General features: G+C 46.1%; 1 protein-coding gene and 1 long non-coding RNA gene across 4 annotated transcripts; one reads left to right on the forward strand and one right to left on the reverse strand.

The window, feature by feature from the left end:
• Positions 1-223,654: 223,654 nt before the first annotated feature.
• On the forward strand, positions 223,655-919,521 carry NPEPPS (aminopeptidase puromycin sensitive). Of its 2 annotated transcripts, XM_069237501.1 has the most exons (24): positions 223,655-224,014; positions 294,599-294,683; positions 375,251-375,328; positions 399,833-399,936; positions 429,607-429,728; positions 445,515-445,622; positions 445,793-445,993; positions 503,527-503,623; positions 503,717-503,750; positions 511,759-511,873; positions 585,325-585,489; positions 585,981-586,085; positions 628,004-628,064; positions 670,755-670,864; positions 684,221-684,284; positions 684,822-684,961; positions 725,731-725,865; positions 761,782-762,001; positions 800,902-801,044; positions 801,234-801,290; positions 816,052-816,159; positions 816,269-816,424; positions 818,374-818,421; positions 917,440-919,521. In XM_069237501.1, exons 5-24 carry the CDS (start codon positions 429,654-429,656, stop codon positions 917,590-917,592), a joined length of 2,295 nt encoding a protein of 764 aa, XP_069093602.1. In that variant the 5' UTR covers positions 223,655-224,014; positions 294,599-294,683; positions 375,251-375,328; positions 399,833-399,936; positions 429,607-429,653; the 3' UTR covers positions 917,593-919,521. The 2 variants fall into 2 exon arrangements, with proteins under 2 accessions (XP_069093602.1, XP_069093601.1); XM_069237500.1 differs by lacking the exon at positions 399,833-399,936 and having other exon boundaries at positions 223,720-224,014.
• Positions 919,522-1,029,591: 110,070 nt separating this feature from the next.
• Positions 1,029,592-1,075,494, reverse strand: LOC138299321 (uncharacterized). 2 transcript variants are annotated; one of them, XR_011204734.1, is made up of 4 exons: positions 1,075,273-1,075,494; positions 1,074,675-1,074,718; positions 1,030,212-1,030,417; positions 1,029,592-1,029,696 (listed from the first exon to the last, which is right to left on the reverse strand). It is a non-coding gene; the product is annotated as an uncharacterized lncRNA (long non-coding RNA). The 2 variants fall into 2 exon arrangements; XR_011204735.1 differs by having other exon boundaries at positions 1,030,322-1,030,417; positions 1,075,273-1,075,492.
• Positions 1,075,495-1,153,433: the final 77,939 nt, after the last annotated feature.

Consider the following 1,153,433-nt stretch of genomic DNA (forward strand, 5'->3'; position numbering starts at 1 on the left):
GGAATGGATTGGATTGGGGTAAGTGGTTTGGATTGGGGTGTGGTGGATTGGTGTGGGGTAAAGTGGGGTGGATTAGGGTGGACTGTAGTGGGGTGGATTGCAGTGTGGTAGATTGGGGTGTACTGCACAATTATATGTTAAAGCATCATTTCAGAGATTACGCATAATAAAGAAACAATGTCACTTTGCAATATTTGGAACACGTTAATTGTTATTTTTTAAGAAGAGAGCTCACAAGAAAAAACAAAAGAAAACATGAGTGGAAAGTGAGAAAAGACAACTTGGCAAGATAAAGGAAAGCTAGCTTTAAAAAATAAAACTTTGCAATTTTGTTTGTCCTGCTGGGCATGTTTTTGCCAGTCACAAGCCTTCTGTTTACAGGGCACTAGAAGTTAAAAAGAACAAAAAAGTACCTCAATCACGTCGGGAGCAGCAGACAGGCACTAATTAAGTTGAATCAATCATTGCTTAGTCCCTGCTCCACACAGAGGAACGGAAATTATGCCAGGCCTGTCTTTACAAATTGCAAGGCGGTAAAGAAGAGTGCCATGCAAACCAACAAATGGTGAGTGACAGGTGGGCTCCAAGTCTTTTATTGTACTCAACAGAGTCTTGCAAGCGAGATTCATGCGCTACTGCATGCACTGGCAGGCTTGACCCTAAAAACGAAAATGGTAAGTTTAATTTCATAAAAGTAGGCAGTGGGGCCACAACCTACTCTTAAAATTGTATTTTTTTCACCATTCCTAAAGGGGAAGGGACCCCAATGCCTTTCTGTTTGCTAATGGCTTTCCACCTCCTTTGAAGAGGTGCAATTTGGTATTTGGAAGAGACACTCTAAATACACCTCTTCCAAATACTGAATCGATATTTGGTTGCAATCCCAAATTGCAATTGAGTAAAATAGTCACAGTTTGTGGCTTGCTAATAAGAAAAGGCATTTTTGTGATCGCAAACGGCCCTATTCTGCGAATCAAGCCTTTTGCGACCACAAAAAATGCTTCATACATCTGGCTCTAAGTCTCTTATGCTTGGGCTCAAGTTAAGATGAGCAGTTAGATTCAGTGCTTAATTTGTAAATAAAAAGGTGCCGTTGCCCAAAGCCCTCCTCTTAAACATGTGGCTGCTGCAAATAAATGTGGGAACGCGTAATACTGAGGCAGCGTAATCCTGAAGCCACCTCTGGCCTCTTCAGTCCATATAAAGCCACTCCCTGCCCCTTCAGCTCACTTTAGCAGCTTCCTACTTTCTCCCTTTGTGGCGCTTTTTAGTTCTCCCCTTCTTCCGTCTTTCCCATATGTGTCTTTTCCTTGCAGCAAATGTTCGAGGCAGAAGAATAAGCCCCGGCCCTCAAAAATAAGTGCCGGTGCTCAGCACCGGAAACAACAAGCACAAATTAAGCACTGGTTAGATTACTATTTTATTCCAAATTCCCACTAGAAAAACATTCACAAAAGTATTCATTTATCTCTATTTTCCCATGCCATATACTATGCAGATGTATCTGAAACTACTAGCAGTGTCCCTCTCATGTTTCAATAAAAAGTTACTTCAGGTACTTATGTATATAGACAACTTGCTTCTGCTAGATCTCACTTGATTGAATTACAAGGTAAGGTGCACAACATGAAGGTAAATTTAACTACAACCAAAGTAATGTGTTCTTTGTTCTGTCAATGTAGCAGCCTTGCTACCCGTTTCCATTGAAGGCTATGATGTATTCCTTTAGAAAATGTCTAATAACATAGGCCCAGAGGTACAAAAATCAGGAATTGTGATTTCCAAGTTGTGGTTCTTACTGAATCGCAATTAGGTAATCACAATTCCTTATGTAGGAAACCTTGAAACATTTAAATGACGATCCCTAGAGGGTCACAAATCGACCTACCTCATGAATAATAATGAGGTAGGTCACAGTTTGACTCATAAGGGATGGTGGCCTGCTGGGGTCAGCAGACCATCACATCTGCGTTTGCTTTTTTTTTAATGCAGCCAGTTTTCCTTAAAAAAATGGGATGGGGGCGTGTCCAAGATGGCAGCGTGAGCAGACACGTCTTTGCGAGCTCCGCCGCCCGAGCCCTTTCAGCAGCCTGGCGACCCTGGATCCCCGCTAATCCAGGCCCCCCTGAGCAGAGGGGAGCGTAGGGAAGGTGCGGGTGCCCGAAAGAGGGACCGGGCAGGTGCTCGAAGGCACAGGAAGACCACGGCGCGGGGGCCTCTCGGGCCTGGGGTGCGCTCGCTATCGGTGGGCACAGAAGCTGGTGGTACCGGCCGCGTGGAGTGGCCCAGCAGTCGGCAGCGGACCGAGGAGCCCGGCCGGATCACTGGAGTGCGAGACCGAGCGGCTGGCTGGAGGAGGTATGGGCCTGGGGACCACGATCCCGGGTGTGCCCCGAGGGTTTTGGCCTCCTGAGGCCGGGGCAACCGTTTGGCGTCCGGGAGCCGGCAGAGGGGACCCCAGTGAGAAGCGGGGGCGGCAGTGAGGTGTGGCCGGTTCGCCCCTGGACCCTGGGGTGGGAGGGCCCCACGGTGTGCTGGGACTCACGGGGGCCCTCGGATCGGCGGGACAGTCGGCCCGCGTGGGTCTGCCTGGGGCGAGCCTGGCCACATGCTGCCTGGTGAGACTGGGCCCTGGAGGAGCCGAATAGCAGTGGGTGCCCGCAGTTTTGGTCCTAGTGGAGGGGGGCAAGGAGTGAGTGATCTCATCATCCTGGAGCGTATGCGGCTAGCGAGAGAAGGCTGCCAGTGAGTGGTGAGGCGTTCATGAGACCTGAGCAGAAGAACGGCGAGGTGGACAGTGATTGAAACCGGATTTGTCGCTGAGTTGGCGGAGGAGTGGACTTCTGATGGTCTCCTCTAAACCTAAAAGGGATCAGTCAGTGAGGGAGATGTTGACCAGATCCCATCCGGCGCAGAACAGGCCGGCTGAGGGGCCTGCTTTGATGAAAGGACCTGAAGACCGAGGTGAGGCGGAGGATGGTTGCGGGCCCCAGTCACAAAGGGTTTCTCACCTCCTTGTTCGACTCGCTTAGGAGTGACCTGCAGGAGCTTCGGAGGGATATCTCCCAGGAGATCCGCACGGACGTCACGTCACTAGGAGAACGAGTGGCAAATGTTGAGGACAGTAAGATCTCTCGAGGGAAAGAAGTGGAACAAATGCAGCAGGAGGTCATACGTCTTCGTGAGCAACAGGACCTCCTGCAGATCGCAGTAGAGGACTTAGAGAGGGAGGACAGTGGAGATTTCGTCACCACACTGTTCCGCTCCATTTTGGGCTCAGATGATGCGCAAGAGATCGCCCTGGATCGGGTTCACCGAGCGAGCCGACCAGGGGGGACCGGGGATCGCCCTCCTGACATTCTAGCGTGTGTCCATAACTATGTAATTAAGGAAAGCATCCTGCAGAGAACGCAAAATCTTTCTCAGGTCCAGTTCCGGGGGCACGCGCTCCAGCTGTTTCAGGACCTCTCGCTGAGGACTTTGCAGAGGCGACAGGAGTTTGAGCCCATTACAGAGCACCTACGGGCGAATTCTACATCTTATTCTTGGGGCCACCCCTTTCGCCTTGTGTTCCGTTGGGAGGACCAGCTGCGTCAGGTGAAATCAGTGGCAGAGGTGCACAAGATTCTGCACATGGAGGAGACGGAGCATGGTGTTGTCCTGTACGAAGGTGCCGCTGCCGAGGGCTGCCAAAGTTGGCGACGGAAGGAGAGGAAGAGAAAACAACTGCGACCTTCCACGATAGAGCAAGCGCTGGAGAGACAATCTGTACTCAGCAGTTTGGCCGCTGGGACCAGTGCATAAGCAGAGGGCATCCGGGTACCGCTACAATGGTCTGGGGTCACTACAGAATAGGCTTTGAGACTACTTGAGAGGGGCTCAGGTGGTGGAGTCGCTGGATTCCAAGTGACGATATCGTGAGGTTCTGCTGCCCCTGTCAGGACTCTGGCCTCTTTTGGGATGTGTGTAAGAGGACTTCAATGTTTTATGCACCTGTGGTGCGCTGTGGTTATGTGTTGGTGTGTTTCCCCCACAATTTACATGTGCTCTGCTATTGCTCGCTGTCACTATATGTGGGAGCTGCCCCAGTGCCGCACATGTCTCCTGCCCCTGGATTGGGGTCCCTGCCTACATTGCGCGACCTGTTTAGCTCCAGATGTCCCTTAAATGTCTAAGCCTGAATGTCCGGGGGCTCAACAGTCCAACTAAGAGGCTGAGGATCCTATACGGCCTTGAAAGATCTGGGAGCCATGTCTGTCTTTTGCAGGAGACGCACTTATTGCCAAAGGATACATATCGAATGCGCTCAAAGTGGTTTTCCAGGCAGTTTTGGTCCTCAGCTCCCACAAAGCTGGCTGGGGTGGCGATACTTCTGTCGAGGGCCTTCCCTGGGGAGGTAGTCACCAGGATACATGAGATAAAGGGTAGGTTCCTGGCCATTAGGGTGCAAGTTGGGGCATTTTTCTTTACTATTGCCACATTGTATGCTCCTAACGCGCAGCAAGAAATTTTTTTGAGGCAAGCCATCTCCCCCATGCTCACTACACCGGACAGGGCTATACTGGTGGGGGGAGACTTCAACTTGGTCATGGACAATGAGTTGGATAGGTCTGGGCATCAATTTGGGCAGACCAGGGCACTGACTTTAGCGGGGCGACAGTGGTTGGCTGACTGTGACCTGGGGGACGTCTGGAGGAAGGCACATCCGACGCTCAGGGATTATACATTTTATTCGGCTTCATCCAAGACGTACACCCGTATAGATTTATTTTGGGCCTCCTCAGAGTTCACCTCCCGAATTAGGGAGACCACAATCAAGCCTCGGGCTCTGACGGATCATGCCCCTATTACGTTGGTGGCCTGTCTTGACGTGGGACGAGTGGGGACCCCGAGCTGGCGATCTAGGGATACCATACTGCATAGTCGGGTGGCGGAGGAGACGCTGCGGCACGTGATCATGGACTACCTTAGATTCAATGATGATGAAAGAACCAGTTTGGAGACTTTGTGGGAGGCACTGAAAGCAGTAATCCGCGGAGAGATGTTGTCGCTCTCGGCCGAAGACAATAAAGTGTGGAGAGAGCAGAGGGTGGTGTTAGAGCAAAAAGTGGCACCGCTAGAATGCTCCCATAAGCATACCGGCGCACCTAGAGTGTGGAGGGAGTTGGAGAAGGCGCGTCAGCAGTTAAAGCGGCTGGACTGGGATAGGGCAGAGTATGCAATAGTTCGGCTTAAACATAAATATTATGGGGAACCAACAGATGTGGGAAACTCCTTGCACATCAGTTGAGGGCGCAGCGCTCAGCCACGGCTACAAAGATGGTGCGCTCCCCTTCTAAGGGGGAGGTACGAATGGACGATCAAATGGCTGAGGTGTTTGCTGAGTATTATAGGGAGCTATATGCTGTGGATACAGGGAATAAAGTGGACCCGCCGCCTTTCTAGCGGATAGTAATATTACGCCGCTCTGTGAGTGCGATGCGTCCTCTTTAGACCAGCCCATTAAAGTGGAGGGGGTTATCTCAGCGATTTCGCGTCTAAAGGTTGGGAAATCCCCCAATTGCTTCATGGCACTTTTTTATAAAACGTTTTGCCCTGAGCTGGTTCCGCTCCTGGCGCGACTCTTTAAGTCCTTCCTGGTGTCCGGGGCTCTCACGCCTAGCATGTTGGAGGCCACCATTGCGGTCATTCACAAGCCGGGGAAGTACCCGGACGAATGTGGTTCATATCGGCCCATTTCGCTTTTGAATATAGATGCCAAGTTGTTTACCGACATATTGGTTCAGTGCCTTAATCCCTACATGCCTGGCCTTATAGAGCCGGATCAGGCGGGCTTTATACCTCATCGACAGTGCGGGGACAATACAAAACGGCTTCTACATTTAATTGATAAAACTAGCAGATCTCGTAGAGAGGCGCTCCTCCTCTCCATTGACGCGGAGAAGGCGTTCGATAGGTTTGATAGGTATTAGAGCGTTTTGGGCTAGGTCCAGTGTTTAGGTCCTGGATCAAATGCATTTATCGTGCACCTAAGGCCGCTGTCCATGTCAATGGGACTTTGTCCTTGCCGTTTCCGATTAGTCGGGGGACGCAACAGGGGTGTCCGCTCTCTCCTTTGTTGTTTGCACTGTATATGGAGCCTCTTGCCCCAGCGCCTGTGCGACAACCCTCTTATCTCTGGCATTAAATTTGGGGAGACCACCACCTCATTAGTTTGTATGCAGATGATGTAATTCTTACCCTAGCGGAGCCTGTGGTTTCGGTGCCGGCTCTTATGGAGACCCTTGGTGAGTTCAGCCGGATCTCTGGGTTTCGGGTGAATATGCAGAAGTCACAGGTGCTAAGCTTGTCTGCCCTGCCGGAACATGAAGAAAGCTTGAGGGCCCGCTATCCCTTTGTCTGTTCAACGTCGCAGGTACCCTACATGGGTATTGAACTGGCAACCTCGACCGTGAAGACGGCGACATGAACTATGCCACATTATCCTGGGAGATATTGCGGGATCTGGGGAGCTGAGCAAAGCATAAACTCTCTTGGCTTGGCAGGGTCTCCGCGGTGAAGATGACAGTGCTGCTGCGCATACTGTACGTGTTCCAAGCTCTTCCTCTGACTCCGCCGTCTCATACAATGGCGACCCTCCAGTCAGCGATCCTGAAATTTATATGGGATGGGAAACCGGCGCGGATTCTGCAGAGTGCCCTACATCGTCCCAGGGGAGGGGGATTGGTGGTCCCCTGTCTCTTGCAGTATTTTCAGGCTGCTCAGCTGCGCTTTCTGCTAGAGTGGAGTAGGCCGCTCACTGAAAAGCACTGGTGCTTCGTGGACCAGGCGGTGGCTGGGTCCCACATTTGGAAGGAGCCCTGGCTTCGACGCAGGTATAGGGCACGGGGGCTCTACTCCTCCCCGATCACGGGAGCGATGCTTCGGGTATGGGATATGGTGCCGCGGAGGCTTGGCCTGACGATGTTCCTGTCCCCTATGTCACCGATGTGTGCGAATCCTGACTTTGCCCAAGGTTGGTAGGTGGAGAATTTTCGCCGCTGGTACGACAGAGGCTGCAAAAGGGTGGGGAGCTTATTTGATGAGGACGGTGTGATCCCTTTTGCCCAGATGAGGCAGACGTATGGACTGACAGAGGCAGACAGGTTGATGTATTATCAGGTACGACACTGGACCCTTTTGCCGGCGAATAGGCCCTTAATAGATAGACCGCTTACCCCGTTTAAGAAATGGGTACTGACAAAGAAGGATGATAAGCGGGTGATATCGGAGTTGTATAGATTTCTGCAGGGGGTGGAACGCCCGCCTAAATCCAAGGGACAGAGGAGATGGGAGAGGGAGCTGGGGAGGGAGCTTACAGAGGAGGAATGGGACAATATACACTATAGAACACATCACGCGGCTTACAATGCTGCAGGGACAGAGACGGCACATAAGGTGGCTTCCTATTGGTTTTATACCCCAGCAAGGGGGCATGCATGGGATCCCGCTAAGTCAGGCTTTTGCTGGTGGGGGTGTGGCAACAAGGGCACACTTGTACATCTCCTTTGGCATTGCCCCAAGTTACAGAGATTTTGGAAGAGTATCTTGGCTGACATCGATAAGGTATTCCAGAGAGAGATTCCCAGATTGCCGTCATATGTTATCTTGGGTTTATCCAACCCCCTCACTTTTCCCCTTCGCTCACTGAGAGGGCGAAAGATGGCCTTAGCTCTTAATGCTGCACTCCAGACGATCCTCGCCCTATGGGGCTCCGATAGGCTGCCGACGTACACTTCTTGGCTTCAGAAGCTGTGGTTCATCTTGGCAATGGAGAAACTTACTCTGGCTTCCAGGCAGAGAGTGGGCAACATTTGTTCACTGTGGAGACCATTTCTCCAGATTCTGTCCACATAATTTACTGAGCTGACGTGCCCAGCATATTTAAAGGTCCTGGGGCTGACCCAAGATATTTAGGGGAGTGGCTGGAGTAGTGGGCTGTGGAGAGGGGCAGGGACAGAAGTTTGAAAGGATGATGGGATGGTGCGGGGGATGGGGGCGGTGCGGGGCATTGGGGCCGGGAAGCACGGTTATGTATTTATGTTACGTTTGTTTCCTGTTTCTAGCCCTGCTGGGACTCAGACTGTCGTACTATGTATGCTTCGACTATAGTACGTACGGGAGGGCAGACATGGGGAGGAAGGTGTCTCCTATGTCAGGGAGGCGGTTCTGCTAGGCTGCCTTTAAACATGAGCAGTACGGGACACCATGATATGTCGATAGTCGAAAGATTTGGAGGATTGATACACCGCTCTGTAAATGTTTGTGTATGTTAAATACCAATAAACAGATTTGATCCATAAAAAAATGGGATACCTTCCAAAAAACAAAAAGTGAAACGTTTAAGTTTCATTTTTAAAGAGTAGGCAGTTGCCCGTGGGACCACTGCTTGTCGTTAAAAAATATTTTGGTAAATATTCTCAAAGGGGAAGTGGTCCCATAGGAAACCCTTCCCAATTGCAAATGGTTACCTCCTCCTTGGAGGTGTCAGGAAACAATTAATGTTTTGCAACTGTAATTCAGTTGCAAAACATCAGTACATACCACTGTGGTTCTGTATTTGGAAGGGTTACCTCAACACGCTCCTTCCAAATACCGAATGGCACAACCAAAAGTGTGATTCAGTAACAAGTTACTGAATAGCAATTTCGCTTGTGTACATTTTAAAATTATTTTTTGCCTGTGACCTCCAAATAAGTTTGTACGTATGATCCATAGATATTTAATCATCTGGTTTACAGCAAGCTTAAACTGGAGAATCCATCTAAATAAGATATTGACACAAGCATGTAGTATTATCTGTGGTCTGCAGTGCTTCTTTAAAAATACTTGGGAGCCTGGAGTAGGTGCCAGGTAGGCAGTATACAATTTGAAAACAGCACCCTTAATCCTATATAGACTTCCCAGGATTTATTCCAAAGGGATTAGAGAAACATGGAGTGATCCTCTGTGACTGAGTCTAGCAAATATCTTTGGAAGCATCCACGATGTAACTTTGGCTTCTGAGCTATTATCTTTTACACTACTTACAATGTTTCCAAATGTGACAAGTATTGATCTTCTGAAATGTTTAGACGTCTTTTGGTGGCTATGGTACTGATGATTAAGGAAGATATTCTATGTAACAACATGGTAAATAAGATTCCTTAAAGATCTATGGGCTTGATGTATAAAGATAACATTCACACTAAGGGGCTGCAGCTTGTGCACTAACGTTTTGCAAATGTTCATAAAATATCGAATTGCAGGGGGTCACAGAACGGCTTTTCTAATTAATATTCATTAGACAGGTCACAATCACAGGAATAGGGGCCTGCAAGGGACAGCAGAACACCATTCATGTAAATGCTTTCCAAAACTGAAAACTTTTTCAAAGCAGCCTAAGTTCCTTTAAGAAACCTGTACTGCTTTAAAAAAACATGGTGTTTTCGAAAACTTCATTGAGAACATGCAGTGGTCCCCTGGATCACTCCCTACTGCCCCTGAAGCTGCAACTCCAATTCCCAAAGGGGGAAGAGACCCCTTCCCTATAGCAAATCAGTTACCACCCCAACTTAGGAGTCAATAACAGATCAATGACTGACAAAACATTGATACATTCCTTACCGACACACAATCTGGAAGGAACCCCCCTAATGCACCCCTTCCAAACTGTGATTCGGGGTGGGTAGCTTTCCAAATTGCAAAATGGGGTTAGCGCATCGGAATAAGTTATTTAGCTGTCGCAAACTGCCTAATTCAGGATTTGCAACCGCAAAATCACTTTTGTACATCAGGCAGTGTATTTGAGCAATTGGCAGGCACGGTAATGAATGAGGAGGCATTAGGTAAATGTTAATATGAATATGAGCCGAGAGGTAGCCACCAAGGGGGTGGAAGAGGCAAGGCTGGGCGAAAAGCCAGAAGGACCGCTCAGTTGTCCAATGGTTTCACAGAATGTTTTGTGTACCTACTAAGATGCATGATTTAAGACAGGTATTACTCTTACCTTTGTTCGCAAAGCACCATTTTAAGAGAGCTAATCAAGCAATGCTTTTTTATAATAAAGGCTGCAAAATAGGTAGTATTATACAAATCTTGTGAAATATTTCAGTTTTTTTCATATCTGTGTAATTAATTAACTATGTGAAATGTGAAATGTGGCTTGCCAGCCCATTAATTTGAGCTTATAAAAAGAATCCAATAAATAAATTAAAATAAGCTTTGACACCAAGTAACCTGGAATGGCATGAGAATTAAAACTAAAAGTCACATGAAAGGCAAATAATATAGACCCATGGAAATATTAATTTCAATTGGGCGTTAGTATGCTCTGAACACTGCACCATGTGATTTGTGAAATGAATAAAACCGTGATTGAGATGTTTCACAGTGACAGCTATGGTCCTGCTTGGCCAGGTCCTGTACAAAGACATGTCCATGGTGGTCTCATCTTATATTTGCACTGAACTTGGTGTCTCTCAAAGTTGTTGCACTGAATTTAGGGCCAGATGTATCAAGCTCCTGGTTTGCATTTCTTAAAAAGCAAATTTTAATAAATCGCTATTTAAGAAATGCGAAATGGAATGTATGAAAATTGCGAGTCGGTAATATCGAATTCTTAAAATTCACAATCGCAAAAAATAGCAAATCAGTATTTGCAAATCGCAAATTGCAAAAACAGCAACTTGGAACAGCCTGCTGACATCACAACCAGGACGTGAGTCAGTCCATGCTGTTTTCAGAAGCCCCACCCACAGGAGCAGGCAGAGAGACCCATCCAAGCACCAGGGAGGCAGTCTTGAGAGCCAGCCAGGGCCAAACAGGATAATGGCTACTGATGGGAATGTGTAGGAGAAAGGAGATAGGAAGCACAAACTCAAATTCAGTGAGCAGGAATTGGAGGTGCTCACCGAGGAGATGGTCAGGAACCACGACAAACTATTTGGAAAACACTCACTACAGGTACCTGAAAGTGAGAAGAGAAAAGTGTGGTCAGACATCCAGAACAAAATATGCACGGTGCTCCGTCGAGGAGATACGCAAGCGATAGTACGACTTGCGTTAACATGCCAAAGAGAGGGTAGCAAGAAGGCTGAAGGAGGCAAGGAGCACCGGAGGAGGACCACCCACCCAGACACCATCTACACCAATGGAAGACATGGTGGGGTCCACACTGCTTCCTGAAGCTGTCAGTGGTGTCACTGACATTGACACCTCAGGCACCCCCAGCACCAGCAAAGGTAAGGGCAGTAATGCCACATCTTACATACAACACAACAATGCATTATGGAAGTGGTAGTCCACACCCCTAAAGTGCAACTCCCACATAAATAGCAAGATAGTGTAAAACCAAGCACATAAACGACACAAAAGACTCTCAGTGATACTATGCCAGGGTAATTGTAATCCTATTACGCAACTGTGTGAGTACATATCCAAGAATGACATGCTGCGCATTGTTGTTGCAGATGTTCCGGGCCCTGACGCAGCAGAAGGTGGAAATATGGGGGATAGCGAAAGTCAGCCACAATCCGACACAAACACCAGTAAGTCCTTCATACAAGCACCAACTAGACGCAGGGCAAGAGTGCTATCCCTCCCTAAGTATAACCTGGACTCTGATGAAATGCTGGATGAAGTATCCATACCACCCCAGAGGCTAGAAGCACTGATGCCCCAGCGTCAGTCCACTCCCCTCAGGAGGCGTCGCGAAGAAGGCAGACAGTGTACAGAAGAAGGTGAGGGCCCATCACTGTTTGGTGGCCTTGAGACTTCCATGTTGAAAGTGCAGCGCCTGCCATGTAAACACATGAGGTCAATGCACAGGAAGTTGGTGTCAATCGATCATAACATGGGAGCAATGCACAGGCAGTTTGAGTCTCACAATGACAACATGGTATCATCACACAAGCAGTTGGAGTCTCTCAATAAAAACATGGGATCAATGCACAAGCAGTTGGAGTCTCTCAATGAAAACATGTACAAGCTGCATGAGGGACAGCAAATAGCAGCAGAACACGCAAAGGAGATGGCAAATGCCATTAGGGAACTCTGCACTGTGATGCAGCGGAGCATGTCAGCCCCCATAGGCACCCTCACCAATTGATGGGCAGGTTTCATGGGTTCTGCAGATCTGTCAATCTGCTCACTACCACAACTGCTTTGGTATCACGACGTGCTGTGGGCATGCAAGTGGAGATGGCACATTGCAGTTGGGGCGTTGCACAAGGATTGGTGCAAATCACCAATGTTTTGGAGACAATGCAGACAGCACAGAGTGTTACAAACAGCGAACTGGGTGGTGGGGATAGTAAGGAGCTCTTTAGCCTCAGCAGTCTTACAGCCCCTGTGATTGATCCTAGGGGTCGCAGTACCAGACACAGTACTGTCTTTGAACCTGTAACAAGAGGTGCCACCGAGACCTCTGAGCACTCAAGTGGAGTGCGTGGACGTAGGAAGTAATGTTGAGAAGTACAGGAGACTTGCATATCATGTAGCAATGCAATGATACTATGATGCTAATAGTGTGACACTGTAACTAGCACCTGTTTGTGTGTAGTGCTTACCTATGTCTTAATCACACATATATTACCTGAAGTCAAGGCAATAAAGGTGCTACCTACACCAATACATAAATGTTGACATGGTGTTGTCATTACTTACATCAAAAATAGTTGCGCATGATCTCAGCACATCTTTGTCTGCACTCTGCTGCACTGCTTCTGTCTGCTGGCTGAAGGCGTGATAAGGGATCACCATCCTCATCTGAGTCAGACTCTGTGGGTTCTACTGGTATGCCCCTCGTTGTTGCGATTTTGTGCAACATAGCACATGTAGCCACGATTTTGCATGTGTTTTTAGGGCTGTATTGCAGTGCACCACTACTCTTGTGCAGGCATCTGAAATGGCTCTTGAGCAGGCCGAAGGTCCTCTCTACAACGATGCGTGTCGTCCTGTGTGCTGCATTATACCTCCTTTCGCTTGGCGTGGCAGGGTTCAGATAGGGTGTAAGTATGAACGAGCGCACTGCATATGCGCTGTCTCCTACAATGACAGGAGAGTAAAATGAGTCATTGTTATCCGAGACATCGCATATACATCAAGGCAACATTGTCAACTATTACATTAACAAGTAGGTATCTGTCGCCAAACTCCCCAGAAAGTAGTCTTGTGTGTATTCCACTGTGCCTGAAGATGTAGGAGTCATGTGTGCTACCTGGGTATCTGGCCACTAGATCCGTTATAACATTGGAGGCATTGCTTATGACTTGTATGTTCATGGAATGTGTATTCTTTCTGTTCAAATAAACATACTCTGTGGCCGATGGTGGACAGATAGCTACATGTGTCCCATCGATGCAGCCAATGATATGTGGGAACTGGGCAATCTGGTAGAAGTTGTATTTGGTTTGTAGCAATTCCTGTGTGGTGTTGGGGAAAATTATGTGCAGATGGATTTTGCTAACCATGGCATTGAGGAATCCATTGAAGAAGCGTGAAAGCACGCTCTGTGAGACACCCCCAGCTGCTGCTATGACCCCTTGATATCCCTTGATATCTCCCTGATGCTGCTAGGTGCAGGGAGCATAATACCTGCACATGGGTGGGTATGCTATTGGTCCTGTGTGTGTTTCGCTTCAGTAGGGGTTGTAGATCAGCTATAAGGTCAAGTATCATGGTTGAGTTTAACCTGTACTTATATATCTCCTCATCTGTCTGGTCAAAAAGGGTATTGCGCACTCTAAAAATGTGCTCCTGTCTTCTCCTCCCTCTCCTCAAACCTGCCAGGATCCTCATCCTCCTCACCATGATGTAGAGCCCAGCCATTGTGGAAAAGAGGCATTTTGTTTCCTTTTCCTGCATGCACAAAACTGTGAGTGAGTGACTTAGCTGCCTGTAACAGGTAATGTGAGAGTGAGACAGTAAGAAAATGTGCACAAAAATGATCTAATAATAGTGCAATAAACTCAGATGGGTAGCTTTCTAGACTACACCTTGCCCTATTTGAGTCTCATGTAATGGGTATCACGTTTGCTTGAGTGTGAGCTATTAGCATTGTAAATTCCTAAATGGACTTTTCATGCCACATAAATTAAAAATGAAAAGTAAAACAGTTGACATAAGTGAGCTGATTCAAAGAACCATGGCCACCATGAGCATGACCGCGAAGGAGAAACACAAAAGGAAAAAGAAGTTCGCTTGCAGTCAAACATATCAGCAATCGTGCAATAATCCATGTAACAGGGATGATGGCAAAAACGGTAACAAAGTCTCCCCAAAGAGGGACAAACGTAAAGCATTTACCAATGATAACAAAGGATTATTGAAAGGCAAGCCCACAAACGGGTGATAGTAATGGGAGTGCAGTGGGCGTGGTTAAAAGCCCACAGAGATTACAATACGTCATAGCGCTTGCGCACTCGACCTAAAAACAGATTATTACAGCCAATTAATGGAAATCCACTAGTCTTCAGCGGCCTAAGACTGCCAGGTGTCTCCCTGTTTTCAAGGGCATAGTAGGCACTACATTTCTGGAGAGGTCTGGCCAGGAGTCTCGGTTGATTCTCAGAGCCAAAGGACAAGTCGAGCCGCCAAAAGATGTAAATCAGGCAACAAATGTCATTAAAAAATCATAATAAGGTATTTTTATTTTAAGTTTTCAAATAATTAAATGCAATTACATCTCTGAGGTGAGTGACATGTATTGACAGTAATATTTTTTAAACAAGAAACAATCAAGCATATCCTCAGATGTAAATACTTTGCCATGAGCTACCCAAAACGTGTTAGTTTGCCATGATCTCTATTTTTGTGGCTTGTTAAATGTGAAGCAAGGTTATTTTATACTAATCTTATACAACTGAAGTGTATGTACAGCGTAGATCCTGAACTGACTTACTTCAATGTGTTCTAAAAGTGGTTGAATAAATAAAATGATGTACAGTGAAGTAAAGAGCAAGGTCACGGATTACACAATTTGGTCAAGTGGGTTCGAGCCCAGGTTTCCTGATCGCACCTTGTGCAATTCATTCGCTGTAGGGTTACTTCTTTATCTCTTCTATTTAACATGACAGATCACTGCTTTGTATTGTTATTTCATGAATTAGTGCTTGCGTATGGAGTGCAATTAACAGTAGCTGGACCTCCATGAGAGCGGAGGAGCGTTGCCCCCCATGTAAATGCCCCAGAGCAGCTGAAAAATAAAATGGTAATAAAGTTTATTTATTACCATTGTATTTTTCAGCACCCTGTCCTGAACCGAGTGTCAGGATAGGTAGGGCAATTGCAGCTGAGTGGCAGCAGGGAGTTCTGCACTTAAGTTTAAAGTGCGCATGTCACTTTGGCCGGCTTTCTTGCCACGGCTAAACAGACATGCACATTTTAAAGTTCTCTAACCCAGCTGTTCCAAGACATCTGGGTTAGAGAAAGCGCAGGCCTCCAGTGCTCTTAAGAGAACTGAGAGAGGCTGCTCCCTCCAATCCTGATGCTTCTCTCATGCTGTTTAGCAGCATGAGAGCAGCACCAGGATTGAGTAGTGCAGTTTCCTGGGTCCAGAGCTTCGAGGAGAGAAGACACTGGAGCAAGGAGGACGTTGTGGCAAGTCAGGAAGGATGTGCAATTTTTTTTAATTATTTGAATGCCATCCGTATTTTGCCCGTCCCACCGCTCTAAATACATGGCAGCCGACACTGGCAATAAATACTCTTACTACACCCTAAAAGAAACTGACACAAATGCATACATTTAAGGGTATGCTTTTCTGTTTGAAATGCTTCCACAGGTAATAAAGATCAAACACAGAGAAAGAACATGTCAGTCTGAAGCCAACAAAACAGGTCTTGGAGCCCCCAGACAGTTTGCTCCTCCGGTTAGAGCACTTCAAGAAGAATTAAGTGATATGCAGTGCGGCTTCAAAGAGTCTTGTTCTGACAGTGGTTAATTATTTAATTAATCAATTAATTTATTTATTTATGTGGCTTTATAAAGTGCAAACTTTACCCGAAGATGTTGGAGTGATTTACATAAGAAGTAGACATTACATAAGCAAACATAAATAACAGTAGTCATAGTCAGGATGTAAACAAGCTCAAGAAAAGAATATACAATATCAAGGTAGATAGATAAGCCTCAATGCAAGATAGTGCAAAACCTAAGGTCACCATTGTTTGTAGGTAGAAGAAAAATGAACTAAAATGTTTTTCAAACAGAAGCATTTATTTTCAGGTCGAATTTAAAGACTGTCGGTGAGGTAGTGGTGCAAAGGTCCAGGGGTAAAGAGTTCTTGATTATAGTCACACTCCCTGACAAGGATTGAGCCGTACTCCATTCCTTTTTAAAGATTGTGGGTTACAGAAGCAAACAATCAGCATTTCATGATGGTCTAGACCCACCAGACAACTTTAACCTGGCAACCAGGTATCGAGGAACAGAAGTGTGAAGAGCCTTGTGGGTGATCTATGTCATTCTGTACATAGTCTTTGCTACAATGGGAAGCCAACTGAGCGTTAATAGTACCAGTGAATTATCCTCGTCCTTCTGGCCCCAGAGATGGAGTGTGCAACCCATGTAGAACTGTTTTCAGTGAGCCAGATGTGTTCTGGGGAGACTGGCAGGAGATAGTGGGGAGACTGGCAGGAGATAGTTGCCAGTAGATGATTCTTGATAGCACTGGTGACTGAGTCAGATTTTTAAGATCTTGTTATGGAATGAAGCAACAATTTTCCTAGAGCAGATGCAATTTAAAGTCCTGGTGGTAACTTGCTTGTTCAGTTTCCACTTCAACATCTAGAAGTGGAGTTATTGTCCCAGCGTCTCCCCACTCTGAAGTCCAGGGGAGGATAAGTCCTAGCATTTGCCAAAATGCGCCAGTGTGTTTCCTGGGCACGTGTCTGAGCTGGCTGACCTACTGGATTGTGGCCAATCATTCCGGTTTAGTGTTCAGCAATATGGACCTTTAGGGCCGGGGCTCCTACGTTTCCAAGCTCAGTAAGTGTGGCGTCCTCGCTGTGCTGCACATCCTAGAGAGCATCAGAGAGGGGAGCGGGAGGACAGCCATGTCCAGCAACATCTTGCTTTCTACAGGATTCATCAGCTTATCATTTTGCCTTTTAAAGACATGAGGAGGTAAAGCTACTTAAAAGCACATAATGCAGATGTCAGTGGCGGCCAGTAATTTTAGGAGGGAGGAAGGCGGGCGGGAAGCACACTCACATTCACAATTATTCATTCACAAACATACGCACATCCATTCAGAACACTCATCAACAATCAAACATTGACGCACCCACCAAACATGCATTTAAAAACACACACACTTATCTTCAGCTTTGGTGATCACAGGAGGGTTGGGACTACTGCCTTCCCTCACTGGCTGACCTTGGGCAGCAATCCCAACTTCATCACAGAGTGGGATGGGTCAATGAGACTTCTGACCCCACCCCACTCTGTGACAAGGTGTCACTGATTGACACTCGCCCTGGGCGCTTAAGGGCTTAAGCCTGAAGCACCCAGGTCAAAGTCAATCAGTGACGCTTCCCCTCGTCACCGAGGGGAAGGGCCTCGAGGCACCTTTGCTGAGCTGAGGAGGTCACGCCCATAGGAGCTGTGACCTCTTCAGCCCAGCAAAGTTCAGCTCAGGCAGCCAGGAGTTTGCGCAAATCGCGCATGTCTCACTCCTGGCTGCCTGATCTGAACATGAAGAGTGACAGTCAGGCTGAGCTTTGCTCAGTCTGACAGACACTCTTCATGAGGGGCAAAAGGTGGGGGAGTGTGGCCCCTTCGCCCTAAAGGACAGGCCGCGGCTGCCAGATGTATGACATTTTCTCTTGCAACTAACAATTTGCGATCCGTTTGGGAATCGCAAATTGTGGGTCACAAAAGAAAATGTACAGCAGTGTGAAGCATGATTACCAATGGGGTCGCAAATGAATTACCTCACTAATATTCATGAGGTAAGTTGCAGTTTGCGACCTCTTTGGGAATTTCTGCACTCACAGAGATGGTGGCCTGCTGGGGACAGCAGACCACCATGTCTGTGACTGCTTTATAAATAAAGAATTTTTTTAAAATGCAGCTCGTTTTCCTTTGCATTACAAAAAAAATGAAAAGTTTCCTTTAATTTTTTTCTGAGTAGGCAGTGTTGCGTGGGACCACTGCCTGCTCTGAAAAAATATTGGCACCCCCATTCACAAGGGGGAAGGGGTCCCATTTGCCAATGGGTTACCACCAACTTAAAGTTGGTGGTAACTGAGATTGTTTTACAACCATATTCATGGTCACAAAAATATCTTACATACCACTGCGACTTGCTATTTGGAAGGGACGCCTTTGGCACGCAAACCTATTTTGTGATTCAGTAAATAGATTAGCGAATCTCAAAATAGGGTTTGTACATACCAAAATGTTTTTTTCTTGTTGCAAACGGCCTGATTCTGGGAATCGGGCCATTTGTGACAAGGAAAAAGCTACGTGCATCGGGCCCATAATTTCATTTAAATATGCCAGTTCTTATCCTTCCTTTCAAGTACACCCCTACATATTTCTCGGCTATCCTGTTGATTTGTAAGCTCACGTTTGTCCACTAGTTCACATAACTCATTAACTTAGGCATCTTAGTTCATGAAACCTTGAGATATTTACTGGTTTTATCACCAAACATAGATTACCTGAAGCATAATTTCCTTAAAATATTTGGGATATGCATATACTGTTTGTGAACACGTGGGGACATCATACCTTAAGGAATAGAGACGTTTGTACCCAGTGGTGGTAACTTTGGTATGGCAGAGAAGCGTCGCTCCCCCTGCCAGCAGGAGCAGCTGCAAACCTTTAACAATAAAACAATAAAACGATAAAAAACTATGTCGATAATAAACTATGTTTATTATCATTTTATTGTTAAAGGAGAGGGGCCATGGGGCGTGACAGGGACGGAGGGGGAGTTCACATGTCCCGTCTCAGGCCGGCCAAGCACACATGCGCACTGAGCTCTCTCCAACCTGGCGCTGTGTTGCAGGGTTGGAGACAGCAGGCAGAGGCTCCCAGTCTGCCTCGAAGCACCAAGCCAGGGTGCGCAAGCCAATCCTAACGCTGCTTTCATGTTGCCAGCAGCATGAGAGCAGTGTTAGGATTGGCCTCAGGGTAGGCTGGAAGCCTGTGCCTGCAAGTGGAGCCAGGGGAGCGGCGCAGTGGCTCGCAGTAAGGTAATTTTTTTATGTAATGTTCTCCCATTTGTTTTGCGTGTCTCCCCGCCACGCACTGCCCCTTTACCACATGGCGAGCCGCAACTGTCTGTACCCATGAATATAACATAGAAGGGGTACTTGTAGACAATGGTTTAATGGCTGGCTTTATATTAATCTGCTTAATAGATGAGGTCATGAGCAGCACATGGCGAGGGCATGAGTTATAGTTCGTGCAGCTTACTAAAACTGTTACTGTATCTGTTTTGTAGGTAGTTTTAATTACTTTTTGAATCTTTTTTTAACAGTAATTAATTTAGTAGGAGCTATAGCAACTATATCTTACCTTTAACAAAGTTTTTTTTCACGGAACAATGTTAATATTAAAGCAGTGCCTTCCGAGTATCACTATATATACGCGTTACAGTGCATATGTGCTTGTTGTAAACTCCATGATCAGAGTTGAAGAATCCAGTGATCAAACCCAGTTAACCCCTTCTCCTTCCAACCCCTTCTCCTGCTCTTTTTATTAATATTCAAAGGATAAAACTTTGATTGGTCAGAGTTTGTCTTATCACTTGTGGGCTTTAACAGACTAGACTATGTTATCGACCATAACCATGCCATGACAAGTCACACTGGGCCACACATTATTTTAAGGACGTCCCAAGTCAATTTTAAAGTGTGACGTTTCCAACAAAACCTAAATTGCTATCTCTGTCTTTACAAATCATTCATATCTGTCATAACAAAACATTCATTATAGCAGTGTACTATGTCATTGGAACAGAAAGCTCACTGAGCAGGGGAGGCTCCTCCATTAGGGTGGAGGAGCATCACCCCCCACCCCCAGCAGTGGCAGCTGCAAACCTTTTACAAAAAAACGATATTAAACTGTGTTTATTATCGTTTTGTGGTAAAAGGGTGGGCCATGGGGGTGCCGGGCAGTGAGGGAGAGTGCTCAGCACTCCCCCTAAGAGCGCATGTGTGTTTGGCTGGCCGTCTCGGCATTCAAATGGGAGGCTCCTGATTTTTTATTTTGTTTTAGCTATCCCCACCTAAAATTGCCTCAGCTTTAAAATAAGTCACTGGGAAGATACCATCCCTCCAGTTGTTTTCAAAATCTCACACTTTCCAGTTTTGTATGACAAATTTTATTGTCATTTAGCACTTATTAAAGTACAGGCAAAAAATTAACTCAGTGCTATCCGAAGGAAGCAGACCAGAGCAAGGAAAAGAGAAAGAGAAAGTATATCACAAAGCACATTGCTGCAGAACAGATACCAATAGGATCATGTCACACCCCTCCCTCTCCCTGCCTTCAACATTTATCAGCGTGTTAACAACTTTTTAGGTCCCATATGCATGCATTTCTACGTCCAGGGATCAAGACTGAGAATTAATTGGCTCAAGTATTATTCCACGGTGCTGGGACCAGTCACTCCAGATTCAGCCATGTTTTGGTGGGCAACCCCTGGCTACATCAAACAGCTTCTCTAGGTTCATGCATTTGTCCAGGTGTCTCTTCCACTTCTCCAGCGATGGAGCTTTGAAATTTTTTTCATTTCTGGCAATACCTTGCTTGGCTACCACTAATAGAATACATAACAAAGCTCTCTTATATCTATTACTTTTGACCTTGTTTGTGATATGTGTTGGACCTGCCCCTTTTTGCAGGGTTATCCCCAAACGTGTTGCCTTCTTCCTCCTATTTTTTCTGACATTTTTGTTGGCTTTAGGACTCTGGGCACTTTACCAGTGCTAACCAGTGCTAAAGTGCATATGCTTTCTGCCTAAATTGTATTGGTGATTGGTTTCTCCATAATTTTATACAGTGCCTGGAAAAAGTACCCCACATCTTCCCCCATCTGGTGGCACAGTGTCTGACTGCCCTTCAAACTCAACCTACCCTCCTCTGGGGTGACTCCATACTCCCTAACCAGGACTTCCTCCATGGGAGAACACCTCTCCCTGTTACCCCCTTCTAGAGCCAGTAGAGTGTCCCTCCCACCACCAGGAATATGACTCCCTGTGCCAGTTCCCCAATGCACCTCAGGGACATTGTGCACCTCATATGCTTGAGCCCACTGGGGTATGTCACTTCCCTCCTTATATACCAAGGCCCAAATGTATACTTTTTTAGCGCCGCATTTGCGTCGTTTTTTGATGCAAAATCGGCGCAAACTTACAAAATACAATTGTATTTTGTAAGTTTGCGCCGTTTTTGCGTCAAAAAATGACGCAAATGCTGCGCTAAAAAAGGATAAATATGGGCCCAAGTCTTTGGATATGTGGTTCTTTTGCTGCCACCATTTCAGCTGAACCCATCCTTCCTGGCTTCTAGCTCAATCAGACTGAACTCCTGAGCTAAAAGAACCTTCTTCTCCTCAAGGGCCATTCTCATTTCCTTCAAAGCTTTTTCTCTCTCCTGCTTTAACCTAAGCTTTGCCAGCTCAAACTTTAGCTTCCTGGCTCTCCACCTATTCTCCAGCTCCTCTGGAGACAGACCTGGAGAGGAAACACTGCTGCCAGCTCTGGAGGAAGCTCTTCCACCTGCAGGCTGCCCCCGCTCCCCAAGGTGATGCTGGTCCCTCCAGCCATACCAGGTGCAGAATTTGTTACTCCTCCTTCACTACATCATTACCATCCTCTATGTGCTTACCAGCCTTCCTGGCTGACAACCAGGCCCTCAGCATCTTTTGTGGCTCCTCTTTCCTAGTGAGGCCTGTTGGGAATGGCCCTTTTTTCAAGGTTATCCCCAAACTTTTTGCCCTCTTCCTCCTATTTTTTCAGATCTGTTTTTGCTGGCTTATATTCTTTGCGCACTTTACCACTGCAGATCAGTGCTAAAGTGCAAGTTCTCCCGGTGGAAATTGTATTGGTGATTGGTTTCTCCATGATTGGCATATTTAATTTACTAGTAAGTCCCTACTAAAGTGCACTATGTGTGCCCAGGGCCTGTAAATCAAATGCTACCAGTGGGTCTGCCACACTGATTGTGCCACTCACATGAGTAGCCCTGTAAACATGTCTCAGGCCTGCCACTGCTGTGCCTGTGTGTGCAGTTTGGAACTGCTATGTCGACCTGGCAAGTGCACCCACTTGCCAGGCCCAAACCTTCCCTTTTTGTACATGTAATGCACCCATCAGGTAGGCTCTAGGTAGCCCCATGGGCAGGGTGCAGTGCATTTAATAGGTAGGACATGTACTGTTGTGTTTTACATGTCCTGATAGTAAAAACCCTCCAAATTCAGTTTTCACTATTGCAAGGCTGATCTCCCCCATAGGTTAACATGGGGATGGCATTTAAATTCCTCTTAAGTGTAATTTCCCATTGGGAGCAGATAGAGATTTTGAGTTTTTGGTCTCTGAACTCACAATTCAAAAATACATGTTTTGGTAGATTTGTTTTTTAGATTGTCTGTTTGAAAATGCCACTTTTAGAAAGTGTGCATTTTCTTGCTTAACCATTCTGTGCCTCTGCCTACCTGTGGAATCCACGTCGGGTCAGACTGACAGATGGGCTGTTTGTGTATTCCCTGAAGACAGTGACACAAAGGCCGCTGAGGTGTGTCCTGCATATCCTGATGAGTCTTCCTGGGCTAGAGTGGGGAGGGAGGAGCTGACACCTGCACCTGAAGAGCTGTGCCTGTACTCACACAGTGCAGTCTCTGACCCCCTGGAGTATGTCTGGGGCCAGGCCTGGGCAATGCAGGATCTTGTGAACAACAGAGACTTTCCTTTGACATTTGCCTACATCAAAGGCAGAAATGAGTATAAGTAGTGGACCCAAAACCACAGACTTTTAGAACATTTCGGGATCAAGAGGAGAAGAGCTGAAGAGCTGGAGGAGAAATACTGTCCCTTTGCTGTGTGTGCTTTGCTGGGTTGACCTGCAGTTGCTGCTTCTGCCTTAAAGAGGTCAAAGACTGGACTTTGCTGTGTATCTTTCTTGTAAAGTTTCTTCAAGGGCTTGAAGTAGAGCTTGCCTCCTGTTGGAAGTCTCAGGGATATCAAAGACTTCAAATTCATCTGCCTACAGCACTGGGAACTGTGTGACCTGTGGGCCCCGCACTCCGCATCGCCTTGCTCACATCGCAGCCTTGGTATCACCGACAATTATGTTCTACGTTGACACCAACACCACTGCCTGCACTGTAGCTTGAGGACACCACTCATGAGGTACACAAAACACCATCCCGTCCTGCACCACAGCACTGGTCCACCGACACCAGTGCCATCGACTCCAGCATCGTCAACGATGCCTCTGTCTGCGCCGCGACCCGTGTGTGCCACACGGAACCCGTCCTACGTCGTACCGTGGTCTTGGGCCTACCAACAACAGCACTTCAGTAATGACGACAATGCTGCCTGCACTGTGACCTGGAGACACCACTCGTCACACTGCAGCCCTGGTCTCACCAACGCCGCAGGATGCCGTCACCGAGCCGCTGCCTGCACCATGACCTGTGGGCCCCGCATGTTGCATCGTCCCACTTTGCATTGCAGCCCCAACGCCATCAATGCCAGCGCACCTGACTTCATCATTAGCCCAGAGTTCGATCTGCAACGCATCTGACTTCAAGGGCCCGATGACCCCTGCACCGACCTCCAGAACCGATGCCACCCATGCCTGCCGACACCAGCGATGCCGCACTCCAGATCTCATCGCGAGGATCACAACACTCTTCATTTCCAAGGTACTGTTTGGGGGGGGTCTTCCAGACACTGTAACTGGCCTGCGACCCTGCGGTTGGCCTGAACGATTCAATTTGTTGTTAACAACGCCATGATAGCCATGATAGCCCAGATCGAGCTATCGACTTCAAGGAACTGTATTGTTTAAATAATTCTTGCAAAATTCATATCTGTTGTTACCGTATGTTTGATTTTTCTTGTTTTACACAGATAAATATTGGCAATTTTTCTAAAACTGGTGTGGTGTCCTTTTGTGGTGCTTTCAGTGTATTACTGTGTGTTATGTTCAAATGCTTTACACATTGATTCTGAGATAAGCCTGACTGCTCGTACCAAGCTACAAAGGGGGTGAGTAGGGGTTATCTGAGCTGGATATCTCCCTTACCCTGACTAGAGTGAGGGCCCCTACTTGGACAGGGTGTAAACTGACTGCCAACTAGAGACCCCATTTCTAACAAGGCCTTTAAAACGACATTTGAACTTCCTGCAGAACTTTTTGAGCTGAGGCACCATATAAATTTCCAACATCTCCTGCTCAAACACCAAATCTACAACTACCGCTGATGGTTCACCAGACTGAGACATGATTGTGGCCAAAACTCAAGCATTTCAAAAGCAGAAAGAGAAAAACAGTATGCTGGTACGTAATGGTCAGCGATATGGAAGTAGTGTACACCAATCACTGTATATAAAGTACAAATACAAGTCCAATCTTCACTGCTGATCACCAGTGTTAGAAATGGGGTCTCGAGACAGGCTACCAAGGGGGTGAGCAAGGGTTATCGTAGCAGTTTGACTCCCTCACCCTGATGAGAGTGAGGGTCCCTACTTGGACAGGGTACAAACCACTGCCAACTAGAGGCCCCATTTCTAACAATATGGAAAAGGGGCAATGTAGGTTTGTTCGAGAGAGGCCACCCTTGCACTACCCCAAAGCAGGTTAGGGGTCTGGTCCAAAAGGCAGCAATGAAAATCCCCGCTATGGGCAGAACAACACAAAGAGGGAGGTGATCACCCTAATTTTCCATAACCTTGACCTCGGGGGTAAACTCTGTTTAGAATTTCAGCTTTATGAAGTGAGATAGGACTGCCTTAGCGGTTTCCCTGGGGGAAGTTAATGCTTCCCACCAATTGTCATTTGGCCAGGTTCTTGCACCAAGGCTCCCAGAAGTCTAGGAGAGGAGTCAGAGGTGTTTGTGACTAGTGATTTGCATATACATGACAGATTATGATGGATAGGATCACTGAGTAACACTTGTGCCTCCAGCGGGCTGCGGTCAGGTATTTCTTCCAAGTTGGAGATGTACAGTAGGAGCACATGTCTAAGTTGTAAGTTACGGTAAAATTGTTTTTTTGTGGCGGTCACAGTCAGCTTGGAGCTTCGCAGATGATTTCCCAGTGGCCACGTCTCCCAGGTGAGAGATACCAATTAAGTCTCAGCCCCCAAACCCTCTCAGCCCGGTGAGCTGTGAGAGGCAGTGCCTGTTCCAACGTGGGGTCTCTTGTCAAATGGATGTGCCAACCCAGGGGCTTGAGTCACTACAGACTTAGAAGACTACTTTCGTCACTCGAGGAAGTGAAGGGAAATATGAGACTCTGTAAAGAACATCTGTGATCAGAAGTCCTTGCATGGCCCATTTTTCAGAGGTGTACACTGTAGCATCAGAGCCACCAAATTACCACTTGTTAAAAACGACAGGGTGGGCATCCCTACAGTAGTATAGAATATTCAGTGCGATTATTCCTCTTTTTGAAAGTGGATTTGAAGCATGTGGCCAGTGCAATCCTGGGTGGCCACTGGTTCCGGAGAAATTGTCTCAGCACCTCATTGAGATGAATAAAGAAGGTTCCCGGTCTTGGGTAAGGCTAGTTTTGGGGATGCTGTACTAAGCATGGGAACTCGAGCATCTTGAAGATCACTGATCCTACCCATAGATGAAAGGGGGAGTGACGACCAGAACCTGAACCTTTATTTAGCTTGGTAAAGTGAGGCTGCAGAGTTTCATCCCAGGCCTGTTGACTGTCCTCGTATGTAGACCCCGAAGTATCGGAAGGCTTTTGTGCATACATCCAGGTTAATGACTGCATTTGACTCCCCAGAGGGTATAGTGAGGATTTTGCTGTGTCAATTCGCAGCCCGGAGTGATTCCTGAAGATCCGTAACACCTGAAGAGCTTATGGACCTGACCAGTTCAGCTAGGACTATAGGACGTCGTCTGTGTATAATGCAATCTTATCCGTTGCCCCGGAGCCCCAACCAAACCCCTCAACTAGTGCATCTACACTCAGACATTCAGCCAGGGGCTCAACTGGGAGTGCAGTAGCATGGGACAGAGGGGTAGCAGTGTAGCATGCCACATTGTATTGGAAACATTTGGGTTTTCAAGCCTCCAATGTGGACTCGCACCATGAGGTCTTTGTACAAGAGTCTGACCTAACTAATATTACGGGAGACGAAGTTCAGTTTAGTAAGAAGATATAATAAGTTTGCCTACCCCATAGAGATGAACACTTTATGGAAATCAACCAGGAGCAGCTCTTTCTCACCTGGGATTCTGGCAGACAGGACTAGAGTGTTCTGGAGTCACCAGATATTATGGGGGTCATTCTGACCCTGGCGGTCCAAGACCGCCAGGGCCACGAATGACGGAAGCACCGCCAACAGGCTGGAGGTGCTTCCAAGCCCATTCCGACCGCGGCGGTAAAGCCGCGGTCGGAAAACCGGGGCTTGCGGTTTCCCGCCGTTTTTGCCCCGGCTGGGCGAATGCGCCAGGGCAGCGCTGCAAGCAGCGCTGCCCTGGGGATTCTGACCCCCTTAGCGCCAGCCTGTTTCTGGCGGTTTTCACCGCCAGGAAGAGGCTGGCGGTAAGGGGTGTCCTGGGGCCCCTGGGGGCCCCTGCACTGCCCATGCCACTGGCATGGGCAGTGCAGGGGTCCCCTAACAGGGCCCGGGCCAGCTTTTCACTGTCTGCATAGCAGACAGTGAAAAGCACGACGGGTGCAACTGCACCCGTCGCACGGCCGCAACACCGCCGGCTCATTCGGAGCCGGCTTCTGTGTTGCGGCCTCATTCCCGCTGGGCCGGCGGGCGCTAACTTGGTTAGCGCCCGCCGGCCCAGCGGGAATGTTGGAATGCCGGCAGCGGTCTTTTGGCCGCATGGCGGCAGGCCTATGTCTCCTGGCCCAGTTAGGCATGAATCCTGACAGGTCGAGGTGTACCAGAGAGTCCACCATCTTTGACAGTCTGTTTGCCAGTGCTTTCATCCAGACCTTGACTTCCACGTTAAGTAGGGAACTAGAACTCGAAGAGGAGCAGCTAGTTATGGGTTATGGGCCTTGGACGAGATAATCTCGTCCTGCACCCGGGAACCAGGGGATAACTAGCGCATGGGCCCCCCACCCACACACCCCGGTCGTGGATGGAAGGTGAATCCCTTCCCCTTCCACAACCCGATCCCCCCACCCCCCTGTGATGTCAGCGCACGATCGCGCGCTGATTGTCACAGAGGCCTCCTCCTTCGCGCTGGAAGCTGAGCTTCCAGCGCGCTTGGAAGAGAAATGCAAAGCATTTCTCTTCCGATCACGTGGAGGAGGCCGGAGAGGCTTCGAAGGGAAGGAAAGGAATTTCCTTCCCTTTGAAACGCCCACTAGACACCAGGGATTTATTTTGAAAGTGGAAATTGGCATGAGGGGAGCGACCCCTTGGGCAAGGGTCGCTCCCAAGGGGGGCATTTTTTTAAGGCCTTTTCTGCCTCCCCTATTATTAGGCCAATCTGCCCCTAGGGGGCGCAGAAACCACTAGACACCAGGGAGTTTTTTTTTCCGTGAACTTCACGCAAGGGGAGCAACCCCTTAGGCAAGGGTTGCTCCCCTAGGGGGCAAATTATATTTAGGCCATTTCTGCCCCCCTGGGGGGCAGATCAGCCTATTTTAATTAGGGGGGCAGAAACCACTAGGCACCAGGGATTTTTTTTTTTGGCTGTTGTTTTACAGATGGGGAGCGACCCCTTAGGCAAGGGTCGCTCCACTGGAGGGGCAAATTGTATTTAGGCCATTTCTGCCCCCCGGGGGCAGATCGGCCTATTGGTTTTAGGCCGATCTGCCCCCATGGGGGGTAGAAAACTCTAGGCGCCAGGGCAAAAAAATTTTTTTGTTTTTTTGTTGTTTGTTTTTTAAGAGATGGGGAGCGACCCATTAGGCAAGGGTCGCTCCCCTGGGGGGCAAATTGTATTTAGACCATTTCTGCCACCCTTGGGGGCAGATCGGCGGATTTTAGGTCAATCTGCCCCCAAGGGGGGCAGAAACAACTAGGCAACGGGTATTTTTTCTTTGCGCCAATGTCACGCAAGGGGAGCGACCCCGTAGGCAAGGGTCGCTCCCCGGGGGAGTTGGGGGGGCTGGGGCAAATTTATTTTAGGCCATTTCTGCCCCCCGCAGATCGGCCTATTGTTATTAGGCCGATCTGCCCCCGGGGGGGCAGAAACATCTAGGCACCAGGGGTAATTTTTTTGTGTTTTTTTTTTTTTTTAGAGAACGGGAGCGACCCAGTAAGCAAGGGTTGCTCACCTAGGGGGCAAATTGTATTTAGACCATTTCTGCCCCCCAGGGGGCAAATCAGCCAATTTTTGTTTGGCCAATCTGCCCCCATGGGGCAGAAACCACTTTGGGCACCAGGGATTGGTGTGTGTGTATGCATGTGTTTTCTTTAGGGAGGCAGCCCCTTGGGTAAGGGTCGCTCCCCATGGGAGCACATTACTGTTGGCCATATCTGCCCCCCATTGGGGGTAGATGTGACTATTTTTGGAAGGCACATCTGCCCCAAGGGGGGGCAGAAAGCCCACCAGAGGCCAGAGAAGTTTTTTTTCCAAAAATAAGAGGGTGGGGGTATGGCCATACCCCCGCCCCAAATAAATGGGGCCAAAGTTGTTCTGCCCACTAGTGGCCAGATGGGGCAATTACCCCTGATCCACACCCCGGGGATCAGAAAGTCTACTAGATGCCAGGGAATTAAAATATATATATATATATTGGGATGGTGGCTACCAACCAGTGTGGGCCTGGTTACGCCCCCACCTCAACTGAAGGGGGTAACAGTCTTTCAGCTCTCCCCAGCACTCTAAAATATCTTATCCCACAGCAAGCAAGAAGGCATTTGATTATTTGGGGTTTTAGTTTTACATTTGGGCCATGAGAACTTGGCTTACTCTCAAAATCATCCCACTTGGAATGGTGAGGGCTGCACTTTATGGACTTTGGGACGCTGCCATGTAGAAAAATCCACAAGACCTAGACACATCTGAAAACTAAACATCTGGGTGATTCCAGACTAGTGTGTTTCACATGCACCCGCACCATTCCTGCAGACCTCCAACTTTGCTAGAAATCACCATTTCCCATGTTTTTCTGATGGAACCTTCCGGAATCTGCAGAAATCTACAAAATTCTTACCACCCAGCATTGTCACATCTATACCAATAAAAATTTCTGCTGCACTTGTCAGCCTAAAAATGTTTTTTTGCAAACTGCCCTTTTGGACCCCATTTGTTCCCCCCTCAATATCGACATGTTTTTGGCTCTTCCCTTTCACAAGCACTTGGCCCACCTACACAAATGAGGTATAATTTTTACCGGGAGACTGAGGGGAACATTGGGTGGTATGAAATGTGTCCCAGTGCGGTGATCCCACACAGAAATGTGGGAAAAATGTGATTTTTTAGCTAAAATTGAGGTTTGCTGAGGATTCTGGGTAAGAAAACATTGGGGGATCCACGCAAATCACACCACCCTGGACTCCCTCAGGTGCCTAGTTTTCAGAAATGTCTGGGTTTGGTAGGTTTCCCTAGAAGGCTGCTGAGCCCAGGACCAAAAACGCAGGCGCCCCCCTGCAAAAACAAGTAGTTTTGTATTTGATCATTTTGATGTGTCCACGCTGTGTTTTGAGCCATTTCCTTTCGTGGGCGCTAGGCCTACCCACACAAGTGAGGTACCATTTTTATTGGGAGACTTGGGGGAACGATGGGTGGAAGGAAATTTGTGGCTCCTTTCAGATTCCAGAACTTTCTGTCACCGAAATGTGAGGAAAATGTGTTTTTTTAGCCAACTTTTGAGGTTTGCAAAGGATTCTGGGTAACAGAACCTGGTCAGAGCCCGACAAGTCACCCCATCTTGGATTCCCCTAGGTCTCTAGTTTTCAAAAATGCACAGGTTTTGTAGGTTTCCATAGGTGCCGGCTGAGCTAGAGGCCAAAATCTACAGGTAGGCACTTTGCAAAAAACACCTCTGTTTTCTGTCAAAAAATCTGATGTGTCCACGTTGTGTTTTGGGGCATATCCTGTCGCGGGCGCTAGGCCTACCCACACAAGTGAGGTATCATTTTGATTGGGAGGCTTGGGGAAACGCTGGGTGGAAGGAAATTTGTGACTCCTCTCAGATTCCAGAACTTTCTGTCACCGAAATGTGAGGAAAATGTGTTTTTTTAGCCAAATTTTGAGGTTTGCAAAGGATTCTGGGTAACAGAACCTGGTCAGAGACCCACAAGTCACCCCATCTTAGATTCCCCTAGGTCTCTAGTTTTCAAAAATGCACAGGTTTGGTAGGTTTCCCTAGGTGCCGGCTGAGCTAGAGGCCAAAATCTACAGGTAGGCACTTTGCAAAAAACACCTCCGTTGTCTGTCAAAAAATGGGATGTGTCCATGTTGTGTTTTGGGGCATTTCCTGTCGCAGACGCTAGGCCTACCCACACAAGTGAGGCATCATTTTTAAGTGGCGACTTGGGGGAACGCTGGGTGGAAGGAAATTTGTGGCTCCTCTCAGATTCCAGAACTTTCTGTCTCTGAAATGTGAGGACATTTATTTTTTAGCCACATTTTGAGGTTTGCAAAGGATGCTGGGTAACAGAACCTGGTCAGAGCCTCACAAGTGACCCCATCTTAGATTCCCCTAGGTCTCTAGTTTTCAAAAAAGCACAGGTTTGGAAGGTTTACCTAGGTGCCGGCTGACCTAGAGGCCAAAATCTACAGGTAGGTACTATGCAAAAAACACCTCTGTTTTCTGTAAAAAAATGGGATGTGTCCACGTTGTGTTTTGGGGCATTTCCTTCCGCGGGCGCTAGGCCTACCCACACAAGTGAGGTATCATTTTTATTGGGAGACTTGGGGGAACGCTGGGTGGAAGGAAATTTGTGGCTCCTCTCAGATTCCAGAACTTTCTGTCACCAAAATGTGAGGAAAATGTGTTTTTTTAGCCAAATTTTGAGGATTGCAAAGGATTCTGGGTAACAGAACCTGGTCAGAGACCCACAAGTCACCCCATCTTAGATTCCCCTAGGTCTCTAGTTTTCAAAAAAGCACAGGTTTGGAAGGTTTACCTAGGTGCCGGCTGACCTAGAGGCCAAAATCTACAGGTAGGTACTATGCAAAAAACACCTCTGTTTTCTGTAAAAAAATGGGATGTGTCCACGTTGTGTTTTGGGGCATTTCCTTCCGCGGGCGCTAGGCCTACCCACACAAGTGAGGTATCATTTTTATTGGGAGACTTGGGGGAACGCTGGGTGGAAGGAAATTTGTGGCTCCTCTCAGATTCCAGAACTTTCTGTCACCAAAATGTGAGGAAAATGTGTTTTTTTAGCCAAATTTTGAGGATTGCAAAGGATTCTGGGTAACAGAACCTGGTCAGAGACCCACAAGTCACCCCATCTTAGATTCCCCTAGGTCTCTAGTTTTCAAAAAAGCACAGGTTTGGAAGGTTTACCTAGGTGCCGGCTGACCTAGAGGCCAAAATCTACAGGTAGGTACTATGCAAAAAACACCTCTGTTTTCTGTCAAAAAATGGGATGTGTCCACGTTGTGTTTTGGGGCATTTCCTGTCACAGGCGCTAGGCCTACCCACACAAGTGAGGTATCATTTTTATCGGAAGACTTGAGGGAACGCTGGGTGGAAGGATATTTGTGGCTCCTCTCAGATTCCAGAACTTTCTGTCACCGAAATGTGAGGAAAATGTGTTTTTTAGCCAAATGTTGAAGTTTGCAAAGGATTCTGGGTAACAGAACCTGGTCAGAGCCCCACAAGTCACCCCATCTTGGATTCCCCTAGGTCTCTAGTTTTCAAAAATGCACAGGTTTGGTAGGTTTCCCTAGGTGCCGGCTGAGCTAGAGGCCAAAATCTACAGGTAGGCACTTTGCAAAAAACACCTCTGTTTTCTGTCAAAAAATGGGATGTATCCACGTTGTGTTTTGGGGCATTTCCTATCACGGGCGCTAAGCCTACCCACACAAGTGAGGTATCATTTTTATTGGGAGACTTGGGGGAACATAGAATAGCAAAACAAGTGTTATTGCCCCTTGTCTTTCTCTACATTTTTTCCTTCCAAATATAAGAGGGTGTGTAAAGAAGACGTCTATTTGAGAAATGCCCTGCAATTCACATGCTAGTATGGGCACCCCGGAATTCAGAGATGTGCAAATAACCACTGCTCCTGAACACCTTATCTTGTGCCCATTATGGAAATACAAAGGTTTTCTTGATAGCTATTTCTCACTCTTTATATTTCAGCAAATGAAATGCTGTATACCCGGTATAGAATGAAAACCCACTGTAGGGTGCAGCTCATTTATTGACTCTGGGTACCTAGGGTTCTTGATGAACCTACAAGCCCTCTATATCCTCGCAACCAGAAGAGTCCAGCAGACGTAACGGTATATTGCTTTAAAAAATCTGACATTGCAGGAAAAGGTTACAGAGTAAAACGTAGAGAAAAATTGCTGTTTTTTTACCTCAATTTCAATATATTTTTTTTCAGTTGTTATTTTCTGTAGGAAACCCTTGTAGGATCTACACAAATTACCCCTTGCTGAATTTAGAATTTTGTCTACTTTTCAGACATGTTTAGGTTTCTGGGATCCAGCATTGGTTTCACGCCCATTTTCGTCACTGACTGGAAGGAGGCTGAAAGCACAAAAAATCATAAAAATTGGGTATGTCCCAGTAAAATGCCAAAATTGTGTTGAAAAATTGGGTTGTCTGATTCAAGTCTGCCTGTTCCTGAAAGCTGGGAAACTGGTGATTTTAGCACCGCAAACCCTTTGTTGATGCCATTTTCAGGGAAAAAACCACAAGCCACAAGCCTCCTTCTGCAGCCCTTTTTCCCATTTTTTTGAAAAAAACAAAATTTTCACTGTATTTTGGGTAATTTCTTGGCCTCCTTCAGGGGAACCCACAAAGTCTAGGTACCTCTAGAATCCCTAGGATGTTGGGAAAAAAAGGACACAAAGTTGGCGTGGGTAGCTTATGTGGACAAAAAGTTAGGAGGGCCTAAGCGAGAACTATTCCAAATAGGCAAAAAAATTCCTGGCACAGGAGGGGGAAAAGGCCTGGCAGCGAAGGGGTTAAAAGCCTCCGAAAAAACTTCTACCAAGGTCGAACCCAATTAGGGCCAGAACATCTTGGAGAATTCCACCAGGAACACTCTGGGGCCCAGGGTTTTTCCAGGCTGCGGTTGTGAGAGGCCCTCCAAAGTTCCTCCAGAGTGATGGGGCTCTCCAGAATATTTATTTCTTCACTGCCAAATCAGTGGGTAGGGAGATCAGCTATGAATGGGACCAGATTGGACTCTGTAAACTCTTCTGTCTGAGAATAAAAATTGTCATAATAGGTCACGGACTCCTCCCCTATCAGGAATTCTTTGTTGATGAGGCTACCATGATCTTTGATAAAGCAGCAGATGGGGATGCGAGCAGTAGCGGTGTGGGGGAGTCACTGTAGATGTTTACTGGTCCTACCTCCCCAGTGGTGAATGCGGCTTGGCATGGAGCTGGCTTCGTCTAAGAGTGTTTGCTTTAGAAGGGATTGAACGTGGGAGATGTTTCACAGAATGGTCAGCTCGGGAGGCGCTACATAACACCTCCCCTGCAAGTATACGCACCTCCCAGTCCCGAACCTCCTGGTATGTCCTCCGATGCTTACCCTTCTGATGACTAATGACCTCCCCTCTCAGCATTTTCCAGTTTTAATATGTTGGCATTTATGCATTCCTGCCTCAGAGCCTAAATATGAACACAGCCATTTATACCGACACGGTCAACAAGGCCGTTTTGGTACCGCAGACCCCTGATTCCAGCAACCAGATGCCCCAGAACGCGGTGAATCTGTGCCCCTGGGGTTATCGGTGAAAGAAGCACTCTACTGGGGAAAGGTTACCAGGTGACTCCATGTCATCACAGTTGCAAGGCTCCTGGGCTTTTCTTTTACAAATCATTGAGTTGTGGCTTCTCAGTTTAATTTGATCACTCAAAATTAACAAGGTCTGACAAATGCATGAAGTTGTTAGGTTAAATCCCAAGGGTGGAGCACTGTATCTTTGGCGACCTTTAGTCATCCGGTGACCTTACACTCATGCTCACTCGTTTTGTCACAGTGGTCACAGTTCCCTTTTGATTGCCCTTAGTTCACGGCCCTTACTTCTCAATTTGTGAAGCATCCACGTAAAAGACAGGTGAGCAGAGAGGCCTGAAGTTTGCCAAGGCAGGAAACAACACATAGGGCCCAGGACATTATCAGAATGGGGTAGCGTAAAATCATGCCCCTCCCTGCAGAATGTGAAGGGCCCCTGACTCTCCTGTTTCTCAGAGATAGTCACTGGCCTTGGGGCGGAAACGGGGCCCCCATGAAGGACTGGGGGTCCTTGAGCTCACTGTTGTGCCCCTGCGTCACCACGTTTCAACTCATTTAGCAGCAAGAAAAATCTAGAAAAGGTGAAATCTACCTATAGGGGTTACTCGCTACATGTCACATACTTCTGACATGTTTCTTTACATTCTGGTACTTGCGATTTAACAAATGAAGAACTACAGGAAGCAGAATACAAACGAAAAGGAGCACTGGAGGGGATATTCACATCTAACAGGGGCTACACTACATCTATCCAGTCAGATCTGACATTTTGTTAACTGACCTGTGTGTCATGACTAAAACGTCTCCGGCGTGGTACGCAGTGCTTAATTTGAGCCGGTGGTTTCCGGTGCGCGGCACCGCCACTTATTTACGAGGGACGGTACTTATTTTTCTGCGAGCAAAAGACAATATGGGAAAGACGGAGGATGAGAAAAACGGGAACGCGTCAAAAAGGAAGAAAGCAGGAAGCTGCAAGAGTGAGCTGAAGGGGCAGGAAGTGGATGTAAATGGATTCAAGGATCACGAGATGGCTTCAGTATTACGCTGCCTCATTATTCCGTGCACCCACATTTAATTGTAGCAGCCGCGTGTATCAGAGGAGAGATTTGGGCACCGGCACGTTTTTATTTACAAATTAAGCACTGGTGGTACTTCAGATCTGCAGGCGCGCGCTCATTTCACTGCTTACGAAGGTGCGTTCTCCCTGCTGGGTTGGGCGATTTGTGATCTGTGTGACAGCAGAATTTCCTTGCGAGCATGCCAGCTACGGGTGCTAATTGTTCCTAAGTGAACATTAGTCTTAGGTATCTTTAGTGAGCAAATACAAATATTGATTAGAGACAATAAATACAATTAATGACAGCTGCCTCTGTAGTAAAACAGAGAGCAACCGATGTGCCATTCCTTCCTCATCCTGCCGCTCCCGCCCACATTCCTCACACTATTGAGTGGGCATTCTTCGCTTACTATGTTCAGCTCGCCCATCCATCCATATGTCCACCTCTTTCTTATAAAAACATTACATTTCTGCCTCACCCTGCCTCTTCCCCACTACCCGGAATGGCTCAAGGCATTCCTCCCTCTGGCGGGGTATCTAGATGGTGGCTTGAGGAGCAGCCTGCTTCACCAATCACTGAAGGCCAGGGGAGGGGCCAAGGCCACTCGAGGACCCGGCCACGTAGGGTGCACGAGAGCCAGATGAAAGGGGTGTCTAAGGACCAATTGGGGGTGTCTGAAGGTGGTGAAGGCAAGCTGGTGGCGCCTGGAAGTGACCTCCGTGGCTGAACCAGAGGTCCTCTGAAAATCTGCTGATGTCTGAGGACAGATTAAATCGGCCGGGGTGTGGGGGGGACCCACTGGCAGAGACCGAGGCCAGGCTGGGTTCTGAGGGCACGGAAGTGGTGACCGCGAGCACATCTGGTGTCACTGAGAACAGACCTGGGTTGTGTAGGTATCAGCTATCAGTGTCTGAATAGAAATTGAGGGATGTCTAGGGTGGCTTGTGAACAACTGAAATTGGGGGTCTATGGCTGTGAGGGGTTTCTGAGAGTGGGCTTTCAATGTCTAAATGGAGAGTGAGGCTGTCTAGGGGTCGAAGAGCATATCCGAGGGCCTGATGGTAAAGTCTGAAGGTGGACTGAGGGTCTCTGAGGGACATGATGGTAAAGTCTGAAGGTGGACTGAGGGTCTCTGAGGGACATTTGGTGGGTTCTATTGACCAGCCAGGGTGCCTTAGGGCGGGTGAGTGCTGTCTGAGGTAGTGAATGACCACCTGTAGGTGTCTGAAGGGTTGCTTGTCGTTCAGGCTTCTAAGGATCCGCTGTGTGGCTCTGGGGACTGGTACATGGAGTATGAGGGTGGACATAGGCGTGTAAGAGTGGAGTGGTGGTGTCTGCAAGTTTCTAGTAACTGATTAAGGGTCTCCAATGGCTTGCTAATGTTTCATGGGGAACACCAAGGGTTTCTGAGCCTGAGGGCAGAGAGACATTGTCAAACCAGCTGGCTCGACGGTGAAGGACCTCTATGAGAAAGATGATGGTCCCTAAGGGATATCTGTAGGTCACTGAGGACTTGCCGTAGGTCTTTCAACCTTGATAAGGGGAGATTAAGGGCGATTAAGGACCAGCTAAATTCATTTACACAGGGCAGCCAGCAGCTATTTTTCCCCAGGCACCGCACCCCTGAGTGCTTTAGGTCAGTGATTAAACTCCAGACTCAGAGGGTGGTAAGAGGTTAGAAAACACATACAATCCCAAGTCTGGGTGTGTGCCAATGTCAATAAATGTGTCATAGAAGGACAATGATTGGTTTAAGTATATATTTGAGAGGGTTTGTGTGCTTAGGATGTGCGAACACGTAAGCACAGCCACCGATTCCTTGTAATTCATATATATTTGAGACGGGCCTGCTAAAGCCTTCACAACATACCATGGAAGCCCAGGTGCCTGCAACACCCACAGCTGCTCCTCTGCGGTGTGTTTGTGATTTTCCACCATGTACACAATTCCCTAAATTTGTATGAAAAGTATACTTTTTATCTTTTCATTTTTAGTAGCTGAATATTGCAGTGAGGTAAGAATGACAGCATATATAAATTTGGTATGCATAGTAATGTGAATTTTGCGCACAATTTCAAACAACTCCACCATTTCCTTTTCATAATATGGTCCCATTTTCTCTCGTCTTACTGCCTTTTTGGTGCTCAGTTTGCTATGGGTCACGCATAGCAATTCCCCATTTGAGGTGGGAGATTTCCAGTTTTTGAGTTTAAAAATATGGTACTTTTCTTTATCGCTAAACTTCCACAACTTCAATGTAAATGAATGGGGAATTAATTCCCCCCATGTTATTCTCCACATCTCCCTCTTAGGTTTTCCTAATTTACACCCTCTGTGTAGAGGTTTACTTGTATAGCAAAGATCTGATTTACTTTGGTTGGGGTCCATCATCTAGTTATTTCAAAAGTCTCACACAGACACACACAAAATAACTGTTCATCTGGTACAATCCTAATTGCCAGGTGCACACATGCCATGTATCACACCTTTTGCCATTACTGATTTTTTGTTATTCAATAACCCACTACCCCATATTTAAAATGCTAAACGTGAATCTAAATGTCTTGAATGCCAATGTTAAGTGGTGTGTTTGTCCAATTGTGATTAAAAAGGCAGGCCCTTTGTCAGTTAGCTATTAAATTCTACAATGTTTTGACCAATGCACAGTGCATAGATGTATACCATTTGTCACCACATTTTACTCAACATCTCCTGTTATGATATGTTCTGTAAATTTGTATAGCGCAGCAATCAACAGTATGGGTATCTAGGCACTTGAGCAGGTGTGTAGGTATGTGGTCCCCGCAGTGCTATTCGAAGAGCCAGGTCTTCAGCCTCTTGTAGAAATCAAGAATTGAAGAGGAGGCTCTGATATAGGAGAATGAGTGACTTCCTGCTCTGATTTGGTGGATCCATCAGATGTGTGGGAGTGAATGTGAGGCAGAGTGTGGCTATCTGGCAGGCTGGTGAAAGTGTATGCAGCTTTTGAGGTATACTGGGCCAGTGTTGTGTAACGCTTTGTATGTGTGCATAAGGAGTTTGAATTGATTACGCTAGTAAGGGGAGCCAGTGAAGCTCATTGAGGTGCAGTGTGACATGTGTGTGGCATGGGTGGTTGAATATGAGTCTTGCAGTGGCATTTTCTGTATGAGTTGTTTGGAGAGTCCTGCATAAAGAGCATTGCCATAGTCCAATCTGCTAGTGGTGAGTGCCTGCATGGCGGTACTTCTGCTGTTATGTGGCGTCCACTTGAAGATCTTTCATAACATGCATAGGATGTGGAAGCGTGAGGAGCTCACTGCGTTTACTTGTGCTGTCATGTTGAGCTTGTCTTTGCGGATGGTCCTGAGGTTTCTTGCGTAATCAGTTGGTGCAGGTGTTGGTCCTAGCTCCGATGGGCAACAGGTGGACTACCATGAAGAGGTCTTGTTTCTGAAGACCAGCACCTCCATCTTGGAGGAGTTGAGCTTCAGGCAGCTGGTCCGCATCAAGGTTGCTACCATGGTCATGCGATTGGAGAAGTTGGTTCTGGTGGTGGTTGTCTTGTCTGTCAGGGAGAGGATGAGTTGGGGGCACTTTAAAGAACCTTTCCAGATGCTTCTCTCACCTTCCAGAAGAAGAGTACCAGGGTATAACAACGTGAACCTCAGACCCACTCTTACGTTCAGTTCTGGACCTGCGGAAGGTCTCTCAGAGAACTGCCTGCTGCTGTGACCTGCTGTGCACTCTGCAAGACTGCCTTGCTGCCTGCAGCCTGCCTTGAACACTCAGAGGCCAGCCCTCCTATTGAACCCTTCATCTTCACCTGCACATAGGACTACCAAAGTGACTCCCAGGGCTTGACTGCTGGCCTCTTGTTCAGAGCCACAAGAACATAAAAGGCTCCCAACATCTTGAACTAGCACCTGGACCCAGCCTGAGTAAGTCCTGAACCCCAAAAGGCATCCCACCAGCCCTGGGCCCTAAAGGTGCCCAGATAGCCAAAACACAAAACTGAAGACTTAGAAATATTATGGCCAACAACTGCTCTGAGAACCCATAGGAGACTGGGACCCACCTGCATGCCTACCCACCCGAGGTGTATCGCGCGTCGGTTTGACTTTGCGGCTTCTCCTGCTACGTTCTTCTCTGCAGCAGCAAATCCTTTTCAGTAGTCCTTTGCCAAAGGGGTATCCAACCTCATGGAACTGTCTTTGTTAACAACCCTCTGCCTTGTCCACTGGAGATTTTTGACTTCCATTTCAACAGCTAAGTCCAAACGTAGAAATCTTCACTGTGGCTTCAACCCAACGCCATCTGACAAGGACGCTTCCTTCTGGGACACCACCTACAGTCTTGCCCTCTGAAATTTACCTTCTCAGACACTTTGCCTCAGAATTCCTTCTAAGTCTGAAGATAATACCTGACCTGGCCCAATGCTCTTCTTGTATTCTAACAGTGCTCCATTTCATTCAGCCATATGTGTCAACTTTGACCTAGTCTCAGGCAACTAGATGTCCACAATTGGCACTGTGATCTTTTAAGTACTAGTTTTTCTTAAGACTTTAAAAATTCATAACTCCTGTTCTACTGATCGGATTTTTGTTGTTGTCAAACAAATTATACAATTTGACTATATTTTTCAAAATTGGTTTGAGATTTTTCTTGTGTTGCATTTTCACTTTATTACTGTCTGTGTGCTGCATAAATACTTAACACATTGCCCTAAGTTAAGCCTGGCGTCTTTTTGTGGCAAGCTACTCAGGTTTAAGTACAGGTTAATCTAGTGTCTTTTTGTAGTTCACCTTGCAAAGGACTGAAGCTGTTGCTTGACCGTGGCTCACACCCCAGTCACCCAACAACCCAAGTTCTCACAGCTTCTATCACCGAAACAATTGCATATATTCGTGCTTTTGTGCATTTAAGCTGGACAAATAAAACCAGCAAAAAGCAAACATGCATGAACCGCAAGTTCATCTGTTTAAAAATCATGCACCAACCACGAGATGTTTACTCTTCAAACACTGTTTAAAATGTACTCCCTAATTCCACAGGCTTATTAAAAAAAGACTCTTTCAGTCATTCTTGCGCTCAATTACACACTGGAATGTGGAAAGCATACATTCTATGTATAAAAAGTCAAAATAACGAAATTTGTTTTCTTATTTGTGCATGACTATTTTAAGTTAATTCTGTAAAATAGGCCAGTTCCGGATTATAAGTGAGGAATATTTTAAGGGCATGCTATTACCTGCTGTGACGTCACTTCTTGTGACGCCGTTGTGATTTACATATGCTGTGTACCCCTCCCCCTATTTTTCTGAGGGCTTGTTCCTTGATGGAGGCAGATGTTTTGCAGGGGCGCTTACACTTGCAATATGTGGGCGGTGTGTGATGTTTCCCCACTAGGTGGAGCTGTAACATTACATTTTAACCCGATACAGTACCAGGTTAAACATTTCATAGCTTTAGCGACAGACCAAAGGGAAGTGAGGGCTATGCTTCATTGTCTTAAGTTGAAAAATGCGCCCCTCCCCCCCTGTATTAGCAAAAGATTGGTTCCACAAAATATGCACTCTTCAAATCTATCCTTGCTATCACGGCGTTTCTCTCAGGCAGCTATGGGCCTTCACCTTCTTCAAGTTATTAATTAGTAATTGGATGCAGGTGCTTGCTGGACTGGTCTTTTATTCCACAGGTCATTTCCCCGAGAGCTGGGGCCTTTGGATGCCGGTTTTGGCTCCTGCTGCCTCTGCTACTTCCCCCAGCTTCCTGATGTGAAAAGAGAGAGAGATGAGAGAGAGAGGAGGGAGAGGTGAGTGGGAAAGAGAGAGAAAGTGATCAGAGAGGGAGGAGTGAAGCCGAGCCGACACTTGATCTGAAAAACCGAGCACAGGATAAGCAACAAATGACGGGGTGCATTTCACCCAGTTTAAGACAGTCTTGGCTGGTTTCTATTCTGGGGGTCAGTGGTAGGAACAGGGTCTAAACCGACCATGGTGGTTACCAGTGAGCTTTCATGTCGGAAGGTTTGGAGTGATGAACCTTCGCCTTAATACAACTAGTACATTAATCGAGGCAGGCAAAGGGGCCTGACAGCTTGCTGTACATCCGTGGGCCTGTTCTTGAGGAAGGCCATCCTCCAAGCTTGTGCTTAGTTTTCAGGTTCCTGCTTCTATGGAAGTTGCCACTTTTGAACTCCAAAGTAGGCACAAAGGCCTCTAAGCCCATCCGCCCAGCACATCTCATTCAATGTGATCGTTCACCTCTCCCTGTGCCCGTCTACCAGGACGGAGATCTAGGTTAGGGGTTCGACCCCAGCCAGTACTTTGTCCTGGCAGAGTTCATGGCCTGGTTTTTCCCCCTTTTAGTCCTTTATGGCTTAATTTTAATATTGTTTACTGTTTACTTGGGTATTGGTGATTTGTCTGTGAGACGGCTGCATGAAAGTTTTGAGGGGTGATTGCATGCGCTACCCACCTGTGGAGAGGGGTGTACCTCCCCAGAACACAGTGCTGAAAGCCTTGTATCAAACACTTGCTGCCCAAACACCATCCAAGACCAAGCAGCCCTCTACTGTGGGCGAATCCAACTGCTTTCTTTGATGTGGCTGAGTGAAAACACCAGGGTCCTTTGTTTGGTGACCTCCTGCACTGGCATTTTCATAAGCAATTGAGTCTCTGCAGCTGGCCTATAAGTAGGTGGTTCCACTTGGGGTAAACGTGTAAACATGGTTATTAAGCACCGGAGTAATCCAAACATGCACATACTTCGAACCAGCCACCTGCCAGGACCTGTTCTCAGATTCAGAAACAGCTGGGGCTACAGCATGTCTGAGTAATTTAAAGAATGAGGAATGCTCTGAGTCTCCAGGCATTCAGTGGTATTTATATCACCAATCTGCAATAGGAAACTTTAAAGAGGGAGAAAGCTGGAGGCAGGCCTCCTGGTGACGGCGTCCAAACGTCACTTGTCAGTAATTTACTCACTCTTCTATCTGCCTCATTGTCTCTACTGAGTCGATCCTGGTCTATCATCTAAGTCCTTTTTAATGAAGATGTCCTGCATATTCTGGGCTGATACAGCCTCTAGGGAGGGGCCCAGACGACTCTACCTCCTATCTGTTGTTACTACACTTAACAGCCTCAGAGGTAGCTGTAGTCCAATTTCCTGCTTCCTGGGATTCAGGTGTTGAAATTTTGAAATTTCAAAGTCTGGCCAACCTGCTTTTCTTTGGATATTTGGGCTACCCTATCTGTGTCTCGTTGTGTTTCCTTCTAGCTCCAGCTCGCTGCACGTAGTTGTGTTTCTGTAACTGGGGCTAATTGTCCACACGTCTCATTGATGGTGGAGTGATGCAGATTGACCCACTCATTAGGTGTTCACAGGCCGACTGAGCCAGCGCCATTGTATCCACTTCCACACTTTCTTCTGCTTCCAATGATGGGTCCAGCGACTTCTTCGTAACTGGAATAGTAGGAATACAGGAGCATGGTTTACACATGTGAGTTTCTGGGCAAAGTGATCTGAGGGACCAAGGTCTCCGCGGTCAGTGTCCAATTCATGGTGAGGGCCCAGAAACCCATTGCTGTATCGCCACTTTTTCATGATGGCGCGCGGCGGAGAATGCCTCAAAAGTTTCATCTTGGTCAGCTCACATACTACAATTTGTAACCCGAAAGGGCGATTATAACTCAGTGCTTTAAATGGAAATATAGAAGTGCAGGTACTCGCTATGTAGAGAACCCATTTGCTCCTGGGGAGCGCTGGTACTCTCCAACTGAATGTAGTGCAGCAGTGGTGAGAAGTGCAGGTACTCCTCTTTCAAATTCAAGAAGTGCAGGTACTCAGTACCAGGCAGTACCTGCCCATTTATAGCACGGATATTAGCCATCAATGAATGAGTTAATTCCAAGAATTTGTCTTCTAAACCACAGATAACTCTCAGTGGCTGATGCATCCTGATTCTAGCCCAGGAGTGGTTGTGAAGTTGCCACCCTAGCTGCCGACTTTGGAACTGGGGAACCAGATTCGATCAACCTCCTGTGTTTATGGGCGAATCACTTACTCTCCCTGTGCCTTGAAAAATAAACATGAATGTGACCTAGTAAAATAAAAATGAAACTAAAACAAAAATAAGACTGGTGTGCATTCTACTGCGTCAAAAGAGGAGTGCTTGACTTTTGGCAGAAACACAGACTATTCATTTCGCCACAAATGATGCAAATATAGGGCAAAATATTACACGTATAACTATTGTATCCATTGAACTCCCAAGAAAACCAATAGTTGTATGATCTGGTCAGGAGGCACAGCCCAGTGGAGACCATCCTGTACCCTAAGGAGAATAGCATCTAAATCAGTGAAAAGAAACGTTAAGGTTTAGCTTCTCAATCTGGGGGCGCAGTTATTGATAGTGCATCAGGTGCAGCGGCACCGAGGCCCCTGGGGAACTCACTGCACCATATTAAATGTCTGTTCTTTACTACCAAATCTGTGGAAGCAGGCCTAATTTTCCTGCTCATCATGGCACCCATACTACATACACCACAACTGTCACTACTGACTGCTACAACAAAACCTTAAATTGGATCAATAAACCAACCCAACATGGGAAAAACTGAAGCATGTCAATTAGGTGTAGTGTGTAGTAGTAATTGCTACCGCACACTTTCTCTCTGTACCCCTAAATTGCGCATTCATTAGATAATGCCGTAGCTTTGTATTGACACCTAGTCATTGCAAAAGGTCTGAAAATTGCATCTTTCCAGTGCACGAGGAGCACTCCGGCAGGCACAATCGAAAACCCTTGGAGCGGTCTTTCTGGCACTGACCAAAATCACTTTATGTGGGCTGATGAATCCACATTCCAGCTAATAAAATACATACTTTGCAAGATACAGCCATAATGCTGTACACAGTCATGCTTATCAATAGCACAGAGGACAACTTTTGAATTTATTAGGCCAGGAAGGTGGGGGTGGTGTAGGTATAAGGGGAATGAAAATAAAACTAGAGGTCCTGTGTGTTTTTTCCAATGATTTGTGTTTGACTGTGCACTTAAGTACTGTGGGTGGCTCCAGTTTTTTACTTCTTTACTAACTATATGTATCTTAAGTGTCTAATATCTAGGGGCTTAGAGATGCTGATCACAGGGAACAAGGATTCACGCTCAGGAGCTCTCTGGTGGGCAATAGCTTAGAAAAGCACAGAAGGGTGAGAAGAGGAAGGGCCATGAATACAGGCAGACAGAGGGCAAAAGACAGGGCCTTTGAAGAATAGGTGCACTTTGAGTTTATTTCTTAAGAAGATCTAGGGACGAGGCTTCTTTGAGCTCCAGGGGCAGGTTCTTCCAGGTCTTAGATGAAAGAAAAGAGAGTGACAGCCTGCCTTTGAACTTAAGGCAGGCAAAGCAGGATTTGAGCTTCTCTAAACTCCTAAGAGCAGGGTGAGGGATGTGGTACTCATCTTCATTTTTCTACTGCATCGTAAAGTTTAACATATAATTCATTATTATTTGGCATTATGAGTGGTTCAGTTAAAAGCAATGCAAAGTTTTCTAAACAGGAGCCCCAAAATATGTTTTGCCCAGGACACCAAACATCATTACATTCTCTCTGACACACACGTGCTATATGAATGATCAATGGCCCATGCTCATACATTCAACCAGGTGCCAGAGACACCTTCAGAAAATCAGCACACCTTAACTAAACAAGTATTTGCAATGCAAACGGTCTCGCGTTTGCTTGAGCTCGAGCAATTAGCATTGTAAACTCCTAACCGGACTTTTCTTGCCACATAAATTGAAAATGAAAATAAAACAGTTTCACATAACTAACTGGACTTTTCTTGCCATATAAACTGAAAAGTAAAAGTTTCACATAAGCGAGCTGATGGCCGCCATCAGTGCAAAGCAGACACACAAACGGAAATAACAGTTCGCTTGTAGTGAAACCTATCGGCAAAAGTGCAATTATCTACGTAACTGTTAAAAGTGCAATTAACTATGTAACGATGTCATGCAAAGCGCTCGACTTCTGCCAAGTGAGATTGCGCTGCGAAAAAAGAGAAAAAGTAGTCCACAAACCGGACGGAAAACAGCAAGCATCGTTTGTTTTCAGTACTTGGTCGCTGCCCTCGAGGAGAGCTAACCACCGGAAAAGGCATGACGTATGCATGCCTTCCACTAATGAAAGCAAGCAGATTTTAAAAGGCAAGCCCATGAACCAATGAAAGACACTGACATGACATGGGCGTGGTTTGAAGCCCAAAGAGAGATACAACACAGAACGAAGCGCTTTGCGCTCGCCCGTAAAAAGGAAAGGTGCAGGTTATGCAGAAGAGACAGGAGATTCAGGCGAGGGAACAAATCCGTGAAGAGATCCAGACACAGCAGAAGTGAGGGTGTAAGTACAGCAAGGACAGGAGAGGGGGAGATCTCAGCAGAGAGATCTACACATTAAAGCCTGCCTTCTTGAGCTACTAGGTCCTTCAATCAGCACAACCCACCTTACTTACCCTTTAACTGCCTCTGAGTTTCAGTCCGGACCAGACACTTTACGGCAAAAGCCATCCTTTGCCTTAGACCCTTATTATGAGTGTCCCGGTCAAACCTGCTGATATTTATTGGGAGAATAACGCCCAGTATTTACATTTACCAGAACATGATAATTTTGGTGCGGTAAGCATCAAAAACTGCATGTTATTCCCCAAAGAGTTGTAATTGACTGGTATTTATTGAACCACCTAAATTCCGACCCAGCAGAGTAGAGGTGCAGTAAATATCACAGCATTTACCAGGCAGCTCAGGATGAGGGCCAAAATGTCAGTAGAATTAAGAAAATCTCCATGATGAAGAAAGCGTTACCCAGCAAAGCTCAGAAAATGGGGAAATCGCGTTCTCCCCCACTGCACTTTGATCTAGCCTCTCCTTTCCACTGTTTAAAGGGAACTTGAAATAAGCATTGGTAAAGCCAAGAGGTGTCACATATTCAAGACTTTTTGGCATTGGCAACGTGTTTTAACCATTATGCACACCACTGTGGCTGCTGTTCAGCATGGCTAAAAGTTAGCGGTGGGGGGTGGGTTAGATTGAAGTGGGATAGATTGGCGTAAAGTGGAATGGGGTAGAGTTGAGAGGGTAGATTGGAGTGTGGGGGTAGAGTGGGGTAGAATGGGGTGGATGGGAGTGGGGTGTATTGGGATAGACTGGGGTACATTGGAGTAGGGGAGTTAGGTATATTAGCGTGGTAGATTGCAGTGGGGTAGATTGGGGTGGATTGGGTGAAATTTGGGTGGAGTATAGATTGGAGTGAAGTAGATTGGGGTAGATTAGAGTGGGGTATATTGGAGTGGGTTAAACAAGAGTACATTAGATCACTGTAGATTGGGATAGAGTGGAGTGGGATATATTGCGGTAGATAGGAGTGGGGAAGAGTGAGTAGGTTGGATTGGGGTAGATTGGAGTGGAGAGAGGTAGACTGGAGTGGAGTCAGTAAGATTGGAGTGGAGGGGGTAGACTGGAGTGGGGTAGATTGAGTGGATTATAATCGGGTAGAATGGAATACAGTGAGAGTAGATTGGGGTAGTATGGAGTGGGGTATATTGTGGTAAAGTGCTGTGGGGTAGATTGGGGGAGTGGAGTTGTAGGAAGTTGTCTCTGTATGTGCTATTTCAAAGTAAGGAATAGCATGCACAGAGTCCAAGGGTTCCCCTTAGAGGTAAAATAGTGGTAAAAATAGATAATACTAATGCTCTATTTTGTGGTAGAGTGGTCGAGCAGTAGGCTTATCCAAGGAGTAGTGTTAAGCATTTGTTGTACATACACATAGGCAATAAATGAGGTACACACACTCAGAGACAAATCCAGCCAATAGGTTTTTATATAGAAAAATATCTTTTCTTAGTTTATTTTAAGAACCACCGGTTCAAATTCTACATGTAATATCTCATTCGAAAGGTATTGCAGGTAAGTACTTTAGGAACTTCAAATCATCAAAATTGCATGTATACTTTTCAAGTTATTCACAAATAGCTGTTTTAAAAGTGGACACAGTGCAATTTTCACAGTTCCTAGGGGAGGTAAGTATTTGTTAGGTTAACCAGGTAAGTAAGACACTTACAGGGCTTAGTTCTTGGTCCAAGGTAGCCCACCGTTGGGGGTTCAGAGCAACCCCAAAGTCACCACACCAGCAGCTCAGGGCCGGTCAGGTGCAGAGTTCAAAGTGGTGCCCAAAACACATAGGCTAGAATGGAGAGAAGGGGGTGCCCCGGTTCCGGTCTGCTTGCAGGTAAATACCCGCGTCTTCGGAGGGCAGACCAGGGGGGTTTTGTAGGGCACCGGGGGGGACACAAGCCCACACAGAAATTTCACCCTCAGCGGCGCGGGGGCGGCCGGGTGCAGTGTAGAAACAAGCGTCGGGTTCGCAATGTTAGTCTATGAGAGATCTCGGGATCTCTTCAGCGCTGCAGGCAGGCAAGGGGGGGGTTCCTCGGGGAAACCTCCACTTGGGCAAGGGAGAGGGACTCCTGGGGGTCACTTCTCCAGTGAAAGTCCGGTCCTTCAGGTCCTGGGGGCTGCGGGTGCAGGGTCTCTCCCAGGCGTCGGGACTTAGGATTCAAAGAGTCGCGGTCAGGGGAAGCCTCGGGATTCCCTCTGCAGGCGGCGCTGTGGGGGCTCAGGGGGGACAGGTTTTGGTACTCACAGTATCAGAGTAGTCCTGGGGTCCCTCCTGAGGTGTTGGATCTCCACCAGCCGAGTCGGGGTCGCCGGGTGCAGTGTTGCAAGTCTCATGCTTCTTGCGGGGAGCTTGCAGGGTTCTTTCAAAGCTGCTGGAAACAAAGTTGCAGCCTTTCTTGGAGCAGGTCCGCTGTCCTCGGGAGTTTCTTGTCTTTTCGAAGCAGGGGCAGTCCTCAGAGGATGTCGAGGTCGCTGGTCCCTTTGGAAGGCGTCGCTGGAGCAGGATCTTTGGAAGGCAGGAGACAGGCCGGTGAGTTTCTGGAGCCAAGGCAGTTGTCGTCTTCTGGTCTTCCTCTGCAGGGGTTTCAGCTAGGCAGTCCTTCTTCTTGTAGTTGCAGGAATCTAATTTTCTAGGGTTCAGGGTAGCCCTTAAATACTAAATTTAAGGGCGTGTTTAGGTCTGGGGGGTTAGTAGCCAATGGCTACTAGCCCTGAGGGTGGGTACACCCTCTTTGTGCCTCCTCCCAAGGGGAGGGGGTCACAATCCTAACCCTATTGGGGGAATCCTCCATCTGCAAGATGGAGGATTTCTAAAAGTTAGAGTCACTTCAGCTCAGGACACCTTAGGGGCTGTCCTGACTGGCCAGTGACTCCTCCTTGTTTTTCTCATTATTTTCTCCGGCATTGCCGCCAAAAGTGGGGCCTGGCCGGAGGGGGCGGGCAACTCCACTAGCTGGAGTGTCCTGCTGGGTTGGCACAAAGGAGGTGAGCCTTTGAGGCTCACCGCCAGGTGTGACAATTCCTGCCTGGGGGAGGTGTTAGCATCTCCACCCAGTGCAGGCTTTGTTACTGGCCTCAGAGTGACAAAGGCACTCTCCCCATGGGGCCAGCAACATGTCTCGGTTTGTGGCAGGCTGCTAAAACTAGTCAGCCTACACAGATAGTCGGTTAAGTTTCAGGGGGCACCTCTAAGGTGCCCTCTGGGGTGTATTTTACAATAAAATGTACACTGGCATCAGTGTGCATTTATTGTGCTGAGAAGTTTGATACCAAACTTCCCAGTTTTCAGTGTAGCCATTATGGTGCTGTGGAGTTCGTGTTTGACAGACTCCCAGACCATATACTCTTATGGCTACCCTGCACTTACAATGTCTAAGGTTTTGTTTAGACACTGTAGGGGTACCATGCTCATGCACTGGTACCCTCACCTATGGTATAGTGCACCCTGCCTTAGGGCTGTAAGGCCTGCTAGAGGGGTGGCTTACCTATACTGCATAGGCAGTGAGAGGCTGGCATGGCACCCTGAGGGGAGTGCCATGTCGACTTACTCGTTTTGTCCTCACTAGCACACACAAGCTGGCAAGCAGTGTGTCTGTGCTGAGTGAGAGGTCTCCAGGGTGGCATAAGACATGCTGCAGCCCTTAGAGACCTTCCTTGGCATCAGGGCCCTTGGTACTAGAAGTACCAGTTACAAGGGACTTATCTGGATGCCAGGGTCTGCCAATTGTGGATACAAAAGTACAGGTTAGGGAAAGAACACTGGTGCTGGGGCCTGGTTAGCAGGCCTCAGCACACTTTCAATTGTAAACATAGCATCAGCAAAGGCAAAAAGTCAGGGGGCAACCATGCCAAGGAGGCATTTCCTTACACAACCCCCCCCCAAACGAAAGAGGATGAGACTAACCTTTCCCAAGAGAGTCTTCATTTTCTAAGTGGAAGAACCTGGAAAGGCCATCTGCATTGGCATGGGCGGTCCCAGGTCTGTGTTCCACTATAAAGTCCATTCCCTGTAGGGAGATGGACCACCTCAACAGTTTAGGATTTTCACCTTTCATTTGCATCAGCCATTTGAGAGGTCTGTGGTCAGTTTGAACTAGGAAGTGAGTCCCAAAGAGGTATGGTCTCAGCTTCTTCAGGGACCAAACCACAGCAAAGGCCTCCCTCTCAATGGCACTCCAACGCTGCTCCCTGGGGAGTAACCTCCTGCTAATGAAAGCAACAGGCTGGTCAAGGCCATCATCATTTGTTTGGGACAAAACTGCCCCTATCCCATGTTCAGAGGCATCAGTCTGCACAATGAACTGCTTAGAATAATCTGGAGCCTTTAGAACTGGTGCTGAGCACATTGCTTGTTTCAGGGTGTCAAAGGCCTGTTGGCATTCCACAGTCCAGTTCACTTTCTTGGGCATCTTCTTGGAGGTGAGTTCAGTGAGGGCTGTCACAATGGATCCATATCCCTTCACAAACCTCCTGTAATACCCAGTCAAGCCAAGGAATGCCCTGACTTGAGTCTGGGTTTTTGGAGCTACCCAGTCCAGAATAGTCTGGATCTTGGGTTGGAGTGGCTGAACTTGGCCTCCACCTACAAGGTGGCCCAAGTAAACCACAGTTCCCTGCCCTATCTGGCATTTGGATGCCTTGATAGAGAGGCCTGCAGATTGCAGAGCCTTCAAAACCTTCTTCAGGTGGACCAGGTGATCCTGCCAGGTGGAGCTAAAGACAGCAATATCATCAAGATAAGCTGTGCTAAAGGACTCCAAGCCAGCAAGGACTTGATTCACCAACCTTTGGAAGGTGGCAGGGGCATTCTTTAAACCAAAGGGCATAACAGTAAACTGATAATGCCCATCAGGTGTGGAGAATGCTGTTTTCTCTTTTGCTCCAGGTGCCATTTTTATTTGCCAGTACCCTGCTGTCAAGTCAAAGGTACTTAAGAATTTGGCAGCACCTAATTTGTCTATGAGCTCATCAGCTCTTGGAATTGGATGAGCATCTGTCTTGGTGACAGAATTGAGCCCTCTGTAGTCCACACAAAACCTCATCTCTTTCTTTCCATCTTTGGTGTGAGGTTTGGGGACTAAGACCACTGGGCTAGCCCAGGGGCTGTCAGAGCGCTCAATTACTCCCAATTCCAGCATCTTGTGGACTTCCACCTTGATGCTTTCCTTAACATGGTCAGATTGTCTAAAGATTTTGTTCTTGACAGGCATGCTGTCTCCTGTGTCCACATCATGGGTACACAGGTGTGTCTGACCAGGGGTTAAGGAGAAGAGTTCAGGAAACTGTTGTAGGACTCTCCTACAATCAGCTTGCTGTTGGCCAGAGAGGGTGTCTGAGTAGATCACTCCATCTACTGTGCCATCTTTTGGGTCTGATGACAGAAGATCAGGGAGAGGTTCACTCTCTGCCTCCTGATCCTCATCTGTTACCATCAACAGATTGACATCAGCCCTGTCATGGAAGAGCTTAAGGCGGTTCACATGGATCACCCTCTTGGGGCTCCTGCTTGTGCCCAGGTCCACCAGGTAGGTGACCTGACTCTTCCTTTCTAGTACTGGGTAAGGGCCACTCCATTTGTCCTGGAGTGCCCTGGGAGCCACAGGCTCCAGAACCCAGACTTTCTGCCCTGGTTGGAACTCAACCAGTGCAGCCTTTTGGTCATACCAAAACTTCTGGAGTTGTTGGCTAGCCTCAAGGTTTTTGGTTGCCTTTTCCATGTACTCTGCCATTCTAGAGCGAAGGCCAAGTACATAGTCCACTATGTCTTGCTTAGGCTCATGGAGAGGTCTCTCCCAGCCTTCTTTAACAAGAGCAAGTGGTCCTCTTACAGGATGACCAAACAGAAGTTCAAAGGGTGAGAATCCTACTCCCTTCTGTGGCACCTCTCTGTAAGCGAAAAGCAGACATGGCAAGAGGACATCCCATCTCCTTTTGAGTTTTTCTGGGAGCCCCATGATCATGCCTTTTAATGTCTTGTTGAATCTCTCAACCAAGCCATTAGTTTGTGGATGGTATGGTGTAGTGAATTTATAAGTCACTCCACACTCATTCCACATGTGCTTTAGGTATGCTGACATGAAGTTGGTACCTCTGTCAGACACCACCTCCTTAGGGAAACCCACTCTGGTAAAGATACCAATGAGGGCCTTGGCTACTGCAGGGGCAGTAGTCGACCTAAGGGGAATAGCTTCAGGATACCTGGTAGCATGATCCACTACTACCAGGATATACATATTTCCTGAGGCTGTGGGAGGTTCTAGTGGACCAACTATGTCCACACCCACTCTTTCAAAGGGAACCCCCACCACTGGAAGTGGAATGAAGGGGGCCTTTGGATGCCCACCTGTCTTACCACTGGCTTGACAGGTGGGGCAGGAGAGGCAAAACTCCTTAACCATGTTGGACATATTGGGCCAGTAGAAGTGGTTGACTAACCTCTCCCACGTCTTGGTTTGTCCCAAATGTCCAGCAAGGGGAATGTCATGGGCCAATGTTAGGATGAACTTCCTGAACAGCTGAGGCACTACCACTCTCCTAGTGGCACCAGGTTTGGGGTCTCTGGCCTCAGTGTACAGGAGTCCATCTTCCCAATAGACCCTATGCGTTCCATTTTTCTTGCCTTTGGACTCTTCAGCAGCTTGCTGCCTAAGGCCTTCAAGAGAGGGACAGGTTTCTTGTCCCTTACACAGCTCCTCCCTTGAGGGTCCCCCTGGGCCTAAGAGCTCAACCTGATAAGGTTCAAGCTCCAAAGGCTCAGTTCCCTCAGAGGGCAGAACTTCTTCCTGAGAAGAGAGGTTCCCTTTCTTTTGCTGTGTTGTAGTTGGTTTCCCAACTGACTTTCCTGTTCTCTTGGTAGGCTGGACCATTCTTCCAGACTCCAGCTCTTCTTGTTCACCCTGTGCCTTGCATTGTGCTCTTGTTTTCACACACACCAGTTCAGGGATACCCAGCATTGCTGCATGGGTTTTTAGTTCTACCTCAGCCCATGCTGAGGACTCCAGGTCATTTCCAAGCAGACAGTCCACTGGGATATTTGAGGAGACCACCACCTGTTTCAGGCCATTGACCCCTCCCCATTCTAACGTAACCATTGCCATGGGATGTACTTTTCTCTGATTGTCAGCGTTGGTGACTGTGTAAGTTTTTCCAGTCAGGTATTGGCCAGGGGAAACCAGTTTCTCTGTCACCATGGTGACACTGGCACCTGTATCCCTCAGGCCCTCTATTCTAGTCCCATTAATTAAGAGTTGCTGTCTGTATTTTTGCATGTTAGGCGGCCAGACAGCTAGTGTGGCTAAATCCACCCCACCCTCAGAAACTAGAGTAGCTTCAGTGTGGACCCTGATTTGCTCTGGGCACACTGTTGATCCCACTTGGAGACTAGCCATACCAGTGTTACCTGGATGGGAGTTTGGAGTGGAACCTTTCTTGGGACAGGCCTTGTCTCCAGTTTGGTGTCCATGCTGTTTACAGCTATGACACCAGGCCTTTTTGGGATCAAAGTTTTTACCCTTGTACCCATTGTTTTGTGAAGAGGCTCTGGGCCCACCCTCCTGTGCAGGTTTTTGGGGGCCTGTAGAAGACTCTTTACTATTTTTAGTTTTGGTTGTCTCATCACCCTTCCCCTGGGGAGTCTTTGTGACCCCTTTCTTTTGGTCACCCCCTGTTGAAGTCTTGGACACCCTTGTCTTGACCCAATGGTCCGCCTTCTTTCCCAATTCTTGGGGAGAAATTGGTCCTAGGTCTACCAGATGCTGATGCAGTTTATCATTGAAACAATTACTTAACAGGTGTTCTTTCACAAATAAATTGTACAGCCCATCATAATTACTTACACCACTGCCTTGAATCCAACCATCTAGTGTTTTCACTGAGTAGTCAACAAAGTCAACCCAGGTCTGGCTCGAGGATTTTTGAGCCCCCCTGAACCTAATCCTGTACTCCTCAGTGGAGAATCCAAAGCCCTCAATCAGGGTACCCTTCATGAGGTCATAAGATTCTGCATCTTTTCCAGAGAGTGTGAGGAGTCTATCCCTACACTTTCCAGTGAACATTTCCCAAAGGAGAGCACCCCAGTGAGATCTGTTCACTTTTCTGGTTACACAAGCCCTCTCAAAAGCTGTGAACCACTTGGTGATGTCATCACCATCTTCAAATTTTGTCACAATCCCTTTGGGGATTTTTAACATGTCAGGAGAATCTCTGACCCTATTTATATTGCTGCCACCATTGATGGGTCCTAGGCCCATCTCTTGTCTTTCCCTTTCTATGGCTAGGAGCTGTCTCTCTAAAGCCAATCTTTTGGCCATCCTGGCTAACAGGAGGTCATCTTCACTGAGAGCATCCTCAGTGATTTCAGAAATGTGGGACCCTCCTGTGAGGGACTCACTATTTCTGACTAACACAGTTGGAGACAGGACTTGAGGGGTCCTGTTCTCCCTATTTAGGACTGGAGGAGGGACATTGGCCTCCAAGTCACTAATTTCTTCCTCTGTGAGGTCATCATCAGAGGGGTTGGCTTTTTCAAACTCTGCCAACAGCTCCTGGAGCTGAATTTTGGTAGGTCTGGAGCCAATGGTTATTTTTTTGATATTACAGAGAGACCTTAGCTCCCTCATCTTAAGATGGAGGTAAGGTGTGGTGTCGAGTTCCACCACATTCATCTCTGTATCAGACATTATTTTGCTAAGAGTTGGAAGACTTTTTAAAGAATCTAAAACTGTTTCTAGAATCTAATTTCAAACTTTTAACAAACTTTTAAACTCTAAAAGACAATGCTAAACAGGGACTTAACACACAAGGCCCTAGCAGGACTTTTAAGAATTTAGAAAAATTTCAAATTGCAAAAATGAATTTCTAATGACAATTTTGGAATTTGTCGTGTGATCAGGTATTGGCTGAGTAGTCCAGCAAATGCAAAGTCTTGTACCCCACCGCTGATCCACCAATGTAGGAAGTTGTCTCTGTATGTGCTATTTCAAAGTAAGGAATAGCATGCACAGAGTCCAAGGGTTCCCCTTAGAGGTAAAATAGTGGTAAAAATAGATAATACTAATGCTCTATTTTGTGGTAGAGTGGTCGAGCAGTAGGCTTATCCAAGGAGTAGTGTTAAGCATTTGTTGTACATACACATAGGCAATAAATGAGGTACACACACTCAGAGACAAATCCAGCCAATAGGTTTTTATATAGAAAAATATCTTTTCTTAGTTTATTTTAAGAACCACCGGTTCAAATTCTACATGTAATATCTCATTCGAAAGGTATTGCAGGTAAGTACTTTAGGAACTTCAAATCATCAAAATTGCATGTATACTTTTCAAGTTATTCACAAATAGCTGTTTTAAAAGTGGACACAGTGCAATTTTCACAGTTCCTAGGGGAGGTAAGTATTTGTTAGGTTAACCAGGTAAGTAAGACACTTACAGGGCTTAGTTCTTGGTCCAAGGTAGCCCACCGTTGGGGGTTCAGAGCAACCCCAAAGTCACCACACCAGCAGCTCAGGGCCGGTCAGGTGCAGAGTTCAAAGTGGTGCCCAAAACACATAGGCTAGAATGGAGAGAAGGGGGTGCCCCGGTTCCGGTCTGCTTGCAGGTAAATACCCGCGTCTTCGGAGGGCAGACCAGGGGGGTTTTGTAGGGCACCGGGGGGGACACAAGCCCACACAGAAATTTCACCCTCAGCGGCGCGGGGGCGGCCGGGTGCAGTGTAGAAACAAGCGTCGGGTTCGCAATGTTAGTCTATGAGAGATCTCGGGATCTCTTCAGCGCTGCAGGCAGGCAAGGGGGGGGTTCCTCGGGGAAACCTCCACTTGGGCAAGGGAGAGGGACTCCTGGGGGTCACTTCTCCAGTGAAAGTCCGGTCCTTCAGGTCCTGGGGGCTGCGGGTGCAGGGTCTCTCCCAGGCGTCGGGACTTAGGATTCAAAGAGTCGCGGTCAGGGGAAGCCTCGGGATTCCCTCTGCAGGCGGCGCTGTGGGGGCTCAGGGGGGACAGGTTTTGGTACTCACAGTATCAGAGTAGTCCTGGGGTCCCTCCTGAGGTGTTGGATCTCCACCAGCCGAGTCGGGGTCGCCGGGTGCAGTGTTGCAAGTCTCACGCTTCTTGCGGGGAGCTTGCAGGGTTCTTTCAAAGCTGCTGGAAACAAAGTTGCAGCCTTTCTTGGAGCAGGTCCGCTGTCCTCGGGAGTTTCTTGTCTTTTCGAAGCAGGGGCAGTCCTCAGAGGATGTCGAGGTCGCTGGTCCCTTTGGAAGGCGTCGCTGGAGCAGGATCTTTGGAAGGCAGGAGACAGGCCGGTGAGTTTCTGGAGCCAAGGCAGTTGTCGTCTTCTGGTCTTCCTCTGCAGGGGTTTCAGCTAGGCAGTCCTTCTTCTTGTAGTTGCAGGAATCTAATTTTCTAGGGTTCAGGGTAGCCCTTAAATACTAAATTTAAGGGCGTGTTTAGGTCTGGGGGGTTAGTAGCCAATGGCTACTAGCCCTGAGGGTGGGTACACCCTCTTTGTGCCTCCTCCCAAGGGGAGGGGGTCACAATCCTAACCCTATTGGGGGAATCCTCCATCTGCAAGATGGAGGATTTCTAAAAGTTAGAGTCACTTCAGCTCAGGACACCTTAGGGGCTGTCCTGACTGGCCAGTGACTCCTCCTTGTTTTTCTCATTATTTTCTCCGGCATTGCCGCCAAAAGTGGGGCCTGGCCGGAGGGGGCGGGCAACTCCACTAGCTGGAGTGTCCTGCTGGGTTGGCACAAAGGAGGTGAGCCTTTGAGGCTCACCGCCAGGTGTGACAATTCCTGCCTGGGGGAGGTGTTAGCATCTCCACCCAGTGCAGGCTTTGTTACTGGCCTCAGAGTGACAAAGGCACTCTCCCCATGGCGCCAGCAACATGTCTCGGTTTGTGGCAGGCTGCTAAAACTAGTCAGCCTACACAGATAGTCGGTTAAGTTTCAGGGGGCACCTCTAAGGTGCCCTCTGGGGTGTATTTTACAATAAAATGTACACTGGCATCAGTGTGCATTTATTGTGCTGAGAAGTTTGATACCAAACTTCCCAGTTTTCAGTGTAGCCATTATGGTGCTGTGGAGTTCGTGTTTGACAGACTCCCAGACCATATACTCTTATGGCTACCCTGCACTTACAATGTCTAAGGTTTTGTTTAGACACTGTAGGGGTACCATGCTCATGCACTGGTACCCTCACCTATGGTATAGTGCACCCTGCCTTAGGGCTGTAAGGCTTGCTAGAGGGGTGGCTTACCTATACTGCATAGGCAGTGAGAGGCTGGCATGGCACCCTGAGGGGAGTGCCATGTCGTCTTACTCGTTTTGTCCTCACTAGCACACACAAGCTGGCAAGCAGTGTGTCTGTGCTGAGTGAGAGGTCTCCAGGGTGGCATAAGACATGCTGCAGCCCTTAGAGACCTTCCTTGGCATCAGGGCCCTTGGTACTAGAAGTACCAGTTACAAGGGACTTATCTGGATGCCAGGGTCTGCCAATTGTGGATACAAAAGTACAGGTTAGGGAAAGAACACTGGTGCTGGGGCTGGTTAGCAGGCCTCAGCACACTTTCAATTGTAAACATAGCATCAGCAAAGGCAAAAAGTCAGGGGGCAACCATGCCAAGGAGGCATTTCCTTACAGGAGTAGATTGGAGTGGTGTGGGGTAGATTGAGATGAGGTAGGGTAGATTGAGTGGAGTAGATTGGGTAGACTGGGGTGGAGCAAGGTAGATTGGAGTGGGATTGGATAGAGTGGAGTGTAGAGTGGAGAAGGATATATTCGGGTAGCTTGGAGCAGGGTAAATTGGGGAAGAGTGTAGTGCAGTGGATTGGGGTAGATTGGACTGGAGTGGGGTAGAGAGAAGTGGAGAGGGGTAGATTAGGGCAGAGTGGGGTAGATTAGGGTGGAGTAGATTGGAGTGAGACAGATTGGGTGGATTATGGTCACACATTGGTGTGAAGTGGGGTAGATTGGAGTGAGGTACATAGGAGTGGGGACGTTTGTAGTGGGGTAGTTTGGAGTGAAGTGGGGTAGATTGGAGTGGAGTAGAATCAAGCAGAGTTGGATACAGTGGTGTGGGGTAGACTGGAATTGGGTGGGGTAGATTGGGTTAGGGTGGAGTAGACTGGAGTGGAGTAGATTTGGGTGGACTGGAGTTGGGTAGTTTCAGGTGGAGTGGATTAGGGCAGATTGGAATGGGTTGGAGTGGAGTGGATGGGTGGAGTGCGTTAGATTTGGGCAGCATGTGGTAGAGTGAAGTGGAGTGTGGGAGACTGGATAGAGTGGAGTGTGGTAGATTGAGGTAGAGTAGATGGGGTAGATTGAGTGGATTGGAACGGGTAGAGTGAAGCAAGGTAGACTGAGGTAGAGTGGAGATGGGTGGAGTGGAGTTGGATAGATTGGAGTGAAGTTGAGATTGAAGTGGAGTGAGAGATTGGGGAAGAGTGGAGTGGGGTAAACTGGAGTGGAGTGGAGTGTGGTAGATTAGATGGAGTGGGGTACATTAGGTGGATTAGAGTAGGGTAGATTGGAATGGAGTGGAGTAGATTCAACTGGAGTAGAATGAAGAGCAATCATTGGAGTGGGGTGAATTGGGGTTGAGTATAGTGGGGTGGGTAGTTTGCAGTGGAGTGGGGTGAATTATGGTGGAGTGGAGTGGGGTAGATTGAGGAGGAGTGTGGTAGATTGTAGTGGGGCATATTGGACGAAGTGGAGTGGGGTAGATTTGGGTAGAGCAGAGTGGAGTGTGGTAGAGTGGAGTAGGTTAGATTAGAGTGCCGTACATTGGAATGGAGTGGGTTGGATTGTTGAAGATTGGAGTAGGGTGGATTGTGGTAGATTGGAGTGGTATACATTGTGGTAGATTGGCGTGAGGTAGATTGTGGTGTAGTGAGGTAGATTGAAATGGAGTGGTAGTTGGGATAGATTGGAGCAGAGAGGGGTAGATTTGAGTGGACTGCAAGAGATTGGGGTGGAGTGGAGTAGATTGGAATGGAGTGGGGTTGAGTGGGTTAGATTGAGTGGAGTGGGGTAGATTGAGTGGAGTACAGTGGAGTGGGTATATTGGAGTGGGGTGGATTGGAGTAGAGTGAAGAAGATTGGAATAGGGTAGATTGTAGAGGAGTGGGGAGGACTGGATTGTAGTGGAGTGGATTAGGGTAGAGTGGAATGGGGTAGTCTGGTTTAGAGTGGGGAACATTGGGGTGGAGTAGGGTAAATTGGGGTAGGTGGAGTAGGGTGGGTAAATTGGGGTGGGGACAATTGGAGTGGGCTAGATTGGAGTGAAGTGGGATAGATTGGAGTGGAGTAGATTAGGGTAAACCGTAGCAAGGTGGAGTGGGGTGGGGTAGATTGGAATACACCGGAGTTGAGTGAGATAGACTGGAGTGGAGTGGGGTAGAGTGGAGTGGGGTAAGTAGTGTGGAGTGGAGGAGTATTGAGTGGAGTAGCATGTTGTGTCGTGGAGTGAGTGGCATTGATGGAGTGGTGTGGAGACATGTGGTGTGGAGTCGAGTAGTTTAGCATTTTGTAGAGTGTCTTAGAGTGGAGGGGTGTAGAGTGGAGTGTCATAGAATGGAGAGACGTGGCACAGAGTGGTAGGACATAGAGTGGAGTGGAGTGGCGTAGTGTGGAATATGCATGGCGTGGTAGTGCACTGCCATTACAGACAACACATTTTTTATTGAAATGGCCATTATATTTGCACCAAAAGAACGAGTTACTTACCTTCGGTAACGCCTTTTCTGGTGGATACACTAGCTACCTGTGGATTCCTCACTCATTGAATTTTCCCCCTGCGCCAGCTTGACGGAAATTTTCTTCCTAGCTTCTGCACGTCGACGAGGACGTCACAATTGCCCACGCGACGCCGTCTGACGTCATACAGGCAATAAGAGGTCCTCGCCGACATCAGTACCAACATTTTTTACGTGCCTCTGCGACGAATAGGCAATTGAAACAAATATTTATACAACAATATCTAATTATACCAAATAGATAAAAACATCAGCTCAAAAATGTCAATACGCAATCTCGCAAAATCCTTTCTCTTCTTTTTTTTTATTTTAAAACATGTACTTATATACATAAATATATACACTATATATGAAAGCCATAAACTACCAAGAGGAGCTCACCCAAGGATAATTTGGTAGGACCAGACAGGCAACGGGGAGGCGGGAGGGACCGTGAGGAATCCACAGGTAGCTAGTGTATCCACCAGAAAAGGCGTTACTGAAGGTAAGTAACTCGTTCTTCTGATGGATACAACTACCTGTGGATTCCTCACTCATTGAATAGAGTTCCAAAGCAGTACCGCACTCGGTGGAGGGTGCCTGAATGGTCAAACCAAGAAATCCTGCAGCACCGACCGTGCAAAATGGCCATCCCTCCTAACCTCCGAATCCAAGCAGTAATGCTTTGCAAAAGTGTGGAGGGATGACCAAGTTGCGGCCTTGCAGATGTCAACCACAGACACCCCTAGCCAAGGCCAAAGAGGTCGACTTAGCTCTGGTGGAATGAGCTCTTATTCCATCAGGGGGTTCTTTCTTTGTCAGAGAATAACACAGTTTAATGCAAAGAATGACCCACCTGGAGAGTGTTCTCTTGTGGACTGCCCTTCCTCTCCTCTTTCCCACGTACCCAATGAAGAGTTGATCCTCCAATCTAAACTCCTTTGTTCTTTCCACGTAGAAGCTTAGCGCTCTTCTCAGGTCTAAATGATGCAACCTTTCTTCCTCTTTCGAAGGATGAGGCGGAGGATAAAAAGAGGAGAGAGTAATAGTCTGTCCCAAATGGAAGGGTGAAACAACCTTCGGCAAGAAAGCAGCTTTGGTCCTTGTAAAGAAATCGCTGCACCACAGATGCTTCTTTTTCTTCTTTATTCTTCAGATAAGAAATACACATCCAACCCTGGCAGGTCTTATCAACAACTGCCTGCCTTACAATCTAATCATAACATTCCAGTTTCCTCCCAGTTGCTAAGCAGCCCACTAAGATTCCTTTGAATAGAATACAACATATCTCCCTTCTTACAATAACAAAATTATCTAAAAACAACAAGAAAAAAACAATAAATAACATAAACTAACACAAGAAAACACGTAAACACAACTACTCTGTATAATAATCTTTCATATATTCTGGTTTCTTGAATACTCTCTGTGACCTTCTCACCCCTCTTGACTCCTCGACACCACGGCCACACCCAACCTGCTTCTTCCACTCAGCTACTTTCATTTCACTGCATCTGACAACATCAGCCATATTCCATCTTTTACCGTCGCTTAAAACCACACTATAACACTTCACTCCCCCAACCATTTTTGGTTCTGACCCCTTTGACAAACCCTTCCTGCCACCATGCCATACTCTGGTTCGCACCCAGTCCCCAACTGCAACCACACATTCCTTCGGTTTTCCCAATACACTTTCGTCATACTTCTCTTGCACCCCCTCCACTCTAAATGCAAGATTCCTTACACTTACACGTTTTTTACCAGCTTTCCCCATCCAACCAGGAACAGCTTTGGTACACGGTTTCCTTCCCTTCAACAAAACAAACGGGGTTTCTCGCGTCGTCGAATGCGGAGTCGTCCGATAATTCCATAGCATGTTTTTCACTTCAGTCCTCCAACACAAACCAGTCTGAATTGACAGTTGAATATTGTCACACAACACTCTGTTAAACCTTTCTACTAACCCATTCTCTCTTGGATGTGCCACAGCTGTCCTCACATGGTTTACTCCACACAATGTTAAATAGCCCTCAAACTCAAACAAAGTAAATTGTGTCCCATTGTCAGTCACCACCTCCTCGGGATAACCTTCCCTTTTCCAAATTTCCTCACAAAATTCAATCACCACTCCAGCTTTAGTGTCTTTGACGATACTAACTTCTGGCCATTTGGAGTGGTAATCTACCATAACCATGGCATAAAACTTTTCACCATCACCAAAATCAAACGGGCCACACACATCTATTGCTATCTTTTGCCATGGATTAACAGGAAAAGGTACAGGAATGACAGGTGTCCTCTCACACATGTGTGTTTTGTCACTACAAGCACAGCTTACACAATTCCTAACAAATCTTTCAACCTCTTTGTCCATGCCTGGCCACCAAAAATCTTCCCTGGCTTTCCTCTTCATAACCGACATACCACCATGTCCCTCATGTAGAATCTCTAAAACAGTCTGCCTCAACTTATGTGGCACTACCAACCTATCACCTCTCCTAAGTAAATTACTCTGTAATGACAACTCAGACCACACACTTTTGAAATTTGAAAACATACTGGTTTCATCACCCAATTCAGACCAACACTTATGCAAATTCCTTATTATTGCCTGAAGTTCAGTATCCTCCTGAACCGCCGCCTTCCAAACTTCCTCACTGATAGCCTTTGTCTTGATGTCTTGCAGGTCAGCCACAACCCATTCTTCCTCTTCTTCTCCACATACATTTTCTAATGGCAACCTCGACAAACAGTCCGCATTTACATTCATTATACCAGGCAAGTATTTTACTGTGAAAGTGTATTACTGTAACCTATATAACCACTTGGCAATCCTAGAAGAAGCACGACTTGCACCTGCAGTAGTGAAAATGTCCACAAGCGGTTTGTGGTCTGTACGTAATTCAAAACTTCTACCCCACACATAGTTTTTAAAGTACGTGATGCCCCACCAACAAGCAAGAGCTTCTTTTTCTACAGCAGAGTATGTTGTTTCCGCTCCCTTCAATGTACGTGAAGCGAACGCTACCACACGTTCCTTTCCATTATGCACTTGCATTAGATTTTAAAGAAAAAAAAACGCGCTACCTCCACAACTCGGTCAACTTGACAAACCGAGTTCGGAATCCATCACAAAATCCACCATTCAATTTATGGTCATTAAGATCACCGCTTTCTCGCACCACCAGTCACAGTACACCGCTGCCAGGGTTGGTCCACGTCTTATTCCTTATGATCCCATCCTCGTTGCCACTGTAAAGAAATCGCTGCACCACAGATGCTTCTTTTTCTTCTTTATTCTTCAGATAAGAAATACACATCCAACCCTGGCAGGTCTTATCAACAACTGCTTGCCTTACAATCTAATCATAACATTCCAGTTTTCTCCCAGTTGCTAAGCAGCCCACTAAGATTCCTTTGAATAGAATACAACAATCCTCAACACCACCTTGTCTACATAGAAGGATGTATACGGGGGTTTAACAGAAAGAGCCTGCAGCTCACTCACTCTTCCTAGCTGAAGTAATTGCAACAAGGAAATCAGTCTTCAAAACCAATAACCTTATGGGGCAAGAATGCATTGGCTCAAACGGTGAGCCCATAAGAAACGTTAAGACTAAATTTAAATCCCACTGAGGCATAATGAAAGGAGTGGGAGGAAACTTATTAATGAGGCCTTTTAAAAATCTTAGTACTAAAGGAGATTTAAATAAAGAAGGTTGGTCTGGAAGACACAGAAAGGCTGACAGGGCCGACAAATAGCCCTTGATTGTAGCCACTGCACAACCCCTCTGTGCTAGGGACAACGCAAAAGACAAGACATCTGATAAACGGGCACTTAAGGGATCAATTTGCCTCTCTCCACACCAACACACAAATTTAGCCCACCTGCTAGCGTAGATAGATTTAGTGGAGTGTCGCCTGGCCGATAAAATAACATCCACTACCTCAGGTGGGAGAGAAAAGGAACTCAGGTTGCCCCGTTCAATCTCCAGGCATGAAGGTGCAGGCTCTGGAGGTGGGGGGGTAAAACCTGCCCCTGCGATTGTGAGAGGAGGTCTGCCCTGTGAGGGAGACGGAGCGGGGGGCACAGAGAGAGTTGGAGAAGATCTGAATACCATACCCTCCTTGGCCAATCCAGAGCTATTAATATGACTTGGGCTCGGTCTTGGCGAATTTTCCTCAGAACCCGAGGAATCAAAGGTATGGGGGGAAACGCGTAGAGCAACTGGTCGCACCAGGACATCTGAAACGCGTCCCCCAACGTTCTTTGCACCGGATACTGGAGGCTGCAGAACTACGGGCAGTGTGTGTTCTGCCGAGTGGCAAAAAGATCTACCCGAGGGATTCCCCACATCTGGAAGATTTGCCGGACTAGATCTGGATGAAGACGTCACTTGTGATCGGTCGAGAAGTGCCGACTGAGACTGTCCGCATGCACGTTCAAGACTCCGGCCAGATGGTTTGCTACCAAGCAAATCCGATGGTCCCTTGTCCAGGACCATAATCGCAGAGCTTCTCTGCAGAGAAGGTACGTCCCTACTCCTCCCTGTTTGTTTATATACCACATCGCAGTAGTATTGTCCGTCAGGACCTGAACCGACTGACCGCAAAGGGAAGGGAGGAAGGCCTTGAGAGACAGACGAATTGCCCGCAACTCTAACAGATTTATATGAAACATCTGTTCCACTGGAGACCAATGACCTTTGACCTCCAGGTCCCCCAGATGAGCTCCCCACCCTAGAGTGTAAGCATCTGTTATTACTGTGGTCACCGGCGGAGGCTGCGAGAACGGCCTTCCTTGGGAAAGATTGCCGTCCGCAACCCACCATCTTAGATCCACTGCAGCGTCCCTGGAGATCTTTACCGATCCCTCGAGATCTCCTTTGTGCTGAGACCACTGCTTTCGGAGGCACCACTGAAGAGCCCTCATGTGCCAGCGAGCGTGAGTGACTAACAGAATGCAAGAAGCAAACAGACCGAGCAGACGTAGGACCTTGAGGACTGGAATGACCGCTCCACTTTGAAACATTGGAACCAATGCCTGAATGTCCTGAATCCGCTGAGGCGGAGGAAAGGCGTGATTCAATGTTGTATCCAGTACTGCCCCTATGAACAGGAGGCGCTGAGAGGGCTCCAGGTGAGATTTGGGCACGTTCACCAAAAAACCCAGGTCGAACAACAACTGGGTTGTCGACTGCAGGTCACGTAGCACGAGCTCCAGAGACTTGGCTTTGATCAACCAATCGTCCAGATAAGGAAATACCGCTATCCTCTTCCTTCTGAGCTCTGCTGCAACCACCGCTATCACCTTTGTGAAGACTTGAGGTGCTGAAGTAAGACCAAACGGAAGGACCGCAAACTGATAGTGGCGCGATCCCTCCACAAACCGGAGATACTTCCTGTGCGACTTGAGTATCGGGATATGAAAGCAAGCATCCTGCAAGTCGACAGACACCATCCAATCTCCTTCGTTCAACGCCAAAAGCACCTGAGCCAAGGTCAGCATCTTGAACTTTTCCTGTTTGAGGAACCAATTCAAAATCCTCAGGTCCAGGATTGGCCTCAACCGACCATCCTTCTTGGGGATCAGGAAGTATCTTGAGTAACATCCCTGACCCCTCTCCTGCTCTGGAACCAACTCTACTGCACCCTTTAAAAGGAGGACTAGAACCTCCAGTTCTAGTAACAGGAGATGCTCTTCTGAACAGTAGGATGGGCGGGGCAGGATGGGGGGAGGAAACTCCCGAAATGGAAGGGCATAGCCTTTCCCCACAATGCTGGTGACCCAGGAGTCTGATGTTATATCCTCCCACTTGTGGAGAAAGTTCAATAACTTCCCCCCTACAGGAGTGGTATGTGAAGGAATTGGTGGAAGACTAAGGCTGCTTCCCATGCTGCACCCCTCCAGAGGAAGAGGAAGAGGCAGAGTGCTGCTGGGCGGCTCCTCTGATCCGGACCCTACCCCTCCCCCTGTATGATCTATAGGGGAGAGCAGTGGCGGGTTGCTGTTGAAATCTGCCTCGAAAGGAGGAGGATGAGCCACAACCAAACCTCCTAAATCTTCTGAACAGTCTCGAAGAAGCAGAAGAGGAGGCCTGCAAGCCCAATGACTTTGCCGTGGCTCTACTCTCCTTAAATATCTCAAGGGCAGAGTCCGCTTCGGATCCAAAAAGTTTATCCCCATCAAAGGGGAGATCCAGCAGGGCTGACTGGACATCAGATGAAAATCCAGAGGAACGAAGCCAGGCCTGTCTCCTCGTAGAAACAGCAGTGCCCATAGCCCTGGCCACAGAATCAGTAGTGTCCAGCCCCGACTGGATTACTTGGGTTGCTGCAGCTTGAGCATCTGAAACCAGACTCAACACCTCCTGAGGCACCTCCGTATGGGACAACTTTATCTCTTCCATTAGGGCGTAGATGTATCTGCCCAAAATGCATGTGGCATTAGTGGACTTGAGAGCCATACTGCATGATGAGAAAGCTTTCTTGGAAGATTGGTCCATTTTCTTTGAGTCTCTGTCCGAAGGCACCCCCGGAAAAGAGCCTGGGGCAGTCCGAGATGAACATGAAGCCTGAACCACCAGGCTCTCTGGGGTCGGGTGCCTAGACAAAAAGCCTGGATCCGCAGGAGCCACAAGATACCTGCGTGCCACTGATCTATTAACGGCCAAAGATGACACCGGCTTCTTCCAGATCTCTAAAATTGGTTCTAACAGAGCCTCATTAAATGGCAGAAGTGGCTCCGCAACCGTCGAAGCAGGATGTAACACCTCAGTCAATATATTGGGTTTAGATTCAGACACCAGCAAGGGAAGGTCCAAAAAGTCAGCTGCTTTCCTTATTACAGAGTGGAATGAAGCAGCCTCCTCTGTGTATTCTCCAGGAGATGTGAAGTCCCATTCTGGAGAGGTGTATAAGCCACTTGCCATATCCAAACCCTGGAGATCTTCCAGAGGTTCTTCAATCTCCCCTTCGTCCAGGGCCTGCTTCCGATACTCCTGCTCCTCAAGGAGGTGAAGAGCAAGACTTCTTGAATGTAGCCTGGCTTCAATCCTTGGCGTCGACAGGGCGTCAGCCGACATCGATGCCTGGCGCGGATCTTCGGATCCGTCTGACGCCGGATCCATCAGCGTCGTGGACTTCTTCGGCGCCGTATGAGGCAAAGGATGAACAGGAGAACTCTCCGGCGCCGGACCAGCAGATCTATTTGGCGTCACAGGCTGTGAAGTCGACGCCAAAGGAACCGGCACCAAGCCAGCACCTCCCATTGGAAGGAAGGGCATGAAAGGTGCCGGTCGTAAAGGAGCCGGAGCACCCATATTGAAGGCCAATAGCCCCGAAGGACCAGCCGGTCCACCACCTGGAGCCATTTGTTGAAAAATGGTAAACATCGCATTTAAAAATGCGGAACTGTCAGCACCTGGGGCCGGGAAAGCCGGATACTGCGGAGCCTGGGCTCGAGGTGACATCGGCGCCGGCCCCGGCGTCTGAGAAGCCGGTGAGAACTCCTGACGTTGAGGAACCTAAAAAACAGATGGTGGATTCAAAGGCGAAGTCGGCGAAGCCGGTGAAGCCGGTGAAGCCGGTGATGCAGGAGGCGTCTGCGGAGTGATGGTGGGACTAACCTCCCATGTCTTTCGGCGCCGAACAGAAGGCGACCTCGAGCGCGACCGCTCCCTACTCGACCGGCCCCGAGATTCGTGACGACGCCGGGAGTCACAATGACGTCGATGAGACTTAGGAGAAGATGACTTGTGCTGATGCCGCTTCTCCCTCTTCTTGGATTTCGCCAAAAAGAGTTTCGCCTCACGCTCCTTCAACGCCTTCGGGTTCATCCGTTGACAGGAGTCACATTTCTCCACGTCATGGTTGGAGCTGAGACACCACAAGCAGTCTACATGTGGGTCTGTCACCGACATTTTGCCTCCGCACTCCCTGCAGGGTTTAAAACCCGACTTTCGTTGAGACATGCTTTCTTTTCGAAGAAAGAAACAGTAACAGTAACTGTAACTATGCAGAGTAGAAACAGTAGCTCCCTCGAAGAATAACCATAGTTAGAAGGCATGGAAAAAAGGGAACTAATGTCGGCACGTCGGCGAGGACCTCTTATTGCCTCTATGACGTCAGACGGCGTCGCGTGGGCAATTGTGACGTCCTCGTCGACGTGCAGAAGCTAGGAAGAAAATTTCCGTCAAAAGCTGGCGCAGGGGGAAAATTCAATGAGTGAGGAATCCACAGGTAGTGTATCCATTAGAATATGGTTTTACTGCACACAAACAATAATTTGTGCAAATGTCATCACCTAGTGTATTGATGTGTTTTGATCGTGTTCAAATACTTGTTTCCACCACACGTCAGGATTACAAAAACTGTGCCGCATTTGTACTAATTTTGATATATTCTGAAACATCAGTGCAGCTCTTTTTGTGCTAGAAAAAAAATCCTACAGTCTCTCCTCTTACACGGATACTCAGCTGAATTTTTCACATAAATTCTCTCACTATGAAGTCAGAGAAAGAAATGAAAACACCAATCTCCCTTGGAAGAGATAGCTTGATATTTTACAACTGTCTCTGAATGCACAGCAAAAATGGCAAGATAAGAAAATAATTTAAAGGTCTGTTTACAGAAAGTGAGTTTGTGGAAGAATACAGTAAAAAAAGATTGAGCAACGGATGGGACAAACTCAAGCTGGACAGCCTAAAGCAAATAAAGCCATCAAACAGAAAGTTAGAAAATGTGAGTTACAAACCACAAAGCCAATGGTAAGCAGTGGGCGGAATGCATTCCTAAGTCAGCTTTCAGAAGGCCCCAAGATGTTTTTAACAAAGGTTTAGCTTCAACCTAAAAATATCTCCTTGAGACTGTGCTGGTCCTCTATCTATTGTCAACTTATTTTATATGATTTACTCATGTCACTTTCCTCAGCCCTTTTCGTCTGATTCCGGTCATCACTATTATTATGCCCATGATTAGTCACTTGCCTATTGTGACAAAAGCCAGGTGAAGCACAAGTACAGGTGGGGTGAAAAGCCTGATGAGGCACTGATGCATCTGTGGCAAATCAGTGGGGGTGCAAATACAGGTGAGACAAAAGGGCAGATGTAGCAGAAACTATTGGAGGCACCGTGCAGGTAATACAAAATGTCAAGTGAGGCACAGACTATTGGAAAAACAGGTGTAGGTGATACAAAAAGTAAGGGGAGGCACAGAAACGGGTGTGGCAGAGTAAAGTGGAAAAACAGGGGCAGGTGATAGAAAAGGTCAAGTAAGGCACAGATGAACAAGTTACTTACCTTCGGTAACGCCTTTTCTTCTAGCTCTACACATCTACGATGACGTCACAATTGCCCGACTCCACGCGACGCGTATGACGTCATCCAGGCCCTCGTCGACGTGCAGACGTCAGTTATCACCATTTTTTACGTGCCTTTGAGGCAAACAGGTCAATATTGACATTACAGAAGTGATATAAGTACATCAATTAAACGTATTTTCCAACTTTTATTCTAACACTATGAAAGGAAACTAATGGAAACAACAACACAAATTATGCATATAAATAAATATACATATCTACACATGTTTCCTTTTATATATATATAAATATATATATAAAGAAATACATAAACATTGCATCATCATATACATATGTACAATATACAGGTGCTCACCCAAGGAATTTGTGGTAAGACCAGTCAGGCAACGGGGAGGCGGGTAGGACCATGAGGAATCCACAGGTAGCTAGTGTATCCACCAGAAAAGGCGTTACCGAAGGTAAGTAACTTGTTCTTCTGATGGATACAACTACCTGTGGATTCCTCACCTAAAGAATAGAGTCCCAAAGCAGTACCACCTCAGGAGGTGGGTGCCAGAATGGTCAAACCAAGAAATTCTGCAGCACTGAGCGGGCAAAATGGCCATCCCTCCTGACCTCAGAATCCAAACAATAATGTTTGACAAAAGTATGGAGGGATGCCCAAGTTGCCGCTTTACAGATGTCAACCACTGGAACACCCCTAGCCAAGGCTATTAAAAGCAGCCTTAGCCCTGGTGGAATGGGCTTGAAGCCCTACAGGAAGTTCTTTCTTTGCTAAAGAGTAACATAGCTTGATGCAAAGAATGACCCACCTGGATAGCGTTCTCTTGTGGACAGCCCTGCCTCTCCTCTTCCCCAGTAACCAACGAGTTGATCATCTTGCCTGAACTCCCTCGCCCTGTCGACAAAGAAGCTCAACTCTCTTCGTGGATCCAACCGGTGAAGCCTCTCTTCCTCCTTGGATGGATGAGGTGGAGGATAAAAGGAAGAGAGAGTAATAGACTGTACCAAATGAAAGGGTGTAACAACCTTCGGGAGGAATGCCGCCTTGGTTCTTAACACCACTTTGTCCTTGTGAAAAGAAATATATGGGGGTTCTACGCTAAGAGCCTGAAGCTCACTCACTCTTCTAGCAGATGTTATGGCCACTAGAGAAACAGTCTTCAGAACTAAAAATCTCAAGGAACAAGAGTGCATCGGTTCAAATGGTGATCCCATAAGAAAGGTCAATACCAAGTTAAGATTCCACTGTGGCATAACAAATGAAGAGGGCGGAAACTTATTAGTGAGACCCTTAATGAACCTCAACACAAGAGGTGATTTAAACAAGGAGGGTTGGTCTGGAAGGCACAGAAAAGCCGACAGCGCTGATAAATCACCCTTAACTGTGGCAACTGCACAACCCTTCTGTGCCAAGGATAAAGTAAATAACAATATCTCAGACAAATGGGCCTTCAAGGGATCAATTTGGTTCTATCCACACCAGCTGACAAATCTGGCCCACCTGCTTGCATAGATCGATTTGGTGGAGTGTCGCCTGGCCGATAAAATAACTTCCACCACCTCCGGCGGGAGAGAAAAGGAACTCAGATTGCCCCGTTCAATCTCCAGGCATGAAAGTGCAGGCTCCGGAGGTGGGGGTGTAGAACCTGCCCCTGCGAGTGCGAGAGGAGGTCTGCCCTGTACGGGAGACAGAGCGGGGCACAGAGAGAGTTGGAGAAGATCCGAGTACCATACCTGTCTTGGCCAATGTGGGGCTATTAGGATCACTTGTGCCCGGTCTTGGCGGATCTTCCTCAAGACCCGAGGAATCAAGGGTATGGGAGAAAACGCGTAAAGCAACTGACCCTTCCAGGACATCTGAAACGCGCCCCCCAAAGCTTCTGGCACCGGATACTGGAGGCTGCAAAACAAAGTGCGCATTCTCTCGAGTGGCAAACAGATCTATCTGAGGATACCCCCACCTCTGGAAGACGTAAAGGGCCAGATCTGTATGAAGACGCCACTTGTGATCGAGATGAGCCGACTGAGACTGTCCACACGCACGTTCATTACTCCGGTGTAGGAAGTTGGCTCTGTATGTACTATTTCAAAGTAAGAAATAGCATGCACAGAATCCAAGGGTTCCCCTTAGAGGTAAGATAGTGGCAAAAAGAGATAATTCTAATGCTCTATTTTGTGGTAGTGTGGTCGAGCAGTAGGCTTCTCAGAGGGTAGTGTTAAGCATTTGTTGTACACATACAGGCAATAAATGAGGAACACACACTCAAAGACAAATTCCAGGCCAATAGGTTTTTATATAGAAAAATATATTTTCTTAGTTGATTTTAAGAACCACGGGTTCAAGATTTACAAACAATACTTTAAATGAAAGGTATTTCACTCAGGTATTCTAGGAACTTTGAATAATCACATTAGCATGTACAGTTTTGGCAAAAATATCAATAAGCTATTCTAAAAGTGGACACTGAAAAATCAACAGTTCCTGGGGGAGGTAAGTAAATGTTAAGTTCACAGGTAAGTAAAACACTTACAGGGTTCAAGGTTGGGTCCAAGGTAGCCCACCATTGGGGGTTCCAGGCAACCCCAAAGTTACAACACCAGCAGCTCAGGGCCGGTCAGGTGCAGAGGTCAAAGCAGTGCCCAAAACACATAGGCTTCAATGGAAATAGGGGTGCCCCGGTTCCAGTCTGCCAGCAGGTAAGTACCCGCGACTTCGGAGGGCAGACCAGGGTTTTTTTTAGGGCACCGGGGGGGGACACAAGCAGGTACAGAAAGTAAACCCTCAGAAGCACAAGGGAGGTCAGGCGTAGAGTCAAAGCGGCGTCGGGTTTTCAATAGGAATCAATGGGGAGACCTGGGGGTCTCTTCAGCGATGCAGGCAGGCACAGGGGGGGCTCCTCTGGGTAACCACCACCTGGGCTAGGCAGAGGGTCGCCTGGGGGTCGCTCTTGCACTGGAGTTCGGTTCCTTCAGGTCCTGGGAGCTGCGGGCGCAGTATGGTTTCCAGGTGTCGGGTTCCTTGAAGCAGGCAGTCGCGGTCAGGGGGAGCCTCTGGATTTCCTCTGCAGGTGTCGCTGTGGGGGCTCAGGGAGGTCAACTCTGGCTACTCACGGGCTCGCAGTCGCCGGGAAGACCTCGCTGTAGTGTTAGTTTTCCGCAGGTCAAGCCGGGGGCGTTGGGTGCAGAGTGGAAAGTCTCACGCTTCCGGCGGGAAACGTGTGGTCATTAAAAGTTGCTTCTTTGTTGCAAAGTTGCAGGTTTGTTGAACAGGGCCGCTGTTCTCGGGAGCTTCTTGGTCCTTTTAGATGCAGGGTAGTCCTCTGAGGCTTCAGAGGTCGCTGGACCCTGTGGGATGCGTCACTGTTGCAGTTTTTCTTGAAGTGGGGAGACCGGCCGGTAGGGCTGGGGCAAAAGCAGTTGTCGTTTCCGTCTTCTCTGCAGGGCTTCAGGTTAGCAGTCCTTCTTCTTAGGTTGCAGGAATCTATCTTCCTCGGTTCTGGGAGCCCCTAAGTACTCAATTTAGGGGGGTGTTTAGGTCTGGGAGGGCAGACTAAGATGCCCTCTGTGTGCATTTTTTAATAAATCCAACACTGGCATCAGTGTGGGTTTATTATTCTGAGAAGTTTGATACCAAACTTCCCAGTATTTAGTGTAGCCATTATGGAGCTGTGGAGTTCGTTTTTGAGAAAACTCTCAGACCAAATACTTAATATGGCCACAACTGTACTTACAATGTCTAAGTATAGACTTAGACACTGTAGGGGCATATTGCTCATGCAGCTATGCCCTCACCTGTGGTATAGTGCACCCTGCCTTAGGGCTGTAAGGCCTGCTAGAGGGGTGACTTACCTATGCCACAGGCAGTATTTTGTGTGCATGGCATCCGGAGGGGGATGCCATGTCGACTTTGCCTTTTTCTCCCCACCAACACACACAATCTGCAATGGCAGTGTGCATATGTTAGGTGAGGGGTCCCTTCGGGTGGCACAACATATGCTGCAGCCCTTAGGGACCTTCCCTGGTCACAGGGCCCTTGGTACCACTGGTACCTTTTACAAGGGACTTACCTTGTGCCAGGGGTGTGCCAATTGTGGAAACAATGGTACATTTTAGGTGAAAGAACACTGGTGCTGGGGCCTGGTTAGCAAGGTCCCAGCACACTTCTCAGTCAAGTCAGCATCAGTATCAGGCAAAAATTGGGGGGTAATTGCAACAGGGAGCCATTTTCTTACATCCGGCCAAATGGTTTGCTACCAAGCAAATCTGGTGGTCCTGAAACCAGGACCAGAGCCAAAGAGCTTCTCTGCAGAGAAGATACAACCCCACTCCTCCCTGCTTGTTTATATACCATATCACTGTAGTATTGTCCGTCAGGACCTAAACCGACTGACCGTGAAGGTACGGGAGGAAGGCCTTGAGAGCCAGACGTATCGCCCGTAATTCCAACAGATTGATGTGAAATCTCTGTTCTCCTGAAGACCAACAACCTTTGATCACCAGGTCCCCCAGATGAGCTCCCCACCCTAGAGTGGAAGCATCCGTAACAACCATGGCCACTGTTGGAGGTAGCGAGAACGGCCTTCCTTGCGACAGGTTGCCGACCGCAGAACCACCATTGAAGATCCGCTGCAGCGTCTCTGGAGATCCTTATCGAGTCCTCGAGATCTCCTTTGTGCTGAAACCACTGCCTGAAGACGCACCACTGAAGAGCCCTCATGTGCCAGCGTGCATGAGTGACCAGCAGAATGCAAGAAGCGAACAGGCCGAGCAGACAAAGGACCTTGAGGACTGGAACTACCGCTCCATTTCGAAACATTGGAATCAACGCCTGAATGTCCTGAACCCGCTGGGGCGGAGGAAAGGCCCGATTTAATGTTGTTACCAGTACTGCCCCTATGAACAGGAGACGTTGATAGGGCTCCAGGTGAGATTTGGGCACATTCAGTGAAAAGCCCAGATCGAACAACAACTGACTTGTTGATTGCAGGAGATGCCGCAAGAGCTCCGGAGACTTGGCTTTGATCAACGAATCGTCCAGATAAGGAAATACTGCTATCCCCTTTCTTCTGAGCTCCACCGCAACCACCGCCATCACCTTCGGGAAGACTCGAGGTGCCGATGTAAGACCAAACGGAAGGACTGCTTACTGATAGTGTTGCGACCCCACCACAAACTGGAGATACTTCCTGTGCGACTTGAGGATCGGAATATGGAAGTACGCATCCTGCAAGTCGATGGACACCATCCAATATCCTTTGTTCAGGGTCAGCATCTTGAACTTTTCCTGCTTGAGGAACCAATTCAAAATCCTCAGGTCCAGGATTGGCCTCAACCGACCATCCTTTTTGTGGATCAGGAAGTATCTTGAATAACAGCCCTGACCCCTTTCCTGCTCCGGGACCAACTCCACTGCGCCCTTTGACAAAACGACTAACACCTCCTGTTGTAGTAACAGAAGATGGTTGTCCGAACAGAAGGATGGGTGGGGAGGGATGGGAGGAGGGAACTCCCGAAAGGGAGGAGCATACCCTTTCCCCACAATATCAGTGACCCAGGAGTCTGATGTTATTGACTCCCACTTGCGAAGAAAGTGAGTTGGTCTCCCCCCTACAGGAGATGTGTGAACAGGGAGTGATGGAGAACCAAGGTTGCTTTCCCTGCTGCACCCCTCTGGAGGAAGAGGAAGAGGCAGAGTGCTGCTGGGCGGCCCCTCTAGTGTGTACTCTACCCCTGCATGTGAAGGATCTATAAGGGAGAGACCCTGACGATTGCTGACCTGGCGCATGGAGCCTGCCATGAAAGGAAGCGCCACGACAAAATCCTCTAAACCTTCTAAATGTTTTCAAAGAAGAGGATGTGGCTGCTTGCAGTCCCAAGGATCTCACCATGGCTCTACTCTCCTTATATCGTTCCAAAGCAGAGTCGGCTTTCTATTCAAAAAGTTTGTCTCCATCAAATGGCAGGTCCAGCAGAGTGGTCTGAACATCAGGGGAGAACTCTGACGATCGCAGCCAGGCATGCCGCCTCGTCGCTATGGACGTACCCATAGCCCTGGCCACCGAGTTCGTGGTGTCCAGCCCAGATTGAATCACCTGGGTCGTCGCTGCTGCCTGAGCGTCCGACAAAAGGTTCAGTACTTCCTGCGACAATCCCGGGTGCCCCTTAGCCTCATCCATAAGGGCATAAATGGAACGTCCCAAAATGCAAGTAGCATTGGTGGATTTTCAAGGCCATGGTACACGACGAAAAGGCCTTTTTAGCTTGCTGGTCCATTCTCTTAGACTCCCTATCTGCTGGAATTCCGGGGAACGATCCAGGAGCAGAACGGGAGGAGCACAACGCTTGCACAACCAAACTCTCCGGAGTCGGGTGCTTAGACAAAAAGTCTGGATCACCTGTGGCCTCTCGCCACCGCCCTGTTAACGGCAGCCGAAGTCACTGGCTTCTTCCAAACGTCCCTAATAGGGGCCATAAGAGCCTCATTAAAAGGAAGGAGGGGCTCCGCCACAGCTGATGCTGGGTGCACCACTTCAGTTAGGATGTTGGTCTTCACATCCGCAGCAGGAAGCGGCAAGCCCAAAAAGTCGGCTGCCTTCCGCACCACAGCAAGAAAAGAGCCAGACTCCTCTGTATACTCCCCCGGAGAAGCCAAGTCCCATTCCGGGGAAGTGTCTAGGCCACTTGCAGTGTCCAAGCCTTGCAGATCTCCTGAAGGCTCCATGACCTCTCCTTCCTCCAAGTGCTGCTTTTCAAATTCTTGTTCCTCCAGCATCCTCAGAGCCTGGACTCGAGCCCCGGTGCCGACGCTGAAGATCTCTGACTACGTCGATCCTCAGAGCCATCCGACGCGGGATCCCCCGGCGCCACAGGCATCTTTAAAGTCAACCAGATCCGTGGTGAATCCATCGGCGCCGGGACGGTGGACGTCGTCGGCTTCACCGGTCTTCTGGGCGACGCCAAAGGCATCGGTGCCGAAGCAGTACTTCTCGAAGGAAGAAAGGGCTTTAAGGGTGTCGGCCTGTAAGGAGCCGAAGCACCCATGTCAAAGGCCAAAGGACATGACGGCCCTGCATGCCCACCTCCAGGCGCCATGGTGGCAAAAATATTAAACATAGCATTAAGAAATGCTGCCGGGTCCGTGCCCAGCTCCGGGAAAGCCGGATAACCTGGAGGAGCCGGTGCTTGAGGTGAAGCCGATGATGGCCCAGGCATCTCCTGCTCCGGAGAAGCCGTCGGCTCCGGCTGCGGATCCACTTCATACAGCGGCGATGTAGGTGAAGCTGGAGTAGTCGGAGGAGGAGGTGTCACAGTTTGGCTGATCTCCCACGTCGGTCGGCACCGAGACAATGGTGACCTCGAACGGGAGCGGTCTCTGCTCGATCAGCGATGTGATCCATGTCGGAGCCGAGAGTCCCTATGACGCCGATGAGACTTCGAAGATTTTGAAGAAGACTCTCTATGGTGATGCTTCTCCCTCTTCTTTTTGGATCAAGCAAGGAACAACTTAGCCTGCCGTTCTTTCAGGGCCTTAGGATTCATGCGTTGGCATGAACCGCACGACTCAACTTCATGGTCGGAACTAAGGCACCACAAGCAATTGTCATGTGGGTCCGTGACCGACATGCGACCTCCGCACTGCTTACAGGGTTGAAAACCTGACTTCCTTGGCTGCGACATAGTTACACCGAAGTGAAACTGTAGGTCCCTGGTAGCCTCGAAGAAAAAACGTTACTCAAAGGCACGGAAAAAAGGGACTGACGTCTGCACGTCGACGAGGGCTTCTTATTGCCTGGATGACGTCATACGGCGTCGCGGGGAGTCGGGCAATTGTGACGTCATCGTCGATGTGCAAAGCTAGAAGAAAACTTCCGTCGAAAGCTGGCACGAGGGGAAAATTCTTTAGGTGAGGAATCCACAGGTAGTTGTATCCATCAGAAACAGGTGTGTCGAGACTATTTGAGAAACAGGTGCAGGTGAAACAATAGACCAGGTGAAGAAGAGATGCAAGTGTGGCACAGACTAGTGGAAGAACAGGTGCAGGTGACCGAAAAGGCCAAATGAGATACACATACGGGTGTGGAATATACTACTGGAGGCACCAGTGCAGGTGAAACAAAAGGCCAGGTGAAGCAAAGATGCAGGTGTGGGATTGACTACTGGAGGTATTAATTCACAGGAAACAATAGGCCAAGTGAAGCAGGGATGCAGGTTTGGCAGAGGCTAGTGGAAGAACAGGTGCAGGTGAGTCAAAAGGCCAAGTGAGGCACAGATGAAAGTGTGGCAGTGACTAGCGGAGGAACAGATGCAGGTGACGCAAAAGACCAGTGAGGCACAGATACAGGTGTGGCAGAGACTAGTAGAGAAAGAAGTGCAGGTGAGATAAAGGTGTCGCAGAGACTAATGGGGGCAGTGGTACAGGTGAGACAAAAGGCTGAGGCGAGAAGCAAGTGTAACAGAGACTATTGGAGGCCTCGCTGCAGGTGAGGAAAAAACTCAAGTGAGGCACAGATGCAGGTGTGGCAGAAACTATTGGAGGCACAGGAACAGGTGGGACCATAGGTCAAGTGAGGTATTGATTCAGCTGTGACATTGATTATAGTTGGCCTAGGAACAGGTGAGGCAAAAGGCCAAGGGAGGCACAAATTCTGCTTGGTAGAAACTACTGGAGTCACCAGTGCAGGCAATACAAAAGGTCCATGTAGGAAGCTGGCTCTTTATATAGTATACCAAAATGATGAGGTATGTCGTGGGAAGAATCCAGGCATTCCCTTATAAGTGGACGGGGCCTTGCTTGGGGGGTAGTGTGTTTGAGCAGCCTTATGCTCATCAGAGAGGAATGTTAGGCATTTGCTGCATGCACACAGTCAATAAATGATACACACCACTCAATAAGGACATCCACGCCAATTTATAAAAATAACACGTATCTTAATATAATTTTAGGCACTAAGATCATCGCAATCAGGTAAGTACGTTTCAAGTTATGAATTCTTACAGGTTTCAAAAATCAGCACAGTGCAATTTCTTGAGCGGTAATGTTTTCCTATGGAGAAAAGGCATATACTGGATGCAGGTACTTCACAGCGACTTACAGGACCAATCTTCCAGATTTAAGGTGAGTATGGGGCAGAGTCCAAGACAGCACCAACAGGTGACTTCGGGAGGCACTGGGGCATCCGGATGGACAGGTGGTTTTCAACATTGGGTGCCCTAATGTTATCCTATGGGAAAAGGAACATATACTGCATGCAAGCAATTAGTAAGGACTTACTGGACTGTTCTTCTGGAGTTAGGGTAAGTATAGGGCAAGATCCAAGGCTGCTCCAACAGGTCACTTTGGGAGGCAGTGGGGCATCAAACTGCAGAGGTGCTCTCCAGTGTCACGTGCCCTAATGTTATCCTATGGGAAAAGGTCTGGTTAGAAAGATGCTGAAAGCTGGAACTGGGGGACAAGTCCGGCTGAACCAACAAGGGGGGCTCAGGTCTCAAGATGCTTGGGGAGGTAGGGATACTTTTTGTCCTCTTATACTTGGGCTAAATGTGGCCAGGTGCAGAGGTGTCCTTAGGTGTCGGGATTTTGTCACCGGGTCACTCATGGTAGAGGGGGTCCTGCACAAAGAGCCTGCAGACATGGTTGGAAAGTCCACAATTGGCAAACCGAAAATGGATTTCGTCTTTGGAGGGTTACGGGACCACGCTGGCACCATTGGCCCACTCCAACTTGGGCTAGGGGACACGGGTGCAGTGGTGATTTCAATTGCTGGGTTTTGGAGGTCCGTTGTCCTCGCAGTTCTTCTAGGGTGTCTGCAGGATGCAGGGGAAGTGCTCTGCTACTCCACGGGAGTTCCTGGGACTTGGTTGAAGGCTGATAGTCCTCCCAGGCTTTTGTAGGCACAGGCAGTTGCAAGACGAGTCATCTTTGGTGCAACTGTCAAGGACAGCAGCCAGCAGGGCTGGGGACAAATCAGCTGCTGGTCTTCTGTTCTTGCTTTTTGCGACTCTTCTGGGTCAATCTCTTCCTTTCAGGCTGGCAGGATATGATTTTCTTGGGCCAGGGGCTCACCCAAATATTGAATTTACGGGCATTAGGCGAGTGTAGGGTAGCAGCCAATGGGTTACTTACCCCTGGGATCACTACATTCCCTATATGACCACTTTCTGTGGTAAGTGGGTATAACCCTGTCCCAGAGTTCCTAGATCTGCCATCACCAAAATGGCAGACCCACATCAGGTAGCTCCCCTTCGGGGTGGAACTTGCCTGAAGATGGAACCGCCTCTCTGACTACTAATTTTCCCACCTGTCCAGGTGCCAAATGGGCCCTAGGTCAGGGGGTTGGCATCTCCTCACCTCTGAGGGAAGCCAGATTCACATACCAAATGCAGTGGTCTCTTTGAAGCCTCCTGCCTTGGAATGGTAATTGGCAGGTCATCCTTTTGGAAGGGGTGTGTAACACCCCTGCTAGAGCAGGCTTTGTTCCTAACCGCCTGAGAACAAAGGCTCTCATCCCTGGGGTCAGAAACTTGCCTGTGGGTGGCAGGCTGGTTAAGACCAGTCAGCCAGCACACTGGTTGTTGGTAAGTTTTTCAAGGGGCACCTCTAAAGTGCCTTTAGGTGCATGTATTAACAAAAACGTAACTGCAATCAGTGAGGGTTTAGTAATATGAGATGTTTGATACTAAACCTCCCTACTTTCTTTGAAGCCACCATGTAGCTGGGGAACTCATATTGACCAGTGTCCAGCACATGTACTTAGAATGGCTTCCCTGATCACTTACTATGTCTAAGAATCGACAAAGACATAGCAGGGGGCATATCTGCTCTTGCAGATATGTCCACACGTAACATAATGCGCCCTGCTTTACAGCTCGAAGGCCTGCTGTGTGGGTGACTTACATATAGAGCATGCATTGTTAGTGGGCATGGCACTTAGGCTGTCATGTTGTGTTTTTACTTTTAGCTGCACCAAGACATGCAGCCTGCAATGGCAGTCTGCATGACTTTGGTGAGGGGTCCCTGAGGGTGGCACAATCAATATACATGCTGCAGCACTTGGAGACCCTCTTTGGTACCCATGCCCTAGGCACCCGGGTACATCTTATTAGGGACTTATAGGGGTGCCAAAGGTGTTGCCAATTGTCGGAACAATTGTTTATGTTTGGGGAAAGAACACTGGCACTGGAGACCTGCTTAGCAGGAACCCAGTGCACTTCAGTCAAAGTTGCATCAAATACCAAGCAAAAAGTAAGGGGACTACTTAATCAAAAGCCCAGTCTCCTGCAGTCCAGTGAGGCACAGATGCAGTTACGGCAGAGACTGTGGGAGAAACAGGTGCAGGTAATACAAAAGACTGAGGGAGGTACAGATGCAGGTGTAGCAGACACTTTTGGAGGCACAGATACAGGTGAGCCAATAGGCCACGTGAGGCACAGATGTATCGATGGCAGAGACTACTGGAGGCATGAGTACAGGTGAGGCAAAAGGCCAAGGAAAGATACAGGTGTAGCACAGACTACCAAAGGAACAGGTACAGGTAAGGCAAAAGGCCAAGTAAGGCACAGATCCAGCTGTGGCAAATCAGTGGGGCACAAATACAGGTGAGACAAAAGGTCAGGTGTGGCAGAGAGACTATTGGAGGCCCCAGTGCAGGTGAGACAAAGGGCCAAGTGAGGCACAGATGCAGCTGTGGCATAGTCTATTGGAGGCACAGGATCAGGTGAGACAAAGGGCCAAGTGAGGCACAGATGAAGAGGTGGCAGAGACTAGTGGAGGCAACAGTGCAGGTGAGACAAAAGGCCGAGTGAGGCACAGCTGCAGGTGTACCAGAGGCTACTGGGGACACAGATGAGGCAAAAGGTACACGAGGCACAGATGCAAGTATAGCAGAGTATTTTGGAGGCACCAGTGCAGGCAAGACAAAAGGAGTATGAGGCACAGGTGAAGGGTTAACAGAGACTACTGGAGGCACTGGTACAGGTGAGGCAGAGGTGCAGATGGAGCTGAGAACCACGTGTTGTGGCTCTCAGTGAACTAGTCCATCCACGTCAGTGGCCTGTGTTTAAAAGTGCGGTCACAGGTTCGAATACGCTTCTGTAGTATCAGGCACGCACTTGCATGGGAAATGGACACTTTACTTATAGACTGTGTTCCGATCAAGAGCCAACTTGAAATGCTTACATGCAACATTCTATCCTGCTGCACAAATGGAACCCCTTCTTGCATGTCACTGTACAACAACGATTCAGCAGCGCCGTCTGTCTCAACAACACGCAGAGATCATTTCAACTTAAGTCCTAGGTGAGAGGCGGCCCAGGTCATGCTGAGGGTGATCAGGGATTCTTGTTAGCCTGTGATCGAGGTCAAACTGTAGGACCCACCCTTGTTATCAGAGGCTTAGGGTGGTGCCCTCCCGAATAAACTAAGATCCGCTCAGGGGCAGGGAGGTGTCCAGAGGGCTTCCAGCTCAGCCAGCTTGACGAATGACACATCACCTACAGGCATTCACATGGGTGGCCGCACCCTGGGATGCCCAAGCTAGAAAGCGGTGCTCTGGCCTGAGATATGTTATTAGCAAGGCACAAGCACAGCCCTCTGTCTTCTCAGATCCACGCATGAGGAGATCGGCCAGCCCGTGCTTTCTCTCTGCATTCTGGTACATGTAGTCCTGCTTATCCATTAATGAATTAATTTCTAAAAGGACACCTTGATGGGAGCCCACTCCCTGAAAACCAGGCCCACACCAGAGAGAGCCCTGATGTAAGAAAACTGGGAGAAGTTCTGACATATTAAAGTTGTTTAAAGGGCTACGGTGTGGCAGCGACAGACATTTGTCTGTCGCACTTGAAGCAGCACCACGGTCCATGATGCCTTTCATAGAGAAAACAACGTCCTGTGGCACCAGCTGTGAGACAGTGAGACGTGATCGCTCTACAACGATGTGACACATTGTCAGATCGTTGTAGAGCGATCACGTCTCATCTCGTCTCATCTCTGAACACATTGTTCAGGGGTGTTGCAAACACTGAGTTTTCGTGTACGTTTTTTTGTTAAATTTGGTGGCATTATTAAATTTTTCAAGCTTTTTCCCACTTTTAGTATTAACAGTTATACACTGCTTCCATAAAACGTAAGAGAATGTCGCTTTTCCACTACTGATGTTACCACATTACGCGTGGTGTAAGGTGGACCTCTGGAAGAAGTAATGAGAGATGCACAGGAGGAGCTTTTGCTCCAAGTAAAAGCTCACACACAGCCTGGTCGTCAGGCCTGTTCCAGGCGCACCCAGGATTTACAGGAAAAATCTGGGTAGCTTTGTTTCATCACTGCTGTTTCCCTTTCTTGAATGGGTCTCCAATCTCACCGTATTCGAAGTATTCCTATTTGAATACTGACTCTACCAAGGCAGGGAAATCAGATACAGCTCTTAGGAAGGACAGAACTATGGGTTGAGGTTGCGGATTCTGCAAAGTGTGCATGCCAAAGAAACAAGAAAAGGAATCTGATTTGTATGCACAATGTTTTTATGGCAGGCCTTCTGGCTATCTTGATCACTTTAGAGGTGGGGCAGTTGGATGTTGGGTGTCTCGGGCAATTTCCCACTATGCCCATACCTTAAAACAGTTCTGCAACAAGTACCAGCAATCCAATAAAGATCAGGACTGTTCAGTTACTCACACAACGACATGGAACGTGAGTGCATCCAAGAGTACAGTTGATAGGCATCAAGACGCATAAGTTATGTGCATCAGGGAAGCACAGGTTGGCGTGCAACACAAGGTTCAGAGATGATGTGCAGCAATGGACTGGGTGGTGTTTGGCAGGATGGAAGCGTGAGACAATGTGCTTCAGTTTAGGGAAGTACAGGCCGATGTACATCAGGGGCACTGAATGTTGTGCATCTAGGGGGACTGAGTGCTATACAGCGAGGGGTTCAGAGTGGGATGCTTGCCCTTGTGCATTAGCAGGTATAGTGTGATGTGCAGCAGTGAGCATAGGTTCATTTGCACTTTCTCGATGTTCATTAGTAGATGAGCACCTGGTGATGTCAAAGCGCTTTGTAGCACAAGAGTATGTATGAGTGTTGGTCTATGCACATGGGAGCCTGCGAGTCTGTTCTCCTGTATGTATGAGTGTATGTTTGTTCATTAACAGGAAGCATAATAAACACCTCTCACTGAGAGCAAAAACTGCACCCCCCATCCATGACATCTGTTGGATTTTAACAGAGAAGCGACTGTAGCTCTAGGTGTTTGTGAGATCTAAATCCATAGATGGGCAAAGAGACCCCCAACTGTAAACCCACACGTCCCTTTAGCAGTAGGTCGTTCTTTCAAAACAATGACAAGCAAAGGTTTAAAAATACCACTTCCAGCTCCAGAAAGAATTGACTTTGTATAGGGATTACTAACAGAGGCACACAACATGCAGCCACACAGACACACATTGATCATACTGTTTGCAAGTATGCATGGGTGCATAGTCTGTCTGCATGGGTGGCACTAGTGACTAAAGACACTGCATGTTTGGCTTTCTGCATCGATGCCCTGATGTTTGTGGTTCTGTTGGATGGGTGTTTGTATGTCTGTGTGCATGGTTGTCCATATTTCTGTTGTTCAGTATCTGTGTGCCTATATTAACTTGTGTTTCTAGAGATGTCATTGTATGGAGTTTCGTGGGCTGTATATGTGTATGGGTTTCCATATACTGTGTTCTTTAAAGAACATAACTGCAAAAGCATTGTTAATAGTACATTCACTTCTCATGATTTCACCCAGGTCTGAATTCACCCTGGCACAGGGGGCTGCAGACTGGAGCAGAATGCTGTGGAGCAGGCTTCTAAAATGGCAACATGGAAAGACAATCAGGATATGTTGGGACAGAGAGATTACAGTAACAACATAATTTAGCATTACAGCATTACGAAAGAAGGCAAACTCCCAGACTGATATCTTCTTCCTCCACATCACTTTTTAAATGAACACCAATGGGCAGACTCCATGGACTGTTTACTGAGGTTCTGTGCGAGATAAGAATGAAGAATTAAAAGACATCATGCACAGCTCTTGGTCAATCTGGTAAAGCATATTGAGCTGAGGCCTGGGCCCCTACCCACCAGTCTGGCTGGGACTCTACTGTAGATGTATGATGGAACAACGCATTCACTTACCACGCAAGCCTTTACAACACGGTAAGTACAATGCATGGTCATTACCACGCATGCACTTACCACAAAATGTGTTTACCACGCACATGCTTTTACCACGCATGTCTTTACCACGAAAATTTCGTAGTAAAGGCATAATTGGTAAAGGCATATGCATGGTAAAAAGTAGAGGTAAGTATAACATACATTTTATATATATATATAGATATATATATGCACAAACACACATACACAAACACATCTTTCCAACCAAAAACCCTACTTACCCTAAACCCTACAAATTACCTTACCACCCCAAAACCATACCCACCCTAAAACTTAAACAACCCTTACCACCCCAAATCTCATACCCACCCTAAAACCTAAAAGTTTCTTTACCTCCCAAATCCCATACCCAGCCTAAAACCTAAAAATGCCTATTCCACCCAAAAACCTATACCCGGCCTAAAACCTAAAAATGCTCGTACCACCCCAAAACCCATACCCACCCTAAACCTAAAAATGAACTTACTACCCAAAAACCCATACCCACCCTAAAACCTCAAAATGCCCTTACGGCCCCAAACCCCATACCCACCATAAAACCTAAACATGCCTTTACCACCCCAAAACCCTTAACTTTAAACCTTTACCACGCATACACCTTTACCATTCCAGCCTTTACAACGAAATTCAATGCAAATGCATGCGTGGTAAATGTATATTCGTGGTGAAGGCATGCGTGGTAAAACCATGTGTGTTAAACTCATATTTCGGGGTGAAGGCATTGTGGCACATGCATCTCGTTGCATTCGCTGCATTGTAAGTGATGTTTTCCCCCTACTGCTGGCCTAGCATGCCCTGCAGCACTATTTTATGGTACAGCAGTCAGAATTATACCAATAGAAGCAGAGCGCACATGCCCAGCCCAACTTGTTAACCCATACCACACTCTAGCAGCAATGCAAGGCTCGGGCTGTGACTATCAGTGACAGTATTTTATTTAAAAAGAAACCGGGTGCTGTGGGACTCTCTCATCAGAAGTAAGGTGGCCCCTGGAAGGTGTGGGCTCTGTGCATGCGTCCATTTTGCCCATGTTTGACTTACCTACCATCGTGACCCCGCAGTTAGTACTTCAATCCAGGGCCTTCCTTAGGGCGGTGCGGCCGCACCAGGTGCTGACCTGGATTGGGGGCGCTGACCTCAAGGGGGCGCTGTGTTTAGCAATGACTTTCGAAACTTGTGATTTAAAAGCACCTGCTGTAATGTTACTTGTGCGTCCAGCCATCAGGAAACAATTAAAATGTCAAGATGCCTCTTGTGATTAATGTTCGTGCTAGGGAGGGAGATGGGGGTTTTGTCTAGTGGCGTAGAGGGTTAATATGTCTGCTGCAGAAAACAGAACTATGTTTTATGTAGATAGCTGAGTGGATTAGTAAAGCAGGCCTTTGCAAGTGCTTTAAGACAAATGAATGTATGTGCAAGGGGGGCTACGGAGAGACGAGGGGCACATTTGCCAGGTGGTAGTAAGTGAATCCGAGGAGGTGGTGATGAGATGGGCTGCCAAAAAAGACTGTGGCACAGGGCGCCACCAGCGCTAAGGCAGGCCCTGCTTCAATCCTGCGCAGATAAGCTTGAGGAGAGGCCTGGACAGCATGCAAGCGCTTCACCTCAGCTTGCTGCAGTGCCCTCCTTAATGGTACCAACTTTCAGCTATGCCCTGTGCCCAGGCACGCTTGAGTCATATGGGTAGCATTCTGTGCAGCCTCCTTGCCTGGGCCCCCCACTCTTTGGTTTCACAATTGGTAATAAGGAGGCAGCAGATCACATGCACTGTTTCGGATGTGAAACTTAACTGTTTTGAAATACCAGAAACTCAAAGGTCCGTCCCTTTCAGTTGGGGGTGGGGGGTGGCGTGGTACATTAAGGACTGGCTAGGCCCCGTCCGTGGCTACGGCCCTGCTGCTGGGGCTTTACTAGTGTGATAGAGTGGGCGGGGAGGGCGTGTGTGAGAGATTTGTGGTGGTGCTGAAAGTCGGAAAAGCAGTCAGCATGTTTGAAGAGATTCCTGTGCATAGAATCATTTATTGGACATGCTTGCATTGCGAAAGTCACAAATGTTTGACACAGTTCTATCTACATGTCCGCTAAGTAAATAACAATAAATGCTCTGTTTTGTGTCTTGACTGCATTCAGAGGTAAGTGCTTCAAGGAATGACTTTTTTTCTGAATTGTTCGTGATGAATAAACATGTTGTCAAGCTGGTAATGTAATCTGGCAACCCCCCTTCCCACCCGCTGTTTAGGACCAGTAGTAGGAAGTGTTGTGTAAGGTGTGCTATGTGTGCCTGTAATGTACGAGTCATTTCCTGGCCCGCGTGGCGTTCTATGAAGGACACCTGCTGTAATGCTTAAGATTACACTTTTTTCTGGCACTTGTCTTTTGTTAAGGAAACATACTTCCACCATTGTTTTGGTGGGTTCACTTGGTACTAATTACGAGCACTGGCTCCAGGGTTCTTTCTTTCTGACAGGTATATCAGATATAATGATGAAGTATGTGAGGTTCTGGTTGTTCATGCGCTCAGAACTAGTTAATTGTGTGCCAACAAGATGCAGCGCGCGCTGGGACGTCATGGACGTCATTTAGGGGTCGCCAGCTGGCAGCCTTCCCCAAGCTCCCTTTGGAGCCTCAAACAATGAAGCAGCAGTCATTCTCTAGGGTTAACTGAGCGCTTCCCTTTTCTAAGCTTCACATATTCAATGGGATTGAAAAAGGAGTTCATGTAATCCACGACTCAGTGTTTTTAGCCCATGACCTTCATATTATTACATGATGCATCCTGGGAGTTGTAGTGTAGGTTCAGAACAATATGACAGAAATACTAGATTATAGGGGTTTGTGAAAGGAAAGACTGCCAAGGCAGTGGGCGGCAGAATACCGCCAGTGCTGGCAGTATTTCTGGCTCCCTATTTCGACTTTTCCGCTGGGCCAGCAGACGGTAACAGTGTTACCGTCTGCTGGCCCAGCGGAAAAGTCACATCAACATTGCTGCCGGCTTGTGATAGAGTCGGCGGCAATGCTGATGTGCAGCAGGTGCAGTAGCACCCATCGCGCATTTCACTGCCCGAAATTCAGGCAGTGAAATGCGCGATGGGGCTATGCCTGGGGGCCCCTGCACTGCCCATGCTAAGTGCACCCCAAGTCCCCCTTACCACCAGCATTTCCATGGTGGTGTTTACAGCCGTGGCCAGGCTGGCAGTCGGGACTCATAATCCCCAGGGCAGCGGTGCTTGCACCCCTGCCCTGGGGATTATTCGCCTGGCGGTATAGTGGAGGGGCCGGCGGTATGGCCGTGGCTATAGTGCCACGGTCATAATAGCTGGCGGAACACCACCAGCCTGTTGGCGGTGTTACCGCCAGCTTACTGCTGGCCGCCAAGGTCGTAATGAGGCCCATAGTGTCCCTGGTGAGATGGAGTCATATGGCAATACTAAGATTAGCAAATTCAGTTGCCAGGCTAGTCTTATTTGCTTCTGTTAGTTGCCAGCAAACCTCTACAGAGCCCTAATTAGTTGTCTATGTATGATGAATCTGTACATCACGCGCATGCTGCAGGATGTCTTCTGCACGCACTGGCACTGATATTATTTGTGCACGCAATAACGCTACATTTAGTTCAGGTTTTTCTGTTGATATTTGGTAGTCAGTCTTATCCATAATTCGAATTTTGGAGATTATACGCAGCAAACGTTACCTAATGACTCTGTTGTGTGCTTAATTTAACAAAACAGTGTAACACTGCTTACAAATCATCTGATGCTATGACCATAAAGGGCAGTCTCTAAACACATTTTTCCTTTTCATGAACCTGTCTCTGCCACCTAGCCCCAGACTTGTCTTTGCTTTCATCAGGCCTCTTTTTACTTGGCCCCATGAATAGCTAGGAGCAGTTTTCAAAACTCTTGCAAAGCCTGAATTACTTACCTTAATTCACCGTTACCCAAGCTCCTCCTCCTTTCTTCCAGAAATGATAGAATTAGGTCTTATCATATGAAATAATTTTATTGATGACATAACTATACTTTTACAGTTTGCTTTATTAACCTTCTTGCTTTCTCAAATTTACTTGAAAATGCACCATTTGACAACTCTTTTTTCAAAATGTTCCCTGGGGGGAGAACTCCCCCGAACTCACCTCATGATGATCGGGCTCGCTCACCATGCTCGCCACAGGGCACTCATCCCACACTTTTACACCCCACTGCTTTTAAACATCATCAGCTGCCCCTGACAGGCAATCTGAATCCCGTCTGACTGCATTCTCCGTAGCTCCACCCTCTGCAGTCACTCTTCTTTCTAGAGATTTTATGACACAACCAGAGGCTTCGTATTATGCTTTCTCTTTCATTTACTGACACAGCAGCCAATGAAAACAGTAAAAACTTTAAACTACATATCCCATGAACACTAAGCCATCCAATCCTAGCTCTTCTTTGTAGATATACATAGCTTTAACATTAGAGTCCATCCTCTTTCTTTGCTGCTGCAACAGCCAGATAAGTGTTTTCAAACTCATGCATGATCTGCTTGTTATGATTTATTAAATTGTGTAATTTGATTGTGTCAAGTGCTCGCGCCCGCTTTGCAAGCTTCGCGCTGCAGCGCTATTGCCTTTTACAGGAATTTACAATCCCTTCCATCTGCTGGTGTGGAGCGGGAACGAGGTCGAAGGAGGGTTCTCCATGTTTTCGTTGAGGACGTTGTCCTCTTTCTATTGCGCTCGTGGCGCGGCACATGCACATTGAGACGACTCAGAGGTTTTTTCATTTCCAATCGACTCAACGCGTGTGTCTCGTGCAGTGTTTCTAGTACAGTGTACAGCAGCCTTTCAATCACCCAACGGGGCTGCACTAAAACTTTAGGGCCTGACCCAGAGGGAATAAGTTAATTATTAATTCTTTTTGATCATAATTAGAAGGTGTCTCCCTCCACAGATATATTTTACTGGCTAAGCAGCTATATTGCTGCCTTTTCTCTACAGCCAGCTACACCTGCTTCAGGGTTCTCCCCCCCCCTTGAACTTCTCCATACCTCCCAGCATTAATATCATGGCGTACTACACCGATGAGGAGGAGCAGGATCAGGAGCTGCAAGCAGTGCCAGTTGAGCACCAGATGGAGGAAAGATTGGTGGAGACACTTGGACACCATGTGCCGTGAGTTGGGCCCTGATAAAGGCCTTAAAGCCATTCACTCAATCCTTGACCAACTTTGGCAGGAGAGAGCTCTTGGGCGAAGGCAGTCAGCAAGCTCGCTCACAAACTTGTGAGTCTATGGAGGTTTCTGGCCTCCCTTTGCAGCTTTCTGTGGGATCTTCCTCGGCTGAATTACTGGCGTAGATGGCAGCTTCAGTGCTTCGTGATCATGAATATGGGGTGTTTTCCCCACAAGAATCACCAAGTACTTTTCCCAAGTCCTCTCAATCTTAGGCAGGCTGACTCACATACATGTTCTGTCCCACTCAAAAAGAAGTGCAAGTCTCGTCATGTCACTTCTGACATACCGGCCCGGCTGGTTGGAATCTCCTCTTCTCCCCTGGGGATATAATTCATCCGTGTTCCACGGAGTGGGTTCCTACAGCTGAGGTAGCCCAGTATGTACAGGATCGGCTGCGCAAACGTTTTGAAAAGGAAGGCCGCATAACTCTCTGGTTGGAATGTCCTCGGCCTTCATTGGTTGGCAAGGTAGAGGATACCCAAGAGTTGGACCCCAGTATGGCGATGGTCCTGAGAAAATTCACCAAAAACCCTAAAAAGGGACTTGACCGCGCTTGGCATTGTTGTCAGGATAAATTGTTAGATTTGTCGGGTCCATTGAAAACAATCTTGGATTCAGCTATCCATTCTAAAGAAACAAATACTCCTCTAGACCCTGAAGTCGTGCTGGAATTGGTGCAGCGGGCTGTCTGTCTTCTGGGCAACGCAAACTGTGCCTTCTGTGTCAACAGAACGCAGGCACCCATTCCTAATACGTTTGGATCCCAAATTGGCAGAGTTGGCAACTAACGAGGCTGGTTTGTTAGCCATTGGCATGCTGTTTTGCTACAAGTCAGTCAAGGATTTGGGCAAATATGTTGCACCTTTCATAGCATTGGACAACGCTCAAAGGTATTCAATAATGCTCTTTTTGCCTGGGCCAGGTGCTTCAGGGGCCGAGCACCAGGCCATAGATTCTAGGCTTCAAGAACTGCCACTCAAAGGGGCAGAGGAGGTTCCTATGATTCTCTGACCTTCTACACCAATTGTTACAGAGGACGTGGCCGTTCCTCCAGGGGGTATTGTGGAGGTGGTTCCACTCAAGACAACAAGCCCACAGGTAAGGAACATTCCCTTCTCTTAAGTAGTTTTGAGGGGGAAAGTTCAAAAGTTCCTCCTTTCATGGCAAAATATCACACAAGACCCATGGGTGTTACAAATTGTCCAAGGGTTCCAATTGGAGCTCTACGCTTCTTCGATGCAGAGGGTTCCTCCTCCTCCTCTTCTTTTTTCCCTTGCAGATCGCGTAGTTATCGAGGAAGAGATTTCTGCGCTTATACAGAAAGGGGCTGTTGTAGAGACTATGCCTCATCCTCACGGATTCGTAAGCATGATTTTCTTAATTCAAAAGAAAGGAGGAGGTTCTCGTCTGGTATTGAACCTCAAAATCTTCAATTCATGGGTTGTATACTGCCATTTCAAAATGGAGGGCATACATCTTCGCAGAGATATGTTAAGAAACAGTGACTGGATGGTACACTTGGATCTCAAAGATGCGTACCTTTCAGTGCCTATTTTTGCTCCCCACAGATGTTTTCTTCAATTCAAATGGGGGTCCAATTGGTTTGAGTTCATCCGCTTTTCCCTTCGGGCTGTCCTCAGCTCCTGGGTGTTTCACCAAGCTTCTTCGACCGGTGGCACAATTTCTGAGGGAAAGAGGAGTGAGACTTATCATATACCTCAACGACATCCTAATTATGGCCAAGGATAAGAACACTATACTTTGTCATCTCAGTTGGGCAGTCCAATTGTTACAAGATCTCGGGTTCATCATCAATTCCGAGAAATCCAACAAGGTGCCAGAACAGACTATCGAGTTCTTTGGTTTTCAGATAGACTTCTTCAAAGCCCTGTTACTTTTCTCTCTAAGCAAAAGGGCTTCGATCAAGAAAGAGTTTAGGGGAGACTTTGCCTCTCCGACTGTATCATTGAGGACGTTAGCATGCCTCATCGGCCTTCTTGCATCTTCGATTCAACCAATTTTTCCGGGGCTGCTGCATGACAGGGCCTTCAGAGTCTAAAGATTTTACATCTTCAGAAAGGTTGTCAGTATTCAGAGTTGGTTCCGCTCATGGATGAAGCCAAGACCAAGATTATTGGTGGCTCTCCCACATGGATGCCTGGAATGGCAGAGCGATTTTTACCTCAAGCCCAGATGTAATAATAGAGTCCAGATGTAATAATAGAGTCGGATTCCAGCCGGTGGGGCTGGGGTGCTTGTTGCGGCTCAGTGGAGATGAAGGGTTTGTTGGTCCCCTGGGGAGTTGAACTACCACATAATTTGTCTGGAACTCTTAGAGGGGACGTTTGCAATCAGATTGCTTTCCCCTCACAGAGTCCAATGTTGCATCCTCCTCTGGATGGACAATGTGTCCATGGTCAGATATATCAATCGCCTAGGAGGGACCAGATCTCGCCTTTTAGCAGAGATCGCAAAGGACTTTTTGGCATTTTTGCCTGCAGCACCGAATATCAGTGATAGCAGAATACATTCCAGGTCATTCCAGTACGACAGCGGATTGGAACTCGCGCTTTCTGTGGGATGGAAGCTGAAACCGCAGATTTTCCATGCTCTTCAACTGCATTGGGGAACTTGTCAAATAAACTTGTTTGCTTTCCGGTTGAACAACCAGGTTCCGTGTTACTTCAGCTGGAGGCCGGATCCTCAGTCGACTGGGACAGATGCATTCCTACAGCCTCGGCTAGGGGATCTGCTATATGCGTTTCCTTCCTTCGCCATGATTCCGCATGTCCTGGCCCAAGTACTGCAACATCAAATGGAAATTATCTTGGTGTCTGCGTATTGGAGAGCACAGCCTTGGTTCCCATCTGCTATGGCCCTCTCGTGCGACTTTCCAGTGATGCTGCCAGCGAGCGAGGATCTTCTCAAGGATCCGTTGGGCAACTTGCATCCTCTGATTCTACAGGGACTATTATCCCTGATGGCTTGGAGACTTTCAGGAGACGATGGCAAGTGCCTGGAGTTTCGCAATCTGCGCTGTTTTTCTCATCCCAGCTGGGCCCCCTCCATTCATAAAAGATATGAGCAAGCCTGGAGGAAGTGGTTATGTTTGTGCAGTGAAAGGAGTCTGGATCCCTTGGGGTCAGAGATTCCTGTCATAGCCAATTTTCTGTCTGATTTAGCTTCACAAGGTTTGGCTTACAGGACAATTAATTATTGTCATTCAGCTCTTTCGGCTGGTCATCCCATATTCAGGGTAGACCGGTGGGAGAACATCCTTTAATTTGTAGGATTCTTAGGGGCATTCATTTTTTTTTTTTTTAAACCAGATTTTATTAAGATTTTCAAATAGTCATTTTATACATCAACAACGTAATCCTCTGTGGGGTTACTCTCAATAACATATTAGCAGGTTAGACGAATACATTGTCAAATGTTCTGGTGAGCAAATTACTAAATTATTACTTAACACTCCCCCCTCCCGAACCCACCCTAAACCCTCCCCTTAGAGAACCCTGGTTCATATGTTAATAGTGTTCGTTGAGTAACCCATGTCATGTTTGTGTGTCGTTTAACAGCTGGGGCTAGGTGTGTCCCGGTTCTTCTTATTTTAGATTCCCAATCCCGAGTTTCAGGGCTCAGGCTGGGGTCCCAATAGTTATGAGTTCTTGTGCCATGTAAGCCTCCCGAATCGAGGGATCACCAGGGGAATACTCATGGCAGTGTGTTGGCTCTAAGTGTGTCCATTATCACCTCCCAGCGCTCCGCTACTTCAGGGGGTCTAATCCCTCTCTTGGCCTCACGGTGGAGGATTGTTCCTTCAGTGTTCGCCCACTTAAGTAATTCACTTTTCCATTGAGGCATTCTAGGTCCCCTCGGGTTTTTCCAAGTAGATGCGATCTCTCGTTTAGCCAGTGAAAAGGCCAAGTCTTGGAACCTATCCGTGATTTTGTGTTTGGCAAAATGAGTAAAACCGTTCAAGAGACAGTGGGCCATGGAACAGGGCACATCTCTACTCAGAAGGCGCACCAGGGTCTAGCACACCTCTGACCAGAAAGGCTCCAGCAGGGGGCACCCCCAGAACATGTGAATGAATTCCACCCCAATCAACCCACATCTCGGGCAGCACTCTGTTACCTTCCCAAAGTATTTGTTAATGCGTGCTGGAGTCAGGTATGCTTGGTGCACCACACAGAAATTTCTGAGCTTAAATCTGGCATTTTGTGTTGCCTTGGAGAGGCCCTTCAGAATGCGCCCCCATTCTTCCTCTGGGATATCCCGGTTTAGATCCTTCTCCCAAGTTTGTTTAAGGGAGGCCACGGGGTTATTCTGTCCGCTCGTATCAGTCCATATAGGGTTGAGACTACTTTAGATTTACCATTTGGAGAGGACAAATAAGTGCAGACCGCCTGTGTGGGAGGCTCTGTCCCTCTCCCTCGCCAACGTCTACGAATACAGGCCGTTATTGCCCCATGTATTAAAAAGTGTCCCGCTGGTAGGCCAAACTCCATCCTAAGGGTCTCAAAGGACATCAATTTGCTATCCCTAAATAGGGCCCCCACCGTATTGATCCCAGCCTACACCCAGTCCCCAAGCTCAACCCAAGTGCCCCTATGTGGTAGGGCCTGTAAAGGCAAGACGGGTAGCTCTGATGAATAGGGTGTCTCCACCTTGATCCTACGCAGGAAGGTCATCCAACACTGAGTCAGGATCTTTAATTCAGGAGGGTCCTGCGTCCGGTCCCTGGGGGTTCTCAATATAATCTCAAACAGTCTATGTTCCTGCGGGGTGAACGCCTTCACGCTTATTCTTGCATTTAATCTATCTGACATCCAATGCGCCAACCACTGTAGCTGTGCCGATAAATAATAGGTCTCGAAGTCAGGGCCCGCCATACCTCCATCTGTGGACTGTCGTTGAAGTTTACCTAGGGCTACTCTCCTCCGTCCCTCCCCCCATATGAATGATATTACCATGGTGTTTAATTCTTTAAAGATGGCTTTAGGAATCCAAATTGGTAGCACTGTGAAATGGTACAGCAGTCTCGGAAGTACAATCCTTTTGAGGACTGCTATCCGCCCAGACACTGATAGTGGCAATGTCTGCCAAAAAGCCATACAGGCTTTTATTGAGCACATGGAGCTTCCAATATTGCCCTCAAGGATATCTTGGGAATCATGATAGATTTTCACTCCGTTCAGAACCCACCTGACCAAACACAGGTTCGGCAGTGGCGCACGCGGTCCCCCAAATGGGAACAGGCCAGTTTTGTCCCAATTCACCTTTAAGCCCAAATGTGTCCTGTGCGCACTCTGGCTGTGGGTTTGGCGTATAGTAGTTTTACCCATGAGATGTAATCGGATCCAAGTCCGAGTTTGGCCATTACTGTGTATAAAAACTCCCAGTCTAGGCTATCAAAAGCTTTCTCTATGTCTACTGCCAGGACTCCTGTAAGGGTAGCTGTAGAGGCCTGGTCGCTCATGATGGCTATTAGTCTGCGGATGTTCCCAGCTGTGTTTCGCCCAGGGATGAAACCTGCCTGATCTGGATGTATTAAAGAGGCCATTAGTGGGAGGAGTCTGGTTGCCAGGATCCTACTGAGGATTTTGTAATCGAGGTTCAACATGGATAAAGGTCTATAAGCCCCCACCTCAGTTGGGTCTCTGCCAGGTTTGAGAAGAGGGACTATGACCGCCTCGCGGGTGGATTCCAGTAATGCGCCCCATTCCCTGGAGACTTTATATAGGTTTTCTTATCTTGGGGAAAGTATGTCCATGTAGGTGGCGTAAAATTCAATGGGGAGTCCATCTGTCCCTGGGGATTTCCCTCTAGCTAGACCCTTTATGGCCTCCCTAATTTCGGCTAGTGTGATGTGCCCGTCTAGTTGCTCTGAGAACTCAGGCAACAGTGGTTTCAGCTGTAGTTCAGTTAAGTAGTCTTCAGTGGATTCCCCAACGTAATTGAGTCTTTTCTTATATAAACCTTCGTAGAAGGACATGAAATGTGAGTTAATTTACTCTTGTCCGTATAAATGATTCCCTTGGTCAGTGGTTAAGTCCAGGGAGGGGACCTGATGGATTGAGATACCACCCAAGCGAGTAGTCGGCCTGCCTTGTCCCTCTCTCCATGTACCCGAGTGAGATAATTTCTATAATCAAAGCATCAAAGGCAAGTGCAATCAGCCACCTCTGCCCTAAGCTCCTGCACAGTATTCTGTAATTGTGGATTCCCAGGTCTGTTTTTCTCAGCCTCTTATAGCTTGTCCTCAGCCCGTTCTGTGTCTCCTAGCAGGGTCTTACGCATATCCACCGTCCCCGATATACATCTCCCTTGCACCACCACCTTAAAGGTATCCCATTCAACCAAAGGGCTAGCGGTGGAGGCTTCATTATCCTCAATGTACTGAACAACGCTTTGTCACAGCTCAGCCCGGAAGAGTGAATCCTCCAGAATTTCAGGTTTGAGCATCCAGGAGGGGTGCGAGGAATAGTGGACCCCCATCTCAAGGACAGAAAAAGGGGATTGTGGTCTGAAATTGTGCGGGTCAAATATTCTGCATCAGGTATTTGTGAGTATACGTCTGCTGAACAGAGGAATGCGTCCAACCTAACATGTAGTTCATGTAGGCGGGAGAAGAAAGAGTAATCCCTCACAGTGGGATGCAACCTACGCCAGGCATCGGTTAGTCCCCAGTTCGTTTGCCAGGCAGAGAATTGTTGAGCCACTCTCACCAAGGGAGAGTTATTTAATGGTGGATGCGATCTGTCCAAACTGGGATCCCCCACACAATGAGTCACCTCCCAGTACCACCGATGTTTGTAGGTATGGGGCTAGTAAATTGGATATTCGTATGAAAAACTCTCTCTGGTCGGTGCTGGGTGCATAGATATTAATCAGTGTTAGGTCTCTGCCCTCTAACCTGCCCTGGACTGCCACAAACCGACCCTCAGGATCTATAACGTTATCTACCATCTGGAAGGGAACTCCGGGTCGGATCCATATCAGGGTGCCTCTTGAGTAGGTGGAATAAGAAGTGTAGTATGCCTGCCCTCTCCATCTTTTTTGAAGGGCCCTACCTTCCGCCTCTGTTAGGTGGGTTTCTTGGAGCATAGCTATCTGAATTCCCCTTTGCTGTAAATATGAAAAAACCTTATATCTTTTAACCATCAAGTGCATGCCCCTGATGTTCCACATGAGGAACTTATAGGATTTTAGCATTGCCATGTTGGGAATTTATCCCCCAGTTTTGGGCAAGCTCCGCAAGATGGAAGCTCCCACACCCTCCCGCCATATTAGTAGTTTCAAGGGACAACTCCTTTTTCTCTATAACGGCTCTTAAGGGCTCATCTAACCCCATATCTACTACCCAACCTGTAACTCCCCAACTCCCCATCCCCAGGACAAAAGTAGGAACATCTCTCGTCCAATGTAGGGGGTGCTCTGAGATCGATCCAAGAGTGTACCGTGGTGCCATCTCCCCGCCTCTCGGGAAAACATAACACAGGGATTTTGTAGCCCCAGTTCTGTCATACGTTCAGCCAGATTCATGATACTGGGTTAGGCGGCGGTCTCGCCTCCGATCGATAGTGTAACTGTGGACTCGGCAGATCTCCCTTCCTAAGTTCTTGTGATCCCTGCGGGTGAGTACATGTGATGTTCCATCAGATGATACAGTCCGAAATACCTGGTGTCACATCAGGCCCATGTTTGTCAGAGGAGTGTGAAAACTCAGATTCTTGTTCTGACTCTGAATGTTCTAGATCTTCTTGAGATTGTTTAGTGGAACCATGATCCGAGCCGCTCAGGGAGGCAGCCACCTCCATTGCTTTTTGTCTCTCTTTCAATATTTCCAGCGGAGACGGACTACCCACTCTACTGGCTTTGCTGCGTCTGCTTTTTTTCTTTTGATCCGGGTAAAGGATCTCAGGTCTGCGTTCTCCTTCCTTCATTGTCTGCGTGTCGATCCATCGCCAGGTCTCCTCAGCTGTGCCGAAGAATTGTGTGCCAGATTTGGTCACTACTCTCAACCTGGCCGGGAACATTATCCCGTATTGGATCCCCATCTTGCGAAGTTTTTGTTTGGCATCTCTAAAGGATGCTCTCTGCCTCTGCACTTCTTTGGAGAAGTCGGGAAAGATACGGATCACATGGTTATCAAGCATGCAGTCTCCTTTCTTCCTGCTTTGGCTTAGTAGGTAGTACCTGTCTCTATAATGAAGCAGCCTGGCTATTACTGGTCTAGGGAGGGTCCCCGGGGGGGGTGAAGCGAGCCGGGACCCTGTGGGCTCTTTCAATAGCAAAGAAAGGGGACAGTCCATCCTCCGCCACATTCTCTCTTAGCCAGCTCTCAAGGAATTCCACTAGGTTGGATTTTTCAGTTCGTTCTGGTAAGCCTATCACGCGCCTATTATTTCGCAGCGATCTATTTTCGGCATCTTCAGCTCGCAGTTCTAGTTCTCTAATCCGCTTTTCCATTTGGTGTGTCAGCTTAGTATTGTCTTTTATTTCAGGCCGTAGTTCCTCTAATTGTTTGTCTGTGACGGTCACTTTTTCAGCTAGTCGACGATGGTCATCCCTGAGCACCGTAAAGTCTGTAGCCAGTGCATCTATTTTCCCCTCCAGGGCTATTCGAGAGGCTGTTATTGCCAACAGCACATCTTGGAGGGTAGGATCGCTTCTCCCCCCCTCTTGGCGGGATTCGTGGTGCCCCCCTGTTCGGCCATCTCTGTGGTGGAGGGACCGGTGTTGTGGTCCGTGTCCAGACGTCGGCCTGTTTTGCCCTTTTTGTGGGACTATAAATGTGTTTGTCGAAAGCGGTTTCTCCTCAGTTCACTGGGATCTACTCAGGCAGTGAGTCAAGATGAGGAGCTACAGTCGCAACTCACAATCCGAAGACGTGTTCCCAGAGCCGGGGGGGGGCCGCACCAGAGTTCCCAGACACCCCCGCGTCAGCATTGGCTCCCTCCACCTGATGAAGGCTCTTGGCTATGGTCCCCTCAGGGACCGGGTCAGTCTTGTCTCCCTTTGCTGCTTCCCAGGGCCGGGGGTGTATATTTTATTGCCACAGGTCCTCTCACCTTAGCGTCGCGGAGAGGCAGGTGCCCCCTTCACTGCTTCCAGAGGCCCGCACTCCGCACTCCGGATGGAGGTCCCCAGGCCCGATCCTCTAGGGCTCCAAGTCGCGGGGTCCCACCAATTCTGCCCCCAGCCACTGGGCAGATGTCGCTGGCATTTCAGTTTCCCACCCCTGGAGGCCCCTGGGGGTCGGAGGTGAGTGCAGCTCCACTCTGCGCACCGCTCCCGATCGAGCCGGGTCTTCACCAGTGATTCAGCCGTCCCGCGGGCTCCACAGCCTCAGGGCGCCGGCCCCTGTATCAGGAGGCAAACCAGGCACCTCGCACCGCTCGAGGCCCAAAGGGCGTCCCCACCCGTCGCTAGGCGGCACCGGCTCTGTAGTTAAGATGGCAGCCGCCATCTTAGGACCGCTTCGCTCCAGCTCGGCGCCCCAGGAGAGGACCACGGGGCACCGAGCCGCCCGCTGCTGTGATCGGAAGGTTCCACAAACCTTCCGCTCCCCAGCTGCTTACTTTTTGGGGCTACAGTGGCAATAGAAGCCCAGAGACGGGGAGACTGGGAGAGGCTGCATATGCCATGGCGTCCGGACACACCCCCTTCTTAGGGGCATTAATATGGTAAACCCCCTCAACCGAAATATTCATCTTTATGAGATGTTAATATTCTTCAACTTTGGTGAAAAACTACAGATAACTTACAAGTAAGCGCAAACCGTGAACTGCATTTACCAGGATGCAAAGGGGAGAACTGTGCTGGGATGTGAGGCAGTGTGCTCCCAACCCCCCTTTCTGTTTAAAAGGCTCCCTTGAGCCAGTGAGCTGACGAGCTTTGGTGATGCACCTGTGTGCCTGTGAGTGGTACTTGACCTGAGAGGATTTTGGCAGCATTTCCATTAACCCCAGATGAATTTTCTTTGTTCTCTACTCTCTACTGATGAAGGGCTAAACCCAGAAACACGTGTCTAGAGATATACATCAATGTCTGCACCAACTTTGGTGAAAAACTACATATAACTTTCAAGTAAGCGCTAACTGTGAACTGCATTTACCAAGATGCAAATGGGCGAACTGGGCTGGGATGTGAGGCAGTATGCTCCAAACCCCCTTTTCCTGCTTAAAAGGCTCCCTTGAGCCAGTGAGCTGACAAGAATTGGAGATGCACCTGTGTGCCTGTGAGTGGTACTTGACCTGAGAGGATTTTGGCAGCATTTCCAGCAACCCCAGATGAATTTTCTTAGTTCTGTACTCTTTACTGATGAAGGGCTAAACCCAGAAACACGTGTCTAGGGATATACAGCAATGTCTGCACCAACTGTGGTGAAAAACGACAGATAATCTTCAAGTAAGCGCTAACTGTGAACTGCATTTACCAGGATGCAAAGGGGCAAACTGTGCTGGGATGTGAGGCTGTGTGCTCCCAACCCCCTTCCTATTTAAAAGGCTCCCTTGAGCCAGTGAGCTGACGAGCTTTGGAGATGCACCTTTGTGCCTGTGAGTGGTACGTGTCCTGAGAGGATTTTGGCAGCATTTCCATCAACCCCAGATACATTTTATTTGTTCTCTACTCTCTACTGATGAAGGGCTAAACCCAGAAACATGTGTCCAGAGATATACAGCAATGTCTGCACCAACGTTGGTGAAAAACTACAGATAATCTTCAAGTAAGCGCTAACTGTGAACTGTATTTACCAGGATGCAAAGGGATGAACTGTGCTGGGATGTGAGGCAGTGTGCTCCCAACCCTCCTATGAGCTAACGAGCTTTGGAGATGCACCTGTGTGCCTGTGAGTGGTACTTGGCCTGAGAGGATTTTAGCAGCATTTCCACCAACCCCAGATGAATTCTCTTTGTTCTCTACTCTCTACTGATGAAGGGCTAAACCCAGAAACACATGTCTAAAGATATACAGCAATGTCTGCTCCAACTTTGGTGAAAAACGCCAGATAATTTTCAAGTAAACGCTAACTGTGAACTGCATTTACCAGGATACAAAGGGGCGAACTGTGCTGGGATGTGAAGCAGTGTGCTCCCAACCCCCCTTCCTATTTAAAAGTCTCCCTTGAGCCAGTGAGCTGACGAGCTTTGGAGATGCACCTTTGTGCCCGTGAGTGGTACTTGACCTGAGAGGATTTTGGCAGCATTTCCAGCAACCCCAGACAAATTTATTTTGTTCTCTATTCTCTACTGATGAAGGGCTAAACCCAGAAACACGTGTCTAGTGAAAAACTGGTGAAAAACTACAGATAATCTTCAAGTAAGCGCTAACTGTGAACTGCATTTACCAGGATGCCAAGGGGTGAACTGTGCTGGGATGTGAGGCAGTGTGCTCCCAACCCTCCTAAGAGCTAACGAGCTTTGGAAATGCACCTGTGTGCCTGTGAGTGGTACTTGGCCTGAGAGGATTTTGGCAGCATTTCCACCAAACCTAGATGAATTTTCTGTGTTCTCTACTCTCTACTGATGAAGGGCTAAACCCAGAAACACGTGTCTAAAGATATACAGCAATGTCTGCCCCAACTTTGGTGAAAAACTGCAGATCATTTTCAAGTAAGCGCTAACTGTGAACTGCATTTACCAGCATGCAAAGGGGCGAACTGTGCTGGGATGTGAGGCAGTTTGCTCCCAACCCCCCTTCCTATTTAAAAGGCTCCCTTGAGCCAGTGAGCTGACAAGTATTGGAGATGCACCTTTGTGCCCGTGAGTGGTACTTGACCTGAGAGGATTTTGGCAGCATTTCCAGCAACCCCAGATGAATTTTCTTTGTTCTCTCCTCTCTACTGATGAAGGGGTAAATCCAGAAACACGTGTCTAGAGATATACAGCAATGTCTGCACCAACGTTGGTGAAAAACTACAGATAATCTTCAAGTAAGTGCTAACTGTGAACTGCATTTACCAGGATGCAAAGGGGTGAACTGTGCTGGGATGTGAGGCAGTGTGCTCCCAACCCCTCTTCCAGTCATTAGACAGCTGAGCTATCTCTAAGTTTATGCATCTATCACTGCCTAAGACACTATGGCTGCCACTCAGATGACAGAGATCATATAAGTTCCATCTACAGACATATTTATATGGTTGCACCAATTTCACAAGCTCCAGTCTCAAACATGAGTAATGATAATGTTGTAATATTAAACTTTGTATGTATGGTTGACAGTATGTCTCAAAGAGCATAGGAAGAACAGAGGAAATATCATGAGCAATAACTGTCCCCGTACAGATTGGCGCTAACACATCAACACTGAATATATTAAGAAAAGGCAACATTTTTGTCTACAAACATCATTTGTTAATTTTCTGAAAATACATACATTTGTGATAAAATAGCCCCTAAAACACTGCCTTTTCAATTAGTAAATCAACATTTATAGCACATAAATGCTCCTTTGTGATTTTCGTCAAGTATTCGCACATGTTAGTGCGCCACATGGGCAGAATCAGTTGCCCATGGTCGTTTCAGAATCACACTTAAGAGATGCCATCACATGCAAGTGCTAGCTGTTTACCGAATCCCACCAAATGCCAATCATAATACGATGTTCATAAAAGGCCATTGGTTGATACCATGTACCAGGGAACTACAAGGCCCAGAAAGAGGATGCCCATAAAATGTCATGGAGCAATAATGCTTCAAATGTCACAATAACCAGGAAGGTTACTTATGCTGAGTCCACTATAATGCAAAAAATGCCACTACACTGCCTACAATATGACATGAAGGGGCACCTTAACCCATAGCAAACATAATACCTAGATTGTCCACAATATGCCAAGAAAGGGCACTTTATGCTGGGCTCACTGCAACATCCATAATGTACCAATGATATCCACCATATGCTTTGGCAACCATACTGCATAGGATGGCCACAATATGCAGAAGAGTGTCTCTATAAGAGTCAGGTGCACCACATGTGTGGGCAGATAGTGACCATGTGCCTGGAGGTGAGGGCCACCAGATGCCGGAGAGCTGCTCTCAGACAAACACATACATAGATAGACATACACACGGTCGCACATATATATATATATACCAAGTCACACAGCACAACCACAGTTAAACACAGATGTCCTTAACCCTCAGTCTTCACACTCCACAATCTCCAAAACACAAACCAATACAGCAGCTGCTGCGTCCTCTGTTGATCACCTATCTGTTCCCTGTTTCTATTCGTGTAGGGCCATGCTTCTCATCTTCTGCCCTGCTTCTCGGCACCACTGTAAAGAAAGGGTCCGGCAGGATGGATAGAACAGCAGCACCCCTGGGTCTCTTACACATGTACTGTGTTACTGACAACGTAGCCTTTGCACTACATTGGACCAATCACTGTGCGGGTTACTTGAAGTCTCATACTGATGGAGCAATATATTTCAAACTGGCCTGGAGCACCAGGCCTGTGGTGACAAAGGTTGCAGATATTTGCACATACACTGTTGCCCAGCAGCCTGAGAGTATGTGCAAACATACCTATGCAGGGTCAGGGCTGCAGGGAGCACTGTCCTCTGGAAAACCCATGTTCATTCCAGTGGCTGCCGGCAGCTTTAGGAGGGAGGGAGGCAGGCGGGGCACACACACACACTCATTCTTTCACACACAGACACGCACGCACGCACGCACATCCATTAAAAACACTCATACCATTCAAACATGCACGCACTCACCAAACATTCATTTTAAAACATCACACAAACTCATTCTTTCACACATGCACGCAAGCACATCCATTAACAACATTCATACCATTCAAACAGGCACGCACGCACCAAACATTCAATTTGAAACATCACACACATACACATACACACACACACTTACCTTCACCCTCGGAGGTCCCATGAGGGTTGGGACTGCTGCCTTCCCTCAAGGCAGCCGTCCCAGCCTCGTCACAGAGTGGGATGGGGTCAGTGAGACTGCTGACCCCACCCCACTCTGTGACGAAGTGTCACTGGTTGACACTCGCCCTGGGCACTTCAGGGCTTAAACTGAAGCGCCCAGGGAGAGTGTCAATTGGTGACGCTTTCCTCGTCACCCAGGGGAGGGCCTTGAGGCACCTTTGCTGGGCCGAGGAGGTCACGCCCATAGGAGCTGTGATCTCCTCAGCCCAGCAAAGTTCAGCTCAGGCAGCCAGGAGTCTGCGCAAATCGCGCATGTCTGCTCCTGGCTGCCTGACCTGAACATGAAGAGTGTCTGTCAGGCTGACCTTTGTTTAGCCTGACAGACACTCTTCATGGGGGGCAAAAGGTGGGGGGGGTGGCCCCTCCGCCCTAAAGGATGGGCCGCCACTGGTTCATTCACACACAGCTATGTTCTTCATAATGCACGGAATTAGCTATTGACAATGCCCAGATGCAATCAAAGCTCAGTTTTTGTCAATATCCAGTCTCACTAACTTATTTGGATAGACTTCCCTGTTACCATCCCCAGCCACCTGGGCTCAAACGCACTGAGCTTTACAACCTTGCACTGAAGTCTCTGAGGAAATAGGTCAGTGGGCAGACACAGTATATCCAGCTGGACACCCTGTAGCCTTCAGTCTGGCACCTCTGCCACATTAACTTGTAGGAGTAAACATAAACCATGATAAACCAGCTGTTCATGAAGACTACAGAGGACACATAAAACATTCATAACTTTCATCACAGGGCATCATGTTATTCATGTTGTTCATGTTGTTATAGCCCCTTATTGTGTGATCACTCTATCTGTCTTTCAGGTCATACCTCAGCTGTGTGGGTCAGGATCTTCTATTTTTATTTCTATTCCTGATTTTCACTTTCTCACTTTTCTTCCTATAAATAAAAAAACTGATTTCCAAACTCCCAATAATGCAGTGAATAGGAAAATTTAATAAAACATTTTTAAATATATTTTTATTGAAACCAAAAAACAAGTTGATACACCACGTGGCTTCGTTACGATACCTGTTGTCAGCTTTATATATTTTGGGATCCATGTAGCAAATCCCACCCACGTCTTCCCTCCCTCTACCTTAAGGAATTGGGACATCAGGTCGGAAGATGGGCCCTGTCTCATGTTCACTCATGGGGGGGGGGGACACATAGGCTCCCTCGGTAGTCATTCAATTGATTCCATATTGTTTCCCATTTTTTGGACATCCTCTGTTTTTGTAAACCACTTTCTCAGCTATCATACACATATCCATGTTGTTCTGCCAGTCTTTCAGGCGCTGCACTGTCTCCACCCCCTATTGACAAACAATATTACGGTTAGCTATTGCCAGGCCCAAAGTCATCCAGATCTGGTCCATAGAGTTAAGGGCTGTCTCTTCCCAAATATTAAGCAGGCACCAATCAGCTGTGTCAGGTATGATCGTGCCACAGAGTGTATCCAGACTCTCTACTACTGCTTCCCAAAAACGATGCACAACTGGACATTCCCATAGAATATGGAAAAAGGTACATGTCTGTCTGCATCACCTTCGACAGGTGTCATCTGTCGCTCTACCCATCGTTACTATTGTGGAACAGACATAATATACTCTATGCAATACTTTGAGCTGTACCAATCAAAACTAGGCTTTAATCGCTATATCCCTAGGGGAAGCCAGGGCTTCTAGCCACTCCTTCTCTTCTATTCCACCCAACCCTAAGGCCCACTTCTCCCGCAGTTGTATGAGGTTGTATGGGGTGTTGTTTATCAGTTTACGTTATGTAAAGGATGTTGCTTTATGCACCATGTGGTCGTTGAGCAGTCTATCCTCCAGAGGGGAGGACTCGGGCAACTCCCCGTCCCTAGGGAGCACCATCTAGACAGCATGTAGAATAAAATAATTTTTCGGTCAGAGCTAATTGGAAGTCCCTCTGTGGATTTTCAAAGGAGATGACTGCTCCTCGGGACCACAGGTCGCCCACCTTGGAGAGCCCTATTGCTGTGAAGCCATTTTAGCTATGATTTTATACATGGTATTTTAGCATATTGGGCCTGCCGCCGTTCACTTTAACCTAGATATTAGGCGGCTTTGTTTTATTATTTTAACATTAGCTACATTTGCGCTCTTGTTTTATTTTCTCTATCTAGCTGATCTTCGGCTAGGTCAGCACTGTGTTCTTAAACAAGACATTTCTCTCACTCTGTGCTTTTCTCAAGGCTGCAGCAAGATAGGTTGCCGGCAAAAGTGGTACGCTTTGTCTCCAATGTTCACAGAAACATAGGCACTCGTATGTGGGGATTCTTTCTAGGAACATCAGCTGTTTTATTATAAAAACACTACTTTGACCCATGTTTGTTAGGGGAGATTCCAGCCAGATGACTACAACTGTATGCTGATTGCTTCGCTACAGCGGCTTATGTAGACCACAGGTCTCTTGCTCAGGTATGAGGGATGATGTCTTCCCAGGGGGAACCTGAAAGGCACAATTAGAGCTTATCATGCTGTGCTCTAACATAGCCTAGGTAGGAAATATCTCTACAACCTTAGTGACAGTATGGTAGCATTATTCTTGTGTTTTACTGTCTTTGTCACAATTTTAATCTTATTGTGCTTTATCGTTCTAGTTATTACAAAACATCCATTATTATCTAAGATGCAGTTACTTCAATAAAATCTTATTGAATTATACTCTGCCTCTGATTGCCCTTGCATATGTGAGACTAATGTAACTGAGAGAAACGGATGAGATCTGAGTGACCACGATTCCCCTGAGGAGTCATGTATGTCATGCACCTGGTTGCTGTAGTGCTTTCCTCTTATCTAGTTTCTAAGCACTAACATAACACAACAGAAATGCACTTCTGAGGTCAAAGAAGACTTTTATTGTTGTTAATTCTTCCCCAACCACAATATTTATGAATGACGAATTAGTAGCTTTCAAGTCCGCGTTAATCAAACAAAATATATCAGTTTGCAATATACACAGCAGGTTATATTTATAAGATATTGAATGCAAAGCAAAACAAATACTTCACCGTGTGGGAAACTATTTACAGCTTCATCTTTCTAAGGTCTGCAAGCTGATGACCCCTTGTCAGCCGCGAGAAAGAGATTCATCTACCCACACGGGATTGCTGGCAGCTGGCGCCAAGCTCCAGCACGAGGTCCGGCAGATTCGAATCTGACTCTCTGCAGCCTGTTACATTCGTTACAAAGATGTGCCCCCTCCTCTCAGGCCTGGGAAACTGAGCAAGCCTTTTGGAGACTGGCCAGGTCTCCAAGACTACTCCTGTTCCCAAGCTCAAGCGAAGAAAACAACACCCATGTACTCTCTCTTATCATGTCTAGTCTACTGTGAGAAAAACATCTTGGTTCTCTGGTGCAAAAACACAGCTTGGAAAAATACAGCTTGGATTCTCAACTGCAATGTCTAACTCCACGTTAAAGGCAATGGGCAGCTAACCTAAATATCAAATGCAATGTCATGTTAAAGGCAATAGGCAGCTAACCTAAATATCAAATGCAATGTCTAGTGTCATGTCAAAGCCAATAGGCAGCTGAGCTGAATACAAAATGCAATGTATAATATCATGTCAAAGCCAATAGGCAGCTGAGCTGAATATAAAATGCAATGTATAATATCATGTCAAAGCCAATAGGCAGTTAAGCTGAATACAAAATGCAATATATAATATCATGTCAAAGCCAATAGGCAGCGGAGCTGAATACAAAATGTAATGTATAATATCATGTCAAAGCCAATAGGCAGTTAAGCTGAATGTAATGGCTAATGCAATGTCAACGCCCATAGGCGGCTAAACTGAATACAGAAAGCAATGGCTAATGCAATGTCAACGCCCATAGGCGGCTAAACTGAATACAGAAAGCAATGGCTAATGCCATGTCAAAGCCCATAGGCGGCTAAACTGAACAAAACATACCATGTGCTACTGGTGAACATTGAGCAACTAATATGCGCAGTGGTGAAACACAAAGTCATTGGTCAAAACAAAATTTAACAAATGGCAGTACATTCCGCCCTTTGACCAATGAATTTTTGTTTCACATATCTCTTGTTTCAAACAAAAACAAAAAACATCAGCACAAAAAAAAACATTATCAGCAAATCAGATTTGAATGATCAAAGCAATCCCTGTAAAGCAATAGAAGTGAATTAACACATTGATCTCATAACCTTTCACATCAGATACATCTATACAGAAAAGACTGAGCAATTTGTACTCTGAATGAGTCTCTAATTCAACAGTGTTAGCAATTTGATGTGGCATGAGTTCTACTCATGTAAAGGTGCACGGTCCACCTGAAAGGTTTTCTGGAAGATAAGCAAAAGTCAGAGTTCCATACGAGAAGGGAAAAAAAAAAAAAACACAGCTTAGTTCCAGTGGAAGAATGCAATCAAACAAGTTGAACTTGAACTGAAGGCGCAGTTTGCGCAAAATGGATCCATGGTGCTGGCACTTTACTCAGCCAGGTTCAGGTTGGGGGTTCGGTCCCTTCCCCGACCCCACACGCACACACTGGAAAGGGGACCACACAGCACACTCAGGGACAGTGGCGAAACGTGGTAGGATCTGCAAAAGAAACAAGTATGACTTTTCTTGCAAATAACATTTTTCATTTAAACTGCACCCATTCTCTTTCTTTCCCTGTTTTATAATCAGCAGGACGTTTTTGGGGCCCTTTGTTATATTTTCTGCAGGTTCTGGAGGGGCACTTGGGGCTTCAGCCCACACATCAGCACTGAGGTTTTTATCTGCTGCGCCAGAGCTTCCCTTTTCTTGCACTGTCAGAAGGGCTGGGGCAGACTCCTTCTTTAACAAACCTCCATTCACTGCACTTTTGTCAATTTGGGCCATTCTGTCTCCAATTTGTTTGAATGAATCAGATTCTTTTCTAGGTATCAGCATAATTTCGATTTTTCCTTGGTAATTTGCAGCAATCACTCTCCCTAAAACCTGATCAATTTGCCATTTCTGTCCTGGTAACTTTCCTCTCCCCAACTGCTCTGTGACTGCTTGCATGACAGATTGCTTTTGTGCGTGCTGCACAGTTTTTATCAAATCTAGGGGAATGTGCATCTCTCTCATCTCTGCCCACCTGTAAGTGGCTTTTTCTCTCAGCTGTTCACATTTCTGGGGCACCCACTTAGCCATCGCCACTAAGGCAGAATTCTGGGTGTACACTTCTCTCTCTGAATTTTTCTCATTAACATCTGCAAGGTAATTGAACCAGTTAGGTGCTAAAACATTAGCAATGAACCAAAAATCAGCATAAAAATGACACATCTCACGTAGCTCTTGCTTTAAAATCTGACACACATTATACAACGCTGTTCCTTCTACTGTGCCAGAAAACAACATTTCCGTCAATGAATCATTAGTAAAACAAACATGCTTTTTATCTTCAGTGGACACGAGTTCAAATGGTGCACTCAACTTCATTGGTAACTCTTTTACCTGTGGTACTCTAGCCCTGTCTTGCAAGTACCAGATCCATTGTATGATTCTAGCTAGGGGCACTATTTTCTTTCCTTGTTCTTGATTTACATGTACATAAGTATTTTCCTCTTGCACTGCGCAAAAACCAAAAGTCTGCATTATTTCATTTGCCAAATCACAAGCGCGCAGCTGCATATAATTTTTCACAGTGACCATATACAAAAGTGTTAGGATTTCACTCAAATGAGGGCTATTCTTTTTCCAAAAATCAAACAAGCTAATGAAACTCGGGGTGTCTTGCTCTAAAATCCTTCGTTTTACTTGTGCATTTTGCAACGGTAACTCGTAAATCACATTCTGGTCTCTCTCGTCCGTGTTATCAGTTAAGGAATGCATTTTGTCTGCCAAAAACCCTGGCTCACACGAAAACTCAGTGCAGCTCGGAGCTGTCTTAACCCCCTCATTACTGGAATGGGAAAAGAAAGATTCTTCATTTTTATAACTTTCAGCATTATTTTGAATTATTGTATCCTGGCTAATTTGCTCACGTAAATTCCTATTTTCATGTTCCAACTTCCTACATTTCTCCTGCATTTCTCTGTAAGCAGATAAAGGTATCCAGACCTTTCTGTCATCATTACTTCCAAAAGACACTTTTTCTACATATGTACAACATAAATTATTTCTCAAAACACTATCAGGCATTTTAGCTACACATGCATTTTCAAAAATGGTCTGCTGTGCTTCTGTAATTCTCCAAACAGAAAACAATTCACAGTTTTTCTTAGCACCATCGGGCAGTTTACCAACACATGCATTCTCAGACATGGTCTGCCGTGCTACTGTGATTCTCCAAAAAAAACAATTTCTGTAATTCTCCAAACAACAAAAACAATTACACTTTTAAAGTGTGCACTTAGAAATCTACCAACTCGTCAACACCCTCTTAATCACCTCTTAATGACCGACACCCCACTTCTGGTACCAATTGTAGTGCTTTCCTCTTATCTAGTTTCTAAGCACTAACATAACACAACAGAAATGCACTTCTGAGGTCAAAGAAGACTTTTATTGTTGTTAATTCTTCCCCAACCACAATATTTATGAATGACGAATTAGTAGCTTTCAAGTCCGCGTTAATCAAACAAAATATATCAGTTTGCAATATACACAGCAGGTTATATTTATAAGATATTGAATGCAAAGCAAAACAAATACTTCACCGTGTGGGAAACTATTTACAGCTTCATCTTTCTAAGGTCTGCAAGCTGATGACCCCTTGTCAGCCGCGAGAAAGAGATTCATCTACCCACACGGGATTGCTGGCAGCTGGCGCCAAGCTCCAGCACGAGGTCCGGCAGATTCGAATCTGACTCTCTGCAGCCTGTTACATTCGTTACAAAGGTGTGCCCCCTCCTCTCAGGCCTGGGAAACTGAGCAAGCCTTTTGGAGACTGGCCAGGTCTCCAAGACTACTCCTGTTCCCAAGCTCAAGCGAAGAAAACAACACCCATGTACTATCTCTTATCATGTCTAGTCTACTGTGAGAAAAACATCTTGGTTCTCTGGTGCAAAAACACAGCTTGGAAAAATACAGCTTGGATTCTCAACTGCAATGTCTAACTCCACGTTAAAGGCAATGGGCAGCTAACCTAAATATCAAATGCAATGTCATGTTAAAGGTAATAGGCAGCTAACCTAAATATCAAATGCAATGTCTAGTGTCATGTCAAAGCCAATAGGCAGCTGAGCTGAATACAAAATGCAATGTATAATATCATGTCAAAGCCAATAGGCAGCTGAGCTGAATATAAAATGCAATGTATAATATCATGTCAAAGCCAATAGGCAGTTAAGCTGAATACAAAATGCAATATATAATATCATGTCAAAGCCAATAGGCAGCGGAGCTGAATACAAAATGTAATGTATAATATCATGTCAAAGCCAATAGGCAGTTAAGCTGAATGTAATGGCTAATGCAATGTCAACGCCCATAGGCGGCTAAACTGAATACAGAAAGCAATGGCTAATGCAATGTCAACGCCCATAGGCGGCTAAACTGAATACAGAAAGCAATGGCTAATACCATGTCAAAGCCCATAGGCGGCTAAACTGAACAAAACATACCATGTGCTACTGGTGAACATTGAGCAACTAATATGCGCAGTGGTGAAACACAAAGTCATTGGTCAAAACAAAATTTAACAAATGGCAGTACAGTTGCCCCAATCATCCCTGCTCTTGGGTGGAGATGAAGCACTGCTAGTTAGTAGGAACAAACCCAAATTAGGCCGACAGGTGTCACATGGTGCAGGATCAGACTCAGTCCCCCACAGTATAGGTGATTCTGCCGCCCGAATCCAGTGGTCTCATTAGGATAATGAAAACCTACGTGACACTATGAGGTCCCATTTATCAAAACCCGACAACATGCCAAGTGTGCCCAGTGATTCAGTATCCCATAGGGATGTTGATTGGGTTAGTTTACCTATCCATCCCAGTGATTTTAATACAGTGTGCCAGAGCGTAATCGTGACAGCTGTGGAGCTTTGAAGTGTAGAGGGTCATGACGTGGAGTATAATACACGCAGATACCCCCAGGTTGCATAGTCAAGCGATCCATTCGGAGCGACGTTTCATCATCTGGAAGGTGTACCCACTGATTCACGACTGTTAGTTGGCTGCCCAGTAGTATTTTTGTATGTCAGGTAAGGCTATCGCTCTGTCATACCACACCCTTGTGAGCTTGTTAAACCCCATGCATGCTGATCCTCCATTCCACATTAGTGTCTGCAGTGTGGAATTGATGTTTTTGAAGTAGCTATTTAGGATTGGGTATGGGGAGTTATGAAGCACATATAGGAAACATGGTAGCGCCATCATTTCGAAGAGAGCTGCTTTTTCGAGTAGAGACAGGAGCAGGGATCTCCAGTGTTGTATATCTTTCTTTAACCTATCCAGGGATGGATGCAGGTTTTTCTCATAGAAGAGATCTGGGTTGGTGGTAACAAAGATCCGCAGGTATTTAAAGCCCTCTGCACCACATGGGCCTCACAGTCTTGGGGGAGCTCAGTGGTGGACCATGCAGTACATAAATTAGTGACTTTGCCCAATTGATTGAGTATCCTGAGTACTGGCCAAAGAGGGTCAGTACATGCATTAGTCTGTTGAGAGAAAATTTGGAATCTGCCACATACAATAGGATCTCATCTGCGTAGAGAGAAATTCTGTCCTATCATCGATCAGTCCAGCAGAGTACCCTGAGCAGGGGATCCTGGTGGATCCAAGCCGCCACTGGCTCTAGCACCAGGACAAAGAGGAGGGGGGAAGTGGGCAACCGTGTTTCGTGCCGTGTCATAGGAGGAAGACACAAGAGATTTTAATGTTCACTACAACCTGGGCCAGGGGCTCGGTGTATAAAAGCCATATCCGACCCAGAATATTTTTGCCAAAGCCCAGTTTGTTCAACACCTCAGAGAAGTAGGGCCATTCGACGGTGTCGAAGGCCATGTGGGCATCTAAGGAGAGTACTACAGCTTCCTCCCTGATGCGATCGTGTTGCCCAGCATCCTGTGCAATCTTCTCAGATTGCAGGCAGCGCTACGCCCTGGCATAAAACCGGTCTGGTCTGGGTGGACCAGTTTACTGATTACTGTGTTAGACGAAAAGCTAGGAGTTTGGCCAGTATTTTAACCTCTGCATTGAAGAGCGAGATTGGCCTGTATGAGGCACACTTGTCTGGCCGTTTGCCCTGTTTGTTTATGACTACAGTTGTGGCCACTTGCTGATCTCTGGGGAGAATACCCTGTTCCCTACTTTCTTCAAACATCTGTAGCACGTGGTGGGCAAGTTTCTGGGCTGTTAGCTTGAAGAGCTCTTTGTGTAGCCTGTTAGGGCATGGGACCTGCATTCAAGTCGAGGATTGACCCAATTATTTCCTCTTCTGTGATATCGCCCTCTAGGAGGGCACTATCATCTTTCGTGAGGGTAGGGAACCTTAGGTCTGCTAGCAGTTCACAAGATTCCTCTGCCGTGCCATTATGGGCCGGGGGAATAAAGTTGGGAGTAATATGAGGCGAAGGCTTCTGCTATTTCCACTTTTTCTGTTATTCGATCTCCATCGCCTGACCTCAGCCGTATGGCCCACCTGCTCAATCACTCATCTTTATCCAACCATGCTAGTAGTTTGCCCGCCATATTTCTCACCTTGCAGAGTCAATGTAAAGGGTTTCTATGCTTGGCCCCGGCTGCCACTGTCACCCATTCATGATAATCTTGTTGTTTTAGCGCAGTCTGTGTTTAGTGTCAGTCTGGTCATGGTGGAAGTTGTTTTTCTAGCTGTAAAATATCATTTTCGGTTGCCTCTGACCACGCCCTTCTGTCACGTCTATGCCCCACGATTAGGGAGAGTCCCTGTCCTTTATCACAGCTTTATAGACCTGCCATGCTATAGAGGGCGAGGTCACGTTTGCCTCGTTTTCTGAGAAGTAATGTTCAGTGGCTTGTATTAGTCCCTCTTTCACCCTTGGAGTGGTGAAGAGCACCAGGGGTGAAGCCTAATCGCCCGCTGGTTATCTGAGCCACTGAGACCTTATGACACCCAGAGCAGAGAGTGATCGAAAATTCCTCGTGCCAGATATTGGACCTCCCAAAAATGTGAGATGCAATGGGCCAAGGCAATCACATAATTGATCCTGGAAAGGCTACCATGGGCTCCGGAGTGGAAGGTGAAGTGTCTCGCTGTGGGTTTGAGGGTGTGCCACACGTCGACCAGATCCATGGCACTGAGGAAGTCTGACTGTGTATTGTGATTGTTTGTTGTTTGTCTGGGGGGCCAGCAATCACCGTCTTCACTTAGCGTCAGGTTAAAGTCTCCCCCTAGGAAAAGTTCTCCATCAGGGAGGTCTAAGAGCAGCAAGCTCAAATCAGGTAGCACTGTGTCATGAAGTTTAAGTGGAAGATAGACACTGACAAGGTTTACGGTTGCTCCCTCCCATCGCTCCATGTATTTTGAATAGTCAAGGCCAGTGTTTTCCGGACCAGTATGCCCACTCCTCTTGAGCCTGTTGTGTAGTGAGCTACCATTTTATAACCCCAGCGATCCATTGCTTTACACACTGTGTCTACTGAGGGCGTCTCCTGGAGGAGGACTATGTCAGGGGAATGTCTTTTGATGTATTGAAGCACTACTCCTCTCTTGATCTTGTCATCCAGACCATTCACATTCCAGGACAACAAGCGTAGACGCACCTCATCTGTCGTGTGGTGGCTAGGGTTGTAGGTAGGGTGATGATCTTCCCATATAGGGGTATAACAGAGGCAAAAACGTCCTGGACCTAATCGTGTGTTCTTATAGACTGTGTAGTAGTCACAGCACCGGTATACAATCCTGTGTGTGTTGTGATACGAACAAAGCAACAATATAAACCCAACAAATTCCGTTCCTCCCTGCAAAGCAGACTGAAAACTGCCTCCCCCCAACATTACAGAGTGCCTATCAACCCCTAAGAAAGAACTTAGACTGTATCTACAAGGGATAAGGCGGCACCCCATCCATCTTCCCCATTGGTCTCTTCTGTTTCAGTTCCCAGCCTTAAGGTTTGGTGATGTAGTAGTCGGCTGCTGGGATCCAGTCATTTTGCAGTGCCAAAAAGGCTTTGAGACTTCAGTTGAGGTTTGTGATTGTAGCAGCTGCATCTGGTAATGGCCATGGCTCCGATGTTACCATGTGGTAACGGGAAGCACTCTGGTCTCTTTGACTGGTTGCCAGTCCCTGGGATTCCAATGTGTCGGTGTCCCTCGTACTTTTCCCTGGGCGATTGCGTGACTTGGGTCCAGGAGCGGGTCTCCAGCCCTCGAGCCAGTCCCATGCCTCTTCTATTAAAAAGAAATACAATTTCTTGCCTTCTGCTACAATGGGCCGGAAAGATCATGTAATATTTAAGTTCCATATCGCACAGCATTTTTTTAACTGCAAGAAAGCTGTGGAGCATCTTATGTACCTTTTTAAGGTGAAGTCAGGAAATAATGAGATAGCTGCGTTTTCATAGGTGAGTTGGGGAGCTTTGGGCAGTTTGAAGGATAACATCACGGTCGCAAAAGTTGAATAGCCGCGCTATGATAGGTCGCAGAGGCGCCCCAGGTCTCTGTTGGGCACCCAGGACTCTGTGGGCCCTTTCCACTGAAAAATATTTGGAAAGACCGCAGGGCTGGGCATGCTGTAGTATGAGGTCTTCCACAAATAGATCTGTTGCCTGTCCTTCAGCCCTTTCGGGGACTCCTAGGATGCAGGTGTTGTTCCACCTTGAACGGCACTCTGAATGCTCAAGACAGGCCTCCACTTTCACTGCCACAGTTCGCAGTTCAGCAACTTGTGCTTTCAGGGTGGTCATGTCTAATTGGAGGGCAGTTGTCGTGTTTTCCACTTCTTTCACTCTTGCGGCAGTTTCAGAGATCTGCTCTCACCAGCGTAAGATCCGAGCTGACAGTATCTATTTTGTTCTCAAGGGATGGTCATGACATCTGTAATGTGATTGCTTTGTCTCTGGGGGTCCCTGGCATTGTCTGCGGCAGTGTGGCCAAAGAGTTTCCCGCTTGTGATGTCTCTCATGGGACAGCGTATTTCTCCAGCTTGGCTTGGTATCCCCCTTGGGGTCCCTCGCTTCCCATCATTGTATGTTACTGGGCTGGGTGTTTTGCATCTGCACAGTGCAATTGATCTTGAAGTCTTATGGAGGGGCATGGGGGTATGAAAACAACCCTACTCACCACTGCCTGCCAAGGCACTAGAGGTACACCTCGTGGCCTGTCGGGTTTCTGGCTGTCTGCTCTCCGCCCCTCTCACTGGTCTTAATCGAAGAAAGTCCCCCAGTAAACAGACGCTTCACTCAAAGGAGCCGTTTAAGCAGGCCAGGTTAGTATATGCTGTGTCTGGTATGTTTGATAAGGACAGCTCAGTCCCACCTATTCAGCTATTTTGGCTCAGAGCGTCTCAGTTCTCAAGGATCTGGGTCGCAGATGGCAGCGCAGTTATGTCAAAGTCTTCCCAGGCACACACAGAATTAGTGGTGAGCCTTTTGCGGCAATACACAATACTCTGGGCGTGTTGGTCCTTGAATGCTGGTAACCTTGCAGGTATCCCCAGCACCGCATGCGATCAGCACTGTGTCTAACAGTCTAGTGGGCTCCCAGGGGGAGCGATGTACCTCTGTTGCCGCGTGTGTATTAACAAGAAATATTAATACGAAGCTTGCATATATTGTGTGATGATGCCGATTAGAAAATGTGTTTCACGTAGAGAAAATAATGCACACAGCTGAAATGTGCCCACGGAGAGTGGTTATCAATATATACGAAGACTAATGAAAATGCTTAATTAATGTTGAAATGTTATGCAATATGTTTTAATTTTGTAGTAGTATATCATAATTAAGGTTTCATGTTAAGAGTTTGCTTTATATTAATAAAGGTCTAAGTTAGCAGGGGCTTTGGCTTAGCTGCCTAGCCTCATGTTTGAATCGCATTTCTAACTGGTTTAATGCTGTTTTTCCTGAAGGACGCGAAGCTGTCCTTTTCCAGAAGATATGTGTTTGTAACCGTAGTAGAATTATTTTCTCATGTGAACCAGCCTGCTCGAAGGAGATGTTTTTGCTAAATGCAACAGTGTAATTCGTAACAGGTGCAAGGTTAACCGTACTAGGAGAAGACAATGAAGATAATGGCCCTCATTACAACATTGGTGGTAAAAGCCGCTTACCGCCGTGCAGAAGACCGCCAACACACCGCCGCGGCCGTGGAAATCCGCCACAGCTATTGTGACCCACAGCACAGAATCCACCAAAATTCAGACACCCACACAAGTCCACCACACCAAAGGTCAGTGATAAACTGGCGAAAACAAAACCTCCACCATCACGCCAACAGAAATACGCCCACAATATCATGACACACGAATCCACGCTCAAAATACACACACATACAAAACACAGCCACATTGGACAAATTGAAAAACACACACCTGATACACATACACACACCACTCCCACACACCCAATACAATATAAAACACACACCCACATCACCCACAAACCCCTACGACAACAATTGAGAAAGAAGCACAGAGAGAGACACCACCATGAACAATACTAGCATCCACAGGCACACAACACCATCACCCACATAACTTCCACGCACCTCACACAACACCCCACTACATATCAGCACACTTATCACCACACACACCACCCCACACATCACCCACACCACCCCATGGCACGGCAAAGACACCCTAGGTTCTCAGAGGAGGAGCTCAGGGTCATGGTGGAGTAAATCGTCCGGGTAGAGCCACAGATATTCGGATCACAGGTGCAGCACATCCCATTGCAAGGAAGATGGAGCTATGGCGCAGAATAGTGGACAGGGTCAACGCAGTGGGACAGCACCCAAGAAATCGGGATGACATCAGGAAGAGGTGGAACGACCTACGGGGGAAGGTGTGTTCCGTGGTCTCAAGACACCACCTTGCGGTTCAGCAGACTGGTGGCGGACCCCCACCTCCTCCCCCACAACTAACATCATGGGAGGAGCAGGTCTTGGCGATTCTGCATCCTGAGGGCCTCGCCAGGAGTAGATGGCGGACTGGACTCTGGTAAGTCAAATCTTAACTATTACATCCCCCACCCTACCTGCATGCCATCACATACCCCCACCCTCACCCTCACCCCCATCACTCCAACTCCTCACAGATGTCCCACTATCACAAACCACACATCCCAACACCAAGCCCTGCATGCAACACCAAAGCATGGACACCCATCATCAAAGCTTGCCCACTGCACAAACCCATACACCCCCCTAAACCATCATCACACAAGGTCCCACACAAGAATGCAAGCACTGGGGTACACGGTCACCCACCCATTGCACACCATGCCACACACAGATGTAATAAACATCCTTTTATACCCCTGCAGGACCCCTACCCAACGTCACCGGACAGGAGGGTCCACACATGTCCACACCACCAACAGAAGGGGTCCACAGTGATGACAGCAGCTCTGTCCAACTGGATCTAGATGACCAGCCGGGCCCATCGGGGACCTATGGACAGTTGGTTCCCCTCACACAGTCACAGGCCACCACAGAGCTTCCCCCTCTGGAAACACCAGCACACCACCCACCCAGCGGGCCCATACCTCTGTCCCCAGGACACGTCAATCAGCAGTGTGTCCACTGTCCACCACTACAGGGAACCCAGGCTAACCCACCACCCCAACAACAGGGACCTGGGGGCAGTGGCAGTGGGCACACGGTCCAGGGGACGGAGGCCCAGGAACACAGGGGAACTGGAAGGGCTGCTGTGCGACAGGGGGAGGACAGGCCAAGGGAACCCACTCTCCACGAGGCCCTCTCCTCCATCATGGGAGCCTACCACCACTCCCAGGAGACGATGGCAACGGTACTGGCCAAGTTTCAGGAGACCCAGCGCCTGCAGGAGGAACAGTATTTGGGCTTCAGGGAGGAACTCAGATCCATCAATTCCACCTTGGGCACCATCGTACGGGTGCTGAAGGAAGTACTCAACACTGTGGCACAACAACGGGCCCCTGACACTAGCATGGACGATGAACTGTCCACCACCTCCGCCAGTGCTAGTGGACAGGAGGCACCGCCACAGGACCACCACACCAGCAGCCCACCCCCTGCAGAGGGAGAACCACCCCGCAAAGGTTTCCCAAGGCCAGGGCGAGTTTAGTAGGCAAGGCCCCTCCGTAAGGCAGGCCATGTGGCACCCCACCCCACCTCTGTAGAGTGCCAAGTACACCTAGTCATGCCCCTGTGTCATCCATGTGTGCAGATGTCGTCCATAGCCTAGTAGGCCATTTCCCAGTGATTGAACAGTGGAGCACAATAGCGCGGCGTAGTGCAGGGGGCTTCTGTGTCTGTCGCGTCCGCCAACGGTAGCGGTAATGCATGCACTGAACATGTCTTTCTTCTGTCGTCCCCCCCCTTTTTGTGGTCTCCCTGTTCTTGTGTGCATTAGCATCATCAGGCGGAGGAGCAGTGGCACTGGAGTACAAGGGAGCTGCATCCCACATGGCCCTGGAGGGCGACACTACGGAGTCTGAATTCACCAGTGGGACGGAGGGCGAGGGGAGCTCCACGGCTGGGACAGGAGTTGAGACCAGCGACACGGACTCGTCCTCTGATGGGAGCTCCCTTGTGGTGGCGGCAACATCTGTGCCCCCCTGCAGAGGGAGAACCACCCCGCAAACGGTCCCTGAGATCCAGGACAAAGACAGAGAAAAATGCCAAGACCCCCGCAAAGAAATGAGACCACCCTGAATGTCATCCTTCTGTCCCACTTTGTCACCCTGTCCATCCTAAACTGCCCCAGCTCCACTTCCTATGCCCATTTGGGCAATGCACCTGTGAGACTAATAGACTGGACTCTGCCATGGACATTCCTCCACCATCACCCCTCACCGTTTTGCAACCCCATCCAATATTTTGCACTTAAATAAACACCCTTGAAGCACAAAAAAATCTGGAGTCAGTCTGTGATTTCGGAATAGTGTATTAGCAATTACTATGGCAAAATGCTCTTTCAATTGTAATGTCAACATACTTATGTCACACAGCTCTAGTCCATGAGGAATCAAAGCAGATGTCACACAGTGGGACCCACATCTGTGAAATCGTAAGGGAAAGTGACAATTCAGTGACCATACACTGGGTGAAAATGACAGACAGTAGAGAGGTAGTAGTGTTAAAGTACATGTAATAGGCAGCTTTGTATTCTTACCTGTGTCTCACTGGAAATATTGCTGGATCACCGAGTCCCTTTTGTCCATGTCCTCTTCTTCTGCTTCCTCGTCTTCACTGTCCACAGGCTCCACAGCTGCAATAACACCGCCATCTGGACCATCCTCCTGCAGAAAAGGCACCAGTCGTTGCAAAGCCAAGTTGTGAAGCATACAGCAGGCCACGATGATCTGGCACACCTTCTTTGGTGAGTAGAATAGGGATCCACCTGTCATATGTAGGCACCTGAACCTGTCCTTCAGGAGGCCGAAGGTCCGCTCGATTATCCGCCGTGTTTGCCCATGGGCCTCATTGTAGCGTTCCTCTGCCCTTGTCCTGGGATTCCTCACTGGGGTCAGTAGCCATGACAGGTTGGGGTAACCAGAGTCACCTGCAAATGGTGAGGGACAACTGTTAGACACACACTAACCTGTAGGGATAACCCCAGACAACCATTCCCACTGTCTTGTTTCCAGGTGCTCACCTAATAGCCACACACGGTGCCTCTGGAGTTGACCCATCACATAAGGGATGCTGCTATTCCGCAGGATTTAGGCGTCATGCACTGAGCCAGGGAACTTGGCATTCACATGGGAGATGTACTGGTCTGCCAAACACACCATCTGCACATTCATGGAATGATAATTCTTCTGGTTTCTGTACACCTGTTCACTCCTGCGGGGGGGGACCAAATCCACATGTATCCCATCAATGGCACCTATGATGTTGGGGGTATGTCCCAGGGCATAGAAATCACCTTTCACTGTAGGCAAATCATCCACCTGAGGGAAAACGATGTAGCTCCGCATGTGTTTCAGCAGGGCAGACAACACTCTGGACAACACGTTTGAAAACATAGGCTGGGACATCCCTGATGCTATGGCCACTGTTGTTTGAAATGACCCAATGGCAAAGAAATGGAGCACTGACAGCACCTGCACTTGAGGGGGGATTCCTGTGGGATGGCGGATAGCTGACATCAGGTCTGGCTCCAGCTGGTTACACAGTTCCTGGACTGTGGCACGGTCAAGCCTGTATGTGATGATCACATGTCTTTCCTCCATAGTCGACAGGTCCACCAGTGGTCTGTACACCAGAGGATGCCGCCATCTCCTCACATGTCCCAGCGGACAGTGCCTATGAAGGACAACAGCGAGCACAGAGTCAAACAACTCAGAGGTACATACCAACAGCTTACACAGAACACCAATCATAATCTAAAAAGTGGCCTGTATGTGTGTTAAGTCTAGGCCTAGGTATGTGTGACGCACTTAAAAATGAAGCCATGTGGGCCCCTGAAATGGCGGCTGCCTGACCTCTAAAGTGGTTAACATTGGACCCTATGGGTCCCAGGAGCCAATGACGATGTACGCCGACGGTACGCACCGCCACGGACGTGACCGCCATTTTCTATCTGTTCAATCACTCGATACCTGATCTGCGACAGGAGAGGAACAGCACTGCAAGTGCTGCTGTGACCTCGGTCTGGAAGAGACAATGGCTCAAGTGTCTGGGGAAAGGGCCCCTGCCTTCACATCGGAGGAGTTGGAGAAACTCGTGGACGGGGTCCTCCCCCAGTACATGCTACTCTACGGTCCTCCAGACAAACAGGTAAGTACACTGGGAGCATGCTGTATGGGCTATGGCTGTGTGGAGTGGGGTGGATGTAAGAAGGGGGGGGGGATTGCGGTGTGCATGAAACGAGGGTGAGTGCATGTGCCACATGGCAAGGGTAGGGATGGGGCCAATGACGGTGACAGTGCAGTTGGTAATAACTTTTCTTTTCCCCATGTACAATTCATGTAGGTCAGCGCCCACCAGAAAAAAGATATTCGGTGTGCCATCGCCAAGGACGTCCGGACCCTGGGGGTCTACCACAGTCTGAGCACCCACTGCCGGAAAAGATGGGAGGACATTCACCGCTGGAGCCAGAAGACGGTGGAGGCTCAGCTGTGGATGGCCTCCCAACGTGGGAGGGGTGCGTGTCGCACCATGAACCCCCTGATGTTCAGGATCCTGGCGGTGGCGTACCCGGAGTTGGATGGGTGCTTGAGGGCATCACAGCAGCCACAAGGGGGTGAGTACACTGTCATTCTGCAGATTTTGCGTGCAGTGGAGGTGTCTGGGTGGGAGAGGTGGGCTGTGGGTTTCCCTAGGCCAGGGCGAGTTTAGTAGGCAAGGTCCCTCCGTAAGGCAGGCCATGTGGCACCCCACCCCACCTCTGTAGAGTGCCAAGTACACCTAGTCATGCCCCTGTGTCATCCATGTGTGCAGATGTCGTCCATAGCCTAGTAGGCCATTTCCCAGGGATTGAACAGTGGAGCCCAAGAGCGCGGTATAGTGCAGGGGGCTTCTGTGTCTGTCGTGTCCGCCAACGGTAGCGGTAATGCATGCACTGAACATGTCTTTCTTCTGTCGTCCCCCCCCCCTTTTTGTGGTCTCCCTGTTCTTGTGTGCATTAGCATCATCAGGCAGAGGAGCAGTGGCACCGGAGCACGAGGGAGCTGCATCCCACATGGCCCTGGAGGGCGACACTACGGAGTCTGAATTCACCAGTGGGACAGAGGGCGAGGGGAGCTCCACAGTGGGGACAAGAGCTGAGACCAGCGACACGGACTCGTCCTCTGATGGGAGCTCCCTTGTGGTGGCAGCAACATCTGTGCCCCCTGCATCTACACGTACAGCCACCACCCCCCCTACCTGCAGCCCCTCAGCCTTTGCCCCTTGCCCTCTCACCCAGGAGGGTGGGCATCACCTTCGTCCCAGGCACCACCGCCCCTGCCCCAGTCACCCCTGCTGCCCTCAGTGAGGAGGCCATTGACCTCCTCAGGTCCCTCACTGTTGGGCAGTCTACCATTTTGAATGCCATCCAGGGTGTTGAAAGGCAGTTGCAACAAACCAATGCATTCCTGGAGGGCATTCATTCTGGTCAGGCAGCCCTTCAGCGAGCTTTTCAGACTCTGGCCTCAGCACTGATGGCAGCCATTGTCCCTGTCTCTAGCCTCCCCCCTCCAACTTCCTCCACCCAGACCCAATCCCCTGTACACTAGCCTATCCCAAGCACACCTTCAGACCAGAATGCACACACGTCAACACACAAGGGAAGCTCAGGCAAACATAAGCACCACACATCCCACAGGCACTCCCGCAAGCATCACACACATGCAGACACACCAACATCTACTGCCTCCACTGTGTCTGTGTCCCCCTCCTCCTCGTCTCCCTCCTCCCTCCCAGTCTCGTCTACACTCACACCTGCATGCACTACATCTACAGCCACTACTGCCATCACCAGCACACCCACCAACACACCCCGCTCACGTGCAGTCACCACCCCCACTACCATTCACACGTCCCCTATGTCCCCTTCCAGTGTGTCTGTGACGCCACCTCCCAAGATACACAAACGCAGGCACACACCCACCCAACAGCCATCCACCTCACGACAGCCTCCAGCACATGCACCTTCACCCAAAGTCAGCAAACGAACGCCTCCTACAACCACAACCTCTTCCTCCACTCCCAAACCCCCTCCAGCTACCCGTCCCAGTGTCTTCAAATAACTTTTCCTGTCCAATCTTGACCTCTTTCCCACACCACCCCCACCCCGTTCGTGTCCTAGGGACCGACTCTCCAGGTCCCAACCTAGCACCTTAGTCACAACATCTCCGGGACCAGTAGTCACCGGAATCTGGAGTGCACCGGCCACCAGGGCAGCCAGTGTGGCACGGAGCCACAGCACGGACAGTCCCCCACCTGTCAAGCATCAAAAGTTGGCCAGTGCCCGGCGGGAGAGGGGGAAGACTCCAGCCACCAAAGCCGCTCCCAGGGGTCCAGGTGGGAGTGTGGAGTCAGCTGCGAAACCTTCCAAGGTGGGGAAGGGCCACAAGAAACCCGGAAAGTCTGGGAAGAGTAGCACGGCGGAGGAGACCGCCATCATCCCCGCTGCCCAGGAGGCCACCGCCAGTACAAGCCCCACTGGCCAGGAGGCCACTGCCAGCACAAGCCCCGCTGGGCTAGAGACGACCGCCAGCACAAGCCCCTGTGGGACAGAGAGGACCGCCAGCACAAGCCCTGCTGGGCTAGAGACGACCGCCAGCACAAGCCCCGCTGGGACAGAGAGGACCGCCAGCACAAGCCCCGCTGGGACAGAGAGGACCGCCAGCAGCTGAGTCACTGCAAAGGAGGCCGCCGCCTCAAGCACCGCTGAACAGGGCACCGCCGCCTCATGCACCGCTGAACAGGGCACCGCCGCTACAAGCACCGCTGAACAGGGCACCGCTGAACAGTGCACCGCGGCATAGGGCACCGCCGCCTCATGCGCAGCTGAACAGGGCACTGCCGCTACAAGCACCGCTGGCCCATGAGCGCCAAGGGCACTGATGCTACTGAGTCTGTCACGAGCAGGATGAAGCACTCTGGGCACAGAGCCCCCTCCAGAACCAGTGGATATTCCCATCTACTACCCCTGTCCCTAGCAGGATGAAGCACTCTGGGCACCATGCCCCCTCCAGAACCAGTGGAGACTGTCATCCACTACCTCTGTCCTTAGCAGGATGAAGCACTCTAGGCACCATGCCCCCTCCAGAACCAGTGGAGAGATACATCCACTACCTCTGTCCTTAGCAGGATGAAGCACTCTAGGCACCATGCCCCCTCCAGAACCAGTGGAGACTGTCATCCACTACCTCTGTCCTTAGCAGGATGAAGCACTCTAGGCACCATGCCGCCTCCAGAACCAGTGGAGACTGTCATCCACTACCTTTGTCCTTAGAAGGATGAAGCACTCTGGGCACAATGCCCCCTCCAGAACCAGTGGAGACTGTCATCCACTTGAGAGACTGTGGCTTTGCACTCCCCAGGATGGCACAGTGGGCATCCCACCCACTGTTTAGACTTGAGAGACTGTGGCTTTCACTCCCCAGGATGGCACAATGGGCAACCCACCCACTGTAGAGACTTGAGAGACTGTGGCTTTGCACTCCCCAGGATTGAACAGTGGGCAACCCACCCACTGTATAGACTTGAGAGACTGTGGCTTTGCACTCCCCAGGATGGAACAGTGGGCATGTGGCCCCTTCGTGGATTTGGCGTCGTGCACTCAACCGGCTGAGGTGCCCCCCCCTTTCCCTCCCCCTGAGGTGCCTGTTTTCTTGCTCTCTGATGCCCCTGCAGTGTTCTCTCTGTCATGGTCGGGGATCTTGTGTGGGCCTCGTCCATACCGTGTGGGCCCAGTGTTCCACGGACTTCATTGGAGCATTACCTGGACTACTAAGCTTGGTGTATATTTTGTTTATGGTGTATATATATATATTTTTGCTTACTTGATTTTGATATATTACAATGGTTACACTCATTTCCTTTTGTCTTTGCATTCTTCCTGGGGGTTGGGGGGTGTAACTATAATGTATAAATATGTATTAGTGTGTGTGTGTTGTGGTGGGTGAGGGTGGGGGTGTTGCGTGTGTGTGTGTCCCTGTTTTTCCCTCCCCCCTCCTCTGTGTCGTAGGTGCAGTACTCACTGTTGTCTTCGCCGCCGGCGTTCATGCTCATGGTAGAGGAGCAAGAAGATGAGGGCTGGCAGGAGGTGCAGCTAGGGTTCCATGGCATCCGGATTCCTCGTGGGGTATGTAGAGGTGAGCGTTTTCCCTTCACAGTCCTGTTTCCGCCGTGTTTTTGTCCTCGGGGAATCCACCCCGGAAAAGGTGGCGGATTGGTAGGTTGTGATACTGTGGGCGGTACTTTGTCTTCCGCCTGTCTGTTGGTGGTGACCGCCAAGCTGTTTGTCTGTACCGCCATGGCGGTCAGAGTGTTAAAGTGGCTGTCTTTGTTGGCGGTTTCCGCCATGGTCGTAATTCCAATTTTTTTACCGCCAGCCTGTTGGCGGTCTTACCGCCGCTTAAACACCGTCCGCCAGGGTTGTAATGACCACCAATGAAAGGAGCTGAAATGTAACATTTGCTACCTGACATTCCAACTGTTGAAGACGTCAATAACATGGACCAGTCCGTGACATGGGAACTGTGAACTGTTGAATGTTCTATTAAGGTGTTTGCAAATTATTGGACAGAGATACCGTTGCACCAAAATTGATCCAATGGGGAATTAGGGGGTAGTTTGACAGTTTTGACTTAATGTCTGTGTGCAAGGAGAAATCAGCATTATCCGTTCTTCTTCCAGCCATTCCACTTTAGCCACCCTTACTCTAGCGTTTGTCCTGATACTTTCAAACCATCCTCTACCCCGTTCTTGCCTGATGCTAACTTCTCCTCTATCTGAGGGAAGTGATCATTCCCTAGCTATTCTATCTTATGAGTCTTGAAAGAGACTTTGCTTTGCCTTAATGTTAAAGACTTTGCCCCGTCCTATCTCTGCCTGATGGTGATCGACTGATGTCCTGAGGACGAAGACTGACGCTGCTTGCTGATCTGTTGGATTGGTAACTATCCAATGAAAATTATGATTGCCTTTTCTTTCTAGGTACCAACTGCTAATTTTGATAGAGACCCTAGTTCAGATGTTTTCTAAATTCGTGTTGCTAAATTGTTTTGCTTGAAGCCCAACATGCTAATGCTAATTTGTGGTTAGTTGAGGTGTTCACTGAGATCTTACACAAATAGACAAATGACTGAGTTCTTGCTTTGTTGATTCATGTACTGAGACTCTGCTGGGGGCGTGGCCAGGGTCCGGAACATGGCGGACGCCTGATTATCTAGCTCCGGAGGGGCCTGCCGGATTAATCCTTCTCAGCGCGCTGGTCCGGGCCGCCTGCTCACGGAGTGTGGGCTCCCTGCGGAGGACCGCCGGGAGGCGCGATTGGGCCCCCAACGCAGTCCTGGGGCGAGAGGCGGGCGGTGCAGTTTGCTCCGTTACGGGGAGAGGCGTGCGGCCCCTCCCCTGCTGGAAGCCGCGGCCTGACGTTGTGCGGTCGGCCGCGGCGGGAGCGAGACGGGCGGCCTGAGTCCATCGGCGCTCGCGTCAGAGGCTGAATTTACCGTTGCGAGGGGAGGCTAGCGGCCCCTCCCCTCGCTGAAAGCCGCGGCCCGGTGGTGAGCGGCCGACAGCAGCAGGAACAAGGCGGGCGGACCAGGTGCGGCTGCGCTCGCAACTGCGGCGCGAGTCCAGATCGCGGACCCTGGGGCCCCTGATGCAGTTGGAGAGAACTGGGGGCCCTCCCTGGTGTAAGCCCTCAACGGAAGCGACGGAGCGGGCGTAACGGCCCCACCTTTGCCAGAGCCGACCTGAGGGAATTGTACTTGGCCCAATTGGAGTACCTGGGCACGGAAAAGGCAACGGGATGGGCTGCCTAACGGAGTGTGTCATCTGTGGAGGTTCAGTAGTTGAACACGGATCCCCATGTGTTGCGCCTTGAGAGAGGTGCGCATAACGGACGGCCCCGGGTCAACTGTCTGGCGTGAGGGGACCGCAGAGCCACCGGACGTCTTGGGGCACAACTGACTCCGGAGAGAAGATTACGAACACGATCAGGTGGACACCCTTGAGCACGGAAAGAGGACTGGAAAGTGGGTGAGTGCCCCATTGGTTGGATGACTGGGCCTTGGCTGTGGCGGGCGCCTGGATCTGGCTGCCGGGGTAGGGCCTGACTGGAAATCCGAACAAAGGCACCGGGACTGAAATATGGAGTAATTAGCAGCGACCTACTGCATGAGTGCCCCCCATCCTGGGAGCCGCAATTTAGACACAACCAGCGGAGCTCTTGGAGTTCGGCCAAAATGGACAGAGAGTAGAAGTTAGAGCTCCAAAGTCCGAAAAGAAGGGACAATCCTAGTTGTGGTTCACAAGAACGCGCGCGGGCCGTCTGCCGGGGCCCCCGAGGTGCGCCTGCTTGCCGGACCGATGCCCCCCAAGGGCCGTCACAAGAATAGAACCATGGACCACGAGTTGCCTCCTGGGGTGAGCGAAGCGGACTCACTAAACCAATCCCAAATTAAAGTTCAGGACACCCTAGACAAGATACTGGGGGCCATAGAGGATACCAAATCAACATTGCAACGTGACATCAACCAGGTTGCGATTGAGGTGGGGCTCCTGAGAGCTGACCATCACAAGTTGGTTGACAGGGTCAAAGAAGCGGAAACCATATTAGCGGACATCGTACCAAGGCAGAAAGACATAGCGGCGGAGGTAACTTCATTGACCGACAGAGTGGCGAGACTTGAACAACGTGCCGAAGACGCGGAGGGAAGAAACAGGAGGAGCAATGTGCGAGTGGTAGGCCTCCCTGAGGGGACCGAAGGGTCAAACTTGGTGGGCTTTCTGGAGAAATGGTTGAGCGAGGTGGTTGCGCCGGGATGCCTGACCCCCTTCTACACCCTGGAACGTGCCTATCGTGTACCATCGAGACCTCTAGCTCCTGGCAGACCCCCCGTGCTATAATCGCTAAACTTCTGCACTACAGAGACAGGGACATCCTCCTACAGAAAGCCAGAGAGACGGGCCAGTTCAAAGTAGGGAACGGGGAAGTTACACTGTTCCCGGATTTCACGCTGGAGGTCCAGAACAGGCGAAACTCATTCCTAATGGTCAAAAGAGCCCTGCGAGACGAAGGGATCCAGTATTCGCTATTATACCCGGCCAGGCTAAGAGTGATGGTGGAGGGCAAGACCACATTCTTCCAATCGCCGGAGGAAGCATGGGAATGGCTTGAGAGGCGTGGATCCCAAAAAGTGCGACCTGCAAGTGAAAGCCCTGGAGCGAGAAGAGCCCGCCGAGCCCCGAAGGGGAAGAGATCAAGTGACCGCCCTCGGTTGGCACCAACGCAAACGCAGAGAGAAACGGACAGGAGGGCGGCCCTAGAGGCGGCGGCTCGGGTGGGTGGTGAGGTGCCCCCCCCGAGGAGGGACCGAAGAAGAGTCCGATGATACAATGGTGTCCTCTGCCGAGGACTCGGAGGGCCTATCGCCAGCACCGAGTGTGACCCCACAGACAGCCGACGAGCTCGTATAGCCCGGACGTGAAGCGGCGCCCAGAGACATAGCACACTGCTTGAGCGAGTGGCCCCTCCGGACCTGGCTCCCCCCCCTGACTCGACTCTTGCCTGTCCGACTTGGCTGGCGAGTACTGCAGTTACGTGTTTGGAAAAGTTGCATTATAGCACAGTTTATTGGGCAACCTACAGTTCCGGAGGCGCCCTGGGGTTTGGGAGTTGGGGTTTACATTTACAAGTTAAATCGGCTAAATGGGTGGAGAAATCTGACTACAGTAGAGGGGTGGGCATGTGGGGGAGGCTATTGAGATCAAGGGCGCGCCAGACCTGCCACGAGCAGGTCCCAAGCACTGGATGGCAGACTACAACCTTATAACCTGGAATGTCAGGGGGATGGGCACTCCGGCTAAAAGACATAGGGGGTGATTCTAATTCTGGCGGGCGGCGGAGGCCGCCCGCCAGAATTCCGCCCCCATAATACCGCTCCGCGGTCAGAAGACCGCGGAGGGTATTATGAGTTTTTCCCTGGGCTGGCGGGCGGTCTCCAAAAGACCGCCCGCCAGCCCAGGGAAAAACTCCCTTCCCACGAGGATGCCGGCTCGTAATCGAGCCGGCGGAGTGGGAAGGTGCAACGGGTGCAGTAGCACCCATCGCGTATTTCAGTGTCTGCAAGGCAGACACTGAAATACCTTGCGGGGCCCTCTTACGGGGGCCCCTGCCGTGCCCATGCCATTGGCATGGGCACGGCAGGGGCCCCCAGGGGCCCCGCGACCCCCCCTACCGCCATCCTGTTCATGGCGGCTTTCCCGCCATGAACAGGATGGCGGTAGGGGGGGTCAGAATCCTCATGGCTGCGGAGCGCGCTCCGCAGCCATGGAGGATTCAAACGAGCAGCGGAAAGTCGGCGGGAGACCGCTGACTTTCCGCTTCTGACCGCGGCTGAACCGCCGCGGTCAGAATGCTCGTTGGAGCACCGCCAGCCTGTTGGCGGTGCTCCCGTGGTCGGTGGCCCTGGCGGCCACCGGCCGCCAGGGTCAGAATGACCCCCATAGAGTTATATCATTCCTCAAGAGAAGGGGGGTGCAGATAGCAATGTTGCAGGAGACCCACTTGGCAATGGGCGAGGGAGAGAAACTAAGACGGAGGTGGAGGGGGCGGGTGTTTGCCACGGAGTATTCAGCTTATGCAAGAGGCGCACTGATTTGGATTAGAGCGGGGGTCCCACTGACGGTTGAGTCTTCCAGCATTGACAAAGAGGGAAGGTTTGTGATACTGGAGGGGAAACTACAGGGGATCCCGTTAGTTCTGAGTTGCATTTATGCCCCCAACCAAGATCAGATCCCATTCATGATCGGCTTATCAAGTCACCTCACCCGCCAGAGCACAGGGGAAGTACTAATAGGAGGGGACTTCAACGCAGTACTAGATATAAACATGGATAGGTCTACCCCACCGCTCCAAGGGGCAACATCAATTAAAACAGCACAAAATCTAACTGAGTGGTTGAGTACTTGGGGGTTAGTGGACGTCTGGCGGGTGCAGCACCCAACCGCCAGAGACTATTCATTTTACTCGGGCCTCCACCGAGTGCACACTAGAATTGATAGGGTGGTCTGCACCTCGGGACTGGCTCGCGATATGACCCAGTCTGAATACCTTGCTCGCACAATATCGGATCATAACCCTCTACTACTAACGATGAGGGTATCACGGGACAGGCCGCCCATCCCATCATGGAGACTGGCCCCTGCGACACTCGAAGATCAGGCATATAGAGAGGCACTGCGCAACCACCTAACAGAACACATTGAAACAAACAAGGGATCCACCCCCTCCAGGGCGGTGGAGTGGGAGACACTCAAAGTGGTGACGAGGGGTTTCTGTCTCGGGCAGTCGGCGGGAGTGAGGCGCACACTAGAGAGGGAGCTAACCGCCCTGGAGGAGGTCATACACGAGGGGGAGCTAAGACAGGGCCCTGCAGCGCAAGAGGATGAAAAATCTAATCAAGCACGCAGAGAACACTCACAGGCTGAAGAAAGACTAAGATGCCATGACATGCAAAAATATCTAGCATCCATACAATCTGAGGAGGGGAGGTCGGGTAAACTGTTGGCATGGTTGGTGCGCCCAAACGGAGATAGTGAACCCATCACAAGCGTGCTGGATAGAAGGGGAAACCGTAGGCTATGCCCAGGCCCCATCAATGACGCATTCAGGGATTATTACGCACACCTGTATAGAAGACCTAACGACTTGGAGACGGCGACATTTGACAACTACCTGTTACGGATCCCCCTACCGGTGCTGGATCTCGAGGATAGGGATAGGCTAGGAGGGCCAGTGACCATGGAAGAGATAAATGATGCCATAACGCAACTGGCCCCTGGGAAGACCCCTGGTACAGACGGCCTTCCTATGGATTTTTACAAGAAATATAAATCCTTACTGACTCCCTGCTTGGCGGAGATGTATGCGGAGGCAATACAAAAGGGGGAGCTACCATGTACACTACGTGAGGCGCTGGTAGTCCCACTCCCCAAGACAGCCAACAGGGAGGCTTCGGTGTCCGACTTCCGCCCGCTATCCATGCTAAATAGTGACTTCAAGATCCTCAGCAGGATCTTAGCCGGCCGACTGCTTCCCCACATGTCCACACTGATACATGCTGACCAAAATGGCTTCATTCCCGGTCGCAGCACCTCATTAAACCTTAGGCGACTCTTCTCTGTATTACACATGCCCGAAGAACTGAGGCCGCTGGCGGGGACCCTGTTGGCGGTGGATTTCGAGAAGGCATTTGACTCAATTCGGTGGGACTACCTGAGGTCGGTGATGTTAAAAATGGGTCTGGGAGAAAACTGGGTTAGATGGGTGGACCTGTTGTACTCGTCCCCGCTAGCAAGGGTGAGGACGGGTAGAACAATCTCCAGGGCGTACCCAGTGTTCCGTGGCACTAGACAGGGGTGCCCCCTTTCCCCACTACTGTTTGCCCTGGCTATCGAGCCACTGGTGACTCGGCTGAGGGAGGGGGGTGTGGGTAGGGGGGTCGAGTGGGGGCCAACTGAACACATTGTCTCCCTTTACGCTGACGATATATTAATTTATCTTAGGGACGGTCCCAGTGGTATCCCTTGGGCACTTGGGGCACTGGAGGACTTCGGGGTGGTTTTGGGACTGCGCCTAAACTGTGGCAAAACATACGTGTTCCCTTTGACTGCGGGTTGCGAGCGCCCACCAACATGCCCGACAGACGTGAACTGGGCCCCTCGGTCCTTCAGGTACTTGGGTTTTCAAATATTCCACGAATTGGAAGATCTCAGGGAGGGTAACCTTGGCAAAGCGACTCGATCCTTGACGTCCTCGGTAGGGTTTTGGCGCTCCCTGAAGTTATCAATAATGGCCAGAGTGGCACTATCTAAAATGATCATGCTTCCAAGACTCCTCTACTACTTTGTCAATTTACCATTGTTGATCCCTCCGGTATGGTTCCGTGGCGTGAACGTACTGCTCAGAGAGCTAATTTGGGACAATGGACGTAGACGCACTGCACTCACGACCACTTGTAGGCCGACCCGCATGGGAGGACTGGGTGCCCCCGACTTTGAGGCTTATTACTTGGCATCCCAACTACAGTGGGTAGCCGGCTGGCTGGCGGGCAAGGGACACCTGGACCTGTGGACAACCCAGGGGGTAATGGACATGTCACGGATTGCGACACTCATGACAGGCAAGAAAATAGTCCTGCCTGGAAACAACATGATGTTAAAAGTCGCAATGGCATGCTGGAAGAGATGTGCGAAGAGAGTAGGAGTGGGCCCACCATACTCCCCTGCCTTACCGCTCTCGGCACTGATTATGGAGTCTGGGGGGAAAGGACCGAAAAGCCTGGGACTCGGTCCCTGGACGGGTGCAGGGATTGAGACAGTGGGTGGACTATTCGAGGGGGGGGTACTGAGGGGCTTTGCTGATCTAACGGGTGTGGGTGTTCCCCGGGGTCAGTTCCTGCTCTTCGGGAAGTTAGTACACGCACTGAAGGACCACTGGTGCACGATAAACGCTGAACCCACTCCTCACGGAGTATTGCACCTCCTACTGACGTCGGGGGAGGAGCCCCACTTGATAACCAAAATATACCGAACCCAGTTACAATCCATATTAGATCCCTTGCAGTCATTGAGGGAGCGATGGGAAGGCACGATTGGGCGGGACTTGTCTGACCCTGAGTGGAACAAAACGTTGGCATACCCCCAGACGATCACACGGAATGCACGGTTAAAATACATCCAATATAATTACCTGCACAGAACGTACCTAACACCGCACCGACTATTCCGTATATACGGGGGGCCCCCCAGGGCGTGTCCAAGATGTCGGGGGGTGAGGCAGACTTTGACCATATGGTGTGGGGGTGCCCAGTGCTTCAGGTTGGTTGGAAGGAGATATTGTCTATTCTGTCCCAGCTATTCGGTACGGAGTTACTCCCTACCCCGGAACTGTGCTTACTGGGTCTCAGGCCGGCAGCATTAAACGGGAAAGTAAGAGGGCGTTTCCTGGACCTAACCCTGGCCCTTTACAAAAGATTGATCTCAAAGGGCTGGAAATCCTCAGACCACCCCTCACTGGCTGATTGGAAAAAGGATGTTACGAAATGGTCCAGGGCTGAACTACAGGTCCTGAAGGCGGAGGAGGCCAAGGGCATCCGTCAGGTTCCTATTGCCCCGGCCTGGGAAGACTTAGTGGCGAACTGGGATGGACTATGCAAGAGAGCAGCAGCCCCAATGGGAATGGTGGGAGATACTTAGCACATCTTGGTGGATTGACCTATGGGTTGGGACCCCCAGGGAATTCCATGGGGTAACTGAACACTCGTAGAGCCCACACTGAGGAACGCGAAACAGAAACCAACGAGCCACCAAATACTATATCACCATTGGATACGGGGATGAAGCGAACGGCCTGTTGTCCCCCCTCTCGCGATGGTGCGCCTGGCCTCCCCCTACATGCTTACATGGTTTAACTCCTCAAACACCGTTAGCTACAAATCCCACCCACATAACGCCGTAAAGTTGTTCTCCTATCTTGCTTGTTTCCCCCCCCCTCTTCTTTTTTTTTTCTCTATCCATTTTTGTATTTTTCTTTTTCTCTCTTTTTTCTTTTTCTCAGTTTGCTTCGCTCTCATTCTCCTATTTAAAGTACAGAGTAGAACGGGTTTAAGTTGACTGATCACATATATGAGTTAAATTGATAGTATAAGATTGCGAAGTGTATAGTACGGCTCGTCATAGGGTTGGGTATATCAACACCAAGTACCAACGAATGCATAGAAAATGTTAACAATACCAAAGTAATAAGTAACTAAAATTGTATAATGTGTGTCACAAATGCAGACTGTTTAATGCTCACATACAACAAATGCAAGTTGTTAACTCGAGCAAACGTATAAATGTAAAGCAACAAAAGGTTAATAAAATATATTTAAAAAAAAAAAATGTACTGAGACTCTGCTAAAATGATTCGTATTAATGATATGCATCATGATCTGAGCGTATATAATCAATGCATTGATTCTAATGTGTTTTTATTGCTGATGAGATTAACCTACATGCTATTAGATGGTTAACAATAGGGAAATACATTTTCTAACTCCTAATTAAACTGGTGTGGGTATTCATGACTGAAAGGTCATAGTGTGTTCGATTATTGACTTTCTATTGATTGTTTATTGATTTTTGATTGGTTACTTCTAAATGTTCACTGTCTTATTGATTGGTGCTGGTAAAAGGGTATTGCGTGCTGGGATGTCTCCAAACGTGGTCCAAAGGTTCATCGACCTGATTGCGTCCCCTCGTAAGTTTACTTATTAAGGCTCCGAAGCACTAACACCTCTCGTTGATTCATCCTTTTTTGCAGGCGTACCTTTATGGACTGAGGCATATTGCCCATGGACACCGTTGCTCGATCCGCTCCGGCCCGCTGTTCAGGACGGCCGCATCTCCCCTCAGCGTCTCTCTGCCGCCACAGGGGCCGTCGCGTGTGTCTCAGGCGGTCATTCTGACCCTGGCGGTGCCGTGGTCCGCGGGAGCACCGCCAACAGGCTGGCGGTGCTCCTTTGGGCATTCTGACTGCGGCAGTACAGCCGCGGCCAGAAACGGAAAGTCGGCGGTGTACCGCCGGCTTTCCGCTGCCCAGGGGAATCCTCCATGGCGGCGCAGCAATTCCGACCCCCATACCGCCATCCTGTTCCTGGCGGTTTCGGCCGCCAGGAACAGGATGGCGGTATGGGGTGTCGTGGGGCCCCTGGGGGCCCCTGCAGTGCCCATGCCAATGGCATGGGCACTGCAGGGGCCCCCGTAAGAGGGCCCCACTTAGAATTTCAGTGTCTGCTTAGTAGACACTGAAATTCGCGATGGGTGCTACTGCACCCGTCGCACCCCTTCCACTCCGCCGGCTCCATTCGGAGCCGGCTTCCTCGTGGAAGGGTGTTTCCCACTGGGCTGGCGGGCGGCCTTTTTGTGGTCGCCCGCCAGCCCAGTGGGAAACCCAGAATGACCGCCGCGGTCTTTTGACCGCGGTATGGTCTTCTGGCGGTTCCCGCTTGGCGGGCATCACCCCCTCAATCTCTAATCAGCCTTGTAGTGCTCCCTGGGGCGTTCGAAGACTACACTTCTGCACGCTGTTCTGATATTCGTCCGCTGTGCTAGGCCGATTAAGACTGGGTCTGTGCTTTCCCTAATTGCCGGATCCGCGCTCAAGGCTCCTCTCGGAGGGCAGGGGCTTCCCATCCGTGGCTTCCGCTGTGTGATCGGCTCCTGCACGTTACGCTGTAGCTCTCGCTTCGGAATCGGCGGTCGAATGCAGTTCACTGGGCCGTCTTTCATTCCCGCAAGGGTCCTCACGTGGAAAATCATTAGGGTCCAAGGTGTGAGAAGCCTGATGATGAAGCATGCCACATTTTGATGTGGGTGAGGGCCACGCTTCCCCAGAGAGATTTCTCCTCAGGGTATAATCAATCAATGAAACCCGTTTTTTGTGTATTACAAAGTGCATTTCGGGAGGTCAAAGTTTTTTTGGCTTACTTTACCTCACACCCCTCCTTTGTGTATGCTACTTCTGGCCAGTACACATTTTTCCAGTAAACGAGAAGGAGCTGAATGGTAATACCCACATTTAATTCCCAACATCTTCAGAGATATTGAAACTGTTGTGGCAATGAATGCTGGTAATGGTAATTGCAGGATAGACAATGCAGCAATATCTTCTGGACATGTTCTTCATCAGGACAGTATTATTTTTCAAAGCTATTTGGTATTCCTTTGATTGCAAATTGAGATTAAGCGTGATTAACTGCCTTTCTGATACAGTATCTGAATTCCAGTCCCCCCTCCAATTTTAATGAACAACTTGTATTTAATGACTCGTTTTTATAAAGTGCAAAACTGAGTCCTAGAAATGGATGTCCTGGCGCTGAGCTGATTTATCTTACATTTCCTGGAACAAAGCAGCAATGCAGCGATATTCTGAATTTCTTACGGAATCTGCATTAGTTCGTTTCTGACATGAGACTTAAAGTTAAGTTATTCCATATTTCAGGAGCCAAGACTGAAAAGGCCCTGCCTCCCTTTCTTTCCAGCTTAAATCTAGGAACAGTTAATAGATGAAGTTGCTTTGACCTCAGCATCTGTTGGCACTGGGGTAACTTATGTAAGATACTCACTGGACCGGTTTAGTAAAGTGTGCGATGAGCTAGACAGGTTATTTTGAAGTGCACTCTCTGATTCAAAGATAGCCAGTGTAGCTCTTTCCTAGCATTTGTAGCTGAATCATACTTTCGTTTCCCTGTTGAGTTTAGATGCCCAGTTTTGAAATCTTCGGAGGCTTAACATAGCTTTTATTAGGAGTCCCAGATAGAGAGCACTGCAGAAGCCCAGGTGGGAAAGAATCATCACAGGTATGTGACTCTGCTTAGGTAATAAAGGTTAGGTACATAAAAAATGATGCTGAGACTTGGGTGACCTGTTTGTCCACATTTCATTCTGAGTCAGTGATCACTCCCTAACTTTTTGCCGGTGGCACTAGGGTCGATGAATTTCCTACCTCTTAACGACAACAGTTTGCACCTTTGCTATGGATAGAGAACCACAACAGAGTATTTTGTTTTTGCATCCATTTAGGTGAATTATTGCATATCCAATACCTCTTTACGTACAATTAGGGAAATTCCGTGCCATCGTTGTTACTTCAGCTGCTGACACAACAAACTGGGTGTCATCTTCATATGACATGAGTGACAACTGAAATCCTCATATCAGAAGGCTAATCGAGAGATGTAAAACTTGAAAAGGGTTGGGCTTAGAATGGAACCTCGGGGAACTCGACTGCTCAGAACTCTGAGTTGATGAATAATCGGATAGGAGTACTATCATTTCAGTGTATTACCTTACACCCCCAGGTGTTCTAGTCAGTGGATCAGAATCTGATGGGAGACAGTGTCAAAGGCAGCACTAAGAGTTCATCATCTCTGTGCAGCTCTTTGACCCTTATCTAGAAGGGTTCTTATGTCGTCTAGTACTGTTAGCAGTGCTGTCTCTGTCCTTGTAGTTATCTAAACCCAACTTGTGTCTTATCCATTAAAATGTTAGCCTCGCTGTGATTTATCAGCACTCCATTGTCTCCTATTCCAACACTTTGCAGGAAGTGTTAGGTGAGAAATGGGCCTATAATTTGAGCTGTTCTGGGCCAGTGGTTGTTTTTATGAGCCTCCTTCCATATGTGAGGACTCATTGCATAGATCTGTTATTATAGGTGCTAGCCATTCCGCTCCCAGTGCGAAGCAAGTGGCTGGATACGGGTCCAGAGGTGATCCTGATTTAATTTCCAACATTGAATCAGACTTTCTGTAGTAAATCTTGATTGTTTGACTCCCTGTCCGTGGTGAGTAAAATGCACAAGGGAGCAATTCAGTTATTGAATTGGAGTGAAATTGTACCTGAGACACCAATAGTGCCCTTAATACACTAACTGTGCCATGATCATTGAGAAAAGGCCTACCAGAGTTGTAAACCATACTATTCACTGGTTGCCTAGAAAAGACGAGTTGTGACTGCAACCTAAAGCAGTCTCCCTTACTTCTCAGACATACGGAAAGAACACTGTAGAAGCAGGCACTGGGTGTAAGGAGACCTTGTGCCAAATCTTTCATTTATTTCTATACTGATGGCAAGTATATTCTGAGTGGCTGACTGTGGAAAGGAAAATACGTTATCCGAGAAAGAGAGACCAAGAGAGTCTATCCAGTCCAAAATTAGTTTTCTTCTTACAGCGCTCGAGCCCCATAGGTTACTGGTCACATCTGTTCTACCATCAGCATCTTCTAAATACATTGTATATTATATTTTTCCCCACATCATGAAAGAATCAGGTTTCTACAGCAAATCTATTGCACTGAATGCCACACATCTTCCTTTCTGGATACAGCAGAGGAAACTATATGCAATAATAATATTAAAATACTATAACTAAATTATGTATAACTTATGCACTTCTCCAATTTATTGGGTCTTTTTGGTGCTTCTATTCAATCTTCGTGGTATTCTTGGCCAGGCCGGACTGGCCATACCGGGCATCGGACGTTTCCCCAGAAGGTTGGAAGGGGTGGGCACTTTTGTTACAAGGGGGGGTGGTTTTGTGGCAGTTTACAGGCACTACAAGGTTCCTTGTGCATTCAACAGTTTTCAGACAACGATAAAAATGCAAAGATAACTCTGGTGATTAATGTACTGGCTGGAGAGGGATCTTTTGTCTTGTGGCAGTTTTGGCTCATCTAAGGTATAGCAGAGGGTTAACACACCTGCTGCAAATACTGTGTAATATGCAGATAACAGAACAGTATTTTATGTGAAATGCTTAGTGTTATACTGATTTAGTCACAGAGATCCTTTTGTTACTGTGCAGTTCATAAATTTCAATCATAATCTAGCACAGTGAGCTATGTACTGCCCTCAAAGAGCTGCATTCAAACTGCATGATAAAGGTTAGAAAGTTGTTTTCCCAGTCTTTGATTATCCTAATTTTGTTAAAAAGGGTTTGTTTGGTTAGAAATAAATTGTTGTTAGTAAAGTCAATCCTAGCCTCTGTGTTAAGTTCTTAATCCTGAGTTTATGCTTCCCCAGACGAAGCACTCTTAAACAATGCCTACCAGTATGGATGCCATGTGAATCCTACACCTTGAAGTCTCCTATGTAACATTTTCTATACAATGATTTGTACACATACGATTCATTTTTTCTGTATGTGTGTGTGATGTTAAGTGCTCCAACGTCCTACACAGGTAAGAGAGGGGCTATAAAACAAATGAAATACATGTGAGAGAGGAGCTATGGTGAGATGAGAGGCACTGTTAGAGGGTGATGGTGAGGAAATCGGTGGGGAAATCATTGAGGAGCCCCAATAAAGACTGCTGTATTCTGGTGCGCTGTAAGGTCATCATTTACTATGCTTTAAAAACAACTAGTACAATGAAATATGAGAAATGTATTGTATAATGCACACTTTTGCCATTTTTCCCACATTTTCTTGGAGGGTGGGGGAAATAACCCCTCAATTCCCATTGCAGCAGTCAGGCTCACTCGCTATGCACCCTATTAGAGCTGGTCTGACAAGATTTGCCAGGGCTGCTTTCGGTTCCCAGTCCAGCCCTGATTCTTACGTAAATTTCATTTAACAGTTTCCTTCTTCCTCTTCCACACTGTAATTATTGGCATCCTTGGCTCTGACAACTCTGTTCAAAGTCCTAATGTGAAAGTCTTCCATCTTTACAGCATTATTAAACACTTTAAAGGCCTACACCGGACAGCTACCCTTGGAAAATTGTTCATGACTCACTGAAGTCTTTACCTTAATAAAATCTCCAAATACGATGGTAAGCTTCTCTATTGCTTTTATCGTGTATATATACACCTTTCTTTCGGTCACCCTCCTCTTTTCTTTACTTCTCTACTCACCATCCCCTTTCATCTCATCAACCCTCTTCCTTCATTCGTCCATACTGGACATAACATGGTATCAGCTTTTCTGCCTCTAAATAATTTAAAAAGGCACACAGTAATACCATGTGGGATTACCTCTGTATGCCCACACCTTCCAATTCTTACCTGCATATTTACCCCCCTGGATCACATCCTTTAGTGTTATCTCTCCACCATTCTATTTGTGTGTGTGTGGTACAACACACATCTTTTACACATAGGTTTTCATACTATCCTTGTCGCCAATGTGCAAAGGGAAATCCAGTATCCCAGAAGGAGAGCCCAAGGGAGAATGTCCAGTCCAAAATTAGTTTATTCCTCACTTCGCTCCAGGCACACGGGATATTGGTCACACCTGTTCTCCCTTCAGCATCACCTAAATACATTACGTATTACTAATCCTTACATCATAACTGAACCAGACTTCTACAGTATTTCCATTGCAATGACTACCACACTTACCTCAGTAGTAGCATTGCTTTGGGCTTTTTCTTCCATTGCTGCCCTTCCTGCCTTCTTCCATGATTGGTGATGTTGGTACTGTTGGGCATTCCACAAAGCCTTTGCTGAGCAGCACCCTCTGCAGGCTTTCATATTTGCACCTTAGAGATAGTTTGTACCAGATATTCAAGGGAAAGGTCAAGGCTGAGATGTAAAGGGTTTAAAGACCTGCCCATTTTGTGTCATGAGGAACTCTATTTCTATCCTGTCAAGCAGCCAGTACAAATCTAGATGACTTGAGATAAATGTATGCTAGATTATTTTAATGTAAATTATGTAACTAATACTGCACATCCATTTGAAGGCAGGTCTGGAAGCGTAGTGGATTCCTGGAATCAGTATTTCAGCATGATCACAGGGTCAAATATTGGATGTGACAAAACATGGAGGGTAGAATATGAAAAATAAAATACCAGCAGGTAAGTCTATAATTGTTATACTTAACACCACATATATGTGCCTGCGCAGTACATATATCTTCAAGATATTTACATGTGGAGTTAGGAATAGTAAATCCATATTCCCCTTATGCACTTATTGTTCAATATTTTGTCCCTCGATATTAGTAACACACAATATTGTTGGTGTTGATATTCAGTAGGACAGTTAAGGGTCAATTTAGGCTTGCATACTACTGAGCATGATAAAAACGAATACCATTTGGCAGGGCAACAATAAACATCCCTTATTTGTCAGAAGAGTCAAGAGACCTCCTTTGCCGTCTACAAATCAAGAGACCTCCATTGCCGTCTACAAATATGCCTGCTGTTAGCAGTACAACTTAAAAAACTATTTTTTATATTTTTTTCTAAGTAAATATCAGATAAGAGGCAATCATTTATTTCAGTGGTTTCCATCCTGTGGTCCGGGGACCCCTGGGGATTCGTGAAGCCTCCTCAGGGGGTCCGTGACTTCTTAGAAAATTAACTAATATTAACAGATTAATAAAGTCCATATAGATAAAGTGGCTAAATGTACAAAAAAATTGAAATTGGAGGCTCAAAATGTAATTAGTATCCTCAGATTGATTTGTGGGAGCACTGCAGGTGCCTCAAACAGAATGTAATACGGACAATGTGTGGCTTCAAATGAATTTACAAAAGCTCCAACCTTCCTATAAAATTACATTAAAAATAAATGCATTTGTTTGCAAATTAAATAAAATGTGTTTTCATTTGTGTATGTGTTTGATGGAATGTTTGTTTCTGTATGTTTGTGTATTGTTTTGCGGTTCAAATTATCAACAGTGTTAAGGCCTGGGTCCCAAAGGATGTGTGATGTCACTTCTTCTACCCCTGGCATTTTGGTGAATTGACGTCCCTGGTGTCCCCGGGTTACAGTAATGATAAAGTGGGGGTCCACAGAAGTCAAAGGGTTGGGAAGCACTAGTTTATTTTATTTTCTCACCTCCTAAAAGTGTTCAACAATCTACTCCAGTTGTCTAAATCAAAAATAAAAGAACTGGTATGATTATTTTAACCATCATGACAGCACCAATTAAAAGTTTAAATATTATGGTACGTCAGTGTGTTCATTGACTTGCCAAGAAGACTCCACAATACCCCAGACACCGGAAGGAAAATACCAGTATCACAGATGAAACATCAAAGTTCCAGATAACATAGGTTATCCACAGTAGTGGCAATTCCCACTGAAAAAGTATCGCCTATAATAGAGCAATATGAAATGAGAACATTTCATATTGCTCATTTCATTTAATGAGAACAGTGGAGGTCATCACATAAAGTACATCTGTTAATTGCTTGTTTTGATAATTCAAAATATGTTTTGCCTAATACACACTTGCAAAATAGATGCTTCAAAAAGCAGCGTGATGTGATGTCTCAATCTCCTTTTGATCTTTTTCAATGATTCGTGTAGCAACCTCCAAACCCCTCACTCCTGTTCCCAGAGCCACTGTTCTCAACACCTCGAAATAAACTCAGGGAAGGCATAGATGCACCGCAAGTCCACAATTCAATTTGAACATTGACCATCTGCCAGACTATCACCAAACATGGGCTCGGGTGAGAATCTTATCCAGAAAATGGCTCAATCTATTTCCAAAATTCATACAGAGCTAGTCAAACTAGTCAGGAGAGAGTGTTCCTTTCAAATTACATTAATCAAGCCCTGTCTCCACCCCAAACTTCATTAGGTCTCATTAAATCCACATACAACAAGAAAACAAATTTGCTCATCTCTAGAAAAAAGACCTTGGGCAAGTGTGTTTGATACAAACCATTGTAAGGGGATGGATATACTTTCCCGGAAATGTCCCTCAAAGCTGGAACTCCTCTCAGGTCCGGATGAGCTAGAAACGTCAACAGGACAACATCAGGGCTGGTTATGAGAGGGAAAAAGGGCAGGAAACAGGAGGGAGACAGGCAGGAAAGAGAACAAGGAAAAGAGACTACAGCGGAAAACTTCTATAAACAGAAAAAGGAGTGAACCAGCAGAGGAAATGGGGAGAGAGACACAAAAAGGGGGAAGACAAAGAAGAAGGTGGAGCAGTGAGGTGCACATGGATGCTGAGAGTTGGATCACTCAAGAAAGGCTGGCAGGTTCAACATAAAGGAGGATGACCTACAAAGAGAAGACAAGGAGGAAGAGCTCAACACGTGGCCCGAGGAGTGGTAGGCACCTGCAGAGGTGACCAAGACTGACCACCACAATCCTGGATGCTTGTGGCCTTACCAGGTGGGTGCTAGACATGGGGGAAATGGGGACGAGAAGTGGTGAAGAGTTAAGGGTATTTGATGATAACGCCTCTCACAAAGACAGTAGTGAAAAGAGAAACAAACTATCAGTGATGAGTACTGTGCTCACATGAAATCTTCTAAATAATATTTCATTACTTTTCCTTAGGTTCCCGATAGTACGGGGCACCTTCTGGCTGGAGGACCATAACCCGGTGATAGACTGTCAAATCCCAAACATCTCATTATGTACATCATATTGTTTGAAGTACTACTTCAACAGGCCTGTGAAAGTGCCACTTCAGTAACAGAAATGAATTGCAGTCCAAAGGTCATCAGTAGAACATCAGGAGGATGACAGGATTAATGCAGAACAGTTTCCAGCTGAGTATGCTGAATTGGCAGATGTGTTCGATAAAAAAGGAGTGAACATACTTCTGCATGCCGGGATTATGACTGTGCAGTCAATTTAATTCCAGGAACTTCTATCACGCAGGGTCAAATCTATCCCGTGATGGAGACTGATGATGATATCCTCAGAGAGTATTTGAAAGACTATCTGAAAAAGGGTTTCATCAGACATTCAACGACACCAGCAGTGGCTCCTTACTTCTTTCTTTCCTAGGGAGATGGGAATACCGAATATGCATTGATTTTCGAGAACTCTATTCTACCACCGTCCATGGATGGAATGAATGGAACACAGAATACAATATACAGTACAGATATTAGGACTATCTTGTAATGTGCTTTGTTTAAGCAGCACCCGTCCTAAGATCCAAACCTTTAAAAATTACATTCTTAGAGATTTGCAGGACATATTTATGGTTGTTTACTTACACAACATGGTCATCTACTCAGAAGATCAGCAATACTAATGGGGGAGCTACTTTCCAGGCTCAACACTTGCTAAAACACCTGCTTTATGCTATGTTAGAAACGTGCCTCTTTGATGTTACAGATATTACTTTCTTAGGGTTCTAAGCCTCAGCAAAAGGAATGAGCATGAATATGTATAAGGTACAAGTAGTATTAAACTGGCCTCGACCCAATAATATCAAGGAAAACCAAATGTTTGTGTGATTTGTCAATTTTTATAGGCATTTTTCAAGAGTGTTCCACCATCATTCGGCCCATCCCACTAAGAAAGGCATGGGGTGAAGAGCAGCAAGAAGCCTTTGCTGCTTTAAAGATAGCTTTTACCACAGTACCTATAATTTGCCATCCGATACGCAACTTCCGTTCATCTTTTGAAACAGATGCCTCATACTTTACACAACTAGCTGTGTGATCTCAGAGGGATACTCAGATTAGACTGAAGCCTTGCATCTGTTGATGTACTATTCCAGCATCTTAACCAGTGCAGAATGCAAATACACCACCTCCAAGTGTTCTGGCATTTAAATCAACATCCAACAATTCTTGGAATCAGTGTTTAGAAGGAGAAACAGAAGTCCAGCAATATATGAACTCCAATCAAAGATTACAACAGCAATCTCTCAGACAGCAAGATGAGGCTCTGTATTTTACAGGAGAAGCCTTCTACCTTCCTTAGGGGAAGGTACAACAACACGTGCTTAAATATTGTCAGAATGTTCCAGCAGCAAGTCATTCAGGGCAACGGGGATGACACTATCTTTCGAGAGTTGTTTTTTGTAGCCTGGGCTTAAACAAACTGGTAACATTGTGTTGTATGTGCACAGGCCTAGGCTCCTCATAGTCAACCAACAGTATTTCTTCAACTTCTACCCACAATATTATATAACCTTGGTCATACACCTTAATGGACTTTATTGTGGAACCACCTAACTTACAGGGATTCACTACTGTCAGTAGTCAACGACTAGGTTTCTAAAGTGGGACATGGAATACTGCTAGAAAATATATCTACAGCAGTGGAATTTGCACAGATGTTTTTAGTCCATGTATAGTGACCCAATGGACTACCTTACAGTATAGTGGCAGACAGAGGCTCGCAGTTTGCAGCACACTTTTGGTCAGAACTCATGAAAAGACTAGATATAGTCTATTCCAAATCTACCAATTGTTTTCTCCAGAAAGATGACAGACTAAAAGAGTAAATCAGTCAACAGAAGAATATTTGAGGTGTTTTTGATGAATCACCAGTCTGTTTGGTTGAGGTGGATAGCTCTTGTGGAATTTGCATACAACTCTATACATCATCGGGCACATTCCATTTTTACTGCACATGTGGTCTCCATCCCAGAATGTTTCCTTCCATGCTAAAAGTCTGTAAAGTGCCCCTAGTTTCATACACTATATCATGGTCATGGGAACCAGACTTGTTTTTACATGCTCCCCAGCTGGTGGTCAGACACTTCCACAAACAGCTACCTGAGAAGCAAAATTGCCAGATCATCTGAATGGGTCTCTCTGGTGTTGCGTGGAGAATTTCAGCACAGGATTTCAGTACAGAAGCGAGTAGGAAAGGGGTTACATGGTGCCTCAAAGATGAAGAGAGCTAGTCAAAGCATCATTATTTCCTGAGGGAATTGTATAATTATAAGGTCAGACAAGGTCGGAGCTGGGGACTACGGAAGATGGGACAACTGCACATAAGAACAACCAGATTGCTAACCTCCGAAGGGGTGGGAACTTGCTAGTCACTTCCAGGTTATCCCAAGCAGAGCTTATGTAACACCGTAGCAAACTTGGATCTCTGTCTGGAAACACGGTGTGGTTGTATTAGCTCTCTGCTCCCGTACAATTAACCCACTCTGCCTTGTGCCCATTTACTTTTCTTATGTTCTTTCTTCCCAGTTCCTTGATGATCCGGTCTTGCCCTTTTGTTTGTAGCTTTGTCTTCATTATTTCTTGATTATTGTTTATCATTCTAATTGTTCCGGCTGCTGTTCAAGTCTCTCTGGTCTGAGGCATCCTGGTAAACGTCTGGTCTCAAAGTAATTTCCTCTCTCTTTGAGTAGAGAACATATTTACATTTTTCTAAAATAAGTTATAGTATCTCATGCCTGCCTAGTTCCTAACTTTCTGATGCTTACCTTCCTTATTCAGACGCAGTCCACCATTGAACAAAGGCGGGCAGCATACCAGTATAGAAGCCAACACCAGTCTGGTGTGGTTTTACAGCCATTCTGCAACAGCAAGCACTCTTCCCCTTCCACCCTTTTTCTCCCCTGAGGTGAGTGAATGTTCTACAAGACTAGAGAGACTCGGGTAAGGCCAGACTTTGCAGTGAGTCCACACGTCCGTCCAATTTTGACAGGTGAAGCATACATACTGCTCTAAATCACACTTCACGCAGGCCGTGAAACCAGGCCTGCACACTGCTCCAAGCTAAAATTAGACATGCCACGGTGTAACAAATACAATGCTGCATATCTATTTTCAATAGGCCGTGAGGTGAAGCATACACATGGCTACAACCCCACCTCACAGGCCATGGGTGTGGCTTAAACACTGTTCCAACTCTACCTCAGATGTGTCATGGGTGGGGCCTGACACCCTGCTCCAACCCCACTTCACATAAACCATGGTGTGAGCCACCTCACACAGGCCATGAGGTGAGTCATACACACTGCTCCATCCCCACGTACAAACCCAGCAAACAAGAACTAAGAAGCGAGGCATACATGACATTCCAACCCTACCACATCAGTTCATGAGTGAGGTTTGGCACACACGCCATCCTCGCTTCACAAGTCCATGTCGTTAAACAATGGTACTCCAAACCCACCTCACTGAGGCAAAGAGATGAGTCATAAACAAAGCTCCAACCCCATCTCACGCCGGTCATTGGGTGTGGCATACACATTGATCCAACACCCCCTCACACACACCATGGGGTGAAGCATTTACAATGCAACAACCCAACCTAACATAGGCCATAAGGAGGGCATCCATGCAGCTCCATCCCCTTCTCACACTGGCCAAAGGTTGAGGCATATACACAGCTCCAACTTCACCTCATTTAGGGCATGAGGTGAGGCACACACAGTGCTCCAAACCCAATCAAGCAGGCAATGGGTGGGGCCTACATACTACTCCAAGCCATCTCACACAAACTATGGGGTGAGGCATACACAGTGTTCCAGCCTCATTTCACACAGGCCATGAAGTGAATCACATGACTTCAACACCTTCTCACATTGGCCAGGGCATGAGACACAAAGGCCCTCATTACAACCCTGGCGGTCAGTGTTAAAGCGGCAGTAATACCGCCAACAGGCCGGTGGTTAAAAAATTGAATCACGGCGGAAACCGCAAACATAGACAGCCACTTTAACACTCTGACCGCCACGGCGGTAGCAACACCACCTCGGAGGTCACAGCCAACAGACGGGCGGAAGTCTATGTACTGCCCACCGTATTACAAGGCACCAATCCACCAGCTTTTCTGGGGTGGTACCAACGACATCAAAAGCACAGTGGAAACTGAACAACGAAGGGGAACCACTCACCTCTCGACACTCCACGAAGAACCAGGACACCACGGAGCCCGAATTGCAGATCCTACCCATGTTGGTGTATCTACTAATACACCACGAAGTAGAAAGAAGGCGGCGGCGGCGACAGTGAGTACTGCACCTAGCACACAGGGGAGGGGAGAGAAGGAGGGAAAAGAGAGTGGCACACACACGCGGCACGCAACACCCCCACCCCCAGCCTCACCCACAACACCATACACACAAACATATCCAACAACAATACAGCTACACCCCATCAACCCCTGGATGAACGCAAGGACAAAAGGAAATAAGTCTAACCAGTGTTATATTGGAACATTCAGATATATCAAGAGAAAAGCAAATAATCAGTATATACAAATATTTACATCAAGTACACAAGGCCGTACACTGTCCCTTGTTAATGTCCGTGGAGCAGTGGTCCCAAAAAGCATGGGTGAAGCCCACACATGACACCTGCCTCAAAATGGAGAGAACACTGCAGGGGAATCAGGTCGAAAAAAACACAGGCACCTCAGGGGGAAGGGGGGAGCGAGGTACCTCAGCCGGAAGATGGTACTATGCCACTGCTCCTCGAGGGGGCTCCATGCCCACTGCTTGCTCCTGGGGAGTGCAAAGCCACAGTCTCTCAAGTGGGTGGGTTGCCCACTGCCTGGTCCTGGGGAGTCCAAAGCCACAGTCTCTCAAGTCTCTCAAGTGGGTGGGTTGCCCGCTGCCTGGTCCTGGGGAGTGCAAAGCCACAGTCTCTTAAGTGGGTGGGGTGCCCACTGCCTGGTCCTGGGGAGTGAAAAGCCACAGTCTCTCAAGTGGGTGGGTTGCCCCACTGCCTGGTCGTGGGGAGTGCAAAGCCACAGTCTCTCAAGTCTCTCAAGTGGGTGGGTTGCCCACTGCCTGGTCCTTGGGAGTGCAAAGCCACAGTCTCTCAAGTGAGTGGGTTGCCCACTGCCTGGTCCTGGGGAGTGCAAAGCCACAGTCTCTCTAGTGGGTGACATGTTCCACTGGTTCTGGAGTGGGCTTTGTGCCCAGAGTGCTTCATCCTGCCAAGGACTGGGTGAGTGGATGTATCTCTTCACTGGTTCTGGAGGGGGCTTTGTGCCCGAGTGCTTCATCCTGCCAAGGATAGGGTGAGTAGATGTATCTCTCCACTGCTTCTGGAGGGGGCTTTGTGCCCAGAATGCTTTTTCCTGCCAAGGACTGGGTGAGTGGATGTATCTCTCCACTGGTTCTGGTGGGGGCTATGTGCCAAGAGTGCTTCATCCTGCCAAGGACTGGGTGAGTGGATGTATCTCTCCACTGGTTCTGGAGGGGGCTTTGTGCCCAGTGATGCTGCACCTGGGGTGTGGCAGTTCACATCCTCCCACCTGAGTGTCTGAGCCACGCAATGTACCTGGAACAGGAAGCATGATACTCCATGGAGGCAGAGCCACACTTCATCCTGTGGCGACTTAGGCTGCCAACTGCTAGGCGTGCCAGTGCTGGAGGGGGTGCCTCAAGTGGCGTGTCCAGGGCGTCACCTGCAGACTCGGACGGCTGCCCACTGGTGATGCTGCTGACGTCCGACAGAGTGGTTCCGGCTGGGCACTTGGCAGTGCAGATGGTGGTGCAGGTGGTGTGCAGGTGGTGGTGGCGGTGGCTGTGGCGGAGATGCTGCCAGTGCTGGCCGTGGTGCAAGTGTCTATTGTGGTGGAGGGAGACACCATACCGTCTCTGGCAGCCTCGGATGGCTGATCCTTGGGGAGGATGCTGCCTTTGTGGCAGCGGCGGTGCAGGTGGTGGTGGAGGTGGCGGTCATTGCGGCAGTGGTGACTGTGGTGCAGGTCGCTGCCATCCCTGACGAAATGGTGGTCACCAGCCCCTCACCAGGAGGCATCGTGCCCTGAGGTGACTTGCCCTTTGTATTATGGCCCTTCCCCACCTTGGCAGTCGCTGCAGGCACCTTGGCACTGTCCTCTGTGTGTTTGGGTGAGGCCTTGATGGGTGGGTGGTGTGACTTTCCCCTGCTGGAAGCTGGGCCCTTTTTGACCTTTGCAGGTGGCGGAATAGGGTGGTCCTTCATATCTGTGGGTGGCACACTGGCAGCTCTGACGGGCGCCCCCTTCGAGCCTCCTGGACTTGCAGGGACCACAGCGGATGCAGATTTGGTGGCTGAGGTGCTGGTGCTGGGGTCTAGACATCCCGGCCCTAGAGGAAGGACGGGGGGAGGTGTAGGGAAGAGGTTAATGTTAGCTAAGAAAAGTTTTTAGACACATTGGGACGGGAAGATGGAGGGGGTGTGGGAGTGGAGGAAGAGGTAGTGGTTGTAGGAGGTGTACGTCTGCTGAGTTTGGGTGAAGGCGCCCGCGAATACGTTTTTACAGTCCTTCTTCACTTTCCTTCTTTCTACTGCTGGAGTAATAACAATAAAAGGAGGACTTTTCCAGGTGCCGACACTTTCGTTTTAACGATCGGTAGCGCCGCGTTACACGTTGGACGCGGTTACGTTTCCTTGTGATACCCAAAGGTGAGTGAGGGAATCTTGGCATATGGTGTGTATGGTCTTATGTGACCATGATATTAGGGATACAATGATATATAGTCTTTAATGCCTTCGCATGTTTGCTTTCAGCCACGGAGGTGTGTACACACACACCGTTATGTGCTCACACGCACAGACTTGGATAACTTGTTACTCGGTAGGTGTCCCTTCTGATTCATTTACTACTTTGCTGACTGCAGTTGTCAAATTTTGGTTTTAGACTTGTGGTAACCTTGGCTACCATTTACATATATTTGTAGATAACAGCAAATCTTGGGATCTCAGGAGAACTACTTTAGCACTTATGGAAACGCGCAATCTTTTGTCTCATTTATTGCTTTGAGGTATGGACCACCATCTCTTAGATTTGATCTCTTTTTAATTATGGTGACATTTCCCTCTTAACCTTTAAGGACTCTCTAGTACATATTATGTTTTTTTTCTCTGGTTACATAGATGTTTTCTTGGCTTATATAATTGGGTGCCCTCTAATGAATACTCCAGCTTTATGGTTTTCACGCAGGTGTCATGACTTTCATGCTATTCACTATTCTGTAATATATTAGTATCCTTATTAGTAACAATTCTGTTGCATATTTTTAACTAGTACGTCTATTGGTGGCTTCTGCTTGTTTTACTATTCACGAATTATCACACTTGAAAGTTTAGGTGGTTTTCAATTGTCAATTTTCACAAAAGTCACGTGGGTGTTGTTGTTGGATATCCATTGTTGATTTGTTTTTCTGATATACGTTTTTTCATATGTTAAACAGAGTGTTTAAGTGTAATTTCGGTTATAATTGTATCTTTTACAGCCCTGAGGAAGTCTTTGAGATTATTTTCTCACAGGACGAAGCACGTGTTGGCTGTTGTTTGCTTAAAATGGATATCTCGGTTCAAGAATAAATTGAATTATTGCTAACCCTCCTGGTCCACTCTATGTTTGATGGCTCTGAAAAGGACACTAAGGCATAAACACATGGATTACTGAACTATTACTCATGTGTGCCTTGACATCTGTTGTCTGGGTGAAGGTGCATGGGCTGTAGGCTGTTGTGAGATGGATGGCTGTTGAGTGGGTGTGTGCCTGCGTTTGTGTACTTTGGGAGGAGGGCTCACAGACACACTGGGAGAGGACACAGGGGACGTGTGAATGGTAGTGGGGGTGGTGATTGCACATGAGCGGTGTGTTGTGATGGGCGTGCTGGTGATGGAGGCAGTGGCTGATGATGTAGTGCATGCAGGTGTGAGTGGAGACGAGACTGTGAGGGAGGTGGAGGATGTGGAGGAGGGGGACACAGTGGAGGAAGTAGATGTTGGTATTTGTGCATGGGTATGGTGCTTGTGTGAGTGCCTGTGGGATGTGTGGTACTTATGTTTTCCTGAGCCACTTTTGTGTGATGTGTGTGCATGCTTGTCTGATGGTGTGCTTGGGATAGGCTGAGGTAGAGGGGATTGGGTCTGGGTAGTGGAAGTTGGAGGGGGGAGGCTGGACACAGGGACCATGGCTGCCATCAGTGCTGAGGCCAGAGCCTTAAATGCTCTCTGTTGGGCCACCACGCCAGAGTGAATGCCCTCCAGGTATGCATTTGTTTGCTTCAAATGCCTTTCGACACCCTGAATGGCATTCAGAATGGTTGACTGCCCAACAGTGAGGGATCTCAGGAGGTCAATAGCCTCCTCACTGAGGGCAGCAGGGCTGACTGGGGCAGGGCCTAAGGTGCCTGGGGCAAAGGAGATGCCCACCCTCCTGGGTGAGCGGGCATGGGAAACACGCTGAGGGGCTGCTGGGAGCACGGTGCTGGTAGAGGGGGTGGCGGCTATACCTGTTGTTGTGGTGGGCACAGAGGTGTCCGCCACTGCCAGGGAGCTTCCATCAGAGGAGGAGTCGCTGTCGCTGGTATCCCCTCCTGTCCCTGTCATGGAGCTCCCTTCGCCCTCCGTCCCACTGGTGCCTTCACCCTCTGTGAATTCACCCTCCTGGGCCATGTGGGGTGCAGCTCCCTCCATCGCCAGTGCCTCTGTTCCTCCACCAGATGATGCTAATGCACACAAGGACAGGGTGACAAAACAAGAAGGGGGGAAAGACAGAGGACACACATGGTCAATGCCAGCAACATCACTACCGTTGGCCGACACAACACACACAGAGCTGCCCTGTGCACTAGGCCTTGCCCAACCAGTTACTATGGTAGTCACCACCCCATGGGGTACAATGCCTAACGCCAACATATGCACACCTGACACCCACAGGACCCTGCACACTAGTAGCTGTCCAATTGTACCATTGGGGAAGGGATGCTTCTGAGCCTGCAAACAAGGGAGCTACCCTGGCATGACCGCCCTGGCTTAGGGGCACCCACAGCCCACCCCCCAAACCCAGCTAGTTCCTAAACCACGCTGAGTCAGCTTTCTGAAACTGTACTCACCCCCTTGTGGCTGCTGTGATGCCCTCAAGCGCCCATCCAACTCCGGATAGGCCACCGCCAGGATGCGGAACATCAGGGGGGTCATGATGCGAAGGGCAACCCTTCCACGTTGGGAGGCCAGCCCCAGCTGGGCCTCCGCTGTCTTCTTGCTCCAGCGGCGCAGGTCCTCCCATCTCTTGTGGCAGTGGGTGCTCCGTCTATGATAGACCCCCAGGGTCTGCACTTCCTTGGCGATGGCACGCCGAATACCCTTCTTCTGGTGGGCGTTGACCTAGAGGAAAGGTACAGGGGGAAAGGGAATTACTCACCCGTCAGGACCGTCATACTCTGGCCAACTCCAGAGGCACCAGGTGTGGCTAATAGGTGAGCCCAAGGTCCCCACACAGTATGAGTAGGTGTCTGGGTATGGGGTAGTCCCTAAGGGTTAGTGTGTGTCTAACAGGTATTCCTCGGAATTTGCAGGTGACTCTGGTTACCCCAACCTCTCATGGCTACTGACCCCAGTGAGGAATGCCAGGACAAGGGCAGAGGACCGCTACAATAAGGCACATTGCCAAACTAGGCGTATTATTGAGAGGACGTTTGGCCTCCTGAAGGCCAGATTCCGGTGCCTCCATCTAACAGGTGGCTCTCTATACTACTCACCGAAGAAGGTGTGCCAGATAATCGTGGCATGCTGCATGTTGCACAACCTGGCATTGAGACGCCCGGTGCCCTTTCTGCAGGAGGATGAGCCTGGTGATGGTCTTGTGGCAGCTGTGGAGCCTGTAGACAGTGAGGAAGAGGAGGCAGAGGAAGAAGATATTGACAACAGAACGAACATCATCATGGAGTACTTCCAGTGACACACAGGTAACTCCTCCTCACATTTCAGGATAATGTAGGACATTGTACATGTCAGCCTCTTAACCTCTGTCTATGGACACTGACTGTTCCCTTTGGATTTACTTTTTCCAGATCTGGGTACCACATTCTGCCTTCTGCTATATGTACTGCTGGCCAACAAATGTCATACATTGGTATGAGTAAATGAACATTTACATTGCTATTTGTTGCTAATGTTGTCATAATACATTTGTGAAAGATCAGACTGACTCCAGATTGGTTTGTGATTAAAGGGTATTTATTTAGGGGCTAATGAGTATAGGGGTATGTGCAAGGGGCTAGGGTGATGGTGGAGGAAGGTCCATAGTAGAGTCCAATCTCTTGGTATCACAGGTGCATTATCCAATGGGGCATAGGAAGGGGAGTAATGGCAGTTCAAGTTGGACAGGATGACATAGTGGGACAGAAGGGTGACAATCGGTAGAGTCTTGGCACTGTTCTCTGTCTTCTGCCTGGATTGCAGGGACCGTTTGCGGGGTGCTTCTCCTTCTGCAGGGGGTGGGGTGCTGGTGGCCTGTTGTTCCGGTGGCGGTGCCTCCTGTCCACTAGGGCTGGCGGAGGTGGAAGGCTGATCCTCAGTTTGGCTAGTGTCAGGGGCCCTTTGTTGTGCCACTGCCTCCCTGATGGTCTTGCCTATGTTAGCCAGTACCCCTGCTATGGTGACCAGGATGGTGTATATTTTGGTGAGGTCCTCCCTGATCCCCATGTAGTGTCCCTTCTGCAGCCGCTGGGTCTCCTGAAACTTGGCCAGTACCGTGCCCATGGTCTCTTGGGAATGGTGGTATGCTCAAAAGATGATGTAGGAGAGTGCCTCGTGGAGAGTCGGTTCCCTGGGCCTCTCCTCCCCCTGTCCCACAGCAGTCCTCCCAGCTTCCCTGTTGTCCTGTGCCTCTGTCCCCTGAACCGTGTGCCCACTGCCACTGACCCCAGGTCCCTGATCGTCCTGGGTTAGTGGGTTTGGCTGGGGTCCTTGTAGTGGTGGACACACTGCTGATTGACGTGTCCTGGGGACAGTGGCATAGGCCCACTGGGTGGGTGCTGTGGTGGTGTTTCCTGAGGGGGGAGGTTCTGTGGTGGTTTGTGACTGTGGCAGGATAACCACCTGTCCAGAGGTCCCAGATGGGCCAGGCTGGTCATCGTGGTCCAGGCGTGCAGAGCTGCTGTCATCACTGTGGTCCTCTTCTGTGGGGGGACTGGATATGGCTGGCACCTCCTGTCCGGTGACGTTGGGTAGGGGTACTGTTGGGCTGTAAATGCATTGTTTTTGTATCTGTGTGTGCCATCTTGTGCAATGGGTGTGTTTTCCTGTACTAATGTGCTTGCACTGTCGCCTTGGCCTTGTGTGATTATGTGGGTTTGGTGAGTCTCTCTACTGGGCATGCTGTGGTGATGGGTGACCATGCAGGTCTGTGATGGGTGTCCATGCATTGTTGTTGCATGCAGGGCTTGGTATTGGGATGGGTGGGTTGTGATAGTGGGGTATGTGTGAGTTGGTGGAGTGATGGGGGTGAGGGTAGGGGTAGGTGTTTGTGATGGCATGCAGGCAGGGTGTGGGATATAGTAGTAAAGATTTGACTTACCAGTGTCCAGTCCTCCTGCTACTCCTGCGAGGCCCTCAAGATGCATGGTCGCCAAGACTTGCTCCTCCCATGTTGTTAGTTGTTGGGGAAGAGTTGGGGGTCCACCGCCAGTCCTCTGTACAGCAATCTGGTGTCTTGATACCACGGAACGTACCTTCCCCCATAGGTCATTCCACCTCTTCCTTATGTCATCCCTGGTTCTTGGATGCTGTCCCACTGCGCTGACCCTGTCCACGATTCTCTGCCATAGCTCCATCTTCCTAGCAATGGACGTCTGCTGAAGTGGACTACTTTTTAGGGAGATGTGCACATGTGGAAACGCAAAAATGTGTCTCTCACAGTAAAGCGAACCAATAGCAGAAGTGGGATGACTCACTGTCCCATGCTTTAGGCAGTGATGGGCAGAAGCAAAAGTGGCACTTGAACAGACCAATGTATGAAAAGCACTGACCGTAAGCCCATCTATATATATATATATATATATATACGTATTTTTAATAACATTGTTTGGAAAAATGAGGCTGGCTAGACTGTTAAAGCTGTTTCTAGGCCAGACCTAAAAAAAGAAGAAGGGAGCATTGGAGTATGAGGCATGCTAGGGATAAGGGCTCGTTCAGGAAGAGAGACAACAGGAAGAAGAAGTAGATTCTTCAGGGGAGGTGACAGCAAGAGGAAAATGTTTAAACTTAGTACTACAGGAGCACTTAGACTGGATATTTTGGTGATCACTAGTGGAACAATCATCCTTGGAACTACAGCTAAACCCCAATTTAAGAGGTGCTTAATTAGTGTAAAAAAACAAACACCTGAATAAATAACAGTATAAATAAGTGCAGAGCCCCATTAGTTTTCTTGGGAGCTCACTGCTAGCACTGGAGTTGCTGAATACCAAGTCAGTCTTATCTTAATTACACCTCATGCCCCTTTCTTCTACCACTCTACACTTCGGCGGTCATTCCAACCCTGGCGGTCCGAGACCGCCAGGGATGGGGACCGCGGGAGCACCGCCAACAGGCTGGCGGTGCTCCCATGGGCATTCTGACCGCGGCGGTACAGCCGCGGTCAGAAGTGGAAAACCGGCGGTGTACCGCCGGTTTTCCGCTGCCCTGGGGAATCCTCCATGGCGGCGCAGCTTGCTGCGCCGCCATGGGGATTCCGACTCCCATACCGCCATCCTGTTCCTGGTGGTTTTGGCCGCCAGGAACAGGATGGCGGTATGGGGTGTCGTGGGGCCCCTGGGGGCCCCTGCAGTGCCCATGCCAATGGCATGGGCACTGCAGGGGCCCCCGTAACAGGGCCCCACAAAGATTTTCAGTGTCTGCCATGCAGACACTGAAAATCGCGACGGGTGCAACTGCACCCGTCGCACCCCTTCCACTCCGCCGGCTCCATTCGGAGCTGGCATCCTCATGGAAGGGTGTTTCCCGCTGGGCTGGCGGGCGGCCTTCTGGCGGTCACCCGCCAGCCCAGCGGGAAACCCAGAATAACCGCAGCAGTCTTCTGACCGCGCAGCGGTATTCTGGCGGCTCCCGCCGGCCCTGCGGTTACCGCGGCCGGCGGGAGTCAGAATGACCCCCTTCGTCTCTTTAGCTCACTCTTGCGTTTTTCTTCATCCCTGCTTTCTCTCTGACACTGTTTTCTGGTGTACCTCATCTTCCTTTTTTCTCTCTCCTGCTGTTCTCTCTTGCTCCGATGATGAAAAATAAATCATGGTCCCCAAACAAGAGTGCATGTGCCCACCACCTGAAATCACCAACAAATTCAAACCCAGAATAAAACAAGCACTGGCAAAGTGAAATGTTCTCACCTTAAAGGATAGTACAGTGCAATCTGTGTTTGCATTGTCATTGGTTTTCCAACAAACTATTTTATTTTTTATTTTTACTTTACTGTTCAAAATTGTCTGTCAGCCATGTTGGATTGGTACATGAATACATCTTGAAATGGAATTCTCAAAAATATACAGAAGACCCATTGCAAATTGGATGCCACACGTGTGTGCATGTACATGATGCGCCAGGGGCCATTTTGGCATTTTAAATACAACATTCTAGCATAAACGACAGCCGCCTTGGAAAAATAAATTGAAAATAACAAATAATGTATGAGAGAGCAACAAAAATAGAAGTGAGTGTCCCCGTAGAACTCTGCAACTGCCAGGCCCTTGAAAAATAAATGAATGCAAAATGGGAAGCGTGACAGGGAGGAGCGGGCGTACACTGGGGAGCAAAGGACAAGTCGGGGAAAGGAGAAAGAGACCACAAGCACAGGCATGTTAACAGAAAGGAGTGGACAGAGAGAGAACGAAAACAGGTATGCACTCCATGGAGGGCTGAAAGAAAATTAAACAAGCAGTTGCAATGCAATAGGTCTTGCATTTGCTTGCATTAGAGCTATTGCCGTTGGTAATTCACAACAGGACTTTTCTTGCCACATCAATTGGTCAACTCTCCCTCATAATTTGGTCTTTTCTTGCCACATAATTCCAGTGGCCCTGCATATAACTAAAGCACATCCATCCACTTTTTTCTTTATCTGCAGCCAAAAATGAACATGTTTCCATTTAGCATCCTAATTTAAATCTCCCATGCTAATTCCAATTAAAATACCACATTCACCACCCCACCATCAGACTTGTTGGCTGGTTAACACAATCCCCCCAAAAAAGACACAAGGCAGAAATGGAAGAGTAAGGAGAAGAATAAAATAGAAGGGTCACCAAAACATATCTAGAGTGTTCAAATAGTCATAGTGTAATAAGGAGGTTAAGTTGGCCTGAATCATGATCACAAGTGAAATAAGGAGAGATTAATAAAACATATACAATTAACACGTAAACCCAATAAAACCCTTCATCAAAAATACACTTTCGGCATTAGACTGTAATGCTCAGAACATCCCCTAGAAGACACAACAATGAAAATAGCATTTGTAAGAAACATGGTCATGTAACCATATAGTTAGCCCGTAGAGGGCATAACCACATGAAAAGAATATGTCAGAAAGCAATGCAGTGTAACCATATATTTAGCGCCTAGAGGATATAGTGCATTACACATTTTTAGGGCTAGCAGGCCTACTGGAATGAAATTACAAACAAGACCTTCAAAACACAAACTACTCCCATCTGCAAAACAAAAGTTACAACTATGAATGCGCTTTAAAAAATACTGAATGGGTTGGAGGGTTTATTATTTTTGGGGTACCATAGCCCTAGGACCACCACAGGCTGCGTTATGAGCAAAAATGTTTTGTAAAAATAATGCCCTGCAAAGCACTATGGGGCGAGGTTCTGTGCTGCAAATATTGTACTATGTTAACATGTTGACTGTAATGCTTAGAACAGCCCCTAAAGGACACCTTAATGAAAATAGCATTTGTAAGAAACATAGGGGGTCATTCTGACCCCGGCGGGCGGCGGGAGCCGCCCGCCTGGAGGGAACCGCCAGAATACCGCTGCGCGGTCAAAAGACCGCCACGGGTATTCTGGGTTTCCCACTGGGCTGGCGGGCGACCGCCAAAAGGCCGCCCGCCAGCCCAGTGGGAAACACCCCTCCATGAGGATGCCGGCTCCGAATGGAGCCGGCGGAGTGGAGGATGTGCGACGGGTGCAGTAGCACCCGTTGCGAATTTCAGTGTCTGCTGAGCAGACACTGAAATTCAAAGTGGGGCCCTCTTACGGGGGCCCCTGCAGTGTCCATGCCATTGGCATGGGCACTGCAGGGGCCCCACGACACCCATCACCGCCATTCTGTTCCTGGCGGGCGGAACCGCCAGGAACAGGATGGCGGTAAGGGGGTCGGAATCCCCATGGCGGCGCAGCAAGCTGCGCCGCCATGGCGGATTCCCATGGGCAGCGGAAAGTCGGCGGTACACCGCCGACTTTCCGCTTCTGGCCGCGGCTGTACCGCCGCGGTCAGAATGCCTGTCGGAGCACCGCCAGCCTGTTGGCGGTGCTACCGCCGACCCCGGCGGTCCTTGACCGCCGGGGTCAGAATGACCCCCATAGTCATCTAACCATGTAGTTAGCCCCTAGAGGCTATAACCACATTAAAAGAAAACAGCAGAAAGTAATGCAGTGTAGCCATATATTTAGCCCCTAGACGGAATAGTGTGTTACACATTTTCTGAGCTAGATGGCCTACTGCAACACAAACTACTGCCACAAACTACTCCCAGCTATAAAACAAACATTCCAGCCATAAGATAGCTTAAAAAGACACAGTGGGAGGGATGATTATTATTTTGTGGTCCCCACTAACCTGGTGAGTTATGAGCGAAAATGTTTTCTAAAGGTAATGGCGTGCAAAGCATTATGGGACAAGTTTCCTGAGTGCAGTGAATATGTAGTATTGGCTCTCCCACTGTGTTGGGAGAGCTGCTTTGAGGATTTTTGTGTTTTTTTACGTAAAGCATTTATCAGTTACAATTGTTTTGTGAAAGATATGGAGCGTGAAGGGGAGAGCCAAAAGAAATGACTCTCATTAGGCAACAGTGCGAACAATGTGACCAGCGCTTTAATACCGCCAACAGAGTTTGCGTTGTTCTGCTCTGTGAGCATCATGGCCACCATGGAGCACAATGGGGAGAGATAAAAGAGAAAAATAGTTCACTATATTGGCAATCATGTAATAATTCATGTAACAGGGTCAGTCTGTAAGGCGGTAACAAAACCACCCCAAGGCGGGACAAACGTAACGCATTTACCAATGACATCAAGGGATTTTTTAAAGGCAAACCCATGAATGAGTCAAAGTGATGGGCTTGAGATGGGCATGGTTAAAAGCCCACAGAATACTTACAACAGGTCAAAAAGCACTTGGCAGCTCGACCTAAAAAGAGTCCCTCAAGTCAGCAATGAAGGGGTAAAAATTTGCCAGTCCAATTGCATTGTAGACAATAGTTATTTGACAACAACTAAAGCTGCCCATAGGCAAAAACTTAAAAACATGCTGTCCTGATGCACTCTTTGGCACTATTTCTAAAGTAATTATATTAAGCACTTTACAAATGTCCTTAATAATAATTGTATTACTCATAACAAAGGAAGAGAGGCTGAGGTGGTCTTTGAGGAAGAGAGATCACAGGAAAAGCTGCTGTAGAAGAGAGGAAAACCATAAAGCTGTGAAACAGAGGTAAGGAGGTGATGGACTTCAAGGCTTCCCAGTCTGTTCCCTGGAAAATGTTTGCTGCAGGAGGCATTGGGAGGAGTTCCCGTACCACATACTTGGTGGGTGAGGGGTGGAGGAATGGTTTGTGTTGGCACGCACTGGCCTCTTTCACTAACTAGCAGATGTTAGCTCTCCCACTACCTCTGTGCTCTGTGTCTAGAGCATGAAATGTTGATTAAGCTAAGAGAGGAAAAAATGTTGTGCTGCTTCTGCTGCTGTAGTGCATCAAGGAGGATGTATGATGGAATAATGCATTCACCAACCACGTATGCCTGAACAATGCGGTCGGAACAACGACTGCGTTGTTTCCACTAATGCCTTTACCACGCATGCCTTTAGAATGATTTTTGGTTGTAAAGACATGCCTAGTAAAGGCATGTGTGGAACGGCATGCGTGGTTTTCGCATGCCACCCCCCACCCGCCCTATAAACACAACTACCCTGGCCCACCCTAAAAACACAACTACCCTGACCCCCCACCCATGCTAAAAATAAAACTATCCCAACACCCCTATCCGCCCCTAAAAACTACCCCGATATCCCCCACCCACACCTTGAGCCCTAAAACCAACCCCGGCCCCCGCACCTGCCCTAAAAACTGACCCCACCCCAAACAATAAAACTACCCAGCCCCTAAAAACAAAATTACCCGGACCCCCCACCCTAAAAATAAAACTACCCCGACACCCCCCACCCACTCTAAAAATAAAACTACACCGACCCCCCTACCTGCCCCTAAAAACTACCCTGACACCCTCACCCGCAGCCCTAAAACCTACCCCTACCCCCACCCGCCCTAAAAACAACTTACTCCACCCCCAACCCCACCCCAAAAAAAGAAAACTACCATGCCCCTAAAAACAAAATTACTTGACCCCCACCACTAAAAACCCACCCTCCCTAAATATAAAAATTAACCCGACCTCCCATCCCGCTTCTAAAAACAAAATTACCCCCACCCTGAAAACCATAGTACCCCGATACCACCACCCCGCGCCCTAAAAACAAAACTATTGGGACCCCCCACCCTCACGCCTTAAAAAAAAATAACCCAGTCACCCCACCCCTAAAAACTATCCCAAGCCTCCCCAGCCCCACTTATCTGATTGTGTCCTACCCCGACAGCCACACCAGCCCCTTAAAACCCGAACCTCCACCTGCCCTTAATGCAACATTACTCCGACCACGCCCCTAAAAACCAGACCCTCCACCCGCCCTAAATACAAAATTACCCCGACCCTAAAAACCCACCCTAAATACAAAATTACCCCAACCCCCACCCCAAAAACAAAATTACCCTGACCTTGCCACTCCCGCCCTAAAAACTACCCACCAGCCCCACTTACCTGTCCGCGTCCTCTCCCGATGCTGACTCCCTTTTTCTCTGCCTTAACCACGCATGTGCGTTGTTCAGCACATGCGTGGTTAAGGCAGAGAAAAAGGGAGTCGTTAATGCAAGCGTGGTTCCGCTTGCGTTAACAACGTTGTTGTGGTTCCGGACATTTCCCTAACAAGGATGCTACGGGGTCTAAAGCAAGCAAGAAAAATGGGCCCGTGCCCTGCTTTGATTGAAAATAAAAAATATAAAAATGGGTCTAGTGACCCCCCTTAGATCCATGAGCCCCGGTGGGACTGCACCTGGTGCACTACTGATAGCTCCTACTCAACATGCCTCTAGAGCAGTGGTTTTCAAACTTTTTAATCCCCCCTCCCCCCCCCAAGTGGAAATAAAATAATAATTGGGCCACACCTCCAAATTTTTCACAACTATTCTATTAAGTTGGACATGTTTAAATGTGTCTAGACTAATTTAAACATTGCAGTTAAGTTCCGTTACCTTTTAAAATATTGTAATAAATGTTTTTCTGCTTAAAACAAAGCACTGCTTTCTGCATAATGCTTCTTTTGGCCAGGGACTGGCGCCCTCCCCCTGAGATCATTTGAGGCCCCTCCAAGGGGGTCTCACACCCCAGTTTGAAGACCCGTGCTCTAGAGTCTAGACCGTCTTCCTAATCACCTTAGAAGGAAAGACGCACAGGGCTCCTTGTGACGGACACGTGCTCCCACGCGCTCTCAGCGTCAGGCATCTGTCAGAGTCATGGGGGTGGGGCTCATTAGCACTTCGCCTCTCTCTCTCTTACACACCCACAACCCAAAATAAACAGTGCGAATTCACGCGGTTGGAAGTAATGGTGGCGCTGCAAGCATCAACCTGGCCCCAGGGAAAGAAATGACAGGTAGACGCCTCTTCCAGCATTGCAAGAGAGAGCGGGCGCAAACATTAGTGCAGCTGGCGGAGGGGCACCGGGGCCTATTGAGCCCTGAAAATAGCTGTATTTACCCACCCCACCAGCAGTCAAAGGGGCCATTTCTTTGTTTCAACCCATGGCATCACTGCTAAGCTACTGGGAGACAGGGAGACCAGGAAGCCCCAGCGGGGGTGGGGGGGAGGTGGAATGATCTGAGGAGATGAGGGATATGGAAGACTGAGGAGAGAGGAGTTGAAGAAACCTAGGAGATGAGGGATAGATGTGGAGAGAGGACAGGTGCCTCCTGCACCACAGCACAAGCACACAAAGAGTGGGGAGGGCCAGCAAACCGGAGTAGCGAGGGACAATGATTGATAAGGAGTGGAAGAAATGATTGGCAGACACCTTCTGCGCAGAGCACCAGCAGGAGAGGGAGCCCATAGGAAACCGAGGGGGTGTGAAGGAGAGTCATGGCCTCCAGCACAGCACCGGGAGGAGAGAGGGCCTGTAAGAGAACCTGAGGAGGTGAGGGAGAGTCATGTATAATCATGTAGATCACCAGCAGGAGAGGGAGCCCACAGGAGCCCGAGGAGGTGAGGAAGAGTCATGGCCTCCTGTCACAGCACCAGCAGGAGAGGGAGCCCAGAGGAGCCTGAGGAGGTGAGGGAGAGTCATGGCCTCCTGTCACAGCACCAGCAGGAGAGGGAGCCCAGAGGAGCCCGAGGAGGTGAGGGAGAGTCACCGTCTGAGGCACAGCAACAGCAAAAGAAGGGGCCTATAGGGACCCGAGGGGGTCAGGGAGAGTCACGGAAAGTCACGGCCTCTAGCGCAGCACCAGCAGGAGAGGGAGGCAACAGGGGGTGAGGGGAAATCATGCAGAGTAATGAAAGGCTGACACCCCCTTCAGCAGTGATAGGGAGGGAGTGAGGGGAAGCGGACATCTTCAGAAGCACAACACAAGCATTGGAGAGGGTTGAAGGAACCCAAGGAGGTGAGGGATAGTGATGAGAGGGTGCGGGATAGTGATGGAAAGAGAGGGATGGCAATGACTGGCAAACACTTCTTGCAGAACAAACACGAGCTAGAGAGAGAGAGCGGGATGCAAGAAACTGGATGAGGTGAGTGAGGGGAGGGAGTGGTAGGGAAAGGAATAACAAGCAGCAGTAAAGAGGAGAGAGGGAAACTCACAGGAACCCATGAGTGGAGGGATAGAGAGGACTAACTGGTAGACCGCCTGCAGCACAGTAGTAGGAGGGGAGGTCTCCTAGGAAGTCGGTGATAGTGATGGAGAAGGAGGGGGAATGGCAGGCAGACACTTCTTGCAGAACAGCAGGAGAGAGGAATGGAAGGAACCTGCAGGAGTGAGGGGTAGGGATGAAGATGGAGAAGAACCACGGGCAGCACAGAACCATCAGGAGAGTGGGAGACCCAGGCCAACCTAAGGAGGGAAGGAGTAGGGATAGTGAGGTGAAGGCATGACGGGTAGGCACCACTTGAAGCACAGGGCCGGCAGGGGAGAGGGAGGGAAGGAACACAAGCAAATGAGTGTTAGGGACAGAGAATAGGGTGGTGAGTAATGCAGGAAAACCGAGAGAGCAGCAGTGGGCTTAGGGGACTGATGAAAAATGCACGGGATTGTTGGGAGATATAAATTGACTGGGCAGATGGAATTAAAAGGGAGAGATACCTATAAAGACTCTGTGGCGGTAGCAGTTGAGAGAAGAGAAGAAGAGAGTGACAGACTTCGCAGGGAGGAAGAGTGAGTAAAAAGGACACAGAGGGCAGAGACATTTTAATGATTTTTTGGGGCTCTGGGCTAAACATAATTTGGGGACCCCTCGTTCAGAAAACGGTGAATAGGTTTTAATTGAAGCCTCAAGGATGCCACATTAAAATTTCAGAAGCGGTAAAAGAATGAACAGGAATGCTACATCCCCCATCATACTCTTATGAGTTGGAAGAAAGCTCTACTTTGCGTTCCTCATAAGCTAGAGCTGTTGCATCTCTTTTCTTTCATCTTGGGCTTGCATGGGCAGACTCAGGGCGGCCTTGTCCCAAAATCGTTTTAAGAAATAAACTTGTGGGACACCTATTCTTCTCAAAGCCCTTATATGTTTTGCCCTGTGTCTTCGTGTATTCCTTGCCTTTTCTCTTCTCATCCTTCTGTGTGTTTCTATTACTCACTGGACAGCTCCTGAGTGTGAATGCTATGATTGGGGCTTCTAGACCCCTAGATAATAAGCAATTAATTCACATAGTTAGTAAAGAAGTGGGGATCTGGACCTAACCACATCACCGAAACCACGCAGTTAACCACAATATGTAAAGAAAATGCTAATTGTATTTTTCAGTCAGTTATAAGCAGTGCTTAATTTGTGCTTGTTGTTTCTGGTGCTGAGCACCGGCACATATTTTTGAGGGCCGGGGCTTATTCTTCTGCCTCAAGCATTTGCTGTGAGCAAAAGACACATATGGGAAAGACAGAGGAAGAGAAAAACGAAAAAGCGTCATAAAGGGAGAAAGCAGAAAGCTGCAAGAGTGAGCTGAAGGGGCAGTGAGTGGCTTTATATAGATTGAAGAGGGCCGAGATGGCTTCAGGATTACGCTGCCTCAGTATTCCATGTTCCCACATTTAATTGCAGCAGCCGCGTGTTTAAGAGGAGGGCTTTGAGCACCGGCACGTTTTTATTTTCAAATTAAGCACTGGTTATAAGGGATACTTATACAAAGAAAGAGAAGTGCACATGTTAATAAAGGGACAGACAGATAGGTCATGGTTAGCTTTGATGACCCGTCATCGAGCTTGCAAAGATGAGAACTTAAGTTAGAGACCACAAACAAAGAATATTCTTTGGTGTTTAAAGAGGGCACAGAATGCTTTGATGTATGTTACTGGAAATACTCCATTACTGAGTAGGGACTGACAAGCCATAGAGACCCCAGGACAATTCATGGGAAACCTATGCTCTTGAAAGGCTGATTGTTTTTTTTCTAAAAGATATCAGTTTGACAACACAGTTAAAGTATACCCAGTAGAGATCTGTTAGCAGGTAATCCTGTGCCACGTTACTCACCTCAGAAGGATGATGCCTGCATACTCCCAATTTATAAATGTCATCTTCGGATATGTGCATCAAGTAAAATTTGGCATAGACGTCCTGCAAAAAGTTATGTCTGAGGCAGAAGTGTGTTGGTAATCATACAAAAACAAACTCACATTTTGATTGGTTGTTTTACTTTAAACTTTTTTTATATGTTATATTAAAAACTACTTAGCAAACACCAAAAAACAAATAACCTTCAAGAGCTCAAGTAATGGGTGCTATTGCACAACTCTGTAGTGCTCATTATATCGACCTCGTAAGAGTGAAAGACTAATGGCCTGATTTAGATCTCGGTGGATGGAATACTCTGACACAAATGTGACGGATGGCCCAGCCATCCTATAACAATCTCCATAGGATCAGTACTTAAATTGAGCCAGTGGTTGATGGTGGGGGCCACCATCACTTATTTTTGAGCACCAGCACTTATTTTTCCAGATCAGACATTTCTTGAAAGCAAAAGAAGGAAAACACACTCAAACAGGAAATAAGGATGAAGAGAAAGATGGAAAAGCCCTCAAAGGGATAAATTAGAGACCTGCAGGAGTGAGATAAAGGCAGAGGGAGTACCTAGAGGTGGATTAAACAGGGCTGTGGTGCATTCAGGGCTACACAGCCATGACCTTTGATTGCACTGGCCGTGGGCTTCTCAGTAAGGTTTCAGGCACCGGCATTTCTTTGCTTTCAAATTAAGCACTGCATAGGATATAATGCGATCGTAATACAGCGGATGGAACATCCATCACGTTTGTGAGAGTATTCCATCCACCAACATCTAAACATGCCCTAAGTTGGCACCTTAACATTCAAAGTTGTACCTGCACAACTCTGCAGCACACACCCCAAGCTGTGTTACCTGCCTTTGGCTAGGGTGTTTGTGCTGTTATGCTAAAAACATAAAGTTGTATTGCCATGTCCACAGTTGAGCTTGAAGACCAGCCTTACCCAGTTCCCAGCCCAACCAGTAGCCATCCCACGGGCCACCCGAGTGCAGAGCCAAATCTAGTTACAATCCAGAAGAGAGACTGACCAGGCTGTCCGGTCCCGTTTAAACGAAAAGGATTCAGCAAAACCCTTACCTGGGAGAGCTGTCCCAGGAGTCTGCTCCAGCCCATAGCCTGAGACCCACCCAGCACTCATGCCTGCCTAGAGCCACAAGCAGCCCATTGCCCATAACTGAGCACTGTTTAGTACCAACTCTGGACTCCCTGTGCCTCAGTTTCTATATCTGTCAGTAGTGTGTGCTTCGAGACAAGCTGAAAAAATAACTATAGTCTTACTGACACTGTCGTAAATGTGTTTTCATTGTTGGTAACACCATTCAGCTATATGTTGCCAGTGAGCAGTGAGGCTTGGGGTGGAGTGCTGGAATTAGACATCATCCCATGACGATCAGAACAGGACACTCTTCTCCCATCATCAAGAGTCGTGCCTCAAAGTGTGTATCTTGGAACTGGCTGTACTGTATCTTACTTATGATTACAGTAGATATTTTCAACTGGTGTACCTAGCTGATGATAGTTTCAAACTATTTAAAAAAAAGTCTTCCCATACATGTTTGGACAGCATAAACTGGGCATCATTAAAATGCCCATTGGCGTGTTCAGCACCCCCTCTCTGCCACTACCCGTCCTGCTAAGTCCAAATGCTTTCTTTAAGGCACTGGTGAATATCACACTGTACAACATTACTGCTGTATCTTGCAAAGTATATATTTTACTAGCTGGTGTGTATGTCTTTGATCTCTGACTGACTACATAAAGGGATATTGGTCCATCCATTCAGTTGCATGCAACTAGAAGTGTACAGAACAGCATTTTTCTGTGGAAATAAAAGCCAGGGGAGTGGTGAGGCACCATCTTTGAAGAAAAGTGGCAGCATGTGAGGTCTCAGTACCCGTTCTAAGCCCCTAAGAGTTCCCTCTAAATTAATATCTCACCCACACAAAGCAACAGAGGGTGATTCTGCACCACTGGAATGGCTGGTTAGAGGACTAAGCGCCAGATGTACGAAACGTTTTGCATGGCGCAAACTGCGAAATTCGCAGTTTGCGCCATGCAAAATGCGCATCGCGATGCACATTCTATTTTTGCGAGTTGGTAACTTGGTTACCGACTTGCAAAATGGGAATGCGACTCACAAATAGGAAGGGGTGTTCCCCTTCCTATTTGCGTTTCGCATCGTGATGCAGAATTGCTTTGTGAACGCAGACGCAAAGCAATTTGCAGTTAGCACCCACTCGCAAAAGGGAACGGGTCCCCATGAGACCCCTTCCCCTTTGTGAATGGCTCTAAAAATATTTTTTCAGAGCAGGCAGTGGTCCTATGGACCACTGCCTGCTCTAAAAAAATGAAACCAAATGGTTTCATTTACTCGAGTGTATTGCAACTCGTTTTCCTTTAAGGAAAACAGGCTGCAATACAAAAAAAAACTGCTTCATTAAAAAAGCAGTCACAGACATGGTGGTCTGCTGTCTCCAGCAGGTCACCATCCCTGTGAGTGCAGGGAATCGCAAGGGGGTCGCAAATTATGACCCACCTCATTAATATTAATGAGGTGGGTCTTTGCGACCCCCTTGCAATTCGCAGATGGTGTCAGGGACACCATTCTGCATATGGGTTTGCGACTCGCAATTTGTGAATCGCAAACCTGTACTTACATACATCTGGCCCTAACTGTGTATGGAGGCCCACAGAGGACATTCCTCTGGACCAAACTCTTCATCATCTACAAAGCCACTCTGGTTGATCTCTAGGAGATCCACAAAGCTAGATTCCAGGGGTATGCAGATGGCACCTTAGGCGAATCTGGGGTCTGACATAAAGTGACTGAGACACAATCTGACTGAGAAAGGTCTGGAATGGATGATGAAAGAACCATCTTGGCCTACAACACTCTCATTCTGGAGATCAGGAATAGTTGGGCAGTGGGTCAGGATGCTCTAACCTTACACCACAGGCTGCATTGCATTTTGAAAGACAGCCTCGGTCGGAGGGCTATATGCAGTTTTACAAGCTGTGGAGGCTGATCTTGCGATACTTGGTGAGCCCCGCTGGGAACAAGGCCTGGTGACAGTACGGACGACCAAGCAGTGGGGAATGGCCCTTGAACAGTTGAAGCACACATCCTGCAATGCTCGTCTGAAGTTCACTCAGTTCAGTTATCTACATCACACTTATCTCACACCGCTGCACAGGATGCTTGGGTAGAGGCCCCAATATGCCCCCTCTGTGTTTACCGTGATGAGACCTTCTTTCAATTGGTGTGGGAATGGCCCTCTTTAGTGCAGATATGAGTGCAGCTGATGGAACATATCTCAGCAGTAATTGACGTACAGTTACCGCCTGGACCCCCGTTCTGCTTGTTAGAAATCACCAAGAGCACAAAACGCACCAAGCATTATCTGTGGCTGGCTGACCTAGCTGTGGCCCTCTTCAAGCGGCTAATAGCTTTGTTTTGGAACGAAGTGCAGCCACCCTTGGTAGGCTGCTGGCTTCAGAATATGCATAAATGGGTGACTGTTGAGGTTGATGTTGGTGCAGATTTGAGGCATTGTAACATGTTTCGTTATCAGTTGTGGAACTTGGTGGGAGACCCAACAAATCTTTGGACTATGTTAGTAGGAACTGGGCAGAGCCTGGGATCTCATATACCATCAGGAGTATAATATTTTATACACATGATGTGTTATAAAGGAATACAAGCTGGGTTTAGAGAGGGGTTGGAGTGGTTTGCTAGAGAAATGAGAAAATATACCTTTTTGCCTCTTATTTTGGACTGCGTGCTGTTGTCCATTGGTGAGGCGAAGCGGAGAGGGGTGTAAGCTTTAGCAAAAGCATTCCACATAAGACCATATGTCCACATTTTTCAGTGATTACTATAAATGAACAAGTTGAGTAGCAAAGTAGGAAAGCAGCGTATGTTAAACAGAAATAGGGTCACAATGACAGCAGAGAGTTACTGGCAATAGGCATCAGTTCCTACAGGCTCTTCAGTGTGCAATCTCTCACTCAAGCTTAATGCAGGCATTACACCTAACATCCACTATCACCAGGCACACATTCACAGTGAACCACTCCATTATAATAAGAAAATAATACAAGCTTGTGCTTGCTTTAGCAGTTCATGCCATACATGTTCTGTTTCTAAGCAGTGTAATAACTTGATGTCATTGCCCAATTCAGTATACCTTGCCCTATTACACAATATTGACGCCATGGCACACTCACATGAAAATACTTATTTCAATAAAATGAAATGTTGTACAGCCTTGAATTCACTGGAAAAAAACACACAGTTGCATTTGCACTCCTCCGTCTTCACCCAGCACATGCAATGAGAAGGTTGTTTTTCAGTGAAATAGAATGCAGGCCTCTCTCATAACTGATTGGCTGTTGCCAACTAATCAGTGTGAAGGTGTGTTTCACAAAACTGAAAATGTGTTGGTATGACTGAGGGATGAGGAATGACAAGTAGGGATGATGGATGGGGAGTAGGGATGATGGGTGACATATGAGAAGTAGGAATGATGCAAGATGGATGAAAAGTAGGAATGATGGATAAGACGTAGGGATGATGGAAGAGAAGTAGGGAGGAGAAATAGGGATGATGGATGAGAAGTAGGGATGACGGAAGAGAAGCAGGGATGATGGATGCGAAGTAGGGTTGATGGTTAAATAAGTAGGGATGAGAAGTAGGTATGATGGATGAGAAGTAGGGATGACGGAAGAGAAGCAGGGATGATGGATGAGAAGTAGGGGTGATGTATAATGGATGAGAAGTAGGGATGATGGAAGAGAAGCAGGGATGAGGAGTGAGGAATGAGGATGTCCTAAAATGGATGCTGTACAAGCGCTACCATACAATTTTGCCGAACTGGAGTTTGAAAAGGCAGGACGCTCTTGGCCAGTCTGCATATATATTCTTTTAACATATACGCTGAGATGATCTGTACTTAAAACAAGCAAGGAGAGAAGGGATGGAAGCAGGGGGAGGATTAGTGAAGCTGCAAAGAGAGAGGGTGTGGGGATGAACACAGCAACGGGAAAGCAAAGGGGGGGCAGTGTAGAGAAGATTCGAAGGCACGCAAAATGGTTTGAAGAGGGAAGCAAAAAAGCTGTATGAGAAGGGGAAACATCCTGCAAGCATGTGCATTGCAATGGAGTGCTACAACTGAATAAAAACAAAGCATCAAGAGTGACGTTTCAGCTGTCAGAAAAACAAATAGTAACGGAATGGCATTGGGAGCAGTGGACTGGAACTGGTTACATTTAATAAATCTGTGCTTGGTCCCTGCTCCACAGAAAGTGGGGGAAATTATGTTTCGGCAGCACTGGCAAATTAAGATGGCTGCAAAGAACAGTGAGGCAGAAGCAGACAAATGGAAAGCAACGGGTGGGCTCCAAGCTCTTTTTGGATACAGGGCTGTCTTATCAAGCAAGACGTGCTAGCGCATGCACTCGCTGCCTCGACCCTAAAAGGAGTTTGGTCTATTTTTTTTACATGCCAGTGTTTTAGTAACGGTAGGTATTTCGGGAGAGGGGAAACAACAGATTTGTGGTAAGTTTATTAGCAAGGTGGCAGGTCAAATATTATATAGCTGCAAGGCATGTTTTGAATTAGGTAATGTACATAGAGTTAGCACTTCGACTGCTCACAAATTGAATTGGGGCACAGACTGATTTTTCTACATCGATGCTTGAGGTTATGGAAAATCCATGCAAAATCTGGGTTTAGAAAAAGGAATATAGATAATGGACGACTTCAAGTAACACTGACAGAAGGAGTAAAAAAAAAAAAGGCGAAGTAGGGCAGACACACTGAAGGACAAATTAAAATAAAACAAGGAAAAAGAAAAATAGAGAGTGAGGAGTAGAGAAAGAAAAAATGAGAGAGAGCAAGAGAAAAAGAGGAAAATAGCTAGAAAGGAAGACATTTACCTGACTGGAGTGTTCTAATTACTTTTTCAAACACTAATTCCTGGGAGTGGTTACAGGGCATGAGGCCACAAACCTGAATCCTAAGAGATGAAAGAAAGGAATTATGCAAGTATTAAACACTCAGCTATGCATAAAGATATAGATAAACAGTATTAGTAGCTATTGAAATAAAAAAATACAGTATAATCTTAAGCATTCCTTATTGGTCTGACCTTGTGCAGAACCCTGAACATATCTTGTCATAAGTGGGATCTATCCATACGACATTGGATGCTGTGGTACAACAGCTCGCGGGAGGACAAAAGAAAGCTGAGTGGGTGTTTCACAGATATATTTATAGCTCTCAAGTTCACTGAGATAGCTTATGGCAAACCATGAAAGCACAACTACAACAATTATCCTCTGATCAAAGTGCTCTACCTTAACTCAATTAAGCACTGCCTTAACCCAGAGTAGTGTTGCAAATATGTACTCCAGGGGAGGATCCTGATTAATTTTTTATAAACTTTGAAAGAACTGCCCAAACCTGCTTGCCAGCCAAGAGATAGGGCCTTTATCTGCATCCCTTATTGGATGGTGGTATACAGTCATTCATTCGATCAATATGCCAAATTCTCAGCAGCTACTCCAGGAATTAAAAGACTCATTTTGCAAAGGTTCAGATTTGACAAAAATGTAACAGTTGCAATTCCGAGAAGAAGGAAGTTGCATGAACGCTCCACAAGCTTTTTTTCATTTTTAAATCCTGGACTGGGCTGACAAATGGCTGTGCCCCAAAATACAAGTAAATAATTTAATGAATCAGATTTAATTAGAACAATGTCTGGATGCCTTACCAGGACATACACAAAGGTGACTAAGGTAGTAAGGTGATCTAACTATTTCCCAAGCCACTGAAATGACCACCGTTTGTTCCGATGCAAAGGGACCATAGATTTTACATATTATCAGTGAGGTAATATGTAAGGTCATAAGCAGTGTAAGTTATACTCAAAATGTTATTTTCTATTGGAAGACTTTTGTATAACTCCACTTTAACCCTTGCTTTTTTCAGTGAATTTCAAAGGCTTTTTTTAATGTAGGACCAGGCTCTGCATCCAACCCCCCCGCAGAATGCTGGTCGCAGAGTGTGATTGGTCGCTGTTCTCCTACCACTCAATTTAGTTAGTTTTTATTTTTTTCTGGTCTTGCAGGAGTTACCCAGTACTACGGCACCACAAGCTTTTCTTTTTTTTTACTCCAGCAGGGTCCCACATGCACCCACTCACAAGGGCCAGGGTAGCCCTAAAGTGCCCCTTATGGTATTTTTATTGAGATATTTAATGTGAACAGTTTATAGTAAAGAAACATAAGAATCACATTTCTGCACAATTTCAGGCATTCAAGGTAGATAACAAGTCTGACTGCTTCCGGCATGTATCTTCATGATAGTATACATGTTTCGTAATCTGGCTGGTCCAAACCCATCTCCCCCACCCCACCCCAGATATCACTTTGTCATATTCTCGCTACAAAGTATGAGCCATAAAAATACCTCAAAACTGTAGAAAGCTGGCCTGGTGTGTGGTGGGCACCTATGGTACTTACACATTATACCAGGTCCAGGGTTCCCCTATTAGTTAAGCGTAGGCAGTGACTAGAGGCCAGGCTCTCTAGAGGTAGCTATGGATGAGCAGCCAAGGCTTATCTAGGACACATGCAGAACTCATGCAATACCACTGAAGTCACAGAGCACTTACACACATGAAAGAAAACACTCAGTGTTACAAAAATAAAGGTACTTTATTTTAGTGACACAATTAGCAAAAGTACAAGATAGGCTACCTTCCAATAGGAGGTAAGTAAACACACCAAGGCCCTCATAATGACCCTGGCGGACAGCGGTATTTTATAGAAAAGTACTGCCAACAGGCTGGCGGTACCTTTTCCCAAAATATGACATTGGCAGTTCGGCTCAAGCCAAACCGCCAATGTACCACTCCGTCCGCCAGGGTGGTAACAGCCGCCGGGCTGGAGACTACAGTCTCCAGCCAGGCCACCATCACTGCCTACCCGCGGTATTATGATCCTGCCTACCGCCATGGTTTTCGTGGCTTCCTTACCGCCACGAAAACCATGGCGGTAGGCACTCTCAGTGACAGGGAATCCCTTCCTTGTCACCGATAGGGGTCTTCCCCGCTCACCTCAACCCCATACCCAGAGTCCTCCTCCACCCTCCCACTCCAGACCCCCGACATACTTGCACATTCACGCACCATCATACACACACACACACACTCATGCCCACATTCACCCACGCATGCATACATCCATTCACACACACTGACATACATACAGGGAGTGCAGAATTATTAGGCAAGTTGTATTTTTGAGGATTAATTTTATTATTGAACAACAACCATGTTCTCAATGAACCCAAAAAACTCATAAATATCAAAGCTGAATATTTTTGGAAGTAGTTTTTAGTTTGTTTTTAGTTTTAGCTATGTTAGGGGGATATCTGTGTGTGCAGGTGACTATTACTGTGCATAATTATTAGGCAACTTAACAAAAAACAAATATATACCCATTTCAATTATTTATTATTACCAGTGAAACCAATATAACATCTCAACATTCACAAATATACATTTCTGACATTCAAAAACAAAACAAAAACAAATCAGTGACCAATACAGCCACCTTTCTTTGCGGACACTCAAAAGCCTTCCATCCATGGATTCTGTCAGTGTTTTGATCTGTTCACCATCAACATTGCGTGCAGCAGCAACCACAGCCTCCCAGACACTGTTCAGAGAGGTGTACTGTTTTCCCTCCTTGTACATCTCACATTTGATGATGGACCACAGGTTCTCAATGGGGTTCAGATCAGGTGAACAAGGAGGCCATGTCATTAGATTTCCTTCTTTTATACCCTTTCTTGCCAGCCACGCTGTGGAGTACTTGGACGCGTGTGATGGAGCATTGTCCTGCATGAAAATCATGTTTTTCTTGAAGGATGCAGACTTCTTCCTGTACCACTGCTTGAAGAAGGTGTCTTCCAGGAACTGGCAGTAGGACTGGGAGTTGAGCTTGACTCCATCCTCAACCCGAAAAGGCCCCACAAGCTCATCTTTGATGATACCAGCCCAAACCAGTACTCCACCTCCACCTTGCTGGCGTCTGAGTCGGACTGGAGCTCTCTGCCCTTTACCAATCCAGCCACGGGCCCATCCATCTGGCCCATCAAGACTCACTCTCATTTCATCAGTCCATAAAACCTTAGAAAAATCAGTCTTGAGATATTTCTTGGCCCAGTCTTGACGTTTCAGCTTGTGTGTCTTGTTCAGTGGTGGTCGTCTTTCAGCCTTTCTTACCTTGGCCATGTCTCTGAGTATTGCACACCTTGTGCTTTTGGGCACTCCAGTGATGTTGCAGCTCTGAAATATGGCCAAACTGGTGGCAAGTGGCATCGTGGCAGCTGCACGCTTGACTTTTCTCAGTTCATGGGCAGTTATTTTGCGCCTTGGTATTTCCACACGCTTCTTGCGACCCTGTTGACTATTTTGAATGAAACGCTTGATTGTTCGATGATCACGCTTCAGAAGCTTTGCAATTTTAAGAGTGCTGCATCCCTCTGCAAGATATCTCTCTATTTTTGACTTTTCTGAGCCTGTCAAGTCCTTCTTTTGACCCATTTTGCCAAAGGAAAGGAAGTTGCCTAATAATTATGCACACCTGATATAGGGTGTTGATGTCATTAGACCACACCCCTTCTCATTACAGAGATGCACATCACCTAATATGCTTAATTGGTAGTAGGCTTTCGAGCCTATACAGCTTGGAGTAAGACAACATGCATGAAGAGGATGATGTGGTCAAAATACTCATTTGCCTAATAATTCTGCACTCCCTGTATAAGCACACGCATTTAAACAACACACAGTACACACACTCACACATCCTCACATGCACATACATACCACATGCAACGCACACCCACATTCATGCACACAAGAACATATACACACACCACCACTCACACACACAACACCCCCCTCCTCTGTTGGAGCACCCCACTTACCTGATTTCAGGGTGTCCTTCGGCAGGAGACAGGACGGGGCGCTGCTGCCAACTGCAGCGTCTGTCAGCAGAACACCGCCAAGATGTATCATGGGTCATGATACGGTCTGCTGCGGTCTACTGGCCACCTTCCTGCCATCCGTTGCCATGACCGTAGCAAATTTCGCCATCCTTCTGGCGGAATTCCGGCTTCGGTCATAATATGGCGGTCGGCTGGTAGCCACGGCGACGGTCTTTTGGCGGCCGTCGCCGTGGCGGCAGGTGGTTTTTACCACCACTGTCATAATGAGGGCCTAAATATGTATACTAGTAATAAGAAATAGCCATAAATAGCATTAGAAAACAGTGCAGTAGCAAGAGATAATAGTGACCCCATGGGGAGCCCAAACCATATACTAAAAAAGTGGAATGCAAATGCAGGACCCCCACCTAGGTAAGTGGAATCTGTAGAGGGGAGCTATAGGAAATAGGAAACCCTAAAGATAAGTACCACAGTGCCCCCCAGCGACCAGGAAGAAAGGAGTAAGTTACTGGATTTCCCCAAACTACCAAAAAGACTGAAAATGAAGACAATGCAACACCCAGACAAGACTGCAAGAAACCAGTGGTGGATTCCTGAAGTGGAAGACCTGAAAAAGAAGGGGACCAAGTCAGTAAGTTGCAGAAGTGTCCGGTGGTGGCAGGAGTCACCACCCACCCGTCTGTGGTTGCAGGAGTTGGTCGACGGTAGGACAAAGACAGTCAGCAATGCAGCCCCGGAGATGGTGAAGAGCTCCTGGAGGATGCAGTCAACATCCCACGCCAGATGCAAGATTGCAGTCTATCTGTGGTGTGGAAAAGCCACCAACAAGCCTTGGCAAAGGCAAGAGTCGCTGTAAAAGAAAAGTGGAGCTGCCAGGGACCAGCCAGGTCCAGGAGGACTCAACCCATGGAAAGGAGTCTCAGGGGTCAGGAGTCTCAGCAAGTCAGAGAGTCCACAGAAGAAAAGGCAGCCCCCACAGGAGACTCACTGGAAGAGGACCCAGGTGTCACAGAGGAGCCCACGCAGCACAACTGAAGAAGGGTCCCACGCCACAGGAGAAGCATGCAGAGGGCTGTGCCCTGCAGGAAAGAGTGCTTGGGGCTGGGGCTACACATATCCTGACGATCCCTTGGAGGAGATGCCAACAAGCCTTGGTAGTTGCAAGAGACGCGGTTCATAGGGGTACTGTCCTGCGTGAGGAGGCAAGGGCTTACTATCACCAAAGTTGGACAGCTGGTAGAGGGGACCAAGGGGACCACTCCAGACCACCACTCGTGATGCAGGATCCATGCAACTCTGTATGAGAGCAGATCCACGCAGCCAGTCGTTGTTGCAATTGGTGCCTGCCGATGCAGGGGAGTGACTCCTTCACTCCAAGGGAGATTCCTTCTTCCTTCTCGTGCAGGCTAAAGACTTGCCACCCTCAGGGGATGCACAGCCGGGTAAATTTTGCAGAAGCTGGAAGGAGCCATGGAAACAATGTTGAAAGCAGATTTTTCGTCATGGATGCAGATTGTCGATTCCTAGAGGGTCCAGTCGCAGTTCCAGTGGCCAGAAGTCGAAGTAGAGGTTGCAGAGGAATCCTGCGGGAATCTTGCAAGCCGAATCTGAGGACCCACCCAAGAGGGAGACCCTAAATAGTCCTGAAAGGGGGATTGGTCACTTAGCCAGGTGACCACCTATCAGGAGGGTGCTCTGATGCCACCTGCCTGACCTGGCCACCCAGATGCTCCCAGAGGCCTCTGTCCACCTTGAATTCGAGATGGCAGAATCAAGGGACCCTCTGGAGGAGTTCTGGGGTCCACCCCTGAGGTGGTGATGGACAGGGGAGTAGTCACTCCCCTTTCCATTTTCCAGTTTTGTACCAGAGCAGGGACTGGAGGTCAGTGAACTGGCGCAGGCTGGTTTATGCATGGAGGGCCCCAAATGTGACCTTCAAAGCATACCAGTGGCTTGGGGAGGCTACCCCTCCCAAGCCATGTACACACTTATTTCCAAAGGGAGAGGGTGTTACCCCCCTCTTACAAAGGAAATCCTTTGTTCTGCCTTCCTTGGCTTCAGCTTTTCAAGCAGCAGGGCGGCAGAAACAAGTCTGAGGGGTCGCAGCAGCTTGGGCTGCCCAGAAAACCCCAGAAAGCTGGCAGGAGCAATGCTGGGGGTCCTCTGAGGAGCCCCCAGAATGATTGAATCATACTTCCAAAACTGGCAACAGTATTGGGGTATGATTCCAACATGTTTGATACCAACATGCCTAGGTTCGGAGTTACCTTTATGTAGCCTGACATAGGTAGTGACCTATGTCCAGTACACGTGTAAAATGCATCCACGCACTCACGAAGTCCAAGAAAATGGAGCTGGAGTTTGTGGGGGCACCTCTGCTCATGCAGGGGTGCCCACACACACAGGTACCTGCACCCTGCCCTCTGGGCTAGGGGGGCCTACCATAGGGGTGACTTACAGTGACCTGGTGCAATGGCAGGCCTGCAGATACACTTTGCATGGGCTCCCCATAGGTTGTATAATACATGCTGCAGCCCATGGGGGAATCTCTTGTACCCCACAATGCCCTCTGTACCATATACTATGGACTTATATAGGGTCACCAGTATGCCAAATGTGGTGTGTGTGTGTGTTTGGTCCAAGCAACCAAGTTTAAAGGGAGAGAGCATAGTCACTAGGGTCCTGGTTAGCAGGATCCAAGTGCACACAGTCAAAACATACTGACAGTAGACAAAAAGTGGGTGTAACCATGCCAGAAAGAGGGTACAAAAACATCCTATGCAGCTGCTTGTCAGTACAACTCAGAATCTATAGCATCTCAATTGGTCTTGTTTTGGCTGGTGGATAATGATCCCGATAGGGAAGAGATCTCAGCAGTGTGGTGCTTGTCGCCTACACTTATTTAAACATCACCGAGAAATCAGGTAGTGTCTGCTTCACCAGCTGTAGGGTGGCTGCGTATATATGACTCTAGTGGCCCCATATATCCTTAGGTCTGGAGCTGAATGGTAATAGTTTGTTAAATACTTTGAGCTGATCTTTACAAAATATCAAATTGCTCAACCAGTCCTTAAACGTAGGGGCTAGGCCTCTGCCCCATTTACAGGCCATTTTTCTCTTAGCAAGTAAAAGACTGAGCCTGCTTCCCTGTCTCTAGTGTGTCCCAATATTGCTACCAGGGGGGTAAGGGTAAGTGGTAGAGATATCATTCGTGATAACGCAGTTTCTACTTCACCCCAATAACTCAGAACCTGGGGGTGCATCCAGGCCAAGTGGAGGAAATCCACCCTTTCTGACCCACATCTTGAGCATCTGTCATCGGGACATAGCTGGAATTTATGCAGGCTCACTGGTGTGTAATACCAGTCTGTGGAGAAACATATAATAGTTAATGTGCAGTCTGCTACTTGAGGAAATGTGCCTCATTTGTTGACAGCAATAGAGCCACTGAGTGTCGGTAGGTGGAGCATCCATTTCCTCTCAGGCCCTAGCTCCAGGTCCTAGATGTTACTACTGTGCTGCCAAATATAGGATTGACACTAAATGACTGGGCCCTTCTGATGGGAGTGATACGTGTAGTGTATTAAACATAGGAGGCTCTTTGGGTAAGTCAGGTGTAATGGCTTTTACAACATGCTGCAAGTGGATGGAAAGATATACATCCAATGGTGTCTGTGACTTCACAGCTAGTAGTGTGTTGCGGTCTGCAAACTGACCCTCTACATAAAGGCTACCCCATGTGCAAACCCCGGTCCTCGTCAGCATATCTCGGCATGCCTTTTCACATGTGACTGGGATGGCGAGTTGGTGATGGATTGGCACAGCAGGCGAATATAACATTTGTTTGCCTGGTCGTTTGGCCAGTCTATTCCACGCCTCTGCGTTGGGGGTTGGCGTGACCCAGGGCCTAAGTAAGCTGAGGAGGGAGTTGGAACCATGTAACCCTGTTTGATACCCAAGTGTGGCATTTATTGAGGGGGCCGGTACTAATATATAGCATAGTGTGCCTGAGCGCAAACCTGGTGTAATTCCATGTCAGAGGCTTGGAAACCTCCCCATTCAAAAGGTTGGGGAAGCATTTCCTATTTCAGCCACAGCTGTTTGCCAGCCCAGGCCAGTCGAATCAGCTGTGTCTTCAGCATATGAAAGAAATTACGTCCCAGTGAATGCACGATATTTAGGTAACAGGTATAGCAGTTTGGCAGTATGACCATCTTCTTGAGGGAGATGCAGCCTGCCAGTGACAGAGGTAAGGAAATCCAGCGAGGTAAGATGTCCACGATGCGTGTCAATGTGGTGCCGTAATTAGCGCATTTCAGCTTTTTCCTATCTCATGATATCTCTATCCCTAAATACCGGAGGTATGAGTCGCACCATTTCAAGGGAAAATCCAGTTGGAATCTCTGTGTTTTGGCGGTTAATGAAGATGTTAGACTTCTCCTAGTAAATCTGGATTCCTGAGAGGCCTCAGAATCTGACAAATTCGCACAGCACTGCAGCGAGGCTGTCTTTAGGGTCTCTAGGATAAAGTGTGACAACATCCGCGTCAAGGGATATTAAGAAATGTCTTGTAGGGGTTTGAATTGCATATTGTTGGTTATGTTGGTGCAGCTTGATGCAGCTTGACAGCCAAAGGGTCCATTGTGAGCGCAAATAGCAGGGGCGATAGAGCGCACCCCTGTCTTGTTCCCCAAGTCATATGGAAAGGCGCAGATCTTGCACTGTTCACTTGTACCTGAGCAATGGAGTCAGTTTTAAGCAACGCAATCCATACCATGAATGCTGGCAGGAATCCCATCTGTTGGAGTATGACCATCAAATAGTCCCACTCCAACAAATCAAAAGTCTTTGGGCTTCTAGAAAAAATGCTGCAACTGAGAGGTCCGGGTCAATAATCTGCAATAATGTAAAAAGAATTTAACAGATTATGGGAAGTGGCTCTTCCAGGGATGAATCCCGACTGATCCGGCCTCACAAAAAAAGCATTAAAAGCTTTAGACCGTTGGCACAAACTTTCACTAGTATTTTGACATCACAGTTAATTTGTGAGTTCATTCGCAGAGCTGGGTGCAAGTATCGTGGTGGCCAGAGCGTGCCCACAGCATTATTCTTCTCTGTATGCCCGAGCTCGAACATACTTGCCGCAGTAAACCACTTACCATTCAGCAGTTTCCTGATATTCAGTCAGGGGCGACCGCAGTGTTTGGGTGCTCCCCAACTCATGAGAAGTCGCTAGAGCATTCTTCAAAATGTCGATATTATCCTCCAGCTTTTGCAGTGTGCCTTGTATGGCTCAGAGCACTCCTCCACTCTTAGCTAAGCAGAGGCCCCGTATTGTGACCTTAAAAGCCTCCCATATTGTCCCCATCCTAGGCACTGTGCCTTGATTTTTTTAAAAAGAATTCTGTGATGTCTTGTAGTTCATCCCAAAAAATGGGGTCTAGCAGAAGTGTTGGGGAGAGTCTCCACCCATCAAGGGGCTGGCGGGCTCAGCTGCAGGAGTGATCTGGGGAGTGATCTGAGTAGGTGCATGCTAAATGAGTGACATCGCACACCCACGGAACAGTAGAGTAGAGCGCAGGAGAGGAGCTAATAGTCCAGTCTGGACCAACTTGGGCCCTGGAGTAAAATATCCCCACCTTACTTTGAGGGTAAAGCCAGCGCCAGCCTTTTAGGACCCCACGTTCCGATATTATGTTAAAAAGATGTCGGGCTTACGTACTGTGGGAGATAGAAGAGGTAGTCATTTTATCTAGAGCAACACTGAGAGTTAGGTTAAAGGCTCCTTCCCAGAGTGTACGTGTGGAGCCAATATCTGCCACATGACCCTGTAGCTTATTGAAAAAGGAAGGATCATCCGCGTTGGGGCTGTAGCACTTAATAATAGTGATGAAGGACTGGGCCAGTTTACAACATTAACAGGGTATCATCCCTACGGGTCATTCCGGGCTCCCTGGGGTGTGCCCTTACATACCAAAATAGCTGTACTCTATGAGGCTCAGCACGTAGTAAATGACACGTGTGTGTTAGCACGAAAATGTGTCTCTTTTAATAGTGCCAGAGGGATACTATGCCTATCCAGATATGCAATGATATGCCTTCTCTTACTTGGGTCGCCAAGACAATGAAGTCCTGGGTTGGGATAGTTAGTTTGGCTGTCAGTCATGCTCGTCATATCCCATAACGGGGAGCATAGCCCACCGGAGGGGTCCAGTGCGGCGGTCCGGGTGCAGCCTGCCACACCTACGCAATAGGTGTGTTGCAAGGACGTTTGTGCAGAAGGTCAAACAATTCAGCCCCAACCCAACCACCACCCACACTGACAGCCCAAACCTGCCAGGAATCTCCCAACCCTTATCCTCCCAACTTAAACAAAAGTAAAGAAGATAAATGAAATGGAAGTGCTGCAATTTCAGTTGAAATGACTGGCAAGCATTACATTTAACTCTGAAAAAAACAAGTAAAGTCAGAAAACATAGGGGTATTCTCTAGGGAGGTCATCTAGAGAGCCATGCAGGAACTCGTCCTCTAGGTGAGGGTGTCTGGAGTATTTCATATTCATCTCTGGGATGTTTAGAGTAAATAGTCTCCATACTTTACCAATGCAACAGGTGCTGATTTCATCCTGAAATATATCGATCTGTGTTGTAGTCATATGAATCTAGAGTTTCAGTCAGTTCAGTGGGTCTGAACCGGCTCTATAGTTCCAGGTCAGGCTTCGCTTGGTGTGGATAATAGCCACTGCTTGAGGATGGGGATAGCTGGTGCTTTCTGATCATTTTGGGTCAGACATGGGTGATGAGGGCCTCGAGCGTGGCGAGTCTCGATCCGCCAGTGATACCCTCAAAGTATTCGATTTCAGATATTATCCAGCTTGCTGTGGGGAAGTGACGATACAGTCTCTACCCCAAAGGGTAATTTGCAACTGTGCAGTCTATAGCATCGCTTATGGTATGTTGACCTGTCACAGTTTCTGGTTGACGCTAGTAAATTTCTTGCAGGCCTCCTGCACTGCAGTTATGAAATCCAGGTATGTGGATAGCAAATTGCCCCCAAATTACAGTGTTCTCTTTTTGCGAGCTAAACGCAAGTCAGCATCTCTGTCCTGGTAGTTCAGGAGTCATGGGATGATTGGATTAGGGGGAGCGCCTGGTGTGGGTCTAGTGGTCAGTGACCTGTGAGCTCTTTCGACTACCAATAGGTTGGAGAGTGAGTCTGAGCCAAATAAGGTGGTTAGGTGGTGCTTGACGAACAGCTCCATGTGGCCTGTGTCGGTGGATTTAGGAAGTCCCAGTATGCGTCAGATATTTCTTCTTGACTTGGCCTGAAGATCTTCATTCTTAGCCTATATGATCCATGAGACTTTCTCCATGTTCAAAAGTTGCTCGCTTCTGGCAGTCACTGTATCTTCTACAGTTGTGAGTCAATGTTCGGTCTCCATGAGACGTCCAGTCTGTTTCTCCAATTTGTTCGTGAGCGCATCCATCCAAGCGCATATGTTGTCCATCTTATTCTGAATAGAGGCCAGGCTATGTTGCATAGACATGAGGAGAAACTTTGCATCCCCAGCATCTGCGATCTCTCCTGGTGCACTTTGTTCCAGCATATCTTGGTCTAAACTGCCTCCCTGCGCTTGAGCAGACTGTTGTGCGTCAAATTGGAGTTTTGTCTGTTGGCTGTCCGTTTTACCAATTATTTCTGACCGCATTTGCAGATGTCCTAAAGATGGAGAACAGCCTGCATGTTCAGCCGGTATTTTGCGGAGAGAGCCGTATAGCCTCTAGGCTCAACTGTGGCAACAGGTAGTTGGGAGGCAGAAGGTGATACTCCCCCTTTGTCTGGGTCCCGCCACACCTCAACCAGAGGGGCACGAGGAGCCCCAACCAGTTTCTAGCAGTGACCAGCAGGCATACTGTATCACAGCGAGGGGAAGGCCACTTGTATGTGTTCTGCTTGTCTCCTGGTCAAGGCATCGCAAGTTGTTCGCCCACTGCCACTCTTTATCAGTAAAGCATTCCCAGGAGGCACGCAGGGCAGAGGAATAGAGTTCTCAATCAGGCAGGCATTTCAGCAACAGTGGCAGAAATGATGCCTCGGGCTACTATTATAGTATGGCAAGGGCACCTAGTGCACCAAGCGGACACAAAGGCTCACTGGAGTGAGCATAGATTCTTGGAACGCCCCCTCAGCTGCTTCATCAGGAGTTTCTATGGCCTCCTCGGCAAGGTTGTTCCTCCGGCTCCATGCGAGAAGCATCTTGCACCCGAGGTGTCACAGAATTGTAGCTGGAGGCTCGAGCGTCCGCAGCAGGCCCAGCCATGCCCTAGGCACCCAGCGAGCAGCGCCCTCCTGGCCAACCCCAAGGAGAACTCAGATTCCCTCCCTCGGTTCTCGGGCACGCCGCGCCCCCCCAGCCAAGCGTATCAAATGTATCTTTTGCAGGGGCAGCGCAGCCCTTTTAACCCTCAGTGTCTCAGCTGAGGGGGTAGTGATGTCCCCCCCATAGGGGGGTTCAAAAACATTACTTGCCCTTCCTGGGCTCTCATTGGCCCTGTGTCTTTGTGCCACCCTTGGCGCACCTTTCTTCCTCCTGAATGGGGAGGGAGGAGAAGGATACCCCTCCCTTTGTTGGTTTGCCGCTAAGGCGGCTAAAACTGGTAATTTCCGGGTCCCCGGCGGCCGTTAATGCACCGGCCCTTCAAGCCCCCTTTGGGGGCGGCCTTTGCCAAGTCCACTGGTCTCTGCAGCGCAGAGTCCTGGCACCTCAGCCTCGCTACAGCCTCCCTCCGCGGCCTCTGCCGGCAGCGGATTGCTCAGACCCCAGCAACTTGCCTCCGACAGTCGGCCGATGTTTCCTTTGCAGGCCGGCGCTCTTGATCGGGGCTTCATCGAATGCTAATCAGGGCCAGAGCAGGTTTCAGGCTGCCACCCATTGTGCATGGAAGGCAGTTGTCTGGCTCGCGCTGTGCTCCGGCCACCATCAAGGGTCCAGGGCACTGCAGGCCGCGACGGAGCTCATCCCCCAAATAATCAATGTAAGCAGCGATCAATGACCACAGTCTTCTTCCCGCCACACCTAGGTGTCGCAGAGACCAGACTGGGGAGAGTGGCAGGCTCCCGAGTAGGATTATGCAGGATATATGCCCCAGACCGCCAGAGCCTTACAGCAGTGCAGCCATCTTGCTCACTGACTCTCTGGTACCCCCTACTTATGTTATTTATTTTAATTTAGAGGACAGTGGACCGAGTACCCAACTTCTAAAATCAAGACCGCAACATTTTGCTTCATTCGGAGGACTTCCGCTGGACGAGTCAATCAGAATAAACATTTTTCTAGCTTACGCGTCAAGAATTTTCAATTCTATTAAGGACACGGAGGCGAGGATTATGCTGTCTCCTTCTTTACTAAACTCCAAACAGCAGCCAATCATATTACAGAAAAATATTAACTACATGTCCCATGAGGCATAAGCCCAACATCACGTGGCCCAATCACCACCCATACCCTTTGTCCATAAATGTCATGACCCTTAACATCACTTCCTCTTTCTTTGGTTAAGTCCCTTAACAAATAGTCAAAATCAAAACTTTTCAAACTGCAAACTTGGTGCGATCCGAAGTCCTCTGGAACAAAACTTCTTGAATGGACCGAAGAACAGGTCCGTGAACAATGTCTTCAGAGTAGGGAAGATGCGACCTCAAGAGTTCTTCTGATCAGAACCTAAGGAAACAATATACATAAGGTAGTATCCCGTAGTAATGTAGGGAAAACAATCTTTCAATGATAATAGCAATTCAGGGTGGGAAGAAATAATGTCTATTATACAATTAAAACATAATTACAATCATTTGATATTAACAACATTGTTTCTTAGGGAGGGATAATCCTCGCCTCCGTGTCCTTAATAGAATTGAAAATTCTTGACGCGTAAGCTAGAATTTTTTTTATTCTCTTTCAGGACCAGAAGCTCCGATTATGCTTGTTTAAAGCTGATTAATAACCACAGAAGCAACATCTAAAACAGGTTTTTGATAGAATTTTCTAAATGTGGATTCAGATGACCGGTCGGCCGCTTTCATAATGTCCTCTAGACGACAGCCTAGGGCATATGTCTTAGACGCCATTGCACCTCTCACTGAATGAGCTCCGAATACATTAATGTCTATGCCAGCTTCATTCATTAGCCATTTAACCCATCGAGACAAGGTGGCCGATGAGACCGGTTTAAAAGGTTTTTGTAAAGCAATGAGTAGTTGACCAGAGGTATCCTGTCTAAGAGGTTCTGTAGCCAGTTCATATTCTCTCAAACATTGAACCACACAAAGCTTTGGGTTGTCTGAAAATGCTGGGTAAGATACTGACCTGCAATTAGTTTTTGTCCGTTTGGAAATGTTAAAGGTAACCCCTTTGGGTGAATACACTCTACCTGTTAAGTCCAAGGCTCTGACGTCTGATACGCGTTTGCAAGAGATGAGGCATAATAACATTGTCAGTTTGGCTGAAATTTGTTTACGGGAGAGGGAACCATTGTCTGGCCAGGATTCCAGAAATCTCCGTATAATATTGACGTCCCACAACACGGAATATTTAGTTTGAGGAGGATTGGATAATCGAATACCTCTAAGTAATTTACATACGAGAGGATGTTCACCAACCGGTTTCCCAATCTAAGTGAGTATGGCCAGCTGAAATGGCTGATATAAAGTTGTTGACTGTTCTATAGGCTAGGCCTGAGCCAGCTAGTTCAGCCAGAAAATTAACGATCATTTCAATATTTGATTCCACGGGATTGATATCCCGTCTATCACACCAATTAGTCCATCTTCGCCATGCAGATGAGTATCTTTTGTGGGTAACTGATGCCCAGGCTGGTTTGATGAATGTCGCAGCTTGTTGCGAAATTCCTGGGATGTTCCATCTTGCCCTGAAACCTTCCAAGCCATCAATGTTAGTTTCAGTGAAACAATCATTGGATGTTGATGATTCTCCGGGTTCAAAAGGAGATTCGGGCGAGGAGGAATGAGCAGAGGTAGGGCGCAGGCTAATTGAAGGGAAAGTGGGAACCAAGGTTGAGCTCTCCAGCAAGGGGTCACTAATATGATCTCTGCTTTCTGACGTCTTATTTGAGACAGTACTCTGGGGATCATTAGGAACGGGGGAAAAGCATATCCCCGAAACTTCGACCAATCTTGAAGAAAAGCATTGGTCGCTTGGGCTAGAGGGTCTGGGCGCCAAGTGAAGAAATTTGGTATCTGAGTATTGAGGCGAGAAGCGAATAAGTCCACTTCGCACAGGCCCCAAACTTTGGATATCTGTTGAAAAATTATCGGATATAGGGCCTCATTCCGACCCTGGCGGTCATGGACCACCAGGGCCAGGGACGGAGGAAGCACCGCCAACAGGCTGGCGGTGCTTCTGGGGCAATTCTGACCGCGGCGGTAATGCCGCGGTCAGAAAAGGGGAACCGGCGTTTTCCCGCTGGTTTTCCCCTGCCCCAGGGAATCCTCCACGGCGGCGCTGCAAGCAGCGCCGCCATTGGGATTCCGACCCCCTTCCCGCCAGCCTGTTCCTGGCGGTTTACACCGCCAGGAAGAGGCTGGCGGGAACGGGTGTCGTGGGGCCCCTGGGGGCCCCTGCAGTGCCCATGCCACATGACGGTCTTCTGGCGGTCTCCGCCCGGCGGGCGGCGCCCGCCAGGGTCGGAATGACCCCCATAGTCTCCAGTCGCTAAAGTCTGTCAGGTACCTGGAGTTCCAGTCCGCTATTGTATTCTGGTCCCCTGGGAGATATTCCGCCGTGATAGTCAGGCGATGACTGAGGCAATAGTGCCAGAATTCCTTGGCAATTTCGGCCAGTATCCTGGATTTTGTGCCCCCCAGTTTGTTGACATACCGCACTGCTGATATGTTGTCCATTCGGAGCAGAATGCAGCAGTCCGTCTTTTTAGGAGAAAGGCTCCTGATGGCAAAAGATCCCGCTAGGAGTTCCAGACAGTTGATATGAAGGGTCTGTTCCCAGGTCGACCACCGGCCTCCAGTTACTATCGAGCTGCAGCGGGCTCCCCATCCCCAACGGCTGGCATCGGACTCTATCACAATTTCTGGGTGAGAGCCGAAAATTGCTCTGCCGTTCCAAGCTTCCATGTGTTGGAGCCACCAATGAAGTTCTGCTTTCACTTCGTCGGTCAGGGGAATCATTTCTGAGTAGCTGAGACCCTGTTGAAGGTGTCTGATTTTGAGTCTCTGAAGGGCACGGTAGTGAAGAGGGGCCGGGAAGATTGCCTGAATCGAAGAAGCCAGCAGACACACTATTCTGGCAATGTTCCTCAATTAAATTATCTGGTTGGCTAAAGCAGCCTTCAGTTCTCTCTTGATGCCTCGAATTTTCTGAGGTGGAAGAATAAGAAGGGAGAGGATGGAATCTATCCTGAATCCCAAAAAGTCTATCACTTGGGAGGGAGTCAATAATGACTTCTGCACATTGATAAGGAAACCTAATTCCTGCAGAAGATTGATTGTCCATTCCAGATGAATCAGGAGTGTATGGGGGTTCTGAGCCATCAGAAGGATGTCGTCGAGGTATACTATGAGTCTGACTCCCTTGGATCTCAGCCGTTGTATCACGGGCCTCAATAATTTCGTGAAGCACCACGGGCCCGATGAGAGGCCGAAGGGGAGGGCATTGAATTCCAGACACTGTCCCTTCCAGAGGAATTGTAGGAATCTCCTGTGAGGGTGATAGATGTGTACTGACAGGTAAGCGTCTTTGAGGTTGAGACGCACCATCCAATCTCCCTCTAGAAGAACGTCTTGTAACAAGTGGATACCCTCCATCTTGAAGTGCCTGTACAAAATCCAGTAGTTGAATTCTTTGAGATTTAGAACTAGACGGTGGCCTCCTCCCTTTTTGTCCACGACAAAGATAGGGCTTAAGAAGCCTGTTGGGTGAGGAGAAGAAAAACTCACCGCTCCTTTGTGTAAGAGGTCTTGTACCTCTGAGTCTATAAAAGTCTGATCTGCAAGGGAAAAATACATTTGTGTTGGAGGGGAAGTTTGAACCGGAGTTCCTATAAACTCTAGATGAAAAACAGTAACTGTCTGTAGAACCCAGGGGTCTCCTGAAATTCTTCTCCAGTTTTCTAGGAATAAGCCCACTCTGCCCCCAAGACGTACTTGAGAATAAGGAATAATGCTCACCTGAATAACTGGATTCTTGGATCGCTCCCTGCTGACCCCTGCGGGGTCCTCGTCTGTATCTGGGGCGTCCGCCTCGGTTGCGAGTGGGGTAGAAGGTGGTGTCCGATTGGTCGGAGTACCAGTTATTTCTCCCTCTCGTGTAGGAATATTGAGAGCTTTGGAAGGATCCTCGGCCGGGCATACGCCCTCCAAAATGTCCAGCCCTGGCAAAAAGGTTTCTTTTGAAGACTTTCTTAAGTGATAAGTGCGCCTTATCTAGGTGGAGAAAGTAGCGCAAAATGTTGCTAGGTCCTTTATAAAGGATGAGCCAAAAAGGAGGCCATCAGCCGATGGACCAGCTTCGGAGGTTGCTAGGTCTGTTAATTTGGGATCGATTCTCATAAGAATAGATTTGCGGCGTTCCGACGATACCGCACAGTTTGCGTTGCCCAGTAGGCAAAGTGATCTCTGGGCCCAGCCAATCAGGACATCAGTATCCATGGGCGTATTTGATTGTTTGGCAAGGTAGGCCATGTCGAGGATTTTTGTCAAGGGACCCGTGACATCCAGAAGCTTATCTTGGCAAATCCGCCATGATCTGTCTAAACCCTTTTTGGGGTCTTTGCCAAATTTCCTCATGAATGTGACCATAGTGGGGTCAATGTCTGGAGTGTCTGTTACCTTTTCATCTACATCAGGTCTAGGGCATTCAGCCCGAAGGCGTGAGCGGACCTCCTTGTCAAAGCTTCTTCTGACGTTGTCGTGGATGTATTGAGACACTTCAGGAGATGGGGTCCAGTTGGAGGCTCTAGGGTGCATGATCTGGGTGGGGTCGAAATCTAGGGTCTTAGATGATGCAGGTTCTTTCCTAGATTTTTTGCTAGGGATAGGGGGGTCCGAATCATCAGAATCGCTGGAGTCAGAGTTGGAATCTGAAGAGGATTGAGAGGGGTCTAGGTCTTTAGAATTACTATAATTATGTTCGGTGGAATGCTTTTTAAATAATTTGTTAAATGCGTCAGCATGAACACCAGTGATCGTGTTTTCAACCTCTTCTAGGTTCTTGTTTTTGGCTTTGCACTTAGATTTCTTCTCATGAGAAGAGGATTGAAGTTCGCTATGCCAACCCTGAGATTTGGCGAAATCAAATAATTGCCCTGAAAAGGGTCCCAAAGCTTTTACCAGGGCGTCATTAACAGATTGTTGCACTCTGTTATCAAGGGCTTCCACTAGGTTTACCTCTAGTTGGTTGCCCAAATCATCGGGGTAAAACCCAGTCTTATTTTCACTCCATTGAGCCATAGTTGGTATTTTAGAAAAAAAACAATAGGGGGAGTGTGAGCCCCAGACAGGCTAATTGGCCCTATTATAAAGTGGAGGGAGCTGCCCGTAAAGTACACTCTAGGCAAAGCCTTTTTTATATTTTACAACCCAGTTCTATTTTGAACTGGGCGTCGGGGAGCAGATAAAGGTTTTGGGAAGGAAAAAACCGGCTGGCAGGTGCTCCGTGCGTTCAAGAACTCAAGCTGACTCATGAAAGTGATGAGATCGGATTGAAAAACGCGCGCGCAAAGCGCAAACGTTGACAGGGAAAGGGGACTACACAGGCGTGTAGTTGCTCCCGCTCCCGCTCCACAGGGCGTCAAAAACAAATCGGCTGAAGCCGTGTGATTAAGCGCGCATAAACAGGCAAAAATAAACGGTTACCGCGAGCGAAATCGCGTCGCTACCCGGTGTTGTAAATAAGCTAGAAATACACAGTAAAACAATATCACTAACAACAATAAATATACAATTAACAAGGAATGAATATAAGCGTCACTTATCTGCTGCGGAGCAGCAAAGAAAGAGGAAGTGACGTTAAGGGTCATGACATTTATGGACAAAGGGTATGGGTGGTGATTGGGCCACGTGATGTTGGGCTTATGCCTCATGGGACATGTAGTTAATATTTTTCTGTAATATGATTGGCTGCTGTTTGGAGTTTAGTAAAGAAGGAGACAGCATAATCGGAGCCTCCGGTCCTGAAATAGAATTCTGTTTGAGCAGTAGCAGCACCTCCCTCCCTCTCCCCACTCCACCTCAGCACCTTGAAACCCTCACGGGTGAGTAGTGCGCTTTACAAATTCCTGATTGATTGATTTTGTCGTTTTTCCCACACTAGATATTTATAAATAAGAAGTGCGCTGAGTAAAGATCTAGCTTTCTGCCAAATTTGGTAAGATTCCATTTCAGCCATTGTGGCTCAAACATTGTATAAAGTTCTTATGGGAAACTGCATGGGGAAAACCCTTTTAGGGGCTCCCCCTTTTTCTGGTGCTGCTTGATGGATCACCCTGAAACTTTCTAGAAGCGCCTAAGGTAGATTATTTTTCGGGAAAATTAAGTGAAGATTCTTCAAACGGCACCAAAGTTATTAGCAAAACAAAAAGCAGTCTTCCTATGGAGAGTGTGATGTAAGTATAGCTATGCAGTGGTGACCACCTTTGTGCAATATACATTTCTATATGCATACAGATAAATGCTTAAAATGTGTTTAGGAATAGACTTTATATATTGTGCACACATTTAGCAGTATACTGATGTATGCAAGTATGTTTTGCTATTTCTATTTTTTTCTGAAGTCTAATACTAGTGTGTGCTGCTGTTTAAGGACAAGTGACTGTTACCATTGACAGTGTTATCCAATTGTGGGAATTCTTTTTTGGGTCTGTTGTGTGTGAATGTTGTAATGGTGCCAGCTGGGGCTGTGTGAACTGTTGGTTTAGTAAGCTTTAAATGATTGTTTTGTATAGTCTGTGTAGTCTTGTTCTGACCCTCAATTGGCTTGTGAGTATTCACAGCAGCCTCAATTGATGGCCTGGTTTGGCATGTTACTTGATTAGTTGAATGGTTGGAGTAAACTGGAGCCTGATTGGTCTGTAGTCCTACCTAGGTAGTTTTGTGTGTAACATTTGTGAATTGGGTATGTTTATGGATGTTACAGTGGGTTTACAAGAACCACGTTGTGCCTCTCCTTTTTTTACCCTAACCTCCCCATTTGGGTGACTACATTCCTTATTTTAGTTACGCCTTGTGTTCAACCCACAAAGAAACATGTCTAGTACTTCTTTTGTGTACATAGTTTTTTCTCCGTAACAGTGGTTTAATTCTCTTGCAAAGATAAAGCTTCAACTGTGCATATGTTTCTGAATGAGCATTTATCAACAGGCCTCACACATATGATGCATCATAAGCTTAGTGTTCTATTACATATGTGAATCAATGGCTTTGTGAATGGAGCTGTGTTTTCAGTGTTGTCCCGGATCCCTGCAAATGTCTCTGTGCCAGAATTCCCCTTTAGAAAATGCCAACGTTAGACCTTATGCCAAAATGGAAGAATGAGTTACAAAGAGCCAATCAGGAAGGCCGCTTATGTCACCTCGCAGTGGAAACTCTAGTGCGCATGGTCTGTATTTGCCCAGCTTTGGCCAAACAAAGAAGAAAAATGTTGAAGAAATAATTTAATACTATGGGGATTAGAACATGTAGACAAGCCCTAATCGAAGCACTGGATCCAAGAAATTAAATACAGAACATTAAGCTGGCCCAATTTCTGGAAACCTTTATCTCTCTTACTGCCCCTCCAAGAACTTAGGGACTGTAGAAAATTTTTATCTAAGGTCCAGCGACCCCCATAATCTTAGAAGATACGAATAATGTTGGGGGAGTTAACCTATGCTCTACCGTGATTTCAGTTACCTTTTATAGGCTCGAAAATATCCTCATGGTAGCATAAAAGGTATGAAGGAAGTAGGGGGGTATATAACCATGTGCTTTAGCACGATTTTAACTATGTTTTATATTTGCAAATGGACTCAAGAGGGATTAATGTGTTTAATGCACTGACATGTCCTTCGTTATTTATTGTATTAATTATGTTTTGTGCGATTTTATGGAGACAGAGGGGGTCATTCTGACCCTGGCGGCCGGTGGCCGCCAGGGCCACCGACCACGGGAGCACCGCCAACAGGCTGGCGGTGCTCCCACGAGCATTCTGACCGCGGCGGATCAGCCGCGGTCAGAAGCGGAAAGTCGGCGGTCTCCCGCCGACTTCCCGCTGCTCGGGGGAATCCTCCATGGCTGCGGAGCGCGCTCCGCAGCCATGGGGATTCTGACACCCCCTACCGCCATCCTGTTCCTGGCGGGTCTCCCGCCAGGAACAGGATGGCGGTAGGGGGTGCCGCGGGGCCCCTGGGGGCCCCTGCAGTGCCCATGCCGATGGCATGGGCACTGCAGGGGCCCCCGTAAGAGGGCCCCACTGTGTATTTCAGTGTCTGCAATGCAGACACTGAAATACGCGACGGGTGCAAACTGCACCCGTCGCACCCCTGCAACTACGCCGGCTCAATTCTGAGCCGGCGTCCTCGTTGCAGGGGCATTTCCTCTGGGCCGGCGGGCGCTCTTTTGGAGAGCGCCCGCCAGCCCAGAGGAAATGTCTGAATGGCCGCCGCGGTCTTTTGACCGCGGTGCGGTCATTTGGCGGCTCCCTCCAGGCGGGCGGCTCCCGCCGCCCGCCGGGCTCAGAATGAGCCCCAGAATGTTTTATGGTTTTTATTAACTAATAAAATAAACACTACTACCCTTTAGAAACAAGACATGGCAAAGGGCAGCAGAGGTATATGCAAACAAAGCCCAAACTCCAACTCAGAACTATACTTCCAGACTTTAAGACAGGGCATCAATATCTTGTTGGGAGAGGGGGGTGTTAAGATGTCATGTATTCTTTTGCAGGCACATAAGGTGATCACATGCCATTGATTCTGCCCTTTCAAGTGTTTGTTCTAAGAATACGTTGCAGCTGCATGCCATCCTGGTCTAACATGAGGACTCTTTGAAGACAGCAGCGTGTAGGGCTGTTACTAGAAAGCACCCTGCTTAAAGTCATCAACATAGAAGAGGTTCAAGCCACTGCTGATAATGACTTCTTACAATTGAGCAAGTAGGGCTTTGGTTCAAGGCCTGTCAGGGACCTCTGCACAGACTACCTAGATGCTACCACAGCCAGTACCATGCCTGTTCGGAGTGTGGATGCAGATTACAGTGCTGCACCAATGGCCAGTTACTGTATGGTGTACACAAGAAGCTTGCACTGCCTTGTCGTGATCTGATGCTGTAGTCTTGGGCCTGCAACTGAGGGACAGAATCCATCAGAGGCTTGTGCATACGTAATTACTCTAACTTCATACAAACATACACAACGATAAGTGTAAGCATAAGAATTGTCATCTCTCACATGTTGCTACACACCATGCTCAGGCACATAGATGTAACATGACAAGTACACTTTCCACTGATGCCACACTAGTAACCTACACTCTTAAAACGAAGCACAACCTACTGAGACTAATGCTACCTATACACAGATCTCCACTTTTGGGTGTTGTCAGGGGAATGATTAAGTCTCAAGCTCTTAATGTCATGGGTTTATCACTTCTAAAGTAAATACCAGATGTTACTATTACTGAGGCAATAGGCAGGGATTCGACTAGTTCAATATGTCTGTGCATTTTATAAAATGTATGACTAAATCGTATGTAAAATATCAACCTCGGAAGAGTGAAAGGCTGAGTTTGACCTGTAGGTTTCATGCTTGTGACCTGCATGCTGCTTGTGACCTGCATGGCGTTACAGATGTGCACCTAAATATGTATGCATGCTGCATACATATTTAGGTGCACATCTGTAACGCCATCAATGTGGTGTGAGGTGAATCATAATAATATAATTACAGATGAACCGTTAAGATCATGTTTAAATGGCACTGCCAGAAGGACATTCTGATGTTGACAAAGATGGCAAAGGATGGGACAGATGCTTGAGGATGAGAATTTGTCATCCGATTGCTCCAGGAGAGTCAGAAGCATTGAAGATAGTGCTAGTGGTGTCTCATTTAGGGGCATATTTATAACCGTTTGTGCGTCATTTTTTCTACGCAAAAACTGTGCAAACTTAACTCCATATTTATATTTTGATGCAAGACCCGTCTAGCAAAAAAATATTGGAGTTAACATAATTTTATGGATGCGTGAATCCAGCTTGCGTCAATTAAATTCAAGGTAGGCGTTCATGTTCAAAAAATTACTCTAAGCCCGTAGCGCCATATTTATCCCCCGTGCAAAAAAGGTGCATGGGTGGGAGGCGGGCCTAAATAATGTCGCTAAGCCTGCTTAGCGCCATTATTTAATGCCTATGTCAGACCAGGCTTTAAGGTACCTGTGGACCCATTTCCATGGCCAAACACCATGGAATGGGCCCACAGGTGCCCACACCAAGCCCCAGGAACACCCTCACCCACTCCCGAGGAGGGGGACCCCATCTTAGGTAAGTATAGGTAAGTATAATGTTTTTTTTTTTTTGCTGTGCCATTGGGGGCTCCTTAAATGGGCCCCCTTGCATGGCACTGGGTCCAATGGCCATGCCCAGGTGACACTGGTCCCTAGGCATGGCCAGTGGGGTGGTGGACATGACTCATTTTTTAGTGCTATTGCGTCAAGAAATGATCTAGGCTGGTTAATGCCATATATAATGGCGTTAACCAGCCTAGCATCATTTCTGGCACCCTAACGCCACCCCCCACCCCCGGCTAGCGTCTTTTCTTTTGACGCTAGCCAATCTTTACCGCCGGCTTCGCCATTCCGTAAATATGGCGCCCGGCTTGCACTCAGTATTGGTGCAAGACGGCAGTAAACTTTTTGAGGCAAAACTGCGTTTGCGCAATTTTGCATCAAAAAGTATAAATATGGGCCTTAGTACCTGAAATGCAGAAATGTTATGTATTGTATTCTGTAATGTACAAGCAAACATTTGGAACAGATAAAAAGAAACGTATATAAATAATTGTGAGAATTTAACTTCCCAATTAACCTGCCTTGACATAGTGGAAGTTTCACTGGGAGAATGGTAAAATAAAGTTCTGTGTTAAAACATCTGGAGTCTCTAACTTAAATCGAGAGTGTAAGGACATTTGTATAAGAATTTAAACCCTTACCGGGTTGCTAAAAGGTACCATAACAAGAGATTGTTACAGATCCATAACCTGACTCGTTTGGCAGGTGTGTGTGGGAGAAGAACCCTAAACCCCCAAATTTTAAGACACCTCAATATTCAGAACACCCAAAATTTATCTCTGGCTGTTCCGCCCCAACCCTGGTCTTGCACTAAGGACAACCCTCCACATCAACAGACCTAACATTAGTTTAGCAGAGTTCCAAGTAACAATTTGGACAACTCAATAACTGAGTTCTAGAATGAGAAAACATCAAGGTTTTTATTACAACATATTTAGAAATCAATTGGTACATAATAAATACAATAATATTGCAAGGAGGCTCAAATACAGAGTACATAGACAAAAATAGGAAGTATTCTAAGTCCCAAAAGAACAGCAAAATCAATACGAAATCGGACAGCATCCCTAATAGAAAAGGAAAGTCATCCTCAATAAATCCGACAGAGTCCATAGTAGCACAGGAAAGTCTTCTGACTCACCTCTGAAACCAGGTTTTTTTTTTACACAATTTCAGTATATTAAAATAGCAAAGTCTGTAGTTTGACAGTGGTGTGATTAGTGATAACCAATACTGGTACTGGCAAATCAGAAGTTGCTATGCTGTATCATAAGTTCATAACATTATCCCATTTTAAGTAAGCCTCAAGTAGCCATAGCAACACATAACATTTTAAAACAATCAACTTTACACCCTTACAAGAGTGCTAACCCAGCAGCGAATCTCCAGCGGAAGAAACCTTGGACATTTTTGCTACATCGAGAACACTAGAGAGTTCATTCAAAATACATGTATATCTAGGAAAACAACTAGTTGCACTACAGTGTACTGTGTACTGCGGACACTTGGGGAGAGAAGTTGAGCAGGAGGACAAGTTGGGAGGAAACTGAGCAGGAGTGAATTAACACCATCAGAACAGTATCATGTTAACTAATATAGCTTCTCGTAAAAATGTGGCATAACTAAGTTACATTAATAAATACACTTCTACATGTGAGATCAAACTTGGTTCAACTGCAACAATTATTTCAACATTTGTGATCTAGATTTTTTGGAAAAATCATTATTCAACAATGTTAATTTTCTATCCCAAAATTGTGCATTAAAAAAAAAACTTCTACAATTGGATACCATTCTGGAAATGTGAGATACATGTTACTGATTTCAGTTGAAGAGTGCTGCACAGATGTACCTGTTTTTTAAAGTTAACTGGTCCGACGATATCAGAAGACTAAATTAATAGCCACAATTGAATACTTCACAAATCATTTAGGTACCGGAGATATTTTTAGCAAGAGATAATTCACTGATAAAGAGAAAACACATGTATGATAGTTAGATGCTGTTTGAACGTCGGACCACTCAAACCAATTTTACCGAAAACGGTTCCTCTTGGGCTTATCATGGCCTTTCTCCATTTAACCATGTTGTGACCTACTAGATGCCCTGAGTTTTTTCCGGACTTACCATTTTACAGTGATTTGTTGATTCATCCCCACCTGCGAACGTCACAATTCTTCATTGGATATCATGACAATTCAGTCTTCACATATATGAATACATCTTTACTCATTATATCTCGCCTTGAAAAAGTCCTTTGGACGAAACACGTGTTGGCTGTTTGATGCATTGTGTCTACTTTACAGAAATAAAGGTTTCTCTTTAGAAGAAGAAAAATTTCTTCATGAACTTTGGACTTTTTTTTACTACTTATCAATATTACTTTAGACCATTTCTTGGAGTGCCCTGGTATTTCCTTGGACATGTATGATAGTTAGAAAGGGTACATAGTTGAAGTTCTAAAATAGTTTTATTCCCAGAGGGCAGTTGGGCGGTGATTCTTTCTGAACTCACATGTGAAATCTGCCACATTTAAGAGATGTGTCTGTCTATTCTTGGCATCACTGCAAAGACTGTGTGGAGGTACAAGTACTATTACTGGGATCTTGAACCTTTTTCTGTCATAGAAGCTAGTGTTCTATGAATATATATTTCCAAGCTAATAATTAGTAGCAAAACAAAATACATAACCCATGTCAACAATGTGAAAACCAGTGCGCAGTTTAACCATTCCTAATGATCACAACTGTATCTATTCAACCAATCATAATGCCCACAACAGTATATAACGGGGCTTCACCTTCTTCTAGTCCTCTTTCTTTGCTGTTAATGGCAGCCTCATGTAAGTACTTATGCTTCTTTATTCATGTGACCTCACACAGTCATTGTCTGGGCACATTAGTGCTTATACTGCTGCCTAGACTATTTTTTTTGGTATTTGTCAAATTTATTAGTTTACTGTGTGGAGCCACGCCGCCTCTTTGTTTTGGTAAGGGAGGCGCAGTCAGTGTGGCTTCATTCTCTCTCCCGCCTGCCCACGTTCAGTGTTCTCCTGAGGGCTGATACTGCAGAATAAAGAGGGGAGAGTCATATTGCTTATTTCAACAGTGCGACTGCCCAGAGTGTGAAGAATAACTTCAGAGCAGTTGCGCTTGTATAGATATTAATTGCTTGATCCGGACAAGTTGTGTGGGGCATTTTAAATCAGTTGACACGCTCATTTCAAATGATTTCAGAGATAAACAATGTGTTAGTGACAGTCCTTTACATAGTACGTTCCTGGCACTAGCTTTTTACCCCATAGAACTATTTGGGGTGTAGTGGTAGTTTTTTGTTTCTAACTCACTGCGGCAGATGACCATGTGTATGGACGGCAAGAGGAGCAGTTAGGGGCCATTGACCCTGAACTGGCAAGAATTGATAGACCTTGCTGTCTGAAATCTGTGGATAGTTCAATGGTGTTGACCTTACGGAAACTCAAAGACACCTCCGCCAAGAACCCTTGAAGTTCTAAAGGTGCTTTGCCTCAGACACACCTGAGAGAGCGTAGCTTATATAATCTATATTAACACGCAATGTTTATGAATTAATGTGTGATAATGCCTCATAGAAACAGATGTAGTGAATTTTGCTTAAGCGTGCACTTGAAATGTGACCACGAGGAGTGGCCGCCAAATGTATACGTGGACTAATAATGATGACTAAAATGTTTATAAATTGATATACTGAATAAGTTTTATACTAATTTTTAATAATTGTGTTATTGAATTTGTGCTGAAATCCTTGTAGGCCTTAAGTTAGCATGAGCCGAAGCTTAGTTGCTTGGCTCTCATATTAAGTGTATTTTTCCTATCTTGCAGTGTGCTGACTCGCAAAAGGACATGACTCCTTGTTTTCTTCAAAACTAGAAGCTGAATGTAACCATAGCAGATCCGTTCACACAAAATTCACATTGCTTGTAGAAATTATTAAGACAAAATGCAACAGTGTAGATTAATGTAATGTACAAGGTCATTCAAACCGGTGAAGACAATGGGGCTACTGACCAAAAGATGTGCAAAGAATTGCAGAAAGATGAAATCATACCGGACGTGCTACCTCTGAAGACATCGAACATGAGGACCAATGAGAAGCTTGTAAAATAATATGGGGTGAAAGAATAATGACATAATCTGTTTTCCAGTAGGGTAGAGATAGTGGGGTATAGCAAAGGTCCAATAGAATTTTGGGGGAACGTACAACGAAAATGGGACAAAAACCCATGACACGGGGAGCCATTTAGGTGGGTTAGGGAATGCTATTGATTTTATCCAGAAACTTTGTCACTCTGTTTGGTGACTTATTGGTTTGCTTAGAACCATCCTCATCCTTCGATTGCCCAAATTTACACTTTACCTCCTTATGAGGGAAGTGCCCCTTTTTGCCCCGGAGCTGAGTTCTGACTGATGGCGATTTAACTGATGTCCTGAAGATGAAGACTGAACCTGTGTGCTGACCAAAACTTTGGAGGGTAATTATGACAATGCAATTGTGATTTGTCTGTTTGCTTTTCCTTTCTAAGTACCAACTGCTTATTTTTGACAGAGACCATAGTTAGATGTTTTCCAAATTGGTGTTCTAAATTGTTTTGCATGAAGCCCAACATGCCAATGCTAATTAGAGGTTAGGACAGAGTTCACTAAACTGACGAAAATAGACAAACGACCGAATCTATGCTTTGTTGAACTGACGCGTTATTGACACTCTGCTAAATTGATCTATGTTTACGTCGTGTTATGTTTTGATGTTCGTGATTCTCGCCTTAATGAAATCTTATCAAAGTTGTCATATCGTGCCTATGCTATTATGTTTCTTGGTTTTAAGATTAACACGTCTGCTTTTAGAATTGTAACCAATAGGGAATAAAAACTCATAAAATTCTACTAAACTGGTGTGGTTATTCATGACTGCAAGGTCATGATAGTAGCTTTGAATTGATTAATGACTTTGACTATAGTGAAATGTATTGTTGTGATAAATATTGATGACATTATAGACGTATTGGTTGCCTTTTTGATTAGTTATCTCGTCCTAAGGTGTCTCTCAACTGGGTCAAAAGATTAATTGGCCTGAAACGAGTCCTGATGTGTAATAAATTATTATAAAGGAACGCGTTAGCAGTTCTGGTAACAAAGGACGGTTTGGCCCTTTGGGGCCCTAGGATGGAGAATTACTGTTTAGATTGTTTTTCTGAGATAATGCAAATTGGAGATATGATGCGTTTCTAAATTCACCATGACTTTCCTGGGATTTCGGAGCCTGCCTAAGTGAGTTGGGGATGTTCTCGGCGTTTTAGCATGTGTGGTGTAGGATTTGCGCTTGCTCAGCTTATGCATTTTTGCAGGTGATTTGTGAAGTTTGTGTGTATTTAGGCCAGGTAATGTTGTTTTAGTAGGAGTGGGCGTACTCCACAGTATGAGAGTAGGGAAGTCGGCGTACTTCATATGAGTGTGGCGCTTTGTGCTCAAAATTATCCATGTGGTTGGTTGTTAATGTACGGACCCGTTGCGGTCTAAGACTCCGGAGTATATTGACAAGTGTAGGAGACACTTGGGTTTATGTTGTAATTTGTGCGGTTTAATTAGGTCAATCGGGCGTGGTTGACAAGCCGAGTTTGAGTCAATTGTGTGTATGAAACCTTCGAAGGAGATTTGACAAGTTCTAAAGTGCACTAGAGCAAACCATTGACAAGTCGAGAGTAGGATTTGCGGGTAGAATTCTGCTTGCCGGTGCGGGAACTGAGAAGGAGAGAGTAGCGGCCGAGGCTTCAAGTGAAATCTCTGTAAAGTTCTGAAGCAAATGTGTACCCTTCCTGTAGTAAACCTGCAAATTTGAGTTGTTGTTGTTGTTGTTAAAGGTGCTCGCAATATGTTGCATTAAGTTTGGTGTGAATCTAGTGAGGGGCAGGCAAGCCGCAAGACTTTGTCAGCTGCAGTGTGTGAGTGTGACGTCAGTGGTGCCGCGCTGAGATAGGTCAGTTGCCGAGAGGGGTCGCGCACGGATTGGCTGCCGTCCGTGAGAGGCAATAGGTTGAGAAAGGTGGGTGAAGAGTGTCCTGGGAATTTAAGTCACTTTCTGATTAAATACAAACAAAAGAAAAGACGCAAAGATGAACTTTATCAAAGCTTTTAGCAGCGCTCTGAAAGGAGACGCATAAATTATGGCGAGTGAAGGGGAGCCTACACCGCCTGAGGGTACTCCAGCATATATAGTCATGGAGGAAAAGGGTGTTGCGCCTTGATTATGGATGAAACAGTGGCGCAAACTCACAGAGAAGGAGGGATGTTTAGCGTTTCCGGAACATGGAACGTTCAATACGAGAGTTCTAGAGAATTTGAGGTGGATGTTAAGTGTACAAAAGCCACCTCCAAGGCCGGCTCAGTACGAGGCATTAGCAGTCTGGGATTTAATGGCTATTAAACAAAGATAGCAGAAATTCGAAAGGAGAATAAAAAGAGCAGAAAAGACTTTAGCTGAGGCTAGATGGGACAATGAGAGCAAAATGTGGAGACAAGGAATAGTGGACGGACTCAAATTGTTTCCAGCAATAGCACAGGGAGACGAGACGCAGGGGAAGAAAGCCACATGTAAAACAGACAAAGACTCTAGTAAGCCTAAAGAGACTAAGAGATCTTGGATAGAAGAAGATGATTCAGACGATGAAGAATTCCTAAATCAGATATTACATGATCGCCCGCCACCTTATGCGGTAAGCGACAATGTCCTGTGCACTAGTGCAGGTCCTGGGAACCAGACGCAGGAGAAGGGAGTCACTGATACAGCACAGAGTAGTGATACGGGTTTGATACAGAATGGTGTCAGTGTACCCACTGCGCCAGACATGCAGATACAGTTGCAACCTCCACTGCAGATACAAAGAATCTATCCAGACGTCCCAGTGCTAGAGACTACTACAAATCTGATAGTGCCGCCAGACCCGATATATACAAAATCGAGGTTAATACAGATTCAGCCAACTCCACAATTGCTGCCCCAGCCGCAGCAACAGCTAATACCAGGGTATAATCCAGCAGCAGGACCTCCATTAGTACCTGCCTCAGCTTCAGAGAACCAAACATTTAGAGTTGCTGCTCCACGGAGTTTGGGACCAGGTCAGACACCTGCTGCCATATCGTTACCAATTACTGTTGGTCCACCGGTGCCATTGTATGCGCAAAGTAAGCCTGGTGTGTGTGATCAGGGTGTAATGACCCAAGATGCAATAAGAGGAGGGTCCATAGGAACTCCCCAGATAATGGCCCCGGGAGAGCAATTAGTTGAAAGACCGAGGTCTTTACTAGACCTTAGCCCGGTTGAAGCGCCGTTGGAGACAATGAGACAGGCAGGGCTAGGTGTGCTAACCCCACAGATAATAAGTACAAATGCTTCACAATCGCCAATGATGCATGCAGGGAATATTTCACTGCAAGGTTTTTCAGTGCAACAATTGAATGAGTGGTTAGAAAAAACTTACGCTCCAAAGACTACAGTGACTGCAGAGAAGCCAGAAAGGACGGAGAAGGATGAGTACCTGAATTTTGTGAGACTGGGCGTAGAAGCTGCTGAATTAGTGGAGGGAACAATGGGTGTAAACATAGAGTAATACACAGAAGCAGAATTGAGGTATCTGTGCCCTAAAATCACTAAAGAAGTAGGTAAGCTACATCAGAGGTTGGCGAACCTGGCAGACAAATACAATATCGATATTGAGAATACTAAACATTTGAAAAGAATCTCCAGATTAGAATTTGACTCAAAGGACTTTGAGCACATGAGGTCTGCCGGAATGAAAGCGCATCTAAAAGAAATACTGCAAAGTGCTCAATTCTGGGGGGCCTTAGAAAAGTGGGAAGGTAGATGGGCAAAGAAAAGAGATAAGGAGAAAAGTGACAGTCCGGGATCAAGTCAAGCTAAAGATTCACCAGATACGGGATCAGTAAAGATGTTACCGATGAGAGAAACAGCGGGTGGGGTTCTGATCCATGTACCATGGACTAGGGGAGACATTCTGTCATTCACAAATGATTATTCCAGGTTGAGGGAGAAGCCGATAGAACGGTATCAGCAGACAGATAGGTTTGTAAAGCTTGCAAAGTGTTTCTGGGAAGACTTGAATACCTTGTTTGAGATTATTGTTCCGCCCGACTTATGGCTTGAGTGTAAGAGGGGTGTAGACTGGCCAACACAGGAGCCGGCAAGGGATAAGGTAACTGGAGCACCATCTGAGGAGGTGATGAAGTACTATCACAAAGTGATTGAGTTTTTGAAGCAGAAAGTATAGCTGAAAGTGACAGATTGGCAGAAAATAGACCGGACCTCGCAGGAGGTTAAAGAATCGATCCATGCTTACCACGGGAGGTTGTTGAAAGCGTTCAAACATTACAGTGGCACTGAGACTACTGAGCCGAAAGACATGAACCATCTTGTGTTTAGATTTGTTGAAGGGCTGAGACCAGAGGTTAGCCAGATGATTAAGAATCATTTGATCTGTTGGCAAGCGAAGCCAATTGATGAGGTGTTGCAATATGCAAAATACTGTAGTGACGAGATTGAGTTGAAGCAGAGAAAGTTGAAGGAGAAAGTGATGGTGATGCAGATAAGGGCAGCGCAGGCAGGTATGCAGGGAAATGGAATCCAGCAGATGATACAGCAGCAACCCCAAGGGAATGGTGTGTTTCGGGCGCAACCAAGAGGCTGAGGTCGAGGTTTTGTGAATCGCGGTCCAGATTTGAACACTGTTGTAGTTCAAAATGATGAACAAGGAATGAAAAAGATGTCACCATGTCACACGTGCGGGGGCGTGGGGCATTGGAAGCGGGAATGTCCGAATACGGTGCAGGATGGTGTCGTTTAACAAAGCACTAATGTCGGTACATTACAAAATATGAAAGGTCCAAAAATGAGAAGTCAAAATCAGAACTTCCAAAATAACACGGTTCAGATGCAGGGGCTACAGCCCATGCAGCAAATGCAAATGCCGCGTGTTCAACCAGCACAAATGCAGCAGGTACAACAGCAGGTTCCCATGGTACCTAGACAGCAAATGCAATTACCCTTAGCTCCAATGGGACAGCAACAGGTGATGCTTCCTCAGCAGGTCACAGGTCAAGTAGTGAGTCAAAATAATACAGTACGGCAATTCCCATTGCGTGGTGAAGATGGAATGAATGAGGAATGGTCGGATGACAGTTCAGACAGTGAAGAGTGCAGGCTTGCAGCATCCCTAGAAGTAGATCAGAGGGGACCTTATGTAGAGGGAAAGGAAATGGGTCACAAGGTTTCCTTTTTGGTTGACACAGGAGCTACACGCTCTACAGTCAGAAGTGCAGAGGTTCCGAAATTGCCACTTTCAGGGCGTACCATAAGGGTGGTAGGAGTAGCAAACCAGTATTTGACAAACCCAATTACCGATCCAGTTCAAGTTGAGATTGGCAACTTTCAGGGACTACATAAGTTTGTAGTCTGTGATTCGAGTCCCGTATCCCTACTGGGAAGAGACTTGCTGTGCAAAACGAAATGATTGTTTACCTGTTCCAACGATGGAATTGAGGTGCAGACAAACAGTGATGATGAAGGGGATGATGGTCAGTTCTCAGAATTGGAGACAGAGGCCGCAAATGAAGATTTCCCTTTGATAACCTTATTCCCGATGCTTACAATAACTGACTTACCAGCTGAGTTACAAGGAACAGTGACAGAGAAAGTGTGGGATTTGACAGGAAAGGAAGTGGGACTGATAAAAGGAGTGGAACCAGTTAAAGTACAAGTGAAGCCAAATGCAGTGTTTCCCCAGGTGCCGCAGTACCACATGGCACAAGATGTCCTTATTCAGGTGTCGCAGATAATTGTAGACTTTGTAAAGCAAGGAGTTCTGAAGGAAGTATTGAGCAGTCCATGTAATTCACCAATAATGGGTCTGAAAAAGCCTTGTGGGAAGGTTCGAATTGTGCAGGACTTGAGGAAAATAAACGAGATTGTGGTAAAATGTTGCCCTATAATGCCGAACCCAGCAGTGATTATGTTTCAGGTTCCGTGTGATGCAGAATGGTTCACCGTTGTGACTTGTCACAAGCTTTCTTTTCGGTGCCTCTTCATGAGGACAGCCAATTTTTATTCAGTTTCAAATTCCTAGACAAGGTGTACAGTTGGTGCAGAATTCCTCAAGGGTTTTCTGAGTCACTGTCCATCTTCAATCAGATATTGAAGAAGGATTTAGAGTCCTTAGTACTGCCTTTCAGTTCGACTCTATTGCAATACATTGATGATTTGCTAATTGCGTCTAGAACAAAAGATGACTGCAGGTATGACACAATTGCCTTACTGAACCATTTGGGAAAGAACAGACATAAAGTGTCCCCAAAGAAGTTGCAGTACTGTCAAAAAGAGGTGAAGTACTTAGGACACTTGATTGAGAAAGGGTCCAGGAGAATATCAAAGGAAAGGGTGACAGCTATTTTGCAAATGAACCCCCGACAACAAAGAGATGTCAGGATGTTTTTGGGAATGGTGGGCTACTGTCGCCAGTGGATTCCCACCTTCTCAATTATCTCAAAACCATTGATAAGGCTGACAGGCAAGGAAACTAAGGATGAACCATATACCATAACTTTGTCCAAGAAAGAGCTTGAGTCATTCATGGAATTGAGAGAGTGCATGTGCAGGGCACCAGCTTTAGGTATGCCTGATTACACGAAGCCTTTTCTACTGTTTTGTCATGAACGGGATGCTTGTTCTTTGTCTGTCTTGACACAGGTCCATGGAGGTGCAAACCGTCCTGTAGCGTATTTTTCAGCTACCTTGGACCCCGTCGCAGCAGCCTTACCGGGTTGTTTGCGCGCAGTTGCAGCAGTTGGTCAAAGCCTCACGCAGTGTGAAGGCATAGTTATGGGACATCTCTTAACAGTAATGGTTCCGCATTCAGTTGAAATCCTGTTGACTCAAACTAAAACTCAGCATATGACAAATGCCAGACTTACCCGTTATGAGACAATTATTTTGGGGTCACCAAATGTCTCCTTGAAGCGATGTACTGTATAGAACCCGGCAAGTCTACTTCCTGTTGAAAATACTGAGATTAATAATGAAGAGGAAGTGGAGCATGATTGTCTTGAGGTAACAGAACTATGTACCAAGCCCCGACCTGACATTCAAGATACGCAGTTAAAGGAAAATGACTGCATTAGGTTTGTTCATGGATCCAGTTTGAGAGACTCAGTCGGAATACTGAGAGCCAGTTATGCTGTGTGTACAATAGCTGGTATCATTGAAGCTTCCTGGCTCGAGAGAGTGTATTTCGCACAAGTGGCAGAATTAATTGCCCTTACTAAGGCATGCCATGCAGCTGAAAATCTGAGAGTCACTATCTATACTGACCGCAGAAATGGATTTGGAATTGTACATGATTTTGGCCAATTATGGTCACAGAGAGGTTTCATGACCTCTTCTGGTTCTCCAGTGAAAAATGGCGAACACATTAAGGACTTGTTGCATGCGATTCAGTTACCTCTTGAAATTGCCGTGGTGAAATGCAATGCTCATGTTAAGTCACAACTTTGTGTCAATGGGAAACGGCTATGCAGATCAAGTCGCGAGGTTTTGCGCATTGAACTGTATATCGTTCAAGGATCAATGTGAATTGTTGCCGCAAACTGAAAATGAAACATGCTTAAACTTTGCATTAAGGGTGGTTGATACATTAGATGAGTTAAAATCACTACAGGGTCGTGCTAGCAGAGAGGAGAAACGCTCCTGGCAGAGAATGCAATGTGTACAGAGAGCTGACGACTTATGGGTCTCAGAGGAGGGGAAGCTGGTTTTACCAAACAGTCTCCTGTCACAATTTGCAAGGCTTTATCATGAACAGGCACATCTTGGGAGCGATGCAATGATCAGGTTATTCAAAATTGACTGGTTTAACCCGAAATTCAGACAAGCTGCAGAGGTTACTTGTCACAGGTGTATCATCTGTCAACAGATGAATGCAGGAAAAGGAACTGTGGTAACTTTGAGCCACAAAGGGAGAGCTGGTCGTCCATTTAGCAAGATGCAAATGGATTTCATTGAGATGCCTGTTTGTGGAGGATTGAGGTACGTGTTGGTGATTGTGTGTGTTTTCAGCCATTGGATTGAGGCATACCCCACACGTAGGAATGACAGTCTCACAGTTGCTAAGCTGTTGCTTAGAGAACTAATACCCAGGTTCGGTTTTCCGGTCTCTTTAGAATCAGATAGGGGCAGACACTTCGACAATGAGGTGATTAAGCTCTTGTGTGCTGCATTAGACATTGAACAGAAGCTACATTGTAGCTACCGCCCTGAAGCATCAGGACTAGAAGAACAAATGAATGGTACCTTGAAGTCGAGAATGGCAAAAATGTGCGCAGCCACTAATATAAAATGGCCAGATGCATTGCCCTTAGTGCTGATGTCAATGAGAAACACCCCTGATAAGAAGACAGGACTATCTCCTCACGAGATATTGATGGGTAGAGCTATGAGGCTACCCGTAGTACCCGCAAATGCTCTTGTGAATATCACGGATGATATGGTGATGGACTACTGCAAAGACTTGGCTGATGTGATTCACTCTTTTTCCCACCAGGTGGAAGCCAACACATTACCACCGATCACTGATCCAGGTCACAGCCTGCAAACCGGTGACTGGATGCTTGTCAAGAAGCACGTGAAAAAGTTGTGTTTGGAGCCGCGCTGGAAGGGGCCATATCAAGTAATACTGACAACAACCACTGCTGTGAAATGTGCAGGCGTTCCAAATTGGATATATGCCAGTCACACAAAGAAGGTAACATGTCCGACTGACGAGGAACTTGAAGTTCCTGACTCAGCAGTTCCAGAGAAGGAAGTCTCAGGGCCAGAAAACAGTCAAGGGGGAACTGAGACTACCGGAGAGCCCACTGAGGACGGCCTAGTCCCTCAAACAGTAAGCGAGTTCGAGAGAGGTGACAGTGAGCCTACCTCAGTAGAGGCAGCATGAGAACTAAGACAAGGAGAAGTTCTCCCAGAAGTAGACAGGTACAGGTTAGAGCTTGAACCTGTTACAGATCCAGAAGAAGAAGAGGGGGAAATAACAGAGAGAAGTCAAAGCACACCGGCATCCCCTGAACCAGTTGCAGGTCCGTCAAGAGAAAACACCATAGCACAAGAGGAGGGTGCTGTTCAGCGTCCTGAAAGGCCAAGCAGGAAGAAGACGCAAAAAGGCGATAATTGGCCAGAGAAGCAGGTTGCGAAAGAAAAGGTCGTACCAGGTGAAACAATAGCAGAAGAAACTGATACATCCCGAGTAGAGGATTTAAGTGAAGGAGAATTGCAAAGTGAACGCAGGTTGAAAAGAAAAAGAACTGCAAATAGAAGGTACGCAGGTCCTGAATGGGCATATGCAACGACATCTGAATGGCAACAAGAATTCCTAGCGTTCTGTTTTGATCGAGAAGTACCAGGCCAATACTACGGTACCTGAAATCAATCAGAGAAAGAGACTGTGTTAAAACTGAAATTGAAAAGGAAAATTGAAAGCTGAAAAGCTGAGAAAGAGACTTATAAATTACCGGATGTGACACTGATAACCTGAATTGACTTTGAAGCCCGATTATGACAAGCTGCTAACCTGATTGACAAAAAGGGTCCTGGAGTGAGTGAAACGCTGTAAATACACGCAGAGAGAAAGAGACTTTGCATCGAAAAAAAAAAAAGAGAGCTTTTAAACTGTCCTCAAGTTGATTGTTTGTTTTGAGTTATTCTGCTATCTGATTCTTTACAGACCATGGCTTATGATAGAGGTAGTAGCAAGAAGGGTAAAGTGTGTGGTTGGTTAAGCCTTATATTAGGTATTGTGTGTGCAATAATAATTGTAGGTGTGATTGTGGGAATGCCGTGGTTGGATAAGAGAGCGACTAACAATGCTTCAAAACCTGAGACTACAACACTAACACCGTGGGAAAAGTTTGAGCAAGATACAAAACACTTGCATGAGGGAACTGTCCTGCCATTTGATAAAGTGTTGTTTTGACCAATGACTTTGTGTTTCACCACTGCGCATATTAGTTGCTCAATGTTCACCAGTAGCACATGGTATGTTTTGTTCAGTTTAGCCGCCTATGGGCTTTGACATTGCATTAGTCATTACATTCTGTATTGTGCCTATTGGCTTTGACATGGCATTAGCCATTGCTTTCTGTATTCAGTTTAGCCGCCTATGGGCTTTGACATTGCATTAGCCATTACATTCTGTATTCTGCCTATTGGCTTTGACATGCTGTATCCAGTCTAGCCGCCTATTGGCTTTGACATTGCATTCCTATTGACTTTGACATGCTATTAGATATTCTGCCTATTGACTTTGACATGATATTATATATTGCATTTTGTATTCAGCTCAGCTGCCTATGGGCTTTGACATGATATTATATATTGCATTTTGTATTCAGCTTAACTGCCTATTGGCTTTGACATGATATTATACATTGCATTTTATATTCAGCTCAGCTGCCTATGGGCTTTGACATGATATAAGACATTGCATTTTGTATTCAGCTTAGATGCCTATTGGCTTTGACATGACACTAGACATTGCATTTGATATTTAGGTTAGCTGCCTATTGCCTTTAACATGACATTGCATTTGATATTTAGGTTAGCTGCCCATTGCCTTTAACGTGGAGTTAGACATTGCAGTTGAGAATAGTTCTGTATTTTTCCAAGCTGTGTTTTTGCACCAGAGAACCAAGATGTTTTGCTCTCACAGTAGACTAGACCTGATAAGAGAGAGTACATGGGCGTCGTTTCTCTTCCCTTGAGCTTGGGAACAGGAGTAGTCTTGGAGACCTGGCCAGTCTCCAAAAGGCTTGCTCAGTTTCCCAGGTCTGAGAGGAGGGGGCACACCTTTGTAACGAATGTAACAGGCTGCAGAGGGTCAGATTCGAATCTGCCGGACCTCGTGCTGGAGCTTGGCGCCAGTTGCCAGCATCCCGTGTGGGTAGATGACACTCTTTCTCGCGGCTGACAGGGGTCTCAGCTTGCAGACCTTAGAAAGATGTAGCTGTAAATAGTTCCCACACGGTGAAGTATTTGTTTTGCTTTGCATTCAATATCTTATAAATATAACCTGCTGTGTATATTGCAAACTGATATATTTTGTTTGATTAACGCGGACTTGAAAGCTACTAATTCGTCATTCATTCATAAACATTGTGGTTGGGGAAGAATAAAATAACAATAAAAGTCTTCTTTGACCTCAGAAGTGTATTTCTGTTGTGTTATGTTAGTGCTTAGAAACTAAATAAGAGGAAAGCACTACAATTGGTACCAGAAGTGGGGCCGGTCATTAAGAGGTGATTAAAAGGGGTTTGACGAGTTAGTAGATTTCTAAGTGCACACTTTAAAAGTGTAATTGTTTTTTGTTGTTTGGAGAATTACAGAAATTGTTTTCTGTTTGGAGAATCACAGTAGCACGGCAGACCATGTCTGAGAATACATGTGTTGATGAACTGCCTGATGGTGCTAAGAAAAACTGTGAATTGTTTTCTGTTTGGGGAATTACAGAAGAAAATGCATGTGTAGCTAAAAGGCCTGATAATGTTTTGAGAAATAATTCCTGTTGTATATATGTAGAAAACGTGTGTTTTGGAAGTAATGATGACAGAAAGGTCTGGATACCTTTATCTGCTTACAGAGAAATGCAGGAGAAATGTAGGAAGTTGGAACATGAAAATAGGAATTTACGTGAGCAAATTAGCCAGGATACGATAATTCAAAATAAGACTGAAAGTTATAAAAGGGCTGTTTTTGAAGAATCTTTCTTGTCCCATTCCAGTAATGAGGGGGTTAAGACAGCTCCGAGCTGCACTGAGTTTCCGTGTGAGCCAGGGTTTTTGGCAGCCAAAGTGCATTCCTTAACTGATAACAGGGACGAGATTTACGAGTTACTAAAACGAAGGATTTTAGAGCAAGACACCCCGAGTTTCATTAGCTTGTTTGATTTTTGGAAAAAGAATAGCCCTCATTTGAGAGAAATCCTAACACTTTTGTACATGGTCACTGTGAAAAATAATATGCAGCTGCGCGCTTGTGATTTGGCAAATGAAATAATGCAGACTTTAGGTTTCTGCGCAGTGCAAGAAGGAAATACTTATGTACATTTAAATCATGAACAAGGGAAGAAAATAGTGCCCCTAGCTAGAATCATACAATGGATCTGGTACTTGCAAGACAGGGCTAGAGTACCACAGATAAAAGAGTTACCAATGAAATTGTGTGCACCATTTGAATTCGTGTCTACTGAAGATAAAAAGCATGTTTGTTTTATTGATGATTCATTGACTGAAATGTTGTTTTCTGGCACCGTAGAAGGAACAGCGTTGTATAATGTGTGTCAGATTTTAAAGCAAGAGCTACATGAGATGTGTCATTTTTATGCTGATTTTTGGTTCTTTGATAATGTTTTAGCCACATGGCTTGTACCTAACTGGTTCAATTACCTTGCAGATGTTAATGAGAAAAATGCAGAGAGAGAAGTGTTCACCCAGAATTCTGCCTTAGTGGGGATAGCTATGTGGGTGCCCCAGAAATGTGAAAAGGCCACTTACAGGTGGGCAGAGATGAGAGAGATGCACATTCCCCTAGATTTGATAAAAACTGTGCAGCACGCACAAAAGCAATCTGTCATGCAAGCAGTCACAGAGCAGTTGGGGAGAGGAAAGTTACCAGAACAGAAATGGCAAATTGATCAGGTTTTAGGGAGAGTGATTGCTGCAAATTACCAAGGAAAAATCGAAATTATGCTGATACCTAGAAAAGAATCTGATTCATTCATACAAATTGGAGACAGAATGGCCCAACTTGGCAAAAATGCAGTGAATGGAGGTTTGGTAAAGAAGGAGTCTGCCCCAGCCCTTCTGACAGTGCAAGAAAAGGGAAGCTGTGGTGCAGCAGATAAAAACCTCAGTGCTGATGTGTGGGCTGACGCCCCAAGTGACCCTCCAGAACCTGCAGAGAATATAACAAAGGGCCCCAAAAACGTCCTGCTGATTATAAAACAGGGAAAGAAAGAGGAAGGGTGCAGTTTAAATGAAAAATGTTATTTGCAAGAAAAGTCATACTTGTTTCTTTTGCAGATCCGACCACGTTTCGCCACTGTCCCTGAGTGCGCTGTGTGGTCCCCCTTCCGGTGTGTGCGTGTGGGGTCGGGGAAGGGACCGAACCCCCAACCTGAACCTGGCTGAGTAAAGTGCCAGCACCATGGATCCATTTTGCGCAAACTGCGCCTTCAGTTCAAGTTCAACTTGTTTGCTGTGTTTTTTTTTTTTCCCCTCTCGTATGGAACTCTGACTTTTGCTTACCTTCCAGCAAACCTTTCAGGTGGACCGTGCACCTTTACATGAGCAGAACTCATGCCACATCAAATTGCTAACACTGTTGAATTAGAGACTCATTCAGAAAAAAAATGTGTGCCCAGTCTTTTCTATGTAGATGTATCTGATGTGAAAGGTTATGAGATCAATGTGTTAATTCACTTCTATTGCTTTACAGGGATTGCTTTGATCATTGAAATTTGATTTGCTGATAATGTTTTTTTTTTGTTTGTTTGAAATAAGAGATATGTGAAACAAAAATTCATTGGTCAAAGGGCGGAATGTCCTGCCATTTGATAAAGTGTTGTTTTGACCAATGACTTTGTGTTTCACCACTGCGCATATTAGTTGCTCAATGTTCACCAGTAGCACATGGTATGTTTTGTTCAGTTTAGCCGCCTATGGGCTTTGACATTGCATTAGTCATTACATTCTGTATTGTGCCTATTGGCTTTGACATGGCATTAGCCATTGCTTTCTGTATTCAGTTTAGCCGCCTATGGGCTTTGACATTGCATTAGCCATTACATTCTGTATTCTGCCTATTGGCTTTGACATGCTGTATCCAGTCTAGCCGCCTATTGGCTTTGACATTGCATTCCTATTGACTTTGACATGCTATTAGATATTCTGCCTATTGACTTTGACATGATATTATATATTGCATTTTGTATTCAGCTCAGCTGCCTATGGGCTTTGACATGATATTATATATTGCATTTTGTATTCAGCTTAACTGCCTATTGGCTTTGACATGATATTATACATTGCATTTTATATTCAGCTCAGCTGCCTATGGGCTTTGACATGATATAAGACATTGCATTTTGTATTCAGCTTAGATGCCTATTGGCTTTGACATGACACTAGACATTGCATTTGATATTTAGGTTAGCTGCCTATTGCCTTTAACATGACATTGCATTTGATATTTAGGTTAGCTGCCCATTGCCTTTAACGTGGAGTTAGACATTGCAGTTGAGAATAGTTCTGTATTTTTCCAAGCTGTGTTTTTGCACCAGAGAACCAAGATGTTTTGCTCTCACAGTAGACTAGACCTGATAAGAGAGAGTACATGGGCGTCGTTTCTCTTCCCTTGAGCTTGGGAACAGGAGTAGTCTTGGAGACCTGGCCAGTCTCCAAAAGGCTTGCTCAGTTTCCCAGGTCTGAGAGGAGGGGGCACACCTTTGTAACGAATGTAACAGGCTGCAGAGGGTCAGATTCGAATCTGCCGGACCTCGTGCTGGAGCTTGGCGCCAGTTGCCAGCATCCCGTGTGGGTAGATGACACTCTTTCTCGCGGCTGACAGGGGTCTCAGCTTGCAGACCTTAGAAAGATGTAGCTGTAAATAGTTCCCACACGGTGAAGTATTTGTTTTGCTTTGCATTCAATATCTTATAAATATAACCTGCTGTGTATATTGCAAACTGATATATTTTGTTTGATTAACGCGGACTTGAAAGCTACTAATTCGTCATTCATTCATAAACATTGTGGTTGGGGAAGAATAAAATAACAATAAAAGTCTTCTTTGACCTCAGAAGTGTATTTCTGTTGTGTTATGTTAGTGCTTAGAAACTAAATAAGAGGAAAGCACTACAGGAACTAACTCAAAAGGGGAACTCTCCACTAACGTCTTCTATCGCTTACTGAATGAGTATGTTGAGACCATGGACGCGAAAAACTGTTATGTGTGCACAAAGATTCCTTCATCAGTACAAGAAGGGGTCACTTATCATAGTCTTCCACTAACTTGCGGGATAAGTTGTAGTTTGCTACTAACAAGATTTTATAATCAAGAGCATGTGCAATACTTTTATTCAAATTTGGATGTGGTGTTTTCTTTTGTGCCAGTGATTTGAGTTTCTGAACAAATTAGCTAAAGAGCATAGTATAAAAATAGTTAGAGGTTTCTTTGAACCGACACTTATATTTGGGACAGCTTATGCACACCGCAATAATCTGACTTGTTTATTAACACCTGTAGAGAAAAGCTTCTTAGATCACACTGATGATAGACACAAAGCTTTGAAAGAACGACTAGAAAAGGGGCTAGAAAAACACACATATGCAAATGATTATGCTTACACTACAATAAAGACACAAGGAAAATTAGCTATAGATGCACTACATGTAGGAAGGCTTTGTATATATAGGCCAAAATCTGAATATGACACTTTATTTGTGGGAACGAGTGAATGCAGGCATGTGTTTTTGTTTCAGAGTAAATGGACATTCATGTTAAATGGACAGGATCCAGTGATCCCTGGAATCTATTATATCTGTGGACTTAATTCTTATTAGCGTCTCCCTAAGGGATGGTATGGGACATGCTGTTTGGGAATAGTTTTCCCAAAGATTTACCAGATTGATGACTTAAAACAAATACCTAAAGCGTCTGAAATACAACATCCTAGACAACAACGAGAGACAGTGGCTGCTGTCGGTGACATATTTGGAGCCATAATTCTTTCAGTAGGGGTTATCTAAAACTCCATAAAGATTCAAAAGTTGTCTACTATTGTGGATAACATGCTGACAAATTTTACAGGAGCTATACTCCTGATGGACACTGAACTTGCTGCTGAAAGAGCTATGACTCTTCAAAATCGGCTTGCTTTAGACAATCTTTTAGCAAAGAGCGGCGGAGTCTGCAAGATGCTCAACTGGCATCCATTGAGATAAAAAAAAACTCAAGACCGATGCGGTCACACGCCCTGATGACCAGGATCTATCAATAGTCTTTTTGATCCCTAGGACATATAACATCCTTGCTCATCAGAGAAGGAGCAGTCTATAAAAGTGGATTATTACCTGAAGCAATGCCTCAGACACCCCTTGAATAAAGAGGTATGTAACAAATTATGGACAAAATGCCCAAGACCCTCCATTGAGGGTAAGGTCGCTCCCACCACTCAAATGGACGCCACTGTGGTCACTTTCATTAGCAACTGTATTAAAGACCACATGAGGGCTATAGGTAGGTCTTGGCACTCATGCCAGAACAAGTTGCTTGATATTGCAGGACTGATCACAAAAATTATGGAAATGGCGGAAGACGCCAAACGCACAGGAGAGATGGTTGATCCCAAGATTATCTTGGGTTGGGCCAAGATGGCAGTGTGCCATTTTGGCAACACCAATTGCCCGTTATCTACTGAGTGGCAATGTTCCCTCCTCCTTTGCTTGGATCTTAAACTGGAAGAGCTGAACTCTGCAGATTGAGGTCCTGACACAAAAAGGCAATTGTTTGGAAACGCCTTTGTCAAAGATTTGTCAAAATGTGTCCAGGCCTTCACTTCTATAGATAAGGTGCAGGTTTCACTTAAAAGGGTGTTTTTTGGAGGGGCCTGGCCTTGCGAGGGCAGGGCTATTCATCTGTCTGTTTTTTCCACCAGGCTTCCAGCATGTACCAAATCCCCAGACAATCCGAATGAAAAGACAAGCAGAGTTATACCCCTTTCTTCCCCTCCAAGAACAGATTTGTCTAGAGATGCATCCCCAGAGGGAGTGGCAGAGCAAACTATACCCCCTCAGGAGAGAACGAGATTTTCTTCCCTAGTAAGAAATCACAATGTCTACACAATTGGGAGGAGACTTCCTCAGATGCATGGGTCCTTCAGACAATACAAAGATTCCACATAGAATTCTAGGTCACCCCGAGACAGCCCTAAAGACCACTGCCCCTTCAGGGGAGGTTTTCATCCTCATGGACATGGTGGTTCACAATCTAGAAGCCGAAGTAGGGCGTAGAAAGATCTGTCCTCCATCCAAAGGGATTTCTGAGCAACAATTTCATTGTAAACAAGAAAGACAAAGGGGTGCGGTCTGTGATAAATCTGTGAAAAATTGATTGGTTAGTATACAGTCATGTCAAGATGGAGGGCATCTTTCTTCTGAGGGATCTCAGACAAGTGGACTGCCTGGTCAGACTAGACTTGAAAGGTGCTTATCAGGCGATTCCCATCTATCTGCCCCATCGAAGGTTTCTTCAATTCCTTTGGAGAAACCAAGTATGGGTTTTCAAGATCCTTCCCTTTGGTCTGTCATCTGCCCCTTGGTGCCTCTTGAAGTGCCTCAGAACAGCAGTTGTCTGTTGCAATCACAAGGCAGCAGGTTGATAATTTACTTGGACAACATGAATATCATGGCCCAGGACACGGGCACACTCATGCATCAAGCCCAGATGGTAGTCAACTTATTGGAGGACTTGGGTTTTGTTATCACAACTCCAAGTCAGACTTGCTGCTGAAGCACATGATTTACTTCCTTAGGTTCACAATCGATGTACTAGCAGCGACTCTGGAGCTTCCCATGACCAAAATCTGAGCGATCTAGAATGAGTTGAGAGCCTTTATGTCCTCCAATCACTTCTCCCTATGCCATCTGGCAAGGATAGTAGGGCTTTTTTCTTCCTTGGTCCAAGCCTTTTTCCTGGACTACAGGGCACCACAATGGCTGGAGTGCTACTACCCCAAAAGGGGAGTATCTTACTCGCAAGAGGTAACCCAGGATAGAGATGAACTGGCAGCTGAACCAAATGGAGACATGTAATGGCCGAATTAATTTCAGATTGGCCCCAGATGCGGTGATCAAATCGGATACCAGCTGCTGTAGCTGGGGTATCAGATGCAGGAGAGTCTCAACAGGGGGGCATTGGTGTAGGAAGATGGCTCTGTATATACTATACCAAAATGAGGTATAGTGTGCACAGAGTCCAGGGGTTCCCCAGAGGCTTAATAGAGGCTAAAGTAGACAATACTAATGCTCTCTTTTGTGGTAGTGTGGTTGAGCAGTTAGGCTTATCAGAGGGTAGTGCAAAGAATTTGTTGTACACACAGAGTCAAGAAATGAGGCACACACTCAATGACTAACTCCAGGGAAATTGTTATATATATATATATATATATATATATATATATATATATATATATATATATATTACTAGAACCAGAGGAATTTTGTTGCAGGTGAGTACAGTTGTCAATAGGTATCAAGCATAGGTATCATATGTAATTTGTTTGGCTTTTGCAAATAAAGTAGTCTACAAGTAAGTAACACGTTTCTATTTCAAAAGTTGAAACTGCAATTTTTCATAGGAGTCAATAGAGTCCTGGGGTGAAACGTTTTAGCACAGTTAACAGGTAAGTACACAACTTACGATTCCCTTCGGGGTTAGGATGTTCACAGGTAAAAGTTTAGGTTGACCCCAAGAGTGCACCACCTGAAACATGGGCCGGCTGAGTGTAGAGGTCAAAAGTGGTGTTGGGTTTACAATGGAATCCTATGAGGACTGGGGGTGCTTGGTAGAAAGCAGGTTGCAGTCAAGTACATGTGGTTCCAGGACACAGGCCTTGGGGGTTTAGGTAAGCAGTAGGAAGGGGCGGGGGGCACAGGATCATTCCAAACACACACCCTCAGCAGCACAGGGACGGCTGGGTGCAGGGTACAAGCAAAGAGCTGGGCACCCAATGCTTTTCAATGGGGGGAACCCCAGGGGTCACAAAAGATGAAGCAGCCTGGGTTCAGGGGGTCGGTTCCGGGAAACCAAAGGCTGGACAGGTAGGGGAGGTGATCGCTGGACGTTGCTGGACTGTCGGTCAGATTCCCCAAGGCCAGGGAGCTGCAGGTGTAGGGGTCTCCTTGGGGGTCAGGTATCTTCGTTGGATCCAGTCGCGGTCAGGGGGGTCATCTGGATTCAGGCTGCAGGCATTGCGGTGTTGTCCAAGAGGGGTCAACCCAGAATGGACTTGAGGTCGGATTTTGCCTGGGGACCTTCTCTGGACTGGTGAGCCACCTTGACTCAGGCTGTGGTCATTGGGTGCAGAGTAGACAGGGCTTGCGGATCTGGGGCCGTTCTGGAGTCTTTTTGGTGATTTCTTCTGGACAGGGCCGCTGTCCTCAGGAGTTCTTGGTCTTCTGCAGTGCAGGCAATCCTCTGGGGGTTTGTAGAGGGTGCTGGTCCTGCATGATATGTTGCCTTCATGGAGCAGGGGTCTTTGAAGCTGCAGACAGGCTGGTGGGGCTGGAACCAAGTCAGTTGTCGTCTGGAGTCTTCACTGCTGGAGTTGGCTTACCAGTCCTTTTTCTTTCTTCTTAGGTCATCAGGAACCTGGTGAGTAAGGTTCAGGAATGCCCCTAAATACTAGATTTAGGGGTGTTACAGAGGTCAGAGGGCAGAAGCCATTGGCTACTGTCCCTGAGGGTGTCTACACCCTTCCTGTGTCCACTCTCTTTGGGGAGGGGGCACATTCCTATCCCTATTGTCCCCTCTCCTCCAAACCAAGATGGAGGATTCTGCAAGGAGGGGGGTCACTTCAGCTCTGGACACTTTAGGGGTGGTCCCAGCTGAAGTGGTCACTCCTTGTTTTCCCTCATTTTTCCGCCAGACAAGACACCAAAAGTGGGGCTTAGTCCGGGGGTGGACATCTCCACTAGCTGGAGTGCCCTTGCGCACTGTAACAGGAAGCCTGAGCCTTTGAGGCTCACCGCCAAGTGTTACAGTTTCTGCAGGGGGGAGGTGTGAAGTGCCTCCACCCAGAGCAGGCTTTGTTTCTGACCCCAGAGAGCACAAAGGCTCTCACCCCATGGGGTCAGATAGGTGTCTGTTAGTGGCCAGCTGGCACTGACTGGCCAGCCTTACACTAAAGGGTTGGGTAAAATACCTTTAGGATGCCCTCTGGGTGCATTTGGCAATAAACCCAACACTGGCATTAATGTGGGATTATTGTGCTGAGAAGTTTGATACCAAACTTCCCAGTCTTCAGAGAAGCCATCATGGTGCTGTGGAGTTCATAATGACAAGCTCCCAGCCCATGTACTCTATATGGCCACACTGCACTTATAATGTCTAAGAATGGACTTAGACACTGTATGGGGCATATTGTTAATGCAGCTATGCCCTCATCTGTGCCTTATGGTTGTAGTGCCTGCTAGAAGGGTGACTTACTAGGCAGTGGTTTGTGGGCCTTGTATATCCTGGAAGGGGTGCCTTGTCGACTTTGCCTTTTTCTCCCCACCAACACACACAACATGCAATGGCAATGTGCATGTGTTTGGTGAGGGACCCCTTAGGGACCCTCCCTGGCCACAGAGCCCCTGGTACCACTGGTACTTTTTACAAGGGATTTAGCTGTGTGCCAGAGGTGTGCAAATTGTGGAAACAATGGTACAGTTTAGGGAAAGAACGCTGGTGCTCGGACCTAGTTAGCAGGATCCCAGCACACATTCAGTGAAGTTAGCATCAGATATCAGGCAAAAAGTGGGGAGGTACTGCAAACCAGGGCCAGTTTCCTACAATTGGCCCCAGGAGGGGCTTCGCCTACAGATCAACTGTCTAGAGCTGCTGATGGGTCCCTTCGCAGTCTGGTGAAGGATCAAGCGAGGTGTTCTATTTTGTTGAGAATGTACAACATCTCAACGGTACAATATGTGAACAAGTTGGGGGGCACGAGATCGAAGACTCTGGCGGAAATACCCAAGGACTGTTGGCACTGCTGCCTGGACAAGGAGATTTTGGTGTCAGCAATTCACCTTTCAGACACTGCCAAAACAGTGGCTGATTGGAATTCTCATTTTATGATGCACTCCAACGACTGGAGGCTTCATCCCCAGGTTTTCAACTCCTTTGTGAGAAATGGGGCTTGCCAATCAGGGATCTGTTTGCCTCGAGACTAAATGTGCAAGTTCCTCAGTTCTTCAGATGGAGACTGTACCAGGAAGCCTATGCAGTAGATGCTTTTCTACAGGGCTGGAGTGAGGGGCTGAATTACGCCTTCCCTCCAAGCCTCATGATCACCAGAGTAGCGACTCAGACCAGGCGTAAGTGAGGGGAGTTAATTCTAGTGACAGCGTGGAGATCCTAGGCTTGGTTCCCTCTTCTCCGTGAGATGTTGATTGACTGTCCGGTAGTTCATCCAACATTTCAGGACATCTAACAAGGAATGGGGGTGTATAGAAATCCATCAAATGATCAAAGGAGATCTTCTGACATAGATGCCATGCAGAATATCGGGTGACAATGGAGCTTGCTGGGCCTTTTGGTATCAGCTTCCGCTTTCAATGCACAAAGCTGGGCATCAGTGACTCATAAACGATACAGGTCGGCTTGGTCTGCCTGGAGTAGTTGGTGTTTGGAGCAATACTTGGATCTTGTTGGGTCCAATGCTGTACATGTTTTAATTTTTTTGGCTGAGTTGGTAGAGGTAGGTAGCGGATACTCCACCATCAACTCCTTCAGATTGGCCATTTCAACTGGACACTTTCCAATTGCAGTCAAGCCAATCTGGCCTTATTCCTCAATATGCAAATTAATGAAAAGCATCATGCTAGCGAATCCTCCAAAACCCAAGTACACCCAGACCTGGGATGTCAACAAAGTGCTACGTTCATTTATAAGATGACCAGACAATGCGGACCTCTCTAGAAAACAACTCTCTGCCAAATTGACCATGCTGTTATGAGTTATATCATGCAAAAGAGAATCGGTGTATCAGTGCCTTAGATCTAACAGGTAGGTCTTGTACTTTGGAGGGAGTTATGTGTTCTATTTCCAGCAGCACAAAAACTAATATGCCATCGGTATTGTATCTCACGGTCCCAGATTCACACAAATTGTGTGTAGTATGGTGTTTGCAAGAGTATGAGTGTGTGTTGCAGTAGTTACGACCCAGAGAAGTGAAACAGCTGTTGATTGCAATTACGAAACCACATCAAGCGGTCTCCTCACCCACTATATAAGAAACCACATCAAACTGTCTCCTCACCCACTATGACAGATGGGTGATGCAAGCGTCTGCCATCAATATTACCATGTTTGGGGCTTATTCGCCACTATTGCGGTGTCATCAAAAGTGTACACATTAGGTGTTTGATTGGAACATATTTTGCAAACAACAGATTGGCTTCTGAGTCCATGTTTATGAGGTTCTATTTAAAGCCAGTCTCCCAGTTATCCTCAGTAGTGGTAAATAAGCTTTGAATACGCATAATCGAGCCTCCTTGTACTCTGGAGGGAGTTATGTGTTCTATTTCCAGCAGCACAAAAACTAATATGCCATCGGTATTGTATCTCACGGTCCCAGATTCACACAAATTGTGTGTAGTATGGTGTTTGCAAGAGTATGAGTGTGTGTTGCAGTAGTTACGACCCAGAGGAGTGAAACAGCTGTTGATTGCAATTACGAAACCACATCAAGCGGTCTCCTCACCCACTATATAAGAAACCACATCAAACTGTCTCCTCACCCACTATGACAGATGGGTGATGCAAGCGTCCGCCATCAATATTACCATGTTTGGGGCTTATTCGCCACTATTGCAGTTTCATCAAAAGTGTACACATTAGGTGTTCCATTGGAACATATTTTGCAAACAACAGATTGGCCTTCTGATTCCATCTTTATGAGGTTCTATTTAAAGCCAGTCTCCTAGTTATCCTCAGTGGTGGTAAGTAAGCTTTGAATATGCATAATCGAGCCTCCGGGTCCTGGCATAGAATGACAAAAATTCTACCTAGCATGATGGAAAATGTCAGTTCTGTTAGGGACACGGAGGCGAAGATTATCCTACCCATTCATTCATTACGAAAACCTCCAGTGTGAGGAGCATATCATGACCGGCGTCAACATATGTTTTCTTTCATAAGTACCAGTTTTTAAAAGCTTGACTATTCTTAAGTCTAACTTTGTGATTTTATCATAATGTTCTTTATCCCTTCCATATCAAAAACAGACAGAAGGTTAATTATTATCTATATTCAGCTAACAAAGAGAAGGAATGACGTTCATCAACACCCTTTGTCAAGAATCTGCAGCTACCTTTTGCATGAAGAAAGAGGACTAGTGGAAGATGAGCCCCCGATATATACTGCTGTGGACATTATGATTGGTTGAGACAGAGAAGTGATCATTAAAATTTGTTTAACAGCTCATGTGTTATGGTTTTACATTGTTACTATGGAATTTGTAGTTTTTTTGTTTTGCTGCTGGAAGAAAGTAAAGAAAGTCAAAGCATAATTTCCGCCTCAGTGACCTTAATTGAATTTAAATTTTCCTTCATGCTAGGTAGGAAATGCTTCACTATTAGTGTGTAATAGTGAACACATCAGAAGATTATGTTTTTGGCCACCCCATGCAAGATTATCTGCAGTGATCTGGTGAAGGTTCCAGCAATAATGTAAATAAAAAGACTTTAGCACCTTGGAACGCCTCTACATGGATGCTAAATCTGTTATTCTATTTGTTGCTATTCCACCAATTTAGTGTGACTACTTCAAATGTCATTTTAATATTGAAGTTTGATTTCTAACTGACAAAAATGATTAAAAGAATCAATAATCCATATTCAAAAAGAATCAGTAATCCTGCATCGAAACTGTTTTATATTAAACCCGAGCTTCACTTGTAATTAGTGAAATGTACGCTGTCAGCATAAAGTTATTACAATATGGCTGCACCGTTACTGTTTAAACGTGGCCGCACATTACAACCTAATATATTCAATTCTTACCTTTACAAAAGATAAAAAAGATACAAATTATTCGCCAGGCAATGTAAATGAAAATAGACACAAAAATACAAGCTAGTCATATCGACGTCATTTAGAGGCCTCAATGGGTCGCAACTGCGATCTCTGGTTTGCCCCTTGGGATCCCTGGCCTCAGAGGTGTCAAAATCAGTGCCAGGAACAGCTCATGCTTAAGGATGCCGGTTGGAGCCCCACTCTCACTGTTTTCTCTCATTTTATATTACACTAATAGTGAATAATGTTTCATTATTAGTGTAATACAAAATTACGTACTATTAGTTGGAATATTACTTCCTTGGAAGCGGAGGCAAGTTAAAAAGAAAAAGGTTTAAATGTATGTTGTGTGCGTGCTTGCGAGTTTGTGTTTACGTGAGAGAAGTTGTGTAAGTGTCAATGTGTGTGTACGTGCAACCAATGTGTATGTAAGTGAAATTGAAAGTCAAAAGCCGTGTAATGTTACTTCCACTAACCCCCGGCATTTTGGTGAATTGACGTTCATGACTAGTCATGCGCCTTAACTTTTGACTTTCCATCGTCTGTGCCCACTCACGGCCATGTTGGAATACTATTGTTTCTTTCAGTGCCAGCAGCAGATCATATAAAGCAGAAGTGCGTATAAAATAACTGAATAGCATTCCCGTGTGCCATGCAAAAGCACAGCTCAGAAAGAAAGAGGCATCAAGTTACTAATAATTGTAATTTGCAAATATTATTATTGCAAACTATCAAAAATGCAAAAGGTACAAACGTTGTAAAAATTGAGGTTATTCTATTTAAATGTACGATTACTATAGACTGTATGCGTTTATAAACAGACCCAGTAATTTAAGTAAGCTACTTTTACCCCGGGTTCCTACATAGCCGTCACATGCACAGTGTCAGAAAAGGCGAGACTCGGAAGCTCGGTCGCCGCACAGTTCCTTCTGGAAATGGCTGAGCTGAAGCCGTTAGAGTGTTTCTTAGTCTCGCGCACCAGTAGCTGACACCGTTTATAAGAAACTAGAAACGTGAGCGTTTAAACACCAGTCGAGTCGTTGGGAAGGGGTACCCTAGTCATGGTAAAAGTGTTGCTACGAAAAGGGAAGCTCATTGATTGGACCAAATTTAAAATACTACTTAAATATTCATTTAGGCCCCTTTTGGTATTAAGCCGTTACTTTAACATCTTGTATCCTTTCAACCAGGTGAATACCGAAACCGTTCACTAGTAGTCATTTATATATTCCTAAAAAAGGGAAATATAGGAATTATATGTTTTATCAGCATTAAATTAATTATGGATCGACAATCGGACTTCACAGCCAAATATTAGCATATTTCAAGATGGCGGACTGGTTAGTATTTAGCACAAGGTCGCGGTTGTAGGAGGAGAGGCAGCGTCGGTTGACGCCCTGACGAAGTCCTCGCGTCGCCTCTGTGACAGGTCGTTTGACGGGTCCGCCTCTCTTCTTAGGGCTGGATGCTGTCGGTCCGCAGGGTGTTATCCATCGTCACTCCATCCCGCCTGCTCCTGTCAGTTGTCTTCTCGTCCACACGCTCTTTCTTCCCGGTCCGCACCATGACGGAGAGACAGCCCTTTGAGCGGCTCCCGGCTGACGTACGACCCCTCAACTATGCCCTTTGCCTGCGGCCCGACCTGGTGGACTTTACCTTCGAGGGAAAGCTGGATGCGGCTGTGCAGGTATAGGCTACAGCAATGCTTTCACCTGGAGGGGGTCTTAAATTGTGTGGTCCTGCCCAGGGCCCGGCTTTCAGACTTAGGTAGGGTGTTCTAGGCTAGGTTGCAGATGTTACACTGATTTTGAGGGTTCAACGCTGGACACCAAGGGGGGATGTCAAGTGGCACTGTGTATGCTGTGATCCAAGAAAGTGTATGACACTTTTTGCATGTTCATTATAATGGACGTGCTTTGAAATCTTGTGTGCAAGGGGAGTTGCTAAACGCATGCCGGCCCCTCGTTTTCCCATGACATTTTTTTTTTTCTTCATGATGTGTTCCCCCTTATCGACCATACCACCAGGGACTCCAGGTTCTAAGAATATGGCACCTTTAGATCTATTGAAGTCGAGAACTGGCCTAGTTTCTTTAGAACCTGCTCGAGACCCTTAGGAGTATGGTAGATTTGAAGAAGTGCGTTTGGCTGTGCACTACCACCAGCAATTGCATGTATGTGCTGCCCTAAAGTCACACGAGAGTAAAAGCCAGTGAATAGAGAGTTAGAATAAAGGTCCCAGGAGCATTAGAATGGAGTCTAGTGAATTACACACGCTTTCATTTTATTCCCTGGTTTTGAGTTGGAAACATTAAAAAAACAAAAAAAAAAACTTTTATACTGGCCCAAAATAGAAAGAATCGGTAATTCTTGTATGATAGTTTACACAAAATGTTCAAAAGAATAAGCAATTCAGACTATGACTGGTCTGTTAAATCAGGGCAGAGCTAGTGATTATAGTAAACGCTTTACCTTTGTAGCACGGTCCAGAAATACAACTTAAAAAAAAAAAAAAAAAATCTCCTAGTTTAGAACACCACATTCTACGCACATCTGACTGAAAAGACAGCAGTTCTAATCAGTTCGAAAAACCAAAACGTATCAGATCCCAACAAACCTGACATCATGTTATTAACATCAACCTTGGGAATGCCTTTCCCACTTGACCATGGTAATTAATAATTTAAAGAGGTGATGTCGTTTTTTTGTGCTGCAGTGTGTGCCGTTGCATGCCCTTGTGATGCAGTTGTGTGACTCGTACATGTCCTCTTGGTGGTGTTGTGTGCAATTTTAAAGTATGTTTGTAGCTGGAACAAGAGCTCACTGTACGGATCGAAACTTGTGACCATCTAGCAACATCCTGGTCAAAGTCCTGGATCAGCTTGTCTCTGTACCCGTCTCCTTCTGAGCCACTGATGGCCTTGTCACTGTTTGTGTCTGTGTCTCCTTGTCCTAGTGTCTTTTTGTCCTAGTGTCTCTGTCTAGTTGTGTCTGTGTATCCAGTTCATTCTGCCCCAGTGTGTGTCAGTCTGTGCGTTCCCCGCCCCAGTGTGTATCCTTGTGTCTGTATTTCTGATCTGGTGTCCCGCTCTCATTACTAGTGTCTCTCGTTGAGATCTATATGGACAAAAATAAATGTACTCTGCCTGTTTTGATTCACCCTCTTGCACCCTTCCTCTTATGCGATTTTAAATGAGTCATTTTGGATGATTGCTGTTTCCTGGTCGCTTCTCCTAACTTATTTGTATTATAATGCATTCGTTGCTTTTATATGAATATTAATAACTGCTGGTTTAAGACTAATATGCAGTCTGTTTTATGATCTCCAGCAGGCTGTATAAAATCAATTATATTGCATGTATGATGAAGGTATTTAATTTTGCTCGTCTTTTCAGTTGTTTTGCAATCGGCTGATTTTCAAAACCACCCCCAGAATCGGCCCAATTCACTTTTCTAAATTACCTCTTTATTTCGAGGCTAAAATATTTTACGTTAAGTTTATCATGTAGGGACAAGACGTATTGGAATCATTTACAACAGTTATGACCACATACAAGACTAGAACTTCTTGAGTAACTTTTCAGCCAAAATTAGTAATTTGCCTCTAGGCATAAACACACATACGTTGTCTTGCTGTGCAGGTGTTGGCCTCTTTCCCCCTCAAGCTACGGCTGAACAGCACGGAATATTTCAGCAGCTTCGCCTTTTTTCAGTTTTAAGTCTGGCCATCCTAAGTAAGGATTTGACCTGCAGGAGACTAAGTAGGAGCTCTGGGTTTGCATAAGTGAAGGCTCTGGAGGAACACTGGGACTGTATTGATGGAAGCTTGATAAGAGCTCTGGTTTGCAGGAATGGAGGCTGGAGAGGCGTTCTGGGGTGGCTGCAGAACAGGTTTCGTATGATTTAGGAAAGCATTTTGTAAGTATCGAAAACCAGAGTTTAAACGTGTGTACAACGAGGCTAGTTTATTAAAAATAAAATAAAAAAAAATGTGCTTATTCTTTTTATAATGCGTGGAATTGAGCATACATACTGTCCAAAAAGTAGCAGAGTGCAGCTTAATCTCGATGCCAGTTGTATGTTACTTCTGCTGAATGTTAAATAATGGTATTCTGGCAGCGATGCCACGAGCTGGCGCGACTGCTTAAGAACAGTTAAGCCACGCAATGAAACTACAACCTTCCCTCACCCATAAAGACATGGATTGAGGTAATCTGTGAGACATATGGTGGGTGGTGCAACTGGGCACCCAAACATCTCACTTCACCGTGTACAGCAATGGTGGACTAATCAGCAGCATGTAAATAAGCGTTGGCAATGCCAGTAGTTTTGACTGTCCTCTTCCCACCTGTGCTGCTGCCAGAGAAAAACAACATTAATTATCTAGCTGTCTAAGACTGTTTATCTAAGACTGTTTAATAGCATTCCAGTGCCATGTGTGTTCCCCATAAAGTTCAAGCTTTGACAACTGGATAAATACAATGATCACAGCTGCTGGAGATCAATCACTTTTTTTTTTTATATATGGAAGCACACAACTTGTTGCCAATTAAAAATGTACTTCTGTCTCTCAGCATGTGGGTGGAGCCAAAGCCCTTTTCTAGTGATGCTCACATAATAACAGCTGTGCTGTCAAGCCAGGCCATAAAGACGAAGCACACAGTAGGATAACAATGTTAGGATGCACAAATTCTGAAGCTGTCTTTAGGCTTTCTGAAAGCCTCATGGCAGACCCTCTTATTCAGTTTTGTTTCCTTGATTTTAGGATGACAACTAGAATCTTCTTTCATTTCTGAAAATTACAATTCGACTTGTTTTCAGTGTACCTTAGCAGACTGGGCTTATATTTGAGTTTTTACAGCCATGAAGCATTTTCTGTATTTTATTTTAAATGTGTCCCTATTGGCATTTAGTGTTATCATTCATCCTGCTCGATGCGCTAATTTGGAAATTAATCTAGTAAATAACTTACTTTGATTAGGGCTCAGAAATCCCTTCAGGGATTAAGAACGTGGTGGCATCTTATTGGTTAGCACAGAGGCCAAAACACATGTTTTTCGTTTGGCCAATGTCAAGTGAACCAGCATGGAGACCCTTGCAGCTCAGCCATGGGATTTCAGCAGTAGTGTAAGGATGGAGGGTTATGCAGCCTAAACACGCTATTATGGGTAGTGTTTCTTTGCATCCATCTGATCTTCATGCCTCGTATCCCCCTTCTCCATATAGGTACCGCTAGTCTTTTCGGTTGCATCCTATGTACAGTTATTCTTCTCTATTTTTTTTTTTTTTTTCCGCAACTTTCGTTGCTTATTGCATGACTCGGCTAGCTCTGCGCTTGTGAACAAGCACAGAATATTTTATGTGAAGACATTGTGATGAAAACTGCTATAAGTCTCTAGTTCTTGGAGAGAGAGCTTATAGTTTGGTGCACTTGGAAGGTGTAGAAGAAATGCGCTTTTAAACACCTTTGGGACATAAGTAGTTTTTCACAATTGTCATTCAGAAACGAGGGATGAATTCCCCCTGGAATTAATAAAGGAGCTGAAGGTAGCAGGTGTATCTAAGAATACCTGACAGTACAGAAGGTTCATAATATTTATTAGCTAAATCTTTGTGTCGAGTGTTAGCTGCAAGCACTTGGTCGTTGAGCTCGTTTGCCACTGGTTTGTTGGGGGCCCATTCTATGGCTCTGAAAACTGGGCCAAGAACAACCTTTGTCGCGCTAAACTGTCAGGAAAGTAAGGCCGACCTTCCTCATGGAGGTAGTGTGAGTGACAAGAGCTCAGAAGTTAGTAAAATAACAGACACAATAATTTGATGTCCAAGTGAAGGCTTATCTTTCTGAAAAAAGTATTTTTAATTTTACAGCATAACTAAATACTATGATCTGTTTAACATATAACACCGGTTTGGTGTAAGTTCATTAACACTAAACCCCCTCCTCTTTTCTGGTAACAATATTCACCCCGCTGTAGTTGGGATTCTGCTATTTCCATCCCCTCTATTTTATGGGTGCAGGCAAGGATTTAGGCTTGGGTGCAGATGCTCTAACGAATTAATGCCGCCACTCAGTTCAGTGTCTTGAGCAGTTTTCAGGTAAGTCTGAAGCTTTCTCAGAAGATCTTTCCTGTGTACCACAGTATCTCTTGTGCCTAGGTGCATCTCAGTCTTATTGATGATCTGCAGCCATATGGATGGTTTGTGGGCACAGGTGGCAATCCTTTCCCCCCCCAGTGGCCTACTCCATTTACGTGGCTTACCTCACTGGCTGCATACCAGTCTTCACAGCAGACTAAGGAAGTGAGCTTTACTCAGCAGCACCAGTCCTCAGCAGTGGTGTCTTTGCCTTGCGGACTGACACTCAGCTTGCAAGTGGTGAGGCCTCGAGGAAGAATGTTTATGTGGCGTCACGGGACGCAGTTGACAGCCTCCTTCTCCCTGTTTACGGGACTTCCTTCACTGCCGATTTGATGATCTTTTTGCTGGCGACTACACCAGTCACTTGTCCCACCGCAGTCTGCTGAGTTCTGCGGATTCACATGCTAATGCAGTCTTACAGTTCAAGAGCTGCATGCAAATACTAGGGATGAGGCTTTCACAGCACAGGTTACTCAGGATCGTTCTATTAGAGTTGTTGGTGTCCTATAGTTGCTCCACATGTTGGGAATACACTGGGCTTCTCTTCCTACAGTCTCTCCCTTGCAGGGCCAAACACACTTCTTCCTTCTCTCAGCAGGCAGGCTTCTAGATTATTCACAGTGCCTCAGCTCTTCCAGCTGAAAGTGTTGACATCAGGTTATGTTCCCTAACCTTTGGAAGACTGGCTGTCAGACACCAGCCCTGGGTACACAGCATCTCTTGGAGTATTCTGGGAACACTCCCTTCCTTGGTCAAAAAGAACCTGGGGCTCGAACAAAGTGTGGTGCGTGGATCACACTTTCATATGTATTTTCTAGACTGGATGATGACGATCCAATGTCAAATACTTCAGAACTGATTTGGTGGCCTCCCTTTTAAATGTCATTCACAAGCTGCTTTCCAGACACAGCCTTTGTGTAAAGTGATACTCCTGACAGCAGGTAACACTAGGGGTGGCTGCTACCAGGAGATACACCAACATGGACACAATGAAGTGTGAGGTTTCTGAAAATGGCTGTCATTAAACTTCCTGAAGCAGTAATGGAGACAAACAAAAGGGGAGGACCGGCTTTGAATGTATTCACCTTGAACAGAAACTGCACCCAAACAATCTCCCAAAGGCAGTGCTCAGGAAGAACTAATCATCAGTCCCATGCTAACGAAGTATTCAAGAACATTTTAAAAATAGCCCTATTATCATCATCTAAAGTTGATTTGGCTTGCATACTGTTGGTTTACTTCAGTGCCTTGATCTCCACTTGATAGCCGCAGGAAGTCAGGGAGCACACTTGCACTGTCTGGGGAAGGACTCCTCCTCCATCTTGGCTATCACACAATCTCTCACTCACTCTTCCTATTGCACTTGTATACTTTACTCACTTTATGAATACACACATGTACTCGCCATGCACACGAAACAGAAACCAAATGCAGCGTATAAAATACGTTGCCTGAAATCCTCAAGTGCATATTTAAATAGCAGTAGAATCATGTTGAGAATCCACCAAGAACAAAAGAAAATAATAAAATGAAAAGCAAAGCTATGTTGAGGCCCCACTGATAATATTTTTAGTATGACATGTTCAAATGTAAGTCTGGATCAACTTTGTAGGACCTACTTAAGCTTGTTTGTTTATGGATGTAATCTGCCCACTCACCTGATCAGAAGTGGAGACACCTCAAACCTTAAGTACGCGGATAACACTGCACTTAACATTAACGATAACCAATTCTTCTGCAGCTTTATTAATCAAAGACCTTTTCTCCAGCTTGTACAAGCTCTGAATAAGACTGCATTTCAAAAGCAGTACGACGTAAAATTCAGTAAGTATTTAGAAGCCAATAGATAAAACATGTGTTTCTATCAAAACTTCTACATAGGTTTTGACTGCAAATGGCATCTAGGACTAGGCATTGATTTGGCCTAGGCTGGAGTTGAAAGAGTGGGGTGAGGAACAGTATGTTGTGTATGATACACTGATACCTACATTTTCCTTAATGAACTGCCTAGTGAAAGGGAAGGGGATGTAAAGGTGACCTTTTAGGAAGAATTTAGCGTTAGTGGTTCAGTCTGAGCCCAAGCTTATTCACCCTGTTCATAAATTACATCATAATGCTGCTGCAGCACTCTCTGACCTTAATTCCTACTGTGAATGGCTCTTAAGTAAAATGCTTCCTATATTCAGAGGACGTGGTTGTCATAATTTCCAACAGAACAGTGCTGTAGCATAGAAAAAACATCTTGGGGGAAAGAAAATGCAGGACATGGGTTTTTAGTCCCATCAAGAAAAAAAACCTATGGACTTCGTGGAAGAAAAGCAGAAACAAATAAAGGTTTCTGATTGTGAAGAAATTAGGCTCAATACAAAATGTTCTTATTTAGGGCTTAAACAAATAGATTTATTTTCTTGATGTTGTACAAATGGATGCACTATAATGTGATTTGGAAGTTTTAATCCGTATAGGCCAAGGTGAGTCATTATGTGAAACTCTTGCTGCTGAATAGGCGCAGGCGTAAAATTTCATTCCGCTTGCGGAATTGGCAGAATTTGGGTGACTCTGACTTTTGACTAAATTCCACCAGTCGACCCTGGTGCAGATTTTTTTTTTCTCCAGCTAGTCTCCAAAAATGCGAGCGAGTTTTGGCGTCCAGTCGCTAGGAGGACTTCTGGTGAGATTTTTCTAAAGTGGTCAGTTGAGATCAGAGGCTTCTTTTTGAGTAGATTTTCTATTCAAACTGCAGCAAAATTAACTCGAATAGCCGTTTGATCTTGTGCACTGTATAGTGCCATTTGCGCTGATTTTTAAGTGTGGAACCAGAGCTAAATCCCAGTGCGGTGGACATTTGCATCCATTAGCGGAACTCTGCAGAATCGTAAAGAGTTTTTGTGTTTCTCCGCGGAATTCAATGAACTGAATTTCTGTGACTTACGCCTACTGCCGACATGCACTCCAAGTTTAAATCCCAGCAGTGTGAATTCACACTCGGCCTTTCTGAGCTTACTAAACTGAGTACTGTTTATTAAAGGTGATAAAAGCACTCTGCCTAGAAGAGGCAAACGTATGTATTGCTGCATACAACGTTATTTTTATGAGGCTACCGCCCAGTTTATTATGTGCCATCATAAAAAGTAGCACATTTTAATCCACCAGTAAAACGGTATCTGAAATCCTGTCGTATGGAGTGTTGCGCCTCATTGTACTTTGAACTGTCTGCCCTGTTTAGGAGCGGGAATTGTAGCATTACATACTACTTTCTGTTTGTCCTGTTGAGCAGCGAGAACTACCTGGAAAAACATGGCTCAGTTTCCCCATAAAGGCTGCTGCATGATTACACATCTGCCTCCGTTAGTCTTTAGGGCAGGCTTCTTCAGTGAGTAACTCATAAGCCACTGATAGCTCTCCTGCTGCCTGTAAGTAGATCTCTCCTGTGTGCAGACCAGCCTACTAAATTAAAAGCTTTTGCTTGGTTTAATTAACATGTGTATACTAAAACTGAAAAGTATGTATTCGAGATGAAAATGTGAGTATTTTCAGAACTTTTTTCGAAGTTGATGTTTGGACAAAAATGGTTGCACTTACAACTAATATTCGAAGCTGGTATAGGAATGATAAGTCATGCGGCCTTGGGGAGACTTTGTACTTACATTTTTACCTTGGTCCCAGGGGCATCCCAGCTATGGAGTAAAACTTTTTATATTACTGCTAGCAGCTCTGGCTGATGCCCTGCAGTCATCATTACTGTTAAGAATCTTGCATGGAGAAGCCACTAATGTAGTTGCGGACAATATCATCATCACAGCTCGGGAAGAGTTTCATTCAACATAGGTAGCTCGTATTACTGAAAAGGTTGGGAACTCCATCTTTAGGGGTTCTTTTCATGCAGTTGTCTGCCTCTGGCACTTATATGTAAAACTCGGGCAACCTGTGGGAAGAGCATATGAGAGAGGCAGTCACAGTGACTTCGCTGGAAGTTTCTCCTTGTCTGGCAAGGCTAATATTTGGTAACACTAATATTTGCTCATCAGGTAGGCAACGCAGGAGCCAGGCCCTTTGTGTGTGTGTAATTTGCTACTCAGGGTCTTAAAATCAGCTTCACAGATTGAAGTGTCACATTCAGTGCGAGGCACATAAGAGGGTAATGATTCAAACTAAACTCTTACGTACATCGTGAACATGCTGCTAATTGGACCCTAGACCTTTGAGCGCTATGCTCTCTTAAAGTAATTAAAATGTGAAGGCGAACAGCCAACCCATTGCTTGTTTCTGTTGGTATTGCAAAATGAGGAGACAAAATAACAGTGCCTCCTGCCACATAGTTGTGTATAGACACACATTGAGTATTATGTAAGGTTGTCACTTGTAGCAGCCTAGGAGTGATTATTAATGTAGGCGGTGTAAACAAACATAGGAATGAAGTCCGTTTTTGTAAACCGAGTACAACCAAAATAAACAAATGGGGACGCAGAAATCTCCTATCTAGATGATGAGCAATTGGCTAAGTCTCAACATTTGCTAAGTTAGGTGTCATTAACAAGTAGTTAAATACCAACAGAATAATTTAAACCACTTGCAGTTTTAATGTTTTTAAAATCCTCAACTGCTCGATGACTGCCCAATCAACGGATGCAGAACGTGACTGGATGGACACTGCTAATGTCCAGAAGCTCATCTCTAAGTTCTGGCAATACCTCAAGGAGAACCACCCAATGCACAGCAAATTATAACCCTTCTGTATACTGCACATAACCATGTGCCACTCTGCTGGTATTCTCTAACATGGCTACATGCCGACATCACAGGTTTGGAAACCAAAAAGATAAATGACTTGTATACGGATTGTAAAACCGGCCATGGTAGCCGTTCCGCAGATTGTTGAGACTTGCAACTGTGGGCAATACATGGTATGAGACTTGAACCTCTTTAACCCGTGATCACAAGGGATAACTAACCCACCTCTGGAGTCTGGGTACCACAGTGCATTGAACTCGTGTACATGGTGATTACTTTCCCGATATTTGCTAAACCAGATTATTTATTTTTTGTTTTACAAACTCAAGAACATTGATTTTGATGGATGTCATGGCTGCCTTCTGTGTTGAGGTTGATTAAATATAAACGTATGAGAAGCCCACTTTATATAGAGCAAATAACTTAAAAACTAATCTGGTACAACAAGACTCAACAGTCAAGTCTTTGTTTTTAATTGCTACACTTTTGCATCATAAATTATGCCCACCGTTTGAAATGAATAACGATTTGGCGTCACTACAGCTGGTTCTCGTAAACCAAAAAGGATAATAATTACAGGCTAATTGTTTTTTTCTTTGTGCGTTGCTTTTGGAGACCCAACTATCATCCACGATTAAGCTTGGCCTAAGGAATGCTGTGCTTTTTCATAATAACTGGGAACACATTGCCTTATATTTCTGTAGTCGCTCTACTTGATATTGTTAAATCTTTCTTTGTATTTCATGATTGTCTTTGTGCCCAATGCGATTGACGCAACACATTTCTGGTGGCGCCACACAGTATGAAACATTTTATGATATTCGCTCTAATGTAGGCTAAGACCGTTTAATTAAAAAAAAAAGAATGGATATGCACTTATTGAGCTTGGGGTCTGCTTCCGTCAACCATTTGGCTTCTTTGGCTTGCGATCTTTCTGCCATTGGTTGAAACCCTATCAGTCAGCCCACTGCAGTATTTTTACCTCGGCGTTTTTCTAATGGCAGCAGGGGTGTATTTTCCACTCTCCTTTACAACGCAGGAGTGGCTAATTTACATCTCAGAAGTAGGTCAGTCATCACACTTTTTGTCAAGCTTAACTGGTTATGTTAAACATGCATTTTATTCACATTTTCTTGTTACATCCATTTTTCATATGCTGTTGTCGGTTCTAAAGCATGCTTCTCAAAAGCTCGAGGGTCAACCACCTATGAACATGGCTGCCTTCTTTGAACAGCATTGCACATACTGTATCATTCGTTCACAATTGCAAGAGGACCACAACGTCTACAGTCAATGTGGCAGCATGATTTCTAATGTGTTTTGTATTTAATGTGGTGTATTACCGAGTTCTTTTCTATGTGTGGTAGGTCATGTGTAGTAGGGTGTTTTCCAGTATTGGTGTTTAGATATGGTTGTGCAGAAGGCATCAAAAACTGCACTGCACAATATTATCTGTGTAACAGGAGTGCCTAACATGAGTGCAAAATATTGGTCCGCACCATGTTTGGCGTCTTAATTAATGTGCTAATGCATGCTCCAACTTCATTAATAATTTTGTGTCTGTTGATTTAAAGTAGGGTGAACTTAAGAACTATTTTAAGAATACATTAGAACTTCTCGTGATGTTTAATGATGATCATGAATCCAGTGTAAAGTCATGTTTCTGTGTAACTAAATGCAAATAATTAACTTTGCATATTGCTCTGCACACATGCATAAGCTGATATTTAACATGTCTGGGAAGTACGGGTTTCGATAAATTATGATAGCCCCTCTTTTTTGCTAGACTTTGTTTTCATAATTGATGTTTTATGTCCGATTGTTTGGTTCTGGTTCGTGTCTTTTGAGCTGCTGGTTATTTTATGTTTTGCAATCCAACAAAAGTGTCAACAGTCCACATTGTTTCCTTTTTAGTGTGTGCTTCTAGCTCATTGTTGACTATTGTGGGGAACATCAGCTCTCTGTGACACAGTTCTATTTTTCCTTTAGATACACCTCGTAAAGATCTTGATTGTTTGTCTGCCTAGTTAGTTTTCTTATTCCTTTGTTAATTCTTCAATGCCTGTTGTCGTGTAGTCTAGAGCAGTGGTTCCCAACCTGTGGTCCGGGACCCCTGGAGGTCCGCAAAGCCTTCTCAGGGGGTCCGCGAGAGCCTAAGAAAATTAAAACATATTGACAAATTAGGTCTAGCTTCCAGTAATGACTCAGGCAGGGGTCCCCGGATTCCAATGATGATTCAGCAGGGGGTCCCTGGGTTCCATTAATGTTAAAGTGGGGGTCCACAGAAATCAAAAGGTTGGGAACCACTGGTCTAGAGGATCGGTATGTTGGGAGTAACACATTTTGAAACCCCAGTAAGTTACGTTCCAGAACTTGAAATAGTGTCATCATTTTTTTGCTTATTCCTAATTTCAACCCAGCATCCTAATTCCATACTGCCATATGTCTGTGCTTACGTCGCTATTTTTCATATCTCATAAAATAATGTAATTCCATTCCTCAGTGAGCCTCCAACACTTGAGCTGAATATAATCAGCATATGTTGTGAAAAAAATCGGCTATCTGAACCTCACTTTTGAAACAATGTTCATAGTACGCTCACACCATCTCATCCTGATTCGCAAGACTATTTTCCACGAGGAGGTGTGACATAAAGAAATGCAAGAGTAGGACGTGCTTACGCCTCAGAGAAATCATTGTGAATTCTAACACTTTACTTGCCTATCCAATAAACCTGTCAGATGTTTAAAGATCTTCCCAGATTGTCTTTTTATAACCACCTTTTATTGGCATCTTTAAAAGAAAAACTAAGTAAGGAAGCAACTTGGAGTTTGTTTTCGAGTTGGAGTTAATAACATTGGCAATGCGAGTACGTACACCATAGGTATTCTGTAAACTTCTAAAATGTCAGCTACATTCAACAATGAACTTCTGTGTTACACTCACTGGAAAGCCGGGTGGCAACTACACATTGTTTTTTTTCAAACTTCTTTTTATTGTTTTTCTTGGCATAAACACAAGAAAGCAGGCATTGTGCAGTCCAAAATAACACATCATAAGCCCCTATCTAATGGGCAATGCAGCAAATTCCCCCGGAATTTGTTACGGACTCCAATCATATCCTAGAAAGTCCCTTTTGCTTGACATCTCATACAGTTGGCACTGGAGGACCCCCATCTTAAACAATGTAGCAGCCTTTTTTTGGCTATTTGCGGCAGTTCGCGCTTAGGCCCTCATAACTTTTTGTCCACATAAGCCACCCACGCCAAATTGGCTTCTTTTTTTTTTCCCAACATCCTAGGGATTCTAGAGGTACCCAGAGTTTATAAGTTCCCCTGAAGGAGACCAAGAAATTAGCCACAATACAGCAAAAACTTAATTTTCTTTTCTCAAAAAAATGGGGGGAAAAGGGCTGCATAAGAAGGCTTGTGTTCCCAACCCCCTTCCCTGAAAATGGCATCAACAAAGGGTTGGCGGTGCTAAAATCACCATCTTCTCAGCTTTCAGGAACAGGCCGACTTGAATCAGAAAACACAATTTTTCAACACAATTTTGGCAGTTTACTGGGACGTACACCACTTTTACTATTTTTGTGCTTTCAACCTCCTTCCAGTTAGTGACAGGAATGGGTGTGAAACCAATGCTGGATCCCAGAAAGCTAAACATTTCTGAAAGAAGACAAAATTCTGAATTCAGCAAGGGGTAATTTGTGTAGATCCTACAAGGTTTTCCTACAGAAAATAACAGCTGAAATAAAAAAATATTGAAATTGAGGTGAAATAACCAGCCATTTTTGTCCACGTTTTACTCTGTAACTTTTACCTACGATGTCAGATTTTTGAAAGCAATATACCATTACATCTGCTGGACTCTTCTATTTGTGGTGATATATAGGGCTTGTAGGTTCATCAAGAATCCTAGGTACCCAGAGCCAATGAATGAGCTGCCCTTGGCAATGGGTTTGCATTCTATACCGGGTATACAGCAATTCATTTGCTGAAATATATAGAGTGAAAAATAGGTATCAAGAAAACCTTTGTATTTCCAAAATGGGCAAAAGACAAGGTGTTGAGAAGCAGTGTGTTTCAACATCTATGAATACCGGGGTCCCCATACTAGCATGTGAATTACAGGGCATTTCTCAAATAGATGTCTTTTTTACACACTGTCTTACATTTGGAAGGAAAAAATGTAGAGAAAGACAAGGGACAATAACACTTGTTTTGCTATTGTGTGTTCCCCCCCCCAAGTCTCCCGATAAAAATGGTACCTCGCTTGCGTGGGTAGGCCTAATGCTTGCGACAGGAAACGCAACATGGACACATCACATTTTTACATTGAAATCTGATGTGTTTTTTGGAAAGTGCCTAGCTGTAGATTTTGACCTCTAGCTCAGCCGGCACCTAGGGAAACCTACCAAACCTGTGGATTTTTGAAAACTAGACACCTAGGGAATCCAGGATGGGGTGACTTGTGGGGCTCTCACCAGGTTCTGTTACCCAGAATCCTTTGCAAACCTCAAAATTTGGCCAAACAAACCTTTTCCTCACATTTCGGTGACAGAAAGTTCTAGAATCTGAGAGGAGCCTCAAATTTCCTTCCACCCAGCATTCCCTCAAGTCTCCCAATAAAAATGGTACCTCACTTGTGTGGGTAGGCCTAGTGCCCGCAAAATGAAATGCCCCATAACACTTTGCGTTTTTGGTCCTGGGCTCAGCAGCCATCTAGGAAAACCTACCAGACATTTCTGAAAACTAGACACCTGAGGGAGTCCAGGGAGGTGTGGCTTGCGTGGATCCCCCAGTGTTTTCTTACCCAGAATCCTCAACAAACCTCAACTTTAGCTAAAAAAAAAATTCTTCCGACATTTCTGTGTGGGATCACCACACCGGGACAAATTTCCTACCACTCAACGTTCCCCCTCAGTCTCCCTGTAAAAATGATAACTAACTTGTGTAGGTGGGCCAAGTGCCTGTGAGAGCCAAAAACATGTTGAAATTGATGGTGAACCAATGCGAGTCCAAAAGGGCAGTTTGGAGAAAAAAAACAAAAACATTTTTAGGCTGATAAGTGGGGCAGAATTTTTATTGGTATAGATGAGACAATGCTGGGTGATTTCGTTGATTCCTGCAGATTCCCAAAGGTTCCATCACAAAAATGTGTGATTTCCAGCAAAGTTGGAGGTTTGCAGGGCATTGTGGGTAACACAATGGTACGGGGTGCATGTGAAGCTCACCACCCTGGAATCGCCCAGAAGTTTAGTCTTCCGATGTGTCTAGGTCTTGTGGATTTTTCTACATTGCAGCGTCCCAAAGTCCAAAAAAATAGGCAGATATGGCCAACAGTAATATTCCCCCATGGGGAGCGACCTTCCCCAAGCGGCTACCACCCCCCCCCCACCCACAAACAAAACACACACATACCCACCAATCCCTGGTGCCTAAATGTTTTTTGCCCCTCTCCCCCGGGGGCAGATCGGTTTATAGAAATAGGCCGATCTGCCCCCAAGGGGAGAAGAAATGGCCTAAAATAAATTTGCCTCCCATCCCCCCTCCCCCACCCCCAGCGGAGCGACCCTTGCCTGAGTGTTCGCTCCCCTTCTCTGAAATTGGTGCAAAAAAAAAATAGATAATTTTGCCCCCCAGGGGAGCAACCCTTGCCTAAGGGGTCACTTCCCCATATTTAAAAAAATAAAGTAAACAAAAAAAAATACGTATCCCTGGTGTCCAGTGGTTTCTGCCTCCCCTCCGGGGGCAGAGCAGCCTAATTATAATAGGCCGATCTGCCCCCAAGGGGGGGTAGAAATGCCTAAAAATATTTGCCCCTCTGGGGAGCGGCCCTGGTGTCTAGTGGGCATTTCTGCTGCCCGATCGCCTTTCCTTTCCTCTGATGCCTCTCTCTGCCCCCTGACTTGATCAGAGGAGAAATGCTTTTGCATTTCTCCTGCGATGGAAGCGCGCGTTCGTGTGCTGACGTCATCAGACGCCACGATTCCCCTTCCATCCCTGCCCTGGGGGTGCCCAAACAAGGCTGGCGCTACCCCCTCATGAGCCGGGTCCAAGGATGTAACGGTTGCATCCTTTGTGCACGAGCGCTGCAGCCAAGGACATTATTGTTACGTCCTTGGCTGCCAACAGGTTGGGTCTGGATGAGATGCAATCCTGCCGGGATCACTAGCATACTGGCTGCAATTTTGGCCTCAATCCTGTCTTGATCCTTAAATGCCCTACTGTATAAGTGTGTTTGCAGTAGTTACCACCAGTGCCTTATACAGTTGCGAGATACCTACTGTTTCAGTAAATTCCAGGAGTAATTTCACCTGTATTGGGTTAAAGTCTGGGATAGTGCATCTTTGTTCTTCTCCAAAGCATGGCGCAGCTGCAGAAAATAAAGAACTGGGTTTGTGTAAATCGAATTCTGCAGTGAGGCCACTGTATGCTTTGTGTGTGTGTATACCCATACTTCTGATGGATACAACTACCTGTGGATTCCTCACCTAATGAATTCTCCCCATGCATAGCATTCAACGGAAACTTCTCTAGCTCTGCATGTCGGCGAGGACGTCACAATTGCCCGACTCCACGCGGCTCCGCCTGACGTCATTATGGCAATAAGAGGCCTTTGCCTGCGTGCTGACGTCCGTTCCCTTTTTTCCGTGCCTTCGATAACGGTTACTTTTCTAGCTACCTGTATCGTTCGCTCTTCGGAAGAGATACTTTGTGTTTTTCCTCAATGTCGGCTCCTAAGAAGTCAGGTTTTAAGCCCTGCAGAGAGTGCGGAGGTCGGATGTCGGTGACTGATCCTCACAACGACTGCCTTTGGGGCCTCAGTTTAGATCATGACGTCCAGGAATGTGGGTCATGTCAAAAGATGAATCCAAAGACCTTGAAGGAGCGTGAGGCTAAGCTATTCCTAGCCAAGTTGAAGAAGGAGAGGAAGCGGCACCATGGTTCGTCTTCAGGAAAGTCGACTCATAAGAAACGGCGTCACCGTGACTCTCGGCGTCGGTCCAGGAGTCGGTCGGGGTCGAGGTCTCCGTCGACTCGATGCCGTAAGTCTTGGGAAGTGAGTCATACGGTGTCCCCCCAGCCAGTGACTCCGCAGTGTCCCCGGCGCCATCAGTCTTCGAGGTTGTGGAGCCTCAGTCATCAGGCTTCTCCGGCGCATCCAGGCGCGCAAGAGTCCAGCCCAGCGCCGGCCCCGGCCCCGGCTCCTCAGGGCTATCCTTCGTTTCCGGCTCCAGGGACGGATCCGGCGGCATTTCTCAATGCCATGTTTACCATATTCCAAAATATGGCTCCGGGAAGTGGTGCGCTGGCTGGCCCCACCGGTCCCCTGGCATTCAATCTCGGCGTTCCGGCTCCGTACAGGCCGACGCCGTTTATGCCGTTCACTCCAGCAGGAGACTCTAACCAGTTGCCTATGCCGGCGGCACAGCCGTCGACATCTAGGGAGAGGCCTTCGACACAGTTGTCGATGTGATGGATCCTCGAGGCCGGATAGCGTCGTCGGATGCAGGGCCTTTGTCCATGGTGCCGATGGACCCATCTGCGGCGTAGGGAGGATCCGGAGATCCTGTCATGATGCCTTCTCGGCGCCATTCACCGACGTCGTTGCACTCCATGTCGACGCCGGGGCTGGAGGCTAAGTTAAGATCCAGACGGAAGGCCCTCAGGTTGCTGGAGCAAAGGGAATACCGGCAACAATTCCTTGAGGACGGGGAGATTGCTGATCCCCAGAGTGAGTTCCCAGGATTGGATACAGCTAGCTGGTTTGATACTTCCCCAGAATGGGATCTGGCCTCTCCAGGGGAGTATACGGAGGAGGCAGCCACCTTTCATTCAGTCATTAGGAAGGCTGCAAGTTTCTTGAAACTTCCCTTACCTACAGCTCAGGTTAAAACCAACCTCTTGACGGAAGTTCTACACCCTGCTACAGCCATGGCGGATCCTCTTTTGCCATTTAATGAGGCTCTTATGGAACCAATAGAAGAGGTGTGGAAGAAGCCTGTCACTTCTTCGGCTGTGAGTAGGTCAGTGGCCAGACGTTATAGGTCTGCACCTGGGGACCCTTAATTTTTGTCTAAACATCTGTCTCCAGAGAGCCTGGTCGTGCTGGCATCCTGTTCTTCGCGGCCTACCCCTGGTTCTTTTCTGAGAGTTCCATCTGACCGAGAATCCAAGCGCATGGAACAGTCAGCCAAGAAAGTGTTTTCATCGTGTAGCATGGCGTTAAAAATCTGCCAATGCTACCTGCATTCTTGGCAGGTACATACATGCTATAATGGACGCGGCAAAGACAGTTCTACCAGACATGCCCCAGGACTTGCATGACCTACTCTTGGATGCCCAGGCAGCGGCTACGCAAGTCATTCAGTCAGGGCTGGATACCATGGACTGCAAGAGCCATGGGGACCTCTGTTACCACCAGGCGCCATGCTTGGTTGTGCACTTCTGGATTTTCTTCGGACGTTCAGGCCACGTTGTTGGATTTGCCTTTTGATGGGGCAAAACTGTTTGGATCTAAAGCGGACTCTGCGCTAGAGCGCTTTAAAGTATGTAGGGCCACTGCTAGGTCGTTGGGTCTGCAGGCTGCTTCAACCCCATTTCAATCATTTAGGCAGCTGTGAGTTTTTGGAAGAGGAGCTTCCTTTTGTGGGAGATCACAGCAGCCAGGACAGTAGTCTTAGAGCCTCCCTTATCGATCAATTAGGAGGCAGGGTAGGGTCCGCACTAGAGGGGCCACCCAGCAGCAGCACCCTTCCTCTTCCTCAGGAGGGTTGCCACAAGGAAAGCAGCCCTAGTCCTCTCGCCATGGTCTCCCATGTCTCTCCGGTAGGGGGGAGGCTTTCTCTTTTTCTTCCCATGTGGGAGTCCATAACATCAGATTCCTGGGTCATCAGTGTGGTGAGAAAAGGCTATGCTCTTCCCTTTCGGGAGATTACCCCACCCTTCCCTCCCCGTCCTTCCTTTTTGTTCAGAAGATCATCTCCTGTTGCTAGAACAGGAGGTTCTGTCCCTTTTGTTGAAGGGCGCAGTGGAGTTGGCTCCAGAGCAGGAGAGGGGTCATGGATGTTATTCCAGGTACTTTCTGATTCCCAAAAAGAATGGTCGTCTGAGACCTAGCTTGGACCTGAGGATTTTGAATTGGTTCCTCAAACAGGAGAAATTCAAAATGCTGACTTTAGCACAGGTGTTTCTGGTATTGAACAAGGAGGATTGGATTGTGTCGGTCGACTTGCAGGATGCTTATTTCCATATTCCCATTCTCAAGTCGCACAGGAAGTATCTCCGGTTTGTGGTGGGATCGCAGCACTACCAGTTGCGGTCCTTCCTTTTGGTCTTAGTTCCGCACCTCGGGTCTTCACGAAGGTGATGGCAGTTATTGCAGCAGACCTCTGGAGGAAAGGGATAGCAGTATTCCCTTACCTGTACGATTGGTTGATCAAAGACGAGTCTCCGAGGCTTGTGTTGCATCATCTGCAGTTGGCAACCCAGTTGTTGTTCAGTCTGGGTTTTTCAATAAATGTGCCCAAGTCTCACCTAGAGCCCTCTCAATGCCTCCTGTTCATAGGGACAGTACTGGACACTACGTTGAATCGGGCCTTTCCTCCGCCACAGCGGATCCAGGACATTCAGGCGTTGATTCCGATGTTTCAAGAAGGAGCGGTTGTTCCAGTCCTCAAGGTCCTTTGTCTGCTGGGCCTGTTCGCTTCTTGCATTCTGTTGGTCACTCGTGCACGCTGGCACATGAGGGCTCTTCAGTGGTGCCTCCGCAGGCAGTGGTTTCAGCACAGATGGGTTCTCGGGGAGTCAATAAGGATCTCCAGAGACACTGCAGCGGATCTCCGATGGTGGGCTGCGGACGGCAACCACTCTCAAGGAAAGCCGTTTTTGCTGCCTCCTCCGGTGACCACAGAGATAACGGATGCCTCCACTTTGGGGTGGGGAGCTCATCTGGGGGATCTGGAGATCAAGGGTCGTTGGTCTCCAGTAGAGCAGATGCTTCATATCAATCTGCTGGAACTGCGGGCGATTTGCAGGTTCTAATGGACAACATGACTGCGATGTGGTGTATCAACAAGCAGGGAGGTGTAGGGTCGTACCTTCTTTGCAGAGAGGCTCTGCGACTCTGGTCCTGGGCTCGGGACCATCGGCTTTGCTTAATAGCAAACCATCTGGCCGGGGTTCAAAACGTGCGTGCGGACAGTCTCAGTTGGTTCTTCTCAGACGACCACAAGTGGCGTTTGCATCGGATCTGGTTCTTTACATCTTTCGGATGTGGGGCTTTCCCCGAATAGACCTATTTGCCACTCGGGAGAACACGCACTGTCCGTCGTTCTGCAGCCTTCAGTATCCGATGCAAGGAGTGTTGGGGGACGCGTTTCAGATGTCCTGGTGCGACCAGTTGCTTTACGCGTCCACCCCCCCCCCCCCCCCCTCATACCCTTGATTCCTCGGGTTTTGAGGAAGATTCGCCAAGACTGGGCCCAATTCATTCTAATAGCTCTGGATTGGCCACGAAGGGTGTGGTATGCAGATCTTATCCAGCTCTCGCTGTGCCCTCCGCTCCGTCTCCCTCTCAGGGCAGACCTCCTCTCGCAGTCGCAGGGACAGGTTCTACACCCTCACCTCCAGAGCCTGCACCTTCATGCCTGGAGATTGAAAGAGTGCTTTTTCTCTCCCGCCAGAGGTGGTGGACGTTTTTATCGGCCAGGCGACACTCCACCAAATAGGTCTATGGTAGCAGGTGGGCTAAATTCATGCATTGGTGTGAAGAGCAGCAAATTAATCCTTTGGGTGCCCATCTATCAGATATATTGTTATTTGCTTTGTCGTTGGCGCAGCGTGGTTGTGCTGTGGCCACTGTTAAAGGCTATCTTTCGGCCTTCTTATGTCTTCCTGATCAACCCTCTCTGTTTAAATCCCCTTTAGTATTAAGGTTTTAGAAGGGGCTTAGTAATAGGTTTCCTCCCACTCCTTTTATCATGCCACAGTGGGACTTGAATCTGGTGTTGACTTTTTTGATGGGCTCTCCCTTTGAGCCTCTTCATTCTTGTCCCTTGAGGTATTTGATTTTACAAACTGTGTTTCTGACAGCCATCACGTCGGATAGATGTGTAAGTGAGCTCCAGGCCCTTTCTGTTCATCCGCCACTTACAACTTTTCATAAAGACAAGGTGGTTTTGAGGACCAGGGCGGCTTTCCTCCCCAAGGTAGTGTCTCCGTTTCACTTGGGACAATCCATCACTCTCTCGACGTTCTACCCTCCTCCGCATCCTTCTAAGGAGGAGGAAAGACTCCATCGTCTGGACCCCAGAAGGGCTCTCCGCTTTTACATTGACAGGACGAGAGAGTTCCGTTTGGATAACCAACTCTTTATTGGATACGTGGGAAGAGGAAGGCTGTCCACAAGCGAACGCTCTCCAGATGGGTCGTTCTTTGTATTAAAATGTTACTCATTGGCGAAGAAGGATCCTCCTGAGGGGATCAGGGCCCATTCCACCAGGGCCAAGTTGACCTAATCAGCTCTGGCCAGAGGTGTTCCTGTGGCGGACATTTGTAAGGCCGCGACTTGGTCTTCCCTCCAACTTTGTAAAGCATTATTGTCTGGATTCGGAGGTGCGGAGGGATGGCCATTTTGCGCGGTCTGTGCTGCAGGAGTTCATGGTGTGACAAGACAGACACCCTCCTCCGAGGCAGTACTGCTTTGGGACTCTATTCATTAGGTGAGGAATCCACAGGTAGTTGTATCCATCAGAAGAGCAAGTTACTTACCTTCGGTACCGCTTTTTCTGATGGATACACTAGCTTCCTGTGGATTCCTCACGGTCTTTCCCTCCTCCCCGTTGTCTGTCTGGTCATACCGAGATCTCCTTGGGTGTGCATTTGTATATTTTATTTATGTATATTTTTTTGTGTGTGTGTGTGTGTGTATCATATATAGTTGCATTTCTGTTTATTTGCTAGTTCTAAAATTTGTTCATAATGGAGTAGAACTTTTAAGAAGGTGCATTAGTATTGTTTCCAAGTACCCACCCAAAATGGTGTCTTTTTGGTTAATTTCCTCATCTGTTCCATCCACTGAATTCCTTGAACCAACATTTAAAAGGTATCCTCAAGACCAGTGTTAAGAACTCTGAATCGTTGTTACCTTACAGGAGTGTGAACTCACCCTACTACTTGAGATGGATCTATTCAAATAAAATTGCAGGATCACGTGTGTTCCCGAATAAGCACAAATTGATGGGGAGCATCTCAGCCGCCCAGAAATAAAGCTGTCTGCCTGGTATACCTAATCCCCTTAATAAGGGGGACTGGCTGGACATATTTACTCAAGGCTGCCCGAGACAGATACCCCTCAGAACCACCATGCCGAGATAGAATGTCAACATGGACTGCCAAATTTTTGTTGTGAACAATGAAAAATGTAATGGAATTGAACATTCTTGATGCAATAGCTAGAAAATGTTTCATTCTGTGTCAGAACCGGAGGCTCCCATTATGCTTGTTTAAAGCTGAGCCACCACTGTCGATGCTACATCCACCACAGGTTTATAATAAAATGATTTAAAGGTGGATTCAGATGACCAATTCGCCTCTCTTGTGATATCCTCTAGGCAAGATCCTGGGCTAAATGATTTGGATGCCATAGCGCCTCTAACCGAATGAGCTCTGAACATGAAAGTATCCCCTCCCACTTCTGAAAGAAGCCAACACAGTCATCTAGCCAATGTGGCAGAAGTAACTGCATTACTAAAAGCCTTATAAACCAATCAGTAACTGCCCCTCCGGATCCGCCCGAAATTCACTAGTAGCAGCCTCCTAAGCTCTGACATTGTACCACACACAATTTGTATTCATTAGGGAATGCTGGATACAAGACTGACCTAATGTTAGTCTTGGTCCCTCTAGAAACTGTAAAGCTCACATCTTCTGGGGAGAACTGACGACCTCAGAGGTTAAAGGTTGAACATCTGAAACTGTTTTGCAAGAAATCGAAGATAACAGCATAGTCAATTTAGCCAACAACTGCTTGCGTGATAGGTATTGATCAGGCCAGGATTTCAAGAACATAGGCACTACACTCTCATCCCATAAGGAAGAATATTTAGCTTGTGGAGGATTGTTAAAACGAATACCCCTCAACAACTTGTATATCAGGGGATCCTCCCCGACCGGTTTACCATGAACCGGAACATGGCCTGCCGAAATAGCTGATCTGTAATTGTTCACTGATCTATAAGCTAATCCTGATTCAGCTAAAGATGACAAAACATTAATCACGGAACATACATCTTCTTGAGAGGGATCAAAACTCCTCTCGTTACACCCGAAAACTCATCCCTACCATGCCGAAGCATAACGTTTATGGGTATTTCTGGAGCAGGCCTGATCAATAAAGGCTGAAGCCTTTGCCAAAATACCTGTCAATTTCCATCTACCCCCAAAACCTTCCAGGCCAACAGTTGGAGTTAATTTGTTGAGATCAGAGGATGTGGAAGGCCTGCTGGGTTCTGCAACAGATTCTGAAGAAGTCTCATGACCTTTCCAGAACTAAGGGGAGAGTACCCTCATGCATAGTTTCACTTAGCATGCTCCACAAGTGATAATGTGCCATATTGGCCTATGTATGTGGTATTTGTATAGCACTGACCTAGCTGAAAGACCGCACAGCACTGTAAAGGAATCAAAGGTAAGGGCACAGTCAACATGTCATAGGAGGGGTAGTTTGTTTCTGGATTGTTATTGTTCCTCCGTAATTATGTGGTATTTCTTAAGGCATTGCTAGAAAATGATTGGGCTTAGTGCACATGCTCCATATCCCTCATAATTTTCACCTTGTGTTCAATGTTGCTGGTTTGGCCTGTAGAGAAGTCTCTGATACAAACGTCCTGTCAAACCCCACCCCAACCCCTTCTATGGCATGGCATGGCATACAATTGCTGGTACAAGCCAACCAATATATATTAGCTGTTTGAACCACTCCAGATGCCACAACCCCAACCTCTCCCAAAAATCTAGCAGACTATGTCTTATGGCAAGACACCAGAGCAATTTGCATGTCTTGCCTCATGCTTCAGTTGCATGGCCATCCACGTTATTCTTACTAGTTCTTTGGTTTCTTGCTCAGTAGTTTCTTATTCTCATTCTGTTTCAGTACTGACTCCTCACTGGTATTGATAGGCATACTCAGGGTCTAAAGTTCTGCTTTTAGCTTCACAAAAACTTCTCTTTCTTAATCACACTGGGATGCCATAGCCTTAACCCCTTATCAGGTCTCCCACATCATGCGTTTGGAGCTAAACAAGTCTGCATTGAATGAAAGGTCTCCTCCTTAAGAAAATCACCAGTACAGTCATCTGTCAGCTACTGGCATTTAAGTGCTACGCCACAATTCTTGCGGCCCGTGCTCAACTTAATCTGGGGAGTCTGCAAGACCTCTAGGCGGGATATGTGCACTCAATATCTAACTCCATCTGTGACTGACACAAGAAAAAAAGTTAACAGGTGATGCAGGTTCAAGGAAAAGATGAGAGTATGGTCTGTTTAATCCCAGCACCACCAGATAACCTGCAACCCCAAAACAGTAGCCCAATCCCAGAGGAGCAAATCCCAGCATGGGCCAATGGCCCCTGACAGTCTTGCTCTCTGTCCATGACCACATTGACTGCTTCCTTGCCTATCTTACCTATAAGGTTATTTCATTTACCTAGAAGGTTACCTATAAGGTTATTTCATTTTCTCTGCGGGTGGGAGTTAATCACATCGGACTCCTGGATCCTCAAAATTGTGGGGAAAGGGTATGCCCTTCCTTTTCGGGAGTTTTCCCCTTCCATCCCTCCCCGCCCATCCTTTTACACAGAAGATCATCTCCTGTTGTTACAGCAAGAAGTTCTAGTCCTTTTATCAAAAGGTGGAGTGGAGTTGGGTCCAGAGCAGGAAAGGGGTCAGCGTTGTTATTCAAGATATTTCCTGATCCCCAAGAAGGATGGTCGTTGGAGGTCTATCCTGGACCTGAGGGTTTTAAATTGGTTCCTCAAACAGGAGAAATTCAAAATGCTGACCCTAGCGCAGGTGCTTCAGGCATTGAACAAAGAGGATTGGATGGTGTCTGTTGACTTGCAGGATGCTTACTTTCATATCCCTATTCTCAAGTCGCACAGGAAGGATCTCTGGTTTGTAGTGGGGTCGCAACACTACCAGTTTGCGGTCCTTCCGTTTGGTCTTACTTCTGCACCCCGAGTCTTCACGAAGGTGATGGCGGTGGTTGCAGCAAGTCTCAGGAGGAAGGGAATAGCGGTATTCCCTTACCTGGACGATTGGTTGATCAAAGCCAAGTCTCCAGAGCTTTTGTTGCATCACCTGCGGGTGATAAACCCAGTTGTTGTTCGATCTGGGCTCTTGCAGTATGGCTCTCAAAGCAGCAAATGCTACCTGTGTATTGGGTAGATACATGCACGCCCTGATGGATTCAGCTAGGGCTATGGTTCTGGACTTGCCGCAGGAGGTGCAAGGACAATTTGGAGAACTTCTGTCGGATGCTCAGGCTGTAGCAAAGCAGATAATCCAGTCTGGTCTGGATTCTACAGATTTGGTGGCCAGGGTGATGGGTACCTCCTATTGCTACCAGGAGGCATGCATGGTTGAGGTCCTCTGGCTTTTCCTCAAATGTACAGACTGCTCTCTTCGACTTGCCTTTTGATGGGGAAAAACATTTTGGTGCTAAAGCTGACTCTGCCTTAGAGCGCTTAAAGGCCAGTAGGGCCACAGCAAAGTCTTTGGGTCTGCAGGTTTCTACTACTACCCCTTTCAGGTCCTTTCAGAGGTTCAGGGGGTTTGGGCGTGGAGCCGTTTACCGTGGGAGACCCCAGTCCAACAGCCTCCCTTATAGGTCCTTTAGAGGGTGGGGGAGGGTTCGGACAAGAGGGGGCTATCCAGCAGCACCCTGTATCATCCTCTTCCTCTGGAGGACAACAACAAGGGGAGCAGCCCTAGTTTTCTACCCATTTTCAGCCATACTTCTCCTGCAGGGGGAAAGATAATGTATTTTTCTCCACGAGTGGGAGTTAATCACATCAGACTCCTCGGTTCTGAACATTGTGAGGAAAGGATAGGCTCTCCCTTTTCAGGAGTTTCCCCCTCCCTCCCCGTCCCTCGTTTTGTTCAGAAGACCCTCTCTTATTGTTGCAGCAGGTGGTTCAAATCCTGTTATCAAAAGGTGCAGTGGAGTTGGTTCCAGAGCAGAAAAGGGGTCAGGGTTGTTATTCGAGATATTTCCTGATTCCCAAGAAGGATGGTCGATTGAGACCAATACTAGACCTGAGGATTTTGAATTGGTTCCTCAAACAGGAAAAATTCAAGATGCTAACTCTAGCACAGGTACTTCTGGCGTTCAACAGAGAGGATTGGATGGGGTCTGTCGACTTGCAGAATGCTTACTTTCATATCCCTATTCTCAAGTCGCACAGGAAGTATCTCCGGTTTGTAGTGGGGTTGCAACACTACCAGTTTGCAGTCCTTCTGTTTGGTCTTACTTCAGCACCTCTTCGTCTTTACGAAGATGATGGCGGTGGTTGCAGCAAGTCTCAGAAGGAAGGGAATATCTGTATTCCCTTACTTGGACGATTGGTTGATCAAAGCCAAGTCTCCAGAGCTCGTGCTGCATCACTTGCAGATGACAACTCTGTTGTTCAGTCTGGGCTTTTCGGTAAACATGCCCAAGTCTCACCTGGAGCCCTCTCAGCGCCTCCTATTCGTAGGGGCAATACTGGATACAACATTGAATCGGGCCTATCCTCCGCCTCAGCGGATTCAGGACATCCAGGCGTTAATTCCAATGTTTCAAAATGGAGCGGTTGTTCCAGTCCTCCAGGTCCTACGCTTGCTCGCTCTATTCGCTTCTTGCATTCTGTTGGTCACTCATGCACGTTGGCACATGAGGGCTCTCCAATAGTGCCTCCGCAAGCAGTGGTTTCAACACAGAGGGGATCCCTGAGTCGATAACTATCTCCAGAGACGCTGCAGCTGATCTAGAATGGTGGGCTGTGGATGGCAACCTTTCTCAAGGAAGGTCGTTTTCACTGCTGCCTCTGGTGGCCACGGTCATAACGGATGCTTCCACTTTAGGGTGGGGAGCTCATCTCAGGGACCTGGAGATCAAGGGTCGTTGGTCTCCAGTGGAACAGACTTTTCATATTAATCTGTTAGAATTGCGGGCGATACATCTGGCTCTCAAGGCCTTCCTCCCGTCCCTTCGCGGTCAGTCAGTTCAGGTCGTGACGGCCAACACTACCGCGATGTGGTATATAAACAAGCTGGGCGGAGTGGGGTCGTACCTTCTCTGCAGAGAGGCTCTGTGACTCTGGTCCTGGCTTCGGACCATCTGATTTGCTTGGTTGTGAATCATCTGGCCGAAGTGCTCAACGTACGTGCGGACACTCTGTCGACATTTTTCGACCTATCAGAGTGGCGTCTCCATCCGGATCTGGTCCTACACATCTTTCAGATGTGGGGTTCTCCAAAGATAGATCTGTTTGCTGCTCAGGAGAACGTGCCCTGCCTGTCATTCTGCAGCCACCAGTATCTGGTTAAAGGAGCTTTGGGATGCGTTTCAGATCTCTTGGTGCAACCAGTTGCTTTACGCATTTCCCCCCATACCTTTGATCCCTCGGGTTCTGAGGAAGATTCGCCAAGATCGGGCTCAGGTCAGTTTAATAGCCCCGGATTGGCCAAGAAGGGTGTGGTACACGGACCTTCTCCAACTCTCACTGTGCCCTTCGCTCTGTCTCCCTCTCCGGGCAGATCTGCTTTCGCAGTCGCAGGGGCGGGTTCTACACCCCCACCTCCAGAGCCTGCACCTTCATGCCTGGAGATTAAACGGGGTAACCTGAGTTCTTTCTCTCTCCCACCAGAGGTAGTGGATGTTATTTTATCGGCCAGGCGACACTCCACTAAGACCGTTTATGCTGGCAGGTGGGCAAAATTTGTGGCTTGGTGTGGAGAGAAGCAAATTGATCCTTTGAGGGCCCATCTATCCGATGTTCTGTTGTTTGCATTAGCTTTAGCACGGAAGGGTTGTGAAGTGGCTACTGTTAAGGGATATTTTGCGGCACTGTCAGCCTTTCTTTGCTTTCCGGATCAGTCCTCCTTGTTTAAATTGCCTATTGTTATTAGTTTCTTAAAGGGTTTACCTAATAAGTTGCCTCCTACTCCTTTTCTTATGCCTCAGTGGGATCTGAATCTCATTTTAACTTTTTTAATGGGTTCACCGTTCAAACTCATGCATTCTTGCCTGTTAAATTTTTTAGATCTTAAGATGGTTTTTCTGATAAATATAACGACTGCTAGACGTGTTGGTGAGCTTCAGGCTCTTTGTGTTAAACCTCCCTTTACTTTATTCTTTCCTGATAAAGTGGTGCTGAAAACCAGGGCGGCTTTCCTACCAAAAGTTATCACTCCTTTCCATATGGGACAGACCATTACCCTTTCATCTTTCTACCCTCCTCCTCACCCCTCAAAGAAGGAAGAGAGGCTCCATCGTTTGGACCCCAGAAGGGCTCTCAGTTTTTATATTGAGAGGACAAAAGACTCTTGCTTGGAAGATCAGCTATTTGTGGGATATATTGGAAAGAGGAAGGGAAGAGCGGTCCATAAAAGAACAATACCCAGGTGGGTCATTCTTGGCATCAAGGTTTGCTGCTCGTTGGCAAAGAAGGTTCCCCCTGAGGGTATTAGAGCCCATTCGACCAGGGTTAAGTCTGCCACTTTGGCCCTGGCTAGAGGGGTTCAGGCGGTGGATATTTGCAAGGCAGCAACTTGGGCGTCCCTCCACACCTTCGCAAAGCATTATTGCTTGCACTCTGAGGTTAGGAGAGTTGGCCATTTTGCACGATATGTATTGCAGGATTTCTTGGTGTAACCAGACAGGCTCCCACCTCCAAGTGCCATACTGCTTTGAGACTCTATTCATAAGGTGAGGAATCCACAGGTAGTTGTATCTATCGGAAGAACAAGTTACATACCTTCGGTAACGCTTTTTCTGGTGTATACATTAGCTACCTGTGGATTCCTCACAGTCCCACCCGCCTCCCCGTTGCCTGTCTGGTCCTACCAAGATCTTTGTTTTACATGTGTACATAGTTTTCGGTAATGATGTGTTTATATAAATAATGGTTATAATTTTATTGCATCGTTATGGTTTTATGTATATATGTATTCATTTGAGCTATTGTGAGGTCGTTTTTCACCTGTTTGCCTCAAAGGCACGTAAAAAATGGGTGAAACTGACATCAACACGCCGGCGAGGACCTCTTATTGGCACAGTGACGTCAGACAGAGTCGCGTGGAGCTGTACAATTGTCACGTCGACGTGGAGAGCTGGGAAGAAGTTTTTACGTCGGATGCTGGCGCATTGGAGAACTCATAAGGTGAGGAATCTACATGTAGCTAGTGTATCCACCAGAAAAAGCATTACCGAAGGTAAATAACTTGTTATGCATGCCCATATGAGGCCCTTTTTTTTTTTTTTTTAACATGACCTCTTTGACCCCCCCCCCCCCCCCCCAAAAAAAAAAAAACCTCTGTTATGCTACAGTATGACTTATCTTCAGGGAAGACCCAGTGCAGTATTCCTTCTCTGCTCCCTCACTGAACTGAAGCACCAGTTTCTAGTGGCCAAAATTCTTCCACGTTGCGCAGCTGCCAATGACTTGTCCCATCTGAGCAGGGAATTCACTCAACACCTACTGCACTGTTGACTTCTACTTCCTGACAGTAGAAGTAAGGAGTACATTCTGTATCTGGGTATTGGATGCCAGCGTCCTCCAAGGCCTACTACAATATATATTCTAGTCCACAGGATCACATCTCCACCAATGTCCCAGCAGTATATTGCCACAATATGTCTGACGACAGGGAAGGGAACATGAAGGAAAGGGATGCCAAGGCGAGCCTAAAACATTCATAACACTCACCCCCCCTGTTCCAGAATCTCCGGTGAAAGGCAGTCCTGAATCCTCCTCTAGCTTAGAGGCCATACTCCACAAACCTAATCCGATACATGATAAAGCGCAGAGCACCAAAACAAATACTGACCTGCCTGTCACAACTAACGTTAAGCTATCTGACAATCTATTCTAGAGCAGTATTGTGCCTCACTCAGATCTGTGTCTGTGGATGCCTACATTGAGGAATCTGACTGTCCTCCCACCTGAATACTCTAGAACATGTGGTTCCTACTAAGTAAACTGTAGGTCTCCGCACCGTTAGTCCTGCCTAAGTTGACTTATTGGTAACACCAAATCAATCCTTTGTTACAGGAACAGCAGGTTTTATCCTGTCATACCACTTGGAATGTAGGCCATCACGTTCAACTGTGGTTAATGCTATATTGTTCATCCTACCTGAAGGATATATAGATAGCCGTTTGCTTACACTCAGGAATATCTGCCCCTACATGGTCTGTTTGTTTGTATCAGATGTTTATGCATTTCCTTTTCAGGTACCACGGTCTTGCAAGGACTGCTATATTGAACTTGATCTTCCAGCTGTTTCTATGATGTGCTCATATCTAACTACGTCTAAAACTCTTAGGCCTGAGCTTAACCTGCATAGGGCTGATTTATCAGGATCGGTTTCATTTGCTACATGAGTTTTTATGTTTATGCAATTATATACTTTAATGTTCTTGTTATTCGTGACACCTAACACACCATATCTGATAGAGACTTCTAGCTGCAGATTCCTTAGCTTAGAATTTCCTTGCCTCAGCTTGGAATTCAAGATTTTTTTTGCTGAGCGTGCCGTAGTGGTGGCGTTGTTAAGCTCTGCGTATCGTCATTGGAGCAGTCTGTGACATCACGGTCACCTATAAAGACACCGCCCTTGGGTGCGTACATCAGTTCCTTTCCTTCCATGCCAGTTAAGCGCAGGTCCGGATTTGAGGTAACCTCTGCCTTTTTTGGCAGGCCTTTTTTGACCTCTTTTGTTGAGTTTTTTTGAAGTCTATGAAGGATGACATCCATGAAGACCGGGTTCAAGACGTGTGCAAGCATACCTTGCGATATCCACACCATGATGCTCATGTTCAACATGCCATGTAATAGGACATGCCATTCCATGTAATATGTCACTGCATCCTTCATGTTTCTCACCCTAGCGATTCTCTGTGTGTTCCCTCTATCCGGCTGGCTTTTCATGCCGGGTTTAGCTACTTTACCCATGTTCCACTATGATGTTCCCCACACACTGTCTGCAACAGACAACCCCTGCTGGGAAGGGGCCCTAGCCTGCATCTGTGCTCCCCTGGAGCCTATGTGGGCCTCTTAAGTTACCATTTCTTTACCCTACAACTCCCATAGCCCCCCTTCCGAGTGAGCCATATGGTCCCACAATGGGATACCAAAAGTCTTTGAGGTTTCTTCAATGCCCCCTACAACAGGACGTGCATCAACACTTGAGAAAACTGTCCAATGCCCTAAATAAACATTGTGTCCTTCAGACCAAGGGGTTGAACCACCCTGTTAAAAGAAACAAATTCCTAGATTACTGTAAGGGTTTAGCTGGATATATAGTACTACTCCAAGAAACTAAGATTGGTTTTAAAGAAGCCCTTTTAATGAGGAAAGGTGGGGTTTCTGATGTAACGTGCTCTGAGGCTTGTGGGAAGGAGAGCAAGGCACTCACCCAACTCTCTATAAAATCTAATCTCACTGCTTTTGCTTCAGAGCATGATACCAATGACAGATGGTTATTTACTAGACTGAACAGTGGGACTCATGATCTTCATATCATGAACATGTATGCCCCAAATGTAGATGACCCTACATTCTGGTGTACTCTCAATTAAAAATTAGCAGACATTCCATGAGACTTAAAACAATAGTGGGAGGAGATTTCAATCTCCCTATGGACCCCACCTTAGACCGCCATTCTGCTTTCAAATTTAGAACCCCCCCCCAGGGCACATAAACAATTGCTCGATCTTTGCTTCTCACACCGCCTCCTAGATATTTGAAGATTACATCACCCCAAAGATAACGATTTTACTTTTTTTCCCAACCTCACTCTAGTTTTTCATGCATAGACTATTTATTTGTGGACACCTCACTCGTTAGGGCAACTGCTGATGCTAAGATCCACCCCTTTCTCATCTCAGGTCCTGCTGTGATTTTAATGTCCATCCACATTCTCCCTGACAATAGTGGGAACAAAATTTGGAGTTAAACTCAGAAAAAGTGGAAAATTACCTGCACATTGCAAATCTTAGGCTTGAAATAGATTACTTTTTTGTGTGAAAAAGAACACTGTCAATTCCCCAGTAATTATGTGGGATGCAGTCATTTCTCCATCAGAGGACACATTATTAAACGTATGACACTTAAAATGGTGAAATTAAGAGAGCACTGCATTGTTTAGTCACTGAAATAAAGAAGCATTTAGACCCCCCAATAATAAGGCCCTACTCGACGATATCAGAAAATTAAAATATACCTATAATTCCATTGTAAGCAAAGGGCATATATTAGTGCTCACACACAAAAATCTAGACAACTCCTACTTCAAAACAGAGCTGGGAAAACACTTGCCACCACTCTCAAATTTAACAACCTCAATAACCAAATTACACATATCAAGCCCAAGATGGTTCAGAAATGTAAAACTAAAATACTTGAGGTCTTGAAAGACATCTGTGATAAACCCTCCCCTCCCCCAAACATTATACAACAAATCAAAGTGCCTAGAGTTTCTCAGCTCTCTCCCCACGGCTTCGATCTCTGATACTAAGAGAATGCGTATGAATCAGCCAATAGAAACAGAGGAAATTGTTATGGTGATAAGATTGATTCCGTCTGGTAGAGCACCCGGCCCTGCCAGCTTTCCCATCATTTTTATAAAGTTTTTACGTGCTCGATCATCAAACACCTCAAAAACACAATTGATGACTTTGCTCTCCTGGGCAAGGTCTCTGGCACGACGTCTGAAGCCATGATGGTGGTTATTCCTAAAGAATGGTACGATCATTCGGACCCTAAAAACGTCTGTCCTATTTCACTTCTAAATATGAAAGCCAACATTTTTGCAAAAGTATGATACATGCAAAATGGTGGCTATGCTAATGGTTCGCACCTCCTTAAGTATGCATAAAGAAGTATTGTTCATATAATATGCTTTCTCCTGCCAAGGGTGCCAAACCGGTGCTACACCCAGCCACTTCAGGTGCAGTTATGTCGGTTGAAACAACCAACCTCCGACATGAAGAAATTATGTACTGGGGCACGCCGAAAAGTCCAATCTTTACTGTGCTTACAAATCAGCGCGTAACACAGGTATGTGGTGCATCACGAAGATTTTATTTATCCGCTGACATTGCTTTCTAATCAAAGCAACAGTTAGTCCAATGGAAAAACAGTTGACACGTGTTTCGTCAATAAGACTTCCTTACAAGGCGTAAGTAAAAAAGGCTGAAAAACTGCACAGATTATGGCAAGTATCCAAAGTCCTGGACATACTGAGAGTCCAATGAAAGACGTGTATAACTAGGCGTATGATATGCTCATAAGTAGTGACAAGGCTACGACCTTGAGTCGTGAAAGTCCGGTCTTTCCAATGTTTGTACAAGCGGTCAATATCAAAGTACTAGACAGTATATTAAAAAATAGTATATCCAAACTTATTCAGAACTCCCAAATGGGCTTTTTCAAGGGTCATCTTGCCAGAGACATAATTGGCACATTCTGCCATATAATAGAAAAGTCCTGCCTTTCCTTACTCCTGACAGCGATGATTGCATTTGATGCCAAAAAGGCTTTCGTTAAAGTATCCTGGCCTCTTCTTCATGCTGTCCTTGAGTCATATAACCTTGGCAAATCATTACTTAATATGGTGATGGCGTGGAATTTGCATCCCAAGTCAAATATTAGGATAAATTGCGCCACCTCCTCATACCTTGATCTACACCAAATGACAAGGCAAGGTTAACCCCTTACCCCTTGCTTTTTTGACTCACTATTGACCCCTTAATTACTTAGTGCTGCCCCTGAGAATAAAGGCCTCCAGTTCTGTTCTAAAATTCATAAAACCACAGCTTACATGGATGACATCCCTATCGTTTTCAGAGGACATAGACATTGCAATCCTGAGTATTACCAATATCGTCCATACATTCTAGGAGGTCTCTGGATACGCTTTAAAAGGACAAAATTTAGGTCTTTCCTCGATATCCTGTGCTTTCCTGCACACCTGGGTGATTCAATTCTTAAATGGCAGCCCAAAAGACTTGAATATCTCTGTATTTGTTTCTGCAGTGATATAATTGAAACTATCTCCAAAGTTAGGGACCTCCTGTCCGCATGGTCACGTAAGTTCATTTTGTGGTGAGGCAGGGGGTCATTCTGACCCTGGCGGTCTCAGACCGCCGGGGCCAGGGTCGGCGGCAGCACCGCCGACAGACCGGCGGTGCCCCGCAGGGCATTCTGACCGCGGCGGTTCGGCCGCGGTCAGACAAGGAAAACCCGCGGTCTCCCGCCGGTTTTCCGCTGCCCTACAGAATCCTCCATGGCTGCGGAGCGCGCTCCGCAGCCATGGGGATTCTGACACCCCCTACCGCCATCCTGTTCCTGGCGGGTCTCCCGCCAGGAACAGGATGGCGGTAGGGGGTGCCGCGGGGCCCCTGGGGGCCCCTGCAGTGCCCATGCCCATGGCATGGGCACTGCAGGGGCCCCCGTAAGAGGGCCCCACAAAGTATTTCAGTGTCTGCTATGCAGACACTGAAATACGCGACGGGTGCCACTGCACCCGTCGCACCTTCCCACTACGCCGGCTCAATTCTGAGCCGGCGTCCTCGTGGGAAGGTTGATTTTGCCCTGGGCTGGCGGGCGGCCTTTTGGCGGCCGCCCGCCAGCCCAGGGCAAATCCCAAAATACCCTCAGCGGTCTTTAGACCGCGGAGCGGTATTTTGGTGGGGGAACTTCGGCGGGCGGCCTCCGCCGCCCGCCAAAGTTAGAATCAGGCCCGCAGGCTTCAAACTGTCGAGATGATGTATTAGTAAATTTCGTGTCTTCCATGTTACCACTAAAACTCTCCACCTCCTTCTTCCAGGAAATTGATAAAATAACTTTGAAATTCCTTTGAAGCGATACAAGAGCGAGGATCCCATACAAATTAAAAGTTTTCCTTATGGTGGTTGTAATCTCCCAAATTGGAACCTCTACCAATCAGCCTTCTTGGCTCCCCAACTTGCTGTTTGGCTACTCCCAGAAACACCCAGTATTCCCAGATGGCTGGAGATAGAACGGGAGATATGCTCTCCCTCTAGTTTATCCCATTTTATTACAATGTCAAAATTCTTGCCACCCCATTCCCAACGAATATTTACAGATACTGCGAATGCTCTTAAACTACTGTACAGAAGTCTACCAAAGCCTATACGTAACTTCGAAGTGGGCGGCACTTCGGCAATTGAGACCGAAGTTGATACACAGTTTGCAACCTCATAGGCTTCCAAGGGTATTGGGCTAATCAAAGATCTATATGAAAAAAACAATGATCCGCTCCCTTTTTCAGCTTTAGCCGGTATATGTGCCCTGTCTAATCTAGATTTCTGTAGTTTCCTAAAGATCAAAGTGAAACTTTCAAAGCTTACTTTTACCAAACACTCATCCTTACCGTCCTGACTTGCGATATGGCAACACTCAGGGCATATTGCCTAAAAGATTTACAAATTTGTATCTGACCCATACTTAACACAATCATCGGTATTGCACACTACATGGGCTAAACATCTCAGTGTAGACATATTTAACCACATCACTAATGATAATTGGCAAAAAATCGGCAAATTCTTGTTATGTAACAACATTGCCCCTCTCTCATATAATCCAAATTCTTTACAATTAATCTTTGACACTGGACCCCCTCTAGGCTACCTAAGCTACACCGGAGAGAAAATGATAAATGTTGGACCTGTAACCTAGAGACTGGTTCACACCAACACATTCTTTGAGTGCTGTCTCCTGGAACCATATTGGCTTCCAATACAGGTGTTTTGGGCTCGGAGTGTTACAAGTAGTTTTTCTTCAAAGAAGTCTTTTCGAGTCACGAGACCGAGGAACTCCTCCCATTTCGGCTCCATTGCGCATGAGTGTCGACTCCATCTTAGATTGTTTTCTTTCCGCCATCGGGTTCGGACGTGTTCCTCTTCGCTCCGTGTTTCGGTTCGGAAAAGTTAGTTAACAATCGGAAAATTTGACGGTATTGTTTGCGCTCGGTATCGGGTTAGCAATAGCACATCGACACCGAAGAAAAGAAGAGCTCCAGCAGCCCTTCGGGGCTTCCACTCCCCGGCGGGGCCTCGTTGGCCTGACCGCGTGCGTCTTCAAGGCTCATGGAACGGACCCCATTCCGCTTCTGCCCCGAATGCCACGCTAAGTATCCTTATACAGACCAGCATTTGGTCTGTAATTTGTGTTTGTCCCCCGAACACAAAGAGGATACCTGCGAGGCCTGTCGGGCATTTCGGTCGAAGAAGACGCTACGGGACCGGAGAGCTCGAAGGCTTCAAATGGCGTCGACGCCGGCTGGAAACCCCGACGTCGAAGAAGAGGAGACATTCTCCATTGCTGATTTGGACTCAGACGAGCCTGAGAGTGAGCAGCCGGCGAGGCATCAAACCGTGAGTAAAACAGCCCCGGCCAAAACAAACTCAAAAATTATGAAAGCCCAGGGGACGCCACCGCCATCAGGCCATGGCTTTACCCGTGAGCACGGTGACCAAGCATCGGCACCGAAAAAGGGCACACACCAGCCGAAGACATCAGACTCCGGACGAGATACCGGCACAGAGTATACTCGATACCGGCTCCGACCAAACTCGGCACCGAGATACCGGCTCCGACCAAACTTGGCACCGAGAGATCGGCACCCCGAAACCTAAAAAAGTTGCTTCGGAGCCGAAAAAGACTGCTGAAAAGGTTTCGGTGCCGAAACATCCAGCGTCGGAGCCAAAACAAAGCTCCTATACCGACGAACAAGGCCTTTCCTAACTACAAGGCCATAAATTTGGACAAGAACTAGAGATGGGAGAGCCAGACTATACACAAAGGAGGCTCCATATACAGAAGGACACAGGGAAAATAAGAACTCTTCCCCCAATTAAAATGAAGCAGAAACTAGCTTTCCATGAAACAGAAAAGCAGCCAAAAGCAAAGGTAGCTAAAGTAAAAACACCACCACGTTTTTCACCACAGCCATCGCCACCGCACTCACCACAACTGTCCCCAATTGCAACACCCCCAATGATGCAATCACCAACTGTAAGGAAATGCCTCCTTGGCATGGTTACCCCCTGACTTTTTGCCTTTGCTGATGCCAAGTTATGATTTGAAAGTGTGCTGAGGCCTGCTAATCAGGCCCCAGCACCAGTGTTCTTTCCCTAACCTGTACTTTTGTTTCCACAATTGGCACACCCTGGCATCCAGGTAAGTCCCTTGTAACTGGTACCAAGGGCCCTGATGCCAGGGAAGGTCTCTAAGGGCTGCAGCATGTCTTATGCCACCCTGGGGACCCATCACTCAGCACAGACACACTGCTTGCCAGCTTGTGTGTGCTAGTGAAGATAAAAAGACTAAGTCGACATGGCACTCACCTCAGGGTGCCATGCCAACCTCACACTGCCTATAGGTATAGATAAGTCACCCCTCTAGCAGGACTTACAGCCCTAAGGCAGGGTGCACTATACCATAGGTGAGGGCATAAGTGCATGAGCACTATGCTGCCCCTACAGTGTCTAAGCAAAACCTTAGACATTGTAAGTGCAGGGTAGCCATAAGAGTATATGGTCTGGGAGTCTGTCATGCACGAACTCCACAGCACCATAATGGCTACACTGAAAACTGTGAAGTTTGGTATCAAATTTCTCAGCACAATAAATGCACACTGATGCCAGTGTACATTTTATTGTAACATACACCCCAGAGGGCACCTTAGAGGTGCCCCCTGAAACCTTAACCAACAACCCGTGTAGGCTGACTGGTTTTAGCAGCCTGCCACACTCCAGACATGTTGCTGGCCACATGGGGAGAGTGCCTTTGTCACTCTGTGGCTAGTAACAAAGCCTGTACTGGGTGGAGGTGCTTCACACCTCCCCCTGCAGGAGCTGTAACACCTGGCGGTGAGCTTCAAAGGCTCACCCCCTTTGTTACAGCCCCCCAGGGCACTCCAGCTAGTGGAGTTGCCCGCCCGATAATGAGAAAAACAAGTAGGAGTCACTGGCCAGTCGGGACAGCCCCTAAGGTGCCCTTAGCTGAAGTGACTCTGACTTTTAGAAATCCTCCATCTTGCAGATGTAGGATTCCCCCAATAGGGATAGGAATGTGCCCCCCTCCCCTCAGGGAGGAGGCACAAAGAGGGTGTAGCCACCCTCAAGGACAGTAGCCATTGGCTACTGCCCTCCCAGACCTAAACACACCCCTAAATTCTGGATTTAGGGGCTCCCAGAACACAGCAAGATAGATTCCTGCAACCTAAGACGAAGAAGGACTGCTGAGCTGAAAGACCCTGCAGAGAAGACTGAGACACCAACTGCTTTGGCCCCAGCTCTACCGGCCTGTCTCCCCACTTCTAAAGACACTGCTCCAGCGACGCGTTCCACAGGGACCAGCGACCTCTGAAGCCTCAGAGGACTACCCTGCATCAAGAAGGACCAAGAACTCCCAAGGACAGCGGCTCTGTTCCACAAAGACTGCAACTTTGCAACAAAGAAGCAACTTTGAACCAACACACGTTTCCCGCCGGAAGCGGGAGACTTTGCACCCGACGCCCCCGGCTCGACTTGTGGAAAACAAACACCACAGGGAGGACTCCCCAGCGACTACGAGACCGTGAGTAGCCAGAGTTGACCCCCCCTGAACCCCCACAGCGACGCCTGCAGAGGGAATCCCGAGGCTCCACCTGACCGCGACTGCCTGCTTCAAAGACCCGACGCCTGGTAAAGACACTGCACCTGCAGCCCCCAGGACCTGAAGGATCCAACCTCCAGTGCAGGAGCGACCCCCAGGTGGCCCTCTCCCTTGCCCAGATGGTGGCCACCCCGAGGAGCCCCCCCCCCCCCCTTGCCTGCCTGCATCACTGAAGAGACCCCTTGGTCTCCCATTGAATCCTATTGCGAACCCGACGGTTGTTTGCACAGTGCACCCGGCCGCCCCTGTACCGCTGAGGGTGTACTTTCTGTGTGGACTTGTGTCCCCCCCGGTGCCCTACAAAACCCCCCCCTGGTCTGCCCTCCGAAGACGCGGGTACTTACCTGCTGGCAGACTGGAACCGGGGCACCCCCTTCTCCATTGAAGCCTATGCGTTTTGGCCACCAATTTGACCTCTACACCTGACCGGCCCTGAGCTGCTGGTGTGGTAACTTTGGGGTTTCCTGAACCCCCAACGGTGGGCTACCTTGGACCCAAACTTGAACCCCGTAGGTGGTTTACTTACCTGCAGAAACTAACAAACACTTACTTCCCCCAGGAACTGTTGAAAATTGCACTAAGTGTCTAGTTTTAAAATAGCTATATGTCATTTATGTGAAAACTGTATATGCTATTTTGCTAATTCAAAGTTCCTAAACTTCCTAAGTGAAGTACCTTTCATTTAAAGCATTATTTGTAAATCTTGAACCTGTGGTTCTTAAAATAAACTAAGAAAATATATTTTTCTATACAAAAACCTATTGGCCTGGAATTGTCTGAGTGTGTGTTCCTCATTTATTGCCTGTGTGTGTACAACAAATGCTTAACACTACCCTCTAAGCCTACTGCTCGACCACACTACCACAAAATAGAGCATTAGAATTATCTCTTTTTGCCACTATCTTACCTCGAAGGGGAACCCTTGGACTCTGTGCATACTATTCCTTACTTTGAAATAGTGCATACAGAGCCAACTTCCTACACCAACGCACGCAGGGATGAGCCAAGATGACCCAGATGCATGGGATCTGTACGATGCACCAGTATCTGATAATAGTCCGGATTGCTACCCGGCAAGACCATCACCACCAGAAGACAGTACTGCTTACATGCAGGTGGTCTCCAGGGCAGCTACTTTTCATAACGTAGCACTGCATTCTGAACCTATAGAGGATGACTTTTTATTCAATACCCTGTCATCAACACATAGCCAATACCAAAGTTTGCCTATGTTACCAGGCATGTTAAAACACGCTAAACAGGTGTTTCAAGACCCAGTCAAAGGCAGAACCATCACACCTAGGGTGGAGAAAAAGTACAAACCTCCCCCTACAGACCCTGTGTACACAAAGCAACAGTTAACTCCTGACTCACTGGTAGTAGGAGCAGCCCGGAAAAGGGCAAATTCACAGACTTCTGGGGATGCAGCACCACCCGACAAAGAAATTCGGAAGTTCGATGCAGCAGGGAAAAGGGTGGCAGCACAGGCAGCCAATCAATGGCAAATTGCAAATTCGCAAGCTTTATTGGAAAGATACGACCGGGCACATTGGGACGAAATGCAACATTTCATTGAACACCTTCACAAAGAGTTTCAGAAGCGTGCCCAATAGGTTGTGGAGGACGGCCAAAGTATCTCCAACAACCAAATAAGATCTGCCATGGACTCAGCAGACACAGCCGCCAGAACAGTGTAAACCGTAGTTACCATTCGGAGACACGCATGGCTACGCACCTCCAGATTTAAGCCAGAGATCCAGCAGGCTGTGCTGAATATGCCTTTTAATGGACAAAAATTGTTTGGGCCGGAGGTGGACACAGCTATAGAAAAGCTAAAGAAAGACACTGATACGACCAAAGCCATGCTCGCGCTCTACTCTCCACACAGCAGAGGCACCTTTAGGAAGCCACACTTTAGAGGTGGGTTTCGGGCCCAAAGCACAGAGCCTTCTACCTCACAAGTTAGACCCACAGACCAGGGCCAATACCAAAGAGGAGGCTTTCGGGGACAATATAGGGGTGAACAGCTCCCTAAAACAAGAGGGAAATTCCAGAGCCCAAAAACCCCACAAACTAAACAGTGACTCCAACGTCACAAATCCCCAACACATAACACCAGTGGGGGGGGGGGGAGACTAACAGATTATTACCAAAATTGGAAACACATAACTACGGACTCGTGGGTCCTAGCCATTATCCAACATGGTTATTGCATAGAATTCCTACAATTACCACCAAATGTGCCTCCAAAAGCGCACAACATGTCCAAACAGCACTTGGATCTATTACAACTAGAAGTCCAAGCGTTGTTACAAAAAGATGCAATAGAAGTAGTACCCAACCATCAGAAAGGAACAGGTGTTTACTCCCTGTATTTTCTAATACCAAAAAAGGACAAAACACTGAGACCCATCTTAGATCTCACAACACTAAATCTTTACATCAAATCAGATCACTTTCACATGGTGACACTTCAAGACGTGATTCCCTTGCTCAAACAACAGGACTACATGTCAACATTAGATCTCAAGGATGCTTACTTCCACATAACCATACATCCTTCCCACAGGAAATACTTAAGATTTGTAATCCAAGGAGTACATTACCAATTCAAAGTGTTACCGCTCGGGATAACAACAGCACCAAGAGTATTCACGAAATGCCTTGCGGTAGTAGGCTGCACATATCAGGAGGCAGCACATACACTTATTCCCTTACGTAGATGACTGGTTAATAAAAACCAGCACTCAGCAACCGTGTCTTCAACACACAAAATACGTCATAGACCCTTCACAAGTTAGGGTTCTCAATAAACTTCCAAAAATCACATTTACAACCGTGTCAAATACAACAATACTTAGGAGCAACAATCAACACACAAAAAGGGATTGCCACTCCAAGTCCACAAAGGGTACAAACATTCCAAAACGTAATACTAAACATGCACCCAAACCAACACTATCAAGTAAGGTTTGTGATGAAACTTCTAGGCATGATGTCTTCATGCATAGCCATTGTCCCAAACGCAAGACTACACATGCGGCCCTTACAACAGTGCCTAGCAACACAATGGACACAAGCACAGGGTCAACTTCAAGATCTAGTGTTGATAGACCGCCAAACACACTCGCTTCAATGGTGGAATCCTATAAATTTAAACCAAAGGCGGCCATTCCAAGACCCTGCGCCTCAATACGTGATCACAACCGATGCTTCCATGATAGGGTAGGGAGCACACCTCAACCAGCACAGCATACAGGGACAATGGGACGCTCAACAAGGCCAGCTTCATATAAATCATCTAGAACTACTAGCAGTGTTTCTAGCATTGAAAGCATTTCAACCGTTAATAGCACACAAACACATTCTTGTCAAAACAGACAACATGACAACAATGTATTACCTAAACAAACAGGGAGGGACACACTCATCACAGCTGTGTCTCTTAGCACAAAAAATGTGGCATTGGGCGGTTTCACAATCACATTCGCCTAATAGCACAGTACATCCCAGGAATTCAAAACCAGTTAGCCGACAATCTCAGTCGAGATCACCAACAAATCCACGAATGGGAAATTCATCCCCAGATACTACAAACTTACTTTCAAAACTGGGGAACACCACTAATAGACCTATTCGCAACAAAGGAAAACGCAAAATGCCAAAACTTCGTGTCCAGGTACCCACACCCTCGCTCAAAGGGCAATGCGTTATGGATGAGTTGGTCAGGGATATTTGCTTACGCTTTTCCCCCTCTCCCACTCCTTCCGTATCTAGTAAACAAATTGAGTCAAAACAAACTCAAACTAATACTAATAGCACCAACTTGGGCTCGCCAACCATGGTACACGACACTACTAGATCTGTCAGTAGTACCTCATATAAAACTACCAAACAGACCTGATCTGTTAACTCAACACAAACAACAGTCAGACACCCGTATCCAGCATCGCTCAATCTAGCAATCTGGCTCCTGAAGTCTTAGAATTTGGACATTTAGACCTTACACAAGAATGTATGGAGGTCATTAAACAAGCTAGGAAACCTACTACAAGACATTGTTACGCAAATAAATGGAAAAGATTTGTTTATTACTGCCATAATGATCAAATTCAACTACTACATGCGTCCGCAAAAAACATTGTTAGCTACTTATTACACTTACAAAAATCAAAGCTAGCCTTTTCGTCTATTAAAATACATCTCACAGCAATATCTGCCTATCTGCAGATTACACATTCAACATCACTTTTTAGAATTCCAGTCATAAAAGCATTTATGGAGGGTCTAAAGAGAATCATACCCCCAAGAACACCACCAGTTCCCTCATGGAACCTCAAAGTTGTATTAACACGACTCATGGGTCCACCATTTGAGATGCAATACTTAACCTGGAAAGTAGCCTTCCTAATAGCTATCACATCTCTTAGAAGAGTAAGTGAAATACAAGCATTTACCATACAAGAACCCTTTATACAAATACATAAACATAAAGTGGTTCTACGCACAAATCCAAATTTTTTACCAAAAGTTATATCACCGTTCGACCTAAATCAAACTGTGGAACTCCCAGTCTTTTTTCCACAACCAGACTCAGTAGCTGAAAGGGAATTACATACATTAGACATCAAAAGGGCACTAATGTATTACATTGATAGAACAAAACAATTTTGCAAAACAAAACAATTGTTTGTAGCCTTTCAAAAACCTCATGCAGGAAATCCAATATCCAAACAAGGCATTGCCAGATGGATAGTTAAGTGTATTCAAATGTGCTATGTTATAGCAAAGAGAGAACTGCCTATTACACCGAAGGCACACTCCACTAGGAAGAAAGGCGCCACAATGGCCTTTCTAGGAAATATACCTATGACAGAAATGTGTAAGGCAGCCACATGGTCTACGCCTCATACATTCACAAAACATTACTGTGTGGATGTGTTAACAACACAATAAGCCACAGTAGGACAGGCAGTATTACGAACATTATTTCAAACAACTTCAACTCCTACAGGCTAACCACCGCTTTAGGGGAGATAACTGCTTACTAGTCTATGCACAGCATGTGTATCTGCAGCTACACATGCCATCAAACGGAAAATGTCACTTACCAAGTGTACATCTGTTCGTGGCATGAGACTGCAGATTCACTTGCGCCCTCCCGCCTCCCCGGAAGCCTGTAGCTGTTATAAGTTGATCAAAATTATATATTAGATGTTAATAAAACTTGTACATTTGTAAATATAAATCACTTTTAGACACATTATGTACATACATACTTATTCCATTGCATGGGCACTATTACTATATACACAACTCCTACCTCACCCTCTGCGGGGAAAAACAATCTAAGATGGAGTCGACGCCCATGCGCAATGGAGCCGAAATGGGAGGAGTCCCTCGGTCTCGTGACTCGAAAAGACTTCTTCGAAGAAAAACAACTTGTAACACTCCGAGCCCAACACTAGATGGCAGGATAATGCACAGCATGTGAATCTGCAGTGTCTCATGCCACGAACAGATGTACACTGGGTAAGTGACATTATATATATATATATATATATATATATATATATATATATATACACATATACACACATATACCCATAACACTAAGCTTTCCTATGATAGCTCTTGGTCTCTGGACTTCATTGACTGCTGTGAATCTTAAAGCCAATGTTATGGCTCTCTTAGACCTTCTTTTGACCATTGCAGTGAAAGTTATCCTCTCCAAATGGAAATCATTTAACCTTCTCTCTCATCACACCTGGTGGGCATGGGTCTCACATCTCGGAGGGGCAGACACACACTACAGTCTAAAATGCAACCTCCGTTTCCCCCACCCCCCATTCAGAATGGCACTCCCTAGACAATTACAATAAAGGTGATATTATTATGATGTACATAACCCACAATGTACACTCACTGCTATCAAATGTAAAAGTTTTATCACATTTGTACCCACTCCTTTATGCATGCTGTTAGATATCCTATACTGGTGGAACTTATAAGTGGGCCTGGATTCATATTAATTACATAGCTATTGTTTATAGAGTATTTTTCTCGTTTATATGAGGTGTACACATTTTTCAGGAGGAATGCAGTCTTGAATGTATGTCGTCTCGCAATGTTCTCCATGAAACTTGTATATCATCTGTTCCACATTATTTCGAATTACCACTTTTTACTTGTATCGCAATGATATCTGTATGTCTTTTTTTACTAAATTGAATAAAATACTTTGAACACTAAATGTATTGAAAAACATGTTCCACGCATTTCACCAGATATTATATAAAGCTTTCCACATGTTCTTAATGCCCTCCAAAGTAGTATGCCAGTGGATGTTGAAATATACCAAATATCAGTACATGATTGCTACACATTTGTTGTAATAATGGCCAGTCTAGAAGGTAAAATTCCTTTTTCGGTATGGCTTGACAGCGCTGCTGCCTGGTAGATCTATTTTTTAGCAGTTGTTTGAAAAAGTGCTTCCCAAACATTTCAGAACTACGACCACTTTTTAGTACCACAAATTTTCAAGACCTGCTTAGCTTTAATGGACATGAGGTAGGCAGTTTTTTATGGGCGAGCGTAAAGTGCTCCATCCATTCTGTAATCTCTCTTTGGGCTTCAAAACACACCCAGGTCATGTCAGTCACTTACATTGGTTTGTGGGCTTGCCTTTTAAAATCCATTTGCTTTTTTTTGTGAAATGCATACATAGATCATGCCTTTTCCTGTGTTTAGCCCACCTACACAGCACCGGTAAACTACTAAAAACATACAAGGCTCGATGTTTTCAGCCTGAGGCCCGGACTACTTTATCTGTTTATTTTCCACGCACTGCGATCGCGCAGCTTTTTACATACTGCAATCGTGCTGCGTTTTTTTTTTTCTTTTCTTTACAACGCTAATAGCTCTAGCACGAGCAAATGCGAGACCCGTGGCATTGAAAATGCTTGTCTTTTTTGCATGTAACTAAAGCATTGTGTGGTAGCACATTGTCATTTACAGACCGCACGTGTTCTATTGAAATGGTCACTAAATTTGCACCGACATACAGTTTAACTGATAAAACTATATTGCACACAAATGATAATGTTTGGAAATCAGGTTTCAGTGAACATTTGTCTGTCTTTTAAGCACCACGGCAAATGTGAAAAAATAAATACAGATCTTAAAGGCATCTTTATTTATTGCTTGAACTTTCCCAACCCCCAAAAAATCAACTCACCTCAAACGCAGAGTGGGTTTTGGCTTGGCTTCAGGAGTATTATTCTCTCACTCCATGCTATCAGCTGTATCATTCCGCTTTTAGCAAGTGCATCCATTAGAATATACAACGGAGTATTCTAAATCTAAAAAATAAACTGAATTATACTCTGTTTTTATTTCTCTTTCGCATATATGCACTAAATACTTGTTTGCTACTTTTTCCCTGCATTGGTAAAACCAATAGGACTGGCTTTTTGTAGTAAACATCATCTGTGCATACAGAGCTGCAAACTACATTGGTTAATAGTGTCTAAATTTGTTGATGCCGATGCTTGTTCAATAGTGTTGACATACCTTTTACCTTCTCAGCGGTGCTGCAAATCCACAACTGTATTTTTAATATTCTAAAAATCAGTGTGAACTGTAAAATATGCATGTAGTATTTCCCCCATGTTTGCGAGGGTCTAAATGCCCCCACCCCACCCCCGTATAGTATATGATATTGAACTTCTTGTGGGAGTCTAAAAATTAAGTAATGCGCGCATCACACTTATCTGTTCAGGTTGCTCTTCGAAGTAAGTGAAATATTTGGCAGGCGCATTTAGTGAAGAAAGTAATCTGCATATATGATATGTTTTAATTTGTATAACAATGCAGTTATTCCAATATGATATAGCTGATGGCCTATGCAAGACAGTACTCCGTGAGATTTGGCTTCTCTAGCCGGGAGGTCGATAATAGCATGTGGGGAAATTCATTTGACCTCCTCCTAAATCCAAAATAGAGTAAGGCTGACCGATAAATGGGAATGAAACTATGTCCCTTATCCGGGACTAGGCAGCCAGGAGTCCCTTCGGGTCCCAAGATCCCATTACTGTTTGATTTGTATGCTTGTGTTTCATTGTGTCCTCTCCCGGCATTCCTTTGCAGTTACGTTAACTGTGTCCTTTGTGCTGGGAAAGTCTGTGCACCGCCATGCAACGCAGACTATGTGTTTCTTGTATTTAGACTGATGTTGGAGAACTGCATAAAGCAAATGTGACGATCATGGTTCAAGAGGGGCGAATCATGCAAGTTTTTCATGCTTGGTGAACAAAGAATACTCTAATTTCCATAGTCCAAAGTAATCGTGAAAATCTGATCTGTATCCAGTCCTCGTAGAGTAGCCTAGGCCTGCTTTGGGTGTCACCAGTGGAGGATAGGCGCAAATAAATAAATAAATACATTAATCGACGTATAAAGCACCACTTAACTTTAACTGCTCTGGCATCGTATTCTTGAAGCTGTCTGTTGTAGGCAGCAATTTAATACAGTACTATACAGAGCCGACACTTACTCATGATTAGTAAGCTTTCTTGTCAATCTCCGGTCCATGCCTTTCATGTCGAGCTATGATGTTGTGGAAGACCTATTGTAACCTCTCCATTGCTTGCCGTTGATTGGCTTTATTGACCTTTCATTTGTGCTTGACTTCCCCTTTTTGTGCCTGCCTTTCACCTGAAGCATAGCGTCTTTACTCGTGTCCTTCTACCTTAAGAAGCGGCCCGTGAGACTGCATGTGTGCTAGTTGTTTCCCTCATGTGAGTCTCCCTCAACGCTCCATGTTTTTCTCTCGCATCAGTGTGCTTCCCCTGCGCTCCTTGTTGCTCTCACCTGTGCTTCTCTCTGGTTTCAAAGGGGAAACTTATTGACTTTGTCAATGCTTGTCGTTGGAAGCTTTCTCCCGCTTCTGTGTTTATACCTTCCCTGGAGAGCGTGTTCTTTTCCACTTGAAGGCCCAACCAGTGATTAATTTGGAAATCGTAAGTGAAAACCGTAAACCGCATGCTTCAACACTTAATTCATCACGCTTCGAAGTGCTGCGTCCCATAAGATAACCGCACCTCAGAGGTCCTTACTCACATGGACACACTCCCCCCCCCCCCCCAAATAGGATGAAAACAGACCACACACACTTCCAACCTTTCACCCTACACGGAGTAGCTTTCTACTCATGCAGGCTAGCACTTAAACGCCCCATAAATAAGTAACAAGTGCCATATAAATGTTACAATATACTAGTGCATGTTCTAGTCTTCAGAGCGCGCCCTTTTACTCTTTAATTTGATTACCTACCTCCCAACTCACTTCGTCTCTCCCCCCCCACCACACTTCCTCCCGATACACCTCGGCGTCGCATCAGGCACTGGATGGTAGCCCTGTTGATGCCCTATTAGAAGCCTTGCTGAACATTAAGAAACACGTCTGTCTGTGACCATAGCACATGAACAAGATCACTCTGAGGCTGCATTCGGCTGTTATTCAAATGGCCTGCTTTTGCAACAAGGATAGGGCCCCCTTTGAAGTATCTTTTCAGTTGTGACTTTATGTGCCTTGTAACCTGCTTAGGCAAGGCTCTAGTGATCAAGTTCAATTCACTTGAATACATTGCTAAATCCGTTTTCAGTGTTTGGAATAGGTGACTTTGCCTGTAACCTCATTCCTTTTCCTGGTATTCGGTAAATATTACTATACATAACTAAAACATTTCTACTTCAAAATGGTCGCCACTGCTCTGACGCAACATTAAACTGTGGTCTCTTTGTGTGAATGGAGCGCTTGCCTTTTAGAGTTTACACGAAGCCAGCAGATACCGCCCTCAGGGAAAACCCACCATGACACGAAATTGTGTCTTCCTGGGTGTAGGGCCACAGCCTGCATTGCAGCTCTTAACGCACACTCAGCAGAGGTAGCTCGCTTATTTAATAGTTTAAACCAGTTCTGTTCTTTCTTTTGCCAACTCGGAAGACCCAAGCAAGTTTACTAATTGGGCAAAGTGCAAACACCTATTTTGTGCAAGAAGAGATTACTCATATCGTCATAAATCAGGAATCTGATTTGATGATATTATGTGCCAGTGGTTAACTTTAAAGCCAACAACTCATGTAACAAAAGTATGTGTCTAAAGTTGAGAATTGTAGCCTCTGTTGTAGGGCTAAGCAGTAATTAAGCTGATCATTGGAATTCCCTAATGCTTTATTTGGGATTCCAAGGTAAAACCTTGGACATGTTAATTTGATGAAACATGGTTTCTTTCTTACTTGCCCTGCAACAAGACTGTTTGTACAACTTGCCTTGAAACAGAGCAAACTATATAGTGGGCAAGTAAGTACATGGTCATGCATAGCATATCAGGTGACAGTGTGGCAGCACCTCTATTTTGTTGTGTTTTGTGCATTGTAATTCCTGCTGTACAAAGCTGGCTCCATATATACTTGACCAAAATGAGGTATAGTGTGCACCGAGTCCAGTGGATCCCCGGAGGCTTAACAGAAGCTAAAATAGATAATACTACTTCTCTCTTTTGTAGTAGTATGGTTGAGCAGTTAGGTTTGTCAGAGGGTAGTGCAAAGCACTTGTACACACACAGTCAAGAAATGAGAGAGACACTCCATGACTAACTCCAGGCCAATGTTTTTATATAGCAAAAATATACTTTACTTTATTTCTAGAACCAAAAGGATCTTTGTTGCAGGTAAATGCAGTTGTAAGTTTGTATGAATTGTATATATCAAATGTACTTTGTTTAGGTTTTGCAGATAAAAAGTTTACAAATAAGTAACACTTTTCAATTTCAAAAGTTGACCCTACAGTTTCTCATAGAAAGCAGTGCAGTCCTAGGGGAGGAAAAGTGTTAATACAGTTTACAGGGAAGTATCCGCTTTACAATCCCTGTCTTTGGGGGTTAGGGGGTCCACAGGTCAAGGTTCAAGCTGACCCGAAAAGCACACCACCAGCAACACAAGGCCGGCCAGCTGCAGAGGTCAAAGTTGGTGTCAGGTTTTTAATGGACTCCTATGGAGACTGGGGCACTCGGAAGGAAATAGTTTGCAGGTAAATACTAACGACTTCAGGGCACAGACCTGGGGGCTTTATTTGAGCATCGAGAGGTGCCACAGGTCAGCACCAAACACATACCCTCAGCGGCCGGGTGCAGGGTGCAAACGCTCGAGTGCCCAATGCTTTTCAGTGGGGTAATCGCAGATGTCGCAAAGATGCTGCAGGCAGGGGTGGGGGGGGGCTGCTGGGGAGAACCAAAGGCTGGATAGGTAGGAGAGGAGCCCGCTGGACTGGACTGTCAGTTGGATTTCCCAAGGCTAGGGCACTGCAGATGTAGGGGTACCTTTGGGCATCAGGAATGTTTGTTGGATCCAGTCAAGGATGTCCACTGGATTTAGGCTGCAGACATTGTTGTTTTAGTCCAGAGAGATCAACAAAGGGTGGACTCGAGGTCAGAATCGCCTGGGGACCTCTTCTGGTCCAGGGGCCACCTCAACATGGGCTGTGGGTGTTGGGTGCATGGTGGGCAGGACTCGAGGATCTGGGGAGGCTCTGGAGTTCTTTGGGAAAGTTTATTGTGGACAGGGCTGCTGTCCTCTGGAATTCTTTGTCCTGTGCTGGGCAGGCACTTCTCTGGGGGTTTGTGGAGGTTGTTGGTCCTGCAGGATGCTCCGCCTTTTTGTAGCAGGAGCCTTGAAGCTGCAGACAGGCTGGTAGGGCTGGAGTCTTTTCAGTTGTCATCTGGAGTCTTCACTGCTGGGGTTGGTTCTTCAGTTCTTCTTCATGAGGTCACCAGGAATCTGAAGAGCAGGGTTCAGGGATGCCCCTATATACTAGATGTTACAGGGGTTAGAGGACTCTGAGGGTAGCTACACCTTTCCTGTGCCCACTCCCTTTGGGGAGGAGGGGCACATTCCTATCCCTGTTGGCTACTCTTCTCCAGAGCAAGATGGAGGATTCTGCAAGGAGGAGGAGGGGGGGGGGTACTTTAGCTCTGGACACCCTATGGGTGGTCCCAGCTGAAGTGTTCACTCTCTGTTTTTTCCTAATTTTCCAACTGGACCTGCCCCCCAAAGTGGAGCTTGGTCCGGTGGGTGGGCATCTCAACTAGTTGGAGTGCCCTGAAGCAGTGGAACAGGAGGCCTGAGCCTTTGAGGTTCACCACCAAGTGTTGCGGTTCTTGCAGGGGGAAGGTGTGAAGCACCAACACCCAGAGCAGGCTTTGTTCCTGACCCCAGAGAGCACAGACTCTCACCCAATGGGGTCAAAATCTTGTCTGTTAGTGGCAAGCTGACCTAGACTGGTCAGCCTTGTACTAAAGGGTTGGGTAAAATACAGGGGGCATCTCTAAGATGACCCTTGTGTGCGTTTTTCAGTAAATCCAACACTGGCATCAGTGTGGGTTTATTGTGTGGAGAAGTTGGATACTAAACTTCCCAGTCTTCAGTGAAGCCATCATGGAGCTGTGGAGTTTGTAATGACAAACTCCCAGCCCATGTGCTTAATATGGCCACACTGCAGTGAGACTGAGACTGAGAGTGAGACTGAGACTGTCCCACGCTGTGAGGACCGGTTTGGTCCTCATAGCATAGGTAAACACTGTCAGCTCAAGACGAACACTATCTGTAAGAGGACCGGGCCCCATAGTGGGTTTAGGTATTTTTGAGCGAGTGTATTGAAAAAACTAAAAGTGCAATTATATTTGCCTCGGTCCGCTTTATAACCTTCCCTAATATCAAATCGCCCTTAGAGTTAGAATAGTAAATACACACCTTATATTACAGTCAATGGCCGGTCCTCCTAATTATAGGTATGTCAAGTGGGGGCGGGCGTGTTACTGCTACAAGGGGCCAGTTCCCTATACCTGCTACTCTAAGTTGATATCCCAGCTAACAGTAGATCATGACTTTCCTTGTCCCAGTGCCTTCTCTCCATCAAGCTGTTAGCCTCATGGGTCATGCTGGTGACAGTGATAACTGGAACTTTTTCACTACCTTCCTCATGTCCTTCATAAATCCTTTTTCTTTCTGCCTTGCTTTTTTCCACTGTTCTTTGCTATAAACCCTTCCTCCATTATCTGCACCTTCCTTCCTCCACTAATCTTTTTAACTTCATTCACCAATTCCTTCCTCTCCCTGTCCTTGCTTCTTAATTCTTCCCTCCCCTCTTTTCTTTATTCTTTCTTCCTCTGTCCCATTTTGCCCTCACACTTTCACTTCTGTTCGCTTCCTCGTTTCCTCATTTGCTTCTGCACTCTCTTGGCACTGGGCACGACCGACTCTCTTGGTAGAGCAGTTCCATTTACAGTGGCCTTGAACCGCCACCCCTGATTGAGGACGGCTGGCTTTTCAGGGAATGTCCAAGCTAATCTTATGGACTTGCCCCTTGATGACACCTGTCTCTTTGGAGAGAAAGCAAACTTGACACTCGAGTTATTAAAGGATTCCCATGCTATGGCCAGGTCCTTGGGCATCACAGCAGCCCATTGTCCCCCTTAGTCTGCTTTTCGCCCTTTGTGGCTACAGAAGACTCTCTCAGCCTGCTTAGTGGCAGTAACATCTGCCCAGAGGGTGAATCAGCTGCTGGCCTTGTCATCTAAGCCTCCATATCTCACAGTATTTCCTGACAAAGTTGTGCTTCTCACATGTGCCTCTTTCCTCCCAAAGGTGGTGATCCCATTTCATTTGGGACAGACTGTTACCCTGCCTGCCTTCTTTGTTCCCCTACATTCCTCTAAGGAAGAGGAGCGACTCCATCGACTGGCCCAAAAAAAAGCGTTGTTGTTCTACCTTGATCACACAAAACAGTTCTGGGTGGGCAACCAACTCTTTGTGGGCTATGTGGGAGCCAAGGAAGGTTGGGCAATATAGAAACAAACCATTTCCCGCTGAGTCATTCTCTGTATAAAGATCTGCTACACCCTGAGTAAGAAGCAGCTTCCTGAGCGCAAGCCCATTCCACCAGGGGAAAAGCTGCGACCATGGTGTTAGCTCATGGAGTCTCCGTCCTGGACATCTGTCAGATAGCAACGTGGGTAGCCCTGCACGTTTGCCAAACACTACTGCCTGGACAGTCGCAAGTCCGTAGGGACGCACATTTTGCTTGTTGTGTCCTGTAGGACTTTCTAGTTTGAAGAAAAAAAATTGTCTGCAGTCCACTGCCAGGAGGATATGGCTTGGGTATCTATTAAAAGGTAAGCAATCTGCAGGTAGAAGTGTGTATCAGATGAGCAAGTTACTTAGCTTCAGTAATGCATTATCTGGCAGAGAGTCAATATAGATGCAGATTCCTTACACCCACCCATGCCTCCATGCTCTGCAGACTCATTTGCTAGGGTCAGGTTGACCCCTTTCAGGGCCCTAGTTTGAATACACACATTTGTCAGTTCTGGTCATGACTCTCGGCTCCTGGTATGGAAAGTTGTGATTAAAGTAACTGACATCTGCGCACATGGGTGGCGCCTACATAGGTGACCACAACATTGCTTCCTGGCACCGATGATGCCACGTGAAGCTGAGCTGTGGCGCGCGCAGCGGTATTGATTGAGCAAAAGTTTCCAGATCCAGTCTGGTGCCTGGGGAAATTCAAAACTAAGGGATCTGCAGCTAGATAGTCTCTACCGGATAATGTGTTAACAAAGGTAAATAACTTGTTCATCAGCGTATGCCTCAGCTTCATCCACCTGTTTGTTTAATTGAGGCAGAAAAGCTAACAGTACTATTATGCAGACAGGTGACTTCAGTCTTGTGCAAGACATTTTAAAAGAAAGATGTAGCACTAGCCTCTGACGCCAGCTCAGAAATCCTCTTATATAATATGAAAAGCATAGGTTTTGGAACTCTTTGTAGATTCCTTTTTGTGCCGAGTTGCTCCTTCTAACAGGGTACGTCTTAAACACTGATAACTTATTTGACTCATCGCCGATATCTGGCTAGAGACATTTTAAAATGTAGAACTAGCTTTGTTACCATCCATGCCAAGATGTTTTCAGCAAGGATTACCTTAACTATACCGACTGTGCTGATATATAGCAAGAGCATTTAAAGTTCAAGGTACAGGGTCACAGTTGTAGGTATATATGGTATTGAAAAATGTTACCATTCAAGGCACAGTTTCACAGCTTCAGTTAGGTATCTACTGACGCCTTTTACTATTCAAGGCAACGTGGCACTGCTTTGGTATGGTACCTAAGCATTTTACTATTCAAGAGACGGTGTCACAGGCTTAGCATGGTATGTACCGACGCTATTTACTATTCAATGAACAGTGTTGCAGCTTTAGGTAGGTATTGTACTGTGGTACTGTAGCAAGTCACCATTAAAGTAACAATATGACGGGATCGGCATTTCCGTGTCATAGCCTTAGGTAAGTATTGTACCATCAAAGTCAACCTTGAAAAACTAAAAGCAGATTATGGCGTGTATTTGTTTTGCTAAGGACCATAAGAGAAGTGTTTTCCTTCCCAAGTACAAGGGGCACCCAGTTTAAGCATGTAAAGGAACAGAACTGAATCAATATGCGTATTATACAAATATAATAATACCGTGCCGAGAAAGAAAGAATTGGAACTTGGCATGAGTCAGGTATGAGAAGTGCATGTATCCTATGCCATGTGCAGTGCTTGGCATGCATAATTTTGTTTAAGTATGAGCGTTCTGAAAGTAAAGTCCGAAGCACGCATGCCCTCCGGTGCATGAGAAAGTCGGCTTGTTTTTGTACTGAGATATTAGCAGTTTGAAAATAATAGGCGGGAGGAACGAACTGTGAAATCTTGCCCTGCCTATGCATTTTACGTTTCTGATGCCCTACTTGGGTACAGGCCTCTGCTCTGCGGCACGTTACATCTGAGTGCGCCTTGCCGGGTAGTGAGGTGCTGTAGTTCATATCTGCTTGTTGGTGCTTGAATGTGCTATTTCAAGAGCCTATGGCAGGCATTCCTTTCAGTGTGATGCCAAATATAGTAAGTGGCTGGAAGGAAGCGCTGTTTTCAGAATCTCTGCGCTGGGAAGCCACGGGGTTTATATGTATTGTTGCGAGGATATTCTGGAATCCTGTCATTAATATTCATGAAGAAAGATCTCTTAGGCGAATCCTTGCGAATTAATGCAGACATGAGGCCTCCAAAGACGGCGGACATATCGGCGATTTTTTTTTTTTTTTTTTTGCAGTGTGCCGTCATTGCAACCCTTGTCCTTTAAAAAGACGAAAGCCAAAAACGCACATTATGAAAGTGATTTACGAGTTTACAGCGGTCGGTGCGTTGCAGTCTGACATCCCTCCTCCCCCAACCCCCCACCCACCCCTAAAAAAAACAAAAAACAGTTCAGACTGTTTGGCCTCCTCGATATTCTCCAGTTTCGCAGGGAGGACACAGTGGCGTGACGACGCTCTGTGTGTGAGAGGGGGCTGCAGAGTACACTCTCACCCTGGACCCAGTCAATGGCCTGCCGCACAGTGCTCCTGGGGAGGGGGGTTTGTTACGCCTATGGGAGGACGGTAAACGCTCTTCTGCCACCCATTTCTGCTCACAGGGACTTGAACTACATAGAAATGAAGTCACCATGCACTAGAGGCCTCTTGACATTCTATAGCCAGCAGGGAAAGATTTATCCCTCACGGCATGTGAGTGCCACTGGTGTTCAGCCAAGTCATAGGAAGCTCTCGTCTCTAATCCTCTCTTGCGAGCGGCCGTGTAGAGGATTTATATCTCTGGCCAGTCCGCGGGATGCCAAGCCTCGAGTCTAGTGGGAACGCGAGGTTGCGCTAGCTCTGTTAATCTGCAAGCTTTCCGAGGGCGCGCTTTCTAAGGAAGCCCTGCAAATCCCCGCGGTGCACCGGCTGCTAGGGACACTTGTGGCAGCATGCACTGGCCGTCCGTCGAAACCCCCAGTCAGACTGCGCGCGCCCTACAGGCAGCTCACTTTATGCTTTCGATGGTGCTGTATTTTTTTACAATATTGAATTTGTGTTTTATCTAACTGTTGCAGCTTATATTTTTGCGTTGTTTAGGCCTCGCTGAAAGTGCCTTTACTTATTTGGTATTAGTTACCTTTTTTATTTGTAGATCGGCCTGAGACATCTGCGTTTTCCATCAGTGTCATTGCTTGCAATCAGATGCTCCCAAAGCAGTGCTACAAATAAAAAAAAAATAGTCTTGGATCCAATACACTGGGAATAAAAAGGGTGACAGACGAACGGGGGCGGAGTCACAAGGTGTGACGTTGGCTAGGAACGTAGATTGACAGTCGACGTATATGCTTATTGTTAGAAAGTCTGCCTTATAGAAATTAGTAACCAGGACAAATGTGATTTTAAATCCGGGTTGGTTTACCTAATTAATCACAGACAGACTACATTTTAAAGTATCGTAGACGGGAAAGGCATGTACTGCTGTAATCTTTGTGTACCCAGCAAATTCCTCGGTACAGCAGCAATAATATAACTGGTGATTAACCCCTTAGCTGCTGGGCCGTTCTCTCCCCCCCCCCCCCCCCCCCCCCCCCCAGTGCTGAGCCATTTTTTGGCTATTTGGGGTAGTTTGCGCTTAGGCCTTCATAACTTTTTGTCCACATAAGCTATCCACGTCAAATTTGTGTCCTTTTTTCCCAACATCCTAGGGATTCTAATGGTACCCAGAGTTTGTGGTTTCCCCTGGAGGAGACCAAGAAATTAGCCAAAATACAGTGAAAATTTCGTTTTTTCGAAAAAAAATGGGAAAAAAGGGCTGCCGAAAAAGGCTTGTGGTTTTTTTTTTCCCCCTGAAAATGGCATCAACAAAGGGTTTCTGGTGCTAAAATCACCATCTTCCCACCTTTCAGGAACGGGCAGACTTGAATCAGAAAACCAAATTTTTCCACACAAATTTGGCATTTTACTGGGACATACCCATTTTTACTATTTTTGGTGCTTTCAGCCTCCTTCCAGTTAGTGACAGGAATGGGTGTGAAACCAATGCTGGATCCCGGAAAGCTAAACATTTCTGACAAGTAGACAAGATTCTGAATTCAGCAAGGGGTAATTTGTGTAGATCCTACAAGGTTTTCCTACAGAAAATAACAGCTGAAATAAAAAAATATTGAAATTGAGCTGAAAACAGCCATTTTTCTTTTTTTTACTATATAAAGGGCTTGTAGGTTCATCAAGAACCCTAGGAACCCAGAGCCAATAAATGAGCTGCACCCTGCAGTTGGTTTTCATTCTATACTGGGTATACAGCAATTCATTTGCTGAAATATGAAGAGTGAAAAATAGCTATCAAGAAAACCTTTGCATTTCCAAAATGGGCTCAAGATAAGGTTTTGAGGAGCAGTGGTTATTTGCACATCTCTGAATTCCGGGGTGCCCATACTATCATGTGAATTGCAGGGCATTTCTCAAATAGACGTCTTTTTTACACACACTCTTATATTTGGAAGGAAAACATGTAGAGAAAGATAAGGGGCAATAACACTTGTTTTGCTATTCTATGTTCCCCCAAGTCTCCCGATAAAAATGATACCTCACTTGTGTGGGTAGGCCTATTACGCCCGCGACAGGAAATGCCCCAAAACACAACGTGGACACATCCCATTTTTTGACAGAAAACAGAGGTATTTTTTTGGCAAAGTGCCTACCTGCAGATTTTGGCCTCTAGCTCAGCCGGCACATAGGGAAACCTACCAAACCTGTGCATTTTTGAAAACCAGAAACCCAGGGGAATCCAAGATGGGGTGACTTGTGGGGCTCTGACCAGGTTCTGTTACCCAGAATCCTTTGGATTGACCCGCACCAGGGAGGTAGTGTGGGCGTAATGCATTTACTAGAGATATGTGTGCAGTCTATTCATGTGTTTGGCTGATCATATAGCTCAGATGGTTAATATGCCTGCTGCAAAGGACAACATATTGCGTGCAGGTCACACATTTACAGTTAATGTAGGTAGGTCTGTGGGTGATTGTTTTTGTTGCATAGATCCGTGCATGTAGATCACAATTTAAATGTATTTGTAGTATAGCTTAGGGAGCTTAATTGTTAGTGAAGAGACACTGATGAACTGCATGCAAGCTTCCAGGCATAAGTTTAAAACCTTAACTGTTTTTACTCTCAAGCTTTCATTATTATATCATTATTCCCAGTGGTAGCGATAAACACTTATTGTGAGCGATATATAAAAACGATTACTTCTGTAATTACTCCTAGACCAGTACTGCTCACGATCTTTCAGTGCATATCCCTTTTCAACGCTTGGCTCCAAATCATAGTTTTTATCTTAAACAGCATCGAACACACGTTGAAAATCTATAGTTCCTCAATCACTTAAACATTAAGAGGTTAGACTTCCTCCAGCTATATTCCATCCAGCGAACAAAAGGGGGGATGATGGCCCTGTAAGTGAAACAAGGTGATGAATGCAATGCTTAAATTAATTTCAGCCACTGGCAAATGCTCAGGGCCACATACCAATCTGTCGTTTTTGCCCACCATGCCACCTCAGTTTGGACACAGCCATATGCAAATCAGTCTTGTCCCTGCTCCAATTGGAGTCCTTATTGAGGTGGCATGGTGTGCAGAATAGCGATGGACTGTGGTGCATGCAGCCCATGTGATTACCATTAATTCATGCATTCCATCATCGCTTTTTTGAATACTTTTGTGGGCTCTTTATGTTAGTTGTTTGTGCAGAGCCCAGCTGGAACTGAAAACGATGCCTCTAACCCCCTGCAGGTTACAGCTTTGAACAATAGCACGCCAAGTGCGGCCACTGCTGAACGTGTCTTTGTGTCAGCTCATTGCCTCAAGATAAAGTCAACACGTTTCACTGATGCTGGGCCGGATCCCAAATCATACTATGAGAACTGCCAGATTAGGGATCCCTCCTGACCCCGCCCCCCCTCCCCCAACCCACCACCACAAAACCGCCTTCCTCGGTTTTGCTAGCACAGGTTCCCAATATAAACAGTAGCTGTCCGAGGGGGGCGTAGAAAATAGAAGCACTTGTAGATTTTGTTACATAGCATACAAATATTCATTTTAGATCAGGAGTCCGCTCACCCACAGCCTGCTTGAACACCATAAGCTTCTTACTTTCCAGCTCAGCCTTCACTCTTGAACTGTAAATTGATTTTGAACACTTTTTTTTTTTTTTTTTTTTTTTTTTTTTTTTTAAAACCTTCATTTTTAGTTTTCAGATAGCAACTTACAGCTGTTAGAGAAACTTTGTACACAAAACATGGCAGTTTCTTATAAGGGCTTGTCTTCACCCATTGCACATACTTAGAGTCAGCAACATCCAGTTTGCATTACAATTCATCTAATATGGTGGCAATCTATACTGGCAATTCTGCCCTTAACTATGACCCCCTTGCTGAGTTTGTGCTATCATCGTCACTTGAAGTCGGTCCATCATGATCCGCTGATTCCCTATCTGAATCTGGGTCTAAGGATTTATCACAGATGTCTCTCCAGGCCTGAAGGTGTTACTCCAGTTTTTCATCTCGTCTGCTCAGCCTCATCTGTGCCTACTCTGCCAGTGCTCCTTCTTGGACATCCTTGTACTGTAGCTCTACTGTGGGGGCTCTCTGTCCCATCTATATGTTATAGCAATGCAGCGCCAGGCCAGCACTAACTCCAGCTGTAGGAATTAATAGACCATCTTGCAGCCCTTTGGTTTCTTAACATGGGCCAGTAGGCAGTGTAACGTCTATGGGCTTTACCTGCAGTGTACGAAGACAACTCTGGCAGGAATCAGGCAGAGAGGTAGCAGCACTGACTTCATTGCAGACAGGGAAACCAACAAACGCTGATGCAAGCCCTGGGGAGCTGACAATACAAAGACAGATAACAGACATATGGGATAGGCTGGATAATTACACATCTAAACTATATAGACCACACAGGGAGGGGGTTAAGACAGGATGGCTGCTCGCATAGTTACTACTGATGGAGCACCTGCCACCATTAATCACACACCTGATATTGAAAGAGGGCACCAGGGCCACCAGAGCACGGATATTGGGGGTATTCCAACAGCACCTACGGAGTGTATACACAGCAGACCCACCCATCTGGAGGGTTTAGGATGACTTCCACAGCCAACTGCTGAAGAGCTGGACACCCCGATTGAGCTACAGAAACTGCAACCAGCACTGAACATGGTTTCACGGGCAAAGGCACCGGGTAGTGACTGCTTGCTTCCAGAGTTTTACCAGGCATTCTCCGTAACAGTCGCACAGATCCTCCTGGAAGCATGCGAAAGTGGGGTTCTATCCCCTACTATACGGGAGGGGGAAATATGTATGGTCCTTGAACCAGGTGGGAATTAATCCGATCCCTTCGCCTATATGCCACTCACCATGACCAATTCTGACATAAAAATACTCTGCAAACTGCTTTCTATCCAACTGGCACCTCACGTCTCAACTAGTGCATGAGGAAAAGTGCGGGTTTATACCAGGTCAGAACACTGGCATGAACTTACAATGACTTGCCCATGTCCTACGCAATGTGGAGTTCAGTTGCGAGGAGATAGCGCTTGTCTCCATAGACTTAGAAAAAGCCTTTGAAACGGACTGGGGCTACCTCCTCGAAGTGCTTAAAGTTAAGGTAATTGGGCCACACTATCGGGAATAGGTAGAATTGCTTTATGCCGACCCCACTGCAAGAATTTGCGCGGGTTGAACTCTATCAGAAGCATAGGTATCGGAACATGAGACGAGGCAGGGTTGCCCCGTCCCCCTTTCTATTCGCAATTGCCATGGAGCCACTGGCGATATGGAAGCGCATTAGATTCAGACATTGGGGCATCCAACTGGGTACCACTCACCACATAGTTTCCCTATATCCAGATGATGCATTATTTTATATTGCCTCCCCGTGATTAGCACTGCCAATACTCTTACAAATTTTAGAAGAGTTGAGGATCTATCCGCACTCTGCCTTAACTGTAATAAATCTCTGCTATTTCCTCTGGCTGCCCTGACTGGTACATCACCGGATCAGCTCCAGCCCCGGGGACTATGCTGGGAACTGGCACTCTTTCGCTACCTAGGGTTGCAGGTGGCTCCCACCGAGATGCAGCAACTCAGTCTAAACACAGAACGGGTCAGTAGCCTTCTGGAACATGTTGCCGCTAATGGTGATGGGTAGGCTGGCAATAGCTAAAATGCTGATGCTGCCCAGATTTCGGTACCCTCTGCAGAACACTCTCTGCCCCACCTTAAAACAGGTTTTTAAACAGCTGAATTCCATACTTATCTCACTTTTGTGCGCAGGTTGCCATGGTAGGGTGGCCCTGCCCACTTTGACCAGACAATATGAAGACGGAGGCTTGGAGATAGTGAAATTAGATCTATATTATTGTGCTGCACACTTACACCATGCAGCAAAATGGTTTGATGATGGGGACTTAACCAAAAATAAAGGTACACAATTCCAGAGAGCAGTGAAGAACGATGCCCTTGAGACAACTATAGTTAGAACAAGAGCCCTCACTCACCAATTGGTGACATGCTTCATCATCGGGCTTTTGCTCCTCGTCAGGCCGGCACTGCAATGCCTGATGGGCCCCTCAAGGGGGCTCTTTGCCGGAGATCTTTTAAATATAGAAAATGCTGGTTGTTGAGTGCTAGACTGTGGGATTGGTACAAAAGAATGTGTAAAAGGGAGCTTAGAAATGACTAAGGGTCCTCAAAACTCATACTTAATCAAAATCAGACCCCTCATGATTAAAAACAGTGGTAAAGGGGAAGAGATTAGCTATAATGTCTAATCAACCCTTAATCAAAAATATGATATATTATCTACAGTCCCTAGAATCAGAGCGTGTGTGGAGTGTCAGTACGGAAATCCCTATACTGCCTCAAAAAAGGTCAATATGTTTCTGGCATCTAAAGTCAAAATAGATCATTGCGATTCGTCAGGACCAAACCGACCTAATCCTCGTATTGCAATTAGCTGGCTATTAGGTCGTCTCCCAGGTACCTAAGGGGAAAGAAGAAAAACATAAACCCATATCACAGGAAAAGACGTGCACTGTGAAGGGATAGGAGAGTGGACCACACGAGTGACTTTTCCCCTTGTGTATGGTGTGCAAGGTGATAAGGCAAAGACAATCAATACATATAGTCCTCATAAGTTAGGAGGAATATTCTTACCCTCCCTATATTAAAGGATGGGCCTCATCGGGGGTAGCAACAGGCCTCAGTGGTCCAGGCTGGTCTGAATATCTGCTTAATGAAGTATAATAAAAGAAACCCATAACCTATGGTAATTAATGAAAATCATGATGGAAAGGAGTCCATTTATAAGCTGTCCTAATTGAAGGAGCTAAAATAGAGTGGCCCTAATGATGTACAGAAATAGTTCTGTCTGTATAGTCCTAAATCGTGTAATCCAGTCTAGCGATAGTGTAATATGAAAACAAAAAGGAGCACAATGTCCAATGATATCAATTTGTAAGAGACTCAAAAAAACAGCTCCCCCCCCAAAAAGCATGAAAGATCGTATTGTAAGATCCCTCCTTGGTTGGAAGCTCATGCATAGTTACTACAATTAGATGACATCTCATGTCAAGCAATAATGTAGTAGGGGCAGGAACATGGTTAAACTGCAATAACATAGTGTGAATGTAACTTGCATCGCGTGAAAACAGCAGAGCACATTCACAAATTTGTTCGTTTTCTCGCTGGTAGGGAGCGCATAGCTGCTCCGAAAAACTGACAGCTCCCGCCAAGCGGTAACATAATAAACGATAAACCATCCTCGTATCTGTAAGTTTTTTTCGGCTGGTAGGGAGTGCGTACATAGCTGCTCCAAAGGACTGACAGCTCCCACCAAGCGATGACATTGTAAAAGGCAAACAATAGTTAAATAATGGTAATGTATCGTAAGCACAGTTTGTTAAAACGGTGAAAGAAGTTAAAATAATATTGTGACCTCAGCAGTGTCTCTGCAGTTGGAAGCGCGTGTATCGCGAATGCGATCACTAGACCACAGAGACGGGGGAGGCCAAAAGACAATGACTTACCCTGCACTTGGTCCACGTGGCGGTACACACCTACCCCTGCTCCCGGAAAAGTGAAACGGGAATGCGGAGTAGCTGAATAAAAGGGGCCGGTGCTTGGACCTGGGCATGGGTATAGAAAGAGGACTGAGAACGGCGGCCATCTTTGGTTAGGATGTCAAATGGGGAACTCATTAAAATGGAACCCCTGTGCACATCAAGGAAGGACTAAAGGTCCATCCCAGGGGGCGGCCATCTTTGGCAGTATTACCTATACCTGGTGATTATTAAGAAACAGACTATTCTTAAATCGTATTATTCAAGTTGGACTTCATGTGTGTTACGTAAAACTAGTAAGCCAGAACATACTTGGCTCTGGAAAGATTAAAGCCCACTAGAAGGGTTCTATCTTCAAAAGATGAGTACTGTGAGTAGAAAGCATCAAAACAGTCTTTTTTTATATAGAATAAAACTGAAACCAGAGGAAGGTTTTGTTACCAAAGTTAGCGGTGGGCAAATGCCAACCAAGGAATATCGTCATTTAATCCTATCTGATGTCACGTCTGAACACCCAACGCTGTTCTTTCTCAAAAAGTCTTCTAGTGCAGTCCTTATTTGTCACCTGTTCCAGAACTACCCACCTGAGGTCCTCAGGTGTATGGTGAAGTTCAATGAAATGTTTTGTCATCTTAGTGGCTGATTGTTGACATTGTATAGTGCTACGATGTTCATTGATCTGAGTTTTACCCATTCTTGTGGTCATTCCAATATAACGAAGACCATGTGGCCAGGTGATCATGTAGCTACAGTTCTTGGTGCGGCAGTTTGTATGTACCATCAGCTGCCAACGTGTTCTCTCGCCCAGGTTCAATACCTGGGTATGCATAGAAAGAGCACAGACATTACATCTACCACAAGGGTAATGTCCTGACACTCCTAACCAAGATGAAGGGGGATTGATATCTCGATTACGTTGAGGTGATGGTAAGTGTGTACCACTAAATCTCGAATGTTTTCTGTCCATTTGAAAGCAAACAAAGGGTGAGCTAAGGTCTCCCCGGAGCTATTCAAGATGGATCAGTGTTTTTTAATTCTCTTCCTTACTTGATTACTTCGAGGTGTGAAAGTTGTCACACAAGTCAATCGCGTTTGGGGTTCATGTTGATTATTGCTCAAGAGGACATTACTTGGTATATTCCGGGCTCTTTTCTTGGCTTGTCTAATGATCTGTGGTGAATAGTTACAATTTTGTAGTTTCTGGCTTAAAAGTTCAGCTTGATTATGAAAATCAGAAATTTCTGTACAATTTCGTCTCAACCTTAGAAATTGGCCAAAAGGTAGATTCACCCTCAGAGATTTGGGATGGTGACTGTCAAAAAGTAATAAACTGTTTCTGTCTGTAGGTTTATGAAAGATGGATGAGTGGAGAAGTCCATCAGATAGCATAATTCGTAAATCAAGAAAGGAAACCTCTTCCGTTGAGAAATTAGCACTGAAACGTAAGTGTCTATCCAAGGTGTTAATCCAATCGATAAATGCCTTAGCCTGGTCACTATTGCCCTTCCAAACCACCAAAATATAATCTATATACCGACGCCATAGTCGAATATTAGAAGCGAAAGGTTGAGTGGGTGGTAGGATGTGTTGTTCAAATGTGTACGTATATAGGCAGGCTAAACTGAGTGCAAATGTGCTTCCCATTGAGGTCCCCTGGATTTGATGGTATAGTTGTTTTTCAAATTGGAAGAAGTTTTCTTTTAAAGCTAGGCTCGCACATTGCAAGATAAAAGTAGTAGGAGTTTGCTACGACCAAGACATAGAGCTCAGGATGTCTTTTACAGCTTCTAAGGTAGCATCCTGTGGTATGTTGGTATATAATGCCTCCATGTCTAGGCATATCAGCATATCTGTAGTCCCACTTTCGTTTACGTTGTCTAGCAATATCAAAGTATCTTTTGTGTCTTTCAAAAAAGTGGGAGTTATTTGAACAATTGGCTGTAGGAAAAAATCACAAAATTTAGACAGGGGTTCTAAGAGGGACCCTATGCCTGACACAATGGGACGTCCCGGCGGAGTGGTCCCCTTGTGAATTTTAGGAAGGCAATAGAAATAAGGAATCCTTGGTTCTTTTGTGTCCAGAAATTTGGCTTCTAGATGGGTTATCCAGTTAGAACTCTCTGCTTCATTGATCAGTCCTCAAATCTCTTTTTGCAAATATGGAGTAGGATCAGAGGGTATAGGTTCATAATACATGGTGTCACTCAATAGTCTGACATTCTTGTCTGTAAGTAGTTTTATTGTGAATAACAATGGCACCTCCTTTATCTGCTGGTTTTATAATGAAGTCCGAATGATGCGACAACCTACGGATTGCTTCTCTTTCACTGTTGGACATGTTCTAAAAGTGCCTAGATGGCTGTAGAGACTCAATCTCATGGCGCACAGCTTTTTCAAATGTAAGCACTTCAGCAGGTACTAAGGATGATGGCGGCATGAATGTAGAGGGATTTCTAAAGTTCGTATCTCCACTGGGAGTTGGAATAGGTTGATTTTCTAAAGAAGAAGTGTAGACGGACCTTCCGGAACATAGCAGTAATTTCACAGTTAAGACGGAAGGGATCTTCCTTTGGGTTGGGTACAAAACCCAAGCCTTGTAATACAGACACTTCCACAGGTGATAATATGGTGTCAGATAGATTGACGACTAAGGTCTCTTTGATGGTGCCACGCTGCTGTTTCTGGTTACCATCTGCTGTCCTTCTTGGGTCCACTGTACGCTCCTGCCTCTTCCTCTGCCCCTGGCCCAGCCTCTTCCTAAAAAAGGATTATAAGGAATCTGGGCTTGTGGTTGGAAAAAGGGGTAGGGAGGCTGCTGCCATACAGGAAACCGGGGATATAGAAAAGGAGTCCTCATATTAACAGTGGGAGGTTGACTGTTCCGATATGTTTTCCGCTCATCATCACTGCTCCAACCGTCAGAACTCGAACTGTAATGTGGTGTGCGTAGTTTCTGGTAAGCTTCATGTGTATCACCTGTGATTCTGAACCACCATCTTGTTGGTAATCATCTTTTGGGTAAGGATATATCTTCTCTCTACTGAATTTTTTAATATCCTTTTGTAGTTTAGAAATCTTCTGGCGGGTCAAGTGTTCTTTGGTATCATTTAATTCTGCATTAATCTCAGATAGTCTGGCTTTAAACTGCGTCAATTGAACTGTGGTTTTAATGGATGATTCCATCATTGAAATTTGAATTGTGATAGAATCGGCCAAGCGTTTGGACGTGTTGATTATCAACACTAACCAATCCCATGTACATTTCCATGAAACCTGTGCCCAGTCTTTTCGAAACTGTAATTCCTGTAGAAAAAGCCTCAGAACGTTGGTTACAATCAGACCTCTAGGATCAAATATTAGCCAAAGGTATTCTGTCATCACGGTGCCATGTAAAACTGTTTTTATTAAATCTTTTTTCAGGCCAGATAATCTGTCCCAGTCTTCCTTTGAACATCCAGACGGACCACTGTGATCATCACCTAGTATAGATGGTGCTTGTAGAATAGCTTGGACAGTGTCCTCGTCAAAACTCAGACCCTGTAGGTCTGCCATGACTTCTCTGTGTAATTTCACCAGGGTGGGAGTAATTGAAATAAAGTCCTACAGCACAAAGCTGTACTAAATTATCAAAAACAAAACAGGGAGGGCTCATGAATTGGGAGTCTTTGAGAAATAAATGGTCCTGTGTACATTAGTCCCATCAAACTTAACCAAAAATAAAGTTACACCGTTCCAAACAGAGAGAAGAGAAGAACGGTGCCCGTTTGACAACTATAGTTAGAACAAGAGCCCTCACTCACCAATTAGTGACATGCTTCATTATCGGGCTTTTGCTCCTCGTCAGGCCGGCACTGCAATACCTGACGGGCCCCTCAAGGGGGCTCTTTGCCGGAGATCTTTTAAATATAGAAAATCCCAGTTGTTGAGTGCTAGAATGTGGGATTGGTACAAAAGAATGTGTGATGATGGGGACAACTGGGAGAAGCGACTCCTGGCAGGTTTAATCGCTGCAGGCCAGCTGCCAATGATTCTAATAGAAGAAACTGGTGTAACCAGGGGCTGAACATGTGTAGACCGTCAGACAGAGAAAATATGTCAAAACTTTGCTGAAGCCACTCTGAAGCGAGCCCCATTCCACAAAGAACTCCCAATATGGATACTGATGCCGGAACACAATATGATGGACAACATATCCTTTCAGGCATGGAGGGAAGGTGGCTGCACACTATCTGGAGATCTATACCCTGGTGAGTACTTTATCACATGCAAGCAAGCCTATGAGAACTTTGCATTACGTCCACGGAACTACTTGCACTATGCTGGGCTTACAGAGGTGATCAATGCCACATGCCACGAACCACGCGCACACTAGATGTCTTACTGAATTGCGGGGTAGGTCCGCACCCAATAACACTCCTTCCTGTAACCGTCTAGATGAATCCCACTGCCACCGAGTTCTCCAAGAACACAGTGCTGTCACTACGTCCCCTGTTCGAGGCAGCTGCTAAATTTTATCAGCTAATGAGTCCTCTGACAGATGTTTAATTAGAGAGGAGTACGTTATTGTGCCCCATCCATGGTGGGGCACACTGCTACTGCTTTTATGAATTCTGGGCACCCGATTAATGTTTCCTTCCTCTCTCCCTAAAGGGCTGCTGCTGCCACAGTGGACCTACTTTGAGAGTCTAGGGTCAGGGTGGGCACAACCGCTGTTGTCGCCTAAATCTGGTCATATGCTTCTGGGCCTTCAGTGGAACGCCCCCGTCCTAACCACCTGTGCTTTTCAGTTTCCTGTGCCTGCAGGGCCCCCAGGGCAGCGGTGAAAATTCAGAGTGCTCCCTCAGGCCTGCTGTTCTGTTCCCTATAGAGCATCTCGCCTTGTGTTAATTCGCTTGGTTGAGACAGGAAGGTGGGGAGCCACATCCTCTCCTCACCGCCGCCTTACGTCTGGGGGTTGCTGAGCGGCTGTGTCCTGCTGTCTGTTTGCCTTTTCTGTTGGGGTCATGCCCCTCTCTGGCAGTCCATCCAGGCCTGGTGGCAGCGTCGTTAGCCCACAGAGAGGGGTCTGCACCAACCTGCGCTGGGCCCACAGGGCTGTCAGCTCTCCTGCTGAAGCACTGTGTCAGAGGGGAGTACCAAGGCTGAAATGACGCAGGCAAGATCCGTGGCCTTGCCTTTAAGTTTTCCTCCCTGTGCTTCCGCTTCTCTCCCACCCCCCCTCCCCCCCACGGCTCCTGGACTCTGGAGCTGGCCCGAGTGTGGCAGTGGTTGCAAGGGGCCTCACTTAGCTGTTCTTGCCTGCCGGGGATGTTAGTTGCCTGATCTCTTGCCCGTCGCAGGTGGTTGCTGTTATCAGCTGTGCAGCGCGAAGTAGGTCTCTAACGGGTGTCTGATGTGGCCCTCTGCGCTCCCAGCAGATTATTCACTCTGTGGATGCTCCTTGCTTCGACCGTCAGAATGTTTATTCCTTTTTCTGCTCCGCTCTAGAACAGCATGCCTTGGATATCTAAATACAAGAATGTATAGGATTAAGGAGGATTACAGCGGACGGCTGGCTGGGAACTTGGGGGCCTTACGTCCTGTCAGCCATGCTGCCTGGCTCCGCCCTTGCTTTTGCAACACACTGTGTGAGAGGACGGTTCTGACCATCTGTTCTGCCCTGATTTTTCACTTTTTAATCATCTGGTTTTTGATCTTTTACTGTGAGGAAGCCCCTAGTCGGGGCATCACCCACAGTAAACTCATGGTAAAATGGACTGCACGTGTTTACCGCTGGTGCCGCCTTTCCAAGGAAAAGCTGTTGTGGGCAGTAAGAGTAGGAGGCCCCAGACTGGTTACACGTGATCATGTGCACACACGTGTGCACCCATGTGAGGGCTGCTCGGGGAGGATTCCTGGTGTGCGCAGCCGAAAAACTGCACTTAGGTAGCCTGGTGCAGAAGGAACTATGCAGAGTGGGTGGTGACCTGTAGGCCTCATAAGATGGTTGTATACCCATGAGGGAATAGTCAGTGTGCTTACTATTTTTTCACAGTAGGGACACTCCATTAAAGGTAAGCGGGAAAGAGTGGCAAAGGCATAACTCTGGTCCCCTAGGGCCCACAGAGACTAAAGTCACACCAATGTACCCTGTAGCCTGTGTGAAAAGAATGATGCAGTGGGTTACAAAAACATAGTTGGGCAACTTATGGGTCATCCAGGAATTTCCTCTTTCTCTGACTCAGCTCACAATTAGGGTCAATTACCGGGGAGAGCTCTCTTGGCTGTGCTTCACTGCTGGACACTGGGACTAAAGACGGGTGTCATGGATGACTGGAAAGAAGAACCTCCTGACTGCCCCTTGGGGCAGGGACTTTGGCTCTGAAGGACTTTAGGCCTAGCGCGGCGCATGCCAGGGCCAGGTAAGCTGGCACCCCCCCCCCCCCCCCCCCCCCCCAAAGGAGCAGTTGGGGAAAAGACTGGGCTGGCACAAGGACAGCGCACGGTCCAGAAGAAAAGGAAGGCACCCAGAGGAAAGGCTGTAGCAGGGAATCAGTGGGGACTGGCTTCCTACCATTTGGGGACCTTCTAGGCCAGGAGGTCTAACGAAAGTGCTCCTGGTGGCAAGGGCTCATCACCAGGAGCGAAACACCAAGATCGTCAAAAGCAGTCCACAGGGGCCTGAAATATCAGGAGGAGAAGATCTGTGACCTTTGACCTAATTCAGAGTGAGCAGCGAAGCGCGTGGGGCTCAACCGCTGCTCTGGTCGATGCCCTCAAGGTCGGCCTGGGGGCTGCCCCCAAAAAGAAGTAAAGTGAGGGGGTCGCCATCATGACCCCTGTGAAGGTGAGGTGGGGGGCCCACAGAGAAGGAAAAGACTGGGAGCGGCTGTGAAAATTTCGGAAGGGGACCCCATCCCAGGGCCCCGCCAAGAAGAACAGTCTGAGAACGCTGTTAAACGCAGAAAAACACCTATTTGTGATCAACACCCAATCCTTTAGGTAATGTCAGAAACCCTATGACTTTGTGCCACAGCAACTGAGTCCAAAATGGACAGCTTTACATTGACGGGAGCAGTTGTTTCCAGTTCTGATGATAAAACAGAGTGCAGGTACAAAGCATTTTTCCAATGGTCCGTTTGGAGCTGGAAGAATGTTTTTTGCAAAGTACCAAAGGCAAAATGGAACTGTACCTTGTTACTGAATCTTTTTTGGCTTTTGCGATTCGGTGTTAGGAAAGGGCGAGTTTAGGGCATCCCTTCCTAATACTGAATCACACTGCTAGGTGTGAATGTTCTGCAACCTAAATGCAGCCGCAAAACATTCACGTTTTACCGACTCCTTGAAGGAGGTGGTAACCCATTTGCAAATGAGAGGGGGGGTCTCCAAAGCACTCTTCCCCTTTGTGAATGTGGATGCAAACATTTTTTAAGAGCAGGCAGAAGTCCCACGGACCACTGCCTACTCTTAAAAAAAAAAAAAAAAAAAAAAAAAAAAATGAAACGAAAACATTTTTTTTTTTTTTTTTTTTACGCATCCCATTTTCCTTTAGGGAAAATGGACTACATTTAAAAAAAAAAAAAAAAAAAAAACTTTCTTTAAAAAGCAATCGCAGTCATGGTGATCTGCTGAGCCCTGCAGGCCACCATCCCTGTGAGTGTGGGACAATCCCAAAGGGTCGCAAATTGCTAACTGCCTCATGTATATTGAGGTCCCTTGCGACCCACTGGGAATCGCTTGGAGTGTCAAACGCACTGTTGTACATCACAGTTAGTGATTTCCTAATAGAGATTCACTAAAATTCACTATTAGGAAATCTCAAACCCATGATTTTGTATGTCTGGCCCCTAGTCTTTTGGGTTTGGGTTGTAGTCTGGGAAGGTGGACTAAGTTTCTGATCCCAAATATAGCGTGGTATTTCTCAGAGAACTGATATTGAACCCAAGTCTTTCATTCTTGCAGGAAGAATGATGGGGAGCTGGGTAACCGGACTCTTGGTTGCAGTCTTACTTTGTCTGGTGATCTGTAGACGGTTATTTAACCAGCCCTTTGCCTGTATTGTTCCAAGGGCAAGTTCTATGGATCAATACAAGGTACGGTTATGTTAGTTTGCTGTTAAAATTCAGATTACCTTCCCAACTTTACCGTTCATGGCCCTCCAAAACTGTCTGTTTCGTACTCTACTATTCAGCATCGCTTGGTCGCTTTTAATAAACATGACTGCAGGTTTTCATTATTAGTAGGACGTAGTTCATCTGAACTAATGTTGGAATTTAAATTGTGCTGTGTATCAGTATCTATTTCAAGAACTTAAATGCTCTTCCAGGAGATTGTGAATTCATTGATAATTCTGTGACCAGAGGCACAAGTTGCTGATCTTTCTTTTCTTTTCAGGTCACTCAATCAACAAGTCAGATTGTAATGAACTGCGCTGATATTGACATCATTACTGCTTCATATGTCCCTGAAGGGGGCGAAGGTAAGAGGCTTCATTTTACAGTCCCTGGAATGTTGCGTGTCTTTTGTGTGGCCTCACATTCTTCAAATATTTAAGCCTATTTGTAGTGTATCAGCGAGACTCTAGGCTAAAACGCCTTTTAAACATATCTACAGTTGTTGGTATCGAGACAAATCATTGCATTTAATGCCTGCTGTAGAGCTCTGCGGTTTCCACTTACACATATTTAATCTACTTCAGCATGATAAAAGGAGTACTATTGGTAATAACGCTTTTTAAAGTGTCGAGTCGATCCAATGGGCTCTATAAACCCTTACTGTTATTCGGACCGTTGGTACTGTTTAAATTAGACTTTCTCTACCAGATTTTGGGCCATATGTACCAACACATTTTCCCATAGACCCAGAATGGGTAAAACCCTTTGGTGCATCTGGGCCTTTATCTAGTTGCCATTTGTTGTTGTTGGTGGGCTTGTTATATTGTCCTGGTCTCTTTACATTCCTTGTGAACAGAGTCTGGCCGGATGATTCGGTTTTTTTGAGGAAGTATCACTCAGTGCCAACGTGCGGGCCCCCTTCTTTTCCACATATCTTTAGGTTACCCTGATTGTTTTTGCTGTTCTGTGCTGATTGTGATCGCAGTGGAAATAATCCTACTTTGTACGCCCGATATAGAAGAGGTCTGTCATCTGACCCAATAGGGCATTAGCGGCGGAAAGGCGCAGTTCTGCATCTTCCTCTTCTGTGTTCTACATTGTATGTTGCCATTTTTGGCTGCAGGAAGTCTGCATGTTGTGCAGTGATTGCCTCTTGCCATAGCATTGAAAGAACCGTTGGCCAGATGTAATGCCCGCACTGATAAAGGACAAATCACGTTGACTTCTTTCTTAAACGCTACTCTGACTGATATGAAGGCATGTCCCGTACCTTAATGTGCAGCTCAGTCTGATCCAGACCTACAGCTCTCAATAATTGTTTTCGTTTGTACTTATAAATATGTAACATGCATGGAATCCTGAAACGCCATGTTAAAGAGGAGTTTAATTTCTCTTTCTAAATGTAATTAAAAGTGAATGCTTTTCTAAAGTAAATCTAATTCCTCTTTGTTTGTGTGGGTTTTGGCCAAGCGTTGGCTACCACGTAATTGGTGGCCTTATAGTGCTGGAAGTATGTCGCAAAAGGTGAGCAGGAAGCGCTTGATAAATTGAGGTTAAACCAGATACATCTTCCTTCATAAAAACTTACAATAATCTCATTAAACAGTTCATACTGAGCTTCTAGGAGCAATATCCTGCCAACTCAAACCTTATGTGATAATCTTTCCGATTTTTTGGAAGAGAAAGTCTACTATATTCAAATGAGGTTTAATAATATATCCTTGAGGGGACTTTTGACTCCAAGGTGGTTTAGAATGGCGCAGTGCAATTCGTTTTGAGGTTTTTACCTTTCTGCTAAACTATGGTTTGGCTGCTTTTCAATCTCTCTCTCTCTCTCTCTCACTCACTCACTCACTCACTCACTCACTCACTCACTCTCCCCCATTGTACTCTGTAAGGCTCTCCCTTATACCCATGTCCTCCCACTGTTCTTAAGAAAGCTAATGAAGTTATTAATCCTGTAATTATCAATATTTTAAATGTTTTCTTTTCCTCAGCGCTGATGCCGGATAGCTGGTTGTTGTTTAACCACCATTAAAAAAAAAAAACACTGGAGCCGACCCAAAAATTGTAGCAAATTTCAGGTCCACCCCTCCTCTTCTACCTGCCCCTGCTAAGATGTGGGAAAATTAGTTAATGAACAGTTAGTGGCCTGTGTCAGATATTCTGGCATTCTTCACTCATCTCAGTCAGGATTTAGGCCCAGGCCCTCCACAGAAACAGCAATGCTAGAAGTCTCATAAACAGTAAAAGTTACCCTGGATAAAGGTCAGAACGCAGTGCTAATTCTTTTAGATCTTTTTCAGCGGTCAGTATCCATGGACAGGACTTGGAATGATTTCTGTTGTTTTTTGTTAATAGGAGGCAGGTTATATCTATCGGTCAGTTCTCCTCAAAAGAAAGAAACCCAGAGTTACGAGGTTCCACAGGGCTAGTCATTTATTTCAAACCTTTTTAATGTGTATATGTATCTCCTCTAATCACTCCCATTGATTCTTTTGGTATCTCATCCAAATTGTATGCTGACAATCTCTAATTGAACTTGTCATTAGACAACAATTTTTTTTTACTTAATTTTTAGAACTGTTTCTCAAGTACTGTCTGTTGGATGGAGCTCCATTCTCTTAAGTGTAGTACTGGCAAGAAGGAGATACTTCTAGTTGGTCGCAATAATTTGATATCCCCTCGGTATTTGTGGCCTGACAACTTTATTCTTACGCTTCCTCCTCCACCAGTGAAAGTGGCTCGTAACCTAGGTATCAAGTTCAACTGTTTCTCCCCCCCCCCCCCTTGCATTCCCAAGTTCTATCTGTATCCGGTATTCGCTTTCTTTAATCCAATTGTTGGACATTTTTTTAATATCTCCCATTGACAGCAAGAAAAAAGGTAGTCCTTGCACTCATTACTTCACGGCTGGACTACTGCAATAACCTTTATGTAGGGATTACTAACATCCTTGGGAATCTAGAGGTACCCAGTTGTGGGTTCCCTGAGCGGATATCGAGAAATTATCCAAAATGCAGCTAAAATTTGGTATTTTGGGGAAAAATGGGGGAAAAAGTGCTGCAGAAGAAAACAAAAGGTTTGCTGTGCTAAAATAACCATCTTCCTAGCTTTCAGGAACAGGCAGACTTGAATCTAAAAACCACAATTTTGGCATTTTACTGGGACATAATCCATTTTTACCCTTTTTTTTTCTTTTCTTTTTTTGTGCTTTCAGCCTTCTTCCAGACAGAAATGGGTGTATAACCAAAGGTGGATCCCGAACAGCTAAACATTTCTGAAAAGTAGACAACATTCTGAATTCAGCAAGGGGTCATTTGTGTAGATCCTCCAAGGTTTTCCTACAGAAAGCAACAGCAGAAATAAAAAATATTGAAACTTAGTTGAAAAAACTGCATTTCTGGCCACCTTTTCTTCTGTAACTTTTTCCAGCTATGGCAGATTTTTTAAAGCAATATACCAATACGTCTGTTGGACTCCTCTGGTTGCGGGGATTTAATAGGGCTTGTAGGTTCATCAAGAACCCTAGGTACCCAGAGCCAATAAAGGAGCTGCACCTTGCAATGGGTTTTCATTGTATACAGCAATTTATTTAGTAAAATATAAAGAATGAAAAATAGGTATCAAGGAAACCTTTGTATTTTCAAAATGGGCACAAGATAAGGTGTTGAGAAGCAGTAGTTATTTGCACATCTCTGAATTCTGGGGTCCCTATACTACCATATGAATTAGGGCACTTCTCAAATAGACATCTTTCTCACACACTGCATTGCATTTGGAAGGAAAAAATGTAGAGAAAAACAAGGGGCATTAACACTTGTTCTTCTATTCTGTGTTCCCCCAAGTCTCCCGATAAAAATGGTACCTCACCTGTGTGGGTAGACCTAGTAACCGAGACCTGAAACGCAACATGGACACATCACGTTTTTACATTGAAATCTGACATGTTTTTTGGAATGTGCCTAGCTGTGGATTCTGGCCTCTAGCTCAGCCGGCACCTAGGAAAACCTACCAAACCTATTGCGTTTTTTAAATCTAGACACCTAGGGAAACCCAGAATTGAGGGGTTAACTTGTGGCACCCGCACCAGGTTCTGTTACCCAGAATCCTTTGCAATCCTCAAAATTTGACAAACACTTTTTCCTTACATTTCGGTGATGGAAAGTTCTGGAATCTGAGAGGAGCCACAAATTTCCTTCCACCCAGCATTCACCCTAGTCTTCCGCTAAAAAAGGGTACCTCACCTGTGTGGGTAGGCCTAGTGCCCGCAACAGGAAATGCCCCAAAACACAACATGGACACATTCAAATTACCTATTACAAAACTGCCTGTTTTTTTTTTTTTTTGCAAGTGGGGCATCTGGCTTTTGGTCCTGGGCTCAGGAGCCGTCTAGGGAAACCTACCAAACCCAGACATTTCTGAAAACTAGACACCCGAGGGAGTCCAGGGAGGTGTGACTTGCATGAATCCCCCAGTGGTTTCTTACCCAGAATCCTCAGCAAACCTCAAATTTAGCCCCCCAAAAAATCAAATTTTTCTCACTTCTGTGTGGGATCACTGCACCAGCACAAATTTCCTACCACCCAACGTTCCGCTCAGTCTCCTGATAAAAATGATACCTCACTTGTGTAGGTGGGCCAAGTGCCAAAAACATGTCAAAATTGAGGGGGAAAACCAAAGTGGGTCCAAAAGGGCAGTTTGGAAAAAAACGTTTTCTGATGGATACAACTACCTGTGGATTCCTCACCTCATGAATACTCCCATGGCGCCAGCATTCGACGGAAATCTTCTTACTAGTCTCTGCACGTCGACGAGGACGTCACTGTCTCGCACGCGACGCCGTCTGACGTCATACAGGCAATAAGAGGTCCTCGACGACGTGCAGACGTCAGTTCCCTTTTTTCCGTGCATTCGAAACGGTTATCTTCGAGGGAGCAACTGTTACTCTTGCGGTTACAGTGTATATCTTGCTGCGTCCTCTTTCTCTGTGGAAATAATGTCGCAGAGAAAGTCTGGATTTAAGCCTTGTCGTGAGTGTGGAGGCAAGATGTCGGTGACGGATCCTCATTCCGATTGCCTTTGGTGTTTGAGCTCCGACCACGACGTCTCGACTTGTGATTCATGTCAGCACATGAATCCGAAGGCCCTTAAAGAACGCGAGGCGAAGCTGTTTATGGCCAAGTCAAAGGAGAAGCATCACAAGAAAAAGTCTTCTCCAAGACATCGGCGTCATCGAGACTCCCGGCGCCGTAGAGAATCTCGGCGTCATTCAAGGGAGGCTCGTTCCAGGTCTCCGGATCGGCGCCGAAGAACATGGGAGGTCAGCCCCACGGTGACGCCGCATCCTTCGACGCCGTTGCCCTCTCCGGCGTCTCCAACTTCGCCTGGACAGGCGTCGGTGATTGAGGTATTGGAGCCTCAAGTGTTTTCTCCGGCGCAGACGCCGAGGCCGGCGTCGGGGTCGCCTCCGAGTCAGGCACCCCAGTATCCGGCTTTTCCCACCCCTGGAGCCGATAGTTCCGCATTCTTGAATGCGATGTATGCCATCTTCCAACAGATGGCTCCAGGGGGTGCTCCGGCTGGGCCTTTGGCCTTTTCTTTGGGTGATCCTGCGCCTCTTCGGCCGGCACCCTTTATGCCCTTTCTCCCGTTTGGGAACGAGGGCTCGGCGCCAGTGTCGGCGCCGGTGGCCGCTCCGGTGGCTTCGGAGGGATTGGCCCCAGGGATTTCCATCCCGTCGACGTCGAGATTTCGGCCTGTGACTCCGGTGGGTCCATCCGTTTCAACTGCTCTTCAGTCGGCGCCGAAGTTACCTGTGGCGCCGGATGCGGCGTCGGTGGCTTCGGAAGATCGGCGCCGATCTCCGACTTCGGCGGAGGTATTGTCGACTCCGCGGATTGAGCAACGACTGCATTCAAGGAGGCGTGCTCTCCGGGTACTAGAAGAGCAGGAGTACCAACGAGCCCTAGAGGAAGGAGAGCTAGAGGACTCGGGTGATGGGCTGCGTGGACTGGAGTCGGCCAGTGGGCTGGACACTTCCCCTGAGTGGGACCTTTCGTCCCCGGGGGAATATACCGAGGAAGCTGCTTCCTTTCATACAGTGGTACGGAAGGCAGATAGTTTTTTGGACCTGCCTTTGCCGGTGGTGGAGGCGAAACAAAACCTTTTGACAGAGGTGTTGCATCCGGCCTCAGCCGCGGCGGAGCCTCTATTACCTTTTAATGACGCTCTGCTGGATCCGGTTTTAGAGGTGTGGAAGAAGCCGGCATCTTCCCCAGCAGTTCACAGAGCCGTGGCCAGGAGGTATCGGACGGCTCCAACTGATCCTGGTTTCCTATCTAGGCACCCTACGCCGGAGAGCTTGGTTGTGCAGGCCTCCTGTTCGTCCAAGTCAGCGCCTGGTTCTTTTCCGACGGTGCCTGGGGACAGAGATTCAAAAAAGCTGGAGGCGCAGTCGAAGAAGATTTTTTCGTCCTGCAGTCTGGCATTAAAAGCCACCAATGCAACCTGTATCCTGGGGAGGTATATTCATGCTCTGATGGATGACATCTCCTCTTCGTTTACAGAGCTTCCCCAGGGTCTTTTGGATCTTGTCTCTGATGCCCAGGCTGCTGCGACCCAAATTATCCAGACGGGACTGGATACCACCGACTCGGTAGCCAGAGCAATGGGCACAACTGTGGTGGCAAGGAGACAGGCCTGGCTCCGTAACTCGGGCTTTTCGGCAGATGTACAGTCCACATTGTTGGATCTCCCGTTTGATGGGGACAAACTGTTTGGGGCTAAGGCTGATTCGGCCTTGGAACGGTTTAAGGAGAGCAGGGCCACGGCTAAGTCGTTGGGACTCCAAGCTCCTTCTTCCACGGCCTCTTCCAGATTCTTCAGGAGGTTTCGTGGATTTGGGCGTGGCTCTTCCTCCTCTTCCTTTCGGGGAAGATATCAGCAACCTGCCTCTTCCCATCCCTATAGATCTTTTAGGGGGAGGGGTAGGGTCCGCACCAGGGGAGCTTCTCAGCAGCACTCTGCCTCTTCCTCATCCTCTGGCGGGGTGCAGCAGGGGAAGCAGCCTTAGGCTTCCACCATTTCCCACTCACTCCTCTCCTGTAGGGGGAAGATTACAGCATTTTCTCACCAAATGGGAGACTGTTACGTCGGACACTTGGGTTCTCAGTGTTGTGGGAAAAGGCTACACCCTTCCCTTTCGGGAGTTTCCGCCCCTCATCCCCCCCGCCCTTCGTATTGTTCACAAGAACACCTCCTGTTGCTAGAACAGGAGGTAGAAGTCCTCCTTTTAAAGGGCGCGGTGGAGTTGGTCCCGGAGCAGGAAAGGGGTCAAGGAGTTTACTCAAGGTATTTCCTGATTCCCAAGAAGGATGGTCGTTTGAGACCAATTCTGGACCTGAGGATCTTGAATTGGTTCCTCAAGCAGGAAAAGTTCAAGATGCTGACCCTAGCACAGGTGCTTTTGGCGTTGAACATGGAAGACTGGATGGTGTCTGTCGACTTGCAGGATGCTTACTTTCATATCCCGATACTCAAGTCACACAGGAAGTATCTCCGGTTTGTGGTGGGATCGCAACACTACCAGTTTGCGGTCCTTCCGTTTGGTCTTACTTCAGCACCTCGAGTCTTCACGAAGGTGATGTCGGTGGTTGCGGCAGAGCTCAGAAGGAAGGGGATAGCAGTATTCCCTTACTTGGACGATTGGTTGATCAAAGCCAAGTCCCCGGAGCTTGTGTTGCGTCATCTGCAGTCAACAACCCAGTTGTTGTTCGACCTGGGCTTTTCGGTGAACGAGCCCAAATCTCACCTAGAGCCCTCTCAGCGCCTCCTGTTCATAGGGGCAGTACTGGATACAACATTGGGTCGGGCCTTTCCTCCGCCTCAGCGGATTCAAGATATTCAGGATTTGGTTCCAATGTTTCGAAATGGAGCAGTAGTTCCAGTCCTCAAGGTCCTTCGTCTGCTCGGTCTTTTTGCCTCCTGCATTCTGTTGGTCACGCATGCTCGCTGGCACATGAGGGCTCTTCAGTGGTGCCTCCGAAGGCAGTGGTCTCAACACAGAGGGGATCTAGAGGGTACTGTCAAGATCTCCAGAGATGCTGCTGTGGATTTGAAGTGGTGGATTGCAAGCAACAATCTTTCACAAGGAAAGCCGTTCCAGCAGTCGCCACCAGTGGCCACAGTCATAACGGATGCTTCCACTCTAGGGTGGGGAGCTCATCTGGGGGATCTGGAGATCAAAGGTCTTTGGTCTCCAGAGGAACAGATGTTTCACATCAATCTGTTAGAGTTACGGGCTGTACGTCTGGCTCTCAAGGCCTTCCTCCCTTCCCTTCGTGGTCAGTCGGTACAGGTCCTAACGGACAATACTACCACGATGTGGTACATAAACAAGCAGGGAGGAGTGGGGTCGTACCTTCTCTGCAGAGAAGCTCTTCGACTATGGTCCTGGGCAAAGGACCATCGGATTTGCTTGATAGCAAACCATCTGGCCGGAGTTTTGAACGTGCGTGCGGACAGTCTCAGTCGCCACTTCTCGGCAGACCACGAGTGGCGTCTCCATCCAGATCAAGTCCGTTTAATCTTCCAGAAGTGGGGGTTTCCTCGGGTAGATCTGTTCGCCACTCGAGAGAACGCGCATTGTCCGTTGTTCTGCAGCCTTCAGTATCCAATGCAGGAAGCGTTGGGGGACGCGTTTCAAATGACCTGGTGCGGCCAGTTGCTTTACGCGTTTCCTCCCATACCCTTGATTCCTCGAGTATTGAGGAAGATTCGCCAAGACCGGGCTCTAGTAATCTTAATAGCTCCGGATTGGCCAAGGAGGGTGTGGTACTCCGACCTTCTCCAACTCTCAACGTGCCCGCCGCTCCGTCTCCCTTTCAGGGCAGACCTCCTCTCACAGTCGCAGGGGCAGGTTCTACACCCCAACCTCCAGAGTCTGCACCTACATGCCTGGAGATTGAACAGGGCAACCTGAGTTCCTTCTCTCTCCCGCCTGAGGTAGTGGATGTTATATTAGCGGCCAGGCGACACTCCACTAAATCTATCTACGCTAATAGGTGGTCTAAATTTGTTGCGTGGTGTGGAGAGAGGCAGATTGATCCTTTACATGCTCATCTATCGGACGTTTTGTCTTTTGCTCTATCTCTGGCGCAGAAAGGTTGTGCAGTGGCTACCATTAAAGGTTATTTATCGGCCTTGTCAGCCTTCATATGTCTTCCAGACCAACCATCTTTATTTAAATCCCCTATTGTTATCAGATTCTTGAAAGGTCTTCTAAATCAATATCCTCCAAAGCCATTCGTTATGCCGCAATGGGATTTGTCCTTAGTCCTGACTTTCCTTATGGGGTCCCCTTTTGAACCTATGCATTCTTGCCCCTTGAGGTATTTGGTTTTAAAAACAGTCTTCCTGATAGCTATAACATCAGCAAGGAGAGTGAGTGAGTTGCAGGCCTTATCAGTAAAACCCCCTTATACAACTTTTTATGGGGATAAGGTGGTGTTGAGGACCAAGGCTGCTTTCCTCCCGAAGGTTGTTTCACCCTTCCATTTGGCTCAGGCAATTACTTTGTCCACGTTCTATCCTCCGCCTCATCCTTCCAAAGAGGAAGAAAGACTGCACCGTCTGGACCCAAAGAGAGCGTTGAGCTTCTTTATCGATAGAACAAGGGATTTCAGGCTGGAGGATCAGCTGTTTATTGGATACGTGGGCAAGAGGAGAGGAAAGGCAGTCCACAAGAGAACACTATCCAGGTGGGTTGTTCTTTGCATTAAAATATGTTACTCTTTGGCAAAGAAGGATCCTCCTGAGGGCATTAGAGCTCATTCCACCAGAGCTAAGTCGGCCACTTCGGCCTTAGCCAGAGGTGTTCCTGTGGTCGACATCTGCAAGGCCGCAACTTGGTCGTCCCTTCACACTTTTGCAAAACATTACTGTTTAGATTCTGAGGTTAGAAGGGACGGCCATTTTGCACGGTCAGTGCTGCAGGATTTCTTGGTTTGACCATTTAGGCACCCACCGCCGGGCGTGGTACTGCTTTGGGACTCTATTCATGAGGTGAGGAATCCACAGGTAGTTGTATCCATCAGAAGAACGAGTTACTTACCTTCGGTAACGACTTTTCTGGTGGATACATTAGCTACCTGTGGATTCCTCACGGTCCCACCCGCCTCCCCGTTGCCTTTATGGTCTTGCCAAGTAATCCTTGAGTGCGCTCCTCTTGGTCTTAGAGGGTGCAATAGATGTATATATAATATATTTATATTTATATATATATATATATATATATATATATATATATATATATATGTGTGTATATATCTTTATGTATATACTTGGTGTGTGTATATATTTTAAAAGAGAGTTTTATATATATATATATATATATATATATATATATATATATATATATATATATATATATGTACATAAAAAGATTTACAGTTATTCATACAATGTGGTGTATTTTTACAATATAATGGATGTTGCCTTGCTCTTTCATTGCATTGCCTGGTTGTTCTCATGCACGTAAAAAATGATTGGTACTGACGTCTGCACGTCGTCGAGGACCTCTTATTGCCTGTATGACGTCAGATGGCGTCGCGTGCGAGACAGTGACGTCCTCGTCGACGTGCAGAGACTAGTAAGAAGATTTCCGTCGAATGCTGGCGCCATGGGAGTATTCATGAGGTGAGGAATCCACAGGTAGCTAATGTATCCACCAGAAAAGTTGTTACCGAAGGTAAGTAACTCGTTCTTTAGGCTGACAAGTGAGGCAGAATTGTTATCGATGCGACTGTGCTGGGTGGTAGGAATTTTGCGGATTCCTGCAGATTCCAGAAGTTTCCACAAAAGAAACGTAGAGAAAATGCGTGCTTTCAAGCAAAGTTAGAGGTTTGCAGAACATTGTGGGTAAGAAAATGGTTTGGGGTACATGTGAAGCACACCACCCTGGACTCACCCAGATGTTTAGTTTTCAGATGTGTGTAGGTCTGATAGATTTTTCTAGGTGGCAATGCCCCAAAGTCCAAAAAGTGCAGCTGCTCACCATTTCAAGTGCGACGATATTGAGAGCCAAGTTCTTTCGGCCCAAATGTAAAATCAAGACCCAAAATAATCAAACGTCCACTTGCTTGTCTAAGATCCTTTAGTTGGTGTGTGTGGGGGGGGGGTGCGGGGGGGGTCACTGAAAGACTATTACCCCACTTCAGTTTTTTTGGGGGGGGGGGGGGGGGGGGGGGAACATAACCATGCCCATACTAGTTGGCAGCCCCCACCCCTCTATTTTTCTTTTTTTTTTTTTAATCCCTGACATCTAGTAGGCTTTCTGCTCCCCTGGGGAGTGGATTGGGGTTAATTGGAGAACAACTTTGTCCCCATTTATTTGTGGTGGGGGTACGGCCATATCCCCACCCTCTAAAAAAAAAAAAAAAAAAAAAAAAAAAAAAAATATATATATATATATATATATAATAAAATTCTTCCCTGGTGTTTAGTGGTTTCTGCCTCCCTTGGGGCAGATTGGCCTAATAAAAATAGGTAATGTTGATGTTTCGGCCTGTAGTGGCAGTCAGAGGTCCGTCAGACCATCATCAGGACTCATTGTTGTTCAGTAATACAACAGGTTGCAAAAATAGGCTCTGTAGCAACACACCAGGGGACTTCCACCTACAAGCCCAAGTAAACAAATCTTTTAAATATGGGACCGCTAGCTTCTTTCTCCATCCACATCTGCTCAAACACGCGAGTCAGAATCAATTCTGAGCCCTGATGATGGTCTGAGGAACCTCTGACTGCCACTACAGGCCAAAACGTCACCATTACCTTCTCATTTGACAAGCTGAATTGAAAGTCCATGATATTGCTTGAACTGGGACTGAAAACCAGGCAATTATTGTGCAGAATTGTCATGAAGAGGGTTATAATAAGATTCAATCTTATGATCTATAGGGGTTTTATATACAGTGTTGTTTTTTAAATGGACACCCGTTTGAATTGTTGTACATTTTTTTGAACTTCCTGAATCCTATTGAGAAATATATTGGATTTTAACAGTGCGGTGTTGTCTTACTCATTAATTGAAGACTAGATAATATGTATGCATACTATAGCTAAATAATTCCTCTAGTGAGACATTGTCTGTACCCTGTTCCTAGGGAAATACTGGGTTGCTCCTAAGTGTGTTGACTTTCTAAAAGTGGCATTTTCAGAATTGTAATTTAAAATCCGACTTCACCATGAGTTAGGATTCCTCATTACCATTCTAAAGACACCAAACATAAAGGGATTATCTGTTCCCATTTAAAAATTACAGCTTAATAAATGTGGTAATGTAACATCAGTGTTCTTCTATTGATAGGGTAGGTCTTGCAATACTGAAAAACGACTTTTAAGAGTTTTTCACTACCTGGACATCCAAATGTCAAACTTTTCAAATGCACTGCACCCTGCCGTCTGGGCTCTCCAGGGCCTACCCTTGGAATTACTTATATTTATTAAAATGTTACCAGGTTAATAGGGCAGTTAAACTCTGGACACAAGCTGCAATGGCAGGCCTGAGACATGTTTAAAGGGGCACCTTAAGTACGTAGCACAATCAATGCTGCAGGTCCACTAGTAGCTTGTGATCACTGGGATCTTGCCACTAAAGGGCAGAATGTTCTGATAAATTAAACTAAGGCCTCCAGGAGCGGAGGGGATTAGAATCCCCTCGGCCTCTTGAGGCATTTTTTCACAGCTGTTGCAGTTTGAAAAATATTGCAATTTTGGAACTGTGGGCTTTTACCAGCCCGGAGCACTCCATTGTCTTTAATGGAGCTCCCAACATACCAATATTCTAATAATATGTGTTATGAATATAATGTGCTTTCTTTTCCAGAAATCAAAGTACAGGATAGTTAGGTGTTTTGTGTTTAATTTTCGTTTGAGTGCTGAGTCTCTAACCCTATACTACCTTTAAAGTTGAGTAATATGGGGATGTACCTAGTGATCAGTTTTCACTCCAACAATAAGGCTAAGACCATGGAAACCAGTGGTAAATATTTTGGATTCATACAATCAGCCCTGATTGCCCAGGGACTACTGAAAACGTCCCACAGCATACAACGGTAGTTTAGATTATATCATTCTATTCAGTAGTATGTGGTACTGTGAGTTAGATACTTTTATTCTCTAGCAGGACAACCCGAGTCGGCTAAAGAGAAGTAAGGGTCGGTTTAACATTGATGGATTTTGCATACATGCCAAAAGACCCAATGATTCAGGCTGGAGACACCCGATTTTCTGAAGCAAAAAAAATGGCATTATTTTACCTGTCTTGCCTAAAATTTCCTATGTTTTCAAATAAGTGAGTGGGGGGGAAATGTGTTGCCCCCATTTTTCCCCTCAAATTCTCCCACTTTCTAGTTGTAAAATATTAGCATGTATGTTTTTTTGACCTATCTGTACCCGGCTTTTCGTTCCAGGGACAGATCAGCACTTTGCAAATGCCATTAATATAGTATGACCTAATACTGAAATACGTGAAATAGCTTCTTGATAAGAATAATTAATTCTTAGCAAAATGCTGGCATCAAAATTTCTTATATCTGGAACTACAGACCAGTCCAAGCTCCGTCTGTAGGAATGGGTCCTCTAGGAGCTGGACCCCTCTTCACTTGAAAACAGTGAAATGCTTGAATACCAACCATGCATACAGCCATAATCTACAGCCTTTTATTCCATAGCTGTAGCTTTCACCCTTTTGTTCTACAGCACATACCATAATTTACAGCCATCCGTTCCAGAGCGCAAACAACTGCAATTTATTTGGTTGCAATACAATGACCTGCAAGCCCAGGGGAGATGACAGTTTGTTAGCACTCCTCGTGCAAATCCCAGAGCTGCTCCAGTATAAATCTGTGAATAGTCAAGGCCTCTCAACTATACTCTTCCAGAGGGCTGGTCTGGATTCTTTTAGCAACCATTTTGAAAGATACTGAAGTTCTATTCTCGAAGCAAGAAGCATTTCAGTTGGGAAAAGCACTAATTACCACAGTGTGGGGCATGAAGCATCTGAAAATCTGTAACTGACTTTGCTGTCAGTGTAACATTTTAACAGGAATCTTGCAAACTACTATTTCAGTTGCAGAGTTCTTGCTCCCATTTCACACGCCACTACTGAAACCTGTCATGGCTCCCTTGAGAAAGCTCTTCCCAGTCCCAGCAATCCACAGACAGATTGTCAGATACCATAAACCAGCTTCGGGTGATCCAAAGCTAATGTCCACCCATCCTTCACCACAGAGCCTGATGGTTCAGGCTCTGCCTTCCAAAATGAACCTCAGTGTTTGTGTGTCATCTCTGGACATGGGCTAGAAGAGTTGTGCCAGGCGTTGTCACTCTCTGTATGGTGAATACTGCATGCCCACTACAGGGGTGTGGAATTTATTAAAATATCTACTTGTCCAGGGGACAGGTTGCTTCTCAAATCTACTTGTCCTGTAAAAAGATCTACTTGTCCCTTTGGTGCCATGTAGTGTGGCGACAAATTATGGCAGCAATTAATAGCCTCTCTGATTATGCCAGGGCTACTACCATAGTAGGGCTTGAATACTTGGAGTTTCAATCCCTACTGTAGCAATTTCCTTATTTTGCCACCTTTCTGCAGATCTGCATACTGGGGTTGGAGGAAGCAGTAAGCAATAGTTCCAGGGCTGGAATACCTTTGAGTCTGCAAACCTACTAACCTGCATGTTTTAAATATTTTTACCAGCTTCTCTCTAATATTTTCCCATAATAAGAATGGTTGGACATTTACTCCTGACAATGGCAGAATTAGAACTTCTTCCAGGGTTGGGAAGAAAGTGGCTGGAGGGAAAATGAACTTGCAAATGCTCAATAGATTTTCACATGAGCACATCTACACATCGTATTTACCCACGCTAAAATACAGTTCACAAATATTTTATAGGGGTACGACATATACCATGGGTGCACTTTTGTGACTTTCTTTAAGAATTTGGGGCCACAAGTAGGTAGGTTCAGATTTGTGACCTGCAAATTGCGAGTCGCAAATCCGAATGTAGGATGGTGTCCTTGACACCATCTGTGATTCGCAAGGGCTTCGCAAATGCCCACATCATGAATAATCATGAGGTGGGTCGCAATTTGCGACCCCCTCACGAATGGTGGCCTGCTGGAGACAGCAGACCACCATGTCTGTGACTGCTTTTCAATAAAGCAGTTTTTTTGGTTTTTTTTTTGTAATGCAGCCAGTTTTCCTTAAAGGAAAACGAGATGCATAACAAAAACGAAAAATGCAACGTTTTCGTTTCATTTTTTCAGAGCAGGCAGTGGTCCTCAGGACCACTGCCTGCTCTGAAAAAATGTTTACAGTGACATTCACAATGGGGAAGGGGTCCCATGGGGATCCCTTCCCTTTTGCGAAAGTGTTAGCACCCATTTGAAATGGGTGCAAACTGCGATTGGTTTGCGCCCGCGTTCGCGGTCACAAAACAATCCTACATTGCACTGCGAGTTGCAATTAGGAAGGGAACACCCCTTACTAATTGCGAGTCGCAAACCCGTTTTGTGATTCGGTAACCAGGTTACTGAATCGCAAAACTGGGTTTGTGCATCGCAAAGTGCTTTTTGCACGTCGCAAACAGCGAAAGTCGCTCTTTGCGACATGCAAAAAGCTACCTACATGTGGGTCTTGGTCCCTAATTAGGTCTGGTGTTAACAAAGACATTTTGTTTTTATTAAACTTCTATTTCTCTCTCTTTCGGCTGGCTTTACTGTGAGTGATCGCATTCTGCTCTTCCACAAGGAGCATATTGCCACACAAAGTAGTTTTGTTCAGTGTCAGGAACTACAGTGGCAATCAGTGACGTAACAAAACTGGAGGGTGCCCCTTTGCAAAGAACATGGAGGAGCCTCCTCTCCAGACTCACTCAGGGTAGGTGCTGTGCTGACGGGGCCCCCTGGAGGGCGGCTGCGGGGCCTTTGTTATGCCGCTGGTGGCAACGTGTGCTTTAAGAGTTCAAAAACTTTTGGGGGGGGGGTTTGCCAATGTTTGTTACAATGTTGAGGGCCTGGTAGCTCCCACAACAATAAAGTGTTATAAAAGCCATGTCAAAACAAGACACGCATTGATGAAACTAAAAGACTTATAAAAGTATGTCAGATCAGTTGGCTTTGTCAGTGTTTGTTTATTTTCATGCTTCCCATAATCGTGTTGAAAATGGTTACACTGATTTTCCATTAGAAATATTTTTGGGAAATACTAGCATGCATCAACACATTTTACTAAATGACACTTCATTTGCATATAATCAGAGAGCATTCTGGGAGCATTATACTTAGCCTCTTAGCCTAAACTTTTCAAACATGTGTGTACACGTTTTTTTTTTTGTACTGGAACCAACGTCAGTAGTGAAGTGTGACCTTAAAACATTTATTTACAGCACGCACCCTAATAATGAAGGCTTTCAAATAATGAACCATAAATACAAGTTCAACAGCATTATCTTTTGGAAACATTACCTCAACTGCAGAGAGTTCAACTCTCTGTAAACAGGCAGCCAAAGGGTTTGTGCTGCAGGGGGTTGGGCCTACTTGTCCCAAGGACAAAGTAAACATAAAAACTTGTTGCCCTTGACCCCAAACAAGATGTCCCGGCCGGCGATAGGAATTCCACATCCCTGCCACTAAGCTGCTGTGTCAGTGACCTGTGTCTAGGAATTGGCCAAATTGGCAGTTGGATGCCTACCAGAACATATGAAAAAGTATTCTGATTTGGCCAATAATGGATTTGATAATTCAAGGCAAATCTTGAGGTGCTGTTTGGATGTGTTGCCTACCATTACCTGGTCCACGAGAACCACTTTCAAACTTGTGTCGTGCCTGGATGTTTTCCACTGGCCTCTCAAGAGATGTCCAGTCCACTCTGATAGACTGCCCTACAATGGTGAGAGGCTTTGAAAGACCTACTTCTCTCAGGAATATTTCAGGAATTGCAAAGCTAGCGCTCACTCAGTGGAACTGGTCATGCTAGTGAGGAGTTCAATAACAGTGCAGGAAATTCATGGGCTATCCAGAGCTCAGCAGTCCTGGCAGAGGAAATGCTGTCAAGTGTTCCAGACTGTGCTGCAAATGTACTGCTCCTTTCTTGGCAGGGGTGGGTCTAGTGATTCCACAACCAGCAGCAGCAAATCTGCTTGGTTGTCCTCAATCTTTCTGACTCTTCCCCCCGAACACTACCATTTTTCCCATGGTGAGGGGGAAGGGGGGTTGATCCCAATTGACAGCTAGACCATCTAGCAGCTGGGCTGTGCCCTACATTTCCCGTCTCTCCTTTCCAGACAACCCTCCTACTGCCATGGCATGCTGAGCAGCAGACATGATTTTGAACTAGCCTTTATTGACCTGCTTAACGAAGGGACAATAGAGGTGATGCATCTGGAAGAAAAGGGGACCAGATTCTATTCCCTTTACTCCTTTCTCTCCAGAAGGACCGAGGACTGAGACCCACCCTTCTTAACTTGGTCATTCAACAGGAAACATTCATTATGTTGTCCCTGAACAAAGGATACATATCATCTGCTGATTTTACCTAGAATTATTATGGCAGTTTTTCAGACTGTCAGGAGTCTATGTATTTGTAAAGTCGAATGACTGGAATGTGTAGGCTCTGTCCTCTGTATTAGTTGAACATCTTTGGCATACAAAGACTACTCCATGACTTGAATTTTACCATTTTCATGGATGTGTGCATCCTGTTGGTTCTGCATAACAGATGGTGGATGTGGACCTCCAGGGATGCCTGTGACTGTATTGGCTCCAGTACCAAGTGAGTGTCTCACCTTAGGTGCAGTCTGTCCACTTGAACCTACACAGGTGGGTGGAACTGTACAATCTCAAAGTGGGTTGTTTGTTCATCCGTCCACGTGCATGCTACTTTGGTCACAGATGTCTTTGTCAGGCTGGTGTGCGCATCTGGGTGATTTAACAGTGCGAGGTCTTCTGTCTGCATCAGGGCAGTGTCTGTTCATAAAGTGTCATAGCTCCAAACAATCCCCACCCTTAACATGAAAGCATTTTCCCCTTCCTTCTCAGGGAGTGCAGTTGAAGAGTTTGTGAGACAACACCTCCAAGGTCTGTTATATCAACAAGGGTAGTGTAGAGTTGTAGACTTTGGAGATTTTTCGTCTGTGGTGCAGCAATGGTGGATTTTCACAGCAGCAACCTACCTGCCAGTTTCTCTCAATGTGAGAGTGGATTTGTTGCCTCTTGCTGGAGGATCATGAGCGAGAATTACACCCTGAAGTTAGGGAGGTAATAATCCCTAAATTGGAATTTCCATCCATAGATTTCTTCTCCACAGCCCCGAGCTGGAAGTCTGTCAATGTTGTGCTATACACGTCCCTTTGAATGGTTCTCTGGGGGATGCCTTCAGGCACAGCTGATTCTAAGGCCTCCTGTATACTTTTTCACTGATTTTTACCGCTGGCAAATACCCTGTGGAAGGACTAGGAGGATCGAACACAGCAGATCGTGATTGCCTCAGATGAGGCAAAAAAAAGATCTGGTACCGTGATCTGTTGGCACTCTGCTTTTAGCCACGTCTTTCTCGCCCATGCAGGGTATGTAGTTTTTTGCAGCAAGATGGTCAGTCCTCAACCCAAAATGCTGCAACTGCACACATGCAGATTGAGCGGTCCTAGCTGTAGTCCCTTTGCTTCTCTGAGGAAGATGCGAAATTGGCTGGCAGCAACCCTACTACAAAATGTATGTCTGCAGGTCGCTTTAATAAATTTAATCAGTGGTGTGAGAAGGAACGTTTGGATCCCTTTAAATTATTTATTTTTTGTGTCCTGCTTTTCGGTCTTCTAAAACACCGGTTGGTAGCATCTTCACTCTAGGGTTAACTTGCTGCCATATCGGTTTTCATGTCCCCCTGATCGCCATCATTTGTTAGGCCGTTTTTGGAAAGGTTTGATTTATCCCGTTTTTTTTCTCACTCTCCTTACCTAGAAGTCAGTGTTGGTGGTAGCAGCTACTTCAGCTCATACGCTCAAAAATTCTGGCCCTTTAAGTTTGTCCAGGTTTCACAGTTTTCTGTGCAGACGAGTTCGTGCTGCCTACTTGCATTGCCTTTGTTGGCTCAATGTTTCAGCTTTTCATATGGCAGAGTCTGTCAGTCTTCCTGAGAGTTTTCCTCCCTCCAAAGATGAGTGCCCTTTCTGGCTCCCAGACATACGGTCTCATACTACATCGACGACATTCCACAGTATAGAGTGGGGGATTAAATGTCTCTGGACTTTGTCTGAGCCAGTAGAGTCAAGACGACAACCAGACAAACAAATCATTTCACGTTGGTTCATCTTGCGCACATCTGCTGTGCTGTTGGCAAGAGGGACCTTCCTGACAGTATTTATATCCTTTCTACCTTGACCTTGGTTGCTTCCATGGCTCTCTAGGGCCATTATAGGACATATGCTTATCCCCGCATAAGTTTGCCAATCTTTACTGACTCAGCCCACTCACACTGTGAACAATACTTCGCCAGTGCTGTGCGGCATAATTTCCTTGGTTAATTGGCAGTACTCATTACCCCTCCTATAATTTATTGATTTGGCGTTCAATCTTGAGATGATTCTGAAGTAACATGTATCAATCGGATATCAAAGTTGCTTAATTTCAGTAATGATTTGTCAGTGATAACGTCAGTAAGAAGCACAAACCCATCTAATGGCACAAATGAGGAAAGACTATAGAGATCTGATGGAAGGCCCCTGACTGCATCATTAAAGCGCACACCTAGCTTTAAAAACCAGGAAAAACATAGCGAGGTTCACAAAGCAGGCCAGTTATTCGCATGGTTAGAGAATGCACAGGCTTCATAACCTGGCTGCAGCTTTCCATACACTGAATGGCACAGTGGGATACACACAATCTGACATTAATACAACACTCTCTGACTAGAGTATATGTACGAAACTGCCACCTAAAAAAAATAACTGCAGATCAAAGGTTACAGTGGAATACACCCCTAACTGCAGAAATAATATGCCATAAAAATCTTAGCCAGGACTAAAAACCCTGCAGTGATGGACTCCCACTGGAATTGTATGGCACTTTTCAAGGTGTGCTAGCACTGCGTTTGTTGGAGATCTACTTTGCGGCCATCAAAGAGGTGTAGCTGCCTTCATCACCTAAAGAGGCCTTAATACTTAAGCTCCTAAAACCTAAGAAAGACCCTTCACAGATGTCCTCAGTCCACAGTGATTTTAGATTACAAGATTCTAGCAAAGGCTTAAGCAATGAGATTTTTTAGGGTGCTTCCTTATCTAATTTACCCTGATCCGTAGGGGTTGGTGCCTGGCTTAAACATTTCGCTTAGCATTAGAAGTCTAAATCGGCCATAGCTAGGCACATAGGCACAGAGCAGACATAGCTACACCCAGAGCAAATCATTGTTAAATGCAGCACAGCAAGCAGTAGGTCCCTTCTATGTAGAAAAGGTGTTTAACACTGGAAATGGAAATAATTGTTTTTAGTGCGACAAATGTGATTCAGATGCACAATTAGCCTCGATAGAGTTAATGTAGGCAAGCCCGACTGCATGAGTCCAAATTGGTAAAGGTATATCGAGCGTGTAGGAGGTATACAGGGGAACCAGGTAGCGTTGTCTTCTTTCACCCCTGCTATTCACACTGGCCATTGAATCCATGGCCACTGCAGACAGGAAGGAAAAGATAGCCAGTGGTTTATCAGCTGTAAGGAACAAAGTGTATTACATTGTTGTATGGGGGACAAGGTTCTCCTACCTTTTATAAAAAAATAAAAAATAAAAATAAAAAAGATCGCTAAAGCACGAGAACGACAGAATTGCGTACAGCTGTTGTTCACTATGCTTTTATTTAAATGCATCCTCCTGCCAAAAAAATGACATAAGGGTGCAAAAGAATAATGATGTGTACAAGAATGCGCTCAATAGGAGCACCTGGACCACTGTCTCCCATTCATCTGGAACCAGCTGTACCCGGCTCAGGAACTAATCTGTTCGAACTGGAGCTATAGCCTCCCTCTATTCCAAGTTATTTTTTGCACTACGAAAACAGATTTGTAATCTGCTCTTTGTGACTGATACCCAAGCCAATTATGAGAGCACAAGCCTGTTTTAAGTGTCACGATTGCGTTAGTTTGCCAGTGTTTTTTTTGGTGCTGTAGAGAGAAGCTAGTGCAGTCTTTAAAAGCTGAAGGCATCCCTTACCCAGTAACCTCGTCTTTTTACCAGTTTAGATGGACCCTGCTCTGTTTGATCCTTTTGAGTCTCTTGCGAAACTGTAAATTAGTCTGGCTTACGGCACTTGTGTTAATGGGCTATTAATTATGTGCTTGGTCTGTCTGTCTTCTAAGGTGGGCAAAACCTTCAAGACAGAAGATTGCCAAATAAGGCAACTTGATCATTTATACCCATTTCCTTATAGCTGTTGAAGCTAACATGCTTCATAGTCTTGAGGAAACTGAAGACCATGCAGTATTATCATTGTCTTATTTCTGTCCCATTCCCTTTGAAATACATGCGTTTTGTGAATCAGTTCCATGTTTTTTTCAACCTTTTCAAAAAATACAAATTGCTGAGATTTTCGAGGCTACCAACCTCACAAATAGAGCTTGCGCTTCACATAATGTTTTGTGTAGAAAATCAGCCTCTTGTACTGCGACTGTTTGCCTTAGCCCAAAAGTGGAAGCACAGCGTTATGTTGCATTATACCCTGTGCTAAATAGTAGATGCCCCGCAGAGGCAATTGAGGACATTCCCAGACACTGCTTCCATCTTGGTGGACGGTTTGGTAGAGCTCTTTAGAGCCGCATCTCTAACACAAGCTAGAGTTCATGTGGCTGATGCCTCTGAATCTTTAAGAAGAGCTTACTGCTTCCTTTCTGACGCCCTGAACAGGCGCTTTTTCTTGGTATCATTGTTTTCTTTCCCTGAAACGTGTTTGTGCGGTACATTCTGATAATCCTTTGGAAACGAGGCACAGTTGTACATTACACTTTTCCCCACATTTATAGTTCACAGACTTTGTTTGTTTGCTTTGTCAATACCTGGGCAAGCAGTTACGACAATACACCTTTGTACTTTAAACTATTACCTCCATTACATGTCTGTAAATTGTATTCTTCCATTTTTTGGCGTTCCACTGGCAGCTCTCCACTTTAAAAGTTGCTCTACAAAAGAAAGCAGCACTGGTCTTTACAGTGTCCTTTTGCGTTGCAACACCTCTGCCTCCACGTGGAGCCTCAGAACCCTCTTCTTGCCCTTCATATCGTACAGTGGAAGGATGTTACATTCTGGCGACTGGACTACTCCTAATACATGGATGCTGCCAGCCCCTTCCAGTAACTGAAGGGATGGCGCCCCTCAGGCTGTCAGGTGCCATTTTGGTGTTTTGAAACCGAAGATTCAGTGACTGCGTGGCAGGACTCATGAATAGGGAATTGCTGGGCATGGGTTAGAGATCTTCTGAATTAATTGAAAGGGCTTTTAGGGCACTTATTTCTTTGTGGATTTCATTGTACTAAATAGTGGAGTCAGCCATTAAACCCATTTATAAGTGACCATCAGTAAAAGTAGAAAAGATGTTGAAAGCCATGTAAAGAATCATGTGACACTAAGTCGATCAGCTATTTTAAGTATCCATCCCCTCCAAAGTACTGTGGAATATTGAGGAACCTAGAGTAAGTACCGTGAGCTTGACAAAGGAGCCAAACAGCTGTGCGGGCGTTAACGATTTGTTAATACATTTTGGCCCTTTAGTATTCTAGACTACTGTTGGATAGTGCACAGGCCGTAAACCGAGAAATTATATTACTCTGTACCGACATAAAGACACACTGTAATGCCCTGTATCAGTGTATCATTTAACGATCCGGAAATGTAGTCAATCTTAAAGGAGCTTCAGAGATCTGCTGCTGTAGCCAGTTGATTACAGCTCAGGGGATACAAACAACACAATATGCTCCTGTAGTTGAAGCAGAAGAATAGTCGATCTCCCACAAGAGCAGTATGTAAATGGTTAGGGATAAAATGTAGAAACGTTTGCAGAATCATAACTGAAAATGTGTGTTACGTTGTGTATATTTTTACTCCAACCTATCTTGGTGGGTGTTGTAAATTATCACAAATTTGTAGGGATGTTGGTAGTTATCATAATAGCAGTCATTACCCTGATTGTATCCACATTATAAAACGTATGTCCGATGTAAAAGGAAGTGGAAAGTAAGGACAATCAGAATTCATTGAAACCGCTCATGGTCTGCATTGAGAAGTATGAAAGCAGTCTACTGCATCAGCAAGAATGATGGCTTATCCTTAGCATTAGGATTGTCAAGCCTGTCTCCTCACTGAGTGGTGGTGAGAGGATAGGGACCTCCCATGTTCCCCCCCCCCCCCCCCCCCCCACTCACCCCACCCCATGCGTCCTTTCCTCCCATTTCTGGCAACTTGCAAGTGCAACCTGGAGGTACAAAATAAATTGTAAACTTAGACAGGGATGTTCCATCTTGAATTGGCCTGATAAAGGCATCAACCAATTTGGCCAGAGCGGATATCCTGGCACAGATCAGTTTGGACCGGTCACAAAGCGGTGACCACTCCATCTTCAAGGAGCTTCTCCCCTCCTTTATCTAGAAGACTCTACCAAAACCCCACAGTTCTGTGCTTTCCCATCTTTTAGTGCCCTGCTTGTCATCTCCTTTACCTTTCTATTTCATCATACAGCACTGAGCGTTGATTACACTTTGGTTGGGGTAATCTTGTAAACCACATAGGACTGATCCAGTTTGTCCACTTATAGCAGTGACTAGTAATGCTGTCTGAGCCAATCTGGTTCAAGGAAGGCGGTGTCTCTATTAGTTGACATGTACTGGTATGTTGTATGCCCATCGTAGTATAGAAACCATCCTGGCCCTCAGCCAGTAGAATGCACTTGTACATGTGTGATGTCACTGTTTTCAAGATGGTACAGTATACAGCTCGTTGTCTCCACTACAGCTGGTACCCTTGACCGTCACCTCAACCACTAACGACTACACCAAGATCTCCCCATATGAGTACCCCACGGGATATGGCCACCCCCTCCATTTTGTCAAGTGACCGGCCGTTCTCACCCATACCCCCTGTTCCTTACTTCAGTTACTTGAGATGATTATTCCACGCAGCACGTTCTTCAGCTGCCTCAATGGACACAGAGTGTTATTGTGCTCTTACTGTTTAATCCAACTGCTATTGTTTAAATGTTGTTTAAAGCTCATCGGTGATCATTTGTACCATGTTTTTTCTCATTGACCAGTACTTGGCTTATTTAGCTGACGGCATTTGTGAAACTAACACTGTCTGTCGCTTGCATGTTCCGTGGATCCAATGTAGGCTTCCTTTTCCTGAAGCGTGATAGTTTAGTTCACGTGACTCCATTGCACTGGTGGTACAAACTATCACGTGCTCGTGGTTTGTTTTGAATTTGATTATCCTATTGTGAATTGCTCAAGTTTTCATATAGAAATTTAGTAAGTCCTTTTATTTGTAAATCAGGATGCCGTCTTTGTCTCAAACGTGAGAAAACCGTGCACAAATGCTTTGAGAGGTTGCAAATGGGCCTGTTCCAGTGTCTTGTACTGCCTTTGGTTGGCAGGTGCGTGGGCTAGCCGTACACCTGCTCTACATTTCCTTGCATTTTTTTGCACACTGCTGCTTTTGATCATTAATTTTGAGTAAGAGCTTCTGCATACATGTGTGGATGCCCAGATGTGTGTGCCATTGTATCGTTGCATGCTGTAGAGTGCCAAGTCGCCCAAATTAAAACGCTGTCTAACTTTCAGAAACCTCTGAGTAGGCTTTGTATTCAGGTCGTGCAAGCTGTTGGTAGTGCCATGCTCCAATTAAATATTGATGTGTTAATAGCCTTCCTGCCAACAGAATAGGATAGCGGCGTGTGCCTTGGTTTGTATGGCTAGTGACACACCACTAGATAAATGTGCCTTCTGGGCACCCATTCATAGCTTAACCAAGTGTTACGGAGTTTGGGCTGTCTCCCTTTTTACACCATACTCAGTCTCAAACTGGTGAGATTTAATGTTGGCTCATCAGACAGTTCATCTTAAAATAGTTCATCCTGGCTCATACGGTTTGTGTTCCAGCGTATAGCCACTGGCTGGTGTTCTTTGCGCTGCATGGCGTCCTGTGATATGGTGTGTCGTGATTTTTTTTTTTTCGTGGTTCTTTTATATGGTACATGCTGCATAAAGGGGTTCTCTGCCTTCGCATTTTCTCTGAAGCTTAAATGACATAATATATCCGTGCATCTGGGATCCCAGGAGTGCTTATTATAATAGAACGTTTTCAGCAGAATATGTTTACTGCCTTAAAACTTGCATCCAATCAGCCAAATCCGCGAACCACTGCACTCAACTGAAAGGTCTGTTACAATTTTTAAATCGCAAACTAACCAGTGCACAAATTAAACTGGTCGTGCAGCCTCAAACAAGGTGAACATGTACCTTTAAGAATTCAGGAAGGTTTCCGACTTCCCATCATACGCCTCAGAATCACTCGAGTAGTTTTTTTTCAGTATTCTCTAAGAAGAATACTAAGTAATGGAAAATCCATTTAGTGGAAAATGAATTAATACAAATCCAGTATGAACGAAAAGAATACAAAAACCCAAGACAGTTGAAAAAAATCTGTATTTGCTAAAATAAAGCGAAAATGGTTAAAAGAAAAATAGATTGTGGATCCTATGGTAAATCCAGGTAGGGAACATAATTTTAAAAATGCAGACGAACCAGAATAGGAGACAAGTCGAGGGCAAGAAGTAGGAGAAAGGTTAAGATTAGGGATGAGGTTAGATCAGGGGTCCGCACGAAAAAAAATAAAAAGAAGAGAAAGTAACATCAATGGATTTTCCATCATCCATCTGCACAGAAAGTGTCAACGCTGAATTTACCATCATCCATCTGCACGGGAAGCAAAGTCACTACTTTCTCACCAAAGCTGCATTCACTTAATGAAGGCTGCAGCACAGATGTGTACAGCCGGAGTTCCATATGCCTGCATTAGGCAATCACATCTGCCCTCCCCACTCCCACCCCACCAGTGCCAGGACCCTCGGCCATCCTCCGACCCCCTTCACCATGTTCCACCTATTGCTACTCCACCATGACCCTCCACTCTCTGAACCCTGTTTGTATCTCCCCAAAACTGAAGGTGCATTCTACTGTCACCTGCCATTTCATTTGCACCCCGCCATGCCCCTCAAATACCCAATACACTCAACACACATGACCACACACCCAATCCTCCCACTACACCACACCCCTCCTTATTCTGCATACTCCTCAACATTCGCTCCCTCACTAAACATGGTACAGAAATTTGAGATTGTAGTGAATCTTAGTTTGTTTTAATGGGATAACAGGAGTTAGCTTAGCCTTTGGCTTGCAGACTCGTGCCCCCGTCACCTAGTGACTTTTAACCTACTTAGCTTACCCTGTCTTAGCCCATTTATTTAATGAATTCTTCTAAGATGGCTGCCTTGTTTATAGTTAGGCCATTTGTTTAGCTTTAGGTTCAGTGCCACTGTGCTAAGGCGTCAGATCAAACGACAAAGACAAACAAACTGTAGGTGTTCACATTAGGTACTTTCCCTCTTCACTCTTTTGAGGGAATTGTTTATATTAATTACCGTCCCAAGCATGCTGTGCTATCTATTGTTTGGGAACAACCTACGTCAGGGGTCCTAGTAGATCTGTATAAATACATCATGCTTTAGAAAGATAATCAGGGGGATTCTGACCAGATACCATTGTTTCTATTGATGCTGCACGTTGCTGTGACACTGACACGGACTTCGTGTTTCTCTGGAATCTGAGCTTGAGACCTCATTCCAAGGTACAGAGGGTTGGGGGCTCCTTCCAGGTACATAGCATTGGCAGAATAGGTTTAACATACCCAGCTCTCCTCTAGGTAGAAGGTTAGGCCCATATTGATAGGGTACTAGGACATATTATACACATTTGCCTTTTTATGTTACTGCAAGATGGTGGGGGTCTTCATAATCATGACTCTTGTCTTTACAGTTCTTTTTCTTGCACTGTTCATTATCCTAATCATTGCAGCAGCGATTTACCATAGATTGCAGATTGTATTAAATGAAAACTTGAAACATTACTGCATCTTCGTTATTGCCTGTGTTTGGTTGAGACATGATGTATCTGTGAGAAAGGGGTAATCTCCGTTTAACCACGACACTCCCTGAGATGTCATTCTTCTGAGTCCATGTGTAAAGGCTGCCACAAATCACCTTTAACTGTTTGGGTTCTTGGTCAGGTACTGCTAGTGAGCCGGAAGGGTTGGGACTATAGTTATAACCTGTTGTAGGATAGGCACAGTTGCCTACAAACATTAGTACTGTCATCCTTGAACCAGCAGTCTTGCCCAGAGCAAGAGTCCAACTATGACAAGATGTCCTACACAACCGCTTGCTGGACCTGCTCTTCCTAATTGAAACCGGACTCCCTCCCTCATCGGCCCCAAATTACAAGACAGGGAAAAAACAGACTTGGAGGCAAACAGACTTGGAAAGCCCCACCAGCAACATGGAACACTTAACCTCATCTACCAACCTTTAGATGACACAACTACTTCAGTAGCACCATCACAGTTTTTATTTATTGTCCCGATTCTCAACGTCAGTGCCTTCACCCTCCCGAGTAACCTCAGCTACCACTGATCCCAACACAACTGGCCTCAGACTCACCCAGTGAGTGGAAGGCCTACCACACACCTGTAATACCCCATCTTAACCAGCTATAGCAAAATCACAGTAGACCAGCCCACACCAATCGCCTGTGTTGACCACATACTCATGAACTTCAGCATACCCACCCTACCCCACCGCAGAAACACTTTAATCAAATCTTCACAGTGGGACTGCAACAAGATCACAGGAGCATCCTGGTATTCTGAACTTTACACCACTGGCCTCATAAGACTTCGGTGCCTGGATCTCTACCTATGCCAATACCCTAGCTCCTTTCAAATCCATGAACACCAGACCGCAAGCAAGCTGGTACATAGAAGAGCTCTGTCTCACCATGTGTCACTGCAAGCAACTTGAACTCGGATGGAGACAAAGTCAGAATGACAGACAACCTGCAAATGCACCCTCAGCCACTACCATCAGCAAATCAGAACCACTAAATGCTCTGTGGTCATCAACTGCATCAAAGGGAGCACCAGCAGGGCCAAGGAACTCTATCACATAGTGAAAATCTTCACCTCTCTGGCAGCAATCACCACCAGTGTAACCCCATCTCGGGACCTTTGCATCCATCTGTCTCTATTCTTCCGCAACAAGATCAACATTTTTGAAAATGTTGTGCCCCAGTTAGACTCTTCCACCCCTCCTGCCCATCTCTACCAACACACAAAGGACTACCCTGACCACCTGGCCCACCATCCTCACTCAAGAACCATAACAACCATTCAGTCTACACATTCTCATTCACCCTTGGTGTCCTGCTCGCACCATGGCTTAATGAAAGGACTGGACCCAATCAGTGCAGCCCTCACCCCGATCCTGAATGACTCCAACATCCCAGCCACCTACTGGATGCCTGGAAACAGTCCACAGTACTCCCCTCCCCCATCCCTCTTCAAGAAAACCACAGTAGATCAGATCCCAAGACTCCACAGCTCAGTCTGATCCTTTAGCGTTTCAGACGTTTCCTCCATAGGCAGCTCCTGTTCCCAGTCAGTGTTCAGTCATTGATTATGGAAGCTCTCCACTTCTCTCTCCGGGGAATCTCCATCGAAATCACAAGCCCTTAAAAATCCTGCCCATGTGTGGGGATCAATGAGCAGTTCTTACAAAGTTACACCCACTTCGCCTTACTTCGGCAAGGCCAGGAAACTTATGTGACAGACATGTTACATTTTTGCAACCTTAAAACGGGCTTTATTGCTAATCTTTATTGAATACATTAAAATTTAGAAGGAAAAAAGGGTGACATCCTTAAAAATCACTTAAGCAGAATGAGCAGTGACCTTTTAAACCAATCATTCACAAAGACGTTTTACTTCTTTTTAAGATAGAAAGCTATCTAAAAATATTCTTTAACACACAATTATCTATTTTTTAGCAAAATGCAATCACTTTTTGCAAACTCCCCCAGCGTGTGGTAGGAAAATGGCAAAAAACAGACCATGAAAAAGATTTGTATTTTATAGACTCTCATGACCACAGGATGTGTTGCCACTGCAAATCCTTCTCCAAGCGCACTTTGAGGGAGAGAAAATGTGCCTCCATGGTCGAGTGTAGCACTACAGGTGGCAAGATTTCCATACTGTTGAGACCTCTGAATGGCAAGGAGAGACTGCACCCTCTTTCTGTGCCCCTAAGTGATGCTCTGAGGATTCCAGCAGGGAAAAATCCAAAACGACAACATATGGAGGAAGATATTGCTCTTATTCCTCACTGAGAAGAGGTACCACACCTACTTCCTCCCCATTAAGGACTGGGTCGATGTCAAGAACACTTACAATGTGAAGGATTGGGGGAGCCCTGTCGACATTGAGAGGAACTTCGATGTAGAGACACCATACAACGTTGAGACACGGCTCGACGTAGAGACATCATTCATCTTCCTTAAATAAGATGGCAGCGTGTCTTACAGGTATGAAAGCTTACATACTTCATCGGAGCCTGACTCAAATTATTCCAGAGCATATTCGGCATTAAGACCAACATCTCTAGTCACTATACCGGATTAGTCAACACCGCCTTTGGCTCTGACAGGATCACCTCCTCGTGCTCTCTCTGCCTCATACTTGTCTTCCACAACCAGCCATTCTTGCAATACCTCCTCCACAGCCCACTGCGCTGTTTCAGCTTCCTCCTATGCCTTCTCCAAGGCACTGTAAATTGAGATTGCGTCATTCCAGACCTCACACCTATTGGTGTAGATCACTCAAGATCTAGCCTCATTTATGGCGAAGATTTTCTTCCTCCAGATCAATATCTTCAGTCTCCTCATATAACTACGTCTTCTGATTCTTCTGACAGATTCTCCGCCACCAAGAAGATCTCCAATAGATAACATTAATACTTTCAAGTAAGTTCTTGTCAGAGGCGCCAAAAAATGTAATATTGATTTGCCAAACACTACCACTTCCACATCTGTAATCTTTGAGAACTCCACCAAAGGTCCGCTTCTAGACTTCTACTACCACTGGTACCTGGTTTGTTGCAACCAGCAATGTAACTGTTTCTGACTCCAGCTTCTGTAAAGGCTGCTCAGTCCCACCTTCAGAAAAAATACAAGCTTTCGGATCAGGATCCTTTTTTCCTCTGTGTGGACCCTGTTCCAGATTAAATTATAGTCTCTCTGACCCGTGAGTTGCATGCTACCGCACCTTCATCCACTGTTGCTTCTGATAAGGAGAGTAAAAGATTGGACTTGGAGGTGATGGGTGGGAAGGTATGTGGATCTACTGTTACAATGAAAGCTACAAGTACATTTGCACTGCAGGGTGCTATGACCAATGTCTATGGGAGGATCTTCCAAGAGACAGACGTAATGATTTTCAAGAAATTATCAACAAAGGCATGATGTTGTCTAATCAGATCAGTTCTGCAGCTGATACTTTCAATCTCGCAGCGCGTAGATATTGTCCTGGCCTCGCTCTCCATAGGTCATTGTCGCTCTGCCTTACAGTGTTAAAGCCAGAAGCACAACACTGTGTCCTAAATTTTCACTTTTTCACAGAATACATTATTTGGATGTCATGTGGATGATGAGATGTCTTTCATGCAGATGGAACTGGACACCCTTAAATCTGTTGGGCTGGCAAAAAAGGATTATAGAAGATCCTATAGATCTTATGACCATCAGTACCACCATTAGCGTTTCAAACCCCCCATTGGCTTCAGGGGCAACAGCAACAACAGCATGAACAATTGCACAGATCCCAACAATACAGAGGTCAGTCGAGAGTCAGAGGAGGCCAGCAACCATCTGCCCAAACTGTCAATCCAACCATGGCTTGAAAACAAGGAGTCACATCTTCCCCTTATTCCGTTATGCACTACGGAAGGAGGAAGCATAACCTCTTTCCTGCAATAGTGGCGAAGGATAACCACTGACAAATGGGTGCTGAATATTGTAGAGCTTGGATATTGTCTTAGATTCCAGTGCCCACCACCATCTGTTCCTCCAAAGAAACCTTCCCTTTACCAGCAGGAACAACTGCAACAAGCAATATCCATCGTCTTTCAGAAAAATGAGATGGAGAAGGTCACCTTTCACCTGAAAGGAATGGGGTTTTATTCCTGTTAATTTCTGGCAAGCAAGAAAGGACTCAAAAACAAATACAGACCCATTTTGGACCTCGAGAAAGTGGAAAAATGTGTTTGCAGTGAAAAATTCAGGATGTTGACTTTTTATCAGATCTACCCTAAACTCCCTCAAGGGGGACTGGCTATGCTCAATAGACCTGCATGATGCCTATTTTCACAAACAATAGCCAAAAAAATAAAAACTTCCTGATGTTCATTGCAAGAAAAAACAACTATCCATACAAGGTCCTTTCCTTCAACCTCAAGTTCACTGCAAGCTTTCTCCAAATGTATGATGGGTTTAGCAGTCCACCTAAGACGAATAAGAATATTAGACCTTCCACCTATGGATGATTAGCTCATCAAGGCATCTTCTTATCAGCAAGCAAGCCAACATTACCACCTAACTGTCATGGCTCTACATGCGAATGCTGACAAATCTATCTCAACATGTGTTCAATCTCTGCACAACTAGGGTGCATTTCTAGGCACGGTACAAACAATATTGTTTCCTTTGGAGTACAGACTATTATTTATCCTTCAGAAAGACAGCATCTGAAAACAGAATCCCATCCAGCAGTTAGACAAGCCTCTTCCCTCTTGGGTTCAATGGCATCATACATTTCTTCCTGGTCTTGCATGCATGTCTCGTCATGCGGCTTCTCCAACGTCTGTAAGATCAATGTGATCATATCTCCTGAAGATGGGAGGACCACTCATGCGAAACAGTTACTGAAATGGTGGTGCCTCTCAGAGAATCTCCTGAAAGGGATGAATTTCCACCAAGACATTCTGGCCCAAACGATAGTGACTGATGCTTCCTTGACAGATTAGGATGCTCATATGGATCATCTACAGATTCAAGACCTGTGGTCTCTGAAGAAACAGTCTTAACACATCAACCTTTTCGAGCTGAGGACATTCTACGTCCATCCCTAAAGGCTTTCCTCCGGTTGTTCAGAACAGACTCTCTCCTTGTTCAGACAGTCAATACAACAACCATGCATTATCTGAACAATTTGGGAGGGACGAGATCCATTCCTCTGGTCCTGGAAGCTCAGCCAATCAGAGTGGCTCATCTCCAGAGATCTCAAGAATACAGGGAATCCAGAATGCTCAGGCGGACACTCAGCACAGCGATTCAACAAAATCACAAATGGGTTCTAAACAACACTGTACTCTGCAACATCTTCTGCTCTCATTGGGGTTTCCCCACATAGTCATCTTTTCGCAGACCAAGAAAACAAAACATGCCCAAGCTTCACATCCAGGATCTACCATCGAGCACACTGGGGAATGCCCTATGGAATGACTGGTCACGCACACTTTTTTACACTTTTCCTCCAGTTTCCCTCCTGCTGACAGTGATCAAGTTCTCAAGCTTGAAAGCCAGAATGAATCTCATTGTGCTGCAGTGGTGGTACATGCAACTCCTTCACCTTTCAGAGTTATTCACTTGGTGTCATTTAGGGTGTAGAGTATTTTTAGATAATTTCTTGTCAGGAAATTATCAAAACTTTTGCAAAATGCCTTCGCTTTTTGTGAACTGCCTATTGTGTAGCAGGAAAACGGCAAAAACAGACCAGCAAAGGACCTGTATTTTATGTTTTTCAGACTCTCATGACCCCAAGATGTGTTGCCACTTCAAAACTATCTCCAGGTGCACTTTCCGGGAGAGCGAGAGAAAATTTGCCTTAATTTCCAAATGGAGCACCGCAGGTGGCAAGATACCCTTAATGGTGAGAATTTTGAATGGCAAGGAGAGACTGTACCCTCTATCAGTGCCCCTAAGTAATACTCTGAGGACTTCTGCGGGGGGAAATCCAAAACGACAACGTATGGAGGGAGACATCGCTCATATTTGACACAGAAGTACTGCACCTACTTGTCAGCCGTTAAGGGCTGGGTCAACGTCGCAAATTCTCATGAAGTCAAGGATGGGAGCATCGTCTTCGACATTAAGAGGAACTTCAATGTAGAGACACCATACAACGTCGAGACATGGCTCGACGTAGAGACATCATTCATCTTCCTTAAATAAGATGGCAGTGTGTCTTGCACATGTGAAAGCTTGCAAGTTTTCATGAGAGTCCGACTGAGTATTCCAGAGCATATTCACCATTAACACCAACATCTTCAGTCACCATACTGGATTCTCCAACATCTCCTAAGGCTATGACAGGAAGCTGTCCTGCAGAACAGATCTTCTTAAGAACTTCGGAGCCCAGATTCAACATTCCAACCCTCTCTGAACTTGAATGCATGACTCCTGAACTCCTACAATATGGCCAGCTAACGTTCCCCAGGAATGCATGGATGTGCTAAGTGCAGCCAAGAGACCATCTACTAGGACTTGCTATTCATTCAAATGGATGAGGTTCTGCATCGGCAGTTCCGAACATCATTTCTCTTACTTGTCAGTAAGCAGCTATTCTTCCTAATCTTCTACATCTCGCTAAAGCAAAATTGCACTTCTCCTGAATTAGAGCGTTTCTTTCGCAGCAGTCACAGCTTATCGAAAATTTCCTTCACAAATGTCCTTTTTCAGAATGCCTGCCATCGAAGAATTTCTGAAAGGCATTAAGAAGATGGATCTTCGCCTCATGAGACCTTCCCCTCCATGGGAGTTGAACATTGTCCTCTCTCGCCTTATGGGGCCTCCCTTGTAACCCATACATATGACTTCTCGCCACCACCTCTTAGAAGGCTTCCTTCTTGGTAGCCATTAATTGAGCTTGCAGATTTAGTTAGATGCAGGCTTTCTGTTCACACGAACCTTCCACAGTATTCCATAGCGTAGTGATTGAGGACACATCCTAAATTCATTCCTAGGGTAGTCGCAGACTTCCATATCAGTTAACTGTTACTTCACCTATATTCGTTCAAAAGCTTTCTGCTCCTGCAGAGAGGTTTCGCCACACTCTCATTGTAAAGAGGGACTTCAAGTTTTACCTTGATAAGACAAAGGGGGTCATTATGACCCTGGCGGGAGGCGATAATGTGGCAGTAGTACCTCCACATTATGTCCATGGCGGAGCAGTGACGATAATCCTGCCAGGCTGCCGCCAGCCTGCAGCCTGGCGGTATGGGAGACACTGGGGGTGGGGGGGGTACCCTGGGGGCCCCTACGGTGCCCATGCACTTGTCATGGGAACTGCAGGGACCCCCCATGCACAGCCCCATCGTGCATTCCACTGCCCGAATTACGGGCAGTGGAATGCGCAACGGGTGCTGCTGCACCAGATGCACCTCAGCATTGCCACCGGCTCGATTACGAGCCGTCTTCAATGTTGTGGTGAGTATTCTGCTGGGCCAGCGGGTGGAAACGCTGTTTCCGTCCGCTGGCCCAGCGGAAAAGTAATAATAGGGCGCCAAACATAACACCAGTGGCTAGTCGTAATGGGGGCGTAAATCTTTTAAGAAAATCTAAATAACTTTGTCCACTATGGTCCTTCACGGACAGGATATGTCACTTCCTAACAATCCTCATAGAGATGGATTGTCTCCTCCATATTCCTTTGTTATCAAAAAGAAAACAAAACCCTATCTAGTAAACCTAGGGCCCCCCCACCAGTAGTGAATCAGCTACTGCTGCTTTGTTGAGAAACATCCAAATTGCTGAGATGCTGAAGGCTGCAACTTGGAGAGATGTTTACACCTTTACAAGACTCTTTTATCTTGGTTCAGACGGTAAGGCTTGATTCCCTAGTGGGCCAAACATCCCTAAAGAATATTTTTGCCTAATTTAATTTTTCTCTTTTTTTATCTCTTCCTTCACAGAATCTTTGATAGATAAATGTGTTAATCTATTCAGTGCTTGTAATTGTCAGTGAAAATTCCATGAGAGAGAAGGAATGGTTTCTTACCTATAATCCTAGTCCTGTCTCAGGGGAATCTCCATTGAAATCATAAGCAACCCTCTCTGTTCCCCCGATGTATGAAAATATATGCATACCACCATACAGCTAATTTGCTCATCAAGTCAACTGCCATCTACAGGGCATGATGGTACACTGGAGGTCAGAATACCCTTAAAGACATAGGGGGTCATTCTGACCCCGGCGGGCGGCAGCTGCCGCCCACCTGGCGGGAACCGCCATTTGGCCGCACCGCGGTCAAAAGACCGCTGGAGCCATTCCGACCTTCCCGCTGGGCCGGCGGGCGCTAACATTGTTAGCGCCCGCCGGCCCAGCGGGAAGGGGGCCTGCAACACTGAAGCCGGCTCCGAATGGAGCCGGCGGTGTTGCAGGTGTGCGACGGGTGCAGTTGCACCCGTCGCGCTTTTCACTGTCTGCTTGGCAGACAGTGAAAAGCAGGCTGGGGCTCTGTTAGAGGGCCCCTAGACACCCGTTACCGCCAGCCTCTTCCTGGCGGTGTAAACCGCCAGAAACAGGCTGGCGGTAAGGGGGTCGCAATCCCCAAGGCAGCGCTGCTTGCAGCGCTCCCCTGGAGGATTCTCCCAGCCGGGGGAAATCCGGCGGGAAACCGCCGGACCCAGCTGGGCGACCGCGGCGAATGACGAATGAAGCACCGCCAGCCTGTTGGCGGTGCTTCCGTCATTCGCGATAGACTGCCAGGGTTGGAATGAGGGCCATAGTGTCCAATTAGCATTGTTTTTTAAAAAGTTAGTTTTCATTCTGCTTCAGTGATTTTTATGACCATTTCTCCTTTTCTACATTTTAAAGTATTCAATAAAGATTGGTAGTATAGCCTGTTTTTAAGGCTACAAAAATGTAACACATTTGTCACATATGTTTCCTGGCCTTCCCGACGTAAGGGAAAATAGTTGTGACTTAGAAAGAACTGCTCCGGGATCCCCACGCATGAGCGGGACTGTTCAGTGTTTATGAATTCAATGGAGATTTCCCTGAGAGAGGACTAGGATTACAGGTAAGAAACCATTCCTTACAGATAATTGATCTTGAGAATTTTAAGAATCTTCCATTTGCTCTCGATGTACTCTTAGCTGCTGAATGTTTCAGTGCTTAGTTGGCCATTGTGAAACATCAGGACTTGTAAGTGGATCATAAATACACTTTTCTTTTGGAGCTGGACTCCTCGGCTGAAGAACCCCCCCTCTCCCCCCCCACACTCCAGTGACAGTGGATTAATAATCTACTCTTCACATTGTCCATCTGTCAGGAAAGTGGCTCAACCTACTGCTGATTTGCCTAGCCTTCCCATTGCTGTGCTGTCTCCCCCAGGTCTACTTAACCTCCTCCTCCTTTTAGGGAGTACAGAGATCATTCGGAAAGGCGCAAGATGTATGAGTGTAAGAGGATTTCAGCCTGCACAGAAAATGAAACAATAGGTCAAGGTACATTTCTCTTGCTGTTCCAAAGAAAGAAGCTCATAGGAGATAATGATGAAATCCATAACTGCAAGTTTCCCCCTATTCAGACTATAGAATGAGCACCCTCCATGTCTGGCGTCTTTGGTAAAATAAAGTCACTTTCCATGAGATTTCCAGTAGAGTGGTCAAGAGACTCAGTGTAGAGAGGGTCTTCCTGCGCATCAAACTCACTCATGTTTTAAGCTCTTATCTCAAAACATCGAGCAACAGTTTGGTTACAGAACTTGCCAAGCCCACTGTTTTCCCTAAATCCTGTTAGAGACACATGCCGAAAAATTGCAGACTTCCAGAGCCTGTTAATTCATTCCGTAGTGTTGACTACACGTTACTCCTTAGTCGTTGCTGCAACTGGAACAAATTACAATGCCTTGTTCTCATCTTCCACAGCACCACCATAACTAAAGTAAGAAGTTAAAATCCGTTGTTAAAGTGTGTCAGACCTCTGTCACATTTGAGGATTGTTAGCTCAACCGCCCTATTAGGCTGACACAGTAGAGATGTTGAATTCCTTGGGCACATTTCTTGATGTTCTTTGAAATGAAACTAGAGACAGTTTCAAGGAGGTGATACAATCTTAATTTTTTTCTGCATTAAAATCCTCCATTGTATTTGTATATATTAGTCTTATTCAATTGCATATTTTACAATAATAAATGCATTGTGCATTTAACTTCTTCTGGTTGCAAAAATGTTGCTTTAAGGGTTTCTTGATTTCAGGACAGAATGGGTAACTCATCTGACAAAGATGCACGACACTGACACTTCGCCGTAAAAGACACGACCGGCAAGATGCCAATCCAGAATTTGATATACAATGCTCTAGCAGCCAGAGGTTCAACAGCATCCATATATTCCTCCAATGAGTAGGAGTCCTTCAATTATAAAAACGCCAATGTCAGGGAACCCAAATCTGTTTAATTCCTCATCTATGTCTCCAGTACATTCTCTTTAGCATGGCCTTAGAAACCCTACGTGCTGAATCATGGTTCTCCCAAAAGCTTCCTTATACAATCACAATCCAGCATTGTTTTATATATCCCAGCCATGGAATCCTGACGATGCTGGTGAGCCTTAAAATATATTCTAAGCCCAACCGAAACTGAGCCAGAACTGGGAAGGACCAAATCCTCCTCCAATATAGCAGCATCTGAAATCTCACCTTAGGGGTGAGAGGTCGAATACCCAAATCTATACGTAGAGGAACAAGGGGGGTACTACCCGTCATGTTGGTAAAGAGGCTCAAAAAGCGATTCTCCACAAGCTCCAAGTCATTTACGTTACCATGCGATAGCTCTCCACCATAGAGTGTCCCACCCAAAGCTTGCAAGTTATACATTTGTAACCTAGGGTGTCACTGGGTGAAAGCTGTAACCCTGGGTTGCCCTCTAGATGCCACCAGTGGAATGCTCCAGTCTAAGCTTACACTTCTGATTCTGTGAGGACCCACAAAGGACTCATTGAGGGTAAACCCTAAATATTAGAAGGTACAAACCCTCTCTAGTTGGACATCATTTAGAGGTGGGTGAGACTGAGATATGGCAGGGATTTAAAACCATATACTTGGTTTTACTCAAGTTAATCTCCAACCCCCTCTTCTTGCAGAAACCCTAAACTGATCAAGCAATCTTTGCAGACACCTTACTGTTATCAAAGTTCCCCTATGGGCATTCAAACAGGAGGGCAGGAACCCGCCTGCCAGCCAGGCTTGGGGCATCATGTTTACATTGTGCCGGAAATTACACCAGATGATTAATAAATAACAAGAAAAGAGTGGGGGCTAGCACACACCCCTGCCTCACACCCTGGGACACTGGAATGGAGTCAGTCAGTTCCCCATATGCACCACACTTAACCTGGGCGTAATTGTTTGTATGGAACCTTCTAAAGATGTCAAGAAGATAATCGGGCACACCCATATTGGTCAAGACTACTCACAGGGCCTCACTAGAGACAAGGTCAAATGCTGACCGAAGGTCGACAAAAATTATATATAACCGCCCCCCTCCCAATACGACAGTTACTGGCTGAAGCTGGAAGAGGAGACCTGATCAGTCATACTAATCCCTGCTCTGAACCCAGCTTGAAGCGAAGTGAGAACATCTGCTTCCTCCATCCAGGTTTGCAGTCTGCTCAGTAAAACACAACTAAAAAGCTTCTGTGAGCTTTCTGTGTAACTGATCGGCCGATAATTAATTGCAACGGACTTTAAGCCCTTTTTACAGACTAGAATAACTTCAGCCCCAGCCCATAGTTTTGGCATGGGTAACCCATTCAAAATAAAATAAAAAAGCAGACTGAAATAAGGGCCCTACATCTCTTGCTATGCCTTAAATAGGTCCCCTGGAACCTTATCCAGGCCGGGCGCTTTTCCTTTAGTAATCCACTCTATACCCTTGATGACTTCACTTACAGAAATGGGACGAATGTCAGACTGGCATAGGGTTCAGCCCTGGGTTCTGTGGTTACACTTGACCCATTTCTTCTGGATTGGCCCATATCAAGTCCAGCAAAGTGCTCAACCCAACTTGAATCATTCCCCGTCACCAGACTGTAACTCCCTGGTACATAAATATAGCAGTATACAGTGTAAAAATATATAACATACAGTATACAATGTAAAATAACCAAAGGCCTGAAACAACATAGTATGCTTAGTAACGCATCCACCTCATTTAAAAGAAGGAACATTTCAGCTAATGAGGTGAAAATGTAAGCATTACTGTTCCCTAGAGGCCACCATAGCTCCAATTTCTACTGCACGTATGTGAGGGGGTCCATTGTCAGAGCTCTGCTCTATCCTTTCAGTGAACATGAAACTGTTTCAATTTTTGGTCTACTCTGGAATTGAACCAGTCCTTGCCTCAGCGCTACAGTATTTCTGGGCCACGGAGATATATTTTGGTCTGACAAGCAAATGTCATCAGCTGTCACTGTGGGTGACATAGAGAAGAGATCCCTTTTAAGAATCTGTTTGTCTTCCGGTATCAAGAAGATTTACACAGATGACCGACATTGTCAGAGTTTTCGCTATCTTTACCTTGAGCACAAGTCAATGGAATTAGGATTTTTAAGTCTTTCTCCACTGTGACTCTTAAGGACAGAGAAAGGAAGTTGGCATTATTCCTTATGGAGAAAAAGAATAGGCCCCCTTCTAAATGAGATGTTCTCTCTCTCTCTCTCTCTCTCTCTCTCTCTCCAGGAAAACATTCCATGAGAAGTCCAGCCACCCCTTCACCCCCCATCACAAGGATCACAAAATTTACAAGCAGGATTCAATCAATACTGCGGTCAGGGACAGTCCTATTATCCTCAGACAGTCTGGATATGATCAAAGATACTCCTTTATTCTGAACCAAAAGGAAAATTTGAGATCTACCAGATGGAAGAGAGGTTCTTCATGTGCAAAAACCAGTGACAGTCAGAGAAAAGATTGATGCTCAGCTCCATCCTTGTCAGATACAGAAAAGAAGCTACTCATCAATGTGTTAGATCTCCTTGACTTGAGACTAGGCTTACAAGCATTCCTTTCCAGATTGGCAGGTCAGACAGTCTTAATCAGAACACACATAACATCCATATTCTTTATAGCCAGGCAAGGAGAAACACGGTTCCGGATACTTTCAGAAGTAGCACAGCTGCTGTGGAACTGGAACATTTCTCACAGGATAAACATTGCTATGGAATATGTACCAGGCTGCATGAACAATCAGGTGGATATGCTCATCCGACATGCTGGACTGTCACAAGTGGGAATTAAAACAGGAATAGGTAGATTACATTGCCAGTTAGTGGGGTCACCCCATAATCGATCTGTTTTCCATTCTGGACAACAAAAAATGCCTGAGCTTCGCATGCTGGTTTTGTCATCAAGGTACGATGGGCAGTGCTCTTTCAATCAGTTGGTCCAAGAAATTTGCCTATGCCTTTTCGCCTTTTACCCTGATCCCCAGGGTGTTGAAGGTAAAGATTAAACCATTGCACTCTGATCCTCTGAATTCAACAGCATGGTACCTGACCATCTAGACTTTGGCCATCTGGATCTCACAAAAGTGTAAACAGGTTGTGGTTCAGGCTTGTTCTCCAGTGACTAATAAGACTTAAAACGCTAAGTGGAAGCGTTTCTTTGGCTGGCGCAGGAATAATGGTCGCCATCCATTTCAAATAAAGCCTTCTCAGATCTCGCCATATTTGCTAAGTTTGCCACAAAGAGGTCTCAAATATTCTTCAGTCAGGGTGCATCTGGCTGCTCTCTCCAGATTTAGAAATACTGACAATGCAATGTCTACTCTGTTTTCCCAAATTATTATTAAACAGTTTATGAAAAGTCTCTTTAGAGGTTTTCCACCTCTTCAACATCCTCAAGGTCTGTGGGAGTTTAATTCAGTTCTAAATCCGCTCATTTTACCTTCCTTTGATCCAGTACATAGAGTGGACTTAAAATGTGTTTCATAGAAGACAGCACTACTCTTTGCTATGACATCAGCTAGGAAAGTGGGAGAGATCCTGGGAACACACTTGCTCTGCTTCACTAAGGACGAGGTGATACTCAGAACCTAACCCTATGCCTAAGGTGCCTACTGACTTCATGTGAATGAGCCTGTCATTCTTAGATCCTTCTTTCACAATCCATCCTCACTAGCAGAAGCTCATTATATTTCTTAGATTTGCGTAGATGCCTCAAATTCTATGTAGCCAAGACAAAGGGCATACACACTTTGGACCAGCTATTTGTCATTTTTTTTCTTCAGAAAAAGGTCAAGCCCTGTCCAAGGACGCGATGGCTCGTTGTCTCTCAGACCTTATTGCGTTCTGTCTTTTGCAGGCAAGCATCCTCTTCACAGGACAGCAAGGGTGCATTCTAACAGGGGCATGGCTTCAACTGCACCACTCTGTGCTCGGGTTCCTTTGAAAGACATTAGCTGTGCATCTACCTGGAGGAACAGGTACAGATTCACGAAGCATTACTGCCTAGATGTGGACGCAGAAGCTGTTTCAGCAGTCGACAGGCAGTCCTGAAACCAGTTTCATTAAAAGTGAGTCTGCTTTCCACTTTGTTCTACTCTATAATGTGTACTGCTTGCTATTCTTATTCAAGCTTGTGAATATATAAAAGATCTAGTGTTTGCGAAGAAATTAGTTACATATCTGTAACTCCAGTTCTCCTACATTGGCATTTTTTATATATTCACATGCGACCCAACCTCTTCTCCAGTCAGAAGCTCATTGTATTCTATTCTCACACTTATTCTTTGAAATCTGAGCAATGGTGGCATCTTGGGGCAGTAGGAGTGCTTAAGAGCCTACCTCATTGGCTGAGTTTGGGTTCCTTCAAATGAGGTGGATGTGTTAATAAACAACTTTTCCAGGCCTATAGCCATTTTACATTATATACTATGTTATGGATTTTTACTGCATACTACGGTTTTAATGTGCCCGGGTTTCCGACCCTGATGACTGGGAATGATTCAAGCATGTGAAGATCTAAAAGATGCCGATGTCCTAGAACTGGAGTTACAGGTAAGTAACTAATTTCTTCCATCAAGATCCTTAGGTGGGAGGCCATCTAAAAATTCTTACTGACTTTTTGGTGCTAATGTTGTTTAGTTAGAAATGGTAGGGGTTGGAGAACAAATGCAGGGGCATACTAAATTACAGTTGTGCAATTTTTCCTTTTATTTAGCCTAATAGCCACTGTTAGTGGCACTATTTTTTTTTTTTTTCTTGCAGTTACCAGTATACATATATTATATGCCCTAGGATAGGAATTTGATCTTGTTATTTTAAATAAAAATGATTAAGATATATCCTTAATGATCGTTATTGAGTGTATTCATGGTGAAAGAGGGTTTGGAATCTGTTAACCACATGTACCTCTGAGTCTCACAGTACCGCTTGTGACCCAGGACACACCATTTCCCTTTAGTGTGCAGGAGGTTTGTGGAGTTATAGTCTACGGGTTGTTCTCGATCAGGATTGGTACACTGACAAAGTCCTTAACGCCAAAGGGATTAGGAGGACCAAAGCATGTGCCGTATTCCAGATAAATCTAGAACACATACCTGAGGTTCTAAAGGAAAATAAGATAATCCACCAGGAGCCACTAAGATTGTGCCTCCTAGATAGACCATGACACATGTTAAGGTATTTCCATGAGGAGCTCTTCATGACTACTCTTAGCTCAAGGTAAGATAAGAAACCTGTATTTCTGAGGATCTTTGGTACTAGTTTCCTATAGCCTGATGCCCAGGAAATATTGTTTGGTGTCAAAGAACAAGATGTTTTCAGGTTTATTTTGTCCTTGGGACAAGTAGGCCCGACCCGCATGCAGCACAAACACTTTGGCTGCCAATTTACAGTACCACATTAGACTGCAGGGGAAGGAATTGTCTGGCGTTGAGGTAATATTTGTCTCTATATGTTAATGCTGTTCAAACGTATATTTATGGTTCATTAATACAAAGCTTTTATTATTGGGGTGAGCGTTCTAAATATATGTTGTAAGCTCGGACTGCACTACTGACACTGGTTCCAGTAAAAAGAAAATGTGTACACACATTTGCAAAGTTTAAAAATATGAGGCAACGTATAATGCTCCCAGATTTCTCTCTGATTACGTGCAAATATTTACAGAAGCTTGAAAGCAAAAATTATTATTTTCGGCTTTCAAAATAAAATGTTCACGATAAATGCAACTAGGAAAAAAATACTAAACTGCTTTGAAATTTTAGGTACCGTTTCCTTAAAGCATCATTTAGCAAACTGTCTTGACCATGCTAGTTTTTCCTAAAAATAATCATAATGGAAAAGACAGTACAAACAAGCATTTAAAAGCCAATAGGTCCGACACTGGTGGTCAGTCTTTTGGTTTTGTCAGTGCGGGTCTTGTTTTGACATGGCTTTTGTAAAACTTTATTGTTGTGACAGCTGCTGGACCTTCATCACTGTAAACAAATTTTAGCAAAAAGCAAACAGTTTTTAGTCCCATAAAGAACACCTTGCCACAGTAATACTTGGCACTGAACAAAAGTATTTGTGTGTTGATCTGCTCCTTGTGAAACAGCATATTGCGATAATTGTAATGTAAGGCAACATGAATTTTTAGAGCACAGAATTTGTCATCCCATGAGTAGGAGTGGGTTCAGCAAGTAGGAGCAGTCACAGTGAAGCCAGCCAATAGATGGAGAGAGAGATAGATAGAGAGAGAGAGAGAGAATTTTAATAAATCAAAAGGTCTTGGTTAACGGTAGGCCTAATTCGAGAACAAATTCTTACAGAAAGTCACAAAAGTGCACGCATGGTGTATGCCTTTGCAATAATGAAGATTAGTGTATTTCTTGAATTCACAAGAATTTACAGAAGTAGACCAGGAAATTATAGTTCTAGAAAACGTTTGAACTGTACTTTAGCGCAAGCAAATCTGCAGATGTAGATTTGCTCATGCGAAAATCTGTTCAGTGTTTAGAAGTTCACTCTCCCTTTAACCACTTTTTCCCCAACCCTAAAGTTTTATTTCTGACCCTTGTCAGGAGTAAAATTTAAACCTTTATTAGTAAGGTAAATGATTAGAGAAGAGCTGGGAAAAACGTTCAAAACATGCCATTTAGTAGGATTGCACAGACTCAAAAGAGCATTCCAACCCTCGAATTATTGCTTACTGCTACCTTCAGACCCAGTATATAGATCTGGGGAAAGGTGGTGAAATAAGGAAGCTGCTAGTATTCAAGGCCTGCTTTAGTATTATCCCTCGCATAATCAGAGAGGCTATAATCAGAGCTCTTATATAATGAGATTGCTGCCATAATTTGTTGCCGCAGTACATGGCACCAAAGTGACAAGTGGTTTTTACAGGACAAGTAAATTTATGATGCAACCTGTCCCATGGGCAAAGAGATGTATAATTTCTACACCCCTGACTAATGCTGATGTAATAATTTAACAAATGAACATGGAAGTGGAAACAAACATTGGCAGGCGATGTGAAAAAATGCATGAAGATTCCATAGGTAAAATCCAAAAGCTACAAAAGAAGGCATGGTTATTTTTGCAGTTGTTCAGAGTCCTGAACAGCAGCAGCTTCCTTTTTCAGTTTTCAGTAGCAAAAGAGCAGAATTTGTGTGTAGATGGCCCCTCTGGCTGTTACTGAGACTACTCTTTCCAAACGGACTCCTTTCTTTTAGTGCCTCTTTAGCAATACCTAGATGATTGAGTGGTGAAAACCGACACAGTCTTGATACCGTAGGACCTCCAGTTAATTGTTGAATCTAATTCTGACCTGAGGATCAGTTCTTTGAAATCTATACTTCATCCTGTTAGTTATCCAACGCTAGACACAAAATTTGCAAAAGTGTTTTCTTTGGGGAAACAGACCCTGTATGCCTCATTTGTATACCAAAGAAGAGTCTGCTCCAGAAGAAGAATACAGTACCAACATACAGGCAACCCTTTTGTTTATGGGCAGCATCACTTCCGGAATTTTCAGTGTACCCAGAGCTAAACCCTATGTGTCCTTTTTAAAGTAGGAGTACTTAGGAGGATCAGCGGTCTTAACTTTAGACTGGGGCAGAGAGGGTCCGCATACCAGCAGCGTTCATTTTCTCATGGTGGTACTCACATATGTTAGAGCTCTGGTTCAAAACTCTCCAAAGCATGTGTGTTAGTGGAAAATTATGTATATGAAGGATGAATGGCCCAAAGATGGGAGACAATCTGGGTGTTATGGAAAATACACTGGAGAATGCTGTAGTAGGATAGCTAGACATGCAAAAAAATGAGCGGAGTTCCACTTAGCTGCATTGGGAGGAATACACGGTGAAAGACAAATTTGTGTCTCTTGCAACAATGTTACAAAGTTTACAGTCTGTTGTATACGCAGAAGTTGATGTGTGATCCATTGTAATGATTAAAAAACAATAAAAAGAATGTAAAAATAATCTCCAAAGCAAGGCATTGTGATGGATGCATCAATAGTCACATGGTGGCTATACATTGGTGAGCTCTCCTCCCAACGAAAGTGGTCTCCTTCTGAACAGCAGTATCACATCAGCCTGCTGGAACCGATATTAGTGCATCTCTTGCTGAAATCTTTTCTACCCTTTGTATCATCCATTCTTCAACCAGCTACAACTATTACAGTACATTAGCTAAAAAAATATTGGTTGAACCTAAGTTCAGTCAAAGGAAATATAGACAATACTATGATGAGTAATATCACAATATTAATGAGTGATAGACAATACTATGATGAGCAATATCACTTTTGTGGCGACCTTACAAATTAGAAAGCAGACCAGCTCAGAGAGCCTCTCATGGATGCCCAATCTGAGCTTTCTGCCACACACCTTTGAGACCTGAAGACCACTGCCAGAACCGTATACCCATATTTCCAGAGTTCAGGTCCATAGCAAAAGCTTTTTGATAAACTGGTCTGAGAACATTTGTTTTCACTTTGTCTCAGACCCATCTGCTTCTCCTAGTGATTGACAGGTGGAAAGAATCAATGATTCAAATATTGGTTGCTGCGTACTGGCTGAAGCATTTGTGCAGCAGCAACTTCACAAGAGGCTGTCAGACTGAGTGGATCTTCTCACAAAGGTGTTCCACAAGAGCCTCCATCCATGCCTGCAATCTTGGAGTGTGACTGTTTGGTTCCTAAGTAGTATGGCTATCTTAATCTTATGCATGACTGTATGAACATCCCTAGAGTCCAGTTGTCCATCCACATGATACTTTTACTCCTTCAAGCAGAAGAGCTTTTTAATCTTGTGCCGTCAGTAACAGATGGACCCAAGAATTTTTCACAGATATACATTCCAGTGTTGCCATTTTTATTTGGCCAAATCTGACTTTCAGCTTTCTTCCATGGAAACACATTTGTCAGTTTCAATGATCTATTTCTCAGAACTATAATCCACTGCCACAATTGCTAGTAGTCTCACTGCAAGCTAAATTGAGCTATGTTATCCATTTCCTTGTTTGCTGGTAAACATTTGGTGTACCTCCTTTCAGTAGGACTAGGCATTGCTATCAATCCTGTGATGAAAGAAGGAGCACTTCCAGTAGGCCCACCGACTATTATTCGCAAAGAGGAAAACATAAAGCAGGTGAGGAAAGGAATAATGCATAGTCAAAGCTGCTTAGCCTTTTCAAGGTGCATAGATGGTGCTTCTGTCCCCATAGCATACCTCTAAAGGCGTTTTCTTTGTGTTTTAATTACATCCATGTGAAGGTAACTTTTCACACTGGTAAGCCTTCTGCCTGACAAACTATCATTATTCTCTTTAAATTAAAGAAAAATGTTGCGGAATTGGTGCAGCACAAAGGTGTTTTTTTTTAAATGCCATTACCAATGTGCTCCAGTGTCCAAGAATGCTGAATATTGCAAGTGAGAGCTATCATCTGAGTTGTTCGTATATTTGTTCAAAATGTAGGCCTTGAAAGCGGTACTTGGCTTACCATTATCTTTTTTTCAAATGTCTTTGTTTAGTTTGTTTCTGGAGTTAATTTGTTTTTTTTTCCACTCCTGGCATTTATCTTGCATTGCTCTTTCTGCCATTGGGAGGTTTAGGATGTTAGTCCTATTCCTCTCTGGTGTTACATGTTCGTGTTATTGAAAATAGATTTTTTTGTATAGAAAGGTTTCTGAGATCAAATGTGTTATTATTGCTGTGCTTTATTTGTTTTGTGTGACTCTTCGAGTTGGGATGGGCTAGCTGAACTGAAAAAGCCAGGGAGAGGAGACCTTGTCCACCACCCTTCTCAAAACCTCATTGACTTTAACAGCCAGCCGTTACCATTTCAACATTGAGTCTTCCTTGCCAATTTAGAGTCATGTAGCTTAGAATGCCTTGCCACTTGGGCACTTTTCCCTTAACTATGTAACCTTCCTAGCTTTGGTTTCACAGCTAGCTCAGGATGTTCTGCTAAAGTAATTAAACAGCCACAGCCACAGCGCCGAAAGTGGCGATCCCTTAAAAATAATGTCCTATTTCTGATGGATACAACTACCTGTGGATTCCTCACCTAATGAATACTCCCATGGCGCCAGCATTCGACGGAAATCTTCTTCCTAGTCTCTGCACGTCGACGAGGACGTCACTCTAGCCCACGCGACGCCGTCTGACGTCATACAGGCAATAAGAGGTCCTCGACGACGTGCCGACGTCAGTTCCCTTTTTTCTGTGCATTCGAAACGGTTATCTTCGAGGGAGCAACTGTTACTTTCGTGGTTACAGTGTATTTTTGCTGCGTAGTCCTTCGCTACAGTAAGAATGTCGCAGAGAAAGTCGGGTTTTAAGCCTTGTCGTGAGTGTGGGGGCAAGATGTCAGTTACGGACCCTCACTCCGACTGCCTTTGGTGTTTGAGCTCCGACCACGACGTCGCGACTTGCGATTCATGCCAGCACATGAATCCAAAGGCCCTCAAGGAACGTGAGGCGAAGTTGTTTATGGCGAAGTCGAAAAAAGAAAAACATCACAAGAAGTCTTCTTCACCAAGGCATCAGCGTCATCGAGACTCCCGGCGCCGTAAAGAATCACGGCGCCATTCAAGCAAGGAGAATCGTTCCAGGTCTTCGGATCGGCGCCGGAGGGCTTGGGAGGTCAGTCCCACGGTCACGCCGCATACATCGACGCCGTTGCCCTCTCCGGCGTCGCCGACTTCACCTGGACAGGCGTCAGTGATTGAAGTGGTGCAGCCTCAAGTGTTGTCTCCGGCGTCTCAGACGTCGAGGCCGGCGTCGGGGTCGCCTTCGAGACAGGCACCCCAGTATCCGGCTTTCCCCACCCCTGGAGCCGATAGTACCGCATTCCTAAATGCGATGTATACCATCTTCCAACAGATGGCTCCAGGGGGTGCTCCAGCTGGCCCTTTGGCCTTTTCTTTGGGTTATCCTGCGCCTCTACGGCCGGCACCCTTTATGCCCTTTCTCCCTTTTGGGAACGTGGGCTCGGCGCCGGTGGCTGCTCCGGTGGCTTCAGAGGGATTGGCCCCCGGAGATTTCCACCCCGTCGACGTCGGGATTTCGTCCTGTGACTCCGTTGGGTCCATCCGCTCCGAGTGCTCTTTCATCGGCGCCGAAGTTACCTGTGGCGTCGGTGGCTTCTGAAGATCGGCGCCGATCTTCGAATTCGGCGGAGGCATTGTCGACTCCGCGTATCGAGCATAGGCTTCATTCGAGGAGACGTGCTCTCCGTTTATTAGAGGAGCAGGAGTACCAAAGAGTCCTGGAAGAAGGAGAACTAGAGGACTCTGGTGATGGACTGCATGGTCTAGAGACGGCCAGTGGGCTGGACACTTCCCCTGAGTGGGATCTTTCGTCTCCAGGGGAATACACGGAGGAGGCTGCTTCCTTTCACGCAGTGGTACGGAAGGCGGCTAGTTTTCTGGACCTGCCTTTGCCGGTGGTAGAGGCAAAACAGAACATTTTGACAGAGGTGCTACATCCGGCCTCCGCTGCGGCGGAACCACTCTTGCCGTTTAATGACGCTTTGCTGGATCCGGTGCTAGAGGTGTGGAAGAGACCAGTATCTTCCCCAGCGGTTCACAGAGCCGTAGCCAGGAGGTATCGAGCTGCACCAACTGACCCTGGCTTTCTTTCTAGGCACCCTACACCGGAGAGCTTGGTGGTGCAGGCCTCCTGTTCATCCAAATCAGCGCCTGGTTCGTTCCCGACGGTGCCTGGAGACAGGGACTCGAAGAAACTGGATGCGCAGTCCAAGAAGATTTTTTCGTCCTGCAGTCTGGCGTTGAAGGCCACCAATGCAACTTGTATCCTGGGGAGATATATTCATGCTCTTATGGATGACATTTCCTCATCATTTACGGAGCTTCCCCAGGGTCTTTTGGATGTTGTTTCAAATGCCCAGGCTGCCGCGACCCAGATTATTCAGACTGGGCTAGACACAACCGACTCGGTGGCCAGAGCGATGGGCACAACTGTGGTGGCAAGGAGACAGGCCTGGCTCCGTAACTCGGGGTTTTCTGCGGATGTGCAGTCAACCTTATTGGATCTCCCTTTTGATGGGGACAAGCTGTTTGGGGCCAAGGCAGATTCGGCCTTGGAACGTTTTAAGGAGAGCAGGGCCACAGCTAAATCATTAGGGCTCCAAGCTCCTTCTTCCTCCGCCTCTTCCAGATTTTTCAGGAGGTTTTGTGGATTTGGGCGTGGCTCTTCCTCCTCTTCCTTTCGGGGGAGATACCAGCAACCTGCTTCTTCCCATCCCTATAGATCTTTTAGAGGGAGAGGGAGGGCCCGCACCAGAGGAGCCTCTCAGCAGCACTCTGCCTCTTCCTCATCCTCTGGAGGGGTGCAGCAGAGGAAGCAGCCTTAGGCTTCCACCATTTCCCACTCACTCCTCTCCTGTAGGGGGAAGATTACAGCATTTTCTCCGCAAATGGAAGACTGTTACAACGGACACTTGGGTTCTCAGTATTGTGGGAAAAGGCTACACCCTTCCCTTTCGGGAGTTCCCGCCCCGCCCATCTTATTGTTCAGAAGAGCACCTCCTGTTGCTAGAACAGGAGGTTCAAGTCCTCCTTTCAAAGGGCGCGGTGGAGTTGGTCCCAGAGCAGGAAAGGGGTCGAGGTTGTTACTCAAGGTATTTCCTGATTCCCAAGAAGGATGGTCGGTTGAGACCAATCCTGGACCTGAGGATCTTGAAATGGTTCCTCAAACAGGAAAAGTTCAAGATGCTGACCCTAGCTCAGGTGCTTTTGGCGTTGAACAAGGAGGATTGGATGGTGTCTGTCGACTTGCAGGATGCTTACTTTCATATCCCGATACTCAAGTCACACAGGAAGTATCTCCGGTTTATGGTGGGATCGCAGCACTATCAGTTTGCGGTCCTTCCGTTTGGTCTTACTTCAGCACCTCGAGTCTTCACGAAGGTGATGTCGGTGGTTGCGGCAGAGCTCAGAAGGAAGGGGATAGCAGTATTCCCTTACTTGGACGACTGGTTGATCAAAGCCAAGTCGCCGGAGCTTGTGTCGCATCATCTGCAGTCAACGACTCAGTTGTTGTTCGACCTGGGTTTTTCGGTGAACGAGCCCAAATCTCACCTGGAGCCCTCTCAGCGCCTCCTGTTCATAGGGGCAGTACTGGATACAACATTGAGTCGAGCCTTTCCTCCGCCTCAGCGGATTCAAGATATTCAGGAATTGGTTCCAATGTTTCGAAATGGAGCGGTAGTTCCAGTCCTCAAGGTCCTTCGTCTGCTCGGTCTGTTTGCCTCCTGCATTCTGTTGGTCACGCATGCTCGCTGGCACATGAGGGCTCTTCAGTGGTGCCTCCGAAGGCAGTGGTCTCAACACAAAGGAGATCTAGAAGGTGCTGTCAAGATCTCCAGAGATGCTGCTGTGGACTTGAAGTGGTGGATTGCGAGCAACAATCTTTCACATGGAAAGCCGTTCGCGCAGTTGCCACCAGTGGCCACGGTCATAACGGATGCTTCCACTCTAGGGTGGGGAGCTCATCTGGGGGATCTGGAGATCAAAGGCCTTTGGTCTCCAGAGGAGCAGATGTTTCATATCAATCTGTTAGAGTTACGGGCTGTACGTCTGGCTCTCAAGGCCTTCCTCCCTTCCCTTCGTGGTCAGTCGGTACAGGTCCTGACGGACAATACTACCACGATGTGGTACATAAACAAACAGGGAGGAGTAGGGTCGTACCTTCTCTGCAGAATCATCTGGCCGGGGTCTTGAATGTACGTGCGGACAGTCTCAGTCGCCAATTCTCGGCCGACCACGAGTAGCGTCTCCATCCAGATCAAGTCCGTTTAATCTTCCAGATGTGGGGGTTTCCTCGGATAGATCTGTTTGCCACTCGGGAGAACGCGCATTGTCCGTTATTCTGCAGCCTCCAGTATCCGATGCAGGGAGCGTTAGGGGACGCGTTTCAAATAACCTGGTGCGGCCAGTTGCTTTACGCGTTTCCTCCCATACCCTTGATTCCTCAAGTATTGAGGAAGATTCGCCAAGACCGGGCACTAGTCATCTTAATAGCTCCGGATTGGCCAAGGAGGGTGTGGTACTCCGACCTTCTCCAACTCTCAATGTGCCCTCCGCTCCGTCTCCCTTTCAGGGCAGACCTCCTCTCGCAGTCGCAGGGGCAGGTTTTACACCCCAACCTCCAGAGTCTGCACCTAAATGCCTGGAGATTGAACGGGGCAACCTGAGTTCCTTCTCTCTCCCGCCTGATGTAGTGGATGTTATATTAGCGGCCAGGCGACACTCCACTAAATCTATCTACGCTAATAGGTGGTCTAAATTTGTTGCGTGGTGTGGAGAGAGGCAGATTGATCCCTTACATGCTCATCTATCGGACGTTTTGTCTTTTGCTCTCTCTCTAGCGCAGAAAGGTTGTGCAGTGGCTACCATTAAGGGTTATTTGTCGGTCTTGTCAGCCTTCATTTGTCTTCCAGACCAACCATCGTTATTTAAATCCCCTATTGTTATCAGATTCTTGAAAGGTCTTCTAAATAAATATCCTCCAAAACCATTCGTTATGCCGCAATGGGATTTGTCCTTGGTCCTGACTTTCCTTATGGGGTCCCCTTTTGAGCCTATGCATTCTTGCCCCTTAAGGTATTTGGTTATAAAAACAGTTTTCCTGGTAGCGATAACATCTGCAAGGAGAGTGAGTGAGTTGCAGGCCTTATCGGTAAAGCCCCCTTATACAACTTTTTATGGGGATAAGGTGGTGTTGAGGACCAAGGCTGCTTTCCTCCCGAAGGTTGTTTCACCCTTCCATTTGGCTCAGACAATTACTTTGTCCACGTTCTATCCTCCGCCTCATCCTTCTAAAGAGGAAGAAAGACTGCACCGTCTGGACCCAAAGAGGGCGTTGAGCTTCTTTATTGATAGAACAAAGGATTTCAGGCTGGAGGATCAGCTGTTCATCGGGTACGTGGGCAAGAGGAGAGGAAAGGCAGTCCACAAGAGAACACTCTCCAGGTGGGTGGTTCTTTGCATTAAAATCTGTTACTCTTTGGCAAAGAAGGACCCTCCTGAGGGCATTAGAGCTCATTCCACCAGAGCTAAGTCGGCCACTTCGGCCTTGGCCAGGGGTGTTCCTGTGGTTGACATCTGCAAGGCCGCAACTTGGTCGTCCCTTCACACTTTTGCGAAACATTACTGTTTGGACTCTGAGGTCAGAAGGGACGGCCATTTTGCACGGTCAGTGCTGCAGGATTTCTTGGTTTGACCATTTAGGCACCCGCCACCGGGCGTGGTACTGCTTTGGGACTCTATTCATTAGGTGAGGAATCCACAGGTAGTTGTATCCATCAGAAGAACGAGTTACTTACCTTCGGTAGCGACTTTTCTGGTGGATACATTAGCTACCTGTGGATTCCTCACGGTCCCACCCGCCTCCCCGTTGCCTTTCTGGTCTTACCAAGTAATCCTTGAGTGCGCTCCTCTTGGTCTTCAAGGTTGCAATAGACGTTGTATATATGGATACGTGTGTATATTATCTGTATATATATATATATATATATATATATATATATATATATGTATATGTATATATCTTTGTGTACATACATGATTTGCATATATTTGTTCGTTATATTAAATTTACAGCTATTCATTGCAATATTGTGTATTTTACAAGGTTATGGGATGTTGCCTTGCTCTTTCATTGCATTGGGTGGTTGTTCTCATGCACGTAAAAAATGTTGGTACTGACGTCGGCACGTCGTCGAGGACCTCTTATTGCCTGTATGACGTCAGACGGCGTCGCGTGGGCTAGAGTGACGTCCTCGTCGACGTGCAGAGACTAGGAAGAAGATTTCCGTCGAATGCTGGCGCCATGGGAGTATTCATTAGGTGAGGAATCCACAGGTAGCTAATGTATCCACCAGAAAAGTCGTTACCGAAGGTAAGTAACTCGTTCTTCTTTCCCAAAGAGCGTATGGACTCCTTAACTAATAGAGAGGTGTCTACTTCACTGTGCCCTGTAGTTGCCTTTTAAATGTGCCCTATCAGGACTCCTATGTTTGAGTACCCTGTGCTTGCCAACATGGCTTCCTTTCATGTATGGTGATACCTCCCTGTTAGATCGGCTTTTCAAGTTTATCTGGGGTTTTCTCCTAGTTACTGCCTGTCTGCTTCAAAGACTTCATTTAATGAGCACCATGGTGACACAGTAATTGAAGGAGGGAATCTGTCATCAGACCGTGTCCTACATTGCTGATTGTATCACTCTGTTCACTTGCAACAGCTTTCGCGGTACTGTAAGTAATTTAGCCTCAGTTGTGTTCTTCGCTTGATTCAACAGGTGTCACACTCTTGTACCTTCACCTTAACTACTGTTATATCTGTCTGATAGATGATTATAATACCATTTTCGGCTGGACCATATGACCAACAGGGTCTGCTGTGCCCCAACTTTTGTGTTCTTGGTTATTTGCCACTGGCCTCTTTAAGTCAGTTCTATTATGATTCGGTCAGTGCTGTTCTGATTGGGCTGGACTTGGTCATGCTTCTGCTGTGACAGATCTTGGAACACAGGGGCTGCTCCCTTGCTCACAAAGGTGAAAGGTTCATCCTGGTGGCTCACGTGGTAGCACTCATCCTCAGTAGTGTCCTCCCTATGCCCTATGCCGGTTACAGACCAGATCAGGTGTCTTCAGCAGGTGGGTTTTTTAGGGGTGATCAAGACTCCTTTCTTGACAGCAACAGAGAATTTGTACTGGGACTCTGCACCAGCAGCAATATTCTCTCAGGACTTGCACACAAAACATGCCAATTTTAGTAGTCTTGGTGCAGTTCACAGCAAGAACCACTAAAGGATACAGTGGGACTTTTGCACACATGGTATGATCCTGATGTGTTCCCTTAAAGTTGATCTGTTTTTCTGGTTGTTGCCTGTGCCTCCTCCTTCTCCTGGGCAGATTCTCCTCCTGCTGGATTAGGCTCACTCATTCCCTCTCTCAGAAGGCAGACAGTCTTTAAGGTAGACCCTTGGCTCCCCAGCAGAAAATATAGGTTTTAAGTGATGTTCCTTGATCTTACTTAAAGGTTATGTAGAGCCAAGCTATTATGCAGAGACCAGGCGTAGTCATAGAGCCACAAAGCAGTTGTTAAGAGTATTCTGCTGAGCACTTCTTTCCTTGTTCAGGAAGAACTTTGGAATGGAACAAAGTGATGTCTTTTCTGTACCACTTTAATTTTTGGACTTACTCTTGAAGGCTTCAGAACCAATTTTGCTACTCTTGCGTATTTTGGTTTGTGACTGTTACTCAGACCTGGCATTTTTTGCAGGGTGACAACTCATATCAGGTAGCAAAAGTGCTGACTACATCCTGGAGTATCTAAAACAAGAGCACAATGAAGTGTGAGATCTCTACATCTGGCTGTCCTCACCCTTCATGAACGGTGATCCAGGCAAAATGTCAGGCCCTGTCTAGGAACATCCCACCTTGAGCAAGAAACTGCAGTCCCAATCTTCACCTCTACCATCCACCAAATGACAGTGTTAAGGAAGAACTAATCATTAGTTGTTATAAGGCCCACACTGACTTCAAGATCTGGTTTCCATCCTCCTGCTACAGAAATGCAGTCAATACACTTATGCTGTCAGAGGAAGTTGTGTCCAATCTCATGTTGTGCCTTCCTAAATCAGGGGCCTCCCAGAATGGACCCAACTGATCCAAATACTCGCTCTAATCCACATATTCTTACAATCATATGTTTATTTTGCTCACTTCACATATATTAGCAGAACAAACACACACTCTGAAGGTCAGCACAAGGATTTGGGGTTCACTGCTTATATAACTAACCTAAGACATGTATAGTTATCCAGTATTGGATCTTTCATAGATTCACTTGCTTGAATCATCCCAGTCGTCGAAGTGGGAGTCTGACGGTGTCTTAGAAAAGCAGTAAGTGACAAATAACCATAGGCTATAATGCTAGCAAACTTAAACACATAGCCTATCCATGTTGTTTTGAAAAAAGAACCAAATTTGACCTATGACCATTCAGGCGACAGCACCCTCTAGAACACTCCCAAGAGAGGCTCTTTCTCTCAGATTTTCTACTGCACGTGGTGTGAAGGGAGTTTCCCTGAGCTTTGCTCATTTTTTTCCTGTCAGAACAAATTTCGGTCTCAGAAAATGATACTTCTAAAAAACAAAAAATGCCTTTTCCGCCCTTGTAAGACCTTTGGCAAGAAAAGGCTCCAGGTGAAGATTCCACATAAGGATTGTTTGTACTGCCTGCATCCCAATGCACCAGGTTAAGGGCTGAAAAATATGCTGCACCTTCTCTGCTGAAACTCTGAAGAAAAGAGAAGGAAGACTTTTAATTAGGCTACAGGCTAAATCCTGTACTTCAGGTGAGAAGAGCGACATAGACACAAAGCTTAAAAAAAAGGTCTAGATCATCTGACCCAAGGAGGGCAGGAAACATCATAAGGCTCACCACAAAGACCCTTCAGGGTCAGTCTCCTCTCAGCCATCCTCTCCACGTTGTAAGGACACCCCTCAATGTTCTCCTTCTTCAGAACCGTCAACATCCAAAAAGGTTCCACTTAAATTAAAGTTGACAAAAGCTTCACTGTTGATGATTGTATCGACCACAACTACCACATCGACAATGACATCGTCGACGTCCGCTCTAAAAACTCCAATCTCGTTGGTTTGGGTGAGTGAGACCATAGATTTGACTACGCTTAGGAAGAAAACACTTCCATCGACGGAACCGTCGGCAAAGTCTCCTGCACAGTCGATGACCCAATCATTAAAGATATCCTCATCGAGGACATCGTCAACGGATACAGTGACAAAGACACCGTCGACGACAGCACTGTCGACTGGACCACTTTCAGTAATGTCTCCGACGACCACTCAGTTGTCGACAATACCACCGTTGACAATGGCAATAACAGTGCCTTCAAGCAGTGTGGTTCCTACCTTGCATCCTAAAGATACATCCCCCCTAGTAAGGTAACTACATTATTACCTAGTCATTTGCTGGACTGGGAGGAGTCTGAAGACAATGGTCAATTCGGAGACGCAGATAGTCCACACAGTTACACGTCAAATACCAGGATGACGACGATGAGTGCAAAAAGAGATTTCCTGTTTCAGTTACAGAACAGTCACAACAGCTCCTACCTTCCTCTCTGGCTACTCCGAGGGCCATGCCTCCACTTCCTGCAACACCTAGGTTAACACCTACTTCTGCAATAGCTGCTCCACCCAGAGAAGACATCACCTCTTCAGAGGATGAGAGAGAAGGAGGAGAGATTATCACTCCTCAACACCCTGGTGATGATTTTTGGCCCCTACGCTATCACCATCTCCTCCTCATCCATCTGATTCTTCTCCGGAGGATATTGGAGGATTTCATAATCTAATGGACATGGCTGCCACTCGCTTCCGCTTGCCAACATCCATCTCATTCTGAATGTTTTCCACATGATTTTAAAGAGCAGGCAAGAAAATCTGTGAGGGCAATCCCAATCATAATTTCATCTGGAGCGAATACCACCAGTGCCACCTAAACTGGACAAAAAATATAAGGCTACGGACTACTCCCCAGCCTGTTTGACAGGGCACCCAAAACCAGATTCTGTTGTATCTCAAGCTTCACAAAGACGTTCTAAAAGTCAGTCTGCTCCCACTTCAGCCTCACCGTACAAGGGGGGGAAGACGTTTGGATAACATAGGCAAGAGATTCTCATCAATGTCCGCTATTACTGTATGGGCTGCCAGGTCGCTATGACCGACTGTCTCATGTGGTCTGACATGAGTGCCTTCATCGACCTAATCGCTGAAGACAAGCAACTTGAGGCATGCAAGATACTACAGGAGGGTGAGTGCATGTTTTCAGAAGTGATTGATTGCGCACTGGACATAGCCTCCACGGGCTTTCGGCAGCTAGCAGGCACTGCAGTTTTGCGCAGCCAAGATTGCTTAAAGGCAACCTCATTTAGACCAGAGGTTCAATCCAGAATTCTAGAAAAGGCCTGTGATGGTGAAACCCTTTTGGGAGTACATAGATGACGTATTGCTAACCATCAAGACTGGGACAATGACTTTTCGCTCCTTGGGTACTCTACAATACAAGAGGCAGCCCTTTCAGGGAGTTCGAGGTAGAGGTTTCTCTTCTTTTAGGGGTACCTACCATAGACAATATCAACAGGCCAACCTATCAGCAGTCGTACTGACAGCCGTCTACAGCAGCTTACATCAAACAAGGCGGCAGAAGGAAGCGCCCCCCCCCCCCCGACTCTGGAAGCAAGCTGTAAACCATGATCTCCATCGGGTGCCAGCTACAGTTCTTTGCTCCCCACATATCAATCAAGTGGGCGCAAATATCTCAAATGATCAGAATTGGGAGCAGATAACATCAGATAACATCAGACAAGTGGGTGTTGTGACTCAGGGTCATACATTAGAATTTGTGCAGCAACAACCAAACCACCCTCCAGTGAGAACGCATTCACTTCATCTTACTCAAGGAAGTGTTTCAAATGCTCTTTAAGAGCGCGATAGAAGAGGTTCCCACTCTTCAAAGAAGTCTAGGCTTTTACTCTCGGCTCTTCCTAATAAGAAAGCAGTCAGGAGAATGGAGACTGATACTAGATCTCAGAAAAAAAAAATCCTGCGCAAACAATCCTTCCATATGATCACCTTGTCCGATATCCTCCGTCTCTTCTCTATAGTGAAGGTTACATGACATCGCTGGATCTTCAAGATGCTTATTTCCATATCCCCATACATCCCAGGCATCACAAATACCTTTGCTTCACCGGCTACTCTCTGCAGCAAGCGTTTTCACATTTTTCTGTACTTGGACGACTGGCTAGTAAAGGCTCCAACTTCGCAGCACAACTCCAATGCCACCAGCGCCTGCCTAGCATTATTTCACATTCTAGGTTTGTTTTGGTGCAAAACTCGACACGGACAAAAACAAGGCTTATCTCTCAATAGCAAGACAACAAACTTTCCAGCCTGGCACTCAGTCTCAAAAAGAAAGTTTGTTTCTGTAAGGACATTCAAGTCGCTTTTGTGAATGATTTCCTCTTCAATCAACCTGGTTCATCTGGCAAGACTAAAGATGAGACCATTACAAGAGGAACTGCAGCTTCAATGGACACAGTCTCAAGGGTCCTTCTAAGATTTGATCAGGATCACCCCAAGGATGATACAAACCCTCCTGTGGTGGTCTCAAACCAGTCATATCTCTCAGGGTTTAACTTTCCAGACTCGAATGCCAGATTTCATCATCACAACGGATGCTTCTCTGGAAGGCTGAGGAGGTAATTTGCAAGACATGTGCATTCAAGGCAAATGGTCCAATTCCCAAAAGAAGATGCACATAAATCTTTTGGAGCTGAAAGGGATTTCTCTTACTCTGAAAGCTTTCCCTCCTCAGATCTCAGGATCTTCAGTGTTGATCCATATGGACAACACAAGAAGTATGTATTATGTCAACAAACAGGGAGGAACATGATCTCTCTACCTCAAAAGAGAAGCCCAAGCTCTCTGGGAATGGCCCACTCTTCACAAAATATCTCTGAGAGCAGAACACCTACCACATATCAGCAACGTCCTTGCAGACTCACTCAACAGGACCAATCTTTCGGGGCTGGGGTGATCAGCTCTGGACCTTTTTGCCACCAACGAGAATTGCCAAATGCCGCTTTTACGCCATTCGATTCTCTGGGTCGTGGGGGAATGGTCTTTTGATGAGATGGACCTGGCATCTTTGCACACACTTTTTCCCTCTTCCCATTGATCCCCAGACTTCTCAGGAAGGTGAAAGCAGAGGGTTGCACACTCCTAAATCATTGCACCCAGGTGGCCCAGGCAGTATTGGTACATGGAACTCATTCTCCAGTCAGTGTCCAATCCCTTACGGGAGGGCAGATACTCCATCCGTAAACCAGCCTCTCCAATTGCACACATGGCTCCTGAGTTCTTGGAGTTCCACGACTTGAACATTGATCAAGAATGCAGAATAATTCTTTCCAGAGCATGGGTAGAGAGCACAAACAAGACTTACAGGCTCAAGTGGAGAAGATTTTGTATTTGGTGCAGACAAAACAATGTGCACCAGTTGGCGGCTGTACCAGAGCAAATTATATCCTACCTCTTTGCTCTATTCAAGGCCGGACTTGTGCATGCCTCAGTTAGTTCACCTGGCCGCAATAGCCTCATATAGATGTTCGATAAATGCACCTTCTCTAGGTTCATCCAGGCTCATAAAGCAGTTTATGAAAGGAATACTTAGCACTTTCCTTCCTGTGCGACCACCTCCTCAATGGCACCTAAACATTGTCCTTTCTCAATTGATGAAAGCGCTGTTTGAGCCCATACACAGAGCTGATCTGAAGTTTCTCAGATGGAAAGTGGCAACTCTCCCCGCACTTACTCACATTAGGAGAGTTAGTGACATACAGGCATTTACCACCAAGTAGCTGTTTCTAACTTTCTCGAATGATTTTGTTCTTCTCAGAACTAACCCAAGATATATTCCCAAAGTGCGTTCATTGTTTCACTTAAATGAACCAGTTATATTGAGGACTTTCTTTCCAAATCCATCAACTGTAGCTGAAAAAAAACTCTCCACACACTAAATATAAAACTGTTTGAAATTCAACCTCCAGTGTACCAAATCTTTCTGTAGGACAGACCAACTACGAGTCTCTTATGGACAAGCTTGTTCGGAGTGCAGAAGTCACTAAAGCAACAATAGCTCGATGAATTGCATCCACCATTCAGTTTTGCCATACAAAAGCTGGAAGACCGATAACCAGCTGACCTAAAGCACACTCTACAAGAGCAATCTCAACCTCTGCTGCCCTTTTTCAAGACATTGTCTTAAACAAGATCTGCCAAGCTGCAACGTTCAAAACTACTCATTCTTTTACGCAGCGTTACTGCTTAGAATCGGCTTAGCGATTCAGTTGTGGGACAGGCTGTTCTACATCTATTTCATTAAGGTGAGCCTCATTTCACTTTAACCTACTTTGATTTATGCTTGTATGGTTCTTCATGCATATGTGTTTCCTGTGCTTTACAATTGTTTATAATCTCTGTGCACACATTTATAAAATTCTTGTATTAGTGGGGTTGTTTATATAAAGCAATATGCCTGCTCCCACCATCCACAATGGGCATTCCAGCTATCTTGAGTACTACTGGCTATCCAGATTCAAGCATGTGAATCTATGAAAGATCCAATACTGGATAAGAAAACAAGTTACTCACCTGTAGCTACAGTTATCCAGTATTAGTATCTTTCATAGATGCACATGCGACCCACCCTCCTCCCCGGTGAGGCTCACCTTTCCTTTCAGTGTAAACTCTTCACTCTAGTGCTTGAAAATCTGAGGGAAGGAGCCTCTCTTGGGAGTGTTCTAGAGGGTGCTGGCACCTGATTAGTCAAAGGTCAAATTTGCTTCTTTTTTCAAAACAACATGGATAGGCTATATGTTAAAGTTTGCTAGCATTATAGCCTATGGCTATTTGTCACTTACTGCTTTTCTAAGATACCGTGGGACTCCCACTTCGGGGATGATTCAAGCATGTGAATCTATGAAAGATACCAATACTGGATAACTGTATTTACACGTAAGTAATTTGTTTCCTTTGCTGGCTGTAAGAGCACACTGAGCAAACCCTCCAGATCACAGAATGGGTATTGCATCTCTGATTACCAGGGTCTTGTCCCCATCGCCCTCAGACTAGATTATCCTGAGACCAGGGCCAACAAAAATAAATCGGGGTACCAGCTTCACATGGAGTCAGACACTTGAAAAAGGATTACACAACAGTTTACCATACAAGTAAGGGATATTCCCGTCCAATATCGAAATTAAATTCTAGAATCATAGGAAGCATAGAAGGCCAAATCTATTACTTTTAATGTCCTACTAGCAGAGAAGTAAGCATATTCGTCCTTAGCTGCTTAAACAGCGCCAGCTAAAGTGGCGTCACTGATAACTGACATTCAGGGAATTCTGCTATGCCTGAACTGTTTGTGAGCTAGGATGGAAATTACTGTTGAAGCCAATGTATATTTTTCATATAATGGTGACATTATTATGCTTAAATCTTTATCAGAGGTACAGCGTCATCAGGGCAAGAGGTTGACACTTCGAGAATAGGAAAAAGTCAAAGTCTCTGTTGTTGAATTTGTTTCAATGGCTGTCATTAGCACCAATCATTAATTATAAATCATGAACCATGGGGAAAAATAACTTTAGACACTGCGCAAAATTAAGTATGTGGTATAAATGACTTCGTAGTGCTTAGAATTACCCTACCACCATAGCTAATAATTCACCCTTGCATGAGTTGCTCTAGACTTTACAGTTCCAAATAAATCTTCTGTTTTGTAAAGATGAATTACGAGTCACCAACTGGAAGCAGAATACATAGGAAAATCTAAACAGCGTCCCCAAATTCACCAAAGTAGAGCTTAGACTTCCCTTTGTTATAAATTCCCTCCCTTTTTTTTTAATGATTTTCCTGCTTTTAAATTGCCAGGAGAATACGTTAAGATGTTAACTTCCCTCTATGCACTAAATAGGACGCTTACCTCAATTCGGTAAATTGATGGAAAGATTGGTCTCCGGCTGTCACTGTAGTCTGACAACTATGACTATTACGTGTATAGAGCTCTTGGTGAAAACTCTGTTAGGAATTCAAGATGAAGGGAGCACAAAGTGTTTATGGAGTATCCTGCATTCACACTGTACACTTGCATAAGAAAATAGAATCTAGTTAGATTCACAATATGAGGTATACATGTATAAAAAAAGAAAAAAAACAGATCCATGTAGCCTTGCTAGGCGACCTCTGAAGTTGAAGTGATTAGAGCAAGTCAGCTCTTTCATTCATTTACTATGAAAAGAAAGGAAACGAGATACCTAGGGCAAAGAAGGCAGCTGGTGATATTGTGTATTCTTTGTGCATGTTGCTTTCACAGAAATATATAATACTCTGCTATTCCAGAATCGGATGTTAAGGAGTGTTTTTATCATTAGGTATAAATGAGAAAAAACAAAGGGTTAAAAAACTTGCAGGCAAATAAAAGCCTAAAAAGAAAAGATGCAGTATAATAAATAATCTTGAAGGGTAATATAAATATACTGAAAATAAACCATTTAAGCAGCCTAAAATAATTCCTTGTGAAGTTGACCTTCACTCTGAAAGTTATGAGATGCTACAAACTCCTGATTCACAGAATCCAGTGATCTCATTTTATTCCACTGCAGTTATTGCCGCATAGTTCTACAAAAATGCTAACACATTCCGTATTCTATGTAGGCGGCAAGGTTACAGTAAATGTTTCTTAGATTATGTCCACATTTTTAGATGCTGGAATACCATTGAATAGGTCTAATCTATTAGAAATGTTCTGTTTTAATCCTGAGTTACAAGGGATAAACTCAGATGATTTAAAATTACTAAACTTGACCAAGTGCTGTTCCGTCTTTAGTTCGAAATTATACGTATTTACTTCATGCAAGCATAGCAGTACCTGAAGCCTCTCAGAAGACGGGTAAATAAAATATAGCAAAGCAGGCTCTTTTTGATGTTACACTAAATGTAATTGCGACCCCCCCCCCACCTTCTGACAGAACAGCCTGCATCATAAGGCCGTGCTGGAATCTTTTCTTTCAGACTAAAGACGTTCCTACTCCTTGGTCCTAGCTATCAGCTAATTTATTCTTTAATAAGCGCCATAGGAGTTAGTTAAAGAGTGACTTTAAAGTAGCATCTTGGAATGTGGTAGGTTTAGCTATTGTATAGGGTGAAATAATTTTTATTGGGATAGTAGGGAAATAGCTATTAATATCTTTACAGAAAAGATTTGTTTGGCAGTTTGACTTGAAGAAACTATTTTGTTTGTTCTTCTGCTTCTTGCCCGGCATATGGCTTTGTTATAAAAATACTAAAATGGAAGTATGAAAAAGTCAACCTTGCTCATAGATGTGTTTTGAGAATTAAGTTGCAGAATCTCTTGTTTCTTGTGTATATCCCCTAGGTGGAAGACATAACTCAGTTTCTTAACTGATGCCTTCTAGTCAGTACTGACTAAAGTACATGAAAATACATTTTGGGAACATGTATATAAAATCATTATAGTGCTGAGTCTACTTATAGAAATAGGCATGTCTTTGCTAATGGCCTTTTCAAATACTTTGAACACTACTGGAGTAACCCATGTGGGTCCTCAGTGCTATGCTATTTAAGACAGATTTTGTAATAAATCTCATGCAGTGTTCACTTAATTGACTTAGATGTCACAGGTATCTACAGTTTCTATTATCCTAAAACAAATCCTTAAAACCAACACTAGATGTGAGTTGGCATTTTACAGGAGGGAAAGCATTGCTAAGCCTCTCTAACTCTTGATTCTAATGGTCTTTTAAATCTGTAAATAATATACAGCATTTAATAAACACTTTGGCTGAATTGGAAATCTTTACCAATGCTGAGATCCCTTACTTGTTTGACTAATGTTAACTAAGTTGTTTGATAAGGTGAAATTAGCAAAGGTTATACATATGAATACATTGAGGTAGAGTCGGTGAATAACCTGGGGGAGCAGAAATTGAGGAGTAAATTGAACAGTCGTGCACCATAATTTCTCCGTGACCTTTACCTATACTGCATCTTTTAAAAAAAACAAAAAAAAAACTGCTAGCTCTATAGGAAAGTCATCAAGGAAAAAGACTTGACTTAAAGCCTTATGTCTGCTTGATGAAGCTTCAAGTGGCACAATTAGTGCACATTTTTTTTATTTGTATTAAATATATTTATTGGTGTTTTGTCAACAAACATGTAACAGGTCAACTTTCCCAGGTAATACCCCTTCCTGGCCCCTTTACCCTGTATCAACTCCATTCCCAGGTTAGAGTCACTGTTCCGGTAGTGCCCCTCCGGGCGACAACTGAAAAGTTCGAGTCTAAGCCAGCACATATTAATGTTCTAGTGATTCCGATCCTCCGCTACATCTGACTCCTTCGACGATGTGACTTGTTCCTGGGTATCAATTTGTGGGTCTTTAAGGCAGTCCAGGAGGTGGTCCCATTGCTGCGCCATATCTGCATTCCCAGCACCCTGTCCTGCCTCTTGATGCAAAACCCTCCCCTCTGCCTCGGCCCACTTAACTTCCAGTGCATTGTGATCTCTCTTTTAGGCAGCATCAATGCCAGGTCAATTTATTTAGTTGTGGTTCTCCGTGCGTGGGGTCTGGGGAATCCCCCCCCCCCCCCCCCCAAATAAGGCTACTATTGGGGAAGACCTGAGTCTCCTGTCTGTTACTATTTTTATGCTATGCAAGACCTTATCCCAGTATTACTCCAGTGCCCTGCATCTCCATAACATGTGCATCAGGTCTGCTTCCGGTTCGGAGTACCAGGGTCATGCACTAGTCAGTTTTGTACATCGATGCTATGTTGGTGGGGCTAAGGTATGCTCTGTGGTGTGTGTGTGTGTCTATATATATATATATATATGTGTGTGTATATATATATATATATATATATATATATAGATTAATCAGTTTAAAACGGGCGTTTCTGGATACAGTGTTTATATGTGCTGTGATTTTCCCCCACTGAGGTTCGTCTATGGGTTCCCCATAATCCTCTTGCCAGAGGGTCCACAACCTATCAAGAGGGAGTAGAGTGTCTTTATGTAAAATTGTATACAGTGTGGATACGACTTTATCCCCCCCCCCCCCCCCTATTGTGCAGAGAGCCTGGCATCCCGCGTGCGCAGGAGGTTCCCTTGAGCCCTGTTTCCAGTGTCGCTGTATGAGTGCTATGAGTGATCTGTGCATAAGGATCAACCCCTGTGGGACTCCAAATTGTGCCATCAGTGCTTCAAAAGACATCAGTTCCCCATTGCAGAAAAGATCCCCAATCACAGAGATGCCGTATGTCGTAAGTCTTGTGACACCTGCAACGGCATCTCCACCAGGGAGCACATTCAGGCAGGCCAGCGGTAATTCCGGTGAGTATGGAGATGTTTCTTGTGCATCGCAAGCTGCGTTTCCAGCAGGTGCCCATTACCCGGAGGTCTGGCAAACCCACCATCTGTTTCCCTCTGGAAGTCAGCAGTATCCCTAAAAGGGTTGTGACAGTGCGTCCTACTTGTTGCCCCCTGGGTGTATCTGATTGTGCTGTATTCCATGTTTTTGGCAGCCACTGTAGTTGGCATGCTAGGTAGTACATCCCAATGTCTGGTGCTGCCATCCCCCCCCTCCGCCGTGAGTCTCTGGAGGGCTAGCTTGTCGTCCTGGCTCCCAGATAAGACTAGTAATTATAGTCAATCTCCCGAAAAAGCGGACTGGGGACCAGTATAGGCAATGTCGAGAAATAGTACATTAATCTAGGCAGAGCTATCCTCTTTACCAGCGCCACGCGTCCATTAGTGCACATTTTGTTGTTTGATTTCTAAGTTCCTGGGTACCAAATTTTACAGGTCAGCAGTTTCCATGAAATCTCAGCAGTGGGTGAAGTATGCTTCTGATTAAACATCTACCTGTGGATTCCTCATCTTTTGAATACTCCCATTGTAACAGCAATCAATGGAATTTTTATTTTCTAGCTCTCCATGATCAGTGGAATGGCTCTGCACCGACTCAGTCTGACGTCATCGAAGCCATAAAAAGTCCTTGCCTGCGTGCAAGGTCAGTTCCCTTTTTTCTGCGCCTTAGACGTTAACGGTTTTTCTACCTCTCCAGGTGGTTGCACTGTATCGTACCTTCGTTGTTGAGTTTTTTTTTCTTTGTGCAACAATGTATCTGCCGAAGAAGTCTGGCTTTAAGCCTTATAAAAAGTGTGGGGCTCACATGCCGGTTACGGACCCTCACGAAAACTGTCTCTGGTGCCTAAGTTCTTACCATGACGTCAGGGGATGCTCTTCAGGCCAAAGCATGAACCCGAAGGCACTTAAAACAGCTTTCCCTTTTTCCTTTAGTGAAACCTAAAAAAGAGAAGCAGGGCCATCGAAGATCCAGGCCTCAAGAGGAGTCATTATCCAACAGGTCTTCGAGGTCTCACAAGAAGTGGCATGGCCACAGCTCACTGGGTTGCTCATCCTGAGATGCCAGCCGTTGGTCTTTGTCTCTAGCTTCAAAGTCTTGGCGTTGTGCGACATGGGAAGCGAGTCCCACTCTATTGCCTCCTCAACCGAAGTCTCCAGAGATGTCACCGGCACCTTCTTTGGTGGAAATCTCGGCTTCGTCATGAAGTCCTACGGCGCAGTTTTCTCCTGTCACTCTATCAGCTCAGGAGATAGAAGAACAGGCATCAGGTCAGGCCCAGCTTCCACAACAGGAGGTGGAGTATCTGAGAAAGGTACCATCTCCTTCGGGGTTGTCAGCGCTGGTACCGATGTCGGACAGATCTTGTCTGGCGTCTGGTTAATCTACACCTGCCAAGCGCAAACTACTGGTCCTGGTTTCACCGGCATTGCAACAGTCTTCCTTGACGTTGACACATTCACTGTCGACTCCGCGACTAGAATCCAGGTTAAGGTTGAGGAGGGAAGCCTTGAGGCTCTTGGAAGAGCAGCAGTTTTGGTAGAGCAGTAGTGCCTGGAGAAAGGAGAGATTCCCTTGTCTTCCTGCGAGTTGGAAGGTCTTGAGGTTGCAAGTGGGTTGGACACTTCTCCTGAGTGGGAACTGTTATCCCCTGGGTGGATACCACCTCTGGAGCTTACTTCATATTATGGAGTAATCAGCAAAGCATGAGAACTTCTGGACTTACCTCTGCCCACTACAGAACTAAAATCGAACATTCTGACTGAGGTGCTTCACTCTTCCTCTGCTGCATCAGAACCTCTGCTGCCATTTGATGTTGCTTTGTCGGAGCCAGTCTTGGATCTGTGGCAGAAGCCTGTTTCTACTCCTGCAGCTTCCAAGTTTATTGCCAGGAGGTATAGAGCCAGGTGGCCCACATTTTCTGAGTCAGCATCTGAACCTGAAAGCCTGGTTGTGCAGGCTTCATGTTCATCCAAAGCTGCACCTGGTTCCTTCCCCACGACTCCTGCAAACAGGGAATCTAAATGCATGGAGCAGTCGGCAAAGACTATTTTTTCATCAGGAAGTATGTCGTTAAAATATGTGAATACTACATGTCTGTTGGGCAGGTATTTCCATGCATTGATGGATTCAGCTGTGGAGGTTATTCCTAGTCTGCTGCTAGATGTGTAGGGTCATTTTACCGAGCTGCTTCAGGACAGTCAGGCATCAGCAAAACAGGTTATTCAATCGCGCTTGGATACTGCGGACTCTGTTGCCAGAGCAATGGGGACTTTAATTGCAAACAAAAGACATGCTTGGCTTATGGGGACAGGTTCTCCCCTGATGTATAGTCTACTCAAATGGACCCTCCATTTGATGGATCCAGATTGGAGCCAAGGCAGATGGATATGCCCTTTACTTTCAGGATTTTTCCCACTCCTACTCCTCCCCAGCAAACTTGGTGTTCGGAAGAACATCCATTGCTGCTTGAGCGGGAGGTAAAAAAATCTGCTTTTAAAATGCACAGTGGAGTAAGTTCCAGAGCAGGAAAAAGGGCTGCGATGTTATTAAAGATATTTTCTCACCCCCAAAAAGGATGGTCATTTGCGCCACATCCTGGACCTAAGTATTTTTAATTGGTTCCTCAAACAGGAGAGTTTCAAAAGGCTGACCCTAGCACAGGTGGTGCTCGCACTGGACAAGAATGACTGGATGATTTCTGTTGACTTGCAGAATGCGTATTTTTATATCCCCATTGGGCAGTCACACAGGAAGAATCTCTGCTTCACGATAGGAACGCAACACTACCAGTTTGTAGTCCTCCCTTTTAGGCTTACTTCCGCACCTCGAATTTGGCAAAGGTGATGGCAGTGGTTGCAGTGCATCTCCGAAGGTTGTGAATACCGGACGATTGGTTGCTCTAAGCCAAGTCTCCAGAGTTGGTGCAGCATCACTTGCATTTGAGAACTCAGCTATTGTTTAATCTGGGTTTTTCCATCAACGTACCCAAATCTCACCTAAAGCTCTCTCAGCACACCCTGTTCATAGGGGCAGTACTGAACACCACAGTGAATTGTGCCTACCCTCCTTCACAGAGGATTCAGGACATTCTAGCTATGATTCCAGTGTTTCAGAATCGCTCTTTCCAGTCCTAAAGGTCTTACGTTGGCTCCATTTGCTCACTTCCTGCATTCTGTTGGTCACGTATACACGCTGGCACATGAGGGCCTTCCCGTGGTGCCTCCGCATGCAGTGGTTTCAACACAACGGTGATCTCGAGGAGTCTATAAAGATCTCCCGAAACACTGTGATGGATCTTCAATGGTGGTCTGTGGACGGCAACCTGACTCAAAGGAGGCTGTTTTCCCTACCACCTCCGGTGACCACAATGATAACTGATGCCTCCACTCTGGGGTGGGGAGCTCATCTGGGAGATCTGGAGATTGTGTCTTTGATCTCTAGAAAAACAGATGTTTCATATCAATCTTTTGGAGTTGCGGGCAATGCGTCTGACTCTCAAGGCCTTAACCCCTTCCATTTGTGGTCAGTCAGTACAGGTCTTGACAGACAACCCTACAGCAATATGGTCCATCAAGAAACAGGGAGGAGTAGGGTTGTATCTTTTCTGGACTGATCTCCAGGATTGGTACAAGATAGTCAGGGGTACCCTATATGCCTAGCCCCTCACACTCTGCTACATAAACACCCTTCCCCCCTTGGCCAGTGTTTTGTGGACTTTGTGTGTCTGTGGGTTCAACCCCCTGGGGGTATGTCAGTGATGGGGGGGGGGGGGCGGAGATTAGAATGACATAATGGATCCCCTTTTGGACATGTGGCACACTCGAGGCCCCGCCGCTGGTCCGGGCTGCCCTCCCTGGCATCTGCATTGGGGCTAGGGGATGTGGAGAACACACCACTCCTCCAAAAAAGTGAATACCTATTTTTCCACGGTTCACAGATCCCTATCCCAGCTAGTTTTCTTATCCTCATCACCTACACATCTGATGGTACCATCCTAGCGCAGGGATTCTGTGATCATTCCTGAATAGCTATTAGACTCCACTTTGGGCCAAGGAGGTTGACCTTCTTCTGGCGTCTCTCACCATGGTATCTACAAATCCCTGGTTATCGACTGCATATCACAAGTTCTGTTGAATAGTACCATCCCTCAATGTCAGCACAGTGTTGTCCACTGCATCGTTGTTGGAAGCATAGTCGGGGGCAGCTGGCAGCAGGGCAACAGTCAGAAAAGTGATCTTGTGAGTCCCTTATGTCACCTAGCTGATAGTAGGCAGCATGGCAACAGCAGAAAGGCAGTTCAGATGAGTCCTTTGTGCAGCGCAGCAGTCCTTCTGACAGAGGTTCAGTTCCAGTTCCAAAAGTGCTTTAAAAACATGGAATTAGAGCCCCTGTACTTAAAATAAAAAAATGTATTTGTTCAGGAGTTGACTTCTAAGGAACGCTTTCAAGTGGAACACAACACCTTTCAACCCAGCCCTGGCTCCAGACATCAGTAGGGGTAAATCAGGCAGGGCACAGGCTATAAAAATGTAAGAGTGCCCCACATCCCTCTCTCCCAGTATCAGTATGCAGATGCCTCTCCTGTCACACCCAGCCCCTCCTTTGTTGTGGCTGACTGGAAAGTATGCACAAAGTATAACTAGCACTCTGCCCTACACTTTTATTGGAGTCAGGCTGCAAAACACTAGAGTTATAAGCCCAGAGAAATGCCCATTTTCTAAAAGTGGCATTTCTAAAATACTGATGCAAAATCCAACTACGCCAGTAAGCAGGACTTTTCACTATCATTGCAAACATACCAAACATGCCCATGTTACTAATTTCAGATCAGAAATGACCACTTAAAAATATAGAAGGGAATTCCCAATGCTAATATGTGAGAAGAGCAGCCCTCACTGTAGTGAAAAAACAAAATAGGCTGTTTTTCACTACAAGGACATGTGAACATAAAAGTACATGTCCTCCCTTTTTAGGTACACAGCACCCTGGCCATAGGACCACCTAGGGCCTATTTAGGGGTGACTTAGGTGTAGTAAAAGGGGAATTCAGGCCTTGGCAAGAAGTTTGAAATGCCAAGTCAATGTCAGTAAACTGTGCACACAGGCTCTGCTGTGGTAGGCCTGAGACAGGTTTTAAAGGCTACTTTTGTAGAAGGTGCAGTCGCTGCTGCAGGTCAACTAGTATATGGTGTACCACTTTACAAGGGGCCCACTGGTATATGGTATACCACCTTACAAGGGACGTATAGGTAAATTAAATATGTCAAACAAGTGTAACCCATCATACCAAGGTTTAGGGGAGAGAGCACATGCACTTTAGCACTGATTGGCAGTGGTAAAGTGCCCCCTAGAGTCCTAAACCCCCCAAAAAATCAGAAAAATAGTAGGAGGAAGGCAAAACGTTTGGGGATAACCCTGCAGAAAGGGCATGTCCAACAGATACAGGACTTCTCTTGTTACTGGGTCAGGTATAGCAAAGGCATGGAAGGCCAAAGTCCCCTTTTCCCTCGCAGTGTGAAAAAAAGGGATGGACTATTGTATGGGGCTGGAGGTTGCGGTGTATCAAGCGAAGGGATATCCCCAGAAACTCCCTAAAATTTGGCAAAAGTGGAAGACTACAGGGGAATTGTTTTAGAGCCCGCTGGCTCCTCCAGATCGTATATTGATGAGGAAATTTAAATGTACAGAGATGAAGGAAAGGGGGAGGGACAAACGATCAATGACCAAATTGCTGCAGAATTTGTTTGCTGTGTTGTGTTGGGGAGAAGGATGGGTGGGGTCAGACATGCAGGCTTTTGTTAATGTTCATGGGTATTTTGATACTATCATTCTATGTGTATTTGTTGGCCTACAAGGCCATGGATCTTTGTCAAAACCCAATACAAATTGTTAAAAAAAATATATATATATTTTCTGGATAAGCAGGGGTGAAGATCTGACTTTCAATAAAGTGAGACATTAGACAATCATTTATTAACACTAGTTTTCCTTTTAAAGGTTCATAATGCATCAAACTTAAATTCTACAGTCTAATTGATGCAACTGCCAAATTAAATGGAAAACAGTATTTCTGTGTATTAATAGTGTATGCTCTGTGTTGTTTTCCCTCTTTATGCTGAGAAGGAAAAAGTGGTCTCTTAAGATTGTATTGGGTAGATGGGCAATGAAACATGTTGATTGTTGTATTTGTCCCTTTGTGACCAGGAACCGCAATGATTAAATCCTGTTCTATTCTTGTGCCCACTTTTAAGAGGCGTTTCGGATACATTTTTACTTCTCCACTATAAACAACTTTTAGCTCTTTATTGAAGATCTGTTTTGTACAATACCAATACCAATACCTGGTCAGGTGCAGACTTGGAACAAGCAGCAGCCCCAGCAAAAGTGTTTACACCAGGTCTGTTCCCTTTCTTCTCATTCTCTCCTTCACTTTTGTTCCTCTCCCTCCATCCAGTAGCACTTCTTGTGCCTGTGGTAGTTAACTAGAGAATCTGAAGAAAGTGACAGAGGTGGCCCCATGCCATAACAACTGGCCTTTGAAGACTCCAGACCATGGGGGAAGTCCCAATGTAAACAAGTAATGGTGATAGGTCTTGCCTTTGCAGGACTAGTGGAGTGTAGTCTCATGAGTAGAGTGTTGTGGCGTAGTGGAGTAGCATGTCACGTAGTGGAGTAGAGTAGAGTGTTGTGGAGTAACCTTTTGCCAAATGAGTGTCAAAGCCCTTTAAAAGTTTTTGTGTCTGGCTGTCTTTTAGCACTTTTATTACTAAAAATGATTCAGTACAGGTTTGGGTTAGCTCATGATTTTATGTAGGTTCTGTGTTCTTGGCACAAACTCTTAAAAATCCACCAAGATGGATCACCCGAAAATCAACTAATATATTGTTTGTTGTGCGTGTTACACCATGCTTGGTTATTTTAATATTGACTTGGATACATTTGAGGATTCCTCTGAATCGTTTGGTGGAAACCCTTGCCTCTTTTAGCCTAGCCCGAGTTGCAACAGTTCCTACACACAGAGCCGTTCATGCCATCAATGGTATACTATTGAATGCCCTGTTGAAATGGGAGATCCTTGTCCAGTGCCATGGTCAGACCATTATGTAATGTATTTTTCTTGACAGTTTGACCGAGCAATGGAACCACGTCCTCCTGTTCCTTTGAATGAGGACAGGGCCTGCGGGCCGTGTATCCTTTGAGGATCTCAGGAATATTCTGATGGAGTCTGAACCTAAAATGTCAGGCTCTGCTATGGAGACGGATATGGCCACTAAGAGGTGGTTTAGGAGGGCAGCTGACTAAGTAGCCCCTATTAGATGAAATAAGAAGGCCACTAAGATTTGCTCTGCTTGCTGGTTTTCTGTGGATTTAGCTCAGGAAAGAGCAGCATGTAAGAAACTGAAGAGAGTGTGGCAGTGGCACTATCTCAAACAAGATAAGGCCAATTATAAAAGGGCCTTAAACTATCATAAAAATATTAGGAGAGCCTGTGGCATGTTTTTATAGACAGTGAATCGAAGAATCAGATAATGACAGTAAGGAGATTTAAAAAAAAAAAAAATTGTTAACCTGTTTACTAATCCAAAAACGTCATCTCCCCTGTTAGAGCCTAGTCAGGCTCTCTGTGCCCACCATAGTGGTTTTTTTTTTTAAGGATAAAATCCTCAAAATTCAGGCTAACATAACTTGGAAAAATATCCAATAACCCATAAGACCTAAAGATTTTCCGGCCCATCTCGCTGCTACCCTACCCTGCCAAAGTACTGGAGAGAACAATCCACGCACAACTACAGAATTTCAATGAGGCCAACCACTCCCTGGACAGCTCCCCGTCCGGCTTCCTCAGCAACCACAGCACAGAGCCAGCCCTCCTGACAGCCACAGACGGCATCCAATTACTCCTAGACTGCGGCCAGACCGCAGCACTCATACTCCTTGACCTCTCAGCAGCATTTGAAACAGTCTCCTACAGCACTCTGTGCGCCATACTTCACGACATAGGAATCTGCGGAAGAGCCCTGAAATGGATCCACTCCTTCCTCTCCAGGAGGACGCAGAGGGTCAGACTCCCACCCTACACTTCCAGACCCACAGGAGTCAACTGCTCAGTCCTCCAAGGATCCCCACTGAGTCCCACACTGTTCAATGTATACATGGCATCTCTTGCTGCCATAGTCAGAAGCCACGGTATTAACAATGTGTCATATGCTAATGAGACACAACTTATAATTTCCCTCACCGAAGACCAGGGCATGGGCAAAAGGAACTTCCACTCAGGAATGGTAGCCATCGCCACTTGGATGAGAGAAAGCTGCTTCAAGCTCAACTCCGACAAGACTGAGCTCATCATCTTCGGAAACACCACCTCAGCTTGGGATGACTCCTGGTGGCGCACATCCCTAACCCCACCCCCGCACCGACTGATGATGCCCGCAACTTAGGAATCATCCTCATCTCCTCCCTATCCATGACTCGCCAGGTAAACTCTATTGCCTCCTCCTGCTGGCACACACTCTGCAAACTTCGGAAGATCTTCAGATGGATCCCAGCAGACTGTCGCAGAACAGTCACCCACACCTTAGTCACTAGCAAGCTCGGCTACAGCAACGCCCTCTACGCCGGCACCTCAACTAGGAACGTCAAAAAACTTCTATCGGAACCACTGCGTCTCCTTCCACACTTCTGCCAGATCCCTCCGCTCTGCCCAGATGGCCCTGGCCACCATCCCTCGCATCCGCAAAACCACAGACGGAGGACGATCTTTCACCTACACTGCAGCAAAGAGCTGGAACAACCTCCCCCTGCACCTCAGACAAAGCCCGTTGCTCATCATCTTCAGGAAGAACCTCACGACATGGCTCTTCGGATAAGGCCCCTCCACTCCCCCCAGCGCCTTGAGACCCTCACTGGTGAGTAGCCGCACTTTACGAATATTGATTGATTGATTGATAATTGTGATAAAATCATCCATTTTGCTCTGATCACCCCCAAACATTTTGACTGATAACCAGTGCCAGGACCAGTGCTCTGTGTAAAATGGTATATGCACGTTAGGCATAATTATATTTGTCTCTGACAACCTACCTATTAGTACCTAGCATATGGCAGGGCATGTAGGTTTAGGGACCCAGGTATAGTTAGTGCACCCATAGTTGCACTGCTGTGGTGTCAAGTCTCATTTTAAAGGCAGGCCTCAAGTTTCCCTGTAAGCTACAGGTACAAAGGATCCAACCAGAGTCCGTTGCATCAAGTCCTGCAAGAAGAGCTCAGCTGATCAGCGTCCAGTGGCCACTTGAGGATTCTGACCAGGTGCATTCTGGGAACTGTAGTCCCAACTTCTGAGGAACTTGAATCAAGTTTGTGGATACGTCATGGACCCAAGAGGACTTATGGAATAAGATCCTGAAGTTTGGGGAATTTTGGAGCAACTTTGTTAAAAATCTCTATAAGGTGACTGTCCCGAGAGCTAAGCTGCCCACGTCAAACCGCTACCCGGCCTGAATTTCAGGTTCGTCCTGCTGAAGTTCCAAAGATTTCCCCTTCAACAAGACTTCCAGGAGTTGAGTGGGACTTCGCATTGAGCAAAGCCGACGACGTTGCATCGCATGCCGGCAATGTTTCATTGCAAACCGGACTGAAGAGGAGCCTCTGCTGACGACGGGAGAACAAGCTCCAGAAAAATTTCTTGGTGTGAAGGTAGTGACCGAAGCCTCCCACTCAGTGCATCCGAGCAGGGCTCCATTGCGGTCGACCTCAACTGTTTAGTTTACCCTGGTCAAACACAAGCAGATGTTCCTGGTTAATGTTTTTTTTTTTTTTTTTTTTTTTTTAAGGTGCTAGAAAGCTTTTTGTACATTTAGTCTTCAAAAATTCATATCTCGGATTCCCTACATTGGATTTTTTTTGTTTTTGGTGTCATTTTAAAAATAAAATAGTTTCTGTTGTATAAATTGGTGTCCGATTTTTATTTTGTGATTTACCTAGGTACTGTCTTTTTATGTTTATGGTTTTACACACCTGTCTCCTAAGTTACACCTAACTGCTCCTGGGCCAAGTTACCAAGGGTTGAGCAAGGATTAATAAATAGGCCTTATGACAGTAACTCCTGCTTTCAGTGTCTGCAAAATATCCAGGATCGGCTCCCTTGCAATGGCAGCTGTTTCTTCAATTACATAGCTATCCCTATTCTATATGTAATTATGTGATCTAATTCTGTTTTTTTCTTGGTGTGCTGTCACAGTACTGGTGATCTCTTCATAAATGCAGAAATAGTAGTATGTACCAGACTTCATAGCAATCTGGTTGTGCTACTCAAGCAGGGAATCTGAAACCTGCTCCTCTAGACTTAACTCTATCATTAGACAGATATGCCTTCCAACAGTCATTCTGCAGAATGGAGGTTTAAGAAGATTGAAGAAATACAGTCCATAGACCTAGTTTTACAGTTCAGCACCAAATTCCTAAAGTAGAGTATTTTAGAGAGTATTAACAGTTAGTTATGCCATTGTGTGCCCATTCTTTGTTGCCCTCCCTTCAAAATATAAAAGTATAAATTGAGTGCTACAGAGTATTTAACTGTACAATATCATCCCTACTCCAAAATAAGAGTATGTAAACTTACTAATATTTGCTGCACTTCCACCTCTAAATCATAGCAAGGGCATTTTGACATTCTTTATTAACCGCCAGCTAGCGAATCACAACAAATCAAATTATCCTACCTGCGCTGAAAGGAAGGTATAACATATTTTATCATCACAAATGTTTCTCTGTTGTATCTCTTTATTGAGCATTAAATAAAATTATTGTGCAAAGGTTAGTTGGAGTCAAAAGCAACAATTTGTAGCTAAACCGGACACATGTTATGAGTGCCGGGTTGTGTTACTTGACTCAACAGTCGATGAACCAAACTAACCATGCACATTGAGGGTGCTTACCAGTCTGTAGATATGCCCCTACCTAGACCAACAGCCGTTCTAAATGAAGGAGACTAGTGCCTGCAAGGCTGGGACAAACACTCATACTAACTGGTGGTGTTTTCTATTGTCTGGAGTAGCAGACTCCGTTCTTGGAGTTGTAACGTCACTACCTAGATACTGGAAATCCTTAATTGCAGTTGATTTTAGGTGCAGAACGGATTGGTGTGCATTTCCAACGACAAAGCAATGCATCCTTACTGCATTCTATTTTAAACGTCACCTTTGCATAGTTTGATGGTTCCTGGGTTGAGTAGCTCAGGCTGGTTTAAATGTAGGGTTTCCACAGGCAGATGGGGAAGGTTGAGAATTCAGATGATGCTGGAAGGAATCGACTGCAGTAGAGTTGTAGAAATTATGCTTAATGTTTTGTGTCGGTTTAATTTGTATGTTAAACCTCCTTCAGAGTAAGTTCTCAAGATTAGGTTTTACTCACAAAGACTCATTTGTTTGGCAAGGCTTTCGGTGTCCTTAGTTTATCTTCTGTCCCTCTTGTAAACTCTGTCTGACCTTCTCAGAACCTGATGTCTGTCTGCTACTTTAGATACATTAGTTTCTGTTTCTAGACTCAAGTGCCAAATGAATAGTTAGTCTGGCATCCCGGCCTGGTGCCTCACAGGGATAGGTCTTGAGAAATGAGACAGAGGTTTCTGTAGTTTAGGTAAGGAGTGCCTGACCCACGTCAAATATTCTTGGGTCAGGCTTCTTTCCCATTCTCAGCTCGTGGCTACAGTGTCAGCCAGAGGTTCCATCAGAAGCTGTTTCTGATCTTTCATAACTTTGCCATCTTTCCAGGTTATCCACATTAGAAATTCACAAACGATGACAATAAATCGGTTTCACTCACTTTATCTGGTGATACTGAAAATCAGGGATTGGACAGTCCCTCTTTGGACCTACCTTAGACCTCCCTGTATTAATATTTCTTATGGATTGATGCTCTGAGTCCTTGGCGCTTCATACACCTCATAAACCAGAATAAGTCATATTTGCTTTACCACTTCTTTTGAAGTGTTTTGCTCAGAATGTCGGGATTTGTCTTCGCCTAGGGCTGAGAAGCAATTCTAAAATTAACATTGAAAGAGCAAACCGCTTTGGATTTTGTTCAGTGATGTGCGTTTACCAGACTTCATTAGTACACCCAGTGAGCACAGACCGAACATGCATAAAAACAGTGCAAGCCACATCAGCTCACACTCATTCTTTTGCCCCTCCATCTCCTGCCCTTGCGGTTTCAAGAAAGGCTTGAAACATGTACAGCACAGGTAGCAGTGCATGCTCCTCGCAATCCACCAGCCGTGTATAGGCTAAGGAACAGCAGTAAACTCAATTCTCATATTGTGTAGCCTTGCCACCAGAGGTGCAAGCAACACACACACCGCCTCTCCTCACCCCCATCTTCTAAAACTTCAAGCCAAGAGACCAAGATCTTAAATTGCAGACAGCAGTGTGTTTCGATTGTCTTTAAGCATTTGGAGCACTTAAAGTTGATGATCTGAAAGTTTGTAAACAATTTGACAGAGCCATGGGGGTAGGAAATAGGTAGACAGGTCCAGAAGTTTGTAACCAACGTTAGAAAAAAAAAATACTATTAATGCTGTGCTTTATCCTGTACACAGGCACCTTATGCGCCGTGTCCCATTTAGGAGTGTGCATCTGTAATATTTTATCAAACTCTTGATGCATTGTCTGAAGTGTTTGTGCTACTTTTAGAGACCATACCTTCCATATTTTGTTAAGCTTTCGAAGCACCATCTGTAATATTGTGTCCAGTTCTGTAGACCACATGTGGCAAATTGTGATAATTGCCGAAGACCACATGTGAAAACTTGTATGAGAGCTCGGTTTGTATATTTGTGAATGTGTGAATGTGAAGGCTGAGTTTGTAGTTGGACTTGTTTGCCTGAATGGGTATGGAGTGAATGAATGAGTCTGCTGTGATTGTATGGGGATTTTTAAACACAGGAGTGGGTACATGCGTATAGGTGGACGAGTAAATGAATACGTGCATCAGACTGATTTCGTTGTAGGTTTATTATTCTTCATAAGAGCATACACACAGTATAATACCATAGGTAATTTCGGCACATCAGTGAAAGGTCAACTGTGCATTTGTCATAGGTAACATGCCATTGTAGAGGGATAGGCCCACCATGGTCTGAGGGGCAGCAATAGGGAATAATCGAAAGGTATGAGTGCGGTCTGACATTGGCCTGGGAGTTGAAAGAACCATTTGGGGTTTTAGCCATGGTCTGGGTGACATTGAAGGGAGTATGTGTTGGAGGGTGGCACTTTCCCTTGGGTTGGTCGTCGTAGCGTCAGACTGTTAACTTCATAATACAAATTATTGCTATAGCAGCTCACATATATTCTTTGCTTTGAGTCCTACTGATGTTCACATTGGCCGCAGTTGATGAGCAAACCCCCTCCGTTCCTCTGGACAGTGTACTCTGTTGGTTTGGATCCCCCTCCCTATTACCACATAACCCTCACACTGTCATGCCACTGATGTCTGCTTCATCCTTCTGGCCTTCAAACCTTTCTGATGATGCTGCCTACTGCACCCATCTAGCCATTCTTCTTGTCCTGCTGAGGATGCCCACTTTACCACTCTGGCCTTCATTCAACCAGGCCCGATGTCTCCTTTAATCCTCTGAGGAAAACAAAAAAGTGATAGGTGGACTGCTTAAATTAATCACAGCCACTGGTAACTACTCTGGCCCAAAGTCTAGACCATCTTTGTTTGCCCACCATGCCACTACAGACCTGTTCCAGTCTTATGCAAATTATCCTCTGTCCTGTTAAACAGTTGAGCCCGAACAGCCAAGCCAGGTCCCATCTGAGCTGCGACACAAGCAACCTAAGACAGGTTTCCACCTCTGTGGGCCTGCTGCTGGAATCCCATGGCATAGTTAGAACTCCTGTCATGTCATCCATCCTGCTATGAAACCCAATTTAATCCCCCTGGTCTTCACAAACTGTCCTGCTGATTCGACACTGGAGACACCAAGTGGATCTCAATTAGTAGGTATACACTGAGGTGACGCAGGGTGTCTTGGTGAGGACCCTGGATTGACCTTTGTACCATTGATGAATGCTTTTGCACGCTCGAGTTCACAAAGCGTCTCTCTCGTGGAGATGCATTCTGCTTAGAGTAGAGCACGGAACTCCTCTTGGTCATCCCGCCACTGCCTCTCCTGCTCACAGTTTTGAAGATCAGGAGCAACTGGTGAGTTATCTTAGTGGTTCTGAATTGGTCAAGGATAATGTGGTACCTGGAACTTCTGGGCATGAGCATTTGTCCTCCGGAATGAGGTTTGACGCAGACCCACACAGCACCAATTAGCGTCCTGGGGCTATGCAGTAAAAATCTTCTGGATCCAATATGACACTTCTGAACGCTTACAAAGTGAGCAATCTGTGGTTAGAGTATCCACCAGAAGGAGCATTACCAAAGGTTACACAGCTTGAATGTTGCCATTTTAAGGCTGTACTAATTGATGGCTATCTTAGTATATAATTATTTTCAAACAGTTTTATATAAAACATATACTTTTGGGTAAATTAAACTATGATTGGTGCTATTTAGTGTATACAGTATAGATTTGTCGAATATTCACTTTCTGTAGATTACAACAAGGAATTATGATCTGGTTTCTAAACATGGAGATACACTGTGCTCTCCCACATCAGCCCCCAGAACGTTTGACCATGATTGCCCAATGGTGTTTCTTTAAATTAACATTTGTATGAGTAGGTGATGCTCAGCTTGTATAGCTACAGCACAGTAAACCAGACCCAGGCCACACCACGTGGCAGATAATGCACAACAGAATACATTTTCACCTTCTTAGTTAAAATGAGAGCAATGCCCACCAGAGTTACACATGAAATTGTAGTAAGAACATAAGTCTGATCAGAATTAGCTTGTATGTGTACCATGGAAAATACACTTCATGTGTGAAGTTTTAGTTGCTATTTGTATGTTTAGATATCAAGCCAGACTGCTTCTTGCGAAACACTCAAAGTCAAAAAACCTTTAAGTTGCCCTGCATTCATAATGTAAACCTTTGAAAATCCTTTAGCAGTCCTTGAACTTATGAGTGGTGCTATTCATGATCAATGCCATCTATTGGCAGTCGCAAAAGGATGGCGTGACACATTTCTTCTTTTTCATTTTTTATCAACAGAAGTCCACGCTACGGGATTCAACTATCAGAATGAAGATGAGAAGGTGACGTTGTCCTTCCCTAGTTATCTGCAGGCAGGTAAGCGGACACTAGTCTATACTGCATTACTGTGCTGTAATGTGCATTGCTCTGTGGGCCAGACATCTCCACCCAATACTTTGTTGAGCAAGCCTCTGCTCCCACTGCTTGGGTTTAGGAGTCAGACTCGTTATGCAAAGTCCTTCACATGTTGATTCTAAAGCAAACATGTAAAGGGTGCTTTTGCTATCGGTTGATTGGCTGATACACTAATGGGTGGAATGTTTTAGAAGCTGCATTTCTCCAAAATTGGTCGTTCATATTTTCTGAATTATTCCCAAAGAATCCTTTGTCATTTAAAACTGCAGTAAAAATGTTAAAATGGCTGTATGCCAAGGACAAAAGTTGATTAGTAGTGCATTCATGTCATTTTAAAGTATAACTATTGAGTTATTAGATAGTCTCCTGTAACTACAGTTCTCCAGCATTGATGGCATGTCTCGGATTCACATGTGACCCACTTTTCTCCCTTGTCAGAGGTTCACTCGTTAATCCCTTTCATTCATATGCTTTTTTAATCTGTGGTGACCACAAAGGGAGTAAACTTGCTCAGTGCTTTCACCTCAGTTAAACTTTGGATGCTTTTAAATGAGGCCTTTTCTGTCTAGCCATCAGGACTGTTACAATTTAGGAAAAAGTCGAAAATTCACCTCTTTAAAGAGCACTATATCCCAGTGCAGTAACACTGAAAATCTGCTCCCAGAATCCTATCTCCTATCACTTGTTGACTGCATGCTAGTCTTTAACACTGTACTGCTCTGCTGCCTTTGGACTAGGTTCTCAATATACAAATACTATGTACATAACTACATGAAGTGCTACTAAACAAACACTGTTCTTAGGACTATCACAATTTTAACATTTTTTAAATTTCTGTTTTAAACTACACAGGATTCCCAGCTTTATAATTGGAAATCATTAAAGTGTGTGACGTATTTCCCATCATTAGTCTGGAAAACCGCTGTAAAACAAGGTTAATGTTATTAATAGTATACTAGCTACAGACATTAACATTGAAAAGCCCATAAAATCTACCTATAGCCTATCAACCACATTATGTGGCCCAAACTCAAAAAGAGGACCTGCTTTTTAGGAGAAGGAACCTTACCCACATAACATATAACCCCATGATTGAATCTATAGCAGGTGACTTAACTGGTGACCTGCTATAGGATCAAATTCGGATCTTTGCATGGAGGCCCTGGTACTCGCAACTGCTAATCTAATAATGGGAGAGCGCTTACAAATTGAGGATAGCTGAGCCCAATGTCTTTATCCTTTCCTTTACCCATTATATATCAATATGGTACAGCAAGCTCTGATAAAATAGATCTAAATTTCTACAGGGGTATCAACATGCGGCCACCTTAGACTCTTTGCTTGTGCCCCACCCCTCTCCACCACTGTATTTTTATGTTTCTTCAGACTATTGGATAGCACTTGTATTTATCCATGTAGCTATGTTATGTGTATGTAGCAAGTAACATGCAGTGCTGAAAATGCAAACCATGAATTTCACAGTTCTTGCTTAAATGGTGTGAAATGTATGAATTGGGGAACCATCACATTTAGGTATTGTTCAGTTGTATCTGGCATTTCCTTTGGCTTTTGGTTTGTTTGTGTGCTGTCTGCTTGTTGGTGCCGCTGCCTTGGGCGCACAGTCTTTTCCTATATTACATGGTCATGTTTTCGTACTATGCGTCTTCCCTAAATTGTTTCTTGCTAACTTATATGAAAGTTTTTATCAGTGGGTTGAATATTAAGTTAATTAAAGAGAAAATTAGGGTGCAATTTGAATAATAAAGGATGTGTTTTGGTGGCAGATTAACATCTTGGAAACAGTTAATTACATATGGGACTTTTATAATAAATTTTATCCTCAGAATATAGTGTTAAGGCAAGAGTTTAATAGCAGAGGACTGTTGCAGCAGCAGAGGGAGTAAGAGGTATTCATCTGAGTTGATCTTCTATCTCGCCTCTTTCTAATATTGAGCTCTGCTGCTGAGTTGACAGTGCAGGTCTCCAGTATTAGATCATTCCATTCATAGATTCACACGCTTTAATCATTGCTCATCACCTATATGGGAACCTGAGGGAATGAATGTTAGCATAGAGTGTACAATTACACTCAAGAACATTGGAAAAAGTGTTAAGCTACTTTCTACCACTCCACCTCATTGCATCACCCACACTTCAGCCGAACAAGCACCAGTAAGCTACTTTCTGCCACTGCACCTCAGTGTGTCACCCAAACTTCAGCTGATCAGGCACCAGAAGCCACAGCTTTTCACCTGACAGAGGCTTCCAACAGCAGGATTTGTTGCCACATGGTCAATGATGGGGACTCCTGTGGAGCTCCACTGCAATTGACATTTTTCAAAGGTTTTCCAATTACAGCTTCAGGTCCAGGAGCTTTTGATCTGGTATCTAGCATTCTGGAAGTATTCTACCCTATTGTTTTGAATGTATTAGTTCTTCTTTTGAGGTGGCAAAAAAGAAATATGTTTAAGACTTTTAACCCCTTCGCTGCCAGGCCTTTTCCCCCTCCTGTGCCGAGCCTTTTTTTGGCTATTTGGGGCAGTTTGCGCTTAGGCCCTCATAACTTTTGTTCACATAAGCTACCCACGCCAAATTTACATCCTTTTTTCCCAACATCCTAGGGATTCTAGAGGTACCCAGACTTTGTGGGTTCCCCAGAAGGAGGCCAAGAAATTAGCCAAAATACAGTAAAAATTTCGTTTTTAAAAAAAATGGGAAAAAGGGGCTGCAGAATAAGGCTTGTGTTTTTTTTTTTTCCCCTGAAAATGTCATCAACAAAGGGTTTGCGGTGCTAAAATTACCAGCTTCCCAGCTTTCAGGAACAGTTAGACTTGAATCAGAAAACCCAATTTTTCAACACAATTGTGGCATTTTACTGGGACATACCCCATTTTTACGATTTTGTTGTGCTTTCAGCCTCCTTCCAGTTAGTGACCAAAATGGGTGAGAAACCAATGCTGGATCCCAGAAAGTTAAACATTTCTGTAAAGTAGACAAAATTCTGAATTCAGCAAGGGGTCATTTGTGTACATCCTACAAGTGTTTCCTACAGAAAATAACAGCTGAAATAAAACAATATTGATTTTGAGGTGAAAAAACAGCCATTTTTCTCCACGTTTTACTCTAACTTTTTCCTGCGATGTGAGATTTTTTAAGCAATATACAGTTACGTCAGCTGGACTCTTCTGGTTGCGTGGATATATAGGGCTTGTAGGTTCATCAAGAACTCTAGGTACCCAGAGCCAATAAATGAGCTGCACCTTGCAATGGTTTTTTTTTTTCTATACTGGGTATACAGCAATTCATTTGCTGAAATATAAAAAGTGAAAAATAGGTATCAAGAAAACCTTTGTATTTCCAAAATGGCCACAAGATAAGGTGTTGAGAAGCAGTGGTTATTTGCACATCTCTGAATTCTGGTGTGCCCATACTAGCATGTGAATTACAGGGCATTTCTCAAATAGATGTCTTTTTTACACACTGCCTTACATTTGGAAGGAAAAAATGTAGAGAAAGACAAGGGGCAGTAACACTTGTTTTGCTATTCTGTGTTCCCCCAAGTCTCCCGATAAAAATGGTACCTCACTTGTGTGGGTAGGCCTAGCGCCCACGAAAGGAAATGGCTCAAAACACAATGTGGACACATCAAATTTTTTCACAGAAAGCAGGTGTTTTTTGCAGTGCCTACCTGTGGATTTTGGCCTCTAGCTCAGCCGGCACATGGGGAAACCTAGCAAACCAGCGCATTTTTGAAAACTAGACACCTAGGGGAATCCAAGATGGTGTGACTTGTGGGGCTCTGCCCAGGTTCTGTTACCCAGAATCCTTTGCAAACCTCAAAATGTGGCTAAAAATACACGTTTTCCTCATATTTCGGTGACAGAAAGTTCTGGAATCTGAGAGGAGCACAAATTTCCTTCCACCCAGCGTTCCCCCAAGTCTCCCGAAAAAAATGATACCTCACTTGTGTGGGTAGGCATAGCGCCCACTAAAGGAAATGGCCCAAAACACAACGTGGACACATCGCATTTTTTCACAGAAAACAGAGGTGTTTTTTACAAAGTGCCTACCTGTGGATTTTAGCCTCTAGCTCAGCCGGCCCCAGGGGGGGGGCAGAAATGGCCTACGGGGTCGCTCCCCCTGCGTGACATTGCCGCAAAAAAAAAAGATCCCTGGTGCATAGTTGTTTCAGACCTAAAATCGGGCAGAAATGGTCTAAATACAATTTGCCCCCCAGGGGAGCGACCCTTGCCTAATGGGTCACGCCCCATCTCTTAAAAAAAAAAAAAAAAAAAAAAAAACACAACAAAAAAAAAACACCCCCAAAAAATTAACCCTGGCGCCTAGAGGTTTCTGCCCAAAAGCATACCCAAAAGGCACGAAAACCAGTGTCTACAAGCCCTGAGTTGCAACAAAAAATAAAACAGCTGTTTACCTTTACTGGCATTACTAGTGTATTGGTATCTTTCATAGATTCACATGTTAAAATCATCCCTGCTGTCAAGCAGAGAGTCGCATGGTAATATTGAAAAAAGTCTTATTTTAAACATAGCCTAGGGGCTCTTGAGGACCCTAGTCACATCACTTCATTTGAAAAGAACTGAACTTCAGCAAAACTATGACAATCTGGTTGAAGGCCACACCGTGAGAGGCCACTATTCTCTAGATTTCATAACACTTGTATGAAGGTCTAATAGTTTAAGTGAGCCTCTTGCAGGGAGAAGGCCGGATCACATGTGAATCTATGAAAGATGTCAATAATTGAGAACTACCCTTACATGCGAGTAACATTTTTCTTCTCCACTGATGGATCTTTCAAAGATCCACATGTTTGGATCAGAGTATCTAGCAGTACATGTATGTACTGCGAAAGTGGGCATTGCTTGGGGAGAAGGGCTTTTTGGGTTACAAAAAAACATTTTTATTGCATTTTAGAATGATAAACAGTAAATATGACAATCATTTGTCGCTGGTGATTCAAGTATAGGCTTGATAACTGTATATCAATTTACATAATTGGAAGGAGTTTTGCTTCTTGGAGATCAAAGCAGTATGCCCAACATTTCAGCGTGTTTTCTGTAGAGGTATGTAACTTTATCCCTTTGTTGTAGTCCCCTGTATTGCTTTCAGGGCTGCTGAATTTTTGTCCATTTGTTCTGGCATTCCCTTCCTTCATATACCGGCTTCTGTGCCAACATGAACCATCCCATGCCATTTTCCCAGCCAATTATGGCTCGGGGGGCTACTTGCTCTCCGCCGTCTGGCGATGTTTCTTTTGTCGACTTTCAGATATATACAGTTTCACATATTTTGGTAGGCCACCCTCTTTCCAGATGTTAAACAGAATTGCTTTTACATTATCTGGAATTTGCTTACCTGTAATTCTTCGTAGGCAGTCCCTTACTTAATGCCAGTAGCCTTGGATCATTGGACCGGTCCATATGATGTGTAGGAAGGCTCCAATTTGACTACAGCCCCATCCACATTTATCAGTCCCTACTTTCCCCCTTTGTTTGCCATGCTGGTTTAGAGTAGCATGATCTAAAGCCTGGCCTCATAGCTACTTCATTTGGGGCTCTCAATTCTTTCTCCCATTCTTCCTCTTGAATTTCCCCAGTGTCTGCTTTCTAAGCAGCCCATAGTTTTGACAGGGTTTTCGGAGAGTTATTAATGATTTTTTAAATGTTATGTATATGTATCTGTATAGCGCATGGCTACCCGTGGGCCTCCCAGCCCTTATGGTTAAATTAAGAGCGAGAAAAAGTGAGAGCGGGAGTTAGAATTTAAAAAGCCAAGTCTTCAGAGCCTTGGGAAAATTCAGTTCATGGCTGACTTCTCGTAGGCCATGGGGGTGGGGAGTTCCACAGCTTTGCACCCTGATATGCCAAAGAACTTCCTCCCCATCAAGCTTTCCTTACTTTTGGGATCACTGCCAGGTAGGCAGATAAAGATCTAATCAGTCTATTAGGTACATAGAAGGATGCTAGAGTCCTTAGCGTTACTGGGCCTTTATAATGTAGTGCTCTATGTATATGACACAATGTCTTAAATTGTATCCTTGTCCACTGGAAGCCAGTGAAGTGAGGCAATTCCTGCTCTTACAGATTGGTGTTTGGGGATTTTCAACAGCAGTTGCGCCTTTTCTGTAGTCTTTCTAATTACATATATCATGGAAATCACTTTTTAAAAGAATGGGCCCGGTAGTAAGTATCCTGTCTTCCAGGGGGGAGGTAAAAGTGTATTATTATTATTGTGTCTTTTTTGATATATGTGCCAAAGTGTGTCTGATTTTCATGTATCCACTCCACTATTTAGTCCTAATTCAGTTATCAGCACCAGTGTTGATGGTTGGATATTCAGACATGACTCCTAAAAATATATATAGAAAACGCTATAAAGCTGGTTGGATAGTCCAGCATAAATCTCAAAACCGTCCATATAGCGAACAATATCAAGATGGGCAAAGGAAGATTTCTGCCATTCATGTATTATTTTCATACATATATACACAGTAAGTGTGATCTAATGAATAAACCCAAAGTTCCTAAGGGAATGTCTCAGTCCTGTGAGGAGGGTGCCCTCATGCACCCAGAGGCAATGAGGAACGTGAAGTGAAGGTGTATGACACCGAACATGGGACGAATCCATAAACCTTGTAATTCCTGCTCTAAGACACAGACGCACTCCCACTGCCATGGCTTATCCCCTGGTAACTCATCTTTGCGGTCAGTCATGCAGTAACTGGAAGTAAACATGGAAGAATAAAAATAAACCTGGGCCTGCTTCCTCGGAGTTCCTAATCCCATTCAGCGAAGCATTAGTGGACACTTTGATGGGCACTTGGTATGAGCCTTGTTCTATCCCACCAGTGAACAGGCAGATGACTAGACACCACAGACCGGTACCCAGCGTCCCTGGTTTTCTTTTGCAGTATCCTGCTCCCAAGTGATTGGTGGTCCAACAAGGTGAATCCTGATTCATTGCTTGCAACTCATTCAGTCAGAGAATCTGAAAGGATTCAGGTGTCTAGAAAATTAATGTTCTCTTCGGCAAGCCTACCCTTAAGGTCTGTCTAGGTGCTTTGCCTACTAGGTTGCTTTATGAAATCTTCTGGAATATGGCTAGCAGGGTCTTGCTGGCAGTGCCAGAAGAATTTGGAGCCTCATTCATTCAAAATGATCAGGATGCGGCCAAGTATGTGATTGGCCTATATACTACTGATTGCTTGGGAAGGGCAGTCCGCACTCCTGTGGTGCTGTTTTGCCATGTGTTGGTGCAATCCACAGGTTTTTCAGGCTGATTCCATCTTAGAACACCTTAAGGAAAGTCAGGCCACTGCTTATTCATTGGGCCTCTCAACTCATATAGGTTTTGTCCTTTCTGAAACTACTTGAGAGGGTTGGCTACAGGTAATGGCAACTGCCTCCTCCCCCCCCCCCCACACACACACACATACATGCACTCTTGTCCTTTGTGGCTGGAACAGGGATCCAGCCGACAATGAACTCATCACCATGGAAATCAGACTTTCCAGCTCCCCTCCCCTGCAGCTTCAATGCATTAGCCTCTAAGCTGTTTTAGTTTACCTTTAGTATGTACAGCCAACACTTTCTCCTGGGGAGTGGGGGTGGGGTTTCAGGCAATCCATCATATCTGACAGGTGGCTTATCCAGATCTTTCAGCATGGCTGTGCCCTTTAGTTGCTTTCTGACCCGCTGCAGCTTCCTCCTACATCAGAGCAGCTCTGAGAAGCTCTTGTGAATTGTACTGCAGAAGGTGTGCGCCCTACCTTCCAAAGGGCCCATTGAGAGGATTCCAGGCTAGGAAATAGGGGTATGTTGTTACTCTCACTATTTCTTCATGCTGAAGTAGGCTGGAGGCAATTATCCAATTTTAGACCTTCAACCCCTTTCCTGTAGAAGGACAAGTTTAAAATGCTTCTGCTTGCTTAGGTTCTGTCTGCCCTGTTTCTGGACAACTGGATGGGATCCTTGGACTTACAGGACATGTATCTTCATATACCAATCCTGCAGTTCCACTGACGTTACCTGAGGTTCCAGGTAGGCCTAGAAGATTTTCAGTTTGCCATACTCTCCTATGGACTCATTAGCACCCCATGGATATCAACAAATGTGATGGCCGTGGCTCTGCTTCTTCTTATGTTAGAAGCACAAGGCAGATTGGTGTTTGTCACCTACAGTATTCCTACTTCCACATTCCCATCTTACATTCACACAGGAAGTATCTTTGCTTCACAGTAGGATCCTATTATTGGTCATTCCGTTTAGCCTCGGTTCCGCTCCTCGAGTCTTTACAAAAGTTGTGGTAGCAGCCCATCTCAAAAGGGAAGAAATCTCAGTAATCTCTTGCCTAGGGGATAGGCACATCAAAACCTGTTCTCCATATTTGGTGTCTTGCCACTCACAGGTAATAAATCAGTTGTTGTTCGACCTTGGCTTTTCAGTCAACAAGCCCATATCTCACCTGGTGCCCTGTCAGCGCATCCTGTTCATAGGGACAATACTGGACACCACATCGAGTCAAGCCTTCCCTCTTCAGAGTATTCAACATATTCAGGTTATTATTTTGATGTTTCGGAATTAAGCGACCATTCCAGTCCTGGTGGTCCTATGCCTGCATTCTCTTAGTCACCCATTTACCCTGGCATATGAGGTCACTCCAGTGGTGCATCTAAAGGCAGTGGTTCCAACACAAAAGAGAGCTACATAGCTCTCCAAGCATCCATCATGATCTCCAGGGACACTGCAGGGGGATCTACAATGATGGTGAACAGCAACCTGTCTCAAGGACAGCCTTTTCAACCTACCCCTCCAACGAACAGATTTTACCAATCAATCTTTGGAATTAAGGGCAATGTGTGTGGCTCCCAAGGCTTTTCTCCCTTCCCAGTCAGTCTGTTTAGGTCTTGATGATCAACACAACTGTGATGTGTAGTATGAACAAGCAAAGGCGAGTGAGACCGACTCTTCTCCACAGAGAAGAAGTATGACTGGTCCTAGGCTCTGGCCCATCAGATCTGTGTTGTAGCAAATCATTTATCTGGAGTGCTCAATGTACATATGTGCAGACAGTAAGTCATCGTCATCTAGCTGATCACGAGAGAAGTATTACTAAACATCTGTCTATGGGTGACTCCTCAGATAGACCTCTTTTCCAATCAAAATGCCCACTGCCTGACATTCTTCCCCCTCCAGTATCCGATGCAGGGATTCAAATCAGTACCTACAATCAACCACATTTAGAAACCAGGATCTCAAAGCAGTGCAGAATCCAACAGTGTCAGCAGTGGTCCCTTGACTAGTTGAGAAACACAGGGCACCGCATAACACACCAAACTGCTTAAACGCCATTGGAAAGTGGGCTCAGTGGTCATGCAAGTGCCACAAAGAAGGTCTAGAAATACTTCTGCATCGTTGTATGTGCCTACTTAGAGAAGAGGGTAGGAAGCAAGAACGGCAGCAACTATTGATCCATCATGGATGTAGCAGCCAGAGCTGCAATTTTAAGATGGCAAGGGTGGCTTCGCTGCACATCTTTTAGACCAGCGATGCAGAGTAAGATCCTGGATATTCCATTCTTAAAAGAACCAGCAAGTTTTATTATGACAGTGGCTGTGTCCGTGGGAGGATGAGGAGCTCAACTCCAAGGGCCATCTAGCAGTAGCAGATGGACTCAAAAGGAAAGCTGCTTAAATATAAATCTGCTTCTGGCAGTGCACCTGCATATTGAGTCCTATCTTCCAAGAGTAAGAGCAGCATCAGTGTTAGCGTCTGCCAGTAAAACCACCATTACATAAAAAGGCAAGAAGGGACAAGATCAAAACACCGGTCTGAGGAAGCTCAGACTCTGTTTTTGGGTATTCCAACGCAAGTTAGCTCAACCAGCAGAACATCTACCAGAATATGATAATAAATGGGCAGAAGCCTTGAGTTGCAGCGTACAAGACTGTCGAGCAGGAATTAACCAACCTTGATCAACAAGGTGTTCAATTGCCCAACATACGAACAACCAGTCACAAATGCCTGAACTAAGCATGCAGGTGAATGTTGTGAGGATCATGGTGGAATGCTCTATCGACTGCATAGTCGGGTACATTTGCATAAGCTTTCCACCTTTTCCCCTCATTCCACAAGTACTAAGGAAAATGAGACAAGGACTATGTTGAAGAACAAGTTACTTACCTTTTGCAACTTCTATTTCTGTTGGATACTCTAACTGCTGCTCAAGAACATTTCCAATGTTGCAGACTAGATACTGCAACTTTTCATAGCAGTGCTCCCACAAGCTGCTAGGTGGCACCCAGTGGCTTCACAATGACTTTGTTCCGGGGTAGAAGAGATGGAGCAGTGCCGCGTATTAATTGCCACCCTTGTGCACCAATGACAGTTTTCGTGCTTCAGTCTTTCTAAGCCCCCAGACAGGAAAGCTTAATGAGATGTTTTTTCTTTAGAGACACAATTTATGAAAAACAATTTTTTTAGGTATCTGTAAAGTGAAAGCTGAGTCTTCATCTGAAGCAGTTGCCACTTTTGATGCCTCACTGATATGGAGAAATATAATGAACTGGATAACAATGAATTAATTTAGGTCATTTGAGCAGTCATCGAAGGAACTCCCTTCACGCCCCAGTGTGTGCTGTAAATCTGAAAGATGGTGATCTGAGGGTGTGGTCTTCAAACTGATTGCCTGAGATTGGCTGACAATTGGTTCTTTCCCAGTGATGTAACAAGGCTGCCCACAAGCCACTGTTTTAGCCTCTAGTCTACGTTTAACATTGGATTGTTATTATAGTGTTACTGTGGGACTCTCAGCTCGACAACTGGGATGATTCAAGCATGTGAGTTTATGAATGATCCTATACCGGAGAAGCAAAAAGTTCCTACAGCACTGGGTTTATCAAATTTTAAATTGTCAATGGCTATATTGTCTATGAGATTGTTTTGCGTGGTCAGCGACTGAGGTACCTACCAATGACTGCAGTCATAGTAAGAAATTCTTCTACTTTGAAGACTAACCCACCGCCATAGCTACTGTCACCAGAGAAACATTTGTTATTGGTACCAGCAGCATTGTGGACAACACCATTGTCGATGTACTATAATTTACAGAGGCAAACTTTCAGTTGCAGATGATTTGCTTGTTGATGATCCCATCCGTGAATGATTTACTTAAAGCCCTCTTGAGATTTCACCATGCCAGCTTCCTCAGTGACTGGTTGTGGTTTCACCTGTGCTGTCTGATTTACTGCTCCAGTCTGTCTGTTCCACCAGTACCTTCACAACTCCAGAAAAATAATTTCAATAAGAGCATGTCACAACCAAGGCCGGCAATCATTCTTGCTTGCGATAAATTTCGCATAGATGCTGGAATTATTGACAATCTTGAAAGCATAGACTAGGACACTTACTGTAGGTTAAGCATCAAGAACGGATGTTGACTACGTGGTTTTCTGTTCTGATGCTTGTTGCAGATCCTGCTCCTATGGATTCTTCTGCTGAGGTGGTTTGACAAATTTCATGTACTGATTGAGACAGCGTGCACTCTGTCAATTTCCACTACGGAGAAATCATGTGTGATTTTTGACTTTATGGAGAAGTCTCAGGATTGAGAGCCCAATTCCCAACCTTGATTACGTTTTGGAGGGGGTGGAGGGGGGAGCAAGCCTGCTACTGCTGATTAATCCAGCTACTGCTTCAGAACATTTATCACACATCTATAACAAGTACAAGACAACTGAGGCACCTCTGTATCCTTATACAAGTTAAGACTGAAACTGTTTTCTTGGCTGCTGCGCAAACCAAGTGGCAGTTTCCTGCAACATTACATTTACCTCCCTTGGATAGAAGGTTGAAAATGGGACTTAATGGGAAAACGTGTAATTGGTTTAACAATGGATGCTTTTAAAGTTGCAAGTGCCTCTACAGTGCTATCCCTTTATGGAGTGGCGTTGCTCCAATCAGTGGTAAGCTTCTGGAGGAAGATAACCTACTAGTAAGAGTAATTATCAAGGAAACTGAGCAGGCCTTTACTGCTTTAATAAATGTTAATGTGGATTCTTCTAGGAATGGCTTTAGTTAAATGAGTAATGCACCAATTATGAGGCATTATGGATGGCTAAAAAGTAGTACTGTCAGACCTGAGCTACAATTAAAAAATATATATATTTATGGTCATGGCTTTTGATTGCCAGAACTCTTTGACAAGAAGGAAGAGAAGACCCTGCAAGCAGTCAGAACGGATGAGGAGACCGCAAGATCATTGAGGTCACCATCAATCTTACAAATTCTTCAGACTCCGAAATCTCTCTGTAAGGGGTCCGATTTTCATCAGAACATGCAGTATGGGAATTATGGCCCTCTCCTTTTGTACTTGCGTAGACCGCAATGTGCCCAGTCCAGGAAACAAAGCCAAAAGCAAAGCTAACAAAACTTCAAAGTCTGTAAACAAAGAAAGTGGAGTCTGACTCGACCAGCTCTTCTCCTCCCTCTTGACTCTGGCCGAGGGAGACAAAGTAAGTCACTTTTTAAATAATTTGGAGAATATAACATCAGAAAGTTGGATACTAGACATGGTTGAATAGGAACACATCCTAGAATTCCTGAAAAAAAAACACCATCTTTTCCTCCAAAGGAGGGGAAAGACAAACATTTAATGACTTGGACTTGGAAAAGGGACTGTGATTTTATTCTAGATTCTTTCTCATACTAAAGAAATCTGGTAATTAGCACACATTGCTAGGCATAAGGCCCTTCAACAAATATCTAAAAAAGCTGATTGTTTTGTTCGATTTTGTTCCAAGAAAAACTGAGATTAGTAATGAAGAGAGATTTTGTGGTTTGTTTGGGTCTGGAAGATTTCTGCATTCCATTAGATACAACGCGTGAGAACTTACAACATAGTTTTCAACCTAAAAGATACAGGGTTCGTCAGGGCTTACAATTTGACCATTTCAGCTTGTCTTATGATTAAGATTAGGTACGATGATACAAAGCAGGTACTCGAGCTGTCCACTTAAGACTTAGGCTTTAAAATGGAAGTGGTTCAAAAATGGGTTAACACCAGACTTGACATTAAAGTAGAAATTTACTGAAAATATGATCTTCTTTATTTAGCGTAAATCCATCAAGAACTTTTTCATGTATAAGCGTTTAAGTGAGCTGTAGAGTATGAGATAGAGTTAACACTTGCCTTATGAGATTTGCAAATCCAGAAATTAAAAAGAAAACAAAAAAGGCCACTTTTTCACTTATTGTCCCTTTTTGGGGATACTGCAGATCTGATTGGCTGCTACAAGATAAAGATTTCTCTAGAGGAGCCATTTTACGTTATGTGGCACCATCCCATGTCTAAAAACAAAAAAAAGGGGGGGGGGGCACAATATAGAATAGTGTAAGCACACACTGGCCCCCAGACCACAGTGGCCTCCTGTGGAGTAAATAAAAAAAAAAATCATCATGAATCCTTTACAGGATTTGTGGAATTCTGGCAGCTATGATATTAAGATTGATACACTGGACCTTGGTCACTATTTTTATGTACTGAGATCCAAGTATTGCAAATCCAGGATAATCTTTGTGCCCGCGTACTGCACACCCAGGGCATGAAGCGTCTCTGACCCATGCATCGTAAGGCAAGGATGTGGTTTCAGAACCGCAAAACCTTCAAAAGGGCAGCATGGGTAGATAAGGTCACCCTGGGTTCACAGTACCAGGTCATGAGGTGGAATTACGGTTCCAAACTACTGTCCAAAATAAATAATAATAATAAATACGGCCACTCTAAAAGCCAAGCTCTATGGCCAAATACTATTGCGCAGCAGGGGTTGGCTCCCCGCATCATGTTGTGCTCAGGGCCTGTATGAGGACAGGCCTATCCGACAGCCAGGCCAGACCCTGTGGCAAACCCTTACTGCACACAGGTTTTGGCTGCAGATTGGCAGCAGGGGCTGGCTACAAGACAAGCCCTGCAGCCAATTTGGCTGCATCTGATGTTCATGTCTGCCAACTGCAGCGGCTTAGGTGCAGGTCCTGGCTGCAAGAATAGACTAACATCCAGTGCAGACCTTACAACAGCATAAGCAGAGTGGCACCAGCATGGTCTGGGTTAGATTCAAATCATTTTCTCTGAAACTAATGAATTGTTGTAAGCCAGACCCTGTCAAATCCTGCCCTCTCCAACGGAACACAAATAATTGGCACTAACAATGTATCTTATCTCCTTAGTTTGCGCTCAGTTGGCCAGGAAGAGGTATTTTTCATGCCAGAGTGTCCTGCTAAGGGTGCTTCATGGTCCGGTGACAACTGGAAAATCCTGTGCACTTCTGGAACCACTTACTTCTTGCTATAGCCCAGCTCAGGATACATGTGGTCACTACAGTACAGTCAACCTAATTCCTTACTTGCAAGCACTCCCTTGCTGACCTGTTCTTTGGCTTTCTCACTAAGTTCCCACAGGTGTAGGGTGCTCAGTATGTGCTGGGTGGAATTCCTACTGGGAAGGTCTCCAGCAGCCAACAAATCCTGCAGTAAATGACCCAGACTCCAGCACCTGACCTGCTTCAGGTGTCGCGCCTTCCTCTCCGACTGACTCTGGGGCAGTGGATGCCACAGCCAATGTCAGAGTCTGCCCTGATCTGCTGACTACCCTTCTCTGTTCCTTGCAAATCTGAGATGTCCCAGTCTCTTCCTGAGACTGGTATGCAGCCTTTGCTGGGATCAATGGTGTTGATGTTTTTTAACCACGCTGTTGTGTAAAGTTAGTCGCTATCTCAGCTCCATAGTGTTTGTTTTCACCCAATGAGTGACACAAGTTAACTTAGTCCAGTGCTGAGTGTGAAAGACACGTTATTGTAGCCCAGAAGAACCCCATCCAATATGTAAATGAGGTGGGTGTCAATGCCATTGGGTTAATAACATAGCACAGTGGTGATCCAATCAAACGTTCACTAATGAATTACGCACTCAAGATCACTAGAAACTGAATATGTATTTCAGCATATTTATTTTAAAACAGTTATACTAAGATGCCAGATTGTAATGCACATAATATTGGTAAAATTACACATGATTATAAAAAGCAGCTAAGCTTTTCAATAACAGTGAAAACAGGGAAAGCTTGTACATCACAATTTATAGGCCATAAACTTTCATTGTGCTGTCTCTAAGCACTATGCTAGTTCTAGCAGATGAACGACTAACATGCTTGAGTTTCGGAGGTGGTGCACATACCTTGGACAACAGGGTTTGTTGTCTGTTAAGAATAATTTGTTAGCTATTTCAAGCACATGGCCAAGAGCTTGGAGATTTAGTCTACGAGAGAACACCGTCCTGTCACTATTTTGTGAGGGCAGAATGTAATGCTTCTCAGAGCCTCATGGAGTGTTGTTGGAAGCTTCTTTGGGTCGAGGTGGAGTCTGGTGCTGTGGTCTGCATCTTGGGTGAAGTTTCTCTTCCAGCTAAGTGGTCAAGTGGTAGTCCTTATATATTGTACTGTATCCAAGATGGAATTTGCAATGTCACCTTAAGAATATTTTGACATAATCATGTACATCAGTGGCTAAACTAATAAAATATGTCAGTATAGACTACAATATTTGGGTTATGGTTGTTATATGACGTTGAAAAATGCACCTGTCCCAGACTGATGTCACAGTCAGGGTTTTGTTCATGTCTGTATCTGAAAGACTTGACACTTTCACAGTTATTAGAAAGATAGGTACAGGCAATATCTGCGTCAAAGGCAGACAAGTTATAATTCTGCATAATTTGAGGGAAAAAATGGCACCCTCCATGGTCTGAGAGGGCGGCCTCTATTAGCTAGGATGGATTTGGGGACAATGATAAACAAGCTGGAGAGGTTACTTAAAATGGAGAATATAGCTAAAAGGGACCCTGTCTTGTATGTGTCTAAGAACCTAAAACTAAAAGAAGCCTACAAGCAAGTGATTAAAATAATAAAATTATGGAGGGAACCGTCCTAAGATTTGACGTTCCTGGAATCATTTCTAAGCCAAAAAGTCACTAAGGTATCACTGAATCGGTTTTTGATTAATCTTGCTCATCGGACATACTCAAGATAAATTTACAGAATAAAAGCATGTGCCAGAAACATGCATTTGGTGAACTATCAATTCCTCATTTGTTACATGTTCAATAACATGCTTTCAAACTGAAATGAGAAAATGATCTCTGTGCTGGAAGACAAGATCCTTACAACAACACCTTTACCATGCAGCTTTTATCACACTGGTAAGTGCCACTTAGCCTAGTTTAAAGGTACCAGGCATATACGTTATTTTTTTTTTTTTAAAGACTTATTGCACTCACATATTTTTATATTGATTATATATTTTTGGTGTCTGTATAATAATTTTAAAAAAGTGTCCTTAAAAATAAAAGGTTTTGAGGGATGATATTTGGATGGGATAAAAGGATAGTAGTGGATTATCAGGTTTAAAGAAAGGATCAGAGTAACAGGTGGTAAGAAGTTTTTAAGTTTAAGAAAAGGGTGGTAAAGGTTTTTTTGGTTTCAGGGGTTGGTAGGGTTAAGAGGCTCTTAAAGGGTTTTTAGGTTTAGGGAAAGAGTTGAAATAAAAATTGGTAAGGGGTTTAGGGTTTAGGAATGGATTGTGGTAAAGGGAATAGTAAGAGGTTTTTAGGTTTAGTGGAGGGAAAGGGATAAGAGGTAGTGATGAGTTTTAAGGGATGGGTGGAGGGTAGTAGGGGGGGTTAGTTTTGGCCCCCAGGATTTGGGGTAGGTAGAGGTTTTTAAACTAGACACACACACACACACACACACACACACACACACACACACACACACACACACACACACACACACACACACACACACACACACACACACACACACACACACACACACACACACACACACACACACACACACACACACACACACACACACACACACACACACACACACACACACACACACACACACACACACACACACACACACACACACACACCATTTAGAAAAATAACATACACAGTACTTAGCAGCACTTTTGTGTGGTAAAAAGTGCATTGTAAAAACTGGGTTTCACACACCTCCCCTCCAACACAAAATTTAAAAGAAACATAAATAAAAAAATGTGTGTGTATATATAATATGTGCATTTAGAAAAATAACACACACATACACAGTACTTAGCAGCACTTTTGTGTGGTAAAAAGTGCATTGTAAAAACTGGGTTTCACACACACACACACACACACACCTCCCCTCCAACACAAAATTTAAAAGAAACATAAATAAAAAAATATGTGTGTGTGTGTGTATATATAATATGTGCATTTAGAAAAATAACACACACATACACAGTACTTAGCAGCACTTTTGTGTGGTAAAAAGTGTATTGTAAAAACTGGGTTTTAACATTCGACATTTAAAGGAGGGTGTGATAACATCTCATATTCATGGTTAACTGAGCTGAAGTGGTATATATCATGTAGGCTACTGGTGCTGTACTGAACTAGGGGCAATCAGCTCATTGGCTAAGAGACATCCATCACCTTGCTTCTCTCACCCCCTACATTGACCATGGCTGATGTGCCAATGATTTTTACCTCAACTTGGGTGCTCTTTGCCATCTCCTAAGCCTATGCTGTTGGTACTAGGGAGAATCTCCCTGGTTTGAGAGATATCTGTCAACCATAGTCCTTTAAGCATCTGTATTCCTCGGGCAGCAGTCTTCCTCCATTGTTTGAATTTGGATGGTTGTAGTTAAGAGTGTCTCGGTCCCTCTTCGAAATGTTCATTGTGAATGCATCAGGGACCTCTCAGTTCTCTTCAACCAAAGTCAATATCCTCTATATGATGTTTGAAGCTTGTGCAGGGTCTTTCACAGGACAACCCCTTTTGTAATGCCCCTCCTTGTGATACCTATAAATAGTGGCCACTTTGGGCTTGGAAGAACCTTCTTGTCCTCCCATTTTGTTGTATGTCTGATATAGAACTCACTTCCCTTTCTGCCTGTCCTCCTTTGGACCCTTGGGAATTTCACTGACCCTTACCCAATGGATAGGAACTAGTTTGTTGGCAGTTCCTGTCTCTCTCGTAGTCTTAATCATTCTGCTTCCAATCCTTTGTTAACCCTGTTAGCTAGCAACTTGTCAGCCAACAGTGCAAGATTCTCTGAATCCATTTCTGTCAATTCTGGTAGATGTTACCTAAGTGAGAAAGAGAGGTCTTCCTAGAGTCACCATCAGTTGGTTAAGGTGAAGAAAACACTTGTGCCCCATTCCTCTCACTCATTTCAATCCTGCAACACACCGCAAATTCATGTTTCAAGTGGAATTCCATTTACCATCATGCTTTCCCAAATCTCTGAAGGTACTGAGTTGACTTTAGCCCAACTGAGCTTCCTTCATTCAACCATAGTTCATTTCGCTCCGTGACTGTGCTAACGTCTATGGGCAAGTGATTTGCTACTACCTAAGGTTTAATTCAAGGCCTTCACAATACTAGCTATCTCAAAACTCACACACCATTTGAGAATATCTTGACCTTCCACATGCATGTGCTATTTTGGAACCTTGACCGGTACATCTGTTGAGGTGCAGGTGTGGAATCTCCTTTCTCATATGTAGCATATGGCTTCTCTCTCTCTCTCACACTTTTCCCTTTCTTCTGGCTATCTCTCTCCCTTGTTCTTTCCTCACAAGCCTATTACCACTTTCACACCCACCTCATATTTCTGGCAAGCTAATCTAGACTTAATTCTCTTCGACTCCGTGGCCGTCTCTTGTTTAACTGTCTTAGCTTTCTTATGAACCAAATGAAAAATCAGGGTATCAGCCACACTTAACCCACACAAAGAAATAACTCTAGGAATTGGAGACATTAATACCCTTGAAATATCGAGAGAGGTTTGGAGAAATGTTTTGGGGAAATGTCAGAAAGCAGATTTTTTTTTGTTGGGGTGGTGGGGGAGGGCACACTGGGTGCTAAAGGGCTCAAAGCCTGACATCACAGAACGCCTTCCTTGTTTTTTTTACATAGTGACCTGTCTTGGTTCTTCATTTCTTGTCTGTACCACCTAGTGTCTCTCTCTGGTCCTAAGCACGATTGGCAAGGATATCCTTTTCCTTGATTCAGGGACCCGTCCTCCTGTTATCCAGACACTGATCACTGACAGGATGTTGAGATCTATCCCAACCAACCTTGTATCTATCATTGTACTGTGACGGTAATGCTGTGCTCAAGCTGAACTTACTGTTCTGTTCAACAAGGAAGATACTTTGTTTCAATACAAGGCTGGACTTCAAGCTCCCGCTTCAAGACAACCCCAAAAAGTCTTCAGTGATGAAAATACCCCAACACAAAGCAAAACCTAGTTGCTAGCAAGCTTCCAGCTCCAAAGTCATTACATAAAAAGAGAGACTTAAATCCGCCTCAGTCATTGCTGCCAAGTGTATGCAGCGCACCATCTGTATCAATCCAATCACTGGGCACATTGTGGCACAACCTCCAAACATTCCCCATCGGAAACATTGTAAGTTCACCTTCAAGAAGTATAGGTAGGTGCTTAGAAAGAAAATACTGTTATTGACCAACAGTAGCTTCCCCATTGCCTACCTTTCCTCAACATGTTTTTCCCTGTGTTCCCTTCAGTCCAGTTAATGACATAGTTTCACATCTACTACCAAGACTGAGGTAGAAGAAAATAAGTCTGATGTGCAATATATGTAGAAGATTGAAATCCAGAGCCACTGGAGCCTTTCCCTGTATATACTTCTCCACCTCTCGGAACATCTGCCTGTTCTCAGGACTACTCAAACAGCACTTCCCAAAAGTTGAGGAAGAGGATGATTTTCTCATAGAAACGTTTGTCAAAACTGAAAACAACTGTTTGCATTTATCCAAGCACAAAACTATATTACAAATTGCATAGACAAGTTTGAAGATCCAATTAAGATGTGAGGTCACATAGGCATGTTGAAAGAAAGTTTAAGCTCAACAAGGCAAGCAAAAAGGCTGCCTGCTGGCACGTGTGTAAGGTTCAGCATATCCAGCAATGGCAAATAATAAATTGGGTTTGTGATGTTGCCATTATGGAACAGACAACTATGGCAGGAGATGGAAGAGCTGTTGCAGCATCTGCCAATCACTGCAAACGGGCCCAGGAGATTTTAAAGGAGGATAAGATAATCTCCAATTTTAATGGCTACTTCTACCTGCAGATTCTTGGCCTTTAGAATATCCTGAGGTGGCAAACTGGATCTGGAGAATTTTCCAGCCATGCTTCAGTGAGGCTATAGATGGTGACGTGTGACTCAGCATAGTCCCAGAAGTGACCGAGCGGTGCATCATGTTCGTGCCACCTCTGCGTACTCGTATCACTTTTTTTCTTTCCATGCCCTTTAATGCATATCTGGGGCTCCGTTCTCAACTTTCCAGTCATGCAAATGCACCCAGCACACCCAAGTCCCTGGGATGTTCTCGAGCCCACAGCAAATAGCCGTCTTCAGTGAGACCATGGTACAGCTCTTCCAGACACTTTTGCTCCCTCTGTTTTGCCATTGAGCATCACATCTCACATATCTGTGAGGGTCTGCAGTTGAACTAACGCTGGTGGACCCTCCCTCAGGCTATCTTCCACCTTGAGATTCAGTCCCAGACCCATGCTAATACTGGTTCAGGCTTCCACCCTGGACCCTGGGTCAGCGTCAGTTACTTCTGTACTGGCACAAACTCAACCGGTACCAGCCTCAGTCTCCACTCAGACATCAGACTTTCACCTCCAAAACTTCAGCCGTTTTCAGGCCTATGTCGCACTGCAATAGTATAATAAAACAGACGGTATGAAACAAGAGTCTAATGCAGGGCCTTTATCTTGAGTGCAGTACTATCAATGGCTAGAAGCTCTAATCGTATCTGACTCTGATAAAGTTCAGAGTATCCAAAATGTCCCCCTCTAAACTGATGATTTTGAGGCAGACCACCTGCTTCCACTCACTATACTCACGACTGGATTAACAGAATCTCTATGGGTTAGATACCCCTCCTGGCATTGAGCTTGACTCCCCACCTGAGCTACCAATGGAAGAAACTGCTGCTTTCACAGTAGTTTTACAAATAACACAAAAAGCGCTAGATTTACAGTTGGCTACTTTTGAAACTAAGGCAAGCAGTCCCTCAACCACATCCTACCTTTTCTGAGCCACTATTGCCTTTAACAATGTTCTCAAGAACACTCTTATGACCACTGAGTCTAATCCGTGCTTGGATCCCTCTGGTCCATCAACTTGTGGCAAGTGGCAGACTGTGATCCTGATCTTCTGACAAGATACCTTACACCTGATATTCAGGTAGGTGTACAGGCACTGACAAGGCAATTCATTCTCAATTACCTTACTGACCAAACCCCCAGATGGAGATTCAAAATGTATTCAGGTCTGTGTGAAAAGAATGTTCTCTTTGGCTAGTTAAACTTCATAAACCCTGAACACAGAGTGTTTTCTGTGCAGGTGCACCAGTGTTTGATGGGACATTGCCAGCAAAATATTGCTGGCACAGAAGATCTCGGAGCCTCCCTGGCTGAAATGAAACATGATGACCTGGATGCACTGAAGTATTTCTTGCATGCTGGCTTGTGCACCAAAGACTGCGCTTACAGAACTATTGGCACCAGTGTTGTGCATAAAAGACATTACTTGATGAGGTTAGTCAGGTTTTCAGGAGCTGGACAAGTGCCCTTGATGGACATGCATTTTGATGCCTTCAGATTGTCAAGAAAGCTGATTCTGCTCTCAAACACATGGAGAATGGCTATTCTTATATGTTTACTTAATAAAGAATCACAGTTTTATTAAAGACAAGGAGGCTAGCATAATGCATAAATCTTGATTTACTCTTTCTGAACAGCAACCTTTAAAAGCTTTAGAACCTTAAAATCATCACCATGTAATTTAGAACTTTCAGTCCCATAAATCCTCTTCATCCTCTTTTTTCTTCCTCTTTTGTTTGTCTTTCTGTCAGTCTTGTTTTTCTATATTCCACCTGCACCACGTAAACAGAAAAACATATCTGTGGCTTCCACACATATTAAACAATGTAACTCTCCTCCAAACTAAATTATTCATATCATAAATAAAATGTTAGTTATTTATCCCCTACCCACAAACTTCCTCCTTGGGAAGGATGGTGGGATAATGCTAGCCTCCTAGTCTTTAATAAAATCGTAATTCTTTATTCGTAAACCTATAAATATCGTCATTTCATGCATTATGCATGTTCAGAGTCCTTCAAGACACAACTAGAAAACATGACCTATAGTCTTCAAATAAAATCTTCTGAATGTGCCAGCAGTAGATCAATCTGCAGCCTTCATGATATCCTCCTTATGACCTCCCATCATACAACCCTTGCTTGCTGTTTCACCTCTGATCGAATGAACTGTACATTTTGACATATCCATGCCTGCCTCCCTCATTGCATCTTTAACCCACCTGCCAATTGTTGCATTTGTAACCAATTTAAATGGGTTTACATGAGATGTATACAACTGATCTACCCCAGCATATCGCTTTTCCAACATTCATAACTCCTATTGCTTTAATCATCTCGCAACACACAATTTAGGCAAATTGTCAACTCTAGGAAGAAAATTTGAACCAGACATAAGTTTTGTCCTCCCAAAGATTTCAAAAACCACTCCATCTGGTGGAAAAAAATCTACATGACAGTTCCAGTGCACGAACATCTGAAACTCTTGAAAGAAATAAGGCCTAATAATGTCAACTTTCACCTTCAAATACTTATTAGTTGGCCAAGTCACAAACAATTGCATTCTGCATTCCACAACGTTTGATATTTCTTATTAGGTGGTCTCCTCAACGGGATCCCTTTCACCACTCTACCTACTAGAGGACTCCTTGCCACTGATGGCCCTTGTTGTAACGAATGACCAGCTGCTACAGCAAACCTGTTGCAATTAGCAGTCCTGTATTACATCCCTTTCTCAAATAAACCAGGAAATTTGCTGCCTCTACTTCATCTGCCTCCAATGGATCATAGTCCGTTTCCATGTACCGACATAACCAGACCTTCCATGCTCCACTATACTTATTCCTTGTTCCTGGAGCCCATGACTCCATGAGTAATCCCGAAGTTGTATTCAAAAGTCCCTTGAATCTTCCTGAATACCTGATATCCTCCAAACCAGTAGGTTGAGAGAACCCGACTCAACCAAAGGATGTTCCATGTTCTCTTCGCCCAACAACAGACCTTTGCAAGACATTAACAGTCAATGAAGGGAACCAAGCCTGAGTACTCCAAAAAGGAGTTACTAGAACCAACTGACACCTCGTCTGCTCATCTGTACCAAAACTCTCAGAATCATAAAAAATGGGGGGAAAGCATACCCTGTTATTCCTCTCATATCCTGCATAAATGCATACACTGCTATTTCTCCTAGATCCAGTCTCCAACTGAAATAATTTTGTAACCTGGGAGCAGACCGATCCTCCTCCAGTGGTGACAAAAGAATCATGATCCTTTGAAAGATGTCCTCCCTTAACGTCCAAATACTCTAATCTGTCACATTCTGTGAATTCAAATCTGCTATCTCATTCTGAACCCCTGGAAAATACTCTGCTTTCAAATCTATTTTGTGCTCCAAACAAAATTCCCACATTTCTTTTGCTGATTTGGACAGTCTCTTGGATGTGCTTCCTTCCAGTCTGTTTATATATGGTACTGCAGTTAAATTGTCCATCTTTAGTAAGACAGAACTCCCCTTCAAATTTACCCTGAAAGTTTTGATTGTAAACATTTCTGCTTGTATCTTCAAATAGTTTTATATGCTCCTCTTTCTCGTTCGGAGTCCACACTCCACCTGTCTCCTGACCTAGGCATGATACACCCCATCCTAAGTTGCTTGCATCTGTCTCCAAAACAAAATCTGGCTTTTAGTTTAAAAAAAAAAAAAGTAACCTGAACATTCCAGGCTTCCACATTTTCCTTCTACCATATCAACTCCTCTCTCGCATCCTCGCTAAGAGATACCATGTCTCCGTACCATAAACCTCTTGCCAGACCATAAGTCTTTAGGTGCTGAAGAGCCATGTAATGCAAAGGCCCCAGAAATACCTATTGAATCGATGATGACAACAAGCCAGTTACCTGAGTCAAATCCCTCAAACCTACTTCCCCCTTTCTCAACATCGAGCTTACCTCTTGCTTGATGTTCCTCATCACCTTCTCTGGTAAACACTATTGACTCACCACTGTATCCACCACAAAGCACAAACTCCAAAGTCTTTGTTGGAGTCAACACAGATTTGTCCAAATGTATAAAAAAAAAAAAAACACACCCTGCAATAAACTTGTTACCAAATCCTCCTTTAACTTGTCTGCTTTGTGATTAATTATCAATATATCATCCAAATATACGATCATTCTTACTCCCTTTTCTCTTAGGAAACCTACAACTGGCCTTAGCACCTTTGTGAAACACCAAGGAGCTGCCGTCAAACCGAATGGAAGGCTTTGAAACTGATACAATTGTCCTTTCCATCTGAACTGCAAGTATCCTTGACTCTCCTTTGCTATTGGAATCGTGAAATATGCATCTTTGAGATCCAATGTCACCATCCAATGCAAACTCTGAATTAAATCCCCCAACAAACGTTGCTTCCTTTTTGAAATGTTGACAAAAAACAAACTGGTTTACATTCCTCATATTTATCACCTGTCTCCATCCTTTGTCTTTTTTCTCCACTAGCAACAAAGTACTTACAAACCTCCTTTCTTCCTCTCCTACTTTTGCTATTCCATTCTTTTCCAACATTCGGGATACTTCCTCTTGCACAACGTGTTCTAGATCTTCCTGAAATACTAACTCGTTTGGCTCGCTCAATTGGTATAGTTCTGAATCAAGGTCTATTTGATAACCTTCTACCGCTTGCTGTACCCATGTATCTTTTATTATCGTTTTCCATTGTTCCTTGAAATACCTCAACCTTCCTCCTACACTTGTTGGGACAGAACCAGAAATAGTCTTCATACTCCCCCTGGCCTTGTTTGGGATTTTGTCCCCTTCTTCTGTTACCACAAGCTCTTTCTCTGCCCCTCTGGGGATAAAATTGGGAACTACATTTTTTTCTCCTATAATTTCCATACCCTTGGTGTAATGCATTCTGGTAATGAGCTCTGAAATTCCCCTGGCCGGAAGACGGCCCTCTCCTACAGGCCCTGTCATGCAAACTGTCATCTGCAAACACCCTGCGCATAGAGTATTGCACTTTGCCCCAGCTCTTTAGTTTTGACATATTTAGTTAAGGATTTCACCATCCCATCACCGAATAGTAACCCTTTCGTGTTGTCACTTGACTCTTTCTTAGCCATATCACCCAACTTTGGGTTGATGGGCATAATACGCACCATTTTGCGCCTCTGCGCCAGTAGGCCTGCTTTTTCGTTTCCTAAAGAACATATGGCACGTTGACACCATCCTCTTAACCATACCAGATCCAAATCCAAGCCTGTCAGAACGGCTTCATCAGCAGGATCAAAGATTTTTGCTAAGGGACCTAATAGAGCTAGCACCCTATCTTGGCACTGTTTGAGTGACTTCTCTAACCTTTTCTTTTCCCAACCTAAACATATACTTTGTAAGCTTGCAGTCCAAGTTTGGTGTCAGCCACCTTATCTATTATGAGATAAGAACACTCTACCCGCATAATGTTCCTTTCTTCCTTTTCCAAGTCTCTATGCAAGCTGGTCTTAATACATTCAGTGACATGATCCAAAGGCCACTAGTCTCTGCCCGTGACATACCTAATTTCGTTAGGACCAAGCAACTTTTCCCCAAAGGGATCTACTACCTTTGTCATATCTTTAAATTAATATTTAGTGCGGAATTCACTCTCCTCATCCAATCTACTTTTATATTCTATATCTAGAATATACTCATCAAGCTATTCATTAGATCTATCTTGTGACATCCCCAATTCCTCTTTGGGATTCAATCCACTCTGTGTTAAAATGACCTCCTCTTGTGCCGCTTCGGACACCCTCTCTCTTTGAGCCTCCTTGGACTCCCCTTGTCACTGGATGATTCATCCCCATGCCTCTTTTTCCTAAGACATTCTCCACCAGGACCTCTATTAAGGTCCTCCTCATCAGATATTGAAATGTACTCCTCTTCTAAATTCCTAATATCCTCCTTCTTCCCCAAAACTTGTCTAACCGACTATTGAACAGCTGTCTGTAACTCTTCACTTACGATCCTTCTTATCTCCTCATGTTTGGAGCCCTCCATCACCTTTTCAGTCTTGTTGACTTTACAGAGATTTATTTAAAAAAAATTACTTGTAGCTCTTAGTATTATTTTAAATTAATACTCTTTCCAATTTTTATGAAACATTTTAAAACGTTTTCCACCTTCTCCACACTTTTGCTCCAAACTATGCCTTCTTGTTAGAAATAATTTGCTTTCTGTCACCAGCAACAATTGCACCTCTCATGTGCTTCATTGTCGTGGTGACCCACCTCGCATACCTATTTCCCTTGGGAAATGACTCATGAGGTTTCATGAGCCCAGCCACCTTTAAAAACTAGCCCAGTGCTGACATTCAGTCCCAGTGTTACGTCACACGTAGAAATGTGCTGACGATCAGAGGCTTAGCGGCTTAGAGATTGTGCACCACTTCTAAGCCCACCTTCTTGCGGTCCTGAGAAAACAAACCACTCAATGCCAAAAAAACATTGCTGCACCCAAGCACGAGCATACTAAACGCTCTCTTACCTTGAGACCAGTGAGTTTAATAATTGCCTAATCCTATGTTATTACCGGGCACTGCCTACAAGCGATATTTAAAAAACAAAACATAGATAACAAATCAAATTCACTCGATCAGACTCGCCATAAAACAGTAATTTAACCACTAAAAAATAAACACTACTTAAACCATTCCAAAAAAGACTTTAACTAAATTAAAGATAAATTGGGTATTAAAGAACACCCCACGGTCCTCTTAAGTCCATCACCGTAACACGTCTCACATATAAATGCTGTATATAGCAGCAAACAAAAGAAGAAAATTGAGGATGAAGAGTATTTATGGAACTGAATGTTTTTAATTACATTATGATAGTTTAAGGTTCTATTTTGGAAACTTTTAAAGGTTGCTCAGAAGGGCTGTGTAAACATTTATGCATAATGCTAACCTCCTTCTTGCCATAAAGTATAGCCACAGCACAATCCTTGTGGCGCTTGTTTCCCAACAAACAGCTTCATCAACAGTACAGAAACCCTAGGGGTTATTTCTAGGGGCTAGCATGTAGGCAACTCCAGCCTTCCTAACCAGTACAGTTACACCGGACATAGTATTTTTTTTAGAACAGAAATTGTTATGGTGTCGCAGCTGAGGCCGCATGCACCAACAAGGACGGTCTACAACCATCTCCTGCTACAATAGCTGCAGCTTGCTCAGAGGCCCTCAATCTGTCGGTATGAGGCAGGATATGACCTTTCCTCTCTCTCTGTGGCTATCCATCATGTCAGACAGATGAGTCTTGCAATTCATCTATGCAACTGCACCCTGCTTTTAATTTCTTCCCACTCCGTTTTCCCCCCGCTTCAGAGTGATTCTCTGCAAACCATTCCACTAACTTTCTGCCCGAAGCCAACTTTCTGCTGGTCAAGTGTGCCATTGAGCAAGTGCCAGATTCGAGGAGAGAAGAGAGGCTGCTGTTCACGCTACTTCCTCACAACAAAGGAGGATAGAAGCCTAGGGCCTATGCAGGCCTCTTCACACTGAATGTCTTTTTGAGGAAAGATATAGTGAGTTATCCTCGCCCTGCCTCAAGATTTTTTCAGCTCTGGACCCAGGAGGGAAAATGATGTCCCTGCTCTTGCAGGATATATATTTTCATATGCTGGTCCTTCAATCTTACAGGGAGTATCTGCCATTCACGCCGTGGTAGGAGGACTTTTAATTTTCCTTTCTACCTTTCGGGCTTATCTCAGTCTGTTAGTTGTTCTCAAAAGTGATGACGTAGACGGCTACCCATCTTTGGAAGCCGGGGATACGTGTTCTTTCTTGAGGAAGGCTTTCTGCATTGTTGACTACCTCCAGGCAATGGCTGAAATCCTGGCATTTTAGGATTTTTCATCGAGCTGAAGTCCCACCTGTGCCCCATTCAGTGGATTTCCTGCATTGGGGCTGTCTTAGACATAATGGTGTTCAAGGCTTTTCCATCACTTCAGTAAATCCAGAAGATTCATGATATGATCCTGATATTTTGTGCTCAGTCTAGGTTTTAATAAGAATGAATGGGGCAAGGAGGATATACAAGGCAAGGAGCCAAAAAGCCTCAAACACCGGATGGCATATGCAGCACCTACAGTGGAACCTCTGGTGTCAGTAGGCCCAGCATGAGGGCTACCTCCCTCACTCACGTGGTGCAACTTAGCATCTTCAGTTGTGGCAGTCAAGCACAGCAGCTCTCCCCTCCAAGAGGCCACGTTCCTGCCCACCCCACGACTTCACAGGTATAACATATGCATCACAGTTGTCGTGGGGATGGGTCACCTGGGAAGGCAGAGATCAGAGTCATCTGCTGTCCAGTGGGGAGCCATCTACATATCCATATTCTGATATTACCGGCAGTTGATTTGGTCCCGAAAGTCTTCCATCTGTCAAGAGAAGACTTGCTCAGGCCCTCATTTACAATATGACCACCATGTGTTATTGCAAAAACTAGGGAGGAATGGGGACTGGAATCTTGTGCAAGGAGGCCCTGCATCTCTGGAGATGCCTGTGCCAGCAGAACATCTTTCAGATGGCCTGAATGGCAGAACAGAGGAGCTAAGCAGACAGTAGCAGATCATTAGTGGTGTCTCCTTCTAGAGTTGGTGAGTGACATCTTCAACCAGTGGGGCTTCCCTTGATTACATCTGATTGCCACAGTTGAACACTCAATCCTGCAACTACTGAGTTCTGGAGTTGCCTTACGGAAAGTCATTGGAAGAAGCATTTGGACTGCAATGAGAGAGAGGTCTCATTTATGTATTCCCACTTCAACCTCTCCTGCCTCCAGGTCTGATGAAAATCAAGACAAACCCTGCCTGAGTCTTCTTAGTCGTCCCAGAGTAGGCTAGGAAAGTATGGTACCTAAACCACCTAAGCATGAGCATTTCACCTCCAATCCAGCTATCACACCGGATTAGATTTAGATATGCTTTTATCTACAATGTGAGTGCTTCTCATTTAAATGTGTAGAAGGAGAGAGGTAAAAAACTGACGGCAATGAGCAGGGTTGGTGCTTGTATGTGCTCCACTCTGTCACTTTCGGATTGGTATGGAATCACCGGGGATCCACATGGCACCACCTATTGATGTGCAGGAGAATTCCTAGAAAATTCTCTGTATCCATTGTGGTCCCCGATATGTACCAAAAGGGAGGGATCTAAGTTTAGAGCATCTGGCACAAAGAGCGTTACTGTACATAACTGCACATAAACAACTTGTTCTTCCAGTGTCTGCTGCACTTGGATACTGCAGATATGGCCTCTTTGCCCAAGTCAATGCTAGTTTCCTCATTCAGTGCTACGTGTGTTTGTGTTTAGAAATTTCACTCATATATCCAATAGCATCTCCTCACCTTACCATTCAATGGTAAAAACCTGTTTGGCCCACAGATGGATGTCATGCTAGAGGTGGTCAAAAAGGACAGAGAAATAGGAAAGGATATGGAAACCCCTCACAACAGCAGCAAAAAATCACGGTCAAACAAAACAGTCACCCAAGGGAGGAATAGCTAGTCCACCTGAGTCATACTATGCTTACTACTGTGCTCAGTAATCCTTTCTTATGGAAAGCCGAAACAGTGCTCTTGCTTATCATTGTGGGGTAATTGTTGCTGCAGCCCAGCTTTGCCCTTTAAAGTGTTGCTTCTCCAAGCAAGCAGTGACTCTTCATGCATGCTTCCTGGTCATGTAATGCCAGGCAGAGAAATGCAGCGGTATTTCCTGCGAAAAAGAGAATCAGACCGCTGATATTGTCCTCTATCACATACACATACTGCCTGATATTAGATCCAGTGCTGTCCAGTCACCCATCACAGTGCGACTCAACTACATCTTCTGCTGCACTTTAAGAAGTGGTGGATTTGTTTCCCCTAGGAACAGTAGAGAAGATGTACAGAATCAAGGACAAATGGTTTCAGCTTCCAAAAAAGATGAAACACTTTGCCTTATTCCGTGTTTCCAGCTGCTTTTTCGCTACATTTCTGTCACCCACGTCAAGATGATCATTCTTCTGGAGTTCTACTGTAGTAGGTAAAATAGCACTCAGCTTAAAGTATGCCTGCTTACTAATCCCAATACATTCTGTGCATCACCACAGCTTGAAGTTTGTGGTAAGTAGAATGAATTACCAGTTCAAAGCAATACATTCAAGGCCTACCCCACACCGAGAGCAAATTGTGGTGATCAATTTCTCTTTATCAGATGCTGCGTTCTTTGGCAGTGAGTAATTATAAAACTGTTAGAAATTATGGCATCTTATATTGTATTAGACACCAGTGTTCGATTGTTCATGCTCTTGCTGTTTGAAACATCTTTCTAGGTAATGACCATGAGTGACTGGAGTTCTGCAGAAATAAGTGGTGGAACACATCAAATGTTTTTACTGAGCAGATTGTTTCTCGACCCATAGCTACAGGTGACTATCACACTGATGCATCCCTAACAGGGTGGAGAACTTGCATGCTGAACCTCACAACATAGGGCCATTTGTCTCCCCAAGCTCTTTCACCATTTCAGAATGTTGGCATTGTTGGCTGTGCTGGTAAAACTCTGGGCATGAATGACAGTGCTACTCAAGGCGGTCTTGATTCCAACAGACGGCATGACCGCTAAGTACCCGTTCAAAAACAATGGGTGCACACACTCAGCAAGGATGTCCATTAGTGTTCGGCGCTGCACCACCATATACACTTGTTGGCTGAACAACTGCCAGAAGTGGACATTGATTTGGCCTATCTTTTATGCAGCCACCATCAGGAGACACATGAATGGGAGTTAAGTTCCCAGATTCTCAATCAGTTCTTCCAGTATTTGGCGACTCCAGCAAAAGATTTGTTTAGTTGTCAGGAAAGACAGCAAGAGGTAAAAAAAAGATTTGTTTCCAGGTAGCCACATGCCCAAAGTTTGAGGAATGATCTGTGAATAAACTAGTCCAGGACATTTGTGTATGCTTTTCCGCTGCTTCTGAGGGTCCTGTAAGTGATGCGCCAGTGATTCTCATTCTCATCACCTCAATGCTGAATGTCAACCATGGCACTTTTTCTCCTGGAGATGTCCATTCATCCATATTAGAGACTTTCATTTTGTTCAAATTTGTTTGAGTCCGCATCAAGGCAACTGCTCCATCCTAATTCTAAGGCTGGTAGTCTATCTATTTGGCATCCAGGGTCTCAGAATTTGAGTTTATCGAAATTTCCAAAGAAAGGGCTTAACATACTAAAGATATTTGTAAGGCTATCATGTTTATGTATACTGTACGTGTGCAGTGAGGAAAACAGGACAGTTTATTTTTTCCCATATTTATTGAAAACTCTAGCACTTAGGTGAATGTTGCTAGATGGGTTGTCAATTGCATTAAACTCAGTTATGCTAAAGCTTAACATGATGCATGCTAACCCTACATCACATTATGCTTGTACAAAAACTGAGCCACAGTGGCGTTCCTGGGCAGCATTTCATTAGCAAATACCTGTAAAGCAGCTTGTCACACCCTTATAAAACACTGTGTGGCTGTCCGGAACTGCTAAAATGTGCAGTTGGCACAAGCACTGCTAAAAGCAGTTTGTTCAAGGCACCACTTGTCTTTGCTCACAGGCCATCTGTTGAGAGGTCTGGGTGCTGCTTTTCAATCTATGCACATCATGTAATCTACAGTAGCACATATTGGAAATGGAAAATTATAATTACCTGTCACAGTTGATTTGCTGCTTGAATTGCTGTGGCCCACCTTTTTAGGTGTGAGATGCGAGACCGGTACTTCTAACAAAGTTACTGTTCCCATCAGCGTTGTACTGAGCAGTTGTATTATTCTAGTACACAGACTCATGCTGCTTTGTGCTGCAAAATATTCACTCACCCGTTGGAAGAGAAAGACAAATTCTAGGGTGGAACTAAGTGTTCTGGTGCGCTTTGCATTTTGGGAAGCTTTCACAAGCCATCTCGAAATGAAAAGCACTTTCTTGAAGAAAAACAATTTGTATTATTCTGACCTGAGCACTAGATGGCAGGAGTGTTTGCAGTATGTACATCTTCAACACTATTAACTGCTAAGTGAATGTTACACGTAAGTGACATTTACTCCAGTATTGGAACTTTCATAGATTCACATGCTTGAATACTTCCCAGTCGTTGAGATGGGAGTCCCCGGTGGAATAAAAAAACCAGGCCTGAAAATGTATGCACACAATACATGGACTAGGCCTCAATATAATAACCCATCATAGTCGCTTTGCAAAACAGACCCAGACTCAAACTTGAACCAATCAGATTGCCTCACCCCTCTAGAACCTCCTGTGAGGTGCTGCCTTCCCTCAGATTTTCCACTGCACGTTGTGCTGAGGAGTCTCCTTTGATCTCTGCTCAAGATTTTCTCTCAGAAGATCTGTTTCTACAGCTTTTGGACATTTCTATCTACTCTGGTGATTCAAACTGGCTGCCATGTCAGAGACACCAAAGAAAGGCCTTTTCAGATCATGTGCCTCATGTTTTAAGAAAAAGTTATATGTGGAGGATCCTCATGAGGTGGGAATTTACTGTCTGTACCCCAGCCACAAGACTAAGGACTGCAAAATCTGCAGGACATTTTCTACAAAGACCCTGAAGGACAGGGAGGGTCGCCTTCTGTTGTGGCTTCATAGAGGTAAGACTGGACACTCTGCCTCTGATGAGGACAGTGCCTCTTCTTCTGTTTTTGCCCCTAAAACACCGGTGAAAAGAAAACAGGAAAGGTCTGAGGTTCAAGAGCCACCTAGAAAAATGGTGCAAAAGACAGCAAGGGGTCATGGCTCTCCGCAGAAGAAGAAAGTGGGTGCAGAATCCCTCAAGAAAGCAAAGAATTCAGAACCGGCTACTCTTCCTCCTAAAGTGCTTCAAGTTTAAGAAGCCTAGCTCAGCACCGTCGATGATGCCATAGACGTCGATACACTCGTCAACGACTGCATCATTGGTGACGCCGGTGGTGGTAACTATCTCCATGTCGACGGCAGCAGCTGCAGGATCTTCGTCGACATTATCATCCTTGTCTACGGGGCGCCCCATCTCTTCAACACTTTTCTTGCCGACGACACTCCCGGCAACAGCGCCCCCATCGGCGATGCTCTCGTCGACAATGATTCAGACGACGACTCTGTCAACGGCGCTCTCGTCGACGGTTCAACTGTCGTCGGCTACAATATTTCCAGCGACGATGGTATCGTTGACGCCCCCGTCTACGACAGCTGGTTTCTTGTCTTCAACGCCAAGAATGTTCCCAGCGAAGAGGCAAAGACCATCTACGTTACCTTGGAGTCAATCTGCACAACATACTCTGCTTAAAAGGCTCTCAAAGGCTCGTTTGTCACTTTTTATCACGTCACCAAGCAAAGTTTCAAGGCTCTTGCCATCTAGGTTTTTGGATGGCGATGATGATGACTCAGATCAGGATGCAATGTTTGGAGTAGCAAGAAGTCCTTTGCAGCTGCACGTAAGATGCCAGGAGTACTCTGATGACGATTCGTATTATGGCCAGCAGTATTATGACCCAGTACCACAACAACAGGGAATAGTATCTTTGCCCTCCGGTCTTGTCCGAGCTCCAGGCTATGCTGGCAGATTACAGAGAGCGCTTCTACCCTCAGCTGGGGAAGGACCCCACGCCAGCAGTCACTGCACCAGCTACTCCAGCACCTCTGCCAGTTTTTCCTGCGATGCCACAAATTCCTCTTCAGACTCCACAGAGTCCTCAGATCCAGGTCTCTCTGGATGAAGCGGCAGAGGAAGGGGAGGTTCTCTCAGACCACGACGAATGGGCTGAGTATATACTCCCAGCACCCCCTTCACCTGCGCCATTAGCAGTTGAATCTCCTGAGGATATTGGCTCTTTCCATAACCTCTTGGAAAAAGCTGCGGCGAGGTTTGAGCTGTTTTCTGTATGATATCAAAGAGCCGCACAGAAAATCGGTCAGGGCTATACCGATTATTGATCATGTCTGGAATCAAGGGCTGAAGATAATGAAGAACCCAGTGACCGTGCCAGCGTTGTTACCAAAGCTGGTCAAAAAGTATAAGGCGAGAGAGGATGCTCTTGCGTGCCTGGTGGGTCACCCAAAACCAGCCTCAGTGGTTTCCCAGGCTGCCCAGAGACGCTCCAAGAACCTTTCAGCGCCTTTATCAGCTCCTCCTGACAAGGATGGAAGGCGTCTGGACAATATCGGTAAGAGGTTCTCTTCTATGTCGCCAGTTATAGTCTGTGCTGCAAATTCCTTGGCGCTACTGGGCAGGTACGACAAGCAGCTGTGGTCCGACATCTCGCACTCTGTGGATGATCTTCCAGATTCCAGTAAGTCGGAGGCTAAAAAGATCCTTATGGAAGGTCAGCAGACCTCTGCAGAGGTGATTGACTGCGCCCTGGACATTACAGCCGTGGGATTTCGGCTTCTGGCTGGTCCAGCTGTATTAAGGCGCCAGGGATAGCTTAAAGCCACAAATTTCAGGCCGGATGTCCAAACCAAGATCCTGGACCTCCCATATGATGGCAAAGACCTGTTCAGCAAGCATGTCGACGATGCTCTTTAGGCGATTAAGGCTGATACTGATACTGCAAAGTCTTTGGGATCCCTACAGTACAAGCGCACTCCCTTTCGGGGAGCCAGGGGTAGAGGCCATTCCTTTCGAGGTGGCTACCAGTCTTTTTGATATCGAGCCTACTCCTCCCAGTATCAGTCATCCAGACCCCAGTACCATCAAAGACAGCCTCCGGTGGCGGCATACAGCAGACCTCCTCCTAGAGGAAGATCGGGGCGACAGTCCAAGGACGCCTCGCGTAGGCAATGACAACCTCCAGGGGCCGGCTACCCCTACCTCCTTGACTCGTCACCTGCAACTTTGGAGACAGATCACAAGCGACAAGTGGGTTCTGGATATCGTAACTTATGGTCACCTGCTGGAGTTCAGTTGCAGGCCTCCCAAAACTCCACCTTCCCTGGAGCATCAACAAATTCTACATCTTCTCCCCCTAGAGATAGAGGGCATGTTATCCAAAGGGGCGATCAAGGTTTTCCCCTCTTCTCAACGAGGAAGCGGCTTTTATTCTCGATTCTTCCTCCTCAGAATGAAGTCCCGTTTATGGAGGCCCATCCGCGATCTGGGGCAGCTCAACAAATATCTCAAAAGGCAATCCTTTCATATGGTAACTTTGAAGGATGTCCTACAGCTTCTCAACAGAGCTTCTTGCTTCCACATACCCATTGACTCCAATCACAGAAACATTTTGAGATTCATTGTAGCCGGCCAGCACTTTCAATTCAAAGTGTCACCCTTCGGACTCAAATCCACCCCATGGATTTTCACGAAATGCTTAGCCCCAGTTGCTGCATATCTGAGACGCCTCAAACACCAGATATTCCCATATCTGGACGATTGGTTGCTAAAGGCTCCAAACATCTCTACCCTACGCCACTCTCTCAGGACCACGCAACGTCTTTTCCAGCAACTAGGTCTCACTCTCAACAGAGACAAGTCACAGCTTCAACATACCAGAAGGATAGTGTTTCTGGGTGCTCTATTGGACATGACTCTTGTAAAGCCTTCCCTGCTGAAGAACGGCAACTCAAGCTTCTAACCCTGACAGACTCAGTTCGAAGAAAAGTCTCTTTCTGTTCGGAGGTTCAAATGATTACTAGAGATGATATCCTCCTGTATCAATCAAGTTCCGCATTGTCGCCTTTGGATGCGCCCTCTTCAGGAAGAGCTCGACAAACAGTGTAAGCAGGCGCAAGGGTCCTTCAGGGACATCATTCAGATAACAGCAAGGATGGTCGACTCTCTCCATTGGTGGTCAACACCTGCAAACATCTCAGAAGGTCTGGAGTTCCTGAATCAAATCCCTCTGTTTAAGATCACGACGGATGCTTCGATGGAGGGGTGAGGAGCATGTCTCCAAGATCTGCAAGTCAGTGGCAAGTGGCCCCATTCTCATGCTATGCTGCACATTAACCTCCTCGAACTCAGAGCTGTGTACCTTGCACTACAAGCCAAGAATCCGAGGTTCATCGGTGCTTGTCCGGACGGACAATACGACCACCATGCACTACATAAACAAGCAAGGCGGAACTCGGTCTCACTTGCTTTCCACAGAAGCTCAAGTCATCTGGACCTGGTGCATTCAGAATTCGGTGCACATTCGGGCAGAACATCTTCCGGGAGTCAGCAACACCACAGCAGCCTCACTAAGCAAACTAGGCACATCTTCACACAAGTGGGAGCTGAACCAGACAACGCTTGACGCAGTATTTCGCAAGTGGGGAACACCGAACCTGGACCTCTTGGCGCCATCTCAGAACACGAAATGCCGGTTTTATGCAAGCTGGCATCCCCAACCAGGGTTGTGGGGAAATGCCCTTTCGATAGCATGGTCAGGGATTTATGCTTATGCCTTTCCTCCGATACCCCTTCTTCCACGGGTCATCAGCAAGATCGAATCTGAGCCCTGCCAGGTAATTCGAATTGCTCCAGCCTGGCCATGGTACACAGAGCTTCTGTTGCTGTCTTTGTGTCCTCCCATCAGGTTAGGACCCATACTGGACCTGCTCATCATCAGCCAGGGCCAAGTGAGGCATCCGGATTCCGAGCATCTCAGATTATGTGCATGGCTCCTGAGTTCAATGAATTTGGCCATCTAGATATTCCCGTTGACTGTCAAACAGTTTTGGCCAAAGCACGTGCAGATAGTACTAATAAGACATACCTTAAAACGGAAGCAGTTTTGTTTATGGTGTACTGCGAATAACATTCATCCGCTTACATCTGCTCCAGAGCCGGTCTTGCCGTATCTTCTCCACCTGGCGAGATGTGGTCTCGCGCATGCATCCATTAAGGTTCACTTAGCTGCCATCTCCAGGTATAGACGACTATCCAAAGGACCATCCCTCTGGTCTCATCGGCTTATCAAGCAGTTTATGAAACGGTTGTTCCGATCCTTTCCTTCAGCCAAACAACCTCCTCCATCTGGGCAGCTGAATACAGTCCTGAGTCAGTTGATGAAGTAACCATTTAAGCCTATTCATAAATTAGACATTAGGTATCTTACCTGGAAGGTAGCACTCCTCTTAGCGAGATCCAAGCTTTTACCATCCAAGAGCCTTTCATGAGGTTTACAGAGGATAAAGTCATCCTACAGACAAACCCAAAATGTATTCCGAAAGTGCTGACTGGCTTCCACATCAGCGAGCCAGTAGTGCTAAAGACTTTCCGCGGCCTCAGACTGGGGCAGAAAGATCGCTGCATTCTTTGGACATCAAACGATGCCTTAAATTTTATTTGCAGTGAACATCTTTGATCAGAAAGTCCAATCAACTGTTTGTAGCATTCAGTGCGCCCAGAAGAGGGCTTCCAGTTTCTAAACAAACCATCTCTAGATGGATTTTAACTGCAATATCCTTTTGCCGTCAGAAGGCTGGCGGTCCCTTGGACACTAAGGTTCGTACACATTCTACCAGAGCAGTGTCCACTTCTTGTGCACTTTTCTCTGGGGTATCCCTTCCTGACATCTGTTGAGCAGCCACGTAGACGACAACGTACGCCTTCACGAAGCATTACTGCCTGGATGCTGAAATGCTCTGTGATGCTGCGGTGGGTCAAGCAGTTCTTAGACATTGTTCAGATAAGGTGAGCTGTTTGTTTCCCACCATCCCCTTCTGATATATCACATTTTCTGTTTCATTATTAACGTTCCTTTCTTGCATATTCATGTATGTCTTAAAGGTTTAATTTTATGATGGATACAACTACCTGTGGATTCCTCACCTTATGAATTCGATCCTTGCGCCAGCATCCGAAGAAAGTCTTCTTCCTAGCTGTCTACGTCTACGTCATAATGGCACGGCTCCGTGTGACTCCGTCTGACGTTAGCGTGCCAATAAGAGGTCCCCGTTGGCGTACTAACGTCAGTTTTTCCTTTTTCCGTGCATTCGACTTCAACTGTTTTTCTTCCTGGCCCGTTGGTTACGGTAGCGATCTCTTGAAGTTACAATGTCGCCTCCGAAGAAGTCCAGGTTTAAGCCGTGTAGGGAAAGCGGGGGTCGGATGTCAGTGACCGACCCCCATTCGGATTGTATTTGGTGTTTGAGTTCTGAGCATGATGTGGAAGGCTGTTCTTCATGCCAGAGCATGAATCCTAAAGCTCTGAAGGAACGAGAAGCGAAGCTCTTCTTGGCCAAGGCAAAGAAGAAGGAACACAAAAAGGTTTCTTCCCATGCTTCTCCCAAAAAACATAAGAAGCGGCGTCATCATGACACTCTGCGCCGTCATGACTCTCGGCGCCGTTCGGAGCGGAGCCGATCGAGGAGTCGTTCGAGGTTCGTCACAGCGCCAGAAGACGTGGGAAATGAGTCCTACGGTCACGCCTCAGCCGGAGAGTCCGGGGTTGTCACCGGTGCCTTCAGTCTATGAGGTCACTCAAGGTAGTCCTCGCTTCTCACTGGCGCCGAGGGATCCTGATGTTCCCCAGTCGTCTACACAGCAGTACCCAGCGTTCCCGACTCCAGGGACGGATCAGGCCGAATTTTTGAATGCGATGTATGCTGTTTCAAGCCATGGCCCCTGCTGGTGCACCGGTGGGTCCCACGGGGCCATTGGCATTCAATTTGGGCTCACCGGCGTCGTACAGGGCTGCTCCATTCATGCCCTTCAGAGCCTGGTGGCCCGGCGCCGGGGGTTTCCCCTTTCAGGAGTCCTTCGCCTGGGATCGTGGATCCGTCGGCTTCTCGACCGACTCCTTCTCCGTGCCATCTGGCGTCATTGGTGGCCTCACCCAGACCGGCTCCATCTCCTTCTGCGCATTCGGCGTCGAGGAGGTCATCTGTCGACTTCGGGCCGGTTGAATCCGGGAGCCTTCCGGAACCAATTCAAGGTCTGAGATCATCGGCGTCGAAGGAGTCCTTGTCGACGCCGTCTATGGAAACGCATTTAAGATCTCGAAGGAAGGCGTTGAGGCTTCTGGAGGAAGAGGAATACAGAAGGCTTGAGGAAGGTGAGATAGAGCCTTCTGATGATTTCCAAGGACTTGCCACTGCAAGTGTTTTGGATACTTCCCCCGGAGTGGGACATTGCTTCTCTGGGGGAGTTTACTGAGGAGGCCTCCTCTTTCCATGCTGTGGTGAGGAAGGCGGCTGACTATCTGGATTTGCCTTTGTCCTCTGCAGAAAGTCAAGACTAACCTGCTCACAGAGGTTCTTCATCCTTCTTCCTCCAGTGCTGACCCCTTGTTGCCTTTTAATGAGGCGTTGACTGAGCCTATTATGGACCTGTGGAAAAAGCAGGTGACATCTCCTGCAGTGAACAGGGCAGTGGCGAGAAGGCATAGGAGTGCCCCAGGAGATCCATCATTTCTATCTCGTCACCCGACTCCGGAGAGTTTGGTGGTTCAGGCATCATGTTCTGCAAAATCTGCCCCCGGTACATTCCCTGGTGTTCCAACAGACAGAGAATCCAAGAGGATGGAGCAATCCTCGAAGAAAATTTTCTCTTCTTGCAGCATGGCCCTGAAAGCTACCCATTCCACTTGTGTGCTAGGCAGATACATTCATGCCCTAATGGACTCTGCGAAGGAGATGGCAAAAGATCTGCCACAGGAAGTGCGAAAATCTTTTGGGGCCCTTTTCTTGGATGCGCAAGCGGCTGCACAGCAGATTATTCAATCTGGCCTGGATACTACGGATTCTATAGCCGGGGCCATGGGAACATCGGTGGCTACGAGAAGGCATGCCTGGCTAAGGTCTTCGGGTTTCTCGTCGGATGTACAATCCACTTTAATGGACCTTCCATTTGATGGGGGAAAAGCTGTTTGGGGACAAGGCAGATTCTGCCCTTGAACAGTTTAAGGACTGTCGGGCTACAGCTAAGTTCCTGGGTTTGCAGACCCCTTCTGCTACATTGTACAGGCCTTTTCTTAGGTTTCGAGGGTTTGCTAGAGGCTCTGCCTTTCGTAGGTCTCAATCTTATGCCCAACAACCTGCCAACCCGCCCTATCGTGCCTTCAGAGGGCGAGGTAGGGGCAGGGCTAGAGGTCCAGCCCAGCAGCTCTCTTCTTCTTCATCCTCCTCGGGTGGACAGCAGCAGAAGCAGCCCTAGTTTTCCCCACTTTATCAGTCACACTTCTCCTGTAGTAGGAAGATTGAGTCTTTTTCTGCAGCAATGGAGGTCAATTACAACAGACTTGTGGGTGCTAGGAATTGTGGAAAAGGGCTATGCTCTCCCCTTTCAGGAGTTTCCTCCTCCCTTCCCTCCCCGTCCCTCCTTTTGTTCAGAAGAACATCTTCTGTTGTTGCAACAGGAGGTTGTAGTCATGTTGGCAAATGGCGCTATAGAGTTGGTACCGTTGCAGGAAAAGGGTCACGGGTGTTATTCAAGGTATTTCCTGATTCCCAAAGTGGACGGTCGTCTAAGGCCGATCCTAGACTTGAGGATTTTGAATTTGTTCCTCAAGCAGGAAAAATTCAAAATGCTGACCCTAGCGCAGGTGCTGTTGGCGTTGAACGAAGGAGACTGGATGGTGTCTGTCGACTTGCAGGACGCGTACTTTCATGTTCCCATAGTCAAGTCGCACAGGAAGTATCTCAGTTTTGTGGTCGGATCGCAGCATTACCAGTTTGCGGTCCTCCCGTTTGGTCTTACTTCAGCACGGGTCTTCACAAAGGTGATGGCAGTTGTTGCAGCACATCTCAGAAAGAGGGAGGTAGCGGTTTTTCCCTACCTGGACGATTGGTTGATCAAAGCCAAGTCTCCAGAGATTGTGTTCTCTCATCTGCGAATGACAACGCAGTTGTTGTTCGATCTGTGTTTTTCGGTGAACGTACCCAAGTCTCACCTGGAGCCCTCTCAATGCCTCCTGTTCATAGGGGCAGTATTGGACACGACAAGGTTTCGGGCCTACCCCCCGCCTCAGTGGGTGCAGGACATTCAGGCACTGATTCCTTTGTTTCAAAGAGGAGCGGCAGTTCCAGTCCTCAAGGTCTTACGCCTGCTAGGTCTGTTTGCTTCTTGCATTCTGTTGGTCACTCATGCTCGCTGGCATATGAGGGCTTTTCAGTGGTGTCTCCGCAGACAGTGGTTCCAGCACAAGGGGGATCTCAGGGATTCAATAAAGATCTCCAGGGACGCTGTAGCAGATCTTCATTGGTGGACAGTGGACGGCAACCTTTCCCAAGGGAAACCGTTTTCACTACCACCTCCGGTGGCCACAGTGATATCTGATGCTTCCACTCTAGGGTGGGGAGCTCATCTGGGGGACCTGGAGATCAAGGGTCGTTGGTCTACAGTGGGACAGATGTTGCATATCAATCTGTTGGAATTGTGGGCTGTACGTTTGGCACTCAAGGCCTTCCTCCCTTCCCTTCGTGGTCAGTCAGTTTAGATCCTGACGGACAACACTACCGCGATGTGGTATATAAACAAGCAAGGAGGAGTGGGGTTGTATTTTCTTTGCCGAGAAGCCCTATGACTCTGGTCCTGGGCTCAGGACCATCGGATTTGCTTGATGGCAAATCATTTGGCTGGAGTGTTGAATGTACGTGCGGATGTTCTCAGTCGTCACTTCTCATTAGATCACGAGTGGCGTCTCCATCCGGATGTAGTCCTCCACATCTTCGAGATGTGGGGTACTCCTCAGGTGGATTTATTTGCCACTCGGGAGAACGCGCATTGCCTGTTATTCGGTAGCCTCCAGTATCCGATGCAAGGGGCGTTGGGGGACTCGTTTCAGAAGTCCTGGAACGGCCAGTTGCTTTACGTGTTCCCCCCCCCCATACCCTTGATTCCTCTGGTTTTGAGGAAGGTTTGTTAAGACCGGGCCCAAGTCATATTGGTAGCACCGGACTGGCCGAGAAGGGTATGGTATACAGACCTACTTCAACTCTCTCAGTGCCCTCTGCTCCGCCTCCCGCTCAGGGCAGATCTCCTCTCTCAATCGCAGGGGCATGTTCTAGACCCCCACCTCCAGAGCCTGCACCTTCATGCCTGGAGATTGAACGGGGCAACCTGAGTTCTTTTTCTCTCCCACCGGATGTAGTGGATGTTATTCTATCGTCCAGGCGACACTCCACTAAGTCTATTTATGCCGGAAGGTGGGCAAAATTTGTGTTGTGGTGTGGAGAGAACCAAAAAGATCCCTTAAAAGCCCACCTTTCAGATGTACTTTTGTTTGCTCTTAGTTTGGCGAAGAAAGGCTGTGCTATAGCTACAGTTAAGGGTTATTTGGCAGCTCTGTCGGCGTTTCTTTGCCTTCCGGATCAGCCGTCTTTATTCAAGTCTCCCATTGTACATAGGTTCCTTAAGGGTTTGGTGAATAGCTTTCCTCCTACTCCTTTTCACATGCCTCAGTGGGACTTAAATCTTGTTTTAACATTTTTAATGGGTTCACCTTTCGAGCCCATGCATTCATGTCCATTGATATATTTAGCCTTCAAGACTGTTTTCTTGATCGCGATTACTTCTGCTAGGAGGATTGGTGAGCTTCAGGCGCTCTCCGTTAAGCCTCCTTTCACTGTGTTTTTCCCTGATAAAGTGCTTCTAAAAACCAGGGCTGCTTTTCTGCCGAAAGTTGTCACCCCTTTTCATTTAGGGCAGAATATCACTCTTCCTGCTTTTTACCCTCCTCCCCACCCGTCTAAAGAAGAAGAGAGACTCCATAGGTTGGATCCTAACAGGGCCCTGAGTTTTTATCTCGAAAGAACTAAAGACTTTCGTTTGGATGGGCAACTGTTTGTTGGGTATGCTGGTCAACAAAAAGGCAGAGCTGTACAGAAAAGGACACTCTCCAGGTGGGTCATCTTGTGTATAAAGATCTGTTACTCTTTGGCAAAAAAGGTCCCTCCTGAAGGTATCAGGGCCCAATCTACTGGGGCTAAATCCGCATCCTCGGCTTTGGCGAGGGGAGTTCCATTGATAGATATATGTAAAGCGGCAACTTGGGCGTCCCTCCATACTTTCGTGAAACATTACTGTTTAGACTCTGAGATGAGGAGGGACGGTCACTTTGCTCGCTCGGTATTGCAAGATTTCTTGGTGTAATCAGGCGGGCACCCACCACCCAGTGCGGTACTGCTTGGGACTCTATTCATAAGGTGAGGAATCCACAGGTAGTTGTATCCATCAGAAGAACAAGTTACTTACCTTCGGTAACGCTTTTTCTGGTGGATACACTGACTACCTGTGGATTCCTCACGGTCCCTCCCGCCTCCCCGTTGCCTGCCTGGTTACACTCTTATCTTGCAGTATTTAGATTTATATTTATATATATATATGAAAGCGCATATATATGTATATTTATATGTATATAGTGATATTTCTCTATTTATTTTGTATATTCATGTATCCCAGCTTTCAATAAGAATGGATTATTTAAATGATCAAGGTTTTTGTGTGTGTATATCATTTATCAATTTTCATGGTCGGTTTATCAGTATCATCTATATTGATCCATGTTTGTATTCTTGAAAACATCCTAAAGCATTTTGAAACTATCTTAACTTTCTCCCACCAAACCAATGCCTTAGCTTTAGCTAATTAAAATAATTTCAAATCCCGTTGCCTACCTCAGTCCAGCGATTTGTGGACAAGTGGAAAACTGTGTTCCCCCAACGACAAATATTGGGTGAATAAACTTTTGCTTATCCACCTTCTTGAACAAACAACTGCAGACAATTTGAGGCATAACTCTGCTTTTGACCTCACCTGGTTTCACCAGGTACTTTTCCTGAAAAAATAAATTTACAAAGGGAAAGCTCCACTACAACCTTGCTTAAAAATAAGCCACCACAGTACTCTGACTCTTGTTGTTGGCATCATATCTTAAAGTGAATATTTTTTAGGTATGATATATAGACAAAACAGAGACTTCTAGCCACAGATTCCTTACCTTACCTTAGACTATTTCCCAGGCGTCCGACTGTATCCAAAAACGTTTGATCAGCAGAACCTCTGCCTGCATGCTGGTAGGTGGCTTGTTCATCTTACATGTGACGTCATCAGAATTGTCCTTGCCTGAAAATGATGTGTGCGGTGCCTGTGTAGGTGCCATCCCAGCACCCTGATGTCAGTTCTTTTCTTTCTGTGCCAGTCAGCCCAAATCCAGAGAGAGCTGCCCCCAGTTACTTTTTGACGGACCTTTTTTTAATGCTTCTGTTGAATTTTTTTCTAGACTTTGACTCCTGGTGTGAAGATGTCCACCAAAAAGGTAGACTTCAAACCATGCGATGCCTATCACTTTCAGATGTTGGTGACACTCATCTGGTTTTCCTTTGGTGCTTGGAGAGTGATGACGCCAAGACGTGCGAGGATTGCACTGAGGAAGCAGTCGCAAGGAAGGTCCCGAGATAGTTTGCGGAGCCACAAACAACGATAGGCGTTCGGAAAATAAAGCAAGTCCTCCAAGAAAAAGAAGTCTTCAAAGAGGTTTTTGACTTTGCCGCACAAGTCTTCGGACCAGTTTCAGGGCGATCAGCACTTGAGGCCTAGCTCTGTGGTAAAGCCTGCTGCTGGGCGGTCTCTCTGCCTCCCGGAGTTTCCAGGAGCCAGAGTAACCTCCACACAGCTAAAAGCATTTAATGAGGCCATGCACCTCATCTTTGGGCGGCCCAGCCCGAGCCCTTGAAGCACCTTTGAGCCCCACGGTTTTGGGAAGGGCCCCTAGTGGTTTTAGATCAGTGGGATTGTCCTCTGCGCTATTCGGGCGCCAGGGTTCCAGTGATGGATCCAGAATGGTGCTGGTTGAGCAATTTTGAACTTTCCCAGCTCCAGTGCTGACTCAGGCAGTGGCACAGCCCCATCATCATTCCTGACTCCAACATTGAGCTGGACGGGCATCGTCTGATGCCGGTGCCTGCACCAACTGGAGACAGACTCCCCATGTCAGAGCCAGTGCCTTATTCCTACGATAGGCCTGGATTGGGTGATTGGGATGGGAGGGTACTGCAGGCCCTTCTCGTTACCAGCCCTTAGAAGATTCTGAGGACATGTGGTATGAGTATCTGGCGGATGCCAGTGGTCTGAAAACCTTCCCATTCACTGGCCTTGTCTCTCCCCAAACTGTGGCTGCGGAGGAGGGTGCCTCACCTTTGCTCAAGGAGTGAGAACTTAGAAGGAACAGGCACTGGGTCTTTTTCATCACCCTGAAGCTAGATCTTCACATTTTCGTGGCTGAAGATGATCTCAAAATTACAGGTGGCTTCAACCAGTATTGAGGTCAAGGTTGGTCATACTGTCCCCAAAGGCAAACAGGATACGACCAAGCATATGCCTACAATTGTAACCAAAGGCAAAATTATGGAAGGTCTTCAGGAAGAAGGACTCCTCCCAGCTGTGCTCCAGTGACAACCAGAAGAGGGCTTGACTCACCTCCGTTGCCCCCTCCCATCTCATGCACCACAATCAAAGAGGAAGAATTTTCTTTTATGCTCTGTTTAGAAGTCCATAACATTGGACAAATGGGTGAGGCAAATTGTCTGCACAGATAATACTTTAGAATTACTCAAAGACCACCTATATGCCCACCTAAGAAAATAACATCATCCCCATCTAAAGAAGCAATACCAGGAACTTCTGTGATAAAAACTGTCCCCAAACCAGGGATTTTACTCCAGATTCTTCTTCTGATGCAACAGTCTTGAACGACAGCCTGCATCAATCTCTTGTGGAACCCTAACAGGGAAAAATCATCTCTAGAACCCCAGATGAAAATCCAGTTCCTGGGTGTTATACTCAAAGCACAGCTGGGGGAGGTGTTTCCATCGGCACAGAGTGGTAATACTCTGTACCATGGCAAATAATGTATAAACAACACAATCTGTTTCACTCAGACAGTACAACTTTTGGTTAGGCTTAATATCATGTGTAGGCCTCCATTTTGCAGGTTCTAGATGAGACCTCCCAAACAAGAACTGGACTTGTAATGGAAGGAAGCCAAAAGCTTATGGGACGAGAAAGTCCGAGTCACGAGGCAACTGAAATGGCACTACTGTGATGGGGATTCCCAGCAAACTTAAAGGCAGCTCTCTTTTCAACCTCTAACTGAAGGAATTGTACTGACAATGTACCCTCCCCAGGACTGATAAGGAGCTCATCTGCAAGAACTCTCAGCCAGAGGCCTCTGGTTAGATGCCAAAAGGATGCTTCTGATGGATACAACTACCTGTGGGTTCCTCACCTAATGAGTTCTCCCCATTCGTAGCATTCGACGGAGACTTCTCTCTAGCTCTGCACGTCGGCGAGGACGTCACAATTGCCCGACTCGACGCGGCTCCGCCTGACGTCATCGTGGCAATAAGAGGCCCTCGCCGGCGTGCTGACGTTAGTTCCCTTTTTTCCGTGCCTTCGATAATGGTTACTTTTCCAGCTACCTGTATCGTTTGCTCTTCGGAAGGGATACTTTGTGTTTTTTGTCGACATGTCGGCTCTGAAGAAGTCAAGTTTTAAACCCTGTAGAGAATGCGGAGGTCGGATGTCGGTGACTGACCCCCACAACAACTGTCTTTGGTGCCTGAGTTCGGACCACGATGTCCAGGAATGTGGTTCATGCCAAAAAATTTACCCGAAGGCCTTGAAGGAATGTGAGGCTAAGTTGCTCTTAGCCAAGGCTAAGAAGGAGAGGAAACGGCACCATGGATCATCGTCGGGGATGTCAAGTCACAAGAAGCGGAGTCATCGTGACTCCAGGTGTCGATCCCGAAGCCGGTCGGAGTCGAGGTCTCCGTCGACTTGACGCTGTAAGTCTTGGGAAGTCAGCCCGATGGTGTCTCCACAACCAGTGACTCCGCAGACATCCCCGGCGCCGTCTGTCTTTGAGGTTGTGGAGCCTCAAAGTCAACAGGCTTCTCCAGTGCATCCAGGCGCGCAGGAGTCAAGTCTGGCTCCGGCTCCTCAGGACTATCCTGCGTTTCTGGGTACGGATCCGGCGGTATTTCTAAATGCCATGTTTGCCATATTCCAGAACATGGCTCCGGGAGGTGGTGCGCCGGCTGGCCCCACTGGTTCCCTGGCATTCAACCTAGGCGTTCCGGCTCCGTACAGGCCGACGCAGTTTATGCCGTTCTGTCCGGCAGGAGACTCTAACCAGGCGCTAGTGCCGGCTGCGCAGCTGTCGACCTCAAGAGAGAGACCTTCGACACCCTTGTCTGTTGAGATGGAGCCTCGAAGCCGGTTGGCGTTGACGGGTGCAGGGCCTTTATCCATGGCGCCGATGGATCCATCTACCGCGTCTGGAGGATCCAGAGATCCTGTAATGATGCCTTCTCGGCACCATTCACCGACATCGTTGCACTCCATGTCGATGCCAGGATTGGAGGCCAAATTGCGATCCAGAAGGAAGGCCCTCAGGTTGCTGGAGGAGAGGAAGTACCAGCAGCAGATCCTTGAGGAGGGGGAGATTGCTGATCCCCAGAGTGAGTTTCCAGGATTGGATACGGCCAGTGGACTAGATACTTCCCCGGAATGGGATTTGGCCTCCCTAGGGGAGTATACAGAGGAGGCAGCCACCTTTCATTCCATCATCAGGAAGGCTGCAAATTTCCTGGAACTTCCCCTGCCCGCGGCACAGGTTAAACCAACCTTCTGACAAGTACTTCACCCTGCCACAGCCATTGCGGATCCTCTGTTGCCATTCAATGAGGCTTTCATGGACCCAGTAGAAAAGGTGTGGAAGAAGGCTGTCACCTCGTCGGCTGTGAGCAGGTCGGTGGCCAGACGATATAGGTCTGCACCTGGAGACCCCAAATTTCTGTCTAAGCATCCGTCTCCAGAGAGTCTGGTCGTACAGGCATCCTGTTCTTCACCAACTGACCAGGAGTTCAAGCGTATGGAACAGTCGGCCAAGAAAGTTTTTTTCATCGTGTAGCATGGCGTTGAAATCTGCTAATGCTACCTGCATCCTTGGCAAGTACATATACACAATAATGGATGCAGCGAAGACAGTGTTACCAGACATGCCCCAGGACTTGCATGGCCTACTTTTGGATGCCCAGGCAGCGGCTACGCAAGTCATTCAGTCAGGGCTGGATACCACGGACTCTGTTGCAAGAGCCATGGGGACCTCTGTTGTCACCAGGCGCCATGCTTGGTTGCGCACATCTGGATTTTCTTCAGATGTCCAGGCCACGCTCTTGGACTTGCCTTTTGATAAGGCTAAATTGTTTGGATCTAAAGCGGACTCTGCGCTAGAGCGCTTTAAGGAGTGTAGGGCCACTGCTAAGTCCTTGGGCCTGCAGGCTGTTTCGACCCCATTTAGATCTTTTAGGCAGCTGCGAGTTTTTGGACGAGGGGCTTCCTTTTGTGGGATATCGCAGCAGCCAGGACAGCAGTCTTTGAGCCTCCCTTATCGATCATTTAGGGGGCGGGGGAGGGTCCGCACTAGAGGGGCCACCCAGCAGCACCACCCTTCCTCTTCCTCAGGAGGGATGCAACAAGGAAAGCAGTCCTAGTCCTCTCGCCATCGCGTCCCATGCCTCTCTGGTAGGGGGCTATCTCTTTTTCTTCCCATGTGGGAGTCCATAACATCCGATTCCTGGGTCATCAGCGTGGTGAGAAAAGTCTATGCCCTTCCCTTTCGGGAGATTTCCCCCTCTCTTCCCTCCCCGTCCTTCCTTTTGTTCAGAAGATCATCTCCTGTTGCTAGAACAGGAGGTTCTGTCCCTATTGTTGAAAGGTGCAGTGGAGTTGGTTCCCGAGCTGGAGAGGGGTCAGGGATGTTATTCAAGGTACTTTCTGATCCCCAAAAAGGATGGTCGCGTGAGGCCTATCTTGGACTTGAGGATTTTGAATTGGTTCCTCAAGCAGGAGAAATTCAAAATGCTGACTCTAGCACAGGTACTTATGGCGTTGAACAAGGAGGATTGGATGGTGTCAATCGACTTGCAGGATGCTTATTTCCATATTCCTATTCTCAAGTCACACAGGAAGTATCTCCGGTTTGTGATTGGGTCGCAACACTACCAGTTTGCGGTCCTTCCTTTTGGTCTTACTTCCACACCTCGGGTCTTCACGAAGGTGATGGCGGTTGTTGCAGCAGACCTCAGAAGGAAAGGGATAGTGGTATTCCCTTACTTGGACGATTGGTTGATCAAAGCCAAGTCTCCGGGGCTTGTGTTGCATCATCTGCAGCTGGCAACCCAGTTGTTGTTCAGTCTGGGCTTTTCAATAAATGTGCCCAAGTCTCACCTAGAGCCCTCTCAACGCCTCCTGTTCATAGGGGCAGTACTGGACACTACATTGACTTGGGCCTTTCCTCTGCCACAGCGGATCCAGGACATTCAGGCGTTGATTCCAATGTTTCAAGAAGGAGCAGTTGTTCCAGACCTCAAGGTCCTTTGTTTGCTCGGTTTGTTCGCTTCTTGCATTCTGTTGGTCACTCATGCACGCTGGCACATGAGGGCTCTTCAGTGGTGCCTCCGCAGGCAGTGGTTTCAACACAAAGGGGATCTTGAGGAGTCGACCAAGATCTCCAGAGACACTGTGGTGAATCTCCAATGGTGGGCTGCGGACGGCAACCTGTCTCAAGGAAAGCCGTTTTCACTGCTTCCTCCGGTGACCACAGTGATAACGGATGCCTCCACTTTGGGGTGGGGAGCGCATCTGGGGGACCTGGAGATCAAGGGTTGTTGGTCTCCAGTGGAGCAGATATTTCATATCAATCTGCTGGAACTGCAGGCGATTCGTTTGGCCCTGAAGGCCTTCCTCCCTTCCCTTCGCGGTCAGTCGGTTCAAGTTCTAACGGACAACATGACCGCGATGTGGTACATGAACAAGCAGGGAGGAGTGGGGTCGTACCTTCTCTGCAGAGAGGCTCTACTGCTCTGGTCCTGGGCTCGGGACCATCAGCTTTGCGTAATAGCAAACTATCTGGCCGGGGTTCAAAATGTGCGTGCGGACAGTCTCAGTCGGCTCTTCTCAGACTATCAGGAGTGGCGTCTTCATCCGGATCTGGTTCTTTACATCTTTCGGATGTGGGGTTTTCCCCAGATAGAACTTTTTGCCACTCGGGGGAACGTGCACTGTCCGTCGTTCTGCAGCCTTCAGTATCCGATGCAAGGAGCGTTGGGGGATGCATTTCAGATGTCCTGGTGAGGCCAGTTGCTTTACGCGTTTCCCCCATACCCTTGATTCGTCAGGGTCTGAGGAAGATTCGCCAAGACCAAGCCCAAGTCATTCTAATAGCTCCGGATTGGCCACGAAGGGTGTGGTACGCAGACCTACTCCTACTCCAACTCTCGCTGTGCCCTCCGCTCCGTCTCCCTCTCAGGGCAGACCTCCTCTCTGTCGCAGGGGGCGGGTTCTACTCCCCCACCTCCAGAGCCTGCACCTTCATGCCTGGAGATTGAACGGGGCAACCTGAGTGCTTTTTCTCTCCCGCCAGAGGTGGTGGACGTTCTTTTATCGGCCAGGCGACACTCCACCAAATCTGTCTATGCGAGCAGGTGGGCTAAATTCGTTCATTGGTGTGGAGAGCCACAATTTAATCCCTTAAGTGCCCATCTGTCAGATATATTGCTGTTTGCTTTGTCGTTGGCGCGGCGAGGTTGTGCTGTGGCCACTGTCAAAGGCTATCTTTCGGCCCTTTCGGCCTTCTTATGTCTTCCTGATCATCCCTCTCTGTTCAAATCCCCTTTAGTTTGAAGGTTTTTGAAGGGGCTTACCAATAGGTTTCCTCCCACTCCGTTTATCATGCCCCAGTGGGATTTAAATCTGGTGTTAACTTTTTTGATGGGCTCCCCCTTTGAGCCGCTTCATTCTTGTCCTTTAAGGTATTTGGTTTTAAAAACTCTGTTTCTAGCAGCCATCACGTCGGCTAGATGTGTAAGTGAGCTTCAGGCGCTTTCTGTTCATCCACCTTTTACAACCTTTAATAAAGACAAAGTGGTTTTGAGGACCAGGGCGGCTTTCCTCCCCAAGGTAGTGTGTCAGTTTCATTTGGGACAATCCATCACTCTCTCAACATTCTACCCTCCTCCGCATCCATCTAAGGAGGAGAAAAGACTCCATCGTCTGGACCTCAGGAGGGCTCTCAGTTTTTACATTGACTGGACGAGAGAGTTCCGCTTGAATGCCCAACTCTTTATTGGATATGTGGGGAAGAGGAAGGGTAAGGCCGTCCACAATCGAACGCTATCCAGGTTGGTCGTTCTTTGTATTAAGATATGTTATTCATTGGCGAAGAAGGATCCTCCTGAGGGGATCAGAGCCCATGCCACCTGGGCCAAGTCGACCTCATCGGCCCTGGCCAGAGGTGTTCCGGTGGCGGACATTTGTAAGGCCTCGACTTAGTCTTCCCTCCACAACTTTGTAAAGCATTATTGTCTGGATTCGGAGGTGCGGAGGGATGGCCATTTTGCGCGGTCTGTGCTGCAGGAGTTCCTGGTGTGATCAGACAGACACCCTCCTCCGAGGTGGTACTGCTTTGGGACTCTATTCATTAGGTGAGGAATCCACAGGTAGTTGTATCCATCAGAAGAGCAAGTTACTTACCTTCGGTAACGCTTTTTCTGGTGGATACACTAGCTACCTGTGGATTCCTCACGGTCCCTCCCGCCTCCTAGTTATGAAGTGTTTGGATTATCAATGTTTATCTATTTGTTTCAAAGGCACGTCAAAAATGGCGTAAACTGACGTCAGCATGCCGGCGAGGGCCTCTTATTGCCAGGATGACGTCAGGCGGAGCCACGTCGAGTCGGGCAATTGTGAGGTCCTCGCCGACGTGCAGAGCTAGAGAGAAGTTTCTGGCGAATGCTACGCATGGGGAGAATTCATTAGGTGAGGAATCCACAGGTAGCTTGTGTATCCACCAGAAAGTGTTACCGAAGGAAAGTAACTTGCTCTTCACCTCAACGTACTAGAACACCAGGCTAGTCATTTAGGTGAGGGGAATGGTACTGACCTATTTCTGAAGTGCCCCAACTGCTATGGGCCATTTCCTGCAAAATTGACATTGCTGTGGAACATATGCCAGTATGCCAAAAGATGGCATGATGGCAGATGCCTGAAGCAGACAACTTTCAGACTGCAACAAGTGGGAATTACACAAAGATCAGGTGGATTACATCGTCTGACAATGGGATCGAGCCATGGTTGGTCTCTTTGCCACACTGGACAACAAAAAATGTTGATACTTCGCAGGCAGATTTTGGCCTCCAGAGACAATGGGCAATGCCCTTACTATCACTTGGTACGAAATCTTTGCTTACACCTTTCCTCGGTTTCCCCAGATCCGCAGGACTGAAGAAGGCGAAAATGAATTTGTTGCGCTGTAATCCTCGATCCGGCATGACCGTGCCAACACTGGTACAGCGATCTCCTACAGCTGTTGGCACGTCCAGACATCTATCTGAAGTTGCATTCCAGTCTCCTCTCCAGATACAATGGAGAGATTCTGCAAAATAACCCCAAGTCAATGACCCTTAAAGCGTAATGCCTGACCACTTAGAGTTCGACCACGTAGCTCTAATGCAGCACTGTAGAGATATTTTAGCATAGGTACATGCTCCGGTGATTACGAAACCCTAGAACCCCAAGTAGAAATGTTTCTGTGATTGGTGCATGAGTAAAGCCTTCCATCCGCTTTCACTGAGACCTTATCAAATGCTTACCTGCTTGTTGGATCTGATCAAGTAGGCTTAAATATTCTTCAGTCAGAGTCCATTGAGCTGCTGTTTCAAGATTTAGAATAGCAGAGCTATTGTTGCTTACTCTGTTTTGTCAGCAAATCACATTATATTTTATAAAACTACTTTTTAGAGCATTTTCCACCTGTAGGCTGCCTACCAGTTCTTTGTGAGCTCACTCAGCTAATGCAGCCTTCTTTTGAACCAATACACCTGGCACACTTAGAATTTGTTTCATAGAAGATAGCACTTTCCACAGCATTCACATCTGTGAGGAGAGTGGGAGAGATGCAAGCATTCACCATCAACTTTCCTCCCGTTCACAAAGGACAGTCATCCTGAGAACCAACCCTAGGTTCATAACTAAATTCCCTACCGACTTTCAATTGAATTAACCCATTATTCTGAGATGTTTCTTTTCAAATTCATTTATGCCAGTGGAAAGATTGTTACGTTCATTGTACATGCAGAGCTGCCTCAGGTTCGACATTAATAAGATGAAAAACATATACTCATTGAATCAGCTGTTCATGTCGTTTGGACAGTCAAAGATATTATCCCCCTCTGCAAACATGGGATAGCACGTTGGCTCTAAGCCTGCATTGCCTTCTGTCACACCAGGAGCATTGCATCAACTGCTACACTCTATGCTGTGGTGCCCTTCTGAGACATTGGAAGCCCAAGTACTTGATCAAAAAGTACTACTGCCTTGACGTAGATGCAGAAGCTGATGCAGCCTGGGAGTGGTGGGGTGGGCGATAGGCCTCAGAAACATGTTTCGGTAAAGGTGAGCCTACTTCGCACTCTTGCATATTCTAATGTGTATTGCTTACTGTTCTGATTCAAGTATGTTATGTATAAAAGAGCCAATGCTGAAGTAGAAATTAGTCACTGTAGCTCCAGTTCTATCTATCTATCTATCTATCTTTTTTTTTTTTCCCCTCTCTGGTCAGAGATTCATTCATTTTATACTAATCTCACACTTGTGCTTTGAATTATGAGGTATAGTGCTCCCTTAAGCAAGTAGGAGAGCTTATGCTTTCATCTCATTAACCAACATTGGCTTGCTTTAGATGAGGTGTATGTTCTACTAAACAAACACTGTTGTTTCAGGCCTTAGACCATGTTGACACTGTTTACTGCTACTGAAATGTATCAGTGATTCCCAGCATGACGACTAAGAATGAATGATCTATATGCATATATAAAATATTCCATTGTTGGAGAAGTGGAGTTAGAGGTAAGTAACTAATGTCTTCCATGAGGTAGTTAAGTTCTGAAAAGAAAACACTAAAACGCATTTTGCTCTTTTCTTGTCTTAGGATCAGGATCATTAAAAATCGACTTTGTTGGTGAGCTGAATGATAAAATGAAAGGCTTCTATCGTAGCAAATATACAACACCTTCAAGCGAAGTGCGCTACGCTGCTGTCACCCAATTTGAGGTATGGCATTTTGTTCCCTTTGTCTCAAAAAACATTGCTATTCTGTTTTTGTTCTTAAATCCTACGACTAAGGGACCCCTATAGTTCTTTATCCAGTAAACCATGTAAAACCATTCCTAAGAGGCATATTTTTTTTAATTCCACTGTCTGCTTCTTCAAGTAGTAGAGTTAAGGGGAGGTTGGAAATATAAAAACATCCTATCACATTTAACTTGTTTGTCCCCTCTGTTTACCTCAACATAAAATATCACTATTACCAGTCTTCAATCGTTTGGGAATTCGGAACATTAATGAGGCTTTCACCAAATGTATTGAGGGTGAGGATATATAGTTGACGTCTCAGCTACTGAAGATTGTTAGATCGCGTATTGTTTGTCTTATAGCAGAAAGGATCCAGCAAAGCAGATGATGATGATTATAATAAAAACTTATGTTGAAAGCCCGTAATAAAAATCTCAACTCTGAAAACAGACAGATTACAATATTCTAACTTAGAATCATTTTGAACATACATTATATATTTGAAATTTTGTATTGTATTCATGATTATCTTTATAATATAATGAATTGTTAAATATTAAATTCTAGACCTCTGATCATTTTTAAACATATTGTATTGGCCTTTTGGCACAAGATGTCAATTGTAGCTTCAATTGAAATGTTTTTTTTTATTTCTTTTTTAACTTTACTAAAGTTTATTCTTTTTGAGGAGAGTATGGAATAATGTCGGTGATTAATGAACATATGTACTTGTATTTTTCCACAACAATGTCCTCTTTTAAATGCCTTCACTATATCACTTCAACTTGGAACAAAGCATCTTTGATGCTCCTCTAGTGTAAAAAGACAACTCAGTAGTAAATGACTAAAACTTGATAATGCAGGCAAAAATAAATGCCAATGGTCACATTGTGATCATTGGTACCACGTGAAGGCCGTGATGTTCACTGCTGTTCTTTCAATAAGAAGTCATCACATTAGACCGAGAACGTTAATGGAATTGGAGTAATGCAAACACAAATGCTATTCTAATGTCTTCCCCTTGAAAGTGAGGGAAGCAGCTCTTGTTCTTCTTTTGGATGGCATGTGAAAATACTGTTTTGTGGGATGTAATGACTACACCAAAAGTGAACACCCATTTCTCAGCCCTTTTGTTATTCACAAGTGAGTTCACAAGATTATAAATAACCAAGATACCCATCTGATTGGGACATCTTGCTGCAGATTCCTTACCTTTGAATTTCTAGGAGTCAGACTGGATCCAGAAGATTTTTCGTGAGCTTAACTTGTCTGTCCCCTTTGTTTACCTCAACATAAAATATTACTATTACCAGTCTTCAATTGTTTGGGAATTCGGAACATCAATGAGGCTTTCATCAAGTGTATCAAGTGTATTAAGGGTGAGGACATATAGTTGACGTCTCAGCTACTGTAGATTGTTAGATGGCGTATTGTTTGACTTATAGCGGAAAGGATCCAGCAAAGCACTCCTGTGCACAGGTAGGTGGCTTTGTTTGGTTCCACACGTCATCTGCGTCGTACACAGTGGAAGTAACATGGTCCCCTATATATGCACAAACTTGGCTTGCAGATGCCAGGTTTTTTCTTTCCAAATGGTTGTCGCTGATCCGGAAAAGAGCGATCTGTTTTTTGACAGAATTTTTTCAATGTTTTGTCAAGTGTTTGCGGCGTGTCGAGGAATGTCTTTAAGGAAAACAGGATTTTAGCCACGTGACACCTGTCACCAAGCCATGTCGGTCACAGACCCGCATCTGGTCAGTTTGTGGTGTCTTGGGCGCGACCATGACTTGAAGTCACTTGCGGACTGCCAGGGCCATGGCACCGAAGGCTTTGAGGGAGCGGTCCCTGAAGATGCTAACATCCCGACAGGCGATGCCACGTCAGTCTCTGTCCTGAAGAAGGGGAAGGACACAGGACCACACAAGGAGCCTCAAGTCCTCTCCATCCCACTCTAAGTCTTAGGGACATTCAGGGGAAGAGGAACAAGCAACATAGGAAGTCGAAGCATTCTTTGACTTCTCATCGGGCCATAGGCCGATGTCACGAGCAGGAACGCCAATGTTCTTGGCACTGTTCTATGGAGCTGTCACCTGTGTTGACTTCACGGATTCCCGCTTTCCCGGATGTCAGAGCGAAACCCACCGCTCCCCCTCCACCCTCCCCAATCAGGTTGCACACCAACGGACCCAGCCTCTGGTCTAATGGGCCTTCGTGGACCTGATCAATGATCTGGACCAGCGCCTGTTTGCCAACATGACCTTCCCAAATGCCGATGCTCACGACACCCACGAGCAGCGTCCGCCCCATTCTGATCCCTGACTACTCTGAACAGCATCAATGGACACCGATTCCAGCAACTGCAGGGCCCATTGGACATAGGTTGTTGCCTGAGCCTTATTCTGAACTGCTAGTCTTGGGGGAAGAATGTGAGGGGGTCACTGGACTCTTTAGAATGCGACTTTAACACTCTATGGACTGGTTTGAGGAACTGGGAGATGCCAGTGGACTGTATACATCTCCAGATAGCTTTCTCCCCCCTACTGGGGCTATGGAGGAGAGTGTGTCCTATGCAGTGGTGGTGAAGAGGGCAGTGGAGGTCCTGGACCTCTAACTACCTTTTGTGGCGGTCAAGACTAACTTCTTGATGGAAGTGCTTCCGCCAGGAGCTTCCTCTTCAGAACCACTGTTCCATTTCAATGAAACACTTCCTGATGTCCTGCTGGGAACCTAGTCCAAGCCCAGCCCAGGGACTCCTGTGAACAGGACATTCGCCTGCCATCATCACCCTCACCTGGATACCCACGTTTTCTCACCCAATACCCCACCCCGGAGAGCTTGGTAGTCCTAGCCTCCACTTCCCACAGCACATTACCTACCGCACACCATGCAAGAGGCTGGACACTTTAGGCAAGAAAATGTTTTCTTCCACTAGCCTAGTGGCTAGTCGGTGAACACTGCGTGCCTCTTGGGATGCTACTCCCACACACTGTAGGATAGGTTGTGCAAGTTCTGCCACAGGTCCAGGAGGAGGCCCTGTCCATTCTGTCCCAAGCAGTCAGACTAGAGAGATGAAGCAAAGTTCACCATCAAGTGTGGTTTGAATACTACTGACTTGCTGAGCGCAGCAGTTTCCACAATGATGGCGCTTCAACGCCACACTTGGCTGAGACCATCTGGCTTTTCAGGAGATGTCAATGGCCTGCGATGGGACCAGTCTCTTCAGAGAGAAGGCATACTCACCGCTGGAGCACTGAAGGGACTCGCGGGCTACGGCCAAGCCCATGGGTCTCTCAGTGGCCCCACATCCCCAGTCTGCTTTTCGCCCCTATCGTGACACCCCCCCCCTCTTCCCCTATACCTTCAATACATGATTGGCTGGCGAAGGATCATCTGTCCTTGCTCTTTGAGGAAGTTACAGCTCTTTTGGCCAAGGGAGCAATTGAGAGAGTTCCGATATCAAAAGTAGGCAGTGGTTGCTATTCCCACTACTTTCTCATACCCAAAAAGAACAAAGTTCTTCGGCCTATCCTAGACCTCCGAACTATCAATCTCTTTCTCAAAGAGAAATTCAAGAGGTGCACGTTGGCTCAGGTCTTGTCTGCCCTAGACCAAGGAGACTGGGTGGTAGCTTTGGACTTACAGGATGCATAATTTCATATTCCCATCTTGCCTGCTCAGACGTTGGCTGCAGTTCGGGGTAGGCCACAAGCATTTTCAGTTCACTATGCTTCCCTTTGACCTTACTAGCACCCCTCAGGTGTTCACCAGGGTGATGGCCTTGGCCGCAGCTCATCTGCGGAGATTAGGGGTGTCAGTCTTCCCCTTTCTCGACAACTGGCTGTTGGAGGTGGGTTCACCCCAAGCTGTCATATCTCACCCCCAGACTACAGCATACCTCCTGCATTTGCTGGGGTTCACTATAAATGTGCCAAAGTCACATGTGACTCCTCAGATGCTCCCTTTCATCTGAGCTGTTGTGGGCACTTTGCAGATTCGGGCTTATCCTCCAGAGCAGTTCAGGATATTCAGGTGTAGATACCGATGTTTCAGCCTTTATCTTGGATATCGATGAGCATGACTGAGTCTGCTGGGCCTCATGGCCTCCTGCTTGTGACTCATGCCAGATGGCTTGTTCAGGTTCTGCAGTGGGACCTGGGCAAGCATCAGGAGAATCGCTCTGACATTGTCCAGATCTCGGAGGGAACTGCAAACGACCTGCAGTGGTGGCTAACAAACTGCGATTGGGTCAAAGGCAGACTCCTCTCCCTTCCCTATCCAAATTTCACAGAAGTAACAGATTAGTCATTCCTGGGATGGGGCCAGCATCTGGGAGAGGTCGAGATCAGAGTACTCTAGTCTCTGGAGGAATCCAGACTCCACATTAACTTGCTGAACTCCACGTGATCAGACTAGCATTGAAAGCATTTCTTCCCTCTATCAAGGGAAAGATAGTGCAGGTGTACACGGAAAAACGTCATGAGGTGCTGCAGCAGACAGGGCGGGGTAGGGTCGTCGACTTTGTCAAGATGTGGCTGGAACAGCAGGGCATAACTCTCAGGGTTCAGTACCTGGCAGGGTCTCTTAACACCAGGGAAGACAAACTCCACCGTCGATGCCTAGTGGATCACAAGTGGTGTCTCCATTCAGAAATGGCGCAAGGTCTCTGGGGAGAGCCTTGGTTAGATCTGTTGCCTCCGAAGAGAACGGGCAATGTCAGAAGTTATGTGCGTTGGAGTTTCCAAGGCGGCTATTGTAGGAAAGTAGCGCCTTTCTGGCATAGTTACTCCCACATTTTGTCTGGTGTCAGTGTGTTTAGACTGTAGTACAGTGGGATACTGCTGACCAGGACCCTGTTGCCAGTGCTATCTCCCCTAAATTTATTTGTCTGGTAACTTTAACACCCCACTATTAGCATACTGATGCACACATGTAAGTCCCTAGTATATGGTACTTAGGTACCCAGGTCACTGGTACACCAGGGGTCCCCCATGGGCTGGAGCATGTATTGTGCCACCCATTAGGTCCCATGGAAATTGTGACTACAAGCCTGCCATTGCAGCCTGTGTGAAATGGTGCATGTGACTTTCACTCCAGATATATGGGATATCTTACTTCATAGTCATTTCACCCTGACCCCTAAGGTAGAGCCTTCAGACCAAGGGCAGGGTTCTCAGTATGAGGGCACCCCTGTATGAGTAGAGGTGCTCCTACAAATCCCAGAATCCATTTTCTGGGATTTGTAAGTACGGGGAAACCATCTGAAGGTATGTAGTGGACACTGATCAACACAAGTTATCCAGCTACTTAATGACTTCACCAAACATATGCATGTATGATTTCAAACCTGTTGGAATCGTGTAACTACACCGATTGCAGTGATAGTTGCATGATGACATGTACTCTGGGGGCTCCCTAGAGGATCCCACATGTCTGCTTGTATAGCCTTGCAGGGTCTGCATGCCAGCCCGTTCGGCTGCCGACCCCAGACACTGTTCTGCCCACCTGCTACTGAGCCTGACTCGGGCAGGGGAAGGCCGAACAAAGGATTTCCTTACAATAGAGGTGTGACTACCTTCTCTTTTGAAATGGGTGTCTCTGGGCTGGGGTGGGGGTGTTTCTGAGCTCCACCAGTCTGCTTTGAATGGCACCTTTGGTGCTCTTATCGCATAAACCAGTTTGCACCAAAGCAGTATCCCCCCCTGTTCCCGTTCTGGTGCAGAACCACACAAAGGACAGGGGATTGACTACCCCCTGTTCAGCTCCTCCTCTAGGGAGGTGCACAGAGCTCTGCCAGGTGGCCGCTTGATTCTGCTATCTTGAAAATAAGATGAGCAGAGGCCCCTAGGAGCATCTGACTGGTTAGTCCAGCTGAGTGACGTCCCGGACACCCTCTGATAGGTGGGTCACTGCAGTAAGTGTCCAACCCCCTTACTGGGTTACTTAAGGGCTCCTCTCAGGGTGGGACCCTAGATTCGTCTGCAAGACTTCAGGAACAGTCTGCAAGTCTCCTCTGCAAGACAATTCTGCAACCTGGACACTGGAACCGCTGCTGTTCTTCACCGGAACCAGAAGCAAGACTGTAACCAGTTGAAGGGCTCCTGCTGCAACTTTGTTTCCGAGTTCTGCAGAGACTCCTGAAACCCTGTGTGTCCTTCAGAGTTACTGGGACACTGTCTGCACTTGGTAAAGCAAGAAGGAATCTCCCTTGGAGTGAAGGAGTCGCTCTCCTGCATCCGCAGGCACCTCAACGACGATGACCGGTTTGTGGATCCTGCTGTCCCACAGACTCTCCAAGACTACAACATAGGTGGTTGTTCTGTGGGTCTCCAGCGGTCTGACCTATCTTCCATGCACCTGGGAAGTTTGTTGTCACTCGCTGGAGCCACTTGGCTGGAACCCCTGTGCAGGTCATCTGATTGACGTTGCTAAGGCTTTTGTTGGCTCTTCAGTCTGAAGACCTTCTAGCTCCTAGAAGCCCCTGGCCTCCAGCACTCTCCAGCTCCATGAAAGTCTTCTTCTTCGCAACTCCTGTGAAGTGGGCATCCCTCTTTCCTGTGCTGCTGAGGCCTCCTTGTGACTCCCTATGCCTGCTCCAGAGGGTCATTCTGGAGGGCTCCAACTATTCTTGCTGGCTTTCCTGCTTGCTGAGGGCGGATCCCGACCTTCCTGCCAAGGTTGGGGTCACCTGGACCTTGCTGGTGCCCAAAAATCCTGCAAACTCCATGCAACTCTTCTTTGCATTTGCCAAGGCTTGTTGGTAGCCCTGCTGACCACTGACCCCTTTTCAATCTGACAACTGGTGTGGGACAGCTCATGGACCCTTCTGCATGATCTGGACTTCACAGCTGCACTTCGTCCACCGTCATTCAGGAAGCATCACCAAGAAGGGTGGGCATTGCCCTCCTGCACCACCTGGGTACGTCTAGGTGGTGTGAACTCTGTCCCGTTTCTCCTCTTCCAGAATCCATGCCTGGGTTCCACCGATCTGGTCCACGGGTCGCAAAAACAGCTGGACAACTGAGGTCCCCATTGACTTCAGCAGGAGGTTCTGACACTACTTCACCCCATCCACCGGGGGTCCCTGATTTAGGTACTCCACTGTTCTGGGTTTCCACAGATAGGGGCGCTGTCCAACTTCCCTTGTCCCAATTGGTTTCCTCTGGGAAGGGTCCTAAAACACGAAAACTGCAACTGCGACTTACTCATGTTAGCCTATGGGCACTCACCCGAGATTTATACTATGCACATGGGCGCCTGGGGAATCCTATAGAACCAATAGAAGTAGTTGACAAGTTTATTGAACGTACTCCTTGCAAAACACCTCCTCACTTGACAGCTTCTTTTCTCCAACAGCACTCTTCTCACCAACATTCTAAGGTGCACTCCAGGTCGTACCATTAGCTAACATTCTACAGGAGAGCATAGGAGCGCACCATTACACTAGTACAAATGAAATATAAACATAATTGTAAGGATTTTGTCATGTAGGATTTAAGTTAGTTAACTACGTAAAACAGTGTTTATATAATAGGTGTTAATATGCTAAAATACATAGGTATTCATCATTACAACAATATTACAACACCTATCTAATTACCTTTGTGGTTTTAGTACTTCCCCAGTCCTAAGGGTCCTTGGGTGGTAGTGTGGGTTGGGTGTGGATTTTGCATTCCATTTTTTTTAGTATATGGTTTGCCAAACCCCCGCCCACCTCCCCCATAGGGGCCCATGTTATTTTATGCCTTTACTTACCTGTTGCTAAGTATATTCTTGTATGACCATATCTCCAGTTGTAATAAATATTGCATATTTTTCTAACACTGGTGTGGTTCTTTCCTGTGTGTACTTCACTGACTGACAGGTGTGGTATTTGCAACTGCTTTGCACCCACCTTGATAAGCCTTAGCTGCTCCCCACAGCTTTCCTTATGAGAGCTCTGGTTACCTAGAGCCACCTGCACTATCACTAAGGGTTGGCTGGGGAGTACAGGGTGCCTCATCTATATGTGTACACCATATACTGATTGGCCTCCTACAGCCGTTGCTCAGATATGCTTTTCGTCTTGAGTGGAGTTTAGGCCTCCTTTAATCCTTTCCGCCCATACCACTTCTGCCCAGAGTTTTCAAGAAGATTAAGAATGACCGGACCCAAGTCATCCTTGTGCCTGCGACAGAGCAGAGAGAGCCTGGTATCTCGAGCGTCAAAGAATGAACATCGATCCTCCGCTCAGACTTCCCCTTCGGGAAGATCTCCTATTCGCCGCAGCAGGGGAGGGTTTGCCTCCGGAACCCGTCAACTCTCCGCCTTCGTGTGTGGAATTTGAATTGCAACGGTTGACGGCTTTTGACATTCTTCCCGACATTTGTAATGTTTTTCTGGCAGCCAGGCATCCCTCCACCAAGACAGTATACGCTTGCCGATGGCAAGAATTATATTGTACGGAAAAGTCTATATACCCTCTTTCTGCCACACTCTCTGATATTTTTCTCTTCATTTTTACCCGTGCCCAGCCAGACACTTCTGTGGGTACTCTTAAGGGACATACTCTATGCCTTGTCTGCCTTCCCATCCATTAAGGTCTTGTACGTATGTTTCCCACTTCACCCTTTATCATGCCTCAGTGGGACCTTCATTTGGTGCTCACCTACCTCATGTGTGCTCCCTTCCAGCCTCTGCACAATTGTCCATTTTGGCTGCTTACCATCAAACAGCCTTTCTAGTGGTGATAACATCTGCATGGATTGTGAGTGAGCTGCAAGCTTTGTCTTCCACGCTTCCCTATGTGACTGTTTCCAAGAGGTGTTTCGCACTAGGCCCTCGTTCCCACCAAAAGTGGTGACTATTCCATCTGGGACAGTCACCCTGCCCATCTTTTAAGCTCCTCCACATCCCTCTAAAGAAGAGGAGTGACCAGAAAGAGTTGTCATTCCACCTTGACCGCAGAAAAGAGTTCTGGGTGGTCAACCAACTCTTCGTGGGGTATGTTGAAGTAAAGAAAGGTCTGCCAGTACAGAAGCGAACCAATTCGTGTTGGGTCGTTCTCTATGTTAAGATCTGCTACTCCCTGGCAAAGAAACGGCCTCCGGAGGGCTTTAAGGGCCTATAGGAGGCTGGCCTGGTATGTGGTGGACACCTATGGTGTTGGCACCTAGTACACACGTCCAGTCAACCCTTATTAGTAGTAAGTGTTAGTATCTAGGAAGCCATGGCTTTCTAGTGGTAGCTATGGTGAGCAGCCAAGACGTATCTAGGAGGAGTGTGAAGCACTTGCAATACCACAGCAGTTACACAGTAACTTATCATACATGAAAGGAACCACACAATTGCAAAAATAAAGGTACTCTATTATAGGAACCCTGAACTAGATTACTATAGGCAATCCCCCTTGTCTGGAGATAAGTACACATAGAATATACACAGGTAAGTACTAGGAATTAGCTTAAAAGCATTAGAAATAACAAGGGCTCGTTAAGGGGGCCAAACCATATACTAAAATAGTGATATGTGAGAATGGGTCCCCCACTAGAGGTTGAGTCATGAGCCAAGGGCTGGGCGAGTATGGAACCCCAAGAGGGGAGTATCTAGAAGACCCAGAGGGACCTGAAGAGCAGAGGTGAGTTACCTGGTCATCCCACAGGGTAACATGGGGAATTGGAACCATGCAAGAACAGGACCAAGCTGGTGGAACCCAGTGGTGGATTCCGGATGAAGAGGACCTTCAAAAGAAGTGGACAGAGTCCAGTCCACACAGGAGTGTCCAGATGGGGCAGGAGGCAATGCCCACCCTTTTGTGGGTGAAATCTGGGTTGATGGTGGTGGATGAAGTCCAACTACAGAGTCCAAGAGCAGAAGAGGAGTCCCTGAAGTCACCTAGGAGTTGTCCCTCGCTGGTTGCAGGATTGCAGACTGGTCAGTTGTCGGGAATACCCCCAACAAAAAGCAACTGCAAGTTGGAGCTGAAGAAGATTTGCAGGGCTGAAGGGTGATTGGACCCTGGGAGGGGAATACAGGCTGTCCCTAAGAAGACAGGAGTGCCAGCAGAAGCAGTTGGAGCCCACACAAGCAACTCACTGGCAGCAGGCTCAGTAAGTCGCAGTGAAGCCCAGGCAGCACACCTACAGGGGAGGTCCCACGTCACTGGATCAGCAGAGAGGAGAGACTGTCCTTGTAGGGTTAGAGTTAGAGTGCTGGGTGCTGGGGCTACTTGGAGCCTGAAGATCCCTCAGAGCAGGAGTCAACAAGCCTTTGTTGCTGCATTAGTCGCATGCACATGGATTCCGTCCTGGAGGAAGAGGTAAAGGCTCACAGTCTCCCAAATTGGAAAGCTGGCAGAGGACCCAGAGGATCCCTCGGAACCACCACCTGTTTTGGAGAATCTTTGCAGGTCCAGAGGACAGCAGATCTCATTAGCCGGACATCATTGCCTTAGGTGCCTACAGATGCTTGGGAGTGACTCCTTCACTCCAAGGGAGATTCCTCCTTGCTTCTTTGGTGCAGCTGAAGTCGTGCCCACCTCAGAGGATGCATAGCCAAGGAAATGTTGCAAAGTGCTCACAGGAGTCGCGGAAACAGTGTGGCAAGGAGAGGTTGTCTCAGCGTTGTAGTCTTGTTCGGTTCCTGTGGAGTCCAGCAACAGTTCTGGTGGTCAGAAGCAGAAGAGGTTGTTGCAGAGGAGTCCTGGAGGAGTCTTGCACACTGAATCTGGAGACCCACCTGCAAGGGAGTCCCTAAATAGCCCATAAAGGGGCTTGGTCACTTTGGGAGGTGACCACCTATCAGAGGGGAGTCACTGACATCATTTGCCTAACCTGACCAGACAGATGCTCCCTTGATCTCAAGATGGAAGAATCAAGTGGGTACCTGGAGGAGCAGTGGGCACCACCCCTGGGGTAGTGATGGACAGGGGAGTGGTCACTCCCCTTTCCTTTTGTGCAGTTTCATGCCAGAGCAGGGATCATTGGTCCCTGGACTGGTGCAAACTGGATTATGCAAGGAGGGCACCAAATGTGCTCTTCAAAGCAAGCCACTGGCTTGGGGAGGCTCCTCCTCCCCAGCCTTGTAACACCTATTTCCAAGGCAGAGGAGGTTGCAGCCCTCACCCACAGTAACTCCTTTATTCTGCCTTCCCCTGCTTGAGCTGGTCAAGCCTCAGGAGGGCAGAACCCGGTTTGAGGGGATGCAGCAGCGTGGCTGCTCGCAGGCCCTGGAAGACTGTTAGGAGCAATGCTGGGGGATCCTCTTAGGAGCCCCTAGAATGCATGGAATCATGCCACCAATACGGGCATCTGTTTTGGGCGATGATTCCGACATGTTTGATACCAAACATGCCTAGGTTCGGGGTTAACATTATGTAGCTACACCAGAGGTAGTGCCTATGGCCAGTATATAGCTATAATGGCTTCCCCGCACTTACGAAGTACAGGGAATTGGAAGCTGGAGGTTGTAGGGGCACCTCTGCTCTTGCAGAGGGGCCTACACACACAGGGACCTGCCCCCTGCCCTTAGGGCTTGAAGAGACTTCTATAGGGGTGATTTACACTGACCTGGAGTAGTGACCAGCAGTGAAAGGGTGCATGCACCTTTTGACGCAGGCTGCAAATAGCGGGCCTGCGGACACAGTTTGCATGGGCTCCCGTGGGTGGCATAATACATGCTGCAGTCAATGGGGGACCCCTGGTGTACCATTGCCCGAGGTACCTGAAGGAAGTTGGCTCTGTATATACTATTTCAAAGTAAGAAATAGTGTGCACAGAGTCCAAGGGTTCCCCTTAGAGTTAAGATAGAGCATTAGAATTATTTAATTTTGCCACTATTTGTGGTAGTGTGGTCGAGCAGTAGGCTTATCAGAGGGTAGTGTTAAGCATTTGTTGTACACACACAGGCAATAAATGAGGAACACACACTCCGACAATTCCAGGCCAATAGGTTTTTATATAGAAAAATATATTTTCTTAGTTTATTTTAAGAAACACAGGTTCAAGATTTACAAACAATACTTTAAATTAAAGGTATTTCACTCAGGTATCTTAGGAACATTGAATGCCAATAAGCTATTTTAAAAGTGGACACTTAGTGCAAAAATCAACAGTTCCTGGGGGAGGTAAGTAATTTTTAAGTTCACAGGTAAGTAAAACATTTACAGGGTTCAAAGTTGGGTCCAAAGTAGCCCACCGTTGGGGGTTCAAGGCAACCCCAAATTTACCACACCAGCAGCTCAGGGCCGGTCAGGTGCAGGGGTCAAAGTGGTGCCCAAAACACATAGGCTTCAATGGAAATAGGGGTGCCCCGGTTCCAGTTTGCCAGCAGGTAAGTACCCGTGACTTCGGCGGGCAGACCAGGGGGGTTTTGTAGGGCACCGGGGGGGTGGGGGGGGGGGGGGACACAAGCAGGCACAGAAAGTACACCCTCAGCGGTGCAGGGGCAGCCAGGTGCAGAGTGCAAACAGGCGTCGGGTTTTCATTAGGAATCAATGGGGAGACCCAGGGGTCTCTTCAACAATGCAGGCAGGCACAGGGGGGGGCTCCTCGGGTTAGCCACCACCTGCACTGGAGTTCGGTTCCTTCAGGTCCTGGGGGCTGCGGGTGCAGAGTGGTTTCCAGGCGTCGGGTTCCTTGAAGCAGGCAGTCGCGGTCAGGGGGAGCCTCTGGATTTCCCCTGCAGGCGTCGCTGTGGGGGTTCAGGGGGGTCAACTCTGGCTACTCACGGGCTCGCAGTAGCTGGGGAGTCCTCCCTGTAGAGTTAGTTTTCCGCAGGTCGAGCTGGGGGCGTCGGGTGCAGAGTGGAAAGTCTCACGCTTCTGGCAGGAAACGTGTGATCTTTAAAAGTTACTTCTTTGTTGCAAAGTTGCAGGTTTGTTGAACAGGGCCGCTGTTCTCGGGAGCTTGTTGATCCTTTTAGATGCAGGGTAGTCCTCTGAGGCTTCAGAGGTCGCTGGACCCTGGGGGATGCGTCGCTGTTGCAGTTTTTCTTGAAGTGGGGAGACAGGCCGGTAGGGCTGGGGCCAAAGCAGTTTTTGTCTCCGTCTTCTCTGCAGGGCTTCAGGTCAGCAGTCCTCCTTCGTCTTCAAGTTGCAGGAATCTATCTTCCTTGGTTCTGGGAGCCCCTAAATACTCTATTTAGGGGGGTGTTTAGGTCTGGGAGGGTAGTAGCCAATGGCTACTAGCCATGAGGGTGGCTACACCCTCTTTGTGCCTCCTCCCTGTGGGGAGGGGGGGCACATCCCTAATCCTATTGGGGGAATCCTCCATCTGAAAGATGGAGGATTTCTAAGTCAGTCACCTCAGCTCAGGACACCTTAGGGGCTGTCCTGACTGGGGAGTGACTCCTCCTTGTTTTTCTCATTATCTCTTCCAGCGTTGCTGCCAAAAGTGGAGGCAGTGGCCAAAGGGGTGGGCATCTCCACTAGCTGGGATGCCCTGTGGCGCTGTAACAAAGGGGGTGAGCCTTTGAGGCTCACCGCCAGGTGTTACAGTTCCTGCAGGGGGAGCTGAGAAGCACCCCCACCCAGTACAGGCTTTGTTCCTGGCCACAGAGTGACAAAGGCACTCTCCCCATGTGGCCAGCAACATGTCTGGTGTGTGGCAGGCTGGCAAAACTAGTCAGCCCACACTGGAAGTCGGGTATGTTTTCAGGGGGCATCTCTAAGATGCCCTCTGGGTGTATTTTTACAATAAAGTGCACACTGGCATCAGTGTGCATTTATTGTGCTGAGAAGTTTGATACCAAACTTCACAGTTTTCAGTGTAACCATTATGGTGCTGTGGAGTAAGCGTTTGACAAACTCCCAGACCATATACTCTTATGGCTACCCTGCACTTACAACGTCTAAGGTTTTTGCTTAGACACTGTAGGGGCATAGGGCCAGATGTAGCAAAGGTTTTTACCCATTCTGTGTCTATGGGAAAAAGTGTTCGTACATATGGCCCATGGTGCTCATGCACCTATGTCCTCACCTGTGGTATAGTGCACCCTGCCTTAGGGCTGTAAGGCCTGCTAGAGGGGTGACTTACCTATGCCATAGGCAGTTTGAGGTTGGCATGGCACCCTGAGGGGAGTGCCATGTCGATTTAGTCATTTTCTCTCCACCAGCACACAAGCTGGCAAGCAGTGTGTCTGTGCTGAGTGAGGGGTCCCTAGGGCGGCATAAGACATGCTGCAGCCCTTACAGACCTTCCCTGGCATCAGGGCCGTTGGTACCAGGGGTACCAGTTACAAGGGTCTTACTTGGGTGCCAGTGTTGTGCCAATTGTGGAGACAAAGGTACAGTTTAGGGAAAGAACACTGGTGCTGGGGCCTGGTTAGCAGGCCTCAGCACACTTTCAAATCATAACTTGGCATCAGCAAAGGCAAAAAGTCAGGGGGTAACCATGCCAAGGAGGCATTTCCTTACAGTACCTAAATACCATATACTAGGGACTTACAGAGGTACACCAGTATGCCATTTGTGGGGTGTAAAGGGAACCAAGGCCATCAAATTTAGAAGAGAGAGCACAATCACTGGGGTCCTGGTTAGTAGGACCCCAGTGGAAACAGTCTACGCACACTGACAATAGGCAAAAAGTGGGGGTAACCATGCCAAAAAGAGGGACTTTCCTACAGGGCCGATTCTACCAGAGGAAAAGATGCGACCATCGCTTTGGCACATGGAGTCCCAGTCCTGGATATCTGTCGGGCAGCAACATGGGTGTCCCTGCACACGTTTGCCAAACACTACTGCCTGGTTAGTCAGGTCTGCAGGGATGGGCATTTTTCCCTTTCGGTCCTGCAGGACTTTTTAGTTTAACAATTCTGTCCTCAGCCCTCTGCCGGGAATGTTATTGCTTGGGTATCTGTTCAAAGGTAAGGAATCTGTGGGTAGCTGTCTATCAGATGAACAAGTTAGTTTCCTTCGGTAACAAATTTTCAGGTGAAGACAATATCTAGCTGCAGATTCCTTCCTGACCCACCCATTTCTTCCCGCTCTGCGGACAGACTTCTAAGGTTAGGGATGATCCCTTTCAGGCCCGTAGGTTTGACACACCAATTTCAGTGCACTTCATGGCTCTGTGCTGCGAGTATGGAAAGTCGTGAAAAGTAACTGACATCTGCGTGCCGAATTAGCTCTGTAAGGTCACTTCTGGCACGTGCAAAGGCAGCACACGGAATCGAGCAGCGCCACCTTCCGGCGCACAAGGGTACGTACTGCTCATGAAAAATCTTCCAGATCCAGTCTGACACCTCGGAAATTCAAAGGTAAGGAATCTGCGGCTAGAATTCTCTACCAGATAATTTGTTACCGAAGGTAAGTAACTTGTTCGTTAAGAGACTCTCATCCACCCATATTCACAATACTGATTATTTTTTGGAAGTGCAGATATAATTTAACAGGCATCAAGCCTCTGAACGCTTTATAGAGAGGCCTTTACCTCTTGATCAAGCGTACTGCAGGCACTTGTGGAGTTAGTTTATGCTTTTGGCTTTCCTCAGGATAAATGTGACAGGCAAGAGGGCGGGGTCGGTAAGACAAGCTGGAGGTATTTTAAATTATGAGTAAGGTAGATCTGTTTGCCATCCTTTCTGTTCTTTGTATCCCAGAATACCACAGATCCCTGTATTTCTTTTATGTATTAATAATCCCTCTTTTCTCTCTTTTGGTTAGTCACTCGAGTCATATTCCTAAGCTGAAGATTTCTTGTTCTGGTACTTTTTTTCTCCTGCTTTGCTCTTGCTATCCACGTTTTTTATGCATTTCGTAGTAGGAGGTTTAACAAATTGTTCTTTTCTTAGTCTACAGACGCTCGAAGAGCCTTTCCGTGCTGGGATGAGCCTTCCATTAAAGCAACTTTTGATATCACACTGGTGGTACCCAAAGATAAAGTTGCTCTATCGAATATGGTAAGTGTCCCAAAGGATAGAGATGGCTTTTGAGATAGAGGTTTTATTGTTTATCCAGCATGAAAGACGTGTGATATCTATAATCCTGCTGATTTTAAATACTTCCTTGGCCATCTTTTGACTACAGTGGTATTGCTCCTCACCTTTTGCTTTCCTCCTATTCTTCCTAGAATATTCTTGAACGGAAGCCTTATCCGGATGATGCAACCCTGGTAGAGGTCAAGTTTGCTCGCAGCCCTGTGATGTCCACATATCTGCTGGCCTTTGTAGTGGGAGAATACGACTTTGTGGAGACCAAGTCTTCAGATGGTGTCTTAGTTCGTGTTTACACACCCATTGGCAAATCAGAGCAAGGAAGGTTTGCATTGGAGGTAAGGGCTTACTGTTTGTTTGCTTTTTTACTGTAGGAGGTATAAGAGTGTGTCATTGGTTCCTGAAATGGGACATTTGTGACTTACTGTGCAATATCCGTCACCCCAGACCACAATAACTGGAAAAATACCTATCCTTCCAAAGCAAAACATGCCTATTTGCAGAAAGATCTAGAGTACTTGGTTCCTAACAGCTTCTTTAGTTTGGAACTAATGCAGTAGGGTACTTTGATGAAGTTGATAGCAGAGAATAACAGTCATTCATTCCTATTTATCTATCATCATTAGCACTCTGGTACTAAAGGTAATGACACTGGTGAGAACAGGGGCATATATATGCAAAAGCGAGGGGAGATTGTTTTCTAGGCACCATAGAATGTGTCACTACTTGTCAAAGATTATTTCACTAGATGTTATCAAAGTTTATGCTGTGTACTTTGATTAAAGTACTTTCCAATGTGTGGTCTCCAGTATTGGATCTTTCATTGATTCACATCCTTGAATCATTCCCTGTAGTCTAAGTGGGAGATCCACAGTACATTTAAAAGTAATATAGCTTAAACATGGCGCATAAGGGCTAAAAAAAAAAGAAAGCATGCACTTAATTATCTTACCTCCATGATTACAGAAAAATCATACTCCAGCGCCCTCTAGAACACTCTCCATAAAGTCTTGGCACATTCAGATTTTTACTGGACGTCGTGTGAAGGGAGTCTCCTTGAGCTCCGCTCAGTTATTGAGGATTTTCTGGCATAAAATAGATATACAAAGGTATTTCTCAGAACTACTTCACCTGTTACTCACAATTGACTAGCTCATATGTCAAACTCAAACAGGAAAGGTCTTTCAGACATTGTAGGACCTGTGGCAAGAAGAGGCTGCACTCTGAGAATCCTCACAAAGACTGCATCTACTGCCTCTGCCCTTCTCATAAGGTAAAAGACTGTAAGGTTTGCAACTACATTTTGCTCAAAAACTTGAGAGGATAGAGTGGGAAGGTTGGTATTATGGCTTCAAAAGCTTAAGACCAGGGACGCTGCTCTATTAGAATAGTCGGATGATAATTCTTCTAAGTCTCAAGGGCTTCAAGGAAGTCTCAGAAAATAGAGAGTGGGCTGAGGGACCTGTCTCGTGGACACCGAAAAAACACAAAAACTCATCATAGGTCATCTGAGGAGCATTAATTATCTATTGAGCTCTTGAATAAGCATTCTAAAGAGGATGTCTCCTCAAAAATGTCAAAATCGGAGACAACATCTCCTCCAAGATTGCTATTACAATTCAAAAAGACTTTTTCAGTGCCATTAATGGTGAAATCCACTCTAGAAAAAAAAACATCAAGGAAACCGTCTGTTACAACAACACAGTTGACAAAAGTAGCCCCAATGACAAAGATAACACCGTCAAAGACTGTGATGGTACCATCATCGTTAGTCATGGCACCTATCATCTCACCTACGGAAAAACCATTAACGACTACATTGATGGTGAAAGAGGTAACGCTGTTGACAGCAAAGACACCAATAATGTCAACAAGGATACCATTCGTTTCAATAATGCCTGAACACACATCTCTGAGCAGTTTCACCAACTCACTTGCTAGATGTGGAGGATTGAGAGAATGGTGGTCTGTTCAGGACAACACCTTGTCCTTCAAAACTATGTCAGATATCAAGAGGACAGTGAGTAATATTTTGAGGAAGGTTATTATTCCTCAGGAACAGAATTTGTGGATACGTCTACTTCATATATGAAGCATTACCAACTCTGTGTACATCATGAGCCCCAGGAGGAAATGGTCCAGGTACCGAGAGCTTTGGTTCACGACTTTCAAAACGTGCTACAGGATTATTATAAATGATTTTCAGAGCCCTCCTGGGCATCATCACTACTACAAGCAATTCAGCCTCTTCTGTTTCAGTGTCCTACCCCTTGAACAGCGCATAATTTACTGGCAGTGCATACACCAAAAATGACACCAGCTTAGAGCATTGCTGTTCCGCCTGTGGGTGATGTGGTGTCCTCAGGTGAAAACAGAGAAGGCAAAGTACCAGACAACCACAGTGCGTCTAATGGATGGGATGATTACCCGCTACCGGATCCTTCACTGCCAGTTCCTGATCCATTCAACTCCCCTCAGGATGACATTGGGAGTTTCCATACTCTGATGCATTGAGCAGCACAACGATTTGAGTTGCCAATGCCAACTATACAGGTTTTGGACTATTATCCCAAAGGAAGGTGTGAAAATTATGAAGAATCCAGAAGCAGTGTCTGCAGTCCTACCCAAGTTGGATGAAAAATATAAGGCACCAGAAAATTCACCAGCCTGTTTGATAGGACATCCTAAACCAGATTCTGTTATAACACAAGCAGCTCAGTGCTGTTCCAAGAAACCCTCTAACCCTACAAATATGCCACAAGAGAGAGAGGGTAGACATGTTGATAACATAGGAAAGAGATTTTCCTTAATCTCAGCTATAATGTTTAGAGTGGAAAGCACATTGATGAGGTGCTACAATCCATTAAAAAGGATAAAGGCACTGCAAAATCACTGAGTTCTCCAAGTGAGGCGAACACCTTTTTGTGGGGCAAGAGGCCAGGACTATGTTCTCATACAGAGGAGGGTACCTCTTTATCGATCACAACAATACCAGCCCTTTCAGCAACAATACAGACAGCAATACCCTCAACAACAGTACAGACAACCACTGTTGGAGGCTTAAAGCAAACAAACTGCAATGAGAAACTTTCCAGGGAAGAGACAAGTAGGAAACAGTGACCGGACGAACTTGCCGATTACTCACAAGTATGTACCAGAAACAATAGGGGACTGAATAACAAACTTTCTGATGGATACAACTACCTGTGGATTCCTCACCTAATGAATACTCCCATTTCCTCAGCATTCGACGGAAATCTTCTTCCTAGCTTCTGCACGTCGACGAGGACGTCACATTTGCCCACACGACGCCGTCTGACGTCATACAGGCAATAAGAGGTCCTCGCTGACGTCAGTTCCCTTTTTTCCATGCCATTCGAAACGGTTATCTTCGAGGGAGTTACTGTTCGACAGTTAGTGTGTTTTTTGGCTGTGCTTTTTTCTCTGAGGTTACCATGTCTCAGAGGAAGTCCGGTTTTAAGCCCTGTCGTGAGCTTTTTATGGCGAAGTCGAAGAAAAAGGAGAAGAGACACCATTGAAAATCCTCGTCACCGAAGTCTCATCGGCGTCATCGGGACTCCCGGCGCCGTCTAATCTCGGCGCCGGTCGAGTGAAGAAAGGTCTCGGTCGAGGTCGCCATCGACTCGGCGTCGGAAGACTTGGGAGGTCAGTCCCACAGTCACTCCCCATCCGTCGACGCCGTTGCCTTCTCCAGCCTCACCGACTTTGCCCGGGTCTTCGGGCCAACCGCCTTCAGTATTTGAGGTTCCACAGCCTCAAATGTTCTCTCCGACGTTGCAGACGTCGAGGCCGGCGTCGGTGTCGCCTTCGATCCAGGCACCCCAGTATCCGGCTTTTCCGGCCCCTGGAGCCGATAATACCGCATTTTTAAATGCAATGTTTTCCATTTTTCAGCAGATGGCTCCAGGTGGCGCTCTGGCTGGGCCTTCGGGTCCTTTGGCTTTTAACATGGGTGCTCCGGCTCCGCTGCGACCAGCACCCTTTATGCCCTTTCTCCCCCTGGGGAACGTGGGCTCGGCGCCGGTGTCGGCTCCGGTGGCTCCAGAGGCTTCGGCTCCGGGGGTTTCGTCTCCAGCGCCTTCGGTGTTTCGGCCAGTGACGCCGTCTAGGCCTTCTGCGACTCCGAAGCAGTCTTCTCTCCATCCGACTCCTGGTTCTGCGCCGAAGCGACCTGTGGCGCCTGTTGACACGACGTCGGACGGATCCGGAGATCGGCGTCGTTCTTCGGCATCTGCTGACGCCATGTCGACGCCGAGGATCGAGGAGAGGCTGCACTCGAGGAGACGTGCTCTCCGTCTCCTGGAAGAACAGGAGTATCAGCGGAACCTGGAGGAAGGAGAGATTGAGGACTCTGGTGAGGGTCTTCATGGGCTGGACACAGCTAGTGGCCTTGATACCTCCCCTGAGTGGGACTTGTCATCTCCGGGGGAGTATACGGAAGAGGCGGCCACTTTTCATGCTGTTATAAGGAAGGCAGCTAACTTCTTGGAACTGCCTTTGCCGGTGACTGAGGCGAAGCAAAATCTGCTGACAGAGGTGTTGCATCTGGCCTCTACATCGGCAGAACCTCTTTTGACGTTCAACGAGGCACTGCTGGAACCTGTGTTGGAGGTGTGGAAGAAGCCGGTGTCGTCTTCGGCTGTCAATAGGTCTGTGGCCAGGAGGTATCGGGCTGCACCGGCTGACCCTGGCTTTCTTACCAGACACCCAACGCCTGAAAGTTTGGTGGTCCAGGCTTCCTGCTCGGCAAGGTCTGCGCCTGGGTCTTTTCCATCTGTGCCATCGGATAGAGACTCCAAGAAGATGGACATGCAATCCAAAAAGGTGTTCTCGTCATGTGGCATGGCATTAAAGTCCACCAATGCTACGTGTATTTTAGGGAGGTACATTTATGCTCTGATGGACGAAATTACATCTACGCATACAGAGGTTCCTCAAGGGCTGTTGAATCTCGTGTCGGACGCTCAAGCTGCTGCAACCCAGGTTATCCAATCTGGGTTGGATACAACTGACTCTGTGGCTAGAGCGATGGGCACGGCTGTAGTTACGAGAAGGCAGGCTTGGCTTCGTAACTCAGGGTTTTCATCAGATGTACAGTCGATCCTGCTGGACCTCCCCTTTGATGGGGACAAGCTCTTTGGTGCCAAGGCAGATTCGGCCTTGGAGAGGTTTAAGGAGAGCAGGGCCACGGCCAAGTCGTTAGGATTGCAAGCCTCTTCTTCTGCCTCCTCCAGATTTTTTAGGAGGTTTTGAGGATTTGGTCGTGGCTCATCCTCCTCCTCCTCCTCCTCCTTTTGGGGGAAATTCCAGCAGCCTAGCTCTTCTATCTCCTATAGATCTTTTAGAGGGAGGGGTAGGGTCCGTACCAGGGGAGCCTCTCAGCAGCACTCTGCCTCTTCCTCTTCCTCTGGGGGGGGGGGTGCAGCAGGGGAAGCAGCCTTAGGCTTCCACCAATTCCCACTCACTCCTCTCCTGTGGGGGGAAGGTTAATGTATTTTCCTCACAAGTGGGAGGTCATCACATCAGATGCCTGGGTTACCAGCATTGTGAGAAAAGGCTACACCCTTCCCTTTTGGGAGTTTCCGCCCCACCCATCTTATTGTTCAGAAGAACACCTCCTGTTGTTAGAACAGGAGGTTCAAGTCCTCCTTTCAAAGGGCGCGGTGGAGTTGGTTCCAGAGCAGGAAAGGGGTCAAGGTTGTTACTCGAGGTACTTCCTGATTCCCAAGAAGGATGGTCGGTTGAGACCAATCCTGGACCTGAGGATTTTGAATTTGTTCCTCAAACAGGAAAAGTTCAAGATGCTGACCCTAGCTCAGGTGCTTTTGGCGTTGAACAAGGGAGATTGGATGGTGTCTGTCGACTTGCAGGATGCTTATTTTCATATCCCGATACTCAAGTCGCACAGGAAGTATCTCCAGTTTGTGGTAGGGTCGCAGCACTATCAGTTTGCGGTCCTCCCGTTTGGTCTTACTTCAGCACCTAGAGTCTTCACGAAGGTGATGTCGGTGGTTGCGGCAGAGCTCAGAAGGAGGGGGATAGCGGTATTCCCATACCTGGACGACTGGTTGATCAAAGCCAAGTCCCCGGAGCTCGTGTTGCATCATCTGCAGTCGACAACCCAGTTGTTGTTCGACCTGGGCTTTTCGGTGAACGTGCCCAAATCTCACCTAGAGCCCTCTCAGCGCCTTCTGTTCATAGGGGCAGTACTGGATACAACATTGAATCGAGAATTTTCTCCGCCTCAGCGGATGCAAGACATTCAGGCGTTGGTTCCAATGTTTCAAAGTGGAGCGGTCATTCCAGTCCTCAAGGTCCTACGTCTGCTCGGTCTGTTTGCCTCCTGCATACTGTTGGTCACGCATGCTCGCTGGCACATGAGGGCTCTTCAGTGGTGCCTCCGAAGGCAGTGGTCTCAACACAGAGGAGATCTCGAAGGTTCTGTCAAGGTCTCGAGAGATGCTGCCACCGATTTGAAGTGGTGGATTGCGGACGACAATCTTTCCCAGGGAAGGCCGTTCACGCAGCCTCCAACAGTGACCACGATCATAACGGATGCTTCCACTCTAGGGTGGGGAGCTCATCTGGGGGACCTGGAGATCAAAGGGCTTTGGTCTCCAGAGGAACAGATGTTTCATATCAATCTGTTAGAGTTACGGGCTGTACGTCTGGCTCTCAAGGCCTTCCTCCCATCCCTTCGCGGTCAGTCAGTTCAGGTCCTGACGGACAATACTACAGTGATGTGGTATATAAACAAACAGGGAGGAGTGGGGTCGTACCTTCTCTGCAGAGAAACTCTTCGGCTATGGTCCTGGGCAAAGGACCATCAGATTGGCTTGGTAGCAAATCATCTGGCCGGAGTCTTGAATGTACGTGCGGACAATCTCAGTCGCCACTTCTCGGCCGACCACGAGTGGCGTCTCCATCCAGATCAAGTCCGTTTAATCTTCCAGATGTGGGGGTTTCCTCGGATAGATCTGTTTGCCACCCGGGAGAACTCGCACTGCCCGTTATTCTGCAGCCTCCAGTATCCGGTGCAAGGAGCGTTGGGGGACGCGTTTCAGAGGACCTGGTGCGACCAGTTGCTTTACGCGTTTCCCCCCCATACCCTTGATTCCTCGAGTGTTGAGGAAAATTCGCCAAGACCGGGCTCAGGTAATCTTAATTGCTCCGGATTGGCCAAGGAGTGTGTGGTATTCCGACCTTCTCCAACTCTCACTGTGCCCTCCGCTCCATCTCCCTCTCAGGGCAGACCTCCTCTCGCAGTCGCAGGGGGAGGTTTTACACCCCAACCTCCAGAGCCTGCACCTTCATGCCTGGAGATTGAACGGGGCAACCTGAGTTCCTTTTCTCTCCCGCCTGATGTAGTGGATGTTATCTTAGCGGCCAGGCGACACTCCACTAAATCTATCTACGCTAATAGGTGGTCTAAATTTGTGGTATGGTGTGGAGAGAGACAGATTGATCCCTTAAGTGCTCATTTGTCAGACGTTTTATCTTTTGCTTTGTCTTTAGCACGGAGGGGTTGTGTAGTGGCTACTGTTAAGGGTTACTTGTCTGCTTTGTCAGCCTTCATTTGTCTTCCAGACCAGCCTTCGTTATTTAAATCTCCTATAGTACTTAGATTCTTGAAGGGCCTTATGAATAAATTCCCTCCAACTCCTTTCGTTATGCCTCAATGGGATTTGTCCTTGGTCCTAACTTTCCTTATGGGGTCCCCTTTTGAGCCTATGCATTCTTGCCCCTTAAGATTGTTAGTTCTTAAAACAGTTTTCCTGGTTGCTATAACTTCTGCAAGGAGAGTGAGTGAGTTGCAGGCTTGATCGGTAAAACCCCCTTATACAACTTTTTATGGGGATAAGGTGGTGTTGAGGACCAAGGCTGCTTTCCTTCCGAAGGTTGTTTCACCCTTTCATTTGACCCAGACAATTACTCTGTCCACGTTTTATCGTCCGCCTCATCCTTCAAAGGAAGAAGAGAGACTACACCGCTTGGACCCAAAGAGGGCGCTAAGCTTTTACATAGACAGGACAAAGGATTTCAGGCTGGAGGATCAGCTTTTCATCGGTTACGTGGGAAAGAGGAGAGGAAAGGCAGTCCACAAGAGAACACTCTCCAGGTGGGTTGTTCTTTGTATTAAAATGTGTTACTCTTTAGCAAAGAAGGATCCTCCTGATGGTATTAGAGCTCATTCCTCCAGGGCTAAGTCGGCCACTTCGGCCTTGGCTAGAGGTGTTCCTGTGGTCGACATTTGCAAGGCCGCAACTTGGTCGTCCCTTCACACTTTTGCGAAACATTACTGTTTGGACTCTGAGGTCAGAAGGGACGGCCAGTTTGCATGGTCAGTGCTGCAGGATTTCTTGGTTTGACCATTCAGGCACCCACCACCGAGTGCGGTACTGCTTTGGGACCCTATTCATTAGGTGAGGAATCCACAGGTAGTTGTATCCATCAGAAGAACGATTTACTTACCTTCGGTAACGACTTTTCTGGTGGATACATTAGCTACCTGTGGATTCCTCACGGTCCCACCCGCCTCCCCGTTGCCTGTCTGGTCTAACCAAGTAATTCTTGAGTGTGCTCCTCTTGGTTTTGAGGATTGGTATAGGTTATGTATGTATATATATATATGTATGTATGTGTGTGTGTGTGTGTGTGTGTATATATATATATATATATATGTATATATTTAGTTTATATATTTATTTACTTGTTTAAAAAAAAAAATAGTAGACCGACTTCTCACAATGATGTGTTGTTTGCAATGTCATTAAATATTGCTATTTTTCTTTCATCTCAATGGATTATTATTCTCAGGCACGTAAAAAATGTTGGTACTGACGTCTGCACGTCGGCGAGGACCTCTTATTGCCTGTATGACGTCAGACGGCGTCGCGTGGGCAAATGTGACATCCTCGTCGACGTGCAGAAGCTAGGAAGAAGATTTCCGTCGAATGCTGGCGCAATGGGAGTATTCATTAGGTGAGGAATCCACAGGTAGCTAATGTATCCACCAGAAAAGTCGTTACCGAAGGTAAGTAACTCGTTCATCTGCCTCATTTCAAGTTTGTCTCAACAAGTGGGTTTTTGATCTAGTTTCCTATGGCCATACATTGGAATTTACAAAGACACCACCTCATACGCCTCAGACAGGGTTATCTCCTCTCCATCTTGCACAGCTTCAAAGGGAAATATTTACCATGGCCAGTAGCTCCAAACTAATTGCGCTTTCAGAGGACATCATCCATATTACTGCAACCATGAAGGAGTTTCTTTCTTGGTTGACTCAAAACGACCACCTTTCCAAAGGATGGACCTTCCTGCATTAAATATCCAATTTTGTTGTGATGACCGATGCCTCCATGGAGGGATGGGGTGCACACCTCCAGGGTTAACAAATCAAAATTCTTCACATAAATCTTTTGACGCTCCAGGGAGTCACACTGAGTCTTCAATCCTTCCTTCCCAAAATCAAGGGAGCACCAGTGCTAATACGCACGGACCATACCACCACCATGCATTACATAAACCAGCAAGGAGGCACAAGATCTCAACCGCTGTATTGAGAAGTGCAGATGATTTGGAAGTGGGCACTAGAACATCTGGTACAGTCACCTTAAGCAGGACTACGGATAGGTGCCTCAAGTGTGAGCTGAGCCAGGATGACCTGGGCAGTGTCTTCCATCTTTGGGGCTAACAAAATCTAGGTCTGTTTACTCAAGTTGGGATCTACAACATGGATCGTGGAGGAATATGTTTTCGATAAAATGGTCAGGGATCTTTGCTTACGCTTTTCTCTAACCCCATTAATCCCACGGACTCTCAAAAAAATAAAGCGTGAACCATGCAGGATAATGCTGATAGCTTCAAATTGGAGCAGGCAGAATTGGTTTGCTGAAATGATCCTGCTCTCAGAGAAACAAAATCTTCTCATGAAGCCAGTTCCTACTTTGTCAATGAACCACAACCAGATACTTCATTCGGATCCAGCACCCTTGCACTTGTCAGCATGGCTCCAGAACACAATGAGTTTGCAAGCCTAAATGTCCCACAAGACTGTAAAGGAGTTTACTAGAGCCAGAACTGATTTTTATTAACAAGACTTATAAGCTGAAGAGGAAACACTTTTGTTTATGGTGCCATATAACATCCTCTCCCAGCTCATCCAGAATGCGTCCTGCCATATTTGCAACAGCAAGTCAATGTGGGCCTGGCTCATGCTTACATTAAAGTGAACTTAGAAGATGTATCTAGATTTAGGAGATCATCTGGTTCATCTTCGTTGTTGGCATATAGTTATCAAAGAGTTTCTTAAACAACTTTTTGAGTATTTCTGCCAAAATAAGCAACCTCATTTATCTTGGCAGCTTAATTTGGTCCTTTCACATTTGATGAAGGCTCCATTCTAGCTCATTCATCGAGCTGATCTGAAATTTATTTCATGAAAAATTGCATTATTAGCCTTGATTTCTAATAGGGGAATACATTAAATTACAGTGTTCACAATTAAAGAACCATCTTTACAATTCAAACAGGACAGAGTGATATTATGAACCATCCCCAAGTTAATTCCAAAGGTGCTGTCAGACTTTGATCTTATTGGGCCTATCGTCCTTAAAACATGCTTTCCAAATCCCCACAGTAGTGGAAACAATGCTACACTCATTGGATATTAAAAGATGTCTAAAAATCTGTTTGCATTGGACGCAGTGATTTATAAAATCCAACCAGTTGCTATTGGTTTATGGTAAGCCTTGGAAAGCATATCCGCTTTCCAAACAGTATTGCTTGGTGGATTGCTTCTGCTATCCAGTTTTGTCATCGTAAGGCTGGAAACCCTCTTTTATCCAAGGGGTGCGTGCACCCTGCAAGAGGTGTCTTTACGTCAGTTGCTCTCTTGGCTGGTGTCTCACTTCAGGACATCTACAGAGTGGCTACTTCGAAGAGCAGAGACACATTTATCCAGCACTACTTAAGCAGTACAGAGCGATGCTGCAGTGGGACTGGAAGCCCTTCGTCATCTATTCCAATAAGATGAGCCTTTATTTCTTTGAACCTATAAACTGGTTACCTGGTGTTCTAAATGGTGCATGCTTGATCAGTCATTTGTTGCAATCTTATAATTAACAATGAGCTTAAGGTTGTCTCCTGGAACGCAGCGGGTATTTTTTGAATTCGCCAAAGGTAGACCCGATTTGTCTCCAGGAGAATTGGTATGATGGGTTCTTTGTGTGAAGATTACTTCGTTTTGGATTGCAATGCTAGACCCTCTAGGAGGGTCGCCCAAAGGGGGGAGTGGCATGCCTGTTGTCCAGTAGACTTAAAACGAAATATGAATGTTATAGAGACCCCAGCACTTTATTTATGGCAGTAACCCTGTTCACTTCAGAAGGACAGTTGGGTGTTGCATTCCTTTTACTGGTAAATGCCTACATTCACCAGATGCTAATTCTGATGCACTTTTGCATAAGGTTTTCCCTTTTTAAAAAAAAAAAAAAATCTCTCGACAAGGAGCGGTTTCCCCACATAGTATTGGTAGGGGCTCTAAATTGCAAAGTATCCAACTATGCCTTGCACCAGCTATGTGATGATGAGAAAGAGGAAGCTTTGCAAATTCCTCCAATTATCTTTCCATTTAAGATAAGAACCAACAAGAGAGGGAAGCTCCTACTTGATCAACTGAAAAATAATGACTTTACTATAGTTATTGGGAGACTTCCCTTGGATTCCCTGTCAGTATACACCCAGATCTCCAAGGGGAGGGGCAATTTTGGATTATGTGGTGGTAGGTTGCACCTGGTTTTTCTTAGTGGGCGACCTAAAGGTAATAGATAACCCTTATCAGTGACCATAGTTTGTTGATTTTTTTTCCTTGGACTTAAATATGTCGCCCATTAGTTTGTGGAGGTTTGAAGGGTCCTCATGCAAATTTGATTAAATAATAAAGCAGGGAGGACACAGTGGGACCACAGGATGATCACAGGCTTGAAAAGTAAACTAGAAGCTACACTTACAAATCTTGAAGGTTGGGATAGGTAAATGAATTGGAAAGGTTTATGATGTAGCTATTAGTATTTGCTAGCCAAAAATCTATCAAGAGCAAGTTTAAGGCGATTCCAGGCCCACTTCTCTTACTAAATAGGTAAATAAATGCCCTATTTAGGGAACAATATATGGTATATGCACCTGGAAGGAATACCAGGGTGTCTCTATTGAAAAGGAGGAAGAGGCATCTGAAGGGCCGTAGGAAAATAGAAGCGCGTGACTGGCTTTTGATCGACCTCAGGGAAGTTGTGGGAAGGGTCAGACAACGTGTTTTTGGTCGCTGGTTGCTGAGGAATGTGGGTCAAGAGTTAGATCCTTTCCCTCAATTTTTGAGGAGGTTATCTTGAGTGACTTAATGCTGCTAATTGAGTAGCAGTTGATCGGCCTATTGCAGAAGGGGGCACACCTTACAATCCCCCTTCTAAAAAACAGATAGCCATTCTAGGAATGCTTACCTCTGCTGCGATGGGGCCAGCTGAAATTTACATTTTGGTATTAAAACAAGATGCACCCAATTGGAGCAAAATATTAGTTCTGTTTTTTGAAAGTTACTATGGAAATAAATACAGTTACACCAGTATTGGAACTTTCATAGATTCACATGCTTGAATCATCCCCCGTCGTCGAGATGGGAGTCCCTTGTGTAATACAGAAGCTATGCCCAATTGCATATTTAAGCCTTAAATGCATTAGGCCTCTAACTAAGAAACATAACACATTCATTTTGTAAAAAAAGGACCAAGCTCAAAAGGCAACCAATCAGATCACACCACCCTCTAGAACCCTCCTGTGAGGAGCCGACTTCACTCCGATTTTCCACTGCACGCCGTGCTAATGAGTCTCCTTTGAGCTCTGCTCAGTTTTTCTCTCAGATATCCTTTCTGAGGAGTTTTGGATTATTTTTCTCTAAAGGAGTTCTTACAAAGTGGGTGCTTCAACCTGGCTACCATGTCAGAGACACCTAGAAAAAGACTTTTTAGAGCCTGTGCTACCTGCATGAAGAAAAGACTGCATGTGGATGACCAGCATAAGGACTGCATATATTGTCTCTATCCTAGTCATACAATGAGAGACTGCAAGGTATGTAGGACTTTTTCTACTAAAACACTGAGACACAGAGAGGGTTGCCTTCTACTTTGGCTACAAAAGCTAAAATCTAGAGACAATCCAGTTTCTGTTGAGGACAGTGCCTCTTCTGTGTCTGTTGTAAAAAGACCTGTGAAGAGACAGGCTTAAGTTACCTCCGAGGAACCACCCAAAAAGGCTTCCAAAAAATTCATCTGAAGTGTCCTTAAAAATATGTAGCCCATCAAAGGAGAAATCAAAAGCTTCAGATTTGAGGTCTAAAAAGACACCTGTCTCTGAGCCCTCAACACCACCATTCAAGATAAAGCATACCTTCAAAAAAACAGTCTCTGCACCGTCGACGGGATCATGATCGACGGTAACACGATTGACGGCTCATGCCTTAACGACGACATCCACCAGCATCACACTGTCTGTCAGTGGCAACGACTGACTTTTCGTCAACAGTCTGCTCATCCTCGTCGACGGAATGCCCGATCTCTTCACCGTCTAAGCGGTCTTCGTCGATGCGACTCACGTCGTTGGCGCTGCTACCGTCGACTGAACACCTGTCGGCGCTTCCACTGTCGACGATGACCTTACCGATGACTGCCTTGTTGACGACACTTCTACCGTCGACGGCCTCGTCGACTACGATTCAAGCGTTGACGGCCTCGTCAATGATACTCAACCGTCAACGCTTCTACCGTTGACGACACTTGATCCGTCGTGCGCTCGTCGACAATGCCACCGTAGACTATCATTTTGTCTACACCGTCGGCGGCATTTCATCTCTCGTCGACGACGCAGATAACAGCAAAACTATAGAGACCATGTTCCTTACCTCTGTTCTCGTCGACGGACCAGGCTGCGCAAAGGAAAGTCAAAAAGTACCATTTGACTCCCTCAGTAACATCTCCTAGTAAAGTCTTGAGCCTTCTGCCTTCGCATCTGTTGATGAAGATGATTCAGAAGAAGCTGGCCTTCCCAGTTATGTGTCAAATGGCAGGAATATTCAGATGATTGCTCATACTATGACCAGCACTATTATGAGCAGCAACAACCGGAGCTGGTAGGTCTTCCCCCCCTGAATTGGTTTTGGACTTACAGGTAATGTTGGCGGACTATAGGGAGCATTTTCTGCCAAAGCCTCCATAGGTGCACCAGCCAGCACTTCCTGCTTTACCACCAACTCCTCAGCAGTTTCAGCACACTGAACATATAACTCCACCTAGGCCCCAGCATTCTCCACAATCTACACCTGTGCGGCAGGCAAGCCTCTTCTGATGAGGATGCTGTGGAAGGAGAAATTCAGACAGTGAATGATGAATGGGATGATTATATTATACCAGTGCCTGCATCTCAGGGTGATCAGGAAAATGAAGTTGGAACCCTGCCAGATAATCCTAATCGCTCCAGCGTGGCCACGTTAACCTTGGTACAGAGTTAATTTTTACTGTCGTCCTGTCCACCCATCAGGATCAGACCAATTCCGTAGCTGTTTACCATCAACCAGGGACAAGTAAGGCACCCGAATCCCAAGTCTGAGTTTATGCACATGGCTCCTGAATTCAACAAATTCGGCAGCTTAGACCTACCAGATGATTGCAGGGAAGTGCTAGCTAAAGCACGGGCAGCTAGCACCATTAAATTGTACTGCTTAAAGTGGAAGCGTTTTTGTTTGTGGTGCAAAGCCCGGAATGTACTCCCGCGTCCTCCGTGCCAGCTTTACCGTACTTCCTACAGCTAGCACGTTCTGGCCTTGCCCATTTGTCAATCAGAGTCCATCTGGCAGCCATTTCCCGATATAGAAGGATTCCAGGCAAACCATCCTTATGTTCTCTGAGATTAGTAAAGCAATTCTTGAAAGGTCTCTTCAGATCCTTTCCTCCAGTAAAACCTCCACCTCCAGCATGACAACTTAACACTGTCCTTGGCCAGCTCATGAAGGAGCCCTTTGAACCCATTCACAGGGCAGCCATCAAGTACCTCACTTGGAAGGTGGCTCTCCTTCTCACCCTTACTTCGGCACGAAGGGTCAGTGAAATTCAAGGTTTCACTATCCAAGAACCCTTTTTGCAATTCAAAAATGATAGTGATTCTACGCACCAATTCCAAATTAATTCCTAAGGTGCCTTCGGAATTTCATATCAATGAGCCAGTGGTGTTGAAGTAATTTTTCCTGAATCCACAAAATGCTGCAGAAAGGACCCTGCATTCACTCGATCTTAAAAGGTGCATAACATTTTATTTGGACCAAACAAAATTATTTCGGAAGACTAATCCGTTGTTTATAGCCTTTAGTGCCTCTCGGAAAGGGCACCCTGTGACGAAGCAGACTATCTCCCGATGGATTAAAGACACAATCGTTTTCTGTCATCAGAAGGTAGGTAGACTTGCAGACAGGTGTACAAGCACATTCTCCCAGAGCAATATCTACGTCCTGTGCACTGTTTGCAGGTGTGTCGATTCATGACATCTGTCGTGCTGCAAAATGGAGGACAGCTCACACTTTCACGCAGCACTACTTCCTGGACACATTCGCTTCAGGATGCAGCTGTTGGGCAAGCAGTCCTCCGAAACCTGTTCCAATGAAGGTGAGCTACATTTTCTTCCCTCCATCCGCTTATTGTGCATGATCTCACATTTTCTTTAAAAGTAATTCCTTTCTGCTCCCCAGGCTGTAGACCGTAAGAAAAGTTTGTGTATATTGTCATGCTTTTTCACATATAGAGTGCTATGTTGCTGTTGGTCAAGTCGAACATGTGTTATGCACTGCTTACTATTCTGATTCAAGCATGTGAATCTATGAAAGTTCCAATACTGGAGTAAGGAATAAGTTACTTACCTGTAACTGTAGTTCTCCAGTATTGGACACTTTCATAGATTCACATGGGACCCACCCACCTCCCCTGGGGCACTCTCCTTCATTCCCTCAGTACTATCTGTATTGCAGCACTTGTGCTTGGAAAATCTGAGGGAAGTCAGCTCCTTACAGGAGGGTTCTAGAGGGTAGTGTGATCTGATTGGTTGTCTTTTGAGTTTGGCCCTTTTTTTTTTACAAAATGACTGTGATATGTTTCTAAGTTAGAGGCCTAATGCATTTAAGGCTTAAATATGCAATTGGGCATAGCTTCTGTATTACACCTGGGGCTCCCATCTCGACGATGGGAAATGATTCAAGCATGTGAATCTATTAAAGTGTCCAATGCTGGAGAACTACAGTTACAGGTAAGTAACTTATTCCTTTCCTCCTTCTTGGACGAGAAGTATTATAGTACCATTAAACAAGAAGGGAGATCAAAAATTGCCAGGAAATTGTCAATTCACCCTTTTAGATGCAGTGGGCAAAGTCTTTTTTAAATGTTTACTGACGCAGATAAGAGAGTTGGCGGAATAAAACAAAATTATACCTATGGAGCAAACTGGGTTTTGGAGAAAACACTGTTGATAATATAGCAGCTCTACAGTTGATTAATGAAAAATGCTACAGCAAGAGTTGGAGTGGCTTATGCGGCTTATATAGACGTCTTGGCAGCATTTGATAAAATGAATCGAGCCTTGCTGTGGAGAAAGTTTTCTAGATTGTGTATGCCAGGGAACAATGTTACACTCATATTAGTTAGTTCCCCTCCACCTTTCCACTTGGTGTAGAGTAGTGCTAGGGGGTGATAAGGGTCTTTCTCAGAAAATACCCACCCTAAGTGGGCTAAAACAAGAATGCCTTCTAGCCCTGCTACTTTTTTCTCTAAATATTTCAAACTTTCCTGGCCATCTAACTCTGAGCGAGGGTATTGCCCTCGTAATTCTTGGAAAATCAATAGCTTGCCTATTATATGTGGGCTACATTATAATTTTGGATCTTACCCTGAAAGGGTTAAACATGCGTCTGCAGACATTGCAGCAGTTTGCTTAAAGATTTACATTTCTGAAAGCAAAATTGTGTGCTTTCATAGGAAAAAGAAACCCAAATATGGTAATCTTACATGGCTCATGGGAGCGCAAAAGTTAGAAATTGTGAAATTGTACACCTATCTAGGGAAGATAATATTTGGGAACTTTAGTGATAAGGCCCATTTTGAAAATAACATGAGCAAACCCCAGTCTTAAGCTAAAGGTTTAGGCGCTCTATATAGGGTGACCGGGAGAAGACATTGCATCTTTTAGAGGTCTATTGAGCCAAAATCCCAGTCTCTCTGCTGTATGGACTGGAGCGGATTGAAGTAGGTAAATGGGACTTGCTGGATATAATGGAAGGACTAGTCCTCAGAAACTTATCTTCTATTATCTCAGTGACCCCAGTGGAGGCCTTAAGGTTGGAAATGGGCTTGAGTGGTGCTTTTGTTCAGGGCCTGGCGGGGTTGGTACGCTAGGTTGCCTGTCTAGCGAGGAGCGAAGATTACATATTAATGTCTTTGATAAAGAAATTTAGGTTGACGACAAGGAAAAGTTTTTAATTTGTACAAACTTTTCTTATGCTGTAGATATGCTACAGTTAGATCACAACCTGGTATTCACAATACCATTGCTGCACTTAAAAGCCAGTTTAAAACAAGCCACATGGCCCTTAAGCCTTCATTTGGACAGGGAGGCATGCGTTAACTAAAAAGTGCTTTCAGATTATAATCGATTCAATATTGGTAAACAAAGTGCAACTTTATATTACTTGGAATTTGCCACGTGGGTTGAGATGCTTTTGAATCCTATTGAGACAGCTTTGCTCCCGTCTAATCCCCTTTTGGCCAAATGGCATGGTATCCCAGCTGAATTTAATCCGTCGAAATGCCCTCTAAGCCCTGAACCATGTTCTCTTTTTCTGCCCAGCACTTTTACTATATGGTTGAAAATGGCTGAGACCCATATATCTTCAGTTATTTATATATATATATATATATAAAATATATATATATATATATATATATATATATTATAACTTTTTAAAGTGCTTTTTAAATCTCATTGTACACATAGTATTATGGATTTTATGCTGTTTTGGCTTTTATTGTTCTCCAAGGGATGTATTGGCTATATGTTCTTTTGACTTTTTGAGCATATGTATTTCGGGTACATGTTTTATGTTGATCTCTTTCAGAGTTCCCTAACATTAATAAAAATAAACTTGGAACTTTATTCCTTTTAATATCTCACTGTCTGCTACAATGTATCCACATGCTTAAATCATTACCCATAGTCAAAGTGGGAGTCCCATGATGCATTTGAAAGCAGTATAGTTCCTACATAGCCCATTAGGACTAAAAAACATCCACTTCATTATCTTATCTCCATCATTACAGAAGAATCAAACTCCAGCCACTCAGGCGCCAGTACCCTACCCTACAGAACACTCCCCACAGAGGCTTCACTCAGATTTTCAAGCATCAGCGATAAAATGAACACGGACTGAGAAGGAGAGCTCCCTAGTGGGAGGGGGGTGGGTCGACCATCAACAACTTTCTGCAAAAAAAAAACTCTGTGACCCTGCATGTCACCCTCTTAGGTTGACCATTCCAGTAGGTGAAAGAACCGGCAAACATCTGAATGAATGGAAGAAAATAACAGGCAGATGGTTGCTAAATAAAGTGCAAAATGGTTCTTTGAAATGTTTACTCCTCCAAGTATAACATCTGGTAGTTGCAAATTCGCTCAAGTATGTGGTATGAGTTATACGCTCAGATGCCTGTTTGCTGAAGACCAACAGAATGAAGTGGATTACCTTCATTTATAGAACATACTCTTATCTACTGTGACCAAGAGTTCCCCTATTTTGTTCGTTAACTTTGAAACCTGCTACCCTATGGTAGCAATTTATTTATTATCTGGGTGATTAAAATAAGAGGGTAATCCATTGTCAAGAGGATGTCATTTGAAAAACCATGAGATTTTAAAGATATCTTTCTAATTTCACTTCTTAAATATCTTGATTATCCCTTAACCGCTGTACCAGACCCTCAGGATACAATGCAGTAGCAGGCATAACAGTTGCCACCCTCGTCTGGTGTCTTTTTCAACATGCATCTATTTAGTGAGAAAGCCGTTGCCCGCACCCTACCTTTGTGGCAATCAGTATTATGCCATTAGCTATTTCACTAGATTTTCTCCAAAATATATGTGGTGTACTCTTGCTGATGAACAGTCTACCCAGTCAAAGGCCATTTTGCCATCTAGTGATAGCAATATCAGAGGTATTTGTTGCTTTTCAGCCATAGTGATTAGGTTCAAAACTTTCTGGTATTGTCACTGGTTTGCCTCCCTTTTATAAATCCTACATGATCCAGGTGCACTAGTTTTGTCATAATCTGTTCCTCTTGAGTTGCAAATATTCCAGTGAATAATTTGTATTCAACATTTATTAGGTAAATGGGTGTGTACAAGAATAGTGTCCTCTGGTCTTACACCGATTTTAAAAGCTGAGCTTTGGTGAGCTTTCTCACACTGTCCCACTCTTCCAGTGGTTTTAAAATATTTAGAGTGCCTGCAATTTTCTATTAATATGAGAGAATTTTTTTTATAAAATGGGTTGTAAACTCTTTAGGTCTTGGAGCTTTATTCACCTCAAGGCATTTAATCATCAATAATATTGCCTTCCTGGTAATGGGGGGGGATATGAAGTTTTCTGTGTCTTCGAGAGAGATCTGTGGTGGCTGTATACCCTAACCATCCTCCCTCTCTGGGATCAGATTCCTGCGAGTACAGTTATTGGCAAGTTGTGGGAGTCCTCCCGCTCTTTACCCCTTCAATTAATGTCTACTCCTCCTCATCTTGCACTTCACATATATAGTCCTTGTCGCCTGTGCTCATGCAGTTGACCAAAAGTGTTCCCACCCTATTCCCTATTTAGTCAAGCCTACATAGCATGTACTTTGCTTTTCTAATTCCAAAATCTTTGACTCCGTGTGTGAATTATTTTCTGCAGTGTTTAACATGAACAGGGTCAAGACCGGAAACTAATGGATTAAACCCAGATCTGTGACTGGGGGTGAATGTTTGATTTACTCTGCATTCCGTCCATCTGTTGTTTTTGCAAGTGTTTTACATGATAGCATCTTTTTGTAACTCACTTCAAGCTTAAGAAGCTCCTACATCTGGGTTTTTTTTTTTTGCAGATGTGCTGCTTTCTGTATAACGTGTCCCTCTAGGCCTGCTTTTAGTGAATTCCTTAGGGTCACTGCGGAGGCTTCATCAGATTTATTGAACGCCATGTACTCCATTTTAATATGTTCCACAGTTTGGGTATCCTTAAGTATTTAGTTATTGGGTTTCCAGCCTGTTGCTCTGCCACCTCGTGCCCTGTCTAATTTATGCTGTGGTATTGTGACCAGACCATGATCCAATAATGATATTGGACCCTTTTCTGCCTCTGTTATAGCCCCTAATAGTTTGTTGTCTAGAAAAAGGTAATCCATACCACTCACATTTCCATAAGACTAATGACTGTCAGTAATCTTTCTCCTGCATTGGATTTTTTTATAGATTTGCATGCTGTGTCGTTAGACTGAGAATCCCCGGTAATATAATAAATAGCGGTACACTCGTAATTATTTCACTACATTGACACTCAGTGTAACTTTAATTCAACCTATCTACATCATTATAACGATCCAAACTCCAGCCAGTCAGAATCTATCTCACCCATTTGTTCCCTTACTGATGCTTCTAACAGCCAAGATTCTCTACCTCACGTTCAGGTGTGAGGAACCCTGTCTTCTGGCAGCTCAGTAGAGAAAGGAAATGTTATGGCTGAGGCAGCACTTAAAAAGTCTTTATTTAAAACCTGTTAATCGTGTGGAAAAAGATTTATGTGGAAGATCCTCATATAAAATGTTTATACTGCTTGCACCTTAACATAAACAAGCTGATTGCAGTATTTGCAAAACTTTTTCCACAAAGGCTTTAAGGGATCGAGAGAGGCGTTTGGCATTGGCCACTTTGGAGAACGAAATGGAAAAAAGAACATCCGCAAAGCAGGATACAGGAGCCTCTAACTCTGTTGTTAAAGAGGCAGACAGCTGGTCAAAAGCACTCTGATAAAGGACAAAAGAAACATAAAGAATGGTGATCCGGCAAGAGAGATACCTTGTAAAAAGCTAGGCTAAGAAATGTGATTACAAAAAGTAGACAAAGCAAAAAGTGGCAACGAGCAAAGATCACATGTCACCAGAGAGAACACGGACTATGATTGCTACCAGTTTTAAGGTGAAATTGATGGTGTAAGGGACCAGGGTAGGCTGCCCACCCATTACAGAAATGTTGACGGGGGTACTACCTTCGGGAGAAACACCTTTGATGAGAGACATTGTTGACAGGTGAGAAGCAGTTAACAAAGTATTTACTATCGGCGAGGGGGGTGACATGGAAGAGAGAGGTACCATCACTGAAGGAAGTACAGTCGAGGCGCTTGCTGTCGACACGAGAAAGGCTGTCACTGATAGGAGTTCCGTTGATGAGGAGCTTGCCATCAATGGTGAATTTATCGTCGGCGATAAAATTACCGTCCATGAGCAAGAAATAGACATTGATGACACCCACACCTTCTAAGAGTTGAAGGAGTTCGATTCCAAATGATGTTGGGCGATTTCATTCTCTGATAAAGGAAGCATCAGAATGTTTGTCTACCAGCCTCTGTATAAAAAAAACAAAAAAACTTGTACACGTTTATGGGTATAACACACAGGGGCACAAATCAGTTCGAACATTTATAGGCAGAGGTTTGTCATTGATGCAAAATCCGTTAGGTGTATCAATAAATTTTACCAGAATTGAAGAGAAATACAAGGCAACGGATGACGCAGCAGGATGTATTTTAAATGAAGTACGTACAGATTCTGTCATACCAGCAGCTGCACAACAGAGATGAAGAAATCCATCATCTCCCTACACCGCACCTACATATAAGGAAGGCGTGGAGTGTGTTTCAGTGCAGACAAGAGTAAATGTGCTAGCTGAGGATGTGCTAAAAATTGCTAATTCATCTGCAAACGTAGGTCAATATGACAGTCAATTGTGGAGCAATGTAGTTCCATTCGTAGAAAATTTGCCAGAGGAAGATGAAAAGAAAGCGAAGGCAATATTAAGAGATGGTGTACAAGCATTAGCTTCATTGATAGATGTGTAAATGGATCCTTCAACTTGCGCATTTAGGCAGGTTGGAAATATGATAGCCATATGGAGATATGGCTGGTTGTAGAGCACATCTTTTAGACCGGAGGTCCAGGCATGTGTGATGGACATGCCAAATGATGGGAGTAATGTTTTCAGAAGAAAAGTAGATAAGGCCGTTCAGGCAATTAAAGCAGACGTGGACACATTCACTGGTTATGCTACAGAGCAGGCAGTCATACCGAGGATTCAAAGGACAATACTTTCAGCGAGGCTGAGGACGGCAAGGGTTGTTTTTCTGACCCTACAGACAAAATACATCATATGGCTAGTATGGATCGAATGGGCAGCAGACAAGGCAAAGGCAGAGAGGACAAGACTACAGACAGTCAAGGAAGAGTCAGGAAAGGGAGTCAGCCCCTAAGGTTTGAGGGCAGAGGAGGAAGATCCTGACTTCCTGGAGACGAGTGCCTCTGATATTCAGCTGCCAGTCAGAGGAAGGTTGCAGTTTTACTTCAAAAGTCGGCAGCGTGTATCAGACAAATGGTTATTGGATATTGTCGAGCATGTTCATGTTCTGGAGTTTGTAAAGGAACCACCACCAATCCCACCAAAGAAAGAAAAGCACACACATTTGAGAGTTGAGTACAGAAATAGCCGAAGTATTGAACAAGAAAGCATTTGAAAGGTGCAGTTTAAGGAAGTATGAAATATTTTATTCAAGATTCTTTCTTTTTTTTAAAAAAATCTGGAGAATGGCGCCCTGTACTATATTTAAGGGCACTGAACACCTTTTATAAAACCGAGTTTCTCCATGGTCGCATTGCAGGAAATTCTTCTGTTTATAAAAGCAAAAAGTGAGCTTTTCAAAGTTCAGTAGACTTGGAGGATGTATATTTCACTATATCCATTCACAAGAAATAAGGAAATATCTGTTTTATGATGGCCGGTCAACACTATCAGTTCAAAGCACTGTCTCTTAGCCTGAGGTCAGCTCTTTGATTTTCACCTAAAGTATGGGCCCAGTCTGAGCGTTTGGGAGGAGAAAGAGGGTTATCCAGTATTGGATCTTTTATAGATGCACTTGCTTGAATCTTTCCCTGTGGTCAAAGTGGGAGACTCACAGTACCTTAGAAACAAGTATGTAAAAAACACAATAGGCTATAATGGCAGTATCCCCTCAGTTTATAGCTCAATATTTGGGAGAGCTTCCTGAGAACATCAGAGGGGAGGCAAAGAAAGTAGTGATGGAGGGCCAACGTTCTTCCGCAGAGATTATAGACTGTACATTTGACATTGACTCCACCTTACATTTGACATTGACTCCACCGGCTTCAGGTAGCTGGCTGGGAGAGGGAGTTCTGTGCTGTCAGGGGTGGTTTAAGGTCACTAATTTCAGGCCCGAAGTGTAAACAAAAATACTGAACTTAACATATGACGGGGAGGCTTTATTTGATAAGCATGTTGACTAAGCCCTCCAAACTATCAAATCTGATACAGATACTGTTAGATTGCTAGGCACACTGCAGTCCAGGAAAGTGTCTTTTCATGGCATCCGAGGAAGAGGTCAACCCTCATTTCATGGAGGATATCAACAGTATCGATATCCAGCATACACCTCTAGTGCCTAGCAAATTTGGCCTCAATACCGTCAGAGACAACCACCTTCTGCTGTATACAATCGACCTCCTCCCAGAGGAAAGCCCGGAAGGCAAGACAAGAACGCCTCCCGCAGGCAGTGAGTGCAATGACTGCATCCAAAAGCCGGCTACCACTCAGGGAGAGTTACCGACCACCTACATCATTGGAGGGAGGCAGATAACCACAGACCAATGGGACCTCGACATATTACAATTTGGGTACCTTCTGGAATCTTTGCAAACACCACCAAGTGCAAAAACATCTTAATTTTCTCAAATTGGAAGTAGAGACCATTCTGCAAAAAGGGGCGATATAAGGAGTTTCTTCTTAATCTGAAATAAGTCACAATAGTGGAGACCAATTCTAGACTTAAGGGAACTCAACAAACACCTCAAGAAGGAATCATTTTGCAAGATCACATTGCGAGAAATATTAGAGCTCCTCAGCAAGGGAGATTACATGGCCTCTCTAGACCTCAAAGACTCCTACTTTCACTTATCCATCCATCCGAGGCACAGGAAATTCCTAAGGTTCACAGTAGCCGGCAAGCATTTTTAATTCATGGTTTTACCTTTTGGTCTCAAGTCTGCTCCCCGCGTCTTTACCAAATGCTGAGCACCAGTTGCTGACTACCTCAGGCAACAAAGGCATCAAGTCTTCTCCTACCTCCATGACTGGTTAGTGAAAACTCCCACCAAGCAGGGAGCAAAGGCGTCCCATCACAGCTACCTTACGCCTCTTCAAAGAGTTTAGCCAAGGCCTCCCCGCTGGTCATTACAACGGATGCATCCCTGAAGAGGATGGGGAGCTTTCCTACAGGACCTCCAGGTCAGCGTCAAGTGGCCTCCTTCACATCAGGGCCTTGACATCAATCTTCTGGAGTTAAGGGCAGTATACCTGGCACTACAAGCCTGCGTTCCCAGAATTTAAGGATCTTCGGTGCTTGTCAGAACAGACACACAACCACAATGCACTACATAAACAAGCAGGGAAGAACTCGATCTCGCCAGCTGTCTCAAGAGGCCAGTTAATTTGGACCTTGTGTATTCATGTGCCAAGGTACCAGAATGCAATATCAGACATCTTGAGCAGGCTGAGAACAACTTCTCACGAGTGGGAATTTGACTAGAGGACACTGGACCACATATTTCTCCAGTGAGGCAAACTAAACTGGATCTCTATGCGACCTTCCAGAATGCCAAATTCCAGTTCTTCGCAAGTTGGCATCCCCACGGAGGTCAAGTACTTATCATGATGAAAGCGGAACCCTGTCTGATATTACTTGTGGCCCCTGCGCGGCCATGAGAGCATTGGTACACAGAGCTTCTCCTGCTTTCAGTATGTCCTCCCATCAGACTCATCCCAATCCCATTTTTGCTGACTATGAACCTTGGCCAAGTGCGTCATACGGATCCCAGCTCCCTCAGCTTATCAGCCTCGATCCTGAGTTCCAAGAATTTGGTCACTTAAACATTTCTAAAGTTTGCAGGGATATTCTTGTCAAGGCGTGGGTGGACAGTACAAATAAGACATGCCGCCTTAAGTGGAAAAGATTCTGTCTATGGTGTAGAACTGCTAAAGTACATCCCATCTCCTCATCTCCAAAAGAGATCTCGCCCTATCTTTTGCAGTTGGCACAGTCCGGATTGGCGCATGCTTCCATTAAGGTACATCCTGCGGCCATTTCCCGTTTCAGATCATCGAATAAACCATCTTTCTGGTTTGCGAGGATTATTAAACAGTTTCTCAAGGGGTTATTCAGAGCATTTCACCGAATCAGAACCTCTCTTCCGACATGGCAGCTTAACAGAGTGTTGGAAAAGTTGATAAAAGACCTGTTTGAGCCTATTCATAAAGCAGATATAAACTACCTTTCATGGAAGGTGGCTCTCCTCATCGCACTTACGTCTGCACATAGGGTCTGCAAGATTCAAGCTTTTACCATCCAGCAACCATTCCTCCAATTTATAGAAGACAGAGTCATATTACGTACTAATCCAAAATGTATTCCTAAAGTCCCCTCGGACTTTCATCTTAATGAACCTGTAATCCTTAAACCATTCTTCCCAAACCCTCAAACTGCAGCTGAGCAAGCCCTCCGCTCTCTAGATCTCAAAAGGTGCATCAAGTTATACTTGAACAGGACTAAATCATTCCGTAAAACATAATCCCTACAAGGTCTGTGTCTTTGGATGCAAAAGGGTAAACTTCTCGTCACTAACCTAAACACCAGACAATCAGGGGTCGAGTATTTGTACCGCTCCAAACATCTCAGGAAGTAGTGTAAGCCTCATTCACTCTCATAATGAAGAGTGCAGACTTGTTCGCGCTCTTGGGCCTCCCCCACACCCCCCAACACTCCCCTGCAAAAAGGTCTTCATTACATTTCATGTGTAAGAAGGCCAAGCTGGACTCATCCTAGTCTTGCCACTCTCCCCTCTCTGAGAAGTTCCAAGGACGTCCAAGATGCCCCATGGTCCTGTGCTCAGTCCTCGACCAAGGAGTAGATTCCGCAGCTGATCTCGAAGTAACAGATTGAGGCTTTCAAAGAAGATATGTTGCAAATCTTTGGCACCTTGCTGGCTACCTGTGATGCGCCTTCTGGCCCCATGGGTCTATGGGGCCTGTTGGGTTACGACCTATAAATCTGCCCGCATCTAACGCCATGATCCACACCAGTTCCTGCCACATCGACGCTGCTCCCGATGCCGGTGGAGGACACCACCACCATTATTGTAGTGTCCAACTCTGAACTGAATCAGTCTTGACCTCAGTGCGACCAGGCCCAGTTCATTCTGATTTATATAAATCCACACATTTACCTAAAAGCTTTTCTAACAACTTTTTTTATCGGACTCCAACCAGTGTCAGTCAGATTTGTTTTTGGGGGGGGGGATGAGACTTGATGAAGATTTGAAATCACCCCACAGTGCGGGTATTTTTTTTATTTATTACTTTCAGAGGTCAGTGAATTGAACATTTCCTCTGACACAGGGTTGGGTTGTTGCCTTAGCCCTTCAATGGAAGGGAAAACCTAATTTGCTGTAGTTACCAAACGAGCAGCTGGAGTCCTGGACTTACAGCTGCCATCTGGTGATATGAAAACCAAAGTTTTCACTGAAGTTTTGCAGCTTGGACTGACCTCGTTCAATCCCTTGCTGCCAATCAGCAAATCCCTTACAAACACACTCCGGGGCATCAGGGCAAACCATTGTTCCTGCTCACCCTTAAATAGAGGCATGCACAGATCTGCTCAGAGGTGACCCTTCATACCCTTTTCCCGAGTGCCTGGTAAATCAGGCTTTGGATAGCAGGATTTAATCCCAACTCTTTTCTATGAATGATTGTGTGTATGTGGGTATGTGCGCACATCTGTCTTGTGTTTTTTTTTTTTTTTTTTTTTTTTTTAAACAAAGTAATTTTGACAGTCTATAAAAAGGTTATATTGTTCACTTTTCACCTATTTTCCATTAAAAAAGAAATCAGTGTAATGTAGAAAATATAATAGTGGCAAGGAATCTTTCACTTAACGTTTTTAAAGAAAGGTAAGTGAGAAAAAAGGGATAATTAAGTCTTAACATGTTGCAGCTGTAAAAAGTTGGGAAAAGTGATGGTTCTCATTTAAATACTAGAATATGGGGCATGGCCAATATAGTATATGAGAAAGGCACCCAACCTGCTCTCCACTATGGCAGTTAAAATAAAGCAAGGTTCGATGGCATCTGTCGCTGTAGATACGCATGTTCTGCAATAGCTCGCCATCTGGTGTTGTGCCGGAGTGTTACAAGTTGTTTTTCTTCGAAGAAGTCTTTCGAGTCACGGGACCGAGTGACTCCTCCTTTTGTCTCCATTGCGCATGGGCGTCGACTCCATCTTCGATTGTTTTTTTTCCGCCATCGGGTTCGGACGTGTTCCTGTCGCTCCGAGTTTCGGAACGGAAAATTAGCTAATTTCGGAAGATTTTCGTCGGTATTGTTGCGTTCGGGATCGGCGTACTTTGATTCCACACCGCATCGAAGATCGAAGAGCTCCGGTGCCCTTCGGGGTAGTTTTTCGATCCTCCGTCGGGGCCTGGTCGGCCCGACCGCGTGCTGAAGAACGCCGATGGAACGGACCACGTTCCGTTTCTGCCCCAAATGCCACAATAAGTTCCCTTACACAGACCAACACTTGGTCTGCAACCTGTGCCTGTCACCTGAGCCACAGCGAAGACACCTGCGAGGCCTGTCGTGCGTTCCGGTCCCGAAAAACACTCCAAGACCGTCGAGCCAGAAGACTTCAGATGGCGTCCGCACCGACAGCCCAACGGGAGTTCGAGGAACAGGAAGAAGAAGGTACCTTCTCGATCCAAGACTCAGACTCCGAAGGATTCGACGATACACAAACCGTGAGTAAGACGTCGAAATCCACTCAGAAGAACATTTACAAGGCCCAGGGGACGCCACTGCCACCAGGCCATGGCTCCACCCATAAATTCGGTGACCGCCCGTCGGCACCGAAAAAGGCCCAAACAGTGCCGAGATCGTCCGACTCCGGTCGAGACACCGGCACGCAGCCATCTCGGGACCGAGAAAGTGCTGGAGACAAGCCTCGACACCGAGATGCCGGTGCCGACACGGCTCGACGCCGAGACAGCGGCACCGAAACAGATCGACGCCGAGAGGTTTCGGCCCCGAAAAAGAAAAGAGTCACCTCGGAGCCGAAAAAACACGCAGACAGGGTTTCGATGCCGAAACAAACTGCAAGCGACCCAGCTTCAGGCTCTTATACAGAAGAGCACTCGCTAACCTCCCAAATGCAGAAGCATAGGTTTGAGGAAGAGCTGCAAGCAACTGATGTGGACCATACGCAAAAGCGTATCTTCATACAGCAGGGGACAGGAAAAATAAGCACCCTTCCCCCCATTAGGAGAAAGAGAAGGTTGGAGTTCCAGACGGAACAGACACCACAACCAAAAGTGGTGAAAAGAGTTACCCCACCACCCTCTCCTCCGCCTGTGATTAACGTCTCACCAGCACAAACTCCATCACACTCCCCAGCTCACACCACCATGAGCCAGGGTGACCAAGATCAGGACGCATGGGACCTATACGACGCCCCAGTGTCAGATAACAGTCCGGAGGCATACCCTACAAAGCCATCTCCACCAGAAGACAGCACCGCGTATTCTCAAGTGGTGGCTAGAGCAGCACAATTTCACAACGTAAGCCTCCACTCAGAACAGGTCGAGGATGATTTCTTATTCAACACCCTCTCCTCCACCCACAGCTCCTACCAAAGCCTGCCTATGCTCCCTGGTATGCTCCGGCACGCAAAAGACATCTTTAAGGAGCCGGTCAAAAGTAGGGCAATCACACCAAGGGTGGAAAAAAAGTATAAGGCGCCTCCTACAGACCCGGCTTTCATCACTACACAGCTGCCACCAGACTCTGTCGTTGTAGGAGCAGCTAGGAAAAGGGCCAACTCTCACACATCTGGAGATGCACCACCCCCAGATAAAGAAAGCCGCAAGTTCGATGCAGCTGGTAAAAGAGTCGCAGCACAAGCTGCAAACCAGTGGCGCATCGCGAACTCCCAGGCACTACTTGCGCGCTATGACAGAGCCCACTGGGACGAGATGCAACATCTCATTGAACATCTGCCCAAGGACTTACAAAATAGGGCAAAACAAGTGGTTGAGGAGGGACAGACCATTTCCAACAACCAGATCCGCTCCTCCATGGACGCTGCAGATACAGCTGCACGGACAATTAATACATCTGTAACTATCAGAAGGCATGCATGGCTCCGAACGTCTGGATTTAAACCAGAGATTCAACAAGCAGTTCTCAATATGCCTTTTAATGAAAAAGAACTGTTCGGTCCAGAAGTGGACACAGCGATTGAGAAACTCAAAAAAGATACGGACACTGCCAAAGCCATGGGCGCACTCTACTCCCCGCAGAGCAGAGGGAATTACAGCACATTCCGTAAAACGCCCTTTCGAGGGGGGTTTCGAGGTCAAAGCACACAAGCCAGCACCTCACAAGCCACACCGTCCAGTTACCAGGGACAGTATAGAGGAGGTTTTCGGGGACAATATAGAGGAGGGCAATTCCCTAGAAATAGAGGAAGATTTCAAAGCCCCAAAGCCCCTACTACTAAACAGTGACTCACAGGTCACTCACCCCCTCCACACAACACCAGTGGGGGGAAGAATAGGCCATTATTACAAAGCATGGGAGGAAATCACTACAGACACTTGGGTTCTAGCAATTATCCAACATGGTTATTGCATAGAATTTCTACAATTCCCTCCAAACATACCACCAAAAGCACAGAATTTAACAACACACCATTCCAATCTCCTGGAGATAGAAGTGCAGGCACTATTGCAAAAGAATGCAATCGAATTAGTGCCAAACACACAAATAAACACAGGAGTTTACTCACTGTACTTTCTGATACCAAAGAAGGACAAAACACTGAGACCAATCCTAGACCTCAGAGTAGTGAACACTTTCATCAAATCAGACCACTTCCACATGGTCACACTACAAGAAGTATTGCCATTGCTAAAACTACACGACTACATGGCAACTTTAGACCTCAAGGATGCTTATTTCCATATACCAATACACCCATCGCACAGGAAATACCTAAGGTTTGTATTCAAAGGAATACATTACCAATTCAAGGTACTGCCTTTCGGATTAACAACCGCACCAAGAGTCTTTACCAAATGTCTAGCGGTAGTCGCTGCACACATAAGAAGGCAGCAAATACATGTGTTCCCATATTTGGACGACTGGCTAATCAAGGCCCATTCGTTCAAACAGTGCTCAAATCACACAAATCAGATCATACAAACCCTCTTCAAACTAGGGTTCACCGTCAATTTCACAAAATCCAAAATTCTGCCACGCAAGGTACAACAATACCTGGGAGCCATAATAAACACATCAAAAGGAGTAGCCACTCCAAGTCCACAAAGAATTCAAAATTTCAACACCATCATACAACGCATGTATCCAACACAAAAGATACAGGCAAAGATGGTATTACAACTCCTAGGCATGATGTCATCATGCATAGCCATTGTCCCAAACGCAAGACTGCACATGAGGCCCTTACAACAATGCCTAGCATCACAGTGGTCTCAAGCACAGGGTCACCTTTTAGATCTGGTGTTAATAGACCGCCAAACTTACCTCTCACTTCTGTGGTGGAACAACATAAATTTAAACAAGGGGCGGCCTTTCCAAGACCCAGTGCCACAATACGTAATAACAACAGATGCTTCCATGACAGGGTGGGGAGCACACCTCGATCAACACAGCATACAAGGACAATGGAACGTACATCAAACAAAACTGCATATCAATCACCTAGAACTTCTAGCAGTTTTTCAAGCACTAAAGGCTTTCCAACCAATAATAGTTCACAAATACATTCTCGTCAAAACAGACAACATGACAACAATGTATTATCTAAACAAGCAGGGGGGGACGCACTCCACGCAGTTAAGCCTGCTAGCACAAAAAATTTGGCATTGGGCAATTCACAACCAAATTCGCCTAATTGCACAGTTTATACCAGGGATACAAAATCAACTCGCAGACAATCTCTCTCGAGATCACCAACAGGTCCACGAATGGGAAATTCACCCCCAAATTCTGAACACTTATTTCAAACTCTGGGGAACACCTCAGATAGACTTGTTTGCGACAAGGGAGAACGCAAAATGCCAAAACTTCGCATCCAGATACCCACACAAACAATCCCAAGGCAATGCCCTATGGATGAACTGGTCAGGGATATTTGCTTACGCTTTTCCTCCTCTCCCTCTCCTTCCTTACCTGGTAAACAAACTCAGTCAAAGCAAACTCAAACTCATATTGATAGCACCAACTTGGGCAAGGCAACCCTGGTACACAACGCTACTAGACCTATCAGTGGTACCCTGCATCAAATTGCCCAACAGGCCAGATCTGTTGACACAGCACAACCAAAAGATCAGACACCCAGATCCAGCATCGCTGAATCTAGCAATCTGGCTCCTGAAATCCTAGAATTCGGGCACTTACAACTTACCCAAGAATGTATGGAAGTCATAAAACAAGCAAGAAGGCCATCCACCAGGCACTGCTATGCAAGTAAATGGAAGAGGTTTGTTTGCTACTGCCATATTAATCAAATACAACCATTACACACAACTCCAGAACATGTAGTGGGTTACTTGCTTCACTTACAAAAATCTAACCTAGCTTTCTCTTCCATTAAGATTCACCTTGCAGCAATATCTGCATACCTGCAGACTACCTATTCAACTTCCCTATATAAAATACCAGTCATTAAAGCATTCATGGAGGGCCTTAGGAGAATTATACCACCAAGAACACTACCTGTTCCTTCATGGAACCTAAATGTTGTCCTAACTAGACTTATGGGTCCACCTTTTGAACCCATGCACTCCTGCGACATACAGTTCCTAACCTGGAAGGTGGCATTTCTCATCGCCATTACTTCCCTGAGAAGAGTAAGCGAGATTCAGGCGTTTACTATACAGGAACCTTTTATACAACTACACAAAAATAAAGTCGTCCTAAGGACCAATCCTAAATTTTTGCCAAAGGTTATTTCACCGTTCCATCTAAATCAAACAGTGGAACTTCCAGTGTTCTTTCCACAGCCAGATACCGTAGCTGAAAGGGCACTACATACATTAGATGTCAAAAGAGCATTGATGTATTACATTGACAGAACAAAAAACATCAGAAAGACTAAACAACTCTTTATTGCATTTCAAAAACCTCATGCAGGAAACCCAATTTCAAAACAAGGTATAGCCAGATGGATAGTTAAATGCATCCAAATCTGCTACCTTAAAGCTAAACGACAGCTGCCCATTACACCAAGGGCACACTCAACCAGAAAGAAAGGTGCTACCATGGCCTTTCTAGGAAACATCCCAATGCAAGAAATATGTAAGGCAGCCACATGGTCTACGCCTCACACATTCACCAAGCACTACTGTGTAGACGTGTTATCCGCACAACAAGCCACAGTAGGTCAAGCCGTATTAAGGACATTATTTCAGACTACTTCCACTCCTACAGGCTGATCCACCGCTTTTGGGGAAATAACTGCTTACTAGTCTATGTAGAACATGCGTATCTACAGCGACAGATGCCATCGAACTGAAAATGTCACTTACCCAGTGTACATCTGTTCGTGGCATCAGTCGCAGTAGATTCGCATGTGCCCACCCGCCTCCCCGGAAGCCTGTAGCAGTTTGGAAGTTACCTTCAATTATTTATATATGTATCATCTCAACCTTAAATAGGTGCATACTTAGTCACTCCATTGCATGGGCACTATTACTACAATTCAACTCCTACCTCACCCTCTGCGGGGAAAAACAATCGAAGATGGAGTCGACGCCCATGCGCAATGGAGACAAAAGGAGGAGTCACTCGGTCCCGTGATTCGAAAGACTTCTTCGAAGAAAAACAACTTGTAACACTCCGGCCCAACACCAGATGGCGAGCTATTGCAGAACATGCGAATCTACTGCGACTGATGCCACGAACAGATGTACACTGGGTAAGTGACATTTTCATTATTGAAGACCTCTTATGGAGACGCCTCCTAGTGTGAAACCACCGAAATCTGACTGAGAGACCTGAACACGAATGGACCTGCTAGGGGAAGACTTTGGAGGCGGGATTGGCTCTCTGTGACGTCAAGTGCATGCCACAGCTTACCAGCCAGTTTGGGAGCTGCTCACCACAATGGTGAGTTTAGACTGGTGAACTGGGAGAGGTTTGACAGTCAAGGCTCAAGAAAAGTGCCCAGAGAGGTTTCTGTGCAACATGCTGAGGAAGAAGTGATCCAAAGGCGGCTTGGTTGACAGTAAAACCAGACTCCAAAAGATGATCCTGGAAGACCACTAGTAAGTAAAAAGGTCAACAGGCACCAGAGGCCCATGAAGGTGAGGTGCTCAGAGGAAGCCTCATTGACCACACCCAGAGATGATACCTCAGCCCTAGGTTAGCAGGTATAAAGCCCACCACAACAACATTCAGACACACCCCTAGTCTAAACAGGGAATTAATCAAATACTTAATGAACCACCTTCCTGCTAATCATATCAGAGGTGTGGAGATTTACCATTCAGCAGAGACAATAATTCCAAACCAGGGTGGGGGAGGGAAGGCCTAGATAATCTCACCAAGCTTCGCTGGACGGAAGGCAGTCTTGGTGATCAGGGCAGACAGGCATATTAGGTGACAATCGCATTGTTTGTCCATGCTGCCATAGAAAAGCTGGACTGGGGACCCCTTACTTGCAATGAGTAGGTAACCCATTACAAACAAGAAACCAACAATTGTTGAGATCATTGAAGTGCTTGGGAATAAACTTAGAGACCATGCTATAACACTGTTGTGTTGGCTCTCATTATACCATTGAGACTGCTGAATTTGGGCGGCAGCACCACCGGATTGTGAGGAACTGAGTCCAGTTCCAGACAATGTGACAACTGTCGGCCTAACCCTTCCCGCTATCCTAGCAGTACCTCACCAGTACCCAAACGTATAGGTGATTTGTAGCAGCCGTGCGGATGACATTCTGATTTCTCAGGGAAATTCATGGTAGAAGAGATCTTACCCTTTTCTCCCAGTTACATTCGTCTCACACATGCAAACACAAATAGAAGCAGGAATTGGTTCAATAAATTTTATTGAATCAGCTGCATTCTAGATAAAAAGGCATGCTCTGCAATAGTAAGGATAATGAAACATGATAATAGCGGAGTGGTGACAAAAAGTGAAGCATAAGAAAAGTCCCACCATAGTGTCACAATGCTAGGTTTTAAAACTCCTACCTATACCACTAAAGTTCTTTAATAGAGCACAGCAGTGTTAGCCCTATCCACCCTTCAGGACCCCTGGGAAGACACCATCCTGCATACATGAATATGGTAGTAGCGAAGAGGGCTGATGGTCTACGAAGAGTCTAATCCCATGAAGGCAGAAAAGAGGTCTGTTCTCAGCAGACAGCTGCCATGAAACAAACAGCAGGCAATGGCAACTTCTGGCTGGAATTTCCCTCTGACATATAGGGGGCAGAGAGGTTTTTCTAATAATAAAACATCTGGTGTTCTAAGAAAGTTGCCCTTTGGTTAAAAAGACGTATGTTTCCATGAAATGACGTGCAACATGATGTTCTACTTTGTACCAACAACATTTTCGTGTACAGCCTTGAGCAAAGCACAGAGCGAAAAAGTTGTGCTAAAAAATGCAGACAATTTCTAAGCAGAGCAGATAACAGATAAAAGAATGAAAACATCACCACAAAATGGTGCTTCTGCTACAATAATTAAATTAATTGTTTTCTAGGCTAAAAGGCACAAGCTGCAGGCCTATGGCTAAAATAACGTGCCCATGCTGCTAAAATAACCTCACGGCAACACTGTGCAAAGAGCAGCAACACAAATATGTGCCTGAAACACAACACAGCAAATTAGGTCAGATGGCATCAGCAAGAGTGAAAGCTCAGTGGTGAAAGACCTATTGCGAAACAAAAAGAATATAGTCCCTGAAAAAGTGTCACAAAGTGACAAAGCATCAACTGAACCTCCCAGAACCAAGATTGTCATTGGTAAGACAGAATATGAGAGCCATATAATTAGGCAATGCTTAATGTGGACCTGTTATTTTCTAGTTCTGAAAAAAAGCAGAAGCCTTTGCACTATCTTAGATCTCTGACCTCTCAATTTCTTCCTGTGGAAGGACAAGTTCTAGAAGCTTATTCTGGCCCATGTTCTGGCTGCCTTAGATCCAGAAGCCAGGATGGCTTTGGGCCTACAGGACACCTGCTTTCAAGTTCCTATACTGCAGGCCCACATGTACTACTTGGTGTTCAAGGTGAGCTAGGAGCATATTCAGTTTGCTGTACTCCCCTTAGGCCTTACCCAGTGCCCCTCTGGTGTTAACAAAGGTGATGAAAGCGATTGCAGTGTACTGTCTTCCCCCCCCCCCATACCTCAACGACTGCCTATTGAAGGCTGGCTTACCACAGTCAGTTGTGGACCCATTCCAGATGACAGCGAACCTTCTGACATAGTTGATGTTCAATCTTGACTTGCCAAACTCACACCTTTCTCCAAACTCCATCCTAGAGACTTTCATCTGAGACATTCTGAAGTTATCAGGCCTTCCCTCCAGTGCAGGACATTCGGGCTATGATTCTGATATTTCAGCCTCTGACCTGGGTCTCAGGGAGGCGACTTTGAGGCTTCTTGTTCTATTAGTCTCCTGCATCGTGCTCATCAACAAAGCCAGCCCATATGCAGGCTCTTCAGTGGGATTTGAAGTCGCAGTGGGCCTGGCACAAAGAGAAACTGTCATTCTGTCCTTCTGAGGAAACTGCAAAAGATCTGCAGTAGTGGTTGCTCTAGTGCAGTTGGACCAGCAGCAGACCCCCTTCCCCTATCCCATCTATAGATCACGTTGGTGACAGATGCATCTTTGTTGGGTTGGGGAAGTCAACTCAGATAGGTGGTGATAAGCGGACTCCTGTTTCTGGCAGGGATCCTTCTCCACCTGTTCAAGTTGTGGGCCTTTCAATTTGTGTTGAAAGCCTTCCTGCCGTCCGTCAAGGGGAAGGTGGTTCAGGTCCTCCTAAACCTCACCACACCTGTGTGGTATTGTAACAAACAGGGCTGAGTGCTTTCTTGGGCTCTGTGTCAGAAGGGCCTGTGCATCTTGATTTGGCTGAATCATCAGGACATTTCCCTGATCATGCACCACCTGGTGTGGTCTTTAAACACCATGGCAGATTAACTCAGCTGGCTGCATCTAGAGGATCACGAATAGCAGTTACACACATTTGTGGTGCAGGGCGTCTTGCAGATTTGGGAAGAACCCTGGCTCAATCTCTTCACCACCACAAGAACACACAATGTAAACACTATTGCTTCCTGAAGTTCTCAAGAAGGCTCACCTTCTGAGACATTCACCTAGAGTAGAGCACAGGACTCTGGTATGCCTTCCTGCTGCTAGATCTCCTATCCAGATAGGGATAGGAAGAAGATAAGGGATGACCGGGCCCAAGTCTTCCTTATGCCTGGAGATCTTGGTACTCTAAACTTCTGAGCATGAGTATTTGTCCTCCGATGAGACTGCTGTTTTGGGAGGATCTTCTGTCACAGCAGCATAAGATCTTGCATTTGGGCCTGTTCAGTCCACACCTCCATGTGTGAAGTCTGAATGGCAGCAACACAATCTCCCTCCTGGAGCAGTGGATGTCACTTTGTACCCAGGTGCCCTTCAACAAAGCCGGTTTATGCAGGAAGCTGGGATAAGTTTGTGGCTTGCCGTGTCACCAGTGATACTGACCCATTGTAGGCCAAACTGTCAAATGTATAGTTAATTGTTTTGTCTTTGGCCCAACAAGTGCTAAAAAGCGGTGCTGGTTCAGGGTATTTGGAGCCCTTCCAGCCTTTTTGCTTTTTCTGAATCAGCCGCCAAGGTTCAAATCACCTTTTGTGATCTGATTTCTTTAAGCACTAATTCATATATTTACTCCTATTTTCTTCCTGATGGCATAGTGGGATCTTAATTATTCCTTATTTTTCTTATGTACACCCCTTTTGAGCTGATGCACAGCTGTCCTCTGCAGTTCTTGACTCTGAAGACTGTTCCTTGATAACTACAGTTCATCACAAGTGAACTTCAAGCTCTATCAGTCCAAATGCCCTACACCACCTTCTTTATTGACAAACTGGTGCTGAGGACTAGAGCTACCTTCTACCAGAGACTGACTCCTCCCTTTCACATCGAACAGTTCATCACAATCCCAACTTTATTTGCTCCACCTTACCCCTCAAAGGAGGAGGAGAAAGTCCTCCATATTTTTGCTGCACAACCTCCAGAAGTACTCTGGGACCCATTCCACTAGGGCTAAGGCTGGTACCACTGCTTTGGCATGCAGAGTGCCAGTCCTTGTTATTTGTCGGACTGTAATGTGGGCATCAGTGTACATGTTCACGAAGCACTACTGTCTTGACATCCAGTTCTGACACTTAAGCCATTAGGTCCTGCAGAGTTTTTGGTTTGAGCTACTAACCTCCGATTCCTCACCACTTTCTCACCTCACTGAATGAACTGTGGAATGGTCTCGTGTTCATCCAAGAAGGTCCCAAACTAAAGATCTGCATACTGGCACACATCATTGGCTTTGGGCTCTGCATCCGATAGAGCAGATTGGAGGTTTGGGGGGGAGGGGGGGGGGAGGGGGGGGGTCACGTTGGAACCGCATGTAGCCAGCAACTTCCCTGAGCATGGGAATTATGCTGAAAAATCATCCAGATCCATTCTGTCGTCTTGGGATATTGGAAAGATGAGAAACCAGTGGTTAGGTAGTTTCTGCCAGAATTAGTGTTAACTAAGTTACTTTTGAAAAGAGTGTTACTTTACATTTTTTTTCCTCACTCACAGCTCAGCTCAAGCGCTCGCTACTCATACCCAGAATCCACACTTCTCTCTGCATCACCAACCATCCTATCCAGGTTTTTTTTCTTTTTTTTTTTTCGTCCAATGATATGGTGTAGGAAGATTACCCCTCACATCTTTTTTTGGCCTTCCATTCTTTTTAGCTGTCTTCGATTTTGCAAAGGGTTGCCTTCTAGTCAGTTTTTTTTTTTTTTTTAATTGTAAGCACTACTATCAAAAAAGCCTTTCACTTTCAACTTAAAATACTGCCTAATGTGCGGTGACTTTTCATAGGCAGTTGATCATCGAAAAACCTGTGTCCGGCTTGTGGAATTTCCTTCTGGTGTGCTTCTCTATTCAGTACCAGAATGTTATCAGGGACCTCGAAGATGATTATAGTTCAGGATGTTAGTAAATATGGTTATGTGATCAGGCTTTGTAGTGGGACATCATTCTTTAAAGTTTCTGCTCAACTCTTGATCTCCCATGGGAGGGTAGGGAGGAGACAATGGAGGAGAGGTATAGACTTGCATGGACGACAAATAATTAATATGCACTTGAGAGGGTTATACACTTGCTTTTAACCATGCCCATCTGCCACAATTTGTGTATGGTTACTGTTGTAACATATACATCAATAAAAATGTATTTTAAAAAGTTTCTGCTTAAGAAGCACAACAGTGTACTCCCTTCTTACAAAAGCGTTTCCCTTGTGGAGTTTAGTCGTTGTTTCTATATCTTGTTTCTCTTGGTGTTGCCCTTTTTAACCAAAGACTTAAATGGATTGTTTTTACTGCTAATAGCATATGAGAGATGATTTTGCCTTTAAAGGTTTGTAATGAGTGAATATCTTCAGATGAATTGCCAAGTAGTATCACTTCTGGACTGTCCGTCTAGCAGGTGCTTGATATTTTTTCTGTGGTAGTGATTATCTCCTACCAAAATGGTCCCAACTGTGTTCAAGCCCTTAATAGGTCTGTCAGTGTTTCAATTTTCCCACATCCCTTCCAACACATTTATCCACCTGGGTAGGCTAGAACGCCTAACAAGTTTCTCTTTTTGGGTTCATATGTTTAGATCTGATATGTGTTTCATGTAATGTTTCTTGTCTTATAATTCAGAAGGTATTATTCAATAGTGGCAAGATCCCATGTTACTTCCTCTCTGTAACCCAAGGGTTTTGGACTGTGTTGTACTTGAACATTCCTGTCCTATCAGCTCAAATTCCTCCTTCATTGTTAACCTTTTCTTTGCAAAATACATCTTGTAATGTTTTGCGTTCTCATTCCACCCTTTGCTGAAATTGATGTTTATCTTTCTGTGCTGAAAATATTAAGGGGAATGTTGAGGCCTAGCTCAACACCTATGGTTACCCACCCATACCTTCAAGGTGGCACATGATCCTCCTCGAGTTTGCTTAAGGTGGTAACTAACATAAAATCTTTACCTATAAAGATAATTTGTGACATTTCATGCCTAGCTAGCCTTTAATACAGATAACTAATATTCTGCATTGTAGGATCTTCATTGACTGTCATAAATGCAGAATAATTTTCTCCTGCCTGTGCGGACTCTGCAACACCTTTATTGTATAGTAGTGTTCCATGGGTTCCACATTGTAGAATGCCATTAATCCATTAATTTATTGAAAGAGAAATATGTCCGTCAAAGGTGTTGTTTTCTTCCCAAATGCTCATAATGTTAAAATGTGGCAGTTAACTTTCTAAAAATTACATCATCTGTCATTTAAACATTCCTTTTAATATTGTGTGCATGAAACTTAAAATGCATCCCTTATATTAAAAGAAGATAAAAAGAGCCTGTGCCTTTAAGGTACAGAGATGCACTCCTACCCACATTGCCTTGTACAAGCACTTACCTATCAGCCTCAGTTCTTTCTTCCGGTTTGCTTTAGCAGGATCTCTGGACACATCCTCACCCAGACAGCGGCACCTACCAAGGATGGCTACCAGCACAAACACAATTTGAGTAAGCGTTCGATCTGCTGCCACAGCCAAAGAGCAAGAGGAAACACAAGGCAACCAGTCCTCCACCACTGATTCGCCCACCTCCCTTCTTCCACCTACCTGCTGGTTCCCCCTCCCTGTCTCCTCAAGGGTTACTACACCAAGGGTTTTGGGGGCATAGTCCAGGGTATCCAGGGGGCCCCCATCGTCTGTATTTGTTGGATTATCCCTGGGATGATTAATATAGATCCTCAGGGGGACACGGACCCCAACCTTTATCCTGCCCATGCCTCCCCGCCAGATGACACCACCTACTACCACAAGGTCCTCAGCAGGGTGGCCTCTTTCCACAAGGTGGAAATGCATAAGAATGCCATCCTAGAGAATTTTCTGGAAACCCGTTCATATGCTCAGCGTTTATGCAGTACTTCCTAATGCTGAAGGGGATGCTCTGACCGGCTCCTGGTATTTTCAAGGAGCCAGTTAAACCCCTGGTGGTCACTCATAGATAGGGTGGACAAAAACTATAAGACCTCTCCATCAGACTCTGTTTACATTAAAGTTTAACTTCTCCAAGTCCACACCGCCTTCGAACAGGCCAGTGCAAAGGGTACCAGAGATGGATGAGGAAAGTAAGAAGATTGATGCTGCTGGCAAACACATTGCTGCTTAATCCGCCACCCACTGGCGCATTGCTAATTGCTAAGTCAATTTGATTACTTTCCAGGTATGGCAGGGTACACTGGGATGGAATGAAGAGGCTCCTCCAGCACCTCCCGGATGAGTACCGCTAAAGAGGTCGAGTATTCTGGAAGGTAAACTCTTATCACTCATCTTATCACTCCATAAACTGTGTTCTGGATGCTGCTGACACTGTGGCATTATTCCACCGTCCTCATCCGTGGGCATGCCTGGCTCTGTGTCTCAGGCTTCAAGTCAGACATTCAGCAGGATCTCCACAAGCTGCCCTTTGACGGAAAACATCTCTTTTGACTGCAGGTTGATCAGATGCTGGAGAAGATCAAGAAGGACACCGATACCAGCAAGGCAATGAGCGTCCTTCCTTCCATATTTCATGGTACCTACAAATGCACAGCTCCATAGGAAGGTTGGTTCCCCAAAAAGAGCTGTTGCCACCAAGCAGCGACTTCACGCCTTCTTCCCCTTGATCACACGGCACCTGCTGGGGTTGACTCCAAGCGTTTTACGCCACATGGCAGCAGACTAGTGGGTGCTAGACATCATACGCCATGGTTTCTGTTTGGAGCTCATTTCCACTCCTCCCCACATCCTGCCTGCAGACACATCTCCCCACAACACTAACACCTATTTCAGGAAGAGGTAGATGCTCTCCTTTTCAAGTGCACCATAAAGCCAGTGCCATCACACCTACAAGGCTCAGGGGTGTATTCCCTCTACTCTCTCATTCCCAAGAAAGACTGGTCCCTCAGGCCTATCATAGACCTTAGGCCTCTTAACGAGTACATCCTGTGAGAATATTTAATTTCACCATGATCACTCTACAGGATGTCATACCGCTACTTCAAGAAAACAACTTCATTCCTGCCCGGGACTCCTATTTCCACATGCCAATTTACTCTGTCCACCGTTGCTACCGCCGGTTTGTGGTAAATGACAAACATTATCAGTTTAAAGAGCTGCTGTTTGGCATCACCAACTCCCCCTAGAGGGTTTTCAAAGTGTTTAGCAGTGGATGCTGCAAGGGCATCTGTGTGTTCCCTTATGTGGACGACTTTCTGATTAAGAATGTAACTCTCCAACAGTATCTCTCACACACACTCAGGCCACTATAAACCCCCTATACTTTGGGTTTACCATCAATGCCACCAAGTCCCTCCAACCTCGTCGGTTTCAGCCCTATCTAGGGAAGGTCCTCAGCTCACTGGTGGGTAGGGCCTATCCCAGTCCGGAAAGAGTGCAAGCCTTCCAGGCGTTGCTTCCTATTTTTCAGCCAGATTACCGGGCCACGAACAGAACACTCAGGCGCCTCCTCGAAATAATGGCTTCCTGCATTGCCATAGTCCTAGACGCCAGGTTACACATGCACCCATTACAAGAATGCTTAGCACAAGAATGGTGTCAAGCGTAGGGTCACTGGGAAAATCTATTGTTAGCCGGGAGCGGCTCTTATTGCTCTCTGCAGTAGTGGAACACGAGGAACCTGTTGCAGGGGTGGTCCTTTCTCAACCCCATTCTGCAGATCACCATCACAACGGATGCTTCCCTGATGGGGGGCCGATTTACAGGATCTCACCGTCCATGGTCAGTGGGCACCCTGTCACTAGGGTTTACATATCAATTATGTAGAACTGTTGGCCTTTCACCTACCACTGAAAGCCTTCCATTGACATATCGTGGACAAGTTAATTCTCTTTTCTACAGACAACATGACCACCATATACTATCAACAAAAAGCAAGATGGCACTCTCTCCTCTTCTCTTGGCATAAGCTCTGACCATTTGGCAGTGGTCTTTCGGTCACAGAGTCAGTCCACTGGAGGGAGTGCCTTTGGGGGGTTGATAGCAACTTTGCAGACCTCCCCAATAGGATACATCTGCAGGTCCATGAGTGGAACCTCCACCTGCAAGTCATTCTCCAGTACTCCCGGCAGTGGGGGTTTCCTGATATAGAACTCTTTGCCACCGACAAAAATGCAAAATGCCCAAACTATGCCTTTAGGTACTAACGCCCACAGTCAATGCCTATGGATGAACTGGTCAGAAACATTTGCCTATGATTTTCCACCTCTCCCACTTCTGTTGGTGGTTTAGACGTTTTGGTGCCGTCCCTCACTCTTATCCTGGTGGCTCCCACATGGTCCAGACAGCCCTGGTTCACCCCCCTTCTCAAACTCTCAGTGGTTCCGCACAAGAGGCTTTCCATCAACCCAGACCTTCTCATTCAGAGCCAGGGAAAAATCGGCCACCCTGACCTCAAATTGCTCAACATCCTGAGGTCTTAGGGTTTAGCTATTGAACCCTTCCTACAGAATTGCCTTCTTAAGGACGCATGCAGGGAAATGGAAATGATTTATCCATGACCCTTTGGAAGCAAGTGGCTAGGACATTGTCTGCTTCTTTCCACACTTGAACAACGGTGGCCTAACCTACACTTCCATTCATCTCCAGTTAACAACAGCTCTGTCTATCGAAGTCATCCCATGAGATGAGGGAGCATCAGCATTGAAGGCCTGGCTCCCTGGATGAGCCTGTGCCTGAGCCATGTCCGCACCTCCCGGGGATTCCAGGAGCTGGAGAAACCTCCAATCAACTTCGTGAATTTTATGAGGCCATTCACCTCATATTTGGGTAGACTGTCTGTGCTGGAGCACATTCTGGCCCCGTGGGCTCAGGAAGGGCACCTACTGGTCTTCCACCGGCAGTTTAGTCCCCTTCGCCAGTTGAGCAGTTTGGATCCATGGCTAGATCTGGAGCAGCACTGGTTGAGCCATCTCGACCTTTCCCCAGTGTGGGCTCCACTGCCGACATCACTGATGGCAGTGCAGTCCCCATACTCATCCCAACTCTGACACGGAGCCAGGTGGGCATTGTTCGATTTGGGGCAGACCATGCAGGCCGGAGCCTGTGACCTATTCCTTTGGGCTAGGACTTTGAGATGATTGGGAGGGGCCACTAGACCCTGATGAATACCAGCCCGTAGATGTCACCAAGGACAGCTGGTGTGAGAATCTGGTGGATGCCAGTGGACTGGATACCTCCCCGGATACTGGCTTGCTTTTTTCTTCTACTATGGCTACTGAGGATGGAGCCTTGTTTGCTATGGTGGTGAGTAGGGAGGCGGCGGTACTAGACCTTCAGCTGCCCACTATGTCTTGATGGAGCTGATACAGCCGGGAGTCACCCCATCTGAACTGCTTCTCCCGTTTAATGAAGCTTTGTCCCAAGGCAACCATCCAGCATACAGTCATGAAATTACAAATGTATATAAAATTACAATTGGCAAAGAAAAATACTAACTCTCCTAACATGGCTTACCAAGGATGTAGATAGTGTACAGCTTCTATACATTGTAGCTATTACACAGGCATTTTATTTTAGCCTAGGCCTGCAGCTTGTGCCCTTTCACTCCGATACATGGATTTTAATTCTTCTTAATATTTAAGCTAAAGCTTTATTTAAGTGGACATGTTTTTATTATTTTATCTCTGTCCTTTCACACATAATTCTGTTATTCTTTTCTCTGCACAACAGTTTCATTCTGTGCTTCACTCAAGGCTGATTGTGATAAGTTAATGAGTTTTATTAAAAAAACCTGCACTGCCCCTTACACGATAGAGGGGAATTCCAGCCTGTTGCCATTGTATGCTGCACGTCGCCTTTGCAGTTTCTTCTGGCACCTGATGCCTTCTCTCACTCCATGTGGGAGGACTCTCAGTAGACCAACAGACCTCTGATGAAAAGCTGTCGCACGACACAGGATCAGACTCTGTCCCCCACGCTCAGTGGTGCTGCCTCCCAAATCCAACAGTCTTGTTACTGTAAAGGGAGCCTATACGACAGCCCCTTGTTTGTCAGAGGGGGTAACCAACACCAAAGTCCTTGTATACAAAGCTAATCTGTGAGATTCCATGTAACAAAAACATTATCTGTAGATTTTAATTCAGAATAACAATAACCTGTGAATTCCTATTGACTTTGTGCCAGGTCTACTACCTCCATCATAACCTTTCCTAATGAATAATCAGGCCTATAGCCTTATCATTAGCTTGTCACCATAACCAACTCAAATTACAGTTCACAAAGACAAAAAACATCTCTCCCTAAAGAGCCTAAAAAGCATTATTCCAGTGCATAGTTTCTATCCCCACAGCTTGTTTGGGGGGGCTCAACACCAAAATCCTTTTTACTACAGTTAATCTGTGAAATTCTATGTAATAAAATACCTTTCTACAAGCTTTAGCACAGTGTAATAACACTTCATCTTTTGTTTATATCAGGATTTTCAAAATAAGTAGCTAAGGCTTACTGATTATGTTAAAATGTATAATAAACAGATTAAAACTATCAAATTTGGCATCATGTTTCCCAATGAACCTAAAAAGTCTATGGGCCAGTTGTATCAAATGATTTTGCAATCGCAAACTGCGAAATCGTCCGTTTGCGAGTGCAAAATCATGGTCTGCAATGCATCAAAGGCATTTGCAGACCACAAAATGAAAATCGCAAAAATTGTGATTTTCTGCGTTGCGACCTGGATTTTGCGAATCGCAATTTGCGATTCGCAAAATCAAGGTCGCAAGGCAATTCTGCAAAAAATCGCAAATTGCGATTTTTCGCAGAATGGTATTTTGCACATGCAAAATACCATTGTCTGCAACCAGTTGGTAACTTGGTGCAAAATTTAAAAATGCAGTAAAACTGCATTTTTAAATTTCACATGTAAAGCACACATGCCCTTTTGGCATGTGTGTACTTTACATGGTAAAAAAAAAAAATTTGGGGTGCAGGAGAGGGGGCCTTAGGCGCCCAGCACCCTGGCCTTTTGCATTTCCCAAATTGCGATTTCTGTTTCAGAAATCGCAATTTAGGAAATGCAAAAAATTCACAGCTATGGGCTAAGAGGCCCTTAGCTGCGAATGGGGCCGGTATCGCAATTTGCGATTCGGTAATTGCTTTTGCGATTTTTAAGAAATCGCAATTACCGAATCGCAAATGTGATACATGGCCCTTTGCGAGTCGGTAATTGCGATTTCTTAAAAATCGCAATTACCGAATCGCAATGGGCCAGATTCACACATCTGGCCCTATATCCTTTACCATTGGGTCCCAATACCAGCATATCCAATTTCACATAAACTGCCAATCATTATGCACACAGCTATAAAATAATAAATATGTTTACAAATATACAACTTGTAAAACAATATACAGCCCCTTTCAGTAGGGCCTATCGGGAATAATTGCATTAGAAACCTCCAGAGTTTACCAGTGTGTGTTGTTCAATGCTGAAACCATTGCCTGCTGCCTTAATCTGTGAGCTAACACTTAACAAAATACCTGCCATTAGCCTTTAACACAGTGCAAAGATAACCAACTGTTAAAGGCTTACTGTGGTTTTAACATACAACTTTCTCAGTTAAAAAGGTAGACCAACTTCCTTTGTCATAACATTACATACTAAGCAGACCTGACCTATGGTTTCTGACATAATGTTTCCCAATGCACCAATCAGGCCTATGGCTTGTCACCATAACTAACACTGGCCTACAGTTTTGACCATGAGCTTTCCCACAAGACAACCATCAGACACACAATCGTAAAATTATAAAGGTATACAAAATTACTATTGACGAAGCAAAATACTGTCCCTCTTAAGAAGGCCTAGCAAAGATTCTCACAGAACAAACCTTCTATAGTCAAGGTTTGTGACAAGAGTTAATCAACACCAAATACATAGCCTACTACGGTTATCTGTGAAACAAAATACTATCTTTAGGCTTTAATATAAAGTAATAACAATACACTCGTACATGCCTATTTACTTTAACATATGCTTTTTCACAATTTATTCAGGCCTAAAGCCTTTATCATAACATTTCATAATAAACAGAACAGACCTATTGCCACGATCATAGCCTTGCCACCATAGGCAACTCATTCCTGCTTTATTAAGTATAATATTTACCAGAAGCCAATACGAATAGTCTTTTTAGTGGAAGCTCCTTTATTCTGCTTGATTAGATCCTGTACTGGAGGCAACCAACATGTTGGTGGAGCGGATGCCCCTCTTTCTGTAGTATTCTGTAACTGTTTTATCACATAATGTAATTCAACGGTTGCACTGTCAAGGCATAGCTGAAAATCCATGAAGTTTAGTGTAGCGCCTTGGGCACCTGATACTGCTCTTCAACCCAAAACTGCACTCTGATCTCTAAACGTAATGATGGAAAGGGAGGGTGTTGGGCTTGTGATGCATCCCTTCTGACTGCCCTCCTCCCAATTGTGCTGCTGCCAGAGAAAACCAAACACTGAAATTATCAAGTTATTGAAGACACTTTAATAGCATTTAAATGTTATGAAAGTTCAAGCGCAGGCATCCATACTTCTGCTTCCTTAGGCAACTGGATAAATAAACAAAATAATCACAGCTCCGTAGATGGTAAGCACTTTTGTCTATAGAAGCACACAACGTCTGCCTAATCAAAACATGTGCTCCTGGCTAGCAACATGCGAGCAAAGCCAAAGCACCTCTGTAATATTTCTGTAAGCTATTTTTAGGTTGATCGCATCACTTCTTCTGTGCTGTCAACTCAGACCTAAAAGCTCATGCCTTTTTCTTCTGTGCGTAGGTCAGACATGTAAGTGCTAGTTGAACTAATGTAAACTTCTGAGCACTATTAATGCATTCACATTATTTTTACAGGGTTTGCCCCCATCCTTTTTATGCATGCTTATTGGTAATTTGGGAAGTATATTTTAGGAGGGGGCTACATTAAATATATGCCATGTCAAATCGAATGTTTGCAGGCAGTCCTGGCATCAAAACGCACATCTTCGCATTCTGCGGCCTGTAGTCTTGTGTTTATATTGGCAAACAGGGGTGCACAAACGACAATGAACAACTAAGTTAGCCAAAAAAATGTTTTACCACACTAAAAATGCACTTAGGGCTAATCAAGTGTTTTTATGACTAGGATAATTGTAGCCTCCTCTATATTGCACTGTGTTGGTCCTGGTGCACACCTCACAGGTGCAGTACTTTACAAATAAAATTCATGAGAAGCTGCTCCATTTACAAGCAAGGACCCATATTTGTTTTCACACAAACAATTAATCACTACTGTGCAGTGATTTGAGTCATACTGCAGTGTACCATGCTTAGCATAGGCAGAGCGTTTAAACACAAGCATAATATAGCAATGTCACTTGCCAGCTGTCCTCTAAGTACCAGTTGTCAAAGTTCTGCAATTTAGTGTGATTTGAGTGCCATCCGAGTAGTTGTAGATCGTTATATAAAATAATGTAATGTCTGGAGAGTAGCAGTCTACAGAAAGTGTTGAAAAGGATTGTGACAGGATCAAGCCTTTAAGTATGCTAGAGTTTGGGCTGAACAGAGGTAATCAAATGGGTTGGAGGGGAAAGATGGATCTAGTTCTTGATAGTCCCATGGATATCAAGTTCTCCTAGCCCTCAGAAGCAAGAAATGGTGGTTGACTGGGTGAAGCGGCAGTGTTAGTGGGGAAAAATGTTTAACTGTCCCTTCAAAGGTTTGGGATTACCTATTACCTTAGCTTTGCACTCTTATTGCTGGGCATTTGCTAATGGTCCACCCTTATCAAGTCTGGTGTTTTCATGGCCTGTTAAAGTAGCAAGACGTAAAGATTTCTGAACTCTGTTCTGCCACAGTCTGTGCCTAGCAGTAGGCTGCAGCATCGGTAACATTTTCGGATTATGCTGTATGATAGTAAAATTACAGCAGTACAGCACTACTGCGCATACAGGTACTGTAGCATGAAGAGAGGTGCAGCACCACATTATCCATTATCCTTAATGTTTTGCTGGGCAGAAATCGCAACATGAAACTGTTGTTCCTTAACCCACACAGTGGGTCATAAATGTATGCAGGTTTATGTAGGAAAATTGAACAGTGATGCTGCAAAAACATATTATGATTAGATGTAAATCCGTTCAGTACTTTTTGAGAAATGAAGGGAAAAAGTGTCTGTGTGTATGTGTGTGTGTGTGTATATATATATATATATATATATATAAGAGACTGGAAGATGCAGGATCACAAGAAAACAACAGCCAGCCAGGGCAAAAATCTGGATCCCAAAGGATACAAAGAGCCACAAGAAAATGTAATATCCAAGAAAGAAGTGACTCAAACAGATGATCTCATTAAAGAACAAAAATATATTTCTACTACAACGTTTCAGCTTCCGCCTTCCTCAGGTAGTACAAGATGGTTTGCTCATATATATATATATATATATATATATATATATATTTTCCTCTCCCAGGAAGCCAGCCCTATTCCGTAGCTTATTCTTCGAGAATTTCCAGGAGATGGCACAAATCTGGTACGGATGATTGCTTTTACAAGGGGGTTATTATTTCATAGCAATCAAAGTGCGAGGTATCACCAGAGAAAAATGGCCTACGCGTTTAAGCAAAAGCCTGCGACTGGGCCATCCCATAGTACAGTGCAAAACACAAATTTAAACGAACATCCTCCTTTTTGTCCACACCTTTTTCCCTAAAAGTATATATACATACAACGACCACTTAAAATGCCATGTACATAATTTAGCCTAAATTAACATGTTTCTTAGTACAATACTCCTTTTTTCCATACAGTGTTTCTTTTGGTAAAACGTTACACAAATTAAACTAACTACTGACATGATTGCATAATTCATAACGACATCACAATTTTACTTTGGCTTGTTACTTATTTCAATACTTCTTTTTGGTAAGGTGCCTTATTTTCAGTAAAGTGCTTATCTTTGATAATATGTTTGCGCAAGTTTAGCTCATTAATGACATATTTACATAATTCGCAACAGTACTTCTTTTCGGTAAAGTGCCTTATTTTTAGTAAAGTGCTTTTTGTCCTTAATAATACATTTATGTAATTTGGAGAGAGAGAGAGAGAGAGAGAGAGAATGAGAGAGAGAGAGAATGAGAGAGAATTTTTTTTCCAGTTGGCAGAGATGGATTTCTCAGATTTTTGGCCCTCAATGACTTTGCAGCCATTCGCCAAAACCTTTCGGGGCTGTTCTGCGTTGTACATTGGGGGATGATGGAAAGTCGTTTTGCAGAGGGTCATCAAGAGGGTGCAAAGTTAAAAGGAAGGAACCAAAACAGATTTTGACAATGCGTTTTATTTAGACTTTCTGCGGCGGAAGTAGCACAAAAGCTCCAGTACGGATTTGTAGAAAAATTGACAGTAATATAGAGTATAGTATGCAGATGATCCTTTTTTAAATGGCAGCCAAATAGGTCAAGTTATTACAAGGCAAATAATCTTAGTGATATATGTTGTTTCATATGTAGCACACTACTGCTTTAAGTAGCAAAGATGCCCAAAAAATAAATCAGACTGCATATGTAAAGTTTCAGATTTACTACATAAGCAACTTAAAGGCCCATTTATGGTCACATGCTAATATAAACCTATAAACCAATACATAACAAATAGAACACATCTTAATCATCACAAGTTTCGTTTGCATGGTCTCTGGCTCACAAAATAACTGCCCCACCATGTTTCTAATGCACTCCATGCAAAACAATGGAAAGTTGACATAGAAAACCAAATATATGAAGGACAAGATCAATGGCCACGAAGGACAAAACAAGAATCTTAATATTTTATAACAAAAGTGATTGGCTTTCATTCACTTTGGGCTTCTTATGTACCACAGTACTACTAAAAATACCAAGGAAGGCCAAAAAATAAACTAGACCTCCTATGTAAAGTTTTGGAATTACTACATGAACAACTAATATACATTTATGGTCACATGATTATGTAAACCAATAAAAAAAAAAATAACAAATACAGTAGAGAAAAAGAAAAAAATCATATTCAGATTGCCACTCTGTCTTCCATAGATTGTATTTGACATATCATGAAAACTGCCGCAAAGATTTTCATTACATTTGGCAGGGTCATACATTACGGTGCACATATGATCCTTTTTGGGTACTGCAGATAAGTAGAGTGCATATTTTTCAAGTTTTATTTAACACAAACTTTATTGCAATAATATATTGCATAACTATGTTTACAGTTAAGTGTTGTAAAATGTTATTACATTTCATGCAGTATACACGGCCATACAAGTAGTTTTTTTCGTTTATCAATTTTGGAATCGTAGATGCAATGTTAACAACTATGAAACACGACTATCCCCATCCCACCCCCTTCTGCTGCATCTCCTCTGGTGTCCAATAGTGATGCTGTGTGTATGGAGGACTCTAGTGCGCCATGTTGATGTGACCTGAGTATTCCATTTGTATGTGTGCGTCCTTGTGGGGTATCCAACATTTGGCAAACAATCGTGGGACCACTAAACCTCGGGATAATAGTAGGGACTATTCAGGTGGTTGTGAAAAAGCGAGGTCGTAGGACTATGCCTGGTTGTTTCATGAGGGGAGGGGGAACTATGTGACCCCCTAGGCCTCATCATCTTCCTTCTGATCTACTGCACAAAATGCTTCTATCAGGGCATCCCATTGCATAGAAATCGATCTTTTGCAAAGTCACCTCTACTCTTTGTGGCGTATTGCCACACTTTCAACCTGTCACAGCCTGTTTGTGGTTCATCAGGCTCCCAAGAACTTAACATATGAGCTGACAGAGTGGCTATAGACGTCGGCAGTCTGCGCAGCAGGACATTTGATGCATAGGGATAAGGCAGGTTTGTGTAGCATATTGCCATCTTCCAGTATGCGAGGGCAATGCGCAAGAGGAGATTAGAGTTTGTGGTGGATGCAGCCGGGCCTAGACACAACAGTTGATGTAAACGCCCCCGTCGGAGCATGTTCCCAGTGTAGCCTATCTCTTCCAAATTATGGCCTGCAAGCCAGTATGAGAGCCATTGCAATTGGCTTTCAAGTTATAAGGTATTTAAACTTGGTGATAACTATGATCACAGTACTTTAGCAGAATTTCATGAAATTTCACAAAGCTACTGCAGTACATGGTGATGACAGGTTATTTGTTTGGATAATGACTGCCTTTACAAAAGTTTAAGGCAGCCTTGTTTTAAGGCTGCTTTGCCAGTGTTCTGGCTTAGGGCCTAGGATATAGGTAATAGGTTTTTATATTTTTCCTTACCTATTACCACATTAGCAAAGGAAAAAATAATTCTAGGTTTATATAAATGTTAACAAAATGTTATGGAGTACTGCACTACTCCATAGGAAGTACTGCAGTATATAAAAAATATCTTAAAACACTAACATACTATATTTCACAAACATAGTGTAGTACAATGTATTTACAATTTTTAACATGTTTAATTCGGTAAAAAAATAAAAGCGTACAGAGTACCACAGAAATACCTACAAAAAAAGCAATACAGTACAAATACCGCACAACTTAAATGTTATTAAAAACAGAATTTCCTAAAAATTTATGGTACTTATTAGGTACTAGCACAGTACTCCGTAAACTTATTTAAAAATATATTATTTAATTGAAATAATTTCCCTGCCTATTACCGCTTTAATAAAGTGGTAATAGGTAGGCAGCTACAATAAAACCTACTACTTACCTGTATCTAGTGTCTTAACACAGCCGAAGTGTAGTAAAAACAATTTGACTGCCTTTTCATTTTCTAAAAATAGCTTGTACCCAATAGCTGTTATTCGATTATATGGTTGTTGTCATTGCCATGTACAGCGGTACACCACAGATTTACCACAGTCTACATGGCCCAAAATATAAGGCCTAACTGTATTATTGTTTTGCAGTACCCTTGAGTCATGCATGATGTCAAATGGGCAATGCAAAAGTTTATTCAGATTTGCAAAACAGCACAAGGCCACCGTGCTTGGTCCTACATTGATTGGTAAATCTGGAGAAACAAAAGGCATACCATAATCTGCATTGCTAGTGAATTTCACATATATCCCTATGCCACACCACTGCACTATATACTACTCTACTCTTTTATGCTAGTATATGCCACACCACTCCACGCCACACCACTGCACTGTATGCCACTCCACTCCTCTCCACTGTCCGAGACTCCACACTACACTATTATACTGCATGACAATCCCCTGTACCCCTCCACCGGACTTTATTTTACTTTGCACCATTCCACTGGATGCCATTCCACTGTACGTTATTCCACTCCATTTTATACTACTCCACTCGACATCACTCCAGTGTATGGCGCTCAACTCTGCATCACTTCATTCTATGCTATTCCATTGGTTGCAACTGTAATGTAGGCCACTCCACTGTATGCCATCACACTCTACCCCACTCTGCTGTATGCCAGTCTAGTCTACACCACTCCACGCTACTTCACTATACGCTGTTACATTCTATGCCACTCCACAACACTCCACTGTATGCTATTACACTGTACACAACTTTACTGCATGCTCGTCCAATTTGTGCTATTACTGTACACCACTCCACTGTACCCAACTCCACTATACACTATTCCACATTGCGCCACTCCAGTATACGCCCCTACATTCCACCCCACTCTATTCTAAGCTAGTCCATTGAATGCCACTGCACTTTGCCGCTCCAGTCTACTCTACTCCAATGTACGCTATTCCACTCTATGCAGCTTCAATATTTGCCACTCTACTGTATGGTGTTCCACTCTACCCCACCCCACTGTACGCCACTCCATTCTACATATCCCATTGGAGTTCAATCCACCGCATGCTACACCACTCTTTGCCATTACGCTCTACCCCCACTTCATGCCACTCCAATCTACACCACTCCACTGTAGTCTATTACACAATATTACATTCTACGCCCGCCACTGTATGGAACTCCAGTCTACGCTTTTCATTGCACTTTTGTACTCTACTCCACTATATGCTATTCACTCTGCTCCACTCCACTATTCTACTGTATTCCACTCTGCCTCTCCCCTTTGTGCTATTCCACTTATGTCACTCCACTATACACTCCTCCAATTTACACTACTCCAATTTACTCTTTTCCACTTAATATAACTCCTCTCTACAAAACTCTACTACACTTGACTAGACTGTCCTCGTACACTCTTGTCCAAATTTATACTCAACTCTATGCCCATGCACTCTACTCCAGCCTGACGAATTCCAACACTGTATAACACAGCATTGCACTCCACTGTATGAGACTCCAGTCCAATTTATAACAGTTTACTTGACTCTACGCTGCTCCACTCCAATGTACACCACTCCACAGAATTCCACTCTGTCACTCCACTCCACTATATGCTACTCCACTCTGCCACCACAGTGTACGCCACTCCATGCTGCTCTAATGTAAGACAGTTTCCTTCACTCTATCCTCCACTCTATACAACTCAATTACACTTAGTGGCACTGTAGTCCACTCTATCCCCATACACTCCACTGTCCACCTCTATTCTGCCACTCTACAATGTTTTACTCCAGTCTAAACCTGTAATCTCCACTGTACTATACCGTATGCCGCTCTGCAACACTGTACTCTGCATCACTTCACTTGACAATACTGCACTCTCTAACACTACTTCACCATACTCCACTCTAAAAACTCTGCTCCAGTCTGCCAGTCTACGAGACCCTACAATACTCTACAGTGCGCCAGTCCACTGTGCAACTGTCCGCTCCCCTCTTCAATAATTTACTATATGAAGAATCATGCCACTACACTAAATAGAACTTTGCTACACCATATGCCACACCACTCTGTTCCACTCAACAACAGTCCACTGTACAAAAATAGACATTATAGCACTCTCCTCCACTGTACTGTATGACACTTCACACAACAGCACTCCCCTCAACACTGGACTGATTTGAAACACATTTTAATTAAAATGTAAAAATAAGCCATAGAAATTCAATGAAAAAACAAAGGTTAAAGCTTAGTTATGGTTAGGAAAACTTTTTCCCCTATACAAACCTAACTTAAACTACACAAATGTTCAGGTTATTAGGAGTAACGCATCTCCATCCACACTCTTTTCAGCTCACTAACCAGACAAGTCATTATAGGTTGCCACTCTACCATGCATTGCTTTGTGACAAATGCCATTTGAGATGTTATGAATGCTATGATTTCACATGCTGTAAGTGAAGCGTATAACTAGTGCATGGAAAAGGTGTACTATGAAATATAGTGGGTCTCCTGAGTCATTGAATCTATGACCTCAGGAGAACTAATCGTATTGTTTTAAAGCACTCCGAGCTCTGTGCTCTTCAGCTGGAGTACAGGCAGCCCTTGTTGTTTCTGTGGTTGCAATTCGTCTCTTTTTAACATTTTTAGACCACAAAGACATGTTTAATGTTTTATTAAAAATATTTTGTGGCACTGCTATTAAACATTGCAATGTGGCAACTTGATCATTTGATTTTCGTTATTGGTGACTTTTTGGCAAAGCTGTTAGGTGTGCTTTATATATGTTGATGTGTTGACCCCCTAAAAAAGCAAATAGCCCTGCTCCTTCATATATTTTGATGGTCTGACCCTTTGATAAAATAGGTCTGCCTTAAAGTAGCACCCTTTATTGACAAAGCCCGAAGGTCCGCCTTAACTTAAAATTAAACCCTTTGTAATGTTATATGACATAGCCATGCCCAAAGATGTGGTGTTGGGCGCATGTGTGGAATGCAGCTCTGCACCCAAGCCCACAAGGTGCACTGTGGGGTTGGGCACCTGTGGGTTTCAGGCAGCCATTGGGGCATTGGGTGCCAGCAGGGTTTAGTCCAGGCCCTGCGTGCAACCCACATGTCAATCAACATCGTACTTTACGTAAAAAATAAAAACATACAATTTTGTTGAAAAACACAAAAGGCTAAAGTGACGTTATAGTTAGGAATTGTAACATTTTACTTTAATAATAAATACATTTAAGAAAACGAACAAGTTCACTGAAAAAAGTTTAAATGGACGTTATAGTAATATTAAAATTTGTATTTGGTATTTATAAGGCGCATTACGACCGTGGCATCGAATCGCTAAGTACAAGAAGGGTAAGTGTCAGAAAAACCAAAAAACTCAAGGGAAGAAGAAAATTAGCGAGGAAAGAGCCAAGTTTTTACTAACCCCCTGAAGGTCAAAAAGTTTTTGTTCCTTCCTTATGGCCAGAGGGAGTAAATTCCAGTATTTGGCAGCAGCTACCGTAAAGGCCTTATCTCCCCATCTGGCTCTACGAGCACAAGGGATATGGATCCTGTGGGCTCCTGTTAATCTAAGTTGCCGACTCGGCCTACACCAATGTAGCCTTGAGGACAAATATTCCGATCCACATCCATGCACAGACTTATAGGTCAGACATAGAGTTTTAAACATAATGCGCTTTGCGACCGGTAGCCAATGCAATTGTTTCAGGCTACTGCTAGCAGAAGCAGAACAAGGGAGATCTAATATGAAGCGGGCAGCAGGGTTTTGAATCAGCTGGAGCTTCTTAACTAAATAATTGTCCAGATTGAGCAACAAGGCATTACAGTAATCTAATTTGGAATTTATTAATGCCCAAATGACTGTAATTCTCCACTCCATCTGTAAATAAGGAAAAATCTTTTTCACGTTTTCAAAATCCAAAAACTAGATTTAGTAATGGAGTTCACTTGGGAATTAAAGGAAAGACAATTGTCGAAAATAACACCCAAGTTTCTGGTGGCGGTAATAGGGGCAGGAAGCCCGCCACACTCCAGAGGCCCCCAGTGTGAGTTCCTTACCGACGCCGAACCACAACATTTCAGTTTTGTCACCATTTAACTTTAGCCAATTCAGGCCCATCCAACTGTTGACTTCTCGTATACAATTATTGAAGAGGTCTGCCACTTCCTCCCAATTTTTAGGAACTGGAATGATCAGTTGAGTATCATCCGCATAGGAGGTGGGCATGAAGCCAAACGAACAAATTAGTCTGGCTAAAGGAGCGACATACAAATTGAATATGGTGGGGCTCAGTGAGGAGCCTTGTGGGACACCGCATGGCAAATAATATGCTGGTGTCCTAAAATCTCCACAACTCACCGTAATAGGTCTATCTCTCAAAAAAGATTCCAAAATCTTCAATGCCGTATCTCTAATCCCTACTTGATGGAGACGAGATACTATAATCTGAGGCGAGATGGTGTCCTAAACAGCAGATAGGTCCAATAGGACTAATATGGCTCCTTGCCCCTCATCCATCAATCTACGAATAGTGTCAGAAGTGGTAATGAGTGCAGATTCAGTACTATGGGCTTTCCTAAAACTATGTTGGGAGTGATCTAAGCCTCCCGAATTATGAAGAAAGTTAGCTAATTCATTATTAATGTGCGTCTCAAAAATCTTATCTTGAACAGGGAGTAGAGAAATAGGCCGCAGATTACTTAAATCATGTACTGCTCCGTCAGGTTTCTTTTTCAGGGGAACTACTGTCACTTCCCTCCAAGGGGGAGGAAAAACTCCTGTGGTTAGAACTCGTCAGTTAAAACGTACCTTTTTAAACAAAGACAACCACCAAAATTTACCAGCTCTAGTTATCTTAAGTATAGTTCAGGCCTACGCCATGCACTGCTAATTGCCTCCCATATTACATCACCCTTGACCTGTTCTGTGACACCATTTATAACATCACTGCAACATCTGGAATGCCTTTGGCAACACTGTGCCTGGTTATTTTAGAGCACGAGTTACGAGATTCAAGTTACTATAATGTGCCTCTGGTTTGTCGTGTATCCATTAATCAATAATGTATCCGAAATTTCAACCTGTGACCATGCCCCAAGTCTTTTGTATATGAAGGTGGCGTAAATTAGGAAGACTAGAATCTGATGCCAGTTCTATAATACCTGTCCACAAGTCAGAATAATGTGACTAGTTCTTCTGTCTTTATTTCTCAGGTTGCAGCCAAGACATTGCCTTTCTACAAGGACTATTTCAATGTCCCATACCCACTCCCTAAGATTGATCTGATTGCAATTGCAGACTTTGCAGCTGGTAAAGTAATTTTAATTTTGGAACTTGTAATGTTTGCTAATGTTTTTATGTTGTGTATGTTTCCTTAACAAAATTTGCATTTTATTTTACAAGGAGCCATGGAGAACTGGGGCCTCGTCACGTACAGGTAGGCTGCTTGCAATTCTTCTTGTAGTTCCTCAGATTTAAAGATGATCAGGTTGCTTTCATTACATTTAAGTCATTACATGAGCCTATCCCATGTTATGTATTAAGCCTGATAAGTAGTTTACAAAATAATATTTTCTAATTTCTTCCAAAGATCAACATTGTATTGGGTCTGCCTTTCTCCAGGATGACTCTCACAGATCCTGTAGCCTACTTCATTAATCAAGCTCTGTTTCCACTTCAATAAAAACTTTATACCTCTAGAGCTCATGTTTTCTACATGCATTCTAAACTCTGGAAGTTGAATGTCTAAAGAAGTTGGTTTTAGTCTTACTTTGTGTGATACAAAGCCTGCAGGTGTGCCAGTGCAGGCAAAGAGAATCCCCAAACACTTACTGAAACCAAAATAATTACCTGCAGTGAGATGCTTCAGTGTGGTCTTCACTAATGTCAGGATTTCCTGATTGTGCTGCTTTTTCTTGGCAGAGAAGATACTTATTCTCTGAGCTTTCATCCCAATGGATTTTTATTTGCTGATTTTGGTAACTTTGAGAATTAAACTGTAAGCAAGCCAGATCCAGTCTTAATGAACCTTAGCTGCATGTGTCTGTTCCTGAAGCATAGTTTGTGGTCTTACTCAGTTGTTGCGTAACTTTACTTGGCAAATTGAGCTCTGACCCATTTACTATTTGGGCATGATTTGCAGGCAGACTGATGCTCCACTTGTCTCAGCACTGCCCTATCTAACTCTATCTTTTGTGCTTTCTCCTTCCATTACGTAAAACATTTAAGTAATATGCTGTAGGCTCTGAGTTGCCTGTTTCTGAAAGGATGTTTAGAAAACCCAGGCACATGGGTCAACACCTAGCCTACTTTTTATTGTATGCATTATCTTATGCAGAAAAGCACCCATCTGTCTCCCTAAAGAAAAGCCATTGCCTAAGCCGACATCTCACCCCTTCAGCTAGCTGTACCTCCTACTTCTTTCCTCTCTTCCCTGTTTACTCTCACTAGGGCTTCCTCTGTGCAGTACTCTGTTGCTAGCAAAACTAAGTTACTGCTTTTGGAAAGTTAGGACATCTTTATAAGCAAACAGTTTGATGGCATATGTAGCTGTAGATACATATGCTGTGCATAAGCTCGCCATCTAGTGTTGGGTTCGGAGTAGTACAACTTGTTTTAGTTCGAAGAAAGTTTTCGAGTTACGGGATCAGTGACTCCTTATCTCTGTAATATTGTGCATGGGCATCAAGTTGTTTGTTATATTGTTTTTCTCCACTGTCTGGTTCGGATGTGTGTTCCTCTCGCTCCAAGTTCTCCGCTCCAAACAGTCTAAAATCTTTCTGTCGTCAGCAGTATTGTTTACGAACTCATATGCCTAAATATTACACTCTCAGTTCCTTTTTCTACACTCAGAATCGAGTTTTCTCAAGCCTTTTGGGAACAGAAAGGCCCTCTTGTGCCTACCTCAGCCACGTGGTATCGAACAGTGCAGCCCTGATGGAACGTACTGCCCTCGATGCCATTCCAAGTTTCCACACACCGACCAACACCAGGTGTGTAATTTGTCTTTCCCCAGACCTGTGAATTATGCCCTTCTTTTTGGTCGAAGAAGACGCTTAGAGACCGAAGGGCTTGTCAAATGGAAATGGCGCCTCGACAGCCAGAGGATACGCCAGACATTTTCAGAGACAAGCACGCGCAAGAAGATTTGGAACAAGAGGGGGCCTTCTCCGTTCAGGATTCAGACTCTGATGTGCAGTCGGACATTGAGAGTCAACCCTTGCACCCCACACAAACTGTAAGTAAAAAGCCCCCTTTCCCATTGGACAAAACAACCACGAAAGAGGTCACCGGTCCGCCACTGCTTCCAGCCATGGTCGGAGCCGAGAAACTTATTTGGATGCCTCGCATACCAGCTCGGCACCGAAAAAAGCCAAAGATAAATCTTCAGCATCGACCTCCAGTACCTCCATTTCGGCACTGGCAAAACAAAAACTATATGGTGCTGACCACTTTGGCACTGAAAAAGAGACAACAGGTAGCTACCTTTTTGGGGACCGAAAATATTCCATCCAAAAAAACCTTTGGAATTGAAAAAAACATCAAAAGACTTTCAGTGACTCTGGACAGTCAATACCATCCCCTACATCACAGGTGGAACCAATCTTGGAAGTTATGGACGCTAGGCAGTGCCGACTTCAAATTCAGCAAGGAACGGGGTGGATTAGAACATCACCTCCGCCACCTATAAAGAGAACATTAACTTTTGAAGAAAGTCTTTATTCCTCTGCACCTCCAAAGAAAAGGCTTCTTTTCATACTCACACATTTCCACCTTTACCTGCTTCTCCACAACATATTCCACCCACATCTCCCCCTCATTTAGGGGTCACACCACCTAGTTCACCACCTAGTGGGTCTCAGGATGTAGGGGATGCATTAGATGAACAGGACCCATTGGATGAGTACGAAGCGGATCCTATTACACCAAATGATCCGGATCTTTATCCAGCTAGACCTTCACCACCTGAGGATTCCACAACATTCCAACAGGTTATAGCAAGGGCTGCAGCATATCACAATGTGAATATGTACACTGATCCAATAGAGGAAGATTTTTTTATTTGACACCCTTGGCGCAACACATAAGGAAAGTCAGTTCCTTCCAATGCTTCCAGAAATGATCAGATACGCAGAAGAAATATTTAAAAGAGCTTGTTAGAGCAAAGGTTATCACTCCTAGAGTTGATAAAAAGTACCTGCACCCACTGATCCTTTATCTATAAGAGCATAAATTCCTCCAGACTTTATTGTGGCGTCTGCTGCATGAAAAAGAGCTAAAAGCCAGTCAACTGGAGACACACTTCCTCCTGATAAGGAAAGTAAAAAATTAGATGCTGCGGGGAAAAGAGTGGCAGCTCAAGCAGCCAATCATTGGCAAATCGCTAATGCTCAGGCTTTACTTTTGAGATATGACAGAGCTCACTGGGATGCAATGGAGGAACTTTTTCAATACCTACCAGAAGAACATCGTAAAAGAGGGAAAGAGATTGTAAATGAGGGACAAACAATCTCCAATAACTCCATTCGATGTGCACGATGCTGCTGATACAGCAGCACTTAGTATTAATACAAGTGTCTTCATAAGGCGCCATGAATCGCTCAGAATTTCAGGTTTTAAACAGGAAGTACAGCAGGCTGTTTTTAATATGCCCTTTTGATAAGGAACACTTATTTGGTCCACAAGTGGATACCACACTTGAAAAGTTAAATAAGGACGATCAAACTGCCAGATCTATGGGTAGCCTTACAAACCAGCACACATAGGAGTAATTTTCGTTGAGCAGGGTTTATCATAGGATTTTGGTCAGCGTTTCAAGAACAGTCCACAAATCAGACTAAACCCACCTCTCAATACACCAGAGGTTACTTTAGAGGATCAAATAGAGGAAACAATTAAAAACAAAGACGAAAACCATTTACATCTAGAGGTTCCTCATCTGTCTCTAAATAATGACTTCCCAGAAACAATACTAAAACACACCACCACTGTAGGGGGAAGGTTATATCTTTTTTTACCACCAATGGACTCAGATTACTACAGATCAATGGGGTACTTCAAATTATCCAAAATGGTTGTCTGGAGCTCATTTCCACTCCACCAAATATACCCCCTCGTACCCACAGACTCTCACAAGCTCATCTAACTCTTCTCAAAGAAGAAGTACATTCCCTTCCAAAAGGAGCTATAGAACCAGTACCATTGCAATATCAAGGAACAGGAGTTTACTCCCTGTATTTTCAAATCCCCCAAAAAGATGAGTCACCCATACCAATATCAGATCTCGGACCCTTAAACCACTACATCCTATCAGAACATTTTTGTATGGTCACTCTTCAGGATGTTATTCCTCTAATACAACTAGGAGACTTCATGGCAGCCTTAGATCTAAAGGACGCTTATTTTCACATTCCTATTCATCTTGCACACCTCAGATACCTAAGATTTGTAGTAGCAGGAAAACATTACCAATTCAAAGTATTACCATTCGGAGTCACAACTGCTCCCAGAGAATTCACAAAATGCCTCTCAGTGGTTGCAGCACATTTCCGAAGAAAACAAATTCATGTTTTCCCTTATTTAGATAATTGGCTCATCAAAGCCAATTCATTCCCACAGTGTCAAATATACTGAAACTACAATTCATCGCCTATATTCTCTAGTATTCACCATGAACAACATCAAATCTCATCTGCAACCTCTTCAAACACAACCATATCTAGGAGCTATCCTCAATACACAATTAGGAATAGCCTTTCCCAACCAAAACATAGTCCAAGCTTTTCAGACATTAATTCCAACATTAAAACAGAACCAAACATACACAGTAAGAACTGTTATAAAACTGTTAAGAATGATGGCGTCTTGTATTGCCATAGTACCTCGTGCCAGACTTCATATGTGTCATCTTTAACAGTGTCTCTCTCGTCAGTGTTCTCAGACACAGGGTCAAATGGAAGATCTAGTGTTGTTGGACTGCCATACTTATCTCTCTCTTCATTGGTGGAGTAGCACAAACCTTATGAAGGGGCGGCCCATTGTAGACCCTGTGCCTCAGATTACTCTCTCAACAGATGCCTCAAACAACGGTTGGGGAGCTCATCTCCCCGACCTAACAGTTCAGGAAATATGTGACGATGCTCATTGGTCTCTTCATATCAATTACCTCGAACTGCAGGTGATATTCTTGGAAAATGAAAGCATTCCTTTCACAATTGCAACACAAAACAGTGTTGATACATACAGACAACATGACTGCCATGTATTATCTTCAAAAACCGAGGTGTGTGGAGGGCTCACAATCGCAACTGTCAGCACACACAATATGGAAATGGGCGATTCGTCACCATATTCACATAGTAGCACAATATTTCCCGGGGACAGACCACCGCTTTGCAGACCTGCTAAGCAGCATCCATCAACAAACATACGAGTGGGAACTGCATCCACAAGTCCTTCAAGAATACTTCACAAAATGGGGAACACCTCAAATAGATCTGTTTGCAACAAATCAAAACAAAAAATGCCAAAACTTTGTTTGCAATACCCACACCCTCATTCCAAGGGCAATGCTCCATGGATGAGTTGGTCAGGGATATTTGCTTACTCTTTTCCCCCTCTCCCACTCTCACCATTCCTATTACAGAAGATAAAACAATCTTCCCTCATCATGGTCTTAGTGGCCAACCATGGTACACAACACTTCAGGAATTCCCGGTTGTTCCTCATCAAAATCTTCCCAACGGACGAGATCTTCTGACACAAAAACAGGGACAGATACGACATCCAAATCCCTAATCACTCAACCTAGCGATATGGCTTCTGAAGTCATAGAATGTGAATATTTACATTTACCACAGGAATGTATGGATATCCTTAAACAAGCATGCAAACCTACCACTAGACAGTGCTATGCAGCAAAATGGAAAAGTTTTGTTTGTTACTCTCAAACAAAAAAACATTAACCCTCTTCAACCAACAGTACAGGACATTGTACAATATTTATTACATTTACAAAAGGCAAATTTAGCCTACACACCTATTTGTTTACATTTAGCTGCCATAGCTGCATATCTGCAAAATAGACAACATATTTAGTTGTTTAGAATTCCAGTTATCAAAGCATTTATGGATGACTAAAAATAATAATTCCATCAAGGATTCCTCCAGCTCCATCTTGGAATCTAAACATTGTACTCACAAGACTCGTGGCTCCACCATTTGAGCCACTTAACTCCTGCCCGCTACAATTCCTTTCATGGAAAGTAGCCGTTTTAATTGCTCTCATCTCTCTTAGGCCTGTCAGTGAGCTTCAAGCATTAACTTTGGAAGAACCTTTCTTTCAAGTTCAGAAAGAAAAGATTATATTAAGAACAAATCCAAAATGTCTTCCAAAAGTCGTTGCGCAATTTCATTATTAATCCGATAATTGCCAGTTTTCTTCCCAAAAATCAGAATCAGTGGCAGAAAGAGCTCTACATACTCTAGATGTTAAGAGCTCTTATGTATTATGTAGACAGAACAAAAGCTTTTAGGATAACAAAACAACTTTTTGTGGCTTTCTCATTACCACATAAAGGAGATCCTATATCTAAAACAACTACAGCAAGATAGTCAAATGCATTCAAACTTGCAAAAAGCAAAGCGACAATTACCTTTACCACCTAGAGCACATTCCTCTAAGAAAAAAGGTGCGTCCATGGCCTTTTTAGGTAACATACCTATTCCAGACATTTGTAAGGCAGAAAAATGGTCTACACAGCACACGTTTACTAAACATTATTGTATAGACATCTTTGCCAGACAACAGGCAAATGTTGGACAAGCTGTACTTAAAACACTTTTTCAGACAACTACAACCCCTGCACACTAGCCACCGCTTTATGGAGGGACTGCTTTATAGTTTATGCACAGCATGTGTATCTACATCTACACATGCCATCGAACCGAAAATCTTACTTACAAGTAGACATCTGTTTGTGGCATGCAGTGCTGTAGATTCACAATCATTCTCCCTCTTTCCCGGAAGTGGAAGTGTGTACAAGTTGCAATTTAGTCTTTATATATATATATATATATATATATATATATATATATATATATATATATATATATATATATATATATATATATATATATATATATATATATATGTTATATATATATATATATACATACACACACACATTGCATGGACATCTCTTCTATCTTACTATATATTTTTCACTACTTTACTCTCTCGCCTGCGGACAAACAATCTAACAAAGGACTCGATGCCCATGCGCACAAGAGGAGGAGTTAGTCAATCCCATGACTCAAATTTTCTTCGAACAAAAACAAGTTGTCCTACTCTGAACCCAATACTAGATGGCGAGCTTATGCACAGCATGTGAATCCACAGCACTACATGCCACGAACAAATGTCTTCTGGTAAGTAACATTTTCCTTGCATACTATCTCTTCCCGTGATGACAGGGAAGGATACAGTTACTTTGTTGAGTGAACAGTGCACGGCTGGCAATTAAACTTAATGCCACTCAAAAGCACAGCTGGTAATTAAACTTTATGCCACACCGCTGAACCACCCAGCTGTCGGTCGTCCTTCTGGGTGGTCCAGTGGTGAGGCAAATGTTTATACCAAGGGAAATATGACTGTCGTCTCACATGTCCCACAGACTTGCAAACTGACAATAGTTTCTAGGAAACCTAAATTTTTTCTATCTTATTCTTAACTCAAAGGCACCATAGTGCCAGTGGTAAGGAACTGGGCGGGAAGGTAACAACAAGCTTTTAGTAAAGACTTCTTCAACCTACTTCAAGACTCTCAATCGAGGTTCTGACCATGCTCTAGTATTGATATGCCACGTGCTTAAAAGTTGACAATTTCTTCTCCAGAATTGGATTGTTCATATATTCACATGTTTAAATAATTCCCCGCTGTCAGGAGGGGAATTCCTGGTAATTTTAAATAGAAGTTAACAGTGATAAAAGCCTCAACCGTGTTTGTTCCGTAGTAAATCCACCACAGTTGAAACATCAGCCGGTGAGATGAAAGTGCAAAGCTCTTATTCTTCCCTCAGAGGCCACCAGGAAGTCCACAAGAAGCGTTCTTCTGTAACCTCTCTGTGAACTTATCCTGTTATTTTCCTGGTCTACCCTGGACTTGAATCCGACCCCAATCCAGCTTTCAGAATACCATAAGATGTTTTAGGGATAAGTTTGTGGAAATGGTCAATTATCATCTTTGCTTGTGTGTAATTGTAGGCTTGCTTTTTGTCTGTGGGGGGGTCATTTGCTCTGCATAGCTTTGGATGTTCATTGCACAGTACGTGACTTGCTAACTATCTAATCCCTCAATTATTAATTTAATTAGAGTGTGATATATTTTAATATTATAATTCATTCATTGATGTTGCAGTAAGTAGATTGTTCTTCTGTTTACATAGAGAGACTGCTTTGTTGATTGATCCAAAAAACTCCTGCTCTTCATCCCGTCAGTGGGTCGCATTAGTCGTTGGACATGAACTTGCTCATCAGTGGTTTGGTAACCTAGTTACTATGGTGAGTTATTCTTGTAGACTTGTCTTTTGATTTTCTTCTAGCTTCAAGTGTGGTTTCAGCAGTAGCTAATCTAGCACCTCTAAAATTAAACCAAATAGGGGTTTTAGATGCACTCCAAGATTCCCTGATTCCTCTTCTATTGTTAATTATGTATTTTGTTTACTTTTAATTTTTTTTGCACTGTTTTTAATGATCTAAGCCAGCGGCCTCAACCTTTTCGGCAGTAAGAGAGCTACTTCCGATCAGTGAAAATATTTGTAAGCTATTGAAGGTCACCTGTACAGTGCTACACACCCTCCACACCCAGCTTCATTGACTCTGAGCCTAATGTCCATAGGGCCATATACTATGGTTTGAACAAAATAATTTGATTATGGCACTGTGACAGGGCTGCGAAGTGTCAGTGAGTGGGTGGTGTTTGGAAAAGTATGAACATGTGTGCTTATGAATGGGACATATGTATATGGGTGAATGAGAGCCTGTGTTTATATATACTTGTGGCACAGGACATACCTTTCAGCATATGTGGCACTGTTACACGTATAACACAAATATACAATCATTTCTTTTTAATGAGAGAAATTAAAATACAGAAAAATGTCAATGTTTTCATAACATGGAACACTGCACTTTAAATTTCTTCCACTTAAAAATAAAAAGGCCATATTTTTCAGTTATAAATATTTCACCATGTCTACCTGCCACTGGTAGCAAGATGCCTGCTGCTGTGTAAATGTTACAACTTACTCAATATTTTTCAATTCTGTTTCAGACAAGGACTTTTTTTTAAGAGTTAAATACCTCAAAGCTACAGTTCTTCAACTCTGTGCCACACCCTGAGTCATAAATCTGACTGAGCACGTCTCATTATCGGTCCCTGCTATCTGCAGCCTGATGATGATGAATCATGTAAAATAAACACAGCCTTCCCTTAAATTTAAAAGGCAGTTATGACCCTGTGCTTATTTAAAAATAAACTCAAGGCTGTGAGCTACTCTGAAGGTGTCTGCCAGCTACTGGCAGCTTGTGATTGACTGATTGAAGACACCTGATCTAAGCAGAATTGGGTACGCCTGGATAATGTGGTGCATTGGATGGAAAGGCGCATTTTGGCACCAGCTTATTTAATGTATTTTAATTATAGGGATTCATATGATGTCAACCTTGTTCAAAATAAGGCAGCACAGCACTGTACATAGCAGCATGCATGCCCCTTGTGCAGGGCTACATACTTTGGAAAGGCTTGTGGGAGAAAAACATGAGTAATATGAGACTACTGTACTGTACAGCACAGTAGGAGGGAAGTCAACCAAAAAACTTCCCATGGCCCCCCAATCGCTCGAAGCCATATGCCGGTACCCCCACAACCACAGAATGATGCTCAGGACAAATGGAGGTGGATGGCTTACATCTTAAACTCAAGAAGGAGCAACTGACTTAACAATTACAACGCAGAAAATATGGATCAGGGGTGTGCTGTTACCACCATGACCTGGAACACCGCCGGAGCAAAAACCATTATTACAGACGGATTTGCAATAGTGAACAGTTGCAACTACACTATAATCACATTGCAAGAAACATGGCTAATAGACCTGGTCCACCTAGGAGGGTATACACTACACAATGTCAGTGCCGAAAAATTAAATAAATCGTGCAGGCCAAGTGGAAGTCTAGCCACGTATGTCTCCACGGCGCTACACGCTACAACAGAGCAACTGGCATTCTCAAAAAACGATCTGCAGGCCATCAAACTCGCCTTCAGAGACAACCGACAAACTCCCCTTGTAACTTTTAATGTTTATGCTCATCCGCAGAATCGTCGGAAAACCTAGATTTTTGAGAAGTTACTGAATAAAGCAGAAGAGATAAGATGCGCTCACCCAACACGGGACATTCTAGTGACAAGCGACTTCAATGCCCACTTAATCCACACTCCTGAACCTGATGAGCAACTGGCAGTGGAAAACGCTCTTTGGCCAGTTCTGCCTCAACTTCAATCAATACGGAAGAGATCGGACTCCATGGGCAAGCAAAGATTGAGGCATTAGAGCATTTGAGCATGAGGGTTTTAAATGGCAGGACTTAAGATGATATGCCACGTAGCTACACCCACTATAGCACAAAGGCTGCAACCATAACACACTACATGGCTGTGTCTCTTTCCCTGCTGTCACGCGTGAGGAAATTTCCAATCAAAACTACTCTCCACAGTGATCACTCATACCAACATATAGAACTGGACTTGAATGCCCCACACTTCTTGCCTCTCATCGCTGACCTAGGAAGTCTTGTATCTACCAACTTAAAACGTCTTCATTAACGCGGCTGTGTCAAAAGATAAAAACTTTGATTCAATCTGCAACACTCCAGCACTAGCCTGCAGTGGAAGTGTGGGCCACCTTTCTAACTTCGTTATCTTCGCTCAGCTCTGCTATGCGCCCATCACCAACACAAAATCGGTTGGTGTCCTCAAGTCTATCAGAGAAAATTTTTAAATCAAGAAAGGAACTGAGGCATGAACTCAGAGGAATTAAAAAGGTCCTTTCACAGAATCTACATGTGTCCAAATAAAGGCCCTTCATAAAAACTATAAAAGTCAGGTTTGGCGTTGGCGCATTAAGATGGAGGACAACTTCTGGCTTAAATTGCTCTATAACTAAAGAATTGCAAATTCTAGGGCCTTTTGGGCAACAGTCAACATCATTGACCGGCAGTCAAGAGTGATTAATTTTTCATCAGTTGCTGAAAATAAAGGGGTCGATTACCTGACCAAAATCTTCTTTAAACAAGACCCATCTTAAGCAAGCTCACACCTGAAGGAGCCTGCAAGTCCAAAGGACCTCTATCAGATCGACATAGGACACAGCGATAAGGCAGTCTCCCTATTAATTAGGAGGGGGCATAGGGATGGTGCACCCGGCCCAAATGGCCATCCACAGGCAATATTTAAGGCTGATCCGCAGTACTGGTCAACTTCACTGGCAATTCTTTAGACTGAAGTAGAGCACAGCAGAACCATCCCTCACAGCTGGAGAGGATCTATTATCAATCCGATATTTAAAGGGGGTGACAGAACAAATCCAGCCAACTACAGACTGATTGCTTTAATTGACAGTGAGGCCAATACTTCTCCTCGTTGATCTTGGGTGATCTGCTCCACTGGTCCAATTCAAACATTTCCTCGTCCTCCTGAATCAAACCGGCTTCCGGAAGGGTTACGGCACAATGATCAATATTCTGGCACTAAGTGACAATGCCAACTAAGCAAAATGCCTAAAAAAAAAAAAGCTACATCTATGCTTTATAGACTTTTAAAGCGCCTTTGATCGCAGGGACAGAGCAATTCTTTGGTGCAAATTGCGAAGCTGGGGCCTGCAGGAACAGCTTCTCAGCAACATGGAAATGCTATATGATGAAACCTGGGTGCAGGTCAAGGTAGCAGATGGCACAAAAGTTTCAAGGAGGATTCCAATGAATATAAGCTTAAAACAAGGATGCGTTTTGGCCCCGCACCTGTTTAACCTTTTTATGGCTGACCTCTCCCCAAAGTTAGACGTTACCAACTCACATTCTCTGAGAATGGGGAACCTGCTCATATCACATCTCCTATGCAGATGATACTGTTTTATTGAGCCACACAAAAATTGGGCTACAGAGGCTTGTTAGCACCCTGGGAGATTTTGCAACATCAAACAAATTAGAAATCATTACTACGAAGACAAAAACCATGTCTATAGGATACTTCTCTAACTCTGTGCATATAATTAAGTTGGGAGGCATTAGCCTTGAAGAGACTCGCTGCTATAAATACTTGGGCTTTACTATAGACAACAAGGCTAACCTTGTGCTGCAAAAGCAGTACATCGCTCAGAAATGTAAAGCGCTGACATTTGCTTTTTGTGCCCTAGCCAAAAGTTTAAAAGGGCCTTCATACAAATCTTTACTGTCCGTCATGTCGGGCAAATTCCTTCCAGCCACTACATACGGAAGCGCAGCACTATACGGGAAAGACGCTTCCCTCCTGGAACAGCAACAAATAAAAATGTACAAACAAGTTTTCAATCTTCCCCATACTGTTTCCCCTGCCCCAGTTAGGCTTGGATTTGGCCTCAAACAACAGTTGGACAGGAAAGTACATACGATAAAGACCTGGTATAAAATAAAAGGAAACAACACTAGCCCTCTAGTCGCAGCTTAATGGAATTCAGTAAGCAATGACTCAGTCAGTATAAAACAGGTACTTGCAGTATTCGCTGCAAGAGACACAAATGACATACCTATGGGACTCTAATATGTTATATCCCCTTCTGTGCTGTGTGTTAAAAAAGGAAATAGGTCTGCAATCTTTTCTGGCTGATAAACGCAAATGTGCATGATGCTTGCATGCCTGACTTCTCATGCATACTTACACTACCCTGGCACCATCGCAAAATCTGATTTCAGCATTTTCAGTATGTCAAACGCCACCTGCTCGCAATGTGGCTAGGATCCCTTCCATCAAGAGCGGATCAACCATTGTGGAAGAATGGGGGAGAGAAGTCATGTAGGCTATGCAGTGCTGCCAGGAAGGACATGGTCCATCTGATCTGTATCTGCCCAGCCCTAAGAGAAGCACGTCGCCAACTGCTGAAGCAAGTTTTTAGCTCAAATGGGTTACACTCTTGTCACCCAGCAGCAATGAAAAGGTTTGATCCAACTGACCTGCAGATAAACTGTAGACTTGTTAAATTTCTGTCTGTACAAACTAAATGCCTAAACTCGCAGCCTGTGACTGATACTACATCATAAAGACTTAGTTTATGCCCTTGAAAAAAATGCAGAACAAGGTACATTGAAAAGTATGCGCTTTTTAATAATTGTTTAGTTACTCTTATCATTGTTTTAGCATAAATTCAAGAATTTTATAGTGGATATTTAATTTTAACTGACTATTTTGCTAAGATTTTAATTAATCATGCAAATAAATAAAGGCTGATTTAAAAAAAAATAAAGGCTGACTACTGTGAAGAGGCAAGTCCTGCTTAGTTTTAAAAATCACTTTTACATGGAGAAGGATTGGGTGCAGAGAATTGTTCTTCTGTAGTATGATGAGACTAGTTTACAGTATGTTTTTGAAAGCTATTTGGCTTTGACATTTGGCCATCAAAGAGTAACAGGTTGCACAGTTGCCTCCTGAAATCTTGAGTTAATTTGCTATATTGTCTATTTATGTAAGTAGCAGCCTTGAAATGTGCACTGCAGGCTTTAAAGCGAATGGGAGCTAAAAGCAGGACGTAGTGTAGTGCTTTAGATTTGGGATGATGTGGTCGACTTTCCTGTGGATGTGTAGCCTAACATATATTGCGCGTTGTGTAGTTGAAACTGTGTAGGGTCTGCATGGACCATTGATAAAATATTGTCAAGTCGATGTGAGGCTGTATGAGAGCCTCCGCTTCAGAGCAGAAGTTGTTTTAGAGGAGGAATTGCTTGATGTTGGGCAGCTGGCTGATATGGAAGTAGGCTGTTGCACATTTTATATTAACATAATCCTTGAAAGAAAGACCTTCTGATGTAAAAGAAGTTTATGGTAAGCTAAAGTAAGAAAATGCCAACTTTCTAATAGTGGCATTTTCAGAATTACAATTTAAAATCCGACTTCTCCATACATTTGGATTTGAAATTGTCATTCAAGAGACAGCAAACTTAGTCTATCTCTTCACAATTGGGAATTACACTTATGAAAAGTAATAGAATAATTCCAATGTTACTCAATGGAGAAATAGGCCTTGGGATACTGAAAAAATGACTTTGGGAGTTCTTGCCTATTAGAACATGTAAAACTAAAACAATACATGTCCTGGCTTTTAAACACATTGCACCCTGCCCTTTGGGTTGTCCAGGAGCTATCTTAGGGGTAACTTATGTATGAAAAGGAAATATTTGAACCTCGCAAGAGGGTTATTTTGGCCAGCTCAACATGGCAGTATAAAACTGTGCACACAAGCTCTGCAGTGGCAGGCCTCAGTCATGGTTAGAGTGCAAGTGGATGGCACAATCAGTGCTCACTAGTAACATTTAATTTGCAGGCCCTGAGTGCACGTAGTGTCACTTAACTAGGGATTTATCAGTAAATTAAATATGCCAATTGGGGATACAGCAATATTATCATGTTTAGAATAGAGAGTATAAGCACTTTGATACTAGTTAGCAGTGGTATGCATAGAGTCCCAATACCAGCTAAAACAAAGTGAGAAAAGGGAAGGTGGTAGGCAAACATTTAAGGGGAAGACCACTCTAATGCTGTCAAGTCTAAAACTCCCTATGCAGATTAAATAGCATGGTTGTGCCCCTTCCCGACAATGCCCTGCCACTCGCATGTGGCAGGACCTGGTGGGAAGTGGCTCATTTTCACGAATTGCCTACTGTCAAAGTTGGACAGAAAACCATTTCTGAACTACTTCTGCATAAGTGATGTCAGTGCCATGCTTCAACGTGTGCCTATGATACTGTCATCTTTCAGTTTATGGTGGCAGTGCAATCCCTCTGTTTGGGTTGAGGGCAATGCCGCAGCTCCATGAGGAATGCATGCTGAAGTATGTATTTAGAAATGTTCCTTACTAAACTAATAAGTGATTTTTCCGTAGGTACATAATCAGAGACATGTTTGAAGCATAGTTGTATTTATATATCGTTTACTACCTCTGACGAGGCGTTAAAGCGATTTTCGGCGAGTAGCACACTACTCCGGAACCCAAGAGGAATTAGTTGTGGATTAGTATAGGGAAATATGAGTACAGTATTAGTATGAGTTAATTTGAACGGAGGATACATAAGTTTGTTAGTTGGATTGAATAGAGTAATTGAAAGGTAGAGGATGAAAGAACCCAGAAGTGTTAATTGGGAGTTTTGGGAGTATATAGTAATAGGATGAGGCTTCGGATAAGTAAAGGAGAGATGGAGGAGGGAGGAGTCTGTGGAAAGGGGTTAGGGAGATCATAGTAGCAGAAGGGGTTTTGGATGAGTCAAAGGTGAGATAAATGAGATAGAATTTATAGGGTTGTTTGGGAGAACATAGTAGTAAACTGAGGTTTGGGGTGAGGCATCAGCGGTAGAGGATGGAAGAGCTTAGGCAGGGTTATTTTGGAGATCATAGTAGTAGAATGGTTTTGGGATGAGTCACAGTGGGGATGGAGGATAGATTGATGGAGACAGGGTGATGGGGAGATAGAGTAAAGCTTACGATAGAGTAAATCTTATTTTTTATCTATTTATTTTTTATTGAAATATATATTTTTTTATGTATTTATTAAATTGTATGTATTTTTATTTCAATTTTCTCTAGTACAGTAGAAGTTGAGTAATAGAAATGTAAAAACATAGTAAGGGAATATATGTGCTATGGAATATGAGAATGGGCATACTAATATGAGAAGTAAAGTTGTATTGTATAAACACACTTTCAAGATTTGTAATATTTGATGTTAATTAATAAGTGTACTTTTCTAACATTCATTTATCTTTCCTCAAATTTTCAATAGCGAAATGCTTGCTGTTAAATAGTTAAGATAACATTTGCTCATTGTGATATGAAAAAGAAAGCAGGGATTCATAAATATCTAATATAACAACTTACTCCAGTATCGGAACTTTTATAGATTCACATGCTTGAATCCTTCCCTGTCGTCGAGATGGAAGCCCCCAGTATATCAAAACAGCTATACACATAAGCTACTGCAATGAAAAAAGGCCTAAAGGCTTTCACTTTAGTAGCCTATCCTTATCACTTATGAGTAAAAGGACCAAAGCAAGGCCCAGCCAATCAGGCTTCCCCTCCCTCTAGAACCCTCCTGAGAGGAGCTCCCTTCCCTCAGATTTTCTACCGCACGTAGTGCAAGGGAGTCTCCATTGAGCTCTGCTCAGTCAAATCTTCAGAGGAGTTAATTTCTATTTTTTCTTTAGAAAAGAGGATTTCCTACAGCAAGTAAGGTATCATCTTCTTACTTTACTTAAAGGAGCTCTATTTTGAGGAGAATTACTCATGTCTGAAAAAGAAGTCTTTTCAGAGCCTGTAAGACCTGTGGGGAAAAAAGACTTCACTTTGAAAACCCACACAAGGACTGCATTTATTGCCTCTACCCTGACCATGTAGCCAAGTAGGCTACTATTTTGGCTCCAGAAGTTGAGGTCCAGATCTAACCCAGTGTCTGATTCTGACAGTGAGGAATATTCAACTTCCTCCAGAAAACCACAGAAAAGAGGCAGATCTCCTCAAGCCCACCAATCTGAGGATCTACCTAAAAAGGCTCATAAAAAGACCAAACAGGTGTCTTCTAAAGCTGGCAGTCCTTCCAGTTCTCCTCACAGGAGTTCTGTTTCATCTAAAAAAACACTCTAAAGAACGATCAGTTTCCTCAGAGCGCAGCAAAAGAACCCTTTCTGAGCCTCCAACGCCACCTCCTGTGGTAAAACATGTCTTTAAGAGGCCATCTGAAAAATCTGCGACGATGACATAGTCGACGAGAGCACCGTCGATGGCAGTGTCTAAAGGTATTTTTACAGCCTTGTTATTGACTGCTACAACATCTACAGTCTCAGCAGCTGCGTCTTCCTCATCGATGATCATCTCAACGACATCCTCGTCGACGGCGTTTATGGTTGCTTCGCTCATCGTCTCTCCTTAATCGATGCTGCCGCCGGTGAGACAGTCTACGTTGATTCTACTGTTGTCGGCTTCCTCGTCGACGAGATTTTCGCCAGTGATGTCTCCGTTGATGACCCCGTCGACAATGCCGTTGACGATGCTGATACCGTTGACGATGCCATCTACATTCCCGTCGAGGATGCCATCCACGTTCCCGTCGACAATGCCAAGCACGTTCCCGTCGACTATGCCATCCACGTTCCCGTCGACGAGAGTTAAAGCTCATAGGAAGTCTGATTTCCTTTCGCCATTGGTGACATCTCCAAGTAGGGTATCAGTCTTGGTACCTACACATTTACTGGAACAAGAGGATTCAGATGATGAAGGGCCTTTTGGGGTTGCTCATAGCCCATCAGAACTGCATGTCAAGTGCTAGGATCTAGAGGACGACACACAGCATGATCCGCACTCATATTATCCACAATCATACCAGTATCCCTATCAGGAGCAAATGGTTTCTTTGCCAGGATCGCTCATAGCTGATTTGCAACTCCATGTTGGATGACTATAGGAGGCAGTTTCCACCAGCTGGTTTGGAAGTCCAGCAGCCTTCTGTTGCGCCTTTTTTGCCACTTCCTTCTACTCCGGTTCATCCAGGGGTCCAGCCATTACATGTGCTACCAGAGACACCAATTTCGATCCCTACACGGGATTTGTCCTTTTCTGATGATGATGATGATGACAGAGAGGAGGGGGAATTGCTGGATGCCATAACCGAGTGGGACGACTATCAAATTCCTACTCCGTCCTCGCCCTCCCCGGTTCCAATGGATTCCCCTCCTTGTGACATCGGCGGTTTTCACAAGTTGCTTGAAAGAGTTGCGAAGAGGTTTGAGTTGCCCATGCCCACGAAGCAGGTGGACTGCTTCTTGTATGATTTCAAGGAACCATTTAAAATCCGGTTTTGTCTCTGGGTGACTTCGTTTAGACCCGAAGTCCAGAACAAAATTCTAGACCTTCCTTTTGATGGTGAAGCCCTATTCAGGAAGCACATTGATGATGCGCTTCCATCAATAAAGACGGCCAGGTCCCTTGGCACCCTGCAGTTTAAAAGGCAGCCTTTTTGAGGAGCTAGAGGCCGGGGGTATTCATTGTATAGACCAGTCTTCCAGCAGTATAGATACCCCTCTGTCTCTGCAGCATCTCATTCCTTTCGCCCTCAGTTCCAACAAAGAATGCCTCTGCAGGCGGTTTATTCGAGAGCTTCACAGAGAGGAAAGGCCGGAAGACAACGGAAAGATACAGGCCGTAGACAATGACTTGCTCCCGTCTCCGGCTACAAACCTTCCCTTAGACACAAGACTGGGGGGGAAGGATTTCCCTCTACTTTCACAATTGGCAGATGATAACATCAGACCAATGGGTCCTAAATCTCATTCAATTTGGCCATACTTTGGAGTTCCTGCAGTACCCTCCTACAAAACCTCCTCTCCCTCAAAAGGCGCATCTGCTCAAGCAGGAGGTCGAGTCCATGCTTCTCAAGGGAGCTATAGAAAGGGTTCCACATCAGGACAGAGGAAAGGGTTAGTACTCCTGATTCTTTCTAGCTCGAAAGAAGCAGAAAAGTTGGGGTCCAATCTTAGACCTCAGGGATCTCAACACTTATCTCAAGAAACAATCATTCCAAATGATCACCCTATCAGACATTCTGTCCCTTCTAAATCCGGGGGATTACATTGCCACTCCCGATTTGCAGGACGCATATTTCCATATCCCTATTCACCCTTCCCACAGAAAGTACCTCAGATTTGCAGTAGCCGGAGACCCTTTCCAGTTCAAAGTCTTACCCTTCAGCCTGATATCAGCCCCCAGGATCTTCCCCAAATGCTTGGCTCCAGTGGCAGCTTTCCTCAGAAGGCAGAACCATCAAGTCTTCCCGTATCTGGACGACTGGCTGGTCCAAGCCAGATCCAGATCTCAGGCGCAGAAGTCCATGAGCGCTTGTATCGAGCTCTTCACGAGCCTGGGCCTAACGGTCAATCGCGAAAAGTCAGCATTCCAACCCAAAGAGGAGAACTTTTTTAGGGGCAATACTGGACACTTCCACCAACAATGCAGACTCTACAGAGGACAGACAGAGAAAGCTCATATTCCTCGCGAGGCGTTTACAAAAAAAGTACGTTTCAGTTTGCCTCTTCAAGTCCCTTTTAGGGATGATGTCCTCCTGCATTCCTCTGGTGCCTTTCTGTCGTCTAAAAATGAGGCCCCTACAGGAGCAGTTAGATCTTCAGTGGACGCAATCCATGAGGTCTTTCGACGATATCAGAATAACAAAGCCCATGATATCATCTCTAGCTTGGTGGACTCCGGAGTCTCACTTAGCAAAGAGGCTTTCTTTTCTTCCCCAACAAGCACCTTGGGTGATAACTACGGACGCTTCTCTCGAGGGATGGGGTGCCTTCCTCCAGCACCTACGAGTCAGGGGCAAATGGAAGCCACATCAAAAGGTCTTTCACATGAATTACCTCAAATTGAAAGCTGTTCGACTGTAGCTTTGCGATTTTCTCCCAGATATAAGAGGTTCATCATTTCTCATCCGTACGGACAACACAACAACAATGCATTATATCAACAAGCAGGGAGGAACCAGGTCTCTGCTCCTATCGTGAATCTCAGCGCACTTGGGAATAGTGTATCAGCCACGAGGTAAACCTTTGAGCGGAACATGTCCCAGGCGTACAGAACATCATTGCGGATTCCCTGAGCAGATCCCAGTCGTCCAACCACGAATGGGAGTTGGACCAAGGAGTCTTGAATCAAGTCTTCTCCCGATGGGGGAAACAGAACCTGGATCTCAGAATGCAAAATGCTGTTTCTTCACAAGTAGGGATCAACATCGGGGCTCTTGGGGGAATGCATTTTCCATGGCATGGTCAGGAATTTAGGCTGAGATGCCCTAAGTTTAACTAGCCCTATTGGCCAATTGAAACCTAGTCCTAACCAATCAGATTTGTAACCTTAAGCCCTTGAGCCAATGGGACACCTAGCCCTATTAACCGATCACGCCCCTAATCGGACTACCAATCACAGCAGTATTCCTAGAACCTCAGTCCAATAGGAACCCCAGCCCTAGTACCAATCACAACAGTAACCCTAAAACCGCGGACCAATAGGAATCCCAACTTTAGTACCAATGAGACCGCAAACCCTAATCCTTAAGCCAATATAAATACTAGTCCCAGCAACCAATCACAACAACATATGCAACAACCAATCGAAACTTATATAAGTGCCCAAGCCCCTGTGGAAGGGAGGAAGGAGGTGCTGCTCTGTTTCGAATCTCCTTGGATATGGTCAGGCAGAATCCACACTTCTAAGCTAGCAAAGTCTACTTTCCAGGTAAGGGACAGATTGAAAAGCACTGAAATACTGCTTGTCGTGCACTCAGATACTTGGCTTTTTCAAGGGAAAAACTTTCTAAACACAGTTTAAGTCTTCATGAGCTGCTAACATTTCCACTTCTGAAGCTGTGAACACATTTTTTTGGTTTCTCTTCCAGGGGATCCTCATCAGTAGTCATAAGCACTGAATATTCCTGCCCACGCGCGGGGACCCTGAGAGAGAGAGAGAGAGAGAGAGAGAGAGGGGGGAGAGAGAGGGGGGAGAGAGAGGGATTTAGATATATAAAATTGTACCTAGAAATGTAAACATATGCATGTGTCTACATATCTATGCTGTCTATGTTAAAAGCTAAAACTGACCAATTTTTGTTACATTTTTCTTTAATAAATATCACACCAGAATCAAACATTTCTGTAAATCAGAAAAAAGGAGGCATAAATTGCAGAAACATCCTTTATTAAAGAGAAACTGCAATGAAACGCCAAGGCATTGTTAGCCAAAAGGCTCCATTTCAAACATAGCAAAGCAAAAACTGGCACCGTGTCTTTAAGACCTCCAGTATCCCACCATGCCCTAGAGGTGAGAGTGAGGTGACAATTAAGTCAGTTTGTTTTTCTAGCTCCTTCAGTTAGGGTCCTGGAGCACTGAGCTCTCATTTTCTGGCCTTTTTACTAGAAAATTAGTACTTAAAACAATTTCTCAAGCCTTCACTCAACATCCTTGTATTGTGAAAATAGATTTTTTTTCTGAAAGAGTTTCTTATTTTCCTGTAATACAATATAATTTATTTTCGGCAAGTGCCCTGCCTGTGGCAAAAAGAAAGCACAGACTGACCCTCACTCAGTCTGCATCGTATGACACCCATCTACCTGAGACCTGCAGACACTGCCAGCACCTTTCAAAGAGATTCTTCTCTGTGTCCTGCAAGAGAGTGAAAAATAAACATCAGGAGTATCAAGATCCTCCTTTCTTCATAAACAGGTCTCCAAGGACAGAAGCTTGGAAATTACAGAAAAACAACATGCAAGATCCTCCACTAAAGATAGGAAAATATTGTTCCCCCTCAACTTCAACAGTGCCTGCACGTCGTCATCGCATCAACGACATTGAGACATCGAGGCACTGAACAACAGAGGCTCCTTCATTGACGGCGACACACACCATCAAGGGACATTGCGTCAAAAGATTTGACACATCACCGTTCATCGTCAACAGGGTTAGAGAAGTCTGTTGATGGTTACTCACCAATCGATGTTGAGTCAGCACTGTCATGCCGAAACTCTGTTGAGGGTGGATCATAGCCCATGGCCGTAGAGACAACTCCAAACAGCAAGACTGCGTCATCGATGTTAGGTCACCTGTCGGCGACATCGACAACCTTCTGTTTCTCTGTCGACGGCAACCAGATGCTGTTCGCTGTTGAGACATACATCCCCTGTTCTGTCTCAATTGAAGTCAAGACACCACTCAACGTTGAGACCTAGATTGTCGCGCCATACAATGTCATTCAATGTTGAAGCACCACTCACCGATGAAGACCCCTTCACCAATGAGTCCTCTGTCGACGTCAGTACCTCAAGCGACACCCAGGCATGATTCAGCTACAGCCAAAACCATAGAACGCAGACCTTCAGCTGCAACATCCCTGCTCCCACGACAACCTCTTGTGTAATTTGTTTAATTCTACTCCATCGGTCCTCTTCAAGACAACTCCTCTCTCTGGTTCCAGGCCTCCTACAACCAGTAATGGCCATTTTCCTCACTCCAGAATCTTTACGTGCAGCTCCAACAAGAATCCTAAAGAAATGTAAGGCCCCACATCAGGATCCCTTATTTCTAAGATCCAACCCACCACCGGACTCAGTCATCTTAGCTGCCGACAGGAAGACACACTCTCTTACTTCCTCATAACCTGTACCCCAGGATAAGGAAAGTAAACACATTGACTCTGGGCAGAAATATGTGCAGCACATCAACCTCCTTTATGAAGGTATCCAGCTCATCGACTCTTCTGGGTAGATATGACCAGTCTCTGTGATTCAGTATCGAGATTCGCTCAGAAACTAACCTGAGAGGGTAGACAGGATTTTCAAGAGATCTATAGGAAGGGAAGTCTAGTAGCAAATCAGATAATTAGTGCAGATGCGGACGGCTCAGAATTAGTAGCTCATGGATATTCTCCTGGGATATGTGTTAGACATCCATCTTGACTTCGTCTGATGGGTCTCAAACCTGAGGCACCATAACGGATCATGGACCTCCTGTTCACAGGAAACTCTTTATTTAGGTCTCACACAGATGATGAGATGGCCAAAATGAAAACGGAGCTAGATACGCTCAAGACTGTAGGTCTGTGTGGGAAAGTAACCTTTTTTTGGCATGGTTACGCCCACTTTTTAACTGCGGTCAGTGTGCTTAGACTGTTTTCACTGGGATCCTGCTAACCAGGACCCAAGTGATTGTGCCCTCGCCCTCCAAACTTGGTTACCTTGGACTTTTGTACACTCTAAAATTTGCATACTTGTGTCCCCTTATAAGTCCCTAGTATATGGTCCTTAGGTACCCAGGGCATTGGGACACCTGGGGTCCCCCATGGGCTGCAGCATGAATTATGCCACTCATGGGAACCCATGTAAAATGTGTCTGCAGGCCTGCAATGGCAGCCTGCGTGAACAGGTGCATGCACCCTTTTACCACAGGTCACTACACCAGGTCACTGGTCATCCCTATGGTAGACCCTTCCATGCCCTTCTAGCCCAAAGGACAGGGTCCAGGTCCCTGTGTGTGACGGCACCCCTGGATGAGCAGAGGTGCCCCTACGAACTCCATGCTCCATTGCACTGGACTTCATAAGAGCGGAGAAGCCATTTTACCTGTGTCCAGCTACATAAGGGTATCTCCGAACCTGGGCATTTTTGGTATCAAACATGTCGGAATCATACCCCAATACTAGGGGCAGTATTGCTTGTATGATTAATTGCACTTTGAGTGCTCCTTAGAGGACCCCCTGTGCCCCCCGCCCCCACCCTCCCTCCTTCCTCCAGTATTGCTTCTACCAGTCTTCCAGGGTTTTCAGGCAGCCCATGCTGCTGTAGCCCCTCAGACAGGTTTCTGCCCTCCTACTGCTTGATCAGCTCAGGCAGGGGAAGGCAGAACAAAGGATTCCCTGTGGGAGAGGGAGTCAACACTCTCTCCCTTGGAAACAGGTGTTACCAGGCTTGCAAGGGTAGCCTCTCCAAACCACCGGTTTGTTTTGAAGGGCACATTTGCCCTCCTTGCATAAACCAGGTTGCACCAGCTCAGGGACCCCCGGTCCCTGTTTTGGTGTGAAGCTCGACAAAGAAAAGGGGAGTGACCGCTCCACCCAGGGGTGGTGCCCAGAGGGCCTCCAGGTGGCCACTTGATTCTGTCATCTTGAAAATAAGATGTGCAGAGGCCCCTGCGAGCATCTGAATGGCCAGGTCAGGCAGTTGACGTCAGTGACCCCCTCACCGTGCAGAGTGACCAAAACCCCCTTTTAGGGCTTTTTATGGACTCTCTTGCGGGTGGGTCACCAGATTCGGTGTGCAAGACTCCACCAGGACTCCTCTTCATCATCCACTTCTGCTCCTGGCCACCAGAACCACAACTGGGCACTTCAGGAACCAACAAGACTGCAAGTCCCAAGGCGACCTTGCCTGACAACATTGTCTCCCCTGCTCCTTTCAGCAACTGCAAAATGTCCCCGGCTGTGCATCCTCTGGGGTCGGCAAGACTTAAGCTGCACTAGGAAGCATGAAGGAATCTCCCTTGGAGTGAAGGAGTCACTCCCCTGCAGGCACTTACAGCAACAACGTCTGGCTGTGTGGATCTGCTCACCTCTGGAACTGCATGGATCCTGCATCACAGGTGGTGGTCTGGAGTGATCTTTTCCTCCTCTTGCTTTTTCCAAGGCTTTGTTGGTGGATCTCCTTATCGACTGCAACCCGGCGACCGACGTGGGACATCATCTGCTCAACTTCAAGAACTTCTCTGCAGCTCCTGGACTCCACAGCTGAGCTTTATCTCTCCTTGTCAACTCAGATCTTCATCCACACAAAGGGTGGGTAGAGGCTCCTGCCCCAACGGAACACTCCATCATGGACTGGACTGTCCCCTTCTTTTGCAGGTCCTCCTCTTCCAGAATCCACCTTTGGGTTCCACTGGTCTGGCACAATCCATTTCTAAGTATTCTTGTTAGTCCTTGGGAAAATCGGATACTTAAATCTGCTCTCCTGGTTGCGGGGGGGGGGGGGGGGGTCACTAAGGTTTTTGGGGTCCTGCGTTCTCCCAGCTCCCCTCTAATGACTCTGTATCCTTGGGTGGGTGAACTTCACTTCGCATTCTACTATTTTAGTAAATGGTTTGGCCCGCTCACTATTTCTTACCAATGCTTGTTGTTTCTTGTGCTGATTTGTGTGTGTCTGTGTAGTGTAGTATTACTATAATAAAGTTCCTTTATTTTTGCAACACCATGGGGTTCTTTCAGGTGTGATAACCTACTGTGTGACGGCTGTGGTACTGCAAGTGGTTTGCACTCCTCCTAGAAAAGATTTGGCTGCTCATCCACAGCTACCTCTAGGGAGCCCTGGCTTCCTAGACACTGTCTTCATTAACTAATAGGGGCTGCCTGGACCTGGTATAAGGTGCTGAAGCCAGCTCCTCATGCGTTTTCCAAGTGTGTGGTGGTAGTGGCAGCTACAGATTCCAAACCAAAAGCTACATTACTTGAGGGCAACTCTGGATACAAACCTCTCAGAAGTGTATCCTTCGGAGGAGAGACTGTCATCAATAGCGCAGAAGTGTCACATGCTCCTTCAAACTCTGTTCCCGACTGCCAGAAAAATAGCTTCACTACTGGGTTCCTTGGTCTCCTGCATTTTCATTGTTCCCAGTGCCAGATTACATATGAGACCACTCCAAGAAAATCTGGAGGATCAATGGAGTCAATTCGCAGACAACGGGTTGACAGATTAACTCTGTCACCAGGGGCAAGGAACTCACTACAATGGTGGACTCATCAGCAGCATCTGCTAACAGGGGTCCCTTTACACCAGGACATTACTACTCAAACTCTGGTAACATATGCATATCTTCAGGGTTGGAGGGCTCACATGGGCTCCCTCCAAACTCAGAGCTTGTGGTCACTCAAAGAACAGCAATACCACATCAAGTTGCTAGAACTGCGGGCAGTCCCTCTAGCCCTCAAGTCCTTTTACCCATTCATACAGCATAGCTCTCTCCTGGTCCAAATGGACAACACAACCACAATATGCTATCTGAACAAGCAGAGGGCACTCGATCTTGCCCTCTATCTCGGGAGGCAAAGACCATCCAGAACTGGTAATAGAGAGGAAGTTGTTAATCACAGCGATTCACCTTCCAGGAGTCCAGAACACACACAAGCAGATTCCCTCTGTCAAAGCATCACCGACTCGCACGACTGGGTTGTTCATGACGACATCATGCAAGACATCTTTCAAGAATGGGGGTATCCTCAAATAGACCTGCCTCCGAAATCTCCAAAACTGCGACGTGGAGATCAGTGCATGTTTTCACAAGGCATTACTGTCTAGATTCAATATCTAAGTCAGGCACACAAGTAGGACAGGCCTCCTTAAGAAATGTATTTAAATGAAAAGGTCAACTGCTTTTGCTTACTCTTGTTTCATACGCAGGGTTGTGGGATGGGCTTGCTACTCTATTCAGTGCTTATGACTATTGATGAGGATCCCCTGGAAGGGAAGGATACGTTATTTACCTGTAATCCTAGTTCTCTTCCACAGGAATCCTCATCAAAGTCAAAAACAGTACTGACCTAACTCTCAACTCTGGGGCATGGTGGGATACTGGAGGTCCTAAAGGCACGGTGCCAGTGTTTGCTTTGCTATGTTTTAAATGTAGCCTATTGGCTATCAGTGCCTTTGAATTTCATTACAGTTTCTCTTCAACAAAAGGATGTTTTTGCACTTGATTCCTCCTTTTTTCTGATGTACAGAAATGCTTTAGTCTGGTTTGATATTTATTCACGAAAAACTTAACTAAAGTTGGGCATTTTTAGCATTTAACACAGGCTGTATAGATGTGTAGACACATGTATAGGCGATAACATTTCTATGTACTATTTTATAACTATATATATCTATCTACATATATCTATATACATGCGCACTGGGGTCCCAATGTGTGGGTAGGAATATTCAGTGCTTATGACTTTGAGGATTCCCCTGGAAGAGAACTAGAAATTACAGGTAAGTAACCTTTCCTTCTTTGCCATACTAAGAACCTGTAAATAAAGTCTTTCTGTTGACTACGAGCAGGGACAATCATCTGTTCAATTGGTTGGGTATTCTCTCATCATGTGAAAGAAAGTAGGTGCATCTCTCTTGGGTCATGCTGTTTACCATCTATCTACATAGGTGAAGGGCAATGATGTCTTTACATGTGGGTGATAGCAGGTACCTCTGTACATGGGTAGATCTCTGCATGGGCTAATTAGAGCCTTCCTTTATTTGGCCACAGGCAGTGATTTGGTTTACTGAGGGTTTTATTCAGGAATGTTTCATGGTGAAACAGAACCTACAATATTAGTCATTACGTATTCACCAGTCAAGGAATCTGCAGTGTTCAAAGTGTCATCCACTGAAGCTATTAACAAATGTTTGTTCCTTCACATCTTGAAGGTGTGATATTTAGCTGAGAATATAGTTGCTGCACTTCCAGAAGGAGTGTCAGCAACTAATGTTTGGCCTTCACCACAGTAGGCAAATATAAGTACATGCCTTTTAATTACTGCATTCTGCTTTTGCATTACACTTTTGTACACTACGTAAACCTTAAAAATCAACGATTCCCATCCAGCCCAGTTTCCAAATGGATTTGGAGACCTCTGGCATAGGGGAAAAAAAGTAAAAGCAAATCCAACCACATCACCTCCCAACACTTAGAAGGATACAACTAACAATGCAAAAATAAGGGTAAGCATGTACTATTTTCTAGACCATTTTATTTACAGCCTTTATGGGTTGTACATTATGGGATATATTTCAATAATCTGGAACATTGAAAATTTCTGGCTTCGTGTCGGATCCTAAAACTTGTTAAGACAGAAATATACATCCCCTTTTTTCTTTGTTTTACATTTGAATGCCTATCTAAAATCCCACTTACCAACCTTTCAAAAGATAACTATAGCTTCAAAATTATTGAATACGCTGATTAAACAGTCAGACGTCTATCCCAAAAAGATCAAAAAACGTTCAAATTAACTGGGCAGATGGTCAGATATACTTTATAATGGGGAAAAAATCCTCACTGCCTGTGAGTCCTTTTTTGGATGTCATCAACCCTGGAATGCATCATTATACAACTATTCTGTTTTTTTTTTAGGTCGAGATTAGGAGCGCGCAGGTGCTGCTCTTCTCGACATGTTATAATCTATTCTGCAGGCTAAACCACGCCCATCACTTTCATTCATTCCTGGGCCTGCCTTTTAAAAATCCTTTGTCGTTGATAAATGCTTTTACGTTTGTCCCGCCTTGAGGCTGTTTTTTTACCGCCTTGAACGATCGGGCGTGTACTTTAGTGTGGTGCATTATTTTTTTCTTTTGCTTTGCGCTCATGGCAGTATGTTGTTTCTTCATCTTCCTTGGTTTCGGGCATCTTGCTGTTTCTTTGCAATGTCTGCGGGGGCTTTTTTAGTTATTTATTTATTTCAGTTTTATGTAGCACAGACACGATACAAAGGTATTACAGCACTTTACATGAGCACCGGTTATATTACACAAGAACACATTTATCTTTGGTAGCAAAGGGAGATTAAGGGGGTTATTCTAACTTTGGAGGAGGTGTTAATCCGTCCCAAAAGTGACGGAAAAGTGACTGATTTACCACCAGCCGTATTACGAGTCCATTATATCCTATGGAACTCGTAATACGGCTGGTGGTATATCCGTCACTTTACCGTCACTTTTGGGACGGATTAACACTCCTCCAAAGTTAGAATAACCCCCTAAGTGATTTGCCCAAAATCACAGGATGTTGAGCCGGTGCTGAGACTCGAACCGTGTTCACCAGCTTTAAAGTCAGCAGCTCTGACCCTTACTCCACATCCTCTCCATAAAGGGTTCTTTGTCTGGTGCGTGTTGGGGCAGTCTGGGAATGACTAATTTTTTCTTATATAGCCCTTGGTAATACAGGTTCTGCCATTCACAGCACTGTGAAGCAGGTGCCATTCTTAACAAAAATCGCCATAGTTCATTTGCAGTTATTTAAGCTGCCTCTTCTGTTCTCATTGAATACAGCCATTGTTTTTAAAAGTTAGGCTGGTATTTCCAATGTAAAGGAATGATTCCTTTCAAAGTTTAACACACAGAAATATATGGCTGCCCCCTTTTCTTTGCTCCCAACTCTTGACTTCCTCATTCTCCGCTTTAAATGCAACAAAGATGCCTCTTTGTGGCTTGTTTGGTGCTATAAAGGTTTAGGTAAGCACACTAGAAAGGGTTGTCTCTCTAGGTTATCACAGCCAGTCTGTAGGAATGAGGCAAAACACTTCGAAGATGACTGCCTTGTTGTGTCCTCTCTTGCAGTGACAGCCCTGGGAGAGTTGCTGTGGCACCTGGCATACATCCACTACACTACAAACCAAAACACATAGGTAAAAGTCATTGTCATTTACGAAGCCAATAGCTCTGTCACAAATGCGAGACCTATTGCTTTGCAAATGTTTTGTTTTTTTCCGCTTTGTGGCGAAAGATCTAAGGGCATTGGACTCTGTATTTTCTGTATGGGAAATATACGGTTTTAATTTTTTAACTGTCAGTGTTCACTTTTTTTTTCAAAAGAAAATCTTAAGTGTTTTCACTTGCTTAGTCCAACAACATTGCTGCTTTGATGCTATTTGTAGGGTTTCCTTTGTGTAAAAGCAAAAGTTTGGTAAAGTTCTCCAAATTAGCTAAATTACAATCAGTGGCACTGAGGATCAGGACCTTCATTTGCATGATAGATATATTGGAACTCATAAATGTTAAATCTGCACTAGAGTCTGGGTCCTAGGAAAATAAATCAATTCTCAACTGTAGAGTTTGTAACTTCCCATTCAAGAGAGCTGATGAGTGCTCCAACACCTTGGTTCCTGGTAAAACTCATATTGACACCCCATGCAGCAGTGGATTCCTTCGTCTATCTCAACATTGTTACGCATTGTAACTGGTTTTGCATCTTTGTCAAAAAAGATGCTGCTGTAGGAAATCTCTTTATCAGCAAGAGGCACATCTATGTCAAGCTTGTCCCTGCCTGCCAAATGTTTATTGAATTGCGGATGGAAATGGGAAGAATAGATGTAGATGGGTTGCATTAAATAGAAGGAAACCGTGATGTTTGAGGAAGATATGAACGTGAAAGTGTTAGCCTTAGTCTGCTTGAAATTAAAATGCATATTTGTGAGTTATATATTGGTAATATATCTCAATTACTGTTGAAGAACATAGCGCAGTTGCAGTTTTTCACAGTTATCTTCATGAGGTGGTACCTTTTCCACATAGAAGAGTGAATTAGTGTGGAATCAATATTCTCAAGAGAGATTAGCAGTGCCCTAATAAGATCTCTCAAAAGAAAAGGACAAGGATCCCACCACAGGTTGCTGTCAGCATTGGAGGCATTCGAGTTTCCAAAGAGAGAACAGGACTCCAGTCAGCAATCCATGTCTGGGAAGCTTCTTTCTCAGATCTCCACCATGATTTCTAGTGAGGTTAGTCCCTTGACTTTGAAAACAAATTGAAAAATGGTCTAGACATTAGTGTGCAGAAGTGAATATACCTGTTAAACATCTGAAAATTTCCCTATGCAGCACTCATTCCTTCTATGCCAATTTTCGCTGTACCATCATGGATTCTTGATCCCATAAAGGACGTTTTCTTGACACCTGCATAAACTAAAATTGCCATGCTGAGACTACTGAAAGAATTAATTGATCCTTACAAGGAGTTAGCAAGGCATTTGACACCTCCAACAGTGCACATATTAATCTCCTTAATGAAATTAACTTAAACCTACACATAATCGACAACAATTCCCTAAAACATTGAAACCCTCTGAAGCAGAACAATGCACAATCATGCGTCCTACAAGAATTAAAAATAATGTGGTGCCCTCTGTCAGACGATCAGCATTGCTACTCAGAAGCACTGAATAGTCCCTTGAACACTTCTTCCAAATATTTATACGTCACCTATTTCATCTTGGCACTTCTTCAAAAAGGCAGTATCTTTTTAGAAGTTGTGATTTAGCAGTCTATAAATCAGGTTATTCTGGCCAGTTTCATTTATTTGCTATAAAAAATGAATACCATATTTAAAAATATGTATGCATGTCACCAAAAAAGTGGATGACAAAAACCTCTGTCACAGAACTTCATTTTTTTTTTTGTTATTATTTTTTATAATAACAAACAGGACAATGTCACCTTATAGACATCACCCATGCCAGGCTGAAAACAGACTTTTGCTTTAGGGACTCCCAGCCCTCCATTCTCCGATCTTGTACAATGGGGCTCAGTTTCCTGTGAAATGTTGGTTCTCTTCCAGGGGATTCTCATCAATAGTCATAAATACTGAATATTCCCGCCCACGTGCGGGTACCCCGAAGTATATACAATCACATATGTATGAAATATATATATGAAAAGGAATATTTTAGTAGAGAATTTCAATACAAATATAATATACATGAGAAACAGGCTAAAAATGCTTTATTTTTTTATGGAGTTTTTTTTTTTTTTTTAAATATAAATTAAAATCTTCAATTAAAGGTACACACTTTCTGCAGTCAAAGTAAAAGACATAAAAAATACAAACAATCCACTTTAAAAGACAAACTACATTGAAAATAAAGGAGCATTATTACCCAATAGGCTGCATGCAGGTTAACACAGCAGAACCAAAACAATTGACACTATGCCTTTAAGACCCTGGGCACCTCCGGTGTCCCACCATGCCTCAGGTGAGAGTGAGGTGACAGTTGGTTCACAGTTAGGTCAGTTCTTTGTTCCGGCTCCTTCTGTGAGTATCCTGGAGCATTGAGCTCTCATTTGTCTGGGGTTTTGCCAGAAAAATATTCTAAACTTTTTTTCTCTGCTTTACTCGACGGCTTACCTGATTGCCTGAATAAAGTAACAACTTTTTCTCTGAAAAATGCCTTCACTTTTTGTAAAATGTCCTTGTGGGGAAAAAGAAGGCCCAGTCAGATCCACACTCTGTGTGCATAGTGTGTTTGCCTCAGGGTCACCTGCCTGAGACCTGCAAGCACTGTAAGAATCTGTCTATGACAACTCTGAAGGACAGAGAAAGGATTTGCTTACATGGGCTTCAGGTGAGAGAGAAAACATCATCATCCTCCTCGCTTACTAAGAAGAGTTCCAGAGACTCTTCTGACAAGCGGCGAGCCAGATCGATGTCAGCCGGTAGGAAAATTCCTGTTTGTTCACCGTCGATGTCATCCCTTCCGTTGTTGCATCAACATAACCAGATGTCGAAGAGTACACCACCGTTGATGGCGATTCAGGCGACGTTGAGAGACATGGTGTTGAAGAAACAACTCCCTCATCGGGATAGATCTCCGTCGACGGTCACACACCGATCGACGTTGAGTAGGCACAGGAGTGCTCATACGCCATCAAAGGCAAGTCAAGATCCTTCGACATCGAGACATCCAGCGTCGAAGTCGACCTCAAGAGCAAGGTCAAGATCACCACGGTCAAGACATCATTCGGCGTCAAGACACTCGCCACCGTTGGGCCATTGCTCAACATCGAGACAGTCAATGTCGAGGCATAGCCCTCCGGTGGGCCTTCAGTCGCCGTCGAGGCAATCCACGTCAAGACCTGAAAAATCGATGCGGTCACATTCGACGTCAAGGGCTTGCCTATCTCTGTTGATGACAATACAACGTCAGTCGACGTTGAGCCAATCATCACCATTAACAACTGCATCACAAAAAGCAACTCTACGTCCCAGCCCTTCTCAAAAAGCAACAGCAGGGCAGCAACCACCTGCTGAGATGACTCTACCTCCTCAGGGTCCGGTGGTGACCATACAGAGTGGGTCATCTGGGGCTTCCTCAAGAGCATCATCTCAAGGACAGCTTTCCTCTATAAACCTGTCTCCGAGATGGTTGGAAAGCCTTAACAAAACACCGGCTTCTCCAGATTCACAATATTCACGCCTATATTCTTCCTTGGCTTCCTTTCCACAAACACCATCTCCCAACAACTCCTGCCAAACGGGCAAGGCCAACATCTGACCAGCCCAGTCTGAGACAACGGCGCAGCCCTTCACGATCGCGCACCAGAAGTAGGTTGCAATCCCGGCGAGGGTCAAGATCCAGAGCCTCTAGATCCCGTCAACAAAGACGCAGATCTCCTTCATGGTCTACAGCATTGGAGTTTTCGATTAAAGACTATTCACCTACCTTGACTAATACTCCTCTGACAAGAGTTTCTCCAGTGGACGATATAACCACCTTCAATGAACTGTTGGTTAGAGGGGCCCAGAAGCTCAATATAGACATTCTGGAACAGACCGCATCATCGTCGGTAGTTTTTGAGACACTACACCATCGTGCGTCTTCCAGGCAGTTGTTACCATTAGTTCTTGGTCTTCTGCAGCCGGCTATGGACACTTTTTTGACTCCTGCGTGCACCTCCGGCGAGGATGCTAAAGAAGTATAAGGCTCCACACCAGGATCCTTTATTTCCCAGAGTTGACCCACCACCAGACTCTGTTATTTTAGCTGCCGCCCGTAAGACTCATTCTGTGGCCTCATCAACGGTCCCGCCAGATAAGGAGAGCAGGCATCTGGACTCTGGCAGGAAAATGTGTGGCACCTCAGCAGCTTTCATGAAAGTCTCTAGTGCCTCTGCACTTTTGGGGAGATACAACTGTTCTTTGTGGGACTCTCTGAACAGGTTTGTAGAGAAATTGCCTAGAGAAGATAGACAAGACTTCCAGGAGATCCTTCAGGTGCGAAGTTTGGTGTCCAACCAGGTGATCTGTGCTGTTGCAGATGGCTCTGACTTAGCGGCTCATGGCTATGCACATGGCATTTGTGCAAGGAGGTCATCTTGGCTGTGCCTTACAGGTTTGAAACAGGAGGCTCAACACCGCATCCTGAACCTGCCATTCAATGGGAACTCCTTGTTTGGGACACATACCGATGATGAGATGGCCAAGATGAAGTCAGAAGTGGACACAATGAAAGCCGTGGGACTAGATAGGCGCAAAGACTATCGAAGGAGGTACAGGCCATATTATAGGCACCCATATCAACAGAGGGTTCAAACCCCTCATTGGTCTCAAAGACCCCAGCAGAGGCAAGGACGGCTGTTTTGTCAGTCCTGCAAGACAAGAGAATCTGGCACAAGTAGGCAATATCAGTCTACCCCCAAGACATCGGGCAAGCAATGAGGATTCGCTTCCCCTAATTCTGTCCACCACTCCAGTGGGGTGAAGTATTGCAAATTATGTACGCGAGTGGCACACCATAACAAACGACAAATGGGTGCTGAGTATTGTGGAGGAAGGCTATTTTCTTCGTTTCAAGTCTCCTCCTCCGGTGCCTCCAACAAAAGCAAATTGTATCTACCTTTCGTTTGCTAAAAAAGGAGGTTGTCATCCTGTTACAAAAACAAGCTATAGAAAAGGTTCCATCTTCTCAAAGAGGAAAATGAGTGTACTCCCAATATTTCTTAGTGAAAAAGAAAGGCCAAGAAGGGGTTTTCAGACCCATCTTAGATCTGAGACATCTGAACAAATACATTTGAAAAGAAAAGTTCAGAATGCTGGCCCTTCATCAGAATTTTCCTCAGATTCATCAAGAGGACTGGATGTGTTGCATAGATCTTCAGGATACATATTTTCACATCCCGGTTATAGTAAAGCACCGAAAATGTATTTGCTTCGTACTTGCATCTCAACACTACCAATTCAGGGTGCTGCCCCTAGGGCTAAAATCAGCCCCTTGAACATTCTCCAAATGCGTAGCGACAATAGTGACGCACTTGAGAAAATAGAATATCTTCATTTACCTGTATCTCGATGATTGGTTGCTGAAAGCCATCACTACAGAGCAAACCTTGAATCATCTCGAAGTAGTTTTGAACACCTTCAGTTCTGTGGGTCTGCAGGTCAACTTTCAAAAGTCGAAATTCAATCCAACACAGACACTCCATTACCTAGGGGCAATGCTAGACACCAATCTAGAAAGAGTGTATCCTTTGGAGGAGAGACTATTATCAGTAGCACAGAAGTGTCACACACTTCTTCACACTCTGAGACCTACAGCCAGACAAATAGCATCACTACTGGGTTCTATGGCCTCCTGCATTTGTATTGTCCTGAACGCCAGATTACACATGAGGCCTCTTTAGGAGAACCTGGAAGATCAGTGGAGTCAATTCACAGCCTGATGGGAAGACAGAATAATCCTTTCAACTGTGGCAAAAGCATCATTACAACGGTGGAATCGCCGTCAGCATCTGTTGGTAGGAGTTCCTTTCCATCAGAGCACTCCTCCTGAGACCCTTGTAACATATGCATCACTACAGGGGGTGGGGAGCTCATATGGGGCCTCTCCAAATACAGGGCCTGTGGTCAAAAAAGGAACATAATTACCACATCAATCTGCTGGAACTGAGAGCCGTTCATTTGGCTCTTAAGTCTTTTTATCCATCCATCAAGAGAGAATCCATTTTAGTTCAAACAGACAACATGACCTCGATGTACTATTTGAACAGACGGGGGGAACAAGATCTCGTCCTCGGTCACAAGAGTCACAAACCATCTGGCACTGGTTACTAGCGAGGAGGATGTCCATCACAGCGGTCCACCTTCCAGGGGAACAAAATTCAAAAGCGGATTTCCTAAGTCGAAATCTTTCAGACCCACATGACTGGGTTCTTCACGACGACGTCGTAACAGACATTTTCCATCAATGGGGTCATCCTCAATTAGACCTGTTTGCAGACAAAACCAACAAAAAATGCCCAGACTTCGCATCCAGGTTTTACCGACCAGGGACGAAGGGGAATGCCCTGTTGATAGACTGGTCAGGGACATTTTTCTACGCTTTTCCACCGTTTCTCTTGATACCTACAGTGATCAGCAAGATTTACAGGTCCAAAACCAAGATGATACTGATATCCCCGGAATGGCCTCAACAATACTGGTACACAGATCTTCTCCAGTTCTCAGAAAAACCTCACAAGAGGCTGCCGTGCAGACCGGATCTTCTCCACAGATTAGAGGGGGGAAAATTCTACATCCCAATCTCCCTCTCTGAGCTTGACAGCATGGCTCCTGAATTCCTGCAGCATGGACATCTAGGACTCTCGCAGGAATGCATGGATATTTTAAAGGAGTCCAAAAGACCATCGATGCAACACTCCTATGCATTCAAATGGAAGAAGTTTTACATATGGTGCAGGCAGAATGATTTCAATCCTATCCTTGCTCAGGAGGAGGTTATCTTGCCTTATCTCTTCCATCTTGCGAAGTCAGGACTACTGTTTTCATCCATTAACCCCTTCGCTGCCAGGCCTTTTCCCCCTCGTGTGCCAGGCCTTTTTTGCCTATTTGGGGCAGTTCGCGCTTAGGCCCTCATAACTTTTTGTCCAAATAAGCTAACAAAGCCAAATTTGCGTCCTTTTTTTCCAACATCCTAGGGATTCTAGAGGTACCCAGAGTTTGTGGGTTCCCCTGAAGGAGGCCAAGAAATTAGCCAAAATACAGTGAAAATTTCGTTTTTTTAAAAAAAAAATGGGAAAAAGTGGCTGCAGAAGAAGGCTTGTGGTTTTTCCCCTGAAAATGGCATCAACAAAGGGTTTGCGCTGCAAAACTCAGCAGCTTCCCAGCTTTCAGGAACAGGCAGACATGAATCAGAAAACCCAATTTTTCAACACACTTTTGGCATTTTACTGGGACATACCCCATTTTTGCAATTTTTTTGTGCTTTCAGCCTCCTTCCAGTCAGTGACAGAAATGGGCATGAAACCAATGAATCCCAGAAACCTAAACATTTCTGAAAAGTAAACAAAATTCTGAATTCAGCAAGGGGTCATTTGTGTAGATCCTACAAGGGGTTCCTACAGAAAATAACAACTGAAAAAGAAAAATATTGAAATTGAGGTGAGAAAAACATAAATTTTTCTCTACGTTTTACTCTGTAACTTTTCCCTGCAATGTCAGATTATCGAAGCAATATACCGTTACGTCTGCTGGACTCCTCTGGTTGCGGGGATATATAGGGCTTGTAGGTTCATTAAGAACCCAAGGTTCCCAGAGCCAATAAATGAGCTGCACCCTGCAGTGCGTTTTCATTCTATACCGGGTTTACAGCAATTTATTTGCTGAAATATAAAGAGTAAAAAATAGCTATCAAGAAAACCTTTGTATTTCCAAAAAGGGCACAAGATAAGGTGTGGAGGAGCAGTGGTTATTTGCACATCTCTGAATTCCGGGCTGTCCATACTAGCATGTGAATTACAGGGCATTTCTCAAATTAGATGTCTTTTTTACACACTCTCCTATATTTGGAAGGAAAAAATGTAGAGAAAGACAAGGGGCAATAACACTTGTTTTGCTAGTCTATGTTCCCCCAAGTCTCCCGATAAAAATGATACCTCACTTGTGTGGGTAGGCCTAGCGCCCGCGTCAGGAAACGCCCCAAAACGCAACGTGGACACATCCCTTTTTTTTTTTTTTAAGAAAACTGAGGTGTTTTTTGCAAAGTGCCTACCTGTAGATTTTGGCTTCTAGCTCAACCGGCACCTAGGGAAACCTACCAAACCTGTGCATTTTTTAAAACTAGAGACCCAGGGGAATCCAAGATGGGGTGATTTGTGGGGTTCTGACCAGGTTCTATTACCCAGAATCCTTTGCAAACCTCAAAATTTGGCTAAAAAAACACATGTTCCTCACATTTCTGTGGCAGAAAGTTCTGGAATCTGAGAGGAGCCACAAATTTCCTTCCACCCAGTGTTCCCCCAAGTCTCCTGATAAAAATGATACCTCACTTGTGTAGGTAGGCCTAGCGCCCGCGACAGGAAATGCCCCAAAGCGCAAAGTGGACACATCCAATGTTTTGAAAGAAAACAGAGATGTTTTTTGCAAAGTGCCTACCTGTAGGTTTTGGCCTCTAGCTCAGCCGGCACCTAGGGAAACCTACCAAACCTGTGCATTTCTGAAAACTAGAGACCTAGGGGAATCCAAGATGGGTTGACTTGTGGGGCTCTGACCATGTTCTGTTACCCAGAATCCTCTGCAAACCTCAAAATGTGGCTAAAAAAACACATGTTCCTCACATTTTTGTGGCAGAAAGTTCTGGAATCTGAGAGGAGCCACAAATTTCCTTCCACGCAGCGTTCCCCCAAGTCTCCCGATAAAAAAGATACCTCACTTGTGTGGGTAAGCCTAGCGCCCGCAACAGGAAATGCCCCAAAGCGCAACGTGGACACATCACATTTTTTCATAGAAAACAGTGCCTACCTGTGGATTTTGGCCTGTAGCTCAGCCGGCACCTGGGGAAACCTAGCAAACCAGCGCATTTTTGAAAACTAGAAGCCCACGGGAATCCAAGATGGGGTGACTTGCGGGGCTCTGACCAGGTTATGTTACCCAGAATCCTTTGCAAACATCAAAATTTGGTCAAAAAAACACTTTTTCCTCTCATTTCGGTGACAGAAAGTTGTGGAATCTGAGAGGAGCCACAAAGTTCCTTCCACCCAGCGTTCCCCTAAGTCTCTCGATAAAAATGGTACCTCACTTCTGTGGGTAGGCCTAGCGCCCACGAAATGAAATGGACCAAAACACAACGTGGACACCACATATTTTTTCACAGAAAACAGAGGTGTTTTTTGCAAAGTGCCCACCTGTGGATTTTGGCCTCTAGCTCATTTCTGCCCCGGGGGGGCAGAAATGCCCTAAAATAAATTTAATTTGCCCCCTAGGGGAGCGACCCTCGCCTAAGGGGTCGCTCCCCACCTAAAAAATAAAAAAATAAAATAACAACAAAAAAAAAATGATCCCTGGTGCCTAGAGGTTTCTGCCCCCGAGGGGGGGCAGAAAAGGCCTTCCCAAAGAAATGCCCCCCCCCCCTGGGAGCGACCCTCGCCCAAGGGGTCGCTCCCTTCTGTCAATTTAAAAAAAAAAAAAAATCCCTGGTGTCTAGTGGGGTTTCAAAAGCCGGATTGCAAGCAATCCGGCTTTTGAAACCCTGGGATAGACTTCAAAGGGAAGGAAATACATTTCCTTCCCTTTGAAGCCCCTCCGGCCTCCCCCAGGAGATTGAAAGAGAAATGCTTTGCATTTCTCTTTCAATCGCGCTGGAAGCAGAGCTTCCAGCGCGATGGTGGAGGCCCCTGTGACAAATCAGCGCGCGCTTGCGCGCTGACGTCACGGGGGGGGGGTCGGGGGTGGAAGGGGAAGGTCTTCCCCTTCCATCCCTCCCTTGGGAGGGGAGGGGGGTGCATAGGGGGGGCGCGCTCGTCCTCGTCCAAGGTGACCTCGTCCAAGGCACACGGGAACTGTAGCCTTGGACGAGGTCACCTCGTCCAAGGCACAGAACGGGTTAAGGTACATTTGTCTGCCATTAAAGCTTATCGTAAATCACCCTTGCAGAAGTCATTCTTTACTATGCCAGTGGTCAAGGATTTTTTTAGAGGGCTTAAAGTTTTTCCACCAATCAGTACACCTTCACTTCCGTGGGAATTGAATGTGGTCCTGTCTAGACTTATGGCTGCTCCCTTTGAGCCCATCCACAAAGCAGCTTTGCAGCACCTTACATGGAAGACAGCTTTTCTTGTGGCTATTACTTCAGCTAGAAGGGTCAGTGATCTATTTCTTCTTACCACTGAAAAAAAGTACTGACCTTACTGTGAACCAACTGTCAACTCACTCTCACCTCTGAGGCATGGCGGGATACTGGAGGTGCTCAGGGTCTTAAAGGCACGGGCCAGTTTATTTTGGTTCTGCTGTGTTAACCTGCATGCAGCCTATTGGCTGATAATGCTCCTTTATTTTCAATGTAGTTTTTTCTTTTAAAGTGGATTGTTTGTATTTTCTATGCCTTCTACTTTGACTGCAGAAAGTTTTTACCTTTAATTGAAAATTTTAATTTATGTTTGAAAAAAAATAATTAAAAAAACTCCATCAAAAATAAAGCATTTTTAGCCTGTTTCTCAACATAGACTGCATTACTGTTTAAACTTGTATATATTATATTTGTATTGAAATTCTCTACTAAAATATTACTTTTCACATATATTTCATACATATACATGTGTTTGTATCTGCTCCGGGGTCCCCGCATGTGGCCGGAAATATTCAGTGTTTATGACTTTGAGGATACCCCTGGAAGAGAACTAGGATTTACAGGTAAGTAACTTATCCTTACATGGCCTGCAACCAATCATGTATGGGCACAGCTTAAGGCCGTGCATGGTGGGAATGGTTCGTCCAAGGGCTGGTTGCGACCAACTGACGTGCATTGCTGAAGGCTGTGTGCAGTGGGTTGATGACTCATGGCAGGGTCAAACATTGGTCCTGAATAAACATCATTGTGCACAGCCTTGTGCCTCACCACTGCTATTCAACCGGGGTTGTCTGCCTGCGGTGTGTTGGCCTCAGGACCTCCTTGAAAAACATTGACGTTCACTGGGAAAAATAAATTGCAATCCAAGGTTGCTATGGGTTCAGCAATTTCAAAACCAGAAAATACACTGATATTGCCAGTTACTGCTTGCAGTGCACTAAAGACACCAAAGGTCGTGCCACCTACCATGTTTTGCTCTTGGTAGTCAACCTATATTTTTTTCATGTGGCTTTGTCAGAGATCTGGTGACAGTTTGCCCTTTTCCCTAACACTCTTATTCATATTTAGAAGATGTGGTTGTAAGTAATGGAGATAATCTTTTATGTAGCTCAACCGGAAAACCATTTATCTCCAGTGTCTTTATTACCCGCATGTGCTTTAGGGCTTCGGATATCTCACTAAATAAGAGGCCATTCTCTAGTGCATTACTCTCCCAGAGTTTTAATATTGATACTTTTTAAAAACTCCTTGGTCTCCCCCCTGCTTTTTGACCCACCAACCTGATATAATTCTTATAATACCTCGCAAAGCTTGTGCGACCATCATAACAACTTTTTCATGTACTCCTGTATGACATCTCCTACTCCTGTTTTCTCCACATTGCTAAATCCCAACCATGCCAGTAGATTGCTGTCTTATCACCTACTTAAGTGGTTATCAACCTTTTGACTTATATGGACCCCCCTTTATTGATTTGAACCGCAAAACAATACACATAAAATAAAGAAACAAGAATTGTATCAAACACATACACAAATAACACATTTTATTTATTTGCAAACAAATATAGATTAAAAAAGAAAAATGTTTAATTTTAATAGGAAGGTTTGAGCTTGTCTAACTTCAGTTAAAGCCACACATTCTGTTTAATGCACCTGCACTGCTCCCACAAATCAAGCTGAGGACACTAATTTAATTTAGCCTCCAGTTTCAAGTTCTTTGACATTTACAGCACAGTACAGTTTAAAATATTTCAGTTGTACATTTGGCCACGTTATATACACTTTATTAATTTGTTACGAACTAATTTTCTGTGCACTCACGGAGCCCCTTAGGAGGCTTTGAGGACTCCCAGGGGTCCCCAGATTACAGGTTGGGAACTACTGACCTAACTCAGAGTTAGTTTATACTAGCTGCATCAACTGTCATATTTCAGTAGTCTTCCCTCAGCACTTCAGTCATCTGAAATCAATCTCGGACCCTGTAGTTGTATATAATCTCATGCACAATACATCTCATAATACAGTGACTTGCACCTTATCACTGTCTTGTATGCTTCCCACAGCACAACTGCTGACTCAGTTGTGTCTTCATTTTCTTCAAGGTACAGAGCAGAGTCCACTCGGACCTCTGCCATAACCTCTGTTTCTGATGGATACAACTACCTGTGGATTCCTCACCTGATGAATACTCCCATGGCGCCCGCATTTGACGGAAATCTTCTTACTAGTGTCTGCACGTCGACGAGGACGTCACTCTAGCCCACGCGACGCCGTCTGACGTCATACAGGCAATAAGAAGTCCTCGCCGACGTGCCGATGACAGTTCCCTTTTTTCCGTGCATTCGAAACGGTTATCTTCGAGGGAGTTACTGTTACCTTCGTGGTTACAGTGTATTGTCTGCTGCGTAGTCTTCTCTGCGGTAACAATGTCTCAGAGGAAGTCGGGTTTCAAGCCCTGTCGAGAGTGTGGGGGCAAGATGTCAGTTACAGATCCTCACTCCGACTGTCTATGGTGTTTGAGCTCCGACCACGACGTCTCGACTTGCGATTCATGTCAACACATGAATCCGAAGGCCCTCAAAGAGCGCGAGGCCAAGTTATTCATGGCAAAGTCAAAGAAGAAGGAGAAACATCATAAGAAGTCTTCTTCGCCAAGGTCTCACCGGCGTCATCGAGACTCCCGGCGCCGTAGAGACTCACGACGTCACTCCAGCAAGGAGTCTCGTTCGAGGTCACCTTCGGCTCGGCGTCGGAGGACTTGGGAGGTCAGCCCCACGGTCACGCCGCATCCATCGACGCCGTTGCCCTCTCCGGCGTCACCGACTTCACCTGGTCAGGCGTCAGTGATTGAGGTGGTGCAGCCTCTTGTGTTTTCTCCGGCGTCGCAGACGTCGAGGCCGGCGTCGGGGTCGCCCTCGATCCAGGCACCCCAGTATCCGGCTTTTCCCACTCCTGGAGCCGATAGTACCGCGTTTCTTAATGCGATGTATACCATCTTTCAGCAGATGGCTCCAGGAGCTGCTCCGGCTGGTCCTTCGGGGCCCTTGGCCTTTTCGTTGGGTGATCCTGCGCCTCTTCGGCCGGCACCCTTTATGCCCTTTCTCCCTTTTGGGAATGTGGGCTCGGCGCCGGTGCCGGCGTCGGTGGCCGCTCCGGTGGCTTCGGATGTTTCGGCCCCGGAGGTTGCCCCTCCGTCGAAGTCAGGATTTTGCCCTGTGACTCCGGTTGGTCCATCGGCTCCAAGACCTCGTCCTCCGGCTCCTGCCTCGGCGCCGAAGCTGCCTATGGCGCCGGACGCGGCGTCAGATGCTTCTGGAGATCGGCGCCGTTCTTCGACGTCGGCGGAGGCCATGTCGACTCCGCGTATCGAGGAGAGACTTCATTCGAGGAGGCGTGCTCTCCGTCTTTTAGAAGAGCAAGAGTACCAGCGAGTCCTAGAGGAGGGAGAGATTGAGGACTCTGGAGACGGACTGCATGGTCTGGATACAGCCAGTGGGCTGGACACTTCCCCTGAGTGGGACCTTTCATCTCCAGGGGAATATACGGAGGAGGCTGCTTCCTTTCATGCTGTGGTGAGGAAGGCAGCGAGCTTTTTGGACCTGCCTTTGCCGGTGGCAGAGGCAAAGCAGAATTTGCTGACAGAGGTATTGCATCCGGCCTCTGCTGCAGCTGAGCCTCTCTTGCCATTTAATGAGGCTTTGCTGGATCCGGTGTTGGAGGTGTGGAAGAAGCCGGTGTCTTCCTCGGCCGTTCATAGGGCTGTGGCCAGGAGGTATCGAGCTGCACCATCTGACCCTGGCTTTCTCTCTAGACACCCTACGCCGGAGAGCTTGGTGGTGCAAGCCTCCTGTTCCTCAAAGTCAGCGCCTGGTTCCTTCCCGACGGTGCCTGGAGACAGAGACTCCAAGAAACTGGATGCGCAGTCCAAGAAAATATTTTCGTCATGCAGTTTGGCGTTGAAGGCCACCAACGCCACGTGCATTCTGGGGAGGTACATCCATGCGCTGATGGATGATATTTCGTCTTCATTCACGGAGCTTCCCCAGGGTCTTTTGGATGTGGTCTCGGACGCCCAGGCTGCCGCGACCCAGATTATCCAGTCTGGGCTGGACACGACCGACTCGGTGGCCAGGGCGATGGGCACGGCTGTGGTGGCAAGAAGACAGGCCTGGCTCCGAAACTCAGGGTTCTCTGCGGATGTGCAGTCGACCCTGCTGGACCTCCCGTTTGATGGGGACAGACTGTTTGGAGCCAAGGCAGATTCAGCCTTGGAACGATTTAAGGAGAGCAGAGCCACAGCCAAATCGTTAGGACTGCAAGCTCCTTCTTCCTCTGCCTCTTCTAGAATTTTCAGGAGGTTTCGGGGATTTGGGCGTGGCTCTTATTCCTCTTCCTTTCGGGGGAGGTTCCAGCAACCCGCCTCTTCCCTCCCCTATAGGTCATTTAGAGGGAGGGGGAGGGGTGGGGTCCGTACCAGAGGAGCCTCTCAACAGCACTCTGCCTCTTCCTCGTCCTCTGGAGGGGTGCAGCAGGGGAAGCAGCCTTAGGCTTCCACCGTTTCCCACTCACTCCTCTCCTGTAGGGGGAAGATTACAGCGTTTTCTCCACAAGTGGAAGTCTATCACAACGGACACTTGGGTTCTCGGCATTGTGGGAAAAGGCTACGCCCTTCCCTTTCGGGAGTTCCCGCCCCTCATCCCGCCCCGCCCATCTTATTGTTCAGAAGAACACCTCCTGTTGCTAGAACAGGAGGTTCAAGTCCTCCTTTCAAAGGGCGCGGTAGAGTTGGTCCCAGAGCAGGAAAAGGGTCGAGGTTGTTACTCAAGATACTTCCTGATTCCCAAAAAGGATGGTCAGTTGAGACCAATCCTGGATCTGAGGATCTTGAATTGGTTCCTCAAACAGGAAAAGTTCAAGATGCTGACCCTAGCACAGGTGCTTTTGGCGTTGAACAAGGAAGATTGGATGGTGTCTGTCGACTTGCAGGATGCTTACTTTCATATCCCGATACTCAAGTCGCACAGGAAGTATCTCCGGTTTGTGGTAGGGTCGCAGCACTATCAGTTTGCGGTCCTCCCGTTTGGTCTTACTTCAGCACCTCGAGCCTTCACAAAGGTGATGTCAGTGGTTGCGGTGGAGCTCAGAAGGAAGGGGATAGCAGTATTCCCTTACTTGGACGACTGGTTGATCAAAGCCAAGTCCCCGGAGCTTGTGTCGCATCATCTGCAGTCAACAACCCAGTTGTTGTTCGACCTGGGCTTTTCGGTGAACGTGCCCAAATCTCACCTGGAGCCCTCTCAGCGCCTCCTGTTCATAGGGGCAGTACTGGATACAACATTGAGTCGAGCCTTTCCTCCGCCTCAGCGGATTCAAGATATTCAGGAATTGGTTCCAATGTTTTGAAATGGAGCGGTAGTTCCAGTCCTCAAGGTCCTTCGTCTGCTCGGTCTGTTCGCCTCCTGCATTCTGTTGGTCACGCATGCTCGCTGGCACATGAGGGCTCTTCAGTGGTGCCTCCGAAGGCAGTGGTCTCAACACAAGGGAGATTTAGAAGGTACTGTCGAGATCTCCAGAGATGCTGCTGTGGAATTGAAGTGGTGGATTGCGGGCAACAATCTTTCACAGGGGAAGCCGTTCGCGCAGTCGCCACCAGTGGCCACGGTAATAACGGATGCCTCCACCCTAGGATGGGGAGCTCATCTGGGGGATCTGGAGATCAAAGGGCTTTGGTCTCCAGAGGAACAGGTGTTTCATATCAATCTGTTGGAGTTACGGGCTGTACGTTTGGCTCTCAAGGCCTTCCTCCCATCCCTTCGTGGTCAGTCGGTACAGGTCCTGACGGACAATACTACCACGATGTGGTACATAAACAAACAGGGAGGAGTAGGGTCGTACCTTCTCTGCAGAGAAGCTCTTCGGCTATGGTCCTGGGCAAAGGACCATCAGATTTGCTTGGTGGCAAATCATCTGGCCGGGGTCTTGAATGTACGTGCGGACAGTCTCAGTCGCCAATTCTCGGCAGACCACGAGTGGCGTCTCCATCCAGATCAAGTCTGTTTAATCTTCCAGATGTGGGGGTTTCCTCGGATAGATCTGTTTGCCACTCGGGAGAACGCGCATTGCCCGTTATTCTGCAGCCTCCAGTATCCGATGCAGGGAGCGTTGGGGGACGCGTTTCAGATAACCTGGTGCGACCAGTTGCTTTACGCGTTTCCCCCCCATACCCTTGATTCCTCGAGTGTTGAGGAAAATTCGCCAAGACCGGGCCCAAGTCATCTTAATAGCTCCGGATTGGCCAAGGAGGGTATGGTACTCCGACCTTCTCCAACTCTCACTGTGCCCTCCGCTCCGTCTCCCTCTCAGGGCAAACCTCCTCTCGCAGTCGCAGGGGCAGGTTTTACACCCCAACCTCCAGAGTCTGCACCTACATGCTTGGAGATTGAACGGGGCAACCTGAGTTCCTTCTCTCTCCCGCCTGATGTAGTGGATGTTATCTTAGCGGCCAGGCGACACTCCACTAAATCTATCTACGCTAATAGGTGGTCTAAATTTGTTATGTGGTGTGGAGAGAGACAGATTGATCCCTTACATGCTCATCTGTCACATGTTTTGTCTTTTGCACTGTCTCTAGCGCAGAAAGGTTGTGCAGTAGCTACCATTAAGGGTTATTTGTCGGCCTTGTCAGCCTTCATTTGTCTTCCAGACCAACCATCGTTATTTAAATCCCCTATTGTTCTCAGATTCTTGAAAGGTCTTCTGAATCAATATCCTCCAAAACCATTCGTTATGCCTCAATGGGATTTGTCCTTGGTCCTGACTTTCCTTATGGGGTCCCCTTTTGAGCCTATGCATTCTTGCCCCTTAAGGTATTTGGTTATTAAAACAGTATTCCTGGTAGCTATAACATCTGCAAGGAGAGTGAGTGAGTTGCAGGCCTTATCGGTTAAACCCCCTTATATAACGTTTTATGGGGATAAGGTGGTGTTGAGGACCAAGGCTGCTTTCCTTCCGAAGGTTGTTTCACCCTTCCATTTGGCTCAGACAATCACTTTGTCCACGTTTTATCCTCCGCCTCATCCTTCAAAGGAGGAAGAAAGACTACATCGCCTGGACCCAAAAAGGGCGTTGAGCTTCTATATCGACAGAATGAAGGATATCAGGCTGGAGGATCAGCTGTTTGTCGGATACGTGGGCAAGAGGAGAGGAAAGGCAGTCCACAAGAGAACACTCTCCAGGTGGGTTGTTCTTTGCATTAAAATCTGTTACTCTTTGGCAAAGAAAGATCCGCCTGAGGGCATTAGAGCTCACTCCACCAGAGCTAAGTCGGCCTCTTCGGCCTTGGCCAGGGGTGTTCCTGTGGTCGACATCTGCAAGGCCGCAACTTGGTCGTCCCTTCACACTTTTGTGAAACATTACTGTTTGGACTCTGAGGTCAGAAGGGACGGTCATTTTGCACGGTCAGTGCTGCAGGATTTCTTGGTTTGACCATTTAGGCACCCACCGCCGGGCGTGGTACTGCTTTGGGACTCTATTCATCAGGTGAGGAATCCACAGGTAGTTGTATCCATCAGAAGAACAGTGTAGCACTTGGAGGACAGACTGTCATATGTCCATCTAAAACGCCATGGTCCACTAGGAAGAACATGATCCTCTAAGAACACAAAATCCAGCTGCATGCCAAATATCATCTATACTTGGATAATTGGCTTCCTCTTTACCCTTGATACTCTACTCCATGCTACGCATGAAATCTCTTCAACACTGCTTAGAGAACCAGTGGTGCCAGTACTCCGGCAGCTGGAAAGACGGACTCATTCATACTCAGAATGGGATTTAGTTATCCTTTGGAGATACCAGTCGGCGAACCTGCTGCTCAGTGTACTCTTTCAATAGGATATACCAACTCAGAAATTTATGACAGATGCGCCTCTCATAGAATGAGTGTGCTCACATGCGCCATCTTTAAGTGCACCTTTTGGTCCAAGAAACGTTTTTCCCTATCACGGTTTTAGAGCTAAAAGTATTTCATCTTGCTCTCAAGTTCGTTCTGACAGCTTTCAAAACGAACTCCCTGCCTGCTTAAATAGATAGTTTGACCACAGTGTGCTATTTAAACGAAAAAGAAGGGGGTACTCTCCAGATTTCTGTGTGAAAGCTCAATCAATTTAGAAACTGCTCATAGCAAGAAGATTATAGATCACCCTATTCTGGAATCAACGGTCAATTGAGCAGACGACTCCAGACGATGCAAATCTGCAGCCAGGCTCAGCCGTCCACCCTACACCTCTTAGAGCGCCATTGTTTCCCAGCCAACAAACTAACACTTTTCAAACTCCTCACACACACAAAACCTTTAACATCATTGGTCCCAGGCACCTCAACAATCCCATTAACTTCCACAAACCTACCAGACAGGGATGTTGCTTGCACACATCCCCCACATAGGCAGAACCAGATCTGGTGGTCGTGCTTTCTTTTAGAGCCTGTAACAACCTGCCCCTGCACATCAGAATTCTACAAAAAAAATTACAACCTGACTTCACCTGACCCTAGCCCAACATGTACAGCTTCTCCTACAGAGCCAGGATACCCTTGTGAGTATTGTATACACAATAATGCAAGGTGACTTTCATAAGTGTGAGGATTTCCTCAATTAGACTTCTTCGATACGGGAAATGAGAAATGCCTAGACTTTGATTCCAGACACTGTCAGCAAGGAAATAAGCAGATTTTCTTTTATGACCGACAGGCTATGTATATTTCTGCTGTTTATAACAGATAAACAGGATTCAGCAGTAATACTCAACCAATCTTACTGCAAAGCCAGAATGGTCCTCACATAGGAGGCTGCCATGTAGACCACATCTCCCACATAAGGTTAGGATTCAATTCATGCTTTCCAAATTATTAAACTTCGCGGTCTTGTTCCTGAACATTTACATTAATGTCCATAAAAAAATAGTTCATAACCAGAACTTTGCATGCTTTTAGGGATAAGTGGTTATGTCTCTTGCACACTGAAAATAATTTGTATCCTTCCATATTTCAGAACATGACATAAACATAGACTTTGATAAAGTATGGTTTCACAGTTGAGCATAATGCATCTTTATATGTGACTTGGAAGACCATGTTTCTTATAACTGTTACCTCAGCTCGTAAATTCAGGCCGGATGCTGCCACATCCTCAGATGATGAGGGGGAAGAAAGGGAACTCCCTAATGCTCAGTCTGAATGGGATGATTATATGATATCAATGCCATCATCTTCAACACCGCCTCCTGTGGTTTTTCCTTCCGAACATATTGGAGCCTTCCATAATCTTTCTCGAGAAAGCAGCAATACCCACAAAACGAACAGGCTGCTTTTTATACGATTTTAAAGACCTTTCGTACGAGCATCAGGGCTATACCCATAACTGACTATAGCTGAGACATAAAGGTCATAAAGAACATTGCTTCGGTAGTAGCAGTGTTACCATGCCATGATAAAAAAAAGTACAAGGCTCCTGAAGATGCTCCCCAATGTCACACTGGGCACCTATGCCAGGCTCAGTAGTCACACAGGCAGCCCAGCGTAGATCCAAGAACCCGCCACCACCTCGTTCAGCGCCTCCAGATAAAGGGTAGGCGCCTCAACAATATCTGGAAACAGTTCTTTCCACTCACAGTAAGGGCAGCAAACTTGTTCGCAGTTCTTGAAAGGTACAACCGCCAGATGTGGTCTGACATCGCTCCGTACATGAAATCAAAGCGGAAGCCCAAAAACTTTTACAGAAGGGTGAACGCACATCATGTGAAATTATAGATTGTGCGATGGACGTCGCCAGTAGCAGTTTTGAGACAGCTAGCAGGTGCAGCAGTACTCCAGCATCAAGGCTCCCTCATTCCGACCAGAGGTTCAAGATAAAATATTAGACCTCCCTTATGATGAAGCCCACTTTGGCAAGCATGTAGATCAGGCCCTCCAAGCATAAAAACTAATACTAATACGGCTAAGTAATTGGGGATCCTGCAGTGTAGAAAAGTGCCTTTTCGTCACGCTCGGGGAAGAGCTCAACCTTTTTGTAGAGGAGGCTATCAGCAATAGCCCCATATTCATCAGCCTCACAGCAGTATTGATTCCAGTACCAAAAAAGGCAACCACCGTCCATAACAGACCTATCCAAAGGGAAAATTTGGGCGCCAAAGTCAGGATACCAGCTGCCGTCAATGACATGTGGCAGGCTCGGGCTACTCCCCTCATTTCCCGATGCAAACTAGAAGGGAGAAAAAAACAATCACCATCAACGCTGGCAAGAGATACCAACCAGGCAATGGTGCCTAGCCCTTGTTCAGTTTGGCCATACATTGGAATTCATCCAAACACTACCTCCAAACCTACCTCAAACCTCCATACGAAAACACCTACTACTCTTCAGTTTGGAGGTCAAACCATGCTCAGAAAAGGAGCTATAGGGAGAGTACTGATGGATCAGAAAAGGAAAAGGTTTCTATTCTTGTTTCTTCTTGATTTGCAGGAAGTCAAGGCAGTGACAACCGATTCTGGGCCTAATAAACCTAAACAACTATGTCAAAAAGCAGTCATTTTGCATGGTAACACTACAGGAAGCATTGCAGCTCTCAAACCAAGGAGACTTTGTCAACCCTCGATCTCCAAGATGAGTATTTTCATATCCCCATCCACCCAAAGCACAGAAAATCCTAAAATTCATAGTAGCCAGAAGCCACTATAAATTCAGGGTGCTTCTCTTTGGCCTGAAATCATCCCCTAGCATCTTCACAAAGTGCCTCGCACCTGTAGAAGCCTTCCTAAGACAGCACAAACATCAAATTTCCCTTACTTCAACAACTGGCTGGTCAAGGCCCCCTCCAGACTGCACAAGTGTCAACAACAGCATGCATAAACCTCTTCATAGAACTAGGCCTCACTCTGAACCCAGACAAATCAGTTCTTCACCAGTTGCAGAACATAACATTTTTGTGAGCCACGCTGGATACAGCACACACCAAAGCGCACCCAAAGGCAGCTAAAAATGATGAATCTAGCAAAATTGGTGCAACAAAAAAAAATTATTTCCATTCACCTCTACGAGTCTGTCCTAGGGATGAATTTAGCATGCGTTCCCCTGGAACTATTCTGCATTCTACAGATGCATTCACTTCAAGAGGAGTTGAACAGGCAATGGTTTAAAGCAACAGGATCTTTGCACAATCTAATTTAGGTCACTCAGGGTATGGTCAACGCCCTGTCCTGGTGGACACAGTAAGAACATCTTTCAGTTTGCCTCTTTTCTTCCTCAATCTTCTCCTTTGGTGATCACCACTGATGCTTTCCTAGAGGGATGGGGAACTTATTTAAAAGAACTTCAAGTCAGCTGCAAATGGCGATCTTCTCAGCTTCACCTGCACAGCAGTCTGCTAGAACTCAAAGCTGTACATCTGTCTTTGCAGGCGTTCCTTCCCAGAATATGCAATTCAGCAGTGCTCATCCTCACGGGCAATACAACCATGATGCACTACATCTAGAAGCAAAGTGGCACAAGATCTCAACTGTTCTCCCAGGAAGCACAACAGATCCAGGAATGGCACCTCCTTTATTAAGTGCTTCTGTGAGCAGAACATGTACCTGGAAAGCAGAATGCTATAGCGGACACCCTCAGCTGACTGAAGACATCTTGTCACGAATGGGAGCTTGATCAGGGGATTCTGGACAGTATCTTTCTGCAGTGGGGCAAACCAAATCTCTACCTCTTTGCGACCCTCCCAGAACTGAAAATGCCAGTTCAAATCAAGCTGGCATCTTCATCTGGAGTAGTGGGGGAATGCATTTTCGATCGCATGGTCTGGAATCTTTACCTACACAGTTCCACTGACTCCCCTCCTCCCAAGAATCTTTCGGAAAATGAAGATGGAAGCATGCAAGATTATTCCCATAACTCCAACGCAGCCACACCAACATTGGTTCACAAAGCTACTCATCCTCTCACAGTAGCGTCCCATTCAACTGCAGCCGGTCCCATCTCTCCTGATGATGAGCCAGGGACAAGTTGTACATCCGGACCCCAAGTCACTTTATCAGCCTGGCTCCTGAATTCCACGAATTTGAGCATCTGAACATTCCATTGGACTGCAGGGACATACTAGCCAGAGGCCATGCAGACAGTGCTAGTAAAACCTGTCATCTCAAGTGGAAATGATTTTGCATATGGCGCCAAAGAACTAATGTACGTCCTATTTCCTTTTCACCCTAAGAGTTTCTACCTTATCTTCTACTCCTTGCTCCATCTAGTCTGGCTCACACCTTCATTAAGGCCCACTTAGCAGTCATTTCCTGCTTCAGGCAGTCACCCAAAACACTATCGCTATGAACTACTAGACTCTATATGAAATTCCTAATAAGAATATTCAGGACATTCCTACCGTGGAGGTCTCCGCTTTCCCAGCTCAAAACAGTTAGAGATCCATTCAAGCCCATCCATGAGGATGATATCAAATTTCTCTTTTTGAAGGTAGCTGTCCTCCTGGCTTTAACCTCAGCAAGAAGAGTCAGTGAAATTCAGGCTTTCACCATTCAGGAACCTTACCTCAAGTTCAGGGATTATAGGGTTATTCTCCACACAAGCCCTAAATTGATTTCTAATGTCCCACCAGATTTTCACCTCAATAAACCAGTGGTTTTCAAGTCCTTATTTCCGGACCCTCAAACTTCACTTGAAAGAGTGTTACACTCTCTAGTCGTCAAAAGATGCTTAAAGTTCTATTTAGATATAACTAGGAGCTTTCACAAAACCAATCAACTCTTTGTAGCTTACAGCGCTCCAACTAAAGGTTTTCCGCTATCAAAGCAAAGCAGCTCTAGATGGATATCCAGCGCCAAACAATTCTGTCACCAGAAGGCTGGCAGACCATTAAGGACAGCGGCATGTCCTCACTCAACAAGAACTATGTCTACTTCTATGGCATGGTTTGCTGGTGTCTCACTCCCAGATATCTGCTGAGCGCTACTGCTTGGACTCTGAAGTTCATATTGATGCGGCAGTGGGGCAAGCTGTGCTACAACATCTTTTCCAGTGAAGGGGAGCCTTCCCTTTATTCCCGATACCCTCTTACCTCCTATGCACATTTTACTTGCTATCCATATGTATACTGTGTATTCCTTTGTGTTGCTTTTCAAAGAAAATGTGCTTTTCACTGCTATTTAGTCTGATTCAAGCATTTTCCTCTATGAAAGTTTCAATACTGAAGTAAGAAAATAGGTTACTTACATGTAACTGTAGTTATCCAGAATTGGAATCTTTCATAGATTTACATGCAACCCACCTTTCTCAACTGGGAAGCTCACTTCCTCTCAATTGGTATTTACATATTCACACTCATGCTCTAAAATCTGAGGGACTGTAGCTTCTCACAGGAGTGTTTCTACAGGGTGGGGAAACCTGATTTGTTAAAACGTACGTTTAATCCTTTTTTAAATAATGTCTTTGTTACTAAACTGAAAGGCCTAGGGCCTCTATGGTCTCTACCTATCATTGCATTGCTTTTTTTAAGGTACCGGGGTAAGTAACTAATTTTCTTTCCTGCTATTTGGACATGTAACGAAAAAATTTAGCAATTCTCTAGAGAATACTACTTAGTGTTTCCAAATCCATCCAACCTAGTACTGCTAAAGGCAAAATATGACTGTAGCTCTTTGTCTTCATTCCTTAAAAGCAATGAAAACTTACAAGGCATAATTTGCCCCAGTGTTCCCTGTGTTAGCAGGTTTTTGGAAGGTGGAGTTTAAGTATCTGATGTTCCATGGAAAGTAGAACTTTAAAACATTAGGAGCAGATATTGAGTTAAAATACAAGGAAGTGGGTAGTTGTCATTTTCTCTATTCCTAATATACTGTACTGTTTACATTTGGTCTCCAAACACCAAGAAGTCTGTACATGTGTTTGATCACATAGAACATAAACATTTCGGTTGTTTTTGAGTCCGCTATTATTATTATGGATATATACTAGTATGGGCTCAAATGCCACAATATCTCAAAAACAAAAGATAAATGATTCTTTGAAGTGTATTCTTTTATGATCATTCAGCCACACTTATGTAGAACTTACAAAGTCTTCCGCTGTTCTGGACTTGTACAGTGCTGTAACAATTAGCAATGTTCATCATACATGGTAAGTGTCCTTAACACACTGGAAGTATAAAGTCCTATTGAAATTAATTCAGCCATTCAGCAGTAGTCTTAGCAAGATAATTCATTTTGATTCACTTGTCTTAACCTCGGTTCCTGTTTCAATTGTTGGGGCATGTGTTTGTCAATTAATCAGGATTTATAAAGCGCGGCTAATCACCTGATAGGGTATCCAGGCGCTTGCAGGTCCCAGAAACTTATTCAAACAGCCAGGTCTTGGGGGACACTTCAGAATTCTGGAAGTGAGATGATGGTCTGGAGGTGCATTGGAAGGCTGTTCCAGGGTTTTGCTGCGATGTGAGAGAAGGAGCTTCCTCCTCCCAGTAGATGCGGGAATTATGGGCAATTGAAAGGGAGGCAGAGCGTAGTCTTCTCGACGGTTGGTGGAAGTTCAGGAGGTGGTTAATGTATGCAGTTCCTTGGTTGTGTAGAGCCTTGTGTTCGTGGGTCAGTATCCTGAATTGGCATCTCTTCTGTACAGGGAGCCAGTGGAGTTGCCTGAAGTGGAGTGTGATGTGTGTTTGTCTGGGAAGGCCAAGGATGAGTTTGGCAGCAGTGTTCTGTATGATCTGAAGTCTCTGTGGGAAGTGTGTGGCAATTCCTACATGGAGGGCGTTGCTGTAGTTCAGCCGGCTGATGATGAGGGCCTTGTGTCACGGTGCATCTCATGTGTAAGGGTACCCACTTGAAGATCTTACATAGCAGGCGCAAAGTAAAGAAGCAGGCGGAGGAGACCGCGTTGATCTGTGATTTCATGGTGAGCTTGTTGTCAAATATGCCCTAGGTCTGATGGCCACCAGGAGTTGTTCCATGTGTTACTGCTATTGCCAAACATCAGTACTTTCGTCTTTGTGTTCAGCTGCAGGAAGTTGTTCATCCAGTCAGCAACGCTTGTAATTTATCTGTGGAAGTTGGTTCTGGTGGTGGAGGGATCGTCTGTGAGTGAGAGAATGAGTTGGGTATTGTCTGCGTAGAAAATATGTTGAGGCCATGGCATCTGGCGATGTTGGCCAGCGAGGTCATATATGCGTTGAAGAGTGTGGGACTGAGGGGTGAGCCCTGGGGGCACTGCAAGTGATCTCCTTGTGCTTAGAGGTGATATGTGGGAGGTGGATCCTCTGGGTTCTTTTGGTGAGGAAGGAGGTGATCCATCTGAGCCTGTCCCCTTGGATGCTGATGTGGTGGAGTCTTTCGATCATCATGTGGTGTGATACGGTGTTGAAAGCTGCCAAGAGGTCGAGGAGGATTTGAAGCTGCTGTTTCTCCTCTGTCTAGGAGGGTTCGGATGTCATTGGTGGCTGTGATCAGGTCAGTTTTGCCGCTTTGATTGCTGCGAAAGCCGGATTGGGAAGTGTTGAGTAGCTGGTTCTGCTCCAGGTATGTCATGAGTTGCTTGTTGACCTTTTCCAGTACCTTTGCTGGGAATGGGAGCAGGGAGATTGGCCAGTAGTTTTTGGGTTTGTTGGGGTCGGTGGAAGTTTTTTTTAATAGTGGTCTGACTTCAGCATGTTTCCAGGTGTCAAGAAATGTTGCAGTGGTGATAGAGGTGTTGAGCAGAGTGGTGAGTTCCTGGCTGTTCCTTTGGTTTACAAAGTTGAAGATGTAGTGCAGACATGGGTCTCTGGGAGCTTCCGAGTGGATGGACTTCATGGAGGAGATGATGTCCTGGGTGTATGTTCCAGGTGGTCAGTGTGTGGTTTGTGTCAGTTATGGTGGAGGCGTATCTGTTGAGAAAGTCTGTAGGTATGGATTGAGATTCAAAGTTTCTGTATATCATTGCGATCCGGTTGTGGAAGAAGTGGGCGAGGTTGTTGCACAGCTCCTGTGAGGGTGTGGTGCTGTTTTTGCTGGCAACCGGGTTGGAAAATTCCTTAACGATGTTTAAAAGTTCCTTGGTGTTGTTGCCGCTGATTTTGATGCATGAAACAAGGGCTATTTTCTTTGTTGCCTTCAGGGGTTGAGGGTGGTCTTGAAGGCTGCTCTGTCAGAGGCATCCTTGCTGGTGCGCCATCTCCTTTCCAGCTGTTTGCTGTCTCGCTTCACTGTTCTGAGTTCTTGGTTGTTCCAGCTGGCCTTTTAGGAGGATTTTCTCTGGATGTTGCTATTGATGGGGGCGAAGCTATTGGTGCAATTAGTGATCCAGGGTTGACGTTTTTCTCTCCCTGTTTGAGGTTGGTGGCTTTAGCGAAGTTGGAGCTGTTGAGGGCGCCTGCCCAGCTGGTCTCCGAGATTTTGTTCCACCTCTGGTGGGAGGCACTGGTCATCTTAGGGGTGGAGCTGCAGTGGTTGGAGATGCTGAAGTGGATGATGGAGTAATCAGTCCATGTGACTTCTGTCACATGGCTGTATTTGACACGGTTGCTAAAGGTGAAAATGTGGTCCAGTGTGTAGGGTCATGGACAATCTGGGTCAATCCGAGGCTGCTCATATACTATCTAGGAAGTGTGCAGTGTTTTTTGTCGTTAGTGGTGTTCGTGGAAATTCAGGTCGCTGAGGAAGATGGAGTCTAAGACTGGGGGTGCAATGAAGTCTGCCCCACAGGCTTTGGGGGTCGGTATGTGAGGGTGCCTATGATGGTTGTTTTGTCGTCTGTGTGGAACTTGAAGTTGAGATGTTCCATGGGGGTGGTGGTGTTGACGTGATACACTGGTCTCTTTGTGGATGAGGGCTGTTCCTCTGTTCGGCTTGTTGGTGCGGACCTGGTGAATGATTTTATATCTGGGGGGGATTGCTGTGGCAGTGTCTGGGGCAGATGTGTGATTGAGCCAGGTCTCAATAAGGAAGACTGTGTTGGGTGCAAGGGTGGCGATGAGGTCCCATAATTCGGTGGAATGCTTGCATAGTGAGTGTGTGTTGGGAAGGGCGCATGCGAGTTGGTGTTAATGTTCAGGTTGTGTGTTAGGGGTTGAGCTGGTTGGCTGGTGTGTGTGTGCTGTGGCAGGTGAAAGGTCCTAGCCTGGGTTGGTGCGGTGGCAGTGTTTGTTACAGCGTCCGGGGGTCGAAGGTGTAGAGCTCCGCAATAGTGTATCTTTGGAGAAGGGAGGACCAGGGGTTGTGACGCTGGGTGTGGTTTAGGCGTGGACAGGCACAGATCAGTTTGCCTTTGGCGACACCGCTGCGTGTCTGCTGTGCAGTCGCGCTGCAGCCTACATTACAATGCTTTGCTGCTGACTACAAGTCTGTGCAGTAAAAACAAATCACTGTCATGGTTCTGTTTAAAGTGCAGTTAGCTGCTCTTTTGATGGCACCTGTGTTTTCCAAGATGTGTTGTAAACATCAAATAGAACTTCTAGTTCATACCATATTAAATGGAAATTGTAAAACCTAAGTTACATAATTCATTTTACAGTTGATAAATGGGCTCATTGAAATTCTTCTCTTTGGTTCCTTGAATAACGTTTGTTCTGAAAGAGACTTGTAGCTACAGATTCCTCATCTTCGAATATCCCCCCCAACATCAGACTGAATCTGCAAAATCTTGAGCAGTGCCTCTGCATGCCAGCAGGTGGTGTCAAGTGGCTCCGCATCAACGTTGTCCATGTCGAAACTGATGTGCACGGTGCCCAAATAGGCACCACCCTGGCATGCCGACATTGGTTCCTTTCTTTCTGTGCCAGCAGCGCGATTCTGGAGAGCTGCCTTAGTTGTTTTTTATGACCACTTTCATTTTTAGCTTTGCTCCTAGTGTGCAAGGGATAGTGTCACCCAACAAGCCCATGGTGTTTAAACCATGTGAGGAAGGTCAGAGACACATGTCTGTATCTGAGCCAGGCTCGATTTGCCTGTGGCACCTGGGGTCGAACCATGACTCCTGTGTCTGCGCTGACTACAAGTCTATGCATCCCAAGGTGATTCGTGAGCGGGTAGAAGAAGCTCCTAGCAGCATGGCAGAATAAGGCTCCACGCCGTTCTCGATCCCAATCCAGAGGGGAATCTCTGGCCCATTCTCGGAGCCGATCCTGTAAACAATCTTTATCCCACTTCGTTGTTGTCTAAGTTGGGTAAGTTTAAGAAGCATGGGTAGACGTCGAAGTGGTGTTCGGCTTCTCCTAGCAAGCACTGTACTTCTAGGCCATGCTTCTGCCCTCAACCATGTGAACTGGCGGGCGGGTCTTCTCCACGTTTCCTAGTCTTCCCTGAAACTGGAGTGAACCCCTGCCCAGCTCAAGGCGTTTTATGATGCTGTGCACTACATTTTGCGCCAAATCCTACTCGATGGTTCCTGAGCACAAGGTGACTGGCCAACCGCCACCTTCCTTTCCCTGGAGACCCAGCCTTTCTCTCCTAGCATCCCTCTCCCAAGAGCCTAGTGGTGCCGGCCTCAACTGCCAAACTGGCAACCCGCTTTCCAATTTTTAAGATATGTGCTTATGTGGTTGGAATGCAGCAAAGTTACCGTTCATTATAATCCAGAAACAACTGACTCGCTAGGCAGTGCCATGGTCTCAGTGGTGGCACTCTGCTACCACGCCTGGTTGAGATTAACTGGGTTATCAGGGGATGCACATTCTAATCTGATAGACCTGCTGTTTGATGGCTCTTGCCTATTCACTGTTGAAGCTGACACGGCACGCGAGCACTTTAAGTAGAATTGAGAATACCAGCAGATCCATAGGCCTCTCCTTGGGTTCCCAACAACAGCTCTTCTCTTTTCACCCCTTCCATGGCCAAGATGCAGCTTCCGAGTACGCCTGTAACTCAAACTTCACCCCCAGGCTAGCAGGCTTCCCAGTCTTTTCATGGCTGGGGATGCGGATCCCTCCCTGAGGATGTGGAACCAACACCCAGCATACTGTTCAGTCTGCCGCCCTTCTGGCTTCCCCAGCCTCTTTCATGGGTCCTCAGCGTGGCACAATCATTTCTGTGGGTGGTGGGAACAGGTACCACCTACCTCAGTGACAAGCAATACCTTCTTACAAGTGTGTGCACCAAATCGTACAGTGGTATTACATTCCTGGAAACCCCACTGCCCTTGCCACCACCCTCATAATGGCTGACGGAGGACCATCTCTTCTTGCCATGTCAGGAAGTACAGGCCCTTTTGGCCAAAGGGACCATGAAGGGGGTGCCAGGTCCTGTATGCTTTGGATCGCGAAGACTGCATTGGATGTTAGTGTTGGGCCTGTAGGACACATTTCCACATTCCTGTCCTGCAGCCCACAGACTGCCGGTCCATTTCGGCAATGCGTTGCATTTTTTCGCTCCAGCGAACCCAATGAGAGCTGATTTTCCACCTTTCTTATGTTCAATTGATAGAGAACGAGAGGGCTGTTTTGAGGGTCTATACAATGGAGCTTTTCCAGGACACTAAAGTATATTAATAAATGATGTATGGAATGCTTGAATTATTCTCAGGCACTGGTAATTACTTGGGGCTGCAGCCCAGTCATCATTATTTTGCGCACAGTGCCACCACAGTTGATTGATTGACGTGTTCTGTGAATAATCCCATACCATTTATTGTGGGCCTTTGCTGTGGTCCAGTCAGGGCCGTATTTGTGGTTTAGAAAAGAAAATTATTATTGTATCTTCATTCATGTCTCATTCAGAAGTTTAAGTGTACAACCTTCTTGTAATCTCAAACAACAATTGTCATTTGTTTGACTAAGTGCTGCTTGATAATATATAGTTACTGATTTTACAGTGCATTCCCCTTTGTCTGAGGGCTTTGTGGTGAGTGTCTAGCAATGATGTAGATCATCAGTGGCTATGAATTTGGTTGTTCTAAGATTACCTGAACTAGTGTTATATTTTAATTTGTTGTTCTTATCAGAGAAAGTTTCAGAATAGTTGGCTTCATACAGCTGTGTCAAACACTTTTGCAGTGTTCTATTGATCCTGAGAACAAGAGAACAAAATCTCTTTTAAGATCGCTCTGGGCATAACACTTCAATGTCCCGCTCTTTGAGGCCTGTGTCTACATCTTATTTCTATATCTCATTTAGTATGATCTCTAAATTCATTTTATTTTGTGTGATAAAATCCAAAGATTTCTGGTTGGGTATTTTAGTATGTAGACTAGTTTCTTTTCAATTTCCTATAGGGTCTTTTATTGATCAATCTGAGAAACAAAAAGATGCATAGTTCTTTGTATAATTTCGATATTTGAGTAATATAATTCCTCACCATCGTTTTCTTGTCTTTCATGGGAAGGTATCTGAGGATGCTGGTGGTATGATATAAAATTTAAAAGCAGTAGGGGAAAGAATAGACTTGCATGGAATCCCTCTGTAGGACATGGAGGGATTAGAGAGAAAGAGAGTCCTAATTGTATATGCTGAAAATGTTTTCTTGAGCTAGGCCTACAACCATATGAAGACTACCTTTTACCCTTTTTATATCTTTGAATTTCCACTAACGAGAAGTGACTTACTGTTAAAACATCTCAGAAAGGTGTACAGGAGCCTGAGATTCTAGGAGTCATTGTCTAGAATGCGGTGCATTGTCAACTACCTTGAGGATTGTGGTTTCCATGCTACATACTGGTCTGAAATCAGTTTGAAGCTCTTCCCTCCACTTTCCATCACATTTGTGCCAATGGGTATGGTTGAGACTTGTAACTGTAGATTGCTCACATTGTGAATTTCCCGAGGCTAGATCTCCGCCCTGCCTCAGAGGCGAAGTTGAGGACCCTCCATATACTCCTGCTCTGCACACTGACAGCCTTTCTCTTCTTTTTACACCTTCCGACACAGACCTGGAGCTAGCAGTTCTGTATTCTGCTATTCTGACTCACTTTGTTTCCTCAGAGAAATATTTTGTTTTCTTATAGTACTCTTAAAGTATGCCCTAAGACAACAGGTTTTAAGTTGGGACTGTAGCCAGCAGATCTTGGTTACGAACGTCCACGACATTTGCCTCTGGTACCTCAGCCCTCACATGACCTCATAATCTTGTTGCGTGAGGATGAACTGCAACGGTATCCCCAGCTGCCAGGCAAACTATACATCGCTGAACTCCATAAGAAATCTTGGAAGCGGTTCAGGTCGAGGGTGTGGATGCGCTCCCACTTCTGTAGCTGATCTTGTGACCAGTCATTCCACAATGAGATTATGGACTTTTGGTAAATCCCGGAAAATCACACAAATACACTATTTCCTGACGCCTCACGCTTCCACTGTTTGGGGTCGAGCGACTCCTTCGATAGTTTTATTGAATTCGGTAGCTGAACCCATGACATCTGGACTACGCCATTATATTTTCTCTGACCCAGAGAACAAGATGCCAGTGGGTTGGGCACCTCTCCTGACCCTGGCTTAAATTCTCTAAACACTGTGGCTACTGAAGAATCTGCCTCCACCACCATTGTGATCAAAATGGCATCTGAAACCCTAGAACTTGCATTACCTTTGCAAGAGGATAAAACCATTGGACTTATAGAGGTCCCTAACTCTGCAACTACTAGTTAAGAACCTCTGCTGCCTTTTCATTAGACTCCTATACTAGCGAGTACCTAGGAAAAAACAGGATCTTGCCCATCAGTAAAGAGACAGGTGGCAGATGGCACAGACCCACTCCTGCACTCTGGAGGGCTTGGTGGTACAGGCATTGTCCAGCCTCCAGAACCTCCAGTTCACTCCCCACCACCCCGCCCAACAGGGAATCCACAAGGTTGAGAAAGTTTGTGAAACACACATTTTCCAATGAGAGCCTTTCAATCTGTTAATACCACTTGCATCCTGGGAAAGTATTCACACTCATTGTGGGACATAGTAGCAGAAATCTTGTCGCCTGTCTGGGAGGAAGTCAGACAAAACCTGCAACGCCTGATTCTCTTATCAAGATGCTGAAAAATACACCACCCATTCTCACCTTGGCACAACTCACTGTCTGGTTAGGGCAGTAGGGACCAGCGTGATGCTTAGGCACCACACCTGGTTTCACTCCCAAGGCGTTTCATTGGATGTGCAACAGTCCCTCATGGACATGCGGTTTGACTCGAAGCATTTCAGCACTGACTCTGCCCTTGACAAATTTGAATAGAGCAAGGCCACTGCTTGTTCTCTGGGGGTAGCTCAGCCTGTTCAGCGGTTTTCCCAACAACAGGATCCCCTTTGGTGCCAGGGGAGGCCACAGCAGCAACAGGCCTCCCAGCCCTTCCGAGGGCGATGCTGGCGAGCTGACCAACCATGTTCATAGCCCCCGATGAAATGCACTACCCACATCCCAGTCCCTCTTAACTTGTCTCTGGCGGCATACAATCTCCTGGTAGGAGGTCAAGTCATTTTTTGACATCTTCAGATGGCGGTGCATCACGTCAGACCAGTGGGTGCTGTAGATCATGGAACACAGATATTCCCCCTACCCGTCCTGCCCTATCCCCAGACATGCAACTCACACAGCAGCACTTCTTGGAGGACCACTTGTCCCTAGAGAAGTTCAGTCTGTCTTGGCCAAGGGAGAGATAAAGGGGTGCCTGCATCAGAGATAGAGATTGGTTGATCTGTTATTTTCTAGTGCAGAAAAGGGCAGAGGCCTTCATTCCATCCTACACCCTCGCTCTCTGAACTTCTGCCTTCATAAGGACAAGTTCAAAGGACTCACCCTGGCCCCAAGTCCTGTCTGCCCTAGTTCCAGGAGACTGGATGGTAGTGTTCATCTTGCAGGACACATATGTCCATATTCCCATCCTGCAGTCCCACAGACATTTCCTGTGGTTTCATGTAAGCCACGAGCACTTCCAGTTTTCTGTGCTAACCTTTGTCTTCACCCATTGCTCCTTGTGTGTTCACAAAGATGATGGTGGTGGTCACAACCCTTCCACAGAGGATGGGAATCCCAGTCTTCCTGTAACTCGAAGACTGGCTGCTGAAGGCGGGTTCATCCCAAACAGTCGAATGACACCTCCAGATGACAGACAGTCTGTTGGCATTGTTGAATTTCTCTGTGAACGTGCCAAGTTCTAACCTGACTTCTTTACAGCAGCTCCCCTTCATCGAAGGCATCCCTGACATGGTGATTTTCCGGGCCATCCTTCCATCTCAACCAGTCCAGAATATAAGGGACATGATCTAGATATTTCAACCTTTGACCTGCGTCTCAGTGAGAGCGGCTCTGAGGCTTCTGGACCTCTTGGCCTCCTGCTTGTGCACCATGCTATGTGGCACATCCAGACTCTGAACCAAGATCTGAAGTCTCAGTGGCCTTCGTGATCACCAAGGCAACCTCTCAGACTATATCCAGGAGTTGAAAGATCTGTGGTGGTAGCTGCTTGATCGCTGTTGGAGCGGTGGCAGACCCCCTCCGTGCCACATTCAGAGCTAATAGTCATGATAGATACATTGTTGCTGCGTTTGAAATGTCATCTTGGAACTGAGATTGGATGACTTTGGGCTCCGCTGGGTGCTCACCTCCACATCAACTGGCTGGAGTTGTGAGCGATTTGCTTGGCACTGAGATATTGTACCTGTTTCAAAGAATGAACTGTTTCCACCCAATGCTGCCAACATGCAACAAGGCAAGAAGATTTTTAAACATAGAACATGTTCAAAGTCTGACTCCAAGGGTCTAGAACAGATTCTGTGCTCCCCAGTGGACCCTACGTGCATAAGGAGACATGTAGTTAAGGACTATTGATTCGTTGTTATGGCCTGGAAAGGAGCAAATGTCCCAATCTTCCAAGGTCACCTCCTGATAACTATAACGAGACGTTGTAGGGAAAGAGTTTAAATGGACAGCACCTAGTCTATGGAGGCTAAAATAGTTCACATTCTTTTCCATGTGCTATGAAGGAGTCTGGGAAATGGCCCTGTTTTGTCTTGACATATTCAGGGTTTCAACCTTTTCTTCAGCTCCTAAACACATGCCAACTCCTGCTTCAGCGGCATTCTACAGTAAGTTCTTGCAAGGGTTAATTGTCTATTTCCTGACCCAGGGGAATAGTGTGACTGTTATGACCGAAATCCTCTGAAGTGTGGAAGAGGACATCAGAGCACACTGCACCCAAAATTCCTTGAAAATCCAACTCCTTAGAGGCTCTGTCAGGGTTGATGGGAAGCCTCTCATTGACAAAGAAAGGATCATAGTCAATGACCTGTCAACTACTCCATGATTGCTTTCACTGTTGAGGACAAAGACCCTGCCAACAGTGATAGTGCACCCTCAACAATAATAAAGATCCTATAGACCCCCCTGGTCGGCTACTCCATTGATTGTAACCTGGTTGATGGAGTCTCCATTTGACGTCACCACCAAAGCACAACATCCCTAGACCACTTTCCTTTGTCTTTTGCACGGTCCAGGCTTCACAATTGAAAGTGTCAGTGCCGCTGCCGATACATTTTCTGGACTTTCTGGATTCTGAGCTGAAAGCAGACTGGGAGAAGTCTGATACAGCCTTCTCTCTAGAAGAGCTGGATGTTCACTATATCCAAGACTATGAGCAAACTGGACAAGAATATGGGCAATCATTTGTAATGGAAGCTCAAGACTGGGGTATATGGAACAGAAGCATGACGACCACCATGTAAGCTGCGAGCAACATTGAGTCCAGATAACATCACTGGGACCCATCTATGATGCGTCTGCTGGTAGCTTTTTTTTTTTTTTTTTTAACAAGAAATATAAAAAATGATAGAAAGTAAAAGTTAGTTCCTTATCCGTAACCTTTCTTCGTTTCCCAATGGGTGAGTGTGCCACTGATGCCTCAACTACATCCTCAGCAGCCACCAGTGGCAGTGTCCCCAAACTTCCTTCATTATAAAACAGCTTTGATTGCCTTCTTGGCAACCTACTTTTCCAGTTCACCCAGCTCCACCCACACCTTAAGGTATCAGCAGGACAGTGATCAGCAGGACAAACCAATATAAGACTGAAGTACTTGCATATGATCTGGAAGATCATCATGAGGCTAGTGAATAGATGGACTTCATTCTCCTTGCAGAGGAACACTGCTGCAGTCTGTCGCCACAAGGTCCAAAATATGTGGCTGCAACCTCCATCAAAGCGGCCAAACCCTGAGCAGTTACGGGGCAGTACATCCACCAGTAGTGACACATTTCTCCTTTAGTCAAGCTCATCCCCATCCTCAATTCCTGCATGTTTTATTGCCCATTCTAAGCCAGATTCCATCAGCACAACAGCAGCACAAAGGTAATTCAAATCACACTTGCTTCTGTGCCTCTAAACTGGGATGGAAAGTGTATTGATAACCTAGGATGCATAGTCAAAACGCAGAGTCAAATCCATGGCTGCAACCTCCCATTAGAACAGCCAAACCCCTAGCAAGTATGGGACAGTATATCCGCCAGAAGTGACACATTTCTCCTTTATTCAAGCTCAGAAAGAACAAAATCATTGTTAGATATAATAACTACAGCCATGGACGACAAACACAGTTGCAGATGAAGTTGCAGTACTTAGAAGCCAGGACTTGTTCAAATCTACTACTCCTCTGAGTTGCAAGCCAAGATTTGTAACACAGAATCCCTATCTGCAAGAGTTCACTTCTGTAAGAAAGTATAAGTCCATGTTGGGGATGATGTCATCGTGCATCTCATTAATTTCAAACTTTCATCTTCACATGCGGCCCCTAAAGGAGCAGTTTGATGTTCAGTGGATCCAGTGCTACGGATCCTTCGAAGACACAATTCCAATCACACCAAAGATGAAGTCTACAATGTCTTGGTGGACGATCACAGAGACTATCTTGCAGAGTTTCTCATTCCTTCCGGTGAAACCCTAGGTGCTGATGACAACAGATGCCTCCCTGGAAGGATGTGGAGCTCATTTACAAGACTTGGAGGTTCACAGATAATGGTATTAACATTTTGTCACGCATAAACCTCCTAGAGCTGAAGGCGGTTTTCCTACATCTTCAGGCTTTTCTTCCTAGGCTCTACAACTCTATTGCTGAGAACAGACAACGCTACAACCATGGTTTATCTCTCCATACAGGGAGGGACACGGACACATGTTCTATTGGCAAAAACACAACATATATGGGAATGGTTACTAGCCAAAACATGTCCTTGAAAATGTGCCAGGGGTACAGAACGAATCGGTGGATACCCTAAGCAGAACACACAAGCAAGTGGGAGCTCAACTACGGGCAGTTACAGAAGGTTTTCCGGCATTGGGGTTCTCCAAACCTGGATCTTCTTGCCACTTGTTGTGACTAAAAGTGTGACTTATATGCCAGCAGCTATCCTCATCCAGTGTCTTGGGCAAACTCTTAATTTAGAAGAGAGATGTTCACATACTCGTTCGTTCCATTTCCACTCATTCCCAAAGGCATTCACAAAATGAAGGGGGAACCTTGCTGTTTCATACTCGTAGCCCCAGCGTGGCCAAGGCAGTGTTAGTTCACCAAGCTTCTTTGCCTGTTAAAGTGCCCGCACATACCATTCCAGCCAGTAGAGCATCTCCCCGTTTGTAATCGAGGGGCTAATTGTACATCCACAAATCCATACTCTCAATTTGTCAGTTTGACTCCTCACTACACTGAGTTTGGAATTCTAGCTCTCTCTGAGGAGTGCTATTCGATTATCTAAAATACTCGTTCTGCATCTACAAGTAGATGCTACTTTGCAAAGTGGAAAAGGTTTTGCTCATGGTGTGCTTCTCAGCCTTTCCATCCTCTCTTGTCTACACCAGAGCAGATTCTCCCTTATCTGCTACAACAGCAAAATCAGAACTCACTCACTCATCAATTAAAGTTTATCTAGCAGCCATGAGATTCAGGAGGCGGTCTAGGCAGATGTCTCTATGGTCCAATAGGCTGGTGAAGGAGTTCATGAAGGTACTTTCAGGTCTACCCTTCATTTAAGCCCTCTACTGTGCTGTGGCACCTAACCAGTCTTATCCCGGCTCATGAAATCCCCTTTCGAACGATCCACAAAGACTTGAAATTTCTCTCTTGGAAAGCTGCCTTCCTTTTGACGATCACGCATGCAAGAAGAATAATTGAGATCCAGGCATTCACAATTCAAGAGCCTTATTTGCAATTTCGTAAGGATAGTCATCCTTAGGGCTAACCCTAAATTCATCCCAAAGGTGCCAACATCTTTCCACCTAAATGAGCCTGTCATTTTACCAACTTTCTTCTCTAGACTGTCAACACCTGGTGGGAGGGTCTTGCACTCTCTGCACATCAAACGTTGTTTAAAGTTCTTCCTAGAACGAACAAAAACCTTCAGAAAGTCGGACCAACTTCTGATTTCTTTCGCATCACCAAGAAAGGGACAAGCTTTGTCGCGGGCAAGCTTTGCTCACTAGGTGTCTGCGACTATCTCTCTCTGCCATGAGAAGGTTGCAAGACCACAATCTGCGAAGGTGAAAGCTCAATATAGCCAAAAGGTTGCTGCATCTTTAGCCTTGTTCGGAGGTGTCACTGCCTGGCACTACTGCCTGGATTTATAGAAAATGGCTAATGTGGTGGTTAGACAAGCTGCGTTTAGACTCCTATTTCCGTAAGGTACGCAGCATTTGGGTTTTGTTAAATCGTATACATTCTGAAGTCAAATCTTTCTCTCTGCTTTTTTATCTTTTACCTTTATTGTGAGCCTGTCAGGGAATGGTTATTATATCATTTTGTGATATTAACTGTTCTGTTAAAATTGCTATTTTATTTGTTTATTTCTGTTTATCATGGTATGATGGTTTCTTTACCCTCCTTCATTCTTCATTTGGTACTGCTTGCTAATCTGGTTAAAGCATGTGAATCTATGAAAGATACAACACTAAATTAAAAAGCAAGTACCTTACCTGTACACTGTGGTTCTCTAGTATTGATATCTTTCATAGATTCACATGCAACCCTCCCTCTTCCCTTTAAGGCTTACCATTATTAATACCTCCTATTTTCTAATATTTTACACTTGTGCTCGAAAACTGAGGTATGGTGGCTCTGCAGGAGATGGGTGCTTCAGGGTCTCTGCTCTGATTTAATTTTGAATGTTGTAAAACAATGTGGATTGGCTAAAAATGTCTATTGCTTTCTATGGGGTTTTAAGGCTAATACTTTAACACTACTTATATTACTGTTACCGTGGGACTCTCACCATGATGACAGAAAAGAGTCAAGCATGTGAATCTATGAAAGATATCAATACAGGAGAACCACAGTCTACAGGTAAGTAACTTGTTTTAACCCATTGAGTGTGGCTCCTTGTATGCAAATCTTGTGGAATATTTTGATTAGAGTGTTGTGGGAGACTGTCAAAAGCTGTGGAGAGATCAAGAGGGAAAAGAGAAGCTTATTGTGTCTGTTCATGATGGTTCAGGTGTTTTTGGGGTCCACGATGAGTGCGGTTTCATTGCTGTTTTTTTTCTGAATCCAGACTGGATATTGCCCAGCAGGTGGCTAAGCTTGAGGTGGGTTGAGATTGCTTGTTGATGGCATTTTCAAATACTTTGTCTGGGTAAGGAAGCACAGTGATGTTTTGGAAGTTGCTAAGTTGATCTGATAGAGACTTCTAGCTGCAGATTCCTCCTTACCTTTGGATTTCCCAGGCGTCAAACTGAAATCAGAAGATTGTTGCTTGAGCAGTCCCCCTGCGTGCTATTGGGTGGCTTTGTTCGGTTCCGTGGGGCATCGTTGGCACCAGAAGTGATGTAACCGTCACCTATATAGGCACCACCCAGGAGTGCGGACATCCGTTTTTATTTCTGCGCCAGTTAGCACTCATCCAGAGAGTTTTTTCAAGTGTGTCAAAGGTTGTCTTCTAGAAAGGCAGGTTTCAAACTGTGTGGCACCTGTCACCGTGTCATGTCAGTTACAGACACCAGTCTGGTCTGTTTATGGTGTCTCGAGCGTGACCACAAATCAGTTGTGCTCAGACTGCCGGGCCATGGTGCTGAAGGCTTTGAGGGAAAGGTCCCTAAAGCTGCTTGCGGCCGGAGAGTCAGCACCGTGTGGCATGACTACTCGGAGGTCTCATTCCCAATCAAGGAGAAGGTCACGGACCTCTCCAGGAGCCCAAGTCCTCTTCGTCCCATTCCAAGTCAACGGTGAGAGGCAGAAGAAGCGCAAGAAGTTGAAGCGTGCAACACAGCGGCTTTGGAACATCTGCATTACAGGGACGGTTACGCAGAGTCGTTATAATGTCTAACTCCGTGCCACCCCCAGTTTCTGGGAGCTGGAGCAGCCCCTGCTCAGATAAGATTTTTATGAACCCATTTGCCTCGTATTAGAGCAGGCTGACTCCTCCGGAGCAGCTTTGGGCCCTGCGGGGTCAGAGGAGGCCCAATCAGGTTTTGCTCCGACTGCTCTGGCCTATGGTCTGATGGGGTCTTGTGGATCCTATCTCAGATCCGGACCAGCGCCAGTCGTGCCAGGGTGACTTTCTCTGACGTCGATCCAATGCCGATGCTCCCGGCATGCCAGCCCTATTCTACTCCCACCCGTTGGCCCTATGTTGTTGCCTGAGCATTTATCGGACCAGCCAGGCATGGGGGAAGAATGGGAGAGGTCAGTGAAACCTTTAGAATACCAGCTGGACACCCCAACATCTATGGCCTGGTATAAGGAACTTGGAGATGCCAGTGGACTGAACACATCTCCAGAAACTGGTTTGCTTTCTTCCCCTACCATGGCTATGGAGGAGGGAGCATCATATACAATGGTGGTGGAGACGGCAGCGGCGGTCCTCGAACTTCCCTTGGTGGCGGTCAAGGCTAACCTCTTGACATAAATGCTTCAGTCTGGGGCTCATCAGAACCCCTGCTCCACTTCAATGAAGCACTGACTGTTGTCCTGTTGAGAAGCTGGTCCAAGCCCAGCACAGGGGCTCCTGTAAACGGGACCATTGCCGGCTGCCATTGCCCCGTCCCAGGTGTGACCCATGTTTCCTCACCCAACACCCCACCCTTAAGAGCTCGGTAGTCCAAGCCTCAACATCCCATGGCACGTTCCTTGCCGCTCCCCTGGACAGGTAATCCAGAAGGCTGGACGCCATGGGAAAGAAAATGGTTTTTTTTTCGCGAATCTGGCATTGCAGTCGATGAACACCGCATGCCTTTTGGGCTGCTACTCCCCCCACGTTGTGCTAGTGCTGCCAAAGGTTCCGGAGAAGGCCCAGGCTGTGTTCTCCCAAGCTGTCAAGGACGGGAGAGGTGCAGCAAAGTTCACCATCAGGTGTGGATTGGACATCACTGACTCACTTGGCAGAGTAGTTTTGTCAGCAGTGGCTCTTGGATGCCACTCCTGGTTGAGTACATCTGGTTTTTCGGGGGATGTCCAGGCCAACCTCATGGACATGCCCTTGGATTGGACCCATCTCTTTGGAGAGAAGGCAGACTCTACACTGGATTGCTTAAAATACTTATGGCTATAGACAACTCCGTGAGCCTCTCTCACCCCCTTGTCCTCAGTCTGCCTTGCGCCTCATTCGTCGCCAACCCTATGCCAACCACCGTCCTGCGTAAGCTCCCCAAACTGTGCGTGGACGTGGCGCATTCTGACCCTGTGGATAAGCTAGCCAGAGGTCCACTACCAACCTCTCAGCAGCTGCAGCCTCTAAGCCCTTCTATTCTCCTTATAATGGGATCATGGCTGTCTGGTAGGCAGGAAAATCCATCATGATCTCCCCCAATGGCAGACCATAACATCAGACAGAGGTGGGTCCTGCAGATTATTCAGGGGAGCTACGCCCTCCTCTTCGAATCTTCCCCTCCCTGTATACCTCCAACTCTAGATCAGCTGATGGAGGATCATCTAGTGTTACTCTGTGAGGAAGTCATAGCTCCTTTGGCCAGGGTAGCAATTGAAAGAGTTCCGATATCAGAAGTAGGGAGTGGTTGCTAGTCCCGCTACTTTCTGATAGCGAAGAACAACAAGGGCCCTTGGCCTATTCTAAACCTCTTCCTCAGAAAGGAGAAATTCAAGATGCTCACTTTGGCTCAGGTCTTGTCTGCCCTAGACCAAGGAGACTGGTTGGTAGCGTTGGACTTAAAGGTTGCATGTTTCCACATCCCTATCCTGCTTGCCCACAGATGTTACCTGCAGTTCAAGGCAGGCCACAAGCACTTTGTTTACTGTGCTCCCCTTTGGCCATAGCATTGCCTGCCTTGTGTTCACCAAGGTGATAGCAGTGGTTGCAGCTCATCTGCGGAGATTAGGGATATCTCAATGATTGGCTGTTGAAGGCTTGCCCCAGGCTGTCGCCTCCCTCCTACGGCAAACCTCCTGCATGTGCTGGGGTTCATTATAAACGTCACAACGTACTCCTTCTCAGATGCTTCCTTTCATTGGAGCTGTTCTGGACATACTGCAGTTTTGGGCTTATCCTCCTGAGCAGCGAATCCAGGATATTCAGGCTATAATACCGATGTTTTAGCCTCTGTCATGGATTTCAGTGCAAATGGCTCTGAGGCTGATGGGCCTCCTGCATCCTGCTGGTGAATCATGCCAGATGGCATATGCAGACTCTGCAGTGGGTCCCGAGGTTCCAGTGGACACAGCATCCAGAGAATCTCTCAGACATGGTCCAGATCTCAGTGGGAACAGCGAAATACCTGCATTGGTGGCTAACGGACTGTGATTGGGTCGAAGGCAGACTCCTCTCCCTTCCCCAGCCAGATTTCATAGTGGTGTCAGATGTGTCACTCTTGGGATGGGGCAGCCATATAAGAGAGGTGGAGATCAAAAGGCTCTCGTCTTTGGCAAAACCCGGACTCCACAACAACCTGCTGGAGCTTCGAACAGTCCGGCTAGCATTAAAAGCATTTCTTCCTTTTGTCAAGGAGAAGAGAGTGTATGTGCTCACGGACAACACCACTGCCATGTGGTACTTCAAGAAGCAGGGCGGAGTGAGGTCGTGGACCCTTTGTCAAGAGGCCCTACATCTCTGGACTTGGCTGGGACAGCAGGGCATTACCCTGGTGGTTAAACACCTGGCAGATTCTCGGAATGCGAGGGCTGACAAACCCAGTCGTCGATGCCTAGCAGATCATGAGTGGCGTCTCCATTTGGAGGTGGTGCAAGATCTTTTTCAGCCATGGGGAAAGCCTTAGTTAGATATGTTCCCCTTTGAACAGAATGCCAAATTTCAGCAGTTTTGCACATTGGAGTTTCCAAGGTGACTATCGCTCAGAGAATGTCTCAAGTGGTGCTGAGGCCTCCTGTACGCCTTCCTGCCCATATCACTTCTGCCCAGAGTTTTCAAGAAGATAAAAAATTACCAGGCCCAAGTCATCCTTGTGGTTACGGACTGGGCATGGAGAGTCGGGTATCCCGAGCTTCTGAGAATGAGCATCAGTCCTCCTATCAGGCTGCCCCTTTGGGAGGATCTTCTGTCTGAGCAGGAGGGGAGGGTCCTCCACCGGAATCTGTTAACTCTTAACCTTCTTGCGTCGAGATTGAGCGATGACAGTTGACAGCCGTCGTCCTTCCTCCTGATGTGTGTAATGTTATTCTGGCAGCCAGGTGCCGTTTACAACGCCGGTGTATACCTGCAGTTGACAAAAGTTTGTATTCTACAGAAAAGTCTATATGCCCTCTTTCTGCTTCTCTCTCTGATATTCTCCTCTTCATTCTTACCTTGCCCAATAGGGCTCTGCGCTAGGTACTCTTAAGTGTTATGTCTCTACTTTGTCTGTTTTTCTGCGGGTGTTTGTCCAATCATTTCTCTTTAGGTCCACTATTGTAAGTAGGTTTCTCAAAGAGCTTGTACATATGTTTCCCCCTTTGCCCTTTATCATGCCTCAGTGCAACCCCAGTTTGGTTCTCACCTAACTAATGTGTGCTCCTTTTAACCCCTTGCACAATTGTCCCCTCTGGTTGCTTCATCAGAACAGCCTTTCTAGTGGCGATAGCATCTGCCTGGATTGTGAGTGAGGTGCAAGCTTTGTCTTCCAAGCCTCCCTACTTGACTGTGTTTCCAGAAAAACTAAAGTTTTACACTAGGGCCTCCTTTACTTTGAAAAGTTGTAACCCCTTTCCATTTGGGACAATCAGTCACCCTGCCTACTGTTTATGCTTCTCCACATCCCTCTGAAGAAGAGAACTGTCTCCACGGTATGGACCCAAAAAGAGCATTGCTGTTCCACTTTGACCACATAAACCAGCTCCTGGTGGAGGACCAACTCTTTGTGGGGTATTTTGGAGCAAAGAAAGGTCGGGCAATACAGAAGTGAACCATTTTGCACTAGGTCGTTCTGTGTATTAATATCTGCTATGCCCTGGCTAAAAAGCAGCCTCCTGAGGGCTTAAGGGCCTTTTCCACCAGAGGAAAAGTTGCAACAATGGCATTAGCACGTGGAGTCCCAGTACTGGACATCTGCCAGCCAGCAACATGGGCATCCTTGCACATGTTTGCTTAATGCTACTGCCTGGACAGTCCAGTCTGCAGAGATGGGCACTTCGCCTGTTCGGTCCTAGAGGACTTCCTTGTTTAGTAAATTTGTCTGGAACTCACTGCTGGATGGTATTGCATGAGTATCTATTCAAAGATAATGATTCTGCAGCTAGAAGCATCATCAATCAGCACCACGCTCATCCACATAATCAAAATCTCTATCACATCCACTCCATCCCCGGATGACTGGAAATATGCAGCGCACTCTCCTCAAGAAACTGTAAGCTGACCTGAATGAACAAGTTACTTAACTTCGGTAACGCATAATCTGGTAGAGACTATATCTTGCTGCAGATTCCTTACAGACCCGCCCATGCCTCCCTAATATGCGGACAGATTTCTAGGGTTAGGGGTGATCCCTTTCAGGACCCTAGTTTGGGCCCAGTAATGTCAGTGCAATTCATGGTTCTGCTCTTCTGATGTGGAAAGTTGTAAAAAGTAATTGACGCTCGCGTGCCTTGGTGGCACCTATATAGGTGACCGCGACATCACTTCAACACTGACGCGCGGAACCGAATGGGGGCACCTAACGGCATACAGGCGTACTGCTCATGCAAAAATCTTCTGCATCCAGTCTGACGCCTGGGAAATTTAAAGGTAAGGAATATGCAGCTAGATATAGTCTTTACCAGATAATGCGCTACCGAAGGTAAATAACTTATTCATTTGGGTCAGCTTATGGTTTGCACTTATGGGGGTAGTTTGCGCTTAGGTCCCCATAACATTTTGTCCACATAAGCTATCCACACCAAATTTGCATCCTCCTTTTTTTCCCCAAAAATCCCCACAATTCTAAAGGTACCCAGGGTTTGTGGATTCCCCTAGAAGGGACTGAGAAATAAGCCAAAATTCTGCTAAAATTGCTTTCTGGAGGGGGGGTGGCAGGGAGGTGTGGGGGGTGCTGCAGAAGAAAGCATCTGTTTTTTCTCCCTTCAAATAGCATCAATGAAAGGTTTGTCGTGCAAAAATCACCACCTTCCCAGCTTTCAGTTTTGTCATTTTGCTGGTCATATCCCATTTTTCCTCATTTTTGTGCTTTTAACCTCATGACATTTAGTGACTGAAATGGGTGTGACCCCAATGGTGGACCCCAGAAAGACATAGGGGGTCATTCCGACCCCGGCGGGCGCCGCCCGCCGGGCGGAGACCGCGGCGGTCATTCTGACTTTCCCGCTGGGCCGGCGGGCGACCGCCAAAAGGCCGACCGCCGGCCCAGCGGGAAAGACCCAGCAACGATGAAGCCGGCTCCGAATTGAGCCGGCGGAGTTGCTGGGGTGCGACGGGTGCAGTGGCACCCGTTGCGATTTTCAGTGTCTGCCAAGCAGACACTGAAAATCTTGCTGGGGCCCTGTTAGGGGGCCCACGACACCCGTTCCCGCCAGCCTCTTCCTGGCGGTGTAAACTGCCAGGAACAGGCTGGCGGGAAGGGGGTCGGAATCCTCATGGCTTGCAGTGCCGCCATGGAGGATTCCTTTGGCCAGGGGAAAACCGGCGGGAAAACGCCGGTTTCCCTTTTCTGACCGTGGCTTTACCGCCACGGTCAGAATTGGCCAGGAAGCACCGCCAGCCTGTTGGCAGTGCTTCCGTGGTCGTTGGCCGCCAGGGTCAGAATGACCCCCATAATTCTGAATTCAGAAAGGGGTCATTTGTGTTGATCCTTCAAGGTTTTCCTATTGAAAGTAACGGTTGAAATGAAAAAATATTGAAATTGAGTTAAAAAAGCCATTTCTGTCTACGTTTAGTCTGTAACTTCTAACTAGGGCAGATTTTAGAAAGCAATATCCTGTTACATCGGCTGGACCCATGGAAGTCAATTCACCAAAGTGCCAGGAGTAGCGGAAGAGACATTACACTCCATTTGACTTATACTTTTCACTCATTCACTTGCAGATGCACATGCATTCAAACATACACACTCTTCCTCTCCTACATAAACACATTCACCCGCAAGCATGCACACAACATACATTTAAAGGCTGTTTTTACTTACCTCAGCTGCCAGGAAGCATCATATTCCAGTTAATTGTAATCTGTGTTTTATTACACTCCTATTGAATAGTATAATTATATATTATTCACTATTAACATAATACAAAATTGGCAGAAAACAAAGGAAGTGGAGTCCAACCAGCATTGAGTAGGAACAGTTGTCCCTGTGTTGCTGCTGGCACTGATTTTGCCACCTCTGAAGCCCGGGATCGCAATGGCAGTGCCAGGTGTTGCAAGCCGGGGGTCACAGCTGCGACCTCTGGCAACCCCTACATGATGTGTATGACTGAACCCTTCTGGTTGCAGGGATATATAGTGTTTGTAGGTTCTTCAAGAACGCAAGCTACCCAGAGCCAATAACTGAGCTTGTGTACCTGGTATACAGCAATTCATTTTGTAAGCTATAAAGAGTGACACATGGGTATCAAGGAAACCTCTGTATTTCTGATATGGGCACAAATATGGAGTTTAGAAACAGTGGTTATTTGCACATCTCTGAATTTTTGGGTACGTATACTAGCATGTGAATTAGAGGGCATTTCTCAAAATGACTTCTTTCTTACACGCTGTCTTACATTTGGCAGGTGCAAATGCATCGAAACACAAATGGTAATAATACTTGTTCTGCTATTCTGTGTTCCTCCACATCTCCTGATATAAGGGGTACCTCACATGGGCTCTAGCTCGGCTGCCACCTTGGAAAAACTAGCAAACCTGTACATTTTTTTAAACCTAGGGAATCCAGGATGGGGTGACTTGTGCGGCTCTCACCAGAATCCTTTGCAAATTTCAAATATGTCTACAAAACTCATTTTCCTCACATTTCAGTGATGCAAAGTTCTAAAATCTGAGGGGAACCACAAACTCCTTCTGCCCTGAATTCACCCAAGTCTCCTGATAAAAAAATGGCACCTCACTTGTGTGGGTAGGCCTAGTGCCCGCCCCATGAAACGCCCCAAAACGCAACGTGGACACATCACATTTTTCCACTGAAAACTGACTAGTTTTTTTGCAAAGTACTTAGCTGTGGATTTTGGGCTGTTGCTCTGCAGGCACCTACCGAAACCTAGCAAACCTGTCCATTTTTGAAAAATAGATACCCATGGGAATCCAGAATGGGGTGACTTGTGTGGCTCTCACCAGGCTCTGTCAGCCGGAATCGTTTGTAAACATCAAAATGTGTGTTATAGAAAAAAAAAAAAAAACATTTTCTTCACATTTCTGTGATGCAAAGTTCTGGAATCCGATGAGAGCCACACATGTCCTACCACCCATCCCCCCCCAACCCCACACCCACCCCCTCCCAGGTCTCCCAATAAAAATGCTACCTCACTTGTGTGTGTGGGTCCAGTGACAGTGAAGGGCCCAAAATGGAACATGGACAGATCAAAATTATCTATCACAAAATACCTGTTTTTGCAAGGGGACATCTGCGTTTTTGGTCCTGGGCTCTGTCACTATCTAGGGAAACCTACGGTCGGCGTCGAAGATCTGGGTCCGGTTCGCCGACGAGGGCGATCGGCGTCGAGAGAGTGTGCTCATCGTTGGAGACGGTCGCCGTCATCATATCGACGTCGAGGGAGATCGTCGTCGAGAGGATCTCAGCGACGAGGGGAATCGACGTCAAGAGGCACCCGCCGTCACCGTACTTCGACGTCAAGGAGTGTGTCGATGTCGAGGCGGCAGTCAAAGAGACCTAGAAGGGTTTATACCACTTCAGAATCCTCGGCCTCACTCATCTTACTTCCAGCTTCGCTGCAGCTCTCTCCTCAACAGCCGCCGTTGCCGCAGACACCAGTAACACCTACGGCTCCTCTTCCGGCTCCTCCTTCAGAGTCTGTTCAGAGGACTCCAGCGGAATCCATAAGGCATTCCAGACATTCCTCTAGACGTTCGTCTTCCTCTCTGCACCATCGTCATGAGTCACTTCAGAGATCTCCACATTCGCGTCATAGACCTTCTTCTTCGTCTACACAGGACTACTCTCCAACCCTATCGGACTCACCATCCCCGAGAGTGTCCCCCATAGATGACGTGAATACATTCCAAGAGGTCCTAGTGCGTGGAGCGACCAAACTAAATATCCCGCTGGCGGTACCCGCCCCATCGACCTCAGTGATTTTCGAGACTTTACACCAGAGGACATCTTCAAGACCTTTGCTTCCACTGGTCCCGGGTCTTATTGAACCGGCAATGGATATTTTTCAGACACCGGCCACAACGAAATCTGCTCCTTCCAGACTCATTAAAAAGTATCGACCACCGGAGCAAGATCCTCTATTCCTAAGGTCGGACCCGGTTCCGGACTCGGTGGTTATAGTAGCAGCAAAGAAATTACACTCTACATCACCGTCTTCCTCCTCGCCTCCGGATAAGGAGAGCAGAAAGATCGATGCTGCAGGCCGAAAAGTATGCTCTACCGCAGCCATCACAATGAAAGCAGCCAGTGCCACTGCTTTATTAGGAAGATATGATCGGGCCCTTTGGGACTCTATGCTGCAGTTTGCGGAGCACCTACCCAAGGACAAAAGGGAAGATTTCTTGGAGGTCGTGGGTGAGGGAGCCATGGTTTCCAACCAGGTAATAAGCGCTGCTGCTGATTCTTCGGTGCTGTCGGCACAGAACTACGCTCATGGAATAGCGTTAAGACTACACGCATGGTTGCGATTGACATCTCTCAAACCAGAGGCACAGCAGAGAATTCAGAATTTACCATTCTCAGGCTCCACTTTGTTCGGCTCTCATGCCGATGACGAGATGTCAAGAATGAAGTCTGAGCTAGACACTTTAAAAGCGGTAGGCATTGAACGTCCAAAAGAACAACGAAAAGTATTCCGTCACTATCAGCAAAGGCTTTTCACCCACAGGTATCAGACACCACACTGGATGTCCTCACGTCCCCAGCAGCAACAGCAGCATCAAAGGGCCTTCTTGACACAGCGAAAGTTGACAAGGGGTCGTTCCACGCCGCAAACGCAGGCAACTCGCCAGGCTCCCGCGTCTAAGCCCTGAATCTTCGCTTCCCCCTCCTCCGTTATCCACTCCGGTAGGGGGAAGTATCTCAAATCATCTGGACGAGTGGCTACGCATCACATCAGACGCCTGGGTATTGAATATTGTGCGAAATGGTTACGCTCTCAGATTCACCAGTCCTCCTCCATCTGTTCCACCCAAACCAGCCAGCCACCACCTCGAAGCTCTTCCGTTAGAAGTCACTATTCTATTACAAAAAAGAGCTATTGAACCCGTCCCGATCAGCCAACGCGGGAAAGGGATTTATTCGAGGTATTTTCTAGTGCCAAAGAAGGACAAACAAGAGTTTCGTCCCATTCTAGACCTAAGGACAGCAAACAAGTGGATTCGCAAAGAGAAATTCAGGATGCTATCCTTGCACCAAATTTACCTGCATCTTCGTCAGGGCGACTGGCTCTGCGCGATAGACCTTTGCAACGTGTATTTTCACATTCCGGTGAGCAAGAAACATCAAATTCCTAAGGTTCACCATCGGCAAAAGTCATTACCAATTTGCGGTTCTACCCTTCGGCCTCAAATCAGCGCCAAGAACTTTTTCCAAATGCATGGCGGTGGTAGCCGCCCATTTGAGGAAACATCGAATATTTGTCTACCCCTTTATAGATACCAATCTAGGAAAGGTGTTTCCTTCGGAGGAACGACGATTATCGATTCTCCAAAAGTGCAAACAACTAGAGAGAACTCCACAGACCACTGCAAGAGTAGTAGCCTCTCTACTGGGCTCAATGGCGTCTTGTATCCACCTCGTTCCAAATGCTCGCCTCCATATGAGGCCCTTACAAGAATGTCTGGAGGATCAATGGTGTCAACCGATGGACGATTGGGAGAGCAGAGTCCTTCTTTCTCCCCACGCCCTACAGTCCCTCAAGTGGTGGTGTTCACCCAACAATCTCTTGGTGGGGATTCCTTTCCAGCAACAGCTTCCAGCTCAAACCATCGTAACAGACGCATCACTGCTCGGATGGCACATGGATCATCTTCGAGTCCAAGGCAAGTGGTCACAGAGAGAGAGTCTCTATCATATCAACCTGCTGGAGCTTCGCGCAGTCCATCTTGCGCTCAAGGCCTTCCTACCCTCTCTGAAAACGGAAACTCTCCTCCTCCAGACAGACAACGTTGCCACCGTGTATTACGTAAACAAACAAGGAGGCACCAGGTCCAGGATATTATCCAGAGAGGCTCAGACAATCTGGCATTGGCTTCTAGCCAGGAACCTGTCACTAGTGGCAACTCACCTGCCGGGCAGCCAGAATGTTCAAGCGGATGCTCTCAGCCGCGTAATGGACGAGAACCACGAATGGGTATTACATGACGATGTCGTTCGTTCCATTTTCGCACTATGGGGTACCCCCTCTATAGACCTATTCGCAACCCCAGAAAACAAAAAATGCCAAAACTTCGCCTCCAGATATTACCATCCAGGGACACTGGGGAATGCCATGTGGATAAGCTGGTCAGGAGCATTTCTTTACGCCTTTCCACCGCTTCCCCTGATACCGGCAGTCCTCCAGAAGCTATCCAATGCCCAGTCCAAAATGATTCTAATTGCTCCAGAATGGCCACGCCAATGGTGGTTTCCAGACCTTCTTCACCGGTCACTCAAGCCACACATCAGACTGCCTCATCGTCCGGACCTGCTCACGAAGTTCAGAGGGCAGATATCTCATCCCAACCTCTCATCGTTGAGTTTGGCAGCATGGCTCCTGAGCTAGTGCAATATGGACACTTGAACCTACCTCAGGACTGTATGGAAATCCTAAGAGAAGCAAAGCGCCCTTCCACACGATCGGCTTATGCATGCAAGTGGAAAAGATTCTGTGTGTGGTGTTTGGACAACAACGTTGACCCGGTATCCTGTGGAGAGGAAACTATCCTGCCATACTTGCTAAGTTTGGCAAAATCGGGTTTACAATTGACATCAATAAAAGTGCACTTGGCGGCTCTAACGGCATATAGAAAGAGCCCCTCTCAAACCTCCTTTTTTAGGATCCCAATTATCAAGGACTTCCTGGAGGGCTTAAAAAAGGTCTTTCCTCCCATTAGGAGGCCATCTCCTCCATGGGAACTGAATGTTGTCCTATCGAGTCTGATGCTACCTCCGTTCGAGCCAATACATAAAGCATCACTTCAACATCCCACGTGGCAAACTGCCTTTCTGGTTGCAATCACTTCAGCGCGTAGGGTCAGCGAAATCCAGGCCCTTTGCGCTCAAGAACCCTACACGGTCTTTCATTCTGCGAAAGTAGTGATGAGGACTCATCCAAAATTTTTACCAAAAGTCGTTTCCGACTTTCATGTGAACCAAACCATTTCATTACCAACTTTCTTTCAAAATCCAACTACCCCTGCTGAGAGAACTCTGCATTCTCTGGATGTAAAGAGGGTTTTGAAATTTTACTTGGACAGGACAAAATGCTTACGTAAATCACAGCAGCTCTTTGTTAACTATGGCCCAGTTAGAACAGGGTTGGGCACGTCTAAGCAATCATTATCCAGATGGATTGTTTCATGTATACTGTTATCAGTTAGCAAACAAATCTCTTGGTGGTAGGCCAAAAGCCCATTCTACTAGAGGGAAGGCAGCTACTGCGGCCTTAATGAGAAATATCCCTTTGGCAGAGATATGCAAGGCAGCCACTTGGAAATCGGTCCATACCTTTACACAGCATTACTGCCTTGATACAGACGCTAGGGCAGATGCGCAGGTTGGACAGGCCTTGCTTAAGAATTTATTTGCATAACTCATGTTTTTTGTCAGTATTATTCTGTCTACTCCACCGCGGTTATGGGGATGGGCTTGCTAGTCTATTCAGTGCTTATGACTATACATGGAAATCCCCTAGAGAAGGAATGGTTTCTTACCTGCAACTCCAGTTCTCTCATAGGGGTATTTCCATGATAGTCATAAGCAACCCTCCCTCCTCCCCGGTGGAGTTGACATAGAAAAAGTTGCCATAATAGTATCGATGTTGGTACTCCAACGAATGTTTTGTTCCTTCATGTCAGGTTACAAGCCTTCAAAAAGAACTGAGGCAACTGCCTTTTGCTGTGCATGATGGGATACAGGAAGACTTTACTTTCTTAAAGGCACAGCTCTATTTACATTCTGTATAATGGCAGCCTATGGGCTACACTGCCCTGCATTGTTTTATTATCATGAGAGGTGGATATAAAGTATGAGAATGTATTTGTTATTACATTTCTAGAATAAATAAGTATTTGAACGTGAATTTACACTACAGCTGTTTTCTTTTCAACAATTTGGCCTGTGTAGCTGTTCACATAGGCTGCACAGTGTTATTCTTAAGTGGTTTGTTGACAGACCTTTTTCAAAGGGCTGGTATTTGCACTTAAGAATATACTTCACATCAGTGCTCTGGGGTCCCCGCAGGCGCGCTGAACTATTCAGTGCTTATGACTATCATGGAAATACCCCTACGAGAGAACTGGAGTTACAGGTAAGAAACCATTCCTTCTTGTTAAATGGAAATCTACTTGGGTTTGAGGCATCCATTACTTGTTTTGTAATATTGGTCTGTAATGAATATCTCCAGGTGATCTCATAATAGTTCTTTAAGTATTTTGCTAAATATTTGGAAAGGCTGGTTGGGTAGATTATTTTGAGGGAGTTGGTGGGGTCTTAGTCTGCTTTAATAAGGCAATTGGGGGATGCATTTTGAGAGCTAAAGGAAAGTAAGTTGGTGAAGAGAGGCGGCATGAGTTCACTTAAGATGCCTCCTTAGAGCAGGAAATTTAATTGAGGTGGTCGTTGAATGGTGTGGAGAGAAGCTAGTGTCACAATGACACTGTCCTGTAACAGTGCAGCACAAGCTGTAGCCTGATGCTACGACCTAGTGATTTAAGGGATAAGCCATGCTCCCATTGAAGATAAATAATGAGGTACTATACCGGGGTGAGGTTATTGATTGCTATACCCACATTTATGTTGCCTTTTCATAGACATTAAAGCCTTCACATTGATCTTACAGAACTCTCATTATTAGACCTTGATAGGCCTGGCGTATTTTTTTATTCCAGGAATGGTGGACCCATCTTTGGCTGAATGAGGGCTTTGCCTCCTGGATTGAGTACCTCTGTGTGGATCACTGCTTCCCAGAGTATGATATCTGGACTCAGTTTGTGTCTGCTGATTATACTCGTGCCCAGGAGCTTGATGCCTTAGACAACAGTCATCCCATTGAGGTGAGCTCAGCATTTTGCTGTACAAACTTTTTCTGTTAGGGTGAATGAGTGCATGTTCATTGTGAGGAGATATTGAAATACAGGGTGGCTGTGACTAGCAAGATGCTGCACAATGCTTTATATGGTGTGCATTTTTCCCTATTGTCTGTGGTTTGGTGGGGTGAGACGCCAGCAATAATAGACCATTCGTTCTGAGAACATGGGAGCTTAGTGGTCTCGCATAGAAGATACAGTGCAGTTTTGGCAGTTCAGTCTTGCATAAGAGGCCATGCTTAACTTTTTAGATGAGCATTTCCATGTTGAATACATGTGAAAGCAAAATTCTTGCCTTTTCTCATTAGAAGCATGGTAGCATTAATCACTTGCAAGAGGTTTTCCTTCATTTTGAGGGGAGTTTAAGTAGATCATGCTATGAAGAGAATGTAAGGAGAATTTACAGAGAATCAATCAGTTTATATTAGATTTTCTTTGTGTTTCTGTGGTAACCTCAGGTCAGCGTTGGCCATCCTTCAGAAGTGGACGAAATCTTTGATGCCATCTCATACAGCAAAGGTGCCTCTGTCATACGGATGCTGCATGACTACATAGGGGATGAGGTAAACATCTATATGAAGCTACTATACTCTTAGGCATAAATGACGGTGTGTATGTTTCTTATGTTTTTTTCACATTTATAAGTTATTCTACCTGGCACTTGCTACGCTATGCTTTGGTCTGGGTTCATTCATCACTTTATTTATATGAAGTGATGTACCTGATTTCACTGCTGCCTGTGGACATGGGTGCGGACAACTATTTAATTTGTTCATGGATCTTGCTATTGGATGGGAAAAGTTCACTTCTCTGAGGTGCTTGTTTGGTTATTTTGTTTTATTGTAACAAGATGTCCATCAAAAAGTAAAAGACCGACATTTTTTAGCGACACATACCACTGAGAAGATCCCGAAGATTTAGACTGAATCATACACTCAAACTATGAAACCAATTCACCTAATTCCAGATAAAGGTTTTGTAGTAGCCTAAGGAGTCTTCCTCCAAAAAGTTTAAACACAAAAACAGCTGCAAAACTTTATTTCCGTGAAAGAAAAAGATGACAGTCCTCAACTGCTCTTGGTAAGCCACTGTGCAGGAACAGTGACTTTTGAACTTTCATCTATATGCAGCACAGTTGGTGGGGGCATCTTCCACAACATGACAGACAACAAATGGGGCTTAGATGTTGCACAGAAAGATACGCTCTTGGAATCCAAAAATCTCCTCCATGCATTGCATCTTCAAACACCAGACCACTTCACCTGGACTAGTTGAATATTTTCACTCCTTAGTAGATGGAAATAAAAAATATTTTCAGAACAAAGCCATATTTGCAAGCTACTGTTTAGTAACAAACGGAGGCCCAAAGGGGATTGTTGTTTCTGAAGAGGAGAGGATGTGGCTTAACGGCCGGAGCTGCTGACTTTGGAGTAGGTGATCCAGGTTAGAGTCTCAGCAACGGCCCAACATCCTGTGATTCTGTGCAAATCACTTGATCTATGCATGCCTGTGGAAAGCCCCTGGATACCCTCATGGGTGATTAGCCACGCTATACAAATCAGAGTATTTATTTTTGTAAAGACAGTAAATAACAGTAAATGGGTGAAAATGGTGAGAATACAGGGCCTGCATCAGATCTAGCCTCATCTGCAGCTCCGAGACTAGATGTGCACAATATATGCATATATATGTATATTTCTATGTTCAGTGGCATGTGTAGCTGCAGATACACATGCTGTGCATATCCCGCCATCTAGTATTGTGCTCGGAGTGTTACAAGTTGTTTTTCTTCAAAGAAGTCTTTTTTTCCGAGTCACGGGATCGAGTGACGACTTCTCTCGGTGATAGTGTGCATGGGCATCGACTCCTTTGTTACGTTGTTTTCTTTCGGCAGTCGGGTTCGGATGTGTTCCCTCTCGCTCCGAGGCTTTCGATTCGGAAACGTTATGTTCGGTGGCATGTGTAGCTGCAGATACACATGCTGTGCACAGTCCGCCGTCTGGTGTTGGGCTTGGAGTGTTACAAGTTGTTTTTCTTCGAAGAAGTCTTTTCGAGTCACGAGACCGAGGGACTCCTCCCACTTCGGTTCCATTGCGCATGGGCGTCGACTCCATCTTAGATTGTTTTTTTTCCGCCATCGGGTTCGGACGTGTTCCTTTTCGCTCCGTGTTTCGGGTCGGAAAGTTAGTCAGAATCTCGGAAAAATTCATTGGTATTGTTTCGTTCGGTATCGGGTTAGTTAGAACAAATCGACACCGAATCTTGAAAAGCTCCGGTAGCCCTTCGGGGTAATTTCGATCCCCCGTCGGGGCCTGGTCGGCCCGACCGCGTGCAACTTCGAGACTGATGGAACGGACCCCGTTCCGATTCTGTCCTAAATGCCATGATAAATATCCTTATACGGATCAACATTTGGTCTGTAACTTGTGCCTGTCCTCCGAGCACAAGGAGGATACGTGCGAAGCCTGTCGCGCGTTTCGGTCGAGAAAAACGCTCAGAGACCGAAGAGCCAGGAGGTTGCAGATGGCGTCCACGCCGACAGGACAACAACGGTTCGAGGAGGAGGAAGAAGAAACTTTCTCCATCCACGAGTCGGATTCCGAAGAATTAGACGTCGAAGAAACGCCAACCGTGAGTAAGACGTCGAAACAAAAAGCTCACGAAAAGACTGACAAAGCCCAGGGGACGCCACCGCCAACAGGCCATGGCTTAACCCGAAAAGTAGGTGACCGTCCATCGGCACCGAAAAAGGGCGAGCTGGTGTCGAAGTCATCTGACTCCGGTCGAGATACAAGCACGCAGCATTCTCGGGACCGAGAGAGTGGCGCAGAAAAAATTCGGCACCGAGACAGCGGCACCGAAGTTGGTCGCACCGAGAGGGCACGACGCTGAAAAGAAAAAAGATCTTGTCGGAGCCGAAAAAATCAAGAGAGACAGTTTCGGTGCCGAAACATCCGGCAACCGAACTGAAAACTGGTTCCTACTCAGAGGAACAAGGACTGTCCTCTCAACTGAAAAAACACAGATTTGAGGAGGAATTACAAACAATAGAGCCAGATCACACGCAAAAGCGGCTCTTTATTCAAAAAGATACAGGGAAGATCAGCACTCTTCCCCCAATCAAAAGGAAAAGGAAGCTTGACTTCCAACAAGGAGACAAGCAACCACAAGCAAAGGTGGTAAAGAAGGTAACTCTACCACCCTCTCCACCACCATCAACTCATGCATCACCGGCACAAACTCCACACTCACCAGCTCATACCACAATGAGCCAGGATGATCCAGATGCATGGGACCTCTACGACGCTCCAGTATCGGACAATAGCCCAGAGTCGTACCCAACTAAACCGTCACCACCTGAGAACAGTACATCATATGCACCGGTGGTCGCTAGGGCAGCCGAATTCCATAATGTATCACTACATTCAGAACCGATCGAGGACGACTTCCTCTTTAACACCCTGTCCTCCACCCATAGCCATTACCAAAGCCTTCCCATGCTCCCAGGAATGCTAAGGCACGCAAAACAAATATTTCAGGAGCCAGTTAAAGGCAGAGCCATAACTCCAAGGGTGGAGAAAAAATATAAGGCACCACCAACAGACCCTATATTTATTACAACACAGCTGACACCGGACTCTGTAGTTGTGGGGGCAGCTCGTAAGAGAGCCAACTCGCATACATCAGGCGACGCACCACCTCCGGACAAGGAGAGCCGCAAATTTGATGCAGCGGGAAAAAGGGTTGCAGCACAAGCAGCAAATCAGTGGCGTATCGCCAATTCGCAGGCACTCTTAGCGAGATACGACAGGGCTCATTGGGATGAAATGCAACATCTCATCCAACACCTACCCAAAGAGTTCCAAAAACGAGCGCAACAGGTGGTGGAAGAGGGACAAAGTATCTCGAACAATCAGATACGGTCTTCCATGGATGCAGCAGATACAGCTGCAAGGACAATAAACACTGCAGTCACAATAAGGAGGCACGCATGGCTGCGCACATCTGGGTTCAAACCTGAAATCCAACAGGCTGTACTCAATATGCCGTTTAATGAACAGCAATTGTTTGGGCCGGAGGTGGACACTGCCATTGAAAAACTAAAAAAGGACACCGATACAGCCAAAGCCATGGGCGCACTCTACTCCCCGCAGACCAGAGGCACATTTCGGAGGACACCTTTTAGGGGAGGGTTTCGGGGTCAACCCACAGAAACCAACACTTCACAAACAAGACCACCTACCTACCAGGGTCAATTTCAAAGGGGAGGTTTTCGGGGGCAATATAGAGGAGGCCAATTCCCAAGAAGTCGGGGAAAATTTCAAGGTCCCAAAACCCCTCAAAATAAACAGTGACTCACAAGTCACACAACCCCATCACACAACACCAGTGGGGGGAAGACTAAGCCAATTCTACAAATCTTGGGAAGAAATAACGACAGACACTTGGGTCTTAGCAATTATCCAACATGGTTATTGCATAGAATTTCACACATTCCCTCCAAACGTCCCACCGGAAACACACAATGGGGGTCATTCTGACCCCGGCGGGCAGCGGGAGCCGCCCGCCTGGAGGGAACTGCCAGAATACCGCTGTGCGGTCAAAAGACCGCCGCAGGTATTCTGGGTTTCCCACTGGGCTGGCGGGCGACCGCCAAAAGGCCGCCCGCCAGCCCAGTGGGAAACACCCCTCCATGAGGATGCCGGCTCCGAATAGAGCCGGCGAAGTGGAGGATGTGCGACGGGTGCAGTGGCACCCGTCGCGTATTTCAGTGTCTGCATAGCAGACACTGAAATACAAAGTGGGGCCCTCTTACAGGGGCCCCTGCAGTGCCCATGCCATTGGCATGGGCACTGCAGGGGCCCCCAGGGGCCCCACGACACCCCATACCGCCATCCTGTTCCTGGCGGGCAACCCGCCAGGAACAGGATGGCGGTATTGGGTGTCAGAATCCCAATGGCGGCGCCCAGCGGAAAGTCGGCGGTACTCCGCCGGCTTTCTGCTTCTGCCCGCGGCTGTACCGCCGCGGTCAGAATGCCCGGCGGAGCACCGCCAGCCTGTTGGCGGTGCTACCGCCGACCCCGGCGGTCCTTGACCGCCGGGGTCCGAATGACCCCCAATATGTCAAAACAGCATATAGATCTTCTAGGACTAGAAGTTCAAGCATTACTACAAAAGGACGCAATAGAACTAGTACCAAGCCCACAGAAAAACACAGGGGTTTACTCACTGTACTTTCTAATACCAAAGAAGGACAAAACTCTGAGACCAATACTAGATCTCAGAATACTAAATACCTACATCAAGTCAGACCACTTTCACATGGTCACATTACAAGACGTAATCCCACTGCTCAAACAGCAAGACTACATGACAACATTAGACCTAAAGGATGCGTATTTCCACATACCAATACATCCTTCACACAGGAAATACCTAAGGTTCGTATTCAAAGGAATACATTACCAATTCAAGGTGTTACCATTCGGAATAACAACTGCGCCAAGAGTCTTTACAAAATGCCTAGCAGTAGTAGCTGAACATATCAGAAGGCAGCAAATACACGTGTTCCCTTACTTAGACGACTGGTTAATCAAGACAAACACGCTAACAAGATGTTCACGTCACACAAAGTATGTCTTACAGACCCTTCACAAGCTGGGTTTCTCCATCAACTATGCAAAGTCACACCTTTTGCCGTGCCAAACACAGCAATTACTTAGGAGCGACAATCAACACAACAGAAGGGATAGCCACTCCAAGTCCACAAAGGGTTCAAACATTTCACAAGGTGATACAGGCCATGTATCCAACACAAAAGATACATTCAAAAATGGTATTAAAACTCCTAGGCATGATGTCCTCATGCATAGCCATTGTCCCAAACACAAGATTGCACATGCGGCCCTTACAACAATGCCTAGAATCACAATGGTCACATGCAGAGGGTCAACTTCTAGATCTGGTGTTGATAGACTGCCAAACATACATCTCGCTTCTATGGTGGAACAGTACAAATTTAAACAAAGGGCGGCCTTTCCAAGACCCAGTGCCAAAATACGTTATAACAACGGATGCTTCCATGACCGGGTGGGGAGCACACCTCAATCAACACAGCATCCAAGGACAATGGGACATACATCAAAGAAAGTTTCACATAAATCACTTAGAACTGTTAGCAGTATTTCTAGCGTTGAAAGCATTCCAACCCATGATAACCCACAAATACATTCTTGTCAAAACAGACAACATGACGACAATGTATTATTTAAACAAACGGGGGGGGACACACTCGACACAGTTGTGTCTCCTAACACAAAAAATATGGCATTGGGCAATTCACAACCACATTCGCCTAATAGCACAATTTATTCCAGGGATCCAGAACCAGCTAGCAGACAATCTCTCTCGGGATCACCAACAAGTCCACAAATGGGAAATTCACCCCCAAATACTGGACACTTACTTTCAGATTTGGGGAACACCTCAAATAGATCTATTTGCAACAAAAGAAAACGCAAAATGCCAAAACTTCGCATCCAGGTACCCACACCAGCAATCCCAAGGCAATGCTCTATGGATGAATTGGTCAGGGATATTTGCGTACGCTTTTCCCCCTCTCCCTCTCCTTCCATATCTAGTAAACAGATTGAGTCAAAACAGACTCAAACTCATACCAATAGCACCAACATGGGCAAGACAACCTTGGTATACGACACTACTAGACCTGTCAGTAGTACCTCATGTCAAACTACCCAACAGACCAGATCTGTTAACACAACACAAACAACAGATCAGGCATCCAAACCCAGCATCGCTGAATCTAGCAATTTGGCTCCTGAAATCCTAGAATTTGGACACTTAGACCTCACACAAGAGTGTATGGAGGTCATAAAACAAGCTAGAAAACCTTCCACTAGACACTGCTATGCAAGTAAATGGAAATTATTTGTTTGTTACTGCCATAATAATCAAATTCAACCATTGCATGCATCTCCAAAAGATGTAGTAGGATATTTACTACATTTGCAAAAATCCAATCTAGCTTTCTCTTCCATAAAGATACATCTCACCGCAATATCTGCTTACCTGCAGATTACTCATTCAACTTCCCTATTTAGAATACCTGTCATTAAAGCGTTTATGGAAGGCCTAAAGAGAATTATACCACCAAGGACACCACCTGTTCCTTCATGGAACCTCAACATTGTCTTAACAAGGCTCATGGGTCCACCTTTCGAACCCATGCATTCTTGTGAAATGCAATACTTAACGTGGAAAGTTGCATTTCTCATTGCCATCACATCTCTAAGAAGAGTAAGTGAAATTCAGGCGTTTACCATACAAGAACCATTTATTCAAATACACAAGAATAAGGTAGTTCTAAGAACAAATCCAAAATTCTTACCAAAGGTTATCTCACCGTTCCACTTAAATCAAACAGTAGAATTACCAGTGTTCTTCCTACAGCCAGATTCAATAGCTGAAAGAGCACTACATACATTAGACATCAAGAGAGCACTAATGTACTACATTGACAGAACAAAACTAATTAGGAAGACAAAACAACTATTTATTGCCTTTCAAAAACCTCATACAGGAAATCCAATTTCAAAACAAGGTATTGCCAGATGGATAGTTAGGTGCATCCAAACCTGCTATCTTAAAGCAAAGAGAGAGCTGCCTATTACACCAAAGGCGCACTCAACCAGAAAGAAAGGTGCTACCATGGCCTTTCTAGGAAATATTCCAATGAACGAAATATGTAAGGCAGCAACATGGTCTACGCCTCATACATTTACCAAACACTACTGTGTAGATGTGTTATCTGTACAGCAAGCCACAGTAGGTCAAGCTGTACTAAGAACTTTATTTCAAACTACTTCCACTCCTACAGGCTGAACCACCGCTTTTTGGGAGATAACTGCTTACTAGTCTATGCACAGCATGTGTATCTGCAGCTACACATGCCACCGAACGGAAAATGTCACTTACCCAGTGTACATCTGTTCGTGGCATTAGTCGCTGCAGATTCACATGCGCCCACCCGCCTCCCCGGAAGCCTGTAGCCGTTTGGAAGTACATCTTGAACATTTGTACATTTGTAAATATATTACATTAAACCTTCATTTTACACATACGTATTCATTCCATTGCATGGGCACTATTATTAGCATACACAACTCCTACCTCACCCTCTGCGGGGAAAACAATCTAAGATGGAGTCGACGCCCATGCGCAATGGAACCGAAGTGGGAGGAGTCCCTCGGTCTCGTGACTCGAAAAGACTTCTTCTAAGAAAAACAACTTGTAACACTCCGAGCCCAACACCAGACGGCGACTGTGCACAGCATGTGAATCTGCAGCGACTAATGCCACGAACAGATGTACACTGGGTAAGTGACATTTTCCATTTGCTTTCTTGTACCGCCAGTATTGTTTTCTAATGCATTTTTTTATCTGCAATTGATCCGATTGTACCGCCGGGATCAAGAAAACACCCTTTCGGCCACTTGCACCCTTCTTGGGCCTGTTTGGGCCTACCACGCCATAGCCTGAGGGATCAGATTCCATTCCGATTCTGTCCTCGATGCCACACAAAATTCTCTTATACTGACCAGCACTTGGTATGTAATCTTTGCCTTTCTCCTGAACATCGAGAGGAAGATTGTGAAGCTTGCCGTTCGTTTCGGTTGAAAAAGACACTTCGTGATCGAAGGGCAAGAAGTCTCGAGATGGTGTCGAAATATACCTTAGAGGAGGAGCAAGTACAGACAGTTGTTTCGATCCAAGATTCTGACCCCGAACAGTGATCAGAAGACGACAGCCAGCCGATCACAGCGGCACAGCGTTTGAGTACCTCTGCCCCTACACCCACTTTATAAAAATGGAGCAAGGCCTTGGGTGCATCACTACTGGAAAGCCATGGTTCCACCCAAAAAGTAGTCGGCGACCGGCCCTTGGGGTAGGTGCCGAAAAAGGCCAAGTCACCCCATCAACAGGCCACGCCTGTTTCGGTGCCAGAGTTGAGCTACAAAATAAGAAGCTCCACCTCCGAGGCGTCGCCTACAATCTTCGGATCTGAAATTACTGCGTCCTGCTTCGGAGCCGAAACCTCGCTAATATCTTCGGGACGGAAACAGCTCGGAACTGCTTCGGAGCTGAAAACATCCTTATATACAGAAGAGACCGGACTTTTGACGCGTTTGAAACATATGCCCAAACAGCCACTGAACAATCCTCTAAGGGCACAAAAACATCAGAACTTCAAATAGAGGAATCTGATATTCAACCAGTTTTGGAGCTTATGGACAGTAAGCAGAGAAGAATACACATCCACAAAGAAACTGGGAAAATTATTGCTTCTCCACCTCCACAGACTAAGAGAAAGCTGGCATTTCAAGAGACTCTTGATACTGCTCTACCACCAGCAAACATTTTCAAGCGAAAGGAGAAGCCATCACCTCTCCAGCTTTCTTCACCACATTTGCCACATCTTTCTTTCTCACCGCCACTACCGTCACCATCACTCTCACATACCTATTCACAGGGAGACACAGTGGACCCATGGGACATGTATGACTCAGACCCTATACCGTCCAATGATCCTGATCTTTACCCTACTAAACCATCACCACCAGAGGATAGTACAGTTTACACCCAAGTTATATCTAGGGCAGCTGCATACCATGGGGTCCAAATGCATGCAGAACCTTTGGAAGAGGATTTCCTTTTAATACACTATCCTCTACCCATAAACACTACCAGTGCTTACCAATGCTTCCTGGTATGCTTAGACACGCAGACAACATAGTCAAGGAACCAGTCAAAGCTAGGGTTCTATCCCCAAGACTTGATAAAAAAAAATATATAAGCCTGCCCCAACAGACCCAGTCTACATTACGCAACAACTGCCACTGGATTCTATTGTGGTCAGTGCAGCCAGGAAACTGGCTAATAGTCAGTTTTCAGGGGATACCCCACCCGACAAAGAAAGTAGAACATTTGATGCTGCGGGAAAAAGAGTAGCTACACAAGCAGCCAACCAATGGCTTATTGCCAATTCCCAGGCCCTGTTGGCAAGATATGACAGGGCACATTAAGATGAAATGCAATATCTACCCAAGGAACACCAAGAGAGCGCAGCAAATTGTAGAAGAGGGACATGGTATTACAAATAACCAGATTAGATCTGCCCTAGACGCAGCTGACACTGCAGCTAGAAGTATTAATGCTAGCGTTACAATCCGAAGACCTGCATGGCTAAGGTCCTCCGATTTTAAACCCGAAATACAGCAGGCAGTGCTTAACATGCCTTTTGATAAACAGCATCTTTTCAGACCAGAAGTAGATACTACTTTTGAGAAACTCCGAAAGGATTCAGATATTGCCAAACCCTTGGGAGCCCTTTATACCACACCTTTTCGGGGTTCCTTTTGGCAACAACAGTTTAGGGGAGGTTTTAAATCCCAAACTACAGAGGCTTCCACCTCCCATCCACAACAGATGTATAGCAGTATTATTCAAAAGGGTCATTTAGAGGCTCTTACAGAGGACAGACCTTCTGAGCCAGAGGAAAATGTACTGCCTCAAAGAGTGCTACCACACCCACAAAACGCTGACTTCCCAAACATCCCACAATCCCACACGTCTCCTGTGGGAGGAAGACTGCAACAATTCCACTTTCACTGGCAAAACATCACCACAGATCAGTGGGTACTCCCAATTATCCGCAATGGTTATTGCCTAGAACTCATCTCTACTCCCCCCAAATATTCCCCCTCATTGTCACAAACTCTCTCCAGAACACACTGTTTTACTAAAACAAAAGGTACACTCTCTGTTACTAAAAGGGGCAATAAAAATGGTCCCCATCTCACAGCAAGGGACAGGAGTATATTCGCTATATTTCCTTATACCAAAAAAGACCCATTCTAGACCTCAGACCTCTAAATCTATATATCTTGTCAGAACACTTTCATATGGTCACTCTACCGGACGTCATTCCCCTACTACAAAAACACGATTGCATGACTGCATTAGATCTAAAGGATGCCTACTTCCACATTCCCATACATCCAGCTCACCGCAAGTACTTAAGGTTCGTAATATCAGGCAACCCCTACCAATTCAAAGTACTACCCTTCGGCATAACAACAGCTCCAAGGGTTTTCACAAAATGTCTAGCTGTAGTAGCAGCTCACCTCAGAAGACAACACATACATTTCTTCCCTTATCTAGACGATTGGTTAATAAAATACAGCACCATTCTACAGTGTCAACAACACACTCAATACACAATAGATACCCTGCACACATTAGGGTTCACAATCAATTACCAGAAATCTCATCTTCAACCAGCACAGATTCAACCTTATCTAGGCTTTTCAATACCTCATATCACAAATCCAGGTCAATTAGACTTACACAGTAAGATTTATCATGAAACTATTGAGAATGATGGCATCTTGTATAGCAATAGTACCACATGCAGGACCATAATCACAACAGATGCGTCAATTACAGGTTGGGGAGCCTATCTCAACAACCTAACCATACAAAGAGAAGGGGCTCTATACAATCAACTTACCACATAAACCACATAGAATTATTAGCTGTGTTCTTGGCCATCAAAGCGTTCCAACCTCAGATCATACACAAGACAGCCTTAATAAGAACAGACAACATGACAACGATGTATTATCTGAAAAAACAAGGAGGACACACATTCATCCCAATTGTCCCTGCTAGCTCAAACAATATGGAAATGGGCAATAAACAATCAGATTCACTTACTAGCGGAATGTATCCCAGGGATACACAACCAGCTGGCAGACCTTCTAAGCAGGACGCAGCAACAAACACACGAGTGGGAGATTCATCCACAGGTACTACAATATTACTTTCAGATGTGGGGAACACCAAACTTACACCTTTCCACAACAAGCGAAAACGCAAAATGCCAAAACTTTGTATCCAGACACTCACACCCTCAATCCAAAGGCAATGCTCTATGGATCAACTGGTTAGAGATATTTGCTTATGCTTTTCCCCTCTCCTGTTAATTCCATTTCTAGTCAACAAAATGCGTCACACCTCTCACCATGATACTCATAGCTCCCACGTGGGCACGTCAGCACTGGTACACAACACTTCTGGATCTGTCAATAGTGCTCCATCACAAATTACAAACACACCAGATCTGTTAACTCAGAACAAAGATCTGTTAACTCAGAACAAAGGGCAAATCAGGCATCCCAATCCCAGTGTACTCAAATTAGCGATTTTACACCTTCCACGAGAATGTATGGATGTTCCAAAACAAGCATGTAAACCAACAACCAGAAAATGTTATGCAAATAAGTGGAAACAGTTTGTATACTACTGCCAACCTGGAAATATAGATCCACTTAAAGCATCAGTACAGGATATAGTGTGCTATTTGCTTTATTTACAAAAACCAGTTCTGAATACCCTCAGTTTTGTGTTTTTTTCCAAGTGCATGGCAGTCATAATTGCTTCCATTAGAAGAATGAAACATTTATCTTACTGTACTAGGAAAAAAAATACACAGGGATTTCTTGTTAAGTCTGACATCCTTAGGGGGTGGAGCTGGAACTGACCCCTGCCAAGTGTCTCCTGGGGGGGAGGGGGGGGGACATTAAAGAAAAGTAAAAAAAGAAAAAATGGAATAGAAGTTCATGCAGCTGGCTTTATTGTTGGCCAAACGCTGGGTGGCGATTGTTTGGATGAATATACAGGGTCCCAGTTTAAAGGGGTGGCTTAAAGATGTGACGTAATGGGTGGTGGCAGAGGAAATACGGCTATGACAGGTTAGAAGGGACAATCACCTCGAGGAAGGTATACAAACGTGGCAGGAGATACTCACACAGTTAGCGGAAGTTGCAGAACCCAGGCACAACCTAACCTTGGGGACTCCGGGCTAACCATTTCTTAAGTTATGCTATAAGGGAAATTACTTATAGCACCAAATGGAACACAATATCTTTATGTCTGATGTATTTGTTCTGTAACTCCTGAGTTTGTTCTTGGAGGCTACTTCTGTAATGGATGGATGGTCTGGAGAGAGGGGGGTGTAAGTGGGGACTGGCCTACATGTGCAATGTTGTTGATGGTATAATGTTATGGATGTACTGAGAGTTTAATAAAAAAATCTAAAAATTAAAAAGTCTTAAATCCTTAAGTAAAACGCTGTAGCAAAGTCTTAGCAAGTCAACTTAAGCCTTAGGACAAGCTGTATTGGTCATGAATTCCACGTTTATGCATCAGAAAACAGGCTAACCCATGTAAATCATAAATACCCATTTCTCTTGACAGATCTTTGCTTCTTCTGCCTTCATTGTCCCTCTAGCATGGCTGAAAATGAAGCCTCTGCAGTGATGCCTTACAGATGAGTGTCTGTCCAAAATCTAGTATTTGCAAAGATATATTTTAACCATTAGACAGTTTTTATATCACCGGTTAGTAAAACCATGTTAAAGTTTTATTGCTTTCTAGAAACTGCTTGCCACCCTGATGATTATGACAGAATCCCACATGCTTGCATGGTATCCTCTTGTGAATCAGAACCAGAATGCTAATAGCCTCCAAGTCTTTCCTGCCATTTCTTTTGTTGGAGACCATAATGATACAGATAGAGTGTAAAAAAAAAAAAAAAAAAAAAACTATATTATCTCTGCAAGGAATGAGGTATGAGTCCTTTCAACAGAAGCTCAACTTGGCTGCTTGTACAGACCTGCAGATCACACCTGTATGCTTCCCAGGTGACTGAAATTTGAAAGTAGAGTACCAAATCTGAAGTGGTTCATAAGAGTAAAAGTGGGAAATTATCAGTGGTGTTTTAGGAGAAAACATTCCTTTCTCAACAAACATAAAGTGCATAATTCCCAGGGCTGTGTCTAGAGAGCTGGAATGCTTCATTTAACAGAACGACAATTTGACCAGCTGGTAAAAGGCTTTTATTTATTTTTTAATTCCTCCTTTCTCAGTTTGCTATGTGATCTTTGGTGCCAATATCTGGTTTGCTGTTCAAAGCCCCCAAGCATGACACATTATAAAGTGAACTTCTCTGGATGGCTCCATTAGAGAGTGAACGTTTGTTATAAGTGGTAGACAGCAGGTCTGTTACTGCCGACTGGATCCAGGCAGGCAGAGGCAGATGAAATGGGGTTTAGAATGAGGATGATCCACTAGCCCTCTGAGCCCCACAAGGGTTAGCTTAAGCTCCACCAGTGTTGGTCGGAGATGCACTGGAGTTGGTGGGTGCTATAGTGATCTTCCTATGATTTCCCCAGGCTTCAGCATCGCATTTAGAGCATGAGGAGCAAGCAGAGGAATGATAACATTATTAAGGCAACATTTGCACGGGGAGAATCCAGTGGAGATCAATCCCTGAGAACATGAACCTCCAGTACTTCTGAGATCTTACCAGAGAAACTGATGGCACTACTGTTTCTCTTATGTCTGAATAGGAAAGGGGAAGAAGGTGGGGTTGACTTAACTGTGCACTCCGTTATCTCACCATGCCAGCATTTTTCTCTCTGAGGAAGATCTTAACTTGAATTCTGGATTATTTGCAGCATTTTGGCTGATAAAGTGCCTATATTCCCTGATTTTTCTTCTTTTTTTTTTTGGGTGCGCAGATGGTGTTTCACCTTCCTTACATCGTTTTCCTTACTTGACAATAAATCCATCTCCGAATTCTGCTATGAATAAATATATGACTTCTTTGGGTGGTGGGGGGTGGTATTGTGGAGATTCATAGAGAATGCTTTATGCTCACATATGTTGAATATTACAACTCTACTACAGCCCCAGGCTGGGCTTTTTTGCTGAATCCTAATGCTAACTTATCACCCCCTTACGTCATTACTAGTGACCCTCGCCTGTCAGTTTTCTCTTACCCTTCCTTGAGAGTATTCCTGCACTACCCCTGAATTTGAGAACTTGCTGCTTTTTCTTTTGATCAGCAGTCTGGAAACTAGTGGGATTCCTCCACACCAGAGGTAATTAGTTTCTTCTTAATGTTTTGAAGAATGCTGTCTCTGTGCAACTGTTACATGCCTGAAATCGGACAAAACGGAACCTTAGAACTATCTTCCTGGAGGTTTAGTTTTCTCACTTTAGCCCTTGAAACTAACTTGTGTTGAGAAGCATCCTCCACTTCTGCCAACATGGTTCCTAAGCTTGAGGGGCCACTAGTGGAGGTACATGACACTTATTACAGTTCCTGAAGTTTTTCTCTCTCCATTTATAACCATGTCTTAGATGAAGCTCACTATCTGACTTAATGCTGCTGCCCTCCGACACTGGATGCCTTCCCAGATTATATCCTGAGCTGCCCTTGCCTCATTTTCCAGCATTTCAAACTTGGAATGCAAATTTTATAGCAAGGCTGCTGTGTGCTCCTAAAGTCTGTCTTTTGAAGGCACCTTCTTCACAATCTTACAGTGATTCCATCATATAAATCAGGCAGTCTAGATTTTCCATATTTTTCTTTGTTTCTTCCAAGCAGCCGTTAATCTCCACAATATCCTCCAGAGAGGACACCTTTCAGTCTGTCCAGTGTTCTTTACTTTAGACAGGTTAAAAGTTTCCATGTGTGAGAGCTATTTCCTGTAGACCCTTCCATACCTCCTTGATCATCACTGCATGTGGAGATCCTGAGGAAAATAAATCATTCCTTCCTTTCATTGAGAGTAGTTTATTGCAGTTGGGAATGAATATCAGCTGAGCATAGAAACTTTGTGTACCATCCTATCAACATTATTTTCCATCCCGTCAAGGAAGTACCTGTTGACTGCACCGCTTTCAACTCAAGCCTTATCATAGATGAATGTTGTGACCTCAGCAGACTGTGCGACTTTTCAGTCACCGGCCTAGTTTAAAATTGCACTGCTAATGGAAGCTGTTGCCTTTATTGCCCTCTCCAATATCACGATACAAAGTGTCACAAAGCTCGCCTGTAAAAATCTTTGAGCTAAATATCAAAAGAGGTGCTGAAGAATCAATCTCCTGCTGAAGAGACCCTTTTGGACCAGTCTACAGTCTTGCTGATTTGAATGTTAAATGCGAAGATGAGAGCAGTCTGGATCCAGGCAACCAATTTTCTCTGCAGGCTCACCCATTCTCAAACATGAGGAGGAAAACATACATGGACATCACCATCCGCGTTATGATAGGCCTTATAATCCCTACTATTTACAAGAATATCATGAATAATTTTTGATGTTGTTACCAGTGGATTTGCTGACAGATCGTCAAGCCATGATGACTGATTACTGTAACAGATTTCCTACAGTATTGGCATCTCTGGCGCCACAACCTAAACTCCTGATATAATTTCAGCTAAAACCGCCATAACCAATAGAAGTGCATTAGTCACGTCAAACGCTTGCTCCTTTTCTCCCCCAGCAACCACCACTACACTGCCACCTTGTCTGCTGGTTCCACCTTCCTCTTAGTAAGGTCAAAGTTTACCAGGTGATGATGATGCAGAAGATGAGAAAGTGGAAATGTTTGCCTCAGCGCCTCTTTTAGATAGTCCGCAAAATGGAAAATATATAGTGGATCCCCTGGAAGATGGCATAATACTTCTGGTGGTTTCACTGACTGATGACAGTGTGAAATTCCATGCACAGATTGCAAGACTGTCCGAGAGATTTGTTCTTCCATTATTAATGTGATAAAAAGATTGCTTAATGTATGGCTTTTGAGATCGCCCAATTAACATGTACAAAACAGTTCCTGTTGTAGGCAGTGTCTGGCTAAAGGGTTAGAGTAGGGCTGGGCGGAACTTGCGGAGTTTCACTCAGCGGAATTCCGCACAGGTACATAAAAACTCCACGAGATTCTATGGAGTACCGCATGTGGACAGAAAAATATGCAGCTCTTGCAGCAATTTGGGACTGGTAGCACAAGTAGCACTGAAAAATCACTGCAAACAGCACCATGCACTTCCCAAGAGTGTGCTGCCATTCAAGTTGATTTTGCTGCTGCTCAAGTAGAAAATCTACTAGAGCAGCAGATCTCTGACCGTGACTGCCCATGTTAGAAAATCGGGCTAGGGGACGCCAAATCGCACTTGCCAACTTAACATTTTCTGGAGCATCATGGGAGAAAAATCCTGCCAAACGGCAATTGATAGAATTTGGCCAGAACTCCATGATAAAGAGTTATGTGGCGTGACCAAATTTCCACTAATTCCGCTAGCGGAATGTATATTCCACCCACTGTAGGCTAGAGCACAACTATGCTTCTGTTTCTGCTGTTGTGCCTAGACTATAGAATAAATAAATACAGACGGGGAACAAGAAACCAACCCGAGTTGCTTGGCCAGCCACCTAAAAGACTCTGTTGTAATCTATGCAGTTTAGAAACAATGCCATAATCCGTCAACACCCTGAACAGCTGCTCCTGATTAAAGGATGGTGGCTTGATACTTTGGGGAAGCGTGTTTCTTCCTTCTCAGACACTTCAATCCATACCAACAACTTTCTTGTCATCTGTGGTAGATATGACTGGCAAAATAGTAATGACAAGCTCTTTACCTAGACCAAATCCTTGGTGATAAAAAGGAACAAGGCAAGCCAGTTCTCCGATAAGCAGAAAGAGCATCCACAGTCATTATCAACCCCTCCATGGATTTATCCAATGTAGGATTCAGCCAGCTACATTGTCAAGATTGGTTGAGATGCACATCTTTCATCCATAAATTTAGGGTTACATTCTGTATTTACTCTATCTTAGCTAGTCTTTAATTGAATGCCACGATGAGGCATTTCAGTTTACTAAGACCGATGCAGTGGCTGCTTTCTAAGACTTATAGTAACTCATCTACCGCAACCCTTTTGTGTGATCAACCATTTTTTCAGCCAACCTTCCAACCATTCCAGCATCCTTATTAGATACAATATATTCCGTCCCAGCAGTCCAGGAAGACATGCAAACTGCTTCAATCTGCATGCTATTGTCTTGCTTCTGCAGCTAAAGTAACATAACTTCCTGGATTTACAGGATCGGAATTTTCATATTCCCATACAAAAACACCTGTTTCACAGTAGCTTGTCACCATTACCAATTCGGAGTTGCCCATACTGCCACTTGTGCCCCCTGTTTTTTTCAAAAATGCATTATACTGGTTGTTGCGTTCCTTCAAGGCTAATGTTATTAAATCATCCCTTACCTGGATGATTGGGTCATAAAACAGAGAGATCGTGATATGAGGCAGCATCATCTACCATCACTTGTCCACAGCAGTTCCATGGGCTTGACCTGACTTTAATTCCTACAAACTCTGTGCTGATTACTAGTAACAGGATGCTTTTGCTAGAGGCCATTCTGTGTAGCAGAAAGGGTAATCCATTTCCATAAGAATAGCACATACACCATTTAAGCATTTCCCCTTTAAGTTGCACAAGGCAAACAGCTGTCCGGCAGTATTTGATGCCCCTCATGCATGCCAATTAATACCCAAATTCCATCTTCATATGAGGTCACCCTGCTCACAAATCCTCTTAGAGAAGGCACATCTCTACACAACAAGGACATCAGAAATTAAGAATTCTCTACCGGCAGACACTAACAACCAAGATTGGCGGTAGATGTGTTTTCAGTGACCTGGAGCAGAACGTTTGCTCATACTTTTCTGCCATTCTCCCTTGTTCTGGGTGATGATAGTCAAAATCAAGAGGGAGGTGTTGCATCGTCTTGATAACTTCAGCCTGGACCAAGCAACCCTAGTATACCAGGCTCCTTGAGCTAGCAATATGCAACCCCCATTCCTGTGGCAAAGTATCTGCATGTGCTGTCCCCCCAGAACGGCCAAATTATAGATCCAAAACTATCCTCCTTTGGTTTGAGGAGAAGAGTTCACCAGCCTGACATCCCAGGTGATTGCAGAAAAGTACTTGTCCTAGTGAGTGAACAATTGACTCGCAGATCATGTAAGTTCACATGGAAACATTTGTTTTCCTGGTGGGAATCAAAAAGTCTGCATCTGCTCCATGGCTAACAGTTGCTCCCATATCTTTTACAGCCAGTGCAATCAGATAGCAAGTGCGCCTCTGCTAAAGCTCACCTCATAGCAATCCCCAGATATGAATGTTCCAATTTTATAACACCACTTCTGTATATTAGGTGGTAGGAGAACTACAAATTTGTCTCAGTTAATGAAGAGTCAATTTATATCAACACATAAAGCAGACTTGAAATATGTTTGATAGGAGTTGTGCTTCTAGCCGATGTCTGCCAGAAGAATTAGCAGACTCCAAGCACTCACATTAGAGGAGCCATATCTGAAGTTCTCCAAAGAAAAATTAATTTTTACAGACAAATCTAACGTGTATCCCAAAAGTCTTCTATGACTCATCTAAATGAATCTCTTGTCCTGAAGTCTTTCTTCTCTCATCCTTCTAATGAAGTAGAAAGTATCCTGCACTCCTTGGGCATCAGATGTCTCGGGTTAAAAAACTTTAAGATATTGTCTTTTCAGGCAGTAAGACCAGCTTTTTGTTTACCAACAACCTAATAAGGAAAGACCCTATCCACACAAGGTAATACTAGATGTTTTTCTACAACAGTCACACTTTAGGACCTGAAGGCAAACAGACCCTTGTTGACAGGGGGTCAGAGGTTATTCCAAAAGAGGTGTCACAAATATTGTTCCTTGTATTTCTGCAGTTCCACTAATTGGCGTTAGTGGGACAGCGACATGAAAGAACTGCATCATGTTCATTAAGCATTACTGCCTGGGCAGAGAATGGGGAGACTGAAGCAGTTGGAGAAACAGTTATGGCAGCCTTTTTCAATGAGGTAGCCTTTTTCTCCCTCCTTTAGTTAATTCTTATTGATTAAACTGCTTAATATTCTGATTTAAACTTGCAAGTTCAAGAAAAATCCAATGCTGCAAAAGAAATAAGTTGTTTACCTGTAACTGCAGTTTTCCAGCATTGGTATCTTTTATAGATTCACTTTCGGCCCTACCTCCTCCCCACTTAGTAGCTTACTAGTTAATTACTCCTGCTCACACAAGTGCTGTGAAATGTGAGCAATGGTTGTGTCTGAGTAGAGTTGAGTACAGATCAGGTCCACATCTTTGACTTAAGTTTGTGTCATATCCAGTGAGGGTTGGAAGCCACTAAGTATGTTTTATTTCCTATTTTTATGTTGGTTTGCACTGCTATTATATGTAGCCCAAGGCTCCCACCACAGTGACCAGATTGATTCTAGCATATGAATTCAAGAAAGATACCAATACTGCAGTTACGGCGAAGTAACAATTTTCGGATTGATTTGTCTAACCACAGATCACAAAACTTTAGAATATCTATAGGCACCAGACTAAATCCTGATATTTCTTTGGCCGTGCTCTTCCACTCCTTTAGTTGGCCTGGTTACGCCATACTTCCCAAAGTGATAGAGCAGAGTTGCAAAATCGGATATCAGCACCACTCCTGCGTGCTGTCATCAGTTTGTTTATTTACACATCCTTTGATGTGGATCTGCAGATCTGCTCCAACTCCATTGGTTTTCTGGCGACTCCAAACACTTTTATAGTGTGCTAGGGTACTGTGTCCCTTCCGAAAACTACAGCATTCAAACCATGCTATATCCTCAGGAAGCATTGATTGGTCACGGACCCAACAATGTGCATTTGTGGTGTTTGGGCTCCAGGCCCCACTCTAATTCATGCAACAAGTGAGCCCTTATGCATCCAAGGTAGTTTGTGACTGGCAATCTTTCCCAAGTTCAAGAGGTGGTCGCAATTGAAGGATGGACCCTGCTTCAGGTCATGGGCCTGGTCACTGTCCCTGTCTCGAGGCTGCTCCAAGAAATATTCTGCTTCCCAGTTGTAGTCTTCAGATAGACAAACAGAACTCCACCCATCCCCCTACTCACAGTCTAGTGAGAAGGGGCAAGGATGTCAAGATACAGTTTGCATCCCTTCAGCGTCTCCTGAATCCCAACTGATTCTGCAATTTTTCTGACACACCCCGAATTCCCCAGTCTCCTGGTTGTCATCGTATAGCAAATAGTTGCCTTTAAAGAGGCCAAGCTGCAGATTTGTGGTGCACTTCAGGCTTTCTCTGTTGCACCTTCAGGGCTGAGTTCAGGCTTCCACCAGCAGGTCTACCCACCCAGTCATTAACTTGGTGACTGGAAGATATCCTTGAACTTGCAGGACTTGCATTTCCATGTGCCTGTCCTGCAGTCTCACAGGTGTTACATGTGATTCAAGGTGGGCCAGGACTAGGCGACGTGGCCAAACGTGCAATGTGGCGGTTGCATTTAAGGAGAGCTCTGCCAAGCTAACTGCTAATCTGCCATAATCCTATTCACCCTGCATTCTAAAACCCCCACAGAGAGTGGAGGCGGTCAATCAGCCACTGCTGCAGAGAAACCAATGGATTGCAGACACAGAGCAGGCGCCAGCATAGGCTCACCAGCTGCTCTAGAGCCACAAGAGAGCAGGACACGGAAGGTCTGGGCCTGTGCTATTGGGCTGGCTGTAATACACTACCTGCGAGAACTTGAGAGTGAGGGAACTCCGATCCTCCCGCCCTCCAACCCCACCGCACCTCTTCCACCCCTGCCTCTGGGAGAGTGATACGGAGGAACCAGTGGCAGGCGTTGGGAAGGGAAGATGTTGAATCCGGGACCCTGTGCTTAGATGGATGCCACAAGAGGAGCCATGTAGCAAGCGACGTGATGCTGGGGCTGTCGTTTGACCTAGCAGCTACTTGCTGGCGACTCCTGTACTGGGTGTCCAAGGAGAAAGGACCATCTGCTCTGAAGCCTGGAGCTCAAGGCCAAGGAAGTGAATTGCACTGAGGGAGGCAGCCCACAGGCTATGGGGGCAGCCTGCTGAGGCCTGACAGCTGCAGAGGGTAGTCACCCGGACTGGGGGCTGAAGAGGACCCATTACTAAGTGCCAACTCTGTAGGCCAAGAGAGCAACCAACTAGAAGTGGAAAGGGTGGTTCAGCCTGCTCTCACATTTCCAAGTTTGGCATGTAGTGAGATTTGTGCCATTGCCAATTATACCTAAGTGAAGGCTCTGCTCTCGTTCTCTCTCCTCCTTTGAAACTCTGAGGACTGAACTGGCATTTCATTTTAGACACTAGGGCACAAGACTTGAGCAGACTGTGGATGCTGGGACAGGCCTCCTTACCCACGGCCCCCCAAACCCCTTTTATTCCTGTTTCTGTGCCAAGACCAACATAAAGCAGCAAATCTGTGTTCCTCCCCATTCCATCCAGGCCTGATCACAGCAAGCATAATGGGTGAAACCACATGTGATGGCTACCCCAGTGCAAAGCATAATTTATATGTTCACACGATAAGTGGCAGCCTAACAAAACTAGCCATGCTGGGCCTCCTTCAGCACAGATCTCTTTAGGACAAATACCTCTAGCTATGTGTGACACCCAAAATTCCCTTGAGGCACTGGTTGGAGTAGTACAAGTTAAGGTATGGCTTCTGCAGCAAGACTTAAGGAAAATAGTGGTATGTGTAACAGAAATAAATGCCAGAGTTTCAGCTAATGAGGACTTGAGGTGAAGACAATAACTGCCGATGTCACTTGCATGAAAGAGATGGTAGGTCGCCTTAAGCACATACTATAAGATGCAGAAAGTAGATCCAGAAGAAATAATCAGTAAATCGCAGGTATACCCGAGAGCAATGAAAGGTCAGACCAGAACACTTCCTAACCACTTGGCTATAATCTTGGATCCCAGCTGAGGCACACTCTGCTTGCTTTAAAATAGATAAAGTTCACTGTTCTCTGGTTACAAAGTCTCCTAGGGGGGCTGTGCCAAGGCCTAGAATTGCCCACTTCCACAGTTATTTAAAGACACACAATTACAATAGTCTTGTGTTAAATATGACCTAGTCAGTGAAGCTGCATGAGTTAGCATTTATCCAGATTACACAACACTTTCAGCACTTGCATAAATAATTTATGGCTGTCAAGCAAAAGATGAATTAATTCAATCTGACAAGTGTTCCTTTTCCCAGCAAAAAATCAAGGTTATACTCGATGGCAATATGCACTGGTAAGTGAAGGGGGGTGGGGTTGGTTGGTTGGGGTGGGATGGGCTTACATCCTCCCAGGGAGGAAAGACGCTGGACAACCTGGAGAGTGGGGCTTAGATGTAGGGATGCTGGGCCCTCTGGGCCGAACAATCAGCGGCAGAACTCAGATGGGGAAGCCTGCAGCAGTGAGTGTGGCTTGGCTCCTGAACTTGATTGCAATATGCCTCCAGAGAATCTCTAGTCCTCAGTGACTCTGAGTATACTTTTTAGGGTATTAAAATTTTGACCCACATGTAACAAGTCCTTTACACAAGAGAGGTGAGCCTCGCAGCTAGCAAGCTCTAAATGTTATAAGAGTTTCCAAATCACTGGTCTTAACCCCTTCGCTGCCAGGCCTTTTCCCCCTCCTGTGCCGAGCATTTGTTTTGGCTATTTGGGGCAGTTCGCGCTTAGGCCCTCATAACTTTCTGTTCACATAAGCTACCCACGCCAAATTTGCGTCCTTTTTCCCCAACATCCTAGGGATTCTAGAGGTACCCAGACTTTGTGGGTTCCCCAGAAGGAGGCCAAGAAATTAGCCAAAATACAATGAAAATGTAGGTTTTTTTTCTTTAAAAAAATGGGAAAAAGGGGCTGCAGAAGAAGGCTTTTGTTTTTTTCTCTGAAAATGGCATCAACAAAGGGTTTGCGGTGCTAAAATCACCAGCTTCCCAGCTTTCAGGAACAGGCAGACTTGAATCAGAAAACCCAATTTTCCAACACAATTTTGGCATTTTACTGGGACATACCCCATTTTTACGATTTTGTTTTTTGCTTTCAGCCTCCTTCCAGTCAGTGACAGAAATGGGTGTGAAACCAATGCTGGATCCCAGAAACCGCAACATTTCTGAAACGTAGACACAATTCTATATTCAGCAAGGGGTAATTTGTGTAGATCCTACAAGGGTTTCCTACAGAAAATAACAACTGGAAAAAAAAAATATTGAAATTGAGGTGAAAAAAACTGAAATTGTTCCCTACGTTTTACTCTGTAACTTTTTCCTGCAATGTCAGATTTTTTAAAGCAATATACCGTTACGTCTACTGGACTCTTCTGGTTGCGGGGATATATAGGGCTTGTAGGTTCATCAAGACCTCTAGGTACCCAGAGCCAATAAATGAGCTGCACCTTCCAAAGGGTTTTCATTCTATACCGGGTATACAGCAGTTCATTTGCTGAAATATAAAGAGTAAAAAATAGCTATCAAGAAAACCTTTGTATTTCCAAAATGGGCACAAGATAAGGTGTTGAGGAGCAGTGGTTATTTGCACATCTCTGAATTCCGGGGTGCCCATACTAGCATGTGAATTACAGGGCATTTCTCAAATAGACGTCTTTTTTACACACACTCTTATATTTGGAAGGAAAAAATGTAGAGAAAGACAAGGGGCAATAACACTTGTTTTGCTATTCTATATTCCCCCAAGTCTCCCGATAAAAATGGTACCTCACTTGTGTGGGTAGGCCTAGTGCCCGCGACAGGAAATGCCCCAAAACACAACGTGGACACATCACATTTTTTCACAGAAAACAGAGGTGTTTTTTTTGCAAAGTGCCTACCTGTGGCTTTTGGCCTCTAGCTCAGCCGGCCCCAGGGGGGGCAGAAATGGACTAAAATAAATCCCCCCCACCTGACCCCCCCCGGGAGCGACCCTTGCCTACCGGGTCGCCCCTGCGTGATATTGGCACAAAAAAATATCCCCGGTGCCTAGTTGTTTTTGCCCCAAGATTGACCTAAAATCGGCCGATTTGCCCCCAAGTGGGGCAGAAATGGTCTAAATACAATTTGGCCCCCAGGGGAGCGACCCTTGCCTAAGGGGGTCGCTCCCCATCTCTAAAAAAAAAAAAAAAAAAAAAAAAAAACACCAAAAAATTATTTGCCCTGGCGCCTAGAGGTTTCTGCCCCCCGAGGGGGGGGAGGGCAGAAGTGGCCTAAAATAAATTCCCCCCCCCACCTTCCCCCGGGGAGCGACCCTTGCCTACGGGGTCGCTCCCCTTGCGTGACGGCCCCAAAAAAAAAAGATCCCTGGCGCCTAGTGGTTTCTGCCCCCAAAGCGGGCAGAAATGCCCTAAATATAATTTGCCCCCTATGGGAGCGCCCCTTGGCTAAGGGGTCGCTCCCCACCTCTAAAAGAAAACAAAAACAAAACAAAAAAAATTATCCCTGGTGCCTAGAGGGGGCAGAAAAGGCCTAAAAAAAACAATTCTTTGCATTTCTCTTCCGATAGCGCGATGGGAGGAGGCCCTGTGACAATCAGCGTTGACGTCACAGGGGGGATGGTGGGGGTCAGGGGTGGAAGGGGAAGGGCTTCCCCTTCCATCCCTGCCTTTTAACCCCTCAGAGGGAGCGCTAGCGCTCCCTCTGGTCTCTGAGCCCAGGGAGTAATGGTTACATCACTGGTAATGGCAGCACTGTGCCTCAGGACGTAAGCATTACGTCCTGGGCACAGAAGGGCTTCATTATTGCGTCCTCACCCACTGCACCTAGTGTGAGTGGGTGGGCTCAACAGTCTGTAAGCGGAGCTCTTACTAAAACCTAAAGTACAAGTTAAAAAAAAAAAAGCCTTCAGGATCCTACATGCTAGCCATCCTGATGGAGTGGGCATTGTTTCTAATCTCTGAGAACGCTGGGTGTCACTTCCAAGGGGTCAGAAACGTGTCTGATGGTGGCAGACTGGACTGAACTAGTTGGTCCCTTGAACTTCTAAGGTGCTCACAGGGTGCATGTCTTAATACATCCAAGGCGGGTATCAGCCCAGACTTACCAAGACAAGGTGTTTGATACCAAACACTATAGGGTTCGGTGAAGCCATAATGTATCTGGGTCACTCGTGTTGACGAGTGTCCAGCACATACCTTGAAATGAGTTCCCGGCTCACTTGCAGTGCTCAGCAATGGAGCTGAGCATCACAGGGCCATATCCACTCCTGCAGATATGGCCACGCAGGTGCCCACATGGTGCATGTCTGAATAAATCCAAGGCTGGTATCAGCCTAGACTTACCAAGCCAAGGTGTTTGATATTAAACACCATAGGGTTCGGTAAAGCCATTATGTGTCTGGATCACTCGTGTTGATGAGTGTCCAGCACATACCTTAAAATGAGTTCCTGGCTCAATTGCAGTGCTTAGCAATGGAGCTGAGCATCCCAGGGTCATATCCCCTCATGCAGATATGGCCACGCAGTAAGTATACTGTACCCTGCCTTAGGGGTGACTTATGTAAACTTAGGTGCAATGATGGGAGCATGGCAAACCAAGGGGGAGTTATGTCGTGTTTTCTTCTGTCTTGCACCAGGGCATGTAGACTGCAGTGGCAGCTGTGTGCTTCTCATGTTTAAGAGGGTCCCTGAGGATGGCACAGTGTTGGACCCTCTCCTCTACCCATGCCCTAGATACCAGAGGTACCACTTACTAGGAACTTACACGGTTGGAGTGTGCCAGTTGTACACCATGTTACCTGTTTTTTAGACAGGAGCACTGTCACTGGGGGCCTGTTTATGAGGAACCCATTGCACCTCAGTTGAAAAACCTTAGTACCAGTGGCAAAAAGTGGCGTGTGACCATGTCAAAAAGGGACACATTTCTACAACGGACAAACACCGCCATATAGTACTGCAACACACATTGCGGGGTGGAGTTGTGGACTCTGTCGGAATGATCTGCGTCTCAGGATGCCGTTGGAATAGCAGGGCCTGTCCCTGGTGGGTCAACATCTGGCGGGCTGTCTGAACGCCAGAGGGGACAAACGCAGCCGAAAATGCCTAGTGGATCACGAATAGCATCCCTGTTCAGCAGTGGCGCAAGTTCTTTTTCAGCAGTGGGGAGAGCCTTGGTTAGATCTGTTTGCCTCCAAGAACTCACAATGTCGGCAGTTTTACACGCTGGAGTTCCCAAGACAGCAGTCGCTCTGAGACTTTGTCTCAAGTGTTCAGGCCTCCTGTATGCCTTTCTGCCCGTACCACTCCTGCCCCAGAGTACTCAAGAAGATCAAGAACGGCCAGGCCCAAGTTGTCATTGTAGCTCCAGACTGGGCACAGAGAGTCAGGTATCCCGAGCTGCAGAACATGTCCATCAACCCTCCGATCAGACTGCCCCTTCAAGAGGATCTTTTGTTGCAGCGCAGGGGAGGGTTCTTCACCTGGACCTGTTCACTCTGCCTTCTTGCGTGGAGATTGAGCGGCAGCAGTTGACCGAGTTAGACCTTCTTTCCGAAGTCTGTAATGTAATTTCCTTGGAAGACGTTTGTGACAAGGTGTATAGACAAGCCTGTTGACCCCCTTTTTTTTTTATCTCTATCTCTCTCTCTCCACTCTTGAGGGATATTTGTCTGCTATTTCTGTGGTTCTTGCAGTTGCCTGATCAACCCTCTTTGTTTAGGTCTTCTATCGTACAAAGGTTCCTCAAAGGTCTTATACATCTCTTTCCTCCATCCCCATTCATTACACCCCAGTTTGGTCTTAATTTGGTTCTGACTTTTTTGATGTGCACTCCTGTCAAACCTCTTCACAGTTGTCCTCTCAGGCTTCTCACGTTGAAAACAGCCTTCATTGTGGCAATTACATCTGCCCACGGAGTGAGTGAATTGCAGGCCTTTACATCTAGGCCGTCCTACCTTTCTGTCTATCCTGACAAAGTGGTGCTTCGAACAAGGGCCTCTTTTCTGCCAAAAGTGGTTGTGCCCCTTCATGCAGGCCAGTCCATCACCTTGCCTACTTCTGCATTAAGATCTGATATGCACTGATCAAAAAGCAACCCCCCCTGAGGATTTTGCACGCTCATACTACCCGAGCTAAAGCTGCGACCACTACTTTAGCACAAGACGTTCCAGTCCTTGACATCTGTCAGGTGGCAAAGTGGGCTTTTCTGCACACATTTACCAACCACTACCGTCTGGACAGTCCGAGCCATAGGGACAGGCACTTTGCCCATTCGGCATTCAGGATTGTTTGGTTTGAATTTGGTTCGCAGACCCAACTGCGGGGTTGGCATTGCTTGGGTGTCTATTCAGAGGTAAGGAATCTTTAGTTAAATGTCTCTATCAGATGGACAAGTTACTTCCTTTTGGTAATGCCTTATCTGGTAGAGCCTATTTCTAGCTGCAGATTCCTTACCGACCCGTCCATCCTCCCCACTCGGCAAACTGATTTCTGGGGGCAGTGCCTTTGTTTTGACACACCACTAGTCCCGTGTTCTTCACTGCTCTGCACTTCTGGTGTGGGAAGTAGTGAAAAGAAACTGACATTGGTGTGCCTGTGTGGTGCCTATATAGGACCTGCAATTTCATTTCCAGGTGCGCAGGGATACTGGTCATGGAAGAGAATGGGGAGAATTCAAAGGTAAGGAATCTACAGCTAGAAATAGTCTGATACTGACCATTGTTAATCCTCTTACAGTAGACACATTTGCTGTGAGCACCAGTTGTCCCTTTTTGTCCTGCTATGGCTATAATTCCTGTGGCACAGTGGGGCTTTTACACAAAGAGTTTCCTCTACAAATTAAAGAAGTGCACAGTGATGATCTGGGTACATTTATTGCAATCAAGGGTATGCGGAGGGAAATGAGATGGCCATTAATCTCTGCATACATACCGCTAGCCTTGTCTGTGGCTCGATGAAAGCACTTGCACAACTGCTGCTTCAATTTCTGTTAGGTAACAGGTGGAGATTTAAAGTCGGTCATGTACCATATTACAGATCTCCCAACTACAGAGCCAGCCACACAGAACTGCTACCTTAAATATATTAGCTCTGTGACTCCTGCCGATTTATGTACCCTAATACTAGAGAATTGATATATTATTCTCACTCCATAAGTCCTCATTCAGATTTGATTACCTTTTCCTTCCTTCTAGAGACATGCAAAGCTTTGTCGACGCTTAAATCCTTCCTTAAACGATCATGCCACAGTGCAAACTAAACTTCGAAAGCCTTGGTGGAATGTGAATACTCGGTGCCTGGTGAATCCACTACATTGATTTTGAGGAACACCTTAAACAACACATTGCTGACTACTTCACATTAAATGTAGGCTCTGTCACGTCTTCATCAGTGCTGCGGTAAGCATTCAGAACAGTCTTGAGAGATTAGGTCATCTATTACCAGACTGAGGCCAAAAAGCGCAGGCCATAGACATCCAAGATCTGAAAAACAATAATGAGGAATTAGTGGAGTCTAACAACCTTAAGCACACCCCATCCATTTCCCACTGTGACTACCACTGATGCAGTATCTTCTTGAACTATTAAGACTAGCAGTTGAGCAGAACTTATTTGACTCTGAATGTTGCTTGCAACAGTGCAATATCGCTTATAGTAATTTGTAGATAGGCGGGAGAACACTTGAACTGGTCAGCCAGTAGATATTTAGCTCTTTGAGTCAAAACCAGCCTTGTTACTTCAACCAAGCAACTTCTTACAGATCCCGAACAAATTTCCAGAGAGTTTGGCTCAATGCTGTTGTTCTCTATATGCAGCCAAGATGCCATCTACAGCCAAGCAGGATAACCCTTCCATTGAACCCATTGTGGTTTCCATATACTCTGACCTAGATGAATGTGGCTCACATCAGCCTATATCTTTACTCGACATAAGGACCAAGACATTCGCCAAGGTCCTGGCCAGTACTCTGGTGGTGGTGGTCTGTAGCCCGACACATTATGGCCTTAATAGCTTTTTACCTAGACTAGGCACATGCTACTGCCTTGGACACCCAAACAATGTTTTGTCCCAGGCGATGAGCTCCATGTAATATAGGCCCTTGGAGTCCATTGATTTCGAAAAGGCCTTCAGCTAAGTGCAAAGTCCATTTATGTTCCGCCTACTCGAGAGGATGACTTTTGGTCCCCTTCTTTGCAGATGAGTTGAAGGTCTGTAGCCCCAACCATAGGCATGGGTTAGAGTAAATGGGGCACTGTTGCTCCCTTTTAACATTGAGGGGGGCACATGGTAGGGATCTCCTTTCACCCCTCCTCTTCCCATTAATAATTGAGCTACTTGCAAAGCGGGTCCAGAGGTATGCACTGTTTCCGGAATTTCATTGTGCAAAACTGCGTGAGGATAGAATATTATACATCAGTGAGCCAGAAAATTCCATCCCCAGACTAATACTGATGCTGTATATCTGTGGCGAGGCTTAAGGTCATATTAACTGGACCAAATCAATGTACATACCAGTGTCTAGTGAACTTGGGATTGTCAGGACACTAACTTGGCTACAATGGGGTAGGCACTCTCCAGTGTCTGGGTATGTGAGTTGCACACAGCAGAAAATGGTCATGGGATCTGAATATAGTACTTCTCTTGTGCACACTGGACATGGAAATGTGACCCTCCCTCCTTTCTAAATTTGGCAGATAGAGGAGCACTAGGATTTTTTTTTTTTTTTTAAACTTTATTTTTGAAGTTTTAAGAAACCAAAGGAAACAAAGAAGGAAAAAGATTATCTGGGTATGTATCACATTTCAAATGTTACAGCAGCACATAGTAGATACAAAATGGTCTTTGTACAGAGAACAATTTCCAAGCAGCCTAGGGGTTTGCAAAACATGAAGCAGCATAAAGGGCTTAGGGACTTGGCGAAGTGGAGTGGGTAAGAGGGGCCTCAATCACTGTCGCCGTGGGTATCGGCGGCTTTCAGAGTGAGTAGGTAGTTGTGGAGAGGCTGCCAAATGTCTTTAGGCCTGGAGGTAGGGGGGGGTTGAAGGGTGCCTTAAATTTTATTGGTGGTCTCGCAGTAAATCACATTCTTTAGCCATTCGTCTTTAGTGGTGAGTGTCTAGTACCCCAACAGATGGCTATGTGGCATTTGGCCAGCATCAGTGCCAGGCCACAGTGAGGTGGGAGGTACGTGGCAAAGGTTGAACATAGCACATAAGAGCCATTAAGAGATTTGGGTCTAGATGCATCTTGATCATGGTAGAAATCAGTGAGAGGATTTGGAGCCAGTATTAATGAATGTTAGGGCAGGCCCATGACAGGTGTAGGAAATCTACGTTTTCAGATCTACATTTCGGGCATTGGTGGGAATGTGTGGGATCAATTTTGGTCAGCCCATGTGGGATTAGGTGCCAGGCTTAGGCACTGTGAAGGAATTTAAAGTAACAGCTTATGCCTGTGATTAGGGAAAATTAGCTTAGGTTATGCACAGCAAAACGACAGGGTCTTGCGAGGCATATGGTGTCCCAAATTGCTTTCCCATGCTGTAAGAGCTCTTGTCACCCTGGGTTTCAGGGCCAAACCGGTATGGTATATCCTAGGGAGCGAGTGCTCTCTCAGAGGTGGTAATTATGAGGGTCAGTGGGGGAAATTCGTTGGGTGCCACTGGGTACGGGGGAACCCTATCTCACAAAGTGTCATGCACTCGGGGGTAATCCTCCACCCAAACACCAACGGAGTTTTGACCAGACCCAGATAGTAGCCAGTAGGTTTTTAATGTCAGCAGGGTCTTGAGGTAGGCCCTGTGGTAAGATGGAGGATAGTGGAGCTTTCTGGCTTCAGATGTGACAGGTGAGCATTGGGGTGATACCAGTAATAAGCAAAATGACATTGTGCAGCCAGAAAGTACAAGTACAAGTGTAAGTCTGGCACCCGAAGCCGCTGCAGTCATATGGGGAGTGTTAAGATTGCCCATACGAGGCGAAGTACAAAACTCCGTAAGGTTGTAAAAAAAAAAAAAAAAAAAAAAAAAAGAAATCTATTAGTCAGGGATGGTTATTTTGGTAAAGAGGAATAGGAATTGTGGGAGGACCCCCATTTTGATGATGGCAATACACCCTGCCATAGATAGAGGCAATTTAATCCATCACTCAGTCTGAGTAGTAAGTTTGTCTATGGCTATAGTTCAGACGGATCACCATTTCTTTTTGGCGATGTATTATAAGATGCCAAATTACTTGATGGATTCATCACACCAGGTAAGGAGGTATTCTATTGTACCCTGTGTTGAGAGTCCTGATAGGCAACCGTATCATGTAACTTAGATGATGAGAGGGGCAAGAGTAGTATTGGGGTCGCAACAAAAACGTGAGGCTCTCACTGCATACATGGAGAGCAAGAGGGGTCCATGCTGGAACCAAAAGCCACAATGCAAGTGCTTCTCTTGCAGTTCCTGGACGAGCAGGTCCAGGACTAATTATAAATAGCAGAGGTGAAAGGGGACAACCTGGTTGGGTCCCCCTAGTAATGGGGGATGGAGAAGTGGTACAACTGTTGACGGGCCACAGGGTCAGACTATAACAGCATGATCAGGTTTATTAATCCACGCGGGAAGACTATTTTGAATAATGTTGCTTTTAAAAAGGGCCATTCAAGAGAATTGAATGCCTTCTCTGCGTCTAGCAGGCCAACCGCGGCGGAAAGCTCTTGGAAATATGTGATTTAGCATGGCAAAGATAGTCCGGAGGTTGAGTGTGGTGGAGTGATGAGGAACAAGCCTGATTGTATAGGTGAAATTATTTGTTCCATTAAGAGTGCCAAACACATTGTAATGACTTTAGCAGGGATTTTATTGTCATGGTCGAGAAGGGACAAAGGGCGGAATGAGGTGCAGAGGCATGAAGCCTTACTGGTCTTAAGAAGTAGGGTGATCACAGCCACCATGGTGGGGGGAGAGAGTCTGACTCAAGGGACTCTGCATAAACCTCAAGGAGGTGAGGGGCTAGTATGTGCTTTAGGCCTTGTAGAGGTTACCGGTTCGGTCATGTAGACCTGTGGCCTTAGAGCCATCTATATCATAGATTGCTTGGATGTTTTTGTCCCTCGTGATGGGGGAAGCTAGAAATTGCTGTTGCCTGCCGGTCAACCAGACCATGGCAAACTCTGATAGGTATTCTGCAATTTTACTAGTATTGGCCACTGCTCGTGAGGTTGTCAGGTTGCCCTTAGCAGTTAATATTTCAGTGATATGGTTACTAGGAGGATTGGGGCACAAAAGGCATACCAGGGTGCGCCCAGGTCGTTCCCACTCGTCATATTGACATGCCAAGGCATACTTCTCCAGGATATGACACATGTTGCTCAGTGAGTTCCATAAATTCTTCCAATCCGACTGACCAGCGATGCAGGTAACTATCATTCCCCCACAGTGCTGATTCACGGTCTAAGCTTAACAGGTCAGTTTCTTTGTGGTCAAGGTCGCATTTGATTCTTTGAGTATCTCTGCATGCTTGGCAATGCAGACACCATGAATATAGGCTTTAAATGCCTTCCATAGGGTAGCGACCGACCCAGTGTTAAGTGTGAAGTATTCCATTATGGAATCTCAAAGTTTGGAGCGGAATGCGGTGCTGAGTAGGTCCACCCCACTTGGGATCTATGTGACCATCCAGATGAGGGCATGGTCGGATAGAATGCGAGGGAGCTGAGCCACGTCTGCGATGCACTGAGTGGTGGGGCTGGACACAAACCAGTGGTCGAAACATGTCCAGATGGCGTGTGGCACGGAGTAAAATTTTGTTTTGGGGGACAGAGTCATTAGGCAAGTGCCAAGCGTCAGACAGGTGAAAGGTGACGACCAGCTCCTGGAATACGCGCATGGAGCAGGGTTTGCCACTGACATTAGAACCTATTGAGTCAAGAACAGGGATGTATGCCATGTTTAGATCTCCTCCCAACAATAGCAAATTTGCCTGTTAGCGGCCCATGAGAGCTGCGAGATAATGATAGGAGGGCGTATCGAGGTTGGGTGCATTAACATAAACTAGCAAGGTAGATCTGCCCAGTAAGGTGCCAGAGACAATCATACATCTGCCCTCCCTATCTACTATGCTGCCCCAACACGTAAAGGGAATGCTTTTGTGAATCAGGGCGCAAACCCCACAGGAACATGAGCTGTAATAGGCAAAGCAATGATTGTCCCGGCAGGTCGTAGCATACATGCAGGTGCCCCTGGGTGGAAGGTATGTTGCTTGCAGAAAAGCAAGTTTAACCCCATGGCAAATTAAGTAGGAAAGAATTTGCTTCCCTTTCCGAGGGTTGTTTATGCCACAAATGTTCCAGGACATGCAGGTCAATTGCACCACCCCGGGCCGATTATGTTGGGAATACATCAGGTAAAGGTAAGGAAAGGGATGTGCATGGACGTGCTGCAAAAGTGACACTGTGTTTGAAAAAATGTGATCGGATAAGGACATACCAACAAAAAACATCAGAAAAATCCCATTCCACTCACCCACACCAGAGAGGTAAACAATTAGTGAATCTCATGCATAGAAAAAAATAACTTGACCATAATCAAGACGGTATACACCTTGTGTATGAGGCAACACTACGGTAATTGGCACCCAATTGCAGGAGGGCATTATAACATGTTTTAAATTAGTTAATATATATTAAATGCAGATATCAAGGAGAGGCAATAAAACCAAAAGTTAAGTAAAACAAACTGACAGTCCATGTCAAGAGGAAAAGAGGCAGGGTGATCAGTCTGGTGGGTCTTGGGTGGCTGCCGCATCAGTAGAGGATGGAGAGCGGCTGGGGGTTGGACAGTGGGAAAACCCTATGGCCTCGTAGACGGGCAATATATGGCATGCTGTATTTAAGTCCTTGTTTATGAAGGGTGTTCTTGACGTTGGAGAATTTGCATCTCGCCTCCTGGACAGATTGTGAAGTCTGGAAACAAGGAGATGGTAGAGCCCATGCGAAGAGTAGTGTCCCTGTAGTTTAATAGATGAGCAATAATCGAGCGAGGTGGGGCACCTGCTGGTGGTCAGAGGACCAGGTGACCTGTGGGCTTGTTCCACGACGAAGGTGTCTAAGACATTTTTGCCTGGTAAACAGTTTGGTGATTAGACGTTCAACAAAAGTATCACGGCGGCCTATGTTAGTAGTTTCCATGACACCCATGATTCACAGGTTATTGCAGCAACACCTCGACTTCAAATCCTCATATTTAACCAGTCATTTTAAGCACCTTCTTTACTCTCTCTAAGTGTTTAGCCATATTAGTGGTGTCATCCTCAAATTTGGAAATCCAACGCTCTGCGCAATAGAGTTGGACTAAAAGGAGATCTAAAAGCTCTCCCAAGGGGTCCAGGCGACTGGTGAGGGTATCAAAGGGAGCATCAGTTAATTGAAATCTAGCCCATAGTTCAGACATGATAGCTGCGGTGCCGTCAAGGGGCAGCAGGTGGCTTACAATGCAACTGAGGTCGCTGGGGGACTGGGTGTCAGGCTCAGAGGTCAATCAGGTCAGCAGGCTGGGGAGTGAAGGTCAATTAGGGAGGGACCCATGTTGGTAGTTACACAGTACAATGGGTTACCCAAGGAAATGCCAAGGGGTCTTCTGAGATTCACCAGGAGGCAGGGGAGCCGGACGCTAAAGGCAGCAGGGCAAGACAAGGCAGGGCCACAGTCTGTAGATACCAGAGCTCTGCATGTATGAGCCCCATGAGGCTGTGGTGCAGTTCAGGCAGTGTACATGGTGAGTAGAGGGCTTAGTGTCTCCCAGCCGGGCAATGAGTATAGGCATAGGTCCCCACCTCAAGGAAATTGGCTGGCATTGGGTGCTGTCGCTCCACAGACCCTGCAGACCAGGGATTAGCCCAGTCCAATCGTGTGGACATGTGTAGCAGCGGGGGTCTGTGAACTGGAGAGGCGCGGCAGGTCCACACAGGATCAGGCCCCCTGCAGTCCGTGCAGGATCGACTTGCAGTTGTAGAGGCAAGGAGGTTAAGAGCAGGAGGGGTGCACATATGGAGTAGCAGGGCTCAGTTGTCCCAGTCCTCCGGCTCACCCGTGATCCCTGTCACCGCAGGGCCTTTGAGGATAGCGCTAGACCACAGCGGTCCAGTGATCGCGACCTATCCTGGGCGTCTGATGGCCATCTGGGGGAATTCAAGCTGGGCTGCCATTCCGCTGGTTGGGATAGCACCTAGCCCTGCAGCGGCAGTCAGATGGAGTTGGATGCCATGCAGAAGCCCTCAATTTGGGGCAAGTGATATCGGAGCTTCAGCAGCCATCTTGGTAGTCGGCATGGTCACACCCTTAGTGGAGCACTATTTAAAATGATTGTGCTCCCCGTATACTATATATTCTCCCATGAAATACCATCATCCTTTTTTCAGTGACTACATTCTGCAATAACAATATTCCTGTGGGCAGGAAGACAACCTCAGTTTGCTTTTTAAAAGTGGGTGGTAACATCTTATGACAGAGGTTTGGGGCTGGCAGATATCAGACTATATTACTGGGTGAGTCACATGGTACCTATTAATGACTGAATGTTTGCATACCATGAATATACCATCGTCCAAATTAGAACATATAGATCAATACAATATATTTTACCTGTTCTACTGCCCGATTAGGCTTTCAGTCTACCCCCACCCCTGTGGTCACACCAACTGAGATAACGTTATTGTGCAGACACCAAGCAATTAGATTGATCATGTGGGAAAGTCTTGATGTCAGAGACTTTGCTATGGAGCTGTTAATAGCATAAGTATACTGTTGAACGGAGGGGCAATCGCTCGTGGAACCTTATTGGTGTATCTAAGTCTAGTCCGGTGACCATATCCCAACATCTGCACATTTAGCTGAAACATACAGCATGCATAGCTCACAATTGTGCCAGTATTTACAACTGCGTTATGCTGTAGAAGCACATCGGAGAGATCTGGATGCCCTTCCAGCATACAACCATTTGAGGCTCAGATTACAGTTTGTGTCCAAGAAGAAGGGCATCAATAAACTATACTGAACATTAGTAGCCCACACAGCACACTCCCTGAGGACACTGCAAAACAGATGGGTGCAAGTTGCCATCCCCTTTAATGATGTCAATTGGGTGGGTGTGAAAATGCCTCCCTCCTACTGGCAGTGTGCATGATGATACTGTTTATCCAGCTGAAATACCTTCATCGCATATATTACAGCCCACTGTGACTGCAAATGAAGCAAGGTCTTGATTCCCTCTCCCTCCCCCTTAAGTCTTAGATGCAGGGATGAGCCGAGCACCTATTATCATAGGTTGTGAGGGTGTCCTATCGACCAGTTGTGCTTGTCATGTATAAACCTCACCCTGTCCAAGAATGTGGGTAGACCAATCATGCCTGACCCTGGTGCTTTTGAGCTTAATGGATGAAAGGGAGGTCGACAGAGCACTATTATACTGGTGGAGGTGGGCCTGCTAATTGCTAAACAGCGTTATGCATATTGTTGGTGGTTCGGGAGCACCCTATATACTAAAGGACTCCTGGAATGTACTGGTGCGCCAAAGCAGAAGAAAAGTATATAAGTCAAGGGGTTGTCCCAAAAAATATCAAAGTGTATTTATGAATTAATTACCAAGCAAAATTGTGATTAATAATGCATTGCTTGATGATGGAAAATGTTTTTTAAGTGATGGCGGTGGTTGCTGCCCTTCTTTGGAAATCAAGAGTAGATGTATTCCCTTACTGTCCATACCCCCCTACTCAGCCAGCCCATGACGCTGCCCAACAATCATGCCTGAAGCCACTCATACCACAGATCACGTGAACATAGAGGACAGAGCACAGCCTAGTCCCTCTAGTGGATGCTGCCACAAGGCTGCCTTTAATGTGTCCTTCCAGACATACAGCCACCCTGTCATAGTCAGACTCTGGCATGTTCTTACAAGGTGGCAGTTACTTCAGATAAGTGGTTCCTGCAAATTGTTTGTTGGGGCTCTGGCTTTTTTCCATTCCTTTCCACTCCGCCTCACCTTTCATCACCCTTGGGATGGCTAACGGAAGACCACCTATCCATTTTGCAGCAGGAAGTGCAGGTACTTCTGGCTAAAGCAGCCATATAGAGAGTACCAGCTTCAGAAGCAGGCACTAGCTGTTACTCCCGCTACTTCCTAGTGCTGAAAAGGAATGGTGGCCTTTGTCCTATTTTAAGACCCTTGTCCTCTTAATTCCTTTCTGCAAGGACATATTGAACATGCTCACCCTGGCCGACGTCCTGTCTGCCTTTGGCCATGGAGCCTGGATGGTAGTGTTGGAGCTGCTGGATGTTTCTTTCCACATCCCTGTCCTACATCCTAACATATTTAATCTGCGCTTCATAGTGGGGCAGGAGCAATTTCAGTTCACAGTGCTCCCCTTTGGCCTCACTGGTGTGTCCTTATGAGGTTCATAAAAGTGATGGTGGTTTTCCCAGTGCATCTTAGGAGGTCAGGAGTCCTAGCCTTCCCTTCCTCGATGACTGGCTGTTACCCATCTCCAAGCTACGATGAGCATGCTGACAAAGTTGGGGTTCACTTTCAAGGTGCCAAAGCGTCACCGGACTCCTTCATTGACACTCCTGTTCATAGGAGACATTCTGGATGCGCTACAGTTTTGTGCTGTCCTCCCAGATTAGAGAATCCAGGACATTCAGGCTATTATCCTGATGTTTCAGCCTCTGTCATTGGTCCGAGTGAGGATGACTTTAAGGCTGTTGGGACTACTGTTGGTCAACCAACCACTCACCTTCGACAGGGGATAAAACTGTTTGTTAAAAACACAGGTGGGGCAGCCCAACCTGTATCTTACAACTACTGAAAGGAGATGTGGTCATTATACCACGATAAGAATCCTTAGAGAATTGGGTCCAGATAGATAAAGTTGTTCACAAAAATAAAACTCAGGGGCGCACCCCCCTGCCCACATTCCAGGGGATAACAAATGTAATAAAGCAGGCAAATCACTCATCTCAAACTTCAGCTGTGGCGGTAGGGTTGTAAAAGTGTAGAGACCTTGTCTCTGACTGAAAAGAACAATTCAGTTGACTTGCAGCACATAGGCGCAAGTCAGCATTCCAAAAATCAGGTGAAACCAGGCTGTGATCCTTGTCTCTGGCATTCAGGGTCAACACAACTATTCTTCACTCAGGCAACAGCTGATTCGTTAAGCAGCAAGTTCCTCTTTATGGGGACCCCCTCTGGCATGCGGGATCTCTGACTACACACAGGCAACTGCCTGATCGACACTGTAAACTTCACAGAAGGGCCCCTCTAGCATACAGGATTGCTGACTTCCACGCGGACCCTGACCTGATTGGGGCAGCAGCTACTGGGATCCACTCGCCAGGTCCCTCTACTGGCCCTTGCTCCCTCCAGCTTGCATCTGTTCTTCACAAGGCTCACCAGTCTTGGCAAGCAGGCAGGCTCTCGCGTTTCAGGGGCAGGTGGCCTTCAATGTCTGTGGGCAATCCCTTCATTCAGCTGGGAGGCTTGCAGGTCTTAACCTCCATCCCTAGTCACAGGCAGAAGTCTTGCAGAGGTTCCCTTTTAGAGTTTATGTTGGGGGTCTGCTCCCTTTTGAAGTGCCCTCTCATCCGTCCGCCTCCAGAATCTGTCAGAGCAGGGGCGATGTCAAATCTGCTAGCCCCACAATACAGGCCATGGGAGTGACTAGAGGTTCATACCTGAATGTCAGCCACAGTGATGTGTATCAAAATGTTACCCCTGAGTACTAGCCCTGCTCTTTATCGGCCTCATCTCTTTTCTGATATGTGCTTAGGCCCCTTTCCAGTGGACCCCTCTTTCAAGCATAGGGCATCCCTTTGAAGTGTGCTTGTGATGCTGGCTCTCGGTCTACTGTCACTTGCCCAGCTCACAGAAAGGGAGGGGTCTAAATGCAATCCAAGAGACAGGTCTATTTCATGACACACACATGATCCGTGTTTGCCAATGACAACAACAATTAGCAGCAGCAATTCAAACATTATTGCAGCTGGGGCACTTGGGGCAGCGGTACAAGTCTGTTACCACGTGAGGGACTTTTCGGTCCCAACACTCTAAGCCTTCCTTCCACTCATTCAGGTCAAAGTAGTCCTCATCTAGACCGACAACGTGATTGCAATCTATTCTCTCCAAACACAGGACATTACTCACTCTCTCCTGCTGTCATAACTGGTAGCAGTCCTGACATTGGGCACTCTGTCACCACATACCATACACTTGGCATAGTATTTTCTGAGGGTGGAAAACAGCTTGGAAGCACTGCTCAGCAGGATGCTTCAAGTACATGAGTGGGAACTCCACCCCAAGTCTTATTGGGATACTATACAAATAGGTCTGTTTCCCACCTCTGAAAATGCAAAATGACATTGCTATCCACAGTGCATGGGCAATGGGTAATGGACTATGGGTGAATTGATCACGGATCTCTGCCTACTCTTTTCCTCCTCTCACACTCCTTCTATACATGGTGTGGAAGTTGCAGCAAACATCTCAAGCTCTAATATTAATAGCCCGATGTGGGCCAGGCAGCCCTGCTATCTATTCAACACTCCTTGAGATGTCAGTCAGCTCCCACAAGAAATTCCCTGGTAGGTAAGACCGTCACACAAGGAACCAAAGCCAAATCAGAAACACAGACCCCAGACAGCTCAAGCAGACGATCTGGCACATGAGGTCCTTGAGTTCGGCTTTCTGCGCCTTCCACAGAAGTGCGTTGACATCTTACGTGAGTTCTGCTGGCCTACCGCACACGCCTGCTACTCAACAAGGAAGTTGTTCAATTTAGCATCCCCGAACACCTGGACCCACTTAAAATCCATGATATTATCCATGATATTATCTGTTATATGCGCCATCTGCAGAAATCGGTCCTGGCAAACACTTCAGTTTGGCTCCACCGAGCAGCTATAGCCACTTAAATGAAAACAGGCAACACTCCTCTTTTCCACAATGCCCATAGTTAAGGCATTCATTGAGGGCCTCAAAAGGATTATCCCTCTGAGTCCACCCTGCCCCAATGTGGAATCTCAATGTGGTCCTTTCCAGGCTCACGGGCCCCACCCTTTGATCCTCTGTACTCTTGCTCTGTTCATTTTCTTTCTTAGAAAATAGCCTTCCTTATTGTCATAACATCTCTGACACATCAGTGAGTTGCAGGCCCTCACTCTACCTCAAACGAACAATTGGGCTTTAAGTCTTTTTCCACTAAACCACAGTCTGTAGCAGAGAGGACCTTTAACACTGTAGAAGTCAACCAAGTTCTCATCTAGTACATCGACAAGACCAAGCCCCTCTGCAAGGCTGGTGAGTAGTTTGCAACCTTTGCCAAACACAAGGCCAATTTATCGCCATGTGGATAGCCGTGTGCCCAAACTTGCTATCACAAAGCCAAAACGCCCTCCTTGTTGGTCCAGAAAGCACCCTATATGGAAAAAAAAGCCACAGCCATGGTCTTTCTAGGCAACATCCCGCTAGCTGATATATTTAAGACAGCCACTTGGTCAACTCCACACACTTTTACCAGACACTGCTCTGTGGATCCCTTGACTCTTCAGCAGGCAATGGTTGGCCAGACAGTCCCAAAGACTTAATTTCAGGCAACATCCACACACTAGCCACCGCTTGTAGAAGCATGCTGCTTTAAAGTCTATGCAGAGCATGTTTATCTACAGTAACACATCTTACTAATGGAAAATGTACTTGGCCTAAGCATCTTTTTGTAGCATGCAGTGCTGTAGATTCACATGCACCCATTCACCTCCCGAAATGCTTGTGTCTTTCCTTGCAGATCTCTTCCTTATTAAATAACTTGCTTTCATAGTTCACATGTGCACCATATTGCGTTCACTTGCTTTCACATACTAATCTCTCCTGTTGTGCTAATAACAATCTAGCCTGGAGTTTGTGCCCAAGCACATTACCAACTAAGGTTGGAGTGCCAGCCCATTCCATTTGAAAGCCTTTCATATTTTCCTTTGATGTGAATTGCAGCTAATTATACCTGTTCTACGTAGGCATTTCAGTGAGAGAGGGCCTGTACTTTTGCTGTAAAATTGTATGTGATAGTTAATTTTATTTTTTGATTTGAAAATATTTTTGCACATTGCCACCAAAGGGAAGCTGTGGAATGGTTATATGTATCTACTCTTGTTGCATGTAATTGCACTAAATATTATTTTTTTCCAATGTTACCATTACATCAGTTTGCGGAGACCAGCCCTAGACCTGCTTGTTGTAGCTGCTTTCAATAATAGATTTTTCCATTTAATGTTGTGTGTGTTTCTGAATGTCCATGTTTTTTCTCAAATACTGCACCTGGATAGCATTATTCTAGTGTCTAAATTCAGTGATGATACCCACTAGGCAGAAATAGGATTTCAAGTCAATGGCATATTCACTTCTATTTTTCCGTCCTGTTGCTGCAGGTATGTAGTGGAGCATGAACTACCAGTTGTGCGGTTGTATTTGTTTGACCTAATAATGTGAAGTATATATTTAGCGAGTTTCATTTCTGTATTTTGACAGTGTGCTGTAGGTTTGTTTGAAATTAAGTAGGTCCAAAACCTCAGTCACACCCTGTCTTTATCATACTGCTTTTCTATGTGGGCATCAACACTTACTGGGAAGTGGAGGTTGGAGCAAAATAACACATAGAGATGTCTACAACATATTAATAAAAACATTACTTTGCTGTTTGCAGGACTTCAGGGAAGGAATGCACTTGTACCTTACCACGTTCCAGCATAAGAATGCAGCTACAGGTAATGGTTTTTCTTGAATCTGCAATGCTTTATATTTCATCAGGCTCTACCGATTTTTCTTGAATGTTCAGTACTTTTCATTTCACCAGGCTCAACTGAGGAACAGCCTGCCATCTAAAAGTCAGGTTCCAAACATGTGTGCTTATCCATCTATCACCTCTAAATAGCCAAATGTTGTCCATCATGTGACCTTCATCCTAATTTATAACATTTGTACAATCTACATGGGTAATCTCAATGCGATTACAGTTAAGAACTTCTCAAACCAAAGTGGACCTATCGCACTTTTAGACATAAACTCGTCCAAGACCTAGATCTCTGGCAACGCCCTGACTGCTTAGATTCCAGTCTCTACTTGTCATTTTTTTATTCTTAATTTATGATGTTTTGAGTGGCTTCTGCATTTTAATTTGTTTGAACATATTTCTTGACATTTGCGTTTTTTTTACTTGTTATTGTTGTCCTAAGGAGGAACCAAATCCTCACAAGGAACCAGAGCCAAATCAGACACCCAGACAGCTCAGTCTATTAGTCTTGAGCCCTGGTGTTGTTGGAACATAATACCGGTGGTCCTTGATAGTATTTTTTCTGAAAGGCCCTCCTACCCTTGGTTGTCCTAGTTATTTTTACTCACTTGTCAGTTATGCCAAGGTTTGAGCCTTGTCACATGAATCAAATCGGAGTTTATTTCCATTTGTGCTGATGTCCTTGTTTTTGAGCATCTATCTACTTGTTATAGTAGTTTCAAAGTTTGGGAGGCTTAATCGGCTCTATAAGATTATTCTCTCAAACCTGGGGATGCCCCACGTATGCAGGATATATGCAGGATGTATGCTGTATTATGAAGTCTGATCCTTTCATACGAGCTACCACACACCCATTTTTTGTGGCTGTGCTGCTGTTTCACCATGTTGCCTTTTTTGTCACCTAGAAGTTATGTGGGTGCGGGCACAGAACCATCTTTACTTAAGCCTTACCCAAGTTTCTGCAGAGCCCCTTCTTTTGCCATCTTTTCATACTTCAAGGGATCTTTTGCTTGGATTCAGTGTTAACTTTCACAGGTTGAAACCTTGCTGTCAAGAAGGTAGACCCTCGAAAGTGCCTCAGCTTCGAGAGTTCTTTGATAGGGGATTCCTGGGCACCAAGCTTTATTTTGAGATTACAAAGAGGAAACTGCTGTCAACGTGTAGAAAATAGAAGCTGTTTTACATCTTTTTTAACCTTGGAACTACATTCGTGTTTCTCTGTAAATTTATACCAAGATCAACTAGTTGCAGAACATGTTTCTCCAGCCTAGTACTAAAACTACAAGGATTGTGTTTGAGAATATGCATTGTTTCACAGTGCATTTAAACTGTATTCATTATCTATATGCAAACAATATCAAGAATATCTTGCTGGTGACGTTGCAGATTACATCACCATTGACATCCTTTAAAAAATATTTTTATTTTGTTTATAAGTGCAAACAATGGGACACGCTTGCACCCACAACGATTATACAACTGCAGACTGAAATAAGCATCATAGCATCAGCATAATCATACATATCATATACTATCAGACCACAGATTAGGTTCACGGTAAAGCTTGTAGAAACACATTAGGACACCAAAGCATGAAGCATCAGGCTTACCCTTGTGTAGGCGTGGTTTCTCAATAAACAAGGTCCCAAGCATAGTACTTTACCCAGTTTCTCCAGGCTTTGAATAATTTACATGGGCACTCCCTACTCTTGTAAGGGACCTTTTCCATCGCCATTCACATGTCTATCCCCGCCTTCCATTCCTGCATGGTTGGGATCTCTGGGACCCCCTGTACTTGGCCACATTCGTCTTTGCCACCACCAGTCCCAAGTTGAAAAAGATGAATTTAGCCCGCAGGACGTCCACATCCATCGGTACTCCAAGGAGAAGACACTTTGGCTCTGGTGGAATGTCAGCCTCCATGACGTTGCAGAGTTTCTGCACATCCTTCTCCCAGTATGCGCCAGAACGCAGGCACAAACGTTCTTCTAGCCCCATGACACCACAGACAGTCTGGAGACGCAGCCCTTTCGCTTTTGGGCATATAATTGGTTGTTGTTGTAGACCTGATGCAGAATCTTAGGTTTTATACGCCGAGGTCTGGATTTAATGGCCACCTCTCATGGATGCATTAGCACTGCATCCCAGTCTGTCTGCCATCTCACCCACCTTTCTCTCAACTTAGTGTCTCAGGCACTTTATTATTGAGTGTTTTGTAGGTGATGGAGTCCGCCTTTTCCTCTCTCGTTTCCATAATTACCAGGGGGGCATATTCAGGTATTTTTCTATTACCTTTAGTCCTTCAGCCTGCCACTCTTGGCACAGCTGTGCGTATTTTAGGTTTTGATTTGTGTGCAGCTGGTATTCCATATGAAGGGAGAGAAAGGGCATAAGGTCTCCATCTTCTAGCAGATCACTAAACCTGGAAATCCATAGGGATCACCATTGACAGTGCAGACCGTTGCTCACATCTGTTTGACACTTTATGTATCTGTTGAAGGGGCATCTAGATATGAAAGTGGTTTTTACTACAATCTATATCTGAGTAAACTTACTAGTAGTGAGAAGAATTGCAACCGCCTTTATTTTCTTTATACATTGCTGTCCAATATTACAGTCAGTGGTTCCGCTATGTATCATCATTTTTGTCATAATAAATGTTTGCATTAAAGATGCAGATGGTTGGTCGTTTTCAAATCTGTTTGTAAACAGTGGCAGTGTAGGCTTTGTTCCAGAATTTGTGCTCAGAACTTGATTGGTACACAACACTATGGCCCCTCGATGCAAGAAACCGGAAGCCACACCCTGTGTTTAGATATCACTGAGCACAACTTAAAAGTTTGTTTTGCATGATCCTGTGATAGGGGTAATTCACACAGAGCGTGGTCAGGTGTATATTTAGGATTGGTAAGTACCACTGACAAAAATATTAGTTATTTGATTGGAAAGGGAAGGAAGGCAGTGTGTCCTTCACTGCACTGTGGGAGCCTGTGCATATCCTAGAGCAGTAGAAAATGCCAAATTGTCAAAATAAAAAACTATTTCCTCTCTAATACCCACTGGCAACTTTGTGGGCACTCTTGTCCTATCATAGCCAGAAGCTGTTGGAAACTCCATTCATTCAGATCTAAGTGTGCCTGTGCTGCACACACAGACTGGCGTCCTTTGACTCTTGCCGCTCTCCACTCCCCCTCACTTTGATATGCATATGTGCACCCTCACCACTTCCATTTTTTGTCAAATGGTGTCCTTGGGAAATCTGTCAATTGCACTTATCACTTTTCTGAAATAGTGGTTTGACCCTGTTATGTTTTTTAAATTTTTTTGATCTTATATTTTCTGTATCCTATCTCTCTCCTCTTCCTTCGTTTGAGTAAGTGCCACAACTTTAGGGCTTAAAGCCATGTTGTACCCTTTGACCCTCCTTTTGCAACAACTGCCTTTCAGTACTCTGTCTACTCTGGATTCTCCTTTGGCTTCCCCCCTCTTGGGAAACATGAACTTCATTGTGGAAAGATCCAACAGAACAGTTTTACCTGAAGTTGCCGAAGCACTCCTTTCTTGGGCAGAAGTGCAGGCATTGCCTCAGTATTGGCGTCAATCTTCAGTTAAGATTTGGGCTGATCCCCACTGGCACGTCCTTAGGCCCTGCGGGTGTGGGAGGGGCACCTACTGGTTTTCCATCGGTGGGCTTACCTCCGGTGCCTTATTTCTGTGGGGTAGGACTTGAGGATGAATGATGGGGCCACTGGATCCTGATGAATACCAGCCGCTAGTTATCACAGAAGTCGCTTGGTGTGAGGATCTGGCAGTTACCAGTTGACTAGACACCCCCTCAGATACGAGCTTGGTTTCTCCTCCCACTGTGGATATGGAGGGAGCCTTAGTTGCTGTGCTGTTGAGAAGGATGGCTGGGGTCGTGGACCTTCAGCTGCCCTTTGTGGCCGTCAAGACGATCGTCATTACGGAGGGGCTTCAGCTAGAAGTGACTACCATCCGAACTGCTTCTTCAGTTTAACAAAGCCCTCACAGATGTTTTACTTGAGCCAGCCCAAGCCCTGCACAAGGGCCCCCGTGTGTAGAACAATTGCCCGCCACCATCGCCTGACCCCCAGGGGACCCCAACTTCCTCACCCAGCACCCTACCCCAGAGAGCTTGATGGTCCAAGTTGCCTCTGCCATTGTAAATTATGGCGCATTCCATATGTCTTAACTTGTCAGGGAATCCAAGAGGCTGTTTACCCTGGGAAAGGAGATGTTTTGTTCTACCAGCCTGACACTGTGGTCTGTGACTTTTGGGCTGATACTCCTATTCACTCTGGGACTTTGTTGCGCAGGTGCTGCCTATGGTCTTGGAAGAGGCCCGAGCCATACCCTCCCAAACTGTTAGTGATAGGAGAGGCGCAATTAAGTTTGCAGTAGGCTGTGGGCTGGAAAGGGCTGACTCACTAGATAGAGCAGTTTCATTGTTGTGGCCCTTAGGCGGCATTCCTGGATTGAGTACCACTGGATTTTGGGGGGGGGGGAGGGGGGGGGAGAGGGGGGGAGAGTGTCCAGGCCTTGCTTGTGAACATGACCTTTGATGGTTCCCCTCTCTTTGGAGACAAGGTGGGCTCGGTGTGGAGTGCTTCAAGGACAGCCACATCCTTGCCTGCCTGGCCACCATGACCAGCAGGTTTCCCAGCCACTGCATGGCCGAGGGTGCAGTACCCACAGGCCTGGTGGATCAGGTAGCCAGAAGTCAGACCAGTCCACCACCTCCCCAGCAACCCCAGCCTCTTTAGTTTGCCCTCTGACCAGCCTGGGCATCCAGTAGAAGGCAGGGTATGCCATCTCTTGGACCTCTGCACTTCGATGACATCAGACCGCTGGGTTCTCTAGATTGTGCAAAGGGGCTACTCGCTCCCCTTTGTGACTACCCCTCCACCCATGCCACCCACTTGTGACAGGCTGACAGAGGACCACATCTCTTTACTCCGCCAGATGTGGCAGCTCCCTTGGCTAACATGCCATAGAGAAGGTGCCAGCATCAAAAGTATGTTGTGGTTGTTACTCCCACTACTTTTGGTGCCCAAAAAGGACCGAGGCCTTTGTCCTATCCCTGACCTGTGTCTTCTCAACTTTTTCTTGATGAAGGAGAAGTTCAAGATGCTCCCTCTCGCTCAGTTTCTGTCTGCCCTGGGCATGGGAGACTGGATGGTAGTGTCGAACTTGCTGGATGCATACTTCCACCTCCCCGTCCTACCTGCCCACAGGTGTTACCTGTGGTTCACGGTAAGCCACAAGCACTTTCAGTTTGCTGTGCTCCCTTTTGGCCTTACCAACGGCCCTCAGGTGCTCACCATTGTTATAATGGTGGCAGCTCATATGTGGAGATCAGGAGTACCAGACTTCCCCTATCTCGATGACTGGCTGTTGAAGGCAAGCGCGCCTGACCGTCGTCTCCCCACCAGACTATGGTGGAACTCCTGCACTCGCTGGAGTTCACTATAAACGTGCCAAAGTCACACCTGGCCCCTTTTGCAGATACTTTCATTGGAGCTGTAACAGTGTAGTTTCAGGCTTATCCTCCCGAACAGCAAGTCTGGGATATTCATGCTGTGATACTAATATTTCTGCCTCTACCCTGGGTTTCGGTGACACAAACTCTGAGACTACTAGACCCCCTGCATCCTGCTAGTGATGCATGCCCATTGGCATGTGTGGGCTCTGCAGTGGGACCTGAAGTTCCAGTGGCAGCAGCATCAGGAGAATCTCTCTAACATAGTCCAGATCTCAGAGGGCTTTGCAAAAGATCTGCACTGGTGGCTGATGGGCCACCATTGGTCAGCAGCAAACTCCTCTTCCTTCCTCAACCAGATCTGACAATAGTGACAGATGCATCACTCCTGGGATGGGGCAGCCATCTGGGAAAGATCAGAGACTCTTGTCTCTGGCAGAATCTGGATTCCACATCAATATGTTAGATCTCTGAGCAATCCAGTTGCCATTGAAAGCCTTTCTACCATCCATCATGGGAAGGCTAGTGCAGGTGTTTCACTGACAACACCACTGCTACTTGATACTGCAACAAACAAGGTGGGGTAGCATCCTGGGCCCTCTGTCAAAAGGCCCTGCACCTCTGGACATGACTGTAACATCAGGGCATTTCTCTGTGGTTCAACACCTGGCAGGCTCTCTGAACAACAGAGCAGTCAAACTCAGCCAAAGATGTCTTGCAGATCACGGATGGTGTACCCAAGAGGAGGTGGTGAATAGTTCCTTTCTGCAGTGGGGAGAGCCTTGGTTAGATCTGTTGCCACCGCCGAGAGTGCACAAAGTCAGCAATTCTGCATGCTGGAGTTTCCAAGGCAGCTCTGCCTCGGAGACGCTTTTTCTTCTCAAGTGGAGCTTCAGCATTCTGTATCCCTTTTCAACCAAACCACTCCTTGAAGGAAAGTAGCACCTTTCTGGCATAATTACCCCCACTTTTTGACTGGTGTCAGTGTGTTTGGACTGTAGTACACTGCTATCCTGCTAACCAGGACCCCAGTGTTGGTGCTCTCTCCCCTAAATTTACTTGTAAGGTAACTTCTTTTACATCATGTGCCACCCATTGGGGGGGCGGGAGGCATTCAAACTGTGACTACAGGCCTACCATTGCAGCCTGTGTGAAATTGTGCACGCACCTTTCACTCCAGATAAAAGGTTTGGCTTATATCATGGTCACTGCACTCTGACCCTCTAAGTCACCCCTAAGGTAGGCCCTTTAGCCCAAGGACAGGGTGCATGGTACTAAGTGTGAGGGCACCCCTGCATGGGCAGAGGTACCCCTACAAATACTAGACTCCAGCCGCTGGGCTTTGTAAATGTGTAGAAGTCAACTAAAAGTATGTAGTACACTGGTCAACGCAAGTTGTCCAGCTCCATAATGGCTTTACCAAACTTAGGAATGTTTGTATCAAACATGTTGGAATTGTGCAACTACACCGATTCCAGTGTTAGTTGCATGATACAATGTACACTGGGAGTTCCCTAGGAGATCCCCCAAAGTCTGCCTGTACAGCTTTGCAGGGTCTTCATGCCAGCCCGTGCTGCTGATGACCCCAGACACTGTCTGCCCGCCTGCTGCTGGCCCTTACCCAGGCAGGGTAAGGCAGAACAAAGGATTTCCTATAAGATAGAGGTGTGACCACCGCTTCTTTAGAAATAGGTGTCTCTGGGCTGGAGTGGGGGTGCCTTTGAGCGCCCCCAGGCTGCTTTGAAGGGCACATTTGGTGCGCTCTTGCATAACAGGTTTGTATCAATGCAGGAACCCCCGGTTCCCGCTTTGGCATGAAACCACACAAAGGACAAAGGAGTGGCCACCCCTCTGTCCAACTCCTCCCCTAGGGAGGTGCACAGAGCTCTTCCAGGTGGTCACTTGATTCTGCCATCTTGGAAATAAGATGAGCAGAAGCCCTTGGTAACATCTGACTGGTTAGTCCAGCCTGGTGATGTCCCTGCCCACCTCTGATAGGTGGGTCATTGCAGTTGGCGTCCAACCCCCTTCCTGGGTTACTTAAGGGCTCCACCAAGGGTGGTACCCCAAATAGTCTGCAAGACACTTTTGCAACCTGGACACCGGAACTGCTGCTGTTCTTCGCTGGAACCAGAAGCAAGACTGTAACAAATAGGAGGGCTCCTACTGCAGCTGTGTTTCCGAGTTCTGGAAAGACTTCTGCAACCCCATGGCCGTGCATGGGACTCTGTCTGCACTTAGAAAAGCAAGAAGGAATCTCCCTTGGAGTGAAGGAGTCACTCCCCTGCATCCATAGACACCTCAACGTCGACCGGCTTGTGGATCCTGCTGTCTCACGGACTCTCCAAGGCTCTGCAACACAGGTAGTAGTTCCGTGGCTCTCCAGAGGCCTGACCAATCTTCATTGCAACTGGGAAGTTTGTGGTCCCTCCCTAGAGCTGCTTAGCCGGAACCCCTGTGCACCGCACTGCTTGTCGTTGCCAAGACTTGTTGGCTCTTCATTCCAAAGATGACCTAGCTCCAAGAAGCCCTGACCTCCAGCACTCTCCAGCTCCAAGAACGATGTCCTCTCTGCAAATCTGCGATGTGGGCATTCCTCTTTGCTGTGCTGCTGAGGCCTCCGTGTGAGTACCTGTGCCTGCTGCCAGAGGGTCCTGCTGTGGGGGCTCCAACAATACCTGCTGTCTCTCCTGCTTGCTGAGGGCTGGCCCTGCCTGAGTCACCTGGACCGTGCTGGTCCCCACAAATCCTACAAACTCTTTACAACTCTTCTCTGCATTTGCTAAGTCTTGTTGGTGGCCCTGCTAGCCACAGACTCCTCTGCAATCCGACAACCGACGGGCACAGACTCCTGGGATCCTCTTGCATTGCCTGGACTTCATAGCTGCACTTTGTCCACCGTATTTCAAGAACTATCACCAAGAAGGGTGGGCATTGCCTCCTGCCCCGCCTGGGCACCTCTGGGTGTTTGGACTCTGTCCCCACTCTCTTTAGGTCCTCTTTGTAGGAAAGTGCCCTCTTTTTGACATGGTTACCCCCACTTTTTGCCTGCTGTCTGTGTTTTGACTGTGTTCACTGGGACCCTGCTAACCAGGACCCCAGTGACTGTGCTTTCTCCCTCTATATTTGGTTGTCCCTGACTTAGTACACCCCACAATTGGCATACTGGTGCCCACATGTAAGTCCCTAGTATATGGTACCTAGGTACCCAGGGCTTTGGGGCACCACGGGTTTCCCATGGGCTGCATCATGTATTATGCCACCCATTTGCACCCGTGTAAAATGTGTCTACAGGCCTGCTATTGAAGCCTGAGTGAAAAGATGCATGCACCCTTTCACTACAGGTCACTTCAAGTCACGCCTATGGCAGGCCCTCCTAGCCCAGAGGGCAGGGTGCAAGTACCTATGTGTGAGGGCACCCCTGCGTAAGCAGAGGTGCTCAATTTTTTGGGACTTCGTAAGTGCAGGGAAACCATTTTATCAGTGTACTCCTTAGAGGACCCCAGCGTTGCTCCTACCAGGTTGCAGGGTTTTCCCAGGTAGCCTGCACTGCTGCCATCCTACAGACCGGTTTCTGCCCTCCTGCTGTTTGACCAGCTCAACCCAGGGAGGCAGAACAAAGGATTTCCTTTGGAAATCGAAGGCCTTTGGAAATAGGTGTTATATGGTTTGGGAGGGGTAGCCTCCCCAAGCCACGGGTATACTTCGAAGGGCACATTTGGTGCCCTCAATGAACAAACCTGTTTGCACCAGTCCAGGGACCCCCAGTCCCTGCTCTGGCGCGAAACTGGACAATCGAAAGGGGAGTGACCACTCCCCTTTCAATCACCACCCCAGGTGTGGTGCCCAGAGCTCCTCCAGGTGGCCACTTGATTCTGCCAACTTGAATCCATCTGAGTGGCCAGGTCAGTCAGATGATGTCACCACCCCCTCCTGATATGTGGTCCCCATGCAAGGTGAATAAAGCCCCTTCCTGGGATATTTAAGGTCTCCCTCTTGGGTGGGTCCTCAGGTTCGATGTACAAGATTCCAGCAGGATTTCTCTGCATCATTTACTTCAACTTCTGGTCACCAGGACTGCAACGGGACCCTCCAGGAACTGACAATCTGCAACTCCCGCGACAACTCCGCTTTGCAACATTGTTTCTCCGACTCCATTAACTGCAACATTTCCCTGGCTGTGCATCCTCTCAGGGCGACGAGTCTTCAGCCTGCACAAGAAGCAAGAAGGAATCTCCCTTGGAGTGAAGGAGTCCATCCCCTGCACCACAGGTACCAACTGCAACAACGACTGCCTGTGTGGGTCCTCTCTCCTCCCGAACTGCGTGGATCCTGCATTACAGGTGGTGGTCTTGAGTGGTCCCCTTGGTCCTCTCTACCAGCTGTCCAACTTGGGAGACGGTAAGCCCTTGCCTTTCCTTGCAGGACAGTGCCCCTGGGCACTGCGACTTTTGCAGCTACCAAGGCCTGTTGGCTCTTCTTCCAAGGGATCTTCTGGCTCCATGTAGCCCCGGCCTCCAGCACTCTTCCCTGCAAAGCACAATTTCCTGTCTGCTGCTCCAGCGACGTGGGACTCCTTTCCAGGTGTGCTGAGTGGGCCTCACTGCGATGCCTGTGGGGGCTGCATCCTTGACTTCTGACTCTCCCCACTGCCGAGGGTCACCTGGGACTCCCCTTTTTGGGTTGAGTCCCCCTGGACCTTCCTGGACCCCAGCAGCTCCAACTCTTCATCTGCGACTCTTGCCTTTGCCAAGGCTTGTTAGTGGTTTTTCCACACCACTGACTGACTGACTGCAACTCTTACGTGGGACATTGACTGCATCACTCCTGGAACTCTTCTCCTACTCCTGTGCTGCACAGGCGACTTTGTCTTAACCATCGACCTGGTCCTGCAACGCCAGAAGGGTGGGTAGTGGCTCCTGCTCCAACTGGACACTCCATCTCCATCCACACTCTTCTGTCAGGATCCACCTTTTGGTTTCTTCCAGTCTTGCTTGGGTCTGGCACATTCCTTTTCCAAAGTTTACCTGTGGGTTTGGGAAAATACCAGGTACTTACTCCAGTATTGGAACTTTCATAGATTCACATGCTTGAATCCTTCCCCGTCGTCAAGCTAGAATCCACCGGTACCTCAAAACAGCTATACATACAGGCTACTGCAATGAAAAAAGGCCTAAAGGCTTTCACTTTAGTAGCCTATCCTTATCATTATGAGTAAAAAGGACCAAAGCAAGGCCCAGCCAATCAGGCTTACCCTCCCTCTAGAACCCTCCTGAGAGGAGCTCCCTTCCCTCAGATTTTCTACCACACGTCGTGCTAGGGAGTCTCCATTGAGCTCTGCTCAGTCAACACTTCAGAGAAGTTCATTTCTGCTATTTTTCCTCAGAAAAAGGATTTCCTACAGCAAGTAAGGTGTCTTCTTCTTATTTTACTTAAGGGAACTCTATTTTGAGGAGAATTCACCATGTCTGATAAAGAGAAGAAAAGCCATTTCAGAGCCTTTAAGGCCTGTGGGGAGAAAAGGCTTCACTCTGAGGACCCACACAAGGGCTGTATTTATTGCCTCTACCCTGACCATGTAGCCAAAGACTGCAAAGTTTGCAGGACCTTTTCTAACAAAACCCTCAAAGACAGGGAGGGTAGGCTACTAATTTGGCTCCAGAAGTTGAAGTCCAGATCTAATCCAATGCCTGGTTCCTACCAGAAAACTACAGAAAAGAGGCAGATCTCCTCAACCCCACTCAGATGATATTCTAAAAAAGGCTCACAAAAAGACCAAACAGGTGTCCTCTAAAGCTGGAAGTCCTTCCAGTTCTCCTCACAGGAGTTCTGTTTCTTCTAAAAGACACTCTAAAGAAAGATCTCTCTCCTCCGAGCGCCACAAAAGAGATTTTTCTGAGCCTCCAACGCCACCTCCTGTGTTGAAACATGTCTTTAAGAGGCCGTCTGAAAACTCTACGATGATGACACCGTCGACGACCTAGTCGACGAGAGCACCGTCGACGTCTAAAGGTGTCTTTACAGCTTCGTCGTTGACTGCTACAACTTCTGCAGTCTCTACGCCGGCGTCTTCCTCATCGGCGATCGTCTCAACGATGTCCTCGTCGACGGCGTTTATGGTTGCCTTGCCCATCGCCTCTCCTTCATCAATGCTATCGCCGGTGAGACAGTCGACGTTTACTTTGCCGTCATCCGTTTCCTCGTCGATGAGAAGTTCTCCAGCGATATCTCCGTGGACGACTCCGTCGACGATGCCGTTGACTATGCTGATATTGTCGACGATGTAGTCGGTGACGCCGCCGACGTTGCCAGCTACGTTCCCGTCGACGATGCCATCCGTGTTGCCGTCGACGAGAGTTAAAGCACATATGAAGTCTGATTTCCTTTTGCCATTGGTGACATCTCCAAGTAGGGTTTCAGCCTTGGTACCTACGCATTTACTAGAACAAGAGGACTCACATGATGAAGGACCCTTTGGGGTTGCTCATAGCCCATCAAAACTACATGTCAAGTGCCAGGATCTAGAGGAAGACACCCAGCATGATCCGCACTCTTATTACCCGCAGGCACACCAGTATCCCTATCAGTAGCAGATGGTTTCCTTGACAGGATCGCTCATAGCTGATCTGCAACTCCTGTTGGATGACTACTTGGAAGTTCAGTAGCCTTCTGTTGCGCACTCTGTGCCTTCTACTCCGGTCCATCCAGGGGTCCAGCCATTGCATGTACCGCCACAGACACCAATTTCCATCCCTACGCAGGATTTGTCCTCTTATGATGATGATGATGATGATGATAATGATGACGGAGAGGAGGGAGAATTACTCGATGCAATAACCGAGTGGGACGACTATCAAATTCCTACTCAGTCCTCGCCCTCTCCAGTTCCTGTGGATTCCCTTCCTGGTGACATCAGCGGTTTCCACAACTTGCTTGAAAGAGCTGCGAAAAGGTTTGAGTTGCCCATGCCAACGAAGCAGATGGACTGCTTTTTGTATGATTTTAAGGAACCATTTCAAAAGAGTATAAAATCTATGCCGATTGTGGACTATATCTGGAATGAGGGTATTAAAGTGATGAACCCGGCAACGGTCACCCCGGGTCCACCTCGCCTTGACAAAAAGTATAAGGCGCCTGAAGACTCTCCGGCCTGCCTCACAGCCCATCCCAGACCCCACTCAGTTATTGCCCAGGTGGCACAGCGCAGATCTAGGAACCCTTCAGCACCAATCTCTGCCCCACCGGACAAGGAGGGTAGGAGGTTAGATAATATAGGAAAACGCTTCTCTTTAATGGCTTTGCTTATTATAAGGGCTTCTAACTCTCTGGCTATCATAGGCAGATATGATAGACAGCTATGGGCTGACATTGCGCCCTATTTGGACCAGCTGCCAGAAGACTCTAAATTGGAATCCAGGAAAGTCTTGCAAGAAGGAGAGGTCTTCTGCCGAAATCATCGACTGTGCTATGGACATCGCCACCACAGCTTTCCGTCAGATGGCAGGTTCTGCGGTTCTCAGAAGGCAGGGTTGGCTTGAGCGACTTCGTTTAGACCCGAAGTCCAAAACAAAATTCTTGACCTCCCTTTTGATGGTGAAGCCCTATTTGGGAAGCACATTGATGATGCACTTCAGTCAATCAAGACAGACACTGACACGGCCAGGTCCCTTGGCACCCTGCAGTTTAAAAGACAGCCTTTTCGAGAAGCTAGAGGCCGAGGCTACTCTTCGTACAGACCAGGTTTTCAGCAGTAAAGATACCCCTCTGTCTCTCCGGCATCCCATTCGCTCAAAGTTTCAACAGAGAATGCCTCCACAGGCAGCTTATTTGAGAGCTTCCCAGAGATGAAAGGCCAAAGACAACCAAAACAGGCTGTAGACAATGACTTGCTATTGTCTCCGGCTACGAACCTTCCCTTTGGCTCAAGACTAGGGGGAGGGATGTCCCTCTACTTTCACAATTACCAGAAGATAACATCAGACCAGTGGGTCCTAAATCTCATTCAGTTTGGTCATACCCTGGAGTTCCTGCACTACCCTCCTACAAAGCCTCCCTTTCCTCGAAAGGTGAAGCTCTTGCATCTGCTCAAGCAGGTGGTCGAGTCCATGCTTCTCAAGGGAGCTATAGAAAGGGTTCCACATCAGGAGAGAGGAAAGGATTACTACTCCCGATTCTTCCTAGTTCGAAAGAAGCAGAAAAGTTGGCATCCGATTCTAGAACTCGGGGATCTCAACACTTATCTTAAAAAAAAAAAAAAAAAATCCGTATGATCACCCTGTCAGACATTCTGTCCCTTCTAAATTCGGGGGATTACATGGCCACCCTCGATTTGCAGGACGCATATTTCCATATCCCTATTCATCCCTCCCACAGAAGGTATCTCAGATTTGCAGTAGCCGGAGACCATTTCCAGTTCAAAGTCTTGCCCTTCGTCCTGAAATCAGCCCCCAGGATCTTCACCAAATGCTTAGCTCCAGTGGCAGCTTTCCTCAGAAGGCAGAACCATCAAGTCTTCCCGTATCTGGACGATTGGCTGGTCAAAGCCAGATACCGATCTCAGGCGCAGAAGTCCACGAGAGCTTGTATTGAGCTGTTCACGAGCCTGGGCCTAACGGTCAATCGCGAAAAGTCAGCATTCCAACCCATAAAGAGGAGAACATTTTTAGGGGCAGTACTGGACACTTCCACCAACAATGCAGCCCCTACAGAGGACAGACTGAGAAAGCTTGTATCCCTCGCGAGGCGTTTACAAAAAAGAAAGTACGTTTCAGTTCGCTTTTTCAAGTCCCTGTTAGGGATGATGTCCTCTTGTATTCCTCTGGTGCCTTTCTTTCGTCTAAAAATGAGGCCCCTACAGGAGCAGTTAGATCTTCAGTGGACACAATCCATGGGGATTTTCGACGATATCATCAGGATAACAAAGCCCATGATATCCTCTCTAGCTTGGTGGACTCAGGAGTCTCACTTAGCGAAGGGGCTTTCTTTTCTTCCCCAACAAGCACCTTGGGTGAGAACTACAAATGCTTCTCTCGAGGGATGGGGTGCCTTCCTCCAGCACCTACAAGTCAGGGGCAAATGGTAGCCACATCAGAAGGTCTTTCACATCAATTACCTCAAATTGAGGGTGTTCGACTGACGCTTTGCGCTTTTCTCCCAATAATAAGAGGTTCCTCAGTTCTCCTCTGGACGGACAACACAACGACAATGCATTGTATCAACAAGCAGAGAGGAACCAGGTCTCTGCTCTTATCGAGAGAATCTTAGTGCATTTGGGAATGGTCTATCAGCCAGAAAGTAAACCTTCGAGCGGAACATGTCCCAGGTGTACAGAACATCATTGTGGATTCCCTGAGTAGATCACGGTCGTCCAACCGCGAATGGGAATTGGACCAAGGAGTCTTGAATCAAGTCTTCGCCCAATGGGGGAAACCGAGTCTGGATCTCTTCGCCACCCCGCAGAATGCAAAATGCTGTTTCTTCGCAAGTCGGGATCAACATCTGGGCTCTTGGGGGAATGAGTTTTCCATGGCATGGTCAGGAATTTATGCTTACGCTTTTCCTCCCATTCCCCTGATTATAAGAGTTCTGGCGAAGATCGGACTCTGCAAGCTCCTTCTGATTGCTCCGGCATGGCCTCGTCAGTTTTGGTATACGGAACTCCTTCACCTCTCACAGAGCCACAGCATCCCTCTACCAGTTATGCCCTCCCTGCTTACGATGAACGAGGGCCAAGTTCTCCACCCGGATCTGGCTTCCCATCACTCTACAGCCTGGCTCCTGAACAACATGAGTTTGCGCATCTAGATATACCTTCGGATTGCAGAGCCATCCTTGCCAGAGCTGCAGCTGAGAGTACTAACAAAGGTTATCGTCTGAAGTGGAGGAGATTTTGCTCTTGGTGTGCTCAGATTCAAGTACATCCCTTTTCCTTCATCACCGCAGCAGATACTACCTTATCTTCTACTCCTGGCCAGATCGGGTTTGGCTATTTCTTTGATTAAGGTCCACCTAGTATCGATTTCCTGTTATAGGTGTACAGAGAACGTGCCTCCTCTGTGGTCGGCTGGAGTCATAAAACTATTTCTTAAGGGTCTATTCAGGTCATTTCCTCCGGTACGGCCTCCACCTCCATCATGGTACCTTAATTTGGCCTTGTCTCAGTTAATGAAACCACTGTTTGAGCCAATCCACAAAGCGGACATGAAGTTACTATCCTGGAAAGTCTCTCTCATTCTCGCTCTCACCTCAGCCAGAAGAGTAAACGAAATACAGGAATTCACTATCCAGGATCCTTTCTTACAATTCAAAAGGGATAGAGTAATTTTGCAAACAAATCCAAAATTCATACCCAAGGTCCCGTTGGATTTTCATATAAACCAACCGGAGATACTGAAAACATACTTTCCTAATCCATTGGTGCCAGCAGAGCAGGCTGTACATTCTTTGGATGTTCAGAGGTGCCTGAAGTTTTATCTGGACAGAACTAAACAGTTTAGGAAATCTAACCAACTTTTCGTGGCTTTCAGTGCTCTGCGTAAGGGACGTGCATTATCTAAACAAGGAATTGCAAGGTGGATAGCCTCTGCTATTAACTATTGTCATACAGCGGCAGGAAAACCTTTGCAGAATCCAGCACAAGCACATTCTACAAGGAAAATGGCTGCATCCATGGCACTTTTTGCAGGAGTGCCCATTCAGAACATCTGCAGGGCAGCCATGTGGAAGTCTGTGCATACTTTTGCAAGGCATTACTGTTTGGAGGAAACTCAGCAAGGTGATATGGCGGTAGGACAAGCGGACATCTTTTCCAGTAACAGTGAGCTGTTGTAAATTCTTTATTCCTTTTTCCCGCCAGCCCAGTTTAATTTGCGCACATTGCATAGGTTTGTTTCTTCCTTTACGGCTGTGATATTTCTTGTTTTACCTGCTTAGGGTAACGTTCTATTATCTTATTTATTGCTTATCCAATATGCTATTCTTTCCTAAGTAATCTTTTTCTTTAAAGATTTTGCTGATATATGTATGTTCCAAATATATATATGTATATGCATATAACAACAAGTATACATATGGATCGATGCTATACAATGTGCTTCATTACTGCTTGCTATTCTGATTCAAGCATGTGAATCTATGAAAGTTCCAATACTAGAGTAAGAAAATAAGTTACTTACCTGTAACTGTAGTTCTCCAGTATTGGAATCTTTCATAGATTCACATGCGACCCTCCCTCCTCCCCTGGGAAGCTCACCTTTTTCTGTCTTCTTCAGAGACTATAGCACTCATGCTTGAGAAAATCTGAAGGAAGGGAGCTCCTCTCAGGCGGGTTCTAGAGGGAGAGGAAGCCTGATTGGCTGGGCCTTGCTTTGGTCCTTTTTACTCATAATGATAAGGATAGGCCACTAAAGTGAAAGCCTTTAGGCTTTTCCTCATTGCAGTAGCCTGTATGTATAGCTGTTTTGATGTACCGGGGGCTCCCATCTTGACGACGGGAAAAGGATTCAAGTATGTTAATCTACGAAAGATTATAATACTGGAGAACTACAGTTACAGGTAAGTAACTTATTTTCTTACCTCTTATCTCCTGATCACTGGGGGACACCCTAGTACTTACCTTTTGGGGTTCCTAGTGCCTCCAACTCACCTCTACAGATTCCACTTCCTTCGGTGGGTGACTGACTTTCGCATTCCACTTACTTAGTATATTGGTTTGGTCTCCCCCCAGGGTCTCCATTTTGTTCTGTTATTTCACTGTTTTCTATTGTTTTCAACGCCAGTTCCCGACTTCTAATGTGTATATATTAGTGTGTTTACTTGCCTGCTAGTGGAATATTGCCTCTACAGTATTTTAGTATTTGTGTTACCATAATAAAGTACCTTTATTTTCATAACACTGAGTGGTTCTTTCATGTGTTTAAGTGCTGGGTGACTACAGTTGTATTGCAGTAGCTTTGCATGTCTCCTAGATAAGTCTTGTCTGCTCATCCTGAGCTACCTCTAGAGAGCCCTGGCTTCCTAAACACTGTCTACACCTCACTAATAGGGCACACCTGGACCTGGTATAAGGTGATAACACCATAGTTGCTCACCGCACACCAGGCCAGCTTCCTACACCCTTCTTCCGGAATCCAAGCCTGGGTTCCACTGACCTTGTCCACAGTTCGCAACAGCAGCTGGACAACCAAGGTCCCCATTGACTTCAGCGAGAGGTTCTGACACACAATCACCCCTATGCACTGGGACTCCCTGGTGTAGGTACTCCACTGTTCTGGGTAGCCACGGGTGGGGTCACTATCCAACCTTCATTGTCCCAATGGGTTTTCCTCTGGGGTCTTCTTGGAAGGGTCCTAAAATTTGAAAATTCCAACCGTAACTTCCCCATGTTAACCTATGTACACTGACCTGAGATTACTGCACTGCACACATGCCTGGGGAATGCTACCTACTTATCTTTGGGGTTTTATAATTTCCCCAGCCCTAATGGATCCTTGGGTGGTAGTGTGGGTTGGGAGAGATTTTTACATTATTTTTTTTAGTATTTGGTTTGGCCCCTCCGCCCCATAGGGGCCCATGTTATTTTATGCCTTTACTTTCCTGTTGCAAAGTATTTTTTTGTATGTCCGTATCTTCGTTTAGGAGACATTCCAAAATTAGTTCTAGATTGTGTGTTACAATAATTATAACAGTTTTCTAACATTGGTGTGGTTCTTTCCTCTGTGTACATTACTGACGGACCTGTTTGGTATTTGCAAACACTTTACCCCCTCCTGGATAAGCCTTAGCTGCTCTCCACAGCTACCCTTATGAGAGCTCTGGTTATCTAGAGCCACCTACACTATCACTAAGGGTTGCCTGGACTCAGTACAGGGTGCCTCACTTATAGGTGTACACCATATACTGATTCAGCCTCCTACACGCCTGCCAAGAGTTCTGAAGAAGATCAGGAACAACGGGCCCAAGTAATCCTTGTGCTTCCAGACTGGACCCGGAGAGTCTGGTATCCCAAGCTGTTGAGCATGTCCATTGGTCCTCCAATCAGGTGCCCCCTTTAGGAGGATCTTCTATCGCAGCAGCTTGGGAGGGTTTCCCACTTGAACCCATCAGCATTCCGCCTTCATGCATGGAGATTGAGCTACAATAGTTGGCAGCTTTTGACCTTCCGTTCGAAGTCTGCAATGCTATATTGGCAACCTGGCATCCTTCCTCAAAGACGGTATACGCCAGCTGGTCGAACAAGTTTGTGGCATGGTGTACAGGCAAACTGGTTGACTCTTTATCTCTAACCCCTTTCCCAAGTCATTTTGTTTCTCCTTGCATTGTCATGGGCAGGTTGAAGGGTTATTCATTTGCCCTCTCCGCATTTTGGAAGCTGACAGTTCAGCCTTCCATTTTCATGTCCTCTACACTGAAAAGGTTCCTTCAGGCTCTGCAGCACGTTTCCTGCAGCTCCCTTTGTTATGTCTCAGTTGGACTTTAACTTGTTTCTCACCTTTCTAATGTGTGCTCCCTTTGAGCTACTTCATACCTGCCCTTCTCATCATCAAGATAGCCTTTCTGGTGGCAGTTACATCTGCCTGGAGGGTGAGTAAACTGCAAATGCTGTCATCTCAGCTTCCATGTCTTTTCTTCCAGACAGCATCCTTCTTATCAAAGGTAGTCACCCCATTCTATGTTGGCTAGCCCATCACTTTGCCTACCTTTTACACTCTGCCTCATCCCTCTAAGGAAAAGGAGAGACTCCACCGGCTAGATGTGAAAAGCGGTGTCATTCTACTTCAACCGCACAAAACCGTTCCGATCAGTTTTTTTTCGGATGGCAGAGCCAAGAAGGGAAAGGCCATGCATAAACTAACCATATTCTGATAGATTGCACTCTGCACTAAGATCTGCTACGCATTGACCAGGAAGCGCCACCCAGAGGGTTTGCATGCTCCTCCCGTCAGAGCAAAGGCTGTGACTACTGTGTTAACACACAGAGTTCCAGTCCTAAACATCTTCCATGGGCCTTGCTGCACATGTCTGCTCTGTCGGGATGGGCCACGTTGGACAGTCAGGTCTGTTGGGATGGGCACTTTGCCTGTTCTGTCCTGCAGGACTTTCAGGTCTAAATTGTGTTCACTGACTCTCCTGAGGGGAGATATTGCTTGGGTATCTATTCAAAGGTAAGGAATCTGCGGCTAGAAATCTCTTCCAGATGAACAAGTTACTTACCTTCTGTGACACCTTACCTGGTAGAGAGACTGTCTAGCTGCAGATTGCTTACCGACCAACCCATCCTTCCCACAAACAAACTTATAGATAGAGGGCCATTCCTTTTTAGGGGGCTATAGTTCCAAAGACGAGTGCTCAGTGTTCTTTGTGGCTCTGCGCTTCTGGCATGGAAAATCGCAAAAAGAAACTGATGCAAGCACGCTGTGGTGGCGCCTACATAGGCACGGAGCATGTCACTTCTGCCGTGGGCGACGCCACAAAAAGCCGAATTACGCCAACTACTGGTGTGCAAGGGTACTGCTAATGGAAAAAAAATTCTTCCAGGAGATCCTTATCAATAGTACTCATTTGTCCTGCCCTCACACAGGAACCCCAGAGCACTTCTTAAATAATATATATGTGTATATAAATGTTCGATGGCATGTGTAGCTGCAGAAACACATGCCGTGCACTGTTCCTGCCATCTAGTGTTGGGCTCGGAGTGTTACAAGTTGTTTTTCTTTGAAGAAGTCTTTTCGAGTCACAGGACCGAGTGACTCCTCCCTTTCGGCTCCATTGCGCATGGGCGTCGACTCCATCTTAGATTGTTTTCTTTCCGCCATCGGGTTCGGACGTGTTCATCTTCGCTCCGTATTTCGAATCTGGAAAGTTACAAAAGAATCGAAAATTCATCTGTATTGTTCTCGTTCGGTACCGGTTTAGTTTTAGCGTATTGACACAGACATCAAGACCGCTTCGGAGGCCCTTCGGGGCTTCTGCTCTTCATCAAGGCCTGGTTGGCCCGACCACACCCGTCGTCCAAGACTAATGGACCGGACCCCCTTCCGTTTCTGTCCTAAGTGTCACGCCAAGTATCCTTATACAGACCAGCACCGAGTCTGTAACCTGTGTTTGTCGCCCGAACACAGAGAGGATACTTGTGAAGCTTGGCGAGCGTTTCGATCCAAGAAGACCTTAAGGAATCGACGCTCAAGACAACTACAACATCTCGACGTCCAAGCCGAAACAGCATCTCGACGTCCAAGCCGAAACAGCATCTCGACGTCCAAGCCGAAACAGCATCTCGACCTCCAAGCTGTTATAGTCACTATAACACAATTCACAATGTGATCTAATATCATATGGTAACCAAGGGTCTTGCACCCAGCTGTACAATACCTAAATGTTTTTTGGAAAGGTATTATGTAGTGCTAAACCACTTATGTTTATCAATTCATTATCACTCCACGCCCTTGATTCCACTAGCAAGATGGCGAGGCCCGCGAACGCATACAGAGTGGAGGAGCAATATAAAAGTAAACGCCCCAGGATATGCATGGTTATACTTAGACCAAGTAGCTTGGATAAATAGAATTAATAAAGGAAGAGGATATTAATCCTTAATGTTGGATATACATCATAACGGAAAGAAAGCGATGCCAGTGCCCCCTGACAGTCCTGACGAGGCCCTGAGTGTTAAGGCCGAAACGCGTCGACATCTTGCTAGTGGAATTGTGTTATAGTGACTATCTGTTAAACTTTGTAGATGGGCACATGTTCATTTGTGTACTGTTTGTAAGATATGTTTGTTGTAAATATAAATGTATTTAGATTTGTATATATCTTCGCCATGATGATAGAATAAGAGACAGGTTGCTCTCCAATGAGTCTGATGCTGTATTTTGTGAATAAATGGAATAAATAAGGGCAAATAATTTACCCCTTGAAACCAAGAGTTAATATTGGTTGTTTGAAATAATTATTGAATTTATCCCTTGCCTGCTAATTGTTGTGAGTTTGCTTTGGTTAGTAGCCTAAGCAGGTGGGGGTTATAGGATACTCCCCTTTTAGGCTTGATGATCCAGTCGAGAATTCGGCACCGAAAAAAGTCTGCATCGAGTCTGGCAAGCCTCGAAAAAGCTCTTTGGGACTGAAAAAAACGCTCTTCCTACACTGAGGAGCAAGGACTTTCTATGCAGCTCAAAGAAAAGCACAGATTTGAGCAAGACCTGGATTTAGAAGAACAGGACCAGACACAACAAAGGTTAGAAATCCAGACGGTTACAGGGAAGATGCAAACTATCCCTCCACTCAAATCAAAAAGAAAACTTGCTTTTCAAGAGACTGAGATGCAGCCCAAAGCCAAAGTGGTTGGAGACAAGTCACCACCACCACGTTTCTCACCACAACCATCCCCACTACAATCACCACACTTGTCACCAGTGGGTACACCGATGGCGCAGTCACCCACACATACTGGGGTGACTCAAGATGATGCCGATCTCTGGTATCTATACGACCCACCTATATCGGACAACAGCCCAGAGTGTTATCCGACCAAGCCTTCACCACCAGAGGACAGTACAGCATATATGCAAGTATTAGCCAGGGTAGCTACGTTCCACAACATAACAATGCACTCGAACCGGTGGAGGATGACTTCCTGTTTAACACTCTTGCATCCACTCACGCAGCCTACCAAAGCCTGTCAATGCTTTCGGGCATGCTCAAACATGCTCAACAGGTCTTCCAAGAGCCTGTAAAAGGGTGGGCCATCATGCCAAGGGTCGAAAAGAAATATAAACCGCCCCCGTCAGACCCAGTGTTTATAACTCAACAGCTCCCTCCGGACTCAGTGGTTGTGGGGGATGCCCCACCCCCTGATAAAGAGTCGAAAGTTCGACGCAGCGGGGAAAGGAGTGGCATCACAGGCAGCCAATCAATGGCGAATTGCAAACTTGCACGCCCTACTTGCACGCTACGACAGGGTACACTGGAACGAAATGCAAGACATCATCCAGCATTTGCCCAAGGAACACCCAAAATTTGCCCAACATGTAGTTGAAGAGGGACAGGCCATATCGAACAATCAAATACGGTCTGCCCTAGACTCTGCAGATACAGCAGCACGGACTGTCAACACAGATGTAACAATTCGAAGGCATGCATGGCTGCGAAGTTCTGGATTTAAACCAGAAATACAACAGCCGGTACTAATTATGCCGTTTAATCAACATCAGTTGTTTGGGCCGGAAGTGGATACCGCGATCGATAAGATGAAAAAAGACACTGATACGGCCAAAGCCATGGGCGTGCTCTACTTCTCACAGTACAGAGGCACATTTAGGAAACCACAGTTTAGGGGGAGTTTAGACAACAGACATCTGAACCATCCACCTCCCAAACAAAACCCACCTACCAGTCGCAATACCAAAGGGGGGGGGGGGCTTCGTGGTTCCTACAGAGGCCAATTTCCTAGAGGAAGAGGGAAATTCCAGCCCGCCAAACCAAGCCCTAGCAAACAGTGACTTCAATGTCACACTACTCCAACACTTGTCACCAGTGGGGGGGGAGACTAACCAAATACTACCCCAATTGGACACAGATTACCACAGACACGTGGGTCCTATCAATTATCCAACATGGTTATTGCATAGAATTCACAACATTACCTCCAGATGTTCCATCAAAACCGCACAGATTGTCTCCACAACACTTAGACCTATTACAAATAGAGGTCCAAGCACTGCTACAAAAACAAGCCATAGAGCTAGTACCATATAACCAAATGGGGAACAGGCGTTTACTCGACAAAACATTAAGGCCTATCTTAGATCTCAGAACACTGAATCTCTTCATCAAATCAGATCATTTCCACATGGTAACACTTCAGGACGTAGTTCCCTTACTAAAAAAAAAAAAGGGGAATACATGACAACACTGGATCTCAAGGATGCGGATTTTCACATACCCACCCATCCATCTCACAGGAAATACCTCAGGTTTGTAATACAAGGCAAACATTATCAATTCAAAGTGCTACCGTTTGGAATAACAGCTCCCAGAGAAATTTACAAAATGCTTAGCCGTAGTAGCAGCTCATATAAGGAGACAGCACATGCACGTATTCCCATATTTGGACGATTGTCTAATAAAAGCAAACACTAAGCAACAATGTCAATTTCAAACGCAATAAGTTATAGATACTCTACACAAACTAGGGTTTTCTATAAATTAACAAAATTCACATCTAAAACCATCCCAAATACTTGGGAGCAACACTCAACACACAAACGGCAATGGCCACTCCAAGTCCTCAAAGAGTTCAGTGGTTCCAAAATGTAAGATCAAGCATGCAACCAAACCAACAATACACAGTAAGGTTTGTGATGAAGCTACTAGGCATGATGTCCTCATGCATAGCTATTGTCCCAAACGCAAGACTACACATGCGGCCCTTACAGCAGTGCCTAGCAAAACAATGGACGCAGGCACAGGGTCAACTCCAAGATATAGTGTTGATAGACCTCCAGAGACACTCTTCGCTTCAATGGTGGAACCCTGTAAATTTAAACAAAGGGCGGCCTTTTCAGGACCCAGTGCCTCACGTCATTATCACAACAGACGCTTCCATGATTGGTTGGGGAGCACACCTCAACAATCACAGCATACAAGGTCAATGGGACAATCAACAAAAACTACTTCACATAAATCACTTAGAACTGCTAGCGGTATTTCTAGCATTAAAAGCATTTCAGCCACTTCTAGCCCACAAACACATTCTTGTCAAGACAGACAATATGACAACAATGTATTATCTAAACAAACGGGGGGGGGACACTTGTCACAGCTGTGTCTCTTAGCACAACAAATTTGGCATTGGGCAATTCACAACAACATTCACCTGATAGCACAATACATACCAGGCATTCAAAATCAGTTGGCCAACAATTTCAGTCGAAATCAACAGCAAACTCACGAATGGGAAATACATCCCCAGATTCTACAAGATCACTTCTACCGCTGGGGGACACCAAACAGATCTATTTGCAACAAAAGAAAACGCAAAATGCCAAGCTTTGCATCCAGGTACCCACACCCTCAGTCCATGGGCAATGCTCTATGGATCAGCTGGTCAGGGATATTTGCTTACGCTTTTCCCCCTCTCCCGCTCATTCCTTATCTGGTCAACAAATTGAGTCAAAACAAACTCAAACTAATACTTATAGCACCAACGTGGGCTCGCCAACTGTGGTACACCACAATATTGGACCTATTTGTGGTACCCCACATCAAACTCCCAAACAGACCAGATCTGTTAACACAACACAAACAGATCAGACACCCGAATCCAGCATCGCTCAACCTAGCAATCTGGCTCCTGAAGTCTTAGAATTTGGATATCTAAACCTTTCTAAAGAATGTATGGAGGTCATTAAACAAGCAAGAAAACCCACAACCTGACATTGTTTTGCTAACAAATGGAAAAGATGTGTTTGTTACTGACAGGCTAATCAGATTACGCCACTAGACGCCTCCACACAAAACATTGTAAGTTACTTACTACACTTAAAGTCCAATCTAGCCTTCTCTTCCATTAAGATATATCTCACTGCAATCTCACCTTATCTGCAGATTAGACATACAAAATTGCTTTTTAGAATCCCAGTTATTAAAGCCTTTATGGAAGGACTAAAAAGAATCATACCCCCAAGGACACCATCAGTGCCTTCGTGGAATCTTAATATTGTGTTAACACGACTCATGGCCCCACCATTTGAACCCATGCATTCTTGCCAAATCTAATTTTTAACTTGGAAAGTAGCCTTTCTAATAGCCATCACTTCACTCAGAAGAGTTACCTAAATACAGGCGTTTACTATTCAAGAACCCTTTATACAAATACATAAACATAAGGTGGTTCTCCGTACAAATCCACAATTCTTACCAAAAGTCATATCACCGTTTCATCTAAATCAAACGGTAGAACTCCCAGTCTTGTTCCCACAGCCAGACTCAGTAGCAGAAAGGGCATTCCATACATTAGACATAAAAAGAGCGCTAATGTATTACATTGACAGAACAAAACAATTTCGAAAAACAAAACAATTGTTCGTAGCTTTCCAAAAACCACATGCAGGTAACCCCATATCCAAACAGGGCATTGCCAGATGGATTGTCAAATGCATACAAACCTGTTAACTAAAAGCTAAAAGAGAATTACCCATTACTCCAAGGGCACACTCCACTAGAAAGAAAGGCGCCACAATGGCTTTTCTTGGTAATATACCAATGACAGAAATTTGTAAAGCAGCCACTTGGTCTACGCCTCATACATTTATTAAGCTTTACTGTGTAGATGTGTTAGCAGCACAACAAGCCACAGTAGGGCAGGCTGTACTAAGAAAATTATTTCAGACAACTTCAACTCCTACAGGCTAACCACCGCTTTTGGGGAGATTACTTCTTTGTAGTCTATGCACAGCATGTGTGTCTGCAGTTACACATGCCATCGAACAAATGTACACTGGGTAAGTGACATTTTCCATATATATATATATATATATATATATATATATATATATATATATATATATATATATATATTATTTTTTTTTACCTGATGGTGGTCCCCACTTGGTAGTTATAGTTAGGACCTAGTTTCTATATAAAAAAGTTTTTTTTAAAAAATTTTTTACTTGCCTATATCTTTGGTGTTGCTTGACGAATCTTCATGGAACTTTCCCAAAAAAATTGCCAGTCACGTCAGCTGCTGTCTGGGAAGTTTCAGGGTGATCCGTCAAGGAGGGGGTCCCAAAGCACATAATCCCCGTTCATTACAGCAAATTTGGCAGAAAGGTAGATCCTGGTCCAGAAAGTGTGTTTTGGTCTAACAGTGTTCAGCAGTTTTTAAGAAATTAGGTGGAAAATAAATTTGTATAAATAGGGAGGCAAAAGATTCATGATCCATCCCGATCTCGTGCTGAAATCTGATTTGCTGATAACACGTCAACTACAGAAGCCGTTGAAGTGTTGTCAGCCATCTTGGGACTTGGCTGAAGTTGCGTAAAAAATAAAGAAAAGGGGCCAGGGTTCAACACCCTGACCCCTTGTTTCCAAGTTAAAAATGTGGGTATGGGGCCTCATGGACCCCTCCCGCTGCCCCGGGGGGCCACCAACTCCCTGGAGTGTTTGATTCATATGCGGCGTGGCCGCGTGCCCCCCTAATGCCCTGGGAAATCGCACCTCCCCAGGGCTGTGATTATATGGAGGCATAATCTCTCCCCCCTCACCCCCCCCCCCACCCCAAGTAACCACCACCTACCCGGGGCGCCTACATTTTAAACATACAAAACAATTGAAATTCACCAGTTATACTTGGTTAACTCCCTCACCATTCACTGCTAATTACCCCACAAATTATGGCACTCATGACATCTTTGAAAATATCATTGATAATATCAATGTAATATTTGCTGTAAAAAAAAATATATATTTAACTGTGCGTGGCAGCGGTGCAAGTTATAGTTACCTTAGGGCACGAGTTATAGTTACTTGAGGTAAATATAACTGGTGAATTTCTATGGTACGTTTAAAATGTGAGCCCAAATATAATGTCCCTGTAACCTTTGTGTTTATAAGTGAATATGAATATATATAAAATGTGTATAGTACTTACCATATATATATCTGTGCAGCCTACAGAAAAAGGATAAAACAAATGAGCATATTATATTTACTTTTCTTTTAAAACCATAGTACCAACACAATGTACAGCTGAGTACAGGAAGAAAAAACGGCTGAGTATAGGAAGCCTTTTCCAGAACCTTTATTTAAAAGTAAAAAAAGGAAAGGAAATATGAGGCATTGTTAACCATTAGGCCACATTGAAAGAGTAAGAATTGAAAAACACTGGCACTACTATGCCTTTCACAATCTCAAAGGACCCCTGTATTCCATCATGCCCCACAAGTAGTAGGTCAGATCAGTTTTCTGGCTGCTTCTACAAGGATCCTAGAGCACTGAGCTCTTCTTTTTTTACTAAAAAGTCAGGAAAAGTTCACTGATTTTGCTGAAAAGCGTTTTCATTTGATAGTTGCCATTGTCTGCTATGCTGACAGCTTGTTTTCTGACATTTTTTTCATCCTGTCAAAAATGCCTTCATTGTTTGTGAAGTGTCCTACCTTTGGGAAGAAGGCAGCTCAGACTGATCCCCATGCAGTCTGTATTGTTTGCCTCCCAGGTTCCCACCATCCTGACTCCTGTTCTCATTGCCAGAAGTTAGCAAAGCGCACAATGAGGGACAGAGAAGGTAAGGCTTCATGGACTTATGGAGAGGGGATCATGCAAAAGAAGTCTTGGAACGTTGTACTTCCTCCAAAGAGCCCTTCTCACGTCCCAAACCGCACAAGAAAGGCAGATCTAGAGAGAAACGCCATGGATCAAGGTCCCAGTTGACGTTGAGAGGTAGGACATTGAAGAAAATACCTGTTTGCTCGCAGTCGAAGACGCCGTCAAAAGCAGGTACAGACCATCCTTCGATGTTGGAACACACCTGACGTTTGCCGTCGAGGGCCATATCACTAGTGTAACATCATCCGTCGAGGCACCATACATCTCCGTCACGGCATTCATTGACGTCGTGGCACCACACACCATCAAGGAGAGCGTCAGCTGCTCGACCTCATCAAAAACACAATAAAACACAAGGCATCAAAGCATACAACGCCAATGGCTTCCAGCATCAACATCGAAGACACTGTCGCCGTCGAGAGACAAGCAGCACACTGTGTCAAAGACTAAGTCGACATCGCCAGAGAAAAATTTACTGATGTCGGAGTTAACATCACGGCCTCAAACGACTTCAAGGTCCATATCTCAGTCTCCTATATACCACTCTCCATGGTAAATGGAGAACTTGAAGAAAAGATCAGTGCCTGTGACATCAGGTTCAGAATATTTGAAGGCAGATTCGCCATCCAGCCCTCCTACTCGTGATCCAAAGAGGACACTTTCATTTCGTTTGTCTCCCAGTATGGCCTCTCTACCTCCACCACAAAGGTACCTTCACATAGGAGACCAAGATCTCAATGATCTAGAAGTCAATGACTGCGCCACACTAGATCTAGATCAAGATCTAGAACAAGAACCAGGCGTCTTGGGCGTCACCAGAAGTTCTAGATCTCGCACCAGGTACAGACGAACACCAACTTGGTCCACACCACCAAAATCATCAGTGAGAGGTTACTCTCCGATATACCCCCAACACAAATTGAATAGTCTGGGCCACGCGCAGGGAACCCAGAGCACTTCTTCAAAATATCTATCTATCATCCCGGGGTCCCTGCGCGTGGACCAGACTGTTCAGTGCTTATGACTTTTATAAGGATTCCCCTGGAACAGAACTAGGATTACAGGTAAGCAATTAATCTTTCCAGATCCAGTCTGACACCTGAGGATAATTCTAAGGTAAGGTATCTACAGTTGGATAGTCTCTGCCACATAAGGCGTTACAGAGCGTAAGTACCTTGTTCTTCTGTCCAGTACTTCTTACTGTAGATTACTCATCTTGTGAAAATTCCCCAGGCGTCTGACTGGATACAGAAACCAGTAGATGGCATTGTGCGTCATGTTGACGCTTGTTCCTTTGTTTCCACGCCTTCAGATGCAGATTCAGAAATTCTCCTTGGTCTTTACAACTTATATCTTGTCATAAATTTACCAGTGTGCAAGGGATACTGTCTCCCCCTAAAACAGTGTTCAAATCGTGTAGGAACTATTGCAAACAGATGTCTATGACTGACCCTCACAAGGTGTCTGGTCCCGGGGGTCAGAGCACAACTTAAGGGCCTTTGTTGGAAGGCCATTCAGAACTGTCACTCAAACATTTACATTGCAGGATTAAGAAAACTCCACACCACAAATGATTCTCTCTCGGACTCCAGAGAGGGTGCATGGACGTCAGCGTGCCTCCTGGTCTTGCTCCTAATCTTTATTTGAGCTGGTTCAGAGTCTCTTCCCAGTACACCCTGAATTCTCAGGTCCATCAGCGACATTACAGGAATTAGAGGCCTTCAGAAAGGCCATGCTGCACAGTTTGTACACTTTACTGGTTCCCTCTGGTGCGCCTTCAGCCTCCAACAATCAGCAGTGGCCTCCAGTCGGACTTTCACTAGCTGGTCCGCACTTGGCGACCTCTGTGCCCTTTAAACCTGCATCAGGTTCAGCACTGACTACGGTGCTGACTTTGGTACAGTTGCCACTTCCTGCACTGGTTCCCTTTGATTCCACGCCAGTGCCAGAAGAGGAGTTGCAAACCATTGTGCTAACCAACTCTGAGAATCCACCACAACCTCTACTGAGGGCGTGGCCAGTTCCGATCGGCATGCACCCAACAAGCAATCTCTGTGAATTCGATACCTTGCCCTTATCATGTGGTAGCTCCCACACTGTACACAATCTTATCACAACAGACTTGGACTGATAATTGTGATTAAGGGGATTATTATTATCCCACAATATGATGAGGAAAACTGGCAAGAGGAATTCCAAGATGCCAGTAATCTGGATATTTCTCCAGGTACTGGCCTTGTGCCCCCCTAGTCCTGCTATAAAGGAAAATGTCTCCTTCCAATAGCTTTGTGAAGAGCTGCAGAGGCTTAAGACCCACCGCTTTCCACTAGGGAGGTGAAAGCTAATATCTTAAGTGAGGTTCTTCATCCAGGTTAGGCCCCAACGAGCATCTGCTTCCATTTATAGAAGCACTCATGGATACCACTTTAGGTACTGAAGCAAAACCATTTTCATGCCCACCTGGCAGGTCACTCGTCCCCATCGTCCTGCACTAGCCAACCCAGACTTTCCTACATAACATCCCGTACCAGAGAGTTTGGTAGTACAGGAATCAACCAGTAAAGTAATTCCCAACACTTTAACTACCACTCAGCCCAATCGTGAGTCAAAAAAGACACATTTGGCAAGTAGATTTTCTTCTTCACAAGGCTTGCTGTGAGGTCAGTGAACACCAGCGTTTTAGGCAGCTACTCCCATGAACTTTGGGACTGAGTGAAACAAATTTTACCAGCTATTCCGGGCAGCCTTTGGGTGTCCCTTAATTATGCTATTCAGAATAGTTGTGACACTGCAAAATGTATCATACATTGTAGCTAGGACTCCACAGACTGCTTAATTTGAGCAGTTGGCACCAGTTTGGCATTTCAACATTTCACCTGGATAAGGTCTGAGTATCTCTGGGGATGTCCAAGCATACCTGATGGACAGGACGTTTGATGGCTCTCACCTCTTTTGCAACAAAGCAGGTTCAGGCCTGGAACTGTTCAAGGACAGTGGAGTCCCAACATATACCTTGGGTATTTCTGCCTTCAACTAAAGTCAGAGTTTTCAGTTTTCCTCTTTCATGTTTGCAGCTCCCAAAGCAGGAACAACATACAGCTCAGTTCTCCGCCCCTACAGGATCCACAACCGCAAATCTGTTTTTTTGTCTTTGCCAAAAGAGCCATCCTGTCTGATCTAGGATCCAATATTTCCTCCGAGGATGGGAGGCTGTCACTTCAGACATGTGGGTTTTGCAAATTGTACCTTGGGGCTTCACCCTCCCATTTCTATCCTGCTGTGCCATCTGTCCGTCTTGCAGCAGAAAGGTGCAGGCTGGATAGTGTCATTGGACATGAAGGACACTTATTTCTGTATCCCCAAACTGCAGATGCTACTTGCAGTTCACAGTGAGTTTGGGTAGTTTTTAGTTGGCAGTGCTCCCTTTGGGTATCACCGGTATCCTCACCCCCTTTTTAAAAGTGACTGTTGTGGTCTCAACACACCTTCGGATGTCAGGTGTACCAGTCTTCCCCCTACTGATTGCTGAAGGCCGACTTACCCTAGGTGGTTAACAGCCACCTCCAGATGACAGCAAACCTCTTAACAATGCTGGGGTTTACTGTCAACTTGCTGAAGTCCCACCTAATTCCTTTACACATGTTCCTGCTCATCTGAGCTATTCTGGTTACAGTACAGTTCTGTCTCTTTCCTCCAGAGTGGAGGGATCAAGACGTTTGGTATATGATTACGATATTTTAGCCTCTGTCCTGGATCTCGGTGCGGATGCCTCTTAGGCTGTTGGGATTGTTGGCATCCTGCTGACCAAGCATGCCTGATGGCATATGTGAGCTCTGCATTCAGAACTTAATCTCTGCGGGCATGTCATCAAGGGGTTCTGTCAGATGGAACCCAGATTTCGAAGGAGACCACTAAAGACATGCAGTGGCGGCTGCCAGACTGATTGTGTCAGTGGCAAACCCCTCTCCATACCTGACCCAGAGGTGATACATCACTACTGAGTTGAAGTGGTCATCCTTGGAGCGATGGAGATCAGAGACCTGTGGTCTCCGATGGACACACTACTCCACATCAGTTGAGGGCAAGTCACTTGACTTGAAAGCCCTTGGCAGCCCACCATCAGAGGAATGCTTGAGCAGATACTCACTAATACCACCACCACAATAAGGTACTGCAACAAGCAGGGTGTTGTGGGATTTTGAACGCTATGCCAGGGGGCTGTGTGCCACCAAAAGTAGCTTGAGCGCCAGAGAATTTTCTTGGTGGTAAACCACAATCTAAGATCTCTAAACACTAGAGTAGACTAAGTCACCCATGAGTGCTTAGTAGATCATGAATGGGAGTTGCACCCGGAGATGGCAGAGGGTGTCTTCCATCAATGGGAAAGTCTGGCTGTATCTTTTAGCCAACACTAGAGCAAGCAATGTCTGGATTTTGGAGTGTTGGAGTTTCCAAGGCAATGCTCTCACGGAGATGCCTTCTGTCTGTACTGGGACTGAGGCTTCAGTATGCAGAGTTCTGAAGATGAGGAACAAATGAACCCGAGTCATTCTAATGACGTCTGACTGAACCAGGAGAGTGTGGTACCTGGAACTCCTGCGCTTGAGCTTCTGTCCTCAGATTGTTGTAGGACTTCCATTGGTAGAACAAGACTACTGGATTTGGGGCAGCAACACCTCCGTTTGTGTGTAACTGAGTCATTCCCACACCAACTTGGCAGCTGTCGGCCAACCCTTTTGGCTAGCTAGCAGCACCTCAACAAATCTTGAAAGAAAAGGTGGTTTGTGGCAGCCTGATCATGACACTCAGTGATTTCTTAGGGAAAGTCGTGGTTGAAAAGTCCCACCCCTTTCACTCATTAGCAAAAAGTTCTCAAACACACACACAGGCATAGAAAGAGATGCAGGATGGTTTTCAATACATTTATTGAAAGGACTGCAATCTACGATAAAATATATGTACTGCAATTATTAGGGCCATGAGGCATAACCGTATTAGAATGGTGGTGACCAGTGAGAAGAAAATAAACAGTCCCAGCATATTGGAATGACATACATAGATGAATTCTACTTAGCCCATAATTCCTAAGCGGGAGCATACCAGTCAAAGCCCAAACTGTCTGTATTTAGTCCATGAGGAGCACCCACCCCCATTTACCTGAAGGAAAGGGGTCAGCCCGCCATCTTCTGGGTTGGCTGCACAGACAGGGCCGAAATCAGCAATGAAATGGCATGCAACGTGGATGGAATCCTGGCTGGAATGACCTCCCTCTTGTCCCTTGTCACACACTGTTTTCATAAGAAAACATATTTTCGTTCCCTGAAAAGGCCTGATGTGGGCAACTACCTAAGTATCGGACTGATTACAAACTCTTGTGGTGTCAATTGCTAGCTAGATTATCATGTACTCAGACACGTCAACCATGGACAAGGGTACATGGTTAAATGTCATGCACAGAATAATAATGCTTTTGCAGAATCACAAAGTTACAGCTAATTAGAAAATAAAACATCTCAGTTGAAAGCAGGCTAAATAAAAATGAATAAAATGGAATAAATTAAATCAGAGCACATATGTAGATAAAAGGGTGCAGGCCTTTGCTAAGCTAAAATATCTGTGCCCAAGCGGAGTGTAAAATGAACCCAGAACAAGATCAGGCTGCCAGTTTGGAAGGCTCTTCTGTCGCAGAGCAGGGCTTGTCCTGCACCCGAGCCCGCACAATTTACATGTCCATGCATGGAGATAGTGATGGCAGTTGACCACTTTCAATCGATCTTCCTCCTGCGGTCATTGATGTTATTTTGGCAGCGAGGCATCCCTCCACAAAATCAATGTACATCAGTCTTTGGGACAATAGCTTGTGACTTGGTGTGGCACCGACAACTTAATCACCTACAAGCCACGTTGTATGAAACGTTTTTGTCCCTGCCCCACCAAGAACTTGTTTTTGGGCACTATTTGTGGACTCTCTTTTTTGGTATTTTTGAAGTTGCCGGATCAGCCTTTCTTTGTTTAAATCACCTGTTGCAATGAGATTTTTTTTAAAGGTTTGCAATATTTATTTCTGCCAAACCCTTTATTATGCCACAATGGAAATTACATTTAAATCTCACTTTTTTGATGTGTGTAGGAAAGTAGCCTCTTTCTAGCTTGGTTACCCACCACTTTTTGCCTGTTTGTCAGTGTGTTCGACTGTTCACTGGGATCCTGCTAACCAGGATCCCAATGAGTAGGCTCTCTCCTCTACATTTGGTTGCTACTAACCTTTTCTTCCCACAATTGGCATACTGGTTCCCCCCAAGTAAGTCCCTAGTATATGGTACCCAGGTACCCAGGCCATTGGGGTTCCATGGGATCCCTATGGACTGCAGCAATTATTCTGCCATCCATAGGGCGCCCATGCAAAGGGTTCTGCAGGCCTGCCATTGCAGCCTGCGTGAAACTGGTGCATGCACCCATTTTCAATACAGGTCACTACACCAGGCCACTCTGTTACCCCTATGGTAGGCCCTCTCAACCTAGAGGGCACGGTTGCAGGTACCTGTGTGTGAGGGCACCCCTGCACTAGCAGAGGTGCCCCAACAAACTCCAGATTCCTTCTCCTGGACTTTGTGAGTGCGGGAATGCCATTTTACACGTGTACTGGACATAGGTCACTACCTATGTCCAGTTACATAATGGTAACTCCGAACTTGGGCATGTTTGGTATCAAACATGTCGGAATCATACTCCAATACTGTTGCAAGTATGATTCCATGCACTCTGGGGGCTCCTTAGAGGACCTCCAGCATTGCTACCGCCAGTCTTACAGGGTTTTCCGGGCAGCCCAGCTGTTCCCACTCCTCAGACAGGTTTCTGCCCTCCTGCTGCTTGATCTGATCAAGCCCAGGAAGGCAGAACAAAGGATTTCCTTTGGGAGAGGGAGGTAACACCCTCTCCCTTTGGAAACAGGTGTGACTGGCTTGGGAGGGGTAGCCTCCACAAACCACTGGTTTGCTTTGAAGGGCACATTTGGTGCCCTCTGTGCATAAACTAGTCCACACTGGTTCAGGGACCCCCAGTTCCTCCTCTGTCGCGAAACTGGATAATGGAAAGGGGAGTGACCACTCCCTTGTCCATTACCACACAAGGGGTGGTGCCCAGAGCTCCTCCACAGGGTCCCTGAATTCTGCCATCTTGTTTCTAAGTTTGGCAGGGAACTCTGGGAGCATCTGAGTGGCCAGGCAGGTGACGTCAGAGCCCCCTCCTGATAGGTGCTTACTTGGTTAGGTGACCAATCTCCCTTTCAGGGCTATTTAGGGTCTCTCTCTTAGGTGGGTCCTCAGATTCGGCTTGCAAGATTCCAGCAGGACTCCTTTGCAACCTTCACCTCAACTTCTGGCCTCCAGAACTGCGACTGGAACCTCCAGGACCTGACACGCTGCTTTCAAGAAGAAAGGACTCTTCAGCAACATTGTTTCTAGGGCTCCTGCCGGCTTGGCAACAATTTCCTTGCCATGTATCCTCAGAAGACTGCAACTCTTAAGTCTGTACAAGAAGAAGAAGGAATCTCCCTTGGAGTGAAGGAGTCACTCACCTGCAACCGCAGGGACCTACGACAAACGATGCACGGCTTCGTGGATCCCCTCTCCTGCTGAGGTGCGTGGATCCTGCATCAGGGGTGGTGGTCTCGAGTAGTCCACTTGGTCCTCTCTGCCAGCTGTCCAACTTTGGTAGAGGTAAGCCAAGGCTTGTTTGCATCTCCTCCAAAGGATCTTCAGGCGATATGTAGCTCCAACACTTCATCCTGCAAAGCACAGCCTCCTGGGTGGTTCTCCAGCGGCGTGGGATCCTCTTTTGTAGTGCTGCATGGGCTTCTTCTGCAACTTGTGTCCCCGTCCTGTGGGTGCGGCCTCTGCTCCTGTGGACTCTGCAACGCTGAGGGTCCCCTGCGACTCTTCCTCCTGGGTTGAGTCCTGGGCCTTGCTGGTCCCCAGAGGCACCTCTTTTCCACTAACTGTGAGTTTGCCTTTGCCAAGGATTTTTGGTGGAAATACTGCACAGACACCCATCTTCAATCTTCCTTCCGGCGTGGGACATTTTCTGCATCCATCAGGAATTCTTCGTCGGCTCCAGGGCTGCAGTGCTGACCTGTGCTTCATCACTATCGAACAACTCCTGCATCCACAGCTGAGTGGGTAGTACCTCCTACTCCTCCTGGACTCCACTGTGACTCTTGGGCTTGGTCCCCTCTCTCCACAGGACTTCTTTCTTCAGGAATCCACCGCCGGTTTTCTTGTAGTCTTCTCTGGGTGTCTTCTTTTTATTCTTTTCCTCCTTTTGGGTGGTTTGGGGAAAATCCAGTGTCTTATTCCTGCATTCCTGGTCGCTGGGGCGTACTGTGTTACTTAACTCTGTGGTTTTCTAGTACTCCCAGCGCCCCTCTACACATTTTACTTACCTAGGTGGGGGTACCTTATTCGTATTCCATTTTTTTAGAATATGGTTTGTGCTCCCACTAGGGTCACTATTGGTTATTACTATTTGCACTGTTTTCTAACCTTTTCTATGCCTATTTCTGATTGCTAGTTTATATATTTAGAGTATTACCTCCTAAGGGTGGGTTACCTGTCTAGTATTTTGTGGTGATTTGTTCCAAAAATAAAGTATCTTTATTTTTGTACAACTTAGTGTTTTCTTTCATGTGTGTAAGTGTTGTGTGACTACAGAAGTATTGCATGAGCTTTTCATGTCTCCTAGATAAGCCTTGGCTGCTCATCCACAGCTACCCTTATAGAGCCTTGCTTCTAGACACTGCCTACTCTTCACTAAGAGGGGGTACCTGGACCTGGTATAAGGTGTAAGTACCATAGGTACCCACCACACAGCAGGCCAGCTTCCTACAATGTGCCTCCCTTTCGAGCCGCTTCACAGTTGTCCATTAAGACACCTGCCATTGAAAACTGTCTTTCTCATTGCCTCATCTTCGGTTCAGCTTATGATCAAACTTCAGGCACTTTCTCTCAACCCACCTTACATGTTATTCTTTCCAGATATCTTGGTATGAGGACCCAAACTTCCTTTCTACCGAAAGTGGTTGCTCCACTACAATTTCGGCAGACTATTACCCTTATGTCATTCTTTGCCCGAGCACATCCCTTTAAGGTGGAAGATAGGCATCATTGGTAGGACCATACAAGGGCCCTATACGTTTATATTGATTACACCAAAGAATACTGGGTTGACAGTCAGCTATTTGTGGTGCTTTCCGGGGCAAAAAGAGGCAAGGCCGTGCCAAATGGATCATCTCCTAATGGATTATTCGCTGTACTATAAGGATCTGTTACACACTGGCGATGAAGTAGCCTGCAGAGGGCTTAAAAGCTCATTCAACCACACCTAAGGCTGCTGCTAATTGCGCTGGCATCTGGATTACCTGTCCAGGACATGTCTTCTGGCTATGTAGACAGCAATAGATATGATCCGGAAGCTCTACTGCCTCATCAGCCAGGTTCCTCAAAGGCATTTTGCTTGCTCAATCCTGTAGGGTTTTTTGGTCTGAGCAAGTTCAGACCCACCATGTGGAGAGGTACTGCTATGGTATCTATTCCTAAGGTGAGGAATCTGTTAGAAGTAGGCATCTGAAGAACAAATTGCTTAACTTTGATAACGCTCTTTCTGGTGACTACTCTATCTACTGTTAATTTCTTACCGGCCCTCTCATGTCCCTAATTTGTGACCTGGGCTTTTTTTCCCCAACTTAAAAGGCTTCAGCTTAGAGACCTACATTCTGGCTATGCCACTTGCTGATATGCTCTGCATTTGAGGGTGTGGACATCTTAAGAAAGCAACTGACATCAACGTGCATGGGTGTGGAATTTATTAAAATATCTACTTGTCCAGGGGACAGGTTGCTTCTCAAATCTACTTGTCCTGTAAAACGATCTACTTGTCCCTTTGGTGCCATGTAGTGTGGCGCCAAATTATGGCAGCAGTCTCATTATGTAAGAGCTCTGATAATAGCCTCTCTGATTATGCCAGGGCTACTACCATAGTAGGGCTTGAATACTTGCAGTTTCAATCCCTACTGTAGCAATTTCCTTATTTTGCCACCTTTCTGCAGATCTGCATACTGGGGCTGGAGGAAGCAGTAAGCAATAGTTCCAGGGCTGGAATGCCTTTGAGTCTGCAAACCTACTAACCTGCATGTTTTAAAGATTTTCACCAGCTTCTCTCTAATATTTTCCCATAATAAGAAAGGTTGGACATTTACTCCTGACAATGGCAGAATTAGAACTTCTTCCAGGGTTGGGAAGAAAGTGGCTGGAGGGAAAATGAACTTGCAAATGCTCAATAGATTTTCACATGAGCAAATCTACACATGGTATTTACCCATGCTAAAATACAGTTCACAAATATTTTATAGAGGTACGACATATACCATGGGTGCACTTTTGTGACTTTCTTTAAGAATTTGGGGCCACATGTAGGTAGGTTCAGATTTGCGACCCGCAAATTGCGAGTCGCAAATCCGAATGTAGGATGGTGTCCCTGACCCCATCTGTGACTCGAAAGCTTTGCAAATGCCCACCTCATGAATAATCATGAGGTGGGTCGCAATTTGCGACCCCCTTGCGAATGGCGGCCCTCACAGGGATGGTGGCCTGCTGGAGACAGCAGACCACCATGTCTGTGACTGCTTTTCAATAAAGCAGTTTTTTTTTTGTAAAGCAGACCACTGCCTGCTCTGAAAAAATGGTTACAGTGACATTTATAATGGGGAAGGGGTCCCATGGGGACACCTTCCCTTTTGCGAAAGTGTTAGCACCCATTTGAAATGGGTGCAAACTGCGATTGGTTTGCGCCCGCGTTCGCAAAACAATCCTACATTGCACTGCGAGTCGCAATTAGGAAGGGAACACCCCGTCCTAATTGAGAGTCGCAAACCCGCTTTGCGATTCAGTAACCAGGTTACCGAATCGCAAAACTGGGTTTGTTCATAGCAATGTGCTTTCTGCGACATGCAAAAAGCTACCTACATGTGGGTCTTGGTCCCTAATTAGGTCTGGTGTTAACAGAGACATTTTGTTTTTAATAAACTTCTATTTCTCTCTCTTTCGGCTGGCTTTACTGTGAGTGATCGCATTCTGCTCTTCCACAAGGAGCATATTGGCACACAAAGTAGTTTTGTTCAGTGTCAGGAACTACAGTGGCAATCAGTGACGTAAGGAAACTGGAGGGTGCCCCTTTGCAAAGAACATGGAGGAGCCCCCTCTCCAGACTCACTCAGGGTAGGTGCTGTGCTGAAGGGGCCCCCTGGAGGGCGGCTGCGGGGCCTTTGTTATGCCACTGGTGGCAACGTGTGCTTTTAGAGTCCAAAGACGTTTTGGTTTTTTTTTGCCAGTGTTTGTTACAATGTTGAGGGCCTGGTAGCTCCCACAACAATAAAGTGTTACAAAAGCCATGTCAAAACAAGACATGCATTGATGAAACTAAAAGACTTATAAAAATATGTCAGATCAGTTGGCTTTGTCAGTGTTTGTTTATTTTCATGCTTCCCATAATCGTGTTGAAAATGGTTACACTGATTTTCCATTAGAAAGATTTTTGGGAAATACTAGCATGCATCAAAACATTTTACTAAATGACACTTGATTTGCATCTAATCAGAGAGCATTCTGGGAACATTATACTTAGCCTCATAGCCTAAACTTTTCAAACATGTGTATACACGTTTTTTTTTGTACTGGAACCAAGTCAGTAATGAAGTGTGACCTTAAAACATTTATTTACAGCACTCACCCTAATAATGAAGGCTTTCAAATAATGAACCATAAATACAAGTTCGAACAGCATTATCTTTTGGAAACACATTACCTCCACTGCAGAGAGTTCCACTTTCTGTAAACAGGCAGCCAAAGGGTTTGTGCTGCAGAGGGTTGGGCCTACTTGTCCCAAGGACAAAGTAAACATAAAAACTTGTTGCCCTTGACCCCAAACAAGATGTCCGGGCGTCGGGCGATAGGAATTCCACATCCCTGGGGTGGTATATGGGCCTCCACTTGTCACTGCTGGGGCAAAACAATGTTGTTGCTGATGCCACCTGCAAGAGTACTCCTTTAAAGTTTCTTGATCCAGTCTGACACCTAGGGTGACAAATCCGCAGGAGGATGCAGTATCCACCAGAAAGAGTGTGACAAACGTTAAGTCCCAGGTTTGCCATGCAGTCTCTTTCATCAAGCAGTCTCTTCTTCAAACAAACTAGTGCCATTATGGCCCGCTATGTGACCAACAAGATACACGCCTCGTTAATCACAGACTAAGCCCAAGAGGAGTCAAATTTTATTTTGTGAAAGGGGACTTTGGAGCCGAAACTGCTCCTGGTTGATCGTAAGCTTCATTCCTTCCCTAAGGGCAGCAGAAAATATGACTCCAGTTTTTAAACACAAAGCTGGATACCTAGGGAAAGCCTGCTCTTTCGATAGAGCGTATTTACCCCATATATTGAAAAGTTTCTGCAGTAGCAGCATAACAAGTTACTGAGTTCCATCCAAGCATTACCACAAACACCACTTCTTGTCTTCCAGCTGGCAGTGAACATCCAAGTTTCAATGCTAGGAATCCTATTATTCCTTAAGCAGGTGCATTTTCGCCTTTCTTTTAAGAAAAGAAGTCTAAATGACGTCCGCTATGCTCATAGGCATTTGTTGGAGCCCCACACTTACAGAAGTACGAGGAGAAAGAGGCTTTCTACCTACTGTCATCACTTGAGCTTTATATCCATGTTAACAGTCACTAACCTTGAACACTTCCTCAGGAGTGCCTGGATCCCTGATTGTGTTCTCAGCCTTTTTGGACTGTTCACATTAACTTTATCTCAAACCTTGCCAAAAGACAGTGGAGCGCTGTACATGGTCAACGAGTTGTAGGAGAGCGGTAGCTTAGTGATAGGAAAGGTAGCATTGTGATATAGTGATCTTTAAAGAGGCGAGTCTTCAACTCTTTCCTAAATCAGAGCAGCATTGTGGCATTCCTGAAGGATACCAGATTGCTTTTCAGATCTTGAGTGCATAGATGGGGGAAAAAGCCTACAGTCCTGATTATTTATTTTTTTGCACTTTTTGGTTTGCAGTCTAATACTGTCTGACTGCAGATGTGGCAATAAGCACCAGAGATGAGCTTGTCTGCAAAATAAGCAGGATTTATGGTATGATGCAGCTGGTTTTGATGTCTGGGCCTTCAAGAGGATTCAGTGGATTTCCATTATGATGAGGTTGTATTCCTGAGCTTTTCCGCATGAGGTTTGATTCTCCAGTCAGGCTGCCCCTTCGCGAGGATCTTCTGTCACTGCAGCAAACCTGTCAACTCTCCGCCTTCTTGCATGGAGATTGAGCAGCAGCAGTTCACAGCTTTCGGCCTTTCTCCTGAAGTCTGCAATGTTTTTCTGGCAGCCAGGTGTCCCGCCACCAAAATGGTATATGCCTGCCAGTGGAAATGTTTTGTATCATATTGTACAGTAAAGTCCATTGACTCACTTTCTGCTTCCTTTTCTGTTGCCATTCTTTTTATTGTTACCCTTGCCCAGCAGGGCTCTGCTGTGGGCACTCTGAAGGATTACCTTTCTTCTCCTTCTGCCTTCTTAAGTCCCCTATTGCAAAAATGTTTCTCAAGGGTCTTGTACTAATGTTCTTCCCTTCTCCTTTTATTATGCATTAGTGGGACCTTTAACTGATTCTTCCATTCTTGATGTGTGCTCCTTTCAAGCCTCTCCACAACTGTCCCCTCCGCTGCTGACAATCAAAACAGCATTTTTTTGTAGCAGTGACATAGGCCTGGAGGATGAGTGAGCTACGGGCTTTGTCATCCACGCCTCCATTCCCATCTGTTTTTCCAGACAAACTTGTGCTTCACACTAGGGCCTCTAGGGTAACACCATTCCATATGGGCCAGTCCGTCACCCTGCCCATTTTCTATACTCCTCCACATCCCTCAAAAGAACAGGAATGACTCCACCCTCTGGACCCAAAAAGAGCATTGTCACTCTACCTTGACCGCACACAAGAGTTCTCGGTGGGCAAGCATCTCTTTGTGGGGTATGTTTTGGCGAAGAAAGGTCAGGCGGTGCAGAAATGAATCCTTTCTCGAGTCGTTCTCTGCATCAAATGCTGCTAATCACTGGTCAAGAAGCAGTCTCCTGAGGGCTTATGGCTAATCCACCAGAGCTAAAGCTGTGAACACTGCGTTAGCACATGGAGTCTCAGTCCTGGACATGTGCCAGTCAGCAACGTGGGTTTCCCTGCACACGTTTACCAAACACTACTGCCTAGACACACAGGTCTGCAGGGATGGGCATTTGATGCCTTTATATTTTACACTGACACCGCTTTCAGCGCAGATGACGCAGCATGGAATTGATTGAAGCCACCTTCTGGCGCACAGGTGTACTGCTCACTAAAAATCTTCAGGATCCAGTCTGACACCTGGGGAAATTCAAAGGTAAGGAACGCAAAGGTAAGTAATCTGCACCTAGATATTGTCTGTACCAGAAAATGCGTAACCAAAGGTAAGTTGCTTATTCTTCTGTCTTTGTTGGATCGAGCTTCAAGTAGATATTGGACATCTAGGTTTGGATGATGTGCAGGCAGTGTTTGAGGTGTTGGAATGTGTGAAGCAGAGGAGACTTTAAGGTAGAGTTGTGTATCATCAGCATATTGGAGATCTCTAGTATTTTAAATAATGCATTATTCAAATTGCTTTGCCCTGTAGATGTACACCAAAACCATAAATTTAAGGTTTTGATCCGGCTATGAGAGAACAGATGTACACCCTTACTGACACATCTTTGCTTTTCTTCTGCCATAGAGGACCTGTGGACATGTCTTGAACAAGCTAGTGGGAAGCCTATTGCCAATGTGATGAACACATGGACCAAACAGATGGGATTTCCTCTCATCCACGTAGAATCTGTGCAGGTAACTTCCCTGAGAAGCATTACAATAGGAATTCTGGGCATTGACATGCTTGTACCTTCCTACGCTACCCTCTATTTCCGTTTCACACACAGAATCATAATAGGTTATTTGTTGTGTCACCTGTAAATTCCTGATAAAAGCAACAATATTTGTAGTATTTGCACTGTCACACTTTTCTGAGCTGTGTGGGACATTTGTGAATACACAAACATGCTGTCTCAAGGATACTTTGTTGACTGGCTGGTTAAATTGTTTACAGATCAACATGCAGTCGCGAATTTTTGTTCTTGTTTGTGGATTGTCTTCAATGTGAGTTGTATAATGTGTTTGCATTTTGGGCGTGCCTGAGTGTTGTATAATTGGTGAAATCTGCCTGTGATATCCTGGATGGAGTATGTTCAGCAGTGTCTGCATGTGATGAGCGGAGTGCTGTGTGCATGATTGTGCTAAGAGGGAGTTTTGGGCAGCTGGTTACGTGCTGCTTTGGAAGTGTTAATGTTCATCTACACTGTGAGTGTACTTTTTGATCTGACAAATGAGTGACTGCTATTGAGTGTTTTGACAACTTGCAGATGTGAAGGTGTTTAATGCTAGGCATGCAGATGGAGTGTTTCTGAGGGAAGCCAGAACTGTCTTCATAGAGTGGTAATCCTGAGTGTTCAAGCACAGTACTAGTGATTTACCATTAGAGGTCACAGTATGAGAACTATGGTGGAGTCCGGGGGCTTTTGGCCGAGCAGGTTGTACAGCAGGGGAGAGGCAGTATAGTGGGTATTGGGCAGTGATGAAGAGTACGCTGCTGTAACTGAGCAGTCATTGTTCTGGGGATTGAGTGTAAAAGTGTGTTACCATTGCTGTACACAGTAAAGGGAATTATATGATGCTGAAGATTAGATAATTGTTCAAGTATATGCTGCCTGTTACTTAGATCATATTGACCCATTATAGATCTCCAGGACGCCTTGTTTGATGGAAAAAGCACAGAGTGTGCAGTATCTGGGCTGGGAAAATGGCAAAGATTGTTGGTACCCAGGGCACATCTGTGTGAGAAGTGGGAAAGATGGGTTTAGGTTTGAGAAAATGTGTCCAGCTATGCCAGTGCTTTCAACAAGATTGTTTTTTTCTTTTTTTTTTTTAAATGGCTCCAGCTTTGTAAACTTCAAATTGTTAACACAGCTTCAAAAGAATGGTGTGTAAATGGCAGTGCTTCCATACATTTACATGCTTGAATTATCCACATCATCAGGATGGGAACTCTTGGTTGTCAATCTTAGCATAGCAGCTTAGTTGGCTAAAGAGTAAATCATACCTCCAGAAGCCCCGTTTCAAGGTCATAGTACATGCTATTTGAGAAGCAACATCTGGTTGTAAAACATGTGGATGAGACCTTACAGGCAATTAAGATTAACACTGACATTGACCATATTACTCAACACCCTACAACGTTGCCAAACTTCCTCTTCTTAGAGACATCAGTCCTTGGCTTAAAGCAGCTCATACCTACTTTCTTCTTGAAATTTTCATGCCCACCATCAGAAGGGCATTCTTCTGCACATCATGGGAAGCCAAAGCTATCAGATAACCAAATCCATCATAGGGGTAGAGGCTCATCATTGGGAATAAACCTAGAACACACCTGACACACAACTATTAAAGCCACTTCTAGGAAAGTACCCTCTTTTTGGCATGGTTACCCCCACTGTTTGCCTGCTGTCAGTATGTTTTGACTGTTTTCACTGGGGTCCTGCTAACCAGGACCCCAGTGATTGTGCTCTCGCCCTCTAAATTTGGTTGCCCAGGACTTTGCAACCCCACAATTGGCATACTGGTGCCCCCATATAAGTCCCTAGTCTATGGTGCTTAGTTATCCAGGGCATTGGGGGCACCAGAGGTTCCCCATGGGCTGCAGTATGTATTATGCCACCCCTGCAAAATGTGTCTGCAGGTCTGCCATTGCAGCATCTCTGAAAAGGCGTCTGCACCCTTTCACTACAGGTCACTGCACCAGGTCACTGCAAGTCACCCCTATGGTTGGCCTTCCTAGCCCAGACTGCAGGGTGCAGGTACCTGTGTGTGAGGACACCCCTGCATGAGCATAGGTGCCCTACGAACTCCATGCTCCATTGCACTGGACTTCGTAAGTGCGGGGAAGCCATCTTACCTGTGTCCAGCTACATAATGGTGACTCTGAACCTGGGCGTGTTTGGTATCAAGCATGTCGGAATCATACCTCAATACTGTTGCCAATATTGGTAGTATGATCCTATGAAATCTGGAGGCTCCTTAGAGGACCCCAAACATTGCCCCTACCAGTCTTCTGTGGTTTTTCGGGCTGCCTGTGCTCAGACAGGTTGCTGCCCTCCTGCTGCTTTACCAGCTCAGGCAGAGGAAGGCCGAACAAAGGATTTCCTGTCGGTGAGGGAGGTAACACTCCCTTGGAAATAGGTGGTATGTGGCTTGGGAGGGACAGCCCTCCCAGGTCACCGGTATGCTTCGAAGGGCATTTGGTGCCTCTCTTGCACAGACCGGTCCGCACCAGTCCAGGGACCCCCAGTCCCTGCTCTGGCGCGAAACTGGACAAAGGAAAGGGTAGTGACCACTCCCCTGTCCACCACCACCACTCTAGGGGTGGTATCCAGAGCTCCTCCAGGTGGCCACTTGATTCTGCCATCTTGAATCAGAGGTGGGAAGAGGCCCCTGGCAGCATCTGAGTTGCCAGATCAGGTAGGTGATGTCACATCTCCCTCCTGGTAGGTGGTCACCCTGCTTCCTAACCAATCCCCCTTCCTGGGCTATTTAGGGTCTCCCTCTTCGGTGGGTGCTCAGATTCGATGTGCAGGATTCCAGCAGGACTCCCCTCCATTGTTTACTTCATCTTCAGAAACCAGCATTCTGATGGATACAACTACCTGTGGATTCCTCACCTAATGAATACTCCCATTGCGCCAGCATTCGACGGAAATCTTCTTCCTAGCTTCTGCATGTCGACGAGGACGTCACATTTGCCCACGCGACGCCGTCTGACGTCATACAGGCAATAAGAGGTCCTCGCCAACGTCAGTTCCCTTTTTTCCGTGCCATTCGAAACGGTTATCTTCGAGGGAGCTACTGTTGCTGTTCGGCAGTTACAGTGTGTTTTTTGGCTGTGTTTTTTTCTCTGAGGTTACTATGTCTCAGAGGAAGTCAGGTTTGAAGCCCTGTCGTGAGTGTGGGGGCAAAATGTTGGTAACTGACCCACATTCTGACTGTTGTGGTGTTTTAAGTTCCGATCATGATGTGGCCAGGTGTGATTCATGTCAGCACATGAATCTAAAAGCCCTGAAGGAGCGTGAGGCCAAACTTTTTATGGCGAAGTCGAAGAAAAAGGAGAAGAGGCACCATCAAAAATCCTCCTCACCGAAGTCTCATCGGCGTCATCGAGACTCCCGGCGCCGTCAAGAATGACGGCGCCAGTCGAGTAAAGAGAGGTCTCGGTCTAGGTCGCCGTCATCTCGGCGTCGGAAGACTTGGGAGGTCAGTCCCACAGTCACTCACCATCCGTCGATGCCATTGCCTTCTCCAGCCTCGCCGACTTCGCCCGGATCTTCGGGCCAACCGCCTTCAGTATTTGAGGTTCCACAGCCTGAAATGTTCTCTCCGATGCTGCAGACGTCGAGGCCGGCGTCGGTGTCGCCTTCGATCCAGGCACCCCAGTATCCGGCTTTTCCGGCCCCTGGAGCCGATAATACCGCATTTTTAAATGCAATGTTTTCCATCTTTCAGCAGATGGCTCCAGGTGGCGCCCCGGCTGGGCCTTCGGGTCCTTTGGCGTTTAACTTGGGTGCTCCGGCTCCGCTGCGACCAGCACCCTTCATGCCCTTTCTCCCCCTGGGGAACGTGGGCTCGGCGCCGGTGTCGGCTCTGGTGGCTCCAGAGACTTCGGCTCCGGGAGTTTCGACTCCAGCGGCTTCGGTGTTTCGGCCAGTGACGCCGTCTAGGGCTTCTGCGACTCCGAAGCAGTCTTCCCTCCATCCGACTCCTGGTTCGGCGCCGAAGCTACCTGTGGCGCCTGTTGACCCGGCGTCGGACGGATCCGGTGATCGGCGTCGTTCTTCGACATCTGCTGACGCCATGTCGACGCCGAGGATTGAGGAGAGGCTGCACTCGAGGAGACGTGCTCTCCGTCTCCTGGAAGAACAAGAGTATCAGCAGAACCTGGAGGAAGGAGAAATTGAAGACTCTGGTGAGGGTCTTCATGGGCTGGACACCGCTAGTGGCCTTAATACTTCCCCTGAGTGGGACTTGTCATCTCCGGGGAGTATACGGAAGAGGCGGCAACGTTTCATGCGGTTATAAAGAAGGCAGCTATCTTTCTGGAACTGCCTTTGCCGGTGACTGAGGCGAAGCAGAATCTGCTGACAGAGGTGTTGCATCCGGCCTCCACGTCAGCAGAACCTCTTTTGCCGTTCAACGAGGCGCTGTTAGAACCTGTGTTGGAGGTCTGGAATAAGCCGGTGTCTTCTTCGGCCGTCAATAGATCTGTGGCCAGGAGGTATCGGGTTGCACCGGCTGACCCTGGCTTTCTTACAAGACACCCAACGCCTGAATGCTTGGTGGTCCAGGCTTCCTGCTCGGCAAGGTCTGCGCCTGGGTCTTTTCCATCAGTGCCATCGGACAGAGACTCCAAGAAGATGGACATGCAATCCAAAAAGGTGTTTTCGTCATGTAGCATGGCATTAAAGTCCACCAATACTACGTGTATTTTAGGGAGGTACATTTATGCTCTGATGGACGAAATAACATCTACGCATACAGAGGTTCCTCAAGGGCTGCTGAATCTCGTGTCGGACGCTCAAGCTGCTGCAACCCAGGTTATCCAATCTGGGTTGGATACAACTGACTCTGTGGCTAGGGCGATGGGCACGGCTGTAGTTACGAGAAGACAGGCTTGGCTTCGTAACTCAGGGTTTTCCTCAGATGTGCAGTCGACCCTGCTGGACCTCCCTTTTGATGGAGACAAGCTCTTTGGTGCCAAGGCAGATTCGGCCTTGGAGAGGTTTAAGGAGAGCAGGGCCACGGCCAAGTCGTTAGGATTACAAGCCACTTCTTCTGCCTCCTCCAGATTTTTTAGGAGGTTTCGAGGATTTGGTCGTGGCTCATCCTCCTTCCTTTCGGGGAAAATTCAAGCAGCCTACCTCTTCTCTCACCTATAGATCTTTTAGCGGGAGAGGTAGAGTCCGTACCAGGGGAGCCTCTCAACAGCACTCTGCCTCTTCCTCTTCCTCTGGAGGGGTGCAGCAGGGGAAGCAGCCTTAGGCTTCCACCAATTCCCACTCACTCCTCTCCTGTAGGGGGAAAGTTACTGTATTTTCTTCACAAGTGGGAGGTCATCACATCAGACGCCTGGGTTACCAGCATTGTGAGAAAAGGCTACACCCTTCCCTTTCGGGAGTTTCCGCCCCCCTTCCCGCCCCGCCCATCTTATTGTTCAGAAGAACATCTGTTAGAACAGGAGGTTCAAGTCCTCCTTTTAAAGGGCACTGTGGAGTTGGTTCCAGAGCAGGAAAAGGGTCAAGGTTGTTATTCAAGGTACTTCCTGATTCCCAAGAAGGATGGTCGGTTGAGACCAATCCTGGACCTGAGGATTTTGAATTGGTTCCTCAAACAGGAAAAGTTCAAGATGCTGACCCTAGCTCAGGTGCTTTTGGCGTTGAACAAGGGAGATTGGATGGTGTCTGTCGACTTGCAGGATGCTTATTTTCATATCCCGATACTCAAGTCGCACAGGAAGTATCTCCGGTTTGTGGTAGGGTCGCAGCACTATCAGTTTGCGGTCCTCCCGTTTGGTCTTACTTCAGCACCTCGAGTCTTCACGAAGGTGATGTTGGAGGTTGCGGCAGAGCTCAGAAGGAAGGGGATAGCAGTATTCCCTTACCTGGACGACTGGTTGATCAAAGCCAAGTCCCCGGAGCTTGTGTTGCATCATCTGCAGTAGACAACCCAGTTGTTGTTCGACCTGGGCTTTTCGGTGAACGTGCCCAAATCTCACCTAGAGCCCTCTCAGCGCCTCCTGTTCATAGGGGCAGTACTGGATACAACATTGAATCAAGCCTTTCCTCCGCCTCAGCGGATGCAAGACATTCAGGCGTTGGTTCCAATGTTTCAAAGTGGAGCGGTCATTCCAGTCCTCAAGGTCCTACGTCTGCTCGGTCTGTTTGCCTCCTGCATACTGTTGGTCACTCATGCTCGCTGGCACATGAGGGCTCTTCAGTGGTGCCTCCGAAGGCAGTGGTCTCAACACAAAGGGGATCTTGAAGGTTCTGTCATGGTCTCCAGAGATGCTGCCACGGATTTGAAGTGGTGGATTGCGGACGACAATCTTTCCCAGGGAAGGCCGTTCACGCAGCCTCCACCAGTGACCACGGTCATAACGGATGCTCCCACTCTAGGGTGGGGAGCTCATCTGGGGGACCTGGAGATCAAAGGGCTTTGGTCTGCAGAGGAACAGATGTTTCATATCAATCTGTTAGAGTTACGGGCTGTACGTCTGGCTCTCAAGGCCTTCCTCCCATCCTTTCGCGGTCAGTCGGTTCAGGTCCTGACGGACAACACTACCGTGATGTGGTATATAAACAAACAGGGAGGAGTGGGGTCGTACCTTCTCTGCAGAGAAGCTCTTCGACTATGGTCCTGGGCAAAGGACCATCAGATTCGCTTGGTAGCAAATCATCTGGCCGGAGTCTTGAATGTACGTACGGACAATCTCAGTCGCCATTTCTCCGCCGACCACGAGTGGCGTCTCCATCCAGATCAAGTCCGGTTAATCTTCCAGATGTGGGGGTTTCCTCGGATAGATCTGTTTGCCACCCGGGAGAATTCGCACTGCCCGTTATTCTGCAGCCTCCAGTATCCGGTGCAAGGAGCGTTGGGGGACGTGTTTCAGAGGAACTGGTGCTACCAGTTGCTTTACGTGTTTCCCCCATACCCTTGAGTCCTCGAGTATTGAGGAAAATATGCCAAGACCGGGCCCAAGTAATCTTAATTGCTCCGGATTGGCCAAGGAGGGTGTGGTATTCCGACCTTCTCCAACTCTCACTGTGCCCTCCGCTCCGTCTCCCTCTCAGGGCAGACCTCCTCTTGCAGTCGCAGGGGCAGGTTTTACACCCCAACCTCCAGAGTCTGCACCTTCATGTCTGGAGATTGAACGGGGCAACCGGAGTTCCTTCTCTCTCCCGCCTGAGGTAGTGGATGTTATCATAGCGGCCAGGCGACACGCCACTAAATCTATCTACGCTAATAGGTGGTCTAAATTTGTGGTATGGTGTGGAGAGAGACCGATTGATCCCTTACGTGCTCATTTGTCAGACGTTTTATCTTTTGCTTTGTCTTTAGCACAGAGGGGTTGTGCAGTGGCTACTGTTAAGGGTTACTTGTCTGCTTTGTCAGCCTTCATTTGTCTTCCTGACCAGCCTTCGTTATTTAAATCTCCTATAGTACTTAGATTCTTGAAGGGCCTTATGAATAAATTCCCTCCAACTCCTTTCGTTATGCCTCAATGGGATTTGTCCTTGGTCCTAACTTTCCTTATGGGGTCCCCTTTTGAGCCTATGCATTCTTGCCCCTTAAGATTGTTAGTTCTTAAAACAGTTTTCCTGGTTGCTATAACTTCTGCAAGGAGAGTGAGTGAGTTGCAGGCTTTATCGGTAAAACCCCCTTATACAACTTTTTATGGGGACAAGGTGGTGTTGAGAACCAAGGCTGCTTTCCTTCTGAAGGTTGTTTCACCCTTTCATTTGGCCCAGACAATTACTCTGTCCACGTTCTATCCTCTGCCTCATCCTTCAAAGGAAGAAGAGAGACTACACCGTTTGGACCCAAAGAGGGCGCTAAGCTTTTACATAGACAGGACAAAGGATTTCAGGCTGGAGGATCAGCTTTTCATCGGATACGTGGGAAAGAAGAGAGGAAAGGCAGTCCACAAGAGAACACTCTCCAGGTGGGTTGTTCTTTGCATTAAAATGTGTTACTCTTTAGCAAAGAAGGATCCTCCTGATGGTATTAGAGCTCATTCCACCAGAGCTAAGTCGGCCACTTCGGCCTTGGCCAGAGGTGTTCCTGTGGTTGACATCTGTAAGGCCGCAACTTGGTCGTCCCTTCACACTTTTGCGAAACATTACTGTTTGGACTCTGAGGTCAGAAGGGACGGCCATTTTGCACGGTCAGTGCTGCAGGATTTCTTGGTTTGACCATTCAGGCACCCACCACCGAGCGCGGTACTGCTTTGGGACTCTATTCATTAGGTGAGGAATCCACAGGTAGTTGTATCCATCGGAAGAACGAGTTACTTACCTTCGGTAACGACTTTTCTGGTGGATACATTAGCTACCTGTGGATTCCTCACGGTCCCACCCGCCTCCCTGTTGCCTGTCTGGTCTAACCAAGTAATTCTTGAGTGTGCTCCTCTTGGTTTTGAGGACTTGTATATATTCTGTATATGTGTTCATATGTATATATATATATTGCTCATATATTTATTTATTTAAAAAAAAAAAGAAGAATTACGTTCTTAGAATGATGTATTTATTTGGAATATCATTAAATATTGCTATTTGTTCTTTTATCTCAATGGCCTGTTATTCTCAGGCATGTAAAAAATGTTGGTACTGACGTCGGCGAGGACCTCTTATTGCCTGTATGACGTCAGATGGCGTCGCGTGGGCAAATGTGACGTCCTCGTCGACGTGCAGAAGCTAGGAAGAAGATTTCCGTTGAATGCTGGCGCAATGGGAGTATTCATTAGGTGAGGAATCCACAGGTAGCTAATGTATCCACCAGAAAAGTCTTTACCGAAGGTAAGTAACTCGTTCATCTGGAACTTCAGCGACGACTCCGCTCTGCAACTTTGTTTCTCTGGCTCCTTCCAGCAACTGAAATATTTCCTCGGCTGTGCATTCTGTGAGGGCGACGAATCTTCAGCCTGCACAAGAAGTAATAAGGAATCTCCCTTGGAGGGAAGGTGTCACTCCCCTGCATCTGCAGGCACCAACTGCAACGATGACATGCTGCATGGATCTGCTCTCCTCCAGACCTGTGTGGATCTTGCATCACAGTTGGTGGTCTGGAGTGGTCCCCTTTGTCCTTTCTACCAGCTGTCCAACTTGGGAGACGGTAACCCCTGGCCTTACCTTACCGGACAGTACCCCTGTGCATGGCGACTCATGCAGCTACCAAAGCTTTTTTGTTCCTCCTCCAAGGGATCTTCAGGCTCCTTGTAGCCCCGGCCCCCAGCACTCCTTCCTGCAAAGCTATGTCTCTTGCCTGCTGCTCCAGCAACGTGGGGCTCCTCTCCAGGTGTGCGGAGTAGACCTCACTGCGTCTCCTGTGCCTGCTGCTAGTGGGTTGCCGGTGGGGGTCACTCCTGACTCCCCTCCTTGGGTCGAGTCCCCTGGACCCTGCTGGTCCTCTTCAGTCTTGCAAACCTTCTTCTCCAACTCTTGCATTTGCCAAGGCTTGTTGGTGGTTTTCCGGCACCGCTGACCGACTGAATCTCGACCGCCAACAAGCAACATCACTTCTGGGACTCCTCTTCAGCCTCTGTGCTGCACTGCTGATGTTTTTCGTCCACTGTGGACCTTTTCCTGCATCCACAGAAGGGTGGGTTGTGGCTCCTGCCACAACCGGACACTCCATCACAAACTCAACTTGTTCCCCTTCCTTTGCAGGTCCTCTTCCGTCAGAATCCACCTTTGGGTTCTTCCAATCTTGGTTGGGTCTTGCGCAATCCTTTTCCAAAATCCTCCTGTTGGTTTTGGGGAAAACCAGGTACTTACCTCTACTCTCTTGGTTGTTGGGAGTCACTCTGGTATTCGCATCTTGGGGGTTCCTAGTTCCTCCAGCTCCCTTTTACAGATTCCACTTCCTTGGGTGGGGGCTGCCTTTCACATTCCACTATTTTAGAATATGGTTTGGCCCTCCCCAGGGCCCTCACTAATTGCTGTTGCTTTTACCAGTGCCTATTGCTTTCTTTGCTATTTACTGATTGCTAATGTGTATATAATAGCGTGTTCACTTGCCTCGAGTTGGGGGATTGCCTCTTCAGTATTCTAGTATGTGTGTTACAATATTAATGTACCTTTATTTTTGTAACAATGGTTGGTTCTTTCATGTGTGTAAGTGCTGTGTGGTTATAGTGGTATTGCATAAACTTTGCATGTCTCCCAGATAAGTCTTGGCTGCTCATCCACTGCTACCTCTAGAGAGCCCTGGCTTCCTAGACACTGCTTACACTTCACTAATAGGGGATACCTGACCTGATGTAAGGTGATAACACCACTTCAGATCTTGGATTTCAGACATTGAGTAGTTTGTCATCCAGTCACCACCAAGGCCATCAATTAAGGAACGTCCTGCCAATTTGCAAGTCGTGCAGATCGAAATCCTCAAAGGTCTTCACAGGTGCCCTATATAAACTGAGCAGGGGCATCCAGGTTCCTATTCAAAGTTCTTTATTCACAAAAAATCGGAGCATGGCATCCAATCCTGCATTTTTGGGTGCGTGCTCAACAAATTAATCAAACAACAATGCTTAAGGTTGACCTCTGTCCACGACATATCCAGTCTTTGCTGGAGACTTTCTGCTTGTTTTCATAGCCCAGTGCATTTGAAATAGAAGTAACATCAGTTTGTGGTAGATTACCAGCCCTTCAAGTACAGATCCAAATGCCATTTAGTCTGAAACTTTCCAGAGGGTGTTTAGAAAGTGCTGGTCCAATTGGCAGCCTACCTGAGGTGTCTTGGGGCACAATTCATTGTATACTTTGAGTGGTTCATCATTGTCTCCACGTTCCATAAAGCTACTCGGGCAGTGCACACTGCCCAATGCATCTTGAACAGGTTGTGTCTCACTCTGTGTGAAGAAGTCCATTATTCTTTCCAACCAGTGAGCTATATTTGTAAGAGCATGTCTATGAATTGATATGTCGAAAGGAGCAGGCATAGATATTTCTAGCTTTGGTACATTCTGTTCACATACAGCAACATAGTTCAGTTCACAGACACAGTGCTGTTCGCAGTATTATTTGTTGTATTCTTCTTGTGCCTCTCTGCAGGCTGTGGATGATGCCACTTACAGATCCATTGTCATCAGGTCACAGTCAAGTTAGACAAACAAGTGTAAATCACCCTCAAAGACAAATGCACTCCATCATGGTGGAAACACAAACACATTTGTGGGCCAGGACCTATACATAGTCGAACTTCATTTTGACAGGGTTGCCTCCCTCAAAGGGTCTCTGGAACCCGCAAGCGAAACCCTGCACATCAGTATTTTAATTCAGAGGGCGGTCCCTCACTCTGAAGGCCTTCTGCACTTTTCACCAGAAGGCTCTGCATTTACAACTCTTTATTGCATTGCAAAACAGAGTTGAAAAACGTCCCCATCTCTGACTAAATAAGTACGGCTTTGACATTGTGACACAGACTCATTTAAAGTGGATCTTTCAGGCTTGAACAGTGCTGTAGCAGATCGCTGAGCAGATGAGATTCCTAATGTCACAAGTAAGAACATGACACAAGGCAACTACATCTAGTTTTTCAGAAGTGGGGAATATCCCCGGTGGATCTCTTGGCAACAACATAGCACATCAAATGACAGTCTGTTGCCAGCAAGCCGTGTACTGTGAAGCAGATGTTGGAGATCTATACTTATGCTTTTCTATAGATTACTTCCATCCTGAAGTTCCTACTTAAGATGAATAGAGCCTTGCAAACTTGTGTTGATCCCTCCTGCATGGGCTAGTCTATTCTGGTTCAGACCTTTGGAATCTTTCTGTTGACAGACTGATCCGATTCAAAGTGAAGGCCTATCTCTTCACTAAGAACTGAGGACAAGTACATCATCATAGTCTGGTTTCAGACCTGAATATGATTCACTAAATGATTACTAAATGGAACAATTCTTCATATTTGTTGTTTCTCAGCACAATTACCCGTTAACTGCGATTCCTCAAAAAATCTTATGATATTTGCTGCATTAGCTGAGTCTGGCCTGTTCATCTATCTGTAGCATCTTAGGTCAACTGGTACTCCATCCTTGTTCTCCAGTACGCTGATTTATAAAATCAGTCTCCCTCTTCTAGCCAAGATTCAAACTCTTTGGGAACTGAATACTGTTCTTTAGGCTCCCATGAAACTCTCTCCAGTCAGTCCGTAAAGGAAAACTCACTCTCTTGACAAAGTCAGCCAGAAGAGTTTGAGAGATCAAGATGTTTTCAATCCGGTTGCCTTACATCAAATTTAAAAAGAACAATATGACATCTAGTGTGGTTTTGACATTTAACTTCAACAGAAAGATTCACTTGCCAATTTTCTTTCAGCAGCCCTCTTCCTCAGCAGAGGGAGCTCTACATTCTTTGGGCATTATGTAGTGCCTGAAATTGTCCATTGACAATGATAAGGATTTTCACATGTCAGATCAGCTCTACGCTTTTTTTGGCAACTTTAAAAAACAAAAAGTTGTTCCTTATCACAACAAGGCAATTTCTGATGGATCCTAGCTTATATGAACTTCTGCCACATCAAGGCTTGACAGCCTTTGATTCAGAGGCATGATCCTGCAATACATTGCAAAGCAGCAACGTGGGCCTCCTCCCAAACGTTTACCAAGTATTACTGCTTTCACATATGGCTGAAATCTGAGACCGCAGTTGAGGATACAGTGCTGTGTAACTTGTTTCACTAGGGTGAACTTCATTCTGCACATTATGTTGATTATAGTACTGCTTAGGTAGTCTGAATTCAGGTATGGGAATCTGAAAGCTCTTATAATGGTGAAGAAACAGCAACTTACCATTAGTTCGTTTTCCCGTGTTTCTGAATTTCATAACGTCACAAGAGACCTGTAATTCCATGTTGTTCATGATGCTATAAATCCTCACTTTAGCATTCTAAATCTGGCAGTTGTAGCCTCTTTTAGGAGGAGGATTTTCTTAATATGTTTTTTTTTTTTTGTTTTTTTGTTTTTTTGCCTTAAACGTTTCACACCTTTACCCATCTGCAAAGTCCACACACTTCACTAAGTTGTGAAATTTGTTGAATTTAAATGTCTCCTGGCCCTAATTATGAGTCCAGGAGTTGTGTGCTTTCTAGATGGTTATATAAAGACATTGGAGTGAGTGCTAATATCTTGTACAGTGGAAATAAAGTACGATAGCAGAAGTCTCTACATGGTTCATTGAATGCACAACACTGCATGATGAAGAATGTGAGAGTAGCTGTGTGATTAGTGGGTTGTTTGAAACTGGCAGTGGTAATATGATGAAAAATCTGTATATCTATAAGATAATTTTAAGAACTGAATTCTTCCTAATGCATTTTCAGCATGATGAGGAACGAGTGATAACATTAACCCAGAAGAAGTTCTGTGCCAGTGGACCATATACTGGTAAAGTGACAACTTGTGTTTTAAAAAAAAATGTATACCACTCGTTTTGAAATCTGCAAAAGGGACCTTTGATTACTGCTGTTTAATGGAAATATTGCGCTCTAAATGTGTTGAGCACTGTTCACTAAAGTCCTCTAAAAAAGAACAGAAAGGACTTGCATGCCCAGAGATAAATCATTGATATCACATCTTGAACTGTCCTTGTGTGGCTTTGAGATAGGCAAATAGGAATGTAGAACATGATGCCTTATAAAGGAATTGCCAGTACTAAAGCTCTAATTAGAACAGGACCATAACATTCTTTAAAATGGGAGTTAAGTAGCCCTAATTTTTCATCTGCTTCTTACTCCCTTTGAGCAAAGTAACATTTTGTGAATGCCTTCTAGATTAAGGCAAATATTGTTATGTAACAATATTGTTTTGAATGCTCTTTTTGAGGGAGCAGAACTATCATTTTTCGCATTGTCATTCCCTTCAAATTTAGATATATTGTAACCCCTACATTTAAATAGCAGTTTCATGTGGCTTTGTTTTCAGGTAAGGAGCAGCCACAGTGGATGGTCCCTATCAGTATTTGTACGAGTGAAAAACCAAACCAGGCCATAGAACAAGTGCTGATGGACAAACCCCAGCTTACTGTGGTGTTAAAGAATATTAAACCAGAGCAATGGGTTAAGGTAAGTGTGAAATAATAATAGGAAGAAGGACACAACAAGAGGTTGTTTGGTACAAAAATGTGTTGAACGTTAGTGAAATCTTCAGTAGTGGTCTCTTTGTATCTATTGTTTGGTAGCTAATTTGCCACCTCCTGACCATTCCTTGCTGCTCTTTTGCCTATATTATCTTCCTCTTTTTACCACCTCTACACATATCTGTGGCTTCTCTCTCTCTCTCTCTATATATATATATATATATATATATATATATATATATATATATATGTGTGTGTGTGTGAATAAGTGCTAAAAAAGACACAATTCTTAGAAACTCGGTCATCTTCCCGTCTCCTCTTCTCTCCCATTCACCTTCCTTTCTGCCAGCTGAGATCTGAAAAAAAAGTAATTTGTTGTTGTGGTCTCCCACCAATGACAAAGGCTTCTAAAACAAACACAAAACTTGAATATATGTGCCTGTTCCCCTGCGTGTGCAAGCTTCACTCCCTCACCATGCTTACCAATAGTCTCATCCATTTCATGCTTTATTTTGACCTGTGCATCTCCTGTGAAGTGGTTACTTCTAGCTGAAGATTCTTCAGCTCTTGAATCTTCTCAATGCTGGATCCAGAAAAGTTGAACTAGTAGTACTGCACCGAAGGCTGGTGTCACTAGTCCAGGCTCTACTCTGGTGCTTCCCTGAATATGATGTCACAGAGACCTAAATGTTGCCACCCTGATGCTCTAATGCCAGTTCTTTTTCCCCCTCTTTCGCAAATCCAGAATTTTTCAGTTCCAAAATTCTCCTAATATTTTACTGCTTTACAGTTTTTAGGGTAAAATGCAACTGAAGAAGAGGTCAGGTTTTCATATGTGTCATTCCTGGAGTTCCTGAGACTGTTCTTCAGTTTCACATGTCTATTGAGTATGCACTCTGTGCACATGTCGAGGCCATTACTGGTTGCGTCCTGTTGCGTTTCGCGCTCTTAAGACCTGGTGGGGACCTTCTTATACATCTGGAGAGCACACAGACGATCCATGTCAGTGCTTCTGCAGGACCCAATCTCTGGACAGTTTATGTGGCATTTTTCCTTCTAAAGTCCTCACGCTTTAAGTTTAGAGCTACGGAGCAGTGTCTTACACTAGTGGACGTTTGCTTGATGTCTGTGCAGTTTTTCAAGATCGTAGTGTTGACCCCACGAAAGTGGTGGCTTTTATCCACACTGTCATAACTATGCCCTGCTTGGGCTCCCTCTGGCGCCTTCAGGACCCAGGGTGCCTGCATTCACTTCAACTGTGTATCTGCTGGTGGCTTTTTCCTGGCACCAGTCAACTCCATCTACAAGCTGATGCCTCTTTGTTTATTTATTTATTATATTTGCCATTTAAGGCCACACCACCTGCTTCGACATTCGTGTCAGACTGGATCTGTATTAGGTTCAGTTTTCATGCCCTCTCGAGTTAATTTTGATTCATTAGTTGAGAATTTTACTGCCTTGAAGATAGGTTGATGTGGATTTGCTCTGTTATGTGCATTGCGAAATGGTCCCTTGGTCTGGATCCCTTGGTTTGGGTATATGATTTTGGCACCTCTGATGCAGTTTTACTCTTGATTGCTTCCCAGCAGTCCCTTGGTATTTCTTTTAAGCTGTTGTCAGTAGAGGAGCTGAGGTCCTGTAATTGCCTGTACCCGTTCGTAGAAATTAATACCAACTTCCGGTAGCGAGTTCTCAGTAGAGGACCTGAGGTACTAGAATTGCCTGTATCTTTGGTATAAATTAAACCCAACTTCTGATAGCTACTTCTAACCTCAAATTCCTAACCTTTTGAATATTCACCCAGGCATCAGGCTAGATCCCCAAAATCTTGAGCAGCACCTCTGCTTCCCACCGGGTTGGTGTTGTGCTTCTCTTTGTCGTTCTGCTCCACAAGTGACATTCAGAGCCATATATAAGAGCCACCCCTGCACCATGACATCAGTTCCTTACTTTCTATGCCAACAGACGCAGATCTGGAGCTACCTGGAGTAGTCTCTTTTCATACTACTCTTTTGTAAATTTTCTACAGTGTGCCAGAACAATTTCACCTGGCAAATTCACAGGGTTTAAACCTTGTGGGGAATGCCGCAAACAAATGTCTGTTTTAGTCATCTGTGATAGACTCATGTGGTTCGCCTGTGGTGCCTGGAGTCGGACCACAACTCCAAGGCCTGCAATGACTGTGCCTTGATACATTCTTAGGCTATTCAGGATTGAGAAGCGAAGGCATTCGTGGCAAGCACTGCAAGACTCCATATCATGACTTGTCATGGTCGAAAGGACGGTCCCACTCCTGCTCCCAAGTTCATTCCTGTGACAAATCATCATTGAGTTCCAAATCCTTGGGCAAGGAAAAGAAGAAACACAAGAGAGTGGAACTTGAACGCATTTCACCATTCTCAATCTCCTAAGAAGACGTGAGGGCATCACTGTGCATTCCAGTCTCTCGTCTGATGCTGTTTGCCTTGGGATACAATTCTGACCCTTGTCCCACGGCAATCTGAATTTCCAGAACAGTTGATGATGCTGCAAATCAAGGAATTCTCTGAACCCATGCTGCTGCTTTTTGGCACATTACTGGCTCCCCTTGACACAATTGTGGGCCCCAAGGAGCAGAGAGGCCTCCCAACTGAATTTCCACTGGGGGAATCCACCCTCATGGCCGGTTGAGCCTTCTGGATTAATTCCCCGTTCCGGAATTACCTTGGTACTAACTTCCTCCACCAGTACCATTGACTCCAGATGACGACAGCCAGCCTAAAGTGCTGTCCGATGCTGCGGTGGCACTGCCCTGACCTTGGCTGAAGCTGTGTGTTACCTTGGCTGAGCTGCAGCCATCTAGTTATTCTTCTGATTCTAAAACAGTGCCCTTTATCTTGGCTAGTGCTCATGTCCTCCATGAATTGTTTGGCACAGATTCTGATTATGGTGGCTGTGATGCTTGAACACGTTTGCCGGCCCTATCACAAGGATAACTAGTATGAAGATCTCTAGGATTCTAGTAGTCTGGATACTTCCCTGGACTCTGGATTGGTTTTGCCTCCATGCCCTGCTACAGAAGGAAGTACTTCATTTGCAACAGCTATTGGGAGGACGGTGGAGATTCTTGATCTTCAGCTCCCTGCTTGTGGAGTAAAGACCAATGTATTAACCAAGGTGCTTCAGCTTGGGCAAACAAGTTCTTTCATGGCAACAGCAGACTCTAGAACATGCTCAAGAGAGACTGAGTCCCTCAGATTTTCTACTGCACTTCGTGTAACAGGAGTCTCCCTGAGCTCTGCTCAGTTTTCAGTACTTATTACAAATCCTTGAGAAGAGAAGATTTCTCTTCAGAACTTCTGACTGGACACCTGCAGGCAAAAAGAGGCTCCATTCTGATGACCCGCAAAAGATTGTATATATTGCCTCCATCCAGAGCACAAAGTGAGATTGCAAAATGTGTTGCACCTTTTCACAGAAAACGCTTAGAGACAGGGAATGTAGACTTTTACTTTGGCTCCAGAAGTTAAAAATTAAGGAATGCCCTCTATCTGAAGAGGAAAGTGTTGAGTCTTTAAAGACTGTGACATCCAAGAAAAGGGGATAGGTCTGGTGAAATACGGTCTTCAGCACCACCTCGTAAAGCTATGAAAAAATCTCCCCTCAGCTCTTCTGGACAAGAAAAAAACACACGAGGAACATCCATCTAAAAAAAGGAAGAAATTCCTGTAGAAAAGATTAGTTTAGAGCCACCTTCTCCTTCCCTAAAAAAAGGCTCAGACTAAGAAGGCCTACTGTAGACGACGAAATCAATATTCCAATTCCCGGTAACATTTTCAACGACCACCTTGATGATGACTACACAACGTAAATGTCGACGTTAACTACAGCTGCAACACCCATGATCATTTCATCATCACCGTTGTCGTCGACCACTATTATACCGGCAAGAATCCTGAAGCAGACAGTCACGCCGAGAAAATCACTTTCTTTGTGGCCCATCCCTAAGGCCCAATGACGACAGACTATCAGCGAAGTTACTGTGGACGAGGGACCCATTGATGACGAGGGACCAACTGTTGGAGATTCACTGACTAGGGAGCCATCGATGAAGGAACATTTGACACCACTGAAATCCACATCATTGACAAAAACATAATTTCTGCCTTTGTCATTGGTTGATCCAAGGAATACATCTCCTACAGAAATTCTTCCAGCCCACACCTCACCCAGTAAAGTTTCATCTCTTCCACCAGCACATCTTCTAGACGATGATATAGAAGACGTCCCCTTTGGGGTGGCTCGTAACCCATCAGAGCTTCAGGTCAAGTGCCAGGAGATTGAAGATGATGAAGGGCAATACTATGATGAATGCTTTTACACTGCTGGATAGCAATCTGATCAGTACTAGCAGGAATAGCCATCTTAGCAACCATTTATCCAAATTCCTATGTCTTTAGTGAACAGCTTGCAGAATATACTCTCAAGAGTACTATCACAGGTTTCCTGAACTGGATGACACAGCTCCCTCAAAGCAGACAGGACCATCTCCTCAGCTACAAACGCCTCTGTCCCAACCATCAAGAATTCTAACTGCTTCTGCAACCTCACTTCCGTAGGTAGCTACTATAATAGATAACCCTCCAGCTGATGACCCTCCTTCCATGGATGGAGAGAGAGAGGAAGGGGAAATATGGGACAGTGCTTCAATCCCTAATGAATGGCATAATTGTCTAATCCCAACTTCATCCCCTCCAGTACTGGCAACAACAGATTCCCCACCAGAGGATATCTGCGGATTCCATAATCTGATGGAAAGAGCTGCTAGAGGTTTGAGCTTCCACTTCTCACCAAACAAGCAGAATGCTTCCTTTTACGATTTTAAAGAGCCCACCAAAAATCTGTTCGGACCATCTCTATCATTGACTTTATTTGGCAAGAAGGCCTCGAAATCATGAAACATCCGGCTACAGTATCTGCAGTCATCCCCAGACTTGATTAAAAAAAATTAAAAAAATACAAAGCTCCTGAAGACTCTGCACTGTGCTTAATCGGCCTACCAAAACAAGGTATCCCAAACGGCCTAACGTCACTCCAAGAATCCTTCCCCTCAAATCTCTGCACCTCCTGACAAAGATGGTCAAAGGCTCGATAACATTGGAAAGAAATTCTCTTCTGTGGGAACAGAAACAGTTAGGGTGGCAAATTCTCTGGCAATATTAGGCCACTATGAACACCAAATGTGGTCAGACTGTTCTACATCCATTGAGCTCATGCCTGAAAACACCAAAATAGAAGCCCTTAAGATCCTCCAAAAAGGAAAAAAGAACATCAGCTGAGATCATAGATTGTTCTATTGTTATCTCAGCAACAGGATTCAGGCTGCACGCTGGTACGGTGGTCCGATGTAGACAAGGATGGCTAAAAGCCACATCTTTCTGCCCGGAGGTCTAAAGTAAAATACTAGACTTACCTTTTGATGGCAAATCGTTGTTCGGTAAGCATGTGGAAGTGGCACTGCAAAGTCTCTGGGAACTCTTCAGTTTCGGAAGAAGCCACTTCGAGGAGTTGGGTGCAGAGGAGCATATCCCTAAGGAGGTGGGTATCAACCCTACAGAAACCAATACCAGTCTGGTCAGATTCAGTACCATCAACAATATCCTCAACAACAACAGACTTACAGAAAACCACCAACAGCAGCATATAGACACTCAACTAGAGGAAAGATTTCTTTCTGAGGCAAAGATTCCGACAGAAAACACTGACCCATCCATAATGCCAGCTACCCCACTCAACACGCCCACTCTACTGGTGGGTCAGATGTCGCATCATTTCCATCAATGGTCCCTATTTGCATCAGACAAGTGGGTGCTCAGTCTGATTGCATGGGGTCCTGCCCTGGAGTTTATATAAACCTCGCCAAATACCCTGCCAAGGGAACCACTCCCTCCACACATAAAACAACTTCTCATGCAGGTATCCACCATGCTAGGAGAAGGAGAGAGATATAAGTTGTCCAGAACCACAGAGGGCAATGGGGTTTTACTCTTGTTTCTTCCTCATTTGCAGGAAGTCAGGACATTGGCGCCCCATTCTAGACCTCCACAAATTAAACGTTCCTGAAGAAACAATCTTCCCGCATAGTGACACTCCAGGATATTCTTGACCTTCTCAGTTTGAGATCATATGATGGCCTTAGACCTTCAGGACGCATACTTTAATTTACCAATTTACCAGAAACACCACAGGTTGCTGCGATTCAAGGCAGCCGGCACACACTACCAGTTTACAGTCCTCCCATTTGGACTAAAATCAGCACTGCGCCTTTTCACTCAAGTCTTAGCTCCAGTGGTAGCCTATCTTAGGCAGGCTGGCTATTCAGGTCTTTCCATACCTGGACGACTGGCTGATAAAAGCACAGACTCACCAACAAAAACAGTAAAGGCCACAACAATCTGTCTAACTTTGTTCTGGAGACTAGGTCTCACAATCAACGTTCAACGTTCACAAATCTCACTTGAATCAGACATCCACCTTGACATACCTAGGAGCATTCTTGGACACAATCCGGAACAATGCTTTCGCCACACAAGACAGACAAATACAAATTTGACAACTAGAGACGAGATTACCCACAAAAAAGTCAGTTTCTGTCCGCATATACAAACCGCCCCTTGGAATGCTTTCTTTGTGCATTCACCTTATTCCGAACTTTCTACGGATGCAGCTTCTCCAAGAGGAATTGGACAAGCAATGGCTGAAGACCCAAGGCTTGTTCGATGGTCCGACATCTATGCTTACGTTTGTCCCCTTATCCCATTGATTACAAGCTTTCTCATGAAAATGAAGAGAGAGCCCTGCATCCCTGCACAGTGCTCCTCATTGCTTCAAGATAGCCCAGACAGTTTTGGTTCACGGAGTTCACCAGTATTGGATCTTTCATAGATTCACAGGCTTGAATCGTCCCCGTCGTCGAGGTGGGACTCGCAATGTAACTTCAAATACATACAGCAGTAAGTGTAACACACTAGGCCCCAATGGCCCAAATAGGCATTGTTGTAGCCCATCCATGTTCTTTTATATAAAAAAAAAGAAAAACTTGAGCTACAGCCAATCAGGCGTCAACACTCCCAACAGAGGCTGTTTCCCTCAGATTTTCTAGTACAAGTGTGAAGCAAGAAGGTTACCTGTAAGGTGAGCCTCTGGGGGGAGGAGGGTGGGTCGCGTGTGAATCTATGAAAGATACCAATACTGGAGAAAAACAGTTACAGGTAACCAATTTTCTTCTCCAGTATTGGATCTTTCATAGATTCACATGCTTGAATCAGAGTAGCGAGCAGTAGTAGTGCCTAAACTAGGAAATAGCTGTGTAACAATAATGATAATAATAATAGGAGTAATTCTACTCCTAGCTAATATTAGACAGCAATACCTCAGTCTTTCCAGGAAGATAAGTATAATAATGATAATCATAATCACCAACACCACAATAAACATCACGCTAATCATAATAATAACAGTAATCATTATAACCAGAAAAGTTAACATTGACCAGATTAAGGAAACGTAGTTCACATACCCTTTCAGTGGAAGGTGGGATGATCAGAGAGGCTCCCCTTAACAGAATAGATGCCTCGTCACTACTTGTCCAACCACTGTGTCCATGTTATTTGTCTCTTCGAGACAGTAGTGTCTTGTGAATGTATGTTGGCTGGACAATGTGGCCACTCTACAAATGTGCTGCAAGGGCACTCCTGCGAAGAGCGCTGCTGATGTGGCCACCGCCCTGGTAGAGTGGGCTCTAACCTCGTTGTGGAGCATCTTTCCAGCCTGGGCATGACAGAATTGTATTGCCAGGCCGATCCAGCTGGCAATAGTCTGTTTAGATACCAGGGAACCCTTCCTCGCATCCCCAAAGGCCACAAATAACTGGTCTGATTTGCGGATGTCCCGCTTTCTTTGAAGATAAAATTTCAAACACCTCTTAATATCCGAGTGCAACGCTTTTTCTGCTACCGTCTGTGGGTTAGGAAAAAAGGTTTTCAAAATCACTGGCTCATTAAATGTCACCTCGATGACAGCGATGATTCAAGCATTTGAATCTATGAAAGATACCAATAATGGAGAGCCACAGTTACAAGTAAGTAACCAATTTTCCTCCTGAACAAACAACCTCACGTGCAGCTCAAATCAATACCAACACTGTTGACAAATGAGCCAGGGACAGGTCCGCCATCCCAACCCGACATTGCTACACTTATCAGCCTGGCTCCTGAGTTCAGTGAGTTTTCCATGCTAGACATTCCTTCAGACTGCATGGAAATACTGGCCAGAGCAAGGGCAGATACCACTAACAAAACCTACAAATGCAAATGGGAGCACTTTTGCATCTGGTGTGCATAAAACAAAATTAATCCTTTCTCATCATCACCCGAGCATATTCTCCCGTATTTACAACATTTAGCACAATCCGTATTAACCCATTCTTCCATCAGAGTGCATCTGACAGCAATTTCCAGATTTAAACGTTTTAATGACTCAGTCTTTATGGTCCTCCAGAATCATAAAACAATTCCTAAGACACCCCAATACCTCACTTGGAAAGCAGCACTCCATCTAGGTCTCATCTATCAAAATCCCATTTTGCATTCCCTAATAGGGAATTTTAAGAAATCGCTATGTAGGGAATGCAAAATGGTATTTAACAAATAGTGATTCCCTAATTGCTATTCCTACAGAATCGCAGTTGCTATTAGTGAATCGCTATTAGGGATTGAAACTCCATTCGTTCCTATGGTTCCTATTAGGAAATCACAAATTAGGAAATGCAAAACAAAGGGTGCCAAGGGCCGAAGGCCCTCTTTGATGCACTCCTAAAAATACATTTTAATAAAACAAAATTAAAATAGCACATGGTTACTGTGGGAAGTTGGCTCTGTATATACTATCTTAAAGGGAGAGATAGTGTGCACAGAGTCCAAGGGTTCCCCTTAGAGGTTGATAGTGGCAAAAATAGATAATACTAATGCTCTATTTGTGGTAGTGTGGTCGAGCAGTAGGCTTATCAAAGGGTAGTGTTAAGCATTTGTTGTACACACACAGGCAGAACATGGGAACACACACAACGATTTAACTCCAGGCCAATAGGTTTTTATATAGAAAAATATTGTTTACTTTATTTTAGAACCACGAGATTCAGAATTCAAGTAAGTACATAAATTGTAAGGTACTTGGCATAGGTAAATGTGGAACTTTGAATTAAAACAGTAAGGAACACTGTTTTGGCAAAAATGGCAATAAGCTATTTTAAAAGCGGACACTGCAAACCTCAACAGTTCCTGGGGGAGGCAAGTACAAGTTTGTTTAGCAGGTAAGTAAAGCACTTACAAGCTCAGTCTCTGGGGCATAGGTAGACCACAGAGGGGGGTTCAAGTCAACCTCAAACACCCAGCACCAGCAACACAGGGCCGGTCAGGTGCAGAGGTCAAAGTAGGGCCCAAATAACATAGGCACCTATGGAGACTAGTGGTGCTCCGGTTCCAGTCTGCTAGCAGGTAAGTACCAGCGTCCTCTGGGAGCAGACCACGAGGGTTTTGTAGAGCACTGTGGGGTGGCGGGGGGTCCCAAACAGACGCACAAAATACACCCGGGGCGGCTGGATGCAGTGTGCAAAGTAGGTGTCGGGTTTTGAATAGAAATCAATGTAGGGACCCAGCGGTCACTCTGGTGATGCAGACGGGGCACAGGGAGGCTTCTCGGGCCAGGCAACGATGAGGGTCACCTGCTGGTCACTCCTGCACCGGTAGTTGGTGTAGGAGGCTGGCCTGGTTTGTAGTGGGTACCAAGGGGTACTTACACTCTGCACCAGGTCCAGGTATCCCTTATTAGTGTAGAAGAGGTGTCTAGCAGCTTTGGCTGATAGAAAAGGTAGCTTAGCAGAGCAGCTTAGGCTGAACTAGGAGACGTGTAAAGCTCCTACTATACCACTGGTGTCATATGCACAATATCATAAGAGAACACAATACACAGATATACTAAAATAAAGGTACTTTATTTTTATGACAATATGCCAAAAGTATCTCAGTGAGTACCCTCAGTATGAGGATGCCAAATATACACAAGATATATGTACACAATACCAAAAATATGCAGTAATAGCAATAGAAAGCAATGCAAGCAATGTACAGTCACAATAGATTGCAATGAGAGCACATAGGTATAGGGGCAACACAAACCATATACTCCACAAGTGGAATGCGAATAACGTATAGACCCCAAACCTATGTGAGCTTGTAGAGGGTCACTGGGACTGTAAGAAAACAGTGAGGGTTAGAAAAATAGCCCACCCCAAGACCCTGAAATGTGGGTGCAAAGTGCACCTAAGTTCCCCAGAGAGCACAGAAGTCGTGATAGGGGAATTCTGCAAGGAAGACCAACACCAGCAATGCAACAACGATGGATTTCCAGATGAGAGTACCTGTGGAACAAGGGGACCAAGTCCAAGAGTCACACTCAAGTCGTTATTGGGCAGATGCCCAAGAAATGCCAGCTGAGGGTGCAAAGGAGCTGCCACCAGATGGTAGAAGCTGTGGATTCTGCAAGAACGAAGAGGACTAGGAACTTCCCCTTTGGAGGATGGATGTCCCACGTCGTGAAGAAGCGTGCAGAGGTGTTTCCACGCAGAAAGACCGCAAACAAGCTTTGCTAGCTGCAAGGGTCGCGTTTAGGGTTTTTGGATGCTGCTGTGGCCCAGGTGGGACCAGGATGTCGCCAATTGCGTGAGGAGACAGAGGGGGCGCCCACCAAGACAAGGAGCCCACTCAGAAGCAAGCAGCACCCGCAGAAGTGCCGGAACAGGCACTACGAAGAAGAGTGAACCGGAGCTCACCCGAAGTCACAAAAGAAGGTCCCACGACGCCGGAGGACAACTCAGGAGGTCGTGCACTGCAGGTTAGAGTGTCGGGGACCCAGGCTTGGCTGTGCACAAAGGAAATCTGTGAAGAGTGCACAGGAGCCGGAGCAGCTGCAAATCACGCAGTACCCAGCAATGCAGTCTAGCGTGCAGAGGCAAGGACTTACCTCCACCAAACTTGGACTGAAGAGTCACTGGACTGTGGGAGTCACTTGGACAGAGTTGCTGAGTTCCAGGGACCATGCTCGTCGTGCTGAGAGGGGCCCCAGAGGACCGGTGATGCAGTCTTTTGGTGCCTGTGGTTGCAGGGGGAAGATTCCATCGACCCACTGGAGATTTCTTCTGAGCTTCTAGTGCAGAGAGGAGGCAGGCTACCCCCACAGCATGCACCACCAGGAAAGCAGACGAGAAAGGGGCTGGATCAGCGATACAAGGTTGCAGTAGTCGTCTTTGCTACTTTGTTGCGGTTTTGCAGGCGTCCAGAGCAGTCAGCGGTCAATTCCTTGGCAGAAGGTGAAGAGAGAGATGCAGAGGAACTCTGAGTTCTTGCATTCGTTATCTAAAGAATTCCCCAAAAGAGACCCTAAATAGCCAGAAAAGGAGGTTTGGCTACTTAGAAAGGAGGATAGGCTAGCAACACAGGTAAGAGCCTATCATAAGGAGTCTCTGACGTCACCTGCTGGCACTGGCCACTCAAAGCAGTCCAGTGTGCCAGCAGCACCTCTGTTTCCAAGATGGCAGAGGTCTGGAGCACACAGGAGAGGAGCTCTGGGGAGGTGCAGGTCAGGGGAGTGGTCACTCCCCTTTCCTTTGTCCAGTTTCGCGCCAGAGCAGGGCTGGGGGATCCCTGAACCGGTGTAGACTGGCTTATGCAGAGATGGGCACCATCTGTGCCCATTCAAAGCATTTCCAGAGGCTGGGGGAGGCTACTCCTCCCCAGCCCTGACACCTTTTTCCAAAGGGAGAGGGTGTAACACCCTCTCTCTGAGGAAGTCCTTTGTTCTGTCTTCCTGGGCCAAGCCAGGCTGGACCCCAGGAGGGCAGAAACCTGTCTGAGGGGTTGGCAGCAGCTGCAGTGAAACCCCGGGAAAGGTAGTTTGGCAGTACCCAGGTCTGTGCTAGAGACTTGAGGGGTCATGGAATTGTCTCCCCAATGCCAGAATGGCATTGGGGTGGCAATTCCATGATCTTAGACATGTTACATGGCCATGTTCGGAGTTACCATTGTGACGCTATACATATGTAGTGACATATGTATAGTGCACGTGTGTAATGGTGTCCCCGCACTCACAAAGTCCGGGGAATTTGCCCTGAACAATGTGGGGGCACCTTGGCTAGTGCCAGGGTGCCCACACACTAAGTAACTTAGCACCCAACCTTTACCAGGTAAAGGTTAGACATATAGGTGACTTATAAGTTACTCAAGTGCAGTGGTAAATGGCTGTGAAATAACGTGGACGTTATTTCACTCAGGCTGCAATGGCAGGCCTGTGTAAGAATTGTCAGAGCTCCCTATGGCTGGCAAAAGAAATGCTGCAGCCCATAGGGATCTCCTGGAACCCCAATACCCTGGGTACCTCAGTACCATATACTAGGGAATTATAAGGGTGTTCCAGTATGCCAATGTAAATTGATGAAATTGGTCACTAGCCTGTTAGTGACTATTTGGAAAGAAATGAGAGAGCATAACCACTGAGGTTCTGGTTAGCAGAGCCTCAGTGAGACAGTGTCATCACACAGGGAACACATACAGGGCACACTTATGAGCACTGGGGCCCTGGCTGGCAGGGTCCCAGTGACACATACAACTAAAACAACATATATACAGTAAAATATGGGGGTAACATGCCAGGCAAGATGGTACTTTCCTACAGTTGGTTCCTCTCAGGCCTGGGGGCTGCAGGTGCAGTGTTTTTTCCAGGCATCGGGTTCTTTGTTACCGGGCAGTCGCGGTCAGGGGGGAGCCTCTGGATCCTCTCTGCAGGCGTCGCCTTGGGGGTGCAGGGAGGTCGTCTCAGGGTGTCCACGTCATTGGAGTCGCCTGGGGGTCCTCTCTGCAGTGTTTGTTTTTCTGCACACTAGCCGGGAGCGTCAGGTGCAGAGTGTTGGGGACTCATGCTTCCGGAGTGAGGCTGGAGTCCCTTTAAAGATGGTTGTTTCTTTGTTTAGACAGAGCCGCTGTCCACTGGAGTTTCTTGGTCCTTTGGGTTTGCAGGGCAGTCCTCAGAAGTCGCTGGTCCCGCTGAATGCGTCGCTGTTGCAGGTTCTTCGAGTCTGGAGACAGGGCAGTAGGGCTGGTGCCAAGTCAGTTGTTGAATCCGTCTTCTCTGCGGGGCTTTCAGGTCAGCAGTCCTTCTTCTTGTTCGGGTCATCAGGAAATCTGTTTTCCTGGGTTCAGGTTCACCCCTCAATACTAAATTTAGGGGTGTGTTTAGGGCTGGAGGGCAGTAGCCAATGGCTACTGTCCCTGAGGGTGGCTACACCCTTCTTGTGCCTCCTCCCTTTGGGGAGGGGGGGCACATCCCTAATCCTATTGGGGGAAATCCTCCAAAGCAAGATGGAGGATTTTCTAAGGAAGGGGGTCACCTCAGCTCAGGACACCTTAGGGGCTGTCCTGGCTGGATGGTGACTCCTCCTTGTTTTTCTCATTATCTCCTTTGGACTTGCCACCAAAAGTGTGGGCTGTGTCCGGAGGGGCGGGCATCTCCACTAGCTGGAGTGCCCTGGGGTGCTGTAACACCAGGCTTGAGCCTTTGAGGCTCACTGCCAGGTGTTACAGTTCCTGCAGGGGGAGGTGTGAAGCACCCCCACCCAGGACAGGCTTTGTTCCTGGTCACAGAGTGCACAAAGGCACTCAGCCCATGTGGCCAGAAACCTGTCTGGATGTGGCAGGCTGGCAGAAGCTGGTCTCTAAGATGCCCTATGTCTGCATTTCTCAGTAAATCCCACACTGGCATCAGTGTGGATTTATTGTGTCGAGAAGTTCGATACCAAACTTCACAGCATTCAGTGTAGCCATTATGGAACTGTGGAGTGCGTGTTTGACAAACTCACAGACCATATACTCTTTATGGCGACCCTGCACTTACAATGTCTAAGATTTGGCTTAGACACTGTAGGGGGTATAGTGCTCATGCAGCTATGCCCTCACCTGTGGTATAGTGCACCCTGCCTTAGGGCTTAAGGCCTGCTAGAGGGGTGACTTAGCTATGCCGCAGGCAGTGGGTTGTGGGCATGACACCCTTAGGGGAGTGCCATGTCGACTTAGTCTTTTTCTCCCCACCAGCACACACAAGCTGTGAGGCAGTGTACATGTGCTGAGTGAGAGGTCCCCATGGTGGCATAATACATGCTGCAGCCCTTAGAGACCTTCCCTGGCCACAGGGCCCTTGGTACCTGGGGTACCATTTACAAGACTTTTCTGTGTGACATGGCTGTGCCAATTGTGGAGACAAAGGTACAGTTTTAGGGAAAGAACACTGATGCTGGAGCCTGGTTAGCAGGGTCTCAGCACACTTTCAATCATCAAAAAAAGGCAAAAAGTTAGGGGGGAACCATGCCAACAGTGGCATTTTCCTACAGTTACCATCAACTTTGAGAGTTGTTGGTAGTAGCATTTCCTAAATGCCCATTTCGCATTTAGGAAATGCTTGTTACATGTGTTTAGGGAATAGCAAATAGAAAATCCCTAATTGCGATTTCCTATTTAGGGAATCGCAAATTGCGATTCCCTATTTGAAGTCGCAATTTTAGGGAATCACAAAAAATTTTGATTCCCTAAAATGGGACTGCCAGTAACTTTCATACATTTGGAAAGCCACTTTTGCATTTGCAGATGGTCGAATTAAGCAATTTGATATATGTGGTCCGAAGTGACATTCAGGCATTTTACCATGAAAGAACCTTTCCTTTAATTCAAATTAGACCAGGTAATTCTTCGGCTCAATCTCAGCTTTATAACAAAGGTACCTTTGAACTTCCACTTAAATGAGCCAATAGCGCTACAGACATATTTCCCAAATCCACAAACCGTTGGCGAGAAGTCATTGCACTCATTGGACGTCAAAAGATGTTTCAAGTTCTATTTACACAGAATCCATCATATCTGCAAAGGGGGTCAATTATTTGTGGCATATGGTAACCTCAGACAGGGTCATGCAGTTTCGAAACAAACCATTGTCAGGTGGATTGCATCCACCTTTCAATTGTGTCAGACAAGCAGGAAAACCATTGCAAGGCTGAGTTAAGGCCCATTCTACCAGGGCTGTATCCACCTCCACAGCTCTGTTTGCTGGTGTGCCCATCCAACATATGTGTAGAGCAGTAACATGGTCCAACAGGCACACCTTTATGAAACATTATTGCCGTGATGAGGCTGGCAAGGCTGACGAGGTTGTGGGACTACCAGTATTAAGACACCTGTTCCAGTAAGGTAAGCCTCTCACACCTCTGTTTCCCACTGTCCGCTCTCTTGCTCTCTGTCTCTCTCTCTCTTTCTGTATTTTATATATCTATGTTCGATGGCATGTGTAGCTGCAGATACACATGCTGTGCATATCCCGCCATCTAGTGTTGGGCTCGGAGTGCTACAAGTTGTTTTTCTTCGAAGAAGTCTTTTCGAGTCATGAGATCGAGGGACTCCTCCCATTTCGGCTCCATTGCGCATGGGCGTCGACTCCATCTTAGATTGTTTTCTTTCCGCCATCGGTTTCAGACGTGTTCCTCTTCACTCCGTGTTTCGGTTCGGAAAGTTAGTTAGATATCGGAAAATTCGACGGTATTGTTTGTGTTCGGTATCAGGTTAGTTAAGGCAGATCGGCACTGAATTTTGAAGAGCTCCGGTGGCCCTTCGGGGTTTCGATTCACGGGCGGGGCCTGGTCGTCCCGACCATGTGCGTCTAAAAGACTAATGGAACGGACCCTATTCCGCTTCTGCCCCGAATGCCACAACAAGTATCCATACACAGATCAACATTTGGTCTGTAATTTGTGTTTGTCTCCCGAACACAAGGAGGATACCTGTGAGGCCTGTCGCATTTCGGTCGAGGAAAACGCTGAGGGACCGGAGAGCAAGAAGGCTTCAAATGGCGGCGGCGCCGTCAGGACACCACGACTTGGAGGAAGAAGAAACCTTCTCCATTGCTGACTCGGACGAGGCCGAAACAGAACAGACGCCGAAAACCGTGAGTAAAACAGCCCCGGCCAAAACTCAAAAAAATCATCAAAGCCCAGGGGACGCCACCGCCGACAGGCCATGGCTTAACCCAAAAAATCGGTGACCGTCCATCGGCACCGAAAAAGGGCACACATGTGTCAGTCATCCGACTCCGGTCGAGATACCAGCACAGAACAGACTCGGCCCGAGACACTGGCTCAGAACAATCTCGACATTGAAATACCAGCACCGAGATGAGTCGGCACCGAGAGATCGGAACACCGAAACTCAAAAAAGTGGCTTCGGAGCCGAAAAAGACTGCAGAAAAGTTTTCGATACTGAAACATCCGGCTTCGGAGCCGAAAAGAAGTTCCTACACCGAGGAACAAGGGCTTTCCACACAAATGCAAAAGCCATAAATTCAGACAAGAGCTAGAAGCAGGGGAACCAGATTATACACAGAGAAGGCTCCATATCCAAAATGAGACGGGGAAGATAAGAACTCTCCCTCCTACAAGGATGAAAAGGAAACTGGCTTTCCAAGATAAAGATAAACAACCACAGACAAAGGTGGGAAAACAAGTAACTCCGCCACCATCACCACAACGCTCACCGCAATCATCACCAATTGCTACCCCACCTATGGTGCAGTCTCCAACGCACACAGGTATGAGCCAGGATGACCCAGATGCATGGGATCTTTATGATGCGCCTGTGTCAGATAACAGTCCCGACGGTTACCCAGCAAGACCATCACCACCTGAAGACAGTACTGCCTACACACAGGTGGTGTCCAGAGCGGCGGCTTTTCACAATGTGGCACTGCATGCTGAACCCATTGAGGATGACTTTTTATTTCATACTTTGTCGTCGACACACAGTCAGTACCAAAGTCTCCCAATGTTACCAGGGATGTTGAAACACGTGAAACAAGTATTTCAAGAACCCGTCAAAGGCAGAGCCATCACACCTAGGGTGGAGAAAAAGTACAAGCCTCCCCCTACAGCCCCGTGTACATCACACAACAACTGACACCTGACTCAGTAGTAGTGGGCGCAGCACGTAAAAGGGCTAATTCACACACCTCTGGAGATGCACCACCACCCGACAAGGAAAGTAGAAAATTTTATGCAGCTGGAAAAAGAGTTGCAGCACAAGTGGCCAATCAATGGTGCATTGCCAATTCCCAAGCTTTATTGTCAAGATATGACAGAGCTCATTGGGATGAAATGCAGCACTTTATAGAACTTCTGCCCAAGGAGTTCCAAAAGCGTGCACAACAAGTGGTGGAAGAGGGCCAAAGTATCTCGAACAACCAGATACAATCAGCAATGGATGCAGCGGACACAGCTGCAAGAACTGTGAATACAGCAGTCACTATTCGGAGACATGCATGGCTACGCACCTCCGGGTTTAAGCCAAAGATCCAACAGGCTGTGCTTAATATGCCTTTTAATGGACAGCAGTTGTTTGGGCCGGAGGTGGACACAGCTATAGAGAAGCTGAAGGAGGACACTGATACGGCCAAGGCCATGGGCGCGCTCTACTCCCCACAGAGCAGAGGCACATTTAGGAAGACACAATTTAGAGGGGGATTTCGGGCCCACAGCACAGAACCCTCAGCCTCACAAACCAGACCCACATACCAGGGCCAGTATCAAAGAGGAGTCTTTCGGGGACAATACAGAGGTGGACAGCTCCCTAAAACTAGAGGAAAGTTCCAAAGATTCCCCCCCCCCCCCCCCCCCCCCAAACTAAACAGTGACTTCAGTGTCACAAATCCCCAACACAACACCAGTGGGGGGAAGACTCACAGATTTTTACCCAAACTGGGAGGAAATAACAACAGACTCCTGGGTACTAGCCATTATCCAACATGGTTATTGCATAGAATTCCTACAATTACCACCAGATGTGCCTCCAAGAACACACATGTCCATACAGCACTTGGATCTATTACAACTAGAAGTCCAATCGTTGTTACAAAAAGACGCAATAGAACTGGTACCCAACCATCTGAAAGGAACAGGTGTTTATTCCCTGTATTTTCTAATACCCAAAAAGGACAAAACTCTGAGACCCATCTTAGATCTCAGAATACTAAATCTTTACATCAAATCAGATCACTTTCACATGGTAACACTTCAAGACGTAATCCCATTGCTCAAACAACAAGACTACATGTCAGCATTAGACCTCAAGGATGCTTACTTCCTTCCCACAGGAAATACTTAAGGTTTGTAATCCAAGGGGTATATTACTAATTCAAAGTGTTACCATTCGGGATAACAACAGCACCAAGGGTATTTACAAAATGCCTTGCAGTAGGAGCTGCACATATCAAAAGGCAGCACATACACGTATTCCCGTATCTAGACGATTGGTTAATCAAAACCAGCACTCAGAAACCGTGTCTTCAGCACACAAAATACGTCATAGAAACCCTTCACAAACTAGGGTTCTCACTAAACTTCACACTTAAAAATCACACTTACAGCCGTGTCAAATACAACAATACTTAGGAGCAACAATCAACACAAAAAAGAGATTGCCACTCCAAGTCCACAAAGGGTACAAGCATTCCAAAACGTAATACAAAGCATGCACCCAAACCAAAAGTATCAAGTAAAATTAGTGATGAGACTACTAGGCATGATATCCTCATGCATAGCCATTGTCCCAAACGCAAGATTACACATGCGGCCCTTACAACAGTGCCTAGCAACACAATGGACACAAGCACAGGGTCAACTTCAAGATCTAGTGTTGATAGACCGCCAAACACACACCTCGCTTCAATGGTGGAAACCTGTAAATTTAAACCAAGGGCGGCCTTTCCAAGACCCAGTGCCTCAATACGTAATCACAACAGATGCTTCCATGGTAGGGTGGGGAGCACACCTCAACCAACAAAGCATCCAGGGACAATGGGACACTCAGCAGAAAAAACTTCATATAAATCAGCTAGAATTACTAGCAGTGTTTCTAGCGTTGAAAGCATTTCAACCACTAATAGCTCACAAACACATTCTTGTCAAAACAGACAATATGACAACAAAGTATTACTTAAACAAACAGGGAGGGACACACTCATCACAACTGTGTCTCTTAGCACAGAAGATTTGACATTGGGCGATTCACAATCACATTTGATTTGATTTAATAGCGCAATACATCCCAGGAATTCAAAACCAGTTGGCAGACAATCTCAGTCGAGATCACCAACAAACCCACGAATGGGAAATTCATCCTCAGTTACTACAGACCTACTTCCAAAAATGGGGAACACGGCAAATAGACCTATTCGCAACAAAAGAAAACGCAAAATGCCAAAACTTCGCATCCAGGTACCCACAGCCTCACTCCAAGGGCAATGCGTTATGGATGAGTTGGTCAGGGATATTTGCTTACGCTTTTCCCCCTCTCCCACTCCTTCCGTATCTAGTAAACAAATTGAGTCAAAACAAACTCAAACTAATACTAATAGCACCAACTTGGGCACGACAACCTTGGTACACAACACTACTAGACCTGTCAGTAGTGCCTCATATCAAACTACCAAACAAACCAGATCTGTTAACTCAACACACACAACAGATCAGACACCCGAATCCAGCATCGCTCAATCTAGCAATCTGGCTCCTGAAGTCTTAGAATTCGGACATCTAGACCTTACACAAGAATGTATGGAGGTCATCAAACAGGCAAGAAAACCTACTACAAGACATTGCTTCGCAAATAAATGGAAACGATTTGTTTATTACTGTCATCATAATCAAATTCAACCATTACACGCGTCCGCCAAAAACATTATAAGCTACTTACTACACTTACAAAAGTCTAAGTTAGCTTTTTCATCCATTAAAATACATCTCACAGCAATTTCAGCCTATCTGCAAATTACACATTCAACTTCACTATTTAGAATCCCAGTCATAAAAGCATTTATGGAGGGGCTAAAAAGGATCATTCCACCAAGAACACCGCCAGTTCCTTTGTGGAACCTCAATATTGTATTAACACGACTCATGGGTCCGCCATTCGAACCCATGCACTCGTGTGAAATGCAATACTTAACCTGGAAAGTAGCCTTCCTAATAGCCATCACATCTCTCAGAAGAGTAAGTGAAATACAAGCTTTTACCATACAGGAACCCTTTATACAAATACACAAGCATAAAGTAGTTTTCTGCACAAATCCAAAATTTTTGCCAAAAGTTATATCACTGTTCCACTTAAATCAAACAGTGGAACTCCCAGTGTTTTTTCCAGAACCAGACTCTGTAGCTGAAAGAGCCTTACATACATTAGACATAAAAAGAGCACTAATGTATTACATTGATAGAACCAAACAATTTCGCAAAACAAAACAATTGTTTGTAGCTTTCCAAAAACCTCATGCAGGAAACCCAATATCCAAACAAGGCATTGCTAGATGGATAGTTAAATGTATTCAAACCTGTTATGTTAAAGCAAAAAGAGAACTGCCTATTACACCAAAGTCACACTCCACTAGAAAGAAAGGTGCTACAATGGCCTTTCTAGGAAATATACCAATGACAGAAATTTGTAAGGCAGCCACATGGTCTACGCCTTATACATTCACTAAACATTACTGTGTGGATGTGCTAACAACACAACAAGCCACAGTAGGACAGGCAGTACTACGAACATTATTTCAAACAACTTCAACTCCTGCAGGCTAAACCACCGCTTTTGGGGAGATAACTGCTTACTAGTCTATGCACAGCATGTGTATCTGCAGCTACACATGCCACCGAACGGAAAATGTCACTTACCCAGTGTACATCTGTTCATGGCATGAGACGCTGCAGATTCACATGCGCCCTCCCACCTCCCCGGGAGCCTGTAGCCGTTATAAGTTGATAAAAATAAACTTGTACATTTATAAATTTGTAAATATATCATTTTTTTAATCACACTATGTACATATACTTACTCCATTGCATGGGCACTATTACTATTACACAACTCCTACCTCACCCTCTTGGGGAAAACAATCTAAGATGGAGTCGACGCCCATGCGCAATGGAGCCGAAATGGGAGGAGTCCCTCGGTCTCGTGACTCGAAAAGACTTCTTCGAAGAAAAACAGCTTGTAACACTCCGAGCCCAACACTAGATGGCGGGATATGCACAGCATGTGAATCTGCAGCGTCTCATGCCACGAACAGATGTACACTGGGTAAGTGACATTTTCCATATATTGCGGGACAAATTGACACAAAGGGGGTTATTCCAACTTTGGAGGAAGTGGTAATCCGTCCCAAAAGTGACGGTAAAGTGACGGATATACCACCAGCCGTATTACGAGTCCATTATATCCTATGGAACTCGTAATACGGCTGGTGGTAAATCCGTCACATTTCGGACGGATTACCACCTCCTCCAAAGTTGGAATAACCCCCAAAGTCATTTTAGTTCTCGGAAAAAGCTCAATTGGCTTCAAAAGCCTGGTTTTTGGAAATGTGGCACTTGCAAAGCGTGCAGAATTGCTAAAAACACAAAAAAATATATCACAGGGAATGGAGATATCAGAAGCATTAAACAACATATAACTTGTAAAAGTCGCTTTACAATATATGTTTTGGAATGTCCTTGTGGTCTGAAATATGTGGGGAGCACCATATGTGAAACAAAAAAACGGATATTAGAACATATCAGAGCAATTGCAAACGTGGATAGAAGCTATGCCACAGCAAAACATATGGAACTAGCACATGATAGTCAATGGGAAAATATGACCTTTTATGTGATTGATCATGCCCCTGCCAATGAACGAGGAAGAGACAGAGAGAGGAAATTGCGACAACTCGAGTCTAGATACATTTTGGAGATGCAAACTTTGACCCCTTTGGGGATGAATCTGGATGAGGAATTATTTGTTAATCTATAATTATTTTGATTTTGCCATTGCCAAATACTAGAATGGGTATATGTGTAACATATGATTCCGTTGTAGCCTATAACTTGTTTGGTTTGATAGCTGAAAGTTTCTTAAACGGGGTTTTGTTAGGCGCATAATGCTGATTAAGCGGTATAATATGAATATCCTATTAATCAGATGCATTAATTTGTGCCAGTTTGCTATTTTGATATAAATTATCTTGGTCTAATGTGGACTACAACTCCCACAATGCTGCAGTATGAGCATAGTGTCTGCATTGTAATAATTGAGCCTTTTTTAGGAATCAAGTGCGAGCTTTAACAGCTTAGAATGTAATTGTTAAATATTATCAATGATGATACATAGGTTAAGTGGGTTTTGCTTAATTATTAGTTCAAATGGCATGAATTCGGAAGTATGAGCCTTTTACCGGAAGTGCCCGTGATCAAGGTCGGCAAGACCGAAACGCGTTGGGCGGGTAGCGTTTGTGTTGAATTCTATGTGAAATGAGCCAATAAAAGATTATCGGCAATAAGAGATTTTGGAGTGCGGTCATTCCTGTTGGAGTTTAAGGGATGGTTTTGATTGTTTACAGGTTGTTCCACCGTCAACCTGCACCGCCACAAGAATGAAGAGCGCTCACACACGCCAATGAGGAACAATCGTAGCGGCTTCTGTAATATATATATATATATATATATATATATATATATATATATATATATATGAATTTTTTTATTAAGTGTGACTTACTGCTGACTATACTGATTCAAGCATGTGAAGAATCTATATACGATCCAATACTGGAGAAGAAAATTGGTTACTCACCTGTAACTGTAGTTCTCCAGTATTGGCATCTGTTATACATTCACATGTGACCCCCTCTCTTCCCCTGAGAGGTTTTCCATTTTTTCTCTAAGAGTACAGTTGTACAATTGTGCTCGAAAATCTGTCTCAAGTGTTCTAGAGTGTGCTGTTTCCTGTTTGGCTAAAGTTTATTCTTTAGTCATTTTTAAAACAAAGGCCATAGATAGGCTATACAGCCAAAGGTTATTTGCCTTTAGGTCCTATTCTAGTGATACATATTGCTTTATTATGGTACAGTGGGACTCCCATTTTGACGATGGGGAATGATTCAAGCATGTGAATCTATGAAAGATATCCATACTGGAGAACTACAGTTACAGTAAGTAGCCAATTTTTAAAGTCCCTTCCCTGTGTGGTGATCCCTGAGCAGATCCTTTAAAGTCACATCTACTGTGCCGTACTTCGGAAACATGTGACAGACGTTTTGACATGTTAAATTTTTGCAGTCTTAAAAACAGGCTCTATTGCCTTAAAATATAGAAAGAAAAAGGGTCATACCCTTCATAATAATGATAATGCATTTTGTAAAACGCATAGCTTCTTTTTTCCGAAGTGTCCTAGCACTAGGATACCAACATCAAAGAAAAAGTCTTGCCCTTAAGGCTGGATAGATCTTCGCCAGATCTAAAGAGCCATATTTTCAATTTTTTCCTGAAAAAAGTTTCAGAAGGAGCTAGCCAGATTTCAGCAGGGATGGAGTTCCAGACTTTAGGTGCAAGATGACTGAAAGTGCTACCTCCTATTCTGGCTTTTTAAAATTTTGGATTGGTGGTCTGTTTAGCTTCGGACGATCTTAAGTTTTTGGTCGGAACCTAAGAACTAATCATCAACTGCAGGTAAGCAGGGCCTTGAAAGAAGAGGGCCCTGTAGCCATAGCAGAGAGCTGTGTAGGTAATTATTTGCTTCACTGGCAACCAATGTAATTTTCTCAGTGAGGTACTGATGGAGGCAACCTTGTGAAGTCTGAGCAGCCGCGTTCTAAACCCTTTGAAGCTTGTCAGATGGGACTGAGAAATGCCCAAGAAGAGGAAATTACAGTAGTCCAGCCTGGTTATAACCAGTGTCTGGACTATAGTTTTTGGGCAGATTCAAATAAGAGATGGAGAATTTTCTTCAAGGATCTCAGCATCCCAGAACATGTTCCTGCAAGTGGATTAATCTTGGCATTGAAGGAGAGTTTTTCATCAAACCAAAGCTATCAGGCCACCAGGACCAATACTTTTTTTAAAAGGGTTGGACTCTGTGAAGTGTCCTGTACCACTCCTTGCTGCAGGGAGCGTACCGTCGGATAAAACGTCTTTTGTGAGACCTGAAAAGTACATGCCTGCTAACTGGCTTGAAACCCGAAGCCCAACATCGTATTCTCAACCTGCCGTGTTCTGATAACACATTATTTGGCTCTCTTGCTGACGCTGAGATGTCTAGGATGAAACCCAAACTTGACACACTCAAAGCAGTCGGATTGGAAAATAGGAGAGAATCTATTCCAATAGGCCCTATGACCACCACTATTTCCATGAGTGTTCAACCCCCTCATTGATTTGCCAGACAGCAGCAGCAACACACATCTCAGCCACACTGCCATCAGAAATAGCGCTGTCAGTAAAGAGGCAGAAGATAGCAATCATCCTTTCAAGCCACTAAAACATCTGGTGGCAATGAGTCATTTCTTCCCCCTCTTCCGTTGCCTACTCCGGTATGGGTAAGCATAACATATTTTCTACAAGACTGGCAAAAGATCTTGTAGACAACAACAACAAATGGGTTCTTAATATTGTAGAGCATTGATACTGTCTCAGATTCAAGTGTTCACTACCATGTATTTCACAGGAGAAACCTTCCCTTTTCCATTGGGAGCAACAGAAGCAAGAATTATCCATCCTTTGGCAAAAACAGGCAATTGAAAAGGTCCCCTTTCATATGAAAGGAATAGGAATTTATTCCTGTTATTTACTGGTGAAGAAGGGACCCAAAAATGACTACCGGCCCATTTTAGATCTGAAAAAATGGGTTTGCAAAGACAAATTCAGTATTCTGGCTCTTAATCAGATCTACCCTTAACTTCAACGCTAGATTGACCTGAAAGATTCCTATTTTCACATCCCAATAACCAAAAGAATTGAAAATTCCTAAGGTTCATTGTAGGAAAAGACCACTATAAATAGTCTTTCGGCCTCAAGTCTGCACCACAAACTTTCGCCAAATGTATAGAGCCCACCTTAGGAAAATGAGGAACTTCGTCTTTACATATCTGGGCGATTGGTTCATCAAGGCATCTTCCTATCACGAGGAAGGCATTGCTTTTAGATTTAGGGGTAGGTTTGTAATTTTCTGAGGTGATCTGCAACAAGTTATATCTATCAATTGTGATTTGTTGGTCAATGATCTCCAGTGTAGTTGTGTACTGTATATATAACCTCTTGTAAGAGATTATGTTGCTGAAAGTGTTTCTAGCAGCAATCCAGCCAACTCCGAACTGTCAAGACTCTCAGATTACTAAGGCTGCACATGAATCACGAAAAATCCATCTCAACACTGGTTCAATCCCTGCATCACCTGGATACAAATATAGACACGGTACACACAAAGTGTGTGATTTGGAGGAAAGACAATTATCTATCCTTCAGAAATGTTGCAGTCTGAAGAAAATATCCATCCAACAGTGAGACAAGTCTTCTCTCTTGGGTTCAGTTGTGTCGTGCATCTTCCTAGTCCTGCATACACGTCTCTTCATGAGGCCTCGCCAACAATGCATTTAAGATCAATGGGATCAGACCTCACGAAGATGGGAAGACAGAGTGTTTCTGACTACTCATGCGAAAGAATCGCTCAAATGGAGGTACCACTCAGAGAATTTCCTCAAAGGGATGAATTTCCACCAAGACTTTCTGGCCCAAACCATAGTGACGGATGCCTCCTTGACAAGTTGTGCTTATTTGGAATATCTAGAGATTCATGGCCTGTCATCTCTGAGGGAACAGTCTTACCACATCAACCTTCTGGATCTGAGGACAGTACATTTAGCCCTGAAGGCATGGCATAGGTAACAAAAACATGATTGATTTAGGCCCAGATCTCTGTACTGTGGGTGAATGTTTGCATTGTTCAGCATTCCGACCATCCTCTGTTCTTTTTGCTTTTGTTACTCCAAGTTGGAAGGCTATGCCCAGACGTGGGACCCGTGCTCACTGTGCCACTGTATTCAAGCTAGCCTACCTAATGAGGGGTGATACCCTGAAACCAGTTTCAGGATGCTTGTTTCCAGTCCAGGAAGGACCTGGCCTGACAGTTCAGGCTTGACTGTTCCCATGGGGAGCAGAGTCAAGACTAAACTGGGGTGCCGTGGTGGGCAAAAAACAGTGGATTAAACCCAGATCTTTGTGACTGAAGGTTAATGTTTGCATTGGTCAGCATTGCGCCCATCTGTTGTTTCTGAACACTGAACATAGACATCCCAACACAAACTACAACATCCTCTGATTTTGGAAACCTTACAGCACAGGATGGCGTCATGACCACTCTTGCCTCTTGTGCATGGTCTTCTAGAACATGCAATGCAGTTGTTCTAACACCTGCTGCTTTAAGGTCCACATCATCTTGAATCCTGAAAAAGTATAAATCTCCTGATCAGGGCACATTTCTCAGGGCTGACCTTCCTCTGGATTCAGTCATTGTGGCCAGCTGCATGAAAAACCCACTCTGCTGCCTTTCTTTTCTTCTTTCTTGGCCCCACCGGACAAGGAAGGCAACAGATGGATGCACTGGGAAAGAAAATGTGCGTAACATCGTCATCCTTCATGAAGGTGGCTAGTTCCTCTGCTCTACTTGAACAATATGACATAACTCTCTTGAATTCACTGTCAAGGTTCACCGAAAAGCTGCCCAAAGAAGACAGGCAAGATTTCTTGGAGGTTCTCAATAAAGGTGGTTTGGTCTCAAATCAGATCATAAACGCAGCTGCAGATGCATCAGATCTGGCCACACACGGATATGCACATGATATATGTGCAAGAAGATCTTCCTGGCTATGCTCACAGGGGTAAGAACCTGAGGCTCAACACCGCATAATGAGCATACCACTTCCTGGCAACACCATCTTCGGTTCTCATGTGGATGAAGGTATCTCCAGGATGAAGGTCGAACTGGACGTTCTCAAGGCTGTAGGCCTTGAGAAGAAAAAAGAGTTCCATAAGCGTTACAAGCCCTGTGATGGGAGGTTCTTGCAGCAGAGGGTTCAAATCCCACACCGACAGGAGCACCAGCAGGGGGCAAGATCCCTCTACCATCCTCTTAGGCCACCCAGAAGAGGTGCACAGCAACAAAAGCGGCCTGCAGCCCCAGGAAAACCTGCTGCAAAGCAATAAAGTGTTAGTTCTCCCTTCACTGTTCCTCGCTCCGGTAAGGGAGAAGTATTGCCAATCAATGGAAATAGTGGTAATCCATTACAAAAGACAGATAGGTCCAGAATATTGTGCAGAATGGCTATTCTCTTTGCTTTTAATCCCCCTCCTCTGACAGTCCCTCTGGCAAAAACATCCCAGTACCAGCTAAACCGCTTGCTGTCGGAAGTCACCATTTTCTACCATACACAACTCCGTTACGAATTTCGGCCACCACTGATGGCCTTGATGACACACTTGTTGCGCTGTCAATATAGTGCTTTTAAATAATGTTACGTCATCATGGAAACTGACAACAGAAACCATCACACTTTACCTATTGTCGCTACAATGCGATTACATCCCTGAATGTGAAAAACAATTTTTTCAAAACAAATAACGAAAGGGAAGCCACATGAACTTCATCCATGAATTACTGAATTTCTCTAGACAAGAACATTAGCTGATAGTTTTTTGTGCATTGTGGCCTGGGTTTACATATAAATTATATTTCATAGCGCCAGTATCAACCACAAGTTAGTGTCCATAACTCCTTGACTGCTATTCATCATTGTGCACCAATTAACTTCAAGTGACTTACATTACTCTCTCTCTCGCTCTTTAATAATGTTAATAGTATTACAGGTAAGCAATTTATCCTACTATTGCTTTGCTTAGGAACATCCCAATTGCTGAAATTTTGCAGAGCTGCAATTTGGAATTCAGTTAATTCCTTTACAAAACACTATTGTCTTGATCTGGATGATAAAGCTGATGCCCAAGTGGGGCAAGCATCTCTAAAGAATCTGTTTGCCTAATTTTCCTTTACTTCTTTTTTAGCTCTCCTTTCATGTAATCTTTGAGGGATAAGCTTGAAAATCTATTCAGTATGATAGTCAGTGAAGATCCCCTGAGAGGGAAGGGATTGTTTCTTACCTACAATCCTTTGCCGGATTACAGCTAAAACCCATTAATGTGAAGTGATATCTTCTCAGCGGAGATGGAAATCTTTTACTCTATCTCCCGACAACTGTTTGATTGGTGGATTGGGCCAGCAAGTCAGTTTCTGCAGGGAGAGGCTCCTTTACTGCAGCCGGCTATGCCCCTGCCTTTGTTGTCTCTGTTACCACCTCTTGCATGTCCATCGCCTGTAAATCATGAAAGGCCTTCTGCTGACTCTGATAGGTTTGTGCCTAACTGGCCAATTTGATTTAGCATCACTTCTAGGTTGGTTTGGTAGGAAGCCCCGCCCCTTGACAGTGGCAGTTTTAAGGGCATCCATGGACTACATGGTGGAAATATTTATTTTTACCTACACCTCAATCACTTGACAACCTAACAGGTGCCCACCATCATGTGGGATATTGAGGTGGTTTTGTATTCTGGGATTGAACCCAGAGATGTGCAGCAGTGTATGCTAGCATAGCAAACTGCTTGTTAACACTACAGACTGGGTATCTGCGGCATCTAGTGCGCAACGTAGATTTGCATTTGATATGATCTTACCTTTGGCCACAAACTCCTCACTCCTTTCCTGTAGGTTGATGCTGTACTACTACCACCTCCATTTCTTTCAGTGAAACTGTTGTACCTCAATAGTAAGCAAAGAGAGTTGTGAACATGGCAGTGGGTATCTGCTGCTACTACTGTTGTTGCCTGCAGCATCAGTGCGTTTGCGTTCCTTGTCTGTCGGGGTAGTGTTGCATGTGAATTGTACAGAGGCTTTGTGCATCATAAAGGAGTATGGGTGGGCCCAACCAAAATGTAGAGGGCGTCACAGGAAGAGTTTTTGTATTTTACGGCACATGGTATGACAACCCTTGTGTTGACATACTCTTTCGAATTATGAACAGTTTACAAACAGGCTGGAGTATTTGCTGTCACTTATCTAATGTAGGCACATAGAAAACAGGTGCATGGAACCAGAAAACCTGCCCCTTTCTCCTTCCCTATGAGACAAAATGTCCCATGTACTCCTCAGTACAGAAATGTTGTCCTAGCACTACTTCTATTTTTGTTCACATAATCCGTATTTAAGAAAAATTATTTCATGAGCAGACAGTCTTAAAACTAGCCATATGAAAAAATCTTCAGTCCATTTATTTCCTTGAATAAAAATACATCCTTTATTCAGTTAATTCTTCTTTTTTCTGAAATGTCGTTACTTCTGATGGATACAACTACCTGTGGATTCCTCACCTAATGAATACTCCCATGGCGCCAGCATTCGACGGAAATCTTCTTACTAGTCTCTGCACGTCGACGAGGACGTCACTCTAGCCCACGCGACGCCGTCTGACGTCATACAGGCAATAAGAGGTCCTCGACGACGTGCGGACGTCAGTTCCCTTTTTTCCGTGCATTCGAAACGGTTATCTTCGAGGGAGCAACTGTTACTTTTTTGGTTACAGTGTATTTTTGCTGCGTAGTCTTTCGCTGTGGTAATAATGTCGCAGAGAAAGTCTGGATTTAAGCCTTGTCGTGAGTGTGGAGGCAAGATGTCGGTGACGGATCCTCATTCCGATTGCCTTTGGTGTTTGAGCTCTGACCACGACGTCTCGACTTGTGATTCATGCCAGCACATGAATCCAAAGGCCCTCAAGGAACGTGAGGCGAAGCTGTTTATGGCTAAATCGAAGGAGAAGCATCACAAGAAGTCTTCTTCTCCAAGACATCGGCGTCATCGAGACTCCCGGCGCCGTAGAGAATCTCGGCGTCATTCGAAGGAGACTCGTTCCAGGTCTTCGGATCGGCGCCGAAGGACATGGGAGATCAGTCCCACGGTTACGCCGCATCCTTCGACGCCGTTGCCCTCTCCGGCGTCTCCAACTTCACCTGGACAGGCGTCGGTGATTGAGGTATTGGAGCCTCAGGTGTTTTCTCCGGCGCAGACGCCGAGGCCGGCGTCGGGGTCGCCTCTGAGACAGGCACCTCAGTATCCGGCTTTTCCCACCCCTGGAGCCGATAGTTCCGCATTCTTGAATGCGATGTATGCCATCTTCCAACAGATGGCTCCAGGGGGTGCTCCGGCTGGGCCTTTGGCCTTTTCTTTGGGTGATCCTGCGCCTCTTCGGCCGGCACCCTTTATGCCCTTTCTCCCTTTTGGGAACGTGGGCTCGGCGCCAGTGTCGGCGCCGGTGGCCGCTCCGGTGGCGTCAGAAGGATTGGCCCCGGGGATTTCCATCCCGTCGAAGTCGGGATTTCGGCCTGTGACTCCGGTGGGTCCATCTGCTTCAGCTGCTCTTTTGTCGGCGCCGAAGTTACCTGTGGCGCCGGACGCGGCGTCGGTGGCCTCTGAAGATCGGCGCCGATCTTCGACTTCGGCGGAGGCATTGTCGACTCCGCGTATTGAACAGCGACTTCATTCCAGGAGACGTGCTCTCCGTGTATTAGAAGAGCAGGAGTACCAACGAGCCCTGGAGGAAGGAGAGCTAGAGGACTCGGGTGATGGGCTGCGTGGACTGGAGTCGGCCAGTGGGCTGGACACTTCCCCTGAGTGGGATCTTTCGTCCCCGGGGGAATATACTGAGGAGGCTGCTTCCTTTCATGCAGTGGTACGGAAGGCAGCTAGTTTTTTGGACCTGCCTTTGCCGGTGGTGGAGGCTAAACAAAACCTTTTAACAGAGGTGCTACATCCGGCCTCAGCTGCGGCGGAGCCTCTGTTGCCATTTAATGACGCTCTGCTGGATCCGGTGTTAGAGGTGTGGAAGAGGCCGGCATCTTCCCCAGCAGTTCACAGAGCCGTGGCCAGGAGGTATCGGGCGGCTCCGACTGACCCTGGGTTTCTATCTAGGCACCCTACGCCGGAGAGCTTGGTGGTGCAGGCCTCCTGTTCATCCAAGTCAGCGCCTGGTTCTTTCCCGACGGTGCCTGGGGACAGAGATTCAAGGAAGCTAGAGGCGCAGTCGAAGAAGATTTTTTCATCCTGCAGTCTGGCGTTAAGCCACCAATGCAACCTGTATCCTGGGGAGGTATATTCATGCTCTGATGGATGACATTTCCTCATAGTTTACAGAGCTTCCCCAGGGTCTTTTGGATCTTGTCTCAAATGCCCAGGCTGCTGCGACCCAGATTATCCAGACGGGACTGGATACCACCGACTCGGTAGCCAGAGCAATGGGCACAACTGTGGTGGCAAGGAGACAGGCCTGGCTCCGTAACTCGGGCTTTTCTGCAGATGTACAGTCCACATTGTTGGATCTCCCGTTTGATGGGGACAAACTGTTTGGAGCCAAGGCTGATTCGGCCTTGGAACGTTTTAAGGAAAGCAGGGCCACGGCTAAGTCGTTAGGGCTCCAAGCTCCTTCTTCCACGGCCTCTTCCAGATTTTTCAGGAGGTTTCGTGGATTTGGGCGTGGCTCTTCCTCCTCTTCCTTTCGGGGAAGATATCAGCAACCTGCCTCTTCCCATCCCTATAGATCTTTCAGGGGGAGAGGTAGGGTCCGCACCAGAGGAGCCTCTCAGCAGCACTCTGCCTCTTCCTCATCCTCTGGCGGGGTGCAGCAGGGGAAGCAGCCTTAGGCTTCCACCATTTCCCACTCACTCCTCTCCTGTAGGGGGAAGATTACAGCATTTTCTCACCAAATGGAAGACTGTTACAACGGACACTTGGGTTCTCAGTATTGTGGGAAAAGGCTACACCCTTCCCTTTCGGGAGTTCCCGCCTCTCATCCCGCCCCGCCCTTCTTATTGTTCAGAAGAACACCTCCTGTTGCTAGAACAGGAGGTACAAGCCCTCCTTTCCAAGGGCGCGGTGGAGTTGGTCCCAGAGCAGGAAAGGGGTCGAGGATGTTACTCAAGGTATTTCCTGATTCCCAAGAAGGATGGTCGTTTGAGACCAATTCTGGACCTGAGGATCTTGAATTGGTTCCTCAAGCAGGAAAAATTCAAGATGCTGACCCTAGCACAGGTGCTTTTGGCGTTGAACAAGGAAGACTGGATGGTGTCTGTCGACTTGCAGGATGCTTACTTTCATATCCCGATACTCAAGTCACACAGGAAGTATCTCCGGTTTGTGGTGGGATCGCAACACTATCAGTTTGCGGTCCTTCCGTTTGGTCTTACTTCAGCACCTCGAGTCTTCACGAAGGTGATGTCGGTGGTTGCGGCAGAACTCAGAAGGAAGGGGATAGCAGTATTCCCTTACTTGGACGACTGGTTGATCAAAGCCAAGTCCCCGGAGCTTGTGTCGCATCATCTGCAGTCAACAACCCAGTTGTTGTTCGACCTGGGTTTTTCGGTGAACGAGCCCAAATCTCACCTAGAGCCTTCTCAGCGCCTCCTGTTCATAGGGGCAGTACTGGATACAACATTGGGTCGGGCCTTTCCTCCGCCTCAGCGGATTCAAGATATTCAGGATTTGGTTCCAATGTTTCAAAATGGAGCGGTAGTTCCAGTTCTTAAGGTCCTTCGTCTGCTCGGTCTTTTTGCCTCCTGCATTCTGTTGGTCACGCATGCTCGCTGGCACATGAGGGCTCTTCAGTGGTGCCTCCGAAGGCAGTGGTCTCAACACAAAGGGGATCTAGAGGGTACTGTCAAGATCTCCAGAGATGCTGCTGTGGATTTGAGGTGGTGGATTGCAAGCAACAATCTTTCACAAGGAAAGCCGTTCCAGCAGTCGCCACCAGTGGCCACAGTCATAACGGATGCTTCCACTCTAGGGTGGGGAGCTCATCTGGGGGATCTGGAGATCAAAGGTCTTTGGTCTCCAGAGGAACAGATGTTTCACATCAATCTGTTAGAGTTACGGGCTGTACGTCTGGCTCTCAAGGCCTTCCTCCCTTCCCTTCGTGGTCAGTCGGTACAGGTCCTAACGGACAATACTACCACGATGTGGTACATAAACAAGCAGGGAGGAGTGGGGTCGTACCTTCTCTGCAGAGAAGCTCTTCGACTATGGTCCTGGGCAAAGGACCATCAGATTTGCTTGATAGCAAACCATCTGGCCGGAGTCTTGAACGTGCGTGCGGACAGTCTCAGTCGCCATTTCTCGGCAGACCACGAGTGGCGTCTCCATCCAGATCAAGTCCGTTTAATCTTCCAGAGGTGGGGGTTTCCTCGGGTAGATCTGTTTGCCACTCGAGAGAACGCGCATTGTCCGTTGTTCTGCAGCCTCCAGTATCCGATGCAGGGAGCGTTGGGGGACGCGTTTCAAATAACCTGGTGCGGCCAGTTGCTTTACGCGTTTCCTCCCATACCCTTGATTCCTCGAGTATTGAGGAAGATTCGCCAGGACCGGGCTCTAGTCATCCTAATAGCTCCGGATTGGCCAAGGAGGGTATGGTACTCCGACCTTCTCCAACTCTCAATGTGCCCTCCGCTCCGTCTCCCTTTCAGGGCAGACTTCCTCTCGCAGTCGCAGGGGCAGGTTCTACACCCCAACCTCCAGAGTCTGCACCTACATGCCTGGAGATTGAACGGGGCAACCTGAGTTCCTTCTCTCTCCCGCCTGAGGTAGTGGATGTTATATTAGCGGCCAGGCGACACTCCACTAAATCTATCTACGCTAATAGGTGGTCTAAATTTGTTGCGTGGTGTGGAGAGAGGCAGATTGATCCTTTGCATTCTCATCTATCGGACGTTTTGTCTTTTGCTCTGTCTCTAGCGCAGAAAGGTTGTGCAGTGGCTACCATTAAGGGTTATTTATCGGCCTTGTCAGCCTTCATATGTCTTCCAGACCAACCATCTTTATTTAAATCCCCTATTGTTATCAGATTCCTGAAAGGTCTTCTAAATAAATATCCTCCAAAGCCATTCGTTATGCCGCAATGGGATTTGTCCTTGGTCCTGACTTTCCTTATGGGGTCCCCTTTTGAACCTATGCATTCTTGCCCCTTAAGGTATTTGGTTTTAAAACAGTCTTCTTGATAGCTATAACATCAGCAAGGAGAGTGAGTGAGTTGCAGGCCTTATCAGTAAAGCCCCCTTATACAACTTTTTATGGGGATAAGGTGGTGTTGAGGACCAAGGCTGCTTTCCTCCCGAAGGTTGTTTCACCCTTCCATTTGGCTCAGGCAATTACTTTGTCCACGTTCTATCCTCCGCCTCATCCTTCCAAAGAGGAAGAAAGACTGCACCGTCTGGACCCAAAGAGAGCGTTGAGCTTCTTTATTGATAGAACAAAGGATTTCAGGCTGGAGGATCAGCTGTTTATTGGATACGTGGGCAAGAGGAGAGGAAAGGCAGTCCACAAGAGAACACTATCCAGGTGGGTTGTTCTTTGCATTAAAATCTGTTACTCTTTGGCAAAGAAGGATCCTCCTGAGGGCATTAGAGCTCATTCCACCAGAGCTAAGTCGGCCACTTCGGCCTTGGCCAGGGGTGTTCCTGTGGTCGACATCTGCAAGGCCGCAACTTGGTCGTCCCTTCACACTTTTGCAAAACATTACTGTTTGGATTCTGAGGTTAGAAGAGACGGCCATTTTGCACGGTCAGTGCTGCAGGATTTCTTGGTTTGACCATTTAGGCACCCACCGCCGGGCGTGGTACTGCTTTGGGACTCTATTCATTAGGTGAGGAATCCACAGGTAGTTGTATCCATCAGAAGAACGAGTTACTTACCTTCGGTAACGACTTTTCTGGTGGATACATTAGCTACCTGTGGATTCCTCACGGTCCCACCCGCCTCCCCGTTGCCTTTCTGGTCTTACCAAGTAATCCTTGAGTGCGCTCCTCTTGGTCTTTGAGGGTGCAATAGATGTTGTATATAATATATTTATATATATGTATATATGTATATATCTTTGTGTATATACTTGATGTGTATATATATTTTAAAAAGAGAGTTTTATATATATATATATATATATATATATATATATATAAAAGATTTACAGTTATTCATGCAATGTTGTGTATTTTTACAATATAATGGGATGTTGCCTTGCTCTTTCATTGCATTGCCTGGTTGTTCTCATGCACGTAAAAAATGATTGGTACTGACGTCCGCATGTCGTCGAGGACCTCTTATTGCCTGTATGACGTCAGACGGCGTCGCGTGGGCTAGAGTGACGTCCTCGTCGACGTGCAGAGCCTAGTAAGAAGATTTCCGTCGAATGCTGGCGCCATGGGAGTATTCATTAGGTGAGGAATCCACAGGTAGCTAATGTATCCACCAGAAAAGTCGTTACCGAAGGTAAGTAACTCGTTTGCATTTATTGTCCCCATAACCAATGCGTTTTGTCCTTTTCCAAGACTTCAGGGCTGCTGTATGTAGTGCGTAGTTTGACAATCTCCAGTTAGTACAAAATATTATAGAAATCAGTCCTATTTTTTTGTTTTTCTAAAGACCAGATATATCTGTGTGTTAGTATGGACTTGCTACGACCATTATATGGTCCTGGTATATGTAGTGCGTGGTTCAATGATCTCCAGACCACGTGGAAAATCAATTCAAGATTCTCAAAAGCACCGGCCTATCCATTCATCAGCATAGAACCGCTATGGCCACTGTAGGACTCTTTAGGTACAAATCACCCCAACTCCACTTGACTGCAGTATTCTCTTGATTCAGCAAAGGCTTGAACCACACACTACATATAGCAGGACCGTATAATGGTTGTAGTTAGTCCATGCTAACACATGGATATATCTTGTCTTTCCACTATCAGACGCTTCATCATATATATATATTTTTTTAGTTTGTCAGCATTGAAGGTACATATGAGTCTCATTGAAAATAGGTGGAACAAGGAATGCATATGGACCTATGAAAGAATCTAATTGTGAAAAACTGTAGTTACAGGTAAGTAACTTTTTTCTTCAGCACTGGATCATTCATAGATTTACATGCATGCATGCTGGCTATCAAAGTAGTAACAGAGATACAAACATACAAGGCAAAGGGATATGAGGGTCACCTTATGCTAATACATTTTGTGCCAATATTTTCAAATTATATTTAATTTAAGTGCAGTAGTGCTTGGAAACTCCGTGAATTTCCCCTCTTTTAGCATGATTCCAGCAAATACAGCCGCAATACTCCCTTTTTCTCTTGTACAATGTGCTCGAACTCTGCCAGTGATGTCTGTTTATAGATTCCTAAGTACAATGCACAAAACAATCATTTGGCAAGACTTTTTAGATGCAGATTTACCCTTATTAGCTTGTCAAAAGCCTACAAAGATGATCAATCTGGGTAAAGCATTCATTTCATTGAAAATAAAATGTTTGATATTCTGACATCAAGACAAAATATATAAAAAGTTGGGAATATTATTGGCTGATTAAAGTTGGGAAACAATAGTACTTTAAGGATAATTGAACAAGTTACATACCTTTGGTAATGCTCTGAGTGGTAAAGACTCTAGCTAGCTGCAGGTGCCTCACCTTTTGAATATTCCCCAGGTGTTACATAGAACCTTTCAGCTACACCTCAGCAAGCCGTCAGGTGGTGCTATGTGGTTCCCCACGGGTGGCGTTCTGCTCCAGAAATAATGTGCAGAGCCTATTTAGGTGCCAATCCTGCACACGGACATAATTTGCTTTCCAGTCTCTCCATGCTCCAGACTCAGAATCCCAGGACCAGATTGGCTGTGACCAGCGTGCAGACTTCGGGACTTGCGATCTTATTCAAAGATAGTCCAATCAGGGATCATATTCATAGATAGTCTAATCAGAGAACAGGGGGATAGTAGGGTAGGTCAGGAATAAGCAGCTTTTGAATTGATACCAAAGCCGTACCGATTTGGAGGTGGGTCTGTGAATGGACTCATACCAGAATCTCCTGGATGATTGAGTGTACAAAATGCTCCTCTTGGCAAACCTGTCCACATAGTGCTTTGTGAACGTATGGAGTGCCCACATAGCGGCCTGGCACGTCTAGTACAGGACCCCAGGTGCTAAGGCAATAATAGCAGCTTTGACCCTGGTAGAATGAGAATGCAGTCCTTCTGGAGACTTTCTTTTGGCCAGTGCATAGCAGATCGTAATGCAGAGCATGATCCAGCGAAAGATTTTTCTCCCCTGTTCTGCCTTGCCTATTTTCACTCCAGAGAACCCCTCAAAAAGCAGACGGTCTACTGGGCTTCTTGGGTACAATTAGTGTAAAAGCTGAGCACTCTTTTGGGATCCCAGCAATGGAGCCTCGCTTCCTCCTTAAAAGGATGAGGTGGAGCTTAGAACACCGGCAGGGTAGTTGTTTGGCTGACCTGGAACAGCGTCACAACTTTCCGAAAAAATATACTTGACCCGCATAACCAATTTGTCTGAAAAGAAGGTAGTGTATTTTATGTTATGTTATGAACATTTGTAAAGCACGTAGCTACCCAGAGGCCTTCCAGCACTATTAGAAAATCTTTAGAACACAACACGAGCGACCAGCACTAAAACAACCAGGTTTTCAGTAACTTCCGAAATGGAAGTTCCTGACTGATTTGTCGTACATTCAATGGTAGTGAGGTCCATAGTTTAGATCCAAGAAAGCTTAGCACTCTTCCTTCCCATCTAGTTTTATTCACCATGGGAATGGATTCCAGAGCAGCAGAGGAGGATCTGAGCTGTCTTGTGGGAAGGTGGAAAGAGGCTAAGGTTCTCAAAAGAGGTGGGCCTTTGCCGTATAGGGCTCTACGAATATAGTACAAGGATTTGAATTTTATCCTTTGCTCTATAGGGAGCCAATGCAGAGAGGATAAAACGGCGCTGGCCGACTCATGACTGGATAATTTAAGAAGGAGACGGGCGGCAACATTTTACACCACCTGTAGTTTTTTCACCTCGTATTTCGGTGCTCCGAGAAACAGAGCATTCCCGTAATCTAATTGCGAGATTATTAGGGCATGGATAATGAGCCTCTTTGCAATAAACAGGATTATTTTTAGAATTTTCCTGAGCAATCTCAGTAGACCAAAGCACACGGAAGATAATATTTTTGCCTGGTGGCCCATGGTTAGCCAGGGATCCAGCCATATTCCTAAACTCTTGATGTTAGCATTGGGTGGGGGTAAATCTCCCAATGACCTAAGAGCAGGAGAGGCTAGGTTTGGATTGACCTGAGCCCCCAGAAACATAATCTCCATCTTCCCTCCATTCAGCTTGGAATCCAGCATCCACTTGGAGATGGCCTGCAGACAAGGGGATAAGTTGAGAATTGAGGGAGTTCTGATCAGTAGAGAAGGAAACAACCAGCTGAGTGTCATCGGCATAGGATACAGAAACGAGACCAAAGGGTTCCACTATTTTTGCCAAAGGACCCATATATATGTTGAAAAGTGTAGGTCTCAACGATGAGCCCTGTGGCACTCCCCAGTTGCTCTTAAAGCAGCTGGAATAGAAGGACTGATCCAACACTTGAAATGTGCGTACATCCAGAAATGAGGAGAGCCATCGTAGGCCATTTCCTGAAATTTCAATTTCCCTCATTTTTTGCAGTAGGACCCTGTGGTCAGCCGTATCAAATGTGGCACTCAGATCTAATAACACTATTGTTGACACCAAGCCCTGATCCATACGTTTCCTTGCATCTTCAGTAACCACAATCAATGCGGATTCTGTACTGTGTAACGGCCTAAAACCCATCTGGGAGGGATGCAAGAGATTGTGTTCCTCCAGAAAGCTTGAAAGATGGGTGTTGACATGTTTTTCCAGTATCTTCGCAAGGGTGGGGAGCATGGAGATAGATCTATAGTTACTGAGTGAAGCAGGGTCAAGGTTGGGTTTTTTAAGCAATGGCTTTACGATTGCATGTTTCCATTGTGGAGGGACAATGCCTACTGCATGCCTACATGTGAGGTCAGCCACCTGTTCTAATAATGACTGAAGAAAACGCTGAGGTGTGCCAGGAGGGCGATACAGTAAAGCCCCCAAGAAGCTATATTGGGGATTGAGAAAAAGAGAAGAGCATGCTCTCACAATCCGCCAGGTCGTGGGGATAGGTAGTGACCTGCACTGGATCCCTGAAGATGATTGTGATTTCTCTACCTTACCTCCCCCGGCCCCCCCCCCCCCCCTCCCGGAACTTCTATCTTGCCTTACAATTGAGTATTCTTTGGGAAAGGCCAGATTGATGTCGGGCGTGGACCCTTCATGGAGCCATGTTTCCGTTAGGAACAGGGCTGTAGGTGTCAGTTCGTTTAGTAAAAGCTGAATGTCTAATTTAAGTGCAGCTAATGATCTGCAGTTTGCCATGAGAAACAGATTACCTGAAGGTTCCTGAAGGTTCCTCTGATATTCATGGGTTCTGATCATCTAACTGTGGAGGACTAAGGCTCCTTCTTAGCAGAGCTGTAGTATCTCTAACCTTAGCTTCTTTATTACTTTCTATACTGCTTTTTGGTCTAAGGGAACGGAGGAACTCAGCCTCATAGGTAATTCTACTGATGGTAAAAGGTCCAGGGTCATTGGCCCCTGGGACCCGATGGGCTTTCCTTTGGTGCGCCGTGGGCGCGCCCACTGCGCGACCGTGGCATAACAGCTATTAAACATATATTTATAGTCTGAAGCTCACTCACACACCATTTCGAGGGGATGGCTTAATAAACTTTGAAGGACAGCTGTTAATTGGCTTGAACGGAGTGCACATCAAGCAAATGAGGACCAGATTAAGGTCCGATTGGGACACTACAAAAGGAGAAGGGGAAACGTGATAGCCCTTTGAAAAACTGCATCACAACATGTGGAGAGGAAGCGGTTTAATTCCAAAGCAGCCAACTGGGGAACTAGGTTCAAGTCCTGGTGTCTTCTGATTGTGGGCAAATCACTTAAACTCCAGGTGCCTAAAATTAATTAAAAAACCATGATTGTGTCCTTGTGTAATGTAACTGGTGCTCATGTCAAAGCGCTCCAACACCTTCAGATCAAGTTTGCGCTATATAAAACTGCAAAAAAACAACTAGTGACAAACATGGAGGGATGATAAGGCAACCGTAAGAAGACCGAAAGATAACGTTTAACCGTGCCAAAAGATAAGCCCTGCCGGATAAGAGACAAAACAGAGCTTCCAATAACTTGGCCTGGAGGATATCAGTTCGGCGTATGCAGAACAAAACACAAATTTGTCCCACCAACCGTTCTTTCTCTGCCTAGAATTTAGCACTCCGAAATCGGATTTTAAATCAGTTAAGAGAGAAAGAGGTAACAGATTGACAAAGTAAGGAAAATTTACATTCAGGGTCATTCGAGTACTCTGAAATCACCATAGGAAGGAGACTTTCTTCTCAATTAACACATGCCTGCTACAATGCCAGAATGTCAGATAAAAACATGTATGATCAGTGGTGGTTATTGATGCATGTGTAACACAAATATAAATGAATGGAAGTCTGCTTACTCAAGGAGGACTGAAAAATGCTTTAAAATTTATAGCATTCATTTTTCAGACACAGCTGCGGAATCAGAGTAGGAACAAAGTAGTAGCGGAATCACTATGAAGGTAATTCCAATCCTCCTCTGCTCACAAATCGTTTCACACCCCTATATCCCCATTAAGATATGTGGAGCTAATTATGTCTTGATCACCAGGGAAAATGATAGCAAAAGATTGGGCTCAATAGAGGAACCTTAGAGAAAGTGACTTAATGTTCTTGGTTTTCCTTGCATGATTGGTTTCTCTTCTTTTTCAGTTGAACCCTGGCACTGTTGGATTCTACCGCACTCAATACAGCTTTGCTATGCTTGAAAGCTTATTACCTGGAATCCGAGACCTTTCCCTGCCTCCTGTGGATAGGCTTAGCTTGCAGAATGATCTATTTTCTCTGGTAAGTTTGCCCTTGCAACTGGCCTCCATGAGGATGTGGTGTCACACTTCTGTTATTGATCTGTGAAGAAACAAACTTGCACCTGCAACAGTATATTTGGGTATGCTGCTTTCAGAGTTTTGTCATAAATAATTTTTTATGTCTTCCTTGGATTCCCAAGTTAGTATAACTCCTGTCGCATTACTAGCAATTGGAGTTTCATAAAACAAACACAGATGACACCTTGAAAAAAACAGGGGTGACTGTTTAGACCAGCATATCAGTAACAGAACAAATGAAGAATCCTGGGAGGATGTAGTCCTGGCTGAGACCCCTGTGAAGCCACCTGGTGGTACAGGAACGTATTGGTGAAGAAAATGTTTCTGGTTCCAGTCTCGCACATGGTGGATATTCTTAAATTAAGTAATCTGAGGAAAACAGTAAACAAAGAAAAGCACTGTTTTAACTACCTATAAGAGCTGAGGGTTTCATTAATTATATGCAACTGTTCATCCGTAGGTAAGTTGAGAATTACCATTGTGTAGAACTTAAATAACAGGGTTTCTCCATTACAAGGTTTTTCTCTGATATTCATAAATAGAATTCTAGAACACATTGGTCACATGTATTCAGTTTCAATTTGAAATTGATTTAGACTCGAACGCAAGCCTATAGGAAGAAACCCTTTTTGTTTTACTTTTTTTAATATGTTTATAGAAGTGTGGAGGAAGACAATTACACAAAATCAGTCAAATAATGCACATTATATTTAATGCAGTTTCCAGTAACCATAGCAGAAAAAGTAGAAAATGATGCACTATGCTTAGGCTGTTAGGAATAAAAATGGGCCCTACTTCTTTAAGAATTCAAGTTATTGCACCTGTCAGTCATTTATACCTGGCTTTATGAGATGGTTCAGTTTTTTTCTGCTCAGTGAGGATTGAATCCCTTTCGACTGAAATCTGTTTTTAAGATGTTGTGTTCTCACTTAATGTATTAGGAGCACTTTTCTGATATTTATTACGCCAGTTTTCTTCAATTTGTGTCCATCGAGTAGGACTAAAATGTCAAAGGGTGACCATAATGTGGGCATAGTCTGCCGTACTTAGTTAACAAATAGCATTGCCGCGTATTCCCTAAATTTGCTGCCCAATAAAAAAGGGGAAAAAAAACGAATAGATTTGCAGATAGATAGTTCAGTCACAATGGTAAGCTAAAACTTGTGTGCACCTTTAGGGAGCCAGTATCTTCCATGCCCCATCATGCTTGATATGGGCAGTTGTGTCAGAACTTCAGTTATGTGTTTTTCTGGCTTATTTCAAAAAGCTCTATGTACACTGTGCTGTATATTTCCCACCCCTTTTTACAGTGTGATCCCTCAAACATGCTTGTTGCTTCTTTCACTGAACATTTTAAACATGCATGAGTGTTAAGGATGTGTTTTGATTGGACTTCGATATTTGTGTAATATTCTGGTTGTGACAGAGAAGAACGAGTTCGTTACCTTCGGTAACGACTTTTCTGGTGGATACATTAGCTACCTGTGGATTCCTCACCTAATGATTCCTCACCTAATGAATACTCCCATGGTGCCAGCATTCGACGGAAATCTTCTTCCTAGCTTCTGCACGTCGATGAGGAATCCACAGGTAGCTAATGTATCCACCAGAAAAGTCGTTACCGAAGGTAAGTAACTCGTTCTTCTGATGGATACAACTACCTGTGGATTCCTCACCTAATGAATAGAGTCCCAAAGCAGTACCGCGCTCGGTGGTGGGTGCCTGTATGGTCAAACCAAGAAATCCTGCAGCACTGACCGTGCAAAATGGCCGTCCCTTCTGACCTCAGAGTCCAAGCAGTAATGCTTCGCAAAAGTGTGAAGGGACGACCAAGTTGCGGCCTTGCAGATGTCGACCACAGGAACACCTCTAGCCAAGGCCGAAGTGGCTGACTTAGCCCTGGTGGAATGAGCTCTAATACCATCAGGAGGATCCTTCTTTGCTAAAGAGTAACACATTTTAATGCAAAGAACAACCCACCTGGAGAGTGTTCTCTTGTGGACTGCCTTTCCTCTCCTCTTGCCCACGTATCCGATGAAAAGCTGATCCTCCAGTCTGAAATCCTTCGTTCTGTCTGTGTAAAAGCTTAACGCCCTCTTTGGCTCCAAGCGATGTAGTCTCTCTTCTTCCTTTGAAGGATGAGGCGGAGGATAGAACGTGGACAGAGTAATTGACTGGGCCAAATGGAAGGGTGAAACAACCTTCGGAATGAAAGCAGCCTTGGTCCCCAACACCACCTTATCCCCGTAAAAAGTTGTATAAGGGGGTTTCACTGACCAAGCCTGCAACTCACTCACTCTCCTTGCAGATGTTACAGCAACCAGGAAGACTGTCTTAAGAACTAACAATCTTAAGGGGCAAGAATGCATAGGTTCAAAAGGGGACCCCATAAGGAAAGTTAGGACCAAGGACAAATCCCATTGAGGCATAACGAAAGGATTTGGAGGATATTTATTCCTAAGGCCCTTCAAGAATCTAAGTACTATAGGAGATTTAAATAACTAAGGTTGGTCTGGAAGACAAATGAAGGCAGACAAGTAACCTTTAATAGTAGCCACTGCACAACCCCTCTGTGCTAAAGACAAAGCAGAAGATAAAACATCTGACAAATGAGCACGTAAGGGATCAATCTGTCTCTCTCCACACCATACCAAAATTTAGACCACCTATTAGCGTAGATAGATTTAGTGGAGTGTCGCCTGGCCGCTAAGATAACATCCACTACATCAGGCGGGAGAGAGAAGGAACTCAGGTTGCCCCGTTCAATCTCCAGGCATGAAGGTGCAGACTCTGGAGGTTGGGGTGTAAAACCTGCCCCTGCGACTGCGAGAGGAGGTCTGCCCTGAGAGGGAGACGGAGCGGAGGGCACAGTGAGAGTTGGAGAAGGTCGGAATACCACACCCTCCTTGGCCAATCCGGAGCTATTAAGATTACCTGGGCCCGGTCTTGGCGAATTTTCCTCAATACTCGAGGAATCAAGGGTATGGGGGAAACGCGTAAAGCAACTGGTCGCACCAGGTTCTCTGAAACGCGTCCCCCAAAGCTCCCTGCACCGGATACTGGAGGCTGCAGAATAACGGACAGTGCGAATTCTCCCGGGTGGCAAACAGATCTATCCGAGGAAAACCCCCACAACTGGAAGATTAGACGGACTTGATCTGGATGGAGACGCCACTCGTGGTCGGCCGAGAAATGGCGACTGAGACTGTCCGCACGTACATTCAAGACTCCGGCCAGATGATTTGCTACCAAGCAAATCCGATGGTTCTTCGCCCAGTACCATAGCCGAAGAGCTTCTCTGCAGAGAAGGTACGACCCCACTCCTCCCTGTTTGTTTATATACCACATTGCTGTAGTATTGTCCGTCAGGACCTGAACCGACTGACCACGAAGGGATGGGAGGAAGGCCTTGAGAGCCAGACGTACAGCCCGTAACTCTAACAGATTGATATGAAAAATCTGTTCCTCTGGAGACCAAAGCCCTTTGATCTCCAGGTCCCCCAGATGAGCTCCCCACCCTAGAGTGGAAGCATCCGTTATGACCGTGGTCACTGGTGGAGGCTGCGTGAACGGCCTTCCTTGGGAAAGATTGTCGTCCGCAACCCACCACTTCAAATCCGTGGCAGCATCTCTGGAGATCCTGACAGAACCTTCGAGATCTCCTCTGTGTTGAGACCACTGCCTTCAGAGGCACCACTGAAGAGCCCTCATGTGCCAGCGAGCATGCGTGACCAACAGTATGCAGGAGGCAAACAGACCGAGCAGACGAAGGACCTTGAGGACTGGAATGACCGCTCCACTTCGAAACATTGGAACCAACTCCTGAATATCTTGAATCCGCTGAGGCGGAGGAAAGGCTCGATCCAATGTTGTATCCAGTACTGCCCCTATGAACAGGAGGCGTTGAGAGGGCTCTAGGTGAGATTTGGGCACGTTCATCGAAAAGCCCAGGTCGAACAACAACTGGGTTGTCGACTGCAGATGATGCAACACAAGCTCCGGGGACTTGGCTTTGATCAACCAGTCGTCCAGGTAAGGGAATACTGCTATCCCCTTCCTTCTGAGCTCTGCCGCAACCACCGACATCACCTTCGTGAAGACTCGTGGTGCTGAAGTAAGACCAAACGGGAGGACCGCAAACTGATAGTGCTGCGACCCCACCACAAACCGGAGATACTTCCTGTGCGACTTGAGTATCGGGATATGAAAGTAAGCATCCTGCAAGTCGACAGACACTATCCAATCTCCCTTGTTCAACGCCAAAAGCACCTTAGCTAGGGTCAGCATCTCAAACTTTTCCTGTTTGAGGAACCAATTCAAAATCCTCAGGTCCAGGATTGGTCTCAACCGACCATCCTTCTTGGGAATCAGGAAGTACCTTGAGTAACAACCTTGACCCTTTTCCTGCTCTGGAACCAACTCCACCGCGCCCTTTGAAAGGAGGACTTGAACCTCCTGTTCTAACAGGAGGTGTTCTTCTGAACAATAAGATGGGCGGGGCGGGATGGGGGGCGGAAACTCCCGAAAGGGAAAGGTGTAGCCTTTTCCCACAATGCTGGTAACCCAGGTGTCTGATGTGATGACCTCCCACTTGTGAAGAAAATGCAGTAACCTTCCCCCTACAGGAGAGGAGTGAGTGGGAATTGGTGGAAGCCTAAGGCTGCTTCCCCTGCTGCACCCCTCCAGAGGACGAGGAAGAGGCAGAGTGCTGCTGAGAGGCTCCTCTGGTACGGACCCTACCCCTCCCTCTAAATGATCTAAAGGTGAGAGAGGAGGTAGGTTGTTGGAATTTTCCCCGAAAGGAAGAGGAGGATGAGCCACGACCAAATCCTCGAAACCTCCTAAAAAATCTGGAGGAGGCAGAAGAAGCGGCTTGCAGTCCTAACGACTTGGCCGTGGCCCTGCTTTCCTTAAACCTCTCCAAGGCCGAATCTGCCTTGGCACCAAAAAGTTTGTCCCCATCAAACGGGAGGTCCAACAGGGTCGACTGCACATCCGAAGAGAAACCTGAGTTGCGAAGCCAAGCCTGTCTTCTCGCAACCACCGCCGTGCCCATTGCTCTAGCCACCGAGTCAGTTGTATCCAACCCAGATTGGATAACCTGGGTTGCAGCAGCCTGAGCATCCGACACGAGATTCAAGAGTCCTTGAGGAAGCTCTGTATGCGAAGATGTTATCTCGTCCATCAGAGCATAGATGTACCACCCCAAGATACACGTAGCGTTGGTGGACTTTAACGCCATGCTACAAGACGAAAACACTTTCTTTGACTGTGAGTCCATCTTTTTGGAGTCTCTGTCCGCCGGCACTGTTGGAAAAGATCCAGGCGCAGATCTTGCAGAACAGGAAGCCTGGACCACCAAGCTTTCCGGCGTAGGGTGTCTGGAAAGAAAGCCAGGGTCAGATGGTGCAGCCCGATACCTCCTGGCCACAGACCTATTGACAGCCGAGGAAGATACCGGCTTCTTCCAGACCTCCAATACCGGTTCAAGCAGCGCCTCGTTAAATGGCAAAAGAGGCTCTGCCGATGTAGAGGCCGGATGTAAGACCTCAGTCAGTAAATTTTGTTTCGCCTCAGCCACCGGCAAAGGCAGTTCGAGGAAGTTAGCCGCCTTCCTTATCACAGCATGAAAAGTGGCTGCCTCTTCAGTATACTCCCCTGGAGATGACCAGTCCCACTCAGGGGAAGTATCAAGGCCACTAGCTGTATCCAGTCCATGAAGACCTTCGCCAGAATCCTCAATTTCTCCTTCCTCCAGGACCCGTTGATATTCTTGTTCCTCCAAGAGACGGAGAGCACGTCTCTTCGAATGTAACCTCTCCTCAATTCTCGGCGTCGACATGGCGTCTGCAGAAGTTGAGGAACGACGCCGATCACCGGATCTGTCCAACGCCGGGTCAGGCGCCACAGGAAGCTTCAATGCCGAGCCAGGAGTCGGATGAAGAGAAGTGTGTCTCGGAGTCTCAGAAGGCCCTGCCGGGGTCACTGGCCGAAACCCCAAAGCCGATGGAGCCGAAACCTCCGGGGCCGAAACCTCTGGAGCCACCGGAGCCGACACCGGCGCTGAGCCCACATTCCCCAAGGGGAGAAAGGGCATGAAGGGTGCTGGCCGTAGCGGTGCCGGAGCACCCAAGCTGAAAGCCAACGGACCCGAAGGACCAGTCGGAGCACCGCCTGGAGCCATCTGCTGGAAGATGGTAAACATCGCATTTAAAAATGCGGTATTATCGGCTCCAGGGGCCGGGAAAGCCGGATACTGGGGTGCCTGGATCGAAGGCGACCCCGACGCCGGCCTCGACGTCCGCGACGTCGGTGAGAACACCTGAGGCTGTGGCACCTCAAACACTGAAGACGTCTGCCCCGGCGAAGTCGGTGAAGCCAGAGAAGGCAACGGCGTCAATGGATGAGGAGTGACTGTGGGACTGACCTCCCAAGTCTTCCGACGCCGAGCCGATGGCGACCTCGATCGAGACCTCTCCTTGCTCGAATGGCGCCGTGAGTCCCGACGGCGTCGGGAGTCTCGATGACGTTGATGAGACTTCGGCGAGGAGGATTTTCTATGGTGTCTCTTCTCCTTTCTCTTCGACTTCGCCATAAAGAGTTTGGCCTCTCGCTCCTTCAGGGCTTTCCGATTCATGTGTTGACATGAATCACACGTGGCCACATCGTGGTCGGAACTCAAACACCACAAGCAGTCCGAATGTGGGTCAGTAACCAACATTTTGCCCCCACACTCTCGACAGGGCTTGAAACCAGACTTCCTCTGAGACATAGTAACCTCAGAGAAAAAACAGGCAGCAGAAAAACACACTGTAACTCGAAAAGCAACAGTAGCTCCCTCGAAGATAACCGTTTCGAATGGCACGGAAAAAAGGGAACTGACGTCGGCGAGGACTTCTTATTGCCTGTATGACGTCAGATGGCGTCGCGTGGGCAAATGGGACGTCCTCGTCGACGTGCAGAAGCTAGGAAGAAGATTTCTGTCGAATGCTGGCGCCATGGGAGTATTCATTAGGGGGGGAATCATTAGGTGAGGAATCCACAGGTAGTTGTATCCATCAGAAGTAATATGTCTGAGAGTACATCATGGAACGAAAGTACTATGTGTAAGTGGAGCATGATAAAATGGTTCGTGAAGGGGCTCCTTCACCGTTAAAACAGCCACCTGCTCACATGGACTCCCAAATTGGGAAATCCATGGTGTGAGATCCAAGGAGTGGAAAAAAATAAACATTGCTCTTCCCGTTGCTCTGTCAGTGCTGAAGACTTGGTCGTTGATGGACAGCACAATGGCTTCCAATTTGCTGGGTAGAGCAAACAAGTCACAGACCATAATAAAGAGAGATTATTTGCTGACCGACATCAGTGCTGAAGGACACATCCGTGTCAGCCTCAGCACACTATGGTACTTGATATGTCTTCCAGTCTAAAAACATTGCTAGGCCCTTGACATAGTCTCCTAGTACATTATACTCTCCAACTTCACTACTTGGTTCTCCCTCATTGGGCATCAAAAACAATGATGGAAAACCTAGACCACTAGAGCAAGACATACTGTTCCATGGTGGAGGATAGCACCTGGATTTAGTGATCATTTTGACAGTGGAAAACATACCACGGATCCGTGTGGTATTATCTATACTACAGCAGATAAAGAAATACTAGTACTTGGATGTTGTTGTCAGGACAATGAGTGGTATAGTTTGGACAAAACCTAAAACATCTATTGCTGTGGCACTTGATGATCAAGAATTGCAGGAGTTGAACTACTCCGAAGACCTCATTAACAGGAGGAGGCAAGACTTCCAGGAACTTTTAAAAGACTTGCTGGTCCAGTTCAACCGTGGATTCAGCAGACCTTCCAGTATCGCAGAACTGTCATAGCCTGGCTTTTCATAGTTTCGTGACTAAGCTTTAAACCAGGTGCTTGGATAAAAGTCAAGAACGTTCCTTTTTAGGTTATGATCTCTTCCTCATTCTGATGTCAAAATCAAATCATTTCGTTGAAGGAGCATATTTTCAAAGCTTGATGGAAAAAAAGTTTTTTCAATTCTTGTTACTGATCCTGAGGAGGAAGCTACTGTCACCAACAAAAGCAGAGGTTTTTAACTCATCAGCAGTTAAAATATTAGTACCATACATGCTAGCAGAGAGGGACATACAGAGTTAGAGGGAAACTATCTTCAACCCTATGGAAATCTACAGCCTATTCAAGACCACAACTGCTTTACTTTCCTTGCACAGTATGCCATTCACAGACATTTAAGATTGTGCAAACTAGTTATGCCGTAGGTTTCTATGCTCTACACAGCTAAAATTATACTGAAGAAAAGAAACATTTGTCTAAGGCCATAGGCTCCTTACTCCCACTCAAATAAAAAAAAGGACTTTATAATTCAAGAACAAATAATTCAGACCCAAATGGATTTTAAAAGCAAACAAAATGAAGTGAAAATTACTTTTGCATGCTCAACTTAACCAGATGCTTTGTCAACGTAAACCTGGAGACTGGATGTCTGTCATAGCCTCACAGGGTGCCTATTTTCACATCAGCAGTAGTTTAGAAACACATTAGTCTCTTGAAGTTTGTAGCGGGAAGAATGTATTATCAGTACTTTTTTAAAAATGCATTGAAGCAGGGGACTGGGGGGTTGTATGCTTGTGATAACAGGATTTTCATCTACCAGTACTGAAACTACAAAATTGTCACAGTTCTCCCACTGGATTTTCAAACACCCATTTCTCTGCTCATAGTCCTGTGGATCCAGGTCAGTTGTCCAAAATCATGCTCCTTGTGCCTCATCGTGTACCAGAAGGCCATCAACAAGCGGGTGGACAAACCTTTCATGGCATGCGCAAAAGGCGATTTTTCAGCATTGAAAATGCTTCAGACACCATTCCCGCTGTCTGTCGTCTTCCTCCAGCAAAAAGAAAAGGAATTACAGGAAAAAGGAGAAAAACCTTCCATGGGTAAGTCTCCCCATCATTCTCAGCCTCCAACAAGATATTTGTGTTCAGAACTGGAGTTAGTCCATATTCTTCCAGAGGATCTTCTGTGCAGCCCTACTCCTCTCGTGGACCCGGCTTCAGATAGACCTCAACCTATTCACTGTCCAGCTCCGGCGCTGTCACCTCTCAAGCTGCAAGCCCTGGCTCTTCCTGATTTCCTGGTGCCAGGATCGGACCTGGCAGTGTTTCTAAATGTGATATATGTGATTTTCATGAAAGCCTTGGCACCGGCTAGTGCACCTTTGGGCCCAGCAGAGCCACTATGCTTACCACTCTTCTTGCCCGATGCTGTTCCATTTGAGTCAAAGCTGGCGCCATATTGCTTCAATCCTCCACTTTGCTTCATGATGCCACAGCCGATGCCTTGGACTGTGCTGATCTCGCCTCCACTACTGACGTCTCTGCCAGCGTCAGCTTCTTCAGTTTGCAGTTCAAACCTCAGGTTCATTCTTGAAGTCCAGAGACGTCTGGAAGAAGAGGCTTACAGATCACACCTCCATGAAATCTTTGGAGCAGACAATGATCTGGCAGAGTATCTTCCGGAGAGTGACCCAGGTCAGGATCCACTAAAACTCCATCTTTGACCAGTGGGTTGAATTAATCGCCTGAGTCAGCTATGGACTACCCCATTGGATCACCAATGACAGAAGTCGGATCCCTACACAAGGTTGTGTTGAAGGCTGCAGAGGTGCTAGATCTGCACCTCCCAACCACTGAGACTTAAACTAATGTCTTGACTGAGGTTTTCCTTCCTTCATCAACCTCCTTCATAACCAGTTCTCCCTTTCAGTGAGGCTTGTTGGACCGTATTCCGACATTGTGGGGGGAAACCATCAACTGCGCCAACAGTCAGAAGGTTAGTGCCCCATTTATTATTCTGCCCATCGCCATCCTGTCCTTTTATCCACACAAGCCTCCCCTGAGAGCCCGGTCATCTGAGCTTCGTGCTCATGGACACAATCTGGTGACTCTTTCCCTACAGTTGCTTCTGACAGGGAGTGCAGGCATCTGGAGGCTGGGAACAAAAAATTATTTTCGGCAGGGAGTATGGCCTTGAAATTCCTCAATGCCAACTGCCGCCTGTTTCGCTGTAGCCATGTTTTGTGGGATATGGCCGAAATGATTCTTCCACATGTCCCTCCAGATATGAAAGATCACTTCAAGAGATCATTACACAGGGGCGGCTCCACCGCTATGGCAGAGGAGTGCGCCCCCGGCCAGCAGCTGCTAAACTTTTACAAGAAAACAATAGTAAACTGTTTATTAATGTTTTCTTGTATAAAGGGCGGGCCACGGGCTGTGACGAGCACGGAGGGCGAGTGCACAGCACTCCTCCTCAGTGCGTATGTATTTTTGGCCGGCTGTCTTGGCCCTGCTAAATACACATGCGCACTAGGCTCTCTCCATCCTGACAACGCATTTTTTTTTTTTTTTACGGTTGAAGGTGATGACCCTAGCTCAAGTTCTTCTGGCATTGGAACCTGAAGACTGGATGGTGTCCCAGGATCAGCAAGATGCACATTTCCATATCCCTATCTTGCGATCTTACTGGAAGTACTTGCAGTTTGTGGTGGGCAATACCAGTTTACTGTACTACCTTTTGGCTTGACATTGGCACCTCTAGTTCTTTTGAAGGTGATTGCAGTGGTTGCTGCCCATCTCAGATGACTGGTATTCCCATACTTGGATGACTGGCACCTCAATGACCGCTCAACAGAAATGGTGTCATGCCTTCTGCAGTCAACGTCATCCCAGGGTTTTTCGATCAGCTAGCCCAAATCTCACCTGTGGCCCTACCAACACCACCAGTTCATAAGGTCGGTACTGAGCACCATTCAACGCCTTTCTCCTATCATCGACAGTAAGTGACATCCAGGAGAATTTGTCCATCTTTCCAGGAAGGCGCATGAGTTTCAGTTCTGACAGTCCTGCAGTTTCTAGATCTGCTGGTTTCTTGCATTCTTCTAGTCATGCATGCATGTTTGCACATGAGGCAGTGTTTCCAGTACGCAGTACGCCGGAGACCTGTCAAACTCTATTATGTTCTCCCTCACTGCTGCAGCTGAAGTGGCTTGGTGGGAAGTGTAGGAGGCTGGCCTGGTGTTATCACCTTATACCAGGTCCAGGTATCCCCTATTAGTGAAGTGTAGGCAGTGTCTAGGAAGCCAGGGCTCTCTAGAGGTATCTGTGGATGAGCAGCCAAGACGTATCTAGGAGATATGCAAAACTTATGCAATACCACTATAGTCACACAGCACTTACACACATGAAAGAACCACAGTGTTACAAAAATAAAGGTACTTTATTATTGTAACACAAATACCAAAATACTGTATAGGCAATACCCCAACTGGCGGTAAGTAAACACACTATTATATACACATTACTAATCAAGAAATAGCATAGAAAGTAATAGGCATTGGTAAAAGCGATAGCAAACAATGAGGGCCCTAGGGGAGGGCCAAACCATGTACTAAAAAAGTGGAATGTGAAAGGAAGTTCCCCACTCAAGGAAGCGGAATCAGTAGAGGGGAGATGAAGGAACTAGGAACTCCAAGAGGTGAGTATCAGAGTGCCCCCTCCCCCCCAGTGACCAGGAGAGAAGAGGTAAGTACCTGATTTTGCCCCAAAACCAACAGGAGGACTTTGGAAAAGGACTGTGCAAGACCCAGACAAAACTGGAGAAAACCAAAGGTGGATCCTGACTGAAGAGGGCCCGCAAAGGAAGGGGACAAATGCAAGTCTCGGAGAAGGTTTTGCAAGGCTGAAGAGGACCAGCAAGGCCCAGGGGACTCGACACAAGAAGGAGAGTCCGAGATGACTCTGAGTAGAAGAGAGTCACAAGAAGAGGAGGCAGCCCCAACAGACATCCCATGGGCCAGACATCCCATGGGCAGCAGACACAGGAGTTGCAGTGAGACCCACTCAGCACACCTGAAGAGGAGTCCCACTTCACTGGCGCAGCAGGCAGGAGACTGTGCTTTGCAGGAAGGAGTGCTGGGGGCCGGGGCTATATGGACCCTGAAGATCCTTTGGAGGAGGAACAAACAAGCCTCGGTAGCTGCAAGAGTTGCGCTGCACAGATACTATCCTGCAAGGAGAGGCAAGGGCTTACCGTCCTCCAAGTTGGACAGCTGGTAGAGAGGACCAAGGGGACCACTCCAGATCAACACCTGTGATGTAGGATCCATGCAGTTCCGGAGGAGAGAGAATCCATGCAGCTAATCGTTGTTGTAGTTGGTGCCTGCAGAAGCGGGGAGTGACCTCTTCGCTCCAAGGGAGATTCCTTCTTACTTCTTGTGTAGACTGAAGACTCGTCACCCTCAGAGGATGCACAGCCGAGGAAATGTTGCAGTTTCTGGAAGGAGCCGGAGAAACAATGTTGCAGAGTGGAGTCGTTGCTGAAGTGAATTGTCCGTTTCTGAAGATGAAGTAAATGATGCAGAGGAGTCCTGCTGGAATCTTGCACGTCGAATCTGAGGACCCACCCAAGAGGGAGACCCAAAATAGCCCAGGAAGGGGATTGGTCACCTAGGGTGACCACCTATCAGGAGAGGGATGTGACGTCACCTGCCTGACCTGGCCACTCAGATGCTCCCAGGGGCCTCTGCCCACCTTGGATTCAAGATAGCAGAATTAAGTGGCGACCTGAAGGAGCTCTGGGCACCACCCATGTAGTGGTGATGGACAGGAAAGTGGTTACTCCCCTTTCCATTGTCGATTTTCACTCCAAAGCAGGGACCGGGGTCCCTGGACTGGTGCAAACCGGTTTATGCAAGGAGGGCACCAAATGTTCCCTTCAAAGCATACCTGTGGCTTGAGGAGGCTACTCCTCCCAAGCCATGTTACCTCCCTCTCCCATAGGAAATCCTTTGTTCAGCCTGAGCTGGTCAAGCAGCAGGAGGGTAGAAACCTGTCTAAGTGGTGGCGGCAGCGCGGGCTGCCCGAAAAACCCCAGAAGACTAGTAGGGGCAATGCTGGGGGTCCTCTAAAGAGCCCCCAGAGTGCATGGAATCATACAACCAATACTGGCAACAGTACAGGGGTATGATTCAGACATGTTTGATGCCAAACATGCCCAGGTTCAGAGTTACCATTATGTAGATGGAGACAAGTAGTGATTTGTGTCCAGTACATGGGTAAAATGGCTTCCCCGCACTTACAAAGTCCAGTGAAATGGACCATGGAGTTTGTAAGGGCAGCTCTGCTCATTCAGGGGTGTCCGCACACACCGGTATCTGCACCCTGCTATAGGGGTGACTTACAGTGACCTGGTGCAGTGACGTGTAGTGAAAGGGTGCATGCACCTTTTCACACAGGCTGCAATGGCAGGCCTGCATACACATTTTACATGGGCTCCCTTGGGTGGCCCAATACATGCTCCAGCCCATGGGAACCCCTGGTGCCCCAATAACCTGGGTACCTAAGTACCATATACTAGTGACTTATATGGGGGCATCAGTATACCAATTGTGGGGTGTGCTAAGCCCTAAGCAACCAAATTGAGAGAGCACAGTCACTGGGGTCCTGGTTTGCACACAGTCAAAACACACTGACAGCAGGCAAAAAGTGGGGGTAACGTGCCAAAAAGAGGGTACGTTCCTACAGGAACAAAGTGAACCTGTCTTGCGGTATGGCTTTCACTCTTCCTCTGACCATTACTGTGGTAGTGACAGATGTCTTCACCTTAGGGCGAGGAGCCCATCTGGAGATCAAGGGCCTCTAGTCTCCGGAAGAGTGAGCCCTTCGCGGTCCATCAGATCTTGACAGACAATACATCTGCAGTGTGATATGTGAACAGGTAAAGGGGAGTATAGTCTTGTCTCCTTTGCCTGGAAGCGTTGAGACATTGGCATCGGCACACCGCCTAGGCGTCTGGATCACTGCCAGTGTCCTAGCATGTACTCTGAATATCAGACCTAATAGCCTGAGCTGGTGTTCTCTTGCTGATCATGAGGAGTCTCCTGACGGAGGTACTCCAGGACATCTTTGCCTAGTGGGCACTCCGCCGATGGACTTATTTGTCTCCTCCGAAAATGCTCAGTGCCTGCAGTTTTGCTGCCTCTAGTATCTGTTGCCCATAGTAGTATCTCTTCAGCTGCTCTTTCATAAGTACCTGTACGTTTCATATGCTGCGCCTCAGGTGCCCCACACCCCCACTCCCGTAGGTCCCTCCTCCAATGATGCGCTAAGGGCACCATAGTGCCCACCCGGTCAATTGCCAGCTGGCATTTTGCTATAAAGAGAACCAGCTGCAAGAGTTTGTAGGGTATCTTGGGGCCTTTAGGCCACACCACCACTCCCAGTAGGCAAGCCAGCGGTGTCAAGGGGACCTGTATCCCGACTATATTCTCAATAAATGATACCACTTGTTCCCAGTAGTCCTGAATTTTAATGCACTCCGAAGCTCAATGTAAAAAGGTGACCCCAACTTTACCACAGCGTGCGCACTTGGCACCTCTGGTGGGGTCTATTTTGTTAAGTTGATACGGCATAATAGCAGTGCCATGTAAAAACTGACAATGCAGCAACTTATCTAGTTGCAGGACACAGTGCGCAACAGGGAGGCCGAACTCCTGCAGTCAGTATCTGGGATTGACTGTTTCTCATGCATGTCTTCCTTAAGGCTTCTATAGAAGAGTGTTGTGGGGTGGTGCCCATCCCTTCAGCCAATCAGACCATCCAGAGACCCGGTGGCGAACCTACTCCAGAGTTCCCTCGCAACACTCTTCAGCTTGGCATAGCACAAAAAGTGGCCCGGTACTATCTCAAACGTGTCCTGGGACTCCTGAAAAGAGATGACGGTGTCTCCTGGATAAATATCTCCTGCGGTCCAACATTCTCCAGTCCTCCACTGCTCCATTGACATATAGTCTATGCCCCTAAAGGGGAGCTAGAGCTAATCTGATGTTCGGACCCTAGGGGCTTTGTTTCCTGCTTCAAGTCACATGCCTTGTCCCAAAGACGCTTCTTCCAAAAATCTAATTGCTGGGCGAAATATTCAGATAAATCCAAGTTTAAATCTAGACATAAGCGCAAGAAAGTACAAAGGATTCTACTCCCACCACGCAGTCTGGTAAAAAGGCATAAGGGGAGTGAAGATATGAATCGTACCCCTCCAATGTCTCTTCCTTATTAACTGATTCTGTTGTTTCTCAGTTGCCTCAAATTCCATGAGCCATTGTCAACCCTGCAACAGATTGCATACTCCTAGGGGGCCATCCTGCAAATATATGGTGCGCGTCCAGTTCCCTCAGGCATACCTTCTGGCTCCAGGGAGCCACAGCGGTCTCCAGTCAGATTTCCTTGGCAAGTCCAGCTCCAATTCTGGCATCTCTCATAGGACTGATTTCCACTCTGGTGCTAAGGTCCACACTGGTTTCTTCTTTGACCAAAAACATGTTCTCAGTTCTGCTAATGAAGAACTTAATCGAAGGGGAAAAAAGAGATTTTATCATAGTTTTAGCCGGATTAATGAAAGTACCATTTGAACCTCATGCACCTTACACTAAAACTTTCTTTTGTAGCTGTCACTTAGAAGAATGAGTGATCCACAGGCACCAACTGTACAGAAGCCATACATAGTGATACATTGAAAGATAAGGTGGTGATGAGGGCACACTTGAAAGTTAGCCGAAGGTCATTTCAGCCTTCCATATAAACCACACAGTCTGCTTACCAGCCCTTTCCCGAAAGCCATCCAATACAGTAGAAAGGTCTTTACACACGCTAGATGTGACTTTTAGAATTTCAAGCTCCAAAACCCTCAGTCAATTCTGGCCCTTGTTTCACAGAAACATGAATTTCTGGGACTAGTGGGGGCCCCACAGGAAATCGAAGAATTCTGTAATGCCATACTGCAGTTGTTTTTTTGTTTTTTGTTTTTGCACATTGTTGGCTTTCTCTGGCTTGCCTTTGGTCCTCAAGAGACCTCCCAACTGGGCTTCTGCCAATGAGTCTGCCCTCCTGCACTCTATCCCACACCTAAACACGATCCTCTGGTGCTGACACCAAAAGCACCACACTATGATCATAGTGCTCTCTCACACTGCAACTCTCAACCTCAACAGAGGCAATTTATTTAGCTCATAGAGCTGCAGCCTGCGAGCAGAGCCACTCCTTGTTTCTGTTACAGTGCCCTTGCCCTCCCATTTCTTACATGAATTGTTTGCAACAGATTTGGACACTGTTGGCTATAATGCTAGGGATGATTTTGCTGAGCCTTATCAGAACAATTGGTATAAAGATCTACAGGATTCTAGTAGTCTGGATACTTCCCCAGACACTGGGTCGGTTTCCCCTTTAGGCACAGTCACAGATGACTACACAACCATCGCAAAGGAGGCACTGAGGATAGCAGATGTCCTTGATCTTCAAACTCCCTACTCAGATGCTCAACTCTTTATTGGATTCACCAGAGCACAGAAAGACAAGGCAGTGCAGAAGACAACCATCTTTCACAGAGTTGTTCTCTGCATTAGGATCTGCTATGTACTGGCCAAGAAGCAGCTGCCAGAAGGTTTGTGGGCTCACTGCACCAGAGTCAAAGCTGCTATCACTGTATTAACCTGTGGAGTGCCTGTCCAGGACGTTTGGGTTACTTCTTAAGTTCATTCTGTTTTGGCAGCAAGGTCTGTTGAGAAGGACACTTTGCTTGCTCTGTCCTATAGGACTTTTTTTGTTTCAGCCAGCTCACAGACCCACCACTTGGGAGGAGGTACTGCTTTGGTATCTATTCAAAAGGTGATGAATCTATTTCAGAAGAACAAGTTACTTACCTTCGTTTACGCCGTTTCTGGTAGAGACTGTAACCGAAGATTCCTCACACACCTCACCCCCTCTGTTCTGTGACCTGAACTCTTTAATTTAAAAAGGTTCCAATTAAGGTTATGCAATGTAATTAATACCTTTCTTGAGATTGGATTCTCCAGCTGTGGACATGGACAGTTCAGAAAGCAACTGGAATGAGCGTGCATGAATGGCACCTATATCTTTAAAAGCGAAGCGACATTGACACAGAGCTGCATGGCGCCACCTGTCGGCATGCAGAGGTACTGCCCAAAATTTTCTGTATCCAGTCTGATATCTGGGGAATATTCAAAAGGTGAGGAATCTGCAGTTAGATTGTCTATATCAGACAGTGTTACTGAAGGTAAGTAACCTCTCTTCCATGGGATCCTCATCAATATTTCTTTTTCTTTTTTAAACAGCCATGTGATTCAATACCTTTCATGTTAATAATGAAAAGCTGACCATAGGAAGCCTTCCAGAAACCCTTATCTAAAAGTAAAGCGAATATGGGACATTGTTAACCACCAGGCTGCCATTGAAACAATAAGCATAAAACTGGCACTGTGCCTTTAAGAACCTAGTTTCATTCAGTAGCAGCTGGTATCTGCTGTCAACTTGTTTTTGACAGAAAATCATTTTTATTTCCGTTAAAAAATGCCTTCACTCTTAGTGAAGTGCCCTTCCTGTGAAAAGAACAAGGTCCCGATTGACTCTCAGGCAGTTTGTATTGAATGCCTTGGAAAGTCTTATTGCCCTAATTCCTATCCTTACTGCCATAAGCTTTCCAGGTGTACTTTGAAGGACAGAGAAAAGATTCATGGACTCCAGGAGAGAGGATCAACAAGAGACCTTGGGGAACATCATGCTTCCTCTAAAGAGCACTTCTCTTGCTCAAGAAGACCCCACGGAGGAAAAAAAAAACACCAGAAAACGAATTCCCAGTCGAGGTCGAGAGGTAGGACGTCGAGAAAAATACCAAACCACTGTCGAAGGTGGTGTCTGCTCATCCGTCTATGTCGGAACACACCCTAAGCTTCACATCAAGAACCTCGCTGTAAGGAAATGCCTTCTTGGCATGGTTACCCCCTGACTTTTTGCCTTTTGTTGATGCCAGTCATGATTGAAAGTGTGCTGGGACCCTGCTAACCAGGCCCCAGCACCAGTGTGCTTTCCCTAAACTGTACCTTTATTCCCACAGTTGGCACAGCCCTGGTACACAGATAAGGCCCCTTGTAAATGGTACCCCTGGTACCAAGGGCCCTGTTGCTAGAGAAGGTCTCTAAGGGCTGCAGCATGTCTTATGCCACCCTGGGGACCCCTCACTCAGCACATGCACACTGCCTCACAGCTTGTGTGGTGGGGAGAAAATGACTAAGTCGACATGGCACTCCCCACAGTGTGCCATGCCCACCTCTCACTGCCTGTGGCATAGGTAAGTCACCCCTCCAGTAGGCCTTACAGCCCTAAGGCAGGGTGCACTATACCACAGATGAGGGCATAAGTGCATGAGCGGTATGCCCCTACAGTGTCTGAGCAAAACCTTAGACATTGTAAGTGCAGGGTAGCCATAAAGAGTGTATGGTCTGGGAGTTTGTCAAATACGAACCCCACAGTTTCATAATGGCTACACTGAAATCTGGGAAGTTTGTTATCAAACTTCTTAGCAGAATAAATGCACTCTGATGCCAGTGTGGGATGTATTGTAAAATACACCCAGAGGGCATCTTAGAGATACCCGCTGAATACCAGTCCGACTCCTAGTGCTAGGCTGACCAGTTTCTGCCAGCCTGCCACAACCAGGCGTGTTTCTGGCCACATGGGGTGAGTGCCTTTGTCACTCATTGGCCAGGAACAAAGCCTGTACTGGGTGGAGGTGCTTCTCACCTCCCCCTGCAGGAACTGTACACATGGTGGTGAGCCTCAAAGGCTCATGCCTTTTGTTACAGCACCCCAGGGCATCCCAGCTAATGGAGATGCCCGCCCCTACGGCCACTGCCCCCACTTTTGGCGGCAAGGCTGGAGTAGATAATGAGGAAAGCAAGGAGGGGTCACCCACCAGTCAGGACCGCCCCTAAGGTGCCCTGAGCTGAGGTGACCCCTGCCTTTAGAAATCCTCCTTCTTGAGATTGGAGGATTCCCCCAATAGGAATAGGGATGTGCTCCCCACCCCCTCAGGGAGGAGGAGGCACAAAGAGGGTGTAGCCACCCTCTAGGACAGGAGCCATTGGCTACTGCCCCCCAGACCTAAACACACCCCTAAAGTTAGTATTTAGGAAATCAGATTCCTGCAACCTCAGAGGACTGCCCTGAACCCGAAGGACCAAGAAACTCCTGAGAACAGCGGCACTGTTCAAAAACTGCAACAACTTTAAAACTTTAAAGCAACTTTCAAAGAACTCTCTTCCTCCAGAAGCGTGAGACTTCACACTCTGCACCCGACGCCCCCGGCTCAAGCTCCAGAGAACCAACACTGCAGAGAGGACTCCCAGGCGACTACAATGACTTGAGTACCCTGAGTCGACCCCCCCCATACACCCCCACTGCAGAGAGGATCCAGAGGCTCCCACTGACCAAGACTGCCTGGTAAGAAGGAACCCCGCCTGGACCAAACATTGCACCCGCAGCCCCCAGGACCGAGCGGAACCACCTACCAGTACAGGAGTGATCAGCAGGAGGCCCTCATCCTAGTCCAGTCGGTGGATGGTCTGAGAAGTCCCCCCATGTGCCCTGCCTGCATCGCCTAAGTGACCCCTGGGTCCCTCCATTGCTTTCTATAGCAAACCAGATGCCTACTTTGCACACTGCACCCGGCCGCCCCTGTGCCGTTTAGGGATGTGTTGTGTGTGCCTGTTTGTGTTACCCCCCCAGTGCTCTACAAAAAAACCCTGGTCTGCTCCTCGAGGACGCAGGTACTTAACTGCCAGCAGACTGGAACCAGAGCAGCCCAGTTCTCCATAGGCACCTATGTGTTTTGGGCCCTCCTTTGACCTCTGCACCTGACCGGCCCTGTGTTGCTGGTGCTGTGGCTTTGGGGTTGCCTTGAACCCCCAACAGTGGGCTGCCTATGCGCAGGAGACTGACTGTGTAAGTGCTTTACTTACCGTATTTTCTGGCTTATAAGACGACTGGGCGTATAAGACGACCCCCTACTTTTCCTGTTAAAATATAGGGTGTGGGCTATACTCGCTGTATAAGACTACCCCTCTTCCAACGCACACCAAATAAAAATTTAAAAACATCAGATTTGATTTTAACATGGTAATTTTAATTCAAATGCTTATGACATGCAGGTACTTAGTAGGAAAACTGTCACTTATAAACAGAAGGCTGTTTGTCATCAAACATGTAAACATAAAACAGTGCAAGTGGAATAGCCTGGACGTGCCTGTCCAGACAACTGCCAGCGAGGATTGCGGCACACAGTAAGAACAGCTCAACTCACGGTTGACCAATCAGCTCTGTGTCCACAAGTAGCTGAATCTTGTGGGATGCGGAACCCATCATACGCTTGGAATCGATTTCCAAATGCAACGCACGGTGGCTCAGCTACAGGGCGCCTATCCCTGAAGTTTCAGCACACCGTATACCGGCGTATAAGACGACCCCCGACTTTTGAGGATATTTTCAGGGGTTAAAAAGTCATCTTATACGCCGGAAAATACGGTACCTGAGAAACTTGACCAAACTTACCTCCACCATGATTTTTGCACTGTGTCCACTTTTAAAATAGCTTATTGCCATTTTAACCTAAACTGTATGTACTACTGTTTTAAATCAAAGTTCTATACTTACCTGTGTGAAGTACCTTGCATTTAATGTACTTACCTCAAATTTTGAATCTTGTGGTTCTAAAATAAATTAAGAAAATATATTTTTCTATATAAAAACTATTGGCCTGGAGTTAAGTCTTTGAGTGTGTGTTCCTCATGTACTGCCTGTATGTGTACAACAAATGCTTAACACTACCCTCTGATAAGCCTATAGCTCAACCACACTACCACAAAATAGAGCATTACTATTATCTAATTTTGCCACTATCAACATCTAAGGGGAACCCTTGGACTCTGTGCACACTATCTCTCACTTTGAGATAGTATATACAAAGCTAACTTCCTACACTCACCATTGAGAACATCACCAGTCGACATCAAGGCATTCCTCAAAGCCAAAGCAACCTTCGCCAGCTAAATCAGTGCTGACAATTCAAAGGCATCCCTCAAAGTCCAGATATACGCCGTTGAGGAAAGCTACATCTGAAACCGCTTCCATCTACGTCAAGAACACACTTGAGATCAATGTTGGAACCCAAAGAAATGCCATTCGCGACGTTGGAGGAAAAACAATTTTGACTCCATGTGTGCACAGGCTGCGGAAGGCCTACAGAAGTCTCCAGATTCCATCAGCAGACTTGCCTTCATCAAGACCTCTTTCATCCTCTAGGTCTAAATCACAGGCTCCGGTTACAGTTTCGCCAAGATGGCTACAAAGTTTAAGTAAGAGACCAGAGCCTGCAACATAAGACTCTGTATACTCTCAGACATATTCTCCTTTAAGGCCTATTACACCATTGCCTAAGAGAACACCTTCACCAAGGTTCTCTCCTAGTACAGGATTGGTGCCTTTGATGGCTACAGAGACTATCCCAAGGAAGTCTAGAGAAGAGGTCCTGCTCGCTACTGTTCTAGATCTCACAGAACATCTAGATCCAGGTCTAGGTCCAGGAGGTCTAGATTTTGCACAAGATGACCAATATCATTGTGGTCTACAACGTCTAGATCATCAGTTAGAGACTACTTTCCCACCCTCTCTGACACACCCCCAGCCCCAGTTTCACCGGTTGATGACCTATTAATGTTTGATGTCTTGATTAGAGGTGCCACTAAACTCAATATAGACATTTCAATGTGACCCACATCATCGTCTGTGATTTTTTTTTTTTTCTTTTTTTAAAACCTACATCACAGAACATCTTTAAGACCACTCTTGCCTCTAGTGCCAGCTCACCTAGAACAAGCAATACTGTTGTTTCTTACTCCTGCTTCTTTTAGATCGGCACCATCTAGGATTTTGAAAAAAATATAAGGCTCCTGCACAAGATCCACTATTTCTCTGGGCTGATTCTCCTCTAGACTCTGTAATAATAGCAGCTGCAAGAAAGTCCCATTCAGCTTCCTCATCTTCATCGTTGGTCCCACGGACATAAAAAGCAACCACAAAGCGCTGGGCAAAATGTTGCGTGGGACATCAGCATCTTTTATGAAAGTAGCCAGCTCTTCGGCTTTATTACGAAGTTATGACCGATATCTCTGGGATTTGTTTTTACCAGGTTCACCAAAAAGCTCCCTAAAAAAGATAGGCAAGACCTCTTTGAGGTGCTTAATGAAGGGACCCTAGTCTCTAAAGAAATCATAAGATGTCACTGCAGTTGTCTCAGGCATATGTGCAAGAAGGTCGTCCTGGTTGTGCCTTACAGGGCTCAAGCCGGAGGATCTTGAACCTTCCTTTCTCTGGCAACACCCTTTTGGGTTCCCATGCTCATGAATCGATGTCCAGGATGAAGGCAGAGCTGGATACTCAAAGTGTTAGGCCTGGAGAAAAAATAAGGAATTCTGCAAGCATTACAGGCCCTACAACAGTTCATCACTTGGAAGAGTGGGAGTCATTACCAAATACAGATGGTTCTTAAGCATTGTACAGAATGCCTGATTCTTTAAGCTTTAAGTCGCCTCCTCCAAATGTTCCACCGACAAAAACATCCCGGTTTCAGATAGAAATCTTGCAGTCAGAAGTCAACAACTTAATGCTAAAAGAGGCTATAGAAAAGCTCCTGTGTTATCAAAGAGAATTAGAAATCTATTCCTGTTACTTTCTAGTGAAAAACAAAGGACGGAAGCAAGATTTCAGACCCATTCTGGATTTCAGAGTACTAAACAAATACATATGCTAGGAAAAATATAGAATGTTGGCTCTATACCAGATTTACCCACAATTGTAGAAAGGGGATTGGGCGTGTGCGATAGACCTCCAAAATGCATACTTCCCTATCTCCATAAAACAGAAAATTTCTCAGTTTTAAAGTAGGTTCTCCGTATTATCAATACAAGGTACTCTCGTTCGTCCTCAGGGCATCTCAGCCCCACAACCATTTTCAGAATGCATTGCTGTCCTCTAAGCATTCTTAAGAAGAAAAAAGATCTTTGTGTATCCTTATCTCAACGACTGGCTATTCTAGAACTCCTCTCCATCTCGAACAAGGAATCATTTTTGCATCTGTGTAAAAATGCATGTTTGTGGCTTCGAATCTACTTCCAGAAACCTTCAGTTCACCGAGTACAGACACTGCACTACTTGGGGACAACACTGGATGCACAGTCTGCAAGAGTGCATCCTTCGGAGGAGAGACTATCCTTCAATCTGAAATGTTGCAATCTTCTGCAGATTCGTCAGCCTTCTGCAAGGCAAATAGCGTTGCGGATGGGGTCAGTGGCCTTGTGCATATTCATAGTCCCAAATGCGAGGTTGCACATGAGGCCCTTCAGCAACGCTTGAAAGACCAGTGGAATCAGCTCTCCTACTGCTGGGAGAACATTTTGATGTTATCTCAAGTTGCACATCAGTCTCTTCCTTGGTGGACCCAGCAACGCAATCTGATGTTAGGGGTACCATTTCATCAGGATCTACCCAGTCAGACTCTAATCACGGATGCCTCTCTCCAAGGGAGGGGAGCTCACATGAGTTGTCTTCACACACAGGGTGTTTGATCAGACAAAGAAAAGACTTATCACAATCAACATGCTGGAACTGAGAACAGTCGACCTAGCTCTGAAGTCTTTCTTCCCAGCAATCAAAACCAAATGCGTCCTTGTCCAGATCAACAACATGACAACCATGCTTTACCTGAACAAACAAGGAGGAACTCCATTCTCATCTACTCTCTCTCTCTCTCTCTCAGCTCAGAACATCTAGAACTGGCTTCTATCCAGAAATCTCACAATAACAGCTGTTCATTTGCCAGTCGTTCAAAACATTCAGGCAGACGATCTCAGCTGATATTTTCAAGACAATCATGACTGAACTCAGCGACTTCTTGCACAAAATCTTTTGTGAATGGGGATATCCTCAGATAAACTTATTCGCAGATGTCAACAGAAAATGCCAAGACTACACATCCAGATTTTCCTAGCCAGGGTCGAATAGGAATTTCATTTTGATAAATTGGTCAGGGAAATTTCTCTACGCGTTTCCACAAATTCCTCCCATTCTGCAAGTGATCCTCAAGCTGTATCAATCTTGCACCAAATAATACTCATAGCCTCAAAATGGCCTTGCCAGTAGTGGTGTATGGACCTTCTGCACCTTGCGGAGAGGCCTCAACCTCCCATCCCTGAACTTGACAGCATGGCTGCTGAACTCCAATATGGACATTTAGGACTGTATGGACATTTTCAGGGAGCCTAGGAGACCTTCCACTAGAAGATCATACAGATTCAAATGGAAGAGGTTTTATTTGTGGTGTATACTGAATAAACCCAATCTAATTTCATGTTGAGAAGGTAGCAATCCTGTATCTTCTACACTTAGCTAAATCAGTATATCTGAAAGACTTCTAGTTGCATATTCCTTACCTTAGAATTATTCCCAGACGTCAGACTGGATCTGGAGATTTTTCTTTAAGCAGTACCCCTGCATGCCGTCAGGTGGCATCGGTGGACTCTGCATCTGTCGTTGGCGCTGTGGTTGCCGTGATTACGTTGCATTCATATATAGGCACCACCCCGGCGTGCTGATATCCGTTCTTTTCTTTCAGTACCAGCCTAAGCGCAGATCCAGAGAAGAGCTACCCTCAGTTGCTTTTTGACTGGATTTTCAACTTTGTCAGTTTTTTGACCAACCTGGTGCATTGAGATGTCGTCCTGGAAGACCAGATTCAAGCTGTGTGACTCCTGTCATCGCATGATGCCTGTGACGAATCAGCACCTTGTGTGCTTGAGGTGATTGGAGTGTGACCACGACCCAAAGTCTTGAGTGTCGGGCCATGAACCGGAACGATTTGAGGGAGTGGTCCCTAAAGCTCAATGTGGCCCGGCGCTCAGCTCTCCGTCGCTCCCGCTCTCGTTCAAGAAGAAAGTCACAAGACTGCGGAGCCATCACAACTCGTCCCGCTCGCAGTCAGGACATTCAAGTCATAAGAAGAAGTCCAAGAAATACAAACATTCCTCGGCTTCACCTGTCACTCGGACGATGCGATGAGGGAGGAGTGTTGACGCTCTAGGCTTCCATCTTCGGAACCTGCTTCTGGGTCGGCTTCGCACCTCCTCGAGTTTCCGTGAGCCGGAGCCACTGCTGCCCAACTCAGTTTTATGAGGCCCTGCGCTTCATTTTTAGGCAGTCCGACCCTCAGGTGACCCCTTCCAGCCCAGTAGGGTCGGCAGGGGCCCCCCTCAGGATTCCCACTGGCAGCTTCAGCCTCGGCTCCGGAGGGCACCCTACGATCTGTTAACGGTTCCACACCGACGCTGATCGTGCCATTGCAACCTTACCCATTGCCGGTACAGATGTTAATACTTCAGACATCAGTAGGGTCCACGATCGAACCCCATACTTACTGCAGAATCCAACCCGGTGCTGGAGCTACATCGCTTGGCGCCCATTCTGTCTTCAACAGGGACCTTGCTCCCCAGGCTAGATCCTGACCCTTCTACCTATGGGTACGGATATTGTGATAGATTGTAGGGGTTGCTGGACCCTTTGGAATATCAGCTATATAACCCTGATATGGACTGGGCTCAGGAATTGGGTGAAGCCAGTGATCTTGACACCTCCCTTGAAGCTGGCATGCTTTCTCTCCTACTGTGGCTACGGAGGAGGGAGCCTCATATTCAGTGGTGGGGAGAAGAGGGGCTGAGGTCCTAGGCCTAAAGCTGCATTTAGTGACTGTCAGCCCAGGGCTCCTACATCTGAACCCCATTTGCCCTTCAATGAATCCCTCACTGATGTCCTGCTGAGAACTTGTTCTAAACCCAGCACAGGGGCTCCTGTGAGCAGGACATAGGCCTGCTTCTAATGACCTTAAATTCCTTAGCCAACATATTACGCCCGATAGTTTGGTCATCCAGGCTTCTTCCTCTTCTGGTGCATTCCCCTGCGCACGCCCGTATAGGGAATCAAAAAGACTGGATACGTTCATTCAAGTGCTGCCACACGTCCCGGAGGAGGCCTGGGCCATTCTTTCCAAGGCTGTTACTGACAGCAGAGATGCAGCAGAGTTCGCAATTGGTAGTGGGCTGGACATGACCGACTCACTAGGCAGATTGTTTACATCGAAGGTGACCTTGAGGTGCCATACCTGGTTGAGGACATCTGGCTTTTCTGAGATGTCCAGCAATTGCTAATGGACATGCCCTTTGGTGGCACCCATCTTTTTGGAGAAAAAGCGGACACTGCACTTGAGCGCTTTAAGGAGTGCCTGGCTGAGGCCTGGTCCTTTTGCCTCACAGCTACCCCGCTCCCCCCTCAGTATGCTTTCCGCCCCTTTTGTGGCTACGGAAGGGGCACCCAACCGCGTCCATTTCCCTCCCTCCATCCACCCTGCCGCGCATGCTGCCCAAAAGCTGGAGGCAGAGGCCTGGGCTATCTGCCTTCCACCACTGCAGGCTGTGGTAGGGACACCGTTGGCCATGGCGCGAACAAAGGGCTGCCTGAACTCCATGTAGGAAGCTTGCCTGGTGTGTGGGGAGCACCTATGGTGTTATCACCTTATATCAGGTCCAGGTGTCCCCTATTAGTGAGGTGTAGGCAGTATCTAGGAGGTCAGGGCTCTCTAGAGGTCGCTGTGGCAAAGCTTATGCAATACCACTATGTTCACACAGCACTATCGCACATGAAAGAACCACGCAGTGTTACCCACATAAAGGTACTTTATTAGGGTAACATAACTACTAGAATACTAATAGTCAGTCCCCCAACTGGAGGTAAGTAAACACACTGTTATATACACATTAGCAATAAAGCAACAAGCATTGGAAAAGTAATAGGAAATAGTGAGGGCCCTAAGGGAGGGCCAAACCGTATACTAAGGAAGTGGAATGCGAGATACAGTCCCCCACCCAAGAATGTGGAGTTAGTAGAGGGGAGCTGTAGGATCTAGGTACCCCAAGTGATGAGTACCAGAGTTACCCCCAGCGACCAAGAGAGCAGAGATAAGTACCTAGTTTTCTCCAAACCCAATAGGACGACTTTGGAAAAGGATTGTATATGACCCAAACAAGACTAGAAGAACTCAAAGGTGGATTTGGCAGGAGAGGACCTGCAAAGGAAGGGGACAAAGTCCAGTTAGTGATGGAGTGTCCGGTTGTGGCAGGAGGTACTACCCTCCTTTCTTTGGATGCAGGACCAGGTCGATGGGGGACGAAGAAAACCATCTGTGCAGCAGAGGAGCTGAAGAGGAACTCCTGAAGTGATGCAGATGGTGTCCCACTTCGTCTGTCGGGTTGCAGTTGGTCAGTGGTGCTGGAGAACCACCAAAAAGCCTTGGCAAATTCAAAAGACGACGACTAGTTGCAAGGCTGAAGAGGACCAGCATGGCCCAGAGGACTCGACCTATGGAGGGGAGCCTGGGATGACTCTCAGCAGTCGGGAGAGTCACAGGAAGAGGGGCAGCCCCCACAGGCAACCCACTGGCAGCAGGCACAGCAGTCTCAGTGAAACCCACTCAGCACACCTGAAGAGGGGCACCACGTTGCTGAAGCAGCAGAGAGGAGGCAGTACTTGGCAAGAAGAAGTGCTGGGGGCCAGGGCTACACGCAGCCTAAAGATCCCTTGGAGGAGGAGAAAACAAGCCTTGGTAGCTGCAAGAGTCTTGGTGCACAGGGGTACTGTCCTGCAAGGCGATGCAAGGCCTAACAGTCCGTCAAGTTGGACAGCTGGAAGAGAGGAGCAAGCGGACCACACCAGGCGGAGGAGAGAAGATCCACGCAGCCGGTCGCATTGCAGTTGGTGCCTGTAGATACAGGGGAGTGACTCCTTCACTCCAAGGGAGATTCCTTCTTACTTCTTGGTGCAGGCTGGATTCTAGTCAGCCTCACAGGATGCACAGCCGGGGAAATGTTGCAGTTGCTGGAAGGAGCTGGAGAAACCATGTTGCAAAGCGGAGTAGTCGCTGGAGTTGCAAATTGTAGGTTCCTGAGGAGTCCAGTTGCAGTTCCAGTGGCCAGAAGATGAAGTAAATGTTGCAGAGGAGTCCTGCTGGAATCTTGCATGTCGAATCTGAGGACCCACCCAAGAGGGAGATCCTAAACAGCCCAGGAAGGGGGATTGGTCACCTAGCTGGGTGACCACCTATCAGGAGGGGGCTGTGACATCACCTACCTGAACTTGCCATTCAGATGCCCCCAGGGGCTTCTGCACATCTTGGATTGAAGATGGCAGAACCAAGTAGCCACCTGAAGGAGCTCTGGGCACCACCCCTGGGGTGTTGATGGACAGGGGAGTGGTCACTCTCCTTTCCATTGTCCCGTTTTCCACCAGAGCAGGGACTTGGAGGTGTGGACAGGTGCAAACTGGTTTATACAACGAGGATGCCAAATATGCCCTTCAAAGCATACTGGTGTCTTGGGAAGGCTACCCCTCCCAAGCCACGTCACACCTATTTCCAAGGGGAGAGGGTGTTGCCTCCTTATCCCAAAGGAAATCCTTTGTCCTACATTCCCCTGTTTGAGCTGATCAAAGAGCTAGTGGGCAAAAACCCATCTGGAGGGTGGCAGCAGCCTGGGCTGCTTGCAAAACTCTGAAAGACTAGTAGGAGCAATACTGAGGCGGGTCCTCTAAGGAGCCCCCAGAGTGCATGGACTCATGCAACCAATACTGGCAACAGTATTTGGGTATGATTCTGACATGTTTGATACCAAACAGGCCCAGGTTCAGAGTTACCATTATGCAACTGGACTTGTCGAGTACACGGGTAAAATGGCTTCCCCGCATTTACGTAGTCCAGTACAATGGAGCTGGATTTCGTAGGGGCACCTCTGCTCATGCATGGGTGCCTTCATTCACAGGGACCTGCATCCTACCCTCTGGGCTAGGAGGGCCTACCATAAGGGTGACTTAGTGACCTGGTGCTGTGACCTGTAGTGAAAAGAGTGCATGCACCTTTTCACGCAGGCTGCAATAGCAGGCCTGCAGACACGATTTGCATGAGCTCCTCTGGGTGGCACAATGCCCTGGGTACCATATACTAGGGACTTATATGAGGGCACCAGTATGCCAATTGTGGGGTGTGCTAAGTCCTAGGCAACCAAATTTAGAGGGAGAGAGCACAATCGCTGGAGTCCTGGGTAGCAGGATCCCAGTGAAAACCATCAAAGCATACTGATATTAGGCAAAAAGCGAGGGTAACCGTGCCAAAAAGAGGGTACTTTCTTACAGACCAAAGCAGATGAACTCAGCCATCAATGCATGGTCGATTACCAATGGCGTCCCCATCTGGAGGTGGCGCAAGGTCTCTTTCAGCAATGTGGAAAGCCTCGGTTAGATGTTCGCCTTTGTAGAGAACACGCAATGTCAACTTGTAGGAAGTTGGCTCTGTATGTACTATTTCAAAGTAAGAAATAGAATGCACAGAGTCCAAGGGTTCCCCTTAGAGGTAAGATAGTGGCAACTAGAGGTAATTCTAATGCTCTATTTTGTGGTAGTGTGGTTGAGCAGTTTTTCTTGAAGTGGGGAGACAGGCAGGTAGGGCTGGGGCCAAAGCAGTTTTTGTCTCTGTCGTCTCTGCAGGGCTTCAGGTCAGCAGTCCTTCTTCGTCTTCAGGTTGCAGGAATCTATCTTCCTCGGTTCTGGGAGCCCCTAAATACTCAATTTAGGGGTGTGTTTAGGTCTGGGAGGGCAGGAGCCAATGGCTACTGGCCCTGAGGGTGGCTACACCCTCTTTGTGCCTCCTCCCTGTGGGGAGGGGGGCACATCCCTAATCCTATTGGGGGAATCCTCCATCTGCAAGATGGAGGATTTCTAAAAGTAAGTCACCTCAGCTCAGGACACCTTAGGGGCTGTCCTGACTGGGGAGTGACTCCTCCTTGTTTTTCTCATTATCTCCTCCAGCCTTGCCGCCAAAAGTGGGGGCAGTGGCCGGAGGGGCGGGCATCTCCACTAGCTGGGATGCCCTGTGGCGCTGTAACAAAGGGGTGAGCCTTTGAGGATCACCCCCAAGTGTTACAGTTACTCCAGTATTGGAACTTTCATAGATTCACATGCTTGAATCATTCCCTGTCGTCGAGATGGGAGCCCCCAGTATAATTTACGCAAGTAATGTCAAAATATATTAACAAAGAAAAAAGGCCCTAGGCCTCTTTAATTTAACAGTCTATCAGAATCATTTCGTGAAAAGGACCAAACTTGAGCATCCACCAATCAGGTGACAGCACCCTCTAGAATCCTCCTGAGAGAAGCTCCAGCACCTGAGATTTTCTACCGCACGTCGTGCTAGGGAGTCTCCTCAGAGCTCTGCTCTTTCAACATTTTTCTCTCAGAGAAACTTATCTAACTTGATTTGACAACTATTTTCCAACTATGTCTGACAAGGAGAAGAAGGGTCTCTTCAGAAACTGCAAGACTTGTGGAAAGAAAAGTCTTCATTCTGAAGATCCTCACCAAGACTGCATTTACTGCCTCTACCCAGACCATTCAGCTAAAGACTGTAAGATTTGTCGTACCTTTTCCTCTAAAACTTTAAAGGACAGGGAAGGCAGATTATTGATATGGCTGCAGAAACTAAAACATAGAAAAAACCCAGTTTCTGACTCTGAGAGTGAGGAATCTTCAACATCCAAGAGATCATCAAAGAGGGTGAGATCAGGATCCAGATCTCCCTCACAACTCAAGTAAAGCCCACAAAAAGACTGCTTCAGGGTCCTATAAGGGCCGCAGCCCATCTTCTTCCCCAAAGAAAGTTTTCAGAAAAGAAGGGAAAGGCCACACTCCCCGACGAAGTCTATATATGCGCCGTCGACGACACCGTCAGAGAGAAACATCTTAAAAGTGTGGAAAAGCTGATGCTAACTTATACATCACCTAGTAAGGTGTCCTCCCCTCCTCAAGATACCGACATCTCAGAAGGGGATCAGGAAGAAGGGGAGCTCCTGGACACTTACTCTCAGAGTGGGACGAATACATCATACCTGCTCCTCCTTCTCCTTCTCAATCGAAAGTGGAATCCCCACCAGAAGATATAGGAGGATTTCACAATCTTCTAGAGAGAGCTGCCAATGTTTTACCAATGCCTACCAAAGAAACAGACTGTTTCCTTTTTGACTTTAAGGAGCCTTTTCAGAAATCTGTACGCTCTATCCCGATGGTAAACTACCTGTGGGAAGAGGGTCTTAAGGTCATGCATAATCCGGCTACAGTTAGTGAAGTACTGCCTCGTTTGGATAAGAAATACAAAGCACCTGATGATGCGCAAACATGCCTAACTGGACACCCTCCTCCGGATTCTGTGGTAGCTCAGGCAGCACAAAGAAGATCTAAGAATCCTTCTGCCCCGATTTCCGCACCCCCAGACAAAGCGGGTAGACGTCTAGATAACATAGGTTAAAGGTTTTCTTCGATGGCTAGCCTAGTGGTTAGAGCTGCCAACTCTTTGGCAATACTGGCTAGGTTTGATAGACAGCTTTGGGCGGACATTGCACCTTATATTAGCCAGTTACCGGAAGATACAAGATCAGAGGCAAACAAAACTGTACAGGAGGGTCAACGCACGTCTGCAGAGCTTATAGACTGTGCAATGGACATAGCAACCACTGCTTTTCGACAACTCGCCGGTGCAGCAGTGCTTAGAAGGCAAGGTTGGCTTAAAGCTACCTCTTTCCGTCCAGAGGTGCAAAATAAAATCTTGGACTTAACTTTTGATGGCCAGGCGTTATTTGGGAAACACACTGATGACGCCTTACAATCCATCAAATCGGACACAGACACGGCAAGGTCACTAGGGACCCTGCAATATCGAAAGTCTTCCTTTCGACCTAGAGGGTGTGGCCAACCCTCATACAGAGGAGGATATCAACAACACAGGTATTCCACCTATTCTTCCTCTTCCCAACAATATCGCCAATACTACTCACAAAGGCAGATGTTGCAACCTGCCTATGGTAGACCTGGAGGCCGTGGATGCTCAACCCGCCCGGCCAAAGAATCGGCTCGTAGAACCTGATGCTTCCGAGGCTCTGGCTACGTCCAATTCTCCTCCTTTCATTCTGGGCGGGAGGATATCTCTATTCTTCAAACAATGGCAAACCATTACTTCAGACAAGTGGGTACTACAGTTAGTGAAACGGGGTCATACTTTAGAATTTATCCAGATACCTCCCTCCAACCCCCCCCACCCCCCCGCAGGACTCCTTCAAGATACCCTCAACAACTCAAAAAGGAGATCGACAAAATGCTTCTCAAAGGAGCTATAGAGAAGGTGCCTCGAGCCCAGCGAGGAACAGGATTTTATTCCAGGTTCTTCCTCATTCGGAAAAAGTGGAAGGATTGGAGGCCGATTCTCGATTTAAGGGAGCTAAATGTCTACTTAAAAAAGCAATCGTTCCGTATGATCAGCCTACAAGACGTCCTCCTGCGTCTCAATCAGGGAGATTTCATGTCTACACTAGACCTGAAAGACGCATACTTCCACATACCCATCCACCCTGCCCACAGAAAATACCTGAGATTCACTGTAGCAGGCAGCCATTTTCAATTCTGTGTCCTTCCTTTCGGACTGAAATCAGCTCCCAAAATATTTACCAAATGTCTAGCACCAATCGCAGCTTTTTTCTTACTTAGACGATTGGCTGATAGTCAAGGACCTTCACAGGAGCGCACAAATCAACAAAAAAAGTGCGTTTCCTTACTAACCAACCTCGGACTCACCATCAACTCAAACACTACTGCTTGGAATCTCTATCTCGGAGAGGTAGCAGTGGGTCAAGCGGTTCTCAGGAATCTCTTCAGGTGAAGGTGAGCCATCTCTTCTACATCCCTCCATCCTAGAACAGGTATGCACATTGTTTATATCCCTTATATTCGCTTATACAAAAAAAACAAAAGGGGGAAAGTGAACAAGAGTAAGAGAACATTCTAACAGACAGATAAGTTTTGCCTTCACCAACTCATTCACAATATTCACATGGTGATACGGTTGATCCTTGGGATTTCTACGATCCAGATCCTATCCCTGACAATGTCCCAGACTTTTCCCTTCTAAGCCTTCTCCACCGGAGGACACTACTGCATACACGCAGGTTATTTCCAGGGCAGCAGCGTACCATAGGGTGCTTATGCACACTGAACCCCTAGAAGAGGATTTTTAACACACTATCCTCCACACACTCAAAATATCAATGCCTTCCAATGCTACCTGGCATGATTAAACATGCAGATCAAATATTCAATGATCCAGTCAAAGCTAGGGTAATAACACCATCCATTGGTAAAAAAAATATAAACCTTCTCCTACAGATCCTGATTATATTACTCACCAAGTTCCTCCAGACTCAGTGGTAGAGAGAGGGCTAATAGCCAGTCGTCAGGGGATGCTCCTCCCCCCCAGAGTGTAGAAAATGTGATGCTGCTGGCAAGAGTGTATGGACACAGGCTGCCAACCAATGGCGAATTGCAAACTCGCAATCCTTGCTAGCAAGGTACGATAGAGCCCACTAGGATGTAATGCAGGAACTCATACAACACCATCAAAAGGAACACGAAAAAAGGGCACAACAGATTGTGGAAGAGGGTCAGGCCATAAGCAACAATCAAATACGGTCTGCCCTTGATGCTGCAGATAAAGCAGCTAGAAGCATGAATACTGCCATCACTATACGCAGACATGCATGCCTACGTTCCTCTGGTTTTAAACCAGAAATTCAGCAGGCAGTACTGAATATGCCTTTTAATAAAAAGCACCTGTTTGGCCCCGAAGTAGACACGACCATAGAAAAACTGAGAAAAGACTCGGACACTGCCAAAGCAATGGGAGCCTTATACACAACACCCTATAGAGGTTCATTTCGCAGGCAACAGTTCAGAGGAGGATTCAAGCCGCAGTACACTGAGGCTTCTACCTCCCAGTCAAAACAAGGGCAACAGCAGTACCAGAGAGGGGGGTTTTAGAGGGTCTTATAGAGACCAATACTTAAGAACCAGAGGCAAGTTCCAAACTTCAAAACAAGCCAATACCCCATCTAAACAGTGACTTATTTACCATCCCTCAACTCCACAGATCTCCTGTGGGTGGCAGACTGCAGCAATTCCACTCCCATTGGCAAAATATCACCACAGACCAATGGGTATTATCAATTATCCGCAATGGTTATTGCCTAGAATTGATTACTACCCCTCTGAACATTCCTCCATGTTATCACAAGCTGTCCCCAAAACACAATGTTATATTACAGCAAGAAGTGCAATCGCTACTACTAAAACAGGCAATAGAACTGGTCCCACATTCTCAACAAGGAACAGGCGTATTCTCACTATACTTCCTCATTCCCAAAAAGGATGGCACTCTCAGGCCCATCATAGACCTCAGATCCCTAAATATATATATCCTTTCAGAACACTTTCACATGGTAACTCTGCAGGATGTCAACCCACTATTACAAAAACAAGATTACATGACTGCATTGGACCTCAAAGATGAGTATTTCCATATACCCATCCATCCAGCTCACAGAAAATACCTAAGGTTTGTGATAGCAGGAAAACATTATCAGTTCAAAGTTCTACCATACGCATAACAACAGCTCCAAGGGTATTCACAAAATGTCTTATGGTAGTAGCAGCCTGCCTAAGAAGGCAAAGCATACATGTCTTTCCATATCTAGACGATTGGCTAATACAATCAAGCAATTTTATACAATGTCAAAAACACACTCAATACACAATAGAGACCCTTCATACACTGGGGTTCACTCTCAACTACCAAAAATCTCATCTTCAACCAGAACAGGTGCAACCTTACCTAGGTGCTGTTCTCAATATGCAAAAAGCCTTAGCTTAATCAAATACACAAAGGGTACAAGCTTTTCAAAATCTCATACCACAAATGCAGCCAAATCAACAATACACTGTAAAATTTATCATGAAACTATTAGGAATGATGGCATCCTGCATAGCAAATGGGGGGGGGAGCCTCAAGGCCCCCACGCTCCTAGCCATCTCCCATCCTCCTGTGGGAGCCGGCATTGCTCTCTCACCCACATCACTTTTTAAATTATTGCCCCAGTGAGGTGGTGGTCCCCGGGGCTTTTCAAAGCCCTATGAGGTTGGCCCCATGCACCCCCCCCCCCTTGATAATTACACCAGTTATGCCCCAGGGGACCTGGCCCACCCAGGGGCAATTTTAAAAGCAAGCACTGGAGACAGAGCGTAATTTTAAAAAACAAAAAAACAAAATCACAGCGATATTTGTGAATATTTGCATATTTCACCGTGAATTTGGAAAAAATGCTTCTTTGGCCTGGCAGGGTCCCCAGGCGACCCTTGGACCAACGCTAGGGGTTAAGGTAACCGTCCTGCCCCCTTTTATTTTCTTTCTTTTTTTTTTAATTTTTTTTTTAGACTCGGCTGAAGCAGAGTCTCAGAATGGCTGCCAACACTTCCTGGTTTAAGTGTTGGCAGCCTGTCATATCTCTGCTCAAGATCGTGAGCATTTAAGTAGTCTGTGGGCTTCTAGATATACAAAGTTAATTTTCAATTTTTATCTCAAACTACTAAACAGATTTATATCAAATAAGAAAAAGTGTAGTCTGTCGACCAAAGGCTACCTTTCTGCCAAATTTGGTTTAATTCCGTTGAGCAGTTTGGTCTGCTCCACCCCTCCAATCCCACTCCTGCCCCTCAAGTCTCAGCCCCACTTGATGGATCATCCTAAAACATTCCATGCACAGCAAGACCCGCGGAGGCACTTTTTGGAAAAAAAATTGAAAATTTGTCAAGCGTGCCAAAGATATAGTCAGCAGGCAGTCTTGATGCTTTTTGTTTCTGGCTAGAAATTCCTTCTTTGGCTATCCTGTGTAATTTTCAATGTTCCTTCTCTCTCCAGGCTCGAGCTGGGATGATCAGCACTGTAGAAGTACTTAAAGTGATGGAAGCCTTTGTAAATGAACCAAATTATACAGTATGGAGTGATTTGAGCTGTAACCTGGGCATCCTTTCTACCCTGCTCGCCCACACTGATTACTATGAGGAACTCCAAAGCTTCATCAGAGACCTGTTTACTCCCATAGGACTCAAGCTAGGTTGGGACCCCAAACCTGGAGAAGGTAGGTTCTTTATGCCCGTTACATTAACAGCATGTATAACACATTTGTGTGGTCTTGTATAGGTTTTGGGAGCTAGGCACCCTTTTGCCATTGTTCAGAAATGTTGTGTAAACATGAGTCCTATTTGGTTAGTGACATTGTGTTTGGTTCTAGTGTGAAACTATTTTCTCAATATTTGAAGGTTGTTTTTTCATGTACATGTTTTTGCTTCAGAACATCGATTCATCACAGGAGAGTTGATGGGGGGGGGGGGGACTATTTTTAAGCCTTGTAAAGCCTGTGGCAAACGGAAGATCTTTCTGGATGACCTAAATGCCTCTATGGCCTGCATCTGAGTTAAAATCCTAAGGAATGAGACATATGCATCAGATTTTCTACAAAGACACTGAAAGACAAAGAAAGTCAGTTGGCTCTGGAAATTATTAGGGCAATATTGGAGGCAGTCAACCGCTGGAGAGCAAACAAGACTACCAAGATGTCCTCAGTGAAAGCTAAAAGATCCTCTGACCCTGCCTCTAATGGTCAAATAACTGATCAGCTGCTGTCCTCTACTACCAAACAAAATGAAAGTGGTGAGTCGAATAAGCACTCAAAAGTAAAAGAAGGTGTTGTTTCCAGATTCTCAGGTGGAACAAAAAAAATAAAAAAAGTCATAGGCAGACCAATCGGGTACCAGCCATCAATGAGTCTTCTTCATTTGCTTCTACAGAAAAGATTCTGAGGATGCAGACAGTCTACATGTTAACCCAGTTGATGGTACAGTCACCATTTACAAAAAAGCCCCCGGTGGTGATCACTGTAACTCCATCCCCAATTTGTCCTTCATAAGCCCAGCAGTATTTTCAACAAGACAGTAATTTTCTATGCATTTGAGTTCATCCATGAAGAGAAGTCCCTTGTTGATGAGTGTAAAGAAACGGGCCATTAGTTGTGTGGTCTGCACAATTAAGGATCCCCATTTGCCACAGCCTACTTCGATGCCGGTTGTTTGGGCTAGTAATCATCATTCTCTTGTAATCTTTAATAGTTACTCAATAAATAACTATTGAGTCTGTTAAAAGTACATTTATTGCACACACTACTCAATACTATGCAGTAATTTACAAATATACATAAGGCTGGTGCAAATACAGTTGGTTGACATCGCGTAATCACCTCTGCCCACCTAAGGGGTCAAAATCTACAAACCACGTCAAAAATCATAATTTTAGGATTTCTGCAATAATCAAAAATGACAATGTGTGAATGCACTTACTAAAGTTAATAAAGCATATGTACTTTGATTAATAGTCACTTTCAGCATTATTATTTCAGTAAAGCATTTACAAGTGATCTTCCCATGGGTCTGTGTTCTTTTTATACGCTTTCAACCATTGGAATGCAATTTTAAATACAGCCCCTAGAGGTCATCACATATTTACCACACAACATGTAATCATAAACCTATTCCGTAGAAGACATTTCACAATATGTATATTCTTTTAGACATCTTTAGATCACAGCAATTGCAACTATAACCTTAGTTCCTAGAGGACGCTCCACTCCCAACCGAAGAGCATATGCTGCAGCCTGGAGAATGCTTGAAAAGTAGAGAATCCAAGGTACAGCATCTCTCTAGTTATGGTTAGTCCCAAGTGTCCAGTGGAAAGGGGATTTTTTACTTTTCTTATTATTTTGGCACAGTTTGACAATTTTACACAAACTTTAAAAAACAAAGGCAAATCTGGTTTATAATTCACATATCAAGCTTTGTGCAGATCCACTAAGCAGGAAAGAAAATAACAGTGAATCAAAAAAAGAAATGTTTTCCCCTGTGGCATAACATTAACCCGTGGGGCGAATGTGGTGTGTGTGGTGGGCCTGAGCTCAAATGGGAGGGGGCCACGAGCTCCCGGGGGCCCCAACTGCAGTATGCAATCATGCACGGTGCAATGGCCGGCACTGTGCACGGGCTCCTTTCTGGGTCAGAAAGGCTGGTAGGGGCTCAAAGTTTAATTACGCCGCAGGTTTCCCCTTCTGAGTCCCATCTGAGTTTATTTGCTCTCAGCTACAGCAAAAAAAAAATGGTGAACAGAATTACACCAAACTTTCAGGGGCGGCTCCTCCATATGGGTGGAAGAACGTCACCCCCCCACCCCCCCACCCCCCACCAGTGGCAGAAGCTGCAAACCTTTCAGAACGAAAGGATAATAAATTATGTTTATTATCCTTTCGTTCTGAAAGGGGTAGGGCCACAGGGGAGATGTGCACTGAGGGAGAGTGCATGTGTGTTTGGCCGGCCGTCGTGGGCCGGCCAAAAACACATGCGTAGTAGGCTGTCTCCAACCCGGCAATTGTTGCCGGGCTGGAGAGAGCATGCACAAGCTCCGAGTCTGCCTGGCAGCACTCTGGCTGGGCGCTCCCAGCCAATCTTGATGCTGCTTTCAGCAGCGTCAGGATTGGTGCAGGGGAGGATGGGAGCCTGTGCCTGCACCCTGCGACAGAAGAGTGGCGTGCGGCGAGTTAAGGTAAGTTTTAATTTTATTATTTAATTTAATGTATCCCCGCTCCCACCTCCCCATGTCATCCCTTTCCCTCCCCGCCCCTTTTAAGAGGTGAGAGCTGCGACTGCAAACTTTGGCATAAAACTAGAACATTATTCAAGAAATACCCTTGCTTAGGGAAATGTAATGTGGGCTTCGGTGGGTTAAGTTATAGTGATATCTCAACATTCAAAGGTGTTTCTTCATTTTCCTATACAGGTGGCACCATTTGACAAACTCACATAAAATGCGGCACACGGTCACTATATTTTGATTACTGTTAGTATTAATTCAATACTTATATATTTTTTTTTTTAAACAGTGGGGTTATTTGCTAAGAAATGTGGCTTTTATTGACAAATCCCCATTGATTTAGGCAGACATTTTGCATTTGGGTCGGTTTCTTTGGGTGTGCCAAGTTTCATACAGATCATCAGAGGGAGGTGGACCTTTTTATGTGCTGTTGACATTAAACCTACATTAAATTTTGCAGCTTTTAGCAAAAACAAATCAGTGCACCACTCCTGGGTCTCAAGCAGATCTAACAACATGCGTCAAAATAGGCTTTGTTTTGCTAATACCTTTAGCGCAGTCTCACAGATGTGCTAATCTCTTGCATGTTAAGTTTACTCTTTGAAAGCTGTTGAGAAGTTTTATGATCCGTTAAGAGAGGAAGAGTTAAAGGGAGGAATGCAAATTCTAGATTTGCCTATAACTTCCATCTATTTCATCCATCTACACGAAATTTGTCAGACAAGCATGTTTAACTTTTGATTTATTGAGTATAATGCACATATGTCAAGAAGACAAATCCTCACAAAATTAATCTGGAATTTTCCAATTTAGATTTTTATTTGTAAGTCGAGTTAGTCCCAGTGCAGTGATCTTAGTGTCTGATAGAGACATCTAGCTGCAGATTCCTTACTTTAGAATCCTCCCAACGCTGGATCTGTAAACTTTTTCCCCAGCACGTCTGCGCGACAAAAGTCGACGGAGTCTATATAACGCCCTTGCCAATGCGCTGACATCACTTCCTTCTTTTCCACGCTTACAACACTGATCCGGAGTGGTTGGGGGTAGGGGGCTGTTTTTGGCCCATCTCAATGTTTAATTGAGGTAACAGTGAGCATTTTTTGTGTGAAATGTCTGGGGTCTAAGCCCTGTGGATCTTGTGGCAGACATATGTTGGTCACAAATCTGCATACAGAGAACACCAAGGATTGAGTTCCTGCTGTTTTCTTTGGCCGAAGGTGTTGAGGGAGCATCAAATGAAAATTCTGGCGGCGCAACAAGCAGAAGCCCCCACACCGTCGTCAGTCCCCGCCAAAGTCCAGAGACCGATTGAGGAGCAGTTTGCCCTAGGGGACATCGAAGGATACTCCAAGGCAAAACAATGGGCTAAACTGATGTGTAAGTTGTGCGTCTCTGCCACTGTCTTCTTTCTTCGGCTGCAGGACTTCCTACACAAGGAGTTCAACTCACGCCTCTCGCCTCTCTGAATACCCTGGAGTCAAGGTGACTCTGGCCCAGATGAGGGATTATTATAATTCCGTTCATAAAGCCTTTGACCTACAGCCTTCCTCTTGTGTGCTTTTTAGCTCCAGAGAGGTAACAGGTGTCCTAACTGAATCTCCACTGGCGAGTTCGCCGTCCGTGTCAGTTAGACCCTTTGGATCCGTTATCAGATCCGTATCGGCGCCAGTGCATAGCCCTTCGGGGTTCCTACCGACGTCATCGGTGTCTGGTCAGCTGAACACCATGACTGCAGCTCCGATCGACACCGAACCCATTACCCCTTCCGACACGGTGACGAACAGCGTGGGATGCAGCACCGATGGAGCTGACCAAGTTAGACACTTTTCCTTCCCTTTCTCTACCACCACTTAGTTTTTCTTAAAGGAGCACACAGTTTTGGAGGAGGAGAGGATATGAGGTGGACAACACTATCGGCCGCCTTTGGAGGGAAATTGGCTGACAGAGCTGGGTGAGGCTAGCGGTCTTAAGTCCTTACCAGTTTCAGACTTAGTTTTCCCCCTTGGTATGGCTACAGAGGTGAGTTCCTCTTATGCTGAAGTGGTGAGGAGGATGGCTGTGGTCTTGGACTGGCAGCTTTCCTCTGTGGGATTGTCCATGGACCCTTTAGTGAGTGTTCTTCACCAGGGTCTTTGCTCCCTTATAATGGGTCTCTGTTTGACCTTTTGTTAGGAGCTGGGGCTAAACCAGTTACTGGAGAACCAGTGGACTGAGCTATAGCTCATAGGTAAAGCACAATAGGGTAGTAAGGGTGAAAGGCGCCGCACATCTAAGCAGTAAAACAATAATTTTAGACAAGTATCAAAGTAACCGCAGAGTCTGGTGCAACCTGGCCCAGTGCCTTACTACCCGGTAGGCACCAAAACGGGTATCAGAGTACCCAAGGACAAAATTGGACAAAATGGCCACAGCACACAGAATGTATAGTCCAATAGTATGGCAGGGATAAGTATCCCTGATAGTATGTTGCTGAGGTGCAAAGTTGAATGGAGTCCCAAGTCTTGTTTGCAGATGGTGTCTTTTATTTGTAGATACTAGAAATCATTGTGCCATCAACGAGATACAGCCAACACGTGTTTTGTCACACCAGTGACTTTATCAAGGCTGCAAAATAATAATCAACACAAGAATTTTGGCATATAAAAGTGTATGGACTCGAGAGTAGGCTCATAGGAGAGCATGTGGGAAAGACTCCAAAACTGGATACCAGTGACCAGTGAGCCATATGTGAGCTCAGTGGGCCTTAAAAGGTGAGTAGGTGAGGGTTTAAAAAGCATGGCAAACAAAATTCGTGGTTGGGACCCAAAGTGCAAGGCATGAGAAAGAAAGTGAGTCACCGTGACCAAGTGCTACGTAATCTAGAACCAATGTTTTACGAGGTAAAAACCCAGAGTTAATGGGGGATAGAAACAGCTTCATTCCGGAATAAGTATACAAAGACTGTAAAGTGAGGTGAGATAGGTTGAAAAATAAATAAATAAGGAAGGACTGAGACAAAGAGATCAGACAGGTAGATGAATAAGAACACAACAACGGAGTTAAAAGGTCAAAAGAGGTGGATTAGTAAATGGACCGAAGGAAGGGGCAAAAAGGGGGCCAAGTACGTTGCTCATATCTGGGCCGTCCGGCCAGGATGGTACGTAACGAAGGTAAGTAACGAGGGAGCCTCGTGATCAGCTGAATGGGCTTTGGAACGTCAGTGGTAACTGAGAAAAGAGACAACAGTGGTCGTGAGTAGCCAGCAATAGAGTGAAGAGAAAAAACAAAAAATGAAATTAGAAACAAAGAGGAAAAAGAAGAACAGGAAGTCTAGAGGAGTGGTATATAAACAGTGAATAAAGAGATAGATGAGAGAAAAAGGAACAAACAATACATACCTTCTTGGAGTAGACCTATCAATAGTGTGGCATGAGTGAGATAATAGACAAGTACGAAAGGCAGGTTGGCAGGCCCTGATAAGCCTGTGGTCGGAACCTAGCAGGTGACGGATAAAAGGGAAAGAAAACTGAGCTAATTTCTCGTGAATGAGGGAAATACGAACATGAAGTAATTATTAAGTACGAACCAAGCTAAAGGGAGTGTGAGAATGGTAATGAAATTTGAAGACAAGTACACTGAAGTTAAGTCCTGTAAGGCGGCAAGGTCGTCACACCATGGAAAGTTGTGACCAGTACCTCAGAAAATAAGATGTGGGCAAGTCAGGTAATGCGTAATCAAGTAATTTAACTGGTAACACAAGTTGAAGTAAGCTAAGCGCAATCCAGAGAGTTGAGGAAAGCTCTATCGGTAAAGATATTAACTGCCAAACAGAAGCGCACTACGGTGTTGGTGGGGAAAATATACAGTAAAAAAGCCCGTGTGTAAAGGGCTGCGCTTAACGGCGGGGAAAATGAATTAACCGAACGAGCGGCATGGCTAGAAGTGAGATGAAATACTGCGGCAAGTTAGCAGCGCAGTACGAAATTCATTTGACAGCGCTTGGTCACAAGCAAACAAACATGTGTGCACACGTGGAAAAAGTAGAGATTAAGCCGTGGTTAGTGTAAACGCTTAAAGGCTGGAATGAACGCGGTGAAAAGTAAACCGCTACGAGGACGTAAAGTCAAAAACAATGGCAGATTAAGGCGAGGGCCTACCTGAAAAGGCGAGTAGGGACGTGTGGCACCAAGTCGTCTGAACGAATACTGGTCGGTACAGACCTGTGCTCTCGGCTTAAAAAGAGCAAATGGGAGTAGCACAGAGATAGAAGAGGGACTTTAAAATAGGATGTGGAGCAGTATGGCGGCCATCTTAAGTGTAGGAAAGGGAGGTCCGAGGACCTGAGAATAGACACTAACGAGAGAGGTCGATGTGACAGTGAGGCAGCGGCCATATTATAAGGTGGAAGACAAGGAGTAAACGCCTAAGCATATCGTACTAAGTAAGTGGAGAGAAAGAATACAGGATAAAAAGGAGGACAAGGATGAGAAGATGGAATAGGTGGGAAAAGAAACCCATAGGGAGAAAAGAAATACAAAAATAGACCGCGGTTGGTTTTTAGACAGTAGGAATTGTAAGGAGAAAAGAGAACAAACCCTAATTAGGTGCAAGCTAGAAAGCACTCTGAAGTTGAAGTAACCAGGTATGTTGTGTGAATTATAATTTGGTAGAGTGAACCGAGGTAATGGAAGGCAAGGGTAGTTATATGAGTGAGAAGAATGGTAGGTACCATCGGTGTCATACTGGTGAAAGATGATTGTATAGGTTTAGTTAGGGAATGTGATAATGCACATAATTGATAGGTGATGATCAGGTACAGTAGGAAAAATTTCAAGTACATTGAATAAACAGCAGCGGAGGTTATAAAGACCGAGGCCACGGGGTATAGTAATCAAGTGCAACAAGTGGTTACATATAGGCATGGAGTAGGTGGTGAAACACATGATAAAGAACGACATTGTAGACACATGATAATCATACAGAGTAAACCGTGAGATTTAACCAAACAATTGTCCATTGGTTAAACAGCAGCGGAGCATATAAAGACCGAGGCCACGGGGCATAGTAATCAAATGCAACAGGTGGTTGCATATAGGCATGGAGTAGGTGGTGAAACACATGATCAAGAACGACATTGTTGACACATGGTAATAATACAAAGTAAACCGTGAGAATTAAACAGACAACTGTCCATGAGTGTTGGCCATAAGAGGGCCCAATATGTACTAAGCAGACAACGAGGGAGTGGAACTTCGCACTCATGTAAGAAAGTAATGTAATTCATGGTCTGTGTTCAGGCCTAGCTCGACTGCGCGGAGTTTTAAGATCCACTTGGCCTCGCATCTGCGCAGATCCCTTGTTCTATCTCCCCATCTTGGTGAGTTGGAGACATGCATGATGCTGTGGAATCTGATGTTTAAAAGGTCTTTTTCCCCGTGCAGGGTGTTGAAGTGGACAGCAAGGGGATAGTTAGTGTTGACATTCCTGATGGCTCTGACATGTTCCTGTATGCGTTCCTTAAGTGGGCGTATGGAGCTTCCAATGTAAATTAGGCCACATACACATATCAGGCAGTAAACCGTGCACTTTGTGTTGCAATTCATGAAGGTTTTGATGTGGTACGTGTTCCTGGTATTGTAGGAGAACAATATAGTTTTGTTAAGGGCCAATCGGCAGGATATGCAGCAGCCACATTTATAAAAACCATTAGGTTTTTCTGGAATCCAGCCCAGTAGGCGAGTTGGAGGGGAGGGACAGAGAAAACTGGGGCACAGAATATTCCTGAGCGTACGACCTCTAGTGTGTACAATAATGGGTGACATGCCTACTGAGTTCTTGAGACAGGTATCCAACATTAACAAGTGCCAATGTTTCTTGAGAATGCGCAGTACTGTCTTGCTCGCAGGGCTGTATAGGGTGATGAAAGCGACCGGTCTCCTGTTAGGAGAACCCCTGTTACCAGGTTCTTTGGGGCTTTTAAGTAGTAAGGTGTGTTGGTTCTTGTTAGAGATGCGTTTACTGGCTACCGAGATGAGTTTGTTGGTGTAACCTCTAGCTCGGAAGCGTTGAGTCAGGTTCTTAAGTTCCTGCTTGAAAACATCTGTGTCAGTGCAGTTGCGTCTAATCCTGACCATTTCACCGTAAGGAATGGCCCTGATCTGTGTGAGGGGATGAGCGCTCTGTGCATGCAGAATGGAATTGCAGGCAGTGGGTTTCCTGTAGAGTCTTGACATGATCTTATTGTTGGTGATGTACAACAGCAAGTCCAAGAACTCGATTTGAGTAGTGTCCACTTTGTGAGTGAACACTAGGTTGAACTCTTTAGTGTTAAGGTGTTCTATAAGTTGGTTGAGGTCAGGGATGTTGCCAGTCCAGATAGCAAGAATATCATCAATGTATCTCCCCCAGTACAGGATATGTTCGGTGATGTGTCGGACAGTTGGACCACAGATGTTTTTTCTCAAATTGGCCCATGTACAGATTAGCGTATGATGGAGAGAATTTAGCTCCCATGGCTACACCCTGACACTGTCGAAACCATCTACCATCATGTAGAAAAACATTATTCTCTAGCACTAATCGAGTGAGATCAAGAAGCATAAGTGTGTGTTCATAGAGTGTGGCGTCACGGGCACTTAGCGTCAGTTGGAGCATTTCCAGACCCTTTTCCAGGGGAATTGAAGTATAGAGAGAGCTAACGTCAAGACAGACAAACATACAATCTTCCGTCCATTCAATATCCTCAAGTTGACACAGCAAGTCCCTAGTATCCTGTATGTACGAGGGTAAGTTATGTACCAAGGGCTGGAGAAAAGAATCAATGTACTCAGAAATATGTTCCGTAGGGGAACCAATCCCTGAGATGATGGGTCTCCCAGGTGGAAAGCCCCCTGGTTTGTGGACTTTGGGTAGAATGTAAATGCAAGGAGCCCTAGGCGCCTCCGTGTACAAAAATCTGTATTCTAAATCGGTTAGGAGACAAAGATTCTTCCAAGACGTTAGTTTCTTTTCAATGCGACGGGTAATGTCAGGAAGAGGGTTAGTCTGCAACGCAGAGTAGGCCTGTGTGTCATTGAGTTGTCTGTTGATTTCTGCAATGTAGTCAGTTCTGTTCATAATGACAATGTTGCCCCCTTTGTCTGCCTCCATAATGACTAGGTCTGTGCAGGTAGAAAGTTTGTGCAGCGCTCGGAGTTCATTAGGATTAAGATTTTTGTATGGTCTGTGGGTGCAGGTGTTGGTCTTGTCCTCTAAGTTGTGTAATTCCGTACTGACGGCTTTGTAAAAGACATCGATGTGATTTCTGGTGGCAAGATGGGTACAAACGTGGAGCTGGGTTTGAGCCCACTGTTAACGTCTAAGTTAGGTGTAATGTCAAGTTGAGTCAGTAGTTCGTCAAAGCTAGGTGGTGATGACAGTGTATTGTCAAGGGAGAGAATTGTTTGGATGTCCTGTAGGTCCTTAATGAATTGGTTGCAAGTTGGTAGTGAAGTGCGGGCAGTCCTGTCAATGTCTGGTTTATTCTGGAAAAACTTTTTCAATTTAAGATTGCGTACAAACTTAAAAAGATCTATCTGTATGTTAGTGTAGTCAGGTTTAGAAGTAGGACAAAAGCCCAGACCTTTTTTCAAGACATTTATTTCGTGTACAGATAATTTCAAATTGGAAAGATTCATAACCTGTACAGTTTCCTCTGAGACAGTGAGGTTTTGTATCAAGAGGGGACCACTCAGTCCTTTGGATTTTTGCGGTCGAGCGAGTTGTCATGCCCTCCCTGGTGTTTGCTGTGGTGTTTCCTGCCCCCCCTGCGGGTGGGTTTATGTTTGTGCCTGACCTGTTGTGATTCTGTTGTAGACCCTTCCTGTATCGGCCAAGTTCCTCTAAAAAAGAATTTGAATGTTGGGTTATATTTTGTTGATGTGTACTGGTAGAGGACCCATCCCCAGCTGAATCTAAGCAGTCACTGGATAGATTGGAGATGTCAGATAAACTACCCGCTATCACTTCTAGCCATGCCGCTCGTTCGGTTAATTCATTTTCCCCGCCGTTAAGCGCAGCCCTTTACACACGGGCTTTTTTACTGTATATTTTCCCCACCAACACCGTAGTGCGCTTCTGTTTGGCGGTTAATATCTTTACCGATAGAGCTTTCCTCAACTCTCTGGATTGCGCTTAGCTTACTTCAACTTGTGTTACCAGTTAAATTACTTGATTACGCATTACCTGACTTGCCCACATCTTATTTTCTGAGGTACTGGTCATAACTTTCCACGCTGTGACGACCTTGCCGCCTTACAGGACTTAACTTCAGTATACTTGTCTTCAAATTTCATTACCATTCTCACACTCCCTTTAGCTTGGTTCGTACTTAATAATTACTTCATGTTCGTATTTCCCTCATTCACGAGAAATTAGCTCAGTTTTCTTTCCCTTTCCCTTTTATCCGTCACCTGCTAGGTTCCGACCACAGGCTTATCAGGGCCTGCCAACCTGCCTTTCTTACTTGTCTATTATCTCACTCAGCCACACTATTGATAGGTCTACTCCAAGAAGGTATGTATTGTTTGTTCCTTTTTCTCTCATCTATCTCTTTATTCACTGTTTATATACCACTCCTCTAGACTTCCTGTTCTTCTTTTTCCTCTTTGTTTCTAATTTCATTTTTTGTTTTTTCTCTTCACTCTTTTGTTGGCTACTCACGACCACTGTTGTCTCTTTTCTCAGTTACCACTGATGTTCCAAAGCCCATTCAGCTGATCACGAGGCTCCCTCGTTACTTACCTTCGTTACGTACCATCCTGGCCGGACGGCCCAGGTATGAGCAACGTACTTGGCCCCCTTTTTGCCCCTTCCTTCGGTCGGTCCATTTACTAATCCACCTCTTTTGACCTTTTAACTCCGTTGTTGTGTTCTTATTCATCTACCTGTCTGATCTCTTTGTCTCAGTCCTTCCTTATTTATTTTTCAACCTATCTCACCTCACTTTACAGTCTTTGTATACTTATTCCGGAATGAAGCTGTTTCTATCCCCCATTAACTGTGGGTTTTTACCTCGTAAAATATTGGTTCTAGATTACGTAGCACTTGGTCACGGTGACTCACTTTCTTTCTCATGCCCTGCACTTTGGGTCCCAACCACAAATTTTGTTTGCCATGCTTCCATGCTTTTTAAACCCTCACCTACTCACCTTTTAAGGCCCACTGAGCTCACATATGGCTCACTGGTCACTGGTATCCAGTTTGGGAGTTTTTCCCACATGCTCTCCTATGAGCCTACTCTCGAGTCCATACACTTTTATATGCCAAAATTCTTGTTTTGATTATTATTTTGCAGCCTTGATGAAGTCACTGGTGTGACGAAACACGGGTTGGCTGTATCTCGTTGATGGCACAATGATTTCTAGTATCTACAAATAAAAGACACCATCTGCAAACAAGACTTGAGACTTGAGACTCCATTCAACTTTGCACCTCAGCAACATACTATCAGGGATACTTATCCCTGCCATACTATTGGACTATACATTCTGTGTGCTGTGGCCATTTTGTCCAATTATAGCTCATAGGTATCGACCTCCCCTGGGGACCTAGTTTGTCTCTTAAGACATCCCACCAGAGAAGGGTTAATTGTGCGGGTAGCTTCTTTGTACCCTAGCGCCCTTCATATTCCACCAGAGTCCAGATGGCTGGAAAATTGTGGGAGAAATATTTTCTCTTCAGACACTTCAGCGTTGCGGTCGCTAAACACTGCATGTTTTCTGAGCAGGTTTTCCCATGCATTGTGGGATTTTCTGGCGGGTTTCCTGCCTTCTCTTCCAGAGGAAGCCAAGGGTGAGCTCCTATAGATGGTACAGGATGGCCGAGAAGCGGCTAAATTCACCATAAAATGTGGTATGGAAACCACGGACTCAGTGGGTAGAGCTATGGCTCAATCAGTTGTGCTGCGCAAACATGCATGGCTGCGTCAATCTGGGTTTTTGGAGGCTGTTTTGAAAGACATGTCATTTGATGGCGTACATCTAGTTAGTGTGCATACCGATTCTGCATTACAGCTATTTCGAGATGGTCGGCATGACAGACACCCAGACATATCTTTGGCTGTTACGGCAGGCTCCCTTCTTTTCGACTTTTAAGGATAGCAAGTGAACGTTCATAGATGATTAAGTTGAAATAGATACACCTTCTGGTGGCACCTAGTGTGGTGTTTCTGCTTGATGCAGGTGTTATTATTTTACTACTTGGCGCAGAAGCGATAGCTTTCCACTTCAGGTGTGTTGACAGCTTTTCATATATTTTCTTTGACATCCTTAGTGAGTTTGATAATTTATAATACAGGTTGTACATTTTTCTTTTCTCTGAAGAAGAGATTTGTGCTCAAGAGTTGATTACCATCATGGCATGCACCTTGCTCTAAGTGGAGCATTGTTTGTATGTTTTGTGACCATTTATACATACTGAGCCTGGATTGCTCAGTAAGTATAGTATTGGACCCTTACTTGGAGGAGGCAGCATTCCAGTCTCTGTCAGGTGTTATTCTTTTTAAATTAAGATAATGTAAATGCATGTCCCTTAAAGGGAGCTTTTGATTATTCGAACTCCGTGGGAGTCCCAGCTATGGTTCACCTATTTGTACGTGAGTTCATTTACAATAAACCTCTCCCCTTGCTTAATATTTTGAAGTGGCCCTTATACTGTTGTTTATATAGTATTTATGCCACCTTGTGCTTCATTACTGTGCTGATCTGGTTCTCCATCAATTGAATGAGGTTCTGTTGAGGGGCTTCTACAGGACAGAGGATCTATGCATCAAAATAACTTTTTGTATTTTTTAAGGATAGCTTTTAGCCTATATGAGTGTGTTTTTAGTGATTATGTGGTATTTACTTATTGTTTGAAGCAAAGTTCTCTTCCTTTGCTATTTCAAGAACTTTGTAGGTCAGGACACTATCATCTTCCTGTGCCCCAAGACATTTTCATGTTTTGTCTTAAGGCATCATCATGTAGCCATTTTTGTTTTGTTGGCTACTCTTTACCTTCAGGTCGATACTTGCTGGTTTCTGCATGTTATTTCAACATTATGGTTATGTCTTTTTTGAGATTGTCATGCTAACAGGGATCTCCATTGAGGCATAGCCTCTTTTCTCTATTCCTTTCATGTAATTGTATTCTTTGAGAAGAGGTCCATATACATTTGTATGTTAGGGGAAAAAGTGTATGTCTTATTATTTTCAGTGTTGTACTGTCTCTAAAAATGTTGTGGGGGACTTTGTTCACCATATTCAATGATCATTGCACACCTATAGGTTGCAACTATTTCCATCATTCAACTTATTTAAATTGTTTTTAGTTTAGTCATCCACTTGGTGTGGTGTGTCTCCCTAGAAAAAATATACAAATAGATTTTCTTTCCATGATTCATCGGATTCTCTTTTATGTGAGATCCTTTTGTCTCACAGATTCTATTTCAGAAATTCACGTCCTGAATTAAGAATTTAGTGATTATTTGACACAAGGGTGTCTTATGTTAGCACCCTGGTTCAGTATGCAGTTTCTATATGTCTCTCCACATTTTGGGCACAGAAAATAGTCACAGAAGAAACTGATATTGGTGAGGGGGTTATATGAACTCTGTCGACGACATATCCAGTGGACGGCGTCTGTATGTAGTCATGCGATGCCCCCTTCCGATGCGCAGAAGTGCTGGGATAAAATATTTCTGTTGCTTGCAGAAAGCTACCATTGCACAAGACTGAAGTTTAAGCAGAGCGGTTGTTCGCGACAAAGTTAGTTTGCACATTGCCAGTGGTCAGTCCCTGCAGAGAACTCCTGTTGAGTAGCCTGCAACATGATACAGAGACATTATCATTCACAACACAAACCACACAACCACTGATGAAACATTTATAGCAGGTGTTGCTATAAATCACATGCTTTGTGTTTTCCAGCCATTAATTGTTGTGCTTAGAACAATACAACATGAGTTTCATCAGAGAAGGTATTTCAGTTTCAAGGTGACTCGCATTTACTTCTCCCGAAACCCACTATGCACCTGAGCACAGTCTCCACCTCAGATTGTTTGTTTTCCCTGTTCCTCTATCAGGCTACAGCATGCCTTGGACAGTGCTATTACACCTGAGTATCAGAAAAGATATTTGACATTGGAAAACCTGGAAGTCATTATCTCTGAAAACGGCGTCCTGGATCATAGAGTAATCATGACAACCTCAGGGTCAAGTCTTTGCAAGAGTCTGTAGTCAGAGAGGTTGTGGAATTTTAAAAAATCTGCTTGTCTAAAGGGCAGGATGCTTTAGAAATCTACTTGTCCTGTTAAAAAAAAAAAAAAAAAACTGCTTGTCCCTTTTATTGCCATGCATTGACGTGACAAAATGTTCTTATTACATTCTGATTATAGCCTCTCAGACTATGGCAGGGTTCATATATCACTTTTAGGATTCTAGCAAATGTCTGACTTTTCCACCTTTCTGCAAATCTACATACAAGGGCTGGAAGTAGTACGTTCAGGGTTGGAGTGCCTTGTGAGTTGGTGCAGACTGACAAACTTGCTTAAGAGTACTGACCATCTCCTCTCCAGTCTCTTTCCACGCAGAAAATGGTTAGACATTTACTCCTGAGAAGGGCGGAATAGCAACTTTTTCCAGGGTGGGTAAAAAGGGGAGTTGGGAAAAGAGATTTTGCAATCCCTCAACAGATTTTCACATGAGAAAATGCGTGTATATTTGCTCATTTGAAAATGGAATTCACAAATATGTGGTAGTATAATTTCTGGGCCTATGTCCGTCGATGAATTCCTAACACTCGTAACTCTGCAGTGCAAGGACATATACTTGCAGGGGCACTTTTGTGACTTTATTTAAGAATTGCGCCCCTAATTTTCATGTTGCCGAAGATGATTTTACACCAATTCTCTTTTAATCTATTTTACGTGTTGTCGTGAATCAAACATTTTTTGCTAAATCCTACCTCGGAAAAATACTGTTTAAAATTTCACAAAAGTTCACAAATTTTTTTTCTTCAAGTTGCAATTTTTTGGGGGGTATTTCTTATTTTGAAAGCAAACTAACATCAATCTTCTTTTCAAGCTTCTATAAATATTTCCATATAATCAGGGAGCACTTAGGGAGACTTAAATTGTTTATTTGTCCCAAAAAAGCATATATGTTTTTATCTTGGAACAACTGTCAGTAAAGCAAGTCGAGCTCATATTTTTACTACACTTACTTTAGCGGTTTTCCCACAATTGTAAAAGATTTGCTTTAGTGAATCATGTAAACAAGTTTGATAACTTATACCTACGGATACAAATCTTAGCTTAGTGGCAGACAATTTTTTTTACTGTGGTAATGTAAACAGACAGCCAAAGAGCCCCTCAGCTTGTGGTCTACTTATGCACTGGGCAAAATAAACATGAAAATGAGTTGTCCTCGACTCTAAACAATAGGTCCTTCGTGTCAGGGGATAGGATATTCATACCCCTGAGCTAGGTTGAATGAGAGTGACTACTCTGTGGGAAGGGTATAAAGAACACCTGCAGAATTGTTCCTTTTGCAATGTCAAACTCCATTAGTCAGACCAACACAATCTGTAACCTGTGTCTACCCAGGCACAACAACAAAAGTGCCTGCTCACCAAGTAAAGGTTAACTTCAAAAAGACTGTTCAGCACCTACCTAATAATAGTTGGGCACACTATGCAGAATTGCATTGTCTCAGACAAAGCCTTTGGTCAGGGGCAGGGGCAGTCATCTAGTACTGCAGAGGTCCAGAGGGAGTGGAATTCTATTTTGTGCCCCCCACCCCCCCAAATGACTACAAATCTAGAGACGAAACGTCTTCAGAGGCCCTACTGGTAATTGCACTCGGGACAATGGCTATCCACTGATTTCATGTTGAATTCCCCGGACCAATTACAACACCATCATCCTCATGAGGAAACTCAACAAGTCCATACATAGGATCTTCCTCCCAGGTTTCAACCTTGAAAAGCCACTTGGGAACATGCTAAGGAAAGACCCAAGAGCTCCATGCCTTAACGCACCAGCCACCTCTGAAAAACACTTGACAGTCTGCAGATTTTCTTATTGAGACACTGAGTGCTGAAAGGCACTTTAGGTATCTAAAGGCAAAGCACTGGAGGCTTCTTGAGGAAGAGAGATACTGGAGACTCCTTGGGGCCAAGACACACCAAAGGCTCTCCGATTTCGAAACACATTGAAGGCTCTTAAGTACCAAGAACCAACACCTTGGAGTTGAGGTTACACACTATCTACCACAGTGTGTTTAGCTGCCGAAATGCAGAACAACATTGAGTGAACTCGTGCTAGGGAATGACCAACCAAGTACACAACAGGGAACCATTTATATAGATCTTGGCAATCTGTCACATTTTTTGCTAGACCTTCACAAATTCCCAGCCACTCACCAAAAAGCAAACTCAAAATTGAAGATGCTAGTTTGGAAGACAGGGCATTTCCTATACCTAAGAAAATGAAATCAAATATTACTCTTGTAACATCAACACATCTGGTGCAGTCTGTTCACACTGACGATGAGGAACAGACTTTAGAAATTTTGCCATCTCCTGATGGGTCAGGCCCCATATATCTAAACAAGATGATGCAGTGTAAGATTTCAAAGTGAATGATCAAGACAACTTGTCTTTGGAACTTTATCCTGTAAGGACTTCCTCAACAGATGACACCTCTGCATTTCACATGGTCATCACTAGGACTGCCACATATCATAAGATACAAGTGTATGTTGAAGAGGAAAAAGACATTCTCATAGACACTTTAAAAATAACAAAGCGTAGTACACATTTCTTAGCATTGTTAAAAACCATGCTTAAATGCTCAAAGGAGAAGTCCCAAGATCCAGCAAAAATCAGTGGTAACAACTAGGACAGAGAAAGATTTAAAGCAGCACTAGAGTATCCCCATATTTATTTGCCTTCCGATTCCCTTGCGTTGCATACTGCTTGTCAAAAGTTTTTGATGCAGATACAAAAATTAACATGGCAAATGTGTTGCTATGGTTACTAATACATATTGACAGATTGTTAGCTCAGTAGCCCTTCTCCCATGATACGAAGGGCTAGAGTGGCAGGAGATTGAAGAACTAATGCAACACCTTCCAGACACCTTACCTATAGGAAAGGGTTAAACACATTTTACTGATGAGATAATGTCTTACCACATCAGCCTAGTAGAATTGAGAGCAGTCTATTTTCTGACATCTTTAAGGACAAACTCTGTTTTTATAAACCGTATGACAATAATTCTCTATCTGTACAAACCGTATGACAATAATGTACTATTTAAACAAGCAAGAAGAGATATGTTCCAGGTCTCTCTCTCTCTGTATCTCTCTTGCTCCACTAATTTGTAAAGGGCTGAGGCTGAGAAACTTACAGATCACAGACATCCATCCATAATAAACAGGGGTGACTCACTCAGATGAACATTCTAAAACAAGTCACAAGTGAGTACTGCTCGACAATGTACCCCAAGCATTACATGCAATTGGTTGCTTTTTCCAGATACAGGATACCCAGACTTAACCTCCTAGTACTGTTAGGGTAAAAGACAGACTGGTCAGGATTGTTGTTATACACTTGCCTCCAATATTTTGATTATAGTGTTAACTGAAAAGGCAGGATGTTTGCCGTAGCTCCAGACAGACCACACTAATGGTGATTCCCTTACTTTCTACATCTATCTGAGCAACAACACAGGAGCCTTCCTTGCAGACCAAATCTTCCTACTGCACAAGTCTGGTGGACAGATCCTGCATCCCAGCCTTCCACTGTTGATCTTAGTAGCTTGGCTCTTGGACTCTCACAATATGGGTGTCTGAAACTGTTGCATGATTGTCTGGACAGTTTGGAAGAAGTTTCCAAGAACCAGAACTGGGTATGCTTCTTTAGTGGAAAAGAATCTGCATCTGCTATATGGAGAACGACTTTGATCCTTCCAGATGTCAATCATTAGTGGAACTCCCCTTGCTCCCTTTAGTGAGATCTGAGCTGAATGTCTTAACTGAGGTGCATCTTACAGCTGTTGCTACCTAGAGAAAGTGTCCTTTACAAACCTCGAGCTTCAGAGATAAAATATTTTCTTAAGGGTACCCCAATGTTTTTGTCATCAGTCTGAAGACCCACCCTGCCTTGGGAACTTAACACAGTTCTGTCTAAACTACTAAACCAATACATAAGACATCTTTATGACATCAGACTTGGAATGTTGCGTTCCTTGTACCTAAGACTTCCGCTTGCGGAGTCTGTGAAATACAGCCACTATGCTTCTATGAGCCTTAGCTGTGGTCCATAAGAACAAAAGAGGGTTCTGAAGTTCTGCCTCTAAACCGTAAAGACCATATACTGCGACAACATTTATCTGAAAATTGTGGGCTACCCACAATACAACAGTCAAACTCCATGTGGAAGACCGAAAGCCCATTCTACTAATCGCATAGAAGGTTCAATTGCTCTTATAAGAAGTGTCCACGTTCTAGAAATATGTAAACCTTACACTTAGCAGTCTGTCCACATATTTGCAGTGTAGTATTGTCTTGATTCAGACTCCAGGACAGATGCCCAGGTAGGCTAGGCTTTCTCAAGGAGCATAGTTGGTGGAGAACTTATTTCCTTGCTTATTCCTTCTGCTACTACTGTCGGTGATTACCAGTATTTGGAGTTTCCTCTGCGGAGCAGCAAAAAAATGGCCTGTAATACAAATATTATTTACCTGTAATCCTAAATCTTCTCCAAGGGAATCTTCAAAGTCATAAGCAAACCTCTTTTCTCTCTAGAGGAATAAACTTTGTGGCTTCTACCTGGAGATTTCTCACCTTTGAATACTCCCCAGGTGATAAACTGGATCTGGAAACTTTTTCCAGCAGTGCTTCCATGTGCTATGGCGAGGGGCCATGCAGCATCCCCTGGCTCCGTGCCACCGCTGAATTGACTGAGTGGAGCCACACAAGTTTCATTCATTCATTCAAACGTAAGTGTCAGTCTTGCACACTGATGTTGGTTTCTTTCTTTCTGCGCCCTCGGACACAGATAAGGAGGTCCGCTCCTAAATTAGTCAGCCTAACAAACACTCCTAAAACACAATCCAGTGCACTATGAAGCAATGCCTCTAGCTAAAACTACAGATTTCACACCATTCCATAACTGTTGAAAACAGATGTCAGTCACAAACTTAGTTTAGAGGTATGTCTCTGGTGTTTCAGCTCTGGACACAGCTTCAAGATGTGCAGTAAATGTGCCCTCATGCACTCAAAGGAGATAGGAGAATCGAAGTTGTATGTTGCTGAACATAAGAAATTGCAGCCCTCGCTTACGACCCGCTGCAGGTCGTAGGCATGGGCTCTGTCCTGCTTCCCTTCGGACCTGTTGTGGGACCTGTACGAACATTGGTACAAACGTCTGCTTTGACTCCCGACATGCCCCCAGCCATTCCTCTTTGATGCAGATTCTCATGCTCATGGTGCCAGAAAAGAATCTGGTGCTGCTTCCACTGTCTGACTCCAACCAGTCTTCAGCCTGATCTTGATCGATGTCTTGCGACTCAATTGCTAAAGTGCAACTTGTTGTTGTACACCCTCACTCTGAACCAAAGCCTCTGCCTGGTTGAACACACCAGAAGACTCTGACAAAGACCTGGATCCACATCTGTTTGTTGTAGTTTCAGGCAGTTCGTTTGCTGCTAAAGGTCTTCCTCCTATCCATCAAGGGCATGTGATTCCGCACCAACCAGGGCATAGTAAGGTCCTAAGTCCCGTGCCGGGTGTCTTTGCACCTATGGAACTGTGTGAGTCATTGGGCATTTCCCTGGTAGTCAACCGCCTGGCAGGATCTTTTAACATCGGGTCAGACAAACTTGGTCAGCATGGCCTAGCAAATGATGTATGACCGCTGTGAATCATGTATGATGGTTGCACCCCTAAGTAGCACACTTTGTCTTCCGCAATGCAGTGCCCAAGCTTTTGCACATTAGAGTTCCCAAGATGTCACTCTTGAAGACACCTTCCACCTAGAGTGGAACTTAGGACGCCTTTCCACCACTACTTTTCTTGTCCAGAGTTCTGAAGAGGATCTGGAACAACTGGATCCAAATCATCTTAGTGACTCCTAAATGGTCCAGGGTTTGTGGTAACTACCACTTCTGGGCATGAGCATCTGTCCGCTGATCAGGCTGTCAGTCGGAGAGGATCTTTTGGCACAGCTGCAGGGTAGCTTACTTCGCCCAGGGCTGCGCAATTTACAACTCTATGCTTTGAGATTAAGCAACAATGGGTAACTGTGTTCATCTTACCTGCCAACGTAATGGATGTCATCTTGGAGCGGGGTGTCCATCTACAACAGACATCTATGCTAGACACTGGGAGAACTTTGTGGCTTGGTGTAGGTCTCATCAGATGCATCTGTTACAAGCCAAATTGTCAGATGTTGTCCTATCGTTACCCCAGCAAGGACTTACTGTGGCTACTGTTAAAGGTCATTTGTTCACCTTATGTTTACAGGATCAACAATTTTTGTTGAAATCACCTGCTGTGATATGCTTCATGCAAGGGTTAAGCCACCTGTTTCTACACAAACCATTTGTGATGCTACATTGGGATCTTAACCTGGTTCTCGGATACAAGATGTATGCCTTCTTTATATCAATGCCCAGCTGTCCTCAGCATCTTTTGAAAACAGTCTTTCTCGTAGTGTCATCAGTTCTTAGTGTGAGTTGCTAGCACTTTGTTCAGCAACCACATACAACCTTTTCTCCAGACAAACTAGTGTTATTGACGACAACGGCATTCCTTCCCTAGGTTGTGACTCCTTTCCATGTCGGGTAATCCATTACCCTTCCAACATTCTTTGCCCCTCCTCATCCCTCGAAAGAAGAAGAAAGACTCCATCTTTTGGATCGCACAAATGACCATCAGGTGGGCGATCAGCTCTTTGTGGGGTTCACAGGAACGAAGAGGGCAGCGCAGAAAAAAAACATTTCAAGGTGTATAGTCCTCTCAATCAAAATCTGCTGCTCATGGACTGAGAGTGCTGGTTTTGTACATCTGTTGTACTGCAATTTAGACGCCTGTTTACTCACTCACAAGGCCCTCCCCTCTTGACAGGTTTGTTTCAAGGGACACTTTGCCTGCTTGGTCCTATAGGACTTTGTGGTCTCACCACCTTCTGAGGTACTGTTTTGTTATCTATTTAGAAGGTGGGGAATCTGCAGTTAGAAGTATTCATCAGAAGAACAAGTTATGTGCATTTGTAAAGTGCGCTATCACCTACATCTACAAGGGTATCCTGGCATTGAGCAGGTGTGTCTCTAGCACTACTTATGGTAGGTTGGTTAATTGAAAAGCCAGTTCTTGTGCTTCCTGTGGAATTCAGTAATTAGGGAGAAGGTTCTGATGATGAATTGGAGCTTGTTCCACGTTTTAGGATTGATGTAAGTGAATGGCTGTCCTCCTGATCTGTTTCTTTATATACCTAGGATGTGTGCAAAAAGGAGTACTGAGGTATGGAATTGAATTGTCTTGGTAGTTGGTGGAAGGAGCTGTGACGGTTCAGGTGGGTAGGGCCGGAGTTGTATAGTGTCTTGAATGTGTGTTTGTGAGGAGATTGAATTGACAATGTTTGTGTTTTGGGAGCATGCAGGATATTTGCATATTGCTACCATTTAACAAATACACCTTTGCCTGGTAAACCAGAAACCCATTCTACGAGAAGGAAAGCTCAATCTACCACTTGAATTAGAAATGTCCCTCTTGCAGAAATATGTAAGGTAGCAACTTGTAAATCTTTTCATACCTTCACTAGACATTGTCAAGATGAAGGTTCCCCGACCTGATACCCATATGGATCAAGCAGCTCTACGAAATGTATTAAATAACAATTCCGTTTAATTGTATAGGGTTCCATTCCTAATTTAGCAGCAGTGAAATTGGGATATACTTGTTACTCTATTCTACATTTATGATTATCTGTGACAAACCTTTGATGCAGAAGAAAATGTTACTTTGCCATGAGTGGCCTCTGGGCCTAAGAGTGATGAGAAGCGCTGAGAGGAGGCCTCAGATTCAGCAACAGGCTCCGGCTCTCGGATTAAGTATTTCTTGGAGCCCTGTCCGAGCTTCCTTGCCTCGCGGGACACAATAATTCATACCGCCTAAAGGAAAACTTGGTTACTCTGGAGGTGGGCAACACATAAAGCAGTACCAGGCAGAAGTGTTTGACTGCCCAGACCCTATATAACCTCCCCACCAGCAGTGCACCCCGCACATGAGGTTGGACTTGAAAGAACAAGAGGCACAAAAGAGAATGGTGAGACGCTGGGGGGAGGAAGAAGCCTCTTAGTTGCCGCAGCTGGGACCATCAGAGCAATAGTTGAGGTCCTTGGTGAGATACACTGGGGCCCGTAGTTCATTGGTGGGGCACGTCGAGACCCATCACCAAAGAGCAGGTATTGTGAAACCAGAGGAGGGTGACAACAGTTCATGAGTCAAAATGACAAAAGAAAAAGACCAACCGCTTTATCAGGATGGAGGAATTTTCTCCCACGGATCGCAAGGACGCTCCTCGTCAGACTCAGAAGAGGACCATTACCAATACGAAAAGAAACAAAGTCTCCACTGAATTAAGGCTGTACGCTGGATACCATCTTATTGCGGACCAAGAAGATATATCAGATGCCAGACATTCATTGGCAGTGGCTATTGATAATATGGAAGAAACGCTCAGGATAACAGACTCCGCCATCAGATAATCCGGTTGGGGAAGAACTTGAGGAATAGCAGATCATCGATAAGCCACAAGCAATCATGGGGTGCAGATGAATGGACTTCACATTATTTCTGACATTCGCCTACCGGGCGGAGCTGCACAATTTATGATTAGCTTGTACTCCTGAGCCCCGTGCCTTGCCGGTTAAACAAAGGTTGTAAGTTGCTACGTAATTGAGAGTTGGAAGTGGAGCAACAGACCTTACTGATCCCTCTGCTGAGCGATTGAAATGCTTGGGGGCGGATATGCTCATGGGGGCATCAGGGGTGGGGTGGAGGAGTTGGGGAAAATGTTCCAAGTTCTAGATTGAGGATCGCTTAAAGTGGAATGGATTACTATGCAGAACAGGAGAAGGGGTGCGCATTCTGAAATAAAATATCACAATGTACCTGCCCACAATGCATGCAGACACGATAGGTGATGAGAGCAGATGCACAGTGTTATCATGGAGTGTGAACCGCCTTGGTAGTAAGGTGAAATGAGGCCTGGTGGCGGCATACATAAAACGCCACAAGCCAGATATTGTATTCCTGCAAGAGACACACTTGAGGAGTTCATAGTGTGGTTTCCTCTGCAAAGGTTCATACAAATTTCTAGCACATGCGTGGTTCACTATGGGTTCCCGAGGGGTGGCGATACTAATGAGAAAATCTCCTCTATTAACAATAGAGAAAACCTGGAACTACCCCAATGGCACCTTTGTAGCAGTGGCGGGGAGGTGGAGAAGAAGGGGAGGTGGTCTTAGTGAGTGTTTATGCCACACCACGTCTCCAACGACAAACATACACTAAAGTTGGAGAGATCCTCCTAGAATCTGGGACCAATCTGCACCTGATGGGGGAGATTTCAATGATGTGATCAACCCGGCTATAGACCGCTCAGGGCCCCACATGGCCTCCCAGAGAACCAACGAACTGGAGGAGACATTAGGGTTTACAGATCTATGGCGGTCCCACCATCCAGATACACAGCAGTACTCATATTTCTCGAGCGCACGTCTGTTTTTTTTTTTCTCACCTTAACTGTGTCCTTGCCCCAGCGGGGGAGGTGGGAGAGATAATGGAGCAGAGTACCTGGCTAGGGGACTGTCAGATCACTCATCCCTATGGCTGGCAGTGAGAGTATGGCCCAGACTCAGATGAGATTGTTGGAGACTGAACGGTCGGGTGCTGAAGGATGATAGAGTGGCCTGGGAACTCAGGGTAGAGACTGAACTATAAATACAGTACAATGGACTCCGTATCATTCATGATAACAGTATGGGAGGCCTACAAATCTGATAGAGACTTATAGTTGCAGATTCCTTACCTTAGAATTTTCCCCCTGACGTCAGACTGGATCCGGAGATTATTTCTTCAAGCAATACCCTTTCACGTCAGTAGGTGGCATCGGTCGACTCCGTGGGAGTCATTGGCGTTTTAGTTGCCGTGATGACGTCAGGAGTAGTACATAGACGCCGACCTCAGCGCAGACGTCAGTTCTTTTCTTTCAGCACCACGCGCTGATCCGGAGAGAGCTGCCCTCGTCTCTTGTTGACCGAGTTCAACCGTTTTGTCGAGTTTTTTGGTGTCGAGATGTCCCCGAAGACCGGTTTCAAGCTGTGCGAGGACAGTCACCGCATGATGTCGGTGACGGATCCACATCGGGTCTGTTTGTGGTACTTGAAGCGCGACCACGACCTGAAGTCGTGCTCCGAGTGTCATGCCATGCACCTGAAGGCCTTGAGGGAGCAGTCCTTCAAGCTCAGGGGTGGCCCAGTGCTCGACTCCATGTAGGTCCTGGTCTCGCTCGAGGGGACGGTCTCGAGACCATTTGCGAAGCTACCACCATTCTTCTTCCTCCAAGTCTTCGGGCACAAGTAAGGAGAAGTCAACACGGTCCCTTCAACTTCACCCTGTTGCTTGGCTGATGCGATGTGGGAGGAGCACCGACGCTCGAGGCCTCCGTCTTCGTAGCCTGCTTCTGGGTCTGCTCTGCGCTTCCCTGAATTTCTGGGAGCCAAGCGACCCCTGCCCAATTAAAGAGTTTTATGAGGCCATGTACCTCATTTTTGGGCAGGCTGACCCAGATATGGCACCTTCGGGCCCAAGGGGTTTGGTCGAGGGGCCTTCGGGTTCTGCGGCGCCGGCTCCAACCACCGAGGTCCCCTCCGGATCTGCTCGCGGATCCGCACTGACGCCGGTTGTACCACTAAGACCTTCCCTGGGGCCGGTTCGATTGTTGACGCTCCTGACGTCGGTGGTGTGTGCCTTCGATGTCGACCCAATCCTTATCCCCGACGACTCAGTACGGCATTGGCCAACGCCACCGCTGTTTTCGATGGGGCCTAGTCACCCCAGTTTGGATTTGGACTCTTTTCCTTATGAGTACGAATTTGGGAAGGATTGGAGGGGTCCCTGGACCCATATGAATACCAGGATGACCCATCTTTGGACTGGGCACAGGAATTGGGCGAGGCCAGTGGACTGGACACTTCTCCTGACGCTGGCATGCTGTCTCCTCCTAATGTGGCTGACGTGGAGGGAGCCACTTATGCTTTGGTGGTCAGTAGGGCGGCTGAAGTCCTTGGCCTTGAGCCACCTACTATACAGGTCAGGTCCAATCTCCTGACGGAGGTGCTTCAGCCAGGGGCTTCCAGATCTGAACCCCTTTTGCCATTCAATGAAGCCCTCACTGATGCCCTTTTGGGTACTTGGTCCAAACCCAACAGAGGGGCTCATGTGAACAGGACTATCACGCGCTGCCAGCAGCCTGCCCTGAGCGACCGTAAATTCCTGTCCCAACACACCACGCCTGAGAGTCTTGTCATCCAGGCTTCCCCTTCCTTAGGCGCATTCCCTTCCGCACCCCTGGATAGGAAACCAAAAAGGCTGGAACAATTTGGGAGATGTTTTCTTCCTCCAGCCTCACGTTGCGGTCCGTGAACACTGCATGCCTTTTGAGCTGCTATACCCACTCTCTGTGGGATACGGTCACGCAAGTTCTGCCACAGATACCAGAGGAGGCCCGTGCTATCGTCTCCCAAGGTTTCAAGGATGGGAGAGATGCTGCGAAGTTCATGATCCGATGTGGGCTGGACACGACCGACTCTCTGGGCAGATTGGTTGCTACGATGGTGGCCTTGAGACGGCACATCTGGTTGCGTACTTCTGGTTTTGCGGGGGGTGTCCAAAAGTCTCTTATGGGACATTCCTTTTGATGGCTTCAGTCTCTTTGGAGACAAGGCAGACTCGGCCTTGGAGAGATTCAAGGACTCCAAGGCTACAGCTCGTCCCTTGGCCTTTCCACTGCCCCTCACCCCTAACAGTCCACCTTTTACTCCTTCATGGCCACGGAAGGGGCTCCCTGTCACGTCCCCCACCCAGCCACCGTGCCACCCATGCTGTTCAGCCGCTGCACGACTGGGGAAGCAGAATCCCACGTGGGTTTGGGACAGGGAACCAGAGGTCTGCCCAGTCCAACCCTGCCCCCGCAGCACCCTCCAAACCCTCCTAGTCTGTCCCCTCACTCCAATCCAATTGGCTGCAGAATTCTCCATCACCTGGCCCACTGGGAATCCATCACTTCGGACAGGTGGGTTTTTACAGATAGTTTGAAACGGCTATTTCCATCCTTCGAATCTGCCCCACCAGCCATGCCTCCATCAATTAGCCAACTTCCGGAGGATCATTTGGCACTTCTCCACCAGTTAGTTGCGGCTCTCTTGGCCAAGGGAGCCGTAGAGAAGGTCCCTGTGCCAGAAGTAGGTTGTTTTTGTTGTTCCCGCTACTTTCTGGTTCTGAAAAAGGACAAGGGCTTACATGCTATCCTGGACCTTCAGGAGCTTAAGGACCTGAACTACTTTCTCGAGGAGAAATTCAAAATGCTCGCCCTGGTTCAGGTTCTGTCTGCCTTAGACCCAGGAGACTGGATGGTAGCGTTGGACTTGCAGGATGCCTATTTCCACATTACCCTCCTGCCTGCCCACAGCTGTTACCTGCAATTCGTGGTAGGTCACAAGCACTATCAGTTCACCGTGCTTGCCTTCGGCCTTACCAGTGCCCTTCAGGTGTTCACGAAAGTGATGGCGGTGGTTGCAGCTCATTTGCGCAGGTAAGGGGTCTCAGTCTTACCCTTCCTCAACGACTGGCTATTGAAGGTGGAGTCACCCCAGAACGTCATCTCCCACCTTCAGACTATGGCGAGCCTTCTGCACACGTTGGGGTTCACAGTCAATGTGCCACACCTTACTTCCTCTCGGATGCTCCATTTCATCGGAGCTGTTCTCGACACAGTGCAGTTTCGGGCTTATCCTCCCGAAAAGCGAGTCCAAGATATTCAGGCTATGATTCTGATCTTTCAGCCTCTGTTTTGGGTTTTGGTGAGACTGATTCCACGGCTGCTGGGCCTCATCCTCCTGCACCCGGCTAGTGACACATGCCAGATGGCATATGCGAGCTCTGCAGTGGGCTTTCAAGTTTCAGTGGGCGTAGCATCAGGGAAATCTCTCCGACATAGTCCAGATCTCAGAGGGGACTGCGAAAGACCTGCAGTGGTGGCTTTCGAATCTGTATTGGGTCCACAGTAGATCCCTCTCCCTTCCCCAGCCAGATCTATCCATAGTGACAGATGCAATGCTTCTGGGTTGGGTCAGCCACATGGGAGAGGAGGAGATCAAAGGTCTCTGGTCTTCGGTGGAGTCTGGGATCCATATCAATCTTCTGGAGCTCTGGGCAATCAGGCTTGCGTTAAAAGCATTTCTTCCCTCTCTCAAAGGGAAAGTAGTGCAGGTGTTCATGGAAAATACTACCGCCATGTGGTACTACAACAAAAAGGGCGGGGTAGGGTCCTGGACCCTTTGTCAGGCAGCACTACGCCTCTCGTCATGACTCGGCATTACCCTGGTGGTTCAACATATGGCGGGTTCTCTCAACACCAGAGCGGACAAACTCAGCTTTCGATGCACAGCCAATCACGAATTACTTCTACCTCCAGAGGTCTCTTTCAGCAGTGGGGAGAACCGTGGTTAGATCTGTTCACCTCTGCAGAGAATGCGCAATGTCAGCTGTTTTGCGCATTGGAGTTTCCAAGGCGGCGCTCGCTTCGAGGTGCTTTTTGTCTCGAGTGGAACGCCGGCCTCCTTTCCGCCTATACCACTTCTACCCAGAGTTCTCAGGAAGATCAGGAACGACTGGGCCCAAGTCATCTTGGTGGCTCCGGACTGGGCACGTAAAGTATGGTATCCAGAGCTATTGAGCATGTCCACCGATCCTCCACTAAAACTGCTGCTTCAGGCGGATCTTCTGTCGCAGCAATAAAGGACGGTTCTCCACCCAAGCCTGTCCAATCTCTGCCTCCATGCGTGGAGATTGAGTGGCAGCAGTTAACGACTTTTGATGTTTCACCCGAAGTCTGCGATGTTATCTTGGCAGCCAGGCGTCCCTCAACCAAAACGGTATACGCCTGTCATTGACATAAATTTGTGGCATGGTGTACCAACAAATCTGTTGATCCCCTCTCTGCTCCTCTATCTGAGGTTCTTTTGTTCATTCTTTCTTTGGCCCAGCAGGGCTCTGCTTTGGGCACCCTTAAAGGGTATTTAGCTGCTATTTCGGCCTTAGGCCACTTGATCAGCCCTCACTTTTTAAATCTATTGTGAATAGATTCCTTAAAGGTCTCACCCATTTATTTCCTCCACTCCATTTATCATGCCTCAGTGGGACCTCAGTCTTGTCCTTACCTAATGTGTACTCCGTTTGAGCCGATGCACAATTGCCCTTTAAAGCTCCTCACTTTCAAGACTGTCATTCTTGTTGCATCACCACTGCTCACAGAATGAGTGAGCTTCAAGCTCTCTCTCCCAAGCCTCCATTCTTGTCTGTGCACCCTGACAAAGTGGTGTTGCACACTAAGGCTTCCTTCCTTCCAAAAGTTGATATGCCTTTTCATGTAGGCCAGTCCATCACCTTGCCTACTTTTTATGCACCCCCACATCCTCCCCATGAGGAGGGGACACTCCACCGTCTAGACCCAAAAAGGGAATTGGCGTTCTAATCGTACAAAAGATTTCCAGGTGGACGATCAACTCATTGTCGAGTGTATGGGTGCGAAGAAAGGGAAGGCGGTGCAAAAACGTGCCATCTCTTGATGGGTACTTTTTTGCATCAATATGTGCTATGCTTTGGACAAGAAGCAACCCCCTGAGGGTTTACGCGCTCATTCCTCCAGAGCAGCTGCTGCTTCCACTGCATTAGCGTGCAGAGTTCCTGTCCTGGATATCTGCTAGGCAGTTGCGTGAGCATCCCTGCACACGTTTGCTTAACATTACTGCCTGGAAAGTCAAGTCCGTCAGGATGGCTACTTTGGTCACTCCGTCCTGCAGGGCTTTGTAGTATGATCTTGGGTTGCAGCCCTTCTCCAAAGATGGCATTGCTTGGGTATCTATTCTAATGTAAGGAATCTGAAACTAGAAGTCTCTATCAGATGTACAAGTTATTTGCCTTAGATTACGAAATATCTGGTAGAGACATATTCTAGTAACAGATTCCTTACCGAGCCACCCATCCTCCCTGCTTGCGAACTGACTTCTAGGTACAGGGATTCCCCCTTCAGGTCCTTAGCTCTGGCGCACCAACCTCAGTGTTCTTAGCAGCTCTGCGCATTGGCGTGGAAAATCATTAAAAGAAACTGACGTCACTGCACTGAGGCGGTGCGTGGCGACTACGATGCCAACAACGCCCACAGAGTCGACCAACGCCACCTATCGACATCTCCGGATCCAGTCTGATGCCTGGGGGGAAATTCTAAGGTAAGGAATCTGCAACTAGAAAATTTCTCTACCAAATATTTCATTACCGAAGGTAAGTAACTTGTTCGACAGTACTTAGAGACAGAGTCCAAATTATAATTGTGCAAAAAAAGAGGGAGAGACGAGAACTGGAGTCCTTAGAAACCCAATTACTCGAACTTGAGGAGAGTGTACATATGTGGGGGAACCCCAATATCCTTCCTAGAATTGCGGTTGTGCGCAAGGATTATCAGGCGTTCGCTCAAGGAGAAGCAAGGGCTTAGGCGCTGACCACACAACACCGCATTTAGGAGGCCGGGGATCTAGCGGGTAGACTCCTCGCATGGCTGAGTAGTAAAAAGAGGGAAGCCTGTTGGGTCTCTCAGATAAAGGGAGCAAACTGTGAAATCCACAACACTGATTAGGGGATTGCTCCAGAGTTCGCTCGATTTTACAAGGTCTTATATGGGCATAGTAAACTGATGGACCCTACTTGAATTAGGGATTACCAGCATACAATGCAACTCCCCTGCCTGCCTTTAGATGATAGGGACCTACTAGACAGGAACTTGGAACTGTCCAAAATTAGCCACAGGGAAGCTGAAACGAGGAAAAATGCCTGGGCCTAACGGGCTCCCCGTTGAACTCTTCAAAAGAAAAGTAGTTAGGTTGAGTCCTCACTTATTTGGCTTGTTTAATGAGGCAAGAGAAGCGGGTAGCCTACCCCAGGACCTAAGGTGCACACCAATAGTGATGATGTCAAAGGCGGAGAAACCTCCCACAGAGTGTAGCTCGTACTGACCAATATCCCTGTTGAATATTAAGCCAAAAAGTCTAGCTACAATACAAATTACACAATTAAAAAAGGCCATAACCCTCTTAATTTACCAGGACCAGTCAGGCTTTATGCCCAAGCGGTCCAACGAGACTGAATCTGCGAAGACTTCATAATTGGCTGGCCATGTTGCACCAGAGGAAGACACCACACATCGTTGTCTCATTATATGCGGAAAAAGCATTTGATATGGTTAGCTGACCATACATGATGTAGACGTTACAGAGATTTGTGTTTGGACCCCAATTTCGGGCATGGATAACCCTCTTGTACACTAATCCAGTAACGGCGGTGTGGGTTATCAGGGTCACATCCACTGAGTTTTGCATTGAAAGAGGGATTAGATAGGGCTGTCTCCTCTCACCCTTATTATTTGCCCTAGTGCTATAACGCTTGGCTTGCGTTGTCCGCTCCACAAAGACATTTCGGGCTTCCAAATTCACGAGGAAAGGGGAGAGGATGAACAAATATTATTGTACGTGGACAATGTTCTGCTGTACATAACCAGACCCAGGGAAACTTTAATGAATGCATTTGAAAATTTCGCTACATACCCCTTTTATAAGATTAATTGGTCCAAATCCAGTATATATTTAGCAGGAAGAATATACCTCTTGGACCTCCCTAGAAATCTAGAGAAAGAAGAGGAACAATTTAACTACTTAGAGGTCTACATGACTGCACATCAGGAACGGTCTCTTGACCTTAATGTGCGGATGGTCATGATGGGTGCCCAGCAGGAAACGGTCCAATGGGCGAGACTCCCATTGGTGTTGATCGGTAGAGCAGTGTTTTACAAGATGATTGACCCTGCCTAAACTATTAAATGCCTTACAGGATTCCTATGTTAGTGTGGCAGAGGATATCTTTGCTAGAATAGAGAGAGAGACCCACAAGCTCCTTTGGCATGTAAGACACCCACAATTACCCTAAAGACACTTCAGAGGAACTCTTACAATTGGGTGGGGGGAATCGCCCTTCTGGACGTACAGGACTACTACTGGGCAGCACACTTGGTAGTTATAAATGACTGGCAACATTTCCCGAGTGATCACCCCACATAGTGTCTGGACAGGAGCCAATTAAGTAATAGGGTTTTTGTTCATTTCCCGGGGTAAAGGGAGCCCGGGGCTGGTGCTGCCCACACAGCTGGTGATCAGGGCCTGGCAAAGAGCGAGTAAAAGAATAGGGTGGTATGAGAAGCTGACACATACTACACCCTTGTGGGTGGGTTCACAGTTGAACAAGATTAGGAAACTTAAGAACTTGGAGGCCTGGGACGCAATTTGAATCTTGAGGTTGGGTGACGATCGATAACAGTGACCTAAAGTTGTTCGACTCCTTGCAAAAAGAGTACCAAACGCCTCACTACCAACACTTTAAGTACCTGCAATTATCTCCTGTCTGGCACGCTGAGTGGCTGGATCTGACAGATCTTTCCGAGTATGCCCCATTAGAAGGGAGGTTATTGATGGGACTGACAACTGGAACAGAAAGCGTCTCTTGGACCTACAAAATTATCAACAGTGTTCTACTAGATGAACTGGGAGGCCCGAGAGGGAGATGTGAGTGAGACCTGGGAACTTTAGAAGGTAGGACTGGGAGGCGGCCCTGATGCACCCGCGGGAAGTAGCAATTAAATCCTGTCTCAGTCTAATACAGTTTAAGATCCTACACAGGATGAACCCTATATATGTCTGTGGAGAAAGTCACATATAAAGCGAGGGGGGTGCCTCTGAGGCAATGTGTCAGTACAATGAATGCTGGATAGTGGAAGTTGCTGGAGTGCTTAAAGTTACAGTGCGTATTGTATGCAGCTGATGCATTTTAACCCCTCGGGTGCCTGGTACAAGCTGGTCTCGTCCTTGGCCACGGTCGCCATATGCTGAGGACGAGACCAGCTCGTCCTGCATCTTGGCTCATGGGGAGAGCACTAGCGCTCCCCCCCCATGAGCCTCCCGCCCTCCCCACCCCCAGGGCGGGGATGGAAGGGGAATTGCTTCCCCATCCACCCCCATCCCCTCCCACACCGCACCAGTGACATCTGATGATGTCAGCACGCAAATCGCAAGCTGACCTCATCAGAGGTCACCTCCCATTATGCTAAGCATTTCTCTTCTGACCAGGAGGGTGGGGGCAGGCAGAGGCATAAAATAAAAGGAAAGGCCTTTCCTAAAGGCCTTTCATGTCTCTACAAGCATTTCTGCAGCTGGATCGTGATGTGATCGGGCTGCAGAAATGCCCACTAAACACTAGTGAGTTAAAAAAATATATATATATATATATATATTCATGAATATGGGGAGCGGCCCCTTGGGCAAGGGTCGCTCCCTAGGGGGTCAATTTTTTTAAGGCCTTTTCACCCTTTGGGGCAGATCGGCCTATTTTTATTAGACTAGTCTGCCCCCAAGGGTGGCAGAAACCACTAGGCACCAGGGATTTTTTTTGCTCCAATTTCACACAAGGGGAGCGACCCCTTAAGCAAGGGTCGTTCCCCTGGGGGCAAATTTGTTTTAGGCCATTTCTGCCCCCCTTGGGGGGCAGAAACCACTTAGGCACCAGGGATTGGTGTGAATGTATGTGTGTGTTTTGTTTGGGGGACAGTCCCTTGGGCAAGGGTTATTCCTCAAGGGGGCACATTACTGTTGGCCATATCTGCCCCCAAGAGACCAGGGAAGATTATTATTATTTTTTTTTCAAAAAAGAGGGTAGGGGTATGGCTATACCCCCACCCCAAATAAATGGGGCCAAAGTTGTTCTGCCCACCGGTGGGCAGATGGGGCAATTACCCCCCAATCCACTCCCTTGGGGGGGGAGGGGGCAGAAAGCTTGCTAGATGGCTGGGAATTTAAAAAAATAAAGAAATAGTGGGGTGGCTACCAACCAGTATGGGCATCGTTATACCCCCACGCCGACTGAAGGGGGCAACAGTCTTTCAGCTCTCCCTCCGCACACTAAAACATCTTATCCCATGGCAAGCAAGAGGTCATTTGATTATTTTGGGTTTTGGTTTTACATTTGGACCATGAGAGCTTGTCTAACTCTCAAAATCTTCCCACTTAGAATGGTGAGGGCTGCACTTTTTGGACTTTGGGATGCTGCCATGTAGAAAAATCCACAAGACCTAGACACATCTGAAAACTAAACATCTGGGTGAGTCCAGAGTGGTGTGCTTCACATGCACCCGCACCATTTTCTTACCCACAATGCCCTGCAAGTCTCCAACTTTGCTGGAAATCACTCATTTTCCCCACATTTTTGTAATGGAACCTTCCAGAATCTGCAGGAATCCACAAAATCCCTACCACCCAGCATTGTCACATCTAAAATGATAAAAATTCTGCCCCACTTGTCAGCCTACATTTTTTTTTTTTTTCCACACTGCCCTTTCGGACCCGCTTTGGTTCCCCCCTCAGTTTCGACACTTTTGGCTCTTCCCTGTCACAGGCACTTGGCCCACCTAGACAAGTGAGGTATCATTTTTACCTGAGGGGAACGTTGGATGGTAGCAAATTCGTCCCGGTGCGGTGATCCCACACAGAAATGTGGGAAATATTTGATTTGTTTTAGCTAAATTTGAGGTTTGCTGAGGATTCGCGGTAAGAAAACACTGTGGGATCCACGCAAGTCATACCTCCCTGGACTCCCCTCAGGTGTCTAGTTTTCAGAAATGTTTGGGTTTGATAGGTTTCCCTATATGGCTGCTGAGCCCAGGACGATAAGAGCAAGTCCCCTCCCCACACCCACCCCAAAAAAACAGGTAGTTTTGTATTTGATAATTTTGATGTGTCGACATAGTGTTTTGGGGCATTTCCTTTTGTGGGCACTAGGCTTACTGACACAAGTGAGGTACCATTTTTATAGGGAGACTTAGGGGAACGCTGAGTGGAAGGAAATTTGTGGCTCCTTTTAGATTCCACGACTTTCCGTCACCGAAATGTCAGGGAAAAGTTTTTTTTTTTTTTTTTTTTGTTTTTTTTTAGCCAAATTCTGAGATTTGCAAAGGATTCTGGGTAACAGAACCTGGTGAGAGCCCCACAAGTCACCACATCTTGGATCCCCTAAGTTTCTAGTTTTAAAAAATGCACAGGTTTGGTAGGTTTCCCTAGATGCCGGTTGAGCTAGAGATCAAAATCCACAGCTAGGCACTTTCCAAAAAAACACGTCAGTTTTCAATGTAAAAATGGGTTGTGTCCATGTTGCGTTTCCTGTTGCTGGCATTAAGCCTACAGACGCAAGTGAGGTGCCATTTTTATCGGGAGACTTGGAGGAACACAGAATAGCAGAACAAGTGTTATTCCCCCTTGTCTTTCTCTACATTTTCTCCTTCCAAATGTAAGACAGTTTGTAAAAAATAAAAAAAAAGACATCTATTTGAGAAATGCCCTGTAATTCACATGCTAGTATGGGCACCCCGGAATTCAGAGATGTGCAAATAACCACTGCTTCTCAACACCCTATCTTGTGCCCATTTTGGAAATGCAAAGGCTTCCTTGATACCTATATTTCACTCTTTATATTCCACCAAATGAATTGCTGTGTACCAGGTATACAATAAAAACCCATTGCAAGGTGCATCTTCTTTATTGGCTCTGGGTACCTAGGGTTCTTGATGAACCTAGAAGCCCAGTGTTTCCCTGCAACCAGAAGAGTCCAGCACACATAACGGTATATTACTTTTGAAAATCTGACATCTCAGGAAAAAGTTAGAGAGTAAGACGTGGAGAAAAATTGTTTGTTTTTCTTTTTTCACCTCAGTTTAATTTTATTTTTTTTAAATAGTACAAATGGGGTATGTCCCAATAAAATGCCAAAATTGTGTTGAAAAATTTGGTTTTCTGATTCAGGTCTGCCTGTTCCTGAAAGCTGGGAATATCGTGATTTTAGTTGATGTCCTTTTCAGGGGGAAAAAACACAAGCCTTCTTATGCAGCCCTTTTTCCCCATTTAAAAAAAAGTTGCTTTTTTGGCTAATTTTTTGACTTCCAGGGGAACCCACAAACTCTGGTTACCTCTAGAAGCCCTAGGATGTTGGGGGGAAAAGGCGCAAATTTGGCGTGGGTAGCTTATGTGGACAAAAGGTTATAAGGGCCTAAGCGCGAACTGCCCCAAATAGCAAAAAAAAAAAAGGCCTGGTAGCAAAGGGGTTAAAAGCCATCAGACACCTTTCCCTGCATTATCTCTGCAGTTAAAGAAAGTTTTTGCCTAGCCTTTCATTATATGATAAAATTTTTTATCAAATGGCACTGTGGTTTGGTAGCTTTATATATATTCTTGTAGTTTTTCTGCAGATAAAAATGCAGTTAAAACTTACCTTTCACAGAATTATGAAGGTGTCATCAGACTGTGTATCATTGAGGTGGAAAAATATATATAGAGAAGTGCTCCGGGGGTACCCTGCACGTAGGCGAACTATACTACATTCATTGCTTTAGTGAGAATACATCAGCTAAGAAATTTCCCATCCTCACAGAAAATTCAAATGGAGATTAAGTGACAACAGCTAAATGCTTTTGTCTTACTGACAAAGGTGGTCAATGTCAGCGTTGTGGCCAGACGCCCTTTCACTGAGTTCACCTATGCTTGGCGCTGGGACAAATTTGTAACTTGGTGTCGTCCCGGAAACACCCTTCCCTTACAAGCTAAACTTCCTGTAGAAGCCTGGAAAGCCTTGTAGTGGGCAAAGTGTAGAGATACTTTTGTGGCTTTTCTGCTCGTATATTTCCTTCCAGCAGTTTGGTATGCCACAGTGGGACCTGAACTTGGTCTTGGCGATTCTCATTTGCATGTACTTCAAGCCGATGCATAGGCTGCTTGAGGCATTTGACATTTAAAACTGTCTTTTCTCATTGGCATCATGTCAGCACACTGCATGAGTTAAGTGCAAGTGCTTTCAGTGCCACTGCTGTACACCACCTTTTTTCAGGACAAATTGATACCGAGGACCTGGGCATCCTTCCAACTTGAGATCGTGACTCCCTTCCACGTTGGCCAACTGTTTACTGTGCCAATGTTTGTGCCCAGCATCACCCCTTGAAAGAGGAGGAGAGACTCCAATCGCCTAGACCTGAGTTTTTACTTCAACTGCACAAAGGACTACTAAGTGGGGTTTTCTCTGCAAGGAAGGACATGAGGGTCCTACCAGCCTGTCTCCAGACTCAAAGAACCTTCACAGCGACGCATCCAGCGTGATCAGCGACCTCGGAGGACTCAGAGAACTGACCTGCACCTAAAGGATCAATAAACTCCAGAGGACAGTGGTCCTGTCCAAAACTACAACCAAGAAACCATCTTTAAAGAAGAGTCTAGTCTCACTCCAGAAGCATGAGTCTTCACACTCTGCACCCGACGCCCCTGGCCCGTGTCCAGAGAAACCAACACTGCAGAGACGACTTCCAGGCGACTCCAGCGACGTAGACACCCTGAGTCGACCTCCCTGCACCCCCACAGCGACGCCTGCAGAGAGGATCCAGAGGCTCCCCCTGACCGCGACTGCCTGGTAACAAAGGAACCCAATGCCTGGACAAAACACTACACCCGCAGCCCCCAGGACTGAGAGGAACCAACCACTGGTGCAGGAGTGACCAGCAGACGGCCGTCATCCTAGCCCAGATGGTGGCTGGCCCGAGATGCTCCCCTGTGCCCTGCTTGCATCGCCAGAGTGAACCCCGGGTCCCTCCATGTGATTTCAGTACAAAACCCGACACCTTGTTCACACACTGCACCTGGCAGCCCCTGTGCTGCTGAGGGTGTATTTTTTGTGCCTTCCCCTTCCCCCCACCCCCCGCCCCCCCAAAGACTGGAACCAGAGCACCCGTGTTCTCCTTAGGCCCCTATGTTATTTAGGCCCTACTTTGACCTCTGCACCTGACTGGCCCTGTGATGCTGGGTGTTTGGGGTTGACTTGAACCCCCCCCCCCCCCCACCGGTGGGCTACCTATGCCCAGGAGACTGAACGTGTAAGTGCTTTACTTACCTGAGAAGCTAACCAATACTTACCTCCCCCAGGAACTGTTCATTTTTGCACTGTGTCCACTTTTAAAATAGCTTATTGACATTTTTGACAAATCTGTGTACATTACTGTTTTAACTCAAAGTTCCATACTTACCTGTGTGAAGTACCTTACAATTTATGTGCTTTCCTAAATTCTGAACCTTGTGGTTCTAAAATAAATGAAGAACATAATATTTTTCTATATAAAAACCTATTGGTCTTTGAGTGTGTGTTCATGTACAATAAATGCTTAACACTACCCTCTGATAAGCCTACTGCTCGACCACACTACCACAAAATAGAGAATTAGTATTATCTAATGTTTCCACCATCAACCTCTAAGAGAACCCTTGGACTCTGTGCACACTATCTCTCGCTTTGAGATAGTATATACGGAGCCAACATCCTTCAAAAGGAAATTGTCATTTGAAGGCAAAGCATTTGCTGTGTTGTATATAAATGTAACTCTGGCTAAATGGTGGGAGCCTAGCTCCAGTGGTGCAGTGCTTAATTTGATCCAGTGGTTGCAGGTAGGGCCTACCTGCGCTTAATTTCGGGCTCCTGCACTTTCCTCATCGTATTCTGTTCCAGAGCAAGAGTGAGAAAAACAAAAAAGAGAGAGGAAGGGTGGTAAGAAAGGAAAAACTGTGACAAAAGGAGGAAGCATGGATGAAAAAAGTGGTGGTGGGTGTCAGAAGCATGATGGAAAAATAAAGACTATACCCCCATGGCATTTGATACCCCCATCCTTGAGCAGGACTGAGCGCGGGCCTCTGAACAAAGTTGTGGTCCAGCCACTTATTGTACAAAACACTGCAGTGGTGTCCTGTGCCCTGTAAATTTTACAGAAAGTACTGAATTACTACCAGCTCCTTTATTCATACAATGAGTAATTTTTACTTTTTAATTGGGAAAGTGACCTATCTTCAACACTGTGTGTATTCTTTATTTTCATTAACTGTAGGACACCTGGATGCGCTACTGAGAGGTCTAGTGCTAGGTAAGCTGGGAAAAGCAGGACACAAACCAACAATCGAAGAGGCACGTCGCCGTTTTAAGGACCATGTAGATGGAAAGCAAGTTCTTCCTGCTGACCTCAGGAGTGCGGTGGGTGTCTAATTAAGTTTTGTAATAAATGATCTCTGTATGTGTATGTAAATGCTGGGGTATCACCTGTTGCAGGATTCATGACTTCTGGAGTATATTCTACATTGAGACCTTGCATTTCCTCAAATGTATCTCACTTGATAGAGTGCATTTATGTAGCACTTAAGCTTTTTTTCTTAATTTTTGTAGGTATATGTGACTGTGTTGAAGCATGGAGATAGTGCCACTCTAGACATTATGCTGAAGGTAAACATCTCTGTCTTGTTAATTTCCAGCAGTTCGTATTGACTGCTGTTCTAAATGGAAGATATGTGTCAAGTTCCGTTTGGTGATTATTCTGTAGTAGGGGATGGCTGTCTTCTGTCCAACTGGGATGTTTTAGCTCTTTATAACTGTGTTTGTGAAGTTTTCTATTTCAGTGTGAGGTATGTTTGTGTGGTGGGGAAGGGGTTGTTCTCTGTATCACTCACTATTATTGATACTTCTAATTGCACATTCCTCGCCCTGCAAGTAACACAGGTGCCAGACCCGAAACGTGCAATAGTTCCTGCAGACAATCAGATGGCTCGATCAGACTTCATCGTAGCTCCGTCCCACCTCCGGGCATAACAAAACTGGCACCTCCTTTTGTTATGTCATGTTCATTTTTATAGCATCTTATCACCCATAGGGGTATCCTGATGCTTTTGCAGTTATGTGAGGCTAGTTTTAAGGGGAATTACTCAGAGCCAGCTTTTTTGCAGAGTTCAGGAAGAGAAGAGGAGTCTCTAATGGCGTGTGGGAGGTCAGCCCATGCTTTTGAAGCGATGTATGAGAGTTCCACCTCCTCACCTGTTTTTGTGTATGTGTGGGATGTGTGCTACTGAGAGTCTGGCTGAACAGATGTGTCTGGGGGGGTTGGTGGAAATGATAAAGCTTTTACATAGAAGTTACAAAGGGCCATATAGTGACAATCAAATTTTCTTTGGGGTTCTCTGGAGCAAAGAAAGGAAAGGTTTTGCAGAAGAGGACCTTGTGGAGGCGAGTAGTCTTCGGGCATTAAAATATGAAATGCAGTTGCCAAGAAGGCAACCACCAGGGTCTCCGTCACTACCACTGTGTTAGTGTTAGGGGTGCCTGTCTTAGCCACTTGCCAGGCTGTGGCATGGTTGTTGGTGCATAGGTTCACAAAGCAGTATTGCCTTGACAACCATGTCCAGTGAGAAGGACACTTTGCTTGTTCGGTTCTGCAAGATGTGTTGGTCTGAGTCCTCTCCACAGACCCTCCACCGTTTAGAGGTACTGGTTTGCCATCTATGGTGAGGAGTCTGCAGGGAGAAGTCTTCATTAGAAGAGCTTGTTACTTACCATCAGTAACACTTTCTTGTGAATTCCTTATCTAACCACAGATTGTCACTGCCCTCCTATCTCCCTGTTCACTGGCCAAGCCTTTTTAAACATCTAAAAAAGTTCCAAATCTGATAGAGAGTTCTAGCTGCAGATTCCTTACCTTAGAATTATCCCAGGTGTCTGACTGGATCTGGAAGATTTTTCATGAGCAGTACCCCTTCCGTGCGAATAGGGGGCGTTAATTGGCTGTGCGTGCATCATTTGCATCGGAAGTGACATCAACGGCACCTATGTAGGCGCCACTTGGGCACGCTGATGTCAGTTCTTTTCTTTCCACACCAGCAGTGCAGATCCAGGAAGAGCTACATTTTCAGTTGTTGTTTTTTACCGTACTTTTTCAACATTTTAGGGAGGCTTTTTGGAGGTCATGGAGGTTTTTCTACTGGATGTCTTTTAAAAAGGCCATCTTCAAGCCCTGCAGTGCCTGTCACTGGCCAATGTAGGTGACAGACCCTCGTCTTGTTTGCCAGAGGAGCCTTGAGCACGACCACGACCCAAAGTTGTGCTTAGACTGCTGCGCGATGCTTCCCAAAGCTTTGAGGGGGGGCTCCCTCAAGTTGATGGCGGCCTATCTGTGTCGGTCGCGGTCCTTGTCAAGAGGAATTTTCAGGGATCGGACGTGGAGTCAGAGGGCATCGTCCCATTTAAATCTTCGGGACATTCGGCTAAGTCTAAGCACAAGGAGAAAAAGAAGTCACAGCATGCTTTGACTTCTACAACTCTGTCGGCTGACAAGAAACGGGAGCATCCGCATTTAGGCCTTGTTCCATACTTGAGTCTGGGCCGGCTTCGCACTTCCCTGAGTTTCCAGGAGCCAAAGGGACCCCCTTTTACTGAAGGAATTTTTATGATGCGATGTGCCTCATATGTGGGCTGGCCGACCCTCTGGCGTGCCATACCCGTTTTCATTTCTGGTACGGACGCTGGGAGGAATGTGAGGGGTCACTGGACCCTGAAGAAATCCAACCTTATGAGCATGGTATTGACTGGTGTGAGGAACTAGGTGAAGATAGTTGCGTAGATTCTTCCCCAGATATTGGCATGCATTCTCCCCCTACTGTGGCTACGGAGGAGGGAGCATCTTTTGCCATGGTGGTGTTGGGGGGGGGGGGGGGGGGGGGGCTCTGGAGGTTCTCAACCTTCCTTTGCCTCAGTGCTTACTTTGTGCTTGTTGTTTCCAGTGCAGAGTTTCAGCACTTATTTATGAGGGTCGGCACTTATTTTTCTGCCTCAAGCATTTACTGCTAGCAAAAGACACATATAGGAAAGAGAGACGAAGAGAAAAACAAAAAAACGTCACAATGGGAGAAAGCAGAAAGCTGCAAGTGTGAGCTGAAGGGGTAGAGAGTGGCTTTAAATGGATTTAAGAGGCCCGAGAGTGTGTCAGGATTACACTGCCTCAGTATTCCGTGTTCACACATTTAATTGCAGCAGCCGCGTATTTAGGAGGAGGGCTTTGGGCACTGGCATGTTTTTATTCGCAAATTAAGCACGGAGTTGCCCTCTGTGGCAGACCAGCCCAATGTCTTGACAGAGGTGCTTTTGCCGGGAGCCTACCCATCTGATCCGCTCCTCCCTTTTAATGAGGCCTTCAACGAGATGTCATTTTGGGTACCTGGTCCAAATCAAACAATGGCTCCTTTGAATAGGACAATCGCCCTTCGTCACTGCCCAGTTCCGGGATACCCAAGTTTCCTCATGCAGCACCCCAGCCCTGACTGTTTGGTGGTCCAGGCTTCCACCTCACGTCAGCCCTGGCGATTTTCCTACTGCTGCACTGGATAGGAAATCCAAGAGGCTGGAGACACTTTGGAAAAATGTTTTCTTCTGGCAGTCCTTGAACACAGCATGCCTTTTGGCCCGCTACTCCCATGCTCTGTGGGATAAGATTGCGCAAGTGCTGCCTACGTTCCTGTAGGAGGGCTGGGCCCTACTCTCTCAAGCTGTAGCAGTCAGAAGAGATTCAGCAAAGTTCACAGTTCGATGCGGACACAACCGATTCGCTTGGCAGAGCTGTTTTGTCGACAGTGGCCCTTAAGCGCCTCACCTGGCTTTGTACTACTGGCTTTTAGAGGGATGTCATGTCGTCTTTGGACTATCCCTTCCATGGCTCTCTTCGGAGACAATGCGGACTCCAGTGCTCAAATATTTGGGCTACGGCTCGGTCCTTAGACTTATCTTCTGCCACAAGCCACCCTCAGTTTACTTTTTGCTCCTTTCGTGGCTACAGAAGGGGCTACCAGCCATGCCCGTACCCACCCACACATATTCCGTGCATGCTGCACAACCCTTGCGTGGTCAAGGGTGCAGACTCCACAGGCCTCATGCATCAGAGGTCTGGTCAGTCTGCCTCTATCTCAATTACTGGCTGGTGAAGGCGGGCTCGCCTCACGCTGTCTCTCCCAACTCCAGACTACGGCGGACCTTCAGCACTCGCTGGGGTTCACTATAAACATGCCAAAGTCGTACCTGACTAGTTTTCAGATGCTCCCTTTCATTGAAGCTGTTATGAACACATTGCAGTTTCAGGCTTATCCTGCAGAGTGGCGAGTCCAGGATATTCATGCGATGATACCGGTGTTTTAGCCTCTATCGTGAGTTTCTGTGAGACCGACTCGGAGGCTGCTGGGAATTATGGCCTCCTCCATACTGCTAGAAACAAATGCACTTCAACATTTGTGGGCTCTGCAGCAGGACCTGAAGTTCCAACAGAAACATCATCAGGGAAACCTCTCTGACATAGTCTAGATCTGTGAGGGAACTGCAAAAGATCTGCAGTGGTGGTTAATGAACCGCAATTGGGTCAGTGGCAGATCCCCTCTTCCTAACCTGAACTGGATCTGACAGTAGTGACAAATGAGTCACGCCTAGGATCGGGCAACCATCTGGGAGAGGTGGCAATCACAGGACTCTGGTGTCCAGCGTAATCCGGACTCCATATCAATATGCTGGAGCTGTGGGCGATCTGACTAGCATTGAAGGCCTTCCTACTTTCCATCTAGAAGGGTTTAGTGCAGGTGTTCACAGACAACACCACCGCTATGTGTTACTGCAAAAATAGTGAACCCTATGTCAAGAGGCCCTGCATCTCTGTACATGGTTGGACATGGCTGGAGCATTTCCCTGGTGGTTCAACACCTGGCAGGCTCTCAACACCAGGGCAGACAAACTCAGCTGCAGTTGCTTGGCAGAGCACAAATAGGGTCTCCATCTGGAGGTGGCACATGGTCTCCTTCAGCAGTGGGGAGAACCATTGTTAGATCTGCTCGCCTCAGCCGAGAATGGGCAATGTCAGCAGTTTTGTGTGCTGGAGTTTTCAAGGCAGCTCTTGCTCAGCGACTCTTCATCTAGAGTGGAGCTCAGGCCTCCTGTATGCCTTTCCGCCCATACATTCCTGCCCAGAGTTCTTGAGAAGATCAAGAGCAACTGGGCCTAACTTATCCTTGTGGCACTGGATTGGACTTGGAGAGTCTGATATCCTGAACTACTGAGCCAGACCATCGATCCTCCAATCAGGCTGCCCCTTTGGGAGGATTATCTGTCGCAGCCACAGGAGAGGGTTCTCCACCCGAACCTGTCCCGTCTCCTCCTTCTTGTGTGGAGATTGAGCTGCAGCAGTTGACAGCCTTTTACCTTCCTCCCGAAGTCTACGATGTCATCTTGGCAGTCAGGTGTTCCTCCATCAAGACGGTATACTCCTGCCTTTGGGAACAATTATGGCCTGGTGTTCTGACAGAAATGTTGATCCCCTTTCCCGTGCTCTCTGCCACTGTGTTCAAGCTAGCCTGGCTGATGAAGGGTGATACACTGAAACCAGTCCCCGGATGCTTCTTCCCGGTCCAGGGAGGACCTGGCCTGGCAGTTCAGGCTGGACTGTTCCCGTGAGGAACAGGGTCAAGACTGGTTTGCATATGGCTGGGTCCAAACTGGGGTGGCATGGTGAGCAAAAGAAGGATGGATCAAACCCAGATTTTTGACTGGGGGTGAGTTTTGATTTTTCAGCACTACGTTCATCATCCTTTTGTGTTGATGAAGATTCCCTTTCTGCCTGTATTTCTCAGGTTTCTGTCTTCATTCTACCTCTTGCCCAGCAGGGCTCTGCTTTGGACACTCTAAAGGGATATCTTTCTGCTATCTCTGCGGTACTAATATTGCCTGATCAACCCTCTTTTGAAATCTCCTGTGGTACATAGATTCTTGAAATGTTTAGATCATCTTTATCCCCGTTCTTCCTTTATCATGCCTCAGTGGGACTTGATTCTGGTGCTTAAATTCTTTATGCGTGCTCCCTTTGAGCCGCATCACAATTGTCTCCTGGGGTTACTCACCATCAAAACAGCTTTCCTCGCGGCCTTAACATCTGCTCAACAACTAGCTCAATAAGTTACAGGTCTTATCATCTAAGCTGCCCTATTTATCCATCCATCTTGACAAAGTGGTGCTTTGCACGCAGGCCTTCTTTTTTCCAAAGGTGGTCATGCCCTTTCATGTGGGTCCATCCATCAACTTGCCTACTTTCTACGCTCCCCCTCACCCTTTCAGGATTAATGAGCATCTCCGTTAGTTAGACCACAAGCGAGTATCGTTGTTGTACCTTGACCGCACATGGGAATTTCGTGTAGACAATCAACTCTTCATGGGGCATGTCTGAGCTAAAAAGGGTCGTGCTGTGCAGAAATGGACAACCCTCAGATGGGTCGTGCTCTGCATTAAAATCTACTAAGCACTGGCCAAGAAGCAGCCCCCTGTGGGCTAGAGTGCTCATTCCACCAGATCTAAAGCTGCTACATCTGCGTTACTACATGGAGTTTCAGTCCTGCATATCTGCCTGGAGAGTCAGGTCCCTCATGATGGGCATTTTGCCCATTTGGTCCTACAGAACTTGCTTGTCTGAAATTTGTCCACAGACCCACTTACAGGCTTGGTGGTGCTTGGGTATCTTTTCTAATTTAAGGAATCTGCAGCTAGAAGTCTCTGTCAGATGAACAAGTTATTTACCTTTGGTAACGCTTTATCTGAGAGAGACTATATCTAGCTGCAGATTTCTTACCGGCCCACCCATCCTCCCCACTCTGTGAACGGTATAGGTGCAGCCAATGACACGCGTGGAGCCGATCGACACCACTTAACAGCGCGCAGGGATACTGCTTACAAAAAATCTTCCGGGTCCAGTCTGACACCTCGGATAAATCCAAGGTAAGGAATCTGCAGCTAGATATGGTCTCTACCAGTTAAGACATTACCGAAGGTAAGTAACTTATTTGTTACCTCCTCTTTCTATGCGTGATGCAATATGCATCATCCATAGAAAGAGGAAATTGCCTTTTAGGATTGTTTTTGTTTAGGAAGGAATCTCTTGCTGCACAAAACCAATTTTGCCTGTAACACAGGTTTGCTTGCAACATGGTGCAAGGGTGCCTGTGTTGGCACTAGGCAACACATTGTGCAAGTGTCAGGAGAGAGCAGAAGTGTGCCATATTTAAGTATATATAGTGCATTTCTGCTCTCTCTTTCATGCAGTGCAATGCAGCAGGTTGCCTTACTTAGTTGAGTTGCATGAAATATTAGTAAATATGCCCCATTTTGCTTTAAGCATGCTTGCCAGTGCTTTTATGCACTCTGTCTGACTTTATTAAGGTGTTGCTGCTGTTGTGTGGACATTCATAGCTGCTGAGTGCTCCTGGGCAAATTTCTGAAACCTGAACTTTTAACAGACTTGACATTTTGCTGTTAACCTTGTAACTATGGGCTGAAAACCCCCAGCATTAAAGTGCAATTGAGTAAAAAGCTAGAATTAGCTGAAGGTATCACACGTAAACCTTGCAGCTATGAAGTTTGTTGGTATGTGGAATTCTTTAGTTGTGTTATCACCACTATTCCTTGTGCGTGGTGACAGTACTCTTTTCACAGGGGTCTGTCACTACTCATTGCATTGAATGTTTAAAGCCTGGATATTTGGCAGTTGACCTGCTATCAGTACTGATTTTGTTAGAAAAGGATGCTGTTGTGTCTACTGTTTGTGTCCATTCTATGTCTGTGAGTGAATGTGAAAGTACATATTGTCCAAAATCCTTATGAACCAGCCATTTCACCAGTCTGTGTAATCATTAAACATAGCCTGTAAATCCAATACGATTTTAATATCCCAAGTGCTCTACAGTGTATAAAATAATTATACCAGACCTAAAATGTGCTTCTAAACCCTGCATCAAGCACACACAACTGAATTAATCAAAAAGAAGAAGACATATTATTTTAGTAACAACCCTAAACAACAAAACCCAAGAAGAAGAATCTGAGACCAATCTTTTGTGATGCTGCCTTGTGTAATAAAGTTACGTAATGTTGGCCACTTCATAAAGACATAAAAAATAGGCATTCTTTCACATCTTAACTTCTTTGGATTGTATCTTAGTTTGTAGTTGTGCTGGTTTTTATCAGTGCTTATATGTTCACACTGAGAAAGGTTGTTTCTTTTTTGTTGGGTTTTATCAGTTACTATAGATTTAAAACTAAAATAGGAAAGGCTACACATGCGTTATTCTCTGCTCACCTTCATTATACCATGGTGAGATCTCCATTTAATCCTCACCTTCTTGGTGTGCCTCTCAATGCTATCACTTCTGCTTGATATTTCAGTGAGCTGCAGGCTGTGTGAGTCCAGCCTTTTTACACCACCTGGTAGCTGTTACTTGGGACTTCTGCATCCTCTCTTTTGAAAGTAGTATCACCCTTCCATGTTGAGCAGTCGTTCATATGCTCCACATTTTTCTCTCCACCACTTAACGGAGGAGGCGAGGCTATACCAGTTGGATCTACAGTGAGTCCTAAACTTCTGTACTGATAGGATTAAGGAATGCAGTGAATAGGATGATGAAGACTTCATTGTTTGAACATTTTCAAAGACAGACTTGATTATGATGAAGTCTCTTTTATCAAGCTATATTGCCTTGGCCAAAAAGGAAGCTCTTGAGGACCTTATGGTTCATTCCACTAGGGCAAAGTCAGAGGCTACAGCCCAGGCTCAAGGTGTCCCTGTTTTCAGTATGTGCCAGGCAACCACTTTGGCATCTGTCCATATTTTCATTAGACACTCCTGTATTTATTATTTGGTAAGCAAGAAGGGTCATTTTGTCCCCTCATTCCTACAGGACTTCCTGTTCTAAATTAAGCTCCTTAGGCTCACCTCATGGGGCATGGCATTGCATTGGTATGGTTTCACAAGATGAGTTTGCACATAGAAGTATCCATCAGATTAATAAGTTGCATACCTTCAGTAACACTCTTTCTGATGGATACAACTACCTGTGGATTCCTCACCTTATGAATTCGATCCTTGCGCCAGCATCCGACAAAGTCTTCTTCCTAGCTGTCTACGTCGACGAGGACGTCATAATGGCACGGCTCCACGTGACTCCGTCTGACGTCAACGTGCCAATAAGAGGTCCTCGCCGGCGTACTGACGTCAGTTTTCCTTTTTTCCGTGCTTCGACGCCAAGGGTTTTTCTCCCTGGCCCGTTGGTAACTGTAACGATTTTTGAAGGTTACAATGTCGCCTCCAAAGAAGTCCGGTTTCAAGCAGTGTAGGGAATGCGGGGGTCGGATGTCAGTGACCGACCCCCATTCGGACTGTATTTGGTGTTTAAGCTCCGAACATGATGTGGAAGGTTGTTTTTCGTGCCAGCACATGAATCCGAAAGCTCTGAAGAAACGCGAGGCGAAGCTCTTCTTAGCCAAGGCAAAGAAGAAGGAACACAAGAAGGTTTCCTCCCATGCTTCTCCCAAAAAACATAAGAAGCGGCGTCATCATGACTCTCGGCGCCGTTATGACTCTCGGCGCCGTTCGGAGCGGAGCCGATCAAGGAGTCGGTCGAGGTCTCGTTCATCACGACGCCAGAAGACATGGGAGATGAGTCACACTGTCACGCCTCAGCCGGATAGTCCGGGGTTGTCACCGGCGCCTTCAGTTTATGAGGTCACTCAACGTAGCCCTCATTTTTCGCCGGCGCAGAGGGATCCTGATGTTCCTCAGACATCAACTCAGTAGTACCCGGATTTCCCGACTCCTGGGACGGATCCGGACGCATTTTTTAATGCGATGTACGCTGTTTTTCGGTCCATGGCCCCTGCTGGTGCACCGGCGGGTCCCACGGGGCCATTGGTATTCAATTTGGGCTCGCCGGCTTCATACAGGGCTGCTCCATTCATGCCCTTCTGCCCTACAGAGACTGGTGGTTCGGCGCCGAGGGTCTCCCCTGGCAGGAGTCCTTCGCCTGTGACTGTGGATCCGTTGGCACATCAACCGACTCCTTCACGGCGCCATCCGGCGTCGTTGTTGTCTCCATCTAGACCGGCTCCATCTCCGTCTGTCCATTCGGCTTCGAGAAGGTCATCTGCCGACTTCGGGTCGGCTCCGGTGCCGGTTAAATCCAGGAGCCTTCCTGACCCTGTTCGGGGTTCAAGATCGTCGGCGTCGATGGATTCTTTGTCGACGCCGGATCTGGAAACACATCTCAGATCTCGAAGGAAGGCGTTGAGACTTCTGGAGGAGGAGGAGGAATACAGAAGGCTTGAGGAAGGTGAGATCGAGCCTTCTGATGACTTCCAAGGTCTTGCCACTGCTAGTGGTTTGGATACTTCCCCGGAGTGGGACATTGCGACTCCGGGGGAGTTTACTGAGGAGGCTGCTTCCTTCCATGCAGTGGTGAGGAAGGCAGCTGAGTATTTGGATTTGCCTTTGGCCACAGCAGAAGTAAAAACGAACCTGCTCACAGAGGTACTTCATCCATATTCCTCCAGTGCGGACCCTTTGCTGCCTTTTAATGAGGCTTTGACTGAGCCCATTTTGGACCTGTGGAAAAAGCCTGTTACATCTCCTGCTGTGAACAGAGCAATGGCGAGGAGGCATAGAGGTGCCCCAGGAGATCCGATTTTTCTGTCTCGTCACCCGACTCTGGAGAGCTTGGTAGTTCAGGCGTCATGTTCTGCAAAGACTGCTCCTGGAACATTCCCGGGAGTTCCGACGGATAGGGAATCCAAGAGGATGGAGCAGTCTTCAAAGAAGATTTTTTCATCTTGCGGCATGGCCTTAAAGCTACCAATTCCACCTGTGTGCTAGGCAGATACATCCATGCCCTAATGGACTCGGCTAAGGAGATGGCAAGGGATCTGCCGCAAGATATGCAGAAATCTTTTGGGTCCCTTTTCACAGACGCTCAAGCTGCTGCACAGCAGATTATAAAGTCTGGCCTGGATACCTCAGATTCTATTGCCAGGGCCATGGGAACATTGGTGGCTACAAGGAGGCATGCCTGTTTGAGGTCCTCTGGTTTCTCGTCAGATGTACAATCCGCCTTAATGGACCTTCCTTTTGACGGGGAAAAGCTGTTTGGGGACAAGGCAGACTCTGCCCTTGAACGGTTTAAGGACTGTCGGGCTACAGCTAAGTCCCTGGGATTACAGACATCATCTACATTGTCTTATAGACCTTTTCGTAGGTTTCGAGGATTTATTCGAGGCTCTGCCTTTAGAAGGTCACAATCTTACGCCCAGCAACCTGCCAATCCACCCTATCGTGCCTTCAGAGGGCGAGGTAGGGGTAGGGCTAGAGGTCCAGCCCAGCAGCTCTCTTCTTCATCCTCCTCTGGTGGACAGCAGCAGAAGCAGCCCTAGTTTTCCCCACTTTATCAGCCATACTTCTCCTGTAGGGGGAAGATTGAGTCTTTTTCTACAGAAATGGAGGTCAATTACAACGGACTCGTGGGTGCTAGGAATTGTGGAAAAGGGCTATGCTCTCCCCTTTCAGGAGTTCCCTCCTCCCTTTCCCCCCCCCCCCCCCCCCCATCCCTCCTTTTGTTCAGAAGACCATCTTCTGTTGTTAAAACAGGAGGTTGTCACCATGTTGGCAAAGGGCGCTATAGAGTTGGTGCAGTTGCAGGAAAGGGGTCAGGGGTGTTCTTCAAGATATTTCCTGATTCCCAAAGTGGACGGTCGGTTGCGACTGATCCTAGACTTGAGGATTTTGAATTTGTTCCTCAAGCAGGAAACATTCAAAATGCTGACCCTAGCGCAGGTACTATTGGCGTTGAACGAAGGAGACTGGATGGTGTCTGTCGACTTGCAGGATGCGTACTTTCATGTTCCCATAATCAAGTTGCACAGGAAGTATCTCTGTTTTGTGGTCGGATCGCAACATTACCAGTTTGCGGTCCTTCCATTTGGACTTACTTCAGCACCTTGAGTTTTCACAAAGGTGATGGCAGTTGTTGCAGCACATCTCAGAAAGAGGGAGGTGGCGGTTTTACCTTACCTGGACGAATGGTTGATCAAAGCCAATTCTCCGGAGCTTGTGTTGTCTCATCTGCGAATGACAACGCAGTTGTTGTTCGATCTGGGTTTCTCTGTAAATGTGCCCAAATCTCACCTGGAGCCCTCTCAACGCATCCTGTTCATAGGGGCAGTACTGGACACAAAATCGGTTCGGGCCTACCCCCCGCCTCAGCGGGTTCGGGACATTCAGGCGCTGATTCCGTTGTTTCAAGTTGGAGCGGCAGTTCCAGTCCTCAAGGTCTTACGCCTGCTACGTCTGTTTGCTTCTTGCATTCTGTTGGTCACTCATGCTCGCTGGCATATGAGGGCTCTTCAGTGGTGCCTCCGCAGACAGTGGTTCCAGCACAAAGGGGATCTCAGGGATTCAATAAAGATCTCCAGGGACGCTGTAGCAGATCTTCTTTGGTGGGCAGAGGACGGCAACCTTTCCCAAGGAAAACCGTTTTCACTGCCTCCTCCAGTGGCCACAGTGATTTCGGATGCTTCCACTCTATGGTGGGGAGCTCATCTGGGGGACCTGGAGATCAAGGGTCTTTGGTCTCCAGCGGAACAGATGTTGCATATCAATCTGTTGGAATTGCGGGCGATACATTTGGCGCTCAAGGCCTTCCTCCCTTCCCTTCGCGGTCAGTCAGTTCAGATCCTGCCGGACAACACTATCGCGATGTGGTATATAAACAAGCAGGGAGGAGTGGGGTCGTACCTTCTTTGCAGAGAAGCCCTGCGACTCTGGTCCTGGGTTCAGGACCATCAGATTTGCTTAATAGCAAATCATTTGGCCGGGGTTCTGAATGTACGTGCGGATGTTCTCAGTCGTCAATTCTCATTAGATCACGAGTGGCGTCTCCATCCGGATCTAGTCCTCCACATCTTCGAGATGTGGGGAACTCCTCAGGTGGATTTATTCGCCACTCGGGAGAACGCGCATTGCCCGTTATTCGGCAGCCTCCAGTATCCGTTGCAAGGGGTGTTGGGGGACACATTTCAGATGTCCTGGAGCGTCCAGTTCCTTTACGCGTTTCCTCCCATACCTTTGATTCCTCGGGTCCTGAGGAAGATTCGTCAGGACCGGGTCCAAGTCATCTTGGTGGCTCCGGACTGGCCGAGAAGGGTATGGTATACAGACCTGCTTCAACTCTCTCAGTGCCCTCCGCTCCGTCTCCCGCTCAGGGCAGACCTCCTCTCTCAATTGCAGGGGCAGGTTTTACACCCCAACCTCCAGAGCCTGCACCTTCATGCCTGGAGATTGAACGGGGCAACCTGAGTTCGTTTTCTCTCCCGCCGGATGTAGTGGATGTTATACTATCGTCCAGACGACACTCCACTAAATCTGTTTATGCCGGTAGGTGGGCAAACTTTGTGCGGTGGTGTGGAGAGAACCAAAAAGATCCTTTAAAGGCCCACCTTTCAGATGTTCTTTTATTTGTTCTTAGTTTGGCGAAGAAAGGCTACAGTTAAGGGTTTCTTGGCAGCTCTGTCGGCATTTCTTTGCCTTCCGGGCCAGCCATCTTTATTTAAGTCTCAATTGTAATTCGGTTCCTTAAGGGTTTGGTGAATAGGTTTCCTCCTACTCCCTTTCACATGCCTCAGTGGGACTTAAATCTTGTTTTGACATTCTTGATGGGTTCGCCTTTCAAGCCCATGCATTCATGTCCTTTGAGATATTTAGTTTTGAAGACTGTTTTCTTAATCGCAATCACTTCAGCCAGGAGGGTTGGAGAGCTTCAGGCACTTTCGGTTAGGCCTCCTTTTACCATGTTTTTCCCTGATAAAGTGGTTCTAAAAACCAGGGCTGCTTTTCTGCCGGAAGTTGTCACCCCTTTTCATATAGGGCAGACTATCACTCTACCTGCGTTTTACCCTCCTCCTCCTCACCCGTCTAAAGAAGAAGAGAGACTCCATAGGTTGGACCCTAAGAGGGCCATGAGTTTTGGCCTAGAGAGGACTAAGGACTTTCGCTTAGATGATCAACTGTTTGTTGGGTATGCTGGTCAGCGAAAGGGCAGAGCGGTTCAGAAAAGAACACTCTCCAGGTGGGTCATCTTGTGTATTAAGATATGTTACTCATTGGCAAAAAAGGTCCCTCCTGAAGGTATCAGGGCCCACTCTACTAGAGCTAAATCTACATCCTCGGCTCTAGCGAGAGGAGTTCCATTAATAGATATATGTAAAGCAGCAACTTGGGCGTCCCTCCATACTTTTGTGAAACACTATTGTTTAGACTCTGAGATGAGGAGGGACGTCATTTTGCTCGTTCGGTATTGCAGGATTTCTTAGTGTAATCAGGCGGGCACCCACCACCGAGTGCGGTACTGCTTGGGACTCTATTCATAAGGTGAGGAATCCACAGGTAGTTGTATCCATCAGAAGAACAAGTTACTTACCTTCGGTAACGCTTTTTCTGGTGGATACACTAACTACCTGTGGATTCCTCACGGTCCCTCCCGCCTCCCCGTTGCCTGCCTGGTTACACTCTTATCTTGCAGTTTTTTGATTCATGTTTCTTCTTATATTTATATATTTGCATATATCTGTCTATATATTTTGGTATATTCATGCTTTTGAGGTGATAATGTAAATATATGGTTTCAATGGACAAGATTTTTGTGTTCGTATATATTTATATATTTCAATTTTTATGGTCGGTTTACACCTGTTAGCCGTAAAGGCACAAAAAAAATGAGGTAAAACTGACGTCAGTACGCTGGCGAGGACCTCTTATTGGCACGTTGACGTCAGACGGAGTCATGTGGAGCCGTGCCATTATGACTTCCTCGTCGACGTAGACAGCTAGGAAGAAGACTTTCCGTCGGATGCTGGCGCAAGGATCGAATTCATAAGGTGAGGAATCCACAGGTAGTTAGTGTATCCACCAGAAAAAGCGTTACCGAAGGTAAGTAACTTGTTCTTCTGGTAGACGCGAAGTCTAACTGCAGATTCCGCACTGCTCACCCACCTCCATGTTCTTTGGAATTGTCTCAATCTGTCAGTTATACTCCACATCTGAGGGCATGGAAATGATCAGTAAGTTAAGTGAGGCTGGCGAAATGCCAATGGCACCACTTGGTGCCACACAGTCACTATAGCAAGTGTTTATGGATCCTGTCTGCCACCTTGGGAGATTCAGAAGTTGAGGAATCTATCGGTAAATGGTTTCTGTCAGAAAGAGCGCAGCCAAAAGTGATTAACTTATTTGTCTTGATTCCCACTTTAATGTTTTATCTAACTGGTTCATAATCATTGTTCACTTGAAGTTCACAGTGAATATCTGTTGTGCTTCCCTTTCCAGCTTCACAAACAGGGTGACATGCAAGAGGAGAAGAACCGTATTGAGAGAGTCCTTGGTGCCATCCCTGCACCTGATCTCATACAAAAGGTTCTTGTGTTCGCACTCTCAGTAAGTGGAAGGTGGAATAATAGTATTAGTTTGTCCCATAATCAAAGTTTACTCATGAAACAGCAATCTTCAAAGATGTCCCTTGATTTGAACTATTTTCTATTTTCAGGAAGACGTTCGTCCCCAGGACACAGTTTCAGTCATTGGTGGGGTTGCAGGAGGCAGCAAGCAGGGTAGGAAAGCTGCCTGGAAGTTTGTGAAGGACAATTGGGATGAGCTTCATAATCGCTACCAAGGAGGTTTTCTCATCTCACGGCTTATCAAGGTACAGGCGTATTGTGAATCAAAGATTTATAAAGGCGGCACATCAGCCATTAGGGTCTCAAAGTGCTGAAAAAGCAAGGAGAAGACTGGAGCAAGAGCGATGCAGCAGCTTGGGGAGAGCTGGGTCTGGTTCCTGCTCAATGGGATCGCGCTGCAGCCGTCATTAATTACGTCCTAGGAGGTGGTGGGCAGAGCTAGGGAGGAGGCAGGAAATAACAGACAGCATGCGGGAGTGGCAGGGGAAAGGCAAGGAAAAAGCTGTGAAAATGAGGGAAAAGGAAAAAGGCACACAGAAAATGAGGGAAAAGCAAAAAGGCACACAGAAAATGAGGGAAAGCAGTGAGGACAGGGGAAAAAGCAGGGAGAAAACAGGAGCAAGAGTGATGCAGCATCATGGGAGAGCTGGGTGTCTGGGGCCTTCTCAGTGAGGTTGTGCTGCGGCCTCCATCAGGTCGGTCCCAGGAGGAGGGAGTGCGCTGGGTGGCGGTGGGTAGGGCTAGGTGGGAGATGGAAAATAACGGATGGCATGCAGGAGCGCAAGGGAAAAGCAAGGAGAAGGCACCCAAAAATGGGAAAAGGCAAGGAAAAGGCACACAACAGCGGAAAAATCAAGGAGAAGGCACAGACAAAACGACAGAAAAGCCACAGAGAAAGCTTTGAAAACAAGGGAAAAGCAAGGAGAATGCACAAACGAGGGGAAAAGCAAGGAGAAGGTTCACAAAAAACGAGGAAAATCAAGAAGGCACTAAAAAAACTGGGTAACAGCAAGGATAAGGCACACAAACAGCAGAAATGCAGGGAGAAAGAAGTGGGAACTAGGAAAAAGCAAGGAGAATGCACACACAAAAACAGGGGGGAAAAGCAGTAAAAATGAGGCAAAAGTAAGGAGAGGGCACACAAAAAAATAAGGGGAGCAAGGAGAAAGCAGTGAGAACAAAGGAAAAGCAAGAAGGCGTCACTTGCTTACTTGTGCTGCTTGCTGGGTTATGATTTTGAATAAAACCGGGGGCATAGAGGTGTGTGGTTGTGGAAGATTAGGAAATCGTTGCAGACCAAGAGTTTACCATTAGTTGTTGAATGAATAAAGCATAAAGATGTGACTGATGGAGGATTGACATAACACTTTTGGGACATATACATTGATAGTGTATGGGGCACACGTCCTGTGATTAATGCATTGAATACAGACAAAGTGGTGGGTGATGTGTTGGAAAAAACAAATTAATTCAGGGATTTAAGGTACAAACCATTTTGAAATCTACTCAAATTATATTTCGACCCAATTTCTGATAATTACTATACCAAGAGCATGGTTGATTTACTAGCATCTAGTGGATAGAAAAAATTGGATTGTCTGTTAATATATTTCACATTATTCTTTAGCTAAGTGTATAACTATTACACTTTAAGTTTGTACAATAAATATCTAACATATTAGAATGGGGACCATAACACGGGTATATGGACCCCATGAGAAAGTTCAAGGGTGCACCAGGATGTCTGAGAGGACAGACTGCTTTTTAAATAATAGTTTAAAAAAAATTAAAACAATACTCTATGTTCAATGAATCAAAAATTATTTGTTCTTGGCCCAGAGACATGCATTTAATTCATCTAGTGGCCTTATGGAATTAGCTTTTACCTGTTGCTGCCCACTGTTTAATATAATTGTGAAGTAATATACACCTCACCGACTTGCTACATGCAAGCATAAGTGCGTTCTGACCATGTACAGCAGAATGGCATGATATTTCTTGATATTTTGGGAGTTTTCTTTGCTCTGATTACCATGCAGACTTAACCAACACTGAACTAAAACACTAAAGATAGTGTTTAGCTACAAGATTTAAAACTTCATGTTTTCAGGATGTATGACTTTCGACTGGTACTTGTGTGTTGAAATGTTAATAGAATGAGGTTGAAATAAACTTACTTTCCATATTTTCTCAGCTGTCTGTCGATGGATTTGCTAGTGATAAAATTGCAGCTGAAATAAAGGTAAGTGTGGCAACTGCATTATCGTTTCATACACCAGCAACCTGTTACCGTATGCTTGCCATTATAATGTTGAAAGTGGCGCTGCTTATTTTAAACAAACTCCCATTTTCACCCAGTACACAGTTCCAGGACCCTTTTTTCAACTTTCTAAGGTAGAATTGATTATTTCATGTTGCCTGGGATCACTGTAAATCCAAGACTGCGATTAGGTCATTGACTCTGGTCTCTTTCAGCACCTCTTATCTGAACTGTAATTGGGACAGTAGAGCCCACCTAATACAAGTGCTTATGATCTCAGTGATGGTTTCTATGCTTTTAAAAGTGTAGAATTTTGAAATCATAGTAGGGCTTTACAAAGCATGCTGAAATTGACCTCCTGACCTGGATCTTCCTGTTATGTAAATGTAGCCATCAAACAAAAAGTAACCCTTGCTCTGCCATATGTTAATCTAGATTGACTGTGGCTCTAGAGTATCCGTTTTCTTCTGCCTCTGCCTATTTCAAGAAACACATTTCTCATAAATGGTATCTGGAAAAGAGTATAATTCTTTTCAACTTAGGCGATGCATGGGATCATAGCAAAGTAATGTGTTTGCAACTTAAATATAATTCATCTAATTTTTGTTTGACTTGTGTGTGGCAGACTTCACATTTTGCAATATAAAGGCATATGAAGTATACTTAAAGTAGAAGAAAAACCATGAGAACTCTTCAACAAAACAGTTGCATGAATTTCATCTAGCAATCGCACACAATGCTTTTCTAAAAGAAAATATCTAAATTATTAATCAAACAGATAAACCTATTTATCAATGTCAAATCCCATACATTGACCTGATATATAACTGCCCTCCATTGTGTCAGAACACAGCCAGTCCTTGTGGTCAGACTTAGGGTCACCTTTATCTTCTCCAACATTGGATCTTTTTGGATCTTTTCTATATTCACATGCCTTAATCATTCCTCTTTTGTTAGGCTGGGTACCCCGGTACATTAAAATAGCAGTATATAATGTAAAATATACAGCATGTAGTATATAATGCAAAAAGCCCATGGGCCTGAAACAACAGTGTTTTTAGTAACATATCCACCTCATTTAAAAAAAAAAAAAAAACTTTAGCCAACGAGGAGGAAGCTTAAGAACTCCTACTCCACCTAGAGGCCACCATATCTCATATTTCAACTGCATGTCATGTGTGAGGGAGTCCCCTGGCAGAGCTCTGCTGTAGCCTTTCAGTGAACCTGAACATTTTTCTATATTGGTCTGCCCTGGACTTGAACCAGCCCTATTTTCTGTGCTGCAGTATTGTGAATTGTTTTTGGGGAAGAGCACAGTTTCTGAGCCAGGGAGATCCTTTGGTCTGTCAAGCAACTGTCACCATGGCTGACAATGAGAAGCTATCTCTTTTTAAAACATGTATGTCTTGTGGCAGCAAGAGGAATTACACTGATGATCAACATTATCAGTGTATTTACTAGCTTTAACCGAAGCACAAGTCAGCAGACTGTAAGATTTATAAGACTTTCTCCACTAAGACTCTTAAGGACAGGGAAAGGAAGTTGACAATATTCCTTGTGAAAAAAGAAAATATTCCTCCTTCTGAAGGAAATGCCTCCTGTTCAGGGGAAGTTTTAATGAGATGTACCCCCTCCCAGCACTTCCATGAAGGTGGCGCACAAGACGAGACTTGTGGTTTCCTGAGATTGCTCTATTGGTGAAGCACTTGCAGTCACCTCCTCTGCTGCCAAACCAAAGTCTAAGAGCTACAGAGATTCACCTGTGGCAAAGAAGAAGAGTCCAAGTGCTTTTAATGGATTTTAGACAGAAATCACCTACTTATTGTTGAGAGCCACACGTGGTCCAAGTACCAATGGCCATGATAATCAATGTTGCACCAAATGATGGCTTCTTTTACCAAGTTTATTACCGCAACCAGCTAATAATCGTAACATGGGGTTACTTGCTGCTCCCATCCTCCTGCCTTCTCAACCTGCTTCTTTACCAGCTTCGCCTCCTAGACACTCGCCACCTTCCTCCTCTTCCAAGGCCAAGAGGATCTGTTCATTAAGAAAACATGGATGATGCTTGTTCTAATGGTTCTACCTATTCTGCTATAGAGTGAGAGGAACGTGAGCGACCACCAGACTGTGATGGAAGAGGTGATAATGGCCGAGATTTTATTGGCCTAAGTGGAGACTCTGGACCAATGTCCCAAGATGCTACAGAAGATATCTTTAAATTCCATTCCCCTATGGGGCCAAAATGATAAGGGGGATGGAGATAGGTCTCCTGGATACATTTCTGGTAAAGACATATAAGCGTGTCTTTCGGCTACCAGGACATGCCTCATCAGCCCCGGTCAGACTGGAATTTATGTTGGTTAGGCAGTCGCTAGCTCGTCCCGCGGCATATATCAAATGCTGTTACAAACTGAGCCGCGCCCCAAAAGGGTCACTAGCTAATTTAGTTTGGCAGGAAATTAATTTAGCAAGAAGGAATAGCAATTACAAAAGGTATCTGGAAAAGAGTATAATTCTTTTGAACTTAGGCGATGCATGGGATCAGTCGCTTCCCACCCTGGCTTTCAACAAAGTAGTGAATAAATCAAGTAAATTATACAGCTGACTAGAAGACAGGGAGGTTCTGGCTAAAAGGTTGCATGGTTGGTTGATTCTCAATTCATATAAAACTCTCAAAGAATCACCACTTATGACTGCCCCCTATTCACGGAAAATCGAACAAATCTGTCTAAGGCTAGGTGAAGTTCCAATGTTAGACCTCATGCCAAAATGGAAGAAGGGACTGCTAGCAGACACCCATGAGTCTCGCCTATGTCATCTGGCAGAAGTAAACTTGGTGCATGTGGTCTGCATTTGCCCAGCTTTGGCTGCTGAAAGAAGATGCTTATTGAAAAAAGAACTAAATGTTTTAGGGATCAGGTCATGTAGACTTTAACTAAAGCATTTAATCCACGAAACATCATATTGAATATTAGGCTGACTCAATTTTTGAAAATGCTTTCCTCCAAAATTGCATGTGCCGAAACAAGCTAGTGATAGGGATTGTGCCAATGGAAACAAAATCTATCTACTATGAATAAATATAATAGAGAGGAAGGCTCTTAGGTAACGTCGCTGTGCATCCAGCCTACCTTGTAATTAAGCCATGTACCAGCAACTCTAATTAAGAGGGGGTAAATCTGCAGAATGTATCAAATTATTTTTATTTCATAATTTTTAGTGCAATATTAATATCTTAGAGCACCAATACTGTCTGTTAATTTCATGTTGAAGGAATATTTTTATGGTTTTAATTAACTAATAAAATAAACATTCATTTATTCATTAAATGGGTATCAAGAAATTCAATCTACCATTGACGTCTGTAGTTCAACCATGTTTTCTTTATGATTTTAAAGAACAACCTCGAAAATATGTTAAATCCATACTATTCTTGATTATTTCTTGTCAGAAGGTCTGAAATTAATGAGGACACCCGTTACTATTCCAGCGTTAATACAGGTAGGTAAGTGCGTCTTTTTGGCATTGTGATCCTCACTTGTTACTCCCTGGTACTGATGTTGATTGGTAGTGCACTGCTTCCCAGTGCCAGTGCTCTTTCCCTAAAATCAAAAAGTCCTCCTGATGATTCAGAAAGGGGACTTATTGATCTCCCTGGGCCTTCCTGATGCTTACTTCCACATACCTCTTTATCGAAATAACAGAAAGTAACTTCGATTTTCAGTAGCGGACCAGCACTATTAGTTCAAGGCACTCCCTTTTGGACGCCAATCAGCCACAAGAATATTTACCAAATGTCTTGCTTCAGTTGCCGTTTTTCTCCGGAGAGAACGTTACAACGTGTTCCCATACCTGTATTACTGATAAGTAAAAACTGCCATCCGGAGAGAAACCGCTTCCAAGAATGTTTGCATCATTCTTTTCTGGAGATTAGATTTCACTTTGAATAGGAAAAAGTCATTGTTGGAATCCCAAATCTAGATTCAATTTCTTGGAGCAATACTCAACACTCAGTTGGGGAAAGCCGAAAGGTGTCAAAGTTTCAGACAATGTAAAAGAATTTTGCTGGAAAACAACTACTGTAAGGCAGTACAAGTCCTTGTTAAGTCTGATGGCATCACCTTTAGGCCTCTTTCCATTTTGCAGACTTCGTATGAGACCTGTTGTGCAAGAACAGGATTTGCATTGGTAACAGATAGAAGGCTTATGGGAGGAGGGTATGGTCACAAGGCACTTCAAACAAGCTTTAATGCAAACTTAAACACAGGTCTTTCCTGCCAATAACAGAGAGCATCACCACAGATACATTCATGGATGGATGTGAAGCTCACCTCCAAGAGCTTTCAATCAGAGGTTTTTTGTCAAATGCAGGAAACAAGCTTCACATCATTGTGTTGGAACTTCACACCATAAGACTAGGTTTACAAGCATTCCTTCCCAGATCGGTAGGTCAGCTGGTCCTAATCAGAACAGACAGCACAACATCCATGCTCTATATATCGAAGCAAAGAGGAACACGGTCCATGATCATTTCAGAAGCACAGCTGATGTTACACTGGGCCATTTCTCACAGGATTGACATTGCTGAGGAACATCTGCCAGAATGATCAGGCTGATGCGTTCATTCAGCAGATGAAAGATTGTCACTAGTGGGAATTAGAACAGAAACTAGTGGATTACATCTTCAATCAGTGGGGTCATCCTGCAGTCTATTTGCTGCTCCGAACAGCAACAAAAATGCCTATGCTTCGCAGGCAGGTTTTGGCATCCAGGGGGGAATGGGCAGTGCTCTTTCGATCATGTGGTTCAAGTAAATGCCTACGCCTTTCCTTTTCCCCTGATCACCAGAGTGTTGAAAAAAGCAAAGATAGACCTTTGCAACCTAATCCTCATTGATACAGCGTTGCCTCGCCTGTACTCATACAGTGAGCTGCTGCAATTGGCAGCACATCAAACCATTTCTTTGAAGGTGCATCCCAGTATATTGGCCAGACATTTTGTGCGCATACATAGAGCGTACTTAAAATTTTGTTTCATGGAAGACAGCACTAATCTTAGCTCTGACATCTACTGGAGATTGGGAGAGATTGAGGCATTCACCATCAGAGAGCCCTTCTCTGCTACTTCTCTCTTGGATCTGCATTTGTCTGAATTATTGACTAATAGCATTATCATTTTCTTAGACGTATCAAAGGGGAAATATTTCTTTTGGACTTAAGACTTGCCTTTATCCAGCAAAAATGTAAAGTGTTTGTTTTTCCAGTTTTTAAAGGTACACCTGATATTTTTGCTTGCATTGTCATTGTGTCAAATGCCATGGCGAGCAGGAGACCATTGTAGCAGAGCCAGGGAGATCAGTAGAGCTAGTTCCATAGAATAGCAACAGGCAGGTTAAGCAGACTGACTTAGACCAGAGTCTCCATCATGGTAATTCCATAGACGAATTGTTATGAAGGAAATCTTATTCGATGAGGAAATTACTTTCATCCTGTTTTGATTGGTGTGGCAGGTTTGTAAGCCATATGGACCAACTTCCATTTCAGGGAACTTGGTCCCAGAGGAATCTCTGTACTGTAATTGTTATAAAGGAGCTCCAGGCAGTATATCCAAACAACCAATTGTGGATGAGACTTGAATACCATCACACTGTATTATCTGAACAAACAACGGAAAGTCAAGAGTTCTGTCCTAAGAAGTGCAATCCATCCGTTAAATGCTGATGGCCAAAAATCTTAATTACTATAGAGCTCCTTCTAGTTGTTGAAACGTCAAAGCAGAGACCTTCAGCAGAGTGTTTCAAGGGAACAAGTTGGTCAAGAATAATGCAGTTCTGTGGGACATCTATTGCACCTTATTTTTTCTGAAACCCAATAGCTTCATCATTCCCAGCTCCAACAGCTGCCTAGACTCAGTTTTAGTCTTTAGTTATCTTAAACCCAAGGTTTGCTCAGAACGCTGTCAAATTTTCCACCAATCCAAGTGAACCCAGGTGAAGTGATAAAACCGACCTATTTCAAAACGTGAATGATCATCATTGCACTAGAGTTGTCTTTGCAGTGTTGCTTCACAGATCTTCTCTACTTGTCGGAGAGAACTCACAAGAGTTTGCTGTGCAGACCTGACCATCTCTCCAAGGTCAAATTCTTCACTCCAGCACACCATGTTTGAGCTTGGCAGCATGTCATCTGAAGTCATGTAATATGCCAATTTAAATCCTTGATGATATTGCATGAACATTTTAAAATAGGCTAAACTCATACCAGGACTTCAGATTACTTCAAATTCAAATGATCTTGCATCTCTTCTGTACTCAATCACGTCAGTCCTTTTGCATGCGATCACATATTTGCAATGCACTTTTTAGACTTGAATTCAAGATCAAGCACACCTATGGTCAGCCTTCTTGCAAGACGTGGTTGGTTAATGCATTCCTTTTCTCAAGCATTTGCAATTCTGTTTTATTCTACCATCTCTGGACGTGATTGAGTTTACCATTCCATGCATTTTTTCTTGCCTATTAATGGTCATCCCATAATTGAGAAGTGTTCATTCTTATCCTAGTTCTTTGTAAATGTTAATTGGTGTCATAAATAATCCTTATATCCTTCATAATGTTAATCCATATAAAGGCAGGATCCTGACAAAACGAGCAGAAGCATATATCTGTATACGGTATGACTGTGTATTGGAGCAGGTGACTACTTTAAAGGTTCAGCATCAATTGCTCTGGAGAACTGCTGGTTCTGTTCCAGGGTATCCTCATCAGTAGTCATAAGCGGGGTCCCTGGATCATTTATCAAATATATAAATATAAATATATATGTATATATATATATATATATATATATGTTCAATGGCATGTGTAGCTGCAGATACACATGCTGTGCACATCCCGCCATCTGGTGTTGGGCTCGGAGTGTTACAAGTTGTTTTTCTTCGAAGAAGTCTTTTCAAGTCACGAGATCGAGGGACTCCTCCCATTTCGGCTCCATTGCGCATGGGCGTCGACTCCATCTTAGATTGTTTTTTTTCCGCCACCGGGTTCGGACGTGTTCCTTTTCGCTCTGTGTTTCGGGACGGAAAGTTAGTTAGAATCTCGGAAAAATCGTCGGTATTGTTTGCGTTCGGTATCGGGTTAGTTACAACAGATCGACACCGACTTTTGAAGAGCTCCGGTGGCCCTTCGGGTTTTTTCGATGCCCCCGTCGGGGCCTGGTCGGCCCGGCCACGTGTCTCTTCAAGGTTGGTGGAACGGACCCCATTCCGCTTCTGCCCAAAATGTCATAAGTATCCATATACAGATCAGCATCTGGTCTGTAAATTGTGTCTGTCTCCAGAGCACAAGGAGGATACCTGTGAAGCCTGTCGAGCGTTTCGGTCGAGGAAGACATTAAGAGACCGAAGAGCGAGAAGACTGCAGATGGCATCGACGCCGACAGGACCAGGGTGTTTCGAGGAGGAAGAAGAAACCTTCCCCATCCAGGAATCGGACTCGGACGAGCTCGATCCAGAAGAAACGGCAAAAACCGTGAGTAAGACGTCGAAACATAAGACTCACGAGAGGACAACAAAAGCCCAGGGGACGCCACCGCCAACAGGCCATGGCTTAACCCGAAAAATAGGTGACCGATCATCGGCACCGAAAAAGGGCATGCATGTGACAAAGTCATCCGACTCCGGTCGAGATACCGCCACACAACAATCTCGGGCCCGAGACAGCGGCTCTGAGCAAATTCGGCACCAAGACAGTGGCACGAAATGGTTCGGCACCGAGACACCACCACGCCGAAAATAAAGAAGGTTTCCTCGGAGCCCAAAAAGGCGACAGAAAAGATTTCGATTCCGAAACATCCAGCCTCGGAACCGAAAACAGGTTCCTACACAGAGGAACAGGGATTGTCCTCCCAAATGCAAGGACATAAGTTCGGAGAGGAACTTGAATCTGTTGAGCCAGACTACACTCAAAGAAGGCTCCACATTCAAAAAGACACAGGGAAAATAAGCACTCTTCCCCCAATTAAAATGAAAAGAAGACTTGCCTTTCAAGAAAAGGACAAGCAGGCAAGACAAACAACTCCACCACCATCAATGCACACATCACCGGTAGCCACTCCACCACTGATGCAATCCCCGACTCATACTGCAATGAGTCAAGATGATCCTGATGCATGGGACCTTTATGATGCTCCTGTATCAGATAACAGCCCAGACTGTTACCCTGCGAGGCCGTCGCCACCTGAAGACCGTACGTCCTACACGCAGGTGGTCTCAAGGGCAGCTGCGTTTCATAACGTCACCTTGCATTCCGAACCAATTGAGGATGACTTTTTGTTTAATACACTCTCCTCCACTCTTAGCCAATACCAAAGCTTACCTATGCTCCCAGGAATGATAAAACATTCAAAACAAATATTTCAGGATCCTGTAAAAGGCAGAGCCATAACTCCAAGGGTGGAGAAGAAGTACAAGCCACCACCAACAGACCCTGTTTATATTACGCAGCAATTAACACCAGATTCTGTGGTTGTTGGGGCAGCTCGCAAGAGAGCAAACTCTCATACCTCGGGAAATGCACCACCTCCAGACAAGGAGAGTTGCAAATTTGATGCTGCGGGTAAAAGAGTTGCAGCACAAGCAGCAAACCAATGGCGTATTGCCAATTCACAAGCACTTTTGGCAAGATACGATGGAGCTCATTGGGGCGAAATGCAGCGTTTCATAGAACACTTACCCAAAGAGTTCCAGAAAAAGGGCACAACAAGTGGTAGAAGAAGGACAAAGTATCTCCAATAATCAAATACCGTCATCAATGGACGCAGCAGATACGGCTGCAAGGACAGTAAATACTGCAATAACGATAAGGAGACACGCATGGTTGCGTACGTCAGGATTCAAGCCGGAAATACAACAAGCCGTGGTGAATATGCCCTTTAATGAACAGCAGTTGTTTGGGCCGGAAGTCGACACTGCTATTGAAAAACTCAAAAAAGATACTGATACCGCAAAAGCCATGGGCGCACTCTACTCCCCACAAAGCAGAGGCACATTTCGCAAAACACAATTTAGGGGAGGATTTCGAGGTCAACCTACAGAGGCCACAACCTCACAAGCAAGGCCCACTTATCAAATCCAATATCAGCGGGGAAGTTTTCGGGGGCAATATAGAGGGGGACAATTCCAAAAAAATAGAGAAGTTCCAAAGCCCCAAAACCCCTCAAAACAAGCAGTGACTTCCAAGTCACACATCCCCAACACATAACACCTGTGGGGGGGGAGACTAAGCCAATTTTACAAACATTGGGAGGAGATAACAAGACACTTGGGTACTGGCAATTATCCAGCATGGTTATTGCATAGAATTTCTAAAATTCCCTCCAAACGTCCCACCGAAAACACACAATATGTCAAAACAACATATAGATCTTCTAGGACTAGAAGTTCAGGCATTACTACTAAAAGAAGCAATAGAATTAGTACCAAAACACCAGAAAGGAACAGGAGTTTACTCTCTGTACTTTCTCATACCCAAAAAAGACAAGAGTCTGAGACCTATATTAGATCTCCGAACATTAAATACCTACATCAAATCAGATCACTTTCACATGGTGACATTACAAGACGTAATCCCACTGCTCAAACAACAAGACTACATGACAACACTAGACCTAAAGGATGCATATTTCCATATACCGATACATCCTTCACACAGAAAGTACTTAAGGTTTGTATTCCAAGGGATACATTACCAATTCAAGGTGTTGCCATTCGGAATAACAACTATTCCAAGAGTTTTTACAAAGTGCCTAGCAGTCGTAGCTGCACATATCAGAAGGCAGCAAATACATGTGTTCCCGTACCTAGACGATTGGTTAATCAAAACCAACATGCTAGAAAGGTGTTCACAACACACAAAGTATGTCATAGAAACCCTCCACAAACTAGGTTTCTCAATCAACTACACAAAGTGACACCTTCTGCCGTGTCAAACACAGCAATACTTAGGGGCGACAATCAACACAGCAAAAGGGATTGCCACTCCAAGTCCACAAAGGGTTCAGGCATTTCACAATGTAATACAGGCCATGTATCCAAATCAAATAATACAAGTCAAAATGGTGATGAAACTCCTAGGCATGATGTCCTCATGCATAGCCATTGTCCCAAACGCAAGGTTGCACATGCGGCCCTTACAACAGTGCCTAGCGTCACAGGCACAGTGTCAAATTCTAGACCTGGTGTTGGTAGACCGCCAAACATACACCTCGCTTCAATGGTGGAACAGTATAAATTTAAACCAAGGGCGGCCTTTCCAAGACCCAGTGCCACAATATGTAATAACGACAGATGCCTCCATGATAGGGTGGGGAGCACACCTCAAAAAATACAGCATCCAAGGACAATGGGACACTCACCAAAAACAGTTTCACATAAATCACTTAGAACTATTGGCAGTATTTCTAGCGCTGAAAGCATTTCAACCCATAATAAGCCACAAACACATTCTTGTCAAAACAGACAACATGACAACGATGTATTACCTAAACAAACAGGGAGGGACACACTCAACACAGTTGTGTCTCCTGGCACAGAAAATATGGCATTGGGCGATTCACAACCACATTCGCCTAATAGCACAATTTATTCCAGGAATTCAGAATCAGTTAGCAGACAATCTCTCTCGAGATCACCAACAGATCCACGAATGGGAGATTCACCCCCAAATACTGAATACTTACTTCCAGAGTTGGGGAACACCACAAATAGATCTATTTGCAACAAAGGAAAACGCAAAATGCCAAAACTTCGCATCCAGGTAACCACAAGATCAGTCTCAGGGCAATGCGTTATGGAGGAGTTGGTCAGGGATATTTGCTTACGCTTTTCCCCCCTCTCCCACTCCTTCCATATCTAGTAAACAAGTTGTGTCAAAACAAACTCAAACTCATACTAATAGCGCCAACATGGGCAAGACAATCTTGGTACACAACACTACTAGACCTCTCAGTAGTGCCTCATGTCAAACTACCAAACATACCAGATCTGTTAACGCAACACAAACAACAGATCAGACACCCAAATCCAGCATCGCTGAATCTAGCAATCTGGCTCCTGAAGTCCTAGATTTCGGACACTTAGACCTTACACATGAATGTATGGAGGTCATAAAACAAGCTAGGAAACCTACCACTAGACATTGCTATGCAAATAAGTGGAAAAGATTTGTTTATTACTGCCATAATAATCAAATTCAACCCTTACACCCATCTGCCAAAGACATCGTAGGATACTTACTACATCTGCAAAAGTCAAAAATAGCTTTTTCTTCCATTAAGATACATTTTACAGCAATTTCAGCTTACCTGCAAATTACGCACTCAACTTCTCTATTTAGGATACCAGTCATAAAAGCATTTATGGAAGGTCTAAAGAGAATTATACCACCAAGAACACCACCAGTTCCTTCATGGAACCTCAACATTGTCTTAACACGACTCATGGGCCCACCTTTTGAGCCCATGCACTCTTGTGAAATGCAATACTTAACATGGAAAGTTGCATTTTTAATTGCCATCACATCTTTAAGAAGAGTAAGTGAGATTCAAGCATTTACCATACAAGAACCATTTATTCAAATACACAAGCATAAAGTAGTTCTACGGACAAATCCTAAATTTTTACCAAAAGTCATATCACCGTTCCACTTAAATCAAACAGTAGAATTACCAGTGTTCTTCCCACAGCCAGACTCTGTAGCTGAAAGAGCACTACATACATTAGACATCAAAAGAGCGTTAATGTACTACATTGACAGAACAAAAATAATTCGAAAAACAAAACAATTATTTATTGCTTTCCAAAAACCTCATACAGGAAATCCAATTTCTAAACAAGGCATTGCTAGATGGATAGTTAAGTGCATTCAAACCTGTTATCTTAAAGCAAACAGAGAACTGCCTATTACACCAAAGGCACATTCAACTAGAAAGAAAGGTGCTACCATGGCCTTTCTAGGAAATATTCCAATGACCGAAATATGTAAGGCAGCTACATGGTCTACGCCTCATACATTTACCAAACACTACTGTGTAGATGTGCTAACGGCACAACAAGCCACAGTAGGCCAAGCAGTACTACGAACATTGTTTCAAACAACTTCAACTCCTACAGGCTGAACCACCGCTTTTGGGGAGATAACTGCTTACTAGTCTATGCACAGCATGTGTATCTGCATCTACACATGCCATCGAACGGAAAATGTCACTTAACCAGTGTACATCTGTTCGTGGCATTAGTCGCTGCAGATTCACATGCGTCCACCCGCCTCCCCGGGAGCCTGTAGCCGTTTAGAAGTTGATCTTGAACATCTGTATATTTGTAAATATATTACTTTAAATTACATTATGTACACACGTATTCACTCCATTGCATGGGCACTATTACTAGCGTATACAACTCCTACCTCACCCTCTGCGGGGAAAACAATCTAAGATGGAGTCGACGCCCATGCGCAATGGAGCCGAAATGGGAGGAGTCCCTCGATCTCGTGACTCGAAAAGACTTCTTCGGAGAAAAACAACTTGTAACACTCCGAGCCCAACACCAGATGGTGGGATGTGCACAGCATGTGAATCTGCAGCGACTAATGCCACGAACAGATGTACACTGGGTAAGTGACATTTTCCATATATATGTGTGTGTATTTATATGTTCGATGGCATGTGTAGCTGCAGACACACATGCTGTGCACTGTTCCTGCCATCTAGTGTTGGGCTTGGAGTGTTAAAAGTTGTTTGTCTTCGAAGAAGTCTTTTCGAGTCACGGGACCGACTGACTCCTCCCTTTCGGCTCCATTGCGCATGGGCATCGACTCCATTTTAGATTGTTTACTTTCCGCCATTGGGTTCGGACGTGTTCCTCTTCGCTCCGTGATTCGAATCAGGAAAGTTTAAGAAATCATCAAAAATACGTCAGTATTGTTGCGTTTGGGACCGGCTTTCTATAGATACATCGGCACCGACGAGACAATCGCTTTGACGGCCCTTCGGGGCTTCCGCACCCAACCGAGGCCTGGTCGGCCCGACCACACCTCTCGTCGAAGACTCATGGACCGGACCCCCCGACGTGCCACGCCAAGTATCCTTATACAGACCAGTATCGGGTCTGTAATCTGTGTTTGTCACCGGAACACAGAGAGGATACCTGTGAGGCTTGCGAGGCTTTGCAGTCGAAGAAGACCTTGAGAGATCGACGAGCAAGGCGCTTGCAGATGGCATCGAAATCGACAACACCTCGACGTCGAGGAGGAAGAGATGGCCATCTCGATCCAGGGTTCGTAATCGGACGACTCCGACGGAGACCGACCACCGACGGCAGGACAAAAAGTGAGTATGCCTGCCCCCGACCCAGCCCCAAAGTCAGTCGAAAAAACAGAAGGCCTCGGGGACGCCACTGCCGGAGGGCCATGGTTCGACCCACAAGAAAAGCGGTGACCAAATAACATCTTCGGCACTGAAAAAGGCCAAGATCGTGCCGAAGTCTTCCGACTCATTTCGAGAAACCAGCATCGAAAAGAGTCGACATCGATTGTTGGAATCGAGTAAGCCTCGAAAGAGCCTCTCGGAGCAGAGACCAACTGAAACCATGGGTGTTTCGGTACCAAAAAAAACAGGCTTCGGAGACGAAAAAGACTTCTTATACAGAATAACATGGGCTCTCCCAACAACTTAAAGAGGCACAGGTTTGAGCAGGAGCTGGATGTGGAGGAGCTTGACCAAACTCAACCAAGGTTACAAATCCAGAAAGACACTGAAAAAATTCAAACCATCCCTCCGCTCAAGTTTAAAAGGAAATTGGCTTTTCACGCAGAGACTAAAACTGAGCAGCCAAGAGCAAAGGTCGTTAGAGAAAGGTCACCAATTCCACATTTCACACCAGAGATGTCACCACCACACTCGCCACAAGGGACAAGGTCACCAGTTGGCACACCAACTGCAGTCTCCCACACATACTGTGCAGACGCAGTGCGATGCAGATCCCTGGGACCTCTACGACCCACCAGTTTCAGACAACAGTCCTGAGTATTATCCTTCAAAACCATCTCCTCCAGAGGATAGCTCATCCTACACGCAAGTACTAGCCAGGGCTGCAACATTCCATAATGTCACTATGCACTCAGAATCAGTCGAGGATGACTCTTTTCAATACACTGGCGTCTACGCATGCGTCATATCAAAGCCTGCCAATGTTACCAGGCATACTTGCACAACATATCTTCCAAGAACCGGTCATGGGAAGGGCAATTACACTGCGGGTGGAGAAAAAATATAAACCTTTCCCATCGGACCCTGTGTTCATTACACAGCAGCTCCCTCCGGGCTCTGTTGTAGTGGGAGCCGCAAGAAAGCGGGCAAATTCACAATCGTCAAGGGATGCGCCACTCCCTGATAAAGAAAGATGTAAATTTGACGCGGTGGGAAGAGAGTGGCGTCGCAAGCGGCCAACCAGTGGCGTATTGCCAATTCACAGGCCCTCCGCGCCCGTTACGACCGAGCCCATTGGGACTAAATGCATGATATTATTCAGCATTTACCAAAAGAACATCAAAAACAGGCTTAACAGGTGGTGGAGGAGGGACAGGCCATCTCCAACAACCAAATCCGTTCTACACTGGACTCTGCTGATACAGCAGCAAGAACTGTAAACACAGCAGTTACCATCAGGAGGCATGCATGGCTACGCAGTTCTAGTTTCAAACCAGAAATACAGCAAGCGGTGTTAAACATGCCGTTCAACCAGCAGCAACTATTTGGGCCTGAGGTGGACACTGCAATAGAAAAAATGAAGGACGATACAAACATGGCCAAAGCCATGGGCGTGCTCTACTCTTCCCAGTATAGGGGAACATTTAGGAAACCACAGTTTAGGGGAGGGTTTAGACAGCAACCCTCAGAGCCATCCACCTCCCAAACAAAACCCACCTACCAGTCACAATACCAGAGAGGGGGGTTTTGTGGGTCATTCAGGGGACAATACCCAAGAGCAACAGGAAAATTTCGGCCTGCCAAGCAGACCCCCAGTAACAAGCAGTGACTTCAATGTCACACTTACCCAAAACACATCACCAGTGGGGGGAAGATTAACAAAATACCACAAACATTGGTCAGACATAACCACGGACACATGGGTTCTATCAATTATCCAACATGGTTACTGCATAGAGTTCACACATTTCCCTCCAGATGTTCCCCCAAGGACGCACAAACTGTCAGCACAGCATCTAGACCTACTACAAATAGAGGTGCAAGCACTATTAACAAAACAAGCCATAGAACTAGTACCACACCATCAAAAAGGAACAGGGGTTTACTCTCTATATTTCCTTATTCCCAAAAAAGACAAAACACCAAGACCAATTTTAGATCTCAGGACGTTAAACCTCTTCATCAAATCAGATCGTTTCCACATGGTCACACTACAAGACGTAGTTCCCTTGCTAAAACAGGAAGAATACATGGCAACACTGGATTTAAAGGATGCGTATTTCCACATACCCATCCATCCATCTCACAGGAAATACCTCAGATTCGTCATACAGGGCAAACATTACCAATTCAAAGTATTGCCCTTTGGGATAGCAACAGCGCCCAGAGTATTTACAAAATGCCTCGCTGTAGTAGCAGCTCATATAAGGAGACATCACATGCACGTATTCCCATATCTCGACGATTGGCTAATAAAAGCCAACACAACACCGGTGTCAAAGTCACACGCAATATGTAATAGATACTCTACACAAACTAGGGTTTTCTATAAATTACCAAAAATCTCACTTGCAACCATCCCAAATACAACAATACTTGGGAGCCACATTCAACACGCAAAGAGCAATTGCCACTCCAAACCCACAAAGAGTTCAGTCGTTTAAAAATATAGTGTCAAGTGACAACCAAACCAACAGTACACAGTCAGGTTTGTAATGAAACTACTAGGCATGATGTCCTCATGCATCGCTATTGTCCCAAACGCACGGCTACACATGCAGCCCTTACAACAGTGCCTGGCAAAACAATGGACGCAGGCACAGGGTCAACTTCAAGATCTAGTGTTGATAGACCGCCAAACACACTCTTCGCTTCAATGGTGGAACCCTCTAAATTTAAACAAAGGGCGGCCATTTCAAGACCCAGTGCCTCTTGCCATTATTACAACAGACGCTTCCATGATTGGGTGGGGAGCACACCTCCACAATCACAATATACAAGGTCAATGGGACAACCAGCAAAAACAACTTCACATAAATCACTTAGAACTACTAGCTGTCTCCCTAGCACTAAAAGCTTTTCAACCCCTTCTAGTCCACAAGCACATTCTTGTCAAAACAGACAATATGACAACAATGTACTATCTAAGCAAACGGGGGGGACACACTTGTCACATCTATGCCTCCTAGCACAAAAGATTTGGCATTGGGCAATTCACAACAGCATTCGCCTCATAGCGCAATATATACCAGGCATTCACAATCAGTTAAACGACAATCTCGCTCGAGATCACCAACAAACTCACGAGTGGGAAATACATCCCCAGGTTCTACAAGATTACTTCTACCGCTGGGGGACACCAGACATAGAAATGCCAAAACTTCGCATCCAGGTACCCACACCCTCAGTCCAAGGGCAATGCTCTATGGATCAGTTAGTCAGGGATATTTGCTTACGCTTTTCCCCCCTCTCCCACTCATTCCTTTCCTAGTCAACAAACTGAGTCAAAACAAACTCAAACTAATATTCATAGCACCAACGTGGACACCACACTGTTGGACTTCTCAGTAGTACCTCACATCAAACTCCCAAACAGACCAGATCTATTAACACAACGCAAACAACAGATCAGACACCCCAATCCAGCACCGCTCAACCTAGCAATCTGGCTCCTGAAGTCTTAGAATATGGCTATCTAAACCTTTCAAATGAGTGTATGGAAGTCATTAAACAGGCAAGAAAACCGACAACAAGGCATTGTTATGCTAATAAATGGAAAAGGTTTGTTTTGCAGATTAAACATACAAAGTCACTTTTTACAATCCCAGTTATTAAAGCCTTTATAGAAGGACTAAAAAGGATCATACCTCCAAGAACCCCACCAGTACCCTCGTGGAATCTTAATATTGTACTTACACGACTCATGGGCCCACCTTTTGAACCCATGCATTCTTGCCAAATCCAATTTTTAACTTGGAAGGTAGCTTTTCTAATAGCCATCACTTCACTATGAAGAGTTAGCGAAACACAGGCGTTTACTATCGAAGAACCCTTTATACAAATACACAAACATAAAGTGGTTCTCAGTACAAATCCAAAATTTTTACCAAAACTCATTTCACTGTTTCATCTAAACCAAACAGTAGAGCTCCCAGTCTTCTTCCCACAACCAGACTCGGTAGCAGAAAGAGCACTGCATACATTAGACATAAAAAGAGCGCTAATGTATTACATAGACAGAACAAAATAATTTCATAAAACTAAGCAAATGTTCGTTGCTTTCCAAAAACCCCATGCTGGTAACCCATCCAAACAGGGCATAGCCAGATGGATAGTGAAGTGTATACAGACTTGTTACCTGAAAGCTAAAAGACAACTACTCATTACACCAAAGGCACACTCCACTAAAAGAAAGGAGCAACAATGGCCTTTCTAGGAAACATACCAATGACAGATTTGTAAGGCAGCCACTTGGTCCACACCTCCTACTTTTACCAAACATTATTGTGTAGATGTGTTAGCAACACAGAAAGCCACAGTAGGACAGGCTGTATTAAGAACATTATTTCAAACAACTTCAACTCCTATAGGCTGGCCACCGCTTTGGGGAGGATTACTGCTTTGTAGTCTATGCACAGCATGTGTATCTGCAGCTACACATGCCACCCAACGGAAAATGTCACTGTAGGAAGTTGGCTCTTTATGTACTATTTCAAAGTAAGAAATAGCATGCACAGAGTCCAAGGGCTCCCCTTAGAGGTAAGATAGTGGCAAAAAGAGATAATTCTAATGCTCTATTTTGTGGTAGTGTGGTCGAGCAGTAGGCTTATCAGAGGGTAGTGTTAGGCATTTGTTATACACCCACAGGCAATAAATGAGGAACACACACTCAGACAATTCCAGGCCAATAGGTTTTTATATAGAAAAATATATTTTCTTAGTTTATTTTAAGAACCACAGGTTCAAGATTCACAAACAATACTTTAAATGAAAGGTATTTCACTTAGGAACTTTAGGAACTTTGAATTAGCAAAATAGCATATACAGTTTTCACACAAATGGCAAATAGCTATTTTAAAACTAGACACAGTGCAGTTTCCAACAGTTCCTGGGGGAGGTAAGTGTTTGTTAGATTTGCAGGTAAGTAAACCACCTACAGGGTTCAAAGTTGGGTCCAAGGTAGCACACTGTTGGGGGTTCAGAGCAACCCCAAAGTTACCACACCAGCAGCTCAGGGCCAGTCAGGTGCAGAGGTCAAAGTGGTGCCCAAAATGCATAGGCTTCAATGGAGAAGGGGGTGCCCCGGTTCCAGTCTGCCAGCAGGTAAGTATCCGCGTCTTCGGAGGGCAGACCAGGGGGTTTTTGTAGGGCACTGGGGGGGGGGGGGGGGACACAAGTCAGCACAAAAAGTACACCCTCAGCGGCACGTGGGTGGCCGGGTGCAGTGTGCAAACAGGCGTCTGGTTTGCAATAGGTTTCAATGGGAGACCAAGGGGTCTCTTCAGCAATGCAGGCAGGCAAGGGGGGGGCTCCTCGGGGTAGCCACCACCTGGGCAAGGGAGAGGGCCACCTGGGGGTCACTCTTGCACTGGAGGTCGGATCCTTCAGGTCCTGGGGCTGCGGATGCAGTGTCTTTACCAGGCGTCGGGTCTTCGAAGCAGGCAGTCGCGGTCAGGGGGAGCCTCGGGATTCTCTCTGCAGGCGTCGCTGTGGGGGCTCGGGGGGGTCAACTCTGGCTAATCACGGTCTCGCAGTCTCCGGGGAGTCCTCCCTGTAGTGTTTGTTCTCCACAAGTCGAGCCGGGGGTGTCGGGTGCAGAGTGCAAAGTCTCACGCTTCTGGCGGGAAACGTGTGTTCTTTCAAAGTTGCTTCTTTGTTGCAAAGTTGCAGTCTTTGTGGAGCAGAGCCGCTGTCCTCTGGAGTTCTTGGTCCTTTTAGATGCAGGGTAGTCCTCTGAGGCTTCAGAGGTCGCTGGACCCTGTGTAACGCATCGCTGGAGCAGTTCTTTAGAAGTGGGGAGACAGGCCGGTAGAGCTGGGGCCAAAGCAGTTGGTGTCTCCGTCTTCTCTGCAGATTTTTCAGCTCAGCAGTCCTTCTTCGTCTTAGGTTGCAGGAATCTAGCTTGCTGTGTTCTGGGAGCCCCTAAATACTCGATTTAGGGGTGTGTTTAGGTCTGAGGGGTTAGTAGCCAATGGCTACTAGCCCTGAGGGTGGCTACACCCTCTTTGTGCCTCCTCCCTGAGAGGAGGGGGGCACATCCCTATCCCTATTGGGGGAATCCTCAATCTGCAAGATAGAGGATTTCTAAAAGTCAGTCACCTCAGCTCATGACACCTTAGGGGCTGTCCTGACTGGCCAGTGACTCCTCCTTGTTTTTCTCATTATCTCCTCCAGCCTTGCCGCCAAAAGTGGGGCCGTGGCCGGAGGGGGCGGGCCACTCCACTAGCTGGTGTGCCTTGGGGTGCTGTAACAAAGGGGGTGAGCCTTTTGAGGCTCACCGCCAGGTATTACAGTTCCTGCAGGGGGAGATGAGAAGCACCTCCACCCAGTACAGGCTTTGTTACTAGCCACAGAGTGACAAAGGCACTCTCCCCATGTGGCCAGCAACATGTCTGGTGTGTGGCAGGCTGCTAAAACTAGTCAGCCCACACTGGTAGTCGGATATGGTTTCAGGGGGCATCTCTAAGATGCCCTCTGGGGTGTATTTTACAATAAAATGTACACTGGCATCAGTGTGCATTTATTGTGCTGAGAAGTTTGATACCAAACTTCACAGTTTTCAGTGTAGCCATTATGGTGCTGTGGAGTTCGTGCATGACAGACTCCCAGACCATATACTCCTATGGCTACCCTGCACTTACAATGTCTAAGGTTTTGCTTAGACACTGTAGGGGCATAGTGCTCATGCACTTATGCCCTCACCTATGGTATAGTGCACCCCGCCTTAGGACTGTAAGGCCTGCTAGAGGGGTGACTTATCTATACCTATAGGCAGTGTGAGGTTGGCATGGCTCCCTGAGGGGAGTGCCATGTCGACTTAGTCATTTTATCCCCACTAGCACACACAAGCTGGCAAGCAGTGTGTCTGTGCTGAGTGAGGGGTCCCCAGGGTGGCATAAGACATGCTGCAGCCCTTAGAGACCTTCCCTGGCATCAGGGCCCTTGGTACCTGGGGTACCAGTTACAAGGGACTTACCTGGATGCCAGGGTGTGCCAATTGTGGAAACAAAAGTACAGGTTAGGGTAAGAACACTGGTGCTGGGGCCTGTTTAGCAGGCCTCAGCACACTTTCAAATCATAACTTGGCATCAGCAAAGGCAAAAAGTCAGGGGGTAACCATGCCAAGGAGGCATTTCCTTACAGTCACTTACCCAGTGTACATCTGTTCATGGCATGTTCCACTGCAGATTCACATGTGCCCTCCCACCTACCCGGGAGCCTGTAGCCGTTTAAGTTGCAATTAGAAATTGTACATATGTAAATAAACATTCCTTTACCTCAACTTTGTACATACAGCTCTATCCCATTGCATGGACATCTTTACTATTCTCACTCTATCACTCCTACCTTACCCTCTGTGGGAAAACAGTCTAAGATGGAGTCTATGCCCATGCGCAATGGAGCCGAAAGGGAGGAGTCACTCGGTCCCGTGACTCGAAAAGACTTCTTTGAAGAAAAACAACTTGTAACACTCCGAGCCTAACACTAGACGGCAGGAACAGTGCACAGCATGTGAATCTGCAGCGGAACATGCCACGAACAGATGTACACTGGGTAAGTGACATTTTTCATATATATATGTTCGATGGCATGTGTAGCTGCAGATACACATGCTGTGCATTATCCTGCCATCTAGTGTTGGGCTCGGAGTGTTACAAGTTGTTTTTCTTAGAAGAAGTCTTTTCGAGTCACGAGACCGAGGGACTCCTCCCTTTCGGCTCCATTGCGCATGGGCGTCGACTCCATCTTAGATTGTTTTCTTTCCGCCATCGGGTTCGGACGTGTTCCTCTCCGCTCCGTATTTCGAATCGGGAAAGTTAGCTAAACATCAAAAATTCGACGGTATTGTTCGCGCTCGGTACCGGTTTAGTGTTAGTATATCGACACCGATAGTAGAAGCGCTCCGGCGGCCCTTCGGGGCTTCCACTCCTTAGCGGTGCCTGGTCGGCCCGACCGCGTCCATCATCGAAGCTAATGGGCCGGACCCCCTTCTGCTTCTGTCCGAGGTGCCACGCAAAGTATCCTTATACAGACCAACACTTGGTCTGTAATCTGTGTCTATCACCGGAACACAGGGAGGATACTTGCGAGGCCTGTCGGGCATTTTGATCGAAAAAGACCCTATGCGATCGAAGAGCCAGAAGACTACAAATGGCGTCGACACCAAGAGAACAGATCGACGTCGAAGAGGAGGAAAGAATCTCCATCCAGGAAACTGACTCAGACGACTCCTAAAGTGAGCAACCAGCGACAACGCAGAAAACTGTGAGTAAGACTGCCCCGTCCAAGACTCACACCAAGATAGTAAAGGCCAAGGGATGCCACCGCCAGCAGGTCATGGCTTAACCCAGCGAAAAGACAGTGACCAAACATCAGCACCGAAAAAGGCCACACAACTGCCGAAGACATCCGACTCCGGTCGAGATTCAGGCTCCGAACCATCTCGGCACCGAGAGTTCGACACACCCAGGGTGAAGAGTTACCTCGGAACCAAAAAAGACTGTTTCGAAACCTTTGGTACCGAAAAAAGCAGCCTCAGAGCCGAAATTAGGCTCTTACACGGAAGAGCAAGGACTTTCCGGCCAAATGCATGAACATAGATTTGAGCAGGAAATAAGTATGGGGGAACCAGACCATACCCAAAGGAGGCTGCATATCCAGAAAGAGACTGGAAAAATACAAACTCTTCCTCCAAATAAAATCAAAAGAAAGCTGGCATTTCAGGAGTCGGAAATGCAGCCAAAGGCAAAGGTGGCAAGAGTTAAAACACCACCACCAAGGTTTTCGCCACAGCCTTCTCCACTACATTCACCACAGCTGTCCCCAGTAACAACACCCCAATGCAGTCAACCAACACATACAGGGATGACACAGGATGACCTGAATGCATGGGACTTATATGATGCACCGGTATCCGACAACAGTCCTAATTGTTACCCAACAAGGCCGTCCCCTCCAGAGGACAGTACTGCATACACGCAGGTACTATCAAGGGCAGCTACATTCCACAAAGTAGCAATGCATTCGGAGCCAATAGAGGATGATTTCCTATTTAACACCTTGGCATCCACCCACAGTTCCTACCAAAGTGTACCAATGCTCCCAGGCATTTTCAAGCACTTCAAAACAGGTCTTCCAGGACCCAGTGAAGGGAAGGGCTATCATGCCTAGAGTGGAGAAAAAATACAAACCTCCCCCAACGGACCCTGTGTTTATAACACAGCAACTGACACCAGATTCAGTGGTCGTGGGAGCAGCAAGAAAGAGGGCAAACTCTCAATCATCAGGAGACGCACCACCGCCTGACAAAGAGAGTAGGAAGTTCGATGCAGCGGGCAAACTAGTGGCAGCACAGGCAGCCAATCAATGGCGGATCGCAAACTCGCAGGCCCTACTGGCTCGCTATGACAGGGCACACTGGGACGAGATGCAACACATTATACAGTCCTTGCCCAAAGAACACCAGAAACGTGCCCAACAGGTTGTTGAAGAAGGACAAGCAATTTCCAACAACCAGACAATGTCCACATTGGACTCGGCAGACACAGCAGCACGGACAGTCAACACTGCAGTAACCATTCGCAGGCATGCATGGTTACGGAGCTCAAGGTTCAAACCCGAAATCCAGCAAGCTGTGTTAAACATGCCTTTTAACCAGGAACAATTGTTTAGGCCGGAGGTGGACTCAGCAATTGAGAAATTAAAGGACACAGACACGGCCAAAGCCATGGGCGCGCTCTACTCCCCACAAAGCAGAGGCACTTTTTGAAAGCCACAATTTAGAGGGGGGTTTCGTACGCAAACACCAGAGCCTTCCACCTCAGAAACCAGACCCACCTATCAGGGGTAATACCAGAGAGGAGGGTTTCGAGGCTCATACAAGGGAGGACAATTCCCAAGAGCTAGAGGAAAATTCCAAAGCCCTAAAACAAGTCAAACCAAACAGTGACTTCAACTTCACAAACCCCCAACACTTAACACCAGTGGGGGGGAGACTTACTGCATACTACAAAAACTGGACAAACATAACTACGCACGCATGGGTCATAGCCATTATCCAACATGGTTATTGCATAGAATTCATACATTTCCCACCTGATGTGCCCCCAAGAGCACACAATATGTCCAAACAACACTTAGACCTGTTACAACTAGAAGTCCAAGCATTGTTACAAAAACAAGCAATAGAATTAGTACCCAACCATCAAAAAGGAACAGGTGTCTACTCACTATATTTCCTAATTCCAAAGAAGGACAAAACGTTGAGACCAATATTAGACCTCAGAACGCTGAATCTCTACATCAAATCAGATCACTTCCCCATGGTAACACTTCAAGACGTGATTCCCTTGCTCAAAAAACAGGACTACATTTCAACGTTAGATCTCAAGGATGCATATTTTCACATACCCATACATCCTTCACACAGAAAATACTTAAGGTTTGTCATACACGGCGTGCATTATCAATTCAAGGTGTTACCGTTCGGGATAACAACAGTCCCAAGGGTATTCACAAAATGCCTTGCAGTAGTAGCCGCTCATATAAAGAGACCGCACATGCACGTATTCCCATACTTAGACGATTGGTTATTAAAAACCAGCACTCAACAACAGTGTCTTCTTCACCCGCAATACGTTATAGAAACTCTACACAACCTAGGGTTTTCTATAAATTACCAAAAATCACATCTGCAGCCATCCCAGATACAACAATACTTGGGAGCAACACTCAACACACAAAAAGGGATTGCCACTCCAAGTCCACAAAGAGTACAAGCGTTCCAAAATATAGCATTAAACATGCAGCCAAACCAACACTACCAAGTGAGGCTTGTAATGAAACTTCTACGCATGATGTCTTCATGCATAGCCATTGTCCCAAACGCAAGATTACACATGCGACCTTTACAGCAGTGCCTAGCAAAACAATGGACACAAGCACAGGGTCAACTCCAAGATCTAGTGTTGGTAGACCGCCAGACACACTTCTCGCTTCAATGGTGGAACCCTATAAATTTAAACCAAGGGCGGCCATTCCAAGACCCAGTGCCTCAAGACGTGATCACAACAGATGCTTCCATGATTGGGTGGGGAGCACACCTCAACCAGCACAGCATTCAGGGACAATGGGACAATCAACAGCAACAACTGCACATAAATCATTTAGAACTGTTGCCAGTGTTGCTAGCATTAAAAGCATTTCAACCACTGACAGCCCACAAACACATTCTTGTCAAAACCGACAACATGACGACAATGTATTACCTCAACAAACAAGGAGGGACACACTCGTCACAACTGTGTCTCTTAGCACAAACAATTTGGCATTGGGCAATTCACAATCACATTCGCCTAATAGCACAATACATCCCAGGCATTCAGAACCAGTTAGCCGACAATCTCAGTCGAGATCACCAACAAACACACGAATGGGAAATTCATCCCCAGATCCTACAAGATTACTTTCGACGCTGGGGAACACCAAAGATCGACCTATTTGCAACAAAAGAAAACGCAAAATGGCAAAACTTCGCGTCCAGTTACCCACACCCTCAGTCCAAGGGCAATGTGTTATGGATCAGTTGGTCAAGGGAAATTTGCTTATGCTTTTCCCCCCTCTCCCATTCATTCCTTATCTGGTAAACAAACTAAGTCCAAACAGACTCAAACTAATACTCATAGCACCAACCTGGGCTCGCCAACCCTGGTACACAACACTGCTGGATCAGTAGTACCTCACGTCAAATTACCAAACAGGCCAGATCTGTTAACTCAACACAATCAACAGATCAGACACCCAAATCCAGCATCGCTCAATCTAGCAATCTGGCTCCTGAAGTCTTAGAATTTGGACACTCATACCTTACACAAGAATGTATGGAGGTCATTAAACAACCTAGGAAACCTACTACAAGAAATTGTTATGCAAACAAATGGAAAAGATTTGTATACTACTGCCACAATAATCATATTCAACCACTACATGCTTCCGCAAAAGACATTGTAAGTTACTTATTACACTTACAAAAGTCTAAACTAACATTCTCTTCTATTAAAATACATCTCACAGCAATATCTGCCTATCTGCAGATTACACATTCAACATCGCTTTTTAGAATCCCAGTCATCAAAGCATTTATGGAGGGATTAAAAAGAATCCTACCCCCGAGAACACCACCAGTACCTTCGTGGAACCTTAATATTGTATTAACACGACTCATGGGACCACCATTTGAACCCATGCACTCTTGTGAAATGCAATACTTAACTTGGAAGGTAGCCTTTCTCATAGCTATCACATCACTTAGAAGAGTAAGTGAGATAAAAGCATTTACTATACAAGAACCCTTTATACAAATACATAAACATAAAGTGGTTCTCCGTACAAATCACAAATTCTTACCAAAACCATTCCACCTAAACCAAACAGTGGAACTCCCAGTCTTCTTTCTACAACCAGACTCAGTAGCCGCAAGAGCCTTACATACATTAGGCATAAAAAGAGTACTAATGTATTACATTGACAGAACAAAACAGTTTCGTAAAACAAAACAATTGTTTGTAGCCTTCCAAAAACCTCATGCAGAAAATCCTATATCCAAGCAAGGCATTGCTAGATGGATAGTGAAGTGTATTCAAACTTGCTATATGAAAGCAAAAAGAGATCTACCTATTACACCAAGAGCGCATTCCACTAGGAAAAAAGGCGCCACAATGGCTTTTCTAGGAAATATACCTATAACAGAAATTTGTAAGGCAGCCACATGGTCTACGCCTCATACATTCACAAAACATTACTGTGTAGATGTGTTAACAACAAAACAAGCCACAGTAGGACAGGCTGTATTACAAATATTATTTCAAACAACTTCAACTCCTACAGGCTAAGCCACCGCTTTTTCGGGGGAGATTACTGCTTATTAGTCTATGCACAGCATGTGTATCTGCAGCTACACATGCCATCGAACGGAAAATGTCACTTACCCAGTGTACATCTGTTCGTGGCATGGTACGCTGCAGATTCACATGCGCCCTCCCACCTCCACGGGAGCCAGTAGCCGTTATAAGTTGAATGAAAATTGTAAATTTGTAAATAAATACTATTTTAATACACATTATGTACATACATACTTACTCCATTGCATGGGCACATTTAGTATATTCACAACTCCTACCTCACCCTCTGCGGGGAAAACAATCTAAGATGGAGTCGACGCCCATGCGCAAGGGAGCCGAAAGGGAGGAGTCCCTCGGTCTCGTGACTCGAAAAGACTTCTTCTAAGAAAAACAACTTGTAACACTCTGAGCCCAACACTAGATGGCAGGATAATGCACAGCATGTGAATCTGCAGCGTACCATGGTACCATGCCACAAACAGATGTACACTGGGTAAGTGAAATTTTCCATATATATATATATATATATATATATATATATATATATATATATATATATATAGTGTGTGTAATGCATTATTAACTTTATATACATCTATGCAGCCTATTGTTAAAGGCTAAAAATGCCACTTATATTAGATTTTTTATTTAAACCTCTTACCAGACGCAGACATTTCTGTCAAACAGAAAAGTGTGTGTAGGATGCAAGACCACAGCTTTTATTAAAGCGAAAACTTAAAAGAAATCCAAAGGCGTTATTAGCCAATAGGCTGAGTTAAAAGCATAACATGGAATTACTGGCACCGTGCCTTTAAGACCTCCAGGATCTCTTGAATCCCATCATGCCCCAGAGGTGACTTTTGGGTGACAAGTCAGTTCGTTTTTTGGCTCCTTCAGTAAGGATCCCAGAGCATTAGCTCTTCAGTCTTTTGACTTATTTAGGAAAAGATTACTACATAGACAACAAAAGTACCTTTTCATTCAACATTTTTAAGTACCTAGGGTACTTTAAACCATTTTTCTGACTAAAAAATAATTTTAACTGTCTTAAAATGGCATCTCTTTTTTTTTTTTTTTTTTTTTTTTTTCTTGTTTTTTTTTTTTTTTTTTTTTTTTTTACAAATGCCCCTTGTGTGGGAGAAAGATGGCACTATCTGACCCACACTCAGTCTGCATTGTCTGTTTACGTTCCTCACGTCAACCTGAAACATGCTACCATTGTAAGATTTATTCTAAAAGAACTCTGATAGACAGAGAAAAGAGAAGACTTAGTGCAATTCAGGAGAGAGGAAAGGTAGGACCTTCAAGTGGCCTTGGGGGATCAAGAGCCGCCTTCAAGGAGCCCTCTTCTCTAGGACACAGAAGAATAGCACAAAAACCTTGACAAAAATGTCACAGTTGACATGTAGGAGATCTTCATCAAAGGAAATTCCTATCTGGTCAGCATCAAAGTCATCGTTGAGGGTGCCAGTGCAGTCTTTGACGAAGAGACTGACGGTGGAGAAATCGCTGTTGAGAGACACTGGGAAATCCCTGCCAGTGCATGGACAGTCGAAGTCCAGACAATATATATCGACATCAAGGAAAACGCAGTTGATGTCACCACCAGCTGCCGAAAACCCTGTAGCGACATCGAAAGACATCCGTCATCAGCCAATGTCGAGGCACTCATGGACGTCAAGAGATGGACGACGTTGCACAGAGAGATCTAGGTCGACCTCGCACTCAAGACTATTGACGTCAAGAAGATCACCTTGCTTCAGAGGTCCGAATTTTCCCTACAGTGAGCACACCAGTGGCAGAAACATCTCCAGCTCACTCACCACGTGTCTCAACACTATCAATGTCCAGGATCTGATTATTCTCAAACCTATTTGCCATCCAGGTATACACCTGCTCCGAAACGTACTCAACTGTGTACGTTTTCTCCTGAACCTGCAACTTCTCATGTGCAGAATCTACTGCAAAGAAGATCCAGAAGTCTACAGACACAAGTTGCCAGCTAGGACTCCAGGAATGCACAGAACTAGATATAGGACACCGCATAGGAGTACACCGTCAAGGTCTCGCCACTCCTACCGCTCCACATCTCGCCGAGGTAGACACAAATGTCCTTCCTTGTCCATGACTTCTCGCTCATCAGTGAGAGACACTCAACAACATTATGACTTCTCTCCCCCACAAGGGTCTCACCAGTTGACAACCCCATTACTTTCAATGATGTACTCGTCAGAGCGGCAGCAAAGCTGAATATCGACATTGCAACACCTGTTGCTTCATCATCTGTAATATTTTGAAACACTTCACCACAGATCGACTTCTAGACCACTTCTACCCCTGGTTCTGGGTCTTTTGGAGTCTGTCATGCAAGTTTTCCTAACTATAGTTCCGTTACATACTGCACAATCACGAATCCTTAAAAAATAAAAAAATAATTGACCATGTCCCTCTTTGTCCAGTCTGATCCTCCTCCAAACTCCGTGATCGTACAGGCTGCAAGAAAGACACATGTTGAGGCATCATCATCGACAGTCCCTCCAGATAAGGATAGCAAACATTTTGATTCTGTAGAAAAAAAGAGGTGTAATACCTCTGCATCTTTTATGAAAGTTGCCAGCACCTCTGCACTACTTGGGAGGTATGAGAGATCATTGTGGGAGGACAGATAAGACTTTCAAGAAATTCTTGAAGAAGATGGTCTGGTTGCAAACCAAGTCATCAGTGCTGCAGCTGTTGCCTCTGACCTCGATCTCATGGCTATTTGCATGGAATATGTGCAAGACACTTCCCTTGGCTTCAACTTACAGGCTGGAAACTTGAGGCCTAACAAAGAATCCTAAATCTACCTTTTCCTGGTATGTCCCTTTTCAGCACACATGATAATGACTGAGATGAAAGCAGAGGTGGATACTCTCAAAGCAGTGGGCCCCGGGAAGCATAAAAATACATTTTTTTCAGACCTTATGATCTTTGACCTTACAGCAGAGAGTTCAAACCCCTCACTGATTTTCACATCATTAACATTGCACTCAAACACACTACCATCCCTGAAGTACTCCCCACATGTTCCTTCTATGTGCAACCAAAGCAATGCGCTATTGCTTCCCTTTCCCGCTTCAGTGGGGGGGGGGGAAGTATTGTCAAACACCTAGACAAGTAGCTCAAGATAACAAACGAAAAATGGGTCTTGAACATTGTTCAAAATGGTTACTCACTCAGGTCCCTCCTCCGGCTGTCTCACCGAAAACAACATCCTGTCATCTACAATTCTTATTACTAAGGGAAGTAGACACACTGCTCCAAAAAGTAGCAATAAAGGAAGTTCCTTTTTCACGGTGAAGAACAGGAATATACTCATGCTAGTTTCTAGACCAGAAAAAAGGCCCAACCTAGGAGTAAAGACCAATTCTAGATCTAAGGCTTCTGAACAAGTTCATTCGCAAGAAAAACTTGCTTGCCCTTCAACAGATCAACCCCCAACTCCATCATGGGGACCAGATGTGCTCCATTGACCTTCAGGGTGCCTACTTCCACATTCCAGTTGCAAGAAAACATTGGAAGTTTCTGTACTTCAGAGTGCCATCCAAGCAATACCAGTACAAGGTGTTACCCTTAGGTGGCAAATCAACGCTTCAAACATTCTCCAAATGCACAGCAGTAGTCGCTGCATACCTGCGGAGGAAGTAAATATTAGTCTACCCATACTTGGATGATTGGTTGATCAAGAGCTCCTCCCCAGCACTTACGCAAAAACACTATCAGGCCTGACTCGAAGATCTGGGTTTGTAAGTCAACTTAGAAGAAAAAAAAAAAGTCTGCACAAGTACCGTCATAAAGACTACACTACCTGGGAGCGACTCTGGATACAAACCATGCAAAAGTGTATCCTTCAAAGAAGAGGTTATCTACAATCAGCGTGAAATGTCGCTCCCTCATCAGCACCCCTCGTCCATCGGCCAGGTAAGTGGTGTCGCTGTTGGGGTCAATGGCCTCTTGCATCTTTATTGTCCCCAATGCCAGACTGTTCGTGAGACCGCTACAACAAGACCTGGAAAGTCAATGGTATCAATATTCAAACCTATGGGAGGATGACTGAGTGGTCACCACACAAGACGCCAGGCGGTCACTCAAGTGGTTGATGCAGAGTCAGTGCCTACGGATAGGGGTGCAACAGGAACTTCCCACACAGACTTGTCACAAATGCTTCCCTCCAGGATTGAGGAACTACCATGGGTTATCTGCAAGTTCAAGGCTTGGTTGGACAAGGAGCAGCAGTATCACATAAACATGCTGAAGCTCAGGTCAGTCCATCTCACAATGAAGTCTCTTTATCCATCAACACCCTCTCTTCTCATACAAACAAACTTCACAATCACAATGCATAATTTGAACAAACTGGGAGGAACTCACTCATCATCCCCTATCACTGTAAGCACAGCCCATCTGAACGTGGCTGCTGGCCAGAGGCCTAACAATTTGTCATTCACCTACCAGTGTCACTAAACGTCCATGAGGCTCACAACTGGATTCTAAACGACATCGCTCAAGACATTTTTCAGGAATGGGGGCAACCTCAAATAGACCTGTTAGCAGACGAAACAAACTAAAATCAGTATCTCAGAGGTTTCAAAATCGTCCTTTACCTTAAAAGTAGAATCTGGTAGCTAGAAATTGAATAGGATTGTGCTTGTCTGTATCCAAGGAGATTCTGCATAGAGGAGTGCCTCGTTGACCCAGCAGTATGAGCTTAAGGTCACTTGCCCCTTATATAGTTTTCTATTAGTTGTTGCATCTGCTGCTGTGATTGCTGCTGTGATTGGTTGCCAGGGCTAGTATTTCTGTTGGATTAAGGGTTAAGTGTTACAGTTCTGATTGGCTATTTGGGCTAGGGTTCTGATTGGCTGCTAGGGCTTAGGTTCCTGTTGAACTTAGGGCTTTGGTTTTGAATGGCTGTTAGGGCTAGGGCTGTGATTGGTTATTAGGGTCAGGTCTCCCATTGGCTCTAGAATTTAGGGTTATGAGTCTGATTGGTTAAGGTTAGAGCTAAGGTTCCATTGTCCAAAATGGCTATTTAGGCCTAGGGTTCAGAGCGTCCCAGCCCGGGCATCTCAGCTAGGGGCGAAGAGGACAAGGGCAGCTGCCTGTTTAGGCCTGTTCAGGACTGGTCGGCCATAGGGCCAGAGATGCTGCCCAAGTTTGCACTCACCAGCTACCACCTTAAGCCCTCCACATCCAAGCACAGCATCAGCAAAGGCATTCTACTCAGACACCACAAACAAACCTCATATAGATTTCAGTGTCTCAACAACTACTCCAAAACACCACAAACCACACCTAAACACAATTCTATTACAACACTATGGCATATTCATTCTCCCACAAAACACAACTCTATTCCATACCACTAACACATCCACACATCACCAAAAGAGCCACATTAAACATAGCTTTAATCCATCCAGGCACACAGCCCCTATTCATACAAAATACCAGCTCTATCCTCTACTTCCTACTAACAGACCCTTTTAAATCATGACAAAACCTATACTCAGCCTTCCATCACACCATCCACCAACACCCTCCTCCTCTTTTTACCAATTACACACAACCCTTACACTCTGCTACTTAACACATATTACCTCTTCCAGTGATCAGATGTAACAGGCACACTCATAAGTCTCATCTATCCCCTCTTACACACCACATACTCTTCTCCAAAACACATCACCACCCTGTGTACTGTTCAAATACCACTCACCAGCAATAACTCATACACAGATCCGTCACAGAAAATCACTACATCAATATCTCTTCTCACTACTCCACAAAAACAAAACACACACACCAGCATATCAAAATTACACATTTTCATAATACTTGCCATCACACCAACCCTTATGATTGCACAAATACAAATCCTGAACCAACTTCACTCCTAAATTCTCAATCTTCACCAACATCCACCACAAACATAACAACATTCATTCACCCACCTCTCATCCATTGCACAATTTAGAGCCTTAGAATATAACCCACAAGATCCACCCCAACCCATACTCCTTCCACCCTAAACACAAACAAAATAAACACCATGCCACTCTTCACAATTCTGCATCCCTATGTCTATTATACAAGTCTACTCTACAAAACGAACACAACTCACCATGTCAATGAAAACCACCTTCTCCACCACTGACACACACAGACACAACAAAATGCCTTCTAAGCCTGCTGGATGAGAAACACAATATAGAAAACACTATTTTGACCCTCATACAGTTAATATCTGCATCTGATAGAGGCTTCTAGTTGCATATTCCTTACCTTAGAATTTCCCCCAGGTGCCAGACTGGATCCGGAGATTTTTCTTCGAGCAGTACCCCTGCGTGCCATTATATGGCGTTGGTCGAGTCCCTTGGCGTCGTGGTCGCCGTGATGACATTGTGGTCGTATTTAGGCACCACCCTGCCCTACCCTACCCTTCAGCCTAAGCACAGATCTGGAGAAGAGCTACCTCATTAAACGTTTGACTAACTGCAACACTTTTGTAGATTTGTTTTTGACACGTTTTGGATGCGTCGAGGGATGTCCCATAAGACTGGATTGAAACCCTGAGACTCCTGTCACCGAATGATGTCTTTGACGGATCCGCACCTTGTGTGCCTGTAGGGTCTGGAGCACGACCATGACCCGAAGTCATGCTCCAAGTGTCGGGCCATGAACCCAAAAGCTTTGAGGGAGCAGTCCCTAAAGCTCTTGCAGGCCCGGCACTCAACTCCATGTCGTTCCCGTTCTCGTTCTAGAGGAAGGTCTGGAGACCGGTTGCTGAGTCATCACCGCTCTGTGTTGTCCAAGCCATCTGGACATTCGGATCACAAGAAAAAGTAGTCGAAGACCACCAAATGTTCTTCAGCTTCACCCCGTCGCTCGGACTACACAACACGGGAAGAGCATCGATACTGTAGGCCTCCTCCGCTCCGCCCCCACTTTACGGGAGCTGGTTCCACCCTTCCCAACTCAAGGAATTTTATGAGGTCATGCACCTCATATTTGGGCAGACCGACCCACCCTCTGTGCCCGCTGGTCCAGGGAGTCGGTGAGAGCCCCCTCTGGTTCCAAGTCATCGGCTTCAGCCCCAAATCTGGAGGACTCCTCCGGATCCGCTTCCAGAACCTTCCTGATGCCGGTCGTGCCAATGCGACCTTCCTCAGCATTGGGTCAGACATTGATGCTCCTGACGTCGGGCCCACAATCGACATTGACCCCATATTAATTCCAGAGAAGCCGGAACGGCGTCACTCAACGCTGATCCCCTTTTCCATGGGTTCTCCTGGACCCAGGGTTGATCCTGACCCCTATTGGTATGGGTATGGATATGGGGGGATAACAGCTTGACCCCGACATGGACTGGGTTCAGGATTTGGGTGACTCCAGCGGGTTGGACACCTCCCCTGATGCTGGCATGCTTTCTCCCTCTACCGTGGTTATGGAGGAGGAAGCGTCATACTCAATGGTGGTGAAAAAGGCTGCTGAGGTTTTGGACCGCAAGCTTCCTTCTGTGGAGGTCAGGACTAACCTCATGACTGAAGTGCTTCAGCCCAGGGCCTCCAACTCAGACCCCCTCCTTCCCTTCAATGAAGCACTTACGAACGTCCTTCTGGGTCCAGTCCTAGCACAGGGGCTCCTGTGAATAGGATGGTTGCCCGTCGCCATTGGCCTGTGCCGACCGACCCAAAATTCCTAACCCAACACCCTATGCCTGAAAGCCTTGTTATCCAGGCTTTGTCATCCTCTGGCGCATTCCCTACTGCTGCCCCGGACAGGGAATCAAAAAGACTGGACAACTTGGGGAAGAAGATATTTTCTTCCGGCAGTCTAGCGCTGTGGTCTGTGAACACTGCATGCTTTTTGGGTTACTAGTTCCATACTCTCTGGGATACGGTCCCGCTAGTACTGCCTCGGGTTCCAGAGGAGGCCCGGACCGTTCTCTCCCAAGCCGTTACAGATGGGAGAAATGCAGCAAAGTTTATGATTCATTGTGGACTGGATACAACTGACTCACCGGGTAGATTGGTTGCATTGACTGTGGCTTTGAGACTCCGCACCTAGTTGAGGACGTCTGGCTTCTCTGGGGATGCCCAGCAATCCTTGATCGGCATGCCCTTTGATGTCACCCGTCTCTTCGGAGACCAGGCTGACTCAGCGCTCAAGCGATTTAAGGATTCCTGGGCTACTGCTTGGTCCCTTGGCCTTGCAGCTGCTCCTCGCCCGCAACAGTCCGCCTTTTGCTCCTTTCGTGCCTACGGAAGGGACACCCACCACGTTCCTTTCCACCTGGCCACGACCCGCACATGCTGTACAGCCCCTGCGCTGATGCGGGATCCCACGAGCTTGTGGATCAGGGAGTCAGCGGAATGCCCAGTCCACCCCCACCCCTCCTTTGCCTCCAAACCTTCTAGACTGTCGGAACATCCGGGACCAATTGGCGGCAGGATTAGCCATCACCTGCCCCACTGGGAATCCAGGTGGGTTTTACAAATTGTCCGAAGGGGCTACTCCCTCCCCTTCAAGACTTCTCCTCCAGCCATGCCACCATCATACGATCATCTATCAGAGAATCATATGGCACTTCTCCGCGAGGAGGTCAAGGCTCTCCTGACCTAGGGAGCTATAGAGAGGGTTCCTGCGCCAGACGTAGTTTGTGGTTGTTATTCCCGCTACTTTTTAGTACCCAAAAAGGACAAGGGCCTTTGTCCTATCCTAGATCTTCCGTCCCACAGTCTCTTCCTCAAAAAGGATAAATTCAAGATGCTAACCTTAGCTCAGGTCATTTCTACCCTGGAGACTGGATGGTAGTGTTGGACTTGCCTATTTTCACATTCCTGTCCTGCTGGCCCACAGACATTACTTGCGATTTGTGGTAGGTCACGAGCACTTTCAGTTCACTGTGTCCCCCTTTGGCCTTACCAGCACCCCTCGGGTGTTCCCGAAAGTGATAGTAGTGGTTGCAGCTCATCTTCGCAGGTTAGGGGTTCCCAACTTCCCCTACCTCGATGGCTGGCTTTTGAACGCGGACACGCCCTAGAAAGTAGTCTCCCACCTCTAGACTACGGCGAACCTCCTGCACTCGCTGGAGTTCACCATATACATGCCAGAGTCACACCTGACTCCCTTTCAGACGCTTCCTTTCATCTGAGCTGTTCTGGTCACAGTGCAGTTTTGGGTGTATCCTCCTGAGAAGCGAGCCCAGGATATTCATACTGATGTTTCAGCCTTTATCCTGGATTTCTGTGAGAATGACTGAGGCTGCTGGGCCTCATGGCCTCCTGCATCCTCTTAGTCACTCATGCCAGATGGCATTTGTGGGCTCGGCAGTGGGACCTGAAGTTCCTGTGGGCGCAGCATCAGGGGAATCTTTCTGACATGGTTCATATCTCAGAGGGAACTGCGAAAGACCTACAGTGGTGGTTGTTGAATCCAGATTGGGTCAACAGCAGATCCCTCTCCCTTCCTCAAACAGATCTCACAGTAGTGACAAATGTGTCACTCCTGGGATGGGGCAGCCACATGGGAGAGATGGCGATCAGAGGCCTCTGTTCTCCGGCAGAGTCCGGGATCCACATTAAACTTTTGGAGTTCTGAGCGATCCGACTTGAATTGAAAGCATTCCTTCCCTCTCTCAAAGGAAAAGTTGTACAGATGTTCACCGACAACACCACCGCCATGTGGTACTGCAACAAGCAGGGCGGAGTGGGGTCGTGGACCCTTTGTCAAGAGGGTCTTCGCCTCTAGACATGGCTGGAACGCCAGGGCATTTCCTTGGTGGTTCAACATCTGGTGGGCTCTCTGAACGTCGGAGCAGATGAACTCAGCCGTCTATGCATAGTGGATCACGATTGGCATCTCCATCCGGAGGTAACGCAAGGTCTTTTTCAGCAGTGGGGAGAGCCTCTGTTAGATCTTTTCACCTCCACAGAGAACGCGCACGTGAGTTTCCAAGGCAGCAATCTGTCTGCGACACTTCATCACAAGTGGCACTCAGGCCTCCTGTACGCTTTCCCACCAATACCACTTCTGCCCAGAGTTCTAAAGATCAGGCAAGACCGGGCGCAAGTAATCCTGGTGACTCCGGACTGGGCACAAAGAGTCTGGTATCCCAAGCTATTGAGCATGGCCATCGATCCTCCAGTCAGACTGCCCCTTCGGGAGGCTCTTCTGTCTCAGCAGCAGGGGACGGTCATCCACCCGAACGTGTCCAGTCTCCACCTCTTTGCGTGGAGATTGAGCTGCTTTTGACCTTCCACCCGAAGTCTGTAATGTCATCTTGGCAGCCAGGCGTCCCTCCACCAAAACAGTATACACCTGTTGTTGGAAGAAATGTGTCGCATGTTGGATCAACAAGTCTCTTGATCCCCTCTCTGCAACTCTCTCTCTCTGAGGTTCTCCTCTTTATTCTCTTTCTTGCCCTGCAGGGCTCTGCTCTGGGCACCCTCAAGGGATATTTGTCTGCCAGCCTTTTTAAGGCTACCAGACCAACCTTCTCTGTTAAAATCTCCCATTGTTGGGAGGTTTCTGAAAGGCCTCATACATATGTTTCATCCCATCCCTTTCATAATGCCCCATTGGGATTTGAACTTGGTCCTCACATACCTCAGTGTGCTCCTTTCGAGACACTCTACAACTGTCCTCTACATCTCTTGACCCTTAAAACTGCCTTCTTGATTCCCATCATCTCTTCTCGCAGAGTGAGTGAGCTCCAGGCTCTCTCTTCGAAGCCACCATTTCTAGCAGTACATCCTGACAAAGTGGTGCTTCGTACCAGGGCTTGCTTCCTTCTCAAAGTGGTGACATGTTTTCACATAGGCCTATCAATCACCTTGCCTACTTTTTACGCACCCCCACATCCCTCTCATGAGGAGGAGAGACTCCACTGCCTGGATCCAAAAAGAGCATTGGCGTTCTACCTAAATCATACCAAAGATTTCCAGGTGGATAATCAACTCTTTGTAAGTTATGTGGGTGCGAAGAAAGAAAGGAAGGGCGGTGCAGAAGAGGACCATCTCGCGATGGGTAGTCCTCTGCATCAAGATGTGCTACGCTTTGGTCAAAAAAGCAACCCCCTGTGGGTTTGCACGCTCATTTAACCAGAGCAACTGCTGCTACCACAGAGTTAGCATGTGGAGTTCCAGTCCTGGATATCTGCCAGGCGGCAACGGCGGTGCCTTTGCATACATTCACCAAGCATTACTGCCTGGACATTCAGGTCTTTAGAGAAGGCTACTTTGGCCATTTGGTCCTGCAGGGCTTTTTGGTGTGATCTTGGTTCGCAGTCCACCAACGGTGATGGTATTGCTCGGGTATCTATTCTAAGGTAAGGAATCTGCAACTAGAAATCTAAATCAGATGTTCAAGTTACTTACCTTTGGTAACGATCTATCCGGTGGAGACATATTCTAGCTGCAGATTCCTTACCGACTCCACCCCGCACTGCGAACTGATTTCTAGGGACAGGAACTTCCCTTTAAGGGCCCTAGTTTTGGCACACCATTCTCAGTGTTCTTAATGGCTCCGCGCTACCAGTGTGGAAAGTCATGAAAAGAAACTGACATCAGCACGCTTGGGTGGCGCCTATTTAAGACCGCAACATCATCACAGCGACCACGACGCCAATGACATCCGTGGAGTTGACCGACGCCACCTAACGGCGCGCAGGGGTTCTACTCAAAGAAAAGTCTCTGGATCCAGTCTGACGCCTGGGGGTAAATTCTAAGGTAAGGAGTCTGCAACTAGAATATGTCTCTATTAGATATATTGATACCGAAGGTAAGTAACTTGTACACTGACACAATGCTACAAGCTCGAAATATACTGATCACCCTTCTACAAAATAAATTAACACCACAAATTAACTCACAACCTGACTTACTCTTCATAACTAAATCATGGTTGGGAGATGACATTGGGAGAATGACATGGCCCCAGTGTTGAATGGAGCCGTTCTTCATGGCTGTCAAACCACCACACAAAACCCTATAGGCAAAAGGGAAGGTGGACTATATTCAAACCAGCAATAAATCTCAGTAAAGCAGACAACAGCTCTATACAAGCTTGTGAGGCCCTCATCACCAGATGCAACCCTACACCAACTTCCTCCTCCTTTACAGACCACCACCTAGCAATTTAACATTGCCAGACCCATTTCTAGATAGAGTTTCAAAACTTACAACACTATACTCCAACCTGTGCGTTCTTGGAGACCTAAACATTTGGTTTGACAAACCCAATATGCCCTGTCAAAGTTATCATCACTGGTGTACTCACATTGGATTGTACACAGTCCACCCACATCACTGGACACATCCTAGATGTCATTTTCGCAAACCCAGAACTAATTTCCGTTAGAAGCATCACACCAGTCTTGTGGTCAGATCACCATTTGGTAACTTTCCAACAAAGAACACAACAATACAACGCACCCCAGACCGCCTTACATACATTCACTTATTGACCATGGAACAAACTAAATTTTGACTACTTCGAAACCCAGCTAACCGCCAACACAGATCTAGACGCAATAAATTCTGTTTAAAAAAAAAAAAAAACTTTACGAGTGGCTACAGGAAGATTTCAAGAGCTTAATACCACTCAGAAAAAACAAGAGTACCAAAGGAAACAAGCACCTTGGAGGAACACAGAACTAAAAAAGATAAAACGACAAATCAGAAGGCTGAAACGAACCTGGCGCAAAACAAACAACATTCATAACAAACTTCACCTACGGAAACTTAACGAAATATACAAATCATCAATCAAAAAAGCTATTAAAAAAGTACCACTCAGACAGAATTCAAAATGCTACATCTGCAAATAAAGAATTTTATAAAATTGTTAACAGATTTCAAAAACCTAAATGTAGGATGGAACTCATCCCATTACTCAATTCAGACAAACTGACAAATCATTACACAACCAAAGCAAACAAATTGGACTCCATTTTAAAACAAAAGAAACCGCCTGCACCAAACAATTTCCATAAATCCTCTCCGAGAGTAAGCCAACCCAGCCTTTGCACTCCTTCAAACATATATGACAAAGTGAATTTATGGGTCTGGTAAAAGCAAGCAGGACTTCCGGCTGTCCTTGTGACCCTTGTGCACCACATATCTTCAAGAAGATTCTTTTATCTGCCTCTGCTGCCACACCAGTAAAAAGAATCGTCAGTAATTCTTTAACTCCAGGAATCTTTCCTGAAGACCTTAAAAAGGCATACATATGTCCATTATTGAAAGGAAAAAAAAAACCTGAACCCTTATGATCCCAACAACTACAGACCGATTACAAATGGACCTTTCCCAGATGTCACAATTCATTGAAGATAATTCCATAATTTCACACTACCAAACTGGATTCCGCCGTGGAAAAGGCACTGAATCTGCCCTCATCACCATCTGGGATGATCTTAAAACACAATAGACCGCAATGGAGTTGCTGCACTACTTCTGGATCTCTCAGCTGCCTTTGTCACGGTTAACCATGACACCCTAATACAAAGACTCTACAATGCCTGCAAAGAGGGGACGGCTCTCGACTGGATCACATCTTACCTTCGAAACAGAGCAAATGTCACCCATGCTCCCCCTTTTTCGTCCAAACCCTACTTCACAAAAGCAGGAGTCCCACAAGCCTCAATCATCTCACCCATGCTTTTCAACATCTACATGATGTCAGTACTGGCAATGAATAATGATTTTCAACTCACATGCTACAACTATGCAGATGAGACACAAATACACCTTAAACTGGAATGCCCCAAAGACATTGCAGACTCACAAATGAATGACTGTTTTGCTTTACTGCTGACCAAGCCAGAATACACACATACTGAAAAGATTAAAAAAGAATCTCTGAACCATACCTTATAATCTTAAGAAGACATTTATTAAATCACTTCACAGGGCTCGTAAAGGAAGGAAAGTAGAACTGAAAAGTGCACGTTTAAAATGTGCTGAACAATAAAATGAAAACATTTAGAAAGAATCTTCAATCTATAAACAGCAAATATACCCATGCAAAGATACAAATACCTATATGTATATATACATACACAATGTAAAGAAAATAATTAGTAAAAGTTCATCACCATGGGGCCCGTCTGGTTCTTCATCTTTCTCTCAGTAGCTTCAAGCCGTAGAATCCAAAGATCGGCTGCGGAAGAGAGAGAGAGATCTACCCTCATGGGGTGTCAGGCATTCAACGCCAAAATCCTGACGGAAGTCTCTGAATCTCCCACTGTCAATTCAGGGTCTTTTATATACTTTAAACAAGCCAGAGGGGAGAGTTAGAGAAAACTTCCCCCACTCCTTCCTTGTTATTCAGAAATGCTGGCTACTTCAGGTTAGTTTTGAAAGGAACACGTCAGAATTGGCCAAGATCCTAAGGTGACCTTTCAAAACAAAAACATATCCTGCTGTACCATAAACTTCATCCTAGTACATTCTTATCAGCCAAAGCCCTTGGTGAGAAAGAACACGCAGAAGAAAAACATGAACAGAAAGCACATTATATAACGTGGGCATGGAAAAGTACTTGCAGCTTTTAACGTGGCGGTGGCTAATGCTAAAAAAATTCTATAGGCAAAACGAAGCCAGTGGTCACTAATGTGACGGTGTGCTGCTAGGCTAAGTGCAACGTGGAGTCAGTGGTCAATACACACATCATTACAGTGACATGGAGCCATCTCAAACTTAATGCTTCCAAAACAGAAGTGCTCACAAATTATGATCCACTCTGCGCCTGGCCTGACTATCTGAGACCACTTCCTAAAGAATCTAAGGAAGTTAGAAACCTTGGAATTATCATGAACTCAAAGTTAACAGTGAATGCTCAAGTTGACAAATTAGCAAGATCAAGTAAGTAAGATTTAAAACCATAACAAAGGTGAAAAAGAGGCAAACACTTTTAAAAACATTTGTGATGTTACTAAGTGATCCTCGAGGGATTATGCGCATTGTCCAGTCGTTTCAATTTGCGCTCCATAGGAGCTAGTTTTAAAACATAGTAGTGTATTGCTACTTAAGATTTTGCTTGCTCCAGTGTGAGTAGAGCATTGCTTAATGCCATTATAGTCCATTGTCGGACATTGAGCTGTGAGCTATCCTCCTGTGAATCATAGGGGGGATGGTGCTGATTTATTAAATCTTGCTTTTGTGACACCTGCAATAGAAACTTCAGGTGCAAAGCACGCCATCACTGCTTCTCTCCGTGTCCGTATGCCTTTTTCGTTAAATTTGTTCTTTAGTAGGGCTTTTCGTTCTAGTGTAAGATGATTGCATGAGCAGAGGACATGGAGGAGGTCTTCCGCGTCCTCACCACACAGGCGGCAGATAGAGTTGGTTACGTCCCTCAGCCAGGGGGCCACCTTTAAAGCAAGTGGTAGGAGACCAAGTCGATACTTTAAGAATTGATCCTTTATTAGTCTCGAGAAGCCCTGGACTAGGTATCACTGTGGTGTCAGACGTCCAAGTGTGCAAAGTCATCCATGCATGAGACCTCCGTGGAGAAGGCTGCTTTGTCCTCCAGTAGTTACTGAAGCCTATGTGATTTCCCAGCTGCTTTCTTGAAGGTGTTGTGTGAGATTGGGGTCCTCCAAAGGTCAGTGAGCTCAATCTTCGTAAGAGAATCATCTAAGTGGATTCTGAACGGGGAGGTGTTCTTGCGTTCAAGCTCTTGCAACATATGGTAGTTAAGAGTGCCCAGGGAGGCGAGTTTGTGAGGGTGAGTGAACCCACTAGTCTGATAAATATAGATTGAACAGTGTAGGGGCCAAAACGCAACCCTGTTTTAGACCTTTGGTAGTAGGGATCTGCCTTGAAAGATGAGTGCCTGTGCCCAATTGTATCTGGACCCATGTGCCCGTATGAAGGGCTATTATCAGGCGTGGATGTGGAAGCCACCTGGTTTCAAGCTTATTCCACAGCCGATTCCTGTCCACATGGTTGACTGCGGCCTTGAAGTCAACAAAGCATAGATGGAGCTGAAATTTCAGTGTTATAGCTTTGTCAGTTAAAAGGGCAATGGCCATGATGTTCGTGATGGTGCCAGTATATTTGGAGAATCATGTTTGAGTTGTGGGGATTAGTCCCTTTTTAGTAGACCATGCAAGCAAATGATCCAGTAACTGGCCTGCAAAGTACTTTGCGTCATTGTCAATTAAGGCAATTAGACGATAGCTATCAGGGAGCAACCTGTCCCCAGTTTTAAAGATGGGGAAGATTATGGACCCCTCCCAGGACTGCAAAATCGTTCCTCTCAATCCTATTTCCAGGTAGAGAGGCTCGAAAATCTTTTCCCAGAAGGGTCTATTGTACTTGAAGACTGCAGGTGGGAGTCCATTTGGTCCCCGGGTGCCATCTCTCCGGCCTTTGGCTGTCTGGTTATTATTATTTTTTTACAGTGATCGAGTCAGTGAGTAATCTGAGATGTGTCTTTATTAAGGGCCTGTGTGGAAGAAGAGTTCCTGGCGAAGTCGTGCTTTGTGTGGGCGTGCTAAGTGATGTTGGGCCGTTGAAATGGACTCCAAGATGTTAGGCCCAGACAGCTTCTGGTATATGCGATGCAATGACACCATGATATGGTGTGCTGTTGTTACTCCTTGCATCCCAGTGTAGCCTGGCCCACAAGTCTTCACTGCGGCTCCTATTGATTTCCCATTTTAGCTTGTTCAGTGACTGTGGTGCCTTAGGATTGTCAGAAGGTCTAGATTGCCCGGGCTGCCACAGAGACGCCTTATAGTGGAGTTGATTTTTCTCTTTGCATCTCATAGTGCTGTCCTGTGGACTTGTGCCAAGTGAGTTACGGCTGCAGGAGGTAGCAGTTGCCTGTTAGTAATTGGTTCCGCAAAAATTTCACTAATCCTGGTTGTGAGTTGTTCCCATTTCTGCACTTCGCTGTCGTTATTTTTTTCTAGTTCGAGTGTGACATGATCAATGTTTGATTGCCCTCATTTGAAGTGGTAATGTGTGCAATATTAGTTTTCTCCATTTTGGTTATCCCCAGGATGATGGATAATTCCTGTGGGCAGTGGTCGCTCTTGCTCCTGTTGCCTAGATGGTAAAAGGCTACTTGCTTAAATAGTGGAAGGGAAACAAACGTGTAGTCATTTGTGGTAGAAGCTGTAGTTAAAAAATATGATGCTGGAAGCGAGTCCTCAGTAAATCTGCCATTCAGGGCTCTTAGCTGTAACAATTATAAGCCATTGAGTAAGGTCATGCTGGTCTTTGTGGGACGGCTGTATTTGTTAGCCCCTTTTATGGGAAGGTCCAAAGCCTGGAAAGGGCAGTTGTGGTTTCATCTGTTGAGGATCCTAATAGATGCAGATTGAAGCCGCCTGAGACGATGATGTTGGCCATGTCAGCTATGACGCGCTGCTTATATAGTTCTCGAGTAGAGCCACTAGATAATTAGTGTCACTGAGTTAAAGTTTGGGGTGAAGATAGGTGTTTACGTGAACTATCTCTGCTGTGGGCGCACTCGTTGTGGCGGCAATTGACACAATATTGATGGAGGAGCAGTTGGAGTGCAAAGAGGTGACTCCAACCGATAGTGCTAAAGAGACATAAGTTGCTAGGCCACCTTGCGGGTGTCCATACTTCGCCTTCCTGGCTGCTGGGGTGATGAAGCGCATATAGCCCTGCAAGTGGAATGGTTCATCCAGCCAAGCTTCCTGCGTTAGTATAATGTCAAAAATGCTGATGTATTGGAGGGAGTCAGGTCCAGAGCTTTAGAAAGGAGGCTGTTTACGTTCCATGAGCACATGTGGAGGATCTCCTTTGACGATGTGTAGCCCAGCTTTTTGTCTGAGGTTTGTCACCCTTGCCTATTTCAGTTGTTGATTGTTTTTCAAAACCACCTTAGAGCATTATTGTTTGAAAAAAAAAGTTGGCTGAGGTGAAGAGTTTTTGGGGCTGAGAGTTACCCTTAGCAGTAGTGGAGGAACTTGAGGACACAGGAGAGCAGCCCTGAGCGCTCTTAAGTATGAAGCGTGTTTCCCTGCACTGGGGTCCTGATTCAAAGGCATGATCCAGTAATAGCAAAGGAGTTGGGTAGCCAACCTCACATTGCGTGGTAATACTGATACCTCAGTGTTCGAAGGTTGTGCTTTCGCCTAGGATTGTTTGGCCGATTAGGCTTGTCTTCCATGTGGCCTTAGTGGATTCAGGAGCAGTGGTGTTAGTTGGGTAGAGAAATTCTACTGCTAGGAGATCAGTTGAATTGAGGCCACTTGTGGAGGGAATATGTGAAAGTAGATGAAGAATATTCCCCCTGTTCAAAATTTCACCAGATCCCTTAGATTTGTAGTGAGGATGAAAAATTAATGAGTTGGTAGATGAGGGATCTGGTCGAGTTTTGAGTTTCAGCGGGGATGCAGAGGGGGGTGGGGGGAGAAGTCTCCTCCCAGATTCCAGCAATTGTTTGGCCTGTTGGTTGTAGAGTTACCCACTTGTGCGTGATGTGTGGGGCTAGAAGGTATAATAGTTGCTCCCAGGACCCGTGGAGGTGGGGCCATTAGCTGGACCGGGGAGGGAATGGGGGGGAAGTTGCTTGTGTAAGTAGTTTGTGATTTCTGGAAGATGAAGATTGCAGTTCCCCAGTGATGCCCACCCCTTCTGCAAGCCAGGGGTGGGTGGTCGCTTTTGACAGCATTCTTCTGCTTGGTGGCCAAATTCAAGGATGGGACCACAGAGAATGTTGTTAGAGCAGGTGACTCGGGTGACATAGCTTAGTTGGAGGCCCAGATGTCAGGTATTGTTAGTTTGGGGGCAGCTTCCGGGATCACTCCATTCCCTACGATTTTGCTTCTTGCGGCCTTTCCTCCACAGAGTACGTCTCTGCTTGTCATTGAGTTTCACCATGGCATTGCCATCTCCAGGACTGCCAGTTAAGAGTATATCCCTTGAAGGTTCTGGCATGGTCACTGTTGGGGTCAAATTGCAAGAGTTTGCTATTGCAAGAGTTTGCCGTGTCATCGCTTTTTGTTCCCAGGCCGATGGTTGTGGTCTCAAGTGGATTCAAGTGAATCTTTCCCAGGACTTGTGTGGAAAGGTCAGATGTGGGATGCAAGTGTGGGTGTTGACTGGAGGCTCCCATCTTTAGAGATGAACAGAGGTTGGTTAGCATCAAAGGTAATGTGGCTAGTTAGTCTATTATGGGGCCGCATGAGCAGCTCGTGGAAAGGCTCATGGAGTTATCTTGTGAATGCACAAAGAGGGATTTGAGGTTGCCTAATTTCTCATCGATGCCTGCTACGAATACTGCCATGGTGTTGAGCAGATTCGGCTGTACATCCATTTTGTCCGATTGATAGTGGAGTGCTTCAGCTAGAAGCTGCATGGTTTTAAGCAGGGAGGCTAAGGCGCCATCCATATGCGGATTGAGACGGTTTGTAGCTGGGTCCTGTCCAGTTGTTGATGTGGCACTTGTGTCTGTGTTTACTCTAGTCTTTGCACCGTCATTGGGCGATGGTTGACTAAGAGGTGGAATGGCCACGTTGTTCCTTGCTTTGTCATCTGGAGACTGCTGGCTGGGTTCTGAAGTAAGTCGAGTGGCAGAAGGGGAGTCTTGGGAGTATGCAACAAGCATATCTCCGCACTCTTGAGTGTTTAGGTAGGATAGAGTGTCTTCATCCGCCCCTGTATTGAGGCCCTCTGTTTTCATATTTACTGGAAGAGATGAAGGGGAGGTGGGCTGAGATCCATCATTTGTTGCGGGTCCCTGGCGAGCAGCATCATGGACCATCAAAGATACGGCCAGAGCGTCTGTGGGCAGCTGTCCCACCTTGTTGATAAAGTCGGGCTGCGCCGCTTTCAGTCCACGGAGCGCTAGATGAATTTGGTGGGGAGCGCTCGGGGGGGGGGGGGGGGAAGCCCACCATTAATTCTCTGGAGTCTGCATGGGCTCCTCATGCACCTCTTGCCCCATAGGTGTCAAGGTTGTACTAGCTGTGGGAGGCTGAGCAGCAGTTGTGCTTGATGAAGCCCCCGTTGTGACAGTCCTTTCGTGATGGAGAGCTTTCTGCTGTGTTTGTAAGGATCGACTGGATTAATGGTGGCTGTAACCCCTGTGTGTCATTGCTATTGGAGAGGAGGACAGGTCTGCCGTCTTTTAGAAAGCAGAACTTGGTGTAGATTTTCGGTTGAGAGTTAGTGATCCGGCGTTTTTTGGATTGTTCCAGGCTGTTAATGGGTTCCAGACTGCGCCCAGCATAAGGTCTGGAGATGGGTTGCTCTTCTACTCCTTCCAGGTCTGGCTCTGACTCAATCTCAATGAGGAGTGAGGCATTCTGTGCCTCATGTTGGCAGTCTGGAGCTTGAGGTCTCCTCTTCCTTTTTCCCATTGTGGTTTTGTTAAGGCATGTCTTTCTTGTTTTGCCTGACCGCATGGTCATATGGTCTCCTTCCAGCTCTTCCTTCCCTTTTTTGCCTACTACGGTGCCCATGTGTTTCTGCTGATGGGGCGATTGTGGTAGTGGATGTCGTAGCGTGGAGGAGTTGACGGTCGGCTGTTGAACTGTCACTCACGAGGACACTGGGTTCTGCTGAGGTTGTCGGATGCAAGTTGAAGAGTATATGGAGGTATCAATGCTGGTGCTGCTGGCTTGGGGCTCACCGGCCGTCCGCAAGCCGCACCCTCACTAGGAGGGCCGCTTCTGCAGATGCTGGGGCACACACTTAGCAGTGATTGAGTACAGTCACCGCACTTGCCTGACGCCTGCACACTAAAGAGTAGATCTAGTTGATCCAGGTATTGCCACCCCAGGCTAGTTGGGTTGGGTTTGTTTCAGGATTGCGGCGTCTAGCCTGGGGTGGGAGGGTCCAAATGAAGAGGACCTGGGGGCCTGTTTGCCTGTTTAGCTGAGAGAGCCCCTGGGGCGGGGCAGGGGGGGGGTTTGGGGGGGGGGGGGGCAGAATGGACGAAAGGGCGGTTAAGGGCAAGGCTGGGCAGTCCAACCAGCACCAACCCCCTTGCTGCCCTCTCCCCTCTGTCTGACCCTGCCTGCTTGTCGACGCCACCAGTTGCCTGACTGGGGTGGGTGGGGCGGAGGGAGGATCAGGAAGGTCAGGTGCTCAGGAGCTGAGGGCTCAGGGATCTGGGGGGGCACAGGCGGCAAGACGTGACGAGAAAGGCAGGAGAGTGAGTAAGGGGGGGATGGGGAGGTCAAAACTGAGTGGGAGGAGCAGAGTGGGAGGAACCGTAGGAGGGAGGAGGGAGAGATGGTGCAGATTCTGATAGCAGCAGGAAGGCAAGCCAGGCAGTGGAGGCGAGTGAGTGAAGCCTCCGTCTGGCTGATCCTGCTCGCCCTGCAGCCACAGGCCTCCTGCCCCCGCACGCCGCTGCGACCTCCTCTCAGTGGCAGCACCAGTGCCTCACGCTGCCCCTCAGCCCCCTCGCCCTCCTCTCCTGTCCCATCCCACAGAAACCTCCTTTAGCAAGATCAAGCTTCATCACCATGAAAACTCTGCAGTACATCTTCCACTAGCTAGGATTTCCACACAAGGTGCAAGCTACTGTCTCGCTTGTACTATCTAAACTGGATTACACCAATGCCTTTACCATGGATCATCTCTACTATGCAAAAACTACAACACATTAAGAACTCGACTGCCAGACTATTCCTATATGTGAAGCCACAAGCCCACATCTCCACAGCTTTGAGGGCCCTACATGGGTTACAGGTTGCCAGAGGATCCACCTTCAAGCTGCTTTGTATCACCCACAAAACAATACATGGAACAGGATCTCTTCATCAGAAATAAAATCACAAAATATACTCAAAAAAGAAACCTTTGCTCAAGATTGGCACCCTGCCTCAAAACACCACCATACAAAAAAGACAATAAGTGGTACATCTTTCTCTGTTCAAGCGGTCCAACTATGGAATCATTACCCCCAAATATAAGATCCAGGGATAAATATCTCATCTTCAGGAGACTACTCAAGATTTGGCTATTTCCTACTTAATATTTATAATTTCATTCTATGTATATATCTAGATGGGTATTTATTTGTAGAAATAGTTATAACTATTTTATCTTAAAATATATACATAGTCTTTATGCCTGTTTAACAAATGTATATTTTACTTACGATTGTGTGTGCATGTGTATGTGTGTGTGTGTGTGTGTATATATGTATATATATATGTGTGTGTGTGTGTTTATATTATTTTATGCTTAACATGTCTATAGATCATTGCATAATTTCTATATAAGTTGTTTGATTGGATGATTTGAGAGTCTGTTTTTATTTTAACTATCACAATAGATAAATATTATCTTAACTATCTACAAGCATTCCACTATTGAAATATGAAGGGAAGATAAAATAATGTTATAAAAGTGCATAAATAAATTACCTTCAAATACTGCAACTGTGTTTATACACTATAACTTAAATCTCAATATATATTTTGTTACACACATTTTGCATTACTATGTAATTATGTATATATTTATTACTTTAGTCCTACTGTACAAGAGTAAAAGAACAAACAAATTACTCTTTCGAAAGCTTTACTGTCTCACCATCACCCTATACCTCTATCAGTCTATCCTCTATCTCCACTCTGACTCATCCCAAACCCGTTCTACTACTGTGTTCTCCAAAATAACCCTTCCTAGACTCTTCCCTCCTTGCTCACCCCCAAACCTCAGTCTACCTAATCTCCCTAACAACCCTAATAAATTGTCCCTCTTTTATCTCTCCTTTAACTCATCGCAAACCCCATTTAACTACTATGATATCCCCAACCCATTTTTTACAGACTCTTTCCTCCTCCATCTCATCTCTCCTTTACTCATCCCAAACCTCATCTTGCTGCTATGATCTCCCAATTAACACTCCTGGGTTCTTCCCTCCTCTATACCTCAATTATTCTATTCAATCCAACTAACAGACTTGCGTCCTCTGCTCAAATTAAATTATACCTCCTAATATTAACACTATACTCTTCCCCTATACTAATCCATCACTGATCCTTTTGGATTCCGGGAGTAGCGTGCTGCTCGCCGAAAAGCGATTTGACGCCTCATCAAGGGTAGTAAGCGGTATAGTAATACAATTACAATCATTACTAAACTATTGAAGGATAGCCTACACTTGTCGCTCAAAGAAGCTGATTAACAGCATGCAAAGACTCCATAATCAGATGTCCAGATTATCCCTTTATTTCTAAACATAGTAACATATTAGTTCCCAGTGGATGCAAGATTCCCCCAACAGACTCTTGTGCTCAACATTAGCAAGCCAATTCACCCAACATCCTTTCAAATCGCACTAGAAACCATAGTACACAGAATTAAAAAAAGGCTTAATAATGCAACTTTTCTGGTCCAGCTATAACTGAACTCTTAAACATGAAGAATGATTGAAGAATATTGAATTGGAGTAATGCTGCAACTGTTAGGATTCCAACGTCCCCATCATGTAGTGGTACACAATCTGGGAGGTCCCCAGAGTCGCAGGCATAGGATTTTAAACCCTCTAATAAAAGGGTTCAGTTTGAAGCACCTACATTGAATTAGAGGGCCAACTGGACCACAGCCCTAACACAAGCCCACTGTGCAATCTTGAGCAGGCTGTGTTTCCAGGTTACTATCAGTCCATCTAGATGAATTTTGGGATAGAGTAGTGATCCAAATAATCTTTATTTTATGAATAACACTCAAAAGAAAGCATTAAGAAACCGGTACATGTAGTTTAAGCTGTTTATTTTAAAAGCTTCAGTCTACACATGAACGGTTACTACAAAAATAAAGGTGGTTAAGCATATTAATGGTCCGTGAAAACCAAAACAATGTTTCTGTAATTGTTAGCGAGTTTCTGATATCAAACCTCCCTAAAGCCATTTCTTAGCCCCAAGCCAAACCTCAAGTGTAAAGTATTAATTAGCAAATCTGACTTTCAGGTTTTATAGTTTTTTAGGATAGATTATACCTTTGAATAGCTCGCTTAGGCTATTCATTATCAGAGCTGAACACCTCTCCTCATCAGTAGTTCAATCCTGGGGTTTATATACTATTTCCCCACTGATTTTATCTCATATTTACAAAATAGAGCTTGGAGGCACTAAGGCTTCTAAAAGACTAAACTAACATGATTCAAATTAGGTTACCTCTGTCCACGTAATAACATGAAGCCTCTCTCCCTTTAAACAGGCGTACACTGTTAGGAGCCATATTGTGACAGCTGTGCCTATTAACATAAAAAGAAATTGCGTCAGTCTACAGAGTGATCAATTATGCTGATATCAGCATTTTTGCATGTTTTCTAGGAACGTCACGCTTCCCAAAAGAGATAAAGAAAAGCTGTCAGCTGGCATGGAACAAAAACAGACTAATTAAATGAGAACTGTCATAGTGTTTCCGAAAGTAGTCTGTTACCCACTTACAGATATTTGAAGTATATGAAAGGTGGCACTGAACACTATGTAAAACAGTTGATAAGTAATTGAACAAATGCAGTGAACAGTCCCAGAATCAGCAACTGTAATTCTCCCATTTTCTTCATGTGACCTGCAATAAGTACAGTTTCGCTGTGTGACTGCCCTTGCAAAGGACATCATTAAAATTACCATGCTGCTAATTTTTTATGAATAATACTTGGTAGTCTACATACAAGGACAAGTCCAATTCCTTCTTCTGGAGTAATTCTGTTTTTATTCCAGAATGAGCCAAGGAACCTGTCCACCTCCCTTACCCAAAAAGCATAACAGATACAGACATAGGGCGTGTTCTGTTAAGTCATATGCTGAGCAAGAATGTTTGTACCCTAACACAAATGTCCATACTGTGATGTTGAGGCTTTAAACAGGCATTAATTTGAATCCTTTTCTCAAGTTTGAATGTTTTTGTTTTTAATAGAGACTTCTGACCACAGATTCCTCACCTTTTGAATACTCCCACGTGTCAGACAGGGTCCCTACACTTTTTAGCAGTACTTGTGTGCCCTTGAAGATGGTGCCTTGAGGTGCGCCCTGATGCCATTCTTCTCCGGGAATGATAGAAGCACCACTTTCACATGGTGATGTCAGTTCGTTTCTTTAAGCGCCACCAGATGTGGATCTGGAGCTCCCTCTTGTCCTTCTGAGACACTTACTTCAATATTTTCACAAAATGTCTTAGTCTGCAAGGGTTGCCACCGCCTAAAAGGAGAGGTTTTAATACCTGTAGAGACTATTGCAAACAAATATCTGTGACAGATCCCCATTAGGAGTGTCTAGGGTTGTGCCATGGCCTGCAGCAACTGCATGTCAGTGGACCTGAAGACCACCAGGGAACATGAGGCAAAACTTTAGGTCACCAAACATAAGAAGATTCCACATCTGATAGACTTGAGAGACTTGGAGCTACAGATTCCTTACCTTTGACTATTCCTGAGGCATCAGACTTGATCTAGAATCTTTAGTTGAGCAGTAGCCTTGCGCGCTAGAAGGTAGCACCGGCACCATAAATGGTGTAGGCGGTGCCTAAATAAGCTCCTCCCCAGCTCACAGACACCAATTTCTGCACCAATCAGCACAGATCTGGGAAGAGCTACCCAGAGTCTTTTTTTTGTTGACCTTTTTTTCAAGATTTTGTCTCCTGCTATGTGAATGTCTGACAGGAAAACCAGTTTCAAAATGTGTCCCACCCACATTTGGTGTGCCTCTGGTGTTGCGAGAGTGACCGCAATGCCAGGACCTGAGTCGACTGCTGCACCATGCACCCCAAGGACTTGTGGGAGCGATCCCTCAAGCTCTTTGCCATTTGACATGTGATGATAAAGATATTGGTCAAGATGAATGTCCCGAGAAAATTTGCAGAGCCACTCCAGGTGCTCATTGTCGCAGTCAGTCATCAGGAAAATGAGGTACGTTTCACAAGCAGAAGAACAAAAAGAAGAGATCTTCGACTTTGCCACGTCCATCAAAGACATCTAACGAGGTGAGGGAGTGTTGGCATTCGTGTCCTAGTTCTGTGGTGGAGCCTGCACTGGGCCAGCTCTGTGTTCCCAGAGTTTCCAGAAGTCAGAACAACTGCATCCCAGTTACAATAATTCTATGAGGCCATGCACCTCTTATTTGGGTGGCCAGTCCCCTCTGGAGCGCCTTTGAGCCCCACAGTCTCATGAGAGACCCTTACTGGTCTGCATCAGACTGGTGTGTGCCTGGAGCCAGTTGGGCCCCTTGGATCCTGTTAATGGATATGAAACAATGCCAGTTGGGTCACCTCTACTTTCCTCGGCTCCTGCCTCAATGCAGACACCCCACTGGGGCAATATCCCCATTGTCATTCCGGACTCAGACATGGGCCTGGACAAGCGTGGTCTGATGCTGGCTCCAGCACCAGTAAGGGGCAGACCCCTTATGTTGGGGCCAGTGCTATATTCTTTTGCTAGGCCTGGACATGGGGGCGAATGGGAATGGTCTGGGGACCCTTATGGTTACCAGTACTCTGTAGAAGATGCTGAGGACAACTGGTATGAGGGCTTGGCAGATGCGAGTGGTTTGGAAAACCTCCTCTGACACTGGCTTGGTCTCTCCACATATTGTGATTATGTAGGAAGGTGCCTCATTTGCTGTGGTGATGAAGAGAGGCGGCTGAGGTCTTGGACCTTCAGTTACACTTGGTAACAGTCAAGATGAACGTCTTGACAAGTGCTTAAACCAGGAGTTACCCCATCCAAACCTTTACTCCCTTTTAATGAAGAAACTTACAGATGTTCTGCTTGGAGCCTGGTCCAAGCCCTGCACGGGGGTGTTCTTGTGAATAGGACAGTTGCCCCTGCCATTGTCACACTCCAGGGGATCCCAATTTCCTAATCCAGCTCCCCACCACGGAGACCCTGGTAGTTCAGGCCTCCACGTCACAAGCTAAGCCTAGCACTTTACCTTCCACTTCACCAGACAGGTAATCCAAGATCCTGGACACCTTTGATAAGAGGGTTTTCTCCTCCACAAGCCGAGCATTGCAGTCGGTGAACACCACATGCCTTTTGGGCTGATATACCTTCACAGTTTGGATTCTGTGCTGCCAATGATCTAGGAAGAGGTCCAAGCCATACTGTTACAGGTGATTGTAGAAGGCAGAGATGCAGGGAAGTTCACCATCTGATGTGGGCTGGACATAACAGGCTCACTGGGTAGAGCGATTTCATAGTCTGTGGTGTTGACGTCACACCTGGCTGAAGCCTACAGGCATTTCAAGGGATGTCCAGGATTTTTTTAATGAACATGCCTTTCGGTGGCATTTGTCTATTCGGAGATAAGGTGGACTCAGTGCTGAAACCACAGTAGGGCTACGGCCATGTCTTTGGGTCTTTCCATTACCCATCGTCCCAGTCTGCCTTTTGGCCCTTGGGGCCACAGAGCAGATTCCACATCTGGTTCCAGCACAGCGTGAGTTTCTGGGGCCTTCAGCCATGCCAGGCCCCACGGAGCAGAGAGAGGCCTTCTATCTGGACTAATGGTGGTACATTTGCAGGTCTTGTCTACTCTTCATGGTGGAGAGTAGCATTTTCAGTTCACTGTGCTCCCCTTTGGCCTCACCAGCGCCCTTGGATGTTCACGTAAATGATGTCGGTGGTGGTAGCACACCTTCAGAGATGAGTGATGCCACTCTTTCTCTAGTTCGATGACTGGCTGTTGAAGGCGGGCTTACCCCAGGCAGTGATCAGCCACCTCCCGACTACAGCACACCTTCCGTTATCTTAGTGGTTCATTATCAGTGTACCGAAGTCACACCTGACTCCTCAGATGCTCTCCTTCATCATAGACATTCTGGACACTGTTCTGTTTCATGCCTTTCCCCCAGGAAAGAGTCCAGGGCATTGAGGCTGTGATCTTAATTTTTCAGCCTCACTCCTGGATTTCAGCGTGGTAGGCTCTGAGGCTGCTGATCAAGCGTGCAGGCTCTGCAATGGGACCTGAAGTACCAGTGTCTCAACTTCAAGTGGACCTCTCCAACCACGTTCAGATTTCACAGGAGTCCGTGAAAGATCTGCGGTTATGGTTACTGGCCCATGACTGGGTCAGCAGCAGACCCCTCTCCCTATCCTCCCCAAAGTTGGTAGTGGTGACGGATGTGTCACTTCTGAGCTTGGGTGGCCACCTGGGAGAGGAGGAAACCAGAGGCCTCTGGTATCTGACGAAATCCCAGCTCCATATCAACCTTTTGGAGCGGAGGGCCATTCACTTGGTGTTGAAAGCCTTCTTTCTATCCATCATTGGGAAACTAGTACAGCTGCTCAAGGACAACACCATCACAATGTTGTAGTGCAACAAACAGAGCAGGGTGGGATCACGGACCCTGTGCCAAGAGGCCTTGCCATTTGGAAGTGACTGGTCCACTAGGAGATCTTGCTATTGGTGAACCAACTGGTGGGCTCATTGAGCGCCAGGGTTGACAAATGCAGCTTTAAGTGCCTTGTGGATCACAGTGGCTGTTACACCCTGAAGTGGTGCAATGTTTCATCCACAAATGGGGAGAACCTTGGCTTGATCTGTTTAACACCAACTACAACATGCAGTGTCAGCACTTCTTTGCAGAGACGCTTTCCACTTTGTGTTAAACTTGGGACTCCTGTATACCTTTCTGCTGTAGCACTCTTGACCGAGTTCTCAAGAAGATCGGGTCCGACTGAGCCCAAGCCATCTTAGCGGCTCTGGACTGGGCACGGAGAGTATGGTATCCAGAACCACTGGGCTTGAGCATCTGCCCTCCAATCAGGCTGCTTCTCAGGGAGAGTCTGCTGTTGCACTAGAGAAGTCCAGTTCTCCACCTTGGCCTTCAAAATCTCCACCTTAATGCATGGAGATTGAGCATCGCCAACTGAATGCCTTAGATCTTCCAGAGTTAGTGGATGTCATCTTGGCAGCCAGGCATCCCTCGACAAAGACTGAATGTGCCTGTCACTAGGAAAAGTTTGTTTTGGTGGGGGGCATGCCAGATTGACCCCTTCTAGGCCTAATTGCCTGATGTCTTTTAGTTTGTTTACTCCCTCGCCTGGCAAGGCCATGCCTTGGGCATTGTTAAAGGTTATCTTTTGGCCTTCCTGGGACTGCCTGATCAGCCGTCCATGGCTAAATCTCCTGTTGTGATAAGGTATTTGAAATGGCTTCAGTATGTTTCCCCATCTCCTTTTGTAATACCACAGTACTCAGTTCAAGCCAGTCCACAAGTGTCCCCTATGGCTCCTCACCATCCAAACCTTGTTTCCAATTGCCATCATCTCAGCATAACTTGTGAGTAAGCTTCAGGATCTGTGCTCATCACCTTTCCCAGTAAGTTGTTTCTGCAAACTAAGGCATCCTTTCTGATGAACGTTGTGACTCCATTCCATGTCGGCCAAAATATCACCCTGTAGCTGTTCTTTGTACCACCTAACCCCTCTAAGGAGGAGGATAGGTTCAATGGCTTGGACCCCAAAAGAGCGCTCAACTTATACATCGATCATACCAAAGGCCACCAGGTAGACGATCAACTCTTTGTAGGGTTCACCAGAGCAAAAAAAGGCAAGGCTGTGTAGAAGCATACCATCTCGCTCTGGATTGTGCTTTGTATTAAGATCTGCTGTGTAGTGGCAAAAAAACAGTGCGCGTAAGGACTACAAGCCCCTTTCACCAGGGCCAAAGCGGCTGTTACTGTGTTAGCACACAGAGTCCCTATCTAGACATCTACCAGGCAGCTACGTTTGCATCTCCCCATACGTTTGCATCTCTCCATACGTTCGCAAAGCACTATTGTCTGGACAGCCAAGTTTGCCAGTAAGGGCACTTTGCCTCCTCAGTCCTCGAGACTTTCAGGTTTGAGCCCATCTACACACCCACCTCCACTTAGATACTGCTTAATCTATTCAGAAAGGGAGGTCTATTAATTTCCTTTTGGAGCTCTGCATCTGGAGGTTGCATAGCTTAGAAACACAACAAAAGCAGGACAATTCAGTTTGCATCTATAGAGCCCTACAACAGCATGAGGGGAGCTGGGACAATTACTATTGTGCGATATAGCCAGGAATTAATTGTACATTAAGCAATCCTACTATGAGAAGGGAGGCAAGGTGGACAGGTTTTTAGCAAATATACTCAGAGAAGCCCTCACAGAAAATCATGTTCACAAAATTATGGATGAGCATGGCGTTTTGCACTCTGACAATAAGAATTTTAAAACTATTTTATCTCCTATTGCCAATCTTTTTACAGATGAGTGATTCGATACTAAGGTGGCTTACTTGGCAGTCTTTCTGACTACATTAGGAGAGACTGACTGCTCTCCATTGAAAGAGGAAATCTCGATTGTGGAGGTCCAGACAACCATTTGCAGTTTGCCTGGTATAAAGGCAATGGGACTTGACCCCTGCCTCCTATAATACCTTTGTACATATTTTACTGGAGCCACTGATGCCAGTTTTTAATAATACCCTGATACAAGAAATAGTTGAGAGCTGGCAAGAATCTAACAACTTGCTCTGCATCTCCCTATCGCATTGCCCAATGCAGATAGGAAAATATTCACCTCAGTGTTGGTATGGCGATTGCTCATGATCTGGCTCAACCTGATGTACCCACAGCAAGCTGGTTTTACCAGAGACCTTTGAACAAGGGACAATACCCGAACCCCAACAGTCCTTTTCTCACTGGAGGCACAAAAAAGCATTCGATAGGGTGAACTATCCCTAAATCGTTAGTTTGGACAAGATCCCTCTAGGGCCATGAGTGAAGCTAATGATGATGGTGATTTTTCAAAAAACAGTTGCATGCATAAAAGAAAATGGTGAATACTGCTCTCAAATGCCTGTTACGAGTGGAACAAGGCAAGATTGCCCCCATCCCCACAGGTTTTTGTTGTTGTTGTTGCACACAATGGAACCCTTTATTCAAAAAATGCAGAACAACATGGCCTTAAAGAGAATCAGAGTTGGTACCCAGGACTTCAAGCTAGCAGTTTACGCCCATGTTTTAAGGTTCCTTACGGAGCCCAAAAACCTCCATCCCAGTGTTGGAGAAATTAGCAAGTTTTGAACAGTTATCCCACTTCCTCTTAAATGTCCCTAGAACCTGTAGCATGGGAATAACAGCCTATAGTGAGGCCATCCTGACACTTGGTCAATATGACCGTCTGGGCATGAGAATGTGTAAAATATCTTGGAAATAACTCACTGCACACCACAGCCAGCTTTTGTATGAAGATTTTTATGGCAGGGGTAAACTAGAAATCTTTTGGCAAGGGAGGTTGACTGGTGAAAATGAACTTTCTACCTCGTCTCCTCTATGCAGACCCTGCCATTACGATTTCTGAAACACATAATTGAGACTCCTTTATTTCGTTTGGAAGGGTTAGTCTCTAGAGTTTCAAGGGTCACTTTGCACAAGCAGACTTCAGAAGGAGTAGGGTAGAATAAGCTCAGCATATCTGCTCGAATGGTGCTGCTACCACCCAGTCACAAAATCTGGGAATTATGCTATTCTGAGTTAACCAGTCCCACATAAGACATACAACGTTCTCCCTATAATCGCCTTTGAATTTATCATTATTTTCAATCAAAGCAAAAGATGGTTTATTTCCAAGACTCCATTCTTTCTAGAGGAGGAAAAAGCAAGCACATCCAGATGTTTGTTTAAGGTTTATAAAGCGCATAGTGACCCGAAGGCATCCCAGCGCTAAACCTAACCTGACCAGTGCTGGCAATAGGAGAATTGAGAGAGCTACCTACAGAAAAGAATAGCCTTAAGTTTTTTTCTAAAAAGCAGTTCTGAGTGTTCATGACAGAGTTCAGAGGGAAGATCATTCCAGAGACGAGCGGCCTTGGTGAGGAAGGAGTTGGCCCCCCAAGCTCTCTTAGACCGCAAGATGGTCACAAGTCGAGAGGAGGAGGACCTCAGACTTCGAGAAGGGACATAAAGACATAGCCGCTTTCTAAAGAACATTGGACCCTTATATTGCAGGGCTCTGTGAACAATGCATAGGGCCTTAAAATGAGTGCGTTGCTTAATAGGGAGCCAGTGAAGTGTGGAAAGAGCAGGCTTAGCGGATAAATGTCTGGGAAGATTGACAAGAAGCCTGGCAGCTGCGTTCTGGACTGTTTGCAGCCTTTTTATAACATAAGCCGGGGCGCTGAGAAAAAGTGAGTTCCCATAATCCAACCGGGAGAGGATAAGAGTTTGAACAAGGATTCTTCTGGCCATAGGGGGAAGAAGATTAGAGATTTTCCTAAGGACTCTTAAAATGCCAAAGCATGTAGAGGAAACTCTTTTTGCTTGATAATCCATGGTCAGGCGAGAATCCACCCAAAAACCAAGGCTTTTAACCTGGTCCTTGGGAGGAGGAAGATTATTGAAGGCCTCAGAGTACAGCGAAAGCGAAGGAGCTGGGGGGGCATTGCTTAGTACAATGCCTTCTGACTTTCCATCATTGAATTTAAGCTTAGACTGGATCATCCAAACTCCAATGTCTTTCATACAACACAAAAGGTTGGCCGCCGACGAATCCCCGGAACTAGATAGTGACACCACAAGTTGAGTATCGTCGGCATAGGTGACCAAAGACAGATTGTAGGGAGCGATCACTTTAGCCAGCGGGGATAGATAAACATTAAAAAGAGTTGGACTCAAGGAGGAGCCCTGGGGAACTCCACAAGTCAAGGGAAAGATATCAGAGAGGTAGGCTCGGTCCAGGACTTGAAAAGATCTACCTTTGACGAAAGCGGACAACCAGGACAATGCCAGGCCTCCTATCCCTAATTCCGAGAGCCTACAGCAGAGAAGGTTGTGGTCCACCGTATCAAAAGCAGCGCTGAGATCAAGTAGAATCATGGCTACATGAGACCCTTGGTCCAGAAGTTGCCTGGCTGACTCCGTCACTGTGAGGAGGGCTGACTCTGTGCTGTGATGGGCTCTAAAACCCATTTGAGTGGGGTGAAGGAGTTCATTGCTCTCTAAGTAGCTGGTTAATTGGTGGTTAACATGTTTCTCCAGAATTTTTGTTGAAATGGGAAGGAGGGCAATGGGTCTATAATTCTCCAGCAGAGATGGGTCCAGTTTCGTTTTTTTTAAAAGAGGCTTAATGATGGCATGCTTAAAAAGAGGGGGAAGAAAACCTAAGGATAGGGAATGATTCAGTATATTTGTAAGGGGAGGTACAACAATATCTGAAACTCGCGAGAGGATGGAGGGAGGGGCGGGGTCTAGGGGGGAGCCCGATTTAATTTGAAGAAGAAGGTTGGTAGTAACAGTATCAGTGAGAGGTATAAAAACGGTTAATGTGCTTCCGGAGAGGGAGGGATCCATCATTTGGTGCTCTACTGTACCTGTGGGAGGAGAAGAAGGGAACCCAGAGTATATCTTGATGACTTTGTCATTGAAGTGAGATGCCAGAAGATTACTGTATTCAGTGGAGGGCTCTGTGGGAGGAGAGGGCATAGGGGTTATGGTTAATTCCTTAAAAATCTGAAAAATTTCCTTTTGTGAGCAGGAGGAGTTTTCTATTCTTAATCCGTAGTAGGAGGACTGGGCGGCTTTAATGTTTTGGTGGTAGAGTCTGACAGATTGCCTATATATTTCTCTATCAATAGGACTGTAATTCTTTCTCCAAGCTCTTTCTAACCTTTTGCACTTTTTTCTTAATTCTAACAGACGAGGTGAAAACCAAGGTTTAGCCTTATGGGGGGGCTTGTTAGATCTTAATTTGATGGGCAGAATACTATCCAAAGAGGAGGAGATCCATTCATTAAATAAATCTGCGGAGGTGGAGGGGGTGCTGGCCCCCAAGGAGGTCTGGAGAGCAGCCCGCCACTCCACAAGGGCCAATTTTGACCAAATGCGACCAAAGGTTGAGGAGGTAGGCTGCACATCTGGAGTAACCTTGTAAGGGAAGGAGAAAGATAAAAGGCAATGATCCGTCCAGGTTAAAGGCTGGGACGGCAAGGTGGTGAGGACAGGGAGATTACTGAATAGGAGGTCCAGCGTATGGCCTTTGGTATGGGTAGGTCCTATTACGTGTTGAATTAAATCAAGCGCAGAGAGGGACGCAAGTAGAGACCTGGCGTGCGGACAGTTTTCATTATCAAGATGGATGTTGAAATCCCCAAGAATAGTAAAGTTAGGGGATTTACAGATAAGACTAGCTGCAGCTTCCGGCAAGGAATCTAAAAAACAAGTGCAAGGTCCTGGGGGTCGGTAGAGAAGCATACCTGAAAAGGTAAAAGTGGGGGAGAGATAGAGAGAGAAAATTAAGCTTTCACACTCCGGGATATCAGAGGGGAAGGTGGTACACCGAAAGGTATTTTTGTAAATAATGGCTAAACCGCCACCTCTTCCATGGAGTCGATCTACATGCGCCATAGAGTAGGTGAAGGGTAAAGAATTGCAGATATCTACTGCTGAGTCATTGCCCAACCAGGTTTCGGTAAGAAACAAGGCGTCAGGGGAAAGATCTTCTATGAGGGTATATATGTGAAGGGAGTGTGCTGGTAAAGAACGACAGTTGAGGAGCAAAAATTTGCTGGTTAGGGATGGGGGGGAGGCGGGGGTGAGACAACCTTAGAGGAACTAGGGCAGGCCGGGCAGAAAGAAGAGGCATAGGACCCAGGGGGTACTAAGAGGGGTGGGCCAGATCGTGCCCCTCTGAGTGCGTGAAGCTGCAAGGTAGAGTAGACTAACCTGTCTGTGGTAAAAGGAGCAGCATTTCTGGGCTCTGGGCGCAGACGGCCTTGCCTTTGGCGCGCCAGCGGCGCGTCCGCTGCGCGCCCGGCGTCCTTCCGGCATTAAATGAGCCGGGGGAGCCGAACGAGGCTGAAAAGCCTAAAAACAACTAGACCGGATGGAACTAAGTGAGGTTTATTTGATGCTGATAGAAAATTCTCTACCAGAAAAAGGTGTGCATTAGTCGAAGATACTCAGTGTCAACCAGAGACGTAGTCATGAAGAGCTATGCTTCAAGGTAAGGATAAAGGTGGAATCCCTCACGGAGAAGAGGGGAACGCAACTACAAATGGCATCTTTGTGAATATACTTGGAGACAATTTAAGACTAAATGGGATACGTCTGTGTTAGTAATACTTACCCCCAAAGGTAAATCAAATATATTGCTGATGTTCTTTTTCAACATAGAAGAAGGACTTTGGGGATCCACAGATGCTAGCCAATCCACTTGGTAAAATGTCTCCAGAGGCAGTGTTACCATGTGAAATGAGTGCACCACTAGTTGCAGACTCAGGAAGTACTGATCCAGAGTCAAGCTGATGAACCTGTTTTTTTAAATTTATTTTTTAAGAAAGTATCTGAAATAAAACCCTAAAGCTGCGTTGTGACCTGGAATGCGTTCCATAGTGCCCAGAGACGCTTCTGAATCTTCATAGTGAGCCCTGAAGATAATTGTTAATACTTTTAGATGGAAGATTTAAAACCAGGCAATCCAATATCATCTTCAGAACTCAATGGCATTATGTGAAGGATGTACTGCTGTATATACTATATCAAAATGAGATATTGTGTGCACAGAGTATAGGGGTTCCCCAGAGGCTTAAAAGAGGCTAAAGAAGATAATACTAATGCTCTCTTTTGTGGCAGTGTGGTCGAGCAGTAATGCTTAACAAAGGGTAGTGAAAAGCATTTGTTGTTTACACACAGGCAATAAATGAAGCACACACTCAATGACTAACTCTAGGCCAATTGTTTTTATATAGCCAAAATATATTTTGTTATTTTATTTCTGGAACTCCAAGATTCTGATTGCAGGTAAGTACATTTGCAAGTAAGTAGCAAGCATATGTACCAACACCACGTTATTTCCATTTGGTAAGTAAAATGGTTTTTAAGTAAATAGCAACAATCTGTTTTAAAAGTTGACAAGTGCAATTTTTCGAACACAGTTCGGGGGGGGGGAGAGATAAGTTAGTACAATTTTGAGGTAAGTACAAGACTTACAGTTCCAGTCTCCAGGGGTTAGGATGTCCACAGGTTGGTGTTCAAATTAACCCCAAACACCCGCCACCAGCAACACGGGCCGGCGTCAAAGTTGCTGCAAGATTTAAAATTGCGTCCTATGGAGACTCAGCCACTCAGAATTGGATCTGCCAGCAGGTAAATACCTGCGCCTTCGGAAGACCGATCCGGGGGTTTAGGAGAGCTCCGGGGGGGGGGCCACAGGTCAGCAGCAAATACACACACCCCCTCAGCGGCGGCCGGGTGCAGGGTGCAAACTAAGCGTCAGGCTCCCAATGCTTTTCAATAGGGGCAGCCCGGGGGTCTCAAGTAGGCTGCAGGCTGGGTCCAGAAGGTCGGTTTAGGGAAACCATAGACTGGACAGAGAGGAAGACCACCTGCTGCATGTTGTTGCACTGGAGGTTGGGTTCCCCAAGGCCAGGGGGCTGCGGATGCAGATTACCTTTTAGTGTTGGGTATCTTCGTCTGGATCCTTCACGGGCAAGGGCGTACTCTTGATTTAGTCTGCAGGTGACTTTGTGTTGGTCAGGAGAGGTCAACCTAGGGTGGACACTAGGTTGGAATCACCTGGGGACCTGCTCTAGACCGTTCAGCCACCTGGACACGGGCCATGGATGTCTGGTGCAGAGTGGGCAGGGCTCGCAGATCCGGGTGGTTCTGGAGTCCTTTGCTGGACTTTCTTTGTGGACAGGGCCGCTGATGTCAGGAGATCTTGGTCCTCTGGTGGGCAGGCAGTCCTATTGGGGTTTGGAAGAGATCGCTAGTCCTGCAGGATGTGTCGCCTTTTTGTTGAAGAGGCTTCAGAAGCTGAAGACAGGCCAGTATGGTTAGGGACAAATACGTTGGTGTCTGCCATCTTCTCTGCTGGGGGTCAGCTTAGCAGTCCTTTCTTCTGGTTGTCTTCTTGAGGTTGCCAGGAATCTGACGAGCTAGGTTCAGGGGAGCCATTACATCCTGGATTTAGGGGCACTACAGGGGTAGTAGCCAATGGATACTGTCCCTGAGGGTGACTACACATTTCCCATGTCTAAACCCTTTGGGGAGGGGGACACAGACCTAACCCTATTGGTCCCTGTCATCCAAAGCAAGATGGAGGATTCTGCAGGGAGGGGGTCACTTCAGTTCTGGACACCTTAGGGGTGGTCCTAGCTGTAGTGGTCACAACTCCTTGTTTTTCCTAATTTTCCCACCTGACTTGCCACCAAACAAAAATGGTGCTTTGTCTGGTGGGTGGGCATTTCCACTAGCTGGAGTGCCCTGAGTCACTGTAACAGGAGACCTGAGCCTTTGAATCTCAACACCAGGTGTTACAGTTCCTGCAAGAGGGGGAGGTGTGAAGCACCTCCACCCAGAGCAGGCTTTGTTTCTGGCCTCAGAGCACAAAGGCTTTCACCCCATGAGGTCAGAAACTTGTCTGGAAGTGGCAGGCTAGCACAGACAGGTCAGTCCTGCACTAGAAGTTTGGTTAAAATACAGGGGGCATCTCTAAGATGCCCTCTGGGTGCATTTTTCAATAAATCCAACACTGGCATCAGTGTGGGTTTATTGTGCTGAGAAGTTAGATCCCAAACTTCCCAGACTTCAGTGAAGCCATCATGGAGCTGTGGAGTTCGTAATAACAAACTCCCAGCCCATTTACTCAGTATGGCCACACTGCACTTACAATGTCGACAAATAGACTTAGACACCGTAGGGGAATATTTCTCATGCAGCTACGCCCTCACCTGGGGTATAGTGCACCCAGCCTTAGTGCTGTAAGGCCTGCTAGAGGGGTGACTTACCATTGCCACAGGCAGTGGTTTGTGGGCATGGCACCCTGAGCCCCACAGGCGATATGAACTCTCAAGAAAGCAAAGATAGGAGCTACAATCCTTAGGGAGTCATGCAATGTTTTGCCTGCCTCAATAGGGACTTGCTTGGGTCCGTATCATTTTCCTTCAGTTAATGTTAGAAGCTCTCAATTGTTTCCATTTCGATGTCTGCCACCAGCCTGGACTTAAAATGTGAGACCTTTACCAATAGTAGCTGTAAAGGGTCTTATTGAAATAGGGCGCCCATAACTTTATTTTGAAAGACAGAATAGCAAGATGAGGTTTTGACTCAATCATGACTGGGCATACAAATATACTATTTCTGTCTCTGGCTTGGCTGTCCATGTCATTTTCAATATTTGTAACCACTTTATTTTGGCTGTGTTGTCTGAATAACAACATCACAAGCAAACCTTGTCATTCACAAACTGGCACACATCATGGTCTATACAGTATGTATGCAACACATTGAGCCCAAGACTACAAAATAGTAGTATGTTTGAGGGGTTGTCTACAGCAGATGCTTTACTTGAATTGGATTCCATAATGTGAAGTTCAGCTTTTCAGATCTATTCTGGCATTTGGCTGGAGGCTGTTTCTATTAGCCAATCCAGCTTCATACATGTGCGGAAAGCCGTGGGTCTCAAATTTGCTCATCCTGTTGTGAAGCAACACAGTTTGTATTGCAAGTGCATATGTCACCTCTAGCTTCCCCCACCGGACATTTAGTGGGAGGGTTGTTGGGTTACTTCCAGAATGGTGTAAGCATAATGCATGCAGCGTCCAACAGATGAGTGATAAGCTTCTCCCATGGTGTGGTTAGAGGTTATACGCTATGTTCTCCAGGATCAACCGATCATTAGTGGGTTTAAAGGAACTGTTATTCCTATTACAGCTTTAATGTGAGAAATGATAGCTTTCTAACAAACTTGGAAAAATGTACAGGACCACAACATATAGAAGCAAGCTTTGGCAAAGCCAACAGGTCTGCCTATGCCAGATCTATTAGGTTTGTCGATGTTTTGTTTGCCATGTTGCACAGTACTTCTGTTGTGCAACATGGTTGAAAGTGAAGAAAAAAATAGTGCTATGACACGGCCAGTGTTGACTGCATCATATCGCTTTCATTTTTTTTTTTTTTTCAGGCACCCTGCATTCCAGCATGGCTAAAAAAAGATTGACCAAATTAATACATCTTCCACAGACAAGACGTATTGGCTTTGCCAATGCTTGTTTTGTTAGGATGGGTGAAGGCAGGCCAAGACGGATAGCAGGTAGAGGAAGGGAGGGGGTAAGTAACACAAAGGCAGTGGGAGCTAGTAAAGCAGTACAACGTGGGGGGGGGGGGGGGGGGGGGTTTAAGGACGGGAACAACGTGCTAGAAAAACAAACAAAAAGTGGAAGCGCTATGAAGTGAGAAGCAGGCAGGGTGAGTGGGGAGAAATAGTAACGTAATCAGTCAGGAACAGCGGACGAAAAACGGATTAACCTGAATCAATCTGTGTTTGGTCCCTGCTTCACAGCACTGATCGGAAATTACCTTTGGCTTGCACTGGCCAATTGAGGAGTCTATAAGGAGTCTATAACAAAGAGTGATGTAAATGAACAAGACAATTCTTCATTCATTTTTTCAATTCATGGGTTTCATCAGATCGATCAGCTTACATGAGAGGAAAGTTACAAGTGTCCCCATTTGGCATCTCGTTTTAGAAACAAATCCTCTGTTCCTTTCCCTTGTACCCGTTAATCTACCAGATGGTTGACAAATTGAAGATTTTCTAGGCTGGAGACGATTTTGAAGCCTCAGTTTTGGCCAAGTAAAATTTCATATTCAGAATTCATCCTTCTTTCTCAACATAGAAATCCTGGAACTTTGAGTCTCTTACATTTTGAATATACTAACGGGGAAGAAAAACTCCGTCCCTTGCTACCATTTCTGAACCTTAAGACCTGGGGCCATATATAAATTTTTTAGGAATAGTGATTACTCAATAGCAATTTTTTATGTATCACAATTAAGAAATTGCTTATGTATGAAACTCATTGAGTTTCATTTAATGATTCGTAGTGGGTTGCAAATAGACCTACCTCATGAATATTAATGAGGTAGGTTGGACTTTGCGAACCATTATAAATTGCAGCCATCACAGGGATGGTGGCCTGCTGGGGTCAGCAGACTACCATATCTGTGATTGCTGTTTAATAAAGCAGTCTTTTATTTTGATTTATTTATTTTAAATACATCCCTGTGTTATAGGAAAACTGGGTGTGTTTTAAGAAAAAAGTAAAAATAAACCCTTTGTTTAATTTTTTAAGAGCAGGCAATGGTATTTGGACCATTTCTTGCTCTTAAAAAATATTTGTTTCAACTTTCCGAGAGGGGAGGGGGTGCCATGGATACTCCTTCCCATTTGGCAGTGTTTACTACCACTCTTAAGTTGCATGTTTCTGTAAAAAAAATATATATATATTTTGCAATTGTTATTTGGTTGCAGAACATTTATACATAGCACTCCAATTTGGTATTTGGAAGGCATGCCCTAAATATGCCCCTTTCCAAATAGCTAAACACTAATTGCAATTCAAGGAACATGGTACTGAATCGCAGTTTGTGCTTTGTACATCTGGAAAAGCATTTTTGCAAATATGGCCAGTTGTGACCGCAAAAGTGCTTTTGTACATATTGCCCTTTGTACAAATGGCCCATTGTATCTTAATCTTTTTAAGGCTTTCTGACGGATGTCCTAGCTCATCTAGCAGATTCGGGAGTCACAATCGCAGGTGATTTCTACAATCATTGTCACTATGGGAAATTTTTCTCTGAAATAGAAATGAATTCTGTGGCATTAAACATACTGATGCACCTATCGGAGGCAATGGTTTTCATTGGAATCATTGTGTCTTGGATACTTCATGCATAAACCATTTGAGCTTTTAGCTTCTTGTATTGTGTAAATCTGTCTTAATAGTTCAGATTAATTCTACAAGGAGGCTACGGGTATTTCAAGTTGTTTCTTTACCAAACTGTATCTTATCAAGTATTAGATATTTCATATATTTACTTGCTTGAATCATCCCAATCGTCGAAGTGGGATTCCCACTGTACATGAAAAAGCAGTAAGCACAAAAAGATTTTCATAGGCTATAACACTAGTCAAATCACTCATATAGCCTATCCTTGTCCTTTTGTAAAAGGAACCAAATTTGACTCATGACCAATCAGGCTCCAGCACCCTCTAAAATACTCTCCAGAGAGGCTTGTTCCCTCCGATTTTCTACCGCAGGTCGTGTGAATGGAGTCCTCCAGAGCTCTACTCAGTTTACTTCTTCTGACAGGAAGATTTTCTCTCCGAGAACTCGGAAAATGTCGGATTCTTCTAGGAAAGGCCTTTTCCGACCTTGTAAGACCTGTGGCAAAAAAAGGCTGCATGTTGATGATCCACATAAAGACTGTTTATATTGCTTATATCCTGTGCATCAGGTAAAAGATTGCAAGATATGCCGCACTTTCTCTGTGAAGACCTGAGAGACAGAGAAGGAAGACTGTTGACCTGGTTACAGGCAGAATCCTGTACTTCAGGTGAGGAGAGTGATTCAGAAATGCCTCATAAAAGGTCCAGATCTGAGGACCTGGGGCAGGCTGAGAAATCCAGGAAATGTCATAAAATGCACCATAAGGAGGGTGCTAAGGGCAAACAAAGCTCAATTTCATCGGAGCCATCCTCTCCTCGTCTCAAGAGTCCTGTCACCGTTCTCCTTCCACCTCTAGAAAGGTATCTCTTTAAGTCGACGACGACACAACCTTCGACGACAGTGACGACGGTTTGCACATCTACCGTCTCCACTGCCTCGTTAACGAGACCGTCGACTGCGACTACATCGACGTCTGTTGTAAACGCTCCTGTTCCTTCAGTTAGACCACGTCGATGAAGGCTCATCCAGAAAAGACTTTGTCGCTGAAGGGAACGTCGACACCATCGCCAACGAGGCCACCGTCGTCGACGAGACCGTTGTTGAGGGAGAAATCGTCCACAACACCAATTCTGTTGACGGGGCCATCGTCAATGCCAAAAGTAGCTGTAAGCCAAGACATGACTCCCATTTCCTCTGGGTCTCCTGACCTTCACGCTACAGTAAACATTACTGCGATGTCTAGGTCTACAATCTATCTGCAAGATACTTCACCAAGTAAGGTAACAACCTTACTTCCTAGCCATCTGCTTGACTTGGAGGAGTCAGATGAGGGCCCGTTTGGTGATGCACACAGCCCATCCCAGTTGCATGTCAAGTTTCAGGAGGAGGAAGATGAGGATGAGTACGAACCATACCAATCTTATTATACTCATCAAAGACGCTATTATGAACCTTCACATCAGCCAAGAGACACTGTGCAAATGCCTGCCTCTTTGATTCAAGACTTGCAGTGCATGTTACAGGATTATAAGAGGAGGTTCCCAACCGCAGCTGAGGAGCAGCCGCCTCTTCCGACCTCTCCTGCTACACCAAGGAGTATATCACCACCTCCAGCAACTCCCATGATTACACCGCAGTCTACAATAGCCGCTCCCCCCAGAGATGATGTTTCTTTTTCTGGGGATGAAAGAGAAGGAGAGATTTCAACACCACAACATCCTAGGGATGAATGGGACTAATATTTAGTTCCTACTCCTTCACACACCACCTCCTCGTCCATCAGATTCTCCACCGGAGGATATAGGAGGTTTTCAAAACCTAATGGATAGAGCGGCCACATGATCCAGATCTCGGAGGGGACTGCGAAAGACCTGCAGTGGTGGCTTTTGAATCCAAATTGGGACCACGGCAGATCCATCTCCCTTTCCCAACCGATCTTTCTAAAGTGACAGATGCGTCACTTCTGGGTTGGGGCAGCCACATGGGAGTGGCGGAGATCAGAGGCCCCTGGTCTCTGGCGGAATAGGTAGGGGCTCTAAATAAATCTGATGGAGCTCTGGACTTGCGTTACAAGCACTCATTCCCTCTCTCAAAGGGAAAGTCGTGCAGGTGTTCACGGATAATAATAACCCCATGTGGTACTCCAACAAACAGGGCGGAGTAGGGTCCTGGACCCTTTGTCAGGAGGCACTACGCCTCTGGACATGGCTGGAACATCAGGGCACTACCCTGATGGTTCAACATCTGGTGGGCTCCCTCAACGCCATAGCTGATGAACTCAGCTGTCGATACACAGTCGATCACGAATGGCGTCTCATTCTGGAGGTGGCACAAGGTCTCTTTCAGCAGTGGGGAGAGCCTTGGTTAGAGCTGTTCGCCTCAGCAGAGAATGCACAATGTCAGCTGTTTTGCGTGTTAGAGTTTCCAAGGCGGCACTCTCTCGGAGATGCTTTTCGTCTCAAGTGGAATTCCAGCCTCCTTTACGCCTTCCCACCTACCCCTTTTCTTCACAGAGTTCTCAAGAAAATCAAGAACGACCGGGCCCAAGTCATCTTGGTGGCTCTGAAATGGGCGCGAAGAGTGTGGTATCCAGAGCTATTGAGCATGTCCATCGATCCTCCACTCAGACTGCCTCTTCGGGCGGATCTTCTGTCGCAGCGACAGGGGACAGTTCTGCACCCGAACCTGTCCAACCTCCACCTTCATGCGTGGAGATTGAGCGGCAACAGTTGATGGTTTTTGCCTTTCCATCCGAAGTCTGCAATGTTATCTTGGCAGCCAGGCGTCCATCGACTAAAACTGTATACGCCTGTCATTGGAATAAATTTGTGGCATGGTGTACCAACAAATCTGTTGATCCCCTCTGTCAGAGGTTCTTCTGTTCATTCTTTCTTTAGCCCAGCAGGGCTCTGCTTTGGGCACCTTTAAAGGGTATTTATCTTCCATTTCCGCCTTTCTTATGCCATCTGATCAGCCCTCACTCTTTAAATCTCCTATTGTGAGTAGGTTCCTAAAAAGTTATTCCCTCCCACTCCCTTTATCATGCCTCAATGGGACCTTAATCCTGTACTTACTTATTTGATGTGTACCCCCTTTGAGCCAATGCATAATTGTCCCTTGCGGCTCCTCACCTTCAAATCTGTCTTTCTGGTCGCTATCACCTCTGCTCGCAGGGTGAGTGAGCTTCAGGCCCTTTCCTCAAAACCTCCATACTTGTCTGTACATCCTGACAAGGTAGTGCTACGCACTAGAGCTTCCTTCCTTCCTCAGGTGGTTACACCATTTCATGTAGGCCAGTCCATCACTTTGCCTACCTTCTACGCACCGCAGCATCCTTCCCATGAGGAGGTTAGACTCCACCATCTAGACCCAAAAAGGAGCGTTAGCGGTCTATCTCAATCGTACTAAAGATTTCTGGGTGGACGATCAACTCTTCATTGGCTATGTGGGTGTGAAAAAAAGGGAAGGCAGTGCAAAAGCGTACCATCTCTCAATGGGTGCTTCTTTGCATCAAAATGTGTTAAGCTTTGGGTAAGAAGCAGTCTACTGAAGGCTTGTGTGCTCATTCCACCAGAGCAGCTGCTGCTTCCACTGCATTAGCACGCTGAGTTCCTGTCCTAGATATCTGTCAGGCAGCTATGTGGGCATCCCTGCACACGTTTGCTAAGCATTACTGCCTGGATAGTCAGGTCCGTTGAGACGGCTACTTTGGTCGTTTGGCCCTGCAGGACCTTCTAGTATGATCTTGGTTCGCAGCCCACCACTGAGGATGGCATTGCTTGGGTATCTATTCTAAGGTAAGGAATCTGCAACTAGAAGTCTCTATCAGATGTACAAGTTACTTACCTTTGGTAACAAAATAGCTGTTCGAGACATATTCTAGTTGCAGATTCCTTACTGCCCACCCATCCTCCCCGCTTGCGAACTGATTTCTAGGGACAGGGAGTCCCCCTTTCAGGTCCTTAGCTCTGGCGCACCAATCTCGGTGTTCTTAGTTGCTCTGCGCTCTGGCGTGGAACGTAGTTAACAGAAACTGACGTCACTGCGCGAGGGCGGCGTCTATGTACTACTCCTGGCATCATCACAGCGACCACGATGCCTGCAAGTTGACCTACACCACTTACCGACGCGCAATGGTATTGCTTGAAGAAAAATCTCCAGATCCAGTCTGACGCCTGGGGGAAAATTCTAAGGTAAGGAATCTGCAACTAGAATATGTCTCTACCAGATATTTAGTTACCGAAGGTAAGTAACTTGTACAACTGGGTCCAGGCGATGCGCGTCAGATGGATCCATGATTTGTGGCTTTAGACCTTCACAGCAGTGTCTGTGCTTTCATTGACAGGAAAGGGTCCTTGAAACCTGGGGTCCCTGCACTTTCTGATGAAGCTCCTGATGTACAGAGGGTGTCCATTGGCATTGTTGGTCTTGGGTCGTCTGCAGGAGGTGCTTTGGAGCTCTTGCACGTCTGATGCACGTGCAACCTGTTTAGAGAAAAACTGTGCGGCTTTTGTTAGCTCTGCCACGTAAACACTAATTTCAGTTTATACAACTTCAGACGCACTCTCTGCTTGCAATCTTTTGGGTCCCTGGAACATTAATATTTATTGTCCTGCCTGTTATCTGATGTGGAGTTAAGTGATGATCGGAACTAGGGGTGTTCCTCAGATAAAACAGAGCTGTTGGGAGGCAATACAGCCATTTCCTGTGTAATGTTGCACACAGTTTGCAGACTTTATTTTTCAAGAGGCTGTTAAGGTGCTCAACAATTTCATTGCTTTGGGGTGATAGAAGAAAGTTTGTGTGATGCCTAGCATCGTGGTGAGGTTCGCAAAACTGTTATTAACAAATTGTGCCATTGTTGCATTTGATCCCCTCAAGGATGCTCTAAATTAATACCACCTCATGGACCAGAAAAATAGCAGCAGACTTGGCATCACAATGGACACAAGGTCCAGCTTTGATTCATCTGGAGAATGGTCAGACAACAACAATGGGGCAACAGTAATTATTGCATTTTATTAGTCATGTCAACATTGTCAAGGTGTAGGGCTTTGAAGGGCCCTTGCGGCCGTGGAATGGTGAGGTTGGGTAAATACTGCTGGCACACGGCACAAGTCTGTATGTACATTGTGACCATCTCATGTAAGTTGGGAACAAACCAATCCTGGGCTGTTTGGAAGGACATGTTGTCTGTAGCGGTGTGTGAGGGAAGATGCATCTGGTTTTGGGCTATCAGTAACAATGCTTGGGGCATAACAGGTTTCCCTGTGGATATCTGTATATTAAATCTGTTCCTGTCTGTGTGCATCCTCTTGCTTCCCACAACTGTTTATCATGCTCTGGGCGCTTTCTTGTATCTCTCTTAAGTGTAAGTGAGCTGTCTCTGTGTAATGTCTGGAAGCGTCCATGGGGTCCAAAGGTACCAATGTTTCACTAGCTAACAAAACTGTGGTGTGTGCAGTGTTAAGGGGGCATTTTGCTGCATCTTTGTCTGTCCAATCAGCCAGGGTGTTTCCGCAGGCACAAAGTCGTGGGCATTAGTGTAGGCTGCGCACTTCACCACTGTGACTTTGTGTGGCAGTGTCAAGGATCCAAAAGGGGGCAGTGAATGACAGGGCTTCCATCAGACTTGAGGAACCCATGTCTGCTTCACCGTATGATGCTGTGTTGGTTTCTCCCTATCCCCTGTTTGAGGGCTGCAACTCATGCCAGTAGTTCAGTAGCCTTGGCTTAGTAATGAGAGGTGGCAAGGTTATTTGTTCTGTTATCTGCAGTGTATTTGAAGAGTCATGCTGCGCAGCTCTGACTACTGCTGCACTTGCGTGCTCACTCCCATGTCCTGATCTTTTGTGTAAGACCCATCCACCAAATATACAACACTACCTGGAATGGGGTCTTCAGTCGCTTGGCTACACTCATTTGGAGTGTATGTGGTACAGTCATGGGCATTATCGTCTGTATCTGAAGTGGGGTGCGCAAGGAAGGTGGCAGGGTCGACTATGGCACTTAACTACCTTGTGAGATGGCAATGATAATATTATTTTGTACCCTGATACTCTCTGTGTTAGTGTTGTTTTGGCTTTCTGAATGAGTGTCACAGGTGCACCCATAACAATGGGGGCACTTCTCTCTACTACAAAGGCTGCTGTGGCTGACACGTGTCTGCAGGGGTAATGGCCTTTCATGACAGAATCAGGTAGGCCACTAAAGTAAGCAATCGGTATGTGGCCTAGAGGATATTTTTGGATGAGGACAGCCGTCATCACATGACCATTGCAGTGGCAAATAGAAAAAAACTCTTTGTTGTAGTCTGATGTCCCTGACACTGGTGCATTTGTTTTCTCTGTCTTTAGTTTGCAAAAGTATTGCTTCATCTCAGTTTTCCTGTCCTTTTGCATTTTAGCGTGTTTGATATACACGGGTAGTGGGGCTATTAAAGCACTGAAGTCAAAAACACATTGTCTGACATAAATACATAAGCCAGGAACTTCTGCATTCCTTTCACAGCCTCTGGCTCTGTCACCTGTCTGATGGATGCTGCTATTTCAGGCATAACTTGGCGGCCTGAGGCCGACAGCCGTTATCCCAAGTATTGGACTTCTTCCTGACAATACTGTAATTTGTCTCTGTCCACCTTGTAGCTTCCTTGAGCAAGGATGCCCAACAGACACACAGGGGGTTATTCCAACTTTGGAGGAGGTGGTAATCCGTCCCAAATGTGACGGATTTACCACCAGCCGTATTACGAGTTCCATAGGATATAATGGACTCGTAATACGGCTGGTGGTATATCCGTCACTTTACAGTCACTTTTGGGACGGATTACCACTTCCTCCAAAGTTGGAATAACCCCCACAGTGCCCTTTCTATACCGTTCCTCTGTAGGGCTGCAGATCATTAGGTCATCAACATACTCCAACACTGTGCTGTCAGATTAAAAATTGGTTGGGTCACTTTCAACTATGCTGTTGAAGACGCTAGGGGGCTCGCAGTACCCTTAAGGTAACCGAGAATGGAGATGCTGAGAACTGTGGTATTAAAATGCAGCCAGAGTGGCTGTCTGGGTGTAGGGGAATGCTGAAAAATGCATTCTTTAAGTCTGTGACTAAAGGGTATTGGCATCTTGAGGTATGTTGGTAAGAATGATGGAAGGGTCGGCCCTGCAGGGAGTTCTGCCATCACTGTCATTAAGTGGGCACAGTTCTTGAATCATATGCCACAAAGTTCCCTAGGCATCTTTTACGGGGTTAATTGGGGTGTTGCAGAAGGATACTCCTGGGTATATGACTCACTGCTCTACTAATAGCTGTATTACAGACGCAGTGCCTTCCTTTGCTTCGTTAGAGAGAGGGTACTGCCTCATTCTTGGTAGTATTTCCCCTTCCTTCCTGCAGTTATTCTGAAGTGTACTGCCGTGGGGACAAGGCCTACATCATGGGGGCCCTTTGTACACAAGCTGGGAGGCACCTGTGCAAGGCCATCATCCTTAATAAGGCCCGAGACAGTTCTTAGCTTTGCAGGCCTTGTCTCTAGTGTTGTGTGTAGGGTTACTGTCTTGGTAAACAGTCACTGTCCTCTTGGGGTCATCCGCAAACAACTGGTCATCTGATATGTCTCTTATTTGCATGTTGGGATCATGAGAGATGACACATGCCCACATCGCATGGGTGTGGTCACTTGCCATCAGTGTCCCATAGGCTGCTGACACCTTCAGAGCCTATACTCCAGGATGAGGTCTTTGCCCGGCACCGCAGAATAGGAGCCCTGGCGCCAGATTCTTTGGTAATTTGACTAGCCTCCCTGTCAGATTGGGTGTTTCTGTGGTGATGGTATACACTGCACTGGTGAAGGCTAAATGTCTTGGCTATCTTTTGCTGGACTAATTTGGCTGCTGTTTTTTTAATTTTGTCTTTATCGCTCTTTTCCTTTTCCTGTATCTTCTTACAGAAGTGTATTGTGTGTGCTTGTATCTCTGTCCATGGTTTGGGGTCTAAGGCCACTATGTTGTGTAGTTTGTCCTGCACTTCAGCTTGTAGTCCATTTTTCACTATGAGTACTGCATTTCCTCAGGTCATGCCCCAATTTTCCCCAACTTCCTGGGTCCATTTTGTCTTCATTCTGCTAAGCAATTGGGATGGATCCTCATTTGGCTGCATTGTCTGTGCCATATGGGACCTGATGTCTGGATATATTTTTCTCTGTTTTTTCCAAACAAGTCCTCTGTAGTTATTGAAGGGATGATCCGTCACATGTAGGGTCACTCAGTGTCACGTCCTGTACTCCTGCCTTCTTCAATAATGTGTCCGTCTTGTCTCTTATGAGGGAACCTGATACACTTTTGATATCACCTAAAGCAAGAGTATTTCCTGCATTATGTTTTTCATGAGCTTGCTACCCACTTCCCAGCCCCTTTGACGAGGGATGGCAATTGTTTTTTAAGGTTCTCTTTGTCCATATGAGCCTGTGGTACATAAAGTTGTACTCCTCTTTCTTTTTAGATTAGGGGCATTTGGGACAGGGGTGTGTCAACCAAGCCTTGAAGATAACATGAATCATATTTTCTGGCCTACTTTTGCCATATGCGCAGACTCTTCTGCATATAGGAATAGTCTTTCTTGAACCCCTATGCCCTGAAAAATCCACATCTCCACATTTGCCATGTCTCAGTGTTCAAAGGAACTTTCTTGTAGCCATGGCCCAATTTGTTGTGCCAGGCCTTCTGTCCAGCCTTCTAAGATGTCAAAAAAAAGGGACAACATTGTACCAACTTTTTTCTTCCTCACCCACTATCTCATTTGGAGCAAATCACTTTCTGTCAGGCAGTCTGGGGTGCAGTGTGTGTCCTTTCGTGCTGTCAAACAACCTCCCATGTCAAACGTCCCTTTGTAGGGCTGACCATGATACCTCTCAGACTGTAAATTGTCTGTCTAGGTTCTCCTGTTTCTTTTTGCTCAGATGGGGTCTGATCTTATCAAATCGTCATCATTTTCACCTCCTTCCAACTTTGAAAGGTGGACCCCTGTATTGTTCTATTAAACCTTGTATCTTTTCAAGGCACTCCCTTTTCACTAGTTAGGGTGCCCTCTCTCCGTTCCTTACTATTGTGTAGTTCACCTTGCCTTCTGTGGAGGTTGGTCCCCATATCTAAGGCATGATCCTGCTGCCCAACCCCATTTCATACTAGTGCCTTTTTTACTCCCCATTGTTCCTTTAAGCCACTAGGTCCGTCACCTTGACCCTTTACCCATTCTCCTGTTGGTGTCTCTCCGTGTTGCTGTCCTAATGTTTCTGAGACGCCTGCTACTATCTGTCGAGGAGCCATAGGCCCCTTCTGGGGCCAGGAGGCTGACATAAGTGACACCTTCTTATCCTTGTCCCTTAATTACTTAGTACTGTCATTGTCATCATTGTCTTTCTCCTGTTGAGGGGACTTCTCGTCCATGCGTAAGGTGAATCGTGCGTTAACCTGTGTCACATATTTAGTTTCAACATTGTCTTCAAAGTTACTCCCTAGTGACAGGTATGGCGGTGGGTGTGCTGTAGGAGTGTTACATAATCACAGTCAATACGCTCATCTTTCTTTTCGCAAAAACTCGCCATAGGGATAAGGTGGCCTTCCTTTTTTCCAATTTAGACCCTGTGTATTTGCTTTGCAAGAAAATAGTCATGTGGTCTAATTTTGTCATCAAATGTGCCATGTTGGGGCCAGGCATGTGCATGTTTTATTATTGCCTTGTGCTGTTCCTTACAGTGTTTCTCTAGCCTAGCCTTATCTCCGTGAAACACCTTCACCATGTGATTTGAAGGGAACCCCATGTCTCTTTGGTGGACATGGTCTTCTGTTTAGTCTTATATTTAGTCCTTACTTTGTTTTTAATGTAAATACTCAATCTCCTTCGTTATATTGTTTATATAATACTTTGTTGCACTTCCTATTGTATTATTTACACCGGAAGTGGACCCTAATTTACCTCATGGAGTATTTCTGGACTTGACATAAATTGTTAAGCTGTGAAGATGAAAATCCGACATATTTATCCCTAATCTTTGCAGAACAATAGCTATAAATAAGTCTTGGGTGGATGCGTTTATTGGTGGCCTAAGTGGATTGTTGCCTGATGCAGTGAACACTATAACGTTATCATGAATGTATGACTATTTGTGGGTTACTCATATTCTCAAATCCCACAAGTTTGAATGGCTGTGAGAAGTGTGTCAACCAGATTTTCTAGTATTAGGGGTGAGCCGTTTTTTTCTGGGATGGAATAACAGCTGCTGCCCATGATCCCACTGAAATGTTAAAATGACTTCAATATCTTCTGTCACTGGCCATATGATAGTGTAAGTGTCCCATATAAAGAATTAAAAATGAATATCTTTATAAAAGAAGGTTCACTTTGTATCTGTCCTGCCCTGTTTATCAGGCAGGACGTTTCCACACTTCCAAAATGTTTTACTTTTTATTTCATATATACCAAAAATGTAATTATTGTCTTGCTGTGCCTCTTCACTATCTATATTGGTTAGTATGTGGGTCACTGGGGCATTTGGCTATTTTTTCACTATCTTTCCTTGATCATTATGATAGATTATACTTGGAGCACTTCCCTCAGTACACATAGAAGGGATTTCAGTTCTTTTGAGGGTTATTAGAGGCTACCTTACCATCAGTTGCACAACTGCAGCAGGCTTTGTAAAGAGTCCTTTTGTTCTAACTGCATGAAAGTCCCACTTAGAATCACCTTTAAGATAGTCATATATGTTCCTGTCTGTACTGTTTGATAATTCTTTTTTTTTTTTTTTAATGTATTATTATTCGTCTTTATTGTTTAGTTAATAAAAACCATAACAATCGTCTCATAATGCAACATGTTTACAGATAAAACATCTCTAAAATTCTATAAAATTCTGTGATTTCATTTGCTGTGAAGCCATGCGGGGATCTAAAATCAGTTTCTTAATTCTAAGATGCAAAAAAGTGCGTGATTAAGAATGCGTCCCGGATGGCAGGTTTACGTCTTTGGTGTGTGCAGTCAAGAATTTGATAAATTTACATATTGATTGTGCATCATTTGGATCAAACATTGACATCACCGCTGACCGGCAGGAGCGAGTCCCATTCCTCATAAAAAGCGGTTTTAATAGTTGTCTGCGGGCTTCTTTTAAGGCTGGACAAATACAAATCAGGTGAACCATATCTTCTTTCGGGCCTTTGCATAGCCTGCAGGAAGTCTCTCCTCTATTCTTCCACGATGGTTGATCCGCTCTAGCGGGAAATGCTCCCAAACACAGAGTCAAGAAGCGATGCTTGATGTGAAGTGCAAAGGTTTCGGCCAAGTATTGTGACGAGGCCATGGTGGTATAAGTGTGCATTACCAGCCAGGCGTGTGAGCGTTGGGCAAGTTTAGCTTTATCATCTAGAAAAGATTGGATACTTATTTCCTTTTTTATCGCTCGACACAAAAGGGAATATGACATGTTGGAATCCCATAAGTACTTTGTTTTCGTCTCTTGCAAGGAGTTGTTCAGGTATCTATTGTATACTGAATTAAGATTGCCGTTTACTGACCTCCATAGTGCCGCTACTAGCGGGCTGACAGTGTTTTTACTTATTTTGTACCAGGTCTTAATTGTGTGGGCCTTTCTGTCGAGGTGCTGTTGCGTTAGACCAAATTCCAGCCTTATCTGTGCAGGGGAAGCAGAGCGAGGGAGATTGAAGACTTGCTTATAGATTTTTATTTGCTGCCTTTCCAGGAGGCTAGCATCTTCCCCGTACTGGGCTGCGCTTCCGTACGTAATTGCTGGAAGGAGTTTGGCCGACATAACAGACATTAGTGGTTTATATGATGGGCCCTTTAATCTTTTAGCAAGAGTGCAGAAAGCAAACGTCAGGGCTTTGGACTTCTGCAGAATATACTGGTTTTGTGGCACAAAATTGATCTTATTGTCTACTGTAAATCCAAGATATTTGTAGCTGCAGATCGTATCGAGAGTGAAACCGTTTAATTTAGTTTTATTTGCAGGATTAAAAGGGCAGCCTATTGACCTTGTTTTTGTCTTTGAAGTGTTAACCTCTAGTTTGTTTGTCTTTGCAAATTCGCCAAGGCAGTAACCAGTCATTGCAACCCTATTTTTGTGTGGCTTAACAGAACAATGTCATCAGCATATGACAGATGTGTTATAGCCAGACTTCCCATCCTTGGAGAATGTGAGTTGGTTGCGTCTAGTTTTGCAGAGAGATCGGCCATGAAGAGGTTAAAGAGGTGCAGGGCCAACACGCAGCCTTGTTTTAATCCTATATTTGTTGGTATTTTCCTGGAAACTTTTGAGCCGTCTGCTACCTTGAGTCGTACCCAGGTTCTGTCATACAGCATTTCTATACACCTCAAAATATGTTCTTGCAGACCCCAACTCCGTAGTTTGTTCCAGAGAATTGCTCTGTCCACACGATCAAAAGCACTTTTGAAGTCCACAAAACATATGTGTAAATTTTTCTTTAAGCACTTAGCTCGATTGGCTATATCTCCTAGCGCAATAATGTTAGTCACTGTGCCGTAGCCCTTCCGGAAACCAGTTTGATTCATAGGGACCAAGTTATTTAAATTGGACCAGGTGAGCAGGTCTGCTAGGATTAAAGAGGCAAAGTATTTGGCCTCGCTGTCAATTAGAGCTATCAGCCTATAGCTAGCTGGGTTTGCCCTGCTGCCTCCTTTGTATATAGGATTAATGATGGATCCTTTCCAACTATCAGGAATGGTACTGTTGCGTTCGACTTCGGCATATAGTATTGACAGAGTGGCTGACCAATAATCGAGATCTGCCTTAAATATAGCTTGTGGGAGACCATTAGGGCCGGGGGCCCCGTCCCTACGGCTCCTTCTGATCACCTGGGCTACTTTATTGGCACTGAATTTCATATCACTCTGAGGAACGTCTGTAGGTTTTAGTGAAGCCTTCCGTTGCTGATTTTCTACAGGAGGGGTTGGCTTGAAAAAGATGTCTAACAGGTACTCCACCCATTTATCTTCTGAAATTGAGGTACAGTTTATTACTCTTGCTTTTCTGTCTATTTCATTCACTGACATCCAGAATTCTCTAGTATTAGCCTTTCTTAAGTTGAAAAGTAATTTGATCCAGAAATCATCCTCCTTTTGGGTTCGTATTTGCCATAGCTGTTTCTTATAATTTTTCCGAAGTGTTTTTATTTGGGCACATAAAGATTCTGTAGGAGGTCTGTCTTTTGCGGATCTGAGTTTACGTCTCAGAATCTTTCTTAATTCTAAGATATTTGGTGGCAAAGTCAGTGGCTTCCGGTTATGATTTGGAGCTTGACGCCTGGCCGAGCCAAGTGATGGTACTAACTGTAGAAAGCTGGCCCACACTTCCCCAGCTGAGAGATCTTGGCATGCTGCTGATTGAAGCAGGGTTTTTATATTTTTGCAGAGCTGTGGTAAAGAGGACTCCGTCCAAAACAAGCGGTTTAGATTGACAGAGGTTACTGTTCCTAATTCATTCATGGCTGGAAGAAAACACGGAGCGTTCCAAGCCAATTCTATGTGCTGAAGCGAATGGTCACTGTGAAGAGTAGGTATGATTTTGAATTTTTTAACATGTGCCAGCAGGGGAAGAGAGACAGCAGTATAGTCAATTGTAGTTGCAGACTTTGCACTATGATGAGTAAAGCTGGGCGGGACATCACCTTTCACCCTGCCGTTTAGCACCCTCATACTCAGATGTTCTAAGGCCTCGACCAATTGCTTGCCCCTTATATCCAGTTTCATCTGGATTGATGTTTGCTGTGGTAGCACTGACCAAATTGCGTTTTCTGCTGCCAATTGCTCGTCCGGTTCTGGAGTATATATCAGATTACTGTTAAAGTCGCCTGTTACTAAAATGTCCCATGCTGGATTAGCGTACCGTATCTCTTCTACCTTTTGTAGTAACTTCTCGAAGAGAAGTATTTTGCAATGGTTCAGCGGATGGGCGTAGACATTAAAGATAATTAGTGGAGCATGACGATTGAAACTAAAATTGATTTTTATTGCTTGTAAGTCCGTTGATGAGAAGGCCAGCTGTTCTGTTGTGACCTGAAGTGCCGTAGAGATGTATGTGGCTAGACCACCGCTTGCCCTGCCTGATTTGTTTGATTTTTCAGCTCCAATATGGTGTAGAGAATAGCCTCCTAGTTCTATCGGGTCTACCAGCCATGTTTCTTGCAGCACTATTATTGAGTAATTGCAACTGGACATTACTGTAAATCCTTCTGTAATAGATGCTTTTGCTCCCGCAATGTTCCAGGACATAATAGTAACGGTCGGCCTTTGATCTGTATCTGGTGTGTTACGTATGGTGGGTCAATTATTTCTCCTTGAATTTCTCCTTGAATTTAGGGTATGTGCCATCCATCTCCATTCGTCTTGTGCTCCATTCCCTACAATTAGGGGGTTAATAGAGGTATTTGAATCTTTTTCCCCCCATTTGGTTTGACACTGTTCCGCTTCCCCGACGTCCGGGCCTGTGATTCAGTTTTTTGAATTGGTTCATTTTTCAGATTTAACAATAGGGGAAAAGGATAACGTGGGCTGGTTGGTTGTGATAGCCGTATACCCCAGATTTCAAACTGTTGCTTAACTGCCATAATTGATGCAGAGATTTCGCTTGTTCTCCACATAGTCAGAGTTTGTTCCCGGTCATTCTGAGTGCTGTTTGATAATTCTTCCTCAGTGAGTGCCTCGTTGAGATAGTTATCTGAATCCCTGTCTATTCTGTCCTCTAATTCTTTTAGCTTCTAATACTGAGGGGGTGACATTTTAGTTCTACATGGGGGTAACAGTTCTTATTGTCACTATTTGTTCTAGTGTTCAAGAGACCACTACACTACTACAACCCTCTTACAATGTCAAGTACAATGTCCTTGTTGTATGTTGCAGTAGCACAGGCACTCAGCTTTTGGAAATGTTTCTAATCAGTTCTTTGGAGGACTCATCTAATTGTCTGACGGATCGACTTCTGTCACTTGAATGTATGTTGTCTTGAGACCTAAAGGTGATGTGCTATCAATACCTAGACGTTCATAAATTTCTTCCATTAAAGTTAATAGATGATATTGGTATTGATGGTCTCCTAGGGTAGTTACAGTTGGAGAGGGCAACATCCTGGCCATTATAAAAATGGATAATTAATTCAAGATCTGTTTTGGCTGATCCCTCGCGTGCTGTTGAGACATTTGCCTAACTCAATCAATTAATAAAACATTTTTTTCTAATGTATACTATTCCTCACAAGATAGGAAATCTGTTAACTTGTTCCTAAGTTATACACTAGGTGACATAAAATTGCAAAATGACATTGCTCTGTGGCCACACTTCTATTCACATGTGCATGTATATATACATATTCATCAATTCTAAAACTACATACTGGAGCAATTAATAATTGGTCACTTCCCTCCACATTCACAGAGGGATAAACTTTCACTATTTGTAATTACAAATTGTGACTTCCAAAGTTACGGTCTGGGATTGCAAAAGTGATTCGAGTGTTGTGTTCCTACTGAGGGCGAAGTCTGATGACACCGGCACAGCCGTCCATTTACTGCAATAACAGAACATACACTGGGAGACCCAGTGTAGGAAGCTGGTCTGGTGTGTGGTGGCGACCTATGATGTTTGCACCTTATATCAGGTCCAGGCAACCCCTAATAGTTATTGAGACCGTGTCTAGGAATCCAGGGCTCTCTAGTGGTAGCTGTGGTGAACAGCCAAGACTTATTGAGGATGAGGGTAAAGCCCTTGCAACACCACAGTAGTCACACAGTAACTTATCTCACATGAAAGGAACCACAGTGTTGCAAAAATAAAGGTACTGTATTACAGTAACACTGAACTAAATTACCTATAGGCAGACCACCAACTAAATGTAAGTACACACTTTATATACAAGTGAAGCCCCCCCATCCAAGGATGTGGAATAATTAGGAGAGAGCTGGGAGAACTTGGGACTCCTGAAGGTGAGTACCTAGATGACCCCCAGTGACCAGGAGAGCAGAGGTAAATCACCTGGTTTTCCCAAAGAATAACAAAGGGAATTGGAAAAGGATGTTTGCAAGAACAGGACCGGCCCAGTGAAACCCGATGGTAGATTCCAGATGAAAAGGACATGCAAAAAAAGGGGACAGAGTCCGGCCCATGCAGGAGTGCCCAGGTGGGGCAGGAGCCAGGGCCAACCCTTCTGAGAGTAAAGATCCGGGTTGACGATGAAAATGAAGATCAGCTGTGGAGCCCAGGAGCTGCAGAGAAATTCCTGAAGTCATGCAGAAGATGTCCTGCTAGGATCACTAGTCAGGAGGAACACCAACAAGCCTTGGCAAGTGCATATCTGGGCAGAAGAGGATTTGCATAGCTGAAGAGGACCAGCAAGGTCCAGGGGACTCGACCCTTGAAGGGGAGTCCGGGCTGACCTTCAGCAGTCAGGAGGGCCAGCAGAAGCAGCCGTAACCCCCACAGGCAACCCAATGGCAGCAGGCACAGTAAGTTGCAGTGAGGGCCAGTCAGCACACCTGGCGGAGGAGTCCCACGTTCTAGAGAAGCAGAGGAGAGACTGTCCTTGCAAGGATGAAGTGCTGCAGGCCGGTGCTACTTGGAGCCTGAAGATCCTTCAAAGCAGGAGTCAACAAGCCTTGGTTGCTGCAGGAATCGCAGTGCACAGGGATTCTGTCTTGCAAGGAGAGGTAAGGGCTCACCGTCTCCCAAGTTGAACAGAAGGCTGAGAGGAACAAGAAAACCACTCAGAACCACCATCTGTGTTCGAGGATCCACGCAGTTCCTGCGAAGAGCAGATCCCAGCAGCCAGACGTCGTTGCCTTAGGTGCCTGCGGATGGAGGAGAGTGACTCCTTTACTCTGAGGGAGATTCCTTCTTGCTTCATTGATGCAGCTGAAGTCTTGGCGACCCCGGAGATTGCACAGCTGTGGAAATGTTGCACTTGCTAAAAGGAGCTGGAGAAACAATGTTGCATGGAGACGTCCTCTCGGGAAATGTAGGCTTTTTTGGTTCCTGTGCAGTGGTTCCGGTGGCCAGGAGCAGAAGAGGTCGATGCAGAGGAGTCCTGGTGGAGTTGTAGCATTGGCTTTCATTGTACCAATGAGGCTGCTGGATTTGGGTGGAAGCATCACCTGAGTTGTGGGGAACTTAGTCCAATCCCACACCATGTGACAACTGTCGGCCTAATCCGTTTCCGGCTAGCTAGTAACGCCTTGTCTCCGCCCAAGAACAGGGATGATTTGTTGCAACCAGACACTTGACACAATAACTTGTCAGGGAAATTGTGATGGATTAGATCTCATCCTTTTCTCTCAGTTACATTAGTCTCACAAATGCAAAGACAAACAGGGGCAGGAAATGATTCAGTAAGGTTTATTAAATCAGCTGTGTCTTAGATAAAATGGCATGAAATGCAATAAATAGAATGATGAAACATACTAGAAGCAAAATGTTGACAAGAAAAGTGAAACACAGGAAACGTCCCACCATACTGTCACTTAAGCACGATATGTGCAATTCCTACCTAAGCTATTTTAGACCACAGTAGGATAAGCCTTAATCCGCACTTCAGGTTTTCCCCCTGGGAAGACATCATCTCCCAGACCTTAATATGACAGTGGTGAAGATGCTTGTTATCTATAGAGGCACCATCCCCATGCAGGCCAGGGAACCGGTGGTCATCTGGCTGGAACTGCCCTCTAACGTGCATGGGATAGGGAAGTATAATGTCCCCATGTAAAAATGTGTTTCTGTGAATGTTAGAGACTCAGTGTACCACTTGTGCCAACAATCCTATCTCGCTACAGCTTTGAGGAAAGCACATAGTGAAAAGAACGTTGTGCTAAGAAATGTAATGCTTTCCCAGGCGAAAGGACAAATAGATCAAGAAAATAAAACACCACGACAAAAGTGGCCGATTCCAAAATAACAAAATGAAGCAGAATAAAATGTCCCTAGGCTAAAGGGCACAAGCAGCATGCGTAGTTGCTAAAATAATGTGCCCAGACACAACACTAAAATGGCTCTACAATAGTTTTGCACGCCGAATCTGGGGACTCACCTGCAAGGGAGTCCCTAAATAGCCCTAATAGTTGGCTTGGTCACTCTGCAAGGTGACCACCTTTCAGAGGGGGTCACTGACGTCACTTACCTGTCTTGCCCAACTAGATGCTTACAGGGGCTTCTGCACATCTTGTTTCCAAGATGGCAGAATCAAGTGGCCATCTGGAGGAGAACTGGGCACCACCCCTGGGGTGATGACGGACAGGGGAGTGGTGACTCCCCTTTCCTTTGTGTGGTTTCATACCAGAGCAGGGACCGTGGGGCCCTGGACTGGTGCAAACCAGATTATGCAAAGAGGGCACCAAATGTGCCCTTCAAAGCAAGCCGGTGGCGTGGGGAAGCTAGCCCTCCCCTGCCTTGTAACACTTATTTACAAGAGAGAGGATGTTGCATCCCCTCTCCCACAGGAAATCCTTTGTTCTGCCTTCCTCTGCTTGAACTGGTCAAGCAGCAGGAGGGCAAAAACCTGTCTGAGGGGCTGCAGCAGAGTGGTCGCAAACTCTGGAAGGCTGGTAGGAGCAATACTGTGAGGGTGGGAGGAGAGGGTCCTTTTAAGGAGGCCCCAGAGTGCATGGAATTATGCCACCAATACTGGCATTAGTATTGTGGTATGATTCCGACATGTTTGAAACAAAACATGCCTAGTTTTGGAGTTACCGGTGTCCAGTACACGGGTAAAATGGCTTCCTTGCACTTACGAAGTTTCTATCAACAGTGTAAAGAGCCTTGGTTAGATCTATTCGCCTCCAAAGAGAATGCGCAATGTCAGCAGTATTAAGTGTTGGAGTTTCCAAGACACAATCGCTCTGCAATGATTTACGCCACAAGTGGAGCTCAGGCCTCCTGCATGCCTTTCCGCCCAATCCACTCCAGCCCAGAGTTCTCAAGAACTTTAACAGCGACCAGGCCCAAGTAATCCTTGTGGCTCCAGACTGGGCACAAAGAGTCTAGTGTACTGAGTATCTTAAGTTAAGCACTGATCCTCCGATCAGGGTGCCATCTCTGGACATGACTGGGGCATTTCCCTGGTGGTTCAACACTTGGTGGGTCTCAATGCCAGTGCTGACGAACTCAGCTGCAGTTGCTTGGCGGATTCACGAATGGGGTCTCCATTCGAAGGTGGTGCAACGTCTTCAGCAGTGGGGAGAGCCATGGTTAGATCTGCTCACCTCGGCTGAGAACGATCAATTTGAGCAGTTTTGAGTACTGGAGTTTCCAAGGCGGCTCTCGCTTGGCAACACTTCATCTAGAGTGGCGCTCAGGCCTCCTGTACGCCTTCCCGCCCATACCATTCCTGCCCAAAGTTCTTGAGAAGATCAGGAGCAACTGGGCCCACATCATCCTTGTGGCACTGGATTGGACATGTAAAGTCTGGTACCCTGAACTACTGAGCAAGGCAATCGATCCTCCAATCAGACTGCCCCTTCGGGAGGATCTTCTGTCACAGCAGCATGGGAGGGTTCTCCACCTGAACCTGTCAATTCTCCGCCTTCAGGCGTGGAGATGGAGCTGTGACATTTGACAGCCTTCGACCTTCCTTCTGAAGTCTGTAATGTTATTTTGGTAGCTAGACGTACCTCCGCCAACACGGTATACACCTGCCTTTGGCAAAGATTTGTAAAATATTGTACATATAAGTCTTTAGATCCTCTTTCTGCTTCTGTGTCTGATGTTCTTTTTATTCTGTCTCTTGCCCAGCGGGGCTCTGCTCTGGGCACTCTTAAGGCCCATCTATCTACTCTATCCGCTTTATTTAAGTCCCCTATTGTAAATAGGTTTCTAAAAGGGCTTGTACACATGTTTCCCCCTACACCCTGCATCATGGCTCAGTAGGATCTTAATTTAGCTATCACATACCTCGTGTGTCCTTTCAAGCCACTGCACAATTGTCTCTTCCAACTGCTTACCATTTAGGACAGCCTTCTTAGTGCAGTAACATCTGCCCGAAGGGTGAGTGAGATACAGGCCTTGTCATCCAGGCCTGCATATCTCACAGTATTTCCTGATAAGGTATTGCTTCGCACCTGTGCCTCTTTCCTCCCGAAGATGGTGACCACATTTAATTTGGAATAAACTGTCACCCTGCCCACCTTTTTTTTACTCCCCTGCATTCCTCTAAGAAAGAGGAGCAACTCTATCGACTGGACCCAAAAAGAGAGCTGTTGTTCTATCTTGACCGCACAAAAGAGTTCCGGGTGGACAACCAACTCTTTGTGGGATATGTGGGAGCAAAGAACCATTAAGCAGTACGGAAATTAACCATTTCGTGCTGGGTCTTTCTCTTCTTTTTAAAAAAAAAATTTTTTTATTGCTTTTAACAAGGGATTATAGTATGCAATGACACAATTTATTAAATTAGAGACAGCAACGAAATCTTACCCCCCACGTGCACTTTGCCCATCATCAAGGACTCTTATTACAACAATTCTCTGCTATTAGAAACCGCAACAGTACTCTATGGAGTTTTGGTATTGCGGTTATGACGGTCTACTCAGTTTCTGGTTCATTGTCAGAGTTGTTATCCTCTGATGTGGATGCATCCATAGACTTTACATTTTCCAACAGAGTCCCAATGTCTGGCATCATCTCTAGACCTTTGACCCTGTAGAGCTTCTTTTAACAGCACCGAGCTTTCAGATCCAGCCCATTTCTCCAGTGCATTTTGCCATCTTGCCATTTGGGGGCCTCCCGGGTCCTTCCAGTGTGCCGTTATTTCTCTCCTTGCTAGTATTAGGGCCAGGTCTGCAAACCTGTTGGTTATTTTTTGAGCTGAAGGGCAAGGAAAGTCCCCCAGAATTGCCACTACTGGGGCGGGCGATAGTGATTTTTCTGTGCTGGAGGATATTTTCCTGAACACTTCCAACCAATATGAGCTAATTCTCGGCAGCTCCATAGCATATGTACTAGGTCTGCTGTGAGTTCTCCGCAACGCGGGCATTTAGAGCTATTTGTGTTGTAAAATTTGGATAGCAATTGTGGGGTAAGGTATGCCCGATGGTAGATATATAGGTTTATCAGTTTGAATCTTGCATTCCTAGATACTGTGTAGATGTGAGAGGTGATTCTAGACCATTGAGTGTCCTCCAGTATAATGTCTAAGTCTGTCTGCCATTTGGTTCTGAGTTTATTCATTGGTGCACAGGTGCTGCTCTGTAGGGATTTGTATATTCCAGAGATTGCCCCCTTGTGGTCTCCCGTTGAACAGAGGAGCTGGCATCCTTCATGTGTATTTGGTTCATTAGATTTTGTTCCCCATAGTTTTTGGATGGTGTTTACCAAGGCATTGTGAGCAAGGAAGAAGCCGGAGGGTAGATTAAACTGTTCTTGAAGCTCTGCGTAGGAGCAGAGCTTACCATTACTATACAAATCCCCAACTTTCATAATGTTGTGTGCTATCAGTTTACTAGTGTGTGTTGTGGTGAGTTCCTTCAGGAAGGGGTTTAAGGCTACCAGAGGGATCTCGGGAGAGTATGGGGAATTTGCACGGGTGCGTCTCAGAAATTGTTCCTACCAATGTCTTGAAGTTTCCCATTCTAAAGGGAGTGGTTGTTTAGGTTTTTGGGGGTTCAGTAGTATGTGAACAATATTTTCAAGAGGACAGTTTAGAGGGATTCGTAAATCCATTGTGCCTGAGGGTTCGCTGATTAATTTAGCCAGCCATTGTAGTTGTCCTGTGGGCCTCCGTGGGGTGTTAAGAGCGATTCTGTGCCTGTTCGGGCCCCATATGAAATTCACAATTAGGGAGTCTGTTTTTGAGCACTCTTTTCGGGATTATTAGCGGGATAGTGGAAAAGTAGTAGAGTAACCTGGGTAGTACTATCATTTTGAGCAGGGCAACTCTTGCAAAAACAGTCAATGGTAGTGTGCTCCAGAAGAGCATATTAGCTTTGATTCCTCTGATTGCCCTCTGTACATTTCCCTCTAACAGATCTTCTACCGTGTGGTATAGGTTGACCCCTAGGTATTTAAATGTGTTCGGGGACCAGGGTAAGCCCCTGGTATCTGCAGGTTCTTCAGAGTCCTTGGTTAGTGGGAAAATGGAGGATTTTCTCCAGTTGATTCGGAGACCGGAGGCCATACCGAAATTTTCTAGCATGTTTATTGCACCAGGTAGGTCTATATCCAGGTTTTTAAGGAATAATAGCATGTCATCTGCATATAGAGCTATGTAATGTGTCCAGCTATGAATTAGGATACCCTCAAAGCGCTTCTTGGATCTTGCTGTTTGTGCAAGTGGTTCTACTGCTATAGCAAACAGAAGGGGGGAAAGTGGGCAGCCCTGTCTGGTTCCTCTACCTATAGGGAAGGAGTCAGAAATGGTGTTGCCTGTGCGTACTCTCGCTGTGGGGGTTGGTATACAGTAGTTTTGTCCAGCGTGTGAATCCTTCTCCTAGTCCTAGTTTTAGCATGACCTGTTCTAAGTAGTCCCACCTTGGGCTATCGAAGGCTTTTTCTATATCTACGGAGATTATCGCTGCTTGGTGCATTGTTGGGGGCAGGGTATGCAGTATTGAGACTAAGCGTCTGATATTTTGTGCTGTACTGCGTTGTGGGATAAAGCCGATTGATCTTGATGTATCAGCGATGTCATGTGGGGTAAAGGTCTGTTTGCCAGTATCCGGCTTAGTATTTTATAATCTAGATTCAACATTTGTAATGGGCGGTAAGAGCGAACGTCCGAGGGTGATTTATCAGGCTTAAGTAGGGGAATCATTATAGCCTCGTTGGTTGACTGAGGCAGTTTGTTGATGCGCCATGCTTCGGTGCACTAAGTCTCGGGCTTATAGATCCTGGAATAGTAAATAGAACTCCATTGGGCGTCCATCTGTTCCCGGAACTTTACCCCTTGCCATGCCTTGTATCGCTGTTTTAATTTCCGCTATTGATATTGGAGCAGCTGGAGACTGGCATTCTTCCGCCCCTAGTTTAGGAAGGGAGAGAGCCTCTAATTCCTGGACCTGAATGTTACTAATAGTGTTCGTAGGTGTGTGGCATAAAGGATTGAGTAGTAATCTAGGAAACTCGTATTGATCTCCCTTTGACCATGTACTCTATCGCCCGTTGTGTCTCGATCTCAACTATGGTGGTTTGCTGCTTGGGGGGCTTAGCTAGCCATGCTAACAGGGCGCCTGCCTTGTCGCCTTCTGCATGTTGCAGATTTATATACTGCTTATAGTCGAAGCGGGATAATCTAGTGTTTGCCTCAGTAATTTTAGTTTTAGTTTCAGTCATGAGGGGGGTCAATTCAGGGTGAGTTTATCTTACACTCTACTTCTCTGAGGGAGTCTTCCAGTTTTTTTAGTTCATTCTCAATTGAATTTCGGACTCGTATACTCTCGCCAATACATTTGCCTCTGATTACGATTTTAAATGTTTCCCATTCAAGGGCTGTGGAAGAGGCTGTCTCTGTGTTTCTAGTGAAAAATTCCTCAATGCTTTTATGCAGGGAGAGTTTGAATGCTTCATCTTCAAGTGTTTCTGTCCTCAGTCGCCAAGTGGGGGTTGACGGTTTTCCCCCCCTCCATGCTAGAGATACCATCATGGGATTATGGTCCGATATAGTGCGACTTAAATATTCGGCTGCTATTACTACCTGCTGCAGTTTGTGGGATATTAGGAAGGTGTCTAGTCTAACGTGTAGGTCGTGTGTTATTGAGTGATAGGAGCAGTCTCTACTGAGCGGGTTAAGCTGTCTCCAATAGTCTCCTAATTGCCAGTGTTGTAGCCATTTTGTAAAGGAACTGTCTGTTTTTGAAGTTTGTGAGTGCGGTAAAGGCGGGTGTGACCTATCTAGGTGTATGTTGGCTACACAGTTGTAATCCCTGCTGAGGATTTTCAGTCCTATGAGGCTCGAACCCAGTTCTTGAGATAGTTTATCAAATAATTGTTTTTGATCTAGTTTTGGTGCGTATAGGCCGCCAGTTGTCACCATCTTCCCATCTAGTCTGCCCTTAACCACTACATATCTCCCCTCTTTATCTATGGTTGTTTGTAGTGCCTGGAAGGTAACCCCCGGACGGATCCATATTAGCACTCCCCTGGCAAATGCCAAGTAGGTAGTGGCAAATATCTGTCCTCTCCATCTCTTTTTTAGTGCGGTGACTTCGTGTTCTAACAGATGTGTTTCCTGCAGTAGGGCTATGTGTGTGCTCCTCCGTTTGAGGTAGTTGTATACTTTGTACCGTTTGGACATATTATTTAGGCCCCTGGTGTTCCATGTTATTATTTTGTAGATTGCTGCCATGATCTGTGGATTTTAGATTTGTAAATGTGGGTGGGTGTAGACCTATTGATAAGTTTTTTTTTTTTGTTGAGAATACTGATTAAGGATCCAGGCCGAGAATTGTTTGATTCATTAGTGATTAGTGCAACCTTAACCCCTCTAACTATGTGAACGAATTTAAACCCCAACTCCCACTCCCCAGGACCGGTGACCAAAACATTCCCCGTCCAAACCTTAAACATTCTTGAATTAGCGTCCTATAGGTGGGAGATGTGTCGGCGGCCGAGAGCCCCCGCCCGAAGTCGCTCCCGGGGCCCGGCTGTACAGTGTATTGTTTCCAGTAGCGTGTACTCAAGAGGCATGAACCATCGGTTGGTTTGAAAGGATAGTTGCTTATCCTGGGTGTGTTAATTAGGACCATGTTGGTGATCGCCTGAAACTTGATCCTCCTAGATAGCAATTGGATAATCTCCTCCGCAGTACCAGGTGTTATTTTGGGTAGGCTTGTGATAGTATCACGCGAGGATGTCGATGAGCCCCCACAGTCAGAATCGAGGTCGGGGACATTGTCCAAGGCCGAGGGCTGGTTCCTCCACTTAGAGCTGCTGCCGTTTCTACCGCATTCCGCATCTCCAGGAGTGATTGTTGTCTTGGAGGGGTTGCTTCCAGAGTTCGTTTGGTGGATCTGCTGCGTTTCCTCACAGGCTTACGTGAGGTTCTAGGAGGAGGAGACGGGTTGTTTGTTTAAGGTTTACATCCATTCCCGTGCTAATTGTGGTGATAGAAAAAAGTGTGTTTTGCCGTCATGTTCCACACGGAGCTTAGCCGGGAAGAGCATTGCATATTTTATACCACATTCACGTAGTGCCCTCAGAGTCATTAAAAGAGGCCCTTTGTGATTGCGTTTCTCTGGAGAAATCTGGGAAGATCATAATTCGTTGGTTATTGCATGTTATTTCACCAAGTTAACGTGTTTACGAGAGAATGTAGTCTCTGTCTCTGTAATGCAACACCTTTGCTACAATTGGTCTAGGCCTGGCCCCAGGTGGGGGCATTCTGTTGGGTACCCTGTGGGCTCTTTCTATTGCGAAGAATGCTGTGAGGCCTTCCTCGGGTATTGTGGTTTTGATCCAGTTTTCCAGAAAAGCTTCTAAACTGTCTGCTGAGGACTCTGTTCTCTCTGGGATCCCAACCAGGCGAAGGTTACTCCTGTGTGCACGGTTTTCAGCGTCCTCCACTCTGGATTCCAGAGATTTAATGCGTAGAGAGAGATCTGTGAGCTCTGTGGTAGTAGAGTTTTGTGTTAGAGTTGTTGCTGCAAGAGTTTTTTCATTTGCTCCCACTCTTTCCTTTAATTTGCGGTGGTCCTCTCGCAGTAATGTAAGGTCCATTGCTAAACTATCTATTTTCTTCTCCAATGCTTCCCGGGAGTCTCTGATGGCCAGGAGGACCGTATCCAGGGTTGTTTCTTGTTGCGACTTGTCATCTGGAGGGGTTAATTTTGTGGAGTGACTAGTGGTTTTAGGGGTTGTGGCCTCGTCTAGGCTCTGCTCTTCGCGTCTTTTGGTCTTCCCCATTTCGGAACTGTTAACCAATTAGGTGCGGGGGAGAGTCTTCCGCATCGACGGGCGGCTCCTAATTTTGCGTTGTACTTTCGGGGGGGAAACCCTCAGTGTTTTTAGGGCCCCCTACTTTCCAGCTCAGCTCAGGTTGTTTTTCACTGGTGTTTTCCGTGTCCGACTTAGACCTGACTTGTTACGGGGGGTCCTCCTGGTTATCCTGTGATGGGGCCTGTGAACGTTCTTGTGCTCAATTATTCGTTGCGCGATATGCAGGGGAACTTCATCGTGGGGCGATCTTGCCCTGTGAGGCACTGATGTGGAGGAGAAGGCCACGAGCACCCGGTCTTGTCAACTATTTTCCAGCACCTCCTAGGCACGAGCAGTGGTCCCCTAATTCCTGTCCTCTCACTCTCTGGTTTTCAAATTTGCGGAAGGGGATTCACCGCTCACGCACAAGCAGTCCTGTGTTATTAATTTTTTTCGTTAGTCCCGGGCCTTTGGGGGATCGTCCCTCTCGTGCGCCCATGGCGGAGAGCAGCCGAGGCGCCCTCTAGTTGTGTTGTGGTGGGGAACGCGCCTCTGCGTTAGTGTTGAAAGGGGTCCCCGTGCCCCTCTCCGAGTTTTCTTTATCTCTTTTTTTCTTTTTTTTTCCTTTTTCTCCCCCTCCTCGCCCGGTGGTCTCCGGTGAGTTTATTTTTTCTGGGAGGCTCGGGGGTCCCCGGGCTGGCGGGGACAGTCTACGGGCCGTGGGCGGGCGAAGGTGTTGTATTCTTTGCGTCTAAGCGCTCCCTCACTCACCGATTCTTCCTGATTCCTAACTGCCTCCACTTCAGGGCCCCCCTGGTCAGCAGGGGCCGTCTGGGACTTGCCGCGGGTGCTCAATCTCCTCGGCGCTCTGGGTCGGGTCTGTGTGGAAAACCCTTGGTCGCGGCCGCCATTTTGTTTCGAGCGGCCGCGGATGTAAATACCGTAAATCGGATGTTTCCTAAGGTTATTTCTGGGCGAAAACTGGATATTTGTCGTCTCTGCGCATTCTGATGCGTCCACAATCCACCGGAGCCAGCTCAGGACGTTATTCAGGGGTTTGCAGCACACAGGGCCCCGTCTGCTCTCCCGGAGCTCCCCTCTAAGCGTGCGGCTCCATCAGCCCCGCCACGCCCGCTGGGTCTTTCTCTGTATAAAAATCTGCTACGCCCTGACTAAGAAGCAGCCTCCTAAGTTCTTACGAGCCCATTCCAGCAAGAGAAAAGCTGCAATCACAGCACTAGCTTGTGGAGTCCCAGTCGTGGACATCTTGTCAGGCAGCAACGTTGGAGTCCATGCATGCGTTTGCCAAACACTACTACCTGGACGGTCAGGGATGGGAATTTTGCCCATTTGGTCCTGCAGGACTTTCTAGTATGAAAGAATTTGTCTGCAGCCCACCACCAGGAGGATAGGACTTGGGTAGTCATTCAAAGGTAAGGAATCTGCAGGTAGAAGTCTCTATCAGATGAACAGGTTACCTTTGGTAACAGATTATCTGGTAGAGATTATCTAGCTGCAGATTCCTTTCACCCACCCATGCCTCATCGCCCTGCAGACTTACTTGCCAAGGTCAGGGTGATCAATTTCAGGGACAAACATATTTGCCAGTTCTTGGCTCTGCACTCCTGGTGCGGAAAGTTGTGATTAAAGTAGCAAACACATGCGCACCTGGGTTGAGCTGCTATACAAGTGTCTGCAAGGTCACTTCTGGTGCCACGTGGAGCCGAATGGAGCCACTCAACGCCAGGGATATTGCTCAAGAAAAGGTTTCTGGATCCAGTCGGACGCCGAGGAAATTCAAAGGTAAGCTACCAGATAATTTGTTACAGAAGGTAAGTATCTTGTTCTACTTGACTGCACAGTGCATGGCTATACCTTGCTAAATGTTAATTGGGCCAAGCTATCTGACCTTATGGCTTCTGCAGCAGCTTGCACATATTGCTCAGTATGTTCTGAGGCAGGATGAGACACCTGGTGCCTCATCCTGTGTATGTGTTCTTGAGCAGGGGTGTGAGAAACCACAGTGCTTAAGAGGGGAAGCGGGCCCTTATGTGACTGATTGCATCTCAGCTCGTTCCCCCTAGCAGATTAAGGTTGTGGTGACCTAATTGTGAACTGTTTGGTACAATGGCTCATCTGCACTAACCACAGTGGTTCTGTCGAGGTTCCTGAAACTGAAGTAAAATGTGACCTGCCTGTTTCTGCTCAACCTGCTGCCATTCCACACCTAACTATTTCTTTATGGGTCTGTCGCTGATTAATTAGATTTGATGCCATTTCTAACCTGAAAGGTCCACATCGGGGTGTGGGGTCTTAGATCTGTGGTGGGTCTCTACACGATGTTTCTCATTCTGCCCTCTAACAGTCCTTAGCCTGATCTTCTCATTTAAATACGCTACTTTTTGACACTTCATCTTGATTCTTTGAAGGAGCAGTATCAGACTTTATTCATTGTTAATGGAATGGCCATATGCCCTGCTTGCTTTTTTATTTTTGACGGTGTCTTAGTGGGATTTTCAACTAAATGTTTAATATTCTTGAATTGCAATTGGCTGTATTAAAAAGAAAAGGCAGAAAATGCTGTCTCCAAGGCATGCTTTCCTTGATTATTTAAAGGATGCAAATGTTTTCTTACACAAATGTGTTTTGGATCCAGTGCATAGGCAAGAGTTTTATCAATTGAAAGATCTCTCTGATGAAACAGAAGTAAAAGTAAAGAGGTTTTCATTTTGGTGTAAGCTTTGTCTTTCTAGGAAGACAAGACATGTTGAAGTGAGAATCTACCCAGATTAAAGCTTTGTGTACTGCTGCTTTGGAGCTCTTGGATTATACCTAGTCTTTCATCATGCGTTCATCATTCAGGGTATACAGCGTACATTCATGACTTGCATGGGGCTAACCTAACACAGAGCATGGAGATATGGTAGAGATATCTAGCCGCAGATTCCACTTCTGTAGAATCTTCCCCAGGTGTGGGCCTGGATCAAGAAACTTTTTTCCCCATAGCCCATCTGCATGTCGGAAGAGGGCATTGCGCACTACATATTGTCCAACGTATGTGACGATAGCGGAGTCCATCTAACCCGCTCGCTGCACGCCAACATTGGTTCTTTCTTTTCCGTGCTTACTACGCTGATCTGGTAATGGTTAGTCAGGCTATCTTCATACTATTTCAATGTTTTGTCGACGGGACAGTGTGCTTTTTCCTGTCCATGTCTTGGGGTTTCAAACCCTGTGGGTCTTGTGGACGACAGATGTCCACTACGCACCCCCACTCAATTTGTATGTGGTGCCTGGTGGAGCACCATAACTCAGAAGAGTGTAACTCCTGTCGTCAACTTCGGCCGAAAGCTCTGCGGGAGCATCGTAAATGGCTTCTGGTGACACGGATGTTGGAGCTGTCCCGGACATCCCATCGACCAAGCTCTCCTTCTCATACTGACGTCTGTTCGCAGGGCCGTTCAAGGAGTCATTCTTGTGGATGCCATTCTCCATGGCTGTTAAGAGGTAAGTCTTGACGCAAGTGGTTGAAGTCATAGGAGTTGCCAACTTCACTGCATACAGCCTCCCACTATTCTTCGGTTGAGAAGTCGATGTCAGAATCTACCCCGCATCTGCCTCCTTTTCCAGGGGCCAGGGGAAGTTTAAACCAGATACGTGAGTGTTATGTTTCCCTTCACGCTGCCTTTGGTGAATCAGCTTTCTCTGGAGCCCATGTGGGTCCCAAGGACGTGCAAAGTGGCTTGACTGTGTTCGCCATCTGCTTCAGTTAGGTCTTTACCATCACTTGACGAAGCAGTTACACCGCTGGTGCACATCGTTTTGGGGTTTCCACCTTTGGTGCCGTTATCCGTTCAGCAATTCCGCTGGCAGGGCCTATCCAAATTGAATCACTCTTTCTACCTAAAGTCAAAATAATTGTTGAGGAATCACCTTTTTGATGTTGGTCGACCTCGGGTATGGCACGTCATGCTAATTATTCCTGATCCTCTTTCACATTCAGAAGAACCCCCTCATGTTTATCCTTCTGAGGGACATGGTGGAGAGGCAGTAGAGGAGTTGGATATTTATCAGCCTCATAGAGAAGGCAGCTGGCTAGCTGACCCAGCCGTGGCTAGTGGCTTGGATTCTTTCACAGCCTCAGCCTGAGCCTCAGCCCCCATTCAAACCCATCCTCCCCCCCCCCCCCCAATCCCCACCCCCAGACTTGCTATGGAGGAGAGTTCCTCGTTCCTCTCTTACTTACTTGCTGTGAACGGTTGCTGTAGTCTTGAATCTTACACCTAATTCAGTGGAATTAACTTTGGATCCCCTTATTGATGTCCTCCATCAAGGCCAAACGGGTTGAACCAGTGCTTCCTTACAGCGAAGCCCTGTATGATGTTTTGTTGGGGGCTTGGGCTAAGCCTGATATAGGAGCCCCTGTTGATCGGGCTATATCTCACAGGCACAGACCTGCCCCTGGTGATCTAGCTTGTCTCCAAAGACATTCTACTCATCGAAGTTTGGTGGTACAGGCCACTTTAGCCTCCCATGATATTGAGACTCTCCCACATGTCCTATCTGATAGAGATTCCAGGAGTCTAGATGTGGCAAGCATATTTTCTCCTACAAAGGTTCTGCTCTATACTCTGTAAATACATCTTGTGTTCTTGGACGTTTCTCTCATTCATTATGTGACTCATTGGCAAACATCTTGTGTAGGAAGCTGGCTCTGTGTATATACTCTATCAAAATACGAGTGTGCACAGGGTCGAGGGGTTCCCTGTGAGCAAGGGACCCACGTTTGTATGCCCAGACGTGGGTCCCGTGCTTCCATGCCACTGGATTCAAGCTAGCCTGGCTGATGAGGGGTGAAACCCCGAAACCGGTCCCAGGATGCTTGTTTCCAGTCCAGGGAAGACCTGGCCTGGCAGTTCGGGCTGGACTGTTTCCATGGGGAACAGGGTCAAGACTGATTTGCATATGGCTGGGTCCAAACTGGAATGGCATGGGCAGCAAAAAAATGATTGATTTAGGCCCAGATCTCTGTTCTGGGGGTGAATGTTTGACGTTGTTCAGCATTCTGTCCATCACTTGTTCTTTTTGCATTTGATTATTGCTCACCTTAATTATTATGAATGTCCGGTCTTTTTCTCTTGTTATAGACCAGTTTTATGGTACTTAAAGATCTTTTTGGGAGGTCTCAGTTTGCATTCCCTCCTACGGGTTACAATGACTTTGGTATCTGATTCTAATGTAAGAAATCTGAGGCTAGATGTCTCTATCAGATGAACAAGTTACTTACCTTCGGTAATGCATTATTTGGTAGAGACAGGATCTAGCTGCAGATTCCTTAATGATCCTTCCTGCTCTGCGAACTGAGTCCTCTTTGGTCTTAGAGGATTTAGTTATGGAAATCAACACCTTGAATTAAGAATTCAGTGATTATTTGACACAGGGGTGTCTTTTGTACTAGTGCACTGTTTCAATAGGCAGTTTCTATATGTAGCTTCACTTTTTGAGTGCAAAGATAGGCACAGAAGAAACTGACGTCAGCGAGGGGCTTATATAGACTCCACTGACATCACATCTGGTGGACAAAGTCAATACAGAGTCACGCAACGCCCTCTTCCGACGCGCTGACGTGCTATAGGAAAAAAGTTTCCGGATCCAGGCTCACACCTGGGGGAAGATTCTTAAATAGGAAATCTGCAGCTAGATCCTGTCTCTACCAGCTAATGTGTTACTGACGGTAAGTAACCTGTTCTTCATGGATGTTCTTGGTGTCCTTTAGGATCTTTCATTGGTACTTTGAAGTCCATCAGATTTTTCCATTACTCTGGTGTGCTGAAACACAGACTGTGTGTTGTGTGTGTGTGTGTGTGTCAATTTTGCTGCAACCTCAATTAATGGCTCTGTAAAGAGTTTAGAACTGCACTCATGCTTTTTATGTCTCTTCTGGTTTTGATATGTTCCATGTGCCAATTGTTAATGTTTCATTCTTTGTTGTCCTCCTAGGCCTTCTTTGATAGCCACCCAGCACCCTCTGCAGAGCGTACCATACATCAGTGTTGTGAGAACATCCTCCTGAACGACTTGTGGCTGAAGCGTGATGCTGAACCCATACACCAGTATCTACAGAAGCGCACATCTCCCACAATTAAAGCATGACCTCTCCCCCACTGGTGACATTCACCCAACAGCTCTTTGATAGGCCCCGATTTGGAGGCTCTTTGCAAGTTAGAGGGGCAGGCTGTCAACAGTTGACAACTTCCTGCTCAGACAGTCCTGATTTCTTTTTTGTAACATTTATCAACAGTACAGCAAAAAAAATAAATCCAGTGTGTAAATAACATAAGCAAAGAAACTGTGATATGTGCAGATACCTTTGCAGTGCCTCCCTCTTTGCAAGGAGATTTGTGGTTTATGGAAGTCCCTACACTCCTAAGGCAGTGTCTGGGTCAGGAATTGGTAAACACTGAGGCAGTCTTTTAGCTCAGTTCTTAAATGAAATCCCCATGTAATGTAGTCGAAAGGTTCACAATGTATGGCAGACAACTGGCGTAGCAAAATCTATGCTGAAAAGGTGATGGTGTCATTTTATTGGCTGAATGGTGGGTTAGATTTGGTCTTGAAGAGAAAGGAGAACAGTTACTTCCGTTATACAGATGTCTGTAGTAGTTTGGCGTGCCCCCGATTAAAAATAAAAGATGTCTCCCATTTTTCGTATTGCACTTGTTCACTTTCTTTGTACATAGATAAAAGTAGTGTGTGGATTTTTAAAGTGGTTCATCTGTCTTACTGGGACCCCCCTGGAAACTGCATGTGAGCTGAGAAATAAAGAACAGTGAATGACCTTCTGAAGACTGGCCTTGTTTAGTCTGAATTATAACCATCATCCTGCTTCTCGTGACATGGGTGTATGCATGTAGCATTGCAAGGTGCTGGCGGTCTTTTCTGATCATGGCATGAAACGATTCAGAAGCCTTAATAATTAATGTAACCCAGTGACAAATATTGAGGAGCAGACATTACGTTTTACTAATTATAGATTTATCTGCTCCAATATAGTTGTGGCTTCCTGTCATGTTGAAAGGATTTTGTACTTACTGTGACTTAATTTAAATCCAAGACCTGGCTGGCCTAATTGGTAATATTACTTCCCTAAGATAATACCCTGTTGTATTGTTAAAACAAAAAAAAAAGAATTCAATCAGTGGAGTTAATAAAAGACAAAATATACAACGTAAAATTGATTTCTGATTGCATTTTGGGCGGAATGTTAATCAGTAAATTTTTCTAGTGTTCGAATGGGAATCAGCAAGTTTTAAGGTGGGCACAGTCTGCTTTGGTGGTACGCATATAAAGAATGGAGACAGCCAACTATACTGTATAGGGCATCGTCATGATACTATAGACTAATCACTTCTTCCTATTCCTTTAACGTTTTACTTTTGAAGAAATTCAAATCCTGTTCCTAAAATGAACAAGTTACAAGACTCCATCAAACTACTGGTAGTAGCTCTTGTTAAGAAGCAACCCTGTACATAACAGGATAGAAGGAAGTGTAGCAAATTTAGGTTGTGTATAACCCTCGCTTTCTCCCTTTTGCTCATCCGAAGCTGGGCGGTATTGACACTGAGGCAAAGGCTTCTCAGATAGCTTTTTCCCTGAAGCAATCAACACAAGCCTATCCTCCTGTCCCAGCTCGGTTTCTGTTTTCTGCCTATACAAAGTGAAGAAGTTAATACATCTCCAAAGTGTACTGTTCACACGAAATGTTTTTTAATTTATTGATTCATCATTGCATACTGGCTCAAACACATTTTTAAAAAAGGAATCTGAGTCTGTGCATACTGTTGAATAGCCGGTTTCAAGAAACGCATTTATTCTGTACAGCTACTTATTGTAAGCATCTGCCCTTAGGAGAGGGGCATATCTTGTTTGTGAAACTTGCATTGAGCAAGTTTGTGGGTTTCTCTCTGGTATACATGATAATTACAATATTTTTGCTCGTCTTTGTAATTCTCAGAACCCATGTTTACAATATATCTAGTTGTATGAACAGAGCATTAAATAAAAGAAAAACACGCCTGTTAAGGTAGCATTGTTTGAAGTTCTGTTTGTGCGTCGTAGAATCCTCATTGATAGCCATAGAAAATGGAATAATTTCCTGCTACGTTTGGTAACCCTGGAACACTCACTCAGTATTAAATGGCAGTAACGTTGTCCATACGTCATCAGAAAGGGAGCAGTATCCCACGTGTTCTTATAGTGCTGATTACTTGCTTAAAGCGCACATAAACAAGTCTTTCTGAAGTGAAGTTTCTACAAATGGGAGAGAGAGAACCTTTTACCAGACTACACTGCAGCACCTATGTAAAATTCCATTGACAGTAATAGCAATGAGAAAAAAAAACAGACTTATAGCCTTCAATTATGAGTTGAAAAACTGCTCTGCCACTTACGGTTCCCTGAGGCTAGTGCTACCCATAATGCCTTGTACTAGACGTTGGCCTCAGAGTCACTTCTGTGATTTCAGCACGTGACTGGATCCGACGAACACACTGCGTATTTTTGCACATGTTCTGAGAGGAATTTGTCTTGGTAGCTGTATTTTTTTTATTTTTTTATTACTCAGTCTTTAGACTCTAACTAGAGCGTAGACAATTTTGAGGCATTTCTCATCCAAAATGACAGTTATTTCTCAAATGCCTCACATTTGATGACGAAAGCTGCTTCAGACTCAGTCTTTTTTTTTGTGGTTTTTCCCTCTGCTCACTCGAGTATGAATTTTGCCAAAAAGGACACGTACGGATAAGAAAGGCGTTTGTCTCAGAGGCTTGTTTGAAGAACTTCGAGCCAAGGAGAACAGAAAACCAGGCAAGCTCCACAAAGAAGATTCCAGTTCTACTGGCAAGCTGGCAAATTCTCCTTTTTAAAAAATAAAAAAAATCCCCACTATCCCTCCCTCCCCCCACCGCTGTTAGACCCGTTCACAGTGAAATACTACAATCACTGTTTAGACCATAGGCACTGAAGTTCTTGCCGTCAAAAGGATAGACTCTGACATCATGACCCCATCGTAGTTGTTCCTTGAAGCCATTAAGGCCAAGACATACAATGACACCACTGATGTCGAAGTTTTCAAGACAGCTGACAGTGTTCCACTTGCCACTGATGCAGCAGGTAGGAAGCTGGCCTGGTGTGTGGTGAGCACCTATGGTGCTGTCACCTTACACCAGATCCAGGTAGCCACTATTAGTGAAGTGTAGGCAGTGTCTAAGAACCAAGGGCTCCCTAGAGGTAGCAGTGGATGAGCAGCCAAGACTTATCTAGGAGACCTGCAAAGCTTTGCAATACCACTATAGCCACACAGCACTTACACACATGAAAGATGAAAGAACCGCACAGTGTTACAGAAATAAAGGCACTTTATTATGGTAACACAAATACTAGAATATTGAATAGGTAATCCCCCAACTGGAGGTAAGTAAACACACTATTATATACACATTAGCAAATAGTAAATATCATAAGAAACCAATTAGCAGTAGTAAAAGCAATAGCAAATAGTGAGGGCCTTAGGGGAGGGCCAACCCATACACTAAAACAATTGAATATGAAAGGCAGTCCCCCACCTAGGGAAGTGGGTCGGTAGAAGTTAGCTGGAGCAACTAGGAACCCTAATAGGTGAGTACCAGAGTGGCCCTCAGCGACAGGAGAGCAGAGGTAAGTACCTTGTTTTCCCCAAAACCAACAGGAGGACTTTAGAAAAGGATTATGCAAGACCCAGCCAAGACTGGAAGATCCCAAAGGTGGATCCTGATAAGAGGACCTGTAAAGGAAAGGGACACAGTCCAGTTTGAGATGGAGTGTCCGGTTGTGGCAGGAGCCACTACCCACACTTCTGTGGATGCAGGACCAGGTCGATGGTGGACGAAGAAGGTCAGCAATGCAGTACAGGAGCTGAAGAGGAGTTCCAGAAGTGATGCAAGTGATGTCCCACGTCGGCGGTCGAGATGCAGTCGGTCAGTGGTGCTGGAAAACTGCCTACAAGCCTTGGCAAATGCAAGAGACAGAGAAGGTTCGCAAGGCAGAAGAGGACCAGCAAGGTCCAAGGGCCTCGACCCAAGGAGAGGAGTCCGGGGTGACCCTCAGCAGTTGGGAGAGTCACAAGAAGAGGTAGCAGGCACAGGAGTCTCAGTGAAGCCCACTCGGCACACCTGAAGAGGAGTCCCACTTCACTGGAGCAGAAGACTGCTTTGCAGGAAGGAGTGCTGGAGGCCAGGGCTACACAGAGCCTGAAGATTCCTTGGAGAAGGGGCAAACAAGCCTATGCACCTGCAAGAGTTGCGGTGCACAGGGGTACTGTCCTGCAAGGAGAGGCAAGGGCTTACCGTCTCCCAAGTTGGACAGCTGGAAGAGAGGCCCAAGGGGACCACTCCAAACTCCCACCTGTGATGCAAGATCCACACAGTTCTGGAGGAGAGCAGATCCACGCAGGCGGTCGTTGTTACAGTTGATACCTGCATGGGAGTGACTCCTTCACTCAAAGGGAGATTCCCTCTTACTTCTTCTGCAGGCTGAAGAGTTGTTGCCCTCAGAGGATCCACAGCCCGGGGAAATGTTGCAGTCGCTGGAAGGAGCTGAAGAAAAAATGTTGCAGAGCGTAGTTGTTGCTGAAGTTGCACATTGTTTGTTCCTGGAAGGTCCAGTTGCAGTCCCAGTGGCCAGAAGATGAAGTAAACGATGCAGAGAAGTCCTGCTGGAATTTTGCACGTCTAGTCTGAGGACCCACCCTAGAGGTAGACCCTAAATAGCCCAGGAAGGGGGATTGGTCACCTAGCAGGGTGACCACCTATCCGGAGAGGGCTGTGATGTCACCTACATGACCTGGCCACTCAGATGCTTCCAGGGGCTTCTGTCCACCTAGGATTCAAGATGGCAGAATCAAGTGGCCATCTGGAGGAGCTCTGGGTCACTCCCCTTTCCTGAGTGCAGTTTCACGCCAAAGCAGGGACTGGGGGTCTCTGGACTAGTGCAAACCAGTTTATGCAAGGAGAGCACCAAATGTGCCCTTCAAAGCATACCAGTGGCTTGAGGAGGCCACCCCTCCCAAGCCATGTAAGACCTATTTCCAAAGGTAGAGCGTGTTACACCCCCCCCTCCCCCCCCTCCCACAGAAAATCCTTTGTTCTGCCTTCCTCTGCCTGAGCTGCTCAAGCAGCAGGAGGGCAGAACCCTGTCTAAGGGGTGACAGAGGTGCAGGCTGCCCAGAAAAGAAACCCCAGAACAGTAGTAGGAGCAATGCTGGGGATCCTCTAAGGAGCCCCCAGAGTGCATGGAATCATACAACCAATACTGGCAACAGTATTTGGGTATGATTCCGACATGTTTGATACCAAACATACCCAGGTTCGGGGTTACCATTATGTAGATGGACCCAGCTGGACACTGTGTCTAGTACATGGGTAAAAATGGCTTCCCGCCCTTACGAAGGCCAGTGTAATGGAGCTGGAGTTTGTAGGAACACCGCTGCTCATGTGGTGTGCCCTCACACACAGGTACCTGCACCCTGCCCTCTGGGGGCCTACCATAGGAGTGACTTACAGTGTCCTGGTGCAGTGACCTGTAGTGAATGGTTGCATTAATCTTTTCATGCAGGCTGCAATAGGAGGCCTGAAGACACATTTTGCATGGACTTCTATGGGTAACTACATGCGGCAGCCCCATGGGGAACCCCTGGTGCCCCAATGCTCTGGGTACCTAGGTACCTTATAATAGGGGCTTATAAGGAGGCACCAGTATGACAATTGTGGGTTGTGCAAAGTCCTAAGCAACCAAATTTATAGAGCGAGAGAGATCACAATCACTGGGGTCCTGGTTAGCAGGATCACAGTCAAAACACACTGACAGCAGGCAGAAATGTGTGGGTAACCATCCCAAAAAGAGAACACTTTCTTACACAGACCATCTTATCAACATCACCACACTGCTTCTCAACAATGCCACCATTGTCCGGTCCTCTCTCAATGCCTCCAAGTACGTCAGCACCTACAATCTCAACGTTTCACACCAACTTTAGAGGCAAGATTCAGGCTGTCGCCTAACCTGCAATCACCTTTACAACCTCTGAGGCCACTGAGCTTTCGGATGCCTGCTGAAGTTCCTCTGCTTGTTCCTCTAGCACCTCTCAGTATACTGAGACCACCTCAGATGGTGTCCAAACTGACATGTTGTCGCTATTCTGTAAAAGGGCTCTTTTCTTCTCAGCCTGTGGGGGGGGGGGGGGGGGGGACTCAGGCCTCCCCTAATCATTCAGCTAGAGAAAACGTGAGTACTCGTAATCTGTGAAGGAGAATGTACTTCACCATCCCCTTCTTCAGCTTTCCCGTACACCGAACTCTCCTGTGGCATCACCTGCATACCGCATTACTGCCTCCACAATGTGTTAATAACAGGTGCAGTAAAGCTTTCTATTCCACTAGATACTTGAAAAACATCTGTGCCCAGAGTAAGGGAAACACTGCAGCCAAGGACGTTTACTTCCATTGGTGCCAAGCTGTCTTGAACTGGCATAAGACATTTCTGGCACCAGTGACGGTAAAAGCAGCTATGCCCAGTTTAATTACGCCTCCTCATCGAGATCTGTTGTTCCTAAAGAGTGACCTGAGGCCTCACTCTTAACATTGTGTCAACTGTCAGGTGTAGACCTGCTTCTGCTCCGGAAACTTCTCCTAGTAAAAGCAAGAGAATAGACACAGCTGAAAGGAAAATGTGTGCCAAGGCCCTTAAATTCGGATCTTGGTAATTTGGGGTTGGAAGAGGGTGAGGAGAGGGCCTTGGCATTCTGAGGAAGGAATGACTCCTGAACTGTCTAACCCCAGATCCATGTTCTCCCCGCTGCCTGCATCTAAAACCAAGACTCTGTTGGAGGGCATTACTTTGGAATCTCCAGACGATCCTCGTCTGCCGAGGGTCCTGCAGCTGGTCCTGGACCTGATTGATGAGGCCCTGGAGAAGGTTTATTCTCAGGTTTTGGAGTCTGGTGTTTATTCGCAGGGCTGTGAGAAACAAGTTATCTCCTTGAAGAAAAAAACAAAGGGAGATCGTAATGATCTTAAAAAAAACGTGCACCCTATTTTGCTGGCTCGAGATCTTGGAGAAGCACATAAACCAGGAACTAGCCCAATTTCTCCTGGATCAAGAACTCTTCGACCTCTCTCAAAATGGCTCCAGGAAGAATCACAGCTTTGAATCAGCGCTTATAGAGACTGCTGATTCAATCTGCAAACAGGTCGAACAGGGTGGTGCAGCTATCTTGGTGCTGCTGGGCCTATCTGCAGCCTTCAACACCATATCTCCATCTTTGTTGGTGCGAAGGCTGCGTCAGGCTGATTTGAAGGTCAAGGCACTCAATTTATTGGAATCCTGCTTGTTGGATAGGATGCTTATGGCCAGGTGCGGGGATTTTACAGCTGCCCCTTTACAGCTTTCTTGTGGGGTCCCGCAGGGGTCTTTTTTTAAGTTAGACCCTATTTATTTAATTTATATGTCGCCCCCTTTGCAAAGCTGGTGTGATCTTTTAGCTTTCTGGTGTCTTCCTATGTGGATCACACTCAGATTATTCTTCGCACCTGGTGTAACTGGGAACAGACAACGGATAAATTCAGGACTTGCATGATGGAGATCAGTAGATGGATGAGGGAGAACTGGCTTAAAATGAAGGGGAAAAAACAGAGATCTTGGTCTTCAGAAGGGACAGTTCTATTTGGAATAGCCGATGGTGGCATGAAAAGTGTGGTACCATACCGACCCCAGCAGCTATGGCCAAAAACCTTGGTGTAATTTTCTACACCTTGATGTTTGACTCCCAGGTGAATAGAACTATGAGTTCCTACTTTCGGATAATCAAGATCTTGAGAAAGATTTTGTTGTTTCTCCCGAAAGAGCTGAGGGTGACAGTGGTCATTGCTCCTATCCCCTCATTTTTAGACTACTGCAATACATCAACCAGTTCTCCCTGAACATGTTTCAATCCGTCCAGAATATAGCCGCTCGCTTGGTCCTTGGAGTTCCTAAACATTGTTCAGTTAGAGAGGGTTTGCGGTCCCTACACTGGCTACCAGTTCAGAAGCAAGTGTTTTTTAAAGCCCTTTGCTTGTTCCACAATGCGCTCCACTTGCAGGGTCCATCCTATTTCATAACGGCCTTAAATTGGTATGTTTTTAAGAGGTCCGTGAGATCTGCGGGTCGATGGAAGGAGGTCGTTCTTATGGGTAGGAAAGCTACGTGGGCAGAATGGGCATCCATAGTAGCGGACGCCAGGCTGTGGAATTCCCTTCCGGAACATACCAGGAGCTTAAAGATGTACCTGATATTCCGTAAGCAGGTGAAAACCTGGTTATTCTCTAATTAGCCCTCTCTTGAGAGAGCGGAGTGTTTTAGTTTTCCATGCTGTGTCGTCTTCTTTACAGTCTCATTCAGTAGAGCGCATAGATGTCTTCTGGTTATACGCGCTTTAGAAATATTACAATTAAAGGCACCAACGCTACAGCAGTCCTGGACTAATATCACCGTGACATTTGGGATGCCCACTAATCTTTTTCAAATGACCTACGAGACCATCATGTCGATAACTTTGTGGAAACGGTTAGAGAGGAATTATGGGTCACCAATCAGGTGTTAAGTGCAGCTGTAGCTATGACAGAGCGTGCAGCATTCGGTTATTGTCACAGGGACACTCTTCAGAAAATCATCATGGCTGAGGTTGACGTTCTTAACACATTGGCACTCCATTACAACTTCTGGCTCTTCTCTTTTTGGCCACTATTCAGAAGAAGAAATGGCAAGAATACAAAATGAGACATTTTCCAGGCACATTCAGATTGGAGAAAAAGGAAATGAAGAAGTTCCTTTTCAAATACAAGGACAAGTATCAGTACCTAAAGAAACTCAAAGCTTCTAGGCCCCAGGCCACCAGCCTACGGACAGCAACAAGTGATATTTTCAACACCTCTGCCCGACACTCCTGGTTTGCCACTTCAATGAGGGTAGCTGTTTCTTACCACAGGGATGAGTGAGGGGAAAAACAATAGACAAAAAGGTACAGAGTATTGTCAAACAAGGCTTCTTGCTTCCATCAAAAGCAAAGAAACCTATAGCACCATCAAAAAAGGCGTCCCCCAGAGAAATTTAAAAAACCACAATGTTGCTGAAAAATCAAGCAATGGCACTTGTACATCCCACCTCAAAGAACAAGCATTGGCCTAGCCAATAAGTTTCACCTTTGGGACCTTATAAGTATTTAGCCATGCAGCATATTATCCTGCCTACTACAACATCTACTGTTACTTCACCTCCACTGGTGAACAACCAAACACACTCAAGGATGGACTTCTGTGCTACTTAATGATAAAGTTTCTTTAAAATTCAATTGAGGAAATGCAGCATATAATTGAGAAAGCAGCGAAAGACGTGGTGGTGGTATTAAAATATGAAACGGAGTATTGATATCTCATGAAATATGCAACAGTGAGAAAGGGGGTAAGTGTACCTTATTAATAAACATTTGGAAGCCCTGGATATATATCCTAAATCAGATTTCTGAAAGGATTGGTTAAACAGTATGCTGGATCTGGACATTGAAAAGGGGTAATATTACAAACATAATAATGCTACTGTAAGGTTTCATTTTTATGGCGCTCCAAATGACATATATTTCATAGCGCTTCCTGAAGAGGTGTCCGAAGCCTCCAAGAGGTATAGTATGGGGCAGTTATGTTTGTTACCTAAGGGTTATAAATGACCATTTGTTTGTTTTGTAATAGCCCAGTGGTGGTAGGTGAAAAACAAGCCTGCAGAGTGGCCCCGGCTCTACCCTGCCCCATCCTCCAGTGAGTGCGCCTGCCTAGCCCAAGAGGCAGCAGCGAGCGGGAGATGTAGCACCGCCTCTGGAAACTGCAGGCTACGTTTTGCGCTGAATTTCTCTGCTCCCATTGGTAAAATGCTCAATATGGCTGGTGCCTGTTTTTTTCCACAAAAAAAATATAACGGAGCAGTTAGTGCTCTGAGGTGTAGAAGGTAAGCGCATGGGATCTCAGAGTGCTACAGAGCCCTCAGAGCGGCCCCAGCTTTACCCTGCCCCCTCCTTCAGTGAGCGTCCCGCAGAGTCTGAGGGAGGGAACAAAGATAACGAGAGTGAGCGAGAGTTCACAGCCTTTCAGAACAGCAGCCGCACCATTCTTTGACAAACATGCCCTAACTAACTGAAACACTAACATGGCTCCCAAAGTAAAAATGTTGTACACCTGTGTAGCTGCTGTTCAGCATGACTAAAAGTAAGTGGCATGGAGTGTCAGTGTAGTGGGTGAGTAGTGTCACAGAGTGGATTTGTTCAAGTGTCATAGAGTGGAGCGGGGGGGTAGAGTGTTGTTAGAGGGGAGTAGAATTCAGTGTTTGGATTACTCACTATCTGCTATCTGATAGAGACTTCTAACTGCAGATTCCTTACCTTTAGAATTTTCTGGCGTCAGCTTGGAATCTGGAACTTTTGCAGAGCAATACCCTTGTGTGCCCCATCGAGTGGCGCTGTACGGATCCGCGTGGTCTCTGCATCGCTGAAGCCGTCTGTGATGTAACAGTTACCTATAAAATCACCACCTAGGCGCTCTTACGTCGGCTCTTTTCCACACCGGTTAAAGTGCAGATCCAGAGGTCGAGGAGGAGGTTGCGTGACCGCTCTGGGAGCCCTAAGTCCTCTTCATCCCATCTGAGGTCCTCCCGGCACTCAGGGAAGAGGCACAAAAAAAAGTCGTCCAAGAGGACTTCAACTTCACCTAGTCTGTCGACTGACTAGACGAGTCTGGAACGTCAACATTCCAGACACGATTCTGCCTGACTTTTGCCAGGGTTGACTCCGAGCCTTCCCCCCTTTCCGTGAGTTGGAGCAACCCAATCAGATTTTTACGAGGCCATGCATCTCCTATTTGAGCGGGCTGGCCCCACCAGAGAGCCTTCAGGCCCCGTAGGGTCAGCAGAGGCCCCATCAGGTTCCATGCCGGCGGGTTGGGCTTCTGTGCCGATGGGGTTTCTTGGATCCAATATCAGATCCAGAAGATCCTGAAACTGCACAGTCGACAACCTCTGTCTTCTCTCCCGGCACCCACCAGTGGCGCAAGCCCCATTCTAATAACCAGTGAGCCAGGGCGGTGTCGCACAATGCTAAATCCGGTGCCGATGGCACCAACAGGTGCCATATTGCCTGTCCATTTTTTCAAACAGCCAAGCACTGGTGAGGAATGGGAGGTGTACCAGGACCCTCTAGAGTCAGTTAGAGCCTATGGACTGATATGAGGAGCTAGGAGAGTCCAGTGGACAGGACGCCTTTCCAGATACTGGCATGCTCTCACCTCCTACTGCAGCTACGGAGGAGGGTGCATCGTATTCAGTGGTGGTATGCAGTGTAGCTGAGGTCCTGGACCTTGAGCTTCACTCAGTGCAGGTCAAAACTAACATCTTGATGGAGGTGCTTTAACCAGGGGCTTCGTCATTGGAACAGATGTTGCCCTTTAATGAGGCCCTCAATGATGTCCTGCTGAGGACGTGGTCAAAACCCAGCATAGAGGCACCTGTAAACAGGACAATTGGCCGCCGCCATCGCCCTGCTCCAGGCAACCCTAGCTTCCTCACACAACACCCCACCCCGGAGAAGTTGGTGGTCCAGGCCTCCACGTCCCATGGCGCCTTCCTGTCCGCCCCCGGATAGGGAATCCAAGAGGCTGGACCAATTGGGAAAGAAAATGTTTACTTCCTCCAGCCTTACATTGAGGTCGGTTAGCACCACATGCCTTTTGGCCTGTTTTTCCCCATACACTATGGGAAACAGTGGCGCACATGTGCTGCCTCAGGTCCTGGAGGACGTGTGACCAGATGCAGCCAAGTTTACCTTAAGGTGTGGTTTGGACACGACGGACTCGCTGGCCAGGACAATTTATTCAACAGTAGCTCTGCCTGGCTACGTATCTCTGGCTTTTCAGGAGATGTCCAGGCATATCTTAAGGACATGCCCTTCAATGGGACCCGCCTTTTTTGGGGAAAAGTCACTCTGCTCTGGAGCGCTTCAAGGACTACCGGGCTAGGGCCAAGTCCTTGGGCCTCTCGGTGACCCCTCACCAACAGTCTGTCTGTCGATCACCCCTTTCAAGGCTTCAGAAGGGGTGCTGTACCACGCCATCCACAGACCAGCCTCCGTCTTCCACCAGCTCAGCATCCTGTGCGGGGACAATGTCATGGTGCCTTCAGACCCAGAGAGTCTGGCCAGAAGTGGTCCACCATCCAACCCCCCACCTTCACAGCATCCAGCCCTTCAAGTATGATTCTGCAAGACTATGTACGTCCAGTTAGAGGGAGGATTCAGTTCTCCATCTCCCTCACTGGCAGTCCATATCATCGGACAAATGGGTCTTGCAGATCATACAGAATGGCTACTCCCTCCCTTTCCAGTCTTTCCCTCCCCCAATGCCTCCTGCAAAAGAACGGCTGATGGAGGATCACTTGGTTTTGTTCCACGAGAAGGTTATGGCTCTCTTGGCCAGGGGAGCCATTGAAAGCGTCCCGATATCAGAAGTAGGCAGTGATTGTTATTCCCACTACTTTCCGATACCCAAAAAGAACGAGGGCCTTCACGCTATTCTGGATTTGTGGGATGTCAATCTCTTCCTCAAAACGGAGAAATTCAAAATGCTCACTCTGGCTCAGGTCTTGTCTGCCCAAGACCAAGGAGACTGGATGGTAGCGTTAGGCTTACAGGATGCATATTTCTACATCCTGCCTGCCTACAGGCGCTACTTGTGGTTCAAAGTAGGCCACAAGCACTTTTAGTTTACTATGCTATCCTTTGGCCTTACCAGCACCCCTCGGGGAGTTCACCATAGTGATTGCGGTAGTTGCAGCTCATCTGGACAGGCTGGGGTCTTCCCGTACTTCGACAACTAACTGTTGAAGGCTCCTTCGTCCCAGGCAGTCATCATCGACCTTCAGACTCCGGCAGTCCTCCTGCATTGGCTGGTGTTCCTATAAACGTGCTGAAGTCACACCTGACTCCCTCTCAGATGCTTCCTTTCCTCTGAGCTGTTTTGGACACAGTGCCATTTCGGACCTATCCTCCCAAGCAGCGAGTCCAGGATATTCAGGTTATGATTCTGATATTTCGGCCTCTATCCTGGATTTCAGTGAGAGAGAGACTGAGGCTGTTGGGGCTCCTGCATCCTGTTATTAAAACAACACAGATAGCATTTGAGGGCTCTGCAGTGGGACCTGAAGTTCCATTGGGCACAGCATCAGGGAAATCTCACCGACATGGTTCAGATCTCAGAGGGAACTGCAGCGGAAGTGGTGGTTAGCGAACCGCAATTGGGTCAGAGAAAGACTCCTCTCCTTTCCGCTACCAGAGTATACAATAGTGACAGATGCATCACTTCTGGGATGGAGGAGCCATCTGGGAGAGGTAGAGATCAGGGTCCTCTGGTTTCTGGCGGAATCCGAACTCCACATCAACTTACTGGAGCTCCAGGTGTTCCAACTAGCATTGAAGGCATTTCTTCCTGTAGTCCAAGGGAAGATAGTGCAGGTGTTCAGACAGCACCACCACAATGTAGTACTGCAACAACCCGGGCAGTGTGGGGTCGAGGCCCTGCATCTCTGGGCATGGCTGCAACAGCAGGGCATAACCCTGGTGGTTCAACGCCTGGCAGGTTCTCTGAACGCCAGGGCAGACAAACTCAACTTTCTAGGCCTAGCAAATCACAAGCGTCATCGCCATCCGGAGGTGGCACAAGGACTCCTTCATCTGTGTGGAGGGCCTTGGTTCGATGTGTTCGCCTCAGAAGAGAACACACAATTTCAGCAGAATTGTGTATTGGAGTTTCCAAGGCAGCAATCATTCAGTGACGCTTTTTGTCGCAAGTGGAGTTCAAGTCTCCTGTACGCCTTTCTGCTCGTACCACATCTGCCCAGAGTTCTCAAGGAGATGAGGAATGACCAGGCCCAGGTAATCCTGGTAGCTCCAAACTGGGCATGGAGAGTTTTGTATCCCGAACTTCTGAAAATGAGCATCGATCCTCCAATTAGGCTGCCCCTTCGGGAAGATCTTATGTCGCAGCAATAGGAGATGGTTCTCCACCAAACCTATCAACTCTGCGCCTTCATGCATGGAGATTGAGTGGCGGCAGTTGACAGCCTTCAACCTTCCTCCCGAAGTTTGTAAGGTTATTCTGGCAGCCAGGTGTCCCTCCACCAAGACGGTGTACGCCTGCCCTTGGAAACACTTTGTATGTTGTACAGAAAGATCTATAGATCCTCTTTCTGATTCTCTCTGACATTTTTCTCTTTATCTTGTCCCTTACCAAGCAGGGTTCTGCATTGGGCACTCAAAAGGGTATCTTTCCACCTTATCGGCGTTCCTTTAGCTGCTGATCAGCCTTTATTATTCTAATCACCTATTGTACATAGATTTCTCAAAGGTGATGTACATATGTGTCCTCCTACTCCCTTCGTTATGCCCCAGTGGGACTTGAATCTAGTCCTCGCATTTCTCATGTGTGCTCCCTTGGAGCCCTTAAACACCTGTCCTCTCCTGCTGCTCACCATCAAGATAGCCTTCTTAGTGGCAATAACATCTGCCAGGAGGGTTAGTGAAATGCAGGCTCTCATGTAAGCTGCCATATCTCATGTTCCAAGACAAGGTGGTACTCCAAACTTGTGCCTTTTTCCTCCCCAAGGTGGTGACCCCATTTCACCTGGGTCAGGACATCACCCTGCCCACCTTCTTTGCTCCACCGCATCCCTCGAAAGAAGAGGATCAACTCCACCAGTTGGACCCAAAAAGAGCATTGCCGGCCTACCTTGCGCACAAAAGACTTCTGGGTGGATGACCAACTCTTTGTGGGGTATCTGGGAGCAAAGAAAGGTCGAGAAGTGCAGAAGCAAACCATTTTGCTCTGGGTCATTCTCTGCATTAAGTTCTACTACGCACTGGCCAAGAAGCAGCCGCCTGAGGGCATGAGAGCTCATTCCACCAGGGGTAAGGCTACTACCACTGCATTAGCACAGGGTGTTCCAGTCCTGGACATCTGTCAGACAGCGATGTGGGTGTCCTTGCACACATTTGTGAGACATTACTGCCTGGGCAATCAGGTCTGTAGAGACAGACACTTTGCCCGTTTGGTCCTGCAGGTCTTTTTTAGAGAAGATCTGTCCGCAGCCCACTGCCAGGAGGTTATGGCTTGGGTATCTATTTAAAGGTAAGGAATCTGCAGCTAGAAGTCTCGATCAGATGAACAATTACTTACCTTTGGTAATGCATTATCTGATGCAGACTCTAGCTAGCTGCTGATTCCTTACACCCACCCATGCTTCTTTGCTCAGCGGACACGTCTGCTAGAGTCAGGGATTGTCCGTTTCAGGGCCCTAGGTTTCTGGCACAGACAACCTATTAGTTCTTTCCATGCTCTGCGCTTCTGGCGTGGAAGTTGGTGAAAATGGACTGACTAACGCACGCCTGGGTGGTGACTTTATAGGTGACCATTTTAGGAAAGTACCCTATTTTTGGTATGGTTACCCTCACTTTTTATCTGCTATCAGTGTGCTTAGACTGTTTACACCGGGATCCTGCTAACCAGGACCCCAGTGATTGTGCTCTCTCCCTCCATATTTGGTAACCTTGGACCCTTGTGCATTCCATAGTTGGCATACTGGTTTCTCCTTATAAGTCCCTAGTATATGGTACTTGGGTACCCAGGCCATTGGGACACCAAGGGTCCCCCGTGGACTGCAGCATGGACTATGCCACCCATGGGAGCCCATGCAAAATGTGTCTGCAGTCCTTCCATTGCAGCCTGCGTGAAAGGGGTCACTGTAAGTCACCACTATGGTAGGCCCTTTCATCCCAAAGGGCAGGATGCAGGTTCCTGTGTGTGAGGGCACCCCTGCACGAGCAGAGGTGCACCTACGAACTCCAGTCCCGATGCACTGGACTTCGTAAGTGCAGAGAAAGCCATTTTACCCGTGTACTGGCCACATGACTTCTGGTCCAGCTACATAATGGTAACTCCGAACCTGGGCATGATTGGTGTCAAGCATGTTGGAATCATACCCCAATGCTAGTGCCAGTATTCATGGCATGATTCCATGCATTCTGGGGGCTTCTTAGAGGTACCCCCCCCCCAGGATTGCTCCTACCGGTCTTCCATGGCTTTACGTTAGCCCATGCTGCTGCCACACCTCAGACAGGTTTCTGCCCTCCTGCTGCTTGACCAGCTCTGGCAGGGGAAGGCAGAACAAAGGATTTCTTGTGGAAGAGGGAGGAAACACCCTCACCCTTGGAAATAGGTGTTAAAACGCTGGGGAGGGGTAGCCTCCCCAGGCCACTGGTTTGCTTTGAAGAGCCGATTTGGTGCCCTCCTTGCATAAACTGGTTTGCACCAGTCCAGGGAACCCCGGTCCCTGCTCTGGCGTGAACCTGGACAAAGGGAAGGGGAGTGACCACTCCCATGTCCATAACCACCCCAGCAGTGGTGCCCAGAGCTCCTAAAGGTGGCCACTTTATTGTGCCAGCTTAAAAACAAGAAATGCAGAGGCACCTGGGAGCCTCTCAGTGGCCAGGTTAGGCAGGTGACGTCAGTGACCACTCCCTCTGATAGGCGGTCACTGAGCAAAGTGACCACCCCTCTTTTAGGGCTATTTGTGGGTGGGTCCCCAGATTGTCGTGCAAGACTCCACCAGGACTCCTCTGCATCTGCTCCTGGCCACCAGAACCACAATTGGACACTTCAGGAACTGACAAGACTGTAACTCCAGAGACGACCTCGCCTTGCAACATTGTTTTCCTGGCTCCTTCCAGCAACTGCAACATTTCCACGGCTGTGCATCCCCTGGGGGCAGCAAGACTTCAGCTGCACCAAGAAACTAGAAGGAATCTCCCTTGGAGTGGAGTTACTCCCATGCATCTGCAGGCACCTACAGCAACGACATCCGACTGCATGGATCTGCCCTCCTCCTGAACTGTGTGGATCCTGCGACATGGGTGGTGGTCTGGACTGGTCCCCTTGTTCCTCTTTGCCCTCTGCCAATTTTGGGAGGCAGTGAGCCCTTGCCTTTCCTTGCAGGACAGTACCCCTGTGCCCCAAGACTCTTGCAGCAACCAAGGCTTCTTGTATCCTGCTCCAAGGGATCTTCAGGCTTCGAGTAGCCCCGGCCTCCTGAGCTTCATCCTTGCGAGGACAGTCTTTCCTCTGCTGCTTCAGCGATGTGGGACTCCTCTCCAGGTGTGCTGAGTGGGTCTCACTGCAACTCACTGTGCCTGCTGCCATTGGGGGCTGCAACTGCTTCTGTAGGCTCTCCCGACTGCTGAGGGCCAGCTCGGACTGCCCTCCAAGGGTCGAGTCCTCTGGACCTTGCTGGTCCTCTTCAGCCTTGCAACTCTTCTTTTGCCCCCATCTTGCATTTGCCAAGGCTTGTTGGTGGTTCTCTTAACCACTGACCTTCTGCGACCCGGCGACCGACGTGGGACATCACCTGCACAGCTCCTGGGCTCCACAGTTGATCTTCTTCCCCTGTTGACCCAGATCTTAATCCACAGAAGAATGGTTAGAGACTCCTACACCGTCTGGACACTCCATTGTGTACTGGACTCTGTCCCCTTCTTTTGCAGGTACTCTTCTTCCAGAATCCATCTTTGGGTTCCTCTGGTCTGGCCCTTTTCTTGCACAATTTTTTTTTTTTTCCTATGCTAATTCCTAATTATTATTGTGCGTGTATATATAGCGTGTACTTACCTCCAGTTGGGGGACTGCCTACAAGTAATCTAGTTCAGTGTTAATTTAATAAAGTACCTTTATTTTTGCCGCACTGTTTCAGGTGTGATAAGCTACTGTGTGACTGCTGTGGTATTTCAAGTGCTTTGCACTCCTCCTAGATAAATCTTGGCTGCTCATCCACAGCTACCTCTAGAGACCCCTGGCTTCCTAGACACTGTCTTCATTCACTAATAGGGGTTGCCTGAAGCTGCCAACACCCTAGGTGTCCACCACACACCGGCCAACTTCCCACAACCGTGACATCACAGATGGTGCCGATGATGCCTCCCAACGGCACATGCAAGGGTATTGCTCTGCAAAAGTTCCAGATTCTAAGCTGACGCCAGGAATTTCTAAAGGTAAGGAATCTGTAGATAGAGTCTCTACCAGATAAGGTGTTAACAAAAGTAAGTAACTTGTTCATCAACATTGGTAAGGTGGTTTGAAATGCACCATCATTTTAAAATGTGATAAATTGCACAATTCACCTCACAGAAAATGACACAGCTAAAAGTGTATGACTTAGCAAGACACAATCTGGTATTTTAAAAATGCACCAGCAAAAAACGGAAAAGATAACCCCGGTGCTCAGTCACATCTCCCATCTCACTGCAAACTAGGCTAATCCAGAAGTCTGCCATGACACAATGAGTGTATGACAGCTACTGCAATGACCCCTGAGGGATCAGCTCCTTAAGTGTTCCAGCTGAGCTGGCTTGACCTATCACAGAACCATGAAAATACATGATGAAAATATTTGTCAAAATATCGCTTGTAACGGAACAAGATCACTGGAAAATTGGTCAAGCCAAGGTATATATACTCGCTATAGACGTGGAATGCATGGCATTTTGTCCTTTGTGTATGTTGTATTTTTATTTAAATTTATGTCTACAGGTAACATGGGTCAGTCCAGTATACAAAACCCCACGCCCCGATGCCACCTATAACCTCGAAAAAAGACCCGGGGGGGACGGGAAGAGGTTGATTAAGGTTAGGGGTAACCACTAAACTTATTTTGTTTTAATTTAAACAACATTGGGAAACGAAAAGAGACACACAACTTGGAAAAGGAGTGTAGGAAAGTACCCCCTTTTTGGCATGGTTATCCCCCACTTTTTGCCTGCTGTCAGTGTGTTTTGACTCTGTTTACTGGGATCCTGCTAACCAGGACCCCAGTGGCTGTGCTCTCTCCCTCTAAATTTGGTTGCTTAGGACTTTGCAACCCCACAATTTGCATACTGGTGCCCCCATATAGTTCCCTAGTATATGAACCTTAGGTACCTAGGGCATTGGGGCACTATGGGCTGCAGCATGTATTTTGCCACCCATGGGAGCCCATGCAAAATGTGTCTGCAGGTCTGCCATTGCAACCTGCGTGAAAAGATGCATATACCCTTTCACTACAGGTCACTGTACCAGGTCACTGCAAGTCACCCCTATGGTAGGCCTTCCTAGCCCAAGGAGCAGGGTGCATGAGCAGAGGTGCCCCTATGAACTCCAGCTCCATTTCACTGGACTTTGTAAGGGTGTGAATCCTGCATCACAGGTGGTGGTCTGGAGTGGTCCCCTTAGTCCTCTCTACCAGCTGTCCAACTTGGGAGGCGCTGGGCCCTTGCCTCTCCTTGCAGGACAGTACCCTTGTGCACCACGACTCTTGCAGGTACCAAGGCTTGTTTGTTCCCCTTACAAGGGATCTTCAGGTTTCGTGTAGCCCTAGCCCCCCAACACTTCTTCCTGCAGTGCACAGTCTCCTGCCTGCTGTGCCAGTGACGTGGGATACTTCCCCAGGTGTGCTGAGTGGGCCTCACTGCGACTCCTGTGCCTCCTGCCTGTGGGTCGCCTGTGAAGGCTGCCTCCTCTTCTTATGACTCTCCCAGCTGCTGAGGGTCAACCCAGACTCTCCTCTTTGGGTCGATTCCCCTGGACCTTGCTGGTCCTCTTTGGCCTTCCAAAACCTTCTTCGCCAACTCTTTGCGAAGACTTGTTGGTGGTTTTCCAGCACCACTTACCGACTGCATCATGACCGCCGATGTGGCACATCACTTGCATCACTCCTGGAACGCCTCCTGTGCTGCACTGCTGACCTTCTTCATCCACAGTCGACCTGGTCCTGCATCCACAGAAGGGTGGGTAGTGGCTCCTGTCACAGCCGGATACTCCATCATGAACTGGAATTGATCCCCTTCCTTTGCAGGTCCTCTTCTATCAGGATCCACCCTTGGTTCCTTTTAGTCTTGTCTGGGTCTTGCACAATCCTCTTCCAAAGTCTTCTTGTTGGTTTTGGGGAAAACCAGGTACCTAACTCTGCTCTCCTGGTCACTGGGGGTTACTCTGGTACTCACATCTTGGGGTTCCTAGTTCATCCATCTCCCCTCTACTGATTCCACTTCCTTGGGTGGGGGACTGCCTTTCACATTCCACTTTTTTAGTATATGGTTTGGCCCTTCTCTAGAGACCTCACTGTTTGCTATTACCAATGCCTATTGCTTTCTATACTATTTACTGATTGCTAATGTGTATATAATAGTGTGTTTACTTACCTCCAGTTGAGGTATTACCAATGAAGTATTTTAGTATTTGTGTTACTATGATAAAGTACCTTTATTTTTGTCACTCTTAGGTTCCTGCTGTGACACTAGTGGTATTGCATGCGCTTTACATGTCTCCTAGATAAGTCTTGGCTGCTCATCCACAGCTACCTCTAGGGAGCCCTGGCTTCCTAGACATTGCCTAAACTTCACTAACAGGGGATACCTGGACTTGGTATAAGGTGATAAAACCATAGGTGCTCACCACACAACAGGTGCAGCGGTGGGATAAGACACTTACCTCTCTGTCACTAGACACTTACCTCTCTGTCACTAGTCACTTTCCACAGGAAAGACCAGCACTAATTGTTAGGTACACACTACACTTAGTTGTCAGGATTTCTAGTCTCCTAGCTTAGCCCTGGTGCCAAACTTTCCTAGGGGGGCCTAGTTGTTAGAGTAGTTAGGTTCACCTACATCACTCTAGCAAGAATATCCTCAGTAAAGCACAACTCTCAGGCTCCAGACTCAAACTATGAGGGTCTTAACTTCCAAGAGCTGAGGGAGATGTGTGCCTCTAGAAAACTGAAGACCGGGGGCAATCCCAATGCATCTAGGGTTACTCCTCCAGGCTGACCACAGTAATGGAGGCAGCCAGGAGGAGCAAAAAGTAGAAACTGACCCTCCAATCCTAGACAGTATAGATTTAGGCTATACAGGGAGGGGTCAGGAAGAACCTGGGGAACACCACAGCCCTGTTAGGAGCGCTGCAGGTAGTGAGGGGAGAGGGGTCATGTCAGTAGGCCCACCTTCACTGCCAGGAGGTTGGTTCAGAGAGGGCCCAGAAAAAGGGATAGATCCTCCTTTGTCAATACCCATGTCTCCTCAGTATCTGAGGGGACTCACTGCCCAACCTCGGGGGAAGATTCTTTAGACAGGGAGCTTAGGAAACTGAGGTTGGAAGTGGCCAAGCTTAGGCTGCAGTAGCAACAGCTGGCCCTAGATAGGGAGGCCTTGGCAGTGGAAAGGGAGAGGCGGGCTCTAGGATTAGCACCCCATGGTGGCAGTGTCACATAGGCTCTCATTCTAATGAGACTACTGGATTTTGAGCAGCAGAATAACTTGCGGTGTGGGAGACCACGTCTAACCCACTGCAGGTGACACCTGTCGCTCCAATCAGGGTTTTGCTCTGGCTAACTAGTAGTGCCTCACCTCTACCCAAGGGCAGGGATAACTGGGCAGCCGAGCGCATGACAAAATTGGTTTCTCAGGGAAGCCGTGGTTACTCGGGTCTCATCCGTTTCTCTCAATTACATTAGTCTCTATATACAATGACAAACAGAGGCAGTATATGTTTCAATAATGATTTTAATGAAGCGACTGCATCTTAGCAAAGCGTGAGCTGCAATAACCAGGACGACACAGCATGACAAAATTGTGACAAGGAGAGTGAAGCTTGATAATAACGCTACCATATTGTCACTACAGTCAATAGACTAATTCCTACCTGGGCTATAATAGAGCACAGCGTATTAAGCTCTAATTCTGCCCTTCAGGTTCCCCTGGGAAGACATCATCCCCCATACCTGAGCAAAGGCCTGAAGTCTGCATTAGCATCTGTAGCAAAGCGTTCAGCAATCAGCATACAGTCGTGGTTCTCTGGCTGGACTCTCCCTCTAATGTGTAAGGGACAAGGAAGTGTTTTTATAATAAAATAGCTGATGTTCTAAGAAAATGTCCCTGCGTAAAGATGCGTGTTTTCTAGGAATATTGGAGGCTAAACTTATACCACGTTCATCGGCAACATATCTTGCTGTAGCCTTGGAAGAAGCAGAGTGAGCAAGAATGCCTTGTTTGAGAACAGAGTGCTGGCCGTGGCAAAAACAGTTAGATAAACAGAAAATAAAACAAGACCGTAAAAGTGGTTATTGTCACAATAATAAAAAGAAGCCGAATAAACTATATTTAGGTTTGAGTGCACAGCGGCATGGCCTAGTGTGTTAAAATAACGTGCATGGAGTTATAGCTAAAATGGCTACACAAGGTGGTTCAAAGCCTAGTTACATATAAAATTGCTACTAAAAAGCTCAACCTAAGATGTACATATAAAAGATTATCAATCATGACAAGTTGAAGGGACACATGAGCATATAAAAGAACAATTTTAAATCGTGAACATGTGGCATAAAAAGACCGAATTTCAAGAGTCAAAGTTATTTTTCAAAATTTCCACTCCATTCCAGGATCACAGAGGACAGGAAATCTTCTACTTCTGCAGGTGTTAAAATTGGAAAAGCATCGCCAAGAAGGACCAAGGAGCAGTAGTGTTCCATAGCCTCAGCCAAGGCGGCATTCCGTGATGTGCCCAATGATGAGTCAAGAGCCACATCCTCCAGGAAGGGCAACTCCTAAGAAGCTTCCCTTAACAAACACAACCTCAACGCCCATGTCTGGTAATGAGCCCTCAGCGAGAACATCAACAGATCAGCGTCCAATGAAAGTAAGTGCTGTGTAGGAAGACAGATTTCCAGTGCATATTCGAAAGCGCACCAGAGGCACTGAAACACGGGCTACACGCAATGCAAAACCGGTCTGAATGACAGGGACCAGTCACACTCCAAATTGCTCCAGGAGTGTTGCTCCAAAATACTGCATCATACGTTCACGACACAGCTGTGCTGATGGGAGTGCTTTCATTCCTCCTTGTTACGGCGGGACAGCCATTGCGCATAAAAAATAGCAACAGCAACACGCCAACAATTATAGCCAAAGTTATTGGAAATCCCCTGAAAATAATGGAGAAAATTGATTGAATGGCTGATGGTATTAAACCGAATATGGAGGAGAAGGTGTGAACGAAACCAGAACCAACAGCCTTAAAAATAATTGCAATTCCAGTAGTACTGGACGCATTAAATATCCGTCCTACAAGTTCACCAAAGTGTCTCGGAAAGTTAGTACTCAAAAGGGACTGTATCTGTGCTGACGACCTTGCCACCTGAAGTGTGTAGGTCTCGCATGCAGATGTAAGGGCCACATGCTTTTGAAACAATAAAGCCTTGAGTCTGCTCAACTTGTCAAAATTCACATTAGAAGTAGCAATGTGAGGCCAAATATCTGCTACCTCTTTTATTTTAGTGGGAGGAAACAGTACGTTCCTGCAGCATGTAACAATCTTAGAGACCGATAAACTATTCCGTCTCACATCAAACAACAGTCTTCACCAATGAGGAGAACATAGCTGTCGTTTGAAAGCACCTGGAACATAGGTCTAATCAACGGGACAGGAACTCCCTTCAGATAACAAGCTAAATTTGCTGCAGACGAGTTACACTCCCCATGCAAGGACAGCTGTTTACAAACCATTGAATGGCTGACTGAAGTCTCGCCTTCACTACCGCTAAGAAAGACCTCTTTCATGCCACTGAGACATTTGTACGAGAAGGGCAGCTCCCACACCTCATGGATGTAACTATCTCCCAGCCTTTCATACCTGCCTACCGGAATGTGTTTTAAACAAGAGGTGAACTGAAGTGTGGAAACAGGCAGATTGATGACCCCTTGTATTAAGCATTCAGCAGACGGTATTTCGGCCACAGTAAAAGGCAATTTTTCGAATTTCTCGATGTTTAACATGAAATAAGTCTCTTCTTTCTTAGCCATTAGTTGTTGTTGTCACGTTAAGTTAAAGGAAGAAAATATTTCCCTTGCACTAATATGCTGCCAGGGAACACAACCCGCCTTCAGTGCCTGAAGTGTCCAACCCAACTGCATAATGGACCTTAGCTGACTCTGTCCGTGTTGTAAGGAAGACATATCTGTTTGTATAATGTCTATAGCAGAAGAAACAATTTTATTTAAAGTGTGTATCCGGTCGGACAGGGTATTAATCCCATTATCCACAACAACTAATGCCTTTTTTTTTAGGTTTTCCTGGTCTATTTGCCTTAACCGGGCAGCTGCTTCTTGTTGAGAAAGCTTTCAAATTTCATTATATACTTCATATAAGAAATATTTTCTGCGATGTTTTCTGCGATGTTTTCTAGGGCCTAACAGGAAGTCCTGTAAATTAATATTATTTCACAGGAGACTGAGGTGTTCTCTAACCGCATCTAGTGAGGACATCCTTAACCATTGCTGGCATAGTTTCCCTACACTTTGTGTTGTTACTATACCCGCATGTTCAGATGATATATAGCGAGGATCTGGCCTATTAGTTCTAAAGCCCCCCCAGGAGTTAATAAAACGTTTGTGACACCCATTAGTATCTACCGGCCACAATAACCACCCGCCAGGAGATGTCAGAGAAACATTAAATCTACTATTCTGGACTCATTCGTCGAGCTGATCTTCAGTTGCATTTGTATATTTTTGCCATTTATAAAATTTTGCAGGGGCAGGTATACTGGGCGTGTTTAATTCTTTGATCTTTGCTAAGCCTCCAAACTTGTTTATGGTACTGTTTCGTTTAAGAATATCATTTGTACAGGTATCAGGCATGCTCTGAATAAAGCTTCCTTCCCCCCTTATTTGCCAATGTCTAGTTCCCCACACACTTTTTAAGTCAATCTACTTCAGCCAACATTCTTAGCCTTCTATAGTCAACCGGGAACCAAAGGAATCTGAATATATAAATTTTGTATTTGTCAATAATATGCATATGTTTTCCGTAGGTGGCAATTTAAAATAATATGACTCAGCATTTGTAACATCTTGCCCAGAAAAATATGTATTCTTTTCAGAATACGTTTTGGAACTCCCTTGTGGTAGAGTCGGACAATGTTCCCACTGTGTATAATTAAAAACAATTTTGGGACTGCTTGCTCTGTGTATAAAATGGTGTCCATAGTAATTATAGCAAAACATATCACCATAATTTTCTTTAGATTGATAAACATCTTTGTTTCAAAATACAGTATAAAAATGAAATTCAGTCATCATAGAATCAACTGTTTTCACATCCCAATCATCAGAAACAATGCCCAGTATTATTATATCATTCATTGAGAGTTTGAACACATATGGTATTTGAATGACCTCCGTAGGGCCGTATATATCAAAAGTTACTTTATCCCAAACAGTCCCATCAGGAATTGGTATTGCAGAAATGTTCACAAAAGACAAGTCTCTTCGGACCTTGTGTGATGAAAAATTTGGTTTTAGGACCTCATCCACCAGTTCAACTGTTTATTTTTCAGGAAGAAAATGACCATGTATTAGCAAAAAGAAAGCGATGACAAAACCAATCCAAAGTAGGAAAGCTAGTACAGTCAAGGAAAACCATAGAAAGTTCCATAGAAAAATAAAGTATGTTATTTTAAGCCAGTTCATTAGCGTACGTGTTTTTGACAGATCAGGTGTTGAAGAGTCGAATGAGTCTGAGACGTCATCATTGATGTCAGCAAAGTATCCAGAAGCAGTTCATGCAAAAACTGGAGCTGTGTTAGTTGGTGGAGTTGGTGTTTCCTGCGGTGGCACAAAATATATAGCACCATCTGTTTGTGTTGAAGCTGTATCAAATCAATCAATTATTTCTGTAATATTTGATGTTAGTGAAACCAATGAAAGATAATTTTCCACCCTCCTCAAGCTCTGAGAGGTATCAGTGTTGCTGCTCTCAACTTGTAAAGGAACTTCTTGACCAGTAGTGAGAGGGATTCAGGAACTACTTGTTGTTCCTCTTGGTCAACTGTGCAGGATCGGCCACATGGAGTAGTTTGACATTGTCGATGGAGACAAAACCTTTTTCTTTGGCACCTCCCAACGGTGGTAGAATTACAGTTCTGATACCGTGTATTTTCAAGACTGGGACTTGTGCTCGATAAGAAGGACCAAATTCCTTTTTCACAGCAACCTTCCCACGTACTAGATCCCGGACTCTAGGAATCCAGCCGGCAGGCATTACAGGTACATCCTTGATTCCTGTGGAGGCAGCACTGATAGAAGAGTTGTCATCACGGAACTGTTGTAATTCGTGTAAGACAGTAACACATTCATTTATGTCATTTATTTATGACCCCTCAGGGACCTTCTAGGCAGATTAAGTGCTCTCTGAACTCCATACAGGTGATTAAGCCAACTACGACCCATACCTAAGACTTTGGCTGTTAAGGATTGCTTTAAATCATGGTTTAATCGCTCCACAACACTATTTCCCTCAGGATGAAATGGAGACAAGTACGAAGCCATGGCGTCCCTGAATGCCCTTGAGGCGAAAGCAGGGCCCTGGTCCAAGTGGAAAGCCGCAACTGCATATGTACCAATAAAGACTCGCAAATCTTTAATAACAGTCCGAGCATCAGCCGAGCGTTGTGGCCACACCCATAGAAATCTGGAGCAAGAGTCAACAGCGACCAGAATATACTTCTATGCACTGTCCGGCGTTAGGGGACCACAATGGTCCAAGTACACACATTGTAAAAGTTTATTTGAAATCAAGAGGGGTGTCTGCGGCGGGCGTTTGGCAGTGGAAACTTTAATTTGTTGGCAGATGTCACAACAAAGGACATACTGCTTGGTCTATTTGTAGAGGCCTGGCCACCAATAGCAAGCTTGTAAGATTGATATTGTAGCTGCCACACCAGCATGGGCAGATACTACCCCTTTGTGCGCTGCTTTAATCAATTGTGATCTTGTATCTTTGTTGGGAATATGTTGCACCCCTACTCCTGGTATCTTAACTTCAGCATTCAGGCAGCCTCCCATTCGGTCGGAATATTTGTCAGGAAATGCTTTTGGATAGGGCGTACCATCAGCCGTAGCTTTCACGGCAGCCCACATGTCTGCGGATAATTTCATACTTAAATGAGTTACTGCAGCAACAGCAGCCACCGCTACTGCGGACTTTGCGGCTTCATCAGCTAGTGTATTCCCAGCAACATATATTCCAACGTGCTGGTGTCCAAGTGTGTGTACAACATGGACATTTGGTAGCATTTCTTTCAGATCCCCTACATTCCCCCACAGAAGTTTGTGTTTAATGGTGTTGCCTTTAGAGTCTCTGAACCCATTCTGGCACCAGTAATGCAGGTATTCATTGAAGGACTGGACACAATAGTACGAATCACAAACAATCAGTGTAAACTGTGCAGGATCCGTATGTTCCAGTGCCATCACCAGAGCTTTCAGGCCTGCGAATTGTGCTGTGCAATCCCCTAGGGCTTGCCTAAATGTATGGAGTGGACAGAATTTATTGTCCTCCATATAGGCGCCTACGACTGTGCAAGCAGCAGAGTATTGATGCTTTGTGCCAATTGCAGGTTGTGCAGAGCCATCGGTGTACATGACTGATATTGTTCAATAGGCAGTATGTTTGCTGGAACTGGGTATTCCAGGTCATATCGCAAAAATTATTGAGTTTGTAATTTTGGGTAAAAAAAGTAGTCTACATCAGTGGCTGTCAAAGATGTGCCCATTGTATCCAACGTGGAAGTAATGCTTTAGAGTTAGGAACGCTTGCTTTGGTGACAGCCTCTAGGGCGTTTGGAGAAACGACAATAATGCATTTGCCCTGGGCTAGAGGTCTTTCTTTAATAACAGCCATCTAAACAGCAGTGAGAATTTTCTCAGTGGGAGCAAAATGTTGTTCAGCTACTGAGTACAAATGTGATTTGTAAGCTATCGGGACTCTGTAAGCTATCACCCTCATTAAATGTTACATAAGTGAAACCAATGGCCCCAGCAATTACTGAGAGGACCAAATGTGTTTTGTTGTCCCTCGTGTGTAGGTGTTGTGCTGCAAGCATGTCTGTCTGCAGTTCCCGAAGTATTCGTGTGTGTTCGACTGTCCAAAATTTACTTGAAAAGTCAGGACGTATTAAGTCATATAAAGGTTTTATGCGTGCTGCATAGTCAGGAATGTAAGTAAGTTCTGCCAAAATTTAGAAAGCCCAATAGAGATTGGAGTTTTTGATTGTATTTGGAGGTTGCAGTTGTGCGCATTTTTCTAAGAATTGTGGCGCTAGGCTCTTTCCTTCACTCAATAGCTCATATCCCAGAAACAGGACGCTGAGGAAAGCTATTTTTTTTTAAAAAGTTGAATTTGTAGCCAAATTTAGCAAATCCCACAACAATGCAGGCTACCCGTTATAAATGTTGTAACAATTCATCATCCACAAGATAGATATCATCTACATAGGACAATGCTCCAGGGTCAATGTCGTGCAAAATTGCAGTGACACGAGCTGCAAACAGACCTGGGCTGTTCTTGAACCCCTGGGGTCAACAACTGTTTTTTTTCTAGGAGCGTAGTGCACTGAAACTTGTTAATTCTCTATTCTCAGGCGCTATATTCTGGCAGAAAAAAACATGTGTGTGCATGACTGCTTAAATGTCTGTAGTCTAAGACTATTCGGTATGAATGGTCCGGTTTGGCTACTGGGAATAAAGGATTATTCATTGGGGAGACACAGGGTTCCATTACGCCCTGGTACTCTAGTTGTGTGAGTATTTCTCTCACTGGAGCTTTTGCTTCATGTTTTATTGGGTATTGAAGTTGGGGGTTGAGGTTCATTTTTAATGAGAAGTAAATTGTAGGGGGACTCTTTATCCCATCCTACATGATTGTGATATAACGCGGGTTCCTGTGCCAATGCCCAATCATTGGCATAGGATTCAGCGAGTTCCTCCGGAGCAAGGGGCGAGAAAGAATGTTTAATAACATCTTCTCCATATGGTCAGGTACGGAAAAATTCAGGTTGCCAATCTTGTTCGGCCAACAAAACATCATATATATTTACTACACGATCCCAAAAGATTGCGTCTATTGTGCGTTCAATGTCTCCTAACTGTAGCCTTACTTTATACACCATATCAGGCGTGGAGACCCGCATGTCCACAGTTTCTACTTGTAGAAAGTCATCAGTTTATTTCACCTCTAGATGCTCTATAAGAATCCGGCGAACTATTGTGACCACTGCTTTGCTGTCTAGCAGTGCTAGTGCCCACTTCCTGTTGCTCAAGATGACCCTCTTCTTGAGTGGCATGTCGTACTGCGACTGCTGCCACCTTTTTCTTTTCAAATTGGGGGTTCTGTTGGGGAGTTTTCTCTTCCTTTTTAATCGAAACCTCTGATGAGCATTGTGATTCCTGTCTTGGTTTCACGTACTCTGTTCTCCGCTCTGATCGGCCACTTCTGTCACTGCGTTTTTCCGATGAGTCCTGAAAGGAACAAGATTGGCGTGTACCAGTATATTGATATCTATCAGGTGTTCTTATATTATCTCTATTTCTGCGATTATATCAATTCTGTGGGGTCTCCGTATGTGGAGATTCTCCCCTTTATTTCTTCGGAGTTTTTTGATTTTTAACCCAGCATTTTTTGTTACCCTCAGGAGCTTGCTTGGAAAAATCTTTAATCGATTTTCCTTGAAATTCTGGTTTAGTTGGTCTGGTGCTAGACTATCTCGACCAATACTAGAATAGGTCTCTGCGATAATCTTTGGCAGCTCGCATTCTTGATCCTGTTGAGGAACATCCCGGAGCTGCATGCGCACCGCAAGCGTGACTGCTTCCCCTTTGAGACTACTTAATATATATAATTGAAGATACCGTGGCAAAATTTCCCATTAGCTGCATCCCCAAATCTAGGGCTGGGGCTGCCCCATATTCATCTTGAATTTGTTTCAACACTTCCGGCAAGTGTCGGTGTACTGTGTGCGGTAGTTTAGAGCACAGCAAGCACTGTGCCCCATGTATTACAATGATCAGCTGTAGGGACCATCCCATATGTCCCAAATGGCAAGCACATTGTTAGAGTTCTATGTTTATCCTGCGGTCCCGTATGGGGAAATACTGCTTCCAGCGCATTTCTTTTTTGTGCTAACCAAACTGAGTTTCCTCTCGTTTGGCGGGTACTTTACCCATAATCGAATGTACAATTGCAAGGTTTATACCTGGCGTCACTGCATGTGGTTGTGCTGGAGCAGCACATGCTGGGTTTGTATTTAATGTTTGCATCACAAACTACTAATCGTCTGTATGTCGCTGTTAGTTCAGTATATAGGCGATGAACTTCAGCTACTGCTAAAGTCGCTACTGCAGGGTGAGGTGTATAAGAGGCCAATAAAGGCCAGGTAGGACCATCATTACTTAGAGGACCTAACCTTACTGGTAAAATCGTATGGGGTAGGGCGCCATCAAGCCAATTATTATGTTCTAGGTAAGATAAAGGTATTTCTAAATATGCATATGCCCTGTATTGTCCAGGTACATTTGCAAGTGTATAGTGATGAAATGTTTGTGTTCCTATCAACTGCTGGAAATGTGACCCAAGAATAGAAAAGTTCTGTTCTATAAGCTGCATGGGCGTCCACCACAAATGTGACCGGACCCCCCTGGGCCGTTAGGCCATTTTCTAATAAATGTGTAGTCAGAGGTTGTCTCAAATTGACTGCCATTGCTACCTGTTGCGGATTTGTCATTTTAGATAGTAAATTTGTTCAGAGACGGCACACCAAATAGGGTTTTTCCTTATAGATTTCAAGCTTGAACAACCTCCAGCATCAAATAGGATTTCCTACGTAGCTGAGGAGGAAGTCCTCCGTATATAGTACTGAGGTATCGTTGTATATAGTGAGTCAGAGATACTCGGGAGGACCCAAAAATTAGAGCCTGACCAAACATTGACGGCGCCAAGTCACGTAGGCTCTCATTATTCTAATGAGACTACTGCATTTTGAGCTGCAAAATCACCTGCGGTGTGGGAGACTAAGTCTAACCCACTGCAGGTGACACCTGTCGCTCCAATCCTGGTTTTGCTGCAGCTAACTAGCAGTGCCTCACCTCCACCCAAGGGCAGGGATGACTGGGCAGCCGAACGCATGACATGATTGGTTTCTCAGGAAAGTTGTGGTTACTCAGGTCTCATCCGTTTCCCTCAATTACATTAGTGTCATATATACAATGACAAACAGAGGTAGTATATGTTTCAATAATGATTTTAATGAAGCAACTGGATCTTAGATAGCAAAGCGTGAGCTGCAATAACCAAGACAACACAGCATGACAGTATTAAAATTGTGACAAGGAGAGTGAAGCATAAGAATAACGCTACCTTATTGTCACGACAGTCAATAGAATAGTTCCTACCCAGGCTATAATAGAGCACAGCGTATTAAGCTCTAATTCTGCCCTTCAGATTCCCCTGGGAAGACGTCATCCCCCATACCTGAGCAAAGGTCTGAAGTCGGCATTAGCATTGGTAGTGAAGCATTCAGCAATCAGCATTCAGTCGTGGTTCTATGGCTGGAATCTCCCTCTAATGTGTAAGGGACAAGGAAGTGTTTTTATAATAAAACAGCTGATGTTCTAAGAAAATGTCCCTGCGTAAAGATGTGTGTTTTCTACAAATATTGGAGACTAAACTTATAGCCACGTTCATCAGCAACCTATCTTGCTGTAGCCTTGGAAGAAGCACAGAGTGAGCAAGAATGTCTTGTTTGAGAACAGAGTGCTGGCCTAGGCAAAAACAGTTAGATAAATGGAAAATAAAACAAGACCGTAAAAATGGCTATTGTAAGAATAATAAAATGAAGCCAAACAAAATATATCTAGGTTAGAGTGCACAGCGGCAGGCCTAGTGTGTTAAAATAACGTGCATGGAGCTATAGCTAAAATGGCTACACAACAGCAGCAACCTTAGCTTTAGGGACACCAGAATCAGGGAGGACTCATATGATTCTAGGAACCTGAGCAAGATAGCCCCACCTTACAAGGTGGGAAATTACATTTACAAATGGTTTACTGCTTTGGAGAGGGGCTGTAAGGTTCAGAAGGCCCCCCCAACCGCAGTGGGCTGCAATCTTGTGGCTCTCCTTCTCTGACAAAGGCAGAGACAAACTCCTCATTATTAAAGAGGAAGATGCAGACAATTATACAGCTCCTAAAAGTGCACTGTTAAATGATTTTAGTTTGACTCCTGAACAATTCAAGTTCAAGGAAACCAAAAAGGAGTCCTCCCAAGATTGGGTAGATTTTGTGAGCTTCTCAGTTAAAGGTCTGGAAGGCTGGTTGCATGGGAGCAAAGTGAGTGACTACCAGGGCTTATACAATTTGATTCTAAGAGAGCGCATTTTGAATAACTGTACATCTGATCTGCTGCATCAGTACCTGGTGGCCTCTGATCTGACCTCTCCCCAAGAATTGTGAAAGACAAGTGGGTCCGCACAAGGGTGAGTAGAAAAACTCACACTTTGGTGACCACAAAAAGAAGGAAACGGGTAAGCATCAAGATAACGGTGGGAACAAAGATAAACCTAGAGAGTCTTCATCAGGCCCACAAAACTCCTCAGGGAGTGGACCTAAATTCTCTTCCTCAAATGTTAAGAAACCTTGGTGCTACATTTGTAAAAAAACAAAGGTCAGAGGGCAGGGGACAGCTCCTGTCTTAAGAAAGGCACCAAGCGCTCCACCACTACTAACACCACTTCTACTCTTAGTGCCCATAGCAATAGTAGTAGTGGTGGTAACAGTAACAACAGTAGTCAGTCCAAAAGTGTAGCTGAGCTCACCTTGGAGACTGTAGTGGGATCTAGTCAGGGAGACCACTGAAGCTGTGTTGGTCTCTGATGAGGGCATTGACTTTGTCACCCTAGCTGCATGTCCCCTTTACATGGGTAAGTACATGCAGCATCCATTAATAAATGGTGTTGAGGCTGAGGCCCACAGGTGCCAGTGTCACTATGGTGACTGACAAATACCTACTTGGTCACACATACCAAGTGCCACTTTTGTTACTGACTTTAGCTGGGGGATACTGGCCCTAAAAAGGTCAGTAGTGTGCTTTGATCTATCTGTAGAATGTCTGCTAGGTAACAACTTGGAGACTTCAGCTTGGGCTGAAGTGGAGTTGGAGGCCCATGCAGCAAGTGCATCCCTGGGCATATCTTTGCCCTCACCAGAGCACAGGCCAAGAAACAAAGGGAACAAGGAGTCCTGGAGCCTAGAACAATGGCCCAGGAGGCTCCTAAACAAAAGAGCAGAAAGGGTAAACATGTATCCCCTGCTCCAGCCTCCAGTGAGGATTCAACTCCTGAGGGAGAAGAAGCTACTCCTTGGGTGGATCCTATGCCAGAGGAGTTAAAAACTGACACAGGTGAGCTCTTGGGTGTAGGGGGGCCCACCAGGGAGGAACTCAGTATCGAACAGAAAACCTGCCTCACACTGGAGAGCCCAAGGCAGCAAACTGCAGCACAAGAGGTAGGGAATGTCAGTGGCACCCATAAGGTGTACTGGGATAGCAGTCTCCTATACTCCGAAGCAAGGGACCCTAAACCTGGTGCTACCAGCAGACTCGTTATCCCTCTGAAGTTCAGGAAGTCCCTGTTCACTCTAGCACATGATAGTCCCCTTGCAGGCCACTTGGGGCAGGCCTGCCTTCAATTTCACTTGTCCCATATGTCAGAAGACACCAAGAGGTTTTGTCGCTCCTGTGTCACTTGTCAAGCCAGTGGCACCCCAAAGGTCCCTTTAATTCTACTACCAGTGGTTGGGGTGCCCTTTGCGAGGGTTTGGGGTGGAAATTGTTAGTCTCTAGCAATTGATTTATACTGGTGGTAGTGAACCATGCCACCAGATATCCAGAGGCCATTCCTCTCAGGCCACTACAGCTCCTTAAGTGGCCAAAGCCCTCCTGGAAATGTTCTCAAGGGTGGGTTTTTCTAAAGAGGTGTTATCAGACAGGGGTGCAAACTTCATGCCTGCTTACCTTAAAGCCATGTGGAAGGAGTGTGATGTCACTTATAAATTCACCACCCCTTACCATCCAGAAACAAATGGACCAGTTGAGTGGTTTAATAAAACTCCCAAAGGTGTGATAATGGGACTCTCTGAGAAACTCAGAGGGAGGAGGGATGTCCTGTTACCTTCCCTCCTCTTGGCGTATAGGGAGGTTCCTCAGAAGGGAGTGGGCTATAGCCCATATGAACTTCTGTTTGGACACCCTGTTAAGTATCCCCTTGCTCTTGTAAAAGAAGGCTGGGAGCAACCTCTCAAGCCTCCAAAACAGGACATTGTGGACTGTGTACTAGGCCTCAGATTTAGAATGGCCAAGTACATGAAGAGGGCTTCCAAAAACCTTCAGGCCAGCCAAGAGTTGCAAAAACAATGGCATGAACATAAGGCTCTGCTGACTGTTTACCAGCCAGGACAGAAAGTGTGGGTCCTGGAACCTGTGGTTCCCAGGGCACTCCAAGACAAATGGAGTGGACAAACCACTATTGTGGAGAGAGAGGGTGAGGTCACCTACTTGGTTGACCTAGGCACTCCTAGAAGCCCCCACAGGGTGCTTCATGTGAACTGCCTGAAACTCTACAATGACAGGTGTAGGCAGCTGGCTTGGTGTGTGGTGAGCAACTATGGTGTTATTACCTCATACCTGGTCCAGGTATCCCCTAATATTGAGGTGTAGACAGAGTCTAGGAAGCCAGGGCTCTCTAGAGATAGCTGTTGATGAGTAGCCAAGACTTACCTGGAAGACATGCAAAGCTTATGCAATACCACTATAGTCACACAGCACTCACACGCATGAACCACACAGTGTTAGAAAAACAAAAGTACTTTATTATGGTAACACTGTGAGAGAAGGCCTCTTTTGCATGGTTAGCCCCCATATTTTGCTTGATGTTGATGTGTCCTAGAAGTTGGTAGTGCCCAGGGCCCCTGCTAATCAGGTTCCGGGGCCAGAGCTCTTTCCCTAAATCAGTTGTAATGCTTGCCACAATTTGTTACACTCTTACATATCACTTTAAGAGTAAATGGGTACCCTAGTACCCGGGCATGGGATAGTAAGAGTAGGCCCCTGAGAGCAACAGCACTGATTGTGCCACTCTCTAGGGCCCTACACCCAGATACACCCAGCACTGCCACTGCAGGCTGAGTGTACTGGGGCAAACTCAACATGACACACTCCCTGTGTGCCCTGTCCACCCTACACAGCATATGATATGGGTAAGTCACATCTCTGGTAGGCCTTACAGCCAGCTCTAAGGCAGGGTGCACCATACTATATTTGAAGGCATAATTGCATGAGCAAAATGCCCCCACTGTGTCCTTGCCAAACCTGGGACATAGTGAGTGAACAAAGCAGCCATTATAAGTACATGTACTGGACACTGGTCAAACACGAGCTTCCCAGTTACATGATGACCACTCTGTACCCTGGGTTGTTTGGTATGAAACAACCCAGAATGTTTAATCCAAATTGGTACCAGTATTGGATTTAACCCTAAATGTACCCAGGAGTCACCTTGGAGGTGCCCCCTGCAAAAGCTAACCTAAATGGCCAGAGTTGCTGACTGGTTTCATCCATCCTGCCACTTCCAGACAGCCAATATACAAACCTGGGGGAGAGACATTGCTGTCTGGTTTGAAAGCCAATTCCCTTCCTGGGTGGAGGCGCTAACACCCCCTCTTCAGGAATGTGCAACACTCTGGTGGCAAGCTTCAAAGGGCTACTGCAGCTGAAACTCGAGCCCCTAGGCCTGCTGCAAGCAGCAGATGGCGTCCCCCTTAGCAAACCACCTTTGGCAGGACCAAAGGCGGGAAACCAGAGAAAGGGGAGGAGAGTGGTCTCACTAAGCATGCACCGCCCCTAGGGACTTGCCGGCGAAGTGGACCCTCCATTACATTTTCCTCCATGTTGGATGGTAGGAAAATAGCCAGTGAGGTTTATGGAAGTGACCCTTTCCATAGGATGTGGTCACTGTAGTGGGTATAGCCACCCAAGGGTAGGTGTCCCATTGGACACTACCAGGTTCCCCCTAAAATGCCCACTAAATTCAGTATTTAGTGGGCTCCCCAAGACCAAGAAATTAGATTCATCTGGAAGAAATGAAGACTGCACCAAAGAACCCGCCTGGATGAGAACAGAGGACCTGTTGCACCAGAAGAGGCTCCAAGACCCCTTCTTGATGCACCAGAGTCCTGACAATCGCCGCTGCGGAGGAGCTGACCACTGGACTGACCTCAAAAGACTTTGAGGACCTCCAGGCTTCACAAATAGTCCAGGATCTCCCTCCTCAGTGGAGGCACCACTCAAGAAGCCAAAGGATCCTGCAAACCGATGAGGGATACTTCACTGACCGGACGATATCCCAGCAACCGAAAGTTGCAGCTGGACCCGACGACACGAGAACAGCCCGGATGAGACCTGCAAGTGTGCCAAGTTTGGTGGCACAGCGCCCTCCCGAGGCCGTGTTGTGCCAATACCCCCAGGTACTGACCAGTGTACGTTGGACATCACCAAAAACAGCTCTCCCAGAGCTGCAACTGGACCAGGAGGAAGCCCCAGTCGAGGGACTTCAGTGACACCCCGGACCTCCCGCCAGAGTGCCTGCGACGTCCTGCAAGACCCCAAGAAGAAGACCTACCCCCAGCTCCAAAGGGTCCCTTTGCGCACAGCATCCAAGACTTCCAAAATGCCTTGCACCTGCCTGCCCCGAGCCTTGCATCATGGGATCTGCTGTGTGTCCCGGGTCCCCAACCCCTTGCGACCTTAGCAGCCCAAGGGTACCCCAGGGCACAACCTTTAAATCTGAAATCCAGCTTCTTTTCCAGGTGGCCCCTCCAGGTGGCCTTGTGCCAAGAGACTTCCCAATGCTGCTTCCGCCGGAACCGGGAGCCACCCAAGGCTCTTCAGCTGGCCCAAGGTGCCCACCGACTGCTGCGACCATCCTGCATTAGAAGAGACTGGTACTCTAACTGTACAATTTTTAATGCATTTTTAAAAGTGACTGCCTATTGATTCCTATGGTGCATAAAGCCGCAAGCCCACACCTCCCCTGCCTTGAGAGCACTACATTGGTTACCCATTGCCAGAAGATGCACTTTCAAGCTGCTATGTATCACCCACAAAGCTATACAGTACATGGAACAGGACCACTTTTTATCAGAAACAAAATAACCAAATATATCCAACAAAGAAACCTCCGCTCAAGATTGGCACCCCGCCTTAGAACACCACCATAGAAGAAAAAGACTATAGGTGGTCCATCCTTCTCTATTCAAGCAGCCAAACTATGGCATTCATTACCCCCAACTATAAGAACCACAGATAACTTTCTTGTCTTCAGAAAACTACTCAAGAGTTGGCTCTTTCCTTCATAACCACCGTATTCAAACAACTATGGATTGCATATGCCTATGTTGATAAATATTTTTTCTGATTATGTGTCTATTTCTAGTTATGTATAGTTCTTTAGAAAATATGTATCGCTACTATGTCATAACAATAAAATACACACACACTCTTTAAACCTGTTTGACTAAGTATATTTACCCATGGTTCTAATTATGTATTGTATGTACATATATGTGTGCATATGTGTGTGTATTCATGTGTGTTTGTGTGTGTGTGTATGTATATATATATGTATGTATGTGTATATGTTGTTCTGTGCTTGGCATGTTCGTGGGTCACTGCATGGCTCCTGGGTGGGTTGTTATACTAGATATCTATGAATCCCTGCTCTCATCTTATCACACTTATCTACCCATCATCATATGTCATGTCTCTATCAAACTATCCTCCATTCCCACTCTGACTCATCCCAAATCCATTCTACTACTTTCATCTCCTAAATAACTCTGCCTAAGCTCTTCCCTCCGCTTCCACATCTAACTCACCAAACCTCACTCTACTACCATGACCTCCCAAACAACCCTACTAAATTCACCCTCATTTATCTCACCCTGCTACTATGATCTCCCTAGCCCTCCCACAGACTCTTCCCTCCTCCATCCCCCTTTACTCATCCCAAGCCTTTGGGATGAGTAAATGAGGGATATACTCCCAATTAACACTTCTGGATTTCTTTCCTCCTCCACCCCTCCATTACTCCAGTCAATCTAACTAACAAACTCTCAAATCTGCAGCTCAAATTAACTCATAATACTAAAACTCTACTCATATTTCCCGATACTAATCCATCACTAATTCTTGTTGGGTTCCGGAGTAGCGTGCTACTCGCCGAAAAGCGCTTCGATGCCTTGTCAGGGGTAGTAAGCACTATATAAATACTATTACAATACAATAATTACTCACAGAAAGACTAACTTTATTAAAACTTTGAAAAGTCATATCTCAAAAAGTGCCTAACGTATCTTAAAGATCTTGGTCTTAAAATTTAAATAAAAGTCTGAAGTATTTTTATAAATGCTAGTTGAGTGTGTGTTGTGTATGATTGGATTTGTGAGTACAGCAAATACTTAGCACATTTCCTGGATTTGCCTAACTGCTCAAACAGCTACCATAAAAAAAAAAATGGAGCATTAGGTGGTCTCATTTTTACCTCTCGAAACCAACGTGTGGTTGCCTGGACCCCCCCTGCATAGAGTGCCTGGTTTTGCACCCTACATAGAGGACCAGTCTCCTACAAAAACAAATACTAAAATACTGTATAGGCAATACCCCTCTAGTAGGTGAGTAAACACATTATTAAATACACATTAGAAGTCAGGAATTGGCATAGAAAACAGTGAAATAACAGAAAATAACAAAGACCCTTGGGGGAGCCAAACCATATACTAAGTAAGTGGAATGTGAAAGTCAGTCCCCCAACCAAGGAAGTGGAATCTGTAGAGGGGAGCTGGAGCAACTATGAACCTCAAAAGGTAAGTGCCAGGGTGCCTCCCAGCATCCAGGAGAGAAGAGGTAAGTACCTGTTTTTTCCCCAAACCCACAGGTAAACTTTGTAAAAGGACTGTGCAAGACCTAAGCAAGACTGGAAGGAACAGAAGATGGATCCTGACAGAAGAGGACCTGCAAAAGAAGGGGACCAAGTCCAGCTTGAGTTGGAGTGTCCAGTTGGGGCAGGATCCACTACTAACCCTTCTGGAGATGCAGGACCTGGTTGATGTTGAAGGCTCAGAGTCGGCTATGCAGCAGAGGAGAAGAGTTCAAAGAGTGATGCAGTCGATGTCCCACGTCGGAATAAGAGTTGCAGTCAGTCAGTGGTGTGAAAAACCACCAACAAGCCTTGGCAAAGGCAAGAGTCGCAGATGAAGAGTTGAAGAGCTGCTGTGGACCAGGAAGGTCCAGGGGAGTCCCAGGTGTCCCTCAGCAGTGAGGAGAGTCAGAATTCGGTGATGCAGCCCCCACAAGTAACTCACAGGCAGTAGGCACAGGAATTACAGTGAGGCCCACTCAGCACACCTGGAGAGGAGTCCCACGTCGCTGGAGCAGCAGGCAGGAGACTGTGCTTTCCAGGGAAGAGTGTTGGAGGCCAGGACTACACAGAGCCTGAAGATCCCTTGGAAGAAGAGCCAACAAGCCTTGGTAGCTGCAAGAGTCGTGGTGTACAGGGGTACTATCCTGCAAGAAGAGGCAAGCACTTACCATCACCCATGGTGTACAGCTGGTAAAGAGGACCAAGGGGACCACTCCAGACCATGACCTGTGTTGTAGGATCCACGCAGTTTTGCAGGAGAGAAGATCCACGCAGCCGGTCGTTGTAGCAGTAGGTGCCTGTGGATGTAGGATAGTGAATCCTTCACTCCAAGGGAGAGTCCTTCTTCTGCAGATTGAAGACTCATCACCCTCCGAGGATGCACAGCCAGTGAAATGTTGCAGTTACTGGGAGGAACCGGAGAAACAATGTTGCAAAGTGGAGTAGTTGCTGGTGTTGCAGATTGTCGGTTCCTGGAGGGTCCAGTTGCAGTCCCGGTGGCCTGAAGATGAAGTTAATGATGAAGAGGAGTCCTCCTGGAATCTTGCATGTTGAATCTGAAGACCCACCCAGAAGGCAGACCCTAAATAGCCCAGGATGGAGGATTGGTCATCCAGCAGGGTGACCACCTATCAGGAGGGGGCTGTGACATCACCTGACTGACATGGCCACTCAGATGCTCGCCAGGGGCCTCTTTCCACCTTGGATTCAAGATGGCAGAATCAAGTGGCCACCTGGAGGAGTTCTGTGCACCACCCCTGGGGTGGTGAAGGACAGGGGAGTGGTCAATCCCCTTTCCATTGTCCAGTTTCACCCCAGATCAGGTGCCGGAGGTCCCTGGACTGGTGCAAACCGGATTATGCAAGGAGAGCCCTTCAAAGCATGCCGGTGGCTTGGGGAGGCTACCCCTCCCAAGCCATGTAACATCTATTTCCAAAGGGAGAGGGTGTTGCCTCCCACTACCTAAGGAAATCCTTTACTCTGCCTTCCTGGGCTTGAGCTGGTCAAGGCTAGTTCCTCTACCATGCTAGGGAAATACAATAAAGCAGTGGATCTTAATCTTCTGAATTCTGTGGACTCCCACTTAATCATTACGGGGACTCCGGGGCCCCCACTGAATTATTATTGGAACTTGGGGACCCCCATTGTCATTACTGGAAACTGGGGACCCTGCCTAGGCATTTTCAATTAATTGAACCACAAAGCAATACAAAAAACATAAAGAAACAAGCATTCGGTAAATAAATACACAAATGAATAAATATTTTATTTAATTCACAAACAAATAATTCAAATTTTAATAGGAAGCTTAGAGGTTTTCTGATTTCAATTAAGGCCACTCATCATCTGTACTTTATTCTGTTTGATGGACTTGCACCACTCCCACATATTAATCTGAGGATACTAGCTTACTTTTTAGCCTCCAATTTCAAATTTCTTCACGTTTACAGAACGTTTTAAAATGTCCAAGTGTAACTGTTGCTTCTTTATACACTTTATTGACCTGTTAATATTATTTAAGTTTCTAAGCAGTCTTGCGGATCCCCTGTGTAGGCTTTGCGGACCCCCATGTGTCCCCGAACCACAGGTTAAGGACCACTGCAATACAGTGTGTGTAATTCATTGGCCCTCCTTATTGAGATGACAGAGCTAACATTAAAGAAATCTTAAATTACCACATAACCTTCTTACTAGACCCAAAGGTTTTCTTGAGTGAAGCAAATTTGTCCACTACTGACATATGTCAAGGTCACACCATGAGACACTGATCTTGATTCCAAATAGGCTATCTCTTCCCTCAGATACTACAAATACAAGCATTCGCAAGGCAACAGATCTCACATTTGCTTGAGTTAGAGCTATTGGTGTTGTAAATTCATTACTGGACTTTTCTTGCCACGTAACTTGGTTAACCCTGCTTTATAATTTCATCTGTTCCTGACACATAATTCCAGTGGCCCTGCATATAACTAAAGCACTTCCATTTACCTTTTTCTTCTAACTGCAGCAAAAAGTCGGATACCCAGAGTTTACGCATGGTGAGGCTACCTGTCTTCCAGTGGCCAACGGTGCCATACCCAGTATGTGTCTTAGTGGACCAAGCCAGTTTATAACGGGGACATGCAACTGTGCACTGCAGAGTGTATTCTGATGTCATTTCTGCACAAAACAAGTCATGTTTTTTTAATTATAAATCTCATCGATCTAATGCCTTGGTCCTGTACGATCCTCACAACTGTGTGTCAAAAATGCCTTTTGCAGACCCCCGAAAGTGGCGCGCCAGTGCTCGTTACACAAAGTACATTCCGTTAAGTGTCCAATTCTGAGTCAAGAAGCATAATTTTGATGATTTTCCTGGGGCACGAGTACACCAGTTCCTGTGATAATGGGAGCTCAGTCAATTGGCCATCAAGGTTGAAGTACTACATACACTGGGTTGAGAAAGAAACTTTTAAACTCGGGACAAAATACACAAGTAAAGCGATTTATAGCAGTGTCTGTAAACACATCTCTGTAGAACTGGACATTATCTCACACAACAAGCAAGGCTTTAACCTTTTTTTATGATAACCTGACCACTCTCGGATGCCAGAGTTTAAAATATTACTTCAGTCGTCAAAGCAAAATCGCCAAGGAAAGAAAAATTGGAAAACAAGATTGGAAAATTATTTTCTTTTTATATTAACTGAATGAAAAGTCTTGCAATCATTCTTGCCTTGCATTTCAACAAAGCTCTAATGAAGTTAATTAAAGCAAAGCAGCCTGGGAAGATTTATGGCCCCAATAAAGGCGATAGGCAATGCCCTGTGTGCAGGTGTCAGGAGGGGCCATGGAGAGACTCCAGATACCAGGCTCAGCAAGTTTCACATCATTGCTTCTAGGTTTAGCTACATTCTAACAGAAAGGGTCTATTGTGGTTTTCGTGAGCAGTGAGCTAAGGGTTTAGGCACTGGGTGTTTCTTTTGTAAAAGAAGCTTATTTTAATGTTACATAAACGTGCAAAAATAAGCTTTCTTCAAGATTAAATCAACATGTGCATTCGCTGGGCTGTACTGAAAGAACATTAATCAACAGATGCTAGACAGTGGTGAAATAACATTAAAAAAAAAAAAACGAAGCCTAGGAGCTGCCTTTTAATAACAATTTAATGGTGGAGCAAATGTTCCAGGAGCCAGAGGTAAACAAGGACAGCACTGCAATAAAGCCAAAACAAATGTCATTGACATGGGAGGAGGTGGGATGAATGGAATGCTGCAATAAAACGCAGGCAGCTTCCAGCCTAAAACACCCACAGTGAAAAGGCAGCAACAAAGAAATGCAAAAGTAGTCTGTCACAGCAACAGATAAAGAAACCAAAGTGGAATAATACAGTAGTTGGTCCCTGCTCTGAAGCAGAACAAGTAGGGAGAAAAAGGCATAACTGACCACTAGCAAGCAATAATTTTTAAAGGACACTGCAACCAACAAATTAAATCGCTTTAAGCCATAAGTACACTAAAAGTATACACGAGGTCGAGCACTTACGCTCGACTGAAAAATAAGTATTAGGGACATGCCTTGATCAGCTTTTGGTCCCACTGTGATAAAGAAATGTAGCCAATGAAAACATCAGCTGAAACTTTATAATAGGGACTGGAAAAACGGCAAGGATTATCTGAAGTTCCAATTTAATAGTGCTCCATATACTTTGGGCTCTTAGGGGTAGGGATTCAAGGGCTATTAACACATTCGAAATGTTCCTTGTACAAGGCATCACTTCTCTAGGCTGCCGCCTGTGCTCAGCACTCCAGTGGGGGCAATATGTTTGACAATCTCAGCTCATGGCATAAAATATCAAATGACATTTGTGTCTGTTAGATATTGTTAAATATGGATTTCAAATCAGACTGTTATTCCCCAACTTGCATTCCATCAATGGTTTGGCTACCTTTACTTTTGGACATACTGTTAATAAAAGGAGAATGCAGTGGAACACGTGCCCAAATACCATAAATGTAAGGCTATTTATTCCCACTAGTGTTTGGTAAAGAAAGAGAATGAGTCCTAGCCTAGAATGTTGCTAATCAGAAATAAGAACCAAGCCAGTGAATGGGTAAAAACATAAGAGTCCTAACGCCTTTGAAGACCTTCATCAGGAAACTGGATGACTACCATAGAATTATAGGAAGCATATTTTTACCTCCCATATTTCACCTCCCAGTATGTAGGGATCACCAGAGGTTCCTGACATTCTGCAGAGTGAATATTTTCTGGATTCACATGCTGTGCATTATTACGCAATGGTTGGGTCTGGAATATTCCCCTTGTAGCTGTAGTCCTTCTTCCCTTTTTCTGTTTTTTTTTGTTTCTTGTTTTTGTTGCTGGGCGTTTACGGATCCACCATTTGGTGCCTTATCCAGCCTTCCTTTCCTCCTTACGCTGTTCTTGTGGTTACCATATTCAGATTCTTTTTTTTCCCCACTATTGGGTCTAAATGCACAGCTAAAGGATCCCCAAGTGGTGGAAGAAACTTGGAAGACTTCAAAGTTTTGTCAAGGATTTCAGAAGAAACACACAGTATCATTGAAGAAGGCATCAGTGCCAACTCAATAAAGAGAATGCCAGGACAGGAGGCTCCCTGTTCCATGCGATGGAGAAGACACCATTCAAATACTACACCAACTGCCATCACAGGTTTGCACAAAAGGACCAGCACCAGGTGTGTAACCTTGTAGAAACCAACACCTTCCCTGAAAGATCTGGGACTTTGAAGTGATGAGGACAACAATATCGCCAAAGGAGCAGAAGGGAAAAACTGGGACGGGGAGCTAAGATTTGTTGACGTCAAGCCCAGAAAACCAAGAGAAGACACTACAGGTCACCCTGAAAAAACACCCTGGGAGAAACCGTGACTGCAGGCAAGATATCACCAAAAGATTTCCTCGGTTCCCTATAAAGGGATATACCACAGGAGGAAAACTAAACTAAAAGACTAAGACGTTAAAATATGATCAAATTTGAGACGTTTTGATGTCGAAAGACTCGAACATGGGCAAAAAAAATATAATTGACTGGATGCCAAAAAAAGACCTCGATAACGAAAAGAAAACTTTCGACGGCGGACGATGTCAAAGAACAAGCTGCCGAAATAGAGAGAAAGAAAAGCCACCAGAAGGCTGAAATGGCGGCCTTATTACAAAAAAAGGATTTAATCACATCTTGAGAATACAGAATCCCACATAAACCTCCTCCACAAAGGGAAGAACAAGTAAACAAGTCAAGGGGTTGGAACCACCCATAACTACTGACCTCCAGGAAGAGGAACAACAATTCTTCGAGGAAGAAAGGGAAGGAAGTGAAAGCGTTGAGGTATTTCAGGAATATGAAGGCTTGAAGTATGCCTATCACCTGTGGGATTCTAATGGCAGAACTAATGAAGCATCTGCCATATCCAGTAAAGGCATCTAGCTGCAGATTCCTTACCTTTAAATTTCCCAGGTGTCAGACTGGATCTAGAAGATTTTTTGTGAACAGTACCGCTGTGCACCGGTAGGTGGCTTCTTTTGGTTCTGTGTGGCATTATATGAGTCGTGCACTCCAGAGGTGACTTCACGGTCACCTATATAGGTGCCACCTCGGTGTGAGGCCCTCAATTCTTTTCTTTTTGCATCAGTTAACGTTGATCTGGAAAAGAGCTACCCCTCTGTCGATTTTTTTGACAGGATTTTTTCGGCCTTTTGTAGTGTTATTTTTGTTGTGTCGAGGATGTCTTCTAGGAAGACAGTATTTAAACCACATGGCGCCTGTCGCCATGCCACAGATCCACATCTGGCCTGTTGTGTCGTGAGCATGACCACAACTCTAAGGCCTGCTTGGAGTATCACCCATGGCACCGTAGGCTTTGAGGGAGTGGACCCTAAAGCTGCCTGCAACCTGGCAGGTGGCGCCATGTGTCTCCTCAAAGATCTCGGTCCTGATCGAGGGGAAGGTCGTGGGACCGCTCCATGAGCCCAAAAGCTTCTTTGTCTCACTCTAAGTTCTCGGGAGATTCAGGGAAGAGACACAAGAAGTTGAAGCTTGCTTTGACTTCTCATCTGCTAACATAACGTCGGTGTTCAAGGCACGATTCTGCGATGTTGATGCTGATGTTGAATGTTGATGAGCCGCTGCCAGGCTCATCAACATTGGTGTTCAAGGCACTGTTCTGCGGAGTTGTTGCCCGGTTTGACTGCACGCCTCCCCTCATTTCTGGGAGCCTGGGCAACCCTTATTCAGGTGAGAGATTTCTACAAGTTCATGCACTGCAAATTCAAGTGGGCTGACCACTATGGAGTGCTTTGGGCCACACGAGCTCTGAGGAAGCCCCATCAGGTTTCGTGCCAACGGCTCCAGCCTCGGCTTTGTTGGGCCCACATGGATTCGATCATGTATCCAGACCGGCGCAGGTCATGCCCGTGGAACCTTTCCTGGTGCTGTCCCAGCCCCATTTAACTCCAGTACCAATGGGGACCATTGGTCCTATGTTGTTGCCTGAGCCTTAAACTGAACACCAAGGCATGGGGGAAGAATAGGAGGTGTCAATTAACCCTTTAGAATACTCAAAGTTCTGTGGACTGGTGTGAGAAACTAGGAGATGCCAGGGGATTGGACACACATCCAGATGCTAGTTTGCTTTCTTGCCTACTGTGGCTATGGAGGAGGGAGCATCCTATGCAACAGTGGAGAAGAGGGCAGCACAGGTCCTTGAAATACCCTCTGTGGTGGTGAAGATTAACATCTTGACGGAAGTGCTTCAGCCTGGAGCTTCCTCTTCAGAACCCCTGCTCCCTTTCAACAAACCATTTACTGTTGTCCTGCTGGGAATGTGGTCCAAGCCCAGCACAGGGGATCCTGTGACCAGGACAAATGCCCGCCTCCATTACCCCGCCCCTGGGAACCCAAGCTTCCTCACTCAGCACCCCATCCCTTAGAGCTTGGTGATACAAGCCTCCACTTCCCACAGCACATTCCCTGCCGCTTCCCTCTACAGGGAATGCAAGATGCTGGACACCTTAGGCAAGAAAATGTTTTCTTCCGCCAGCCTTGCATTGTGGTCAGTGAACACTGCCTGACTTTTTCGGGAGCTATTCCCACACACTAAGGGATAGGGTTGCGCAAGTGCTGCCACAGGTCCCAGAGGAGACCCGGCCATTCGCTCCCTACCATGGCTGCGGAGGAGGGAGCTGTAGGAGGCTGGCTCAGATTATGATGTACAGCTATAGGTGAGGCACCCTGTACTGAGTCCTGGCAACCCTTAGTGATAGTGTAGGAGGTTCTAGATAACCAGAGCACTCAAGGGTAGCTGTGGAGAGCAGCTAAGGCTTATCGAGGAGGGTGTAAAGCAGTTGCAAATGCCACACAGCTCAGTCAGTAAATGTATGCACAATAATGTATTTTTGAAATAAAATAATTCTACACATTTTCCCTTTTTAAAGGGGGGAAAAAACCACACCAGTGTAACAAATAAAAATCTATTATAACACACACACACACTAAACTAACTTTGGTATACTTCCTAACTGGAGATATGAACATACAAAAATATGCGTGGAAACAGCTAAATAAAATAATAAAATAACGTGCCCTTCCGGGGGAGGGGGTGCAAACCATATACTAAAATGGAATGCAAAATCACTACCAACCCAATCTACCATCCAAGGACCCTTAGGACTGGGGAAGTGCTAAAACACCAAAGGTAGGTAGATAGTATTCACCAGGCGCCCGTGTGCAGAGTAGAAATCTTGTGTTAGTGCCCATAGGATAACATGGGGAAGTCACTGTTGGAGTTTTCATGATTTAGGACCCTTCCCAGAGGACCTCGAGGAAACCCATTGGGACAAGGGAGGTCGGACAGTGCCCCCACCTGTGGATACCCAGAACAGTGAAGTACCTACACCAGGGACCCCAGGTGCATAGGGATGAAGTAGTGTCGGAACCTCCTACTGAAGACAAAGGAGACCTCAGTTGTCGAAGCTGCTGTCGCGACCCGTGGACCAGATCGGTGGAACCCAGGCATGGATTCTGGAAGAAGAGGACCTAAGGAAAGAGAGGACAGAGGCCAGACCACCCACTGGTGCCCAGGTGGTGCAGGAGGGCAATCCCCACCCTTTTTGGTGATGCTTCCTGAAGGACAGTGGACAAAGAACTGCAGATGTGGAGTCCAGGCAACGCAGGAAGATCTCAGGAGTCGTCCACGAGGTGTCCCACGCTGGTTATCGAACTGCAGAGCGGTCAGTGGTCAGAACCCGCGTGGGTCAGGTACCCATAGGTGTGCCACAACCATCAACCCAACCGCAGCAGCTGTAGCTACCAAGCACTCCTAGTCTTATCCTGAAAGACCATGGATGCCCAGTTGGTGGGAGAATACACCATCATCTTTACCAACTGCAGCCCATAACATCAGACAAGTGGGTCTTGCAGATCATTCGGAGGGGCTATCCCCTCCCCTTGTGAATCCTCCCCTTCCACTATACCTCCAACACAAGATCGGCTGACGGAGGATCATCTATCCTTGCTCTGCAAGGAAGTTACGTCTCTTTTGGCCAAGAGAGCCATAGACAGGGTTCTGATATCAGAAGTAGGCAGGGGTAGCAATTCCAGCTACTTTCTGATACCCAAAAAGAACAGAGGTCTTCTGCCTATCCTAGACCTCCGAACCCTCAATCTCTTCTTCAAAAAGGAGAAATTCAAGATGCTCACTTTGACTCAGGGCTTGTCTGCCCTAGACCAAGGAGACTGGATGGCAGTGTTGGACCTGCAGGATGCGTATTTCCACTTTTCCATCCTGCCTGCCCAGACGTTACCTGCAATTCAAGGTAGGCCTCGAGCATTTTCAGTTCACCATGGTCCCCTTTGGCCTTACCAGTGCCCCTCGGGTGCTCCGCAAGGTGTGAAGGCGGTGGTTACAGCTCATCTGCAGTAATTAGGGGTGTCAGTCTTCCACTATCGCAACAAATGGCTGTTGAAGACGGGCTTGCCCCCCCAGGCTGTCATCACCCTCCTCCAGACTAAGGTGGACCTCCTGCATTCCCTGGGGTTCACTATAAACATGCCAAAGTCACACCTGACTCCCTCTCAGACGCTTGCTTTAATCTGAACTGTTCTGGACATGCTACAGTTTCTGGCTTATCCTCCCAAGCATTGAGCCCAGGATATTCAGGCTATGATACTGATGTTTCAGCCTATGCCCTGAATTTTGGGGAGACTGACTCTGAGGCTTCTGCATACTGCTAGTAACACATGCCTGCTGGCATATGAAGGCTCTGCAGTGGGACCTGAAGGTCTGGTGGGCTCAGCATCAGGGGAATCTCTCTGACATGGGTCAGATCTCGGAGAAAACTGCAAAAGACCTGCAGTGGTGGCTAACAAACCGCGACTGGATCAGAGGCAGACTCCTCTCCCTTCCACAACCAGATGTCTCAGTAGTGACAGGTGCGTCACTCCTGGGATAGAGAGGCCATCTGTGAGAGGTGGAGATCAGGGGACTCTGGTGGAAACCGGACTCCACATCAACTTGCTGGAGCTCCGGGCGAGCCGGCTAGCATTGAAAGCATTTCTTCCCTCTGTCAAGGGAAAGATAGTGCAGGTGTTTACAGACAACACAACTGCCATGTGGTACTGCAACAAACAGGGCAGGGTGGGAGGTCATGGACACTTTGTCAGGAGGCCCTGCATCTCTGGACATGGCTGGAACAGCAACGAATAACCCTGGTGGTTTAAAACCTGGCAGGTTCTCTGCACGCCAAGGCGGACAAATTCAGCCATTGATGCCTAGCACATCAGAGTGGCGTCTCCTTTTGCAGGTGACGCAAGGTCTTTTTCAGCAGTGGAGAGAGCCTTGGTTAGATCTATTTGCCTTCGAAGAGAATCCTCAATGTCTGCAGTTTTGTGCAATGGAGTTTCCAAGCCGGCTATTGCTCTGAGACGCTTTTCGTCTCAAGTGGCGCTTAGGCCTCCTCTACGTATTACCACCAATACCACATCTGCCCAGAGTTCTCAAGAAGATCAAGAATGACTGGGTCCAAGTCATCCTTGTGACTCTGGACTGGGCATGAAGAGTCAGGTGTCCTGAGCTTCTGAGAATTAGCATTGATCCTCCGATTAGGCTGCCTCTTCGGGAGGATCATCTATCGCACTAGCAGGGGAGGATTCTCCACCCGAACCTGTCAACTTTCTGCCTCCTTGGGTGGAGATTGAGCAGCGACAATTGATAGCCTTCGACCTTCCTCACAAAGTCTGTAATATTATTCTGGCAGCCAGGCATCCCTCCATCAAGACAGTGTACACCTGCCAACGGCAACATTTTGAAAATTATTGTACAGAAAAGTCTATCGACCCTCATTCTGCATCTCTCTCTGATATTCTTCTCTTCATTCTTACCCTTGCCCAGCAGGCCTCTGCTATAGGTACTCCTAAGGGCTATCTTACTGCTCTGTCTGCCTTTCTGCGGTTGCTTGACCAACCCTCTTTATTTAAGTCCCCTATTGTAAATAGATTTCTCAAAGAGCTTGTACACGTTTCCCCCTTCGCCCTTTATCATGCCTCAGTGGGACCTTAATTTGGTTCTCTCCTACCTCAGGGGTGCTCCCTTTGAGCATTTGTATAATTGTCCCCTCTGGCTGCTTACCATCAAGACAGCATTTCTAGGGGCAATAACATCCGTGCGGAAGGTGAGTGAGCTGCAGGCTTTGTCTTCCAAGCCACCCTCCTTGACTGTATTTCCAGGCAAACTGGTGCTTCGCACTAGGGCCTCTTTCATACCAAAAGTGGGGACTCCATTTCAACTGGAACTATCAGTCACCACTGCCCACCTTTTATGCTCACTACATCCCTCTAAAGAAGAGGAACAACTCCACCGTCTAGACCCAAAAAGAGCATTGTCATTCTATTTTGACCACACAAAAGAGTTACGGGTGGACGACCAACTCTTTGTGGGGTAGGATGGAGCACAGAAAGGTTGGCCAATACAGAAGCAAACCACTTTGTAATGGTTCGTTCTTTGTGTTAAGATCTGACAAGTCATGCTAAAAAGCCTATTCCACCTGAGGAAATGCAAGCATGGCGTTAGCATGTGGAGTCCCAGTCCTGGATATCTGCCAGGCAGCAGCATCGGCATCCCTGCACACGTTTGCCAAACACTACTGCCTGGACACTCGGGTCCGCAGGAATGGGCATTTCAACCATTTGGTCCTGCAGGACTTCTTAGTTTAATAAATTTGTCTGCAGCCCACCACTGGGGATGGCATTGCTTGGGTGTCCATTCAAAGGTAAGGAATCTGTGGCTAGGTGTGTCTATCAGATGAACAAGTTACTTACCTTCGGTAACCCATTATCTGGTAGAGACAATATGTAGCCACATATTTCTTACCACTCTTCCCATTCCTCCCTGCTCTGCAGACAGATTTGTAGGGTTAGGGATGATCCCTTTCACTGCCCTAGTTTATACACACCAATGTCAGTGCACTTCATGGCTCTGCACTCCTGGCGCAGAAAGTTGTGAAAAGTAACTGATGTCTGCGCACTGAGGTGGCGCCTCAATAGGTGACCTCGATGTTACTTCTGGCACATACAATGCCTCATTGAACTGAGTGAAGCCACCTACAGGTGCTCAGGGGTACTGCTCATGAAAAATCTTCTGTATCCAGTCTGATGTCTGGAAAGTTCAAAGGTAAGGAATCTGAGGCTAGAATTTGTCTCTACCAGCTAATGCATTACCAAAGGTAAGTAACTTGTTCAACAATACCATGAAAGGGCATCTTCAGTCGCAGAAGATGGCAAAAATAGTGACAGTAAGTGCTTGAAATCAGCACTGGATGCTGTTGGCAGAGCAAGTAGTCAGTTACTACTCTAAGATGCCATGCTTGGCTATGAATATCTGGTTTCAAGCCTGAGATTCAAGCTAATATTATAAATGCACCCGTTCAATGGGGACCAACCTTTTGGCAGTGCAGTGGCAGTGACTCACTGCAACAAATTAAAAAAAGACAATGGCACAGCCAACTCAATGGGAGTCTTACAATTCAGAGGAAATGTAAGAAGAGGAACTCCAGTCAGCAGAAGACGATCAAGCAGAGGGTGTTTCCTATCAACTTCAGACCACCAAGGATTCTTAAGCACACTACAAACATTTTCATCACAACAATGGCAGTTCAAGCCACAGGCAAGATAGTCCTTTTGAGGCCAAGCACATGGGAGAGCAAGAGCTCAACTGCAGAAAGGAGGACCAACCTCCTCAAAGTGACTGCATGGCTAAAAAAAAACTCTCACACACATCTGTGGGAGTGAGAATAAAATACTTCCTTCAGGAGTGAGGGAAGATAACGTCAGACCATTGGATTTTAAATTTAATAAAAATTCAGATGTTGCATAGTTAATAAAACCCCTGCAATGTAAAGACCACAAATAAAAAAGCACTCAAAAGAATTGATGTCAAGACTAATCAAAGTAATAGAAGAGCTTCAGCAAAAGGAGACAATATAAAAAGTACAACAATAAGAGATCAACAGGGGAAATTACTCAACATATTTCCTAATTCCAAAGCCAGACAGAAGCATTCAACCATTTCTGGATATAAGGCTCATAAACAAATGCATCAAAACACAAAAATGCAAGATGACAGAACTACAAGAAGCCATCCCACAACTAAAAAAAAGGAGACTACATGGCAACAGTAGATCTAAAGGACTATAACTTGAGTATTCTAATGAACCACAATCACAAAAAATATCTTTGGTTTGTGGTGTACAAGAAACACTACCAATTCAAGGTGTTAGCTTTCGCATTCAAAAGGGCGTCCAGGAATTTCACAAAGTGTCTGGCAGCAGTTGAAGCATACCTGAGAAGACTGAATATACTTGTATATCATTACCTAGACTACTAGTTCACAAGAATTGTCAAGATGTTCAAAAGATAGTATCAACTCTTTACAAACTAGGATTTTCCATAAATACAGAAAAATCATCAACAAAGCCAGAACAAAAAAAAGATTTTTCTAGGAGCAAGAATCAACACGGTCGAAGCAAGAGTTTATCCCTGTGGAAAGAGAATCATATCCATATTACAAGAAATTCTCCAATACCAGAAGCGTCAGTCTCTAACAGAGAGGACTGTGGGGAAGTTATTAGGAAAGATGGCTTCTTGCATACCTTTGATACTAAGTGCAAGCCTCCACATGAGACCAATCCAAGAATGGATACAAATACAATGGCCACAAACCACAGGAAGTTGGGAGGCTTTAGTGGTTGTAACTCAGAAAATACAGGAAGAAATTTGGATCAGAACTAATTTAACAGAAGGAAGAGTATTCATGGAACCAACTCCAACAGTGACTGTTACTACTGACACCTCCCAATTGAATTGGGGTGCACACATGGGCACTCTGAAAGTCAGAGGTGTTTGGAAAGAGCAAGAAGCAGTTCTGCATTTCAACATTCTGGAACTAAAGACAGTGTTCCTAGTCTTAAAAGCCTCTCAGAAGCAGTTGTGGGGAAAATCCATTCTAATCTAGGCAGACAATACAACAACGTTTTATATCAACAAACAGGGAGGAACTCAATCTTATCTTCTATCATATCCTCTAGCAAAACAACTTTTGAAAATTAGCGCTACAGAGAAAAAAACTGCAATTCATCTACCAGGGAAAGACAATGTTTAAGCGGACAAATTGAACAGAAAGGCTTCATCCACTCCCAAGTGGGAATTAAATCAATCAGTACTCAAATAGACCTTTCAACAACAGGAAACATCAGAAGTAGATCTATTTGCAACACATGCAAACGGAAAATGCCCAAACTTAGTTTTCAAGCACCTACCCTACCAGTCCAAGGGGAATGCCCTGTTGTTAAACTGGTCAGGGAGATTTGCATACGCTTTTCCCCAAAACCCATTACACAGGTTAATTAAAAAATGCAAACGCCACAAAAAGAAAGTTATACTTACTGCTGCACAATGTTCACAATACTCATTGGTATTCACAATTCATACAAATGTGTAAGGGGAACATTTGAAAGTTACCAAACAGACAAGATCTGCTGTAAGTGTGAAAGGGCATAGTGCACCATCTGGAACCACAGTCCCTAAAACTAGCTGCTTGGATCCTGAAGACATAGAATTTGGACATCTAAGCTTACCTGAAAAGACACTGGTAGTATTAAGAGAAGCAAGGAGAGCAGTACCCAGAAAATGTTGTAGAGCAAATGGCAAAGATATTCAAACTGGTGCAAAGATTCAGGATTATTACACCAAATCACGTCAGAGGTGGCAGTGCTTAAATACCTAGATTGTAACCTCACGAATACCTCACTAATGGTCCATTTGGCAGCAGCTGTGGCATACACAAGGGGATACACAGGAAGGCGCTTCTTTACATCGCCACTCATAAAACATTTCCTGGAAGGAGCGAAGAAAATAGCACCACCCAGAGAGGTGCCAGCAAGGAATCTTAATTTAGAATTAACACAACTCATGGTAAACCCTTTTGAACCTTTGCATAAGGGCACATTAAAAATGCTTATATTTAAAACTGTCCTACTAGTGGCAATGACATCTCTCCGCAGAGTAAGCGAGCTACAGTGCTTCACAATACAAGACCATACTTAAAAATACATAAAGAAAACAGAGTGGTCTTAAAAACAGACCATCATTTCCTACTAAACATTATTTCATAATAATCAAACCATTTAAATTGAAAGTTTTTTTCCAAGAACCTAAAAATAAAGACGGAGAGAACACTGCACACACTGGATGCAAGAAAAGCAGTCATTTATTCTATAGAAAGAACAGACATTTAGGAAAACAAAACAACTGTGTGTATCCTTTGCAAGCAACAACTTGGGCAAACCAGTGACTAAGGGAACTATCGCCAGTGGTGTAGCGTGGGGGTACAGGGGGGGCCCGCCGCACCGGGCGCAACATCTCTCGAGTGCTAAAATCCACGGGTTAGGGGGCGCAAATTACTTGCCTTGCCCCGGGTTAGGGGGAGCAAATTACTTGCCTTGCCCAGGGTGCTGACAACCCACGCTACGCCACTGACTATCGCGAAATGGATTTCTCAAACCATCTAAATTTGTCACTCAAAAACAGGAGTGCAGTTATCCAACACGCCAAGGGCACATTCAAAAAGTAAAAAAGGAGCAACTATCGTTTTTTTAGCAAACGTTTCAGTACAGGACCTCTGCATGGCAGCTACCTGGTCATCAATTCACACAGTCACAAAACATTATTGTATAGACATTCAAATGAACAAAGAAGCACAAAGTGGGACAGAAAGTATTCAAAAAGCTATTTACAAATGTAAATCCTTTTTCAGCCTAACCACCACAATAAGGATAAACTGCTACAAAATTAATATACAGCATCTGAATCTAGAAAAGATTCATGCTGCAAAACGAAATGGATTCTTACCTGTAATAGTAGTATCTAATAGAGACATCTCGCTGCAGATTCCTTACTTTAGAATCTTCCCCAGGCATGAACCTGGATCCAGAAACTTTTTTCCCATAGTATGACTACTCGTCGGAAGATGCATCGTGCGGCTCCGTATCGACGTCGTCCACTGGATGCGATGCCAGCAGAGTCCATATAACCCCCTCGCAGATGCGCCAATGTCAGGTCCCTTCTTTTTTGCGCTTGCTCCCAGATCCGGTAACGTTGATCTGCCTGTTTTCGGTCTACTTTGACTATTTAGTCGACAGAAGTTTGCTTTTTCCTGTCCACACCTTCGGGGTTCAAGCACTGTGGGTCCTGTGGAAAACTAATGTCAGCTACAGACCCCCACTCAATTTGTATGTGATGGAGAGTCGTATAAAGCTTCTAGCAGCACAGATGTTGGAGCCATCCCAGACTTCCTGTTCACCACGGTCTCCTTCTCGTACTGAGGTCTGGGCCTGTTCAACGAGTCGTTCTTACGGACGTCATTCTCCATCGACTTCACGAGGTAAGTCACAACATAAGCAGTCAAAGTCGCAGAAGTTGCCGACTTCATCGCGTACCGCCTCCCACCATTCCTCCGTTGAGGAGTCAAGGCTGGTGTCTACCCTGCATCTGCCTCCTTTTCTAGGGGCAACTTTAAACCAGATGCGTGAGTATTATGCTTCCCTTCACTCTAGGTTTGAGAAATCACTTTCCCCTGGAATGCCTGTGGGCCACAAGGAGGTGCAAGATCCCTTGACTAGGTCTCTGCTGGCAGGATCCCCTTTGGGGCTTCCACCTTCAGCACTTGTATCCAATTAGCCGACTCCGCTGCGGCGCCAATCAGCATCCAATCCCTCTTCCTGTCTGAAGTCGAAATCACTGTCGACGACTCATCTTCTCACTGCCGGTCGACACCGGGTACGGCGCCAGTCATGCTGCTTATTCCTGACCTTCCTTCACATTCTAGGGAGTCCCCTCATGTTTATCCTTCTGAGAGACATGAAGGAGAGCCTGTGTGAGAGTTGGAGGGTATACCACCCATTTCAGATATTAATCAGCCTCATAGAGAGGGCAGCAGGCTGGCTGATCTAGCTGCAGCTAGTGGCTTGGACTCTTCCCCAGCCTCAGACCTACTTTTTCCCACTGGCCTTGCTATGGAGGCAAGTTTCTGACTTGCTGACAAGCTGAGAAGCATTGATGTAGTTTTGGATCTCACACTTCCTTCAGTGGAATTAACATTGGATCCTCTAATTGATGTCTTCCATCAAGGCCAAAGAGGGGTTGAACCAGTGCTTCCTTACAGTAAAGCCCTACATGACGTTTTGATGGGGGCTTGGGCTAAGCCTGATAAGCCTGTCAGGGAGATTTGCATACACTTTTCCCCCAATAATCCATTACACAGGGTAATCAAAAAATGCAAACACCACAAAATGTAAGTGATATTGCACCACAATAGCCAAGCCAAGTTGATCGGGCTATATTTTACAAGCACGACCTGCTCCTGGTGATCTGGCTTATCTCCTAAGACATCCTACTCATTGAAATTTGGGGATACAGGCTGCTTTGGCCTCCCGTGATATTGAGTCTCTCCCACATGTCCCATCTGATGAAAATTCACGGAGTCTAGACGTTTGTGGCAGGCATATTTTTTCATCCACAAGTTCACTTTATGCCCTATTAATACATGGTACATTCTTGGACGTTTATCACATTCATTATGGGACTCATTGGCAAGCATCTTGCCGACACTTCCGGATGATATCAGGAGCACTCGTGCCCCTGTGATTCAAGATGGCCAAGAAGCAGCTAAACTAATAATTCGCTGTCGTATGGGTACTACTGACTCTGTGGGTCAGGCTATTGCTTCTTCAGTTGCACTACATCGCCTTGCCTGGTTACGTGCCTCTGGATTTTCAGAGGCAGTTCAAGCCACATTGATTGACATGCCTTTTGGTGGTGCCCATTTATTTGGTGCACAAGCTGATTCCACGTAAAGGCGCTTTTGTGACAGGAGGGGTGAAACAGCAAATTAGCTTGGTTCCTCTCTACCCTTTGGCCTAGTTAACACCTGCACTGGCTTGTAGAGAGTTACTTGTCTTTAATTATTTAGCAGATGAGCCTGTTCCACCTAATGGTGGCACCCAGTGGATGTTCCTGCTTTTGGCAAGTGTTATTTTTTCTTAAATTGCCAAGGTTAGATTATTGGTGTGTATATTACCCTGGGACCCTTTGGAGGTTTTCATGCCTACTTTTATTATTGTTATTACTTGGTGTGGAAGTGGTGGCTTTCCACTTCAAGTTTATCATATTACCCTGGGACCCCATGGAGGTTTTCATGCCTACTTTTATTATTGTTATTACTTGGTGTGGAAGTGGTGGCTTTCCACTTTAAGTTTATCAATGACAGCTTTTCAGCTGTTTGTTGTTTTCATACTTAACGATACCTGATATAAGGGTGATATTGTTTCTTTACTCTGAAGAAGAGCTTGAGCTCAAGAGTTGATACCTTCATGGTATGTGCCTTACTCTAGGTGGAGTATTGGGTTTTGTATGTCTGATGAGCATTTATATACATAAAAATAAGGAAATGAAGTATCCCTTATAGGGAACTTCTACTATTAGTAGCTCTGTGGGAGTACTGGTATATTATCTTCTTTCTGTTAAGAGTGTTATTTCACATAATCCTCTTATTAATCATGGTTTTTAAGAAGGTTATCAGCGAGAATTCATAAATAGAATAACATCCCAATGATAAGATTATACCTCACTAAGGCTGTACAATTAGGCCCATATTTATACTTTTTTAGCGTCGCATTTGCGTCATTTTTTGATGCAAAAGTGGCGCAAACTTACAAAATACAATTGTATTTTGTAAGTTTGCACCACTTTTGCATCAAAAAGCGACCCAAATGCGGTGCTAAAAAAGTATAAATATGGGCCTAAGTCCTTCTTGTACTTTCAAACCAGGTAGCTTTTGTCTACATTGTTTGTTTATGTGTGTTTACCATACACTTTTGATGTTCACTAGTAAAACGTTTTCTACTCTTGCTAGATTTGATTCATTATAAACCAGATGGTAACATTCTGTGGACCTTAAGACTTTATTTGTTTTGGTCTTAAAGGTTTACATGCCTAGCCATCACAGGTTGGTGTATATTCTACACCTTCATGTATACATTTGAATGCTTTTGACATGTTCTTTGAACATTATTCTTTCAGTTTGCTGGCATTATGTCACATTGTCATGGTTCTCCATTGATGCGTAGGCCATTTGAAGAGTCCAGTCACTCATGTGTATAGAGTAATTAATATTCTTTACTCTTTTGGAGTTGTTCTGACACTTCTGCATTATTATTTGATTTCCTTCTTTTTTGAAGGAATTTACCCTCTTACGGGATACTTTGCTTCTCTATGGAGATGTTCATGTTCATTGTACATGACAGCAATAGGTGTTGCCTCATTAAGTCTACTTGTGGAAGAAGGTTTTTATTTCCTTATTAAAAAATCGTTGCTCTTCTAAGTGACAACTGTTTTCATCTTTCGGCTGTCTCTAATTGTTAGTAGTTTGTGCTCACGTTTTGTGAACTGTTGTCTAGGAGGACTATACAAAATCAGTCAGATTATTTTTCTTATAGAATCTTTTACATTTTCTGGTTTAAGTAGGGAGACCTTTCTAGATACTTGGTAGATGGGTCTTTATTCATATAGTATGGTCATGTACTATCCCTGGTCTTCGCTGGAATATTGAGTCTTTTTCATACCTACTATCTTATTCAACCCTATGATACTATTACATGATGATATCTCAAGCAATTTTCACCACTCTGACATTCTGGAGGGCTGTGTATTTCCTAAGTGGTATGGGACCCACTTTAGGTACCATTCTGCTATGGCAGTATTGTCTGACTAATTACTCAGTGGTTTCCTATTTATATTTACATAAACATAAAAATATAAATTTTCTTTTGTTGCTACCTAGGCGTTTAATTATTTTCCTCCTATGTCAGTATAAATATTGGGGATAGCCTAAATGTATTTGTATTATCTCTAGTAAATTTTCCTAGGGAAAGGACTGCTTAGATGCTATTGGTTGCTATTCTTTTCTTCAACTTATTTTAGAAGTGAGTATTTTTAGGCTTTCAGGACATGAGAAGTACATTCTCTGTTTGTGGGATAGGTCTGGTTAGAGTATACCTCTATATGACAAAGAGGTATTTCTCAATGGCAAGGCCTGCTGCTCTGTGTTACAAGACTGTCGCTCAAGCAGTTTCGGTCTGGATCTAATAGCAAATACATTTATCTTTATTAGGTCATTTGGCAAAATTGTCCTTCTGTCATGGGTAGCGTTTTCCCCATCTTTTTATTGCCTTTATCTTTCATTACTGTGGTCCTTTCCAAAGTTCTTATGGGATGATCATGCATAGGTTTGGATCCCATTAAGGGTGTGACTAGGTTTGTATTCATATTGTTGTTGGTTGTTGACACAGACTGGTCATACTATCATGGGTAATTTTATTCCCGCGCTTTTTATTGTCTTATGACTGTATTCACCTGTGGTTACTTTCACTAATTTTATGATGCAAAATATGTAATTGCTCACCTGAATTATTATGAATGTCTGGTCTTTTTATCCCTAGACCGGTTTTGCTCAAGTGAGAGACTTTTAAGGGACTCAGTCACGAGTGATGTCATCTCCATGTTGTCAATGTTTTTATTACTTTTTCTAACTGTGGTCCTTTGCACAGTTCTTTTAGTAAAAAGTATGTGATTACTCATTTATATTTTTATGAACTCACGGTCTTTTTCTCTTGTTCTAGACCAGTTGTCTTCTGGTGAGAGACTCTCAATAGAATCAGTTCACAGACCCTCCTCCATGGATGGCATGTCTTTGGTATCTGATACTAAAGTAAGTAATCTGTGGCTAGATGTCTCTATCCGATGAACAAGTTACTTACCTTCAGTAAGGCATTATCTGATAGGGACAGGATCTAGCCACAGATTCCCTAGCTTCCCTCCCATCCTCCCCGCTCTGCAAACTGAGTACTCTTTGGTCTCTGAGGTTTTGGTATGGAAATCTACACCTTGAATTATGAATTTTGTGATTATTTGACACAAGGGTGCCTCTCATTCTAGCACACTGTTCCAATGGGCAATTTCTATATGTGTCTCTATGTTTTGAGAGGAGAAAATAGTCACAGAAGCAACTGACATTGGCGAGGGGGTAAATGGGCTCTGCTGACATCACATTCGGCACACGGCGTCAATACGGAGTCATGCGATGCCCTCTTCCGACGCACAGACATGCTATGGGAAAACATTTTTCCGGATCCAGGCTCACGCCTAGGGTAGATTCTAAAGTAAGCTGCAGATTTCTATGTCCTGTCTCTACCAGATAATGCATCACCAAGGGTAAGTAACTTGTTCTTTGTAGCCTGAAGAATTGTCTGGATTCACAAGCAAGCCACCCATCTCCCAAAGTTGATGGGGAAAAGAAAAAAAAAACTGAATCTGAAGATGGCGACCACAAGAACAGTGGAAGGAGAGGGTATCTGACATCACAGGAGGCTGGATCAGGCACCAAATGGTGGATCTGTTGATGCCCAGCAACAAAAAAGAAGGGGAGGACTACAGCTACAAGGGGAACATTTTGGACACAGCCACTAGATGGCAGAATTATACACAGCATGTGAATCCAGAAAATTCTTCAAGCTGTAAAACTACTATCACAGGTAAGAAACCATTTCGTTTTGGGCAGGAGGATCTCAGTACCAATACAGCATCCTACCAATCAGCTGAAAACAAGTCCCTGAATTGTTCTGAAATCAGATGGCAGTGATAGGAGCAGCTCTAAGGCGATGACTGGACGAGTGGCTGGTGAAAACAAATTCAGTGGTAAAACTAACATTTCTATTCAACTTTGGGTCTGCTTCAGCTAGTAGATAAATTCTTCCAAATAGATCAAGTAGGCTTTACATTCTGTTCATGTCATCCAGTGATTTGGAGAAGCACTGAACAAAAACTTTGAAGGTGTTTCTCTTTGTACACAGACTATAGCCCAAATAATCAAAGATTTGCCTCCTGAAGAAAATCTCAGAAGCAGACTACACTCTTGTCTCCAGGGTTCCACGGACTTTGGCATATTCTGTGTTCCCAATGCTAGACAGTACATCTGTTCTTTGTCGGAGTACCTAGAACATGAATGTTCTGAAACTACAGGGGACGGGGAAGAAAATATTTAGTTGGCCAAACATACCCGGCATTGCCAAACAAGAATGCAAATATGTGTCAAGAAGACATGATTCAGCAATGTTCCCTCTACACAATCCATTATGACTGATGTATTAGCAGGGACATGGGGAATTCATGTTGGCGAGCTCTCTGCAGAAGAGAAGTGATCCCTTTTAAAACAGCCATACCACCTCAACTTATGACAGGGCAGTTGTGAGGAAGTGGTGGGATTTATATGATGGGGTTGTGTGACCTTAATGTGTGTGACCCTTTAAGACCAGTCACGTTTCATTTGTAAATCCTTTAGCTCAACCTTGCATAGCTGTTGCTCTGAGCAGTCAGGCTTACACAAAGGAACAAGTGTAAAGCATTTAAACAGCACCAAAACAATTGCTGGAGAAATAAACATATCCAACACCAATTTATAAAAACAGATTAGGTTTTTGTGCAATTTTACAGGAAGATGAAAAAGATCCACTGGAGGGTTCCAGAGAGATAGAATTTACAGGTATAGTAAATCAGCACTTTTTACTTAACTGCAAACAAGCATTGGCACATTCAATTAATTCGAAATTTGGAAACATTTTTTAGGGAGACTTTGGCATCAGTGCAGTTACGTGAAGTTACTTTAGGTGAACAGACGACATTTTCTGATAGAGAATTCTAACTGCTGATTCCTCACATTAGAATGTTCCCCAGACGTCAGACCGGATCCATAAAATGTTGAGCAGTACCTTTGCTCCTTGTCGGTGGTGTTGATCGACTCGATGTTGTACACATTAGAAGCAACATGTTGCCCATAAAACCTCCACCACGGTGCACTGATATCAGTTTCTTTCTTTCCATGCTAACAGCGTGGATCCAGAGAGCTACCTCAATCATATTGTTTACCAACTTTTTAGACTTTTTGTGAACCTCTTTTGAGCAATTGCCACCACTGTGCTAAAGACATGTCCTCCACTAAACCTACAGGGTTTAAACCTTGTGGGGACTGTCACAGACAGATGTCGGTGTCTGATCCCCACTTGATCTGTCTGTGGTGCGGGCCTGTATCTCCAAGGTGATTTGCAAGTAGGCAAAGAAGCTCCTGGCAGCACAACAGAAGAAGGCTCTGTACCGCTACCGTCTCCGAAGTTGATCTTGGGGCCTTTCCCGTAAACTATTGTCTTCCTGCTCCAAGACTTCCTACTCCAAGTCAGGTAAGTATAAGAAAAAGAAATTGGAGTGTTCTTTGGCTTTCCTGACCAAACACTGTGTTTTGAGGCCCCACTCTTGCACTCCACCTGTAGGGTGAGTCAGGGCCCGCTCCACGCTACCCTGAGTTTCCCGGAGACAGAGCGACACCTGCTCAGTTAAGTTTTATGACAGCATGAACTTCCTCTTCAGGCCACATACTCCCTCTGGCTCACCTTCAGGTGCCATAGAGCCATGAGGTGCCCCAGCCAGGTTACCACTGGCGGACTCGCCTTCGATGCTAGCCAGACCCTCTGGATCTGCCCTCAGGTTCAGACGGTGCCTTCTTCCATCCCAGCTCCATTCAATCTGGTGCTGTCCCTGATGCCATGAGTGCTGCTCGACATCAAGCCCATGGTCATCCTCGACTCCAACCCAGCACCACTTCGGCACTGTTCAACGTCTATGGGAGCACCTCCAAGGCCCTGGACTTGACTCCTTTAGATTGGCTATTCAGAAGGTGCCAACACCAGAGAGAGGGTGTGATTGCTATTCCCGCTACTTCCTGGTGCTGAAAAAGGCAGGAGGCCTCTGCCCCATACTACATCTGCCCTATCCCAAAACATTTCTGCAGAAAGACAAATTCAAGATGGTCACAGTCTGCCATAGATCATGGAGACTTGGCCATATGGTTGGATTCGAAGGACTCATGGTTAGACATCCCCTTACAGCAGGCTCACAGGCGTTACCTCTAGTTCACATTGGGTCATGAGCATTTCCAGTTCACTTTGCTCCCCTTCGGGCTTACCAGTCCCCCTAGGTGTTTACAAAGTGATGGTGGTTGTTTGCAGCACACCTTTGGAGGTCCTTGGTGCCAGACGTCAGGCTACTGAAGGCTGGCTCGCCCCAATCAGTTATCACCCATTTCCAGACTACTGCGAACCTCCTGCATTTGCTAGAGTTCACTATCAATATGCTGAGGTCACACCTGACTCCTTCCCAGATGCTCCCTTTCATCTGAGCCATTCTGGATACTGTGTTTCCACGCCTACCCTAGGAAGCGGAGAGTTATTTGAGCTATGGTCACAATGTTTCAGCCTCAGTCCTGGTTTTTTCAGTGAGATTGACTCTGAGGCTGATGTCCTCCTACATTCTACTGTTAAAGCACACTCACTGACATATCCAGACCCGGCAGTGGGATTTGAAGTCCCAGTGTGCACAGCATCAGGGAAATCTCTGGGACCTGGTCTAGATTTTGGAGAAGACAACAAAAGATCTGCAGTGATGTCCCACGATTGGGTCGGATTTGCAGTAGAGTAGGTTCTGCTTATCAACCTGATTGAGCTAAAGACCTTTTTGCCCTCCTATACCTGTCAAGCCGTTCAGAATAGACTAATAACACAACTGAAATGTTGTTGAGAACAAGTAGAGGGATGCGTGAGGCTGCAGCTTCTCTGATCCTAGGCTCACATGCAGGGGATCTGACTTGTTACCAGCCATCTAGCAAGCTCTTTGAACAACACAGCTGTCAGCGTGAGCTGGTGCCATTGTGCTAACCACAAGTGGTCGTGGAGTCTTCATCTGTAGGATGTAGGAGGTCCAGAACATATTTGCCCTTTGGGGTACACCTCAGCTAGATATCTTCAACACTCTTAAGAATGTGTACTGTCGGGGCGTGGCCACGCCGGCGAGCAAGATGGGCGTGCGGCAGTGAAGCTCCTGCAGAAGCTCCCAACAAACTGCGGAGATTGGCGGTCGCCGCACATTGAAGTCCTTGGCAATAACGGTCGGTGAGGAGTCAGGGGTGAGGGGGGGAGGGGTGTGCCACAGTGGCTGCATTACCGGGCGTGGGTGCTGCTAATGCTTCAGCCCACACCCATTGGCCAGCGCACCTTGGAGGCCCTGAGGTGACAGGGGCCTCAGGTGAGCCTGAGGCGTGGGGCCTGCAGGCAGCACCATTTGAAGCGGTCGTTGCAGACTGATCCCTCCCCCAGGACCAGACTGTGACCGGTGGGGGACCTGTCGGGCCCGCCGGTCCTGTACAATGGTGACTGCTGGGCGGTGCGGCCAAGTGCTGTGGTCGCTAGTGGTGTCACAGCGCCTGTGGTGGGCGTCCGGCAGCGCATTCTGCTGCTGTGGACCCTGGCTGTGCTGCTGTTACGGGGGCATATGATGGCGGCAGGAGGTGATCACTGCTGCGCTGGTGAACCCTCGGGGTGGCTGCGCACCTGCCACGAGCTTGGCTAATCCAGGGCCCAGTCCCGATGCTGCCATTCGCGGTTGGACATTCAAGATCTGGGCCTGATCTGTTTCCATAACGTGCACCAGTTACATCTTGCTATTGAGGTGGACCCCGATTAAGCGGCTCAGATGGCCTGAGTGATAGCTCTCTGCCCTGGCTTCCCCGGCCTTTGGGTGTTGGAGTGCGTGATCTGTTGGCACTCGGGGCCACGGCGGGCTGTTCTGAGTGGCCGTGGTGAGGCCCCGTGAGGCCATGGGCCGTGGGGGCCCTAAACAGCGCAAGCTCCCCTTCGAAAAGAGAAGACAGGTGGACATGGCGTCCGCCCTGGCCGGAGATGCTGGCGAAGCCCGAGATGATTTGATGCAGGACCGTGCAATGGGAGCGGATGATATTCTGCTGGAGCTGCAGGCTGAGTTCTTCCCCATTGACACCAGGTTTGATTTGCTCACCTCCAGATTGGACAACATGGGAAACAGGTTGGGCAAACAGCAATCAAGCCAGGAGGTTGCGGAGGGTCGCATCCCTGCTGTTGAGGTCGATACAGCGGCATTGAAAAGGTCATCAAGAAATTGGAGGGGAGGTTGAAAACTGTGACAATTAAAAATGAGGATTTGGAGGCACGGGCCACCACAACAACTTGAGCATAGCTGGTTTCGCGAAGTCCACCAACACTGACCGGCTGGACTTGTTTGTTGAGACCCTATTAACAGAGCTGCAGAGACGACAAAGTTTCACATCCACCTTCATGTTGGAAAGGGCACACCGCACCTTAGGCCCTCGGCCCCCTCCTGGGGCGCCTGCCCACCTGATAATCGCACGACTCTTGAATTATAGGGACCACGACACTGCCCTCCGATTGGCCTTTGCAGTACCAGGGAGCAGTGTTCTCCCTCTTTCCTGACTTCACGCCCACAGTACAGGAAGCCAGGCTCCGCTCTGTGGGTGTACGATATGGCATGAATGGTAAACAGCACTATTTTGATAACCCAAAGGATGCCATGGCTTTCTGTAGGCAGGTCCCTGGGCCTGGTGGATCGCCCCGTGAGTCTCCCCGTGACCGCGACAGCCAGGAGGTGGGCTTGTCTCAAGTATGGAACTGTTTCCCCTGACTAGAAAGTGCTGGCTTATCCAGGGTCCCTATCTTATTGCCTTAACAATAAATCCCCTAGAGGTTGCTTCTGAACAATGCCACGCCCCGCTCTGTAACCTTTCCACAGATTTCATAAATAGACTGCCTACTCCTGTTCCACTTTGACATTCCTGCTACTAAACTGGGAGTTCTCCATAGCTGCGTTTTCATGCTGCCATGGTTGTATACCACGATACCTGTTCTGTGTTGTAATTATTTTTGGTTGGGGTTATGTTGGGTTCACTTGGCATTTTTAGGCTGAGTGTGGGTGGGGGGAGGACCGTTTTACCTCTATAGGATGGGTGTTGATATGTTGTTTTACAGTGCAGTGTAATGGTAACTCTTACCTGCTTGGTCCTGCATATCCAACACGTGAGGGATATGCAGTGGGAAACGCGTTAGAACTCCGACTCATGTATTGGAACATACGGAGCCTCAACAACCCTCGCAAAGGCAAATTGGTGCTGCAATACCTTCGCAGACATGCGGTGCAGATTGCTTTTTGACTGGAGATTCATCTCCCCCATGGTGCTGCGCCCTCATTTGTGTCCACGTGGGGCCCACATCACATTATGCTACAGCACTTACTCCCAGAGGTGTGCATCTTGGGTCATAAAAACCTTTAAGCCATTGTCGACCTGGTCAGACAGTGATGGTAGATATGTGATGGTAATAGGGCTATTAGATAATCATAAGATTTTGCTTGTAAACGTCTAGGCATCCAAAACAGATGCTCCTGAATTCTTTCAAGCTCTCCACACACGCGTAGATCGCTTCGACGTAGAGCATGTCCTGATGGGTGGGGATTTTAACATAGCACGGGACCCCACACTTAAACCACTTCCATGCTCCAACTTCTAAACCTCGCTCACTTCGGGCGCTCAGGGACCTTTGCAGCATTCTGGCACTTCACGATTCATGGTGCCTGCTCGGCGTAGGCGGCCTGGCTTATACCTTCCACTCAGCACATCATGGCATCTGGTCGCATATTGACTATTGGTTGATCACTTGATCTATAGCACACTGGGTCACATCGGTTAAACACTTGCCCCGTGCACTGTCCAGTCACTCACCAGTACTTATTACTGTCGCTATCCCCTGTCAGAGTCACCAGATCCTCGGGGTCTGTGCACGTTCCCAACACGTCCACCACTGAACAGCTCCAAGACTCTGATAGATAAATCACAGAGACTGAGAGAGTTCAAGAGGGGAAGAGGGGATTAGGAAGAGAACAGCTGGGAAGGAGACCTGTAGTAAGAAAAAGCTTAGAAAACACAATATGAAAATTATATCTCCTGAAATCAATACTAGACTATGGTGGTCATTACAACCCTGGCGGACGGTGTTAAAGGTGCGGTAATACCGCAAACAGGCCGGCGGACAAAAAAAGGGAATCATGACCCTGGTGGAAACCGCCAACAAAGACAGCCACTTTAACACACCGCCCGCCACGGCGGTACAGACAAGCAGCGCAGTGGTTACCGCCAACAGACAGGCGGGAGACAATGTACCGCCCACACTATTACAACCCGCCAATCCGCCACCTTTTCCGGGGCGGATGCACCGCGGATAAAAACACGGCGGAAACAGCTTTTGCAATGGGAAAACGCTCACCTCAACACATCCCATGAGGAAGGAGGACACCATGGAGCCCGAATTACAAATCCTACCTGCCCTTGTTTTTCTGCTCCTTTACGACCAACAGCTACGTAGGCGCAGAAGATACCGGTGAGTACTGCACCTATGACACGGGGGAGGGGGAAGGCAAAAGTTAGGGGGACACCCACCAAACACCCCCGCCCTCGCATATCACAACATACACACCAATGCAGTCACAAAAATCACAGTAACAACTCACAATCCCCCCGGAAGAATGCAAAAACAATGTGAAAATCAGGCAAACATTGTAATGTGCCAATATACATGTCATACAAAAATATACAGATATACATATCTCAAAATCACTCTTATCTACACATACAATCTGAGAAGTAGTGCAGATATGTACACAACAATGTCCGTGCACCAACAGTTCAAAAAAGCATGGGCGAGGCCCACAATAGATACCTGACCAAAATCGGAGAGAACACTGCCGGGGCATCAGATAGAAACACTACAGGCACCTCAGGGGGAAGGGAAGGGGGGCACCTCAGCCAGATGAATGCAAAGCCAGATCCACGACGGGGCTCCATGCCCATTGATGTATCCTGGGGAGTGCAAAGCCACAGTCTCACAAGTCACTACAGTGGGTGGTTTGCCCACTGTGCCATCCTGGGGAGTGCAAAGCCACAGTCTCTCAATTCACTACAGTGGGTGGTTTGCCCACTGTGCCATCCTGGGGAGTGCTAAGCCACAGTCTCACAAGTCACTACAGTGGGTGGTTTGCCCACTGTGCCATCCTGGGGAGTGCAAAGCCACAGTCTCTCAAGTCACTACAGTGGGTGGTTTGCCCACTGTGCCATCCTGGGGAGTGGTAAGCCACAGTCTCACAAGTCACTACAGTGGGTGGTTTGCCCACTGTGCCATCCTGGGGAGTGCAAAGCCACAGTCTCTCAAGTCACTACAGTGGGTGGTTTGCCCACTGTGCCATCCTGGGGAGTGCAAAGCCACAGTCTCTCAAGTAGATGCAGGTCTCCACTGGTTCTGGAGGGGGACTGGTGCCCAGACTGGATGAGTCTCCACGTTAAAGTACCTGTCCTGTCACTGTCCCAGCTGCACATGGGATAAGGATGCCTGATGTGGCAGTCCATTCATTCCTAGAGGGTGCATGCCCTGTTCAGCGGTGCTTTGCCATGGCGGTCTTTGCCCTGTTCAGCGGTGCTTTGCCATGGCGTTTCAGGACTGTTCAGCTGTGCTTTGCCATGGCGGTCTTTGCCCTGTTCAGCGGTGCTTTGCCATGGCGTTTCAGGACTGTTCAGCGGTGCTTTGCCATGGCGGTCTTTGCCCTGTTCAGTGGTGCTTTGCCATGGCGGTCTTTGCCCTGTTCAGCGGTGCTTTGCCATGGCGGTCTTTGCCCTGTTCAGCGGTGCTTTGCCATGGCGTTTCAGGACTGTTCAGCAGTGCTTTGCCATGGCGGTCTTTGCCCTGTTCAGCGGTTCTTTGCCATGGCGTTTCAGGACTGTTCAGCGGTGCTTTGCCATGGCGGTCTTTGCCCTGTTCAGCGGTGCTTTGCCATGGCGGTCTTTGCCCTGTTCAGCGGTGCTTTGCCATGGCGGTTCTGATACTGACATTGGTGTGTGGCATGACGATCTCTACACTGGGCATTGGTGTGTGGCATGACGATCTCTACAATGGGCATTGGTGTGTGGCATGACGTTCCATCATTGCCCAGCGGGGCTGTGGCATCCTGGCCCCTCATGGGCTGTGACTCCGGCGGTGGTCTCCTGACCAGTGACGATACTTGTGCCCTCCTGGGCAATGACTCCGGCGGTGGTCTCCTGACCAGTGACGATACTTGGGCCCTCCTGGGCTGTGACTCTGGACCAGTGACGATACTTGGGCCCTCCTAGGCTGTGACTCTGGCGGTGGTCTCTGGACCAGTGACAATACTTGGGCCCTCCTGGGCTGTGACCCTGGCGGTGGTCTCTGGACCAGTGACGATACTTGGGCCCTCCTGGGCTGTGACTCTGGTGGTGGTCTCTGGACCAGTGACGATACTTGGGCCCTCCTGGGCTGTGACTCTGGCGGTGGTCTCTGGACCAGTGACGACGGTGCTGGCGGTTGTGTCTGGACTGCCGGATATGATGGCGCACTTCTCCGCCGTGACACTCACAACAGGCTGGGCAGACTTCTTCTGGACCTTCCACACCTTTGTTGGAGTTAGAGCTGACTCACCAATCGCCTTCGATCCCATGTCACTTGTTGTCCCACCAGGAGTCTTCAGACGGTCCCGTCGTCCACTCCCCATTTTCAGAGCCTTTACAGGGGGTGGGCTGCCACTGCCTTGGCTCCGGGTCCTACTGCCTGCCCTGGTGGCCGGTGCACTCCAAAAACCTGGAACATGCACCACTGGTACTGGAGGCTTTTTGGCTGAGGCGCTATGACGGGACTGATGAATTGGAGGGGGGGGAGGGGAGGGGCAAAAAGGTCAATTTGACAGAGGGACAGTTTCTGACGAACACTGGGATGGGTAGCTGGAGGGGGTCTGGGAGTGGAGGAAGAAGAGGTGGTTGTAGGAGGTGTCACTTTAGGTGTTTTGGGTGCAGGTGCAGGTACTGGAGGCTGTCGTGAGGTGGATGGATGTTGGATGAGTGATTGCCGGCGTTTGGGTACTTTGGGAGGGGGCGTCACAGACACATTGGGAGAGGACACAGGGGACGTGTAAATGGCAGTGGAGTTGGAGCGGCTTGTGGTGCTGGGTGTCCTGATGCGAGTCCTAGTGCCTGTAGATGTGGTGCATGCAGGTGTGTGTGTAGACGAGACTGGGAGGGAGGAGGGAGAAGAGGAGGAGGGGGACACAGTGGAAACAGTGGATGTTGCTGTGTCTGTATGTGGGTGAGGCTTGCGTGAGTGCCTGTGGTGTGTGTGGTGCCTATGTTTGCTTGAGCTACTTGTGTGTGTTGACTTGTGTGCATGCTGGTCTGTAGGTGTGCTTGGGATGGGCTGGGGTACAGGAGATTGGGTCTGGGTGGAGGAAGTTGGAGGGGGGAGGCTGGACACAGGGACAATGGCTGCCATCAGTGCTGAGGCCAGAGATTGCAGGGTTCGCTGAAGGACAGCCTGACCAGAATGAATGCCCTCCAGGAATGCATTACCATGTTGCAACTCCCTTTCTACACCCTGGATGGCATTCACAATGGTAGACTGCCCAACAGTGAGTGACCTGAGGAGGTCAATGGCCTCCTCACTGAGGGCAGCACGGGTGACTGGGGCAGGGCCTGAGGTGCCTGGGGCGAAGGTGATGCCCACCCTCCTGGGTGAACGGGCACGGGGCGAACGCTGAGGGGCTGCTGGGAGGGCGGTGCTGGTAGGGGAGGTGGCGGCTGTACCTGTAGAAGTGGGGAGCACAGGTGGTGGCGCCACCACAGGGGAGCTCCCATCGGCGGACGAGTCCGTGTCGCTGGTTGGTGATCCGGTGGCCGATGTGAAGCTCCCCTCGCCCTCCGTCCCACTTGTGCATTCAGAGTCTGTGGTGTGGCCCTCCATGGCCATGTGGGATGCAGCTCCCTCGTGCTCCGGTGCCACTGTACCTCCGCCTGATGATGCTGATGTACAAAAGGACAGGGAGAGCAGGAAAAGGGGGGGAGACAGAACAAAGAGAGTTTTAGTGCATGGCATACCGCTACCGTTGGCGGACAAGACAGACGCAGCAGCCCCCTGCATTACGCCGTTCTCCTGAGCTCTGCACATGCAATTTCTGGGACATGGCCTACATGGCAATGGTGGGAATCTGCGCACATTGATGCCACAGGGGCAACTATACCTCAACTTGACACTCTGCTGAGGTGGGGTTGAGTGCCACATGGCCTACATAACGGAGGGGCCTTGCCTACCTAACTCGTCCCTGGCCTAGGGACACCCACAGCCCACCTCCCCCACCCAGACTCCTCCGCTGCACGCAAACTCCGCTGAATGAGGTTGTACTCGCCCCCTTGTGTCTGCTGTGATGTCCTCAAGCATCCATCTAACTCCGGGTAGGCCACCGCCAGGATCCGGAACATCAGGGGGGTCATGGTGCGACGGGCACCCCTCCCACGTTGGGAGGCCATCCCCAGCTGATCCTCCGCCGTCTTCTTGCTGCAGCGGCGGATGTCCTCCCATCTCTTACGGCAGTGGGTGCCCCGTCTCTGGTGGGCCCCCCAGGGTCCGGACCTCCTTGGCGATGGCACGCCAAATGTCCCTCTTCTGGTGGGCGCTGACCTACATGACATGCACAAGGAAAGAGGAACAGTCATTACCAACTGCACCGTCAATGTGATTGGCCCCCTCCCTACTCTGGCCATGTGGCCCATTCATTCCCATGCATAACTGTTCTATGTACTCTGCCCCCTTCTCTCTTCCACCCAGCCCTAGCCCATACAACGTGCTCGCTGTGTACTAACCTGTTGGTCTGGAGGATCGTAGAGTAGCGTGTACTGGGGGAGGACCCCATCCACAAGTTTCTCCAACTCCTGTGCAGTGAAGGCAGGGGCCCTTTCCCCAGACGCAGCAGCCATCGTCGCTTCCAGACCGAGGTCACAGCAGCACTAGCAGTGTAGGTCCTCTCCTGTCGAAGGTCAGGTATCTAGTGAGTGAACAGATAGAAAATGGCGGTGACGTCCGCGGCGGTGACGTCCGCGGCGGTGCGCATCATCACCGCCGGCGCACCTGTTCATTGGCTCCTGGGACCCATAGGGTCCAATATTAACCAATGCAGCATTGCGCCGCGGTCTATGACCGCCTACCGCGACTGTGTGCAACGCCAGCGCAGTTACCCCACAATCCCATTGTCCCAGTTTAGAGGTCAGGCAGCCGCCATTTCAGGGGCCCACATGGCTTCATTTACTACTGCGTCACGCATAGCTAGGCCTAGACTCAACACACATACAGGAAGGCTTTTTTGTCATGTGTAGTCTTGTGTGTAACTGTGGGTACATACCTGGAGGAATAGTGACTGGTTCTTCGCGGTTGTCCTTCTTAGGCACCGTCAGCTGGGACATATGAGAAGATGGCGGAATCCTCCGGTGTACCGACCGCTGGTGGACCTGTTGACAATGGAAGAAAGACATATCATCGTCAACTACTGGTTTGAATGTGCCACAATCCAGGAACTATGTACCCAGTTTGAGCCAGACCTGATGTCACCAATCCGCCATCCGACTGGAATCCCCCCTGACATGCAGGTGCTGTCAGTGCTCCATTTCCTTGCAAGTGGGTCATTTCAGACAACAGTGGCCATGGCATCAGGGATGTCCCAGCCTATGTTTTCCAACGTGCTGTCCAGAGTGTTGTCTGCCCTGCTGAAACACGTAAGGAGATACATCATTTTCCCTGAGGTTGAGGATTTACCTACAGTGAAAGGTGACTTCTATGCCCTTGGCCATATCCCCAAAGTCATAGGTGCCATTGATGGGACCCATGTAGCTCTGGTCCCCCCCGCAGGAGTGAACAGGTGTACAGAAACTGGAAGAGTTATCATTCCATGAATGTCCAGATGGTCTGTTTGGCAGACCAGTACATCTCGCAGGTAAATGCAATGTTCCCTGGCTCTGTGCATGACGCATACATCCTGCGGAATAGCAGTATCCCTGATATGATGGGTCAACTCCAGAGGCACCGTGTATGGCTATTGGGGGACTCTGGTTGCCCCAACCTCTCGTGGCTATTGACCCCAGTGAGGAATCCCAGGACCAGGGCAGAGGAATGGTACAATGATGCCCATGGGCGGACTAGGAGGGTAATCGAACGCACCTTCGGCCTTCTTAAGGCCAGGTTCAGGTGCCTCCATATGACAGGTGGATCCCTATTCTACTCACCGAAGAAGGTGTGCGACATCATCATCGCCTGCTCCATGCTCCATAATTTGGCATTGCGACGCCAGGTGCCTTTTCTGCAGGAGGATGATCCAGATGACGGTGTTGTGGCAGCTGTGGAGCCTGTGGAGCCAGTGGACAGTGATGAGGATGAAGCTGAGGATGAAGAAAACGACAACAGGGAGTCAGTCATACAGCAATATTTCCAGTGACACACAGGTGAGAACATTTTCTGGTTTAAAATTACATTAACTTTCACATGTCTACCTCTATCCTGTGCCTACATTTCACTCACTATTTGTTAATTGAGTTGTACCCTTCCATTTCAGTTTCACAAGTGTGGTAACCTACGTGTCAACTGCTTGCATCCTTCAAGGGCTTGTGATGTGTGACATTGGTATGTTAGCCTTACAATGGGTAACCCATTATGACACTGTAATTGATAATACAAAGTTCCAAATCATAGACTGCCTCAAGATTTTTTTGGCTTTCAAGGGTGTTTATTTAAGTGCTAAAAAAATCAAGGAAGGTTGTAAAATGGTGATGGGTGATGGTGGAGGAATGTCCATGGCAGAGTCCAGTCTATTCGTCTCAGAGGTGCACTGCCCATCTGGGCATTGGAAGTGGAGCTGGGGCAGCTCCAATCTGGACAGGGTGACAAAGTGGGACAGTGGGGGGACAATCAGGGTGGTCTTATTTCCTGGCGGGGGTCTTGCCATCTTGCTCTGTCCTGTTCCTGGATCTCAGGGACCGCTTGCGTGGTGGTTGTCCGTCTGCAGGGGATGGGGTGCTGGTGTGTTGGTCCTGTGGCGGGGCGTCCTGTCCACTAGCGCCGGCGGAGGTGGTGGGCAGTTCGTCATCCTGGCTAGTGTCAGGGGCCCCTTGGAGTGCCACGGTGTCCCTCAAGGTCTTTTGAATGTCCGTCAGCACCCCTACGATGGTGCCCAGGGCGGAGCTGATGGTCCTGAGCTCCTCCCTGAACCCCAAATCCAGTTCGTCCTGCAGACGCAGGGTCTCCTGCAACTTGTCCAGGACCGTGGCCATCGTCTCCTGGGAGTGGTGGTATGCTCCCATGATGGAGGATAGGGCCTCGTGGAGAGTTGGTTCCCTTGGCCTGTCCTCCCTCTGTCGCACAGCAGCCCTCCCAGTTCCCCGGTGTTCCTGTGCCTCCGTCCCCTGGACCGTGTGCCCAGTACCACTGCCCCAGGTCCCTGTTGTTGTTGGGGTGGTGGGTTAGCCTGGGTGCCCTGTAGTGGTGGACACACCACTGATTGACCTGTCCTGGGTAGGGAGGTTTGGGCCCGCTGGGTGGGTGCTGTGCTGGTGTTACCAGAGGGTGGCAGCTCGGTGTTGGGCTGTGGCTGGGCAAGGGGAACCGACTGTCCTGAGGCCCACGATGGTCCGGGCTGGTCATCAGGATCCAGTGGAGCAGAGCTGCTGTCGTCACTGTGGGCCTCTTCTGGGGGTGGAGTGGTGTTGTCTGGACCCTCTGGTGTGGTGACGTTCCTTCGGGTTCCTGCAGGGGTATAAGCACATGATTATTGCATCTGTGTGTGTAATGGTGTGCAATGGTTGGGTGTGCGTGATCCCCAGTGCATGCATTCCTGTGTGGGGGCTTGTGTGGTGATGGTTGGGGGGGGGGGTTCTGGGTATGTGCAGTGGGCATGCTTTGGTGAGGGGTGCCCATGCTTAGTTGTGTCATGCAGGGCTTGGTGTTGGGATGGGTGCTTGGTGTCATGGGTAGATTGGTGAGGATTTGGGGTGATAGGGGAGGGTGTGAGGGTGGGGGTGTGTGATAGCATGCAGGTAGGGTGGGGGATGTGATAGTTAAGATTTGACTTACCAGTGTCCCATCCTCCACCGACTCCTCCGAGGCCCTCAGGATGCAAGATGGTCAGGACTTGCTCCTCCCATGTTGTTAGTTGTGGGGGAGGAGGTGGGGGTCCGCCGCCAGTCCGCTGCACCGCGATGTTGTGCCTGGAGACCGTTGAACGCACCTTCCCCCGTAGGTCGTTCCACCTCTTCCTGATGTCCTCCCTATTTCTTTGGTGCTGTCCCACGGCGTTGACCCTGTCCACTATTCTGCGCCATAGCTCCATCTTCCTGGCTATTGATGTGTGCTGTACCTGTGAGCCAAATAGCTGTGGCTCTACCCGTACGATTTCCTCCACCATGACCCTGAGCTCCTCCTCGGAGAAGCGGGGGTGTCTTTGGCGTGACATGGGGTGTTATGTGTGATGTGTGGGGTGGTGTATGTGTTGATGAGTGTGGTGGTATGTGGTGTTTTGTGCGTGGATGTTGTGTGGGTGATGGTGTTGTGTGCCTCTGTGTGATGGGGTTGTCAATAGCTGTGCTGTCTCTCTGGCCTTCTCTCAGAATTTCTGGTTGTAGGGGTTTGTGTGTGATGTGGGTGTGTATTTTATATTGTGTTGGGTGTGTGGGAGTGGTGTGTGTATGTGTATCAGGTGTGTGTATTTGGAATTGTCCAATGTGGCGGTGTTTTGGAGATGTGTGTGTATTTTGAGCGTGGCGGTGTGTACCGCCAATAGAATACCGCGGTTGAAAGACCGCCGCGTGGATTCGTGGGTCGTAATAGCATGGGCGTGTTTCTGTTGGCGTGGAGGTGGAGGATTTGTTCCCGCCAGTTTATCGCTGACCTTTGGTGTTGTGTGGGTGTCTGAATTTCGGAGGATTCCGTGATGTGTTTCATAATAGCTGTGGTAGTCTACCGCGGCCGCGGCGGTGTATTGGCGGTCTTCTGCACGGCGGTAAGCGCCTTATACCGCCAATGTTGTAATGACCCCCTATGATTCTAAGCCTAGTCACTCTGAAAACATGAACAATCTAAGAGTTAAGTTTAAAATGACTAAGTTTCAAGATGGCCGGATACCTTTAAGGGAATCAAGATGAATTAAATGAAAACTTTCTTATTCAAGTACTTTCCTTTACATGAGAATCAGAAAAAACATTCTGACTAAATTTTAAACCAGTCATATAAATCCTGTTTTGAGAATGTATACTAGGACCATACAATATTACATCTAGAAACTCTGGCCTTCTGTGTACTCTTAAAATGTTTCAACACAAGTTGCGCATATTGCAGATATATATATATATATAATAAACACCATAAAAGGATTGTGCACCATGAATAACACAATATGGATTCAGGAAACAAATCACATAACTTGTCAACTCGAATATTACATAATAAATATCTTAGAATAGTGGCATACATAAACAACATGAAATAAACTCGAGGAGAGAATCGTGCGTCTTGCTGATTCGAGTGTCACCATGTAAAATACCAAGAAATGGTAGCACGCAATGAATATCAAAGTCAAATCATCATTAATCGAATCCCGTGTCTTGCCGATTCGTAAAACACAATGTAAATGTCAAGAAATAACAGCTCACAATAAATAACAAGATCAAAGTACAATGAAACGAATCGCGCTTCTTTTGCAGATTCTTAAGCCACCATGTAAATGTCAAGAAATGGTAGCACGCAATGAACAACAAAGTTAAATCCTCATGAAACGAGTTGCGCGTCTTGCCAATTCGTAAAACATCATGTAAATGTCAAGAAATAGTAGCGCGAAATGGACAACAATGTTTAAACACCATAAAATGAATCGCGCATCTTGCCGATTCTTAAGCCACCATGCCAATGTCAAGAAATGGTAGCACGCAATGAATAACAAAGTCAAACCTTTATGAAACAAATCGCGCGTCTTGCCTATTTGTAAACTACCATATAAATGTCAAGAAATTGTAGCGCGCAAGTAAGCTGTTACTCATTTAAGAATTAAACCAAGAATATGAAAATTCTCAATAACGGTGTCGGAACAGTCCAACCACCGTCTTACCGCCTGGAACAATGATCACCAATGAAGGATGAAGGGCAGAAGACTGGAAGATCCAAATAGGCCGCCGGGACAGGAGCTCAGGAAGAAGCTGCTGCTCTGCTCCGGGACCTCTGAATAGTGAGCACTGGGAGTTGGGCTGGCTCTCTTTTATAGAGTCTTGTCCCAGCCCAGAACCATGCACAGGCATGTTGCAGGGAAAGTCTCTGGAAGGCCCTGGAAAGGGGCCACACCCTAACACACTCTGAAAACCTGCAGCAATACATTGCAAAGGAACAGTATTTGTAAGCATATTGGAAATAAGTTCTCAGGATTGAACTCTGCAATGTAAAAGGTTAAACCACAACATATCAGCACAATGCATAAATTACGTTGTTTTGAGAGTGCTGGGTTTTTGCATTTTTGTCGCCAATAGAGTGCGTACTGCTCTGGTGTTGACAGTACTCCCCTCTCCCAGACGCGCTCTAGGGCCTGGTTTGCTTGGATTAAGACGATGAAAGCGTCTCACAAGTACTGGAGCATGAACATCAGATGCGGAAACCCATGAGTTACTTTCAGGACCATAACCTTTCCATGAGATTAAGTACCATAGATTACGCCCTCTTAGTTTAGAATCCAAAACTTTCTTGACTTCGTATTCTTCTTCCCCTTGTAGTAGAACAGGAGCTGGATGAGGATGGACCTTTTGGACTGCCTTTTTCAAGAGGGAAGTGTGGAACACTGGATGAATCCGTAAGGATCTGGGCAATTGTAGTTTATAGGTCACTGGATTGATTTGCTGAAGGACAGTATAAGGACCTATGAATTTGGGGTTAACCATGTGCTTCTTCTTGAAGTCTATATGTTTTGTAGAAAGCCACACTTTGTCACCTGGTTGATATTGCGGTCCCTCACAATGTTTCTTGTCATAATGCCTTTTATATTTTTGTTTGGCCTTTTCTAAATGCTGTTGAATCAGTTTCTGGGTTTGATGTAAAAGCTCAATGGTTTCTGACACAGCTGGAGTAAGAGAACTTTCTTGAGGAATTGTGATGGGCAAGGTGTCAGGATGATAGCCAAATAAACCAAAAAAGGGTGTAACGCCAATAGAAGTGTGGAATGAGTTATTGTAAGCTAACTCAGCTAACCAGAGCATAGATGTCCAAGAATGAAGTGCCTTTTCAGCGTAGGCACGTAGGTATTGTTTCAAAGTCTGATTTAGTCTCTCCGTTTGACCATCTGTATGCGGATGGTGACTAGTAGATAGCGTAGATGTCACTTGGAGTGTTTTACACCATGTCTTCCAGAAATTGGAGGAAAATTGTGACCCCCAATCGGAGAGGATAACCTTTGGCAGTCCATGATAATGAACCACTCTGTTCAGTAAAATAGTTGCCAATTCACTAGAAGTAGGCAATTTATTACAGGCGATGAAATGTCCATATTTCGTGAGACTATCTACTACCACCAGAATTACTGAATGCTGTTGAACCACTGGCAGACCGGTAATAAAGTCTAAAGAAATGTGCTCCCATGGACGACTTGGGGTTGGAAGTGGATGTAACAACCCTTTTGGTTTTGAATGACTTGTTTTAATGCGAGCACAAACTTCACAGTTGTTTACCATTGCTTTTATATCTTTTGTTAGGGTAGGCCACCAAAAATAGCGTTGGATCAGTTCAAGAGTTTTAGGAGTACCTGGGTGACCTTCTGTAGGTATAACATGCAACCAATGAAACACTATCTTGCGAAGTTTGGTAGTGGGTACGAACAAACGAGCGTCAGGAAAGGGTAAACCTTGCTTGATTGACCTTTTGGGATCTGCTTGGGCCCATGTTTGCCATTTTTCAACAGTGAAAGAGTTGCAAATTTCTTCAAAGAAATCTTCAGTTTTTATGATACATAGAACCTTGTCAGGAGCAATGATAGCTCTGGAGGCTTGAAATGCAGGCAACGTGGTAGACTCTTGACGGGACAAGGCGTTAGCCTTGCGATTATCTTTACCAGGCCGAAAGGTTACTACAAAATCAAATTCGGCAAAAAAAAGCATCCAGTGTAATTGCCGAGGGGTCAAAAGTCTGGCGGAACTCATGAATTGAAGATTACGATGATCAGTATATACTCTGACAGTGTATTTGGCACCCAACAAATGATGTCTCCATTCTTTAAAGGCATCACGAATCGCCAGAAGCTCTTTTTCAGCAATGACATAGTTCTGTTCGGCTTTGTTCAACTTCCGAGACATATAAGCTACAGGATGAAGTTGACCAGTGTCTTTATTTCATTGTGATAAGACGGCTCCTATTGCTACATCTAAAGCATCAGCTTCCACTATGAAAGGTTGATTCGCATCAGGATGAGTCAAGACTGGGGCAGTGGAGAAAGCTTCCTTCAAAGTCGAGAAGGCTTGATCAGCTTCTGGGGACCATACAAACTTTTCTTTCTTTCTTAGTAGCTTAGTGATTGGAGCCACTGTCTGGGAGAAATGATTTAGAACCTCCGGTAAAAATTTGCAAACCCCAGGAAACATTGTACATCACGAACAGTCTTTGGGGTGGGCCAATCAGATACGGCTTTTACTTTCTTTTCTGCCATCACCATACCTTGAGGGGTAAGAATAACCCCTAAAAACTCAACTGTGGTAACCTGAAACTCACACTTGGTTAGTTTGCAATATAAATGGTGTTTTCGAAGGGCTGCAAGAATTTTCTTGACATGTTGGACATGTTCGTTTTCATTGTCTGAGTAGATCAAAATGTCATCGATGTAGACTATGGCAAATATGTTGAGGTACTCTCTAAGAACGTCATTCAAGAAAAATTGAAATGCTGCTGGAGCATTACACAGACCAAAAGGCATGACGGTGTATTAAAAAAGGCCATATCTTGTCTTGAACGCTGTTTTCCATTCGTCACCCTCTCTCGTTCTGACCAAATGATAAGCACCTCGAAGGTCAAGCTTCGTGTAGATTTTTGCTCTCTTTACTTGTTCCAATAAGACCGGAATTAGGGGTAAAGGATATTTATTCCTGATGGTGACTTTGTTCAAACCCCTATAGTCGATGCAAGTTTGAAGTTCTCCATTAGCTTTTGGCACAAAAAACAAAGGTGAAGCTGCAGGAGACTTGGAGGGGCGAATGAAGCCATTCTCCAAAAATTGATCTAGGTATTTTCGTAAATGTTGATTTTCATGTTCTGACAGGGCATATACACGACAGTTGGGAAGTATCGCACCTGGGGCTAGATCAATTTGACAGTCATAAGATCTATGAGGAGGTAGAGTCTCTGCTCCTTTCTCATCAAATACATCTTTGTAAGATGAATACTGTTTGGGAAGCTGAATTTATTTCTCCGCGGCAGTAGCTATGTAAGAGTTGCAAACTTTTGGTACTTGAATCTTTTGGAGACATTGTTCGTTACATAGCGCAGATGAGAACACGATTTTTCATTCTGCCCAATTGATCTCCGGATTGTGATGAATTAACCATGGCAAGCCGAGGATAATCCCATATTGGGGAGCATGGATCACGTCAAGGATGATTTTCTCTTTATCTTTCTTTCTTTGATTCTTATCTTCACAAATCATCGACAAGGGCATAGTCTGAAGAGTTACCGGACCTCCAGTCAAGAGTTTCCATCGACTGCCTGCATGATTTCTGGGGTCTTTTTTTCAATACATGGGATCCCCCATGCACGAACCAATTGGACATCAACAAAGTTCCCAGTAGCCCCAGAATCGACTAGAGCTTTTTTGAAATAGATCTTTTTCTTGACCTGAACTCTTATTTGCAGTTTAAGATGTCTAGATTGTGAAGGGTCCACGGTGACACCCAAGAGCAACCCTTCTCTGCATCTTGGGTGTTTTAGTTTTCCAACTCGACTGGTGCATTGGCTGTGACCTTCTAAACAGGACCTTGATTGGACAATCTTTGGCAAAATGACCTTTTCGCCCACAATAAAGACATTGTCCTTTTTTTCTGCGTAGGTCCCTTTCATCTTTGGTCAAAGGTCTTCTGATGGTTCCAATTTCCATTGGTTCCGGCGTTCTTTCTTTCGGAGTTCTTGAGTCTCTGTTATTATGAACGCGCCATGAATATTTTTCAATCTTTTTCTGCGTTCCTTTACGTTCTGCTAAACGATGATCAAGTCTCAAGACAAGATTTATTAATTCTTGACAGTCTGTAGGTTGTGGGTCGATTTGCGCTAAGATATCTTTTAGTTCCTCTTTGAGTCCCTTGTAAAACAAGACCGCTTGTTTTTCTTCAGGCCAGGATGTCTCAGACGGTTAAAGTTGGCTAAATACGACACTAGATCTTGATTCCCTTGGCGTAAATCTAGTAATTCACGATCTGCTGACTGTGTTACAGTTCTACGATCAAAAACTCTCTCAAATTCACAAACAAAATTTCTCCAGTTGTACAACAAGGGGCTATTTTTACGCACAAGAGGAATTGCCCAAGTAGCTGCATCCCCAGACAGATATGATAACAAGAAAGCTACTTTGGACTGGGCATCGGGAAGATTGCGCTTTCAAAGGGTCACCTGAGAAACGTTCTGGGGTAGCTAAAGGAATTGCAGAAGGAACATTTAGGGAAATCGGATTACTTCCAGAAGCCTGAGAAGAAGTACCTGGCCAAGACACACCTGTGGGGCTTTGTTCTTCTCTACCTTATCTTGCAACTGACTCACTCTCTCTGCTAAGCTAGTTGTCAATTCTTTGGATGATACCACCTCTGCTTGGAGCTGGGTGATAGCCTTGACTAACTCGTCTAGCGTGGCCATGCTGAGAACATACACAAGCCAGGAGGATAATAATTTGTGGGCTCACTATTCTGTCAGAGTAACCAGATCCTCGGGGTCTGTGCACGTTCCCAACACGTCCACCACTGAACAGCTCCAAGACTCTGATAGATAAATCACAGAGACTGAGAGAGTTCAAGAGGGGAAGAGGGGATTAGGAAGGGAACAGCTGGGAAGGAGACCTGTAGCAAGAAAAAGCTTAGAACACACAATATGAAAATTATATCTCCTGAAATCAATACTAGACTATGATTCTAAGCCTAGTCACTCTGAAAACATGAACAATCTAAGAGTTAAGTTTAAAATGACTAAGTTTCAAGATGGCTGGATACCTGTAAGGGAATCAAGATGAATTAAATGAAAACTTTCTTATTCAAGTACTTTCCTTTACATGAGAATCAGAAAAAACATTCTGACTAAATTTTAAACCAGTCATATAAATCCTGTTTTGAGAATGTATACTAGGAGCATACAATATTGCATCTAGAAACTCTGGCCTTCTGTGTACTCTTAAAATGTTTCAACACAAATTGCGCATATTGCAGATAGCTATATATATATATATATATATATATATATAGTAAACACCATAAAAGGATTGTGCACCATGAATAACACAAAATGGATTCAGGAAACAAATCACATAACTTGTCAACTCAAATATTACATAATAAATATCTTAGAATAGTGGCATACAATAAACAACATGAAATTAACTCAAGGAGAGAATCGTGCGTCTTGCCGATTTGAGTGTCACCATGTAAAATACCAAGAAATGTTAGCACGCAATAGATATCAAAGTCAAATCATCATTAATCGAATCGCGTGTCTTGCTGATTCGTAAATCACGATGTAAATGTCAAGAAATAACAGCTCACAATAAATAACAAGATCAAAGTACAATGAAACGAATCGCGCTTCTTTTGCCGATTCTTAAGCCACCATGTAAATGTCAAGAAATGGTAGCACGCAATGAACAACAAAGTTAAATCCTCATGAAACGAGTTGCCCGTCTTGCCAATTCGTAAAACATCATGTAAATGTCAAGAAATAGTAGCGTGCAATGGACAACAATGTTTAAACACCATAAAAAGAATCGCGCGTCTTGCCGATTCTTAAGCCGTCATGCCAATGTCAAGAAATGGTAGCACGCAATGAATAACAAAGTCAGACCTTTATGAAACAAATCACGCGTCTTGCCTATTTGTAAACTACCATATAAATGTCAAGAAATGGTAGTGCGCAAGTAAGCTGTTACTCATTTAAGAATTAAACCAAGAATATGAAAATTCTCAATAACGGTGTCGGAACAGTCCAACCACCGTCTTACCGCCTGGAACAATGATCACCAATGAAGGATGAAGGGCAGAAGACTGGAAGATCCAAATAGGCCACCGGGACAGGAGCTCAAGAAGAAGCTGCTGCTCTGCACCGGGACCTCTGAATAGTGAGAACTGGGAGTTGGGCTGGCTCTCTTTTATAGAGTCTTGGCCCAGCCCAGAACCACGCACAGTCATGTTGCACGGAAAGTCTCTGGAAGGTCCTGGAAAGGGGCCACACCCTAACACACTCTGAAAACCTGCAGCAATACATTGCAAAGGAACAGTATTTGTAAGCATATTAAAAATAAGTTTTCTGGATTGAACTCTACAATGCAAAAGGTTAAACCACAACATATCAGCACAATGCATAAATTACGTTGTTTTGAGAGTGCTGGGTTTTTGCATTTTTGTCGCCAATAGAGCGCGTACTGCTCTGGTGTTGACATCCCCAAAGCCAGCGGTGCTAGGAGATTCTAGAGGTTTCCGAATATGGCACTACTGGACGCTGCATTTTGCGCAGCTTTAAGGAAGGTAATTGATTACTTTTTCCAAGTTGAATGAGGGCTCTGTGGGCACATAGGCAGTGCTATGGGACGCCTTTAAGGCATATGCCAGAGGTGTTTGCATATCCACACACGTCAGTATCCTAAGAGAAATACACCAGGAGCTAGCAGAGGTGGAGACACAGCTCTCTGATATTGACTGTGAAATGGAGCCCACTGAGATTACCCCTCTACTGCACCATCATAAGCTTTTGCTTGATGAGTTTGATACCGTGCTGGACAGGGAGATGCAATACATGGGCTGGTACGCTAAAGCCCATAGATATGGTGAAGGGGATAGACCTGGTAGGTTACTGGCGAGGCTGATCAGGCCATCCTACCCAGCGTCCCACATTTTAGAAATTAAACGGCCAGAGGGCAGCATGGCAGTCTGTACCACTGAGGTTCAGGCGGAGCTCTACACATACTATTCCCAACTGTATACTGCACAGCCTACACCGCCAGGTCCAGTATTTCAGGAGTATCTCGATGAAAGCTCTGTGGTCTGGCTGACTGCTGCTCAAGAACAATTTCTCCGTGAGTCTTTTCTGCTGAGGAGGTGGTACAGGCTACTGATTTGCTTGTGGAGATGCGTGCTCTGGGACTGGATGGGTTTACTGGGGCATTTTACAAGAAGTGCAAAGATATACTTAGTCCACGTCTCATATCAGTCTATGCTGAGGAGAAACCATGCAAGAGGTGGTAATTACACTTTTACCCCAGCGTGGTAAAGACCCCTTACGTTGCCGGTCATACCGACCTCTTTCTCTATTAAACTTTGACCAAAAGATTCTAGCCAAGATGATCGCCACCTGCCTCTCCCTCTTGCTGAATGAGATCATATCCCCCGCTCAGTCTGGATTTGTGCCACACCACTCCACCAGCATCAATCTTCGCACCATTTTCTCAGTGCTAAACAGAATATCTCAGGAGGAGCCGGGGGCGATTGCTCTGTTGGATGCTGAAAAGGTTTTCAACCCCCTTGAGTGGCCCTTCTTATGTGCTGTACACAACAAGCTTGGGTTGTGTGCCCTTGTATTTATACCAAGTTGATATCCTTGCTATATTCACAACCCACTGTGGCTATACAGCCCAATGGTGTCCTATTCCCCCTTTTTCCCTATTACGAGTGATACGTAGCAGGGCTGACAATTGTCCCCACTTCTTTTCTTTCTGGCGATGCATCCCCTGGTACGGCATTTGAGGTGGGAACACATATTAAGGAGGCTGCAATTTACTAGCGGGTCTCTCCTAGTGTCGCTGTACGCTGATGATATATTACTTTTCATTCGCCACCCAGATATTAATCTTACTCCAGTATTGGATGCAGTAAATCTTTTTGGCAAATTTTCTGGCTTACATATAAATTGGTACATGTTGGAGCTTTTCCCATTGACTGACATCACTCGCCCACCTGTGGCGGAGTTCACCTTGCGCTGGTGTCATGAGTCTGCAAAGTACTTAGGCATCCATATCCACAGAGACAAGGAGAAGGTGATATGGTTAAACTATGGGCCTGCATTTGAGAGATTTACTGCCCAGGTGGACAGGTGGATGAAGCTGCCGCTTTCCATGGCAGGTCGGATAGTACTCGTTAAGATGGTGGTTCTTTCGCAATTTTTATACCTTTTCGTGGATATTCCCGTTCCGCTTAATAATTCTATTTTTGCCACACTCCATGGCCTGGTTACTCATTTGGCGTGGGCGAATAGATATCCACGCATTAGTTGGGAGGTCCTTACTCTTCCTTACGAGTGTGGAGGCCTCGGGGTACCACACTTCCAACTTTATTATTTGGTGGCGCAATGTCAGTGTACATATCACTGGTTTCACCCTGATGCCCGCATGTCATACTCCATCCCAGAGCGTGATCTGGCGGCACCGGTACCGCTGAGCGCCCTGCTGCCCAATAATGTGTTCTAATACAGTGTGGAGATATCAGGACTCTTGCCACAACCAGCTGGGCTTGCATAAGCTTGCCCACCTACTTCACTATGACTCACTGTATTACCCTGCTTGAAACTAATGAATAACCCATCACACAGGAGGCATTAGTTCAGCGCACGCTGCAGACCTTTCAACTTCATACCTGTGGAGATGTCTTTCCGGACAACCATTTATTTTCCTGCACTACAGATTCCTGTTTCACTGATGCAACACAATTACAGCATTTCATACTATGCCAACTGTAAAGCGCTCTGCGCACAAGTTATCCCACATATCCACTAGCACCGGCTGAGTTTCCTCCACTCTCCTTGGTGGCTTCTGCGGACTCGGAGGCTAGGTTGGTTTCTAAGCTCTATTTATTGTGTATTAAGGCCCTTCCGGTTCCGGATGCTGTGATCAGGGTATCCTGGGAGAGGGATTTGGGACTCCCCCCGCCCCCACCCCAAAAAGTCTGGGAGGCATGCTGTGCACAAAGTCAATTTGTTTCGCCCAGTCAGCATCACAAATGTATCCACTTTAAATTCCTTAGAAGAGCCTACATCACCCCCAGTGCTAAGGCGCATATCGACCCAGCCCGCTCATCAGCCTGCCCCAAATGCTGAGCACCGACTGCAGACTTTCTACATATGTCATGGACCTGCCCTAATATTTGTCGCTTTTGGTCTGAGCTGAATGATCGATTATCAGTCATTGTGGGGTGGCCTGCTCGGATATATTAGTGATTTGCCAAAGTCCATTAGGCGCCTCACTGCAATATCACTCCTATTAACAAGGCAGGAAATAGCGCTTTGTTGGGGATCTAAGATTGCACCCAGTGTCGCCTCCTGGTTGGCCTGTCTCATACTGTGATACCACTAGCTGTTCACCTCGCTCCAACCTGTTTCGTGTAGACCCAGAGATATATGGCACCCACTGAGGGACTATTTATCTACAATTGCCACTTCCCCGCTAGCCTCGCAGACCATGACTGATGCAAGGTCATGTTGGTACCCAATTACCCAAGGTTGATGTCTACGCTTTATCCCTTTTTGGCATCCTATGATACAATGCCTTACCACTGCTTATAGATATAATTGTCACTGTGTAGGTCTTGCACTTATGGGCTGTTGATCATATGTTATGTTGTTCTAGAGGATGGTACTGCAATGTGTTTGTTATATGTTATGACTTAAAATGACAAAAAAAAAGTGTACTGTCCACAGTTCTGTGATATCCAGTTTTTGTTGCACTGAGTATTGGAGCATATGTTTCAATTCATTCGGAATTTCCCTCAAAAATACACATTTACCCATACCCTTGATTTCTCAATCTTCCCACCTTTTTCCCTCTGCCTCCTCCCACCAGGAAAGTGAAGAGGCAACAATGGCTGGATTTTCATAGGGCGGTCTCTTATTACCTCGACCCAACAAAGGTGCTTTGGTATGACGACAAGCTTCTCATTGGGTATGCAGGCAGTCCAGCCGAGGGCTTCATAGATTTAGATTGTCCTCTGCATGAAGATGAAAAAAGAACCTCAGGAGGAAATCACGCTCAATCCCCGATGTCGCTTTCCTCACTGAGACCTGGACCAACACCATCTCAGGCCCCAACATCGCCATTGCCATTCCCCAAGGATACAAGACCACCTGGAAAGACCCCCCTAGCCGCCCCGGGGGGAGAATCACCTTTGTCCACAGGTCCAACCTCTGTCTGAGCACACACTCCGAAGACTCCATAAGCCTGATGGAACACCTTCACTTCAAACTACAGACCATCTGACATCCACTCTCAGGGGAACCCTCATCTACCGCCACCCTGGACCCTGCGCACCCTTTGACGACTCCATCCCTGACTGCATCGCCGAACAAGCCATCGCAGCCAACAACTACACCCCGCTGGGAGACCTCAACTTCCACCTCAACAACCTTCAAGACCCCAATACTGCATCCCTCCTAGACAACCTCCACAACTTAGGGCTTCGACAGATCGTGATGGAACCATCACACTCAGCAGAACGCACCCTCTACCCAACAGGAACCTCCATTACCTCCAAACTCCAATGGACAGACTATCAATACATCCATTTCACCACACCCACCGTCATCAGACCAAGCACCAACCATCACATAGAAGCTGGACAAAAATCACAGATGACCAGCTCACTGTTGCCCTAGCCAGCTCCGCCCCCACCATCACACACAATGATGACCCGAACACCGCAGCACACACCTTTCACAAATAGATCGCCAACTGCGCCAACACCGTAGCCCCCCTAAAAAAGAACAGCACCACGCATGCCAAGAAAGCCACCTGGCTCACCCCAGAACTCCAAGAATCCAGACGCACTTGTCGTTGCCTTGAGAAAATATGGAGAAACACCAAATCCACAGAAGCCGAAAGCAATTTCTGAGTTGCCACCACCGCACACCACCAACTCATCAGGAACACCAGAAAGAAAGCTATACAAGAGAGGATCTCCTCACACACACACAACAGCAAGGAACTCATCAGCATCATCAAGGAGTTCACGCAACCCAACAGCGAAACATCGGACATCCCACCCTCACAAGACCTCTGCGACAGACTCAACACCTACTTCCACCACAAAATCAAGACCATCTATGACAGCTTCAGGGAGAACAACCTATGTGCAGAACCCCCTCCAACAAAACCCGACACTATTAATCATCAACTGGACCCCCCTCACCACCAAAGACACACTGAAAACAATGAAGTCCATACACTCCGGGGCTCCCACGGACCCATGCCCCACCACATCTTCAACAGAGCCACGGACACCATCGCCCCCAAGCTCCGCCTCACCATCAACCGCTCCCTAGCTGCCGCCTCCTTCCCCGATGACTGGAAACACACTGAGATCAACCCCCTCCTCAAGAAACCCTCTGCAGACCCCACCGACCTCAAAAACTTCAGGCCCATCTCCCTACTCCCATTTCCTGTGAAAGTCATCCAAAAAGCCTTCAACAGCCAACTTGCCACTTTTATCAAAGACCACAACATCCTAGACATCTCCCAATACGGATTCAGGAAAAACCATAGCACCGAAACGGCCCTCCTGGCCGCAACAGACGACATCCGTGTCCTGCTGGACAAGGGAGAGACGGCGGCACTCATCCTGCTAGACCTCTCGGCAGTCCTCCACCACACCTTGATATGCATACTTCACGAAGTCGGCATCAGAGACAAGGCCCTCGACTGGATCCAATCCTTCCTCTCCGGCAGAACTCAACGAGAGAGACTCGTTCCCTTCCTTCATGGACCCTACACCTACCACCTGTGGAGTTCCCCAGGGATCCTTCCACAGCCCCACGCTGTTTAACGTCTACATAGCCCTGCTGGCCGCCATCGTCAGAAGCTATGGAATCAACATCATCTCCTATGCCGACGAGACCCAACTCATCCTCCTCCCTACCCAACGAACCCAACACAACCAGACACAACTTCTATGAAGGCATGGAAGCAGTCGCCAATTGGAAGAGAAACAGCTGCTTTCAACTCAACGCGAACAAGACAGGAGAACTCTTCATGGGCCCCCAACCCGATGCGTGGAACAACTCCTGGTGGCCACCCATCCTTGGAAACCCGCCCACCCCCGCAAACCAAGCCCGCAACCTCAGAATCATCCTGGACTCCAAACTCAACATGAGCCACCAAATCAAATCAATCACTTCCACCTGCTTCCGCACCCTACGCCTCCTACGCAAGATTTCCAAATGGATCCCCCTCGAACTCTGAAAGACCGTCACACACGCTCTCATCACCAACAGACTGGACTAGGGCAACGCACTCTATGCCGGAATCAACAAGAAACTCATCTGCAAACTACAGAACATCCAGAACGCCGCCGTCAGACTGGACCTTGACCTGCCTCGACACTGCCACATCTCGCAACACCTGCGCACACTACACTGGCTTCCCTTAGATAAAAGAATCACTTTCAAGATCCTCACCCACGCACACAAAGCCCTCCACAACACCAGAGCAGCCTACCTGAACAGGCAACTCAACTTCCACGCACCCCACATGGCCCTATGCTCAGCCCAGCTCCCTCTCGCCGAAGTACCCCGCATCAGGAACACCAGAACAGGAGGATGCTCCTTTTCCTGCCTCGCAGCCACCGCCTGGAGCACCCTTCCACTCCACATCAGACAAACCACCCCCCTCCTCAACTTCACGAAGGAGCTGAAGACATGGCTTTTTTAAGAACCACCTTACCGGTGGACGCTACACATCCCCGCCCCCCAAGGGCCTTGAGACCCTTGCGGGTGAGTACCTCCGCTTTATAAACACAGATTGATTGATTGAATCTACCAGAGCGAAGCGCTCCACTTAAGCACTTGCCAGGGGATTTAACCTGGCTGAGATTTGTAGCATCTCAACATGGGATTCCCTTCACACTTTTGCAAAGCACCATTGTTTGGACTCAAATTGAGCCAGAATGGCCACTTTGCTCATTGCATGCTGCAGAATTTCCTTGACCCCCCACAAGTGAGGAGGTAGTGCTGCTGCAGGTATTCAGAAGCTGAGGGATCTGCAGGTAGGAGTAACCATCAGAAGAAAATGTTACTTATCTTGGGTGGTTATATTTCTGTTTGATACTCTGTCTATCTGCATATGCCCCACCTCCCCATTTTAAAGGGTGGTCAGAGACCACTGACAATAATGCATTTCTAAGTTTGTTTTTTGCAATGCTCATCAATGTTTGGTCAGATGCTGCCATCATCTCTGTCTCTGAGACCTTAAAAAAAATGAATGAAGATCTAACATCAGTGTGGTGGGGTGACACTATATGGCGCAAATTACATCATCCCTGTCTATTTTCCTGCATAGAGACAGATCCAGCGCCACCAGCTGGCATAGCAGAGCTGTGATAAAAGGTTCTGAATCCAGTCTCACACCTGGAGAGATTAAAAAATGAGGAATCTACAGGTAGATGGAGAATCCACTAGAAAAATAGTTGTCAAATGTAACTGAATGCTTATCCTGTCATAAATACACAATGCCGTTCACCAATCATCCTTATGCACTCATATGTTGTACTTTCCTGTCATGATAACATAGTTACAGCTTTTTTGATCACAGACTGTGCATGCAAATGTACTAGCCAGTTGTTAACTTCCTGCTGTGCAATATTTGCCTTTGTATGCCAATTATTTACATAACTTATGTTATTTTATGGGTGTTTTTATAGCGGACTAACCACCCGTGATGGTATCCATGTGCTCTGTAGCAGGTGTGGGAGGCCAGCCCTGGGAGCTTACTCCAAAAGCCAAGTCTTCAGCTTCTGCAAAATTAGATGAGAGGAGGAGGCTCTAATGTGCTATGGGTGGTCGCTCTAGGCGTCGGGAATGAGAAGGTGCAGGCCCCTGCTGTGTAGGTTCTCATTATCCTAAAGAGACTACTGGATTTGGGTGGCAGAATCACCTGTACTGTGGGGGACTGAGTCTAATCCCACACCAGGTGACACCTACCGGGCGCATCACACAAATGACTCCTCAGGGAAATCGTGGTCACTCAGATCTCATCCGTTTCACTCAGTTACATTAGTCTCACATATGCAAGAACAGTCAGAGGAAGAATAAAGTTCAATAAGGTTTTATTGAAGTATCTGCATCTTAGATAATAAAGCATGTATTGCAATAACTAGGACAATGAAGCACAATAGGATTAAAATTGTGACAAGGAGAGTAAAACACAAAAATAACGCTACCATTGTGTCACTAAAATTGTGAAGGATAGTTCCTACCTAGGTTATGTTAGAGCATAGCAATTTAAGCTCTAATTCTGCCCTTCAGGTTCCCCCTGGTAAGACATCATCCCTCACACCTGAGCAAGAGGCCTGTGGTCTACATAAGCAGCTGCAGCAAAGCAATCAGCTCTCAGTCATGGTCATCTGGCTGGATCCCCATGTAAAGAGTGTGTATGTTTCTGTGAACATTGGAGACAGCGCGTACCACTTTTGCCGGCAATCTATCTTACTGCAGCCTTGAGAAAAGCACAGAGTGAAAGAAATGTCTTGTTTAAGAACATAGTGCTGACCTAGGCAAAGAACAGCTAGATAGAGAAAATAAAACAAGACCGCAAATGTAGCTATTGTTAAAATAATATAGCGAAACTAGAATAAAACATATCTAGGTTAAAGTGCACAGTGGCAGGCATAGATTTGCTAAAATACTGTGTATCAAGCTATAGCTAAAATGGCTACAGAACACCCCTCTCTGCTTTTGTTTAATGCCCCCTCTCTGCTTTTGTTTAATGCGTTGGGGCATGTGCTAGTGGGAGACAAGCAGAATGGAGATATCTGGAAAGTTTGGTGGAAATGAATGCGGCTGTTCAGGTAGACAGGTCCACCATTGTGGAGTGCTCTGTTGGTGAGGGGTTTAAAGTGTGTGTGCATGAGTATCTGAAACCCCAAAGAGTTCCCTAAGATGTGGTGTGATGTGGGCTCAGCGTGGGAGGTGGAGGACTAGTCTGGATGCTGTGTTTTGGATGGTCTGCAGTCTTGTGAGCTTGTTGGTAATCCTTGCATACAGGGTGTTTCCATAGTCTAGTCTGCTAAGGGTTTGGGTGATTGCTTTCCTGGTGTTGTATGGTAGGCACTTGAAGATTATCCTCTGCATAATTAACAGGATGAGAGCACTATGTTGGTTTGGGCGATCATGTCCAATTTGCTGTCAATGATGATTCTAAGATTTCTCACTTGCGAGTGGTCAATGGGGGTGGGTCCAGGTTGGTGAGCCACTAGGTGAATTCCCACGGCAAGGGTTTCTTCCCGAAGATTACCATCTCAGCCTTCTCAGAGTTCACTTTTCGGCAGTTGGATTTCATCCAGGTGGCCACTTCTGCAGGTGTTGAACTTGTGGCTGGTGTTGGATGTTTTGTTCGAGATGGACAGTATCAGTTGTATGTTGTTGGCATAAGTAAGGATGTTTATGTTGTGACCTTGTCAGCCAGCAGGGTCATGTAGATGTTGAAGAGCTTTGAGCTTAGTGAGGACCCTTTCTGGATTCCCCAAATGAGATCTTGTGCTTCAGAGGCAAACTGAGGCATGTTTACAGTTTGGGTTCTTATGGTGAGGAAGGAGCAGATCCATTTGAGATTGAGTTCCTGGATGCCCGCTTTGTGGAGTCGGATTAGGATGGCGTGGGAGATGGTGTTGAATTCTGCTGATAGATCTAAAAGGATGAGGGCTGCAGTTTCCCGGATGTAATCAGTTGCTGCTATAAGGGTGGGTTCTAGGCTGTGGTTGGGTCTGTTACTTTGTGGACGGTCCTTCTAGGCTTTAGGTATCAGGTGTCTGATTGTGTGGTGTTCAGAAGCTGGTGTTTGGCGCGGTGGTCGGTGAAACTCTGGTTGATGGCTTTTTTTCAGGAGTTTGGCTGGGTAGGGAAGGAGGGCTATCAGGCAGTAATTGGCGAGTTTGGTCAGATCAGCTGAGGGTTTCTTTAGGAAGGCATTGATAGCTGCGTGTTTCCATGGTTCCGGGAAGGTGGCTGTACTAATGGAGGTGGTGAAGTTAGGAGTGAGGACCTTCTTGATAGGGATTGCTCATTTGTCAAAGGCGTGGTGGGGGCAGGGTCCTCTGGGGACACTTTGTGAGTGTGCTTCGTGATTGTTGTTGTTTCCTCTGTGCTAATAGAGTCCCATGTGGTGACTATGTTGACTTCTTTAATCACTGGCAGACTTCTGGAGAGTGCCGGGGGTCCTTTGTGGGGGCAGGGGGGGCCGTTGTATATGGTTGTGATTTTGCTGCAAACAAGATTAAGATGTGGTTGCACAGATCTTGTCATGGTTTCATGTTTCCAGTGACAGCTGTGGGTGTGGAGAAATCTTTGATGATTGTGAAGATTTCTTTGCTGCAGTTGGAGCTGGCATTTATTTGTTCGACTCAGGCATTCCTCTTGGTTTCTTGGATGACTTAGTGGTTCCTTCTCTAGGTTGCTTTGAAGGCTTTTCCTCTTCCCCTTTGCTTGGTCTCCATTTTTGTTCCAGCTATTTGCAATGTCACTTAGTCATTTTGAGGTATTCTGTGTACCAGCTGACTAGTTTTCTGTTTTTTGCTGTTACTTCATTTTATGGAGTGTTGATGCAATTGGAGATTCACTTGCTGTGGTTCTCGATGTTGCATGCCAGGATGCCTGTGGGTTCCAGTTTATTCTTGTGTAGGGTGGTTGTCCAGTTTGCCTGTTAGATTGTTCCAGTGTCGGCCTGCTGAGTCCGCTGTGTGGGCTTTTCTGGGTTCATGGGTGTTGATTGTGAAAATGACCATGGCGTGGTCTGTCCAGGTGACGTGTTGATAATAATGTTGATCATAATGTTGTTGAAAGATGTGAAGATAGGTCAAAGATGTGTCTGGCGGTGTGTTTGGGCTCTGAGACGCATTGAGTTAGTCCGAGGTTTCCAGGGTTATCAAGATGTGTGGCTGAGTTGGGGTTGTTCTGTCTTCAAGATGGATATTTAGGTCTCCTTGGCGGATGAAAGCGCTGGAGTCAAGTACTAGGGGAGTGATGAAGTCTGTGATGTTGTTTGCCAGTTTGGTTGGTGGGAGGAGGGGTGAAGACTAAAGTTACACCCATGGTGAAATTTGCTGTGATTTGAAGTTGAGATGCTCGTTTTTTCTCACTTAGGCGGAGGCAGTGCAGATGTTGGTGTCTTTGTAGACTGACGATTCTTTCTCTGCACCTGTCTTGCCTGGAGACCGTGTATCCAGCAAAATTAGTGGTGGCGATGTTTAGTATTGAAGCTATGATCAGACATGTTTCCATGAGGAAGAGGAGGTCCAGGGTGGGGTCTTCTGGCAGGTCCAAGTTCTTGTGGCAGGCCTGCTGAGTGAGTGAGTGTTGAGGCGCATATATGCTATTGGTGAGTGGGAGGCACAGGTGTGTTTGCTGGTAGGTGTTTGAGTGTGTGTGTGCGTGGGTGGGTGTTATTAGGTGGGTTCTTAGTTGGTATTGTGGGCACAGTGATGCAAATGAAGTGGCAGAGAAAGCAGTTGAAGGGTCCTTCCCTGATGTGTGGAGCACCAGAAGAGGGTAGTGGGACATCCAGTGTTCAAGGTACAAAGGTTGGAGGTTGGACCAGAGTTCCTGGCGCTGGGCGCAGATGGGCTTACTTTTGCTGCATGTCAATGCTGAGGCTGCCGTTAAGTAGGTCCTGGAGGGGTGGGGGTGAAGTGCAGAAGTAGTATGGGTGCGAAGAAGTAAGGAGTGATAGAGCAGTTAAGGAGCCTGGAGAGGAGGAAGGGGGGGGGGGGTGCAGAGAGGTGGCAAAGTTCAGAAACAGAGAAATGGCAGAGAGGCAAAACAAAGCTAGAGAAACGGCACAGAAAGAGTGAGAGAAATTGTACTAAGAGGCAAAAAAGAGCGATCAAAACAGCTCAGAAAAGTTGCTGTAAGAGTGAGAGAATAGGCACAACGAGTTAGAGAGAAAGCACACAGAGGGAGTAAAAAAGGCCCAAAAAGTTGCAAAGAGTGAAAGAAAAGCACAGAGAGAGAAGCCAAAAAAAGCAAGTAAAAAGGCACAAAAAAGTTGCAGCAGGAGAGAGAGAAGGCAGGAACAATGTGAAAAGTGGCTCAAAGTCAGAGAGAGAGAGAGGGAGAACAAGGTGAGGAGGGTGCCTCGAGGTGCTGAAGCCATGGTTCACAGGGGCCTTGACTCGTCACAGGTAAGTCCAAGGGGAGTTGGATGACTGCTCTGCGATGCGGCCGCCATTATGTAGGTCCTAGATGGGGGAAGGAACGCAGTGGGTGAGGCTGAGGAGGACCGTGATGGCTGTGAAGGAGAGAGACACGAAGATGTAGGGAATGAGGGATTGAGGGTGCAGAGAAGCTGGACTGATGAGAGGTCAGAAATGGGGTTCAAAAAATGGCACAAGGGCAAAAAGAGCAAGAGGGCCAGTACAGAAATGTCACAGAGTGAGAAAAGAGTGAAGTGGCACGAAAAGGCAAAAAGAAAGAACAAGCATTTGCAATGCACTAGGGTCTCGCATTTGTCGGAGTTACAGCTGTTCACAGTTGTAAACTCCCAACCGGATTTTTCTTGCATAAAAAAAAAAACAGCACGATCGCACTGCTACAGTTCACACTAATAAAAGTATCGGCAAAAGTGCAATTATCTGAGTAACAAGGTCGATAGTATGCGAAGCGCTGGACTTCTGCCCAGCGAGATCGCGCTGCGAAAACAGAGAAAAAGTAGTCCACAAACCCAGCGAGCCTCGCATGTTTTCTGTGCTTGGTCGCTGTGCTCGAGGAGGGCTGACCACTGAAAAAGGCATGACGTATGCGTGCCTTCCACTAATCAAAAGAAGCGGATTCTAACAGGCAAGCCAACTTGCCAATGAAAGACACTGACGTGACGTCGACAGGGCTCCGAGCCCTTTTCTAATCCCTAAAGCGTCTCGCTAGCGATACGCTGCTGTGAGCACATGCGACGCAGGATCGACCCTAAAAATGGGACAGAAAAGTTGCAGTAAGAGTGAGTGAAAAGGCACGAAGAGCGAGTAAAAAAGGCACAAAGTCGCAGTAAGACCGAGAGAAAAGGCACAAAAAGAGAAAAGGCACAGGGTGAGAGAGAAGGCACGAAGAGTGCAAAAAGTGGCCTCAAAGTCACAGCAAAAAAGAGAGAAAAGAGGTGCTGAAACCTGGTCTGCAAGGGACTTGATCGGTCGGGGGACAGGCTGCAGGAAAGCCCAGAAAGGGACTGGGTCTCTGCTCCCGCTTTATAAAACAAGCAATCATCTGACTACTTTTCATACCATTTGTTCTTTGAAGTTACAGCTAATCTTTGCTAATGCGGTCTCTTCAGTAAAGGTGTCCATTTTATTAAGTAACAGACTTGCAACATCATTAACAAACCATCTTTTTTCTGCAAAGGGCCTGGATTTTTTACGTCTCATCTTGTAAATTGTAAGCAAAGGGTATACATAATTTACAGCATCCAATTTAAAAAAACTGCTCATCTATAAGTAAAATAATGTGTGGCTCTAAAATGGTGAACTATTGCATGTGCTATGCATGACTGTAAATCTTGGAAGGCGTTTCTGCTTAAGAAAACCCATTCTAAGGTCGGTGCTATATACACCGGTACACCTGTGTCATGATGAACAAGTTACTTATTTTCATTAATGATCTCTCTGGTGGCTACTCAAACTGCTGATTCCTCTACTTAAAATAACTCACCCCTACCCACCTAGCACCTGACTAGATCTGGAGTTTTTTTTCTTACAGTGCTCACGTGTGCTGCTTGGCGATGTACAATCTAGTCTTGCTTCATTCCACCTCTGCGTGCTGATGTTGGTCTCTTATCTTTTACCTTTTCTGCTTTGCTACTAAGCAATTGTTGGTAACATACTAACTTGGGATGTTTTTAGGTATAAAAAGAGGCCACTCCTCTCAACACACATGTCTGAGTGCACTGATTGATTAGAGTAGCCACCAGAAAGAGCATTCTTCTATTCCTCACCTTAGAATGGATACCAAAGCAGTACCTCCCTAAGGTGGAGGATTTCTGAAATAGGCTCAGACCAAAAAGCTTTTAGAACCGAGTGGGCCAAGTGTCCATCCCACCGGACCCGGGTGTCAAGACAGTAGTGCTTTGTGAACACATGCATGTCTGACAGATTCAAGGACAGGCAGTCCTTGTGCCAACACAACCATGGCCCTGGTAGAATGAACCTTCTTTGGCCTGCTGATTGGCCAATGTGTAGCAAATCTTAATGCACAGGTCCTCTGCACAGCTTTCTTTCTTTGCTACAGAGAACCCTACAGAATGTTGATTGTCCACTCAATAGTTATTGGTACAATTTAAGTAAAAGTTTAAATCTAAGGTAAAAATGACACCTAAGTCCTCAGCACCAATTAGTCTGGGGAAAAAGTGGTATAGGGTGGTTGCACCGACAGTGTATGCAGTTCACTCATTCAGAGAGCTGACCTAATTGCAACGTAGAAAACAGTCTTCAAGATCAGGAGACGCAGCAAGCAGCTATGCATAGGCACAAACTGCGTAGACATGAGGAATGAAAAGACCAAATTAAGGTCTCACTACGGCATCATCAACGGTTTGGGAGGGAACCTGCATGTCAAACTTTTAATAAACCTTATCACAAGAAGTGCTTTATTCAAGGATGGTTGGCCTGCAAACGAAAGACGTAGAAGGCTGACAAATAATGTTTACTGTACACACTGCAAGACCTTGCTCGCTAAAGACAAAACAAAGAAAAGGACATCTAACTGCCTTTCCTACACAGGGTTGGTTCCGGGCACCACACCAGCCTACAAACGTGTCCCACCATAGATTGGTTTTGTGGAGATGGCGGCTGGTGGTAAGGTTGACATCTGTTACCTTAGGTGGTAGATTGAAAGCCATTTCTTTCTGCAGCTTGACCTCAACGCATGGTGGTGTAAACTGCCCAACTTTGGATGGAGGACTGATGAGACAGAAGGTCCTTCCGAAGTGGTAACCTAAACAGAGAACAGATGTTCATTCTTGGGAAGGTGTACTGGACTCCCTCATTCTATTCCTGCCAGAATGCATCTCCTAACAAATCTTCTGACCGAAACACTAACATGCAAAATTGTTGACTCTGTGCTTTCTCTGTGGTGGCAAAACGATCTTGCTAGGGTTCCACTCACTGGTGGAAGACACCCTGGCCCATCTCCTGATGCGGACACCACTCATGATCTGCCAGATAACATCTGCTCTGTCATTCAGGGAACCTACCAGAATGAGGCTCATCATCAATAAGGCTCTCTCGATTGGGGAGCGTGGTGAGAAAATCAGAGTCACCGAGCATCAGTCTATAATGTCTGGCCATCTGCCAGTTCACAGGTGGGCAAGAACATAGTTTCAACCAGGTTGCCACTAGAGTACATATGATGGCATCATTAAATTGAGATTAAGAGCACAGACGTTGCTGGCTAGGACTGTAGGATTTTCATCAAAACATTTGTCTCAATCTCAATGAAGGACCTCCTTAATTCTTTTGCTCCACCACTTCAAAGAGGCACTTTTTCTGTTGTTTGCCCTCGTGTCAAGTCAAGATCTGTCTCAGGGGAGGTATCAAATCCACTGGTATTTTGTAAATCAAGGTATAGCGCATCATTAGTGTAAGTCATTCTCCTCCCCATCATCAGCATCCTAGGGTTGTTCCTTGCTCTGGCACAGGGTAATCAGTCAGAGCCAAAATAGGAATGGTAGCTACAATGCTGTGAAGGCACTGGGTAAGAGCCTGGTTTGTGCTTTTGTAATCTTATAGCACAAAATCAGTCCAGGTTGAGCTGCTGTTGGTTGGCAATCTGGCATGGGACACTGCACCAGATCATCACCAAGCATCTGTGGGCGGAAACTGACTTGGATATCAGGGTCGCGTTGGAAGTCTGCACTGGAAACCGTAGGAGGCCCAGTAACAGGTCCAGATGGAGGAGGGAGTGCCAGGGAGGGAACCGCCAATGGCAACTTAACTGGAGTCCCTTTGGGAGCCAGAAGCAAACTGAAAATGTGCAGCATGGCCTCATTAAAGGCTTTTTTGTGCTGCAAGATCAACAACAGCCTGGGGAACTCTGGGTTGGTCAGGATCAACTGAGGGATTGGCTCCATGGTCAATGACCTTGATGGAGTGTGACTGACAACCTGATGCCCTTGCGCCTTCTCTTTGGATTCAGGGTGGCAGGATATGCAATGAGATGATGAATGGACTGCTCAAATTATTCACAACCACTGGAAATAATGGCTTGGGCTGCATTACTGTTAATTGTTTCGGGTAGTTGGATGCTTGCACCTGACATGGGGCCCGATTTAGATCTTGGCGGTGTTACCACCAAGCTGCATCGGCGGCGGGCCCGAGAAGTCTATCAAGTCGGCAGTGTTCCGCCCACCATATTTAAATGTAACAGTCTTGCAGGCACTGTACTGTCGGCGTTCTCTGACCGTGGAAACAGCAGCGGGACTCAATTCACTTCATACAATGGCTGTGGAAGGGAGGTAAGTGACAGACACATGCAGTCCCTTAGCCAACAGCGCACACCCGGACTACACACAACACACACACACACACACAATTACCAATCTGACACACCACAACCCGTATATGCTGAAAACACACATTGACCCACATCCAGGACACAACATACACACCACACAACTACAACAAACAACACAATTACACACTCAGCTGCAAAAACACACACACAGCTGCACCTCACCCAGCCAATCGCATCGCATACACACACTGACTCACACACACAACTTGCAGCACACCCGTGACAGGTACAGGTCCCCTCGCAATGTGCACATATGGGCACTGTTGACAGGTGTGAATGTACCATCATTGTGGTGCCAGCATTCATTTGGCAATGAATACTCCCACAATAATGACAGTTGTGTCCGATGTGTGTTGTGTACAAATGTGCCCCCATCCATGTCTGACCTACTCATGTCCCCAACATATGCATGTCACAGTGATTAAATAAATTACTGTGACATGTATATGTCTCTAGTAGTCCCCACTTCCCGCACAGTGCCCACACAACGTACCCTGGCAAGGCGGTTACCCTACCTTTTAGTCTGTCGAAAGGGGGTGTGGTTGTGTTTTCTCCGTGGGTCGGTGGCAGCATCGATGGCAGGTGTTGTCCAATTGTGTCTAGTTGAAGACCTGGGGGAAGTGGAAAAAAGGGAGCTTTCACCCTCTTTCCCTCCCTAATCCACCAACTAAGGAGTGGATGTTAGACCGCCACTTTTTCCTTGGCGGTAAGGCACTTCTAAATCTGCGGGGCGGGAAGGCTGGCTCCCTCCGGCATTCCCTTTTCCTTTTCTTCCCGTTGACACAGCCAGTGTTTCTTGGTGGACATGGAAGTTCGAATGCATTTTTTTGTTCATGGGACCACCAACATCTAAATACGGCAGGCGGAACAATCACGGCGGCGGGTGGGTTTACAGTCAAAAAGTTGACGGTGGAACTATTACTGCCAACATCTAAATCAGGCTTTTGAACTTTGACTCATTAGAAGACTTGGAGCACGGAAGTGAAGCCCTGTGACCGAAACTGGCCCATCTACTTCGAGAGGAATCTGTGCACAGGCATGACTTTGTGTCTTCTGCGACATACATCTTTGCCTTTCTGTCTCAAATCACCTTCAGGTGCATACAGACACACATCACAAGACTTAGAGTTATATCCAGAGCCCAGGAACCAAAGGCATACATTGTGCTGGTTTATGTCTGACATCTGCTTCTTGCTGTCGCAGAATGGCTTGAATTGTGTTGTGTTGTTTTTGGTGGGGACATTGTTCCCTAGCACACTGTGAGAAATTTTGGAGTTTTCGGAAAACCAACGATGTCTGGAGTAGAGCTCCAGAAAGACGTGGAAAGAAAGCAACTGACAAGAGCACACAGAGATGAGGTGCCTATCCGGGCACTATTGGGATAGTATGGAGTCAGCACAGAACCGTATGACGCCACCAGCTGTGCATGGGAGCACTGCTACAAAAATCTCCGGATCCATTCTGACACCTGAGAGGATATTATTAGGTGAGGACTCTGCTCTTCCAAGTATCCATCAGAAGCATACATGTGCATCTGATGTGATGCAGGCGGTTAATTTTAATTTACCATTCCAACAAGGTGGATGGCTATGTTAGAACAATAAATGTAAATGTTTAAAAAAACAGTGTATGTGCAAAGTGCATTTAAAAGAAATTAGCTTCCAACAGCACTTAATAGCTGCCAGGCACCCCTATAAAAAAAAATTAACAATTAAACAATAAAATTAACATTGAGAGTGGGATGTGGGGGTGAAAATAGAGAAAGAAGAAAATGGGGGAGAAAGCAAGGAAAGACATTCACTCCCATGGAGGGTTGAATTGTAAATAAAAACGTCCATTTAAGTATTCAGTGGAAGGATACAACTCGTCCAAACTGAACAAACATGTAATATTAAAATATGACATAAGCTCTGGTGCACACTTCAAAGGAGCTTTACAAAAGCCTTAGGCCCGCAGCATTAATTCAAAGATGTTGCACTTTTAATCACATTATTGGGATTTCTTTTAATGTAATGCTAGCAGAGTTCTGTGAGAAACGTATGGAATAAAGCACCTAATAACTTTTTGGCCGCAATATAAAAAAATCATATTAATATTACGAGTAAAATTGTCAGCAAAGCAAACCAAGGACTATAAAGAAGGTGACAAAAGGAAAACAGCCCATACTGTATACTTTGCAAAATAAATCTGTTCCTAGCAACTTCAGTGTTGCTGTAGGCCCAGTTTGTCTTTTAGGGGAACTTTTTGTCACCTGCAGTTAGGTGAATTTTCTTCCTGTCCACCTGCTGATAGTCTCTAATAAGTTCAAATCCCACTCCTATTTTTGGGTCGATCCTAGCAGTGTGCATGAACTGTCTCTCGGCATGCTGTAATCTATTCTGTGGGCTTTTGTCCCACCATGAGGCTGTTTTGTTCCGCTCTGGAGACCAACCCTGTTACATGGATTATTACACGATGGGGCATATACCTCAGTGTTGGTGCACTACTTTTTTCTTTTGCCTCTCTGCTTTGCGTTTGTGGAGGTATATTGTTTCTTCCTCTGGCATCTCACTGTTTCTTTGCGTGTCTGCGCTCATCAATGACTATAAGCTGGAGGGGGATTCCTTTTTATTTATTTCTATGGTGCGAAATTGACTGGAAGATTGGAGCACTTTACACAAACACAGGTTAAATTTAAAGTCCCATTCCTAAATTCTTCTCAAGTTTAGCAGTTGAAAACTATACAAACTGGCACCTTTTAAATAGAAAAAACACAAGGGAAACCGTAAAGGCGGCTCTCCCCGCACAGCGGGAGAGCCAATACTACAATAATAACTGCACTTGGGAAACTCATCCCATAATGCTTTGAGGGGCATTGCTTTTACAACACATTTTTGCCTATATCGCAGCATGTGGTGGTCTTAGGACAATGGGTCACCACCACCAGAACGTTCAGCATGATGTACTCTTTCTGTCTAGCTCATCTTTTGCATCCTCACACTAGGTTGAGGGGGGACCCCAAAAATCATAACCTGTCCCAACATTCAATGTCTTTTTAAGCTCTCATGGCTGAAGCTTTTGTTTTACAGCTGGGAGTAGTTTGTGTTGTAAGGGCCTTGTTTGTAATAATATTCTGGCTGGCCCACCCCTAAATGCTTTGTGGGGCATTCCTTTTACAACACATCTTAGCCTATAACTCAGCCTGTGGTGGTCCTAGGACATGGACCACCACCAAAACGTTCAGCATGGCATGCTCTTTCGGGTGAGCTCTTCTTCTGGGTCCAACACTAGGCCTTGTTTGTAATAATAGTCTAGCAGGCCTGGTAGGCCTGAAAATGTGTAATGCACTCTGCCCTCCAGGGGCTGAATATATTGTCACAATGCAATGCTGTGCGCTCTTCTCTTTTCATATGGTTATGCACTCTAGGTGCTGACTATATGGTTACAGTACCATGTTTTTTTTTGTTTTTTTTACCAAATGCTATTTTTATTGTGGTTCCCTCAAGGACATGTTCTGACCATTACAATCTAAGGTCAAGTGTATGAAGGAATGGACAGTTTATTTCTGATCAAGATTTAATGTAATACTTATAAGGTCCCAAACACAGTTTATTTCTGATAAAGGTTTAATGTGCTGCATGGCTAAATACTAATAAGGTCTTAAAGGAGAGACCTACTGGCTATGCCAGTGCTTGTTAATTTGGCTACCTAAGCGATTTTCAGCCGCAGCTGAGCCTGTTTGACCTAATTTGAGGGAGTGTTTTCTCCCCAGGGTGGGGTATTATCTTTTTGGACCATCAGGTATCCAGGGAATGAGTAGACGATGGAGCAAGTAACTGCAGGGAATAGCTGCATTCAGTCACTATGTGTGATGCTGAGGGTGGTGAGCCATCCAAAGATTAAATCAAAGGATTCCCAATGCTGCTTTATTCATCTCAACCTGAGGAATGCTGGTTTGACTATAATCTGCTGCCAGAGCTTCCAGGAGTCCTTCTTTAAGGCTGTGCCAACAGGTCTGGCAGAGTGTTGGGCAGGAAGATATGAAGAGGAACTGCCACCAACACCATTACTTCACCAGAAGAGCCATCCCAAGGCAGCTATGTCAGAAAGTGGTTGTCAGGGGCATTTTTATCTCTGCTTCCACATAGATGAAGACAGTCAAGGCAGAGGCGACAGAAAGCCTTAAGTTCCAGACTCCTGCACTGGAGGCTGTACATAAACACACCACATCAAACAAAACCTGGAGGAAGTTGTTGGCAGTCAGGTCCAAGATCCTTGCCCTGGATCTAAATAAGGCTAAATTCATACTTCTCAGGGCTAAACACAAATACTGCTCCTCTGGCACCAAAGTTGTTAAGCTCTTGGTGTCCCAAATTCAGTAAGGATATGACTGGGGAGTGAGACGTCGAAGACTGCAGGGCGAAATTGTAACATCTAACAAGGTGCCAGTAGGAGGCTTCAGTGGTTCTCTCATGGGCTCTAAATATCTACAGTTGGAATTGGTAACATTCACTTATTTACAGTAGCATTTAAGAATGCTCACTGGACGTAGAGTAGCTACAGGACAAATGTGGGGAGGGAGAACAGGGTCCCTTAATTCCTCTATCTTGCAGAAGGAAGTGGTAAGTGCCTTCAATAGGATCGAAAGTTGGAAATCTCCATGCTCAGATGGCAACCCTGTCATAGTCTACAAGTTATATTGCAAAGCATTCCCCATTACTAACATGGTTGTTCCACGAATTCTGGGAGTCGGGCACAGTCAACAATAGAATGTTAGATGCAACTGTTACTGTGTAACCTCAAGCAGGGAAATACTTGACCACACTCGCCCCCTATAGGCCTGTATCCCTTCTTAACATAAACATCAAGATCTTCACTGGTATATTAGTGGTGCGTCTGGACCCTTTTTTAGGTTTCGCCGGCACAACGCTTGCGAAGTCTTATGTTACTAAAAAAGATATTTAAAGGGACTAAGAACCTGCCTCCTACTTCGCTCCTTACTTACCTGAACTTCCCCTTTGTTCATTCATATGTCGCTTGAATTTGCTCTTCTTTTTTCCGTCGCATGGAGTGTGGCTGAAGTACACCTTCCGGTTTATGGTGATTGCTTATTCTTTAGTGTTTATACGAGAAAAGGTGAACTGAACACAAGTAAATTCGCGTTGAAATGTGTGTATACATGTCGGCCATCTTGCAATGGAGTATTGAGTGCAGAATTGAAGCAAGCAGCGAATGGGCTCATTATGTTGTGTTTCTCATTGCTTAATTTTATTTCTGATGAATAACAGTTGTAAATATAAAAATTATTTGTGTGTTCGTTTATTAAATTACCACACAGTCATTTTTAAAGAAAAGTTGTTTGTATAATAGGGCAATTTTTTATTTCAAATTGTTATTCTCTCAGTGACTTATTAACAGGCAGGCACAAGAACAGTTATCTTGCAGGCACTTGAGTCATGATTTGAATGGTGGAGGAGGTGTACTGGCACCAGGGTCTAAAGTTGTCAGAACTCCTATAAACACCAGATATTGCTATATTTTACTACTAAACAGGCAGTCACAAGTGCAGTTACCTTGTAGGTATTAGGGTCATGGTTTTATAGGTACAGTGGCACCAGTACCACAAGGTGTCTCTAAACACAGATTATTGCTAAATGTCACTATTAAGCAGTGTTAGAAATGGGGTTTTTGGTTGGCAGTCAGGTTGCCCTCTGTCCAAGCAAGAACCCTCACTCTAGTCAGGGTAAGTCACGCACAATCCAAATTATCCTGTGCCCACCCTCTGGTAGCTTGGCACGAGCAGTCAGACTTAACTTAGAAGGCAATGTGTGTGAGAAAGTAGCCTCTTTCTAGCCTTGTTACCCCCACTTTTGGCCTGGTTGTGAGTGTATGTCAGGGTGTTTTCACTGTCTCACTGGGATCCTGCTAGCCAGGGCCCAGTGCTCATAGTGAAAACCCTATGTTTTCAGTATGTTTGTTATGTGTCACTGGGACCCTGCTGGTCAGGACCCCAGTGCTCATAAGTTTGTGGCCTATATGTATGTGTTACCTGTGTAGTGCCTAACTGTCTCACTGAGGCTCTGCTATCCAGAACCTCAGTGGTTATGCTCTCTCATTTCTTTCAAATTGTCACTAACAGGCTAGTGACCAATTTTACCAATTTACATTGGCTTACTGGAACACCCTTATAATTCCCTAGTATATGGTACTGAGGTACCCAGGGTATTGGGGTTCCAGGAGATCCCTATGGGCTGCAGCATTTCTTTTGCCACCCATAGGGAGCTCTGACAATTCTTACACAGGCCTACCACTGCAGCCTGAGTGAAATAACGTCCACGTTATTTCACAGCCATTTTACACTGCACTTAAGTAACTTATAAGTCACCTATATGTCTAACCTTTACCTGGTAAAGGTTAGGTGCAAAGTTACTTAGTGTGAGGGCACCCTGGCACTAGCCAAGGTGCCCCCACATTGTTCAGGGCCAATTCCCCGGCCATGTAACATGTCTATGATCATGGAATTGGCCCCTCTATGCCATCCTGGCATAGTTGGCACAATCCCATGATCCCAGTGGTCTGTAGCACAGACCCTGGTACTGCCAAACTACCTTTCCTGGGGTTTCACTGCAGCTGCTGCTGCTGCCAACCCCTCAGACAGGCTTCTGCCCTCCTGGGGTCCAGCCAGGCCTGGCCCAGGATGGCAGAACAAAGAACTTCCTCTGAGAGAGGGTGTTACACCCTCTCCCTTTGGAAAATGGTGTGAAGGCAGGGGAGGAGTAGCCTCCCCCAGCCTCTGGAAATGCTTTCTTGCGCACAGATGTGCCCAATTCTGCATAAGCCAGTCTACACCGGTTCAAGGGACCCCTTAGCCCTGCTCTGGCGCGAAACTGGACAAAGGAAAGGGGAGTGACCACTCCCCTGACCTGCACCTCCCCTGGGAGGTGTCCAGAGCTCCTCCAGTGTGCTCCAGACCTCTGCCATCTTGGAAACAGAGGTGCTGCTGGCACACTGGACTGCTCTGAGTGGCCAGTGCCACCAGGTGACGTCAGAGACTCCTTCTGATAGGCTCCTTCAGGTGTTGCTAGCCTATCCTCTCTCCTAGGTAGCCAAACCCTCTTTTCTGGCTATTTAGGGTCTCTGTCTCTGGGGAAACTTTAGATAACGAATGCAAGAGCTCATCAGAGTTCCTCTGCATCTCTCTCTTCACCTTCTGCCAAGGAATCGACTGCTGACCGCGCTGGAAGCCTGCAAAACTGCAACATAGTAGCAAAGACGACTACTGCAACTCTGTAACGCTGATCCTGCCGCCTTCTCGACTGTTTTCCTGGTGGTGCATGCTGTGGGGGTAGTCTGCCTCCTCTCTGCACTAGAAGCTCCGAAGAAATCTCCCGTGGGTCGACGGAATCTTCCCCCTGCAACCGTAGGCACCAAAAAGATGCATTACTGGTCCCTTGGGTCTCCTCTCAGCACGACGAGCGAGGTCCCTCGAATCCAGCAACTCTGTCCAAGTGACTTCCACAGTCCAGTGACTCTTCAGTCCAAGTTTCATGGAGGTAAGTCCTTGCCTCACCTCGCTAGACTGCATTGCTGGGAACCGCGACTTTTGCAGCTACTCCGGCCCCTGTGCACTTCCGGCAGAAATCCTTTGTGCACAGCCAAGCCTGGGTCCACGGCACTCTAACCTGCATTGCACGACTTTCTATGTTGGTCTCCGGCGACGTGGGACTCCTTTGTGTAACTTCGGGTGAGTACCGTTTCACGCATCCTCGTAGTGCCTGTTTCTGGCACTTCTCCGGGTGCTACCTGCTGCTAAGAGGGCTCCTTGTCTTGCTCGGCGTCCCCTCTACCTCCTGGTCCAATTTGCGACCTCCTGGTCCCTCCTGGGCCACAGCAGCATCCAAAAACGCTAAACGCACGATTTGTAGCTAGCAAGGCTTGTTGGCGTTCTTTTGGCGGGAAAACACTTCTGCACGACTCTCCACGGCGAGAGGGATCCGTCCACCAAAGGGGAAGTCTCTAGCCCTTTTCGTTCCTGCAGAAACCTCAGCTTCTTCTGTCCAGTAGAAGCTTCTTTGCACCCACAGCTGGCTTTTCCGGGGCATCTGCCCATCTCCGACTTGCTTGTGACTTTTGGACTTGGTCCCCTTGTTCCACAGGTACCCAAGATTGGAAATCCATCGTTGTTGCATTGTTGGTTTGTGTCTTTCCTGCATTATTCCTCTATCACGACTTCTATGTCCTTGGGGGAACTTTAGTGCACTTTGCACTCACTTTTCAGGGTCTTGGGGTGGGCTATTTTTCTAACGCTCACTATTTTCTAATAGTCCCAGCGACCCTCTACAAGGTCACATAGGTTTGGGGTCCATTCGTGGTTCGCATTCCACTTTTGGAGTATATGGTTTGTGTTGCCCCTGTCCCTATGTGTCCCCATTGCATCCTATTGTAACTATACATTGTTTGCACTGTTTTCTAAGACTATACTGCATATTTTTGGTATTGTGTACATATATCTTGTGTATATTTCTTATCCTCTCACTGAGGGTACACTCTGAGATACTTTGGCATATTGTCATAAAAATAAAGTACCTTTATTTTTAGTATAACTGTGTATTGTGTTTTCTTATGATATTGTGCATATGACACTAAGTGGTTCTGTAGGAGCTTCACTCGTCTCCTAGTTCAGCCTAAGCTGCTCTGCTAAGCTACCATTATCTATCAGCCTATGCTGCTAGACACCCTATACACTAATAAGGGATCACTGGGCCTGGTGCAAGGTGCAAGTACCCCTTGGTACTCACTACAAGCCAGACGAGCCTCCTACAATGTGTAAAGTATTTGTGCAATAAATCATACAATAACACCATATAGCACCACATAAATACACCACACAGTGTTTAGAAAAATATAGAATACTTATCTGGATATTTGTAGATCAACACAATAAAGGATGCAATAAGAATTTGTAGGAAAAACACTGAAAAGTGATATAAAGTGTCTTAGGTCTTTAAAAAGCAAACAAAATCTCTTTCTAGCACAAAGTACCTGGTTTAAAGTGGAAAATCTCTGCAAAGGGCAGCAGAAGAAGAGATAAGTGGAAAAATGGTGTGTGCGTCGATTTCTCCCCTGCACACACGGACTTGCGTCGTTATTTTACACGCGGGGAAGTCGTGCGTCGTTTTCCGGTGCGCGAACAGTCTCTTTCTGTGGTTCGTGGGATTACCAGATGTCCTGGGGTCTGTGCGTGGATTCTTTGACTTGTTTTCCGGCTGCGCGTCGTTACGGGAGGCTGTTCATCGAAGTTTCGTTCTCACGGCAGGCGTCGCGTCGATTTCCCCTCTGGAAGTTGGGCGGCGTTGTCCTTGCGAGGCCGTGCGTCGAAGTTTCGGTCGCCCCGAGGGTGTCGCGTCGATCAGCGTCGGTGTGCGGCGATTTTCTCACCGCTGAGCGTCGAAATTTTCAGCGCACGAAGAGTCCAAATGAAAAAAAGAAGTCTTTTTGGTCCCGAGACTTCAGAGAACAGGAGGCAAGCTCTATCCAAGCCCTTGGAGAGCACTTTTGCAGCCAGACAAGAGTTCAGCAAGACAGCAGGCCAACAGCAAGGCAGCAGTCCTTTGTAGAAAGCAGACAGGTGAGTCCTTTGAGCAGCCAGGCAGCTCTTCTTGGCAGGATGCAGGTTCTGGTTCAGGTTTCTTCTCCAGCAAGTGTCTGAGGTGGTAGGGCAGAGGCCCTGTTTTATACCCAAATGTGCCTTTGAAGTGGGGGAGACTTCAAAGAGTGGCTTAGAAGTGCACCAGGTCCCCTTTCAGTTCAATCCTGTCTGCCAGGGTCCCAGTAGGGGGTGTGGCAGTCCTTTGTGTCAGAGCAGGCCCTCCACCCTCCCAGCCCAGGAAGACCCATTAAAAATGCAGATGTATGCAAGTGAGGCTGAGTACCCTGTGTTTGGGGTGTGTCTGAGTGAATGCACAAGGAGCTGTCAACTAAACCTAGCCAGACGTGGATTGTAAGGCACAGAAAGATTTAAGTGCAGAGAAATGCTCACTTTTAAAAGTGGCATGTCTAAAATAATAATACTAAATCCAACTTCACCAGTCAGCAGGATTTTGTATTACCATTCTGCCCATACTAAATAACACCTTCCTACTCCCTTCAGATCAGCAGCTGCCACTTCAACAATGTATGAGGGCAGCCCAATGTTAGCCTATGAAGGGAGCAGGCCTCACAGTAGTGTAAAAACTAATTTAGGAGTTTTACACTACCAGGACATGTAACCACACAGGTACATGTCCTGCCTTTTACCCACATAGCACCCTGCTCTAGGGGTTACCTAGGGCACACATTAGAGGTGACTTATGTGTAGAAAAAGGGGAGCTTGAGGCTTGGCAAGTACTTTTAAATGCCAAGTCGAAGTGGCAGTGAAACTGCACACACAGGCCTTGCAATGGCAGGACTGGGACAAGGTAAAGGGGCTACTTGAGTGGGTGGCACAACCAGTGCTGCAGGCACACTAGTAGCATTTAATCTACAGGCCCTAGGCACATACAGTGCACATTGCTAGGGACTTATAAGTAGATTAAATAGTCCAATTGGGTATATATCCAAGGTTACCATGTTTAAAGGGAGAGAGCATATACACTTTAGCACTGGTTAGCAGTGGTCAAGTGCGCAGAGTCTAAGAGCCAGCAAAAACAGAGTCCAAAAATTGGAGGGAGGCAGGCAAAATGTTAGGGGTGACCACCCTAAAGCATGTCAGGTCTAACATGTGTCCCCCCCCCCAGCTGAAAGTGGGGAGAGCTACCCGACCTCCTGGGAGCTCTCATCGCTAATGCGGAAATATCTGTAGAGACCATCAGCGTTGGCGTGGTCAACCCCTGGGCGATGCTCCACCGTAAAGTCCATCCCCTGTAGGGAAATGGACCACCTCAAGAGTTTTGGATTCTCACCCCTCATCTGCATGAGCCACCTGAGGGGCCTGTGGTCTGTCTGCACCCGGAAGTGAGTCCCAAACAGGTAGAGTCTTAGCTTCTTCAATGCCCAGACCACAGCAAATGCTTCTGGGTGGGTACTCTCAGCACCCTGCATAACCCTTTTAGCTGTTTGACAGTATATGTCTCCAACAGGGCTAGGTCCAAATCTCCCACTTGAGACCCAGCCAGAGACATGTTGAGTGAGGATTTAGTTTTTGAAAATTGTCAGGAAAAACGAATTTGCAAAAAAGAGATAAAAATCAAGTTGACCTTCAACTGTGGGTAGGTAGTGAAATACTTAGCTAATGTATGTCACTGCACAAATACAAGTCCTCTCCTCACCGCTGATCACCAATGTTAGAAATGGGGTTTTTGGTTGGCAGTCAGGTTGCCCTCTGTCCAAGCAAGAACCATCACTCTAGTCAGGGTAAGTCACACACAATCCAAATTATCCTGTGCCCACCCTCTGGTAACCCTCTGGTAGCTTGGCACGAGCAGTCAGGCTTAACTTAGAAGGCAATGTGTAAAGTATTTGTGCAATAAATCATACAATAACACCATATAGCACCACATAAATACACCACACAGTGTTTAGAAAAATATAGAATATTTATCTGGATACTTGTAGATCAACACAATAAAGGATGCAATAAGAATTTGTAGGAATATCACTGAAAAGTGATATAAAGTGTCTTAAGTCTTTAAAAAGCAAACAAAGGGGGTGATTCTAATCTTGGCGGGCGCCAGAAGACCGTACCGCGGTCAAAAGACCGCGGCGGTCATTCTGAGTTTCCCGCTGGGCTGGCGGGCGACCGCCAGAAGGCCGCCCGCCCAGCGGGAAACCCCCTTCCACGAGGATGCCGGCTCCGAATGGAGCCGGCGGAGTGGAAAGGGTGCGACGGGTGCAGTTGCACCCGTCGCGATTTTCAGTGTCTGCTATGCAGACACTGAAAATCTTTGTGGGGCCCTGTTAGGGGGCCCCTGCAGTGCCCATGCCATTGGCATGGGCACTGCAGGGGCCCCCAGGAGCCCCACGACACCCATTCCCGCCAGCCAGGTTCTGGCGGTCAAAACCGCCAGAACCAGGCTGGCGGGAAGGGGGTCGGAATCCCCATGCGGGCACTGCCTGCAGTGCCGCCATGGAGGATTCTTCAGGCCAGGGGAAAACCGGCGGGAAACCGGCAGTTTCCCTTTTCTGACCGCGGCTTTACCGCCGCGGTCAGAATTGGCCTGGATGCACCGCCAGCCTGTTGGCGGTGCATCCGCGGTGACCCCCAAAGTCTCTTTCAACTGATTAGGATTACTAAAACAGTGGTTGATGCTTATAAACGCACATCCGTACCGAAACAGCAATGTCCTAGTGGATACAGTTGAATCATGAGAAAGGTGCCAACCTGGTATTGATACCCAACCACCACGGGTATTGAATTGCACAGAACAAGGAGGAAGGCACGAATGCCCCCTCTGAACCGTGCTGCAAAGTCAACTTGTAAACAGAAAGTACCAGGGCATTCCAATGAATTAGTCCACAGTGAGCAGAAATCCAGAAAATTTTAATTCCTTATGTTGGAAACAAAGATAACATAAACGTTCAGAAACAGCCAACACGTGTTTCGGCCAGCAGGACTTTTTCAAGGCTGAAACAAGGGAAAGATGATATCTCTTTTATACAACATAGTAACGTAGAGAAATACAATGTTACGCACAAATACATAAATGTGTGAAAACATTAGGAAAAGCTACAGAGCAAGCATACAAAGATTACAAAACCCTAAAAATCCTACAAGAAAATGAGATTGAGATATTCTCATGCAAAGTGCAAGACTAAAATTGACTGTGAACTGCCCAAGAGGTGTGGATAAGAAGTAAGGAAACATGTAATTATGATCAGGATCTAAGAAATAAACCAAATGTGACGCAGTTAAGAAACAGGAAAACTGTTGAATCATTCTGTGTTCGGGCCAAAATTATATACATAGACTTATGGTGGTAAAAATATATACACATGCAGCGGCCCATCCAGAAAGTCAGAGAAGTAGGATTTGCCCATGTAAATGAGTCCATGGAGCAGAAGTTAAATATAGAACAGTCCCACAAATATCCAAAGTGAAGATGCCCTAATATATGAAAAAGTTATAATATACAGACATACCGAAAAAGATTGTTTGTTTTATGTTTTTCATTGTGCAGAGGCAAAGAAAGTCCAAAGCAAACCATATAAACGAATTGGTTTCTGGGTCCAGAAGACAGTTTCTTAGTTACCGGAAAACGTGAGTCCTGTGTGACGTAAGGCTGTGTAGGCCAAATATCCGAAGTCATAAGAGTAGTCCGTGGTGGGGCCCTGATAAGCCCAAACACCTAAAGGGCATAAATAATTTAAACAAAATCACCATGGAAGGGATCCCTCGCTAACCGGAACAGGCAATCAGAAACAAAAGTGAACGCTATCTTGCACATGAAAGAAAAACAGGAGGAAAGATTTAAAAAAAGTCTAATCAGTATATGTGAGTGGAGCTGGGGGGGTGGGTAGGAAACAATTTCCTATTAACTCAAAAGTTTCACCATGGGGTCACACTCAAAATCAAGTAACTAGAAACCGAAAAGCACTCCTATGTAGTAACTATATTGAGAAAGTGGCACTGCGTTCCCGTTGGGAGGTTAATAAAATTAGTAATAAGGGCTATACAGAATAGGGGCTCTACGAGTGTACATTGTGTTAGACACGAAGGAACTAATATTCACCAGTGTCTACATGCTATACAACGAAGCCAAATGGGAGACACAAGTCATTTATGAGATGGACACGTTACTGTGTCAAAAACGCTAAGCAGACAGAGAAAAATTACTCATGTCTGCTTAAAACTGTATAGGCAAAAAACACCGAATATAGTATACGTACTAATCCACATTAGTGGCGTATAAGCAATGAAAACGGGTCCCAGGAGGAGACTGTATTCCCGGGAACGCTCCTTACCTGAAACCTCCTGGTCCCGAGAGAGTCAGACGGAGCCGGTGTTGGCGTGCGCGTGTTGAGTAAGTATGGTAACACACGCGCCACGCCAGGTTGCTATGTTGAGGGGAATGGAAACATGAAGAAAGGACTAGGTGGGAAAATGTGATTAAAGCCCCGGTAACTGCGGCGGCCATCTTAAGTGATGCACAAATCACTGTTAACAACAAAAAATGCAAAGATAATATGTCCCAAAATGGTCATTCGGGTAATATTATTGAAAGAAGATGAGGGATGATTTATTGGCAGCCGGATTGAAATAATAATAGATACAAACACAAAATTTAAACACAAAAAATTAAAACTACAAAAATCAAACCATAGTGGCTGTACAAAACCCGATGTGTATTGTACATTCTATATAAAGCTCCGGGGTTGAAAACCTGTTTATATTGATGTGAGGCCATGTAGAGGTGGAGCCCAATTTGTACATAAAGCACCATACAGTATGATTGAACACCGATTAAGAGGGAAAATAAATATATACGTTAGTAGCAGGTGGAATAAAGCTACAGCATCGGTGGTCCTGTAACGTTAGTCCTCTCTTATATATGATGCTTGGTCTCGTTGTCAAACCACTCCTGAGTGTATTATCTGTTAGGAGTAACGGCCAGTGTTTGCGAATGGTTTTGAAAATCTGAGTGCTTAGTGCACTATGGTTTATAATAAGGGAGAGTTGCTCGCGTGTCTTGTCTTTTTTGGAGCTGATGAGGTCGGAGCGTTTGATTTTCTTAATCCTATTACTGGCCTCTTTCAAAGTGTGAGGGTGGTAGCCCCTATGTCTAAAACGTAGTTCCATGTTGTGCAGGTCCTCCTGAAAAACCCCATCCTCACTACAGTTTCGGCGAATCCTAGTGCTTTCCCCAAAGGGGATGGACTTTATCTGAGACTTAGGATGCAAGCTGGTAGCATGTAGAATCACATTACATGCTGTGGGTTTCCTAAATAGTTTGGTACAGATACTGCCATGGTCAATATAGAGTGTAAGATCAAGGAAATTGACGGAGGACTGACTGGCTTCATATGTAAATCTGATGTTAAAAGTATTTGCATTGAGATGTTGAATGAAAAGCACCAGTGCACGTATGTTACCCGACCAGAAGATCAAAATATCGTCCATATACCTTCCCCAATACAAGATGTGTTGTGTTAGGGTGGGGGGACAGAATTGCCACACATGTGTTTTTTCTAAGTATCCCATATAGAGATTCGCAAATGAAGGAGAAAATTTAGCCCCCATAGCCACTCCTTGGTTTTGGCGATACCAGCAACCATTATGCATAAAGATGTTGTTATCTAAGACCGTACCTATAAGGTCCAGCAACATGTTTGAGTGTTCAAGTAGAGAGGCATCTCTGGTGTCAATGTAATGTTGAATGGCTAGTAAGCCCTCTGCTCTAGGGATGCTAGTATATAATGAAGTGACATCCAGGGTTACTAGGTAGTGACCCTCCGTCCATTCAAAATCTGCGACCTTACACAGTAAATCCTTGGTGTCCCTGATGTACGAAGGAAGATTGTGGACGAAGGGCTGAAGAAAGATGTCAATATATTCCGATAACTTCTCCGTGGGGGAACCTATGCCGGAAATAATGGGTCTACCTGGGGAGAATGTCTCTGATTTGTATCTTGGGTAAGATGTCAATACAGGGCGATGTAGGTGTTGTGTTGTAAAGTTATTTGTACTCCATATCTGAGATGAGATCAAGATCCAGCCACGTTTGCAGTTTTTGCTGTATGCAACTGTTCACCCCCAACATAGGGTTATAGTTAAGTTTCTGATAGGCAGTATTATCGGAGAGTTGCCGATCCAATTCAGAGATGTAGTCTGCTTTGTCCATAATGACAATGTTCCCTCCCTTATCAGCTTCTTTGATTACAATGTCTTTGTGTGTCCTGAGAGAATATAAAGCCTGTTTTTCCGCTTTGGTGATATTGTGCAGGGAAATAGTCTTTTGTCCTAGATGGTACTGTTCCTCCATGGTATAAAGGTCATTAGTTATTTTACTGTAGAAAGAATCAATTGCATAGTCCCTGGGTATGACAGGTGTGAATTTCAAAGTGTTTTTTAGACCACTAGGTACCCTGGTGTTGGGGGCTATGTTTAAGTCAGCAAGAATCTCCGTAAGGGATGGAAGAGAACCGTCATTATGTTCAATAGACAGCAGAGTTTGGACATCCTTAACATCTTTAATGGACATAGAACTAGAGGTGTTGTAAAGAGCAGTAGCAACTTGAGGTGGAGTGTTGCTGTCTTGAAAGTATTTGTAAACCTTACATTTGCGTATAAACGTAAAAAGACTAATATGCAGTTGCGTAAAGTCAGGTACCGCAGTGGGTACAAACCCTAAGCCTTTTTTAAGGATGTTGATTTGTTCAGGATTCAGGACAACTGTTAATATGTTAACAATCAAGATTAGATTGGGGGTACCTGTTACTGTTGTGAGCTGCGAGTTGTCGAGCGTGTGGTGACCCCCTCCGATCTTATGCTTGTACTTGGATTTGTGTTTTCCCCGCCTGACGGCCTTACAGGTACCTCCTCCCTCCTCTGCAGTTGTTTTTGGCCCTTTCGGTATCCCTCCAGTTCTAATAAAAAAGGCGACCTATGTGAGGAACAAGAGGTAGGTTGTGGTAATTGTTCCCTCATATCTTCGCTAGTACCACTGGAGATGCTGGATAGATCTGTATCACTGGTTGTGGTATTAGCAGAAGGAAAGTCTTTTTTTATAGGTTGCTTATTGCTATCCAATTTGGCATTGTCATATTTACGTGCAAAAGTAAATACCCTCCCATTTTTATAATCATTATCATCTCTCCTAAGTTTGAGAAGTTTTTTGTCTTTTATGTATAGTTGATGTTTCTGTTCTGTAGGACCTCCTTGAGGATGTTAAAGTTTTTCGCTTTATTCTCAGGTGAGTCTATGTGATTAATGTCTTTTTCTAGCAATGCTATGTCCTGTAATAGTTTATCTCTTTTGGCCTTGGCATCTCGAATGAGAATGTCCATCATGTCAAATAATGATGTTATGAGGAGTTGCTCCCATTCTTTCAGTGAGTCTGGGCTGAGATCGTCGAAAGTAGGGAACAGAATAACCCTCAACCCCCTAGGTATTTGTTTGTTTCTTTGTTTCATTCAAGCACAAAGTACCTGGTTTAAAGTGGAAAATCTCTGCAAAGCGCCGCAGAAGAAGAGATACGTGGAAAAATGGTGTGTGCGTCGATTTCTCCCCTGCACACACGGACTTGCGTCGTTATTTTTCACGCGTGGAAGTCGTGCGCCGTTTTCCGGTGCGCGGACAGTCTCTTTCTGTGGTTCGCGGGATTACCAGATGTCCTGGGGTCTGTGCGTGGATTCTTCGGCTTGTTTTCCAGTTGCGCGTCGTACCGGGAGGCTGTGCGTCGAAGTTTTGTTCTCACGGCAGGCGGCGCGTCGATTTCCCCTCTGGAAGTCGAGCGGCGTTGTCCTTGCGAGGCCGTGCGTCGAAGTTCCGGTCGCCCTGAAGGTGTCGCGTTGATCAGCGTCGGTGTGCGGCGATTTTCTCACCCCAGAGCAAGCTGTGCGTTGAAACTTTCGGCGCACGAAGAGTCCACATGAAAAAGAGAAGTCTTTTTAGTCCTGAGACTTCAGGGAACAGGAGGCAAGCTCTATCCAAGCCCTTGGAGAGCACTTTTGCAGCCAGACAAGAGTTCAGCAAGGCAGCAGGCCAACAGCAAGGCAGCAGTCCTTTGTAGAAAGCAGACAGGTGAGTCCTTTGAGCAGCCAGGCAGTTAGTTCTTCTTGGCAGGATGCAGGTTCTGGTTCAGGTTTCTTCTCCAGCAAGTGTCTGAGGTGGTAGGGCAGAGGCCATGTTTTATACCCAAATGTGCCTTTGAAGTGGGGGAGACTTCAAAGAGGGGCTTAGAAGTGCACCTGGTCCCCTTTCAGTTCAATCCTGTCTGCCAGGGTCCCAGTAGGGGGTGTGGCAGTCCTTTGTGTCAGAGCAGGCCCTCCACCCTCCCAGCCCAGGAAGACCCATTCAAAATGCAGATGTATGAAAGGGAGGCTGCGTACCCTGTGTTTGGGGTGTATCTGAGGGAATGCACAAGGAGCTGTTAACTAAACCTAGCCAGGCGTGGATTGTAAGGCACAGAAAGATTTAAGTGCAGAGAAATGCTCACTTTCTGAAAGTGGCATTTCTAAAATAGTAATATTAAATCCAACTTCACCAGTCAGCAGGATTTTGTATTACCATTCTGGCCATACTAAATATGACCTTCCTACTCCCTTCAGATCAGCAGCTGCCACTTCAACAATGTATGAGGGCAGCCCCAATGTTAGCCTATGAAGGGAGCAGGCCTCACAGTAGTGTAAAAACGAATTTAGGAGTTTTACACTACCAGGACATGTAAACTACACAGGTACATGTCCTGCCTTTTACCCACACAGCACCCTGCTCTAGGGGTTACCTACGGCACACATTAGAGGTGACTTATGTGTAGAAAAAGGGGAGCTTGAGGCTTGGCAAGTACTTTTAAATGCTAAGTCGAAGTGGCAGTGAAACTGCACACACAGGCCTTGCAATGGCAGGACTGGGACACGGTAAAGGGGCTACTTGAGTGGGTGGCACAACCAGTGCTGCATGCCCACTAGTAGCATTTAATCTACAGGCCCTAGGCACATACAGTGCACATTACTAGGGACTTATAAGTAGATTAAATAGTCCAATTGGGTATGATCCAAGGTTACCATGTTTAAAGGGAGAGAGCATATGCACTTTAGCACTGGTTAGCAGTGGTAAAATGTGCAGAGTCTAAGAGCCAGCAAAAACAGAGTCCAAAAAGTGGAGGGAGGCAGGCAAAATGTTAGGGGTGACCACCCTAAAGTATGTCAGGTCTAACAAGCAGGCAGTCAGAAGTCGAGTTAACTTGCAGGCACTAGGGTCATGATTTTAGTGGTTCCACAGGTGCAGTGACAATTGGGCCAAAAGCTCCAGGCACCCCTTCTAACCACCAAATTTGCTATATTTTACTACTAAACAGGCAGTCACAATTGCAGTTACCTTGCAGGCAATAGGGTTATGATTGAATGGTGCAGCAGGTACAGTGGCACTGGAGCCAAAAGTTGTCATAACTCCTTTAAGCACCAAATATTGCAATATTTTACTACTAAACAGGCAGTCACAAGAGCAGGTATCTTGCAGGCATCGGGGTCATGATTTGAATGGTGTAGTGCCACCTGGGCCACGGGGTGTCAGAACCCATCTTAACACAAACTATTGGTATATTTTACTACTGAACAGGCAGTTACAAGTGCAGTTATCTAGCAGGCCAGTGTCATGATTTGAATGGTGCAGGAGGTGCTGTGGCACCAGAACAAAAAGTTGTCATAACTCCGCTAAACACTAAATATAGCAATATTTTACTACTAAACATGCAGTCACAAGTGCAGTTCTCTTGCAGGCACTAGGGTCATGATTTGAATGGTGCAACAGGGGCAGTGGCACTAGGCCCAAAAGTTGTCAGCACTCCTCTAAATACCAAATATTGTTATATTTTACCACTAAACAGGCAGTCACAAGTGCAGTTATCTTGCACGCAATAGCGTCATGATTAAAATAGTGCAGCAGTGGCACTGTAGCCAAAAGTTGTGATAACCCCTATAAGCACCAAATATTACAATATTTTATTACTGTACAGGCAGTCACAAGTGCAGTTATCTTGCAGCTGCCAGGGTCATGATTTCAATGGAGCAACAGATGCAGTGGCACCAGTTCCAAAAATTGTCATAACTCCTCTAAGAACCAAATATTGCAATATTATAGTACTAAACAGGCAGTCACAAGTACAGTTATTTTGCAGGCATTAGTGTTGTGGTTTAAATGGTGCAGCAGGCGCAGTTGCACCAGGCCTAAAAGTTGTCAGAGCTCCCCTAAACACCACATTTTGCTATATTTTACTACTAAACAGGCAGTCATAAGTGAAGTTATTTTGCAGGCACTAGGATCATGGCTTTAATGGTACAGCAGGTGCAATGGCACTGGTGCGACAAGGTGTCAGAACCCCTCTAAACACAGATTATAGTTACATTTTACTACTAAACAGGCAGTCACGTGCAGTTACCTTGCAGGCACTAGGATCATAAATTTACTGGTGCAGCAGGTGCAGTGACACCAGGGCCAAAAGCTCTAGGAGCCCCTCTAAAGACCAAATATTGCTATATTTTACTACTAAACAGGCAGTCACAAGTGCAGTTATCTTGCAAGCAATAGTGTCATGATTTGAATGGTACAACAGGTGCAGTGGCACCAGGCCCAAAAGTTGTCAGAACTCCTCTAAGCACCAAATATTGCAATATTTATAGTCACAAGTGCAGTTATCTTGCAGGCACTAGGGTGGTGATTTGAATGGTGCAACAGGTGCAGTGGCACAAGGCCCACAAGTTGTCAGAACTCCTCCAAGCACCAAATATTGCTAGATTTTAAAACTAAACAGGCAGTCACAAGTGCAGTTAACTTGTAGGCACTAGGGTAATGATTTTAGTGGTTCAGCAGGTGCAGTGACACTGGGGCCAAAAGCTCTAGGAACCCCTTTAAAAACCAAATATTGCTATATTTTACTACTAAACAGGCAGTCACAGGTGCAGTTACCTTGCATGCACTAGGGTCATGGTTTAAATGGTGCAGCAGGTGCAGTGGCACCAGGCCCAACAGTTATCAGAACTCCTCCAAACATTGCTATATTTTATTACTCAGAAGGCAATCACAAGTGCAGTTACCTTACAGGTAGTAGGGTCATGAGTTGAATGGTGCAGTGGTACTGTGCCCAAAAACTCTATGAACCCCACTAAACACAAATTATTTCCAAATTTCACTTCTAAACAGGAAGTCCTAAGTGCAGTTATTTTGCAGGCACTAGGGTCATGGTTTTAATGGTTCAGTAGGTGCAGTGGAACCGGTGCCACAATGTGTCAAACCCCTCTAAACACAGATTATTGCTACATTTTACTACTAAACAGGCAGTAACAAGTGCAGTTACCTTGCAGGCGTTAGTCATGATTTGAATGGTGCAGCAGGTGCAGTGGCACTGTGCCCAAAACCTCTAGGAACCCCACTAAACACAAATTATTGCTAAATGTTACTTCTAAACAGCAGTCACAAGTGCATTTATCTTGCAAGCAGTAAGGTCATGCTTTGAATGGTGCTGTGGCACTGGGGCCAAAGGTTGTCATAGCTCTTCTAAACACCAAATATTGCTATATTTTACTACTGAACAGACAGTCACAATTGTGGTAACCTTGCAGTTAAAAGGGGCATCATTCGAATGGTGTAGCAGGTGTAGTGGCACTTTACTAACTACACATTATTATACTCTAATACAATGTACAAATTACAAGTTTGGAACGGTGGAATATTAATTCAACACACCTCAGAACATAAACTATAAAGGTTTATCTAATTTAAAACAAACATTATTATAACCTTTGTTTAATATTTATAATCCAGTTAGTAAGATAGAATGCAAAGGAAAAACAAAGGTGCAACCTATTGGCTTTGCCAGTGTCTGTTTTACCAGAGACAATTGCCCCGGATCAATCTGGCTTTTTTCTGGTCCGTCAATGTGAGACAATACTAAAAAAGATTCTCCATGTCCTGGAACACGTCCGCAATAGGTATAATGATAATGTCTTGCTGCTCACACTGGACATCAAGAACGTATTCACCATGGTTTGATGGCCATAAATAAAGCCGGTGATAGATAGTATGATCTTCTCCAAACAAACCCCCACCTCCCCATTCCCTCCCCCACCCCCAGGGAACTGCAGCATGGAATAAGAAATTTTGCAGCACAAAAATTGAAATTGTGCTGCAAACTATTGAAAATGTTGCTGCATTTTGCAGCACTATTGTGTTGAGAGCCATTCTATTTCACATATTTTGTCTTGTGATTTAAGTTAAGAAATGGTGCTGTACAACATGGATAGCAGTGCAGCAACCGTTTCTAACACAATTAATAAGTAAAGAAGGATAAGTGGTAGTAGCAGGAGGAACATAACAAATCTCACACAAACGGAACAGTATAACACAGGTAACACACAAAAGAGAGTGAGAAGAACTGTTGTACGTTCCCTGTAAAACAAACAAGCATACAAGAATTACAACACTCCTGAAAGAAGCAATCAAACCTCTTATGGAACTGACATACAATCATGTACTTGCATAGAGTAAATGAACCATCACCTCCCTAGGGGATTATTTTCCATCAGTGGGTTTCAGAGCTACCACTCAGAATCATTGAAGAGCACCTTTTCACTGTCTGTACAGTCTTATAGTTAAGGATTTCCTAGTTTAGGTAACGGTTATGTTCATTATGTCAACAAGGCAGCAAGTGAAATCTTTGATGCCCCCACAGAAGAGTGAAGCAGTGAAAGCTAGTAAAAACTTTATTCGCTCACAGAGAGCGCAGTTAGGGCATGAGTGGCACATGGGTTACAGACAGCTTTGTGGAGTTAGTGCTTAACTCACTGAAAGGAACATATTGGTGGGTTAGTGAATGTGTGAGTTATGACATCATTCTCCCTTAGGAACTATTCAACAACATCACTGTGAAAGTCCTGCTCCTGTTACTTATGGACATGCTGTGTCCCTTGATTCTTTGGTTTTCAGCATGTCAATACTCAGCCATAACCTCCAGGTCCTTGTTATTTGGAGCTACCCAGCTCTAGACAGGCACACAGATGCTAACCTCTTTGAAAATGCTTTGAATGCATCCTCACCAGGAGCAGTGCAATACCAGCCTTGGCATTGGATCTGTTTAAAAGTATGCCATTAGTAGTGGGTAAGCCATCAAATTAACAGGCAGTGCCGAGCCAATGGTCTTCCTTTACTGTAACAACATCATGCAACAAACATTTAGTAAAAGTATGATTAAGTCCCTTTAAAATTAAAAAAGGACTAAATACACGTGGAAGCCCTTCACCTTAGTACATCACCTTATATTAGTGGATTAAAAGGTGTTTCTTAAAAGTGATTTTAAACATGAACTTGAAATCTTCCATGAGCCCGTCCTGAAGGCAATACCACTAAGGGACAAATGAGTTGCCATGTGTACTCTACATGTGGCATAGTTAATTAAAATAGATGAAGCAATCTAACAGTCTGTAAGGAAACAGGCTTTTTGCAGGTCCCTGCACCCCCACTTTTTGTCCCCATCTGCACTATTAGCTTCTGGTTTTCCAACTTTGAGAGTGCACTGAGGCCTGCTAACCACACCTCCCTGCCAGTGTTTTAACCCTATACAAATTGCATGTCAAATTGGATACATCCAGTTGGCAACGGGGGCAACATTGCTACCTGTCATGGGGCCAGACTACCATGCCAGTCCTAGGGAGTTGGGCAAGAAAGCTGATGAGTGGGTAAGGACCAGAGTGCCCAAGAAACCCTGAGGGGGATGATCCCAAAAAGGGGTAAGGAAGGGGTTAGGCTCACAGGAGTTAAAGGAGGGAGATGGTAAACCTATCAAAGAAAGTTCCTCTAAGCCCCAGAACCCTAGAAGGGAGGAGAGTAAATCCCTCCCCAATTCTATCAAGAAGACTAGTGGGGACCCAGGGCTTACTGACGTTTTGCCGCTACCGGATGTCAGGCACACCAAAGGACAATTCGGAGATAGCCAAAAGGTGCAAACGTTTCTGCTGGACCCATGGGTGTTGGTTGTGACTGGATCTGTTGACCAAGAGGGACACAGAATCTATCAAAGATTTGCACCCTGGCTGCTGTGTTGCAGAAGTGCAAGGTCTGCATCAGCAGCCCTTGGAACCCAGTATAGTGGACTTAGTGGGACCCTGAGATCCATGGACAGAGGAGCCCACCACTCAAATGTGGAATGAAGACTTGACTGGACTTCACCCCTGTCAACCGCACAGCAGCAGGAGCATTCTTGAGCATCTTTAGCCTGCATCCCTCAGGATCAGGACCACGCCATTGTTGTCTATGGTGGTCATCCTGTAAAGTTTTGATCTTGTTCTAAAAATGCTCTGGTGGCCTGGTAACTGTCCAGGGTATCCTTTCTGGCCCCGAAGACTCCTGTCCTGTCAAACTTAGTAACCCAACTGAGCCCGGAGTTGTCAAACTAACTTTCACAAACTTTTTAAAAGTTTCCAAACTTTTTGTTGGCCATGGCTTGTTTGAGGTTGATATAGCAATTATTATTTGTAAATCTGTATCTCCGGAACCCTCCAGTGGATTTGACGATTAAGGTCTCTAAAGATTTATAGAAATCTGCTCTATTTTTGTAAATCAGTGTCTTGCTTCTTTTGTGTCCTGTGACTTTCTTATTCTGTAGTTTGGTGCTGTTAAATGTTTACACATTGTTCCTTTGCTAAGCCTTACTGCTCGAAGCTACAGCTTCTCAGGGTTGAGCTAAGGTTAAGTAAACGTACCTGACTGGCCCCAAAATGGTATTTGTGAATGTACTACATGGTAAGGCTTCCCAGCCATACCACATAGTAACCCAAATCCTTACACAATCTATTAATTCAAATATAAGGGTTTTTTGTACAACCCATATCCTAAACTCGTTTATTTTAAGGTGCTTTCATGTGTAATAATGAAGAAAACTTAGACTCTGTGAAAAAAACATTTGTTCAGGATCACACAGTTTGGGCAAGCGGGAAAGCCAGGATTGATCCCAGATTTTCTGGTTCCACATTGTACAATTCAGCCACTACATGGGTATATCCATTTCTCACTCATTTTAAATCAAGACGGTCACTGCTTTGTTTTTAATGCTTGTTGCATAAGGTGAAGGCAGAATTTGCATTAAAGTTTGGCTCATGTTGGGCTCGATGGTCCAAGTGGATCTCAAGCTGAGCCACAGCCAAGCATATGGCATGAGCCTGGCTTAAGCTTTCAGTAGGCCCAGGTGAAATGTAAGTTACAGCAGTATAATCGTTCTTGAATCAGAAATTGACACAAGGGGGTATTTCAAGCTAAAATATATCACTAAATAATGGATGTGCAGTACACTTATTTCGTTGAAATCAGGTGTAATTAAGCAAAAGGAAGTTATGCACACCCCTTGCCGTCAGTGGATCATTTATCTCTATCCAGCACCGGTGCCTCAAGACAGCCAGCCATGTTTTACAAGGCTGCAGTGATACAGGCAGCACTCCCAGTGGGACTCAGTCAATCACTACCTCCAGAAGCAGAATCTCGACCTTAGAAGTTTAATTTATTTTTCCCATTCAAGGCTAATGATAGCATGTCAAGGGTGCAGTAAATGATGAGCTCTACAGGGCAGCCTGGGTTGAGCGGTAAGGCCTCATCTTGGTGTTTTGCAGCAAATAGCCGCTGTGATTTTGTAGATTATAACCATTTTCCCTTGACATTTACCTGTTTGCAGGACACAGATGAGTTTAAAGTGTGGTTTCCCGCAAGTAAGACATGTTGCACAGATGAGTTTTTTTTTTAATGCGCATGCCTGCTGTTCTGCTGTGTCGTGCCACCAAAGCAACTCAACGCACACAGTATGGGGATGTTGGGATGTCTTTCCTGACAGCACAGTGACAATCCAAGCTTTGCTGTTGAAATCCGATAAAATGAATTCTCTGAAACTTGTAAAGAATTATCTCCTGGTGTGGTGTTTGCTTTCTTAACTTGTGCCTCAGAAATGATGCTCTGGACCAGTATTGATTACATAAGGGTAACCTGAGAATCACTAGGGACCAGGGGGGACGTGACAGAAGAAGGGACAGTAGTCCCTAAAAAACAAGCACTACAATATTACATGAGCAAACTGTATTTTAATCAACAAACATAATGAAAACATAATACAAACAACAGCGCGAATTTTGCAAATTGTGGAATGGTGAAAAGCTGATAGGTGAGACCAGATGACACCCTACCAGTCCCCAGGAGCCCACGTTATGGTCCATGGCAGCTGGTCGTCAGATATTGCATCAAGTGAGATGTACATCAGGGCTGACCCCTCTTGCACATTCTCTTCACGCTCACCCTGGAGCCATCATGCTTACTGAGGACATAAGAGGGGTGCACATTTTCAGGTATCTTCAAGTTAACAATGTTTGCTGGTGAAATCAGGGAGTACCTGTCGGATCCAACGGCCCTGGTATCTGTGCTTCATTTACTTTTGGAATTGGAAACCTACTGCACCATCTTGAGGTTTAAAATTAGTCTTAACAAATGAGAACCTCTGCTGTGGATCCTGGCCCACTACAAACTGATGCCTTAAGTAAACTAATATCATCTAGGTTGAATCTAAGGCAGTGACTTACCTAGGTATTCTATCATCACCCACCATGACCCAGATGCTTGCGTTTAAGGACTTCCCACTGTTACATGAGTTGAGGCAAGATCTCCATAGGTGGCACATGAACCACTTTTCCTAGCTAGGGCTGGGTGGCAGGAATCAACGTAAGGGTCTTTTCAAAGGTGCTCTACTGATTCACATAGTTTTGCTGTAATTGCTGAGTAAGACATTTCAGATGCTAATCAACAATTATGTTTGTCAAGACAACCCAGCTCGATCTCCTCTTACTCACTGATTTAATGCTAGTCTTTGACCATGTACAGCTCTCCACTGCCTTTTGGCTTGATTTGCACTATAGTGATACTATATACATACATGCCAACAAGAGAGTGAGATTGGTGAGTAACCTTCTTTATCTGCTTCTCTCCGGTGGGCTTGTTCTGCCACACTTGCAGACCTAATAGACTGCACAACTCCAATTTGTGGTTAACCACTTCGCTGCCAGGCCTTTTCCCCCTCCTGTGCCAGGCCTTTTTTTGCCTATTTGGGGCAGTTCGCGCTTAGGCCCGCATAACTTTTTGTCCACATAAGCTAACCAAGCTAACCAAGCCAAATTTGCGTCCTTTTTTTCCAACATCCTAGGGATTCTGGAGGTACCCAGACTTTGTGGGTTCCCCTGAAAGAGGCCAAGAAATTGGCCAAAATACAGGGAAAATTTTGTTTTTTTCAAAAAAATTGGAAAAAGTGGCTGCAGAAGAAGGCTTGTGGTTTTTCCCCTGAAAATGGCATCAACAAAGGGTTTGCGGTGCTAAACTCAGCAGCTTCCCAGCTTTCAGGAACAGGCAGACTTGAATCCGAAAACCCAATTTTTCAACACAATTTTGGCATTTTACTGGGGCATACCCCATTTGTGCAATTTTTTGTGCTTTCAGCCTCCTTCCAGTCAGTGACAGGAATGGTCATGAAACCAATGCTGGATCCCAGAAACCTAAACATTTCTGAAAAGTAGACAAAATTCTGAATTCAGCAAGGGGTCATTTGTGTAGATCCTACAAGGGTTTCCTACAGAAAATAACAGCTGAAAAAGAAAAATATTGAAATTGAGGTGAAAAAAACATCAATTTTTCTCTACTTTTTACTCTGTAACTTTTCCCTGCAATGTCAGATTATCGAAAGCAATATACCGTTACGTCTGCTGGACTCCTCTGGTTGCGGGGATATATATAGGGTTTGTAGGTTCATCAAGAACCCGAGGAACCCAGAGCCAATAAATGAGCTGCACCCTGCAGTGCGTTTTCATTCTATACCGGGTATACAGTAATTCATTTGCTGAAATATAAGGAGTAAAAAATAGCTATCAAGAAAACCTTTGCATTTCCAAAAAGGGCACAAGATAAGGTGTTGAGGAGCAGTGGTTATTTGCACATCTCTGAATTCCGGGGTGACCATAGTAGCACGTGAATTACATGGAATTTCTCAAATAGATGTCTTTTTTACACACACCCCTATATTTGGAAGGAATAAATGTAGAGAAAGACAAGGGGCAATAACACTTGTTTTGCTATTCTATGTTCCCCCAAGTCTCCCGATAAAAATGATACCTCACTTGTTTGGGTAGGCCTAGCGCCCGCGACAGGATATGCCCCAAAACACAACGTGGACAGAAAACAGAGCTGTTTTTAGCAAAGTGACTACCTGTAGATTTTGGCCTCTAGCTCAGCCGCCACCTAGGGAAACCTACCAAACCTGTGCATTTCTGAAAACTAGAGACCTAGGGGAATCCAAGGAGGGGTGACTTGCGGGGCTCGGACCAGGTTCTGTTACCCAGAATCCTTTGCAAACCTCAAAATTTGGCTAAAAAAAACACATGTTCCTCACATTTCTGTGGCAGAAAGTTCTGGAATCTGAGAGGAGCGACAAATTTCCTTCCACCCAGCATTCCCCCACGTCTCCCGATAAAAATGATACCTCACTTGTGTGGGTAGGCCTAGCGCCCGCGACAGGATATGCCCCAAAACACAACCTGGACACATCACAGAAAACAGAGCTGTTTTTAGCAAAGTGACTACCTGTAGATTTTGGCCTGTAGCTCAGCCGCCACCTAGGGAAACCTACCAAACCTGTGCATTTCTGAAAACTAGAGACCTAGGGGAATCCAAGGAGGGGTGACTTGTGTGGCTCGGACCAGGTTCGGTTACCCAGAATCCTTTGCAAACCTCAAAATTTGGCTTAAAAAACACATGTTCCTCACATTTCTGTGGCAGAAAGTTCTGGAATCTGAGAGGAGCCACAAATTTCCTTCCACCCAGCGTTCCCCCACGTCTCCCGATAAAAATGATACCTCACTTGTGTGGGTAGGCCTAGCGCCCGCGACAGGATATGCCCCAAAACACAACGTGGACATATCACAGAAAACAGAGCTGTTTTTAGCAAAGTGACTACCTGTAGATTTTGGCCTCTAGCTCAGCCGCCACCTAGGGAAACCTACCAAACCTGTGCATTTCTGAAAACTAGAGACCTACGGGGATCCAAGGAGGGGTGACTTGCGGGGCTCGGACCAGGTTCTGTTACCCAGAATCCTTTGCAAACCTCAAAATTTGGCTAAAAAAAACACATGTTCCTCACATTTCTGTGGCAGAAAGTTCTGGAATCTGAGAGGAGCCACAAATTTCCTTCCACCCAGCGTTCCCCCACGTCTCCCGATAAAAATGATATCTCACTTGTGTGGGTTTAGCCCCTGCGACAGGATATGCCCCAAAACACAACGTGGACATATCACAGAAAACAGAGCTGTTTTTAGCAAAGTGACTACCTGTAGATTTTGGCCTCTAGCTCAGCCGCCACCTAGGGAAACCTACCAAACCTATGCATTTCTGAAAACTAGAGACCTAGGGGAATCCAAGGAGGGGTGACTTGTGTGGCTCGGACCAGGTTCTGTTACCCAGAATCCTTTGCAAACCTCAAAATTTGGCTAAAAAAACACATGTTCCTCACATTTCTGTGGCAGAAAGTTCTGGAATCTGAGAGGAGCCACAAATTTCCTTCCACCCAGCGTTCCCCCACGTCTCCTGATAAAAATGATACCTCACTTGTGTGGGTAGGCCTAGCGCCCGCGACAGGATATGCCCCAAAACACAACGTGGACATATCACAGAAAACAGAGCTGTTTTTAGCAAAGTGACTACCTGTAGATTTTGGCCTCTAGCTCAGCCACCACCTAGGGAAACCTACCAAACCTGTGCATTTCTGAAAACTAGAGACCTAGGGGAATCCAAGGAGGGGTGACTTGCGGGGCTCGGACCAGGTTCTGTTACCCAGAATCCTTTGCAAACCTCAAAATGTGGCTAAAAAAAACACATGTCCCTCACATTTCTGTGGCAGAAAGTTCTGGAATCTGAGAGGAGCTACAAATTCCCTTCCACCCAGCGTTCCCCCAAGTCTCCCGATAAAAATGATACCTCACTTGCGTGGGTAGGCCTAGCGCCGGCGACAGGAAACACCCCAAAGCGCAACGTGGACACATCCTAAATTTTGTAAAAAAACAGAGGTGTTTTTTGCGAAGTGCCTACCTGTAGATTTTGGCCTCTAGCTCAGCCGGCACCTAGGGAAACCTACCAAACCTGTGCATTTCTGAAAACTAGAGACCTAGGGGAATCCAAGGAGGGGTGACTTGCGGGGCTCGGACCAGGTTCTGTTACCCAGAATCCTTTGCAAACCTCAAAATTTGGCTAAAAAAAACACATGTTCCTCACATTTCTGTGGCAGAAAGTTCTGGAATCTGAGAGGAGCGACAAATTTCCTTCCACCCAGCATTCCCCCACGTCTCCCGATAAAAATGATACCTCACTTGTGTGGGTAGGCCTAGCGCCCGCGACAGGATATGCCCCAAAACACAACCTGGACACATCACAGAAAACAGAGCTGTTTTTAGCAAAGTGACTACCTGTAGATTTTGGCCTGTAGCTCAGCCGCCACCTAGGGAAACCTACCAAACCTGTGCATTTCTGAAAACTAGAGACCTAGGGGAATCCAAGGAGGGGTGACTTGTGTGGCTCGGACCAGGTTCGGTTACCCAGAATCCTTTGCAAACCTCAAAATTTGGCTTAAAAAACACATGTTCCTCACATTTCTGTGGCAGAAAGTTCTGGAATCTGAGAGGAGCCACAAATTTCCTTCCACCCAGCGTTCCCCCACGTCTCCCGATAAAAATGATACCTCACTTGTGTGGGGAGGCCTAGCGCCCGCGACAGGATATGCCCCAAAACACAACGTGGACATATCACAGAAAACAGAGCTGTTTTTAGCAAAGTGACTACCTGTAGATTTTGGCCTCTAGCTCAGCCGCCACCTAGGGAAACCTACCAAACCTGTGCATTTCTGAAAACTAGAGACCTACGGGGATCCAAGGAGGGGTGACTTGCGGGGCTCGGACCAGGTTCTGTTACCCAGAATCCTTTGCAAACCTCAAAATTTGGCTAAAAAAACACATGTTCCTCACATTTCTGTGGCAGAAAGTTCTGGAATCTGAGAGGAGCCACAAATTTCCTTCCACCCAGCGTTCCTCCACGTCTCCTGATAAAAATGATACCTCACTTGTGTGGGTAGGCCTAGCGCCCGCGACAGGATATGCCCCAAAACACAACGTGGACATATCACAGAAAACAGAGCTGTTTTTAGCAAAGTGACTACCTGTAGATTTTGGCCTCTAGCTCAGCCACCACCTAGGGAAACCTACCAAACCTGTGCATTTCTGAAAACTAGAGACCTAGGGGAATCCAAGGAGGGGTGACTTGCGGGGCTCGGACCAGGTTCTGTTACCCAGAATCCTTTGCAAACCTCAAAATTTGGCTAAAAAAACACATGTCCCTCACATTTCTGTGGCAGAAAGTTCTGGAATCTGAGAGGAGCTACAAATTTCCTTCCACCCAGCGTTCCCCCAAGTCTCCCGATAAAAGTGATACCTCACTTGCGTGGGTAGGCCTAGCGCCGGCGACAGGAAACACCCCAAAGCGCAACGTGGACACATCCTAAATTTTGGAAAAAAACAGAGGTGTTTTTTGCGAAGTGCCTACCTGTAGATTTTGGCCTCTAGCTCAGCCGGCACCTAGGGAAACCTACCAAACCTGTGCATTTCTGAAAACTAGAGACCTAGGGGAATCCAAGGAGGGGTGACTTGCGGGGCTCGGACCAGGTTCTGTTACCCAGAATCCTTTGCAAACCTCAAAATTTGGCTAAAAATACACATGTTACTCACATTTCTGTGGCAGAAAGTTCTGGAATCTGAGAGGAGCTACAAATTTCCTTCCACCCAGCGTTCCCCCAAGTCTCCCGATAAAAATGATACATCACTTGTGTGGGTAGGACTAGCGCCCACAAAAGGAAAGGGCCCAAAACACAACGTGGACACATCACATTTTTTTATAAAAAGCAGTGCCTACCTGTGGATTTTGGCCTGTAGCTCAGCCGACACCTGAGGAAACCTAGCAAACCAGTGCATTTTTGAAAACTAGAAACCCAGGGGAATCCAAGATGGGGTGACTTGCGGGGCTCTGACCAGGTTATGTTACCCAGAATCCTTTGCAAACATCAAAATTCGGCCCAAAAAACACTTTTTCCTCTCATTTCGGTGACAGAAAGTTCTGGAATCTGAGAGGAGCCACAAATTTCCTTCCACCCAGCGTTCCCCTAAGTCTCTCGATAAAAATGGTACATCACTTCTGTGGGTAGGCCTAGCGCCCACAAAAGGAAATGGCCCAAAACACAACGTGGACACAACATATTTTTTCACAGAAAACAGAGGTGTTTTTTGCAAGGTGCCTACCTGTGGTGTTTGGCCTGTAGCTCAGCCGGCCCCAGGGGGGGGGGGGGCAGAAATGCCCTAAAATAAATTTGCCCCCCCAACCCCCACCCTCCCCCGCCGGGAGCGACCCTTGCCTACGGGGTCGCTCCCCCTGCGTGACATTGGCGCCAAAAAACAAATCCCCGGTGCCTAGTGGTTTCTGCCCCCTTGGGGGCAGGTTGACCTAAACTCAGCCAATCTGTCCCCAAGGGGGGCAGAAATGGCCTAAATACAATTTGTCCCCCAGGGGAGCGACTTTTGCCTGATGGGTCGCTCCCCATCTCTAAAAAAAAAAAAACAAAGAAAAAAAAAAAAATTCCCCTGGCGCCTAGAGGTTTCTGCCCCCCCCCCCCCCGGGGGCAGATCGGCCTAATAATAGGCCGATCTGCCCCCGGGGGGGCAGAAATGGCCTAAAATAAATTTGCCCCCCCAACACCCCCCCCCCCCCCCGGGAGCGACCCTTGCCTACGGGGTCGCCCCTGCGTGACATTGGCGCCAAAAAACAAATCCCCGGTGCCTAGTGGTTTCTGCCCCCTTGGGGGCAGATTGACCTAAAATTGGCCAATCTGCCCCCAGGGGGGCAGAAATGGTCTAAATACAATTTGCCCCCCCCCAGGGGAGCGACCCTTGCCTGATGGGTCGCTCCCCATCTCTAAAAAAAAGAAACAACAAAAAAAAAAAACACAAAAAAAAAAAAACACAAAAAAAAAATTGCCCTGGCGCCTAGAGTGTTCTGCCCCCCCCGGGGGGCAGTTCGGCCTAATAATAGGCCGATCTGTCCCCCGGGGGGGCAGAAATGGCCTAAAATAAATTTGCCCCCCCAACCCCCCCCCCCCCCCCCCGGGGAGCGACCCTTGCCTACGGGGTCGCTCCCCCTGCGTGACATTGGCGCCAAAAAACAAATCCCCGGTGCCTAGTGGTTTCTGCCCCCTTGGGGGCAGATTGACCTAAAATTGGCCAATCTGCCCCCAGGGGGGCAGAAATGGTCTAAATACAATTTGCCCCCCCAGGGGAGCGACCCTTGCCTGATGGGTCGCTCCCCATCTCTAAAAAAAGAAACAACAACAAAAAAAAAAAACACAAAAAAAAAAATTGCCCTGGTGCCTAGAGTGTTCTGCCCCCCCCCCCCCGGGGGGCAGTTCGGCCTAATAATAGGCCGATCTGTCCCCCGGGGGGGCAGAAATGGCCTAAAAAAAATTTGCCCCCCCAAACCCCACCCCCCCCCCCCCCCGGGAGCGACCCTTGCCTACGGGGTCGCTCCCCCTGCGTGACATTGGCGCCAAAAAACAAATCCCCGGTGCCTAGTGGTTTCTGCCCCCTTGGGGGCAGATTGACCTAAAATTGGCCAATCTGCCCCCAGGGGGGCAGAAATGGTCTAAATACAATTTGCCCCCCCAGGGGAGCGACCCTTGCCTGATGGGTCGCTCCCCATCTCTAAAAAAAGAAACAACAAAAAAAAAAACACAAAAAAAAAATTGCCCTGGCGCCTAGAGTGTTCTGCCCCCCCCCCGGGGGCAGTTCGGCCTAATAATAGGCCGATCTGTCCCCCGGGGGGGCAGAAATGGCCTAAAATAAATTTCCCCCCTCAACCCCCACCCCCGCCCCCCGGGAGCGACCCTTGCCTACAGGGTCGCTCCCCCTGCTTGACATTGGCGCCAAAAAACAAATCCCCGGTGCCTAGTGGTTTCTGCCCCCTTGGGGGCAGATTGACCTAAAATCAGCCAATCTGCCCCCAGGGGGGCAGAAATGGTCTAAATACAATTTGCCCCCCAGGGGAGCGACCCTTGCCTGATGGGTCGCTCCCCATCTCTAAAAAAAAGAAAGAACAAAAAAAAAAAAAACACAAAAAAAACATTTTCCCTGGCGCCTAGAGGTTTCTTCCCCCCCTGGGGGGAGATCGGCCTAATAATAGGCCGATCTAGGGGGGGCAGAAATGGCCTAAAATAAATTGCCCTCCCCCCCAGGGAGCGACCCTTGCCTAAGGGGTCGCTCCCTTTGCGTGAAATTCACGCAAAGAAAAAACTCCCTGGTGTCTAGTGGTTTCTACCCCCCTTGGGGGCAGATTGGCCTCATCAAAATAGGCCAATCTGCCCCCAAGGGAGGCAGAAATGGCCAAAATATAATTTTCCCCCAAGGGGAGCGACCCTTGCCTAAGGGGTCGCTCCCCACCAAAAAAAAAAAAAAATGAAACAAAAAAAAAAAAATGGTCCCTGGTGCCTAGAGGTTTCTGCCCCCCCTGGGGGCAGATCGGCCTAATAGTAGGCCGATCTGCCCCCAGGGGGGGCAGAAAAGGCCTTCCCAAAAATATGCCCCCCCTGGGAGCGACCCTTGCCCAAGGGGTCGCTCCCTTTTGTCAATAACAATAATAAAAAAAAAAAAAACCCTGGTGTCTAGTGGTTTCTACCCCCCTTGGGGGCAGATTGGCCTCATCAAAATAGGCCAATCTGCCCCCAAGGGGGGCAGAAATGGCCAAAATATAATTTTCCCCCAAGGGGAGCGACCCTTGCCTAAGGGGTCGCTCCCCACCTCAATAAAAAAAAATGAAACAAAAAGAAAAAATGGTCCCTGGTGCCTAGAGGTTTCTGCCCCCCCTGGGGGCAGATCGGCCTAATAGTAGGCCGATCTGCCCCCAGGGGGGGCAGAAAAGGCCTTCCCAAAAATATGCCCCCCCTGGGAGCGACCCTTGCCCAAGGGGTCGCTCCCTTTTGTCAATAACAATAATAAAAATAAAAAAAACCCTGGTGTCTAGTGGTTTCTACCCCCCTTGGGGGCAGATTGGCCTCATCAAAATAGGCCAATCTGCCCCCAAGGGGGGCAGAAATGGCCAAAATATAATTTTCCCCCAAGGGGAGCGACCCTTGCCTAAGGGGTCGCTCCCCACCTCAATAAAAAAAAATGAAACAAAAAGAAAAAATGGTCCCTGGTGCCTAGAGGTTTCTGCCCCCCCTGGGGGCAGAAAAGGCCTTTTCAAAAAAATGCCCCCCCTGGGAGCGACCCTTGCCCAAGGGGTCGCTCCCTTTGGTCAATTTCAATGAAAAAAAAAAAAATCCCTGGTGTCTAGTGGGGTTTCAAAAGCCGGATTGCAAGCAATCCGGCTTTTGAAACCCTCGGAGGGACTTCAAAGGGAAGGAAATACTTTTCCTTCCCTTTGGAGCCCCTCCGGGCCTCCCAAGTGATTGAAAAAGAAATGCTTTTGCATTTCTTTTTCAATCGCGCTCTAGGGAGGCCCCTGTGACAAATCAGCGCGCGCTGACGTCACAGGGGGGGGGGGGCGGGTCGGGGGTGGAAGGGGAAGGGATTCCCCGGTCAGCCCTGACCTAGGGGGGTGGGGGGGGCGGCCCTCGGGAGGAGCGCTAGCGCTTCTCCCGAGGGAAGCATTCAGGACGTAATGGTTACGTCCATGGCGCCACACGGGCGCTGCCATGGACGTAACCATTACGTCCGTGGCGGGGAAGGGGTTAAGTGGGAAAAGTTGGAAATGACTAGTTATCTAGTTGTAGTCGCTCCCCTTTGGTAGGTAACTCTACAAGGATCGCAGGGGAGCTGGGGCGTATACTCTTCATTCTAGGATAGGATAGACATGCAGCTTGGTGCCACCTCTTTCCCTACTCTCATATGTTTCAACTCTGAGTTTCTACCGGCTCAGGACAAGCAAGGGTTTCAGGCTGGTGGGAAGATAGATGTGTGGGACTAGGTGCTGCAGCCATCAGTTAGGGATACAGTATTCCGACCACTTATGATTATTGAAAAATGGCATCAAGATGGTCCCAATGACTAGCAAGCAAACTGAGCGTTATACTCTAATACAGGAGTCAATCATTGTGGATAGAAGCCCTGGCCAGAGGCAGTAGGGGAATGTGTGAGGGGCGAGAACTCGTTGACAAAGAATGGGGGAAGGCTCTATGACGGATCACATGGATTGATGTAGAATAGTAAAGGAAGAAAGCACAATATAAACTCTCCACATACAGGTACAGATCCCTTCCTTGGCACTGCCCCAAGTTGGGCAGGCAGTGGGACCAGGCAATTCGGGAGATGGAAGAGGCATTTAAAGCCCGGTTACTCAGGGAACCCTAAGTATTTCGCTGGATTTGACGTTCCTAGGGGAACAGTCTTCTAGATTGCTAAGGTGGAAACTGCTTTTTGTGAAGAAGCTGGACATCACACAGATAGTAAAGAAAGAAAAAGTTATAATGAAGTACTGTGGCATACAGGAAATGTCCCATCCACTATAACAGCAAACTGCTAACTGACCTTAAACCTATTCTAAAGCCTTTAACATGCTAATGCACCTCCCATTCTTAGAAACCCTTATGTCACACATTCTGCATGTCGACTAGATCACAACCAAGTTACCACACATCTCCTCCCCAATATTTCTTTAAACAAAATTGCAAACTAAGGGCCTGATTTAGTTCTTAGTGGATGAGTTACTCTGTCACAACGGTGACAGATATACAATCTGCAGAAATATAAATCCTATAGGAGTAACTTCTCCGCCAAGATCTAAATTAGGCCCTTCATGTTAATAATACATATGACATTTAAACAAAACTTTGTAGAGGCATAAATCATTTCAATAAAACACATAAAACAGTATTTTGATATAAATTATCAATTCTAAATACAAGTGAAATAGAATAAAACACAGCTACAGTAAACTTACGCACCATTCTTCCTTTTACACATATTTGTCAATGAATTTGGGATGAACCACTGTACGTTTACTCCTTCTCAGTTCAGGTTTGTCACTCGAGTTCATATTCTCAGAACTTGTGTGACTTAATAACCACAGCAATTCCACTCAAATTCCAGATGAGGTGTACCCCTAAGGTGGGGCACCCTATACTGAGTCCAGGCAACCCTTAGTGATAGTGTTTAGGTGTCCAGATAGCAAAAGCTTTCTAGGGGTAGTTGTGGTGAGCAGCTAAATTGTATCCAGGAGGAATGTAAAAGACTTGCAATTTCACAATAATCAGCCAGTAGCTGTTACCCAAGGAATAACCACATCAGGTGTTGCAACAATAAAGTATTCTTTATTACAACACTAATGCTATATTAATATTTGTAAAACTCCACTTGGAGATATCTAGACACAAAATATACAATTAGCAACAGGCAGGAAAAGCATCGAAATACATGGGACCCTTTGGGGGGGGGGGGGGGGGGGCATACCATATACTAAGAAAGTGGTATAAGAAAGGAGATGTCCAACCAAGGTAAGTAGGTAAGACTCTCAGGGGCTGGAGGAAAATCAAATTACCAGAGGTAAGTATTAGAAATCCCACAGGTGCCCAGGTGCAGAGTTGTTATCAAGCCAATGGTCCAATAGGACCGTCACAGTTGGACTTTTATGGAGAGAGGACCCTTCCTAGTGGACCCCGAGGAAACTAGTTGGCACAAGGAAGGTTGGAGAGTGCCCCCATCAGTGGATACCTAGAAGACCGCAGTACCTACACCACTGAACCCAGGTGCATACAGGTGAATTGGCGTCAGAAACCCTTGTTGAAGTTAATGGAAGCCTGAATTGTTTAGCTACTGTCGTGACCTGTGGACCAGGTCGGTGGAACCCAAGGTGGCTTCTGGACATGAGGAACCTGAAAAAGAAGGGGACAGTGTCCAGACCACTCAGAGATGTCCAGGTGGTGCGGGTAGGCAATGCCCACCCTTTTGGAGGTGAAGTTCCTGCAGGACGGTGAAGGACGAAGTCCAGCTGCGGAGTCCAGAGGGCTGCAGGAGAACTCTGAAGTCACCCACGAGCTGTCCCACATTGGCTGCCTGGTGGCAGGTGGGCCAGTGGCCAGCAGGACCACCAACAAGCCTTGGCAAATGCAAATAGCTGATGCAAGGAAGTTTGCAGAGTTTCTGAGGGCCAGCCAGGTCCTAGTAACTACACCCTTGGAGGGGAGTCAGGACAGGCCTTCAGCAGGAAAGAAAGCCAGCCAGAGTCAGAGGAGCCCCCATGAGTGACCCACTGGCAGTAGGCACAGGGAGTAGAAGGGAGGCCTCAGCAGCAACAAAACAGGAGTCCCACGTCACAGGAGCTGCAGAGTGGAAGCTGATCCTGGAGTTGCAGAGTGCTGGAGCCTGGGGCATCTTGGAGTTCAAAGATCTCCTGGAGAAAGAGCCAAAAAGTGTCTTGGCAAGAGCGACAGTCGCAGTACACAGGGGTTCCGTTCCAGTGGCTGCAGCAAGGGTCCACCATCTCCAAACTGGGTCAAAAGACAATGTGGCCCTGGAGAGGACCATAGAACCACCGCCTGTGAGCAGAGCCTTTTTGTTGTCCATTGGACAGCAGGATCCACCATCCGGTAGTTATCGTCTTGAGGTGCCTGCGGATGCAGGGGAATGACTCCTTCACTCCAAGAAAGATTCCTTCTTGCTTCTTGGATGCAGGCAGAATCCTTGTGACCCTGGAGGATGCACAGCTGCGGATGTTGCAGAAATCTTGCAGGAGCTGGAGAAACAATGTTGCAGTGGGAGCCCTACCAACTAGATACAGTTTTGTTGCAGTTCCAAAGGCAGACCAGCAGCGGTTACAAAGGCCAGGAGCAGAAGATGTCTTGCAGAGAGTTCCTTGAAGAGTCTTGCTCGATGAATCTAAGGACCCACCCTCAGGGAAGCCCTTATGTAACCTTAAAAGGGGATTGTCCCTGACCCACCTATCAGAGGGGTCAGGGACATCATCTACGTGGCCTAACCAGTCAAATGCTCCCAGGGGCCCCTGCCCATCTTGTTTCCAAGATAGCAAAATCAACCAGCTACCTGGCAGAGCTCTGTGCACCTCCCAAGAGGAGAAGCTGGAAAGGGGTGTGGTCATTCTTCTGTCCTTTGTGTAGTTTTGCGCCAGAGTGAGAACTACCTCTTCCTAAACTGATGCAAACCGGATTATGCAAAGAGGACATCAAATGTGCCCTTCAAAGCAGTCTTGTGGCACTCAGAGGCCACCCCACCCCAGTCCAGAGACACTTATTTCAAAGGAAGAGGTGGTCATAACACTCCCTTGCAGAAAATCTTTTGTTCTGCCTTCCCTTGCTTGAGTTAGGCTCATCAGCAGGAGGGCAGAACAGTGTCTGGGGTCGGCAGCAGCATGGGCTGACAGCCAGACCTATAAGTCTGCATAGGCAGAATGGGGGAATCCCCAGAACATATGATATCATGCAACTAGCACTGTAATCGGTGTAGTTCCAGGATTCCAACATGCTTGATACCAAAAATGCCTAATTCCGAGAAGCCATTATGTAGTTGGACCACTCGTGTTGACCAGGGTCCACTACATACCTTAAGATGGCTTCCCCATATTTACAAAGTCCAGGGAATGGAGTCTGGGGTTCGTAGGGGTGCCCTGCTCATGGAGGGGTACCCTCACACTTAGGGACATGCACCCTGCCCTTGAGCTGAAGGGCTACCAGAGGGGTGACCTACAGTGTGCATGTGCGGTGACCGTGATATAAGGAAAGCCTTATATCTGGAGTGAAAGGTGCATGCCCAATTTCACGCAGGCCTGCAGACACAGTTTGCATGGGCTCCCATGGATGACAAAATACATGCTCTAGGTACCTGAGTACCATATACTAGGGACTTACATGGGTGCACCAGTATGCCAAATTGTGGGGTGTGAAAGTTCATCAGCAACCACATTTAGAGGAGAGAGCACAGACACTGGGGTCCTGATTAGTAGGATCCCAGTGCACTGCAGTCTAATCACACTGACAACAGGCAAAAAGTGAGTGTAACTATGTCAGAAAGATACTACTTTACTACACCCGCTCTCCCCAAAAGAGGATAAGACTAGCCTTACCCAAGTGAGTCTTCATTTTCTAAGTGGAAATATCTGGAAAGTCCATCTGCCTTGGCATGTTTACTCCCAGACCTATGTTCCACTTAAAAGCCCACCCCCTGTAGGGAAATGGATCACCTCAACAGTTTTGGATTTTCACCTTTCATCTGTTTAAGCCATAAGAGGGGCTTCTGATCCGTTTGAACAATGAAGTGAGTGCCAAACAGTTATGGCCTCAGCTTCTTTAAACCCCAGACCACAGCAAAGGCTTCCCTCTCAATAGCTGACCAACGCTTTTCTTTGGGGGTCAATCTTCTGCTGATGAAAGCTACAGGTCGATCCTTGCCCTCTTCATTAAGTTGAGATAGTACTGCTCCTATCCCTATTTCTGAAGCAACTGTCTGCACAGTTAATTGATTTGAATAATCAGGACTGTCAAGAATTGGAGCTGAGCACATGGCCTTCTTCAGGGCATCAAAGGCCTCTTGACAGCTAACTCTCCATTGTGCCTGTTAGGGCATCTTTTTTAGAGGTGAGATCATTCAAGGGGGTCGCAATGCAGCCACACCGTTTTACAAATCACCTGTAGTACTCAGTAAGGCTAGAAAGGCTCTGACCCGAGTCTGGGTAGTTGGAGCAACCCAATCCATAATGGTTTGGAGTTTTCTCTGTAGGGGCTGAACGTGGCCTACACCTGCTAGGTGGCACAAGTATACCATTATGCTCTGACGTATCTGGCATTTGGTAGCCTCGATAGTGAGGGTTGCTTTTCTCAAGGCCTCAAGTACATTTATGCAGTGGACCAGGTGACCCCGCCAGGTGGAGCTAAAGACAGTAACATCATCAAGGTATGCTGCACTACAATCTTACAGGCCTGCCAGAACTTGGTTCATCAACCCCTGGAGTGTGGCAGGTACATTTTTCAGACCAAAGGGCATCACTGTGAAGTGATAATGCCCACCAGGAGTGGAACATGTTGTTTTAGGCTTAGCAGCACCAGTCAATCTGATCTGCCAATAGTCTGCAGTTAAAACAAAAGTGCTGAGATACTTGGCTGTAGCCAAAGTCTCAATTAACTCATCTGCCCTGGAGATAGGATGGGCATCAGTCTTAGTGGCTACATTGACGCCCCTGCAGTTTACACAAAGGCCCTCATTCTGACCCTGGCGGTTCTCTACCGCCAGGGCCAACGGGGGCGGGAGCACCGCCGGCAGGCCGGCGGTGCTCCCTTGGTCATTCTGACCGCGGCGCTTTGGCCGCGGTCAGAACGGGAAAACCGGCGGTCTCCCGCCGGTTTTCCACTGACCTTAGAATCCTCCAAGGCGGCGCAGCTCGCTGCGCCGCCGAGGGGATTCTGACCCCCCCTACCGCCATCCTGTTCATGGCGGGAAAGCCGCCATGAACAGGATGGCGGTAGGGGGGGGGTCGCGGGGCCCCTGGGGGCCCCTGCCGTGCCCATGCCAATGGCATGGGCACGGCAGGGGCCCCCGTAAGAGGGCCCCGCAAAGTATTTCAGTGTCTGCCTTGCAGACACTGAAATACGCGACGGGTGCCACTGCACCCGTCGCACCTTCCCACTCCGCCGGCTCGATTACGAGCCGGCATCCTCGTGGGAAGGGAGTTTTTCCCTGGGCTGGCGGGCGGTCTTTTGGAGACCGCCCGCCAGCCCAGGGGAAAAACTCATAATACCCTCCGCGGTCTTCTGACCGCGGAGCGGTATAATGGAGGGCGGGATCCTGGCGGGCGGCCTCCGCCGCCCGCCAGGGTCATAATGAGGCCCAAAATCTCATATCTCTCTTTCCACCCTGAGAATGAGGCTTTGACACAAGTACTACTAGACTAGCCCTAGGGTTGCCTGAGGGCTCAATAACCCCTAACTCCAGCATCTTCTGGACTTCTGCCCAGATGCAATCTCTGACATGGTCAGTCTACCTGTAGACTTTATTCTTAACAGGTAGACTATCATCTGTGTCCACATCATGCGTCAGGGAAAAGAGTTCAGAAAAATGACTAAGGACTTGCCTGCAGTCAGCTTGTTGCTGTTCAGAGAGGCAATCTTCAAAGACTACCCCATCTACTGAACCATCCACAGGGTTGTGGTAGAGGAGGTCAGGGAGAGGGCCACTTTCTGCTTCCTGCCCTTCATCACTGGCCATGAGCAAGCTCATGTCTGCCCTGTCATAGTACGGGTTAAGGCAGTTTACATGAAGATCCTGTGGGGTATTTTTGGGGTGCCCAGGTCAACCAGAAAGGTGACCTCACCTTTCTTCTCCACTATTCTGTTGGGGTCACTCCACTTGTCCTGGGGTGCTCTTTGGACCACAGGCCCCAAGACCCACACTTTTTGTCCTGGCTGGTAAACAGTCAGCACAGCCTTTTGGTCATGCCATTGCTTCTGAAGCTCCTGGGTGGCCTCAAGCTTTTTTTGAAGCCTTCTCCATATACTCTATCATGAGAGTGTGAGAAAGTAGTCTCTTTCTAGCCTGGTTACCCCTACTTTTGGCCTGCTTGTGAGTGTGTGTCAGTGTGTTTTTACCGTCTCACTGGGATCCTGCTAGCCACGACCCCAGTGCTCATAGTTAAAACCCTATTTGTCAGTGTGTTTTGCCTGTCTCACTGGGATCCTGCTAGCCAGGACCCCAGTGCTCATAGTTTGTGGTCTAATGTGTGTTGTCAATAGTGCTTAACTGTGTCACTACAGTTCTGCTAACCAGAACTCCAGTGCTTATGCTCTCTCTGCTTCCAAATTAGTCACTATAGTCTAGTGACTTCATATTCCAATTTTAATTGGCACATTGGATTCCCCTTTTAAGTCCCTAGAATATGGTACATAGGTACTGGGGTTCCAGGAGATCCTTATGGGTTGCAGCATTTCTTTTGCCACCCATAAGGAGCTCAGACAAACCTTTCTTCAAGACTGCCTTTGCAACCTGAGCGAAATAGTGCCCACACTATTTCACAGCCATTTTCCCTGCACTTACGTAACTTATAAGTCACCTATGTGTCTAACCTTCATTTACTAAAGGCTAGGTGCAAAGTTACTAAGTGTGAGGGCACCCTTGCACTAGCAAAGGTGCCCCCACGCTGTCCAGGGCCCATTCCCCAGACTTTGTGAGTGCGGGGATACCATTACACGTGTGCACTACATATAGTTCAATACCTATATGTAGCTTCACAATGGTAACTCCGAATATGGCCATGTGAGGTGTCTAAGATCATGGAATTGTCCCCCCCTTTCCAAATCTGGTATTGTGGGTCAATCCCATGCATCCTCGGGGCTCCATCCTGGACCCCCAGTACTGCCAAACCAGCGCTCTGAGGGTTGGACTGCAGCTACAGCTGCTGCCACCCAACAGGCTGGGTTCTGCCCTCCTTGGGTCTGAGCAGCTCAGTTCCGGGAAGGCAGAACAATGCATTTCCTTTGGGAGGAGGATGTTGCACCCTCTCCCTTTGGAAATAGGTGTTACAGGCTTGGGAGGGGTAGCCTCCCAGAGCCTCTGGAAATGCTCTGAAGGGCACAGATGGCGCCCTCCTTGCATAAGCAAGTCTACACCGGTTCAGGGACCCCCAGTCACTGCTTGTTCTGGCCTGAAACTGGACAAAGAAAAGGGGAGTGACTACTCCCCTGCCCATCACCACCCCAGGGGTGGTGCCCAGAGCTCCTCCAGTGTGTCCCTGGCATTAGCCATCTTGTTTTCCAAGGTTTGGGGACACTCTTGAGATCTCTGAGTGGCCAGTGCCAGCAGGTGACGTCAGAGACCCCTCCTGATAGGTGCATACCTGGGTAGGTAGCCAATCCCCTCTCAGGGCTTTTTAGAGTCTCTCCTGTGGGTTCCTCTTCAGATTCAGCTGCAAGACTCCTCCAGGAATCCTCTGCATCCTCTGCTTCAGCTTCTGACCGTCTGATCAACCGCAGACTGCTTCTGGAACCGCTGTAACTGCAACAAAGTATCCAGGACGACTCCTGTGACCTGCAACTTCAGCTCCAGCCAGCAACTGCAACAGTTTCCAAGGTGTGCACGCTCTGAGGACTCCCTGTCTTCACCCTGCACCAGAAGGACCGAAGGAATCTACTGTGGAGTGATGGAGTCACTTCCCTGCAGGCAACTTCCAAGATGACAACCGGTTCTCTGGGACTCCTCTCCTGGCGACGAGCGTGCTCCCTGGAACACAGGTGGTGGACCAACAAAACCCACACTGTCCTAAGGTCCAGCTGTCCGAGTTTGGTGGAAGTAAGAGCTTGCCTTCCCGGTTTGTGACGGTACCCCTGTGCACTGTGTCATCTCCAGCTCCTTGGGCTTCTGTGCACTTCTTCCAAGAATCCTTCATGCACAGTGTAGCCCAGGTCCCCAGCACTCCATCCTGCGACGCAATACTCGCTGAGTTGTTCTCCGGTGGCGTGGGACCGTCTTTTGTTGTGCTGAGCCAACTGCATTTTGCATCTTCTTTGTCCCCGTGTCCTTGGACTCCTGTGGGTGCTGCCTGATCATCTGTGGGCTCTCTCCAGTGTTGGGATCACCCTCTGCCACTGCAGTCAGAATTGAGGCCCCCAGGTCCCTCCTGGGTCCAGGCAGTGCCATTTTGACGCAAACCGCGACCTTGCTTGAACCAAGGCTTGTTGGACGAATCCAGCGACGCAAACAGCCTGCATACAGCATCTCAACATCAGACATGTCCGGGCATTACACAGGAACCCGCAGACTTCTTCTAACCGGAGAATCCTCTTTTACACCATCCTCTAGGTTGGCAGGGGCTCCTGTCCTTCCTGGAATCTTCTGCGACTTATGGACTTGGGGCCATATGTACGAACACATTTTCCCATAGACACAGAATGGGTAAAACCCTTTGATACATCTGGCCCTTGGTCTCCTCTCTTCACAGGTCTTCAGGTCCAGGAATCCACCATTTTCTGATTGCACTCTTGCTTGGTTCTTGCAATACCTCTTATCACAACTTGTAGTGTGTCCTGAGGAAACTTGCAGTACTTTACTCCTACTTTCCTGGGCTCTGGTGTGGGGTATTTTTCTTACCTTTGGTGCTCTCTTACACTCCGAGCACCCCTCTACACACTACTGCCTAGGGGGGAATTTGTGACTTGCATTCCACTTTCTTAGTATATGGTTTGTGTTGCCCCTAGGCCTATTGAATTCTATTGTATTTTCTACTGTTTGCACTATTCCATGACTATTTACTTACCTTTGGTCTCCAGTGTATATATTGTGTATAATACATACCTCCAGAAGGAGTATTGTCTCTAAGATATTTTTGGCCTTATGTCACTAAAATAAAGTACCTTTATTTTTGGTAACACTGAGTATTGTCTTTTATTGTGTATAAGTACTGTGTATCTATAGTGGTATTGCAGGAGCTTTGAATGTCTCCTAGTTCAGCCCAAGATGCTCTGCTACAGCTACCTCTAGACAGCCTAAGCTGCTGGGACACTGCTAGGACACTGCTTACATTTCACTCATAAGGGATAACTGGACCTGGTATAAGGTGTAAGTACCTAGGGTACCCACTACAAACCAGGCCAGCCTCCTACAGCGCGAACGCAGGCCTAGCACATAGTCAACTATGACCTGTTTGGGAGGTTTGAGAGGTTGCTCCCATTCCTCCTTCACATGACTAAGAGGACCCCTAACTGAATGTTCAAACAAAAGTTCAAATGGGATGTAACCCACTGCGTTTTGTGGAACCTGTCTGAAGGCAAAAAAGAAGGCAAGGTAAAAGGACATCCCATCTCCTTCTGAGTTTTTCTGACAGTCTGATGATCATAACTTTAAGGGTTTTGTTGAATCTTTCAACCAACCCATTTCCTTGTGGATAATAAGAAGTGGTGAATTTGCATGTTACACCACATTCCTTCCACATTGCTTTGAGGTATCCAGACATGAAGTTTACACCTCTGTCAGATACAACCTCCTTAGGGAAGCCCACCCTGGTAAAGATTCCCAAGAGGGCCTTGGCCACTGCAGGTCCTAAGGGGAATTGCCTTTGGGGGACCAACAATGTCAATCCCTACCCTCTCAAGGGGAACCACAGGTAGTGGGTCTAAGGGGGGCTTTGTAGTGTCACATCACTTGCCACTGGTTTGGCAGTTGACACAGGAGCGACAAAACTCATTGGTGTCTTCGGACATGTGAGGCCAGTGAAAGTGTGGAACAAGTCTGTCCCAAGTCTTACTTTGCCCAAGATGGCCTGCAAGGGTAATGTCATGAGCTAGGGTCAATAGGAACTTCCTAAACGTCTGGGGTATGACCAGCCTCCTGGTGGCCTCAGTTGTGAGCTCAAGCCCAACTATCAGAGCCTCTTTCAGGAATTAGTAGTTGTCTGCATCCTCTTCTCTTACTGTTAACAGTTTCTCTCTACCTTTGTCTGCAAAGAATAGCTGCCCTCTCTACTTTACAGGCCCTCCCTAAAGCAGTAATCCACTTGTGGATATCATCTCCAAACTTGTAAAGATAAACTATCCTGCTGAGATTCCTGGAATCAAAGGTGTCTTCCCTGACCCTGGACTCTAATGCTGCCACCAGGGCAACCTCAAATTCTTCCTTTACCTTTCCATCTCTAGAGCCTCTCTCAAGAGCTAGCTGCTGCTTTTTTAACTTGTTTTTCTTGCTCAAGTCTCAGCAAGCTGAACCTCCTATCTAAGGATCCCTCTTCAGAGCTAGAGTGGATGGACCCAGCAGAAGATACTGAGGTAGGGGAAGATGAGGATTAGGAGGATCTACTACTCCGGGAATCCCCTTTGACCACCCCAGGGGGAGAAAAAGTGGGCCTACTACGATGACCAACTCTGGTGCTACCAGTACTGCTTCCTGCAGGTTCAAAGTTCTCTCCAGAATCCTCTGAATCTGTCCAGCGTGGTCATAGGAAGTAACCAGCACCTCCTTTTCCGGCACTGGTGGTTCACATACTTCTTCTACCTCTCTCTCCTTATCAGGGTTCTGAGTGTCATCCTGAATGAGTAACTCCAAGAGAGAAGATTTAGTAGGATTCCTACCTGTCTTTAGTTGCCTAGCTGGACATAGGGTCCTAAGCTCTTGGTACCTGAGACCACATACCTAGACTCCTAAGTCTGGACAGTTTCCCCAATTAAAGACATGGGTGGTCATTATGAACACAGAGGTAAACTCTGCCGACCGCCGTGGCGGCGATGAACAGAAGACCGCCGTTGGTGGTGAATAGAAACCCGCCATATACTGAACCAGAATCCCAACCCCGCCAAATATCACCAAACCACCAGTCACCACCATGACCTTGTTGGTGGAAATGGTGGACCTCCCCACCCCGCCACCGCTGAGCACACCCATATCCCGCCCTCCAAATAATGATGCACAAATCACCTGTGCACACATTGAATAAGCTTAAAACCCACATACCTGACACACATTCATAACCCCATAAAACACTCATAGACAGACCCCACAATCCTTTGCAACGAAACCAGGCCAAAGAAGACTGAGAGCACCAGAAGCAGACACCGAACGCCACAATACACGAGACGCACAACTACCCACAGAAGGGCACCCTCACCGCGTTTCCAGCCCGATACCATTCACCACACTCACCATGTCACCCCCCAAAACATCCCCCCCAAACATCCATGCTTCACAGAAAGGGAGCTAAGGACCATGGTGGACGAGATCATAAAGGTGGAGCCACAAATATTTGGGGCTCAGGTGCAGCAAACACCCATCGCAAGGAAGATGGAGCTATGGCAGACCATTGTCAACAGGGTCAATGCAGTGGGACACTATCCACGCACCAGGGACGACATCCGGAAGAGATGGAACGACCTGAAGGGGAAGGTCAGGGCCATGGCATCAGGCACTACATTGCCGTCCAGAAGACTGGGGAGGACCGCCACCAACACCACCCGAATACACCAACTGGGAGGAAAAGGTACTGGCCATCTTGCACTCTGAGGGATTCAGTGGACTCACTGGAGGAATGGATTCGGGTAAGTCTACATTTACCCTATATACACCATACCTGTAATGCATGCACCACCCCACCCCACCCACACCCACCAGGACCAATACCCCACCCAGGCAACAGCCACTGAATCCACCCCCCCCTGCATGACCACAAACCCACTAACAGGCCGACATCCCTCCCCCTGTGCACAGCCACCTACCCCTGCAAGTATTCACAATGGAACTACACCCCCCCCATGCAACCCAACACCCTAAGCAAAAATGCAGTGAAAACCTCACAAAGGCACCCTGGATGGCCACTAAAAGTTACACCAGCACAAAATAGCCCAGTCCTGTGCACCCCAACCGTTCATGCATTTGTAATAGACATGTCTATGTCCCCCAACAGGCACTACCACCCATGCCACCCTCACGGACGGGACAAGGAGTGCCAGTGCCCCCCATGGAGACAGAGGCACCTCACAGAACACTGGGGAAGGATCCCTGGACACTGATGAGCAGGTATGCCCCTCACACAGCCCTGGACTGCCACCATGCAGCAGCCCCACCCAGGATACCACTGACACCCCTACCACCCACTCAAGAACAGCAGCCCAGGGCAAACGTCCCCACACCAGTGTATCCAGGCCACAGACTGGTGGAACACAGGTACAGAGGCCACAGTCTCCCCCTCCCAACATGCAAGAAGGCGAAGGCCCCAGTACAAGTGGTACCGCCAGACCTGTGCAGGGGACACAGGCACGGGGGCTATGGCAAGTGCTAGGGCCTCAATGCGCCAGGGAAGAGGCCACAGGATGGATGCAGCAGCCCAGGACGGGATATCTTAGGTACTAGGGGCCTACCAGCATACCCATGACAGGTTGGCACAGATAGTATCCACCCTGGAGAACAGTCAGAGGATGCAGCAGGAACAGCACCAGCAGGCCATGGATCAGTGGAAACAGCACAACGCCACAATGGCCAGCATAGCAGGAGCACTGCTGCAGCTGGTACAAACCCAGTCTGACCCACACAGGACAGGAGGCCCCCACTACAGCACCGGACACAGACAGGACAATTACACCATCATCAGCAACACCCCAAGAACTACCCTCAGAGAAAACCCAAGGGCCAACCATTTCATCCCCTCAAGGTCAACAGCAGGCACCCAAATGTACACTCAGGCCAAGATATGGCACTGGAACCCCAGCAAAAAACAAGTCCCTCTTCAAGAAGTAACTCAGCAACAATCTGCACAGCAACCATCCCACTCAATCAACCACCACACAGTGCTAAGAAGCAATATGAACTAATGTAAGAATTGATGGACCCATCAATACTACCAATAAGGCTGCCACCATGTTGGCATTGAGGACAACCACCCATGACCACTTGCCATCACTGTAAATTACACTATTCACTCCCTGCCACCAATAAAACACATGTCACACCTGTAACACTGTCCCCTGACATAAAATGTGAACAAAGTGAAGTATGGATGCAACTGGTTGATAACCACTTTATTGTCAATGCGTTGCATGAGAGGACTCCTGTGTACCTAAATGTGGCCCCAAACTAAATGCACTAAATTGTATTCTGTACCATGTAGACCTGGACCCAGTTTCACATAGAAGATTCAAACCCCCCCCCCCAGATGACAAACCACACTGACAGTATGTGTCACAAACCCTAATGTCAGCCCTTAGTCCCACATAGTTACTGGAATGGGGTTGTATCAGTTGGGTCCTAGAATAGACATCTTCCCCTTCCTCATCATCACCATTACTCTCCTCACCTCTCTGAGGTAGCTGGTCAGGACATACAGCACCCTCCACATCCACGTTGTGCAGCATGCAGCAGGCCACCACTATTCTACACACCTTTTCAGGCCCATAGGCCAGGGAACCCCCGGAGATATGTAGACAACAAAATCTAGCCTTCAGGAGACCTATTGTTCGCTCTATCACCCTTCTAGTACATCCATGGGCCTCATTGTAATTCCTCTCTGCATCCGTCCCAGGATTCCTCCCTGGTGTCAGGAGCCAACGCAAGTTTGGAGAGCCAGAATCACCTAGAAAACGGTGCAATACAGAGTAGTCATTGTCAAGCCTCTTAGTCAGACAGCCTGGCTGTCTGCTAGTTGTCAGTTAGTGACAGAAACACTTACCTATGATCCACCCTCTGTCCTCTTGGAGTTGTTCCATCTTCTGTGGCACACTACTGTTCCTCAGCACAAAGGAATCATGGACTGAACCTGGGAACATGGAATTCACATGTGAGATGTACTGGTCTGCAGTACATACCAATTGGATGTTCATGGAATGAAAGTTCTTTCTGTTTCTGTACACCTGTTCACTGACTCTTGGGGGTATGATAGCTATGTGGGTGCCATTGATGGCACGTATCACATGGGGTATGTTGGCAAAGGCATGGAAGTCTGACTTGATGGCAGGGATGTCAGTACTTTGGGGAAACCTCACATAGGACTGCAGGTGTCGTACAAATGCATTTAGAAATCTTGTGAGTACCATGCTGAGCATTGGCTGTGAAATTCCAGCACCCATGCCCACTGTCACTTGAAATGAGCCCGTGGCCAGGAAATGGAGTGCGGAGAGCACCTGCACTTCAGTAGGGATGGCATGCTGATTATTATTTCCCGGTGTTAGTGCAGGATCCAGTAATGCACAAAGTTCAAGAATTGTTGCACGGGTGAGTCTGTAATTGATTATGAACTGACACTCCACCATGGTCCGCATATCCACAAGTGGTCTGTACACCGATGGTGCCCTTCCTCGCCACAAGGGTCGGTACGTACAAGGGATATCAAACAAGTGTGAGGAACACACAAACATAAGGCACACATTGACATTAATTGTGCACTGCATACTTGATTGTAGGGACTCAACAGTAACATGTTCTTGACAGATCTTCATCTACACCTCAATGAGGGAACAGTGTTACATTTTTTTTTTTTTTTAAATGGTCACATGCATAGGTGCTTTATGTGGAAAATAGGGCCTGCATTGTGCACAATTATTTTTTATAGATGCGTAGTTAATGCCAAATTGTCTGCCACCTGTAATCCAGGCCTGTCATTGTGGAAGTGACCTCATACCACTAGCGGTTGACATAACAGCATAAGGAGGTGTTTACCACCGTTCGCACGTCATTGGTTAACATGGATGCCAATGGGGAATCCTGGCGTGTCATGATCACCGCCGGAGATGACGGTGCACACCGCCGCGGTACGTACGAGAATTCATCATCTATACTTCACTTGACTCCCTGATCTCGTGCGAACAGGTACTCCACTGTGTGTACTGCTGGGTCCTGCCTCTGGTCATGGAGTTGGCTCGTGTTGCAGGGGAAAGGACCCCGGCCTTCACCCAGGAGGAACTGGAGAGGCTGGTGGACGGGGTCCTGCCCCTGTACGCCAAGCTCTACGGACGGCCAGAGGTACATGTGAGTTGGAGTTAGGGGTGCACTGTTTGGCTGTAATGGATGGTGTTGTAAGGACATATGTGTGCACCTCTGAGCCTGCATTGGGCATGGTTCATGGCATGCTGCGTGCGTATGTCCTGTAAATCTGACAGTACTGTCCGTACCATAGTGGACGAATAGCCTGCTGTACCTATTTTGCAAGTGTCTGACCTCTGTGTTCCATTTCTGTGTCACCCTTTTAGGTCAGCGCCCACCAGAAGAGGGCACTTTGGCATGCCATCGCCAAGGACGTGCGGACCCTGGGGGTCTACAACCAGCAGAGCACCCACTGCAAGAAGAGGTGGGAGGACCTGCGGCGCTGGGCGCAACAAATCTGTGAGGCCCAGCTGGGGAAGTCCTCCCAACGTGGAAGGGGTGCCCGTCGGGCACTGACCCCCCTCATGCAACGCATCCTGGCGGTGGCGTATCCAGACCTGGATGGGTGCTTGAAGGCTGCACAGCAGTCACAAGGGAATGAGTACTCATGTCAGAATCTTAAGCCTGGATGGATGTCTGTGTGTGCATTAGGGTTCATGCTGCATGCATGTACATGACGGCCCCCGTAGGGTGTAGGGGTGTCTTGGTCAGGTCTCCCACACGTCGGGTCTTTAGGTAGTTCAGGGGAAGGGTGTAGAGCAGGGTTCTGCTCAGTAGTCATGGGGTGAACGGTGCTGCCTTTTGGGGGTGTCTTCTGGGTGGGTGTATGTCTGGCCGCTATGTACCTCCATTCAGCTAGTTACAAGTGTCTCTCCTGTTTTGTCTCCCCATCCCTGTTCTCTTGTGTTGTTTTTGTACATCAGCAACATCTGGCGAGGGAGCTGAGGCACCGGCAAGTGGGTAAGCAGCGGCCAACGGATCCTCAGAGGCAGAGTCATCCTACGCCAAGGGAACCAGTGGGTGGGTGGCCACCTCCCTGTCTGTCCCCTCTACATGCACACCCTCATGCACTGCACCTTCAGTCACTGTTGCTGCTCCTCTTACTGCAGTCACCACAATAGCAGACATCCATACATGCACCCCAGACACCACACCTGCACTCACCACAACTACTGTAGTTGACACATGCAGCACACTCACCAGACTTGCAGACACCCACACAACATACATCCACACTGGCAGCCTGTCTTCTTCCACTGTGTCCACCCCCCCTCCAAAAACACACAAACGCACCAAGACACCCACCATCACACATCCACCACACCTCAGTATACTGTCCAGCCACCTGCACCCACTACACGCACCCCTACACCACATAGGTCCACACCCTCTGCCTCCACTCCCACGCCCTCATCCAGGACCACCCTAATTGCTCCAAAAAAACTTTTCCTCTCCCCTGATGACATCTTCCAACCCACTGGCCCACCCAGTCTTGTCCCTAAGCATGCACACCTCCTTGCCCTTTCCACTCCTTCCACTTCACAGCCCACCCCTGTCTGCCTTTCACATTCCCGTGCCCCTTCCCCAGAGAAGAAGAAGCCCCGTGCAGAGCCACCTTCATCTGGCTCCACCCGCTCAAAACACCCCCCCAACTTCAAAAGACAAACCCACACCCCCTCCACCTTCCAAACGCAAGTCCAAGCCCCACTCCCGTCGCAAATCCCCACCACCACCATCCCTTTCCCCCGTTCCGTGAGGTGTCTGGATGCCCCCCCATTAGGTGGAGTACTGTGCACTTTTGGGAGTAAGGTTGGGGCCATTGGGGCCCATGGGACCTCTTGCGATACGGACTGGCCAATGGCCTTGTTGGAAATAGTTGGCTCTGTGAGCTGTAATAAATATTTTTGTGTGGCTTGTGTTTTGGCGGCACACTGTTGAACCCTGGTCTTTCGTTTCATTGTTTGTGGGAGTGGGGAATTTGTATGTACTATGGTCAAGTTGGATTTGCCTTGTGTCAGGTAAGTACCTCTTGCTGTGGGTTGTATGGGTTGTGCTGCTGTGAAGGGTTGGGGGTATTGCTGTGTGGGTGGAGTGGGTGGGTATGTAACTGTGCCCTCTCCTCCCTTGTTTCGTAGGTTGCGGTACTTACCGTTGTCGTCTTCGTCGGCAGTCTCGGTCGTGGAGGTATATGGAAAGGAGCAGGGCTGGCATGATCTGCAGCTCTCTATCCAGGTCTGCTTTGGCGCGTTGTGTGGGCCACCAGTGAGTGTTTCATTGGATTTGGTTCATTTCCGCCTTGACTTGCGTGGCGGTGGTTCACGCCACGGAACTGGCGGTGGATTAGTGGTTCTTAATTTGATGGGCAGGTTGGGCCTTTCCGTCGGCCTGTGGGCGGACTCTGCCATCGTCGTCGGCACTCCTCTACTGGCGGTGGGTGGTTTTCTGGATGGCTGTGTTTCGATTGCTTCATTATTTGGCAGTCCGGACTGCTCCTCTTTTGGCGGTTTTACCGCCACCGCCCGTGGCATGGTAGGGACTGCTGTGTTCATAATGAGGGCCATGGTGTTAGAGTAGTGTATACAGTGTATCTACCTTCTCTAAACTTCTAAAAAAAAATAAAGTTTGGATAAAGGGGTATGCTAGACCCCTGACTACCCAAGCAAAAAGTTTAGACGTATTAGAAGTTACTAGTATAGTATGTCCCCAACAGTCAGAAGTGATCTTTCTCATGGAAAGACAATGATGACCAAGTGGTAAAGCAATGCAAGTGTTTTATCCCACCGCTGCACCACCAATGTAGGAGGTTGGCTCAGTTTATGGTGTACACCTATGGTGTGTAAAGCACTTGCAATACCACAATAGTCAGACAGCAACTGTTACACAAGAAAAAGCAACACCAGGTATTGCAAAAATAAAATATTCCTTATTACAACACTAAGACTATATTAATATTGGTATATCTTGACTTGGAGAGATCTTCACACAAAATATACAATTATCAACAAGCAGGAAAAGCACAGAAATACATGGGACCATATGGGGGGCGCAAACCATATACTAAGAAAGTGGTTTAAGAATGGAGGTGCCCAAGCAAGGTAAGGGGTTAGAATCCCAGGGGCTGGGGGAGTAGGAAACTATCAGAGGTAAGTACTAGAATTCCCACAGGCGCCCGGATCCAGAGTTGTTATCGAGCCTGGTGTCCCATAGGTTAACACAGGACCGTCGCAGTTGGACTTTTATGTATTCAGGACTCTTCCCAGTGGACCCTGAGGAAACCAGTTGGCATAAAAAAGTTTGGAGAGTGCCACTACCCATGGATACCCAGAAGACCTGAGTACCTACATCACATAGCCCAGGTGCATAGGGGTGACGTGGCTTCGGAAACCCTTGTTGAAGTCAATGAAAGCCTCGATTGTCCAGCTGCTGTTGCGACCCGTGGACCAGGTTGGTGGAAGACAAGGGTGGATTCTGGATGTGAAGAACCTGAAAAAGAAAGGGTTAGTGTCCAGACCACTCAGAGATGTCCAGGTGGTGAAGGTAGGCAATGCCCACCCTCTTAGAGGTGAAGTTCCTGCAGGAAGGTGGAGGAAGAATTCCAGCTGTGGAGACCAGAGGGATGCAGAAGATCCTTGGAGTGGCCCACGAGCTGTCCCATGTCGGTCACCGGATTGCAGGAGGCTCAGTAACCAGAAGGACCGTCAACAAGCATTGGTAAATGCAAATAGCTGATGCAAGGCTCTTAGTGGCTTGACCATTGGAGGGGAGCCAGGGCAGGCCTCCAGCAGGAAAGAAAGCTAGCTGGAGTTGGAGGAGCCCCACGAGTGACCCATAAGCAGCAACCATGGGGAGTCGCTGGGAGGCCTCAGCAGAACAACAAAATAGGAGTATCATGTCGAAGGAGCTGCAGAGTGGAAGCTGATCTTGGAGTTGTAGAGTGCTGGAGGTTGGGGCTTCTGGGAGTTCGAAGATCTCTTGGAGAAAGAGCCAACAAGCTTTGGCAAAAGCAAAAGTCATGGTGCACAGGGGGTCCGTTCCACTGGCTGCAGCAAGGATCCCGTCTCTCAAGTTGGTCAGAAGTCAAGATGGACCCAGAGAGGACCACAGAACCACCACCTCGGAGCAGAGCCTATTTGTTGTCCGTGGGACAGCAGAATCCATCAACTGATCGTTGTTGTCTTGAGCTGCCTGTGGATGCAGGGGAGTGACTCATTCATTCCAAGGGAGATTCCTTCTTGCCTCTTGGATGCAGGCAGAGTCCTTGTGACACTAGAGGATTATATCTATAGATGTTGCAGAAATCTTGCAGGAACTGGAGAAACAAAGTGGCCTTCCCAACTGGATACAGTCTTGTTGCAGTTCCAAAAGCGGACCAACAGCGGGTCCAGAGGCAGAGGATGTCTTGCAGAGAGTTCCTTGAAGAGTCCTGCTCGAAGAATCTGAGGACCAACCCTTAGGGGAGCCCTTGCGTAACCCTAAAAGGGGGTTGTCACACTCTGTAGTGACCCACCTATCAGAGGGGGTCAGGGACATCATCTATGTGGCCTAACGAGTCAGATGCTCCCAGGGGCCTCTGCCCACCTTGTTTCCAAGATGGCAGAATCAACTGGTCACCTGGCAGATGTCTGAACACATACATAGTGGAGGAGCTGGACAGAGGACTGGTCACTTCCGTGTCCTTTGTGTTGTTTCGCACCAGAGCAGAAACCGAGGGCTCCTGAACTGATGCAAACCGGATTATGCAAGGAGGGCACCAAATGTGTCCTTCAAAGAAGTCTGGTGGCGCTCAGAGGCCACCCCAGCCCAGAGAAACCTATTTCAAAGGGAGAGGTGGTTACAACACTCCCTTGCAGGAAATTCTTTGTTCTGTCTTTCCCTGCTTGATTTAGGCTCATCAGCAGGAGGGCAGAACAGTGTCTCGGGTCGGCAGCAGCGTGGGCTGACACCCAGACCCCGTAAGGCTGCACAGGCAGAAATAGGGGATCCTCTAAGGAACCCCCCAGAGTACCAGGGATCATGCAACTAATGCTGGAATCGGTGTAGTTGCATGATTCCAATATGTTTGATATCAAACATGCCTAGGTTCGTAGAAGCCATTATGTAGTTGGACTACTCATGTTGACCAGGGTCCACTACATACCTTAAGATGGCTTCCCCGCACTTAGAAAACCCAGAGAATGGAGTCTGGGGTTTGTAGGGTTACACTGTTCATGCAGGGGTAGCTTTACACTTAGGGACATGCACCCTGCCCTTGGGCTGAAGGGCCTACCAGAGGGGTGACTTACAGGGGGTCATTCTGACCCCGGCGGTCTAAGACCGCCGGGGCCAGGGTCGGCGGGAGCACCGCCGACAGGCCGGCGGTGCCCCGCAGGGCATTCTGACCGCGGCGCTTCGGCCGCGGTCAGAAGAGGCAAACCGGCGGTCTCCCGCCGGTTTACCGCTGCCCTTTGAATCCCCCATGGCGGCGCAGCTTGCTGCGCCGCCATGGGGGATTCTGACACCCCCTACCGCCATCCTGTTCCTGGCGGTTCGCCCGCCAGGAACAGGATGGCGGTAGGGGGTGCCGCGGGGCCCCCGTAAGAGGGCCCCGCAAAGTATTTCAGTGTCTGCTAAGCAGACACTGAAATACGCGACGGGTGCAAACTGCACCCGTCGCACCCCTGCAACTCCGCCGGCTCAATTCTGAGCCGGCGTCCTCGTTGCAGGGGCATTTCCTCTGGGCCGGCGGGCGCTCTTTTGGAGAGCGCCCGCCGGCCCAGAGGAAATGTCTAAATGGCCGCCGCGGTCTTTTGACCGCGGTGCGGTCATTCAGCGGCGGTAGCTTGGCGGGCGGCGAATCAGGCCCACAGTGTCCAACTGCAGTGACTGGGATATAAGGCAAGCCTTATATCTTGAGTGAAACGTGCATGCACCATTCCACGTAGGCTGCAATAGTAGGCCAAAATATACACAGTACACTGTTCCATAAATGAAGAATGTGGATACACACAGGGCTAGTGATAGTAGTTAAGGAGAGCCCTCAGACACCCAATAGGATGTCAAGCTTCATCGCTGGGCAATCTCCTCGTCAGACCGGCACTGCAATGCCTGATGGGCCACCCCTATTACAGTGGTGGTACTTAACCGGAGATCATCTACCAGAATAGGTCAGACCTAAGATGAATACTGGCTTTCGGAATATGTAGGAGAGAAGGAAAGAGTTAAAATTGGCACAGAACCATAGGCATCACATTTAATAAGTCAGGAATAGGTTCAGGCCAAGATTAAAAGTAAAACGGGGGAGTGCTGATGGGAATAATGTTCCGCTGCACTCCACTCAAGGGAAATAGGTAGTGCCCCAAATCCTAAAAAAATGTGGTCAACATGTTTTGTGTCTAAGTGGTCGCTATGATCCCGTGATGCTTCTTCAGGACCGTCGCTACTACTTCTCCTATACTTATGTGAAAAAATAAGTGCTGGATAGTCACTTACTTAAAGAGGACTGCCCGTCATAGTCAGTTGGTCAGCCAGTCGCCCTGCGTAAAAGTGAGAACAGAAAGGTACATTGGTGAAGGAATTAAAGTGCATGGTGAAAAATTGCAAACAGTGATCAAACGATTAAAAAACCAGTCCCAGGCGTGGCAAGTAAGGAAATAACAAAATTGGCTTACCATTCCATCACAGAGTTTGGACTTCATAGAAATGCGCAAGCCTCAAACCAAGGGAGTCATACTAGGCACAAACATATTAGGAAAATACAAAAATAGGATGCACATTAAACAGCTGCCACCTAAAGGTGTCATGGTACAATAGCCATAATATAATCTCAGGTAAATCACTGTGCTCCTCCTGAATCAAATGCAAGTAGCTATAGTGAGGCCAGAACTTGTAATACCATGTCCAGTCTTGAACAACTGGGGTGGGTCTTACTAGCAGCTGTAAACCCTACAGTCAAATTAATGGAATCACAGTTTATTAGACAAGTCGAGTAAAGAAATAAAGACAAATGAATGACAGCATGCTCGTCCTCTCAATCCCGAGTGAAAACGGTCCTTAAAAATAAGCGCTTAAAAAGACTGACAGTACTCACATTTTGTAGTCCCTGGCCTGTGGCGTAGACCTACCCTGGGCCGCGCTCCTGTAGAAAATGAGGGAGCGCGGTCCCGGTGTTAATAAAGGAGAAAATGGGGACGCAATTAATTGCGAAGTGGTTCATGGTGCGGGGATTACCTAACGTCAGTCAGATGTGACCCCAGCACCGGGCAGACAAAGAACAGTAAACAGAGAAAATTGACTCGCTTACAGGCACTACGCGGTGGCCATCTTTAAAGTGTAATCGGGCCAACAGTGAAGTAAAAAACACACATGGTATGTGGAACAACTGAATAATAGATAAAGCATGCAGTCAAGGGAGATACAAAGGTGTACCTAAGTCAAGATAAGACTGCAGAAAGATGTTGATGTGGTTCATGGCGCCAGGATCGCCTAACTTCAGTCCAACATGGCCCCATCACCGAGCAGGCAGAGAACAGTAGACAGAGAGAAAGGGCTTGCGTGTAGGCACTACGCGGCGGCCATCTTGAAAGTATAATCAGGCCAACAATGAAGTAAAAAAAACACAAATGGTCTATAGAACAAACAAATAATAAATAAGGCATGAAGTCAAGGGAGATACAAATAGTGTACCTTAGTCAAAATTAGACTGCAGAAAGATGTTGAATTTAATTTGATGATGAGAAACCATCTTCGTGCCATAATTACAATCAAGTAAGTTGCAGCATCAATGGAAAGGACTGTAAGAAATGAAATTCAAAAACAGTCAGGTATCAGGAGACATGATTCGTTTCATGTCACAAGGTGCAATTAAGGTGTCAAGGTACACCAGGGGATGTCGTCATTCAGACCCTTACTGGATGTCTTCAACCTAAACGTTGTTCCGTCCTAAACAGGTATTTGGGGTCATTGTTAGTCTGCCTAGGAGCTTGTAGGACAATCCACCATAAGTTATCAGGACCATGATTTGCTTCCAAAAAATGAGAACTCAATTTAGTAGTGATGCGAGAACACCTAATGTTGCTCCGATGTTCGTTTATCCTCTGTTTTACGGGCCTCGTCGTCATACCAATATAACGTAGATCACAGGGACAGGTAATCATATAGATCTAGTGTTGTGTATTGCAGTTGGTATGTTTACTGATGTGCCAAGTACCAATGTATTCCAAATCCAATCTGTCTAGTCATTTTGTGAGGGGGCAGACATTGCAAGAGCCACATGGGTAGTGACCAGTAGCCGGGGGAAGGGTCCATAGGGTGGTCTGTAATGGCAGGTCCTGTTTCTGGCGGGGACGTGTATGGACCACCAGGTCTTTAATATTGGTAGTCCTTTTGAATGCAAAAAGGGGCCTCGGGATCTGTGTGCCACCGCTCTGTAAAATGGTCCAACGTTTATTAATGAGTTTCTTAACAGTATTGGACAATGTAGTGTATGTGGATACACAAGTCAGGCGAATGTCTGATTCCTTGACCACTTGCGCCAGTAATACATCCCTGGGATTATTGCGAGCCCTCTTGCAGGCAGGGTTGATAACGCTCAGGGGGTAGTGTCTATTGTGAAGTTTATGCTTGAGGTCATGGGCCTGAATATCAAATAACTGTACTGAGCTACAATTACGACATAGTCTCAAGAACTGGCCAAAAGGAAGATTGTCACAGAGGGCCTTGGGGTGGTGACTGTCATAAAGTACCAGGCTATTACGGTCGGTACTCTTCTGGTAAGTATCTGTAATGAGCTTACCGCTGTCAATTTTAATCAATAAGTCCAAGAAAGAGACCTGTTTGGGTGAAGTGTGGGCAGTGAATCTCAAGAAGGGGTCCAAAGTATTGAACCAATTGGTGAACATATCCACATCCTCAAGAGTTCCCTGCCATACAATAAGAATATCGTCAATGTATCTCCGCCACAACTTAATCCTGTCACAAAAGGGATTAGATGTCGGTAGAATAAAAATTTTCTCGAACTTATACATGTAAAGGCAGGCTAAACTTGGTGCGAATGTACTACCCATGGATGTACCTCGGACTTGGTGGTAAAGAGAATCCTCGAACTGGAAAAAATTCTTGGTCATAGCTAGTGTAGCACATTGCATAACGAAGTGTACTGGGGTAAGAGCAGTCGATGGGCTTTGGAGAAGAGCTGATTCCACAACTCGTAAGGTAGCTTCCTGAGGGATATTGGTATATAGGGCCTCTACATCCAAAGTAATCAAAGCCTGGACCTCAGTGGTTGAGTTTATGGATTCAATCAAATTGAGAACGTCTTTGGTGTCTTTTAAAAAGGTGCTGGAATTCTTCACCAGGTGTTGGAGAAAATGGTCACAAAAAGTGGAGAGTGGTTCTAGGACTGATCCAATTCCTGATACAATAGGGCGCCCAGGAGGGGGAATTTTGCCCTTATGTATCTTGGGAAGGCAGTAGAGGTAAGGAGTCTGAGGGTGTGCGGTATCAAGGAATTCAGCTTCTTTTGGGGAGATCCATGCATTGTAACGGGCCTCCTCGATAGTAGGCCTGCAGACACAGTATGCATAGGCTCCCCTGGGTGGCATAATACATGCTGCCGCCCCTGGGGGACTCCTGGTGTACCAATGCCAAAATTACCATATACTAGGGATATTTGTGCACCAGTATGCCAATTGTGGGGTGTAAAAGTTTACCAGCAACCAATTTTAGAGGAGGAAGCACAGACATTGGGGTCCTGATTAGCAGGATCCAAGTGCACTACAGTCTAAACACACTGACTCCAGGCAAAAAGTGGGGGTAACTATCAGAAAGATGCTACTTTCCCACAGTTATCATTTAACTTCACCAAGTTGTGAAATAACGTGACAACCCTAAAAGGAGTAGAAAATTTAGATGTCCCACACTTCTGAAGATATTTTACTCTCCTTGTGTCACCCAACTTTTACATCAGTTTTAGAAGTGGAATGTCTCACATAAAAGTTATGTTTCCTTTTCTTTATTTTTTCATCCTGTGTCTCTTCCCTTCTTATATTGTTTAAACGCTTACCCATATTCTTGTATGTTATCCAAGATGGATACCTTAATGTACTGGACATCCTGCATCTGAAAAAGTCGAAAGGTACTTTGCCTGTGACTGAATGAGATGGAAGTCTATACAGTTCCTCTCTCTCAAGGATCTCAGACTTCCAATTCTTGTTGTGAGATTTTGCAACTTGGAGGGACTCCTTCAACTCCCTGTTGAATCTCTCTACTATGCCATCAGTCTTAGGATGATAGAGAGAGCACTTCTTGTGTTTAATTCCCCCTTGTGATAAAAAAGCTCCCATCTCTTTGGATAGTAGTTGTATCCCAGTGTCTGTCAAAATACATTCTGGAAGCTCTTCTCTACTAAAAATGTTGTCAAGAAACACAATTACTTTGTTTCTATGCAATGTGTAATGCATATCTCTGGCAATCTTGAAAACATATCTTGTAAAACTAGTACATAAGAATGACAAGTTCTGCTACTCAGAGGTCCCAAAATATTAAAGGCCACCTCTTGCCAGACCCTCATTGGAGTTTCCCTCATAACCATGGGCTGCAACCTAGTCTTGCATATTTTATCGCTTGCACTTCACTCCAAACAGTCTCTCACAATCCTTTCCACCTGTACATCAATACCAGGCCACCAGAAATATAGCCAGACCCTTTCTTTGGTTTTTGAAATTACTTGGTGACCCTGATGCCCCAAATTGATGAATCTCTCCCTGACCAAAACAGGAGAAACAAGTTTTGTGCCTCTCCAGAGTAAATCATCACCCACAGATAGCTATTCTCGCATATTCCAGTATTTACATTTTTTTTTCACCCAAGTCTCTTTTTGCACACTATAGGAAACTGGCCTGGTGTGTGGTGGACACCTATGGTGTTGGCACCTTATACCAGGTCCAGGCAACCCCTATTAGTGGAGTGTAGGCAGTGTCTAGGAAGCCAGGGCTCTCTAGAGGTAGCTGTGGATGAGCAGCCAAGACGTATCTAGGAGACATGCAAAGCTTATGCAATGCCACTATAGTCACACAGCAACTTATCACACATGAAAGAACCACACACTGTTACAAAAATAAACTTACTTTATTATAGTAAACCAACACTACTTTGATTATAGGCAGCCCCCTCAACTGGAGGTAAGTACACACTAGATATATACACAATAGCAATAAAAAAATTAGCATAAAAACAACAAGCATTGGCAATAGTTAGTGAAAATAGTAAGGGCCCTCATGGAGGACAAACCATATACTAAGAAAGTGGAATGCGAGATACAGTCCACCACCTAAGGATCTGGAGTTGTTAGAGGGGAGCTGGTGGAACTAGGAGCCACAAGAGGTGAGTACCTGAGAGACCCTAAGTGACTAGGAGAGCAGTGGTAAGTACCTGGTCTTCGCAAGGACTAACAGTAGGACTTAGAGAAAAGATTGTGCAAGAACACCCAGTCTAGAAGAAACCAACAGTGGATTCTGACAGAAGAGGAAATGCAAAAGAAGGGGATAGAGTCCAGTCTACAATGGAGTGTTCCGTGGGGGCCCGAGCTACTACCCATCCTTCTGTGGATAAAGAACCAGGTCAACGGTGGAAGAAGACCAACTGTGGAGCCCAGGTGCTGAAGAGGAGTCCTTAGAGCAGTGCAGATGGTGTCCCACGTCGGTTGTCGGGTTGCAGCTGGTCAGTGGTGTAGGAACACCATCAACAAGCCTTGGCAAATGCAAGAGGAGCAAAAGAAGAGTTGCAAGGCTGAAGAGGACCAGCAAGGCCCACAGGACTCGACCCTTGGAGGGGAGTCCAGGGTGACTCTCAGCAGTCAGGAGAGCTAACGGAGGCAGTCACAGACCTCACAGCTAACCCACTGGCAGCAGGCACAGTAGGTCGCAGTGAGGCCCAGTCAGCACACCTGAAGAAGAGTCCCACATCGTTGGAGCAGCACAGAGGAGACTGTGCTTGGCACGAAAAAGTGCTGGGGGCCGGGTGTTAATAGAAGAGTTGGACTATAGGAGCATTGCTGCTAGAAGCCTGAAGAACCCTTGGAGCAGGAGACAACAAGCCTTGGTAGCTGCAAGAGTCATTGTGCACAGCGGTACTGCCCTGCAAGGAAAGGCAAGGGCTCACCATCTCCCAAGTTGGACCACTGGCAGATAGGACCAAGGGGACCATCCCAGAACACAACCTGTGATGCAGGATCCACGCTGCCGGACGTCGTTGCTGTAGGTGCCTGCAGATTCAGGGGAGTGACATTTTTTTTCCAAGGGAGATTCCTTCTTGCTTCTTGGTGCAGGCTGAAGTCTTGTCAACCCCAGAGGATGCACAGCCGGGAAAATGTGGCAGTTGCTGGAAGGAGCCAGAGAAACAATGTTGCAAAGTGAAGTCGTCGCCGGAGTTGCAGTCTTGCCGGTTCCTGAAGAGTCCAGTTGTGGTTCCAATGGCCAAAAGTCAAAGTAAACGATGCAGAAGAATCCTGGTGAAGTCTTGCACGTTAAATCTTAGGTCGCACCTGCAAGGGAGTCCCTAAATAGTCCTAAAAGGGGAACTGGACACCTAGCAAGGTGACCACCTATCAGGAGGGGTCTGTGACCTCAGCTGCCTGACCTGGCCACTCAGATGCTCCCTGGGGCCATCTGCACATCTTGGTTTCAAGATGGCAGAATCAAGTGGCCACCTGGAGAAGCTGGATGATGGACAGGGGAGTGGGAACTCCCCTTTCCTTTGTGCAGTTTCATGCCAGAGCAGGGACTGTGGGTCCCTGGACTGGTGCAAACTGGTTTATACAAGGAGGGCACCAAATGTGCCGTTCATGCATACCGGTTGCTTGGGGAGGCTACCCCTCCTAAGCCCTGTAACACCTATTTCCAAAGAGAGATAGTGTTAACCTCCTCTCCCAAAGGAAATCCTTTGTTCTGCCTTCCTGAGCTTGAGACGATCATGCAGCAGGAGGGCCGAAACCTGTCTGAGGTTTGGCAGAAGCTTGGGCTGCCCGGTAAACCCCAGAAAGCTGGTAGGAGCAATGTTGGGGGTCCTCTAAGGACCCCCCAGGGAGGATGGAATCATACTTCCAATACTGGCAACAGTATTGGTGTATGATTCCAACATGTTGGATACCAAACATGCCCTTGTTCGTAGTTACCATTATGTAGCTGGACACCTGTGACCTGTGTCCAGTACATGGGTAAAAATGGCTTTCCCGCACTTACAAAGTCCAGTGCGATTGAACTGGAGTTCGCAGGGGCACCTCTGCTCATGGAGGAGTGCCCTCACACATAGGGACCTGCACCCTGCCCTCTGGGCTAGGAGGGCCTACCATAGGGGTGATTTACAGTGACCTAGTGCAGTGACCTGTAGTGAAAAGGGTGTGTGCACCCTTTTAGGCAGGCTGCAATTGCAGGCCTGCAGATACATTTTGTATGGGCTCCCTATACGTGACATAATACATGCTGGAGCCCATGGGGAACCCCTGATGCCCTGGGTACCTAAGTACCATATTCTAGGGACTTATAAGGGAGCACCAGTATGTCATTTGTGGGGCGTACAAAGTCCTACATAACCAGATTTAGAGGAAGAGAGCACAATCACTTGGGTCCTGGTTAACAGGATCCCAGTAAAAACAGTCTAAGCATACTGATAGCAGGCAACAAGTGGGGGTAACCATGCCAAAAAAAGGGTACTTTCCTATACACACATGTCCTTGGTGACCAGTTTGATCGCTTACTATAACACTTCATTATCCATCAACAGGTTCTTCCATTCTTCATTGATAACACCTTCAATGACCTCACACACTCTAAATTCTTCCAAGTCACACAGTTCATCTTCTACCTTGGCCTCAGTTTTAGACTGCACAAGCACTAAACATGAAAGGTAATCAGTCACCCTGTTTTCCATCCCTGGGATATACCTAACCTTAAAATTGTAGTCCTGTAGGGCGACAACCCATGTGCTGATTCTGGAAGAAATGGTATCCAAATTTTTCTTGGAAGAAAATGTCTTTTAGGGGTTTGTGATCAGACCTAACTATTAACTTTTTAATGGCTCAGTATATGCACAGAGCTTCCTTTTCGATAACTGAGTAATGATTCTCAGGGCCAACCAAAGCCCTGGATAAAAACATAATGGTCTCCTCTTTCCCATTCTTTACTTGTTTTAGAACGGCACATAACCCTTTAGAACTCGCATTAGTGATCAGAATGCATTGTCTCTTGGAGTCAAATCTTTGTAAACAGGGGGCACCACCCAAAGCACTCTTTATGTCTTTAAACACTGAGAAGATCAAAAGAATGTTATACCTTTTTTCAAGAGAGCCCTCAGAGCATGGGTGCAACTAGCAAATCTAGAAACAAATTTATTACAATACTCAGCCATCCCTAAGAAGGTGACCAAGTCATCTCTGCACTCCAGAACAGGAACATTTTCAATGGTTTTCACATATTGTTCCGTGTGCTTGACCCCATACTTTTGTTAATTTATGGCACAGGTACTCAACCTCATAAATATTAAACTTACACTTGGGTCCTCATTACAACCCTGGCGGTCAGTGATAAAGCGGCGGTAATACTATGACAGGCCTATCCACCACTGTAGGAGGCTGGCCTGGTTTGTAGTGGTACCAAGGGGTACTTACACTCTGCACCAGGTCCAGTTATTCCTTATTAGTGTAGAAGAGGTGTCTATCAGCTTAGGCTGATAGAAAAGGGTAGCTTAGCAGAGCAGCTTAGGCTGAACTAGGAGACGTGTAAAGCTCCCACTATACTACTGGTGTCATATGCACAATATCATAAGAAAACACAATACACAGATATACTAAAAATAAAGGTACTTTATTTTTATGACAATATGCCAAAAGTATATCAGTGAGTACCCTCAGTATTAAGATAGCAAATATACACAAGATATATGTACACAATACCAAAATTATGCAGTAATAGCAATAGAAAGCAATGCAAGCAATGTACAGTCACAATAGATTGCAATGAGAGCACATAGGTATAGGGGCAACACAAACCATATACTCCAAAAGTGGAATGCGAATAACGTATGGACCCCAAACCTATGTGAGCTTGTAGAGGGTCGCTGGGACTGTAAGAAAACAGTGAGGGTTAGAAAAATAGCCCACCCCAAGACCCTGAAAAGTGGGTGCAAAGTGTACCTAAGTTCCCCAGAGAGCACAGAAGTCGTGATAGGGGAATTCTGCAGGGAAGACCAACACCAGCAATGCAACAACGATGGATTTCCAGATGAGAGTACCTGTGGAACAAGGAGACCAAGTCCAAGAGTCACACTCAAGTCGTGAGTGGGCAGATGCCCAAGAAATGCCAGCTGAGGGTGCAAAGAAGCTGCCACCGGATGGTAGAAGCTGTGGATTCTGCAAGAACGAAGAGGACTAGGAACTTCCCCTTTGGAGGATGGATGTCCCACGTCGTGAAGAAGCTTGCAGAGGTGTTTCCGTGCAGAAAGACCACAAACAAGCCTTGCTAGCTGCAAGGGTCGTGGTTAGGGTTTTTGGATGCTGCTGTGGCCCAGGAGGGACCAGGATATTGCCAATTGCGTGAGGAGACAGAGGGGGCGCCCAGCAAGACAAGGAGCCCACTCAGAAGCAAGCAGCACCCGCAGAAGTGCCGGAACAGGCACTACAAAGAAGAGTGAACCGGAGCTCACCCAAAGTCACGAAAGAAGGTCCCATGACGCCGGAGGACAACTCAGGAGGTCGTGCACTGCAGGTTAGAGTGTCGGGGACCCAGGCTTGGCTGTGCACAAAGAAAATCCTGGAAGAGTGCACAGGAGCCGGAGCAGCTGCAAATCACGCGGTACCCAGCAATGCAGTCTAGCGTGCAGAGGCAAGGACTTACCTCCACCAAACTTGGACTGAAGAGTCACTGGACTGTGGGAGTCACTTGGACAGAGTTGCTGAGTTCCAGGGACCACGCTCGTCATGCTGAGAGGGGACCCATAGGACCGGTGATGCAGTCTTTTGGTGCCTGCGGTTGCAGGGGGAAGATTCTGTCGACCCACAGGAGATTTCTTCGGAGCTTCTCGTGCAGAGAGGAGGCAGACTACCCCCACTGCATGCACCACCAGGAAAGCAGTCGAGAAGGCGGCTGGATCAGCGATACAAGGTTGCAGTAGTCGTCTTTGCTACTTTCTTACTGTTTTGCAGGCATCCAGAGCAGTCAGCGGTCGATTCCTTGGCAGTAGGTGAAGAGAGATATGCAGAGGAACTCTGATGAGCTCTTGCATTCGTTATCTAAAGAATTCCCCAAAGCAGAGACCCTAAATAGCCAGAAAAGGAGGTTTGGCTACTTAGGAAGGAGGATAGGCTAGCAACACAGGTAAGAGCCTATCAAAAGGAGTCTCTGACGTCACCTGCTGGCTCTGGCCACTCACAGCAGTCCAGTGTGCCAGCAGCACCTCTGTTTCCAAGATGGCAGAGGTCTGGAGCACACTGGAGGAGCTCTGGGCACCTCCCAGGGGAGGTGCAGGTCAGGGGAGTGGTGACTCCCCTTTCCTTTGTCCAGTTTCGCGCCAGAGCAGGGCTGGGGGATCCCTGAACCGGTGTAGACTGGCTTATGCAGAGATGGGCACCATCTGTGCCCATCAAAGCATTTCCAGAGGCTGGGGGAGGCTACTCCTCCCCAGCCCTGACACCTTTTTCCAAAGGGAGAGGGTGTAACACCCTCTCTCTGGGGAAGTCCTTTGTTCTGCCTTCCTGGGCCAAGCCTGGCTGGACCCCAGGAGGGCAGAAACCTGTCTGAGGGGTTGGCAGCAGCAGCAGCAGCAGCAGCTGCATTGAAACCCCGGGAAAGGTAGTTTGGCAGTACCCGGGTCTGTACTAGAGACTCGGGGGATCATGGAATTGTCTCCCCAATGCCAGAATGGCATTGGGGTGACAATTTCATGATCTTAGACATGTTACATGGCCATGTTCGGAGTTACCATTGTGACGCTATACATAGGTAGTGACCTATGTATAGTGCACGCGTGTAATGGTGTCCCCGCACTCACAAAGTGCGGGGAATTTGCCCTGAATGATGTGGGGGCACCTTGGCTAGTGCCAGGGTGCCCTCACACTAAGTAACTTAGCACCCAACCTTTACCAGGTAAAGGTTAGACATATAGGTGACTTATAAGTTACTTAAGTGCAGTGGTAAATGGCTGTGAAATAACGTGGACGTAATTTCACTCAGGCTGCAGTGGCAGGCCTGTGTAAGAATTGTCAGAGCTCCCTATGGGTGGCAAAAGAAATGCTGCAGCCCATAGGGATCTCCTGGAACCCCCAATACCCTGGGTACCTCAGTACCATATACTAGGGAATTATAAGGGTGTTCCAGTATGCCAATGTGAATTGGTGAAATTGGTCACTAGCCTGTTAGTGACAATTTGTACAGAGAGAGCATAACCACTGGGGTTCTGGTTAGCAGAGCCTCAGTGAGACAGTTAGACATCACACAGGGAACATATACATATAGGTCACAAACTTATGAGCACTGGGGTCCTGGCTAGCAGGGTCCCAGTGACACATAACAAACATACTGAAAACATAGGGTTTTTACTATGAGCACTGGGCCCTGGCTAGCAGGATCCCAGTGAGACAGTGAAAACACCCTGACATACACTCACAAACAAGCCAAAAGTGGGAGTAACAAGGCTAGAAAGAGGCTACTTTCTCACAACCACGTTTTCCGGGGTGGTATCAACGACATCAAAAGCACAGCGGATACAGAACACAGAAGTCAAAGGACTCACCTCTGGAGACTCAGGTAACAACCATGACGCCAGTGAGCCCGAGTTGCACATTTTCCCCATGCTCGTCTACCTTTTCCTGCATGAGCAGCAATGCCGGCGAAGATGACCACGGTGAGTACTGCCACCTAGCACACAAGGGAGGGGGGAGGAAAAAGAGAGGGAGACAAGCAACACCCCCACCCCGAGCACCATACACACAAACAGAAGCACAACCATTACATATCCACCCCGTACCTCTCAGGATTAATGCAAGGACAAAATGATTAGAAGAAATTGAGTGTAATACGATAAAACAACATGAATAAGTGCATTAATATACAAACGTATATACATATTTACAAATGGAGAGACACTGCCCAGTCCTCAATGTCCGTGGGCCACACATAGGCCAAGGCCCCACCTTACTCCTGCAACAACATAGAGAGAACACTGCAGGGGCATCAGGTCGAAAATACACAGGCACTTCAGGGGGACGGAGAATGGGGGGGCACCTCAGCCGGAAGAAGGTACAACGCCACTGGTCCTGGAGGGGGCTACGTGCCCTGTGCGATGTCCTGGGGAGTGCAAGGCCACAGTCTCTCAAGTGGGTGACTTGCCCACATGCTCTGGAGGGGGCAACATGTCCTGTGCTTGGTGCTGAGGAGTGCAAGGCCACAGTCTCTCAAGTGGGTGGTTTGCCCACGGCTTGGCCCTGGGAAGTGCAAGGCCACAGTCTCTCAAGTGGGTGGTTTGCCCACTGCTTGGTCCTGGGGAGTGCAAGGCCACAGTCTCAGAAGTGGGTGGTTTGCCCACTGCTTGGTCCTGGGGAGTGCAAGGCCACAGTCTCTCAAGTGGGTGGTTTGCCAACTGCTTGGTCCTGGGGGGTGCAAAGCCACAGTCTCTCAAGTGGGTGGTTTGCCCACTGCTTGGTCCTGGGGAATGCAAGGCCACAGTCTCTCTAGTGGATAGCTTCTTCCACTGGTTCTGGAGGGGGCCTTGTGCCCAGTGTGCTTCATCCTGGGAAGGATGCAGTGAGTGGATGGCTTCTTCCGCTGGTTCTGGAGGGGGCATTGTGCCCAGTGTGCTTCATCCTGGGAAGGAAGCGGTGAGTGGATGGCTTCTTCCACTGGTTCTGGAGGGGGCATTGTGCCCAGTGTTCTTCATCCTGGGAAGGAGGCAGTGAGTGGATGGCTTCTACCACTGGTTCTGGAGGGGGCATTGTGCCCAGTGTGCTTCATCCTGTGAAGGATACAGTGAGTGGATGGCTTCTTCCACTGGTTCTGGAGGGGGCCTTGTGCCCTGTGATGCAGATCTTGGGGAGTGCAAGGTCACAGTCTCTCACCTGGGTGTCACACTAACAGGATTTGCAGGGTCCAGGACGCACTACAGCCCATGGAGACAGGACTACACACTGCCCGCCGGCGGTGACAGCTGCTCAGTGGTGGCAGTGGCATGGCTGGTGTCGGGGCTGGCAGTGGTGGGGGTAGGCTCCAGCCCTTCCCCTGCAGCCTCGGATGGCTGCCCACTGGGGCTGCTGCTGCTGGCAGTGGTACTGGTGGGGGTGCTGGCAGTGGTGGGGGTGGGCTCTAGCCCTTCCCCTGCAGCCTTGGACGGCTCCACACTGGGGCTGCTGCTGCTGGCAGTGGTGCTGATGGTGGTGGTGCTGGCAGTGGTGGGGGTAGGCTCCAGCCCTTCACTGCAGCCTCGGACGGCTGCCCCCTGGGCTGCTTGTAAGGAAATGGCTCCCTGTTGCAGTTACCCCCACTTTTTGCCTGATACTGATGCTGACTTGACGGAGAAGTGTGCTGGGACCCTGCTAACCAGGCCCCAGCACCAGTGTTCTTTCACCTAAAATGTACCATTGTCTCCACGATTGGCACAACCCTGGCACTCAGGTAAGTCCCTTGTAGCTGGTACCCCTGGTACCAAGGGCCCTGATGCCAGAGAAGGTCTCTCAGGGCTGCGGCATGTCTTATGCCACCCTAGGGACCCCTCACTCATCACATACACACTGCTTCACAGCTTGTGTGTGCTGGTGGGGAGAAAAAGACTAAGTCGACATGGCACTCCCCTCAGAGTGCCATGCCAACCTCACACTGCCTGTGGCATAGGTAAGTCACCCCTCTAGCAGGCCTTACAGCCCTAAGGCAGGGTGCACTATACCACAGGTGAGGGCATATGTGCATGAGTGCTATGCCCCTACAGTGTCTAAGCAAAACCTTAGACATTGTAAGTGCAGGGTAGCCATAAGAGTATATGGTCTGGGAGTCTGTCAAACACGAACTCCACAGCACCATAATGGCTACACTGAAAACTGGGAAGTTTGGTATCAAACTTCTCAGCACAATAAATGCACACTGATGCCAGTGTGCAATCTATTGTAAAATACACCCAGAGGGCATCTGAGAGATGCCCCATGAAAACATACCCGACTTCCAGTGTGGGCTGACTAGTTTTTGCCAGCCTGCCACACACCAGACATGTTGCCGGACACATGGGGAGAGTGCCTTTGTCACTCTGTGGCCAGGAACAAAGCCTGTACTGGGTGGAGGTGCTACTCACCTCCCCCTGCAGGAACTGTAACACCTGGTGGTGAGCCTCAAGGGCTCACCCCCTTTGTTACAGTGCCACAGGGCATCCCAGCTAGTGGAGATGCCCACCCCTCCGGCCACTGTGTGGATTCCTGAGTGAAATACCTTTCATTTGAAGTATTACTTGTAAATCTTGAACCTGTGGTTCTTGAAATAAATTAAGAAAATATATTTTTCTATATAAAAACCTATTGGCCTGGAGTAAGTCTTTGAGTGTGTGTTCCTCATTTATTGCCTGTGTGTGTACAACAAATGCTTAACACTACCCTCTGATAAGCCTACTGCTCGACAACACTACCACAAAATAGAGCATTAGAATTATCTCTTTTTGCCACTATCTTACCTCTAAGGGGAACCCTTGGACTCTGTGCACACTATTTCTTACTTTGAAATAGTATATACAGAGCCATCTTCCTACACTGCTGCTTCTGCTGGCAGTGGTGCTGGTGGCAGTGCTGGCAGTGGTGGGGGGAGGCTCCAGCCCTTCCCCTGCAGCCTCGGAAGGCTGAACCACCATGGTTGGTGGTGGGGGCTCCGAATGAGTCTCAGCACCAGGCCTCCTGTCCTTTCTGCCTGCAGGTGCAGGCCCATTGCCCTTCCCTTTCGCAGCTGGTGCTGCCTCCTTGCCCTTCCCTTTCGCAGCTGGTGGTGCCTCCTCGCCCTTACTTGATGCAACTGGTGCAGGCACACTTTCAGTGCTGCTGGCTGGTTCCCAGGGTCCTCTCCCACCTACAGTAGTTGTTGACACTACTGTGGCCGTGGACTGGATGGATGAGGTGCTCACCTGGGTTCTGACCACCCTGGCCCGATGTGAAGGATGGGGGGGTAGGGAAGAGGTCACTGGTGGAGAGGAAAAGCTTCTTAGGGACATTGGGGCGGGAAGAGGGTGAAGGTTTGGGAGTGGAGGGAGAGGAAGTGGTTGTAGGAGGTGTCTTCCTGCTGTGTTTGGGTGCAGGTGCATGGGTTGGATGCTGTTGTGAGGTGGATGGCTGTTGGGTCTCTGAGTGCTTGTGTTTGTGTACTTTAGGAGGAGGGGGCACAGACACAGTGGGCGAGGACACAGGGGACGTGTGCATGGATGTGGGGGCGGTGACTGCCAGTGAGAGGTGTGAAGTGATAGCCATGCTGGTGATGGAGATAGTGGATGAGGATGTAGTGCATGGAGGTGTGAGTGTAGGAGCTACTGGGATGGGGGTGGACGAGGAGGAGGGGGACACAATGGAGGCAGTGGATGTTGGTATGTCTGCATCTGGATGGTGTTTGTGTGAGTGCCTGTGGGATGATGTGTGGTGCTTGTGTTTGCCTGAACCACTCCTATGTGTTGTCCTGTGTGCATGCAGGTCTGCCTGTGTGCTTGGGATAGGCTGGGGTTGAGGGGAATGGAATTGGGTAGAGGAAGTTGGAGGGGGGAGGCTAAAAACAGGGACAATGGCTGCCATCAGAGTGGAGGGCAGGGCCTGGATTGATCTCTATTGGGCCACCATGCCAGAGTGAATGCTCTCCAGGAATGCTTTTGTTTGTTGCAAATGGGCTGCCAGTCCCTGAATGGCATTTACAATGGTTGACTGCCCAACAGAGATGGATCGCAGTCAATAGCCTCCTCACTAAGGGCAGCAGGGCTAACTGGGGCAGGGCATGAGGTGCCTGGGGCGAAGGAGATGCCCACCCTCCTGGGTGAGCGAGCACGGGAAACATGCTGAGGGGCTGATGGGAGGGTGGTGCTGGTACGGGGGTGGCGGCTGTACTTGTAGTTGGGGTGGCCACAGAGGTGTCCGCCACCACCAGGGAGCTTCCATCGGAGGAGGTATCACTGTCAGAACTGTCCTCCTGTCTCCGCCGTGGTGCTCCCCTCGCCCTCCGTCCCACTGGTGCCCTCACCGTTGGTGGATTCGGCCTACTGTGCCATGTAGGATGCAGCTCCCCCATCGCCTGTGCCTCTGCTCCTCTGCCAGATGATGCTAATGCACGGAAGGACAGGGTGACAAAACAAAAAGGGGGTGGGGGAAGAGACAAAGGATGCACTTGGTCAATGGCTGCAACAACACCACCGTTGGCGTACACAACACACACACACACACACAGGGAACAGCCCTACGCATTAGGCAATGCACTACCAGTCATAATGCTAGTCACCAGGCCATGGACAGTAATACCTAACGCCAATAACAGGATACCTGAGACCCACAGACCCCTGCCCAGTAGTGGATGCCTACTAGCTTGGTTGGAGGTGGTCCATATCATACCCTGCCCAACTTGGGACCTACCCTGCAATGTCCGGCCTGGCCTAGGGGCACCCACAGGCCCACATCTCCCACCCAGAGACAATCCCACCACGCACAAGTAGTATATTGGGAAACTGTACTCACCCTCTTGTGGCTGCTGTGATGCCTTCAAGCGCCCATCCAGCTCCGGATAGGCCACCACCAGTATGTGGGCCATCAGGGAGGTCAGGGTTCGGAGGCACCCCTTCCTCGTTGGGAGGCCATCTCCCGCTGGGCCTCTGCTGTCTTCCTTGCCCAGTGTCTCAGGTCCTCCCACCGTTTGCGACAGTGGGTTCTCTGCCTGCCATAGACCCTCAGGGTCCACACGTCCTTGGCGATGGCATGCCCTATACCCTTTTTCTGATGGGTGCTGACCTGAAGAAATATACACATAGCAAAAGGTATCAGTGAGACCGTGACACGATTTGCCTTTGGCTTACCGTCCAGGCCAGATGGGGATGGCGTACAGCCTTGGTTCTTGCAAGTCCTGCTCTGGTCGCGGTAGGGGCGACCCCTTCCGGTAGCCACGGTGCTGCTGACAGTAGTACGCCACCACAGTCCATGCCCTCCAGAAGGAGTCCCAGAGGAAAAACCCTGTAGGGAAAAAACCTCCAGACAGTAACTCCCTGGAACAGAAGGATGATACAAGAAAATCAGAACGTCGATGCCAGGAATATCACAGGAAGGACAGAGGAAAAACTGGAGTCCAAAAGAAGACCAGCCGGAGCGTGACCACCACAGGAGAAGTGTTGCAACGCAAAGAGAAGAAAAATCAATCCCTTTATATACCCCTTGACATGAAGTGACAAACAGGAAGAAGTAAAACAGCCATTTTGGATTGGGAAAGAGGCTATAGAACCAGATAGGAAAAGGCACCATTGTAATAAGGGAAACAGATGCATGCAGGGAAAAAGAAAGGAGAATGGTATGCTGGGAGAGAGAAATATGGCTCCACCAGAGAGAGGAAGGAAAAAGAGAAGGCCCTAGAATGGGGTACCAGGTAAGAAGAAGGACCGAGGGAGGGGGCGCAAGTATTCCACAACACCCGCGCCACGCATTATGCGCGGCGAGGACCGATGCCCAATCCTGGGCCTCTGGCCTCGCGCGTCCGGAAAAAAGGGCCGCAGCTGGCCCCGGGACCCAAAAAAACGGAGCGCGGCCCGAGCGGGAGGTGCTGCAGCATGACAGACCGTCCGGCCTGTTACACTCATGTCCCACCATAGCCCTCTCATCCCCTTATGCACAGACATTGCCCACCATACATACACGCAGCCCAGGGCCCTTCCACCAACCCCCCACACACAGCACTCCATGCATTCATGCCCCATCCATCGTGCTCACATTGTACTCACCTGTTGGTCTGGAGGCCGATACAGCATTCGGTACTAGGGTAGGACCCCATCCACCAGTCTCTCCAACTCTGCAGCGGTGAAGGCAGGGGCCCTTTCCCCAGTGACACGAGCCATGGTCGGCTCCAGACACAGGTCACAGCAGCACTTGCAGTGTAGGTCCTCTCCTGCTGAAGGTCAGGTAGGAAGTGGGTGAGCAGATAGAAAATGGAGGTCACGGCCGTGGTAGTGCGTACCGTCACCGCCGGCGTACATCACCATTGGCCACTGTAACCCATAGGGCCCAATAGGATCCACTGAGGAGTTGCACGGCAGTTTTCGACCGCCTCCTGCAGCGGCGCACAACATCAGCAGAATTACCTAATTTCCACGTCCCTCCATACAGGACAGGCGGACGCCATTTCGGGGGGAGGGGCAGGCCATGGCACCTAACTGCATCACAGTACACATAGGCACCATTTGGGCCTATATAACAATATTGTGTTACAGTCACAACATGCAATGCAGTGTAGTGTTTGGAAATATGGAATACTGACCAGCTACTCACCGTTTGCCCCCTAGATTGCAACCGCTGCGGATGAACAGGAGATGGAGACATCCCCCCTTCTACAGGCCCCTGGTAGACTTGGCAACAATGGAGGACAGGCACATTATCCTCACCTATAGACTGGACAGGGCCACAATCACAGAGCTGTGTGCCCAATTGGAACCTGACCTGATATCTGCTATCCGTCAGCCCACCGGGATCCCCTCTCTTGTGCAAGTCCTATCTGTGCTCCATTTCCTAGCAAGTGGCTCTTTCCAGGTGACAGTGGGCTTGGCAGCAGGAATGTCTCAGGCAGTGTTCTCAATAGTGCTGACCGGAGTATTGTCTGCCCTGAATAAACACATGCGCAGCTACATCGTTTTCCCCCAAGTGGAGGATTTGGCAACAGTGAAAGCTGATTTATATGCTATGGGACATATCCCCAACATTATTGGGGCTATTGATGGTACACATATAGCTTTTGTCCCCCCCCCCCCGGAGAAATGAACAGGTGTTCAGAAATCGAAAGAGCTTTCACTCCATGAATGTGCAGATAGTGTGTCTGGTGGACCAGTACATCTCCCATGTCAATGCAAAGTATCCTGGGTCTGTGCATGATGAATAGCAGCATCCCCTATGTGATGGCTCAACTCCAGAGGCACCGGTTGTGGCTAATAGGTGATCCCTGGTTCCCACACAGTAGGTGTTGGTGTATGGGTATGGTGTGGGCCCTAATGGTTAGTGTGTGTCTAACAGTTGTCCCTTGATATTTGCAGGGGACTCTAGTTACCCCAACCTCTCATGGCTACTGACCCCTGTGAGGAATCCCAGGACAAGGGCAGAGGAACGTTACAATGAGGCACATGGGCGAACACGAAGAATAATAGAAAGGACATTCAGCCTCCTGAAGGCCAGGTTTCGTTGCCTCCATCTAACAGGTGGATCCTTGTATTACTCACCTAAGAAGGTGAGCCAGATCATCGTGGCATGATGTATGTTGCACAACCTTGCCTTATGTCGCCAGGTCCCTTTTTTGCAGAAGGAAGAGGCTGGAGATGGGCATGTGGCAGCAGTGGACCCTGTGGACAGTGAAGATGAGGAGGCAGAGGATGAGGATGAGGACAACAGAAGTGCTATTATAAGACAGTACTTCCAATGATACACAGCTAAGACACTGTAATTACACTTTACATTGACAGTTTTGTATTTGACATTGTCACTGGCAGGCTGATTTTCCAACTTCTATGGCCTCTTACTGTACCCTTTGGCATCACTATTTTCAGATATTTGTGTCCCACTATCGCTCGTGGTGTGTTGACTGCAGGCAACTACAAGTTATTCCTACGTATACAATGCTGTACAGTTATATTGCAGTGTTTGAAGCTTGTTAAACGAATACATGGTTAAATGATTTGACAGACTCCATACTTGCATTATTCAAATGGTGTTTATTTAAGTGCTAATTATTAGAGGGGGCTGTGCAATGGGCTGGGGTGATGATGGAGGAAAGTCCAGGATGGAGTCCAGTCTATTTGTTTCATAGGTGCATTGTCCAGGGGGGCAGAGGAAGTGGAGCAATGGCAGTTCAAGGTGGACAGGGTGACAGAGTGGGACACAAGGGTGACATTCCGGAGAGTCTTATTTCCTGGCGGGGTCTTGGCAATGTTTTCTGGCTTCTGCTTGGATCACACGGACCTTTTGCAGGGTGGTTCTCCTTCTGCAGGGGGTGGTGTGCTGGGGGCCTGTTGTTCCTGTAGTGGGTCCTCCTGTCCACTAGCAGCAGAGGAGGTAGAAGGCTGTTCAGCGTTTTGGCTAGTGTCAGGGGCCCAGTGGTGTGCCACTGCCTCCCTCATGGTGTTGGCCATGTCTGCCAGCACCCCTGCAATGGTGGACAGGGTGGTGTTGATGTCCTTCAAGTTCTCCCTGAGCCCCAGGTACTGTCCCTCCTGCAGCTGCTGGGTCTCCTGCAACTTGTCCAGTAACTGGTCCATCGTCTCCAGGGAATGGTGGTATGCTCCCAGGATGTTGGTGAATGCCTCCTGGAGAATAAGTTCCCTGGACCTGTCCTCCCCCTGTCGCTGAGCAGTTCTCCCAGTTCTCTCTGTTGTCCTGTGCCTCTGTCCCCTGAACAGTGTGCCCACCACCAATGATCCCAAGTCCCTTATTGTCCTGTGTTTGTGGGTGGCCTGGGGTCCCTGTAGTCGTGGACACACTGCTGATTGACGTGTCCTGGGGACATAGGTATGGGCCTGCTGGTTGGGTACTGTGGTGGTGTTTCCTGAGGGGGGAGGCTCTGTGGTGGTATGGGACTTTGCCTAGGTAACCGACTGTCCGGAGATCCCTGATGGGCCAGGTTGGTCATCCAGATCCAGGCGTCCAGAGCTGCTGTCATCACTGTGGGCCTTTTCTGGGGATGGACTGGAAGTTGCTGGCACCTCCTCTCCGGTGACGTTGGGTGGGGGATCTGTGGGGATGTTAATGCAGTGTTATTGTTTCTGTGTGTGTCATCTTGTGCATGGGTGTGTTGCCCTGTATGGTTGTTATTGCCCTGGCAGCTTTGCCTTGTGTGAGTAGTGATTTTGTGGGCTAGGTGATTCTCTCTAATGTGCATGCTTTAGTGATGGGTGTCCATGCAGGCCTGTGATGGGGGTCCGTGCATTGGTGTTACATGCAGGGCTTGATATTGGGAGGGGTGGGTTGTGATGGTGGGTTATGTGGGAGGTGGTTGAGTGATGTGAGTGAGGGTAAGGGTAGGGGTATGTGATGGCATGCAGGTAGGATGGGTGATATTAATTGAGATTTGACTTACCAGAGTCCAGTTCTCCTCCTACTCCTGCCAGGCCCTCAGGATGCATGATTGCCAAGACTTGCTCCTCCCATGTTGTTAGTTGTGGGGGAGGAGGTTGGGGTCCACCGCTAGACCTCTGTACAGCTATTTGGTGTCTTGCTGCTATGGAACACACCTCCCCCCGTCGGTCGTTCCACCTCATACTGATGTCATCCCTTGTTCTGGGATGCTGCCCCACGGTGTTGACCCTGTCCACGATCCTCTGCCATAGCTCCATCTTCCTTGCAATGGACGTCTGCTGCAGCAGTTATCAGAATAGCTGTGGTTCTACCCAGATGATTTCCTCCACCATGACCCTTAGCTCCTCCTCAGAGAACCTGGGGTGCCATGGGTGTATTGTGGGTGGTGTGGGTGAGGGTGTGTGGGGTGCTGTGTTGGGGTGTGTGATGTAAGGTGCGTGCATGATGTATAGGTGATGATGGTGTGTGTCTGTGGTCTTGTCTGTGCTTTTGCTATCTCTCTTGTCGCACTTGTTTGTAATGGTAAAGGGTTGTGGGTATTGTGCGTGTGTGTTTTATAGTGGTGTGTGGGTGTGGTGTGTGTATGTGTGTCAGGTGTGTGTTATTCAAATTGTCCAATGTGGTGGTGTTTTGTTAGTGTGTGTATTTTGAGCGCGGCGGTATGTACCACCAATGGTTTAGCACCACTGAATGTCCACAGCGGTGATTCGTGGTCCATAATGCTATGGGCATAGTTCTGCTGGCGTAACGGTATGGGTTTTGCTACTGCCAGTTTATCACTGACCTTCGGGCTGGCAGACTTGTGTGAAGCTGTATAGTGACGGATTGCTATGTGTGGGTCATAATATGGGTGGCGGTAATCCGGTATTCCTCCCGAGAAGGGCCAATAAAGCCGAAATTATGGAATTCACCTTTCCCGATATTGATTCGGATAAGGTTCTGGGCTGCAGAATTGTCCCTCCATCCATTCCAATAACACCCATAGTTCCGCAATCTAATATTGGTTCCCTATGCTAAAACTTTTTAGTAGTACTCCCTCGGATCACTTCCTTTCAGATATAAGATCTTTGGAAACCCTGGATTTGGAGTGTGCGGGGAACTTTTCCAACTGTCCACCAGATCAATACATAGTCCATTCTGATTCCTTCAAATGCCTTGAAAGAATTCTTTCATTTATTTTGGAACTCCTTGAAAAATCCATAAACAATTCTGATCACACTCAAGATATCCTTGTTTCTATGCTAAAGGTTTTATTGGTAAAACAAAATGTGAGCCACCGTCCTGATGACTCGGCCAAGACAACCGTAAACGAGATATGTCAAGGTTTGAGTCTAAACACAAATGGTTCCTGTTTGCAGTCCTCAAATGCTGGAGATCTGATGAACATAGGTGATATGTCCACCCACTCCAATAAAGGAACCCAAGCAGAAAAACCACAACTGGATAAAACAGTTTCAACACTAGCGAATCTGGCCTCCCAAGAGAGTGAGGTATATTCTCTGGACAACCTTTTTTCCAGCAAGAGTTCAGCGTGTAATATTCCACCATTGGTTCATGATGTTCAGAAAAAGGAACCTGCTCTAAATCCCTGAGCGGCTCCATTCCCAATTTTCCTGCCCAAAGTTCATTTATCTTCAGAATTGATGGAATGAAATGAAATCGAGTTGGAAAAGGCCAGTAAATCAACTAAAACAAGAGGGAAAAAGGTGGGGGGAAAAAAGGAACCAGCGAATCTCTAAAAAGAAGGCAAGGAAGGTTAAGTTTGAGGAAAGGGAGCAGGTGGAACTTACAGACGCGCTGGAACAGGTCCCCTCATCGGAGAACTTCCAGAATGGGTCTGAGGAGGGGGGTCTCTTGTTTTACTGCAAAGGGTAGATGTGGGTCCATCGCGAGATCACGAACAGACAGATTTTCCGGCGATCCCTAGTGCCACATTTAATTCCATTGATGTAACCCTGCCTGACAGCACCCTATTAAGAGCTACGGACACTTGGCCTAGATTAGTCACTCAGAATGTGGGAGAAAAACTCCGAAGGGATAATGTCCCTTTTGGGCACATAGAGTTACCGGACAGCTTGGAGTTTCTGACTATATTTGATTCTATTATGAGTCTAAATCGTTCCTTTCTACTGTTGTGTTTTTTGGAAACAGAGAAACTCAAATTAATTGACAGTAGCGATACTGTGAGGGTCTTTCTTGACCACAGTATAGGGGGATGCAAGGCAAAGGTATGGTTTACCTCTAAAACTGTTTTGAAATTAATTTTGGTCAACTGTGCCCAACTCCAACGCAGGGGTATAGATGTTATCCAAGTTTGGGATAAGTTAAGGTACCTTGGCGGGCAGTATTCTACTCATGGTCTGGATTCCACAAATAGTAATGTGAATGGGGGGAATGTTCTTTATCCTCTGGCACAATTGTGCACATTTCTTTATTTCCGGGTGCAAGTGTAGTGAAGGTATTGGAAGGTTCCATATATCAGGGCACCAGTCATAATCATGAAAACTGGAATTGGTTAGTAGGCGCCCTGAAAAGGTCTCAGTTGAAGGGCAAGCTGATTCAGTCAAGTTACTAACACAGACTTCTCATTGGTCTCTTGGAATGCTGCAGGATTAGGGAAACATCAAGGAAAATTAAATGTAAGTTGGTCATTGAAGATCGAACTGATATGCATTCAAGAGACTTGGGCCCTCATTACAACTTTGGCGGGCAGGAACCGCCGCCCGCCAACGTGTATCCGCTGTGCGCCCGCCAATGCAGCCGCACTCCCACGGTGGTCATTAAGAATTAAGACATCCCCGCTGGGCCGGCGGGCAGAAACCAAGTTTCCGCCCGCTGGGCCAGCGGGGTTGTCAGCTGCAACACGGGAGCTGGCTCCAAAGGGAGCCGGCGGTGTTGCGGCGGTGCGACGGGTGCTGTTGCACCCGTCGCGCTTTTCACTGTCTGCTATGCGTCAGATTAGTCCATGTCCATGTGTCAGATTAGTCCTATCTTGTCTGTCCTAATTCTGGGGGGAAATAGGATAGATAGAATATTCAGTGATTTGTCCCTGTTTGGATCGCATAAGATGTGGAGCGAGGAATTTGAGATTTTGCAATTTAAATCCTCCATTGTTATTAAGTCAACAGAGTTTCCTAAAGAATATACTTCATTAAGCAACTATTGAAGAATAGTGTCAAATTCCTTTTCAGGGGGATGTATGCATTTACAATAATCAAGGGGAATTTCCCACCCTTCTCCCTGCTAACCTGAATTTCTATTATTAGGAAACTCTGTTGACTTAATAACAATGGAGGATTTAAATTGCAAAATCTCAAATTCCTCGCTCCACATCTTATGCGATCCAGACAGGGACAAATCACGGAATATTATATCTATCCTATTTCCCCCTAGAATTAGGACAGACAAGATAGGACTAATCTGATTGAAAGTTCTGAGGTCCTGTAGCAGTATCATACTAAATGGGTGTTTCTGCTCGGACTCGCTTGCATCCTACACTCATAAGTCCCTCAAGAACAATTCCATTATAGACTAAATTTGTACTTCTTATAATATTGCTCAAAGAGTGGTGGATATGGAAATAATAGATACCCCGCATAGTGACCATATGATTCTAAAACTCATCTTGAAAATGCTGCTTGGGGCAGTAGATCCTTGTTCTATAAAAGGTGCAAACCTTAGAATCAATGGGAACAATAGGAGAATGTTTTGGTCGACAGCTAAAATAACATCGATAAAGCCATTGTTGAAAAATATTGTGGGAAACATGGAGGTTTGGAGAAGGGATTCCCTAATATATTTTCCCAATTTAATGAGACACATAATTACGTGTAATCAGCCTGAGCGTAAAATAACTGGAATAAAAAAAGCTTAGCTGCCCCTTATGAATCTGAATAAAGAAATTAACAAGTTAGTAAGGCGACAGCTGGAAGGTAAGACTATGGAAATGAGTAGGAAAATATCACTACTTAAGAGAAGAAGATCACAGCTGAAACTGGCTATCCGAAGGAAAGAAGCAGATCACAAGTGGATCGCTTTGAGGAAAGCAGCTGCAAAGAGAAACCCTACTAAATTTTGGGCTGTCATCTCTGAGGGGTGGAGAAACCGTAAAACCCTTTTCGCCCCCCCCTGCCGATAGCAGAGGAAGACTGGAAGCTGTACATCCAGGGCCTTTATGCTGAAAACTGGGTCGTTGACCCTGGGGAGGAGAGGTGTTAGTATTAATGGGAGGGGGAGAAATGGATAATACGGGTGCACCTACTGTGGCTGAATTAGAGGGGGGTTATAATTTCAATGCGCTCATCGGGTGCCATGGGCCCCGATGATGTTCTGATGACCCTAATAAAAAGGGAGCCTTCGCTTTGGGCAAGACTTCTTCACCCAGCATTTTGCTCCTGCTATGCTCAAGGTAATATCCCGGAATCATGGACGGGTAGTATAATACTCCCCTTACATAAAAAGGGAGACAGAACAGAACCGTTAAATAATTGACAAATTGCTTTATTAGAGGCAACAGGAAAGATTTTAGCGAAAAACATCTTATTGCAATTAACTGAATGGGTTGAGGGTCATAATATGAGTGGCGGTAATCCGCTGCGGCGGCGGTATGTTGCCGACAGTCAGCAGGGCGGTAATTGGGATTTACCACCAATGTCATAATGAGAGCCTTAGTCTTTAATGTGAGGCCCCTTTCTCTAAACTTCTCCAGAACTGAGCTAAACTTGCAGTCGTATTCTTCTTGAGAAGATCCAGAGATCAAAACATCATCTTGGTATAACTTAACTCCTGGTATCTCTCCAAAAACATCTTCCATAGCTCTCTGGAATATAGACACAGCCGAAAGTAATTCAAAGGGCAACCTTGTGAACTTAAACAACCCAAAAGGTGTGATAAAAGATGTCAAGTCAGTAGATTTACTATGCGATGTGACCGAAGACATGCAGCTCTGGGGTCTAACATGGAACCACAACTAGACCATCAACATGAACAAGCATCTCCCCTATGTTGGGAAGCGTTATCCACAACCACACTCCTGTTGTTCTGTGCGAGTCACTCACCTAAACTCCAGGTGTTCCGATGGGGCGATGACAATTCCCCAATCCCGGTGAGGACTAACGTGACCACGATGAAGAGTACATTGCCCTCTTGAAAGTCCTCAAGGGGAAGGGGGTTTTGGGAAGAGAAAAGGAGAAAATACCAGCTTCTGTTTCGTGGACTGCAGAATCAGACTGCTGGACACTGGACTGCGTGTCATGTTGGGCGTCAGGACTTCTCATTTCTCAAAATACTGGGTTCTTATTTTTTAGGTTTCTGGGCTGCAAAAGAATTACTTCATTAGTACATTGAACTTACATAAATTATTGTACATTGCATAATGTCAGTTATTTTTGACACATTGTGCATACCTTTCTATAAGGCTGAACAAGTCTCTTCTGTTTTTATAATACTTTCAGAGTCTCTGACGCAACGTCCAAACTCAAAAACAATCATCTTAAGTAAACAGCTTCTTTGTGTTCTGGCGTAATCTCTTGCCAATAATAGTTCTGATGAACTTGCTCTATTCCTAATCTCCTAATTCTCAGGGGAGCGCTTGTTACAGGAAATCCGTCTATCTAGTTCATCGGTACCTTGGATTTCCACGCTAAACGATAAATCATGCTAGTTCCTATTGTCATCAATTATTTAAAAGACAGAGCTATGTTTTTGTTTCATTTAAGCAATTAATCATGCTTTACCTTGAAATGAAGTTACTTGCTTGAAACTGTTTTTTTTCACATTTCTTATTTTCTCTCTTTTACAGGAAATACAGGATCGTCAGCAGAAAGAAGAGTAGGAGAGCCACGACTCTGCAGGAAGCCGACCGGAGGGCGAGGATCGCAGAACTCGAATGGAGGCTGTCCAGAGAATGAGAAATGCTGGAACTCGACTGGAAGCTGGTTGGAGAACGAACACTGGGACTCAACTGGAGGCAGGCTGGAGAACAAGGATCTTGACTTGCACTGGAACTCGATTGGAGGTAGGCTGGAGGACAAGGAACTCAACTTGACTGGAAACAGGTGAGCAGAGCAATAGGTACGAAGCCAAGCAAGGCCTCAGACTCACAAGCATCCTTAAATAATAAAATGTGCACATGTGCCTTTTGGCAGTTGATTGCTTGTTAAGGAAATGAGCAATTATCCTCCTGATTGTGGCACATGTTCAATACAGATCACATTGCGAAGAGCACATGTTTTGGCAGTTACAGGTGGGGCAGGTGGAATACAATGTGCATAATTAACCAACATTGGTTATAATAAATGAGACATTTGACAAACATTGGACATTGCAAACTTGATATTCAAGGATGTAATTAATATACCCAAATAAGTCTGAATGTTGCAAGCAACAGCATCTTACTGTAATTGAGCTCTTGGATGTGCTAGTATTGTATTGTATTGTATTGTATTGAGTTATTTGTAGAGCGCATTCCGGCAAAAGCATTGACGCGCTATTCAGACCAGAGATACAGGAAAAAGAACACAAGCTACCCCGAATATCTAATTAGCAAAGAGCCAGGTTTTAAGACTTTTCCTAAAGGAGAAATGAGTCAATATTTGACGCAGCGAGAGAGGCAGACCATTCCATAGCCTGGCTGCTTCCACCGTAAAAGCCCGATCTCCCCATCTAGCTTTTTTTACAACGAGGCACCTTGATCATAAATTTGGAAGACGATCTCAGGTGTCTCTGTGGTTGATAAAACAACAAGGTGGATTTCAAATAGTCGCATCCCTCCGACTGTAGTGCTTTGTGCGTAAGACAGAGGGGGTGATTCTGACCCCGGCGGTCTTAGACCGCCGGGGCCAGGGTGGGCGGGAGCACCGCCGACAGGCCGGCGGTGCCCCGCAGGGCATTCTGACCGCGGCGGTAAAGCCGCGGTCAGACCGGCAACACTGGCGGTCTCCCGCCAGTGTACCGCTGCCCTGTTGAATCCTCCAAGGCGGCGCAGCTAGCTGCGCCGCCGAGGGGATTCCGATCCCCCCTACCGCCATCCAGTTCCCGGCAGTCCGCCCGCCGGGAACCGGATGGCGGTAGGGGGGGTCGCGGGGCCCCTGGGGGCCCCTGCAGTGCCCATGCCACTGGCATGGGCACTGCAGGGGCCCCCGTAAGAGGGCCCCTACAAGTATTTCACTGTCTGCTTGGCAGACAGTGAAATACGCGACGGGTGCAAATGCACCCGTCGCACCTTCCCACTCCGCCGGCTCGATTACGAGCCGGCATCCTCGTGGGAAGGTCGTTTTCCCCTGGGCTGGCGGGCGGCCTTTTGGCGGCCGCCCGCCAGCCCAGGGGAAAACTTGAAATACCCGCTGCGGTCTTTTGACCGCGGCGCGGTATTTTGGGGGCGGAATTCTGGCGGGCGGCCTCCGCCGCCCGCCAGAATCAGAATCACCCCCAGAGTGTTTTAAAAATAATTATCTTCCTAATCGGAAGCCAATGTAGGGATGCAACACATCTATTGGCAGATATATACGGAGGGAGATTCAAGGTTAAACGAGCTGCCGCATTCTGAATTGACTGCAATTTATCTAAGGAGGATTTATTAGCATTGAGCAGCAACAAATTACAATAATCCAGTCTAGACGTGACTAACGCCAGTACCACTGGTCGTCTTAAGTCATCCTCTAAGAGATGTAAAATTTTCTTAAGTATTTTTAATATCTAAAAACAGACCTTGACCATATGATTGATCTGTAGCTTAAAGGAAAATGTATCATCAAAAATGATGCCTAGATTTTTTGCGGCAGGCACAGGTGACGGGCAGCCCCCACAGGCGGGAGGCCACCAGCTATTGTCCCAAGGGGAGTTGTTACAGCCAAAACACATAATCACTGTCTTGTCCCCATTAAGTTTAAGCCAGTTGCAAGTCATCCAATTGTTAATTGCTAACATGCAGCGTTGAAAGTTCTCCTTAGTGTCCTCCAAATTGTGAGAAATGGGCACAATCATCTGCGTATCATCTGCATAGGATACAATCTGGGCCCCAAATGAACGTACCAGGTTCGCCAAAGGCGCCATATAAAGATTAAAGAGTGTCGGACTGAGGGAAGATCCCTGCGGAACGCCACACGGAAGATGGAAGGGAGAGGCTCGATGATCACCACATGCCACCGTTGTAGTTCTGTCCATGAGGAAGGAGCTGAGAAGCTGCCAGACCTTCCCTCTCACGCCAGCTTGTGCCAAACGGTTACATAAAATAGTAGGAGAAATAGTATAAAAAGCTGCTGATAAATCTAACAGGACCAAGATTGAACCCTCTCCCAAATTGCCTCTATGACGAATAATGTCTGACGTGGAGATGAGTGCAGTTTCCGTACTGTGAGCACCCCGAAAGCCATGCTGCGAAGGGTCCAGTTTACCATTCTCCTGAAGGAAAACCGACAACTCATAGTTAAGATGTTTTTCTAATATTTTGGCCAACCCCGGGAGTAGAGAAATCGGGCGAAGATTAGTGAGGTCCGCCACTTCTTTTCCTGGTTTTTTAATAAGCGGGATCACAGTGGCCTGCTTCCAGGCTGCCGGGAAGATCACTTCCTGAAAAATCTCCGCAAACACAGGTTCCAGGGCCTCGGCCACCAACTGAGGGGCTAACTTTAGAATACGAGGTGGACAGAGATCTGTGGGTGCCCCTGATTTAAGAGCGATAAGAAGATCACAAATTTTATTGACAGAGAGAGGTTGAAAATTATCCAATACTTGCAATGGTTCTGCCAAGCACGGAGAAGCTATGTCCTCTAAGTCCTCCAAAACAGGGAGAGGGGGACTGAAATTAGTCAGCAATTTGATAATTTTATTATTAAAAAAGTCCGCCACAACACCTGTTAAGGGCTCTTAAATATACATAGAGCCTTACTTCCCCAGAAGCCTTGTGTGCAGAAAGTATAGGTGCAAGCCATTCTGTTGCTTCAGTCTCCACAATGATACCTTCACTTTTCAACCTAGCTCAGCTCAGCCCAGCTCAGAGAGCATCAACTCTCTCAGGGCCAACGGTATCACATGCAGTTTACATATCACAAGAGCAGCCTTTCTCTTAAGCACAATCTTGAGGGTATAGTTAGAGAGACAACCTATACTTTCGTTAAAGACCTCCTTGAACTCACAGCGTAGGCAATCAACCATTCCACCCTCCACCTTGTCCAAGGTATTGGCTTTAACTTCCAATTTCCCATCAAACCGTGACTCTCTACAGGGTGGCATGTCCTTCAGGACAGTACAAGTTCACTATTGGGATCTTACATGACTTTGCAGTCCCTCTGGTGAAATCAACTTATGATGCTGTCACCCTTACATGAGATATAGATCTTACCTGCGGTCAAGCAGCCCTTCTCCTCAAGATCATCTAAGAAATACCTTAAGTAACTTTATCAGTTGACCACCATAGGTTTATTGTCAGGTTTAAATACCTTAACCTTTCCCCATTCACTTTTTGAGACAAAACTCCTTTAAGGATTAGGGAAATGTTTGCCCCAGAATCAAACAACATACAAATCGCATGACCATTCATAAGGGACTTTTACCTTTGTGTTGCTCTATTTGGAGCGCTACCTCACACAATGTAACTCCTCACACTCACAGTCACTTCCATCCTCGAACACTATTTCTTTTACCCGCTTGGTTTTCTGCTGAGATCTACAATATTTAGTGAAGTGACCTACCTTGCCACAACCACAACACTTGACAAACAGTGCAGGACAAGACTTGGTACCACATCTAAAACACTTCCCTTTGAAAGTCTTCCTGAGGTTGGAACGAGAAGGACCAGAAAAGAGATTGCCTGTGCATTTAGCAGGCACCTTGATTACCTGTGTACCTTCTTTATGGGTGCTGAACTGCTATTCATTTTAATCACTTCTATGCAAGCAAGGGAATGTTCGATCCTTTTCACTAGTAGCAACACTTCACCCAACTTTGGATCATCCTTATGCCACAACTCATCTTTAATTTCCTCAATATTACAGCCCAACATAAATAGGTCACGTATATATGTTCCTCTAATGTACCTTCAAACTTGCAAGTAGCACCTAACTTGCAAAGGTCAGTGATATATGTCTCCAAAGACTCGTGCGGTCTTTCAGTTCTTCTCCCAAAGTGGTACTATTCTAATATAATACTCACCTTATGCAGATAACGTTTTTCTAACTTTTTTAAGCCCACCCCTCAAACTCATACAAATTGTCTGATTCACTCTCCTCCAGGTCACCACCTGATGTTTGATTCCGCTGGAGAGGACCAAAAAATGGTGGTGGACAAATGTTTTGCATTCTCACTGTATATACATGTGCACAGACTCTAATAGAGTAAATATTCAGAAACAGTAAAACATAGGCCCTCATTACAACATTGGCGGTAAAAGCCGCTTACCGCTGTGCAGAAGAACGCCAACACACCGCCGCGGCCGCGGAACTCCGCCACAGCTATTATGACCTACAGCACGGAATCCGCCAAAATTCAGACACCCACACAAGTAAGCCACACCAAAGGTCAGTGATAAACTGGCGAAAACAAAACGTCACGCCAAGAGAAATACGCCCACACTATCACGACACACGAATCCACGCGGCGGTCTTTCAACTGCGGTATTCCATTGGCGGTACACACCGCTGCGCTCAAAATACACACACTTTTACAAAACACACCCACATTGGACAATTCCAAATACACACGCCTGATACAAATACACCCACCACTCCCACACACTCAATACAATATAAAACACACACCCACATCACCCACAAACCCCTACGACCAAAAATCCCGAACGAAGGCCAGAGAGACACCACAAACAACTACCAAGCATCCACAGGCACACAATACCATCACCCACAGAACTTCCACGCACCTCACACAACACACCGCTAAATATCACCCCACCTATCACCACACACACCACCCCACACATCACCCACATCACCCCATGGCATGGCAAAGACACCCCAGGTTCTCGGAGGAGGAGCTCAGGGTCATGGTGGAGGAAATCATCCAGGTAGAGCCACAGTTATTCGGATCACAGGTGCAGAACACCTCCATTGCTAGGAAGATGGAGCTATGGCGAAGAATCGTGGACAGGGTCAACGCAGTGGGACAGCACCCAAGAAATCGGGATGACATCAGGAAGAGGTGGAACGACCTACGGGGGAAGGTGCGTTCTGTGGTCTCAAGACACCACCTTGCGGTTCAGCGGACTGGCGGCGGACCCCCGCCTCCTCCCCCACAACTAACAACATGGGAGGAGCAAGTCTTGGCGATTCTGCACCCTGAGGGCCTCCCACGTGTAGATGGAGGAATGGACTCTGGTAAGTCAAATCTTAACTATTACATCCCCCACCCTACCTGCATGCCATCACATACCCCCACCCACACCCTTAGCCCCATCACTCCTACTCCTCACAAATGTTCCACTATCACAAACAACACATCCCAAAACCAAGCCCTGCATGCAACAACAAAGCATGGACACCCATCACCAAAGCATGCCCACTGCACATACCCATACACCCCCCTAAACCATCATCACACAAGGTCCTACACAGGAATGCAAGCACTGGGGTACACGGACACCCACCCATTGCACATCATGGCACACACAGATGTAATAAACATCCTTTTATACCCCTGCAGGACCCCTACCCAACGTCACCGGACAGGAGGGTCCACACATGTCCACACCACGAACAGAAGAGGCCCACAGTGATGACAGCAGCTCTGTCCAACTGGATCTAGACGACCAGCCCGGCCCATCGGGGACCTCTGGACAGTTGGTTCCCCTTACACAGTCACAGGCCACCACAGAGCTTCCCCCCTCTGGAAACACCAGCACAGCACCCACCCAGCGGGCACATACCTCTGTCCCCAGGACACGTCAACAGCAGTGTGTCCACCACTACAGGGAACCCAGGCTAACACACCACCCCAACAACAGGGACCTGGGGGCAGTGGTATGGGGCACACGGTCCAGGGGACGGAGGCCCAGGAACACAGGGGAACTGGGAGGGCTGCTGTGCGACAGGGGGAGGACAGGCCCAGGGAACCCACTCTCCACGAGGCCCTCTCCTCCATCATGGGAGCCTACCACCACTCCCAGGAGACGATGGCAACGGTACTGGCCAAGTTTCAGGAGACCCAGCACCTGCAGGAGGAACAGTATTTGGGCTTCAGGGAGGAACTCAGAGCCATCAATTCCACCCTGGGCACCATCGTAGGGGGGCAGAAGGAAGTACTCAACACCAGGAGGGACACTGTGGCACAACAAGGGGCCCCTGACACTAGCATTGACGATGAACTGTCCACCACCTCTGCCAGCACTAGTGGACAGGAGGCACTGCCACAGGACCACCACATCAGCACCCCACCCCCTGCAGAGGGAGAACCACCCCGCAAACAGTCCCTGAGATCGAGGACAAAGACAGAGAACGATGCCAAGACCCCCGCCAAGAAATGAGACCACCCTGAATGTCATCCTTCTGTCCCACTTTGTCACCCTGTCCATCCTTAAACTGCCCCAGCTCCGCTTCCTATGCCCATTTGGGCAATGCACCTGTGAGACTAATAGACTGGACTCTGCCATGGACATTCCTCCACCATCAACCCTCACCATTTTGCAACCCCCTCCAATATTGAGCACTTAAATAAACACCCTTGAAGCACAAAACAATCTGGAGTCAGTCTGTGATTTTGGAATAGTGTATTAGCAATTACCGTGGCAAAATGCACTTTCAATCGTGATGTCAACATACCTATGTCACACAGCTCTAGTCCATGAGGAATCAAAGCAGATGTCACACAGTGGGAACCACATCTGTGAAATCGTAAGGGAAAGTGACAACTCAGTGACCATACACTGGGTGAAAACGACAGACAGTAGACAGGTAGTAGTGTTAAAGTACATGTAGTAGGCAGGTTTGTATTCTTACCTGTGTCCCACTGGAAATATTGTAGGATAACCGAGTTCCTGTTGTCCATGTCCTCTTCTTCTGCTTCCTCGTCCTCACTGTCCACAGGCTCCACAGCTGCAACAACACCGCCATCTGGACCATCCTCCTGCAGAAAAGGCACCTGTGGTCACAAAGCCAAGTTGTGAAGCATACATGAGGCCACGATGATCTGGCACACCTTCTTTGGTGAGTAGAATAGGGATCCACCTGTCATATGGAGGCATCTGAACCTGGCCTTCAGGAGACCGAAGGTCCATTCGATCACCCTCCTAGTTCGCCCATGGGCCTCATTGTAGCGTTCCTCTGCCCTTGTCCTGGGATTCCTCACTGGGGTCAGTAGCCATGACAGGATGGGGTAACCAGAGTCACCTGCAAATGGCGAGGGACAATTGTTAGACACACACTAACCTGGAGTGATATCTCCAGACCCAGACAACCATTCCTACTGACTTGCTTCCAGGTGCTCACCTAATAGCCACACACGGTGCCTCTGGAGTTGACCCATCACATAAGGGATGCTACTATTCCGCAGGATTTTAGCATCATGCACTGAGCCAGGGAACTTGGCATTCACATGGGAGATGTACTGGTCTGCCAGACACACCATCTGCACATTCATGGAATGATGACTCTTCCGGTTTCTGTACACCTGTTCAGTCCTGCGGGGGGGACCAAAGCCACATGTGTCCCATCAATGGCACCTATGATGTTGGGGATATGTCCCAGGGCATAGAAGTCTCCTTTCACTGTAGGCAAATCCTCCACCTGAGGGAAAACGATGTAGCTCTGCATGTGTTTCAGCAGGGCAGACAACACTCTGGACAATACGTTGGAAAACATAGGCTGGGACATCCCTGATGCTATGGCCACTGTTGTTTGAAATGACCCACTTGCAAGGAAATGGAGTACTGACAGCACCTGCACTTGAGGGGGGATTCCTGTGGGATGGCAGATAGCTGACATCAGGTCTGGCTCCAACTGGGCACACAGTTCCTGGATTGTGGCACGGTCAAGCCTGTAGGTGATGATCACATGTCTTTCCTCCATTGTCGACAGGTCCACCAGCGGTCTGTACACCGGAGGATGCCGCCATCTCCTCACATGTCCCAGCGGATGGTGCCTATGAAGGACAACAGCGAGCACAGAGTCAAACAACTCAGAGGTACGTAAACACAGCTTACACCGAACACGAATCATAATCCGATATTTGGCCTGTATGTGTGTTGAGGCTAGGCCTAGGTATGTGTGACACAGTTAAAATTTAAGCCATGTGGGCCCCTGAAATGGCTGCTGTCTGACCTGTAAAGTGGGAAAATGGGATGTGAGGTAACTGCGCTGGCGTTGTACACCGTCGCGGTAGGCGGTCGAAGACTGCGGCGCAATTCTGCATTGGTTAACATTGGACCCTATGGGTCCCAGGAGCCAATGACGATGTACGCCGGCGATGACGGTACGCACCGCCGCGGACGTGACCACCATTTTCTATCTGTTCAATCACTCGATACCTGATCTTCGACAGGAGAGGACCTACACTGCAAGTGCTGCTGTGACCTCGGTCTGGAAGAGACAATGGCTCGTGCGTCTGGGGAAAGGGCCCCTGCCTTCACATCGGAGGAGTTGGCGAAACTCGTGGATGGGGTCCTCCTCCAGTACACCCTACTCTACGGTCCTCCAGACAAACAGGTAAGTACACTGGGAGCATGCTGCATGGGCTATGCCTGTGTGGAGTGGGGTGGATGAAAGAAGGTGGGGGGGGAGATTGAGGCGTGCATGAAAAGGCGGTGAGTGCATGTGCATAATGGCAAGGGTAGGGATGGGGGCCAATGACTGTGATGGTGCATTTGGTAATAACTTTTCTTTCCCCCCTGTACAATTCATGTAGGTCAGCGCCCACCAGAAAAAAGATATTTGGCGTGCCATCGCCAAGGACGTCCGGACCCTGGCGGTCTACCACAGACAGAGCACCCACTGCCGTAAAAGATGGGAGGACATTCGCCGCTGAGCAAGAAGATGGCGCAGGCCCAGCTGGGGATGGCCACCCAACGTGGGAGGGGTGCCCATCGCACCATGACCCCCTGATGTTCAGGATCCTGGCGGTGGCGTACCCAGAGTTGGATGGGCACTTAGGGGCATCACAGCAGCCACAAGGGGGTGAGTACACTCTTATTCTGCTGATTTTGCAAGAGGTGGAGGTGTCTGGGTGGGGGAGGTGGGCTGTGGGTTTCCCTAGGCCAGGACGAGTTTAGGAGGCAAGGTCCCCTTATGCTGGCAGAGCCTTTGGCACCCCATCCCACCTGTGTAGAGTGCCAAGTACACCTAGTCAGGCTCCTGTGAAATCGATGTGCGCAGATGTCGTCCATAGCCTTGTAGGCCATGTCCCAGGGATTGAACAGTGGAGGCCAAGTGCGCGGTGTAGTGTAGGGGGCTTCTGTGTCTGTCGTGTCCGCCAACGGTAGCGGTAATGCATGCACTCAACATGTCTTTCTTCTGTCGTCGTCCCCATTTTTGTGGTCTCCCTGTTCTTGTGTGCATTAGCATCATCAGGCGGAGGAGCAGTGGCAACGGAGCAGGAGGGAGCAGCATCCCACATGGCCTTGGAGGGCGAGACAATGGAGTCGGAGTACACCAGTGGGACGGAGGGCGAGGGGAGCTCCACGGCGGGGACAGGAGCTGACACCAGTGACACGGATTCGTCCTCTGATGGGAGCTCCCTTGTGGTGGCGGCAACATCTGTGCCCCCGCATCTACAGGTACAGCTGCGACCCCCCCTACCAGCACCGCCCTCCCAGCAGCCCCTCAGCCTTTGCCCCGTGCCCGCTCACCCAGGAGGGTGGGCATCCCCTTCGCCCCAGGCACCTCAGCCCCTGCCCCTGTCACCCCTGCTGCCCTCAGTGAGGAGGCCATTGACCTCCTCAGGTCACTCACTGTTGGGCAGTCTACCATTGTGAATGCCATCCAGGGTGTAGAAAGGGAGTTGCAACACACTAATGCGTTCCTGGAGGGCATTCATTCTGGTCAGGCTGCCCATCATCGAACCCTGCAATCTCACTGTTGGGCAGTCTACCATTTTTAATGCCATCCAGGGTGTAGAAAGGCAGTTGCAACAAACAAATGCATTCCTGGAGGGCATTCATTCTGGTCAGGCAGCCCTTCAGCGAGCTTTTCAGACTCTGGCCTCAGCACTGATGGCAGCCATTGTCCCTGTGTCTAGCCTCCCCCCTCCAACTTCCTCCACCCAGACCCAATCCCCTCTACCTCAGCCTATCCCAAGCACACCTTCAGACCAGCATGCACACACGTCAACACACGAGGGAAGCTCAGGCAAACATAAGCACCACACATCTCACAGGCACTCACGCAAGCATCACACACATGCAGACACACCAACATCCACTGCCTCCACTGTGTCCCCCTCCTCCTCGTCTCCCTCCTCCCTCCCAGTCACGTCTCCACTCATACCTGCATGCACTACATCTACAGCCACTACTTCCATCACCAGCACACACACCACCACACCCTGCTCATGTGCAGTCACCACCCCCACTACCATTCACACTTCCTGTGTCCTCTCCCAGTGTGTCTGTGACGCCACCTCCCAAGATACACAAACGCAGGCACCCACCCACCCAACAGCCATCCACCTCACGACAGCCTCCAGCGCATGCACCTTCACCCAAAGTCACCAAACCAACACCTCCTACAACCACAACCTCTTCCTCCACTCCCAAACTTTCTCCAGCTAGCCGCCCCAGTGTTTCCCAAAAACTTTTCCTGTCCAACCTTGACCTCTTTCCCACACCTCCCCCACCCCGTCCGCCTCCTAAGGCCCGACTCTCCAGGTCCCAACCCAGCACCTCAGCCTCAACATCTCCGGGACTAGTGGTGCCTGTAGTCACCGGAATCTGAAGTGCACTGGCAACCAGGGCAGCCAGTGTGGCACGGAGCCACAGCACCGACAGTCCCCCACCTGTCAAGCATCAAAAGTTGGCCAGTGCCCGGCGGGACAGGGGGAAGACTCCAGCCACCAAAGCCGCTCCCAGAGGTACAGGTAGGAGTGTGGAGTCAGCTGCGACACCTTCCAAGGTGGGGAAGGGCCACAAGAAAGTCAGCAGGTCTGGGAAGAGCAGCACGCCGGAGAGAACCGCCATCATCCCCGCTGCCCAGGAGCCCACCGCCATCATCCCTGCTGCCCAGGAGCCCACAGCCATCATCCCCGCTGCCCAGGAGCCCACCGCCAGCACCTGTCCTGCTGCCCAAGAGGCCACCGCCAGCACCTGCCCTGCTGCCCAGAAGCCCACTGCCAGCACCTGCCCTGCTGCCCAAGAGGCCAGCACCTGCCCTGCTGCCCAAGAGGCCACCGCCAGCACCTGCCCTGATGCCCAGGAGCCCACCGCCAGCACCTGCCCTGCTGCCCAAGAGGCCACCGCCAGCACCCGCCCCGCTGGGCCAGACAGGACTGCCAGCACCAGCCCCGCTGGGCCAGAGAGGACCGCCAGCACCAGCCCCGCTGGGTCATACAGGGCCGCCAGCACCAGCCCCGCTGGGCCACACAGGGCCGCCAGCACCAGCCCCTCTGGGCCATGAAGGACCGCCAGCAACTGAGTCACTCCATAGGACACCGCTGCCAAAAGCACTGCTGAACAGGGCACCGCCGCCACAAGCACCGCTGAACAGGGCAACGCCGCCACAAGCACTGCTGAACAGGGCACCGCCGCCACAAGCACCGCTGGCCCATGAGCGCCAAGGGCACTGACGCTACTGAGTCCGTCACGAGCAGGATGAAGCACTCTGGGCACAATGCCCCCTCCAGAACCAGTGGAGACTGTCATCCACTACCTCAGTACTTAGCAGGATGAAGCACTCTGGGCACAATGCCCCCTCCAGAACCAGTGGAGACTTTTATCCACTTGAGAGACTGTGGCTTTGCACTCCCCAGGATGGAACAGTGGGCAACCCACCCACTGTAGAGACTTGAGAGACTGTGGCTTTGCACTCCCCGGGATGGAACAGGATGGAACAGTGGGCAACCCACCCACTGTAGAGACTAGAGAGACTGTGGCTTTGCACTCCCCAGGATGGAACAGTGGGCATGTGGCCCTCTCGTGGATTTTGGCGTTGTGCACTCAACCGGGTGAGGTGCCCCCCCTTTCCCTCCCCCTGAGGTGCCTGTTTTCTTGCTCTCTGATGCCCCTGCAGTGTTCTCTCCGTCATAGTCGGGGATCTTGTGTGGGCCTCGCCCATACCGTGTGGGCCCAGTGTTCCACGGACTTCATTGGAGCACTACCTGGACTACTAAGCTTGGTGCATATTTTGTTTATAGTGTATATATATATATATTTTTGCGTACTTGATTTTAATATATTACAATGGTTACACTCATTTTCTTTTGTCTTTGCATTCTTCCAGGGGGTTTGGGGGGTGTAATGTATCATGCTGTATTGGTGTGTGTGTTGTAGTGGGTGAGGGTGGGGGTGTTGCGTGTGTGTCCCAGTTTTTTCCCTCCCCCTCTCCTGTGTCGTAGGTGCAGTACTCACCGTTGTCTTCGCCGCCGGCGTTCGTGCTCCTGGTAGAGGAGCAAGAAGATAAGGGCTGGCAGGATCTGCAGCTCTGGTTCCATGGCGTCCGGATTCCTCGTGGGGTGTGTAGAGGTGAGCGTTTTCCCTTCGAAGTCCTGTTTCCGCCGTGTTTTTGTCCGCGGTGAATCCGCCCCGGAAAATGTGGCGGATTGGTAGGTTGTGATACTGTGGGCGGTACTTTGGTGGTCATTACGACCCTGGCGGTCGGCGGTAAGTTGGCGGTAACACCGCGAACAGGCTGGCGGTGTTCCGCCAGCAATTATGACCGTGGCGGAAAAGCCACGGCCATACCGCCGGCCCCTCCACTTTCCCGCCAGGATTGCGCCTGGCGGTCATAATCCCCAGGGCAGCGGTGCATGCACCGCTGCCCTAGGGATTATGAGTCCCCGACCGCCAGCCTGTCCGTGGCAGTACACACCGCCATTGAAAGGCTGGTGGTAAGGGGACTTGGGGTGCCCCTGGGGGCCCCTGCACTGCCCATGCACTTGGCATGGGCAGTGCAGGGGCCCCCAGGCATAGCCCCGTCGCGCATTTCACTGCCCGAATTTCGGGCAGTAAAATGCGCGACGGGTGCAACTGCACCTGCTGCACATCAGCATTGCCGCCGGCTCTATTATGAGCCGGCAGCAATGTTGATGTGACATTTCTGCTGGGCCAGCAGACGGTAACACTGTTACCGTCCGCTGGCCCAGCGGAAATGTCATAATAGGGAGCCAGGAATACCGCTGGCAAAGGCGGTATTCTGTCTCCTGCGGCCTCAGAGCTCTTTTTCAAAGACCGCCGAGGTCATAATGACCCCCAGAGTCTTCCGCCTGTCTGTTGGCGGTGACCGCCGCGCTGTTTGTTTGTACCGCCGTGGCGGTCGGAGTGTTAAAGTGGCTGTCTTTGTTGGTGGTTTCCGCCACGGTCGCAATTCAATTTTTTTTACCGCCGGCCTGTTGGCGGTCTTACCGCCGCTTTAACACCGTCCTCCAGGGTTGTAATGACCACCATAGTACGTACGTCTGAGATCACAAAAACCCAAGAGAAATATGTGTTACTACTGTTAACGCTACAATGTCAAAGAAAAGGTTTAAAAGCAGAAGCTCACGACACTAGTATGCAATCACACACCCACAAATCCGCTGTCGAAATTGCAGAAACAGTCAAAAAGTATTTGAAACAAAACGCCAGTGTGTGATCCACACCAAGACATGCCAGTGTGAGATTCACACCCGAGAACTCCCTGCAAAAACTTAAAATAAAAACAAGGAAAGAAACAAAACCCACAACACCGGAAGTCTTTGCCATCTAAGGAATGAAGGGACCGTCTGTAAAGAATTGAATCCACTGTGTAAATGAAAAGTGGTTCGCCGTCTTTCTCTTCAGTGCGCCATAGCTGGCTGCATGGTTGCCACGACAACTAAAAGAACAACTTAACAGATGTGTGGAATGCGCATCTCTGTGACATTGCAGTGCGTCCGAAGAGTCTTTGCGTGTGTTAGCAACAACAGGCAGGCAGAGATGTGCACATCAGAGGCAACACGCAACAAATTAAAGTTCCAAAATAGCGATGCTCCAACGCTCCTGGCGGACACAGCATGAACACCAAAGGTAGCTTTCAAGACGTATGTGTGCTCAACTTTTAAATGTAAATTAACTATGCACGCTTTAACAAGTACTGTAAAGGTAAATGAAAAGTCACAAACAGTCTGTAAACAGGGTTGCACCATGCGGCCTAACACAGTACCTTAAATAAACGCGTGTTTAGAGCTGAATAGCTTGTTGAGACGTTTCCTTGCAGAGTCTATACCACAACAGTAGATAGGCCTTTCTTCGTCTCATAACGGATCAAGGGGAAAAACATCTTAGCAAGTTAAGGTCCACCAAATTATGTCCAACAAGTCTCGTCGCCAATGTGAAGAAGCTGTGCCCCACACAGATAGTCTAGGAAGGAGAGGTTATAATGAAATACTGCAGAATACAGGAAACGTCCCATCCATCATAACAGCCAGCTGCTAACTGACCTCAAACCAATTCTAAAACCTTTAACATTTTAATGCATCTCCCATCCTATGTAATACATATTGCATGTCAACTAGACCACAACCAAGATACCAGACTTCCCTTGTCTGTTGCCATTCAAGCCATCTTGATGCTGTAGCCAAAGAAAACAGTTCCCAAGCTGAGAGACTGACTGACATGCCTTTGAAACACTAATCACACCATGGAGAGCCTATCCTCACTGGACCACGGTCTCAAATCCATTGAAGTGTTCTGATTGTCATTTCTGACTTTCTTACCTAAATAGAATCAGGAGCTCACCTGATGTGATGCTTGAAAGTGTTGTGGCTCCTCCCTGTGCAGCTTACAACATTACCACCCTCTTACAACAGAGTGAGCTGCGACCCCATTATGATGCCTTCCTCAAATAGAAATTCATTGGTATCTAGCCAGCTCCTGTTTCTTTTTTCTCTTTCACTTGTTTGCTCTGGGGAGGGGAGGGTAAGAGTTAGGGAGGTGGGATGATGGCAGTTGTTATGTTTTTTTTCCTTATGTGTCTAATGTTCCCTTGCCAGACAGGTGGGAGTAGGTGACGTTATGTGTAGTCAAGCATCGAAACAGAAAACCGTTAAACCTTAGATATTGTCAGCGCGCAAACCTATCTTAAATGATTATGCCGAGAACACTCCAACGGCTAGGAACGGGAGTGTTGTAGTCCCGCTACAGGCATTGGTGTCCCCCTGATTGGACCCATCAATAATACATTTGTAATCAAGTTCAGTACTGAGACATTCTAATAGGAATGGCAGACATCAGTTATAGATTGAAAAATTATATAAGGAGTTAATATGCAAAATACCTGAAATACGCCATTAATAGGTTTAACAGCAAGTGCACAATTCATAAGTACAGAGAACTCAGTAAAATTCTATATGACATCTAGCACAGATTAGCCGTCTAAACGTGGAAAATGGGGGGGTCCGGGGTACAGTGAAATGCACATCCTTTTATAGGACTTGAGACAAAGACGTTCATACATCTCTACACAGGTACATGGTTCTCAGGGTATGCATCAATGAGGAGTTTATTCGACCGTGGAGGATTTCCCCTCCCAACAGATAAACATCCAACAGCCATCCAAACACAGAAACAGAAATGGCAACTACCAAAGCTACAGTCAAAACTTTGTAGAGTTGCTGCACCATGTTATCTTTGTTACGACCAGTAGCTCCCCCCCAGCGCCTTGAGACCCTAAAGGGTGAGTAGTGCGCTTTATAAATCCTTTGATTGATTGATTGATTGATTATCTTAGATTAGATCAAGAAAATCTCAGGTGGCAGTGGTTAGTCCTATAACTTCTACGCTATCGTCCCCTACCCTACCTCGAAAACTACAGGGATTTTTATTCTCTGTCAGCTGGAGGCAAAAAAGGGCTCCTGTCCTTCTGAGCGTTATTGTAACTCTCTGACAGTCCTTTCAACATTTGTAAGTGATCAACATAAATGAGCACTTTGTGTGACTTGTCTTGGTCTCAAGGAGGTTCGTCCATGTCGGTCAGGCAATCATCAGATTCAAAACTAATTTTAGCAAGTTATGTCCAATCTGGGCCTGAATAATTCTGGTTGACCTTTCTCTTTCTTTTGGATCAAATCCAGGCTTTCATCCATTCTATCAGGTTGATCAGCCTGCTCTGGCTCCTCTAACACATTATCTTCCCTTATTGTCTCTGGTCTTTTCCTAGTTGTCAGTAGTCCCTTTCTGGTTATAGTTCTTGGCCAGCCTTCCTCAGTTGAGCCTTGATCCTTAAAGCTGCTTGTGATTTCTGGTTCTTTCGAGGCTCATTTACTCTCAGAGGTGGAACGTCCTTGTGCCACACTATCCTCTGATATTTGCAACTTTGGCTGCAAGAGGTTAGTTTTGGCTTTCCATGCATTTTCACTGTCCTGGTGAATGTGTATTCCAAATTCAGTGGTTGGTGTTACAGTGATTGAGGGAATGATGGTACCTTCGTCTGGCTCTCGTCCCTGATGATGCTTGCCTGATGCCTGCTGTGGGACATCGGACTGATCTTCCTTTTCTTCCGATGCCTCAAACTTCAAACCTGGGGAAACTTGAGGAATTAGTAGATGTTGGCTCCACTTCTTCCTCTTGTCTTACCCTCTTCGTGTGGGAGACCTGTATCCAGTTTGGCAGACCACACTTAACTGAAGTGTTGGTGACCAGGATCACCTGATAATGGCCCTCCAGGGATCTTCCAGACAGGACTTGCAAACATGTTTCTGGACGTGAACCCAAACGCCAGGGTTCAAATCATGTCCTGGCATCTCTCGTACTGCTGAAGAAGTAGCATCAACCTGATGAGAGAGAGAATGTACCATATCAGATAGTCCCTTGCAGTACTCAGGTACTAGGTTATCTGTGATAGTCCCAAGAGCAGCTGCAGGAACAGAAGGAATTTGCATGACCCGCCCCATTAGCACCTCGTGAGGAGACAATCCTATTCACTTACAAGGGGTACTTCGGATGGTCATCAGTAACAAAGGAAGAGCTTCAGACTATTTGAGTGAGGCAGAGGCATTGGCTTTAGTCAATTTAGCTTTGATCTGTTCACACTGTCTACAGAAACAGACACCTCAGGCCTGTAGCTGCAGTTGAATTTCTGGTCAGTCCCTAGCGATGTACCTAACAACTACATCATCTCACTCTTTAAGTGAGTTCCTTGATCCGATTCAAGATGAACTGGCATACCAAATCACAGTATTAACTCCTTCAGCAATAGTTTGACAATTGTTAGATTGTCACATCTCCTGGTGGGATATGCCTTGACCCATCATGAGAACAAGCACATGATGGCGAGGATATGCTCGATTGGTTACATCAAGGCATCTCCAAAAATTCAATCTGGAGACAGTTGAAAGAACCATCAGACTTTCCAATGTGGCTCATGGTCACCACAACCCTTTTGCCCACATTCTGTTTCTGGCATTTAGCACAACATTGGCACAAGCTTTCTGCCATTGTTCGGAAATGGGGATTGTCCCAATGTGTTGGGCCATGCATTTGCCGTACCATCACAGGCAAGAAAGAATTTAGGAGAACTGCCTTACCATTATTGGACAACCAAATGTCACTGCCATCCTTCACATACCCCATCTTTTCCCATTTGGCCATTTCTAGCTCTGAGGCTGTATGTTGCAGTTCTCTCAACTCACTGAAGGTATTTACAGTATTCGTATTCAGTAACATGTTGGAATTGTCTCTCCCTCTGCATTACATGGTTCATCCACGTCGAAGGAGCTGGACTCAAGAGCACAATATCGGGCAATTTAATCTGCATAATGCATAATAATTGGCCCTGGTGACAAAATAACTGCCATTCTTCATTGCAGCACACTTTACCACAGCAATTTCCCTTCCTAATAGGGGAACCAGTAGAGGACATGAAACCTTGTTGTGACCACAACTGCGTAAAGTCATATACAACTCCAAACCCATACAGGCTGTCAGTGGAAATAGTGACTCATTAACCCTCTGAAATGCAGCGGGCTCTGGTAAGAACAATCAGTTTGGCTGGAGGTGCAGATGTTACATGGCACAGGTAGAACACTTCCACAACCCCGCTCAGCCTACACACAGCATACGTGACTCTTAAAATACTGTGTCGGTCTCTCAAGCATGGCTCATCAACACAAAAGAGAGTGGTCAGATTCCGGAAGGAGGACATTCAATATGTCAGTTTTCGGTTTTCTGCACAAGTCAGTAGTGCTAACACAATCACTGTAATTTTTGTCCTCATCGTCTCCCTCTCGAGTTGGCAACAAGGAAGCAAGGTTTAGTCTGCTACATCCCCTGATGGAACATTTTCTGCTGCAAAATCATTCTCTCAAAACAGGTTAAGTGGCTATTGGTCAAATGCTGCGAGCAGGTATGGGTCATGAGAATTTCAGTTGAGTGAGAGACCATTACAATTAGGGGAGTAGCCTATCACTATCCCTTCGGTCTGCTGGATGCTAAGGCTCACCACTGCAACCGCTTTGAGAGAGCGAGGCAATGCTTCTGTCACAGGATCAAGAGTAGCTGCAAAGTATCCAGTGGGGGACTTAATGTCCCCATGGGCTTATGTTAGTACAGACAATGCACACCCATCTCTTTCATGACAAATGAACACAAATTATTTCATATAGTCTGGCATTCCAAGAGCAGGTGTGCTAAAAAGTCATTTTTAGTACCGGTTCATTGACATCAGTATGCGTCAGCCTCAGTAAAGGCTTCACCACAAGAAAAACGTTTGGGATCCATTGTGTGCAGTAGCCAGTCATGCCCAGGAACATTCACACTTTTTTCTCTGTGTGCTTAGGAACTTAGGGGGTTATTCTAACTTTGGAGGAGGTGTTAATCCGTCCCAAAAGTGACGGAAAAGTGACGGATTTACCACCAGCCGTATTACGAGTCCATTATATCCTATGGAACTCGTAATACGGCTGGTGGTATATCCGTCACTTTACCATCACTTTTGGGACGGATTAACACTCCTCCAAAGTTAGAATAACCCCCTTAATCTTAAGAACTGTCTGTAGTGATGTATTAGTTTGTATGTAAAAGAAGAATGCTATGACATCAGGGGCAGTGGAATGTTGGGGCAGGCTGTGACGGGGGATTGGAATGTTTTCATATGAAAGGTCGGAGTTGTGCCAGTTTGGGGATGGCGAGCGCATGTATCTCTGTCTGTACATTATAACTGGAAATAAACTTTTAAGGAAAGAACAAGAAGAGCCAGTGTACTTACTTCACATGGCGACGAGGATGGGATCGTAAAGCAGCAAGCAATGGACTGAGAAAACTGCAATTATTGGAAGGCAACACTACAGACATCAGACTGAGGATTGGAGAGCAGCTATTTTCGGACCTGCTTTGTTAAAGGCAACTTATTTTAAGCAAGTGAGGGAAGTTTTTTAAAATTATTTATTTATTTGTATTTTTCTCTTTCTCTAATACAGTTGCCGTTTGTTTACTTTGTTTGAGGCGCGTGTGTACTGCTTGAATGTTAGATTTTTCATCGTGTCGGTCCTCGCGTGCACCCCCGCGTGGTTACTGGTTGCCTGGACAACATAATGCTTAATAACAATGTCTTGTGAACGTGCTGGTTCTTTCAATGGAAGTTACATGGGAGCAGGAACAGCGCCCTTTTAATGTTAATTAGTACCAAGTACATGGTATTATTTTTACTATTCTTAACTTTTTAGCAACTTCATTGCTGAAGTTTATCCGGCACAAAGGAAAACTAAGAGAAATTATTATAACAGAGATACATGTCTTGCTGAAGAAGTAAGTTAAGAGTTATATTTTACAGCTATAATTTTTAGTACACTATGGCGGTCATTCTGACCCTGGCGGTCATGGACCGCCAGGGCCGGGGACCGCGGGAGCACCGCCAACAGGCTGGCGGTGCTCCCAAGGGCATTCTGACCGCGGCGGTACAGCCGCGGTCAGAAACGGAAAACCGGCGGTGTACCGCCGGCCATGGGGTTTCCGACCCCCATACCGCGGTATGGGGTGTCGTGGGCCCCCGTAAGAGGGCCCCACCATGATTTTCAGTGTCTGCCATGCAGACACTGAAAATCGCGACGGGTGCAACTGCACCCGTCGCACCCCTTCCACTCCGCCGGCTCCATTCGGAGCCGGCATCCTTGTGGAAGGGTGTTTCCCGCTGGGCTGGCGGGCGGCCTTCTGGCGGTCGCCCGCCAGCCCAGCGGGAAACCCAGAATACCCGCGGCGGTCTTGTGACCGCGCAGCGGTATTCTGGCGGCTCGCGCCGGCCCTGCGGATACCGCGGCCGGCGGGAGTCAGAATGACCCCCTATGTCTTCCAGTGGAGATTCTTCTGGTACAGGGACGTCGCTTTCTTTGCAGTTGAGTACACCAAAGGAATTTTTAGCGTCTCCTGGTGAACCAGCTGTACAATGGAAGGAGTGGAAGGAATATTTTTTGAATTACATCGCAAACTTAGAAGATTGCAATGGTTTAATCTCTGCTGAAAGAAAAAAAAGGATCTTAATGCACTGTTTAGGCCCTGAAGGTCTTCGTATTTACAATCAACTACAAAAACACAATAGAGGCGATGAAGATGTGTTTCGTCACGCATTTTTCCACAGAAAACAAGAGAAACACGAGGACATAGAGAGCTACGTTTCTGCTTTAAAACATTTAGCTAGCTCATGTAGGTTTGCTGGTCTACATGATGAACTGGTATGGGACCAGATTGTAATATATACTAAAAACAAATCTATTCAAGAGAGGTTGTGGATTGAAGGCGAATCCAGTCTAAAGGATATTATTGCTTTAGTGAAGAAAGCAGAATTATCCGAAAGATGTGCGAAAATCACTTTGGCACAGGAGAAGAACTCTGAAGAAGTCGTTGCCAAAGTTAGTGATCGCAAGCACAACAAATGGTCCATGGATAAGCGGGATAATGACTATAAAAAAGAGAAAAATCAAACTTTTGCAAAGAATCAAAAATCTAACATGCCTGATCGATCCAGAAATGAGTGTTTCCGTTGCGGGAGTTCCTTTCATTCTGCAAAATTTGATGGGTGTCCAGCTAAAAATGCTAAGTGTTTGGAATGTGGAATTGTAGGCCATTTTGCTAGGGTGTGCAGGAAGAAACAAATGAAGAAGGTGAACAGTAAGGTGGCCTGCATTAAGGAAGTGGTGGAAGACTGTTCTGATGACAGTGATGAAGACGTGAATTATAAACTGAGAGGTCACAAAACTGTGGTTTTGAACATTTCAGGACAAACGTCAAACAAACCCTTGTGTTGGGTATCATTTGGGGGAGTTATGCTGCAAGTGGCAGCAGACTCTGGTTCCCCATACAGTATTGTTTCAGAATGCACACGGCAAAAGCATTTTGTACATAGTTTAGGGGAACATTTCGAAACCTCTGACATTTCGCCTGAAAGTTACACTGGTGATAGAAAAGATATTATTGGTTTTAGATTGCTGGTATTCAAATTTAAGCAAAGACAAGCAGTATGTAAATTATATGTGGCTAAGGATGGTCCGTCGGTATTAGGCTGGAAAGACCAAAAGAAACTGCATATTGTGCTTGATCCTAACAGTGTAGATAAGTCTTAGTAATGTGTGATCAAGAAGACACAAAAAAATGGGTCACACAAGAGTTTCCAGGAGGGTTCAATGGGCAAGTAGGTCAACTGAAATGCTTTATACATCAGATTAGACTCAAAAAGGATGCCAAACCAAAAATTCATAAGGTAAGGAATATTCAGTTTATTGTCAAGGGTGAGGTAAAAAAAGAGTTGGACAGGTTACAAAATTCACAGATTATAGAACCAGTTGAAGCTTCTGAGTGGGTTTCACCTTTGGTTGTTGCGCGTAAAGCTAATGGCAAAGTGCGTTTGTGTGTGGATTTGAGAGGTTTGAACAATAATATCATAGTAGATCAGTCTCCTTTGCCTCGTATTGATGAGATGTTGTCTGCCACGAGAGATGCTAAATGGTTTTCCACTTTGGACTTGTCGTCTGCTTACCACCAGGTTAGGTTGGACTATCATAGCAGACATCTTACAAGTTTTGTACAACATGGGGTTGTTTTCGTTTCAAACGTATGCCATTTGGTTTGGCGTCGGCGGCTGCCGTCTTTCAAAGGTTGATGGTGCAGTTATTTGGACATTTGCCTAATGTTACATTCTTTCAGGATGATATTTTAGCTATGGGAAGTAGCAAGAAACATCATGATAAGGAATTGAGGAATGTTTTGAACATCTTACAAGAAAAAGGTTTGACCGCAGAGAGCAGTAAATGTAGATTTGCACAGAGAAAAGTAACGTATTTAGGACATGAGATTGATCATGAAGGCATAAGACCTAAAAAAAAGTTGGTGGAAGCTATTAAGAATGCCCCATGCCCCACATCTAAAGATGATTTGAGATCCTTTTTAGGTCTAGCCGAGTTTTATTCAAAATTTGTAGAAATATTTCAGCTAAAACCTACCAAATGAGACTGTTACTAAAAAACAAAGTGAAATTTGAATGGAATGTAAGTTGTCAGAAGGCTTTTCAGGAAATTAAGAATGCAATTGTGAGTGCTCCAATGTTGCATGGGTACGATCCAAAAGCTTGTTCTATTATCACTATGGATGCAAGTGGTAAGGGCCTTGGTAGTGTATTAACACAGAGTGACAATGTGGGTAAAGAATATGTGGTTGCATTTGCATCCCGTTGTTTGTCTCCCACAGAGGAAAGATACTCTGGAATAGAGAGAGAAACTTTGGCATGTGTATGGGCATTAGAACACTTTCGGAAATTTGTTTGGGGGCAAAAATGCATCATACGGACTGACCATAAGCCCCTTACTAAATTGTTAACTACAGAAGGTTTATGTAGAGCATCTGCGAGAATAGCTAGACTATCTATGAGACTACAAGATTTCTTATATGAAGTACAGTATGTTCCTGGGGTAAAAAATGTTACTGCAGATTTTTTAAGTAGAATGTCCTTACCTTTAAGAGAGTTGGATCAACATCCATGGAATGACTGGTGTGTAGCTGGTGTGTTTGATGAGAATACTTTAAGCTCATTGCAAAAAGAAGAATGGATCATGGAGTATGAGAAAGATGAAGTGTTGAAAGAAGTTAAAAACAAAGTGATGTTCGGCTGGTATAATGACAAGAAAGTCAAAAGCAGTGATATGTTAAGAGCATTTTGGGAAGTGAGAGATGAATTGAGTATTGAAGGTGATTTTGTGTGTAGAGGTGGGAAGATTATTCCCCCCTGTGGTTTTAGAAATAAACTTATCGCTATTGGACATGAAGGTCATTCAGGAATATCTTGCCCCAAAAGAGGAATTAAAGTACTTAATTGGTGGCCAAAAATTGATGTAGAAATTGAGAGATATGTACGTGACTGCATGGAATGTGAGAATAGTGACAAAGCTAAAAAAAAACTTAACCCGCCAATTTCTTCTTCAAGTTGTCCTAATATACCATGGGAAGAAGTTGCTTTAGACATTATGGGGGTGATTCTTACTTTGGCGGGCGGCGGAGGACGCCCGCCAAAGTAACCCCGTCAGAACACCGCACCGCGGTCGAAAGACCGCTGCGGTGATTCTGAGATTTGCCCTGGGCTGGCGGGCGGGCGGCCGCCAAAAGGCCGCCCGCCAGCCCAGGGCAAATCAACCTTCCCACTAGGATGCCGGCTCCGAATGGAGCCGGCGGAGTGGGAAGGTGCGACGGGTGCAGTTGCACCCGTCGCGTATTTCAGTGTCTGCAAAGCAGACACTGAAATACTTTGCGGGCCCTCTTACGGGGGCCCCTGCAGTGCCCATGCCATTGGCATGGGCACTGCAGGGGCCCCCAGGGGCCCCACGGCACCCCCTACCGCCATCCTGTTCATGGCGGGATTCCCGCCATGAACAGGATGGCGGTAGGGGGTGTCTGAATCCCCATGGCGGCGGAGCGAGGATTCAATGGGGCAACGGTAAACCAGCGGGAGACCGCCGGTTTACCCTTTCTGACCGCGGCCGAACCGCCACAGTCAGAATGCCCTCGGGAGCACCGCCAGCCTGTTGGCGGTGCTCCCGTGGTCGGTGACCCTGGCGGTCACCGGCCGCCAGGGTCAGAATGACCCCCTATGGGTCCTATTACGTGGCATGATGGGACTTCAAAGTTTATTGTGGTTTTAGTTGATTTGTTTTCAAGGTGGATTGAATTTTCTGTGTTACAAAAAATTGATACCAAGGCAGTGATTAATTTTTTGGAGGAAATATTTTTGAGAGAAGGATTTCCCAGAATTTTATTGATGGACAATGGTGTTCAATTTAAATCTGAGGAAATGAAAACTTTTGCTAAAATGACTGGTATTGAACAAAGGTTTACAGCTTTATATCATCCCAGGGGGAATGCTGTAGTGGAACGTATAAATAGGATTTTCAAGGGCATCATTCAAATTGGAAAGCATGGAAACAAAAGTAATATAGATTCTGAGTTAAGGAAAATGTTATGGGCTTATAGAGTGACACCTCATGAGACAATAGGTCAAAGTCAGTTTGATATAATGTGAGGTAGAATTCCATTTTTGAAGATTAACCCTGGTTGGATGCAAAGAAGTAGTCAAGTACTTTGGAGCAAGGAACATGTAAGAAAGTGCATAAAGAGTTCACAAGAAAAGAACAAGAAATATTTTAATAATAAATATGGCACTAAAGAAGTACATTTGAATGTGGGAGATTGGGTGAGAGTGAAATCCGTAAGGAAAGTGGCTAAAGGTGAGAGCAAGTTTGGCGAGCCTATAAGAGTTAAGAAAGTGATGAGAAATACTGTCATTTTGGATGATGGCAGTGTATGTCACATGAGTTGCGTTGCTATTGCTAAGCCTTGCAAACAACAATTTGTGCAGTATGATTTGCTGGAAGGTAATAATAACAAATATTGGTGGTTGGAGTGTGATATTGATGGTAACAAAGATTCTAGAGTTATTGGGGAATTGGAAGCTAGGGGCTGTCAGGAAGGTGTCCAGACTCGTATTAATATGGGAGAATTTGAATGTAATGTGAATGAGCGTGAACAGAATAAAAATGTAGCTTGTGGTGAAGTGAAGAAAAGTTGTTTCGGCAGGGTTCTGAGAAAACCTAAGGTATTCGAAAATTTTGTGTGTGATTAAATAAAAATATATATATTTATTTATATACATATTATTATTATTATATTTTTCTTGTTTGTTTTGTGATTTTTTTTTTTAAGGGAAGGGGATGTGTAGTGATGTATTAGTTTGTATGTAAAAGAAGAATGCTATGACATCAGGGGCAGTGGAATGTTGGGGCAGGCTGTGACGGGGGATTGGAATGTTTTCATATGAAAGGTCGGAGTTGTGCCGGTTTGGGGATGGCGAGCGCATGTATCTCTGTCTGTACATTATAACTGGAAATAAACTTTTAAGGAAAGAACAAGAAGAGCCAGTGTACTTACTTCACTGTCTCTATGCATTCATGAGACACTCGCCTTCCTTCCTTTTCTATCTGATGCCCCAAGGGAACTGTGAAGAAGGCTTGACAGAGGTCAATAACCATGAACCACTTGGCCTGATGGGGAATTTGGAACAAAATTACAGCAGGGTTTGGTACCACAGAGTATCATGGAGTTACATTTTGATTGATTTTCCGAAAATCTTGAACTATTCTCCACTTTTTGTTTGCTTTTTGTAAGGCCATGATTAGTGAATTATAAGGACTCCCAATAAAAATTTAAATGCCCTGTTCTATCATGCTCTCAATGACAGGGGTAACTCCTGCAATGGATTCTGGGATAATTTTTTAAGGACAGGTTTGAGAGAAAACGGCATTGGGTCAGAGAGTGATCGTTAGGGGTTTAGCACCTTTGAGCAATCCAATTTCCCTGCCTGTGAAATCCCAGACATCCTCTCTGACTGTTTTTCTCAGACCGACTAGTATGTTCTGCTTTGTAATGACCAGATATAGCCTGACAACCGACTCCAGCGACTGTAATTTAAACTCAGCATTGGCTGCTTGTGTTTCAGTTCTGACTCCGTCCTACATGCAGTAGATGATACAGTTTAGTTTTTAAAAGAAAGTCTTTTACTCGCAAGTTTACAGGACTATAATATAATCTGTGAAAGTCTCAAACGTCATAGGGACTGGGCCACTTTGAAACATCATCTGGTTTGGGGTACCCTGTTACTCAGTTGAGAATGTGTAATCCTGCTGTGCATCTGCACTGGGCTAAGGGAATTTAGCAGCATGACAGACTTTGGGACCTTTGGGGCTGACATAGGGGATCTTGGTTTTGGGGGAAGCACTCCCTGCCCCGTAAGAATTGCAGCTTGGGTATCAGCGATGGTCTGATCTGGGTTGTAATGATACTCCCGCTTCCAATGCTCCACCTTGTTGCAAATGTGACAAGGGATAGCTTTCTTTTGGACACTTACCTGGTCCCTGACATAGTACCTCAACCTTCTTCCCATTCCAGGGACGTTCCCACCATATGCCAGGGAAACCTCTTGCATTGTCATCCCATAACTGGGATCTACTTCAGGTCCTTGAAGCAGAACTTTAAACCCCTTTGTGCTAACTGTGTTTGGGCTATTATATACTTCTCTTTAAACCCTTTTCACTTGGCTTCCAACATGTCATTACAATATTTTGCATACTGCAGGATGTCACAGACTGGCTTACCCTGCCAGCAGAGGACATCTTGGTTAATCTGTTTGCTGTTCTTGGGTCTTAGTCCCTGCACAAAGAAGACAATGTAACCTTCCCATGTTATCCCCAAGCGGATTGTTCATTCCACTGTCCTCCCTGTACACCTGCATCAATCTCATTAAAATAGGCATGCACCGACCCTTTTAGGTCTTGAATCTTGTGACATCTTCAGATAGGTTTTGACTATGGGTGAGGGGTATTCATCCCTATCACGCTAAGGGGTTCTTGGATTGGCCAATCAACTGCGCTCTTAAATTCTGCCCATAGGTCCTTTGGGACCATCACCTCCAACAACACATCCAAATCCTCCCACAAGACCTTTGAAATGGTCACAATCTTTTCCATCTGTGTATACCACTTAACAGGATTCTCTGTAGGTTTTTGAAGGTTTTTTTTTTTTAAATGGAACAGATCTGACTGTGACCATGGGACATGTACATATGCTCCTCCCTGTACTTCTCTCAAAGGATACTCTTTTACTCTTCCTCTTGCAACTCCCACCTCCTTTCCTTTAGCACTTTCTTTTACCTTGACCTTCTCCTTCCTGGACCACAGCTCAGTGAATTTTTCAGTCTCACTCCACTCTCTAATGTTCTCGAACAAACAATTTTAACTCCTTCTTCCCTATCATAATCCCAGCATTCTTCCTGAGATTCTTTTGCTGAGTTACGTCATTTCTGCATTCATCTGCCACCTTTTTCGTCCTCTCATGTGCGTCTCTTGCCACCCTTGCTGCTTCCTTGCTCATGTAGAGCAACTCACTCTCATTGTAATGCCCTAGAAAATCCATTCCCAAATTTCCCTTAACAATTTCTTTGAATTCTGTGTCCAGCTGGGTGAAATTAAATCATTGTAGGGTTTGCCCTGCACTTGGAGAGTAAGCTGGTAAGGCTGTACCAGTTGTCTGACCCTCTCATTACACTGCTGACTAAACTCTCTCATTGCGGGTGTCCTAATGCCATTGCTCTAGGTCTTGGAGTACAGTCTGGGGTATAGTTGACTCGGTAGAGTACTAACAAGTTCCTCAACTGAGAAATTGATTGTGGTACTTGGCAAGGACAAGCTGTTTATTGCTGCAGGTGCAGGGATCTGACTGGGAATGAGACAGAAATTTCTGTATAGCTCTGAGGTACACTATCTTCCATAGGGGGTTCTGCAATTTCCCCGCCTTGATTACTGCTAGGGCTGTGACACCCGGTGCTGGGGCTGCTGAGTTGTATGGAGGCAGTCTTATTCTGAGGAGTTCATCTATGAAAGTGTCCTCCTCCTCATTCTCTATTTCTGTCTCCCTTTTTAGTTGCTCCCCTATCTATACTTTTCATCAAGGGGTAGATCCCAACAGTCTCAATGACTTCCTCTCTCCCCTTTCTCTTCCTTTCCTCATTCAGCACGCTTCTCCGTGAATGAGCCCTATTGTGGATTCTAAATTCAAATTTTTATTTTCTCTTTGCTTCCCATTTGCAAGCCACATGCACGTGTGTATTCCTTTCTTGGCCACCATTTCCCTAGTTGGTGTGACTTCTGAGGGCAATGTCTCTTCCTTATTTACACCTTCCTCCGTCGTTGACAAAGGATTTCCCATTCTGTCAAGCTCTCAGTCACCCTCAGTTCCAATCACTCACTCACTCCATGCTAATGGGTTCACAATCTAATCACCAATACCAGCACATCCCTGTCAAAGGTCACTCTATCCCAGCACGGCTACAGATTTCCGCCAGCCAGTCCCCGCGCAGCACCTTAATGACGTGACCCCCGAATGTTGCCAGATTTCCTAGAGACACTTTGGCACAGTTTTTTATTTTTCCTGCTTTAATTAGACAGAAATCTCTAAAATAACAAGAATACTACCTGCTTTCACCCAACAGTAGACCCTCGATCTGTAATAGTCACTGTACTCAGCACGTTTACTCCCGTGCACCAAGGACCGAACTGCCACTGAGTTCGATTAGTCCAATAAAAAATTTTCTAGCTTACGCGTCAAGAATTTTCAATTCTATTAAGGACAAGGAGGCGAGGATTATGCTATCTCCTTCTTTACTGACCCAAATACAGCAGCCAATTAAAACAGAGAAAAACAATAACTACATTTCCCATGATGCACAGGATAGAGATCACATGTACCAATGACACCCGGTGCCCTTTGTCCATAAATGCTTTGACCCCCAATGTCACTTCCTCTTTCTTTGTCCAGATCCGACAATTTGAACTTCAGAAACGAAACTTCTTACATAGTCGAAGAGTAACGGGTCCTCAAACTCTTAAGTGCAACACGACCCCATCTCTACTGGAACCAAGGCCCGTATTTATACTTTTTTTGCGCCGCATTTGCGTCGTTTTTTGACGCAAAAACGGCGCAAACTTGCAAAATGCTATTGTATTTTGTAGGTTTGCGCCGTTTTGCGTCAAAAAGCGGCGCAAATGCGGCGCTAAAAAAAAGTATAAATACGGGCCCAAGTCTTTCAACTGAACCGGACAACAGATCCGAATAACGATCTCCTCAAAAAGGATTACACCAAATACTTCAAGAATTCTTCTGATCAGAGCCTAGAAAGAATAAAAATCATAGGTAATATCATAGTATCTAGTATAACAAACAAAACTTTAAGTCCATACAAATCTCTCAGGGTGGGAAGAATACAATATTGACATATATTTCAATATAGTATGATAACATTTTACTCTATACCATGGGTACTCACAAATATTTTCCCAGGGGCCGCACTGCTTGGTCTTTGATGTGACCGAGGGCCGCACTGCTGCCAGCATGGTGGCGGTCGGAGGGCTGGGGGTAGGGCGGGAAGGGGTAGTGGTAAAGTGTGTGTAGGGGAGGTGAAGCATATACATCTAGGGTCTGAATTGCCCAATGTAAATACAGAAACTTGGGTATAAATCCCAGCTTCTCTACTTAACCATATTGTGTGATCCTAGGCAAATGTTTTATTTCACTTTACCTCCTTTTTTCCTTTTTCTTCATCACACATATAAGAACCTTGAAATATGTAGTCAGGACGTATGCTGTATAAAACCTTCTGTGTCTGATTTAATCAACTATAATGTTGTTCATGGTTTATAGAAACCCAGCCCTCCCAAAGAGTTCACATAACAACTGACTTACCTTTTAGTTCACAGTTCACATTGTTGTCAGGGTGTGTAGGATGGAAAGGGATGGAAGTTTCTAAATTCATTTTTGAAAGCTATCACTTTAAAAAATACTTCTTAATTCACTGATATAATATGTACTAAGGTGAAATGGTTCTGCAGGTTATTTAAATGCACTGTTTGAATTTAACACAGATCATACTTTTGTATTATTGCTGCAAGATGGCTTTAATAATGAAGGTGTTTCTAAAGTTAAGAGTTCCAGAACACCCTAGTTACTCCTTTTCTTTAACTTCAATTCCACTCCAAATAAATACTTGCCCAGTTATTTAACAATTTTTAGTGCCAGTGCTGCTGTTGACATGGAGGCCGCATGTAAATGTCAGGAGGGCCGCATGCGGCCCCCGGGCCATACATTGAGGATCACTGCTCTATACAGTACTAAATGAATGGGAGGGATAATCCTCGCCTCCGTGTCCTTAATAGAATTGAAAATTCTTGACGCGTAAGCTAGAATTTTTTTTATTCTATTTCAGGCCCGGAGGCTCAGATTATGCTCGTTTAAAGCTGATTAATAACAAGAGAAGCCACATCTACCACAGGCTTATGATAAAATTTGCAAAACGTAGACTCTGAAGACCAATCAGCCGCTTTCATAATATCCTCTAGACGAGAACCTAGTGCATAAGATCTGGATGCCCTAGCTCCTCTAACTGAATGGGCTCCAAATTGGTTGGTATCTATCCCAGCCTCCTTCATTAACCATTTAATCCATCGCGATAATGTGGCTGATGATACTGGTTTGAAAGGTTTTTGCAAAGCTATAAGTAACTGACCATTAGCGTCTTGACGGAATTCGTCCGTAACTATTTCATACTCTTTTAAGCATTGAACTACACAGAGTTTTGAATTGTACAAAAACATTGGGTATGTTACCGACCTGCAATTAGTTTTTGTCCGTCTGGGAATATTAAACGTAACCCTGTCCGGAGTGTAAACTCTACCAGCCAAGTCCAAGGCTTTGACATCCGATACACGCTTACAGGATATCAGGCATAACAACATTGTCAATTTGGTCGAAATCTGTTTATGAGACAGGTATCTTATTGGATGGCCAGGAATCTAAAAATCTCAATATAATGCTCACATCCCACAACACCGAATACCTGGTTTGAGGGGGATTAGATAAACGAATACCTCTAAGTAATTTACAGATAAGAGGATGTTCACCAACAGGCCTACCTTCTATATGAATATGTCCAGCAGAAATGGGCGATCTAAAATTATTAATGGTTCTGTAAGCTAAGCCTGAGCCTGCCAATTCTGCTAGAAAGTTGACTGTCATTTCAACACTTGATTCCACGGGATTAATACCCGTCTAACACACCAACCATTCCATCTGCACCATGCGGATGCATATCTTTTATGAGTGCCTGATGCCCAAGCTTGCTTGATGAAATCAGCAGCCTGTTGCAAAATTCCTGGGGAATGCCATCTTGCCCTGAAACCCTCCAAGCCATCAGTGTCAGTTTCCCTGAAATGATCATTGGATGTTGATGGTTCTCCGGGTTCAAGAGAAGATCTGGACGAGGGGGAATGAGAAGAGGGGGAGCGCAAGCTAACTGTAGGGCAATCGGGAACCAAGGTTGAGCTCTCCAGAATGGAGTCACCAATATGATCTCCGCTTTCTGACGTCTTATCTGAGAGAGAACTCTGGAGATCATTAGAAATGGAGGGAAAGCATATCCCCGAAACCTTGACCAATCCTGAAGGAAGGCATCTGTAGCCAGAGCCAGAGGATCCAGACGCCAGCTGAAGAACCTCGGAATCTGGGTATTGAGCCGAGAGGCAATCAGATCCACTTCGCATGGGCCCCATGTCTTGATTATCTGCATAAAGATTACCGGATCCAGTCTCCATTCGCTGGAGTCCTTCAGAAATCTGGAGTTCAAGTCTGCTATTGTGTTCTGATCCCCTGGGAGATATTCTGCCATGACCGTCAGACGATGACTGAGGCAATAATGCCAGAACTCCTTGGCTATCTCCGCCAAGATTCTGGATTTCATCTCCCCTAATTTGTTGACGTACTTCACTGCAGAGATGTTGTCAATCCTCAATAGGATGCAACAGTCCGTCTTCTGAGGAGAAAGGCTCCTTATGGCAAAAGATCCCGCTAGAAGGTCTAGGCAATTGATATGCAGGGTCTGCTCCCAATTCGACCAGCGGCCTCCAGTTACTAGGGAGCAGCAGCGGGCTCCCCATCCCCATCAGCTGGCGTCGGATTCGATCACTACATCTGGATGAGATCCAAATATCGCCCTGCCGTTCCAAGCTTCCATGTGTTGGAGCCACCAACAAATTTCTGCCTTTATTTCGTTGGACAGGGGAATCATTTCCGAGTAACTCAGTCCTTGTTGTGAGTGTCTGATCTTGAGTCTCTGTAAAGCTCGATAGTGCAGGGGAGCTGGGAAGATTGCCCGAATCGACGAGGCTAGAAGGCGCACTATTCTGGCAATGTTCCTCAAAGAAACCATCTGATTGGATAGAGCGGACCTCAATTCTCTCTTGATATTTCCAATTTTCTGAGATGGAAGAATCAGTTGGGATCGGAGAGAATCTATCTTGAATCCCAGGAAATCTATCACCTGAGAGGGAGTCAATAATGACTTCTGCACATTGATCAGGAAACCCAGATCCTGCAGAATTCCAGATGAGACATGAGAGTTAGAGGGTTCTGAGCCATCATCAAAATGCCGCCTAGGTAAATTATCAATCTGACTCCCTTGGTTCTCAGCCATTCCATCACTGGTCTCAACAGTTTTGTGAAGCACCAGGGGGCTGACGAGAGACCAAAAGGAAGTGCATTGAATTCTAGACAATGTCCGTTCTATAGTAACTGAAGGAACCTCCTGTGAGGGGGGTAAATGGGGACCGAAAGATAGGCATCCTTCAGGTCTAGCCAGACCATCCAATCTCCCTCTACTAGGATATCTTGTAACATGTGGATCCCTTCCATCTTGAAATGTCTGTATAATATCCAGTAGTTGAAATCCTTTAGATTCAATACCAGACGATGGCCCCCACCTTTTTTGTCTATGACAAATATGGGGCTTAGGAATCCGGAAGGATGAGGAGACGAAAAACTCACTGCTCCTTTGTGAAGTAAGGCCTGAACCTCTATGTCTATGAAAGTCTGCTCTGCAAGGGAAAAAGACATTTGTGTTGGGGGGGTTAGTTGAGTCGGGGTCCCTATGAATTCCAGATGAAAACCTAATACAGTCTGAAGAACCCAGGGATCTCCTGTAATCTTTTTCCAGTTTTCTAGGAACAATCCCACTCTGCCTCCAAGACGTACTTGAGAATATTGAAGAATGCTCACCTGCATAATTGGATTCCTGGATTGCTCCTTGTTGACCCCTGCGGGTTCCTCTTTGGTATTTGGAGCGGCCTCCTCTATAACGAGTGGGGTAGAAGGTGGTGTCCAACTATTGGGTATTGGTATTGAGGACTTTGAAAAGATCCTTGGATGGGCATACGTCCTCCGAAACGTCTGGCCCTGGCAAAAAGGTTTCTCTTAAACACTTTTTTAAGTGACAATTGCGCCTTATCTAAAGAGGAGAAAATGGAGCAAAATTTGGCTAACTCCTTAATAAAAGATTAACCGAATAGGAGGCCATCTGCAGAAGAACCTGCTTCAGAAGTGGCCAGGTCTGTTAGCTTAGGATCAATCCTCATGAGAACTGATTTACGTCGTTCTGACGAAATTGCACAATTTGCATTGCCCAAAAGGTACAAAGACCTCTGGGCCACACCAATCAGGACATCTGTGTCAACAGGCTCACCTGACTCTTTGGCAAGAAATGTCATATCTAGGATTTTCGTCAGCGGGCCAGTGACATCAAGTAATTTGTCTTGGCATATACGCCAAGATCTATCTAAGCTTTTCTTGGGGTCTTTGCCGACATTTTTCATAAATGAGACCATCGTAGGGTCAATGTCAGGAGTGTCCGTAACCACCTCATCTACATCTGGTCTAGGACACTCTGCCCCAAGTCATGAACGGGCTTCTTTATCAAAGCTCCTTCTGATATTGTCGTGGACATATAGCGCCACTTCTGGAGGCGGAACCCAATTGGAGGCTCTAGGATGTACAATTTCTGAGGGGTCAAAATCCAGAACTCTAGGCGTGGATGCCTGTTTCTTATGTTTTTTACTGGGGACCGGAGTATCCAAGACATCTGAGTCACTGGAGTTGGAATCAGAATCCGAAGAGGACTGAGAGGATACCATATCTTTATTGGAACTATAGTTGTGCTCAGCTGAGCGTTTTTTACGTAATTTAGTAAATGCGTCTCCATGTAAACTAGCAGCAGTCCCTTCGTTTTCCTCTAGGTTTTTGGATTTTGATTTGCATTTCGATCCTTTTTCATTTAGAGGAGGATGTTGTTCATTAAGCCAGCCCTGGGATTTAGCGTAATCGAAGAGTTGCCCTGAAAAGGGACCTAGAGTTCTTACCAGGGCGTCATTTACAGATTGTTGGACCCTATTGTCGAGGGCTTCCACCAAGTTCACTTCAAGCTGATTGCCCAGCTCTTCAGGGTAATACCCTGCATCATCTTCGCTCCACTGAGCCATTAGATGCTGTGTCACTGATAATTAAATTGTAGTTCAACAAAGAGGGAGTGCAAACCCCTGACAGGTAAAGTCAGCCCAAATAGAATGTGGAGGGAGCAACCTGTCACTGGCACTCTAGGCAGAGCCTCTTGAATTGTTACAACCCAAGTTCTTTGATAAACTGGGCGTCAGGGAGCCAAAAGCAGATTATAAATCTATGAATGGGGCTTACTGCTGCCTGCGCGTCTGCTATTGAGTCGATCTATCACATTAAAGAAGTGAAGGGATTGGCTCGAAGCGAGCGCGCAAAGCGCGCGTAATGAAAATAGAAATGGGACTACACTGTAACGTGTAGAAGGCTCCTGCTCCCACTCCACAGGGGCTTAAATAAAGTATCGGCACAAAGCTGAAGAGAAAGAACGCGTAAAGCGTTCCTGGAATGGCACAAAGCGCGTGAAATCGCGGCGCTAAAATAAACGCTATAGATAAAAACTGTAACAATCACATTCAGCGCATTGTGAGAAGAAAATAAAATGTCACTTATCTGCTGCGGAGCAGCAAAGAAAGAGGAAGTGACAGTGGGGGTCAAAGCATTTATGGACAAAGGGCACGGGTGGTGATTGGTACATGTAATCTCTATCCTGTGCATCATGGGAAATGTAGTTATTGTTTTTCTCTGTTTTAATTGGCTGCTGTATTTGGGTCAGTAAAGAAGGAGATAGCATAATCGGAGCCTCCGGTCCTGAAATAGAATTGTGCAAGAAAAGATTACATCCCTTTCTTAGCATAACTGACAGCTCCTCACAGTACACCTCACCTTAGCAGGCAAGCTCAACAGCTTAAGATTCTAACTTGAGGTACCTCCCTTTAACTCTAAACTGTATGTATAACAACTCAAACATTGGTCAACTAAAACAAAATCAAAGAATATATTCAAGAAAGCAATAACTATCACTCCCACAAATCCAAAAATTAAAGCCACATAATAATTACTCTCAAAGTCCGTCCACTCCATTCCACCAGTATGCACCTACCACAACTCCCAACATACACTGCTCCGCAACATATTCACTTTTCACATGTTTGCAAATTCCTATTAATACTTACGTAGTCCTTCTTTAGCCACGTCATGTTGTTGACAACAGGATTGAGTTGGGACTGGGTCAATTTAAATCTCTGGGTAAACTGTCTGGAACATGAAGGTGCAGTACTCGGTTCTGTAGCCAACTAGTTTGTCAATCACTGGTCGGATCCAATCAGAAGCGACGCCTCTGCTACCAGATCTGTCAGCACTCAAACCTATCTTAAATGATCATGTGAACAGCATGCCAATGTGAAGTTCCAATACGGACTCTGGTGCCCAACGAACGGATCTGTCAATAATATATTTGTAATCAAGTTCAGTAATCAGTACTGAGACATTCTAATAAGAATGCCAGACACTGGTTATGGTTTGAAAAAGTATATAAGGTGTTCAAAGGCAATATACATGAAATATTGCATCAGTACGTTTAGCAGTAACCATATGATTCAAAACTACAGAGAGCTCAGTAAAGTTCTATATGTAATCCAGCTAGATTTGCCCTCTAAAGGTGGCCTCTTAGGGACAGAGAAATGCATGTCCTTTTATAAGACTTTAGAAAAAGGCTTTCATATATCCGTACACGAGTACATGGCTCTCAGGATACGCACCAACGAGGAACAAGCAAGAGGAACAATTTTCATCTAAGGATTATACATATAAGGATTCTCTCATAGTAGTATTACTTTGGATTTAGTCATTCTCATAGTTTACTCAAGCATCCAAGTTGATACATTGTACACCACCAGCTTGGGACAGACTATGGGCCTGATTACAACTTTGGAGGACGGTGGTAAACCGTCCCAAATGTGACGGATATACCACCTACCGTATTACGAGTCCATTATATCCTATGGAACTCGTAATATGGTAGGTGGTATATCCGTCACATTAGGGACGGATTGACACCGTCCCCCAAAGTTGTTATCAGGCCCTATATGTCCTTGTGTAAGCAGGGTGCTGGGAAACGTTTCTGGGAATGTTCTTTATTTGTTAAAGACTACTTGCACTGCCTTATTTAGAACAAGAAATAGTAGTACTAGCCGTGATTATATTATGACAGTGATTCAAAATGGAAGACAGTGTAAACACAGGTTATGCTTGCATAAGTCCAGTTTCTAATGCATTTAAAGTGAAAAAAGAAAAACAACTCTCTCTGCAGCTTCTTTCAGTTGGTATTCAAAACAAAAATAGTTCCAGGACAATACATGATTACATTACATTGTAATGACATACGTGCATATGGTTTTGGTAAAATACATAACTAAGGCATTTGTGTAGGTGATTTCATCTGAAAACAACACACACAATAATAGGCAGGAAAGCCATCCAATCAATACAAGAGATCCGAGAAAGACAACAATGCCATCCACTGACGAGTACAGTGGTGTCCCAAATATATATTTATGGGACTTTCAAATACATTGATGAAAAATGTTTTGCTTCCTGCCCACCGGAGATAAACCTATAACGTAACAAAAGCAACACTTCAAAAGAAAAGTACAAATGTATACATTTATTTTTGCCTCAATAAAAAAAGGTTTGTTTATTTAAAATGCAATTGACAGCATTGCAGAAGATAGCAAGTTCCTGCACATGCCATGCTGGCAGAATGACTGAGAGGAGACACATGAAGCTAGTGGAAAGTCCACGTGGTGAGTAGGCAGGGCATGAGGAGGATGGAGACCAGGTGTCCAGCAGATGTACAGTTTGTAGAGTGGACGCAAGGTCGAACTGGGACAACAAATAGACCCAGATATTAAAATGAAAGTGATACCCATTAGTGAATCAGACAGTCAAAAACAGAGACCACAGTTCCAAATCGGGGCAGTTCTGAACTTGTGTAGCCATGCTGCATAGGTACTTAGCAAAGTAAGGAAGACTGCATGCGTTTGTGCTTGCTGCAGGCAATGTTTGTAATAATATCAGGAAAAACTAACAAATGGACCAGAAAACAGGTCAACAAAGAGAAACAAGAACTGCCCCACGTACTGACCTGTCAGACCAGCCGTTGTGACACTGCCTGGCAGCCATATAGGCTAGACTGTCCCTGAGCAAACTTTTTTTTAATCTGTTTATTCAGTTTTAACACCATCAACAAAACATTATTTTCTTAAGAACTCCCTCCTCCCCCTCCCAAAGGTGACACTACCTTCCTATCCTGGCAGTCCACGGAGTACAAATCCTACGAGCCAGCCACCACCCGTGAAACACAAGTCCCATAATGCTGCACCAAGGTGATGTGGCCCCATGGCATATTTTACTCCTCCTTGGTCACTCGTCGACCGAAGAGGCGTCATCCAACCCCCTCCGTGAACTCCACACTTTAATGACTTTATTTAGCAGCCACGTGAGAGATATATTCATTCCTCCGCCCTCACTCAATCAATCAATCAATATTTGTAAAGCGCGGCTACTCACCCACGAGGGTCTCAAGGCGCTGGTGGGGGGGGCATCATCCGAAGACCCACGTCTTGAGGTTCCTCCTGAAGATAGTGAGCGATGGGCTTTGTCTGAGGTGCAGGGGGAGGTTGTTCCAGCTCTTTGCTGCAGTGTAGGTGAAGGGTCGTCCTCCGGCGGTGGTTTTGCAGATGCAAGGGATGGTAGCCAGGGCCATCTGGGCGGAGCGGAGGGATCTGGCCGGGTCTGGAAGGAGACGCTCTGGTTCAGGTAGGCTGGTCCTCCGTTGTGCATGGACTATGGACTTGTACATGTGGGTGAGAAGCTTGAAGGTGATTCGCTTCTCAGCCGGTAGCCAGTGGAGGGTCCTCAGGTGTTGAGAAATATGTTCTTGGCAAGGGAGGTCCAGAATGAGTCTGGCTGCGGCATTCTGGATGAGTTGTAGATTTTGATGTTCCTAGTTGAGGTGCAGGCGGAATATATGACTAAACAACTACCTCCTGAGCAACGACAGGCTAAACCACTACTGCCAAACAACGAAAAAGCCTAAACCCCATTTTAAACAATGAAGTCTAAACCACGTAAAAAAACATTAAACAGAAATATGCCTAAACAACGACATCATATACAACGAATACAGAAACCACTACAATATTACCTTAAAAAAACAGCGAAAATGAAAACGACGATATTTTGCCTACAGAAAACATTTAAAAAATCAGCACAAATCGAAAACATGTAAAGACAATTTTAATATAAATCGTTTTTAAACAATAAGAAAAAAGGTAGAACAGTAACGACAACAACACTCCATAAAAACTGAGTCCTACGACAGTGTCTACATCCCCCAGGATGTATTTCTTCTCCTCATGAAACGACGACTAGCAGGGAAAAAATATCCAAAGTACGCAGATAATATACTTTTAAAATAAATATAAGTTCAGTCACACATATATTTAGAATAAAAATACATGTCTAAAACACATTTTATTTTCAATTATAACATTACTCTTGAAATATATATATATAGAGCCGACCTCCATTTTGTGTTCAGTATTATACGGAACAGCTTACAGAGAAGACGTGTGTAGCAGTACGGAAACAGACTAATCAATATTTTATACAACATCGCCATCTATTGACATTCAAAGGTAAAATATACATAAAATAAATATAAATATATATACATTGCTATAGGGCAGCTAAAAAAACTCTTTTACATTACAGACATATATTTGAAGGAAGTGAACAAAAATATAATAGAAAGTCTTTACAATAAAAGGTAAACGATTTCTGTTTTTAGAAAACGTTTGAATAAAGCGCTAAAAAAAGTGTTAAAAAATGATTATGATTACATTAGTTAAAAAATTACAATGCAATAAAATTCATCGGTAAAGAAATAAAAAAAAAATTTAAAAAATGATTTCACCTACTAAATGAAATTCAAAGACTACATACTACTTGCCTCAAAATTGAAGGCTAGAGAAAAAACATACAAAAAGAGAAAATAGTTTTTACATTAAGCTGAGTACATACCTGAAGCAAGTAGAAGAAATGAACTTGCGAAATATTACTAGTGTCATTTCAAAAGGTACTTACCTCACAGGATATGATAGGAACAAGTGGGGGGAAATTAGTAATACAAATCTACTGAGTACTTACCTTACTGCAGAATAGCAACTGAGGGTAACATAACTCTTTAAAGTAAGTTAAGAATTTACCTCATACAAGGTGAATACTTACATGAGGGCAGGTGCTGGCCAGTGAGAACAGAGGAAATGTACTATTCCAACTCCACAAAGAGCTTACCTCTGGACAGCTGATACACAGTCAATAAATGCTAAATGTACTATTCCAACTCCATTGGATACTTACGTGAGAGCAGGACCTGGACAGTGAGAATAGAGAACATTTACTATTCCGACTCCACAAAGTACTTACCGCAGAGCAGGAGCTGGACACAGAATAGGGCCAAATTTACTAATACAACTCCACCAAGTACTTACCTTCGGGCAGGTGCTGGACACAAAATAGGACCAAATTTACTATTCCAACTCCACTAAGTACTTACCTCAGGACAGGTGATAGACAGTAAGTAAATGCCAAATTTACTATTTCAACTCCTCCAAGTATTTACCTCAGGGCAGGTGATAGACAACGAGTAAATGCCAAATTTACCATTACAGCTCAGAAGCATACTTACGTGAGGGCAGGTGCTGGACAGTGAGTATAGAGAAAATTTACGATTACAACTCCACCAAGTACTTACCTCAGGGCAGGTGCTGGACTGTAAACAGAACCAAATTTACTATTCCAACTCCACCAAGTACTTACCTGAAGGCATGTGATAGACAGTAAATAAATGGCAAATTTACTATTCCAACTCCACCAAGTACTTACCTCAGGGCAGGTGATAGACAACCAGTAAATGACAAATTTACCATTCAAACTCCACTGCATACTTACGTGAGGGCAGGTGCTGGACAGTGAGTATAGAGAAAATGTACTATTCCAACTCCACCAAGTACTTACCTCAGGGCAGGTGATAGCCAGTAAATGTCAATTTTACCATTCCAACTCCAAAGGATACTTACGTAAGGGCAGGTGCTGGACAGTGAGTATAGAGTAAATTTACTATTCCAACTCCACCAAGTACTTACCTCAGGGCAGGTGCTGGACAGTGAGTATAGGAGAAATTTACTATTACAACTCTACCAAGTACTTACCTCAGGGCAGGTGCTGGACACTGAATAGGACCAAATTTACTATTCCAACTCCACCAAGTACTTACCTCAGGGCAGGTGATAGACATTCAGTAAATGCCAAATTTACCATTCCAACTCCACTGGATATTTATGTGAGGGCAGGTGCTGGACAGGGAAACAGAGGAAATTTACGATTACAACTCCAACAGATACTTACTTTACAACAGGTGCTGGACACTAAATAGAGCCAAATTTACTATTACACCTCCACCAAGTACTTACCTCAGGGCAGGTGATAGACAGTTAAAAACAGCCAATTTTACGATTCCATCTCCACTGAATACTTATGTGAGAGCAGGTGCTGGACAGTGAGAAGAGAGTAAATTTACTATTCGAACTCCACCAACTACTTACCTTAGGACAAGTGCTGGACACTGAATAGGGGCAAATTAACTATTCCAACTCCACCAAGTACTTACCTCAGGGCAGGTTATAAACAATCACTAAATGCCAATTTAACTATTCAAACCCCACCTAATACTTACTTGAGAGCAGGTGGAAAACAGTGACTAAAGGCCAAAAATTAATAGTAAAACTGCACTGAGTACTTACCCGATCACAAGTATTGAAAGTAACAGCATTAATAATACAAAATAAAAAACTAAATACTAAAAATTTTTTTTTAGACTCCAAACAAGAAAATAATCACAGGAGGACGTTAAAAATCTGAAAAAAAAGTAAGTATAATATTAAAGAAAAAGAAATTATACAATAACTGTAATCTATACATAGATTACCACAATTTACCACAGGCCAGGTGTGGACTCTACATACAAGGTAAAATTTACTATTAAACCTCCACCAAGTACTTACCTTAGAGCAGGTGCTGGACAGTGAATAGGGTAACATTTTCTATTCCAACTCCACCAAGTACTTACCTCACAGCAGGTGATAGACAGAGAATAAATGCCAAATTTACTATTCCAACTCCACCGGATAGTTACGTGAGGGCAGGTGCTGGACACTAGTATAGGACACATTTTCTATTACAACTCCACCAAGTACTTACCATACAGCAGGTGATGGGCACTGAATAGAGCCAAATTTACTATTCCAACTCTACCAAGTACTTACCTCAGGGCAGGTGATAGACAGTGAATAAATGCCAAATTTACTATTCCAACTCCACCAGATACTAACGTGGGGGCAGGTGCTGGACAGTGAGTATAGAGGAAATTTACTATTGCAAATCCACCAAGTACTTAGCACAGGGCAGGTGCTGGATACTGAATAGGGCCAAATGTAGTAAAGCAACTCCACCAACTCCACCAGATACTTGCGTGAGGGCAGGTGCTGAACAGTGAATATAGGGAAAATTTACTATTACAACTCCACCAAGTATTTAGCATAGAGCCGGGGATAGACACTGAGGGGCATATTTATACTCTGTTTGCGCCGGAATTGCGTCGTTTTTTTTTACGCAATTCCGACGCAAAACTAACTCCATATTTATACTTTGGCGTTAGACGCGTCTAGCGCCAAAGTCCATGGAGTTTGCGTCATTTTTTAGCGTGGACACCTACTTTGCGTTAATGATATGCAAGGTAGGCGTTCCCGTCTAAAAAATTGACTCCGAGGCATGTGCGCCGTATTTACACTCCCGGGCAAAACTCACGCCCGGGAGTGGGCGGGTCAAAAAAAATGACGTCCAGCCACTTTTGCGTCATTTTTTAGCGCCTGGTCAGGGCAGGCATTAAGGGACCTGTGGGCTCGGAAGGAGCCCAGAGGTGCCCTCCCATGCCCCCAGGGACCCCCCCTGTCACCCTTGCCCACCCCAGGAAGACGCCTAAGGATGGAGGGACCCATCCCAGGGAACATAAGGTAAGTTCAGGCAAGTAATATATTTTTTTTTTTTTGTGGCATAGGGGGGCCTGATTTGTGCCCCCCTACATGCCACTATGCCCAATGACCATGCCCAGGGGCAGATGTCCCCTGGGCATGGCCATTGGGCAAGGGGGCATGACTCCTGTCTTTGCTAAGACAGGAGTCATTTCAATGGGGGCTGGGAGTCGGAAAAAATGGCGCAAATCGGGTTGAGGTGAAAAATTTGCCTCAGCCTGACTTGCCCCATTTTTTGGCGCCCAAGCTCCATATTCCCCTACGCCGGCGCTGCCTGGTGTACGTGATTTTTTTTTACGTACACCAGGCAGCGCCGCCGGCTAACGCCAGCTAACGTCATTGAATAAATATGACGCCCGCATGGCGCTTCAGAATGGCGTTAGCAGGCGCTAATTTTTTTGACGCAAAACTGCGTTATCGCAGTTTTGCGTCAAAAAGTATAAATATGGCCCTGAATAGGGCCAAATGTAGTAAAGCAACTCCACCAACTACTTACCTCAGGGCAGGTGATAGACAGTCAATAAATGCAAAATGTACTATTCCACCAGATACTTATGTAAGGGCAGGTGCTGGACAGTGAATATAGAGAAAATTTACTATTACAACTCCATCAAGTACTTACCTCAGAGCAGGTGCTGGATACTGAATAAGGCCAAATTTACTAATGCAAGTCCACTATGTACTTACCTCAGGGCAGGTGATAGACAGTCAATAAATGCAAAATGTACTATACCAACTCCACCGGATACTTGCGTGAGGGCAGGTGCTGAACAGTTAGTATAGGGAAAATTTACTACTACAACTCCACCAAGTACTTACAATAGAGCAGGTGGTGGGCACTAAATAGAGCCAAATTTACTATTCCAACTGCACCAAATACTTACCTCAGCGCAGGTGACAGACAGTGAATAGCTACCAAATTTACTATTCCAACTCCACCACATACTTACGTGAGAGCAGGTGCTGGACAGTGAGTATAGGGGAAATTTAGTATTACAGCTCCACCAACTACTTACAATAGAGTAGGTGCTGGACACTGAATAGAGCCAAATTTACTAATGCAACTCCACCAAGTACTTTCCTCAGGGCAGGTAATAGACAGTGAATAAATGCCAAATGTACTATTCCAACTCCACTGGATACTTACATGAGGACAGGTGCTGGACAGTGAACATAGATGAAATTTACTATTACAACTTCAACAAGTACTTACCTCAGGGCAGGTGCTGGTCACTGAATAGGGCCAAATTTACTATTCCAACTCCACCAAGTACTTACCTCAGGGCAGGTGATACACAGTCAATAAATGCCAAATTTAGTATTCCAACTACACCAGACACTTACAAAGGACATGTGCTGCACATTGACTAAGTGGCAAATTTAGTAAGTAATTCCACCACATAATTACAATGAAAAACTAAAATGTTTTTATAATGTATTTTTTTGTATTATTTACAGGTTGTTTAAGAATGGCGTCACATGGTGAAGCAAATTACGTCACCTCACGCACAGGACACCAACTACTAAAATTTGAAGGGTATCTTTATTGCAGAGATAAACTTGTTGAACTCAGGAGTGATTGGAGGTGTGTACAACTCTACCCTTCACATTGCAGAGGCATAGCTGTTACTGTGGAAGATACCGTTGTTAGGACAACAGAGCACAACCACTCTGCCTCTGCAATGGAAATAGAGATAAGAGAAAATTTACAAAAAATAAAACATTTTGCACACACCTCCAATGATTCCTGTGGACAGGTTCTAAGGGAAGTAGTGCAAAATATTCCTGTACAGATTGCAGGTAGCATGCCTTCAATACCTAACCTTAGACAAATGTTTCAACGAGAAAAACCCCCAACATGTAACACCACGATCCTATGAAGATATTAACATCCCCCCAGAACTAAATATTACCTTCTCAATTAAACTTTTCTCATGCATGACAATGAAAACCCTCAAAAGAGAACTTTAATATTTAGCACAACCCGCAACTTACTAATCCTAGAGAATAGTGAAATGTGGATGATGGATGGAACATTTAAATCTACACCCCATCCATTCACTCAAATTTACACTATACATGCAACAAAAAATAACACTACAGTCCCCCTAGTGTATGCATTATTACCTGACAAACAATCCTCTACTTACACTGAATTTTTATCAGCAATCAGAAGCAAAACAATGAATAAAAGACCTAGAAAAGTAATACTTGAGTTCGAATTGTCAATGATAAACACAATAATAAAAATATATCCAGAAACACAAATACAAGGATGCTTTTTCCACTTTTCACTGGCATATAGGCGTAGAATTCAAAAATCATCCTTAAATAGAGAATATTTCTCAGACTGCATACTGCAATTTGAATTAAGGAAACTAACTGCATTATGCTTTGTACCACCTGAAAAAGTAGACAAATATTACACAAGTATCACAGATTCTAACTATTATACAGTAAATGAAGACAAATTGGCACCATTACTATATTACTTCGAAGAAACATGGATTGGACACCTAAGCAGATCAGGTCGCAGAAGAATGGCAAGATTTCCAATAGAGTGGTGGAACTGCTACCAGACCTGTTTAGAAGGTGGTGCAAATACTAATAAAGCCATTGAGGGATGGCACAACTCCTTCAACAAAGCAGTTGGAAAACCCCATCCAAACCTATATCATTTCATGGAAATTTTGAAGAAGGAGCAAAGTTTCCAAGAAATGAGGCTTGCTCAGTCACTGTCAGGTAGCCTGAACCCACGCACAAGCCAAAAAAGCAAAGAAATGACGGAAATAATTTTGGCTAAAATACAAGAATTTCCTTTAATGGTGGCTTCGGAGTACCTTGACAGTCTGGCATATATAGTACATTTCTAACAACCACTAACCTACTCACCATTACTTGCCAGTTTTAGAAAAAACATGAATTAAATTGACATTTTTTTAATTATTTTTAAACTAAATCAATCCAACAAAAACAGTTCCTACCTTTCAAGTCTTCATGTCTTTACGCAAAAATCTGTTGCTGTAGAAATCTTCTTCTTGATTAATATAGAAGAAGCATTTTACACTGCAAAATAAAAAAAATAAAAAAAATGAATCATCCTAAAAATAATTCAAATTGGTCATACAAAATGGATGATGAAAAAAACATCTATATATACGATAAAAACTTGAAAAAAGAAAGTATAACATTTTACCAAACTACACATTTTGTGAAAAACCCAATATTAAATACACCCCAAAAACTTTTTATACCTAACAAAAGAAAAAATGTGAATCACATACTGGCGAAAGCTACAGCATTAAACAAAGAATTAATAAGCAGCAAAAAGACATGAAAACAAACCAAAAGAGAGCATTATTACAAAAATAAGTAAATACGAAGGCTGTTACGATACAGTAAATATTCTTTTTAAAAACAGAACAATTGCCTACTCCATCTATCACTAAAAGAAAATAATTACAGGCAAAAAAATAAAATTTTCATATTTATTAAAAAAGCAGTACAATTGTTTAAAAACAGAAACACTGCTACACATTTTTTTTTTTAAACCGATACCAGTATCCAATGCAAACCTGTACAGGAAGAAAAATTAAACATAATAAACATTTCAAACATCCAAAAGCTACTCCCTTCCTTACAAGTACCTCCGATATCTATATCTGCAATAAAAATAACCTCAAACATACTCTAAAAAGAATTGTAATTCAACTTGCCCGACCGAGGTCTCTGCTTCCATCCAGTCTTCACCACGACGCTGCACCGACTGAAGAAAAAGACGTCAAACAACGTAAACAGAGAAGAACACTAAAAATAGAAAACTGACTATTTCTCTCATAGGAAATAATAGAAAAGAGAGAGAAATACCACTGAAAATGGTTTGAAAAATGTCAATATATTTGTAAAAAAATTATACAAATATGTAAATATTACATTATGAATAAAAATATTTTTTTGCATTTTTAAAACTATATTAGGTACAAAATAAATCTTTTTAAAAAAATGAAAAAAAATGTGTCTGTATTTTGTAAAAAATATATTTGCATGAGAAAATGTGTTTTTGTTGGTGGAAAAAAAATTCTGACCTATAAATGAATTAAAATATATATATATATATATATATAATTTGTGGGATTTTTAAATCAAATAATAAAATTGAAAAAAAAACATTAATATTTCAATAAAATATATATTTGTAATTATGCTTCTAAAAATATAATTTTAAAGAAATAAAATATACATATTCATTTTATATTACCAGAAAAATTCTAACAGTTCCCAAATAATAAAAACAAAATTAATAAGTAATCAAATAAAAAATTAAAAAAATAACAATTTTAAAAAATAAAGAAAAAAAATGTAGAATTAAAAAAACAAAATTTAAGGAACAATGTATTGAAAATAAGAAACATTTTACATATTAACGATCAATATCTTACTCCACTAAATTAAATTATAATAAATATTTAAATATTAAATGAATACATAACTATTTTAGATTTTAAAAAAAGTAAACATTTTTAACGCTGAAAAGCAAAATAAATAAAAAGAAAAAAAAATGAGTTCACTGGTATTAAAAATAAAATTTGAGTATTAATACACTCCCCACTCATTACCCCTCAATTCACACTATCCCATCCCTAATAAAAGTGCTTGAACTCATAAAAAATTACTCAAGTGCATAAATTAATACTTGAGTCTTAATACACTTCCCCACTCATAACCCAAACATCCCCTATATCCCGCCCCTCATTCCGCAGCATGTTTTTAAAAAAAGGAATAAAAAATTACCCAAGTGTAGAAATTAATACCTGAGTATTAATACACTTCCCCACCCATAACCCCTGCATCCCATATATCCTGCCCCTTATTCCGCTGCATGTTTAAAAAAAAAAGTTAAAAAAAGTACCCAAGTGAATAATTTAATACCTGAGTATTAATACACGTCCCCACCCATAACCCCTGCATCCCATATATCCCACCCCTTATTTCGCTGCATGTTTAAAAAAATGATAATAAATTAGCCAAGTGTATAAATTAATATGTGAGTATTAATACACTTCCCCACCCATAACCCCTGCATCCCATATATCCTGCCCCCTGTTCCGCAGCATGTTTTTCAAAAAAGGAATACAATTTTTTACCCAACTGTATAAATTAATACCTGGTTATTAATACACTTCCCCACCCATAACCCCATATCCCACATTTCCCTCCCCTTATTCTGCTGCATGTTTTTAAAAAAGGAATAAAAAATTACCCAAGTGTATAAATTAATACCTGAATATTATTACACTTCCCCACCCATAACCCCTGCATCCCATATATCCCGCCCCTTGTTCCGCCGCATGTTTTTAAAAAAGGAATACAAAATTATCCAAGTGTATAAATTAATACCTAAGTATTAATACACTTCCCCACCCATAACCCCTGTATCCCATATATCCCACCCCTTATTCAGCTGCATGTTTTTAAAAAAGGAATACAAAATTACCCAAGTGTATAAGTTAATACCTGAGTATTAATACACTTCCCCACCCATAACCCCTGCATCTCATATATCCCGCCCCTAATTCCATAGCATGTTTTCCCAAAAAAGTAAAAAAAATGACCCAAGTATATAAATTAATAATACCTGCATATTAATACCCTTCCCCACCCATAACCCCATATCCCACATATCCCTCCCCTTATTCTGCTGCATGTTTTTAAAAAAGGAATAAAAAATTACCCAAGTGTATAAATTAATACCTGAATATTAATACACTTCCCCACCCATAACCCCTGCATCCCATATATCCCGCCCCTTGTTCCGCCGCATGTTTTTAAAAAAGGAATACAAAATTATCCAAGTGTATAAATTAATACCTAAGTATTAATACACTTCCCCACCCATAACCCCTGTATCCCATATATCCCACCCCTTATTCAGCTGCATGTTTTTAAAAAAGGAATACAAAATTACCCAAGTGTATAAATTAATACCTAAGTATTAATACACTTCCCCACCCATAACCCCTGTATCCCATATACCCCACCCCTTAATCCTCAGCATGCTTTAAAAAAATAAAAAAAATACTCAAGGTCATAAATTAATACCTAAGTATTAATACACTTCCCCACCTATAACCCCTGCATCCCATATATCCCTCCCCTAATTCCACAGCATGTTTTCAAAAAAACAAAAAAAAACTACCCAAGTGTATAAATTAATACCTAAGTATTAATACACTTGCCCACCCATAACCCCTGCATCCCATATATCCCGCCCCTAATTCCACAGCATGTTTAAAAAAAATATATAAAAAATACCCAAGTGTATAAATTAATACCTAAGTATTAATATACGTTCCACCCATAGCCCGTGCATCCCATATATCCCACCCCTTATTCTGCAGCATGTTTTAAAAAAAGGAATAAAAAATTACCCAAGTGTATAAATTAATACCTGAGTATTAATACACTTCCCCACCCATAACCCCTGTATCCCGTATATCCCGCCCCTTATTCTGCTGCAGTTTTTTTTAAATTAACAAAAAAATTACTCAAGTATTTAAAACAATACCTAAGTATTAATACATTTCCCCACCAATGCCAGCATCCCAAATATCTCGCCCCTTATCCCACTACATTTTAGTAAAATCTTGTAGATTTTAAAACCAATTAAAAAAAAATGTTAACACCCCCCAAAAAAATAAAATAATTCAATCACAAATAAAATTAATAATAAAAAAAAAAATACTCAACCATTGAAATTACTACCACAGTATTAATACACTTCACCACCCATAAAACCATCATCCCATAGAAACCACACTTTGTAAAAAACTACACAAAAACTATGCAGCTTAAAATAAATACTTTAGTATTAATGCAGATCCCCACACATAACCCCTACATCCCATATATATAAAATATACAGTATATATATAAAAATATGTATATATAGATGTATACAATAATATATACAATATAAATATTTAATATATATATATATATATATATATATATATATATAATCTAAACACATAGTAATTCAAATATAAACTTACCTAAAAATAAAATCTAAACAACTAAAAAACAATTAAAAAAAACTTACCTTAAAATTCATTATTCAAGCAATCGTTGTTGAGGCAAAATCGTTGTTAAGGCAGTAGTTGTTCTGTACTTCGTGGAAAACACTTAGTAGTTGTTTAGGATTCGTTGTTCAGCCAAGTCGTTCTTCCCACTTCGTTGTTCAGGTTGTTTCCCGTGCAGGCGTAGAGGGCATTGCCGTAGTTGAGCTTGCTAGTGACTAAGGTGTGGGTGACTGTCCTGCAACAGTCTGCTGGGATCCATCAGAAGATCTTCTGAAGTGTTGGAAAGTGGGTTACTGGCAGTGGTAACTATGAACCTACCACTGGCACCAAGGCCACTAACCAAATATAGGTTCAGTACAGGTCCCAGTAAATTAGCCCCTTGCTCAACCCTTGGTAGCTATAACTGAGCAGGCAGGCCTTACTTAGGAGACAAGAGTGTAAAGCACTCAAAAACACCAATACAGTAAATAAGCGAGACACAACACACAATAAAAATCCCACACCAATTTATAAAAATAGGTTATAATTTTATGAGTAAATAGACTCCAAAATGACAAAAATCCAATGTAGGGAACCAGACATATGAATTTTAAAAGAATAAACACTTTCTAGCGCTTAGAAACACAAAGGGGGTCATTCCGACCCGTCGGGGTCCGCGGGAGCACCGCCAACAGGCTGGCAGTGCTCCTTTGGGCATTCTGACCGCGGCGGTACAGCCGAGGCCAGAAACGGAAAGTCGGCGGTACACCGCCGACTTTCAGCTGCCCATGGGAATCCTCCATGGCGGCACAGCTTGCTGCGCCGCCATGGGGATTCCGACCCTCATACCGCCATCCTGTTCCTGGCGGTTTCGGCCGCCAGGAACAGGATGGCGGTATGGGGTGTCGTGGGGCCCCTGGGGGCCCCTGCAGTGCCCATGCCAATGGCATGGGCACTGCAGGGGCCCCGTAAGAGGGCCCCACTTTGAATTTCAGTGTCTGCTTAGCAGACACTGAAATTCGCGACGGGTGCTACTGCACCCGTCGCACCCCTTCCACTCCGCCGGCTCCATTCGGAGCCGGCTTCATCGTGGAAGGGTGTTTCCCACTGGGCTGGCGGGCGGCCTTTTGGCGGTCGCCCGCCAGCCCAGTGGGAAACCCAGAATGACCGCTGCGGTCTTTTGACCGCGGGACGGTCTTCTGGCGGTCCCAGCCAGTCCGGCGGCTACCGCCGCCGGCCGGGGTCAGAATGACCCCCAAAGTGCCAACTTTACCAAAATTCTCCAAACTTCAGGAGGTGTTTCCTGAAGTCCTCCTTGAAGGTACAGGGGGTCCAAAACACAAATCCAAGGGCCCGGAATCTCCTAGATAGTCCATGGAAAGGTGGACCACAATTCCCGCAATGTCTTGCTCTCCTTTGTGGCTCCCCCTGCTCATGCATTCCTGTGTAGCCCCCTAGCTGCCCTTCACCAGATATGCTGTCCCCTGCACAGCCACTTATCACTTAATCAAGCAGCTCTGCTAATCCTGTTAGCACGGACCAATCAGAGGGGACAGTCAGAAGGCTGGATTTTGGCTTACAGAAAGAAAAGCCTTATAACTTATTTTCTGCACAAGTTGTGATAAATTCACCAATGTCAAATTGCTGGATTTATCAAAACACTTCTTTTAAGTCCTTGAATTATTTTTCTGCTCTTTTCCTTACTATTATTACCATTAAAATACCATATAGCAATGATAGCATATGAAGGCCAATATCTATAGTGGGGGGGGGCATGAAATTATCAGTTTTCCCTTACCTGGGTTTATAAAGCATCTTTTATAAGACCCCTGCTTATGGTTACATGACCCCCTACCCCTGGGATACCTAGGGGAGATCCTGGGGGTACCTAATATGTGACAATAAGGTAGATCATCACCTTTAAAGTGCCCACAGCACCAAAGTCAAATTGGGACACCATTTCCATGTAAGTGCAGTCTGCAGAGTCAGGCTGCATTTTAAAATGACAGAAAACCTTCAGCAGTGCCCACATGTAAAGGGCAGCAATTCTGCTGGGTCTCTACTTCCATGCCCTATTATGTACGAGGGTCTTATAGGTAGTTGGCACCCCTCTTGCCACATTGTTTACTAGGGACCTACAGGGGCTGTCATGCAAATGGTAGGAATGTAACTTTTAAAGACAGACTGCAAGGCAGGTCTGCATTTAAAAGGACAGGCAGCACACAGCAGTGCACACATGCAACTGCAGAAATTCTGCTGGGCCTCTAATCTCCATGCCCTATTATATAGGGGCTTATAAGTAGATTGTACACCCTTGCCCCATTGTATACTAGGGACTTACAGGGT

This window comes from Pleurodeles waltl, chromosome 6 (genome assembly GCF_031143425.1).
Source record: "Pleurodeles waltl isolate 20211129_DDA chromosome 6, aPleWal1.hap1.20221129, whole genome shotgun sequence".
Lineage (NCBI taxonomy): Eukaryota > Metazoa > Chordata > Amphibia > Caudata > Salamandridae > Pleurodeles > Pleurodeles waltl.

Bases quoted from the DNA above. Each gene is read 5' to 3' on its own strand.
- NPEPPS (XM_069237500.1), top strand. From the start codon at position 223,793: ATGCTGTCGGTCCGCAGGGTGTTATCCATCGTCACTCCATCCCGCCTG. The intron at 801,291-816,051 runs GTAAACATCTCT...TTCCCTTTCCAG, and splicing joins CTCTAGACATTATGCTGAAG to CTTCACAAACAGGGTGACAT. The intron at 818,422-917,439 runs GTAAGTGTGGCA...TTGTCCTCCTAG, and splicing joins AAATTGCAGCTGAAATAAAG to GCCTTCTTTGATAGCCACCC.